Raw genomic sequence first — 1,096,054 nt, forward strand, 5'->3', positions numbered from 1 at the left:
TTGCATTTCAATGAACAAGAAACGTTGGCATTACTATCAATTTTCTGCAATTATAGAGCTATAAAATAGCTCAAAGATAATGAAAGACAGAAAATCTGGAAGGGAGAGCCAACAGGACACCCAGTAGTTTTTTTTGACATTTCCTTACAGTTTATCCTGACAAAACTTCACGCATACACAGAAGTAAAGAACGCAAGGGTTGCCCCTGCTGGTCACCGAGCGCTAACAAAGATCAGCTCCAGACCATTCCCATTTTGTTTACTCTGTGTCCACGCCGACAGGGTTATCTTGGGGAAAATCCCAAACATGATCGCATCACTTCATTCATGAATATTTTAATGAGTAGTTTTTAAAGGATTTTAGAGAGAGAAATGACATAATCCTACTGGATTTTAGAAAAATCAGTCTGGTTGCCAAGTACAGAAGGACTGAAGAAATTAGCAGAGGCAGAAAGGAGAACGCCCAGATAGCCAACACATGTGCACACACACCACACACAGTGCACACACCACACGCTGTGCACACACCACAGGGGTGCACGCACCACACGCAGTGCACACACCACACGCAGTGCACACACCACACACGTGCACGCACCACACGCAGTGCACACCACACGCGTGCACACACCACACGCAGTGTATACACCACACGCGTGCACACACCACACGCAGTGTATACGCCACACGCGTGCACACACAACACGCATGCACACACCACAGGCATGCACATACCACACGCAGTGCACACCACACGCAGTGTATACACCACACGCGTGCACACACCACACGCGTGCACACACCACACGCAGTGTACGTACCACACGCGTGCACACACCACACGCAGTGTACGCACCACACGTGTGCACACACCACACACAGTGCACACACCACACGCTGTGCACACACCACAGGGGTGCACGCACCACACGCAGTGCACACACCACACGCGTGCACACACCACAGGCGTGCACACACCACACGCAGTGTACGCACCACACGCGTGCACACACCACAGGCGTGCACACACCACATGCAGTGTATACACCACACGCTGCACGCACCACACGCAGTGCACATCACACGCGTGCACACACCACACACGTCGACACACCACACAGTGTACACACCACACGCGTGCACACACCACACGCAGTGTATACACCACACGCGTGCACACACCACACGCGTGCATGCACAACACATAGTTTGCACACGTGCTCAGAACACCACACATACACATGCATATTCTCTTGCCCATCACATAAGCTCGCACCAACGTAGGAATGACACACACAGATCACACAGAAATGTCAAATCCCCAGGGACCCCGGGGGTGGCTCAGTCGGTTGAGCGTCTTACTCTTGGTTTTGGCTCAGGTCATGACCTCAGGGTCGTGAGATCAACCCCACGTCAAGGCCCACATCGAGTTGGACGCTCAGTGCTGAGTCTGCCTGAGGATCTCATCTCTCCCTCTGCCCCTCCCCCCCGCATGTACTCTCTCCCCCTCTCTCTGTCTCAAATAAATACATAAATCTTTAAAAAAAAAAAAAAAAAGGAAAAGAAAAGAAGAAAAGAAACATCAAGTCCCCAAAGCCCCTCTGGACATCTCTGGAGCCTTTCAAGCGGCTATGTCCCTGCTTAGGCCCCCAGGCCCCTGCCTCGTCTATCATCCCGCTGGGCTGCAGGCAGCCTTCCACTGCCCAGACACCTCCCCACTCTCAAAATACCCCTGGGACCTTCTTCTCTGCTCTCTGGAAATGTAAGATTTGGCCGCCAGGGTTGCCCTCAGAGCTCTGCACTGCCCCTGCCCCGCTGGGAAGAAAGCAGACTGAAGCATCAGGCAGGGACGGAGTTGAGACGGGTGAGCCCCTCCCCCACGGACCCCTCCGCACCTGCTCCACCACTAGGTCAGCTGGCCGTTGAGGCTCCAGCCCAGGTCTCCCAGCATCAGGTAGCACCACCTTTCTGTCTTCAAGGGCACTGGTACCCGCAGTTCCCCTGCAAGTCAGCCTGTCCCCAGGCCCCGCTTGTCCAGGTTATTCTTTAGAAAGGGTACCGAGGGCTGGAGTCGCCCTGCTCTCCCAGCTGTCCTGTCTCTTCTGCAGCAGTGCTCAAAACCGGCCACTGGGTGTCAGGGTTGGGCTGCATTGCACAGAACGCACATGGCCTGGGAGATGGAGGGGATGCTGCCCTTCCACCGAGCCTTGGGGAAAATGGCTGCCCTTCTTGGGTTAGACAGAACTAATCTGAGAGGGCCTCTTGGAAGAGGGGGGCTTCAAGGTGCTTTGGGCCAGTAGCTAGCCTCCTGGTTTCCCAGTTCCCTATACAAGCTGATGATCCCCCCCTTCCCCGGCACACCCACCTCCAGGAAGCCCTGTTCCCCTGTATCATGCAGCCCACGGCCCCTTAGCAGCCTCCTGTCCCACTCACGGCTGATGTGAGGTCACCATTGGCTCCCGGTGTTCATCTGAGCTGTCCAAGCCCCAGGCTGAAACCCCAGACCAGCTCCAGAGCTGCATGGGCAGGTAGGAAGGCAGACTCCTCCCAGCATCAACAGGCACTGGGCCCAACTTATGAGGGCAGCGAGCAGAGTCATCGGCCGGCACCGTCTCAGCCTGTCCCCCATCACACTCTAAGGCAGGGAAATTATGATCCCGATTTGGCAAAGGAGTAAATGGAGGTTCAGAGAGGTTGAGTGCCTCACCCTGGGTCACACAGCAAAGACAGAGAGGGCTCTAGACCCGCACTCCAGACCACTGCCTGGGGGTGTAGACAGAGACCTCAGGCAGGATCCACCTCCGTGGCCTGAGCCACCCGCTCCGAGGGTCTCCTTGGTGAGAGCATGAGCTCTGCTCACAACCATACTTCTCGACCCCTGGGAGGGAAGCAGGGGCTCTGAGTTTCCAGCTGCTCCAGCACCTGCCTACGGAGACCAGGCTCCTGAGGGAACAGCCGGTGGTTGGTGCCAGGGCCAGCCCCTGAGTACCCTCCCGTGGATGACGCTGACGGTGGCAGCTCCGTCGGAGGCTAAACATGTCCCGTTGCGCTAGGATGGCAAGCTCATGCTGGAGAGGCCGTCAGAGCCTCCTGTTTTCACCTCCAGAGTGGGCGAGGAGCGGCACCACCTCCTGGGTCATCGTGGGCCACAAAAACACCAGTGGTATTGCCTGGCCCACAGTGGGCATTCGGATAACACAGAAGGAAGTGGGGCAGGGGATTTGGGGAAGGTGCCTGGGCCCTGCATGGAGGTGGGGGACACGAAGTCGTCTTCTGGCAGAGCCCAGGCCTGGCCCCCATGGGCTACACCAGGCGGCCTTCCCTCCAGGGGAAGTACCCTCTCATAAGTACCCTGACAGTCCCCACAGATAAATGGTTTGTCCAGGGCCAAGGGGTTTCCTGGAGTTCAGATGCTCAGTAGTAAGGAGAGGTTCAGGTAAACCAGGACGGCTGGTCACCCCCCTTCCCACAAAAGGGATGCTGAAGCCGCAGGGTCGCAGGTGGGGAGCGTGGGGCTCTTCAGAGGGCACAGCCAAAGTAGACACCAGGTAAGACCTGTCCAGACAGGGTTGTCATGGCGACTAGAGAGCCTATAGGCGGGTGGGAGCTGGGCCCTTGCTGACTCACCCAGGACAGGGGTGGGGCACACAGCCTCCTCCAAGACCTGGCAGCTCCTGGAGCTTCAAGAAGAGGCCAGGTAAGGAAGGACATCCAGGCCTGGGTGCTAGACACAGCCCTGAGGACACCCTAACTCAAGCGTGGGCCTCAAGCCCAGTGGCAAGACAGAGCAGGAGCCCCAGCGAAGCACTTGGAGGGACTCTGCGTACAAGGGAACACTGACCAGTGCGGAAGGCCACCTCAAAGCTAGACCCCGAGCGTCTGCTATGACACTGGGCCCTGGTGCCCCTCACCTCCTCCACCCCCCACCCCCGGGCTGGCCTGGCTCTGCTCCATCCTCAGCTGGGTCTGGGGGGTCCCCGCCTCAGCCCCTTCTCCTGACCAGCAGGAGGCCCCTCCCATAAGCCCTAGACAGAGGCACTACCCCAACCCCACCTAGGTCGTAGCCTAATCGGGCCCCCAGCACTATGTCTAAGGCCTGGTGCACGCACAGCGGGCCAATATCAATGTCTGTTACCTGGACCCGCAGGGGTACCAGTGAGCCAAAGGGTGAGTGGAGCCCAGGGCAGCCCCATGAGCAGGAGACCCAGTGTGGGGCAGGGCCATGGCTGGGGCCACTCCTGGAGGCACCCTTCCTTCAGCAGCCAACACTGGCTTGCGGAGCAGAACACCAGGGCCTGCACGGAGGGAGGACAAGGATTTGGAGGGAGAGGCCGGGGCCAGCTCCAACGCCCCCCAGCTGAGCCCTGCCTCCTCCCCACACTGCCCCAGGCTATGGACTGCTTCTCCCAGACCCAGGCACAGCCTCTCTCAAACCCTGCCCCCAACACCCAAATCCCCCCCACCCCCCACATCACAGCCGTGCAGACACCAGGCCTGCCGGTTTCCACCACAGCAGGACCCTGTTCACTGGCCACAGAGGCCAAAGAGAAGGCGAGGGTGGGGGGTGCCCCTGGGAAAGTTCCCCAGGGCGCACAGAGGAGACTCGTGCTGCTGCCACGTGCAGACCCAAGGTGGGGCACAGAAGTGTCTCAACCAATCACATGTGCACATGAGCAAGAGTGAGTAAGACGCTGTGAACACAGGGCAGGAAGCACATGTGCTAGCCACACTGGTGCATCTGGAATGCGGCGAAGTAAGCATGGGACCTGGGGCCCCATGCCTGCCCTGGGCACCTTGCCCCATCACTGGTGGCCCTCCAGCCAGAGAGGGCCCCTCGCTGGTGCCCAGCCTCAGTGACCTTCCCAGAAAGCCCCGCCCGACCATCTGGAACGAAAGACAACGGACGGGGCCTGGAGTTGACCAGGAGTCTGTGTGAACATGGGGGGCGGGGAGGACAGGTGTGCTGGGATCTAGGTACCGTGCGAAGTTGTGCATGGTATGCTTGGTACAGGGCCCCGGGGTCAGGCCAGGGTCCATCCTCTGAGCCTGGGGTTGGTGCCAGGCAGGTGGGAAGGGGTAAGGAATGAGCAGCCTTGCACAGCAGGACCCGTCGTCTGGCCCTACTAGCTGCCAGCTCGGTCTGTCCTCCCCTGCCCAGGAGTTGGGGAGGCTCAGGAGATGGGAAGACCACTTCGCCCTGGCCTTACTCCTCCAACCGTCCCACCCCTGCATCACCTGCACACAGACAGAGAGCCTGGTCCAAGGTCAACAGCTCTGGCCTGTGGAGCATCCTGTACCCTGCCCCACCCGTGGAAAAGTCTGGCTGCTCACACTCCCTGGGACCAGAACCAAGCTGAGCGGTGTGGCAGGATCCCGCACGGAGGCAAAGCACCGGCCACCCCCAGAGCCCCCCTCGGCCTGGCCTTCTGGCCTGAACCACGGCTCTGCGGGGGTTGATACGAGCCTGAATCAGCCTTGCCAGCCCACCGACCTTTGGCATAAACCTGCTCACGACGGCCCGTTCCCGGGTCCATCTCTGGCCCAGGCGGAGGGTGTCAAGCTACATCCACAGTCTCCCACCCCCCACATGCATATTTACGTACACGGAGATGCCTGTGACCCCTCGCACTCGAGACACATCGGCACCTGCACCTCCCTCCCTCCCTGCCCTGCTCTCAGAGTGACCATAGGAACTCTGGGGGAGGAGAGGAGAAGACACCCCTCCACCCCTCTCACCAAGTGCACCAAGACCACACAGGAGACATGCCCCCAAACTCGGGACAGGCCCCCGGGTCCCACCCAGTAGGGCCTGTTTCTGGTTGTTGGAGCCTGGGCAGGAAGGAGGGGGAGGCTGTCACCACAAAGCCACCCACATCTGCTGTTCCATCTCTACTTGAGTTCCCCCATCCCTCCTGATCCAAGTTTCTGGGAGACAGTAAGCTCTCTGGTAATGGACCTCAATGACCTTCCCAGGCTGAGAAGGACCTGGGCTGCCTTGGGGAGCCATCGGGCCTCCTTCCTGCTTGGGTGTTTCTCAGCTTGTGCCTGGAGGGGAAGGGGGAGAGCATGTGGGCAAAGCGAGTGCCACAGCCCAGGTAGCCCCACACCCTGCTTCCCAAAGACCTCAGGTGAGGCTGATGCTGGCCACGGCCAGCCAGACTCCGGATGTTGTCCTGTCCTCTGACCTGGCTACCCCTTCGGAACCCCCGGGCAGGGCTCCCGCAAAGGGCCCTCCCCAGCCTCCTCGGCCCTCTCCCCCCGCCCTCGCCTCACAGACCCTCTTCACCTGAGGACCTGGCAGGACCACCCTCCCCTCCTCAACACTTCCACACAGACAAGAGCCAGTACCCCCAGGAGGGCAGACAAAGCCCCAGCTCCTTCCTCCCCGAAGGCTTCTCCCTCCCTCCGTGGCCCTCTGTCCTCCACACACACGCTTACGAGGCCCCTCTGCTTTGCTTCCCCATAGCGCGCCTCGTCCTGGACCACGACGTACACGGGACCGACGCTGCCCCACTGCAGGGTCGGCCCCGCGAGGGCAGGGGTCTCCCTTGTTTACTGCTATATTCCTGATCAAACTTCTGTGACGCGGACGCTGACTCTGAGCCGAGGGTTGGGTATCTGAGAGTTGACTGAGCAAAAGCCTCTGTGGGACCCCAGTCTGGCTGCCCCAAGGAGCTGGAGGCCTCCCTCACAGCCTGGCACAGGAACCCCCAAGCCATGACCTGCCCCTGGGCACAGCTCAGTGTCCACTGGCTGTTGGAGGAGGGGGAGGCAGCTAGGCGCCCAGTGGCAGGGAGGGGAGTCCTGAAGGGGAGAAGCCGCCTCTGTTTTATAAATACAGAGCTCTCTCTGCTTCCCTGGAGAGGTGGGAGAACCTGGGTCCCATGCTAGGGAAATGGGCCCTGAATCGCCTGCCTTTTTCCAGTGAGCTGAGCTTCTGTTACCTGCTGAGAAACAGCAGAGGCCCAGGCCCTCTCGGGAGCACGTAACCTGCAGCGCCTCAAGCCGCAGGCTGGTTCCTGGTGAGCCAGTGAGGGGGACAGCAGGAGAGCAGACAGGCCTGGACTCTAGCCTGCAGCGCAAAGCCCCCACCCCCTCCCACCACGCCTGCCTGCATGGAGCTGAGATGGCACACAGGTGAGCCACGTGTGTGAGTGTGCGTGCATAAGTGCGTGTCCACATGTCTCCGTGTGTCTCTGCACGTGTCTGCTGACGCCTGTACCAGTGTGTGTGCGTGGGGGGGTGCGTGTGTGCACATATGTGTGTGAGCACGTGTATGTAAGTGCGTGTCCGCATGTCTCCGTGTGTCTCTGCACGTGTCTGCTGACGCCTGTACCAGTGTGTGTGCGTGGGGGGGTGCGTGTGTGCATATATGTGTGTGAGCACGTGTATGTAAGTGCGTGTCCGCATGTCTCCGTGTGTCTCTGCACGTGTCTGCTGACGCCTGTACCAGTGTGTGTGCGTGGGGGGGTGCGTGTGTGCATATATGTGTGTGAGCACGTGTATGTAAGTGCGTGTCCGCATGTCTCCGTGTGTCTCTGCACGTGTCTGCTGACGCCTGTACCAGTGTGTGTGCGTACATGTGTGTGTCTATATGTGTGTGTGAGTGTGTGCACGTATGGGTGTGTGTGAGCGAGTGTGTATGTGTGTGTGGAGACCCAAGTCACCCGGTTTACTCAGGGACAGGTGGAAGGTGACGGCCACACCCAAGGGAAATGACAGTGAGAATAAAGCTAGCAGGATGAGGGCACCTGGCAGTCAGCGGGAGTCGGCTTGCCCCTCTCCCTCTCCTCTGCCTCTCCCCCACCCCACTGTTCCACTCCTGCTGTCTTTCTCTCAAATAAATAAAATCTTTAAAAAATAAATTAAAAAGCTGTCACGATTGAGCCTGCTCCTTTCTACACTGTCTCAGGGTCCTGACACACACTTCCCACTACTCGGGGCAGGGTCCGGCGTGGCCACACCCCTCCCTGCCCCCACTCCGGGGGGGCAGCAAGAGCTCCCACGGGCTCTCTGGGTCTGCTTCCCCCCACACGTGAGCAGCTGCACACAGCAATGCACAAACCCACGCTCACCAACACGCAACATCACACACACACGCTTCCACGCTCCCTCCTCCACGGCTCCTCTCCACAGGCCTGACTCATTTCTGACAATGGAAATCATTTCCGCAGAACGACACTCACCAATGCCCAGCCCACAGGGCAGCGCGGAGGGCTGGGGGCGTAAGGGCTGGGGCACGAGGCCCTTGGGCCGTGGTGTTGCTCTGGGCCTTGGATGAGGTGCTTCTGAGGCTGGGAGGCGGCATCTGGGAGTCACTGCTCCCGCAAGGCTGGAGCTGGCCCCCGGGGGTCCTGAGCACCCACAGCCAGTGCCCCCATTTCCCCCTAGCCCCTGCTGCCCCTGGGCCCCCCACCCTCCCATCTTCCACCCCCCATCCCACTTCAGATGTGATAGGCTGAGTGGGAAGCCAGGCCAGCCCCCAGGACAGACTCAGGAGAGCAGAGAGCAGTCTGGGAAGGGCTCAGACTTCCAGACCCAACCAGAAACCGGTGGGGTGAAACCCAGGCTCAGGTTTGCCTCAGAGGGAGCCAGAGGCATACGGGGAAGCCCCATGAGGGTTCTCGTACTTCCGATACTGGGCTGTGCCCCCTCCCAAGGGCTTGAGAAAAGACCTGCCTGGAATTACCAGCTCCAGAGAAAGTCTGGGGTAGTGTTTGGTGTCTTGCTGCAAGGGGCAAAGCAGGAGGGATGCAAGGGTCCCATCAGGGGCAGGCCTTGCTGTGAAGAACCCCCACACCAGAACTTGCCCTCAGGGCAAGACAGGACACCGACCTGCTGGCCAGAGGGCAGACAGAGCCCTGGGCGCCCCCTAAGATGAGCAGGGGAGGGGTACCCCCAGCCCCTCCCACGGAAAGCCCACAGCCAGACCCAGAGTGGTCAGCCACTCAGCACAGCCCACACACCCGCCAACAGAGGCTACACGGCCCGGGGGATGGGGCCACGCGTGCTCTGAGCCCGGTCCTGTCTCTGGTGTTCAGGGACTGTGCGCTAACCCACACCTCACCCCCCACAAGTACCCGAATCAGGAAATCCAGCCCCAGATTGCAGGAAGGAGCCACCACATGGACCTCCTCACACTTCCTGCCTTCCAGCTCCTGGCCTTGCTGCTTCTCAGCCCGGCACATGCCCAAGCTACAGAGCCTGTCCTGCCAAAGAGCACCCCCCCCCCCGGTACCCAGGCCCAGGCTGGTCCACAGAAGCAAGGAGGACAGGGCTCCCTCATGTCTCAAAGAGAATCTCCTCATTCAGATCCATGAAATCTGGGGCGCCCGGCTGGCACAGTCGGCTAAGTGTCCAACTCTTGGTTTCAGCTCCGGTCTTGATCTCAGCATCGTGCTATTGGGGTCGTGAGATCGAGCCCCGAGACAGCTCCACACTCAACGCGGAGTCTGCTTTAAAGACTCTCCCTCTCCCTCTGCCTCCACCCCACCCCGCTCGCTCGCTCATGCCCTCTCCCAAATAAATGAGTACATCTTTTTAAAAAATCTATGACATCTGAGGGTGCTCGTGTGGGACAGTGAATTGTTTCAAAGTAAGTTCCAGCCACGGCGGCCCGTACACACCAGAGACAAATGTCAGCGTGTTCCTCCGTGAAGGTGAGTGAAGGCCCGTTTGGAGGCCCAGGACCCTTGGGGCTGCCAGGGTGTGGAGTGGGCCTTACCTTGAGGGTCCCCTGCTGGGTGGAGGCTCAGCCCTGGAGGGACGGCTGGAGCCCCTGGCTGAGGCTTGCAGGCCCCGCACACCCTGCTGTGCCCACATCTGGGCCCGCGGGAGGGTACACTGGTGCCCCCGGACACGCTCAGGCCTAGTGGCTTCAGGGTGCTTGGGCAACCAGCCAGGCTCCTGTCCTGACTCAGGCCATGGGGACACAGGAACTGCAACTCTGGTGAGGGAAGCAGGCAGGTGGGGAGGGTGGGGGGACACCCTGCGGGCAGCAGGCAGCCGTGTCTCCCCAGAGCCTCAACGCAGAAGTCACGCTGAGGAACCATCCAGAGATGGTGCGGGGCACCCGCGGTAGCTGCCGCAATGCCTCAAACAGCCCAGCAGTCTGGGTATTAGGGTTGGACAAGTCTTTGCGAGCAGGTAGTGGCACTGGGCAGCTCACGGAGGGACCAGGAGCTGGACAAGAGCCGGTCACCTTCTCTCCACAGACTTCCACCGCACACACGGTTTTTGCACACACACATGTTCTTCTCTCAGGAAAAAAAAAAACGAGAGAGAGAGTGAGAAAGAGAGAGAGAGAAGTTGGGTTGTCTGTGGGCAACAAATTCTGCTTCCACACAAAGACATCCAGCACCCCCAGACCCTTACATGCAGCGGGACCTGTACAGAGCCCCCCAGACACGGGTACAGAGCTAACCACAGGAACCACACACAGACACACACGGGGTCCAGCACAAGACCCACCAAGGCACCACGCACAGAATAGGGTGCCCAGGTCCACAGAGACCCACAGACAAAGGCGCAAATGTGCTCAGCGGGGCACGCAGACCTGGCCCCCTCCCACTGCCACTCCGGGCACGCCAGAGGCCCCTGCACGGCCTGTCCTCCCCACACACAGGCACACGTGCACGTGCACACACACACACACACACACACACCAGGGCCGCCCACTGGAGTGAGCACTGCAGTATGACCCTGGGATGACGGCAGGTGCTACGCGGCCCTGCCCCTGCTGTTTCCCACGGCTCCACGTCAGCAGGAGGGTCCGCCTCCCCCCTTCACCACTCATTAGTGCTTCCCCCAGGCTGGAGACCTTGCCGGGAAGCCAGCTCACGCTGAGGCTGTTGACCAGGCAGGTCCTAAAAGCCTTCCCAGACACTGGGACCCTGGTGAGAGCCTGTCGGCGGGCCTCACCTCCCTCCGTCATGCCTGCCACAGCCTGCACTGGCCTCCTTCACACATCCACTGAGGCCACCAAATTCTGGCCACGTGTCATCGGACAGGTCAGTGGGGGCAAAGAGCAGGTGGCCCTGCAGAGGGTGTGACTGGGTAGGCTCTGGCTTCAGGACCCCTGGATTCGAAGGGGGCAGGGGTGAGCCTGGAAGGTGTGTCTGCAAAGGCACTGCCTTGATCCCATGTAGATTACGCACGGGCGGGGGGCAGGACAGGGGAGGATGGAGAGACCCTGTGCATCCTCAGCCCTGGCAAAATGGCCACAGCCTCTGCCAGAGAACCTGAGGCAGCTGCTGTTCTCAGCTAATAGTCAGATCCCAAATTTCTCTTTGTCTCTTTCTCAGAACCCAGCCCAAGGAGGCCCCTACCCAGACTCCCCACCCCAAGGCACCTCCCACCGGCCCGGGGTCCCACCTCAGGATGCAGGCTGCTGGGCTGGATCCCCCTGAAAACAGAGGCTCCCCCTTCCAGGCTGCGATGGGCACCAACGGCACGTGGGACAATGGCAGCCGGTCCCACGTCAGCCCCCCTGAGCTGCTGACAGCCCTCTATGGGCTCCTGCCAGCAGTATACTCCCTGATCTGTGCCGTAGGGCTGACAGGCAACACGGCGGTCATCTATGTGACCCTGATGGTGCCCAAAATGAAAACAGTGACCAACGTGCTCACCCTGAACCTGGCCGTCGCCGACGGTCTCTTCACGCTGGGGCTGCCCATCACCATCGCGGAGCACCTGCTGCAACGCGGGCCCTTCGGGGAGCTGCTGTGCAAACTGGTGCTGGCCGTCGGCCACTACGACGTCTTCTCCAGCATCTACTTCCTGGCCCCCATGAGTGTGGACCACTACCTGGTGGTGCTGGCCACCACGCAGTCCCACCACGTGCCCCGGCGCACCCTCCAGGGCGCCAAGATCACCAGCCTGTGCGTCCGGATCGGTGTCACTGTCATGGTGCTGCCCTTCGTCGCCTTTGCCGGGGTCTACAGCAACGAGCTGCAGGTCACGAGCTGCGGGCAGAGCTTCCCCCAGCCTGAGAGGGCCTGGCTGAAGGCCAGCCGCATCTACGTGCTGGTCCTGGGCTTCGTGGTGCCCACGTGCACCCTCTTCGCGCTTTACGTGGACCTGCTACATCGGCTGTGGGCCCTGCAGCTCCACTCCAGAGCCAAAGCTCTGGGCAAGGCCAAGCGGAAGGTGACCACCCTGGTCCTGGCTGTGCTGGCCGTCGGACTGCTCTGCTGGACGCCCTTCCACCTGGCCTCCGTCGTGGCCCTGACCACAGACCTGCCCCAGACGTCCCTGGTCATCAGCATCTCCTACGTCATCACCAGCCTCAGCTATGCCAGCTCCTGTCTCAACCCTTTCCTCTACGCCTTCCTGGATGAGAGCTTCCAAAACAGCTTCCGGAGCACATTCCGGTGCCTGGGGGCCTGAGCACCCCTCCCACCAGAGCCCCAGTGCGTGTGCTAGGAAAAGTGCTGTCGCTTTGGAGGAATGGCCCACTTGCTCACATCCCATCACTATCTTCTCCACGCAGAGAGAAAGACCCACGAAGGTTGGCCACCAAACCTGCAGAGATGACCATGAGCCTGTCCCTTCCCATGTCTGCCGCCTGGACAGGCCCTGGGTGAGGAGCTGCAGGGATACAGGTCCTAGCCCCACCCTGCCGATCTGACCCCGACCGAAGTTCTTGGCACAACAGACCTCCTGACTCTACTTACCTGCAGAAAGACAGACAGACAGACAACCTCCGTGGAAGCTCCTTCCCCATCTGCCCTGACAGCTGTAATCTGGAGGGAAAGAAACCCAAACTGTGATCTCTTCCCGCAGCCACCACTGCATTCCACACCCAGGACGCTCACGTTGGCTCCTCCCAAGACAGTATTAACAGATGATAAAAGTGTGAACACCTGGGGCAGGAAAGCCAGGTGTTACTGCAAAAACCACAGACTGGTCCTCAGATAAGGCCATGGATTGCACTCTCATCACTTGAAACTTGGAAGCCTGTGCCCCCCTTATGCCTTCCCTTGACCCCCCCCCATGCTGTGGCCTATGCCCCTTTTGTGCCTTCCATGTCTCAGCCTGTGGTCCCCTTAAAACCTGCTGTAGGACCCAGGGCCCTTCTGCCAGGACCTCTGGACACCCACAGTCTAGAAAGGGCATCTGTCACTTGGATGGGCTGGCGTCTGGATCCCTTTCTCCCTGGGGTGTGGCCTGGGACCTAGATTCATCCAGCAGGAGTGCCGTGCTGAACCTCTGGGGGCAGGGTGGAGACACTGAGGTGCTGGCTGCTCAAAGACCATTTTCCGCCAGGAGGGGGGAGGGGAAACAAGTCCCTGAAGACTGCCCTGGTGGGCCTCAGTCAGGCTCCCCACCCTTGGCCCCATGGCTCCCAGCTGGTTCTATGCCTGGTGTTCTAGCTATGCTATTCTGAGTCACGGGCACGGCCCAATACCCTCCGTGGCTCACAGGGGCCCAGACTGGCTGTAGTCCACATGGCGCAGAGCTCTGACCAGTCTGTCCACCTGACATGCAACACCCACCATTCACCACCCCGTGAGGTCACCCCACGGCGCATAGCCACCACTTTTCATATACTCCAGTTTCCCCAGTCACATGGGTCCTCAGAGCTCAGACCCACAACCCTCTCCTCTCTTCTCTCTCAGCCTGAAACAATTCCAATGCCACCTGTGCGCTGTCTCTTCCCTGACAACACTGTCACCTAGTGCTGTATAACAAAGTTCCCCCAAATCTAGCGGCTTACAACATTTCTTATTTCATAGCTCCTGTGGGTCAAGAATTTGGGAGCAGTTCTGGAATGGTTCTGGCTCAGGAACTGTCCTGGAATTACGGTCAGGCCGTGGGCTGAGGCTCCGGTCCCATGAAGGCTGGACGCAGATGCTGCTTCCAAGGAGGCCCCCTCATGTGGTCCCCCAAACAAGGCCTGAGGTCCTCACCACGTGGACTCTCCCCAGGGCTGCTTGGGTGTCCTCCCACGTGGCAGCTGGCCCCACAGGGCGAGCAGGTGGGGAGGGAGAGGCAAAAGGATCGACACCATTTAAGACAGTCTTGGAAGCCATTTGCCACATTCTGTTTATTAGAAGCAAGTCACTAAGCCCAGCCCACACGCAGGGGCTGTGGACATCTTCTAAGCCATCACTAACACCCACATCTCTCCCTGGAAGATTCTGGGTCCTGTTGTCGCACTGCAGTGCGGTCATCCCTCTGCCAGCAGCAGCCCTAATGACTGCCTCCGCAAGGGCCCTGCCCTGCAAGCTTCTCGAGGAGAGGAGCTGAGACTGTCAGTTCCCATCTGAGGTGTGAACAGGTGCGAGGTGCAAATGAGTGAACAGGGCGCAGAAGCAACAAAGGGCAGGGGCTGCGGTTCCTGAGAAGCAGCGGCAACAGGAGGGGAGGGAAGGGGCGCTAGAATAGGAGACCCTGTCCCGGTGTGCCCCTGGCCCCAGCAACGCTGGGAACACCTTGGCCGGACGATCAGGATCAGCCAAGTGGCGCACATATCCGAGGGGAGGGAGGGTCCTCGTGCAAGGGTGAGACCCCAAGGACGGGCGGGCCATGGGCCAGCCAAGACGAGGAGAGGTGAATCTCCACCGAGATCCTGCCCGAGCAAGTTGCGGGGCCCCAGGAAAAGGCCAGCACCCGCCCCCCACCCCAACGCGCTTGTCTCCGCACCCTCCACCGTGACTTCCTGGGATAGGTGGGGCGAGAGGGCTCTGGACTCCTCGCCGTGCGGGCGAGCCCGGCCCTCCCCTCGGGGCCCAAAGCCCGCCGCGGGAGCGGACGTCGGCGCGGAGCTCCCGCGGTCACAGCGCCCCTGGTGGACAAAGTCCAAAGCGGCCGGAGGACCCTCCGCGTCGGCGCAACCCGGCCGCCGACCCCGGCCCCGGCCGCCGCCTTCCCGCACGAACCCGCAAGGCAGGTTTGGCCGTCTTCTGCACAGGCTCAGAGAGGAAGCTGACCAAACTCAGGGGTTGGTGGGGGCAGAGGGGAAGGCGGCGGGGCGGGGGGCCCAGGCGGGGCGGCGGAAGAGGCGGGAGGAAACGGGTCCGAGACGCGGTGGGGGTGGGCGGCGGGCGCGGCGCAGTCCTGCAGAGCGAGGGTTGCGACCCGCTTCCGCCGGCCTGCGGGCTGCTCGCAGGCTCCTCAGCCCAGCCGGCGCGGCGCCTCGACCGCGTCTCCGCACAGGTGCTCACTGCGGGCTTGGCCCTGGACGCGCAGGACGGTCAGCACCCCCAGGACCCCGCCGCCGCCGCCGCCGAAACCGCACGAAGACCTGAGCACTCTTCATGTTCCTGCCGCTGTAGGCCCATCGCCCCCAAATTTCCCTTGATGCTCAGTTTTGTTTTGTTTTTAAGATTTTATTTATTTATTTGACAGAGATAGAGACAGCCAGCGAGAGAGGGAACACAAGCAGGGGGAGTGGGAGAGGAAGAAGCAGGCTCCCAGCGGAGGAGCCTGACGTGGGGCTCGATCCCATAATGCCGGGATCACGCCCTGAGCCGAAGGCAGACGCCTAACCGCTGTGCCACCCAGGCGCCCCGATGCTCAGTTTTTGTTTTAACAGCGAAGTGCCCATCATTAAAACTTGCATTGAACTGTACATTGGCCCATCTGCCCGTGCCAGGACACCTCACCCCGAGCTCGCCCTGGCTGCCCCTCCGACGCCCCTCTTTCTGGGAGGGTCATCCGCCTGGAGGTCAACCTGGACAGAACCGGGTCCACACAGGAGCCAGGAGGCGTGTCCACATCTCAGGGCCACCAAGGGAAGCTGTTCTGCTCATCTTCCATCAAAACTCCCCTTGGGTCCGCTCAAGGAAGGGGAAAGGGGCTGGGACAGGGAGGGGGTGTGCTGAGATTAATGGTCTGAGAAAACCGTGTGACCCAGGGCGAAGAGCACCTTGCACCCTGGATCCACAGGGAACCTCCAGCGGCAGGGGGCAGGATGGAGTTGCAGCAGTTGGTTATTCAAGGAGAAGCTATTTGTGCTGAAGAAAAGGTAACAGACCTCCAGGGAATCATGAACTAACCATGCCCCTCCAAGGGTACTGTCCCCTAAGGGCAGAGCCTGGCCAGGTGAGGAGCTCAGAGCATGAGGGAAGACTCACGACCTCAAGGGCCCCACCCCACGAGAGTCAGAAACACCTGCTCAGTGGGCAGGGATTTATTCTGGCCCCCAGTGACCCCTGGAGGCAGGGTCAGGGTTGGTTACATGTAGGGAAATCACACGAGAGTCAGAAACACCTGCTCAGTGGGCAGGGATTTATTCTGGCCCCCAGTGACCCCTGGAGGCAGGGTCAGGGGTGGTTACATGTAGGGAAATCACACTTGTCGCATGCATAAATACATGAAGGTACGTGTGACACTAGCACAGAGCACAGATCTTTCAGCCTTGTCATGGAAATGCCCCGGCTGTGGCAGCTGCCGTCCCCCGAGCCTCCCAGGGCAGGCAGCACAGCTCCGTCCTTCCCAGGAACGACCCCCCAGAACCCAGGCTCCCTGCGGCAGAAGCCAGCCCAAAATCAGTGCTTCCTATTCTTTGCAGGTGCCTGAGGCCACCTGGCTGAGGTCTGTGGCCCAGCTCACAGGCAGAGGCAGAGTAGTCTTTCAGTGTGGCGAGTATTTCAGTAGTTTATCTGCAGGAAACAGTGTTTGCAAGGCCACCAGACTGCAGCTTCCATCTGCAGACCGGGGAGGGTGCTTCTCCGGTGACCACAGCAGGGAGACCCTCTCCCCCACACAGTGTTCCCACACCGGAGAGTTCTCACACTTGGCTCAAGGAGGCCCTGTTGAGCCCCACCCCTTGTACCAGCGCTGCGTGTGAAGCCACCCTGATGTGGCACCATTTCGGACAAATCCTGGTAACAGGAAGCTCAGGCCTCCCCCGCAGACACCTGGAGGCTTGTAAATGAAGCCAGCTCAGTCACTGGAGAGGCAGAGCAGAACCCATCCTCTTCCAAGTCCACCAGGACCCAGACAGGCGCAGGGCCTGGCCAGCTGCGTAGCTGCTGACCTCCGATTTCAAGAGAGTCAAGGAGGCCCCACGGACCCCTAGACAGAGCACGGCAGAGCGCCCCCAGCACTGCGCAGCCAAGACCAGGCATGCAGGGCTGTTTCAAGAATGACAGAGTGGCCTGAGGTGATCAAGCAGCCCACCGTCCTTCTGAGCCACCTCTGCACATCTGGACAGCCACATCTGTGGCTGATAGCTCTTCGTGCTTCTGGAGTGAAAAGCCTCTCTGAGAAAAGTGGGAGCAGGAGACGAGGACGTGACAGCAGTTGGGGCGCAGGCAAGTCCGAATCAGCAGCTCCAAGCCCCACTCCCACAGATGCCTGCCAGCTCTCCAGGCAGCTCCAAGCTCATCCAGCTGCCCCAAGGAGGGGCTGTAGGGCTCCATGCAGAGAGCACATGGCACAAGGGTGCGGGACTGACACACTGCTGTCACACCTCCAGGTATGTGCATACCAAGAGCACGCAGGGTGCAGCAGGGGAGAGGCCAGAAGAGTCCATGATGGGTAAAGGTGTTGGCGTGGGCTCTGGCCAGGCACATTCACTGGTGGGTGTCCCCTCTCTGCTCCGCACTAGGAGGGCAGCTTTAGTCTGACCTGTCCCATGATGTCACCAGGCCCTCTGGGGCCACAGTGAAGTCCACGAGTCTGACAATGCTCAGGACTCAGGTTGGGTGTCAGCCTAGAGAGCAGTGACCTGGGTGAGCTCCGTGTTGGGTGTTGACGGGCTCTGCGGGCTGACAGGCACCATGGGCAGGTCCACGCCTAGTCATGCGGGCCGTGGTACTGTCTCAGAGGTCTTGCAGGCAAGGGCCACATCCTTGGCAATGCTGCGCACGCGGTCAGACACCTGCATCTCCCGGCGCAGGGCAGGAGCACAGCAGAACTTTCGGAAGCAGGCCTTGAAATTCTCGTCCAAGAAGGCGTAGAGGATGGGGTTGAGGCAGCTGTTGACATAGCCAAGGGCTGTGCAGAAGCGCAGGACAGCCACAGCAGTCTCGCTGCCCGGCTGAACACCCAGCCCTTGGACCAGCACAAAGACCTGCACGGGCGTCCAGCAGCCCACAAACACTGCCACCACCACCAGCACCAGCCGCGTGATGCGCCGCAAGTTCCGGTCCTTCTCTCGGGAGCCAGAGAGCAGGCGGACACCACGCAGCCGCCGGATCATGAGGCTATAGCAGATGGAGATGATGAGCACGGGAATGATGAAGGAGAAGAGGAAGATGCAGATGGCAAACACGGGGCCCCAGTAGTCCTGTGGGGTGGGGATCTCCACCAGACACTCAATCTCTGCGGGGAGAAAAGCAGGGTCAGGGTGGGTAAACCAGGAGGGACCCTCTGGGATCCAGGAGACAACAGCACTGGGGAAGGGGGGCCACCCCACTGACCTTCATCCTCGACCTGTGCCGAGCCCATGATGGCAACAGGAACGCCGACGACAGACGCCAGAGCCCAGATGGCCACGTTGACAGCCTGGGCCTTGCTGGACGTCCGGACATCGAGAGCACGGATGGGGTGGCAGATGGCTACATAGCGGTCCACACTCATGGCAGTCAGTGTGAAGGTGCTGGTGAACATGTTGTAATAGTCGATGGCAATGACTGTCTTGCACAGGGCATTTCCAAACGGCCAGAAACCCAAGAGGACGTCTGTGCCCTGGAAGGGCAGGGTCAGCAGCACCAAAGTGTCTGCCAGGGCCAGGTTAAAGATGTAAATGTTGGTAGCTGTCTTCATCTTGGTGTGTCTGCGGAGAGCACAAGGAGAAGGAAGGCTTCATCCAGTCCCCCTGGCTGGATCTAGCAGCAAAGGCCCAGGGCCCTTCTTATTGCCACCACGAGGAGCACCCAGTCTGAGCCCCTTGTTAAAATGCAGGTTCCTGGGCCAAGAACAAGGGCAGGGAGCCTGGGGGCTTCTGGCACACACAAAAGTGTTCCAAACCCAAAGTCTGGTCTTTGGAAAAGTTGGGTGTGTAGGGTAGCAGAGCACACACCTGACTCCACATGGGAACAAAAGGGTAGGAATCATAAGAAAAAGAACCTGTCCTCCTCCCTCCCTTTCAAGTCTCCTGAAGACCCTTCACGGACTACAAGGTTGGCCCTACAGATACTAGAGGTTTCTAAGGGCTCCAAAGTCTGTAAGAACACAACAACGGCCATCCCAGTCCATGTTGTGGTCTGGTGATAGAGACAGGAAATGGTGACAGGAATGGGAGAGGTGCTAATGAGGTTTGGTTGTATCCAAGGAACAGATCTGAGGACATTATGGCTACTTCATAAATATTTGTTGAATGAATTAATAGTTATGATAGTGGTGATGGTGGTGGTGGAGATGGTAATTATGGTGGTGATGGTAGAGGTGGTAATTGTGATGGCGGTGGTAGAGGTGGTAATTGTGATGGCGGTGGTAGAGGTGGTAATTGTGGTGGCGGTGGTAGAGGTGGTAATTGTGATGGCGGTGGTAGAGGTGGTAATTGTGATGGCGGTGGTAGAGGTGGTAATTGTGGTGGCGGTGGTAGAGGTGGTAATTGTGGTGGCGGTGGTAGAGGTGGTAATTGTGGTGGCGGTGGTAGAGGTGGTAATTATGGTGGTGGTAGAGGTGGTAATTGTGGTGGCGGTGGTAGAAGTGGTAATTGTGGTGGCGGTGGTAGAGGTGGTAATTGTGGTGGCGGTGGTAGAGGTGGTAATTATGGTGGTGGTAGAGGTGGTAATTGTGGTGGCGGTGGTAGAGGTGGTAATTGTGATGGTGGTGGTAGAGGTGGTAATTGTGATGGTGGTAGAGGTGGTAATTGTGGTGGCGGTGGTAGAGGTGGTAATTGTGGTGGCGGTGGTAGAGGTGGTAATTATGGCGGTGGTAGAGGTGGTAATTGTGGTGGCGGTGGTAGAGGTGGTAATTGTGGTGGCGGTGGTAGAGGTGGTAATTATGGCGGTGGTAGAGGTGGTAATTGTGGTGGCGGTGGTGGAGGTGGTAATTGTGGTGGCGGTGGTGGAGGTGGTAATTGTGGTGGCGGTGGTGGAGGTGGTAATTGTGGTGGCGGTGGTGGAGGTGGTAATTGTGGTGGCGGTGGTAGAGGTGGTAATTGTGGTGGCGGTGGTGGAGGTGGTAATTGTGGTGGCGGTGGTGGAGGTGGTAATTGTGGTGGCGGTGGTGGAGGTGGTAATTGTGGTGGCGGTGGTGGAGGTGGTAATTGTGATGGCGGTGGTGGAGGTGGTAATTGTGGTGGCGGTGGTAGAGGTGGTAATTGTGGTGGCGGTGGTAGAGGTGGTAATTGTGGTGGCGGTGGTAGAGGTGGTAATTGTGGTGGCGGTGGTAGAGGTGGCAATTGTGGTGGCGGTGGTGGAGGTGGCAATTGTGGTGGCGGTGGTGGAGGTGGTAATTGTGGTGGCGGTGGTGGAGGTGGTAATTATGGTGGCGGTGGTAGAGGTGGTAATTGTGGTGGCGGTGGTAGAGGTGGTAATTGTGATGGTGGTGGTAGAGGTGGTAATTGTGGTGGCGGTGGTAGAGGTAATTGTGGTGGCGGTGGTAGAGGTGGTAATTGTGGTGGCGGTGGTAGAGGTGGTAATTGTGATGGTGGTGGTAGAGGTGGTAATTGTGGTGGCGGTGGTAGAGGTGGTAATTGTGGTGGCGGTGGTGGAGGTGGTAATTGTGGTGGCGGTGGTAGAGGTGGTAATTATGGTGGTGGTAGAGGTGGTAATTGTGGTGGCGGTGGTAGAGGTGGCAATTGTGGTGGCGGTGGTGGAGGTGGCAATTGTGGTGGCGGTGGTGGAGGTGGTAATTGTGGTGGCGGTGGTGGAGGTGGCAATTGTGGTGGCGGTGGTGGAGGTGGCAATTGTGGTGGCGGTGGTGGAGGTGGCAATTGTGGTGGCGGTGGTGGAGGTGGCAATTGTGGTGGCGGTGGTGGAGGTGGCAATTGTGGTGGCGGTGGTGGAGGTGGCAATTGTGGTGGCGGTGGTGGAGGTGGCAATTGTGGTGGCGGTGGTGGAGGTGGCAATTGTGGTGGCGGTGGTGGAGGTGGCAATTGTGGTGGCGGTGGTGGAGGTGGCAATTGTGGTGGCGGTGGTGGAGGTGGCAATTGTGGTGGCGGTGGTGGAGGTGGCAATTGTGGTGGCGGTGGTGGAGGTGGCAATTGTGGTGGCGGTGGTGGAGGTGGCAATTGTGGTGGCGGTGGTGGAGGTGGCAATTGTGGTGGCGGTGGTGGAGGTGGCAATTGTGGTGGCGGTGGTGGAGGTGGCAATTGTGGTGGCGGTGGTGGAGGTGGCAATTGTGGTGGCGGTGGTGGAGGTGGCAATTGTGGTGGCGGTGGTGGAGGTGGTAATTGTGGTGGCGGTGGTGGAGGTGGCAATTGTGGTGGCGGTGGTAGAGGTGGCAATTGTGGTGGCGGTGGTGGAGGTGGCAATTGTGGTGGCGGTGGTGGAGGTGGTAATTGTGGCGGTGGTAGAGGTGGCAATTGTGGTGGCGGTGGTGGAGGTGGTAATTGTGGTGGCGGTGGTGGAGGTGGTAATTATGGTGGTGGTAGAGGTGGCAATTGTGGTGGCGGTGGTAGAGGTGGCAATTGTGGTGGCGGTGGTAGAGGTGGCAATTGTGGTGGCGGTGGTGGAGGTGGCAATTGTGGTGGCGGTGGTGGAGGTGGCAATTGTGGTGGCGGTGGTGGAGGTGGCAATTGTGGTGGCGGTGGTGGAGGTGGCAATTGTGGTGGCGGTGGTGGAGGTGGCAATTGTGGTGGCGGTGGTGGAGGTGGCAATTGTGGTGGCGGTGGTGGAGGTGGCAATTGTGGTGGCGGTGGTGGAGGTGGCAATTGTGGTGGCGGTGGTGGAGGTGGCAATTGTGGTGGCGGTGGTGGAGGTGGCAATTGTGGTGGCGGTGGTGGAGGTGGCAATTGTGGTGGCGGTGGTGGAGGTGGCAATTGTGGTGGCGGTGGTGGAGGTGGCAATTGTGGTGGCGGTGGTGGAGGTGGCAATTGTGGTGGCGGTGGTGGAGGTGGCAATTGTGGTGGCGGTGGTGGAGGTGGCAATTGTGGTGGCGGTGGTGGAGGTGGCAATTGTGGTGGCGGTGGTGGAGGTGGCAATTGTGGTGGCGGTGGTGGAGGTGGCAATTGTGGTGGCGGTGGTGGAGGTGGCAATTGTGGTGGCGGTGGTGGAGGTGGCAATTGTGGTGGCGGTGGTGGAGGTGGCAATTGTGGTGGCGGTGGTGGAGGTGGCAATTGTGGTGGCGGTGGTGGAGGTGGCAATTGTGGTGGCGGTGGTGGAGGTGGTAATTGTGGTGGCGGTGGTGGAGGTGGTAATTGTGGTGGCGGTGGTGGAGGTGGTAATTGTGGTGGCGGTGGTGGAGACAACAGTGATGGTCGTAGTGATGATGGAGGTAGTAGAGGTGGGAGTAGTAATGGGGTGGTGATAGTGTTGGCAGCGGCAACACCAGAGATGACAATGTTCCGTGTCAGTTAAGCTGCCATAAAGGAACCTGGGGTCAGTTCTGTGTCTTAGAGAGGGATTAGGAATAAGCACAAGCAGGCCTTCATGATGACCAAAGAACAGACACCTGTGCCAAGCTCTTCACATGGATTTTATCTCATTTAAGATTTCAAAAATGCTATTTTGATCCCCCACTCTATGCAGAAGGACACGTAGGCTCAGAGGATCTAAATGGTCTTGAAAAGAGCTGGTGAAAACGCAGAGAGGATCAAGAGAACTAAAGACGAGCCACAGACAGGAGGAAAGACTTGCCAAAGACACATCTGATACAGGACTGCTGTCAAGAATATACAAAGAACTCTTAAAACTCAACGATAAGAAAACAGACAACCTGGGGCACCTGGTTGCTCCATCAGTGGAAGTCTAACTCTTGGTTTCGGCTCAGGTCATGAGCTCAGGGTCCTGGAATCAAGACCCACCTTGGGCGCCATGCTCAGCGGGGAGTCTGCTTGAGATTTTCTCTCCCTCTCTCTCTCTCTCTCTCTCTCAAAAAAAAAAAAAAAGGGCCAAAGACTGTAACAGATACATCACCAGTTAGAACAACAGCAAGATACTACTACACACCTCTTAGAACGGGCCACGTCCAGAACACGGACCCCAAAGCCTGGTGAGTGTGTGGGGCAGCAGGAACTCTCACTGGTTGCCGGTGGGAATGCAAACTGGCGCAGCCACTTTGGAAGACAGGCTGGTGGTTTCTTACCAAGCTAAACACGCTCTTACATACAATCCAGCAATCACACGCCTGGATATTTACCCAAAGGAGTTGAAAACTTGTATCTGCATAAAAACCTACATAGAGAGGTTTACAGCAGCTGTATTCATTGCCCAAACTTGGAAGCAACCAAGACGTCCTTCAGAAGTGATGGATTAGTAAACTGTGGTAGATCCAGAAAGTTGAATATTATTCAGTGATGAAATGAGCTATTGGGGGTGCCTGGGTGGCTCAGTTGGTTAAGCGTCTGCCTTCGGCTCAGGTCATGATCCCGGGGTCCTGGGATCAAGCCCCACATTGGGCTCCCTGCTCAGCGGGGAGTCTGCTTCTCCCTCTCCCTCTGTCCCTCCCCCCTCCACTCGTGTTCTCTCTCCCTCTCTCTCTCTCTCTCATGAATAAATTTTTAAAAACCTTTTTAAAAAATGAGCTATTAAGCCGTGAAAGGACACGGAGGAACCTTAAATATATACCGCTAAGTGAGAGAAGCCAATCTCAGAAAGCTACACACTGTACGGTTCCAGCTGCATGACATTCTGGAAAAGGCAGAACTATGGAGACAGTGCAAAGATCAGCGGCTGTCGGGGCTGGGGGGTGAGGAGGGTTGAGCAGGCAGAGCACAGAGCGTTCGCAGGGCAGCGAGACTGTTCTGTGTGAGACTAAATGGGGGACACACGGCGTTTCGTATTTGTCAGAACCCATAGAACGTACACCAAGAGTGAACCATAGTGTCAGCTATGGACCTTGTGTGATAGGATGTGTCAGTGTAGGGTCGGCTGTAAAACTGAGTTGTAATTAATTATAAAATGCACTATTCTAGTGGGGATGTTGGTAACAGGGGAGACTATGCATGTGGGGGGACAGAGGGTATGTGGGAAATCTCTGTCCTTTCCTCTCAATTTTGCTTTTAACCTAAAACCGCTCTAAAAAAATAAAATCTCTTAAGAAGGGCGGGGCTTAGAACCGGTGTCTCTGACTCCTGAGGCAGCCGACCCCAGTCCACAGGCTCAGAATACGTACCCCGCACGTCAGTCTCTCTGGGGACCTTCCCTGTTTGCTCTCATCAGGACGTGGCTCTGAGTCTGGATGCCCCAGGGCAGAGGAGAGATGCACAGAAGCCGTGACGACGGGAAGAGTGAACAAGACCACCACAGGTTGGGGCACTTGTCAGCCACACACACCCTCCAGGCACAGAGGGGCATGAGTCCAGCCCCCGGGGTCAGCCCTGGGGACGGACAGCCGTTCTTCCTGGCCCCTTGCGTGAGCATGTGCACCATATTCACCAACACACACACCTTGCACATGTCCATGTGCACACCCACACGGACACACACCGGTTTTTACACATACGAGCACTCACGCATACATGTGCACACTCACGCCCGTATGTACATGTGAACGTGCTCATATATGCGTGTCCGGCTTTAAGGTACACGTGTGTGCACACATGTACACCATGCAGCACGCTAACTCATATGTGCGCACTCTCGCACATACATGTGTGTGCACTAACAGTTGTGTGCCCACCCACGTGTGTGCATTCACACATCGGTGTGCGCACGTGTGTGTCCATGCTTGTACCTGTATGTACACATGAACACACACATAACTCATGCACATCCTCGCACTGTCCCCATGCTGTTCCCCTACGATGTCCCCCATCGGGCAGTCTGGCCACCCCTCCTGATTCCACAGGCTTTCCCAGTCTGAGCACCAGCAGATGCTGGAGTCAGCCCAGACCCCAGCAGTGACGATGGAGCCCTGGAGCCGAAGGGAAGGGGATTTGGGCACCAGCCCAGCAAGCGCCCTGGAACAGGACGAGAGCTGCATCTCAGGGTCACTGTGAGATCCGTGAGATGCTCACACGGTGGCTCCGCAAGGAGCTGGGCCCACAGCTCGGATCAGGGAGGGTTACCTGTCAGGAGTCAGGGTGATGTTCCACCTGGGACACGGCTGCACCCTCCCTCCTCCCCACTGCCAGGACCATGGTGAGCAGGGCGGATCCTTTCCTCTCCCTCCCCCCCTCGTCAGGTGCCCCAACCATGAAGACGTGAGCATCCAGGGCCTCAGGACTGACCCTGACCCTGACGCTGCCCGACAGGGTGAGCAGACACTGAATGGGCCAAGTGTGAGATCTCTGCGTGCCAGGCCCCCAAACAGCCCCGCCTGCTTCCCCTCGGCAGCCTACCTGAGGATGACGTACATGACGAGGCAGTTCCCCAGCAGTCCCCCGATGCAGACGGCCAGGTAAAGCCCCACGATGGTGACCTTGAGCCCGAGGGGCAGAAAGGCGCTGTGGCTGGCATTGAGCAGCAGGTCGGGGGGCAGCAGGCTGTGGTTGGGGCTCAGGAGGGACAGGTTGCCCTGCAGGTGGCTGCTGTAGAGGGCCTCCCAGAACGGGGCAGGGAAGAGGGACTCCATGCCACCTCCCTGTGTGTAAAGCCACCTGGTACCTGGGAGAGAACAGGAACACATGACCACAGCCCCCGACACCCGCCCAGCTTGGAGGCCTCCAAGCACAGTGTGTGCGGCCCACCAGGCACGTGGACCCCCCCGACAGCCATAGACACGGAGGCACACACAGAAACAATGGAGACAAGCAGACACGTATGCACAGACAGGGACACATGTAGAGGCGTGTGTGCAGACAAGGACACGGTCTCGTTCGGCTTCAGACTCCCCCCAGGGACGTGCGGACGTAGTTATGCAGTTACACACCGAGACACGTGTCCACCCACAGGGACTCATGGACACACGGCCATCCATGTGCGCACACCGCCCACAGACATGTCCAAACCTGGCCTCATGCGCACACAGGCACAAAAGGGACGGAGACACACCCAGAAACCCCTGGGACGCAGGACACAGGCTGACCAAGCACACGACTTCCTCCTGCCCCTCCCCAGTCCTGCCTGAGGGCTGCAGTCTGTCCAGAGCCGACCCCCGACCCCCGACCCCCCGCAGCTTAGGCCTTACCGTGGCAACCTCCGTGGGAGCCGAGGCTGTGGAGACCGTAACCCTCAGCGCCGGCGGAGCAGGGCGGGGGTCCCACTGCCGCCTCAGCAGCCGATCTGCATGGGGCTGCCGCAGGAGCGTGGAGCGGCTGCTTGCCAGTCGCTGCCAGACCAGACGTGGCAGCCTAGCGGAGCCGGGGGATGGGGTGGAGACTGCCGCTCCCGAGGAGGAGGGGCCGCGCAGGCTGGAGGAGGGGGCCACAGGGAAGGGGGGTGGCCAGGCCCCACACTGGATGTCCTGTGGACAGAACCAAGGACCAGGGCACACACTTAGAGATGAACAACAGAGACAGGCTCCCACACACAGACGCAGGGACGCAGATGAACACAGGAACTGAGTCAAGGGACAGACATACACACAAGGACACACACACCAACATGGGACAGAGGCAAGATGCATAGACTGGGACGCAGAGGTGGGGCCTCATCTAACACACGGAGACACTGCCTCGGGCGACTCAGACCAGCCTCGGTTGGCATTCTGTGCCCAAAACGGCACCCTCAGCTGGTCTCCCAGGGGAACTGAGCTGCGGCAGGCCAATAGGTGGGTGGGTACACAGCAGTGCCCCTGCCTGGCCAGGCCTAAGTGGATCAGAGCCTTGTGCACAGGCAGGATGTCTTGACCCCACCGTGCACTGCTGTGTGCCTGCTGCGTGCCCCACACGCCCATCATGAACACACACTCATCCGTCCCCACCACACCAGGTCACTGCCATCAGCATCACCTCTGTGCAGACAAGAGCATTAAGCCCCAACATTGTGAAGCCGCCTGTCGAAGTGGCAGAGACAGGCTCAAACCCAGATCCATCTGCCACTTTGAGGCACACCAAAGGTGTCTCTGCCACAGCTGGGTCCCAGAGCAACATCTGAGCATCACTCCCTCACAGCCTGGGCCCCCAGAACCTATGCAGCTAAACACCTCCCGTGGAGCAGCCTCCTTCCCAGCACTGGGGTCACATGCCATGGGGGTGACCCCTGAGGGGAGTCATCAGCCTCGAAGTCATGGGGTCCTTCTTCCTGCACAGGCTCTACTCACATAGCCCAGACCCTGCTTGGAGCACCCGTCTCCAAGCATGGGGACCTGGTTGCTAGGCGACTGGCAGCAGCGTTGCTAGGATACCTGGCAAATCAGGAGAGGACAGAGCAGGCAGATGCCCTAGGACTCAGCATCCCAAGATCTCCCCCAGGACTTACCTCTGTATCTTCACTGCCGCTGATTCAGGGACAGTATGGAGATACAGGGCACGACCACAGAGACACTCACTCGGGACACGCAGACACACACAGCTTCACACGCCTGCGAACACACACAAAGGTGCCCAAATAGACACACGAGTGAACACACAAGCATGGGTGTATGCTCAGAAATGCACACACTCGCAGGCACAAACACATGGGCCACACACGCATGAGCCCACACCAGCATGCACTCGAGACACGATAGACAGGAGAGCACGGGCAGACACACAGATCAAGGCCTTCAGACTGCCAGGAGGCACACATGCGCACCACACTCTCCAGCTGGCAGAGCTTGAAGCAGGACCCTGCTGACCAGCAGGGACAGGAGCCCAAGGAGGCTTGCCCTCCTGCAGCCTCCCCTCGCTGGGCTCACCAAGGTCTGAGCAGCCAAGTCCAGTCCCTCGTGCCCCAGCTGCCTGTGCCCACCTGCCCACTCAGGAGCCTACAGAGCTGCATTCCACGGTGGCCTTCAGTGGCCTCCCCGCTCAGGCACAGACTAGGAAAAGCGGGGGTGGGGGGCGTGAGGCTGGTCTGGAAAGACGTCCCATGTGATTGCACCCAGTGGGCCTGGCACAAAGGACAGCAGAGGCATATCCCTGGCCCCTCACAGGGACAGTCTTGGCCAAAGGACAGGCTCGGTCACCTGGCTCGTGGGTGGTCAGCCTGGGAGGCTGACTATACTCTCTGGACCGTGACGTTTCCCACAAAGGGAGCTGGCCGCACAGAGGACACAACCCAGGCCTCTCTGGGCCCTTGAGGAGCCAGAGTAAGACCCAGAACATATGTGTCACACACAGGACAGCAGGGGACTCATTATGCGAGAGAGCATTTGTGTCCCAGCAGGACACCCTCAAACACATGTCACATGCAGGCAAAACAAAACACACAGGTGATGTGGAAATGTGGGGGTTTGGAGACGACAGCCAAGAAAGAATTCTTAAGACATCTTCAATCGAGAAAGGTGTGTTTATTAAAGCACGGGGACAGGACCCGTGGGCACAAACAGCTGCACCGGGCCTGTGAGGAGCCGTTGATTATACACTTTGAAGTTGGGAGGAGGGTGGGGACACACAAGCCTCCAAGGTATTTTGGATGCAAGGTTTCCAGGACCTTGAGGGGGTAGCTATCGTTAGGAAAGGGTCATTTATTACTGACTTGTAAACCCTCAGTCATGAGACCCTTCCGAGATGTATATCGGTGGGTCATATGCTCGGGGGATGATTGCCAACGTACATCTTGGGGGTAGAGAGAAAGGAACTTTCCAAGGGAATTTCCATATGTTTAAAGTAGACCTCAGGGGCGCCTGGGTGGCTCAGTTGGTGAAGCGACCGACTCTTGATTTCAGCTCAGGTCATGATCTCAGTGTCATGAGATCGAGCCCCACGTCCAGCTCCCTGCTGAGTGGGGAGCCTGCTTGGGACCCTCTTCTCTCCCTCCCCCTCTACCCCTCCCTGCCACCCCCACCCACCCTGCTTGCACACCCTCTCTTTCTCTCAAAAAAAAAAAAAAAAAAAAGTAGACTCCCAGGATCCTGGGGGCCGAGCTAAGATTGCCTTTTGCCCTCAGCAAAATGCCCACATCCAGGCAGCTGAGTTCCCAGAGGAAGGTCTGCCTGTTTCAAGGACTTGTCAGTGGGCTGTAAGTAGTAGGACGTTTAATTTTTCTTTGGCCTTTGTTTCCCACATCACAGGGAAACCAGGGACAGCCCAAGACACGCAGCTCCCGTGAATGAGCACAGAATTCGTGTCCACAAACCGTGGCTAGAGCTGCCTGGCTGCGCTCAGGAGTCATGGCATTTGGGGCAGGACCTGGTCCCGGAGAGAATTACACCCACAAAGCGGGGCGGATGCACTTTACTCTTGCCCAGTGAGCCAGAGCCCAGAAACGCCAGCACTCACAGACCCAGGCAGGCATGCTGTCTGCTCCCTTCCGTCGGCTTGCTTCCCTGGGCTGGGCTCAGGGGTCCCCATACAGTCACCGGAAGCCTCACACAGAACAGCCGCTCTGGGGCAGGTTAGCCCATTTGTGCTGTTAAAAAGTGAAATGATTTTAACGATTCTGAGTTTCATCATAATAAATTAGTTTGTGTGATTTTAACCGTATCATAGTTATAAAAGACAACAGGAGAATTGAGTTTTGTGTGGATTTTCAATATAATGTTAAATTCTGTAGTCATTTAATAAAGCTTTGAATTTTATTTTGGGGTTTTATTTTCAGGCTTTGGAGCCAACCAACATGCTTTTAGATCTCAGCATTTCCATCACCCCTTGAAAAACACATGAATCCTGGACACAGAAATAGATGGAAGACACCTCCCTGGTGGTCTCTCCCAGGTGCTGGGCCCCAGACACACAGGAAGCACCTCCCCCATCCCCCCAGAGAACCACAAGGTGTGGGGAGAAGCTGGAAGAAACTACTTTCAGGGATGTGAGCTGTGTGGGCACCAAGCCCTCGGAGGATTTGGGAGGAAGGCTACCAAAATTTTTCCATCCTACAAAAACAGAGGGAAAGTTACAAGTCCCTTCTTCCAGGAAAGCATGACCCCACTTGCCCTCTAAAACCCACTCCACTGCCAGGAGCCAGCAAGCAATTCCCCTGGCCCGGACCAGGGAAGCCGAGAGGAGAACCCAGACCCCCGTCTCCCCTTCTGCGAGCCCTCCTGGCCCAGACCAGGGAAGCTGAGAGAAGAGCCCAGACCCCTGTCTCCCAGAACTCACCAGTGTGGGAGCACAGAGCTGAGCCAGAAGCAGCCCCTCCCTGGGCTATATGTATCCAGGAGGCCTGCCTGGAGGAGGATGCCTGTTAGGTCGGACCCCCCCCTAAGCCCTCACTGCTTCTGGATCCCAGAGACCTTTGTCTTCAACAAGCCCCAAGGTCTGTGCTGAATCCCAAGGCCCAGGCCACACCCCAAAGGCCCATGCTGGGCAGGAACAGGCAGCACACAGGGGCTTGTGCCAAGGCTTGGGGGCTGGAAGGATGGACAGTCGTTCTGTGCAGCTTGGGGCTGGCGCGGACTCTGGGATATAGGGGCACAAAGTCATAGTTTACCTTTTCACCAGGAAGCCAGAGCAAGCTTCCAAAAACCATGTGAACAATCAACAAGGTCCCGCACAAAGGCCAGAACCTCCGCTGAGACCCCAGCCCCAAAGCCAGGATAGTTCCCACCTCAGGGCAGCAGGTCCTAAGCCCCCAAGCCCTTGGCACACATCCATGAATGAAGGGGACAGTTGTGTAGGCACCATGGAAGTCACCCATGCATTCACGATTATGGACTTAATGCACTAACTTTGGCCTAATGTGAACTGTAGCATGACCGTACGAATTCATGAATTCTAGGATAAACTGATGAGTTGCATGAGTGAGTTGTAGAATTCATACATTGAGAAGTGAATTGGTTATAAAATAGTATGAAATTAACAAATACACAAATAGATCACAGAAATCTAAGTCCCAGGACCCAGAAATTTGGGGTTCAGCAAACGTGGCTCTGGGATCATGCAGGACCACCGAGACCCCAGACTTGCCCTGGAAGAGGTGAGGATCCTGAGCCCTACCCCAGTTTCCCTTTCCTGTGAACAACAGCAGCTGTGGGAGCCCTTTTGGGTGATGCATCAGGGAAAACATATCAGACAGGAAGGTCTCATAAGCTGTGCCCTCTGCTCCCAAAACTAGCCCCCCAAAGACCTCTCCAGCCAGGAAGCTGGGCTCACAGACCCCAAAAGAGTGCATTTGGGGCCGGAGGAAGGAAAGAAAGGGCACCCGGGCTGGAAAAACTGGCAGTCACCTCCTCCAGCCCGGAAGGGGCCAGGACAACCTCGGGCATTTCACCCCTTGAATTGAGGCACCCTCCAAGCACCACCCCCCACCCCCACCCCCCAAGCACCACCCCCCCACCCCCACCCGCCAAGCACCACCCCCACCCCCACCCCCACCCCCCCACCCACCCCCACACCCACCCCCACCCCCACCCCCACCCCCCCACCCCCACCACCCCCACCCCCCACCCACCCACCCCACCCCCACCCCACCACCCCCACCACCCCCACCACCCCCACCCCCACCACCCCCCACCACACCACCCCCCACCACCCCCCACCACCCCCAACACCCCACCACCCCCACCCCCCACCCCCCCGACCCCCCACCCCCACCCCCCACCCCCACCCCCACCCCCCAAGCACCACCACCCACCCCCACCCCCACTTCCCCCCTGCTCTGCTCAGGCCCCTCCTCCCCAGGGACAGCCCTGCTTTCCCGTCCCACCGTGGTGGTGGGGGTGGGGGCCTCGGAACTCCTGGTTGCCAGGCAACCGCGTCTACAAGCCCCAGTGAGTCAGGGCTCAGTTGGAGGCTCAGACCCTAGAAAGCAGAAAGTATGGGGTGTAGGGAAGCGGGACGTGGAAGGGGGAGGAGGGCCAGGCCCTCCACCGCTGTAGCTAAGAATGGGGTGGGGAAGCGAGCTGGCCACCAGCAGATGCACTTTGTGGCTCTGCCTCCCATCCACAGTGGGCCAGGATGTGGCCCAGGGTCTGGGGCCTGAGGTGCTGTGGGCTAGGAAAGAGCCCGCAGGCTGAGCCAGGACCCTAGGGGCATTTCTCTCTCCCCACTTGTGGGCCCTAACTGGTCTATCACCACCCTGGGCTCTGCTCTCCCCTCCTCCTTCTAGACCCAGCAGGGGACAGGCTAGTAGCACAGGGCCCTCCCACCATCACCACCCCACCCCACCTTGGGCAGCAAGCCAGCTGTCCATTCTGCTTTCAGAGTCCCTGGCACACATGTGGGACCTCCCACAGACACACAGACTGACCCCCACACACACACACATCTCTGCCCACCCTCTCCGTCTCCAGCCCCTAACACTAAGACAGATGTGCCTAGGCCGGGGCTGGCAGACTAGAGCAGCCCTGGGGTTCCAGTGGGGTGGGGGTTTGCTGAGGGACTGGTAACTACAGACATGGGGGACTGGGGCACATCAAGGGTCCCAGAATTGTGGGGAAGGGTCTACAAAGTGTCACCCAGATCAGTCTAACATGGTCTCCATCCCTGCGTAGGGCCAGAGGTCAACTCAGGGGTCTCAGGATTTTCTCAGCGGATAAAGAAACAGCCCGTGGGCAGGAAGGGAATTTCCTGAAACTAAGTGAATCAGAAATTTCTGGCTGACTGCAAGGATAAATAGGACGTGCGCTAGGCTCGCCCAAAGGTGCAGAGGCTGGGGGCGCCTGGGTGGTGCGGTCGGTTAACCGACTCTTGGTTTCTGCTGAAGTCGAGATTGATGGGCGAGGGGCTTCCCGCTCAGCGTGGGAATCTGCTTAATCTCTCTCTTTGCTCTTCGTCCCCCCCTCCCCCGCCCTCAAATACGTAGATATAAATCTTAAAGAAAAAAAAAAGGCGCAGAGGCTGGAGGAGCAGGACCTAAAGCCCTGGAATCTAGAGCGGCCAGGCCAGAGGGGCTGGTAGGTGACCAATGGGACTCACTCTTCCCTCGGCAGGGCCCAGGATGCCGTCGCCAGCGGGGAAGGAGGCTGCGCGCAGGGGCCCGCGGGAGCGAACAGGAAAGGGGTCCCGTGAGGAGCGAGCCAAGGGGCCGCCCGCCGCGGAGCCCCCCGCGCGGGGTTGGGCCCTATCGCTGGAGGGACTGGCGGCCATGCGCCCCCCGCAGCGTCGCCGCCACCTGCTCTTCGGGGACCTGCTTGAGGACGTGGGCACGGCCGCCTCCATCTTCCCCCGCGAGTCGGTGGAGCTCGGGTACCGCATGCCCGACCCGCGCGCGTGGACGCAGTCGCTGGAGCCGCCCGCGGTGCGCCAGGACCTGCTCCTCGGCGTCCTCAAGGCAGCCGAGGCCCGAGGACGCATCCGTGCCCTGCGGCTGCGCTACATCCGCATGCGGGTGAGGCCGGGGGCCGGAAGGAAGGGGCGCGCAGGCGGCAAGGTTGCGGGGCAGACGGAGTGGGGAGACCGGCCCCGGTCCGCTGAGGAAAGGAGTGTGTGGGGATGGGTCAAACGGCGGGCGGGACCGGCCCGGGCGCCCCGCAGGAGGGGGCGGGCGGAGCCAGACACAACAACCCGTAGACTCAGAAACACCCCCGACCCGCACCCCGCGACCCGCAGGCGGAGGAGATCTCGCTCCTCATCCTGCAGCAGAAGTCCGCGCGCGCCGCCATCCGGCTGGAGCTGTTCCTGCCGCCGCAGCTGAAGCCAACGCGAATCCCGGACCCCTTGGACCGTCAAGAGGTGCCCACAGGCCCGGGAAGGGGGAGGGGGGCGCCCGCCTCCCCGCACACCTGGCCCCAGCCCCTCTCACCCACAGAGGAGGCGCGTGGAGACCATCCTAGAGGAGAAAGTTGATGGCAGCATCTTCCCACGTTGACTGGGACCCACAGTGGGGGAAGGCGCCCCACCCTCCCACATAAAGTTCTCATTGTCCAAGAGCCCCCTGGTCGTGACGCTGCCTCTGTCCAGGTTCCCTCCCCGGGAGGGAAGGGGAGAGTATGTGTGCTGCCTCCCCCGCATCCGGTGTCACAGACATCTGGATACTAGAGCAGGGCCTTTCCAACAAAGCCAGCAGTCAGGAGTCAGAGTAACAGAGGACGCAGGTAATCCCTCAAATCCCGCACTGCCCCCCTCAGGCAGCCTGGTGCCCTGCAAGTCTCTGAGAGCCCCCGGTCTGAGGGCGCAGGAGGGAGAATTGCGCGGGGCAACTGTCACAACCCCAGAGTGAAGGGCAAACTCAGGGAGAACGTGGGACCCAAGTGGAACCCCAGATTGTAGGTCATTCCATCAGGGATCAGAGAGGAGGGTGCCATTCTGGGCAGGACGAGTGACTGCACAAGCCAAGGGTGGCCTTTGGAGCCGGCTGTGCCCGGGAGGTCCTCCAGGGGACTGAGCCTGGGGGAGACTGGGGAAAGGGAGACTGCCGGAGGAAGGCCCCTACTTCTCCAGACAGAAAGTCACCTTTTCATTCTGAATGAGTTCCCCGGCTCTGCTCCATCCCTTACACACAGACACACATATACAGGAAGGAAACCACCCATCCCACTCTTTTTTTCTTTTTTTTTTTTTAAGATTTATTTATTTATTTATTCGACAGAGATAGAGACAGCCAGCCAGAGAGGGAACACAAGAAGGGGGAGTGGGAGAGGAAGAAGCAGGCTCATAGTGGAGGAGCCTGACGTGGGGCTCGATCCCGGAACGCCGGGATCACGCCCTGAGCCGAAGGCAGACGCTTTAACCGCTGTGCCACCCAGGCGCCCCAACACCCATCCCACTCTGAACAAACCCACCTCCTGCAAAGGCCCTAGATCTGAAGAGTCTCCCAACTTTCTGGACAGACCTTCCCTTAGAGAACTTAACTCTGCTCCCTGACACGCGCTCTTTGCAGAGCCTAGAACTTGGCCGCGTCTCCCTTTTCTTCCCTCCTAGTCCCTAGCTGGCTGCAGAGGTGGGGGCCAAAAGGATTCAGACAAGCCCCCACCCGTGCCAGGGAGGCCCGCTGAGTGGCCCTCGGTAAGCCCTTCTCCCCCTGCACCTGACCCTTCACCCTTTCTGTGCTGTTGCTGCACTTGGCCTTGGTCCCAGCCCACAAGTGCTTATGGAGCTGGGGTCTGCAGCAGCTCTGGGAGGAAGGCAAGAGCTATGCATGGCAGTCGTGGTGGGGGGTGGGCGGTTGAGCGGAGCTGGGGAAAGAGGAATGGGGCGGGGGGAGGTAGCTTGGGTTGAGGACAAATCGACAGGGAAAGGGAGGTATTCTCTCTGTCCACGTACACCCTGTCATGAACAGGATGACAGCCGGCCCTGACTCCCCAGGACCCCAGCACTCTGTCTCGGGGATGTACTGGCCACCTAGGACCATTTCACCTGTTTGGTAAATGCATATCTCACTCGGTCTCTTCTCTGAGTCTCCATTTCTTTATATTTAAAATAGAGATCTTGAGGGTGTCACGCGGGCTGTGAGTGAGCACAGTGAAGGCTCCGTAAGGGTGTGGTCACTCTTCGTTGGGCGACCGCACAAAGCCCCGTGGAGAAGACCTGCAAGAGAGTGGCCTCACGGACAGCTGTGCACCAGGCACTGAGCTGACACCTGGGGGGCCCTTTGATCCCCACACCAGGGAGGGGGGCCCGAGGTCTGCAGGAGGCCAGGGAAAGTGGCTGAGGACATTTCTGTGGGGCCCAGAGGAGTCCTCCGCTGTGGAAGAGTGAGGCATGCAGGCCAGGGCCCAGTGTACTGGGGACTGTGAGGAGTCAGGTGCATTCCTGGAGCTGCAATCACGCTCATGCTCTGGACAGAGGGTCCTGGATTTAAATCCCATATCCACCATACCTGCTGCACGGCTTTGAACAAGTCCCTGCCCAGCCTGTCTGGACTCCTCCCATGGAATATGTGTATGCTCTGTGTAGAGACAGACTCACAGAGAAGGTGCAGGACACCCAAAACAGCTGGGGCAAGGGGAAGGGAGTGCACACCCAAGTGGCCAGAGGACACGGGTGAGTGGCCAGAGAAGGCACAGTGTATGGAGGGCTGGGAGGACAGAGGGAGTAGGGAATGGCATGAGTGGGGAGAGAAGCATGCTGACCTCTCCCCATGCTCAGCTGCGTGGCACATTTCTCAGGATGGAGACACACACCAAGCACCGTGGGATCAGCCTGGCTGTGTGGCGTTGCACAGGTGCTGGCCTGACTGTGGGACCGACCTCTCAGGACAATGACGTAGGCTAAATAAGCAGCAGCCACCTCCTCCTGTCTGGACAGGCTTCTGGGCTCTGCCCTGTCCTGGCCAGCCTGTCAGCTTGGCAGCCAGTAGCTCTGTGGTCATGCCAGCCAAGGCCCCTGAGCACAAAACACCAGGAGGCACCCCAGCCTCCAGGGCCCCTCTCACCTCTCTGACCTTGTCCCACACTCTCCTCCAGCTTGGCCTCCACTCTCCCAAGGCCCCCGTCCTGCCGTTCTGCCAACACTGTCCTTCGCCGAGTGACACCTCCCTCCTCTGCTCCGCGGCCCTCCTTAGCCCTCCTGACCTCTAACCCAGTCTGCCAGTCTGTTTCTTGGCTGCCCCAGGGCTGGTCGGTCTCGCTTGCTGCTGGGGCCCACTGTCTGGCTCACAGGGAACACCCAGATAATTGCTGAATGAATGAGGAGCACATGTAAAATCACTTCCCTTTCCATCTTGAAGAGTTCTGAGAAACGTGTGCATATCGACTTGTGCAACTGGAAGGCATTTTTTTTTTTTAAGATTTTATTTATTTGACAGAGAGAGGTTCAGAGAGAGAGGGAACACAAGCAGGTGGAGTGGGAGAGGGAGAAGCAGGCTTCCCGCCGAGCAGGGAGCCGGATGCGGGCTGGTCCCAGGACCCTGGGATCATGACCTGAGCCCAAGGCAGACACTTAACGGCTGAGCCACCCAGGCGCCCCTGGAAGGCATTTTGTGAGCCGGCCTCAGGCATCAGGAACCCACGGGGCTGAGTGCCTGCACGGGGGACAGGAGATGCACATGGTCCAAGGCCAGGGGGCACAGACACTCTGCAGAGCATTTCCAGAGCAGTGTCGGGGCCACGCTGACACTGGCCCAAAGCACGCTGGCATGAGAAATCTAACTGACCGCTGTAACGGATCATAAAATATCAGGAGAGTCAGCCAAAGAAAAGGCACAGGGCATCCGTGGCAAATGGGAGGGTGTGGCTTTAAACTTTAGGACATCTTGGGGCAACTGGACGCTTTGGAAGAGCCTCACCCAGGCCCCACAGACAGGAACGTTTGGTGACTCCAGATGTAAGAACCCATACCCCAGCATCCACCAGCACCGCGGCATCGGACCCACTTTCCTTGGGAAGCGCCCTAGAGCACGGTGTCACCACACTCGTAACCCCACTTTACCGGCGAGAGCAGAGAGGCTAGGGATGGGCCTGGAGGGCAAGGAGCGTCTAGGATCCCCTTGAGGGCTCCTGTGGCCAAACACTGGACCAAAGTCTCATGAACACACACAAGAATGGCAAAGCTTGACTGGCCCCCCTGCACAGAGTGGGGGACACGGCCACACCCCCATCTATTACAGTGCCAGCGCAGGCCGCCCTGGGTCCAGAGGCTTCATTATTAGCACCTCATCTCAACGCGCTACCCTAGGCGATGGTGGGGACCTGAGCGCCCCACCGGATCTGCCGGGTTGTGGGGAGGGGGCGGATGGGGCACAAGGCCAGGCGAGCGCGGGGCGGGGCGCGCCTGGCAGGGCGGGCCGGGCGCCTCCCCGCGCGAGGAAGTCCCGGCCCCGCGCTTTGGGGAAGTGCAGCCGAGGCGCCTGCGCACTGCACCCTGCGCCCCCTCCCCGACGATCCGGCCGGACCTCGGGGCGCGCGGGCCAGCAGCGGCGGCGCGAGCGGCTCGGGAGCGCGGCCGGTGAGTGCGCGCGCGCGCGGCGCTGAGGACGGCGGCCCTGCCCCTCCCGGCCCGGGGCCCGGGGGCCGTACGGGGCGGGAGCCTCGGGAGCTGGCGCCCAGATCCGCACCCCAAGGACTCCAGCCGCGGGGTCCACGTGGACCCTGGGCCGCGGCGGGACTGGAGCCAGTCCCCCGCGCGTGGGGGAGGGGGCGCTGCAACCCGGTTCCCCTTTTTCTGCAGCTCAAAGCCTGGGGAAGTGATTGCTCAAAGGGGGGGCCCGGAAGAACCCAGGTTTCCGCGTCTCCCGCCCCCCCCCCAGCCTGGTGGGGAGGGGCCGAGGCGGGACACCCTGTCCGCCCCCGCCCCTACCCCCTTGGATCTGGCAGCCACTCACCCTGCAAGGCGCAGGGGAGGCGCTGCGCCCCCCGCCCCAGCTGATCGGGGGCTCCCGGCGCCGGCCTCCCTCCAGAACGCCGCAGGAGTACCTCCTGCCGTCTGACTCGAGTCCCTGCTGCTGCAGTGCACGCCCCTTCGGCAGCCAGGGTGGGGCCCAGAGGGAACCTGGCCCCTCCCGCCCCCACCTCGCCTTTGGGTCGATGGTGAGTGGGGCGCCATGGCGAGTTCCTTGAGATAGGGGTGGGGGCGTCAGAGGCTGGAGGAAGGGGCCCCTAAAGGAGACAAGCTCTACCAGGCCAGACCTTGCCAGCGGAGAGAGGAAGAGAGAACTGGGTTGCCCCCACCACTGCAGAGGTGGGGTGGGGGCAAGGGTCACCAGGGTTAGAAAGACCTGGCCTGCCTTGGAGGAGTCAGGCTGGGGCTCCCCCACCAATTGAATGGGGAGCAGCAGACAGGAAAGGTACTGAGTACCATCAGAAGCAGAGAAAGGAGCCCCTCTGTCAGCCCTCCGCCCAAAGGTTATGGCATTTTTTTCTGGGATTGTCACATTTTCTTATTCTTTTTTTGGACTGGGCGGGCTCAGGGACGTTCTTTTTCCTTCTGTGGAGCAGAGTAGCAGCCGCTCCCAAGGGAACCTCTGTCCCCAGAGGCCAGGCTTTTGCTGCCTGTCCAGCCTCTCCCATCCCAGACTTGGGGACCAAAGCCTAAGGGGCTGGGAAAAGGGAACGAGTCCCCTCCCAAATGCCAGGATGAGGGGCAGGAACCCCAATTCAGACCCTGTATCACCTCAGGAGAGAGTGGGTGAACAGGTGACCCCAGCCAGCCTAAGGAGGGTGAGGGAGCCAGGTCCAGGCCTGCAACTGGGACGGAAGACACTGACCCCAAATGTAGCCTCTAGCCCCAGGGCCCCCCTGGATCTGCACCCCCAGACAGAGCCCCTCCTCTAATTCAGAGCTGAGTCTTTGGGTGCTAGGGAGGGGACAGGGCCCTGCCCCCACTCACAGTGGGTGGGGGTGCAGAGGAGGAAGAGCAGTTTTCTGCCTGGCTACCAGACCTCAGAGGTTGCCACACCCCTTCCTTTCCCTAGAAGCTTGACCCCTGAGGGAAAGGCAAACTGTGGGGCTGCTGCTTCCCCATCTGCTTGCCCCGAGCCTGTGAGAGCCTGTGAGACCCGGTTGGGGGTCCCCTCCCCCATGATCTCAGGGCAAGCCAGGTAGCTGGTAAGGGGCCTCAGCCCCAGGGTACCCTACGCTTTGCCCCTAGATTTGGGTCAGGGCAGGGCCTCTGTGTGCCCGAGCCCGGGAGGCAGGGGTGCTCCAAGTGTACCCTGACACACACAGTCCCGTCATCCCTGCTCCAGGAGCTGTCCAGCCCAGGAGCACCCACCCTTCCCTCCTACCCTGGGAGACCCCAAGAGCCCAACACGGACCAAACGGGGATTGAAAGTCCACAAGCTGAGGGATGGGGGCAGCAGGGAGGATGATAATTACATGAGAAAATAAAGTGAAAGTAAGTCATGAGCCTCTGGACCGCCAACACCGGGGGGGGGGGGGGGGGCAGGGGGCAGGACTGGGTGGCTCAGGAAGGTCCTTGTCAGCAGTGCAGGGGAACCCCAGGCCCTGTGGGTCCTCACCTAGGCCAAGGTGGGCACAGACGGGGCTGTGATGGGGGCTGTGATGGGAAAGCGTTCAAAACTGCCCCCAGGGCATGGATTGCCCACCCTGGCGGGAACAATGGAATCTGTGGTTGGCCTCGCCCAGGGTGGGGGTGGGGGGGTCAGGCTCTTCACCCTGGCTTTGGGCTCCAGGGCCCAGTGCCCCCTGCACGCCTCCACCATGAAACGTGGATACAGACACTGAAAAGAATGCTGGCCCTCACCCCCTCCAGGGATCCCGCATCTCTAACCTGGGGAGCAAGACACCCCAACCCATTGCTACCCCCACTCCCTTCCCCTACTGGCACCCAGGCCACACTGGTTTCCACAGCCTGGTGGGGGTGGAGGGAAGGGAGGCTGAGAAACCCTGGATGTGGTATGGTACCAGCGGGGGTTGGGGCCCTAGGGGCAGCATCTAGGACCTAGGAGCCATGGGTCCCCAGGAGGCTCATGGCCCTCCTCCCCCATGCCCTGCTCCATTCCCCACACCCTCAGAAGGTCCTGCCTCACTCTTCTCCATGCTGCAGGCCTAGTCAGCTGCAAACAGAGCAGATCTGGACTCCTGGTGGGGAGCAACCCTCCCCACCTCCCCCACCCCCTACAGAAAACCCAGAGTGGAGGGAGCTGGGGAGGGGGTCTAAATGTCTGACCACCACCCTTATGCATTAACCTGATAGCCCCAGACTCTTGGGGCCCCCAGTCCCCTTGGGAGGGGCCAGGAGCCGGAAACCAAGAAAGAGGAACCCAGACTTCCGGCTTCCCAGGGACCGAGCAAATGGGGGTGTCCCGGAACCTCCTGTGGAGATCTTGTCTGGGGCCCCCTCCTCACTGACCTGTCCCTGCTCACAGGCCTGGTGTAGGCTGGGGCGGAGGTAGGAGCCTGAACAGAGTGGCCTGAAGCGGGGGGCAGGGGGCAGGCCCCTCAGGGCTCTTGGGAGGAGGGAGACACTCTCAGGACTCCTTCCAGGAGACAAGTGGCGGCTGTAGCCCCAGGTTCTCAGTGAGAACCTCCACCTCTCTTCTCAGACTCCCAGGCTGTGGTGAGGGTCCCGGAGCCAGCACCACGGAGCCCGGGCAACCTCCTCCACCCACCCATGCCCACCCCGCATGAGACTGAGAAGCAGGTGCACCACCTCCACCCCTGCCTCTGCCCCCCTTGTGGGAACCGGGGGCGGCGGGGGGACGAAGAGCTGGGAGGCTCTTGACCGCCTGGGAGGCCAGCGGGGGGGGGGGGGTGACCACCAAGGGGAGTCAGGGAGGAGGCGTGCGGGCCCCAGGTTCTGGCCTGGAGCTGAGGAAGCCCCCATGTCGCCAGCACGTAGGGCCAGAGGAGGCAGACCAGCCCCCCTCGATGTCCAGTCATGACGCGGCCCCCCCCGGCTGCCCCCAGCCGCAGCCCCTGCTGCCTGTGCTGGTGCTGCTGTTGTGGCTGTTCCTGGTATGTGGGGCCTGGGGGGAGGGGGCCTGGGGGGAGGGGGGCAGGGCCGGGGGGGGAGGGGCGGGCTGTGCAGACGTGGGGCCCCAGGTCCTGCCCCCAGACCCTCAGATGGCTTCCGAGGAGTTACCTCAAGGCAGGAGGCCTCTCATCCAGGGGCTGCTGGGCCCTGCTGACCCATGGCCAGTGCCCAGACCCCTCTGCATGTGTGGGTTTCATGCCTGGTGTGTCCAAGGGTGCGTCCGTGTGCAGGCACCTGGCCAGCCCACCGTGCGTGCACTCATCTGTCCGTGTACTCGGCACATGCTGACGCCACTGTGGCCCCGCCTGAGCTGGCCCTGGGTCCTACAGAGGGATGAGACAGAGCACACCCTACACACTGTTAGACAGAGGGACCCTGAGCGGGGACCTGGCCCGGGGACAACAGGGATGAGCTTCCAGAGTAGTCTGCCAGAGGGCGGGTGTGGGACCCCCAGGTGGCAACGGGGTCCTGTAGGCCTGGGGGAAGCTGTTGGGAGTTTTCAGGTCTGACAGAGGTCTGGCCCTATTCAGGCTTCCAGCCCGTGGCTGCTGAGTAGACGGCCTCAAAGGGGTTTCCGCGGACCCGTGAGCAGTTTCAGCCCTGAGACGGGAGAGGGGGGCCATGAAGAATTAGGACACAGTAAGACTTTGGCTGTGCAGGCCGACGGAGAGTTTGGTAGGGTAGGGTAGGAGAGGAACAGAGTTCTGTCTGGCTGCTTGGGTTTGAGATGTCCGTTACACGTTTCGGTGGCCCTGGAGGGGGATCTGGCTGGAGGCATGGCTATGGAAGCCAGCACTGACACCGCGTGAAGAGCCAAGGGGGGGGAGAACGGTCCCTGGGGGAGAATCAGCAGGCACACACACAGGCTGGGGCTTTCCTACTGCATCACTGAGGCTCTGGGAGACGGGTGGCGGCCGAGGTCAGGCCAGGGAGGTCAGGTCAAGGAGGCACACAAGGCATCGGTGCAGTCCCAGAGGTCTCCTGAACACCCCTGAAACAGCCTCGGTCCCAGGGAGAAACGGGAGGGCTGGTGGGCCGCAGGTGCAGACGCTCCTTCCCTGGAGGGCGTGGAAGGAGCAGACCCCAGAGCCTCCCGCCCGCAGCGGTTTACGTGTAAGCTGAGAGCCCCACGCCCCGCGCGTGTGTGTGCGTCACACGTGCGCACCAAGGCCAGGGCTCCCCGGAGGCCGCTGCCACCTTTCTCTCTGTGGGTAGGAATGAAGAGCGGCGGCGAGCGTGGCGGGCCTCCCGGGAGGACAAGCGGCAGCCTCTCCCCAGCTGCGAGGCATGGTAAGTGTGGCCGGCCGGGCGCGCGCGGTTCTGGGTGGCGGGGGTGCGGGCCTGACCCGGCCTGGCGGGGTGCCCACAGCGCCACGCCGAGCCCTGAGGACGTGCGGAGCTGGGCGCAGTCGTTCGACAAGCTGATGCACAGCCCGGCGGGACGAAGCGTGTTCCGGGAGTTCCTGCGCACGGAGTACAGCGAGGAGAACATGCTCTTCTGGCTGGCCTGCGAGGAGCTCAAGGCCGAGGCCGACCAGCACGTGGTGGACGAGAAGGCCAGGCTCATCTACGAGGACTACGTGTCCATCCTGTCCCCCAAGGAGGTGCACCGCCGTGGGGACCCGGGGCGGGGTTGGGGGCTGGGGCCACGCCCTGGGCCCTGACCCCGGCGTCCCGTCCCGCAGGTGAGCCTGGACTCCCGGGTGCGGGAGGGCATCAACAGGAAGATGCAGGAGCCGTCCGCGCACACGTTCGACGACGCGCAGCTGCAGATCTACACGCTCATGCACCGCGACTCCTACCCCCGCTTCCTCGGCTCCCCCACCTACCGCGCCCTGCTGCTCCGGGGCGGCTCCCAGTCCTCCCACGAGGCCTAGGCTGCCCCCACAGCCGCACAGACGCGGCACCCCTCCGGTGGGCAAAGACTCGGTTATCCGCGCAAGCATGTGTCCGCAGGTGTCCGGCACGCCCGCGGGGGCCCGGCACCCCTGGGGCAGTCCCAGACTGGAGCCCCCTCTACCCAAGGGACCTAGTACCCTGAGGTCCTGCTAAGGGGCAGGTGTGCGGCCCCTCCCCAACCGGCTCCCCGCTGGCTGGCCAAGCGCTCCTGCTGGGGCTCCTGCCTGGGGAGAGGGACCCTCCCAGGAGCTATCACGGACCCAGCAGCTTCACTTGGGCCTCCTCCCCAGGCAGCGGGGGACCTTGAGAAATGCCTCTGATGGGAAGTAGAACCTCCGTATGGCCTAGTTGTACCATAGCGGAGACCCTCCGATCAAAGCTGTCTGCATCCCCATCAGACCCAGAACCTCAGAACTAGGCTCAAGGCAACAGGAGCCAGTTTCTTTTTTATATTTTCATTAATTTTAAACCTGGAAACATGTCCTTACTGTATTTTATCAAAGAAAGAAAAGGATGTTTTCATATTTCTCTCTCTTCCTTCTTCATTCAAAGTAGGATCTTATTATTGAAGATATTTTTAAAGCAAACATCTCTCCTTTCTTTCCACATCTGGGGGGAGATTCGAGGAGAAGAACCGTCCCAGACCTAGTGCAGGGAGCAGAGGAGACCCTGCCCCAGGGAGGGTGCCAAGGCTAGGGCAGGACGCTGATGGGGTGGCCTCCACGAGGCACGCGCTTGCCCTCTCATTGCCCAAATTTCTGGGAGGCAAAGCGATTCAAAGCTGTAGCAGGTCTAGTGCCCACACCATCCCCTCCATCGTCAGGAGCAGAGGGTCAGGGTGAGGACCCAGACGTGGCCTCCTGCCCATAAGCCCTGGACCTGAGCTACGGTGCCCAGGGAGGTTCGGGAGACTCTGGGTCCTCCGTGTGCCGAAGGCCCCCTCTGCCCACACCCGTGCTCTGTACCCCCAGCACCTGCCCCTCGTCCACAGGCACACCCAGGCAGAGTCAGCCCCCAGTGTTCTGAAGACCCACGGGCTCTTCCCCCACCTCTGCTCCATTGGGGCCAAACCTAAGTGTCACCCGATCCCAAGGAGGGGGGTCATCGTACCCCGTGGCGGGGGGGGGGGGGGGACCCAGCTCACAGCACAGACCATGCGTGGTCCACCAGAACCAAGGGCCGGAAACAGCACAATGGCAAAAAGAAACGTTTAATGATTTGGGGGAAAGAGGAAGAAAGGTGTACTGCAGGCAAGGTGGGGGAGCAGGGTACACGGCCCTCTGGGGAAGTTCAGGTGGGCACAGGGCGGATCTCGAGAAGCGGTGTCTGTCGACAGAGGACGCAGGGAAGGCCGTGGCAATGTGCTGGCCACAGCCCAAGGCTTCAAACACGTCTCAAGGAGGGCTCAGCAGAACTGCAGCAGACAGAGGAGAGGCGTCCGCCACATGGGCTCCAGGACCCCGCAGGGCGGGAGGCAGAGCTGGGGGCTCCACCCACGTGCTCTGAAGCCCCAGGAGGCTGGCTGGGCATGGCTGTCCCCCATCTTGTGTCACATGGGTCTCACACCTGGGGGGTTGGAGACACCCACCTCCAGAGAAGGCCCCACATACCTTCCAGCGATTTCCACACTCATTGCAGACGACGAAGGTGGTCATGGGCTCATCAGAGCTGCGGGTCTGCACCTGAGAGGTGAGAGGGGGCCACCCCCAGCCCAGGGACTCAGCCACTTGGAGGAGGAGGCCCCGAGATGCAGGTCTTTCCTGGAGTTACAACGTGGGGAAGCTACCCATATCCTCAGGCAGTGCTGGCGTCGTAGCTCCTCACCCCCTGGGTGAGCCGTTCTCCCCTTACCAGGGACCCCTCACCTATCTTGAGGTCCACATCAGTGTCCGCCTCCATGGGTCTGAGCATTGTCCTGTGGCCACTGCCAGGCAGCACAGCACACCCACCCACCGGCCAATATTGGGGCCCCTCCATGCTGGGGGAGGCCGGGCCCCCGATTTTAGTGCTCAGAGCAAACCACTCCGAGACGCTGCTTACTGGGCACCAGGGGTGCAGGCAAGGGAGGAGGTCCCAAAGCCGACTCTGGAGTCCTGGTACCATTCATGGTGCGTGTGTCCAGGGCTCAGTGGACCCGGCCCCCCAGCCCCGGGGCAGGGGCAGATGCAGGCTCCAGGGAGCGTGCGGCCAGGTGACCGGGGCGCACCTGCGTGTAGGTGCAATTCTTCCTCCTGCACTTCCCGCAGGTGAACAGGTCCGTCTGTGTGCCCCCCGTGCGGGCCATCTGGTGCTCTCGGATGGCCTCCTTGGTCATCGCCTTCCGGATCTCCTTCAGCTCGTCACTGGCCATCTCCTGGGCAAGGAGCCATGGACTTGCTGCCGTGCCCAGGGAGCACCCCCAGCCCCGCAGCAGGACTCACCTCCGAGGTCATCACCGCGATCTGCTGGGGGGTTATGACGCCACACAGCACGTTCCGTCGTAGGTCGGGGTTCTTGGCATCCTTCAGGTTGGAGATACGGCTCCGCACACGGTTCTTGTACTTCATGTCCGTGTTCCCCACGTCCCGGAAGATGCGTGCCGGTGTTTAAGGACCTATCAGAGGCCAGGGCTGCTGCCTTTCACCCACCCCATGGGGCCAGCCAAGGGAGGCCGGTGAGGGAAAGGGGACCCCAGCAACTCAGTCTGCCCACCCACTCCTGGCAGCGAGGGGAGGGGCTGCTGAGTGGGGCCCCCACAGTGGAAGCCCGGCTGCAGGTTCAAAACCCCACTGACCCAGGCCCCACCAGCAGGCAGAATCAGTCCCCCAGCAGGTCCAGGGAGGGCCCTCCTGGTCAACTGACCAACCGCCTAGTGAGGGCGCTGAGGCCATGGCCACCAGGGGAAGCCGGGCCTAGCTGTCCTCACGACTCTACCAGAAACCCCCAGGCCCCAAACCCCTGCATAAAGGATATATTCCTCAATCTGGGCCGACAGGCCCTCGCAGTCCGCACCAACGGCCATATAATCACCTGCAAGAGGCAGCCCTGACTAGCCGCTCCACTCGTTGCACCCCACTTCCAGCCTGCCCAGCACCTGAGGCCCAGGATCCAGGTGCTCCGGTAACCCCAAAGACCCCCTGCCCCCCACCTGGGGTCAGCTGCAATGGGCTGGGGGAGAGGGCTGTCCCTGAGATCTCTCTGAACTCAGGCCTCTGTGGACAGGCAGAGTCCAGGCCACCCCAGGACTCGGGGTGCATGTCAGGGGCGCTCACGGTCTGTCTGCAGGGCAGCGGTCAGCATCTCACGGCACTTGTTACGCACGGCATCGCAGGTGACCGGCACCGGGGGAAACGTAGTGATCCTTGGGGCCGACGGCATCCTGGGCAGCTCTGGCCTCTTGCGGCTGGAGAAAGACAGGCCCACTCAGGCCATGTGCACCCCCATGACACACAGGTCCCCAGAAAAGCCAATGGCACAGCCACAATCCCCCAAATCCTGTTTCTTCTACCTCGACGGCAGCCCATGGTCCTGCCCCCCTGCAGTCCGGCCCAGCATGCCCTAGGGGTCTGCCCAGTTGGCCAGAGGCAGTAAGGCCCATCAGGTGGGGCATACTTTCCAGATGAGGGCACCACGGGGGCAGTACCCCCGTAAGGGTCCCTGCCCTCCAGGAGGCCAGAGCACAGGGTCACACTGCTCAAGACCAGCGGCCGTTCCAGGGAAAGGCAGACAGTGTTGGGGTTCGCCCCATCCAGCATGGAGGCCTCTTGAAGGGCTGGGCACTCCCCACAAGCTGCCTGATGACAAAGTCTACCCAGCCCTCCCCTCACACCCCTGCGTCTCATGACCCCCACATGAGTCAGGGGGAGCAGGGGTCTCCCGGGGGGAAAGGAGCAGACAGGTAGATGAACCCACAGCCCTGCACAACTACACTGAATCTAGAAGTCAGCCTTTGCCGGCCGCCCACCACCTCTGCCCAAAGCAGCCCATGGGCCACAGCCTGTCCCTGTGAGGACCCCGTCTCCATGACTGCCCTCCCTAGGGCCGCAGCAGTGAGGCCTCAGTGCCCCCAGAGCTCGCATCATGCTGTAGCCTGGGGCACCCAAGGGGAAAAGGCCTCAGCAGCAGTGTGACCCAGGCTAAGGGCGCTGCTCAGCCAGAGCTGGCCAGGGAAAACCAGACCCCGGGACACGGACGTGGAGCTGTAGGATGGCGGCACAGGGCTCCCACATGGCTCTCCGTGCAGCCGGGTGGACACAGCCTCACCCACAGATGGTTGGGGCTGGAAAGACACAGGGTCCAGAGGAGCTCTGGAAGAGAATTGAGCAGCAAGAGGCCCAACCAGGCCAGGCACGGCTCCCGGGGGAAAGTCCCTCCCGAGGAACTGAAAAGGCTGATGTGTTCCCTCGGATGGCCTCAGCAGCCCCAGGGCACAGGGAATCCTGCACTTCATCTGCCGAGCGAGAGGGACAGGGGTCTGTGCTGGAGGCAGGAGGGCGAGCACCAGTCTTCCAGATGCAGTACCTGGAGTCCTTGGCCTCGGTGGCCTCCTTCGAGGATGATGTGGGCAGAGGCCCGCCCCTCCTCTGCTCCCTGGCTTTGGCATCTGACGCATCTGCAGGTGCCAGGAAAGGGGGAGGCTGGCTAGGGGAAGGCGGAACCAGAGGGCAGGGCCAGGCCAGGGAGGGGAGCAGATCACCACCAAGGCACAGCCTCAGTCAAACCACCAGCCCTAGCCCACCCGCCCTAACCCCACCCGAGCCCCCAGTGCCGAGCCTTCTACACGGGGGCCCTCTGTCCTTCCTCCTCAGAAGGTCCCAAGACAGCCCCCACACCCCTTTCCTACCCAACTCAAACAGGCCACCTAGGAGGCCTCTCTGGGGTCTGCCATCCCATCTGCCCAAAGTGACCCTTGAGTCCGGAGCCCACTGAGTGACAGCTCCCACAGACGAAGTGTTTGGACGTGGACAAAACCAGGCGTGGTCATTCCCCAACTGGACCTTGGGGGTCACAGCGAATGGCCCTCCACCGAGCACATCCCCCACAAGGCTCCTGAAGCCTGAGCATGTGCTGGGGCCACTGGGTGAGGCGCATTCCCCACACCACCAGAATAAACACACTGTCCTACTCCCAGGCTATGGCCACAGGACCAGAGAGACCCAGGACACAAAACTCTATTTCGCAAGGGTTTGGACAGAGCCCAGGAAAGGCTGGGAAGGGAGGGGGGCCTCAGGGTCCCAAGGTGGGCATCCCTGCCACCTCCACTGCCCCGTCCCATCTGAATGCCTATGCCCCCCTTCTCCTCCTCTCTCCCTTGCCCCCCAGCTTTCTCCCCTCCTCCTGTCCCCCCACATCTCCTCCGGCTCTTTGCCCTCTAGCCGCAATGACCCCTCTCTCTGTATGACCCCCGCCCACACCAGCTCCCTCCAGGACCCCCGGCCACCCTCGGTGCAGTCCTGCTACTGCCTTCAGCGTTCTTTTCTCCTTGCTCTCAATGGATTCCCTGTCGTCCCAGCCCCAAGCCTTCCCGGACCAGTTCTGGAACACCCCCACTCCCAGGGGGCCCTGGCTCAGGGACAGCACTGCCAGCACCCTACACAGTGCTGACCAGCGAGGGGCCCCAGCTCCCAGCCCGCACCGCCTGACCCGCACCCAGGAGCTTCTTCCAGGACTTGATGAGAGACTTGGCCAGCGCGATGACCTCCTCATCGGAGCTCTGCTTCCGCAAGGCGTTGACAGACATGCCGACGCGTGTAGACTACAAGGCAAGCAGCCTGGGCTGGGGGGATGGCAATGAGACCCTCCTCACAGACCCTCCGAGGCTCCCAAGGGGCAGGGGCTGGGTGCCAGCTCGTGAGGTAGATACCCCTTCCAAGGGCTACTGTCCCATATGTGGAACCTAGGAGCCTCAGCGAGAAACAGGGTGGGTTATCCTTAGATGCCCCTTTGTCTTCCTGAGCAACAGAAACAGGCAGGGACCGTCTCCTCCAGGACAGACATTTGTGTCAAGCAAGGCCCCGGGGCAGGGGCCAGGAAGCCCGGCCAGGTGCCCAGGAGCTGTCCCAGGCAGGAGGCAGGCAGGGCCCTACCTGCAGCAGGTGCAGCGTGACGGGCATGGCCTTCAGCTCCCGCAGCAGGTCCATGGCTCCCTCCTGGAAGGAGAAGGGGGACCTTCATAAATGGCTTCCAGGTCTCGATGGACAATGCCGCCTCCTCCTCTACAAGAGGGTGGGGGGGGCACAAGGAGTAACAATTTGGAGATCCACCAGGGGTCAGACGCCCAGGAAGGGCTAGAATGAGAAGGAAAGCGGCTTGGCAAACTCAGTCCCAGTGTTTTGGGTCACTGACCAAACCATGGCTGTGGGGAAACAGCTCCAAGGAGCGCAGCCCCTCCCCAGCAGGAGGGCCACACCCAGGTGAAGGTGTACCCCAGGGGTGCTCACTCCCCCGTCTCACGTCCCTCGTGGTGGGTTGGGCAGCTTCTCCCTGAAGTGGCCCACCCAACAGCCGAGAGGGGTTATCCCGGGCAAGGTCAGTAGCCCCTGCAGAGGCCAAACACTCCACTCCCATCACACCTACACCCACACCCAGGTTCAAGTCCCATGGCCCCACCCTTCATCAATCCTCCAGGCCTTGCCTTAACCCTCAGGCCAGCCACCTTCTCCTTCTAGACCCTCCCACCTCCCATGTGTTTCTTCAAAGCCCCCCCTCCGCCCCTCCCACCCCACACCAAGGCCATGCACAAATGGGCTCCTCTCTCCACTCCAGGCTCAGCTTAAGGTTCCCAAGTGTGAAGTTGCTCGCCCCAGGACCTTTGCACCTGCTGCCCCCACTGCCAGAAACACCTCCCAAATATCTACAGATTTGTACCCTCTGTCTTTACAGTTTATTCAAAGGACACCTTCTTGGCAAATCCCCTCCTACTTAAAACTGTGACCACACCCCATGCAACACCTCCATCCTCCTCCCCTGCTTTGCTTTCTTCAGATGTTTCCCTTAATACACTGATGTTTTAACGTGGGGGTCTTTCCCTTGACATAAAGGGGGCAGAAGGAACCTGACCCAACCACGCTCATGTCTTGCAGCCCAGGCCGTGGGAAGGGCTGGCCCTACGCTAACCACCCCCCCCCCCATCTGGGTGACATCTGTGCTCAGCAGTCCCCTGCACCTCACCCCCAGCAGGTCCTGCCCCTCAGGCTGTGCAGCCCTGTGTGACCTCCTCAGGATAAAAAGATGGTTGTCTGAGCCAAAGACAGTGCTGCTCACTGATCAGTTTTCTGCGGGCTCCACACCAGAGGCAGAAACACAATTCCTGACTTCCCAATCATGGGTCCCAAATCCCCGAAGGAGCCTCCCAGGCACTGGGACGTCTGCTATCTCTCACTGCCCATGCCACAGTACCCCCAAACCCTCTAGGCGCCTTCCTGGTCCAGAGGGTGGTCAACTCCCCCTCCTCATGCTCTGCTGTGCTTCCACCTGGATATACCTTCCCCCAGCTCTGCCTCACCCCACCCTGCCCTCCGTGGGTGACCCCACCTGGGGGGTGTTCTTTATCTCTTTCAAGAGAGGTAGCAGCTTCTTTCTCCGGTCATCTCTGGAACAGCTCTAGGTTGTTCCCACACCCTTTTCTGTGCTGCCCACGGCCTCCCAGGGGTGTGAACACTGTCCCTCTCTCTCTCTCTCTCTCTCTCTATCTCTGTGTGTGTGTGTGTGTGTGTGTGTGTGTGTGTGTGTGTGTGTGTAGGGGGCTGCTGTTTGCTGGATGAACAAATGAGTGGGAGCCAGCTCTCTTTTAGGGGCCAGCGTAGACCTCTGTCCAGAATCTGGTCAACGGGAACCCAGGACAAGCCTGCTTAACCCAAAAAAACACCCAAAGCTACCGGAGCAAGCAGACAGTCCTGCAGTGGCTGCCCAGGCATCTCGAGCCTGTGATCGAGCCTCTTCCAACACCCTAACTAGCTGCTCACAGTCTGGGGGGCACCAGGTTGTGTTTATTGAGCCTCTCAGGGAGCCAGCCAGGACCCTTCCCAACATCCTAAAGAAAGGTACCACCCACCAAGGATGCTTCCATATGAGGCTATGCTGAAAAGGGGCTGAAATTGGAACCCCATCTACCTAGTTCCTCTTAGAGACCACTGCACAGCCTCCTCCAAAGACTCACTGGCCACAGGACAACAGAGGCCGGGCAGCACAGTGAGCACAGCTGGCCAGGGGCTCTATCACCAGGCCAGGCTCACCCGACCTCCCAGGGATCTATCCCAAGGGTCTCTATGTATCTACCCACTCCCCGGTTGCTGCCGGCTGAGTCCTGGCTACAGAAGGGAAAGAATTTATTAGGGAAACCTGTTCTTGCAGGGCAGGGGCAGATACAAGGAAAAAAGGGGGCCTGTCCACCAGGAAAGGCCTCTGGCCTGCTTGTGAAGGGGGATGATGAGGGCCATCAGCCCCAGGCCGAACAGAGGTAAGGGAAGCGCTGTAGCTCTGGGGAGGAAAAGGGGGTCCAGTCTCACTCCAAACTCCTGCAGGCTGAGAAAGGACGTGGGAGGCCTAGGGTGGGACAGAGAGCTCTGAGTCGGGGATGAGGCTCTGAGGAGGGTCCTGGGGCTGGGGCTGGGGGTGGGGGTGAACCGTGAGGATGGCCAGGCTGACAAGGAGAAAGACACGGGGGGCGGGGCAGCCAGTACGAAAGCTCTGAACAGGCTGGGGCGTCGGCAAGGCCTGGAGGGCGGGACCGAGGGATGCTTCCGCTGGCCGGGCTCCGGTAGCGTTGGGGCGGGGGGTAGTCTGGAGTTAGGGGCAAGGAAGGAGACGGATCTCAGGTCTGCGGGGTCTCGGCCTGGTAGTTGGGGTCTGAGTCCAGAGAGGGCGGCTCCCGGGACCGGGTCCAGTCCCGATTGCGGCCTCTGCCGTGGGTGCGGAGTGAAGGGCAGGGCTGGCCCAGGGCAGGGGTCTCGGCCACCGACGGGGGTCTCCCCACGTCCCGGGAGTCTTTGCTGGGACGGGGTCTCGTCCTGCCCCTCGGGTGGTCTCCCCGACCCTGAGGGGGGCTCGGCAGGCTCGGCGGGGGTCGGCGGGGCGGGGGTCCCGGGGTCCTGGCGGCCCGCGCCCCTCACCGCACTCTTCTTGGTCACCATCTTGTCCAGCCTCCGGGCGATCCGCGCAATCTCCTCTTCCTTGCCCATCATCGCCTCGGGGGCAGGGCCCCCAGCGCCCGCCGCGCCAGCCTCAGCCTCCGGGCCTGGACCCCTACCCCGCTCGTCGCCGTCGCCCGCACCCGTCGCAGCCGACGCAGCCCTAGCGCGGGCGGGAGACCCTCCGTTCAAACCCCCGGCCCCCGCGGTCGCCGCGCTGCATCATGGGATATGTAGTTCCGGCGGCCGCCGCCTCGCGCTCACTCGCCCCGCGCTGGACCACAACTCCCAGTAGACACGCCGATTTGCATGGCTTCCTGGGGAGTGTAGTCCTGACGCGGGCTGGCGCCGGAGGCCGACGGGGCCGAAAGTCTCGCAGTCCCACAAGCCCCCGCGCGAGCCGGTTAGCCGGCGGAGGGCGCTGCGGTAACGCGAAGCAAGAACGTGCGTGCCGGAACCGACGCGACTCCGAGTTTGTCCGTCCCCCACTCTCCGCCCGGCAGCGGCCGGTGGTCCGACTACGCAGCACCCACAGAGGCGCATTCGGGTCTGTCTCCTGTCTCCACCCGCTTGAAGCCCTCTTCTTCCACCGGACAGCCGGACCCTGCGGGAGAACCGCCGACCCCGCCCCCGAAGCCTGCGCGGACCCCCTGCGCCCTCTGGCCTGAATGCTGGCCTCTGAGCCCGGGTGCGTGGTGCCCGGAGGAGGGAGGGAGCAGGAGACGGATGCGGGGGTCGGAAGGTGCCAGGGGACTTGGAGGGGCTGCGTGGGCAAGGCCCCTGCCTCCGGAGTCGGCTGCCGGCTGTGAACCCCGGGCTCTACACTTCAGACAAAGCACTGACCACTCTGTGCCTCAGTCTCCCCATCAGTGAAATGAAGATGGTAATATTGTCGGCCTCACAGGGCTCCTATCACAATGTCGTCGGTGGGTAACCCTCCACTGAGAACAGCTTAGGGGACACAGCATGCGCAGTTCAGTTGTCACCTTTGCCGCTGGAGATCCCTGGCAATGGCCAGATGGCACTCAGTTGGAGGGAGGGCCCTGGCCGGTAGAGGGCTGGGGAGGAGCAGATGGGCGGAGCTAGCGTCTCCTCCAGATGTCTGCCCCTCTTTAGTGGTTTGCTGGACAGGGCACAATTCTAGGGGAGGGTACAAGCCAGGGAATTGATGTCTCTAGTGCTGTGGGCCCCACCCCACAGTCACTGAAATTCCTGCCAAGTAACTGTGAGACCGGGTGGCAGATGGGATGACCAGACGACCTCGGCTAACCAGGCCTTGGACTCTGGGTGGTATTAATTAGATATGACTGAGCTTCCCAGCAGCCAAAGTGAAAAGGAAAACATGGTTACTTGTGAAATTACTTAGTAATCATAAGGAAAAAGCATGGAATTCCTTATTGGGAGCCAAGGTTTTCCAGGACAGAGGCCCACCTCATTTCCAGACCAGCTCTGGTTCTGCCCCTCACTGTGACCTGGGGCCATAGCTCTGACCTGTCCCAACCAAGCAAGTTCTTAGATGGCCAGAATCCCATGGTCTGAGCATGTGTGCAGCCTCTGAGTGTCTGACCACACCAGGGACACTGGGAAGCCGGAGCCACACATCCTTCAGCCCTGCTCTGGGCAAGCAGTGACTGGTGAGAACCAAGAGCTGGCTGGGCTCCTGCACAACAGGCACCAGCAAGACCCCCAGAGAACACATCCTCAAAGACTCACACTGGCCCCCATCGCCCACGGGGGCGCATCCATGGAGGCTGCCCAGCCAGGCCTCTGAGACAGACACAGTAAGCTGATTCAAGGATTTCTTGGAGCGAATTCGCCGTCATGCTGAAGACCTCCAACCGCCACAACCAGGCATCTTGGGACGCTGAGCTCAGCCATGGCTTCTGACAAAGCCTGGACCACAGGGTAGGCAGGGCAGACATGGCTAATATGGAGCAGAGCCCTCAGCCTCTCCCCTCCGGAGCAGGGAGGTGTGTGTCCAAGAGAACACAAAACAGCTTCAGGTCCCTAAGATTGGAGACAGAGAGGAGATCAGGATAGGCCTCTCAGGGGCACCTGGGTGGCTCAGTCAGCTAAGGACAGGTGTCTCAGAAGCATCTCCTGGTTGTCAAGAGGGTTTGTGCCAGACACCTGACCTTGGCCAAGGCATCAGTTGGGGCAGGGTCTGGGCTGTCAGCACAGCCCCCTGGGGCAGGTCACTGTCAAGGCCCAGCCTCAAGGTCAGTCCCCATCCGATCTCTCCACGGGACAGATGAGCACCAGGTGCTGGGGAGGAGGGCAGGCAGGCAGACACCCTGCAAAACCAGTGTGGGGATTCACCCTTGACCCTGCCTGGAAAGACCTGCTAATGAGGGACTGTCCCGCAGTCTGTGCGAGAGACTTAGTGTAAGGGATGCCTGTCAGTGTGGGGCTGCTTGAATGGTTTAAGCCACAAAGATGTGACTAAAGCATGACCAAGGAAGCTGGTTAAGAATGAGGCCTCAGGGGCGCCTGGGTGGTTCAGTCAGTGAAGCGTCTGCCTTCGGCTCAGTCATGATCCTGGGGTCCTGGGATCGAGTCCCACATCGGGCTCCCTGCTCAGCCTGTTTCTCCCTCTCCCCACCTCCCGCACCTGCTCTGTCTTTCTCTCTCAAATAAATAAAATCTTTATTTTAAAAAAGTGCTTAGGTTTCTATATCACACATTTTTTTGTTTATATCACACGTTTTAGGAAATATTTTGATAACTGTTTTACTGTAACTGGTTTCCTTTGTAACCCTATGAGCTTTACTTTCTGCACTGCCCCCATGTGCACCACAGTAAGGACATGGAGGAGAGGAGGCACTGTCCGCTGAGAACTAGGGCCCCTCCCCTATACCACCATAATGGAAATCCTGGCCTGCCTGCCTTGGACCCTTTCTCCGCCATGAGAAACTCGAGGGTCTCCACCTCCAGAGGCTCCAGGGATAGGCCGCAGAGACAGCTTGTAAGGAGCCTGGCATGTCCTAATGGGTCTTGTTTGAGGCCCATGAGGTTGCAGATGAACGGAGGCCAAGACACTGGGGCCCCTGAAGGATGACGGCCAGGAGGTGGGGGCCCCCCACAAGAGGAATGCCCAGCAGAGGACTGGGCTGTGGGAACGCAGTGGGGCATCCCAGGAGCCTGGTGATCCCAGGCAGGGCGGGAGATGGGGAAGAGGAGTAGACAGAACAGAGGAGGCAGGGTACTTCCAAGCTGGAGCCCTGGGGGCCACAGCTGCTCCCCTGTGACAGGAGCCCTGAACCCGGGCAGGTCCAGTCCTGCACGGAAGGGGTGTGGCCCCGTGCAGCTGAGTGGGAAGCCCAACGTCCAGGTAGGGTGATCCCTCCGCGAGGCCTGTGTGGCCCATGGTGAGCAGTGGCCTCTAGGTGGCAGGAAGGAGCCACAGACCGGCGGGCCAGCCAGGTGTCCACCGCCCTCCCCTGGGGGAGGTGCACTCCTTTCTGGCCACAGCTGTGAGGCCCTCATCTGTGGGGGCTGCAAGGGCTCCCACCCTCACCAGGGCTCAAGCTGGGGCAGCACCCCCCAACCCCAAAACTCAGTATCCCACCTTCGAAGTCCCTGGTCTGGGGGGCCCTCATGAGTTCATGACCCTTGGAACCTCGCTCAGGATGTTCACAGCCCACCCCAGACCCCGCACGGACCCTACCCAACCTTGGGAACGTCCTCCTCCAAGGAGCGGCCTGGGCCCCCAGACCATCCGGTACCCTCAGAACACTGCTTCCGGAGCGTAGCATCAGAACCATGGGATTCTCCTGGAAGGGATTTATGTAAACCTGGCCGTACCCCACCAGGGTACTCCCCAGGGCTGGGGCCTTCTAGACCCTACCCTGACCCCTCCGCGAATGAAGAATTTCCTTTCCTCTCTGATACCCACGTGCAACCCGAGTCACAGGGGAGGCAAGACGCTCGCATGTGCACGCAACGGCCGTACCCGAGGGTCCTCATGCACGGACACTCAGACCACCCTGGACGGTCCGTGAGCTGTCTGTTTCCCAAGGACTGCTCAGCTGGGAAAACAAGGCCTTCCATCCGCCTGTGCCACACCCCCAGCCCAGGACACATAAGAGCTGCTCAGTAAATACGTCTCACGAAGGAAGGACAAAACAATAGCACGCAGGGGGCGGGAAGGAAGGGACCCACACTCACTAGCCACCGCCCAGCAAGGGAGCCCCAAAGACAGGACCCACCCCCACACCCAGGGAGGGCCAGCTCAGGACTGACCCCCCTGCTGCTCTGGGTTGAAGGCCTGACACACAGACCCTCCTAGAACCAGCCTCTCCAGAGATGGGCCCAGGCAGAGGAGAGGGTGGCGGACAGAGAGCTGAGAGCCAGGTGGACCTGACAAGGTGGGGGGGAGTCAAGGCAGGGCCTCAGGGGGTTGGGAGACTGAGCTGTGAAAATGTAGGTATGTGGGCGGAGGTCCGGGGGCTCCTGGTTGGAGGTCAGAGGTGGAGAGTGATCAGCAAGGAGCAGAGAAGGAGCCCCCAAGGGGTGAGGGGTGGGAGACAGACTGCTCACCTTCCCAGACCCCCCCCCACCTGCCTTACTCCAGAATGCCCTCCCGGACACTCCGCAGGCCCGCCGCCTGGGGCCCTCCCTCAGTGCCCGTGGGGGTCCCATGGGGCAGCCCCCAGAAAGCAGAAATACTCGGGCCTGCCCTCAGGGGTCTCCCGTGTGGGAAGCCCGGCCCCGTCCTGGGGGCTCTGAGGGGGACACAGCCCTGACAGGGACCTGGGGACACCCCAGTGACACCCCCAAGGTCCACAACACACAGGCTGGACCACACCTTTGGCCCAGAGGTCTGCCCCTCCCCCATCCTCAGTCCGGAAACATCGGAAGCTCAGGCCATTTATTTTTCTATTTGCGTCCCCCACCCCCTGCCCGCCCAAAGCCGGCCGTGACCCAAGCAGGTCGCATCCGTGCTTCCTTTCTGGCTGAGGCAGGGGCCTCGGTGGGAAGGCCCGTGCTGCCCCACTCACATGGAGCCCCACCTTGCTTCCCATGGCCCCAGAAGCCCCCACCCACCCCCTGCTACCTGTAGGCAGCAATGCCCTGACCTGGGTACCCAGCTGTTTCTGCACCTCGTCCGCCTGACCTGCCAGCCCACCACGGTGGCCGCCAAGGGGCTGTGTAGGGCTGTGACCCCAGCCAACCCGGTTGCGGCTTCCCTCGGATCCTGGCCTCTGAAGTCAGACAGGGCAGTGACCAGGGACTGAGATCCAGCGGGAGCCCCTGTCCCACGCTCCAGCAGATACCTTGCTCTGCCGTTGCCGCAGCCCTTTCTCTGGGCCTCAGTCTCTCAGTCTGCAGGATGGGAAGAGCTGCCCAGCCAGGGTAGCGTCTTTAGGAAAGTCCCCAGCCCAGCCCATAGCCTTGGCCCGGTCCCAGCTCCCTCCCCCAGAGGCAGCACTTGGGGGAGGCAGGAGGCATCCCCCAGAGGCCAGCAGCAACCCTGGCGGCCTGCTCCAGGCTCGAACAATGTGCTTCCCCCACACAATTCCCAGAAATGCAGCCCTCCCTGCCCTGCCAGCCAGCCTGGCGGCCACTCCACCCTCCCCATCCCCAGGGGCCCTGGGCGGGGGTGGGGGGAGGTGAGGGGGTGGGGTGGTCAAGGGCCATGGGTGAAAGGAGGAGGTCTGACTCCCGGGGCATCAAAACCAGGGGTCCCTGAGGTAGCATCTCGCAGGGGTCCAGGCACACCAACCCTGCTGTCCTCCTGAAAACTACTCAGGGAGGCAGCTTTTGGCTGAGGAGCCAGGCCCGCTGCAGGAGCAGTCCCCCTCCCCTTCTTTCCTGGTGGTGAGTCCATCCTTCCTGAGCTGCCCAGGCCCAACTCCACACAGCAGCTAAGCTGAGACTGGGGAGAGCTAAGTCACCTCACACCCTCCTCTCCTCAAAACCCTCCCAAATCACCAACTATCCTTCAGAGAAAAAGCCCAAGACCCTCCCAGGCCTCACGGAGCTCCTTGTCCACTCCCTTCTGTACGTATGCTCCTCCCACACATCAGCACCCCCTCTCTGCCTCAGGGCCCTTGCACGTACAGCTCCCGCTGTGTCCAACACTCTTCTCCAGGTATTCCCTCATCTCTTTGACATGCTCCCTTCGGGGTTGGCTCAAAAGTCATCTCATGAAGCGACAGGCCACGAGCACCCTCGACACAGCCCCTCCCTCTTCCCCAACTGGCAGCACCATATTCCAGAGCACACACCACAGCCTGAAGCCCCATATTCTGACTTGTTTGTGGGTCTGCTGATTGTCTGTCCCTCTCCACCAGAACGGGAACCCCCTCCCCAGGCAAGGACTTGGGGCTGTTTTGTTCACTGTCTCCTAGAACAGAGCTGAGTTCATAGCTGGCACTCAATAACAAACAAATGAATGCATGAATGAATGATTCCTGCCCCGAGTGAGAAGGGATGGGTGGTCCCCAAGAACACAGACCTGCCCCCCAGCCCATTTGGCGGTCCCAGCTGTTGGACCATCAAAGCCACTTGCCACCAAAGCTCGGGCAGCAGCAGAAAAGAAACATACAGCTGCAGGGCCCGCTGGGGGCTCTGCTCCTTCCCTGCACCATTCCCAGGACAGCTGAGGACTGTCACCAGAGCCTGGCAGGAGAGAGAGAGGCCAGGCCAGCCCAGGCAGGGAGGTCAGGATGGGCACTGCCCCGCACACCCACGGCCCCCCATGCAGAACACTCAGACAGCCCCGCTTCTCCTCTTCCAAGAGCCCCTGAGGGGTGCAGGGCACAGCTCCTACAGGACTAGGACACCTGCAGACCCAGACCCAGGGCCCCCTGATTTGAATAAAGACAGCCGTGGCAGCAGCTGCGCCATGCCCAGATCCGGCAGCACGCGGGGCGGGGGCGGCAAAGCTGGGGGCAGGAGCTCCAGGCCCAGCCCGCCGGACGACTGGACAGACAGAGTGTCTGGCGCCCTCGCTCCCTCCTCACAGCTGTGGCCTTCCTTCCTGAGCTGGCGTTTCCTGGCTCCTCCCTGCTGTTGCCACGGAAACCTAGAGCCTGGTTCCCATGGAGCCCCTGCTGAGCCTGAGTGGGGCCCACACAGCTCGCAGAAACCCCCAGGACATACACGGCCACACCACGCCCCCACCAGGGCTCACAGAGCCCAACAGCCCAACACAGCGAGAACAACACCCTGGCCTGTGCAGCAGCCCTCGACACCTGGCACGTCACAGAAGTCACTCCTGCCGCATGGGACCCAAGGCTCCCCTGTCACCCCCCTCACACCCACAAGGCCCTGTGCCCCTCCACCCAGAGAAGCCCCCACCTGTTCAGTCCTGCCGGCCCCTGTCCTCGCCACACGCCCAAAATGCCCAAGTGACAGCACCACACCCACCCCCTCTGCTCAAGACCCTCAGCCAGTCTGACACCCCATGAGCCTACTGACCCTAGTTCCCAAACACCTAGCTCGGCGTGTCGCTCGGGTCTGCACAGCTGGCAAACTACCCCTGATGCCAAACCCAAGCCTTGTGACGGCTGCTGCCGTGAGCTCAGGCAGCCGTGCCTGCTCCCTCACACGTCCCCGCCCCCAACCACCTTTTCCCAGGAGCAAGGCCCACAGTGTTCTGGAAGCCCAGGGGCTCTGTGCACACCAGGCCCAGCACCCTGGGGCGGACAGCAAGAAGGCACCGGGCGGAGCATGAGTCCCAGCATCCACCTGGACCAGGCCCGTCACTCGGGGAGGGACAGGCACGCATATGCTTCTAGGCCATTGGGCGGCTTCCTCAGAAGCCCTGACCCCTGGACAGAGGTCGAGGCGGACCCTGCACCTTGCCTTCCTGCACTGCCCCAGCCCTTGCGGCGGAATCTGAAGGAGGAGCATCGGGACAAGGGCCAGGCCCAGAGCCCTGGTCTCAAGGACCCTGAGGGGTCTGAACTGAGCGGCCCAGTTCCAAAGCCCAGGTCTCAGGAGACAGAAAACTCCCCTCCACCTGGACCTGTGTCTGATGGGGACCCCACCCCCACCCTCCAGGACAAGGAGGGTCTGGACCCAAGGGACTCAGTAATTGGTCCCAGCCTCCTACTCCTGCAGCAGCCAGAGCTGGGTGGGTGGGAGCCTGTGAGGTCTGTGCCCCGGGCAGCGCCTGGGAGGTCTGCCACTCCCAGAGCCCAGCCAACCCCCACCCAGAGCCACCGACGGGACCGCCCAACATCCTTTGCAGGCTTCACCCAGAGCCTGGGGGTCTGGTCCTAGCTGAGCAAGGGAGTGGGTGGAGGCCAGGGAGGGCAGTGTCCACTCAACACTCAGCCCAGCCCCACACTTGCAGAGAAAGCTTGCCCCTCTACTCCAACTTTCTGTCTGGGGGGTCTGGGGGCTGCACACAGGGCCCCCATAAGGGTAGGCAGTAGCCAGCCTGGGCCAGGCCAGCCAGAGGTGGGTTCTAGAGGCACAGAAATGCCCCCGAATCACAAATCACCCCCACTTCGGATGGAGCTGGGCCCACTCTTGGGGACCCCTCCTTTGGTGGGTGCTGAGGGTGAGGACTTCACTGAGCAGGAAACCCATTCTACACCCTGTGGGACCCCATCTCGCAGCAGAGCCCAGCCTCTGCCTGGCTCCTGAAGCCTTGGGCAGACGGCACCACTAGAGCCCACCTCACCCCACGCTCTGGCAGACACACACGGACCACACACAAACGCACAGACACATACAGCTCATGCCCCTCCCCCCAGCACAGCTGACCACACCCACACCAGCCCTATGCCTCTGAGGTCAGGGCCACCCCGACGGCAGTCCCCACTCCCACCGTCTTCCCATCTGGACAGTGGGCCAGAGCCACGGTCCGCACCCCTACCAGGCAGCACACACACGGGAGGACAGCCTGAGTCCAGGCAGGTTCTCCTCTTGCCCTGCCCAGCCTCAGCCCACAGGACATGACAGCTGGACACCTGAGTAGCACAGCTCTGTCAAGAGGGAGGGTCGTTGGCTGGCGCCAGGCAAGGCGGCTCACGGGGGGGGGGGGGGCGGGGGGGGAGCGCTGTAGTGGTGAGGTAATGCCGGATGATGCCCACAACTGCATTTGGGGCCACTTGGTCAACTTTGGGCTGCAGGAGCTGCAGAGGGCCAGGCAGGGCCTCTAAGGGAACCAAAAATCTATCCTAATGTGGGGGGGGGGCTGCAGTGGAAGACCCTCTAGGCCTCCTTCCCAAGCCCCAGTGACCACCATCCCAGACCAGCTACTGCCCAGGCTAAGCCAGGCCCCGGTAACCCCAGACCACACCTAGAAGGACAAAGGTAGTCTCTACCAGGTGCTGGCTCCTTGAACCCATTCTTCAACCTTCAGTCTCCCTCACACATCTCTCCCCCCACCCCTGCAGGGTGCCCAGTCCACCCACTTATACTGGTCGAGCAGGAGCTGGCACCACTGGGAGAGGACTGTGCACCTGCCCACTCCAGTGCCCCCCATTCTTGCCTGCCTCCCAGGAAAGGCGAATCTTCCCCTAGACCCAGAGAAGCCACTTGCTGCTGTCTTGACCGCCCCAGTACACCAGCCCAGGCTCCACATCAGGAATGAAGCTGGGAGGCCCGGAGCGTCTGGGTGCCAGTCTGGGACACCCAGTGCTTTACTCCTCCAGCTGATGGACAAGACCCAACATGACAGAACCCCATGTACAGACAGGATGGACGCCCAAGAGCCCTCAGGGCGAGGGACCCCGTGGGGGTGCTGGCCTTTCCTCAAACCAGGAGGGTCACTGGGGGCAGCTCAGGAGCAGTGGGGGCAGCTATAGGACCCACCCCATTCATAAGCCCTGGCTCTGCGGCCGAGCAGCACTCCAAGGGCCAGGGGACTGAGAGCCTCTGGCCACACAAGGCCAGGGTCACTGACACCTGCGGCCATGCACCATGGAGCTCCCAACGTGGGGTGGGAAGGAGGGCTGCACAGCTCCAGGCTATAAATCGATGTACGGGAGGGAGAACTCAGATACCACTGCGGAACCCACACCCAGGAGCTCCATCCTCAGCAGAAGGGTAGGGAAACAGTCCTGGGGGAGATCCCTCAGTTTCTGGAGCCCAGGTCCCCTCCCCAACTTCCAGGAGGCTGGCAGCTCTTCTGGAAACCCTCCCAGGCCCAGGGGAGGGGCTCCCCCTTCCCTCCACCTGCCCCAACCCTGGATCCGGCTTCAGTCTATTGTGATAACGGTGGCCTGAGCTGGGCAGGGCAGCCAGTTACTGCTGGTCCCAGCCCCTGACCCCAACAGGCCCTGGAGAGGGGGAACAAGGCCTGGGGCTCCGCACCTTCCCTGGTGGTTCATCTGCCCTCTGGTATGGGTCCAGGGCATCCAGCGCTGAGGTTTTCCCTGTTTGGAGTGGGCTTGGGAGTGATGGAGGGGACACCAAGTCCGTCTTCTTGAACCCCATGGACAGACGGGGAGGCTCACCACCCCCAGTGGTGAAAATTCCACATGTGTGTGGAGGGCCGGGGACAAGATGTCCTGCGGTTATCCAGAACACGCTCCCCCAAGATACAGGGCCCTTTTTCCAAAGTGCCCGCTCCTTTTGAGCTGGACCCCAAGAAGGCTTCTTGGAAAGCCTCCCAAGAACATGGGTCAAAATAACGCCCCTCTCCTCCCAATGTATTTTCATGAGGGGGCAGCCACCCTCCCCCGGTTACCGTCCGGGGGTCCGACTCCGTGGGTGGGGACGGCAGCGCGTGAAAGTCTGACAGCCCCCATGAGGACGACCCCTTCCAAGCTCCAGCCCACACCAGCGGCCCGTTCCCACTCGGGGTGAGGTGGGGGGGTCCCTCCTTCAGAGAGGGTGCGGGGGCAGCTGCGCGGAGGGGGCTGCGGCGGAACCCGGCGGGCCCGAGAAGAAAGGGAGCCCCCGGGGAGGGGGCGGCCCCACACCGCCCCGCCCCGCCCGCCCAGCCGCCTATTGGCCCCGCGCCGCTATATCTGGGCGCCCACCCGGCTCGAGGCCACCGCCGTCTCCGCCGCCGTCCGCCCTGCCCTCCGCGCCCGACCCCGAAGTGCCTACCATCCACCCACCGCGCTCCCGCGCTCCGTTCCGCCCAGGCCGCGCCCAGCTGGAATGCAGAGATCGCCGCCCGGCTACGGCGCACAGGACGACCCGCCCGCCCGCCGCGACTGTGCATGGGCCCCGGGACCCGGGGCCGCCGCTGAGCCGCGCGGCCTCCCCGCCGCCCCCGCCGCCCTCGCAGCGCCCGCCGCCCCCGCCTCGCCGCCCAGCCCGCAGCGCAGCCCGACGCGAAGCCCCGAGCCGGGGCGCTATGGCCTCAGCCCGGCCGGCCGCGGGGAGCGCCAGGCGGCCGACGAGTCGCGCATCCGGCGGCCCATGAATGCCTTCATGGTGTGGGCGAAGGACGAGCGCAAGCGGCTGGCGCAGCAGAACCCGGACCTGCACAACGCGGTGCTCAGCAAGATGCTGGGTGAGGGGCACGGGCGTGGGGGGCGGCGGGGAGGAAGGGTGAGCGGTCGGGGGAGGAGAGACCTAGAGCAGGGGTGGGCCGGGGTGGGCCAGGGCGGGCGGGGGCCGCGCCCCACCCTCGCGGCGCGCCCAGGGCACACTCCGGCCCGGCAGGCCGCCCGCCCGACGGCAGCCCACTGACCCGCGCCCACGGCCCCGCAGGCAAGGCGTGGAAGGAGCTGAGCACGGCGGAGAAGCGGCCCTTCGTGGAGGAGGCGGAACGGCTGCGGGTGCAGCACCTGCGAGACCACCCCAACTACAAGTACCGGCCGCGCCGCAAGAAGCAGGCGCGCAAGGCCCGGCGGCTGGAGCCCGGCCTCCTGCTCCCGGGCCTGGCGCCCCCGCCGCCGCCGCCCGAGCCCTTCTCCGCGGCGCCTGGCCCGGCGCGTGCCTTCCGCGAGCTGCCGCCGCTGGGCGCCGAGTTCGATGGCCTGGGGCTGCCCACGCCCGAGCGCTCGCCGCTGGACGGCCTGGAGCCCGGCGAGGCCGCCTTCTTCCCGCCACCCGCGGCGCCCGAGGACTGCGCGCTGCGAGCCTTCCGCGCGCCCTACGCCCCCTCCGAGTTGCCCCGGGACCCCGGTGGCTGCTATGGTGCGCCCTTGGCCGAGGCGCTCAGGACCGCGCCCGCTCCCGCCGCGCCGCTCTCCGGCCTCTACTACGGCGCCCTGGGCGCGCCCGCACCGGGCCCGTACCCCGGCCCGCTGTCGCCACCGCCCGAGGCCCCCCCGCCCGACGGGGCCGAGACGCTGGGGCCCGCCGCCGACCTGTGGGCCGACGTGGACCTCACCGAGTTCGACCAGTACCTCAACTGCAGCCGGACTCGGCCCGACGCCGCCGGGCTCCCGTACCACGTGGCGCTGGCCAAGCTGGGCCCGCGCGCCATGTCGTGCCCCGAGGAGAGCAGCCTGATAGCGGCGCTGTCCGACGCCAGCAGCGCGGTCTACTACAGCGCGTGCATCTCGGGCTAGGGCCCGGCCGGCGCGGCGTCTCCGTCTCCTCCGCAGCTAGCGCGACTGGACCGCGGCGCTCTCCTGCTCGCCCTCTCCCGCAGGCGCAGGCGCAGGCTTCGGCTCCTCTGGGGCGCCCTGCAAGGGCGGCTCCCGCATGTCCTGGGGCTTTTCCAGGAAGCCCAGGCCTGGGACCTGTTGTCTGGCCCCGCCAGGGTTAAGTTTCTGAAGCGTCTAATTCTTTCCTTGCAGTCTATTTTCTAGAACCAGGCTGTATTTTTTACTTTGCCTTTTTATATACTCGATACAACATATTTAATTTTTAATTAAACTTTTAAACTTTTTCTTCCAAGGGGTTTCAGTGACCAAAAGCACCGATGTAGCAAGCTTTCTAAATATGAAAAATACCACTGTTTGTTTGCTTTAAAAGGGGAGCAGGAGCTGGGTCGCCCCCGGGCCAGGCGAGGCCACAATAAAGTGACTCGCTGTTTCCTCTGAACACCCGAGTCTGTGGTCGTTGGGGGAAGGGGGAGCAGCACACCCAATGACCCTGGATTTGCCCTCCCCCCGAGAGCCCCTCCAGCTTGGGCCCCAAAGCACCCACTTCTCCATCCTTCCAGGCTACTCAGCGGACCGAGTTGGTGGGAGGCATGAGGTGTGGGCCCTCCCGGACCCTCCCAGCCTTCCATTCCCTTCCTGTCCCACCCCCCATTTTAACTGAAGCCTAATAGAGGTCAGCAATCCCCTCACGTGCCCACCCATGTTTCGTCATCTTCGTCTCCTCTTTAAAACTTTCTTCTAAATAAATAAATACATACATAAAATAAAAATAAATACACAACTAAAACTTTCTTCAAGCCCAGGGACTACTGCTCAGGGCTCTCCTCTCCAAAGGAGATGGGCAGGGTTGACACCTATTAATAGACATGGCACCCTGGGGCCCCTTCTGTCATTTTTAAACCAGAGGCCCCAGAAGGGGAAGCACCATACAGCCATGCTGCTCCCCACAGTGATCTTTCCAGGCTCTGCCCAGTGACAGAAGGTCAATGACCTCACAAGGAGGCTCAGGCCCCCATTCCCAAACCCTCTCACTCTAGCCCTTCCCCACTTGCAGCATAACTGGACACCCTCTTTCCATATTCCTTGGTCCCCAGCCCCTAACCGGGGAGCTGAGCTCTGACACCCTGATGTGGAAAAGTCACTCACAGCTCAGTCTGCTCTGTGTCTGTGAGCCGTGTGGTTCTGTAGGGTGCTGCCTGTCCTCCGTGACTGCAGGTGAGCCAGCGTATCCAGGCCTGTGTGTGCACAGGAGGCTCCGAGCATGGGTGTGACACTGTGACACCGTGACCATGTGACCATGGGAGCACCCAGGAGGATGACCGAGTGACAGTCTGTGTCTGTGTGCACACAGTTGTGCAGTGAGTCTGGGACTGGATGTGCGTGTGTCCGCACATGTGCGGCTGCTGCCTGAGTGTGCAGGGGCAGTGAACAGGCTGTGGGGCTGTTCTTACAGGTACCCTCCCTCTGCATTGACTGGCAGGAGCTCCACACCTCAGCTGGCAGAGTGGGGTGGCTGCACCTGCCCCCCCTCTCCCCGCCCCATCAGCAGCCAGGTCCAGAAAACTCAAAGACAGAGACAGAGACTTAGAAGAACAGAACAGACAAGCTGAAGAGGGCAGGATGAACTCACAAGTGGAGAGAGACACCCAGGGTGGGCGGACAGGCAGGAATAGCCCACAGGACACCAAGGACACCATGTGCCCCTTCCAAGTGTGAATAGGAAGTATGCATGGCAGGGACGCTGAGGCACAACGGGAAAAGGTGGTCCAGTCCAGCCACGTCTCCCATGGGTCTGGGGGCTGGTGCTCTGAGGCCCCCGGGGCTGAGTCCTGGGCTCATGCATGGAGAGAAATGTGCATGACCCTTGAGCGTACATCGCTAGCTCTCATGGCCCAACTCCTGCTCTGCTCTGGGCCTGATGACCCACCCCCTAGAGCCCCGGGTCAGCTAAGCCAAAGTGTGCCCCGCTGTGGGGACCCATAGCAGCCAGAGTCCAGGAGCCTCTCACCCAGGTATGGAACCTCCTCCCCCCTCACTCCACCCACTGGCCAGGGCAGGTAGGAGGCAGAACCAGCCCAGCCTGTCCCGTTGCCTACAGCCATGTGAACAGCCCCACTAAGGACCTCCCTGCCTGGGCGGAGGCACTGTCCATTGTCCCACCTGTAGTCCCCTGCAGAGACACCCACGGACACACAGGGAAAGGTTCCAGACAAGTAGACATAGCCAGCGGTGTCTCTCCTGTTTCCTGGCACAGGCTAGAGCAATATTCTCCCATCCTCTGTTCTGGGCTCTTCACCCCACCCCCATCCCACCCAGAGGGTCCACCCTTCCAGGCCCCTTGGGGTCAGTAGGGAGAAGGCAGAGGGGCTTGCTGCCTGGAAGCCCCTCTGGCACAGCAGGAGGCCAGTGGGGGGCCGGGTTTGGAGAAGTCCCCATCGCCAGGGGCTGGGGGAGTCCAGGAGCAGAATCAGAACATGAGAGGGCCTCCCACAGAGAGCAGCTGTTTCCAATAGCAGCTCCTCAGCAGTGGTGGGCCGGCACAGGAAGGGTGGGTAGGGGTCTCCTCAAAGGACCCCTGCCCCGTGCCCTGCCTAGGGAGCTCTCCAAGGGGCCTGGCTTTGCCCTGTCTGGACAGAGCAGCCGTCCTGGGCAGAACCACAGCTCCCCCCCCCCCTCCCGCCCCACCGGGGCCTGGGTGGCTCCAGCCCTGGGTCAGGTTTCCCACCGCTCCCCTGCCTGGCTCCACCCACCTGCTTCCAGGAGGGTCAGAGAAGGGAAGTCCCCACCCCCAGCTCCCGCTGAGTCAGGCTGGCCAGGAACAGACCCTGGTGGCCTAGCGCCTGGTGGGAAGTTCTAGCAGCCCTGCCTGGCACAGGCCTCAGCTCCCACGCCCAGGACCCAGACTGGACCTGGAAGGACCTGGGCCCAGGTGTCGAACCCTCCCCAGCAAACAGCCCAGGGGAGGAGGTCAGGGAGGCTGGGGCTGGGAGCAGGTTAAGTGCACCCTCTCCCCATAGACGTGCTCATCCCCTGAGACACACCTGGGGACACGACACGCACCACGAGCCACAGAGCCTACCAAGAGACACAGCAGGGCCAAGGCTGTGCTCATATGCCCGACCCCAACGAGGCCATGCTGGGCAGGCAGGGATGGGCCTGCAGCACCCCCACTCAACTGGACAAGCACTCTAGGCCATCCAGCCACTCAGCTCACATTCTACAAAACCTAAGTAGGATTTTGGCATCAAGGTCAGTGGATCTAGTACTTGGAGAGAAGTGTGTGGGGCTGTGTGGCCTCCGTGCCTCTCATTCCAACGTTCTCCCATCTCCTCACTTGTGGGGGTGGCCCCCCAGCCCTCCTCGCCTCCAGCCCCCTTCTCTGTGGTTGGCCTGTTGTGGACATTTCACAGAAATGAAATCATACAATACATGGATTTTGAATGCGGCTTTGTTCACTGAGCGTAACGTTTTCAAGGTTCATCCACGATGTTGGTCCCTCATTCCTCTGCAAGGCTGAGTAATATTCCTCTGTGTGATGAGACCACCCCAACCGACGGGCGCTGAGATCGTCTCCCTGTTTTTCGAGGTGAATACTGCTGCAGTGAACATTTGTGTACAAAGGTTTTGTGTGGACATATGTTTTCATTAAAATTACATAGTTTTCTGTCTCTAATGGCAGGGTCTGAGCAGGTAGGCTAAGCACATTAGCGCCATACCCCAGAGCAGCTGCTCCCAGAGGGGGAGTCCAGAGCAGCAGACCCGCAAACCCAACAGCCAAGCCCAAGGCTCAATCCTCCACCCAGCCTACCCCACTCCTGCCCCAGGCTGGGGGGTGGGGGGGGCAAGGACAAGGCTTCAGTCCACGGAGAGTCTTGGACAGGTGTGTGGGAATCCCTGGCCCAGGACTGACGAGAGAGCGGTGGGAATGCCAAGCCTCCTCCTCACTGTGTCCACAGGCCCGCTCGGACTCCCTCCCCACCTCTCGCCCTGCCTGGAAGCAAGGCTAGATGCAACAGGCCAGCTCGGCATGGTGGGAGCTCCCCGCCCTCCACATGCCTCCTGCGACCCCGCTTTGTCCCCCACCACCCTGCCTCATGCCCCACGACCTGTTCCCCAGCTCTCGCTACCAAACCTGTGCAGCAGGACCCCGCCCCCTATCCCACGCTCCTGCCAGCCTGCGCCCAAGAAAACAGGAAGGGGTGCCGGCGGCGGTGCTGCGAGGAAGTGCAGGAAACGGCCGCGGGCGCGGCGCTTATCTTGGGCCACAGCCGGGGACCCCTGGCCTCACGCCCCGCACCGGCCAGTAGGGGATGCAGGGCGCGACCAGAGGACGGGGCCTGCTCACCTGGCGAGGAGCCCTGGCCACCTCCCCACCAGGCAATGATGGTCACAAGTGGGCTATGGAGGCGAGAAGGCCAGTGACAGGACCCCTGGGAGCCAGGCTGTGCCGCTCCCCAGATGTGAGCAGAGGTCCCATCGAGACACAGCTCAGGGACACCCGGCAGGCTCAGTGGGAAGAGCCTGCGACTCTTGATCTCCGGGTCGTGAATTCAAGCCCCATGTTGGATGTAGGGATTACTAAAAAAAAGTAAACTTAAAAAAAAAAACCACCATCACCCACGGCCCAGAGGTGGCCCAGGGGCCAGTGTCCAATCCCAGGCTGGCCCACCTCCCCCACCATACACTCCCCTTCCCAGGTCCTGACCTTCCCATTTCCCCCCAAAACAAGGACTAACTTCCCCCAGCCAGTGTGGAATCCCTGCTGGTTCTTGGGAGGAAGGCTGGGCAGGTGGGCTTCACTGGGTTTGGGGGGATGGTGGTTGTTGTTTGCTTCTGTGTTTACAAAGCTGCGTCTTTTCCTAGGGAGGGGACAGGATGGGGACCGTCCCTGGGAGCCCCCCAGGGTCCTGCAGGCCTCTGGCAGGGACAATGGGCCGAGGCACCTGGCATACACCCCCACCCCCCAGTATTTGCTTTGTTTCCTGGAGTGGGGGCCTTGTTTGTTCCCACACCACCCACAGATGGTGCAGGCCGCCTCCTTGCACACCTGCAGGCCGGGAGACCCCACAGGCAGACTCACAGGCAAGGGCCACGTGCCAGGCAAGGCCAGCCCACCCTTCAGGTCTGGGAGCAGGTGCTTCCTCCCAGCCTGCGCGTGGCCCCGGGCCTTCTCGGCGCCCAGCGCCAGATGCGGGCCCGGCTAACTCACATCCTGTCCCACAGCCACGGCCCCAGGAGCATGGGAGCGCATCTGTCCGGGGTCTAGGCACGGCAGACACTCATCTTTCCCACCAGCTCCCCCGGCTCAGTCAGGCTGCCTGGTGGGGCGAGACGTGGAGGGAGGGCACGTGGAGGGAGGCGCCGGGCGGGGCAGAGGCAGGCGGCCCTCAGAAGGGTCAGCACGCTGGGCTGGCACGGACCCCGCCCCATGTGTTTCGGCAGCCTGCAAAGAGGCAGAGGTAGGAAGTGGGGGTGGGGAGAGGGGAGCATGTGTGCGGGGGTGGGGAACACACAAGCGGCAAAGTCAGGATTAACGTTTTGGTTTTCAAATCCAGAGTCTAGTTTGCCAGTCGCCCGTGTTCCAGATGTTCTTTCAAAGGCTCCCAGTCTGGGGAGGCTGTGGGACACAGGCTACCCTTCAAAGTCGGCCTGGCCCCCTCCTTTTGGCGCTGCACATGGGGGGTCTGGCTCCCTGGCTTCAGGAAGTTGCACAACCCTGGCCCATGCCCTGCGGCCCCATCTACCACCCTGGCACGGCCCCTCCTTCTGGGACCCAGCCCCCCCCCCCCCCCGGAAGCAGCTGAGGAAGCACAGGCACTGGACAGGACACCACTGGGTGCGGGCCCTAACCCGACCACGCGCGTGCCCCAGAAACCCTGTTTTATGGGGGAGAACCAGGCTCAGGCCACATGCCCCAGACCTCAGCAAGGAGGGACATGCAGCACGGGCCCACGGCTCTGTCTCCAGTCATGTCCCTCCATCCCGCTGGTTCTGGTTGGATCCACCCAGCGGTTCCTGAGAACAAGCCACAAAGGGGGTCTCGGCGCTGAACACGCTAGCGAACACCATGGGTCTGGGCGGGCACCCCTGCTTTCCCTCTGCTCTCTGTATCTGGGCATGTCACTGTGGCTCTCTCCTGCCCCCAGGCCTGGTCTGGTTGGGATATCCCAACCCTGGACAAGTGAACTTTGTCCCGGGAGCCAGAGGCCCAACTTGCCGCCGTCCTGCGTCAGCAACCACGTGGCTGTGGTGGGACGGTGGCCCCAGGAGAGAGAGTTCCACCTCCCAGAGCCCGTGGGCGGGAGCTTATTTAGCAAAAAGGGTCTCGCAGATGTGACTCAAGATCTTGAGGTGTGATCACCCTGGATCACTCAGGTGGCCCTCAGCCCAGTGGCAAAGACCCTCGTAAGAAGGAGGCCACGTGAAGGGGGGGCGTGGGCTGGGCTCACCTGAGCCTGCAGCAGCCCTAGGAAGCCAGCGTGCACTTGGCCCAGGAGGAGCACAGCCCATGACGATGCTTCTGGACTTCCAGTCTCCAGAACTGTGAGGGAGGAAGCTGCTGCTGTGTTAAGACACACACTGTGTTGTCACAGCAGCCCTAGGAAACTGATACAGACAGTGGTGTGAGATATGGGGACAGGACTTCAGGAGGGCTGCCTGAGAGAGGGGGCTCTGCCAGGCAGGGGGCTGGATAGGTCAAGGACACACACATCTGTGTGCACATACTCACGGGCAGCCCCTCAGCATCTGTGTGTGCTCACTCACACACTACCAGACGGGTCAGAGTGCCTATTCCTGTGGTCGTGGTCTAGGACCCAGGGATCATGTCCCCAAAACTCTGAGGCCTCTGCTCCCCCTCCTACCGCCCCCTACCCCAAGCTGCTGTTCATCTGAACTGTCCTCAGGCATCGGTGGGTGGAGGGGCTGCCCTACTGCCCACCCACATCTCCCCAGGACAGCCCGGCTGCTCTCAGCAGCGGAGAGGGGGTGCTGCGGGTGGGCAGCAGGCCTGACGGCCCAGGAGGCTATGCTCAGATGCCACTAGGAGAGGAGTACTGTCCCCACGGGCTCTGGGTCTGGGTCAGATCTAAGTGCAAGGAGCCCCTGGGGAAACAGGAGCAGGGTGGGGGCCTCCACAGAGAGCCTGCCCCCTCCTGTCCCTGAACCCACACCCCTGGCCTTCAGCCTTCAACTCAGTGGCCCCACACCTTATGCTCCAACCAAACTGGGCCTTTTCCTCCCACCTGGACATGCAGGCAAGGACCCAGGCTGAGGAGCCCAGCGACAGGAGCGGCACCGCACAGGTGCGCTCCTCTACCAGCTTTCTCCACGTCCGGCACGAGGACGTGTCCGGGCACTCAGGCCAGGACCCTGGCATTGCCTGGATCACTCCTCATGCCTCCACATTCAGCCCACCTCCTGCAGCCTCAGCCCCCACACAGCATCTCCACGAAAGGCACGGGGATCTTTCCTGACCCAGACTCCAGTGTCCCTTCTCAGCTTAGCCCTCCACGCCCATGCTGCTTCCTCAGCCGAGCGGAGCCTCCTTCCGTGTCCTTTAGCCCCAGCCGGAGCCCCCACACCAGCCCAGTCCATACTGTGGCACACGCATGGAGCACGTGCCACAGAGACCAGAGCAGTGGAACGCTCCCGGGGCGCTTGCAAAGCCTGCACCGTCCGTGTCCCCTCATGCCCATGGCAGGGCCCCCGGGGCAGCTGCGCACCGTGGCAGCAGGTGACCGAGTGCACGCTGAGGTCCGGGAAGCTTGGTTCCCCGTCCTGTGCACGGGGCACACATGAGGTGTAACCATGCTCAGGGCCCAGGTCTTACCCCAGCTCTTACGCTTCCTGGCTGTGTGATTTGGGACAAGGGATAACCTCCCAGGGCGTCGGTCTCATCAGGGACAACAGTTCCTGTTGCACAGACTGAGCGTGTTAACACATGTATGGGGGGAGCTGGGTCAAGGTCAGCTTCTCTAGTTCTTAATATTGTGCCAGTGCTGACTGCCCCACCACAAAGGCCCTTCTGCATCCGCGGCTTGCCTCTGTTCTGCCGGGATACCCCAGAGGGAAGGCCTGCTCTGGTGCCTCCCGGGCCCATCCACCTGGCAGAGAGGAGTGTGATGGGTGTTCAGTCCACCAGGTACCCTCTTTGGCCAGGGGCTCTCTCTACTTGCCCCACTCTCCCTCCTCCATCAGCTGTGATTGGGGAGCGGGCCAAGGACACCCAGGTCTATGCAGCTGTAGGCTGGGGAGTCCAGGATAGCCCAGCACCCTGTCAAGCAAACCTACGGTCCTAGAGCACGAGATTGTCCATCCCTGACCAGCCTCTCCGGGTCCACAGAGGGGGCCGTGGACACCCCTCCCAGGGCCGCAGGAAATGGCCTGGCCCCACTTGCAGCCAGGGCCAGCGACTCTGGCTTCCCTTCAGGCCCGTTTCCTTTATCCGGTTGTTTTGCTCTGAATTCACAAAGCTCAGCCTTCCCTTCCCCTCCATTTCCACCCCTTCCCCCATTCCAGAGTGGAGCAGGACGGATACCGGACATTTCAGGGCCTGCTAGAGCCCCCCCCCCCCTCAGCCTGGAGCTGCCCACTGAGAAGGGGAGTCCTGTCCAGCGTCCCGGGCCGCCCCCTGCTGCCCAAGGCTGGGAGCGCAGCGCCCCGGTCCTCCTCCAGGGGGGGCGGGGGGGGGCTGGCTCCCCTAGCGGGTGCCGGCTCCCATCCCAAGCACCGACCCGGGGGCGGCCGGCCCCACCGCCAGCGGGCGAAGGGAAGAAGACCAGACCGCAGCACCGGCAGTTTATTGAGTCCTGGCTTGGTGCCTGGAGCATCATCTCCAGGTCCAGGGCCCTCCGAGGAGCGCGGGCCACGACAAGGGAGGGGCCGGGACCCAGCGGTAAGCCAACAAGAGGGAGAGACCGCGGTCGTCACAAAACGAAGCTCGTTCCCAGGCTCCGCGGCCCCGCCGGCTGTTGTGGGGCCCGCGCAGGACGCGCGCTAGGCGCCCTCCGTGGCCGCCGCACGCAGCGCGAAGAGTTTCTCCCAGCAGGTGGCGACGGCTTCCAGGGCGCGCAGTAGGAGCCGCCTCCTGCTGCTGCGACGCCGGGGAGGGCGCCTCTTGGGCCACCGGCTCCGCTGTTGGAGACGGGACGGTCAGCGAGTGGCCACGGTCCCTGCCCCCCCAAGTTTGCGTCTAGCCCCTGGAGCTCCCGGATGGTGACACGGTGGGGCCGTAGGAGGCGCAGTGGGAGGTGGGGGGCGCCTGTGGCAGAGGAGGGACCCGGGTCTGCCCCCCCCCCCCCCCCACCTGGCGCAGCATCCAGCAATGGCGCCGCATCACCGCTTCGGTGCGCAAGGCTACGGTCCACGCAGCTTTCTCCAGCGCCCCACGGCGGCCCCGAGCCACTACCATGCGCATGGTCCGACCCAGGGACGCAATGGACAGGAGGATACTGTGCTCCTGGGGAAGGAAGGGAGGAAAATGGGAGTTGGGGGAAGAGCCCTATGGGGAGGCCTCGAGAGGGCACCAGAGGGCATGGGTGGGGGCGTCTCCTCCATACCTTCTGGGCACTGCAGGAAGCTCCCACCCGACCCTGCCATCCGGGGGCTGCAGCTCCAGTCAGGTTTTTCTGAGTGAAATGGAGGTCTGGGGAGCCCGGCCCCGTCCACTCTGCCCCTGGCCCACCCTGCCTCACAGCGGCCTGCAGGTCCTCAAAGATGACCGCACGGTAGTGGCGGAGCACGTCAGGGACGCTGCAGGCACGGAGCCCTGCCTGGCCAGGCACAAGATCCAGCAGAGCCAGCAGGAGCGCCCAGAGTACAGGCTTGGGAGGCACCTGGAAGGGACACTGGGTCAGGGAAGGGGTCCCAGGCCTGTGGATGGGGCCTCCCCTACAGCAACCCCTCAGGCAATCTGCTTTGGACAGCCCCTAGGACAACCACCAGGGAATCCCTGGGCTGGTATACAGTGGAGATGTCACTGTGCCATTCATGATCGAGGCATGGGTCTAGCAGGAGGACAGACAGTAGGCCTGCAAACCAGACAGCTCAATGCTCGATGCAGAGACCTGAGGGGTGAATGATGGGGGGGTGCTGGGAAGGCAGGCCCACTGAGCCCTGAAGGGCCAGGAAGGAGACGGGGGGCTCCAGAGGCAGGAGCATGGGGCCAAGAGCCCAGAAGACCGTGGGGCAGGGCTGACCTCGATCCAGGGGTACGGCCTCTCCCCTGGCCGTGCCCTAACTCATCCCCACACTTCCCTGACACAAACCCCACCAGTCAGGCTCTCCTCCTGAGGAGCACCCCCTGCTCCCCAGAACACTGCTCACTTCTGGGTCCCCACAGCAGGGGCAGAACTGACCTGCTCCCACTCCTCATCAATGCATCTGCCACAACCAGCTCTCACAGCCATGGGAAATGGGATCCCCTGCACCTACAGCCCAACCAGGACAGGGGTGAGGGCTCAGAGCTCAAGGCCACACACCTCTGGGAGGGGAAGGCTTGGGGAAACCCCCAGAGGCAAGGGAGGAAGGGGCCACATTGTGCCCCACCAGACATTCCTTCTACAGGCCTCCCCCTCCAGAAAGGACTGGCTTGGGGAGAAGCCCACCCCCTCCCAAAAGCCCAAACATCAGAGAGCAGCTAGTTCCCAGACCCTGGCCACACACCCACCCTCAGGCCCCCAGGCTGGAGTCAAACAGCAACTGGAAAGTTAATCGTGTGAAGCCAGCGAGACGCAGGACTCGACTCTGCTTCCCAGCCCTGGGAGGGGAGGCTGACTGAGCCGCACCCCGACCAGCACGGAGACCTGGGGTGCAGCGCTGGCAGGAGGGGCAGATGCGATTTGCCGCCACCCCTCCTCACACATGCCCCCAGGCGTGCCCAGCGGGTGAGAGGTCACAGCCAGAGCAAGGGCTGTGGGTGCTGGAGAGAGAAGATCCACGTGGGGTAGCTACGCCAGCTGCCCAGGTGCTCCTAGGAAGGCCTGCCCGTCTCCCAGCCCAGCCAGGGACAGGGCAGCCCTGGCACCAGGAGGCTGACTTGGACGGCCCAGCAGCCCCCTCCAACCCCACACTCCCCACCGCCCCCCCCCCACTGCCGGGAACAACAGGCAAGAGCACCCAGGGCCCGGCCCTCCACGCTGAGGTGAAGGGAACCACAGGGGATTTCCCAGTAGGGCATGGAAGGTCACGCAGCCTCCCCTGGGCTATGCTCGCTCCCAAACCCTCAGTGGCCGTGGGTGAGCCCCCTCCCTGATGGCCCAATGCCGCTCACCATGGGCCTCTCAGGGCGAGGCCCTCCTTCACTCCTGCCAGTGGGCCTTGCATATGATCCTGGGTCCTCAGGTAGGGAGTGTGGCTGCTAGTCCAGGACCTCCTGCTCCAAGCCTGGCCAACAGGGCTTCCCAGGACAGGCTGCAGCAGGGCGGGCTGGCGGCAGGCAGACAAGGCTTTTGAAGTTGGCTCCTCTGAGCAGAGGAGGGAGGGAGCAGGAGGGAGGCCCCAGGATCCCAGCCCTACCCCCTCCCTCTCCCTACCTCCTATCCAATTGCTTCTTCAATTAACCTGACCCTGGAGCCCAGCAGCTGCAGGCTCTCTTCCCATCCAGTGGGGCTTGGATCGAGCCATCAGCCCCAGGAAGATATGCACTGCTGGGGAGGGGGTGGTGTGTCCGGCGGACAGGGCAGGACCCAGCTGGTGAGGGGGGTGGGCAACCAGAAGCAGCCAGTGGCCTGCCTGCCTGCACCCCTCCACAGGGGCCTTCCTCAGTGGCCAGTAGGTGCTGCCTCTTCTGGGAAACTGGCTGCCGGCAGAACCAGGGGAGCTGGACCTAAGCCCCACCACAGCCACCAGCCCCTGCACCCTGACGTCTGGGGGGGGTCCTGCCCCAGCAGGTCCCAGGTACAGGTGGGACTTCTCAGGCTCCTCCTGCCACTCAGCCCTCCTAGGCTGAGGGGGTCTTCTGTGGGGGGAGGTCAAGGCCACCCGCCCAAACAGGCTCTCCGGGAGCTGGGCCACTACACCCCTGCCTGGCAGTGCCCGGGTGGTCACCCCCACAGCCAGCACCTCAGAACAAGGACAGCCTCCGGAAGCTAACTTGCCTTGAGCCGGCACTGAAGGAAGGTCAGCTGAAGAAAAGCTAAGGTTCATTTTTCCTAGGGAGAAAAGCAGTTTCACCACCTCAGAGCAAACAGCCCCGTGCAAAGGAGAAGACATTCACACTGGACGATCCCAATGCTCTGGAACTTTCCAAGGGCTCTGCAGAAGGCCTCACCTGACAGCGAGGTCAGAGGAGTGCAGGGGGAAGCCACGTCCAGCTCAGGGCACTGTTCCTGCCTGGGGCTTCGTTTCTAGGTCTGTGTGGAACGGGCTGGCTTTCAAGCTCCTCAAGCTTAAGGACTCCATCTTCAGTGTAACAGGCAGGATCCCTCCTGCCTCCACCCAGAGATGGAATGAGACCCCTAAGTCTCAGCGAAGACCCTGTGAGCCTCCCCGCACTGCTTCTCAGGCCTGGCCCACGTCGGGATGAGAAGCAGAGGAAGCATTTCCACATTCACGTCTGTGAGTGGGATCCAGGCCACACGGGTGGTCTGCCACCTGCTCTGGGCTGGCAGCGCCCTTGTGGCTCCCAGAGCATCAGAGGTGGACCCAGCAGGGCCTGCACCCTCGAGGCAAAGCTGCCCGTGCCTCAGTTGCTGCCGTCGAGGCAAGCACTCCCCAACCTGGGCTGCCTGGGGAGGGCCAAGCCGTGGGTCAGTGACTGAGCCCCACCACAGGCCCTCTCATCGGTGTCACGGGACACCAAGAGGTACCGAGGGGCCGCTCTGGAATCTTCTCGTTACTGAACGTGTGGGGACAGCTGCCAGCTACTCTTCTCCACACCGTATGGAACAATTAGCATCTCTTCTCCCTGGCCCACGGCCTCCCGACAGCCCACGGCCTCTGGCCACATGTCTGCAGCCGCGGCCGACACAGCCCTTCTGAGAGAAACCGCTGGTTTCCAGCTGGACACACATACAGGAGTCCACAGCTTGAGGAAGGCCTTTGTCCTCACACAGCATCCACAGTGAGAATACGCTAAGACTCCCCAGTTATGCATTTTTCAATCCAGAGATAAAGGCAGTTACAAGTGCTTTAGAAGAAAGCTTCTGGTTATAAATTAGCAAAAATAAATTCACGTGCAAATGTGAGAAAATCTCTTCCTGGCAACATTCCCCTTCAACACACACCCGAGGGGCCTCCCAGTGACCCCTTAGCAACACATTTTGGGAGGCAATTTAGGAAGCTGAGCCCACTGTTTGCACTCACTCAGGAGAGTCACCAATCCTGGTGGGCAGACCTGTGAGATGCCCCCCACCCAGAGGGGATAAATGAGTCACCAGGAGAGCCTGTCCCAGCTGTTCCCAGAACATGAGCTGCCCAGCCCCTTCTCACAGAGTCCCAAGGAGGCACAGCGGGATACACGCTGTCTGCAAGCGGTCCCCTTGAAAGCAAGAACCCCAGTGAGCCGACTGGGGCTGCAAACGCGAGTCTGCTCCTGGGGGCGTCGGGGTGCAGAGAAAACCAGCAGGGCACCAACCCAGACACACTACCTGGAAAGCTTTTAATTGAAGAGCAGGACGGACAGCTCAGGGCCCCTCCCCCCACCCCTCTCTACCACACACCCCTCCACGTGCTGCCCCAAGGACCACACCCCAACGGACTGGACAATCAGAAGGTGTTCCTGATGTGGGCTGCCACCAGCACAAGGATCTCCCCAATCTTCCTCTGCCAGTTCGCGATGTCCTTGGACACGGCGCACCACAGCTCCCCGTGCCGGGGCTCGGCATTCTCACAGCGCCTCCTCACCTCCTCCCGCTGCTCCTGGGCAGGGACCAGAGGGCACTTGAGTCAGGGCTTCTCCCAGGTGGCCCCTCCTGCTTGCCCCACCGTGCTCACCCAGCCCCACAGCCCCAGGCCTGGCGGGCAAGAGGGCAGAGGTGTCTTTCAGGTGTATTTCTCAAGACAGCCCCACTGCATGGACCCTCCCAGGAGCTCACTTCAGCACACAGGTGCTGAGCCAAGTCAAGTCCTCACGTCTTTGCCTCACACGAGTGCCCCGAGCCTGCCTTCTCTGAACAGGGAGTTGCCCAGATTCCACGTGGCACAGCTCCCACTTCCTGTGGGGACCCCAGGACAGCCTGGTCACCCGCACCCCCACAAGCACAACTCTTGACAATATTTAGCACTGTGGGGCGGGGGTGGCTGCTCCCCAGGCTCCCCTACACATCGCCCCCGGGCTCGTGTGGAATAGGACAGAACTCGCCCGGGCACAAGGTCAATCCTCAGGGCTTGAACCCCACCCCCATTTCTACTGTGATCCCACACCCCAGTCACCAGCCGCCGTCTACAGCACCTCACCTCTGTGCCGTGCTGCAGCTCAAACTTGTAGAAGAAGGCCCAGGCATCCCCCAGGTCTGAGTCGATCTTGACCGTGCGGTGGAACCACTCCCTGGCCTTGGTGATCTTCCGCTCACTCCAGAACAGCCTGTCCAGAAGCATAAGCACAGGCACCCAGAGTAAATGGCCCCAGCTCATGCGGCCAGAGGGTTGCTGGCCAGCACAAGCCACAGAGGACCTGGGCGTGGCCCAGCCCTGGCTGCCTCCGGCTGCCGCATGTCTATGCAGGAGGTGGACCGTGGGCCCAGCCCCTGCTGCGGCTGGCACAGAGTTTGCTCCTCTCCCTGGCGAGCCCCGGGGCTCCCAACAGGAGGGCCGAGGAATGGGGCCTGGCTCCCTGGGTATTGCTCCAGGTCACTAACCTGCAACTGTCCTTCAAGGGCCTAAACAGCTGTTTCTTAAAAAGTCCACATAGAGCAAGAACTTCAAACTCCTTTATTTTTTTCCTCTTGGTAAAATACAAGAGGATGAAAGTAAACCTGACAAAAAGTTAAATTAAGACTTCGTTGAGAGAAAGTGAAGTTTCAACCTGCTCCTCGATAGACAACTTCTAGATCATTCTGCCCACCCCTGGCAGCCTCCAGGAGGACCCAGCCAACACTGACAAGATGGGCCTCAGGTCAGCACCAGGAACTTGGACCCACAGCAGACAGAGGTACCTAAACACCAGGCCCACGCTAGAAGCCACAAGGGAGGACGGTCAGAAAGCAAATGAAGGACCCATGAGCCCGTCGCCGACACACCCGTGACAGCAGGAGGTGGGCAGGGCAGTGGGGTGAGCCTCTGACAGCCTGGGGCTCTGGGGAGCTCTCCACCTAGCTCCACCGTCCCCAGCAGCCCCCGCAGCATGAACCCGCCATTCAGCGCAGCTGCTTGGGCCAGTCTGTTACAGCACGCAGTGACACTGCGTGCCCTGATAGCCTGATTGTTTTTTAAGCCTTGTGGTATTCTTAATTGCTTGGTGTTAGATAAACTATGACTTAAAGAGCACAAACCCAGATAGCAGGTACACAGAACACCAACCTGGGAACAGCAAGGAGTGACTTATTTACTTTAGCAAAGCCTTTTACGAGGTTTTATGGCCACCCTATCAGAGTATCATACATAACAGTCATTCTGGGAGGCGGAAGCACAGGGCAGGAGGGAGGGGGCCCCAGACGGGCCCGAGCTGGGCCTCAGGAGCCTCTGGAGCCAGTAGGAAGCCTCCATGTGCAGCGCCCTGGGCCTCGCAGCAGCTGGAGAGGGGTCCTGCAGGACCTGAGAAGTGGGGCCTGAGAAGTGGGGCCAGCGCCACCTGGGCTTACCTCAGGGGTGGGCCCGACCCCGGCTCAGGCAGCAACAGCAGCGCACGGGAGCTCCTGGGCCACACGCCGCCTCCCCGAGGTGAGGCCTGAGCAGCAGTCCCAGGAGCCCGGCCCAGGCTCTTCCTGATGGCCCTCCACCTCAAACACACTGGTCACCTCCCACCTCCTCTGAACACACCCAACCCCTACCCTGCTCTCAGCCACAATGTCACTCGATCTTCCCAAGGCCCCCGGCTTCCTCCTGCACCCTGCACACCACATGCCTCCCCACGGAACCCCTGACCCAGCCCCCGACACTCGAGCTGATGGTGTGAGGTCACTGGCTGACCTCTTGCTCCTGGGATCACGCACCCTAAAGGAAGGATGGTCTCCGGCACCTCCATCTCTGCACCCCCAGGCAGGCTGACTGGGCCTGACCGACAGACCCTGGACTGTCCCTGAGGACACCACGGTGAGGATGTCTGCTTTCTACTCTCACACAAGAAAAACAACTTCCTTGCTTAGAGCCCTTTGCTTTGCTTATTACTTCAATTCTGTGTGGACCAACGTCAGCAAGTTTGTCTCCTACAACTGCAGACACGTGCAGGTGTAAACTGAAAAGTGCCACAGACGGAGAAAGCACTCCCATCAGAAGGAGCCCAGGATGGAGGGAAGGGGGGCCGGGCCCAGAGGAAGCTGCCTGTCCGTGGGTCAGGGTCAGCCCAGGCTATCAGGGCAGCACGGGTCCGCATGGCCTCTGCCTGGGGATGTGCCTGCTTTGGGTCAAAGCAAAAGTGCTTTATCATGGAGCTCTGGTGGCCAAGGACCCTAAGAGGTTCCATCAGGTCCCCAAGGGTCAGCAACCCCACGAGGACCCCCCCACTCACTTAGCCACAGCCAGGAGGACGTGGGGGTCATGCTCACACTTCTTCAGGGCATCAACGCTCTTGGTTTTCCTCTGGGGCCTTGCCTCAAGGAAGATGGCTTCAGACCACAGGACACCTGCAATCCAGACACAAGGACACACAACTCAGACCCCACCTCTGCTTTCAGAAATAGCCTGTCCATGTGCAGGCTACCCCGAGAGGGGCTTGCTAAGATTCTAACCAGGGGTCCTCAGACCGTGGCTATGACCTCCCACGTCTGCCCACGGGGCCTGCGTAGAGACAGCCACAAAGGCTGCACTGATCACCTGCCCCGCCCGCCCCACAGCGGCCCTGATGGCACAGGCCGGACAACTTTCCAGTGGTGACTGGGTTGGAAGAACGTGAAACCTACAAGGTTCACTCCCACCAACTGTAATTCCACATCCAAGGGTTTATTACAACAAAACAATCAGAAATGCTAGTCAAGACTCAAACTGACCGACAAGGGAGTGGTATACTTCTGGCATACCCTCACTGGTACATTCTATGAAGCCACTAAAAAATTTACATTCTTGAAGATTTGATGATAATGGAAAATTCTCACAAAACTTTCAGCTTTAGGGGTGCCTGGATGGCTCAGTCAGTGAAGCACCTGTCATCAGCTCAGGTCATGATCTCAGGGTCCTGGGATGAAGCCCAAGTTAGGCTCCCTGCTCAGCGGGGAGTCTGCCTCTCTCTCCAACCCTCCCTCCTGCTTGTGCTGTCTCGCTCGCTCACTCTGTCTCAAATCAATAAAATCTTTAAAAAAAACCCAAAACTCTCAGCTTTAAAACAAGGCACAACACCAAACACAGCAGGACTTCCATTGCCTGTGGTAACAGAAGCTGCAATAATACACATAAGCTAAAAGTAACAGTTTCTCAGTAGTGGACCTACAGGTAATTTTTTTTTTTTTTTTTTTAAGTAATGTCTACACCCACCGTGGGGCTTGAACTCACAACCGCGAGATCGAGAATCGGACGCTCCACCGGCTGAGCCAGCGAGACGCCCCTACGGGTGATTTTTTTTTTTTTTTGTACTCCAAATGTGTTCATGCTTCAAGTACGTTTAGACGTACGGTAAGATAATGGAAATTAGGTTTCAGAAGAAAAAGGAAGGGGGCACATCAGAACACAAAGTCAAATTCCCCACGCCGAGACTGGAGATGTAGTTCAAATGTCTGAAATGTAGTTCAAATGTCTGAAACTTTGACAAACAACACACTTTAATAGCACATTTGAACCCTGAGACCCACTTCCTCAGGAAATGCCACTGCCTGCCGAGTCTGGGAAGCCAGGAAGCCGCTTACCGGAGTTGGGGCACTCCTGCAGCGCCTTGGCCATGAGCGTGTTGGCAATGTTCTTCAGCCCTGCACGGTACTCCAGCCTGACAGACTCCAACCTGAGGAAAGGGGCCCACAGGGCAGGTCCAGCACCCATGCACGGAAGCCCACGGACAAGCCTAGCTACAGTCCCAGAAGTTCCTGGGAAGCCACTATGGCTGGAGCTCCCTGCTCTGCCACGCAGAGCTCATCCGCCGGAGAAGCGAGGCACTGGTGTCCACCCCACCGTGAGGGCCACTAGCAGCTGCCACCACAGCTGAGGCCTGGGACCCTGATATCATGCAGGTGTGAGTAAACACGTGTAGGACGAGGTCCGGCTGGCATGCTGTCGCCACTGGGACAGTGACCACCACGTCAGCGGCATCCAGGACCTGCCATCTTTCTGGGGTCTCCTTTGGCAACCACCACGCCCCAGCCCTGACACTATGAACCCTGCACGGCACCTGTCCGCAAGCTGTTTCCTACAGAAAGAACACCACCCTCACCTGGCAACCTCCTGGTCATCCCGGTCATCCCTTAAGGCCTCGTCTAGACGTCACCTCTTCTGTGGGGTCTACCTTCTTGGCTTCATCCATCCCCAATCCCCCACTGAGAGCTCCTGGCTCCCCGGGGCACCTTCTGCCAGAGCACACCCAACTATCCACAGCCTCGTTGCGGTGTCCGGGCTGCGCCCTCCCAAGGCGGGTGCCGCGCTTCCTCATGGCCAGCACCTGCCAGCCTTCCCACGGAGACTGAGTACAAACGCTGCTGCGCAAATGACTCCGCATGAGCAGCTGAGGGAGAACGGCCCACTGGAGGGGTGAGCTGGGTCCAGGACTCACCACAGGCCAGGGTTCTTTGGGTTCTTCAGGCGAGACTTCTCCAAAATGGCCCGAGCTCGGGTCAGCTGCCCAACTTTCTCCTCCAGCCGAGAAAGCAAAAGCCACAGAGGAGTAGAGTGGGGACATTTCTTCAACTGCAGCCAACAAAGACAAGTAAGAGGACTCGGCTGGTGTCAGAGAGGGGTTGTGACAGCTGTGGCCAGCTCCTCAGGCCAGGAGAGCGGGGGATGCTTGTGTCCAGAGACCTGCCCGTCTCACATCTGGATTTGGGGATTTATGTGCACGGCCATGCTGTGCACGCGTGTACACAGGACACGTGCGTGCTGACTACACGGCGGCGCCATGCACGCGTGTACACGGGGTACGTGCGTGCTGGCTACACGGCAGCGCCGTGCACGCGTGTACACGGGGTACGTGCGTGCTGCCTACATGGCCGCGCTGTGCACGCGTGTACACGGGGCACGTGCATGCCGGCTGCATGGCTATCGGTGCACACGTGCATATGGGGAGCGTACACAGCAGCCCTTCCATTAGGTGTGCTATAACCCGCTCTTCACTGAGTGCCCTGCACGTAGCTTTGCAGAAGGAAAAGCACAGGTCTGAGTGAGGGGACCTGGGTCTGGCCCTGCTACCACTCTACCAGCCGGGGCCTAAGCAAGTCACTGACCCCTGGGCCTCCCATTCCCACACAAGGGGAGATGAATGGCACCCTGGGTCCAGGTGTTCCGTCTATGAGATCCAGCTCTGAGCTGCAGCCAAGGACACAGGCTCACCCCCTGGTTGTAGGCTTCCCGAGCCTTCTCCATCAGCTCCTCTTGCTCCTCAATCTGCCCCTTCATCATCCACAGCTTGGGGAAGTCCTCATAATGCTTCAGCGCCTCCTCACACAGCTCCTGGGCCGCTGCAATGTTCCCCAGCACCCACTCCAGCTTCACAGACTTCATGAACACCTGCGAGGCAGACTCACGGTCAGGCGGCCCCCACCCCCGCCCCACCACCTGTCTGGACAGCATGACCACCTCTAGCACAGGGCCCAGCCAGGACGGGCACCCCCACGGGGACGAAACCCCCACCAGGGCACCCACACCAGGTTTCACACTACAGCTCCCCTCAAAATGCTATTTGCCCTGCCGTGTTTTACAGACTTTTAGGAGCTGTTTCCCATCTCCTGCAACAAGTTGGGGGTCTAAACACACAACACATCTCAAAGTCAAGGTTACACCAACAAGCCTAGAGCACCGTGGCCTTGGTTGGCACCTCACATCTTCCTGATGCCACAGGCCCCAGGGACCCCGTGGGGCCCGGGCAGCCTGCTCACCCTGGCAGTGGGCGCACTGCTCCGCGCCTTGGCCAGCAGTCGCCGGGCTCGTTCATACTCGTTGTTCTCTGACTCCAGCTTCACAGCAGCCAGCCAGATCTCCTCGCTGTTGGGGTTGGCCTGGAGGGAGAGTGCAGCAGCATCAGGAGGGGATCAGGGCTAGGTTACACTTAATCAAAAGCAGCCAGCCTGGGCACGGGGCCGGGCCTTGCTCTGCTGCAGGACAGTGTGATCCAGACACTTCCAGGGCTAACAGATGATAAAGTTGGTCCTGGCCCAAGAATGCTGGCCTACCTGAAAACAAACCAGCCCACTTTCTAGGCACCCAGGCAACAACACTGGCAGCGGCAAAGCCATCTTCCCCAGGGCCCACTCTAAGCTTTAGGGCCCGCCCTAAGCTCAAAACGACCCACGTGGATCTGCTACACCCAACCCTCTCCCAAGCCTGGTAACAAGAACAGGCCATCTCAATGTGTCCATGGGAACAGGAAAGAAGGATGCCCAGGGCATCACTGACAGTGTGGAGGGCTTCCACGGGCTAGGACTGGGCCACATGCAACCCAGAATCCAGCAGACAAAGGGGTGGTATCTCCACGGCCTCCTGAAAGCACAGCCACCCACCAGCCACACTTGCCTGGCTGCATCACAGACCTGGCAAGCTGCCCCAGAGTGACAGGTAGGGAGAGGAGAGCCACCTGGAGGGGGGTGCTGGGGACAAGCAGCACTGTCCAGACAGATGGCAGGAAAAGCTGTGACTCAGACAGGAGGAGTGTCCTCAACATGTGGCTGTCCTCCAACGGACAGCAGAAAGCCAATGGCCACATACAGGCCAATCCCCTCCCACAGCATGTACTCAAGGAAGGACAAACGTCATTACTGTGCTCGTCAGGACTGCAACAACAGACATTTACGCTGCACTCAACAGTTTATAAAAATGTATGCTGTGAGCAGTAACTATGGAAGTGTTGGATTGCTATACCGCACACTTCCTGAAACTAACAGAACACTGTACGTTAACGCTCCTGGAAGGAGAATTTCAAAAAATTAAGTTATGCCGCAAACTACTAACACCCATTCTGCCCAGCTTATGACGTCAGCCATCATAAGCCTGGCGAGGTGCAGCTGTCTGAATGCAACTCCACCCACCTAAGAGGCCCGGCTGCACCTGGTGGCCCATGTGCAGAGTGCAGGCACTGACAATCAAATTTCCATGTAGGAAAGAGGTTGTCACTGTGCTCTTATGTGGGGAAATGGTGGTCTCTGGTGACAGCTCCATTCGGCCGGGGAATGTCACCTGTTGGCCCTACGTTCTATGTTCTGGAACATCTGGCCTGTGGTTACAGTGAGTGGCCGCGACGGAGAGGCAGGTCCACCAGCTGGCCATTCTCCCACTCTTGGGACCCCTCAGGACCCCAGCTGCAGGTAGAGTACCCCAAGTTTGGTGCCTCCTCACCACACACATCCCCTCTCTTAGGTCAGCTCCCGTCAATGAGCAGGGGAGGGCTTGAGGACACATGTACCCTGGAGCCTTCGGTCCTCCACAGGCACTGAGGCTGGGGTTCCAGTGCATACGCCCCCTGCAGCCCAGCCGACCCCTCGACCCACCTGGAAGGCCAGAGCCAGGATGCTCCTCGCCGCAGGCACATCCCCTGCCAGCCACTTGGACTTGGCGCCCATGAGCCACAGCACCTCCGCTTTGGGGCAGTGGGCCACGGCCCTCTGCAGCAGCGCTTCCAGGGACTCCCTGGAAGACAGGGGGCCACAGTGACCACCAGAGCACGCAGGGCGCTCACAGCCCCAGCGTGGGTGCTGAAAAGACAGTTACTGCTCCAAAGTTCGGCGCTATGAATGATTTACCAGATTTTACAATGGGGAGAGTGTGGGGAAATCTTTCCTCTTCATAAAGGTTCTAAAAGCAACTACTGAAGAGGGTGCTACAAAGCAGGGCATTGTTACATGGCTAAGCCTGACGGAGAGCTTCTCAGGGCCCTTTATGGCTCTGCGTCCTGAGGGAATGATAACTTCTCAGTCTGGGTGACAGGAGACCTCTTTTCATCTGTAACCACAGATCCGCCGATAAAGATTATGACCCAGAACCTATTCTTCGGTATCCAAAGAAATTGTCTTACTGGAAACAAGTTATTTTGGTCACTACTGAGCAAGAATACCGCCAGCCTGGGTATCAGGTATGAAGCCCCCAACCCTCATGCGGCCACCACCTGTTGCAGCACCTGGCACAAATGACCTCTTTGGGCCTCGACAGCAAGACGAAGGACTCATTCATTCTGTGTGGAGTGAAGCCCAAGAGAGAGCACACCGTGCTTCCCAGACAACACCAGAACCAGGACCCCAGATCCAGAGCACCCGACCTCCTCTCGCCATTCCATTCCATGAGTCAGCCGGATGGGAAGGGTGCCAGAGACGGAGAAGGGAACTGCCCTGAGCCCAGGGGCCAACGGTAGCGGTGCCAGTGAGGCACATCCACAAACCACAGCTGCCAGGAGAGGCCCTGCTCCAGACCTGGACTGTCACAGGTCAACCTGCACAGGGTGAACCAGCATTCCCAAATGAGTTAATTCCCGAACCCCAAAGCAGATGGTGGGAGTGGGGAGGGGACAGAAGCCTTGGCAACACACATGGACAGACACCCTGACCAGACTGAGATTCAACAACCGAGGAAAGGAAAGAAATAAGGCCCCAGTGTGCTGCCAGCAGAAGCCCTGTGGAAACCTGCAAGGCCTGGCCCCCCCAGCCTCACCCTAGCACAGGGAAGAGCAGCAGAGGGCCCGGGCAGAGGGCGCACACAGCGACATGAGCCTGGTGCCCCAGAGAGGCACCCCTTGAACACCAGAAATTGCAACACCTAATTTAATCAGCAGTTACAGCCAATAAGGCAGACCCAAAAGGTTTTTTCAATTAAAGAATACAATTAGAGAAAACTGTCAAGGACCTCCTCAGAGCACAAAACTAGCCCAAACCCAAAGTCAGCACAGCTTAAATGAATACCATGCCTGCCTGGGCCCAGACGCCACACCGCCCACACTGCTGAAGCCAGTGCTGGCACAGACACGGGGCTTCAGGCCCCCGCCTCGCCCCAGGCACCCCTTGGGCCACCAGGCGTCCGCCAGCTCAGCTGTAGGCACTTCTGCAGAGACACCCTCGGTGTCTCAGTCTCTCAGCTATAAACCAGTGATGACCCTATCACAGAAGGAGCCATAAAGACAGATCTCAAAGTCTCGAGTGTTGTAGAAGCCTCCGCCCCCCATCGCAGCAGAGAACTGGATCCCAAATTTAGGCCCTCGACCACCTGTGGGGACACGCAGGGGTTTTTTGTTATGTTTTGTTTTTGTTAGTTTTTTTTTTTTTAAGATTTTATTTATTTATTTGACAGAGAGAGATCGAGAAAGGGAACACAAGCAGGGGGAGTGTGAGAGGGAGAAGCAAGCTTGCCGCCGAGCAGGGAGCCCGATGTGGGGTTCGATCCCAGGACCCTGGGATCATGACCTGAGCCGAAGGCAGACGATTAACGGCTGAGCCACCCAGGCGCCCCGGGATATGAGGTTTAAATTCAGCTCTGCCCAACCTGGAGTCAGAGAGTCAATGCGCACACAGGGGGGAGAGTGCCCCCCGCACCTGGGGCCCAACCACGTACCTGGTGCCGTGGTTCTTCTCGAAGTACGCGGCTCGCAGCCACACACTCTTCTTGCTGGGGAACACTTGTAGGGCGTAGGCATAGATGGCACGTGCACACTCCAGGGCATTGTGGGCCACACACTACAGCAGAAAGACAGGCATGAGAGCGGGAGGCGTGACGGCATCTGCTCAGAAATCCCACCACAGGACGACCCAGTGAGAAACACAATCCAGGAGAGGGAGACCCCGGGAGGACGGGGACATGGAACACACAGGGCCTGGCATAGGGCTGTCTGCTAGCCCTCAACAAGCAGCCGGAGCCGGTGCAGAGGAACGGCAGCCGCCTGCCGCAGGTGAGTGAGGCGGGCAGGTGTGTGACCACATACCACACACACAGGTTCCTTTTTAGGTGTAACAGATATTCTCCATTATAAAAGATATACTCGTTAGCAACCTGTAAAACACAGGTGAATACAAAGAAGAGAAAAGAAAGCACGCACCCACTCGACTGTGAACGGGTGTGGGTTCTGGCATGAGGGATGGAGCAGCTCTGGAGTCAGGCAGTGGGGCTGGCTGCACGGGATGCAGAGTCACATGCTTCCAAGTGGTTAGAAAGGCAACTTTTAGGGTATGTGTATTTTTTTTAAAGATTTTATTTATTTATTTGGGAAAGAGAGCTAATGAGTGGGGTGGGGGGACAGAGGGAGAGGGAAAAGCATACTCCCCGCTGAGCAGGGAGCCCAATGCGGGGCTCGATCCCAGGACCCCGAGATCATGACCTGAGCTGAAAGCAGACGCCTAACTGACTGAGCCACCCAGGTGCCCCAGGATATGTGTATTTTACCACAATAAAAAATGCAGCTTAAAAAAGAACCCGTCCACTCAAACAGACCCTACAATAAACGTGTTATTCTCTTCGGATGCTGTTTTCCTCACTCAAGAATGATTTTATTCCCTGGTTAGCATCAAGCAACACAAGAAAACCAGTCACTATTTGTGGTGATAATGTCTCTAGACGGTCATGACCCAGGGTCACTCACTGGGACAAGCTGACAGCTTGTCTCCCAGAACCTCACCCAGGATAAAGGCCAGCACACGCCATACTCGGACTGCCCAAGAAAACGTGCAGCTCCCCCACACGATGCAGACTCAGGAAGCACGCTCATACCGAAAGGGGTTTCATATCTTGAGGTAAGTGAAAAGCCACTAGGAAGTGTGTCAGGAACAAGGTTTGCAACAGTGATCATCAAAATGGCATGGATGGAACTAGACAGGCAGCCTCACAGCATCTGAGCCACCCAAGGCCACTTCCAGACTGAGAGCCGCGCTCCCCAAGAGAACCGCTAGCAAGCCTCCTGGTGTTCAAAGACCACCAGCGTGGAAATGGGTGTGGAGGAGTCAAAAGAGCAGGGACGCAGCAAAGACCTCCTTGTTCAGACTGGGTTCCTCCTTGGTCACGTGGCCCCAATCTGACTCAACCACCATAGAAACCAGGAGGGCCCTGCCTCGGGCGTGTCCTGACCAGCAGCGTCTGGAAAAGTGAGGATTAGACCCCAAACTGGTCTGTACCCTCTCTGTGACTTTTGACCAAGGTCCCGAGGACAGTTAAAAGCCCTCCGGGCATCCACGGCCCCCCAGGATCACGGGTGTGGGTGACCTGGGCCAGTCCCCAAGGAAACACTCCACACTTCTAAGCACAGAGACTCCAGCTCTTCCCCCAGAAGTGCACAGCTCTGTGACAGACAGCTGTGCTCACTCCAGCGCATGTGGAAGAGGCAAAAAGGAAAGCGAGAAGACGCACAAGCTCGTGGGTTTCTGCTCTCACAGTCTGATATCTGTAGGCAATGCCTCCCACCCGACTCCAGGGCCTCCGATGCTGTCAGAGAAAAGGAAAATAGAAAGAAGTGAAGTCTTCAACCCCACATCCACCAGGAACTGGGGTTCTTCTGCACACTTAGGGTTCTCTTCCAATACAGAGACTGAGCATATTTGTTGTTATTCTTCATACTTTGTGTCTCGAATGTTACACCATGAAAAGCTTTTAAACATCATCGTGGTTGGCCTCTGTCTTGAACTCCTCTAGAGAACTGTGCACAAGGTATGCGTCAGGCACAGGCCACTGGAAACAGATGGCGTGGCCAGCACCTGTGCTCAGTCAGCCCCTGTGCTCGGTCATGGCACACACGGCCTCCGAGAGGAAGTTATGTGAGGTCAGCAGGGGCTGTAAACTCACAGAATTGAGCCGCAATCCTCAGTCTCTGCTAACGTAAAGAAGAAAATGCCCACATAAATAAAAGAGGAAAGCTCTTCATTACTGTAGAATTTCAACTGATAAACCCTAACACTCCGTAGAATAAACCACACTCAGAAAAGCGCTGTTTGGCAGATACCACATTAGTAACTGATACCGGCCAAAACCTCCGTAACGGACTGGCAAACTAGGAGGTCAAAGTTTGACAAGAAACAGGATGTTTAGTTTCAGAATGCCTCCCCACTAAACACTTATTAACTACAAAGGACAAGAAGAGCAACCTGCCAGTGGAGAAACCTGACGGACGCCACTTGAGCTGGCTGGAGTTGATCTGGCACCTACACCTACCGACACAACCTGCCAGGAGGACCCAACGTCCCACAAAGATGCAGAACCACAACCCCACGGTGCGGAACCCTCATGGAGACCGGAACCAAAGGGGCCTCACGAAATCACTGGCCGGGCCTGACAGAAGTCAGCCTCATGAGAAACAAAGACGAAAGCCCTCCTGCAGACATCAGGGCCGCGGAGGCCTGAGGGTGAAACCCTGGGCAGCTGCCACATCCCACAGCTGGGCTGCTGCTTCTGCTAACAGGACATGTAAGGAGGTGATGGGTGACATGTGGAGAAGGTCTGCGAATTACATAATGGTACGGTACCAAACATGATTTCCTGATTCTGATAGCTATCCTAAGACTGTGTAAGAAAACATCCTTTTTTTTTTTTTTTTAAAGATTTTGTTTATTTATTTGACACAGAGAAAGACAGCCAGCAAGAGAGGGACCACAAGCAGGGGGAGTGGGAAAGGAAGAAGCAGACTCTCAGCAGAGCAGGGAGCCCGACGTGGGGCTTGATCCCAAGGATCCCTAGGATCACGCCCTGAGTCGAAGGCAGACGCTTAATGACTGAGCCACCCAGGAACCCCAAAAACATCCTCTTTTAAAGAAATATACACCGAAGTACTTAGAGGAAAGGGGCCATCCCCTCTGCAGCATACTCTCACATATTCAAAGTAAGAGATGTGGGTGTGTGAGTATGGCTGAAGGATGAGAAGGCAGATGTGGCAAAGTGGTCGAATTTGGGCGAGTGTGGATGAAGGGCATGTAAGAATTCTTTGTATAGTTTTGTGACTTTTCTGTAAATCTGAAATTATTCCAGAATAACAAGGTAAAAAATAAGGAGGGCCACAATTAAGGCATTAAATACCTAAATAACATATTGATTTTGGCCCATGCGCTCTTCTCTGGAAGCCTATTCTAACGAAATAATCTCAAAGTAGGCAAAGCCATGTAAGCAAACTGTTCTCTGAACTGCAATTTACTAACAGAAGCCACAGGGGTGGGGAACAGCCCCGACGTGAAGAGGGAGAAAGCTGAGAGAGCTCTGTGGGCTCCCACCCTCTACTGGCTCCTGGTCCACAGTACACGTTCAGCTCACCCAGAGTGCAGAGCTCTGCAGATCAGGACGTATGCAAAGAGTAGCTCCCCAGGTAAATGGGTGAAGAGAAAACTGTATTCCTTACAACTGCAACTATGTTCAAAAACCAGCAGATCAGAAACACTTTCCAACAGCAGCCTGGTCCCCCAAAGATGGACTCCAGGCCCGTGGGCCGGACTTACACTGTCAGCGTCTTCCATCCACGTGTGCTTCCGGTCTTCCTCCTCAATCCCAATGCCAATCACAGCACGCATGACGGCCTGGCAGGTGGCCACACTCCCAGCCTTATCACACTCCTCGGCATCCTGAAAGAGGGACACAAAACTATAGTCCAGAGCAACAGGTGCCTGACGGGCATGCTATTCCTATGGGATGAGAACCGAGAGAGCCTCTGCATTGCAGGTGGGCCCTGCCACAGCCACCTGACTGGGTCTATTCATTCACCAGTGTACCCGCCCCTACCACCCAGCAGACGAAAGCTAGACCAATACCTAAGGACTTCGCAAAGCTCCATCTATCCACTCCACAAACACTACATAAGCACCTACTGCATACAAAGTACTGCATACAAACTCAGTGGCTGTAAGGAGTTCCTACCCAAAAGACACTTCCACAGTGATAGGAATCAAGACAAACTCACAAACATTTGTATCCGTTGGTCCAAACTCAGGGTTCAAAATGGACAAAGGAAAGAAATATTCTAATCAAAACAGATGGGGGGGGCGGGAGTGGAGGAGCCTGACACAGAAGGTGAGAGAGAAACCCAGAGGAAGGGTCCACCACAAGTGGGTCCCGTCTGCAGGAGGGCAGGCGGACCCCAGCAAAGCACTGGCCTTTAGGAAGCAGGTCTCAGGATGCACAGAGAAAAGACAGCCATGGTTCTACAGCTGAGACGCAGAAACATGTCACCGAAGTCTCTTGCATACCAATTAGGGAAGGACCAAAACGCAACAGAGCAAAGGACATAGAACACACAGTTCTCCAAAAAACAAAACTACAAGTGACTTTTAAACATCAGAAAAGAAGCCATTCTTATTTTTTGTAAGTACCGTTTTATACACATCAGCAGCATCAAAACGCGTGCCGACACACTTGTGTGGCAAAGGTGGGGATGCAGACACACTTGCACACGGCCGAGGAGCACGTGGACAGTCCCCCAAAGGGCAATGTCGTGTCTTCCACCAAAATAAAAAGTATATATGTCGACCCAGCAATTCTACTTTAATTCATCTTACAAATACGTTTCCATATGTGCAAAACCACCGAAGTACCGGGACACTTTTATAGCACTCTCTGCAGCAGGAAAGGGTAGAAACCACCCTCTTCTATCCACTGACAAGAGACTTATGATAAGTGGTCAGAGCAACAGGGTGCAGGAGATATGCTGGACGTGCTGACCTGGAGGCGACCCTGGACGGACCCCCACGTGAAAGGGGCCACAGAAGCCCCACCCGGAGGTCCTTGGGGTCCTACAACCACCAGAGAAGCATCCCAAGCAGAGAGCAGAGCCAACGCCAAAGACCTGAGGAGAAGGCATGATGAGAAGGCCAGTAATGAGCAAGGAAGCACAGTGGCAGATTAGTGGGGCAATGGCCCTGAGCCTGGACCTCAGGGCCTTGCAGGCCATAGCAAGAGCTCTGGGTTCTACTGCAGTGTGGCAGGAAGGCACCTGGAGACTTTTAAACTAGAGAATGAGTCATACAATCAATCTTATTTTAAAAGGACTGCCCTAAGGGCACCTAGGTGGCTCAGTCGGTTAAGCGTTTGCCTTTGGCTCAGGTCATGATCCCGGGGTCCTGGAATGGAGCCCTACATCGGGCTCCCTGCTCAGCGGGGAGTCTGCTTCTCCCTCTCCCTCTGCCTGCGGCTCCCCCTGCTTATACGTGATCTCTCTTTCAAAAAAATAAGATCTTTGAAAAAATTTAAAAAAGGACTGCCCTGCTGTGTGCAGCATCCGCAGGGATATGCATTAGGAGTCACTGCCACGTCTGGAGAGGCTGTGTCAGAGGAGCATGGCCGCAGCCGGGTGACAAGGAGTACCTGGATCAGGGACAGCCAGGAAGGCAGACTCAAACTGCTCACGGAGGTAAGCTAGCCTGAGGACTGGTAGATTTTGTGGGCAAAGCAGGAGATGCATATCGGGCACATCCGCCGTGGTGCTGTCACATGTCCCAGGGGATGCAAGGGAGCAGGGGAGTGGTCCAGGACGTGGGGAGTGCCCAGAGTAGAGTCCACATTTGGGGGTTCCTCGTGTGGAAGCTACATTCCTGACAATGCGGGAAGATGAGATGACCACAGACGCAAGCACAAAAACATCTCAAAAAGGGGCTGAGGGCCAAACCACCACGCGATTTAGATGACGAGAAGAAGAGGAGAACCAGCAAAGCGGGTGGGGGAAGAGGCATCAGCGAGACAAAAGGGAAACGTGCAGACGAGGTTCAAGGGCGCAGGCGGGCTCAGCAGGAACTGCCACAGAGGCCCCTGTCTGCAGCAGGGCCACGGGGTCAGGGCCTGCACTGGGCTGCACAAACAATAGGAAAGGGGAAGTAAGACAGCAAGGATAAAATGCATTTAGCAGAGTCTGGTACACAGTGGGAGCTCAATAAATGGTGACTTGCTCAGGAGGCAAAACACCTGAAAGTCACAACACTTGGCAGGGTACCACAAAAAAGAAAAAAAGTATGTATTAACCTTAAAATGACTGAAGTAAAACTAATGTACATTCAGATCCTTTTCATTACGTTCCAGTAGAAGGGAGCAGAAGCAAAACACAGATTCTGAGGAAAGTTTAAAAAAATTCTAGCTCCTGCTGTATTTTTCTCCACACTGGCCGTGTCTTAATGAAGGGTCAGTCGGAGGCTGGTCTGAGAACCAGCAAGGGGAGAGGACGCCCACTGTCACCTCTTGCAATCATCCGTCCTGACAAGATGGAAACACAGACGGCAGAAGAAATGGGATTCGCTGTGGCCAAGCAAGTGCATCCCTAAAGGGGGTAGGAATGGGAATTGACAGGTGGGCATTTCTGGGAGCCCAGGACTCTCAGCTCTACTGCGTGCAACACGGTTCCCAGGGCTCAGGGGAGACTGAGACGGCACTCAGAGAGCTGGAGCAGCAAGCCCTGGCAGGTGCACCATCAGCCCCAAGAGCCCTCAGAGGACTGGAGAAACACTGCTGACCCAGCCAGAATCCCATGCTCCTAAGACAACCAGAAACCCAGACAACGGTCATGAAACGGGTGTTGTCAAGACACTCGATGTGGGTAACAAAGGGGTGTGAGGACTGAGACGCAGAAATAGTCAAGAGGAACCCCATGTCGGTCCAGCTCACTGCCTGGAGACTTTCTGGGCCACAGTGCAGGGAGGGAGACCCAGGCAGGGCCACTGGAGGAGGCAGAGCTGAGCCCTAGAAGGTCAAGGAGCATCCAGGACACAGGAACAAGCACCAGAGAGGAAAAGTGCAGCAGAGAGAGAGAACCCTGGCGTTGTGCTCTGCAGAGGCCACCTGGGAGTCTTCACCGCGCACCAAACACAGCATGAGTGTTTGGAAAGAACCATCCAAAAGGATCAGAGCAATCCTCGGAGCTCACGTGGGACCAGGAACGGTGCCTGTTTCCACTAGCCAGACTGGAAACCCCCAGGAGAAACAGGCCAGTGGGCAGAGTGCACAGAGAGGTCTCACCTCCATAGGGCGATTAGCCCTAAACTGTCCCAAAACCCACTACTGCTGGGGTCCAACCTAGCAAAGCACTGAAGCAAGAACCAAAGGATCAAAGTGCCTCCAGTAACGCAACTGTACTCCAACAGGAAAGTCTAGAATATTTATAGGGATGCAAAAATACCCAGCACCCAACAAGGGAAAATTCACAATATCTGGCAACAAATCAAAGATTAAAGTCATGCAAAGAAACTAGAAAATGCAACTTGTAACAAAAGGAAATGTATCAACATCAATCCCAAACTGACAAAGACATCAGAGTTAGGAGACAAGGACACTGAAACAGTTCTTATCACTGTGTTCAAAATATCGGGTAGAGACAGCACAAAATCTAACATTTCACATTAAAAATGTGAAAGAGAGGGCGCCTGGGGGGCTCAGTAGGTTAGGTGTCTGCCTTCCGTTCAGGTCATGGTCCCGGGGTCCTGGGATTGAGCCCTGTGTCAGGCTCCCTGCTCAGCAGGGAGTCTGCTTCTCCCTCTCCCTTTGCCCCTCCCCCTGCTTGTGCGCGCGCGCGCTCTCTCTCTCTCTCTCTCTCTCTCTCCCTCCCTCAAATAAAACCTTTTTAAAAATGTGAAAGACAGTTTTTTTAAAGATTTGTTAATCTTAGAGAGAGCATGAGAAAAAGAGCGTGAGTGGGAGGAGGGGCAGAGGGAGAGGGAGAGGGAGAGAGAAAATCTCAAGCAGACTCCCCACTGAGCACAGAGCCCAATGCAGGGCTCGATCCCAGGACCCTGAGATCATAACCTGAGCCAAAACCAAGAGTAGGACACTCAGCTGACTGAGCCACCCAGGAGCCCCAGGAGACATATTTTTAAAAGACCAAAATTAAATTCCTAGAAATGAAAATGACAAGATCTGAGGTGGAAAACCCCCTAGATGAGATATAACAGCAGATCAGACGTTACAGAAGAATAGACTTTGAGGACAAAGCCATAGATGTGATCCAAAATAAAATGGTGAGAGAAGAAGAATCAGTCTTGAAAACATGACCAGTGCATCAAGGAGCTACAGAGCTAACACCGTATTCTACTGGAGAACCTAGATCCCTGCCCCTAAGGTCAGGAATAAGACAAAGACATTGGCTCTGCCCAACCTCTAGTCTAGAGGTTCTAACCAGGGCAATTAGACAAGAAATAAACAGGCATTCACAACGGGGAGGGGGAGAGAAGTAAGATTATATAGGCAGGTGGCATGATCTCATATACAGAAAATTCTAGAGAATGCACAAAATCTATTATGATTTAAATTTCATCAAGGTCATATAACACAAGCTCAATATTCAGAAATCAACTGTATTTCTGTACACCAACAGTGAACTACCTGAAAATGATATTAAAATTCCACTTACAATAGCATCAAAAATAATAAAATACCTTGGAATAAAACACAAGAAGTGCAATACTAATACACTGAAATACTACTGAAAAGAAATGAAGACCTTGGGGCGCCTGGGTGGCTCAGTCGTTAGGTGCCTGCCTTCGGCTCAGGGCGTGATCCCGGCGTTCTGGGATTGAGCCCCACATCAGGCTCCTCCGCTGGGAGCCTGCTTCTTCCTCTCCCACTCCCCCTGCTTGTGTTCCCTCTCTCGCTGGCTGTCTCTCTCTCTGTCAAATAAATAAATAAAATCTTAAAAAAAAAAAAAAGAACTGAAGACCTAAATCACTGGAAAGACATCCCATATTCATGGACCAGAAGGCTTAATACTGTCAGGATGGCAACGGTCCGCAAAGCCATCTGCAGGTCCCATGTGATCCCTAACAAAATCCCAGACAGTCCAGGTTTCTTTTTTGCAGAAACTAACAAGCTGACCCTAAAATTCGTATGGAAACACAAAGAACCAAGCACAGCTAAGGTAATCTTGTAAACACACAGAGGAGGAAGACTCACACTTCCCGACTTCAAAGCTGCAGTAATCAGAACAGCACCGTGCTAGAGTTAAGACACACAGTCTAAGGAACAGGACGGAGTTCAGAAAGAGACTTGGACGCTGATGACCACTAGCTCCTACAGCAGCACCCAAACCACACACATGCAGAAGAATGAAGGGAAACCCTTCCCTCACACCACATACAAAAAGTAACTCCAGTGGATCACAGATCTAAATATAAGAGCTAAAACAATAAAAATCTTAGAAAACACAGGAGCAAATTCCATGAGCCTGGGCTAGGGAAGGATCCTTAGATACGACACCTAAAGCACGAACAAGAAGAAAGAAAAAAAGGGCAAGCTGGATTCTACAAAAATTACAAACGTTTGTGCTACAAGCAATACAATAAAAAAAAGTGAAAAGATGACTCAGAAAATGGGAGTAAATATCTATAAATCATGTAAGCTGAAAAGTTACTTATATCCAGAATATATACATAAAAACCCTCACAACTCAACTTGATAGTAAAAAATGGAAAACAAATGAAAAATAATAAAGACATACAACCCAATTTTAACAGGACAAGATTGGGACGCCTGGGAGACTCAGTCGGCTAAGCGTCTGCCTTCGGCTCAGGTCATGATCTCAGGGTCCTGGAATCGAGTCCTGCATCGGGCTCCCAGCAGGGAGCCCGCTTCTCCCTCTCCCTCTCCTGCTCCCCCTGCTTGTACTCGCTCTCACTCTAATAAAATCTTAAAAAAGTAAATAAAAGGACAAGATTTCAACACATCCTGAGGAACCTTGAAAAACATTACGCTAAGTGAAATCCAATCACAAAAGACCACATATTGTATGATTCTGTTCATACAGGAGTCTACAGAGGAAGGGTGCAGGTGCCTCCAACCGGGGAAGGGCACGGCGGCTCCCAGGTAAGGTGCTCTGTGTGGGGCAGAGAGAAAGTTCTAAAGCAGGGCTGACGACTGCATGCCTCTGAATGGACTGAAGCCACTGCCCTGCACACTCCCACTGGGCAAACCGTACAAAATGGTAATTACAGCTTGATAAACTGTGAAAAGAGGAAACAAAAAATGGCTTAAAACCGAATAGCTCATAATGAGCTCTGGGTCAAATTCAAATGGCCTAACGAATGTGTAATTGTGCCTGAAGTGGGAGGCAGGTAGCTAAAGAAACAGTAGACACAAATTTTCCAGATTTAACGAAATCTATAAATCCAACAGATCCAAGAAGCTGAACAAACTCCACACACAAGAAACAGGAAGAAAACAGGGGCGCCTGGGTGGCACAGGGGTTAAGCGTCTGCCTTCGGCTCAGGGCGTGGTCCCGGCGTTGTGGGATCGAGCCCCACATCAGGCTCCTCCGCTGGGAGCCTGCTTCTTCCTCTCCCACTCCCCCTGCCTGTGTTCCCTCTCTCGCTGGCTGTCTCTCTCTGTCAAATAAATAAATAAATAAATAAATAAATCTTTAAAAAAGAAGAAGAAGAAGAAGAAGAAGAAGAAGAAGAAGAAGAAGAAGAAAACAGCAGCAAGGAATTATTACAATCAAACTGCTCGAAACCAATGATAGAGGGGCGCCTGGGTGGCTCAGTTGGTTAAGCGTCTGCTTTCGGCTCAGGTCATGATCTCAGGTCCTGGGATCGAGCCCCAGGATCAGGCTCCTCCGCTGGGAGCCTGCTTCTTCCTCTCCCACTCCTCCTGCTTGTGTTCCCTCTCTCTCTGACTGTCTCTCTCGCTGTCAAATTAATAAATAAAATCTTAAAAAAAAAAAAAAAACCCCAAAAACCAAATATGAAATACAGACTGTTTGCAGACATGTAAGAGCTGGAGGAATCTACTATCAGACCTGCACTGCAAGAAACATTAGAGTCTCTCAGGCAGAAGGAAGAAGACACTGGCTGGACAGGTGGGTCTGCACAAAGGGATGAGGCATCAAAACTGTAACAATGTGGCTAAAAACAAGAAAGAAATAAAGGGACTGAATCTCAATGATTAAATTTTAGAGAGACATGCAAGGTCTTGCATTCATGATTAAAAAAAAAAATTGCCCAAACACAGAAAGGGTCCACATGGCTTAATACCCATGTGAGGAAGAGTAGGCGTGCTGATCCAGAGGGACCCCAGAAATAGGGCAGCACCACTTGACGCCCTCCTGGCCACACCGTGGACAGTTCAGGTTGGGGGCTCTTCCGAGAAGTGTGGCAGCAGAAGCATGAGAAGGGAGGGAGAGGGCAGGAGGCCTGAGGCCTGAGGCCATGTTCCAGGGCCAAGGGCCAGTAGGTGAAGCAAGGGGTTTTGCTCTGTAGGGCTCTTTGTGGTGGAATGGAGCAGATCACTGTGAAGAAGCACTTTCCCCGAGGCTGACTACACTTCAGGCAGGACCCCCCCAGGAGAGAGGGGCCCATGCCCATGCCCAGAGAGCTCACATGGTAGAAGTGGAAGGTAGGAGAGGTCGCCTGTCCTGGAGGCTGGGTCAGAAGATCTTCAGAGACTTCACTAGCCACAGGCCTATCATTCTTACATCGTATTATCTCTACTTGCAAAGCATTACTACTCACCAGCGTCCATACACAGAAAGTTCTTCAGAATATCCAACCCCAAGATGTACTCAAAGTGTTGACTCTATAAAAACCTATGCCACAATCACTCAAGGAAAAGCCACACATGCCTGCTTCCCCTGCCAGCAGGAAAACCCTCAGGTACCATCCAGCAGCCCCTACCCTATGAGAGACTCCAACGTGCATTTTTAAAGCAGATACCATGACACCTGCTCACAGCAGGGAGTCCTACCTGCTGACCTCACCTGGATCCACTGCTCACGGTTGATCTCCACGCCATTGGCCCGCAGTGAGGTAATGGCTCGGTCGATGATCTTCTCTACCATCTGCGTATTCCCATTGGCTTCCTCCAGCTTGGCAGCCGTGATCCAGATGTGCCGGTCTGTAGGGATGTTCTCACGGGCCTTATTCAAGACCTTGCGGGCATTTTCATAGGTCTCCAGCCTTGCCAGAGCAAGCCAGAGCTGTATGGAGAGAACACCAGCAAACGAGAGGGCAGTACTCAGCACAGCCGCCAGGTCAAATGGTGAGCCAGCCTTATCGGGCCGCAGCACATCCACAAAATTCTTCCTTCCTTCCCTTCCTTCCCTCCTTTCTTTTAGATCTTATTTATTTGAGAGACAGCAAAAAAGAAACCGGGGTGGGAGGCGCAGAAGAAGGAAAAAAATCTCCAACAGACTTCATGCTGAGCACAGAGCCCAATGTGGGACTCGATCTCACGAACCTGAGATCATGACCTGCGCTGAAACCAAGAGTCGGACGCTTCACCGACTGAGACACCCAGGCACGCCTCCACAAAATTCTTTCTAATAGCTCTCAAGGATCCTTTAAACAGAACCCACAAATGTGTACAACATTTTCACCTGATCTGATAACTGTTATGTTTCTGACTTAGTGACTCTGGTTAACATGAGACGTTGGCAGATTCTCAGTCACACGTTTCAAACACCAGCTAAATGTACACAGTATGTCAGACTCATTCCAGGTGTGGAATGAGCAGGACGTGAAGGCTAACTTCACAAAGGACACACGGGTGTTCAGCCTCCTGGGGTTCTCACACTCGGCTTTTGATTCTGCAACATTTCATCACCAAAGATGTGTATGGGCTCTATTTACTTTTATATAAATAAATTAAGATTAATTTTGCTTGGAGAATTTCACAATACCCCTTAAGATAATTAAGGACATACTGGATATCATAAAACCATGGCTAAAAACCATTGCACAGAATGTCATGAACCAGAATGTTTGAAACTAAAGAAATCCAACTAGCTTTGAGGCAACGAGCCAAGCTCATGCTGGGCTGAGAGAAAGATCGATCAGTATTTTCTGTCACCCTCCACTGTTCAGGCCCCATTTACATACTCCGACCTGAATCAGGACTGGCCCCTGAAAAAAGAGTGCTCCACACAGAGTTCTCTGCGGTGGCCAGAGACAAGCTAAGCTTCTGTTCTGCACGTCCATCAGGAGCACGACGGACCATCGCCAGGCTGGCCGCTCTGCCTGGCAGCTGTGTTACCAGGTGGCCTCCTGTGACTGCACGTTGCCTTACAGTCCCAGAAGTCACGGTTCACTGCTCAACGGATGCCACTTCCTGACGCTGTGCTTGGACTCGGGCAGAGCCTGGCAGACTAACCTCCACGCTGGTGGGGCAGCACTCCACAGCTCGGCTGAGCATGATTCTAGCATCTTCAGGCTCCTCCAGTTCAACGGCTGCCTTCCACAAGCGAACGGAGTTTGGAACATGTTCAAGGGCTGGGAAAGGTCAGACAAGAAATCAGGTCACAGAAAAGCAGAAGCAAAAGCAGGACGCTCGTGTCCCAGAGAATGCTGCCGCCAGCAGAGTCAGAAGACCTCTCCCTCGGTGGAGGCCAGGATCACACACCTGCCCTCTCTAGGGTCCTCTCAAGTCTGAGGCAGACGCGACCAAGACCAAGGCAGAACTTTCTGAATCACAAGCAAGGCTGAGACACAGCAGACGACTGCGGGTGGCACAGGGGGCTGAGCACTGTCTCTGCTCCCAATCAGGCTTGAAAAGCAACATCATAAAACAAAGCCATGCAACCGCAGGGAGACAATCACCTTCGCGTGATGGGCTCGGCCAGGCAGGTTGTGTGTAAGTGTGCAGAATCACAGGAAAAGAAAACAGAAGCGGCCCTGGGATACATGTCTCTCCAGGCTGGCGTGCATCAGACGGCTGGCTGGGTGTGCGCTCCTTCCTGGCCTCCGAGACGCACTGTGTGGTGACATCATGCTGACAGCAGCCGAGCCTCAAGGGCTCTGCAGCAGGTAGGCTCCTTTGGTGGCCCACAGGAAGCCAGCACATGGAGGGACATCAGGGAAGGGGAACAGACTCCTAGAAAAAGCTACCACTTTGTGCAGTCCAGAAACTTCCAAACCTTTGTTTAAGCAACAGAGCCCTTTCTTCATATGCAATTTACCAGAAAGTCCCAAATAGAAGGCAGATAAACACAGAGCTCTGCGGTGTAAGTATTAGGGGAGAGTGAGGCCAGGCCCCCTAGTCAGCCCCTGGCAGGGGCTCGCTGACAGAGAACAGCACAGCTCGGGTCACCAGCAGAAAGCCAGAGCACCTCTAACGCAGATCCCAAAGGGGCTCTTGTTTCTCGGAAACACGTGGGCCAAGCGTGTGGAAAACAGACCTAAGGTTTAACAGCGCAGAGTCTACAGACCCACAGAGGTTCTCGCATGAAATCAGGGCGCAGACTGCGGCCATCTAGGGTGCCTGGATGAAGCCAGGATGGGATGCGCTGAGCCCCCTTCACCTGCAGAAGCGGCTGGCAGGCCTCAGGGGACGCGTGGCCCCCACCTGCTCCATGGGGCCGTGGACAGAGGGCCATTCAGCGTTCACAGACCCCCTCCCAAGGGTGACCTGACCATGCCGCCGAGCCCAACGCTGGGCCGACCAGTGAGCCGAGTGCCTTCCCAGAGAACCATTCTCTAGTCAGCCCGTGAACTCGGCCGACATCCCAGACCCATTCCATGTGGAGGGGCAGGGATTGGCTCTTACCAGGTTGGATGTGCCTTCCTTGCCTACAGAACGCTGCCAGCACCACCGTCCACAGAGCTGGATGCCAGCCACATACCCATCATGTGTTTAAGAAACTTACCTCACAGCAAAAGACATGCAGCAAAGGGCTCAGGCTGTGGGATCCCCTGGCCTTACCACACCCCCATCATCCGGAGCCAGAGCCTGGCAGAACAGTGGGACACTACTGAGCATTCACAACACTGGCTGGGAGAAACACCCCGGAGCAACAGGCCTCAACCTTACAGGATACAAAACGCCCCTACAGTGGCAGTTCTCCCACAGCCCAAATACGCAGGTCCAGGAGAAAGCAGTAACGTCCAAGCGGCTCCCCAGGCTACACATCATAACCCGCGGGGAGAGCCTGGTTCCCACCTCAGCACCTGTGAACTCTGCTGTCAGGAGATCTCCTCCCAAGGGAAGATGTGCCCACCAAGGCGCACAGCCACGGTTGTCCCACGCTGAGTGCCGACGCAAGCACCCATCGCTCCACTGTCCGACACCAGGGCACCAGCCTTGGCTGGAGAGCAGCCCTGACTCCCAAGGTGAGACTAAGCTGCCATGGTGTCCTGGGAGACAAGAGCCCAGAGATCCTAAGGCCTGGTTCAGTATTCCCGTTTCCAAGAGTTAGTTCACGAAGTACGGCAGCCCAAGAAAGCAGGACCACTGAGGACTTAGCCCCTTCAGGAGTCACCAGTCCAGGTAAAGAACCGTGATCAGGTAAGGTGCTAGCAGAGGGCACAAGAAAGTCCTGACCTCCAGTCGAGTAACCAGCCAGAGAAACAAGGACACAGAACTACACCCCTTGCTCCTGCTGCTTCTGCAGACGCATGTTAACGACCCTGCCTCTGCCGTCCCTTTCCCTATTACACTGGGTATCAGTGGAAGTGAACTTCATAATTCAACCTCGAGGGCAGAGAACTTCCAGGTGTGACTGAACTTACAGAGTCATTAACTTCACCCGGAGATGGGTATGACACCGAGGAACCTGTGTCTCCACTTTTTGGGAGACAGTGGGAACTCCTCCACTGGTGTCCCATCTGCAATCCAGAGGACTAAAGCTACAGCCAATTGTCGCTGGCCAGTCTAGCTCCCACCCAGAGTCTCCCCAGAGGCAGCTACCATGCTGTAAGGCGACTTGAGCGGCTACACCCCGCCGGTGCGTAAGGGGCAGCCCAGATGGGAAAAGACTAGTCTGAACTAGATACACCTGCCAGCAGAGGATGGGCTCCCGTAGAGCCCAACATATCTCCAGCTCTGGCCTTGCAGGGAGGACACTCAGGTGCTATCCCTGTGCTCATGGTGACCCAACAGTGACCACTGGAGGCTGCTGCGCTTCATGCACCACAATACAGGGTTTCGGGGTAAAATCACCTCACTTTCATAGGACTGTATTAATTACAGAGTGACACGAAGCTTCATGCCTATTATGGTGAGCTGAATTGACAGGAAGCAGCCAACGGCCCAGCCACAGGCCCACGTGTGTCCTTACAGACAAGAACACCACAGCTCAGAGGTCACTCGGCCTCTCCAGGCATCAGACTAGCACTCCAAGCTCAAGTTCTTTCAGAAAAGGACTAAGATGTCACCTGCCTCCAACTGAGACCCAGAGTGCACATGCCAGCGACTAAGGGCTGGCAGGGTGTCCTAAGTCACTGACAGAAGTAGCTGTCACCTTGATTTTCACCAAGAACTATCTGAAGCAGCATCTGGCTTTGCCCCAGGCACCTGAAAAAAAGAATGCTGTTTTTGGAAGTACTCTAAGGACGGGGCAGGCCAGGACTAAGACCAGAGAGCGGGGGAAGAGGCCAGCTTGGGGACGCAGTGTCCTACCTCAGCACAGCTCTCTGAGAAGCAGAGCCAGGACAGCCATTGCCCTAAAGATCCAGGACGTCCTGGAAAAGCCATCTCTCAACACTGCCCTGGAGGCCCCACCTCCAACCCCACTCCCCTCTCTGAATCTGAAGCCAGCTGGAAATGAACCCAGGTAATCTGGTGGTGAAAAAGGAGTGGCCACAAAGACATTCTGACCATTCATCACGAGATTGTGGCAGGCGAGATTCAGGAGAGCTTTCCTAAATAAATAATGCTAATTACCCAAAGTTTAATGTGTTTGTCATTAAAGAACTATTTTCCTGGCTAAAAAAGATAAATTGATTTCTTTTCTTTGTTAAGATTTTATTTATTCATCTATTTGAGACGGAGAGGTGAAGAAGGGAGAAGGGCAGCGGGGGGAGAGAGGGAGAATGAATCTGAAGCAGACTCCCCTCCCCAAGAGAGGCAGGGCTGGATCCGAAGACCGCGAGATCATGACCTGAGCCAAAACCAAGAGTTGGATGCCCAACTGGCTGAGCCACCCAGGTGCCCCAAGATAAGCTGATTTCTATAAACCAAGACAGGTGCTAACTTTCTGTTCCTGGCCTCATTTTAAAAGACTGGCTCTGGGCATTTAATGGGTAGTAGGGCTGCAATCCGGAAACCAGACCCAAGAGAGGAAAACACACTTGAATGCACACAAGCACACGCAGTCAGGGTCACACACAAGGGGGATTCCGCCTGGCCTCTATCAAACACAGAAACAGTACGTGGTTAACACTCGCACGGCCTGATGTCACACACCTCTTGTCATTGTGCTCAAACACACAGAGTTGGAAACCTCACTGAAAACTGCCCTCAGTCCCACAAAACAGACCTTATTTGACCCGCACTACAAGTTCAAGTAGAATATGCCATCTGCAGAGGGTTACTCCACATCAACCCTATGACTCGCATCTGCTCTGGGCTGAAGATCAGAAGCAGCATGGACCACACGTTCTGGGGGAGGGAGAAATGCCGCCCTTCACACCAACTCCACGATCATGACAAACAAGCCGCTACAAAAGCTCCATCTCAGCAAGGACTCCTGGATGGAATCAGCTTCCCCGGCATGCAAACCATTCACTGTGACAGGTGCTGATGGCACACGCCACCTTCCCTGAAGCACCAGAGGAGATGAGGTGCTGTCACATGACCTTGCAAGGGTTTCATAAGATGGGAGGGGCCCAAGTAGTGCACAGCTGCTAGCTGCCACAGCATCAGGCTCCTTGACGTGGAAGACGAACGCCCCGAGACCTCCTTTGGGCTGGCTCAGCTTGCCCTTCAAATACACCCCACCGAGCCCTAAGCAGCAGGTCCTGCTCTCATCTTGCAGATGAGGAAACCCGGGGCCACAGAGGGACTGCTCACCTCACTCCAGGTCACCAACAGGAAAAGACAGGAGTGGGGTCTAAACCTGAGCGCCTCATCCGGAATGGAAACTACCTTCCAGGCTCAGACAGTCCAAGAGCAGAGGCAACCCAGCCCAGAAGAAGGCCTGAAAACGCTACCCATTCCTCAACCATTCCAACCAAAAAATTGAGCAAAGCAGCAAAAAGTCTGTTCTCCAAGAGCATGAGCACCAGGACCGAGGAGACAGCACCTCCTTCAGGAGGGCCACAGCCCCAGATGCACCTGCTGGTGGCGGCATCCCCAGGGAGGCTCACCTTTCCGGAGAACCCGCTTCTTGGCACGAATGTCCGTTTCCAGCTCTGCTGCTCTGATGTAAATCCTAACAGACTGTGGGAGGTGACGGACAGCTTGGGCTACCACAGCTTTGGCTGTGTCCCCAGGCTGCAACCTGGCTGCTTCTAGCCAGACATCTTCACTCTGTGGGGCAAAACAAAAGAATTGGAAGTGTACATGCAGGCTGGAATCTGAGATGGAGCCTCGGGAACAGGAGGGGCTGGGCTCATCAGACCCATGGTCCTGGGTTTTACAATCAAACCTGGGCCCCAAGTCCATCAGCTTGGACTCAAGCACACCGGCACCAGGGACCCCTGTAATGCCACTGCTTGGGAACATGGCTACAGCACCTCTATGTCCCCAAGTTGGGGAGACACACAACAGCACCATGAGAGGAGAACACGGTGTGCCCAGCAGGGTGATAGGTCAACCAACAGGCGAAACAGAGACCTCTGAGCAGGTGGCTATGCAATGGCCTGAGAAGTTCTCATTTATGCCTGATGTAGGAGAGGTACCTTCACTGCCAAGGACACCCCAGTCTGCACAATAGAGAGGGACCTTTAGAGGTTCTCATAGGACTTTTTAAAGCTCGTCTGGTCATTCTACCTCCCAAAAAAGTGCTGGACTAGTCTCCTAAGAGTTATATTAATCTTTATGCTTCTTACAGTAGGTGGGGTGGAAAAGCTGACCAATTTAGCTTTCTTGTTAAGGTTATCCTGCCATTAGGGACGCCTGGGTGGCTCAGTGGCTTAAGTAACTGCCTTCAGCTCGGGTCTTGATCCCAGGGTCCTGGGATCGAGTCCCACATCAGGCTCCTCACTCCGTGGGAGGCCTGCTTCTCCCTCTGCCTCTGCTGCTCCCTCTGCTTGTGCTCTCTCTCACTCACCTCTCTCTCACTCACGCTCTCTGAAAAATAAATAAAAACTTAAAATAAAAAAAAAAATGGTTATCCTGCCATTAAACTAATCGTAGACGGGCCTTCACTCTAAGTGAAAGTACGCAGGAAAAGCCTTTTCCCACTTTTTCCCCTCTTCCCTCTTGCCTGCCCCACTGTCTGCAGTTTCAACACCAAAAGGCAGACAGGTTAGTCTACCTCGAGTTCACGTCCCACGGGTGTCCCACCTACTACAGCCACCAAGGGTCCCTCCGGGGCTGACATCGTTCAGCCTTCCAGGAAAATGCCCTAACTTGGGCCTTACCTTGGGGCACATCTCCGTCCCCTTCATGATAAGGTTTCGTGCTACTTGCAGCTTCCCAGTGACTTCTTCCAGGCGGGCTGACGCAATCCAGGCTGGCGGGTGATGAGGGTTCGTCTCCCGAACAGACTTGAGGAGCAGCCGTGCCTTCTTGATGTCACTGCAAGGGCGGAAAAGCACACGGGGTCAGCCGCCACACTGCTGAGGATGTGCCCAGCCCCAGAACGCAGGCACCAATGTACCCACTGTCAAAGCTGATGTCCCAAGTAATATGAGCAGCGTGTAGGACACGGCTAGCAAAGTGCTTTCCAGCTCAGCATGCACACAGATCTGGAACATTATTCATAACACATTCAATATTCACAATGAACAGAGAGGTTAAGTGGAAAACCAACCTACTTCACTGTGTATTTCTTAGAATAACCACATCCTATTCTGACTGCCTATTTTTTAAATAAATCCAAAATATTCTAGGCAACCTGAGTCCCACCCCACCCCACCAGTTCCACAGAGCACTCACTTGATATCCCCTCCGTGAGTTGGGATCATGGAGTTTAAGTCTGTCAGATAGCCTTTGGGGTCGACCACAGTCTGCCCACTCACTGAGTCAGACACCTACCAGACAGAGAGTGCATTGTCAGTCAAGCTAAGTGGCTTGCAAAGAGTCAAAGATGCCCAAAACCAAGTACCCAGATGCCCCTGGAACCCCCTCCCACGATCCTGACCACCAGTGAGCATGGAAACTGTAAAAGTAGGAAACCCTTGACTTCAACAACAGTTTGTGATGATCACAAATGAATTTCACATCTATAAAACAAAGATACGTATTAAAAAAAATCATAAAAGACCCAGGAAAAAACTAAACATAAGGTAAGTCTATTTAAAAATGAAGTAAAAGATTATTTCAGCTCACTTTCTTTAAATTTGCAAATAGCAGTTCATTTTACCATCCTCTCTGGCTGTGAGTCTTAAAATCATCATAATAAACAATAACAAAAAAAAAACCCAAACAAAACATGGGCAGGCAGAATACAACAACACAAGAAAAGGAGGAAAGTGGCACAGAATGGGATGGAAAAGATAAAGTTCTGTTTCCAGGTGACTGTCTATGTAGAAAATCCAAAGAATCAACATAAAAACAATTTAGCAAGGTTGTAGCGTACAAGATTGACATATAAGAGTCAATCATTTTCTTATATACCAGCGATGAACGAAAGGGATCTGAAATTAAAAACACAGTATCATTTACGTTAGCACCAAAAACGTGAAATACTTACGTATTACTCTAACACATACAAGATCTCTATGAGGAGATCTACAAAACTCTGATGAAAGAAATCAAAGAAACAGATGAATGGAGAGACAGTCCCTGGTCCTGGAGAGGAAGACTTACCATCCCATCGTCATCTGCAGAGTCCATGCAATCCCAGTCAAAATCCAGCAAGCTATTTTGCAGATATTGACAAACTGATTCTAATGCTTATAGGAGAGAAACAAAGACCCACAGTAGCTGACACATTAAAGCAGAAGAACAAAGTCAGAGGGCTGATACTACCCGACTTTGAGACTTACTGCAAAGCCACAGTAATCGAGACAGAGTGGGATGTGGAAAAATTAGACAAATACCTCAGTGGAACAGAACAGAGCCCAGGGCACCCGGCCGGCTCAGTCACTAGAGCGTGTGACTCTCAATCTAAGGGTCGTTGCGTTCAAGCCCCACGCTGGGCACAGAACTTACTCTGGGTGGGGGGAGAGAACAGAGCACAGAAATTGTCGACTGATCTTTGACAAAGGAGCAAAGGCAACATAATGGAGCAAGGACAGTCTCTTCCACAAACGGTGCTGAGCCCACTGTACGTCCACATGCAGAAAAACAAATCTAGACACAGACCTTACACCCTTTGGTAATAACTTTTTAAATACAACACCAAAGACACAATCCACAAAAGAAAGAAAACTAGACTTCATTAAATTAAAAAATTTGTCTGTGAAAGGCACTGTCAAGGGAATAAAAAGACAACCCACAGACTGGAGTGAAAACTTGAAAAGACATATCTGATAAAAGACTTGTATCTAAAACATACAAAGAACTAACGAAACTCAACAATAAGAAAATAATCCAACTAAAAAATGGGTCAGGGACGCCTGGATGGCTCAGTTGGTTGGGTGTCTGTCTTCGGCTCAGGTCCTGATTGGGATCCAGTCCCGTGCTGAGCAAGGAGTCTGCTTCTCCCTCTGCCTCTGCCCCTCCCCGCCGCTAGTGTGTGCTCTCTGACAAATAAATGAATAGAATCTTTAAAAGGAAAGGGGGGGAAGTCAAAGACCCTAAGAGACAGCTCACCAAAGATACACGGTTGACAAATGCGCACACGAAAAGATGCTCTACGTCCTATGTCCCCAGAGAAATGCAAACTAGAACAGAGATACTACTACACGCCTCTTAGAACGGGCCACGTCCAGAACACGGACCCCAAAGCCTGGTGAGTGTGTGGGGCAGCAGGAACTCTCAGTGGTTGCCGGTGGGAATGCAAACTGGCGCAGCCACTTTGGAAGACAGGCTGGTGGTTTCTTACCAAGCTAAACACGCTCTTACATACAATCCAGCAATCACACGCCTGGATATTTACCCAAAGGAGTTGAAAACTTACAGCTACACACAAAAAAAGACACTGCACACAGATGTTTGTAGCAGCTATACTCATAACTGCCAAAACTTCAGTCCTTCAGTAAGTGATGGATAAATAAGCTGCAGCAGATCCAGAAAATGGAGCAATACTCAGAGCTAAAAGAAGTGAGCGGTCAAGCCATGAAAAGACATACAGGAGGACCCCTGAAACTAATGGAACGTTGTGTGTCAACTACACGTCAATTTAAAAACATTTTTTAAAGAAACAGCCATCAAGCATGAAAAAAGATGCCAAATCTTATTAAAATTAAAGCTAATGTGAATTTTTAAAAAAAGGACACGGAGGAACCTTAAATATATACCGCTAAGTGAGAGAAGCCAATCTCAGAAAGCTACACACTGTACGGTTCCAGCTGCATGACATTCTGGAAAAGGCAGAACTATGGAGACAGTGCAAAGATCAGCGGCTGTCGGGGCTGGGGGGTGAGGAGGGTTGAGCAGGCAGAGCACAGAGCGTTCGCAGGGCAGCGAGACTGTTCTGTGTGAGACTGTAGCTGACCCTCAAACAGCACCAGCTGAACTACACAGGCCCACACGGGTCTTTCTCAATACAAAATAGGACTGTAGATATATTTTCCCTTATGATTTTCTTAGTAACACTTTCTTTTCTTGAGCTTCTGCTATTGTAAGGATGCGGTACGTGATAACATATAACATGTGAAACGTGCCCATCGACTGTTCATGTTATCAGTAAGGGTTCCAGGCAACAACAGGGTTTAGCAGTTAAGTTTCTGGGGAGTAAGAAGTTACATGTGGATCTCCAACCGAGCAGGAAGTCAGTGCCTCTAACCCCTGCACTGTTCAACTACATTAATGGTGGATACATGTCATTACACATTTGTCCAAATCCATAAAATGCACACCACCAAGAATGAACCCTAGCATAACTATGGATTTGGGCGACAATACGTAAATGCAGGGTCATCGACTTTAGTAAGTGGCCCACTCTGGGGGGTGTGCTGTTAACAGAAGAGGCTATGCATGTGCAGGGGCAGAGGGCAGACGGGAAATCTCTGTCCTTTCCTCTTAACTTTGCTGTGAATCTAAAACTGCTCTTCAAAAAAGAAAAATGGGGGCGCCTGGGTGGCACAGCGGTTAAGCGTCTGCCTTCGGCTCAGGGCGTGAGCCCGGCGTTGTGGGATCGAGCCCCACATCAGGCTCCTCCACTATGAGCCTGCTTCTTCCTCTCCCACGCCCCCTGCTTGTGTTCCCTCTCTCGCTGGCTGTCTCTATCTCTGTCAAATAAATAAATAAAATCTTGAAAAAAAAAAGAAAAGAAAAGAAAAGAAAAAGGGGTCGCTCTTCCCCAGTGCTGCCTGCAGAGGTAGCAGCCATCTCTTGTTCAGCATCAAGGCCGCCCTCGGACCTCTGGTGAAGCCCAAGATCATTAAAAAGTGGACCAAGAAGTTCATCCAGCACCAGTCAGACCGGTACGTCAAAATTAAGTGCAACTGGTGGAAACCCAGAGGCACGGACAGTAGGGTGCACACAAGATTCAAGGGCCAGTTCCTGACGCCCAGCAATGGTAACCAGAGCAACAGGAAGACAAGGCACACACCGCCCAGGGGCTCTGGAGGTTCCTCGTCCATGAAGTCAAGGAGCCTGCGGTGCTGCTAATGTGCAACAGAGCTCACTGTGCAGACCGCTCGCGGTGTCCCCGCCGAGAACCGCAGAGCCGCCGCGGGGAGAGCGGCCCAGGCAGCCATCAGTCACCAATCCTGATGCCGGCTGCACAGCAAAGAAAATGAAAAGACAGCTTCTGTGCATGTCGTATTTGTGAATAAAACTATCCAAAAAAATGGATGAAGGACCTGAGTAGACCCCTCTCCACATGAAAAGACACCCACCAACGCTAAGCAGGGAAACATGAAGGAGAAGCACAAGGAGCTACTACTTCACACCCATCACAATGGCTATTTCCAAAATATCAGAAATAACCACTGCTGTCCAGGGTATGGAAGAACTGGAACCCTTAGGCCTGCTGCTCTGCTGGAAATCTAAAACAGTGCAGCTGCTGTGGGAAACAGGAGGGAGGCTCCTCCGAACATTAAGCACAGAATCCCCCCAGGACCCACAAATCCATACTGGGTTTATACCCACGAGAACTAGAAGCAGGGACTCACACAGCGATCTGCACATCCACGTTCACAGCAGCACTACGCACAATGGCCAGAAGGTCGAAGCAGCCCAGCGTCTGCTGACAGACTAGCAGACACAACAGGACCCATCCATCCATACGACGGAGTATTTTTCAGCTTTAAAAAGACAGGAAGTACGGACACAACTACATCGTGGATGAGCCTTGCGAATGTTACGCTAAGTGAAACCAGCCAGGCCCAGAAGGACAAATACAGTATGGATCCAGTCACAGGAGGACCTGTCACAATCATAAGGACAAAAAGAACAGAAGTAACAGGGTCTGGGGTGGGAAATGGAAGTTTGTGGGGACAGAGCTCGGGAAGATGAAAAAGTTCCGGAGACCGGTGGCAGCAACAGCTGTACAATAATATGAATGCACTAATATCACTGTACACTTAAAAATTATTAAAATGGCATCTTTTATCATACATGTTTCACCCTGAGAAAGTTACCATATAAAGTTTTTTTAAAGAAGTTATTTCTAAATTCCACAAACAAGTCTAAAAGAGTAACAACTACAGAAGACACATGCAACAGAAATGATCATTCATATCAAAACAAACGGAGGAGGGAAACGGGCAGAGCACATGACAAAGCAGCCTGTCACGGAAGGACCACCAAAGACTGACCAACACCCAGGGAGAGGTGTTCGAGCTCAGCTCATAACCCAAAAACCAAACCGAGGCTCACTTGGGGGGGGGGGCCTGAATCAGTGATGACGGCAGAGGCGACGCCCCCAACCCAGCACCCGCAGAGGCTCACTTGGGGGGGGAGCAGCCCTTGAATCAGTGATGACGGCAGAGGCGACGCCCCCAACCCAGCACCCGCAGAGGCTCACTTGGGGGGGGGCGGCCCCTGAATCAGTGATGACGGCAGAGGCGACGCCCCCAACCCAGCACCCGCAGAGGCTCACTTGGGGGGGGGGGCGGCCCCTGAATCAGTGATGACGGCAGAGGCGACGCCCCCAACCCAGCACCCACAGACTCTGAAATGCTATGTGCTTGAGAGACAACTTAGTATGTAAGTGAGAAAAATCCACGAATTCCACTTTACAGGTACTACAAAAACGTTTAAATGACAGAATCACAAGGGGTTCACCAAAAACATGGTTTGTCACTGCAAAAAGAGTAAAACCCAAAAAGTCCCTCAATCAAAGATTAAATCATGATACCCATAAACAGTGAACTACTCTCCAATTTATAAAGTACATAAAAAATTCAAGTACAGTAAAACCTCAATTAAAAATTACAAGTTTCCCACTGCACCAAACAGTAATGGTTGAATAATTCACAACACTATCTTTCCACTTCCAATTATATGTGAAAATTTTCCTTAAAATAATTTAATGCGAAGCTCCACTCCACACCCCTATTTCATGCCCTGGTGGTGTGAATGTGCAGCCCTGGACATCCCCTAAGTGTGTGCAAACGCATCTTCGAGTGCACAAAAGGAGAGTTACACACACAACTGCCACCGGCAGTCAAGCACACGAGCACGCTTCCTCCCAGTGTGTGTGTTCTTCTGACTCTACAGAGCTTTCTACTACACGCAAGTTTCTAACTTGGATGTAATCAAATTTGAAAGTCTTTTTCTTCATGGTTTCTGGTGTGCGTGTCATAATTAGAAAGGGTTTTCTAGAGGGGCGCCTGGGAGGCACAGCGGTGGTTAAGCGTCTGCTTTCAGCTCAGGGCGTGATCCCGGCGTTCCGGGATCGAGCCCCACGTCAGGCTCCTCCGCTAGGAGGCTGCTTCTTCCTCTCCCACTCCCCCTGCTTGTGTTCCCTCTCTCGCTGGCTGTCTCTATCTCTGTCGAATAAACAAATAAAATCTTTAAAAAAAAAAAAAAGAAAGGGTTTTCTAGAGCACTGAACAATTCACTCAAGTGCAGGTAGAAAATACGTGCACTCAACTTTTTTTATTGAAGTGTAATTAACACACAATGTATAACAAGTGTATAACCATGATTTGACAACAACCACTCAGTGTTCTCCACGATAAACAGTCACCGTACAATGGTACCACGTTACTAACCATATTTCCTACGCTATCCTTTTCATCTCCATGATGTGTTTTATAACCAGAGATTTGTACTTCTTAACCCCCTTTATTTCACCCATCCCCCCTTCCCTCTAGCAACCACCAATCTGTTCTCTGTGTTTAAAAATGAGTCTGGTTTTTGGCTGGTGGGTTTGTTCATTTGTTTTGTTTTTCTGAAGTCCACACATAAATCAAGTCATACGGTATTTATCTTTTTCTGACTTATCTCACTCAGCTATACTTACTGGGTCTACCCATATTGTTGTAAACGACAAGATCTCATTTTCTTGTACAGCTGAGTGATATTCCACTGTGCACATACATGTGCACTTAATTTCTGCATAAGGATGGAAGGACTAAGCTTCAGCAACACAGAGCATGCAGTCTGTCCTGAGTGCCTTTGTTCAGCCTGCCTGCCAGGCCACCCTTTGTCACCTGCAACAGTCCTCAGCCCCCCTAAGAGGGAGCAGGAGTGCCACGCGGGCTGCACTGCACCTGTGCAGGCCCTGTAGGCAGATGCAGAGACCAGCCTGCAGGCAGGGTCCTACCGCTCTTTATGATGGGACAGGAAACTACACTGTCACAGGTCTGCTTATCTTGTGATAAAGCACTCTGAAAGACGAACTTTCCACTGACACAGATTAGTTTTATAATCAGGAAACAATTTTCTCAATCTGTAGGAAAATGTTGCATGACACAGACTCACCTGGCTCAGCCTCATGTCCATCAACGTGTTCCTTGCTTGGCCTATCTTCCTCATGTCCAGTTCACCTGTGCCAGGTGTCATCAATCCAGGTGTCATTCCACCTGGGTATGGAGTGTTCAGTCCGCCTGGATAGGGTGTGTTAAGACCTCCAAATTGCTGGGGGCAGGGGCAGGGGAGGACAAAAACACTGGATTGCATTTTCATGCAGAAGAACCCTATCAACTCTGACATCTTTCCATTGTAGCCTGAGAGACGTGCAGCCCTACAGACCCAGCACCATCCAGCTTCTAAACTACAGAAGCTCTTACTCTAACGCCGCCCGTGGCTCCCACGACTGATCCACCTAACCGGACTAAAGACCTATTCGCCTTCTTTTCTGATGCTCACAGTTTGTCGGGGATCCACTGAAGTATGGTTCTCTCCAGTCTGTAAATGTTTGGCAAAGAAACTGTCGGGAACAGGAGTCAGCTTCTCATAGCGTGGGTTCCGCTGGCGTTTGTTTCTGGCATCGCCAACCTCGGGAATGCTCAGCCACTCTTCTTCCGTGACTTCTGCCAACTTCCTCTGGAAACATTTGGCCCCCAAAAAACATTTATTCTCTGGCAAAATTTCATATGCACAAGAAAAACTATGCTCTCTCTGACCCCTAACCCCAAATCATTATGGTTTAGAAAGAATTTTGAGGCAGAAATTAGCTACTTCACTTAGAAAATTCTATTTGTTGGACCTGCTCTACTTCACTCAGACATAAATTGCTCTGTCAAAGCCCAGAGGACACAGGGAGGAGAACTTCAAGTATAAACACAATTAAAGTTACTAAGAAAGTAAGCTCATATGTCCCATGTTTTTCAGTGGAGGGAGAAGGGACTTTTTTGCACACATACACATAAAATTAAACACACTAAAGCAGGGACCTTCCTCTATCATCTGAATTTAATAAAGAGCAAAAAAGCAAACTTAGTCAAGTCTCATCAATTCTACCCAATTCTCTGCAAAGCAGGTTAGGTGCATGAGAAACTGCATGCTATCCGTCCACTTACTTTGAGATCTGAGAACTGCTGTTGGATTTTGGGGCGCTCCATACGGTATTTCTCAATTTCTTCTTTCTCCCTTTGCTCCCTAGGAAGTAAAACGTGTGCATGCATTAGAAATACTGGATACTCATTCTGAAACAAAGTCATTTTATTATATTTACTTAAATCACCAGAAGCATAATTCCACACACTTAGCAGCTAAATCAAAGGCGGCAGTGAATACATTCACAAATATATTGACTCAATTATTTACCAAATGAAAACAGGCAGAGGGGCGCCTGGGTAGCGCAGTCGTTAAGCACCTGCCTTCGGCTCAGGGCGTGATCCCGGCGTTCCGGGATCGAGCCCCACATCGGGCTCCTCGGCTGGGAGCCTGCTTCTTCCTCTCCCACTCCCCCTGCTGTGTTCCCTCTCTCACTGGCTGTCTCTCTGTCACATAAATAAATAAAATCTTTAAAAAAAAAAAAAAAAAAAAAAAAAAAAGAAAACAGGCAGAAACTCACTAAAATAAAAACAAGTTGTCTTACTCTGATATAAATACTTTATTTGAATATAGATGTATTTACAGATTTAAACTGCTACAAAATTCCAAAGGTAGGGCCATCCTGTGAAGACTCAGGAAAGCTGACCCACTGTCCCAGTTGCCCATCTGACTCTCCACCCTTCACTGCCTCCCTCCCTTCCAAGCACTCGGTGCACCTCTCAAGACAGCTCTCTGGTCCACGTGCCAGAACTAATGGGATGTCTCGTCACCCATGCAACTGGTCTTCAGGGATGGAGAGCTACTGGGTTCTGGCGATCGAGGACCAGGTCTAGGCACCCGGAAGAAATCTGTGGGTTACTGTGACAAAGCATCAGCCAAGTTAAGCAAACTAGAGTTAACATGACCCACATAGCTAATACTTCCTTACACTGAGATTTACATTTTCTTCCATATGGTAAAAGGAAAACATAAGGAACGTGAATGTATTAGAACAAATGATGTGCTTGGAAAAGAGAAACACCAGGCCGGGAGCTGGAGAAAGTCAGTCCTCGTGGCCCCTGATGCGAAGCAACACGCACAGATGCACGTGTCAGACTTTCTGGTCAAACACGTTTCACCTGATTCGGATGCAGCCTCAGGATCCAACTTCCACTCCACAGGAAATAGTGCGAGCGGAACAAGTTAAAGGACACCTGAGGAGGTAGGCAGCCGTTCCATAGCTTGGGCCCTTCTACAAAACAATTGATCTCTTCAAAAAGCCAATGTCACCAAGAGGTGAAAAAGGCAGGGGAGGGGGATAGACTTAGGAGACATGACACGAGGACTGATTCTGATTGTGTCCTGGTTTGAAAAAAAAAGTTCTCCAATATTGTGGAGACGGGCAGGAGACTATGGATGTGGACTGGCTATCAGGTGATCTCTGAGGTATAGCTTTGGGGGGTCCATGCTGCTGGTGCAATAAAGATGCTACGACAGTGCAGAGCATAAACTGGACCCCGATACGACCCAGCAAAGACCAACACCAGATGTGGGAAACAAACACGCAAGCTGTGACCCTGGGCTCAGACTCCATGAGGGCATCCATATTTGCTGCGGTGTTCTTTTTACGGGTTTGTATCCTGAAAAGTATTCCTAACAAAATTTTTAAAGGCCAACCGTTTTTCTAAAACCACTTAATAAGGGACACCTGGGTGGTGTAGTTGGTTAAGTGTCTGCCTTCAACTCGTCTGCCTTCAGCTCAGGTCGTGTGGGATCAAGTCTTGCATCAGGCTCCTTGCTCAGCAGGGAGTCTGTTTCTCCCCTGTCTGCCACCCCCCTTGCTTGTGCTGTGTCTCTCTCTGACAAATAAATAAATTATTTAAAAAATAATAATAAAAAACACTTAATAAGGGGCGCCTGGGTGGCACAGCGGTTAAGCGTCTGCCTTCGGCTCAGGGCGTGATCCCAGCGTTGTGGGATCGAGCCCCACGTCAGGCTCCTCTGCTATGAGCCTGCTTCTTCCTCTCCCACTCCCCCTGCTTGTGTTCCCTCTCTCGCTGGCTGTCTCTATCTCTGTCGAATAAATAAATAAAATCTTTAAAAAAAAAAAAAAAACACTTAATAAGACGACTTTCTACATGTATCCATCACTGTTTTTTTAATGAGTTCCAGAAAACTGAAATCAAACCTTCCTTAATGTGCAAAACCATGTATACTTAATTACTGTATGTATATAAATTCACCTACATCAATTTAATAACAAGCATTAAAAAAAAAAAACTCTGAACAACTGTATTTCACTCTTCTAAAATTAAAAACACTACATACATTATGGGAAGTCACAGAATTGCATGAATGAGCAATAGAAAGCAGGAAGTGAACCGAAATGTTAACGGTCACTTTCCAGACTTATGAATAAATGTTATCCTCTTACCTGTACTTTGTCTCACTGTCCTGATATTCTTTAACGATAATATATTCTTTCAGTAGTAAAAAATTACAAATTTATTTGTAACTTCAATTCATTTTTTTAAATTCATTTACAAATTATAAAAGGCTTACAAAGCAACATAATTTATTTATAGTTTAAAAGACTATGTGTTCACTTTGCTTAAATTTCCCCAGAAACAAGGACAGGGAATTCAGAAAGTTACCATATCAAAAGGTACACTGAGGTAACATCAATAAACAAATCTGCTAGACCTCAGGGCGCTTGGGTGGCTCAGTCGGTTAAGTGTCTACCTTTGGCTCAGGTCATGATCTCTGGGTCCTGGGATCAAGTCCCATGTTGGGCTCCCTGCTTGGCTCCGAGTCTGCTTCTCCCTCTCCCTCTGCCCCACTCCCCCAACCCCCACTTGTGCACTCACTCTCTCGCTTGAATATATAAAATCCTAAAAAACAAATTTGCTAGACCAAATTTCAGTGCAAGACACCCACCTGAGAGCCCACAGACAAAACACGAGAGGCTTGCTGAGTAGTCTTCTCTCGAACAGGCCCCAAGGACAGCGCACACGTGCTCCCTCCAGACTCATTATAGTCTGTCTCCACCAGCCCAGCCCAACTCCCCACGGCCGTGTCCCAACGTGGATGTGTGGAACAAGATTCTCCAGACACAACCCCTGCCTATGAGGGTTTACGTGTTCATTTATCATCTTCACTTAACCTACAAATCACTTAATATACATTAATCAACACCACTGCACCCATTTCAAAGACAGTAATCCTGACTCCTGGTCAGAATAATCCCCCAGGGGCGCCTGGGTGGCTCAGTCGTTAAGTGTCTGCCTTTGGCTCAGGGCGTGATCCCAGTGTTCTGGGATTGAGCCCTGCATCAGGCTCCTCCACTGGGAACCTGCTTCTTCCTTTCCCACTCCCCTGCTTGTGTTCCCTCTCTCGCTGGCTATCTCTCTCTCTGTCAAATAAATAAATAAAATCTTAAAAAAAAAAAAAAAAAAAAAAGAATAATCCCCCAAATTTCACTGCTTTCTGGAAAGCCACAGAGATCTCAGGCTCTCCACTCCAGTCCCCAGACCTTAAGACTACTCTTCAACAGCCAGGTTTTTATGCAAGTGTGCCTGCCATAAACCAAGATCCAGGTGGCCTCAGAGCTCAGTAGACACAGGTACTACGCTTGCAACTTTTGTCCATATCTGAAATACGCAAACACAAAACTTTCTTTTAAAGTTGGATAAACAGGGGCCCCTGGGTGGCTCAGCTGGTTAGGTATCTGCCTTCGGCTCAGGTCATGATCCTGGAGTCCCAGATCAAGTCCTGCGTCGGGCTCCCAGCTCAGCAGGGAGTCTGCTTCTCCCTCTAACCCTCTCTCACTCACTCTCTCTCTCTCAAATAAATAAATAAAATCTTTAAAAAATAAAAATAAAAGAAAGTAAAGTTGGATAAATACAGGGCCCCTGGCTGGTTCGTTAGGGGAGTGTGCGACTCCTGATCTCGGGTTGTGGGTTCCAGCCCCACGGGTGTAGAGGTTACTTAAAAATAAAATCTTTATAGAGCGCCTGGGTGGCTCAGTCTGTTGGGCATCAGCCTTCAGCTCAGGTCACGGTCCCAGGGTCCTGGGATCGAGCCTGGCATCAGGCTCCTTGCTCAGTGGGAATCGGCTTCTACTCCTCCCTCTGCCCTTCCCCCTGCTTGTGCTCTCTCGCTGGCTCACCTGCTCTCTCAAGTGGATAAATAAAATCTTTTAAAAACATTTAAAAAAGAATCTTTATAAATAAATAAAATAGACAGGGGTGCCTGGATGGCTCAGTCGGTTAAGCCTCCAACTCTTGATCTTAGCTCAGGTCTTGATCTCAGGGTTGTGAGTTTGAGCCAGCCCCATACTGGGCTCCATGCTGGGTGTGGGGTCCACTTAAAAAAATAGAACAAAACAGGGGCGCCTGGATGGCTCAGTCGGTTAAGTGTCTGCCTTTGGCTCAGGTCATGATCTCAGGGTCCTGTGATCAATGGAGCCCCACGTTGGGCTCCCTGTTCAGCGGGAGTCGGCTTCTCCCTCTCCCTCGGCCGCTCCCCAAAACTGCTTGTGCTCGGTCTCTGTCTCATGTTACCTGTCTCTCACTCTCAAATAATAAAATCTTTTTTTAAAAAAATAATCAATAAATTAATAGATAAATAAGTAAACGTGGGTAATTACAGTGTGAAGGGCAATCATTTATCTTACCTTCTTTCTTTCCTTCTCTCATCCATCCTTTTATCCAGAGCTGCATAAATAGCATCTGCTTCCTCATCATCTTTCTCATAGGGCCCACTTGAGAAGAGGCTCCCAGCATAGCCATTAAACTAAGCGCAAAACAACAGAGTCAGCTCTTCCTCCAACAGAATCCCCTCAAGCAGAAACAGAGAACACTTCTAGTTATAAAATGCTTGCTGAACCATTTTTTTCAATCAGACAACCCCAGGATGAGGGAAAACAAAATAACTCACCAGTACTCTTCAGATGTGTCATGGGGGTGGGGTGGGGTGAGGGGTGCCCGGGTGGCTCAGCTGGTTGAGCGTCTGATGCCTGATTTTGGCTTAGGTCATGATTTCAGGGTCATGAGATGGAGCCCCACATCAGGCTCCGGGACCAGCAGGGAGTCTGCTTAAGAATCTCTTTCCCGCTCCCTCTGCCCCTCCCCCACCATGTGTGTGTAAGCACGCACACACGCTCACGTGCGCTCTCGCTCTCTCTCTAAAAAATAAAAATAAATCTTAAAAAAAAAAAAAAAGGTGTCATGGACATGAAAGATGGAGAAGCTACCCCAATGGGAAGACACTAAGAGACACAACTGCGTTTGCAACGCAGGGTCCTTGATCAGAAATAGGACACCACTGGAAAACTGGTGGAATTCAAGTAAGACCTACAGAGCAGTTAATAGTGCTGTGTCCGTAACTGCACTAAAGTCACGTAATACGGGGAGAAGCATATGCAGGGTAAGCAGGAACTGTCCATACTACTCTTACAAGTTCCCTAAGTTTAAAATCATTCCAGAATTGAAATTTTAAAACTCTTTTCCTCTGAGCAAAAAATTCTATCTGGAGGAACACATCTGAAGAAAACTTCAATTGACAAAAACTAATTAAGTAAGAGAGCACGCATTAAGACAAAATAAATTAAGTATCATCACCAATTCCACCAAGAATTTTCATCATTAAGAACCAGCCGAGACAAAATCCCAATGCAAGCACATCTCTCCTGAAGAGACAACAAAATGCACACTTCTTTCTATGATTCCCTGTCCCCCTCTCCCACTCTGCTAAGGACACCCTGTGAGCAGGCTGAAATATTAGACGTGCCGGCCTTCTTGAGCGCACTGGGTTAAGAAGCTGGTCAGCCCTCCTGGAGACTGGCTGGGGGTGCACCATAGGTCACCTCATCATAGTTGGTGTCATTCAGATCCTCATCGTCATCATCTGCAGCCTGGCTTTTCTTCATCTGGTCCCCGACGGTCCTCTTGCCTGGGGGCGCATGGCGGTCATCCACAGGGTCATTTGCATCGCGGGCAGGCCCAATGTCTGACCGGGTGGTAAAGCCAGTGGCACTGCAGGAGACCCCAAGACACCCATTTACCTGGGTGACCTTGTTCCTTTGTTCTTCCCTCCACAGTCCTCACTTAACACCTCTTTTTCTAACATCTCTGAGAAACCGCCGAAGATCCAGGGAGCGATGAAGAGGCACGCTGCGCTGTCAACCATTACAAGCCTGTTCTCTTCAGGTGCGAAGCCTTCTGACATACTCTGAGGTTACCACCCCACGCTCTCCTTGAGAGATTCACCAGAGGATCAGACCTCCCTCCTCCCAACTTCCAGCCTCCCATTTCTAACAACCAGCTGATCATCTCCCCCAGCGCACATCCAACCAGGCCCTCAAACCCAACTCGACCCAATCAGAATTCCTTTTCTGTGCTCATCCTGCAGCAGCCCTGGGTAGCCTCAGCTGATGACTGCAGGGCCATCCCAAGTACCACAGCAAGCACTAAGGCATCAGGTCTGCCTCCCTCGCCCTCCTTCTCCACCCTACCAGCCATCAAGTTCTGAGTCCACCTCTGAAATCCATCCTCCCCAAACCTTGACTACCATCACAGCTGGGAACCAAGTTAGCCACCCTGCCTCTAGTCTAGTCTTCCTGTTGCTTCAGCACAGCTCTGACCACAGCACTCTGTCTCTCCTACAGCTCTGGCCCCTCTGACCCCACTCACTGCACACTCTATTCACACAGACTCCTTGAGAGTCCCTCATCTTTCTCCACACCAGGCCTTTTTTCTTAACTACCCAACACACGAAATGTCAGCTTCTCCTTTAAGGGTACACTTCTACATCCCTAAGTGCAGCTCTTCTACTAAATGGGGCTCAAATGCTACCATTCCATAAAGCATTCCCTGATCGCTGCCGCCCCAGACTTCTAAATCTGTTTCTTTTTATGTACTTAATAATGCAAATCTCTCACGTCTCCTAGTAAACTGCAGGTCCTCGGAAGACGGTGTCCATAAGTAAGACTGCGTGTTCCCCACAGATGCTAACACCACACCCCCACAAGGAAACCCAATACCTGTCCTGAACGAATGACCAGACAGAATGACAGATGATTGCTCATTTATTCAACAACTTATGGTAGTCATCTATGCGCCAGGCACGGGAGACCGGGTCCCAAGCCTCACACGAGCCAACACGCAGTGCATGACGACCAACAGCACAGGGAAAGATCGCTCACGCTTCAAACGCGGGTGGGGGGGTCTGCCCGGCCTGGGGAGAGTAGCGACGGAGTTCGCAACTGAGCTCGAGGAGTCACTCACTCCGCATCTCAGAGACCAAACACGGGCTCAAGCCCGAGTCTCACATCTTCTCGGGAGCAAGCAGCACTGGTACTCCGCTCGGTCCTAAGCCCAGAGCACTCCTCCTACGAGCAGTAAGCCAAGGCCAGCACTATCTTCCAGACAGTGCGGCCCCCGACCCTAACCTGTCCTCCTCGTCTTCCCCGTCGCCGGCCGCAAGCTGCCCGTAACCGACGGCGTAGCCGGGACAAGTGCGGGTAGCGAGCACTGTGTGGCCCGGGCCCGCCCCCCGCCCCCCGCCCCTGCCCCAAGCGCGCGCGGCCCGCTCCCGCCGCCCCCCCCCCCCGCTCGAGCGCGGCTCGCCCCAGGCCTCACCCCCGGCCCAGCCCCGGCACGTAGCCGAGCGGCGCGGGCATGCCCAAGAACGGCTTCTTCTTCTTGTTCATGGCGCCGGTGATGACGAGGGGCCGAGAAGGGACGGGACGCAAGCCGCGGTCGGAGGCAAAAAAACACCACCGACGACCCCAGCTTCTCAGCAGGAAGAGCGGGCGGGACCTGCGTCACCCGCGCCCCGGAAGCAGAGCTCGCGGACCGCACGAAGCCCCGCCCACTCTGCCTACCCTGGGCGGACGTTCCTGAAAAGCGACTTCCGGCTGCGGCTGTGGCGAGGGCGAGTGGGAGGCGCATGCGCGGGGGCGCCTGAGCGTGGCGAGGTGTGCGGGCGGCCCTGCTGGGGACCGGCAGGAGCGACATCATCCTGCAGAAACCCTGCAGGACCTCAGAGCCGAGCCTGGGGCATCTTTACCTACTGCATGCTTCCGACGCATTTCCGAGGAGACCCGCCTGTACGAAGGGACCCATGGGCCCCTCCCTGTCTGAGTCAGCCCAACCGCCAAGGACGCCGCGGCATCAGGCCTAGCCATTCACGTCGCCCTTCGCCCCGGGGCCGAGCGTCACACGTCTGAGCGGAGCCGCACAGCTGTCTGCTGCGGACAGCCGGTGTGCAGGCTCCAGCTCTCAGCGCTCGGATTCCTGAGCGGCGTGCAGTCCAAGCACGGGCCACCCGTACAGGCCCCGCCGCCCCCACCAAACCCCGACCTTGGCAGGGAGGGTGGAGGCGCAGCCCCTAGAAAGCTAAGTGTCGAAGATAAGTAAATGTAGGAGATACGCCGGGAACAGCTCGGTGCGTGGGCATGCGTGGCCACGGCACGTGGGTGAATTCCGTGCATTCACTGCTTGAGTGTGTCGTGGGCTTGGATACTAGCGAGATGACCTGTGCTCATGTATTAGGTGGACACACATGACTACTCTGCGTACACTTCTGTATCTCTGTGTGTACCTTTGCTCCTTCTACTGTGGGACAGCCTCTGGCCCCCACATACGACTGGGGAGAGCATTCAGACTCTTGGCAGAGCAGGCAAAACCCAGTTGGTAGCAAGTCTGGCCTCCTGAACCGGGCAACCCCAGCCCACCCTAGCCCTTTTCAGTGCGGGCCTGGAACGAACACATCCCTCTTGCCCGCGGCAGCCTCCTTGGAGCTTCTCTCTCGTCCCCATTCCCAGCAAACCGCTTTCAGAGCCACATCCTGGGCACTGAGTCAGGTTCCCCCTACGGAGGGAAGGGGAGAGACTCTGCCTGGCTGTCTTCCTGGAGTTCACATTGTGGTGGGAGTTAGGAGAGGGTCTAGGGAAGCAAGGGCCCATTTGAGGGAGAGACCTCTGCAGAGGTCTGGAGAACGCGTGAATAAAGGAGTGAGTCAGTAAATTGAGGCAGGAGAATGGAAGGAAGTGGTTGAGAGGGGTGGGTCTGGCGCTTGACCCTGCGTCCCAGTGGACAGACGATTCCAGGAGCAGGTAGGATGCTCCCCTCCTGCCCCCTCCCTCACCGCGGGGAAGATCGCTTCCTTATTTCCCTGCCTCAGAGCCCCCTTCAGACGTCTGGATCCCTTAAAGGTCCACAGAGTCGCTCGTCCTTGAAGCCATGCCCAGGTGTGCGAGATGGCCCCTTACCCCGGCAGACACCCTTTGCATACGCAGACCTGCGCGCCGCCGACACACCTCGGAGCTCCCGGAGCGCGCCCAGCACTCAGGGCTCACAGGCAGGTGCCTCGCCGCGCAGACGCGCCGGGCGCGGAGACCGGCTCGGGCACGGGGCTGGCTGGGGCGGGGCAGCGGCGCGCGTTCCCCGCCGGCCACACGGGCCGCCTTGCGCCCGGCGAGGGGCGTGTGCACGGGCCCGGGATCCTTGGGCCCCATGTTCACGGAGCTAAGGACCAAGCTGAGCCCCCCGCGAGGCCGCGCCGGGGCTGTGCGTGCCGGCTTCGGGGAGCATCGGGATGTGGACGGTGAGCTGGGCTGGACCAGGGCGCCGAGATATCGCGGGCTGGGGGCTCGGGGACCGAGAGGAACGGGGGCGGGATCTGGCAGACTCCAAGCAGCGGCTTGGCGCGGAGTGGGGGGGCGCGTCCTGGAGGAACGGGGTCCCTGGTGTCTTTGTCCTGAGCTGGGGGGTGGCCTCAGGCCTTGGGGATAACCGCACCCTTGGCTTGGAGGAGGTTACCAGCCGGGGCTCCTGTCCTTAGGCTGGCACCGTCCCGCGGTCACCTTTTCCTTTGCGCGCCCTTCCTTCCCTAGCTCTTGCAGTGGGCCGAGAGAGAGCCGAGGCCAGAGCCGGGCTTGGGCGCCCCCGCCCCATTTTATGCTGGAATTCTAACGTTGGGGCTAAGAGGGAGGGACGGAACGACGGGCGGACAGACGGAAAGACGGAGATCCTTCCCCAAGCACCGGCAGGAAATGGGCGGGGCCCTGTTGGACCTGGACAGGTGCAGCGCTCGCGGTGCAGCTTCAAGCTCCTGCCTTGGCCCGGCCCGGCTCCACGAGGCCCTGCGATGTGAGGCCAAGTGGCTGTGCCCTGAAAGATGCCAGCTTAGAATAAGTCTTTCCCACAATATCAGAAGCCGCATTGGGGCAGCGACCACACCAGCCGCACCCTCTGTTTGACCCTGGACCGCAAATTTAGAGTCACCTGGGGTCATTCAATTGCGGGAACTTGCAAGAATGAAGAGGGGGTGCTAAATCCGAGGAAACTTAAGGGATAGAAGGAGGGGGGAGTAATGGGTTTTTTCCCATTACTGAGACTTCCTGGGCACATCGCCAAACCCTACCCTCAGTTGGGGGCTTGGGGTGTGTTCATGGGAGGGAGGGTCTCTCATTCTACCGCTGAGAGTCAGTGAGGCAAGGGCCCTGGCCAAGAACCCGTTTCTGCCTGCTGACTTGGGACCTAGATGCTGTAAAACGAGGGCAAGCCTGGGCCCAGCTTCCTCCCTCTCCCCAGGGCTCTACTGACTTGTGGACACCACACAGAGCCTTTCTCCATCCACCCATCCATCCACAATGTTTCTGGGCACCTCCTGTGTGCCAAGACCTGTGCAAGGGCTAGGAGATGACCATTGAGGTGGCTGCCCTCCTGTGACCCATGTGAGCAACAAAGGCAGAAATGACAGTGAAACTACAACTTGAGGAGTGTAATGAAGTGTGTGTGGGAAGAGAGGGCACAAGGTGTCACTGTGGCTCCCTGAGCATATGGCTGGGCCCTGCACACCTGCACTCAGCAGCCCATGCCCGCTGGACACCCATCACACACAGGAGCTGTCCTGGGCCAAGGGCCCTATGGCAGGTGAAAGGGCAGGAATCCTGGTTGTCGGCTTGCCCAGAGTTCATTCAGGCTCCTTGTTGGTGGGTTGGCAGGTGAGCACAGCAGGGCAGGAGCCAAGTCTCAAATGCTGGTATGGCTGCAGAGACTGGGTGCCTTCAATGGTGATGGGCAGGCACCATACTCAGAGGCTCGCCATCACACAGGGTCTCCCAGGACATAGGGGTGTGATCTAGTTCCCTGGTCTGGGTTCCCTGAACCCTGGTCTGGTTCAGCATGCGTCAGCCGAAAGCAAGGGTGACATCAGGCCTGTATCAGGATCGCCCCTCACCAGGCTGTAAGTCTTATGTTCCCTGGTGTGCACATTGTCTCTCTAATCTAAGCAGAATCCATCCTGCTCCCCAGAGTATGGACGGTACAGTCAGAAGAGGAAAGATGTTCCCAATTCATCTTTGGACTGGGTTGGGGTACTCAAGACAGCTCTTGCATGCTTCCTTTCTACCTTTGGGGGTTTGGGACCCTCTCATTGGGAAGGTGGCTCTCCTTTGTTGGAAGGAAAATGGGCTGAGAGGGAGCTCATTTGCAGAGAGATGACCCTCTGGTCCTGCCCCTGACCACTCTGACCGGGCACATGCTCTGCAGCCACTGCACACTTCAGCTTCTGTCGAACCCTCCTGGAGCACACAGTGTCTGCTGAGAGCATCCCCTGCCACCTGCCTCGGACACCAGGCACCAGCCTCACGTGGCACGACTCCCGTAGCCAGAGGGCCGCTGGCGGCCGACCAGTCAAGCTCCTGCAGCAGCCTGGCACAGAGGCCCCCCAGGTAACCATCCACCATACCCACCTCAGCCCCTGCCCTTCCCACCACCTTACCACAGCTGCTACCCATCTCCTCCACAGGGCCGGCTGTACTCGGACCACTATGGCCTGTACCACACAAGCCCCTCCCTGGGCGGCCTGACAAGGCCTGTGGTCCTGTGGAGTCAGCAGGACGTGTGCAAGTGGCTCAAGAAGTACTGTCCCCACAACTACCTCGTCTACGTGGAGGCCTTCTCCCAGCACGCCATCACAGGTGCCCTTGGGGGCCGGGCTGGGGGGGGGGGGGGCGTAAGGACCCCCCTCCCCCACCCTGCCCGTGTCCCCTCTCTGTTTCCTCCTAGGCCAGCCTCTCCTTCCAGGGCTGTCTCGTCGGTCTTCCCAGTGTGCTTCCCTGTTCTCCTGGCTTTTCTCTGCCCGGACTCTGCCCGGGCTCAGTCCGCCCTTGCCTTTCCGCTGCCTCTCACCCTCTTTCCCTGTCTCTCTGAATCTCTTTCTGTGTCTCCGCCCCTTTTTCCGTCCTTGAGTCTCTCTGTGTCCCCCTCCCCTTTCTCTCTGCCTCGGCTCTGGATGCCCCTTGGATGTTGACCTTGGCTCGACCCCTCTCCCCCTTGCTCTCAGGCCGGGCGCTGCTGCGGCTGAACGGGGAGAAACTGCAGCGGATGGGGCTGGCACAGGAGGCACAGCGGCAAGAGGTGCTGCAGCAGGTGCTACGCCTGCAGGTGCGCGAGGAGGGGCGGAGCCTGCAGCTGCTCAGCCAAGGTCAGTGGGGGGAGCCAGGAGTGCCAGAGAGGCATGGGGGTGGGGGAGAGGCTGGGCTGCAAGGCCCAAGTGTGGGGTGGGTGGGCCGACCTCAAGGGGGGCAGCCGTAGGACAACAGGAAGGGCTGTCCTGTGCCCGGGGCAGAATGGAAGATGCCAGAGATCTCTGCCGCTCCTAACCCCCATCCACCCCGTAGCCTCCTTCGGAAACACGTCCTAGCTGCTGCCTGAGGCTTGAACCCCAGACCCCAGCACTGTGACCAGAGCCTGTGGCAAGGATGATGCAGAGCTGGCACACAGCCCCTCTCGGACCCCGCCAGAGGTGCCAGGGGCTGAGCCCAGCCCAGTGGACAGGTGGGACCAGGATTGCCATCTCTGGTTGTGCGTTCTGGGCTGTGAGCAGGTGGGGGCTGCATGGGTGCGGCCCTTCCTCCCAGGACCTGAGCCCAAATCCACTCTGGTGCTGCTGGCAGCATGCGGGGCAGCTATCTGGAGCCAGAGCAGGGTCTGGTTAACCCCTAGACTCCCAGGGAGTCTGTTTATTATTTATATTCCCTTCACCCACACTGATGTCCGTGCCCCTATTGCCTGCTGAGTCACACTTCCTCTGGGCATCCTGCCCTCCCCCAGGGCAAGAAGTCTATCTGTCTGCCCATTTGTCCAGCTCTACACCCTCACCCAGCACCTAGAGGATTGCCGGCACAGGTGGGATAAACCCTGGACGCTCCCTTTGGCGAGTGCCACCCCCCGCCCCACCCAGATAGTCAGCAGCAGCAGCAGCCCCACCAAGAACTCTCCCTCGTGATTTCGGAGACCCTCACCACACCCCCATCTATTCCCAGGAACTGAAGTAAGAGAGGTCTGGGGACTGCTCAGGCACCCAAGACCTAACACAGCACCATGAGGACCCCATTGCCAGGATTCGGCTCAGCCATGTCCTGGCTTTGGGTTTGGGAGTGCAGCCCTGCTCTTCCCCCGTCTGTGGAGGCTGCCTTTGAGGCACGGTGTATTCTCACTGCCCCTTTCCCGGGAAAATCCGAGTTCACTGAAGAGACTGTCTTGAGGGCTCCGTTCCCTACACTCACCCACCAGAGGCCCAGGTGGCACCTGAGCAACCACTCCGTGGGCCAGGGGGCCCAAGGTCTGGGACTGGTGCTGCCCAGCAGAGGGACAGTGAGGGTAGTCCTGGCTGCCCCCACCCTCTCGCTCCTCTGCCCTCCCACTCCCCTAGGGAACTCCAAAAACCTCAGGGACAGGTGAGGACAGACGCCAGCCTCGTCTCCGTGCCCTGAGCTGGCCTTCAGGTGGGAGGTTGGTTACTGCAGGTCCTGAGTGGAATTTGGACAACTGGCCTGGTGACCCCCATCCTGTAGGCCCATACAGGAAGCCCCCATGTCCTGTCTGGCCACCCTGATTGTCCCAGCCCACCTTGTGCCATCACAATGTTGTCTTTTGCAGAGGGTCCTTCCTATCACTGCCCCCGCCTTCTCCCTCCTTTGTCTTGCCCCCCATGCCCCCATGCTCTTGTCTTGTCTTCTTTGTTTTGTGCTTTTTTTATTCTGACAAAAAGACCAGAAATAAACCTGGTTCTGAAATGCCCCATGTGTGTGTTTGGCTCCAGCCAACTGGGTGTTTGAGAAGAGCCCTGGGTCGTGGGGCCCTGGCTTTGGGAGGAGGGGATCCCCAGTGCCCAGTTCAGGTGCCTCCACAGGGCCACTAGGGGGCAGTGGTGTCGCATCTTGACACGGCACCTGTTTACCCCAGAACCAGGTGGGGACAAGAGGCAGAGGCTGGAATCCTGGGCTCAGCCCAGTGGACTGCACCCAGACGCACGGACACAGGTGCGTTACTTTCCTGGGGCTGCCATAACACATGACCACAACTGGGAAGCTCAACACAACAGAAACGGGTTTTGTTCCAGTAATGCAGGCCACCAATCTGTAACCCAGCAGGGTCACACTGCCTCCTGGAGCACAGGGTAGAACCCTTCCTCACCTCTCCCAGCTTCTTGTGGCTGCCCAGGGCTTCCTGGGCTCGTGCTGTGTCACTCTATCCCAGCCTGGGTGCTCATATCACCTTCTGTCTATGTCAAATCTTCCTCCTACAAGGAAACGTCACCGGATTTAAGGCCCACCTGGACAATCCAGGATAATCTTCTCATCTCAAGACCCTTCATTTAAGCAGACCTGCAAAGACCATTTTTTCCAAATAAGGTCCCATTCATGGGTTCCAGGGATTTGACATGGCAATCTTTGAGGGCCCCCCGTTAAGCGCCCTGCACAGGGTAATGCTCTGACATAAACACACAGGTCACGACAACCCGGACACAGGTACCCACACAGCAACCAGACACATGGTAATCCAGGGGCATCAACTGACCACTGGAGTCAGGACACACAGACACACAAGGATGGTGGTATGATCCCCTCACATACAGAAGCATTGGGGCCACCGCAGACAAGGCCCTGACATCCAGACATGCTGTAGCCTGGACACGCATCTGCTAAGATACAGAGTTCCCTCCACCCACACACACCTTGCGTTTAGTCATCCGGGGATTAACATGCAGACACGCATCCTTTTCCCCTAATACAGGACACACAGACATATGCTGACATCGGATGTCCACGCAGGACACAGCCCAGCGCATATGGTCACTCAGACACACACCTACCAACGGGCACTGATGTGTTAGACACACGGACATGCAGGCTTACGTGGGGAAAGATGACAGACTTGTCTGCGTCTCATGCGCTGACCGCTCCACAGATCTTGCATGTCCTGTCCCCAGTGTTGGCACGGTCAGTAAGGGAAGGACAGGACCCTCGCTCTTCCTCCTGGGGTCACATGGGCCTTTCTCTGGCTCTGATTTCCAAGGGAAATTCTAACCCACTGAACCCTCCACAGAGGGCCCCCACCCCTCTCTCTGTGAGCACTTTGTGCCAGCCATTAGAGAAGCAGGTCTCAAAAGTCCCTGTGAGAAGAGACAGACCGCAATCTGACCTTCTGTGCCCTGTCTCCAAGCAATGCACCCAACCTGTTCCAGGGTAGACAGAAGGGGGGAGTGGGAATAGGAGTTGGGGGGGGTGGGAAAGGGTTCAGAGAAGGCGGTGCACCTTGTAACCGTTTCCCAACCAGTACCTCTTCCCCTGCTTCATTTATTCCCAAGTCCTGGTAGGGTTGGTGCCCCATTCCCCCCAGACCTGATACTGGGGTGCCCTCACAGGCCCGGGTTCTGGGGCACCCTGGAGCAAAGCACAGCTGGTCTAGAGTCACCCCTGCCCCAAGCAGACAAAGGCTAGCCCAATGGTCAGTAGCCCCAATAGGGCCCACGGCCTCAAACTGCCCCAGCACTGCTAGGAGCCAGGCAATCCCGAGTGTGGCCACAGACAGAGGTGGTCACAAGGCTCCTTGGAAGACACCCATGTCCTGCTCTGCAGGCGCAAGACTCCCGGGGGCCGAGAGTTCCGCTCCAAGAGGACGGTGGTCTCCATGGCTGCACCTTCCCAGAGCCAGCGCCTAGAGGCATCTGGTCGCTTCGATCCTTGACTCTGGGCTTCGGGCAGTTCCCAGAACCCCTATAGTGCCTCAGTTTACCCCACTGCCTGAAAAACACCTCTTGCCCTATGGGTGGCATAACTGGCCACTTTGCACTGGAGCCCCAGCCCACAGAAGCGACGGAGTCCAGAGCCCGGAGAGGGGGCCGGGCCGATGGGCCCCCTCCCCCCAACCCGTTCCTCCCCGTCGCGGAGCGGCTGCAGGAATACCGCGAGAGTTCGCCCCCTCCCCCCCCACAGTAAAACTGTCAAAGGTGGGAGGGGCGGGAGCGCGCATGTGCGCAGCGCGGCGCGCAGCCTGCGCCGCCCGGACCCCGCGCCCCGCGCCCAGCGCCCCGGCCCCGGCCCCGGCCCCCGCCCCCGCCCCGGCCGCTGTCCCGCTGGGCGCCGCAGGTAAGCAGCCGGCCGCGCCCCGGGCCGGACCCCGGAGCAGCCCTCGCTCGGCCGCGTCTCCGACCCTGACCCAGCAAGCAGGTCGGGGGGGGGGTGGGGGCCGGGCCCGGAGCCCCCGCCCGCCGCCCCCCTGCCGCGCCTGGACCGCCCCCCCCACCCCCGGCCCAGCGCCGCGCCCCGCGCCCCGCGCCGGCGCCGCGCTCCTGCCTCCTCCTTCTCCAGAAAAAGTCGCCATTTTGGTTCACTGCCTTCGCCCCCCCTTCCCCCCCCCCCCGGCGCCCGCGATCGGCCCTTTTCGGGCCCAGGCTGGGGCCCCGCACCCCGGCTGCAGGTGACAGGTGGGTGGCGAGGCCAGCCTCCAGGTGTGCGTTTCCTAGCCAGCCTCATCCGTGCGCCCAGCCTGGGCCGCGGTCCTGCCGCCAGCGTTGCTTGTGGCGCCCCCTCCCCCCTGCGAGGGTCCCACCTCTGTGACCCTGCTGGGCCCTCCAGCAGTGTGGAATCCCTTTTCCTCCTGTTGTTCAAGTGACAGGTCCTGGATGAAAAGAGGGTGTCTGCCTCCTAGGGCAGCCCTGGCCCCAGTCCCCCAACTCTGAATTCTCCACCCAAGCTGGAGAGCGATTGGAAAGTGGGTTCTTGGCAGGCACCCACACCCCAGGCTGTTGGAGTCATCACGGGGCTGGGGTGACTGATGCCGGCAGGTCTCCTTTAGAAGTTTCCGTGTGAGGACTTAGGAGAAGTTTGTTTAGACCCACGCAAACCCGTACCTCCCCCCAGGCTTAGGATATGGGCACCCCCTTGGCAGCGGGCAGTGACTGTCCTTACCTCTGACCTCAGCCTCTGGACCCCCTCTAGGCACTGCCAGAGGAGGGGCCCCCTGCCCACACAACTGTCCCCAGTCCCTTTCCTGTGGCCTTGGGTGTCCCTGTGGGAGCATCCAGTAGGGCTGAGCTCAGAGTCCCTCCCCCCAGCTCTCAGGGTGTGGGATCCCCCAGCAGAACAGGCCTATGGAGGCCCAGCCTTGGGTAGTGGGGTATTTCATGTGGCCAGTGGCTGGTGGTCTCTGGAGGAGTGGTGCTGGCAGGCCTGTAGGTGGGGGATAGAGAGGCTTTTAAGAATGGAGATGGGGAGGAGGTCAGCCAGGTAGAGAGTTGGCTGAGGGATTCCTGCTGGAGACAAGGCTGAGAAGAGGGTCAGATAGGATGGTTCAGCTGGCATAGGGACCAGAACCAGGTGCTTGCCTTAGGGTGCTCGGTCCTTGATCTGCCCCCACCCCCACCCCCTGGGGAACTTGCTAAGTGGGGGAGTAGGCTGGGGGCCCTCAGTGCCCATCTTGGCCATCTTCCATCTGTGTCCTGGAGAGAAGGATCTAGGGGTGCCCACCCAGGTAGGGTGGCATTGTCTTTGGTCTGGGTGGGGCTGTGGAGAAAGGTGTCCCAAGGTCCTGGGCCAGCACAGCCTGTGAGCTAGCAGCCATACTGGTGTCATAATTGGCCCCTGGGAGGGCTGCTGTTGACCTCTTTCCTCCTGAACACTCTCCCTCTCTAGGGACCACCCCTAGCCCAGTAGCAGGTGTGATTCTTGGTACTCTTTGGGACTGTGTGTCTGGGGACAGAGGAAGTCTGTGGGAGCTGATGAGGGTTTCAGGACAGGGTCAGATGATCCCAAGATTATTGTGTCTCCTGGATGATCTGGGGGGACCTCATCTGGGCAGCCCCTCCCCTAAACCAGAAGCCTCAGTCATCTACTTTCCCATGTGGCCAAATACACAAGCAGGCAGGCTCTCCTCTCCTGAGCCACAGAGGGGCCTGTCTGGGGGTGGGGCTCAGGGCCAGCCCATTTCAAGTTCTCACTCAGGCCTGGTAGGCCTCACGGGTCTGTCCACTTGCTCTGCAGAGATGACTGATCCCTTCTGCGTTGGAGGAGGACGCCGGCTCCCAGGGTCCAGCAAGAGTGGACCTGGGAAGGATGGAGGCCGGAATGAGGTCCGACTTCCTGTGCTGCATGACCCACCAAAGTTGGGTAAGAGGGGTCAGACCAAGGTCAACTCCAGGCGATCGCAGGCAGCCAGTGCTGGGTGTGGGACTCCTCCCCGGCTCCCAGCTCCCTAGTGGTCCATCTCCTAGGTACCCAGCTGGGCTGCCTGGGCTCTTGAGAGCCTTCCCAGGGTGGGGGCAGCCTGGGGCCCTGGGTTCTTGTTCTAGGCTGACCACAGTCTCCCACTCTCCATGCTTCACTATGGGGGAAGCGCGGCTTACTCCAGGCCTGACCAGCCCCCCGGGTGGCAGGCGAGGCTGTGGGAAGCACAGCTTCCAAGTCTTGGCATATCATGTGTTGCAGGGATGCCGGTGGTCCGGGGTGGGCAGACAATGCCCAGCCAGGCCCCACTCTGCTTTGACCCAGGAAGTCCAGCCAGTGACAGGACCGAAGGGAAGAAGAAGGGGCGTCCAAAAGCTGAGAACCAGGCCCTCCGAGACATTCCTGTGAGCTCCCTGAAGGCTGGGGTGGGACTCATGCTGGGGTCTGCCTGTCAAGACCACCCCCCTGCCTTAGCTAGCTTGCCACACATCCAGCCCCAGGCCATCCCAGCCTGCATCAGAGGGGTCGCTCCATGCCTTAAGGCTTCATGGTGTGGCCTGGGACCTAGTGGACCACATCTGTGGGGCTTTTAGAACAGGTCTGGTACACTGTCACTGCTTGGAGTGGCCTGAATCTTGCTGCAGTCCTGAGGTGGAAGGGCTCCTGCCACCTGTCTGCCCTGCAGGCCTGGGGAGGGTGCTGAGTCTGGGGCTTGGCTTGGCAGAGGCCCAGCTGGCTGAGGGGTCAGCAACCTCGCCTTTTCCATGCCCAGCTCTCCCTGATGAACCAGTGGAAAGACGAATTCAAGGCACACTCAAGGGTGAAGTGTCCAAACTCAGGGTGCTGGCTGGAATTCCCCAGCATCTACGGGCTCAAGTATCATTACCAGCGGTGCCAAGGGGTAAGGGGCCGTGGGGTAGGGAGGAGGAAGAGGCCTGGGCCCACCCTGCCCTACCTGCCTGCATAGGGTCTGTGTGGGCAGTCACCTCAGGCTGCCCTCCCCATGCCTGCCCTTTCCCCACAGGGTGCCATCCCAGAAAGGCTGACCTTTCCCTGCCCCTTCTGTGAGGCTGCCTTCACTTCCAAGACCCAGCTGGAGAAGCACCGCATTTGGAACCATATGGACCGACCCCTGCCTGCCCCCAAGCCTGGACCAGTCAGCCGGCCGGTCACCATCAGCCGGCCCGTTGGGGTCAGCAAGCCCATTGGAGTGAGCAAACCTGTCACTATTGGCAAACCCGTGGGTGTCAGCAAACCCATTGGCATCAGCAAGCCAGTGACGGTCAGCAGGCCTGTGCCAGTCACCAAACCAGTGACGGTCAGCAGGCCTGTGCCAGTCACCAAACCCGTACCAGTCACCAAGTCTGTGCCAGTCAGCAGGCCTGTGCCAGTCACCAAGCCAGTGACTCTCAATAAGCCAGTGCCAGTCACCAAATCCATGCCAGTGACCAAACCGGTGACCATCAACAAACCAGTGCCGATGACAAAGCTTGTGACGGTTACGAAACCCGTGCCAGTCACGAAGCCAGTGACAGTCAGCAGGCCCATTGTGGTCAGTAAGCCAGTGACGGTCAGCAGGCCCATTGCCATCAGCAGACACACACCACCTTGCAAAATGGTGCTGCTGACCAAGTCTGAGAACAAAACCCCTCGTGCCACAGGGAGGAGCAGTGGTAAGAAAAGGTACGGGGGGGTCTCCTTCCGGGTTGCAGGTGGTAACAGGGCCCAAAGTGGGCCCTCCTGCCCCTCACCTGCCTGCTCCCTGCAGGGCAGCGGACGGCCTGGATGCATGCCCCGTCCTGCCAAAGCAGGCGAGGCCAGAGAACGGGGAGTACAGCCCCTCCACCACGGGCCACAGCTCGGCCTTCCAGCTGAGCACAGACCCCAGCGGCAGCCCCCCCTCTCTGGGCAGCAGGCTATTGGGGAGCAAGGAAGCACCGAGGGCTGCAGGCCCTGTGTCCCCCGAGGAGGGAGCGGAGCGCACAAAGCACAGTAAGAGGAGAGCTGGGGGGCAGAGACGGGTGGGGTAGCCATCCGCTGGCCCAGGCCTCCCGGTGGTTATTTGACCAGAACCTTGGCCTCTGTCTTCTCTGCCCGGAGTCAGGAAGGAAACAGAAAACACCCAAGAAGTTTACAGGGGAGCAGCCGTCCATCTCAGGGACCTTCGGACTCAAAGGTAGGGCCCTGGCCAGTTGGGCATCTGGGGTGGATGCACACACACGTGTAACCGCACCGTTGGCTCACAGCTGCCCTCCCCTGTGTGTGTGCGCCCAGGCCTAGCCAAGGCGGAGGACAAATCCCGCATGCACCGTGCGAAGAAGCAGGAGGGGCCGGGCCCTGAGGACGTGCGGAAGAAGGCGCTGGTTCCTGCTAGCACTGTCAGCAAGGAAGTGCCGCCCCCCACGGCCCACCCAGCTCCAGGTGCGGGGGCTGCCGTGAGGCGGGGCGCAGGACAGATCTCAACTCTGGGGCAGATCCTGGACCACAGGGACTAGGGGCTGAGAGTGGACCGCGGGTCCTGTGCTTGGCATCCAGGGCGTCCGGGAGCCCCCACCGGTCCCTGAGGCCCTGGCCCTGCCCCACAGGTGGCCCTGAGGAGCCCTGGCAGCGGGCCATCCATGAACGGGGGGAGGCCGTCTGCCCCACCTGCAACGTGGTCACCCGAAAGACCCTCGTGGGGCTCAAGAAGCACATGGACGTGTGTCAGAAGGTAAGGCTGCCCCGGGGTCCCAGGTGGGGAGGTGCCCAGAGTCAGCATCTCACGACAGGGATGCATGTGCAGCTGCAGGACGCTCTCAAGTGCCAGCACTGTCGGAAACAGTTCAAATCGAAGGCCGGCCTCAACTACCACACCATGGCTGAACACAGCGCCAAGGTACGCCCTGACCCACCATCCACCGGCCCAGTCTGTCCCACCCCACCCTGCATGCCCTGCCCTGACCGCGTGGCAGCAGAGCTCGGTGGTTCCCATGCCTGACCTTGGACATCTGTGGCCCTGACCCCGGGGCAGGGGCGGGGCCCTGTGGTGGTGGGGATATTAAGGCTGGGCCCGCCCCCAGCCCTCTGACGCTGAGGCCTCGGAGGGGAGCGAGCAGGAGGAACGGGAGCGGCTGCGCAAGGTGCTGAAGCAGATGGGGAGGCTGCGCTGCCCGCAGGAGGTCAGTGGGACGGCGGGGTGTGAGGCACACATGTGGGATGAGGCCCAGCCTCTCGCCGGCCACTGACCCAAGCCCGACCCCAGGGCTGCGGGGCCGCCTTCTCCAGCCTCATGGGCTACCAGTACCACCAGCGACGCTGTGGAAAGCCTCCCTGTGAGGTGGACAGCCCCTCCTTTCCCTGCACCCACTGCGGAAAGACCTACCGCTCCAAGGCTGGACACGATTACCACATGCGCTCAGAGCACACGGCCCCGGTGAGCAGCCCGTGGCCTGGGGCCTCCCTTCTTGGGGACCACGTGCGTGGGGAATCATGAGCCTCTGTGTTTGTGGCTCATGCCCCGTGGCTCCTGTGGCTCACCGCGGCCTCCCTGCTTTGCAGCCACCCGAGGAGCCTGAGGACAAGCCCCCTGAAACTGAGGACCTGCTGGGGGTGGAGCGGACCCCCAGTGGCCGCATCCGCCGCACGTCAGCCCAGGTGGCCGTATTCCACCTGCAGGAGATCGCGGAGGATGAACTGGCTCGAGACTGGACCAAGCGGCGGGTGAAGGACGACCTGGTACCTGAGACTGCCCGGGTGAGCTGCCGCCAGGCCCCCAGTTCCCATCTCTGAGCAGGACGTGACTGAGCTTGGGGTCCCCTGCGACGGCCCTGCCCCTGTGACCTGGGCCATTGGCTGACTGTCTAGGTTCACATCTCCCCTTTGTGGAGAGCACAGATGAGGTCCTTAGAGCAACTGGGGGTATCTGGGCTCAGCTCTGGCCTGGCACTTGGGAGCCCCCATTGGGCTCACCTGGGTGCACACCTATTTTTACAGCTCAACTACACTCGGCCAGGCCTCCCCACGCTCAACCCCCAGCTGCTGGAGGCATGGAAGAATGAAGTCAAGGAGAAAGGCCACGTCAACTGCCCCAATGACGTGAGTTGGGGCAGGCTGGTGGGGTGGGTGTGGGGACACAGGGATTCAAGGACAAAGAGCCCAGGTGTGGCCCTGGGTAGGGGGCCTCCAAGTGACCAGCCTATCTGTGATCCCTGGGCCCCTGCAGGGTCCTTAAATGGAGAGGTCCAGTCTGCCCTTACCCCAGGATTCCTGGGGTCAAGTCCCACACTTACCCCAGAGAAACCCCCTATCCTCTGGGCAAGGAGTGCGTGTATGTTTGTGCGGGGGCATCTGCTGGGAGGCCCTCTCCCATGGTTGCCTCCTGTCCCCAGTGCTGTGAAGCCATCTACTCCAGTGTGTCTGGCCTCAAGGCCCATCTCGCCAGCTGCAGCAAGGTCAGTCCCCAGGCCCTTTCCCAGGGTGGGGCGGGTACTCGGTGTGCCCAGCCAACCCCTAGAGGGCCCCACACGTTGAGTGTGTGACCCTACCCCCATGGGACAGGCTCCTCCATGAGCCCAGGGACTGGCCAGTGCCCGATGGCCAACCCTACCCAGGGCACTCCAGCCCTATCCATGAGTCCGTCAGCCCCAAGTTGTTCTGCCCACAGGAGCTCCTTGTCTGTGTGGCTGTAAGCAGGCCCATTGACCTGGGCTTGGGGTGAAGGGCCCTCAAGCAAAGGCCGCAACCCTTCCCCCGGGGCACCTGCCTCTTCCCATGCTCTCTACATCCTTTACCTTCCTTTAGTGGGGGCAACTCCAAGGTCCTGCCACAGAGAAGCCTCATGGGTCTCTGAAGTCCAGGTGTTGAGCACCCATTCAGATGAGCTGTGGCTTCCCGGACCCTGTAGCCACACAGGGGCAGGCAGAGGGGCAGGTGCCCTGGTCGGATATGGTGCTTCTGGTCTTCCAAGGGTTGGGGGGGGGATCCAACCTCTGGAGGCCAGCCTGCCCTGTGCCTTGCAGGGAGAACACCTAGTGGGCAAGTATTGCTGTCTGCTGTGTCCGAAGGAGTTCAGCTCTGAGAGTGGAGTCAAATATCACATCCTCAAGACCCATGCAGAGGTGGGATGGGCTGAGAGCCTTGTTGGTCTGGCAGGGGATTGGGCCACAGTGGGAGTCGTGGGTTGATGGCTTGTATGGCCTTTGAGTGAGCAGCCAAAGTTGAGAGATCTGGTGGTTTCCCTTCAGAGGGGCTTTGGCTTCCTTGGAGGAGCAGAGAAGCTTGGGTGCCCCCCCCCCAGCAGCCTGAGTAGGAGATACCCCTTTGGGTGGGCGCTTTGCTGCTCGGCCACCATAGTGCAGTGGCCTGCCTAGCCCCAGTGCTCAGCACCCTCCTGTCCCAGGGTCTGCACTGTGTTTTTCTTCTTTCCAGAACTGGTTTCGTACTTCGGCAGACCCACTTCCCAAACATAGGAGCCAGGACTCACTGGCGCCCAAGAAGGAGGAGAAGAAGAGTCTGGCGGGCGGGAAGAAGCGAGGCCGAAAGCCCAAGGAGCGGACCCCTGAGGAGCCCGCACCCAAGATGCCCCCTCGTCGGGACGACTGGCCCCCAGGAGGCAGAGACAGGGGGGCCCGGGGCTCCACTGGCCGGAAGGTGGGAGCCAGCAAGGCTCCTGAGAAGTGAGCGTGGTGGCTGGCAGGTGGGTGGGGCCTGGTCCCCACACTGGACGGCAAGTCCACTCTGTTGAGGGTGGGGGTAGCTAGCTCCAGCACTTCCTGCCCTCCAGTTCTCCATCCCCCACCCCTGCCTATTCATCTGTCCAGTGGAGGCAGCCAGCCCCTCTCTCCTTCCTGAAGGTGGCCCTTCCCCTGTGCAGGCTGTGCAGGGCACACATGGGTGGGGTTCCTTGGGGGAGGGCCTGTGGCAGCAACAGAAGTGCAATAGTGTGGAGGGACATTGACGGGCCTGGCAGAGTCAGGGGCCCTGGATAGGCAGGAGGAGGGTCTGCAGCTCAGGCCTCAGGGCCACGGGGCAGCGCAGGGCAGGCAGATGGCCTTCACCATGTGAGCTCCATGCCCCGTCTGCTTTCTCAGGCCCAAGGCTTGGGGGTCCTTGGTGACCCATGGTTCTGGGCTGATGAGGGCACCTGACTGAGCAGCCTCACCTCTCTACCCAACACTGGACCCCAGCACCCCCAGCTACCTCCCAGGACAGACCCTGAGTCTGACTGCTACCGTGCTGACCTGACAGCCTGCCCCACCGTGGCCTCCCTTGTCCTTCTGCCTCTGGTTCCTCTGCTTCTGTTCTCTACCTCTCCAGGCCCACCTTCCCCTGCCTGTGCAACCCTTGCTGTGCTTGGGCCTCTGCCGCACTGGCCCCTGTCCGTCGTGGTGGGTGGAGGTGGCCCTGTTAATAGGGGACTGTCTGCCATCCCGTCTCCATGGGTGCTCCCTGCCTGGGCGAGGGGAGGGTTCTGGTCTGACCTGCAAGGCGGCAGGAGCAGGGGATAAGGGGGCCACGTGGAGCATAGCTTTGCCTCCAATCTCCAGCTTCGCTAATGCCATTGGTCTAGGTTGGGGCAGTCCAATGGGTTAGGCATGGGCCAGTCTAGGCTCTAGGGTCAACCTGGGGCCCACAGGTATGTGGGGTATGGAACTGAGGCCCAGCTCTGAGGAGTGATTCCTGTGGGAATCAGCCTTCTGTCTGCTGGTCTGAGTTGGCTTGTGGCTAGGCTCCCATGGGAGTCCCCTTCTCCCTTTTTTACCTGCCCTGTCGTTTCTGGTTGTGTGGTCTTTTGATATGAGAGCTGAAGGCCAGGGAGGGAGCTTGGCCAAGGTCACATTGTGTTGGCAGCTCTGCAGCTCTGAGTTGGGCCCCAAAGGGGATGGCTAGGTCTGCAGGTTGACCAGGGTTCAGGCTGGAGTTCAGGGCACCCAGAGGAGGTGGCCACACTGCCTCTGGTCTCCTCCCTGGGCCCCACCTTCCAACTTTGGCCATGTAGGGAGGGGGAGGATACTCAGAGCTACTGGGTTTGGACAGAGGCTATTTCCCACTGGGGGGTGGGGGTGGGCTGAGGGCTTGGTCTTGCCGATCCTGGACGATGTGAATTTTGATATTTGCCCGTGTGCGTGTGTCTCCTGGGTGTAGTGGATGCCAGTCTTGTTGCTGTGACAAGTAACAACCTTTTTTTTATTCTGTTTTTTATACAAAAACACAACAATCTGACATTTTGGTGCTAAGGGTTTCCTGGTGCCGACGGTGGATCTGGGGGCTGAGGGGGTGTCTTTCCCCTGCTCAGGGAGGCAGTGCTGACTAGGCATGTCTCTGCCCCCCCACCCCAGCTCCCGTCCTCATCTAGTCCCAGGAGAGGAGGGGCTCCCAGCTCCCAGTCGGGCTCAGCTCTCCTAGCTCTGCAGTAGGAAGACAGGTTCCAGGGGGGCCTTTGGGGCATGTCGTGCTGCCTGTCTCCAGCATCTTCCTTTGCCCAAAAGGCTCTGACCTGGGCAGCCCTGGCCTGGTGTGCTAGGGAGGGGGTGTCGAGACATGCACTGCCCCCAATCACACACACCTTAATTTGATCAAAGGGTAGAGGCGTGGGTGGACGGGTGTGATCCAGTGTCAAAGGTCAAGGGAGGGTAGCGTGGGCAGGGCTTTGGACTGCATGGGCAGAAGGATTTTCTTTTCTGTGTTCCTGGGTGTCACTATGGTATACAGCTGGTGGAGGCAGAGGTGGGATCAGGCAGCTACTGCAGGGGCAGCCTTGGGCAGGGAGGGGATGCAGGTGCTGGCAGGAGCCCTAGGTGCATTTTGTCCTTGTCACCAATGGCTGGAGGAGGTTGGACCTCAACACCTCTGCTGGGGACGGCCGCCCGCCCCAGCCTCTCAGGTACTCGGCCCTTGGGGAGTGGGGGGCTGGTTTTTTGCTGGGGGGTGAGTTTCCAGGTCACCCCCTGAAGTCCACAGGTGGTCCCTGGTTTGGGAACCCCGCTGAGATGTGTGGGAAGAGGTGGGGTCCTGGGTAACTTGATGTTTAGCACTTTAACCCCCTTCTTTGTCTTTCAAGTGGGTGTGGGGAGCTGCTGCCAAACGTGGCTGTTGGGTCGGACCCCTCTCTCCCTTCTTCCTTTCCTGCTTCCCATGCTCTGGTGAGTGGCAGTGGTGAGCTGGTCGGCAGAGCCCTCTTCCAAAGGGGGCAGAGCCCTGGGGGGCTCAGCGGGATCTGCCCACCTCCCACTCTGGTGGGAATTCAGCCCAGGTAACCACCTGGCTTTGATTGACACCTTCAATGAGAGGGACTGGAGTGGCAGACCCCCCAGGGCATGGTGGGCATGGACACTGCCCAAGACCCAAGCCCAGGGCACAATGCCAGGTCCCTTTCTGAAGATCTACCTCTGGCCCAGCCCACCCCCTCCCCCACCCTGCCCTGAGAAGGGGAGAGGGCCGACTTAAGGGGCTGACACTTCACACAAAAATAGGGTGCACTTTATTTGCTTGTGCAAAGGCAGATGAGGGTGTGTCCTGGTGTGACCAGTGGCCCTCCCAGCCGCAGCCCCCCTCCTGTCCCTCCGGTTCGGAAGGGAGAGAACGGGTGCACCCTGACCCACGGAGGGCAGGGCTGTCCCGGTGTGTCCAGTTCAGGCCTCAGGTACCCTGGAGGCCTGGGGTTCAGGGGGCCTGGCTAGCACCTCTGGCCTGGCAGCCACACGTCCTGTGCTTTGGGTTTCTTGGTTTGGGTTTTTTAATGCCAGTTCTCCGTACATAAGTGCATTTTGAAAGAGAGGTTCCAGCTATCACTTGTAACCATATATATACATATATATTCTATCTACAAAGTGTTTATTTGCAAGATGTTTTGGCGGTGAGCTCGGGCCCTGCCCGCCTTGTGACCATCTGTCCCCGGTCCTCGTCCCGGCCTCCTCGGCCCCAAGTGGCGTGGGGGTGGGCCATCAACTGTATGTATTAAATATGACTGTATCAAATAAATGTTTATTGATTTTTTTCCAGGGGCTTTGTGCGGCTGAATTTGTGGTAAAGCTCTTGGGTGGGAATCCTTCCTCGTGGAAGACCCGCCCCCCCCCCCGCAAGCGGGGGAGGAGGCCGGACTACGAGTCCCGGCATGCACAGCCGTACGGCCTTGTGGGACTTGTAGTTCGCGGGGTGCGCCAGCGAGTTCGGGGCGCAAAGCCTCGAACTACGACTCCCGGAGGCCAGTGCGGCCGGCCCCAGAGCCCCGCCCCGCGGCCGGCGGCCCGCGGCGAGGCCTCTGAGCTCCATGGCGGCGCCCCCAGCCTCTGCTGACGCGCCCCGCTTGCCTCCGCCGCCCGCTGCGGCCGGAGACGGGCCCGACCAGCCAGCGGAGAGGAGCGAGACCGCGTGCGAGGACCGGTAGGCGCGGCGCGCCGGGCACGGGCTGGGGGCCGCGCACGCCCCCTCGCGTCTGCTGCGGGAGGGGGAGGCCCCGGGAGACGGAGCCCCCGCCAGCGGTGCCGAGGGGCGCTGGCCTGCGGGCAGGGGCGACGGCCACGAGCTGGGCCTGGACGCGCGGGGGCTGCCGGCACCCGCGGTGGGAGGGTCCCCGGGGCCTGGCGGAGCCGACGGCGCGGGGCCGAGAGGTGGGACTGTGCGTGCGCCGCCGCTCGCGGTGGCCGGCGGGGACGGGCTCGTGGGCAGGCCGGCCGGGTAAAGCGGATTGTCCTGAAGCTGACTTTGGTGCCCGTCCCGAGGGGCGGGAGCGTGTGCCTCCCTGGCGCTCTGAGGGGGACTCAGGCCCTGCCCCCGCTCCTGCCCCACCCGAGAGGCCAGGGTTCGTGAGTCCGGAGTGCCTTGTGACTGCCCCACCTGTTGTGCCGCACCTCGAGGCGCTGTGGAGGCTTTGCAAGAGTTGGAGTTGGAGGGGTGCAGCGGGGGAAGAGCCATTTTGTCACCCTGACCGGGGAGGTGGAAGAGGCCAAGAGGAAATGGGCTCCTACTTGGTGCTCGTAGGGCTCGGCCCACCAGGGGGTGGCGGCTGAGCCCTGCTCTGGAGCAGCCCCCGCCCTTGAGGGCTGGCTCCTCACTTCGGGGTCTGACCTGTCCCTTAAGGAAGGCTCAGCGACAGCCAGCGGGTGGGGGAGGGGGAATCCAAGGAAGCCGTCGTTCCGGCCTGGGCATCTCATCGCGCGGATTGGATGATGTCTCCAAGGCAGAAATGCTGTGTGCCTGGCCTCTTCCAGGATGGTCTGGATGCCAGGGAGCCACTGTATTGGCAGGGAGAGGAACGAGGCGAGGGGAGCTGCCCTGAGGAGGCTCACACCTTCCCAGCGAAAAGTGACTACATTCTGGCGCAGGATGACTGCGTCTCGTAGACTTGAGTCTGTGATACCTGCCAGTTCCAAAGAGTCTTTGAGTTCGCCCGAGATCAGACAGGGTAACGCCAGATGAGCTCTTGAGAGAAGCACTCACCGAAGACATGGACTGGTGGCAGCTGCAGCTGGTCCCCACCCTGTGTACGGAGTCGGGTAGTGGGCACAGGTGTCCCTCGTGGTGCCCAGGGAGGTGGATGTTGTAGGAAGGGAGCCAGGACCTGCCAGCGGCACGCTTCTCCAGAGGCCCACGGGGTCTGCCCTGGAACTGCCCCCGGACTTCACGGTTCTTCCCCGATGCTGGTAACCTGAGCGCTGTTTCCCTGTGCTGCCCCCACCATCCCTGCACGCCCCCTGAGGGCCCCCGCTGACCATCGCTCCAGCTTCCCTGTCCACATGATTGTGGCTGCGTCTGTGCGGTTAGTCCGCCTCGCCATTGTGTTTTGTTTGTTTGCTCCTCTGGAGGGTCAGGGACCTTGGACACTTCAGCACTGGACGTGCAGGTAGAGCGGTGATAACAGTGAACCCCTTAGGCAGTCTCTCCCTGTGCGGTCCAGGTGGAGATGGGTTTGAACTGTGGGAATGGAGGGAGGCTGACTGGGCCGGTCCAGAGCAGAAGGAACAAGTGGGTTCTGCAGGGAGGTTTCCAGGGTGGTGGGGTAGGGGCCCTGCAAGCCTCTTGAGTCTTCTCAGCCCCTTTAGGGCTGTAGCCTCTCAGCCCCCACAGTACTTGATCTGTCCTGAGAAAGCCCTGGTACCTCTTTGTCCCTGAGCCAGTCTGGGATCCCTAGGGCCAGGCCGCAGTGGATCCGCTCCTCCCTCCTCCATTTGGCCTCATTTTTACTCATCCAGCAAACTTCCCTAAACCCGGACAGGGTGTCAGGCACTTGTGGAGGCCCTGGTGCTGCACGCCCCAACTCTGCAGCCCTGCCCAGGACAGCTCCTGCCTCTGAAGGGGGGGCCGGCCCCTGCCCATGTGTCCACACTGGGGGTCAGGAGGGAGAAGCTCTTGTGGGCAAAGATGGACAGTTCAGTCCTGCCTCCAGGTGCCTCTGAACAGGGAGGCAGACACACCCTTGTTACCTGGGTGGCCAGGAGAGGCTTCTCCTGAGGCGGCTGCCAGGAGTAGCCCCTCTTCAGGTGTGTGAACGGCATGTAGAGTTTTCTCTCTTCCCCGAGCCTCTGTGTTGTTAGAAGCCAAGTCAGGAGAAAAGCTGCAAAGGAGGCCAGGGACTTAGGGATGCAGACCCCTTAACACACTGCAGTAAAGATTCTTTGACCCATCCTCAGCAAGCTGAACCCATTCTTCCTCCTGCTGCCAGGCTAGAGACTGTCTGTGTCCCCTGGCTGAACGCTGGGTGGCCTTGGGGGATGTGCTGGAGTCTACCCCTGGAGGGGCGGGGCGGGTGGCTAGAGTTTCAGGTTTGTTTATGCCTCTAGAAGGCACCTTGGGGCCAAGGGTGTGACGCAGGGCTCAGGACATTCAGCAAGGCGTGGCCTGGAGACACTCCGATTTCCCCAATTTCGCTGTTCTGCTGTGGGTGGGTAGGAGGGGGTTGGCTCTACAGTCCCAAGCAGGCCTGGGGTCTGGAGTTTTTTCCATGGTGTTCTGGGGGGGTGTACCGTGGTCCTCAGCAAGCCTGGGCCAGCAGTATTCCAGCCAGTGCACAGCGGGGGGGTGGGGGCAGTTCACACCCAGGGCCGGCCTGAGCTCTGCCAGGGCCCCACGGCAGTGTTCTTTTCAGCAGGGTCAGTGCTATTAATATCAGGAGAGCACACAGCCCCCAGACGGGTGACCCTCTTAATGCCTTTGGCCTCACACAGAGGCCGGCAGTGGGTCCCGTTCTTTCCTCACGTGGCTCTTCCGACCCCTGCCCCAGCTCCTCGCCTACTGTGCTGCCTGCCCACCCATGGAAGGGCAGTTCAGGTGGTCCCTGAGCTGTCCTGGGGGGCTACTGGGGGTCTAAGCGGCAGAGTGGAGATGTTCTGTACACACCTGGGATCACCCTGCTGTCCGCCGTCCCCTGTGTCCCAGCCATGAGCAGCCCCCCAGCTTACCCTGGCATCAGGATCTCGGGGTGCTGGGCCCTTGGAGCAGAAGGCAGGTGAGTGGCACGCCTGTCATCTTCCGCGGCTGTGGTGAGGCAACCCGCCTTTGCTGTGTCTTGGCCACTCGCACCCCTGCACATCGTGTGTCTAATCGACGTCAGGAGACAAACAGGCCGGGTAGGTGCTCTTGAGGGGCCAGGCTGGGCTGGCCTCTAGCAGGGGCTGGTTTTACTTGGGCTGTCTGTTACAGTTGAGTCTCTGTCCGTTGTGGCTCATAATCCTTTGGTTTGAAATTACCTTTTGTCACTGTGGCTAGAAGCACCCCATCCATCTGCGGACTGGGAGAGGAGATCTTCGGTGCGACATTCCCATTTCCAAGGTCATGTCGCTGAGAAAATGGGGTGAGGCTTGCTCTGAGGTCACAGCGAGGCTTCCTCCCTGCTTCCCAGAGAGAGACGGGGCTTTGGAGAAGGCAGTGGAGCTGGGCTTGGCTGTACACCCAGCCTGATACCGTTCAGACCCGTCACACGCCCCAGATGGGGCGGGTTTCTGGCAAGGCTCTCTCTGGCCTACTTTCCGCTCTTCCTGGCGCATGGGCACTCTTCCCTGGGACGGTGTCTGCCCCGGGCTGTTGGCAGCGTGAGCCTCAGAAGTCATCAGTGGTTGTGGCCGTCACTACCTCAATAGGACAAGGAGCACTCACAAATAAGGACTCAGAGTTTCCTGTTGGAGAGGTCAGGCCACTGCACTGGGGTGAGAAGCAGGGGGATGGGAGCAGTGCCAGCCCCAGGCCTACGCTGCCCTGAGGCAGTCCTGGCTATGGGAGAGAGAGCCTGCGGCACCAGCACACAAGAGCCTGTTCCTGAGATGGTGAGGCCCTCCTCCTTTGCAAGTCGGGTTTTCCACATTAGAGTTTTCTCCCAGAAGGCACAGGGGGAGGGGCCGGGCTGGACTTTGTTTTCTGCCTGCCATCACCCCCAGGGCCACCATGGAGCTTCCTTGCGGCTGCTGGGAGGGCTCCATTCTCCCCAAATGGACCGTCTGTCCTCTCTGGGGTATGTGGGCAGCTGCCAGGAGGGCAGTGCATCGGTGAGCCCCGGGGCTGTGTGCTCAGTGTTGTTAGAGGAGTATGTCCAGGGCCTGGAGACACCCCTGCTTGTTCTCTCCTGCCCCCCCCAACCTTCCCCACCCCCTCTGTGTCCATCTCTGGCTTGACCGAGCGGGAATGTGGGAAGCACCGCTGGGGCAGCTCCATGCTTGGCAGAGTCCCCTTCACACTGACTGTTGGGTGGCAGTGCCTGTCCCCAGAGCTGCAGAGGTGACACCGAGCACACAGACTGGCTAATTACCTCCATTGCTGGCTCCTCGTGCTGTCCTGACAACGAGGAGCTGTGGCAGCCCTGTGTTGTCTGTCCCCCCGGGATGTGCCATGTGGCTCCTGTCCTGTAATGGCAGGTTTCTTACTGCTAGGACTTGTGCGGCAGGTGTCCTCAGAGCCCTCAGGCACTGCTGGTGTGATTTGTCCCGCCTCTGGCTTTAGCGAATTCCTTCCGCTACCTGCTACTCTGAAACGCGTGGGCACACCGTCCTCCTGGCTCTTGGCAGCACCAGGTGCTCTGGGCGGACTGCACAGCTGGGAACATCAGCGTTCCCAAGGCGGAGATGCCCGGGCTGTTCCAGAGGCAGAAAGGCAGTCTCATGGCCCTCGGCAAGCTGGCACCGCCCTCACTGGCCGGATTCCTGGCACCCCATGGCCTCACACTGCTGGGTGTAGCGGTGGTAGCAGGCTTGGTCTGTGCTTATAAGACATTCAACGTGGCAGGAGTCCCAAACCCTGGTCCCCAGGGCAATCTTGGCATGTCTGCATCTTTTTTCTGTGTGTCCCGCTTTGCTCGTATGCATTGACACGAAGGTGCGTGCGGGTGAGCACGCCGCGTTTGCTGGGTTCTAGAAATGGGTTCACATCTTACTGCACTTGGCTTTCTCAGCTAAGCAGACTTCAGGACACCTTCTCAGGCTTTCATGCTAGTGAGCAGTGTTTTTCTCTGGGGTCCCAGACCAGGGGTGGACAAGCTAGTGCTGCAGGCAACATCCTACAAGGCCTGACCGGCCCAGTACATGCACCTGACTCCCTGCATGTTCCTCCCACCCACTGGGGCTCTGCCCAGACGGTCAGCAGCTGCAGCGGCCCCCACCGGCCTTGCAGCCTCTGGACCAGGTCTGCAGGGTGGTATTTTGACCAGCCCAGCCCTTCTTTTCTGCGGTGGCCAGAAGTGCCTCCTCCCCGAGCTTGTCCTGGCCCTGTGGCCATCTTTACACCTGGCTTTTGTGACCAGGCCGGTCAGCACAGACTCTGAGCAGGCATCAAGCAGGCACTACCTCCCAACTGGGCCACTCAGCCAAACTGAGTCTCCCCAGAGCTGTCACTGTTGGGATTTGAGGCGTTGGGCCGGCAGTCACACCATGTCCCTTAGGAACCAATGGGAAGTCAGCATATCACGTCGGCACGAGGGGTACAGCACAGGCGGGAGCAGGACGCAGATGCTGTCTGTGCCTTCCCCAGATTGGGTTTTCCAGCTGCGGCTCCTGGGGACTTCTGCCTTCTCGGTCTTCAGTGTGCTGGACGGCAAGAAGCAAGGGCTGCCCTACGGGCCACCCCCAGCCCAGGGACTCCCTCCCGCACCCCCCAGCCCAGGGACTCCCTCCTGTACCTCCCGCACCCCCCAGCCCAGGGACTCCCTCCCGTACCCCCCAGCCCAGGGACTCTCTCCTGCACCCCCCAGCCCAGGGACTCCCTCCCTCACCCCCCAGCCCAGAGACTCCCTCCCGTACCCCCCAGCCCAGGGACTCTCTCCTGCACCCCCCAGCCCAGGGACTCTCTCCCTCACCCCCCAGCCCAGAGACTCCTTCCCGCACCCCCCAGCCCAGGGACTCCCTCCTGTACCTCCCTCACCCCCCAGCCCAGGGACTCCCTCCCGTACCCCCCAGCCCAGGGACTCTCTCCTGCACCCCCCAGCCCAGAGACTCCTTCCCGCACCCCCCAGCCCAGGGACTCCCTCCTGTACCTCCCTCACCCCCCAGCCCAGGGACTCCCTCCCGTACCCCTCAGCCCAGGGACTCCCTCCCGCACCCCCCAGCCCAGGGACTCCCTCCCACACCCCCCAGCCCAGAGACTCCCTCCCGTACCCCCCAGCCCAGGGACTCCTTCCCGTACCCCCCAGCCCAGGGACTCCTTCCCGCACCCCCCAGCCCAGGGACTCCCTCCTGTACCTCCCTCACCCCCCAGCCCAGGGACTCCCTCCCATACCCCCAGCCCAGGGACTCCTTCCCGCACCCCCCAGCCCAGGGACTCCCTCCTGTACCTCCCTCACCCCCCAGCCCAGGGACTCCCTCCCATACCCCCAGCCCAGGGACTCCTTCCCGCACCCCCCAGCCCAGGGACTCCCTCCTGTACCTCCCTCACCCCCCAGCCCAGGGACTCCCTCCCGTACCCCCAGCCCAGAGACTCCCTCCCGTACCCCCCAGCCCAGGGACTCCCTCCCGCACCCCCCAGCCCAGGGACTCCCTCCCTCACCCCCCAGCCCAGAGACTCCCTCCCGTACCCCCAGCCCAGGGACTCCTTCCCGCACCCCCCAGCCCAGGGACTCCCTCCTGTACCTCCCTCACCCCCCAGCCCAGGGACTCCCTCCCTCACCCCCCAGCCCAGAGACTCCCTCCCGTACCCCCCAGCCCAGGGACTCCCTCCCTCACCCCCCAGCCCAGAGACTCCCTCCCGTACCCCCCAGCCCAGGGACTCCCTCCCGCACCCCCCAGCCCAGGGACTCCCTCCTGTACCTCCCTCACCCCCCAGCCCAGGGACTCCCTCCCTCACCCCCCAGCCCAGGGACTCCCTCCCGCACCCCCCAGCCCAGGGACTCCCTCCTATACCTCCCTCACCCCCCAGCCCAGGGACTCCCTCCCTCACCCCCCAGCCCAGGGACTCTCTCCCGTACCCCCCAGCCCAGGGACTCCTTCCCGCACCCCCCAGCCCAGGGACTCCCTCCTGTACCTCCCGCACCCCCCAGCCCAGGGACTCCCTCCCGTACCCCCCAGCCCAGGGACTCTCTCCTGCACCCCCCAGCCCAGGGACTCCCTCCCTCACCCCCCAGCCCAGAGACTCCCTCCCGTACCCCCCAGCCCAGGGACTCCTTCCCGCACCCCCCAGCCCAGGGACTCCCTCCTGTACCTCCCTCACCCCCCAGCCCAGGGACTCCCTCCCGTACCCCCCAGCCCAGGGACTCTCTCCTGCACCCCCCAGCCCAGGGACTCCCTCCCTCACCCCCCAGCCCAGAGACTCCCTCCCGTACCCCCCAGCCCAGGGACTCCTTCCCGCACCCCCCAGCCCAGGGACTCCCTCCTGTACCTCCCTCACCCCCCAGCCCAGGGACTCCCTCCCGTACCCCCCAGCCCAGGGACTCTCTCCTGCACCCCCCAGCCCAGGGACTCCCTCCCTCACCCCCCAGCCCAGAGACTCCCTCCCGTACCCCCCAGCCCAGGGACTCCTTCCCGTACCCCCCAGACCAAGGACTCCTTCCTGCACCGCCCAGCCCAGGGACTCCCTCCTGGCACCTCCCACACCCCCCAGCCCAGGGACTCCCTCCCGTACCCCCCAGCCCAGGGATTCCCTCCTGCACCCATCTCCTCTGCCAGCCCGCTCAGCTTTCCCGTCAGCAGCCTCTCTGTCCGGGAGCCCCTCTCCCCGTGTGCCCCTCAGGGTGGCAGGGATTGGATCTTACAAAGAGTGTTGTGGGAGGGAACATGGTCCTTGATGGGGTCCTGACTGCCCCTGGTGTGCTCCCCTCTCATCTGAGGGGACAGGGGCCAGGCCCAGGATGGCACTCCTCATTTCCCCTAATGCCGTTTGCTGTCCCTCTGAATGTGTGTGGGCAATGACAGTTCAAGGCCAGGAGCCCTGTGGATGGGCTGCAGGCAGCGTTCTTGTGCCCCCAGTTGAGTCTGCCCAGCTTGGCCATGCCCATGTGCCTGCGTGTGGGGTGGACCCCGGGGCCGGCCACACCAGGCCTGACGCAGGATGGCGGGGTGGCTGGTGGCCCTGGGCAGAGGCAGGCATGTCCTCCTCCTCTGCAGCAGCAATGCAGAATCCTTGGACAGGCTCCTCCCGCCCGTGGGTACCAGGCGCTCACCCCGGAGGCGCACCACCAGCCAGTGCAAATCTGAGCCACCCCTGCTACGCACCAGCAAGCGCACCATCTACACGGCCGGACGGCCGCCCTGGTACAATGAGCATGGCACACAGTCCAAGGAGGCCTTTGCCATCGGTGAGCAAGGCAGGACCTGCCATCCAACACCCAAGTGGCGTTGCCGCTAACGTGGGCTGCCTCGGGCACTTGAGTGGGGTCAAGCCTGGGGAGCAGGGGAGGGAAGCTGCAGGCAGAGTGTTGGGGGCAGGGCTGGCCCTGCTGCCTTTGCTCAGGGTCTCTCTGCCCCTTTCTGCAGGCCTGGGAGGTGGCAGTGCCTCCGGGAAGACAACTGTGGCCAGGATGATCATTGAGGCCCTAGACGTGCCCTGGGTGGTCTTGCTGTCCATGGACTCCTTCTACAAGGTGAGGAGCACACCTGCCCACGCGGGCCACATCCGCAGAGGGCCTGGATGCCCTGCCCCTGTCCCAGGGATGGTGCGGAGGGCACACAGAGCCCCTAGCGCCTCCTCCCACAGGTGCTGACCACGCAGCAGCAGGAGCAGGCTGCCCACAACAACTTCAACTTCGACCATCCAGACGCCTTTGACTTTGACCTCATCGTGTCCACCCTCAAGAAGCTGAAACAGGGCAAGAGCGTCAAGGTGCCTGTCTACGACTTCACCACCCACAGCCGGAAGAAGGACTGGGTAGGCCCAGTGGGCTCGGGCTGTGCGTGCCCGCCTGGGAACATGGCAGGCATGGCAGGCGACCAGCTGCACGATTCCTTTGCAGAAAACACTCTATGGTGCAAACGTTATCATCTTCGAGGGCATCATGGCCTTTGCTGACAAGACGTTGCTGGAGGTGAGGGCAGCAAGGCTTATGGTCTGGCTGGGAATGCCCATCCCTGCTTAGTCCCCTGCTTCTCCTGTGGTTCTAACCTTAAACTTGCCTCCTCCAAGCAGGACAAGCCACTCACTCTGTCCCCGTGGTACGTGGTCACTGTCCCCCCCGGTGGTGTGGTCACTGGCTGTTGGATGGGGAATGGCTGCTCTCTGGAGAGTGGGTCAAGGACATTGGGTGGAACAGACCCACCACTCCCACAGAGAGAGTGGAAATGCCTTTGGTGCGGGAGGCGGCCTAAGGAGGGGCTCACTCCCAGGTATGGGTGCAAGCCCTGGGCCAGCGCCTTGACCTTCTCTTCTTATGTTTGCTCGCCATCTTGTCTCTGTTTCCTTTGCTGCTCTCTGGGGCCCATGCAGTCACTGAGGTCAGAGTGACCTTGGGGTAGTGGGTGCTGGTTCACATGTGCATGCACATGCGTGCTCTTGCCTGGGATGGAGATGGCCCCCTGTGTCTGTGCTGTCCAGCCCCCTGGGAGGCATGCACAGCTGCGTCCTTCCTGCCAGGCCCTGCTGTGGGTGGCTCCCTCTTCCGCCCCCACTGAGGCCCATGTGGGAGGCCTGTGCTCTGGTCCTTGTTCCTTGTAGTTCTGAGGCCAGTGAGTTTGGGCTCAGGCCCAAGAACCCTGTTGCCTACCAGGCAGTAGTCCCCAGCCCCTCAACAGCCCCTTTAGGGCCAGACCTGAACTCACCAAGCCCGAGCACTGTGGTGGGGGGTATGGTGGGGAGGGGACAAGTCTCCTGTCCCCTGACATGTGTGAGGGCACACAGACAGCTGACGACCCATAGTAATGGTACCAGCTCCACCTTGCCTCTGCAGCCAGTGTCCATCTGGTGCCCTTTGACTGAAGCCCCTGGGGGACAGCACCCTCCCCATTTACCTGCCCCCACACATTTCCCCACACCCATGCACACTGCCAGCCACACCTCTGAGGTGCCCGAAGGTCTTTGCAGGAGCTGGTCCCTAGGTCGCCCACACCGGCCCTGCTGGTGCCGTGCCCCACTCAGCACCCCGCTCTCCCCATCCAGCTCCTAGACATGAAGATTTTTGTGGACACAGACTCTGACATCCGCCTTGTGCGGCGGCTGCGCCGGGACATTAGCGAGCGAGGCCGAGACATCGAGGGTGTCATCAAGCAATACAACAAGTTCGTCAAACCTGCCTTCGACCAGTACATCCAGCCCACTATGCGTGTGGCAGACATCGTGGTGCCCTGGGGTGAGCCTGCAGACCCAGCTGCCATTGTGAGTGTGGGCAGCGGGGGCTTCGGACCCCATGTGACCCTCCTAACCTGTCCCGTCGCAGGGAGCGGGAACACAGTGGCCATTGACCTGATCGTGCAGCATATGCACAGCCAGCTGGAGGAGGTGAGCCAGCTGGGCTCGGTCCCCAGGTCCCTGCAGCCCCCCAGCCCACACCCTGCTCCCCTGCTGCCACCAACCACGGCCGCCTGCTGTGCAGCCCCCTTGGCTTCACTGTCCCCCTCCAGTGTCCCAGGCTGGTTCAGTCAGCCCCCAGCGCTCTGTGCTGGCCAGAGGCCCCTGGGTTTCCTGAGAAAGTGTGGGGTGCAGAGGTGCCTTCTGATACTCCAGGCCGAGCTGAGCCTTGAGTGGGAGGGTCCACTCCTGTTCCTCCCAAACCTTCAGGGGATCATTGGGTTTTAGTGCCAAGGCCCGCATCCTGAGCACTCCAGGAGGGATGCCCCAACCTGAAGTTACATGCCCTGGGCTGGCTAAGGGCACTGCCACTCTGGGCAGGCTTTATAATGGGGTGCTGGAGGCCTGAAATCTGAGCCCCGGGAGCCCTGGCTCTTCGTGCCCAGTCCAGAGGGTGCCCAGGATACGGGCCATAAGAGCTGGCTCCCTCCCGTGGTTGGTGGCCACCTGGGATGGTCCCTTGGGCCTATGGCAGGTCCATTCCCGGGTGGGGGTGGCCCGGAGGGCCGAGGTGTCCGGTGACTGCAAGGTGAGCAGTGCTCCCGCCACTGACACGCCACCCCCGTTCCCTTGTGTCTCCCTGTGTTGCTGCCGCAGCGTGAGCTCAGTGTCAGGTAAGACTTCCCACACCTGTCTGCGCAGAAGGAGGCATTTCCAGCATCCACAGGCAGCTCGGAATTTGGGTTGTCACCTGGGCAGGTGGGAGGGTCCTCTCCTGTCATGCCGATCCCCTGTGGCAGCCCTGCCCCAGGCGAAGAAAGGATGGTGTGGTGGCCCCCACACTGCTTGTGTCTGTCTTTGCTGGCAGATGAGGAAACTAAGAGAGAGAGGTTAAGGAACTTGCCCAGGATCACACAGTGCCCTGACTCTATGCTGGTCAGACCTCTCTGGAGGCCTCTCCCCGACATGGGGCTGGTTGCATGGGGTCTGACGCCAGAGGGCACAGCTGTCCTGAGCCAGCACTGCTGCCCCCCAACCCCCCGTCAGCAGTCACAGGCATGTCCCTCGGCAGCCAGAGGGTCCTCTGCCTGATCTGAGGGTCCAGTCTGGATGCCCCCAGATGGTGGTGAGACCCCAACCGCCTGACCCCCTGCCCACTCTCTCCGGAGAGAGAGCCAGGAGGAGCTCTGAACTCACAGGGGAGAGTGGATGAAACACCCATCCCACACAGTGTCCAGCATGAATGACCTGCCTTGAGCCTGGGCTTTCTGTGGCATTGGGGTGCACCAGGAGAGCCCCAGTTCACGCTCAGGAGCCCTGAAGCTGCTGCGTTGGGAGCGGCCCCTGCAGCGTGCTGCCCTCCATGAGTCACCGCTTGGCTCTCATCTAGACCCAGCACCTGCAGGTCTTGCACTGCCAGGCCCCCTGGAAGCCTTTGTCCTGAAAATCAAGTTTCCAGGGTGTCAAACTTGAAAAAAACACCTCAGCGCAGCCGGCTAGTTTCCCTTCTCTGGCCAGCCAAGGAAGTGGTGACCCGTGGGCAGGAAGCCACCGGCAGCGGGGGTGCGGGCCGGTGCAGGCACTCATGCTCCTGTGCTGCCAGCCACACCAAGGAGAACAAAGCCCCCCAGGGTCTCGCCCTGCCACCTGCCTTTTCTCTTGCTCAGGCCAGCTGGTGGCCGCAGGGACTCGCTCCCGTGCTAAATGGTCTTTTTCTCTCTGTTCTTTTCCGCCTCTTTGTAAACCCTTGGGTTTCCTGCCCTGTTCCCTCCCTGAACACTCTTCACCTGGCGAGCAGAGGAAGCTGCGCTGGGATATGTGAGGACAGAGTGCTGCTGTGCTGTGCGCTGGGGGGGGGGGGGGGGGCTGCTCCCGCACGCCCCTGCCCGCCCGGCCCCCTCTGCTCCGCCCTGCCCTTCCCCCAGCTCTGCCCCTCCCCGCCCCCTCTGCTCCGCCCTGCCGCTCCCCCCTGCTCCTTTCCCCACCCTGGGCACGGTGCAGCAGGGCAGGCCCTGAGCCAAATTTGCCCGCGCGTCTCCTGAGGGGGCCGTGCATCCCCTGGAGGGAAGAGTCAGGGCGAGGCTTGGCCCTGAAGCTCAGCTGTTTCCCAGGGAGACATGTTCTGGGATTGAGGACCAGTTGCCCATCCTGGGGCTGAGATTCCTTCGCCCTCCCGCAACCTGGTCCCCTTTTGCTTTCTCCGAGCAAGCAAGCAAGCGCAGGAGGGAATCTGGGTTGGGAGGGGGGCTCACACCACAGCCCCTCCTTTCCCACCTGATGGTCAGCTGCTCTGCTCAACCTTCGCCTGGCGGGGTATTTGGGGGTTGGGGTCCTCCCTCCAGATCAGCCACAGGGAGGCGGCGGCCCCCACCTGCACACCTCGTTGTCCCCATCACGTGCGCCCCCCACACAGTGTCCGGAGTGGGAGGATGGGGCTCAGGGAGAAGACACCCCTTCTTGAGCCCCCAATCGGTTTGTGTTCCCAGGGCCGCGCTGGCCTCGGCGCACCAGTGCCACCCCCTGCCCCGGACGCTGAGTGTGCTCAAGAGCACGCCGCAGGTGCGGGGCATGCACACCATCATCAGGTGAGGGCCCTTGGGTGCGGCGAGGTGGCCCCTGGCGGCCCACACCTCTGCTTAACCCAGCCGCTCCGCAGGGACAAGGAGACCAGCCGTGACGAGTTCATCTTCTACTCCAAAAGGCTGATGCGGTTGCTCATTGAGCACGCGCTCTCCTTCCTGCCCTTCCAGGTGCGGAGCAGGGTGTGGGGCGGGTGTCCGGGACGGGCGGGGGGCGGCTCCCGGTTCTCACGAGCGTCCCCACGCCCTTTGTGCGCAGGACTGCGTGGTGCAGACCCCGCAGGGACAGGACTACGCGGGCAAATGCTATGCGGGGAAGCAGGTACCAGCCGGCCGCGGCCCGGGGGCGGGGCTGGGGAGGCCCGGGAGGTGGGAGGTCCGGCCAGCTCATCCCCCCCCTCCCCACCTCCGGGCCCCCAGATCACTGGCGTGTCCATCCTGCGTGCGGGGGAGACCATGGAGCCGGCTCTGCGGGCCGTGTGCAAAGATGTGCGCATAGGCACCATTCTCATCCAGACCAACCAGCTCACCGGGGAGCCCGAGGTGCGGGGCTGAGGGGCTCCGGGAGGCGGGGGGTGGGGGCTGGGGAAGGGACAGCGGGGCCGGGAAGGGGGCACCGGGGCGCCCGAGGTGCGGGGGCGGGAGCCCGAAGGGCAACCGTAGGTTCGGGCGGGCTCTGACTGTGGCCCCTCGCAGCTCCACTACCTGCGGCTGCCCAAGGACATTAGTGACGACCACGTGATCCTGATGGACTGCACCGTGTCCACCGGCGCGGCAGCCATGATGGCTGTGCGTGTGCTCCTGGTGAGTGGGCGCAGGGGGCTGCGCGGGGCAGGGCCGGGTCGGAATTTACCGGCCCCTTCCTGCGCAGGACCATGACGTTCCCGAGGACAAGATCTTCCTGCTGTCGCTGCTCATGGCGGAGATGGGTGTTCACTCGGTGGCCTATGCGTTCCCACGAGTGAGAATCATCACCACGGCGGTGGACAAGCGCGTCAATGACCTGTTCCGCATCATCCCTGGCATCGGTGAGCCTGCCCGGGCCGGTCGGTGGCGCACCAGGGCCTGAGGGCCTGAGTGCTCACCGCAAGGGTCTGTCTCTTTACCCAGGTAACTTCGGTGACCGCTACTTTGGGACGGACGCGGCGCCTGACGGCAGCGATGAGGAGGAAGTGGCCTGCACGAGCTAGCGGCCGCTCTGAGCCTCGCTGCTCTTGCCGCCACCCAGCCTCTTCCTGCCTCGTGGCCTTGCTTACAGCGATGTCCTAACTTATTTTAATTAAAAAGGATGTTACCACTGTAACTTACTCTATACATTTTATAAAATAAAGTTTGGGAAAATGAAGCCGTGCCTGGTTAGCTGGGGGGCACGCGAGTGCTGTCCTGCCTGGGACCTGGGCTTGAGGGGTAGCCCCAGTCCCCAGGCTGCAGGGCCCCCATGGAGAGGAAGGGAGTCGAGGAGCCTGGTCAGAATCTCGCCTTATCCTCAGCAGAACAGGCGTTCCTGGTCCTGCCCTAGGCTTTCCCTAGAGTCCAGGCTCAGTATCAGATTTAGGAGGGCAGAGCTGGGGGCCGCAGCTCCTGGCTCTGCCAGATGGGCCCCTGGTCTGGACCTAGGGCTCTGGGTCTCAAGAGATGGCCTCTGCAGCCACCCACCACCCCCGCCCCCCCCCACGTGTTTGTACTGTCGGGGAACCCACCGGAAATCGGTGTGTAGGCGGCTGTAGGAGGGAGTGACAGGTTGGTCCCACCACTGGCAAAAGCCCCACTTGCAGGGGAGATGGCCACACAGCATCCACGGGCCAGCCGTGCTATTCAGGGCAGAAACCCACCTCCAGCCCTGCCTTCATTGCTTTAGGGCTTCAGGACGAAGGCAGGCTTCTCCGGCGGCCTCCAGACAGCCTGTCTGTGGCAGGCCTGCCTGGGTGGGGTGTGCGTGATATAGACCTCTGGGCAGCGAGACTGGCACCCCCAGTCTCCCTACCCCTCTGTGGTCCAGACCTGTGTCTTGCCTCTTTCCTGCCCTCCTTGTCTCCTTGGTCCCCCGCCCTCCCCAAAGGCCATGTCATGGAAAAGCTTGTTGTGGGGGCGGGGACAGGAAGTCACTGGGTGGGGGCCAGGCCAAGGGCAGGCAGATAAAGGCAGGAGGCTTGTCCAAAGGGGTGGCCAGACACCAGGGGCAGAGAATGAACACAGGGCCTAAAGGTCAGCAGGAGGGACTTCTCCTGCCCAAGCTGGTGAGTGGACCCCTCTCCCATGTTCCAGAGCCCCCACTCACTCTGTCATTCTTGTGTTGTGTGCTGGGAACCCGGCCGGGCCCTGCTTAGGAGGGGTGCCGGGGCCCTGAGGCTGGGAAGTTGTCTTTCTGTCAAGTCAGGTCTTCCCAGATAAGGAACAGGGCAAACAGTTAAGGAGAGGCCAGGGAGAGGCTAGGTCATCATTCCTTGGAGGCCTCCCTTATTCCAGCTGGGGGCTGACCAGCTCCCTGAGAATAAACTCAACCCACACACGCACACGCATCTCACGGGCCGCGGTGCACAGATGCAGCTGAAAGGAAACGGCCCAGCTGCCCCCACCCAACTCAGCCACCGGCCCCTGGGGGAGGACAGCTGGGGGCCCAGGGCGGGATCGGGAGGCAGGAGGCCTGAACCAGAGGACCTGCCCCCTCAGGCTGTGGTCTGCTCATCCAACTTGGGGAGGCTAGGCCATAGGCTGGGGACTTCTGAGCCAGTTTCCGGCCAGGCCCCTGTGGCAGTGGTAGAAATGGGTCACTTTCCAAGCAGTACTGGGAGAGGGTGTTCAGGGTACCAGCGAAAGGAAGGGGTAATCCCTCCAGCCCCTGGGAACCTCCTAGTCCCAGAGATAGGACCAGAGCCGAGATCCAAGACTCTCCTGGGGTAACAGCGCAGCTACTGGACACATCAAGGGATCCAGTCTGGGGAGAAGGCTAGGGCGTTGCCCTCCAGGGGTGGACGAGCCCATCCCTAGGAAACTCTCTGTCAGACTGACGGGGGGCTGGGAGCCAGGTGGCCTTGGGGCTGCCTTTCTGGGCATCTGGGCTCCTCTGGGGCTCAGCAGAAGCTGGGGGGAAGGGCAGGGCAGGCACATGGGGGAGAAGTTGAGGGGAGCTGGGGAGATGGAGCTACAGCCTGGACACATCCTCAGGGCTCCGTAGGGGAGAGGTGGGTGGGGTGCAGACCTGGAGCCCACCCTGTACCCTAGTCCAGAAGCCCATGACACATAGGCCTGCAGAGGGCCGTGCCGCGGTCCTTGGGCAGCGCCTCCAGGACTGTCCAGCCTGAGAATGGTGTCTCCAGGGTCAATCTCAGGTTTGTCAGCCCGCGAGGTGCTACCCCTTCCCCAGCAACGGATCCTACGAGGCAGGAAGGGAAGCTGGAAACGGGGGCGGGGGGGCTGCCGCGAGATGGGGCCCCAGACCCAGCACTGGGCACATGTGGTTGTCACACTAAGTGGAGCAGGTCCTGCAGGCTGTCTTCAGTAGGGTCTGGGGCCTCAGCGGCGCCCGGAGTCCGACGCATCCTGGAAGATGCCCTGCCCGCATTCCTGAGCCCCAAGTGCTCCAGGGGGAATCCTTGGAAGAGGGCGGGAGGCGGCCGGAAACCACACAGAAGCCGGGGACTTCGAGGCTCAGCAAGGTTGAGCTGGGGGCTGGTCTGAGCAGGAGATTCAGAGGTGCAAAGGGCAGTGGTGAGCGGGTGGATGTGGGATGGGCTTGGGTTAGAAGAGCAAGAAGGGGGTAATTCGCACACGGAGGCGCACGGGGACCCATTCCTTGACGGCCACAGGCTGGGGCCAGAGGAAGGGCTGGGGTGGGAGCTACACCGACTTCAGGAGCGGCACATCCGGGGTCGGCTTGCAGGTGGGTGGGCCTGGCTTGGGGCGCCGGTGCTTGGACTCCTCTGGTCACCACCCCGCTTGCAGCGGGGGCCCAAGAACCGCCCCGGCGTCGCGTGGCCGGGGTGGAGCTAGCGCCGGCCCCGCCCCTCCCGGGCCTCCCCGCCCCCGCTGCGCCCCCCACTGCGCCCCCCAGTCAAGGAGCAGGCAGAGCCGCGGAGGGAGCGCCCCGACCCCAACCCGGCCCGCCCGGGCACCACGTGTCCGGGCCCGGACGGAGAGGGCCCGCGTGGGGGCGAGCGGCCTCGGAGACCCCCCGGAGTTGTGCGCAGAGGGCGGGGGAGCTGGGGTGCTGAGCAGGGTCTGAGTAGGAGCAGGGGGCCCCTCTGAAGCAGGAGAGAGCCTGGTGTCCGCGACTTGGAGGGTCCTTTCCGCCGGGGCCTTCCCCTCCGGCGCAGGGCTGGGGACCCCTCCAGACCCGGCGGCCCGTCCCCCGCGTCCTGCCCGCGCTGGTCTCGGCGCCCCTGGCCCTCGGGGCTGCACGAGGGGCTCTCGTCGAGTGGCTGCCGCGGCCGTGTGGAGCCAGACGGAGTCCGCGCATGGCCTTGGGGCCCTGGGTCCCCAGACCCCTGCCCCCGCTGCGCCCCGCGCGCCCCCTCCAGTTTCTGTCGTAGGTGGTTGCAAATGGTGACGGGGTCGGGCGGCGGGCAGGCCCCCCAGCTCTCTCGGTGTCCACGCCCTCCGCGCCCCAACACCTGCCCCGCGTGGCTCGCGGTGGCCCGCGGTTCCCTGGTCGCGCTCCTCGCGGGCGGTGGGGAGAGGGAGGGGGCCGCGCACTAGGACCCCCGTCGGCACACGGCGACCACGACCTCCGTCAGGAGCCCGGAGTTCCGAGACTGGCCGCGGGGGCGCGGACCCTGGGAATCTCCCCGAAGTGCTACCCAGCCCCCTGCCCGTGGCCCGCGGTCCCCTAGATCAGGGCACAGGTGTCGCGGCCCTGGGTCGGGGGGGAGGAGCGAGGTCCCATCGTTAAGGCTTGGCGCTCGTTCCTAGTCGCTGTGCGAGTCCCGCAGAGAACAACGCGGGAGGTCTGGGTGGGGCGGCGACGGGCCTCCCGCTGGGGCAGCGCAGCCGCCGGGGGCGGTCTGGGGCGCGCGTGCCCGGCGATGGTGCCCGGGGACGCCCCTCCGCCGCCCGCTCTGGTCAGCAGCTAAGACCTGAAAAGCCGTGTCCTCAGCCACCGGGACCGGCAAGCACCTGCCCTTCGGCCCCAGGACGTGTGCTGTCCCGCCTGGGGCATCGACTGCACCTCGGCCGGGCGGCTGCTGGAAAGCCCAGGCTGAACCCAAACTCACCCCGGCCCAGTACAGTGCAAAGCTTCAGAAATCAATGAAATCAGGAATGAAATACATCTGGATGCGGACGGCGACAGGCTGGTGGCGGCCGCTGGAGGGGACACCGGGTGGGGGAGACACGCGAAGGTCTTCAGCGTCAGCCATTCTGTCCTTCATGGAAAGTCCAAGTCACAGACTTCACGCGTCCTAGATGAGGGGTTGCTTTCAAGGTGCCTGTTGCATCATTCTTAGTGTTTTTATGCTGCTTTATTTTTTCACAGTTTCTGCCTTGCCCTGAGTTCAGTTGAGGGAGCAGAAGACCCAGCACCTTGACCCCAGGGGATCCCAGGCATGAGAGGGACTGTTGCTGAAAGGGTGTAGAGGGTGGCACCTGGGGTTGGCACATGGTCACACCCACGGGGCCTCCTGAGTCCGGGTGGCCTCCCCCCACCTGAGGCCAGGGTCCTTGGGACCAAGTCTCAGGTCAGGCCCCGCCTACGGACAGGACCCCACCCACCCAATGCGTGCAGAACCTCCAGGGACACACATGCCCTGAGGCAGAGACGGCATTTCCTGCAAGAGTCCAACTAGACATTTATCTCAGGGAAGAGAAAAGAGAGGCCTGGAAGTGGTTTCCGTGGGGCCAGAAACCCCAGGCTGTGACCTGGCCCTACTCCGCTCTCTCAGAACCCCTGGGAGTCATGACCACCCTCTCATCTGGCCCTCCCAGCCCCGGATGCAGCCCCGGCTCGCCGCTGGCACGGGTGTGACCCAGGCAGACGTGACAGTCGCATCCTGGCCGAGTGTGCCCACACTGATGCCCTGGGTGGAGCAGGCAGTGGGACAAGCCCAGGTGTGAGGGCCACCCCCCCAGGGGACTCTGCTGTCACCCTTCGCCTACCTTGTGCTATCAGCCGAGGGCTCAGGCCCAGGCCAGCATGCTGTGCCAGACCCCTGCAGCCCGGCCGTCTTACGTTGTGACAGGACGAGAGCCGGTGATGCCCCTTTGGTGTGGGTGGTGGGCGTGGTTCCGAGGCGTTAACGACAGTCAGCGAGGTGGGCAGGAGGGAGAGTGGAAGCAAGGGCATGGCCCGGGAGGGCTGCAGAACCCACAGTCCAAGCCACCCTGGGCTTAGAGGACCCTTTCTTCACTCCGTTTGCGGTATTTAGACAAAGGAGGTGAAAACAGAACCACGCACGGGCATTTGTCCACACTTGGGCCAGGCAGGCGGGAATGAGACCCCTGCCCCTCCATGCACGACTCCCCCAGAGAAGGACTCTGCGGGGGTCACTGATGAGACACGTGCCTGGTCTGCAGTGAAAACATTTATTTTACAACAGTTATCTTTATCTTAAGGTCAACATTCAGACGTACGAGACGGAGATCACCGCGGACCACCCTAACCCTCCAGCCGGGCCCTCAGGGGTGCACATGGGAGTCGGGGTCAGAGGTACACCCACCTAGCGCTGTGGGATTCCAGCAACAGGACGAAACCAGAAACCAGCGCACGGACAGTTGCTTGCCATGCATATGCATTTAGTATTTTAAAACAATATATATATTTCAGTGTAAACTGCGTCCCCTCACTTAGCTTGAAACATTGTTCCATTTTCTAGGGAAACAAAATCTACCAGAAGGTACCGCCTGGAGGACCCTGAGCCCAGCCCCTTCCTGGAGGATGGCGTTGTGTGGTCCCTGCTCCTTCCCAGTGGACCCCTCCCCCAAGGCAGACCTGCGGTCAGGACAGAGCCCCCTTTAGAATGCCCTTTGTCACTGATTGTATCTGATGCTCAGAAAATTGGTTTTAATGTGACAAGGGAGGGAAGGGTTTCCAGCCACCTAGATGTTGCAAAAGGGCACTCACCTGGGGGTCAGGTGAGCATGACAGGTAGGCCCCCAGGGACGGGTGTGGCACCTGTGACAGTCACCCCTCGGTAGCCCTGGCACCCTCCCCGGGAGAAGATGCCGCTGGCAGGAGGAGGCCACCGCAGTGCACGCAGGCACCTCCGCTGGCCGTCCACACCGATCCCAGGCACACAACCGGCCCGCTGTTTACTTCTGTACACCCGGCAAAGGAGCTTGCTGCCGAGACCCTGTTCTCCACCCGACTCACCAAGAAACCCAAGGGCGTTTTGGAGCCGACTCTCTTGTACTCGCTGTGGCCGCTGGGTAGCAGCGGTCACACCTGCTGCGTGATATATACACATATACACATATGTACACACAGAGATACACGCACTGCCCACACCTACAGCACGGACACTGCCAACCGTGCTCGTACGGACAGTAAGAATGTAGCTTTTGCCGATTCCACAGGAGGGTTCACAACCAAAATAACCAGAACAGGGCGGTCCTGTGTCACATGGGCTCAGCTCTCAGCATGTTGAGAAAGCAATGAGATCAGCTGCTCTCTCCATCCTCACACCCATCCCTCTGGTGGGATATGCTGAAAGCCAGGGAAGGACGGGGCAGGTCCCCGAGCTCTGCCTGCGTGCCAGCGCCCACCCCACTTGCTGGCGGTCTCACCTCAAGGACCGGGTGCCGGGAGGCCGCGCATCTCCCCAGACCGCCAGTTGCACCAGTGGGCACTCCTCCAGCACAAGCTCACCCGATCGGCCCACCTGCACTCAGAACGCATGGCAACAGTCCCGAAACGGCCTTTCCCCAAGCAGGAGCCCCGTGGCCACGCTGGGTGGCCAAGAGTGTGGAAAGGCCACCTGCTCTAAGCACAGCACACTGCAGCTTCTTCCCCTGCGGCACTGACCGGGGAACTAGGAAGGCTCACACACACTGAGCAGTAATATCTAAAGCAGTTTGAAAGTAGAAGAAAGCCAAAGGGAAGACGAGAAGACCAACCACATCACTGAGCTGGAACAGAAATGTACAGGCCAGCAGCCACCAGCAGCTACCTCACAGGGCCCTCCCATGCTTCCTGCTGGCCACTGGCTGCTCTGGGGCCCTCCCGGGGCGAGCCCTGCACTCTGCGACATGGCACGGGCTTCAGCCTGCATTGGCCCAGCACTCCCTGGCCACACATGGCCCTGGCTCCGGGCAGCCCCAGAGTGAGACCCCAAGCAGAGGGTCGCCCCCACGTGACCAGTGAACAGGGCGCCCCTCCACACTCAGCAACTCTGCTCACCAGGGAAATACACAGACCACTCAAGAAAAAGGGAAATGCAACTGGGGCTGACAGGGAGCACAGCCGACTTCGGAACGGGATCCGCTTCTGAGTCACCAGGTGGAAATGCCTTCAGGGCCAGGCAGGGAGAGTTCTGGGCCTGTCTGGTTCCTGGGGTCCCTGGGCCTTAGGCAATCAACCACCATCTTAAGGGTTAACATCACTGTCATGATTTATTTCGTTTTTACAAATTCTACAGGAGCCTGGGTTCAACACCCTTCCAGACCTGCCCCTCTCCCCACACCCTGGTCCCCTGCGGAGCCTGTTTCTGTCAAGGTCCCGTCGAGGACTCGCTCACACTCGTGTGCTGGGCCTTGAGGGTTCCTGACCACAGAGCTGCAGTGGCCCCGCAGGGGGAGCCTTGGTACCTGAAGTCCAAGCTTTGAACTTGGTTCTTGGCCATGCCAGCGAAAAACAGCTCCGAAAGTTATTTTCAGAAACGTCACAAAGGCTGTGTCCTTGCTGCTGTTGGGGCTGGTACAGAAGACGGCTCTGCGCTCTTACCTCTTCCCAGGGTGGCGTAGCGAACTTCTTATCTTTCATGACGTCTGATTTTAGCAAATTATTTCTAATTTAAGAGCATAGTGCATATCTTCCCTCTCACTGAATGTGTTCATGATCATTTTAATGAACAAAAACAAAAACAAAAACGAAAGGGGGGGAACCAAAAACCTGCCCAAGGACCTGGGAGCCGTTCCACCAGAGCCGGCCACACCCAGCACTGCGCTCGGAGCCTGTCCACGTTCTGCACGGACACTGCTGTCCCTTCAGCCCCTCTCGGGTCAACAAGCACCTGCTCTCGGCAGAGCTGTGGGTGGGAGACAAGGGCCGAGGCCCAGCGGGCGGGCGGGCTGGGGAGAGGCGGTGCTGGAAACAGTGCGCGTCAGAGCCGACATCGTCCTCCTTGCTTTTCATCTGCCGGACACGCAGGACACACTCAGCAGCAGCCCTCAGGTTCGTTCTTCAGAAACCACTCGGGTCTCCAGTGACCAGAGCGGGTCCAGCAGGGAGCCACACCACGTCCAGTGCTGCTGGGGGTGTGGAGGCCACTGTGAACTCTGGGCCGGCACAGGCACATCGTAAGCCGTTTCCTTGTCCCCGGCAGCAGGGGCACCACCCACGAGTTCTGGGACACAGACAAGAAAGACTGACTTCCAACAGCTCGCAGAAGGCGCTGCTCAAGACAACGGTGAGTGAGCGGGGGCTCCACGGTCAGGCTGCTGGCCCACAAGCCAAGGGCAGCAGGCTGCGCCCTTGGTCCGGCTGGTCCTTCCTCCAGGGACCTGGCGTCTCTAGCTCTGCCTGAACCATCGACGGTGACTGAAGGGAACAGGTGAAGGGCAGTGGGGTGGCTAGGAGCTCTGGGAAGCACAGAGAAGAGGGCTGTGCTCCCCACGTGTGCTTCCCAGGGCTGCTCAGCCATGCTCCACCAGCAACCTGGACTGTCGGCCCCTCTGACAACAACAAACCGGGTCACTGCTACCGCTTGTGGTTCTTAAGAGGTCCAGAAAGGACCACAAGGCCAGGTGGGCCTGAAGGAATGTAGAGGGTGGCCAAAGGGGAGAGGAGGTGGAGGAATGTGGCCCCATCAATCCAGCTCGTGGCCGGGAGACAGTGTGGGAGCATGGAAGATACACCTCCCACAGCCTGGCGAGGGAACACGCTCAAAGGACCATGTGACAAGGAGACCGAGACTGCACCCAGGTAGAAAACGTGGTCTTGGGGTCAGCAGAGCCTCCCACACTTTCCACAACAAACTTACCCATGGAAAAAACCCTGCCACAAGGCCAAGCAACCAAGGTAAACAGACCCGCACAAACACCACGGAAAAGTTGACGGGACCGGGCAAAGGGAGGACACACCAGCTCCTTCCCAGCAATGCGTCCAGAGCCTCTGCCTGTGCCCACACAGCTGGCAAGCATGGGGGCGGGGGGGGGGGATCAGATCCAGAGCTCCCGCCAGGCAGCACCTGCTTCCGGCCCCCACCAGCACAGGGGAAAGGAGCCACCCCTCCCAGCCCAGCCTGCCTGGCTGGGGGGTACCACGCAGCCGCGGTCGGCACAGCGAACTGAAAGCCCCGAGGCGGCTCCACTGTCTGGTAATGCGGTCACGCCGTGGCACGCCCACAACACAGACAGACATGGAACGTAACCCCATACATGCTATTAAAAAAGGAGAAAACAGAAAAAGAAGAAGAAGACCGTAGCTAAACTGCTTTAAATACTGCATGCGACGCACTTCACGTGGTGGGGGCGGGCGGGTGGGCGGGCACAGAGGTGGGAAGGGCCCCGGTGGGCCGGCGGCTGCCCTCCTCCCCATCTCTGTGACTACAGTCCATGATTCTAAGGGTGAAGTGGCCGGCTGCCGCGCTGCCCTCTACCGCGGCTGCTCCTGCACTTAGTTGAACCCGTCGGTGTGGTAGCTGGGGTGGGAGTCGGCCGTCAGCTGGGTGGTCTCTGTGGCGGACGCTGGCTGTATGACGATCGGCGTGTCTGTGGCCTCTGCAAAGCAAGCACACACATGCTCGTCGTGTGAGGGCGGCGGCCGTGCCATCGGGCCTCAGGAGCGCACGTGTGGCCCCCAGCAACACCGTCCATGCTCCGTCGCCTGGCCACTGCACCGGGGTCAGAGGTCGGCGGGGATAGGCTATCTGCGGACCTTCCCCCGGCACAACCTTCCTCAGTCTCCTCAGGTCGCCACCAGCCCTCGGTCCCTCCCCACCTGCTTGGTCCCGCGGAACTGTGGCCGCTTCAGTTCGCGGGTAGGGACGGCCCTCTGCGTCTGCTTTTACCTCAAGTGTCCACGTTCACACCTCAACAGTCCCAGCCGCCACCACAAACACTCCCGCACAGTGTCAGTGCCCTCCTGTTTGACAAGACAGGTCGACAGGGTTCAGGACCCGCCCTGACCCGCCCCGCGCCCGCGTGGCCCTGGGCCGGCACTCACCCCGCTCATCGGACTGCAGCTGCGCCTCCAGGTCCTCGGGGGACACGTAGAAGTCGGCGTCCTCGCCCGCGGGTGCCCGGGGCTTGCAGCGCCCACAGCAGCAGTTGAAGCAGCAGCACAGACAGCAGCAGCAGTAGCAGCAGGTCAGCAGCCCGCACACGACGAACAGGGCCTGCGCGGGGAGCAGAGGGGCGCTGGCCGCGGGGCTTCCAGGACCACCCCCCCACCCCACGCCCAGCCCAAGGCTGCTCCCAGGGGGCCGCAGCGGGGGGTGGGGGGGGATGGTCTGTCGGGCCAAGAGACCCTCTGCAGATCTGGGAGCAGGAAGACAGAGGGACAGAGCTCACTCGCTCCAAGAAAAGGGACTACAGACATAGGCGGGAGGGCTACCGGGTTCACCGCGCACACCGGCCGCCCGGCGCCTGCGACGACACGTGCTTGGGGTAAACTGAGGACAAGGGTAAATGTTCAAAAATAGAATAAATGATACGTCTAAAGTGTCTCGAGCCAGATTTCAAACAAGTCTTCCCTCATAATGACAAAAACATCTACCCACAACGTGATGGAACAGCTCCCTTCCGATCTGTTTAAGATCGTACAGTGATTCAGGAGAGCAAAGTGACATGGCTGGCTCGGTGCTGGGCTGGCTGCACACGGGCTACCGAGCCAGCGACGTGCAGCCGGCGGCAGAGGCTGGGCCCCGCACTGACACACGAGGAGGGAAAAGGCTTCCATACGCCTGGAAACCGTGTCTCAGGAGCACAGAGCACTTGGACCAAATGCCCTGACCCTGGAAGACCCAAAGCCCTACCAGGCAGGAGGCTCTCCTGAGGCACCCGGAGCTGGCGCGGGGCCGCCTGCTCCCCTCACCTTGGCCCACCAACTGGAGAGCACGAAGTAGGTGTTCACGTTCTCCTCCCCGAACTGCTCGGCCACGTAGAGCCCCAGCGAGCCGTACTTGTCGTAGATGTTTCTTTTTGTGGCGTCCGTCAGGATGGCGTGGGCGTTGTTGATCTCCTTAAACTTGTCTGCAGCCTCTGGGTTATCAGGGTTCTTGTCAGGGTGATATTTCAAGGCAAGTTTCCTGCAAATCAAAACCATTTCTTTGTCCCTCATTCCACATTCATCTGTGAGAGGGAGGGCCCCGTGCAGGAAGCACTTCTCCATCACATGTCATTTCCCAACTCTGCACAGAGTTCGAGAATGTCGGAGTCAGAAGAACCCTCTGCAGCTGTCTCGGGGCAAACCTGGCTCTGACCTGGCCTGACGAGTGAGTCCCCCCCACGCGAGGGCTACCCGGGAGGCAGCGGCTGCGGCACGGCCCGCAACCCACCCCTCTCTCAACAGCTCAGAGGCAAACCCTACTGCTGACCTCTAGTGTCCTCGCAGGCTAACTGCACGTTTTGCCAAATACAGTGATGAGCAAGGGCTGCAAGAGGCCTCTTCTCTCCTGGTGTGAGAAGTACACAGGGGGAGGGACACGAAGGAGGGCGGCTTGAAGGGCAGGGGTCGACAGCTCCATCCGAAGGCTACGGGGAGGAGCCGTGGAAAGGAGTAAAGGCCCATCTGCTGAGCAGGCTCAGACCCGAGGGGAACGGGCAGGTCCAGGGCAGACAGTGTGTACTGTCTACAAAGTGTTACATTTTTGTTGCCAAGAATTTTAAGCTATAAGGGAACACAGTCCGCACACAAAGATGGACCTAAGGGTTCCCAGTTACATATGGAGTCAGCCGGGAAACACCCGCAGTGGGTCCTGGTAAACGCAGATCAAAGCACACAAGGTACAAGGCCCTCCTACCGATAGGACTTTTTAATGTCATCTGAGGTTGCGTTCTTGTCCAGCCCCAGAACATGGTAGAGTGATTCCCCAGAGGTGGAGAGCGAGCGCTGTCTCTGGTCGGCCATGGTAGGCTAATCTACAAGAAAAACACGAAGAAAACATCAAAAAGTATCAATAAGGATTCCACGTGCGGAGCTGGAGGACCTGATTCCATACGACTGTTTTGGGCAAGCAGTCACAACAGCACTGGGGGGGGCCATGAGGGCCACAGACAACACATCCGACTATAACAGAAGGGGTGTGGGGAGCAGAGGCTCAGTCTGCAACCGCACCCACAGAGTGCTAGAGCACCGCCCTAGTACGCAGACTAAAAACTGTGCTTATTGTCGTCTCCAGAGCAGCCTCGAAATAAAAAATCCAAAGAAGTGCAGCTAAAAAGCTAAAAGAAAAAGGGAAATGATCTTTAGACTAAGAGGTCGAATAAAAAGAAGAGGTTGTCAGAATGGAGAAAAACTCAAGACCCAACTACACACTTTAAAGACAGAGCCTCAAAACACTGTAACCCAAGTGCTGAGAGAATGAGAGACGGACAAGCCACAGCTGTAAAAATCTTAGCACCCACCCCCCCGGAACAGACAGAATGGACACACGACAACAACAAAACAAGAAAAACACTACCTACCACCGTGACCTAACTGATACATATGGGACACCCAACACCCATGAACAGTTTTTTTAAAAATCACCAAGACATGCCACGTGTTAGACTTTAAATTTCAATAAATTTAATGGGCTGAAGTCATGCACAGTGTGCTCCCCGACTTTAGCAGAATAAGTTAGAAACCCAACAGTAAGATACCTAAGAAAACCTCAAGTATTTTTTTAATAGAATGTGTTTGGTTTTAAGATTTTATTTATTTATTTGACAGAGAGAGACAGCAAGAGAGGGAACACAAGCAGGGGGAGTGGGAGAGGGAGAAGCAGGCTTCCCGCTGAGCAGGGAGCCTGATGGAGGGCTTGATTCCAGGACCCTGGGATCATGACCTGAGCCGAAGGCAGACACTTAACAACTGGGCCACACAGGTGCCCCTGTTTTTTGGGTGGTTTTTTTTTTTTTTTTAGATTTTATTTATTTGAGAGAGAGAGAGAGAGAGAGCATGGGCTGGGGGAGGGGCAGAGGGAGAGAGAGAAGCAGACTCCCTCCGGAGCACAGAACCTGATGCGGAACTCGATCTCACGACCCTGAGATCATGACCTGAGCTAAAGTCACCGAATGAGCCACCCAGGCGTTTCAAAAACCTCAAGTATTTAACATCATCCAACACGCTGCTAAAATAACGTATAACTCAAAGAAGAAATCACAAGAAAAGTTATTTTGAATTGAATAATAAAATATAACAAATTAGCCAAGACCTAAGATTCAAGTTCATAACACAGGAAGCAGCAGGACAGACCCAAAGGAAATGGAAGGAAGGAAGGAAATAATAAAGAGCAGAAATCACAAAATAAAAAACAGATAAATGATAGAGAAATTTAACAAAACCAAAAGCTGGCTCTTTGAAAACAACAACGGAATTGATCAACAGCTGACCAAAGGAAAAAAAAGAACAGAAATCAGTGACACGGGGAAGGAAAAAAAGAGGGGTCATCACTACGGACCCCTACAGGCACAAAAAAGATGATAGAGAAAATTATGGACAACTTTATGCCACGAAATTAGATGAAACAGATAAATACCTTGAAAAATACAATTTACCCAAATTAACACAGGATGAACTAGAAAATCTGAATAGTCCTAAATGCATTAATACAACCGAATCTGTAATTGAAAACATTCCCACAAACAAAGTTCCAGGCCTTGATGATTTTTCTACCAAATATCCAAGGAAGAAAGACATCCATCTTAGACAAACTTTTTCAAAAACAGAGAAGGAGGGAACTTTTCCTGTTTTTGAAGGCCCGCACAACGTCACGAAGACATTACCAAAAAAATCTGTCACAAACACAGACATAAAAATCCTTAACAAAATGTGGGGCGCCTGGGTGGCTCAGTCATTAAGCGTCTGCCTTCGGCTCAGGACGTGATCCCAGGGTCCTGGGATCGAGCCCCACATCAGGCTCCTCCGCTGGGAGCCTGCTTCTTCCTCTCCCACTCCCCCTGCTTGTGTTCCCTCTCTCGCTGGCTGTCTCTCTCTGTGTCAAATAAATAAATAAAATCTTAAAAAAAAAAATCCTTAACAAAATATTAGCAAATTGAATCTAATTGAGTAGAAATTATCCCAAGAAGGCAAGCCTGATTTAACATTTCAAAACAAACCACTGTGGTCCAGATATTATAGAACAAATGAGATAGCCCACATGATGACCTCAAAGACTCGTCAAAGCACGCAGCGAGTCCAACACTAGTTCATGATTTAAAAAATTCTCAGTATATTGGGAATAGAAGGGAACTTCCTCGGTCTGATAAAGGACCTCGAACCAAAAACCTACAGCTGATATGCTTAGTAGTGAAATACCGGTTTTCCCTTAAATCAGAACGTGACAGGGATGCTTGCTCTCACCAGTTCTAGGACCCTGAACACTGCAACAGAAAAAAAAAATCAAAAAGACATTAAACCGTCCCTATTCACAGATGACTTGGTTGTTTATACAGAAAATCCTAAGGGATTGACAAAAAAACAAACAAAAACAACTAAACAAAAAACCAACTACAACTAATAAGTGAATTGAGCAAGGTCACAGGATATAAATGTTTAAAACAACTATATTTTTGAGAGCAGTAAACAACTGGAAAATATTATCACATACAGGTTTCATTTACAGCAGCATCCAAACCCATGAATTCCTGAGGAATAACATTTAACAGAAGACATACAAGACCCTACACTGGGAGCTGCACATTGCCAAGGGAAACAGAAGACCTTGAAAAGCGGGGCTTTACCGCGCTCGTGGGTTAGAAGGCCGAGACTGTCGATCTCCCAGGCTGATGTACGTTCGACACAGTCTCAACTTTAAGCCCAGCAGGCTTTTTTGCAGAAATTGAGAAAACGATTTCGAAATTTGTGTGGCAATACAGAAGGCACATATAGCCACAGTAACAGAGGGTCAACAGTACATACAAAGATGTTCGTCATTAGTCGAGATGCAGGATAAAACGAGGTACTGCCACGTACCTACCAGAACGGTAGGTACTGAAGAGATGGGCCATATACCAAGTGTTAGCAAGGGTGTGAGCAGCATGAACTCTCCTTAACACTGAAAATGGGACACGGTACAACCCTTTAGAAAACATACACTCACCATACGACCCAGCAGCTCCTCTGCGAAGTACAGTGTTTACCTGCATGAGCTGGAAATACGTGTCTACACAAACACGCACACACTCACGTTCACAGCGGCTTTACTCACAACAGCCAACATCTGGAAACAACCCAAATGTCCATCGCCAGGTGAATGGATAAACAGAAAGGGGTCTCCCTGCAGAGTGGACCACTGGTCCGCAGGAAGGGCATGAGCCACCATGGCACGCACACACCGTGGACGACGCTTCAAGCATGCTGCTGAGTGAAAGGGGCTAGACCTAAAAGAGAATGCAGGGGTCCCAGATGTGAAACTCCAGCAAATGCAAAGTCGTCTATACAAGGTTGCCCGAAAGTGGAGGGCAGAGGAGAAGCGGGTTCCAAGGGTCAAGGCGACTCTGGAAAACTACCTGGCACACCCCTGCCGCAGGACCCAGCAGGTCCGCTCCCGGCTGATTTATCCAAAAGAAAAGGAAACACCGATTCACATAAAAACCTACACAGGACATTCATAGCAGCTTTATTTGTATCCGCCCCAAACTAGGGTCAGTGCAGATGTCCTTGAACCGCAGTACAGACGTGCACAATGTAATACTACTCACAAGCCAGAGCAAAACCAGCACTGACGTGTAACTGGGACTAACCTGCAGGGAACTGCACCAAGCAGATAAAAGCCAATCCCAAAAGGTTACATACTGTATGACGGGATTTTGGAAATGATACAATTTTAAAAACAGAAGACAGATTGCTGGTTGCCAGGGGTCAAGGATGGGAGGTGAGTGGGACGGGGTGGCCTGTGTCCTGAGAATTCCAGTATCTTGCGTCCAGCGGTGGACCGCACTGGTTACTAACGCCACACAGACGTCACCACGAGCACACGAGTAAGCACCAGTAAAGATGGGGAGATCTGAGTAAGACTGGTAGACTGTATCAACATCACTATCCTGGTTAGGGTAGTAAACTACGGTTTGGCAAAATGTCACCATTGGAAAACCAGGTCAAGTGTGGTGATTTCTTACAACTATGTGTGAATTTATAATCATCTTAATTAAAATTGCAATTAATAGCTCATTACTAGACTAATTCAAGTCACCTGGTTGGTTTAGACCATTAAAAGAAGCTTTAACTAGAAATGACACAGCATACTGTTACCAGCAACAAAGGGTAGATCTAGCAAAGCCAGAAGCAAGCAAGCAGTGGGAAAAGAGACCTGAGGTGTGAGGTCCTAGCCCAATTCCTTCACCTCCCAGAAGATCAAAGGGAAACCCAGACGTGCATTAGTCAGAGAAGCAGGTCCAGAAGCCACAGCTGACTTCAAGTTCAGCAATCAATCATACTAAAGGTGTGTCTGCCCTCTGTTTCTCCAAAAAGACACATTGCCACAAGTTGCAACTAGCTAAATTCTATTTCCTGCTGCTTAAGGTTAACAGAAAAATAATAAACAAACCACCTTTCCAGGAAATACAGTGATGCCCCTAAAAAAGGGCTTCCGATCTCCGCATTATGTCTGCTTCTGTGAAGGGAGCACGACAGGCCTCCTGCAGCACCCACCCCGTCACACACATGCAGATACTGCCCCGAAGTCAACCATGTGAAAAATGAGGGGATGGACTTAATTCCTAAATTCAATACTGATTTGATGATCTATTACTGTGACCGCAGACTACACTACTTAAAAATAAGTCAATGTGTTCATAATTACCAAAACTCAGCAGCAACTACGATGTCCTTCAGTGCTCACAGTGGCTCACAGCGGCTATTCTTCAGTGCTGGAAAGAAATGAGCTACTGAGCCATGGAAAGGCTGCACACTGTGACCCCAGCTCTATGACATTCTGGAGAAGGCAGAACTCCAGGGACAGTAAAGGGAGTGGTGGGGCCAGAGGCTGGAGGGAGGGAGGGATTAAGAGGAGGAGCAGAGGGGATTGTGAGGGGATGAACTACCCTCTGGGACACTACGGTGGCAGATACATGTGATTATGTTTCTCAAAATCCCACAGAATGTGCAACACGGAGAGTGACTGCTAAGGTAAACTGTGGACTTTGGTTAATAATGTATCAATCCTGGGTGCCTGGGGGGCTCAGTCAGTTGAGCGTCTGCCTTTGGCTTGGGTCATGGTCCCGGGGTCCTGGGGTCAAGTTCCCTGTCAGGCTTCCTGCTCAGCGGGGAGCCTGCTTCTCCCTCTGTCTGCCACTCCCCTGCTCATGCTCTGTTTCTCTCTCTCTCTAATGAATAAACAAAACCTTTAAAAAAATGTATTCATACTGGATCAACAGTTTTAACAATGCACCACTCTAATACAAGCTATGGGGGGGAAACGGAAAACCGTGGGGATGGTGGAAGGGAAGGGAATACATGAGAATTCTCTATAAGTTCTGTCCAATTTTTATGTAACCCTAATGCTGCTAAAAAAAAAAAAAAGTCTTGGGGCGCCTGGGTGGCTCAGTTGGTTAATCAGCTGCCTTCATCCCAGGTCATGATCCCAGGGTCCCGGGATCGAGTCCCTCATCAAGCTCCTTGGTCAGCGGGAGTCTGCTTCTCCCTCTGCTTGCCATTACCCCTGCTTGTTCTCTCTCTCTCCGTCAAATAAATAAATAAAATCTTAAAAAAAAAAAAAGTTTATCAAGTAGGAAACAAAGTACAAAAGAAGAGCTGATGACCCCAAAGGAAAAATTGTAAGGTTTTTGTTTTTGTTTTTTTAAAAGATTTTATTTGTCAGAGAGAGAGCGTGCACAAGCAGGGGGAGAGCGGCAGAGGGAAAAGCGGGCTCCCTGCTCTCCTGAGCCAAAGGCAGACACTTCACTAACTGAGCCACCCAGGTGCCCCAAATGGCAAGAGGCTGAAGGCTACTATTTCTATAAAATTAAAAGAAACCGTGGACAAAAAGCAAACTGTGAAGGAGAGGGAGCACAGAACAGAACGATCAGAAATCACCGTCTGAGCAGGAAAGTGTGACGTAAGCACAGGAGGGCGACACGACCAAGTGGGGGAAGCCCACCAGCAGAGAGAAGTGACAGTTCAGGAAGTAGCTCGGAGAGAACCAGCACAGAGAAGATAAGAGGAAAACTGGCCTAGCAGGAATGTGAAAGGTAAGGAATACAGACAGACAAGAGGAAAAAGTCCATTAAAAACAAAACAAAACAAAACCAGAGCTGAAAGAAAACACAAGTGTGCAAACTGAAAAGTGCCATCAAGTACCAGGGCTGCACTTAAACATCCTGGTCAAGACTGAGAACTTCCCAACACAGAAAGTTTCATAGTCTAGATGACAAGATTTTCAGCCTAGAATTCTATTACCAACCAAGTGCAAGGTCAGGAGTCTGGGAAAAGCAGTGCTTCTGCCTTCTAAAATAAAACTGAGGATACTTCAACAGAATGAGGAAGGAGGTGAGGAAAGAGGGAAACCTGGGATAAAAAGACTGGTGTCGTCTGGGCCTGTGGCACAAGAAATCAAGACAGGGGTGGGGGGGTGGGGGCTCAGTCGGTCAAGCGTCTGCCTTCAGCTGAGGTCACGATCCCAGAGTCCTGGGATCAAGTCCTGCACTGGGCTCCCTGCTCAGCGGGGAGTCTGCTTCTCCCTCTCCCTCTGCTCCCCCTGCTTGTGCGCTCTCTAATAAATAAATAAAATCTTAAAAAAAAAAAAAAAAAGAAATGAAGGCAGGAGACACAAGACCAGCCCCTCCACACGCCTACAGGAGGCAGGGTTCCACTTCTCTCTCCGTGCCCAAAGACAACACAACGCCAAGGTTAACGCTCACAACGGAAAGGAGGAGGGTGCAAGACTGGAGAGCCAGCATGGGCCGGTGCCCTCCATGCCACAGCCCACCAAGACCACCCGACTGGGTTCCTCGAGTGTGGCAGTCCATGGGGCTCAGGCTTCCCCTCCCCTCAGCAGGCAGGTTCTATGACAGTCGTTATCACAGATGCAGAGATGGGAGCACAGAGGTGACGTCAGGATTTGAACCCAAACCCAAGGGCATCGCCCTTTGGCCTAGAGACACCAGGTAAACCACCCTGCCCCTAACCTAAGGGATGATGGTGTTGCTGGAGGCAGATAATAAAGTAAGTCTCACTGCCATCCAAGAGAGCGAGATCACGGGTTTTGGAATCAGGAAGTGAGGGCTCTAAGCCCAGCTCTGAAAGTTTCCAGCTGTGTGACCTGGGGCAAGGCCCCACAGTGCTCTGAGTCTCCTTCTTCATCTGTGGACCAAGAAACCCTCAGTCAGAAACAGGCGTCTTTACTGACGTTGTAGCCAACTGTCCGGGTCTAAGTATCTTCTCCAGCTCGTCCTCGACGTAAGTACCATAGCACTGTCAAATCACTACCCTAAGTACTTTCTTTGTGTTTATTCTCAGTTACCCAATGTCTACTGAAGAGCTAGCTTCTAGACCCCATCCACGGAAGAACATCAGTAACTAATACTTTTCTGTCTGTTCTGTAAAAATAATCAACTACAGTCCTACCTCTTCATACTTACCTTCCAGATAATGCTTTTATTTTATTTCAACAAACTGAAGACTCTTGGCAACCTTGTGTCACACTAGTCCCTTTTCCGACGGCATTTACTCACTTTGTGTCTCTGCGTCACACTCAGGCACCTCTTGCAATATTTCAAACGTTTTCATTGTTAGTATGTTTGTCGTGCTGATCTGGGATCAGTGATTCTGACTCAAAAGCTCAGATGATGGTTAGCATTTTGTTTTAGCAATAAAATATTTTTAAATTAAGGTATGTATATATATTTTTTTACACATAATGCTATTCCGGACTTACCAGACAACAGTATAGCATAAACATAATTTTTATATGCACTGGGAAACCAAAAATTCATTTGACTCACTCTATTGGGATACTTGCTTTACTGCAGTCTTCCTGGAACCAAGCCCGCCATATCTGAGATATGCTTGCATGGTTACGACATCGAACGGTAGTCAGCTACTTAATTTGACTAAAGAGAAAATTTCACCCTGTGCAACTGCCACATTTTAAATCATGAATCACCAGTACTACTTAAAAGTCAGTAGTACGCCAGATTTCACAGATGTTACTGCACTGAATGTCAAGCATTTCCCAGTCTCAGATAGAACCACCCTAAGAAAAACCAACAGAATTAATTTAGAATCAATTTTCTTAGTTTCAATGGATTGCCAGTAACTATATCCAAAGTTCCGTTTTTTTTTTTTTAAAGATTTTATTTATTTACTTTAGAGAGAGAGAGTGCGCACACAAGCAGGGGAGCAGCAGCAGAGGGAGAGCAGAGTCCCAGCTGAGCAAGGAGCCCCATGTGAGATTTGATCCCAGGCCCCCAAGATCATGACCTGAGCCAAAAAACGCTTAATCGACTGAGCCACCCAGGTGCCCCAATATCCAAAGTTTTTTAAAGGCTAATAAAAAACCTTATCTTAATAAGGTTTTGCTTAATAAAAAGCCATATCTGAGGCACCTGGGTGGCTCAAATAGTGTCTGTCTTTGGCTCAGGTCATGATCCCAGGGTCCTGGGATCGAGTCCCGCATCGGGCTCCCTGCTTCAGGGAGTCTTAGTTCTCCCTCTCTCTCTATCTCTCATGAATAAATAAATAAAATCTTTAAAAAAAAAATCGTATCTCCTCAAACCCAGAGGTTAAAAACGAAGTTATAAAGCATCCGGAGTCACTTGTGACTGGCGGCTTTCTCCCTCACTACTCGAGCAGCACAGAACGTTAGCATTTCTGACCCAGTAGCGTTCTAATCAGGCAAGGTCTCCGCAGATGGAGGCACAGACCAATATGCACACGGACACGAGAACTTATGGAACAAGGAGCTTCTAGAAGAAAACGATCTGTTGAAACACCCAGCCAGCGAAGACATAAACTGAAAGGCAGCAGTCAAGAATGAAACCAGGGGTAACGGGTCCGTGGGCAGGTGCTGAGGCCACAGAAATCCAAGAAGACTGAAGAGCACTGGGAGCTGTGGTCACAAGTCTGATGAATATAAACACTGCAGACCCACAGCAAGCAGGTCAGGACACAAGTGGGGAGAGAGTGTAGGAGTCCTACGAGCACCGTCCGCAGCGAAGCCTGACGCCACCCATGGCCTCCCTTGTTAGGGGTGGGGGCGGGTCTGCAGGTCCTGAGGGGGCAGCAATTTCATTCCCGTCTCCTTGATTCTTCGGTATGCCAAATTCAGAGAAAAGTGAAACAAATGCTTCTACTTCAAAGACTATGCGAATATCTTTGGAAGGTAAGTATCTGGCTGTTTCTGGGAAAAACTAGGGACGAGGGGTTAACACATTTTCTTGTAAAACATCCACTTCTATACCATGACTTGATTTTTTTTTTTACCATGCACTTCTCTATGCTTTTGTGTATTGTTTGAACTTCTTATAAAGTTCCGTATCATTTTTATAAAATCTACAAAGTTGTCATTCTAAGAAGATGAGTCGCCACAAGACCTCTTCCAGACACACGACTGCCCTTCCTAGAAGGTTCCTGTCATGAGTCACTTCCAGGACAGCTTTACGAAGCACTTCCAGCGTGTTGGGCTGTCAGGGATACTGAGAACCCCAGTCTACAGAGCCAACAAGGCCGCTTTAACCAGGGGTCTGGAGCTCATCCCCACTGGCTAACTTCCCTCTTGCAACCAGTGAGTCTCCAACAGCTGCTACAGAGCCCCTTCTCATCAGAGCTCAAGAGAAAGTTGTTCTTTTGTGGGTGAGTCCATCTGTTCTGGCCACAGCCAGTCGAAGGGACCAAGATGTAGGGTCCAGTCAACCAGAGTCTAGTCGATCCCAAATTTTTTCAAGAACCAGCAAACCTCCTAAGATTGACTCCCTCCCAACACAATTTCAAATCATTTGCAGTTTTCTGACATCACAAAAAAACCTGAGAGTTAAAAACTAACCTCCTTTATATTTTAATGAAATGACAGCAGGCCTAATTTAACTGTATCAAACCCAAGTACTTATACACCAGACGGGGGGGTCTGGGTACAGCAGAAGTCAGCACAGCCCTTACCTCTGAGGGTTACTGTGGTGTTATTCTTCCAAGGGTGGTTTACTCTAGAGCAGATGTCGGCAAGCTTTTTTTTAAAGGGCAAGATAGCAAATATTTCAGTCTTGTGGGCCAGACGGTCTCCACGGCTGGGTCCCCAGTTTCTTGCTCTGCCTCTGAAGCAGGAAAGCACAGTGTGTAAAAGAATGGGCACAGCGGTGCTGCAATAAAATCTGACTTAATTACGAAGCAGGTGCGACCCCTGCCCCAGAGGTCAAGTAATGACTCTCTTGTGAATTATTTAAGGAAGTTGGGTCTTTGCAGAGGGTCCCTTATGTTTACAGGCCGTGAGCAAGCGTAGGGCTAGTTACTATGACACTTTCTTTATTCCTCAAAATTAACTCTGTACAAATACAAAACAAAGATAGAGACACCCTCCAGGTAAGTTAAAGAAGAAATGTTCTGAATATACATTTTCAATGAAGATAGAATGATTCGAAGAAATCCATTGCAACATGAAGCAATTAGAGGGCAGACACTAGCAAGGGTGCCCTCTTGTTCACATAAAAATGACTGGAAAAGATGTGTGAGAGGTGAAGGCATTTTTTTCTTTGAACAGTTTTGTTGTTGTGTTTTTAAAGATTTATTTATTTGAGAGAGAGAGAGAATGTGTGCGCAGGGGAGCCGGGGTTGGGGGGGAGGGGCGGAGAGAGAGGGAGAAGGAGAGAAGCAGATTCCCCGCCCACACACACGCAAGCACAGAGCCCGAGATGCTGGGCTGGATCCAACCCCTGAGATCATGACCTGAGATGAAATCAGGAATCCAATGCTTAACCCACTGAGCCACCCAGGAGCTCCAAGGTGAAGGCACTTTCAATAGAAACCATCTAAGAGAAGCCAACGTCATCCCTCATCAGTTCATTCTTCTTACTTCAGTTAATGATTTATTTGCTATTTTCTCTGGCAATGAAACTGGAGAGGTAGCACAACAAATGGGAGAATTTAAACCAGAAGACAAATCACAAAGTCATAAAACAAATGCTGCAAAGAGATGCCGTGGTGGCTACACCTGAGGACCCCCAGGGAGCACAGCACCCTCAGCCAGGAGAACCGTGACCTGCTGCTTCACTGACCTGGTCTCCCAGGCTCCCCAACACACTGCTTGGCATATCCAAGGCACTAGACAGACACCAGATGGGCAGAGGATGGGTACTTCAAACAACATTCCACTGGAGACCATCACAGCTCATGCATGGTCCTCCAATCATAAACCAACAACATATTCTACGGGTTTTTTCCAACTGGAAATTTAATTAAATTTAAAAGACCATGTAATACGGAACAACTATTCTTATAATATTTCATATCAAAGAACACAGAAACAAGATACCCTATTTTGCACATTTCTCCAATCCTAAGAGGAAAGTCCACTGACTCCATCAAATACATATGGGTTCTCAAAGATGCCCTACCCGTCTATCTCCCATTACTACCGATATTTACATATGGTGGCACAAGGACAGGGCATTACCCTACCTAAGGGATAAAGACTGCTTCCATGTGCCCTGCTGGGGCATCAATGACTGTGATTTCGTTCACAAGACACAAGTCTGGCTCATGTGGCATTTATCATCCTCCATGATCACTTATTTGAAAATATTTACTGAGTCCTCCCCTATGCCAGGCATTGGGAACACCGCGATGAACAGGAGATACAATCCGAGAGCGGGGATTGAGTTCAGTGAAGGAGGACACCCGACATCAGAGTGAGCACGGTTCCCCAAGAATGCAGTTTTATGGGGACAGGCAACAGAAGCAGCTTGTTTATGTTACAGGATTATTCTGGCCATAAGGTATAAAATTAATACGAAGAAAACCATGCCTGGGCACATCATAATCAAACCACTAAAAACCGAAGATCGGGAGGAAATCTTGTAAACAGAGGAAACTGACATTATCACATAGGGAGCAATCCTCTGAATTACATGCTTCTCATCAGAAATCACGGAAACCAGAAGGCAGTGGAGCACATCTCTAAAGTGCTGAGATAAAAAACCCGTCAAACCAGAATTCTATTTGCAGCAAAAACTTCCCTCAGAAACAAAGGTGAAATAAAGACATTTTTAGAAAAACAGAGACTAAAAGAACACATGAAGAAGACCTAAATTAAAATAAATGCCGAAGAGTTACTGGGGCTGCAGGGAATGAAGGTCCAGGACAATTTCTTCCTTCTTGCTTTAAGAAAATACATAGAATTGGTGAAAGCGAAAGTTATCAACATTGGCTCATAGGGTTTACAATGTAAGAAGTAACACACAGGACACGTATGCGTCCAAGGACAGCAGGGGCAGGGACGGGTGCACCTGGAGGCCTTCAGGGTCCCTCCCCTGAACATGAAGGGTTACAACGGAGGCTCTACAAAGAGCGGTCAACACAGCCAGCAACAAAGGACGCTACTCACCAATAAACAAAGGGTAACATACTGACACAGCAACAAAACCCTCAGACACTTTATGTAAGACAAACAAGCTAGACCCCAAATGATTCTATTTATTAAAAGATTAAAAACAGGACAATCTATTGTGATACAAACCAGAAAGGTGCTTGTTTGAGGGCAGTGAGGGGAACCTTCCAGGATGACGGAGACACTCCAAGTTAAACTGGGGCAGTGATTCCACAAGTGTGTGATACACCAAAACTCACTGGAATTTGCTAAGATCCGTGCATTTAACTGTATGTCAATTTTACCTGCATTTAAAAAGCAATCTGTAATTAAGGTTATTTGTTCTCAAAGCAAATTAGATACTATAAGAAAATCGAACGGAACATAAAATTCTCCAATCACCTAGAATCGGCTGCCTATTTCTACAAACTCTCATTTGGACACAGCCACATCCATTTCGTTCTGTTACGTCTACGGCTGCTCTCAACCACAAACCCTAAAAATACTTACTGTCTGGCCCTTTAACGAGAAAAGTAGCTGCCGTGAATATTACTCAAATGGGTATTTTGTATTTTGAGTCAGAAGATGAAACAGATGCTTTCTAAGCATAAAAACTATTAAATTTCTACACTACACACACATTTCAAAAGTTCGTATTCTAATTAGAAACTAACCATTGCCAGGCTGCATGCACCCTCGAAAGCTCCATGCTCAGGGGGAAAGACTTGTAACTAAAAGACAAACTGTAAATGGAAGGACCTTATTTCATCCTTAATGTATGTGATATCAGGAAATGCATCAGAAAGCTATGGGCAAACAGAAAGGTTGTGGAAGGCCATAGGAGAGAGAACAGTTAAGGAGAGAAAGAAATAATGAAGTTTTGTGCGGTTTTTTAATCACTAAATTCAACTTTTGAAAAAAGTTATTGTCTTAATACTTTATCGTCCATCTTTTTTTTTTTTTAAGATTATTTATTTATTTATTCGACAGAGATAGAGACAGCCAGCGAGAGAGGGAACACAAGCAGGGGGAGTGGGAGAGGAAGAAGCAGCCTCCCAGCGGAGGAGCCCGATGTGGGACTCGATCCCGGAATGCCGGGACCACACCGAGCCGAAGGCAGACGCCTAACAACCGCGCTACCCAGTCGCCCCTATTGTCTTTTCTTTAACGAGCAGGTATACCTCAGTGATTAGAAGAAACAGACACTTTTCCAGCACAGGAAACAGATCACCTTAAACACGTGACCCTACACCCTACAAACTGAAGAAAGAACCCTCGTTTGCAGCTGCTCACGCTTCTACCCCCAGTGTGGGCTGCCAGTTTCTTGCCACACGTCCTCTGCTTCCCTCTCATTTCCTTCAGTCCCCCCAGCCCCTGGTGCCATGGGCAGGCAGCCCCACACCCGACGCCAGGAGCAGGGAAGCGTGGCCAGCCCTGAGATGCAGTCTGATTGGGTGAGCAGTGCTCACTGGGCTCAGCCCTTTCAGATGTCTTTATGTCTCCTTGGGGTGATGATGTGGCAACTTGCCACCTGCTGTCTGAAGCATCTTACTCATCTCCAGGCGTCTCTGAGACCCACACTCAAGGCCTGGTGAGCGGCCACGCCTGCCTGAACTGCACCTGCTGGAACTGAAGCACTGCTGTCAGAGGTGTGTTCCCAGTCTTCACTCCAGGGAGGTTAAACCACACCCTCTGGACTGGACCTTCTTTAGTAACATTATGTCTTTAAAAACAAACAAAGGGGCACATTCTGCACCCTGTAGTGCACCCTGGTTTGTGCTGCTAGAAGGAACACAACGGCTGGGCAGACAAGAAGGCACGTGCACACAAGCGGGGAACAAAGAGCTCTAAGGTGGTCAGAGATCGCCAGGCACAAAAGGCAGAAACCTGGTAAGAGGGAGGGTTTTCCGGAAGACACATGGTTTGTCCTCCTCAGTCTGTCCTCCCTGCTGCAAGGGTGCGTCTGTGGCACACAGCTCTGCTCTCACCACGTCTCTCGGGTCTTTCTCAGACACCCCACAGACTGCAGCACCAAATCCCAGCTTCCCTGCCTGCCCTTCAAGGCCGTTTTGGACATGGGCCCTGCGCACCACCAGCATCTTCCCACCACCGTGTCCATTGGGCCTCGGGGCAAGACTGGAATGACCACTTGCTCCTAGGCAGACACAGTACTGTCACACATGAACGCCTGGGCTCTCCTAAAACGATGCCCTGGTTTCTTCCACGTGGGAAGCTCCTCCTTGGACTCCAGAGCCCTGCAGCGACACCCCTGGCTCGGGGAACCCTTTCCTGGCCACTGCTCCCAGCACAAACAGCAGAGCCCTATCGCGTCCTGGGGAGCCATCCTGGGCCTTGAGCGTGTGTCTGTGTTGTTCATTTGTTCAACTGATGTTCACAGAGCACCCGCTGCATGCCACGCTCTGTTCTTAAAGCTGGAGATTAACCAGTGAACAAAATAAACAAAAGAGACAAAAATCCCCATCCTCACAGGTCCCGTCTAAGTCTTCTCTTAGAAGATTTAGAGACCTTTAGGGAAAAGAGCTGAGTATTTGGACTCCTGTATTCCCAGATGTGGTCTCAGCAAGCAGCACAGGTTTTAAAACGCTGCTGTTGAATTCAACCTACTGTTAGGGGAAAAACTGAAGCATGCCCCAACTTTGGAAGAACAGATTTGAAGACATTTTAAAAGGAAAGCTATTTTTGTTCTAAGTATTTTTTATGTAATACTTGATAGATGGAATGGAATATATGGAACACACACACACACACACACACACACACACTTTAAGTCGGCTGCATGCCCAGTGTGGAGCCCAATGTGGGGCTTGAACTCATGCCCTGGAGATCAAGACCTGAGCAGTGATCAAGAGTTGGGTGCTTAGGGCGCCTGGGTAGCGCAGTCGTTAAAGCGTCTGCCTTCGGCTCAGGGCGTGATCCCGGCGTTCCGGGATTGAGTCCCACATCGGGCTCCTCTGCTGGGAGCCTGCTTCTTCCTCTCTCACTTGCCTGCTGTGTTCCCTCTCTCGCTGGCTGTCTCTCTGTCACATAAATAAATAAAATCTTTAAAAAAAAAAAAAAAAAGAGTTGGGTGCTTAGGCAACTGAGCCACCCAGGCACCTGCGGAATACATAACTTATAATGCATAGCGATAAACACCACAATCCCATCCTTCAAATTAAAAACTTGCAAATTACAATCTTGAAGCTTCCTGTGTTCTTTCCATATACATTACCCTGAATTAATGTTTATGACTCTCTTGCTTTAAAATATTACCTCATAGGTTTCTCCCTAACCATTATTTAGTTTCAACTTTTTGAACTTAAAAAAAAGGCCTAACACTATATGTAACCTTCTAGGACTTGCTTTTGAAACTCAGTATGTCTCTAGGACCCACATCACTACGTGCAGCCATACTTCGTTTCCAGTACTGGATAAACTCCAGTCTGTAAAAAGACCACAATTTATCAATCCATCCTTCCACTGAAGGATGCTGGGGACATTCCCAGGGTTTGCTATCACAATGCTGCTCTGAACAATCTTGAGCAATTCCTGGTGTGCAAGTTTTTTTAGGGCAGTGCCAGCCGGCTTAGGCTTAGCGATATTTGCAGAACTTGACAGCAAGAGTTCACAAACTGTTACAGCAACAGCAGCTAAGCACAGGAAAAGATACTCAACATCTTTATTCATTTGGGAAAAGCAAATTAAAACTACAGTATCACTACGCACCTACGAGAATGGCTAAAAAAAATAACCGGAACACACCAAGGGCTGATGAGGGTTAGCAATGACTAGAATCCTCACGCTGCTGGTGGGACGCAAAAAGGGGCAGCCTCTCCAGAAAAAGACCTTGAGTTTCTAACAAAGAGGAACGAAGCCCTGTGTACACAACTCACATGACTCAATAACGCTGTGCTGAGAGGCCAGTCTCAAAGGGTTCACGCCCTGACCCCTGAAAAGGGGCTGGGAGGAAGAGCTCCACATGCTGAGTATGGTGATGCTTACACCAACTTGCGTGTATTAAACTCAAAGAACTGTACATCCAAAAAAAGGGGAGAGGTCAAGCTTACTGTATGTTCATTTTAAAAATAAAAGAGAAGAAAAAATCTGGGCTTGTATTTTATGTTTTGTCATTTATTTTTCTAGTCACTCATTTTCATTGTAGTTTACAAAAGTATTATCTGTCTTCGACAGACTGGAAATTAAAGAAAATCTGGTCCTTCACCACAACCATTTCGGAAGAACTGCTGCTAGGAGCATACCTGGAAGTGGACCTTAGGGTCCCAGGGAACTGGCAGTCTCTACTGGGTGAGGGACGCCACCTGCCCCCAGAGGACCGCACCACTCGGCACCCTACCTGCCACTGCCCCCCGCCCCCCTAGTGATGGGCACTGCCAGACTTCTGAGTTTAGTTTGCACCCATCTGCAGCGCAGAATGACACCTTGCTCGGCCTGAGTCCTCATCACGTGTGGACAGCGGAGGGCAGTGCTTTCCATCGGCCCACTGGTGGTGCGACTGTGGTCAGTGCCCGAGGGGCTACGGGACTTGTCTCCAGGACACCAATCTTTTGCTGACTATGAACGCAACAAACGTCTTCACCTAGTTCACAGTTCTTTTCATTTAACATGGTGTTTTCTATGAACATGAGTTCTTAAATTTTTCTACTGTGGTAAAAAAACATAAAATTTATCATCTTAACCACTGTTCAGTGCACACTTCAGTGCTGTTAACTCTATGCACCCTTGTGCAACAGATCTCACAAATTCCTAATTTTATGTAACTGAATGCACCAAATCTTTGCAAACTGATCATCCGTTTCCTTTTTGCTTTTGTTCAAAAGTCCTTCTCAATCCCAAAGCCAAAAGTAAATTCTCCTATATTTTCTTCTAAAGGTTTTCATCGCAGGTGGTCTATTTCATCTGGAGTTAATATGGGTGTGGCAAGAGACGAAGACCAGCTTCACCCAGAGCCTCAAGTCCCAGACCTCCCCCACCCCCCGCAAATGGTTTGTCTTTCCCCGAGACCTGCAGGGTGCCTCCAGCTTACTGCAAAATCCCACATGAGGTCTATTTGGGGGAGTCCCTATTCTGTTCCATTCTCAGTATACTTTATTCAAAAACCTCTGAACTTATCTGAGGCAGCCTCACTTTACAAAAGCTATAAATTCTTTGGAATTTTCCACACAAATCATTAGATAATGCTACTGAAAACAAGTGTGTTTTAATACAAGCGACTGGTATGAGGACGAGGAGGACTTGAAAAGCAATCGCAAGGTAAGCCCCGCGAGCCACATCTCCTCAGTGCGCAGACAGGGTTGTTCCGTGTGTCCCCCAAGCCCAGGCTTTATAGCCTGCAGACTAGGTGCTGTCATTCAGCAATGAAGGCATGAAGAAGTATGAAGTCACACCACGGGCTTCTTCCTCACTATCTCTGGGGGTATTCCTCCCAGATGCAGAGGCCTCTATGGCTGCCATGCAGCAGTCTCCAGCCTCTCTATCTACTGTGGGTCAAACCAGGATCGTGGCTGGACAGGCAGCCTCAGGAGCCACTGTCTGGCCAGGGGCAGGAAGACAGAATGCCCAAATGGAAGTTCCAGGCAACAAAGATAATGCACCATCTGATGGGAATCTGAAAATATAGAAGCCAAGAAAAACGTTAATAGTGTAAAAAAAAAAAAATGGCTATTTGGAACCCTGACAGGGAGCAGGCACTACTCTAGAAAGAACATGTAATCAGAGAACAAGAAGACCCTGGCTCTATGATAAACATTGTTTTCACAAGTGGAAATAACGTAACCATTTTACAGATTTTCAAAGATAAACTTACAGACAAGCAACTGTATGGTCACACCTTGACGGCAAGGTAAAAGGACAGACAACAAAAGTTGGAGTAAAATGAGAAGGGAAGGACAGAAAGAAACGCTGACACCCTTAGGTTAGGGGGAGACAAACACCACGTGCTGGTGACGGAGCGAGACAAAGTCACAGTGTGAGCGCACAGGAACTGCCCAGAGTGGGGACAGGTGGCAAAGCTGCTGCTGCCTTGATTGGGACAAAAGGTGCAGGAAATTTGCCAGGTGACCAGTCGGAAACAGTGGCGTGGCGTGGCACAGCGTGAGAGTGATGGGCGACCACCAGCAAACACCTCTGGGAAGGAAGGGTGAAGTCTGGGAAGGGTACTGCTGCTTTGCCTCATGCACTCTGGACCTAACCCTATCGAATAAAAACTGCTAAAAATAAAAATACTAAAAAATGAAACACAATAGCGGCGCCTGGGGGGGCTCAGCTGGTTGAGCATCCAACTCTTGGTTTCGGCTTGGGTTGTGATCTCAGCCCCGTGAAGCCTGCCTGTCCCTCTCCCTCTGCCCCCCCCCCCACGCACACACATGCTCACGTGATATCTCTCTCTCAAAAAAATAACACGTTAAAAAAAAAAGAAAAGAAAGAAAGAAAAGAAATATAATGGGTGTTCCAAAGCCCAGGAATTTTCCTCTAAGATCTGTGATGAGCCAGGTAATAATGTACTGCAAAGAACATTCAAGAAGCAGGTGGGTCTGGAGCACCTACCTCAGGCAAAGGAGGGCCCCTAGCACCAGTGCTGCAGAGACTCAGAACCCAGTGAGGAGGCTCAGAGAACCAATGTCTGCATGTCTAACTCTGAATCTGTTACCTATTCTGAAAGGAAAAGAAATCAATATACTGCAAAAGAGAACTGGTACCAATTAACTCTGTTTATATATCCGGAGAAATTCTAAGGAAGAGACAACGAATGTGGGAAACAAGAGATGATGCCAATGTCACAGAGCCTTCTGTACTTATCCCTAACTGAGAATGAATTTCCAATGTAAAGAATTCCTAAAGTCACTGGACATATAGGAACCCCAGAAGATTTTACCTCGCCTCCTAATTCTAAGAAGAATAAAAAGCAACAATGACGCCGAGCCTTAAGGAGAATAAAAAGAGTAAAACAGTCACTTGAGGACGACCTCCCCGCCAATCATCAAAGCACAAGAGAGGCAGCGGGTTTAAATCCGAAGCACAGGAAGAACAGCGAGGTCCCCACAATGAGCCCTACGCTCAGTCACAAAGAAGAGCATCCGTGTACTCCGATAGCAGAGAAGGTGAACACCCTGCCCTCAGGGTTCACAAGAGACGGAGCAACAAGACTAAGGGCCACAGGCTGTGGCAGACAGGTATCTGAGGAAGGAGAGCAAAGACTCAGCCCAGAGCCACATCCTGCACAGAACCTCGGGTTTCCCCAACTGTAGAACTGTGACTGCTAAAACGCAAGAACACCCCCCCAAGGCCCTTCTAACTTACGGACTGAGCAACTGCCCCAAGTCCCGGCAGGGCGTTCAGTAAACGTGTGTGGAATTACTATTATCAGTCACAACTAAGTCCAGAAACCAAGTAAGAATTTTCTTTTTTTAACTGATGCTTAGGATACAGTGAGTTAAAAGGAAAAGGAGGTCAGAAATGAGCAAAATCACAATAAATGTATGTTTATATATTCTCAAAAACTTATTCCTCAAAATGGAGGTTACCTCTGGACCGATCTGGGAAAGAATGTGTCCTCTAACAAAAGCCCACCACTTCTGCCGCTGCCCTCTGAGGTGCCAACAACAGGGAAATGAATCTGGGTGACACAAAATGAGGCCGAGGAGTAGGACAGCAGCTCGGCACTAACAGCTTCTAATCCCCCTGTATCAAACCAGCCTGAAACAAGCTAGAACTCTCGCACCCAGAACATGACTTTTCCACCCCCGCACCACTGGAGACGGCAGTCCTCCTCCGTGCACGCTGCTGGAGAAAAAGATGCTAGGACAGAACCATTACTTATGACCAAGTTTCCAAAAAACCTTAATATATTCCCAAATCTAAACATGAACCTGACAGTGGAAGACAAAATACTTCTCATAAAACTAATGAGCATTAGGGATTTTTGGTTGTTGATGTTTTAACCTCACAACACCTAGAATCTCAGGCTAATAAAGTCACAGGTATTTTTCAAGCTAGGTAGGCACCAGGCTCTCTGCAGACTGGGTGTTAAGAATCAGCATGCAGAGCCCAGAGATACTTTGTATCGTGGCAGAAAGGGCAGAAAGTGACGGGCAACCAAGTGAATGCCTGCCAGGAAGAATTTTCTAAAGCCCACTGGGTAAGAGTTCATAAAAAGTGACAGATGAGGCCCAGTGTCTTCTGAGGAACACACCCCAAACACACCTGCTGGAAATGGCATGATTTCCCTGTACTGTGGTTCCTACTGGTGTGTGAAAGTCCCCTGGGAAGATGGCCAGCCTTTGATGAAGTAAGATGGACAAGGCTTCAGCGTGATCCCTTCCTGCAGCCATGACCAGAATCAAACTATCCCGACAAATCTAGAATGAAACCAAGTACACGGTGCTGATAACCCAACTGCAAGAGATGCCCGGGGTCAGAGGCAGTGAGTGTCAAAATATATGCGTGTACCTCAGAACAGAAGGCTGGTACAACCTGCTTAATACCAACATGGCAGCTAGTTTCGGGAGTGCTTACCATGTACAGGCATTTAGAGCCACACATGCCCTGGACACCACCAGATGTTCCTAAGAAGTCTGTTGTACAGGCACCTGGTCCAGCGGGTGGTGGGAGGGCAGCTCTGAGGTCACCTGCCAGGGCTGGAACTTGGCTCAGCCACTCATGGGCTCAGTAACCTGGGCAAGCTACTCAACATCTCTACCTCCCCTTTGCCCAATGGGAATGGAAATAGTCTAGCTGGTACGTCTGCGACCTAGCTCGTGTGAAGTGCTTGTAACGGGGCCTTATACACTATATCAGTTATTACTAGTACAATCTCCAATCTACAGATGAGAAGACTGAGGCTCAGAAACATGGAGGAATCTACTCGAGGTCACTCTGCTGGGAATCGGTGGGGTTGCCATCCCCAACTGCTGTAAAACTTGATCCTCAGTTCCCTGTTTCACAAATGGGAGCAATCTGTCCCTAACCCTAAGCACAAATTACTTTCTCATGCATGAAGCCTCATCTGAATAAGATACTATGTTAAAACCCTTTACTGTATTTTTAAAATAAAAACAAACAAATATATAGACAATGTTTACAATGGGGCGCCTGGGTGGCTAAGCTGGTTGAGCGTCTGGCTCCTGATTTCGGTTCAGGTTGTGATCTCAGGGTCTCAGCTCAGGTTGCGATAGAGTCGTGAGATCAAGCCCTGCATCAGGCTCTGTCTGTGCTCAGTAGGCGCCCCTGTTGCATACTTTTTAGACGTAAAAGGTGTTTTCTTTTTACCTCTTAAACTTAAAAAAAAAAATCCATTTTTATTTTCAAGATTTTATTTATTTGTCAGAGTGGGAGAGCAAGAGCGAGCACAAGCAGGGGAGGGGCCGAGGCAGAGGGAGAAGCAGGCTCCCCACTAAGCAAGGAGCCCGACGTGGGACTCGATCCCAGGATCCTGGGATCACGACCCAAGCTGAAGGCAGACTTCACCGACTGAGCCCCCCAGGTGCCCCCTCCATCGGTACATTTTTCTGAAAGAAAAAGCAGAGGCAGATGAAACAAGTGTGGGAAGACACACACCAGGAAGGGTGCTGTTGGTAACAATCAGTTAGGCTTACCCAACCAGGCAGGATGGTGCAACAGAGCACAGCAGTTTAGAAGGTGTAAACTGTGTAGGCTGTCACTCTAACATGTGACAGCATTATTTGTGCTTATTCTTCAATACCATACCTTTTATACTCAACAAAGTATGGAACTGTCGGTTTCCTTATCTACCAAACTGGAAAAGAGCTACCTTGCAAGGCTGTCCTGGGAATTACCGCCACTGTGCATTAAGTACACCGGCCTGTTCTGTTCGCAAACAATAGCTGGGATCAATGGGGGGGGGGGAGTCCTCTAAGTGAATTCCATGAAAAAACATACCGTTTCAAACAGTGTCAACTTTGCTTGGACAGGGTAAGGAATACTTCACAGAAAACTGTCATCCCTAAATTGTAGACTTTCTAGCTTCATCTCAAAATAAAACTGAACTATTAGATTCCATTTAAAAATTCTGAACTTTATGGGGCGCCTGGGTGGCTCAGTCGTTAAGCGTCTGCCTCAGTCGTTAAGCGTCTGCCTTCGGCTCAGGGCGTGATCCCAGAGTCCTGGAATCGAGCCCCACATCAGGCTCCTCCGCTGGGAGCCTGCTTCTTCCTCTCCCACTCCTCTTGCCTGTGTTCCCTCTCTCGCTGGCTGTCTCTCTCTCTCTCAAATAAATAAATAAAATCTTAAAAAAAAATTCTGAGCTTTAGATTTAGATGTGAGGAGCTTCATGACTCAAAGTACAAGATAAATACATCCAGCAAAAATCTTTACCCAGAACACAACTTCTTTTTAAGTTAAAAAACAGGTATTGAATGGTTTTATGTACTTTTAAAAGTCCTTTTATATCTAAACCCATTTTATTTATAACTAAATTCTTAACACAACACAACTTACTGCAACTGGCCAAAAAAAATAAATAAATCTGAGATGTTATTATCAAACCCTACAGCAGTAGCTTAATGAGCACCGAAATGTAAAATGTTAAGCTCTCATGTGAGTGAAGAGGAAAAGACACACACTGCCACAGAGAATATAAACTTTGTAATATATGGCAAAAATTACAGTCTGTACTGTTTGACTTAGAAATTTTTCATTATTTATCTTAGAGAAACACCCTCTTACAAAAGACACTCCTACTTAATAAGAAAAATTCAATGGGACTGCTAGCTAAAAATCAAACATTTGCTATGCCGCTAATCCCTTCCAATAATAGACAGGGGAAAAAAATAGCCAGGCAGCAGCACATGCTTGCTCTGCAGAGCCCAGCCCCTCCTGCCCAGTGTCTGCAATTTAGCTGGGGCTGTGCACTTCCAGCCCCCTTGCTGCCATTCTACTGAGACTGTCAATCCAGCCCCCAGCCCTTGAACCAATGCAAAGTTACAAGACTGACAGGAGACTGGGTTCTGTTGGTTTCACTACACCATATTTCCACTCCACCCAGTGACAAAGAGACAAGAGGCAGGGAGTGCTCTCTAAGAAAGGGGCTGGCCGTCCCAGAGATAGCCAGGGTGGGGCGCAGCTGATAGGGGTGGCAAGTCAGCATTCCAATCCTCTGACTCCCAGGACTGCAATTTTATAACCAATTGGCACAGAGGTCCTGAGAACATAGCAATGGAGACGCCAAATGACTGAACATTTCATCTTGTAAACCACCATATTTGCTGGTGACACACATTCAATGAAGAAAAATTAAAAAGACAGTAAAATTATAAATAGCCCAGGATGACAAATAAGGTACATTCACACTCATCACATTCACTGATCACTGATAATATATCACATAATTTAAACGTATTAGTTGGGTTTCTGCCACAGAAGTTTTATTTTTTTCTATTTTTATTTTTTAAAGATTTTATTTATTCATTTGGGAGACAGAGCGCACGCAAGCATACAGAGGGAGAGTGAGAGGGAGAAGCAGACTCCCTGCCGAACAGAGAGCCTGATGCAGGGGTCAATCCCAGGACCCTGCGATCAGGACCTGAGTCGAAGGCAGATGCTCAACGAACTGAGCCACCCAAGCGTCCCAGAACTAAGTTTTTAAAAAATCATTTATGTAGATATATGAACAATATGCACTGATTATGGAATGAAGTTAACTTTTATTCATTCATTTATGTTTAAAGATTTTATTTATTTGACAGAGAGAGACAGCCAGCGAGAGAGGGAACAGAAGCAGGGGCAGTGGGAGAGGAAGAAGCAGGCTCCCAGCAGAGGATCCCGATGTGGGACTCGATCCCAGAACGTCGGGATCACGCCCTGAACCGAAGGCAGACGCTGAACGACTGAGCCACCCAGGCGCCCCTGAAGTGAACTTTTAATGTACACAGTTCAGTCCTTAAAAAGGAAACCAGTTAAGGGGTGCCTGGGTGGCTCAGTCAGTTAAGCATCCGACTCTCGGTTTCAGCTCAGGTCATGATCTTGGGGTCCTGGGATGGAGCCCCACATTGGGCTCCGAGCTCGGTGGGAAGTCTGCTCAAGGATTCTCTCTCTCTCTCCCTCTGCCAATCCCCTTCGTGCACTCTCTCTCTAAAAAATAAATGGAGAGATCTTTTTTTTCTTTTTTAAAGATTTACTTATTTGAGAGAGAGCATCTCCAGCAGACTCCCTAATGAGAGAGGAGTCTGACGTGGGGCTCTATCCCAGGACCCTGAGGTCATGACCTGAGCTGAAATCAAGAGTCAGATGCCCATCTGACTGAGTCCCCCAGGTGTCCCTAAACAGACAGGTCTTTAAAAAAAAAAAAGAGGAAACAGATTAAGATGGCATCCCACACCTGGTCTCACTACATACTTCTCTCTTTAGAGAGTGAGACGCTGCACTCCCATTTCTGTAGTTTCAGTGTTACCTACCAATATGCCTGCAAGCATACCATGTACTCAAACAAAATCAGTGCAAGGAATGATGAAAGACAAAATCTAAACTGAAGGTTATCTGGTGATCTAATCCTTAAATCTTCCAGAGCTACCGGTAACAGACCAGCTGCTAATCCTCTTCAGAGCAGGTCACTATTTGAGAGACAGTCCTGCTGTCAGGACAGTAAAGGCATAGCATTTTCATAAAATAGAACTACCATTTTCCAGCATTGTTGACACTTAGGGAGGAGTCGATGAGACCCCCTTCCACTTATCACCCCACACTCCCCCAACAGGCAGGCAGGGCAGATACTGTGACCCCCATTTTAGTGAGGCCCCTGTCATGTGAGCCCTAGTCTTGTCATTTTCAGGAGGAAAGTCTAGCACAGACCCTGCTGACCCACAGGAGGGACATCTGCAGCACAGGAATGCTCTAACGACCCAATCAGAACATCGTAAGCCTCAGCTGAGGAATACTGTAGTTTGAACACAGTTCACAGAGCACCCACAGACTCATGAGGGCACCACCGAGGGCTAAGAGCCTCCTCTCCACTTGCGCAAAGACTGGTCATCAAGCTCGACAGCAGTCCCCAGAAGACACAGGGGTCTGTCTTGTCTCTACAGGAAAACTGGCTGCGCTCACTGGATGAGACACTGTTTGCCTGCAGCATTACACACCCCCAAACTGTACAGAGTACCCTACAGGAGCGTTAAAGAACTTTTCAAGGGTGATTATTTTTTTTTTTTTAAAGATTTTATTTATTTATTTGACAGAGATAGAGACAGCCAGCGAGAGAGGGAACACAAGCAGGGAGAGTGGGAGAGGAAGAGCAGGCTCCCAGCAGAGGAGCCTGATGTGGGGCTCGATCCCATAACGCCGGGATCACGCCCTGAGCCGAAGGCAGGCACTTAACCGCTGTGCCACCCAGGCGCCCCTTCAAGGGTGATTATATCTGTGTATATCATGCTCATTTTACTCCCTGACTTTAAAAGCAGCTCCCATCTTAGACAAAATTCTTAAAAAAAAGGGAAAAAAAGATTTTATTTCTTTATTTGACAGAGATAGAGTGTGCTTATGCGTGCACAAGCGGGGGAGCGGCAGGCAGAGGGAGAGGAAGAAGCAGGCTCCCCACAAAGTGGGAGCCCAATTCGGGACTCAATCCCAGGACCCCGGGATCATGACCCAAGCTAAAGGCAGACGCCCCACTGACTGAGCCCCCCAGGTGCTCTGACAAATTCTATCTTATCATGACCCCTCAGCTCCACTGCAATTTTGTCCTTTACTCAAGAAACACCTACTGAGCCTCTGCTACAGCCCAGGACCGACGTGAGCATCTCACATTTAGGCTCTAAAGATGCACCACCCAGCAGGGTGCATGTTAGGGGTTCAGCATGGTGGTGTCAGGTAAGCGATCAGTACGGGAACTGTACAGAAGGCCCAAATTTTCAAGTTCCAGTCTGACACTAAGCAAGGCACTGGTCTCCCAGCTGAGTAGAGTGCCACCTATCCACTGCATGCCAGAAGGACTCAAGAACAAAAATGGCTAAGACATACACAGAATCCTTTCAATCTACACCACTGTAATTAATAGAACCATCCTTAGGAACACAAGAGAACTCCCTCATTCTGAGTTAACAGGGGCATGAGGTGAAGGGTTCCAGGGTCCTGCAGGCACAAGGCAGGACTCGGCCTGCTTCTGCACAGCATCACAGCAATGAGGCTCACTTCATGTAGTTCTCCTAACAGATTACACCACCTCAATCCACTTAATCAGCAAATGTCACCAAGTATTAAGGGTAGCATGTGGGGTTTTTCTGGGGGGTGAGGGGGATGGGAGAAGAGGGAGGAGAGTAACCAAAGACAAAATTTCTAGAAGCATTACTACCAGATTTGACTTTAAAAACTTTTTATTTTGAAATAATTTAAATTAGAAGTTGCAAAAAAGATTTAGAGGGAGGTCTCAAGCACCTCTCTGATTGTTTAACTGACTGTCCTTTTTCAAAGGGCAGGTGGCTGGCCACACACTTCCCTCAGAACCCAGGGCCTCTAGGTGCTCAGTACTCACTCACGATGACTTCCAGGTGACAAAGTCACCATGTTGCACAGGAGGCACTAGGCTCTGTCACTGATTCAACAAGTATTTTCTGGGTATGTGCCAGCAACAGTTCTTCCCATGAAACAGACTCCCTATGGATCTCATCTCATAGTAAAATAGTAAATATGATAAATATATTAAACAGCACATAAAAATAACCAAGTGCTGTAGGAAAATTAAGGAGAGAAGGGAGACAGGAAACGGGAGGCAGCGAGCTGAAATTCTATGTAGGGTAGTCAGGGAAGGCCTGGCCTCATGGGGTGTGAGGATGAGGAAGTGAGTGTTCCGGGCAGACTGAAGGACACAGCACACGAGTTTGCTAAGAGACAAGCAAGAAGGCTGCCGTGGCAGGGGGAGGGTAAGTCAGAGGGCAAAGGTAGAAGGCTGGTCACAGAGGAGTAGGAGAGGCCTGACAGGCATCCCAGAGGCCCCACTGGCTCCACAGCTGAAGAGCCAGTCCCTCAGCAAGGCTCAGAGAGTCCACCATAGGCCTGCCTGAGTATCTGCTCACCACACAACCCCTGGGTGCTCTGCTTAGACCAGGGCCAAGGGGGCCAGGCTCTGAGGGTCCTGCAACACACATCTCCCTGACAGTCCTGGGCACCCACAATGACCGCTGGGGGGCCAAGGCCAGCTGGATCACACAAACAGATCAGCCACACAGCCAGCCAGCCAGAACCAGCTCCTATAGCTCTTGGTTTGGCCACATGCCATCAGGAGCTGCCCTGAGTCCCCAGGACCCTGACACAGGTGAAAGGAGGACCGCGCACACTAAATGATAAAGTTTCCCAAAGCCCTTAAATGCTGGCTTCCAATTTCACCTCCTGTTTAACAGATTACTCAATCCTGAAACTCAGCAGGATATTTAACTAGAAAGAAGCAAATAATTGAACGTAAAGTCTTAGAAGCGTTGGCTAGAGTTTTGCCTTTAGGGAACCATGTTAATAGCTGGGGCAATATAACTGTTTTTGGCATTAAGATGGTTTTATCAGTAGACAACTAATAAAGGACAAAGGTGTCTAACAATTCAAACGCAGGACCTATTAGGCCATGCCCGGCAAGTAAAATATCCGCTTTCAGACCTAAACCTGAAAAAAACAAAATAAAATTGAAACTTTTGCTTCCTTTTCCTGTATGACACAACTGAATGAATTTTGAGAAATCATCTCTCAGGCACATGAAAAAGGGAGCTCTTAATCCAGACACTAACACAAACAAGTTAGAACCTGAACAGATGAGCTCCTAATACTGTCTCCTCAAAGAGTATAATACAAAGCAATGCTCAAAATCATGCCTCGATAAAACATTATTTTTGCAAACCAAATGATTTTAACCTGAAAGATTAATTTACAGCGCGTTAAGGAACAAATTTCAATTCCCCGAGCTGTAACATAATGACCCAGGGACCAGATGATGTGGCTCTTGCCCTTAAAGCATTGGTCCTCAACCATCCTCCCCCCACCCCCCAGCCCAGGAAGGAAAAGACCCTCCGGTCGGTCACGGGGACAGTGGGGGCGGAGGGAAGGCCGCGAGCTGACCGCGATCCGGCAGAATGGGGGATGGACAGAGGGAGCTCGGCGCAGACCGTGAGACCCCCCACCCCCACCCCGGACTGCGGCCCCACCTACCCACCCACATGTGAACGCAGGCTGCTCCGAGAGGCGCTGTGCCCAGACCCGGTCGTGCCCCGACACAACTGCAGACCCAGGGAGCACCCTGGCACCGCTCGGCCGGCGCAGACCCCTCGGGTCGTCCCCGGCCAGGGCTCGCGCGGGGCCTGGACAGCGCGGGGGGCGCGCCTTCCCGCCCGTCCCCCTTCGCAGGCCGCAGCGTCCACCCGGCCCCGCCGCCACAGCGGGCGCTCCGGGGAAGCTCCCTCCCCCGCCGGCCCCCGCCCTGCGCCCCCCGGCCCGGAGGGAGGGTCGCCGCCATTTCCGGCTGCGGGCGCGCAGCCCCGCGCCCCACGGTTCCCTCAGCTCGCGCCGCCCTCGTCCCTCACCCCGCGCCCCCGGCAAACCCCGGCGGCCCGCACTGCCTGCCCCGGCCTGACGGGAGGCCCGTCGGGCCCGCCGCGAGCTCACCTGTCCGCCCGCCCGCCCGCCCGCCGGTTCCGCGGCTCCGCTCCTCAGCTCCGCGGCTCCGCTCCTCAGCTCCGCGGCGCTGCTGGGCAGCCGGCTGACGCGCTCCTCAGCCGGGGCTGCGTCTCGGGGACCCCGAGCGGCGGCAGCGGCGACGGCGGCAGGGGCAGCGGCGGCAGAGGGCGCGGGAGCAGCACCGGCACAGGCGGCGGGGGCGCGCACGCTCACGCACGCTCACGCACGCACCCGCACAGGCGCGCGCGCCCCCGGAAGAACGTGGGCTCCGCGGGTCGGAGTCGCGGGCGGGGCAGGCCGCGCACGCGCCCAGAGCTCAAGGCCGGGGGCGGGGCGGAGCCGCAAGTGACAGCAGCGGAGGCTCCGAAACGCCTGGCGTGGGCGGAGCCTCGAGCGACAGCCCAGGGGCGGAGCCCCAAGTGACAGCCCAGGAACGGAAGCCCCGGGAGCTGTGGGCGGAGCTCACACCGCGGAGCCGGAAGCGCCTGCCGCCGGGCCAGGGCGGGACCGAACCGCGGGGGCGGAGCCTCCCGCCAAAGCCTGTGGTGCTCTCAGGTGTGCGGACAGGTGATGCGGTGAGCTGCGGGAAAGGAGGAGTGCGGGGCGTTGTGTTGCAGCTGAGTTTGCTCAGCGCCTTACGTAAGACTGATAACATGTAATCGTCCTCGTCAAAGAACAGGAGAGGGCGTTGGCGGGAAATGACCCGGAGGCCGACGCCCCCTTCCTGGGGCCACTGTTAGGGACTGGCATTTGCTCTTCCCTGGAGCTCAGGGATGGGACTTCCTGCCCAATCACTGAAGTGCCACCGCCAATGTCCAGCCACGCTCCCAGAATCGCCTTCAAACAGCGGCGTGGAAAAGCAGGAGGACCAACGTCCATTCACTTCCCTCCCTATCCAGGTAGGGCTCCGGCTCATCCTGTTGACCACCTGGGAGGGGAGGCCTGCCCGCCAGCTTTCGCTGTCACTCCCCCTATAACCGAAAACAGCTCTACCGTTTATTCGGTGCCTGCTCTGTGTCTGCTACGCTGGCACGTGCCAGTTTTCATCCAGAAGCCACCCAAACAGATCTTTCTGGTCAGTGCTTCTGCCTCCTCGCTTCCACCGTGCCCACTGGCCATGCATGTTCCGTTCAGCGGAGTTGTCTTCTTAAAACAGAAACCTGATGCCATCGAAGGCTTCCTACGACACCGGAGTAAAATCCAGGGTCTTTGCCAACAGGCTGCGACCTCTAGCTACCTCTGCCCTCTTCTTACACCTCCCTGCCATCATGCTGGCTGTAGTCAGTAAACTGCAACGTCAAGCAGGCAGTAAGAAAAGGCCAGATTAATACTGTCTATTGATTCAAGAGGATGAAGGATCCCAGGACAAAATCACAGGAGGAAGGAAAGAATAAAATGGACCTGATACCAGTATCAGACTGAAGTTGTGTTCAGCCTATGTTGAAAGCTGCACGAATGAATGAGCCAGGCCTTAAGGAGTCCCTCCTTGATCTAGTTGTTCCACTTTAGGGATATTCTTCCTAAGAAAATGTTCCCGAATACAGAAAAAAGTGTATGCTCTTGATGGTGTTATAATAACGAAAATGAAAACCTGCCCAACCATACAAGTAAGCACACTCAAACGGAGCAGTATAGTTTTGTGGGTTTATTTGGGGGGGGGGGGCGGCGGGGCGGGCAGAGAGAGAGGGAGAATCTTAAGCAGGCTCCATATCCAGTGGGGAGCCCGACATGGGGCTCGATCTCAAAACCCTATGATCATGATCTGAGCCAAAATCAAGTCCAATGCTTAACCAACTGAGCCACCCAGGCACCCCTGAACAGTATAGTTATTAAAAATGTATGCAAAGGGGGCACCTGGGTGGCTCAGTCAGCTAAGTGTCTGCCTTCTGCTCAGGTCATGATACCAGGGCCCTGGGATCAAGCCCCAGGTTGGCTCCTTGCTTAGAGGGGAGCCCACTTCTCCCTCTGCCTGTTGCTCCCCTTGCTTGTGCTCTCTCTTGCTGTCAAATCTTTTTTTAAAAAATGTATACAAAGGCTGCAAAATAGCATAAAAAATTCTTGTGATAGTTCCTGAAGGTAAATGAGCAAGATGGAGGATAGAAAACGTTCATCCTGGGGCGCCTGGGTGGCACAGCGGTTAAGCGTCTGCCTTCGGCTCAGGGCGTGATCCCGGCGTTATGGGATCGAGCCCCACATCAGGCTCCTCTGCTATGAGCCTGCTTCTTCCTCTCCCACTCCCCCTGCTTGTGTTCCCTCTCTCGCTGGCTGTCTCTATCTCTGTCAAATAAATAAATAAAATCTTTAAAAAAAAAAAAAAAAAGAAAACGTTCATCCTTACAAGTGTGTTTATAAATAAGCAACCCAACCTGTTCAGAGGACATAAGACAGAAAGCGTACCTGTGAAATGCTGACAGTGGCTGTCATCAGCCCCTGTGCTCTCCGTGCCCCTTGACCAGGCGAGGCGGACCTCGTTATCCTCACCTTGAGACAAAGGAACTGAGGCTTTGGAGAAGGAGGCGCTGCTGCTACTCTCCAACAGCAGCCCCTCCCAAGGATGCGCTTGCTTCTACCTGCCCCACCACTTGTTCCAGTACCCCAAGCTCTCAAAGCTCACCTCACACAAGCCTGTTATGTAGGGCAATACCTCGTCTTCCCAACAAATGGAATTGCAAAGCCCTTGAGGGCTGGGTCCATATCAGATTCCTCTATCCCACAAAGCCTCACAGATTTTTACCCACAGAATATTTGAATATTGATAAATGAAGACTACATGGGGCACCTGGGTGGCTCAGTTGGTTAAACATCTGACTCTTGATCTCAGCTCAGGTCTTGATCTCAGGGTCTTGAGTTCAAGACCCGTGTTGGGACACCCAGTGTGGAGCCTACTTTAAAAAAGAAAAAGAAAAACACCACAAAAACAAAAACCAAAAAACCCTCATGGAACCCATTCCCAAAGTAAATGAAGGTAAATGTTGGCTGCAGGCCACCCTTTATACCAGGTGACTGTTGTACTGGACTGCCGTGTGGGGTGCATAGTTCGTACAATGTGCAGTTACTAGCTTTCCCTGCTATTATATCTGGAGCAAGTCTGCTCTCTGGTCCCAAAGGGAAGTCCGATGCTCCCAGTAAAAGCGCTGACCACCAGGAACACCCAGGACAGCAGGAATGGACACATCTGAAGCACTGGGCGGGCAGAAAGAAGGGTCTCCCTCAAAGGGCCTATGGGTGGGTGTGGCTAGCACCTCAGGGCATAGCAAAAGCAGAACACAGAACAGTGTCTTATGAATAACAAAGAGAAAGGAATGAGAATACGTGTTCATATTTGCTAGCCTTTTCATGAAGAAATGCAAGATGAACAAGTAATGAGTCATCATAGGGACGCCTGGGTAGCTCAGTGGGTTAAGCATCTGCCTTTGGCTCAGGTCATGATCTAGGGGTCCTGGGATCAAGCCCTGCCTCCAGCTCCCTGCTTAGTGGAGTCTGCTTCTCCCTCTGCACCCCCCCCCCCTTGCTCACACGTGTGCACGGTCTAATAAATAAATAAAGTCTTAAAAAGAGAGTCATCACAGAGGGCAGGCCAGTGGGGAAGCAGAGCCTGTTTCTGAGCATGCACTGGACCCACTTTTGAATCTTGAAGACAGAATGTTAACAAAGGAGTCCTCAAACTGCCCTCAGGGTGCTCCACCTGCGCCCCTGCACACACTCGGAGGCCTCCCGAGACAGCCGACCTGTCTGCCAACTCTGCTGACTGGAGCCCGTCCTCCCTGCTGTGAGGCCCCGTCATCTCGCTTGGTCTGTGCCACCTTAATTCGGGAGAGCTCCACTTGACGGTTGGTTTGTTTGTTCAAGGCGGTCACCTACCTTTGTTCACATGGTCCCACGGGGGGGGGGGGGTTGTAAGGACGGGACTCTCTCATGATGCCTTCCTCTGCCTGAATGAGACTCTGTACCTGCGGATACATGCAGCTTTCCTGTCCCTGAAGCTTGGGTTAACTGCAACTGGATTAGATCCTTGCAACAGGCCCAAACCCTTCCATGGGGCAAATCTGGTTGGCCAACCAGCCTCTCCAGCGCCTGGCTTGCAGGCCTCTCTGGCTGCTTAGCCCTGACCACGCTTGTAAGCTGGCTAGCTCCCTCTCACCCTCCATATTCCCCTTCCTCAGACACCGCACAGATTTGTCACCATGATACTCTCTCACCGCACATTGTTTTCATTCACACGACTGAAGACTGGGGATTTGCATTTGAGCTTTATCTGCTTCCCGCCTGCCTCTCCCTCTCCCTCTGGTGTGAGCCCAAGGCAACAGATCTCCTCAACGGGGCCTTTATCTGCCACTCTTTCCTGACCTTCATGATGAAGTGAGACGTACCACACAAGCTCACATGGGTTCTTCCCCAAAGGAATGCTTTATTGACAAATTACCCATTATCCACTTTAAGGAAAAGATAAATTTCAATTACTACAGTTGCATCCTGCTTTCTCACCACACCCTATCCCTGATTTTAACCCTGAAGAAAAAAACGCCCAATGCTGTTCTTCCCATGGCACCAGCACAGACTGCAGTCCACCAGGGAGTTGGAAGCAGCCCGCAGACACCAGCTTACCAGAGAGTACACCATGGTCTACCAGAGTGGACTCTGAGCCCATGGCCCGCCGCCCCAGCAAGTGCACAGGCGTGTGCGCAGGAGCGGTCTCTGCCTGCTGGGAGCCAGTAAGGCACGGAGCTACCCCTCCAGACACACCCCACACGTGGGGCCCTGACCACAAGGCTGCTGGGGTGTGGCAGCTTCTGAACGGGAATGAGATCTTTGTAGCTCCTGAGAAAAGGCGACAGCAGAGTTCCGGCCAACCCCATGCAGGGCCCATCTGCTTCTCACTCGTCCCCAGCATGCAGCAAACAGGCAGGTTGGGACCAAGGACCAGTAATGCATCAGCCGTCTATGGAGGGTGTTGGCTTTTCTTTCTCCTGCCCCCCTCCCCCACCGGCCCAGAAGCCCTCTGGCCAGCAGGAGCTGCCCTGGTCCTTGAGAGGAGAGAGAAGCAAGCTTCATACACCAGGATGAAGCATCAGCGAAATAAAACACACCAGTGGTGCAGGCATGCTGCCCTTCGGGCCAGATGCACAAGTCTACACAGTGCTCAAAACCCACTAAAGAACCCTTATCTTTATATATAAAAACATTATAAAGAAATAAAAGCATAAGGCGATGTAAGGCTTGTATGTCAGCTTGAGTCCAAAGAAATAATTTTTTCTAACTGAGGCTAAAGCTGCTTTGCTTAGCTTTAATTTTTGAAAAATTCACTGCATTTAAAAAATAAAAAATTTGCTTTTGTTAAAGCTAGATTGTTAGTGTAACAATTAGGCAGCTGCTGATAACCAGTTTCTTTTCTGGAGGGTTTCAGAAAATGGACAGTTTTCTCATTTAGCATTTGAAATAAAAACTGAAGATCAGGTAGGGCTTTCTGGATGAATCTTCCCGTCCCTTCCACGTTCTCCTGAACTAACAAGACTGCCCAAGGGCCCCCTGTCCTGTCCGCTCCCTGCACCCAGGACGGACGCACAGTGGTGTGCATCTACCGACTTCAGTGGAAAGCATCTGCGTACAAGACCGTAGACCTCATGCGAACGCCGCGGCCACGTCTACATGTGAATGGCACGACGATCCTCAAAGCCCGCTCTGTGCACTTGCCCACGGCCCGGCAGGCTGCTCCGCCGCGGAGTCGCAGTCGTGGCGATGAGGGTGTGCTTGTACTTGTTCCGCGGCCGGGCAAAGCTGCGACGGGCTTAGAAAGGCGTGTGATCAGGCAGGGGCTTGGCGCCACTCCCGGTCGGGGAGGCAAGGTTGTCACTGCCATTCTCTCTGCCGCCTACAACCTTAGACTACAGACGGGGAAAAAACCAAGAAAAAAAATAATAAAACCTGAGGCAGAGCACACAATGCCGGCAGGTCCTAGGCCTGTGCTGGGAACCCCAGCTGTTCAGCTCTCTACGGAGTCTACACCACATCAACACCGGTCAGCAATAAAAAGGAACAAATCACCGACACGGGCAACAGGCTGGCAGTACCTCCAGGGATTTATGCAGTGTAAAAAGAGCAAATCTTCAAAGGCTCCACGCTACACGGTTCCAATCCTAGGACATTCTTGCAATGACAAGTCATCGAAAGGGAGAACAGATGAGTGGTGGTGGGGGTAGGGCTGGAGGAAGGTGAGCACCAGGAAGGACCGTTGTGGGGATGAAACTGCTCTCCGCCTTGACTGTATCAATGTCCTATCCTGGCTGTGCTACTGCCAAACGTGATCACTGGGGAAACTGTGTAAAAGGTACAAGGACCCTCCGCGTTAGTCCCTATAACTGCACGTGAATCTATGATGACTAAGTAAGTTCACGTAAAGGACGGGCCACGCCCCACCCCAACAAGACAAGTGAATGGTCCAGAGACACTTACCTTTATGGTCCCAACTCGGTCTTCAAACGACTTGAAGGTTGCAGAATTCCTTTAAAGAGAGAGAGAGAGAGAGAGGAGAGATCAGTGTAGGGAGCAAACGGTTGTGCTGCCCTCCTCAATCTGAAGGGCTTCAGGGTTAGGGACAACCTCCAGAAAGATCCCTGACAGCATCCTGAGACCTCACTGTAAAAACGGGACAAGCCAAAAAGGAGAAGGGGTATGCCCCCTGAAGACGGCCCAGGAAAGGTCATTCTGGAGGCTTCCAGGTCAGAAAAGGTCAGCCACACCTGCCAAGTGCAAGACCTGCACACCGCCAGAGGGTGAAACCCAGACTTCACACAGGCAAACTGCAGACCCCTCACCTGGGCAGTGGGTGGGATGTGGGGCACCTTTCTGCTGTACTCTAAATACACACATACTGAGGTCATGAAAAGTCCCAGGTGTTCCTGACACAAATCTCTCTCAGAAGCCCAGCAAAGGAAAACCAAGGACAATTCTGGGACAAGGGAGTGAGGAGGCCGCACAGGAGAAAGCAGGCCAGCCCCAGCCCCACCCAGCACCCTTTCCACAGTCAGCTCCTACGTCACTGGCCCGGCTCCTCCCAGGCCTCCAGCCCCTAGAGGCAGCCTGTCAAGGACCCCAGACACGCTGTGGGGTATGGCAGCCACAGCAGATTCTCCTGTAACAAAGACGGGGGCTCTGCTGCTGCACCCCAGTGGAGAACACACCCATGGGAAGTTTCAACAACAGGCTGCGGCTCTGGGTGTTCTGAGGAGACCAGGACTCCCCTCCAGTGCAGATAAAAGTTTCCGTAATAGGCCTGAAGGCACCTCAAGCCTCCTGAGTGCCACATATGTACATGAATCTCTCTACCCCTCCCTGGCCTAACCCCATGGCCAGCCCTGGAAGCTTCCAGATGGGAGCCCGTTTGGTACAATGGTCTCCTCTGAGCCTCACCCCTACTAGCTCTTTAGCCTAGGAGGGATCTTTCCAACCTCTGGCCCCCAGGAGGCTGCCAGGGGAAGATGGTCCCTGGCTCAGGGTTACCCAAGTGTGAGGCTGACCCGCAGGAGCCACCCATTCCCACCCGACTCCCGCCCTGGCTCTAAGAGCTCCGGGGCACGAGTGCACATTACCTCATGGCCGGCATACTTATCGAGTGGCGGATTGAAGAGCTGCTGCTCGGAAGCATGGTAGAAGCAGAGAAAGAAGCAGGAGTTAACACAGGGACGAGCCTGGCATTCACCACGCCCATCAGCTCGTCGGCACAGAAACCTGAGTCTGCAGGGCAGGGGGGCTCTGGCCACCACACACAGAAGGGCCCCTGGCACCAGGAGGAAAACTTGGACCCAGGTTCCTCTCCTGGCCTCCAAAGCTGCCCCAGAAACGGGACATGGCTGAGGGAGAGCCTTAAAATAGGCAACTAAGACCTAATCCTGGGGCTTTAAAATACTTTTGGTACGAATAACTGTCATATGTCCTTACTTGACTTCACAGCAAGTGAAGTCACTTTTTGGCAAAAGAGAAACCACCAGGTCAAGTAAGTAAAAATATTTACAATCACACATTGTTCTGGGTTTGGGTTCCAGGCCTGCGAGCTGGGAGAGTGTGTGACGGGGCAGCAGGGCTGGTGTCAGGCTAGAAAAGCATGACTGAATCTCACAGAGTGAGGACCACTCAGGAGGGTGCCCAACAGGGTCCCAGTGCTGCTCGCTGCTCCCACAGGATAAACAAGACCACCTCAACTCGCAGGCATAAGACTGCTTCTCAGGAGGAGAAAACAGGAGCCGGCGTTTTGGAGGAAGAGGCACAGATCACAACTGCGAGAGTCAGCGTGACCCTCTCATGCGAATAGGTCTCTTCTCAGGAATACACGCAGGTGGAAGCTGCTGGACAAGCTCCGTGAGGCTGGGCTGGAGGCTGGCGATGAGCCGCGTGGTCACAGCCCGAGGAATGCCATGAGCTCTCTAGTGGGCCACGAAGGCTGGCGGGCCTGGCTGTGCCAGCAGGGGCTGTGGCCCCCCTCAACACTTCTTCCATGCAGCCGCCTGTAGGCCAGCCACACACCACCCTGCCCTGCATCAAGAAAAGAGCCTTCCACGGGCACATCCAGCAGCAGTCTTACCTAAAGGAGTATGAGAACGGACGAGCCCTGAAAGGTGGCAGCAGGAGGAGAAGAAATGCAGTGTTAGGAAAGGGAGGCCACGCAGGGACCCCCATGACCACCCCCAGTCCTCACACCCCAGGGAGAGCCAGACATGCACCCTGTCTCCACTCTCCCCAAGCCCCAACTCTGTGAGAGGCACACGACCGGCCCCTCCACGACCCCACCTGGGTCACAGACGAGGAACCTTCATGTCCGTGACCTGTCTGGGCCTAGAGTGAAGCCACGAAGAGAGGAGCAGTGCAGAGGTGTGAGGTGTGCTGGGGCAGGAGCCAGACCAGAGCACACACATATGCTGCAACAGGACTTGGGACACCCCCGGGCCAAGCACCTTGCACTCCGGCTCTGTCACTACAGCGGACAGAGTCCAGCCTAGAAACACACGTGTCCAAGGGCAACATAGCCACGTCCACCCTGACGCAGCCAGGCCCACCACCTCTTACCCCCCAAATGGAGGTCCTCTCAGAAGTGACACGGCCACGTGGGTGGACGGCAGGCCCTGCCATCTCCAGGTGGAAGGAGGAGGAGTCCGAGGATTAGGGAAGGCAGGTGCCTTGTCACAGGTCACCAAGCTAGACAGAGACCCATTCCCGCTTAAACCCAAATCCAGTTCTCTCTCCCAGCCTGCCATCTCGTGCCCCAGGGGCACGCAAAAAGCCTCTCAGACCAGGGCTGCTCCTGGACAGGCCCATCGAGGACACTGATGTGGGGCAGACATTTAAATATACATAAACTTCCCTAGACCTCATTTTCATTCTCAAGAAGTGGTAAAAACTGAACCTCAGCTCCAAACTGGGGAGGTTCAGGGGCTGTGGCCTCAGAAACCACCTGAGACCGTGTGGTGCGGCAACGGTGGACACATCGAGGACCCCGACATGTCAGACTTCACCATGCCCCTGAAAATACAGCAGGAGAAAACCAAAGAGCCCGCCGGCGAAGGCACAGCAGCCAACGGGACAGTCCCTCTGGGCACCTGGACTAGGACCGGGCTCCTCCCGCTGGCTGGCCCACGCATGTGAAGCGCAGGTGCTAACGCAACACGCGGCAGCACAGGGAGGCTGGGCACGTGACCTGAGGCGACACACCACGGATCCGCAGCAAATGCCAGCTCCTGGAGCCAAAAGGGGGAACAAAGGGACAGACGCAGCACTGAGCCGCGGTACAAAGGGCGGCCCCATCACAATGGCCTGCGACAGCCCCACCACAGCCACTCCCATCGGTACCGATGCTCTGCACGCACTCGCCCGAGAGTGAGGACGCTGGAGAACAGTAACGGCGCAGTGACAGAGGACACTCCTAGGGACACGTAATTTAGGCACCGCAGTCATCGCTTGCCCCAAACGCTGTTACCAGCCCAGCATTCTGATGAAAGAACAACCTGACACACGGCTCACTCCGTGGCGCAGTGACAGCCCGCCTTGCCTTCCGTGGCGCTCCCTGGGAGCAAGGCCAGGCCACCAGTGGCGTGTGATCAATCTGTCACCGGGCTTACCACAGCACGGCTCAGGTGGCCAAAACAGGTGTCCCAGAGTGCAGCAGCGATGGCGTCCCATCTAATTTCAAATGAGATTCGTTACAAGAACACACCCACGAAGTCAAGAAATAGCAGATTACTGTGAAGTCTATGGGAGGAACCACTGCAGACCCTCTTTGCCGTCAACTCTGAGCCATGGCTGGTAGGGCCCCAATGAATCACAACCACTGTGGACAAGGCCTACGTGTTTATAGGCTGATCCAAGAGGACCCCCCAGCCATAGCTGCTCAGCAGCAGGACCAGATCCCCAACGGTGGGAATGCGAACTCCTTAGGCACAAAGGAAACACACAGACCGTGTACTAACAGTTCAACCTCTCCAAAAATTTGAAATTTTCAAAATAAAAATTGGAGGGGGGCTAATTCCATCAAACAAATGAAAGGTGAGCACAGCCCTGGGCACAAGCTGGGGGTGGAGCGTCTGTGACCTCACCTCCGGCTCTGTGGCTAGGGCACAGCCCCCACCCTGAGGCCCCAGAAGGCACCTGCCAGGCCTAGAAGGTGAGGAAATGCCTAACCTAAGCAGGCAGGGAGGCAGCCCACCCAAGGGTAAGAGGTGACGGGCTACAGAGCGGGATGGACCCCCAATGCTGCACTCAGCACGCCAAGCCCACAGGCATCACCACAGTATGATTCTCAACTGTAAGAAGACAGAAGCCTCAGCATGGGGTGGGGACTACAGGGAGGCATCCCCTGAAATCCCTAAGTGAGGGGACTGGTCCTGAGTGCGAGTCAGAGGCCAGGGCAGGGCTGGGCAGGGATGGCCAGGATGCTGGCAATGGTAACAAAGTGCACTCTGCACTGCCGTTCAGCAGTGCACGCTTCATCCTAACAATCCCGAGAGTGACACCTTGCCAAGGGCACAATGAGGAGGCAGCCGAGCCAGGATTCACGCTATGGCCTCAGGCTCCAGAGTCCAATCCCCTTGGCTTGGTGCTGCAGAATGGAGGAGACCTGGCAGGTGCAGCCACGGAGCTCAGAGCAGGAAAGTCTGGGCAAGCCAGAGCCATCAGGCTGCGGGTGAGTGTTGCCAGGTGTGGCCCAGCAAGTGTCCAAGCTGCCTCCACACTCCCTGGCCTCATACCCTGCTCCAGAGGCACCTTTGATGGCCATGAAGGTCTCATTAGCTCTGGGGGAGAACACTCAGTTGGGGCCCCTGGCACACAGCCACACGCTGAGATCTGGGCCAGGCAAACATTCCAAGGAAACAACACACTTCCCCCACCCCCCCCCTCATCGGCCCAGCCAGAGTGATGCCCCATCCTGACGCCAACCCCCAAACGGGGCCGTCTTCCCTCTGTGGAACTTCAGTGGGAAGCACCCGCCTTTACAGATCCCAAGCATCAGAAGTTACCCAAAAGAAACAATGACGCCCTCCCCCAAGAAACAGAGGTGGCAAAGAAGCAGCCCACAGACACGGGACCATGAACCAACTGACTGGTCCAGGCTGGTGGGCCCATATCTGTGGGCGCCAAGGGGCCCCAAAGGGTATGCACCTGAGCCCTGGGCCCCTGCAGAGCAGCTCTAAAACTCCGAAACCCTCATCCAACTGGCCCACGCGACTAGAGCATCTCACCTCATATCCCCGAGCTTTCTGCTAATGGCGGAGCCCACAGTGGACAGGGCAGCCGACGTCTTCTGTCCCGCCTGAGAGAGAGTTTCTTGAGTCTTCTTGTAGCTGAGAAGAAATAGGAGTTGAACTAACCCAACAGAAGGAGTAGCCACCCCCCATAAGCCAAGGACGCCAAGTACCCAAAAGAAGGAGAGAGGAGCCATTAGTCAGCACGTGCCTGGACACCAGGGAGGGAACCGACCGCAGGAACAGAAGCGGCATAGCCAGGTCTCAACCTCCCAGCTCTGCAACAACTGTTTTCTGACCTCACTCCACCTCACCTAAAACTCAGGTGCCTACTTCCCTTGACTTCTCACCACAATGCTGACGGCCTGGGACACGAAGAGTCCGCCTCCTGCAGTGAAGACAGACCCACAGGGACCCTGGGTCTGGGACAGAAGCCAGAAAAATCCCCTCGTTCTGTTACTTTATTTGGGAAGCTTCTCAAGTCAAAACTCCACTATGCCCATGGAGGGACGCGCTTGACAGTGTGGACGTGCAGCCTGTAGACTCCTGGGACCCCCCCTCCAAGCCCCCACCCTCCCGTGCTGTCTTACAACACCTTACAACACTGTCTTCTGAGCTGGGGACCTTCATCTCAGGCCACCGTTCTCAGTGCAAAGGGTAGCCTGGGATCACAGCACAGATCACCCTTTCCATGCCCTCCTACCCCATTCACCCGCACTCGGGTTCCTCCCGGAAGACACAAATCCATGGCCTCAATCCGTGCGATGTCTACAGAGACGGCAAGGACACCGTTGGGCCCACCTTGAGAGCGAATACCTGGTACTGCCAGCCCTTGACCGGCTGCCCCCAAAAACAACAGACACAGCCGCCTGAACCCCAGGGCTTGTTTCTGGTCAACCTGGCAGGGCTGAGGAAACAGCTTGTGAAGGCCAGGCTCTCAAGACGCCAGACTCCTCTTTGAGATCATGTTCTGACGTCTTGTGGGTGTCAGCAGGTCACAGGGGGAAGGTCAGACAGTACCCGCACGGGGTCCTCTGAGTGCCCTCCCCATCCGCTCCCCAGTGCCATCTGCAGGACGCCCCACTGGGAGTGCTTGCTGCCCCCTGCCTCTCCTCCCTCCTGACCACTCCAGACTGCCCACGCTAGGTGTGGTTCTGCCATGACCCCCGCGCCATCCCACAGCGGCGGGGGGGGGGGGGGGGGAGGGCAGCCTTGCACACTCCTGGGAGGGCCTCCCTCTACTTGGCAGGCACTCTCACAGCAGCATAGGCCTCAGGCTGCATGGGGCCTCAGGCTTCTCAGGTGCCCAGCAGGGCCCAGGACTCAAAACATGTGCTTTCTAGCAAGTGAGTTTGAAAATATGTTGAAGTCACTGGAACAGTAAGTTTATCTTAGTTTCCAGAAATGTCCATGAATCCCAGAACATACTAATAATGGAGAGAAAATAATCTAAAATTTTTACTGTGAGGGGTGCCTGGGTAGCTCAGTCATTAAGTGTCGGCCTTCAGCTCAGGTCATGATCTCCAGGGCCTGCGATCAAGCCCCACATCAGGCTCCCTGCTCAATGGGGAGCCTACTTTTCTCTCTCTGCCCCTCCCCACTGCTCGTTCTCTCTCTCTCCAATAAATAAATAAAATCTTTTAAAAAAAATTTGGGGGTGCCTGGGTTAAGCATCTGCCTTCAGCTCGGGTCATGGTCTCCAGGTCCTGGAATCGAGCCCCACGTCGGGCTCCCAGCTCAGCAGGGAGTCTGTTTTTCCCTCTCCCTCTCCCCTTGCTTCTGTTCTGTCTCTCTCTCTCTCTCTCAAATGAATAAATAAAATCTTTTAAAATAATAAATAAATAAATAAATAAATCTTACAAATAAAATAAATTCTTTACTGTAAGATTTGCTCTGATTTTCCTGAAGGCAGTAACTAAAAAAGTCTAATTTTGAGTCCAACTTTTAGCAAAATCTGACTACCAGAAATCCCTTCCCCCCACAATAGAAACAATCACAGAACTGAACAGGAATGGAAACAAAACCCAAGCACACACGCGGCCGCAGCCGACAGCTGCACGGCTGAGACCTAGACAGGCCAGCCAGCAGGGGGGCCCACCGCAGCGGGTTCTCACTACAAGAAACCAGAGTGCACACACTCCTTCTGGGGAGGGTTTCCACACACTCAGCTGTAACCTTCCAAAGCGCCTTCCAACCTGACGGAGCCTTAGCCAAGAGCCTCCCCCTGCACCATAGTCTGTCTTGCGGTCAGCAGAACTGCGGCAAGAAAGGGAAGGGGAAACATGCTACACATCCCCCCCAACAAAGCCTGCTAAGGCAAGGCTCTGGAACCTTCTGTGGAGCCCCTAACTTGCAGGAGCCCTTTGGGCCTCCTCACCCTCACCCCCAGCTGGTGAACTGGTTTCATTTCAAAGTGAGTTAGATTATCTGCAAGAAACAGACTGGAAGCCATGTTGTTATTTATAAAACACCAAGTACGAGGTGACTAATGACGCGCATCAGTTTCAGAAACACAAATTCAGAAAAGGCGTTCAAGCCACTTCTCATGATACAGCGAACATGTAAGACCACGTGAACCTGTCTGTTGAAACTAACAGTGTGAAGCAAAGAATTTAAGGGGAAGTCCGTACAGAATCTCCACGTCCACAGGGAAACTGCAGCTGGAAAGACCACAAGCCTGTGCCACAGACTGTCGGTGACGAGGAGCAACGTGCTGAGGGCGACTCGGATTAGAGCCACCCACTAGACAACAGACAGGAGACCCTCACTACGGGCCACTGCGAAAGGCAGCACCCCTGCCGGAGACCAAACAGAGGCGATCTCCCACACTCCACCACCCTCAGTATTCCTGGGGTGTGGAAATGAGGGGCCACAAGGAACTCCTTCAGAGATGGGAACCTCCAAGTCAGGGCAGATGCAGGGCAGGGGGCAGAGTCAGAGTCTGTACGCAGGTAACTTGGGCCCAGACGTGCTCAAGAGTGCTAGGCTGGGCCACCCTGGCCAGCACCCCTTTAAGAATTACTTCTACCTTTTAAGAAAACCAAAGCGTAGAACCCTGACAGATGCCAGCCTCCCCCCATCACAGTCAGCGTGGGGGCACCTGCTGGACGCACCTGCTCTGGGTTCTGCCCTCGGGGGCTGCTCCCACCTCCACCTCTGGATGGGCATGATCCGCAGTATGGACAGCCAGAGAAGTCTACAGCTCCCCGACCCCAGTGAGAGTCCAGTGAGACCCGCACCGGGCCCTCCTGCTGTTGGGCAGCAATACTACGAACACTCAACCCTGAACCGCTGGGCACCCCTTGCACCGTGAAGGAGGAGCCGGACAAGGTTGACACCGTCTGCATCTGCACTGTCACGTACAACCAAAGGACTGCGGTGCCACCTCCGCACGACTTCAGCTCTGTCTCCCTGAAGTAGAACCTGACGGGGCAACCGTTTCACGGCCAAGAGCGCACAGGGTGAGTAGCATCAACACTGCTGACGCCCAGCATGGCTTCACGGAAGCCAGCACTACAGGCAGATGTTTAAAAGCTGGCTGAAAGGGATCCCCGCAGGCAGTCATGCCCCGCCAGTGGCCTCCTGCAGCAATGACCAGGCAAGCACCTTCACCCCAGAGAGCATAAAGCAGCCAATGTTTTCAGTCAGCCCACCATGAGCTGGGTCGTCCTCCCCCTGGGCTGTCCCTGCAGAAATGCTCCAGCCCCCAGAGCTTCCACCAACAGAATTGGGGATGAGGCCTCAGGGGAAGGGCCGTCACCTGGCAAGGCGTTTGGGAAAGGCCATCCTACCGGCCACTTCCATGCCCAGAGCCACAGGTTTGTCTCAGAGGAGTCAGAGTTGTAATTACCTGAAACAGTATCCTAGCAACCTTATGTCACCTGGTTTTACAAACAGCACTAAAGTCTCCTAAGGCTCTTTTCGGGTTAAGTCTGCACCATGAGCCTGCCCGGCGCCCAAACTGCACAGATGACAGCCACTGCCTCAACCTCAAGAACATCTGCAACACTGCGAAGACATTGTCCAATACAGCCCTGAAGACACAACACAGCAGGGCGTGGCAACGACTGCTGTCCTCCCAACCACACAAATGGTGGGACCTGCCAGAGCGCCCTGGCACCCAGCGCCCCTGCTGACACCAGGCTGCGAAGACTCCAAGCACAGAGCCAACCGACCTGGGTTCCCAGGCACCATGAAGACAAGCCCGGTAACAACCATTTCCTCCAGGAAGACACAAAGGCCTGTCGGCCATGCTGGAGACACCACAGCACTTCCTCCTCAACAAGAGACAGAAAAGAAACCCAGAAAGCTACTACCTTAAAATGTGACCCCACCCAGTTCAAACAATTATAATCAGACTAGATCACAGATAAAAGAAGCCCTATTACCTTGTGTAAGGATCTCAAATAAAACACCAGGACCCATTCCGAACTACAGCTTTGAAGGACATGAAAACCCATCCACGTGTTTCCTACTCTAACATTCTGTGTGGCTGACAGCTCGGTGCCCCTCTGACCAAAGCGACGTCACGATCCCACCAGCACGCCCCGTGCGGCAGCCCTCACTCAAAAACCACCCCAACCCTAAGTAGGAGTGAAGGTCTGAGAACCCCCCTCAGCTGGAGCTAGGTCTGCAGGGGACAGAAGACCCAAAAAAAAGCCCCAAATCACCATCACCATCAGTCCAGATGGTGGTCAGCCATTCTGCCCACTTGCAAGGCTGAGGGGCTCCTACCAGCCAGAGATGCTGCCCAAGCCCAGCCAGGCCGCTCATCTAAGGGACGTGTCCACGTCAGCCAGAGGAAGGTGTTCAGTGCGGTCCGGTGGCCGAGTGAATCTCCTTCAACAACTGCACCCATTTCATGAGAGTTATACCTTCATTTGTGTTTAAGAAAAATTATATTAAAAATAAAATAGCCCCAGGGCGCCTGGGTGGCACAGCAGTTAAGCGTCTGTCTTCGGCTCAGGGCGTGATCCCGGCGTTATGGGATCGAGCCCCACATCAGGCTCTTCCGCTGTGAGCCTGCTTCTTCCTCTCCCACTCCCCCTGCTTGTGTTCCCTCTCTCGCTGTCTCTGTTTCTGTCGAATAAATAAATAAAATCTTTAAAAAAATAAAAATAAATAAAATAAAATAAAATAGCCCCAAACACTAAAACTAGGTTTGTGCCAAGTGCGCACAGCCTCCCTGTCCCTAAAAGGAGTGTCAAGAGGAAGAGGAGGAGGGAGGTGCTGACGGCAAAGGCACTCACAGGTCTGACTGGGTCACTTTCTCATTCCACTCTCCAAGTTTCTCAGAAGTTTTCATATAGCTAAAAACAGAAAGTCTGTGGTAAATTATTTAGAACAATTATTTCAACTAAGGTTTCGAACTACAGGTGAAATTCTAGGGAACACAGAGGGCTGGGTAGCAGGAATGGTGGGTCTCCAGCATGCCTGAGAACAGGGTCAGCCCCTCCTCTCAGCACCTGCTGGGCAGGCCTTGCTGAGGCCAGGTGAGGCAATGGCAGAACCAACCAGTCCTTTTCCTATCATGCCAAGCGAGTGCCTGGTCCCTCCATGTAAGGTGGCCCTTAGGGAACAGTACTGCTGTGAGGAGCAAGGAAGACACACACAGCCCAAACACTTCTCTGGCAGTTCCCCTTTGGGATTCAAAACCTAGGATTTCCTAGGACGAAGAATGGGCTTTGGTAGGTAATATTTATACAATGTGATTCAATCTTCCTGCAGCGACACAGCTTCACAGACAGTGGGAAACATTTCCCAAAACCCATGCCGCCCCCTCAACCCTGGAGGATACATTTCAGAAGAGCCATGTAGCTACACTCCCCATGTTCAGAGAGCTGAGTCACATCTGGGTCAGAGGTCTTGGGGTTGTGACCACGTCACGCTCATGAAAAGGACTCATGTCCACTTCAGCAGACAGTGAGTTATGGGGGATCACAGGAAAATCAGTCTCACTAGGGACCTAATTAGCTTTCTCTCAGATTTGGACCCTGAAATATATTCCTGTCAATTTCTACTCTGACAACTAGATAGTGTATCTACCTGCCTTTTAAAAATGCACAGACTCTAAGCTCTTTCGATACATACAGCTGCTAGGTCAAGGACTCAAAAGGCCCCCGCTGGCTGCCAGCACACAGGCATACTTGAGTCCCCCAGTACTTAACCTCCCATTGACACGGCAGGGGCACCGGTCCGGTGAACACCCTCCAACCGTCAGGGGCACCCCTGCCGCAGGGCAGGTACCTACGCGTTAGAGACCTGCACGTCATGCCAGCTCCTGGACAGGTTCTGCTTCAAGCCCTCCAAGGCAGAGAGGCCCAGTTTCCTTTTCAGCTCTGCGCAGTGCCTTTCCTTGGCCGCCAGGACCTGGCGCAGAGTGACGATCTCCTCTTCCACCTGTAAAAGCACACAGTTGACTTGATTAGCGACCACTGCTGCGGGAACTGACCGACATCCTCACACACACTGTAACGAGAGGGTTCTTGGAATTAGGGAAGGACTTTCCACTTACAGAAATACAACTTGTCTTAGGAATGAAGTCTATGTCAAGCAACTGTTGTTTTTACCTGGTACTAGCACCCCAATTTCTTCAGGAACACTGTCCCATCCCCCCAAGTCAAGTGGTTCTGGTGGGGCTACCAATCACTGTGCCCACCCATGGATCAGCAAGCAAGGCCCATCAGAGCTCTCCTCTGGGACTGGGCACAGGTGTCAGAACACACAACCCCTCTCCCTGCAGGCTGAGTCTGGGCTCAGAAGCTGGAATTGCTGGCAGACAGCCCCCATCTGCACTGGGAAGGAAGTAGAGCTGATGGACGGATGGATGGCCAGAGACCCAGATGACACAACAACAGCCCTTACGACAACATGTATGTTCCTGAGGTCAGCTCCAGGCCTCGGGAAAGGCAGTTCCCGAGCCAAAAGTAAATTCTCTTTTGTGCTTAAGGTAGTCTGAATTGGGTTACAGAAAGAATCCTGATGATATAGACCTGAACTTTCTTAGGCCCTAAAATACAAAAAGGGTGCGACCTGAAAAAGCAACATCCTCTAGAGCTTCGCGACTCCAAAGGCCTGTTTTCAGCTCCTGGGTCAACAGCTGCCATAAACAAAAAGTCCTTCTCTTAAAAAGTGATGGTTTGGAGTAAGGTAATAAAAAGTAGCTCAGAGCCCTCATATTGCTAGGTTTTCTATCAGAAAATAGTTGAAATAAATAATTTACAAACATAGGATCACCTAAGGCCGGACTGTTACCAGTTACTCCAGCAGTAATGAACAGTGACTAGAACATTCCACTCATGGTGTGACAATCGACAGGGCTTAAGGGTGTGCAATCCAGCTATTTTGGGGAAGTGCACATTGAAAATTTTAAGTGACACAGAGCTTCTCCACTCTGCAGCTCAACTCTGAAATGACCTAGTGCAAAGCACAAGCCTCACTGCACCGCCTGCTGTGGCCTCCGTAACCTTCACTTGACTCAGAAACAGCTCTATGCTCTCCCCCATGACCTGAAACCCGGTCGTGGGGCTGCGGCCTGTTGGCACAGCTAGCTCTTTTTTAGACTCAGGATGCATCAACACAGCAGAGGCCTGTGACGGGCAGCACACCAGCCTCTGCCTGACCGGATGCTATGCTCAGATATTAGCAAGTTCATGTTGCCAGATTCTGAATCCCAAGTGGGTTACCATTAGATTCTGCATCACACAGTTAAAAAAAAAAAAAAAAAATTCCTGGCAGCTGCTATGAATAAAAATTATACTTGGAAATTTTGGCTTTTAATTACCATTTCTTCTTAAAGGACTCACTTTAAAAAGATCACATGAAGCACTTTTTAGAAAAGAAGTATTTTTAAAAGAAAAATGAAGATCCAAGGACAGATAGTTTGTGGAGTCTGGAAACTGTCAAGTGTTAATTCCAACAAAGAAACTCCCAGTAGATGGTGTGCTCAGAGCAGCTGTCCCTGTGTGGACATTCTCCTCATGGAATACTTACGAGGCGCCAAGCACACACAAAGCCGTCGGAGAGACCAGTTTCTGTGGGACTCTAGGAATGACCTCCCAGGCCAATTTCCACAGAGCACAGCTAGTACTCTGGCCCCCTCAGGCTAATGAGGGAGCCAGACTCGTGGTCCCCCCAGGACAGATGGCCAAGACACAGCACCTTTGCAAGCTCGGCCCTAAGCTCCTCCTCCTCAGCCTCGGTCAGACCCTCAACAGCAGGAGTCTGGGCAGCCACCGCCGTGTCGACAGGGACATCTGTCATGGAGTCGGACAGCAGACCTTTGTTAGGAGAATTCAGGTTGATATCTGCCAGAGACAAATAAGGTCAGAAAGTGTCAATAAGAAGTTACAGAGAAGGAGATAGGGGAGAGATCTCTACCAAGGAAGAAAGCAAGGGTGAGAGGACAGGCTGGGGGCGGGGGGGGGGGACTGTGGAAAGAACCAACACCTCTTCTCTGACAGATTCTGCAGGGATGGTTTGGCCATTGGGCCAAGGGCATCTCAGGCCACCCAAGGTGCTACTTCAGGGCACAAAAAACGGCTGGCACAAGGCAGCCAGACCCTAACTCTGCTTCCCCATATGACAGTGCACGCTCCTGAGACAGGAAACCTTTGCTACAAACAAAGCAGTTGGACCTAACAGAACTTCCAATTTTTAGAGCAGAGAAATTTAATACAGCTGTAAACACAACAAGCACCACTTTCAATCAACCGATCTGCAGAGCACATGCTAAAATTACACACAACGAGCATGTGCTAGTCATTCAGCCCCAACAGGGAGTCAGCAAAATGCCCTACTGTCTATGCTCAACCCTCCTTTCACAGCAACACACAGTGAGGCGCAGAGAGAACACTGCTTCCACACCTCTGCGACACTCAGATCAGGCTCCAATCCCTATAGTCACTATTTTCTCTTCGAACTGAAAGCATCTTCTTTCTGCACTAAAAGTTGACAAGATCCCACACAAGGAAACATGGGTCTGCTTTAGTTCTTCCCAACTCCAAATCCACAGCTGTCCTGCAGGACTACACGACCAGCACATGCCACGAACATAGGCTTTGCATGGCGTCTAGCACATTTAGAAGTAAAGGCACAGGGGTACCTCACTGGCTCAGTCGGAGCAGCATGCGGCTCTTATCTTGGGGTCATGAGATCTCGGGGTCACATGTAGAGATTACTTAAATAAGTAAATGAACTTTTTTTTTTTAAGATTTTATTTATTTATTTGACAAAGATAGAGACAACCAGTGAGAGAGGGAACACAAGCAGGGGGAGTGGGAGAGGAAGAAGCAGGCTCGCAGCAGAAGAGCCTGATGTGGGGCTTGATCCCATAACGCCGGGATCACGCCCTGAGCCGAAGGCAGACGCTTAACCGCTGTGCCACCCAGGTGCCCCAGTAAATGAACTTTTTAAGAAATAAATAAATAAAATAAACAAAGTCACAAAGATTGTAAAGAAGTAAAAGTGTCTTTGTTGCAGATATGTTTCTCTAATATAGAAATTCCAGAATCTGCTAAAAATAGACTGCACTTAAAAACAAAGATGCTCTATTTAGCTTATTCTTTTTTTTTTTCTTTTTTTTTAGAATTTATTTCTTTATTTGACAGAGAGAGAGACAGCCAGCGAGAGAGGGAACACAAGCAGGGGGAGTGGGAGAGGAAGAAGCAGGCTCCCAGCGGAGGAGCCTGAGGTGGGGCTCGATCCCAGGACTCCAGGATCATGCCCTGAGCCAAAGGCAAGACGCCTAACGACAGAGCCACCCAGGCGCCCCTCTATTTAGCTTATTCCCTTCACATGCCCCACATAGCTGGAAGTTAGCACTTCCCTGGCACTCAATACACGTTCACTACATGAAGCATGTCCGCATTTTAATCAATGGAGATCAACCTACATGACTTTACTTCATCATTTGTATCTGCTACGTTGAACCTACTCAAATTTGCCAAATGCCTTAAAACCTCCACAATCTTTCTCTTCTATTTAAAAAAATAAATAAAAGCCCTTGGACGGTTTCTGCCTGTACAGCTAAAGGTGGACCCCACAGAAATCACCCCCAGAGACTGGGCACTTGGCAAACATGCCAAGGCGAGACACAGTCATTGTGTGTGATATGACCTCAGCACAGCCCTGTCACCAAAGGACCTACAGAAAGTGAGGGTGGGGCTAACGCTGGAGGCAAAACTTGGGGGCTAGAGTCCCTCCTGGATGAGTCCCAGCTCTTCAAAACTGTATAATCATCTGCATGCGGATGATACAATCTCAAGGGGTTATTCTGAAAATGAAAAAAGGCCATTTGAGAAACAGGTTTGGTGTGGTATCTGGCATATAGTAAGTGCTTAGCAAGTACTTTCATCATTCTTATGGTCAGAATCCAGTGCTTGTGACACTTACCAAAATTAGACATGCAGGTCAAACAGTGAAAAGCCTCCTGAGCTTAACAGAGCTAGAGACTTTGGATGCACAACTATTTTGCAAGTAGACTGCAAAAGTAGAAAAACCTATGAAATGTATAAGAACCCAGGCATTCTGACTTGTATCAGCATATCAACAAAACAAACGGCAGGAAAAACCTTAAAACTAAAATCATCCCGGGTAGTATGTCTGTCGCGTAGGAATGTAGCATCCCTTCCGTACAGCCCCAGAACGGAAGACCGACTTGAATCACCCCAAGATTTTAATCCGGGCCCACTCCACCCACCCCCCAGCGGCCATCTCAAACCGGTGAGGTGTGTCTGTCCTGGAAACAGACCTGGTGTGCTGGCCGTACCCCTGACTCACTGCACCCTGCCCCCCTTGAGACAAACCCTAAGTAGCCTGGGCTCCGAGCAGCGTTGCCACCCAAGGGGCGCTGCACTGCACGTGAAGATGGCTCCATCTCGCCTCCCCTCCCCGGGCGAGGCGCACAGGACGTCGGCCCGGGTCCGGGTCCAGGTGGCGTGTCCTCGAGGGCCCTGCATAGGGACGCAGGCCGGCCGACCAGGCAAGCGCCGGGCGAGGCACGACGCGAGCTGCCCGGAGGAAGGAAACCCAAAACTCTGGGAACGACGGGAAGGGTTCCGGGGAATCGGTCCTCGGAGCGGCCCAAGCCGGGGGCGGAAGACGCCGCCACGGCCATCGGAAGCTTCGAGGCCCGGCGCCGGGCAGCTGAAGAGGAGCCACGCGGCGGACCGAGGCGGAGGGGATCGAGGGTCCGAGACGCGCCGCCAGGGAGGGGCGGAGGCGCCGGGCCCGCGGGTACCTTGGCCTGAGGAGTCCATGTTCAGGCGGCGGCCGGGCCACAGCGGGGGTCGGGGCCAGGGTCTGCGGCGCTGTCGGAGCCGAGCGGGCCGCACCAGGACTCGCTCGTCGCGTACACACCAGCCAGCGGAACCGCCTCAGCCACCGCGGCATTACGTAATCAGCGACGCGACGGCCCGCTTCCGCTTCGACGCGCGCTCCGCCTTCATCCCGCCCCCACCAGCGGTGTCCAATGAGGCGCTGTGTGGCCCAGTCCCTATCACCCGCTCCAACCTGATTGGCCAAGGCTGCGGACGAAGCCGGAAAGGGAGGCCGGGTTGTGAGGGAATCCCTCCCACGTCGGCTCCACCAGCGAGACACACAGGTAGAAAGGTCTGAAGGAGCACGGGGTAGGTGGGAAGTGGGAAGACCGTCCAACATGGCGCTGGGGAAGCACCGGGTTGGCCCTTTCGGAGATCTCAAGCGTCTTTGCCGCTGCCTAGGAGTGCTATGGCTAGCGCACCGTACAGACCTCTTGAGATCCCTTGAGGCCTGACCCCTTGACTTTGGGATTAGCTTCTCCCATCAGTTTTTTAAGTCCTTCCTCTTTATGGAGATTTTTTTTTTTTTTAATTGTATGGGGGTAACGCAGAAAAAGGCGTGTCCGCGTTTCGTCCTCTTGCCCTGCAGGCGCCGCTGCCCCGACTTGGCTGGAGGCATCTCGGGCCGCGCGCGGGCACCGGGGCTCGTGCACGCGCAGCTGGCACAGCGTGACCTCGCCCGCCGGCAGCGCTCCTGTGCCGCGGGCACCGCCCGGTTCTTTATCTGCTTTTCACGCTGCCGGGGGAGCCAGGTGGAGCCCTCCACTTCACAGATGAGGAGGCTGTGGCTAGAGTAATTTGTCCGAGCTCACGCGGCTAGGTGAGGGGCTTCCATCAAACGCTGGAACAAGAGTTTGCCGGGCTTCTCAAAGGAGAGGTGTGTAACCACTGGCCAACCCGGTTTCGCTAAAATAAGTCCCCAAACTTCCCTTCTTTGGCTTCTAATTGCCCCTGGAAGTAAACCCTTAAATGGTATTCAAACCCTTCAGGATCTGGCCCTTCCGGACTGCACTCCCCCTTTCCAGCCAAGCCACGCTGCATGCACTGGTCCCTCTGCATGGAAGCCCCTTCCTTAACCTGGATCGCTCCCCCTCCTGGATCAGCTCAAAGCTCACCTCGCCACAGGTGTTCCTGGCACCTAAGGTCACCTTAGGTACCTGCCTCTGGCTTGCACTGGCCCAGGTGCATCGTGGTGGTGTCTGCTCTGGCCCCGTCAGTTACACGTCTGCCCCACTTAGCTTCTTCGAGATTTTCCGGTTTCCTGCTCAGCCCACCCCGGCTAGCCCGGGTCCCCACTTCATGGCAGATGGTAAAGAAGTGACTGCACTACAGGTGGTGCTCAGCAGAGGGCTTGTCTCTCATTCTGTATTACACCCTTGAGCCAGGAGCAATGCCCAGCCCAGGTGTGGCTCAAGGGGATGCCAAGCAAGTGAATGGTCCGTGCGGGTGTGTCTGTAGCCCCACAGGGAGTCTGTTGTCCTTTCCTGCAGAAGCCAGGAAGGTGGAGGTGGGGAGGGGACCCTAAAGAGCCCAGCATCACACTCCTGGTCGGGTCTAGCTGCTCAGACCTGTTTTACAATTTTTCAGGGCTAGTGTTCTTTCACAGCTGGGGGTGACTTGTCCAAACACAGACCCACCCTGTACCCTAGGCCAGGTTAAGGGCACCTCCTGGGGTCCCACAGCCCGTGTTCCCACCATCCTTCTGAGGGGATCAAAACACCCATCACACAGTGTCGCCATAAACTGGGTCTACATTCTCTTTAGGAGCTGGGAGCAGACTGGTGTTTGCGGGAGAAACTGAAGGAAGGAAGGGAAAGGCCCCAGTGAGGGAGAGCAGCGGTTCCCTATGTTCTGTCTCACCCTCCCTCAGACACCAGGTCGGGATCCCCAGGCACGGCCAGCTTTACTGGTTTCGGGTGTGGGGAGGGTAAGGACCTGAGGCCCTGAGGGTGTACAAATGCACCAACACGCTTGCCAGCAGCTGCAGGGGCAAGGACTACAGCCTCCAGGGCAACTGGAAGTCCTCTGGTTCCAGCGGACTGCAGTGAGTCGCCTCCACATTCTTGAGGTGTTTGCGTGCCAGGAACAGCGCGAGCTGCCGGCGCCGCCGCGGGCTCAGGCCCTGGCCCACTAGCCAGGGGAAGGACAGCCCATGAGGCCCCCAGGCCTCCTCATCCTCCTGCTCATCCTCGCAGCGCGCGCGGTAGGAGCGCAGCAGTGCCAGACACCAGTCATCGTCCACGCGGTAGCGCGCATAGAAGGCGGCCTCCTGCGCCAGGCTGCCCGCGCGTAGCCAGCGCGTCACGACCGCGAGGCCTTCCCGCGCCATCACGACGGGGTAGCGGTGCTGCAGCAGACGCAGAAGCAATTCGTTGCCGCGGTTGCCCTCCACATCGCCGGACGGCAGGGGGCGCAGGTGGCCCGAGGTGCTGACCACGTCGTCCTGCGTGCGCCGCAGCAGCAGCACCGGTCCTGGGTAGCGGCACAGCTGCTCCGCCACATTGAGGTTGAAGTGCTCGCGCACGGTGCGCACCACGAGCCCCTTCCAGCTATGGGGCATGACCTTCAGGGCCAGCGGCACGAGGTCGTCGAAGGTGGCGTCGAGCACCAGTGCACCCAGCTCCGGGTATGTCATGGTGGCCCAGGTGGCCGTGAAGCCACCGATGGACCAGCCATAGACGACCACGTGCGTGGGCGGGAAGTGCAGGCGGTGCAGCGCGTACTTGACCACCACGTCCACCGCGTTGGCGTCATGCTGAGGGAATGGCGCGCCCGTGCTGCCCCCGAAGCCCGGGTGGTTCCAGCCCAGCACGGAGTAGCCAGCCTCCAGCGGTGCTGACAGGCAGCCCATCTCATAGAAGCCGGCGTTGCCTTCGCAGCAGATGACAAGACGCAGGCCGCGGCTTTGGCTGCCTGGGTGCTGGCGGCGATCCATGAACATGGTGTCGATCTCATTGCCGTCACAGGCCACCAGCTTGGCGCGCCGGCCGCGGTAGCGTTCCACGAGGCGCTCTTGGCCCTGCTGCAGCAGCGGCAGTAGCGCGCGCGTCATCAGGAACATGGAGCCAGGGTACACGAGCCAGCGGCCCAGCGAGTGGGCCAGTGCGTAGCTGGCCAGCTGGCCTGGCAGCTCGCGGATCTGCTGCAGGAGGCACTGCGCCTGACTGCGCGCCCCGCGCAGCGGTCGCCCCGGCGCGTCCCCGCCCAGTGCTGCGCCCCGCAGCAGCCACACGCCTGCTGCGGCCGCCGCGCACGTGAGTGCGCGGTGACCGCTGCCGCCCCCGCCAACGGCGCGCACGTCATCCCAGCGGAAGTCCACAGGCCAACTGCGGAAGTTGTAGGTGTAGTTGGCGGTCAGGTAGATCTTGAACACGTGCACCAGCGCCTTCACGAAGCAGACGACACACATGGGCGTCGAGGCTACGGGGCGCTCCGCGCTAGCCCTAACGCCCAGTCGCCAGGCCGGGGTCGCGGTGGGAGGCCCAGGCCCAGCCCCGGCCCCGCAGGCGGCTGCAGGGGTGAGCGCCGCGCAGAGCTGTCTCGGGACATGCCTCTTCAGGGCTTGGCCCTAATGGCCTTTGTGACCTGGGCCTTCCAGCGTCTAGAGGAGGCGGCTTGCGCCTGGCGGGGGCTGGCTTTGTGAGTCATTGTTGCTGGGCGTGGTGGACCACTCTGTGATGGGCGCACAAAGGGTTCCCAGGCGTGGTGGACCTCTAGTTCTGCCCCGCCCCCAGAACTCAGCCTTGGGACCCGGTGGCAGCCACACCCTCCCCAGACCTTCCTCTGCCTGCACCCTCCCTGGGGCCCTACTTCACCTGCCTTCCATCACACCTTGAGCAGCATCCAACGCCCCCCACCCCCCTTAACTGAGGGTGGACAGACAGGTTGGAAAATCTACTGCCTTAACCTCTTCCTGGTCAGAAGCCGGGGTCTCACTGGGAAAAACGCAGGGCTTCCCATGGCCTGAACTAAGCTTGCTGTGGGTCGCTTTCCCTCTGTGTGAGGTACCCACATGAGTGGGAAAGGGAGCCAGGGGCAGGAAGAAGCAGCTCTGGGGATCAGGCTGTGTGACACTTTGCAAAGACATGGGAGCCTCCTGAAGAAGGCTGGGGGTAGCAGTTCCTGCCCAGGCCCAGGCTACGTGGCTGTGCGCCCAGACCTCCCAGTGCAAGGTGGAGCAGCCCAGAAAATCCAATGTGCTTTATCACTCTAGGGAAGAAACTGAGTCTGGCCCATGGGCTGCTGTTGGAGCAGCGAGGCACTGCGTGCTCATGACCTTGTCCCCCCCCCACACACACACACCTTCCTTCCCAGGAAAGGGGGTGAGCTTGGGCTGGAAACCCCCCACCTGTTCTGGATCCTCTTTCCACTGGTGCCAGCAAAGGCAGTGACCTCCAGGTAGGTCCTGCCTGGCCAGTGTTCCTCATTTTCAGCCCCTAGCCAAGCCCTCCTCCCCACTCCCCACTCAAACCACCCCGCAAGCTGTACCTTCCTCTTTTATGGAGGGCTTTGGTAGGTTCCCCTTTTTCTCCTGTACTGGAGAGGGCCAGTCCACCTGAGGGCAAAGGGGGCAGGGTTATAGCCAGGGAAGAGCCAGGCTCTGAGGGCTCATTCAACAGTTGCCTGGAACTGAAACAGGGAATCTAGCAAACCCAGCCAGACCCTTGGAGCCCAGGAGCCAGACCTGCCTCAGAGACCCAGAGCATTCTGGGAAGGGGGCTCCAGGCTCCTGCAAGCCTTCTCTGCTCTCCTGCTCTGTGTATCTGGGTCCACTGCCAGCCCAGTCAGCCCTCACCAGGTTTGGGAAGCAGAGCAGGAGACTGTTGGGGTCCTTAGGGGTTGGGAAGCAGGAGGGGTCAATTGAGTGAGTGAGTGAATTGGGAGAGCTGAATATCCCTCCCACCAGGGTCTCCAGATAAAATACAGAATACCTACTTAAATTTGAATTTCAGATAAACAATAAATACTTTTTGAGTATAAGTGTCTCCTAGATATTCCATGGGTTATACTTACATTAAAAAATTGCTTATCTGAAATTCAACTCCAACTGGATATCCTGTTTTTAGGTTTGTTTGTTATTTTTTTGCTAAACCTGGCAACTCTACCCCTGCCACCCCTCCCCCCAGCCAGCTGAGATCCAGATTTTCCTGATTATCCAGCTCATATCCCAGGTTGGGCTGCTCTTCTCCATGGTCAGGTCCTAAGGATCAAGAGGGCATCTCAGGGTCCAGTGGTGCACCTGGACGAGGGTCTCCTCTTGTTCCCTCTGCCCTGCAACCACCTCACCTCTTCCTTGGGTCCTGGGTGACACCAGGGGTGGTGGGGAGACTGCCTCAGGAGGGAGCCCACAGGGTACCACACCTGGGGTCAAGGGATGGGCATACCTGTTGCCCATGGGGATTAGTGGTCCTGGTACTCCTGAAATGTGCCCCCTGGTCCTGTGGTTAGCAGTGGCTGTGGAGAACTTGGGGGAGAGTGGGAACATTTACTCTCCCAGGAACCTCTTTCGTAAACTCAGTAGCTGCTTACCCTAGCTGGGGGTGGGGTGTGCAGATCCAGAGGCTCCAGACTCATTTTGTGAGACCATAGGAGTGACCCCCAGCAGCAGAGCAGAGGGCCTAGTTATGTCCTCAGCCTGAATCCAGGCAAACACAGGGGTCTCCTGGAAGATTGTCCTCAAAGTATGTTAGACATGCCATGTTTTGTTTTGATTCCACAGGGGAAAATGGGGCTTGGAGGAGCCCATTCTCCTGGGGACAGTCTCTCAGCTTGGTGAGCTCTGAGACTTGTATTTGGAAATAGACTTTCCTTCAGTCAGGCCCACCTACCCTTGGCTCCCCTAGAAGAGCAAGAAGCTTGGAGGAGGAGGTGGCTGTGGTGGAGGGGAGCAGAGGCCAGCTTCAGAGAAGCAAAGATCAGCAGGTTGGAGCTGCTGGCCCCTGGGGGCCCTTACCCTGTGTCTGGCCTAGCTCCTGACACCCCCAGCCCTGCCCCCCAGCCCATGAGAGCCCAAGTGCCCCCGAACCACCAGCCCTGTTGAGACAGGAAAGCATGTGACAGGAAGGGAGACCTCCTCCTGCTGTCCTCTCTCCAGAAGAGCCCCCCCCCCCCTTACTGGACCAGCTGCGGCAGCAGTGACCTCTTGTGCCCCCCCCCTCCATCTGCTCAGGGAAGGTGGGGCTATGATCCCAATTATCAGGTCTCAGTTTGAGGAGGCAACCCCCCTCACCCCCCAGTGTCTGCCAGGCAGACATCTGAGCATACACCCCACCCCCACAGAGCCTGCTGGGCTCTGTGACCTCTGGCCTTCACCCCACAGGGTTTCCACCCTCCCCCACTGAGGCAATGCTCCCTCCTGGCCAGTTCTGCTCAGCGTCCCTGGAGGCCCTGATTTATGCTACAGGAGCAGACAGAGCCAACCTTGGAGAAGGAATGGAGGGAGAGAGAAAAAACCAGTCCCAGAGGCTGGAGGGGTGGGGGCTGGGATCAGAGCCCCTGGCAGAGGGTATCCAGCCAGGCGGCAGCCGTGAGCTGACCACAGCAGCCAGCAGCCCGGGGCTCTGGGAGCAGAGCCCGGGCCTTGGGAAAACTGAAGCCACCCTGGCGGGATAGGGAGCTGAGTCTGCACAAACGCCTCTGCTCAGGAAATGGGGTGCAGGGAAGGTGGGGGGTGGCTCAGAGCCTGAGGACAGGAGGGGACGCTTCCTGGCGGATGCAGGGTCAGAGAAGGGACGGAAATGGCCAAGACAGCTGCTGAACATCTGGAGTCACAGAGAATTACCCAGAGCCCTCAAGGACGGTGGGGTTGGTGGGGAGCAGTACACACCCACGCCCTCTCCTTCCTGCCTCCCAGCAGGGCCAGTCTCTCAGTCTCTCCTCGACTGTACCCCCCCACCATCAGAGTAAAGTCTGGGTTGGGGTCAGGAGCCCAGCCGGCTGGTCTGATGGGGCCAGGTTCCCTGGAGCTCAGCCCCCCTGGGTGTTGCCCAGTCTGTACCATTTCTACAGACTCCAGTGTGTGGACAGTGCTTCCTGGCATCACGCAGGCCATGGCCCTGCGCCTGGGACATCCTTGGGGCTCCGTACATGAACTTGAAAGGGTTGCTGTACACTTTGGGCCCAGTGTCACTCCTGGCTGAGAGTCCCGCAGAGCAGGGCTGTATCCTTTCTACCATGCACTAACACCGTGTACAGGGGTTGACGTAACGTGGGTGCTTCATTACTGTTGTGTTACTCAATGTAAACGAGGCTCGCTGCAACCGGCGAGACAGGGTATAAAACAGTTCACTGTGCCCTCTCGTCCAGAGATACTAACCTGGATGTGTCTTTGCACACCTTTCTCTATTTGCCTACAAACGTGCACAACCTACAGACGGGGCTAGGGTGGGAAGGTGGGGCTGTGCTTTTCCAAGAATGGATATGGTGTGTACATTATGGGGCAGCTCTGTCTTCTCCGGGGCATCACTGCAGGGCAGGAGCTGGCAGGTGGCCCATTCCTCCAGGTGCGTGGGCACTAAGGCCCCGGTATACCTCCTCTGTGTTGGATATGTGGGCTTCCAGACCTTTCCCCTCTGCAGTGCTGGCTGCCGTAAGCACCTTTGTCCAAGGACCCTGGCCTCTAGGTGCTTTCCCTACACAGTGATTCTGAAGAGTGCCTGCCTGAAGGGAAGGGAGCGTGTGTTCTCACGGCAGGGAGATCCCACCAGGATGCTTCTCCAAGATCTTGTGCTAGCCTGTGAGTCTGCTGAAGAAGTTTCTCTGAGGGAATGCAAGTCAGCTCCGTGCTTCTAGATTTATCGGGATGTGCGCATAAGCGTCATGAATGTCGGTAGATCCTGACCCGCGGACCAGGCCTGCACCAGAAGCCATTCCGTCAGTCGGGTGATCCAGTCCCGCATTTTGCTTTTCGCTGCCCCTCCGAGACCCCTCACCTGTGGGACCCCGGCGCCCGCTGCCTCCGGAGTGGCCGGATAGAAACTACGGCCTGGATCTCACACAGCCGGCCGTGGCTCTGGGGGAGGGGAGATGAAGCGGGCCGGGCTCGATGGGATGAACGGAAAAGACGGGGGACCCTCCGCCTGAGAGGCGAGGCTCGGGCTTTCAGCAGGCGCCGCACTTTGCCTCGCCAGCGTGGGACCCCGAAAACGAGCAGTGGGGCGGGAAGAGGGCCTCCGAGCCCGGAGGGTCCGAGCCGGTCACCCAGCTGGTTAGCCCCGGCCGCCGAGTCGGAGCCCGCGTTTCCCGGGACGAGCCTCTGAGGCGACTCGGACTTCCCCAGGGGGCCGAGGTCCCCTTTCCGGGCTCCTCCGGGTCGCGGCCCCGTGGACATTTTTCACGAGGCGGTGAGGCCGCGCGGAAGGTGGGAGGTGTCAGCCGCGAGCACAGCGGCCGCTGGAGAACGGAGGGGTGAGCCGGAGTCCCTGCCCAAGCGCTCCGTCACCCTCCTCCCGCCGCGCCCGGGGCGCGAGGCTCCGCTCCGAGGGGGCTGCGGCGCGTCGTGGCGTCCCCGCAGAGCTCTCCCCTGCGTCCCGGGTCGCCGGCGGTCACCCCCACGGGAGGACTCGCGGCGCGGTGGGGTGCGGGCTGGGGCCTGGGGAGCCCAGCCCTCCTCCGCCCGGGGCGGGGAGATGGCCTGGGGCGCGAGTGGAAACGGTGGGCGAGGTCGCTGGCCCCCAAGAGTCGCGGTCCCAAGTGAGGAGCCCAGGGAGCAGGAGGACGCTGGCGGGAGGCCCCTCGGTCTGCCTTCTTGGGGCGCAGGTCTCCCACTTGCCTGGGTGGGCGGGCTGAAAGCTGGCTTCTGCTTAGGCGCCAGGTCCTGAGCGGGACGTTTTCCTGACCCTAGATCAGAGGAGAACCCGCCCTGCGGCCATGCTCAGGTCCCTGGAGACCTTGGCACCCCAGTGGGGGAGGAGTGAAGCCTGGAGGTTGGGTGAGGGGAAGCCAGCCCAGAGGGGTGCAGGACCCTGCAAGGCCACCGTGGCCTTGGGAGAAGGAAGACCACCAGGAGCACAGGTCTCTGGCCAGAGTGCCCTCTGTCTTGTGGCACTCGGCTGGGGGAGGGGCTGTTCTTGGGCCACACCGTCAGCACCTCCAGAGCTTGCCTGAGCAGAGGATCTAGGTTACAGCCCTCTGGGCTCCTTCTAAGTCTCTTGTGCAGGTTAAAAACGGCAACTGTCCCGGAGCTGACCCCAGGGGACCCTGAAAGTTTCCTCTTCCCTCCCACCCCCCTTGCTCAAGGCACTCTCTGTTCTCAGCGTCTGCTGAACTCTGGGAGGCTGCTCTGAGGCTCTCACTCGCCCACCCCTCTTACCCCGCTGTTCCCTGGGGAGCTGGCAAGAAGTCAAGCCCACCTCTGCGGTGGGCTGGCCCAGACAGGCAGTCCTGTTTTCCCTGTCCCCTCCCCTCCAGGCTGTCCCCCCAGGCTTCAGGCAGAAAAGTGGGGAGAGAAGGGAGGACATAAAGGGCCTACTGGCCCTTCCTCACCCAGCCAGGTGCCCCCCACCTTGGTTTCTGTGGTGTCTCTAATGGGGGCTGCACTCTAGAGTGACCCCACCTGGACCCCCCACACATTATACAGACATGAAGGCGTTCACCACCCCCAGGCAGCCCCTGCGCCAGGACAGGGCCCACCCAGGAAGACAGTGGGGTGGGGAGGATGAAGAAGCAGAGAAAGCCCCGTTATCCCCCTTTCCTGTCCCCCACCCTCCCCTGGGGATCAGAACTAACCACAGGGCTGCCCACCCCAGCTGCTTTGAAGCTGCCGGGGGCAGGACCCAGCTGCCAGGGTTCGTGAGCGGCCCGCCCCTCCGGCTGCGTGGGAGCCAGGGAGTGACCACAGGGCCGCCAGTGGCCTTTGAAGTGATGAGGCAGGGCCCCAGGAAGTGGGCAGTAGCCCACCCAGGCCCTGAGCCAACCCCGCCCAAGGGCTCAAGCCCCTGCCCACTGGGCTGAGAGCCCGGGCAGAGAGCCCAGGCTGGGAGCCTGGGCCTCAGCTGTCTCCATGAGCTAGGCACCTTGGTTGCTCAGGTACAAGCCAGGCTTAGGGACTTGACGGGGGGCAAGGAAGGAAGAGGCTGCCTCCCTGGCCTCTGGGGCCCCAACCCCAGCCCCAGTTTCACCCAGGCTCCCATGGCAGGAGCCAGTGAGGCCAGGAGTTGGTCCCTCTCCCTCAGCTAAAAATAGCGGGCCTCAGGCTTTGTGGAAAGCCCCTGGGGCGGGGGAGGAAGGAGCAGGGCTGCAGGGCTGGGCCCTGGGGAGCCAGGCTAGGCAGGAAATGCCCTGGTGCACTGCCCCCCCCCACCCCCCACGCAAAGGCTCCTGTCAGCAGGCGCAGACCCCTGGAAAGTCCCCAGTGGTACCTTCACACCTACGTGGGGCAGGAATCTTCTGGGTCCCTCAGGCTAGGCCTCACATGCCAGCCAGGGTGGGCTCCTCTTACCCCAGCTGACAATGTCCTCTGGGGCCTGGACTGGTCTCCTGCCATGGGCACTAGAAGGCCAGATGAAGGCAATTCTTCCTCCCTGTCTGTCTTTGCACCTGGTGATGACCTGAACCACCCCCACCTTCTAATCTGTCTGTGTCACCACTCATTCCACAGATATTCCTTGACGGCCTGCTTGCTGGTGGTGGGGGCAGGGCTGAGCGTGGCCCTTGATGCCTCCCTGCCCCCAGGGTGCTTCCTGGGCACAAATAAAGATTTAACCCCAAGGAGGGCGTTCAAGGAGCAAATACCCAGTCTGTCAACCTGGAAGGGGGAAAGCTGGAGAGGGGTCTGGAGCTGATATCAGAATGATGGGTAGGAATTAACTCTTGAAGTAGATTATTCAGTGGGGACCTGACCCTGGGAGAGGCCCTGGGGCTGAAGGGAATTTGGCATCATAGAGGAGTAGGACAAGACCACTGCAGCTTGGACCTACGGGGTGGCAGGGCTGGAATAGGAATGAGGCTAGGGATGAGGGCAGATCAGTTCTAGTTTTGTAGATTAAGGCAAGGAATTTGAAAGGAAACCACTTCTCAGAAGTCACTGAAAGATTCTCAGCAAGAAGTTTCCAGAAATGACCTCAAAGCATTTTGGAGAGGTCACTGCTTTGTAGAGGAAGGTCTGGGGAAGGTGGACTGGGGCTGGGGGTGGGGGTGGGGAGGTCGGGTAGATAATGTTGGAAGGGAAGGCAAAGGACCTGTGGAGGGCCAACGTAGATGTCTGCAGTTTCTGAGAAGCGGGAGCAGGCAGTACAGAGTGTCCTTGGAGGGTCATGGTGGGACCGGGAACATTGAGTGTGTACCCAGGTCTGGCTTTCCAGTGGCACCCGTCTTCCAGGCGGACTGTCCCACCAATGAGCAGCACCTGGTGTGTTGACAAGGAGAAAGTGGGTGGTTGGGGTTCTTCCAAAGGATGCCAGAAGAGTATAGAAATGCTAATACTTTTGGTATTTTTGAGAGAAAATACAAAATCCACACCTGGTAAGAAGGAAGCCAAAGAGAGGGGAAGGCTGGGTCTTCAGGAGAAAGGAAGGGCTGCTCTTGCAGTGAGATGTCACAGCTGTGTGGCAAGCTGGCGACGTGGCCACAGAGAGACCAGGGTAGAAAGAGTCACTTGAGAGTGGGCGTGGGTTTTGTGACAGCTTGCTCCAAGGTGCGACTCTGGGAGTGGCTTACTGGAGATCTTTGGAGGTGAGGAGGCAATGAGGCATTTGAAGAGGCCCCCGTGACATCTCATCAGGTGAATTTAGAATGTTGGTACCTGACATCTCTGAGGAGGGACAAAGGAGGCATTTCTAGTCGTCCTGGGTGCAGAGGGCCACTCCTATCACTGCCACCCAACACCACCATCACTCCTATGGCTTCTTCCTCAGCAGCATTGCCAAAATCCACCATCGCTCACTCAGTGACAAGTATCTGTGGAGAATATACTCTTCATGGAGGATTGTGTTCGGCTCCGGTCACGTCCATGACCAATGCAGGCGAGGTGTCTAGCCCTTGGGGAGCTTACAGTCACGGGGGGCAGACTGAAAACAAACACATACAAAGATTTAGAAAATGAGAAGTAGAATGGCCCAGCAATCCTACTCTTAGGGATTTACCCACAAGGGATGAAGCATGCTCAGACACCAGAGTTGTCCCTAAATGTTTGTAGCAGCATTATTCATCGTGTCCCCGAACGGGTGAAACCCAAGTGTCTGTCAGCTGGTGAAGGGATAAGCAAGCTACGGGCCATCTATTCGACGGAAGGAAATGGGGTGAACTCCTGACTCACACAGAACGAATCTGAAAAGCATCGCACGACTGAAGGAAGCCGTACCCAGAAGACCGTGCCCTGTATGGTCCGGCTTGATGCGAAATCCTAGAAAAGAAGAAACTCGTGCCAGGAGCAGACTGACGGTTGGAGGGGCCAGAGGGTTGAGAATGGATGCTGAGAGACGGAGGGGACTTTTTCAGACAACGGAAATGTTCTGCATCGTGACATTGGGGTGGTGACACGGCTACACATTTGTCAAGGCTCATCAAATTATACACTTAAACTTGGTGAATATCGGTGTCTGTAAATTATACTTCAATAAAGCTTAATTTTGGGGAAGATGTAAAGACTGAGTGTAGCCATGAAAACATCAGGAAGGTGGAGACTGAGGAGGTGAGGCTGGGGGGTGGAAGGGGCTGGTTTTGGAGGTAGACTTCTTGCTGGAGGCGTCTCTTCTCTCGGGGGGACATTTGGGAGCAGATAACAGGATCGTGTGTTAACTCTAACATCGCATTTGGTGGGGCGCCGGGGGCCTCAGTCGTTAAGTGTCCAGCGCTTGGTTTGGGCTCAGGTCATGATCTCAGGGTCGTGACGTCGAGCCCTGTGTCGGGCCCTGCGCTCAGCACTGAGTCTGCTTGAGATTCTCTCTCCCTCTGCACCTCCCCACCCCCGTGTGTGCTCTAAATAAATAAATGAATAAATAGACACAAATCCAAAAAGAAATCCCATTTGGTAATTGTAACTCAAAGAGGCAAATCCAGACTCAAGCTGTGTGTTGAGATTATTCACTTGTGTGGGCTGTTTTTGGAGGAGACTTCACTTCCTGCTCAGGTAACTAGAGTCGTCGGGAATGGCCAGCAGGCCCTTGTGTCGGGGCGTGAGGCTGAAGCCAGGAGACTGGTGTGGAAGGGGCAGTGAGACCCCCCAGGGCTCCCCAACGCGTTGGGTGTTCTGGTCTGGATTCACCACTGGCCAGTAGGCACAGCCCAGGGTGCGTCCTGGGAGGATGCCCTCCCTCACTGTCCTGGCAGCACTGTCTAGCCAATGGTGATGGCAGCAAGTCCTCTGCCCTACTGCCCTCAAGCCCCTCCTGGGACCTTCATCTCCCAGACCAGTGAGCACACAGTCTGCCAACCTCAGCCCAGAGTGGTAGCTCGACAAAGACCAGGCTCTGCTTCTGCCCCCAGAGAAGGGGGTGTACGAGAGCAAGGGGTCCCCATGGCCTTCTCCCTGGCTGGACTGTCCTTGAGGTTCCTGTCCTGGCAAGGGAGGGCCAGGGCCAGGCCAAGGCCTCTCCTCCAGGGCAGTGGGCCTCCGGGAAGGAGGTGAAGGCAAACCTATAAAGGTAGAGGTCCTCCACATGGCAGGTGACAGTGACCACCTGGGTCTGCTGGTCTCCCCCATGATCTGTGGGGTCCCCTGAGGATGGATTCTGGGGCTGCTGCCGGCCGTGGTGGGGCCTGGGCAGGGGACTGGGTGGTCAGGCTCTGCTGTTCTCCTTAGAGTCACCGTTTGAAGTAACTTGGACTGGGTCTCAGGACATTGGCCAAGCTTGGAACTGGTGAGCCCCAGGACCCAGTGACCTTTTCCCCCTGTGGCCTTGACTGGGGCTGGGAACCTCCGGCCTGGCGTCCTGTGTCCTGCCAAGAGGATGTCCTGTCCTCAGGCCAACTCCCCCGCCCTCCTCCATCCCTCTGGGGCCTCTAGGGGCAGAGGTGGGGATGTGGAGGTGGGGGGGAGTTGAAAGTCAGCCGGCTGTCCCCCACCGCTGGGTCCTGAGCCCCTACTCTCCCAGTTCCCTCCTCCCCCTAGACTGGGTTGCAGGGGCAGAGGCCCCCAGTCCAGCACCTGGGGTTTTCCCAGGACTAGGCTCCGGTTCCCCCAGTGGGGCGGGGGTGGGGGGGGAGAGCTCCACTGAACAAAGGCTGGGAGGGGAAGCGGGGAGCAGGGAAAAGGAAGGGGAAGGGGCTGAGTACACTCTGAGGCCACCTCTCCAGGAGCTGCCTCCCCCATCCCTCTCTCGGGTTTCCTGCCCTGAGCGTGTGTGGGCGAGGATGTGAGGGAAGAAGGGTGTGAACCAGCTCAGCTCCAGCTCCCGCCACAAGCCAGCCTCATCATGGGGGAGAGAGAGGCCCAGGGTGGGGAGTCTCAGGTGGAAAGGTGCAAGGGACTCCTGGAGCTCAGCCCCCCGGGGGGCTGCGGGAAGATGGGGCTGGCACCTGGAGAGGGGGCCAAGAGTGGGCTGAGCACCCCCACCCGCAGGCCCTCCTGGACATGGATCTGTGGATGTGACCCGAGGGTCCTCCCTGCGCCGGAGCTGGTGGTCTCTGGGCCTCCGCGCGTGCGCGTGCCCGTGCATGTATCTCCAGGGGGTAGGTTTCTGGGGAGAGCTGAGTGCACAGAAGGTCTGTGTGTATCTGACTGGAGCCCTGAGTCTCTGTGTATGTTGGATGTTTCTGCAGGTCCCCGAGCGCCGCGTGCGTGCACACGTATGTGCCCCTGTGTTTGCATCTGTATCCCTGGCCCGGGTCTGAACGTGTGGGGGTCTGTGTGGCCTCCGTGGATATCTTGTTTGTGGGGTGGAATGCTGTTTTCCCTCCAAGGTTGAGAACGACCAGCCCCCCGCAGAAAGCCTGGACCTGGGGAGCGGTGGGGGCAGGAAGGCAGCTGTTTGGCTCTCTCTCCTGCCCCCCCCTCCACTCCCCTGACCGGGGGTTCTGTCCACCTTCAGCACAGGCAGCTCAGCTGAGTTAAAAATAGCCCCCGGGCCTCTGGAAGCGGAAGGGGTAGAGGCACTGCCGCAGGAGGGAGGAGGGCTGGAGGCACCCCTGGCCCAGCAGGCGGGTCCTGGGTTGGACAAGCATTCCAAAGCCGGCTGGTCAGGCTCCAGCAGGGTGGGCCCCACATCCGCCTGGCCCCACCTGTGAGGCTGCAGGACCCCCACCCTGTGTGGCTACGGTGGGCCCTCTTCTAGAGAAAGGCAGAGCCTGGCCTGGGGCTGTCAGCCTGGCCTGAGCCCAGCTCCGAGCCTCAGTCTCCAGGGGTAGGAAGTGCCCCCCGTGGTGACCCCCAGGGGCTGCCCTCACCTGTCTTCTCTGCTCCCTCCGTGGAGGGTCCCTGGAGTCTTCCCTGGAGGTCCAGGTGGAAGGCAGGACAGGGCAGAGGGCCCCAGGGAACACTCCTTCCTCAGGGAGGGGTCAGTGGAGGGTTTGGGGTTTTTTCTTAAGAACTTTTTTTTTTTTTTTTAAAGATTTTATTCATTTATTTGACAGAGATAGAGACAGCCAGCCAGAGAGGGAACACAAGCAGGGGGAGTGGGAGAGGAAGAAGCAGGCTCATAGCGGAGGAGCCCGATGTGGGGCTCGATCCCGTAACGCCGGGATCACGCCCTGAGCCGAAGGCAGACGCTTAACCGCTGTGCCACCCAGGCGCCCCTTCTTAAGAACTTTTTATTGATGTGCCACATGCAAACAGAAGAGTGCACGTACTTCAAGTGTGTGGCTGAGGGAATTTTCACAAACTGAATGCATCTTGCCACCAGCACCCAAATCAAGAAAACAGGACATTGCCAGCCCCAGGAGGCCCCTGGGTTCTGCACTCCAAAGACCGTCACTGCATGAACCAGCTGGCTGCAGTGGTCCCCGGGCCGCGGAGTGCCTCTGCTCACTGTCCACGACACTGGTGTGCTGTCCACAGCCACGCCTGGAGGCCACGTGGCCCCTTCCTGTGGCTGTCCAGCGCTGCAGTGCGGATGGGCCATATTTCATTTGCCTAGTTCACTGCTGAGGGGTGTTGGCTTTTCCCAGTTTGGAGTATTACACACGGGGGGGGGGGGGTGAGCATTCTGGTACCTGGTTTTGGGTTAGCCTGAAGTACGATTCTCACTGGGTGCCCCTGGGAGTGGACCTGTGGTTTGAAGTGGCCACAGATCCCTCTGAGGATCCGATGGGGGTGCTCTGGACACCCCTGGAAATGCTAGGATTTGCTCAGGATTTCAGGGAGTACTGCGCTCCGCCCCACCCCTGGGTTCCTGAAACTCAAACCCTGGCACCTCCAGCCTTCGGGGTCTGTTTGTCCTTGGCCAGGCTAGGTCTTGGGCTAGGGCCCCCAGGGAGAAGCTGTCCTCCCCCCCGCGAGGGATGGGCAGCGCCTGAGCGCCCTCCCGCCACCCGGCACGCCCAGAGGAGGCACTCCATCCCGGAGGCCCACCCTTCCTTCCTCAGGAAAACCTGTGTTCTGATAAGGCCTCCAGTCTCTGGTTTTCAAAACCACCCCGGCACTAGGACCCCCTGGGGGAGGAGGGACCAGAGCCCCTTTGCAGCCTCTGGCAGCTGGGGTGGGGACCAGTCTTCACAACCACTGCCGCGTGGTCAGGGCTGCCAGGTCTGGGGGCGGAGAGGCAGAGGCCGCCAGCCAGGTGGGATTCCACCCCCAGACGGGGCGGTCCTTCCCTCAAGCCATCTTGGGCCCCTCAGGCTGGGTTTTTCCTCTGACCCTACCTGAGCCTACCTGGGGACGGGGGGTGGGGGTGGGTGGGTGGGCAGGGGGCCCTGAGGAGGGATACCAACCCCCAGTTCTCCCTCACTGCCCAGCAAGAGCCCAGGCAAAGTCCTTTCTTCCAACATGACCTTTTCCCAGGGTCTGTCAGCCCTGGGGCTTATGGTGGCATCCCAGGACGACTCCAGGCCAAATCCCAGCAGGACGCAGGTGCCCACAGGATATCCCAGGCTCCAAAGAGCGGCAGCTACCCCTGCCTGGCCCTGTACCCTGCTCCGTGTCCATGTTGCACGGGTGTTTGTCAACAAGACAGCAACTTCCGCCGCTGCTTCTGGGCCCCGTGCTGTCCTGCTCGGTCCACTTAGCTCTATCCGGTAGCTTCCTTAGGTGCAGACTGATGCCCAGAGAAGTAAGTCACTTACCCCAAACCACACAGCTGTGGCGATCCCCATGCTGGCCAGGCTGGCCCCAGAGCCCTCAGGCTCTAGGACATAAGGGGACATCAACGTGGCCCTACTCTCATGGAGCGTAGGGAGGGGGTGAAGGACAGATATTAGGTCGGAGGCAGGGCCTCTCTGGGCAGCGGCCTCCACCCGAGGGAGGCGGGAGGGCTGCACCTGGACTTACCAGGGTTGGGAGTGGGTGCTCAGGGACAGCTGAGAACCACCAGTTGGGAAGGAGCAGGAAAGGTGGTCCGGGCTGAGGTGCAGGGGCCCTGGGGCGGGCTGAGAATCCGTGGTTTGGGCACTTGCAGGCTGGGCAGTGGGTGTGCGGAGCGGGGCGGGGGGGCAGCTCACTCAGCATCTCGCACCCCCAGCAGGGTGTGTGGGCACAGGATTCCCGTGTCATGAGACCAGCTGCAGGTACAGTGTGGAGCGTGCATGGTGAGGGAGGTGGGCTGAGGCTCTATGAGCAGGCTGGCAGGCGGGGATCCAGGATGCCTGACCCACCAAGGATGGAGGGAGGGGGAGGGATTCTATTCCAAGTGTTCCTTCCTCCTTTCGGGTTGTGCTGACCTGGAGGCTGACCCATATGGGACCCTTGCAGGAGGGAGCATGGCCAGCTAGGGGTGGGGCTGGCTTCATCCTGGAGTGTCCACCAGGGGCTGGTCCTGTCTGAGCAGGCAGGACCGGAGGGCATCTTGCCACATCTTAACGGGGACCCTTAGACCCAGAGAACAGACTCTGGGGAGAAAACCCTGGGATGGGCTCTGAGGGTCTGGGGTGGAGGGGGGCCCTGGGCCAACTGTGGCCTGGACCAGGGTGGCCTAGGCTCCCTTTCCTCCAGGCAAGTCTTGTGGGAGTCACGTAGGGCTCAGGCATCCTGAGGAAGGGGCTCTGCTCCGGCCTCTGCCCCAGTGACACCTGAAACCCCCAGTGAGCAAGAGGGGGGAGTGCCCTGAGGTCACCCCACTGCCCCGTGACCTCTTGTGACCCCAATCATTGCCAGGAAGGGATTTCCCCAGTATCACAGGGACCAAGCCAGCTCCTCTCCCCTGCAGGGCTCCCCTCCCCCAAGTGGAACCTGTGGCCTCTCTCCCCTGACCTGGGCCAGCAGTACCTGGACGGCTCCCACATCCGTGCCCCCTCTGGATTCCTGTCCCATAAACAGGCAGCCACCATCCTGCTGCCAGGCGGAGAGGCACCTCCTGTCCTGCTCCATCCAGGGTACATCAGCTCTGCACCCCAAAAGTCCCTCGGAATCATGATTAGATCAAGTCTGTCCTGTGGTACCCTATACCTTGTGGAAAAACCCAGAAGCCCCAGCCTGGTGGCGGTTGGAGCCCGGCGCATCCCACATGAGCCTGAGGCAGGCCTTTCTTTTCTTTTTTAAGATTTTATTTATCCATTTGAGAGAGAGAGAGCACAAGCAGGGGCTGGAGGGAGAGGGAGAAGCAGACTTCCCGCTGAGCAGGGAGCCCGATGCAGGGCTCGATCCCAGGACTCCAGGACCATGACCTGAGCCGAAGGCAGATGTTCACCGACTGAGCCCTCCAGGCGCCCCACCAGGAAGGCCTTTGATGGCTTCTTCCCCCCAGGAGCGCCCTCTGGGCTGGGCTCCCTGAGGACTACCTGCTGCCTGTCCTTGTCCACCCCACAGCCACGTGGCTCCCACGCACCCACCCAGACATGTGTCTTGCCCTCCTTCCCGAGGCTGGGGCCGGACCGTCTCTTGCTCCGTGTCCAGAACTGGGCCTGGCTCACAAGGGCGGGTTTGTTCCACTGGGAGAGAGGAAAGCGCGAGAGCACACAGTGCACACACTCACAGACACTCTCGCACACTCGCCCCGTGGACGGCCACTGCCGGACAAGTACACCCCCCGCCCCGAGAAGCACGCACAAGCGAGAACCCAGACGCACATGCAAAGACGGGCTCATGACAACTGTCCACCAGGAATAGCCCTGGACACTTACAGCTTTATTCAGACTACTGCAGCGGGCAGACACGGTGCGGGCCGCTTCAACCCCCACTGAGACAGACGACCAAGGTTCTTATTTTAAAAATTATTTTATTTATGTATTTAATTATTTTACTTATGTGAGAGAGAGAGAGACTGGGAGCAAGGGGAGGAGCAGATGGAGAGAGACTCTCCGTGGACTCCATGCTGAGCACAGAGCCCCACGCGGGGCTCGATCTCATGACGCTGAGACCATGACCTGAGCCGAAACCGAGAGTCGGACGCCTAATGGACTGAGCCCCCCAGGCGCCCCTTGACCGACCTGTTTATTGCCTGGCCCCTCCCAGAACACACGGAGTCTTGTCTTGCTCTCTAGAGGTGCAGTTCCCTGGCACATGGTAGGTTCCATACGCTCCGTGAATCTTGCCAAACTAACCAATGGCAGAGGGAGGGAGGTGAAGGCAGCAGGCTGCCATTGGGTGGGTTGGGGTCTCTCCATGCCCACCAAGGGGGCTCCAGAAGACACTCCTCCAGAGGGAGGAGAGGGCCCGGTGCCTTGTCCAGGTAGGACAGAGCCCTTCATCCCACAGGCCTCTGGGGGCCACAGCCACCTGTTTCCCTCCCAGCTGCTGGGCCAGGTGGCCCTGGGCAACCACCCCCCTGCCGCTGCTCCCCATGTGGGGAGACTCCCAGCAAGAGTGCTCAGGAAAGGGGCCTGGCCTCCTCCTTTACTCCTAGGACAGAACGTAGGCAGGCTGCAGATGACGTGGCCCCCAGGACCTCCCCCACTGTGCCCTGGCCTGGCAGCTCCCGGATGGGACGGTTGGGAGAGCCAGGTGTCCCCTTCACCTGCTGGGGCTATCTGCAGCATCGCCAGCCTCTGCAACGTGAGCCTCAGGGGCTGCGGCCCTAGGGAGCAGCTGCGCTCCTCCAGTGGAGACTGAGGCCCCTGGCCCCCTTGCCCTGCTCCAGAGCTGACTGGCTCATTTCCCGAGGCTGGGTTTCCAGAGCCTGCCTGAGATGGAATTACAGCCCCACGCCTGCACCTGCAACACGTAGGACTGCCTCCTGGCTCGGCCAGGCAAGGACCCATGCAGACAGGGTGCTTGCTGTGTGTCGCCGGGGGGAAGCAGGGGCTGTGGAAACCACACATGGGGCAGGTGGGGATCAGGAAAGCATTCCTGGAGGACAGGATGCCAGCACAGGGACCACAGAATGAATAGGGAGGAGGTGTAAAAGGAAGGACAGGGGACAGAGAAATGAAGGATTGGACCCACAGAGGTGGCCAGGGGTCAGATGATAAAGGGACCAGGGTGGGAACACAGGAGGGAGCCCAGTGCCACCCTTCTGAGCTCAGGCTGGCTTTGGACAGCTGAGACCCAGAAACTGGGCCCACCTGGAACTCTGGAAGGCTAGTGGCCCCCAGAGAGAGGCCTGGTGAGGGAGGGAGGCAAAGTGCTCCCTGACTATTGCCAGGTCAGGGCAAGGTCAGTGGTCAGGCTGGGCTGTTCCCAGACCCTCAGCAGATAGCCCCCTGGGGCTGCCCCGGCCAGGCCCTGGCTGCCGTCCACCCCTGGGCTGGCCTGGCCGTGCAGCTGGCACTCAGGATTGGTGGCTTTGCTGTCTTCCCTCTACTTCGGCTCCCTTCTCTTCCCAACCTTTCCCCTCTGCCAGGCCATTGGCCCCCAGACGCTTCTCTAGCTTTCTGCCTCCGCTCTCAGGACCAGCCCCTCCCAGAGAACACAGCAGGTGTGGCGCAGCCTTGGTCCTGGAGAGAAGGTCTGGAATGCACAGCCCTGGTGCTGGGGCCTGAGGGTGGTGCTGGGAGCTGGGGCTCAGGAGGGGTGCCGGCAGTTGGTAGTGCCGTTTTGGAAGGATGGCTGGGGGTGAGTACTTGGAATGGAGATGGGGCAGCAGTTGGCGGTGGCAGCTGGAGTGGCAGTTGGGGCTTGGCAGGGACACGGGCCTGGAGGACAGTTGGGGTGGGGCAGCCGTGGGGTTGGCAGGTAGCCCCTGGCCCCGAGTGACTCTGGAGGGTGGTCTCGGGGAGGCCCAGCAGGAGAGCAGGGCCAGCTGGCCGCAGACGCAGGCTGAGCCGGGCCTGGGAGTCGGCCTGGGTGGTGCTCCGCTGCAGCCCTCGGTCCACCCGTTGGACCCAGGGTGACGTGCAGGGGGCGGGTCCTGCCGCGCAGCCCAAGCGTCCTCAGGTCCGCCCTGCCCTCGGCTTCGCTCCCTCCCTGTCTGGCTTCCAGCAGGGGCTTGGAGAGGGCAGGGGCAGGTTCTGGGCAGTTCCCTGGGAGGGGGCAGGTCTCCCAGGGCTGTTGCCATGGGGACGGGGGAGCAACACCACTGGTTGGAGAATAAACAGACAAGTTCTCCGACTAGTGACTGCTGTGAAGACAGCTCAGAAAACCCAGCTTGGGGAGGATGGGGTGGTGGCGGGGGGCAGGGGTGCTGCCTTGGGGGCAGGTGGTGTGGTGGTGAAGGCCCTGGCAAGGGGGGTGCCCAGGGGATACTGGGAAAGGAGATGCAAAAGGATATTTGCTGTCCCTCCTGTCTTTCCCAAAGCTCCTTCTAGGCTACGCTTCACAGGAGCAAACCTGCGGGAGGCAGATCCCGGCTCTCTCGGTGGCTTCAGAGCACCTAGCATGGGCCTGGGTCCCCTTCCAGCTCTTCTGCCCTCTTGGAGCCACACCTTGGGGGTGGAGGGCAGGGAGAGGGCTGGCTGAGCACCTGCTGCAGGGGGCAGTGCCACGACCTTATGGGGTCCCTGCCAGCCACACGGCTCACCGAATTGAGCCCGTCCTTCAGAGGTCTGGGGGTGGGGGCAGCTTGTGTTGGGGGGCTGCCATTAGCAAGCACATCTGTGGGCCTAACCTACTTCTAACACCTTGGCCCCAAAGCCCCCTAGCCCTGGCCTACTGCTGCTCATTCCAGGCCCCCTCTGTCACAAGCCTGGACGTGTCTCTCAGGCAGGCTCCTGAGAGGCAACCCACACATGTGCTGGGGGCGAATATCCAGCATGACCAGTGCAGAGCCTTGACCACCCATTTCTTAATCTGTCTTGTCTACCAGCTTAGCTGGTGAGCACAGTCAGTTCATCACGGTACTGTAAGGCTCCCTATCCCCTGCACCCTCTGAGACACTGACCCCGCACACGGGGTGCCCTGGTCAAAGAATGCTGATGAGGCCACAGCTTGGTCCTCACCTGGTCCCAGAGCCACTTCCGGGGTGGAGCTGCCCTCACGGAGGCCACCTGCTTACAGATGGAGAAGGGCCAGCTGATTGTCAGGTAGCAGATACCTCCCAGGGTCTGTGCCAAGCCTCAGGGGTGAGGGGCTGTGCACGTCATCCACATGGGTGTCCAGGGGACCCAAGCCAGAGAGGAGGCTTAGTGACCCAGCCTGGCATCCGCCCACTGTGAGACCAGTCCTGGTGGGACCTTAGCCAGTGCTGGGCACTGATAAATGTGGGGCTCCTGGGGCCCCACAGCTAGTATGTCTCCACAGAGCAGAAGCACTGAGGTGGCTCCAGGGAGTCCAGCTACATCCTCTCCCTTTTTCTCCCGGCTCTGCTGAAACGCCACAGTCGCGGCTGCTGGTTCTTTTCTTTCTTTCTTCCTTTTTTTTTTTTTTTTTAAATAGTAAAGAGAGTTATTAGCTCACAGAAAGATAACCATCTGGAGGTAGGGTGGGCTTCAAGTATGGCTTGATCAGGGGTCTCCAGGACTTCTTGGTTCTGCCTTTTTGGTGTTGGTTCTTGGAGCAGAAAAGATGGGCTCAGTCCTCAATCAGTGGCAGGACTGCAGGGGTCAGGTAACCTTGATGCAGAGTAGGGGAACGGGGGAGAGAGTCCCAGGGCCCTAGGGACTTCTTCCAGAACTCAGCAAGCCTTTCTATGAATGCCAAAAGCCCTAGACTGGGGTAGGTTCTGGTACTGGTGAGACACAGGCTTAGATTTTGTGGGCAGGTCTGCTGAGCAATGACTGAGCACCACTGTGTCCACTCCTGCATGGACAATGGGTGTGGCATCTTGCGAGGCTGTTCTCTTTGGAGAGTGTCTGAGGGGACTGAGACATCTTGGGAGAGACTGGGGCTCTCTATGAGAGGGGAGGGCAGGCATCAGGGGTCTGGTCCTACTGCGTTTGGCAGCCCTCCCCAGGCTCCCTGGCCTCTTTCCCACCTTGGGCTACGACTGTGATCTAGGCAGGCAGGTGGGGGGACTCCTGCAGAGAGCACCCTCTGTCCTCTCAAAGGGAGGAGGCAGGTGACCCCCTAGACCCTCCCGGAGGCCTAGAAGCAGCCACTTCTCAGGACAGCCAGGTCCAACCTTCACTTCCTGGCTGAGGAAGCGTGGGCCTGTTGCTCCAGACCAGGGGGATGTGACCAAGAGGGTCCTCCAAAGAAAGCCTCGTGAGGGGGCTCCTGGGCCGGCACCGTCAGACCAGGCAGCGGGAAGGGAGTGGGCTGAGGGTGTCTGCACAGCCATTTCCAGGCGCCGGCTAGAAGCGAGGGAGTGTCCGAGCCTTTCATCGCTGGCTGCCAGACCGCGGCTCGCCCTTGTTCACTCAAGGAGAATTTCCCCCGCGGCCTGCCCTCCCGCTGCAGCCCAGTGAATGCCTCCTTACACATCCTGAGAAAGCAGCCATAATGGTCCGCCGCCTCCCACCTCCCGAGGAATTCCGCGGCGCTTGGCCCGCGGGGAGGCAGGGCGCAGACGGCCCGCGGAGCCTCGCCATTGGATAGCCTGGTCGTGCTCAACTCCTCTGCGCGGCTGGCTAGCCACAGGCTCACCTCCCTTCCCACCGCCGCGCCGGAGAGAGGAAGCGAGGTGGCCTTTGCCCCGCACAGGCTAGCCAGGAATGTGGGGCCACGCTTCCCATTCAGCCAGCCCGAGGGCTCGAGGACAGCGGGGGCGAGAAGGGACGCGCGCAGGGCCCATCCCGAGCAACACGGTTCCAGATCGTTTAAGGGGGTGTGGGGCAAGGCCCAGGCAGCTTGTTTCCCGCCCCTTCGCCGGGGCGCACCCGCACGGGACAGACAACGCGGCGCGAAGAACCCACGCGCGCAGCCGCCGGCGCTCCTAAGTTGCCCAAAACCAAAGCCCCAGGGGCAGGCACCGTCACGCGCGGCCCGCGCCCCGAGGTGCTCCCCTCCCTGGGCGCGCCGAGGTTCTCCGACGGCGCGAGCGCGCAGCGCCCAGGCCCTCTTCGGCCCCGCGCCCCAGCACAGCCGCGACCGCGCTTTGCAGCCGCACAGCGCGAGGTCCGCACAGCCGCCTGAGCAGGTGGGGAAGTCTCGAAGTTTGCGAGACGCGCCCGGCGAGACTGCGCATCGGGTCGTGGGGACAGCTTGTGGCCCGGGGACCCGCGCGCCCCCGAGGAACAGGCGCGTGGGCAACGCCGGGGTGCGCAGTAGAGGAAGGGGCTGGGGTGCCCTCGCCCCGAGCCTCATCTCGCGCAGGGGTGTACTGCCCGCCGCTGAGCGCCCCCGCGGGAACCCGCACGGGTGCTCAGAGACCCCCACGCCGCGCCGCCCCCGCCCCCCGCCAACCCAGGGGAGGGGGCTTCCCACAATGCCCAGCGAGCTCCAGCCCGCACTTCCGCTGTCCGGCCGCCCACGGCGGGGGGGGGGGGGAGGAGGAACCGACCCCCGCCGCGGCCCCCGCCCGCCCCGCGGCGCCGAGCCCGGGGCCCAGCGAGGGGCGGGGCCGGCGGCCGGGCCGGCGGGGGCGGGGCCCGGGGCGGTGGCCGCGGCCCGGGCGTTGAGCGGGCCAATCAGCAGCGGCCGGGCGCGCGCCGGGGGGCGGGGTCAGGGTCCGCAGGCGGGGCGCGCGCGCGGGCGGCGGGGGCCGCGGGGTTGGAGCGGGCGCGGGGGCGCGCGCCGGCCTGACGGACTGACGGACGGACAGACGGACGGAGCAGCCGAGGCGAGCGCGCAGCTCGGACCCGCCCGGACGCAGCGCTCGCCCGGCGGCGGCGGCGATCACCGGCGCCGGTCCGGCGGCCGCGGTGCCCGCCCTCGCCCGCGCCCCATGGGGTCACAGGTAAGCGGCGCCGGCTCATTGTCCGCGCGGCCGGGCAGGCGCATCGCGGCCGGGCCCGGCCGGGGCCGCTCCAAGCCCGGGCAGCTCCGAGTAGGGGCGCGCCCCCGCTGCCTGCCGCCCCGCGCCCCACTGCGCCCCGCCCCGCGGGGGCGCCCTCCTGGCGGCGATCGGCTAGCCCCGGCTGCGGCTCCGGGGGCGGCGGTGGCGACCCGGCCCGGCCCCCGCCGATCCCCAGCCCGGGTGGCTCGGGGCGGGGCGGGCGGGGGCGGCGCGGGGTCCCCGCGGGGCTGCGCGCGGAGGCGGCGGCGGCGGCGGCGGCAGGGCTGCCCCGCGCCCCTCGCCCTCCGCGCCTCCTGCCGCCGCCGCCGCCGCGATCCCTCCCCCGTCACCTCCGAAAGGGGAATTTTCCAGCTGGTAATTTCTGCTGCGTCAACGCCCGGCCCCAGGAGGCAGCCCAGGGGCGTCCTGGCGCCCCCCGCCCGCGCCGTCCCGCGCGCCCCCCGCCCGCGCCTCGGAGCCGCACCCGGACCCGCCCGCGCCGAGTTTGCCAAGAGTCGGAACTGCGGGAGGTGGGCGCGGGCGGGTCCCCGCGCCCCACCAGGCCTTGGGGGTCATTGTCTCCCCCTGACGCCGGGCACCGGCCTCGTCTCCATTTTAATTGCTGGATGAACCAGGGCGCAGGGGCCTCGGGGCCGGGCGGCCAGAGGAGCGCGGAGGGGACGGGGCGCGCGGAGCGGCCAGGGGCGCGCGGAGCGGACGGGGCGCGCGGAGGGAGCCGGGTCCGCCGCGAGCCGTGTCTTTGTTTCTCCGTAAATAGACATGTCAGTTTCACAGGGTAGCACGAGTCACTGTCTGACAACTCAATCCGATGGCAAATGGGGAATTTTCTACGCCAGGAGGAGGGCTGTGGCTAGTTGGGGTTCCCCCGGCCCCGCTAACAAATTTATTATTTGTAGGTTTAACGGACCACGCACAATAGGGCTGGACCGAGGAGCCTGGGTACAAACCAAAAGGGGTGAAGAACAGATATTTTCTGACACCGAGGAAATATAAACAAAAGAAAGTTTGACAGAGATTCTCAGCGAATTTCCTCACGCTTTCGGTGCTACAATCTCAGCGACGCATTTGTCGAGGATTACAGTGGCAAGATTGTTATCAGCATTGTTTAAAGAAATGCTAATTAGGCAACGCGTTTTGCAAACTGCTGGGCGCGGACACCTGTGCACGGAGGGCTCGCGCGCATTTTAATTGTGTCATTTGTAGAATCTTTCATATTGGATATATTATCAAAGCTAACTTTCCGTTTGGGTAACAGACTTGTGGATTCACTCTGTGGCTGGCCCCGCTCGCTGCCTGTACAAGGCAGTATTTCCACTCTGCAAGAATGGAAAATGGTTCGTTCATCAAAAGGAAATTTGGAGAAGGGTTTTTCACATGAATAATGAAGTAAACAGTAGTCTTTTACCATAGTAGAATCCTTCTTCTTGGTTTGTTTTGTGATAGTTTTAGATATTTTGAACTGAAAACTTTGGGATGCCTTGTTATTCCAGAAAGGATTAAGTGAATTATTAGGCGTACCTAGGCAAAAGTTGGTGAGATTTAAGCCCTGGGTCCTCTATGAAGCTAGTGATCATCTTCATATCCTTTACTGAAGGAGGGAGGGGTTGGTTATTGAGTTTTCTTTAGGAGATGGTGGAATGTACTCACTTTAGGCTCTTCAGAAGCCCCAAATTCCGCCTTTCCTGGAGGCCAGCCTTGGGACAACATTTATTTAAGCCTCTCATTGACCTCATCCTAGATGTAAGAATTTTGATTTGATGAGATAATTTCTGCTCAGGGTTAGCTGTTTTCCGTTTGAAAATGCGTTGTTCCTGTGCTCAGAGCTCATCCACTCTGGTGTTCAGGACTGGCTGGCTGTTGCCCACAGGGGCACCCACCCTCTTTGAGGCTCTGTCCCCATTCAGTTATTCAGGGCGGTTCCTTGCCCCTCTGTCGGCTGTGGCCCCTCGGCCCCGGGACACCTGTGTTCCGACACACAGTAGCACAGAGAGGGTGGGGCAAGCTCCTGGAAACGGCAAGCCCACTCCGGGATTGGAGGAAATCCTCATGCCTGACGTCCTTTCACTGTCACACGGGGTGTTATTTACAAACATGTTACACAAAATTAAGTTTTAACAGAGTGAACTTTCCAACATTGTCCTTATGTGGGGCTTTTCGAATTAAGAGAAATTGGGCCACTCTGTCCCTGTGGTGTGTGTTTCTGGGACAGCTATACAGAATTTCTGCTTTGTTCTCTACCAGAGGTCTTAGACCAGCCTCTCAGCGCCAAGGAGACCCATTTAGTGCTCGGTGTTTAGCAAGGGCCACAGCCCGGGAGCCTGTGCTAGTTCTTCTCTGTGCCCAGGAGCCTCCTTGTCCCCCTCGCACCCCGTGTCACAGCACCTGCCCCCGCAGTCCCCTCTCCTGGGGGTTCCGTATTCCTCCGTGACTCCTGTTCTCATAAGTATGTAGACTTTTTCTTCCTTCTGACCTAACGTATTTAATCTTAAATTCTGTTCAGCGATGGCAGATTGGCAAGAATTCCCCTGTGTGTCTGCCCCCTCCCCTGGAAAAAGAGGTCCTTCCTGTTGCTACGAGTTGGCTTTAATGGCCTGACTGCTAGGAATAAGTGGATGATTAAAAATCTCTATTGAGGCCACAGGACTGATGTTAAGTGTTTGAAACACTGCCTCGGCCTGATCATGGTTCCGATGTCCTCTGCCCCCAGCTCTGGGTGTGGCGTGGCTGGGGTCTCACACCATGAGGTCAGGGAAGGTTTTCTCTCTTTCTGCCATTCCAGCCTAAATACTTTGTGTATCTTATATCTGCACACTCAGGCTTTGTGTTCTGGTCTGCTGGCGATGGTACAGTACGGCCTGGGATATTATTTGTAGATGAAAAAGTTGTGGAAAAGAGAAGTAACCTTTCCTTACAAACTAAAAAGGTGTTAGTTCAAAGATAAAAGGAGCGAGGCTGGTCCAATGCGATCTTAGTATGATTTACACAGAGTTTTCTGCTGAATTTCTTTTTTTTTTTTTAAAGATTTTATTTATTTATTCAACAGAGATAGAGACAGCCAGCGAGAGAGGGAACACAAGCAGGGGGAGTGGGAGAGGAAGAAGCAGGCTCATAGCAGAGAAGCCTGATGTGGGGTTCGATCCCGGAACGCCGGGATCACGCCCTGAGCCGAAGGCAGACGCTTAACCGCTGTGCCACCCAGGCGCCCCTCTGCTGAATTTCTTATCAACAATGCTGTTAAGTCGTTTTCAGATTGAAAAATTACTAAATACTTTTTAACATCATTTGGACTCAAAAATTGCTAACCTAGGTATTTTAGAATAGGAATCAAGGGATAACGTTCACATATTTTTAACAGCATTTACAGAGCTTTTGTGTCTTGACAGGTGTGTGTTTGAGCCACATTAGAGAGACGTTCCCAGGGCTTCTCGCTCATGACAACTCTTGGGCATTGTCGAGGACCTGCGATGGGACAGGTCCTTTGGGACAGGTCGGGGACAGAGTTTCTGCAGGGCATTGGTGATCTGTTGGGATCAGTCGAGCATTCCTCAGACACAAGAACCACTAATGCGTGACCCATTGTAGGTGAGAAATGCTAGTGAAACAGCTCCAGAGCTTGGGGTGGGAGGGGGGCAGAGTGCAAACCACCTGGTGGGGAAGGGGGTGTCTGAAACCCTAAAGGCCGCTGGAGGGAAAGGGCATCGGTGTAGACTCCTACCCTGTCGGGCACTGACCCTCTGGGTCCAGACCTTGTGGAGCGAATTCTGTTGTGACCTCTGCTTTGCCGAGCGTGGATGGCTAGTGAGAGGGCAGGACTGCAGGACCAGGTGGCTTCTGGGGGCCGTTGGCAGTGATAGCAGTTTCAGATCCCGCCTCCCACAGTGGCACACAGGCCACTCCGTGTCTTTTGGAAGAGCCGCGGGGAAGCGGTCCCTTGTGGGGCAGATTTTACACCTCTTCCTCCGTTCTGTCAGCAGGGAGGTCTTTCCACTTGCCAGCAAAACTAAGAAGATCCACGCGTGTGTGAGAATAGTCACTTTTTAAAACGGCCTCATTTATAAGGAATTTGGACAGCTTTGCTACTCACGTGGGTGCGAGTTCTTCTCTGTCTCCCCCTGCGCTTCCCTCCCCTCCCATCGAATCTGCAGCTTTCTGCAGAAAGTGAGGCCTCTCGCCCATGGCGGAACCCTTCCCCTTCACCGGCTCAGGTGCAAGCAAGGTCCCACAGCACCCTCCTCTTCCTTTGTAGAAAGTAGGCACCTCGGTGTCTTGGGCCACATACGGAGGGTTTAAGAACCCCAGTGTCAGGAGCCGTCTCGGTGAAAGATGGACGCACCGCAGGGGCACCATGGCTGATGGGGCTTTGCACAAGTCACCTTCTTAGTCCGTGTGTGTGGGGGTCACCTGGCGAGTGGAGGGTCTGACCTGTGGTCTTCCGTCCATCCCACTCTGAACGTTCCATCCTACTGTCATGCTTGAGGCACAGAGAGCGGAATGACTGATGGTCTTGGTTGGGCAGACCCAGCATCGACCTGCCTGCAGAGTTGGTCCTTGGTTTCCGGGGTGTTGAGGGGCGGATGCAGACAGATGGGCTTTCTAGAAGCGCACTCACGTCATCCACTACCCGGCCCGCCTGGCAGAGGATGGTGTGTGAAGGGAGCAGCACGCTGGCGCAGCACCGAGAGCTGTCTTCAGGGTGGGGAAGCCCAGCGTAGTGGGGACTGGGCAGCTCAGTACAGCTGGAGTGTGGGCCAGAGCGGGGTCAAAACAGCATCGTGGGGGTGACCCAGAGGAGCCGGGAGGAGGATGACGAGCGCCTTTGGGCACCTGTGGCTTTGGGTGGTGTCATGAGCACTGATCCGTAGTCTGTGGTCTTCTCGTCTCCGTGTGGCCCTAGTTGAATCTTAAAACGGTTGATTTTCCTTTCTCATCCCATCCCATTTAAAGTCGCGAGGCTTCTGAGCTGTACCTTTTTATTTAGGAAGCTCAAAGTCAGCTTGGGAAATTTGGAGAGAAGCAGAAATTGCTCAGCTAATTTCGAGGTGGAGAAGGCGGTGCCTGTGAAGGGTAGCAGTTTGCCCAGGATTCACGGGGACACAGGCCTTTCCTCATCCTGCAGACCCGCTGCGGGTCTGGCCGTAGTCCCGTGCCCCGGGGGGGAACCTGCCCAGACCTTGTTGAGTCAGATGCTGTCCTTCCCTGTGGGCCTGACGCTTGGACGCACCTCGCGTGCGGTCATCGCGGGGGGGGGGGGGGGCGGGGCGTGGGCCTGAGCGGGTGCAGCGTGTCTCGGTCCCCTCCCTCGTGTTTCTCGTGTGTGTGCAGGGAGGTCGGCACCGCTGGGTGTTTCCCAAACAGCAGTGGGTGGCAGCGTCATTTCACGGTGCACGTTTGGGTCCGGGCGCTGGAGCACGGGGAGCCGCCGTCTGTTGTGGGACCGAGCCCGTGTTGGTGGCTGACCAGGGAGGTCCCAGTGATTACAGCGAGACGGCCTCTGCATTCTTCTCCCAGGGCCTGAGAGCCCCTCAGTGCGTGGCCCGGCTGCAGGCAGGGGTGCAGGGAGGCTCCCGCAGCCTTCCACAAGCCCTCTCGGGGGTGGTGTGCCCCCCCCCCCCCCCCGACTGGCCAACAGGCCGACACCCCCCTCTCGCAGAGGCTGGGCTTGTTGCCGGCTTCCAGACTCAGGAGTTGGCCGGGTGGCCCCGCCCTCATCGGCGCCCCTGCCCCCCCCCCCCAGCCCCTGCGGCTGGTGGTGGGAGCGCCTCATTTCTCCCATTTTCGTTTTGGGTGTCTCTCAGTCCTGCCCGGTCAGCACTTCCTCCATCCGCTTCTGAGACGTTAAAGGTGGGAGTTTCCCTGTACAAAGCTTCTGAGATGAGAGAAAGTTGAGGATGTGAGGTCTTGCAGCCCGGATCCTCACGGCTGCTGAGTGCTTGGGGCCGGCTGCAGGGTCGTCTTCTGTGCTCGGCATTTTTAGTAACATTGCAAAGGTGTCACTGTTACTGGCCGTGTGACCGTCTGTAATATTGTATTTCTGAAGAGAAACTGAAGGAGTCAGGACATTTATTTTTGTAAAGATTTTATGTATTGGAGAGAGAGACAGAGAGATTGCGAGCAGGGGCAGAGCGGAGGGAGACAGAATCTCCAGCGGGCTCCCCACCGAGCGCAGAACCCGGCGCGGGGCTCAGTCCCACAACCCTGAGATCATGCCCTGAGCCGAAATCAAGAGTCGGACGCTCACCCGACGGAGCCCCCCAGCACCCCAGGAGTCGGGACATTTCGGAGCGCACGGACGCTCACTAGACAAAAGCTGAGGGTCCTGTCCAGAGTGAGGGGACCCTGTTCGGGTCATCTCACGGCGAGCACTTCGGTAGTTCTGTCCAGCATATTGAGGTCCACATGCTCATCATAGGTTACCTTTCCGTCTTGGCTTCTGCTTACGCACGGGTAACTCCATGAATGGAAGCTTACGTGTTTTTCCACGAGGATACGGTTGTTTTCCTGCACCTGTGGTGATAAAGAGACACATTTCTGTATTATGTCATCGCTTTTATGTCATTTTGTGTGAAGACTTTTTTTTTGCTTCGACCTCGGAGTATTTTGAAGACCTTTTTGGGGCTCCTTAGCAGACACGGTCTCCACAGGGACAGTACACGCATGTCCGTGACTGGCCCACCGGGAGGCTGAACAAAGTGGTTTTTAATATTCGGTAAGCTTGACTTTCTCGGTTTCATTCTTATGTTGGCAGAATGAGACCAGAACAAGGAGTGAAAAGGTGACACTGTCTTTGGACGTCCCTTTGAGTCCAAAAGTTGGTTTAACAGGGGGCACCCAGCTGTCTCAGTTGAAAGAGCATTCTAGAGGCGCCTGGGTGGCTCAGCTGGTGAAGCGTCTGCCTTTGGCTCAGGTCACAATCCCAGGGTCCTGGGATCGAGTCCTGCATCAGGCTCCTTGCTCAGCGGGGAGTCTGCCTCTCCCTCTGCCTGCTGCTCCCCCTCCCCGTGCCCTCTCTCTCTGACAAATAAACAAATAAAATCTTAAAAAAAAAAAAAAAGGAAGAGCATTCTCCTCTTCATCTCAGGGTTATGAGTTCAACTCCTGCTTCAGGAGTAGAGATTACTTAAACTTAAAAATATTAAAGAGAGAGAGAGAAATTGGTTTAATATCAGTTCCACTGAACATGATTGGACCACGTAGTGAACAGCCCACGTAGTGAACAGTCCATGTGGTGAACAGTCCACGTACTGAACAGTGCACATAGTGAAGAGCCCACGTAGTGAACAGTCCACGTAGTGAACAGCCCACATGGTGAACAGTCCACATGGTGAACAGCCCACGTGGTGAAGAGCCCACGTACTGAACAGCCCATGTGGTGAAGAGCCCACGTGGTGAACAGTCCATGTACTGAACAGCCCACGTGGTGAACAGCCCACGTGGTGAAGAGCCCATGTACTGAACAGCCCACGTGGTGAACAGTCCATGTACTGAACAGCCCACGTGGTGAACAGTCCATGTACTGAACAGCCCACGTGGTGAATAGTCCATGTACTGAACAGCCCACGTGGTGAACAGTCCATGTACTGAACAGCCCACGTGGTGAACAGCCCACGTGGTGAACAGTCCACGTAGTGAAGAGTCAAGGTGCGACCTGCAGTCTTGAACTTGGCTTCTCCTCTGCTCCAGCTTCTGGGCTGCGGCTGGAGCTGTGTTTCCTCAGCCTGGTGGAAGCTCCACCCTCCACAAACCCTGCGTGAGTGACGGGTGGGTGGAGTGACGGGTGGGTGGGAAGGTCAGCCGCGGTACTAAGGCGTTCTCACTACGGAGAGAGCCGTGAGTGTTCTCGAGGTGTGCGTGTGCTCTCGGGGCCCGAGGAGCAGGTTAGGAAGGGTCAGTACCCGGAAGCACAGAGGCCGGTGGTCAGCCAAATGCCAGATGTGCTTCGCTCTTTTCCTCAGAGACCAGGACACACGCCGTCCGTGGAGAAGGCGCAGCAGGGCAGAGCCCCACCTCCTCAGCTTCCCGCCACACCCCCGAGTCTGCTCAACATCATTCAGGATCACCTTTTTACTTGAACTGATCTTGGCCTTGTCTTGAGCGAGAATAGCCATGAAACCATGAGTCTGATGTCTTGGCTGCTTTTTTGGGTACACACTGAGATGACCTTGTGACTCTCAGTATGGATTTGGGTTTGTCCGGGAGCCGGCCGGAAGCTGGCCTTGGCATCACGGTGTGTGCGGACCACCCCTGGGGGCTTTGGGATACACTGGGGTCTACCCTTCTCTGCAGAGCTGCCTCTGCTCCGTGCCTCTGGAGTGGCCCACACTTCCCTTCTCGGGCTCAGGCGGGCACGTGGTGTGCTCCCCACGTTGCCCTCGGCAGCCTGCTGGGGAAGGACCCGTGCTTGGGCCCCGGCCACAGAGCCTCGGGCAGCTGAGTGGCTGCCCTGCCTTCCGGTCCTACCTGGGGATCCCAAAGGCCAGCAGCTTTGCCACATGGCTTTCCCGGGTGAAGGACAGACTGTATCGGTGGTTCTCACCGCGGAGCCCCTGGAGAGCCTCCCCGCACACTGCTGAGTTGGGTGGGGTGGGTGCTGGTGGCACAGGACTAGGGGAAGGAACCCTTCCTGCCACGTGTCGGACAGCCACAAAGGGAGCAGTCGGTGTCAGTTAGGTCGCTGCTGGTCAGAGTTTCCCGGGACTGTCTTAACAAAGAACCACAGACCTGTGTCTACACAGTAGAGGTTCGTTGGCTCAGAGTCTGGGAGGCCAGAGGCCTAAATCCAAGTGTGGGCAGGGCCACACTCTGCAAAGGCTGCAGCGAGACTCCTCTTGCCTCGTCCGGGGCTGGCGTGTGCCAGCAATCCGGGCTGTTCCTTGGCCTTTGGGTGCTTTGCTCCAGCCTCTCTGGCCCTGTTCTCATGGCCTCCTCCCCCGTGTGTCTACATCAGTCATACTGAATCAGGGTCCACCATAATGACCTCCCCTTAACTTGATGACACCTGCAGAGACCTATTTCCAAACGAAGTCACACTCACAGGTGCGGGGGTCAGGACTTGAGTGTGGCTTTCTGTGGGCCGTGATCTGTCCCCGGTGTGTGGGCACCCGTGTCTCTCGGTCCTGCGTGGTGCATGCTTCTCTGGTCAGCCGTTGTCCCTCCTGGGAATGGCATAGCAGACGTGGCAGGTGAGAGTGTGCGGCAAGCCTGTACCCGGCCCCACGCCTGCCCCAAGCAGGGCCCTTGTCGGCCGACACGTCCTTCCAGGGAAGTGACAGAGACGGGCCTCGGAGACACAGATAACCACGCCTTCTGTGGACAGGTGTGGCGGGGCCCAGTCTGGGGGGCAGTGACTGGGGTCATGCACTTTTGGGTGGCAGCGGGTAGGAATAGAGCAAAGGGTACTCAGTGGGGGCAGTTGGGGCGGCCAGAGCAGGTGGTGAGGCCCCTCTGGGCACCTGTCCTTGTGCAGCTGAACGTACCTGTGCTGACCTGCCCCGCCCGGCCAGAGTCAGGCAGCTCGTGGGACCCATCTTTCCAGAATGTTTTTAATGCTTCCCCTAAGATACGCCAGAAGACGAGGGACAGCAGCTATTGAAACACAGTCTTTAAATGCAGAAAACCTGCTCTTGTTTTGAAGTAACACGTCAAACGATGTCGTTATGTGGCGGGTCGGAAGCTCCTGATTGTGCGCCGTGAGGGCCGGAGTGTTCTGTGGTGCCTGCAGCAACTGGGGCATGTGGATGTGGCTGTAGTGGTTGGTTGTCCACATTCACAGAGGTGTTGTCCCTCTACCGTGGACCCTGAGGTCACCAGGAGGGTTGGAGGTCATTTAAGGAGCTCAGGTGCTGCGTGCTCCCTGGGCAGTCTGGCGGGGTGGTCACTGCTGTCACTTCCATTCACGCCCACGGCCACCCCACGAGTAGCGGCCCCGACGGGGGACGGAGCAGAGGCCCCTGCAGACTTGTGCGGGGCGTGACCTGCGTGTCTGGAGCCGTGGTCTGCAGGATCCGACACCAGATCAGAGTCTCTCACGCGTCTGCATCCCTGAATCACAGATTCTCCCGAAACTGGAAAAGCTCTGTGGTTCTTCCATAACCTCAGTTTTAGATACATGCCTTGGACGTCTTCAGATAGGCACAGAATGGGAGACAATGTCCGTCACCCAGTGGCAGTGGTTCCTGCTGCTCGGCTCCTCCCGCCTCTTTGCTTTCCCTCCTGTCATGCTCCGGTGTTTCACGCACACTTGAAGGGCTCTGGCCAGCGAGCGTGGCTGCACGTGCACTTGTGCACCAGCAGCACTTCTCCGCGGCCACGCCTGGCCTGGGCTCCGTGCTCCGCTGGAGCCGTGCATCTTCCCTGCGGGACCGGAGTCTGAGCGTGTCCACCGGAAGTGGCGCCTCTGAAATCTCGTTCATTCTGTTTTGTTGTGTTTATCTGTTGAGAAATTGGAGCTGCTGGTGCGGAGCGTTGGCCTCGTTGGCTGCATCTGTGACCTTGGGAAGCCCCTCCCTGTTCCTCTGCGAGGGTCTGTAAGAGCAGGCGCGGTGCGTGGGGCCGTGCGCGTGGCGCTCAGCACCGGCAGTGCAGTCATGACGCGAACGTCAGGATTTTCAGTTCAGGGGCCCTGGGCGGCTCAGTCGGGTAAGCGTCCAGCTCTTGGTCTCGGCTCGGTCGTGGTCTCGGGTTGGAGGGGCCCCCAGAGCTCGCTCCCACTGCCCTGAGATCACGACCTGAGCCAAAACCAAGTCAGGCGCTCACCCGACTGAGCCGCCCAGGGCCCCTGTGTGCTTTGTGTCTAGGAGATGTACGTGGAATTTGCAAGATAATTATCACATAAGCTTTATTTTAAAATTTAAGGTTTGTGATTGGTTAATAAAGCATAGGAACATCTCGTAGATTTGGTTATCAACGAGGAGGCCTCACTTCTCTTTAAGTTGATTTTCATTTAGTTTTCTCTAAAACAAATGAAATTCACCCTGCCTCTCTCTTTTACGTGGGAAAAGCGGGTGTAGTTTTGCTTGAGTTTGAACTTTCCTGTTACTGAGAGAGTTTGCTGCAAAGGGTCACCGTGGCGACGGGTCGATGCCAGCGCTAGTCTGGAGTTTGAGCGCGGCAGGTCTTTCCTTTTGAATAGTTTCATGCTTCTCGTTTTCTGTGCGGTCGTGAGCTATTTTTGCCTTAGTTTTTTTCCCAGATAAGTCATTTTTACCTAGAGCCAGTAGTGGGTCCGAGGAGTGTGCGAGCTGGTCCCTCCGGAGCAGCGGGAGCGGGCGGAGTCGACGCGTGGCTGAGCGCCGGGGGTTCGCTCCTACAGCTCCTGTGTCGTGAGGAGAACGTCGGCAGAGCTGGGGAGGAAGATGGTTTGCTCACCCATCGCTGTTCACACGCAGTTTCCTGAGTCCTCAGAAGATGAGAGGCCACGGCCGTGCTCCTGTGGTCTCCCTCCTCTGACCCCAGCGAGCGTGGAGTCTGGCCGGGTTAGCCTCCACTCAGGACTCAGCGGGCCTGACGCGGCCTGGGGACGCCGACTGGCTTGCCCCTTGTGCTCACAGGCTAGCGTGTATGACCGTCACTCATGCCATCCTGCTCAAGGTCACTTAGCTGCCACCCCCTTTCCTGGACCGCCAGTCTGTGAACGATGTCACCGAGTTCAAGGGGACCCGAGAGGTGTCAGCAGGTGCCATCCCCTTTGTCTGAGCGCAGAGGGAAATACTAGTAGAGAAAATGACAGTCGGACGGCCTGAACCCAGGGCCCCACTGAGGAATTTCCTTTTGCTTCTTAGAAGTCAGAGTCGGGGTCCTGGGGCTGTGGCAGCCGCTCTGTGCCACGTGGTCGGGGGTGTGGGCAGGAAGGAGCAGGCTGTGTTCTCCTCAGGGGGGACCCTGCTCCACGCGGTTCTAAGGGTGCAGATGAGCCATGGGCCCTGCAGGGTTCTGGGACCCACGGAGGCAGACGGTCCTCGGTCCCGTTAGGAAGATTTGTGAAAGTCATGCACGGGCTCCCCCGTGGTGTTTCCAACCCACAGATGGGCGTGAAGACGGGTACGTGTGGATTTCTCTTGTACCTGTGCTGGAGTCCTCCTCCTGGACGTTAATTTCATACGTGTTTTCCTGCTCCCTGCCAGTGTTGGGTACGTTCATCTTTTGTCTTTGAGTTTTATGGAAAAGCGGCTGGCTTTGGAGGGACGCGGGAGATGTGAGCAAGCATCTCAGGGTCCATGTTTTCAGCTGTCATTTCTTTCCACTTATTACAAATTTCTGAGCGTCAGTGTAAATAACATTTATCGTAACTCTAAGCTGGGTTTCGCTCAGTTTTCACAGGCCGTATTCTTCTCCGCTGTTTTCTGACTGTCAGGCGTTCGGGTCGTTTCTGGCTTCTTGCTATTATAAATAGCAGTGCTAGCAATGTCTTTGAACAAATTAGCATTTGGGGTCATTTCCTCGGGTAGAATTTCCCAAAAGTAGAATTACTGGTCAGCGATGCACACGTCTCGTCTCACCACGTGCTGTGGCCTGTGCTCCAGAAAGACCGTGGCTTCTGGTTCTGTGGTGGCCCGTGACCACCATTCCTGGGTTGTACGACTTCGTGTTAATTTTTCAGCTTCATAAATGCAGACTTTTTCTTGGAGATCTTTTCTCAGAATCTGGTAGTTTCCCCAGTTTCCTACAGGCCTTGCCCAGACACCTTTGAAGGTTTGTTTAGGTCCCAGGATTAACTTTGACACTGGCTGTGGGGCTCGCCTAGCACCCCTGCCAAGACCAGCCTCAGGTGTCCTCCTGATGGGGGCTGGGGACAGGAACGTGGGGTAGATTTGGTGATGAACGTAGATGGTGCCTGGGCTGTGTGGCACAGACCCTTGTCCCTGAGGGCTTTGTCATACAGGGTGCCCACCACCCCACGAGTGTGTCCTGGATCCCTGACCCCGAGCTGGTACCGTTCCTGCAGCAGGGCTGGGAGGATGGCAAAACCACCAGGACCCCTCCCTGGGGGCGGCCCAGAGAGCCAGCACTTTCCGAGCCCACTTCCTTCAGCTGTGGTCACTGCCAGCAGGGCAGACCTGGAGAGCCCCTCGTGTGCCCGCCCCGTCCCCAGAGCACCGAGTAGTCCCCCTCGAAACCCAGGTCTTTCCTTGTGAATCGGGAGTTTCATTTCTTAAAGTGCCTTGGGGCTGGTCCCAGCCCAGCCCTTGACAGAGAGGGGCTTTCCCTGGGAGAGGCCCTGTCTCCCTTAGGTGTCAGAGAGGGGGGACAGGATGCTTTAAGCCTCCCCTCTGCCCCTCAGCCCAAGCCCACAGCTTGCCCAGGGAGGAAAAACCAGCCGCTCCCCCAGGGCTCCTTTCATGAGGCCCCCCCACCTCAGGGCCTGCTGGCCAGCTCAGCCCCAGCTTGGCCCCAGCTCGGCCTCCTGTCTTCATCACATGCCCCTGCCTTGGGCCCCTGCAGCCTGGCCTGTGCCCCCAGCTGGTGCTGCCCTGAGTCGGGGGACTCCGCGGGCCGCTGTGGGGCATGCCGGGGACCTCTGTGATCTGTTCATTGCCGAGACCCGGCCAGTTCCGGGACTGGCGTATTGTTGATGTCCGTGTGAGTTAGGGGAGCTGATTGATCCATCCCGGGGGCCACGCTGTGGGGTAGGGCTCGTCTCAGGCCCCGGCTGCCGCTGCGTCCCTGCTCTGGCCGTGACTGTTGGCTCACTCAGCAGCCGTCTGTCTGTCCGTCCTTCATTTGTTCGGTGTGTAATGAGTGCTTACCTGGGAAAGGCCCGTGGTGTCTGCAGAAATGAGAGCCGTACTTGGAAACACGTCGGATTAGCCGGCTGAAATTCTGTTGGGTACCAGAGCCACACTGTGCTGGGTCCCACGGTGCAGAGGGGGCTCGCGCTGTCTGCTGCCCGCCTAAAACGTTCGCAGAGACATGGCTCTGAACCGTGCCCTCCAGCTTGCTCCGGGCGATCCAGGCCCAGGGGTTCGGGAGCCGGACCCCTGTGCGTGGACGGCCCCTCTGGTTTGCAAGTGCACAACTTCTCAGGCAAGTGTAGCTAATTAAAGGTGTACCGTTTGACTGGATGTGAACAAATGTTGCGAAATGTTTCAGACGGGTCTGTCCGTTTGGGCTAGATGGGAGTTCTCTGAATTATTCTTACAACTTTTCGAGTAGTTGCGAAGTGTTTCAAAAAGAAAGTTGAACAAGGCTGACCGAGGGCTTCGTCTGCTGCCTGGGAGGAGGCCCTGCTTCTCTCTCCTTTCCCAGGTGGTCTCTGTTCTTGTCTTGGTGGCAGGGAGCACAGTGTGTAGGGTTCATCTTTCAGGTTTGACATTCACAGAAATAGTTTTCCTGACTTGTGAAGCTGATCAGCTTTCTTTTTAAGAAAAAAAAAATTAAGTGGATTCGTGGCTTTTCCTGGGACTTTTGTAACTAAGTATCACAAACTGGGGGCTTGAAACAACAGAAGAGCGTCCTCGGGCAGTTCTGGCGTTCCCGGGGAGGGTCCATCTACCTGTCCAGCTCCCCGGGCTCCGGGCCCTGGGCTGTGGCCCCATGGCTCTGCCTCTGTTCTCACGTGGTCTTCTCTGTGTGTCTGTGTTCAGATTTCCCCTTTTTATAATGACGCCACTGGGTTATGATCTCATCTTACCTTGGTTAAATCTGCAAAGACCCTGTTTTCAAATAAGGTTATGTTCGCAGGTATTGGGGTTGGGACTTCAGCATGGCCTTCTTTGGGACACGACTCATCCACAACAGTGAGTGGCCGCCTCCATCCCCGGCTTTGCTGTGAGCCGACGGGCACATCGGAGCCCACCCCAAAACGCATGTGCTGTCACGTCTGGACCCACGTCTCCTGGGCACCGATGACGTGGTGCTGGGAAGTCACAGGGTGCGCGGCTGGTTGGCAGCAGCCTGACCGTCCACCTACAAGGCCACTGCCCCATGAGCTCCTTCTTCTTCTGCCAGCACTTAAGACAGGACGTTTAGCAAGCATTTCTCGAGAGGCGCCTGGGTGGCTCAGGCAGCGAAGCGTCTGCCTTCAGTCCAGGCCATGACCCGGGCTCCCTGCATCGGGCTTCCTGCTCAGCAGGGAGCCTGCTTTTCCCTGTCCCCACTCACGCTCTCTCTCTCACGCGCGCTCTCTCTCTCAAATAAATAAATAAAATCTTAAAAAAAAAAAAAAGTATTTCTTGAATTCAACGTGTAAGTTTCCAGTCCTGCAGGTTTCGTGTGAAAAAGTACTAGAGTTGTGTTGACCCAAGGGTGTGCATGGAGCCCGTGGAACGTCGAGATGTGGTTCCTGTGCTCAGAGGCCCCCAGACTCGACCGCAGCCCACAGCAGAGGCTCGAGCGCTGTCTTGGGAGCGCCTGGAAGCTTCCCGGAGGAGGAGCAGTGTCTGGCGGCTGGAGGGGCTTGCTGTCCCTCTTCCATCTGTGCAGAATTTGCCTTTGCAGGTCAGACCTGTTAAACTAGCACGTTTGTACCGCCCAGTGTCTTATGCACAACCAGAGTGAGGTAGAGGGAGCTTAACTGCCCATTAAGACCAAGCGTGGTTTAAAGAAGAAACATCCAGAACGAGACTCAGGTCTAGTGGGACTTGTCTGGGAGGGTGCATACACACCCGACCTCTTCCCCTTTCTTTCCCCGACCCACAAGACAAAGAAATTCCCCCGGACTAGCTTCCCAGCAGCGGAAGCAGAGAAACTGGAGGTCGGAGCGGCTGCGTTAACTCAGCCCTCAGGTGGGCACATGGGATTGGCCCGTATCCGAGGCCTTTCTCCAGACTCTGGACGCTGCCTGGCCCTTTTCTGTCCTCTCCTACCCCCATCGCACGCTTCTGGGTACCAGGACCGGAATTAGGACCCCTCCCCCTGAAGCGCTGGTCTCTGGGCCCATGTCTTGATGGCTGGTGGCCCAGCCCCCTGAGGCCTGGCAGAATCCTCGGCTGGCCCGGCACTTGGCTCTTGGCTCATGCTGGACCTCTCCCTGGCCCTGCCAGGGCTCTCATAGGGACTCCCTAAGGGCAGTGCCCTCACCATCTCTGTTCCGAGGTCTTGCACGCGCTCAGAACCATCCTGAAACACAGAGGCTCGTTGGCTGTCAAGGTTCTGTAGCCGACTGGGTTCTTCTCGTCCATGTGACGTCAGGTGGGCCTGCAGTCCCCCAGGAGCTGGGCTGGAATGACCAGGCAGGTGGCTGAGTGGTCTGGCACCTGGTGAGGTCAGGGCTGGTTTGGGCTGCTGGGGTGGCCCTTCGCTCCACACCATCTTAGGTCAGCTCCTGTAGCAGAGTAGCTGGGCACAGACCTGTCCACCTACAGAGGTGGATGCTGCCAGCTCCTTGAGGCTCAGTCCCAGGCCAGGGTCAGTGAGGGAGCCCTAGACCCTGAACTGTGGGGTGGTGGCTCATGGGGGGGCCTCTTCAAAGGCAAGCGCTGCCCTCTGAACGTGTGCTGCTCCCTACGGCCCCCCCATGAATGGTTTGTAGCCCCTTCTGGGGAGCTGCCCTGCCCAGCCCCTCCCCATGCCCCCACAGCACCTTTACGGTGATCTAGAATCATCCCTGCTATGGCTCTGGCCTTCTGGGGAGGGGAGTGCCCTATGTGGGAGGTGGGGTGGTGCCCTCAGCCTTGGGTGGGCTCCAGGCCTTGGCATGCAAACACAGTGGGTGGTACGGCCTAGAATTCTGCTCCCCTGCTTAGAAATTTTTTTGGAGGGTCTTCGGTGTAGGGTGGGGAGGGGCTCCACCCCCGTGGTGTTTGGACAGGGGGCACCTGGGCACTGGGCCCTGTGGCCAGGGTGGGGTTGCATCCGAGAGAGGAAGTGACGCTGAGGCAGGTAGGGAGGCCGGTAGGGAGGTGGGGGCGCTCCAGGCCCCTGCGAGGACAAGGAACCGAAAGAGGCACAGAGGAGGGGCCGGAAGTGAGGGCTGTGCCCACAGGGCCTCCAGACCTGAGGCCGAGCAGCAGGAGGGCCCCCAGGTTTGCATTTTTAGATCACGCTGGGGCAGTGTGGAGAATGTGAAGGCCTCTAGCTCCGCTCTGTGCCGGTTTGTCCTCAGTAGAGAAAATCTGGGGAATAGCACGTCCCACCTCGCCAGCCACGGCTGATACTCCGACCTATAGAGAGTCTGATCTGTAAAACGGTGTCTCATCGTGGGTACCCTACCCTCGAGTTTTTCAGAACACAGTAAACCGTTGCAACAGCCCAGAGTACGGAGATAACGTCCGTGTGGAAGAGCTTGGAGCCGAGTTTCACGGCAGCTGACCTCTGCCCTCAGACGCACAGGGTCGGGCAGAGGGCCCTTTCCCCGGCGATGAGCTTTGCTTCTCCCACCTGTCTGATTACCGCGTGGGCTTCGGCCACGGTCCTTGGCAGTTGCGTGTGGTGTGTGAATGTGCGGGGCTGCCTAACCAAGCACCGTGGACGGAGGTCTCCACACGGGGTCTCTTCTCTCCTGGCCCCGGGGGCCACGTCCTCCTTGGGGGCATCTGTCCCTGTGTCTCTGTTGTGTAGGGACAACGCCAGTCCCGCTGGACTAGGGCCCATCTGGGGACCTCATCTGACCCAGTTATAGCTGCAACCACCGCGTCCCCGAGGGAGGCCGCGTGCTGGGAAAGTGGGGGTTAGGAATTCAGCAGTCGGATTTTGGGTACAAAAGACCCCACAACAAATGGCGATACGCGAGCACAGGTCTGTAGTTGAGCAGGGGTACTTTCACGGAGGCAGATGTCTAATCGACCGACAACCGACTGTTGTCATGTAAAGAGTGCCTCTCAGGGGTCTGCACGTGGCTGGGACACCGTCACAGAGGACATCACCCCCAGTGCCAGGTCGCTGAGCCCTCGGGACCCTGTGCAGCCGGCGGCTGCAGCCCTGCCCCTAGATGAGTTCGTGCTTTCTAGAACTCTGCACACGGCGGCTCGCACTCCGCGTGATTATGTTGAGATTCGTGCGTGTCTGAGAACGTGACGTTTAGGCACTGGGCTGGGGGCACGTGGACGCCTTCCTGCCGGGCGTGTCCTTGGGTTGGGACCCACCCCACGGCCCCGTGTCCCTGCAGACGCACGCGTGCGCCATTTCTGGGTTTGACGGTCACGCTGCCGTGAGTGTCTGCGTGCGAGCCCACGTGCGGGGCCGTGTCCTCACTTCTCCTCACACCTCGCGTGGAGGTCACGGGGTCGTCTGGTGTTTGTTTGGCTTCTGAGGGTTAGGGTGTGTGTGGCGGCTGTCGCCGGCATGCCCTGAGGCCTGAGGAAGTTGAGCCCCTTCCCGTGTTTGGTGGTTCAGGTATCTTCTGCGCGGTGTGTCTGTTCGAAATACGGCCCGTTAAGAAAATCCCTCCCAAGTGACTACAGGAGGGGTGTTTAGCGTAGTGAGGTTGGCCCCGACGTCCGTGGGGGCGCCCTCTCTTCCGCGGCGTGTCGGCGGGGCAGCCTGCGGGCAGCGTGGGCCACACGGGCTCAGAAGGGCTTGGTTCCAGCACGAGGGCTATCTTGCTTCCACTCGAAAGCAGTGTCCGCCTGTTAGATGACAGTCAGGGAGAAGCTTGAGTAAGTTCGCATTGAGCTTAACAGACACGCACGGGTTACAGGTTACAGGTAAGAAGGTGAGTGACCTCGGCGTAACCTGGTTGGCGCAGGCATTTGAGAAGGACGCTCGGGCCTTACGAGTTGTTCAGATCAGATGTGGGCTTTTCTCGGGTGGGACTCAGTGACCGGCCGGGGGAGGGTCCCGCCGGCTAGTGCGGCTGACCCGATGCTTGTTTGCTTGTAACAAGGGCACAAGGTCTAAGTTCCACCCACCGTTTTGCATTTTTATGGGAACCAGGGGTCTTCCTGGTGGAGCTCCTGACGGCTGAGAGGAGCAAGGGACCCCAGCCCGGTCCCTGAACTCGGAACACGCGATGCCGTGAGCGACGTGCATCCACAACGGTCTTCAGATTTTGTGGTCCTTGTGCATTTTGAGACGTGGTGATGCGTTTGGACTCTCCCCGTGAGGCGCTAGCAGTCATGCGACAGCAGAATGAGTGAGAAATTTGTGTCTTCAACAGCATGGCCTCTGCTGATAATTTGTGACGATGGCGTTCTGGTTGAGACCCCCTTACCTTCAGATACTGGTAGTAGAAGGCATTGGAATGTAGTCTGTGACTCCCCAGACCGGAGATTGGGGTGCCCTGTCCCGAGCTGGTGACGGCCTGGGGACGGAGATGCCCAGCCCTCAGCATCCTGGGCGCCCGAGTCCTAGAGCTGGCAGGACGTGCTCCTGTCGTGTGGCGAGGAGGCCGCAGGGACCAGTTCCCGTGCTCCGGTCGGAGCATTTTCTTTATGTTGGAGCCCTCGGAGCCACATCCTTGCCCCTGGGTCACCGTGCCGAGCGGCGTTCACCGGAGCCAGCGCAGGACAGCGGGGTGGGCTTGGTGCCACACGCACGCTTGTTCTGAAGCTGGCTTCTCTGTTGGCCGGGAATGTGGTGTCTTTGAGCTTTGGGTCTCCTGGCTTGCAGCCTGGGGACGCCCTCCGCCTTCCCTGGAGACTGCGGGATTGGAAATTGCACCCGAGTGTCCCACCTGTTGCCTCCCAGAGGACCCCCCCTTCCTTAGGAGTCTTGGTGACCTGCATTGTCCACCGTGTCCCCCGTTGTCCGTGGTTAGGGCCCCCGAGTCCGCATCAAACCCCCCAGAGCTGGTCAGGCGATGTGACCTCTCCAGTCTGGTCTGGAACATGGATCCAAGATGTTTGGTACCAAGGTGGTTCTGTTTTATAAGTGATTCTGTCGGAAACAGTCTCTCTCGATCAGCAAGCTCTAAGTGGGGAACCTAGAGGGGAAATAAGAAAGCAAGTTGGGAAAAAACAGCAGGGAGAGGGTGCAGCTTTTCAGGGGTGCAGCCTCGGGTGCCGGGCGGTGACAGATCGCCTGCTTGCCCTGTGGTCTCGCCCAGCCCTGAGACCCTGACCTCGCAACGTTCTGGCATCTGTGTTTCTTCATGGACCACAGGCTCTCTTAGAAAGGGCCCCTTACCCACGGAGGGTGCCGCACGTGGGCCTGGAGTTCGTGAGAGTGCCCTGTGCTCTGCGTAGCAGCGCAGGTAATTCGGAGATGACAGGTTACCTGTCCACAGGTGTGTCTGCGGCCAGATGTGTCTCCATGAGGTGGTCCACGGCACCTGGGCAGGTGCTCTGCTCTCCGTGCCCTCAGAGGACCTCAAGGCTGCATCTCAGCTGTCAGGCCGTGGACGACACGACCCCTGTGGTCAGGTGGGTGGGACTCCCAGGAGCCCCTCGTAACGGAAATTCAGCTATTCTCCTGAAGCTTCTTTGGGCTTGGATAGATTCCACGTACCCTTAATATTTTCATAGCAGACTCTTATTTTAGACTCCATTTCTTTTTTTTTTTTAAGATTATCTATTTATTTATTTGACAGAAAGATAGAGACAGCCAGCGAGAGAGGGAAGAAGCAGGGGGAGTGGGAGAGGAAGAAGCAGGCTCATAGCGGAGGAGCCTGATGTGGGGCTCGATCCCACAACGCCGGGATCACGCCCTGAGCCGAAGGCAGATGCTTAACCGCTGTGCCACCCAGGCGCCCCTTAGACTCCATTTCTTTTTAATATACAAGTAACTTTTTTCCCTAATGGAAATCGTGTTGGGGGGTCCCTGGGGCCCCAGCCCTGCCAGTGCAGCTGCCTCCAGCAGGGAGGGAGGGAAGAGGGTGGGGGAGGGTGCCCAGGACCCGGCCAGCGGAGGGAGACGAGGGATGAGAGCCTTTGGCTCTTTGGGCCTGTCTTCGTAGCCTCAGAATGTAAAACAAAATAACCACATATCTCACCACATTTTGTTTTATTTTCATGTATTTTAATTGTATTGACAGTAAAACACAAAGGTGGCTAAAAATTGGAATCTGTCGGTTTTAACATTTCCGTGGAAGCAGCAGCCCAACAGTGGTTTTTAGATAAACATTAAAGGGTACCTGCTCACTTCCGAGGAAACAAAAAACAATTAAAAATAAAACTTTAAAAAAGAAAATTAGAATATGTTTGTGAGCCTGACAGCCCCAATTAGCAAATACTGTATTTTAATAGAAGCCACAGACCTTTCCTCTTCGTTTTTAGAAATTAAAGTATTACAGATAAAATTGAAATCCCCCACGTTACGTTCCCCACCCCATTCCTCTCCTCTCCCCTCCTAGATACATCCCACTTCACGAATTTTGTGAGCATTGCCACACACATCGTGATACTTGCTCTACTAATAATCGTGATGGTGGCAAACGTAGTGGTTTAGTCTGTGTAGACGTTCTTATAAGGATTTTGTAGATATTAACTCATTTAATCTTCATAATAACTAAAGGTAAGTATGATTATTACTTTCATTTTACAGATGAAGAATTTGAGGCACAGAGAGGTTAAGTAACTTCCCCAAGGTCGCACAGCCAGTAGTATTGCAGCCAGTATTCCAGTCCATGCATGCTGACTGGACGGAGCATGTGGTTTTGGACTCACCGACAGGAAATGACCGCTGTGCCTCAGGAGCCACAGTGGGGTTGTTTTGTGCAAGTCCTTTCTTTAATTTCAATAAATGTTACCATTTGTAGCCCTTTGCAACATGACATCTTCATGAAACATTTTTGGTGTTTATTCTTTTTGACGTGTGTAGACCTAGAATGTTTAAGTGTTATGCAGTGTTCGTTGAGGGTTACCCGTGGACAGGTACCGATTTCCGCTTTTATTTCTAGTTAACGTCTCCCACCATGCATAGGTACAAAATGTATTTTGTGATGAGAATCTTAGTAACTTACTTTTTTCGAACCATTGAAAGATTGAATTCCAGTGTAGGTAACAGACTGTTAGGGTCACGTGTGCAGTGTAGTGATTCACACCCAGTGGTCATCATGGTAAGTGTGCTCCTATCCCCACCACCTGTTTCCCACGTCCCCCACCCTCCTCCCCTCCGGTGACCATCAGTGTGTTCTCTAGACTGAAGAATCTTGTTTCTTGGAGTGTCTTTTTATTTTTTCCTTTGTTCATTAGTTTTGTTTCTTAAATTCCATGTATGAGCAAAATCGTATGGTATTTGTCTTTCTTTGACTTCTTTTGCTTGGCACAATACTTTCCAGCTCCATCCATGGTGTTGCAAATGGCAAGATTTCGTTATTTTTGTGGTTGAGTACTATTCCAGTGTGTGTGTGTGCGCGCACCTCCTTTATCCGTTCACCTATTGACGGACACGGGCTGTTTGCATAGTGTGACTATTGTAAATAGTGCTGCTAGAAACATAGGGGTGCATGTATCCTTTCAAATTAGTGTTTTTGTATTCTTTGGATAAATACCCAGTAGTGGAATTACTGGATCATACAGTATTTCTATTTTTAATCTTTTGAGGACCCTCTGTACTGTTTTCCAGAGTAGCTGCACCAGTTCGCATTCCCACCAGCAGTGCCCGGGGGCTCCCCTTTCTCTGCGTCCTCACCAACACCTGTTGTTTCTTGTGTTGTTGACTTCAGCACTCTGACTGGTGTGGGGTGATGTCTCACCGTGGTTCTGATCTGTGTTTCCCTGGTGATGAGTGATGTGAAGCATCTTTGCACGTGTCTGCTGACCATATGGATGTCTTCTTTGGAGAAATGTCTGTTCATGTCTTCTGCCCATTTTTAAATTAGATTATTTGGTTTTTGGGCATTGAGTTGTATAAGTTCTTTATATAATTTAGATACTAACTTTTGATCGGATATGTCATTTGCAAATATCTTCTCCCGTTCAGTAGGTTGTCTTTTAGTTTTGTTATTTTCTTCACTGTGCAGAAGCTTTTTATTTTGATGAAGTCCCAATAGTTTAGTTTGCTTTTCTTTCCCTGGCCTCGGGGGACCTATCTAGAGAAATGTTGCTCCAGCCAATGTCAGAGACTTTACTGCCCACGCTCTCTTCTAGGACTTTTATGCTTTTAGGTCTCACATTTAGGTCCCTAATCCATTTTGAGTTTATTTTTGTGTATGATGTAAGAAAGTGGTCCAGTCTCATTCTTTTGCATGTAGCTGTCCCGTTTTCCCAGCACCATTGGTTGAAGAGACTGTCTTTTCCCCATTGCATACTCTTGGTCCTTTGTTGAAGATTAATTGACCATATACTTGTGGGTTAATTTCTGGGCTCTCTATTGTGCTTCACTGATCTATTTTTATGCCAGTACCATATTGTTTTGAGGACTGCAGCTTTGTAGTATAACTTGAAGTCGAGAATTGTGATGCCCAAGCCTTGCTTTTCTTTTTCAAGACTGCTTTGGCTATTCGAGGCATTTCTGGTTCCATACAAACTTTACGTCTGTCTGTTCTAGTCCTGTGAAAATGCTGTTGGTATTTTGATAGGGTTGCATTAAATCTGTGGATTGCTTTGGATAATATAGACATTTTAATAATGTTTGTTCCTACAATCCATGAGCATGGAATGTCTTTCCATTTCTTTGTGTCATCTTCAATTTCTTTTTTTTTTTTTAAGATTTTATTTATTTATTCGACAGAGATAGAGACAGCCAGCGAGAGAGGGAACACAAGCAGGGGGAGTGGGAGAGGAAGAAGCAGGCTCATAGCGGAGGAGCCTGATGTGGGGCTCGATCCCACAACGCCAGGATCACGCCCTGAGCCGAAGGCAGACGCTTAACCGCTGTGCCACCCAGGCGCCCCTCAATTTCTTTTTTTTAAGATTTTATTTATTTATTTGAAAGAGAGAGAGAGAGAGAGACCCACAGCGTGAGTAGGAGGGTGGAGGCAGAGGCAGAGGGAGAAGCAGATTCCCCGCCGAGGAGGGAGCCCGATGCAGGACTCGATCCCAGGACCCTAGGATCATGACCTGAGCTGAAGGCAGACACTTCACCGAAGGAGACACCCAGGCGTCCCCCTCTTCAATTTCTTTCATTGGTGTTTTATAGTTTTCAGAGCACAAATCTGTCACCTCCTTGGTATTTTATTAGTTTTGGTGAGAGTTGTTAGTAGGATGTTTTCTTAATCTCCCTCTCTGCTGTTCATCGGTGTATGAAATGCAGCAGATTTCTCATATCGATGTTGATTCCTGCGAACTTACTGAATTCATTTATGAGTTCTGGTAGTTTTTTGGTGGGGTCTTTACTGTTTTCTAGATATAGAATCGTGTCGTCTGCAAATGGTGAGAATTTTCGTCTCTCTTACCAGTTTGGATACCTTTTATTCCGTTTTCTTGTCTGATTGCTGTGGCTAGGACTTCCAGTACTGCACTGAATAACAGTGATGACATCCTTGTCCTGTTCCTGACCTCGGGGAGAAGCTCTCAGTTCTCCCCGTTGAGTCTGATGTTCGCTGTGGGTTTTTCATAGAAGGCCTTTATCATGTTGACGTATGTTTCCTCTAAACCTACTTGTTGAGAGAGTTTTTATCATGAGTAGATGCTGTATTTTGTCAGATGCTTCTTCCGTATCTGTTGAAATAATCATGTGGTCTTATCCTTTCTCTTTTGATGTGATGTATCACACTGATTGATTTGTGAATGTTGAGGCGTCCGCAACCCGGAATAAATCCCACTCGATCATGCCGAACGGCTTTTTTAATGTATTGTTGGATTTGGGTTGCTAGTATCTGGGGGGTCAGGGTTCTTGGGCCTGTGGTTCTCTTTTTGTAGTGTCTTTACCTGGTTTTGGTATTGGGGTAATGCCGGCCTCATAGCATGAGTTTGGAAGTTTTCCTTCCTCTTTCATTTCACAGGGCACTTTTAAGATGATTTCTGGTGGTGTTTGGAAACATACTGTAATGACCAAAGGAAGGTGTGTGTGTGTTGTGATGCTCTGAGTCAATAAAGAAGTTTGTGGGGTGGACCGCACCGAGTCCTGGGGGGCCGCCCCTCACAGGGAAGAGGCGGATGCCCCCACGTTTGAACAGCGTAGTTCTCTGCCATTAAACACATGTTGGCAGTTTTGGTGAGCGGTCCTGCTTGACTAACCAGCTGGAAAATGGCGTACTTAAGCGGGAAGATCGGCCCCTGACAACTTTGTCTTTCTCTGGGAGTGTTATGGGGAGAGTGTGTCCTCCACCCCCAGGGCCTCGGACTGCGATCTAATTTGGATGTAATTGGTTAAGATGAGGTTGTTCTGGAGTGAGGTGTCCACCGTGACCCGTGTCCTTGTAAGAAGGGGACACTGGGACACAGGCTCACAGGGAGGAGGTGTGGGAACATGGAGGCAGAGGCCTGGTGGTGATGCTTCTGCATCCAAGGATGGCCAAGGACTGGCAGCCGCCAAGCTGGGATGGCCCTGGACACACCCTCCCGCGGAGCTTTAGAGGGAGCTGGTCTGGGCCTCTGGCCTCCGGCTGTGCGAGGATCCGGTTCCCTGTGAGGGCCTCCTGGTCTGGAACACTGTGTTCTGGAAGCCCGGGGAAGCTAACAGTGGCAGCAGAGAGGAGAACCTGGCAGACGGATGGGGAGGCGGTATCAGGAGAGTGCCGCAGGAGGGCACCAGACCAGAGTGCTGTCCAGGCCGGAGCCCCTCCAGCCCTGGAGTCTTCCTCCCTTGAGCTGATTAGTGCTGGGGTTTCGGAAGGTGGTAGGGCTGGGGCTGTAGTGTCTGCCTCCAGGCCTTTCTGCCCCATGGGTTTTCTTTGTGTAGGAAGCCCTTGTTTTGTTTTTATTTTTTAAGAAGATTTATTTATTTTAGAGAGAGAGCCAGCAGGGGCGGGGGGCAGAGGGAGAAGCCGACTCCCCACGGAGCACAGAGCCCCACGTGGGGCTCGATCCAGGACCCTGAGATCATGACCTGAGCCGAAACCGAGAGTCGGACGCTTAACTGACTGAGCCACCCAGGTGCCCCTGTTTTGTTTTTAAAGATGTATCTTCGAAGATCCGGGATGAGGCTCCCTTGGGTTATTTCACCTAGATTTTACATTTAGGTCAGAAAGTCACTTCAGTAACTGATGGCCGTTTGCCTTCCGTGCCGAGGGGCGGCCGCTGTGTGTCGGTTCTGTTCAGAATGTGGTTGTGGTGGTGGTCAGCCTTGACCCCACAACCTCGCTGCAGACCGCTGCTCAGGTCCACCCGCCAGGCGGCTGCCCTGCGGCCAAAGGCACAGTCCTGCCCCCGCATAGCGGCCGGGCCATGGAGGAGGGTGCGCTCCGCCGAACTCCCCGGGCGTGTTTGTCAACCGCGTGGCTAACCCGCGTGTTCTTGCCCCCACAGAGTCCGTAGAACGGCAACACCAAGACTTCCAAATGAACAACCGAAAGGAAGACATGGAAATCGCGTCCCACTACCGGCAGCTGCTCCGCGAGCTCAACGAGCAGAGGCAGCACGGCGTCCTGTGTGACGTCTGCGTCGTCGTCGAGGGCAAGGTCTTCAAGGCGCACAAGAACGTCCTGCTCGGCAGTAGCCGCTACTTCAAGACGCTTTACTGCCAGGTGCAGAAGACGTCCGACCAGGCCACGGTCACACACCTGGACATCGTCACGGCCCAGGGCTTCAAGGCCATCATCGACTTCATGTACTCTGCCCACCTGGCCCTCACCAGCAGGAACGTCATCGAGGTGATGTCCGCGGCCAGCTTCCTGCAGATGACGGACATCGTGCAGGCCTGTCACGACTTCATCAAGGCCGCCCTGGACATCAGCATCAAGCCGGATGCCTCGGACGAGCTTTCCGAGTTTGAGATCAGTGCCCCGCCCGGCAGCAGCACGGACGCGCTGATCTCGGCCGTGATGGCCGGAAGAAGCATCTCCCCGTGGTTGGCCCGGCGCACGAGTCCTGCCAACTCTTCTGGAGACTCGGCCATCGCCAGCTGCCACGAGGGAGGAAGCAGCTACGGGAAGGAGGACCAGGAGCCCAAGGCCGACGGTCCTGAGGACATCTCTTCGCAGTCGCTGTGGCCTGGCGACGTGGGCTACGGGTCTCTGCGTGTCAAGGAAGAGCAGATTTCACCGTCTCATTACGGAGGGAGTGAGCTGCCTTCCGCCAGGGATGGTGTAATACAGAACTCTTTCTCAGAGCAGGCTGGAGGCGATGGCTGGCAGCCTACAGGTCGCAGGAAGAATCGGAAAAACAAGGAGACGGTCCGGCATATCACACAGCAGGTGGAGGACGATAGCCGGGCCGGCTCCCCAGTGGCCTCCTTCCTTCCGACGTCTGGGTGGCCGTTCAGCAGCCGAGACTCAAGTAAGCCTTTTGTGTTTTACGGGCAGGGGCTGAGACCCTGTCCTGCCACCGCGGCCCCAGTGCACTGCGTGTCTGAGGCCCTGTGGCCGTTTGTCTTGTGGGTGAAGCATGCAGTAGGACTTTGGGGGCCCCCAGCAAGACACTGCCCGTGTCACCGGCATGCAGAGGCCAGCTGAGGGAGGGCTTCTTTAAAGCTGAGGGGTCAGCAGCTGGAAAAGGGGTGACACCTGGCGTGGGGTCAGTTTGAAGGGTCTGCTTTCCTTTTTATAGGGCGGCCTTTCTTAAACACCGGTGAGAGGATCTTCATTTTGAAAGATGTAAACATTAAAAGGTTAGAAGGTGGAAAAGTGCATCAGATGAGGTGACGCGGAGGTGGGATGTCTCAGGCACTCACTGTCCCGGGGCCTCGGCTCTGGGTTTTCTGTCCAGCAGACGGGAGTTTTGGTCGTTGTGGACGTTGAGCAAACCATCGTGTGCCCGTGTTTTGTCCCTGGCCAAGAGCTTATCTCGACCTGGAGGGACCTGAAGGCCTCTGGCAGTAAAGCACTCCTCAGCGAGAGATGTTTCCTCGTTTCCAGCCAGAACGGCTCTGTGGTTCAAGCTGACAGACCTGTCGGTCTCTTGCACTTGCTGGGCGTTTTGCTGCACCTCGAGGGGTCCCCCTGACTGCACGTCCGGCCCTGCGTTAGGGTCAGTGTGGCTCTGTGCTTGGCTTTGCTGAAGCTGGTCCGCACGGTCTGGACGACAGTTCTGTGTCTGTCTCCCAGACAAGTGGGTAACAATCTAGATGTTTACGAAACACCAGGTGCCCTTCCTGCTGCGGACCGCGTGATGGTTACTGCTAGCCCTTCTCCGCGGCAGATGGGGGACCCGGCTCCCCCCAGCCCAGCCCCAGCCCGGCCCCAGCCCGGCCCCAGGTGCAGTGGGGTGGGGAGGGATGAGGAAGGACATTCGGTGGAATAGAGTTGGACCAGAGCAGGGTGGAGGCATCTTAGCAAGTTCTTGTCCTGGGGAGGGCCCTCCAGGAAGGTCAGAAATCATCTGGAATGTGGGAATGGACGGAGGTGAGGGCAGCAAACTGGGGTAATGGTCCTGCAAAATGTCCCGGGTGGTAAGCATCCTGTACTCGGGTGGGGGGCACCTGCCCATTCCCCTGCCCAGAAGGCTTCCTGGGCAGGGTGGGTGGGGCCCCTGAATGAGCCCGGGCTCCTGCTCTCTGCTCTTGATAGGCTAGCTTTTAATATCGTGGTAAGACGCATGCGCCATCTCCTTTACTCTTTAACCCGTTCTAAGTATATAACTTATTGGCATTAAGCACGTTCACGTTGTCATGCAGTCTTCATTGCTGTTAATCTTCAAAAGGTTTTCATCATCCCAGACCGAAACTCCGTATGCGTTCAGCGGTGCCTCCCCGAGATGCGCTTAGCTTGTGTTACTCCTTGTCATTCCCTGTCCCTGTGTGTTCCCAGCCCTGAGCACACGGCCAGACCCCTGCGTGTTCAGTACAAGCTGGTTGAACCGTGGTTGTTCAACCTTGGGCAGATGACTCTGCCGTGGGGACTGTCCTGGGCAGTCTAGGACGGTGTCAGCATCCCTGACCTCCATCCACCAGATGCCAATAGCAGCCCGTCCCCGAGTTTGGTGACCACCAGAAGTGTGTCCAGTCATCGTACGTGTCTCTGACGGGCAGCGCCCCACAACTGTTGGAGTGTAACCGAGCTAAGAAGGTGAAGTTTCTGAGCTGCTAGAAAAGCCACCTCCCTCCCCGCCAGCTGTTGGTAAGGAGAGGTACGCGCCGTGCGCTCCAAACTTTGTTTAGAATCCGTCACCAGCTCTGACTGAACTCCAAGAAGCCGCAGTCCCTGGTGAATGACTTAAGGACACATGTTTTGTGTGGAACCTTCTGGGGTGGTCAGTGCTGCAGTCCTGTCCTGGGACGCCCGCTTGAGTGCCGTGAGCCGCCCAGCGGGCTGTGATGCTGGAGGCCTTGCGGTTTGAGGGCCCATCAGCACAGCGAAGAACGTTTGCTCCTCAGGCCTGTGGGTTTGAGGTTTTCAATGCAGTTGTCAAGCAGAAGGTGTTTTTAGAGTCCAACAAGTGCTTTCGGCTGTGTACTTTTGCTAATGTCTTAAATCCCTTGGGTTACCACGGCAACTGTGAACCGCTTCTGTTAGATTATTCTGAGTTGCAGAGACAAGGACATGAGGTTGTAGGCTCGCACAGGATGGCTTCTGCCTGCTGTGGTGGCCATTTATTCCTCTACTCTGGAGTTGGGGCCGGGCGCGGGAGCCTGAGCTGTGATCCCAGCGGAGCTCAGTTTGTTTTCGTTCTGTATTTATTACCTCTTGGAGAAGAGTAGTTTTAAATTCTCATCCTATTTGTGGGAGAAAGGGCCCTATTCCAAGGGAATGTGTCAGGCGGTCCCTGCAGATCATTTGGGGGCTCAGGACAGATGCTCAGATATCCAGCTCTTCAACCAGGGCTGCTGGTCCCGGGCCTTCTGTGTGTTCCCACCTTGACTTGTGGTCATTCGGAGCCTGTTAGCATCGAGTGATTTTTCCAAGCAAAAGGCCAAGAGCATTTTAACCCAATGGATTCCAAGAAAGTGTCCGTGGGATTTACTTCTGAGTTACAGCAGTTCCCTTGTGTAACAGCTCGCGGGCGCAGGTCGGCTGCGCGTAAAGTTGTGGCCAGACCCGCGTTCCCTCCCCTTGTCCTCCTTGGGGCCTGGCTCCCCCCTTTGTGTGTGGCCCCGAGATGGCCCCAGACCCCCGATGAGGAGCTCTGTCCCTGCTAATTCAGAAGCCGGTATGGGAAGAGCCCAGGTGCTTGTCCTCATGTTCCTGAAGGGTTTTGCAGAAAAGAGAGTTCTGTAGCTACAATAAAGTGTGTGGTTTGTAAAGTAAATGTTTATACCTAGATTTTTGTAGAGTTGGATCTCGGCATACTGGGATTTTTAAGAACGTGTCGGAACCACAGGACAGCTTCAGGTGAAGGTGGTGTCTGTAGGCTCCCAGCCGGCTCCTCACGCCCTTGTGGCCTCTTCCCTGGGTGGGGGGGCGGGGGGGCGCAGGTGCACCGTCTCTCGGGCGAGGGGAGTCCGCGCTGCCCCCGCTGAGGTTAGAGGGTCCTCGCTGGGGCTGAAGAAGGAGCTGCCAAGCAGGCTCTGCGAGGGCAGGAGGGGAGAAGACGCCCCTGCCGGACTGTCTTGTCTGCCCGCCGGCACCGTCCTAAAGCCCAGGAGGGCGCGGACGGATTCGCTGGACAAGCGGTGAAGCTTGTGGGTTTGAGTTAAGCTACATGTCAGGTCCGTGTTCTGATTGGAGACACAAAGGATGAGCAGAGTGCCCAGCGCCCAGGACATGACTGTCCGCGCACTTGGCGCACTTCTCCTGGAGGGAACCGTGCCACCGCCCGTGCTTCAGCAAACCGATCGCTCCTCGTAGAGAAAGTCATCTTGCTCAGGCTGGTGTTTGTGTTTCGGGGGTAAAAGAGCCCGAATGAAAGGTGCACCCCAGGTTTGTGGGGCCGGGACTGGACCTGCCTCCAGCACCCCCACCGGTGGACCCTGTTCCTCGGAGCTTCACCCCGTGACCCCTTCTGCTCTTCATCCTTTCCTCAAAAGTTCAAGCTCAGTTGTAGACCCCCCAGATGTTCTTCCTTCGGGTACGAGCAGAATTGTGCGGAATCCGTTCTGGTTGACCGCGTTGCTGTCTGTCAGGTGGCAGCTGGGGACCCGACAGAGACAGCACCCGTCTTTGTTGGAATATTGGCTGAGAGCGCGAATCCAGGGGCCGTCATGGGAGCGCCTGCCGCCGAGATGAGAGGGAGCGAGTGTCCTTCGTCCGACCCGGGAGGCCGGGAGAGGCTGGTGATGTGGAACAGCGGGGCAGTAGCAGAGGGCAGATGTCCGCGTGGGTGGGTCTGGTGGGAAGGGGCCCGCGGGTGGAGGAGGCCTGGGGGTCATGCCTGTGACTCTTGGCTCATCTGTGCCCAATGCCACACTTCGGAATCGTTGTCCTGATGGAGGAACCTGCGACCTCGGCTTTGCTGAGCTCCCACAGCTTCTTTTCCCAACGAAAGCACTTCTTTGCCGTCTGGATTTTCTAGAACACCAAGTTCATGAAGGATGAGTCTTTGAAGGGTTCTCACGGACATCCAGCTCAGCCCCCCGTTCTTCCAGGTGCAGACACTGAGGTCACCGGGGGTGCCCAGCAGAGCTGGGAGGACGCCCCACCCACAGGGAGCTCCGCAGGGGAACCGGAGTGTGTCCCGGTTGGTGTGGGACAAGGCAGGCCGCATCGTGAGGCTGTCAGGCTGAAGCAGGAGGACCAGGTGCTTCTCGAAGCCCCGTGAGCCGGGCAGCACCCGGGCTCCCGCTCAGGAAGGGGGTCTCCGTGGAACGTGCATGCGTTGGTACGGCTGCTGTTTTGCTGAGCAGCACTGGGACCTGTGTTTGCAGGGAGTGTGGCCACCTCGTTGTGCCGTAGGGTTGTGCAGGAAGGAGCCCTCTCCAGCTCCCGAGCCCAGGGCGCGGCCCCCCAGCAGCTTCACGAAGCTAACAGCGAAGGTTTTGTGGTCGGTCCACAGACGGACGGACGGCCATCTCGCGGGATCCTGTTTTGGTCTGAACTCAAGGGCTTTTGTCAACCAAGTGCTTACTGTCTTCTGGTGTTTGTAGACCTCAGCAGCGATGCCCGGAGGGTCTTCTGATGTGGGGCGGGAGCCAGAGCCTGGGGCTGCCCGCGTCTGTGGTTCCCGGCATGAGCGGCTAGAAGGAGGGACTGGGTTGTGTGGAAATCTTCAGGGTGAGATTATATATACACGTATATAATATATATATATATATATATGTGAAAGCACAGCTTGTGAACTTCCATTTAAATGGAGATTTTAAGAGGAGTAGTGTTATTGTAAAGTGTTCATTTGAAAATTCTTATGCCACTGCTTTTTTCAAACTTCAAAAACCCGAAGTATCACGTACACACGAGAGGTGCAAACCCCTCACTGTCCAGGTGGCTAATGAGCAGCCCCTCACGCCAGTCCTGGGGACCGCCTCCCCCAGAGGGGACGCCATCTGCCGCCAGCTTCTCTGAGGCACGCGGCTGTGGGATGAAGCCGTGGCTGTGCCTTCCCACGCGTGTGGGCCCCGTTGGGCGAGTGCACACCGCGGACGTCTTGTCCTGATGTGGACGGCTCTGGGCTGTTGCCAGTTTGGGTCGTGAAAGTCAGTGCTGCCCCTTGGTGCTTGTTCCGGTACATTCTGGAGGTGTTCCTAGGGGTGCGTCCATTTCCTACAGCTGCTGTGAGAAATCACCACGAGCCTAGCGGCCTGAAATAGCACAACCGCGTGTCTTACCGATCCCAGGAGTCTGAAGCGGGGAGGTGGCCTGTGCTCCTTCTGGAGGCTCTGGGGGAGAACGTTCCTTGGCCTTCTAGAGGCGTTGCCTTCCTTGGCTCCTGGCCCCACATCGCTCCGCCCTCCTGCCTCCCTCTTCTGCTTAGAAGGACTCTGTGTGGACAGTAACCCACCAGAATAATCCAGGATCATCTTCCCACCTCAGGGTCCCTAACTCCATCACCTGCAAAATCCCTTTTGCCGTGTGAGGTCACATAGTCACAGGTCTGGAGGTTGGGACCTGGACACGTAAGGACCATTATCATCAGCCTACCTAGGGTTACACACGTAATAAAGAAGTGGGGCTTTTTTGTTGTTTGTTTGCTTTCTGAGAGAGGGAGGGAGCATGGGTTGGGGGGGTGGAGAAGGAGAGAGGGAATCTTTTTTTTTTTGTTGTTGTTGTTTTTTTTTTTTTTTTTTTTTTGTTTTTTGTTTTTTTTTTTTTAAATGATTTTTTATTATATTATGTTAGTCACCATACAGTACATCCCCAGTTTCCGATGTAAGGCTCGATGATTCATTAGTTGTGTATAACACCCAGTGCACCATGCAATACGTGCCCTCCTTACTACCCATCACCGGTCTATCCCATTCCCCCACCCCCCTCCCCTCTGAAGTCCTCAGTTTGTTTCTCATAGTCCATAGTGGAGAGAGGGAATCTTAAGCAGGCTCCACACTGAGCACGGAGCCTGATGTCGGGCTCGATCCTAGGACCCCAAGATTGTGGCCTGAGCCGAAATTAAGAGTCAGATGCTTGGGACACCTGGGTGTCTCAGTCGGTGAAGCGTCTGCCTTTGGCTCAGGTTATGATCCCGGGGTCTTGGGGTCCAGTCTTGCGTTGGGCTCCCTGCTCAGTGGGGAGCCTGCTTCTCCCTCTGCCTCTCCCCCTGCCTCTCCCCCTGCTTGTGCGCTCTCTCTCTCAAATGAATAAATAAAAACTTAAAAAAAAAAAAGTCAGATGCTCAACTGATTGAGCCACTCAGGGGCCCCAAGGAAGTTTTTTTGGCGAAAATTGTCATTCTTTCTTCCTTTTTCTTAAGTATACTATACATACAGTAAACTGCACAGATTTCGAATTTGAATAATTTTCTGTTCCTCTCCCTAACATTTTATTGGAGAAATATTTACACTTAGAAGTTGAAAAAAAAAATGAGGGGTGCCTGGGTGGCACAGCGGTTGAGCGTCTGCCTTCGGCTCAGGGCGTGATCCCGGTGTTCCGGGATCGAGCCCCACATCGGGCTCCTCTGCTGGGAGCCTGCTTCTTCCTCTCCCACTCCCCCTGCTGTGTTCCCTCTCTCGCTGGCTGTCTCTCTGTCACATAAATAAATAAATCTTTAAAAAAAAAGAAGTTGAAAAAGCCATGAGCGTGTCTGCTGCTAGAGTCTGCACTTAACATTTTGCTACGTTTGCTTTATTACACGCTTCTCCATCTGATCATCGAAAACCCATCTTGTTTTTCAGTGCATTTCAGAGTACCTGGCAGACGTCAGCATACTTCACCCCAAAACACTCGGGCAAGCATTTCGTTAGAGTTCAGTCCGTGTCCCGTTTTTAGGGTCACTTTGACACCTGACACGCGCCAGTCCCGGGGGACCTCTCGCTGCTGCCACAGCCCTACCCGGCCCGCCTCGCGCTTCCTCCAGACGCAACCACACGGCGGGCGCCCGGCCACGGGGTGTGTGCGTGGCTGCGTCTCCCTGTGGTCGGCACCTGCCGGGCTGTGCCTGGTGTGCTGGTGCCCGAGTACGCCGCCGTGTGCTCCAGGAGACAGTTTTTGCAATGATGGAGAGCCCTTCTGTGAACATTTTCGGCAAGCCCGTTTTCCTTTCTCTTGAGCAAATACCTGGGAGCGTGGTGGCTGGGTCCCGGGAAGGGGTGCCTTGAGCTCCTAAGGAGCTGCAGACTTGCCCAGTGTCTGCACCCCCCATAGTGTGAGGAATTTTGGTTGCTCCGTAGCTTTGCGTGTTGTCTTTCTAATTTGAACCACCATCAGGAGAAAGAACACTTCCGTTGCTGGAGCGGCCCCTCCCGCCCTTTCTGCTCACCCCCCACCCCACCCGGCCACTCCGACGCCTGTCACCAGCGTGGCCTGGGAGCTGCAGCGCCTGCTCTCGTGTCTGGCTTATTTTATTTAACTTTTGTTTTTCCATTTTGAGGTTATTGTAGAGGAATGATGAACTGTAAGGAATGACACAGAGGGGCCCCGTGTCCCCTGAGGCCGTTTCCCCAAGGCTAACGTCTTGCAGAATGCCATCACTGCCACCACCCGTTTCTGGACGTTGACACGGTCCACGGACCTCAGCCCCCAGCACGTCGGCCACCGAGGACCCCTGGGTCGCTACCCCCCACTTTGGCAGCCGCCGGTCGGTCTGCGCTTCTGTGCTTTTCAGCTTTTGAGGTCTGTCTGCATTGTCACGCGTGTATCACCAAACCCGGTTTCCAGCGTGTGTCTGTTGTCTGGCTCTGACACGCTGCGGTGGGCATTACGGTTATTCCGGTGGTTTCCGGCGTGACGAATACACCCCTGGGACGTCCTGGGATGGCTTTGTGCCTGTGTGAGTTTTGATTCCTCGTGGGCGAACTCCCGGGGCCGTGACGGCTGGGACTTGAGGCTCGTGCTGGCTCTGTGTGAAGTCCCCGTGGCCTCACGTCATTGTCAGCAGTTGGTACTGTTCGCTTTTCCGTCTCTAAGCGTTCTGGAGGGCGTGGAGTTTCGCCTCCTGTTTGCACCGTGCACTCCTTGGATGGGCCGTGTTGTTGGTCTTCTTTCCATGTGTCTGTCAGTCTTTCTTTCGCACGGCTTTCTTTGTGGGTCCGACCCGGGTGGATTGTGCTGTTGGGTTTGAAGTGTTGGCCGTGATGAGCCACTCTTCACGCTCTGCTTACGGAAGTGTCTGTTCGCGTCTTGAACCCATTTCTCAGAGCTGAGTTGAGAGTTCTCGGCTTATTCTCATAACAAGTGTGTGTCTCGCGAACATTTTCCATCTCTGCTTCACTTTCATTTAGCGTTGTTTCTGGAGGGGCATACCTTGTAAGTTTTGACGAAGCCCGATTTGCAAACCTTTTTCCTTTATGGCTCCGATGTTTTGAGTCCTAGCACAGAAATCCCTGCTGAAGGTCACAAACATCCCCCTGTGTTTTTCCTGGATGTGTCATGGGTTCGGGTGTGACGTGTGGGTCCGTGGGTCACGTTGACTTCTGTGTGTAGGTGTCTAGTTGTTCCAGTACGATTTGCCCAAAACCTGATTCTTACCCATCGAATCACCTTACTGACTATATGGTTAGCAAAGTAATTGATTCAATTATGTATTTATTCAATTATACATATATTTCAACTAAGGAGGATTTATGGAATGATGTGAAAACTTTTTGATAGTTAAGAAAATGAGGAAACTTGATTTGAACTTGGATAAAGAAACATGACCTTTTAGAAATAGAGAATGCGTTTTAGACACATTAAAGTGAGACGGTAAATGTTGGGTGAAATGCATACTTAGTCTTTTTGAACGGTTTTCTGCCCCATTTGAGTCTGACTGGGCTGTGAGCACCTGGGTGGGGGCAGGGAAGTGTGCCCAGTGGCGCACACTCTCTAGAAACTTCCGTGTGTTGTTTGCACAGGGAACACACCGGGTGGCTCTTTGGTGGACAAGGTGGCGGGCTGAGCACGGTTGGGCTGTGACCTCCGTGCAGACGTTCTCAAATGCACCTTGTGAGCGCTTTAAAGAATCGTGAAGGGTGGAGATTTGGGGAAACAGGGTGCCGGCTGTCAACCAGGCCGTGCCCCCCCCACACAGGACTCCCTGGTTGTGAGGTCAACACCCCTCCCTCCCTGCCCTCCTGGCCTCCTCCCTCCATGGTAGCCACGTCCCCCTGGCCCTGGAGCTCACGTGGCTGGAACACACTCTTTCCGAATCTGCTGATACCCACATTGCGACTAACGCTGCCTGATCTCCTTTGATCGTTTAAAAATTCTGCTTATTTTAATTACAATCTCTTTTTTGCTTTCCAGCTAAAGATTGTGAGCTAAATTTTCAAAATGTTATGATGTATCGTTTATAGGAAGCGAGAAAAAACACTGTATCCCCCCTAGAATAAACCCTTTACATTTAACACATCGCCCTTGACAATTAGATGTTGGTATCTTTAGTCCTGTTTGCTTCGTTTATTAAAAAGAGGTCAGGGAATGAGCCTGAGTGACTCTCCGTTGCCCGTGCAGTTGGCGTGTGGTCATTTCTTGTTGCCACACACGTGTCCTGTGTCTGCAGAGCAGCCGCTGTCTCGTGCTGTCCCTCCTGTGCCCCCAAGAGGGCAGGGTCTTCCTGTCTCGCTGGAACCAGCGCTGGCCGTTGCTGGTACCTGCCCGAGGAAGCATAGCTTGTGTGCCCACGCGTGTCCGTGAGCAAGCACGTGTGTGCGTGTCACAAGTGTGTGGTGGGCGGACCTACGTGACCAACTTACAAATGCATTTTTGGAGCTCAACCCATTTTCAGACGTGAGATTGGACACTTGGTGTCCACTCAAGCTTTTTGTAAACAGTGTAGCTTGAGTCCCAGGAGATGCTCGGGGCAGGCAGCCTCGTGGGAAGCCCCGGCCTCCTGCACGTGGTGTTGACTCCAGAACCTCCCTGCACAGACGAGACGTGGCCTGGGGGCTCGGGCACCCTTGCCGGGACTCCGATTTGCGGGGTGGTTTGTGCGAGGGGGCACAGGGTTGCTTGCACGTCGTCCGTGATGTTCCTGGTGGAATTCATCGGGACTTGGGGGTCAGCAGCCTGCGCTCAGGCTGCCTTGGCTCCCAGGCCCCATCTGCCTGGTAGCGAGTTCACACTTCGCTGCTTTTCACGGCCGAGCAAGAGTGCGCTGCGAGGAGGGACCGTCTTGCTTGCCCGTCATCCCCCGACATCGGGGTTGTTCCTCTTTCTGTCACGAATAGTGTCGCCGTCAGCTTGCACATACGTGTGTCTTCACTACTCTGGGTACCAACTCCTCCGGACGCTGGAGGCCGGGTGGTCACTCTGTGTGGTCTCTCGAGGAGCCGGCCAGTTTCCTTACATCCTTATCAGCCCTTGGGACCGTCTGACTGGCCTGACGCATTCTAGCCACTCTGGTCGGTGTGAAGTGGACTCTCGTGGTTTCGAGGTGCGTGTCCCTGATGACCGACAGTGTTGGACGTTGCCCACTGGTCATTATGTGTCTTCTTTGGATGAATATCTGCTCAGGACCTTTGCCCGTTTTAAAACTGGACGATTTTTCTTTTTACTGAGTTGTAAACCTTCTTTATGTATTCTGAATAGGATCTCATATCAGATGTAGGATTTGTGGATATTTTCATGGGCTGTCTTCCTTCCGTCCCTCCCTCCTTCCTTCCTTCTTTCATTGTAAGTAGGCCCACCCAGTGGGGGCCTCGAACTCACGACCCTGAGGTCACGTGCTGCAGGCCCCACCGACTGAGCGGGCCGGGCGCCCTGTCTTCTTCTCACCTTCTCTGGGTGTTCTCTGAGGCATAGAAGTTTTCCGCCTTGACAGAGCCCCAGTTCATCTGTTTTGCTGCTTGTGCTTTCGATGTCCTGTCTGAGAGCCCGTTGCCCAAGCCGGGAGTGTGGAGACTTTCTAAGAGTTTCGTGGTTTTAGCTCTTCTGTGGGGTCGTGGATCCAATTCTGAGTCGCGTTGTCTTTGAGAGATGAAAGTACCGCACGTGCGCCGCGGGCTCTGGCGCTCAGCCCCAGAGCAGACATTCGAGCGGGTCTTCGTCCTCTTGTCTGGGGAGGGGGCACCCCCAATGTTCTGAGCGGACCCCCCCACCCCGAGGCCTCGGCGGAGACGTCACCACTGTGCCGGGGCAGGTGAGGGGCGTCGGCTGGCAGGACGGACCGGCAGCTGGGTGTCAGGAAGCTCGTCCCTCATGTGCCCACTTCCCTCTTGGAGAGTCTTCAGCTGACCTGCGTGTGTTTCCTCTCCCAGGTGCGGACTTGACTGTCACCGAAGCCAGCAGCTCCGACAGCCGCGGGGAGAGGGCTGAGCTCTTCGGCCACGTGGACGAGGGTCTCCTGGGAGGAGAAGCCAGCTACCTGGGCCCGCCCCTGACGCCGGAGAAGGAGGAAGCTCTGCACCAGGCCACCGCCGTGGCCAACCTGCGGGCGGCCCTCCTGAGCAAGAACAGCTTGCTGTCTCTCAAGGCGGACGTGCTGGGGGACGACAGCTCCCTGCTGCTGGACTACCTGCCCAAAGGCGCCCACTCCCTGTCCCGTAAGTGCTGGAAGGAGCGCCGGGGGGAGATGAGGCAGCGGGGGAGGGGGGCGTGTCCGTCGGGACCTGTGCTGTGGGGCGTCTGGCTGCACTGGCTGCGGGTCGCTCAGGAGGCTGTGCCTGCATGGCCCACGTGCCGGTGGACACGGTGCTCCGTGTGTGGTTGTTAGGGCAACAGCAAGTGTTTGTTCGAACGTGTCACACTGAAATGGAGGCATCTGAGCCAGCAGCCTTGTCGAGCTTATAAGTGCGGGGCCTGGAAGCGGGAGCCCCGGGTGAGTCAGGAAGGGGGGCCGGACGAGGGCCCTGTGCGCAGGGATAGGCGCGGGCTCCCTCTGCTGGCCCTCGTCCCCGCCTTTGTGCCCGTTCCCTGGCAGTGGGAGCGACGTGCGCATATCCTTGCTTTGTTTCCGCTAGATAATGCCCGTTGCATGCGAGCGTTCTGAAAGGAGTTGGGTGTTGTTACTGCTTAAGTGTCTCCAGCCGAATTCCAGTGATCCGGGAGCAAATGACAGACTAACCCGAGAAACGGCGGAAGGTGCGGCCGAGCAGTCCAGCAGCGGGCTCCCGGGGACTGTCTTCCCCCGACAAGACACAGGGTGTCTGCCCTTGACCTCTAAGGGCCTGTGAGCCCGCTGGGCGCCAGCCCAGGAGTGAGCCACAGATGCCCTGAAGATCCGTTCTGGGGACGTGTGTGGACGTGGCGGTCGCCTGCACGGGGTCTCTGGCCGTCCAAGGAGGGACGTGCTGTTTGGCTGGTGCTCACCGTGGGTGCCGGAGGGAGCGAGGTGTGGGGGGCACACCCCACAATGGGAGGCCCCGAGTGCAGAGGGGTGCCGCGGGTGTGAGTGTGTGGGTGGGCCGGAGTGGCAGCCAGTGTGGACGCAGCGGTTTCCCGACTACCGCGGAGGAAGGAAAGCCGGCTCCTGTGTTGGGGATTGGGGACGTGCATCCTTGTTTTCATTTTTACTCTAATTTAAAAAAAAAAAAAAACAGTGTTTTTACAACTTTGTTTTCATGAGCGCTGAAATACCCTAAGTTTCTGTGTTGGAGCGATGACGTGTGCTTATGGCCAATAAAGATGCAAGTGGGAGCAATGCTTCTGTTTCTTCATTTCCCGGCACGTCGTCAAGAGCCCAGGCCGCCGTCCGAGCAGCCTGACGCCGTGCTCGGTTCCCGGACTTGGCTGTGAAGTTGGACCGATGCTGGGTGCTTGTGGACGCGCTGCTTGGCTTTGGGCGTGCTTTAAAGACTGTTGGGGCCTCATTGCCCCGTCCGAAAATGCATCACACTGCTGTTGTGGGTTTAGGACAGAGTAGTGTCTGTGAGCCCTTGAACGCGTGCTCCCAAACGTGGGTCCCGCCCCACCTCCCATCAGACCTTGTGCCGCCGGCCGAGACCGCTGGGCCTGAGCGATCCCAGGGCACCGGGGGTCGACTGGGCAGGTTTGTGCCTCTCTTGGGGATGCAACCAGGAGTTTGTGGCTGTGTGGAGAGGTGGGGCTCGCTCGTTCGGCGCCCCCGTAACACTCCTAATGCACGTCTGAGCGCCACGCGTCATGGGCCGCGGGCGGGCCAGACCAGTGCCCGCCTCGGCCGTCACGGGTGACTTTGGAGCGAGGGGTGATTTTCGGTACTTTTCACTTGTCTTCCGTCTGCCAGCCTTTGCCTCCAGTGTGGGCTGGTCCGAAAGGCCTTTGGTGCGTTGTGCTGGGAACCGTGCTGGACCGGGTCTAGACCCCGCTCCTGGTGCAGCACCGCCGGCCACCCCTGCTGGGCCCCTCTGTCTGGGCCCCTCCCCGGGACCCCAGGCCCTTCTGCAGCAGGTCTCACACCGGAGCGAAGCCGCAGGGCTGGCTGTCCTGGGTGGGCTTCTCTCCTCGAGCTTCCTCTTCGAGTGTGGGCCACTGGACGTGTGTTGACCCATCTTGACGTTGGGCGTGCTCTGGACACGTGTGATTGTCAGACTCTTCCCAGTTTGCAGGGAGTGGGGGGAGCTGGGAAGTAGAGTCCTCTCCTGTTTACTTTTAGTACATCTGTGACTAATTCCGGGTCAAGTCACCCGGTGGGTTTTGGTATTTTGTTATTCCTGTGATGTTTTAACCTCCTTACTTTTAGTATTCTAAATTTCCCATTTTTTCTTGTAAGAACCTACCAGAGGCAGAGGGGCCAGAGAACTTGGTGGGAAAATGGGTTATTTAAAAATACTATTTTCTGACATCCTAAATAAAGTCTGTCTGTTTCCAGGTATATACTAAAATGAAGAATGAAAATATCCAGATAAAAACTCTGTTTCCCAAAACATTGTGGTCACCCGCCATCGTAGCTGCCCCCCTTCCCCCGTCCCTGGTGGGCCGCCTCTTGGAGTCAGGCAGACAGAGGCTGAGCTGCCGTCCTGTGGCGAAGATGTGGTTGTGGCAAGCGGTCCGGACGCCTGCTGCGGAGACGTTTGTCCCCGCGGAGGCGCTATTAGCCGTGTGGCCTGAGCCACCGCCACGTATTATGAGATCGCAAGAAGGAGCCGAAGCGACTCCATTTGCTGTCCGTCCGTCCGTCTGCTCCGTGCCGCCCGGTTCACAGGCAGGTTCTCTAAGCGCTCGTGGTGAAGCGTCAGGGCCGACAGAGCCCGCGCCGGCCGCCTCTCTGCCACGACTGCTGGTTTCCAGATGGCCTCGTGGGCACGGGCAGGTTTTCCGTCCAGCTGAATGTGGTGCAGCAGGGCCTGGCTCCGGCGACTTGGTCGCACGTTTCTAGCCTCGCTCCCCACCGAGGGCTCTCCTGCTTTGTTGGGCGGGGACCCTCCCCCTCGTGCTCACCACCGTTACAATTTTCGGAGTGCCCCAAATTGCATCTCCATCCCAGCAGGCGTGGGCTCGTCGTCGGAGAAACGGGAAGATGCGTTATTTAATGGGAAGCAGCTCTCGCGGAGGGCGCGCGGTGTGGGGGCTCCCGAGGCCTGTCGCGATTCTGCCGGTCTTCCTGAGGCGGGGAGTATTGTGGGGCACAAACGTGGTCTGCTCGTGGCAGTTTTGCGAAAGAGAGGGATGACGGTTTGCAGGTGTTTAAATTCAGGGGTTGTGCAGGCGGTGCTCAAGCCGCGATGAGCAGCCGGCATTCACCTTTCCGGATGGTCCGGAACCTTCTAGGGAAGGTCTGATGGTCTAATCACATGGGCTTGGCTCTTAGATTCAGCACATGGTTTCTTTCCAGATCCACGGTCTTCAACTGATTAAAGAACCTTTTGTACTTTTTATTTTGATTTGGCTTAACTTGATTCTCTTACTTTTATTACGTTTCCAGTGGTAGGTGAGGACCCTGCCTGTTCTCAGTCACTGTTCAATGATTGGAAACCATGAAAAGCCTTCGCCGTGGCTTAACACGTGGCTCTGTTTTACGAGTTGTATTTGTGAGTGTGCGTGGATCTGGGTGGGACCTTGACATGGGCTTCGCCTTCTTGGACCCTCGAGAAATGCCTCACGCACCTGGGTCGCTGCTTGATTTCCCGGGAACAAAGGGAAGGGAAGCCGGCTCTCTGTGGGTCCAGGAGGGTGAGTGTCTCGTAAAGGTGCCACGTCCTTCCAACATCCGAGGTAACTCCGACCCGAAAAGCGTCATCCCTGGTTATTGTCGCTGTTGACTCGTAGACACTACTTTTGAAAAAGAGTTGAGGCTCTCCCCTAAGTCACAGCTGGTGCTGTCCTGTCTGACTAGAACAATGTGCCGAGTTCTCTCCTGCTCTTCACAGGGAGGGAATGCTCGAAAGATCCTGGGGGAGCAGTGGCGGGGGCTCTCTGTCCCTTCCTGACCCTTGTGTCCACGGGCTGGCCCGGACGTCCAGGAGCACTTTGCAGGAAACAGCTGAGCTGATTTCTGTTCTGATTGTGGATTAAAGATGATTTCTTACCGTGTGTGAAAAATCTGGATCGACACTAGAATTTTAAACAACTTTTTGCAAAAGCGCGTTGGATGATGTCACTACACTTTTAGATAAATAGCCAGCTCAACACATCTTGGAGTGTTTTCCAGAAGATCATTTCCCAAGGCCACAGGTGTGCGCGTGCTCCGTGTTCTTACGTGTCCTCACTTTCCGTGCTAGAACCCTCTGTCGTAATCATTTTGCATCTGGGAGAGAGACCCCCACCCCAAACAAGTCACATGCGGAGACCCCTGCTGTTTGGGGGTGGCGAGCGGATAAAAATACCCAAACGCCCACCTCCAGCAAGACCCAGGCTTTGCCCCACGGCTGCGCTCCCCTCACAGCAGCAAGACCAAGCACGGCACTTCTGGAACTCCGCAGCAAGCCCGCCCCGTGGTGTTCCCGTGGGTGACACTCGTTTCCTGTGTCCCCAGGGCCTGGCACCAGCCCGACTCACTCTTGGGGGGATGCTGATGGCAGAGCAGAAGCCCCTCCCTCTGGCCCCTCCACCCTCCACTCAGAGCCCGGGATGCCCACTCTGGTGAACGGCCAGGCCAAGCCCAGGACAGCACTGCCCCCCCCAGCCCAGGTAAGACGTGAGAGTGGCCGCCACGTCGCGGGCAGCCCGATCAGCTGCCCGTCCAGCAGCACGCACGTGCGCTAAACTCTGCGTGCACTCAGGGGCGTCCCCGGCACGGGTCTGGTGTGTCCCTGGTGTGTCCTTGGGCGCGCTCAGGGGTCATAACGAGCTTCCGTGCTAGACGCCGTTGTGCACACTCTCTCTTCTCCATGCTCAGCCAGCCAGGTGGGGAGCACCCAGCTTCTGCAACAGTAACTGTTACTCCGTTACATGGAGTTAAGTTGGTTATATGTGTCCACTCGTGTCTGCACAGTCGACACACAGTGTTACGTGACTTTCAGGTGACAGCTGTGCCCAGCACGGTGCACCTGCCGTCTGTCACCGCACACCATTGACTGTGCTCCCTGTGCCGTGCTTCTCGTTGTCCGTGTTTATAGAATATAAACGTGTATTTAGATAAATCGAAATAGTAGTATGCTTTTATATTTACGAGATTGCTCTGAGGAGTTTCTCCCCTCGCGGAAAGACGTTCGGTTCGGACGGCAACAGGTTCAGGACGCCTGCGCTGGTCTTGAGGCGGCTTTGCAGGCAGTGCTGGGTGGTTGTGTGACGATCACAGATGAAGGGCCTCTGGGGCCTCAGGAAGGTCACGCAGAACAATCTCCTTCCTGTTCCTGGGGCAGAGGGTTGTTTATAAAAGAAAGGTCTGTTAGGTCTGTTTGTCTCCCTGAAGAAAAATAAATCTTTAAGAAGAGCTTAACCACATATTTTGGACTTTGAAATTAATTAAATGATTCCTACGTGGTCTTTTCCAACAAGGTGGTTTTGGTGGGAGACGTTGTGTTCTGTTAACGAGGATTTTGCTGTGGGTGTCCGTCCATTGAGAATTAACGGGAGCCTCTCTCCCAGATGTGGGACAGGTTGTCCTCGTGGTGACAGGACAGGGGCCTGGCACGAGGTGGTGTCATCGCCTCCTGAACACCTGTAACTTGTCTGTCTCTTGTTCTAGATCGATGCCCCTTGACACCTGGAGCCCTGGGCTTGACAGCGAGGCCTCCTCTGGAGTTGGCCCCGGCTGGCACCTGGGTGGGTCTCTGTGGGGGCCGAGGGCCTGCCCAGGATGCCTGGGGCCTTCTTCCCGCATGCGGCGTGGCCAGTGCCCCTCCCCAGGCCTGATGGGCTCACGCAGAGCTCCGACAGCCTTACCGTGAAGTCAGCAAAGGAGCTGCGAGGGAAACACTATGGAAGCAGATGCCTGTGCTGCGTAGGATAGCTTCGAGGCTGGAGAGGCTTGGCCTGACACCTCTGTCTGCGTGGGAACAGACGTCTCCACGTGCCTCTCTGCTGCGGCCAGGCCTGGGGTTCCGGTTCGGTGGCCACTGGGTGATGGCAGAACCACGTCAGGTGGGGGCAGCTGCCGGGAGCTGGGACTAGGTGTTGGCGTGTACTTAAAAGCTGGCGCTTCTTGAATCCTTGGCGGAGGCCTCTCAGGGCCCCTTGGTGGGCCCGCGGGACAGGTGTGTCTCCAGCCTCCCGGCGAGGGCTTGTGTTCACCAGGACCCTGTAGGATTGCCAGCTGTGGGGGCAGAAAAGCAGGTCCCCATCCCTGGAAAAAGGAGCCAAGTAGCTCCAACCCCATTCTATCTGGAAAAACCCACGGACAAAGCCTAGCCGCGATGTGCTTGATATGTGTGTCGCAGGGCATGTCTCCCAAGGCGACAGCGTTGGTGGAGAATTACTGAAGCTCTGCGTCTTTTCAGAAAGAGCACCTTGTGTTTGCTCTTGTCCACCTTCATTGGGCGTGTCAGGTTCCGTGTCTGCTTATGCACACGGAGCAGGTGGCTGTGGTGTGGTGGGATGTCAGGACCCCGAGGCTCACGTTTGCCATGCAGCACGTGGTTTCCTAGGAAGGAAGCAGGCTGTGCCGTTCCAGCATCTGGAATCGGCAGAGGCAGATGTGGGTTGGTTTCTGGGAGAGAGGTCCTTCCCCGTGAGTCTGACAGGCAGCCCCCCACCCTCTCCAGGCCACACCCTGCCCGTGGCTGTGGCTGGGTGTGGCCTAGGAGCAGTCTCAGCTGCCCCTGCCATGACCATTTGCTGCAGGCTTTACCATTAAGCAAGTTCTGAAGACGGAGAAAAACCGTTTTCAGAGAGGCTTAGGGTATCGTTGCCAACGTGTTGAAAGACCAGTCAGTGCAGGTCACCCTTCCAAGAGATCCAGTGTCTCGTGGCTTTAAGTAAGTCCCCATCTGCTTTTGAATGGTCACGATGGGCTCTTTGAGCTGTGAGGTCTCAGAGATTTCATGTCTCAGTGTGGGCATACCGTGGCAGAGGTGGCCTGTGTAGACATCTGCATTCTGGGTTCACTGGGTGGGGACACAGAGGCCCTGTGGCTGCTTTTCCTTTTATTTGCTCACTTGGCTTTCCCCGGGTGCTGGAGTGTGGACCAGCGGGCTCACAAGGGCACCGGCACTGGGGGTGTCGGTCTGTGCTGTTGTACCGAAAGGCTTTTGTTGACATGTTAAGGCCGTTGTGGCGCCTGGCTGGCTCAGTCGGTAGAGCACGCAGTTCTTGATGTCGGGGTTGTGAGTTCAAGCCCCACTTTGGGTATGGAGATTGCTTAAAAATTTTTTTAAAAATTTAAAAATATTTTAAAACAATTAAAACATTTCAGACGGGTTCCATAGTACCTGCAAGAAACAGGTTTGTAAAAAGAAAAAAGAAAGAAGGAGGCTGTGGTAGGTGGTCCAACGGGAAGGGGCGCACGAAACTCTTTCAGAATGGATAGCTGTCTGGTTTGGTTCGTACATCTCACACTGTGTCCCGTAAAACTGGGCGGCCGTCTAACGTGGAATTTTCAGCAGGTGTATTTAGAGATGTAATCTGTTATATTTTGTTGAATTTCTCATTGAAATGTTGTGGCTCATGATTGATTTCAGAGAGTTTTTTTCAAAAACTTCTCAATATGTGACATTAATCTCTCTTGAACACAGAGAATTTCAGTGATAAGAGGCTGTCCCTTGGGTGTATTTACGGCACAAAACATGCTCCACATCCGTGTTCACTTTGTGCCTTTCCGTGTCCCTGCCGTGTTCGCACGGTAGCCAACGAGAGACGCCAGAGATTCGGTGTTGCGTGTGTGTGCATGAAATGAAGACTGCTGCCCACTTAGGGACATTAACTTACTAACTTAGATTGCATTTAAAATATGGGGTCGGGGGGCGCCCGGCTGGCCCAGTCGGTGGAGCACGCGACTCTTGGTCTTGGGGTCGTGAGTCCACGCCCCACGTTGGGTGTCGTGTTTACCAACCCCCCCAAAAACAACCCCCAAACTTAAATGATCTAGTGTTGAGTATTGTTGGTCTTGCACTGGCACGGAACTCAGGCGCTAGGGAGAAGTCATTGAGTTATTTTAAAGAAAACACTTGAAAACTTTCTGAACTCCTAGTTTCAACCATGACAGCTTGTATCGGGCTTACTCTCCAGGCAGAATCGACTTGAGAATCTGGCCAGCACACACACACACACACACACACACACACACACACACACCCTGGAGACTGACCAGCATAGGTGGGACTCGAAGGGCTGTGCTTTCACCCCAGATGTGTTTCCGGCCTATTTCCCAAACCTGGAGCAGGAAACAGGCGACGTACAGAACAGCAGGGTGCTCTGTGGCAAGGGGATGGAGGACGTCCTTCAGGGCACCGAAGGTGGCTGGGGACGGAGGAGAAAATCTCAGAAAGCAAGAAGCCACAGAGACGGAACCCCCAAATCTGCACGCGAGCCCTCTCAGCTTCTGAGGCCTCCACAGGGCAACACTCCAGAGTCCCAGCGAAAACAGCCGTGGCACGGAGAGAAGCAGAGCAGAGCTTTCCACAGCAGCGTGGCTCTGGGGCACAGAGGGGGCCGTTCAAGCCCAGGGAGGGTCAAGGAGACAAGGGAGACAGCCCAGGGGCGGCAGCAGTCACCCCAGTTGGAGGAGCGTGCGACTCTTCGTCTCGGGGTCGTGAGTTCCAGCCCCACGTTGCGTACAGAGATTATGTAAATAAATACAACTTAAAAACGACAAAACAAGGGAGACACCTGGGCTTTCAGCAGAGACCCTGGAGGGGTCACACCTTGAAGTGAGGGTCAGTCCCTCAGAGTGAGACCCAAGCCGAATTCGACCGCCCCGACGGCAACGGGAGTGAAGCCCCGCAGCGGGACGGTAACCCTCCCGAGTCTGTCTGCTCAGCAGAAGCAGCAGCAGCAACGACACAAGAGCCTGACTGTCTTCGGAAGAGTGGCAGCCTGTGAAGTGCCACCGCGGTCCTTGCCACGCCCTGCATCTCATAAACGCAGAGCCTGAGCCTGAATCCCAGCCGGGAAAGCAGACGGGAAGACACCCGGTACTGACACATTCAAGGAACATTCTGGAAATGAACATACAATGTCTGAAGTTAAGAAGTCATTCCTAGTCGAACAGTGGTCTGGATACGACCTACGATAGGGTTAGTGAACTGGAAGAATGGAAATGTCCGTGCTGAAGCTCATAGGAAAGAAACACAAGAGGGGCGCCTGGGGGGCTCCGTCGGTGCAGCGTCTGCCTTCGGCTCAGGTCGTGATCTCAGGGTCCTGGGATCGAGTCCCGCGTTGGGCTCCTTGCTCCGCGGGGAGCCTGCTTCTCCCTCTGCCTCTGCCGCTCCCCGTGCTTGTGCTCTCTCTGTCTCTCACTCTCTGTCAAACAAATAAATAAAATCTTTTTTTTTTTAAAAAAGGAAAACAAAAGAATGGAAAAAAGCAAAGAGACACATGAAGCTGGGTGAAAGTGTGTAATGCATGTGTAATTGGATTTCCTGAGGACAGAGGCAGAAACGGGGCCGTTCAGTTTCCCGAAGCTGAAGAGAGTTGCCGTCCTGCAGATTCACGGAGCTCCGGAAACCCCGAGCAGAATGAACACCAAACAGAAAATGGTATCTGGGCACATGACCTTCAAACTACTGGAAACCAACGACAAAAAGAAGAGTCTTAAAAGCAGCCAGTGGAGGAAGACACTGCTTCCCGGGGAGCCAGACAGAGTCAGCAGAGTCCCAGGGAGGCCGCACACCTGCCACGGTGTTCTTCACAGAGGGGCCGAGTGGAGACGTGTCGTCCACGCACACAGACGGGGAACGCGCGGCCCCCCAACCACGTGCGGAAGTGGCCGTGCGAGTGGCAGGAAAGCATCGCGATCATTGAAAACTACATTTAGAGTTTCCTACGGGGTTTTTAACAGAGATCAGAGTATAACGCAAGACGCTAACAGCGCAAAGGGTCTGGGATGGAGGAGCTTGACTGTTGAAGGCTTCCGGCGTCCTTCGTGAAGTTGCGTGAATAGCGGCAGAAATCGGAGAGCGCGGCTCAAGGGCTTATGAAGAGAAAACATAGAATCTACTTAACTCTCTTGAAATAAGGCAAGTAGGGAGGGATAAAGGACGAAAAGAAAACAAATATTAAGGTGGTAGATTTCACCCGGCTGTGTCCATTATTGCACATGGACTAAACCCTCCGATAAAAAGATGAAAAAATCTGCTTTGAAAAAACTTTACTGTTTGTAGGTGATGTCATTCATAAATAAAAATACAGAAAGTGTTAAAACGAAAAAATAAATAAGATAAACCGGGGAGGGGCGCCTGGGGGGCTCCGTCGGTGAAGTGTTTGCCTTCGGCTCATGTCATGATCTCAGGGTCCTGGGTTCGAGTCCCCCATTGGGCTCCCTGCTCCATGGGGGGAGTCTGCTTCTCCCTCTGTCTCTGCCCCCCTGCTCGTGCTCTCACTCACGTGGGCTTTCTCTCTCAAATGAATAAATTTTAAAAAATTTTAAAAAAGATAAACCAAGGAAACCCCTAAATGAAGTTTTTAATCTTAATATCAGAGTAAACTGAAGAGTTATTACTCGAGGGACCTCACATAATGATGGAGTCAGTTCCGTAGGAAATGTAACGGGTCTAAACGTGCATATGCTTAATTTTAAACTACAGGACATAAAAGTTGACCGCAGTCAAATGAGAAGACGAATCCACGTTACGGTGGGGAATTTTTGACACATTTGCTCCGTGATCGATGGGATAGCAGACAGATATCAGTGAGGATGGAGAAGATCTGAGCGGCTTCCAGATGTTGAATGACCCCGAATTTCTGTAACAAGCTCATCTAGTCACAAGGTTTTATTCTCTTCCTTGACTCAACTTGCGACTTTGTGTAGACGTGTCCCGTCTGTGCTCAGAGAGGCTGACCTGTAACAAGGAGTAACTAATTTGAAATTTACACGGAGTCAGTGCAGTTTTCCGATGCCCTTGAAAACATTGACAGTGTGAAGATCTCGCAGCTGCAACGCAGATCTCACCAGAATCAGCGTCTTCTCTGAGCCCAGTCAAATCATGATTTTTAAAAAATCAACAGCAAAAAGATACGGGAAATATCCCCCAAATGTTTGGAAATCAAACAACATGCTTTTAAATAATGCACGAGTCAAGGAATAAGTCACAATGGAAATGATAAAATATTTTCCACTGAGTGACGTGAAAAGAGAGCCCATCAGGACCCACAGGACGCAGGTGAAGTTGGCAGAAGGACCTCGTGCCTGCAGCTGCACTTAGTCTGATTCTGGGTCAAGAAATGAGGAAAAGGGTAGCAAATTAAACCGAAAGTAAGCAGGAGGTGTGCACGAAAGAGAGGATGTCCGTGAAGTCGAAAGCAGACATCGGTAGAACGGGGAAGAAAGCCGAACAGATTAACACGAGCTCCCGAGTTCCTATCAGAGGTGACCAGTGTGAACAGAAGACAGTGCTAAATGTAGATAAAAGGTATGAAAAGGAGATCACCACCGAGATCCTGTAGATGTTAGAACAATAAGAAAGTAGTGGGAACAGTTTATGCCAACACATTTGAGAAGTTGGGGTAAACGTCAAATTCCTTACGACACAGCCAGACCGGGAGCCGGGAGGCGGGAGGCACAGCACGGAGGGCCAGGGGATGCTCGGCTTTGCTGGGAAAGCGTGCACAGGGGCCCGGATTGCGGCTTCCTCGGGACCGAAGGGACCATGTGGGTAGTCCAGAGCAAGGGGGCTTAGGGTGGCCGGTTGACTGACTTCAGTGGCTCCACGGCGTGGGGACCACCCCTGGTTGTCTGGTGCTGGGGTGAATAAGGCAGCCTGATAGTTGGCTTGCATGTGGAACGCATAGTTGCAGGAAAGCTATGTATTAGCTTGGAATTGGCCGACCCTGGGAGGGCTCTCCCGGGGCCCCCGACGTGTAAGCATCAGGACACAGGGGGAAGGCGTGGCTGTCACAGACAGCTGGGCAAGAGGGCGGTGGAAGAGGCTACCTGACCCACGGACCACGGAGTTGCAGGAATCGGCAGGCGAGCCGACCACAGCGTAGTCTGAACAGACCATGGGCACCCCTGCCGTGCGCGGGGGTGCCTCTGCTGGTCACCACGGCCGGACAGGCTTTTCAGTATGTGGTTCCGAGTGAGCTGGACGTCGAGGAGAAAACGAATCTTGACTTCTTACTCACACCAAGCACAAAAATTAATTTGGGATGGATCATAAACCTAATTATAAGAAGTAAAAGGTTTTGCAGAAGAAGACCTAGAACGATAGCTTCATGACCTTGGTGGTAGTTTCTTAAGCAGGTCGTGGAGAGCACTCGATAGAGAGGACATCATTAAAATTATTAATTTCTCCACTAGGATACCTTTAAGAGCATAAAAGGGCCAGTCACAGGCTAGAGAGAATGTTTGCAATAAATATATCTGACTAAAGAGTCATATTCAGAATACATATAACTTCAAAAATGTAAGAAAGAGGCAACTCAGTGACTCAAGGAAGAGACGAGCAAGCACTTTACCAGTGGCCCAGTGTCTTCAGGGGACGGGAAACGCAGACGACAGCCTCATGGAACGGCAGGGCGGGAGCGCAGAGAAGACCAGCTGGGACGCTCCTGCATGGCTGGAGGGAATGTAAATTGGTGCGGCCACGAGGAACGCCACGTGGCCACATCTACCAAAATGAAACGTACAAGGACCCTGTGGCCCAGACCTTCCTCTCCAGGTGTACGTGCAACAGACACGAGAGCCCTGTTCAGCGGAAGACGTGTCTGAGAGCCATCTGAGCACCGCGCTCCATCAGGTCGGGTGCCCCTCAGCGCGGGGTCGTGGGGTCGCGGGGTCGGACCTTGGAATACCACCCAGCAGCAAACTAGAGCAAGCCACTGCTCCAGGCAGCCACGTGGGGACTTTCGCAGACTGTGTTGAGGGACTAAAGCCGACCCCGAGTGTACGATCCCACAAGGACCAAGACCTGAAGCAAATGTATGTGGTGGAGGGCAGGGCAGTCATTGCCTGGGGGGGGGGGTATAGACTGGGGGGGCCAGGGGGCGCCTTCGGGGTGCTGGGACGCGCAGAGTCCTGATGTCCGTGCAGACGTGAACATTCACCGAGCCGTGCGCGTAAGTCGGCTGTATGCGCTTCCTGGAAGGTTAGGAAACCGTCAGGAGATGGTTTGGACGCGTCAGCACTTCACTATATTCTGACACAAAGTAATTGACAGCCTAGTAAACTTGTAAACGGAAAAACGAAGTGGGGTTCATGTTTGGATCCATTTCTCGAATGCACTTGAAGTGCAGTCTTTTGGAAATGGCGGTGGGAGGAAGGATAAAAATCCAGGTGGTTGTAAAGACTCGCGTGCCCTTCTTGAGGAAGCTCCCCTGTGCCGCTGTCCGCAACCTGCAAATCCCATTTGCATCACTAGCGGTTCCTTGGAGGCTTTGACGTTATCGCGAAATCGTTCCAGAACGTTGGCTCGTGTGGCGGCTCTTACGGCAGGTCCGAATCTCCCGCGGGGCTGCGAGGGGCAGGGGGGTCAAGGACAGGTGGCCGCGGGCAGTGTTCCTGTACATACATTTCTGCAGAATTATAGTCCATGTTACTGGGCTGCTCATTCTGCACAATCCGGCTTCTGGATCCTAAGCTCACTGCTTGTGCTGGAGCGCTGGATACCAGGCATGGAGTTCAGGGGTTCGGACAGGTTGGCAGAGAGCATCTGTTTCAGTTGAATAGGATTTGTGCTTTCTCGTTATTTCAATGACTCACCATCAGTGGGGAGTCTGCTTCTCCCTCTCCCTCTGCTCTCCCTGCTTGTGTGCTCTCTCTCTGTCAAAAAAAAGAGAGAGAGACAGAAGAGGAGAGACAGAGACACAGAGGAGAAGCCACACGAGGGAGGCACAGATGGGAAGATGTGGCCACAAGCCCAGGACTCCCGACCCCCAGGAGTTGGAAGGGGCTGGAAGGACCCCCGCCCTGGAGCCTCCCGGGGGAGCGCAGCCCTGCGACGCCGGGGTCTCAGACTCTGGCTTCCCAGCCGTGACAGGGTAGATTTTTGTTGCCTTCAGCTGCCCCGTTCGTGGTGTTCCCGCAGAGGCAGGAAACTAACATAATAAGAAAACACCGTCATCATCACAGGGTGACTTCAGAAAGTGTGCGTTGTAAGTGCCTGTAGCCGCGTGCGGGCTGTTCCCGGTCGGCATGCCCGGGTTCCGGGAGGGTCCCTAGCGACAAGCCACACTCACGCCGGCACATTCTAGATTATTTTTCTAGGGAAAAAAATGCAGCACTTCTGCACAGAGATCAATTTTTTTTTCCACGTGGAAGTCTGAGTTGTTAAATACAGAAGGCTAGAATACATAATTCAGCATTTTAACTTTCATGTTTATAGAAGCAGAATAGAAGCCATGAATAAATACATTCTCAAAAAAAGGTTGTTTTAAATAAAATAACGTAAGAGTTCATTTCCTCTTTTCCTTCTCCATCCCAGAGTGGGTGGTGCATTTGCTTTATTTGGTGATCAGATGAAAAGCGGGATCACCGTGCCTCAGAGAGCCACCAGTGTGGAGTGGGGGTGGAGAGCCGGTGACGCGGGCCCCGCCCAGCCTGGGCTTCAGGGTGGCATGGCTACCTCAGGACGAGCATGAGGTTTTCCTCCTTGGGGATCGATTGCCAGCTGTGATTGGCACGACCAGACAGACGCACGTGCCCTGTGGCTCAGAGCTCCTCGTGCGCGTCCCCATGTCAAGTGTGCCGGGTGCTCGGCCTTCCCTGTCTCCGGTCCTGCCGTGGGGGTGCTGGAGCCCCTCGCCTGGGACCGCAGCCTGAGCCGCATCCGGCAACCCCCCCCCCCCGCCCCCGCCCCAGCTCGAGGCCCTCCCTTAGGAGTGGCGGCTCCTCTCTGGCTGCAGGTACCGCCCAGAAACTCTGCTGCAGCTCTCTTCCCCAGCCGGGGCCCAGGCTTGCCGAGCACGAGCACGTATGGCGACAGCGGGGACCACGTCCATCACACCCGGTATGGCTCCGGGCGTCCTCCCTGCACCTCGGCCCTAGGGCCAGCAGATGGGACAGCTGCGCGGGGGGCAGCTTGGCCTGCGCCCCTTCTCAGAGTTTGGAAGGTGACCAGCGGCGAGCGGACCCTTTAGTAGGGACCTGGCGGACTCATTGTTCATGGCGGCCGGCAACAGAAACGGCTTGGATGTTCCCAGCGGGGTCTCCACTCGGTCAGCCTGGACCCCTCAAACACGCGTGGACTACGTGCAGGGGTGGTGTGGACAGGCCACCGCGTGTTAGTGGGATGTGTTCCGTGTAACATCCTAATTCCAGTCTGTAATTTACGCATAGAAAAGAGACTCCAAGGACCGATGGTTCGCTGTTAACGAGGCGATCCTCGTGGGTGGGATGCGGGTGTTTTCCACGGCTCCTGCCTGCTGTCGCGTGCCTTCTGTGTTCTCTACGATCTTCTGGTTTTACCGTCTCCCCACAGCTGCACCTTCCCTCCCAGCCCCAGCTCCCCCCGTGCACACGCACGCACACACATGCATACGTGCCCACGTGCAAGCAGACGCACGTGAAAAGCTCCCAGTTGTAAGCAAATGCTTTGCTCCTTTGGACAGGACTGAGGTTTCTGAGAGAGGTGTGGGGGGATGTGGCAACCCTTTTATGCGCATAGAAACCACGAGGCCAGCGGGTGGCCAGGCTCCGGGCAGTGCTGTCCTTGTGAACTGTGATTAAGTCCGCACAGCCTAGTGTTGGGGCTGTCATGGCCTGAGGATGGAGAGAGGTCGTCCTGGGAGTGTGTCCCTGTGTGGACCGACTCTCACCCCGGGGCCCAGAGCTCTCGGGCCCACGGTGGGAGGACGGGGCTCACAGCATCGCTCGTGGATGGTCTCGCTGGAAAATAAAGGCCCTTTAAGGGTCCTTGGGAGAAACACTAGAGAGAGAGAGAGAGCAGAGACTGCTTTGGGGTCCCTGGCTGGCTCAGTCAGCGGAGCGTGTGATGGTCCATCTCGGGGCTGTGAGTTCGAGCCCCACGGTGGGCATAGAACAGAGAGCAACACTTAGTGTCTCCCCACATTTAAGCAGGCGTGTGTTAGGAGCAGAGGTGCAGGGGTGAGGACCAGCTCAGCACGGGGGAGTACAGGGCCAGTGTGCCTGATGCTGCTCAGCCCCGTTGGTGTCCTTTCCATGGTGACGTGCCCGTGGCTGGGGTGTGACCAGCAGGATGAAATTGGGGGCCATGGGCATGGCTCACGGAGATGGCAGTGAGGGTCCCTGCTTCTGGGTGGCATGGTGGGTGGCCCAGGGTTGTGAGGACAGAGGTGGTCATCCTTCCAGCAGACTGTCTGCTTCCCTCCAGCAAGAGGGGCCCAGGCTCTGAGTCGCCTCAGTTTTCCTGGGTCGTGCTGTCTTGGGCTGTGTCACTTTGGGGCATTTGTTTTCTTTTCTGCCTCCTTCTGGGCACCTCCAGGGGCAGTGGTGACTGTGGCCAGGACCTGCCACACTTGGACATTTGGTAGGGGTCTCAGGACCCAGCAGAAGACTGACTGGCTGACGGTGTCGACATCCCTTCTGGGGTTCATTCCAGCAACCTGACTTTGGCCTGGGCCAGTGTTCTTGACTGTGGGGACCCTTGGTCTGTCTTCGGGGTGCTGGTGCCCTGTGCAGCTGGTCAGGTGCTGTCCAGGTTGTGGGGTGGTGTGTGGCCCGGGAAGCTGCATCTAGACAGGCGTGCACCACCAGGCTCCTTGCACAGCAGGAAGCGAGATGTCAGGACCTGGCTGCTTCCAGCAATCCCGGTGCAGTCTGGGATGACTGCTTTCAGGCCTTCAGGTTAATGGGGCTCCTGGGTGGATGCTGTGCATGGTCCGGAGGGGGCGACTGTGGTGCCGAGGGCACACTCCGGATAAGCTGCCAGTACCCAGGGCCCAGTGGAGCCCTGCATGGTGGGGCTGGTGCATGGGACCCCAACCCCCTTGACTACCACCAGGAGACCACCTGACATGTGGAGCGAGACGCCTCTGAGGATGTGGCCGCATCCTGGCGTGGAATGCAGCCCCCGCAGTGACCTCGAGCTGGCCCCGGGGATGACCCCTCAGGGGCCCATGGCATCACTGTCTGAAATGTGGGCAGAACGGCCGGCCGAGCCACACCTCGAGGCAGGGGCCCCTCGGCGATCCTGTTGCATGTTGGGGGCTGACCAGGCCTCTCGCTCAGCCGCGTCCACTAGTTGCTTAGGCAGCACCTTCCCTCCGGGCAGAGTAAGAGGCAAAGCCGCCGGCCTGCAGGTGTTTGGAGGGGGCGGCTCAGCCCTGCGGCCCCCGGGCTCCAGCAGCCTGTGGCCACGCGCAGAGCTGCGGGCTGGGGACAGAACCCCGGCTTTGCGTGTCTTTACAGCTCTGTTCTCTGTTAGGCGGACCTCGCCGTGTCTCGGAGGCTGATGTGTAAGATAGTGGCTGTGTCCGGGACGTGTTTGCTGGAAGCAGTGGCCTCTGACCTTCGGCCCCGGCAGAGCGCGGGCCCCGGGCCTGGGCGTGCGGGCCCTCGGTGGGGGCCTCTGGGCAGGGGCAGGGGCTTGCTGGGCCGGGCGGGCTGCACACTGACTTGCAGGACCGCTGTCTTTCAGTCAACGAGTTCACGGTGATCAGGAAGAAGTTCAAGTGCCCCTACTGCAGCTTCTCGGCCATGCACCAGTGCATCCTCAAGCGGCATATGCGCTCCCACACGGGGGAGCGGCCCTACCCCTGCGAGATCTGCGGCAAGAAGTTCACGCGGCGGGAGCACATGAAGCGGCACACGCTGGTGAGTGGGGTGGGGTTGTGAGTGGGGCTCTGGTTCAGCGTGGGGGTCAGCGTGGGTTGTCGTGGGTCATCATAGGGTCGTCACAGGGTCAGCACAGGGTTGGCGTGGGATCAGCGTGGGTTGTCACAGGGTTAGCATGTCAGCATGGGGTCCGGGTAGGTCGTCACAGGGTCAGCGTGGGTCATCACAGGGTCAGCACAAGGTCAGCATGGGGTCAGCATGGGTCATCACAGGGTCAACATGGGGCGGGCATGGGGTCAGCATAGGTCATCACAGGGTCGGCACAGGGTCGGCATGGGGTCAGCGTGGGTCATCACGGGGTCAGCATGGGATGGGCATGGGGTCAGCATGGGTCGTCACAGGGTCAGCATGGGGTCAGTGTGGGTCATCACAGGGTCAGCATGGGGTTGGCGTGGGGTCAGCATGGGTCAGCACAGGGTCAGCACAGGGTGGGCATAGGGTGGGTATGGGGTCAGTGTGGGTCATCAGAGAGTCAACATGGGGTCAGCATGGGTCATCACAGGGTCAGCATGGGGTCAGCATGGGGTCACCATGGGGTCAGCATGAGTCATAACAGGGTCAGCACGGGGTGGGCTTTGGGTCAGCATGGGTCAGCACAGGGTCAGCACAGGGTAGGCGTAAGGTCAGCGTGGATCATCACAGGGTTATCACAGGGTCAGCACGGGGTGGGCATGGGGTCAGCATAGGTCATCACAGGGTCAGCATGGGGTGGGCATGGGATGGGCATGGGGTCAGCGTGGGTCATCACAGAGTCAGCACGGGGTGGGCATGGGGTGGGCATGGGGTCAGCGTGGATCATCACAGGGTCAGCATGGGGTCCGTGTGGGTCATCACAAGGTCAGCGTGGGGTCAGCATGGGGTCAGCATGAGTCATCACAGGGTCAGCACGGGGTGGGCTTTGGGTCAGCATGGGTCAGCCCAGGGTAGGCATAGGGTCAGTGTGGGTCATCACAGGGTTATCACAGGGTCAGCACAGGGTGGGCATGGGGTCCATGCGGTTCATCACAGGATTAGCACGGGGTTGGCATGCGGTCCATGTGGGTCATCTGGGCCCACTCTGTGCTGGGCTGAGAGGTCCGGGAAGGTGGGATGATGATGTTGGGTGCCCAGAAGGCCATGGGAAGCCCTAAAGTGGGTTCCGCTCTGCGGTGGGAAGGCCAAGTGAGTAGGTGGAACCACGTTGACCCCCATCTCTCCTGAAAAGCTCCAGCCCCTGAGACTGGTGCAGAAAGCAGGTGGGCTGTATCACCCCCCGCCCCAGACCTTGGCCAGGCCTTGGCAAGCTCCAACCAGGCCTTGGCAAGTGCTTCCTCCCCTGCTAGGACCCCTGCCCTGAGCCCCTCGTGTCCTGCCATGAGGTCACTTCCTCGGCACGCTGGCTCCAAGTTGTTCCAAGTCAGCTCCAGCAGAGCAGGGAAGCGGCAGCCCCAGCCTGCAGTGTCCCCCCCGCCCCGTCCCCGTCATGGGGTCCGGCAGAGCAGGGAAGCGGCAGCCCCAGCCTGGACGGCAGGTCTGTGGGGCAATAGCTGCGGCTGACTTGATGCCACTGACTGCAGAGCTGCCCTTTTGTCCAGTATGCCCCTTTCAGCAGAGCCCACCCCGAGAGCCACAGAGGCTCATGTTACCACAGAAACTGCGTTGCCCACGTTGTTCCTACTCGGAGATGAATGGTGGCTTGTTTGTTACACTCGAGTGCTGGAAGGTTGTCACTACGTGGGCTATGACAGCTTTTCTTTAGCAGAACCACATTACTGCTTCGGGAAGATGTTGGTCTCGTTTGAGGCTCTGTGTGGTCGCTGCCTGTTTACCTTGGATGGGGCCAGATTTCCATCCTGGGGTCCTGCTTGGGCTTCATGGAGGATTGTAAATCCCTGAAAATGTACTTAACACGTGTGCACGTTTGCCTTTTTCTGAGAAGAGGCTCTGTGTTTTCCCCTTTAATTTGTCGGGGGGGCCCCTGACCCCCAGGAGGCAGCTGAGCGTCTGCTGACAGCAGGTGGCAGTAGGGGACTCGGTGTCCCTTCTGTGCAGACTCAGGGGAGACAGAGGGGTTGGGGCAGTGTTGCCAGGAGTCCTCTGGACGGTGGGGTCTCAGGAGCGGCTTCCCATCGAGGATGAGCCGTGGGTTGCCATGGTGCCCGCATCCTCCCTCTCTCTTCCTTCCATGTGTTTGTTAGGACAGGTGCCCAGCCATCTGGTGCTGGCCGAGTGGCTCCCTGGGACGCCTTTGTCGCTCCAGGGTGTCCTGGCACAGCCCCCAGCTCCCTGCGTGGGAGCCCCAGGGCTTGAGGGGCCTCCGTGGATGCTGCCTCCCACGGCCCAGCCAGGTCTGCTCTCAGAACAGTTTCCGTTGGGGGAGGGTCGAGGAAGCCCTGGGTTTAAAATACAACAAACAGAAGAGACACAGGAGGGTCCTGGGGACTGTGTTGTTTGAGGCTCCGTTTCTAGAATCAGAACATGTGGGGGCCCAGCCTGTGGACGCTGATCAGCAGTGAGCCTTTGAGTAGTGGTCTTCGTGGTTGGGGTTTGTGGAAGGGTATGACGGGGAAGGTGGACTGTTCATGGCCGTCTGTGGAGCCATTGAGTTGGGACATAGAGGAGCCCTCAGCCCAGGACGGTGAAGGGGTCCCTTCTGAGGGCGCAGCCCCTGGGACAGTGACCCATCAGTGAGGAGTTGTTCCAGGTACGGAGGAAGGACACAGCTCAGCAAAGCTTTTCCACCATGACACCACTGGTTATGTTTTTATTTACTTGATTGCTCTAGAATTCCAGAGAATTCAGGAAAATATGAGGAATGAAAATTGCAATCTTCTCCCTACCCTAACCACCTGTCCCCCCGCACTGACCACCTGTCCCCCACACTGACCGCCTGTCCCCCCTCACTGACCACCTGTTCCCCCACACTGACTGCCTGTCCCCCTGCGCTGACCACATGTCCCCCCCCCGCACTGACCTCCCATCCCCCCTGCACTGACCACCCCATCTCCCTCACTGACCACATGTCCTCCCGGACTGACCTCCTGTCTCACCGCACTGACCACCCCATCTCCCTTCCCCACACTGACCACCTGTCTCCCCCGCACTGACCGCCATCCCCCCGCACTGACCGCCCGTCCCCCCACACTGACCACATGTCCCCCCCACTGACTGCCATCCCCCCGCACTGACCACCTGTCCCCCTGCACTGACCACACATCCCCCTGCACTGAACTCCCGTCCCCCCGTACTGACCCCCTGTCTCCCCACACTGACTGCCTGTCCCCCTGCACTGACTTCCTGTCCCCCCATACTGACCACATGTCCCCCGGCACTGACCGCCCGTCCCCCACACTGACCACCTGTCCCCCACACCGACCACATGTCCCTCTGCACTGACCTCCCATCCCCTCGTACTGACCGCCTGTCCCCCCGCACTGACCACATGTCCCCCCGCACTGACCTCCCATCCCCCCTGCACTGACCACCCCGTCTCCCTCACTGACCACATGTCCCCCCGGACTGACGTCCCATCTCCCCGCACTGACCACTCCATCTCCCTTCCCCACACTGACCACATGTCCCCCTGCACTGACCGCCCATCCCCCCACACTGACCACATGTCCCCCCCACTGACCGCCCGTCCCCCCACACTGACCGCCCGTCCCCCCCACTGACCGCCCGTCCCCCCACGCTGACCACATGTCCCCCCGCACTGACCGCCCGTCCCCCCCCACTGACCGCCCGTCCCCCCGAGCTGACCACCCGTCCCCCCGCGCTGACCGCCCGTCCCCCCCCGCTGACCGCCCGTCCCCCCGCACTGACCGCCCGTCCCCCCCCACTGACCGCCCATCCCCCTGCGCTGACCGCCCGTCCCCCCACAGGTCCACAGCAAGGACAAGAAGTACGTGTGCAAGTTGTGCAGCCGCGTGTTCATGTCAGCCGCCAGCGTGGGCATCAAGCACGGCTCACGGCGCCATGGTGTGTGTGCCGACTGCGCAGGCCGAGGCGTGGCCGGGCCCCTGGATGGCGGTGGCACTGAGGGCTCCCCTGAGCTGTTCCCTGGTGATGGGCCCTACCTGGAGGACCCCGACGACCCGCGGGGGGAGGGAGAGGAGGAGCTGTGTGAGGACGAGGATGAGGTGGGCCTGGCCCACGAGGACACGCTGCTGGTGGCTGAGAAGGAGGACGAGGACTCGACGCAGGGACCCGGCAGCCCCCCGGGGGCGCCCGACAAGGACTTCTCCTGGATCTCCTAGGTCTCGGGCTGGGGGCGGGGGCCGTGGCAGAGCCACCCCTCCACTGTGCGTGTGCGTGTGTATGCGTGTGCGTGTGTATGCGTGTGTGTGTGTGTGTGTGTTCCTAGGGATCTGCTCTCGCCTGGGGCCAGGCCATGCTGACCCCCCCTTTATCCTGCCCCTGCCCCCCAGACACACGCACAGAAACCGGCCCCGTGGGCTCCGAAGCAGGCATGACCCCAGCAAGTAAGGGCTCCGGGACCGAACAGGACGTTGGGGGCACAGGGTGGGTTTGAGCAGAGGGAGAGCACACGTTCCCTCGTGTCTGCGGGGACAAAGGGAGGGTCCCCAGCAGGTACGTGTAGATAGGGCATCAAGGGAGCCCGTGTGGCCAGCCTGGCCTCGGGATGCACGATGGCCCGATGGCCAGGTCGAGGTCAGGGCTGGTCGGGGTCATGAGCATGGTTCCTGAGGCCACTGGTCCGAGGGATGTTAAGGAAGGTGTTGCATACATCCGATGTCCAGTGCTGGAGTCTCCCCCGCCCCCTGCTCTGCTCCCCCTTTCTCAGCAGCCTGGTCACTGCCCGCGGCCACCACCGCAGCCTTCCGCCGCTGTCGTGGCAGCCTGCAGAATCCAGGTCCAGTGTACAGAAAGCCCCGTGGCCCTCCTGCCTCTGGGCTTTGGTGCTTCACACAAAACAGCTGCAGAAGCCCCTGCAGGGGCCGAGGACTCCCAGGTGCTATCTTCCAGCGGAGGCAGCCAGGTGGGGGCCGACGTGCCACGCTCCTTTGGTGCAGGGCTCAGCGCTCCCCACTGCTGGCCACTCAGGTCCCTTTGGGGCGCCTGGGCTCTTTGTTCCGCGTGCACTTCCTTGGGGAGCCCGGGGGCGGCCCCGTCCCCTCGGCTCTGCCGTCCTTTGTGCCCAGGCCACTCCTGCTGACCCCCTCCTGGGCGCCCTTGCCTTGTTGCTGCTAACACTGGAGGTGGTGACCCTGACTGCCGTGTGCTGCTCACACCTCCCCACGTGGGTAACCAAACTTTTTCAGTCGTCAGAGACATATTTGAGGTAGTTACATACAATTACTTTGTTTGGCATTATTTTTCCGACGTGACGAAACCTAGCGTTGTCTTTCCTTTAGCTTGTCAGTCCTGTTGTCTCTGTAGAGGAGCTCACCGCCTCTTTACGACTCTGGTTTTTTCTGAGTGGAAAGCAAGGGCCCTGCGGTGAGGACCCTGCCCTGGGCCGCAGGACCCGCACTGGTCTGTCCCCTTCCCCGGTAAGGCTGTTCCCGACCACACTTCACTACTCAGACATTCCGTCCTGCGCCCGCACGGCTCAGGGGCAGGCGGGGCCCATCGCGCACGGGCTCCTCGGGGGCTCAGCGCGAGCCCCGCTGAAGACAGTGTTCTTATGTTCTCTTTTTCCATGGCCTGTAAGCTTCTACCAGGCTGTAGTCGTCGTGTCACAGCTATTCTTTTTAGGTGGAAAAAGGAGAATCCCACAAGCCCCTAACTTAGGTTCCAGTGGCGGCCTGGAGCGCTCGGCTCCGCGGCTGCTGTGGGGACCTTCTGTGCTTGTCTTCAGTACCGTCAGTTAGAGGCCGCGCACGGAGCTGTCCGCCGGCCGCCCGCACGCCTGTCCTCCGTGGGGACGTGGGGAGCCCTTGCGGGCTGCGCTGCCCGCTCTTCCTGACACCGGGGGGAGGGGGCGAGGCCAGCGCAAGGGGCTCTGGGACACACTTCCCTTGCTGCCTTCACCAGTGAGGCCCCGGGCTGCACCCCTCCCAGGGCCCTCCGAACTGTGTACCTCCCTGACTTTCTGACCCCTTTTCTAAACAGACCTACTTTCTTATAAATGTATTTGGAAACCAGACCTTTGCTACCAACAGTGTCTCTGGGTTTGTACTGGTCCCACCGCTCAGGCCGTCCTGCCCACACCCTGGGCCACCTCTGCCTCCGCACTCAGGACATCTCGCTCTTTCTGACCCGCTCGCTCCCTGCTCTGGACCACCCTTGCTGACCTTTCTGGGGGGGTCGCTGTCAGTGCCACAGGGGCATTCTCTTCCTTAAAACCAATACTGTACTGGAAAACCAAGGGCCCCACTCCTGCCCCCCAAGCTCGCCAGGCGTGTGCTGCGCAGGCTCGCCCGCCCACGCAGTTTGCCGCCGATGGAGCCGGACACATCCCCTCTCAGGAGGCGTGGAGGGAAAAGACGTGTAATGAAGGGTTTTTTTACGTGACTGGTTTTTTTTTAAATCAATGTTTAAACTAATAAATATTTTTTTATGAAGAGGAAAGGTGTAGATTACATTTCACGTTTTGTACTTTTTTGTTTGTGTCTGTCTGTATTTTGGTGTTTGCAACACCAAAGTGGAAAATGCAGTCCATTGAGTGGTGAGTTCTTCGGGGTGGGGGGCAGGGAGCCCGTACGACTTTTGTATCAAGCTCTGGATCCCGACCAGGTTGTGAATTTGGACTCTGGGTTTTGGGGAACAGTCATAACACTGCCAGGACTGAATAGGGACCTCGACTCGAGACACGGCTACTCCTTCCAACTTTGCACATCTTCCTTTTTAAAAAAGAAACTCTGAGAAAATGCAGAAACTGGAACTTTTTGCAATATGATGAAAGATAATCTTATTTTCGCTCATTCTGTGACATGTGCAACGCTTAAGAAAGCCATACTTACTGGTTGTTTTTTAGATTCTATATTGTGTTTTGTACGTGGCCCTTTCAGAACTACTTGTAGTGAGGGTGCTGTGTGTGCTTTTCTTAAATATTTATTTTTTCAACATGCTTCCAACCTGTCAACAAAAACAAAAAACAGACAAAAAAGGGCAGTGTTTGAAAATTGTTTTTTTTTTCCCCTTGGGGATAATCTATATTATATCAACTTTATATTATCATAAACCTGTGTTTGTATTGGAGATGTGTTTAATATTTGGGAGAAGAGACTTGGGTGACGGGTTGGCAGAAAATCGCAGCTGTTGCGGTCTGCAGCCACAGGGCAGGTGGCCGGGGCGAGCTCTGGGCCCGCCTGGGGGTCTCCCTCCTGTGACCGGTCAGCTTCCACCTTCTTGCAAAGCTTCCACTTTCAATAAACTGGGAAATTGCTGCTCAAGCCGACGCCTCACGCGTGTTTCACAGTGTCCCCTCCTCCCGTGTCAGGGCCTCCCCGGTCTGCCCACCCACCACCCCTGCCTATGGCAGGGTCTCAGTTCCCCCCAGGAGGCAGACATGGCTTCTGGAAAAACCCCAAATCTTTAATTTTTCTCCTTGCCTGGTGCGGCCCAGACTCGAGACACCTGAGCTTCGCAAACATGATACAAACGTCAGCCCCCGGGGCCCTCGGACCATCGGGTTAAGTGCGGGCGGGGGGCCCCTCCCTGACACCCCTCAAAGTGCATCACAGACTGGCCCCCATGTGGCCCTGAAGTGGGCCCATCAGCACCCTGACAAGTCCACGGGCTGACAGGCAGGGAGGGCGGCCACCCCCAGGGACCCCGGGCCAAGGGGACAGCCGTGAGGTTTGGCTTTAGTGCAAAAGGCTGGTTTCTTCAGAGGCACTTTGAGTGGTGGGACCCCCCCCAATACCTCTGGGGGTCCAGGGTCACCAACTTCCCCCACCATTAAAAAGTAGACCCTGTCGCGGGAGGAGCCCCGGGCCGGGGGTCGGGGGTAGCTTATTGTCTCCTCTAGAGTGCTGGAGAGCGGCGCAGCGGCCGGGGCGCGTGCTCAGTCCAGGAAGCGCTGGCACGCCTTCTTCCAGCGGCAGGCCGTGCACCACAGGTCCCGGTGGTCCATGCCGTACACCTTCCGGCACTTCTTGGCCTCACCCCGGGGCTTCCTGGGGGGACACAGAGGAGACACGGGCTGACGCTAGGCCGGCACGCTCCCTGCCAGACGCCGGCCCTGGCCCCTCGACACGTACGCACCTCGGGCTGGCACCAAGCTTGGAGGGCAGGGTTGGCACACAGGTCCTGATCGTGGTGGGCTGTGGCTCCAGGCGGATGGGGGCCAGGCAGCCCTGAGAGGAGACACAGCTGTGTCCTCTCCCCCATCCCGAGCACCCCGAGACTCACCCTGAGCTGCTGCCCGTGGCTTCACCCACCTGGTAGGTGTCGTCACCGTGGCACACCTCATGGGGTGCCGCGGAGCTCAGCACGGGGACCGGGGGCAGGGCCAGTGGGCGCAGCAGGCTGGACAGGGTCGGGGGCTCCGGCAGCTCCAGGCGGGGGAAGGCGGGGGGCGCAGAGGCTGTGGGGGACCCTGGGGACAGGCTGGACAGCCCATCTGTCAGCACATCCACGCCAACATCCAGCTCTGTGTAGTAGAAGTCCTCCTCGCCATCGCTCTGCTCTGGCTCTGCCTGCCGCCTGCCGGGGACACGGCGGGTGGGAGCTGAAGCCTTGGCCCACCTGGCTTGCCCCACCCCCACCTGCCAGCCCCACCGCACCCCAGGTGCACCAGGCGGATGTGTCTCTGCATCCCGGAGGCCGTGCTCAGCACCTTCCCACACCGCTTCCACAGACACTGGAACAGGACCTGCACTGAGCTCTGGGTGACAAGGGCTGGTGGTCAGGCGTGGCCGCTGCGTCCACCCCGCCCTGAGGGCTGCCTCAGGCTCACCTTCCTCTTCCTTGGGGCGGGTTCCCCAAATAGGAAATGGGCTGCCTCAGAGGGCAGTGGGGGTGACGGGGTAGATGGAGAGGACCGGTCACTGGCCGGGTCCCAGCCCCAGTCTGCGCTGCTGCTGCTGCTGCAGCTGCCCGGGGGCCGCGCCGGGGCCTCCTTCCAGGGCTCCAGGCCAGGCTCTGTGGGGACACAGCGGCACCCGCGTTAGGACTCGCAGTGGCCCCACCTGTTCGCCTGGTTACAGGCAAGCGAAGGCTCTGGGAAAGCAGCGGCCCTCACTCCCCAGCTCAGGGCGGGACACACAGACACATCCTGTGTGGGGAGATGCCTGGCCAGCCAGGTGGAAATGGAGAGGTCGCAAGCCTGCAGACCTGGGACACTGTGGCTTTGGCCTCAGTGAGAGGCACTGGGGGTCCTGATGTCTGTTTCAGGCCTCAAGAGGTCTGTTTAGAAGGTGCTGTTCCAGGCAAAGGGGTTCTGCTTGCCCCAAGGGGTGGGCAACTACAAGGTCCGGATACACAGTGGTCTTGCCCTCCCTACCCAGGCCCAGTGTCTCAGTCTCACCTGGGCTACAGGCTGCAGCTGGGGCCCCCAGCAGGAGGGGGCTGGTGGACAGACTTGTGAGGGCAGCTGCAGCCATGACCTCATCCAGTCGGGATTTTCCTGGGGGGGCTCTGGAAGAGATGTGGGTGGCATCCAGCAAGTACTTCCAGCCCCTCCCCTGGCCCAGCACACGTGCAGGCCTGGGCACTTGTGTGTGTGGGGGGTGCCAGCTCCCTCCCTCCAGGCACTGGGCTGGAGGCCCGTCTCCACCCCCAGCTCGGGTTACAGAGCCCCAAATCTCCAGGAACCACCAGAAACAGGGCCTGGGCTGGGGTCTTCCTGCAGCCTTTGTCCCAGGTGGTTCCTTCAGGCCCAGGAGCTGGACAGGGGTCTGAGGCCCCACCCCCAGGCCGGGCCAGGCCGGGCCAGACCAGGCCCAGCCCCCCCCCCCCCACCGCACAGTAACCAGGGTTGTGCAACAGCAGCTGTGGGCCCGCGCCAGGCCTGGGAGGGAGGGAGCAGCCAGCAGCAGCCAGGGGAGACCAGGCTCCAAGCGCAAGCAGGGTCCCCAGGCCCCAACAGGCCAGGCCAGAGCCCGTCTCCACCTGAGAAGCCAGCTCTGGGCGTGGGGCACCCAGGAGGGTTTTGGGCAGGGCTAGGAGATGGCAGCCCGGAGCCCTGGGATTCCTGGACCGTCAACCTCACGTCAGCGGGCAGCCTCTACCGCACAGAGACGGACAGGGGCCCCCTCCCAGCTCTGCGCTCTGGCCCCCAGAGCTGAGGGGGGGGGCACAAGGGGCAGTATATATTGATAATTTCTGCTCCACTCCTCCAGCGCTCGAGAGTTCCAGAGGGGCGCCGAAACCCTAGGTCGGGGCCCTGACCTGCCCTCCACCAAGCTCCCCCACCCCCGTGGGGTGGGGTTCGAGAACGCATGTGCCCGCGCCCCACCCACCACCCCTGCGCAGACCAACGCACGTGTGCGCACGCCCACCTCGGCCTGGCGCGCGGGACCCTGGCTCACCTCTGCGCTGGCACCGGGATGTGCGCGGACGGCCTCGGGGGCCCTACAGCCGCCCCCGCCCACGTCCCCGGGGCCCCTAGGTCGGCGGCCCGCGGCTCCGGCTCCCGAGGCAGCACGAACGCCAAGCCCGCAAAGCCGCCGCCCACGGCAGGGCCCTGCGGAAGGGGCAGGCTCAGCGCAGGCGGCACGGGGGTTCCCAGCCCCCACCCCGGATCCGCTCCGCACCCGCCCCCCAAACCGGCTGCGGCCGGTGGGGACGGCGCGGCCCCGCCCCCGGCCCCGCCCCCGGCCCGGCGCGGCGGGAAGCGCTCCCGGGCCGCCCGGCCCCGCACTGCCAGGCCCGCGGACACGCGCGGACCGCCACGATCGCCCCGCCCCCGGGGGCCCAAAGTTTGTGCAGCCCCGACGCCATCTTTGCAGCGAGGGAGTTTGGTCAGCGCCCCGCCCCCAGGCGCCCGGTACCTGCGGCGGCGCGGGCACCGATACGGGCGCGGCCGCGGGGTCCCGGCCGGCGGCACGGGGCGGGGGGCGCCCGCAGCCCGGAACAGGCAGCGGGGGGCGCTCGGCCTCCATGGCCGGCCGGCCGGGTGCCGAGGCTGCAGCGGCGAGGGCGGACGCTCGGGACTCGGCCCCCAGGCCGGGCCGGGCTGGCCGGGCCGCCGACCCCCGCCCTCGATCGGCCGCCGCCCGCGCCGCGCGGCCCGGAGGCTGCCGGCCGGCCACGCCCCCCTCGCGCGGCTCGCGCGCCCCGCCTCGCGGCCCCGCCCCTGGCGCACGCCCATTGGCTCGCGCGCTGTATCAACATTCCGAGGTGGCCCGCGGCCGGGGCCAGCCGCTCTCCCATTGGCTTGCGCCCCGAGGCCCGGCCCCCGAGCCGGCCGCAGCAGCGCGGCCTGGGGAAAGGGCCCCACTCGCGGCACCGCGAGGGCCTGTTGGCCCCTCGGCCCTGCGGAGCCCGGGGTGCCCGTGCGCCCCCGCCGCCGGGGAAGTCCGGCTTACTCGCGGGTGTGTCTGCGCGCAGAGCTGCCAGATCCGGGGAAGGGGCCGCGTCTCCTTGGCGGGCTTCCCGGGAGCAGGTTATTCTTTAACGCACGACTGCCCACCTACCCCCGTACCTTATGTAACACCAGGGGCTGGGCGGCGGAGCCCTCCCTTAGTGTTCAGGGTCCAAGTCCCACCCTGGGGCGGTCAGCTCGCGGGCCGGCTGCAACACGCGCTAAGACCGACTTGTCCTGGGGACCACCACCCCTAGAGCTTGCCTCCCTTCCCCATACGGCCTTCTGAAACCAGCCGAGCACGGCTTCAGGTGACAGGGCCCAGGCACCGCAGGCAGGAGGGTCCTTCCAGACAATCCCCGCAACCTTCCCAGTCTTTCGAGAAAAGTAGGCAGCGAAGCACGCCGTATTCACCCCCCCCCCCTGCGCTGGGGATTTATTAAGACCTTGGGAGAGGCCAAGAGGCCACTGCAGCCAGGACCCCCAGGGACCTCACAGACTGGAAGCCTTGGGATCTGGACTTCATGCTGCCAACTTCAGGGGGGCGGGGGCAGGGAATGGGGGTTGGGCAGTACTCTGGAAGGAGGAACTCTATACTTGGTTGTCCAAAGCAGATGGGGAGTGGGAGAGACCCCTCCCTAGGTTGAGGCTGGGGAAGCCAGGAGCCTCCACGCCCTGCACAGGTGCACTCATGCTAACAGCTAGAGCTGGAGGGCTCCAGGTGCTGGGCAGGCCATCTCCTGGACACTCTCATACACATTTTCCAGCAGTCCATCATCCTTGCCCAGGCCTCTGAGTGGGAGGGTCTCGTAGGATTGGTCACTTCCCAGAGGCGGAATAACTCCCCTGTTCTTGGGGTCCAGCTGGTCTGTGGAAGGTCCTGGGTCCCTCTTTTTAGGCTTCCTGACTCTGGAGTACAGGATGTCCACCTGGGAGAGAGGAAGCCAACCCAAGAGGGGTCAGCACCATCTACTCCTTCAAGGACCTGCACAGCCCTACCCACCCTACCCCATCCACTCCGGTTTACCTGAACAGCTGGGGTCAGCTCGGCCTTCCCCTGACCCAGGCTTTGGGGGCCCTGATCTGTTTCCTTTAGCTTCTGGATACAAGCATACTCAGCCACCTCGGGTCTGGCCTCAGGCCCAGGCCTGGCATAGCTGCTGGTCAGCCGTGCCCCTGCCCACACCACAGGGCTGGCTGCCAGGCTGGCTCTGGGGATTGCAGCCAGCCCCACATTGGAATAGGTGGCCTCCGGGCAGATGGAGGGTGAGGTGGCAGTGGGCATTGCCCAGGGCAGTTCCCAGTGTGAGAAGGCTGCCAGAGGTCTGCTGGTGCCTCTGGACACCTCCAGCCATTGTGGGCGCAGGATATCCATGCTGGCAGGCCTCGGGGCTAGGGGTGGGGTCAAGACAGAGGTTACTGGGGCAGGGGGGCAGGGAACAATTGGGGAGCAGCAGAGCAGCCACAGGGTGCAAGCCCTGCCCGCCACCCAGGTCCCACCCCTCCCGGCTCCGCTCACCTCTGCAGCCACTGGGGCCTTGGTGCAGCTCGTGCAGTCTGGTGTCCGACTTGCTGAGGGTGCAGACGTGGTGTCCTCTCAGCAGTGACTGGGGGCAAGGAAGGCTGGTCGGTCCTGTGCTGGTCCCACCCTGGCCCTGGGGACAGCCTGGCACTCACCGCTTCCACGGGCATCGCACCGCCCCGGGGCCTGGCCTGCTGCCTCTGCACCTGCTTCCTGGGGGCAAGAGTCTCATCAGGCCAGGGAGGCAGAGATGTGGGGCCAAAGTGCAGCCTCTGGGGCAAGGCCCAGTAGGGAGTCTCCTGCACGGAGCCAAACCTGCTTGGAGCCCTGCCCCACACCAAAGCCAGGCCAGGGATGGACATACCTGTGACAGGCTGTGCACAGTGTCCACAGCCAGAGGAACAGGGCAAGGCACCCTAGGACCCAGAAGGCAGGAGGGGCTGAGGGCACCTGTGGCCCCATCCTTCAAAGCCACAGGTAAGCCTGGGGGCAAGAAGACATGGCTGCTGGGGGCAGAGAGGCTGGGCACCTACCTGGCAGCCTCCCTGCTGCACCTCAAGCTGCTGGGCAGTCCCCTCCCCCTGGGGTGCTCTGACTCAGCACACAGGAAACCCCAAGGCTCCACGGCCCCCCCTTCCTACAGAAGCATGGCGGTCCAAGCCCTAGCAGCCACCTTCCCACCTCTGGAGGGGGCTCCTACTGACGTGTAAGGAGGTGTGCTCTACGGGGCCCCGTGAGTACCTGAGTGGGCGAGGGTGACCCAAACGGTAGCTGAACGTGGCTGCTGAGAAGGGGCAGGGGAGTTGTGAGTAGGCCAAGGGCCTGCTGTGTTCACCGTAGCCTCGACTTGGGACCTAGGGAAGCCCTGAGGTCACACCCTCGGCCCTCTGAGGCACAGGCCACTGTCTCAGGTGATGCCCCCCCCTTCCAGCCATCCACCGAAGAACTTGGTCCCCTGAGGGGCTGGAAAGGCAGGGGAGGGGTCAGCAGGCAGGGAGAGGTTGCTTTGGCTCCTGACTGCCCCCACCCACTTCTCCCTGGCTCTCCACCCCTCCCATCCAACTGTCCGTGCCATCAGACTGTGGTCTCCTTCCTGGGATCTTAGCAGAGCTGCTGGGGTGGGGTGTCTCTGGAGACAGGAGCCAGTCTGCCCAGACCCAGGGAGTGGGCTTACCTCATAGGAGGGTCCAGGCTGGCTAACCTGGTCCTCCCAGACCCCAACCCTCAGCTGCCCCCAGGAGGGCACCACGGGGTCTGGGGACCTGACCAGGCTAGATGCCAGAACAGGCACTTACCACGGCCCCGCGCGCAGCGTCTCTTCATCAGCCCCGTCTGGAGCAGGCCCAGCGGCTTGGGCACCCTGCGAGGCGTCTCTGTGCCGCCCTCCGCTGAGCGCCCCACCTCACTTCCTGTCTCTGCATCTCCCTGCATCTCCCCACGCAGCCACTCAACGCTCTGCTGACATGGCTCCTGCCGCAGCCCTGGGTGAGGTCTAGACATCACTCGGCAGGAGTACACGGCACGCTGGCACTGCTCCCAGAGCCTAACTCACGTGTGTCCACCCTCACGCTGGCGTGGACACAAGCACAGCACGGGAACTGGGCGGTCTCGGGGCCACCAAACCCTCGGACTATATCCCAGGCTTTCAGACTTCCAAACCCAACCCATGAGGTCTTCCTGCCTCATTAACAGTGCTTCCCAAGGACTCACTACTCGCCACGACCCCCTCCCACTGCTGCGGCATCAAGTTCCACACATTTGTGGGGGTCAGGCAATACGGGGGGCACGCTAAGCTCTGACCCTCCTCAGAGCTGCTGGCAGAGCCCCGTCCAAGACAGCAAAGAGAATGCCAGTCCTTTGGGCCCTCCGCCTCTGGGCAGGGGGCATCGGCCTCACTTAGGGCCCTTCCAGCCCGGCCCCATGGCCCAGTGCAGAGACCCCTCCAGCCCCAAAGACCCCACAAGCCAGTTGAGCCTTCACTGAAAGACACAACACAAGCACTTTAATGTCCTAGCTAAGGAGACCCCTAAGACACTGGCAGGTGGGCTCAACGGGCAAGTAAGTGTCCAGAAGTGACCCCTGCAGCCCCATATCCATTCAGCAGTGTCCACACGCCCTAGGCCAACAAGAAGGCTTGCCGCAGGGGTTAGTCTGGGAGCAGGCCAGCCCCTCTGCCAGTGGCATCTAGTTGCTGGGTGACAGCGAGTCTTCCAGAGGGAGGCCAGGCGCTGGGGTCCCTGAGCTCTGTCCACTGCGTGCACGGGGGCTCTAGAACTCAGTCATCTTCTTGTGGGTGTCCGCTTTCCTCTGCTCGCGCTGCAGGCCTGCCTCCTGCGCCTGGAGCTGCCCCAACTCCCGCTGGGCTCCCGCCAGCCTCTCCTGCAGCTGGGCTGCCGTCACACTGTGCCTAGAGAGGAGCCTGGCATTCAGGGTGGGTTGCTGGGCCACTGGCACGAAGCCCCCACACTGCTGTGGCCGCTGCCCATCCTCCTCCAAGCAGCCAGCCCCTCCTCGGATAGCTACCACCCTCGGGTCAGTGCAAGTTCCTACAGGGGAACCGGGGGCTGGGTGCCCACAGCAGGGCTGAAGGTATTGCCACCCTGGGGTCTGCCCTCTGCCTGGAGTTTGGCCCCACACATACCGGCCGGTGTTTCGGGCAAGGGCCTTCTGGATGCCCCGGATGTCCCGCTGGGTTTGCTCGATCTTCTTCTCCGTCTGGAAGAGCTGCAGGCTCAGGGCCCGCTTGGCACTCTTGCTGGCATGGTACATTTCCTTACTGCTCCTCCTCCCTGGGGGGGCCACCCTAGCCTCCAGGGCCCCAGGCGCCCGGCACTGCAGCTTTTCGTTCAGAAAGTCAAATACATTTCGGGGGGGCGGGCGTGCGCCCCCACGCCCCTGGCATTTCGGGGGCCTCTGGGCGCCAGGCTCCCTGCCCCGGGTCCTCTTCTGCAGGATCTCTGCGCACTGGTCCAGAGATTTCCCTCGAGGCAGCACCACAGCGTGGATGGGCTCCACCCGGCCCTCCGCGTGTCGGCCCAGACCTGGGGGTGCACAGGGCTGGCACTCCTGCTGCCGGACCCCAGTGGGGCTGTGGCGGCCCCCTCCCCTCCCCAGGGCAGCACACACTCACCCTTGCCAAACTCGTAGCCCATCTTGGCAAGGAGTCTGGAGCCGATGCCCCGTGTGTGCACCTCCCAGCCAGCGAAAGCGGAGCTGCAGGTCCCGTGGTCAGCAGCACTGGGTTCCACCACTGCAGGAAAGAGGGCAGCGGCTCGGCCCCACCAGATGGGGAGCACCCCGGCTTCAGCCAGTGTTAGCCCAGGAGCTCAGCTCTGGCCCAGGCCATGAAGCCTTGCACCTTGGGCTCTCCATCAATTGCCCAGACCTGTTGTTGGCACGTGACTATAAGGCTGAACTCAGGGCCGAGTGTGGCAGAGTCTGCTCTAGACCTCCCCACTCAAGCCCTCCCCTGACCTGCCTTCTCAGGCGGTGAGCTCCCCTCCTCCCCTTATAGAAAGTCACCACCACCTTCATGGCTCGGTCCTCCCTGCCACCACCGTGAACACGGGGGTTCAGAAACTACCGACTCACAGAACAGAATCCGCAGGAATGCCTCCCCTCTACACCCTAACTGACCCCTCGGGAGGGCTGGATGCCTCCAGCTATTCCTGAAACTCTCCTGCCCCAGGCTGTCCGGACACAGCCTCTCCTCTACCCACCAGACTCCCAGCCCGTGTGGAGACCACTGGAAGGAGCTGCTCCTGCCTGTACCCCATGCCCCGCCAGCCCCTTCTTGCATGCTGACTTGCGTGTCTGCCCTGACTTAGCAGACACTGCTTCAGCGTGCAGGGCGTGGAGTTGTAACCCTCACATGTGCTCCCTGAAGACAAGAGCCAGGTCTCTGCATCTGTGGGTCTCAGGATCTGCCCCACACCCTGCACACACTCTCTCATTTCCCCCCACCTCCTCAGGCACGAGTGCCCCCTCTGCTGAGCACAGCCCACTTCCCTGCAGTCACACCCTCCAACTGTCTGGTTAGATGGTCACAGGCCCCGCCAGCCGGAAGCCTCGCACAGTGACTGCTGTCAGTGCTTCCCCTGCTGGCTTCTGGGATTCTGACCTGCCGGCATACCTCTGGCGTAGCTAGGGTCATCCGCGTCGCCGCCGTCAGAGTCCGAGGACCCTGAGGGATCTGTGCGCAGTGGGGGCAGGATGCTATCCCCCTCCACCACGGCCTCCTTCAGCAGAAGTGAGTCAAACTTGACTGTATAGTAGCCGTTATCCACATCTGGAGGCAAGGGACAAAGACAGGCCAGGTCAGTGGCCTCAAAAGGTGGTAGGAACCCCACTGTTGGAACGAAGGTGGGACCGAGGTCGAGGGTGGTCTCGCTCCGCTTGGGCATGGAACAGGGCTCTCCAGGAAGGGCCCTGTCTGAGAGGCCCGTGGGCAGCCTCACCGGTTATCCGAGCTGGGTACCAGAGGCCATCCTGCTGTTTGGCCAGACAGGCAGAGCCGGCCCGTAGGGAGCTCAGGTCCGGGTCCTGGAAGGGGCGCAGCTCATCCACAGAGACCACCTGCCCATGGGAGAACCTGCCAAGACAACCGCAGGGGACAGGGGCTCAGACAGCGCACCAGGGGCAAGTGAACCGAGGAGAACCTAGTCCACCTGCCTGGGCATTGCCCTGAAGGGAGGGAGAGACGGGAGACAAACGGACACACACACACACACACGTGTGCACAGAAACACATCCATTCACACACGTACATATACCTCTGCACACAAACGCAAGCACATACATACACACATGCGCACACGCGCGCACACACACGTGCATGCGCACACACTCTCTCATTTGCAGGATGGACCTGGCTACCCTGAGGACAAGATGCTTCTTCGCACCACTCTCCAGCCCTCTGGGTAGAGTAACAACGTGGTGGGCAGAGAAGCGTGGGATTACAGCTCCCGTCGCCTCTCGGGCAGGCAGGAGGCCCCAGCACGAGCAGATAATCAAGGCGGGTGTGTTTGTGTATGTGCGCTCACAGGACTGAGTCCTTCCCAAACCAAGTAGGAGAACAGGTGTAACAGTGACGTCCTGACCTTTAGATATCAGTGAACCAGTGAGATTAAAACCAAAACCGAGAGAGGGAGGGGAGGGGAGGGGAGAAGAAAGAGGCGAAGAAAGAGGAAGAAATGTGGGGACAAAGGACTACAAACTTCAACTCTCCCAAATAAAGGCATGAAAGACTAACCACATATCCACTCCCCTGTGCCAGCACTTCAAAGAGGAAACCGTCCTAACCCTACAGGAGCCATCGGGGACCGGCATTTACCCCACGACGCAGAGCTGATGCTGGCCCATGGCAAGTCCTTCCAGGCAGGAACCGGTGGTGGCACAGGGAACGCAAAGGAAGGGGCTCCATCCTCTCTCAGGGGTGGACAAAGATGGCCTTGGACACCTCCCCTGGCAAGACTGTGGGCAGTTCCTCCTCCTCCCTGACTGTCCTCAGGCCCTCAGGACACTGCCAACGAGGGCGCAGCACCAGCAGCTGCAAGACCGGGCCCTAAACGCAGTGCAGTGGCGACTCTGCTTGGAAACCCTTGTTCAACCAAGGAGCAACCGATGTGTTCAAAACAGGAGGTCTACCTCCACCCACGACTGAATTCAAACACACACCCACTTCAGCACTCCCACAGACACGCGTGCCTCAGACACAGGTGGCTTCACAGACATGTGCGCACACACACGCTCTCCACATGCCCCCAGACACGGGACCCCAGACACCACCACTGAAAACTTCTCTGCAGGAATCTTCAGTGATAATAGAAGCCTGAAAATTTGGTACCCTCCTCAATCTGGGAAAGCACGTCTAAGAAATGATTCTAGAAAAATAATAATGAAAGTATGCAAAGATTTGGCTCAAAGGATGTTAACCAAATACAGAAGTAGTTAATGGCATACCTGTAAAATGAATTTAAAACTAAGACAATGGGCAAATTGACTAATGGAAAGAAAAAGAGCACCCGGGAAGAGCACCGCGCACACGCAACACGTCCTATGCGACGGAGGGGATACTACCAACCAGTCAGGAAAGGATGGACTGCTGGTTTCATAAGGAAGAGATTAGAAACTGGTCTCCCGTATTAAAAAAACCCAACTCAATCACCTACCTCACAGCATTCACGGAAATGCATTCCAGAGTAAACAAAACCTGAACCTGAAAACAAGTATTTAGAACTATAAAGAAGGTTCTGAGTTCCAGTTGTGACCAAGTATAGAAAAGTAAGGCTAAAACTAAGCAGAATGGTCCAAACTCACAGCTTCAGAACTCTGGAAATGGAAGTCATTATTTCTGAAACAGTGCCCAGCTTTGGGTCAGAACGGGAGGTGGAAATGTCTGCAGCCTTCACAGGGGGGGTGCTACCGGCTGGCCCCTGGGTGGAAGTATGACAGGGATGAGACCCAGGGCCTCGTAAAGGGACGAACCGGATAAAACGGACAGCTCTGGTGCCTTTGGGCCCAGCTGTCGAACAGGGGGTATTTAGCAAGGACCTAACAGGTACTTCAGGACCCGAAAATGAAATGACCACAGAAGGGCTCCACCCCTCAAGCGCCCCTGCTTCTCCAGGAAACATTGTGCACGCTTTGGGAGCTTCAAGAGATGCCGGGGTCAAGTGAAAGCAGAGCGGGACTGGGGGCTGGCTGCACTTGGAGTGTGCCCCTCAGCCCACAGAGACTGATGGACCGGTGGGGAGAAGCCTTTCGGGCAAGAGTGTTTGAGAAGAACCTCTGCCTAAATCATTGGCTGGCCGCTAAGCCACACCGCGAGTCCTAAAAAGCCAGGCTAAAAAGTAAATATAAACTAAGAGGTCTGAGCAGAGCCCGCAGAAGCTGAGCAGGAACAGACTTCATAGCGGAAGTCCAGCAAACACACAGTAGAGCCTGCTGAGGAGAGCGAGGCAGAGTCAGAGCGGCTACCAGATATTATCCGAAATGTACGGCTTTCGATAAAAACTGAGGAGACATGCAAACAGTCAACTGTGACCCATATTTAGGAAAACAAGAATCTGACTGAGTGGGCCCCTAGGTTGAATCTTGCAAAGACCTCAAAGCAGATAGTGTGAGTATATTCAATAAATAAAAATATAATGACAATGATTCAAGAAATAGTGAATCTTAAAACAGACATAGAGAATAGATAAAAAGAATAAAGGGGAAATTCCGAAGTTGAAAAGTCAGTAACTAGAACGAGCGGCTCACTAGACAGGACACTTCCGGCGTCCATCTGGCGCGTAAGAAGTTAGGAAGTTGCCCCTTTGTTGGAAGCACAGCTAAAAAGCTGAAAAAAATGAAAGAAATCACTAACTCCTCTTAGATCCGTAAGAGAAGAAAGATCACAGGGCACACTGCTTGGCCAAAGTTGGAGAGACCAACAGGTAGCTAACAGAGCATCACAGCTTACCAGTGCGGTAAGCCCCTGGCAGGAGCCACCGCAGGACCCAGTGCTGGAGAGGTGACCCTGACTGTGACTGAGGGCTGCTGGTGGCTCGGTGTGCACAAGTCTGAGAGTTCGAACCTCCAGGGGGGCCCATGGGGCTCTCACGTTTTTTTAAATAAAGGTTTTATTTCTTTATTTGAGAGACAGAGAGAGAAAGACAGAGAGCACAAGCAGGGGCAGAGGGAGAGGGAGAAGCAGACTCCCCACGGAGCAGGGAGCCCGACGCAGGCTCGATCCCAGGACCCTGGGACCATGACCTGAGCCGAAGTCAGACGCTTCACCGACGAGCCACCCAGCCATCCCAGGGTCCTCACGCTTTTGTGAGTTTCACTCCAGGAGCTCTACCAGGTTCTCACAGTGAATGCTGCAGAGAGGGGGAAAGGGACCATCTTGAAATACCTCTGAGCACTCTACTCTGTTCTTTTTAATGAGGCCTGTCCTCAGGGGAAACTGTTCAACGGAGCCTAATCTGATGGGGTTTTATCAGGACCTAGTTGAACTGGGGGTTGGAGAAACCCCGAAATCCAGCCCAGTCCAGCCGTCCTGTGCCCCCTCGATGGGGCATGTGTGTGACTGAGAAGTCCACGTGAAGCTCATGATCTGGGTGCACAGGCTCCCTAAAAGCCTGCCGTCTGATCCGAGGACTAGAGAACGCTTCCCGTCTCACACCTTACCACCATGTCACTAAAGGCCCATTTACAGGTACAGTTCCTTTAACCCAAAACAAACAGAAAATCCTGAAAGTAGTGACAGAGAAGGCCCTCTTCGTGTACAAGGGCCCCTCAATAAGGTTAACTGCCAACTTCTCATCAGAAGCTATGGAGGCCAGAAGGCAGCGGGACGGCATACTTAAAAGTCCTGAAAGAAAGAAAAAATCCTGTCAACCAAGAATTCTATATCTGGCAAAACCATCCTTTGAAAGAGAAATTAAGACATCCCGATATAGACAAGAGCACAGGAGTTCGCTGCTCATAGACCTGCCCTACAAGGAATGCTAAAAGGGAGACCTTCACATGAAACAGAAGGACACTAGACCATAACTCAAGCCACGTGAACACTGATAAGAGCAACTACATAGGTAAATATAAAAACCAGTATTATTATTACTTTTTTGGGGGGGTGGCAACTCATCCTTTTTTCCTGTGATTTGAAAGACAAATGCATGAAGTAATAGTCCTACACCTGTATTTCTGGGCACACGAGTACAAAGATGTAATTTTTAACAGTAACGACACAAGGGTGGGTGGACTGTGTGGTAGAGTTTCCGTGCACTATGGAGGCTCAGCTGACATTATTCAAACTAGATTGCTATGTTAACCATAATCCAGAGAGTGTCATTAGGAAAATAACATAAAAATATGTCAAAAAGAATCAAAGGGAATCAAAGTGATACGACGGAAAAAACAAACACCGAAGAAAGCAATGATGAGGAAACGGAGAAGCAAGTGACATAAGGCCTACAGAAAACAAGGGCACCCAGCGCACAACTCCTGATCTCAGGGTTGTGAGTTCGAGCTCCACACTGCATGTAGGGCTTAGTTAAAAATAAAATCTTAAAAAAAAGAAAAGGGGCGCCTGGGTGGCACAGCGGTTGAGCGTCTGCCTTCGGCTCAGGGCGTGATCCCGGCGTTGTGGGATCGAGCCCCACATCAGGCTCTTCTGCTGTGAGCCTGCTTCTTCCTCTCCCACTCCGCCTGCTTGTGTTCCCTCTCTCGCTGGCTGTCTCTATCTCTGTCAAATAAATAAATAAAATCTTAAAAAAAAAAAAAAAGAAAAAACAAGTAATAAGATGACTGAGGTCAGTCTTTCCTCATCAGTAGCTACTTGAGATGCAAGTGGAGTACATAAACCGGAAGGATGGATGAAAAGAACGATCAAATTCTATGCTATCTATAAGAGACTCATTTGCAGGTCCAAAGACAACAATACGTTAAAAGTTACTAATGCACGTCTTTCATAAAAGCGTTGTAACATGAACTTTTGAAAAGTGGGGGATACCTGTATAGAAAATCAGCATCTCAACAGACTGAAATTTGTTAAATATACTGAAATCCGTAAGTCCATAAGGATATTAGAAATACTTTTTAAAGCTTATTTATTACCTTCTCAGGATGAAAGAGAATCAATTCATTTTCTTGGAAATGACGTAAAGAAAATGCAAAAATCCAGCATGTATCCTGCATTTTCTATACGAACTGTACCACTGGGTAGCCAAATCACAGATGAGAAAAGCATCTCTTCATGGCTAGCAAATGAGAATGAACGGACAGAAAGATCCCGCTGAATCAGTGCACCGGGCCCTGATCCCCAACGGCATCAATGGCTGCTACCATCACGACAGAAAAACTAGACACCGAGTATGTCTTGATGAAAGAACAGCACCAGAGTCCTGCCAAAGCGGGTGAGCCTGCGTGGGGACAGCTCCCTCAACCCCGCTGCCAGCTGGCAGAGGAGCGTGCCGCACGGCACCGGTGGTGCTCAGTGACGGGCCCAGTGCTCCAGTCAACCGTGAGACCGGGAAAGGCAGGGAGAAGGGTGTGCACAGCCAGATTCAGACATAGCAGCTTACTGAGCAAGATTACACTGCAGTGTCCACACCACAGTCACGCTTGGGTGACAAGCTGTAACAAACACAAGGAGGTGACTAGAACAAAAGTCTGGAATAGTGGTCATTCTTGGAGGAGGGAGCAGACTGCGTTTGGTTTGAGGTACGTGGAGGGGCTTCGCAGGGGGTTGGCAAATTCGCAGCTGTGAGCCGAGTGGTGACTGCTAGGGGGCTACAGTAATCCCCATACTGTGTACTTACTTCGCACATCTGAGTTGTCTACAGCAAGGTAAAGCTAACATCTACCGTGACCTTACACCATGTAAGGTACCGTTCACATTCTTTGCACACATTAATGCATTCCATTCTCCCAACAACAATGAAAGATAATTCTCATTTGTTTCGCAGATAAGGAGACTGAAATACAGAGATTAAGTTATAACAAATGTACAAAAAGATGCTACATCTTACTGGGAATCAAGGGAATACAAATCCTATCACGATACCACTTTCCCAGCTTTCAGCGCGCAAGAGTCTGCAAGTCGGATAATATTACCACAGGCTGGCGATTCCAGAGAGAGCTAGGGACTGGGAACTGTACTTCATATGGAGACGGAAACTCTGCATACCCTCTCCACACGGGTTAGGTACTATGGAAATTCTTGGCAGGTACCAAGATGTTCACAGCAAGTTGCTTGTAATAAAAATTGGAAAACATCAGAAAGCAACAGAATAAATAAAATGTGGCATATTCGTGAGGGAAAATAACAGCCGTTAAAATGAACTAAACAGCTCTGTAGGTATCAACATAGACGTCTCTCAAAAGCACGTGCAGTGAAAGAAGCAAGCTGCAAAATGAACCATACTGTGTGATACCACATTTTAAAAATAGCCTAACTACGTACTCTTTGTACATACACTCATGTCTGTGAAGAGCTAATATCTGCTAGAGGGAAACACAACTGAGTTGTGATTGTAGCCTCGCAGGATGGGGAGGGGCTGTGACAGAGTGGGGAGTCGAGGGCGTTTCAACGTTTTTTGTTTTATTTTTTAAAAATGTAAAGCAGGGGTGCCTGGGTGGCTCAGTCGGCTGGGCATCAGACTGTTGGTTTCAGCTCAGGTCATGGTTCCAGAGTCAGGCTCCGCAATCAGCAGGCAGTCTGCTCGAGACTCTCTCTCTCCCTCCCCTTCTGCCCCTCCCCACCCCGCACACGCACACGCACACGCATGCTTTCTTTCTCAGACAAATAAATGAATTTTTAAGCAAATGCCAGGAAATGGCTCATTAGTCCGTGGTGGTGAGTGGGTGTTGTAGGCTGCATCCGTTGGGCCTAAAGCTAAAGCAGTTGGGGGTGGTCTCCGAGTGGGCCCGCCCCTGGTGCCGGCTCACAGGCTGCCCCTCCGAGCCAGGCAACCTTAGCCACAGGAGGGCCCACCTCATGGAGCTGATGCACAGGTGAGCTAATCCGTGTCCAATTCCAGGAGCAGCGCCTGGCCTCGAGAAAGCAGCACAGGGATGTGTCACCCAGGGGCGTGGAGGGACCCCAGAGGGACGAATGGCAGAAAGGACAACAGAGCCTACTGCTCTGTTCCTTGACCGATTTGTTCACCAGCACACGGATGGGTCTGCTTTGTGAAAACTCATCAAGTACATTTACGATTTATGCACTTTTCCTGTACGTATGCGACACTTCAATAAAACTTACAAGGAAAGAAAGACGTACAGAAAAATGTGTCAAACACCACTCCGGACCCAGCAACAATCTATAAAGAAAGATGACGACCAAAGAACTAGAAATAGTTTCCCTGGATTATTGACAAAAAAAGAAAATTATCTACCAGACATTTCAGTAAATATTCCCTCCAAAGATGAAATAAAAAGGAGCAAAAGCAAAGTTATGCACTTAATAAAAACAAGACATCATTGCAACGGTTGTGGAAATTTCAATGTGAACAAAATGTTATAGCTAAATTTATTAGGGGTACATTCTTAAGTATTTATAGATAAAAAACCAGTAATTTTTGGAATTTGCTTTAAAATAGTCCCAGAAAGCAAAGTAGGACAGAGAAGAGCTGAACGGAGGCTGGCAAGGGCCGGTCCACAATGAAGCGGGCATCGGGGTGTGGACAGTGAGGGCGCTGCGCTCTCCAGCTCCGTGATAAAGTCTATTTTATGAGTTTTACCCTAAAGAATGAAACTAGTGATGGGGGGCACCCTCAATTTAGTCAAGAAAGTCCAATAAACATGTAACGGAGGCCAGCGCCGTTAAGAACCCACCCGGCCCCAGAGCTGTCTGCTGGTCAGACCCACCGCGACCCTGAGCCTGCGGGGAAGCCCTCACGCCCAGACGGGCCCCCAGGGGAGGGAGTTACCTGCAGTTCTCCTGGAAGCGGCACTTTCCCTCCAGGAAGAACGGGCAGGGTTTCAAGGACTTGTGAGTGGGGCAGAGGTAGAGCACGCGGACGCCCGTGGAACCGTCGTCGGCCTCTTCCGTGCCCACAATCATAGCGTTGTGATACTCCAGGGTGCCCCAGGAGCTGTAGTAGGGCGCGTTCACCTTCCTCCCACTCCACTCCTCCTCGTCCTCGTCCTCGCCCTCTTCCTCCTCCTGCCCAGGCCGGCTGGGCTCTGGCTTGGCCTCTCGCTCGGGAACGGTCTCCAGCTCTGCCCCGGGTGCTACAGGCACCTCCACCGCCTCCGCAACGGCCTTCTGGAAAGCCAGGTACTCAGCATCGTCCGGGGCCGGGTGCTCTCCATCCAGTGCGGCCAGAAGCTTGCTCTTCCTGACAGACACCAGGCTGGCCTCGGTGAGCTCGATGAGCTCCTTCAGGTCCCCCTGCAGCTGGCGCAGGTCCGCCAGCTCGGAGGGATCCAGGCCGGCACCCAGCGCCAGCTCCACCTGCTGCAGCTGGGCTCCATAGGTCTGGAGGGCGCTCTGCAGGCTCTCCTCGTCCATCCTGGAAGGACGGAGGGCAGGCGCGGGTCCCTGGGTCCTCAGCGGGAGGCGCGGGAACCAGAGCTGCAAGAAGGACAAGCCGCTCAGCCCCGGATCGGCCGCCCCTGTTGCCGGCGCCCCCCCCGCGGGGCTGACAGCCCCCTGTGCCCACAGCTGCGCTCAGCGGTCCTCACGACAGCCTGCGGAGCCGACGCACGGCTCCCTCCCGTTTTAGAGACGAGAGAAAGGGCTGGAGAGCTTCTCGGACCCGGCCGCTGCCCCACAGCCTCGGCTCCCTGCCCTCCGCGCCCGGCGCCCTCCGCCCCGCGGCCCCTCCCCCTTCCGACTCCGCTCCGGCCGCGGCCTCCCCGCCCCAGGCTTCAGCCCATCTCCGTTTGACCTGTCACCTCGGGCCCCGGCCCAGTCGCCCCAGATCGCGCCCCCTCGCCCGGGCCGGGCCCCTTCTCCTCCGCGCGGGCTCCCGGCTGCCGCCATAGAGACCCCGCCGGCCTCACCGGCTAGAGCGGCCGGCGCCCCCGCTTCCGCCCTCGCAGCCCACCGGCACTTCCTCCCGAGCGCCGCCGCCGCCGGAAGTGCTTCGCGCGGGGAGCGCCGGGACGCAGCGCGCGGGGAGCGCCGGGACGGCTCCGCCCTCCGCGGGCCGCCGGCCTGCGTCCCATCGGGCGCCGCGCGAGGCCAGCGCGGGGTCAGCACAGGTCGGCGGGGTCAGGCGTGCGGCGGCTCCGCGGCCCGGAGGGGCGCGAGGTAGGCCACGGGGCTAGTCGCCACTTCCCGGGCGGGTGGGGCGGGCCCCGGGCCCGAGGGCGCGGCGGGGACTCGCAGACCGGGCTCCGCCGTGAGACCCCGTGTCTGTCTGGGCGTCGGAGGTCGAACGCGGGGGGCCGGGCGGCCTCCCGTCCCGGTCGGTCCGCGCCACCTGCCGGGCGCATGGCCTCTCCGGGGCCGCCGCCCCGCCGTCCCCACGCAGCCCCGCTTCTGAAAGCCGCCGGACGCTCCCCGCTGGGAGTTTGCCGGGTACCTGCTGGGGGCGGGGGTATCCGGCCGGGGGCGCCGCCGAGCCGGGGGAAATCTGACGTCTTGGCCGGGACGGGGACCGGGACCTGCCCCTCCTCCGAGAAGCTGAATGCGCGGGGAGGGGCAGGGGTGGAGTGGGAGTGATGGCGGGGAGCGGGGCGGGGGAGCAGTTCGGGGGGCGGGGAGGGGGGGGGGTCGGCCGTGAGAGGAGTTCGGGAACGGGGTGGGGGGGGTCGGCCGGCCAGGGGAGGAGTTCGGGAGCGGGGCGGGGCGGGGGTGTCGGCCGGGGGAGGAGTTCGGGGGGCGGGGCGAGGGGGGGTCGGCCGGGGAAGGAGTTGGGGAGCGGGGAGGGGGGGGTCGGCGGGGGGAGGAGTTCGGGGGCGGGGGGGGGGGGCCCGGGGTGAGCGCAAAACCGTCCCATGACCTGTGTCTTCGGGCGCGCAGGGCAGGATGTACACGCTGCTGTCCGGCCTGTACAAGTACATGTTCCAGAAGGACGAGTACTGCATTCTCATTCTGGGTCTGGACAATGCTGGCAAGACGGTTGGTGCTTCTTCCTCGTCACCCCCCCCCCCCCGCCCCCGGGATCCATACCCCTCGCTGCATGTTTATTGCCTGCACAGAATCCGAACCCCGCTGGAGGCCGCCGGCCAGTCCCCCCCAGCTCCCGTAGAAGAGACCCCGGGAGCGATGTTTGGGACACAGGTTTGGAAAGATCCAGCCCTTATCTGTCGTCCTGTTTCTCTTTTCAGACGTTTTTGGAACAGTCAAAAACCCGGTTTAACAAGAACTACAAGGGGATGAGTCTGTCTAAAATCACTACCACCGTGGGTCTGAACAGTAAGGGCGTCCTTCAGGGCTGTGGGTTGTGGGGCTGATTCCCGAGGCAGCTGTGATGCCAGCAGGCAGATGGTCAGCAGCTCCCGTGGGCCCCGCAGTCGGGGTACCCCAGAGTGGCTCATCCCTCTCCTGGAGCCGGGAGGTGGCATGTCAGGGACCAGGGCCCTGGCTTCACCCTTTCCCTTCTCTCCCCAGTCGGCACTGTGGACGTAGGGAAGGCTCGCCTTATGTTCTGGGACTTAGGGGGCCAGGAAGAGCTGCAGTCTCTGTGGGACAAGGTAAGAGAGTCACCACACAGGGTCCCTGGCCACGCACTGCCTGTGCCTCACTTCATTTTTCTCCGGGTGACACCCATCCGCCGTTCCTCCTCTTCCTCGGGAAAGTTGCGGATTCCCTTTTGTTTCTGTCTCGTCAGCGGCTTTATCACCTGCTTTGTTCTTGAGGGTTCCCCCCAGTCCTATTCCAACTCCCGCATCCTTCCCCCAAGAGTGAGGACACACTTGGTTCCTTTTGAGTTAGAGATTTTGCTGTTAATCACCACAAAACAAGACAAGAAGTGGCTGAGAAACAGATGTGGGGAAGGAACGACGCCCGCAAGATGCTCAGCTACATCACTGGGGCCCGCGTCTCCTTGGCTGGTGCCCCTTCCGTCCGTTCCGCCTTAGGATCTGTTCTCTGTGGTGGCCTCTTCCCCATCAGGGGAGGGTGTCCTCAGAGGCTTATAGCCACTGCCTCCTCCCTGACGCAGGTTTGGGGCATTTTTGGGACCCCAGTGTGGAGCTCTTCCTCCCACACACCCCACACTGGGGTTGTCTTCATCTCAGCCGGTGCCAGGCCCTGTGGTCCCCCAGTGAGCCGGACAGACCTAGTCTCTGCCGTAGGCAGCCCTCTCCTGGTGGATTGGTGCAGCCCAACACCGGGGCACAAATGTCCCTGTCCCAACGCTGGTGGTGGTGGTGTGCTTGCTCCGATTCTGGGAGTACAGGCGTGCTCACCCCGACGCTTACTAGTTGTCATTGTGCTTAGAACTGAGTATCCAGGTCTTGAGTTCTGGTTTGATTGCAGCAGTCGGGACCCAGTCACCTTTTTCCAGTCTCTCTGAAGTGTCGTCTTCTGGTCTGACTTCTGTCCTGTGGCTACAAGTTTACCAACAGATTCCATGGCCATTTAAGTTGGACCGAGACAGAGTGAAGCCAGGGCCTGCTCTTCTGGACCAAGACTCACGAGGGGAATGAGACAGGACCTGACATTGCGTCATAGGGCAGAGTCTCAGGAGCAGGTGCCGAGACGGAGATTGGGGTGCAGGATGTGTGTTGAGGACCAGCTCCTGGGAGGGGAGCTGGGAGAGCGTGGGACTGGGCAGGGGCAAGGGTCAGCTCAGGTGGCTGGCTCAGCAGGGAGCCCTGGAGGAGAATTGCTCCTCACAGCTGCCCCATGTCAGGCCAAGCTGACCAGGACCCTTCTGGCCTGGTGGGTCACCACGGTGGGCTGCCTTGGGCAGCTGTGATTTGGGGATGAGGCTCTCGGTGGGTTCAGGTAGTTCCTGCGGGAGCCAGCAGGTTCATTCACTGGGCGCATGGCCCACCGCTCGTGTCACACCTCTGACTGGGGCGTGGCTCCTTCGGGGCTATTTCCTAAGGCCAAGCTGGAGGAAGGAGAGGCGGCTTTGCAGCTGGCAGTGTCCCCTGCTCTAGCTACCGCTCCTGCCCGTGGTGTGAGTCATCACAAGAGTCTGAACCCCTGATCGCTGAGCCCCACTTCTCGGTTGAGCTCTGGGTTCTTCATGAGCTTCCTGGCCCCCCGTGGAGGGGTACCCTGCCTTCCACTCTTGGGGTCAGTTATCCCTGCCAGGGCGGGGTCTCTTCTGAACCCACGGTGTGCAGCACGCCCAGCAGGCAGCCAGGATTTGTGACCCAGTAGGTCCCTTCCTGAGCCTTTGGTAAAGGGGTTCCTTGGTGGTGACCATGCTCCCAGCCCTTTGGGTCCCAGAGCTGTGAGGACGGGCAGCAGAGCCCCCTGTGGGTCACCAGGATGGATGGGAAGTAGAGCTCCTGCTCCCTCCCCTATTCCCAGGTGCTGCGTCCTGGGGCCTGGCCCCCCTGCGCAGTCTGGCACGGGGACACGGTGTTGGGCTTGCTGTCGTTTTGTCCCAGGTAGATGTCTGGTAGACCTTCCCTATGTGCGCCGCTTCCATCCAGGTTGTGGGCTGTTGTCTGTGGGTCTGTTCATGTACCAGCTTTGGGCCACAGCTTCCCACACAGATGAGACTAGTGGACTCCTGTGCCTGCCACAGGGGGCACTTCTGGCCTCTGTCCCTGCAGGCCACACCCAAAGGATCTCTAGAGCGTGGCTGTGGGCGATGCCACCATCAGGGTGCCTTGGGGCTGATGCAGCCTGATGTGACCTCAGTGCTGCTCATGCACAGTCCCGGATGTCCAGCGTCCGTTGCTCTCACCACTGCCGGGCCATCACCTGACACCCGTCTGCCTGGGTTGGGTCGCACACTGCAGGGGCTGTGAGGCGACCCTCTCCCCGGGCTTGCTGCCGGCCCCATGCAGCACCCCTTCCCGCCATGGACACTTATGCTGTCAGGCCGGCCAGGTCCTAGTTGTCAGTCGCAAGACAGCTTGCTGCCTGGAGCGCCTGCAGCCCTCCATCACCCAGTGTGTAGGCCAGGGGAGGTGTGTGTGTGTGACTTGGCGGCCTGCAGAACCCGGATGGCCACCTGCATTGGGCTTCCTTCTCTGCAGCAAGCACAGACACAAAAGCGTGTCTCACAAGATGGGGAGGGGGGGATTTTTCAGCATGCCCTGGTTACACCCCAAGAGTTTCCCGGAGCTGTCAGGCCTGCACCTGTCCAGGGTCTTCAGCTCCCCAGCCACAAGCTCGTCCCGCCTGCTGTCGCATCGCGTGTACGTGGATGTCCCAGGTTTCCGGGCTCCCCTGACAGCTGGGGCAGAGATGCTGCTGTCGGCTCGGCAGATATGGACACTTCCTGTCTTCTTTTCTGACTGGGGTAGACGGTGGGGTCACCAAGTCTGCGGCCGTGTCCCCCATGCCCCACGCTCCATGAGCCCACCCCTCACATTCCCCACTTGGTGCATGTGCCCAGTTTTGTCTGCACAGTTCTCTTCCCCAGGCCCTGGGCTCTGACACCACTGCTGTATGCATGCCTAGGGCTGACAGCTCTCCTGGCCCCAGTCCAGCCTGCAGAGCTCCATGTTGCTGGCCCAGTCCTGAGCCCTGCCTCTCCTTTTGGTGTCCTTTCTGTGGCTTATCAGTGGTATGGCCACCGGGCTTGCCGTCCACACTGGCACGTGACCTCTGCTTCCAGGACTGCATGGGGGTCAGCTTGGTTTGGGCTCCAGCTCCCAAGTCCTGTCCTTCCTCTCCAGCCACTTGTTAGGCCAGTGGTCGTGGGCGGTTTTAGGAGCAGATGCTAAAGAGTTTGGGGGCTCAGCACCCGCGAAGTGGACAGAGGGTGGTGGCCGCCCCCTGCCCAAGGTCAGCAAGCCCCCTGAAGCAGTTTAGGTTACATCACCACTCTGCCCTTCCCTCCACCCCCTGAAGGCACCGCAGAAGAGCCTTCCAGTTGGGTGGCCAGGTGCTTGTGGCCCAGCACCCCCTTTCTGCCTCTCCCCAGTACTACGCAGAGTGCCACGGTGTCATCTATGTCATCGATTCCACGGATGAGGAAAGGCTGTCAGAGTCCAAGCGAGCATTTGGTGGGTACAGCCTGGCTAGGGCTGGGAGGGTGCTGGGGAACGGTCAGGTGCAGTCTGCCCATCCCGTGTGTCTGGAGCTGGCCTTGGCCGGACGTCAGGCCCACGCTGGGCAGATGGGGCCATGGCCAAGAGTGAGCATGCACGCTTGTAGAGAGGGGGGCAGGCCTCGGTAGTCAGAGGCAGGTGAGGGGTACTTACTGGCACTTTTCTACCTACCCCAGAGAAGATGGTCACGAGTGAGGTGCTGGACGGCGTCCCCATCCTGGTCCTGGCCAACAAGCAGGACGTTGAGGTGAGCCTCTCATCCCAGCATCCCCACAGTGGTCCCCAGAGTAAGCGTGCCCCATCGCTGGGGGTGGAGGATAGGGTGTCTGCTCTGGACACCCCAAGCCGTATGTGTCCCGGGTGTACATAGCCCTCCCACGTTGCAGGGCACCTTCTCTCCACAGGAGGATGGGCATGGCCTATGCCTCTGCCCCGGGCATGGCTGGAGGCGTGGTGGGGAGACCCTGTGTGCAAAGGGATCCCAGGGTGGGAGTCAGCTCTGACTTTGGCCCATCTGCCGCCCTTGGGATTGCCTCAGCTGAGTAGTGGCTGCTCTGTGGTTGTCTGCATGGGGGGCGGGGACTCTGTGGGGCCTGTTCTGTAGCACGTGTGCCCTCGGGTCGGGGCATTGGAAATCACTTCTGTCTATCCCTCACTTCCTGTGGACCGTCTATGCCACCTGCTCCGTCCTCTCTCTGAGACCACTCATTGCAGGATCCCTCTAGGCAGAGAAGCCCTGAGCCCAGCCCCTCACTGCCAAGACCACGTCCTGCCCCAGGAGCAGGGCGTCTCCTGCAGTGCGTGGGACCCTGCTCCTCACTGCTTCGCCTTCCCCCAGACTTGCCTCTCAATCCCCGACATCAAGACTGCGTTCAGCGACTGCACCTCGAAGATTGGCAGGCGCGACTGCCTGACCCAGGCCTGCTCGGCCCTCACAGGGTGAGTGGGGCCCTCGGCCCGGGGGCTGGGGGCTGCAGCTGGCCCTCCCTCATGCCTGCCGTCTCCACAGCAAAGGGGTGCGCGAGGGCATCGAGTGGATGGTGAAGTGCGTCGTGCGCAACGTGCACCGGCCGCCGCGGCAGAGGGACATCACGTAGGCATGGCTGGCGCCCAGTGGTGCCCGCGACTCATCCCTGAGTGCCAGAGGGGCGCTCCTGCTGGCTCCCTGCCACCAGTCCTGGGGGTGGGTTTGCTTTGCTCTCGGTTTCTTCGTTTGCTTTGTTTTATCTTTAAGACAAACTTTTCCCTGTGTCCGTACAAGTGTAGGTATCGGAAGGCTTCTGCTGAGGGGAGTCGGGGCAGCAGGACCCCCACACGACCCCTGCTGGGGATGAGGTCTCCCTTTGGAGCTGCTGCCCCGGCAGCCCTGCCTGCCTTTCCCGGGGGGTCCTGTCTGGAAACAGGCTTCCCTGGTGCTGCCCCGTGCAGCTCCCCACGGAGGCGGCTGTTGGGATCCTGATTGTCCTGTCTCTGTCCTCTCTGGCCCTGGAGATGGGGTGGGGGCTGGTGTCCTCTTGAGAGAGGGAGACCTGGCCGCCTTTGCTGGAGGGCAGCAGGGCCCGGGGTTCTGGGCCCTCAGAACAGGGCACGAGGATCTTCCATTGGCCTGACATCACCTCCTTTTGATCCCCAGCAGGAGGGGAAGGAGGGAGTGTTCCCTCCACGTGTGTCTGTTGCTGACTTGGGACAGCCGGTTGCCATCGTGGGGCGTGCATGGTGGGGGCTTTGGGAAGGCGGGCTGGGTTCCCGTGGAGCCCAGGTTGGTTCTGTGCTGGGCCTTCATTCCCAGCTGGGGGAGAGGGGCGGGGTCCCTCTTCCGTCTGGGGACAAGCTATGTCGAAACCCACAGGCCTGGTAACAGGCTCCCCGGGTGAGACTGGTCCTCGGGACCCTCCCCACATGGCCCCTGCTGGAGCTGGCACTGACTGCTGGCCACGGTGTGTCTAGAATGACGGGGGTCTGAGCTGCTGTCCATCGCCCCTCCAACACAGTGACCACAACACAGGGGCACCCAGGGTCGAGCTGTGACCTTCATGGGCACTGCCTGCCTGCAAATGGGGATGGCTGAGCCAGAGCTGGGGACCTGATGGTTTCCTGTCTGAGATCCAGTCCCTGGTGGGAGCCTGGAAGGGGTTGCTGAGAAGGCTGAGTCAAGGCCAGGGGGCGGGGGGGATGCAACTGCAGGTGAGGTGACTCACCGGGAGTCATGGGCTCCTCGTGGGGGTCAGGTACGGGGTCCAGGGCCCATGGGGCCGGCCGGGAGTCCCCCAGGCTGCATCTGGAGTAGTCCAGCCCTTCTCTGAGCCTGCCTGAGGGGAAAAGCCTTGTTTCCCAGAAAAGGAGTGGGACGCACCCAGCCTGGGGGAGGTCCTTGGCGGGTCCCCTCCTGGGAAATCCCCTGCATGCTGGGACTGGGTGGAGCTCAGATGGAGGGGCAGGATGAGAGGGAAGGGTCTCCTGGTGGCCCAGGGCACAGGCTTCTGCTGTTCTGTCCAAGCTGGGTCCTGTTGCACAGCAAGAGCCCCCCACACTGTCATAGCCACAGAGCGTAACCTAGGGGGTCATGGAGCCCCCAGCCGGACGGGACACACCTGCTACCCGCTGGCCATCTAACAATCCCTCCTGTTGAGGGTGTGTCCCACGGGGGGTGACCAGCAGCCAGAGGAAGCATGGGGAGCAGGGGGGTGTCCCCACCAGATGTGCCTGCCATGCACTCCGTAGACAGTTTCACACCCATTGTACAAAATGGCTTTATAAAAAAATAAACAGTTAGTGCAACAGGAGCCTAGTCGGTCAGTCGAGGTTACTGTGGTACCGTGGGGGCGACATCCACGTGGGGCCAAAGCTTGGGAGAATAAATAGGGGGCAGGGTGCTCAGTGTGCCCAGAAGCGTGTGCGGACGCTGCGCTCCAGCCCAGGCAGCCTGGCCTCCCTCAGTGCCCGCAGCAGCCGCGCCATCAGCGCCCCGGCCTGTGTGTCTCGGAGCTCCGTGAGCCGCTGCCACAGCTTCAGCTGGAGGTCTGCGCGGCCCTCCCTCGGCGCCACCAGACCCTGGGCCTCTGGGCCCGCCAGCACCTGCCACAGCCGTAGGAGCCTCTTGGAGGACATGTCCTGGAAAGCCACGAAGTCGATGACGGCGCGCTCACACTCCTCAGCCCCTGCGGGAGGGTCAGGACACAGTGGCAGAGGCCTCCGTGTGCCCACGAGTGGGTGCAGGGCTGAGATGCCACGTCACTGCTGTGGGACCTCCAGGAGGCAGTTTAAACTCCCTGGGACTTAGCTTGAGCCCCGGGGGCGTGGGGAGGAGAGCATCACCTGCCAGCACCGAAGCCCTGTGCACAGACTGTTCACTGGCACCACCCAAGGGCGCCCAGGTGAGTGGGAGGCCCTGCCCAGAGGCCAGCTGAACACTGCATGCTCCAGGGCTGGGTTTAGGCTGACCTCACCAGACTCACCTGGCCCACCCCAGTCCCCATCCCCTTTCCCCTACTCACCTGGCCCTCCTGGCACCATAGTGCTGAGCGGGAAGCCAGTGCAGCTGGTGCACAGGGCATCGTGGAAGGAGGAGCCTGGCACGTTGAGGCTGAGGCCCAGGGCCGTGCAGTTGCGGTGGGGCTGGCACTTCTCTGAGCTGGAGCTGTTGGCTGAGAAAGTGCCAGGGGGACATGGCTGGCACTGCGTGTTCTGGCTCAGGGTGCCTGGGGATGAGATGGGGAGGAAGGTCAGGGGCACCTGGGGTGCTGTCCTCCGTGGTGGCTGACGTCCCAGGCCACGACCCACCAGCCCTGCTGCCCGCCTGGACCGCTGCTGCCCACTGTAGGCCCCGGTGCCCACCAGGGACAGCCACGCCGGTGCCAGGCAGGCAAGGCGTGTGCTCCAGGCAGAAGCCAGCATGTGCAAAGAAGCCCGGGCGGCAGCGGCAGGCCCGGTTGTGGGTGGCCTCGCAGGGCCGCGCCTCCTCTTCGCGCTCTCCGCAGATGACGTTGCAGTAGCGGCAGCGTTCCAGGTAGTTCCAGAACTGGGTGTAGTGACGAGGGGGGCATGCACCGCACATTGTGGGGGTGTCCCGGCGGCACGGCTGCTGCACGAAGGTGCCTGGGGGGCACTGGTTGCACACCAGCCATTCCTGAGTCTCCGCATCCCGCCATGGGTAGGTGAGCGGCGTGCCCGCCGTCTCCGCCGCGGCGGCTGTGTGTGCCACCAGAGCCAGCAGCAGGGTGGGCAGCGCCCACGGTGGGGTCAGGGGCGGTGGGCCCCGCCTTTCCGGTGTCCACATGGCCCTCACTGGGGCAGCGGCTCGGCCTCCACCGTGCCCGGCAGCAGGGACACCAGGACGACGCACCCGGGCACCGGCAGCACCACCCTAGCCGCTACCACCCCACACTCTGACTTGGGCTGCGGTGCGGGCCTATATGGGCCGGCCTTGCCACGCCCCTGGGGGAGGGCTCACGACCTCCAGGGGACCATGCTTTGACCCGGTTCTCAGCAGCGTCACCACCCCCGTGGCCCCTCCCCCACCAGGAAGCCCCCTCTCCCCCCGCCTGGCGCCAGCCTGCTTGGGAACAGAGTCCAGGGATCGGGCCTGTGAGGGCGTGCCCCCGCACCAGGTCCAGCGGCTGCGGTGGACGAGGGGATGTCCCAGACTCCACTCCTCTCTGGTGTCACACGTCTTCCCAACTGCTGTGCGGACAAAGCGCTCAGCATGCCCTTACGTGGACAGGATGGGAGGGGGACCCCACTTAGACGCCCACATCTTCCTTCCCAGCACCCTCCACCAAGCACCAACAGTGTCAGCAACTTTATTAGACAGCCAGTCACCTGATTAAAAGCAGGTCCATTGCCCACACACGGGTCCCACAGAGGAGGGTGCAGAGGGCTCCCCCCCCCCTTCCAGTCCGGGGCTCCAGGCTTGGCGCGAAGCTCCTGACGCTCCACCCACAAGCCAGCAGCCAAGGGAAGTGAAAGTGAGCCAACCAACCACAGGCCCCAAGGTGGCTTCAGGGCATCGAGGCGGGCCCAGGTGTCCACGCAGCATCAGCCTGCCCCAGGGTCTCCAGGCTCACTGGGGCTCTGGCCAGAAGACCTGCGTGATGCTCTGCCTCCTGGCGGGGGCGTGGCAGGCCGGGCACATCCTAGACGCCTGTGGAGACACGGAGCGCTGCACAGGTGCCGCTGCCCGCCGCCCCTCCCGGCCTGCCAGGTGGGGGACAGCTGCCAACCTGGAGGAGCTGGCGCCAGCAGGCCTGGCAGCGGTGGAAGTCGCAGGAGGGGCACCGGAAGGGGACGGTGTCCTCTGCCCCGCAGCCAGGGCACGCCAGGCCTGCAGCAAGGGGGCCGCCATGAGCACGTGGCAGCTCGTCCGCCCCCACGGCCAACATTGCCTGCGGCCCCTCTCATGAGACCTACCCCACTCGGATGGGGCATGCCTGCGGGGGGCTCTGGGGGGCTGGCTGGGAGCCCCCGCATCCCCAGCCTGCCTCCGTGTAAGGAAGGCCGAGATCTTGCTCTGGGCCCTCCCAGGTTTCTCTTGCTGGAGGGGGCCTGGAAACAGAGGAGCTGGTCCGAAGGGTGGGTGGCTGCAGCTTCTCTGCGGCCCAGCCTGCTGGGCTGAGTGGGGCTCGGGGGACACTGGCTTACCTGGCCTGGAAGCACCGTGGGCAAGGTCAGGAGGCACAGTGGGGCTCCCCTCCTGGGGGCCTGGCGGCCCAGTACCTGAGCTTGGGGCAGCCGGGCCCATCAGGTCTGTGCACGTCTGCTGGAAACGCCGCTTGTGGTGGGGTCTCAAGAACATGCCAAACCCTGTGGGGAGAGGGTCAGGCTCAGCCCCGCCCCCAGCCTCCCTACCCCAGCCTCCCAGCCCCCTCCACCGCCACTTGCTCTGCAGCAGGGGCAAGTCCTCAGGCCTTGAGGTTGTGAGCGCGGCCACCACGGCCACCACCTTCTCGAAGTCGTCGTCCTGTTTGTAGGTGGTCAGCGCCGCCAGGAGCTGGCTGCAGCCTGCGGGCCCCAGGGCCTTTCGGACATCCGCCAAGTAGGCGCGCACAGCAGGCGGGCCTTGCTTCTCTGTCCCGGGGTCTCTAGACCCCTCGTCTGGACAGCTGCCGGGGTCCCCTGCTGAGGAGGTAACGGGCCTTGGACCACGCCAGGGGTCTGGGGGCCCAGACAGTGCCACGGGCACCCTGGGGACACCCTCACACCAGCCGCCTCCCTCCCTCTGGGGGTGCAGAACAAGAACACGCCCCCCACCCCAGGGAGACTCCTCCCCGCCGGGGGTCTTCAGCTCTGCTTCTGGTTCAGGGACTGGCACCTGCAGGGGCTGGCCCGGAGACCAGGTGGGGCCCGCCTTGGTTCAGGTGCTGTCCGGGGTCCAGCTGCCAGGCTGCACCCTGGGACAGGGTCAGCTTTGAGTCACACTCCTTCCCTCCTGAAGGCACATGGACACACAAGGAGCTACCCAGCTGGTCCCTAAGGGTCTGGAGTGTGCCCCGGACAGAAGGCCGGTCTGTCCAAGGGGAGACTGAGACCCACAACCCCCCGCAGACCACAAGCAGAGGGACCCAGACTTGCAGCTCCCACCGGAGCCAACTGCTGGCAGGGGGCCGGCACAGACTCTCCCCAGTGGACACCAAACCCAGAAGGAGACTCTAAGGTTGGGAGGTACCCTCCTGGGGGCCAAAGAGTCTTTCTACGTCAGGTCCCCATGACACTTGTCCTTGGTTCAGGAAGTCCCTGCTCAGGGGTCCGTTACTGAATGGGGACAGAAGCTCCCGTGCTCTGGAGGTGCAGGGCCCACCATGCTTGTGCGACTCGCAGGGGGCCTGGGCTGTGCACGCTCCTGGGACACACACATGCAGTTGCCCGGCACGAACAGTCCCATGCAGGAGCAGGGGGCTGCCCTGCTCTTGGGGGGAGAGGGGATTGAGGGCCCTGCTCACCGCTGGGGCCCGGGGCTGCTGGTGCCCACTGCCTCTGAGGAAGGCTGTGCTCGGGCCGGTAGCCACAGCCGCGGCCTGTCCGCTGGAGGCAGACCTCCTCAAAGCGCTGCTTGTGGTGCGGCCGCACGAACTGGTAGAAGCCTGCGGGGTGCACCGTGCAGCCACCGTGCTGAGCTGGGGGCTCCGGGATCACGGGCCACCCACCCCCATCTTCTCTAGGGAGCAGGAACAACCGTGGACCCTGGTGTCCACCCCCCAATGGCCGCAGCACTGCCCCCGGGGATGGGTGACCGCGGCAGGCCAGGGCACCTTGGAGCAGGCTGTGCTTCTTGGGGTCCTCCGCGAAGAGTGGGCCGAGGCGGGCCAGCAAAGCCTCCACGTCGTCGGAGCCCTTGTAGTCCTGCAGGGCCCTGGTGAAGGTGTCGAAGCTGGCCTGGCTCAGCGCCTGCTTCACGGCCACCATGAACAGCTTGGCCCTGCCTGCCTGTGTACCGGCGGCCAGCCCCTCCTGCTGGACACAGGACCAGGTGCCCCATCAGCCGGGCCACTGTGTTTTCCCGAGGGGCCGCCGCTACTACAGAGGGTAACTGCTGGGAGGGCTGCCCTAGGCCCCGGGCCCGGCTGGGTTGGGAGGGAGGGAGGGAGGGAGGGCATGGCAGCAGCTCCCGTTTGAGACAGCCGTGCCCCTCTGGGAGCAGCACAGGCCACGTGCAGGTCTGCCTCCCCGGCTGGGGGCTCCCGCTCTCCACCAAGTCCCCTGCGTCCACACGGCAGACGGCCCACAGGAAAGGGTACTTCTTGACATCCCTGAGCCTCCTCTGGGCTGCACGTCTCAGGCCCTAACACTGGACCCTCCACAAGGAAGCCCGGGAAGCAGACAGGAGGGATCCAGGCTCCCCAGTCTCCGTCCAGCTCAGCCCGACGCCAAGGCCCCTGGCTCCCTGCCCACTTCCCGAAAGCAGCAGTCCCCTGGCCCCACCCAGTTCTTCCCAGAAGCCGAGGGACATGGACAAAGACAAGTGGTGCATGGGGCTTTCCAGAGCTTTCCTGGCTCAGACTAACTCAGCGGCCATTCAACACTTTCCCCTGAGGCTGGCTGGGGAGCAGAGCCTCCCCACAGCCGGGCACGTCAGCATCCACACGTGAGCGCCGGCTGGGGAAGCCGGCCTGGCTGCAGGCCCCACACTGAACCTGCCTAAGGGCCGGGGTTACTTCTGTCCGGCTGGACCTGTCGTACCACCCACAAAGTGCTCTTCCGGGAGAGCAAAACTAAACGGAGGCCCGAAGCTGACCCCAAGTGCGCGGGGCTCAAAAGCACGGAGGAGCTGCCCCAGGCTGGGGAGACACTGTGGGGCCCGGGGAACAGGGAGGAGGCCAGGGCAGTGCTACGCGGCCGGGGAGCAGGCGGCTGTGCTGCTGCGAGCTCCACGGGCCCTGCAACGCTCTCAAAGCAAAAAGTGACCATGGGCAACAGACATGGAAGCGGCGCGGGCGGGGCCCTGAGCAGGCAGCCCGCACCCAGCGTGCGGAAGGAGGTCCCAGGAGCTGTCAGAACGGGCTCGGCCACAAAGAGATGAAGCTGAAAAGAGGCTCATTTAAATGTTCGGCCAAACAAAGGTGGGGGTGGCGCAGGCCGCGGACAGCGGAGGGCACGGGCCGCGCTGTGCCCCCAGGAAGGCAGCGAGGAGGCCCTGGCACAGACTCCCCGGTCAGCACTGGGAGCCCCGCAGCCTGTGGCTCCTGCCCCTCCACCCACGTGTGCGTGGATGGCTCACGAACCTGGCGGCCACCAACCACCTTGATCTTCTTCCGTCCCGCTTGCTGCTCCCGGGCAGGCCTCTTCTCACGTGGCAGGGACGTGCTGCAGAGGTCTTGTGCCTGAGGGTGACACGCTGTGGTCCTGGCCGTGCCCTCAGAGCCCCCAAACCCCGTGACACTTCCGGGGCCCACAGCTGGGGAGAAGGGCCCCCTCCTGAGTCGGCACCACTGGCCTCCCTCATGGTCGCAGGCTCAGGGAGTGGGCTCACAGTGAGTGCAGGGCGTGGATGGCAAGGGTGGGGGGCTACCGCCTGCTGTGCGGCGGGGCTCACCCCAGGGCCCCGTGGGCAGGACAGAGAGCGGTGGGGACGTGCCCAGTGGCAAGGAGGGTGGCCAGAGCTAAGGGCTTCAGCGCAAAGGTTCCAGGTGAGGAGCTGGGCCCCTGCAGCTCGGGATCCCAGAAAGGGCTGGCCTCTGGTGCAGCATGAGCTGAACACTGCCTGGCCCATGTCAACCCCTAAAGAGCCCACAGGGGCGTGTAGGGGGAGCCCCAGCTGAGGGCCTGGCGCGGGGCGGGCACAGAGCGCAGCCAGGTGGCAGAGTCTGGGGGCTCTGTGTGTCTCTGGGGCCCCCGCACCTCCTCCTCCCCAGGGGAGGCCTTGTCCCCAGGTCCTCCAGCCGGCTGCTCGCTGTGCTCTAGGGCGGCCAGCAGTCCCACAGGCCTCCGGTGGGTGAGGCCAAGCTCCTGCTCGTACTCCACACACAGGGTGCTCTCGGCGTCCCTGGCGGCAGGCGACCCTGGGAGAGCACAGGCATCAGCAGCAGAGCCCACAGCAAGGGGTGGGGGGCAGGGTGGTGGGGGGCGGGGCCAGGGCAAGTCAGGTTCCCCCCTAACCCAGCAACACTCGGGCTCAGCCAGGCACTCTGGTCATTGGACCAGGCCCCCCCCTGCAGGGCGCCCCACCAGCCGTGTCGCCCAGGCACACGCACCCGCAGGTCTCCGCCTCAGGCTGGGGACATGCACGTCCAGACTCTTGGCTTTCCTGGTGGAGAGGGGACCAAGCGACACGGCCACCGTGACGGTACCTTCTCCCTCACCCAGACTTGGGGCAGCAACCAGGGGGGCTGGCACGGGCATCTGCACAGTCACAGGGGGGTTGGGGACCCTGCAGAGACCCTTTCCCTGGATAGGGCGTGAGGGTATCACCAGCTGGGCATTAGAACTCACAGTTTTCTGAGCAACACGGAAGAACTGGGCCACATCCCGAATGACGTGGCCGAAGCTGTCGTACACCTTGACGTGGGGGCGCACCCAGGAGGGCAGCTGGGCCCTGGCGTCCGCATGGGCGAACCTGGCAGGGGATGGCTGTCAGCTTGGGAGCTCCACCCACCCCACAGCCCACAGCCCACAGCCCACAGCCCAGGCCCGGACGTGCTGAGGGAAGGACCAGTGCCCAGCTGGTGCCCGAGACGCTGCGGGGCAGGGGTCTTGTGCGAGCCGAGGAGAGCCACACCTATGGTCACAGAGGAAGATGGCCCCGTAGTCATGGCGATGCCGAATTACCCGCCCGATGGCCTGGTTCACAGCCCTGGACGCCTGCTGTCGGTACCACTCGTGCCCAGAGAGGACCTGTTGGGGGGCAGGGCTTGGTCACGGGGGCTCCACCCCTTCCTACCCAACCCCACACAAGCCTGTGGCCTCTCACCTGGCCTCCAGGCCCACCATGGCCCTTCAACTCGTCTAGGAACTGCATCTTGAGCACAACCCGGGGGTCCATGCGTGGGGGGTATGGCAGGCCTGTGACGATCACACCTCGGCCGTTCATGTCCGCGAAGTCTAGGCCCTCGCTGGCCTGGGGGGCAGTGGGCACACTCTTCCCCCATCTGCCTACGCCCAGACCCTCGGAGGCACAGGCATCCACATACAGGTGGGGAGGGGGAAACCTCCCACCCTGGGCCCGGCTGCATGTGGAATTCACAGCCCCCAGGGCCTCTCACATTCACAAAACCCCCGCCGTCCTTCCCACCGGCAGCCCAAGGGGGGTGCTCACGCCCAGTGCCTAGACCCACTGCTTGTCAGACTGCCCAGAGAGGGACGGTAGGGCTACGCCCCCCTAATGCGTGCTTGCTGGACTTGAGGCCCCGGGGAGGGGGTCGGACTGGCCCATCCCACCGTGTCGCAGCCCCCGGGTCACAAGCTGCGAGCTTTGCCCCAACACAGTCCACCAGACAGGGGCCGGTGAGTGTGGGACCCAGACCCTTGGTAGCCTTACCTTCCCCCGGCACACGGCCAGGAAAACGGCCCCGCTGGACCCAGTGGAGGCAACTCGTGTATAGTAGGCACCCACCACCTGGGAGGAGAGACTGCTCAGCCCCTTCCGTTTGTGGGAGCAAGACCCCAGGTTCTCACCCTCCGAGATGAAGGCTGGGAGGTGGGCCCCCAGATTCTAGGAACTTCCTCAGGGCACGGGTTCCCAGGCTGACCCAGAGCCTGCTCAGTATTTCCCAGAAAGCACGGGGACCCCAGGACCAGGGGGCAGAGGAAGGGGGAGCCTTGCTTTGATGTCGGCCCCTCAGACACAAGGCCTAGTGCCACCGTCCCCATGCCCAAACTTCCTGAGAGGTGACAGGTGAGGTCTGCGTGAGCCTGGAGCTGGCCAGAGCCCCTGGTCAGGGACAGTGGCCAGCCGGAGGCAGCCGCAAGGGGCAGTGTAGCCCCAAGAGCTCAGACCTCTGAGAAGCCACCTTTGCTCCTCGGCTCCACAAACATGGGCTTCAGGGCCTCCAGCTTCCTGGCAAAGTCGTGGGCCTGTGAGAGGAGATGGGGAAGGGGACGCCTGTCATGCCTGTCAGATCTCAGACCAAGGCATGTGCCCTGGCCCCGCCAGACCCTTGGCTGCTTGGGGCTCCCCTCCTACCCCAGGACACACGGAGGGGGGACGCACCCGCCAGAACTCCAGGCTTTTCTCCATGACGGGGTAGGAAGGGAAGAAGACCAGGAGCCCATGGGGGACCACGCGGGCGATGTTGCCTGGAAGGGCCGTGGCTGTGCTCAGCAGGAGGGGGTGTTCACAGAGGCCGCCAACGTTCCCACCAGGGAGAGCAGGCACGGCAGGGAGCCCCGGATACCCGGGAACGGGGTGGGAGCCCAGGACAGAGCTCAGGGCTTCCCACGGGCACTCACCTAGCGCCTTACCCAGGGAGGACAAGCATGCATCAGAAAACCTGCACAAAGCCAAAAGCCCACGGTCACAAGGGTCCTGGCACGTGGCACACGGCCCGCCAGCCCACCTCCTCATCCACCAGGCCCCCTACCGTTTGTCAAAGGCAGAGCTCAGCTGGGCTCCATCGGGGCCTTTGGGGACGATCCCCACCCAGATCTGCTGTTTGCCGATAACGTGTGGGTTCTCCAGGCAGACAGGGAAAGGGCTGGGGGCAGCAGGGCAGCCCCTGTGAGGTCCTGAACCCCAAGACCCTCAAGCTGGGGCTGGCCCGGGACCCCCACCCCCACCCCCACAGGGCACGGGGCAGCCCTTACATCTGCATCTCCAGGGCAAAGGAGGACACGGGGGCCAGCGTGCCGCTGGTGAGGATGATGGTGCGGACGCCCTGGCGGACCAGCTCTCGCATGCTGTGGCCGGGGCTGAAGCACCAGTAGCTGAGCACCTTCCCTAGGGGGACGAGTGTGAGGCGGGGCTGGACAACGGAGGCCTGCCAGAGGGGCAGCCCGCCACAGGCGGCCGCTGGGCCCTGCACCCCACGTGCACAAGTCTGAGCAAGGGGGGCCTGCTTGAGCCCTGAGCTGAGTACCTGGGCTGGGGCCCTCCTTCCTCCCTCAGGCGTCCTGGGAGCGTAAGCAGATCCAGAGTGGGCCCCCAGGGGCAGACACTGGGGTCACCTCCAGGAAGGACAGCCAACCCCAACCCAGACTTGCACCGAGACTGACACGTGGCCGAGGGCACAAAGAGCAGGCATGGCGGCTGCCATCACGGGCCCCTGGCCAAAGGGCATAATGGGAAGGAAGCAGAATCCAACCTCTGCTCACAAAAGAGAGAGCAGGAGCCCACGTCCCCCCCGAGGCAGGTGCCAGCAGTGACGTCACAATCAACAAGGTTCACAGGGAGGCTGCTGGCCCTGGAAGCTTAGGACACAACAACAGGACATGCAGAACAACTTTAAACAGGGGTCTGCAGTCCAGGCCAGCTCATGGCCAGCAGGGTTGTTACCAGGAAAGAACAAACCGCTTTCTGGGGCCAGAATAGCCCTTTCCACCTTCGGGTCGGGATCGGCCCTGTGACAGAGAGGGCTGTGGGGGCTGGGAGCTGTCTCTTCTCCACGCAAGGCCGGGGGTCAGGGCCGGCCCCCCCCACACTCACTTATACCCTAGCTTCTCGGGAAGGTCAGCAACAAACCAACTTCCTACAAATGCCCAACCCAGGGAGCGGCTATTTCTGAGAATTCACGTGCTCTCCGAGGCACACAGAACACAAGGGGACACCACGCCCCACTTGCCCTCATACCTGCACACCCCGCCTGTATCAGTGTCCCATGGGGAGAGCATGCAGACGTGGGGGAGGCCTCGGATGCTGGCATGAACCGCTTCCTGTGACCTCACAAACAACATGTGAAGGGTGCACTGGCCTCCCCGCCTCTCACGGAAGCTACTTCCTGTTCTGAGAGGCCAGGTGACCCGCCAAAGTCACACCGTGACCCTCCCCAGTTGGCGCTGGCCTTGCCCATGTTCCCAGCCCTGCTTTTCCTGTGGAAGGGCGTGGCTCCAGGAGGGACTGCAGCCGTTAAGTCTGGAAGGGGTGTGCTGGTGGGGCTGGGGGCTGGGCCTGGAACGCGGGCAGGCGGGGCTGGGCCACCAGCCACACCGAGGAAGGGCCAGCACAGGAAGCACACCTGACCTTAGGACCCACTGCCCCACATGTGTCCTGCAAAGCCCACTCTAAACGCCAAGTTGCAATGGGTGCTGAACTCTGCCTGGTATGGCCAGGACACTCGCCGGGGCTGGACGCCATGGGCACACGCACCTTGGCCAGGAGAGGCTAGCTTCACACCAAAGCCACAGGATGTCTGGCACAGCTCTAGGACACGCAGAAGCCCGTGAGACCAATAATGTGGTGAGAGGGGCACGGGGGGCTAGGCCTGACCTCACGGGGGGGTCAACAGGACTGGCACCAGAGGAACCCGGGTGGCCATCAGAAGGCAGGCCTCTCTCAGATGGGATCCTGGGGCCTGAGCCTGCCCGGCCTGTGTCCACTAGGTAGGACGGCATTTGGGCAGCCCACCTGTGCTGACGGAAATGTGCCCAGAACTTCCTGTGGTCAGACCCCTTGTGGAAAAGTTCCAGCAGGTGACTCTGGGTAGGCTCCGGGCCATCGGCCGGCTCTGAGGTCTGTGTCCAAGGGCTCTAGCCGGGGGTGAGCTGGGCGGTCACTAGGAGCAGGCTGCACTCAGGGCAGGGGGCCTGGAAACCCGCAGCTGGACGTGGGGTTGCACTAGGGCGGAGCAGGGAGTGTGATCCGGGCCCCTCCTCCAGGCAGTGTACCTTGCTTTCTGGCTGCTGTGCTGTTCCAGGCGCCTGACCACTGAGCTTTCCGCTGGTGACCAGCATCAGGGTGGATATGTACCTGGAGGGGCAGAATAGGTACCGCGAGACCCAGCCCAGGAATCCCACGTCCTGGGGGCAGCTCCCGCCTTGTAGGACCGAGACCCCCACCCAGAGCTTCCTGCCCAGGAGGCAGCCCCTACCTTGTAGGACTGAGACACCCCAGGCCCCACCATGGAACCAGGCACGCCCTCAGCAGGGTCTGCACTGAACACAATCTGGAAAGCAAGCATGGGGGACGTCAGCAGGACACAGTGGAGGCCACCACTCCCGCCGAGCCGCCCCCACACAGGACACAGATGCTCAGGCCACGGTCATCCCCTGCCCCAGCTCTGAGCTGGCGGCATCCCCAGTGGGGCACTGCAGGCTGAGCGGCGGGGGCTCACACCTGTCTGTCCCCTGCCCCGGAAGGACCCCTGCCCTGCACCCAGAGCCGTCCCTGCAGGTGCCCTCCTCGGCAGCCGATCCGCATGCTCTCACAGGGTGCAGGCCTGGGCAGTCGGGGATCCAGGGAAGGACTTAGTTCACCCCCAGAAGTAAAAGGACAAAAGTGATTCCTAACTCAAGTAACTACAGCTGCACTCCCAGCCAGGCAACGAGCTGAGAAAAGGCAACACTTGGGTAAATCCTGGCCTGGGGAAGAAGGCCCGGGCACTGCACATTACAAACACCATCGTGCTCTACTTAGAATGCTGACAAAACCAGATGACAAACTTTTAGAGCTAAGAAGAAAGCTAAGTAAGACAATACCATAGGAGACCAATAGAAAAATCAGAAGGGGGTGCCCCGTCCTGCCTGATGCCTGGGCCCACGGTGGGGCCATGCCAGCAGCCCTGAGGACCACCGGTTTCCTATCGGGACCAGCTCAGCGGGTGAGTGGGTCTCACGCCATCCCGGGGCACGTCTGCTCTTGTCCTGTGGCGCCCGCCCTGTTCCTCCTGCAGCCTGGCTCCCGCAGTCTTCAGTCTGGGTCAGCTACAGACCCCCTTTCTCACATTACCTTGAGGGATCTGAATACGGGGAGGTGCAAGCTCTTCAGCCCGGCGGGGGTCCCATCGTGCAGCCCCTCGTGTATTTACCACGGGCTGCCGTCTGGCCAGCCCACTGACCCACTGAGGTTCCAGGGCTGGCCCAGGGCACCCCCCTTCCCACAGGAGCCAGCTCCGGGATGAGCGACCGCCCGGTCACACCCCCTCCAGCTGGAAGGGGCACAACGGAGCAGGGAGCAGCCCACGGGTGGCACCAGGTAGGCAGGGACACTGAGCCGTCTGCCAGGCCTACTTGGAGCAGCTGCCGAAGGAAATTCCAGACCAATGCAGTGACGGGCGCTTGGGCTCCAGTGAGTCTGCGGGAAGAATCCTGCCCCGTAAACGGGCACTCTGGGCAGGGGAGGGGGCTGCACAGGCCTGGGAGTGAGGGCCAGGGGCTGCAGGGCTGCCTCAGAGCAGGGCACCCAGGGAGGGGCCAGAAGTCGTAGTCCAGGGCCCGCTTATCTGCAGGGACCCTGAGAACAGTGGGGAGCACAGGCGGAGAGGAGCTCAGGGGGAAAGGCCCACCCGGCAGGAGCTGCAGACGGGGACCAGGTGCCCAGAGACCCGACAGTCACAAGGCGCCATGGCTCCAGGCAGCAGCAGTCTGGGCCTACTGTGCCCTCACAGAAGTGCCGGGAGGACGGCAAGGCAGAGCCTAGCACCTTCGGGACAATGCCTGCCCACACTTCACATGGAGTGTAACACGGAGCCCCCTGGCACTAAATGACAGCACTGGTGGGGCCTCAGCGGGTCTGTGGGATGCGCACCTGAATCTCCCTGGGCTGCGGGATCACCCCCTCCTGGTTCCACCTCCCCGCCTGCCGGCCCTCCCCAGACCTCCTGTGTCGGGCTGCACAGACATGGGGCAGCCACACCACAAACAAGGCTGGGCACGGACCCAGGGCCCTCTAGCCCTCTGAGCCCTCACGAAGCGAGGGGGCACCCTGAGTGCCAGGGCCTCCCCGCCCTGGCCATGCAGCGTGAGCACAAGTGCCCGGAAGGCAGGTGCTCGCACCACAGAGCACGAGGCCTCCTGTGTCTTGGCTTCACCGAGGACCTCTGGCCACTGAGAGTCGTCTTCAGAAAGGCCTAGCAAGGTGAGAGAGGACCCTCAGCAGCCGGCCAGCAGTCACCCAACTGAGGGAAACAGAGCCTGGCTCGTCCCCTTGAACTAAGGAAATGGCTCAGCCAGACCCGAGGACGGCTGGACATAGGTCAACACACTAGGGGGCAGGAAGCAGCCATGTCCACAGTCCCTGAGGTGTGTCCTGTCCCCACTGGTTGCCTGGCCAGGATAAGTGAGGGTTTGCATGTGGCCGGGGGGCTCAGCGAGCCCTGGGGGCTGCCCCCACCCCAAAGTGGATCCCAGAGGGCATGCTGACCACACCTGACGACTCTGAACGCCAGCCCCATGGGCCCCACCTGGGCTCACAGGCATTGCCCAAATACACTCACCCTAAAAGTCTGAATGCCTCTCTGGGTGGGCTGACCCACGGATCAGATACAGGGCTGGGAGACAGAATCTATGCCCCTTCATTCTCTGATGGGCTCATGCTTTGACTTTCCTCTGAAAAGCTGGTTCAAGAAATAACTTGAGAAAAGGTGAGGGCAGATGGTGAGGCAGTAGCTAATAAGCCTGTATGAAAACCAGGGGACTCTGCCAGGCCTTCATCCCACCTGGCCCTTGAGCACGTGCCCTGGACAGGACTGACCAGGGCAGCCGAGCACGGCCCTCTGCCCCAAGGCCTGGTTTTCAGGGCAAGAGGAAATGTGCTTCAGGGGCCGTTGATTCGAAGCCTGTGGTGCGAGCACTTTGGTCTTGCCCCATGTCTGCCATCGGTTAACAACTCCAGGATAAGAAAGCACCCCCTAACTTCCACCAGGAAAAAAGACACTGTGTCCTCGCCACAAGCCCGTCCCTACCTGGAGGATGTCCGAGAGCTTCTGCAAGCCTGCTGTGTTGGTGAACAGCCCCGCGCCTGTGGGAGCAGCAGACGCTGGCCATTCCACGTCCCCACCAGGGGCGGCACCAGACCCTCCGCCCTCAGGGGCTGCGAGCAAGCTCGGCCTCAGCCCGGTGCTGGTGCGGGGCATGCCCTTGGGGGTCAGCAGGATGAGAAAAGAGGCTCTGTGGTCAGGTAAGGGTGGGACTGCCGGGCCACCCCCAGGGCCCAGGAGCATAGCAAGGCTGGTCATCCGAGATGAGAACGAGACCCCACCCAGCAGAAGTGGTTCCGCAGTGCCGCCTCGGGGTGGAAACAGGATGGGAGGTCTTAGGAGAGAGGCTGGCGGGACCCGTGGCTCACTGACCCACCAGGTCCCTCACCACTCTTCCTTTAAAGGGGCTGACCAGGAAACAGAAAAGCTGGGCTGTGCTTTACAAAACACACGGCCACCCAACGGCACTGATGCCCCAATGTCGCAGTCAGAAAGGGAGCTCCGGGGGTGACATTCCTGCCTGGGGCTGTGGCAGGCTGCGACCCTGAGTCAAGGCCCAGTGTGGGGGCCAACACAGCCACGGGCTGCAGGGCAGGCTGGGGACTCACGTCCTGCCAGGTGCTGGATGATCTGGTCCAGGGAGTCGAGGATGCAGCCTTTGGTCTGAAACGTTATCTGGGCCTCGGCAAACAGCTCGAAGATGTAGCTGTAGAGGAAAGAGGCTCGGGCGGGGCGCCGGGCTGCGCTCAGGGAGCTGCTGACAGCCGGGGGCTTTTGAAGATCCCTTCCCTCAGACACGAGCACCAAGCCCTCTAGAGGCCAAACCCAGAGGGGAGAGGCCTGTGCCCTGGGGAGCCCTGAGTGCTGAGGAAAAGGCAAGGCCCCAAGGGCAGCTCTGGGAGGCCGGTCCTGCCTTCTGGGCCACGGAGGTATGGGCAGGGCTGGCCAAGGAGCCTGGCTCGTCTGGGAAGCAAGTGGGAGCCCCGCGAGGCTCTGAGCAGAGTACAGCAGACGGGCTCAGGAAGAAGGCAGCCAGCAGTGCTCCAGCACATTCTAGAACATTCCACACCTCCAGAACCAGAGCCTGGATCCCAGCACAGCCATCGGCTGTGCCCTGAGGAGAGCTACAGCCAGCGGCAGGCCATGATCCCTTGTCTGCCTTTGGGAAATAAATCCAGCTGCCCTGTGCCTGGTCAGAGCTGTCTGGGCCTGTGGAGGCTGCAAGGGGTGGCTGATGGGAAGATGCAGAAGGAAGCGTCTCGCGCTAAAGGACTGGGCCAGCAGGGGAGGCCCGGGCCAGGAGCCATGCCTGTACCCACAGTAGCCCCGAGGCTGCCACGACCACCTAGTGCACAGACCCCTCGTGGGCCTCCAAAACCCAAACAGACCGCACAGGCGTGGGGGCAGGGCAGGCGGACCACCAGAAGGACAGCCTGGCACACCCACTGTCCTTTACCTCCCTGGCTTGGTGACACCACTGTGGTCCCCAGGCAGCTCCACGGCATCGATGGCCCCCTCCAGGCGAAGCAGGATCACTGCAGGGCAAGGGATCGTCAGGTGCCGCCCGCCCAGCTACCGGCAGTGGGGGAGGGCAGCACTCACTCTTGAGCTTCGCGATGTCCTCCAGCTCCATGTGCAGCCCTGGGAGAGCAGCAAATGCATGGTCACAGTCTACTTCCACCCACTGCGCCCCGAAGAGCCAGCACTCGGGCTGGGTTCCTGCCTGTCCCCCCAAGCAGGCGTGGAGCAGATAACCCCAGGCAAGGACACGAGGCTCTGAGATCCCTACAGCCCGAACGTGGGCCCGCAGCAGCAGTGCGAGCTCAGGACACGTTGTGGGCACGCTCAGGCACGGGGCTGCACTCCCTGCCCTGCTCGCCCGAGACCCAGGATGATGACTGAGCCAGCAACAGAGGGCTCCCGTGCCCGCATGGTGGGTCTTGAGAGACCATCTCCCATGAGAGGAAACCAAGGCTCCTTGGAGACATGGCTGATGCCGGGTGTGGGGCAGGAAGCGTGAGTGAGGAATAACCCCGACTCCCCATCAGCGCCTGGCAGGGCCGTGGGAGCAGCTGAAGAGGGGACCCCTCGAGTTCAATGACGACGAGGCTTACAATGGACTGAGACCACTGTCTGCGCTTAAACACAAGTACCACTGACAACACTGAACTACTCCCCTCCTGAGGGGACAAGGGATCGATTACAAGTCAGGAATAAATTCAAACTCCCAAATGAACGCTGGAAAAAAATCAAGTACCCATCCTCCTTTTCCTGTAAGAATGGTAGCACCAAGCAACAACTGAGGAAAAGAACATCTTTATAAAATTCTGCCTCCTGGTAAACTGAACAACACAGCTGGCACATCACCCTCTCTCCATCCCGCAGCACTGAGCACGACGACATTCCCAGGGACATGGTGAACGGCAGCCCCAGCACGCCTCCTGACGGGAAGACACGGCTCTGCTGGCACCTGGCCCGCCAGGCGAGGCCTCAGGAGAAGCCACGGTGTCTGCGGCCTTCTGTGCCAGCGGCCTGAGCGAAGCCAGGCGCACAGTCTCCAGGAGAGACTCCAGGGGCTGCCTGTTGGCCACAGTGGCTACGGAGACAAGCTCGAACCAGTGGCCCACACCCTCGCCAACACTGGTCACTGCCCCCCCGCTTGGCAACGGCCGCCCCGCAGGGTGTGCACGCTGACCGATGGCAGGTCTACTCTGAAGAAGCGGCTCTCCCAGGGGCGCGTGGGTGGCACAGCGGTTTTAAGCATCTGCCTTCGGCTCAGGGCGTGATCCCGGTGTTGTGGGATCGAGCCCCACATCAGGCTCCTCCCACATCAGGCTCCTCCGCTATGAGCCTGCTTCTTCCTCTCCCACTCCCCCTGCTTGTGTTCCCTCTCTCGCTGGCTGTCTCTATCTCTGTCGAATAAATAAATAAAATCTTTAAAAAAAAAAAAAAAAAAGAAGCGGCTCTCCCAATCTTCTGCCCAATTTCCACGGGGTTGTCTTTTCCTCAAGTGGTAAGAGTTTCTTACGTGTTTTGGATACAAATCCCGTCAGACACATGATCCACAGGAAATGCCTGCCGTCCTCTGGGCTGTCCTTCCGCTCCAGACGGCGCCCTCTGAAGCACAAAGGGTTATTTGCAGCCACGGCTGGTCTCTCTCTTTTCTGCTCTGTGCTTGTGAGCTGGCGGCATTTCTTCTTTTCTTTCACTTTTTATTTATTCATTTAAGTCATCTCCACCCCCACTGCGGGGCTCGAGCTCACAGCCCCGAGAACACGCGTCACACGCTCCACTGACCGAGCTGGCCAGGCGCCCCCGTCAGCGTCACTGCCCTATGCACAGCGTGGAGAGGGGCACTGCAGTGAGCGAGCCCCTTCCAAAGAGGACCGCGTGGGGAGGAGGGGAAACAGCAAGCAGCGAAGACCCCGATGCAAACGGTCTCAGCCCGGGGCCCAGGCAACACCAACAGTCCTGTCACAGGGTCGGCAGCTGGGCACGTGGCAGCGTGTGACGAGAAAGTGCATCCATGTGCTCCTCTTCCCAAGTCCCAGAGCCCCAGGAAACCCATGAGAAGAGCAGACGCCTCCCAGTTAAGGCACATTCCACAAAAGGCCTCCCTGGCCCTCCTCCACACTGTGAAGGGCATCGAGAACGGGGGAGTGTGAGAAAGTCAGACCAGGCTGAGGGGAGGCGGCTAGCGCCCCGAGGTTTCCTGGGACACAACAAAGACATCGCATGAAAACGAAGGATAGCAGCTACTTTATGCCCATTAAGACAGCCCTTTCCAAAACAAAACACACATCCCTTCAACAACCGAGAAAACGTTCAATTTCACTTCTGAGAGAAAAGCAAACCAAAACCATACTTAGAGAGCCGTTTCCATCTAGGAGACCGGCACACATGAAAAGCCTAAGGTCGCGCTCTGCTGGCGAGGCTGTGCACCCGCCACGCGGGGCCCAAGGTTCAACGGCACAGCAGCACGCTTCCTGCCGACCAGCAGCCCCGATTCCTGGAACTGACCCGGAGGTGCGTCGCCCGGTCACAAGCTCTGCTTGGGATTACAGGATGTTGGAAACAACCCAGATGTCATACAGATGGACACAGGACGTCCACTGGGGGGAGGCAGGAGGCGGAGAAGGGGAGCCTCTGTGCATGGAGGCCTCTGCAAGGCGCACTAGAAATGAAAGCAGCAACATGCAAATGCGCGTCCACAAGGAACAGCGTGGCCCATGTGCAGAAACTAACCAGAAACTAACAAGACACTTCTGTCAAGTACCTTGACTTGCAGAATCACAGTCATGTTTCAAACACCCAAGAAGAAGCCCAGTAATAAAATCAATGAGGAGAAACAGGGAATAAGAAATGACCCTAAAATGACAATGCAGCCACCGTGGAGTGGGCGGCGGGGGGACAACCAAGGACTCCCCAGTGATCAGAGTAATGACAGGAAGGGTACAACCCTCAGCTCCGGGGAGCAAGTTTCCTTCATCACAGGGGGGCAGCTGCTGAGTCTTCCGGGATCCAACCAGTAAGCGAAACGCTGAGCACAGTGGAAGCCGGCGTTCTCACCAGCACAGGAAGGACGGAAACACTGATGAGGTCGGGGAGTGAGTGAGAGCGAGACGCGCGGCGCTGGACGGAGCAGGAGTGTGCATGGGGCCGCGAGCCTGCACACGCCGGCGGTGCACGCCCGTGCTCTGCAGATGAGCAAGCCAGCTCCCTACCGGTTCAGAAATGAGAGGCATCGAGAGGAAGACTCATGGCTTTGTGAACATTACAGCAATCATTAACTCAGGAAGAAATCATTCACGGATGCCATAGACTGCTGACGAATTACAAATGGCAGAACAGTACCTTCACAGCAGAAAAATGGGGCAGTCATTACTTAACAGGGTAATCGAAGTTGGTAACCCCAATAATGCAGGGGCCGACTCCACACTGAGCAGGGAGCCCAACACGGGGCTCCATCCCAGCACCCTAGGATCATGGCCTGAGATGAAGACAGCGGCTTCACCGACTGAGCCATCCAGGCGCCCCTGGCTTTCATTCGTATAAAGTTTATACCGCCTGGGAAAGTATGGAAAGGTCTTTAAGAAATGCTGGAGAGGTTGGGTGGTACCTACTGCCTGGTCTGTGAGGCCCCAAGAAAACTCTTAAAGAAGTTCATATTGTCCCCAAATGATGAGCTGGGAAGACTTGCCTCCAGGACCCCCAAGACCACCTTGCAGCCCGTCTCTCCTCCCGCCTGTAGGCTCACCGGAGTCAGCAGAGCCCGCGCCGAAGCCCACGTGGAGCTCGTCTTGCTGGGCCGCCTTGGTCTGCTCCTCCAGAACCTGGTCTACGGCGTCCAGTCCAGAAGCCAAGTCATGCGGAGTCAGGTCAAAGGACGCTGTTTCCTCGCACATCTTCTCCTGGGAGCCCAAACACACCATGCTACAGCCCAACAGGGTCAGTGACGTGGGGATCCAGGAAGCCAAGGTGGCGGCAGGGGCGCAGGGGTGCAGAAAGCAGAGGGTCCCCCAAGCCCCACCCCACGGTCTCTAAGGCCAGGTCACAAACTGGTCCCAAGACAGCCAAACAACCACACTAATGTCTGAAACTTCATAACTGGAAAATTTCCCAACAGAATATAGATTTCTAGGGGCGCCTGGCTGGCTCAGTCAAAACGGCATGTGACTCTTGATCTCGGGGTTGTGAGTTCCAGCCCCAAGTTGGGTAAAGAGATTACTAAAAAAAATAAACTTAAAAAAAATAAGGATCTCTGGCTTTTATCAAAAGTCCGATCTGGCCCACTGGGCCTATCGTCTCCCAGGGCAACAAGTGCTTGGAACCAAGTGGGAGCTTGAGGGTGGCTGCTGCTGTCCCAGGACACGAGGCTTCAGAGGACCCACATGGCCTCCCTCCCACACCCTGCTCAAGGCCAGCCATTCCTGGAAACACAGGGCCCTGAGCAGAGGCCATAGGCATGGCTGGGGCAGGGCAGAGGCGATAGGGAGGGGCCGGCTGTGGTCACCAGGGGGCAAACATCAGGCCAGGCGACTACCAAGGGACAAAGAGAACGAGACCAAGGGGGGCTGTGAGGGTTTTAGGTGGAAACGCACCACAGGGCCGGCCAGTGTATCTAACCCAGGGCTTGGACAGAAAGGTGTGCACTGCTCTCTGCAGGGACGCGGAGGAGGAGAGGTGTGGCAGAAAGACCACCCAGACACTTACCACATTGTGAGCTTCGTCGAAAATCACAATTGTCCCCTTCAGGTCAATGCTGTGTGCCCGGCGGCTCTGCAGCAAGAGGGGAAGGGTGCAGGGCTGGAGGCAGGGCAGACAGGGGAAGCCCCACCCATACCACGGCCACCTGGCTCTACCCACCCACCACCGAGCTGGACGTCAGGTGGCCCTCTTGGCAACACTCACACAGCACGAGGGAGCGGGGGCCCGACCCCACACCAAGCATGCCACACAGCCATGGCATGGAGGATGCCCAAAGCAGGGCTCGGCCTAGTGTTTACTTGGGGAGGGGATGAGGTGACCTGGGTGGGGTCAACACTAGTACCTCTTTGCTTCAACTGCATTTCTGTTCAATTTTCATAAAATTAAGCGCCCATTTTAAGTGTGAAGCTGGGTCCTGACAGATGTAAGCACTGCGTTGCCACCACCCAGAACAGGAGATAAGACCCACTCCCCTCCCCTCCACCCGTGACCTCTGACCTGCTCCTTGTGAGCAGATTTGCCTTTTCTAGGCTGTCCTGGAAACAGAGTCGGGCAGCAGGGCTCATCTGTCCAGCCCACAGGCAGTGTGTCGCCGGCAGGTGGCCACAGCTCAGCCCTCCTCGCTGCCCGTGGTGCTGCTTAAGGGGCACCCGCCTGCCAACGGACGGGGCTGCCCCCGGTGTCGGCCCTAGTCAGCAAGGCTCTGGAGCCAGTTCCTTCCCGCGGGCGTGCTTCCAGACCGGCGCACCCCCTCACACACCAGCAGCCGAGGCTGAGCCCTGCACGGCCACGGAGCCTCAGCGGACACTGGTCACATTCTGGGGGGAACGCAGGGTCATCCCCCTATGGTTTTAACCCGCGTTTTTTTGAGACTAGTGGTGCTGGACGTTCTCCACGCACAGGCTGAGGTGGCCGGCCCAGCTCTCTTTCTCGGGGATTGCTGGTTGAGTCACGAGGGCGCCACACAGACTCGGGCACAGTCCTCTCAAAGACGAAGGGACCACGAAAACTCTCTCCCTTTGTGACTTGCTGTCATTTTCCTAATTTTCCATGCTTTTTAAGAGTTAAGGCTCTGAATCATGGTAAACTCCAACGTACTGGTTTCTCCCTGTGGCTGGTGCGTGGTGTCTGAGCTAAGAAAGCTCGGCCTGTCCTCCCTGCTCTGTCCTGGAAAAGCTTTCCGTTTCTGGCTCTTACGTTCGGAGTTGTGCTGTGTGAAGTAACGGCTGAAACTCATTCCCTTCCAACAGATATCCAATGATTCCAGCACCAATTTTTAGGGGAAAAAAGCCCAAAACCTTTCCTTCTCCCGCTGAAATACCTAGGCAAGTTTGCTGAAAACCAACTGCCCACGTGTGGGGGTGTCTTGGCGTCACTACTGTGCGATCTTGGCCAGTGGCTCGGTCGATGTCCACACCAAGTCCTGGAGCCCTCCAACTCTGTCCTCCGTCAAAACTGCCTGGCCCCCCTTCCATTTTTGCGTTCCCAGGTCAGTTTTAGAATCGCCTTATTAGGGGCTCCATACCTGCCCTGGGGCGGGGCCTGGGCCAGGCAGCTGGGCTGACCGCACAAGTCTGCGAGCTCACGTACAGCCACTCCACAAACCCCCACTCTCTGTGCCGGAGTCTGCACTGCCTCAGACCCATGCTCTCCCACTCCCACTCTCCTCCTCCCCGCGGCTCCAGCGGCTCGCTCCCTGCCCCCTCCTTGGCCCCAAGGCTGCTCCTCGGAGACTTCCCTGCCCTGCGGCACCTACTCCACCCTCCACGCTCCTCTCCCCTCACCGCCACCGAACACTGAACACTACCAACGCCCTGCCTGCTCGTGTCTGTCCACCCCACGGCAGTGCTGAATGGATGAATCAGCAAGGGCCCAGACAGCAGCTCACTCGCATGTCACTGTTACATGAAGGACAAGTCACTGCACACGTGGACCGTGAGGCCCCCACGTTAAAACAAGAGGGGTGTGTGAAGATGGGTGTACACACGCATCCCGAGACGACTGTGAGGGAGGGCAGAAGCACACTCTTGGAGCTGCCTCACGGTGCCCAACTGCAAAGAGAGAAGCTGAGCCGCCAGGACAAGGCCAGGGACTGGCCCTGGAGGCACCCATGGGGTCTCCTCACTCCTCCAGCCCACCCACTCTCAGAGAGCTCAGAACAACAGACCCAGGGTCCCAGGGTGGTCACAACTGCGCCCAGACCAGGGAGGGAGGCCGAGTCCTCACACACATGCCTGCTGCTCTGAGGGTCTGGTCTCAGGAACTGAACCGACAAAGGCTCTGACAGCCCCTTACGAACCCAGGGACGCCCCCTTGATATCCAGAATCTTCAGCTATGTGGGCTGAGACCTCACCTTGGCGTCCAACAAGTAGTTGTAAGGCATGAAGATGATGTCGGCTTGCTGCTTCAAGTTCCGAGAAAGGTAGTACGGACACAGTCTGTGGAGAGGAGGGACGCACGTGTCAGAGCCAGGAGGGAGGTTCAGGCCCTCGGAGGGGCTCCCACTGGCTGAGGGCCTGTGGCCAGGCTGGACGCTGTGCCCTCTGATGGGCAAGCAAGAGGAAGGAGCCTCATGCTGCACGGGGGCTCAGATGGGAGCCGGGGGCCTGGGGACCGCACGAAGGCTCACTGTATTACAGTGTACACCACCAGTTTTCAACCATGGGAGTGGATCAGCTATTTAAAAATCTACATAAACAAAAACCCCAATCCTATTCCTGGTTAGAGAAATGCGGCAATCACAAAGGAAATGCTCAGTCCTGTCTTAAACACAACTCAAAGCCCTGAAGCCGTAAGAGGTCGACACAAAGATCAGAACAGCAAGCGTGTTCTGTGGAAACTAGCCAAGTAGAGAAGGTCAGCACTATGTCCGCTGGCTGCTGGAAGCCGAAGTGAGTCCGTCAGGAGGCCAGGGCTGCCTGTTGGCACAGTGGTCACCTTGGGAGGCAAGGGGAGCTTCCTTGCTTCCCCCATATTCGAAACCATTTGTTTCCACACCGAACAACCGTCAGTCGTGTGATTAGTCAACGCAGCAAAGCAAAGGAAATGGCGTGCCCAGCTTCATCGTGCCAGAACCTGTGCCAGAAGGACGCGACCGCTGCTGCCTGGCCACAAGGGTCTTACTTGTGCTTGTTCCCACTTCGGACCAGGTCCTCGATGTCCAGGATGGGGGTAGCCAGCTCCTGCTCCAGGCTCTTCTCTGGGGATACACGCAAGAGTAAAGACATGTCCTCAGGCCCAATGAGTCCCTGCAGACTCCAGAGGGATGCCCAAGCAGTTACTCTCCCTCCGGGCAGGACTAGGGCACCCAACCACCTGGGGACTCACCAGAGAGAATTCCTGCCCTGTGAGTCTCAGAATGACCTTGGAAGGACCCCATACCCAAAGTAATCCTCAGAGAGCCCTGCTCTATACTTCAGAAAGTGGCTGCTGGCCTGAGACTGAGCATTAATAGGAAAGGGGACCCCTGGGGACTGGAGGAGTGTGCGCAGTCCCTCAGCCTGTCTCTACCAACCCACACATCCCCAAGGCCGTGCCCTGGAAGCATCTGTTCTATAATGAGGCTTTAGTCTGGCAGCAAGTGGCTTTCTCTCTTCACTTCCCCCCACACGTCAACGGTGCAGGAGCACAGACCTGAGGCAGGGCAGATAGGAAGGGTGGGGGGCTTCAAGGTGGAACCCACCTGATGCCTGACAGACCCAGGGCCCCTGCCTCATGATGGCAGCCCACGAGAAGCACCACTCCCTGCTAGCTGCCCAGGTGGCCCGGGGCAGAAAGGTGCTCAAGAAGGGGCACAAGCCCATACTGGGGCCCCAGGAACCCTCTGAGGAGCTGCTTTAACCCAGGCGCTCAGGAGCCCATACCCAGCGGGCAGGACCAGGGCTCTCCTTGAATACACACCCCAGAGCCCCAGGGCAGCCTCCTGTGGAAAAAGACTCTTGGCTCCCGGCCCCACTGTGGCAGGTACCAGGCCCGGTCCTTCACTGCAGAGGCCAGAACACACCTTGATGGTGACCAAACCGCAAAATGCCCCCAGGGACAGCAGGAAGAGAAGAAGAAAGAACTGTGCGCTCCACAGCAACAGAGCAGCCAATCCACAGGCTCTGTAGCAGGTTAGCCTGGAGCTCAGCAGCCTTCCTGAAGGACAGGGGGGCAACAAGAAGGAGCAGGGGAGGCTGAGAGGAGAGAGTGGTGAAGGGGCTCCAGCCAGGGTGGATCCCAGTATGTAGACACTGCAAGTCGTTGGCAGGGCCCTTCGCCTGCTCCCCCAGACAGAGGTGGGGCAGAACTCGAACTCTGCACCCCTCTCCTTCCTTCCACACATGCCTCTCCTCCTCTCGGACCCCTTCCGGAATCTCTGCTCACTCTCCCCAAGGGCTGCGCAGCTGCTGGCGATGCCCCCTCACATCCCATGTCACGGGGGCAGAGGAGGCTAAGACACAGCAACGATGTGCGGCGGACCTCCAATGGGACACCAGCAAGAGCCAGAGCAAAGCAAGGAGGCTGGGGACCAGGTGAGACCAATGAAGCCTGGAGCCAGCAGGACAGCTGCGACAACACCCTCACTTTGCCATGCACGGCCCGGGACAGTGGGGTGGGGTCCACAGCACAGGGGGCCAGCACACACCTGCTCCAGCATCACCTCCACTGTGGGCTGAAAGTGCCCCTCAGCTCCCACCCCTCCTCTGAACTCCTGGCCCCTTCCTGTTCCATCACCCACCAAGTACAGTAAAATATGCTGCAGCTGAGGACAGTCCGAGTGTGGGACAGTGCAGGTGCGGACAGTGCAGGTAAGGGGCTCTATAGCTGCGGGGTGGTGCAAGACAAAACAGTGCAGGTATGGGGCAGGCCAGGTGTGCGGCGGCGCAGGTGTGGGGCGTCGCAGGCGTAGGGCGCTGGAGGTGTAGGATGCTGCAGGTGAGGAGCAGGGCAGGTGTGCGCCGGCGCAGGTGTGCGGCGTCTCAGGTGTAGGGTGCTGGAGGTGTAGGACGCTGCAGGTGAGAAGCAGGGCAGGTGTGGGGCAGCGCAGGTGTGGGACACTGCAGGTGTAGGGCGCTGGAGGTGTAGGACGCTGCAGGTGAGGAGCAGGGCAGGTGTGCGGCCGCGCAGGTGTGGGGCGGTGCAGGTGTGGGGCGGTGCAGGTGTGAGGCAGTGCAGTTACAGGTGAGCAGCAGTGCAGGAAAGGGCTGGAGAGTAGAGAGCTGAACCACAAACAAATGTGGAAAGGTGGCTGGAAAAGTTCCCACCAAGTGTTGCTCAAAGGCTCTGGTATGTGGTGAACAGGACACCTGCAACTCACCCCTTTGCCAGGTATGTGGGCAGAGGCAGCCACAATGGAGCAAAAGAGAGATGACTCCGTTTTGAACATCACGGACGTGACCCCAAGGCCCATGCAGAAGCAGGATTGACGTGGGAGGGCTGTGAGCAGAAGGTGGACAAAGCAAAGGGGGGAAAATGCCTTCAGAGCCACCTGACACCCACAGGCCTAACACAAGCAGAGCAAGCGGAGCAAGTCCGTCAGCAGCCTCCAGACCGGGGCAAGAGTCAACACCAGGACACAGGGGCTGGCAGCTGCCCTCATGCAGGGACACCGCAGGCCAGGCTGGTGCCCGATGCTTCCCATGTACCCTTCACTGCTGTTCCGAGGGTTCTCGGTGCCACCAGACCAGACAACAGAGCCGATAAGAAGGTGGTGAAGAGCGAGCTCCAGGGACAGGGCACAGGGATGCCTATTACTGGGAGGTGAGGGAGCCCCAGTTCAGGGCTCTGGAAGCAAGCACTGCCCTGGCAATGCCGGGCACCCCAAACCGCGGCACTAGTGCCCTGTGAGTGCCCCAGGGCCTCTGTCACTCCTGTGCCGGGATCTGATCCCAACCCTGAGGCAAGAAACAGGGAACACCGACCCCACTGAAGTGCAATGCCCCCACGCCACAGAGCCCTAACTGCGATGGGAAACTGTAGAGACCACAGCACAGAGAAGCTCCCCTGCCACTGCCTCTGGCTCCAGGAGTCCGTGACAGATGTGAGGGGCAGCCACACGGTGGAAAAGCAAAGACCTGACAGATGTGGAGTCAAGGGCACCAGGACCAGCCCTCCACTCTGGACCTAAGGAAAGTAAGCACCAAGAATCAAGGGCCGGGACTCCAATGTTCACACACATCAAGCCACACCCGGGCCAGCTACTGTCATGAACCTGGGCTGGTCACTTCAGCCACCTCTGGGAGAGGCTGTCCTCCCCACAGCACCAAAGGCTGGTGGATTCCCAGGCCTCAGGGAGAGACACACCCAGGCTGTGCCCTATTGCAGCCCAAGGACACACAGCAAAATCAGTAGAAGGAAAAGCCTGGGGAGGAGTTCGGGAGACCAGGCACGGCTTCCAGAACCCTCTCCCAGGCTAATTGCCCCAGAATGAGCTGAGGCCACATGTGAAATGCTGTCTCCCGGGAAGCTGGCCAGAGGCCCAGCGCCCAGGGCTTCTGCTGGGGGCCAGCCACGTAGGCACCCCTGGCTGGCAAGCGCCCGAATTCCAGACTCCCAGGAGGAAGGAGCTGCTCAGCGTAACCACATTGTTTGCACAGTTTAAGCCCAGGGAGCCTCTCCTCTCAGGGGACGGTGAGTCCCTGAGATCCAAGCTCCCAGACAGCAGCGAGGCCTGCCGGGCCAGGAGGGCCTTCTGAGATGGCAGCCTTTCCTGCCCTGGCATATGAACCTTTCTGCACACAATTCAGTGCAGGTCCACAGTCAGGAGACAGTGCCCAGCACCACCTCACCTCACCACCTCACCTAGCTGAACTGACGTGGCCAAAGGGGAAAGCCAGCAGGCCATGAGGCCAAAGAGGCAGCACATGCTCCAAGCCCACCCGGCTGTAGGCTGACCAACCGGCAGGAGTGGCTTCCAGGGATCCTCTCTTACCTTCTACGTTGTTGTAGAAATGACAGGAACGACTTGCTACCTTCTTTCGGCACAAGTGAATCTAAGAGAAAAAGGAAGCAGCCTCAGCTAGCACAATGGTCAAGAAAGGGCAGTGCTCTGGGCCAGCCGGCAGACACAAGGCCGATGGTGCTGCCCGCGTGTGGAGCCTGAGTCCTGTTCCAGCCCTGCCCCCACCAGCTCTTCACTGGGCCATCCCCTGGGGGCTTGGCTCTGAAAGAACCACAGAGGACAGGGCACGTGCCCCAGACACCCACCTGCATGTGGTTACTCTCCTGCTTCTTCACCTCGGGGTGGATACACAGCTGTTCCCGGGAGCCCAGCACACATACCCGAGGCCTGGCAGAAGAGAGAACCATGGGGTCCAAGAACCAGAGAGTAATAGCCCCAGTGCCATCCAGCAGCCTAGGTGTGGGCTGTGTGGGGCCCACGGGGAGCACGGGGAGACATGGCTCACATGTGCACTCAGGCAGCCAGAAGGAGTGGCTGCGGCCGGAATGGACCCTTTGCTTGGGACGCAGTTTCTCTGCCGCATGGCTCAGTGTGAGCAAGGAGACGAGGCAGGGGAAACAGGCAGATGGGAGGGGACCCTCGAACTTCTATGGAGACCCCGCCAACTCCATACCCCCTACACAGGAGGTTGGCACAGGACCCCAGGACTCCTACAGCTCTGCAGGGCTCCAACATGAGGCAGAGCCTCCTTTCCCCTTCACACGCCAGCCACAGTGACCCACACCCAGAGCAGACACCACATCGCCTTCCTGGAGCTCAGAGTGCTAAGCCAAGTTTGGCACATCAAATGGGACCTGCTTTCTCATAAGCAGTGGGCAGCAGAGACAGCCTGGCCCTCACTACAGTTCTGCTCACTGAAGCAGAAAGTGTGGGTCTCTGGGGTCCAGAGTGGGGTCCAGGCAGGCCACCACCATCAACCATTTTGCCAAGGCCAACCCACTATAACACAGAGGCAGGGGTGAGCGCCGCCTGACCTACCGGTAGGAGGTGTTCCGAAGCTCGCTAATGACCTGAGTGAGCTGTGAGTGGGTCCTGGAGGCATAAATGATCTTTGGGATGTCCGCGTAGCAACCTGCCCAGGCGCAAGGAAACAGAACAGATCATGGCTCCGTGAGACGACGTTCTGGTGTGCTGTTAACCCAGGGCACTCGGCTAACTCAGCCCTGCATACCTGGTCCCAGGAACAAGCTAAGTGGATATCTGCAGTGTTCTGGTTTGACCACATGGCTCTGACCTTAGGCTCCCAGGCGACGGTGAGAAAGAACGTCACAGCTACAACGTTCCTTACTCAGCTCTACACCAGAGCCTCACCAGCCCACTCTATCCCTTCACTACCTCTCTGCGGAGGCCCAGAGGGGCTGAAAGGAGCCTCACCTGTGATGTCTCCATCTGAAGTGCCAACTCCCCAGGACGACAAGGTGCGATCAAGGAAAAGCTCCCCTTGGGCTCTCTCAGCAATCTTGCGGGCAGAGACGGCATCACGGAGGTGCTCCCGCCAGGCGAGCGTGGTGCACAGGAGGCACAGCGTCTTCCCCGTGCCTGTGGGGCTCTCCAGGATGCCATTTACTTTCTGAGTGGGGTCAGAAACAAGGTCGTGGGGAAGTGGGGGAGAGGCACTGCAGACCACACAGCCCGCCTAGTACATAGCCCAGCCAGCGGGACAGTTCTGCTCAGGCAGAACCCACCCGTAGGCGGCAAAAGGCCTGAGGAACAGAGGATAATCTGACAATGCTTCCACTCTCAAGCCGAAAGCCAGAAGCTATGGGTTAATTCAGCCTGCATTAGCAAACAATTTGCAGAGCATTACTCAAAACTCAACAGTATTTTTCAGCCTAATACAAATAGTGAGATGACTAATTAGGTGCCAAATATCCACAGAGAACACTGTCCTGTGACTTTGGATGCAGCTGTTTCATACTGAGATGAACCTGATGACCTATAAGCATCTCAGATGGGAACCTGAGCAGCAAACCTGGGGAGACACATAGGCAAATCGGCAAAACTGTGCTCCCGGCTCCCAGGAATGGGCGCCAGGCTCCTCCCTGCAGGAGTCGAGTCTGTGCCCACAACAGCCGCCAGGAGCCCAGGTGCAGAATCAGCCCTCGCGGGCTGGGAGCCCGAGCAGGATACAAGAGAACGTGCTAAGGAGGTCAGCAAAAAGCTACCTGCACCCCTTCCGCCTTCCTGCTCGCCCCTGAGATTTAAAGCCCTTCCGAAATGAGGACTAGACACTGACTATCCCTCCATTGGAAACACTTCTTCCAGATCCTCAGATGGCTGGCTGCTCCTCCACACTTGGCCTCAGCTTAAATGCCACCTCCTCAGAGAGGCCCTCAAGGTGCTCCCAAGCCTAATGACCTCATGACTCTCCTTCAGAGTGAGAACTGTCTTTTTCTACTTGTCTATCGTGTCTCCTAGAATGCCGGCCCCATTTATGACTGAGTCCCGTGTCCAAAAGGAGGCCTGTTACCCAGTACGGCCCAGCAGGAGTGAAGTGGAAGGTCCAAGTACATTACACTAGGACTTTGCGGAAGCTCTGCCCACGCTGACCCACTCCCAGGACACAAATGCCTCCATCTGCATCCGTACCTTCTGCAGACACTCCAGGACCTTGCTCATGTATTCCTCCTGGCATTTGTATGGCTGGAAAGGGAAATCCACTGTCACACCATTCAGGGCTATCTTGGGCATGCTGGCCTGTTCTCAAGAGGGCACAGGGGCTGGCTGATAGGCAGACTGTGTGAGTGTGTGAGGCAAAGGCCCCTCTGAACATCTCAGGATCTCAGCCAGTGCAGATAAGTGATGCCAGCCCACGGCGCTGGGACATGAGGCTGTTGTCCGCAAGAAGCCCTACAACACAGAGACGGGGACAAGACTGTTTGCAGCCAGCCTTCCCAGCGTAGCAGGCCACTTCACCAATCAGGCAGTCTGTCCCGTGTACAAGGTCCGAAGGCAAGCCTGTGACACCCAGTCACGAGGAGCTTGGGGAGAGGAAGAACCTACACGTGGGCCCTGCCTTGCTTTCTGGCCCCAAGCGGCTCCATCCTGCTCAGGGAGAGGCGGCCAGGCTCACAGAAGTAACAAGACCCCGAGCCGCGCACAGCCCCACACGCTCCGCCTGCAGCAATTCGGTGACGTGCACCAGACCCTGAGAGGCCAGATCCCTGGCCTGGGGCGGCCTGGGCACAGGGGCCAGCTAACAGTTCTCCCGAACACTGACTGACGGCCCCTCCTTCAAGGCCCGGCCACGAGGAGACCGGCCCCGCCGGAACCCCCGCCCCGCCCGGTGACCCGCCCCCGCCGGGAGACCCCACCCCCACCCCACCCGGAGACCCGCTCCCGCAGGGAGACCCACACCCCACCCGGACACCAGCCCGGCTGGAAGACGGCCCTCGCCCCCCGCGCCGGGACCCCCGCCCGGAACGCCGCTCCCACGCGCGGAGCCCCGCCCACGAGCGCAGGAAAACCACCGCCCCCAGAATGCACCGCGGCAGAGAGACCGGCGCGCGGGCCCCGGGCGGCGCGGGGCCTGCCGGGACCTGCAGTTCCGAGACGGGCGCTCGGATGGACATGCCCGTTCCGGAGCCTCGACGACTCACGACTCACTTGTCTCCGCAGGCAGCCTTCCCCCGCCGGGGGTCCCCAAGAGTCTACTCCAGCTCAGCCAGGGCACCGCCACCGCGTCTCCGCCGCCGTCAGCCGGTTCGGACTTCGCGGGCTAAGGCGCACAATCGTCACTGAACGCGCTGCACTTCCGCTCCCAATTCCGGTCCGCTGCGCGATGCCCGGCGGAAACCGTTCCGCAGCAGAGGGGTCCGCGCTCTCGGTTCCGGGTCCCACTCTGCCCCTTCGGTCGACCCCGAGCCCGGGGAACGGCACCGCGATCGCCCGCGGGCAGAAACCTCGGTTGTCCTCCCTCGACGCCACGCCCGCCAGAGCCTTCATTCCACCACTCCTCCCTGGGCCAAGTCCCCCGGATTGCCCGGACAATTGCACGCGCCTTCGGATGGGTTTCCCGTGGATTCCCTTTCCCGTTTTCTCGAGAATGGCTGCTCAGGCCCGCGACCTGAAGAGCCTCAGCTGCTTTTCTCCTTACTGCCCAGCCGCCTTCCTTCCCAGTGTCCCCGCACCAGCAGCAGCTGGCAGTTAGCAGTGGGGTCCGGCGTCTGCACAGCTCCTCAGGGGTAGATACTTGCCCGGACGATCCCAGCATGTTCCGAAAGGCACCAGGAAGAAATCGGCCCTACAGAGACGGCCCACAGCCGGCTGGCCACGCCGACACCGGGGCTCCTCATGGGCTCTCTTTAATGCCCAGATGTGTGAGCCAGCATGCTTAGGGAAGCCCGTGGCTTGCCGGCACAACAACCGCCCCCCCCCCCACCGGTTCCACCTGGTGAGGGGCCTAGAGGGTTTGTCTTAGACTCTAAGCAGGGAGCTTGGAGAAGAGCTCACCCCTTCGGTACCACCCACGGAGGCGTGGACATGTTTGTCCTCCCAACGGCCTCTGAGATAAGTTCTTTCATTCTCTGCACTCCACAAAGTACAGGGTAGGTGGCTAGTAGATTGTCTAAAGCCAGCCACTACCAGCCAGGAGTCCCGTGCTCCATTTCCAAAGCCCCCATCTCCTAAGAGCAGAGGTGCTGGTGCTCCCAGAAAGTCAAGGAAGGCAAGGCAGGACCCAGAGACTTGGAACCACCTGGGTCAGAACCAGAGCTGAGGACCCTGAGACCCTGAGCTGAGGCACAAGCTGGGGGTCACACATCACGCATGGGACTGCCCAGCCTGCGATGAATTATAAATGCCCTGGACTGAACCTAATTGTGACACCAAGGCTGGCCATAACCAGCCCCACTCAGCAGGCACAGAGATCTTGACCAAGTCAACAAATTTGAGTTGAGAGTCTGTTCTTGCAGGTTTGTGGGCTATCTACAGTGGATCAGACACTATGTGGACCACAGAATAGATGTTACGCAGCCCCACACTCGCCATGTTGCACCTCGAGGTGTATACACATCTGCTAGGCCTGCTCAGGTGGACTCTGACCTTTAGGTCTGTCCCTGTCTGTCCCCTTTCTGAGCCGACCTCACCTCTCTGCAGGCTCCCGAGGTTTCCCGCAGTTTTATTCCTGGTCCTGGGACTTAGTTGCTTGTGGAGCAAGTGCTTCTCTTGACCTCCGTGACTCCGTCCCTAAAATGGGAATGAGACTCCATCCATTGGACTTCCCAGGCCCAAAGTGAGATGAGATGGTCACGCAGGAAAGGGTCTACTATCTCTGCCAGGCTTCCCTTTGGGGATATCAACCCGAACCCTAAGCCCAGAGAGGAGGGGAGGCATGACCTCCACACACTCACCAACTGTACCTCTCTTCTCCATCTAGAGACTGGCATTATTGCTGTATTTTACCCTTGAGAAACAGAGCCACGGAGAAGTCAGAAACTCACTCCCAGTCGCACAGCAAGTGGGCGTCAGAGCTGGGGTTGGAACTCATCTCTATCTGGCTTTGAAGCCTTTGTCCTAGGCCTCACCACCCCCATTTACCCTCTTTTCTGCCCCAGAATTGACTGGCCCTCTGGGATGTTCCTTGGAGGACTTCCAGACCAATCCCTACCCCCACCATCTATGACACGCTTTCCTCTCAGCACAGACCTGGGCCCACAGAAGTCACCTTCCAGCCTTCAGTGGCCTTAGTGAAGAGCTCTCCAGCCCCACCCTGTTGTTGGGGCCTGTCCTTTCCTGCCATGACCACCCTGGGGAATGGGGCATGTCTCCACCATCCACCCCCAAGCCTGCAGAAACCCAAGTTGGGGCAGCGGTTCCAAGAGGTAAGAAGTGGGTGGATGGGCATCCCGCTGTGGTGCTCCACCCTGTGTCCCAGGTGGGTCTGTCCCCTCCCATCCTTCCCGCCCATCCTCCCCTCCCTCTGCTCCTCTCCCTCTGACAGCTGCAAGCCCCTGCCACAGCCAGCCAGGCGTTCACATTCTTGCTCGCACGCTCTCTCTCTCTCTCTTTCTCGATCGCGCTCTCTCTCGATCGTGCTCTCTCTCTCTCCCCCTCTCTCCCTCTCCCTCTCTGTGCCCGCCTCCCGCCCTCCCTCGCTCCCTCCCCTCCCCAGCACTGCAGCATTCGCCGACTGCAGCTCCAGCCGCCGCCCGCGCCTCCCCGGCCTTCCGCAGCCTCTGCCGCCAGCACCATGGCCAGCACCATGTCCGGTAGGCGCCCGGGACACGGACTTCCTGGGGCAGCAGAGGGTCTGAGCTGAGGCCATTGTCTGGCCTCGCCTGAAGCTGGGGCCGGTGGCGGACTCTGTTTTCACATCTCAGACCTCACGCTCTGCAAGGGCGTCGGGCGCAGCTGGGCCAACCTGCAGGAGCCAGGGTTCAGGGCCAATGGGTTGGGAACGCCTGGTGCCCCAAGGGCGAGGATTGCCGCGCGATGCGTCGGGCGTGGGCTGCTGGACAGGGGCCGCGCCCAAGCGAGCACCCGGGGTGAGGGCGCATTGCGCCTTCCGTGGCCGTCGTGCCAGGCCAGACGCGACTGTGGCAGGGTCGCTCCGAGGGCCCTGGGGCGGGCCCGTGCCCCCGAGTGGGCGCGTTCGGGTGATGCAGACCGCGTCCCCTGAGGCTCCTGTCTACCGCAGACCCTTGTCGGACCTCGCCTTCGCGAGGGTGGGGGTTAGGAGGGTGGGACGCTTTGCAGGAGCCCCAGCCCAGGGCTGGCAGGCCCAGGCCCTATCTGCGCCAATGGAGCGCCCTGGGGGCTGGAGGTACGCTGCGGAAGGATGGGGGAGGAGAAGCCGAGCCAGGAGCGAGCAGAGCCGCGCCCGCGTGGAGCGTGGTCGCCCCCTCCCCTCGCCGCTGCGGGCTTGGGGACCGCTCTCTGCGACACGGTGCCACCCGCTCTGGTCGAAAAAGCCACCGCCCTTTGCGCAGCGGGGTTTGGATGGAGGAGGGGCCGCTGCAGTTTCCAAGCCCTCCCAGCAAGGAGGGGTCTGCCCCTCCCTCCCCCACCGCCCCGCCTCCCAAGCTGCGGATCCATTGCCCCCAAGGCTGCGACCCTCCTCCCTCGTGGCCTGCGCCAGGCGCGGCTCTGGTGGAGGGGTGGACTCAGGGCAGTTACTGGAGGCAAGAGAGCAGCAGGCGACCCTGGATGCGAGGACATGGGGCTTGTTCCCCCCAGGAACGCTCTGCCCTGCCCGGCCTCCCCAAAACCGAGTTCATCTTTGCACTCTGTGGGGCCAGTGACATTAGGGCTGTGACTCCCCCACCTCCACCCCATTTCCCCCTGGACCCAGAACTCTTCTGCCAACCCACCCTTCCCTGCATTCTGGGGGTCCCCTCTCCCTAGCTAGCCTGATTCTCTCTGGAGTGAACACATGCTTTGGCAGAGCTCCACACACTCACACGTGTCCTGCCCTGACCAGCTTCTCAGGCCCCGCGGGTTCCAGGCCCCAGGGGACTTCTGCCCTTGTCTAGGAGGGGACCATGTGTGTCATGACCACACCCCTCCTGCACACAGTCCATGAGGGTCTTGTCCATCTGCCCCCTGCTCTCTCTTGTTGACCTCCTCAGAGATCCTGGGCTCGGCTTTGGGCAGGAACTGAGGGTGGTCTGGCCTTCTCATGGCCCAGGGCTAGCCCAGTCCCACACTGAGGTGGGGCTTCGGGCCCTGGCTCAGGGTCTGTGTCCAAGTGGGGGACAATGAGCAACCACTGGTGGGAGGTGCTCTCAGCCTTTTCTCTTTAGTGAAAACCCTGCTCGGTGGGTCTCCTTCCTGCCCTCCATCGGACAGATTAGGTGGTGAAGGGACTCCGCCGAAGCTGCACTGGTGGCCACCAGAGATGGGTGTGGATGTGCGACCTCAGAGCCCCCTACGCCAGCCCCCCTTCTTTGCCAGGCTTTGGGCGCTGCTGACCCATGCTGGTCCCAGGATTTTCCTGGGTATCCAGGTTGTGTTGGTGTGAAGAGGGAAACCGTAAGCACAATCAGTGTTGCCCAGCATGGCCACTGCCTCCTGGATGTGCCGTGAGCCAACGGGAGAACCGCCTCCACCAGAGTCACGCGGGGATGGGCCTTTCCTGTCCACCATCAGGGCTGCCCGGATAGAGTGCAGCCCACACGTGTGCACGCCTCTGCTCACCTTCATAAAACTGGGACGGGTGGGTGGCTTGGCCCAGAAGTGGCTATGTGAGCAGACCAGTAATTGTGGCCAAAATCAGTTTAAGTGAATCCCAGCTGTGGCTTCTCTGTTAAAAGACCTCCCTGGCACTCCATGCCTCAGTGGCCTGTCTGCCCCAGCTCACTGGTGGGCTTCTTTGGTCTTGGTGACTAGAGTGAAGAGTCATTGTCTGCTATGACCTTGTAGTCACCAAAAGATTGACCTTAGCTTTCTCTTCCTCTGTTGACTTTCCCACCACCTTTCTTTCCCTTGAGCGTCTGCTGACGGGCTATGTTGTTGGGACTCACCTGGGGAGATGTGGCCATCTCTTGGTGTCCTTCCCAGACACTCAGCTCTTCACACACTTTTGTACACTCTTCTCATATGTATCTCCTTATGCAACTCCATTGAGCTGAGAGGGCTTGCCCATGCTACCTGAACTCTCAGGCCCTCATGTGGATGGCGGTGATGGTGACAACACCTCCCCCGGGCTTGTTCTGAAAAATGGACAAGGTATTTCAGGAAAGGTGCTTGGCCCAGTGCCTGGCAAGAGATGGGTGCCCAATCCATGCCGGCCACATTTCCCAGAGTTTTGTCCCTAGAGAAAGGTATATCTGCTGGTGAGTCCTGCCATGCTGGGCTCCCAGCACGTTGCATATGACTCTGACTAGTGAGAGGGGCAGCCTGGGTGGCAAGGAGCTCCGTCTGTCAGGAAGCAATTAGCAGCAGCCTCCCAGGACCCTTCTAGGGGTGAGTGGGCATCTGTGGGTACCCTGCCCTCCCAGTTCTGGATAGACCCCTCCCAACCCCCACCACCATGAGGCTGCCAACAGGAAAGTGCAGTCGGAGGCTGGGGCTCATGACCAGGCTCCCGACCTGTCATGCTGTGTGACTCTGGGTGGGCTCCTTTCTCTCTCCCTCTCTCTCTTTTTTCCCTCGGTAGAAGTGAATCTGACAAGGGTGTCTTCCTGGGCTGGCTGGTCTTGAGGGTCAGTTGGGAGTAGGGATGTGATGCACCCAGCTCCTGGGTGCTGCCGTTATGGTGACCGTGTGCTACAGGCTGATCTGGTGCCTTCTAACGCTTGCTTACCTAGGATCTAAGCATCCAAAAAGCCAATGTGCGTTTTTGCATATTTAACATTTAATATGAAGAGGATAAGGGAGATGAAAGCAATCCAGCTCATGCCAGAGGGTTGCTTTTAATGACTCCCTGAAGTCAGGGACAGGGAAGGAAGAGAAGGGTCCTGGTGAGGGAAAGAAGCAGCATGCCTCCAGGCTGTGGAGGGGCTTCCTGGCTTGAGCTCTGTCTACGGAAAGGTGCCTAGATGGGTCTGGGCCTCGACCTCTTCCCTCTGCAGTGAGACATGACCTTTAAGCCCCTCCAGCTCTGAGGACACAGGTGTAACCTCCTGTGTTGTGAGCTGCTGGGCTCAGCCCTACTCTCCAGCCCCATGTGTGGGCTTCCCCTCGCTCGCTCTGCAAATTTGCCAATTTTCCCACCTGCTGTGCAGTCCCTCCAACTTGCAACCAGACCACACAGCAAGCGCCCCTCTGGGGGCTGCCCTTCCCACTTGGCTACTTAGGATGCATCTTCTGGGAAGGAAGCTCCTTGAGGGCCATCAGCCTGGGAGAAGCCATCCTGGGGAATCCCCGTGACCATCAGACGCTGAGCTGCATCCCTATTACCGGCTGCAGGACACAGTCAGTCCCCCATTCCTAGTTGGACACTGGTACCCTGGGCTGGTCCGTGCCCTCAGAGAGCTCTGACTTCAGTCTCCAGCACCCCCCATCCTTCTCTCCTCTATCCCAACAATGCAGTGCTCACACCTGCCCAAGCTCCACGTCCTGCACTCTGAATTGCTGCCAGCCTCCCTTCCTCCTGAGGCGACAGGTACTTGGAAGGGAGCCCCCTGACATTTGTCTGTAAACTTGTTCTTCCTCTGTCATAAATGTGCAGCTCGTTTTCCTGGGAAAACTTCAGGCTCAAGGCAGAGAGGAGCTTGAGCGGCTGTGAGGCCCCAAGTTCCTGGCATGTATGGTAAAGCCATTTGGAGGTTTGCACATGTGGTGAGGAAGGGCTACCTGGAAGGCTGGGGGAGCAGTGTCTCTTGCCAGGGAGGCGGGTGGTGGCAAGGTTAGACCAAGCCCCTCCCTCCCTGGCCTGTCTCAGGATCCAAGGATGCCCCTGACCCAGACGTCCTCCTACTTCCCGCCTGGCCCTCCCTCTGAGCACAGGGCTGTCTATTTCCCCAGTCTCCCCAAATGCCCAAATGTCTTCTGGTCTGCTGCTTCTAAAGACCTGGTTTTGCCCGGTCTTACACCCTCTAACTCCCCAGCCCAGCACATGCAGGGTGAGGTACTCCTCTGTCTCCTTGTTAAAATTAACTTTTAGGGTGCCTGGGTGGCTCTGTTGGTGAATCGTCTGCCTTTGGCTCAGGTCGTGATCCCAGGGTCCTGGGATCAAGCCCCACATCGGGCTCCCTGCTCTGCGGGGGGTGTGCTTCTCCCTCTACCCCTCCCCCCACTCGTTCTCTCTATCTCTCTCAAATAAATGGATAAAATCTTTTAAAAACTTTTTAAAAATCCTCTACGGGTCTAAAAAATAAATTAATAAAATTAACTTTTTTTAAAGATATTTATTTATTGGACAGAGAGAGACAGCCAGCGAGAGAGGGAACACAAACAGGGGGAGTGGGAGAGGAAGAAGCAGGCTCATAGCGGAGGAGCCTGATGGGCTCGATCCCAGAACGCCAGGATCACGCCCTGAGCCAAAGGCAGATGCTTAACGACTGCACCACCCAGGCGCCCTAAAATTAACTTTTAATAGCACAAGTAATGCACAAGTAGATTACACTTGTAAAAAAAAATACAGTGGACATGTTAAGCCAGAAATCCCCTTCCGGCCCACTTCCCTCCCAGCCTCCCGAAGCCAATGACCAAGGCGCATATCTCTGCCCTGTTTCACCTCCACACCCCTTAAAGGCTGTCCTTGCAGCCTGCCCAGGATTCCTTTGTGCTCCCTTTACAGGCTTTTGGGCTCTCTCTAGGAGAGTCTGGGTCATCAGGACATTTAGATCAAATAACATCACTCTCTGCGCGGCTTGTGGGGAAACCCTGCTCGCCACGAGGTGCTCTCTCAGACAAGGGCCTGATAATTTCTGTCCTGTGTCCTGTTTCTACACCAACACTTTCCCCAGCTTCACATTAACTCAATTTTAAAGCATTGTATGAAATTTGATTGGGAAGTTTCTTTTTGACAGAGAGTAGAGAGAGCCAGAGAGCACAAGCTGCGGGGTGGCGGGGGGGGGGGGGGAGTGGCAGGGAGAGGGAGAAGCAGACTCCCCGCTGAGCAGGGAGCCTGATGCGGGACTTGATCCCAGGGTCCTGGGATGACCTGAGCTGAAGGCAGACGCTTCACTGACGGAGCCACCCAGGCGACCCAATCAGGAGTTTCTTGTCCAGATTTGTTTCTGGTCTTGGAAGACCACTTCATGGAAGCCGTACTCCCTCTCTGGAGTGTCCCTCTGGAGACCTGTACCAGCTTCTTCAGCCAGGGAGGCGGAAGGATGGGTCTCTGAGTCTCCTGGTCTTTGGGACCTGCTGGAGTGGTGTAAAGAACACAGATCACCTGGGATTGCACTCGAGGAGCTCTGGGCAAGTCACCCTGGCCACTTGGGCCCAGTGTCATCTCAGTCGAGCCCAGGGACGGTCTTGGGCTTGAAGATTGTTAAGCATTAGTGAGACACTGGGCCAACATGTCTACCCAGGGGCCTGGCTTGTCATGAATAGACCACAAATAGCTCAATTATTTCCATTCTGACAGTGGGCTCCTCTCCTTCACCTGATGGCTCAGGGCCTCAGCAGACAAGCTTACCTCCTTTTCTGGTTGGGCACGGGGGACACTGGCTGTGGGCACCTGCTCCACAAGGCTGGAGGGTAGGCTTTGGTGCTGAACAGACAGCTCCGTACCCTTTGGCTCTAGATGGACAGGGAGCGTGTGCCTGGTGATTGATCGCCCGGTTTCACCTGGCGTGGCTGCAGATGCTATCAGGGTAAACAGGGGGTGCGTGCAGGAGAAAGTCTGACAGCTTCATCCAAGTGTACAGACCAAAAAAGTGCTGCCTGCAGAAGCCCCGCATCTGTGCTGGCCCAGTCATGAGTGTGGTGGTGAATATCTGTGAGAGGGAAAGGGGAGGAAGGAGGGAGAAGTCCTTGGAGAGCCAGAGAGGGTGGGTCAGGAAACTACACAGTGACAAAGGGCCACGGAGACATGGAAAGAGAGAAAGAGACGGAACCGAGCCAGGAAGACAGAAGGATGAACAGAGACCAACAAATACTCAACGATGTAGAGGAATGAGACGGAAATGCCAAGAGAGAGAAAAGAAGGAGGGGGGGGTACTAGGAGAACAATGCAGGACAACCCACAGGAAGCGGTGCCCAGGGACAGACAAAGTCAGCTTCTGGGAATAGGGAGAGGAGAGACATAGAGAGGCAAGAAAACAGAAAAGAGAGCAAGATACACAGGCTTCCAGAGGACACAGCATGGGGAGTACTGGGGAGGAAAAGACGGAGGCAGCCAGGGAGGTGAGGTCGGGAGGTGGCCATGGTGCCCTCTCATGCTGGCCTCCTGCCCACAGCCTACAAGGAGAAGATGAAGGAGCTGTCTGTGCTGTCGCTCATCTGCTCCTGTTTCTACTCACAGCCGCACCCCAACACCATCTACCAGTATGGGGGTGAGTGTGCCCCGGGCTGCTGCTAGGTCCTGCTTGGTCAGTGCCTGCCTCCTCCTTTCCTTTTTCCCTGCTCCCAAGGCCTCTCCAACCCCCACCTGCCCCCCCCCCAGCTCAGCTGGCTTCTGGAGAGGGAGCCTCTGATGGGAGGTGGCCTTGGGGGCTCAGGCCTGGGAGTCCCACATGAGCAGCCCTGCTCCCTCCCTCAGCCCTCGATTTGGATGTGTAGTGGGAACATGGCTCCTCAGTCCTGAAGCCCCATCTGGTCTTGCAGACATGGAGGTGAAGCAGCTGGACAAGAGAGCCTCTGGCCAGAGCTTCGAGGTCATCCTCAAGTCCCCTTCTGACCTGTCCCCCGAGAGCCCAGTGCTCTCCTCTCCCCCCAAGAGGAAGGACACCTCCCTGGAAGAGCTGCAGAAGCGGCTGGAGGCAGCTGAGGAGCGAAGGAAGGTGAGGAGCCCACCCCTGCCCCCAGGTCCTGATGAAGGTGGCCAGAAGGCCTCACTGGGCACAGACAGGGTCCCCAAGGCAAAGGATGCTCCAAGCCCCTGCTTGGCTGTTGGCCTGGAGTGGAGAGGGTCTCATGGTTCCCTGGATCTCCTCTTGGGAGATCAGAATGGGACAGGGAGGTGAAGGGTTCCCCAGTGGCAGCCAGCTGGAGAGGCACAGGAACCAGATGCTGTTGGAGGGGGTGTCCTTGGCCATGGCCAGTAGGGGGCCCTGGGACATGAGTCTCGGCTGGCATCCTTCTCTAGGGTAGAGCAGTGAGTGAGAAGAAAGGGACTCCCATGTGTTATGGGGTTGCAAGCCCACACCTGCAGAGAGCTCAGGGGGTCCCTGGGAGAAGGGGGGCATGGGCCCCAGGCTCCCTCCCTGTCCCTTCCCCTCTCGCTGGCCCCACAGAGACTGAAACAGACACAAAAGGAGTACTCTCAGGAGAGCCATCCTGATGTCCAAGCCCATTGGGAGGGGCACTGGCTCCAAATCCCTTAGGACATGTCCCAGTGAAACGTGGGGACCGAGGCCTCCTAGGGTTAACTAGCAGTGACTGGCACGTGGGTGTGGGTGGGCCCAGCAGCCTTCTGAAAGAGCTGAGCGTCCTTGCATCTCTGACGCTCACCTCTCCTCCGGGCCTCCGGGCAGCTCCTTCCCCAGTAGGGCCGGACAGTGCAGTACCAGCAATCCCAGTCTCCTCACTCCAACTCGTCCCTTCTCCAGCAGCCCCGGGGACCCTCCCACAGCCCCCCCCGCACCTCAGGGAATTCAGAACCCGGTGCGAATCGAGCGCCTACTTTGAGCTCAGCGGGCAGACGCTTGAGGAGGAGTGGTGCAGGCTCCACGACAGCCCATGGGTTTGGAATTTGCTCTGCCCCTCCAGCATTCCGAGTGCAGCACGGGCTTTGGAGGCGGCAGCGAGCCAGACAGAGCCTGTCCTGCTGCGTGGGCACCCTCGGCCTAGCAGCGGGGGGCAGCTCTGTGGGCCGAGGACCAACAGAAAGGGAGAGCAGCTTCCGGTTTGTCTGGGGCTGGGGTTCTCCTGGCACGCGGACCTTGCGGTGCTAAAGCCCAGGAAGTCCCAGGCAAACCGGGACCAGGTGAACACCCTCGCCGACGGCAAGGCAGTGTAGACCCGAGCTGCAGGAGGACGTGTGTCCAACGGGCAGCAGGTAGCAGGCTCGGGCTGGGCAGCGGGGCAGGATAATGGGCACTGGGCGGAGCTGAGACAGCGCGCGGGGACACCAGGCTAGCGTGGGGGACTGGGGGCAGGGGCCGGGCCGCCGCCCACGCGCGCCCGCGTCCGCCCGCACAGACGCAGGAGGCACAGGTGCTGAAGCAGCTGGCTGAGCGGCGCGAGCACGAGCGCGAGGTGCTGCACAAGGCGCTGGAGGAGAACAACAACTTCAGTCGCCTGGCGGAGGAGAAGCTCAACTACAAGATGGAGCTCAGCAAGGAGATCCGCGAGGCGCACCTGGCGGCGCTGCGCGAGCGGCTGCGCGAGAAGGTGCGCCGGGGCGGGGCTTTGCGAGGGCGGGGACCGAAGATCCCGGAGGGGGCGGGGAGAAGGGCGGGAGGGGGTCTCTAGGGGTGGAGCTCCACGCAGGGGGCGGTGCTCGGGGCGGGCGGATCCCGGGCGGCAGGAAGGGGGGCTCCGCCTGCATTTATTGGGCGTGTCCGGCCTGGGCTGAGGCCCCGATCCAGTCCCGGTGGGACACGGCCAGTAGCCGCAGTAATAAACCGATAGTCATTACTTCTGAAGTGCTCCGAAAGATGCGAGTTTGAGCTAGAAGAGGGGAGGAGCTGCTTTAGGCTGGGGCCAGGGAAGCCCCCAGGAGCCCCCTCCTTTGGTGGTCTCTTCGCATTCCATCACCAGCAGCCCGGCTACTCCCTGTCTTGCTTGGAGACAGCCCAAATTGAGGCGAGGCCCCCCGCCCTGCCGGAGCCCCCTAGGAGTGGCCTCTGCTTCAGCCCACGGGGTGGCACCAGGTTGGTGCCAGGGGGTACCCTGGCGCTTGCAAACCCAAGGAAGTTCCCTGGAGTCAGGGCTCGCTCTCTGGTTTGGGTGACCCCCCCCCCCCCCGCACTCAGGCCACACTTTCGGGGGAGGACATGGGCCTCCCCTGCTCTCTGTTGCTCCTCTGTCCTGGTCGTTAAGGTGTCCTCATTGGTCGCTTCTCCTGCACTTAGAAGGGTCCCCGAAGCCTGCGTGGGGGGGGGGAGGGGCAGCCCCCAGCCGCTGCGGCACCCCCACCTGTCCTTGCAGGAGCTGCACGCCGCTGAAGTGCGCAGGAACAAGGAGCAGCGAGAGGAGATGTCCGGCTAGGGGGCTGTGGACCAGAGGCGCCTGGATCCTGAGAGGAGACATCAACACACGCGGGTTCTGGTTTCGTCTTGTCCCACTTTGTCTAGATGCAACTTCTGTTCCTGCTCCCTCCCTCCCCTGCACTCCCAGCTCCTGCTTCTCTTTCCGCTCTGAGCTGTCCAGTCCTTCACAGGCTCTCCCTCAAGGAGCCACCAGGGCGTGGCACGCAGTCCCTCAGTTCAGGCACCAGACCAGGCAGTGGCTGGGTCCCCTTTTGGTGGCCCTCTTACCAGATGTGGTGACAGCCTCAATAAATCCAGTGGTGGTAGCAGGAACATGTGGGTCCTTATGCTGGCTTGTCCTGTGAGCACATTGTCACTTAGGGCACATCCTCTGAGCCAGCTCCTTGCTGCTGACAGGCAAAGGTGACACCACTGCCTGCAAGGCCGTCGGTGGGAGGGGGTGGATGGAGCACGGGGCGGGGGGCAGAGGAAGAAAGAAGGACCTTTGGGCGTGTGTGGCCAGGGCAGCCATGGGAGCCATCTGTGCAGTGGAATGTTTCAGGATTGGTGTGTAGGGGTCCTCTGAGACCACCTGGCCTGTAGTGGGCAGCTTGGGCTGGCCTGGGAAGCTGTAGTATTGCCTGTGGCTGGAGTGGGGTGCGGGGAGGGTGGGATGTGGCCTGGCCTGAGTGTCTTCAGGGGAGTGGGCATTCTCCACCTGGGACCCGTGAGCAAGCTGCCATGGTCTAGAGGGTTGTGGGCTGCATGGACGCCCCTTGCTGGCCTCTCCTTCCAGGAGTGCCCGCCTCCTAGGAACCTCTGGCCCAGTACCCATGTGCGGAAAGCCCTCCTCCATCAATACTCCTCCCCCTAGGCTTTACAGACCCTTGGAGGACCCTGTCTTTAGAGCCCTTTGGAGTCTTGGCCCCTTCCTGTGCCCTCACTCTGGTAGAAAGATGCTCCCATGATGCTCTGGGCCATGGGGCTTTTAGGCTCTCCTCTGGACAAGTGTGGCTAGGTGTGAGTGAGTGGCAGCCACGAGTGCCCCTCAGGGAGCAGACAGCGGGGGGAGTAGGGGACCAGCTGCCTGGAGATTCAGATGTTGGGGGACGGCATTCCCAAACCACCTTCCCGCCTAGTCCATCCTTGACTTTCTTGACCTGTGGCCCCCTTTGGCTCTAGGCCTCTCCTGCCAAGACCTTCCTGGACTGGGCTCCTTGTCTTCCGTCAGCCTAGGGGGAATCTCCAGAGTCCCCGCGCCGGCCTTTGAGGGCTGTCACCTGCTGGACATGGGAGGTGTCCGGTCTGTGGCCCTGCAGCACCTTCTCCTTCTCCCGTGGCAGCCCCATTCCACAGCTGAGTGATGAGGGCAGGGTCCCTGCTGACCATCCTCCGGTGGAAAGCATGAGGGGACAGACTGCAAGTTCTTGCAGGACCCCAGCACTTCAGAAACCAGTTGGGGGGCAGCCCCTGGTTTCCATCTTACAGAACCCTATGCCGGCGGACTCCCAGGGCCCAGCCAGAGAACACAGGTGGATGCTGACCCCCGACAACAGGCTTAGGGGGAAGGAGGGGCCCGTGCCCACTCTCCTTGTCCCATGCACACAGCCTCCAGGGGAGTGACAAGCCAGGATTGGAACCCAGCTGTCCCACACGTGGCTTCTGTGGGACTCAGAAAGAGACGCGGAAAGAGAACAGAGGGCTGGATTTCTTTCAGCAGTGGCAGCTCTCTCATAGTGGAAGCTAGTATGATATGTACCCATCTCATCCACGTAGTGAAAGTGAACTTAAAATTAAATCAAATCAATGATTAAAGACAAAACACCAAGACCTGTGTGTTTAAGAAGCGGCTGAACTGTCCCCGTGTGCTCCCGCATCTGTGGGGTCAGGACGGGCTGCAAGGCCGCTCCTGGCGAGCGCGTGAATGCTGCGCACGTAGCTCCTGACTGAAGCCGTGGTCACGTTTGTTCTTATCACAATTAGATAGTTCTAATGACAAAGGAAGCTTTAAGAAATGAGTGTGTGAATGACACACAAGCCTGCTTTCCTCTCTGGAGCCCCAGGAGACAGTGCGGGTGTGAGGGAGGAGGCAGGGCCCACACGGCAGGTGGGGCTGCCCCAGCTCTCCCCAGGGCCGAGCCCTCCTGCTGGCCTGGGCCTCCAGCTGCTGCCATGGAGGACACATGAGGGGCTGAGGTCTGAGGCTTGCTCTTCCCACTGCAGTGTCCTGTGGGTCTTACTCAGATGTGGAGTGGGTTCTGGTGGTCCTAGTGGGTCCCAGGAGTACACCCCGTGACTCTGAGGCCCCCACTGGGCAGCTGATTGTTCACAGACACAAATCTGGCCCCAAGGTGTGGACCTAGAGTGGCAAAGAGAATAAGCAGACATCCTGACTCACACTGGTGGTCTGCCTGTCCCGTGGGACCCAAATAGCCACGTGGAGTGCCCAGCAGGGACCCCTCTGCTAGGGACCAGGCGTGTTTGGTAGGTGTTCATGCAGGCTATGCCCAGGCCTCCACGTGGGCCTCAAGTCCAGACCCTGGGTAGGCGCCTGCTCCCCGGATCCAGAGAGACCCCTTACCTCTCCCCCACACTCGCCTACCTCTCCTGGGGCAGGCAGTCCAGCTCCTTCCCCCGGCTCCAAGCACCTCTCACCATAGCCCCTCCTTCCCCTGCCCAGGAAGAGGTGGGAAAGTCAGAATCTGGGACACACAGCCGCCCAAGAGACAGAGACTTCAGAAACCCGCAAGAGGAAGAGCTGGGAGAAAGGTGGGGAGCGAGGGAGTGTGTCGAAAATATTTTTATGAGGTGTGAGTTCCACATGCCAGTGTTTTGGGTACATGGACACGTGCCACACACAAGCACACGGCCTGGCATTCGCAGAGGACCGGGCTGATCACAGGTCAGGGCTTCTCAATCCTTAGCGGACCCTAAGCAGGCGTTGGAGGGCACGCAGCCTTTCTGACAGTCACCACGTGGGGTCTCTGAGATCGGGCAAGGGTGGAGAGCCCTTCACAGATCACACTTCCCCTAACAACGACAACAAAAAAGCGAAGGTGGGAGTCTTTCTGGGGAGCCCATCCCGGGTTCCTTGTCTGGGCTTCATCACAAACGACCTCAAGCAGCGGCTTAAAACATCACACCTTATCTCACCACGTCCTGAAGTCAGGAACTCAGGAGCTGGGCTGTCTGGCTCCAGGCCTCGCCGGAGGTTGCAGTCGGGAAGTCAGCGGAGGCCGGACTGGGGTGGAGGACCCTCAAGCCAGCCCGCCCACACGGAGTCAGCAGGCGGCCTCAGGTCCTCCCCCCGGGATCGCTCCCTGGGGCTGCGTGGGCACCTCAGCATGCGGCGGCTGGCCCCCAGGCCGAGCTGTCAGGGCGGGAGAGGAGGCAGCTGCACGACCTAATCTCAGGCAGAGTTCCACACGCTCTGGGTGTCAGAAGTGCGTCACCGGGAAGCCTGCACTCAAGAGGAGTCAGACCCCACCCGCGAAGACGAGGGATGTCAAGAATCCGTGGGCATCTTTTAAAACCACGTCAGACGGGCTGCCTTGAGTGACCCCGTGTATTCTGGACACAGCTGGTGTTCACCCAGTGTCTGGGGGCTGCGGTGGGTCCCAGCCCCTAATCACTGCGTCTAGCGAAACTGGCAAGATGGTAGCACAGAGAGCCTTCGGTCCCACACACGGCCTCCTGCGGCCCGCTCGCACACCCCCTGCTGGGCGGGCTCAAGCTGAGGCTGTGGAAGCCAGGGTGGGAAAAGTCAGCACCGACCACGGTTCTCTCTTGCCCAAGATGGCTTGCTCTTCCACATCATAGCAGCGTTCCGGGACTGCTGTAACAACTGCCCCACATGGGCACCTTAGAACACCAGAAACACATTCTCTCACAGTTCTGGGGCCGGAGCCCCAAATCGAGGTGTCACAAGGCCATGCTTCCTCTGAAACCTGTGCTGGAGGTCATCCTGGCCTCTCCTAACGCTGGCTGTTGGGAAAGGCAGTCTTTCCACCCCAAACAGAACCGCTTAGGAACAGGCTTTGGGCCTGGAACCCTTCTTTCCAACAAATAAGGAGCCCACAGAATGTGTACAGGACGTCCTTCCCTGCCGCAAGCTCAGTGAGCGATCTGTTGTCCTGCTTGGGTGAGCACCGCAGGTGAGCACCCCCAGATAAGCATCCCCCAGGTGAGCACCCCCAGGTGAACACCCTCAGGCAGGCCCCCAGCTTTCAGTACTTCAGGCTCTGGGGGGTTGGGTCTTCCCACTGCAGGACAGGAGGGGTGGGTGCACAGGGACCAGCTGGCCAAGCAGACCTTGTGTGTCTCTTCCTTGCACGAGTGAAGCTGCTCTGTCAGCACTTGAAGGCTTCACGTGTTCCTTGGCAACTCCAGTGCCAGGATGTGGTGGGCAGACTGTGTGGACTCTTACCCCAGGTGACTGGTGCTGTGATGAGCTTTGCTCTCCTCCATGGAGCAGGGGTCCTCCCCTGGCACTGAGAACCAGAGCTGGTGTTCTGCCGGACACTCAGAATCTTTGGCATCCCTCAGCTCGTGCATCATGCCAATCTCTGTGGTCACATGGCCGCGTCCCCTTTTTGTGTGTCCGTCTCTGTGGGACACCAGTCATTGGATTGGGGCCCCCCTAATCCAATATGACCTCATTTTAGTAATTACGCCTGCAACAGCCCTATTTCCAAATAAGGTCACATTCTGAGTTACTGGGAATTGAGATATCAACATATTTTTGGGCATCATGATTCAACCAAAAACAGAAATTGTAGATATATAATCCATAGCTTTATTTTTTTAAAGTAATCTCTACACCCAGTGTGGGGCTCAAACTTAGAACCCTGAGTTCAAGAGTCACATGCTCCTCCACTGAGCCAGCCAGGCGCCCTGTGTAATTCGCTTTAAGACATTCACGCATTTGTTCGTGTATTCAGCATGTTAGCGAGGGCTTACTACACGTGCCCCTCTCTAGAGAGTGTTGATTTGAAAGCATAGCCTCTGCCCCTTAAGAACTCTCCTGCTAGTCGATAAGACTTCATGCATGAACAGTAACATATGAGTTTTCAAGGCACTTTATGATGTTTTCAATCTGAAAAATGTCCACTGTGAGGAAAACAGGGTAGACATTATTTTTATGACATTCATAGTTTTTCTGGTTATACATAGAATATATGTTAACTGCATCACTGCAACGTACAAATTAAAAAAACCTCGGTCCATCAAAACTCCTTTCCTGCAGAGAAGATTTGCCGGACCCGCAGCGCTGAGGGCAGCCAACATTCAGACCTCTGAGAACTACACTCAGTGACCTTAGCACTCGTCCCACGTCATAAGCGCGGCTTCAACGGCTCTGTGGTCATCTGTTGTCTGTTCTACGGATCTACGGGGGCTTCTGAGAAAACTCTGCCCACTTTCTGGTTTCATAGACTTTTTGCTTATGTGGACTACATAGATTGACAATTACCACACTAGGAATTAAAACTCAGAAATTAAAATAATAGCAATTCATTTAAAATCATACACCCGGTACACGTTAACATTAAAAAAAAAAGATTTTATTTATTTATTTGAGAAAGATAGAGGGAGGGAACACTAGCGGGGAGGAGAGGGAGCAGACTCCCCGCTGAGCAGAGAGCCCGACGCGGGGCTCGATCCCAGGACCCTGAGATCATGACCTGGGCTGCAGGCAGACGCTTCACCGGCTGAGCCACCCAGGTGCCCCGTAACATAACATTTTTTTTTAAGATTTTATTTATTTATTCGACAGAGATAGAGACAGCCAGCGAGAGAGGGAACACAAGCAGGGCGAGTGGGAGAGGGAGAAGCAGGCTCCCATCGGAGGAGCCCGATGTGGGGCTCGATCCCGGAACGCCGGGATCACGCCCTGAGCCGAAGGCAGACACTTAACGACTGAGCCACCCAGGCGCCCCCCCTCCCCATAACATAACATTTTCAAATGAAAAATAATATTGTGTGTCAACTGTACTCACTCACAAAAAAAATCAATGTAAATCATAATCTCACTTTTTAAAAAACCCTTATTTTTAGAAGATCTATAAGATATGATGGAAAATGACAGAATAATGGAAAAGTAAAATGAAATGAAAGTATAAAAGATGTAAAATAAAAGCAAAGTGGAAAAACAACAGTAAAATCAAAGGCTCTAGGATATTAACTGGACCCTGAAAAAGTGGATCTGATTTCAGTGACCTGGAGAAAACATGTGGTGATAACACGGCACAAACATCTAATGAAAATGTTTGCTTAGGGGCGCCTGGGTGGCACAGCGGTTAAGCGTCTGCCTTCGGCTCAGGGCGTGATCCCGGCGTTATGGATCGAGCCCCACATCAGGCTCCTCCGCTATGAGCCTGCTTCTTCCTCTCCCACTCCCCTTGCTTGTGTTCCCTCTCTCGCTGGCTGTCTCTATCTCTGTCAAATAAATAAATAAAATCTTTCAAAAAAAAAAAAAAAAAAAAAGAAAATGTTTGCTTAAAAAAAAAAACGAAAACAAGATGAGTGATATTTTCTTAGGAACAACAGTGAGAATGGATGAAGCAGACGAGACAATCTGGTCTCACACCCACAGCTGAAGGAAAGCGTGTATTAAAGATTGTTCTTTAATATCAAACGGGAGCTTCGTGTGGGGCAGCTTCTTAAGCGCTGGCCGCAGTGTGGATGTGAAGTCACGCCAACGAGCTCCCCACACTCTGCCGTCAGGACACGGGGCTGTCTCGAGCTGTGCACACCTCCACCGACGTGGGGCTCTGTAGCTCTCGGTGCACAAGTCAGCTTCCGCCACGCACGCTCGGGGGCTTGCAGAATGCTGGACGGAAGGGACGGCCAACGGCTGCAGACCTGGGGGCTGCCTTTGTCTTGGTTCCTGTCTGGTCAGGAGCTGTCTGAAGCAGAGCGCAGGTAGACGGTGGGGCATGGTGACCCCATAGCATCCTTGGCCTGGATGACACCCACAGTTCCATGGCCTCTCAGGGGTCCAGGCATTGTCAGGAAGTCTGATGTCAGTGACTTGCAAGACAGTGTGATTTCCCTTCCTTTGTAACAAACTGGAGCAAAAGCTCCCCTCCTCCTGGGAGCCTGAGGTGGGCTGGGTATCTCACATGGGTGTTCTTGGGGAGAAATCACCTGGTAAAACCGATCTATCCTGCTGGCCAAGCATAGCCCAGTGCTGTAACTTCGCTCTCTGGCAGACAGAAGAGGTGAGCACACGTTCCAGTGCTGGGCCTGAGGTCCTATGACAGAAACAGGTGGAGGTCATGCCGCAGTGGAGAGACCAGGTAGCCTGGACACCAGCAGAGTCTGGGGCTGGTGGCCACAGCGGCAGGCAGCTGATGCAGACACGGTCACCTGGATGCCCTCTCTTGTGCCACACAGGCCTGGTCTCCGTCACCAGCGCCCTTCCGGAACTTCTCCCTTTGACTCTGTTGGCATCATCTCAAGAACATGAGATAAATGACAGAGACATGGATCGTGGGCAGCCATTCTTGTATTTACCAGGTAATAAAATAGCACTCACATAAGCTCAATAGTTTAATCTATTTTTTAAAGATTTTATTTATTTATTTGAGAGAGCAAGCGAGTGAGCACGAGTTGGGGGGAGAGGCAGAGGGAGAGGGAGAAGCCAACTCCCCCTGAGCAGGGAGCCAGACGGATCAAGAACACTGCGATCATGGCCTGAGCCGAAGTCAGGTGCTTAACTGGCTGAGCCGCCCACGCGTCCCAATAGTTCAGCCTTAAAAATAATCATTTTTTTTCCATCGCTGAAGTACACTCTAAATTACTGCAAACAGAATGAATTATAACATCACTGAAATGAAGTCTGCTTGAAAACTTCCCACTTGGGAAATGGTCTTCAGCGATCTTCCTACCTAAGTATGAACGCAGGTCCGCGGCTGGGTCCGGAACAAGGCGCTTGTTTCCTGCCTTCTCTGCGCCCTCGCTGGGAGCGCGCGCTCCGGGGACTGCACTTCTCCAGCGGCTGCTCACCGTGAGAAGTCAAACCCACATCAGGACAGCTCGGCGTGCCTGCCCTGCTCTAGGAGTGGGCCGCCTCGGCCGCCCTCTGGGTACTGCCCCCCGCCGCCCAGGGCAGGGAGGGAGCCCCGACACGGGCGGACTAAGGACCATGCCCGGTCCCAGAGTCCTCAGGCCAAGAGCTCCAGGCCGGGCAGACGAATCTCCCTAACCACCGCCGTGGGGGCTCCCACTGCACCTTTCAATCAAGCAACAGGGAAGGTTGTACCTGGTTCCCGAATCAAAGGTATTCCGTAAAATCGAGTAATGATTATCTTCTTGCGTTCCGGAAAACGCAAGCGCTTTACCTGTAATTACAAGTAATTAAACGGAGCGAGCGCCGGCGATTCGCAGAACTCCCCAACCCTCCATCTGAGTGTCCCTTCGGCCCTGAGTTTCCACGTTAATTAACTCCAACATCAATGAGCACATGTGGCCAGTGGCTACAGCACAGGAAAGTGCGGCTGGGGGCAGGGGGGCGGTCGGCACAAGAGCACCGTAGGGCAGAGCGCGGACTCGGGAAGTGTCCAAAGCCCTTTGGAAGGGCTCGTAAGAACCAAAGCCCGGTCACTGCAGGGCTCGGCCTGGACAAGCGGCTCTTCCGGAGCCTGTCTCCGGGTAGGCGGCCTTCCACACGCTCGACACGACAAGCGGCCCGACATCTGGTTTCTGTCACTTACTGTTCACGCACATTCCCCCCCCCCACATCGTTCAAAAAGTGTCCCTGAACAATCTTTCCGCGCAGCGTTCCACATCTAGCAGTTGCGTGGGCCGAACCCGCAGGTGCACCCGCGGGCGGGACCCTGCGAAGGTACCGTCGCGTCCGCCCTGGGCCCCGCCCCCAACCTCGCGCACGCGCGCAGGGGCCCGCCGGGCCCTATTTCTCGGCGCTGCATGCCTTCCCGCCGAGCGCCAAATAAGTCTCCGGGCCCGCCCCCGCCCTGCGTGCGCGGCCCCGCCGCCTGCGTCACTAGGAAGCGCGCGCCCGGGCTGCCGCCGCCGCCGCCGCCGCCGCCGAATCCCCAACAAGGAGCGGAGCCCGCGGCCGCCGCCGCCGCCGCCCGCCTGACGCCGTCGCCGCCGCCCGCCCGCCGGCGCCCGCGCAGGCCCGGCCGCGGCCCAGGTAAGCGCCCGCGGCCCCCCCGCGGCGAGGCCTCTCGCTCCGCCGCGCGCCGCCGTCCAGTCAGGGGTCCCTGCGGAGCGTCAGGACGTTACGGCGGGGGGAGGGGAGCGGGGGAGGGGCGGCGGCGCGCGGCGGGCGTCACGGGCGTCACGGGCGTCACGGGCCCGCGTCAGGCGGCGTCGGTGGCGGCGTCCGCCTCCATTTTGCCGGAAGGCGGCGGGCCGGCGGCTGGGGGCGGTGGGGATGGCCCTCGGGCTAGGCGCGGAGCCCAGCGGTGTGGGGACCGTGTGGACGCCCCCACTTCCGCCGGCCGGGTGGGAGCTCCATCTACGCGGGTCCCCCTCTCCGCCGGCCCGGTGGGAGCGCCGTCCACGCGGGCCCCCTCTCTCCTGGCCTGGTGGGAGCCCGGTCCACGCGGGTCCCCCGCTCCCCCGGCCCGGTGGGAGCCCCGTCCACGCGGACTCCCTCCCTGCGCGGTGGGCTGAGCCCGTGCGGGCCCGCGTTGGGGGTCGTGAGGATGCAGACGTATTGGCAGGAATTGTGTAGACGGGGACCCGGGGAGGGTCCGGCCTGCTAGGGACTTGGTTGGCTGCTCAGTCGGGTCGGTGGACTTTTCCTCGGAAGCAGAGCGCTCTGCTGGAGCTTCCCGTCCACGCGTGGGCGAGGCTGTGGGCCTTTAGCCGAACCGTGCGAGTTTACGGAGTCCACGCGGGGAGCCCCTGTTACCCACCCCTGCCCTTCAGCTCAGCCCCCTCCGACCCTCTGGTCTTGGGAGAGCGGCGCGGAGCACGAAGATGTGTACCTTCCAGCACATTCTAAGGTGGATGCTTCAGCGTCCGTAGCCAGAGGCGCTGCGCCGGGCTGCCCAGGATTGATCCGCACCGCCAGCTTGGTGCCGCACGACCCCTGTTCCCGCTCCCTGCTGCCCCGGGCGTGTTTGGAGCCCTCTAAGTGGTGTCCGCTAGTGTCTGTCCTGCGTGCGGCCCGTGTCCCCGAGCACAGTCACCAGGCGATGGCCCATCGTCCACCTGCCATGTGCTCTCACGCTCGCTCAGGCCGCCGACTCCATCTCCTGCGGGCGTGTAGGCGCGGCGGAGTGCTGGGTCATAGGGTGCTTGTGCTTTGAGGCCGCGGAGCGGGGTGCAGCGCCCGACGTTCCCCCCAGCAGCGCGGCGCGTCGTGCGACCGTGGGCCAGGCTTAGCGAGGAGAACACTTGTCCCGAAACGGTGTCTTCATAGGAAGGGTCTGGATGTTGGGGAAGACTCCTGGGAGGGGGAGCAATCTGTGGACACGCACCGACGCGGAAGTGTTTCTATGAATTTAGAACACTGTAAAACTGTATTCAAATCTAAGGCTTAAAATAACCCGCTTCATGCCTGAACTGAGAAAGGAGGCCACTGACGTGCTTTCTCTGAGCCAGAGGGGCTGCCCGTGGGCAGGCTGGCCCGCCTGGCCAGTGCGCAGGGAGGGTGTCGCGGGAGGGCAGGAAGGACTGGAGGGGTCGCCTGGGGTGGGGGGGCAAGAGAAGCTGGACATCTGGACTTTTTTATGTGAACCCTGTGAACTTTGATAAAGTTGGCAACCAATTAAAAAGTTTGAAACCCTGCGAGGATCCAAGAGATGGTGCCTGTGGGCCACTGCCTTGACTGCTGCTGTGTTCTTGGCGGTGTGTGTATCAAAGGAAAACATGTGCGATCTTGCTGGAGACGTGGAAAGCCAGATCTGAACCTGATGTACCGACCACACACCGACATTTTTTGTCTTGTTTTTATATACTTATGCTCAAGAATGATACTTAAAAAATAACAATATTTTGTTTACTTCGAAATTAACTGGGGCTTGAGTCACACTGGTCAGGAACCCAAGCTCTGGGTGGAGACCCGGGCTTCCATGTGCTCTCCACCACAAGCCCAGGGCCACAAAGATCGCGCTTGCCCACTGGGGAGTGTGGTTCTGGTCGTAGCGGGACGAGGATTACTCACTGTAGGGCGTAGTTCTGTGTGTAATCCTCCTCGTGTCAAGGACCTGAACTGTTATCTGTGAGGTCACTTTAGGGTGTGCTGTTGGGAAAACTTAATACAGTTGGCGTTGGAGAGGCAGGAGTTCAGTTTTCTGCACTTACTCTCCTTAGTGCCCAGCAAGGTTTTGAAATTTGGGGGAGCACAGCTAGCTGTAGGGAGGGTCCCTTCCATGCTGCAGCTTTTGGTTGAAGTGTGACTCGTGGCCCCATGGAGTTCACCCAGTGAAAGCAGAGGTCCTCGCTTGGTGAGATAGCCAAACCCTGAGAAATCAGCACCAAAGTTCTATGTTATTTCAAGTACAATTTTATTTATTATTTTTAAAAGGTTTTATTTTTTTAAGTACTCTCTAACCACCATGGGGCTCAAACTCAAAATCCCAAGAACAAGAGTTGCGTGCTCCACCGATGGACCCAGCCAGGTGCCCCTTAAGTGCAATTTTCAAGTAGGCTTTTATGCATGTTTGTTTGAAAGGGTTGTTTTCAAAGCTTAGATCTAGAACATAAAAGCTGTATTTTAGAAATGGACAGGATGTCTATGTCAGCAAATTCATCATTGAAGCTTTCCTGGTTAAAGGGTCTGAAGACAGCCATCAAGTCCCTGGAGGTCCTGCCCGAGGACGGTGTGGCCCAGGACATGGTCTCTCTCACCATCAGCATCTCGAGGCAGAACGGTGCGTGTGTGACGGAGGACGAGCCTACACACGTCACAACTACCCTGTGTCCGTGGTTTATGTTCTGTGGGGTTTTGACAAATGTATGGTGTCACGTAGCCACCATTACAGCGTCCTAAAGCATCCTGTCCCTGCCCTAAGGCCCCCTCTACCCCCTCTTCACGCCTCTCTCCCTCACGCTCCGGGCCCGTGCAGCTGGCTTCTCAGTCTGGGCCCTTCACTTAGCAAGGTGCGGTTAGGGTTCCTCCGTGTCTTTTTGTGTCTTCTTTGCTCACTTATTTTTGTCCCTGAATGATATTCCATCCTGTGGAACGTAAACATCTGTTTGTCCCCTCACCATTTGAAGGACTCCATTCTTCCCAGTCGGCTTAGAACAGCGCTCCCGTGCTTGAGGTGGGGCAGGGAAGCATGGCCACGCCGCCCCCTGCACCAGCACCTAGCCCGTGATGGACGTGGCTTGTCTGCACCCCTCGGAAACCCGACCAGACAGGGTAGAACTGTTGCTTTCAGGCTGTCGTATAAAGAACGTAAGAGGAGGGGCGCCTGGGTGGCACAGCGGTTAAGCGTCTGCCTTCGGCTCAGGGCGTGATCCCGGCGTTCTGGGATCGAGCCCCACATCAGGCTCCTCTGCTATGAGCCTGCTTCTTCCTCTCCCACTCCCCCTGCTTGTGTTCCCTCTCTCACTGGCTGTCTCTATCTCTGTCAAATAAATAAATAAAATCTTTAAAAAAAAAAAAAAAAAAGAACGTAAGAGGAAAACAGTTTAGTGTGTGTTTACCCAGATACTTACCATGTCGGGTGCTCTTGGTTCGTCCCTGGTGTCACAGGTCTCCTCTGCTGTCCTCTCCCTTCTGTGGGAAGAATATCCCTTTGGAGCAGGTCTCCCCATGACCAGTTCTTTCACTTTCCCTTCACCTGAAAATGTCTATTTATTTTTATAGGATCTGTTCGATCTCGTAGACTCCTGGGCAGACAGCTCTTTCCTTCAGCACACTCCTGGTGTCCCGCCCTCCGGCCCGCTGGCGTCTGGCGAGAGTTCTGGGCCCTGTGGTGGTGGTTCTCGGGCCCGTGGTCTGTTCTGTTTGGCTGGCTGCTTTCGAAATGCTCTTACTTTGTCTTTGGTTTTCAGCAATTTGATTATGATCCGGGCATGGAATTCTTTGAGTTTATTCTGTTTGAGGTTTGCTGAACTGCTTGCGTGTGTTAAGTGTACACCTCTCACTAGATTAGGGAAGTGGTCAGCTATATTCTCCAAAAAAATGTTTTCAGCGTCACACTTTTTTCTTCTTTTCTCCTGGGACTCCAGTAATACAGATGTCCAACTTTTTATATTCTTCCACATCCCCTAAGCTCTGTTCATTTGGTTTTTGCACCTTTTTTCTGTTCAGCTTGGACAATTTCTACGGATCTGTGTTTGTTTTATGATTCTACCTCCATCTTCCGTTCCATTCAGATAGCGAGCCCATCCAGTGAGTTTTTTATTTCTGTTAGAATTTTTTCTTTTTAATTCTCAGATTTCTATTTGGCTGTAACTCGTGTTCCTGTGCTGAGACTTTTTATCTTTCCACTTGTTTCAAGAATGTCTGGCTTCGTCCCTGAAGCCTGGTACACCAGCTGCTTTAAAATCTCTGACGATTCATTTCAGAGTGGGCTTTTCTTGATTATTTTTTCTCTTGAGAATTGGCGAGACTTTCCTGCTTCTTTTTATGTCAAAAGATTTTTGGATTGTATTCTGGATGCTTTGAATATCGTGTTCAGAGGCTGTGGGTCTTGTTTAAATCTCGGAGAGAATGTAGACATTTCTGTTAGAGCAGGAAGGCAGCGTGATTACGTTCAGGCTGCAGGTTTTGAGCTACTCCTGTGGGCACGGCCCTTATATCAGCTCCGTCTTCAGAGCCTGCGTGGTGCTTTTTGAACCTGACCTGTAGGGTCAGTTCTCCAAACCTTTGGTTTGCCATTTAGGGTCAGCCCCCCTCCCCAGACAGTTGTGGGGTGACCCAGGCACCCCTTCCACACCTCCTTACTCTGCACAGTCTCCCCCATACTCTCTTGCCCCAGGGTCCCCTTCCTCTGGCTAGAAATCTACGGCTTTCATGTGTCCTCTGTGCCGTGACACCTCAGCACTGGGTCTCCCTTGGGCAAGTGTCAGCATGGAGAGCAGTGGGATCCCCCAGTCCCAGACCAGTGTGCCTCTACCCTCAGTTTTAGGTGCCTGCTGGGCCACTACTCTCACAGGGTTTTAGCAGGGACTGGGGCTTGCTAGAAGCTAGTTAAAACAAAAATAATAATAAAAGCAGGGCATTTCCTCCTCTAATGTCCTGTGTGGGTTTCCCTTCCATTTCTGCAAACCAGAGACTGGACTTGTCTCCAGTTGCTTACTGTGTGCAGTTCCGGAATGCAGGTTTCCTGAGCTGAGGCCAGGGGACTGACCTCCAGAGGAGTCCACTTGGATCCTGGTCTCCTGCCCTGTCTCCTGCTGTGTGACCGCTGGGTTTTCGGCCCATGTGCAGCGGCTCCCTGTGTTCTGTTCAGGGATTTTAGCTCTTACAGCGGCAAAGATGGGTGGATTGTGCTTATTCCATCTTCACCAGAACCAGCAGCCCCGGAATAGTCCTCTTGCTGTCATGTTTGTCGAAAAGCAGCGGGCTCAGACTGAGGGATGGGTCTTTGGAGGTACTTAAAGGTGCAGGTGCTGGGAGCTCTGTTGTGTATACCCAGAGACCACCTGAGACCCTGTGCCCTGCCTTGTGGTTTCCTCTAGGGCTTGGGACCCTGGCGAAGTGACACTCCTGGTTCTGGCGTCGTCTTCAGCTGAGCCATGGCAACCCCGGATGTGAGTGTCCACATGGAGGAGGTGGTGGTGGTCACAACGCCGGACACCGCAGTGGACGGGAGCGGCGTGGAGGAGGTGAAGACTGTGTTGGTGACGACCAACCTGGCTCCTCACGGGTGAGATGGGGCCTCTGTCCTGTGAGGGCCGCTCGGGCTCTGGTGGGTGTCCTGGACGTCACATAATGGGGGGCGTCAGCAGTTCTCTTTACTTAAATGTTCCTTTTTTTTTTTTAAGTTTTTTTTTTATTTATTTGACAGAGAGAGCGTGAGAGGGAGGAGGGTTCAGAGGGAGAAGCAGACTGCCTGCTGAGCAGGGAGCCCGACACGGGACTCCATCCTGGGACTCCAGAATCTTGACCTGAGCCGAAGGCAGTTGTTAACCAGTTGAGCCACCCAGGCATCTCCTTTACTTAAATGTTTTAAACTGGACTCAAGTGTCTGTGTCAGTAGAGTGAGAAGGAAAGACAGAAGCCTCACGTAGCCAGGAAGCAAAGATAACGCTTCATCTTTGTCTTTTTCTCCCATGTTAACATGGTCACATGGTGTTCATTTCCGCAAATATGTGGTAATTTTTCTTTCGATAAGATGGACAGTAGGAACAATTGGGGACTGTTTTTTCAAAGTCAAGTTGACATTCCTCACAAAAGCTGGGAGTTTTTTCTTCCCCATCTCTTGTAATAGAAGTGCACATAGAATACTAATTGGCAAGGGCACCTGGGGGGCTCCGTCGGGCGAGTGTCCGACTCTTGATTTCAGCTCAGGTCATGATCTCAGGGTGGGGAGATTGAGCCCCCATCAGGCTCTGCACTGGGTATGGAGCCTGGTTGGGGCTTCTCCCTCCTCACTGCCCCTGCTCTCTCTATCAAAAAAAAAAAAAAGAAAGGTAATTAAAAAAAAAAAAAAATTAGGTGGCAAAAAAGTCCATATTTGACCTGATGGAATTGCCACCAGGTCAGGGAGGAATGCGTCCCCTCGTGCTTCCTGCCCCCAGGGGTTTAGGCTGGGGCAGTGTTCCTGTCGTGGTTGTCCTTGCTGTGTGTGGCACATTCACACTGACCTCTGCACATCACTGCAGTGGGGTGAGCTTTTGCCTTTTCCCGTCTGGTAGAACTTCTGAGAGGAAGGCCCTAGACCAGGCCCGACCTCCGCGCCGATCCCCATTGCTGGCCTAGAGGACACTCGGGTTTTCATTCCTTCGCACGGCTGACTTGCAGCTGCTGCGTGGCTCCTCCGGCCTGGACACTCTTCCTGTCTCATTGCCGCCGCTTCGGGGCTGTGCTCTCCCACCCCGGCTTTCTAACACGCCCTCCTGCAGGCAGGGTGGAGGAGGGCTTGGCTCCCGCCGAGTTCCTGGGTTCCCTGCGTGTGATGCTCAGCTCCTTCGCTGACCGCTGCTGAACTGTGGCAGGAAGCGCAGGGCCTTCCGGTTGGATTTCCCACCCGGGTTCTCCACCTTGTGTGGTCCGTGTCCCTGCTGTGGGCAGGTTTCCGGGTGGCCACACAGCGCCTCCCCTCCCCTCCCCTCCCCTCCCCGCCAGCGGACGGTGCCCAAGCCCCCTCTCTTGCACGTGGGATGGCCTGTCGTGAGTAATTCGCTGTGTCAGGAGCCGGCGGTCCGCTGGAAAAGGAGCCCTGGGTGCTGTGAGGAGCCCCCACCCACAGCCACTCTCCGGCGGTGCTCTGGTCCTGGCCGAGTCCAACTTTGTGTCCCCCCATCCAGGTGCCTGACCGGGCAGGGAGGGAGTCTTGGGTGCATCTAGCCCCACACTGGAGTCTTCTGAGCAGCGCCCGGCCCTGTGGCTGCTGCCGCGGGGTGCGGGATTCGGAGCGGCCAGTGTAAGCATGTCCAGGGTCGTCTCCTTGGGCTGCTCGGGCTCCCCAGACAGCTGTGTCCTCATCAGCTCACACCCAAGTACCACAGACGGGGCGGCCCACACCAGAAAAACTCGCCTGCTCACGGCCCCGGTGGCCGGGAAGTCCAGGATCAGCTTCTGGCTCCCTGGCTTGCCAGAGACACCTTCTCACCATGTCCCCACATGGTGGACATCCTCTCTCTTCCCCTTCTTATAAGGTCACAGTCCTATGACCTCATTTAACCGTAATTACCTCCTAAAGGCCCTCTCTTCACATTGGGCAGTCACATCGGGGATCGGGGCCTCACCAGAGGAATTTGGAGGAGGACACAGTTCAGTGCAGGGCAACATGCTTCCACCCTTTCCTGGAGGGGGCTGGGCTGGGGGCAGGAAGGGTCTCATTGTCCAGGTTGCTTGGGTTCTCTCCATGCCCCTCTCCTCCCCTCTCCGGGCAGTGCCTGCCCTCCCCCACCACTGTATCTGGGTCCATGTCAGCGGGGGTGGGGCTCCTTTCTTGTCCTAGGGTCTTGTACCGGGCGAGGCTGGCACGGCGTCTGGGACGGGCTTTCCTGGCCTCAGCTCTGTCCTCTCCTGGTTGTCCCTCACTCTTGATTTCAGAGGCAGCTGGTACCCAAGCTTCTGGGTGTGGAGCGTCTCTTCTCACCTTTATTTGCCATTTTACCAGGAAGTTTACAACAGATTCTTAAAAATTAAAAGTAACAACTTATTATTACAAAATATATGGTAGAAAATTAGAAAATACTGATGAGCAAAAATTCAAGCATGTCCCGTTGCTACCACCTGGAGATTCCTGCAGTTAGCACCTGGAGTGGGCCCTCCCAGGCGCCCTGTTTGCATGTGAACGCGCCACTGTCTTTCTTTCTCTAAGCCTGTTACTCAGTGTAGTGCGCATAGAGAAAGCAGTGTTTCCAGCTTCCCCCCCACCGGCACGCCCCCTTCCAGTCCCACAGATGAGATCGATCATGAGATCGATTGTACTGTGTGTGCCGATTTTTGTTCCGGTTTGGTTTTCTGTGAATCCGTGATCTCCACTTTTCCACGTTGACACATTTTCATCTCTTCTCCTACTCTGTTCGTGCTCATCCTGAGTTCCTTGAGGTGGGCCCTTCTCTTGTTTTGGGAGGCTGGCTGCTGTGGACAGTGCCCTGAAGATTCTCAGAAGCCCTTTGGCTAGGCCTGGCCCCAAAACCTGGGGTTTGACCAGAGGACCGTCTAGCCTGTCCTCGACGTGGTCTTTATCCCGAGGCCATTTCTTACTTTGAAATCTTTTGCCAGGTGGGAAATTGGAGATGTGAAGCAGTTGGACCCGCGTGTTCCCTGTAAATTCTGCACCCCACAGGATGACTGTCTCCCTTTTTCACACATCGTTGTCTGTACTCCAAGAAGCTGGCTTTCGCTTTCTGCCTGAGATTTTCCTTGGGAGAGCTGCACGCAAGTCCTTTAGGGTCTTTTCCACCTTCTCCGTGACTGTGGCTCACGTTTTGCCAGTTTTTCCCCTGCTTTTCCCAGCCTGCTGCAGCCGCTCCTGCCCTGGGCCTCCCCCCACTCGCCGTCTCGGTGCTTTCTGCCAGGACGTTGTGACAGCAGCCTGCTTCTGGCACTTGTCTCTTTGTAAGTTTCGCCGCGTGGCTGCCCCAAGCTTAGGGGCTTACTACCGCGTGAGTTTGTGGTTTTGTAGGACCAGGCTGGCCGGCCAGGCACTGTTTCTGGCCTAAGCCTGTGCTTCTGGGCCCAGCTGGGCAGTCTGGCATGCCCTCACTGGCTGGGATAGCGGCAGCTCTCTGCCTAGGACCACTTCCTGGCTCTCTCCATGGTGGAAGGTTCCAGCAGCAGGCGTGGGAGCTGTGTCCCATGGTCCTGGAGCCAGGGTACTGAAACACTGCCCGTGTTGGTTGGTCATTTATGAAGGAAAGGAGAGGCTGCACGTGCCTTCTCCCTGTGAAGGAAAACCCCACACCGTTAGCAGAGGCAGCTTTAACTTAAGAGACCTAAAGATATTTCTCTTCTTTTTCTGTGAGAAATGTTAACTACTGTCCTACTACTTGAAAGCCGAGATTCACTCTTGCTGTTTGTTTAAAAAGAGAGTGTGGTGAAGAAGCTAGTTCACTGCTTTGTGGGTGCTGATTTCTGGCTGGGTATTTGGGGGAGAGCTTGGGAGGGTTCCTCATTAGTGAAAGCCCACTGCTTTGCCATGGTGATGGGCACGCGTGGCCAAGGCTGGGAAGAAGAAAGTAGCATTTTGTAGATAGCCAGCAGTTCTACCAACATTTGCTTTAAGTAAAGCGGACATTTTTCAAATGAAATTTGAACAAATGCCAATTAATTGGTTTCTCCTGAGAGCAGTGGGGGATTTGTTCCTGGTGTGGGTGCGGTGGGCAGGCACAGAGGAGGGCGGTCTGTCCCCATGTCTGCCTTCCTGGATGGTCCTTTGGTTGCAGTGGGGCCAGAAGGCTCGGTTTCCCCGGGGTGGTCCCTGCAGATGGCTTGCTGCATATGTACACACGACCTGTGGTGGGGCCATGGCTCTGGCTCTCTTGGGTTGGCGCCTCTCTGTGTCCCACTCCTGACTCGCTTTTCTTAGGGATGACCCTGGTTCTCCCGTGTGAAGGGGCACGCTCCCTGCTTCGTCATTGTCCTTTCTGCTTCCCAAGTCTGGCTGGGAAAGACACTTTCCCTTTGAGTGCGGGCACCCTTGTTGGAGAGCTGATGCTCTCACTCGGTATTCTTCATGTAGTAGTCACTCCTAATGGGCCCCCAAGACCAGACTCCCAAGTTTGCATTTCTTGTCAGCTCTCATTTCTGAGCTGGCTGGGGCTGGGCTAAGGCCTTGGAGACTTGGCTAGTGGGCCTCGTCTGGGCACCGTCTGTGGTGCCGTGGGCTTGTGGAGCCACTGCCACGAGAGCAGTCGTCAGCAAGTGGGGGGAGGGAGCCCAGGGTCGGTGTGTTGCTCTCAGGGGCCACACTGAGCTCTGTGTCAGTTCAGGCCCTCCAGGGAGCAGGTGGAATTAGACGCGCAGGGTAAAAGGAGGGCTCGGGGAGACGGTCTGACCCTGTGGGAGGAAGGAGGGACGGGAGGATTTGGGTGGGAAGAGCCTCAGACCCGGCGTGCTCTGAGAGGCCTGGCCAGGCCCTGGACACTGACAGAGACCATGAGAGGAGCCGTGGCTTGGACAGCTGGGGGACTGAATGGCTGCCCATGAGCCATGCCTGGCCGTGTCTTTGTGTGTGACCAAACCTCTTTCCACAGAGAAGTGCGTGAATGGCCCTCAGTGATCATGAGGGGTACACCTGGGGAGTCCTGTCCCGGCCCCAGACCTGCCTCCCCCATGGTGCTTTGCAGGTGTGGGGGTACATCATCTGTGGGTTAGTCCCTAGAAGTGGGTGTCTGGGTCAGAGGGGTTCACGCTGTCCAGCATCTATGCCACCTGCGTGCCAGGCCCCGGATGTCTCCGGCTTGTGTGCTAGATGTGGGTCAGGTCTCTGCCCTAGGTCTTGGCCTGTTTTCCTCGGGGCTGTCCTGTTGATCTCAGGGCTCCTTAGGTAACATTGGAAACAAACCGTCTTCCTTGTGCTGTTGGCTTTCCCCCAAGTCTCTCTTTTAAAATAATTGTTTATGGGGTTTTCTCCCCATACAGAAAGTTCTTATTTTTATTTTATTAGTTTTTGGCTGGGTACAGTATACTTTATTGATGGTACATGACGAGGTCAAGCTCTTCCCCTTCTCCAAGGGATCCAGGATGGAACCCTTGTGGAGGTCGGGAGATTCTCAGTGTGTTAAGGGATGAGTTGGGCAAGGACTCCCCAGCAGCGGAGGGCCTCTCTCTTCCTCTTGCTGGGGCTAGTGGTCCAGGGGGCTCTTACATCCTGGAGGCCATGTGGACCATCACATCCACCACTTGGTTGCTGTGGTCACATTCATTGTCATACCAGGAAAGGAGCTTGACACAGTGGTGATTGAGAGCAGTGCCAGCCTTGGCATTGAAGGTGGAAGAGTGGGTGTTACTGTTACAGTCGCAGGAGACAACCTGGTCCTCAGTGGAGCCCAGGGTGCCCTCGAGGGGGCTGTCCAATGCCTGCTTCACTACCTTCTTGATGTCATTGTTTGGTGGCTTTCTGCAGGCGGCGGGTCAGATCCACGACGGACACGCTGGGGGTGGAGACAGGGAAGGCCATGCCAGTGAGCTTCCCATTCAGCTAGCTCAGGGATGACCTTGACTACAGCCTTTGGTGGTGCCAGAAGAAGCAAGGGTGATGTTCTGGGCAGCTCCTTGGCCGTCACGCCACAGCTTCCCAGAGGGACCGTCCACAGTCATGGATAACCTTGGCCCGAGTGGCCAAGCAGTTGGTGGTGCAGGAGGCATTGCTGACCATCTGGAGGGAGTTGTCATACTTCTCATGATTCATGCCCATCACAAACACGGGGGCATCATGACCCTCTTGGCCCCACCTTCAAGGGAGCCCCAGCTTTCTGCATGGTGATGAAGACCCCAGTGGACTCCATAATGTACTCAGCACCGGCATCACCCCCTGGGGTGTTGGCGGGATCTCGCTCCTAGAAAAAGGAGGCGGGCTTTCCATTGATGACAAGTTTCCCATTCTCAGCCTTGCCTGTGCCGTGGAAATTCGCTGTGGGTGGAGTCATACTGGAACACACAGATCACGTAGTTGAGGTCAACGAAGGGGTCACTGATGGCGACAATATCCACTTTGCCAGAGTTAAAAGCAGTCCTGGTGACCAGGCATCCCATACGGCCAAATCTGTTTACTCCGACCTTCACCATTGTGTCTTGGGGACATGCCTGGCACTGCATCAGAAGATGTGGCTGTCTGTCAAACGAGCAGAGAGCCTTATTTTTATTTTTTTTTTTATGGAAATTTGTCATCTCTTATTTCTGGGTTTTGTATTACTATTTTTTGAGAGAAAGTGCACACCACACGCACGGGCAGGTGGGGGGACAGGCAGAGGGTGAGAGAGAGAATCCTCAAACAGACTCCCCACTGAGCACAGAGCCCAACATGGGGCTCAGTCCCACGACCCTGAGTTCATGACCTGAGCCGAAATCAGGAGTCGGATGCTTAACTGACTGAGCCACCCAGGTGCCCTGAAAAAAAAAAATTATTAAAGGAGGAGGGGGCGCCTGGGTGGCTCTGTCAGATAAGCATCTGCCTTTGGCTCAGGTCATCATCCCAGGATCCTGGGTCCTGGGATCGAGTCCCGTGTTGGTCTCCCTGCTAAGCGGGAAGTCTGCTTCTCCCTCTGCCTCTCCCCTCTGCTTGTGTGCATTCTCTCTCCCTCTCAAATAAATAAGTAAAATCTTAAAAAAAAAAAAAAAAAAGAAAAGAAGAGGTGGTTTCGAATTCCCATGTAGGTGTCATTGTTTGCACGAATGTGCCCTGCTGGCTGTCCTGCCATGGGCACTGGAGACACTCAGGGAAACGCCTGCTAAGAGCAGCGGTGCAGTGACTGTCCCCGCAAGGTCCCTGACCTGCACAGCCACTGCTGGGACCCTGGACCGCATCAGGAGAGGGGGGGCGTACTGGTAGCCAGGTGTGCCAGGCACGCTGTGGGTGGGGTGAGCTCATGTCTCCCTCCCTCTTAGGGGCGAGCTAGCGGAGGACAGCATGGAGACGGAGAACGCGGCAGCGGCTGCGGCGGCTGCATTCACAGCGTCCTCGCAGCTCAAGGAGGCCGTGTTAGGTAGGGAGCCTGCCTTCCCACTCCGTGCCCCTGCGGGATGGTTGTCCAGGCAGCGGGGGGCCGCCTGCTGGCTCTTGCCCCAGGTACAGAGAGGGTGGTGCAGACTCAGGCCCCAGGGTCGTCCCAGGTGTGGCCTGGCAGGAGTCTGCAGGGGCAGCTCGGCATCTCCCTGTGGCGGGCCGAAGCCCCAGTGCTTGTAAAACCATCAGTGAATGGCTGACGGCCTCAGGACTCCTCAGAAGCAGTAAGAACAGCTTCTCTAGAATTATTCCAAGTAAAGCTTGATTAGATTTCCTTAAGTGGTTCTTCTGTTGAACCACAGTTTAATGTGTTTATAGTAATACTACTATCATAAAGTTGGTTTTTGTGACTTTACCTGAACCTCTAACCTGGGACTGATGAGTAACATCCCTGCCCTATCTCAGTCCTTTTTGGGTCTTAGTTTCTGGTTTCTGGTTGGTGGCCGTGTTTGTGCTTTTGCAGGAAGTACTTTGGAAAGGTTGTAACTGGTTTTGTTTTTACCCTTTCCCTGTCACCACACCTTGTGAGAAGTGAAGGTGGCTGAAGAAGAGGAGAGCCTGGAGGCTGAAATCGTGTACCCCATTACCTGCGGAGACAGCAGAGCCAACCTGATTTGGAGGAAGTTTGTGTGCCCGGGCATCAATGTGAAGTGTGTTCAGGTGAGGCTCCGGCACGAGCAGACGTGTGCCAGGCTGCAGGGGAGGGAGGCCCTCGTGGCACGGCAACCTTGAGACACGCTGGCGGGGGGGCAGGGCATGACTTGTGCTGGGGGCTGCAGAGGGTGGGGATCGCACGTGCTTGGGAGAAGAGAGGAGAAAGGGGTAAGCCTTCAAGGATGGACAGGATTGTTGCTGAGAGCACAGGGGAAAACATCAGGAGGTACTGATTCCTTGTTTCTGGAGTGCAGCCGTGGGGAGAGACTGGGGAAGTAGCCCCGTTCATGCTGGCAGGGGGGGGGGGGGGGCGCCACAGTCACCAAGCCGGGAGCTCCTTTTTTTTGGTAGATTGAATGATGTGTTTGCTTTGGAAAGACTCATTTAGTAGCCATGAGTAAGGTGAATGGGAGAGGTGTTCTCTTTCTGCCAAGGTAGATTAAGTACCCAGACTCACCTTGTGCTGAAAGTAGCCAAAAATGCTGGTTAGGATGCTTTCCTAAAGTATCTTCTGGGTGCCCCCGTAAGCTGGCAAAAATGGTTGAAATACTCAAGCTGAGGGCCCGAGTGAAGGTGGGTTGTGGAGGAGGCCGAGCACCACCTCCAGCTTCGGCCTGCAGAGCCTTTGTCTGCCAGCGGCTTTCTCAGCCTCGCAGGGCTGGAGTTGAGAAGGTGAAGCCCAGGGCTTCCCTGAGCTGTGTGCTTGGCGGCAGAGATTATCCCCTGTGATGCTCTCACTTGGAAAGGTGTCTCCCCTCAGTGTCGGGGTGGACCACTAACAACAGGCCCCCAGCCCCACTTTGTCCCTGGGACAGGGAGCCTCCTGCCGCCCGTCTTGACACTGAGGGAAAGAGGGACCCTCTTGAGGAGGATTCTCTGGGAGCCGTATGGTCAGGAAATCCTAGGTGTTTAGTTGTAAGTGGTTCCTGGCTGGCAGTTCCCCCAGGAATCTGACTGAAGCAAATGAAAAATCCTTTTTGGAGGAACTCCTCTTTATCACAGGTTTTGAGTAATGTCAGCAGACAGAGTTTCAAGAAAGAAGCAGCTCAATGTAAAGCAAGCAGGAACACTGAGCATGGGAAGAGGCCGAGCACCGAAGTGAGTGCACACAGACCACAGACAGAATGGAACTCTCGGTACTTCAGGTGTTGGGATTGCGAGACAGGGAATATACAATAATTATGTTTGATTTATCTCGAGAATATAAGAGAGGCTTGACATGAGGAAAGCATAAACATGTTCAGAGAAACAAACTAGGAATGAAAAATAGAATTAAAATAGAACACTTAGTGGATAGGTTTTATAGCAGATTAGACACAGTCGAAGAGATGATTCGTGAACTGGAAGGTGGGAGTAAAGAAGTTATCCAGAATACAATCCACAGAAATGAAAAGGGCGTAGAGGCTTAAGGAAGGCTAATGCATCAGTTGAGTTCTGGAAGGAGAGAAGAAGGGTCTGAGAACATTCATAATGGAGGGAAGGTAGCCGTGCACAGTTCAAGAGACCCAGCAAATCCCAAACTGAATGAGTACAAGAAACCAGCCACATTTCAAATGACTTTCGGAGGCAGCTTGAAGGACTGGCTCCATCTTGGACGGTTTAACACCAAAATAATTAACAATAGTCTGGATTATGACTCAGGTGAAGTGAGAGTCCACAGGTCTGATTATTGCTGTGTTTTTCATGGTGTTTATATCAGATAGAAGTAAAGCTCTTTTGTTGGAGTGCCAACCAGTAGACGTGCAAGGGGTGATGGAGCCTGGGCTCCAAGACCGTGTGCCAGACCTGGCTGCTGAGAGCTGGTTGGGGAGCAGGGTGTGCTCCAGTCTCAAAATATCCCCCGTCCATTTGGTGGTGATTGTAGAGGAAACACAACACTTCTGCAGAGGGGAAGCCTGACAGGTGGCTCCTTGAGCAAGTGATGACATTAGTGTCGGGACAGACCTCCGTCATGGGTCCCCTGATTGAATGGGTGGGAATTCCGTGGCCTTTCTGCTAGAAAGGCCTAGCCTGACTCTTGTCATGAGAAGACACGAGGGACAGTCAACAAGAAATTCACTTGTGTGCTTCAGAAATGTCAAGGTCAGGAAGATGAAGGCGGGCTGTTCAGGGAGCAGGTGTGGTGCACAGTCTGGGCCGGGTCCTGCTTCAGAGACAGACTGCTGCAAGGCTGTTATGGGGCCGCTCATGAGCTCTATGTGATGCCTGTTGATTAGATAACACACAGTAATGGTGATTTCCTGATGTCGAGAGTTGCAGGTCCGTAGCAGAACCTCGTCGTCAGGAAGTAGACCCAGAGTGCTGAGGACAGGGTCTGAGTCTGCAGTTCCCTCCCCTCCCTGCGGAGCAGTCGACCGGGAAGCAGGGTGCACAGGGGCCCCGGGCCGGCAGCTGGGGAGCCTGGGATGGGCATACTCGAGTTCTTTGTGCTAGTCTTCCATGTGCTCTGTAGGTTTGAAGCAATAACGAAATAGAAACAAAAACAGGTTTTTCGTAGACAGCAGCACGATGGAACCGTGCAGTGAGAGGCAGAGCAGGCCCCACCTAGTGAGAGTAGACAGGTCCTTGGGTGCAGGGGTTCCCAAAAGTGCCGCAGCAGCCGGAGGGCGAAGGAGCTGTGTCCTGCGCTGGGCGAGCAGAGCTGTGCACAGCAAAGTCCTCTTTCCAGTCTCGAGGGAACGCAGGCGTTTCACACAAAACTGCGCTGGCCACGAGCAAGTCATCACTGAAGGGTGTTCTCGGAAGTGTATTTCAGGCAGAAGGAAAGGGACTCCAGACAGGAGTTTTAGGTCCAGGAGGTGTGCAGAGTAAAGGAAGTGGAAATGTGTGGGTGAGCCCACAGCTCTGACGACATGTCTTAGAAAGACTGGAAACCGGATGAAACCTGTGGCCCCTGGCTGAGCGCTCACTCAGCTCCAGACTCTGACGCCTCGATAGGCACCGCACCCAGCCTAAGACTAGTGTGACGTGCCAGCTGCTAAGAAAACTCTGGAACTCGAGGAGTGGTGGTCAGCCCAGATGGTGGGAGGAAGGGAGGGAGGGCGGCGTGTGGAGACGGAAGTGGAGGGAAGCACGAGACTTGGGAGACACGGATCTGCCGGGTGTAGCTGGGGTGGGCCAGGGACCACGGCCCCCATGGCATGGGGGTGGGGTGGGGGAGAGACGATGTCATCTGGGGGAGGGGGAGAGATGATGTCATACCTAAGGGGAGGGGTGATGATGTCATGCCTGGTGGGGGGGCAGAGATGGTGTCACCCCTTAGGGGAGGGGGAGAGATGATGTCACACCCAGGGGGAGGGGAGATGGTGTCACACCTTAGGGGAGGGGAGATGATGTCATGCCGTAGGGGAGGGGCAGAGATGGTGTCGTGTCTGGGGGAGTGGGGGAGGTGTTGGGCAGTGGCCAGACAGGTGTTCTGCCTCTGCTGCTTGGACTCACACAGCCCGTCTCTCCGACCAGCTGAGCGAGGGGTCGAGTGGCTTCCTGGATTCAGTGAGAGAGCGTGTGTGTGCTCGGGACGTTAGGAAAACGACTCCCATCAGCGGGGATCCCCAGGTTGCTTGCACTTGCTATGACCTGAGTCTGCTGGAGATACCAGTGCTTGGCGCTCTGTGCTCCGAGCAGGATACGCTGGAGGACCCCAGCCAGACCTGAGCCCAGACAGTGGGGGGCCCGGGAGGAGGCGTCCCTGCAAGGAAGGCTCAGCGGCACCTCTGTCTCCGCCTGTGCTGAGACCTGGTGGCTCATCCCTCTCCTGCCTGCTTGTTTCCAAAGTAAATGCAGTTTTATTTTGATTCTTCGGTTCCAGTAATTACTTGTTTAACACGGTTTAATAGGGTGTTTTAGCGTCTCAAGCTATCTGAGCTCCGGCACAGGGTGAAGCTGGCCCCAGACCCTACGTTGCAATGGATGTGTGTGTATTGGTGCAAGAGATATGCGCTGTGAGGGGTGTTCGGGGTGGGGACAAATCACAGCTTAGCCTATGCACTGTCCTGTGTTGTCGATGTCACGTAAGTGTGTGTTATTAATGGAGGAAGTCACGCATAAGTGGGTTTGCCAACTCCCATCTGGAGGGGGAGAGGCCTGTCTTTCTGAGCGGTGTTGTCACCTCTGCTCTCCCTGGCTCAGGCGCACCATCTGTTTCCCTGGGCTCCCTCCCTGGGCTTGGGGACAGCCGCTGGCAGCAGGAAGCCAGCCCCCCACCCCAGCCCCCGTGCAGGACAGCCACATCTTGTGTTGCCTGAATTGTTCTCTTCCCCCAGCGACCATTGTCACTGGTTGGATCTGAAATGTCAGACTGAGAGCGAGCCTGTGGCTGTTGGCCGCCCCGTACCCTCCCCCCGGCTGGGCTCTGGCCAACGGTCAGGCAGGAGAGATGGGTCACAGAGGGCCGTGCTGACCCGTCTCTGCTGTGCTCCCTCCACAGTACGATGAGCATGTGATCAGCCCGAAGGAGTTTGTGCACCTGGCCGGCAAGTCCACCCTGAAGGACTGGAAGAGGGCCATCCGCATGAATGGCATCATGCTCAGGTGGGTGTCCGCGCGCGCAGCGGGCCTCCGCGGCGGGCTCAAGTGACCGCGCCACGTGTCCTTCCGTTGCTTTTTCATTTTAATTTGACTTTTTTAAGATGAGGCCCATTCTGAACATGAGCATTGACAGCACCCTGGGGACGGCTCCTGCCCACAGCCCTGCTGGCGTGTGGCACCGTCCGATTTGCGGGACTTCGTTGTCCTTGCTCAGCCTCCCTGTGCATCCCCGTGTTGGAGAACGTGCTCCTGCATCTCCCACAGCAGCCACCGAATCCCGGGGTGCCTGGGCACCAGGCGCAGGTCTCTAACCTGGGGTGCCTGTCTGGCCACCTGTCCCTTTCTGGCATGGTCCGTCTGCCTGCTGAGGGTCCCATCCAGACCACGTCTGTGTTCAGTGGCCACGCATCCGTCCCCTGGACCTTCTCTCCACCTTGTTGCTTTCAGGGTACAGGCCAGTGGGTTTCCAGAGGGTGTTAGTTCGGATCCCTGACCTTACCTCTCACGAGATCAGGTGGTGCTGGGTTGATGCCCCATCTCTGTCGGTGGTGTGCTCTTGGTCAGGAGCCTGCTTGCTCCTCACAGACCTCCTTTCCCTTTGAGATTAAACAGGAATTTGTAGGAAGGTTTGGGCTGGCTCTCACCTCCTTCACCGACATCAGATCCCAGAATAGAGATGATTGGAGTTCGTGCCTCGGTCTCTCCGTTAGCTGTGCCAGCATCCCAAGGGGCCTGTCGCTCGTCTGCGTGGGCCGGTTCTCAGGCCGGTATGAAGGCCAGCGTCCGCTCTGCCAGCCACCCTGTGTGTGTGTGACCTGTTCCTGATGGCCTTCTGTCCCTTTTCCCGTCACTTGTGAAACAGAAATGGTGATGCCCCTTCTGAGAAGCTGAGGACAGACTAGACTCTCAGTTCATACCCCAGAACGTTGATGCCCGACGTCTGTGTTTTCACATTTCCTGCTTTGGTGGTGACAACCCTTCCCTCCTGATGAGGCAGAGGGTACCTCTCTGGCAGCCCCCACCCCTCCACGTGCTCACTCCACGGCCCCTCCTGCATGCCAGTCTGCACGCCAGTCTGGAGACGGCTAATGATTGTGATGGTGTCTGGCGTGGCTGCACTGGGTCACTTTGCTGCTGAAGGGGCTGCTCTCCTTCATGTCCTTCGTGTGTTTATTCCCGGGAGAAGCGACTTCATGCCGTCCTTGGGCACGGGTTTGCTGCCAGGGGAGTGCCTGTGGCCCTTGGTGAGTCCTGGATCATGGCCCTGTTCACTGTCCCTGTGAACCTCAGTCTGGGCCTGAAATGGGCAGATGTCCACAGCCAGAGACCCAGCCGGCCCGTTACACTTGCGCTTCTAGGGCGAGCCTACCGCTTTGCGCCCTTACGCTTGGCCCTGTGTCCCATCCTGCAGTGCTTAGGGCTCCTCTCTAAGCCCCAACCATTAAGCGGGCCCCTGACTTTCTAGAAAGTGTTTTGGTGGCCTAGCTCTGAGAAGGCAACCGGCCGTTTCCTTGGACGAGCACTGCGGGGGTAGGGGGGCACCGTGGGTCTGCCGCAAGCCCTGAGGTCAGCGCAGGCGCATTGTGCGGATGCCCAGCAACGTGGAGGTCCCGGGTGCAGGGGCGTGAGTTGAGACGTCTGCAGAGTTCGGCCCAGGCCCTCCAGAGAAGCCGTAGTAAAGGGCCTCCCTGGGAGGCCTGTCCCTGGCAGGTGGGGGACGTGCTGTGCCCTTCTGATAAGGCTGAGGATGGGAAGCCAGCCAAGCCAGCCGCCTTGAGCACAGAGTGAGAGGCCAGAGGTGCCAGCACCGTGCTGCTTTGCCGTGCACGCAGAGGGCCAGGCTGCTCCTGGAGGGTTTCTCGTCCCCTTCGGCCTCATAGTCCCCTTGTGGGTGCGCCCTCTGCACTTCTGTTAGCCGTGGGCCCGTTCTCCTGGGGCCAGCGGGTGGCAGAACACCCTCGGAGGGCCCTGTAGGTGACCAGTGTCTCTGGGATGACTGCCTGCCAGGGCCCTCATCTCTCCTTCTGGGTGCCAGCCACTGCAGTCACGGTCCCCACAGACTTCCCACTTGTGCTGGCAGCAGGAAGTCCCCTCACTGGCCCAGAGTGTTGGCTGGGGTCGTCAGAGAGACCTGTCTGGAGCCTCCGTGGTGCCCACCTCCCGCCCTGTGGTTAGCCACTCTGCAGCCACCACCTCTCCCGGAAACTGCCCCCAGGCCAGCCCCTGCTCTGCCTTGCCATCAGGAGCTGAGGGCACTTGAGGCGGGGTACTGGAGGAGGGGAGGCGCCTTGGGGTCCAGCTGCACACACCAGTGCCTGGACGTGTCCTCCGTCTCTGGTCCCGTTTGCCACAGGAAGATCATGGACTCTGGGGAGCTGGACTTCTATCAGCACGACAAGGTCTGCTCCAACACCTGCCGCAGCACCAAGATCGACCTTTCGGGCGCCCGCGTGTCCCTGAGCAGCCCCACCTCGGCTGAGTACATCCCGCTCACGCCTGCCACGGCCGACGGTATGTGCCGGCCCGGAGCCTTTGCTCTTGCCGGCGGCTTATCCCAGCCCCGCTCCATCTGTGCCCGTGGGGCTGGGCCTCTGCATGCCGCTTGTGGGCAGCCTGGCCTCCCCCGCGGGCCCGCGGCATCCGCAGCCGCCTCCGTCCTCGCCGAGGGAGTCTAGTGGGATTGCTGTTTTCATCGACAGCATGCCGGGGAGATCGTAAATGCCACAAGAGGAGCGCGATGTTGGGAATTTTAAACCTGGTGGTGGGGTCAAAGAGACTTGGTTCTTTCTCCTTTGTGTGTGTTTGAAGATGTCTCTGATTAAGAAGTTTAAAAATGGATGTACCACAGAAGCAAGTAAATCCTTTGGTTGCACTGGTACACATGTTTGTGGCTCTTGTGAAAATCGGTGCAAAGGAGAGCTTTAGAGCTGTTTGGATGGCAGGTTGGGAGGGTCGCTCACTGGCTGGTGAGGCTCATGGTGGCCATGTCTGGGTTGCAGTGAATGGGTCTCCTGCTACCATCACCATAGAGACCTGTGAGGATCCCGGTGACTGGACCACGGCCATCGGAGGTATGGGTCCTTCTGGGTGGGCTCTTTGTGGGTGGGGGCTGGGACATGCTGGGCGGCCCTGGAAGGGGTGCAGGCAGGCACAAGAGGCCTCCTGGAGGAAGTGCCAGTGCAGAGGGTGGAGCTCCGCCCGGGCCCAGGCCCCCGTCTGGACCTGTGTGCTCTGGCCCCCGGGCCCGGGCCCCCTGGCAGCTCTCTGCTCCTGCCTGTGGTGAGAAGCCTGCCGTGGCTGTTCTGTGGATTCTTCCTGCTCTCTGAGCCTCTCCGCCCCTCACAGATGACACGTTTTCCTTCTGGCGAGGGCTCAAGGACGCGGGTCTGCTGGACGAGGTCATACAGGAGTTCCACCAGGAGCTAATGGAGACCATGAGAGGCCTGCAGCAGCGGGTCCAGGACCCCCCCCTGCAGCTCCGAGGTGAGGGGCTCTGTGTCTGCCTGGCATCGGTGGGCACCGCCCCCCAGGCTCCTTCCTGCTCTGTGCAGGGGCGGGGGTGCTTGGGTGCTCCCTCCCGCCCTGCCGCGCCCCCGGGATGAAGCCGAGTCGTAGACTCAGTTGTGCCGAGCCCGAGCTTTGGTGTCGGAAGGGGGCTGTGCAGGGGCTGTATGCCTGCCGGGGTCTCCCTGCGTGTCCGGGGGACTTCTCTGCGGGGGGGGCCGTTCTCACTGTGTGCTCGCTCCTTGAAGACGCCGTCCTCCTCAACAACATCGTGCAGAACTTCGGCATGCTGGACCTGGTGAAGAAGGTGCTGGCCAGCCACAAGTGCCAGATGGACCGCTCGCGGGAGCAGTACGCCAGGGACCTGGCGGGTACGTTGGGGGACAGCCCCGTGGGACAGCTGCTCCTGAGAGAGCACTGGAGGCAGAGTCCGGAGTTGGGAAGGACCAGCAGAGCCTGGTGCTGTCACACAGGGAAGCAGGGAAGCCGTGACGCAGGGCCTAGACAGCCCGTCCGTGGGTCCTGAGTGTGGAACTCCCCCTGCAGCTCTTTATAGGAGAAAAGTGGGAGAGGTGACCAGGAGCCAGCATGGCCCCCAGAGTCCCCTTTGGGACATTTGTGCTTTTCTTTCCTGGCGCTCCCTTGGTGTCTGTGCTCTCAGGGGCGTGCGTGAGGCCAGTGCTGACGTGTCTGGTTATAGCCCGCTTTTTATCTTAACGTATCACAAGAGCAGCTTTCCTGTGGAGATGAGGGTTGGAAAGCTAGAATGGGGAAGGTCTGTCCCCTCGTCTGGCAGCTTGAAGGCCGCCTTTGAGATGGCATTTCTGCTCCCTCGGAGGGGCGGTCCATGCAGGACCCCGGGAGTGTCACTGTGGGAGACAGGGTGGGACAGGGACAGAGCATCACTGCCGTGCCGGCACAGGCCCCGCATCAGGGCGTGTGGTCTGATGCTCTCTATTCTCTTTCCACTCCCCGTCCCCGCACTGGTGCTTGGTGCCCCCCCCACCCGTCCCACTGACCCCGCAGTGATGCTGTCCTCCCTCCTCGTCCCTTGTCCCCACAGTGACGCCCAGCCCCTGTCCCCGTCCCCACAGTGACTCTCTGCTTCCGCCCCCACAGTGACTCTCTGCCCCCTGCCCCCATCCCCACAGTGACTCTCTGCCCCCATCCCCGCAGTGACGCTCTGCCCCCTGCCCCGGTCCCCGCAGTGACACTCTGCCCCCTGCCCCCGCCCCTGCAGTGATGCTCTGCCTCCTGTCCCCATCCCCACAGTGACTCTCTGCCCCCACCCCCGTAGTGACTCTCTGCCCCCTGCCCCCATCCCCACAGTGACTCTCTGCCCCCATCCCCGCAGTGACACTCTGCCCCCGCAGTGACGCCCGCCTCCTGCCCCGTCCCCGCAGTGACGCACTGCCCCCTGCCCCGGTCCCCGCAGTGACGCCCGCCTCCTGTCCCCGTCCCCGCAGTGATACTCTCTGCCCCCATCCCCGCAGTGACGCTCTGCCCCCTGCCCCGGTCCCCGCAGTGACACTCTGCCCCCTGCCCCCGTCCCTGCAGTGATGCTCTGCCTCCTGTCCCCGTCCCCGCAGTGACGCACTGCCCCCTGCCCCGGTCCCCGCAGTGACGCCCGCCTCCTGTCCCCGTCCCCGCAGTGATACTCTCTGCCCCCTGCCCCTGCAGTGACGCCCGCCTCCTGCCCCATCCCTGCAGTGACGCCCGCCCCCTGCCCCCGTCCCCGCAGTGACACTCTGCCCCCTGTCCCCGTCCCTGCAGTGATACTCTCTGCCCCCTGCCCCTGCAGTGATGCCCGCCTCTTGCCCCATCCCTGCAGTGACGCTCTGCCCCCTGCCCCCATCCCCGCAGTGACGCTCTGCCCCCTGCCCCCATCCTCGCAGTGACGCCCGCCTCCTGCCTTGTCCCTGCAGTGACGCTCTGGCCCCTGCCCCCGTCCCCGCAGTGACACCCGCCCCCTGTCCCCGTCCCTGCAGTGACACTCTGCCCCCTGCCCTCGTCCCTGCAGTGACGCCCGCCTCCTGCCCCGTCCCCGCAGTGACGCTCTGACCCCTGCCCCCGTCCCCGCAGTGACGCTCTGCCCCCTGCCCCCGTCCCTGCAGCGACGCCTGCCCCCTGTCCCCGTCCCCGCAGTGACACTCTGCCCCTGTCTGCCCGCAGCCCTGGAGCAGCAGTGTGACGAGCACCGCCGTCGGGCCAAGGAACTCAAGCACAAATCTCAGCATCTCAGCAACGTACTCATGACGCTGACCCCTGTCTCCTTGCCGCCCCCCACGAAGCGGCCCCGGCTGGCGAGGGCCACGTCCGGGCCGGCTGCCATTGCCTCTCAGGTGCTCACCCAGTCCGCCCAGATCGCCCTCAGCCCCGGCGTGCCTGTCTCCCAGCTGACCGGCGTGCCACTCGGCAAAGTGGTGTCCACCCTGCCCTCCCCCGTGCTGGGCAAGGGCCCCCCCCAGGCTGCTCCTGCCAGCTCCCCCGCCTCGCCACTGCTAGGGGGCTACACGGTGCTGGCCTCGTCGGGCGCCACCTTCCCGAGCACAGTGGAGATCCACCCGGACGCGTCCAGCCTCACGGTCCTGAGCACGGCCGCCATGCAGGACGGCAGCACCGTGGTCAAGGTGGTGAGCCCCCTGCAGCTCCTCACCTTGCCGGGCCTGGGCCCCACCCTGCAGAACGTCGCCCAGGTGTCACCTGGGGGCAGCACCATCGTGACAGTGCCCACAGGGGCTGTCGAGAGTGCCGTGGCCGCCTCGGGGCCCGAGGAGCACACAGCCACCATCGAGGTGGCCGCCATGGCAGAGGGCCACGAGCACAAGTAGACGCTGGGGGAGGGGCGAGGCCCCTCGCGGGCACAGGGCTGGCCGCCTCTCCTCAAGCCGTGGCCTGGTGGGAGCATGGCACCGGCGCCCCGCGGGTCACGTTGGGCTGAACCAAAGAGAGGAAACACCAAAACAGACGAGGAGCAAAAGGGATCGCGGATGACCGACCTGTGCAGCCAGCCTCGCGCTCGCACTTCCTCCCCCTTCTTTCTTAGGAAATACATTTTTCCATCTGTTGCTTATTGATACTGTTTACACGTTGGGCCTGATCCGGAGCCAGGCAGAGAGGACGAGGAGGCAGAGCCGGGGCACGGGGCACGGACCCCGTGGTTGCAGGGGGCCCCTGGGGGGGCCTGAGCCGGCTGGGGGAGGGGGTGTCACTAACACATGTCTTGGGAACCGTCCCCAAGTGTGGAAACCCATGGATCCTATGGATTTGGTTTCTTCCCACAGTTTTCTGTAGGTTTAGTGTGGCCCGGCACCCTGTTCTCCCGCGTCTAGAGCAGACCTCGGTGCCGCCGCGGGTCCACACGCCGCGGCTCTGGGCTGCGCTCCTGGGCACCTGCCTGAGCAGAGGGCCGAGGGGCCCCAGCAGCCTGAGTTTACCGTCTGCCCACCTCCCTCCACCCGGCAGGCGCTTGGGCCCCCGGGGGCCGTTGCACACGCACTGTGGGTGTTTTTAAGTGAATTGTTTAGTAGGCTTCTAGGAAGAGTCGAATTTATAGCATTTCCAACCTAAGCAATGTTGAGTGCCTGGGCTCCCCGAATTTGCTCTGGGTTCCAGAGTGCTCTGTACAAGACCGCTGTCGGGATGTCCCACGGGGGGCTGTGTGCTGGCTCCTGCTGCAGCTGTGAGCTCTCAGCACCGGCAGGCCGCCCAGGGGAGCGTGACGGTGGGTGTGCCCCTGGGACGTTGGTTCTGGGGTAGGGGTGTGAACAGAACCAGACAGGAGCTTGGGGAGGGTCTGCATGGGGCGTGGGTGCTCCTGCCTTTTGGGGGCTTGTTGTTGACCCCTGTGCTCAGCCTGCTGGTGGGACCACCATGACAGCCTTAGCCCCTGGCCCCGGCACTCCCCACGCCCCTATCTGGAGGTGGAGGTGCGCCCTGCTGGCTGATACTGGTGCCCGAGGGCATTTTGGGTGACGGACTGGTAGTCTGGGGCAGGGCCAGTCAAGGTGGGGGCCGGGGTGCTCACTGGCAGGGCCATCCGTGGTCCATCTGCAGGTCTGATTTTGGATGCAGGAGGGAGCGCAGGCAGGGGTCCCCTGAAGGCCTGGAGCCGTCTCCAGCGGGGCCCCAAGGCCCGTCCGAGCCGTCGAGTGGCAGGTCCCCTTAGACCTGTTAGTTCTGTTGCCTGCTGAACACCCTTCTCTGGGAGAAGGGGAGGGGGCTTCGGAGACAAGCCACTGCCCCACTTTGTGCTTTGAAGGGAACTGGGTTTTGTTCGTCCGTCCATCCACCGTCAGGTGCCCCAGACCTAGCGGAGTGGGCCTCGCCCCCCGAGTCAAGCCACCGAGGTGGTCTTTTTCTGTTTTCTTTTCTGTTGCATACTTGTTTGCTGTTGTCATGGGTCAGCTGATTTCAGCCTGATGTTTACTTGCGGGTGTACGTCCTCATCGTCCGGAGTCCTGATGCCTGCGGCGGTGTGACCCCCACGGGGTGGGCGCCGCCTGTCCTGGCCTGTCCTGTCCGTCTGCACCAGCTCAGAGCATATGAGAAACCACGTGGCTGATAAAACCACGTCTTGCCTTTGGAGCCTTTGTCACAGTCGGCCCTGCCGGCCCTCTTTGAAGCCGCAGCCCTGCCCTCAGACCGCAGGGGTGCTGGAGGGAAGTGCGCGTCAGAGCCATAGAAACAGAAGCCACAGCTTCGGAAATAACTGCGGCCCCTCCCTCCTTCCGCCTGGGCTGGGGGCAGACACCTGTGCCTGGCGGGGCTCCTGGAGCTCTGTCAGTGCGGCGGCTCCCCTGCCGTCCCCTCGGGGCGGGACCGCGGGCGGCTTCTGGGGAGCAGGACTGGACTGGGTTTTCTCACGGGTGCCGGCGCCGGCTCTGAGGCAGCCTGGGGAAGGGAAGCATCCGGGTTCTACTTCGTCTGTTGTTTTGCAAGTATGTGCTTGGTACTTTGATTTACAGTAAAAACATTTTTCGTAATGTGTGTCTGAGTCTCGTGACGAAAGCCTGTGGAGGGGGTCACGTTCGTGCGCACGCCCCGCCATCTGCTCTGTGATGGTGGTCGGGGGCCCCATGCTCTTCCTCTGTCCCCGAGGGCAAAACTGTTTTCACGTCAGCACCAGGTGCTGGGCCTTCCGGGCCCTGTCGTCCCCCCCCACCAACCCCTGCAGTGTTCCGGAAGCCGAGGGGCATGACGTCTGCGGCTGGTGGGCCACACAGTGGAGTGTGTGCCTTTCCTCACCGACAGAGGTGGTCAGGTTTACCCCGTCATGTGGTGGCACTGAAACAGCCCAGAGCAGGAGCCTCGGGGCCCCGCGTGCGAGGGGTTCCCGAGGTGGGAGTGCAGGGCCGCGGTGCTTCAGTGGAATGGCCTGCCCCCCCTTCACATGGGGGAGGTTGAGCCACTTGCCAGGAGAGGGTGGCAGAGCCAGGCTGTGATCCAGGCCCCCCGCCCTGGTTGGGAGCTGCTGCCAGTACAAGGAGAAGCAGAGGTGCCCCCCCTCCCCGGGCAGCTGGGGAGGCCTGCGGGGAGAGGGAAAGTCTGTGTGGGCTCCCTGGAAGTGGGGCACCCTGTACATGCGGTCTGAGGGGCCTGTTTGTGTCCTCCACCTCTTGCCCTCCACAGCCCTTTCTAGGGGTCCCTGGACCACCGTGCCCCCCGCTAAAGATGCTTTGAAGGCTCCCCACTCCTCTCCGAGGAAACCAACCCCCATAAGGGCCCCTCCTCACCCTTATTCTTGGTGAGGGGGTGGGGGAGGCTCTGCAGTGCCCTCCCTTTATGGATACCCCCAGCCCCTCAGGAGTACTGCAAGCCCAGGTGGGCAGCCACTCCCCACTTCTGTGTCCTCTGCTGTGGGGCTGTGGGCGCAGGAGCCTGCCCTGGGGACGTCCACTAATGGAGCACTGTCGGGCTTGGAGACTCCCCGTGGCTCTATGTCCTGTGCCTGGGAGCCGGCCGACAAGTATCAGGAGGGAAACTGTCACAGGGACATTAATGAAGGGCACAGCCCTCTCCAGGGCAGAGGGGACAAGAGGGGGTCCAGGGAGCGACTGTGCTCGGGTGGGTGACCCGGACAGACCATCACTGGAAAGTGGGCAGTAGGGTCACTCGGCGTTGTGGCTCCTGTGGATTTGGACAGACGTATAGACATGTGTTACCCGATCTTCACAGTGTCTCACTGTCTGCACTGCTCTGAGGCCCTCCGGGCTGCACCTGCTGTTCACCCCACCCCCGGCCCACCCCAGGGACCACACACAGTAAAAGCAGCACTTTGAAAACTCTAGTTGCAAATCCCAGTCAAAAATGTTGAAGAACACCCTTCGTGCAGGATTCTCTCTTGTTAAGTAGTACTCCTTCCTACAGCTATTTATTTTGTGGGTGGTTTTCTTTTCTTTCTTTTTGCCTTAAATTCTAGATTGTTTGAAATTAATATTGCTATGCCAGCATTTATTTATTTATTTTTGGTGGGTAGAGGCCTAGCGTACCTTCTTCCTTTTTTATTTTTGAACATATTATGTTTTTGTGTTTTGGGCATCATTTGGTAGCAAATAGTTGTATTACTCTCGTTTCAAAATCCAATCTCAGATTCTCAATCTCTTGATAGAATGTAGTCCTTTTACATTTATTGTAATTACTGGTACATTTGGATTCAGTCTCTTATCAAGTTGTCTAGGAGGCTGCCGTGTTTGTGAGGATTTGTTTTGACTTGCGCTTTCTCCTGGGTTGGCTTGCTCTTTTCTTTCCTCCCTTTTCCCTACTGTGTGGTCCACAAGTTCTGTGACACTCCCCCCACAGAAGCTGGGGTTGGATTTCCCTCCCTTTGCCGTGGGCTGGCCTTAGGGACTCGCTTTGAACGAGCAGGACGTGGCAGAAGTCATGCATATGACTTCCAAGGCTGGGCCGGGAAAAGGCAGTAGGGGTTCCACCTGCCGCTTTCTCTCTTTTCTCTCAGACTGTGCCTGCTCTACAGCCAGAGCTGCCAGGTTGGGGAGCCCACGTAGACACAGAGACAGATACTCAAGGAGCCCCTGCGGTTCCAGCCCCCAGCTCACGTGCCAGGCCTGGAGTGCGGGGCCCCAGATGACCCCAGCCACAGAGCATGAATCTTCTGGCTGAGGCTCTGAACAGAGCTGGGCCCTGTTCCAGTTTCTGACCTGCAGGCCTCGTGAGCATAATAAATGGTGGTTTTATTTCACTGAGTTTGGGGGTCATTTGTTGTGCAGCCACGTTGCCTGGGACAGCTTCTCTCCATCTGAGCCACGTCTGGGTCCTACTCTCTCTTTGGTGGCCTGAGGGGCCAGAGCTGGGGAAGGGGCCATCCAGTGGTTTCCTGTCTGCTGGAACGGCTGAGCTGGACACTCTTCTGCAAGACAGTTTTTGCCGTGGCCTCAGCCAGGACCCATGGATTTCCAGGTCAGACTCCACGTGACTTCTGTCTGCTTAAGGTGCCTGCACCACGAGCGTAGGATGGATTCGTGTGCCATGGACCTGGTGTCGTCATAACTTCTCTGTTCTTGGCCTTCATCTACTCGGAGTCATGCATTAAATACTCTCGGGCCTGGCTGCTTTCGCTCGACAGAACGTACTTGGGATCCATCCACGCTCCTGTGAGCACTGGTGGCGGTGCCGTGGCTTCCTGCATGGCATGTCACTACACACACACCAGAATCTGTTTATCCTGTGGCCTGACCGTGAACGTTTGCGTTGTTTCCACTTTGGCGACAAGGAGTAAAGCCACCATGAACCCGCAGGCCCCAGTAGAAGGACAGCCACCACCCCCTGCAGCCAGCAGGAGGCGCTCCCCCGGCCCAGGCTCCTTAAGAAGGAAGATGCAGGGCGTCTGCGGGGGGGGGGGGGGGGGGGAATCCTTGAGTGCCCAGCTCTTGGTTTGAGTTTAGGTCCTGATCTCAGGGCCGTGAGATCGAGATCGAGCCCGGCATCAGGCTACGTGCTGGGCATGGAGTCTGCTTGAGATCCTCCCTCCCCCTCTCCCCGCTCGTGCTCGCGCGCTCTCTCTCGCGCTCTCTCTCTCCCTCGCGCACACGCACACGCACACCCGAGAATGCAGATGCACGTTGCTCTCCCTCGCGTACACACCTAGGAGTAGAATCGCTGGCTCAGAAGCAGATGCTCATTGAGCTATCAGACGGCCCCACTGTCCTCCAAAGGGGCTGTGCCACTCTGGACGCCGGCCAGCGCCGCGTGTGACACCGCTCCCGCATCCTCTGCAGGCCGCGGGTTTCCGGCCCTCTCAGGCCGGCCGTCTGTGTGCCGAGGGGCGTCTCACTTGATCCGCACCCCCGGCGACCGGGGACGTTGGGCGCCTCTCTAATGTGCTCGCGCTCATTTGTACCTCTTCCTGTATGAAGTGTGTCTTCAAATATTTTGTGCATTTTTAAAAGAGTGCTTTACAAATACTGAGTTTTAAGATTAAAAAATAACCTGCATGCAGCCCTTCATCAGATATGTGCATTTGGAATATTTTCTTCGGTCAATGGCTTCCTTTTTGGTTTTTCTCATGGGTGTCTTTGGAAGAATAGAGATTTTTGATATTCATGAAATCCAGTTTCTCAACTTTTCCTTTTACTTTTTTAAAAATATTTTATTTGTCAGAGAGCACGCACAAGCAGGGGGAGGGGCAGAGGCAGAGGGAGACGCAGGGCGCCCGACGCGGCACTCGATTCCAGGACCCCGGGATCATGACCTCAACGGAGGGCAGACGCTCCACCCCCGGAGCCGCCAGGCGCCCCTCCTGTTCTTTCAAAGGAACCTTCGCCTACCCCGAGGCTGTGATGGTTCCTTCTGCTTTCTCGCAGAAGCCTCCCAGCTGGGCCTTGACCCTGAGAGGACCCGCGGGAGTTCGTTTTGTGTGGTGAGAGGCAGAGCTGAGGCCCGGTCCTCCGCAGTCTATTGTGCTGCCGGCACCAGGGGCTGGAAAGCCTGCCCCTTCGAGAGGACCGGCGGTGGGTCGGTGCTGGGTGCTCTCCTGACATTTGCAGTGACGCTGTGGCCAGCACCCCACATTTCTGGATGGCAGGGGACTTCCCGTGTCTCCTCAGCCTGCCCAGGGCCTGCCATGCAGTCAGCGTTCCTTGTCCTGAACTTGCCCTTTCCGCGACCATCCCGTCTGAACACACCAGGTCCTGGAGGCAACGGGTGACTGGGGACTGAACCTCGCCTGGGAGGTGACAGGGCAGGCTGGTTGCATGCTGAGGAGGGAGGCCCAGAGGTCAGGCCTGTGGACTTGAGCCTCTGGCCACGTCTGTGTCTCCATAGAGGAGACCCGGGACTCTGGCCTCTGAGGACCTGCCTCCCATCCTTCAACCTGCACCCTGCTCGGCGGCAGACGGTGCTGAACTTTGGCTTCCCTCTCTGCCGCCGCCGCCGGTGGGCTGGGGGTCAAGGCGGTACAGCCCACCTGACAGAGCACACCAGGCGTCCAGCCGAATAGAGAGGACAGGCGGGGGGGGGGGGGTTGGAGGCTGGGGCTGTAAGCCGTTTCCGTAGGGCGCCCAAGAGCACCAACCCCCAGTAGGGAGTGCAGACACGCCCTCCAGCTGCGGGAAGAGCCCTGCCCCCAGCGTGTCACCCTAGAGGACCTGGTGGGGAGGAGTCTGATCAAGCGGCAGGAGGCCCCGCCCCCAGCCGGGCTGGCAGGCGCCTCTCCCCTGTTCTGGGGGCACCCAGGGCTTTTGGGATTGACCTCAGTCTTCACAGTGACCACCCTCATCAGCTCTGCAAAGCTCACTCTCTAGGGGTTCAGGGCCTGGCCTGGGGGTTCCAGGAGGGGTTTCAAGTGTGGGGTGGGGGTGCACGGGGCAGGGTGGTGCAGAGCTGCTGTAGGGCTGGGGTGGGGAGAGCAGCTGGGACAACTGGGCTGTGTAGACCTTTCCTGTGGTGACACCTCTTCCTTCCTGGTGCCCCCGTCAGGTAGGATGGCCCCCACGCACGCTCGAGGCTGTGCCCCTGCCCCCAGGTGAAACTAGGACCCTCCCACTCATAGACTCGATCGCCTCCTTGGTCCCAGGCCAGGATGTGACCTTCTGGCTGGCGGGAGGGCCCCTGGGTGGGTCCCTGGGAGGGTCCTTGGGAGCCCATACCTGGGTGTTCAGTTCTCTTCTGGTGGACCGTAACCAGAGCCTGCTCAGACGAGCTGAGACCAGACCAGGGACCCCGGTGGGAGCTCCACGCTCAAGTGATGCCGGTAGGGGTGTCTGGGGCTTTCCCAGCGGCTCTGGTGATGGCAGAGGGCAAAGGGCCGAGCTTTATCCACTAGGAAATTCTCTGGGTGAGGAAGGCCTGGTTAACTGGGGGAGTTGTTGGCTAATGCTTTATTTACTTTTTACTTTGATATCATCTCAAACAAACTTACACTAGAGTTGGAGACATGGTGCAGAGGGCATCGTAAACTCTTCATCTAGGTTCACCGGTTTCTAGTCTTGTCCCATTTGGTTCACTATATAAGTAAACTTGTGTCTGACCCGTCTGGGAGCAAGTTGCAGACCTCGAGCCCTTTACTGCTGACCCCTTAGTGTCTGCGTCCTAACACATGTCCTTTGTCTCATTAAACCAGGAGACTTGCCTTGATGCCACGTTACTGATAGCCCACATCCACATTTCTCCCTTAACCGTCTCCTACTATATATATATATTTATAGGCTTTTAGTCTGAGAGTCTGCAACGCTCCAGCCCTTCGTGGTCTTTCGCCATCTGGTCATTTCGTAGAGTCTGTGATACCTCCTTGGATTGGTGTGAGGGTTTGCATTTTGGGGCTGGGACCACGGGCGTGGGGTGTGTCCTCCAAGCACCGTGCCTGGGGGGCGTGGTATCAGTGTGTCCTGTTGCTGGTGATGTGAGCCCCGATGGCAAGGCCGGGAGAGGTCCGACGGTTTCCCTGCAGTAAGCGCGAGGTATCCCGGGGGAGATGCCTCGAGGCTGCATGAGTACCCTGTCTCAGTTATTACTGTGATGGTTGCAAACATCACCCCTTTGTCCCTCTGCATTTCCCGGTTGGGTAGCCAAGCAGAGTTTGGAAAGGACTGCTGTGTTCCTAGCAGGGAGGGATGTGGACACGGGGGCTCAGAGGCTGCTGCAGGGCTCTCTGTTTTCTGGGGCTGCTTGGGTTTGGAGCCGGGCATTTGCCGATGGTTGGAGGTAGAATGCCAGAGGGTCCAGGACGCCTGGGCACCTGGGAGGATAGGGTGCTCATCTGTTGAACAGGGAGGCTGCGGGGAGCAGGAGGAGGAGGGTTGGGCCTAGCGCAGTGTGAGGTGTGGGTCTGGGTTTCAGGGAGGGATCTTTGCAGAAGAGGACAAGGTGGTCACCATCAGCATCTGAAGGATCTGCGAGGCCAGAGGGGGAGGGGCTGTCTTCCCGGCTTAGGGACCACGGGAAAAGGGCGGAGAACCGGATACTTGGCAAGAGTTCACGATTCAGTGCCTGATGCCTTTTACACTTTTCGTTTGTATTTGAATGAGGAATAGAAACCGTACAAACTCAACGTCCAAGAAGGTAGAGGAAAAGACGTCAGTCTTCCTCCGTCCCGGCCGACCGTTCTGATTCTTCTCTTTTCTGTGGAGTTCAGAACTCTCTCTACGTATGTACGACAGAGACAGCGGCTCGATCCCACGACCCTGACATCGCGGCCTGGGCTGAAATCAAGAGTCAGGTGCTCACCCGACTCAGCCACCCGGGCGCCCCCGAACTTTATATACTTTTCAGTTCTTTTTTTAAAAACCCAGGGTGCGTTGTGGTCACTTCAATTTTCTTCTTTAACAAGGTTTCTTGGGAAAAATTGCATTCCACCACATTTCAGATGCCTCCTCAGAGTCCTTCAGGGCACAGGGGAGGGGGTGCCAGTGAGGGAGGGGCGACCCTCAGCAGTGGGCATTGGGGTGCAGGGGCCCCCTCTTTTCACTACCTCTGTATCTTTGGGGTAGATACGCAGGAGTGCGATCGCCGGTGTAGGATGGCTCTATTTTCATCTTTCTGAGGACCCTCCACGCCGTTCTCCATGTGGCTGCACCAGCTTGCGTTCCCACCAGCGGTGCAAGAGGAAGCGTCCCCTTTCCCACACCCTTCCAGCAGCTGTCCGTTACTGACTTGTTCGTTTTAGCCATTCTGACCAGTGTGAGGTGGGATCTCATGTGCTTTTGGTTTGTATTTCCCTGATGACAGCGATGGGGGGGCATCTTTTCACGCGCCTGTTGGCCATTTGTATGTCTTCTCGGAAATGTGTCTGTTCAGGTCCTTTGCCCATGTATAAATTTGGTTATTTATTTTTTTGCTATTGAGTTGTGTGAGTTCCTTACGTATTTTGGATATTCACCCCTCGCCAGCTATATGGTTTGCGGATATCTTTTTGCATTCTGTAGGTACCTGTTCAATTTATTGATGGCTTCCTTTGCGGAGCTCTTCAGTCTGATGTTGTCCCACGTGTTTGCTGTAGGGTGTGCTGCCAGGGGTTTTGGTGTCCCATGCAGGAAAGCATTGCCAAGACAAATGTCAAGGATCTTTCTCCCCATGTCTTTTTCCTAGGGGTTTTATGGTTTTAGGTCTTACATTTAATCTTTGATCCATTTTGAATTAATTTTTGTGAGTGGTCTAAGAAGGAGACCAGTTTCATTCTTCTGCAGGCGGATGTCCCGTGTTCCCAACACTATGCATTGAAGAGACTGTCCTTTCCCCATCGTGTGTTCTTGGCACCTTTATAAAAAATTAGCTGACCATATATGTGTGGGCTTATGTCTGGGCTCTCCATTCTATTTCTCTGGTCTGTGTGCCTGTATTCGTGCCGAGACCTTACTGTTTTGATTTCTATAGTTTTGTATTATACCTTGAAATCAGAAAGTGTGATGCCTCCAGCTTTGTTCTTTTTTCTTAGTGTGACTTTGGCTATTTCGGGTCTTTTGTGATTCCAAATAAATTTTAGGGTAGTTTTTTCTATTTCTATGGAAAATGCCATTGGAATTTTAATTGGGATCGCATTGAATGTGTAGACTGATTTGGGTAGTACAGATATTTTCACATGAATTCTTCTAAATCCATGAGCATGGAATATGTTGCCATTTTTTTCTGTATGTCTTTTTCAATTTGTTCATCAGTGTCTTACAGTTTTCAGTGTACAGATCTTTCACCTCCTTTGTTAAATTTATTCCTAAATTTTTATTATTTTTGATACTATTGTTAGTGGGATTGCTTTATTTCTTTTTCAGATAGTTTTGTTGTTAGTGTATAAAAATGCAACCAATTTCTGTATATGCTGATTTTGTGTCCTGGACGTTACTGAATTCATTTATCACTTAACAGGTTTTTTTAGTGGAGTCTTTAGGGTTTTTTATATATAAGATCATGTCACCCGCAAACAGAAATAGTTTTACTTGTTCCCTTCTGATATGGATGCTTTTTATTTCTCCTACTTCTCTAGGACTTCCAGTGCTATGTCGAATAGGAATGATGAAAGTGGGCATCCCTGTCTTGTTCCTATCTTAGAAGAAAGGCTTTTAACTTTTCTCCCCTGAGTAGGACGTTAGCTGTGGGCTTGTCATATATGGTGCTTATTGTGCAAGGAACATTCCTCCTGTGTCCAGTTTATTGAGTGTTCTTATCATGAAAGGGTGTTGTGTTTTGTCAAATTTTTTTCTGCATCTACTAAGATGCTCATATGATTTTTATCCTTCATTCTATTTTTTAAAAAGATTTATTTATTTCTTTGAGAGAGAGAGCGCATGTGCACACACAAGTGGGAGGGGCAGAGGGAGAGGGAGAGAGAATCTCAGGTGGACTCTGTGCTGAGCACACAGCCAGACACAGGGCTCCATCTCACGACTCTGAGATCACGACCTGAGCCGAAACCAGGAGTTGGTCGCTCAACCAACTGCACCACCCAGGCGCCCCATCCTTTGTTCTATTAATGTGATGTATCACTTTTATCGATTTGCAGATGTTGAACCATCCTTGCATCCCACGGGTAAATCCCACTTGGTCCTGGTGGATGATCCTTTAAATGTACTGTTGAGTTTGGTTTGCTGGTATTTTGGTGAGAATTTTTGTATCTATATTCATCAGGGCTATTGGTCTTTAATTTTCTTCTTCTTTCTTTTAAGGATTTTATTTATTTATTTGTCAGAGAAGGAGAGAGCACAAACAGGGGGAGGGACAGAGGGAGAGGGAGAAGCAGTCTCCCTGCTGAGCAAGGAGCCTGATGTGGGGCTCGATCCCAGGACCCTGAGACCACGACCTGAGCCGAAGGCAGACACTTAACTGACTGAGCCACCCAGGCGTCCTGGGGTTTAATTTTCTTTTATTGTGGTATCCTTATCTGGCTTTGGGATCAGGGTAATGCTGGGCTTGTAAGATGAGTTTGGGAGTGATCTGTCTTCAGTTTTCAGTTACTCTTTTTTGTAATAATTTTCCTGCCCATTCTTGCTTGTTTGTGTGATGCTTTTCTCAATGAATTTTAAAATCAGCTTGTCTATCCCCCAACTCTTCTTAGTATGTTTATTGGGATTGTATTAAGTTCATAGATAAGTTTAGGAAGAACTAATATCTTTACGTAATTTGTTAAGTCTCCTTATCCATGAACGTAGTATTCCATTCCCTTTTCAGTGGTGTTCTGTTGTGTCTCTTGGGAACATTTCAGGTTTTTTGCATGTTTTTTGTTAAGCTCATCCCTAGGTCTTCTGTTGCTGCTATTACTGATGGAAGACTTTATTATGTCCTAGTACTTGATGCTTATGCATCTTCAGGCTCCTAGCATAATTAACGATGGTGCACCCAGCCAGCTTCCGGAGTTAGATGGGAAGCTTCCATTATTGCCCCTCCCCACGTGATGCTGACCCGGTCTCGGTACAGGTGCATTTCACTGAGGAATGGTTTTGGCGTATCCGCGCTCTGTTGCTGTGTGAGAGATTGCTCCAAGACTCGTGGGCCCAGAGCAATGTTAAACGTGCTTCCTCTTGTAGCTGGAAGTGGCTCCATGGTGGCCCAGGCGTGGGGTCTCCAGCGAGGCTGCGGTGAGCTGGGGCTTCATCATCTGGGGGGGGTCTGCTTGCACATTCCAGACAATTGGTGCTGGGGTTTGGCAGGAGGCCTCGGTCCCTCCTGGCAGGGGGACCGCGGGCCGGGCTGCTTGAGGGCCCTCCCTCCGTGGTGGCTAGCGTCCCCCACAGTCAGCCTGACAGAGCTGAGGAGGCACAGTGTCCCGTGGCCCAGCCCTGGTCGCTGAACTTCTGCTGTATCTGTTAGGTCTCCTCCTTGTTCAAGGGGACTCTACGAGGGTATGAATCTGGGAAGCCAGGCTCCTTGGGGTGACGTCAGGTGACAGCAGGGCGACTGGGTGCTTTGCCAGCTGCTGAGGCTCGGCCAGTGAGTGCAGTGCCTCAGTTTCCTCACAGGTGACTAAGGATGGCAGCCGAGCAGGAAAGTTGGGGGGTCCAATGTGGTCAGGCTGCAGAATGCCCCCGACCTTCCCGCTGTCTAGGATGGGGGGGTGTCCCTTGTCTGGGCTGGCTGGCTTTGGTGTATTTGAAGGGGCTGGATAGCACTCCAGGGCACCCTCAGGTAAGAACCTCCCAGGTAAGAGAGTCGGCAGGTCCCCTCTGACCTAGACTGCATGGAGCCTCTTAGGAAAGCCACCCCTCCCCGCCCCCAGCTCTCAGCCCCTCCCCTTCCCAGCCGTGCCGCGGGGGTCCCCCGGTCCCGACAGGTCCATCTGCTGCCCCAGCAGCTCTGCGGCCGCAAGCGGGCTCTGCCGGGAGCACCTTTCCCCTCTGCTCTGTGTCCTGGTTTTCTCACCGCCCCCCCGCCCCCCCCCCGCGGGCACGGCCCCTTCTGCAAACTGCGGAGGATCCCGCGGGTCTGTGCGCGGGGCACCTGGGCGGGCCGCGGCCGAGGGGCGGGGGTCGCGGGCTGCGCGCTGGGCCTCGCCCGGGCCGGGGGGGGGGGGGGGGCGGCGCCGGGGGCGGGGAGGGCGGAGGTGGGGGCGGGGCGGGGGGGCGGTGAGGTAATTTCCGCGATCGGGCGTCAGCACTTTGAGTCACCCGGGGGCAGAATCGAAAGTGATCGCTCGGCGCGGGGCGGGTCGCCGTGCCGGGGGCGCCGGCGGCGGGGGGCGGCTCCGCGTGCAGGGTAAGCGCCCGGCGAGGGGCCGGGGTCTCGGCCGCCGTCCCGGAGCGGGCTCCGTGGGACCCCCAGGCGAGAGGGAGCGGAGGGGGCGGCCGCGCCCCGCGGGAGGAGGTGCTGGTGTGGCGGCGGGGGGGGGTGCCCGGAAGCCACCTGCGAGCCCCCGGCCCGGGGGAGCCGCGCGGCCCCTTCGCCGCGACCCTGGCCCCCCGCCCGCCGGGCCTGGGGAGGGGCCGCGATCTCTGCAGCCCGGGTCGGAACCCCTGGGGTCGTCCTGTTCCTGAATATCCACCGGGCTTGGGCTCTGCTCTGGTCCCCCTGCAGCTGGACCAACGCTTCGCTTTGGCGCGGGGAGGGTTTTCCCCTCCAGGCTGAGGCTGCAACCATTTCCTTTCAAAACATCTCTTGCTGTTGTGCTCAAAGTTTCCCCTGGAAGTTCCATGCAGACCCGGGCATCCCCACTTCCTCCCGGAGCTCCGATGCTGTCCTGCTGGCCCCCGCTCTGCCCGGCGGGCAGGAAGCCAGTGTGCCCCGTTCCAGGAGCCAGTCCGCGTTCTGCGGAGCAGGGGTGCTCTGTAGTTAGGTGACTCAGTGCTTGAGGGATGTTGGAGACAGAGGCTCCTGGGAGAGCCCCAAGCCTCCAGGGGCCCCCAGGGCTCCTGTTGCCGGGGCAACCTTCCTCCCAGGTGGCCAGCTGGCTCCTTTCGGCAGGGCCCAGAGACCTTTCAGAAGTGGGAGGGGTCTTGGTTGGGTCAAGGTCAGTGTGGCCCAGCTCCTTGGACCCCCTCCTCCTGTCTGGTGGACGCAGTTCTCCCTGACCTGACGGAGAGGCGGAGTGTGTCTGAGCCCCTGCCTGGGTGCATGTGGACCTCCTGGCCTCAGGGTCCGAACTTCCTCCTCCCATTCCAGACTTCTCATCACGGGTGACCAGCCCCAGAGGACCCGCTGAAGCTGTGAGCCTCGGATAGCACTTCACAGACCCAGGCCAGGGATCGTGTCCCCAGGGTCCGGCTCAGCACCCAGCAGCCCCATGGCCACCAAGGAGCTCTCTCTGGCCAGGCTGTGTGCCCAGGTGGACCTGTACCTGGGCTGCCCCCGCTGTACTCAGCGCCTCAATGAGAGCACCTACGTCCTGCGGAGGGTGGAGCACAGCTGTCCCGAAGAGATCCTGCTGGCCCGCTTCAAGCGAGCCCCCAAGAGCCGGGTCTGGCGCAAGGTGGACCGGCGGCCCAGCTTCCCACGGCCTGCCCGCTATGAAGTCTGCTGGTACTACACCCCAGGGCTTGGCTGCCAGCGCCACCGCAACCAGTGTACCTTCGCCCGAAGCCCGGAGGAGGCCCTGGTCTGGACCTTCGAGCGTGAGCACAATGTCCGGCGTCTGTGGCTCAAGACTGAGCTGCAGGGCGGCCGGGCCCAGGGCCAGCTGCGCAGCCCAGCCGATGCCATCCGTGCCGAGTATGGCGGCCAGTTCCAGCTGCTCTGCTCCCACTGCTTCCGGTGCTGTCCTCCATGTCTCTGCCCGGTGGACCCCCAGGGGCGCTGCCCCAGGCATGGCGCCTGCCCTTCGCTCCTGACCCACGTGAGCGCCGAGGGCCGCCGCAAGCAGCAGGTTGTGGAGGTGCGGCCCCAGCCCCAGTACGGCCAGCCCCTGGCCTACTGCACGTACGTGGGGCGTGGGCGGCCGTGCCGGCATGGGGCATCCCGCTGCCAGTACGCGCACAGCGCGGTGGAGATGGCCGTATGGGAGGCTGAGCAGCTGGATGGGCTCCAGCGGCGGGACCTGCTCTCTCCCACTGCCCCCAGAGGGGATGAGCGCACCGTCCCCCATGGCCAGCCCCCCGCAGTCAGGCTGTACTGCCACGCCTGTCTGGTCACCTGCCACTCCCAGGAGGCCTTTGAGAACCACTGCTCATCTCTGGAGCATGCACAGATGGTGGCCTTGGACCAGGTGGAGGCCTGGGAGCACCGCAGCCCACCCACGGGGCTCTCCACGTTTGAGCTCTGCCCAAAGTAAGGACAGTGGGGTCGGGGGCGGGGTGGGGGGTGGTTAAGGGACGTTCATTGAGGCCTCTTCTCGTGGGCACAGGATGGAGGAGGTCCCGGTTCCCACCCTGCCCTGCCCCCAGGCCTGGAGCCCACCCTACCTCCTGCCATAGGCCAGTATTGGGCTGAGAGTGCTTACCCCTGCTCTGCTTGCTGACCTCCCGTTTCCCAGACCCAGCCTCTGTGAGTACGGGGACGTCTGCACCAAGGCACATTGCCAGCAGGAGCTGCAGGAGTGGATCCAGCGGACACAGACCCTAAAGCTGCGGGAGCAGGCCGCCTGGCAGGAAGGGCTGGTGTCTTACCAGGCGCGGCTGCTGGCTGAGTACCAGCGCAGCAGGAGTGAGGTCCTGGTGGTAAGTGGGGACCAAGTGAGTGGGCAGGGGGTTGCTGGGGCCAGAGCCCCGCTGCTGACGGCCAGACTCCCTGTGCAGCTGGCTGAGAACGTCGAGGGCGTGTCCATCACCTGCCCCCAGCCCTTGGTGCATCAGGCCCATGAGAGGAAAACTCAGCACAGCTGGGTATTCGACATCCAGTCTGAGGTGAGAATCAGCAGCCCCGGGTTGGTTGGGGCTTGGGGTTGGAGCTGCCTGCGCGTCCTCCTGCCTCAGTCTCCTGTGTGAGGCCCCGTGCCGTTATTCTGTGGAATGTCTGGCACAGAGAGTGGGGACCAGGCTAGTTACCTCGTGTGCCCCGAGCATCCCATGCTCACCCTCCACGAGGGCTGCTCTGTGACCCCGTTTGCAGAGGGGAACCCCCAGGTTCAGACAGGCCGAGCACCCTTCCGGGGTCACAGCCAGGAAGCCCAGCAGGGTGGGCAGGGGCATGTGTGTCAGCCTGGACCCTGATGGGCGGGCAGGGTCTGGGGCCGCCTCACCATCCAGCCTCTCCCCCAGGAGCCCCTGCTTCACGTGGCCCTGCTCAAGCAGGAGCTGGGAGCAGACTTCTCGCTGGTGGCCCCCTGCCTTCCGCTGGGCCAGCTCTATGCGAAGGGGGAGCGCTTCCGTGCGCGTGCCTCCCCAGCCAAGTTCCAGGTGGAGGTGCGCGTGCAGAGCACCTCCTTCGGCTCCTTCGAGCAATGGGTGGTCTTCGACTTCGGCCGCAGGCCAGTGCTGCTGCGGAAGCTGGGGCTGCAACTGGGCCAGGTGCGCTGCCCGGGGCTCCGGGGCTCGCGGGCGCACGGCCACCTCGAGGAGCTGGAGCGCTGGCACACGGGCAACCGCCACGTGGTGCCTGGTGTGGAGCGCACGGCCGAGCAGGTGGCCCTGCTGGCGAAGTACAAGGTGCCCGCCCTGGCGCTGGACTTCAGTCACGCGGGCCCCGCCCCGGGTCCCGTCTCCCGCGACAACTACCGGCAGCGGATGCACCACTTTCTCTATGAGGAGGAGGCTACTCAGCAGCGGCTGGTGGCCAAGTGAGTGGGGCCGCTAGGCAGATGGTGGCCGCGGGGCTGCGGACTACAGAGCTGCGGCCCCGGGCCGCTGACCCTGTTCTCCCTGCCAGGCTGAACTTCCGGGGCCCAGTGTCCCTGAGGACGATGCTGCAGACGCCGGCCCTGGGCATGCTCTTCCCGCCGTCAGGAGCCCTCTATGCCGAGGTCCCCACCCCCTCGTCTCTGATGCCAGACACAGATGAGGGCTTTCTGCTGGGCCGGGCGGTCAGCACAGCCCTCGTGGCCCCTGTCCCCGCACCTGACCACACGGTGTTTGAGGTGCGGCTAGAAACACGGGCCAGCTCGGAGCAGGCACTGTGGCTGCTGCTGCCCGCCCGCTGCTGCTCGGCCCTGGGGCTGCAGCCCGAAACCAGCCCCGTCCTGGAAGTCCAGTTCCAGATCGACCCGCTGACCTTCCGCTACTGGCACCAGGCAGTGGATGCGCTGCCCGAGGAGCGCCTGGTGGTGCCTGACCTGCCGACCTGCGACGTGCCCCGTCCTCTGCCCACCCCACCCACAATGCAGGGCAACCACAAGCAGAAGTTGGCTGTGGCCTTCATTGCGGGCAGAAGCCCCGGGGGCATGCGGCCCATTGCCCCCCTGCTCATCTATGGCCCTTTTGGCACAGGCAAGACCTACACGCTGGCTATGGCCTCACTGGAGGTCATCCGGCAGCCCCACACCAGGGTCCTCATCTGCACACACACCAACAGGTAAGCCCAGAGCCCTGCCTGCTCGCTGGGCCGGGGCAAGGCTGCCGCTGGGATGGTGCCTGGGACTCCCGGGGTCACCGGAGGCCTGGCAGCTAGTGCTAGAGTGGACTGGCCGGGTTGTCTGGCCATCGGCAGAGCGGGCGGGGTCTGGGCTGGGCTTGCATCCTCTGGCTGCCCCGTGGACACTGTGGGGGTGGGGGTGGGGGTGGGAGCAGTGCAGCCCTTGGGCGGTCAGGAGGGTGACTCTGATCCTTGGGACTCTCTCTGAGAGCTCATCAGCTCCGAGCTGAAAGATGGGACATTTGTGCTTCGGGCCCAGTGCAGGGTGCCCTGGGGGTCAGGGTCTGCTGTCTGGGGGCGGGGCTGTGCGTGCCTCCACAGAGGCCCTAGTCCAGAGAGAGTTGTGGGTGGGGGTCCGGCATGGCCAGTCCAGCATTTCCTGGGGTGAGGCTCTGGTGTTGTCTTTTAGAGGAATACAGACTCTTCCTTCAGTCTCTCTCAACTGGCCCCCTTTGGTCAGTATGGTTTTCTTGGCTCCCAGTACTTCCTGCGGCCTGGGCAGGGGTCTCTCCCGTGGTGGGCCTGGGGATCCCTGGGGTCCTGGGGAGCAGGTCCCTGCAGAGATGCCCTGGGGCTCTGGCATATTCCCTGATGCACTGGCCCTGGGTGTGAGGGGCCGGCCTTGGTGCTTCTCCCACTCTCCCGAGAACTTGCACCCATCGCTGCCCACCCACCGACAGCCATCTGGGAGCCGAGCTCAGGGCCATCCACAGCCCCTGGTCACCCTGGGCTGCCTCAGGCAGGGGCCCTCATGGTTCCCCTCTCTGCCTCTCTGCATGGCCAGCTCCTTCACCTCTTCCTCCAGGGAGCCCTCCCTGACCACCCGGACCCTCTGTGCTGTTGCCAGTTCTCCTCATCCGGCTCTGACGGTCCCCTGTTGGTCTGTCTGTCTGTCCCCTCTGCTGGTGTTCAAGCTCTGTGGGGGCAGGACACAGGTCTGTCTGCCCCAGCTGAGTGCCTGGCATCCAGGCCAGGCTGGGTTCACCGGAGGGGCTTGAGTGGTCAGCTGCTGAGGCCCCGTGTGCCCTTCCCCCTCAGTGCGGCTGACATCTACATCGAGGAGCACTTCCACCGCTACGTCAGCAGCGGCCACCCCGAGGCCACTCCGCTGCGGGTGATGTACACGGACCGCCCGCCCAGCCAGACGGACGCGGCCACGCTGCAGTACTGCTGCCTGACCGGGGACCGCCGGGCCTTCCGGCCCCCGACGCGGGCGGAGCTGGAGCAGCACCGCATCGTGGTCACCACCACCTCCCAGGCCCGCGAGCTCAGGGTGCCGGCCGGCTTCTTCTCGCACATCCTCATCGACGAGGCTGCGCAGATGCTGGAGTGCGAGGCGCTCACCCCGCTGCGCTACGCCTCGCCCAGCACCCGCGTGGTGTTGGCGGGGGACCACATGCAGGTCACGCCCAAGCTCTTCAGCGTGGCCCGCGCGCAGGCCGCGGCGCACACCCTGCTGTACCGCCTCTTCCAGCACTACCAGCAGGAGGAGCACGAGGTGGCCCGGCACAGCCGGATCGTCTTCCACGAGAACTACCGCTCCACCGAGGCCATCCTCAGCTTCGTCTCACGGCACTTCTACGTGGCCAAGGGCAGCCCCATCCACGCCAGCGGCAAGGTTCCTCGCCACCCCAAGCACTACCCGCTCATGTTCTGCCACGTGGCGGGCAGCCCCGAGCGCGACATGTCTCGTACGTCCTGGCTGAACGCGGCGGAGATCGTCCAGGTCACCGAGAAGGTGCAGGAGATCTACCAGAGCTGGCCCCCCTGCTGGGGCGGCCGTGAGCAGAGGAGCATTTGTGCCGTGTCCCACGGTGCCCAGGTGAGCCCCAGCTGCCGGGGATGGCCTGCCTCCCTCACTTCTGACAGGGACGCCCGGAGGAGGTCTGGGGGACCTGCCTGCCCCCGGGGTGGCCTCCTTAGCCACAGTTTCCACTCCTGAGAGAGGGGCTGAGGGATTAATCTGCCGGGACATGATGTGGGCTTGAACCCCGTGATCGGTGCCAGGGCACCGGGGTCCTTGCTGGGGGCCCTCCCCGCACACCCCAGTGCTCACCCAGGCCTGCTGCTCCGGCGTGTTTGTCTCCAGGTGAGTGCGCTGAGGCAGGAGCTGAGGAGGAGGGACCTGGGCCAGGTGTCTGTGGGCAGCTTCGAGATCCTGCCAGGTGGGTGCTGAGTGCCGGGGTGAGGGCGGGGTGGGGCCGCCCCTCCTTGCCCGGCCTGACCGCACCCCCTCGCAGGGCGGGAGTTCCGGGTGGTGGTGCTGAGTACCGTGCACGACCACGACAGCCTGCTGAGCTCGGGGGCACCCGCCCTGGGGTTCTTCACCGACGCCCGTGTGCTCAACACCGTCATGACCCGCGCCCAGTCCCAGGTGGTGGCTGTGGGCAATGCCGTGGCCCTCTGCTCCTTCGGGGCCTGCAGCAAGCTTTGGAAGAGCTTCATCCGCGAGTGTGTGAAGCATTGCAGCGTCTCCCCCAAGACTCTGTCCCTGGAGCACATCGAGCAGAGCGTGGTCCACAGGCAGCGCTGGGCCCTCCGAGCAGAGAGATCTGTGGCAGCCGGGGCCCAGGACACTGTCCCGGAGGAGGGGGCAGCAGGGGCTCCAGCCACAGAGCACGCAGCCACGGAGAAGGTGCGGCCAGGGGCCAAGGCTGAGGGGAGTACATCCCCGTCCAAGACCTCAGCAGCGGGAGACGAAGCCACGCGGAGGACAGAGGCTGGGGACGCAGCGTTAGGGTCTGTGGCCGGGGGCTGCCCAGCAGTGGGGGACACGGTGCACACGGAGGCAGAGGACACAACGTCAGCAGGGAACTCATCAGTGGGGGACTTGGCCCCCGGGAAGGCGGCGGCAGGGCCGACGGCCATGGAGAATGGGGACGCCGAGGACCCCGAGGACGCGGAGTCGGACTTCTGGCCTTCTGACACGGAGCTCAACACCGATGACTCCATCCTGCAGGAGCTCCTGGATGAAGCCCGGAATGTGATGGTGACCGTCCGGGAAGACGGGCTGCTGGACACTGTCGCCAGGCCCGCGTCCCCACACCGGGCCCGGCAGTACACCAACCTGCCGCGGGCCACACTGCGGAGACGGCTGTGCTCGGAGCCCGAGCTGTACCGCCGCTGCACCTTCGTGCAGGAGACCTTCGACCGCGCCACGGCCATGCCGCTGGACGACGTGGATTCCGGCCCCATCCAGATCAGGGGCCGCTTGCGCTGTGGGATGGCCTTCAGCGGGGACGAGGTGCTGGTGAAGGTCCTGGGCGCAGACGGAGGCTCCGCGGGGAGGCTGCAGGGCCAAGTGGTGGGCGTGCTCAAGAGGGGGCGCCGCGAGCTGGTGTTCGTGTGCCGCATGGATGAGTGGGACCCTCGCATCATGACCCCCGTCGACGGCTCCGTGACAAAGATCTTTGTGGCCGAGCTGAAGGACCCGCTGCAGGTGCCCGTCCACCGCGTCCAGCAGGGCCGCGTGCAGCGGGTGGGGTACGAGCGGCTCACCGCCGAGGACCGCGGCAGCCGCCTCTTCTGGGTGCGCATTGTCCTGTGGCGGCAGCGTTTCTACTATCCGCTGGGCATCGTCCTGGAGGTGCTGCCCGAGGCCACCACCTGGGAGCAGGGCCTCCGCATCCTGGACCTGGAGCACGGCCTGAGGGAGCCCTCGGTGGAGCCGGCGTGTGTCAGCAAGGCACTGCAGAAGTACCGGGCGGAGCTTGGCCGGGCGCCCGACTGCCGGGAGGACTGCCGCGGCTTCCTGACCTTCACCGTGGACCCCCAGGGCGCCCGCTACCTGGATGATGCCCTCAGCGTTCGAGATCTGGGCTCCAGGTACGAGGTGGCCGTGCACATTGCCGACGTGGCCAGCTCTGTCCCCAGGGATGGGCCTCTGGACCTGGAGGCCCGCAGACAGGGCGTCACGTTCTACGCCCCTGACCGGGAGCCCGTGCCTATGCTGCCTGCGGGCCTCTGCCAGGATGCGTTCAGCCTCCTGCCGGGCCAGGACCGCTTGGCCATCTCCCTCTTCCTCACCATTGAGAAGGGCAGTGACCAGCTCAAAAGCCTGCGCTTCGCGCCCTCTGTGATCTGCTCTGACCGCCAGCTGTCCTACGAGGAAGCTGAGCATGTGATCAAGAGGCACCCGGGTGCCGGCCGTGAGCTGCCAGCCCGCCTGGACTCCGTGGACGCCTGTGTCGTGGCCGCGTGCCACCTCTCCCGGGTGCTGCGCCGGGGCCGCCTGCGGACCGACTCCCACTACGAGCAGCCCAGTGAGGACTGTGTGCTGGGCTTCCGTGCGGCCCACGTCATGGTCAAGGAGTACATGATCCAGTTCAACAGCCTGGTGGCCGAGCTCCTGGTGAGCAGTGAGCCCACGCGGACCGTCACGCCGCTGCGGTGGCAGCCCACGCCCAGCGAGCGCCAGCTCGGAGCCCTGTGTGAGAAGCACAGGGAGCTGGTGCCGCTGTCGCTGCACCTGCGCCACCACCTGGGGGGCCGCGGGGCCCCCGTCGGGCAGGTCTGCCTCCTGGCCTCGCTGTGGAGACACCTGCAGTGTGCAGCGAGCGCCGGGGACGGTGACTGGCTGGCGGACCTCATCACCACGGACGACATGCACCCCACTCTGGCTCCCGTGGGCCTTGACTTCCGCAAGGCCCTGGGCCGCTCGGTGTTTGGCCGCTCCCGCCAAGGGGAACGGCAGGCGGCTGGCCACTACTCGCTGCAGGTGGACTGGTACACGTGGGCGACCTCGCCCATCCGCAGGTACCTGGACGTGGTGCTGCAGCGGCAGATCCTGCTGGCGCTGGGCCACGGGGGCTCCCCCTACTCTGCCAGGGACATCGACGGGCTGTGCCAGGAGTTCAGCTGCCAGTATGGGCGCGCCCAGAGCTACCAGCGCCAGGCCCGGAGCCTGCATCTGGGGGCGCAGCTCAGAGTCCGGCCGCGGAGCAAGCTGGGCTTCGTGGTGGGCGTGGAGGCGGGCGCCCGCTGCTTCCGGCTGCTCTTCCCCGCCGACCCCGAGACCCTGCCTGACCCCTGCCCCGTGCATTACCGCTCCCTGCAGCTGGCTGAGCACCCCAGCGACCTGGAGCGGCGGCCGGGCCTGCGGCTGGCGTGGCGGCGTCGCATCTATTCCGTGCAGGCAGACAGGCCCTGCTCCCCGCGGCCCGGCACCCTGTTGGACTCACACACCCGGCGGGTGGACACCACCCTGTGGCAGCAGCTGCTGCAGCTGGTGCAGGAGGAGCGGTGGCCCGAGGTGGCCGCCCTAGTGCGGGAGCGCGGTGCCGCAGAGCCCCGGCGGCAGGCTCTGGGGCACGTGAGGCAGAGCCGCTGTGGCCGCTTTGTGGAGGTGGCCCGGGAGCTGGGCAGCGGGGACACGCTGCAGGTGCAGCTCAGTGCCAGCCTGCAGCGGGGCTTCCTCGTGCCAAGTCTGCAGCTGTGCACCGTGGCGCCCGGCCTCACCCTCTGCCTGGAGCACGTGGAGCGGCCCGGCGACTGCTTCCTGGACCAGACGCCCCAGCCGGTGCGGGACCACTGTCTCGACGTGGGCGAGTACTCCCGCGTGTGGGGGCCGTTCTGCTCCCTGGAGTCGGCCACCAGCGCGGTCTCGGAGAGCGACCCCGTCATGCTGCAGCACGTGAGCGTATCCTGGGATGCGAAGCGGGTGGCACAGGGGCAGCTGCAAGGCTCCTTCTGCCTGGAACCTTCCTTCCTCAGTGAGCGCTGCACTGACCTCACCTTCGGCCCCTGGTACCTCTGCATCCGGCTCGAGGGGCTGCCGGCCGTGCCCGCGGCAGGGGAGCTGCGCCCCCCAGCTGTCCCTGGCCAGCCTCACCTGGCGGCCCCGCCCTGCGGGCCCCTCCTGAGCATCGACCCTGACACGTACACGTGGGTGGCCCACGGGCTGACGACACACTGGGACGCGGAGGAGGGCCGGGCCGACCGGCAGGAGATCCCCAGGCAGGTGCACTTCTTCATCCAGCACATGGCCGTGGAGAAGGTTCCAGAAGAGGTGCTGAGACCTGGCACCCAGTTCACCATTGAGGTGTTGCCCAAGCAGCTTCCCGACATGTGAGTGGCCTCCGCAGGGAGAATCTGGCGGGCGGGGTGGGGCGAGAACTCCCTGGGTCCCCTCCTGGGGGCCATCCCGTGGATGTCCCACTGTCCATCTTCATTGCCGCCTGCCCCCAGTCGCAAGGAAGAAGCCGTGCGTAGGTTGGAGAGCGCATCCCCCCTGGTCGTCAGCATTGCCCTGGGCCAGCCCATCCCTCCGTCCTGCCACCTTCCTCCCCAGCAGACCCGCCACAGAGGTAGGTCGAGGGACCCTCCAGCCCCCACCCCCGTGTCTCTTCGTCCCGCCTGCACGCTGCCCTGTGCCCCTGCTCAGGCAGGCCTGTCCCTCCCCTAGGGACGTACAGCAGGCTCCTGGAGAAACAGACGTTCGACCTCCCTGGAGGCGGCCACACCCTGAACTCCAGCCAGAACCGGGCTGTCAGGGCCGCTCTGCAGAAGCGGTTCACGGTGATCCAGGGCCCGCCAGGTGGGGCCCGTGCTGTGGGGCTGGGGGTGCGCTGGTCTGCCTGTGCAGGCGGGCGGGGCTCTGTTCATGGCACGCTCTGCCCGCAGGCACGGGGAAGACGGTGGTGGGTTTCCACATTGTGTTCTGGTTTCACAAGTCAAACGAGGAGCAGGCGATGGCCTGGGGGGCCCCCAGTGAGAAGCCCGTAGGGGGCCCCTACATCTTGTACTGCGGCCCCTCTAACAAGTCGGTGGATGTCCTGGCAGGTGCGCTGGGTTGGTTGTGTGGGGGCTTTGCCCAGGGGTGCCGGCCCCAGGGAAAGTCACTCATGCCCCATTGCCACCAGGACTGCTGCTGAGCAGGAGAGCAGAGCTGAAGCCTCTGCGCGTGTACAGCGAGCAGGCCGAGGCCACGGAATTCCCGGTGCCGGGTGTGGGCAGCAGCGGCCTGCCCAAGAAGACCCCTCGGGAGGGGAGGCCCAACCAGACCCTCAGGTGTGATCTCTCGGCTGTCTGTCTGGGGGTGGAGGCAAGAGGCGCCACAGTCCTGTCTTGGGCGAGGGGTGACATGGGGCTTTATGGATGTCCCCCCCATCCCAGGAGCATCACCCTGCACCACAGGATCCGGCAGTCCTCCAACCCCTATGCACCTGACATCAGGGAATTCGATGCCCGGCTGCAGAAAGGGGAGGTCTTTTCCAAGGACGACCTCACCCGGTAAGCAGCTGGGGCCGTGGATGTATGTGGCGGGGGGGGGGGTCCCTGTGTGACCGTATGGCGTCCTCATGCAGGTACAAGCTGGTCCTGGGGAAGGCACGGAAGTTCGAGCTGGAGCAGCACAGGGTCGTCCTGTGCACGTGCTCGTGTGCGGCCTCCAGGAGCCTCAAGAAGCTGGCCGTCCGGCAGATCCTCATTGACGAGGCAGGCATGGCCACAGAGCCTGAGACCCTCATCCCCCTGGTGACCTTCTCGCAGGCGGAGAAGGTGAGTAGCTGGGCCGTGCGCGCGAGGCCGGTGTCTCTGGGAGGGCAGCGCCGCGGCGGTGGAGCTGGGCGCTCGAGGTCTGTGGGCGTCGGGACTGTGCCTGCCTGTCCCTCTAGGTGGTTCTTCTTGGGGACCACAAGCAGCTGCGGCCTGTGGTCAAGAATGAGCAGCTGCAAAATCTGGGGCTGGACCGGTCTCTCTTCGAGAGGTACCACATGGACGCCCACCTGCTGGACACACAGTACCGCATGGTAAGCCGGTCCCGGCCTCCACTCCTCCAGCCCCAGGTGTGCTCTGAGGCCAGGGACGCCAGGGGTGTTGCTGCCCATACCCCGACCACCTGTGTCCACCCTGGCGCCGGGTCCGCCAGCTCTCGGCCCCAGGATGGGTAGACAGGCAACCTGCCCCTGGCTCATGCCCCACTTTGCAGCATGAGGGCATCTGTGCCTTCCCCTCCATGGAGTTCTACAAGAAGAGGCTGAAGACCTGGTGCGGCCTGAGGCGGCCGCCCAGCATCCTGGGCCACACGGGCAAGGAGAGCTGCTCTGTCATCTTCGGCCATGTGCAGGGCCATGAGCAGAGCCTGCTGGTGTCCACAGATGAAGGGAACGAAAACTCCAAGGCCAACCCGGAAGAGGTGGCACAGGTGGTGAGTGTCAGTGAGACTTTCCCTGGAGCGTCTTGGTCAGGGAGGGCTTCCTAGAGGAGGTGGCAGAGGAACTGAGGGGACAGGTGAGGCTCTGGTGTCCAGGGCAGCAGAGGTACCAGGGCCAGCTTCCACAGCATACCCTTGGTCCCTCAGGTCCGCATTGCCAAGCAGCTGACCCTGGGCAGGACGGTGGACCCCAAAGACGTGGCCATTCTCACTCCCTACAATGCTCAGGCTGCCGAGATCAGCAAGAGTCTTGGGCGAGAGGGTGTCACCGGAGTGACCGTGTGCTCCGTCACCAAGAGCCAGGGTGAGCGCGGCTCTGGGGCAGGGGGCTCGGGGCCAGGGGGTCACAAGGGTGGGTGCAGGTGGCATGGCAGGGCCTCAGCACGCCTGCCCAACCGCGCAGGAAGCGAGTGGCGCTACGTGCTGGTCAGCACCGTCCGCACGTGCCCGGAGAGTGACCTGGACCAGCGGCCGACCAAGAGCTGGCTGAAGAAGTTCCTGGGCTTTGTCGTGGACCCCAATCAAGTGAACGTGGCCATCACCCGGGCTAAGGAGGGACTCTGCCTCATCGGTAGGGCTGCTCCGCCAGGCGTGAGGGGTTGGGGGGGTGGGTTCCTCCCGGGGGTGTGGCTGCTCGGCGGGGGGTGGGGTATCCCATGGACTCCTCTCCCCCCGCCCCAAACTCTGCAGGAGACCACCGCCTCCTGCGTTGTTGCCCTCTCTGGCGGAGGTTCCTGGACTTCTGTGAGGACCAGCGGACCCTCGTGCCCGCCAGCCAGGTGCGAGTTCGGAGGAGGCCAGCAGTGTCTCCCTGAACAGCCCACTCTGCCTGCCCACTGCCCTGGGGCTGCCAGGGCTCCCAGGGCTGCGAGGAGAAGTCCCGAGCCCTTTTCTGTGGGCTGCCTTGTCAGGCCCCACTCAGCAGAACCCACGTGCCTTCAGTGGGCACTGCTGGCCACCCCACCTACCTGACTGGGTCTCTGCTGTGGTTCTGAGCAACAGTCCCCTTCTGGAGTCTCGGCCTCGCCCCGCCCCACCAGCGTGTGCCTACACTTGGGAGGAGGAATCCCAACTCTCCCTGCTGTGCTGCTTTTCTTGGGACATTTGGTGACAGGGAACATCTCAGGGGTGTGGGATGGGGGGGAGTCCTCTGGACCTTCTGGTGGTGCTGGGAAGTTTGGGGTGAAGGAAATCCCAGTGGGGCTACTCTTTGGTCTTCGGATGCCATCCCTGACCCCACTGCGTGCTGGCTGTGGAGGTCAGCCTTCTTTTCTTCCTTTTTTTTTTTCAAGTAGGCTCCATGCCCAGTGTGGGGCTTGAACTCATGGCCCTGAGATTAAGAGTTGCCTGTTCTACCAACTGAGCCAGCCAGGACCCCCATTTTCTATTTTTAAATAAACCAAACGCCAGTGTCTTTTTTACTGGAACAAGTTCCTTAGCCCAAGCTTAGGCAAAGACAACTCCCTGGAAGAGAGGCCTTTTCTCTGTCCCCACAGCCCTGTCTAACTGGGACCCACAGCCCTGTGTCCTTCACGGGCCATCTGCCCTTGCAGGAGGAAGAGCAGACCAGAACCAGATGCCCACACAGCCTTGCCTGGACCATGGGTGTGTGGGTGGGGACTGGGATTGAGGTGCCCCTGGATGGGCAGCCTTGTGCCTTCATCTGGAGCTCTGCCTCCCCTTTGCAACCTCAAGCCTGCTCCCAGGTCAGGGCTTGGGGACAACCTGTCCTGTCTGTCTATCTTTGCAAGGTTGAGGACCTTCAGCTGTCCCTCAGGGTGCATTTATGTCCTGCCTGCTCTGGAAACTCTTGCCTTGATAACACCCTCACCTCAGCACCTCCCCAGCCCCCCAGCTCCCACCCCCACCCCGCCCCGAGGCAGTCCTGACCCAGAGTCTCTGCACTTCCACCATCCCCGTGGTCTGGGGGATGCGACATACAAACTGCTTATACTAGGAGGGGCTTGCCCCGCTCTGTGGCCTTGCTGAAGAATCCTCTGCGGGGGAGAGGGGGGTGATGTTTTCTACAAATCAATTTCTACATTCCAATTTTTATATCTTTTCTTGGACTCTGTGTTATACGACTCAATAATAATTTTATTATAAAGACCACTCTGAATGTTTTTCTTGCTTTGGGTGTTTGAGGTTTTACTGGGGGGAAGAAGGGGAGGCACCTCGTCTTGTTTGGGGTTGCAGGGTGGCTACTGAGTCTGTCAGGAATCAAGAGCCCATTCTAGCCAGATGCTGGACAAGGAAGCACTCTGGGAGGGGCTGGTGTCCCCATGTCACAGCTGACAGCAGCCAGCGGGCTGGGCAGGGTCTTCCAGAACAGTGGAAGCTGGGGGGTGGGGGGGCTGACTTGGTGAAGACGGGCCACAGGGATGAGCTGGGTCCAGGTGATGCGGGCATGCCCAGCCTACTGAACGCTGACCCCAGGCCAAGTCCAAAGTCCCCGAGGCTGCCAGCCCTGCCAGTGTCCTGTGTGGCCCAGGGTCTGAATGCTCCCCAAGGACCCTTGAACGCTGCGTACCTCCCCCAAGCCGACTCTGGCCATTCCGTACCTGGTTTGTCTGTTGCTCAGTGCCCAGTGCCTCCAACAGCTCCCGCCGTGTGGAGGAAGGGTGGCCGGGCCCTGACTTCCCTAAGTGCCCACAAAGGTATCAGACGGGTGTGGAGGTCACAGAGTGAAAGAGAAAAGGAGTCCCCAAGGCCTGTGTGCTCCCGAAGAGACTGCAGAGGGAGCCAGACAGGCCCCCCTGGGAGAGCACTTTTATTCGAGGGAAGCGTACAGGCTTGGAGAAGCTGTACTATCTGGTCAAAAGCTGTGGAAAGGAGGACCAACAGGCGCCCTGAGGCAGGAAGTCGGGACCTCACCAGCCTGGAGTCAGGGAGGGCTTCACGGAGGAGCGGACGTTGAAGCCCGGAGCGCAGTGTGCCAGACGGCGGGGAAACGGCGGTCTGGCGGCTGCGCGCAGAGTGGGAGCGAGGCGGGGCCGCAGGCGGAGGGCGGGCCTCGTTGCCAAAGAGGGTCAAGGTTTCAAGTCAGGTACGTTCTCGTGCAAGGCAGTGAACCCAGCAGAGTTCGGCGCCGAGAAAAAGCTCTCGGCCCCGCACGCAGGCGAGGTTCAAAGACACGGGCGCGCCAGGCCCAGCGGTGCAGGGTCCTCACAGACGGGACCTGCCGTGGGGCTGGCCTTGGGGCAGCTGCCGTCCCTGGTGACGGCTGGAGGCTTGGGACCTGGGACGACCCCCAGCCGCCTTGCCCTCAGACGCCTCCCTTGGCGAACCCCGACTCCAGCCTGCTGCCCCCTTCCTGGTGGGATGGTATGACCTGGCACAAACCCCGGTCCCTGATCCCCAGCAGCTCTTGCTTCGCTCCCTGCCCCTCCACTCCCCACCCTGTCCCCCCCTCCCCGTGCCATACCTCCACCACTTGTCTTTTCTGGGGAGCACCATGGCTCTGCTCTGGACCCCTCCCCTGCCTTTCCCTCTCCCCAGGAAGCCTTGGGGTGACGGGACCCTGAGGAACACCCAGGAGTGTCTGCCCCATAACCCCATGATCCCACAGTGTGTGTGACAGTCTGGCTTGACCCCTGAATGGCATGCAGTAGCACACAGTGGGTCAGCTACTGGAGAGGCGTAGGACCCCTCTACCCCAGCTCTCAAAGGGTGCTGTCTATAGCGGGGGTGGGGGGTGGGGGGCAGGTCCTGAGGCCTTTCTGACAGTTGGGGACCTGGTCTCTCTCTCTCTCCAAACCACTTCTCTGCCAGTGGGGGAGATGGTCCCTGTTCCTGGTCATCTCGCCCTGCCAGGCCTTCTGCTCTCAGAGGGCCTGGTGACCCCCATGAGCAGCAAGGGAGTGGAGGAGCGTCCTGGCAGCTCCCCTTGGCCACGGCACATGGCGCGGTCTCTCCTGGACCAGCTGCGCTTCACCTGCGTCAGGATGTGGACGTGTGCCTGGGAAGGGAGTGAGCAGCTGGCCACACCGTGGTCACATGACCGCGCCGGCCCCGGCGGGGGGGAGGGGGGGAGCGAGGACAGCCTATTGAGGCAGCAGCAAGGGGCTGGTCACCCACGTGGGGCGGGGTGGGGCAGGGCATGGTGGCTGGTGGGGAGGGCCGCCGCGCCGCACCGCACCGTAGCTGTGCACTGGCCTGTGTCTTGGGGAGGCCCTCTGCCAGCCTCCTTGCCCAGGGCCCTCACCCACCTCGGCATAAGTGCAGATGAGCTTCAGCTTGTTTTGGGGAGAAGAACCTGTCACTTAAAAAAATGTCCTCTTGGCCTGGGTGCCCAGTGCCCTGACTCTGGTGAAGCTGGGAGCAACGGTATGGGGTGTGACTGCCCCTAATGAGGTTACTGTTCCCCCTTGGGGAACCCTGGCTTAGGACCCAGGAAAAGATGGCCAGGGCCTGTGCCAAGTCGCACGGCTGCTTACCGGGCGGAAGAGGGGAAGGGGGAGATGTGGGAGGGGCTGGCAGGGCAGGGCCCCGTGGAGCAGCTCTCATCATTGCTCGTGGCCGCCAGCTGCCGGGGATCAGCTGTCCTGGAAGGTCCAGCCTGGGGTGCCCCCTGGGAAAGGGGGCAGGAGCCTGGGGGGCCTGGGGCTGGGGGTAGGCCGGGCAGAGTCAGAACAAACACTCACATGGCTGCCGCTGCCTCTAAAACGTAAGTAGGTTTGTTTCTTTACTTGTGTGTGTGTTTATAGTCTTTATTCGTGGATAAATATTAGAAAATCATCTCTCAGAAAGTGTGGTCAGGGGCAGGCCCGGCTTGCCTAGCCGACCGGGGGAGGGCCCTTCGGGGGGCCCCGGCCTGGTGTGCAGGGTGAGGCTGTCCCGCCAAGGCTCGTACACCAGCGCGTAGCTCTCCGCTCGCTTGACAGTGAACCTGTAGCAGCGGTTGGGCAGCAGGTCGTGGACGTCGAAGCTGCAGGCGGCCACAGGGATGATGCCGCACTGCGAGCGCTCCTGCTGCGTCCGCGGGTCCAGCAGCTTGAAGCGCAGCTCGAACTGCTCCGGGGCCGCCGGCTGGGTGGTGACGAACCAGCGCAGGCTGGCCCAGTCCTGGTGCGCCACCGACCCCTTCCGGTCGAACAGGACGGGCGTCTTAGTGCTCAAAATGAGCCTGATGTGCGGGATCTTGGTGGCGCCGATGTCGGACACCAGGCGGTGCTTGATGTGCAAGCGCCCGGGGACCATCATGGCCAGGAAGCCGTCCATGACCGCCGACAGCTCGGCCAGCCTCTGCGCCACCAGGCCCCAGCCCGCCAGAAAGGGCCGCGGGTCCGGCGACTGCAGCAGAGCGTCCAGCTCGGCGCGGCCGCGGTCCAGCTGCTCCAGCAGGTCTGCGAGCAGCAGGAGCTGGATCTTGGTCTGGGCGGTGCCCACCTTCTTCATGCGCTGGAACTTCCAGGGGTCGATGAGCTGGAACATGGTGCCGGGCAGCACCAGGGGGTTCTGGTCGCCCAGGGCCAGGTGCTTGGGGAGGATCTCGATGTAGTAGGAACACTTCCTGAGCAGGTCCATGCGGGCGTGGTGGCGCTTCAGCAGGTGGGGGCTCAGGTCCGCGGTCAGGAACTCGCGCAGTGCGGTGCGGCGCTCCGTGTAGGCCCTCCAAGCCGCTGGCTCCAGCAGCTGCTGGTCCTCGGCCTCCTCCGCCTCCTCCTGGTCCAGGAAGGACTGGGGACTGTCCATCTTCACCTCGTCCCGGCCCAGGCCGGTCACCTGGAAGTTCATGTCTGCGAGCAGGGTGGAGGGTGGAGGGTGGGGTGCGAGCTGACACAGTCAGCCGGCCTCTGCCAGCCACCCTGGGGGCTCACTCAGATCAGCGTGTGTCTCGGGGAAGGGGGTGGCTTCCGGCCCACTGCCCTCCATACTGGGCCCTCCGTCCTTCCCCAGGGGGAGCAGCTGGTGGGGAGAGCGCGTCTCTCGGGGAAAAGGCTGCTGGAGGGCCAGGTGGGCAGGCTGCAGACCTGGCTAAAACCGGACACTGAGGGACAACCACTCTGCTGATATCCATTGTGATGACACAGGGACAGAAGGAAGGGCTAAGACAATGGGCTCTAGGGCTAGACGGGCCCGGGCAGGAACCCCAGCCACTGACCAGCTGTGTGGCCTGGCCAAGGCCTCAGGTCCTCGTCTGAATGGGGTGAAGGTGCTCCCTCGGGACTGTTGAGAGGATTTAGTGTGGTCCTGTCTGTGCGGCACCGGACTCTCCCTGGGGGACACCACGTCCCTGCGGACCTTCCATGCCTCACTCACTGCCGGTCAGAGCAAAGGGCCAGGGCTCACCCAAAGACAAGGCCAGGTGGCGGCTGGAGCCAGAGAAGGAAGCAGGGTACCCCAGGCCTCAACTTCTAGATACTGAACCCCACTCTACGCCTTGAGGCCCCTCGGAGTGGTAAGGTCCTGTCACCCCATGTCACGGATGGGGTGCCTGAGGCTAAAACGCTTCGTAGCTTGCTCTCAGTTTAGGGTTTGAGGCCAGCCGTCAACTCCAGGGCCTGACTCCTCTGTGCTACCCCTGCCTCAGCTCCCAGCTCTAGGGGACAGTGGGAGGGGGCTGCTGGGGCAGGCCACAGGCCACAGGGATTGGCCCTGCAAGCCGGGGCTCCTTGCAGAAGGGGCCAGCAAGCTGGCCGCTGTCCCAGGTCCCAGCCTTCCCTAGGACGGAGAGACAGCCCCTGGTGCTGGGCCAGTGGCTCCACTTGGGACATCTCACGTGGTCCCAGCAACCCAAGGGTTGGATGAATTACAAAGAAATCTGACAGGCTGAGTGACCTGCCCAAGGCCACACTGCTAAGTGGCGGTAAGGTTGGGACCCAAGTCTGCTTGCCTCCCCAAAGACCAATGCTTCACCTTCCTGGGGCAGAGAAGCCCGAGCAGGTCCTGGGTACAATAGAGAGGGTATCTGGGATGAGCTGAAGCATGACCCCAGGAATCCCAGCCTAAGTCCTGCTCTGTCCTGTTGGTCTGACTCTGGGTTTAGGGGTGTTTCCTAGTCTCCAGCAGTCTCTGGGCTGGAAAATTGCGGAGGTGCTGGTAGTGAATTCCAGGAAGGGGCTGCTCTGTGCCCTGGCCGGGCTCCCAGACCTACACCCTCCTGGGCCTTCCAGAAGCCCCCAGGCCCACCCCCTCCCCTCCCCAGCAGCCTGTCCGCCTCCCCGGCCCGTGCCCAGCGTCCAGGCGCGCCCACTTGCCCTGCCTCCCGGAGCGGAGAGAGCCAACCGGCTGACTGTGCGCCCAGCGCGCGCCGCTGCGTCCAGCGGGTTGCCATGGGGACCGCGGGCCTCTGTGACGCCCCGCCCAGCCCGGGGTGGGGGCAGGGTGGGGATGTCGCCCAGGGCCCCAGGGTGGGGGGAGACCCCGCTGGGTCGGGCCGCTCCACTTGAAGAGCTTCAGGAAGTCCACGCGGGGCGGGAGGTGGGGGGCGCTCTCTGATCTCAAGACCCGCACTGGGACTCAGACTCGAAGGAGCCGCTCGCCCGGTCCCCAGACCCGCCCTCCACCCGGGTCTCAGTTGGACAGAACTGGGCCGAGGCCTCGCTCCCTGCCTGGGGGACTTGGGAACCACCGCGCGTGGCTATTCTGAAAGCCAAGCCCGAAGTAGGGTTCCGCAGAGAGGAGTAGACTGAGGCTTGCCGCGCCTATGCTGGGGGCCCCTGTGAGTCCTGTGGGCACGGGGCTTAGTCCAGGCGTGGAGGGGTGGGTGCAGGGAAGGGGGCTCCTGCTCCACGTCCCAGCCTGTGCTCTGCTCCAGGAACCCATGGGAAGAACTGGGGGGAGAGCAGTGACCTCATGAGTGAACTGGCAGGCGGCTGACACTTGTCACCCCAGGGAACAGAGCCAAGATTGGAGCTGCAGCTTTGGCCAGCAGTGCACCTGCCTGGGCTGAGCCTCCAGATCTGGGTCTGGACACATGGGTCTCCACCGTTCCAGGGAGCCCATCAGAGGAGTTCTCAGCCCCTTCCTTGAGCCCCATCTCTAGCCCCCAGCTGGGATCAGGACCTCTGGGAACTCTCAGCAAGCCTGGGGCCTCCCTGGGCAGTGGTCAGTCTCAGACACCCAAGGCGCTTGTTGGCCCACCTTGGGGAGGGAGGGAGGGATGCCCTGACTATGGGTGTCTCTGCCCCAGGGGGGCAGTGGTGGGCCCTTTCCACGGTAGGGCATCTATCCCTCAGCTGCCCTGCCGGTGTGTTCTTTGCCCAGAGCCTCCCCTGACCCACAACGGCACCCCTCCCATCGGGGTGATCCCACTCCTGGGAGGAGGCTTCCCTGGCGAGGGGCCCATCAGTTCATTCTCAGGTTCAGGCCTGGGTGGGCATGGAGGCCCCAGGAGGTCAGATCTGGGGGAGGGGTTGATGCCATTTCTGCCCTCCTCTCCCTGGTTTGGGCTCTCAGTAAATGTTAGCTGTTGTTATTTGGAAAGGGGGGTGCTGTCTGAGGGTTGAGGGGGAGGCTGGCACTGGAAAGTGGGGAGAGGAGGAAGACAGCCCCCACCCTGAAGCCCACCCACAGAGAGGGACCGAGGGACCCTCCCCCCCCACCTCGCTCTTCCGGGCCAGGCACGTCTCAGACCTCTGTCATCTCTTTGGCCCCACCTCCTTTTTTCTATTTGACTTTAAAAAATTAAATTCTTAATTTTGAGAGAATTGTAGATTCACACGCAGTTGTAAGAGCTAACACAAAGATCCCATGATTCTTGCCCTGTCCCAGGGGAAACATCATCTTTCAGAACATCTGGTCACGCAAGGTCACCGGGATAGTGAAGAGTGACACCGTGAGATGCAGGACTGGTGTCTCCCACGGGGACCCCCACGTTGCCTCGTGCAGCGACCCCAACCCCTCTTTCCACCAGCAACCACTACTGTCCTCTCCATCTCTGAAGGCGCCGTGGAAAGGAGCCGCATGGCATACAGCCTTCAGGACTCCCTTGCTAGGCGTATTTCCTTCTGTCGCTGAGCAGCGGTCCCTGGCAGGGCAGACGGCACCAGGCTGCGCTGCCCCTGAGCCTTAGGAGCCGTGAGGGTGGGGAGCCTGGTGGTGGCAAGATCACGGGGGGGGGGGGGGTGCACCTCTACCACAGACCCCCATAGCGCGTCCTTCAGAAAATGAACCCATGGTGTGCTGCTCTGGGCTGCCCGCCTTGGCCTGAATGCCCCGGAAGCCCCTGCTCATCCCAGCAGAGCTGGTCTGAACCCTCCCTCGGCCCCAGCAGGCTCCATGCTCTTAGAGACGGGAAAATGGAGGCAGAGAGGTCTAGCCCCTTTCCCGAGGTCACATAGCTAGTGAGTCTGACAGCAGGATTAGAACCCTGTCCTGTGACCCCATCCCAAGTTGGGGGTCCTCCCCCTCACTTGCACACCTCCCCAACCCCACCAGCACCGTTCTCTGTGGTTGGGGCCAGTGGAGGACGTGCAGCTAATGGGTGAGTGGCAGTCGGGTCAGGGCCATCCTGGGGGCCCGGACGCTGCTGTGCCAGGTGGGTGAGGTGAGGGAGGAAACAGCGTGCCCGGGAACCTGGAGCTTGGGGGGCAGGCAGCCAGGCCAGCAGGAGCGAGGCAACTCCGACAGCTGCCCACGACAAGACGGACAAGAGTGGCTCTTGCTGCCGGCCACCCGGCCCCGGGGGTGTGTGTGCAAGGAGACGAGGGGTGGGCGAAGAGAGGTGGTCTGGTGTTTGGGGGCGAGGGGATGGATGAGGGCCCTGGCAGAGACCCAGGGCAGTGAAGGAGTCTCTCTCCCTCTGGGGGACGGGGCCTTCTTCAGCCCCTCTGTCCTGGTCACCTGGAGATGGGCCAGGCATTCGTGGCCGGCCAGGCCCCCACTGCCCAGCACATGTTCCTGCTGGAACCCCCTCGAGGAGCGGTGGACAGAACCTTGTTTCTGCATCTGTAGGATGCCACGGGGGTCTTTGTAGCAGAGCCCCCTGCGCCCTGTCCCCCAGTTCACTTGCTGGGCTTTACTTGGGCCGACAGGAGGCCTGGGCACCAGGCGTGGAGGCCAGAGGACCGAGGAGGGTCCCTCCCTGCCTGCCCTGACACCAGATAGAATGTGCTGAGTCCTGCGGCTGGGACTCTGCGGCTCAGAGGGACTGGCAGTGTCCAGGAGGAATCTGTGTCCAGTGCTCTGAGTGCTTGACCCCAAGCATACTCAGCACAAGCAGGACCCTCCCACGGCCTGAGAGGGCCTCCCTGAGGCCAACGGGGTCAGAGGCTCGAAGCATGGTTTCCCAAGGAGGAGAAGCAGTGTAGGTACAAAGGATTTAAGGAAATCGGTGTGCAAAACCCAGACTTGCACGCGAATGGGAGGAGCGTGTCGTGGGGTGGGGCGGCAGCTTCAGGGCCCTTCCAGGCCCTACCCTAAGTTTGCATTTGTAAGTAGCCTACGTTCTTCTCAGTTACCGCCTTCCCGCAGTATGAGTCGCTGCCCCACAGAGCTGCCCCTTGGGGGGCCCCCTGCCCGCTCCAGGCTATGTGAGCCCCAGAGAGCTGCTCGGTTCCCTGTGCTCCCTGCAGGACGCCACGGAGGGCCAGTGCATGGTGTCCTTGCCACGTTCCAGTTTGCAGATTGGACAGCTGTTCATGAGGACCTGTGCCCCAGGAAGCCCCCAGGGTGTGTGTCAGAGACAAGTGGTCTGCTGCCGCTCTAGGGGCCGGGAGCGGGTGGACGCCTTCTCCATGGTCAAGCAATCGTCACACCTGTTGTCGGCTGGGTGCAAACACAGAACACACACACTCAGGCATCAATCCAGTGTGGGATTTGGAAGGAGGGTCTCACAAAAGGGGTATGGGCTCAATAAAGGGGCTGAGCTGGGGGGAGGCCAGCAGGGGGAGGAGCATTCAGGCTGCCTGAGGCTGGGACCCTACCTACCACAGACCCTGCCCCAGGGCCCCCAGAGTTTGCTCTCACCATCCTGCCCAGAAACAGAGGCCTCCGTGTGCAGGGGGCCTGTCCCTGTCCAGGGAGCTGAGTAAGAGGGGTGGCGCAGCCCCTCCCAGGCTCACCTGCCCCCTTCTGTGCCACGGCACCCCCATTTCCATCCCTGAGGTGGGGGTCAGGTGTCAGAGCCTCCTCCCTGCCACCCTGTGGGGCCTGTGGGGGGGTCTACTGACCCACAGTGGCCCAGAAGGTGTATGGCCCATCCCCCCCCCCCCCCCCCCCCGCGAAACACCTATGGAGCGCTTCCAGGACTCACTGAGTACCCAGCCGTCACCCTGATGTCCCACTGTGCAGTGTGACAACCGGAGCGCAGAGCGCGGGGAGCTCACCTCCCTTGCCCAGAGTCCCAGGCTGCCCCCAGCCGTCCCAGCCCCCTGCTGCAGAGGCTCTTGGCCAAGCTTGTAAGGCTCTGTGCTGCATACGGTTTCTATGTCGAGAGATTTGGCCAACATTTAAAGAACTTTTCTTTTCTTTCTTCTTTTCTTTTCTTTTCTTCTCTTTTTAAAGTGATTTTATTTATTTGACACACAGAGAGAGGGAGCACAAGCAGGGGGAGCAGGAGAGGGAGAAGTAGGCTCCCCTCGGAGCAGGACCCCGGGAACATGACCTGAGCCCCCCAGGCGCCCCAAGAACAGGCGGTTTTCCGCACAAATCCAGCTCCCTTCTAGGCAACCAGTGGCTGGTGCTGCACAGCGGCCATCCCCTTCATGGAACCTCATTTCTCTGAGGCCAAGGCTCAGCTCAAGGGCGGGCGCGCGTTTCACCTGCGCTGACCGTTTGGCCCGCGGCGTCCCGCCGGCGCCCCCACAGCCCCGCCCGAAGCCCCGCCCGAAGCCCGAGGCCCCGCCCCGGAGGCGCGTTCTGGGGCCGCACCTGCCCCCGCCCCAAAGAGCGGCTCTGAGCCGTTGGGGACAAGGCACCGCAGAGGTCGAGCACAGGAGCAGCCGTCGTGTGGCGGGGGCTGCAGGGCCACCTTGCACCCCACTCTGGTCTGAACCCCAGCCCGGGAGGCGGGGGCCGTGGTGGAGCGCGCCTTGTCGGAGGGCCCTCCGGAGTGACCTGCAGCCCCGCACTCTGCGCCGCGGGGGAGGCAGCAGCAAGGCTCGGACCCTCGCCGTCCCACCGGCCCTTCCAGTTTCTGTCGGTCGGAGCCCTAAGTCCTGCCGCTGCGGCCCCTCCCCTGCGGGACCCTGGGCTCGGCGCGGTGACCCCCGGGAGCATGGAGCCCTTCCTCAGGAAGCGGCTGACCTTCTTGTCCTTCTTCTGGGACAAGATCTGGCCGGTGGCCGCGCCGGACGACGGCGTCCCGGGGTTTCCCGACCCTGCGGCCAGCGCTGAGCCGGAGCCCCCGGCCACAGAGCCGTGCGGCGCCCCCGCACCCGCGCAGCTCTTCCGGGCGCTCTACGACTTCACCGCGCGGTGCTCCGCCGAGCTGAGTGTCAGCCGCGGGGACAGGCTGTACGCCCTCAAGGCGGAGGGCGACTACATCTTTGCCCGCAGGCTCTCCGGCCCGCCCAGTACTGGGCTGGTACCCATCACCCACCTGGCCAAGGCCACCCCGGAGACTCTCGCAGACTACCCGTGAGTATCGCCCTGCCCCAGGAGTCAGGAGAAAGGGCAGGATTGAGTCCCCGGATGGCATGTCCAGGATCCATCCTGCTTTCCTTCCTTCCCTCCTTCCCTCCCTCCCTTCTGTGGCCAGGACCCTGCAGGCCTCGCCATGCAGTGGTGAGCAAGCACGCAGAGGTGGGGGCGGACGCCAGTGACTGTGTCCTGGTACGGTTAAGAGGGAAAGCGGTGACAACTCCAGCAGGAGTGGTCAGGGCCAGTGGTGAATAAGCTGGACAGTGTGTATGCATGCCACTGGCCAGGCACCCAGCATGGCGGTCACTTTGGGACATGGTCCAGCCAGCCAGGCCCTTCTGAATCCCTCTCACACAGGGATTCAGCCCTGGCATTGACCACACTCTGGGGTCTCTCATTCCACATTACCTGAGTGGTCATGGCTTGGAGGGCAGGGGCCAGGGTCCTGGGTACAGTTCCAAGAGAGACAGACACGGCCCCATCATCCTGGGGCTCCCGCTGAGGACGTAAGTGAGCAGAGAGCCATCCGGATGCTGTGAGGGATGAGGGGGTGAGCACGGGGGATAGAAGGTGATAGGCTGAGTCCAAGAGGTGGATTCACCTGCCGCCTCTCTGGTCCATATTCACCCAGAACTCTCCCTGCTGCACTGGGCCAGGTGTGGGGTGGACATGGCCCTGGCCTTTGGAATTGCTCCCAAGGAGGCTTGTTTTGAGAGGGGACGCAAGTGGGTAGAGCTCACCCATTCCCCCCCAGCATGCCCAAGGCCCCTAGGGCCGGGGCAGTCCCCAGGCACTGCAGTCATGGAGGGAGGCAGAGAGTGGAGGCTCTCCCACAGGGCTGGGAGAAGTGACCTCTCAGCCCAGGCTTAGGGTCTGCAGGACAGGGTAGCCTCCTGGCACAGCTGTGTGCTGGCCCCACCTGGCTCTGTCTATGGTGGTGGACGTCATGGGCCTCAACCCTTTGATCCAGACTCTGGTTGTGGCCCTGCCTGTCTTCCCCTGGATGCGTGGGTCAGCCTGGATGTCATGGCCTTGCAATTCCTGATGTTTAGACAGATGTGCCACAGCGATGCCACCCCCTCCCCCAGCCCCAGCATGCATGGAGGTGATGTCTGGGGAGAAAAGGCCAGAAGCTGGCTGGTGAACAGGGCCAGCAAAACCAGGCCCAGATGCCCAGACCTCACCCCGACACTGGCTTCTTGTCCTGTGCCCGGCTGGGCCTGAGCCTCCACATGTCCTCTGCCGACCAGCATTGGGTCTCAACTTCACTCAGGCCACCCCCAGTCTCCTGGAGGCCCCTCGGCACTCCCACAGCCTCCTGGGGGATTTACATGTGGCATGGGAAAGCCCGGGTCCGGTCCCGGGATGGCCCCTTCTGAGGGGACTCTGGGCCCCCGCCCCAGGCCTAGCCTGTTGGAAGCGTGGGAGGGACCAGGCAGACGTTCTGGTGGGGGGGGGCCCACAGTCACTCTGCATGTGGAGGACAGGTCCCCTGAGCCTCTCTCAGAGGCCGTAGCAGGGGCAGGCCTGGGAGGGTTGGAGCGGGGAGGTGCCAGGAGGAAGCAGTAATGACTGTTTGCCTGGGCCCAGGATGAAAGGGCTGGCCGCACTCACGGTGTCATTAGCCACAGACACCTGGCTGTTGTCCCCAGGGCCAGACTGGCTGGGCAGGGGGAGGACCCTCAACCGCGAGGGTGAGGCTCCCCAGTCTTATCTCAGCCACTGCCCACCTAGGGAGAGACTCCCAGAACATCCCGGGCCCTCGCTCCAGGGGAGGGCTGGGGCTGGGGACACTTCCGCTTCTCTGCTCGCCCACAGCCCTGCTGTCTTGTGAAGGGCCTCCGCGGCTCTTCACGCGGGAGCTCTCCTGGCTGGTGGGCCAGAAGGCAGGGCCTGGCTGTAGGAGGCCCTTGCTGAGGGAGCCTGCAGCCTCAGGGGCCTGGACCTCTTGCTCCTAAATCAGTGTGCTGAAAAATGGGTTCATCAGCTTTCCCTGAGCCTGCTGCCCAACCAAGTCTGGTCTTGGGGACCCACGTCCTCGTGTCCTTGACCCTTCTCTGCCCTGCATGCTTGTCTTTCCTCCCAGTGTTGCTGGGGCCTCTGCCTCTCCGTCTGCCATCGCCTCACTCTTCCCGTCTCCAGCTCTTCCCTCTTGGCAGCCCTTCAGCCCAGCCCAAGGGTTGGCTCTGGCCACATTGGTTCCTAGCCCCCTTCCTGTAGCTCTCCATGGGGCGCGTGGGCCTCTGCGCCAGATGCAGGCCTGTCTCTGGCCCCCTCCGGCCAGGCGCTGGCCTCGCCCCAGGCTCCGGCAGCACCCACCTGCCCAGGCACCACCCATCCACCCAGTCCCCTCTTCCCAGGGCACCCTCTCCTTGTGTCGACTCGCTTTGAGTCATGTTTTGGGTCCTCTAGGATAACTGCTGGTCCTGCACCCCCAGGTAGGGGTCAGAGCCAACCCCCTGGCCCCCAGAACCCCAGGTGTCCCCCCATCAGAGTGGACGAGGGTCATGCTCACAGGGCTGTCCCCCGAGTGGCTGAGGCTCTCCCTTAGGCAGCAGGCCTCCTGCCCCTCAGTCCCCAGAATCTCCAGGAAGCAGGAGGCTCCAGGGTAGGATGCTGACTCAGTTGTGGGGTTCCCCTCTGTGGGCCTTGGGAAGCAGACTCAGGTGATGGGGTGGGGCCAGGAGCTTTTCCGCTTTCCTTCCAAGAGTGTGGAGCCAGGGAGGTGCACGTGGTGTGACTCAGATGGACCGTGGCCCAGATGGGATGTCAGTGGGGATGCCCAGCAGGCCCTCACCCCGCCCTGCTCCATGCTCAGGTGTGTGGGCTCCCGGAATGTCGGCATTCTACTCAGACTGAGGAGCGGCCCCTGGGCGCCCCTGCAGCCCAAGTGCTGGGACCGTGCTTGGCTTCAGAGGGAACCTGTGTGTGCGAAGAGGGCCGGGGGCTTGGGCTGGCCTGCCCTGGGCGGGGCCTCTCCGAGGCAGGTGTGTGACACTTTGTGCCTCCTCCAGCACCCCTGGACCCCTGCCCAGCCTGGCTCAGCTGCCTCCTCCGGGGCCTTCCTGGCCAAGCTTCTGTCAGCCCCGCCTGGCCACGTCTCGGGGCAGATGGGCCATGCCCGGCCTGGTGGAGCTGGTGGTCCTTCATGCCACCGCTGCAGCCGGGGGCTGCTCCTCAGGGACCCCCGGCTCCTGGTGGACCCCCTCCCCCAGTAGGGGCTCAGCAGTCTTGAGTTTGGCCCGTTAGCCCGGCCGGGGCTGGAAGTCATTCTGTGAGCAGGGCTGGTGGGGGATCTGTGGCCGAGGTATGTGGACAGTCTCACCTGACTCAGGTCACTGCTGGTGGCAGTGTGAGCTCTGTGTCAGCCCAAGTGGCCCTCCTGTTCCCTCCCTGATGACTCCAGAGGCGGGCGCACTGAGGGCTAGGGGTAGGTGCAGGCCCGGGGCCGGGACCGCTGCACCGGGCTCTGGGGGCCCCCTTGTCCCTGAGAGACAGCGGGAGTCGGGCTCAGGCCTGGGCCTGGTGGTGACCGCCGTGCCTGCCCCCAGCAGCTGGTACTTCAGCAGCATCAGCCGCGCCCAGGCCCAGCAGCTGCTCCTGTCCCCGGCCAACGCGCCGGGCGCCTTCCTCATTCGGCCCAGCGAGAGCAGCCACGGGGACTACTCGCTATCAGGTACCGGACGGCTGCTCGGGCCTCTGTCCCAGCACTGGGGCGGGGCCCGAGTGACCCTGGCCTTGGGGTGGGTGCTCCCCAGGCTTTGCTGGCCCCACGTCAGGCCTGGTCACCTCGTGTCCGCTCGCCGGCTGGTCTGTCCACCTGCAGGCTCACTTCCCCGCTCCCCCGCCTTGATCCTTCGCCCACCACGGCTCACTCCTCCCTCACCCTCGCTTCCCTCATCCGCTCACTCTCGGACTCTCGGACTCATCTATATGCTGAGTGCCCGCCCGGTGCCCGCCCTGGGCCCCTCTCACTGCCCCTCAGCTTGCAGCTGCCCACGCTCCCTCCTTTCCCATGAGGCTCCGAGGCCCGGCCTGAGCCCGGCCCGGAGAAGGTCGTGGTGCTTCTCTGCGCATCTGGTCCGGGTGCTGGGAGGGCCTGGGGCGAGCTGCAGCCGAGACACGGCCTTCCGCTGTGCCCACTCCCCAGTCCGGGCCCAGGCCACCGTTCACCACTACCGTATCTCCACGGCGGCCGACGGTCTCTACCTGCAGAAAGGCCAGCTCTTCCCCAGCCTGCAGGAGCTGCTCGCCTACTACAAAGCCAACTGGAAGCTGATCCGGAACCCGCTGCTGCAGCCCTGTGTGCCCCAGGTGGGCCAGCCCCCGGCCACAGCTCCTGCCCAGTGGCCCAGCACGTGTCCAGCCGTGTGAGCAGGGCAGCAGGCCCAGGCCTGTCCCCGAGCATGGCTGGGGGGGTCTGAAAATGCCCAGGGGCACTGGGTGCCCCGGGTCGGCCTCCACACTCCGGCCAGGGCCCTGCCTGGGGTTGGGTTTGCTCTCACGGGTGAGGCGTCTCCATCTCTGGGGACTTCTGGGGCTGGGGTGGGACGAGCCCTGTAGGGTCCCCTCACTCCCAGACCCGGCTCAGCAGAGGGGCGGTGAGGGCTGGGGGCAAGCTTGGGGAGGCGTCCAGGGAGGGTGCCCACAGCAGCCGCAGGCCCAGGCGGAAGCTGTGGGAGGGGACGCTCGTCTGGGCTGGAACACCAGCACCCCAGCTCTCAGGGACCAGCCGTCCCGCCGGGGGCAGCAATCCAGTTCCTCCGGTTGCTAATGACAGTGTGGCTGCCGGTAATGACTGCAGGTGGGGGTCCACCTCCAGCAAAGCTGCCCGTAGGTCCAGAAGCAAGTGGGGCCAGGCTTCTGGGGTCCGCACCTGGCTCCCCGGCCTGGCGTGCCGGGAGACACCGTCCGCTCTTTCCAGGGAGCAGCAGGCAGAGGCCCGGAGTGCCCTGCGCCCCCACGGAAGCTCCCCCAGCAGGACGAGTGGGAGCGGCCTCGCTCCGAGTTTGCCCTTCGGAGGAAGCTGGGTGAAGGCTACTTCGGGGAGGTGTGGGAAGGCCTGTGGCTGGGTTCCGCGCCAGTGGCGGTCAAGGTCATTAAGTCAGGTGGGTGAGGCCTGCTGGCCCCTGCGCGCCCTGCCCTCTGACCCCCGGAGCCCTGGGGCCGCACCGGGTGGTGTGGGCGGGTCCTGCAGTGGTGCCTTCTCCTGCAGCTTACATGAAGCTCGCAGACCTCAGCAAGGAGATCCAGACGCTGAAGAGCCTGAGGCACGAGCGTCTCATTCGGCTGCATGCCGTGTGCTCCACGGGCCAGCCCGTGTACATCGTCACCGAGCTCATGCGCAAGGGCAATCTGCAGGCCTTCCTGGGGAGTGAGCGGCTGCCCCCTCCCCGCCCCTCCCCCTGGTGGCCGTCCGGGTGACCCAGACTTCCATCCAGGCCATGACCGCCTGGCCCCCTTCTCGGGCCTTTGACGCTACACTGGGCTCGACCCTCTGAGGCCCAGAGGGTTGCGGTGGGCTCTGGCCGGCAGTGGGTTCGGGCCCCCGGCCTGGGCCAGTCCTCTGCCTTGTGGAGGGGCAGTCAGAGCCTCACGGTTCCAGGCTGAGCCAAGGGCAGTGGGGTTGGGCGCACCCAGCCCCTTGCACCTGCCCTGTGTCTGGTCTCCCCTGGGGGCTCAGGCCGGGTTGCCCAGGGGCAGCCTCCCTGAGTGGTCACCGCACAGCATGGTGCCCCCTACAGCCTGGGCCGGTGGCGCTGCTCTCACCGTGTCTTAGGGGTATGGATACTGAGGCACGGAGGGATGGGATGGTGCAGACCCCCGCCCCCTGACCGTCCGCCTTGCCCCACAGCCCCCGAGGGGCGGGCCCTGGGCCTTCCTCTCCTGCTGAGCTTCGCCTGCCAGGTGGCCGAGGGCATGAGCTACCTGGAGGAGCGGCGCATCGTACACCGAGACCTGGCGGCCAGGAACGTGCTCGTGGGCGATGACCTGGCATGCAAGGTGGCTGACTTTGGCCTGGCTCGGCTACTCAAGGTCAGTTGGGGCTGGGACCCCTGGCCCCGCCGTGGCTGGGAGGGGAGGGTGCCACTCCGCCCACCCACCACTGGTCTCCCCCCACCCAGGATGACGTCTACTCCCCAAGCAGTGGCTCCAAGATCCCTGTCAAGTGGACGGCGCCTGAGGCGGCCAGCTACCGCATCTACTCTCCGAAGTCGGACGTCTGGTCCTTCGGTGTTCTCCTCTATGAGGTCTTCACCTATGGCCAGTGTCCCTATGAAGGTGGGCGCAAGGGAGTCTGCGGAGGGAGGCACACCCTGCCCCGGGGGTCCCTGAGCCTGGCAGGGTCTGGCCAGGGGCTGGGGGGTGGTGTCCACCAGGACCCTGGTGCAGAAGCGAGGCAGCCCTGCCCAGCCCCCCTCATTGCTCTTCTGCAGGGCTGAGCAACCATGAGACCCTGCAGCAGGTCACGCGAGGGTACCGGCTGCCGCGCCCGGCCTCCTGCCCTGCGGAGGTCTACACGCTCATGCTGGAGTGCTGGAGGGGCAGCCCCGAGGAGCGGCCGGCCTTCCCTGCGCTGCAGGAGAGGCTGAGTGCGGCCCATAGGCGCCTCACCCCCGCCCACACGTGACCCGGGGCGCCAGACACAGGGCTGGGGCCATGCCTCCCTGCCCGGCGTGTCCCCCCAGGACGGTGCTGGCTGTTGACACATCCAGGGGCGCCGGTGGCCTGGAACTGGCTCTGGCTGTGGGCCTCACACCCTGACACACGTGTGGGGCTGATGTCCTTTGCTCCTGGACCTGGTGTCGCCGGCGAGGGAAGATGGCGGTGTAGCAGTCAGGGTGAAGCCTGGGGGATTTGCTGGACACAGAAGCCCTGAGCCTGGTCCACGGCCCCCTGCCCACACCTACTGCCCCAGGCAGCCCCAACGCCCCCCAGGGTCAAGAGCCAGAGGCAGGGCTCCCCGGTTTTCTGCAAAGTCCCCCCGTGGCCGATGCTGGGCTCCCAGGCAGACCCCGGGGTGGGGCCCGTGCAGCACGTGCTGGGCACACTGGCTGCCTGTGTACAGACCCGTGTGCTCAATAAACACGCGGTGCCCAACTCAGATGCACGCGCAGACCTGCCTCACGCACGGGTCGCGGCCCCCGAAGCCAGAACAGGAGCGGGAGCTAATGGGGTGGTCCACCAGCCGGGTGACCGAGGGAGAGCTGCCCCCCCCCGGGGGCCCAGGCCCCCGCCCCTGAAGATGACTGCTGCAGGCGGCAGGAGTGGACAGTCCCCTGCATCTCCCTAAGGCCGCGGCTGAAGTGAGGGAGGGCAGGGCTGGGTCAGGCTGCAGGCAGTTCAGGCTGCGGGCCTTTCCTGGGGGTGGGGCAAAGGTCAGGGCTCAGAGTCCCTGCCTCAGTGGTTCAGGGTCCTGGGTGCTGGTCAGGCAGGGGTGGGGGTGGATGCCACGCTCTTCAGGCAACTGGGTCACAACCAACTCTCTGGGGAGAAGGAAGCAGCCGGCATCCAGGATGTGACCGCTCCCACCAGGGCTGACTTCAGGCCACTGTTGGCGTCACTGAATGAGGAGCCGGCTGGGACAAGCTGGTTCTCACTCACCCCAGCTCCAGGCACCACGAGATGGACCGGAGGGGCAGGGGGCCCGGTAGGTGTGGTGTGGGCTCCGGGTCCTCATGTCCCACCCTCCTGTGACCCCCATGATGGCAGCCATGCCCCCGGAGGGCTTGCAAAGCTGCCCTCTGCCTCTCGTCCCCTGGAGGAAACAGCCCTCTGTGCCGTTTAGGGTCAGCTCGGTACCTGGTGAGGCCAGTCAGCCCCTCCCCACGGATCACAGGCCCTGCTTGCGGGCTGGCACAGGGGGACCTGGGACCCCGCAGTGGGCACAGAGTCTGTGCAGGGCTAGAGTGGCGAGAGAGGAGAGGGTGCTGAGGTCACCGCAGGAGAGGGCAGCGTAGAGGGAGGAGGCAGACGAGCTCCTTTAGGACCAGATCAGCCTGGGTGTGGGTCAGGGCTGAGCAGGGAGAAGGCAGGAGCCCCCTGGAGCCTTGGGTGCCAGGCTTGGGCCAGCCCCGACCCGAGGCCGGGGGTGGGAACAGGAGGGTTTGGCCTGCAGCCCTGGACCGTCTGTGCTGCCCTGGGGGGGGGGGGCGGTGAGGGGCGTCCTGGTGAGAGACAGAGCCGGACACCTGCCGACACAGGAGCTGGTGAGTGTGGCGCGGGGCTGGGCAGCGGGTGCCGAGGGAAGGAATGTGCCGGGCTTTCACCAGAGGCGGGTGTGCGTGGGGGTCACTGGTGCATTCCTGGCGCGTCTCATCAGCCACAAGCCGAGCAGGTTTGGTGCTCGGGAGCCTCCAGGAGGGCGGGGGACTTCCTGTCTCAGTACTGTCCTGCTTCCTGGTGTCGCCCAGGCAGAAGACTGGACGTCCACACCGAGACACACACTGAGGCCCCTGGGCAGGAGCTCACGGCCGGGCCCAGGGGTGGAGGCCACGGCCATGAGGGCTGGACACGGAGCAGGGGCACCTTGGAGCCCCGGGCCCCTGGCCCAGCCCTGGCCTCTGCACAGCCCCCTGACCCTTCCCCACCCTGGTCAGCGTTGATCGGGCTGCCAGAATGATTGTGAACTTACTGAGTAATACACATTCCTCTTCTCAAAATGGAGTGAGTCGTGCCCTTAAGTCAGGCTTAGTCTACCGTTCCCCCTGGCGCTCCTGTCATGGGGCAGAGTCCCCGCACCTCGGCTGGCCCAGGCCGAGGGCAGGTGGCACTCACTCGGAGCACTCTTCACACCCTGGTCCCCATCTCCCCTCAGGGCTCTCCCTTCTCTGCTGTGGCCCCTCCTGTCCCCCACTCCACAGCCGGCCTCCGTGTGGGCTCCCGCTTCCCAGCACCGGCCTGCCTTTTCCTGTCCCTTGGAGGCCAGTGTCTAGGACAGCAGCGACTCTGTGAGAGCTTGACGTCCCTCTGGCCTGGCTCCATCCCAGGGCCCCTGGCAGGTTGGGTAGGGGTGACTTATCCACGGGCCTCCGTCCCTCCTCTCCCCCTCCCACCTCACTCCCTCCTGGGTTCCACTCACATCTGAGCCCCCACCGCTAAACTGGACCCCAGGAAGGCCCTGTCTGACCAGTTACTCAGCCCCCCCTCCCCCAGGGGCTCAGGTCCAGCCACATGGCCACGTGGTAGGCACACGTCCCAGAGTAGGTGGGCAAGAGCTGTACCCAGACTGACCTGGCCTCAGTGGGTAGGGGGACAGGTGGGAGCTGCTGGGCCATCGGGGTGGAGCCCTGGCTGTTGGGGCAGCTCAGAGAGAGGTCACACTGGTGGGTGCAGGTGTGGCTGGCCTGGCTTGGCCGCCTCATCACGGGAAGTGGGCTGGTTGCTCGGCTGGGTGGAGGTGGCCTGTCAAGGTTGGCCCCACCCGCCCACTGCTCCCAGTCACAGGTGGTGCTGCAGCCAGCCTAGTGACAGGTGGCGAGGCCAGGAAGCCAGTCCTGCTGCTGCACCCGCCATGGAATGCCGGGGCCAGGCTCACCCGGGCCCCCAGTACGTGGGCCTCTGGGACTTCGAGGCCCGGACGGACGAGGAGCTGAGCTTCCGGGCAGGGGATCTGTTCCACGTGGCCAGGAAGGAGGAGGAGTGGTGGTGGGTCACGTTGCTGGATGCAGCGGGCAGGGCCCTAGTGAAGGGCTACGTGCCCCACAACTACCTGGCCGAGAAGGAGACGGTACAGTCTGAGCCGTGAGTGTCCCTACAGCCCTCGTGGGTCACTCCAAGGGGCCCCCACTCTCTGTGCTAGCACGGCTGGGCTCTGGGGAGTGGCGGGTGCTGGGCCAGCCTCCCAGAGGCCAATGAAGATAGGGGACATGTGACTTCACCTCTCCGTGCCCCCTAGTTGGGGCTGGACCCCACCATCCTGGTCCCAGGAGAGCTGACTAGGCTTTCTTGGGGTGACATCCATGGATAGGGAGCTGCAGAGGCATGTGGCCCCTCCCCTGGACTGCCCCACGGTCACTTTGTGGTGCCAGGACCCAGAGAGGACAGAGGGGTCCACAGTGGGTTTCTGGGTGGCCAGCCAACAGGGATGCGGTCTGCGTAGGATTCCAAGGCAGGGACTGGGCCTTCTGGGGAGCAAAGCTTCAGTACCTTCCAAACAGCCGAAGCCAGACACACGACCTAGTGAGAAGGAGCAGGACAGTCACTGGGACATGTCCATCTGGGCGGGGCTGCGGGCTGCCCCATCATGGCAAGGAGGCTCCTGGGGGTGGTGGTTGGTCCCAAGGGGCTGCCCAGGAAGCTTGGACCACAGGGGCAGCCTGGCGTGGGCATGTGCACGGCCACGTGAGCTGGCTCCTCTGAGCTCTGGGCCAGGAGGGTCCAGCATGAGACTCTGCTGCCCGCCTGTGCACCTGTGATCCAGGGGCTGCCAAGCACTGGAGTCGTAGCACGGTGAACGCATGCAGGGAGACACGCAGTACCATCATAGACACCAAGGTTTCAGAAGGCCGGGGCCAACGACAGGGAAAATGCAGAGCTGGGCACGGCTGGTGCAAAGGCCCTGAGGTCCTAAGAACCTAGTGCATTTGAAAAGCAGGGAGGAGGCAGGGTGGTTGGAGGGGTGAGCAAATGAGAGAGATTCAAGATGTGCCGAATCGGTCAGGGTGGGGTGTGACTCTCGTGGGGCTCCGTGTGGAGGCTGCTGTTCCAGTGATGCCTGCAGGAACAGGGACCAGGTCAGAGCAGCCAGCCGCGGAAGTCCCCTGGGGAACCTGGCAGCCCCACCCTGCAGCCCAGGCTCAGCCGTGCCCTGGTGCTGGTGTGCGTGAGCCTGTGTGTGTGTGGGTACGTGTGTCAGTGCGCACGTGCAGAGCCTTGCCGCCCCGATGCCGAGCCCCAGCCCCCATGGTCCTAGCACAGAGCATCTGTGGCCCGGGTCACAGAGCAATGTGGTCCCACTGGTGGGATGGGTGGCACGTCCCTGGGACAGGAGTGACTCTGACCCTACAGACAGGGGACACCCTGGGCAGGGTGGTGCGTGCACCCCTTCGGGGTCACCAAGGCATTTCCTGGTGTCCAGGCTGGCCATTCGGGACAGTCGGGGTCTCTGATGGGCCATGAAGTGGCCTCTGGTCGGGGACAGTATCGGAGGGCAGCTGTGGGTCAGTGTGGGGGGCATGAGGAGGCGGACAGTCAGGGGAGGGGGGCTGGGCTTCAGGGTGGGCGAGTGGGAGGACGCTGAGTCAGAGGGCAGGGGTTGAAGGTTGGCGTAGGCTCAGGACCACCCCCACCCCTCAGGTGGTTCTTTGGCCGCATCTCCCGCTCAGAAGCCGTACACCGGCTGCAGGCTGAGGGCAACGGGCCAGGGGCCTTCCTGGTCAGGGTCAGTGAAAAACCGGGCGCTGACTATGTTCTCTCAGGTACGGCCTCCCCAGTCTGCGGCCCCACCTGCACTTGACCTCAGGGCTCCTTGCCCCTGGCCCGTCCCCCCCCCCCACCCCCCCCCCCGGCCTTCCCTCCAGTGGGCGGCTTGTCCCCAGGGTCCCACTGGGTCTGGGTTTTCTTACTTGGCTGGGAGATGTGCCCTGGGGCGGGATGCCTGGCCCGCGAGCGCCCCTCTGAGGGCTGAGGGGAGGGCCCGGGACTGCGAGCACGTGTCCACCGGGCCGGGCCTCTCCCCCACAGTGCGGGACAGGCAGGCCGTGCGGCATTACAGCAGCGTGCCAGCCGGCTGCACCTCCGTGAGGCTGCGTCCTTCCCCAGCCTGTCCGAGCTCCTGGAACACCACAAAGCCCAGAGCCTGTCCCACGGCCTGCGGCTGACCGTGCCCTGCCAGAAGGTAGGGCCGCCGGCACCCTGCTGCCCCCCGTGGCTCCCTCTCCTCCACGGCACACAGGGTGGGTGTGGGTCCTGATGCGCTGGCTGGCTGGAGGGGGCTCGGGGAGACCTGGCCCCGGGGACCCTCACTGTCCTGGGAGCTGTGGTCCTACAGACCTGGGTGCGGTGGGGTGGGATGTCCCTTCCTTTGCCAGGTCGCTCTCGCCTCTGGACCAGGGAGAGGTCAGCTATGCTCCTGCCATGTCCTGCATCCCTCTGGCCTGGTGGGAGCCTGGGGATGAGGGCCATGTGCCCCAGCCAGCGGCTGGCCGGGAGTTCTGTCTGAGCGGCACTGAGCCAGTGTGCCCGGCCTACGGCGGGCGGTGAGGGTGTTTGCAGGGTACTGCAGGGGGCGGCCGTGGTGGGGGCAGCTCCTGGGATAGCCCGGTCACATGCTGGACCCTGGGACCTCACCAAGAAGAACGTCCTACATTTGAGGACAGAGCAGGGGCTCCGGGTCCTGGGGTCAGAGTGGGGAATTCCTGAACCTCGCGTCCCTGCTTGTCCCTCCAGCACGAGCCCAAGCCCCTGCCTCACTGTGAAGACTGGGAGAGACCACGGGAGGAGTTCACGCTCTGCAGGAAGCTGGGGTCTGGGTACTTCGGGGAGGTCTTCAAAGGGCTCTGGAAAGACCAGGTCCGAGTGGCTATTAAGGTGATTGCTCGAGGTGAGTGGGCCCTGGGCCAGGGACTCAGCGGCGACTCCAGGCCTTGCCTGAGGGGGCCGGGGCGGCAAGCTACCTGCTGGCCCAGTGTGCCCTGTGCGGCGTCTACACAGCATCCAGGGGCGTTTCCCTTCCAAAGTCTATGTTTTCACCTAAATGCATTTATTTAAAAAGGGAATTTTAAATTCTTTTTTTTAACTTTTTAAAAAAAGATTTTATTTATTTGAGAGAGAGAGAGAGACAGCCAGGGAGAGAGGGAACACAAGCAGGGGGAGTGGGAGAGGAAGAAGCAGGCTCCCAGCGGAGGAGCCTGATGTGGGGCTCGATCCCATAATGCCGGGATCACGCCCTGAGCTGAAGGCAGACGCTTAACGACTGTGCCACCCAGGCGCCCCGGGAATTTTAAATTCTTAATGTAAATGGAAAGCCATTAAAGTAAATAGATCACTAGAAATCCGAAAAGGTTCATGTACAATCTCTAAACCCACTAGGGGTCTGGATCCCCCACTTCAGGAATCGGGGGCTCATGGGAACACACTTGGGGGCGTTCTCCTTCGCATCGGGCTTGGGCAGGTGTTGGCAGTCGTGGTGCCTGGTGTGCGGCGAGAGCAGGTGGTGGGCGCCGCGGCATCCTGGGCAGCTGCTGTGCGCAGGCAGGTGGGGAAGCGCGTCTGGGGCCGCACCCACCGAGGCCGCCTGCCCGCAGACGATCTCCTGCGGCACACATTCCAGTCGGAGATCCAGGCCATGAAGCAGCTACGACACAAGCACATCCTGGCGCTGTACGCCGTGGCTTCCGTGGGGGACCCCGTGTACATCGTCACGGAGCTCATGCCCAAGGGGAGCCTGCTGGAGCTGCTGCGGGGTGAGCCGGCCGGTGGGCGGCACTCAGGGTTCCTTTCCCGGGGGTACGCGTGCCCCGTGCTCGCTGGAGGGCGTGGGAGCCTTGCACCAGGAAAGCGCAAACCCACATCGCCCCCAGACCAGGCACAGGCCGCCAGGGAGCCCTGTGATGCCTTCGTCCGCGGGGCCCTGCTTGAGAAAGGACTGAAAATGCCTTGTGGTAAACGTACCGTCTATTCACTGTGGGAATTGGAGAAAACACAGAGAAGTACAAATAAGAAAAGCCGTAATTCCTACATCCAGTTAACTGAGGCCATTTTATTCCAACACCAGGCGAGGCTCGCCCACCTCCCCAGCTTCCGGAACACGCAGGCCTGGCTCTGCTTTTCTTTCTGGAAGGTGCTGGCCCTTCTCGCGGTGTTTGGGTGTGCACGAACACTTACACACGCGTGCACACCGCTCCTGCACACACAGGAAACACGCACGATGGATCTCTCGGACTCACAGACCCCATCACCTGTCCGAGGGCCTATCACTTCATTTAACACCCAAACCAAGCAATCACTGCTGATGGGGGGGGGGGGGGGGGCGGCACCACGGAGCGCAGACGCCCCCTGGTGTCAGAGGTACTCAGGGAGCGCGACGTCTAGCGTGTGTGCGCGTGTGCCCGGGCCGGTTTTTACGTGGTGACATTTGGAACACTGAATGTGACATTTTCCATGTCGAGTCTGATCACTGTGGCCAAGTCCCCCGGCATCAGATGCTCTTAAGGACGGTGCGCCCACTGGGGCACGACCACGTCCACGAGCTGTGGCCCTTTAGGGAGCTGCCTGGTGTCGAACCTCCCGAGGTTTTCAACTGTGTGGATAGCGCTTCAGCGAGCTCCTGTCACTCTAGCAGGTTCCCGGAGAGGAAATGGGGGGCGTGGGGCTCTAACCCATAACCACCGCCCAGAAGGGCTGCGACGGGGCCACTGGTCCAATGCACCGTCAGGCAGCTGCCTGTCCCAGCCCGGGTCCTGCACCGGGCGCCACGCAGAGCCCCTCTGACCGCAGCTCCCCCGGCCCCTGCAGACTCTGACGAGAAATCCCTGCCCGTCTTGGAGCTGGTAGACATCGCATCACAGGTGGCCGAGGGCATGTGCTACCTGCAGTCGCAGAATTACATCACCGGGACCTGGCCGCCAGGAACATCCTCGTGGGGGCCAACAACATCTGCAAAGTGGGTGACTTTGGGCTAGCCAGGCTCATCAAGGTAGGGCCGGGGGCATGAGGCGGGGGTGCAGGGCGTCCTCCGCGCCCGGAGCTGGGGTTCCCAGGGGCTGGCCTGCCCTTGGCCTCGGGGAGGCGGGTTGAGCTGGCACAGGAAGCTGGAGGGCGAGATACAGGGCTGTGGAGCCGAGCTGCGCCCCAGTGGGGAGCAGAGGCTTCCCCGACGGCTCTGAGGCTGGAAGGGCGGTGGAAACACTGGCAGGGGCTGCATGTGGAAAGGGAGGCTGCACGGGGGCTGGGGCGGGGAGGGGAGGAGGGCACGCGTGTGCTGCTTGCTTTGGGTGTGCAGTGAGGGCACAGGTGGGAGCGGTTTGTGAGCTCATAGCAAACACCTCCCCTGGCCGACCCCCGCACACGACAGAAGCGGACAGAATGGTGTCCTGAGCCCCTTGCCCCATCACCAACCCCTCCTTCCACGCGGTTAGACCCGAGTCCCCACGTGCACACTTCGGTTCCACAAGGACTCCAAAGAAAAACAGCCACAATCACACTTTGGACACGTAACGGGGACTCCTTACAGTCATCACGTGCCCCCTCGGAGCTGCTGCCAAGCTCCTGAAAGCCGGGAATTCACTGCCTTGCTGCTGGAGCGGACCCCGGGTCGCAGCGGCTCGACTACTTCCTCTGGCCGTTCTCACCCTCCCGGGCCGGCGCCCACTGCTCAGGGCACGTCTGCCTCACTCTTCCTGGCGCCGGGGGCACGGAGGGCCAGCATCCAGGGCCTTTCACTCCCAGGCGGCTGTCCCGATGCTGCGGTTCCTTCCTCGTCGGCTGGATGCTTCTAGAAGGCGTTTCCCTCATCCACGCGGTGGCCAGCTGCAGGGCAGGCCAGGCAGGAAGACAGGCTGAGCGTGACTCCTACAGCTTTTCTGAGCATGTCCGGGGGAGCTGGGGGGCAGCTCTGTGAACCCGTGGTGTGAACACGCCTGCAGTTCCCCCATACAAGTCACAGACCGTGCCTTGCTCACATGGGCCCACCTCCGGGGCTCCGACACCACCCGGGTGGGGCGGGGGCACGCTTATCCCGGTCCTGAGCTGCCAGCTCTGGCCCTCCACCCCTCATCTGAGGGAAAGCAGCACCTCCAGCAGCACCTGGGGCGGTCACCAGTACCTGGGCTGCACTGGCCCACGACGAACCCCACAGCTCCCTGTGCCCGTCCACACGGTGGGGGCAGGAGGGGTGTGGGCAGCTGCCGAGGCCCACCCAGCACGTGTTTGGTTGCAGGAGGACATCTACCTTTCCCACGACCACAACATCCCCTACAAGTGGACCGCCCCCGAGGCCCTGTCCCGAGGGCTTTACTCCATCAAATCCGACGTCTGGTCCTTTGGGATCCTCCTTCATGAGATTTTCAGCAGGGGTCAGATGCCCTATCCAGGTACGGGCCCCCCCGACAGTGTCCCCAACGGCGGGTGGTGCACCTGGACTTGGGACTGCACCAGCCGGCCTCCCACTGGCAGCCCTCTGGGGGCGTCAGGAGTGTGTAGGGGTGCGGCCGGCAGCAGCTCAGCCCAGGCTTTCCTGGGAGGGCGGCAGATGGCAGCATGTCTTCCCAGGGGCAAGGGAGGCCAGGTGGGCACCAGCTTCCAGCCCCTACAGCGCCTCTGGCTGTCCCAGCACAGGAATGTCCAACCGAGAGGTGTTCCTGAATGTGGATGCAGGCTACCGGATGCCCCGCCCCCCGGAGTGCCCCCCCCCCCGCCACACATAAGCTGATGCGCTCGTGCTGGCACAGGGACCCCGAGCAGAGGCCCTGCTTCAGAGCCCTGCGGGAGCGGCTGTCCAGTGTCAGCAGGTATGAGAACCCACTCTGAGCAACAGCCTCCCGGCCGCTGCCTGGGAGTCACCAGGGCCAGGTCCTGTGAAGACGGGCCAGGGTGTCATTCTGGACCTCCCATCAGAAGTACAGGCAGACTGACGGTGCTGACAGTTCCCAGAACCGGGCTGGACACGGGGGACAGTGCTCGTCCAGTCTTGGCCCGCCCTGTCCTGGGGCAGGGGGAGCATGCCCTCTGCAGTCTGGGGCTGAGGCTGCCTGTCCTCCTGTCTGCTCCTTCTAAAACACCAGCTCCGGGAAAGTGCTGGGTCCCGCCATAGCCAACTCCAACTTGGGAACCCTCCAGGAGCCTGGCTACCCTCACTTTCTAAAGGGAGTGGAGCTGTTGCTGGTCCTGACCCAAAGTCCACCAAGTCTGTCAGGAACACGGCTTAGCGTCCCCAAGTGGTGCTTGGGAGGGGCCTGGGCTTTGGCTGGGCTCACCCTATGCCACCTGGCCCATGCCTGTCTCCTGACTTGGGGGGAACATGGACTTCCCAGGACTCTGTGAAGACAGGCTGTTCGCTGGTGGGGTACTTCGGTCTCCTGCCTGGGGCCAGGTGCTATCCCGGTCTTCCCACTGTGGCTATCAGCAGCTGCCCACAGGAGCTCTGAGGACCTCGTCTGGACACCACAGCCTCTAAAGCTGGGTAGTGCTCAGGCTATTCTCTGGGGCACCTCCCCCCACTCTGAGTCCAACTGAAGAGGTGGGAAGGAAGGCCTCCCCTACTCAGCCTCCTGCCCGGACGCAACAGGGGCAGACAGGACAGACGCTGCAGCCCTAGGGGGCCACGAGCTATGCCTGAGCCATGCCGATGCCCTGGGATCGGACTTGTGAAGCTATTTTTAGCACATCACGGGAAGAGGGGGAGCAGCAGAGACCAGGCTCCTCTAACCTCATACTAAGCTCCCACCCACCCCCTCACTAAGCTGCCTTCTCCTAACCAACAGACCTGGCCCAATCTCCGCTGGCCACTAAGAGCGTGTGGGCACTGCCAGCCCATCGGTCATGCTTGCCCGAGGTGGCCGAGAGAGAATGGCACCGCCACACCCTCCCCAGGTCCCTGGTTGGAGTTTGTCCAAAGCTCAGTTACCTGTGGTGAGAAGACCTCTCAGGAACGCCCCCATACCCCTTACCACTCAGCGTTAATTTGGGGTTCCTGTGCCCAGAGTTGGGGCACCCTGCTCAGAATGTGTCCTACAATGGGCTACAAGGGGCAACACCGCTCTAGGAAGGCACCTGGAGACAGCGTGGTCCAGTGAGCTGTTCCACAGCAGCTCGGTCCTGTTCCCTCACTGCCCTCCCTGGTGTCCTCGAGAGTGGGGGCAGGAGTGGGGGCACCAGGCCCCTCTCGCTGAGGGTTCCTGAACCCACAGGCAGAGGCCCAGCTTTCCCCAGCAGCCACGTCTGAGGACCTGAACCTCAGTGGCTGCCCTGGAGGCTTCCTGTCCAACTCCTGAATGGCCGGTTCTCCCAGGCTCCCCAAAATAGCAAGATACCCTGCCCCTTCTCAGATGCCAAGGCTTCATACTTGCTGAAGCAGCTTGCCTGCGTGAACCCGGGGCAGACCTGAGAGGTGGCTCCCCAGTGAGGGGCCCAAGGAAGGCCCAGGGGGCAAGGCCAACACCCCACCCCTGACAAGAAGCGAGGTTGAGAAGGGCTCGGTGACTTCAACCACAGGCCCCGGGGGCACAGAGCTCACGCACACCATTTGGGCTACTGGCTGCTTGGAGTTTATTTTCCACTTGGTGCAAGGCACACGGTTCCAGGGTGTGAAGAAGGCTTGCGTGTGGCTCGGATAGTAAAGAGTGGGATTCTCTCAACTTCCTTTTTGGTGTTTTGCCATTTTGATATAAAAGAACCCAATTGCTTCTGCTTGTGGCAGCCTGCCTAGTCTATGGGGAAGGGAGGGAGAGGGAGGGGAGGGGAAGGGCTCTGATGAGCCTAGCGCCTCCTGAAGCCTGGCGGTGGCCACTCAGGATGGCGGCCCGGTGTTGGCTTTGCCAGGTTGGCCACCAGGCTGATTCCTCATGGCCCCCAGAACCAAGTCGCAGGTGATTGTGCCGCTGGAGGCTTGGGGGGATTCCGAGCTGGGGGAGAGCTTGTGGTCAGAGGCGGCTTGCACCTGCCCCCATGTCCCATGCTGGCCCCCAGGAATGTGTTCTCACCATTCTGGGGACTCCAACACTGTAGCCATGAACGGGAGAGTGGACTTCCCGAAGAAGAAGCTTGCCCACCAGTGACCCGGGTCAGCCTTGGGGAGACCTGAGAGGAACAAAGTGGGGTCGTGGTGCTGCTGCCCACTGCTGATGGGATTCCCCCCAGATGGTGCCCCCCATCGAAGAGGAGAGGTCCTGCACTCACCCGGGTGGTGAGGGATGGCCTCCCCAGCATACTCCGCACTTCCGCAGGAGCTGTTACTGGAAGAGGAGCCCAGGCGGCCTGGAGGACAGAGGCCAGGTCAGCTCCGCAGGGCACCGCGTCCCCTGCCCTGTCCACCAGGCCAAGCGCCGGCTAGGTTGGCAGCACACAGACAGAGCCACAGGTCCTTATCAGCCCCCCCCTCCCAGGGAAGACCTGCAGGGCAGAGGGCGAGGGGCTTACTCACGCCGGTAATAGTCGTGGGTGGCCACGAGCGAGCCGCTGGAGGGGATGGCTGCCATGCTGTCGCTTGGGCTGGTGGAGACCTGCGCATGCGGGGGTCGGGGTGCCCCTCCGGTCACCCGCTGCCCCTCGGGAAGGGCGTTCCCCACTCGGGCCGACCCGCCCCCACCCACACGCCGGGGTCAGGGGCTCCGGGTTGATTACTCGAGCGGAGGCGGAGCCCCGGAACTCCCGGGCGGGGCGGCCGTGCAGATCGCGGGCGGCGCCAACCGGCCCGAACCGGCCGCGCGGGCACAACAAAGACGCTTTGTGCGCCGGCCGCGGGCCTGGGGCTCCGGGAACCCGTCGGTCCGCCCGCCCGGCCCGCCCCCACCCCTCGCCCCCCGCCGTCCAGCCTTCCGGCCGCCAGTCGGTCGGTCCCGCCAGCCGCGGCGCACGGGGCCGCGACCCCCCCCCGCCTCTCGGGCCGCTCGACCCCACTCACGCGCCGCCTGGTCCTCACCTCGGCGGCTACCCCTCGCGGGCCTCGGCGCGCGATCACAGGTGGCGGGGACGGGGACGCTAGACCGCGGAGCCCATTTGCAGGGGTGACCGCCCAGGGCCGCTCCGCAAGCGAAGCGCGCGCGGGGTGCGCACGCGCGTACGCGCCCGCTCGGCTCGCCGCGCCGCGTCACGGGGCCGGGGGCGCCCCCTGTCTCGGCGAGGCCCCGCCCCCAGCCCGGCCCCGCCCGGCTCGTGCAAGACCGCCCCCCACCTCCGGCCTCCGCGAGGCTCCGCCCCTGACTGGCTCTAGCCCGTCGGCTCCGGGGGAAGCCTGGCCCCAGGGCGTCTGTCCTGTCTCGGGCGGTCTCACCTGGGATTGGAGTGATTAAATGACCCTTCCACCCGGTCCTGGAGCAGGGCCTGTCCCGCCACCTCCCCTGCCCTAAAGGAGGCCTCTCTCCCGTCCCAGAGCAAGGCTTGTCCACCTTTCCTGGACCCCAGGTGGTCCACCCTGTTTGGACCTCTCCTTTGGAGGTGGTGGGGGCGCTGGACCGTGGCTCCGCAGGTCCAGCCTCTGCAGTGTCCCTCTCCTCTGGCCTCCTCCACTGGGGATGGAGCCTGTCCCACTCTCATCCAGGCCAGACTAGGGCCTCTGCTCTGTGGGCCCCCAGCAGCATACCCTCCCCACCGCGGTGGGCACTGGGTGGGACCCAGAAGCTTGTGTGTGCGTGGAGCCCGCAGCCCTCCCCGACTTCAAAGCTGGTGTCCCCCTCAACAGTTCGGGTGGCTTTGGAACTCACACCCCAGCCTCCAGCTTCAACCTGCCTGCATCCAGCTGTCTGCCAAGCCCCGGTTGCAGGAGAGGGTGGGAGTGGAAGGGCAGCGGGGGCAGAGAGGGAGGCTCATTTGCATGGGCGGAGGTAAAGAGCTGCTGCCTTTTGGGGATGTCTCCAGCCGCTGGCAACAGAGGCCCCTGTTTGGCTGCTCCCCTGAAGAGTCTGGGGCCTTCCACACCGTGGTTTGTCCATCAGGAGGACGACGTCCTTCTCCGTTCCGTTGTGGAAATCAGCCCTGCCCCTCAGCCCCTTCTCACAGGTCCCAAGCCCCAACCTCCCTCTTTGTATTCTAGGCCCTGGCTGGGTGGTCTCTTCCCCCATGATTGGGAGGGTCTTGAGAAGTCTGCAGGGGCTTCAGGGAGAAGCCTTGCGGAAGAGCTCATAACCTTTTCTGCTGGGCCCTCCACATCTTCCAACCCCCTCAAGGACCTCGCTAGGAACCCTGGACCTCAGCCCAGCTCCTCACTCAGCAGACAGGAAGTCAAGGCCGCAGCGGGGGAGGGCCTGGCAGCCCCTGGGTAGGGCCCTTAGTCCGGCTGGGTGGGGGTCGGGACTGTGACCTGCTTGGGCAGCAGTGTGGCCTAGAGCACTCTTGGGGCAGCTGCAGGCGGGGTAATGCTCCCTCCTTTGCTTCCTTCATCTCTCTCCCGTAGGCCAGTCCCCTGTTCTAGGGGCTGTCAGGCAGGGTCAGCAGGATGGCACACATGAGGGGTACAACATGACTGCTCAGGAGAGGCACATGCACCTGCCAGCTCGCTCACATTCTGCTGCATCCCCAAAGCCTGCTTCACGGCTGCGGACCTTTCCTTCCCATCGACTCTCAGCGCCTCCAGGCTGGCTTCCTGTCCCCCTTCAGGGGGCTAGTTCTGGATCATAAACTAGGTGTGGCTTTAGTGCAAATTAAATTTAATTCTTAAGGGACCTTTGTCATCCCCCATCTCACCGTCACACTCACCAACCCCAGAGTCTGGTAGTGGGTCGAATGCACCAAAGCCACACTATGGGGTTACTGGCTCTCTGGGGCCCATGTGGGGTGCTGCCATCAGCTCTGCTCAAGGCCCCGTGGAGCTGTCCCCGCTGTGTGGAAGCAGCCTCTCTCCTCTGGTCGCAGCTCTGGAGCCAGTCCGTGACCACTTGTAGCCTGGAGTGGGTGGCAGAGCGCCCTGGGCCTCTGCTGGCCAGCGTACACCACCTGACTTGCCAGGCGCCCGTGTCCCTGCCTGACTCGCCCTCCCCTGAGAAGCATGGCTGCATGCTGGCAGCCTCTGGGCCCCATCCCCGAGCTAGGGGCAGCTCCTGGTGGCGTTAGAGCATGACTGGATTTGGCGTTTGGGTTCACAGAGTTGGCTAGGGTGGCTGAGTACCAGGTCTACGCTGGGTGCTGTGGGGGAAACTGAGGCCAACAGCACCTGCTTTCATTGTCCAGTAAGGACACAGAGAGCCAGGCAGGGATGCTGGGGAGGGGTGTCTGAGTGAGACATGGGGAGGGGGCTCTCATGCCCCCAAGAACACAGGGCTGGTCCTGACTCAGACCTTGTACTGTTCCGCTACTCAGTACATGGGTTTGTTGAGTATGTGCTATGAGCAAATGGCTCACACAGACAGGAGCTCCTCGTAGTGGAACGGCCAGTCCAAAGGGCAGGGGGACCCCACCTGGTGAGGCAAGACAGCAGGGCTCTGAGGAAGGTGGAGATGGGGGAAGGGGCCAGCAGGGAAGCTAGTAGAGCCTGGCATGGGGAGGGGCAGTGGTCGGGCCTGAGATTGGAGAGGTAGTCAGGCCTGCTAGGGCCACCGAGGGTCACTGATAAGGCAGATTGCTCAGTGCAGTTGATACCAGAAGGAAGGAACATTTTGGTAAGACCCAGGCTTGTCCCTCTCTGAAGGACCCTCAGCCATAGGGCTCTGCCCCTTCCCTAAGACTCCTTTGTCCCGTGGTCCGTGGCTGAGTGTGTGGATGCCTCGTGCTGTGTCACATACACCTCCAACAGGACTGTGGTTTCAGGGCCCAAAGCTTGAGAGGCCAGCGCGAGGGGCCTGCCCAGGACCTTGGACAGCTCACAGGGCCAGGAGGTGGGGTTAGGGCTTGGGGCCAGGCCCAGCCTCTGAGGCAGCCTGGCACCTGCTCTGAATCCGGGCATGGTGGTTACTCACAAGCAGCACAGCTGGGGGGGGGGGGGGCAGTGAGGGCTGATGTCATCCCTGGGGGCCTGGGTGGGTTGAAGAGTACTCCCTGGGGGTGGGGAGAGCAGCAGCGGGAGCAGGAGAATGCTGCGACCCCTGGGGCAGACCCATCCCATGGGGGGTCTGAGCAGAGAGAGTTGGGACTTGGGGGGCTGCCCAGAGGGAAGGGGCCAGTTTAGGGCTGCCAGGGCTTCTGTGGGAAGGGGCTGGGAGCTGGAGGCTGGTCTGGCCTTGCTGTCGGGCTTCCTGGCTGAGACCCATCTGTCTGCTCATACAGAGCGTATCAGAAGCCCACCGTGTGCCAGGCCGTGCAAGGCCTGTGTGTGTAGAGATGGGTGAGCGGACGCCCCGCCCGCCCCAGGCTCGTCCCCAGAGGTTGAGAAAGTGCTATGGCAGCCCCAGGGCTGGGGGGTGCACGGGCCCTGGCCCCTGGAGCCCTGGCACACTGGGCTCTAGGTGTGTGTGTGTGGGGGGGGTTGAGGCTCTGTCCTGCCTCCTTGTGGGGAGCAGCGTGCAAGATGTCCTCAGAGTGGACACACCAGGCAAAGTACTCACTCTACGTAGCCTTGCAGCCTGGGTGGCCCTGCCCCTGGGGCCTCAAAGCTCCTCCTTGCGCTGGGCTCACAAACAGTGCCCAGCCCCTGGGAGAGCCGGGCCACAGCAGCAGCCAGAGTCTGCTCCCCATGCGCCCTAGGCCCCATGCCTCTTGGGGGCTCCTCGGCCCGGGCGTAGGCCTGGGTCCCTGGGGCAGAAGGTCCTGGGAGATGTGTAGAGGGGCCAGGCAGTTGGAGTCCTGACAGCCGTCCTCCAGAACCCCAGCCCCACGCAGAGCCACCCCCATCATGGGCAGAAGCTTCAGGTGCTCACGTGAGAGATCCAGAGGAATTCTCGGGACCGGCCTCTATAGTTTGGAGCCGTGACTTCCTGAGATTTTCTCCCTCGTCCACGTTGGACAGCCTGTCCTACAACCACGTGGTAACAATCCATTTAGTGCTCTGCGGTTCGATTTGGTGGGATTTGGTTCCGTTACGCTGGCCCTCCAGCTCCAGCCCTTCCTCGGCCTGTTCAGGCCGCACCCCCCCCTCCGCCCACCCCCGGGTGGGTGCAGACACGTGCTGTCTGTGGACACTGGGCAGAGCCTCCGAGCACATCCTGCAGGGCTGAGGGCCAGGCCAGCCATGCCCGAGGGTCACCCTGTGGTAGGCCATGTCCTGCAGCCTGGGCCGGCAGGGCACTTGGCCTCAACCTGGCCGTGACCGCCTCCCGTCTGGGGCTCCCTCTTGCGGACATGTCACAGGCCAGGATCTCAGGCACAGACACTGGGATGGAGACTGAGATGCAGGGTGCGTGCTGGGGGGAACTAAGGGGGCAGGGGCGGCGGGGCCAGTGGGGAGCCTCGGAGTGAGAAGGCACTATTGGGGGTGACCCATCTCAGGCTCAGGGGGCAGGGCCTTGGCTCCCCCCTCACTCAGAGCCAGTGCAGCTCCCAGGGGGAGGGAGTCCTGAGGCAAGGTGGCTCTGCGGCCAAGTCCACCCCTGAAGGAGCTGGCAGCGAGGGCAGTGTGCTGACCACCCCTCACCGGGCAGCGAGCCCTTCCCTGGAGGACTGCGTCTCCTCTCTCTGCCGCCGGCCGGGCCAGCCTGACACAATCCGCCACGTCCTCAACCTCACGAGTGTCCTCGAGAACAGAAAATCGGAAGGTCAACCCTTCTCTTCCACTGGCTCTGAGGGGACGGTGGCCCATGTGCCTGGGTTGTCGGGGCTCAGGGTGGGCAGGGCTGGGTTCCGTGCTGAGCAGCACCTGAGCCTCCAGCCGCTGGGAAAATCGTGGCAGAAAGATCATCCAATGGGTCAGAGGTGGGCATGCTGCTCCCGTCTGGTCACAGCCACATTGGTGGGACGCCTCTGCGGGGGGCCGAGTGGCTGGACCACAATGGCTGATGCCCCCAGGCTCCCGCAGGGTGGCCCTGGAGTCGCTGGGATTGGGGCTTGTGTCCCAATAGTGTAGCAGTCATGTGACAGCCTGGAACTCCACTCCCTTCTGGGGAGAAAGAGCACAACCATGGTGCTTTCTTAACAGCTGTGCAGGGAGAGGCGGGGCTCACAGTGGTCACTCACGACCGGGCACCGTTGCTGTTCCAGGCCTGGGGATTGTTGCTCTGGACGCAGGTATGGGGGGTGAAGCAAGACCAGGGCTGGGGCTCTCTGAGCTCATGTGAAGGTCTAGGCATCAATCTGCAGGGAACGGACGTCTTACTGTGTTGAGTCTCTGAAGATCTAGACCAGCACATCCCAAAATTAATGTGAGAAGACAAATGAGCTCTAATAACTGAAGCGTTTCTGGAAAAGAATACAGCAGAATTGCAGCTCCCAAATCTTTTCATTGAGGGTAAAATTCCCATAGCAGAGAGGTCGCCATGTGAACGCATGCGGAGAAGGTAGCGCATTCACAGCGTTGTGCCGCCGTCCCCCGCTCCTCTCCCTTTGCGCCCCCAGCCCCCCGCGACCACTAACTGCCTTCTGTCTCCGTGACTCAGACGGCACGAGGCCTCCTGTGTCTGGCTTCTTTCCCTCGGCCTGGTGTTGCCAAGCTTCATCCACACTGTAGCATGGGTCCGTACTTTCTCTTTTTCAGAATAATTTCTTCCGTGGGAAAATACACGTAACAAAATTTACCACCTCAACCGTTTCGCAGCGTGGGGCTCGGCGGCATTAAGTGCGCTCCCAGCGTTGTGGGGACCTCGCCGCCACCTGCCTCCACGCGCGCTCCTCCTGTGGAACTGAGACTCTGTGCCTGTTAACATGAACGCACACCCGCCCCGTTTCCCCTCTGTCCCCTGACTGCGGCCTCAGTACCTCGTGCAGGCGGAGCCACGCGGGCGTGGTGGTCTTGCGGTGGCTGGTGCGCTCACCGGGCAGGGCGCCCTCGCGCTCCCTCCGTCTTTATCTCCTCCTTCCTTCCTCCGGCTGTGGGTTTAGCCTGTGCTTGTCGTTCTAGCCCCAAGTATGGACGTGACCGTGGGGACGGGAGGCCTCTCTTGTGCTTTCACTGTGTTTACCGCCGTAAGTGTCCTCAGCACTATTTTTGCTGCATCTTGTAAACCCATACGTTCTGTTTTCCTTTTCCTTCATCTCGAAGCATCTTCTGAGATTCCCGTGGTTTCCTCTTTATGAGTGTGCCGTCTCATTTCTACGAACCCGTAAATCCCCCAATGTTACCTCTGTTACGGATTTCTAACTTCATCCTATTGTGGTTCAAGAAGATCCTTCGTGGAAACACCTTTCAAAATCCACTGAGACGTACTTCAGGGCCTGACATCCGGTCTCTGCCGGAGACCGAGCCGGTGTCCCGCGGTGCTGCTGGGTGGCGCCTTTCGTGGGCGTCTCCGACCTGCCTGGTTTGCGGTGTGAACTTGGTCCAGCTGTCCCACTCATGGAGGGCGGCGGACTGATGTCCCCAACTGCTGCCGCGGACACGTCTGCTCCTCCCTCCAGTCCTGTCGGTTTTGCTTCCTGCATTTTGACGATCCGTTATTACCTGGCGAGGAATAACGCTGAACATCTTCTCATGTGCCTATTGACCGTTTGCAGGTCTACTCTGGGTAAGTGTCTATTCAGATCCTTTGCCCATTTTTGAATCTTGTGCCTGCTTGTTACAGAGTTGTGGTAGTTCCTTATATATGCTGGATACTAGACCCTTATTCAATGCGATTTGTAAGTATTTTCTCCCAGTCTGTAGGTTGTGTTTTCACTTTCTTGATAGTGTCTTTTCTTGCAGAAAACTTGAAGTTTTGATGAAGTCCGTTTACCTATCTTTTCTTTTGCTGCCCGGGTATTTGGTGCCACATCTAAGAAACCACTGCCAAACCCAAGGTCTTGAAGACGTACACCTGTGTTTTCTTCTAACAATTTTATAGTTTTATGGGGCCTTTGATCCATTTTGAATTAACGTTTGTATTTGGCATGAGGTAGCGGTCTAGACTCGCTCTCCCTCACGTGTTTCCCGGTTATCACCTCACCGGAGCCGGTTCTTCCCACACACTGCGTGTAGCAATTGCTTTAAAACTACAACAACCAGGTCAGAGTGGTCTTGGTAAAGGGATGGACACATAAATCAATGTGACAGAAGCGTGTCCAGAAACAGCCCTCCCACACACAGTCCCACTGTGTTTTGACAAGATGCAAAAGCAGCTCAACAGAGAAAGTATAACCTTTTCACTAAGTGGTGCTGGAAGGACGGGACATCCTTGTGCAAGAAAAATAAAACTTGACCTAAATCTCACATCTTATACAAAAATTAACTCAAAATGGGCAATGTATCTAAATGTGAAATGTAGGGGCACCTGGGTGGCTCAGTCGGTAAAGCGTCTGCCTTCGGCTCAGGTCATGATCTTGGGGTCCTGGGATTGAGTCCCACGTTGGGCTCCCTGCTCAGTGGGGAGGATGGTTCTCCCTCTCCCTCTGCCCCTTCCCCCGACTCTCTCTCTCAAATAAATAAATAAAATCTTTAAAAAATGTGAAATGTAGAAGTATTCAATTTCAGGGGAAAATACGGGAGGAAATCTTTGTGATCTGGGGTTAGCCGATGTCAAAAGCATAAAAGCATGACCCATATAAGAAAAGTATGAATGCACTGGACTTCATCAAAATTGAAAATATTTGTACATGGAATGACACCATTAAAAGAATAGGGGCGCCTGGGTGGCACAGCGGTTAAGCGTCTGCCTTCGGCTCAGGGCGTGATCCCGGCGTTATGGGATCGAGCCCCACATCGGGCTCCTCTGCTATGAGCCTGCTTCTTCCTCTCCCACTCCCCCTGCTTGTGTTCCCTCTCTCACTGGCTGTCTCTCTCTCTCTCTGTCGAATAAATAAATAAAATCTTTAAAAAAAAAGAATAAAAGACAAGCCATAGACAAGTAGAAAATACTTGCAAATTGAATATCTAACAAAGAGGTTTTTTTTTTAAGATTTTATTTATTTATTCGACAGAGATAGAGACAGCCGGCGAGAGAGGGAACACAGCAGGGGGAGTGGGAGAGGAAGAAGCAGGCTCTTTGCAGAGGAGCCCGATGTGGGGCTCGATCCCAGAACACCGGGATCACGTGCTGAGCCGAAGGCAGACGCTCAACGACTGCGCCCCCCAGGAGCCCCTAACAAAGAGTTTTTATCCGGAATACAGAAAGAACTCTCAAAACTCAACACTAAGAATATACAACCCAATTAAAAACTGGGCTAAGGATCTGAACAGACATTTTTCTGGAGAGGATGCATACATGGCCGATGAACCCACGAAAGGGTGACCAACATCATTGGTTTTAGGGAAATGCAAGTCAAACCCACAAAACGATGCTATTTTATGCTTATAAAATAACTGTGATCGAAGAGACAGACAGGGGCGCGTGGGTGGCCCAGTCGGTTAAGCATCTGACTCTTGGTTTCCACTCGGGTCATGATCTCAGGGCCGTGAGATTGAGCCCTGGGGCGGGCTCTGTGCTCAGCGGGGAGTCTGCTTGAGATTCTCGCTCTCTGCCCCCCCAAATAAAGAAATAAATCTTTAAAAAAAAAACCAAAAACAGACAGTAACCAGTGCTGGTGAGGATGGGGAAAACCAGAGGCCTCCTGTGTCGCTGGTCGGCGTGCAAGATGGCGCACCTGCCGTGGAATACAGGCTGGCAGTTCCTTGAAAGGTTGGGAGTGCTGGCCAGCAGTTTTACCCCAGATAAGTGAAAATAGACGTCCAGAAAGCACACTCGGACATGCGTGCTCACAGCAGCATCCAAGAGTCCCTCATCTGAAGAATGATGAACAAAATGTGGGATAACGAACCAACGAGGTACCATCTGGCAATCACAACAGGGAATGAGGGCTGACACACAGCGTGGGAGCGCCTCGAAAACACGCAGAGGAGCCGCGCGTGCGTGAACGCGCGTCGTGTGACTCCAGCTATAGGGAATGCCCAGCATGGGCAAACCCATAGGCTCCGAAGGGGCTTGGTTGAAGGCAGGGAAGGGATGGGGGTGGTCAGCACGTGGTGCAAGGTTTCTTGTGGGGTCATGAAAACGTCCTGAAGTTGGTTTATGGTGATGGTCTCACAAGTCCAAATATATTAAAAGCCACTGAATTATACATTTTAAATGGATGCACTTTCTGGTATGTAAATGATACCTTGATAAAGCTGTTTTTGTTTGTTTGTTTGTTTGTTTGTTTGTTTGTTTGTTTTAAGGGATAAAGAGCTGAACAGAACTTCACGAAGAGGACGTGCCCATCTGCAGACGGGAAGCCCTTCGATGTCATCAGCCGTCAGAGAAATGCGAGCTAAGACCACAATGAGATGGCATTGCACGCCCACGGGAACGGCTGAAAGGACGATCCAACCAGCAGTTCCAGGAGCTGCTGAGGGTACGGAGCACCTGGGGCTGTGGGTGTGCGGGACGGGACCGCAGTCGGAGACGGGTTCGGCAGTTGCTGAAAAGCTTAAACATTCACCTGCCGCACGACCCACAGCCCCACTCCGGCCACTTGTCCCAGAGAAGCCCCATCGTGTCACACAGTTGCGTACAAAGGCCGACGGCAGCGCTATTCCTAACTGCAGACTGGAGGCGACCCGAACGGCATCCAGGGGAGGAGCGGGTACGTGAGCCGAGGTCCATCCACACGTGGGCCGTCACTGATAAAGGGGATGAACGGTTGACACGCAGCAGGTGAATCTCAGAGGTTACGCTCAGTGCCGGAAGCGCCGCCCCCCCGGCGCGTAGCTAGCGTGCGCTTCCCCCTCCGTGACGCTCTGGACAGCGCTTGGACGTGACGCTCTGGACAGCGCTTGGACGTGAGGACACATCAGCGGCTGCCGGGAAGGGTCTGAGGACAGCCGGGGAGCGTGAAGGAGGGTTCTGTGTCCTGCTCGAGGAGGCCATAGGACGCTGGACACATGCGAACATTCATGGAACTGTATACTTCCCAGGCAGTCCGTTTTCTGTACGATAATTTTAAAAGATGAAAATAAAAAAATTATTTAAGAAGCACAACCATCATAGTAAAAATTGATTCAGGCAAGAGTCATCGGTGACCGTGAGGTTGAGAGAGGGATTTCGAAGAGGAAATTAGTTAATTTCCCGTTAATTAGTTAATAATTACAAAGGGAAACATTTTACTACACTATAAAATGTGTAGTAAAAAATATAAAATACTAAAAATTTTACTTCATTATAGAAAAAGCTAGTGGCCACGACCTTCACTGGGTGACCCTGGATACGCCAGGCAGCTTCCCCTCGGATGCGCTGGGAAAAATCCACGCAGCTCTGCCGGGGTTCCTGGAGGAAAAATAAAACTTGAATTTCTTGGTGCAGAAACATCCAAAAAGCCAAAAGAGGGACGTCTTCGAAACAAGTGGCCTGAACTCTTAAAACATGTCAGTGTCACAGAAGACACACATGGCAGAGTAACTGTTTCCAATGAAAGGAGACCAGGGGACGTGCCGGGTGAATGCAGCCCGCGGTCCTGGACTGGGAAAACAGAGCTACGGGCACCACCACCGGCAGAGCTGGCCCTACCAGGACAGGGACTGTAGACTGAAGAGTGTCATTTGAAGTGTGTAGGAAATACACGCTCGAGTACTGAGGACCAAAGGCAATGATTTATGCAACCCTTCACGGGTGGTTCAGAAAGTGGACTATGTACAGACCCAGAGAGAGGGAGAGGAGGATAACACAGATGCGTGGACGTTGACGATCAGCAGGTGCGGACAAAGGGCATAAGGCAATGCTTGGGACACCCGCTCTGACAACTTTTCTCTAAGTCTGAAATTATTTCAACATAAAGGATGGACATGTGTGGAGTCTACTTCTGCTTCCGACCACAGAGCAGTGACAGGTGGCAGGCCAGCTGGGCCTCCGCGAGCAACCGTGAAGCTAGACCACAGGCAGCCACTGCTCCAGGAAGAGGGGGGAGGGAAGTGGGCTCAGAGGGGAGCAGCTCGGGTATGGAAGGGCACGTGCTGTGGCTCAAGGCTGTGGCTTAGGCTGGGGGAGGCCACTGGAAGCTTCCCAGAGCAGAATTTGTGGTCTCTGTACTGTCTCTGTGGCTGCTTAACAAATTACCACGGCTTCAACGACTTTAAAAAACATGTGTTTGTTACACATACCCGGCTCTGGGGTCCGGACTCCAGGCACGGCTTACTCGGGGCTTCTGCTCAGGGCTTTGGAAGAGTGCGGTCAGGCTGTCGGTTTCCTTCTAAGGCTTGGGCTCCCTTCTAAGGTCACATGGCTGTAGGACCGAGGTCCCTGCTTTCTTTTGATGGACAGCTGGAGTCCACTTTCAGCTCTTAGGGGCTGTCCACAGTCTCTTGACATGTGGCCTCTAGCTGGCCTTCCCATATCCTGGTAGCTCACCACTTTCGTCACATTCTATTGGCTAGACGCAAGCCACAGGTTTCCTCGGCACTCAAGGGGAAGAAATTATTCCAGGGCATGGATCCTGGGGGGACAATTAGGTTATGTCTACCATAGGTTGAGATCAGAACCAAAATACCAGAAGACAAGCCATGCTGGGAAGCACTGATGTTTGGACCCAGCCAGGGTGGAGAGACCTTCCGACTTATTTTTTTTTTTAAGATTTTATTTATTTATTTGACAGAGGTAGAGACAGCCAGCGAGAGAGGGAACACAAGCAGGTGGAGTGGGAGAGGAAGAAGCAGGCTCATAGTGGAGGAGCCTGATGTGGGGCTCGATCCCATAACACCGGGATCACGCCCTGAGCCTAAGGCAGACGCTTAACCACTGTGCCACCCAGGCGCCCCCCGACTTATTTTTTTTAAGAGAAAAGACTACAGGTGCGCCTGGCTGGCTCAGTCGTGGAGCGTGTGACTCTTGATTTCAGGGTCTTGAGTTCAAGAGCCTCACGTTGGGCATAGAGATTACTTAAATAAATAAAAACTTAAAATAAAGAGAGAGAGAGAGAGAGAGAAAAGGCTACAACCTACAGTAATGTCTAGTCTAGGACCATCTAAGTGGAGCCCCATGAAAAGCTGGGGACCAAGACTGAAAGTTGAATCTTATCAACCCGAGGGGCTTGGAAGACATGCGGGGTGTTCCACAGACCAACACTGAAAAGCACGAAAACAAGCCCACACAGGTCCAGCGATTAAATGCTGCTAAGACAAGAGCAAACAGTCCTCAGAGGAAGATAACAGAATCCAGAGTCTTCACAGAAAGTTCAGTATTCACCATAAAATTACTGGATGTGCAAAGTAATAGGGAAATTTCCTCACAGTCAAGGAAAAAAGCCAGGTATCAATTAGTTTTCTCTGAGCTGTAAATCCATCCTTCATGGCCTGCCCTACAAAAGGGATCTGCTCGCCGTACAGCAGAAACGCTCAGTGCTGTCCATCATCACAGAGCAGGTGCCGAGGGTGAACTTGGAGCCAAGAAGCAGGAAGGGATTGTCTGGAGTAACACGCAGCCTGGGGCTCAAAGCTCTACCCCGGGTGTACTCGCACACCCACAGGGGGTACAGACGGCCTTGTGGCAGTTTGAGCTTGGAAATGGAATGCTACAGAGCAGTGAGGAACAACTATGCCACGGCACGGAGGAGTGTCCCAAACCCGGCGGCCCGTGAGAGAAGCCAGACAGAAGGGTCCGAACGGTACAGCCCATGCCTTTGAAGTTTACAAGCAGACGATGTGCTCTGTGGTCTAGGAGGTCAGGACAGCGGTCACCTTCAAGGGCATGAGGGGTGTTTATTTCTCGATCTGGGTGGTCAGGTGCATTTGTCATTCGTGCACTTTTCTCTAAGTCTTCTCAAGGACAGCCCCCCTGTTCTCCTCCCCAGCCAAGGGCCAGCCTCCTCGGGCTTGCCGGTGTGCAGGGGGTTCTTTCCTGGGGCAGGGGAGGCTCTGGGCCTCTACCACCGATGGGGAGAATGATGCCACCCGCAGCGCCCTGTGCAGTCAGCCCCGAGACACCCATGAGGCCTCCTGCTCTGGAGAAGGGTATTCCCAGTCGCCCAGTGGAGGGTTGCTCTAGCTCTGAGGTCAAAACATAGGCTCTGGAGTTGCCAAGGAGCCTCAAGCTCCCCAGGGAGCTGCGGGGCTGGGACGCTCCTCCTTGAACTGAATACTGCGGCCTCACCCTCTGCCCCTGAGGGGTGAGCAGTGGGCCTGCAGACCCTCCCCGGTCCCAGGCTCTCCATCTGTCTCTCCGTCCCACCATAAGGGCTGCCTCTTCTTGGCCAGAGAGGCTGACCCCTCCCCTGGGCTCTCCAGTGGCCCGCCAGCCGGCCCTAGACCTAATGGGAAGGCCTGGCCACTCCCTCCTCCTGCTGCTGGGCTGGAGCCCTGGACTCTCAGGGAGCTCAGAGAGCCAAGCCCGCCAGACCCCTTCCCTGGAAGCAGGTGGGCACTGGGCAGGGGTCGAGCTCAGGACGCCGCCCTCCCAAGCACAGGTGGTAGAAACCTGCTCCTGCTCGCCGGCTCCTTCACCATGGCAACAGCTCCTGCGGCGCCCGGGCCGGGCCGGGCGGCGGCCACAGACAGCTCCTGTGGCCCAAGTGCTGGCGGTGGAGAGGGCCGGCCGGACTGACCTTCCCCTTCTCTGGGGGGCTCTGTCCCCCTCCTCGGGCTTCCCTGGCAGCGTGAGGTCGGCCTCATACCCTCCCAGACACGCCGGGTTTCCTAGGGGGCCTGGTGGGGGCCTGGATTGTCGCGGAAGTCACCAGCGCCCCGTGCGCTTGACCCGGGGACCGCGCACAGGGCTGGCCATGGGCTGGGGCCCTTGCCTAGCCTTGGGGTCTAGCTGCGGAGCAAGCGGCGAGCGCGGCCCCCCTTCTAGCCCCGGCCCCGCCCACCTCCGGCCCCGGCCCCGCCCCCAGGCCGCGCCGCCCGGGCTCGCCCCGCCCACCGCCGGCGGCGGCGGGGACGGGGGCAACTTCTCTGATCTGGGGCGGTGATCTTGCTATTTCTGAGGGAAGCTCAGCAGCCAAGAGGGCCTCCTCGCCATGGAGACCACTTAATTTGCGGCCTCACGGGCAGCTCAGTTCCCCGGCTGCCAGCCTTGCCCCCAAGGCTGCCCAGGGTCGTGCTGCCCAGGTAGGCGAGGAGATGAGATGAGACTGACCCAGCGCGGGAGCGTGAGCACGGAAGTCCTGGGGTCGGAGGCAAGCCTGGGATCCCAGGCCAGGAGTTGAGGTCATTCTGAGACCCCTCCCCCAAGGCTGGAGGGTGCTCTCAGCCCTGACTCCCACCCTGCCCCAAAGCCACTGCCTGGGCAGCAGCTACCAGGGTGACCACTGGCCTCGGCCCCCACAGGAAGGCACGCGCACAGGTGGTCAGTTATGCATTCGCAGGTTATTATTAACCCGGCAGTGACATCACCGGCAGCCAATAGGAGCAGGGTTTATTTCCAGGCTGACAGCTTGATAACAGTTAATTTTAGCTGGATCTTCTTTCCCCAGGCTCGTGAAACCTCAGCCAGCCAAAGAGGGAGCTGCCTGTGTCTCCCCAAACAGCTCATGGCGGGGGCCCCTGGGGGCGACGGGAGGGGACTAAGGGGGCAGGCCTGTACCCCTTCCTCCTGCCTTGCTCTTCAGAAGGTGAGCTGTGAGGCTGCACCAGGCTGCTGGGCCCCTTCTTTGCTCACCCCCCCCGCCCCCACCGCCCCCAGTACCCTTGGTTGCTATGGGGGCCATGGTGACAAGTGGCTCAGATTTGGGAGAAGGAGGGCAAGGGGGAGGGGGAGGGGAGGAGCACAGGTGGGACCCAGTTGGCTTCTGTCCAGAAGTAACGCTGGCCTGGCTCAGGCCTTCCAAGCGCATGGCGAGCTCTGCCCTCCTTGGCTGTGACCTTGGGCGCCTGGTTTGCCTGTCTGTGCCCAGTGGCCTCTTGGTCAATGGGTGCTGGGCTGGGCAGCCCCGCCCAGCACTTGGTGAACTCACAAGGCCTGGCACCCAGGATTCTGTGGTGTTCGGTCTTCAGCGCTCCTCGCTGATCCGTAGTTACGAAGTGCTGTGCGGGAGGTGTGGTTGTTAGTGTCCAGCACGGCGCAGTGGTGAGGGTTTCGCACTGCCACTGTGCTGTTATTCAGCATTATACCTTCGCTCCTCTCACTGTCCAAGTGAGCTCGAGTGTCTCCCGGCAGCTGAGGGCCGGGCTCCCAGGGCCCTGCAGGCAGCCTAGCTGTGGGTGGTTGGGGCACATCCTGGGGACACAGAAGCACTTTGGAGAAACCACCTGAGAAACCACCTGAGAAACCACTGCAGGGGCCCAGGCTCAGCACACTGGACCTTGAGGGAGGACGCTGCATTCCAGCAGGAGTGGCCACCGCCCTGGGCAGCTGGCCACCGCCCTGGGCAGCGCGGCCTCCTGGCACAGGCTAGCCCCAGGGTGACTCGGTTCCCACTGGGCTGACAGCAGTGGGTGAGCCAGGAATGGAGGGGTGTAGCTCAGACCTGGTGGGGGGCTGGTCTGCAGGCAGCCTAGGGTCCTGGGTGCTGGTGACCCCTCTGGGCAAGTTGGGGTGGACGTCCCCAGGGACCTGGGCCTCCTGCAGTGGTTTGGCCCATGCCAGCTTCAGCCAATCCCAGTGTCTCCCAAATCCCTGCTAACCTTCAGGCAGGAGGGACGCATCAAATATAGAGGGCAGCTGGGCGGGGGGTGGGGTGGGTCTCCACTGCCTGCCAGGAGTTTATTTTTAATCCCAGTTCCTGTTTGATGGTGTCAGCAGCACTTGGAAGGGCCCCGAGTCATCTGCAAGCCCCTCCCTGACTGAAAGGGTTAGGAGTGCCTCTGTCTTTGGGTAGACCCTCCCTCCGACAGCCCAGTGGGATGGCCTGTTCCCTCCCTAAGAGACCTCCCCATGGGCTGCGGAGACCTGCTGGCCCCCCAACCACTGCCCTGGGCCTCTTTACCTCCTGACCTGCTGGGGGTCCCATCTCCGAGGCTCTCTCAGGCATTGTTCCAGTGGAAGGTGCTGGGCACTGGGCCTCGGCTCTCACCTACTCACCTTGCTTGACCTTCTCCCAGACCTTGCAATGACAGCGATGAATCAGACAGGAGTGGTCTCTGATTGATGGGACACGTGGCCATGGGGAGAGATGCTGGTGGGCCAAGAGGCCTGGACACTTGGTTTTCACACAGCACAGGGCTGCCCATTCCTCTCCTTAAAACCCTTTGGCCATTACCCTGGTCTGCCCAGGACCCTCCAAGATCCCCCCGCCCCCTCTTTCTACAGAACCGGCTTGGCACTCCGATCACACTGGGGCCAGGAGCAAGTGGAACTGTGCTTCCTGGGAACCCCTGCCCACTCATGCCCACCAGGGCAGCTTGGGAAGGTATCAGTGGGCTCTGGGAACAGACTTGGAGTGTCCCCTGCGTGGAGAGAGGCCCAGGGTGGGCAACAGTCCTTTCCAGGAGCTTCAGAGGGAGGGTGGTTGAGGTGGACCTGCTGAAGAGCCTCAGGCCGCTTGGCCAAGCTGAGGGGACCCTGGAGACACCGTTTTCAGGCTGTACCATAGCTCAAGTGGGGGGCCTGCCAGGGTGAGCCCAAGTGGCAGACACACCGGGACAGGGGGCCTGAACGCAAGCCCATTCCAGGGTCCCAAAGGAGGAAGCACCTGTATGTCCTGGGCCATGCGGGGGAGGCAGAACAGCAGTTCATTTATTCGTCAGGCACCAACCACATGTAGGGCCACACTTGGCCCTTGGGAGAAGCCGGCCAGGACCGTGGCCCAGACCCTAGCCTCAGCACCTGACCCTCCTGGCTGAGGCCTGACCTGCGGTTTCCCATCCCCAAAGACCTCCTTTTATGTTCGGAGTGCCTTTCCACGTCTTCTCTCCAAGAGTGCCTGAGCCTGGCGACTGGGCCTGTGCTACGTCCGTCCTCCATCTCCTGCTGTTTCTCTCCCGTGGCGGTCTCCATCTCTGCCCCTCCCTCCTTTCTGCCTCCCTCCCCCTGCCCCCCGCTCCCCGCGCCTCAGCCGGCCTTAGTCTCCCTGCCTGCACTCCCTCCGGGTGCGTCTGGCGTCCGGCCTTTGTAGCTCGCTCCCTCGCCGCATTTTCGTCTCGCGTCCCTGTCGGGCCCGCGCGCGTCCGCGGGTCCCTGTCCCTGTATCCCTGCATCCCTCGCATCCCCGCCCCGGCCCCGCCCGCCCCGCCCCCCCCCCCCCCCCCCCGGTACCGCATTGCCGTACTGCAGGGGCGCCGTGCACTGCGCCCGCTCCGTCAATAGGTGGACCCCCTCCTGGAGAGATAAAACCGCCGGCGCCGGCGCCGCCAGTCCCTCTGGCTGAGACCTCGGCTCTGGGTAAGGACGCTTGGCCTCCGGGTCTCCGCCTCCGCCGCCAGCCTTCCGCAGAGGGTCCTCTCTCCGGGAGAGGACCTGGGGCAGAGAGGGGCCAGGCTGGCGCCTGGCGAGGCTGCGCTGCTCGCTCCGGGCTTCGGCCAGCCACCCCACGCGCCGGGACCGGCACCAGGGGTCGGTTCCTGCGGGCGACCGGGGGTGGGGTGGGGGCATCACGGTGGTGCTTGTTTATGCGGTGGTAGCGACTGGGGACCGGTCTTCTGGGCGCGGTGATCGCCCTGCAGCCATGACCTTGGGACCTGCCCGGGCCCTGCGGGGTTGGGGCAGGGTCTTCAGTGCTGGGGGCTGCTGGGGATGCCCGGCGGAGGGGGAGGCAGGGAGACTTGGGGGGCATTTGGCACCCGGCCCCACCCGGGCGGGCCCAGGAGGTGTCCACTTGGTGTCTGCACCCTAGGGTGAGCCGTTGGTGCCTGCTTTCCCTCGCCGAGCCCCCTGTCCCCTCCTGGGCTGCCCAGGTTTCTCCACTGACCTCCAGGATGGGGCAGGGGCTGTGACCCTGGGCCCTGACCAGTGGGAGAGGGGGAGGGGTGCCCCCTGCCCCCACCAGGCTGCAGGAATCTCGGTCTAGCACTTTCGGAGCTGGGGCTGGATCCTTCTCTGCTCTTCAGAGCAGGGACCGCACCACCCTGCCCTCCAGTCTGCCCCCTGCCCAGATCTGGGGAGGGCCCAAGCTATTCTAGGCCCCTGATCTGGGCACCACCGCCTTGTGGGAGCTCTGGCCCAGCCTGTCTCCCCTGGTGCCAGCCTGCCTGGCAGGGATGAGGGGAAGATGGCGCCCTCCCTGCTTGAGGAGGGGAGTGGGGAGCACTGACCATTTCCCCACCATGGCAGAGCTGCTGGTGGGGGTGGGGTACAGCGTAGGGCCCAGGACTTCTGGTGGGGGAGCAAGCATCAGGGACAGAGCATTGGAGAGCGGGGCAGGGTGACTCATCACCAGGCTCCTGACTGGTCATGGGGTTCGCCCAGCCTGGTGTTTCTCCGACTCTTCAGAGGGGGGTTAGCCTCCTTCATGGGGGGTGCTCTGTGGGCATGACACCCAGATATTCAGAGCAGACTGGACCGTTGGGGCTTGCCACCTGACCCAAATGAGCCAAGCACAGGCTGGGGGGGGAGTTCTTCCTGACCCACCAGACATGGGAACGTAGCCCCCGTGTAAGGGCCAGGTCTGTGGGCAGGGACACGCTTGCAACCTGTGCAGGGCAGTGTCTCTGCCGGCTTCCTTCTGAGGATCTCCATCACCTGTCCCCCCAACCCCGACCCACAGAATCACTGCTCAGCAGCCCCCCCACCCTGAGCCACAGCGCTCCAGGCCGTTCCAGCCCATCCCCGCACCCCGGGCAGAATGGGCAAGGAGAAGACCCATATCAACATCGTGGTCATTGGCCACGTGGACTCCGGCAAGTCCACCACGACAGGCCACCTCATCTACAAGTGCGGAGGCATCGACAAGAGGACCATTGAGAAGTTTGAGAAGGAGGCCGCAGAGGTGAGCCTGCCCCCCCTCCCCCGTCCACTGAGAGGACAGGTTCCCAAGTGGTGGCTGGGCTGGCGCTTCCCTGGCTCTGGGGCACGTGGCTCAGCTGATCTCCTCCAGGGCAAGAAGGTGTGAGCCCTGAAGGAAACTGCAGGGGGAACAGGTATCTGAGAGAGTCCGGCTGGAGCGGCATGGGGAGGGGGGCAGCCTCTCTCTGAGGATGTGTTTGGTGGGGGCCGAGGGATGGCCCCCTGGATCTGCCCCTGGGGTAGGGGAGGGGACCTGGAGGCAGCATTTCTGCCCCGCGGGGGTCCACAGCAGGCTCTGGAACTCTCTGCCACACCGCACTTGAGAACCCTGCACCCAGGGTGGGGTTCCTGTGTCCCCAGCGTGGAGGTCTGGGGCTGGCGGTGGTGCTGCCCTCACTTGTCCCAGGGCTGGGCTAGGACTCAGGGTGGCTATTAATAGCTGATTGATGGGCACCCAGCCCATCAGCTCCATTTTCTCATGCTGGGCTAGGGAGGGCTGCTTGTCCAGGGTGGTGCTCTTTGGGGAGGGGGGTCCTAGTTGCCTGGTGAGGATGAGAGGGGCCCGTTGACTGACCTCCTTTCTCTTAAGTGGCTGAGACCCATGGGTGGGAAGTGGCCACGGAGTGGGGGGGGTCTGCTCTTTGCAACCTCTACCCACACCCCTGGGCTCTGGGAGAAGCCCTGTCTGGGTGGCTGTGAGGGTTCTTTCCTGGATGACAAGGGGTCAGGGCCATGGCCCAGGAGGAGTCAGGTGCTGGCCTGGGCTGACCCTGCTCAGAGTGCGTGTGTGGGGGGTGTTGCGCTGGGCTGTCTCCCTCCGCGCCCGAGCCCAAAAGCTGCGTCACTCCCTGCTTCCCTGCAGGGTTGGTGCCGGGGGTGGGGGTGGGGGGGAGGCTGTGGGTGTTTGCAGGATGTCTGGTTTGGGTCTCGCTGGGTCCCATCCGGGGCCTGTCTGGGTGGCCCTGCCGACTGGGCAGCCTCCCTGGGGGGCAGAGCCCGGTCCATGCCCAGCCTGTGGGGGGACCTGCCCAGCTGGGCGGCTGCCTCAGCGGCAGCTCTCACCGGGGCTCTGGCCCGGCACGGGGGTCTCGCTGGGCGGGTGCAGGTTTTTGCAGGTGGAGGCAGAAGGGGAGGAGCTACTTGGAAGCTTGGCTGTCTGTAGAAAGAGCTGGAAAGCCAGGCCCTTCCGTGCAACCTCCTCCAATTTCCTTTTTTTTCCCTTAAAACCATCAGAGGGTTGTTTTTTCGGCTTGACACCTTGACAGTGGTGTTGTAGGCCTCTGGTTGATGCAGGGATCTGTGGGCGCTGGGGTGGCCAGCTTCAGATAAAGGGGAGCCCTCAGCCAGGGGAGGGGTTTACATCGCGGGGTGGTGGCTCTCCAAGCCTGACTCCCAGGCCCTTGCGCCACCTACTGGTGGACATTTGAATGGCAGCCGTCTAGGCGGCAGGAGGCGGGACCTGGGGACGCAGGGTGGTGGGGCCTGGGCAGGGCAGGGCAGAGGTCTGTGTGTCCCTCAGAGGTCTTTGCATCTGGCTCCCTCATCCCAGAGACGGGCTCAGAGTCCTAGGGTCCCATCCCCCCTGGGACCTGCGGGCCAGCAGGCTGAGCCCCAGGTCCCTCGCTGAGCCACGCCCCACCGCTCCAGATGGGGAAGGGCTCCTTCAAGTATGCCTGGGTGCTGGACAAGCTGAAGGCAGAGCGGGAGCGCGGCATCACCATCGACATCTCCCTCTGGAAGTTCGAGACCACCAAGTACTACATCACCATCATCGATGCCCCCGGCCACCGCGACTTCATCAAGAACATGATAACCGGCACGTCCCAGGTGGGCGGGGCTGCAGGCGCCGGGGGCAGACACCTGCGGGCCCTGGGGTCCTCGAGGGGCCACCGGCTTCCCTCCGCCTCCTGGCCGGTGCTCCATACCCTCACGTTTGCGACCCCTCGCCCCCCCCCCCCCCCCCGGCCTCCCAGAGAACCGATCTGGTGCTCCATCACCTCAGCCAGGCAGCGGGGCCCTTAAGGACCGCCGGCCACTGCCAGGGCCACCTTTGCAGACAGACAGACGGACCCAGACAATCAGACCTGGCCAGCCCATTCACACAGATGCAGGAGCCCTCCTGCTGCCCCTCAGGTCAGGACCCTGAGGGCCCATCCCTGGGTGGCTGCCTGGAAGGGCCTGGGGCTCACTGTGCCTGACTTGCCGCACAGGCGGACTGCGCGGTGCTGATCGTGGCTGCAGGAGTGGGTGAGTTTGAGGCGGGCATCTCCAAGAACGGGCAGACCCGCGAGCACGCGCTGCTGGCCTACACGCTGGGCGTGAAGCAGCTCATTGTGGGCGTCAACAAGATGGACTCCACGGAGCCGGCCTACAGCGAGAAGCGCTACGACGAGATCGTCAAGGAGGTCAGCGCCTACATCAAGAAGATAGGCTACAACCCAGCCACCGTGCCGTTTGTGCCCATCTCAGGCTGGCACGGAGACAACATGCTGGAACCCTCACCCAACGTGAGTGCCCACGGACAGGCGGGGGGGCTGCTCGGACCCCTCCCTGAGAACCCAGGGCACTGGGGTGTGCATGGGTCAGGCTGGGTCAGGGCAGGGCGCAGGGTCAGAGGGCCTGTCCGCAGGCTCCCCTCAACACCCCCCAGCCCCGCTGTGTTCCCTTCAGCTGTGGGAGCAGGGACACCTGCCCCTGTGGGTGTCAGCCTGGCGAGGAGCCCGTCTGTGTGGGCTGTGCCCCTCAGCTCAACTGGCCCGGGAGGCCCACAGGGCCCCCTCCGGCCAGGGACGCTCCCTCGGGTGGCCAGTGCGGGAGCGGTGGCCGCCGGGTCGTAGGCCCAAGTGCTCTGTCTCTGGAGGATTATTTCGTGTCCCCCAGGAGCCTCCCTGGGGGCTTGGAGCAGGTTAGGCTCGGGAAGGGCCAAGGGCTGGCTCTCCGCTGGCCAGTCAGGACGCTTGTGGCTCAGGCAGCCTGGGTCTCAGGGACTCTGACTCAGCAGGAGGTGACCAGTCAGCCTGAGGTGCAGTTCTCAGAACCTGAAACCAAGCGCCTGGACACAGGGCAGCCAGAGGGCCCCGGCCTAGGAGGGCGGCCATTTGCTCTGGCCAGGGAGGCAGCCCCCCCTCACTGCGGGAGGCGGGCATGGAGAGAGGCCCTGGAAGACACAGGAGAGATGGCCTGGAACCCTGAGGTCGGGGGCAAGGCTGGGGACCCTGCATGTTTGCATGTGGTGGGTCCCACGCAGGATGTCATGTAGCCATGGGGTGAGTTGACTGCACTCTCCACCTTCCTGGGGAGGCCGACAGAACACCCTCCCTCTGACGTCCCCATTCCTGACCTGCTGCTCAGGGCACTCGCCATGGATCTGTGCTGTCTAGAGGACACGGTCCCTGGGAATGGACTGGGCAGTGCTGCTGGCCCCTCCCCTTCTCCTTGCCTGTGGTCAGCTGGCCGGGGGCCCCCTGCCAGGAGGGCGCTGGGTCTGCTGTCAGGAGAAGCCCTAGACAGGGAAGGGTCAGCCGTGCCTGGAGACAGTTGGCATAGTGGTCGGGCACCGGGGCTGGACTCTGCCTCTAGCCTGGCCACTGGCCAGACTCTGGCCCCTCCTGCTTTGTTGCCAGCCCTGCCCAGGGATCTGAGGGTGCAGGAAAGGGGGGCTGAGCTGGGCTGGGCTCTGCTTCTTTTCCCAGACCTCCTTTCCCAAGGCTTCTGTGATGTTGGCATGTGAACTGGGGGGTAGGGATGGTGCAGGGGTCAGCTGTGCAGCACCTTGATGGACATGACCTGGCTTAGGGTAAACAGTTGGCCGTTAGACAGTGGAGAGGGTGGGTGTGTGCTCCCTTGCTCCCCAAGCCCCCCTCAGTCAGATACCCCCACCAGGGTTCCTGGAGAGTCCTGGAGAGGCCGTGTGGCTAGGGTGTGGGGCAGGGTGGGTGTAGGTGGTCTCTACCTCCAATGGATACCTTCTTCTTCCTGTTCAGATGCCGTGGTTCAAGGGCTGGAAAGTGGAGCGTAAGGAGGGAAACGCCAGTGGCGTGTCCCTGCTGGAGGCCCTGGACACAATCCTGCCCCCGACACGTCCCACGGATAAGCCCCTGCGTCTGCCGCTGCAGGACGTGTACAAGATTGGCGGTGAGTGAGGGTTCAGTGTTCCACACCTGCTGTGGGCACCTGGCCTGGCCCCCCCCCGGCGAGTTCTGCCCCTCACACTGCGCTCCTGAAACCAGGGCCCTGGACAAGGAGCTTTTGAGGTCAAGTTATCTGCCTCTCCCTCAAGCCATACACTTTCTGGGGGACCATCCACCCATCTGTCCATCCCCCATCCATGCTCCATCCATGCACACACCCATCTACCCCAATCCTCCATCCCCACACATTCATCTGTCTGTCCATCCATCCATTTATCCATCCATCCAAACACCCATCCATCTGTCCATTCACACAACTATCTACCTCACATCCATCTGTCCATCCATCCACCCACCCACCTGCCTGTCTGTCCATCCACACATCCGTCCACCCCCACCCGTCCATCTGTCCATTCATCTGCCCATCCATCCATCCATCCATCCACCCACCCACTCCTACCCAGCCATCCATCCGCCCAGGGTCTTCCTCCCTTCAAGTAAGCACTCAGCCATGCCAGGAGCTGGTGGCATGAGGGTAATTGCCACGTCCCCTTCCCCCATGACAGTCGCAGTCTTGTGGGAGACATGATCTACTCCAGGCACAAGAAATGCTGTTCACAAGATGACAGGGAAACCATAAACCAGCACGAGGCCCACGAGGGGCTCACTCCCAGTCTGGGGGCTGCGTGCAGGGCAGGGTGTCACACTCACCGGCACAGAGAGCAGCCACCAGCCCCGGGCTCTGTTGGCCACAGCCGGGGGTACGGGGGTGGAGCCTCCCCACACACATGCTGGGGGGCCGGACACCCACCCGGCGGCCACGCAGCGTAAGCAGATCCGTGGGAAGTGCCGGGGCACCTGTGCCCCTTTGGGGGTATAGCCCCGACACCAGCAACATCAAAGCCGGGCCCAGCGATCCCAGGTGGGCTGGTCCTCCACCGCCCTGATGGGGCTGCTGCTCCAGGAGGGGCCTCAGACAAGCGAGGGTCCCTACAGTGCCCCCCGCCCCAGACAGCTGCCACCTCGGGGCAGGGACAGGCCTCCAGGTCCAGATGGGCTTCTCTTTGCCCAAGTTCCCCTCATTTTGCCCCTGCCTCGGCATTCCTGGAAATTCTCTCGTTCAGTCCCTTCTTTGCCTGACCGGGTCAGGGGAGCCGCCGCTTCTGTCCGAACCTCAGTGTCTGCCTTGTCTGGGGTCTCCCCGCACCCCTCACTCCATCCCACCTGCCCCTCACAGCCCCCTTCCTTCCCACCCAGGCATTGGCACCGTGCCCGTGGGCCGCGTGGAGACGGGCATCCTTCGGCCGGGCATGGTGGTGACCTTTGCGCCTGTGAACATCACCACGGAGGTGAAGTCCGTGGAGATGCACCATGAAGCTCTGAGTGAGGCCCTGCCCGGCGACAACGTTGGCTTCAACGTGAAGAATGTGTCGGTCAAGGACATCCGTCGAGGCAACGTGTGTGGCGACAGCAAGTCCGACCCCCCCCAGGAGGCTGCCCAGTTCACCTCCCAGGTGGGTGGCCGGTCCCCCAAGGGCAGGAACAGGGCGGTCCTTGGAGTTAGCCGAGTACTTGACCCCCCGCTGAGCCTGGCGCTTGGGAGAACCGGACCCTTGCTTTCCACATGAAGCCATCAAGGCCTGGAGGGCTTGGGTCAGGGCCGAGGGCACTCACCCAGCAGACGCTGGGGCGGCCCAGGCCTTGTTGCTCCAAGCCTCACTGAGGTCCCATGCGGGTCCTCAAAATGTTTTTATTTATTGCTGGACATCTCTGTAATAGTTTATTCCCTACATTTTCACTGCACCCTCTTTGATCACCTCTTCACGTGACAAGTTTTAAAAACTGGCTCCCATGAGATACAACTGAAGTGTAGCGCTTGAGGTCCCATTTCTCACCCTGCCTCAGCTCCGGCCCGTGCACACAGCATAAGTCCTGACCACTGGCCCTTCCCACAGAGCGCCTGGCGGTTGCTTCTCTCTTGTGGTTTATCAAGTGCTTCACGAGGACCCTGGGGTCCGCGTCAGGGGTGTGGATCCCCCGTAGCCTGACCTTCCCTCACGGCCAGCACCCAGGCCCAGGGATTCAAGCCCACCTCGGCTCTGATGCCCTCCTCGCCCACTCTGGGCATGTCTGGCAGTCTGTGCTTGTCTTCGCCCAGGTCATCATCCTGAACCACCCGGGGCAGATCAGCGCTGGCTACTCACCGGTCATTGACTGCCACACGGCGCACATCGCCTGCAAGTTTGCCGAGCTGAAGGAGAAGATTGACCGGCGCTCGGGCAAGAAGCTGGAGGACAACCCCAAAGCCCTGAAGTCCGGCGACGCAGCCATTGTGGAGATGGTCCCTGGAAAGCCCATGTGTGTGGAGAGCTTCTCTCAGTACCCGCCTCTTGGTAAGCTGGGCAGGCGGTCGGTGAGCTGGGCAGGTGGTCGAGGGAGGTGCAGCCTGCAGAGGACCGCACGGGGGAGGGGGGCGGGGGGGGGGGCGGGGTGTGTGTGTGTGTGTGTGTGACCTCGCGGAGCATAGGTGGCCCTGCCGGTCAGCTCCGGGATGGAAGCTCTAGGCCCGCAGCTAGTCTGGCGGCAGAATTAGGACTGGCCACGGATATCCCTAGGATGACCCACAGGCCTGTATCAGGGAGCTGCCTTGTGCGGCTGGCCGGCCAGTGTAATAACAGCTGGAAGGGTAGAGTCCTCGCCAGGCGTGTCCTCGGACCCCCACGACGCCTGGGGTGGGCCCGACGGTCGTTGGGGCCACCTCAGGAGACCAGAGTCCTGGAGACGTTCTCGCGTTAGTGTGGCACACTCCTCGGGCTGCGGACCGCACCGACCGCGCGGGGAAACCGGCGGGGGAGGGAGGATGCCGTGCGCTCGAGTGCGCCTGCGCTTGGCATCAGGCCGGACCAGGGGTGGGGGCGGGGCGGGGGCGGGGCCCCGCGCGCCGCTCACGCCCTCTCCCCGCAGGCCGCTTCGCGGTGCGCGACATGCGGCAGACGGTGGCCGTGGGCGTCATCAAGAACGTGGAGAAGAAGAGCGGCGGCGCCGGCAAGGTCACCAAGTCGGCGCAGAAGGCGCAGAAGGCGGGCAAGTGAAGCGCGGGCGCCCGCGGCGCGACCCTCCCCGGCGGCGCCGCGCCCCGCCCCCGGCCCCGCCCCCGGCCCCGCCCCCGGCCCGGCGCCCCGCCCCCCCGCCAGGCGCATGTCTGCACCTCCGCTTGTAAGAGGCTCTCGGTCAGCGACTGGATGCTCGCCATCAAGGTCCAGTGGAAGTTCTTTAAGAGGAAAAGCGCCCCCGCCGCCCCCGCTTCCGCGCCCAGCCTTCGCCGCGCTCAGTGCCCGTTTTACCAATAAACTGAGCGACCCCAGACCCGTGTGCGCCTGCTTCTGGGTGGGGTGGGGCAGGGGCCGTCCGCGCCGCACTCTCCCCAAGCCCGTTCCCGCCCCAGTATCCCCCCCGCGTCCATCGCCGCTGCCGGTGGCCTGGCCGGGGTCCTCCCGCGCTACCCAGGGTGGGGGGAGGAGCCCCGCACTGGAGGCCCGATCCCGAGTCCAGCTGGTCCGGATTGCAGTGGACGGGGGGACTTTGGAAATACCCTCCTGGGGGCGTCCAGGAGAAAGACTCGGTCACTGTGGGTCCGCAGAAGGGGGCTGACTGTGTTGAAGGTCTCTCTGAGCACAGGAGGAGAGCTGAGGGCTCCTCCCCCAGTGATCGTCACACACACTGTTCTTCACGGGGTTCCCAGCTCCTAAGGTCTCACTCCCCTCCCCAACCCGTCGCCGGTGGCTGGAGAGAAACGCCCCATGCACCCTGCTCTTCAGCTGGGCCCTGGGCATGCCCAGGGCACACCCAGTCCCCAAAACCGTAGGGAGAGCCTTGACTTTGGTCAGCAAGGACAGGCGGTGGGGGCTGTCAGGACCGCTCCTTGCCCAGCCAGCCCTGCTCCAGGACAGCAGCTCCCTGCTGTGCCAGGGTTAGTGCTGCTGAAGGGTCCTACCCCGGTGTGGGGCAAGGGGATGGGCAGATTCCCCAGCATGCTCACAGTAGGGACAGCGGCCTCTAGGGCTGCTGCAACAAAGGCCCTCAAACTGGCTTGAAACGACAGATGTGTCCTCTCTCACCCGCCAAAGTCACCATGACGGGGACAAACTCAGGCATTGGTAGGGCCGTGCTCCCCCCGGAGGCTGTACGGAGCTTGCCTCCGGTAGCTTCCGAAGGCTGCCAAAGTTCCTTGGCTGGCAACGGCCGCACTCCAGGCCCCGCCCCCGGTCACATGGCTCCTCCGGAGTCCAAGCTCCCTGGGCTCCCTCTTATAAGGGTGCACGTGACCTGCCTATGTGATAACCCAGCATCATCTCACCTTGAGATCCACAATGGAGTTGCTTCCTCGGAGCCCTTCCCGCCACAAGGGCCACATCACGGTTCCAGGGGCTGGGGCCTGAGATCTGTGGGGGCACATCCAGGCCACGACACTGGGTGAGGCTGCCGGCTGGAGAGATGGACGTGCATGGTTCAGAGGTGTCTCCCCATTGGTCCCAGAGTGGGCCTGGGTCCCAGGAAGTTGCGTGAATAGAGTGGGACAGGAAGGAAGAGCCAAGCAGCAGGGCAAAGTGCGATTGCTGGTCCGCTTCCCAGGCAGTGGTGCTGGCGGTGCAGACCTGGGGAGGGTCCGGATTGACCCACAGAGCCCTCCAATGAGGGGGTCCCGAGCAGGCAAATACAGACACAGGAAGCCCAGGAAGATTTGTTTCAAATCAACAATAAATAATTTCTTTATATAAATACGTCACATACAGTATTCACACTGAAAAAGTAATTGCTCTCTATTGGAGATTTGAACCTGACTGTATATTTTGTCTGCGACCCTACCTTAGGAAAGCAGGTGCCTCCTGCTGCTCTCCTGGGTGCCCCCCTACTGTCCCTGGTGTGGGGGGGACCTGGTGACCCGCAATCTGTCTGCCCTAGGAATCTGTCCTTACAGGCTTGGCCCAGTTAGGATTGGGGTCAAATCCAAGAAAACTGTCAGCCTGGGACAGGGTAGGAGTGAAAAGCAGCCCCACTGGGGTGGAAGGACTGTGTGGTCCTTAACGGGCCCCTCACCCCCCATCCAGCCGCTGTTGGCTGCTCTGGCTCCCTCTGGGAACCCTGGTCACTCAGACACCGCAGGTGGGGCGATATCAGGATGTCCTGCCCCCCACGGGTCTGTGCCCAGGGCCCCCATGCGGCCCCCCAGGTGGGTGCATTTCTGGGACAGGGTCACCCATGCTCCCAGGTTCCCAGACTCCCCGGAGAGCGTGGAGACAGAGGCAGGAGCACTTCCTCATTCCCGCCAGAGTCTGAGGCAGATCAGGGTCCTGGCTGTGGTCCAGAGCGGGGTCTCTGGGGAGGCTCTCAGCGCTTTGGGACCCCATTCTGGGGCGAGATGATGAAGGCAGGCCCAGGAAGTTCCAAGCACCCAGATCTGAAGCCTGGCAGGGTTCTGGGCCTCACTGCACCCCCCATGCCAGGCTCAGAGTGGGGGCCACGGGACCTAGGGCCTCAGCCTGGTGGGGGTGCAGCAGCTCTGGGCACCCATGGGGGTGGCACACCTCCCCAGGCGTTCCCCCCTGCTGTCCAGTGGCGGAAGGCTCCCCTGCATCCAGCACTCTCCAGCTGGGGGCGAGTAGGCCAGGGCTGTTCCTGGAGCTGCCCACACTCAGAGGGCGGGGCTTCTGGGGGCCAGTGGGCCCTGACCACACCTGGAGCTTGGGGACCGGGTTGGGGGGGGTGCTGCCTCTCACAAGGGGAGGGCCGGTGGCGGGGGGCGGGGGTGGGGCCGGCTCAGCCTCTCGTGTGACACTCCCGGCTGTCGGTTCTCACACCGTCACACAGTGTCAGATGCACACAGCGTCATCACACGTGTCAGGGCCTCTGGAAAACCCCACATACAATAGAGAGCAGTCGTGACAAAGACAAGGCCTTGGTATTACTGTGCAAACAGTTTTGACTTCAGGGCCTTCTAGAAGGTTCTTAGGACCTGAGATGCCTGGACTGAGCTTTGAGAGCTGCTGATCTCGGCAGCAGTGCCGGTGGCAGAGCAGCGAGGACGGAGCAGGTGGCTCCTTGAGCCGCAGCAAATACGCACTCACAGGTGCAGCCCGCTGCCCCCCCCCACCTCTGTGGCTGTGTGTGCGCACTGGAGCTGGGGTCATGGCCTGCAGAGGAGAGACGGCGGTGCAAGCTTGGGGCGCGGAGGGAGCTGGCTGTCCTCCTTTGGTCCTGTGGTGGGTGGGCCCTTTCCCACTGCAGGGGGGCTGCCGAGCTGGGTAGGGAGCAGGGTCCACTGGGCTTGGGGGCAGTAAGTCAGCTCGGGGAGCCCCGTGGGCAGCTGGACGGGGCTGTGGGTGGGTGAGGGGGGAGGGACCGCAGCCTGATGGTGCTCGACAACCTCAGGGCTGGGGGTCCAAGCTGGGGACACAGATCTGCACACACTTCGTGTGCCGGGGTTTGGAGGAGGATGTGGAGGCCCAGAGAGGTGCCCTGCCTGCCAGCCACAGGGCTGGCTCGGGCCCAGGCTCAGTGAGGTGCCTCCCAAAGCCAGGGCCAGGGGGCCAGGTGCTGGCACTCTCTGCTGGGCTACGAATAAGTTTTTTAAAGGTTTTATTCATCAGAGAGAGAGCGTGAACACAAGCAGGGGGAGCGGCAGGGGGAGCAGCAGGCTCCCCGCTGAGCACGGAGCCTGACGCAGAACTCGATCCCAGGACCCTGAGATCATGACCTGAGCTGAAGGACGCTTCACCCATCACTGACCGAGCCCCCCAGGCGCCCCTGGGCTGTGAATAATTTAAAGCAGGAGCCACAGAACCCAACTGGCAGCTTCACTCTTCACTTTGGGTACCTCTGAAAAATTCATGAGTCCTCGGGCCCGCGGCGTCCTGCTGCGCTGGCCAAATCCGATCTGTCTCCTGCCCTTGTCTGCCCAGGGCTTCCGGCGCCCTCCCCTCAAGCGGACATCACCTCCCCCTCCCCCAGGGTCCAGGGTGGCCCCGGCAGGGAGAGTTCTGTGTCTGAACAGACCCCAGCAATGGGGTTCTGGGGTTTCTCACAGCGGAGCGACCGTCTCCGAGCGGGACCTTGGGTGCGCCAGGTCAACTCTGTGCCTCTCTGGCGTGTACCCAGTGCAGGCTCTGTGCGCCTGCGTGAGCGTGATCTGGGTGCGGAACTCTGCGCGTCGTGCGTGGCTCCTGGGGTGTGGGGAGGACTCGGTGGGGCGTCCAGGAGCTCTTGGGAGCTGGTGCAGCGAATGCGTGCATGTGTGCACGGGTATACGGTGGCTGTAGGCGTGTGCGTGCATGTGTGCACGGGTATACGGTGGCTGTAGGCGTGTGCGTGCATGTGTGCACGGGTATACGGTGGCTGTAGGCGTGTGCGTGCATGTGTGCACGGGTATATGGTGGCTGTAGGCGTGTGCGTGCATGTCCATTTGGATGTGTGTTTGTGCGTGCTCGAGAGAGCATGTGCACATGCATATACGTGCGTGAGTGTGTGTGCGTGCCCGACCACGTGTCTCAGCCCCACCTGCCCTGCTGGCTGTCTGTCTAGCGCCAGAGCTGAGCCCCTGAGAGGCACCTGTGAGAGGCTGGATCCAGGCTGCACTGGGCACTTTCTCTGTCCTGTGGCCCCGCAGGCGGAAGCTAGCTGGGGCAGCTGGACTGTCAAGGGTATGATCTCTAGGTTGCTCCCAGTATCTCACTGTGGGGGTCATCTGGGGAAGAGGTGGAAGAGGACCGGGGACGGCCTTGAGTCAAGAACAGCTCAGACATGGGCTACGGCCGGGGGTCTGGCTGCTGTGGCTGCCAGCATGGAGGCCCAGTCCGCCTCATCACGCCAGGGTCTGGGCCTGGACTGTGGGCTGACTGGGGGTCCAAGGCAGGGGTGGGGCAGGTGAGAGAGCATGTAGGTTCTGCTTATCCTGTGTCCTCCTTGGGCAGACTGGGTGGACCTGGACAGGTCAGTGGGGCAAGGGCCAAATCACTCTCTGGGCTGTGTCCTTGAAGATACTTGGTGAAGTGGACGCTGGCAGCTCTGGGTAGGAAGGGAGCTTTGCACCTGTAGGCTCCGTGGAAGGGGCATGGGGGCTGTGGGCTGGGCTTGTGTCGGCCCTGCGTGCCTGATGGGCCTTGTGGGATGTCTGGCCCAGAGAGCCCGCCCTGGGGTCTGGTGACTGCCAGCCGCCATTTGAAGCTAACCAGTCAAGCAGGCTGGGGTCCCTGGGTTCCAGGGCTCAGCGGCCTGAAAAGTGGGGGCCAACGCTGAGCCAAATGGGGAGCCAGAGGACACACAGAATGAGGGAAGAGGTGGAGAGGAGGGGCCATGCCCCTGAATCCCATGGTGGGGACTGGTAAAATTTCCCCTTTCATCTGGTCTGTGAGCAAACCTGGTGCCCCCCAGAGTGGGCGGGGCCCGGAGGTCCGCTCTGCGCCCCTTCAGGGCTGAGGTCTGGTTAAAGGGCTCTCTCGGAGGGGTGCTGCTGGGGTGTCGGCTGCCTTTGGCGCTCTCTCTCCTCTTTGTCTTTACTGTGCGCGTCTCCCAACGCCCAGGCTCTTCATCTCCGTTGAGGACGGCAGTGCATGTTGGAAGTGCAATGCACTCAGAGCCAGCCCTGGAACGGATTCATTCATTTTTACTTTAATGCTTATATAATGCTTATTCGTGCCAGGCATTGTCTCACTGCTGTACACACCTTCGCTCCCTGCACTGTCGTAACAGCCCTGTGATGTAGGTACTATTATTATCCCCCATTTACAGGCGAAGAAACCGTGGTACAGAGGGGTTCAGCAACCTGCCCAAAGCCACGCGTGCGAATTAAGCCTGTAAACCGTGAAACAGAGCGAAGACTCCATTGGTGTGTGACGGGGTAGAGTAGCGTTTTGTCAGCGACCCGACAACGCGGAAGGCCCTGGGCTACGGTGTGGAACTCTGATGATGAGCCACCGACGAGCCCGACCTGCTGCCCCTTGGTGATCATGGACCTTCACACAGACCCTTGCCTGCCCAGAGCCCTTCGGGGCGGGGGGCGGGGTCAGGTCGCCCTCCTTCCCAATATCCCAGAAATATTTGCATTTTAAGAGAAGACCTTGTCCACCTAAATCATGGTGTCCTAACCTCAGCACCATGGACACGTGGGGATAGATAATTCTCTGCCGTGGGAGCGGGACACAGCAGGCTTCCCCCACTGCATACCCCTAACGCCTGCTCCACTCATGATAACGAAGATAGCCCCAGACATCACGTAACGATGCCCAGGGAACAGGGCCGCCCCCCGGGGAGAGCGCCTGGCCCACAGGGATCCCCTTTCTGTGGGTGGGACGCCGGGAAGGGATGGGGTCAGCATGTCCGAGCTGGGCGGATGGACACATTCTTCTCTTCAGCTGCAACCCTTGTGTGGGGGTCTGTAGGACGTGAAGGAAGAGGGCGCTTTTTTTTTTTTAAAGATTTTATTTATTTATTTGACAGAGATAGAGACAGCCAGCAAGAGAGGGAACACAAGCAGGGGGCGTGGGAGAGGAAGAAGCAGACTCATAGCGGAGGAGCCTGATGTGGGGCTCGATCCCACAACGCCGGGATCACGCCCTGAGCCGAAGGCAGACGCTTAACCGCCGTGCCACCCAGGCGCCCCAGGAAGAGGGCGCTTCTACGCAGCCAGCTGGGATTGCTGGGGCACCTTCCTGACCTCCCCTGGACACTGCTCCGAGCTGGACGCTGCTCGGGACGTTGTGTGGCTCTACTCCGCTCAGTGGCCCGGCAGCCCCACAAGGTGGGAGCCTTTCCTCTCCACTTGACCAGTGAGGAATCCAGGGCTCTGCTCACGGTCTCAGAACTCAGATGAGCTCGCAGGTCATCTGAGGGCTAGCTCTGCAACGATGCTGTGGGATGGAGCCTGGTGTTTGCTGGCAGGATGGTTCATCGGGGCCGTCCAGGCAGAGCTCCTGGCCGAGGACTCCAGCTCTGTCTGGGCTGATGCGAGAGTGTCTGGCCTTGTTGTCGCATCCCCTTAGCTTAGCATGCAGTGACCTTGTCCTGGATGAGGGGGTGGGTGGGGGACTCTGACAGCCCATGGGCCCTGCCCCAGGTTGGACAGCTCTGTCCAAAGCCTACTGGACATCTGGCCAAGCAAGCAAGGGACTCAAATGAGGCTGGGGCACCAGTGCGCGGGCAGCCAGGACCCAGATGCTGACAGCCTGTGTGTGGGCAGGCAGCTGACCGCTCTGCTGGCAGGGAGCCGGTCTCCATGGCACTGATCTCTGGCTGCCCATGTCCTCCCATGGACTACCTCTGTAACCCCTGAGCCACATAACCCCCAGGCTGGTCATCAAGGGCACATCCTGGCTGGAGGGTCCAAGAGATGTCTAGCCCTAGAACAAAGTGACTGTCATTCAAGGAATGTTGAAGAGCAGCTCTGTGGGCTGGGTTGGGGCTGTGAGTGTGTGCAGGGGCTGAAGGTGTGCCAGGGGGCTGAGGCTGTGTGCAAGGGGCTGAGGGTGTGTGCAAGGGGCTGAAGGTGTGTGCAGGGGCTGAGGGTGTGTGCATGGGGCTGAGGGTGTGTGCAGGGGCTGAGGCTGTGTGCATGGGGCTGAGGGTGTGTGCAGGGGCTGAGGCTGTGTGCATGGGGCTGAAGGTGTATGCAAGGGGCTGAGGGTGTGTGCAAGGGGCTGAAGGTGTGTGCAGGGGCTGAGGGTGTGTGCATGGGGCTGAGGGTGTGTGCAGGGGCTGAGGCTGTGTGCATGGGGCTGAAGGTGTATGCAAGGGGCTGAAGGTGTGTGCAGGGGCTGGGGGTGTGTGCAAGGGGCTGAAGGTGTGTGCACGGGGCTGAGGGTGTGTGCACGGGGCTGAAGGTGTGTGCAAGGGGCTGAAGGTGTGTGCAGGGGCTGAAGGTGTGTGCAGGGGCTGAGGGTGTGTGCAAGGGGCTGAAGGTGTGTGCAGGGGCTGAGGGTGTGTGCAGGGGGCTGAGGGTGTGTGCAGGGGCTGAAGCTGTGTGCAGGGGGCTGAGGCTGTGTGCATGGGGTTGAGGGTGTGTGCAGGGGCTGAGGGTGTGTGCAGGGGCTGAGGCTGTGTGCATGGGGCTGAGGGTGTGTGCAGGGGCTGAGGGTGTGTGCAGGGGCTGAAGGTGTGTGCAAGGGGCTGAAGGTGTGTGCAGGGGCTGAGGGTGTGTGCAAGGGGCTGAAGGTGTGTGCAGGGGCTGAGGGTGTGTGCAAGGGGCTGAAGGTGTGTGCAAGGGGCTGAAGGTGTGTGCACGGGGCTGAGGGTGTGTGCAAGGGGCTAAGGTGTGTGCAAGGGGCTGAAGGTGTGTGCAGGGGCTGAAGGTGTGTGCAGGGGCTGAGGGTGTGTGCAAGGGGCTGAAGGTGTGTGCAGGGGGCTGTGAGTGTGTGCAGGGGCTGAAGATGTGCGCAGGGGGCTGAGGGTGTGTGCAGGGGCTGAAGGTGTGTGCAAGGGCTGAAGGTGTGTGCACGGGGCTGAGGGTGTGTGCAGGGGGCTGTGAGTGTGTGCAGGGGGCTGAGGGTGTGTGCAGGGGGCTGTGAGTGTGCACCCCCTGTCTGGTGGAGGGTATGAACAGGAGGCAAGCACATAAGCAATACTTTCAGATCTTGATGAGGAACCAGGCCTGAGAAGAGGGCATCGTCCACTTCAGGGAAGACGCATAAGCAGGGCCTCCCTGAGAAGATGCACAGACCTCTGTGTGCTGGTGGAGGGACAGAACTCCCGGCACAGGAAACAGGACACACACACAGGAAACAAGCCCCTTCGCTGGCCTGAGGGGCGCTGAGGCTCTTGTGTGCCTGGGGTGGGGTGGTGGGGGGATGGGAGGCCCGGGGTCGGGGGAGCTGGGGGCAGAGTAGGTGCGCAGCTGGGGTGGTCTGAGAGCTGCAGGGCTGGATTACAGAGGTGAAGAAAGCATCGGGATATTGTCACAGTGCCACAGGAGCGTCGAGGGTACAGACCCCCAGAAGGGCCTGGGTCACACCTGGCATCACTGGGCCTGTCTGTCCCTCACATTTTATCTGCCGCAGAAGAGGGACGGTTGTCATAGGTTTTTCATTTGCCCGAAGGTGTGGGATGGGGAGTGGGGGTGCCTTCTCCGTGGACCAGAAACGACAAAATGCACAACCTCCCACATACCATGCTTGCGCGTTCCCAGAGGCTCGCCGTGAACGCAGGGGACGTGGGGCCCGGTGGCAGAGGCCGAGCAGGGGGTTCCCTTGAAGGCCCAGAATCTACATGTTGGTTCCTGCCCTTCTGGATGCAGCCAGGACCGCCATCACTCCCCAGCCCATCTCCCCCAACATGGGCAACCACGGACTCCTAGTGCCAAGGTATTATCTGTGGCTGATAAATACCAATCTGCTCCCTTATATGATTAGTTGGTTTGCCAGGGGCTGGGGAAGCTTGTTGAGAGCTCTGATCCTTGAAAAAAAACTATAAATTAAATTTTTATTGACTTTAGTATAAGATGTTAAAAAAATCAATGCTTTCATATTAAATCTTTTCCTTACTGCCCTGTTCCCCCATGAACTGGATAAATTCAGCCCTTCCTCCTCCTAATAACGGAAAATTCCCTGGAGGGAGGGCAGGGACTTTCTGTCTGGGTAGGCACTTCCTGTTGTCCAAATTACAAAATTAAGACAACAGTCCTGACCCAGGTTAGGGGATTGAGAGCCTGTCTTTTCTCATTTGCCCAAATGAAGTCTTGTTTCTCGGGCTGGCAGAGTGTCCCCTCTGGCCTCTGCCAGGGTCATCTGTTTTCTTGAGGCCAACATGACTGGGGAAGGACCTTGCTCTTTTTCTGCTGGGAGGAGGTGGGTGGTAGTGAAACAGGAAGGTTTGCTTTTCAGTATCCGCCCCCAGTGTCCCCGTGGTCACTGGCCCAGGGAACTCGAGAGTGGGTGAACACCTGGGTATAAGTATCTTCTATGCGACCGAGAGATGTTCCACACAGCATCCGGCTGGGGCTGCAGGAGACGGGCTCCGCAAGCAGGCGTCAGAGCGGCCCCCACCCCTACCCCGGAATGGCCAGTGCAGCGTCACTGCTGGAGTCCCGCGGCCAGCACGAGCAGCCAGCGGAAGCCTGTTTCTTCTGGACTCACTTCCCCTACACTGCGGGACCCACCGTCCTGTGTTTGTGAGACTAGAGTCACGACCCCCCAGGGCTGCATCGCAGGAAATGCCCAGCCCACTCTCGGTCCTGTACCTCTGCAGGAAGAGGGAATAATCCAGACGTGCTGCAATTTGGCCTCCACTGCTGGCAGCCGTGATATCTTCTGACCACACATTGTGGGTCATGTGCCAGGCTCTGGGGGACACGACAGTGGGCAGGACACACGCAAGGGCAGGGGAGCCAGGACAGGAGATGGGGTCCTAGCCCTGTGTGATGAGTTCCCTGATCGGAAGGGAACATGCAGGAGCACGTTGGGGCAGGTGGGGATCTGTGAGAGCTCTGAGCTGGCCTTGCGTGAGACAGCAACAGCGGCCACACTAGTTTCTCTGCTGTGGGGGTGGGAGTAGGAACCAGGAGAGCCAGGAGCAGCGTGCTGGGCCTGAGGGCTCTGGGGAGAGTGACCAGTGCTGGAGGTGCTGAAAGGACAGCGCCCAGCCTGGCTGGCCAACCCCATGTCCAGGTGAAAGTTCTCCCTGGACTGGAGCTGGGTGCTGTGTGCATCTGGATTTTTCCACTCCTCTTTTCTGGATCCCAACAGTACAGTCTTGGCAAAGATGGCTTGAGCCTGAAAGCTTTCCCATCTATTTTTAAATAAATGAAATTCCTGTCTCTTGCATGGAATTCACCCCAACTGAGCATTTTCAATGAACTGCTTCCCTGGGTTGCAGGGATGGAGGGCACTGTTGACCAGGTTACTGACAACTGGACAATGGTGTGCACGGCACAAAATTGAAAACATACATGTTCGGTGAGCCAACTCATTGAAAGCACGTCCTAAACACAGGAAACCAAGATTTTCAAACTTTGATATGGGATTCATCTGCCAGAACCTCTGGGAAATGTGTCAGACCTTTCTGGGGTCTGCTGTCTGAGACAAAAGAACAGAGTGCTCGGGGCGCCTGGGTGGCTCAGTCGTTAAGCGTCTGCCTTCGGCTCAGGTCATGATCCCAGGGTTGAGCCCTGCATCAGGCTCTCTCCTCGGCAGGAAGCCTGCTTCTCCCTCTTACACTCCCCTTGTTTGTGTTCCCTCTCTCGCTGTCTCTCTCTGTCAAATAAATAAATAAAATCTTAAAAAAAAGAGAGAGAACAGAGGGCTCGGGGATGCAAAGGTGTGCCTGCATCCCAGAGAGCTCCCCTCCAGCCTGGCTGGCGGTGCTCCCACTGGAGGGGCCTCCCCCAGGAGACAGTGAAGGCAACCGGTATCTCCTTAATGTCCTGGAATGAGAGAGCGGACGTTGCTTCTACCTCAGTGCTCATATGTTTGCAAAAATGACACCTGGGAATTGCTCCTCCTTCCTCGGTGAACCAGCCCTACCCACAGGTCCAGTTCACTCTCCCATCGAGCGCCAAGAAGGGGGGCCCCAGGAGGGGCCATGCCCAGCTTAGGTGACACCCCATAGTCTGGGACCCCCTCTTAACAGGATGAGGGAGCACGAGGGCTGCTCAGAGGCCGATGAGTGGAGACAGCCAGCATGGGCAGCCTCTCTCTTTTTGTGATATAGGTGGTCATGCCCTTCCCTTTGAACTGACCAGACGGGCTCCCCCTTCCTCAGCCTGGGCTCAGCGGGTGTGCACACACTCAAGAAAACTGCAGCTAATGACCAGGCACAGAGGCAGGGCAGGGGGAGTCATGAGTGTGGCCCCTGGGCCGTACCTGTGTGCACAGGTGTATGTGGGACATAGGTGGCACTCCATCCCCAACATTGTAGATGATTTACAAATTAGCTCTGTGCCTGCCTCGACCATTCTGTTTCCTGCTGAATATGGAAGAAAAGGCCACATGGCCTCTAGCTTTGGAACTGAAAGGGCGAACAACACAGCTGATCCTGTTTTCTGAGCCAAGTTACTAGTGAGGACAGTGCCAGCTACTAAAAGGGCCTACCTTAGTGGACCCCACAGTCCTGGGCAAATGCGGGAAGAGGCTGGATGTGGTCAGGAGAGGCCCCTGCAGCCCCCACCATCCAAGGTGTGCAAAGGGAGGCTTAGCGAGTGGAGGCATGGTGCAGAGTGTCAGCGTGGAGTGCACAGGGGCCTCTCAGTGGTTGAGGAATGAGTCCTTTGGCTTCCCAGAAGAAAGTTCTGGAAGGACACCCCCCTGCCCAGCCATGGCTCCCTGGTCTGGGGAGCAACCTGTGCTTACTCCCCCTCAAGAGCACACCCTGCCATCTGTGTCCAGAACCTGCCGTCCTCTGTCCTGGACTAGGGCACCAGTGTCCCTCCTGGCCTCAGGCCTCTGTCTTGCCCTGGGGCCCACCCTCCCAGGTCCTTTCTGGGGTCTGCAGAAGAAAGTCCAGGCCTTTTGGGGTGAGTCTCTCAGGTCTCACCTCTCTGACTACCTCTGCCCCTCTCCTTGCTTCAGGGGCCTCTGCAAACCCTCCCTTTCCCCTGCTGCCTCCCTTCCAGGACTCCTCCAAGGTCCAGCTCAGACCACCTCTTAGGAAGTCTCCCCAGATGCCTCCCTCTACACTCAGGGGACCTGGGTCCAGGGGGTCCTCAAGCCTGGCCCACTTAGAGGCCAAGTGCATAAGGTCCTGGTGGGCCGAGCCTTGTCGGAGGGTGTAGGGCCGTGTACATCCCTCCCTTCTGCTCCTAGGAGTCCAGTCCAGGGGTCCAGCTGGTAGGAATCCAACTAGGGCCAGGCGCCGGCAGGGCTTTGGGACCCAAGGGAGAGCTGGGGGCCGCTCAGGCGGTGCGCTTGTCTGACCAGGGGATGACCAGGGGATGACCAGGGGCCCCGATTCCCTGGTCAGGGCACATGGCGCCGCGGGGAGCGAGACGTCGGGAGCAGCCCCGTCCTCATCTGCTGTCTCCCGCGTCCCGTCCCCTCCCCTCCCCTCCCGCGGCCCGCGCGGCGTCGCAGGGGTTAACGGGGGCGGGGCGAGGCGGCGGGCGGAGCCAGGTGGCCGCAGCGTCCCCGCGCGCGGCCCGGGCCGGCAGGAGCGCGGAGCCGCCGCCGCTGCCGCCTCGGCCATGCGGCTCCCGGGCCGGGGGCCTGGGCTCGGGCCCGCGCCGCCCCCTGCGCGCCTCCCCCGCTGAGCCTGCGCCCGCCGGGGCGCCGCCCGGCACCATGGTGCAGAAGTCGCGCAACGGCGGCGTGTACCCCGGCCCGAGCGGGGAGAAGAAGCTCAAGGTGGGCTTCGTGGGGTTGGACCCCGGCGCACCCGACTCCACCCGGGACGGCGCGCTGCTCATCGCCGGCTCCGAGGCCCCCAAGCGCGGCAGCATCCTGAGCAAGCCGCGCGCGGGAGGCGCGGGCGCCGGGAAGCCCCCCAAGCGCAACGCCTTCTACCGCAAGCTGCAGAATTTCCTGTACAACGTGCTGGAGCGGCCGCGCGGCTGGGCGTTCATCTACCACGCCTACGTGTGAGTGCCCACCGCCGGCGGGGGGCGCGGGGCACGGCCGGGGCGGTCGCGCTGGCGACACCCGGCACGCGGCTGCGGGCGGCTGGGGGCCCCCTGTGCGTCCGAGCGCCCGCGTCGGTCACGCCGGCGCCCGGGTCTGAGCCCGGGGGACGGCGTTCCCTGGCTAAAGCCAAGGGCGGAGATGCTTGCGAGGTTGGAAGGAGTTCTGGCGTCCGGGCGTCCAGGCCAGGGTGGGGGCGCCATCCCCCAACCAACAGCGGCCTGGCTGGGTTGCATCAGCCCCTCCCCCGCAGGATGGGGGGATGTGCGGCGCCTCAGCCTCCCCTCCTCGGCCCGAGGCCCCTCCCCACGGCCGCTGCGCCGAACAAAGGGCCAGCCGGGAGGGAGGGTGGCGCTGTCAGTCCTGCCACGGCATCTGGACTCCTGGAGGCCCCCCTCTGGGCTGGGCTCCCCCGAGGGAGGGGGCAAGGGGTGGGGGCAGGGGCTGGCTTACTTGGGCTCGACCCCCAAGCCGCTCACTCTCCACCTAGGGTGAGCTTCTTCTGGTTTGCTGGAATGGGGGTGGGGGGTGTCCTAATATTACTTCCCTCCCCCAGCCCTGGGCTCGGGGTTGTTGACCGTCTTGCCCCTTGGTGCCTGCTGTCATCCTTGGCCCAGCCTGCATCCCCCACTCTCCCCTCCACCCAGCACAGCCCTGACCCCTCTGTGCTGCTGCGAGCTGGAGGAGCCAGCGCCGCGCACATTCTGGGCTCTGGATCCCCTCCTTGGTGGGTGGACGCCCAGGAGGAGGGGTGCTGCTGTCCTGAGCCCGCCAGCCCTGGCCCTGTGCAGGGACCTGCTGGCTCCCGGGGCAGTTGCCGTGGCCTCAGGCCGGCACTGTGTGCACATGAATGTTCATGTGTGCCGTGTTCCGGCAGGAGTTGCTGCGCGTGTGGCCTGTGCCGTTGGCGTGCGGTCTCTGAGCGGGCAGGCACTCTCCCTCCCATCCCAGCTAGACTGGGGCCGGGACTCGGCCATTTTGAATGAAAAAGGCATTTTGGGATGGGAGTGGGAACGGATTCTGGGAAACCATCTCCAACCGTGTGCCCCCCTGGGATGAGAGGGGTGTGTGCCCATGGACCTGTGAGTGTGTGCTCTGGACAGACCCTCCGTGGGATGGGGGAGAAGACCCCATGGGGGAAAAGCCCGGCTGCTAGAGGGGAGGGTGTCCTGGGGGGAGACCACAGCCCTGGCAGGTGCCTGGGGCACTGTCCCCTGCCCCAGTGCTGAGCCACCATGGGAGGCAGGGGCTTCCCTGGCACCGTGAGCGTCCCCCCACTCCCCACCCCAGCCCCGGTGCGGCGACTCGCACTCTTCCCATGTAGGGGTGCTCAGGTGAGCTGTTCATCCTTGGAAGAGCCCTGTGTCTCCTCATCAATGGCCCTCCTGTCACCACCTCCCTCCTTGCCTTCTGGGAGGTCCCACTCCGACCTCCGGCATGTGGTCAGAGCCCACCCCACAGCCCCACAGCCAGGTGCCCCTCTCTGGCCTGTGGTTTGGCTACTGGAGGGTTTGCTGTGCTTTGGCCCCACACATCCCTGGCCGGCAGGACATCCTAGGGGTCCCCTCTGCATGGCCCCATCTCCAGCCCCGAGTGGCTTCTCCCTGCCCGGGCCTGAAGTGGCCAGCCCCTCTGTGCCTCCTGCCTCCTCAGAGCTGCAGCACCCAGAAAGGGACGCAGCACGGAAGGGAAGGCTGGGGCGGGTTGCTGCTGCCGTGCGTGCGTGTGTGTCCGTCCGCGTGAGCCAGGACAAGCAGGCCTGTAGCGTGTGTGGGCCCTCCTGCCTGCTCAGCCCCTTCCCAGCTTCCCCGCTGAGGGCACGGGCTGCTTGAGCTCCCTTTGGCTCACTGGCAGGGGGACTTTTCTGGGGAGTGGGGGAGGCAGGAGGGGAGCAGGTGTTGTGGCAGCTGTTGGGTTAGGCAGTGAAGTCTAGTCGCAGAACCCGCAGGCCCCAGTCTTCACTCAAGAGAGCGGGCACCGCAGCTCCTTGCCCCCAGGCATTGTGGCGATGGCCCAATGGGGTAGCTGCTGTCCCAGGGCGGGCCCACTGGACTCTCAGCGAACGGTGACACGTCTCCAGCCGTTGTTGCTCATCACCCATCCCCCAGGTCCCCAGGCATGAAATTCTCCACTGTCCCTATGCCCAGCCCATGCCTGGGACCCAGGCCCACCCCAAACCAGGACGCCTTCACTGCCCTGCTGCTGGTCTCCTGCCTGGGGGTGTGGTGACCCCCTTGCCCAGCGTGGACTGGCCTGGCCCGTGTACGTCATCAGGTTTTCTGAATTCATTAATTAAACAAAGTTCAAGGCCCTCTTCCCTTCCTGGCGCTGAGCTGGGCCTGAGCAAGCCTGTGGAGGGCAGAGGCCTGGCTTCCTCCATCTGCCCTGGCTGGAAGGGGGTCCTCAGGGCTGGGGCAGCAATGAGCCCTCTTAGGCCACTGTTCTGCTGCTTTTGCCACCAAAGCCTGGCTTCTGGAAGATGGAGGTGTGCCAGCCCCTCTGGGTGCCCCAGTGGGTTCTGGGGGGCGGTGGCTATCAGGCGGGGAGGGAGGTGGTTGCCCTGTGGTTCCCCGTCGACCCCCTGTGGAAGGGGCTTTTTCCGAGAAACTGCCTGTGGGAGTGGAGCCGCGTCGCTCCTTCCTGGTGTGAGCTTCTGGGGAGAGGAGCCTTCCCTGAGTCAGGACGGATCCCACGCCCGCCGAGGTGTGGGCCTGCCTGGGCAGAAACAGCTTGGGCCCCCCCTCCCAGCTCTGAGACCCCTGGGGGGTCCCTTCCTCTGCGTGGGTGGGCAGACCCTGCCCCGTGTGACGGTTCAGCCCGATTTGGGCGGGCAGCCCAGGCTGCACGTGGATGCAGGGGCGGTCGCCGGGGCCCGGTCGGGAGGACTCCCACACACGTCGTCAGCCCTGGGCGGTGTGGGGTGGGGAAGGGTCCGACTCAGCTCGAGCAGCCCTGCAGACCCTCCTCCCCACTGCCTGTTCCTCACACCTCAGGACAGAGTCTCAGGGCTGAAGGGTCTGTGCGCCCTGAGAGCGGGGGCGTCTCTGTAAGAGGATTTTCTGGGTGTAAGTCTGGAGTTTTCAGCAGTTTCTCAGAGGGGACCTGAGTTTCTAGAGCGCCCTGTCAGGGATGTGGTCCGGGCCGGTGGGGCTTGCGGGCCTGCTCCGGGCAAGTCCACGGGGGGTCCTCTGGGAGCCTGGCTCGGGTGCGACCCCCAGGCTTGGGGGAGCCGGGCAGTTACTCCTTTGAGGGGGAACCTCTCCGTGTGGATTCTCTGTGGCTGCTGTGTGCCGGTCTCAGCTGTATGTCCGGGAGCCTCAGAGAGGCCTGTTTGCACTGGTGGGGAAACTGAGGCCAGGCAAGGTTGAACGAGCTGCAGAGTTGTCTCACTCAGGCTGAGAGGGGTCTCCTCACTGGAGACGAGCGTTTTGGGTGCGGATTGCCTGACTTAACGCACATCCGAAAGCCACTTCGAGTTGTCATGCGTAGAACAGGCAAACGCCCTGGACCGAGCCGCGGAGGCCGGCCCAACACGCGGCTCACTTTCTGTACGCTGTTCTCTCTTGGGCCGGGTAGCCAAGCCCTCTGTCCTCAGACCGCACCTGCTTTGGGGTCAGGGCTGGGAGCTGCTGGGCCTGGTGTGATCTCCAGCAGGCCGGGGTCCAGGGCCTCAGGGCCTGCTGCGGTCCCCTGCGCGGCCTTGGCTAACCCTGCACAGGCCACCTGCTGTCCCCTCTTGCTTGTTTGCTGCCGGTGGGCTGCCCGGGGTGACGGGGGGCGGGGGCCTCTGCCCTCAGCCTTGGCCCTGACCGTTCCTTGGTCTGACCGCATCTGAGGGTTGAGCGCGGCCCGGGGAGGTGGCTGGGGTCCCTCCTCTGCTGACGGAGCGTTGTGTTTCCGGAAGGAGGCTGGAGCCTGCGTGGCTGTGTTCTCAACTGCTTTCAAGTCGCAGACCTCTCTCTGTCCTTGGGGAGGGAGTGTCCCCCGAGAGCTGGAGAATCTTATGGAAATTTCCTCAAAGGTGGGAACACCAGGAGAGTTGTGGTTTCCAGGGGAACCGGGGCTGACCAGACCGTCCTCACTGGTCTGGAGACCTCAGGCCTCCTTGCAGGATTTCCCAGCCTCACCACGTAGTTTAAAGCGAGATCAGACCGTGATAACACAGTCCCGGCTAAGCCCTGTGTCCCTGTGTCCACTGTTAGGTTGTGGATTCCCCACAGGCTCCCATGTCCGCAGGGCGACAGGGTCAGTAGGAAGCTCAGTGCTTGACGGCTTCCGAGGTCAGAGCAGAAAGAATCTCGGTTTTGTCAGACGTCTGTACAAGTCAAATATCCCAACTCCAAAGACTCGGAAGGAGTTGGCTGGCCATGTGGGCACTGCTGTGTGTCGGGCACCCTCGGACCCCAGATGCCCACCCTGTGGTGGGAGGCCCAGCTCTGGTTCTGACAAGACTTAACCCCCAGCATGTCTTCGAAGAAGCAGATCGCCTCTGGGAGGCACGGGCCGAGTCAGACGTGGCTGGGGTGCTTCTCGGCTCGTCTCGGTTAATATGCTAACCCACGGGCCTCGGCTAATCTCTGCGCTCCCGCCCGTGCAGGATGCAGGCCCCGTGCCTCTGCGTGGCCGTCACTCAGCAGATGTCCTGGCCTCTGCTTGGGAGAGCCACAAGGCTAGCCGCGAGGAGTGGGCGCTCTCACTGTCCTGTGGAAGGAATAGGGTCCAGAGGACTGAGCTCCTTGGGGTTCGTGGAGGACGCCACCAGCAGGGTCTTGGGCTTGGGGAGGGCAGGCCCCTCAGAGGATGGAACCCCTGTACAGGACGGGGGGCCACGCTGTGTGTGTTCTGCGGCCTCTGAGCGTCCACGGGAGGTTGGACAGGGCGGGTGAGGCCAGGGACCAGGCCTGGGGTTCAGGCCCTGTCCCATTCAAAGGCTGAGGATAGTGGTGGGCCCTGGGCGGGAGGCTGCTGCCCTCGGGAGGCGAAGCTTATGGGGGACGTCGGTGCCTGACTTCTGGTTATTGGAGGCCCATGGGGACACCCCGCACTGCCTCCTGTTCACTGTTCTCGGGTACGGGTGCAGGGTCGTTCCGGGGCGGACACTGCCGGGAACAGACATCGCCCCGTTACCCCCACGGAGGCCGCGCTGTCTCAATTTCCACTGCTGGTTAGCGTGTCACTCAAGTGGCTCACTATTCGTGGCCTGACGTTATCCGGTGGAGAGGCTTCAGAGGGCGTGTTCGGCTGAAGGACCGTGAGTGGTGGGGACCCCCAGCCCTGGGCCAGCCTGGCTGGGCTCCTGCCTCCACGGACGCCCCCGGGCCCCAGGTTTCCTTGTCCATAACGTGGGCTAATGATTCTGTGTTTACTTTTGCGAGTCATCGTCCGGATCCTTGGCGTGTGCGACGCCCGCCAAGCTCGCGGCCGTTGTTCTTAGGTCTCCGTGGCTGTGGTTTTAGCAGAAGGAAAAGGCTTGTCCGGCATGGAGACTGGACAGCAGGCGCCTGTCCGGGCAGCTCCCTCGGCCGCCCGCCCTCAGCCCAGCCGCGGCAAGCCCGCAGTCCCTCGGCCAGTGCCTGAGCCTGGACTGAGAGGCTTGTGGCTGCTGGTGATGAAGCCGCACATTTAGATGTGAGGCCCCACCGGACGCTTCAGACCCTTGCTTGTGCGTTCGTCCCGGCGGACTGGCCACACTCCTGGAGGAGTTTGCTTGCTCTGCAGCTGCCCGGGTGTCGGGGCACGTCTTCCTCTTCGCGGCTGAACGGCACACGTTCCCAGCATCCTGAGCCTCCAGACGCGGAGGCTGGAGCGATTTTGGCTTGAAAAGCAGCATTGCGGGCAGGTTGTACCATGGGGTCCCCGAGGACCGCTGGCCTCTGCCTGGGCGTCCCGACCAGCCCCCGCTGTCCTCGGCTAGGTCATGTGGTGACCTCAGTCCATGCAGGCCTCGAGGCTGAGCCCGCCTCGGCTGCACTGTCCTCACGGTGACGGCTGCTTTCTCCTGCAAGGCTGGAGCTCAGCTGTGTTTTCCAGCCGCGATATGCTGACAGCTCCAGCCGCCTCTTACCACGGCGCCTCGTTCGTGGCGACGCACCGGCCACCGCGGGAGGAGGAAGCGTGTCTTCCTGTGGTGGCTGCGTGGCACCTGTCACCCCGCCCAGCAAAGCCAGAGCAGCTTAGTTGAATACGCGGTGGGAAGAGGAGGGTTGTGCAGAGCTGAGGCTGTCCCCAGAGAGCAGCGTCTTCCATGCTGTGGGGAGGGTTTTGAAGAAAGCCGTGGTTCTGGAATGACTCCGTGTTGTGCCTTGCCCCTGGGCCTCCACACTCGGCAGGGCTGATGCCTCTCACTGACCCGTCCTCAGCGCGCTTCCCCGGCTGCTGGTGGTACCGCCGCGAACCCCGAAATGAGTCTGCTGTGCTTGATTAGTTCCTGCGGACGGTTGCGCGTCGGAGACGGTCAGTGGCAGACGTGGCTTTCCCTAAAGCCCGTCTCTTCCTTCCATGAACTTGAAAAGCCTGGGGGGCTCAGTTGGTCCATGTCTGGCTCTTGGTCTCAGCTCGGGTCCTGAATTCAGTAGTGAGTTCAAGCCGCACGTTGGGCTCCATGCTGGGTGTGAAGCCTACTTAAAAAAAAAAAAGTCACGACCAGAGTCAGAGGGGGAGGTGGTGCAGGGATTGCTCAGCAGTGGACTGTCTGGAGTTGGGGAGGGGGGGGGGCTCGAGTTTCTGTTGTTTGAAGCTGGTCTAGATCGTGCTTTAAATTCATCCAGAAGGGCAGGGGTGAAGAGCCTGGGCTGGCAGTGCCCCTGGGTTGGGAGCACTCTGGCTGAGCTGGGACCTGCATCCTGAAGGCTCTGCCAGATCCCAGGCCTCCCAGGGAACCCTGGAAGGTCAACGTTTCCAGAAGAACAAGGTGCTTCTAAAATGCTTTGCTCTAAGTATGTTTGCATGGCTTTCTCTGCAGGAGTCTGGCTGAGCATGCCAGGATGGGTTCTTGTTGGGATCCCATGGGGACGAGGCTGGGGGCTCATTGTGGGGATGGAGGCCCGGCATGGTCACCGACAGGCACCGTCTGCAGGGCTGAGTGCTGATTAAGGAGCCACTTGGCAGCCCTGCTGTGCACCCAGCCTCACCCTTTCCTGGTGGAGGGAGGGAAGGTGGCAGGGACGCAGGTCCCCATGTGGAGTTGAAGCTAATATTTCCTCCTTCCTTCTGGGCCCTGGTGAGTGCGGGGCTCGGTCATGGGGGAGGTCAGGTCTCGGCAAGGGGGTCTTCTAGCCCTTCCTTGAGTCTCAGACGATGAGCAGGGATGGGGACAGGATTGTTCTCAGGGGCCTCACAGCCCTGCTGTCAGTCAGCCCCCAGATGCTGAGGTCAGGGCCACAGGGGAGCGGTCATGGACCCAAGGCCACTTGATGACAAGAGGGGCATTCAGGATTCAGACCTAGCAGGTGCTGGGCTACGGGGCCTGTGGCTCCTCCTGCAGAGGACTCCTGCTCTTGGGGGGGTGACCTGCCCATGTTGGGGTCTGGCTCCTCCCCAGCCCCCAGCTGCCACAACCTTGGCCCCACTGCTTAGCATCTGGAGTTGGCTGAGGGGAGGAGACACTGGGGAGGACAGGCCTTGCCTTTTCTGGCAGCTCCGCGCAGAAGCCATGAGGCGTGGGGCCGAGGCTGCTCCTGTTGGGGGGACGGGCACGGTGTGTTCCAGGCCAGCCCAGAGCCTGACCTTTGTCTGCAGGACGTGCTCCAGAGCTCAGTGTCATTAGGCTCTACCCGTTACCCGGCTGGAATAAAATTAGGTTTCTAATTCTTTCGGATTACTTGGAATAATTTTGTAACTGTACAGAAAGTCCTAATGGGAGTCCTGGGGAGCAGCGTCCCCGGATATCCCTCAATCATCTGTGATGGCAGCAGGTTGGCAGCTCGCAGTGAACCTGGCCGCAGAGCGTCCTAGATTGCTTCTGGCAGCATGCAGTGTGCGGCCATCCCCCTCCCAGACCGCTCCCTCCCCTAGGTCTCGTCTGGTTTGCTTTTTCCCTCCATGGAACTCAAGAGCTTAGAAGCCCTGAGCTTGCTTTTCCATTCAGCCTTGGAAAAAATATTTGAAGGGTTCATAGGAGGAGAAGGCCAGTTTCTCCTGGGACCCCAGGCCTGGGGGGAGGTGGTGAGAAGCTTCGGGAAGCACAGAAAGAAGCTGGTGCAGCAGAAGCAGGTGTGGAAGTGGGAGGAGCCGTCTCGGGGCTGCAGGCCTGGCTGGGTCCATGGGAGTTGAGAAGTGTGTTCACCCACACAGACAGAGGCTCAGCGAGCCTCCCGCAGGAGGGCAGGGCCCGCCCCAGCTGCTTTGCACGTGCAGAAGGGCAGAGCAGGGAAATGGGAGCGTTTTGGAGCTTAGATCCCAGGTGGGGCTGGGAGGCCCCGGCGGGTGAGGTGGGAGAGGGTGCTGGCCATGGTTCTGAACGCGAGCCCGCGGGCCTGGCTCCTCAGCGCAGCAGCCGAGGCCCACAGAGCCCGCTGGCCTGGGGAAGGGGCCGGGTGGTCAGCACTGGCTTCCATCTCCAGATTTAGCTGCTGGTGCCCCCAGGGTTCTTTCCTCCCGGTTAGCAGTCTTGCCGGTATATCCAAGACGGTCCTGGCTGACGTGCGTGTGTACTGAGCTGAAAGCTGAATTAACGTGGTGTGGCCTGAAACCAGGCCCTTCACCGTGGCAGCCCCGTCTGAGCCCAGACAGCGCTGCCCGACCTGAGTGAGGGGCGCCAGAGGCATCAGAAAGCAGCACGTGGTACGGTGCGTTATCTCCTCCGAGGACAGAAATTATACGCACCCATTGTAGGACGTTGGGAAGATGCTTACAAACACAGGAAGAACCTTTGTCTCCCTGATTTATTTTCAAGCATCTGTGCCCATCTAGGCGTTTTTTAAACTAGGTGGGATGCAGACTTCGGTCATCCTTTTCCGTGTTAACGACGTATCGTGGAATTTCCCCATGGACTGGATGCCCCTGTTTGGCGGGTGTTGGGCTTTGTCTCTGAGAAGAGCTCCCTGGGGGGGGTGTGACGACGGTCCTGTGCCTGACTCCCCTCCCCTTGCGCCCTTGTGGCTTGTAGCTTGGGAGGAGACCGTGGCTGTGGGCTCTGGCCTGGAGAATGGACCCCAAGCACATGCCTGGTGGCCATCCAGTGGAGGGGGACCAGGACTGGCCCAGGAGGGGGCGTGTTAAAAAGGGGTCCTGCCTGTGGGTGAGCCCTCTGTCGCTGGAGGCGTGTGAGTGGGGTCCAAGAAACACTCACTAGGATGTTTTTAGGAGACCATATGCCAGAGCGATGGGCCCTGGGAGCCTGGGGGTGGGCCAGCCCGGAAGCCAGTTGGAGGGTCTTCAGGAAGAGTCTGGGGGAGGCTGACAAGGGGGGCAGCAGGCCTGGCTGTCCCATCAGCCTCAGGGGAGCCCTCCTCACCCTGCTCCTGCTCTGGGCTTCCCTGGGATTGTGCCGACGGATTGTCCTTCCCCAGTCCTCTGCCGTTCCCTGAGGGGCATGGCCTTGTGTTTCACGCGCCGCATCAGCCCCGTTGTGGGTTCACGTGTGGCCAGGCCCCTCCTGGTCTCAGGATCCCCATGCTCTGCCTTTGGAAGCCCCCTGGGTCCCTCCAGGACACGGGCCTCCTGTCCACGGGCCCCTTCTTGACCCCTTGCTCTTGTCCTTTCCTGCGGCGTTTGGAGACAGGGTGGTATGCACCGTTGAGCCTTGTCTGAGTGGGGCAGGGGGCCGCTCTCCAGCCGATCCAACCTCAGGAAGGCTGTCTTGGCCGTCGTGTGTCAGGGTGCCTGCCCCACCCCTGTGTGGGGGTTCTGGCTGTGTAGTCAGGGGCCAACTGAGCAGAGCAGGGGAGGAGCTGACTGGACCCCTGCTTGGAGGGTTGCAGCAGAGTAGGGCTGGGCAGCCTGTCAGAAACCGCGGGACAAGGAGGGGGCCGCCCTGTGATGGATGTGCAAGCAGAAAAGAGCCTCAGGCAGTGAGAGCAACGTGTGCAAAGGCCCTGGGGCCAGGAAGCTGGCCTGGGGAGGCTGAGAAATAGACAGGAGGGGAGTGAAGTGCGCTTCCTATGGTCTCAGTGGTGGGGGTTGGGGGTCCTTGTGAACTTGGGCCTTCTGATGGGTGAATGGCTAGGGAGAGATGCAGGACTCCTGACCTGCATGGCTCCCTGTCCTGAGAGAGCCCATGGCCAAGGCCTCGGAGGGACACCGACCATCCTGGGGCCACTGGCCTGTTGGGGGGCATCAAGGGGTCCCCTGAGAGCACCTTTCTGCCCTGGGTGTTAGGAGAGGAAGGGGCATTAGTGAGAAAAGCCCGGCTGTGGTGTGGCACTGGGGGGCAGTTGTGGGAGGGGCTGGAGCGGGGTGGGGGTGGAGTCCAGGCAGGCCAAGGCTGTTCCCGGGGCCTCAAGTGCCGAGCCAGCGGTTGGACCTTCTGGGGCTTTCTGGGTTGTGGCTTGTCAGGCACGGGACATGTATTGAGCACTTGCTGTATGCAATGCACAGTCCCAAGGGTTCGCCCGTCACCTCCCTGCGGCTTTCTGCTCGGGCGGTGGGGGGAGGGCTCCTGAGAAGCTTCCATCCTTGGATTAGCAGGCTCAGGTGGGAGCCGGGCTGGCCTGGGGGGACTCTGGGGGGAGGCGACACCCACGGGGGAGCCTTCGGTGCAGGCGAGGGGTCTCGGGAGTGTGGCCTCCTCCTCCCTCCAACCCTGGCGCGATCTCACGGTGATTCTTCATGTGTGGTTTGCTCCTGGAGCGGCCGTCAGCAGTCTGGGCTCTCCGTCACTCCTGGAGATGGGAAGTGGCAGTGGGTCTGGGAGGCAGAACAGTTTATTAGGGACGAAATTAGATTCCAGGTCCTAATGGACGAGGCGGGCAGGAGGCTCCCGGGGGCCCGGCAGCGAGTCTGGACTGGAGGGCCTGCTGTGGCCTCACGCTGGCTGATGCTCGCTCGTCCTGGGCCCCGCTGGGCTTCGGGGCCACCCAGCCCCAGGGAGGCACAGACTTACTGTGTTGACTGGCCATGGCGGCTGCTCCAGAGCCTCCACTCTCCCACCTGTAAAATGGGTGAGAGCGTGTTCTGCCCTTAGTTGTCATGGGCCTGGCGCATAGTAGCCTCGCTGTGAATGCTAACCTGGGGGGGGGGGCTTGATGTCAGAGACCCTTCCCCTCCTTCCAGAGAGCAGCCGGTCAGGGTGGTGGGGGGGGCAGTGGCGTGCTGATGACCTTGTCGCATCGCTGCCACATTCACTGTTAAATGTTTATTTCATGATATATGGGAATGAGATTAATAGCCCCGGCCGTCTCCTGCACTAGTCTTTGGGGGCAGCGAAGGCATCCAGGGTGTGGCCTGGCTGCAGGGGCTTTGTCCTGCCTCTGCTGCGGACCTTCCCTGTTGACCCCAGGAACGAGGTGGCAGAGGCTCTGTCCTATTTTCCCAGAAAGTAAATATTCCGTGCTGTCAGATGGGGTGAGGGAGTGGGAGGGGGAGACGGAAGCAGAGGGGTGTCTCCCTGGGGGTGGGGCTGCCCCCTCTCTCGAGGGCAGGGGCAGGCAGAACACACACGTACACACACGTGTGCTCCCCATGACCGGCAGGCGTGGCTGCAGGCTGACTGCCGTGGGGGGCTCGTCCCGCTGACTTGGGTGTCTCCACCGCCCTCCGTCCCTCATCCCTCCCGTCAGCTCCTGTCTGCTCTGGGCCCTGCCCTGTGCGGCAACGCATACATCAGAATCCCCGCACTCAGGCCCCTGCCCAGCCTCTCTGCTCCGAGCTCAGGCTGCGGCTCAGGTCCCTTCTGACGTCTGACTGAGGTCTCTCCTGCTGCTGGGTGAACACAGTCCGTTCGCTGTGGGCCCTGGGCGGTGCTGGCACCCAGGCTGGGTCCGCGTCAGACGAGGGGGTTTTCCCGGGCGGTGCTCCCTCTCCAGGTGGCCCATTTCCTCACTGTTCAGGTGAGCACGAGCTGAGGTCCTTCTCACCACCCCCTACCTCGTGCCTCCCATCCTGGCCCCTGGAATCTGGGGCTAGGCACTGGCTGCTTGAGATCCTTGTCTCCTTGGCAACCACTGCTTGGAATTCACTGTGATAAGCGTTCTCCGGCTGCGGCTGCGGGAGAACCACCCCGTCCTGCCACCTGGGATGCCTCCTTTTCCCTGCAGCCTGGACGGGTCCCAGGCCAGAGGGCGTGAGAAGGCCCTGCAGAGAGCAGGCTCGGCGGAGCCTTGCCGCTAAGGGAGGGGGCTCCCGGACTCCGGGGCGGGTAGAGCTGCTCACCTGTCCCTATCGGGAGGAAGCAGACCAGCCATTCTGGGCCCGCAGAGCAAAGATTTCTATCTGAATGTCTCCTCACCAGCCGCCTGGGTCCTCCGGCACCTGGGCGGGTCAGCACCCTGAGCACATGGTGTGCTGTGAGGGGACCTCGGGGGTGCTGGTGGTGGTCCCTGCCCACCTCTCCCCCACCTCTCCTGAGGACCAGGAGTGGGACGAAGGGTCCCTTCCTGCCACAGCCATCAGAAGCAGAGACGGAGGGAGAGGCCTGCAGGAGAGAAGGCAGGACACGGCCACTTTCAGATCCCTGAGCGTCGGCAGGAAGCTTCCGGTCTGTCCAGGGCCCCCATGGGCCTCAGTGATTCTCCCCTGTTGCTCTGCAGGAGGGTGGCTCCTGTGTCCCAGCTAGCCCCTCCCCCAGGCTCCCCAGGCTGGATCCCGCTCAGGTGGCTGCATCACCGAGGACACTGTGCTCGGGCCCCCTACCGGCTTCTTGAGCCTCAGTTTCCCCATGTCTAAGATGGGCGTGAGTGTGGACGTCGCTGGGGGAGTGGCGAGGGCCCCCGGTCCCCGAGGTGCCTGTGGACAGGAAGGTGCCCGGAAATAAGTGTGTCCTGTGTTGTTGAGCTGCGCGCGGCTGGCGGGCGGCGGGGGAAGGAATCGCCGTTCGGAGTCGCCCTCTCGGGATCGGGGGACCTAGTCCCGGGCCTGGAGGCATGGCTTGGGAGGGAGGTGCCCTCTCTCCGGGGGTCTGCTTGTCTTTGCCGCGGACTCCTGCTGCCTGCCTCCCCCCTCCTCCTCACGGGTGGGCAGGGCCCAGCTCTTCCCGAGTGCGCACCCCCCGCCCGCCTGCTGTCTGTGGCCATCTGTCCCTAACCCTCAAAAACAGGGGGCGGCTGCTGGGAGTTGGCTCTGCTCACCTGGCCGAGCGGGAACGTTCCCAGGGCCTGGCTTTGGGCTTTTCTTCTCCGAGTTGCTGGCATGACCCCATCACGGGCTGCTGGGAAGGGCTGCCCATCCACAGAGCGCGGCCAGGCCATTCCGGAATGTTCCAAGATGCCAGTCAGAGCCGCCCACGGGAAGCAGGGCGGACAGGGCCTGGTCACCTTGGGACTTGGGCTTTCTCGTTTTCACTTCAGGGCAACGTTTTCTTGCAGCGTGAGTCTGAGTGTGGAGTCCGACCTCCCCCACGCGGGGGACAGCGGCATCAGGCTTCCCCTGCCCCATTCTCTCGTCTGGTCAGACTTGCCCTCTGCCCAGTTCCGGAACACGCCGTCTTCCCTGTCTCTGGGCCACCCCACATGCTCTTCCCTTTTCCCCTCTTGGCCCCACGCACTCCTCTTCACCTTTGTGGACACCTCCTCAGAGAAGCCTGCCAGATTTCACGTCTGCCCTGGGCTCCCCGCCTCTCTGCACTGAGCCAAACTGGGTTGGGTGCCCTTCCTGTCGTGGGTGATACGTCCAGCCCCTGCCATCACCCAGGCCTCCAGGGTCCTGACCCAGAGCCCTGGAATGTCTGCGTCCTCCGTCCCCGACAGATCCACGCTGCGTGGGTGTGACTTCCCCACGGACTGAGCTGGGAGAAGATACCACCAGGCAGAGTTACAAATACATACATAAAGCACATGGGCTGTCTGGACTTTTTTTCCAGGGCTCAGTTAGTTGAATAAATTGTCTAATGAAAGGAAATTAATTGTGGTTTTGAAATGTGACTGCTTCCTCGCTGCTGCCTTGTCTGCGCTGGCTCCGTCCTCTTTATGTCAGTACCGCTGTGCGGGAGCTGGGCGTATGCCGGGGACCCCCTCCCCAGCCGCACGCCCAGGGAGGGTCTTCGGGGCACCCGGGGCAGGGCTGCCGGAGGTGCCCCAGGACCCGGCCGAGGCTCAGAGCTCCTGGTGCTGCCCAGCTCGAGCGCCAGCAGGACGCCAGCGGACAAGGTGGGGCCGGGCCCGCGTTAGCACCGGGGCGGCTGGGCTCTGGTCTTGACCATGCAGCAGCGGGCCCACGAGGGTCTCCGGCCTCCTCCTGCCCCTGGACAGCCTGGTGGTCTCGACTCCTGGGGCATCCAGGGTGGCGAGAACACCCAGGAGGGGAGTGGTGTGCGGGCCCCTGTCTAGCTCCCCACACCACGTGCTTTGTGCCGCACCCCCAGGAGCCCTGGACCCCGCCCTTGGCCTCGGGCACTCTGCTCCCTCAGGCCCCAGCCTCACACTGTCCCCTCTGGCCCGACACCCTGGCTGCTGTGTCGGACGGGGCCTTGGCGTCTGTGCTGGCTGCACAGTGCCTCTCGGCTCCCCTTGTCGGGAGCTGACGGGCCTTCCGTGCACCCATCCTGTGCAGCCGGAACCCAGATCTGGCGGCCAAGGCCCTGGGCGGGTGTTCGTGAAGGACCGTGCTAACAGGCGTGTCCTGTTTCTCAGCCTAAAAAGGAGAACCGTACACAAGGAAGAGGACACAGCTTATGAGGGACGTCAAGGGGCAGCCGGCGTTCCCAGAGAGTTCTGGGGACCTTTCCAAAGCCCAAGGCTGTTGAGTCGGGAGTGTGGTGGGTGTGGTGGTGCACAGTTCCGGGGGTGGGTTCAGCTGTGATTGTGGGCTCTGCCCCCTTGGGCCCCCTCTGGCCGCCGCTGACCGCCCTCCGTCCGCCTCGGCCCCAGGTTCCTGCTGGTCTTCTCCTGCCTCGTGCTGTCGGTCTTCTCCACCATCAAGGAGTACGAGAAGAGCTCGGAGGGAGCGCTCTACATCTTGGTGAGTCCCTGGCGGGACGTGCAGCCGCAGAGGCGGTGGTCGGCGGTCTGTCCCCCAGCCCCTTGCTGCGGAGACTCTGACCCCCCAGACCTGCTCCTGCATGAGCCTGGCCTCCCCTGCAGAGACCCCCGCCCCCTCCCACCCGTGGCCCCCACTCTCCGGGCTCCAGTCTGGTGGACCAAGGCCCGTCCAGCCTCCCCAGCTGACGTTAGCGAGCGACCTTGCAGCGTCCACCGCCCCGATGGTCACAGTGCCGACACCTGCATGTCCCCTAACACCCAGTCTGCCCTGCTGCCCCTCCCTGTGTCCCCGCAGTGTCTGACAGACCACCTCCACCCCCCACCCCGTTCCCACTTGCTCACTAGAGCCTGAGGGCCCAGGTGGCCCCCTCCCCGGGAAGTGTGGGGTGTTCCCCGGCGGACGTGGGCGCGGGGCGGGGGCTGAGAAGCTGACAGCATTGACAGGCAGGGGCGGGCGCCATGGCAACCACAGTGCAGTGTCTTTGTTGCTGTTGGTGACGGGGGGGTGGGAGGGGCTGCAGGAGGAGGCTGATCCCTGTCTGGAATGAATCTCAGAGGAGCCCCCGCCTCCCCTGCCCGCCCTGTACTCTGGCTTGGGGTGCCATGGGCCTCAGGGAGGCCACACCCCTTGCAGTTATCTGGGATGCTTCCTCAGCTTTGCCCTCTGTGCCCCATCCACGCCAGCTCACACTGGACGGGACCCCCCCCACTAACACCAGCTCACACTGGACGGGACTCCCCCCACTAACACCCGCTCACACTGGACAGGACCCCCCCTACTAACACCAGCTCACACTGGACGGGACTCCCCCCACTAACACCCGCTCACACTGGACAGGACCCCCCCCTACTAACACCAGCTCGCACTGGACGGGACCCCCCCCCACTAATACCCGCTCACACTGGACAGGACCCCCCCCTACTAACACCAGCTCGCACTGGACGGGACCCCCCAACTAACACAGGCTCACACTGGAAGGGACCCCCCGACTAACACCCCCCCCCCCTCCACTAACACTGGCTCGGCCAGCCTGGTCCCAGCCCTGACCCCGGCTGGGGCGTGGCTCAGTGTGGCCTCCCCTGCAGGAAATCGTGACCATCGTGGTGTTCGGTGTGGAGTACTTTGTGCGGATCTGGGCGGCAGGCTGCTGCTGCCGGTACCGCGGCTGGAGGGGGCGGCTCAAGTTTGCCCGGAAGCCCTTCTGTGTGATAGGTGAGGCCAGGGGGGTGCAGGCAGGCTGCCAGCCTGGAGAGGGCCGAGGGTGCATGTTGGCCCGGGAGGCAGGCCGAGACTGCGGACTGGCTGCTTCTGGAAGTTTCCTCCGCCTGCCCTCTTGGCGTCCACGCCTGTGGTGAATGCGGCCTGAGTGGCAGGAGAAGGGGAGAGGTGTTGGGACAGCTGCTGCCCAGGGCAGGGCTGGGCAGGGTGGACAGTAGTGCTGTCCCCTTGCTGGCCCTTTGCATGTGCCTCCCGTCCATCTGTCTGTCACCCTGGGGGCCCCCCTCACTTGCAGCCGGAAACGGAGGTGCAGGGGGGCCAGCCCCGCCTCGAGCCCTGCCGTCTCCCACAGACATCATGGTGCTCATTGCCTCCATCGCCGTGCTGGCCGCTGGCTCCCAGGGCAACGTCTTCGCCACGTCGGCGCTCCGGAGCCTGCGGTTCCTACAGATTCTGCGGATGATCCGCATGGACCGGCGTGGCGGCACGTGGAAGCTGCTGGGCTCGGTGGTCTACGCCCACAGCAAGGTGCGCGGCGCCGGGTCCTGGGCCCCGCTGGATGGAGCCCCGGAGGTCAGGGCAGATGGGAGCCAGCCCGCCCCCTCTCCGGGCGTCTTCCCACGAGCCGCGCCGTCCTGGTCGGCTCTGTCCAGAGCAGCCGTCCCACGGCGCGCTCTGTGGTTGGTGGGTGCGCGGGGTCGGCACCTCCCAGACAGCGGCCTGCAGAGGCTGGAGCTCGAGCCGGCGGCCGTGAGGGGCCTGCAGCCCTGCGTGGGAGCCCCACCCTGTGTTCTCCTCCATCCTTCCTGTCTGAGCCCTGAGCTGGGGGCTTGGTTGGCAGGACAGGGCCAGTGTCGGCCCTCTAAAGTGCTGGGGTGCTGGCCCCCCAGGCTCCTCCAGGAGCCTCTACCACATGGGCTTGTTCCAGGGAGGTTGTCCCAGGTCTCCAGCCTGAGTGCCTGACGATTTCTGGGGCAGTGCTCCAAGCCTGGTGGATGGGGTGTGCTGGGCTTCCGCGTGGGGGAGCCCAGGTCCGGGGACCACTCGGGACTGGGACTAGAAAACCAGCTGCCCCACCCCCGTGCCCTGTGCCCAGGGCCACACAGCCCAGCAGGTGCCGGCCTGGGCGACTGGGGGTTCTGTGGGGACACATAGCCCTGCAGACGCCGAGCCCATAGCACACCTCCCCAGGGTGGTGGGCCCTCAGGGCTGCCAGGGATGGGCAGGACGCTGCCAGGCTGGCCACGGCGCCTACTGGGGCCGGGCAGCCGTGACGTGAGCCTCTCTTTCAGGAGCTGGTGACTGCCTGGTACATCGGTTTCCTGTGCCTCATCCTGGCCTCCTTTCTGGTGTACCTGGCGGAGAAGGGAGAGAATGATCACTTTGACACCTATGCTGATGCCCTCTGGTGGGGCCTGGTGAGTCCTTCCCTGGGGGTCCTCCTCCTGCCCCCTGTCTGCACCCCTCCCCTGGGCATGCACGGGAGACAGGAGGGCTCTGGCTGGCTGGAGGTGTCTCTCTGGGGCCACCTGCTGGGCACTCGGAAGAAGGATGCCCAGGCTGGGCAGCAGTAGGGGGCACGGTGGGGGGTGCACAGCTGTGTGCAGGTGACAGAGGCCCAGTCCCCAGGGAGCCTGTACCTGGCTCTGGGTGGTCATCGACCTTCCTTCCTTATTGGCCAGCTGTGTGTGAGGCCTCTCTGCTGGAGGGGCCGGAGGGACAGGAGGGACAGGAGAGTTTGAAAAAGGGACTCCAGAGCCCCTGGCTCTCCTGGGCTCCACCTTCCCAGCCGCCCCACCCGGGAGGTCCGGAGCCTTCGGACCCGCAGCCCCTGCTCACGGCCACCCCACTCCCAGGCTCCTGGAGGCCCCTCTCCTGTCACCCGCCTCTTCCGGGGCCACCGTGAGTGGGGACGGCCCCGTGTCTGTGGAGTGTGCCTCGTGGGGACCAGGTTGTGCTCTGTGGGCTCCATCCCCATTAGCTGGATGGAGCTTGGCCCAGCTCCTCCTGGCCCGTGTCCACAGATGCCCCAGGTGGGCGCTGGAGGGCCCCTCCTTCCTGGCGCTCTTCCTGAGGGAGCGGAGCACTTGGCCTGGGGGCGCATGGAGGGCCTGGGTCCACTCTCCTGGGACCCCGGACCCCGTTCCGCAAAAGCTGGCTGAGTGGTCTTTGGCAGATATTTCAGATCTAGCGGAGAAAAGGGATGTGTAACTTTCACCGGCATTTAAGTGAGAATGCAATTTATTTGTGATTATTTTATCGATTGCTGTGAGGCCTGGCATCTGTCCTCTGATGCAGCTGTGCGGGAAGCAGCAGGGCAGGCCCTGGGCCAGTCGCCCGTGACGCGGCTCGTCCTGCCCCCAGGCCTTGCTCGTGGACCACAGTCTTCCCATCTTTGAGGGATGAATTGAAGCTCTTATTTAAGTGTTTAACGAAGTGGTGTTTGCGTACGTATAACATGACAAGTAGTGTGTGGGTTTACAGTGGACACGCACCCCTTCCTGCCCGTGGGGCAGAGGCCGCAACTGCTGGGGCTTTTCTTGGGGGTTTACCTCCATATTCCCGAATAACAGCTTACGCTATTTCCAGACTGAAGCTTTAGACCTTAATTATCCGCTTGGTGCTGGGATAGAATGAGATTCGGCCCCTCCGCCGTCCTCGTCAATCTAGACGTCCTGCCTGAGTCCCCTTCCTTCTGCTCTGCAGGCCTGCACGGCTGTGGGAGGCCCTGGCCGTGTTGGGGGTGTCCCTGCACCTGCGTCCCTCCCCAGCCCGCCCTGATGCCCCCTCGAGTCGGCCCTCACTTTGGAGGACCTGGCCGATGGCTCCGAGACCTGCCTGTCTGCGGATGTCCCACCTGCACACACCCTGGCTGCCGGGGGCCACTGAGGGCGTGTGGCCGTTCCCTGTGGGCACTTTGGGGACCCTCTCCTGTGCGCTTCTGGAACAGGGGCCTCAGGGAGGGGTCCTCCTGCGCACGCCTGGACCCCTGAGCCAGTCTGTCCCCCTCTCTCTGGGCCTGATGGCACCTGCACAGACCTCGGGATGCGGGATGTGTCCTCTGGTTCCTCTCAATTTCCTCATGTGTTTGTCCAGCTCCTAGGAGACGTCCCCAACCTTATGTCTCAGCCAGTTTGATTTTTTAAAAATATTTGATTTATTCATTGAGAGAGTGAGAGAGAGAGCACAAGCAGGGGGAGGGAGAAGCAGACTCCCCGCTGAGCAGGGAGCCCCATGCGGGGCTCGATCCCAGGACCCTGAGATCTTGACCTGAGCTGAAGACAGACGCTTAACCTTCTGAGCCCCTCACGCATCCCACCAGCCATAAAATTCCTTTGTTTTATGGATAAGATTTCTTCTCTCTGTGGGAGGATCTCCGTGTCTTTGAGAAGGTCTCCTGCCCCCCGGGAGGGCTTTCTGCAGAGCTTGGGTCCACCCACACTGCTGCCGTGGTCTCACGCCCCCCCCCCCCCCCCGCCCGGGCCTGCTCCACCCCTGCAGGCTGGTCCTCTCGCTGGCCGTCCCCTGCAGCTTTCCCTCACTCCTGCCCTGCCGTGGAGGAGGGGCTCGCTGTGGCTGGGGTCCAGGGGCACCTCCCTTCTGCTGGGGTCTCTTGTCCTCACCCAGACTCCCGTCCCATGAAGTCTGGGTTTCTTCCTGCCTCCTGGCCTGGAGCCCCGTCCTCCAGGTCCTGCTTCCGCCCTCAGGGCTCCTTTCCACAACCTCATCCGTCACCCGGTGGAGTTTTTGGAGGGGGTTTAGTTTACGGTTAGTTTATACTGAAAACCTTGGTAATCCGCACCTGGTGAAGTTCTGACCAGGGAGGTTTTGTGGTGCGGAGTGGATCCCCTTCTGGCCCACACCCACTCCTGGCTGCCCTTCCTCATTCCCTCTGCCTTTCCAGAACTTTCTACGCAGGCCCGAGTGGGGATTGTGCCCCGTTTCCCGCCGTATGCACACAGGCCCCGAAGTCCCTGCCCAGGGGCCATGTTTTATCCAGTGCCGTTTCCCAGACTCCATGGTGGGCTCTGTGCCCTGGAGTCCAGGGGACAGCCCCCAGGGGCTGCGGGTGGGTGCTGAGAGATGCCCGCCCCCATTGGCAGGTCTGGTGGGAGCCTCCTGGAGCTCGCCCCGTGGGCAGTGGGCCCTCCTGTGTGCCTGAGGCCTCTGTGAGTGGGCACTGCCCTCCCCGCTGCGCCCCAGGGAGGCCCGTCCTGCCCCCCCCGTCACGCTGGGGCAGCTCACGCTCCAGCCGCACCTCGGGGGGGCCCTTCCCGCATGTCTGGCCTCAGCTTCTAAGTCACCCTCCAAAGGCCCCACTGCACCGAGGCCCCCTCCTGTCTCCATCGTCTGTCCCGCATGTTTCCTGCTCAGCCCCATCCCTGTCCAGCTGCTGGTTCTTTCTGGGCTTCCTGGCTGCGGCCCGGCCTTGAGCCCAGAGCGGCCGCCAGCTCCCTCCGTGGGAAGCCACTTGGCCTCCTTGCTCCGTGGCTCTTCTGGCTCTGACGGGTGTGAAGTGGGAAGAGAGCCTCCCAGTGACCCCATGCCCTGCCCTGAAATGTGGGGAAGAGGAGGGATCTGGAGAGTTTGGGGATGGTTTTGCAGGGATGAAGGACGGCGTTGCGGGCCTTGGCCTCACTGGGCCTCGTGTGCGCGGTGTGGGAAGGGGTGACCTCTGTGCCTGTCCAGTGTGTCCTGAGGGCAGCCCTCTGTGTAAGACTCCGGGGGCTAGGAAGAGCGTCCAGGTCGGGGTCATGGCCTCCACAGTGGTCACCGCCAGGCCTGGCTCAGTGACAGGGCTTCCTGTCCCACAGATCACCCTGACGACCATTGGTTACGGGGACAAGTACCCCCAGACCTGGAACGGGAGGCTTCTGGCCGCGACCTTCACCCTCATCGGTGTCTCCTTCTTTGCTCTTCCCGCGGTAAGTCCTGTCGTCCCTTCTTGCCTTTGGTGGGGGCCACATGCGGCCCTAGTCACCTGTCCACTTGGGGTCCATGGGACAGGAGCACGGCTCCCAGCAGGGTCCCCAGCGCCCCAGGAGCTTGAGGTGGCAGGTGTGGTGCAAAGAGTCACCCTTTCCCGAGCTGCCCTGGCCAGGGGCTGGTGGCTCTCAAGCTGTGGCCTCTGTCGGCCACTGTCAGGCCTCCCAGCCCTATGGGACTGGCCAGTAGGTCCTTGTGACCGGAGCAGTGCTTTGCGGTGACACGGATCCCTTGTCAGGTCGCTAGGGGACCCGCGCAGCAGGGGCGAGTCTGCCATAGCTGGGCAGGGCGGAGGGGTGGCTGGTGGGGGGACACTGCTGTTCCTCGTAGCTGCTCGTCAAGAGCCTGGGCCTGCACTTGCCTCAGTGCGGACGGTCAGGACGGAGGAGGACCTCTGGGCCCGGGCGTGTTCCGGGTGGGCACCGCCATGCTCCTGCAAGCCAGAGGTTCCCTGTACCCTGAAAAATCCAAGTGTTCTCCCCCAGCTTGGTGTCCAGGTGGTTAGGGACTGAGGAGGTGGGGAGGCCCCCAGCGTGTGCAGGCCAGGGTGGGGGTGGGGGGCTGTGGCCGCTGGCGCATGGTCTGACTCTGATGACCTGCAGGGCATTCTGGGGTCTGGCTTTGCTCTGAAAGTCCAAGAGCAGCACCGGCAGAAGCACTTTGAGAAGAGACGGAACCCTGCGGCGGGCCTGATTCAGGTGAGGCCAGGAGGGCCCAGGGGAGTTCCCGGCGGGCTCCCGTCCTGTCCGGGAGCAAAGCCCGGGCCAGCCCTGGTGCAGAGACCCCTCGGCCCTTGGCGTGTCCCGTGTGTGGCCGGGCCACAGCCCTTGGTCCTGTGAAGGAGCACGTTGGGCGCGGAAGTCAGGCCGTGTGTTGAGAACCAGTGCAGACACCTCAGGCCTGCAGTCGTGACGGCGTGGGTGGTGGCCGTGGTCCTGCATGGGCCCCGGGCCCCTGGGGGCCGGTGTGCTGGCTCACCCCCACTACACAGGGACCCCACTCAGGGAGCCATGCAGTCCATTCCACTGCCGGGGGCTCAGAGGCCCCTTGGGGTCCAGCTTCCTGAGCTGGGACACTGAGCGGCAGGCTGCCCGAGGGGCCCCTCTCCAAAGCTGGGGAGCCGGCCATCCTGGGGAGCTGGTGGACATCCCCCACCCACCCAGGTCTTTCCTTTATAAAGAGGGGGTCTTCCCCGTGGGCATCCTGCTTCTCAGTTCTCAGGAACTGAATCAAAATCTTACATCAGCCAGGGGAGTGCTCCTGAGAGCAGCTGCCGAGCCAGGAGCGAGTGGGTCTAAACGCCCCCGCCTGCACCCCTGCCCCCAGCCCTGGGACCTTCCTGGTGTGGCAGCTGACGTCGGGGGTGGGGGGGGCAGAAGTGAGCCTCGTTCCGGAAGTGTGGTGGTTTGCTTTGACCTCTGATGGCCCCCAGAAGGGTCAGTCAGCTCAGGGCTTTACCTGGAAACTCTCCCAGGGCTGGAGTGGGAGACGCGGGCATTGGTCAAAGGTCACCGGTGGACAAATATCGAAGGGGTCGTGGTGTATTTTTGACGTGGAACTCATCTTATGTTTCTTTATATGATTTGAAAGACGAATGCATGGGACGGCAGTCACAGATCCACAGCTCTGGCTCACGGAGTATCGGATGTGATTTCTTACGGTGACAGCACCGGGTGGGGGGTGGACGGGGTGGGGGCGGAGCAGAGCTTGCACGCTGTCTCAGAGAAGAGGGCACACATTCAGACCAGCCACCGTGGATGGGAGACGCCAGTCGTCATCCACAGGGTGACCGTTCAGAAAACAGCTTTTAAAACTTCAGGAGAGACCGAGAGAAGGGACTCCAAATAATACTCCAGAAAACCTGACCCCCCAGGAGGGCAGTGGTGGGGGCTCAGAAGCACACGCAGCAGGAGGCCTGTCCTAACCACGTTACACGAACATGGATTGAACTCTGAATCGAAAGGCAGAGGGGGAAGAATAGATTTAAAATCTACTCAGCTGTATGCTGTCTGCTGGAGACTCACCCCAGATCCCAGGACAGTGACAGGTGCCAAGTACAAGAAAGGAGGAAGCTATTCCCTGGGGACCATGGCCTCCAGAGGGCCACGGTCTAGACTGAGTCCGACCCTGTGATGGGAGACAAAGAAGGTCGGGACTCGTTGACAGAACAGTGGTAACCATGTCCACACTAACTCAGAGCCCCAAAGTACGTGCAGCAAAAACTGACAGAATTACAGGGCAAAACCGACATCTGTAGGATAAGAGCTGGAGACGTGGATGCCCCAGTTTCGTCCTGTATGGAATAGCCTGGGAAGCGGAGGACCTGGGTCCAGGAGCCAGCTGGACTGCAGACATCCCCGGGACAACCCAGCGTGTTCTGCCCGGAGCACAGGAGACACCCCCCAGGATGGACCATATTTGGGGCCATGAAACATGTCTCAAGCTATGACGTCGCAAACATCAAACGGGAAAGAGTCGTCTCTCCCACAAACGGTGTTGGGACTACCGAATACCCAATTATAAAAGAATCAAGTTTGACTCTTACACAGAATTAACTCAAAATGGGTCAAAAACCTGTAAGAGCCAAAGCTATAAAATTCTTAGAAGAAAACAGGTGTAAATTTCCATGGTTGGTGTTTTAGATAGATGCCTAAAGCACAAGCAAGAGAGAAAATAAACACATGGAACTTTATCAAAATTAACAAGTTTTGTGCTTCAAGAGATGCTATAAAGAGAGTGAAAAGCTAACCCGCAGAGTGGGAGGAGATAGTCGCACATCCTGGTTCCGGTAAGAGTCTAGTGTCCGGAACATGGAACTCCCACAGCTCAGGAACAAAAAGACGAATAAACCAGTTTGTTTTTATTTTATTTTATTTTATTTTATTTATTTTTTTAAAGATTTTCTTTATTTGACAGAGAGGGAGACAGCCAGCGAGAGAGGGAACACAAGCAGGGGGAGTGGGAGAGGAAGAAGCAGGCTCCCAGCGGAGGAGCCTGACGTGGGGCTTGATCCCATAACGCCGGGATCACGCCCTGAGCCGAAGGCAGACGCTTCAGGACTGAGCCACCCAGGCGCCCCCAAACAAGCCAGTTCAGAAATGAATTTGAGTAGACATTTCTCGGAAGGAGACATTGGGAGGCCAGTGAGCACGTGAGAACTGCTCCCCGTCATTTGTCATCAGGGAAATGCAAACCTGAACCATAACGAGCTGTCCCCACACCGGCTGGGGCAGCGGAGATGAGAATGTAGGAAAGAACTAGGGAGGTGCGGAGACGTTGGAGCCCCGGTGCCTGGCGGCGGGGCGTGAGGACGGTGGGGTGGTCCCTCGGGGTTCGCATTAGCTGCGGACCGGCTACCCCCTCACTCCAGACCCCAAAGAACTGACAACAGATGTTCCACCAAAACCTTTTCACGATCGCAGCGGCGCTATTTACGGTGGGGGGGGGGGGACTCCCCGCGCATCCTGTGCGTGAACAAAAGGCGGGGTTTCCGTACAATGGAACATTATTCCGTCATGAAAAAGAACCAACTGGTCCTGCAAAGGCCGTGATACAAGCCGGTCTCCAAAGGCCCGGTGTCCTGTGGTCGTGCGGAGGGCGGACGTCCAGTGCAGTGGGCGGGACGCAGGTGGGCACTGCGGGCTGGGGGGCGGGGCGTCAGTGCACCTGTTGCCCCCCAGTCGCACGCTTTGAAATGGCGCAGTCCCTGTGTGTGTTCCAGCACCACGAGGAGAAGCAGCCGAGTGCAAGCTCAGGCTCCTTCCCTCACTGAGCGCCCTGCGGCGGTCCCAGGGAGGAGCGGGGTACCGCAGGGAGGAACGAAGCCCCCCGTGGAGGAGCGAAGTGCCCCCAGAGGAGCGGGGCACCCCAGGGAGGAGCGGAGCGCCTGTCCCTGGCTCTGCCCCCTGGCCCCGGCTCCCGGGGTCACTCGTGTGACCCCACCTGACGTACCCCTGAGGGCTGGGGGGGCAGGAGTGACCGCCAGGACAGGTCACATCCGCCAGCGGCAGGTAAGGTGGGTCAGGAAAGGCCCCGCGCAGGTTGGCTGCTGCGGCGGGTGTCCGTCCCGCAGAGGGTAACCTGAGGCTGGCGGGGGGCTGGGCCTGGGGGCACGTGCAGGGGCGGGGCCCTCAGGGAGGCGTCTGACCCTTGCCGCTTCCCCTCTGCAGTCGGCCTGGAGGTTCTATGCCACCAACCTGTCCCGCACGGACCTGCACTCCACGTGGCAGTATTACGAGCGCACGGTGACCGTGCCCATGTACAGGTAGCCGCCGCCGGACCCCGCGTGCGCTGCTTCGCCTGGGTCTCCGTTTCTGTTCGTTCTGAAGCCCCATCTTTTGTTGTTCATGATGTTCATTGAGTTTTCTTTTTTTTAAACAATGTGTGTACTTTTCAAGGAGTCGTGTGATTTATTTCGCAGCATTAATTTTGTTCTTTGTTTTATAGCTCGTGGCTCTTATTTCTCACCTCCATCCACCCCTTTGCTTAGCTTCCTTGCTGTCGGTCGCATTGTGTTGTGAGCATTGCGAAGACAGGCCCTCCCGAGAGCTCGTGGAGGTAAATGCCGGCTGCTTCCGGCGGCCCGCAGCCCCGTGCCGAGCCCTGGCAGGGCCGGCCCCAGAGCGTTGAAAGGGTAACCTTAACCCTCTGTCTTTCAGTGAGGAGAGGGTCCCCGTGTGGGGGAAGGGCCACATCGAGGCTCCAGGGCCAGGGGGGCCCTGCAGTCCCACAGCACGGAGCACACAGACAGCCCGCAGGTGCCCTACGGTGGGAAGGGAGGGCGGGGAGGCTCTCGCTGGGGGCAGTTGGTGGAGGCAGAGCCAGTGGCCCCAGAAGCCAAGGGGTCACCAGCAGGCAGCTTCCCACCTTTCCTCAAGGGCAGGTGGCAGCCCAGAGCGAGAGTGTGGCCACCCCCAGAGTATGTCTGTGCCAGGCTCTGGCTTAGAAAAAGGTCTGAGGTGAGAGGGGCTGGGGACCCTCAGGGTGGACACCACTCTGCTGGCCTGCCCTCACCTGGGGGGTGAAGCTGAGCCCTGGGGCTTCCCTGCCCAAGGATGTCCCTTACCTGCCCTTAGAGGTTTCCACCCAGGGGCCCTCGCCTGAGGGTAGGCTGGGCGGCCAGTGTGGGTGGGGCTGGAGGCTGGGCCAGCGTCCCCCTGAGGGTCCCCAAGTCAGCGATGGCCAGGCAGGCTGGAGCCGTCCCCACCTGGCTCCTGCCTTTCCTCTGTAGAGCCTGTCAACCTGGGCAGGGGATGCGACGCCCCCCCAGCACCCTTCCCTTCGGGCACTTTCCGGATACCCCACTTGGGGTACACGTTCCCTGGGAACCCCGAAGGCTCTCGCTTTCCCAGCGCTGTGCTCCCGCCCTCGGGCCTGAGCAGGGCGGACCCTCGTGCTAATTTTCTTTGTTCTGTTGTTTCCCCCACTTTCCTTGACCATTTGGTTCATTTTCTTTTTCTTATCCCGTTCTTTTAAAATTTCCGTTCTTTTCCCTTTGTGTGTGTGTGCAAACCCTTGAAAGCTCGCAAGCTCAAAGCTACGGGGCGTCCAGGTAGGAGATGCATGGGACGGACGGCGTGTGTGGTGTGGCTGTTCTCTGTCTGGGGCTGGTACAGGGCTGCCCCGGAGCCCTCCGGCCCCCCGTCTGCAGAGCAGGCTGCCGGCCAGCACCCCGCACCCGTGCCCAGCCTGTGTTCCCCACGCTGGGCGCAGGCACTGCCCTGCTCTCCCCGTGGCCCCTGCCTGGAGCCCGGCTCCCTCTCTGACCGCCCCCGCCCCCGCCCCCGTCAGCTGCTTTCTCGGGCTGGATCCGTCTGTCTTACCTTGTCTTCTGTTCCTTGTCCTGCTTCTTGCCTTGTCTCAGTAGCCACGTCCCTCCCCTGCACCTCTGTCCCCGCCCGCAGGCCCTGTGGTGCAGGGCACAGGGCTGGTGGGGATGGGGGTTTCCTCCACCCCAGCTTGGGGGGGCACCCTGTTCCCGGCAGGCAGCTCACCTCTGGTGCTGCTTGGGCTGTCCCTCTCTGGACCTGGGAGGACCAAGGGCCTGTGGTCCCTGTGTGCTGTCCCCGATCGCTGTGTCCCCACGGGACGGGCTGGGGGGGCGAGGAGCTCTCACTCCTGCTGCAGGGAGGAAAGGGGGTCACTTGCCCAGAGTGGGGTGCTGAGCCGCTACAGGAAATCCCATCCCGCGCACAGCGCAGCTCGTCTGTAGACCCTTTCCTGAGGGATGGGTGCGACTGTTGGACAGGCCCATCTGCACACAGGCCAGCAGAGTGAGGGTCCACCCTCTCCCCGTGCAGACTGAGCCAGGGGTCCCCGGGCAGAAACTCTTGGCCTGTGGTGCCTTGCGTGGGAACTGTGTTAGACCGCTAACCTTCCGTTCCCAGAAGGGAGGAAGGTGCTGAGCCCCACGGGCCTCTCCACCCCAGCCCCTGCCTTTTACTGGCTGCATACCCCAGAGGTCTCGCTCAGAGAAGGCGAGCGGGGGCAGTGTCCTCCCCTGTGCCGACCCTGGGCTCCTGTGCTCCAGGCTGCCCGGACAGGTGGGGGTGCCCTGCTTGAGGTTCCTCATATCCTCCTTTGGTCCGTCTTCTCCAGCCAGTCCCAGGCTCCAGAGTCTGTGGACCACCCCCTCCCCACCCTGGCCTGGGTGACTAGAGCTGTCCCCTCGAGGCTGGCTGACCCCTGGCCAGCCACTGCTCTTTCCTGGGATGCCCCTGACATGTCCCCTACTGCTGTCGGCACGCTGCTCCCTAGTCCTCCACGACCACCCTCAAAGTGACGGGGGCCGTCATGTGTGGTGCGTGCGCGCCCCTGCCGTGGCCCTGCCCGTCCGTGCTCCGTTCCCTGCTGCTGTGTGTCTGAGGCATGACGTCCTGTCTGTGTGTCCCTGAACTTGGACGTGTGTGTGTGTGTGTGTGTGTGTGTGGCCTGAACAGGGGGTGCTATCCCGGGTCTCTGCTGCAGGTCCATGGGGGGTGGTTGAGGGGGAGTGGGGAGGCCAGTTTTGTCCCTGTGTCCAGCCCTGGGGCCTCTGCTCGTGGCCTGGGTCAACCTGACTGCCCATACCTCCCGCTTAGTCTTGACCCACTAGGACTGGGCTGGCCCTGGAGGAGGAGGAGGGGCAGGGGGAGGGAAGAGCTCTGCTGAGGCTGCAGAGGGAGCTGAGCTGGCCCAGACCGTGACTGAGGGCAGGACCCCTGGGGGCCCACTGGCATCAGGAGGCCGGACAGGGAGGGGTGTGGAGGGGCCGGAGTAAAGCCAGGGACTAGGAGGCTGGCTGTCAGTGCCCTGGACTTGGGGGGGCCCTATCCTCCAACCGTGGTGGCATTGGGGAGCGGAGTGACGCCCGCAAAGGCAGGGTGGGCTCCAGCCAGGCCTGCGGGCAGGGAGAGGAGGAGGCGGAGAGGTGCAGGGCAGTGGTGCTGCCCCCTCGCCCACCGAGTAGAGGCTCCACCAGGCCCCCCACAGGCTTGGGCGGGTCAGAGGTCCCCAGGGTCAGGAAGGGTAGAGGCTGAGGCTGGGTGGGGGTCTGTGAGCCTGGTTTCAAAGGAGTGCTTGGGATTCCAAAGCTGAGGGCTTGATGGGGGGTCACAGAGCGGAGTGGGGGTGTCACAGCGGAGTGGGGGTGTCACAGGGCAGAGTGGGGGTGTCACAGCGGAGTGGGGGTGTCACAGCGGAGTGGGGGTGTCACAGGGCCGAGTGGGGGGTGTCACAACGGAGTGGGGATGTCACAGCGGGGTGGGGGTGTCACAGGGCAGAGTGGGGGGTGTCACAGGGCAGAGTGGGGGTGTCACAGAATAGATGAGAGTGTCACAGTGGGGTGAAGGTGTCACAGAGCAGAGTGGGGTGTCACCGAGTGGGATGGGGAAATCACAGAGTGTGATGGGGGGTCACGGAGCGTGATGGGGGTGTCAGCCAGGTGGGGGCTGCGTCAGGAAGGAGGAACCAGGGCCTGTGGTTGAGTAGGACAAGGGGCGTTTGCTCAGGATGAGATGAGTGTCTGAGGGCAGAAAGTAGTGAGACCCTGAGTCGGGCAGAGGGTGGGTGAGGGACAGAACTTGCCCCAGATGTTGGGAGTGGACTGGAGTCCCCCTGTGAGGCCCTGGTCCTGTGGCTGGAGGTGGGGTGGCTGGGGTTCCCCCAGGAACCTCTCAGGGTTTACAGGTCCCCTGCCTTGGTGTCAAAGTGAGGACTTAATTACCCTCTCGGCTTCCATGGAAGTTCTGGCTGGAGCTGCCCAGGGGTCACCGTGGATGGATGCCCGGCCTGCAGGCGGGGCGTTGGACATGAGGTTGTCCTGGGTGGGCGTGACCTGGTCTGGGAGGAGGGGCTGTGGAGCAGAGCTGGGCCAGCTTGCCAAGAATCCAGGGGCTTTTCCTCCAGCTGCCCAGGCAGCTCACCAGACACCCAGAGTGGGCCTCTCTCTGCCCAGCAAAGCCCTTTTCTAGGACCCTGGCCCCTGCCCTGACTTTGGCAGAGGGCGTGACTTTGCAGAGAGGGGTGCTGTTTGCAGCTGTACTGCCCCTTGGGGGTGTTCAGGGATTGGAAAGGGAGAGGGGAGGGTAGAAGGTCCCTGCCATCCGGTACCTTCTGGACCCCCTCCGTGCTCTCCATGGAGAGCCTGGGGGCATTCCTGCCCCTGTGCTGTGCACGCTGTTCGCTGCCCACTTCCAGGGGCACGGCCCCCACCAGAGGCACAGTCCAGAGGGTGCACATGGCCCCCCAGGGCCACGGTTGCCAGGGAGCTCTCCCCTCGCTCTGCCTGGGACAGGCCACACCCAGGCCCCCAGCATTGCCACCGCAGGCCCCCATGTGTGACGTGGATGCTGGTGGGAGCTGGGGTGCAGGTCCCCCAGGCCCTGGCAGGCAGGAGCTCACCGTGTCTCTTCTCGCCACAGACTGATCCCACCCCTGAACCAGCTGGAGCTTCTCCGGAACCTCAAGAGTAAATCCGGGCTCACCTTCAGGTCAGCAGAGGGGCTCCTGGGCTAGTGCTCAGTCCTGGGGGGTCCTTGGTGAGGGGCGGGCAGCTACAGGATGCCCCGGGGTCTGGTGATCTTGGTGGTTTTCCACTTCTGCCGACGCCCATCCCCAGAGGGTGGCTGGTTTGGGGGGTGGGCATGGCGGGCGGAGCGTTGGGAGGGCTTCCCAGCTATGGCACCTGCTGGTTCTGTTGTAATTGTAACATCTGTGTCTGGAGCGAGGGGGGCACAGAGCCAGGTGTGCGGGGGACGAGGGCTTGCCCAGCAGGAGAGTGGACAGAGGGCCGGCCGCCTGGGCCCCCATGCCGAGGGCTGCCCCCAGCGGCTTGCCGCCTCTGTAGAGCTGTCTGTGGGGCAGAGCTGCTGGGGTGGGTGAGTGGTGGCCCCTGCCTCTCCCCCCGAGGCAGGTCCATGCCCTGCATCCTGCAAACAAAACCTCATTTGGAAAGTCTTTGCAGATGTTACTAAGTAAAGGATCCCAACGCAGGATCCTTCTGGATTCGCATGGGCCCTAAATCCAATAAGTGTCCATGTAAGAGACAGCAAAGATGGCCACACGAAGGGAGGCAGAGATGGGAGTGATGTGGCCACAAGCCCAGGACTTGCGGGGCCTCCAGGAGCTGGGGAGGCAGGAGAGACCCCGAGCCCAGGGCTCAGCCCTTCCCGGCCTTGATGCTGGACTTCGGGCCTCCAGCGTAGCTTCCTGTGCTGGAAGCTGTGTGGGCCTTGGCTCTCGAGGCGTGGGCCAACAGGTGCAGGTGTTGGTACTGGGACTGAGGTGCTGCCGTGGCGGTCCCGCGGTGCGGAACTGAGTGCTCCGGGCCGGGGAGCACGGTGGGAGTGTCTCCTCAGGGCCCAGCATGCTGGCAGACGCAGGGCGCCCGGGGGAACACGGCCACCCTGTCAGACGGGCAGACAGTGAGCGGGAACCTCGGGCCAGCATGGGGTGGAAGGCAGAACATGGACGTGCTCAGCTCCAAGCCGGCGCGGAGCACGCGGTCTGGTTTCTCCTCCTGCTTGTAGAAAACGGGCAGAGAAGCTGGAATGAAGGAACTGAGCAGAGAGAAGCCGGCCCTTGAAGACTTAGGGCCGTGGCTGGCCCAGGCTGCAGGGACACTACGTGAGGGATGCACCGGGGGAGGGGGGAGCGCTTGCTCTGGAAGGGGGGCCATGGGCGTGGCTGGACAGCCTTGGCGGGAGAGCTTCCCTGTGTGTGGCCGGTGGGGCTAAGCAGCCCTCTCGGCACAGGGGAGCAGAAATGGGTCACCCGGGAGAGATTTGTCTGCAAAATGGCGTCTGTCCCTGGGGCGTCAGTCCTTGGGGTCACGTATGGGGGCCTGTACGGGTCCCCGCAGGGTCTTAGGAATTTTATTCCAGCAGAATTCCCTGGCCGGCAGGGACAGAGACAGGCCATGTGCCGCTAGGTGGGGAGGTCTGGGAGCCTGCAGGCAGGAAACAGGCTGACGGAGCTGCCCAACCACCAACACAGGGGGCCTGCGGGCGAGGGGGAGCGGCTCTGGCCGCGGGCATGCCGAGGCCGGGCCTGGGTCCCGCAGCCCCGGGGGGACTGAGGCGTTTGTCACCGAGTGGGGTTTCCCGCTGGGTCTCAGACTTTGGGTGCTGGTGAACTTTACTCCTTCCACCTTCTCCCTGTTCGGATGGTGTGTCTGTCCTATTGCATTTTGGGGACAGATCACTGGTTTTCTAGAGGTGACAGGTCCCCAGCTGGGGAGGACTTTTACCCCAGGAAGGATCACACCCAGAGTCTCACTCACACCCGGTTCAGATGACCCGGACGCTGGGATTCCGGACTCTCTGAGCTGCTGAGCTTTTGTTGCGATTTGGCCCTAGGGCTGATGCTGTCATGGGTTGAGACTTTGGAGTGTTGGGGTGTAAGGGGGCAGGCTGTAGTGAGTTGAATGGTGGCCCCTGAAAGTTATGTCCATGTGCTGGAACCGTGAGTGGGACCTGATCTGGGGGAAGGGGGTTGGCAGATGTAGTTAAGGAAGTTGAGTTGAGGTTGTCCTGGATTAGGGCCACCCTAGATCCAGAGACGCCTGTCCTGAAAAGACAGACGCAGAAGAGAAGCCACGTGACAAGGAAGCAGAGACCAGAAGGACGTGGCCGGAAGCTCAGGAGCGTCGGGGGCCCCAGGGCCTGGGGGAGGCAGGGCGTCCCAACCCTCTAGCACGGGGCAGGGAGGGGGTGCTGCCGACCGACACCTGGATCTCTGACTTCTGGCCTCTGGACCGAGAGAGAAATTCCCATTGTTTGAAGACACAGGATCTGTGGTCCCAGGAGACACACAGGGATGCGATGTGAGCCCCTGGGCTGGGCCGAGGGCGCCCCAGGGCAGCTCTTGGTGGCTGAGCTCAGGGCGGCTACGGGATGGGGCATCACAGGGCTGGGGTTCCCATGGAGGCCTTTGTACACTGTGTCCCTGGACCGCATGGAATGGGGAGCCCAGGAGGTTGGGGGCCGGTCCTCAGGGACCCCAGCCCCAAGAAGGAAATCTGGGAACGCCCTCTCGCTGCCTTGGTCACATGGTGCTCCGCCAGCGCCATCAGTGCACCACGTGCTCTGCAAAGGTTTCGGACGTGCCCCGAAGAGCCCTCTCGGGGTCCCCTGCCGTGGTCCCAGGGACCCGCCGAGCACAGTCCCAGCCACCACCCTTCTATCCACGTTCACGGTGAACATCACCGGTAGGCGCCATCAAGCCACGGGCAGGATGGGCGGAGCGCGGGCCCAGGGCTGTGGCCATTCACCGTCTGTGGGAAAACCACACGGGGCCAGTGAGCCGTGAAGCCGACAGTGGGAAGAGAAACGGAGCGGCCGTCCGCCCAGAACGCTGATTGTGGAAGCCGGACTTGGCTAGTGCTTCCGTCTGCACCCACTTCCTCTGTGAAACTTAGTTAATGTCGGTGATTCTCATTAAAACCTGGGGCCGTGACCACTTCCAGAATTCCCTCTTTCCTGCAGGACCTGTCTCCTTGGGCCTCGTGGGGGCTGGGTGGGGCCGTGGACCGTGGGGTGCTGCGGAGGATCCACTGGGCCCTACGTGGGGTGGGGTCCGCCCAGCGGGCCAGCTGCTAACAGTCTTGTCGCTTCTGTTTAAAGGAAGGAGCCTCAGCCGGAGCCCTCTCCAAGGTCAGTGCCCGCTTGCCCCCTGCTGCCCCGGGCGTGTGGCCGTGAGCGGTGCTGGTCCCTCCGTGTCTGTGCACTGCGTGTCATCAGGGGCCCTGTGCGTGCCCACGTGTGGAACTGTGTGTCTGGACCCCGCCGGCTGCGCTGTGGGCCCTGCAATCGCTTTGCCTGTGCTCAGCACCCTTGCCTCACTGCTGCAGGGTGGGGCAGCCGAGGGGCAGCTCCCCCCGCCCCACCCCGCCCCGGGGCCCTCTGTGAGCACCCCACTCCGGTCGGGCCCAGACGCTCAAGCCCGGTGTCCCGCCTCTTTGGCGGAGACGGGTCCCCCAGTTCTGTGAGCGTCTGCTAGCCCAGCCTCTGCCGGTGTTGTCAGCTTCAGGCAAACCAGAGACGGCCGTGCAGGGGCTGCCCGGGGCCACCTCCGCGGGCGGAGAAGGGCGGACAGCCGTCTGCTGTTTCCCTGTATTCAAGGGGATCTCCCAACTGTTCCGTGACTTTCAAGTCTGAGGGACCCCAGCCTGCGTGTGTATCTCTGTGCTGAGTCCTCTGAGCCCGGGGTCCCCCAGCACCCTGTCCACACGCTGCTGCGTGAGTCTAGTCCCCCGACCCCAGGCCAGACTCCTGCTGCCCTCCGTGACTGCCCTTCTGGACCATAGGCGACTTGGCCGTCCGCTCAGCTTGTGGGGCTGCAGTTAGGCTGAGCCCAACCCTCCTCGGTCCCCCGAGTGCCCCAAAGGGGGCTGACAGCCTGTGTCTGGAATTGAAACAGTGGCCTCACTTTTGCCCCGAGCCAGCCGGAGGAGCACGGGGACGAAGCCCTCACAGCAGCTCGGAGAGCTGCCACGGGCCCGGGCTGCTTTTCCCGCATAGAGAGCTCTGTGCTCGTCTCCAGGGTGGAGTGGGAAATGCGTGCCGAGCTCGGCCTGGCGTGTGGGGGACCACGGGGCTGCCCCCTGCTTCCTCAGGCCCCCTGGTGCTTCCGCACCCTGAGCCCGGGGGAGGCGGGCCCACGGCTCTGCCCCGCCCACCTGAGGCCCCCCGGCCTGATGCGGCTTCTCTTTGCCCTCCCCACCACCCTCGTCTCAGCCTCTCTCTCTCTCTCTCTCTCCTGCCCTCCCCCCAATTTGGACACTCTTGCCTGCCCCCCCAAGTGCCTTTAATCTTGTCACTGCCCTTCTTGGGCCCCTTTCACGTCCGTCTGTCTTTGGGGAGGAGGTGGCTGACCCTGAAAGCAGGACTCAAGGTGAGGACACATGGGAGCCCTCTCCGGGCTCTCCGGTATGTTCCGTGGCTCCCCTCTCCCTGCTTTCCTCACACTGCTCCTCTGTCTCCTCCCCGTGTGTCCATGTGTCCCTGCCTGCCCGTGACCCAGTGGTTTCCCCGAGGACCAGCCTGGCCCGGCCCTCCTCCTGGCGGACCCTGGGCTGAGACCCTGGAATGCACGTTTGTCAGCTGGGTGAGGGAGGGTGGCATTTCTGTCCCTCACCCGGGGCACCCACGGACCCCCTTTTCAGCAGCCAGTGCACAGTAGGGACACAGAAAATTGTTCTGCCGCTGGGGCCCATGAGGGGGTGGGCCTGTCCCAGGGCTGCCGGGCAAGGGGACCCTGTTCTGGGAAGTGCCAATGGGGGTCCCCTAGGCTCCCCCCCCCGGCCACGTGGTGGTGGGCGGTAGTGGCCAGGCCACTGCCTGCCACCTGCACGCCAGGATCCCGCTGACGCTAACCGGTCTGGGCAGGTGGCAGGGGTGGGCACAGGGACACTTCCTCGGCTGCCGGGAGGCCCCCTCCGGGTCCTGGCTCGTGGTGGGCCTGCGCCCCAGCTGTGTTGGGGTCCTTTGGTGCAGCAGGACCCACGGTGGCGGTGCTGTGGTCAGACCACGGCAGTCTGGGTCAGCGTCAGGGGCGGGGGCAGGCCGCGGGGTCTCGGGCTGTGCTGCTCTGGGTGTGTCTCCGACCTGCCCTTTGCCCCATCCCGTTTCTCACTGCCCCTCACCCTGTGCCTGGAGGAGACTCCTGTCCTCCAGCTGCTTCGCCCCCTTGTCCGTGTGGGTCCCTCCTCGTCGAAGGCAGCAGCGTGCTGTGTCTGAGTGCCTGTCTGTTCGGTCTGGTCTTGGTGAGTGTCCGTGGGCGCCTCTTCCACCCACGTGGTCCCCAGGCCCCTGGGGCTTGCCTGCCCACCCCTCCCAGGGCTCCGCTGTCTGCCGGCCGTTCTCAGAGCGGGGGAAGCTCCCCTGGGCTTCTGTGGGCAGGAAAACCCCGGTGCCAGCCTGGAGCCCAGAGGGATGGGCCTGAGCTGGGGTCCTCGCGCCCTCAAACCTGTGGGGCCGCGCTCAGGGAGCCCGTGGGTGCCGGCAGCCCAGCTCGGCCCTGCTCTGGTCAGGCTCTCCGGGTACACTGTCCCGTCCAGGACGCCCAGCTCTGGTCAGGCTCTCCGGGTACACTGTCCCGTCCAGGATGCCCAGCTCTGGTCAGGCTCTCCGGGTACACTGTCCCGTCCAGGATGCCCAGCTCTGGTCAGGCTCTCCGGGTACACTGTCCCGTCCAGGACGCCCAGCTCTGGTCAGGCTCTCCGGGTACACTGTCCCGTCCAGGATGCCCAGCTCTGGTCAGGCTCTCTGGGTACACTGTCCCGTCCCGGAGCCACCGGCCACATGGGACCGTTTCAGTTTTCACTAAATACAGTTAGCCACACCTTAGGCTCCAGGACTCGGGAGGCGGGCCCCAGGAGGGCGGGAACTTTCCCCGGGTGTCTGGGCCTTGGGGGAGGGGGGCCTGGGTCGTGCTAAGCCTGCGTCTGCGCTGGGAGTTTTGAAGGAAGCAAAGCTGGTTGGGGTTTGGTCGAAGCTGAGGCCCTCCTAAGGTGTTGGGGGCAGAGACCATCCCCCCACCGTCCTCATTCCCTGGACAGAGCCTCTAGGTGGTGGGCGGTGGGGGGCCGTGTGCGGGCCTGCGGAGCCCGGGGGGGCGGGGAGAGCACGAGGGTCCCTGTCTTCAGCTGTGGTGGGACTGTGGCTGACGTGAGGGTGTGCCTTGGGAGAGCATTTGCCCCAAATTTGAGGGGCTTCTGTGAGTAGCCAGAGCTGCTGGGTGGTGGTGGTGGGGGTGGGTCCTGGGGCTACTGAGTCACAGGGATGGTTGCCCCCACGTGAGAGCCCTTGCCTGGACCCCAGGTTCCTCACCGGGAGGACCCTGCACGGGGGATGACCCCTGGAGGGGAGGGTGGCTTGTGGGGGGGTGTGGCCCTCACAGGCCCTGGGCCACAGAGCTCTCTGAGGAGCCTGACCTCACCCAGTGGGACTAGCAGAGCGTGTCCTTTCTACGTGGCCCGAGAGGTCCTGCTGAGACGCAGGCAGGCGCCACCAGCCTTTTCCTGTGTGGACGCTGGGCACCGAGGCCCGGGGCTGGTTTCCGTGAGTGGGGGGTCGGCGCGTCTCGTTCCTCGGACCCACCGTGGGAGAGCAGCGTCCCAGGCAACAGCCGTGGAGGCGGAGGGAGGGAGGCCCCAGGAAAGCGAAAGGCTCTTGTGTGTTGTGTTTAGATTTGCTTAGAAATGTGCACGCGCTCGTGCAGAGACAGATCGCGGGCCTTCGAGACAGGTTCTCGGGGAGTGTGGGCCCCTGGTGGGCCCTCCGCAAAGAGCGGTCGCAGGCCGGCCCGGACCAGGGCTTCGGCACCGAGCCCCAGGGTAACCGCCTTGGGCAGTGCGCTTAGAGCCAGGCGCCCCGAGGCTGCTGTCCTGCGCTTCCCTGCAGGGAGAGGCAGCCGCTGCCTCCTGGGTAAACTGAGGCCACTCTGACGGGCAGCTGGCAGGGCTTGGCGAAGCCTTGGTGACTGGTTTGTGACACCAGACTGCACGTGTTTCCTCCCTAAAGTGTGTGCTTTCCGGAATCCTGTCCATCTAGAACCAGCCTTCTGCAAAGTCTCGCCCATGTATTATTTTTTTCTTGGCATGAATATAGTAAAAAATAATACATCTTTAAAAAGACACGGCCCAAAACTCTGACTCTGGAAGGAAAAGGTATTTTTGGAGGAAAAAACGGGATTTTTTTTTTCTCCAAAAATAGGGCACTGTTTTCTTTTCCAGGCCGGCGGGAGACTTTCTGTGCAGCCCCTCGCTGTCGGTGCTCAGACGCAGGCGCTGCTGGCGGACCCTGAGCCCAGAGCCGCCGCCGCAGGGTGGGCCCGTGCTTTCTGCCCCTCTGGCGGCGTCCTGTCCGCCAGTGCGCCAGGACTAACTGTGCTCTCCTCATTTCCAGTAAAGGCAGACCGTGCAGAGAGTCCCTGTGTGGATGCTGCCCTGGACACTCTAGGTACCGCGGGGCGTGTCGCACGGACCGACCATTGCTGCACGGCTCCCCACCTCCCCTCCCGCGCCAAACACTCTGCTTATTAGAGGTTCTAGACGAGCGAGGGCGAGGCTGCCGCCCCCCCCCGGCCCCCCAGGCCCCAATTCTGATTGGCAGCGCGGCCTCCGCGGCCCTTGCCACGGAGCGCCAGGCCCCCGTGATTCCAAACGACCTCCCGCTGACGGAGACGGCAGCACCAACGTGCTTTTCTCCCCGAGCCCAACGATGCCCCGCTCCAAGCCGGAGGGGGCCGGCCAGGGGCTTGGAAGCCCAGAACGGGCGCTGGTGGCTTCTGGGGTCCTCATCGCTCTCTGGCAGGCCCCCCCCGGGGCTCTCCGGTCTAGCACCTCTACTACGCACCCGCGGACGGCCGCTCCGAGCCGGCCGCCGCACCGGCGGGAGGCAGCTCCATCCCACGTGTGCCGGGTCCCCGTGGTCCTGACACACCGGACACGCCAGAAAGCCAGAGGCCCTCGGCTCCCCCTTCCCACGACAGGCCTGGTTTAGGGCGGACTGGAAACGGGACGGTGGAAAAGCCGCCCCCATCCCAGCCCTCTGCACCGTGGGCTCCTTGTCCGTACCTTCACTCTGTCCACTGTCTGCTGTCGGGTGTGTGGAAGCGTCTGTCCTCTTGCTTGCTCTGGGTTCCCCCATTTCCCTCCCGCCTGCCTCCCTCCCTGACCAGTGCAGCGTGCAGCCCTGCGGTGTGTGGGCAGCTGCGCCCGCCTGTCCTCCCGTGCATGCGGCCAGTGCTGGCCCTGGAAGCAATGGTGTCAAGCGGCGGGCATGGGGAGGGGCTGTGCGGCAGGTCAGGGGCCCCAGGGCGGCGGCATGCTTGTCCATCTGCATCTGTGCATGCTCTGAGTCCCCTACCGGAGAGGGGCTTGGAGGCCTGCCTTCCCCTAACCTGTCCGCGTTGCCTGCGTGTCCCCGGAGGTAGACGCTTGGGGGACACTCGCAGCTCCAGGAGCAGAGATTTGGGGCCCCGGCAGAAGCTGTCCTGCTTGTACAGAGCTTGTGGGGTCACAGGCTGGTCCCTTGGGTCAGGGGTTGTGGTCAGGCTGCTTGGGGACCGGAAGGACCAGAGGTGCCCACGGCCCGTCCAGGAGCCCAGGCCAAGCTCAGCCTTGCTGTGTGCGGGTCCCACGAATGTCACTCCATCCTTTGCACTTTCCCCGGGCATCCGTGGTCCAGTGTGGGCAGGTCCGTCCTCCCTGTGGATGCTGGCTCCCTCACCGCTGAGCCGGGCCCCGGCTGTGCAGACCCAGGGGTGGCCGATGACAGGCGGGCCTCCCACTTGCCCGGTCCCTGTTTGGCTGGCCCGGGTAGTTAGAGTTTTGCTGCGGGGTGGCAGGTGGGGGAGGAAAGGCTGGGGCTTGGCTTTCTCCCCCAGACCCTCCTGAACTTGCTCCCTGGTCCCGTGTGAACGCCAAAGCGCAGATGCCACGGAAGTGCCCTTTCACCCACACGTGGTCTCATCGAGGGCTCTTTCCCCCCGGAGCAGCTGGCCAGAGCCCCATCCTTCATGCTCGTTTGCTACTGTCCTAGGCCTGTGGGGTTAGGGCCTGTGGGGTTAGGGCAGCCCTCCCTCGACACCTGTGGGAGTAGGAGCCGCTTGGGCACCTGGGCTGGGGCAGGTCTGGGTGGCCGGGGGCCGGGCACCCGTAGGTTGAGCTGTGCGAGTTTCGGCATCCACACAGTGGCCTCCTCTGGCAGAGTGCCCCTCCCTGGTCTGGGTAGTCCAGTGGCTGGGACAGCAAAGCCTTCCTGTGGCTCCGTCCTCGAGGCAGCTGCGTGGGGTCCAGCTCCTGGGGGTTTGGTGGGGCCACCGCTTCTTATGGTGTCCCTGGACCGGCTGTTGGTCTCCATTGGGAAGGAGAAGGTCATCGTTGCAGAGGGCCCCGTGGCACCTGGGTTTGGGCGTCCCTTGGCTCCCATCTGCCCATTCTTGGCCTTGAGCTGGGCACAGCTGTTATGGAATGGGGCCAGCATCCCGAGCAAGCAGACGCCTGCCCCACTCCTGAGTGGGATCCACACTTGAGGTCAACTTCCAGCTCTTGGGGGTTTCTTTCTTCCCTTCTTCCCTGTCCCACAAGACCTTTGATCTAGCGGACGGATGATCTCAGCTGCCTTGGGGGAGGGACAGGACGCTGGCTGGGACTGCAGTGTCCAGGCTGGATAGACCAGGCCACTGGCCACTTCTTCTCCGTGGCCAGTCATGTCTGCGCCGTCCAAGGGGCCTGTCTCAGCTGTGGGTCCTGGTTGGGGCCAGTGGAGGCTGCTGACCCAGGGGAGCCACAGTGGGGTCTGGTGACGTCTGAGGGGTCAGCAGGTGATGGCGTCTTCCCAGGGATAGCAGAGACCCTGCTGGGCTGCCGGGCAGTCTTGTTGCACACCCTGGGGCCGTGTAAGGTCTGGCTCAGAGGCTGTTCCAGGAAGTTCTGTGGCTCCTGCATGTGGCTGGGTGTGAGCAGGTGTGCCGGTCACAGGAGACTTGCTCTTAGACAGTGGGAAGCGTCCACTGGGAGGAAGCTTGTGACTGCCAGGTCCCCGGGGCCTGACCTGCACCTGGGCCATCACAACCCATTCGTGCCTCCTGGCTGCTGCCCCGAGTGTGCCAGAACCGTCCCCACAGTTTCCAAGAGACGCTGGGCTGGGGCCCTGAGGACCCCACGGGGCTGTGGCTGGCCGGCCAGGGTCACCCCTCCCTGTGGCCTGTTCCAGCAAGGTGGCTGGCAGATGAGGCGTGTCCACTCCGTCCCTCTGGCAGCTTGGGCCTTCAGTCCCCGGACACATCCTGCGTGTGGGTGTGGAGCCTGTGCTGGCCCTGGATGCAGGGGAGAGCCGACAGCAGGCACTCGCCCTCCATGAGTCCCACGCTCCTGTTCCCGGTCCAGACCCTTCCTCCAGGTGGCTCCCGGGGCAGAGGCCAGTGATCAGCTGCAGACCTCACCCCTCCAGGCCCTGGGGCAGGCGGAGGGGGAGGGGCTGCGGCGGGGGCAGGTATGGGGTGTGGAAGGTCAGGTAGGGGAACCACCGGCGTGGCCCACAGAAGGTGCCCAGGGAGAGGCCGCACCTGCAGGGCATTTTGGGGCCCTCATGTCGCCTTGGAGAGGGAGGCCTGACAGGACCGTGTGGAGAGGGCTCTGGCACCTTCCCGTAGCACCGAAAGTGATTTAAGTGTCCACTGACCGCTCTCCAGCCAGGCCGAGCCCCTGAGTGGCCCTCGGAGTGCCCCCCCTGCACTCCCCCCCCCACGTGTAGGCATCAGCTGTGAGCGGACGGTGGGGTGTGAGCGTTCTTTCCAGAGTGACTTCTCTTGCTGTCTTTCTGTGTGTGTCCGCCCGCCTGTCGGTCCTCGTGGGAGCAGTCAGAAGGTCAGTTTGAAAGACCGTGTCTTCTCCAGCCCCCGAGGCGTGGCTGCCAAGGGGAAGGGGTCCCCGCAGGCCCAGACCGTCCGGCGGTCGCCCAGTGCGGACCAGAGTCTGGAGGACAGTCCGAGCAAGGTGCCGAAGAGCTGGAGCTTTGGGGACCGCAGCCGGGCACGGCAGGCCTTCCGGATCAAGGGGGCTGCGTCCCGACAGAACTCGGAAGGTGGGTCAGGCCGCTGCCCTCCCGCAGTCCAGCCGCCCCTTGGGCCCCTTTGAGCAGCGGCTTCCTCTTTCCCCTCTTCTTTTTGAGGTGAATTCATGTAACATAAAACCAGCCACTTTCCTGCCAACAGCTCAGCGGCAGTGACCACATTCACAGTATTGAACAGAGACTGCCTCTCTTGTTCCGGAGCATTCCATGCCCCAAAGGAGACCCGTGCCCGTTAGCGGTCCCTCCCAGCCTCGGCCACCAACAGTCTGTTCTGCACATTTCACACACCTGGAGTCACACACCATGTGTGCCTATTTCCAGATGCTTCCGTGCTGGGCTGCCACTCAGGCTTCAAGCCTGCATGTGGTGGGCTGATGTGCCGTCGTTTCCTATAGCCATAGCACGCTGGGGCTGCCCCTCCGTCCACTTTTCGGCCATTGCGTGGGCCTCTCCTTGCAGCCTTGGTGGGACAGGGTGGGTTTCCAGAGTGCCGGGTGCTGCTCTGAGGGCTTCCCTGACGCCGTCCCCAAAGAGCGTGTGCTGTGGCCCCCTCGGTCCCCGGGCGCCGCTCAGCCCCTCACGGGCCGTGTCTCCTTCCACCCAGAAGCAAGTCTCCCTGGGGAGGACATCGCAGAAGACAATAAGAGTTGTAACTGCGAGTTTGTGACCGAAGATCTGACCCCAGGCCTCAAAGTCAGCATCCGGGCCGTGTGGTGAGGCACTCAGAGTCCGGGACAAGGGGCCTCCCCACAGAGTCCAGAAGGGGTGCTGTCCACTATCCCTAGGGTGTGGGTCCTTTGGGGCTGGTGTGAGGGCACGTGCTCTGCTGAGACGCCTGCATCTGATGATTCCGTGGCCCCTCCCGTCGCGGCTGTCCCCTGCCCATCCCGGGTGTGGAGCACCGAGGCTCTGAGGGGGCGGCCAGGAGCTGCCCCCACAGCGGTCCCAGGTGGACGAGGGTCTGTCTGCACCCCAGGCCTGGGCATGGCCTGTGTACTGGGCAGGTGGGTGGCCGGGCCAGGTCACCACCGTGACAAGTCCTCTGGTGGGTGTTCTGGGAGATGCTGGGAGGGCCCGGAGGGGGGGGGCGCGCAGGGCTCACGGTTGTGCTTCCCCAGTGTGATGCGGTTCCTGGTGTCCAAGCGCAAGTTCAAAGAGAGCCTGCGGCCATACGACGTGATGGACGTCATTGAGCAGTACTCGGCTGGGCACCTGGACATGCTGTCCCGCATCAAAAACCTGCAGTCCAGGCAAGAGCCCCACCCCTGCCTGCCCAGCCTGGGGCTTGGAGGCCGGGTCCTTCTGGGCCAAAGCCGGCGTGTGGTACCGGGGGGTGGCGTCCCTCAGGGGCCAGCGTGGGGGTGGGGCGCAGCGCGGGGGTTCCACAGGCGGCCCCCCCAGAGTGGGAGGTGGTGGACAGGGCTGCGGGGATACGGTGGTCAGCCCTGCCTGCTGCTGCCTCTGGGCAATTCTCTGGCCCCACACCAGCCCTACGTGGGCACCCTGCCGTGTCCTCATGTGGTCTGTTTGTTTCTGTTGTCTCTCCCTTCTCACCCTCCTGCCCCTGCTGTGGTGGGTGAGCGTGTGTGTGTGCATTCACATGCATGCACACACACGTGTTGTGCGAACGCGCACACGTGTGTGCACGTGTATGGTGCGAATGCGCACACGTGTGTGCACGTGTTTGGGTATCTGTGGTCACTCATAGGTGCATGTGTGCACACATGTGTATGTGTACGTGTGTCGTGTGCACGCACGCACATACACATGGTATGCATGCGTGTGGTGTGTGCATGTGCCTCTGTGTATGCTGTGCCACGTGCGCATGTATGTGTGAGCCGTGCACACTTCTGTGCGTGTGTGTTGGGGATGGGGTAGTTCTCTTAGGACATGAGGCTGCAGGTTCGTGGCCCCATCAGGAAGCAGTGCTACTACATGGGAACAGAGAGGCTTGTCCACCGTCCCTGCCTCATGGGGGGCTCCCCGGTCCCCCAGCCGGAAGCAGGGCTGGGATGCACGGCGGAGGCACGGCGGTGGCCAGGCGCACACTACTCTGCTTGTGTGCAGCTGTACGTGTGTGAGGATAGGGTTCTCACTCCGTGACTTACCTGCACACCCATGTACAGGTGTGTACACACATGCACACAGGACGCATGTCCACTCCTGTGTGCACGCACACACTGGCACAAGCACGGACACACATGCACATACATGGAGACACATGCGCACACACGGGCATGTGCACACATATGCACACATGGATAGACATGCACAATGGGCACACGGTGCACACATGCACACACATGCATTGACACAATACACATGCACGCACACATGCACACATGGGCACACTCTCAGCCTCGTGCCCGCATACATGCATTCTCTACCTCCACGACACGCACGTACCCCAGATACACACGTGCTCACAGGTGTGCACGCTCTGCCACATCGAAACAAGCATGAGTGCACACGTGTGTTTGTGGGGTCTGTGAGGAGCCCACAGGGCTGTTGGTATGGGTCTGTCCTGAAATGGGTCCCATGATTCTGCCAGTCGCTCCCCCGCCTGCCCAGGGTCCCTCAAACTGGGCGGCTGCAGGTTGTCTGGGCCCTAGCTGGGAGAAGGTCTGGCTGGTCAGGGGACGGTCCTAGGGGTCAGCCCAGCTCCCCACCCCCTGGCAGGAGTGAAGTCCTCATTCTGGGGAGGTCAGTGTGCGCCTGCCTTGGGGTGTTTCCCCAGTCCTGTAGCGGGATGCCCGGGAGGGCTCTCTCTGGGTCTGAAGCTGCTCCTGGGGGGCGGGGAGCCAGGGGATGGTGACCCCTTCTTCCACACGGGCTAAGGCTAGGAAGCCGATGGCTCACCCCAGAGCCTCAGCCAGACCTATGCTGTGCGTGTGAACAGTTGTGTGTGCAATTGTCTGTGTGCGATCCATGGGAGTGCGTGTGAGTATGTGTGCAAGTGTGTGTGGACTGGGTGCAAACCGTGTGTGTGGAGTATGGGTGTGTGTGTGCGCTCACATGTGCCCGTGCACAAGCACAGATGTGTGTGTGAGAGAGCAGTGCAGTGTCTCGGCCGCTGGGCCCGTTCCTACATCTCTCTCATGGAGGCTGATTTCTTCACCAGGCTCTTCTGTCCTAAACTTTCCCTTTCCCTCCCTTTCTGTCTGGAAAACAACACAAAGGGGCCACCCCAAGGAGCCGGGACGTTCTGCCCCTCGCTGGCGTCCTTGGGTCCGTGCCCTGCTCGCCCAGGTGGATGGACCGGCTCCCCTGCCCGCACTTGCCTGGGCACGGGAGACATTGGGCGCCTCTCGGGTCGGGCGAGCGTGGCGGCCGCCGTGCTCCACGTGGAGCGTCCCTCTGCCGACTCCCCTTCCGTGCTCTTCATGATGCATTTGCCGGTGTCTCTTTTCTTGTTCACTCGCCAGGATAGATATGATTGTGGGCCCCCCACCCCCTTCAACTCCCCGGCACAAGAAGTACCCCACCAAAGGACCCACGGCCCCTCCGAGAGAGTCACCCCAGTATTCACCTAGGTCAGGATGCCAACCCTCTCCCGCCTTGTCTCTGTGGAATGGCCAGCCCCCTTCGCCCCAGGCCACATGACGGCAGCACCTGCCCCGCACCTCCCACAGAGCAGCATCGGGGGAAGGCTGGGCCCCGTGGGCCCGGGTGGGCGGCGTCAGGGTGCCCGTGAGCTGCTCCCCTTGGCAGGGTCTGGGGAAGCTTGCCACGGGGGGCTCCTTTCCATGGACATCCCGAGTGACATCTGCCTGGGGGGTGTTCCTGGGCAGAAGCAGAGGGGCGCCACCGCGAGGATCAGATGTGTTCAGAGCCACAGGGCTCCATGGCTGGAGGGGTCCTTCCCGCCTCAGCCCCTCTGGGGCTCTCCCCTCAGTGGGGCCGACCTGGGCTGTTCCACGCATCTGAGCAGGTCCTGTTGCTTCTCTTGCCTTTGAGGGCTTGTGAAGCATAAATAGGAAAGTCCCTGCCAGGCGCCCAGCACCGAGGGAGGGTCCCAGGGAATGCCCGAGGCTTGTGGAGCTTTATTTCCAGCCATCAGCATGAGCACCAGCGAAGCTGGTCCTGGCTGACGGGCGTGGAGGAAGGCGAGGGCACGGTTAGGCGGTGAGTTAGAAGTGACGAATTTGAGCTTCAGAGCCTTCCTGCCTCCAGGGACGATTCAGATGATGGATGTGACCTGCTCCCCTTGGGCAGGTCTGGTCAGCTGGGGGAGAGTAGAGCCCCTGGGACAGGGAGGAGGGCAAGGGCGGAGGGGCCCGAGAGCATCCCAGAGGCCAGCAGGGATGCCGGCCACTGGGTCCAAGCTGGCTGGAAGAAGGGCTGGTGTGTCTGAGTCCATCCTCCCCGTGAGCCTGGATTTCCGCCCATGAGGCAGAAGGTCGGCACCCAGGACAGCTCAACCCGGGGGGCTCTTCCAGGAGAAAGGAGTCCCTGAGGGAGCAGGCCTGACCCAGGGCAGCCTCAGACAGTGTTTGTTGGTCCATGTTCTCCAGCCTCGAGACTCGAGCCCATCCTTCTGCTGCGGGGCGGCGGCGGGGGGGGGGGGTGTTGGGGCCTCAGAGCCGTGAGCCAGGAAGGTCCTGCAGCCCTCAGGGCCCCCAGGCCTCTGGACCACTGCAGCCAGAGGCCACACAGAGTCATACAGAGAAGGGGCTGGAAGGACAGTGTGGGCACATGGGGGTTAAACCTGAGTCCTCCCCCCAGGCCTAGGGGAGGGATGGCGCAGGCCCCTTGGAGGTCCCTTTCCCAACCCCCCGCCAGTGGCAGCTCCAGGCTCCCAGTGGGACCAGCCAGGCAGGTGGCCCGTCATGTGGCAGGGGTGAAGGCGCTGAGCACCTATGCCTGGACTGTGTGGACACCTGGAAACACCAGAGAACCCTTCTCCCTCTCCATTCTCCACTGGCGTCTGCTTGGAGCCCGAGGGCCCCGCTGTCCCCCAGCCGCTCCTTGACTTTGGTGCATGAGACAAGCATGCCGCTCCGTAGCGCATGAGGCTGCCCCGTGGCTGACGCGAGTCCCAACCCTTCTCTGCTTCAGGCAACAGAAAGGAAAAGCCCCCCGAGCCCCGCTCCCCACCAGAGGCAGACGGGGCAGCCTGTGGGTGAGGAAGGACGCTGACACGTGGCCCCGGCCAGCTCACAGGGCGCCTGCCAGGGTGTGGGAGCTGAAACGTGACGAGTGTGCTTTGTGCTTGAGGCCCCTGGCCCGGCCTCAGCCGCGGGGGGAGTGCCGTGCGCCCAGCAGGCACGGAGTGGCCGACCAGCGGCTTGCGGACAGCCGGGGTCTTTGTTTCTGAGTGAGCTCCCACGCGACCTGTGGGTCTCTAGCGCGGAAGGTTAGGAGCCCACACTGCAGCAGTGGCCCCTTCTGAGCCCTTCGGTGGCCCTTCCGGCTCCGCCGGGGACCGTGCTGATGTCCCCCTCCCACGTAGGAACCTCCTTTGCCTCTTGTCACCTCCTCTGAGACGAGCTCAGCTGCGTTCTGCATCCCACACGCGTGTTGGCACAGGCACACGCGCACACACGTGCACACGCACAGCAAGCACACACAGACTCTCCCCCTGGTTGGCAGTGGCTCTGTCTGCCCCCTCCGTTGTGCGTTGGCGGTTTCCTGTGTCGGTCTGTGCCCCTCCCCCGTCCGGTGTGCATGGAGCTGTGGCTCTCGTCATCTGCTTCTGTTCCTGCCGCACACGTGGAACTCTGCCCTCCCCAGACCCCAGGTGGGCTGAGGACCCTGTGGCACATTGTGTAGGAGTAAAGCTCGGGGGTGGGGGCAGGGTGCAGGGGAGGGGAGCTGAGGGGCGCGTGGTCCCAAACCCCTCCACTTTACTCCTTGCTAATGTGCCAGCCCTCTGGGACACAATGGGAGGGGAACAGACCCCTCAGGTTCAGAGAGCAGGGCGAGACCAGGTGCCCCGCGTCCACCTGTCCTGGTACCCTGCTCCCCCCCCCCCAGTCGGCTCTGGGCTCAGCCTGGGGCCTGGATCTGGGGGGCTGTGGCCTGGCCCAGGAGGAGAGGGCCACGGGCCCCGCCACACCCACCCGAACTCATGCTGGGGGGTGGGGTCTCTTCCTGGCAGAGTGGACCAGATCGTGGGGCGGGGCCCAGCAATAACTGACAAGGACCGCACCAAGGGCCCAGCCGAGGCGGAGCTGCCCGAGGACCCCAGCATGATGGGCCGGCTGGGGAAAGTGGAGAAGCAGGTAGGAGGGGCCGACATGGCCTCTGCAGGCGGGTCCTCGAGCTCCAGGGGTGGGCCACTGCTCTCTCCTGGGAGCAGGTCCTCAGGGGCCATGCACAAGACTTGGGACTTGGAGCCTGCTTCTGGGGGCCAAGGAAAGGAGCTGGCCATTCCCTCCCTCTGTAGGGTTTACTCCAAGGGGCCACACACATGGGTGGGGTCAGAGCTGAGCTCCTGCTGCGTTTGCTTCCTACTGCTTCTGTACCTCCGTGGGGCGCAGCCTGGAGTCCCTGCATCTCCGGAGAACAGCCTGGGGTCCCCACCTCTAGCAGGCAGCCTGTGGTCCCCCAACTCTGATGAGAATCCTGTGACCCCCACCTCCCGGGAACATCCTGGGGTCCTCTCACTTCCTGGGAACAGCTTGGAGTCCCCCACCTCTGATGAGCAGCCCAGGCCCCCCACCTCTCATGGGCAGCCTGGGGTCCCCCCCCCCCCCCGGAGAGCTCCAGGCCTGGTCCAGCAGCTCCCCTTGCAGGTCTTGTCCATGGAGAAGAAGCTGGACTTTCTGGTGAATATCTACATGCAACGCATGGGTATCCCCCCGACGGAGACCGAGGCCTACTTCGGGGCCAAGGAGCCAGAGCCGGCGCCGCCGTACCACAGCCCCGAGGACAGCCGGGAGCACGGGGACAGAAACGGCTGCATCATCAAGCTCGTCCGCTCCGCCAGCTCCGTGGCTCAGAAGAACTTCTCGGCGCCCCCAGCCGCGCCCCCCACCCAGTGCCCGCCCTCCACTTCATGGCAACAGCAGTGCCACCCACGCCAGGGCCACGGCACCTCCCCCGTGGGGGACCACGGCTCGCTGGTGCGAATCCCGCCCCCGCCCACCCACGAGCGGTCGCTGTCTGCCTACAGCGGGGGTAATAGGGCCAGCACGGAGTTCCTGAGGCACGAGGGGGCCCTGCGGGACAGCGACACGTCCATCTCCATCCCGTCCGTGGACCACGAGGAGCTGGAGCGCTCCTTCAGCGGCTTCAGCATCTCCCAGTCCAAGGAGAACCTGGACGCGCTCAACAGCGGCTACGCGGCCATCGCGCCCTGCGCCAAAGTCAGACCCTACATCGCCGAGGGCGAGTCGGACACAGACTCGGACCTCTGCACCCCGTGCGGGCCCCCGCCGCGCTCCGCCACTGGGGAGGGCCCTTTCGGCGACGTGGGCTGGGCCGGGCCCCGGAAATGAGGCTGCCCGCCGGCCTCTCCCTGACTCTTGGCCTTCCAGGTTTGCAGATGGGACTCTTGGGGGCCCTTTCCTCAGAGCGACACAGTGGGGGGGCCTGTGCAAGGCGACAGGCGGGCAGGGGGGCCCCTTGGTCTCAGGCAGGGAAGGCTGACTAAAGTTCTTTTTTAACAAGAGGCAGCCAGGCTGGCCGTGCCCGCTCTGAGACCGCTGGCCGGGGCGTGAGCAGGGGCGATGGCTGAGGACAGAGCCCCAGTGGTCGGGAGGAGGCGTGGGGTCAAGGAGCAGGGCCCGGGCGAAGGTGGCAGCTAGGGGCAGGATCAGAGGCCCGTGAGGCGTGGTGGGGAGGGAGCCTGGGCCCGTGGCTACGGCTGGCCCCTTGGGTGTGGCTTGTCCTTGTCCCTCCGTCCCTGCCCCTGCTAGTTCGCACATGGCAGACATGATGGGTGGTCTTCCAGAGAGCTGCTGGTCAGCGCCATGTCCCCCCACCCTGGGGTCTGAGCCAGTCCCTCCCAAGTCCGGGATGCTGGCCTGGAGAGGAGGGGTGGGGCCTCAGGACCTCCCAGCTTTGGCTTCCGGGGGGAGGGGCTGCTCCATAGGTTTCTGGAAGAGGGTCCTTGGAGGCCCCCCCAGCCGCAGGAGATCTGGGGATGGGCACCCCCATGTTCTCTCTGTTCTGCTCTCGCTGGGCACCAGCTGCCAGGCCACGGCCAGCGCTGAAATGGAGACCTGTGTGCAGGGAGCATGCTGGGTGGCTGGGGGCACCCCCCGGGCTGGGCTTCTGTTTCCAGGTCCCAGGGCCCAGGCGGGTTGTGGTGACCAGATTCGCCTGCTGTCTTTCACTGGGGGCCCTGCCTCACTGGCCCCTCATTGGCGCCTCGACGGGACCCAGGGCTGAATGACGATGCTCTAACCCCTGGGAAAAGCCTTCAAAGCCCCTCAAAGGTTGGTGGGACTCCCTCCCCCTGCAGAGCTGAAGCAGCTCTATCCTGGAGGAAGCCTCTTTCGTCCCCACCAGGGCTGACCGCCCACCCACCTGCTTTCCACTGACCCGTCCCTTGGCTGTGACTTCTTGGGAGTCAAGGATGCCCGTCTCCACCTTGGGCCTCAGGAAGCAGGGACCCATCTCTCCTGTGGTAGGCACCTTGGTGGGAGGGACAGCAGCTTTGGTGTCTTCCTTCTGGGTCCTCGGCGGTCCGTGTGTGGGGGCATCTGGCATTTGGAACCACAGGTCTGGGCACCTGGCGCTCTCTGAGGCAGTGACTCCTGGTGCACTAGGGCTGGGCGCAGTGAAGCCCTCTATGGAGCTTCTTCCCCCGAAAACTAGCTCCTGGGAGAGCCCCATTGTGACTTGGACCAGAAGTGGTCAGTGGGAGAGTCGGTCCCGTCCTCTGGGAAGGGCGTGGAAAGCTGTGTCTGAGGGTCCTGGGCCCCGGGCATGGGGTCCTGGTGCTCAGAGATCTTTGGGGAGTGATTGACCACGCGATGGCCACAGCAGCAGTCTCCGCCCCCTCCCCTTGCCAGGACACCCCGGGTCCTGCTGTAGGGATCTCCTTGCCCGATGGTCAGCCAGAGGCTGGGCTGGCCTGTGCTTGCCCCAGGGTGTGCCCAGAGTGGGGGGACGCAGGCTGAGAGTTGGGAACTGCTGCTCATGTCGGGGCCCCAGCACGGAGGCCCCCCTTCCCAGCCTCTGGGAGGGGCAGGCATGGGAGTAAGTGGCCACGTGGCCTGGAAGGGAGGCGCTCTGGAGCCCCGCTGGCTTTCCCTCGCGCTGGTGAACCTCGTTCCTGAGGGCAGTGTTTCTCTGGCCCTGGGCCTCACGGTGGTGAGAAAAGTCCCTGCCGGTGCAGATACCGTGGGCACTTGGTGTGGCCTGCGCGTCGTGGCCCAGGGAAGTGGGCCCTCCCACCACCACCTCCCTGTGGGCTCAGCCCCATTCACCCTCCCACCACGGGGGACTCGGGCTGCAGGCCCTCAGGCAGGGCATGAGCAGGCGGCCCCTGAGCCGAGCACGGCCACATCCATCCCCCACCCTGGCCAGCCGTTCTCGAGGCCCTGGGAGAGTTAGAGCCATGATGCCGGCCACAGGGACCCCTCCCCGTCTCGGTCGTCGGGGCTCCAGGCCCTGAGAGGAGGGGCCTTTTGTCCGCGCAGAAAAACTGCTGTCCCACACACTCCCTGTGCCGTGCGCCCTGGAGGCCGGAGGAGCTGGCCTCAGACGGGCAGGAGAGGTCTCAGGCTGCAGCAGGAGGGATGGTGTGAGGTCTCCTGCGTGCAGTCTCTGTCCCCTTGGAAGGGAGGCTGGTTTAGGGGCACAGTTTGGGGAGGTGGTGTTGTAGAGGCCCCTTCTTGGGACCCTCAGACCCAGGCCTGAGCCGTGTGCACCCCCTGCCCCGGCCCCCCCCTTCAGAGAAGCAACAGCAGGAAGAGGCTGGTGCTTTCATGGGGAGTGTGTGGGGGTGTGTGTGTGTGACGTGAGCGTGGCTCAGGGCAGTCGTCACGCCTTAGCAAAGGTGTCCTAAGACCAGGGTTAGGCTGGAGTCTGCGTCCCCCCAAGCCCACGCTCCTTTGCTCACTTTCACGTGTGTACCCATGCAGCATGCAAACACAGGCTCACACATTGTGCCCACACGTGCACACACACTTGCCCACATTCAAGCACACACATGTGAACACACACTTTCTCACACACATGTGAACACACATTTGCCCACATGTGAGCGTACACGCGTGCGCACACACACGCTCCTGCCCACGTGTGCGCACACACCACGTTCCTGACTCTGGTGGCCCTTCGTCTGATCTCTGTCTGGGTCTGCCCACTTTAAGCCCCAAGGAATGAACAACTTTGAGTGACAGGCGGCCCTTGGCTGGGGTTCTGGTGGTCCCAGGCTCCTGGGCGGCACAGGCAGAGGGGCCACTGGGGCCCATCCAGGGTCCCACGCGCTCACATCCGCTGGCCCAGCAGCTGTCCAGAGCATCTGGTTGGCTGGATGCCGTGACATGGCTTGGGCTGGGCCGGGGAGGTCTGGGTGTCCAGTTGTGACCCTGGGGCCCTGGCCGGCTCCCTTAGCCCTCCTTGGCCACGTGGGTGTTGTCCCCTCCCTCACTGGCATGTTGTGGCCCCACATCTCCCCCTTGTCCACGTAAACTCGTGAGCCATGGCCTCACTAGGCCTCCCTGGAGGATGGAGGGGCCTGGCCAGGTGGCAGAGTCTCCCCCTGGCCTGCCCACCTGTCCCCTCCCTATGAGAGGCCACAGTTGTCCCCTCTTCTGCGGGCACTGGCCTCAAGCCTCCGTTTGGAGGCTCCGGGACCCCGCACTGCAGGGGCTGCTCTCTAGAAGCATATCGGGTTGGAGCAGGAGGAGTCGGGACCCGCCCCGTGGTCAGCCCTAGTCTCTGAGCCCTGAACACACATGCCAGCCAGGCAGGGTCGGCGTCTTTAACATGGTGATTTAGTTTAACTGACCTTCTCCCCTCGTACCAGGCTGGAGCCCCCCGGTGGTCACGGATTCGACACATTAACACAGGAGAGAAGGGGGCGGCAACCTCTCTTCTGCCGGCCCCCACGTTCAGGGGGTACTCCACGGGACAGGTGCCCCCCGCCTGTGCTGTTTGTGGATGGCATCGTCCCTGAGACCTTTCTAGATGCTTCTTGAAGCCAGAGGTGTGGACGGCCCCTGGGAGGCCTTTGTAGAAATGCTGATGTTTGTGTCTATTTCGTATTCACCCCGTTGTAAATAATGTAGAGACGTCGGGCACAGGCGCCCGTCCCTGGTGCTGTGCTGCATGGCCAGAGACGACAGTGTCCCGCCCCCGGTGTCACAAGCCCCTGAAATAAACGTGGTGTGCAGAGGGACGGTCTGACGGCCCATGGAGGGTTCGGGGGCACCCAAGCAGGGTGGCTCGGTCCCGAGCAGCTGGGGGGGTTCTGTGCCCCTGGTGCCCCCCAGTGCTCACTGGCTTAGAACCAGACGCTCCCTTCCCTGACCGACGCTGTCCTGAGGGGTCCTCAGCTGCCTTCCGTGGTGGTGATGTGGACACACCTGCCCTCTGTGACCCCGGAGAAGATCTGCAGGCCACCTACTCGGATGGACCGATCCTGGGTGAGGGGCAGGAGGGCTGGGTGGGGCCCAGAAGTAACAGGCTGCTTGTTTCTAGCACTCGGGAGCCTGTGTGCCGTCCCAGGCCAGCTGCCCTCCTGAGTTCCTGCCCCTGGGGGCAGGCTCCGCTGGGCCTCTGCCAAGCACTAAGTAGGAGAGACAACCAAGGAGGGCTTCCTGAAGGAGGCGGTGTGGTGGGATTGGGGGCTTGCGCCTCTCTTCTCTCCAAGGGACCCAGGAAAGCCAGCTGCCCAGGCCAGGACACTGGGTAACCCCTGGAGTGTGCACAAGTGGGGGCCACGGTTCGCTGGATATGCCATCTTGTGAGGGGTGGGGGCTGACGTCTACCCCAGGAGGAGACGTTGGAGGAAGAGAGGCTTCAGCAAACAGGGTAGAGAGAGCCAAGGAAAAGATGGTCCCTGGCAGGCGAGACCCTCCATTAGCCTCTTAAAGGCATCCGTGGGGTTGGAGGAGCCGTGGCCTCATCTGAGACACCGGTGTGCACGTCTCTGGCCGCCAGAGGACGCAGGGAGACCCTGGGGACCGCCCAGATCAGGTGCAGGGGGAGGGGGCCCTGGGGGGGCCCTCAGTCCTGGCCCCCCCACGCCACACGCCCAACTCTGGCTGGGTTTCATAATGTCGTTGCCTTAATGCACGTTGACGGAAATTCACCGAGGTTGCCCCAGGCCCCCGGCGTCTGCCCGGCACCACACCGGACCCTGCCCCCTGCTCGTCCGCGGGACCAGCTCCACGGATGGACGCAGAGCGGGCAGCGGACCTGGAGCCGGCCTCGCGCCCGCCGGGACCTTTCTCGCCCCGCCCTGCGCCCGCCCTTGCCGCCCGCTGCCCTGCGGCCCCACCTGCGTTGCTGCCTTGGCCGTCTGCACTTTGTTCATACTCCAAAGAATAGTTCCTGATGCCTTCAGTACGACGCACACATCGACCACGTGTACGCACCCCTGCACCACAGCCGCCGGGCCTTTTCGTTTTCGTGAATGTGTTACCACCGCACACCCGACCCTCGACTCGCGCATTGTCCGTTTTCTAGGGATAGATGCCCAGGGAATGAACTCTAGTTTTGTACGGACCAGCCAAGATGCGAGCTTGCTCAACTCACTGTCAGGTTGGCACTCGTCCCCGAGAACGGGGCCCAGCCCGGGTTTGCCCAGCAACTTCAGGGGTGAAATCTGGCAGCAGGGACGCATGTGAAAAGTTCTGGAAAGTTCTACTGCCATGGGGACCTGTTTGGATGCCCAGTGGACCTGTGCACTTAGTAAAACACAGTGATTCAACCTGCTTGGTGTGTGGCCTCTTTCGTCTTGGACGCCGTCTCCGGGGCCTGTGGTCCTGTCTCGGGGCGTGCTCCCAGGGCAGGGACGCGCAGTGTCCAGGCTCAAGGCCTGGGGTCTGTCTGTGTCCTTTGCTGCCATAACGAAGGACACGCACTGGTGGCTTCAAACAGTAGAAACCCACGCTCGCTCCCCGTGCCTGGGCCTGAGTCGGCTGAGCTCCTGCCGGTGGCCCTTCCCTCTGCACTCAGGAGCAGGCATGCGGGGAGAGGAGCCTCTGGCCCGGACTGGGGAGCTCCCTGGTCCAGCACGCGAGCCCAGGTCCTGGGCGTGAGCTCCATGCACGCGGGTCCGGTGCAGATCTAGACCGTGCTGCTGGCTCTCGGCTTGGGGCTCTGTTGTCCTTGGTCCCCCGCAGCACCTCCTCCACCCCCAGCCTCTGCACAGGCCCAGCGGGCTGAGGTGCCAGAAGTTGGGGTGGACGCTGCCGTCCTATCTCCCGCCCTGCAGTGTCCTGGGTGAGGGCCCGGCTGAAGTCAGGTCTGACATGCTGTGGGAAGCTCAGTCCGTGAATGCTTCCAGTCATGCTGCCCCCTGCCCTGCGGAATTTCTACCCTGCTGGACCCTCCCTGGGCCTCTCGGGACTCAGCTGAGCAGGAAGAGCAGCTGAACGGGGGCCAAGAGGAAGCGCCCTGTCCTGGATGGGTGCCCAGGCTTGCTGACCTCAGTGGGGCTCAAGGCCCGCGGTCCCCTTGGCCCTCTGGCAGACCTGGCCACCAACCAGAGGCCTTTGTGCTGCAAGACTTCCAGAAATTTCTGGGGTGCCTGGGTTTTGGGGAGAACTGGTCCAGGCTCCAGGTACAGCCAAGCTCCTATTTGCAGGCCCGGGGTCAGCTGCTGAGTTCATCTCTGTCCCCCTCAGCACTGACCTGGGTCCTACTCTGCCCCTGCTGGGCTCCGCTGTTGCCAAGGGACCATGGGCTCTGGAGCTGCCCCGGGAACCCTGGGACCTGCGCTGCATGGCCTAGGGCACCTGGGCCAGCACAATCCACCCTGCCCAGATTTCTCTGCAGCTCTGGGGGTGCTGGTGAGTAACCCAGGCCCCGGTATGCTCAAGGGGGGCCTGGCACTGCCCCTTAGCACTGTGTGGGGGAGGCTGTAGCGGGAGGCAGCAGCCCACCCCTATCCCCCCTCTATGGCCACAGGAGAAGGTCAACATGCTTGCGTTCAGTGGTCTTTGGAGTGGTTGCCTTATTTCTCTGTGCCGAGAAATCTCAGTTTCTCTGGAATTATCACCTAGGATTAGGGTTAGGCTTGGCTGTGATTAACAGAGAAGCCCTAAATAACCATGGGTTCAACAGAATAGACTCATATTTGTCTCTGATGGCCTACATGTCCAGAGGGAGGCTGTCTGGACTAGTGTGGCAGGTGGACCTATGGGGCCAGGGACCCAGGACCCTCCTGATTTGTTTCTCTATTCTACATGACTTCCTCCTCAGGGTAACCTCATGGACCAAAGTGGCTGCTGGAGTCCAGCTGTTACATCTTCATTCCAACTAGCAAAATGGGGTGAGGGGGTTGGGAAGGTCTCTGAAGTCACACACACGCACACACACACACACACACACACACGCACACGCACACACGCACACACAGCTTCTGCCTCCTTCCATCGGTCTAAAACCCAGTCATGATCTGTATGGAAGATGAGAAAATGTAGTCTTCACCCCAAGTTCCACGTGCTTGGCCACACCAGGGTTCTGTGCGGGGGCCGTCCAGCAGCCTGTGCCCAGCAACCTGCCCAGCCCAGGTTCTGCTCCCAGCAGGGCTCCCCAGCCCCGGTTGGACACGGCTGCCAGACTACAGGAGGAGCAGAGTGGGGAAGTGCGGGGTAGAGTGTGAGCCCGTGGTCCCCACCGTTTCCCTCCCACATGGCCACACACCCCTGTGTATCAGGCCAGCAGCGGCCCGCGCCAGCTCTGCACACACCCCCATGAGGTGGCATTGCCATCACCGCGTGCCCCAGGGGAGGAAACTGAGGTGGGAGAGCTTGGGGGCTCTGGCTGGAGGCAAGTAGGGGCCAGTATGTGGCCCCAGAGCCCGCCTGGGAAGGTGGCCAGAAGTTACAGTGGACCCCGCTCCCAGCTGAGCTGTCCTCGCTGAGGGTGTCCTGGTTTCTGAGAAGGTCTGCATTCTCCTTGCCACCACGTGCATCCCGCTGTCTCCTGGGCCCGTGGGCCACCGTGTCCCGGGGACTGGGGCCAGCTCTGTGGGGAAGATGGGGCAGGCTGCAGGTGTTTGGGCTGGATCTGGGCAGTCTGGGAGGCGAGGGGAAGGGATGAGGGCAGGGGGCTTCCTGTCTGGCATCTGGGGTGGTGGGGTGGGCACAGGGAGGGGGATGCTTATGGAACAGAGGGTGGGGGCCGGGGCAGAGGGCTGCTGCAGACCCCTGGGGGGCAGAGCTCTCCCTCCTGGGTGTGCAGACAGGAGCACCAGCGGTCAGTGGCCCACACATCGCCTGCCCTGTCCTGCCCCCTTCCTCTGCCCCCCTCCTGCCCTGGACAAGCTCGTGGGGACGGAGGACGATTTTGTGGTGACATCAGCATTACCAAGTGGCTGGTGAGGTTTCAAGGATGTTTGATGCCCCCACAAACACGCTGTCCCTGTTTGTGGTGATCCCACTCTCTACGGGGCATTCCACAACACGGGGCATGTTGCACGCACCTCTGAGCGTTGTCCCCAGGGCGGGGGGAACCCGGGGTGTGTACGATGCCTGGAACAAGGCCAGCGGGGCTGTGGTCAGCAGAGGGACGGGACGTGCTGCAGATGGACGCAGTGGGCTCAAGGGAAGCTGGTGGGCGAATGCCGACTCCCACTGTGCCAGCCCCCTGCCCACGGCCGCAGGACGCAGCCCGCTGGACGCCCCCCTTGCCCTTCCTGGGCCTGGAGCCGCCGCGTCCGGAACGCCACTAGGTGGCAGCGCTCGCTGGGCGGAGGGCCGCCCGTGGAGCCAGACCCAGGCCAGGCCGGCTCGCACAGGATGCTTCAGCTTCCCGCCTGGGATTCTGCAACCTCCACCCTCTGTGGAGACCAATCCTGCCCCTCCCCCACTGTGTGAGTGAGGTTAGAGGTCAGACACAATCCCCAAATGCGGTCTGAGCTCCTGCTAGGAGAGCTCCCCTCCAAACGGTCTTCAGACCCCATCCCCCTCCTGCTTGTGTGTGCGCGTGTGCGCGACTGTGTGCTCGTGTCTGTGTGTGCACGTGTGTGTACACGGCTGTATGTGCGTGTGTCTGCGCATAGTCATGTCTGTGTGCACGTGTGTATGTGCGCGTGCGTGTGCGTGTGAATGTCTGTGCATGCTCGTGTCTGTGTGTGCACATCTGCATGTGTGTGCGTGTGTGTGTCTGCGTGTGCTCGCGGCAGTAAGCAGGGCCCAGGAACATCGTGAGGCAGCCAACAGGAGGAGGGGGCCTTGGAGAGGCCGAGGCGGAGGGGCAGTGCTGGCTTGGCGGGGTCGTCACAGGCTGGCCCGACCGGCCTGTGGGGCCAAACCAACCCCGGGTCAGCAGTTCTGGTGGGCCCGTGGTGAGCCTGGACCCTGCCTGCCCAGCACCGGGAGCCCCTCGAGGACCTGAGACCCAAAGAGGGAGCCATGGGCAGGAGGCTGGCCCCATACCGGGGGCCACCGTGTCTGACTTCACTCAGACCGAGAGCCTGGGGCCCGAGAGGGGGCACACGCCAAGGCCTGTCCCCCTGACCTCTGAGGCCGACCCTGTGGTTACAGTCTTTCCGGAAGCTCACAGAACAAATCTCCCCTGACCTTCTCCTAACGCACCAAGCTCCATCCTGAGCCGGGTTGACAAGGCAGGCGGGAGTGCCGAGCTTGTTTGCCGACCTTTATTACACTCACCAGGCCCGCCTGCCCGTCAGGCTCTCTCTACTCTGGCAGGGTCCTGGGGGGGGGGGGAGGAGGGCAGCACTGCAAGCTCCCGCTCCCTCTCCTCTGAAAGCCCTGTTACGGGGAGGGCAGCTGGAGCGTGATGGGGGTCCTCAGGGAGGACTGAGGGGGCTGCGAGAGGGGGGCTGCGCCCTCTTCCCTCCCCTGTGCACCCCTCCCTCCCGATCTGCCTGGACTGGCCCTGTACCTCCTCACAGCGTCATCCAGCCCCTGTCTTCTGGACAGAATGTCCCGCCACGTGTCCCGTGTTACAGGAGCAAGCCCCCACCCCACCCCGGGTCGCTGTGGGTCTGGGCAGGCCTCGGGTGGGCGCAACTGTTGGGAGCAGAAGGCCTGGGGCTTGGGGGCTCCCCCAGTGCGCAGGCCACGCAGTCTAGGAATTGTCTGGTGGCCCCTCCTAGGTGACCTTGTCCAGTGCCCTGGCCTTGGATACCGTCCAGGGCCCACCCTCCCCCTGCTGTGCAGTTTCTCCCGCAGCCCCTTCGCACCGTGCGCATTCCAGGCTCCCCGTCACTTCTGCCTGCGGCCAGCTTCCCTCCATTGGGCCGTCCTGTCCCCCCCTCAGCGTGTGACCCGCCCGGAAGTCCACCCCGCCCTCCGAACGCACCCACCTCTTCCTGGGCTTTCTCCCCCAGCACCGGTGCAGAAATGAGACTTGGACTGGACCTCAGCATGGGCTGCAGGAAGAGCACAAAGCACCCAGCTACTCTGCACTTTGGAAACTGAGGCAGAAGCTGGAGGGACAGGCCAGGCAACTGGCCAGACAGTGGCAGAGCCCAGAGCCAGCGGGGACGCCTGCCCCTGGCTGTTAAACCAGGCGAGTCAGGGCCCCTCGGGGCAGTTTGGAGCGTTCACAGGCAGGACGGAGGGTTTGCTACGCAGGGACCCCAGCCTGAGCCCCAAGAAAGGCACATTCACGTGTCCCCCGGCACAGGGAAGGCTAGAAGTTTCTTCTGTGACTAAGTGTGCACCTTCCTCACCGAGTCCCGTGAAGCTTTCTGTGATCCCCATCCCCTGGCTGGCCCTCTCCTCCTCTTCTCCTGTCCCCAGTCTCCTCCTTTAAGGCTTTTGCCCCTTTGGCACGGCAGTCCCTGCTCTGAAGCCTGCCATGGCTCCCTAGTGCCTGTAGGGAAAAGTCTCAACTCTTTCTTGTCACATCTGTAGCTTCCAGAGGTCAAGTGCTGGGGGGCCTGCTGCCTCTCCGTCCAGCACACCGGATTTGCCCCTCCCTGTGCCACCCGCTCCCCGCCTTCCCTGCCCTCTGCCCTCTTCCCGAATCCTCCTCGGCCTGCGAGGCCCACCTCCACCCCTGCCTGCTTCTCAGAGCCCCATGCTGCCCTGCATCTTGTGGGAGACATGCGGCCCCTCCACTCTTCTCCGAGGTTCCTCCTCCTGGGTCCCCTCCCTCCAGCCAGGCCCAGCTCCCTTCGATTGCCCCTGCTTGGGCACCTGAGTCCTCGGGCACTGCTGGGTCCTCAGGAATCCATACCCACTTGCAGCCATCATCTGGTTTTATAAGATGCAAAAAAGTAATTTCTTTTTCAATTTAAAAATGAAATGGTTTGACTCAAGCCTTTTACTTCTGCATCCGCAGAGGGAGGTGTGACGTCTGACGCGGCACACGGCTTGTTCCCAACACTTCCACGTGCAAACGGCCTGAGTCAGCCCAGGGGGCGGCTGGGGAGGGGAGGACTAGCCCAGGGACGCTCGCGGGACTGCGACCCGCCAGCGGACGGAGAGGGAGCCCAGCCAGGACGAGGCCAAGAGCACAGGGGAGCAGCGGCCGCACGCGCCCTTTGTGCCCAGAGCCATGGGAGGTCCCGGAGGCTGCTGAGCTTGTGGCCGGGGGAGCTCGGAGCAGTCTTCGTCCCCAGTCCCCAGAGGTCACTTTGATCCTCCCTGGCTCTGTGCCATGGTCAGCCCTGCAGTCCCGTGACTGCTGGTCACTCGGCCTCCACCGCCCTGGACTGTCCACCGCCCTCAGGCAATTCCCACCCCACCATGGCTGCGTTGCCCGGACGCTCCTCCGCATGGAGCCCAGGGCTGCACCCAGGATTCCGCAGCTCCCTCCCTGGCAAAGGCCAACGGCCTTATCCCCTCCTGCATTCCAGACAGGACATCTCTTGTGATGTAGCCCCACTGTGTCCTGGGCGGCCTGTGGTCCACTAATATCTTCAGTCTTTTTCTCATGACCCAACTTCAGCCTAGGGCGGTGGCTTTAGGTCTTGACTGGGCAACTCTGTACCTTTGGACCTCTTAGCTTTTGTCTTCTGTGTGGACTCAGCAGACACTGACATTGTCGTTTGCAGCCCTGGTCTCGGAGGGAGGGCCCTTGGAAACGCAGCTCCTGGTGGCAGATTTTCCCGGATTGGGCCTTTCCTCCCCACCAGAGACAACACATCCCACTGTCTCCCCTGTGGCTTCACAGGGGGTTGGGGGCTGGTCTGCGCCTGGCAGTGGCCCCCAGCCCAGGAGCTAGAGGAGCTCCCCAGCCACGTCCACTCCTCCAGCCAGCCACGCAGCTGGAGCTGGGACTCTCCTTGACATTCAGAGCTGCTAAGTTTTCCTTGCATGGTTGGCTTGACATTTGCATTGGAATTGGTTTGTGTTAACTTCCTGCTGCTGACACAGACTAGATTTTTCCGGCTGCTCTGGCATTGAGATTAGAGGCGACCACCCCTGCCTGGCTTATGCAGGGGAGGCTCTGGGGTCCCGGCCACACCTGCTCCCTCATGAGGTCCGCTCCCAGCCCCCACCACCTTCCAGGGCTCAGCGCTCCTGGATGCTTTCCTTCTTGCCGCGGGGCCGCACAGGACACAGACGCACCCGTGCTAGATCGGTCACGTGCTCCCCTTCCTGCAGCAGGATGCTCACCTGCAGCCCACCATTGGTCCTTTCCTGGGTTCTGCCGTGCCTGCAGCAGGTGCAGAATGAGTGCCTGACAGCTCCATGGGGGACGGCTTGCCCGCTTGTAGGCAAACGCTGGCTGGAGCTGGAGACTGGGCCGTGCTGGCGTACCAGGCAGGAGCCCCCACACCACTGCCTGCTCTTGGAGGTTTGCTTAGGAGGGGACCCTCCCCACTAGCCCTGCCCCCCCAGGCTTCTGATGGGGTGGGGAGTGGGGAGGGCAGGAGCTGGTTAAGGAGAGAGGCTCAGGCGAGGGTGCAAAGTGGGGCCTGAGGGGCTGCGCTGCCGACCCCACCCCAAGCACCCCTCCTCTCCCAGTGTGAGCCCCCCCCCCGGGTCACCCCCGGGTCCATGCTCAGAGCGGAGGAAGGGCTGCCTGCCCCGGGGATTGGCCTGGGCACTGCCCCCAACATGCACAGACCCTCTCCTGGAACTCACCAAGCCTGGTGCTCCTGGCACCCTGAACACAGACCAGTGTACAGACACATTTACGAAGGTGAGGTGTGCACAGATGTTCGCACGGGACAAGTTCACACAGCGGGTGACGTGTAGTGGTGGCCACAGCAGGACACCTACCATGACATCTGCATTCTGCCCCCACGCCCCGCTGGGCCTGTGTTAGGGTGCTCAGAAGTGATGCCGCCTGACTCCCAGGGCCAGGCGGTGGAGGCAATGTGGCTTCTCTCTGGCTCTCCCGTGGGATGCTCCCCTCTGGAAGCCAGCCAAAGCCACGGGGGAGGCCACCGGAAGGTGTTCTGGTCTATGGCTCCAGCTCAGGTCTTCTGCCGACGGCCGGTACCAACCACGAGCGAAGGCTTCCGACGCTTCCAGCCCTGAGCTGAGTCCCAGGACGCTGGGAGCAGAGGCCACGGTCCCCGCTGTGTCCCGTCGGAGTCCTGATCTACAGACACCATGAGAGATCGCCGTGGTGCCCACTGTTTTCAGCCACTAGGTGCTGTTTCGCACACAGATGCAAAATCCTGGGATTTACAGGAAAGGAGTCCCTGGCGCGCCGTGAGGGTGTGGCCGCCGTGGGCACAGACGGAGAGCATCGCGCCGGCGTCTTCCTGGGAGCCTGGCGGTGGAAGGCAGTGTGGAGAGCCAGGCTGTTTCTACTTCGCTGAAAGCTCCCATCATCAGTGGACGTTTGCCACGTGGGTTGTTGGCGTCCGCGGCGCCGGTAGGCCACACGGCCTCCCTTCTTCCCTCTGTAATATGCTGGCTGACAGTGACGACTTCTTGAGTGTCGACCCAGCCTTGTGCCCCGGGGTGAGCCTGGAGGGCTCGTGACGTGTTTGGGACCCCGCACGTGCACTCGTGCTCTGGTCCGTGTGCACCGGGGTAGTGAGCTGGGAGGTGTGTCCCTTCCGACAGGGAGCGTGTAAGCCAGCACGGCTCGTGCCTCGTCTGCGTGTCAGGGTTTCCCAGCAAGGCCTCGCAGGCCTGACTTCTCCGTCGGAAGCCTCGCAGCTACAGACTCCATTTCTGTTACGGTGCGGGACTGCCCCGTGTCCGCTCCTGGCCGGGGTGTGGCCGTTCGCATCCGCGGGGGACGCGGTCTGTCGGGTCCAAGCCTCCGAGCATCAGCAGCTTCCCCGTTCCTCCCGCGGCCGGCCGTCCAGAGCGGGGCCCTCCTTCCCTCCGGGGTCAGCGAGTCCACTGGGTTTTACTGCTTGTTTCAGAGCCCCAGCGTTTGGCTGTCCTGCCTTCAGCCCCGCCGACCTCAGCTCTGACTGCGGCTTGTCCCTTCTCCTTCTGCTTTCTTTAGGCCCTGCCTGCCTCTTGCGGGCTCGTAGGTGGGAGCTTAGGTCGCTTCGTGGAAACTGCTCTTCTCCAACAGAAGCGTCGAACTCTAACTCCCCCCGAGCGCGGCTGTGTGCCTCTCACAAAGTTTGATGGGTTTTTCCATTTTCATTGTAGTTCAAAATATTTCCAAATTTCCCTCGAGACTTCCTCTTCCGTGGCTTATTTCGGAGGGGGGACTGTGCGGGGGTTCGGCATCCCATTCGGTCGCTGGTTCTCCTTCAAGGTCCTCACGTGCTGAGACGCACTTCGTACGATCTGTAGGACTGCTCTGCGTTTCGGTGCGGGGGTTTGTTCCACGGCCCAGACCACGGTGTGTCTCGCGGACGCCCGTGTCCGTGTCCGTGGCAGCTGTAGGTCCAGAAGAGTCATTCCGTCAGGTCGGCGGGGGGTGCTGTGCGGGTCCCCTGGGCAATCTCACGGTCACCGCGGGCGGGCCACGGGGGCGGACAGAAGATACTCAACAAATAGCCCGTGTCAGGCAAACTCCTCACGGTCTCCAGCAGCGCCTGACGCCTGGCCGGTGCTCAAATGCTTACCGCAAACCCTGGGCCTGGCTTCCAGTAAAGATGGTGGCAGCACACACAGGCCAGCCCAGGGCCCTGCGTCCATGCTCCGGCCCCTCTGGGGACAGGTTCTCCTCGCGGTTTCTCCTGCATCTTGGTGCCTGTGAGTTCTGGGCTGTACTCGGTGTTCCCGGGGCTGGGATGGAGATGGGCTTCTGGACAGTTGGGGGGGTCCCAGTGCTGGGAGAGGGGCCCCCAGACTTGGATTTCCTCCACCCCAAAGTCAGACAAGAACATGTGCCTCAGAGCCCGGTCCCTCTAATGGGCTCAGAGCCCACGAAAGATTCAAAGTCACCACTGGCACCGCAGCCGAGGGCGAGGCTCTGGCGGGAGTTCCCCACCTCCCAGGGAAGGAGGAGTGTCCAGGTAGGAGGCCCAGGCTGCAGCCTGACCAGTGCGGGCTCGCCCCTTCTGTGCCTCTCGGGTGCAGTCCCTGCCCGGGGGGTCTCACAAGGTCATGACCCCCACGCATGTGTGGGGAGCTGGGCTGTCCTAGGGATACTGGCTTCCCCAACCCTAGGCTGCAAGGAGGCAGATCAGGGCTGGCCTGGAGGGCAGGTGAGGGGCAGACCGTGCCCAGTGCTTGCCCAGTGCTGGCTCCAGCAGCAGAAGCGAGGCAGGCTGAGTGGGGACACCGCTGGCCCAGGCAGGCAGCAGGGGGCGGGTGGTCCCAGGCTCCCAGCCCATGCTCTCTGCGCTGGGCACCCCTTGCTCTGCCCTTCTTCCCACTGGTGACGGGTGCAGGCACGCTCGCCTGCCAGGAGCAGGTGGTGGGACACGGGTGGCGGGCACAGTGGGAGAGAGTTCCTGACCCCGCTTCTCTCTGGAAATGCTCACAGGCATGAAATGCTGGTTTTGCAATTTAAAAACACCAAATAGATCTCCAGTCATTCCACCACAGAGGAAACAGATTGGAAGAATAAGGCAACTGAGGCTGGGGCCCCCCGGCCAGGCAAGCGTCCCCTGGGTGTGTGGCCAGACATGCCCCCCAAAAGCCTCAGTACTCCCTGGTGGGCTGGCCATCCCCTTCTGGGGCAGGAGGGGCTGCGGTCACTGAGGATGTGACTCCGTTATAGTCTTCAGGCAGCAAGAAATGGTCTGGTAAATATTTCATGTGGCTTTTAAGAAAATAGGGCTGAGATTGGCCTCCGATCGTCTGACGGCCTAGCAGCAGCGGCAGGGCCAGCAGTGTGGACGCCCCGGCAGCAGGGCGGGGGAGCGCCTGGCCTGGGCAGCTTGGGCCACGGAGGGGGGTGCGTTGGCTGTAGGATCCTTCATGTGACAGGAGGGGGCTGAGTCAAGGGCAGACGGGACTGCCCCTTTGGGAGAGGCCTGGCCTAGGTGACAGGTGCACACGCTGACCGTGGGCAGGGTTCCAGACGCAGAACACATGGCCTATTTGCGCATACAACTCGGGAGCCAGGGCTCAAATGCTGGGGAGTCTGGGGGCCAGAGCCCCTCACTGTGGGGATTGCCTGCCTTGGGGGCAGGATGAGAGATGGGGGTTTTTGGTTCTGCCCAGCCCCGTCTGCCCCCAGTGCCACCCAGGGCCGGCAGGGCTTTGCTGTCCTCCCCTGTGGGGATGGCCGGAGCTAGGTGAGAGCCCCAGTCCCATGATGGTAGCCCTTCTGGTCTCGATAAGGCCAAGAGGGTCCCCCCTCTCCAGTTTATTCGTCTTTCCTCCCAGCAGTCCGACTGCCTCTGTCCAGCACACGCTCTTCAGCACAAGGAGCCAGCCCTCGACAGCGGTGAGCCGTCAGGACCTGTAGCCCAGCCAGCATGTGTCCAGGCTCCTGTGGTGACCGTAGCACCGAACCACCACCTGGCTCCAAGCTCTGCCTCCCAGGAGTGCTGCAAGGCCAGGGGCCCTCCGAGCAGCGCGTGGGGCCCTGGAGCCAGTGGCGGGGGTGGGTGTGGGGGCAGAGTGGAGGGGAGGAGGCCTGGAGCAAGTGGTGGGGGGGGGTGGCTGCTGACGTCTGCTGGGTCAGGATCTCCAGCTGGCAGCCTGGGGTGGGACCTCGGTGTCTGCCTCTGCCTGTCCGGCAGGGAGGCCAAGTATGAAGAGCCCGTCTTTCTCCTGCACTTGGAACCGGCTTCTACCTAAATTGTCCACTTTGAGCCGAATCATCAGCTGAGGAAGCAGACGACACAGGGCTTCCCTTGGGAAGGAGATTTCCGCGTCAGCCTGCCCTCCTGAAGCCCCTTCCACACTCTGCTCCACTAGGAAGGGCTCCGTCCCACCCTGGCCTTACAGAGGAAACAAGGATCCCTTCCTTCCCGGCTCAAGATGCAAGAACAAAAAGGCCGGAGTATGGGCTGTAAGGAGGAGGGAAGCTGGTGCGTGAGCTGCTGCCACTGGAGTCGAGCAGGAGGCAAAGCCGGGGGCTAGGAGGGGCCTGGAGGTGGGCAACGGAGCCAGCGGCTGTTTCTCTGAGTTCCACGTTACATGGAGACCAGGCAAGGCCAGAGCTCTGACTCCTGGGTTCACAAACATACGTCTGCTTTTTCCTTCTTTCTGATAAATGTCGAGGGCCACTGGGGAAATGAGGCTGACCCCAAGACTCAAATGCGTTTGAACTTTAGCTCAGGGTGATGGCATTTCACATTCAGCTGGGCACCGGCCCATCTGTTCCCATGTGCTTTTGTCTTATCTCCCTTCAAGTGGACTGCAGAGCCCTCACGACAGCCTAATCGAACCTCACTGCCACCTTCCCCAGAGGGACAGCTGTGCATCTCCCAGCTGCCCCCTTATGGCTGTGGGGCTGAGTAAACTGGTCTAGAGTGAGTGGGCTGGTCAGGAGGTGAGTGGGCTGGTCAGGAGGTGACTGGGCTGGTCAGGAGGTCTGAGTGGGCTGGTCAGGAGGTCTGAGTGGACTGGCCTGGAGGCGAGTGGGCTGGTCAGGAGGTCTGAGTGGACTGGCCTGGAGGCGAGTGGGCTGGTCAGGAGGTGAGTGAACTGGTCAGGAGGTCGGAGTGGGCTGTGGAAAGACAGACATTGTCTGTGTGTGGTTATAGGCCTTTCAGAGTGGCGCAGGGAGCGCGGGTGGGCCTGGCCTCCCTAGGAGATTTCCCCTATGCCTCTGACCCCTGGTCCTTTTCTGCTCCCCCTACCTGGCTTCACTGTCAGGCACCCTGTCTGGTTACAGGTCAGCCTCTTGTTCCCTTCTCCCTCACGATGCGAGCAGATGGGGTCAGCACCGAGGACAGCGCCACCACACCCAGGGAGCTCCGGACTCCCAGCCTGAAGCCGTTCTCCAACCCAGGAGCTCCAAGTCACAGGCCCGCGCACCGCAGCCCAAGACGTCCTCGGAGCACCAAGACACCCCACGTGTCCCCGTGCCACAGCCCCGCGCACCACAGCCCAAGACGTCCTCGGAGCACCAAGACACCCCACATGTCCCCGTGCACTCTGCCCAGTGCTGGTTGGAAGGTGGATGGGACAGGAGTGTGGGCATGGTGAAGGAGGGAAGAACGAAGAGCCTGGAACGGGCCTGGGATCATGGCAGGACAGATGGCCCCCATTTTTATTCATCCAAATTCCAGCAATGCCTGTGGGCTGAGAAATTTGCATCAGAAATAATGACTTTACGCTCAGAAATGGAAACGTAGGGCCCATGTGTGTCTGAAATAATACTAGTTACGCATCGCCCAGGAAAGAACATCCAGGTGCCAACAGAGGAGCCTTTTCCACTGGCGGTATTCAGTGTGCTCGGCGTGGTAAGCCCACGGGCTGGAACAGGGCCGTGCCCGTCACACCTGGGGCTGGCCCTTGCTGCCATCTGCTCCCCTGCACGGAGTCGGCCTCCCCCCACAGTGCTCTAGATAGTTCTAAGGTAGACGTGGGGAGGCCAGAGCGCCTTGCTTTGAGAGGGGACGCCCAGCGGACAGGAGCTCCGCTGCTGCAGAAACGTCAGTGCACGAGGAGGGCTGGTGCTACCGCCCAGCCTGAGCAGAGAAGCCAGCCCCACTGAGGGGGCTCTGGGCACGGAGGCAAGGAAGCTGCAGGGCCCGCCCGGCTCCCCCACTCAGAGGGCCTGTTGCTGGCCGGCCTGTCCCAGGACACTTCCCACACGTGGTTTCCATCTCCCCAGGAGGGGGTGTGCATGTTGCCGGGCAGCACAATCCCCTCGTATGGCTGCTAAATGGGAAGTTCCCCCCGTGCCTCAGTTTCCCTGTTTTCAGGCCGTCCTCCAGAACGATGAGGTCATGGGCATGAGGCAGGAGACAGAGCGGCTTACAGCAGGCATGCGGCTCAGCGCCCGGGCTCCCTGGCCTGGCCCCCTTCACGGTGTGCTGCCTCTGCCCCCCACCCTCCTGCATGATCCAGGTGGGGCCCCGCCTTCAAAGAGCTCATGGTGGGAGGCATGTGCAGGTTGCCACGGAAACACGCAGAGCCTGTGGGCTGGAGGATGGGCCCCAGAGGGTCTTGGGTGAGGTCAGAAAGATGAATGAGTTTCTGAGGAGAGCAGGTCACAGAGGGGGTGGGGCGAGGACTCGTGACCTTCTGGGACACCAGAGAAAACCTCCCACATGCCGTTAACTAACCGGGTCCACACAGGGCTCCAGGCGACTCCTCACGTGAACTTGCCAAACAGAACCAGCCGTGGGGCTCCAGCCAGAGTGTCCTCGAGCACAGCCCCTACCCGCCAGTCCTGGTCACTTAGGTCACGGGTAGGTCTGGCCCGGAGAGGTGGGGGCACCCCACGGTCAGCCAGGCCAAGCCCCAAATCCTGAGTGCTCCTCTCCCCTCCCCCACGAGGGACAGCTTGGTACTCAGCCTTCCTGGGCCTCCGAGGTCACCGTGCCAGGGCCCGCTGGGCAGACCTCTCTGCTGGGCACACGAGGTCCCTGCTCTGTGCCCGCTCTCACGGTGCTGATTTCCTCCCACGTGGCCTCTGGCCAGCTCATCCCAGATTGTAGGTCTGTGGGAGGGTCCTTCCCAGGCACAGCTCTGCGGTGTGTGCCAAAGGGCCCTGGTCCGAGTGGGGCCCTTGGGAGATGCGTGGGGAGCAGATGGCCATCCTGCTGTGGGCTGTGGCACTGGGGAGATTCTGGGAGGGGAGGGGTCTCACCACCCGGGGCGGCCTCGGCCCACAGGGGACCACAAACAATGACATTACCCCCTCTGGAGCAGCCTGGTATCTCCTGCGGGATTGCCTGTGGGTGCGTGGCTGGGGCCCACCTCCATCGGCCCTCGGCCCACCTGCCACGCTGTTTCACGTGGCAAGTCAGTGTCCCTCGCCGTTCCCTTCTGCGTGCAGGGAGTGTCCCGTAAGCAAGCACTTGGTGGGGGGAGGCCTGACTTCAAGGATGTGGTGGTCTGAGGGGAGAGGCAGGGAGGGGCCCTGTGTGCTCGGGTGGGTGGCTCGTAAGCACTGTGGGCTGCGACACTGCGGAGACACCCCTAGGTCAAAGGCACACAGCCCAGAGCCACCAGCAGCCCAGCCAGGACCCCAGCTCTGTCTGCCTTTCCTTTTCCTGGAAAAGCCCTTCTCCCGTTCTCCTCAGGCCTGATGTCGGGGTCTCTCCAGGGTCCCAGGGCCCGTCCCGAGGGCTGCTCTCTCTGCTCCCTGGCTGAGGTTTGCTCTAAGGCTGTTAATCATGACTAGGAATGTTCTCTTGTCCCCACCGAAAGCACTGGCTCTGACCTTCGCGTATTTCCTCTCCCCTCTGCCCTGACGCATCATCTTTCAGATCATCGGATTTCTCAGGAGGCCTGAGAGGGAAAGGTCGCCCAAGGGCACCTCCTTCTAGCAGGGCGTGGGCAGCTGGGGCCTCACTGTCTGTGGCTAGCTAGGGGGCCCTTCCTGCCCGAAGGCGTGGTCTCCTGAGATCCCGAGTGTCAGGAGCGTTGGGGTGACCTTCAAGGCCGAGCTGGTTGGGCCGGCAGTGGACGCAGGGCTGAGATGGGCCTGGCTGGGATCCCAGGCCTGCACCCCCTCCTCTGGCCCTCTGCTAGCTTCTCCCTGTCTCCTGCCCTTCCAGAACACACGGGGAAGCTGCCTGGGCATAACATGGAGTCCCACTGCCCAAAATTTCATGCTCTGAGGGTAGCTGCTGCCGGGAAGAAAGGAAGGCCAGAGGGGTGGCCGAGAGCACAGTGCGGGGGCTGATGGTAGGTGAGCTGGCGTCAGGACCTGACGTCCACCGTGGACCCTGACGGCGTCTTGGGCCTCTGGCCTCCGGGTCCCCCTGGAGCTTACAGTGCATTTCCTGGGTCCCAGAGCAGAGCCAGACCCTGCTGTCCATCACAACCTTGGTGTCCAACCTTTCCCAGAAGGCGCCTTGAGAGGCCTGCAGATGGTGCCGCATTCATATCAGCATGGTTAGTGATGCCCCCTGGCCCCCCACCCCCAGCCAAGGAACCACAGGAGTATTAATACTGTGAGGGCTTTGAGAAGTCTGGCAGCCAAACAGGGCCAAGTCGTTCATTTTCTTTAACTTGAATCCACCAATGTTTGACCAGAGGTCACCTGTCCCGAATGGTCCCTCTAAGTGCCACGTGTCCCTGGCTCATGTGATGGGAAGGGCACCAGGACCAGCCCAGACGAGGACCCCTGCCGAGACCCCACACTGGGCAGCACGGGGAGGGGCCCCATCACCTTTAGTCTGCATAGTGACTAGAGACGAGTCTGCCCTTCAGGGGCCAATGAGGACACAGAGGCTCTGGCTGGGACACCGTCCGCCCCAGGACAGTGGTCTCCACCATTCCTTCCACGGGACCACCCTGGGCATTGTCTTTACATCTGGATCTCCAGGGCTCCCTCTCCGGCCCATGAGTGGTCAGGGGCGTGCCTTTCCTTCCCATCTGTCTGAGCTAGGCTGGGCCGCAGGGGGGGCCAAGAGGAAAGGCAGGTGGGGACTGTGCCTGGTCAATCCATTCCTGAGAAGCCAGGAAGGATGAGGCTATGGCTGGGGGTGGCCTGGAGTGGACGCTGGGTGTGTTCTGCCCAGTCTCTGGGTGTGTCCCGAGGCCAGGGGCAGCCATGACCCTATGCCCTAGGCTGGGCGCAAGCTCCAGGCCAGCAGGGAGGTGGGGGCAGCAGGCAGGGGCGTAGTCCTGCCCAGAGACATGTCCCTCCTCCCTGGAGGCCTCATCCAGCAAGGACAGCCCTAGGCACAGAAATCCCATTAAAATCTCTGCTCTGTGGGTCGGTAATCTCTCGCACAGAGCACCAGACCTGCCTGGTGTCCCGCAGACCCTGAGCTGGGAGATAGGGTTCCACAGGCTCCGGCTGCTTGTGCTCAGCCTCCCGCGTCTCTGGAGGGGGCAGGAGAGAGCTCCCCGTGGGCAGAGGGGGGTCGCAGCTAATTAGTGGGGAGGGTGCAGAGCTGGTACCTTCATTGGCAACAGCGACCCCTCACCTGTGAGCGCCGCCCGCGTTTCTGGGGGGTGCTTTGCTGGCAGAAGTGCGAGGACATGCGTTGGAGGCAGGAGAGCAGCCTGGAAGCCCGGCCCCGGACCCCTCCTGGGGAACCACCTCGGGACTCCCTCCTTCCTACTTGAGGTCTGCTCCTGGGGGGCTGGGGGCCGTCCGTTTCCAGGCGGGTGTGTGGCCTGATAATTCAGCACCCTGAAATCCAGGGAAAGCAGAGAACAGACACTTGGAAGGTCCCTCCTCTGGACCTAGATTTTAAAAGGTTATCTGCCCACTACTTGGGGTGCTAGGTTTTTCTAGAATCTGGAGTGCACGCCCCTGCTGGCAGCCAACAGCCTGAGGTAACATCCCCACTGGGAGCTAACAGGATTGACCTGGAGGCGGGGAGGGCAGGCCTGGGGCCACTCTCCTTGAGCCCAGTGCCTTGGGGCGGCCTCAATCTTTAGATGCCAGGTTCTCCCTGGCTGAACCTCCCTGGTGTCCCCCACCCACCTGGCCCACCACCCTTGGCTGGTGTCTGCGGGCACTGGGCCTGGGGTCACTCTCAGGCCTTCATCTTGAAGATGGGCTCTTTTCAATAGTGCACCTGCCAGTCAGGGCATGACCAAGTGCCAGGTTGGGCTCACAGAACGGGGTAGCAGCAAGAGGGGTGTTTGTGGGGGCCTGGGGCTGCAGGTGCCGGCAAGAGCAGGAGCCGGAGGCCACGTGCCTCCAGACAGGCCCTCACAGCGTGGTCAGTCTGCAGCGAGCCAGTGCAGGTCAGCTGGCAGAACGGACGAGACAGGAGGCAGCTCGGTTGGCAGCACCTCCCCCACTGCCTGTGGGACAGGCTTTGGGGGAAGGACTCAGGGGGACAACCCCCAAACCACTAGAGCTACCCACACAGGGAGCAGCCGTGGCCAGATGTGTGGCAGAAAGAGGCTGCAGGGGTGTCTGTGCTCTGGGGGTCCAGGGCCCTGGGCTGATTCTGGGGAGGCGGCCGTGGCCGGCTTGCCCATGTCATCCAAGGCAGGCCTGCCCCTCTCAGTGCAAGCAGACTTGCTGAGATAGCCAGGAGGCAGGGGGAGCAGGGGGCTGTGAGGGGAGCTGGAGGAGAGGGCATCTGGCCAGTGGGGTCAGAGCCCACCCCCCAGGATCATGTCACCATGGATCTCGCCTTTCCTGGTCACTTTGTGAAGGTGACCATCCAGGAAAAGGACAAACTTGTCACACGGGGAAAGTGAAGGGTTGCTGGGTAAGGTCCCAGAATCAAGGAGGAGGGGATGGAGGCAGCCCCCAGGCCCTGACGGACAGCAGCCGTCCGACCACCGCTCCTGGGACAGAAGAGGGCAGAAGAGGACAGAACCCCATTTCCCTGCAGCCCAATAGCTCAGGCCACCCCGCCTCACAGGCCACCCCTGCCCACCGAGACTCTGGTCCCTCGATCCACGGGCACCACCTGAGCCTTCAAATGGGCATCAGGCACCCACAGGCCCTGGGCTGCTGCGGACTCCGCCTGTCGTGTGTGTGCTCAGAGAGGGCCTGAGGCCCCGCAGCCCGTCTGGTGAGTGAGGGCTGGAGAGGCGTGGAGGGGCACCCGTGACTGACCGAGTTTCCCTCCCCATCTCCCCATACAGTGCAGCCGTGCCCACACCCCGCAGGTCTCATCCCAGGGGCTTTGCCACAAAGGGTCTCTGCTCCCCGAGCTGCTGTTGCTCAGCTCACCGCCCCCGCCCTCCCCACGGCCGCACATCCGTCCTCCAGCACAACCCAGGGCCCCTCAGAGTGACATCCAACCTGCAGACACTCTTGGGACACCCGCACAGAGGTGGGGAGCACCCGGGCTGCGATGAGCCAGGCTTCTCAGCCTCCCACCCTCCTGTGTGCGTGGATCCCAGTCCCCCGTCCCGTGGCACAGTGGGCAGCCCGGCTCTGTGTGGAAGGGCAGGGACAGCCCCCTTCTTGGGCCAGCACAGGCCGCGTGGGGGTGTCTGGGCCCCGGGCAGTGGGTGACGCCCCCCAACCAGCAGGTTCTGAGAATAAGGTGCCACTGTGTGTGTCTGCACTGAGCTCTGTGTGGGTCACTTGATGGAGAGACCCCAACCCCTCAGCGGTGTAAGCACATCCCAGATGACATGAGCCAAGAAGGGACACATGCCACCCTCCCTGGCTGCCGTAGCCAAGCTGTGTCTCCAATGCCGAGAAAACGGATTGAAACTCTGCAAATGGACGTCAGGGTAATTTTCTCCACCCAGGACTGGGACAAGGGCCAGGGTCTCCCTGAGAACAGGCCAGGGACGTGTCAAGAGCTTTGGTGAGAGACAACGAACGAGCAGCGTGCTGGCACAGGGACGCCCCAATGCTGCTGACCCCACCGGGGTGCAGCAAGGGAGGTCCCCGACTACCACCTCCCCCTGCGCCCGAAGGAGGTGAAAGACTGGGGTGGGGGGGACTGAGGGTCAGAGGGATTGGAGCCTGCATGGAAGTTCCGTTGGCTTAATTCACACTAATTAGGAAGAGCCATGAATATGCATGAGCCGGCAGCCTTGCCCAGGTAGCTGAGGAGCGCTGGCTCCCGTCTCTTGGGTTTTGGAGCCATGAGGAGCTATTTGCAGACACGTCTTTGTCAACAGGAAGCAGAGCTGGATCCGTGAGCTCTCCTGAGCAGTCCGCTCACTCGGGCACAGCTCAGGGAGGAGGGTGGGGTGGGGGCCGGGCTGGGAAACTTGGGGCATCGGGTGGCTGTGATGTTGGAGTGGCTAGATGACCTCGGCGTTGTCGTTATGGGAGCAACAGAGCAATCCTGTGTCCCCAGATGCTGGGACAGGCCATCTGCTATGACAAATGTTAGAACGTGCTGGAAATCAGGAGCACCCCATGGTCTAGATGAGCACACTGTTCTTTTCTTCTCCCGCTCCCCAAGTCGTACCGATGAGCTCCAAAATGCAAAGGCAGGTGGAGTGGAACTCCTGGCCACTCGGCTGGATGGCATTTCCACGAGAATGACAGGTCCCCGTGATGGGGTCAAGGATGTGTCCAGCGGGGTCCTAATCAATACACTAATCAGTAAAGACCTGATCAATAGCTCCATTCCTTCCACGGGCATCTTCGAAGTCCTGGCTGCTGGCTCCCCGTGTGGAGGCAGAATTTCCGGCATCTCTTCCAGAAAGGGAGCGAGCGCTCGGCAGGGAGGGGCTGGGCCTTGGGGTCCCACGAGGCCCCAGGACCCCGTCTGGGGCCACTCCAACCACCAGAGAGCTCCTCTTCCTCTTTCTTTTTTTTTTTTTTTCCATTTTATTGTTTATTTATGTTTCCAGCTTCACTGAACTAGGGTTCACGTGTAACATTGTGTCTAAAGGGTACAACGTGTTGGTTTGATACACTTTTTTTTTTTTATGTAAGCTCTATGCCCAGCCTGGGGCTTGAACTCACCATCCTGAGCCAGCCAGGTGCCCCTCGGAGCTCTCCTCTTGCTCTCTGGGGCTTCTGCCTCCAGGCTGCCCTCAGCAGCCCTGCCGATTTGACCTGAGCGCAGGGTTCCTCACCAAAGCACCTGTGGACCCCAGGGGCCAGGGGCTAGTTCATCTCACCTGCCCCACCGCAGGGCAGCAGCCCCAGAGCCCCTGTAAGAGAAGCGTCCATCCAGGGCGTCCCACAGAGGGTGGGATCAGCAACCTTCCCCGGTGTAGGGGTGCCAGCGTCCTGGTTTGCTGCCAGTTCCTGAGCTGTCTCAGACATCCCGGGCACCCAGTGCCACTTGGAGGACAAGGACAGGACACAGAAGATGGGGCCCTGCACCCCTGCCCTTACTGCACTTCCAGAGGAATGTGCTGATTTGAAAATCCAATCCCCTGGCCACGGAGCCTCTGCTCTCTGGAATCAGCCCCTGGGCCTGGGGACCGAGTGGTGGTGTGGGTGCCCCCAGGTTTGGGCAGGCTGCTGATGTCAGGGCCTGCCTTCCCTGCAGGGGCCTCTCCTGGGCAGGTGAGCTGGGCATGGAAGTAGGGGTGGAAGTGACTGGGGTAGGCCAGGCCCTGGCCCACGGGAACAAGACCCCCCATTTGGGAGCACAGGCATTCTCTGTACAGACCAGGACCTGGCCTGAGGCCTCTGAGCCTGTAGCCATCCTGCTGGCCTTGGATGGAGATGCGGGGGCTTCCTTTCCAGCCTCCTCCGCTGGGCCTCAGCTGGCTAGGGACCCAGACAAATCCCCATGTGGCCTTGGGGCTCCTTCTGCAGCCCACTGTTTGCGGGGCCAGGGACGGGAGACACCCACACCACTGCCTTTTCCAGCCTGTTTGTCGGAACTCAGGCCCCATGAGACTGGCCCAGAAGGTCTGGCGGGGAGGATCTCGCCTGGCCCACGTGGCCCCAACTGCGCTATTCCCCAAGGGGCCTGAGAGGGTGACGGTGCAGATGGTCTCAGCATGTGTGGTGGGGGGAGCCCACCTCAGGGCCCTTGTCCTGGGGCAGCTGCACTGACCCTCCCCCCAAGCTCCCTACGTCCAGGGCAGCAAGGAGCTCTCGGAGCCTGCAGTGCCTCCTCTTGGTTAGGGCCTCCCTGCTCTCAAGGCCTGGGAAGTGAGCGCAGCACCCCATTTTATGCATGGCAGGCTGAGATGGGGAAAGGGCTTGCCTCAGTTCCTCTGCCTGGAGGGAGCAGGATCAGGTCTGGTCCTAGGTCTCCTGACTTGGGGTCCTGTGGCTCCCACATTCCTCTCCAAAAGTGGGGGCCCAGGTCACGTGCCAGGGGCAGAAGTGACAAGTTGGGAAGGGCCTTAGCTCTGCTCTAGATCTGTAGGGAACAGAGCCCCCCTCCCAAGCCCAGCGGACAACAGGAGTGTGAACCAGGCCTCCTCTCCCCTCCCTGACAGATGCAGCCAGTTTTTGAGGATTGAGTCCCAGTTTCCAGCTTCAGGAGGGGCTGCTCCCTCCCTTGGAGGTCCCTGGGCCTGCTCAGTGGAGCTTTGTGGGAAGCCATCAAGCCCGTTCCACGCAGGATGCACTTATGGCCTGCCCGGACCCTCCTCTACGATGTCCTGGCAGCCACCCATCTCGAGGGTCTCAGGGTCTGGTGGCGAAGAGGGATACCCACAGCCAGCAATTTTGGGCCCCTTGTAGATCAGCAGAGTTGGGCTAGCCCCAGAACTCACACACTGCTGTGCTCTCAGCAGGGAAGTCCCACGCATGGCCCGGGGACATCGGAGTGTTGGCTTGGGCTTAGGGCCTCTCCGTGTCCCGATGTGGGTCTCATGGCCACAGACAGAACTCCATCTAGAACCGCAGAAGTCTCTTCTCTGCCCTGTGCCGGGTTTGGGGGCCCAGAGAGGACAAGCTGACAGGGAGGTGAGGGAGAGAGAAGAGGCTTTGTGGAGTGAATTCAGCATTCTCCCTGAAGGGTCATGGAGTCTCCCACTGGCATGAAGAGCCATCCAGCCTGTGGCCCACCCGCCTGCCCCCCTCTAGGGCGCCATCCTCCCAGGAGCACTGCCTGGACCCATCCCGAAGGCTCAGGCTGGGAATCAGCAGGCAGCCAGCTGGCTGGGACAGAGGGCTTTTCTGTGCTGACAGCCATCAAGATGCAAATCTTCCCACAGAGCTGGACTTACTCCTTCTCCTAAAGTCTGCTCAGGGGCCTCTGCCAGAGGGCTCGATGTGTCTGCCAGCTCAAAGGGCGGGCATGTGTCCAGAGGCGGGCATGTTGTCTGGGTCTTGGGTTAGGCCACCTGGAAAGAGTCCTGTGTGGGGATCCCGGGTCCCTGAGCTGAGCACGAAGCTGCTGGGCTATTCTGCAGCCCGTGGGGCAGGTGGCAGGGCCCCCAGGGCTAAGGTGCTGGCTCTGTGTCTGTGTCGCCCTTGGCCCAGCCCGTGAGCTCCATGTCTGGACTCTGAAGGCCCTGGGTTGTGACCCCAGGTCCAGCCCCTTGGCTGTCGGCACAGGAGCCCTTCCCTTGAAAAAGAAGAGCAATTTAGCGGTCATTTCGCGGTGGCCCGACTCAGCAGCTGCCAGACCCTGAGCCAGGTCCCAAGTGCCCGGCTGGCAGCCTCCCTCCGTCCTCACAACGACCCTGTGAGCAGGGGACTGTTGCTATCCCCACTCAGCGGCGGAGGAAACGGGTTCCGAGAGGCATCGGCCAGCAGGGCAGAGCCAGTGTCTGAGCCCACGTGTCACCGCCCTGCTGCACAACCACCCAATCCCCTCGCTCAGGACAGAAGATCACTCACTCTGCATTCTTTCACTTGGAGCTGGAGCCTCCTCTGGAGTGTGTTTATAGATAATTAACTACTTAGCAGAGAAGCAGGCAGGGCTGGGGGGCCGGTGGGCAGAGACACTCAACTGTGAAATTGGAGTCGGGCCAGTGGCAGATCAATATTCTGTCTAAAAAGATCCTGCAGACTGTCGAGGGCAAGAGCAGCTCACAGGACACCCAGCTCTCAGGGGTGCTCTTGAAGGTCGGGGAGCAGGGCCGAGCCCCACTCAGGTTGGCCAAGAGACCCAGCTATGGGACTCCAAGGGCGAGGGGGCTGGGGAAACAGCTAGAGCCGCAGGCCCTGGGCCTAGGACAGCACGGCTTGTCCATGACTCAGATCCAGAGCCCGGGGTGAGCGTCCGTGTCTTGGGGAGGGGCCCGTCTTCCTTTCTCTGCTACTGCCCACTCCTTTCCCGTGAGGAAAACATTTGGGGATCTTTAAACTGCAATGCTTAGAAGAAATCAGGTCCTCCCAGCCACCATTTCCCCTCTGTCCTGCCCATCAGCTGGCCTCTGCATGGCCTTCAGGGTACCAGCAACGGTGTCTCTAAAAGGGGTCTGGTTGGCCACATCTGTGGTTGGGGACAGAGGGCACTGCCCCTTTGGAGATGAGGGTCCCAGGGAAGCCTTCCTTTGAGAGGCTGGAGTGGCGGGTGGGCAGAACTGTCCATGGTGCTGAGAGCAGGGAGCCGATGCAGCAGAGCCCAGCTGGGAGGCAGGCTGGGGGAATCCTCTGGCCCAGGTGGATTCTTGTCTCCATGTAGCCGTTAGCATGGACACAGCATTCCCTCAAGGCCTCACTGGTAGTGTGTACTGGACCAGGGCTCCTGCTGGGCAATTCAATCCCAAGGCCAGGCCAGCGTCCTTCTAGTAGCCCCAGGGAAAAAAGAGCCAGGACTAGCCTGGGGCTCTGGTGGGGCAGGGTCCACTGTGTATCAGGGGGAGGGTCCCATGGGCAGGACTGACTGAGAGGAGTGCTTCAGGGGCGGCCAGGGGGCAGGCATGACCCCCGACCTGAGGGAGGACAGGGTGGCCTTGCCAGGCCCCGTGAAGTGAAAGCCACTAAATCCTGATTCACTCCTGATCCACTCCTGATAGATGACAGGAAAATCAATGAGGTGAAAGGGGAAGCTCTGAAACCTCCCCAGGTCCCTGTGTCCTTGCTCCTGCCTGATTATTCCTCCCTCCCAGGTATCACGTGCCCAGAAGCCCAGACCAACCCCAAACACCTGGATCCTTTCAGCTTGAGTGTGCAGTGTCCAGGCTAGGGTGGGGTTGATGGGTGGCACAGTAGAGCCCCACTCTGGGCCTGGTTTCCCTTATGCCTTTTTTTTTTTAAAGATTTTATTTCTTTATTTGACAGAGAGAGACAGCCATCGAGAGAGTGGGAGGGGGAGTGGGAGAGGAAGAAGCAGGCTCCCAGTGGAGGAGCCTGATGTGGGGCTCGATCCCAGGACTCTGGGATCACGCCCTGAGCCGAAGGCAGACGCTTAACGACTGAGCCACCCAAGCGTCCCTCCCTTGTGCCTTTTGACAGGCATCCATCCACCTATCCATCCAGCCACCATTCATCTATCCACCACCCATCCGTCCATCCATCTACCATCCATCCATCTATCCATCCATCCATTCATTCACTCATCCATGCATTCAACATGTTTACCCAGCTCCTACTAAAAGCCAGACACTGTGTACAAAGCCCACAGCCTCTCCTCTGAACTTACTTTGTTGGCAGAGGTTCAGGGTGGGGTGAGACCCATGTACAAGATACAATAAGCTTTCTGGTGGTAAGGAGTCCTAGGGAGAGAAACAAAGCCTGGCTTTGGGATAGAGTGTGGGGGAGCGAGGGAAAACACCCCTGAAATGTTCCTTTCCAGTTGAATACTGACCACATTTTTCATGTGCTCCCTTCCTCAGGGGTATTTGGGTTTTGAAGGGCCTGCTGTGGTTGACCCTAGAAAGAATGGATGGACATTATGTGCAGTGTCACCTGGGTGAGATGTGGAAGGGGGCTGGGCAGGGCAGGGTGTGGCTAGTGAAAGTTTGGAAGTCCCCTAGGATAGTGGGAGTACATGCAGGACCCCCATTTCTAGGCTAAGCTCACCAGCACTGACCCCTCCTCACAGGGGCCTCTGGAACCCCACTGGGTCCTGGTGCTGAGGTCCCTGTTGCCTCTTTTCAGTGCCGCTGGGACTGGGGATACAGCTGAATCTCCCACCTTTAATTCAAATCCCTGTTTATGCCACCAACTGGTTACCATGGAAATGTCCTTGGGACAGGGTGGAGGGTGGAGAGGGCCATGGGAGGGAGGGGGACAGGCTGCTCCTGCAGAGATGACCTTCCACTTTTGCCAGCAGCAGTCCTTATTGTTGGCGTGACAGTGGCTGGGTGTGCATCTGGGGAGGGGTCTTCGAGGAGCCTGTTCCTTCCTCCCCTTGGCCTCCATCAGGGATCACCCTCAGAAGACACAGCACTCCTGCCACAAGGGCTGTGGGGCCATGGGGTGCCCCTCTTCCAAAGCTGGTCTCATTTGTTTGTGAATTGGGGCTTTTCCTTTCCACTGAGACAGCAGTCTGAGAAGCAGCGGGAGGGAGGGGCCTGAAGGCCTGGAGTAAGAGTCTAATTCAGCAGCAGCTACGATGATGATTTCTAGGCTCCCGCAAGAGTGCTTTCCAGCCGGGTGCAGGTGGGGAGGGAGGGCCTTGCAAATTAATGAGTTAGACCCGATTAATCTTGCTGCATTAGCAAATCTGCAGGGAAAGCCAAATGAGGTTGGACAGATGTGTGCGAGCGTCTGCACGCCAGCCACAGGGCTATGTCCGCCAGAGCTGGGCCCTAGGCACCAGGAGAGACAGGCCTGCTGGCTGCCGCTGGGCTCTCCGGCTGAATTTGCCCATGGGAATGGCCATCAAGAGCCACCATCTTGGCCGCTGGAGCTGGCCAAAGTGAAGGGAAACAGAAGGTAGAGCTGGCTTAGCCTGTGAACTGAGGCAGGCTCTGCCGAGAGCCAAGAGCCTCTTTCCCTATACAGGTGCTTCATCCCCCCGCGCCCCCCCCTCCCCCGGCACGGCCGTTCCAGCACCTGCTGCAGGCCAGGACACCAGGCTGGCTCCAAGCCCTTGCCAGGAGCTGGGCGCCTGGCCGGACCCTCCTCATGAGTCCTTGAGTCTACGTTCCTGTGTGTTCCTTCTTCCAGGAAACCTTCACAGATTGGCCCAGCCCCTCATGCACCCCCTTCTCATCTGACCCCAGCTGACAATCGCAGGAACACCCAACTTTACCAAGGCCTGAGGAATGAACCTAAATGCAGAGGCATGAGGGATCATTCTCATCCCCAAATGTGTCGTGTTTGCTGCGGGATAATGGGACGAGGCAAAGGACACTTCACCAGCTAGTGACGAATCTCTTTATGGCTCACGTTCCTGGATTGCCAAACGAGTGTAATGATGACCTCTGCTTCATAGGGATGCTGAGATAGTTGGAAGAGGCTTCCAGAAGGACCCAGAGCATGGCTGGCCTCTGTTACTAATAAAGGAGCATGGAATTGGCTCGAGATTGTCACGTAAGGCACAGTTCTATTTGTCCTGGGAAAGCACAGAACAGGGGCTTTCTCAAGACCAGAGGTAAAAACAGGGGCTAGAGGCAGCTTCCCCCATCCACCAGTGCTCTTCACCCTCCCTGGTCCCCTCTCAGAGGGGAGGCTCTGGCAGGTTCTAAGCCTCCTGTGGCCTGCATCCTGGAGGGGGAGATGGCTTTTGCCTGGTCCAGGTGAGACACGGGGTCAGCTGAGGTGTCCTCCTCCCTCCTTTGCACCCAGCTGGTGATAGGCCAGGCCTGTTCACCAGCTCCTGGGTCAATCGGACTCTGATCAGCTTGGTGGGCCTTCTCGTGCTTAGCACAGGGGAGCTTGTGGAAGGGCCTAATTAATGCCGCAGGAACCTGGGTTCTGGCCCTGCTGGGGAGAAGGGGTCTGGTGGCTGTGAAAAGAAGGAGGGAGGTGTGAGGGGTCCTGCTGCAGAAACAGGACACCAACCAAAGCAGAGCAGGCTCTGGGTCTGTGGGGGTGCTGCCAGGAGGCCATCTCAGTCGGGACACAGGCCAGTCCTGGGACATGCTCTGCTGATAGACTGAGGTCCTGAAGCCAGGTGGGCTGGGTTGGAAGCCCTCTACCACCTGTGTGACCTTGGGCTTGCAGCCTAACCTCTCTCTGCACCCACCTCCTCATCCCGATGCAGGTATAACAAGAGCCCACCTAAGAGGGGTGCTGTGGGTGACAGCCCATCACTGCTGAGACTGGCCACTGCTCAGGGCTGAGCATTTTGAAAGCTCTGTGTGTGTGGGAGAGCAGACAGAGGTCTCCTGCGGGAAAAGCCCCTGGCTGTCTCAAAGCAGGTGTGTGAGGTGTGAAGAGCTTAACCTGGAGCCAGAGTGCAGGTGGGCTGGGGGGAAGGGGCAGGAGAGATGGGGGAGGAGAGACCAGCTGGGAGGGGCTCTGGGGACATGGGGAGGGGGTATGGGTTGAGAGAGATGGGGAGGGGGCAGGGGCCCTTGGGACTGATGCCTGTCACCTGGGAGCATCCCTGGGGTCTGGGTGGGGAGAGAGGCAGGAGGCTCCTGACAGACATTCTGCCCCTTCAAGGGCGGACACTAGGCCTGGGAGCTCAGTGAAGTCTGCAGCCTCTTCTCTGCTCCCATCCGGACTGAAGTCTCCAAGTGGGGGATCTGGAAACCCGGCGTGCAGGGATGGTTTCCATGCAACCGGCGCCCTCTCCTCACTGCAGACCGGGGTTGGGCGCACAAAGCGGTCACTCCCAACCGTCCTTGGAGCACCTGCTGCGGCTCGGCGGCCACCTTGACCCGCATGGGGCAGAGCCCCTGCCAGGGCAGCGAGCATGGTCACACCAGGCACCTCAGTTGTGGCTGACATCTTTCAAGTGCTGTCCGACCGGCAGCTGGGCTGTTCTCCAGCCCCCAGAGGAGCCCCAGAGCCGCCCTCAGCCACAGTCCACAGCGCGAGTTCCAGGCCGGATCTGGAGGCAGTGGAGCGGCTTCACCCGGGGCGGGGGCTTGAGGGTTCTCTCCCCAGAAGGGCGGGCAGCGACGCCTGGACTCCCCATGGAGGCTTTCCGGTCATTGGGGGACAGGCTGATAGGGGGTGGTCTTTCCTGAACGCCTGGCTGGGGAAGAAGACCAGGGGCTAGTGATTTCCGAACTGCGGAGCGGGGCGGGGGTGATGGAGTTAACCAGGCGTGTGCTGGCCGCCAGGGGCCCCTGGGTGCGCGGCCCCCACCCAGGCAGGCCGTGGGCCTCCAGGACTGGGGACGGGAGTGGAGGTCAGTGTGTTGTGGTCCGGAAACCAGCCCGGCGCCAGGATCCCCCAGTCGTAGGCAGGGACTACAGGCCCCCACCCCTGGCTTGGGCACGTCCCCAGCCCCGGGGGAGGACGAGGGAAACTTTACCCCAGCGCAGGCCGAGCGCAGCCTCCGCGCCCCCTCTCGGCGGGTGGTCTGCCCCCCGCCCCACCCGCCCTCCTCCCTCACGTCCTCGCCCGCTTTCCCCCTCCTCCCCGCCTCCCCTCCTCCCCCTCTCCCTCCTCCGTCTCCTCCTCGCTGGCTGGAGGCGGGCAGGTCCGGGCGGGGCCGCGCCGCTGAGCCCACAGCCCCCAGCTCCCGGCCGGGTCGCCGCCTTCGCGCCCCGCGGGAGGAGCGGCGGAACCAGGCCCAGTGGACGGAGCGGCCCGCGCGGCGCGGGGGCATGAAGTTGGGCGCGCGCGGGCCTGGGAGCGGGGGCGCGGCGGAGACGGGAGCCGCCCGCGTCTAGAGCCCGCTCGGTGCGCCATGGAGCTCGGGGGCCCCGGGGCGCTGCCGCCACCGCTGCTGCCGCCGCTGCTGCTGCTGCTGGGGGCCGGCTTCCTACCCGGTAAGTTTCGGGGCGCTAGACGGGCCCCCTTTCGTCCAGTTCGGGGCGGCTTTGGACCTCCAGAGCCAGAGGAGGGGAGGCTCCTGGCTGCGGTCCCTAGCCGCGGGTGCGCGCAACGGGGCAGCCGCGGAGGCTCCCCAACCCCCAGACGCAAAGGCTGTCCTTCGGTGCGCACTGAGCGGGGCGAGGAAGGCGTTAACTCGCCCGCGAATGCGGGAGAGGGGTTTGGGTGGGGGTGGGGGAGGCTGCTGTTTGGGGAGCTGGACCCAGAAGCTCCAACTTGGGTAGAGAGAGGCGGGGCCCATCTCTCCCCGTCTTTATCCATCCGGCCAAATTTCCCTGCAGACACCCCCATGCCTGCTCCTGGTTTGGGGGAGCAGAGGGATGGGTTCCGCCCTTGGCCGCACCCCATCTACGCCTTTTCTGCTCCCCCGCGCTCACTGGGACAGGTGAAGTCCTAGCCCCCTCTGCCTCCTCCTCCCCCCATCCCCTGGGCAGCCACCCTGCTATTCATAGGAGGGAATTTCAGCCCCTGGCCTCCCCAGTGAGGAGTGGGCTATACATTCCTGGTACAACGGACCAGGAAGAATAAGGTTGGGGGAGGGGGGCCTCTGGACTCAGAGTGAAGGGTGGGGAGGGTCTAAGACTGACTCTAGGGGTGCTTGTGAATCCCCTCTTAACATCCGGTCTAGGGCACACAGGTGAGCAAGACTGAGCTGAGTGCAGGCAGCTGGTACCCTGTTCACCTCCCCAAACCCCCTTATGATGCGGTGACCCCAGTGCAGGTGCCCAGGAAAGACAGAGAGGCTCTCAGTCCACAGACTGGCCGATGGGGCCTGGGCTGGATCAGAACGGCCCCTTCTCAGGAAGCAGAGTGTGTATGTTGGGGGGGGGGGGTTACCCTTGACTCGTGGAAAGTTGTCTGTCTGTCCAGGAACACAGGGTGCTGGAGTCGGCAGGGTCTGGTGATCACTCAGGGCTGCTGGCAGCCACAGGAAACCGGCTCTCCATCCCCCCATTTGGGCCTGCCCCCACTGTCCTGGAGTCCTGCGGTTACCCTCACCTTGTGCTTTGAGGCAAGGTTTTGGGAATCCAGCTGGCAGCTGGAGATCCAGCCCCTTCTTCCCAGTCAGCACTTAACCGTGTCTTTGGGGCTCAGTGCAGGGCGCCTGAGGGGCCTGGGAAGGCTTCCCTGAGGAGGTTACACTTTTACCCAGAGGGTAGGAGAGAAAGGAGGCCAGGAGTGGGGCAGGATGTGCAAATGTCCTGAGGTGGATGGGACTGGAGCGAGCCCCAAGGGGGCAGCCTGGATGACTGCGGTCCTGTGCCCCCGGGCCGCACGTCTTCCTGTCCCCCCCCCCTCCCCGTAGTGAGCAGCCACGTGGAGACCCGGGCCCATGCGGAGGAACGGCTGTTGAAGAAGCTCTTCTCTGGTTACAACAAGTGGTCCCGGCCCGTGGCCAACATCTCGGACGTGGTTCTTGTCCACTTCGGGCTGTCCATCGCACAGCTCATTGATGTGGTAGGTGCCAAGGGCGGGGAGTGGGGAGCCCTGAGCCTCGGCCCCTCACACACAGCCATGGAGGCTCACGCGGGAGGGAGCACCCCACCTGAGAGGAGGCCGGCCTGGTGGTGGCCGCAGAGCCCGGGGAGCCTCCAGGGCTGGGGGGCTGCCATCCGCACTGCACGCAGGCTCTTCGTGTCCGGCCCTGGCAGAGCCCCGCCGATGTGCCCTCCTGGCGGAGCCCAGAGGACAGGGAGGCCCCCCAAGTAGGAAAACCCAAATGCCGATTTTCAGCAGTAAGTCAGGGCCACGTCCTCCAGGAGCAAAGAACAGAAAATGCCTCTCGGGCTGGAGGCAGCGGTGGGTGGGGGAGGGGTAGGCCTTGACCTGCTCTGGCAGCACCTGGTCTAGGAGACCCCCACCGTCCACTGGTCTGGAATATGGTGTCCCAGCAAGGCTCAGACAGGTTTGGTGTGTTTACCTTCCTGGTTAGGACCCGAGAAGGCTGCTGGGAGGGTGCTGGGGGTCCAGCCTCCAAGTGGCTCTGGAAGGGCTGGGGCATCCGTTTGGGGTGGGGGACTAGGTAGTGGGTTCACTGGGGTGGGGCCCTGACTGCCTTGGAGTCCAGGCTCCAGCCTGGCCGGGAACGGGCCGCTGGGAGCTTGGTTCCCTCTCCGCGAGGAGGCCCCAGGCCTGCTGGGTTTGGAAGGGCTCGAGTTTTTCACACTAGGACAGGCCAGCTCTGGTTGCAGGGAGGGAGCTGGAATTCACCCAACTGGGGGGGGGGGGCTGTCGATATCCCCGCATGCCCACCTCGCTCCCCTGCCAGGATCCCAGGCTGGAGTCTGCTTGTGGAGGGAGGAGCTGACCCCGGACTGCTGTGTGTGGCGAGTGACCCGTGGCCGCTGGTGTTTCTACCTGTGCAATGAAACGGGCAGCGTCGGCAGGCGGAGGGGCAGCGTCGGGGGGGCTTTGGGAGGTGGGAGGGACAGAGGTGCGTGGGGACATCGGTCACACCACTCTGTCCTCAGTGGTGTCCAGACTGTCACCCTCGGGCATCCTGGAACTGAGCCTCCGCTCGTTCTGGCAGGTGCTCCTGGCAGGACGTGCTCAGCGTCGGTGCCCCGCTGAGGCTTGCACTCATGGGTGAAGGGGCGGCGGCCCTGGCCTCCTCAGGATTGCTCATCACCCCCACACTGCCACCCATTTGCCCAGGAGACACTGAGGCCGGGAGCACATGAGCTCTGAGGCCGTGATGAGGGATGTGCCAAGGCCCCGTGGCAGGGCCGGGCAGGGTGGAGAAGCCCAGGCTCTGCTGTCTGCACCAGAGCTGGCCCAGGACGGTCCGGGCCCTGGCCCGAGGTCTGTACCTTGTGTGCAGGCAGAAGGGGTTGCACACGCCTGGCCATGCTCCGCCAGCCCCTTGCAGGGCTCACGTGTTTGCTGCAGCTCTGTGTCCGGCGGGGTGTGCTCCCGTGTGCGAGCTCACACCAGCAGGGGAGCCCGAGGAGTCCTGGGGCTCTCTGGGCCCTGCCCCTTGAAGCTTGTTCTGAGCCTGGTGAGGTGCGGGCGGGGCAGGACGGGGCGGGCAGGGGCGTGGTGGGCAGGCAGCGCGGGGCAGGACTGTGTGGCAGAGGTCATTGGACTTTGTGTCCAGCACCAGCGGCAGGGCCCGATCAGGTCACGTTTGCTCCTTGGCCTCCTTTGGGGGGTGGCCCACCCTGGGTGGTCCGGGGGGAGCAGGATTGAGGGCAGTGCCTGGGGGCGGTGAGAGGCATGGTCTCCGCCCCCTGAACTGGCCCACTGGGAGCTTGTCCCCTGGGGGAGGCAGGAGGGGAGGTGCCCAGGCCTGCTTTTTGGGCACAAGACGCCGCTCTGACCCAAGGTAGGCATGGGATGCCCGGTTGGGGGGAAAGGTTGGGCCATGACAAGGTCAGGCACTGCCCCCAGCCCTGCCTAGCCCCCTCCCCTCAGGGGCAGAGCTGTTGCCAGGACCCCACGGACAACTGCACTCTGAGGGAGCCCTCCCATCAGTCTCCGAGTGCTCCTCTCCAAACCTTGGGCAAAGAGTCCACCGCCAGGCCAGCCGCCTCTCAAGCGGGTGCCATGGGGGCTGGGGTGTGGCTGTGGCTCCCAGAGGCTGGTGAGATGTGAAGACCCCAGGGCTTCCCGTCCCCACAGACCCCTGTGTCCCCCCCTGGAGCGGGGTGTTCTCCGAATGGCTCCAGCACATGTTGGGAGCTGACTGCCCAGGGGACGGGTCTGTCTTGCTCCCCAGCAGAAATGTGCCGGCTGGCCCATCCCCATGAGCCAGTAGGGAAGAAAGAGGGTGGGGCAGGGTTGGGATAGTGGCTGGAAAGGGCTTCACGGGGTGTGTGGTCCAGCCTCTTCACTGGGACTGGTGACCACACAGTGACCTTGAGACGGAACCAGCCGGGTCTCCTGCTTCCACCTCTCCTCTTTCAGCCCCTTCCCTGTCCACCTCAAGGTCCTGAGACCCTGGTGCTAAAGGGGCAGTCTGTCCAGGGGCCAGCCTGGTGAGCAAGTGGGACCTTGTGCATACCGGGGTTGCTCACCTGGGAGCCTGCAGATGGGCTGCCGTCGTGACCAGCCGGGAGGGCCGATGCAGGCTGGCGGGGGACCTGGAAGGAGGCTGTCCTCCAGCAGCGTGGGAGCCCTCCGCACGTCCCACACATCTGACTGTAGCTGGGGGCAGGCCAGGAGCTGGCCACCTGCCAAGCCAGACAAGCCCTGTCCCCACTCTCTGTCTGGAAAGGTTCAAGGGCCTTGTCCCCACTTCTCTAAGTCCCCTTGGGCTGACCATCCTGGACTTGGTTGCCTCCAGGGACGAGGTACTCACTCCTTCCTGAGGTCACCTGCTCCCCATGTTCAACTCAGGCCTGTCTTTGTGGGCGAGGAAACTCAGGGCCAGGAGAGAGCAAGGGGGAGGGACACACACACACACACACACACACACACACACACACACGTCCGTCCCCCAGGAGGTCACATCCGCCCTTCTCCTTTGTGTCCTAGGATGAGAAGAACCAGATGATGACGACGAACGTGTGGGTGAAGCAGGTGAGTGAGTGGGGGGCCCCTCCCCCTTATCCCTCCCTCCCGTCCCCTCCCTGACCCCCTCACCCCCTCACCGGCTGTGGCTTCCTCCTCCTGTCCTGCCCTAGGAGTGGCATGACTATAAGCTGCGCTGGGACCCCGCTGACTACGAGAACGTCACCTCCATCCGCATTCCCTCTGAGCTCATCTGGCGGCCAGACATTGTCCTCTACAACAAGTGAGCCTCGGGAGGTCAGCGGGCAGGGGTGGCCGGCACCAGTGTCCAGGTGTGAGTGATCCAGGGGAGCCGGCGTGCACAAGAGGCGGTGGCCTGTGTGTGCGCTCGCCCTAGGGAGCCAGTGCCGAAGCCTCTGGGAGGGAGAGGAGGGAGCAAAGGAGGGGTGGAGGTCTGGGGGGGGCCCTCCGGTGAGTACAGCGGGGACAGGGGCCCTGGGGGCAGCGTGGGTCCGTCCCAGCCCGGGCCAGCCAGCCCGCTCAGGCATCATTTCCTCTCCGGGCGCAAGGGGAGCACGGGCCCTAGAGCACTGGTGTTTTCTGGATCAGCCCTTGGCCCGGCAGGTGGTTCCCCCCCCGCCCTCCAGGCACACCTTCCTTCTGTCTGTGCAGGAAACTCCCAGACTGCCCGCGCAGGCCCGCCTGCTGCCCCGGCCCTTTGTGCCTTTTCACCTGGGTGCTCGCCCCTCCCCTGCCCTGGTGCCGTCACAGTCCTGGGAAGCAGCCCCTGGGACACGACGCCTCACGGAGTCCGCTCACCTACAGCACCCTTCTGTGCCGGGAGCCAGGGTTTGCCAGGCGTGGCTGTGGCAGAGGGTGGGGTCCAAATTGTCCTTTCCCAGGACCCTCGCTGGGGGCTCCTGAGCCTGGGGCAGCCTGACGTCCTCCCGTGTCCCCGTGTCGCTGCTGGGTCACAGCCGGGCGGCTGATTCCCGGTGTCAGGCTCGCCCCGGCAATAGCTCCCATGGTGCTTACAGATAAAGCAAATGGAAGCACTTAGCTCCCTGCGGACCCCTGCCCTCCCCGCTGCCAGACCCCGATGGGCTCTTGTACAAAGCCCCTTCCAGGGCCCCCGGCACTGGGCCTGACCTATAAAACGTTGCTATTTGATTAAGAACGATTGGGCTCCTCTTCCAACTTAATTGATTCCAGTAATGGCCACGGGAAGAGCTTGCTGGGTTTCGGGGGTGCATTGGGGGGGCCGGCTCCGCGAATAGGAACACAGTGGCGCTGTTCTTCCCTCAGGGCAGGCTCCCTGCTCTCCACAAGCAGCCCCGCCTGAACCAGCAGCCTGGGGTTCTCCAGCCTGCCCAGCCTTCCTGGGGTCCGCACCCAGCTCCCCATGTCCCCCCCCCCCCCCACCGCCCCGGGCCCTGGCACTGGGTTCGTCACAGTGATCGTTTGGTTCAGAGATCACGGTGTCTACGTCCTGGGACCCAGGGGAGCATTCGTGCTGTGGGACAGATAGCTCTGCTCTCCCCTGGCAGGACGGTGCCGGCTGAGATGAGCTCTGGGGCCTGTTCAGACCCCTGGACTGCAGCCCAGGAGAGTGGGGCTGCCCTCTCAAATTCCCTCCTTCTCTCTCCTCCTTTTAGGTCTCGGGTGGGGGGCAGGGGGTGGACCCCCAGCCTCTCTGTGGCGCTGTGGTCGGCATAGAGGCTCCTTCTGGCCAGGGCCGAGGGGTGGCTGATGCTGGCCAGGCCGGTGTGCACTTGCGTGTGTCCAGGTGGTCAGCCTGGGCTACTGGGTGAGGGGAAAGTTGGGGGGCAGCTTTCCTGATGGCTTTGGGGAACCCCGGGTTGAAGGATGTGCAAGGGAGACCGTGCTGTCCACTTGGGGGCTTCTCTGTGTTGGCCCTTTGGGGCGGGGGGTTCGCAGGGCCTGGAGCAGGAACCTGGACGGGCCACAACGTGCTCACGATCTGACCGTCTGACCGTTCGGTCCCAGCGTCCGGAGCCCTGTGGCTTCCTGGAGGCCAGTGCTGCCGGAGGTGGGGTGCGGGGCCGGGACCTGCTGGCGCGTGCTTCCTCTCCCCTGCACCGGGCCACGTCCTTCACCCCTGGGTGCCTCGAAGCCAGGACAGGGGAGAGGTTGGACCCCGCTCAGCTGCCTTCTGGGATCTCCTACCTCCTCGAGAAGTCCAGACCCCAAGTCCCGAGGGGGACGCGCTCCTGGGGGGGCCTCAGGATCTGAGCCAGGTCTGCGCTGGGCAAGGACACAGCAGCCCCCCAGGCTGGGGGCAGGGGTGGGGGTGTGTGTGCAGCCACGGGGGTCCGCAGGCTGTGCACCTGGAAAAGACTGTGGGCGTCGAAACCCGGAGGCCTGGGTGCAGGTCCCCCGTATGGGGCTGCTTTCAGTGAACGTCTGGAACATTCCCTGCCCTTCCTGCGAGATCAGGGCCAGCCGGGCTCCCGCCGCTGACTGGAGCCTCTAGTCTCCCTGCAGAATGTTTGCTGAGCTGTGCATGCGTTTGCTTTGTGCCTCAGAGGGACTGGCTTTGGGTTTTGGAGTGATGTTGCTGAGGGAGGACGGTCCGCGTCGTCCTGCCCCAGAGACAGCCTCAGTCCCACGCTGGAGTCCAGGCGGTGTGTCCCGCGTGCAGAGCCCGTCTGCACGCATCTGTGCATGCATCTGTGGGTCGCCACCTGCCGCTGACCTAGATGTCAGCCCGGAAGGATCCCTGGAGGTCACAGGCTCGGATTGGCACCAACTGAGACCGTTGGGGGCCTCTGAGCTGGGTGTCTGGGGGATTCTGGGCCGTGGTGGGTGTGGGCAGGCAGGGAAGGCCGAGCTCTGGCTCACATCCCGGGTGGGCGGCTTCTCTGGTTCAGCTGCTGGGCCGGGGGGCTGTGCGGTGACCCCCTCTGCTGTGACAAGGCAGCATGGTCCCCACGGGTGCTGTCCCTGGGGAGGTTCCCCGTCAGCCCCTCAGAGCCAAGCCATGGGGCCGGCCACTGCCTCCACGTGCTCAGGGCGCCACCCGTAGTTAGAGTGGACAGCCCAGTCCTGGGGGAAACCGAGGCAGGAGCGCGGTATGCACGCAGCTCAGGGTGCACCTGCTGGGGACTCTGCCCGGCGTCCAGGGACTTCCAGCTGCAGAGCAGAGCGGGGCCGACACCAGAGCCGATGAAGGCGGGGGAGGGGGCTGCTAGCAGGTGTTCCTGGGCACCCATGGGCGCACTGCCTCACCCCACAACGCACCAGCGTGGCACACCCCACCTGTGCACATCCTCGTGGAGACACTGAAGCGGACCTCGCTGTCCGGGGAGCCCGGGGCCGGGGACAGCAGCCCCTTGTTCTGCCACCCAGCCGGCCATGGACAGGGGCCAGCACCCCTGAGGCTGAGGGCAAGGCAGGAGGGCGGATGGCCAGAGGCAGGCCCTGTCCCCTCGTGCTCAGGTGGCCCGGGGTCCTCACCTGGGCAAGAAGGGGCGTCTGCACCTGTAAGTCATGGGGGTAAAGGAGAGAAAGCACTAAAGGTGCTCAGTGGCGTTGGCAGACCCGGTCTGTGGCAGGGACGGTGGCTGGGCAGGCCCCCCCCAAGCTTGGCCCATCCCCCCAAGGTGACCTGCAGGGGACCTGGCTCCATCCCAGGAGGCCTTGCAAAGTCCATGGCGTGGAGCCCAGCAGCCACTGTCATGTGCGTGTCCTCGTCTGTAGGGCGTAGACGGCCAGGTGGGCAGTGATGGGTCCCAGGAGGGTCTGCTCGGCCCCCACCCACCTGGATGCAAGTCTGCGGGGGATATGGGTGGGGGCTGAGACCTTCTGAGGAGCCATCCCCTCTGCCCTCTGGCCTCTGCCCTGGGCACAGGGGCAGGAGAGTGGGGGGCTGTGTTCCCGAGTCAGGCCCCACTTGCCCTCACACCGTGGACAGGAGCTCCCCGACCTCGGGCCCTCGCAGGGACGTGACCCCCTGTGGGCTGCCTGCTGGTTCCCAGTGCAGACAGCTCATAGCTGAGGACAGAGATGGACCAGGCCCCACCTGCCCTTGGTGTTAGCAGGTGCAGGATCCCCGTCCCTGCCCTACCCGCCAAGTAACCACCATGGTCACCAACACGCTTGTGTGTCAGGCACGGCGTGGGCCGCTCAGTCCTCCAAGCCGCGTCCCCCTGGGGTAGGGGCGATAAACCGAGGCTGAGGACTGGTGTGTCCGGGGCCATCAGCCCAGCTCTCCCCGGGCCGCGGTCTCCGGCCGGGTCCCCACCTTTCTCTGCTGGCCCGTGAAGCCAGAATGCGCGTGAGAGCTGGGCCGCGGTGTCGGTGGGCCTCACGCCCCTCTCTTCCTGCGCAGCGCGGACGGGGACTTTGCGGTCACCCACCTGACCAAGGCCCACCTCTTCCACGACGGGCGGGTCCAGTGGACGCCCCCCGCCATCTACAAGAGCTCCTGCAGCATCGACGTCACCTTCTTCCCGTTCGACCAGCAGAACTGCACCATGAAGTTCGGGTCCTGGACGTACGACAAGGCCAAGATCGACCTGGTCAGCATGCACAGCCGCGTGGACCAGCTGGACCTGTGGGAGAGCGGCGAGTGGGTCATCGTGGACGCCGTCGGCACCTACAACACCCGCAAGTACGAGTGCTGTGCGGAGGTCTACCCCGACATCACCTACGCCTTCGTCATCCGCCGCCTGCCCCTCTTCTACACCGTCAACCTCATCATCCCCTGCCTGCTCATCTCCTGCCTCACCGTGCTCGTCTTCTACCTGCCGTCCGAGTGCGGCGAGAAGGTGACGCTCTGCATCTCCGTGCTGCTCTCGCTCACCGTCTTCCTGCTGCTCATCACCGAGATCATCCCCTCCACCTCGCTGGTCATCCCGCTCATCGGCGAGTACCTGTTGTTCACCATGATCTTCGTCACGCTGTCCATTGTCATCACGGTCTTCGTGCTCAACGTGCACCACCGCTCCCCGCGCACGCACACCATGCCCGCCTGGGTGCGCCGGGTCTTCCTGGACGTGGTGCCCCGCCTGCTCTTCATGAAGCGGCCGTCTGCGGTCAAGGGCAATTGCAGGCGGCTCATCGAGTCCATGCATAAGATGGCCGGCGCCCCCGGCTTCTGGCCCGAGCCCGAGGGGGAGCCCAGCTTCATGGGCGGAGCCCTGAGCCGGGGCCCCTCGCGCTCCCCGTCCTTCTGCAGCCCCCTGGACGAGCCAGCCAAGCCCCGGCCGGCCTGCGAGTCGCCCTCGGAGCAGGTCCCCGTGCCGCAGCCCTCCGAGGCTGAGAAAGGGAGCCCCTGCCCCTCGCCTGACTCCTGCCGCCCACCCGCCGGCACCCAGGCCCCGGGGCTCACCAAAGCCCGGTCCCTGAGCGTCCAGCACGTGCCCGGCCCCGCCGAAGCAGCGGAGGACGGTGTTCGATGCCGGTCTCGGAGCATCCAGTCCTGCGTTCTCCAAGACGATGCCGCTTCCCCGGCTGGGGGCCCTGTGGCCGGCTCCCCCAGCTTTCGGAAGACCAGCTCAGCCGAGCTCCCGCCCCCAGACCAGCCTTCTCCGTGCAAATGCAGGTGCAAGAAGGAGCCGCCCCCAAATGCCGTGCTCAAAGCCCAGGGCACCAAGGCTCCCCCCCGGCACCTGCCCCTGTCTCCGGCCCTGACGCGGGCAGTAGAGGGTGTCCAGTACATCGCGGACCATCTGAAGGCCGAAGACACAGACTTCTCGGTAAGTTTCTGCCTCTGGCTGGACAGACTCTGTCTGCTTCCCTTTCCTCTTTGGAGGAGGGTGTGGCCAGTGAAACATCCAAAAGCCAGGGCCCAGACTGGGGCTACTAAGCTCCGGGGTGCGTGCAGCCCCAGCTCCCACCCTGTCCTGCTCTCTCCCTCCTGAGCCTCTGATTCTGCCAGGCGGTCCCTGGGGTGGCGCTGGGGCAGGTGGCCCAGAGTGGTTGGCGAGCCCGTACAGCGGGGGTGTCCTCTGTGTCGTTTAGGACACGGGGGGCCCATAGGCAGCAGGGAGGCCTTGCCTGGGAAGTCTGGGCACTGTTGCTGGCCACCAGGAATGCCCCGTCTGGGGCCAGGAGGGGTCTCTGGGAAGGGACTGGGGGCAGCTGGGCCCAGGTGCAGGGGTGGAGGGGTAGGGGTAGGGGCTGAAAGGAGGCCTGATGGGGAGGGGAAGGACTGGGGCCTGGGGCATAGCCCTGCCTCTCTGGCCAGCACCCTGCATGTCAAGCTGGGGAGGGGGAGCAGGGAGTTGTGGGTGTAGGGACAGTAACGCTGGCCCAGCCACAGGGACCTAGGGACCCAGTGACCCCAGGGACCCCAGGGAGCTGGTCCTCCTGTGGGGGCTCCTCACTCACCAGCGGGGATCAAAGGAGCCCGGAGCGTGTCCCCAGTCCCTCTAAGTGTCTGCCTGACCCCCGTCACTAAGGGAACGTTCCTCTTTTCTTCTGCTGGTATTTGTCTGCCTGTCATGGGGTCGTGGCGGTGGTGTGGGGGGTCCCAAGGGCCAGGAGTCCCAGCTCAGACCTGGCGGACACTCAGGACCCCCCGTAGTCAGGAGGGAGGGAGGGGTGTCTACAGGGGTCCGGGCGGATGGGGAGCCCTCAGGTCAGAGCACGGGCAGGAGTAGTGAGGTGGGGCCATTGCTCGCTGACAGCTGGGGCCCGGCAGCCACCCTGCTGCGTTGACCTTGCCCTTGTCGGGGCGTCCTGCCCCGGTGACGCCTGCTGCTGCCGCTGGTGTGGACACTGCTCCTCCGCGCCCCTGCCTGCACCTTGGTTCACGGCCCCTGATTGCGTGTGGGACACGTGTGGCCCCAGGACCGCCTGCCGCGTGGCTGAGCGAGCCCTGGGCAGGATCAGGGGCCCTGGGCCCACATAGCACACCCCTGGGAGTGGGACACCCTGCGGAATCTCAAGAGGCCGTGAAGCCATTCCGGAGGTTTCTGGAGGGTTCTGCCTGGGGGGACCTACGTCTGGGACCCCATTTTGCTGGCAGCTCTTGAAACAACAGACAGTTCCCTGACTCGACATGCAGGTCTGAGCACCGCCAAGGAGTGGGACCAGAATCATGTCGGGCTCCGGCGGCCGTGCGCACGCGTCTGGCTGGGCCCAGCCCGGCATTTATCTGCGTGGTGTGACGGGCCGCCGCGACCTGGTTCTGGCTTCAGGGCAACACCAGGCTCTGGGGAGCCAAGCTGCCTCGACAAGGGTGGACCTTGGATGCTCTGGGCGGCTTTGTCCGCGAGCCTTTCATCCTCAGGATGGGGGACGCGCCTAGAGAGATCAAAGAGCAGAGGACGAGGCCACGGCTGCTTCTCAGCCTTCCTGGAACAGAGGGTCCTGGAGGGACTTCTTATTTATAAGTGACCTTGTTTGCTCTCCAGTTTCGGTTTGGTTTAAAACCATCAGGGTGTCTCTGATCCCTTGAGAAATCAGAGCAGAAAATGGCAGTGGAGAGCCCTCCGTACCCTCGACACCCCCGAACGGGAGGGCTGAGCTTGCCCCCTGCCTCGGCTGTCCTGCCCTCAGTGCCCGGCTGGCCTGAGCCCTGGGGCCGCATCCTTTCCCGTCCCTCAGGTGCCGACAGACTGCCCCACCCAGGACGCGCTTGTGGCCACGGCCTCGGCCTCCTGGAGGCTCTGCCCTGGGTGACCCTGGGGGAGGCAGAGGCCGTGGGGTCGGGAGCCAGGACCACGGAGCGGCCGGCCTGGGTTGAGATCTGGGATGTGTGACCCTGGCCGCTCCAGCCGCCCTGTGCCGCGGAGTCGCCATCTGTACATGGATGGCCCTGTCGCCTTTCTTCAGGCCGATGACTGCAGAGGATGTGGCCCACTGCCTGCCCTCTGGCCTCGGCGAGCAGGACCCCACCTGAAGCCGGGGCCTCTCCATCACCCCCGCTGAGGGGCCCTGCGCTCCTGGCAGCTCTGCCCTACTTGGAGCTGGCCTACAGTGCCCGGGTCTGTGTCTGCCTCAAGGGGCTTCAGGGACAGAGCTGAGAACCCGCTGACCCAGGAGGGCAGCTGGCCTGTGAGCACTGCCCCTGGAGCAGGGTGGGCAGGAGCGGAGGGCAGCTGGGTCTCAGACGTCGCTCTCTGGATGCGGTCTGCCGTGGGACCCCCACCAGGACGCTCCTGGCCCTGGCCCTGAATAGCCAAGGTGTGGGCGTCCCCTGTCTGGGCCTCACTGTCCTCATCTGCACAATGGGGTGCACTCGATGGCCTCCATGGTGCCCCTCCCAGCTTGGTGAACAGAGACATTTCCCCATGAACCAGACTAGACCCTCATGTCCCCAGAGGCCCTCCCCTGCTCGGGCTCCCTGTCCGCCTCCCTCGGGCTGCACTGCTGCCCCCCCTTAGAGGATGTTGACCCCAGTGCAACACAGGCCTCGGCCGGGCAGGTCACGTGTCTGAGCCCCACCTGTTGGTCACCTCCGTGCAGACGGTCACCCTGCATGGTTTTGGTGTCAGGGAGGGGACACGGAGAGCCTGCCTTAGACAGCACCAGGTTCTAGACAGTACTGGTGGCCTGGAGCCCCGAGGACGGCGGGCTGGAGTGACCGCGTGTGTCTGTGTCCGCAGGTGAAGGAGGATTGGAAGTACGTGGCCATGGTCATCGACCGCATCTTCCTCTGGGTGTTCATCATCGTCTGCCTGCTGGGGACCGCGGGCCTCTTCCTGCCACCCTGGCTGGCCGGCATGATATAGCAGGGCGGGGCCGGGCACCCGAAGGACCCCCGCGACGTCTGCGGACTACTCGCCGGGGGTCTGTGCCTGGCCGTCCGGGACTCCTGCATTCTGTGGGGTCACGCCATTCGCCAAATCGTCCTCCCATATTCTGTGAACTGCAAGATGGCCTTGGGAAGGGCCACTGCCCCTGGGGAAGCCGGTGCTGGCTCAGTCCTGCTGAGACCTGCGGGGGGGGCGGCCGGGCCGGAAAGGGCAGCGGGTAAACGCCTATTCTTGTCTGGAGGGTGGGGTCACTACCCACATCTTATTAAAGTTTATCTGGAGCATGGCGGCACATTGGCTTCCTGCCCGGGACGTGCATCTGACCCCTCAGCCAGCAGCCCAGCAGTCCCACCTGTCCCAGGGCCACGCCCCCCGGCCCCTCCCAGCCCCACGTGCCCCTGGTCCCTGTGGGATCGTGGATGCCTCCTCAGGCGGGCTCGCTTGGACGCCACAGAGGCCGGGCAGCAGACTCTCAGATCTCATTTGTGAGGGGTGGGTCCAAGCAGGGATTTTCTTGTCTTGTTTTATTCTGGGTAAATTAGTGTCAGGGCAAGTCTCGTGCCTGAGGGGCTTTGAGGAACGGTGTTGGGCCGGCGCCTGCGTGAAGGGGAGTCTAGGGACGGTGCCCCATGGTGAGGGCACCCTTCACTCCAGGGAGTGCGGGCGCCTGCCTTCCTGGGGTCCTGGGGTCCTGGGCAAGCATTTGCAGGGGCCCAGTGATGCAGCCAGGGTCCCAGTGGGCACTAGTAGTTTGGGAAGGCCCCGGGGCAGTGTCCAGACCAGGGCCTCTGGGGCCTTGTCCGGGCTCTCCCCGACCTCCTGTGGATTCCCCTCTGCACACGGCCCCTTGAGACACCCTCCCTGAAGCACAGACGTGGTAGCCATGGTGAGGGGTCCCTGAGGTCAGCCGGGCTGACTCTGGGGCCCTCGGGAGTGCAGTCCCTGGGGCTGGGGCCCCTGAGAAAGGTCATGGGGTGGGGGAGACCCCCATGGGCCTCCCTTGGGCTTGTCCTCCTGGAGCCAGCACAGCCCGGGGGACCTGGTGTCCTCCTCTGCAAGGCAGCCCCAGTAGTACCCCTGGGGGTGGCGTGGGGGCGGCAAGAGCTGCCCCTTGGCTCTCCCTGATTCTTCGGAGCCCTTAGGCCCCGAGTGCCACGGGAGGGGTAAGGACAACCTTCAGAGAGGACAAAGGAATCTGTGCCCCCTACCGATGGTCAAATCCCACCTCCTCTGACCCCCTTACTTCAGGGGAGCTGAATGGCAGGTGGGAGCTGGCCCTAGAGCCCGCCTCCCTGCCTGCGAGGTGCCTGGGTCAGGAGAGGGAGCGGACGGTGACCAAGCATCCGAGGGGCCTTGCTGCTGCCAGGCCCGACCGCAGATCCCCGGCGGCAGCGACGCCCTTGCCCTCCCTGTCCCTGGGGCACCAGTGACACCGGACCCGACTGGGACCTGGAAGGTCCTTGAGCCCAGGAGCGGGGTGCAGAGACCCCAGGGTCTAAGTCCCGGCGTTGTTGCCCCACCTGCCTCGTGGGGCGCCATCTGGGCAGCCATGCCCACGTGGCGGGCGGGAGGCCCCAGGCCCCACAGAGGGGCCGGGACACGGATTTCAGTCCTTACATAAGCGGGTGCAGACGTGCGGTGGCCGCGGGGAGGGTCCCTGGCACTGGGCCCGGCCGCGGATGTTCTTTTCTGGGTCGGGAGAGACCACGGAGCTGCTGGCACGGAGATTCTCGCCTGCCCCTTTCTTGTTTTAGGTTTTTGTTGTGCTTTTTTGAGACTCAAAAAACCATGTCAGAAAATCCAGGAAAACTCAGCGCCACGTTCCCATCTCACCAGCTGAGCCACAGTTACAATCGTGTTGTGTTTGCCTCCAGGGCTGTGTTTTCCACTGAGGCAAACTCTCCACGCGACAAAGGGCATGATTTTCAGCCCTCCTGTGAGTCTGGCGGAGTGAGACACTGAGGACCCAGGACCCCGTTGCGCACACGGGACGCCGTGGTCCCCTGAAAGCCCGCCGGCCCACTGTGGTGGCGAGGGCGGAGCCCTGCGGTGCGGTCCAGCCGGGGTGAGGCCCCTCGTGGTCTAGTGTCTGTCCGTGAACTTGTAACAGAAGCTGCCGAGTGGCGTTCTCCGTGTGCGTGAACGAAAGCACGCTGCGTCCTGGGTCACCGTCCACGGCCTTTGCTCCCCGTCCCCGGTGGTTCTGAGCTGCCATGAGCCCTGTGAGGTCTTTGTGTGATGCGTGTCCTCGTTTCCTGTCGTGTTAACCGTGTTTTTATGGTCGGTATCTTGTGATGTTAGGACATCTTGGGGGCCTCACAGGCCTGGGGAGGGACGGCCCCCAGGGCTAGCGGGTTCCCGGGAGTGGCGACCATTTGTCTGGAGCGTGCCAGGCGTGTGCCGCCCGTCCCTCCTGCGGCCGGGCCCCACCACCTGCGTGCCCAGCTCTCCCCCACCCCGAAACACTATCCCCCGCCTCACTCACCCAGGGCCAGGGGCCAGGGGCAGCCCCGCGCTCCAAACCAGCCAGTCCTGAGTCGTCCGCCCTGCCCTGCCTTGGAAGCCCCAGGAAAGGCTGTGGCCTGGGCCTTCCCCTCACCCTGCCTTGTGGCCCTGGGGGCACAGCATGGAAATAAAGTAATAGAGCCTCCTTTCAACGGCACTGGCCTCTCTGTGGCCTTGCCTGGTCCCCTGTACGAGCGGAGACGGGCCCGGAGTGCTGTCGTCATGCGCTCTGTCACGGGAGCTGGCCGGCGCCCGGGTCCCCAGAGTGACCGCGCACCTCTGCTTTCCCACCACAAACGTGTTTAGGTCCGGCATTTCCCACCCTCGATGACACCTGGGGCAGCAGGCCACGCCAGCCACAGCACTTGGCCACACCCTGCTGCGTGTGGCCCATGGCGGCAGGCCTGGAGGTTCCACGGGGACCTCGTGGCCCACAAAGCAGAAACGGCTCCCGCCTGAGCCCTCACAGGACAGGTTCGTGGTCCCGGTGCGTTTCTACAGCAGCAACCGCTCACCCCGACGGTGGTCCTGCCGTCGGACCGCACGACACCCGGGCCTGGGGGTCAGCCTGGGGGTCAGCGGATGACGGCGGGGGCCATCCTCAGCACCCTGCTGGCGTGTCGGGACATCTGCCTGACCCACGGGCGCACAACCAGGGGCATGGCTTGACCCGCTTTCCTGCCCGGACCGGCCGTGCCGCACCCCCGCCCCGGCTGTCCGCCGGTCTTGCCTGTTCTTGGATTTCACAGACGGGAGCACAGTGGCGCTCGCGCCAGCTTCCTTTCCTCAGCCTGTGTCCACTCCATCCATTTGCTACGCACAGCCGAGGTCAGCGAGCCCCAGCTGTTCCGCTGGGTTCTGAGTGCAGCTACGCCAGCCTTTACCGTCCCCTGCTGCTGGACGTTGGGGCTGCTCCCAGTTTGGGGCTGTTACACGTAAGTCTGCTGTGAACATCTTTGGGCGTGTTTTGGTGCGTTTGTGCATTTCTGTGGGTCGTACCGCTAGGAGCGGCGGCTCCGAGGTGGGAAGGGCATGCACGCGCCGTGTGAGCTGTGGTCGGACTGGACATCTGGTGACGCTGTTGCACCCCTTTGCCTCCTTGCCCCCCTGCACGCCGAGGCTTCTCGTCTGCGCCGGTCTGGCGGGGACAGCGGGGTCTCGCCGTGCTGTCAGCAGCATTTCTGCAGCGCGGTAGCGAGGCTGGGTTCTTACCATATGTTCCTCGCCTGCCGCGTGAATGCGCATTCCTGTCCTTTGCCAGCTTCCCACGGTTCAGTGTGGGCTTCTGATTTAATCCCACTGCAGACAGTTTGATTTTACATTCATGACGCTGTGGGGCCCAGTGTATGGTTGATCTCAGCCGATGTTCCCCATACGCTCAATAGGGAGGTGTGGCTTGCTGTGGGGAACGTTCTAGAAATGCCGGCCAGGTCAAGTCAGGGGAGAGGTGTGCTCTGGGCGCTGCAGACTGTGGCTTTCTGTCTCCTCTCCCTCCCGATTCCCGAGCAGGTGCGGGTGTCGCCGAGGCCCGCTGCGGGTTTGTCCGCTTCTCCTTGCGGCTGTCAGCTTCTGCCCCGTCTATCCCGCAGCTCTGGGGCCGTGGTCCTCCTGCCGAACGGCCCTGCTCACCCTTACGTAACGGCCCCTTCGTCTCTGGCTGTGTTCCGTGGTTTGAAGTCGACTTTTCCTGACAACAGCATAGCCGTTGAGGCTCCTTTGGGAGGTGTTTCCCCCTTTAATCGCTAACCTGACTCATGTCACTGCTTACGATGCGGACGACGTGTGGTTACCACCCCAGTCGAGAGACGAGCATTTCCGTCACCCCAGGACGCCGCTGCACTCCCCAGGAAACCACCGCCACGACCGCCATGGCTATAGAGACTTTGCGTGTTCTAGAACCCCGCGGAAATGGGAGATAGCCTTTGCGGTGGCCTCTTCGGTTCAGCGTGCGTTGGCCGCTCGTGTCCGAGAACAGCCCGCCGTTGACTGACGCGCTGATGGACGTTTGTGTTGTTCCCGTTTGGCGCTGTCACGGAGATGCGGCTTCGCACCCTCACACACGAGGCTTTTGTGGAAATGCTTTCATTTCTTTGGGGGCAAATACCTAGAATTTCGGGGCCGCCGGAGACTGTTGCTTCTGTCTTTGTAAGGAGCTGAGAAACTTGGCGACCGTGCGGCCCCGCGCCCCTGCGGCCGCCCTCGGCGACACCTGGTGTGGGCTCGCTGGCCAACCGCGTGCCTCGTTCATGAAGTGTTGAAATGTTTTCTCATTACTTATTGCTTTCTTTTAATGACTTGTTAATATTTCTTCCCGTCTGTGACTGTGTTTTTCATTTTCTTAATGGTGTCTTGAAGAAAAGCTTTTAATTTCGATAAAGTGTGATGTGTTACTGTTCCCTCCTATGGTTATTGCATATGGACCCTTCCTAAGAAGTCTGCTCATCCCGAGGTCGTATGTACGTCTGTATTTCCTTCCAGAAAGTTTTGTTTTAGCTTTAATGTTTCAGGTTTTTTTAAGATTTTATTTATTTATTTGAGAGAGGGAGAATGAGCATGAGAGAGAGAGAGAGGGAGAGAGAGGGAGAGAAAGCACCAGCGGGATGAGCGGCAGAGGGAGAAGCCGACCCCCGCTGAGCAGGGAGCCCGACACGGGGCTTGATCCCAGGACCCCGAGATCATGGCCTGAGCTGAAGGCAGATGCTTCACCGACTGAGCCCCCCAGGGGCCCCTATGTTTCAGTTTATAACATTTGTGCGTGCTGTGAGACGAGGGCGGGGGTCCATGCTTTGACTCAAACCTCCAGCTGTCTCTGCACCGTTTGTAGGAAGCACAGTCCTTCTGCATCGGAACGCCCACGGCAGCGCCTCATGCGTTGTCCTGGTCTGGGTGGTTCTCGGTCCGTCCCGGCTGCTCCGTCCTGGCTAGAGGCAGAAAGCTGGGTCTCGCCTTTCAACGCAGTTTGGGGAGCTCATCTTTTGATGAGTTAAACTCACTTATACGTATTGTAATTTCTGCTACATTGGGATATGTTTAAGCATTTCTCTTGTTTTTCTGTTTACGTGTTCCATCTCCTCCCATACAAGAAAACTTGACCTAGCTGGCTGATCTTGAAGGTTATACATGGCGGCTCCCAACTTACGGCCAAGGTCTGTACGTTGGAAGAGTTTAATGCATCGATGTCATGCCGCCCACGGCCCAATAAAGCAAGCGCTTTGGTTGCCTCAGGGACCTGCCCTCCCACACACCAGCCACCATGGAAGGATCTAGAATTGTAGTGATTTCTCTGTGTGGAGGCCTTCGTTATTCAGTCGGTAGCAAATTTCATGACGTCTTTCAGTGACTGTGGGGTTTCCCATGTATTGGGTCTAATTTCTGGTTATTCTCCCCTTTCTGCAGAACCCCCCCCCCCAAATGGATTGCCAAAGAGAATCTTGTTGCCCCTTCTGAGACTTCGTGGATTCTCAGAACATGTTTCTACCCCGTTGATTTCAGTGATAATTCCACTGGATGTAAAATTTGAGTATGTTTTCTTCAACACTTTGGGTTATTTCTCCCTGTCTTCTGACATTGAGCTGACTCCTAAGGAATATTTCCATTATCTTCGTCATGTTCTGCATTAAAGAATCTAACGGGTTTTTTTAGAGGGGAGGGGGGGTCAGAGGGAGGGACTCGGGAGTGGAAAGGTGATAGGCCAAGTTTTATTGTCAGGGCAGCAGTGACTACGGTTGAGGGTCCTGAGTATAGTGGTTGATGATAATGCCCGGTATTAGGGGTATGGATGCGGTGGCTTGTGTTAGAAAATATTTTGTGGAAGTTTCTATGGCTCGTGGATTGAATTTTTTTTTATCAGAATTGGGATGATTGCTAGTATATTTATTTCAAAGCCAATTCGGATTATAAATCAGTGGGAGCTGAATAGTACAATTATAGTTCCTAAGATGATAGTAGACATAATAACAACGAGGATGGGAGGTTTTATTAGTACAGGAAGGGGATAAACCAACATTTTCGGGGCGTGGGCCCGATAGCTTGTTTAGCTGACCTTACTTTAGAATGTGGTGTAATTAGGTAGCACGAAGATTTCTGAATTCTTAAGATTAGGATTGATTCCTATAATTCTAGAAATAAAAGGACTTAACCCTCTATTATTTACTCTATCAAAGTCATTCTTTTATCAGACATGTTTCTTATGTTTGGGGAGGGACGCTTGCTGTAAGGATGGGTACAGTTACGTGTCATATGCATAGGGCTAGCGTAAGTGGTAGGAAATTTTTTCATAATAGGTGTATTAGTTGATCATATCGGAATCGTGGGTAGGGTGCTCGGATTCATAAGGAGATTGTTGGGAACAGGGTTTTGTTTTTTTTTTTTTTTAAGATTTTATTTATTTATTTGACACAGAGACAGCCAGTGAGAGAGACAGCCAGTGAGAGAGAGACAAGCTGGGGGAGTGGGAGAGGAAGAAGCAGGCTCCCAGCAGAGGAGCCTGATGTGGGGCTCGATCCCATAAAGCCGGGATCACGCCCTGAGCCGAAGGCAGACGCCCAACGACTGAGCCACCCAGGCGCCCCAGGGAACAGGGTTTTTACAGTGAAGTTAACAGTATATAGTTCTGGTGTGTAGGGGCTGTGGAACGCTCCGAAAAATAGAATGGTTTTAAGGATATTTATTATGATAATATTGGCATACTCTGCTAGGAAAAATCGAACAAATGGACCTGCTGCATATTCGACCTTGAACCCTAAGACTGATTCTTCCTTTTTTTGTGTCCTCCCCACGGGGCTTCCGATGGTCTTTTCTTCGCTCCTGTTAATTCTGGCTTCCTGTTACTACTGTCCATCCCTCCTTCTTTGAAGGTGTTGTGGTTTTTAGGTTAATGGCTGAAGAGGATGTGCATCTGTGTTGGTCTGGGGAGGCTGTGCTGTCTGCCCAGCTCAGGTGCTCGCTCCCGATGCCTCGTGTTCCGTTACGTCGTCTCCCGGACCCGATGGTGGCGCTGCATGTGAACGCGTGTGGGGCGGGTGTACATTTGGGCACACGCATGTGTGTCTGCCCGTGCGTGTGTAGCAATGTGTGTGCACGCGTGTGCACGTGCATGTGTGTGGGCAGGTGCGTGTGTGTGGGCACGTGTGGAGGGTTTGGGTGCTGCTGTGGCCTCATGGGGACACGTGCAATCAGCCACAGGTGAAGGTCGGGAGGGGGACGGCAGGGTTGCTGTCTGTCCAGCCCACCAGCAGGGTCAGAGGTGGCAGGCGGGGCCGCTGCAGATTGGGGCGGGCAGGGTGGGGGCAGCCGGTGCCCCCTCCTGCCTGGGCTCTCATGCTGGATGGCAGTTCCCTCCCCTGCCTCCCTAACAGAACAACCCGGGGCAGGTGCCTCCCCCCGCCCCCCTCTGATGGTGTCCGCCTGGGCCGAGCCTGGCCTGCCGTCACAGCCAGAGAGCCAGCCCCATGGCTTCCACTCACTCTGAGATGGTGGGCCCCACACTTCTGTCCCATGAGCTCCAGACCCATCAACCCCTTCTGCCCTTGGCTGCTAGTGGGCACCTGGAACCTGCCCTCCCACCCCAGGGCTCAGCCTCCCGCCAGCAGCCATCTCCACCTGCCCTCACCCCCTCCGTCTCAGAGGACAACGGATGAGGTCCCTGACACCACTTGGTACCTGAGGTCTCACCCACAGATGGTGTAAAACAGACACCAGGTCCCATCAGTTCTCGGCTCAGAAGCCCCAGTGGCCTCCAAAGTCAACGTCCAGACCCCACCCCACTGTGCTGCCCGAGGTCTGGTGGGGCGGACCCTGCCCCTGGGCCTAGGCTCAGCTTTCTGTCCTCGCCGCTCCAGCCCCTACAGTGTCCTGCCATTTCTGGGTGGGACCATGGTCCAGGTCTCCCACGTGCTGTGTCCCTGCTAGAGCCTTCTACTGTCTTCCACTCCCTCTTGTTTCTGTCTCTTCTCAAATGTCACCTTGGAAGGCTTTGTTGGCTTCGGCAGGAGGCCCACCCCAAACCCTTCCTAGTATCTAGAACATGATGTGGTGTCGACGGGCCACAGCAGGTGCGGCCCCAGACCCACAGCTGGTGAGGTTTCTAGGTGAGTGAGTGTGGGGCACAGCCAAGGGGTGGTTACAGCACCAACTGCGCTGTCCAGGCTGTTGGGCGGGAGCAGGGGGGGCTGGCAGTGACAAGGCATGGGACCAGCCGGTCAGGGTCCCCATGGGGCCCAAGCCCATGGGAAGTGAGCCAGACGTTACGATGTTAGAGAGGGGGCTGCTGCTAGGGAGGTGAGGAGCCCCATGAGACCGCCCAAACCCAATGCCTGGCTGGGCCCAGGAGGCCCATCAGCAGGTGTTTGAGGGAGGGCTGGCACCTGCACTCAAAGCCACCCCTCCCCCCGCCCGGAGCTCAGAGTGTGGCTGAGAAACCGTGTCCTGGGGCATGAAGTCATGAGGGAACAGGAGATGGTGGGGTCCTCGGAGCCAGGGAAGGATGGCAGCTTCTGAGGGCCAGGGGTGGGGAGCTTGGACTGTCCTTGGCAGGGATGGACTCTGGCCCCGGGGACGTCCTCCCTGTAGTGCACAGCCCCTCCCTCGAGCAGGCTGTGGTTTCTCCACATGGAAAACAGCACAAAGGAAAGGCTCCCCACTGCCCTCCTTCTGCTCCCAGGTGGCTCCCAGGTCGCTCCGGACTCGCTCCTCCTGCCCGCATAGCCGCTCTCGGTGCCCAGAGTCTGGGGAGGGGTGCAGGGTCACTGTGGGCAGCACAGGGGCCGTCCTGGCAGGACAGAAGGGCAGGCAGGTCTAGAGGGAGGTGGCCGGCAGCTGACACCCGGCCAGACTGCAGCAGCCCAGCCCACCTGGCACCGTGGACCTGAGCCCCCCAGGTCTCAGTGTGTCCAGCGGGGCCATGAGCCTGCAGCACGCATCTGCTCCCACGTGCCCCCTGCCCTGGCATCTTTACCCACCTGGGTCAGGTGCCTGCTGTGGTGCACACCTGGTCTCCCCTCCTGACAGGTTCACCCCGGGTTGGGGCCTCCCTGGGCTCCCCCACATCTGCCCATGGGCTTGTGAGGCCCTCAAGGCCCATGACCCCCACTTGTGCCTTCCTCCCAACCAGCTGTAGGCCCTGCTCCTTGGCACCTGCACTCTCTGTCCACACACAACCCGCCCCCCCCCAGCCCCCTCGGAGTTCCTCCTTCCCGCAGGGGGCGCTCACCTGTTCCTCCCACGGGTCCCGGAGGCTCGCTCCCTTTTCCCTGACGGCTGCCCATGTGACTGAGGGCTCTGGGGTCACCTGAACAGAAGCGGGGTGCTCGAACCAAGAAGTGCAGGAGACAATGCTTTCCCTTCTTGGGGACCCTCTCCTGACTGATGGGAAGATGGGTGCCTGAGCCCCAAACAGACAGCAGCTGTTGGCTCTGCAGCCAAGGTCAACTGTGGGGGATAAGTGGGGGAGGCTCGGTGGGGGTCTTCATGACAGCACGTGCCAGCCTTGTCAAAGGGGGTATTTATCCCAAAGGCCATGTCTGGGGAACTGTGATGGGCCGAGGTGGGCAGGGGGTTCCCCTGAGTGAGGCCCTCTCACTCAACCCAATGCACAGCCCGAGGGGTAAGGCAGGACCCCTCCCTGCCCACAGCGCAGTGCCCAAGCCCCACCCAGCCCCTCTCCTTTCTCCCCCACCCAGGCCCATGAGCTCTTTCTCCCCTAATCAGCCTCCCATCAGTCTTAGCACCTGAGCCGTGACCAGCGCCACGACCCCAGTCAGATGGAGGGACCCGGGACAAGGTCATTAGACCAAGCCTCCCGCTGCATCTGAGCATGTGAGCATGTGGGAAGGAGGACAGGAGGGAGGGGATGGCAAGGCGGGAAATAGCCCTAACCTTGGGCTTCCTGGGAGAATGGGGAAGGGACCCCTTTGAGGACCCCAGGAAGCCAGGCAGCATCCAGTCCTGCCCTTAGTGACCTCTGTGTGGGCTTGGGGGCCCAGGGAGGGTGGGGAGCCAGGGCCAGAAAGAACCACCAGCCCAGTACTGGGGGAGGAGCTGCAGGCCACTAGACCCTCCCCATGGGGCCAGTACCTCTCTTCTCAGGGCGGGGGCCTTCATCTCCCCCTTGTCCAGGGAGCCGGGCCTCACTGAGTGTGCTGGGGAGCCCGGGGGCCTCCAAGATGGGCCTGGGGGGCCTGGCGCTCTCATGGAGGAAGGAGTGGAACTTCAGCACATGAGCTGGGGGTTGGGGTGGAGGGGACATCAGCAGGGTGGGTCGTGGGGTACAGGGGGCTCCCCACGTGCTTTCCCCCTTACTCTGTGGTGCATGGCCAACGAGAATGGCCGGGCCAGGCTGGGCCTGCTAGTGATGACGGGCCCGGACTGGTGTGAGCACAGAGGCTGTGGGGGGTCACGGAAGGCCCTGGGGCCCTCGCGAGGAAGCTGCCCCACTCACTCTGGATGGCAGACTCGCAGGCCTGGCTCAGGAGCTGGTAGATGGTGGCCAGGGACTGGGGCTCGCCCTGCAAGGGAGGGTGGGCCACATGGCCACGTGCCGGGACCAGCGGCACGAGGAGCGCTGCCTTCCCCACGCTCCCCAGGAAGTGCCTGGCCCCCAGATAGGGGCCTACTCACCTTCTCTCCTCGATCCCCTTTGGGTCCTGGCAGCCCCTGAAGTGGAGGAAAAGGGGAAACGTGGGCCAACAGGGAAGTAAACTGGCAGCAGGGGAGACGTGCCTGGACCCATCCTGGCTCCCCCTGGGCAGGGGTGAGGGCTGCATGCCAGGCCGGGTTGTCGGGTTGTCGTCTCCTGACTCTGCTCTCAGGGAGGGCGGGGGTCCCACCCATCAAGGGGGAGGAAGACCGGGCAGGGCAGGGCCTGATCCTAGGGAGCTGGACTGAAGTCCACCAGCAAGCAGGCAAGCTGGGCAGGCCCAGAAGCCACCAGGCCTCTGCAGAGCGCTTCCCCGCCCCCGGGCCTGCCTTCCTCCCCCTCCCCAGCTGGAGCCCCTCCTGTGCTTGTAGGCCTGGGTCTGTCCCCACACCCTGGAGCCCACAGCCCCACACCCGACAGCTCCCTCTGCTCCTGGTGAGCCCCAAGCCTCAGCTCTCTGCAGGCCTGGCTTTACGGACCTGATCAGCCAGGAGGGAGGCGCTTACTCACCTTTGCTCCCCGCCTCCCCCCTGCTGTGTTTGCTGAGGGACTGGCTGGTAGCTGGGAAGGGGACTTACTGTGGGCCCTACGGCCCCTGGGGGTCCTCTCTCCCCGCTGGTGCCCCTGGCTCCTGCCATGCCTTGGAAGCCCTGCAGGGGTGCCGGGCGGGGGGGGGGGGGGAGTTGGCTGCAGCACCCCCCCCCAGAACGTGGCTCCTCCTCCCTCCAGCCCTGGCTCCCTGGGGTCTGGGTCCCTGTGGCCTTGGACCAAGACCAGATCCCTTCACTTGTCCCTGCCTCCCACGGGCTGGGCCCACCGCGGGGCTGATCCAGGCCTTGTGCCCAGGGCAGAGCCCCGCCTGCCCCACCCCTCCACACTGATTCTTCACTAAAACATCCCCTGGCTCTGTTCCAGCTGTCCTGAGTGTGACCACGGTCCTCCCCCTGCCCCCGGCCCTGGCCAGGACCGACCTCTCATGGGAGAGGCTCCCAGCCGAGGCTACCCTGGGCCTCCCCACTCAGAGCAGCATGGACTCCGCTGGCTGGGGAGGGAAGGTGCTTCTGAGTGAGGCAGCCGAGAAGGAGAAGGGGGCCCAGGTCACGTCCTGCAGCCAGCCTCCCTCCCTAGGCTGACCGGGGAGCCCGGGCACTTTCCCACCACGTGGATCTCGCACAGGGATGCCTGGGGCTCTCCAACCTGCCCAGGGGAGGCGGGCAAGACCCTCGCACCGTGCCGTGGCAGGCTCCTGGGCACAGGGCACTCGCACGCCCCGCGGAACTCTACAGGGTTCCAGCACAGGAGGAGAGGCCTCCCCCGTCACACCCTCTAGCTGTGGACTGTGTTGTGTTCAGCCCTGAGGAGGTGGTGGGAGGAGCCTCGCAGGGCAGGTGGTGCCTACCCTCGGGCCAGGAGGTCCAGGCAGGCCAGTGCTCCCCTCCAGGCCTCGCATTCCCTGAGGGTGAAGGAAGGGGCAGGCTGGGGTGGGGAGGGGGCCTAGCACCCCTACACGTCCCCCCGACACCCCTCCCTCGGATGCCCATGTGGCCCCATGAGCAGACAGGCAGGTGGTACACACCTGTGCATCACTCTGAGAGCCAGTGAGGCCAGCCCAGCTCAGGGCCTGCCTCCCCGCCCGGGGCAGGGACCACACCCCCCTCCCTGCTGGCCAGGCCACCGCCCCCACAACCTCTGTCCAAGACCCTCCAGCAGCACGTTTCTCTCTCACCTTTGGTCCCTGGAGGCCGACCTTCCCGGGGGCACCCTGCTGACCGGGATGGCCCTAGAAGGGAACAGAGATGGCTGGCCAGGCTGAGGCCAAGGTCTGAAGCAGAGGAGGAGGCCCGGTTCCCGAGACCCATGTCCCCAGCCAAGCCTTCCCCACCCATGTGCCCTGAGTGCGGTCTGATCCCACTACCTGCAAGCCCGGGAGCCCATGGTCCCCTTTCTCTCCTTTGACTCCTGGCGGACCCTGGAGAGGAAAGAGACTTGGTGGCTCGTCTGTCCTAGAAGAAGGGGCAGGCAGCAGGGAGGAGGCGGAGGGGAAGCAGCACCTACCACGGGTCCCTGCACGGTTCGGCCCTGGGTCCCCGGAGACCCCTGCTGACCTCCGGGACCCTCGGGTCCCATCTGTCCAGGTGGCCCAGGCTCTCCCTGCAGACACAGGCGGGGGAGGGACTGAGAAGGCCTGGGGGCCCCTCCTGCAGCCCCTCCCTTGATCCTGTCCTCAGTGGCCTTCCTGGCCCTCCAGCCGACTTTGGTACCCAGACCTGGGCTTGTGCACAGCCGTCTTCACCCTCACTGCCCACTCTGGGAGGGGTCCTGCTGCAACCCTCTCTACAGCCAGGAATGGACTGAGGCCACCACTCCAGGTCACAGAGCTCAGGAACCTGTTCTCCCTTCCCAACCCGGATGGGCCAGTCCCAGAGCTCTGAAGCCCAGGCGCCAGACTTGGCCCTCGCTGGAGCGTTCTCCCAAATCCTAAGGGAAAGGGTGCACCCACTCCTTCCACTGTTTGAGATTGAGGGGGGAAATGAGAGCATGTTTTCAAGTAATCTTGGTGAATTAAGCATATAAATACACCAAACTCCATAAAGAAAACTGCAGACGTTCTCATGTGTGAATATCAATGAGAAAATCCTCAGTAAGACATCGGCAGACAGAGCCCAGCAGCATATCGCATGGGTGGGAAGTACCCAGTTTATGCAAGAGCGGTTCGGGGTCAGGAAGACACAGATCAGTCACCAAAGTAATAGCCCCAGGAAGAAAACGTGCTTGGCTGCGTCCATAGCAGCAGGTCTTACTTAATACCCACACTTGAGTTTTTAAATCTAATAAGAACACGTGGACGTGACAATCACACAACCAAATGCACTCGTCTCTGCTCCCACGCCGGCTCCGCACAAACGCTGGCGTGGCAAACGTGGTCACCACACACATACGTGGCTGACTTCCATAACGTGCAGAGTGCTCCCAGGAATCAGTAAGAAAAGCAACCCAGTGGAAAGGGTTCAAAGGACATTTGTCCAACGAGAAACCCCAGCAACCCCCAGAGTGTGTTGGACCTGCCTTAGGAGAACTGCCAGTGAAAACGGCGTCAACAGAGTTGACCTGTCAGAGTGCTCAAGGTCGGAGACGGGACGAGATTTGCGATTTCTGGGGTGGGGGGTGGGGAGCTGGCCCCTCCCTGGGGAGGGCACCTTGCTTCTAGTTGTGGGGCTCACTCCTGCATTCTCATGAAAGCTAGGGTCCAGCCCCACGGGACTCCCCACAACTCACCCTGGGCCCTGGGAAGCCCTGCTCTCCTGGGGCTCCGTTCCTTCCAGGGAGGCCCTGCAAGGGCACGGTCAGGGCTCAGCGCCGTCCACCCGAGGGCCCCACAGCATTGCCCTGGACTGCAGTCTCCAAGTTTAGGTGGAGAAGGGGAAGGGTCTTCCGGGGCGAGAGAATCCTAGCCCGTCCTTCCCTCCCACAGCCTCTGGGTAGAGCCGACTCCTGTTCTGGCAGGTCCTGGTTCAATTCCTGGCCCCTGTCTGGTGTGGACCGCCGAGCACGGAGCCAGTGCCTGTTGACCAACGACACTCCCACCGCAGGACCCGCCCCATGGTGGGGGTCCAGGGCCTGGAGCACCGCCTCCCAGGGCCCTACAGCCAGACTACCCAGGACAGAGGCTGCCCACGTGGCTGTGACTCATGGCCAGGCCACGTCACACCCGCTGGCCACCATCAGCACAGTGCTGCACCCCCATGGGGAATTGGGGATGTGCTGGATCCTGCACCAGAGAGGAGTCGGCTCAGGGGAGGGCAGCTGGGGGGAGGGAGAGGCTTGCTGGGAGGGGTCGCATGAGGCTCTGGTGAGCCCTATCTTTGCGGCAGGCTGGGTCAGCTGCTTGGTGCTGTGGCAGCAGGATGTTGCCGGGAGCCCCTTGCCACCCCAGGGAGGAGAGGATGGACTCACCGGAGGTCCTTGGGGCCCTGGTGGCCCAGGGGTCTGCGAGGAACAGGTGCAGGCAGAAGGGAAGGCAGGGCAGGTCTCTCCATCCTTCTAGGAGAAAGGAGACCCCACTCTTTAACTGGACCCCTAGCTGTTCTTGTCTGACCTAGAGCTCAGAGCAGCCACAGATACCTGGGTTCCAGGATGCCTGGGAGGCTGGGAATGAGGGACAGGGACCCCATCCTGGGTGCCACGCCCCCAGGCTGCCCTGCCCGGGCCATCGCCCAGTCCCTCCCAAGTCCCTAGCATGGCCAAGCCCAATGTGGGTACAGCATGAGGAACCCTGCCCACACCTGCCAGGTGCAGAGGCCACCTGGGTCTCTGGCAGTTCCTCTGGCTTTGCTGGTTGAGCCCCTTCCTGGCCCGGTGCATACACCCCAGCTGGGCCCACAAAAAAAGGACAGTGGCCACCCCCACAGCTGGGGACTCCCTGACACGCTGCCCAGAGGCCACATCCTCCAGGAAGCCTGTCCTGATCTCTCCCAGCACGGTGATGATGGACGTCCTGTCTACCCGCACACTCTGAGGCTCGGCAGGTGGCAGTCCACCTACCGCCGCGGGGAGTTCGCAGCACACGTCCTCCTCTGCCCAGGAGTCGCTGCACACGATCTGCAGTGTCTGGAGCTGGAACTGCGACGCGGGGCAGGGTCAGCCGGACAAGGTCGGGTGTGCGTGGCCCCCTCCGGCCCGGCCCGGCAGGACAAGGCCCGTGCTCACTGTGGCTGAGCTGCTCCGGGGGCCCCGGGCCTTGGCCAACCTCCCCAGCATCACGAAACCCGTGGCAGGTGGGCTGCCCGCCTCCCCAACGGGCCTCTCGGCCACCTTCTGGCAGTCCACGTAGAGCCTGACCTTGGAGCGGCCCACGGCCACGTGCACCTGCCGGAGACCAGCACAGGTTGCCCTGCATCCCAGACAGGGTGGGCATCCGCTTGTGCCCGCAAGGCCAGGACAGACAGTGGGGAGCTAGGGGCCCTCACCTGGGGTCAAGATCCACCCCAGGTCTCAAGGGACAGCTCCCTCACGGGGCCTCAGTTTCCCCTTTATAAAGCAGACCAAATCACACCTGTTGCAGATCCCTCCCAGGGATCTGTGGGACCCAGGAAGGGCTGGGTTGCTCTTTGAGCCAAATGAAGACATCTGTCACAGAGGGGACTGCGGGGCGGAGGCTCAGACAGCCCAAAGGAAGCTGGGGAGAGTGGGGGCGGGGCAGGGAGAGCCACTGTGTGTGCCGGGCAGCCTGCCATTGGGAGGCAGGCACATCTTGTGGGTCCTGTTGGGGGGGACCTGCTCCAGAACTTGGGGAGTGGGGGCGCGTCTTGGGGGAGGTGCACGCCAGTCTTTGAGGAACCTTCCAGGACCTTGTGGAAGCTTCCAAAGAATATCCTCCTCACTTCAGGCAGGTCGAAAGTGACCTCTTGCAAGGTAGCCCTGGGGTCGTGGTTGAAGTAGGTCAGAGACTTCCTGCCAGCTGCAGGGGAGGGGTGAGGAGCACGTGAGACCTCCCAAGCAGAACGGGGCAGCCCCACGGGAGGGCAGCATGCAAATGCACCCCAAGCCTCAGGGGCCCAAGCGGTGGACGTGGCTCCTGCTAGGAGCTCCTGCCTCTCGCTGAGCGTGGGGGCCAGCACCCTCTGCCTGGGGCGTCCCCGGCCTGGCCTGGCCACAGACCTCCTCAGGACCCACAGAGCCGGGCCCACCACCCTCCCTCCGGACTGACCGTCCAGCAGGACCCCCAGGACGGGCTGGAAGTCCTCGGCCGTCATCTGCCATAGCGCGAAGGTCTCGCGGGGAGTCTCGGGCAGCACGCGCAGCAGGAAGACCACCGTATGCTCGGGCGGGGGGGCGGCCAGCTGGAGGTCACTGTTGGAGCACAGGTGGGGGCAACTGCTGGGAGGAGTGGCAGTCCCTCCGTCCCCCAGACCCACGGGGCAGCAGCACGGGGGGCCACGACCAAGCTGGGCCTCTCCGGCCTCCATTCCCCAATGGTAACGTGGGGTATGTGAGGGACAGAAGCGCCCCCAGGCTGGCGGGGGTTCAACAAGACATGCTCTGTGGCCGGGACCGAAGGCCACCCCACCGCAGCCAGTGTTCACGACACTCCTGGACAGGGTCCTCCAAGCTCCCATTCTCCAGGGGCTCTGTGGGGGTGGACGGGGGCAGGTCACGGAGGCGTGGCAGGACGGTCTCTGGGCCTGTGTCCTGGGGTCAGGAGCCCACAGGCCCACAGGCAGCTCTGCCTTCGAGAGTTGTTCCCACTGACCCGAGTGTGTTGGAGTGCTCAGAGTGGGCAGGTGGGGGCGTCCATGCCAGTGCCCACTGGGGTGCGCTGAGGTGTGGGAACGGCAGGGAACAGGGTGCCAGGTCACCCAATAACATTGTTCCTAAAGGCCGACAGCCCCGCTCTCTGCCTTTCATTTACTCTTAGGATAACTGAGAGCCCAAAAGACCCAGCCCTGCCCACTCCTATGGTTCTCTAAGCCAACTGGCCCCAGGGCCTCGGCACAGGCTGCTCCTTCTTCCTCAGTGCCCTCTCCCTTTCCTATTGTCTTCCTGGTGGCTCTTACGTGCACTGACCCCATCACAGGGAGGGACCCCTTCTACTCTTAGCAGCCCAGAGCCCCACTTGTGGCAGCTATCACGGTGGGGGGGCACCTGTGCTGGGTGACCTCCCCTGTGGTGGGTGAGCCCATCTGGAGTGGGGGCCTGGGAGAGCTCCAGAGGGTAGACAGCATGAGGGCCTGGGAGAGCCTGTCGCTTGCGGGAAAGGGACTAGGATGGCAGAGCAGCCATCCAGGGAGGGTAGACCTCGGGGCTCCAGACACTCAGAGCAGCCCGCCCCAATAAGGAACCCCAGATTCAAGCTGGGACGGGAGGAAGGGGCCACCGAGAAAGAGACCGGCTTCAGCCACCCACACGTGTGGGAGACTGTGGCCGCCTGCAAGAAACGTTAACAGGAGCAGGTCGGGGTGGGCAGGAGGAAGAGGACGGGGGAGGAAGCCACAAGTTCAGATGGGAGGATGGCGGTGGGCAGAGCGGCACCTGCCGTAGCCACGCTCGCCGTGCCCCTGCAGGGGAGAAAGTCCTGAGTCCTAGCAGCGTGCGGGGAGTGCTGTGCAATGATCTGCTTCATTATTTTCAAACTTCCAGCGCTAGCATCTGACCGCGCTGATAACATACAACACCCTAACTTAAGGAGGGTTATCGCAGTTCCCGTTCGAGTCAAGATCTCCCCACAAACAAGGTCTTCTGGTGGTCGTGAGCTGTCAGAAGCCACACAGCCTCGCTCGCAATTGGTCTCAGAGCGCCCACGTGCTTGCGGATTTGCCTGACCCACGCGCACCCAGGATGTGGGACTTCTCAGGGCACACAAGCTTCTGTGTGGAAGTCTGCAAGTCTGATCAGTGCTGGGGCCACGCGGGAAAAGGACCTGCACGTGGCCTCATTCCACCCACATGAGATTCATTCATCTGTAAAACCCCACCTGCCCAGGGGAGTCACCTGGTCGGCTCTGGGGGGCTTGCACCCACCACAGCCTCCCCAGGGAGATCGGGGGGCATCACAGGGAGGAAATGGCCACCCCCTCCCCTGCAGCTACCCCCTCTGGGGCCCCAGGCCACCCCCGGCCCCCCACCTGGCCCGGCGGGTCAGCTGAGCATCCTTGAAGAGCGTGAAGGTCCTGGCACAGCCAAACGCCGAGTGCTCCATGGCAACACCACGGATGGAAGCGTACTCCTTCTCCACCAGGCCGAAGGCCGCCATGAGGTCAAAGCCTGGGGGTCATGGCAACAAGGAAGGGGTGCTCAGAGACTCGAGGTGAGGGAGGGAGGGGCAGGAGCAGAGAGAAGACACTAGGAGTCAGCTGAGAGCGGACGGGAGCAGCACAGGACACGCACAGAAGGGGGGATGGTGACCGTGAAGACCACGGACGGATGCCCACTCGGAGCCTGCAGGGGGGTGGGAGTCAGACGCCCAGGGGCCTCCCACAATGCCACACATGCAACCCCACACCCCGTAGCAGCAAGGGTGCCCAGCAGCTGGTCTCACCACCCACCCTGACTCCGCGGGCTCAAGGGTTAGGGTGCAAAGTGAATGTGATCTTACTTCACTGGGTGCTCAGCATGGCCATGGGCCTGGGGCAGGAGCAGGGGCAGATGGGAGAAGCCTCACCGCCCCACCAGTGGCCCCGCACTGCCCTGCTCCGGGCAGATCTCCCACTCACATGTCAGCCCCGTCACCGTGTGACCCCTAGCCTTGACATCTCACCCAGCTCCCAGTTAGCAGAGAGCCAGCGGGAGGCCTGCAGGACCCAGGGCCCTGGCCTTGCCTCTGCGGCACCACATCCCAGCTGTGACCTCGACAGTGACGCGAGAATAAAGGCCCTGGCCAGCCTCATGGGGACCTCCCTGTGAAGGTGAGAGTCCTGCCCAATCGCCTCTAATGACCCCGTGGCCCTGGTGCGCTGTCACTGCCCCTTCATGGAGGGCGGGGGTCCCAGGCCGCCTTTCCCAGGAGGACACGACAGGAGGAGGAGGAGGGACAGGTGGGGGATGGGGAGGGAGCTCAGCTGTCACATGGGGGGCCTACCTGGGAGGGGACCATCGGGGCTGAGGGCGGGGCAGGCTGCTGGGAGGCAAAGGGAGTCAGGGTCAGTGGCGAGGCATCTCGCCCCCACCTGGGGCCCCTCGTGGCCAGGTGCCCTGCCCTCAAGTCCACAGTATATTGGAGCCACATCCTCGTCCACACATGCTTGCTGGTCTCCAGGCCTGTGGCTCCCACACCTCGGGGACAGGACGGGGAAGGGACGAGGGGTGTGTCCTGTTCCCCCGGGGACCGCACTTCCACCCCCTGGAAGACAGTGCCTGGCCAGGGGTGCTCCCACTGGGTGCTGCTCCCCAACACAGCACTGGCCACCCAATGTGCCCCAGGTGGCAGGGCCAGAGAGATGCCTGGCTGTGGGGACACGCCGACCTGGGGCATGCACTGACCTGGCCTGGCCGTGCAGTTTTACTCCACGGCCAGGTGCACAGGACGTGCTCTGAAGTTGTCCATGGACTGGTAAAGGCCCCACGGAGAAGGGAGGCCCCCCATGCCCAGAGGCACTCAAGCCCAAACTAGATGACCCCGTGGAGGGACACCGAGGGAAGCTGGAATGGCCGAGCTGAATGGCCTCTAAGCGTCTGTGATTTTCCAAGAAAACCAGCATACGGCAACAAACCAGAAGCGGCGTGATCCTCTCTGCTGGGTCCTGGCCTGTGGGTGGCAGTCCCCCAGGGACGACTGATGCCCTGACCATGAACTTGGTGCATCAAGAGAGGCCAGCCTGGGCCTCCATAAGTAGTCTCCCTGTGGCCCTCGCCTGCCCTGTCTGTGATCTGCATTCGGCTGGCTGGAGACTCCCGCCAGGCTGGACATCTGCCCTGACCTCCTGGACACAGATGTAGGAGAATTATGAGCCCACCCCACAGCTCTAAGCACCTGCAGGCAAGGGTCCATCCAGGAGCCTCCAGCCGCACCAACCTGCACCTGTTTTATTGGAGTGATACGGTCCTAACCCTTGGGTTAGCGGTTGCACTGCACACTGGGGACGGTTTCAGTGAAAACCTCAACCTCTCTTCTGCTAGCTCTGCAGTGCTGGGCCAAGTGCAGAGCACGACAGGCAGCACGCCCTGCTGGCAGGACCCCGGCTAAGTGGGCCCCCAGGTTCTAGGCTTCCGTGTACCTGGCTGGGTCTGGGGTCTGGTTGGGGCCTGTTTGGCTGTGAGGGTCTGGGGTCTGGCTGGGGTCTGGCTGGCTGTGAGGGGCTGGGGTCTGGCTGGGGTCTGGAGTCTGGCTGGGTGTGAGGGTCTGGGGTCTGGCTGGCTGTGAGGGTCTGGGGTCTGGGTGGGTGTGAGGGCCTGGGGTCTGGCTGGGCCTGAGGGCCTGCCTGGGGTCTGGGGTCTGGCTGGCTGTGAGGGTCTGGTGTCTGGCTGGCTGTGAGGGGCTGGGGTCTGGCTGGCTGTGAGGGTCTGGGGTCTGGCTGGCTGTGAGGGGCTGGGGTCTGGCTGGGGTCTGGGGTCTGGCTGGGCGTGAGGGTCTGGGATCTGGCTGAGGTCTGGGGTCTGGCTGGGGCCTGAGGGTCTGGCTGGGGCCTGGCTGGGCTCTGGGGTCTGGTTGGGTGTGAGGGTCTGAGGTCTGGAGCCTGGCTGGGTCTGGGGTCTTGATGCCCACTCACCCGTCCGGCCTATGGCAGACACTGCCATACTCTCCCCTGCTCCGTAGACTGCTGAGACCAGGACCCTGTATTTGGTGGCTGCCAGCAGGTCAGGCAGTGTCACGTGGCTCCTGGGTCCTGGAACAGAGATCTGGGGGGGGGGGGACAGTCACCTAAGCCTCCCCCTGCCTGGAGCACCTTTGCTCATTTGGGCATCTCTGGTCTCATTTGTGTGTCTTGCCATGGAAGAGCTGCCCCCCTCAGTGGACAGGGTGGGCTGTGTCTCCCCCACTGCGCCCGGGACTAGGGGCCCATGAGGGGCATGGCCTCCCTGCTCCACCAAGACCCACCGACTTCTCGGGTCCTGAGCCTGAGGCCAGCACGTAGGTGAGCCGGTAGTGGAGGACATGACCACTTGGGGGCGTCCAGCTGACCCGCAGGCTGCTGGGTGACTCGGGAGCCAGGGCCAGGTTGGAGGGCGGGCTCCGGTGTGCTGTGAGGCAGGCAGCACCCAGGGGCTCAGAGAGGGCGGGCTGGAGTAAGGCCAACACGTCTCCCACCACGTCCTGCTGCCCCCTAGCCTTGGCATGGACGGAGCCACTGGCACATGTCAGCCCCAGGACAGTCCTGAGGATACCCGGTGACTTGAAACCTCGGCCACCCCAGGAGGAACACCTTGCTGGGAGGGCTCGGGGAGAGCCTGTGGACCCAGCGGTCAGGCCAGATGGTCAAGGACTCAAGGAGCTGTCAACGGTTCTGGGAGTCTGGGGTCCTGGGCCCCGGGAGCTGGGAGAGTTTCGGATCCCTCTGGGCTGCTCCTGGTCCTCACGCAGCTGAGGGGCAGAGCAGGGGTCACCTACGGGGGGTGTAGCGGAGGGACACTGGGTCACTGCGGGCCCCATCCCTGTAGTAGGCCAGGATGGTGATCTCATACTCCAAGTGGCTTCGGAGGCCAGGCAGGACCGCCATGCCCAGGTTCCCTGGGACAGAGATCTGTGGAGAGGAGGGACAGGTGTGTGCCCTGTGGACAGGTGTCCTCCCACAGGGCTCTGCCCACAGGCCATGGGAAGGCGGGTGCCCCTGGGATGAAGCTGTAGGGTCTGAGCTCTCCTGGAGTTGGGGAGCAGGAAGGTGGCCTTCCCTCTCCCCACCCCGCACCTCACGGGCCTTCCCGTCTCCCAGGGGTGTCCACTTGATCTGGTAGACGAGCACTCCAGAGTCCGCAGCGGCCGCCCACTCCAGCTGGACCTCATCCCCAGGGAGCTCTTTCACCGAGAGCTGGCTCGGGCTGGGGACTTTTCCTGGGAGACACAGCAGGGACACTGAGGCTGGGGCAGCAGGGTCTGGTCAAGCAACGGCCCTGAGGAGGTGGCCACTGCATCCCTCTGAGGCTCAGAGGGGGCCCCACACGCCCCCGCCCTGGGTGACTCGCCAGAGACACCCCACGTGTGCATGCAGGTTTCACTGCTGCGGGACCACACTCGGGGAGCAGAGGGGACCCCAAACAACAGCCGTGCCCACATTGCTCCCCTTTCCCAGGGCCAGGCTGCAGGCTGGGTAGGGGCCCTGCTTCTGGAGGTGCCCGGCCCCGTCCTCTGCTCAGCATTCGGTGCCCTGGGTCAGGGCTACGCCCCACATCGCACGTGCCTGGGTATATATGCCCACCCAGCTCAGCACTGCACACAACAGGCATCTAGGCCAACATGTTAGCTCGAACCATCCATCGGGGAGGGATGAAGCCGGCCTGGGGACCCCCACCCCAACCTCAGCGCCCTCACGTGTGGTCAGGCGGCCGGTCAGGGTGGAGGAACCGCCCGTGGGGTAGAGGCAGGTGACGCGGACAGAGTATGTGGTGGAGGAGGAGAGAGGGCCCAGAGTGGCTGCTGTGGCGTTCCCAGGGGCCTCGACCTGCGAGGCGGACAGACACATGCGTGAGGCCTGGAGCCAGCTCCCCAGGCCAGGGAACGCTCAGCCCCTGGCAGGAAGGAGACCCCGGCCCCGGACGTGCACTGGAGGGCGGAACCCCCCACACGGGTGGGGCCTCCTGGGCCCTCGCCCGCCCCCACCCCCTCCCTCAAGGAGCCCAGCTTACAAGCCCTGGGCCCCACCCTGCATCATGGATGTCCTTTGTGTGTGTCTGTCTGATTCCTTGCTTCACACCTGTCCCTTGCCCGCCCCTGGGCAAGACTGAGGCCCCCAGAGGCCGGATGGAGCCTGCTGCTCAGCGCTCCCCTACACCAGGCCAAGGCCGGTGCCCAGGGGCTCCGCCAACACCCAGCCACCATGAAAGCAGGGTGCAGGGTGCTGCGGGCGCTGGGCCCCCTGTGTTCAACTCGTCCCCGTTGAACCCCAGGTCCCCCAGCGGCCCCTGGGCAGGGGCTGCTCTCACCTGCCCCGAGTGGCCGCCCTCCCTGGAGACAAAGCTGACCCTGAACAGGCTCACGGGCCTCAGGAGGCCCTCCCAGAACACGCGGGCTGAGTCGTGAGTCACATCCGAGAAGCCGAGATGTCTGGGGGGCACCAGGGTGGCTGCGGAACACACCGGGCCTCAGGGACCAGCCAGCGCCCTCTCCCCAACTGGCCAGGGGCCACCAGAAGGGTCTGAGGGGCCCTCCACCTGGTGGAAGGCTCGGGGGAGCCAGAGCGGGGCATTTGCCCATTGGGCGGCAGCCCATGGGGGCGGGGCACTCACCAGTCCTGGCACGGATGCCCCGGGCCTCGCTGGCCTCTGTCCCTTGCAAGCTCTGCACCCAGATGTCATAGTCCGTGCCAGGCTCCAGGCCGTCCAGCAGCACCTCTGGCTGCCCCACTCGCACCTGCAGGGGCGTGGCACTCGAGCTGGCCCCTGCCTGCGGCACTGCCCACCCGGTCTGCCTCCCCTCCCAGCTGGTCTCGAACCTCTCTGCCCTCCTCCTGGCCCCTGGGGGGGGCTGGCGAGCATCGCACCAGGTAGTATGTGGCCCCCGCGGAGGGCCGCCAGGCGAGGCGGATGGTTCTGGGTGTCACTGCAGCCAGGGTCAGTGCCTGGGGCGCAGGCAGAGGCGCTGGGGGAGGGGGGACACTTTAGGAATGCAGCACCTTGAGGAAGCGCCCACACACAGCAGGAGGACCCTCGCTCAGATGACAAAGGGCCCAGGTAAGTGCAGACCCTGGTGGGTCTCAGTGGAGACAGAGGTGGGAGGGTGGGGGCACCCCACAGACCATTCTGAGTCTGTCCCCAGACTTCACTTGGGGCCAGGTTTCCAGCTGACAGCTCCGGGGACACACGGCCACCTTGTGGGTTTCTAAGGCCACCTGCCCTGAGGGTGGGGTGCCGGGCCCCCCGGTTAGAAACCCCAAGGAGAAGCCACGTATCATATAGTCCAGAAATAGCAAATCCGCACAGACAGAGGCAGACTGGGGACTGCGGGGGGCTGGGGGGTGGAGGGACAGCTCGGGGGCGCCGGGGGGACAGCTTGGGCGCAGGGCTTCCCTCCAGGTGAGGGTGAAACTCCACAGTCGACGGCAGAGACACTAACGATCGCCGAGTCTCACACTGAACAGGTGAGTTGTACACCATGTGAATTACGTCTAAAGAAGCGGTTAAAGGGGGCTCGTGGCAGGCCAGAGAGGGCAGGAGCTCCACAAAAGCAGCTCAAAAGAGGACACTGAGGGTCAGAGAGGCCCAGCGACTGGGCCTTGGTCACACAGCAGGTGGGCTGAGACCCAGCGGCCTCTGCACACCCCTGCTGGCGGGAGGCTCCAAGGGGAGGCTCTGGGTAGGGCAGCCGGGAAAACCCCGGCCGGCTCCACCCCACCCACCTGTGGTCACAAGGCCCCGCAGGCTCTCGCCGACCCCGGCCTCGCAGACAGGGAACACAGACACCAAGTACTCGGTGCCCGCGGTCAGGTTGTGAAGCTCCACGGACGAGGTGGGCCCCTCCACCAGCACCTGGAACAGGAGCCACAGTGGAGCCGGCGGGGTGGGCGCAGGGGTGCGGGGCACAGGGGTGCAGTGCGGGGACACGATCAACCCCGGTGGGGCTGAGGTCAGTCCTCGCTTCCCACAGTGACCTTGGCCACGGACCAGCCGGCAAAGGCATGAACACACGTGCTCCATCTTCTCCCCTCGGTCTCCGGGCACCCTCACCATGTCCTTCCTCCTCCATGATGGCTGGGTCACCTGCGGCCCTGACTCTGCCCGGGGCAGGCAGACAGCCACCTCTCACCTCCCGTGGGGTGCCACCCTTGGAAGGCCGCCACGTGATCAGATACTTGGGCGGCAGCTGGGGGGCTGGAGTCCAGGACAGGTGGACACTGGAGGAGGTCACCTGGGTCAAGACTAGGCTGGTGGGAGTGAAGACGGTGTCCAGGGCTGGGGTGGCTGCTGCCGGTGTAACTGTGGGAGGGAAGGAGGACGGTCAATGGCCAGTGGGCAGCCTGCATTAGCAGCTCCACCAGCTCTCCCCAGCGGCCATGTCCAGGAGGGACAGGTGTCCCCCAGGCTGCAGACACCCTCAGAGGCCTGAGAGCCGAGGGGAAGGGAGCTCAGGGCGTCCCATCCAGGGGCTACGACCACCCTCCCCCTTTGCCCAGATGGCCAGGCAGGGCCAGGCAGGGCCGCAGCCAGCGAGGGTGACCCTGCGCACCCGGGCCCTGGCTCCCGGCCTGGACCTTCTGGCAGATGAGACGGCTGAGCAAGCCGGCCAAGGTGCCGAGCTGGGGGAAGTCCTGCACGTTGTGGACGGTGATGTCCAGCGGCGGGGATGCTAGGAGCTGCAGCTCGGCCTCGTCCGCGTTCTTCACGCCTGCTCACAGGGTACGGCGGTGAGGACGCACCAGACCCCACCCACCCAGCACTGTTGTCGCGTCTTACAAGCACGACCACGGGCCCCGGGCCTGAGTCACCCAGCGGCCTGAGGGGGCCTTCCCAAGGCCCGTACCCAAGATCCCGTGGGCCCCAGAACCGCGTCACCTGACAGGCCCCCGGGAGACGGCAGCGGGGTGCTGGTACAGGTGCGGCTGGGCTCCCAAAGGCCACTTGTAGACTGCGCCGAGTCTGCTTGGGTCTCTATGGGGCTTGGGGCCGGAGGGGAGGCCAGTGTGCTTTCGTCGGAGTCACACGCACACCCCCAGACCTACCCATGAACCCGGCGCCTGGGACAGAGCCTGAACAGGGGGATCTGGGGCACCAAGGAGCTTCTCTCCTCCCAGGAGCCTCTCAAGTCTGTAGTTCCCTTCCCAAGGGACAGAGATAAGAAGTGGCCAGTGAAGCGAGCAGAATGAGGTCATGGGGGCGCCTGGCGCCTGCAGCACCGTGCGTGGGGCACACCCAGAGGGGGCCATTCACACACGGCACTGTGAACTCGGGGCTCTGCTCAGAAGCCCCACATTGTGTGCCCCCTCCGAGCGCCCGCGGGTGCTCCCAGCTCCTCGGAGCAGGGACAGGTCCTCCCTGTGGCACAGACACCACCGGACCTCCAGCCCGGGGCGGGAAGTGGGAGTGCAAACTGCCCCAGCGGCTGTGAGAACCCCAGCCGACGGCCGGGGGCTGCTCACCCACAGCAAAGATGGCAACACCCAGGTCCTTGAGGACGCGGCCAGCAGCACGGGCATCGTCCTGGGACTTGCCGTCCGTCACTAGGATCACCACCTTGGCCGCCTCTGGACGGGGCCCCGCTCCGGGCTTCAGGTTCTGCTCCCGCACGTGAGTCAGGGCCAGGCCTTGGGTAATCGAGAATAAAGGGCGTGCGGCCCCATGTGCCCCTCCCGGCACCCTCCCTGCCTGATGCCACTCCACTGGCCACTGACCCCAGCGCAGTGCCCACCTAGTCAGTCCTGTCCCTGCCAGGCTGGGGGCTGCAGAGGCAGGGACCACCATGGGACCCAGGGGTCTGCCTGCGGGAGACGCTCCTCAGGGGCTGCTTCCATGGGTAGCCCCTCCCGGAAGCTTCTACCCACTGGAGGAGCCACTCACTTCTAGCAAGACTGCCTGACGGAAAGCCCCGTTTCCATCAAAGATATTAAGGGGAGATTTGCTCTTTACGAAGGTGTGAATCAGGCTCAGCACCCACATGGCACTCGCTTGATTTACACACAAGTTTTCAAGTCTGGGAGGCTGACCCGCGGGATGGAGCCGGGGCTTCAGGACCAAGACCTGGACAGACCCCAAGGGTGGGGGCGCTGGGGGCCCAGGCACACCTGTGAATGTGTTTCCCCCTTTGTAGCGGAGGCTGTGGACGGCTGCCAGCACCTCCTCCTTGGTGCGGAAGGCGTTGAGGTCCCACTCGGTCTGGGGGTCTCCGCTGTACTGAGTCAGGCCTGGCAGGGGCAGGTGCTGGGTGCTGAGCCATCCGTCCCACACACGGCCTCACCAGGACCCCAGGGAGGGCACACGTTTGCACATGGACAGTCACCAGAACATTTCCCCAGCCCCTGAGGGGGGCCCCCACCTGCCCGGCCTGGCAGGGGGTCAGCCTGTTGGCAGCAGGTGACACCGATCGGCAGGGCTGTCCTTCGGTTTCCCCAGAGGCTCTGCGCCTCCTCCCAGACTTCCCGTTTCTCAGAGTTGTGTCTCCCCTGGGTGCTGGTAGGACTTGTGGGGATGCCTGGGGGTAGGGCGGGTGGCTGGTACCCACCGACTTGGACTTTATTTGGCCCAATTTCAAAGGGCTCGATGACGCTGGCCAGGAAATCTTTGACCTGCTGGAAATGACTGTGGCCAATACTCCAGGACCCGTCCACCAGGAAGATCATATCCACGGGTGTGGGGGGTGTGCAGCAGAAGTGGGGGCTGGCTGTGGGGGGTGGAGGGGGTGAGGGGCTGGGCCAGGCCCACACCACTACAGGACACACACCCCCCCCCCGCAACTGCTCCAGGCCGGGCTCTAGCCCCCTGGATCTCCTTCCCTGAGGCTGGTAGACGGTGAGGGGCCACGGGGCTCTGACCTCAAGTGTGGCAGGTAGCCAGGTCTTGGGGGCCCTCAACAGACTCAGAAAACCCTGCATGTCAGCCCTCTGAGTGCCCCCAGGGTGGGTTAATGAGTGAGACCTCCAGGTACCCCAGCGCCTCTGCCTTCCAGTGGCCTCTGCAGGGCTTGTCCCTGTGTACGGTCATCGATGTGCGGGCCGGTGGGCAGAGGCTAGCCCAAGGGGGTGTCAACTGGGGGGTGTCAGCATGGTTGGCAGCTCTGGCTGAGGCTTTGCTGGCTGGGGTGGTGGCTTGTCCTGATGACCTAGGAGCTCTTGGGAGACAAAGCCACTGCCCGGTCTGGGGCTCCCTGAGAGTCTAGACAGTCAGTACCTCTAGGCCGAGCCCCAGACCAAGGACAGGCTCCTCGTGAGGACTCCTGGGTAGGGTGAGTGCAAGGAGACCCCCGTGTAATGAGGGGCACAGCCCTGCCCTCAAGGCACAGTGTCATTGGGGAGACCATTCTGGCAGAGCCCAAGTCTACTGGGAGACAGTGAGAGTGAGAGAGGGGACATGTCCATCTGAGGAGAGAGATTCCTCTTTTCATCCCAAGTGTGATTGATGGGAAGACAAAGTCAGGGACATCCTCGGTCTGGTGAAGGAGGCACGGCTGCCAGAAACGCCACACCTGTCTGCCCTGCCCCGGGTCACAGAGCAGCCACCCCTCACCCCAACCCTGAAAGCCTGCAGAGGCTGGTGCCCTGGTTGTTTTACCTAACTTCTCCATCGTTCCTGTGGAGCCCCTGGCCTGGCTTTGCCTCTCCAGGTCTGCAGTAGGTTGGGAAGGGGCCTTGCGCCCCGAGCCCCTCGGTGGGCGCTGCTCCTTGCCAGGCAGTCCTGTGGAGGTCACAGCTGTGTCACCTCTCACCTGCCACACTCAGGCTGGGCAGCAAGGGGCACTAGGGCCCCAAGTGCACCCTCAGTGGGGGACCTGCCCTCGTGAGCCTGGGTGAGTGCAGGAGAGCGGCACGTTCAAGGAGAAGCTGGAGTGTAAGGTCAAACGTGAGGAAGAGCGTCCTTGCCACGTGAAGAGAAAACGTGAGATGTGGAAGGTGACCTACCCTCACCCCCCTCTGCACCACCAAGAGTAGGCAGGTCTTGGCTTGGGGACCAGGCAACTCGGGGCCCAGGGTCTGGGCTCCCCACGTGGGAGGGCGTGGGCTCCACGGCTGCCTCCAGTGGCTTCCGACTGCTCCTGCTCACAGAGTGACTCTTCAAATCCTCAACTGCAGAGAGATGCGAGGGGCTGTCAGGATCCCCCACCCCAGGGTGGCAGCAGGGCCTGGGGGGGGGGGTGTGGGGAGCCACAGCTCCTTTCCACACACACCCCCACTCTGAGGCTGGGTTCCTTATGCAGGATTATGGACTTACTCACAAACTCCCTCTGTGCCAGCAGGGTATTCCCTGAGCTGGTGAGCTCGAAGATCTGCACGGTGTAGCCCTTGGAGGGGCTCAAGCCCCCCACTGTGGCCTTGGGGGTCTTGGTGGTCAGCATCACCTCCTGTTCCGCGTCCCCTGGGGTGGGGGTGGGGAGAGAGATTGAGGCCACCAAGGTGGGCATGTGTGTGTCTATGCACATGTGTGGGAGTGTGCATGCACGTGCGGGTGGGTGTGTCGCAGAGTGGGAAACACTCTCAACCTCTAAAATTTAAAAAGATTCCCCAAAACTGCTAGTTCATGTTGCATCTGTCAGAAACAAACAAATTTTTTCTGAAGTTAGACAATGTTACATAAGGTCATAAATTATTTCTGTAAGTTTTCACAATGGCCGGCACTCAATGAAGGGCAACCAGGTGTAAAAGGAACAAGAGGAAGTGATAGAAAGTTAAGAGAAACAACAGGCAATAGGAAGAGACCCACTGATTTTCCAGACAGTGGAGTTAAGGGGCTTTAAATTAGTTATGCTAATTAGTTTAAAGATTTAGAGATAAGCCTATGAATTTGGGTATCAAACTAGAAACAATAAAAAGGAAATTACAGAATGTAAAAACTAAATAGACATTTTCCAAATGGAAATTCTACAATGGAAAAACAAAAAACTGAAGTTAGGAATCGAAAGAATGACTTAATAGCGTCTTACACATAAACGAAGAGATGAATAGTGGAATACAGGTCAGAATAGAAAACATGGAGTAATAGGGTGCCTGGGGCCTCTGTCAGTGAAGCGTCTGCCTTCGGCTCGGTTTGTGATCCCAGGGTCCTGGGATCGAGCCCTGCATCCTCCCTGCTCGGCGGGGAGTCTGCTTCTCCCTCTGCCTCTGCCCCGCCCCCTTGCTTGTACTCTCTCTCTTGCTCTCTGTGTCAAATAAATAAATAAAATATTTTTTTAAAAGAATGGAGAATAAAGGAATTAAAAATATAGAAGAAAGAGTCAGAGGCACTGGAACAGGGAGAGGGTCCACATGTGTGTAAGTAGAGTCCCATGAAGAGAAGAGAGAGGAAACGCGGCACAAGCCATATTTAAGGAGACATGGCTAAAGAATTTTCCAGAACTGTAAGAGAGTAAGATGCAGACTCAGAGCACCAAGAGTCTGAAGTGAGATAAAAAGAGGTGGACACCGAGAACATCAGACTAAATGTGCTGAGAATGAAACAGAGGGAAGCGTTGCAGAGCAGTCAGGAGCAGAGAGCGGACTCACAGCTCATGGAGCAACAACTGGTTTGATGGTTGAGTTCTCAAGAAAAACAACAGAAGCCAAATGACAATAGAAAGATTCTTCAAAGTGTTGAAAGCAAGTGCCAACTCAAGATTCTATACCATAGAAATGGCACCTTTCAAGAATGAAGATGTTTCAGACAGACAACAAAACAAAACCCCAGAGAACTGGCATCCAGCAGACCCAGACTGCAGGAGTCACTAGAGTGTTTTCAGGGAGGAAAAAAAAAATCCCAGACTGAGAGACTATGGAAGGAATAAAGATAAAGGGTGAATATGTGAGTCGGTCTAACTTAATATTGAATTAATACAACTACAATACTTAACATGCATTTTGAGATTTAATGAAGATGTAGAATTAACATGCATGAAAAGGGGAAAAACGCAATTGTGATTATTGGAAGCCTTATCTCTACCTGGGGAAAGGTGATACAACTGCCATATCCAACCTGTTGACAAGTTAATGTCCAGGGTGATCACTACACGAGTGAAGGAACCATAACTACCAAGCTGCTGGGGACCTGGAGTAAAAAGTGTTTGATCATCTCATACCTCATACCTCATCAGTCTTAACTTCTAAAAAAGGAGACACCAAACATTGTGTATCTCCATTTGTGGCACAATAGAAATCGCACAATCACTTATAAAGAATTCTTGCCAACAAACTATAACCAAACCGGAATCTGACCAGCTTCTGGGATGGAAGTGCCAATCTACAGGAGACACAGGGGGAGAGGAAGGGTCTATGTGGCACCATGGTGACACCATCAGCAAAACACAGAATGTCAGATGTTCCACAAGACCAGCAATCTTCTTTCTTCAACAAATAAACATTAAAGAAAGGGGGAAAGACGAAGCTGTTTTAAATTTGAGATTACTGGGGTGCCTGGGTGGTTCTGTCGGTGAAGCATCTGCCTTCGGCTCAGGTCATGACCTCAGGGTCCTGGGATCAAGTCCCGCATTGGGCTCCATGCTCAGTGGGGAGCCTGCTTATCCCTCTGCCTGCTGCTCTCCCTGCTTGTGCTCTCTCTCTCTCAAATATATAAAATCTTTAAAAAAAGTAAATTGAAGATTACTTGAGACCTAGGAACCACATAAAGTGTGTGGATTCTGTTGGGATCCCAATTCAAAGAAATTAAGTGTAAAAAATATTTATCAGACAAGTTGGAAAATGAGTACACAAAATATTTAATGGTAGCTCTGAAATATTTTCACTTTTTAGGCATGCTAATGGTACTGGAGTTATTTCTGAGTGCTTCCTTTTAGAGAAAACTACTAAAATATTTATAGACAGAATTATATGATTATATGATGTCCTGGATTTGTTTTAAAATAATGCAATATATAGAAGGGATTGGAGAGAGAGATCACACAATACTGGTCATATGTTGATAACTGTCAAAGCTATATCATGGGAACATGAAGCTTCATTACACTATGCTCTCTTGTTTGAATTTTTCCATAAAAATTGAGTTTCAAAGAGAACAAGAAGAGAAAAATATTACAAGTATAACAAAAAGAAAACAAATAGGAAAATGATAGATTTAAACCCAAATATGTCAGCAATTTCATTAAATGTAAATGGATAAAAATGTTTCTGTTAAAAGGCAAAGATATTCACGTTGGACAAAAATACCACGATCATGTGCTCCCTAGAAGGTGCATCTGCGGTGATGGGTGAGAGAGGCGAGTGGATGGTGTCGTGTAGGCACTGCCTGGCGGAGCCAGCAGCGCTCGCCTCAGAGGGGGCATAACGGAAACCTGACAAGAGAGAATGGGGAACAATCCATGGCAGGAAAGCTTTAGTCTGGTAGGAAGATAGGATAATTCTAGACTCACGTGCCCCTGAAACACGGCCTCCACAAATACAAAGCAAAGTTTGGTGAGACAAGTGGAGGAAGACGTTTCTAGCACAGCAGGGGATTTAAAATGCTTCCCTCGGTGGCTAATAAAATAAGTAGACCCAAAAAAATCAACAAGAACAGAAGATTTGAAAAACAGGGTAAGTAAATTTAGCTTCATTAAAATATCAGAAAACTGCCCCCAAGTCAGAAAGGGGGTTCTTCTTGGGGGCAGGGAGGATGGAGATGGGGAAGGGGAAGGGGCCTGAGTGGGGCTGGGGTACAACTTTCCACTCTGGGAGGGGAGCTCAGGCTCATTCGCTTTGTGTCAATTTCTGCAATTACACACTCATGTTTGGGGGCTTTTCTGTGGGTGTCAAACCTCAATTTTTGAAAAGTTTACATTTTCCTTTTTTTGAGGGGGGGAGCGGCAGAAGGAGAAGGAAAGAATCTCAAGCAGACTCCACACCCAGCGGAGCCCGACACGGGGCTTGAACTCATTCATGACGCTGAGATCACAGCCTGAGCCAAACTCGAGTCAGACGCTTGGCCAGCTGAGGCTCCCAGGCGCCCTGACTGCTGAAAAGTTTTTAAGACGAGCAGCCAGCATCACGCTGGGGGTGCTCTGCAGCTGAGCCTTCGCAGAGGTCTTGGCCTACCTCCTGTAAAACGTGAGCTCATCCTGCCCATCGGATGCCCGCTCGCTGGCGTGCACAGCTCTGAAAGGGACCCAAGCCCCAGGACAGAGTCCTTGTTTCTTCTAGAGACACTCACTGAGCACATGCTGCATGAGCTGGATGTGGGGGTGCAGCAGTGGGAACTGTACAGGCCTTTCTCCTGCTGCCCGTTCCCACCGTAGCTCCCCCCACAGACACAAGGCTACTGGGATGGAGGAGCTGGGCAGACCAGCACGCCAGCCGCTGGTCCCGCCGGCCCTCACAGAGGCGGGGGAGGCACTGGCCCCTTACCTGCCATGGGCTTCACCTGCAGCAGGTAGCCGAGGCTGCTCCCCTCCGACCCCCTCCACTTCATCTGCAGCCGGTCCTCAGGCAGCACTGCCAGCGTCAGGTGGCTGCCCGCTGGGGAGACACGACCAGGTGGTCAGGACTGACCACTGGAGAGCACCCAGCAGCTGGGGGCCCAGCCCCACCCACTGGGGAGACACTGGGGAACCTGAAGCCCCATCTGGGGCTGAAGGGGGACCGGGCCCTCCGAGGGTCCCAGGTGCCAGGACCACCTGGTAGGTCCAGTGAGGAGACTGCCCCACCCAGAGAGGCCTGCCTGGCTCTGCTAGGGGTGTCCCCCGCCCTGCCGACCAAGGCCCAGGCTGCATCCAGGATCAGTAGGAACAGCCCCGGGGCCTGGAGCTCCCTCATTTCCCAGCACAGTCCACACAGCCCTGTTGGGGTGCCATGGCCATCCTGGGAGGAGGAGGGGCAGTGGAGGACTGAGGAATGGGACACAGCCTGGCCTTCTGGGGAAGCTTCCGGGGCAGGGGTGGCTATTTTTGGAAAAGTGGGACAGAGATGGGCTTCTTCTGGCTGTCCCACTGAGAGCTGGGGCACGGGAGGAGGGCAGGGGTGGGGGGCGCCCAGGGCAGACACAATGATAATGGTTCAGAGGGAGAAGCAGCTGGACTGGGCCTCCGGATGTGCCCGGCTGCTCCCGGGAGCACCAGGCTGAAAGGCAGGAATGTCTGATGGGGGAGCTATGAAAAGCCATTTGTGAACAGGACCCCCCCAAGTCCTGCTCATGAAGAGCCCTCTGTCTCTCGCGGTGCCTCTGACATGCTGGGGGAGACATTCCCAGCTGCCTTTGGGATCTGCACGTCAGGGGGCCTTGGTGGGGCATGGGGCAGACAGCGGGGACCTGCTGGTGGGAAGCCCCCCCACCTACCCCTGGGGAAGGCAGCCCGGACATGCGGGCCCCCACCCACCCTGCCGTCCTAGGGACCGGGAGACCCAGGTCTGCCCAGAGTCCGCAGGGACCTGTGGGGATGGCCCATCCATCCTGCTGAATCCAGAGCTCAAGGTGTCTGTGGGCTCACTAGTGACTTGGCCCCACCGTGGTGTGACACAGAGCCCCGGGGACCAGGGACATGCCCTGGTGACCGTGGCCAGTGTGCCTGCCAAACCAGAAGTGAGGAAGCACAGTTATCAGACCCGTGCCGCGGTGTGGTGTGGCCGCGGCCGTGCCCCTCCTCCATGCACATGTCCTCAACAGAGATGGTGGGTCAAACACAGCGAGCCTCTGGCCATCGCCCCCAACACGCAGCTTCAAACAGCGAGGAGACGAGGTCTCCCGCCCGCGGGACTTGCTGGGAGCCACCCGGGCTGGGGGCAAGCCAGGGCACAGCCACCGCAGCCCGGCCTTCCCAGAATCAGTCCAAGCCGGCCCCCCTCGTGGTCAGCTCAGCAAGGACCCCCGCCACATTCTGCGGCTGCGTCCCTTCTGGGGTATTCCAGAGACTGGTGAGGAGTGTGACCCCCAAAGAGAAGCACCATAAATACGCGGTACAAGGCGGTCAGACTGGCCACACGGCGCAGCGGAGGCGGCCGGACAGCCCTGCACTCTCCCGGGGCCTGAAAGTGAGCAGGGAAAGGGCCAGAAGCGCAGCAGACGGCAGAGAACGGTGCTCTTCTTGGATGGATAAGAGGAAAGGGACTCTAGATTTGGGCTGTTTGGAAGTTCTACACTGAAGGGGTGTCCTGAAATAACTCAACACACAGCACGAACGTAAGACGGGACCAGATGCGAGTGTTAGTAACTGTCGGAGAGCACACAGCGGCATCCCCAGCGCGGGACCGACCGCGAGGCTGAAGGTTCAGCAAAAAGCTGAGGGTGGCACTTTGGGCAGAGAACACAGGTGGTCTCACGCGTTCTGCTCAGAACAGCAGCTCCTGGGCAGCATCGGGAGCAGCAGGCAGAGGCCCCCCGCGAGTGAGGCCTGTGCCCCGGGCAGGGATGGCCCGCGGTGGGGTCGGGGCTGACTGGCGCCACATTCCCAGGAAGCACCTCCATGTCCTTACCTTGCCCCTGGCTGCGTCCCAGGGCAACACCCAGCCACAGCCAGAGGCAGAGCCCGAGGTGGGGGCACACGAGGGCGCTCATGGCGCACTGCCTGTGTGAAGAGAGGCCTTTCAGCCACATTCCGTCCGTCCATCTGTCTGTCCAACCACTGCTGAGCTTCTCCACCCACACCGGGCACCCCACATGTAGTGATCGGGGACTACTGCAGCCCACAGCGGCTCCATGCCCTGCCCAGTGGACCTGTGTCCCGCAGGGCCTGAGCACGTGCTGCCCCAGGCGAGGTGAGAGGTCAGCTGCCTTTCCCCTGCCCACCCCCGGATGTGTCTGGCCCGGTCACAGCCTCGGGTCTGGCACCCGCCCTCAGAACATTCTCACAGGCCGGCAAGAGGCCCTGACTGCTGGCCCGGTCACTCACTAGTTCTTAGAACAGACTGGGACAGCTGCTGCCAGGGCCTAGGGGCCTGGGGAGGGAATGAAGCCGGGTAGGGGCAAACCCTGTTTGCAGCCCGAGGGGCGTCTGAGCACAGCCCCTCAGGGCCGTGGACCTGCCCCTCTGCCAGCCCCAGGGGAGTGCGTCCTGGTTGAGCACTGGCCCCAGATCAGCAGGGCTGAGAGACCCTTGGAGGTTGGGGTCCCGAAGGAGCCCTCTGGGGTCACCGTTCATTCCTAAGCTGCACACAGCCTGGGGGGCCGCCTCTGCTGACCCTGTGGAAGGGACACACAGCCCAGAACCTCAGGACCCCAGCCACACCCAGGGAGGTGGTGGCCAGCCCCACCGCGGAGAGCTGCTGAGCTTGTGGGCGTCCTCGGGGCTGCAGAGGGCTGCAGGACCCTCCAGGTCCCCAGAGTCCCCTCCTAAATCACATTCTGAAGCCGGACCCCTCTGCTCTCCAGAAACCTGACTCAGTGGGACCCCTCCCAGGGGCACAGAGGTCATGGCTGTGGACCGGAGCCCTCTGCGCAGTCTGCCCTCGATGCCCCAAGCCCTTCTGAAAAGGCGAAATCATCCTCCCATCACAGACCTGGGCAGACCCCGGGTAGCCCTCCTTGTCCACCCAGCCACCCAGGACCACAGGCAAGTCACTAACCTTCTTCTGGGCAAGGGTGGTGTTCCTGGGTCCCCACGTACTCATACCCCTCTGGTCCTGCCGCAGACACAAGAGGCCAGGGCTTATGAAGGTCCCTGTCCCTCCGACGTCACCGCCTCAGCCCACCCCCTGGCCCACCCCTGGCCTCCTCCCCTCCCCAGGCTCTCCCCCCCTCCCAGCTACAGCCCAAGAGTGCGGGTACAGAGTCCTAGCATGAAGGACCCATTGCCACAGGGCAGGAATCCCATGGCAGGGGGGTGGGGGGGGGTGCACCAGCCAAACACCTTTATCCCTCTCTCTATGGGGTCTGCCCCAAAGAGGGGACCGTGGGGCAGGCACCTCAGGGACCAGGGCCACCACCTGTGGACCCAGGTGCCTCTGGGGGGTAGGGCGGAGCGGACACACCACTTCCTCCCTACTCTCCCAGCATTGGCCCCGGTGCCCAGGCCCACACTGGCCCCTGCTGGAAGCCTCCCCTGCACTACTGGCTTCTCCAAGGCCCTCCCGGGTCTGAAGGGCCAGCCAAGAGTGGCCCCTCCCAGCCACCAGGACAGCCCCAGGCCCGAAGCCCCAGTCCTACTGCTTGGGTGCAGACACTGACCAAACCAGACCCCGCTGCAGCCCCACCCCTGGACCCACCTGTCCTGGGACCACCCACCCAGGCAGCTGAGGGGTGAGGGGAGCTGACTACCAGGAGCCCAGCAGGGCTGGCAGCCTGAGCTGGGTCCAGCTTCCGGAGACAGAGGCACTTTGGGGGCGGGCGCAGCACGGGGCTCTTGGGCTGGGAGACCACAGTCTGAGACATGGTATTCACCGGAGGCTGGCAGCATTCAGGGGGCAAGGTCAGGGTCTGGACGCTGCTGGGGGAGGGGGGGCCCTTACCCGACTCCCATGGGGGCTCAACCCCCTCCACGCACTCTTGGCCACGGGGAGGACACTGCCTCGACCCTGCCGGTCCACCAGCCCCAAACCTGGGAACATTGCTGGGGGTGGGGGTGCATGGTCCCAGGCCTGGGCCAGGAAACCAAGATGGCTTTGCCCCAGGTGGTTGAGTGCCCCTCTGGCTCCCCCACCCCCACCCCCGCATCCTGACCACTTTGCGAGCCCAGCTTCTCTCCTGGGCAGGCAGTGCTCCTGTGGCTAGGAGGGCCTTAGGCCATGGGCCAGTGGAGCTCTTTGATTTGCCATAGCCCAGGAGCTGCCTGAGCCTGAGGACCCACAGCTGGACACCAGGTCATCAGTGCTGACAGACGCAATATCCAGGGTGCTGGGCACCTGCCCAGTCCTGGGACCCACACCGCAGCCAAGCCCCACACGCTTGAGTGCAGACCCGCAGAAGATGCTAGGCCCAGCAGCCACAGACAATCATGCACTGGCCACACCGTGTCCATCCGTGGTTCGTGGGCACTCGGGACCACATATGCACTCACACGCACCCCACCGAGGCACCACCCTCCACACATACAAGCCAATCAACTCCTCAGCACCTCTGGCTGGACCCTGTCCACCCCTCACCTGTATGCCCACCCTGCAGTCCTGCACAGAGCAGGAGCTCATCACCTGTGACCCCCCTGAAGCCCCAGAGATCAGTTAGCAGTGTCAGGGCTGCCCCGGGTCACTGAGAAAGGACAGGACGGCACCATGTGCTGGCTGGCCCGTCACCTGTCATGGGCCCTCACTCCAGCGTGCAGGTAGACCCTGAGCCCACCCCGAGCACAGGTCCCACTCCCCCAGCTGCGAGGACTGCGAGGGCTGAGCCAGCCCTGACCATATCAGTTGGGTCAGACCCAGCAGGGGCTGCTGGGACAGGGGGTGCACACAAGACCATGCAGAGGGTAAGGGCCCGGGAAGGCCCCAGCTCTGGGTGTGAGGTCCCCAGACAGACGCAGCACTGGGGCTTGTAAGCAAGGAGGCCTGCTGGACGACTGAACTGGGTGGCAAAAGCAGACCTGTGTTAGGGACATGGCCGAGAAGAAGTGCAGAACGGTCCTGTGGAAGTCTAGAAAGAGAAGGAAGCTAAGTGGGGCTGGCCAAGTGCACCTGCTGGTCAGTCCCAGCATCTTCAGCAAGGGCTCTGCGGCAACCAGGGGGCCTCGCCTGGTGGTGGGCACACCAGTCCCTGGTCAGCCCAGCGTCCTAGAGCCGGGGTCTGGGTGGGACTGCATGCTGACGGCCAGAGGTGTTGAGGGCAGCCTCATGGCCACTGGCCCAGTCTCCCCCCAAGTTGAGAGGCAGAGGGCTGGCCAGCCAGCACAGGTGGGTGAGGACCCCTGGATTTCAGCCAGGGACTGGCCCTTGGGACTGCCCGGAGCAGGACCCAGCCCCGCCTCCCCAGACAGCATGACCATGGGAGACTACACAGGAAGAAGGCTTCAATTCTGGATGCTGCACTCAGTGTCCCCTGGCTCTGCCTGCCTCTGACCGCTTCCCCGTCCTGTGCCTTTAGGATACAGGCTCAGATGGAGAGCGCAAGGCTTCTAAGCATTTCTACCAGAGCCAGGCGAAATGCCACTGGCCCCGGGTCCCAAGCAGACACCCATTGGAGACCGCCCTGCCCTCCCACCTGCACCTCTGGGAGCCCCATGCCACCTGCAACCATGTTGGAAGTGGCCTTCTGGGTGCTCACCCAGATCACTGTATTGCTCTGTGCCAGTGACCCCTGTACAGGAGATCCCCAGGGAGATCCTCGGGCCCCTGCACGCAGCAGGGCCGGGAGCCCCAGCACCCCATCCTGGGCCCCACCTGGGACTACACCTGCACAAGAGCACCCGTCTTTGCCCATGAGGGGTCTCGGACCGCCACGTCCCAGCGCGCCATGAGGGCCTGGAGAGCACGGTGCCCCCTGCCAGCACACATCTAAAAAGTCAACGCTATTCTAATTACTGCACTTGGCATCGAAGGGGACTCACAGACCAAAGGGTGACTCACTTCCAACGTAACGGGACCTCCCAGACGAGAAATTACAGGACAGAACAGCAGCCTGAGCAGCGCTGAAGCCTCTAGAGCTGCAGGCACGTCCGCGAGCTCCCATCCCGATGGGTGAGGGCCCAGCATGGAAACCAAGCCCTGGTCCTGACAGTGCGGACGCCTGACACTCGTTCTTCTCCCGCGCACCGTCACCCTGGGACGCTTGGCCCCGGACTGGCAGGCTGACCGTGGGTTTGGCTCTCCATCTGCCCCAGGGGCTTCCCCTCACCTTAGGGCCGGCAGGCAGCTGGCTCTGTCTGCGACCCTCACGCACCAAACACACAGGCGCTGCACACAGGGTGCCCCTGTCCCCCGGCAGTGTCTTCCTCATGGGACAGCTGCGGGCTAGCGGGCTGTCCCGGGGCGGCCCCGCAGTGAATACAGCCCGGACACGCCAGACTGCTGCCGGCTCCTGTGGCTCGCGCCCGCGCTGGGACACCCTGGGACGCGAATGGCCGGCAGCAGCCGGAGCCCGCAGTGCACATATCCTGCACCAATCCATAAGGACCCAGGCACACGCAGTGCCTGGTCAAAGGGCGGCTGACAACAACCCAAGAGCCAGAGGAAGAGGGTGTGGGGACAGAGGACCCCCACAGCCGTGGCTCACGTGTAGGCCTGTCAGACTGATGGGAGACAGGCACCTCGTCAGTACCAGACTGTGACCACCGACAAGGGGGCAATGGCTTGGGGGGGGGGCTCAAGGCACACGAGGAGATCCACACGTCACGGTGAGCTGATCCCCGGGAGCACAGCACAGAGGACACCACTGTGGGAACGGCTAGGCGCTAGCAGGGACACAGTGGCGGCAATCTAGCCCAACAGAAACGCACTCCTCACTCCAGACTGCTGGGAAGGCCTGGACGCCACACGGCTCCTCAATGAGCCCCGGGGAGCCCACCCTGCTGCCACGTGCCCCCAGACCCGGGCTCAGAGGGCACACACTGGCATGCCTTTCCCCTCCATACGCTCTGCTTTCACGTCCCCATTCCTTGGCCGTCCGCGGCATCCTGGGCCTGCTGCCTCAGCTCAGACGGGCATGAGCGCTGACAAACGGCCCACGTGTTGGGGGCCGCGCCAGAGGCCTCAGGGCTGTGTGTGGCCACGTGTGGAGGCCCGGAGAGGCGATGCAGGAGCGCAGCACCGGCAGTGAAGCAGGGCCAGGGAGGGGAGCTGGGCAGACGGCAGCACCACATCCCCCCCGCAGGAAGGCTGGCCCAGAACAAGCCGGGACCCAACACTTCAGAGCACACAGGCCTCACACATGACACGGCACAGGCCGTGAGGCAGCCACTCGGGAGGGTTTATTAGAGAGGGTGTTATGGGGACGATGGCGCAGCCCGCCTCCCAGGAGCAGACTCTGCCCTCCGCGTCACCCCGGCCAGGTTTCCACGGGCGGCCTGAGAACCACAGGAGAGCCGGGACATGGGCTGCGAGGCAGCACGTGGCCTCTGCCGCACCACGGCCTTGCAGGGCCGGCACCACCCCGGCTCCCACCCGAGGTGCTGTCTTCACGCTACGGCTGGTTTCTGGGGTCAGACAGGAGGAGATGTGAGGGCAAAGTGCAGATGCGGTGGTTGCCGCAGCTGCCCGGGCCGGGGCGCAGCGGGCCTACCAGTCCTGGTTGTCCCAACCCTCGTCTACTGGCGCGGTGGGCTGCGCAGCCTTTCTGGCGGTCTTGGCCCTGCCCTCCCCACTGCCCCCCCAGGCCTCCCCAAGGTCGCTGTGGTCGCTGTTCTTATTGTTAGACGTGGAGCCCGAGCCCCACACATCCCAGCTGTCCGAGCTCCTCTTCTCGGCCGAGGCGTCTGCGCACGTCCAGCTGTCGCTGCTCGGGGACCTGTGGCCCTTGACAGGGTCAGCACTCCCAAAGGTCTCCCAGAAGCTCTGGTCCACGGCACGGTTCTGGGGGTGGTCCCCACCGCTGTTTTGGTAGCTCTGGCCCTCCAGGGGTCTTGGGAAGACAGAGGGAGACTGAACAATGGCCTGAGCCACCAAGCCGTCCCTTGGCATCCTCCCCCAGATTGCGGAGGCCCCACCCAGATCCCGACGCCCAAGGGGCCTGGGAGATGCGTTTGCTCGGCCTTTGTGCAGCTCCACCTTGGAGCCTAGGGCACAGAACCCGCTGGAAGCACCAGGGCCTCCTGCTGCCAGAGCCTGGCTAGGTCAGTCCCACCCAAAAAGGAGCGCGTCATGAAGGAAAAGGTTTTCTGCAGTAACCGAGGCAAAAGGGGAGCCCTGAGTGCGTCAGCATTCCCCACGCTGTCAAGACAGAGGGGCCCTGCAGAGCCCCTCAGCAGAGCTGTACCCCAATGAGCACAGCCGCACGGCCTGAACCACCAAATGGCATGTCAGGAAGATATGTGGCCCTGTGCCCATGAGCACGGGAAATGTGCCCCCATCCAGGAGTGGCCCTACCAGGGCCAGTCTCCCCACCCCGCCTACTCTGTGGCTGGAGAATGGCAAACCCAGCCAGACTGGGCTTCCAGCAGAGAGGCCAGGACGCAAGCCCTGAGCAGATGGTGAGTGAGGGGAGAGGGCCACTGAGGGGCCCCACCGACCCCACTGCCCCAGACTGGAGATGGGGATCAGCTCTGGAGCCCCTCCTCGGGAGGCCTCCTCCCTCCCTGCCCTGGGCAGCAGCAGTTACCACAGGGTCGGTGTCTCTAGGGATCTGGGGGCTGCTGTGACCCCTGCGCCCCTGGGGGATGAAATGCCTGTCCCCTAACAGGGATGCCAACCGCCTCCCAGAGACCGTGTGGGAGGAAACCCGGAGAAGCGGCATACCTGTCCGACGGGTCCTCTGCTCTCCCAGAAAAAAAGGTGGTGACGTCCCGCCATCCCCTACTGCCAACCCCCTGGACCTAGAAGGGGATGGGAGGTGGCAGCTCAGGGTGGGTTCTCACACACGGCACAGACATGGTGTCCCGCTCAAAGTCCTGGCAAAGCTGAGATGTGAACAGCACGGCTGGGCTCAGACCCGCGGCCTGCACATGCTTCTCCCTCCCTGCGTGCACACGCAGTGGCGAGAGGCCCTAGTGCTCAGGAGCTCGAGAAGACAGCATGTACGCGAAGCCCCTGTAGGCATCCCCGTGCAGAGAGTGGCGGGCTGGGAAGCGGGGGCTGCGAACACCCAAACCCGCCTGGAGGAAGACGGCGGCCGTCCCCCAGCACATCAGGAAGGTCGCACTCACCGGGGAAGGACAGCGGCAGCAGAACGAGGGCAGAAGAAAAAGAAGCGACAGTTAGCGGACGTGACAGACCCCCCGCCAAGCTGTCTCCATATTTCTCCGGCGCCGGGACCAGAGTGTCTCGCTGAGCCTCCTCACTGCTCAGAGCGCACTCAGGCCGCAGGAGTGCGCAGGGGCGCAGACAGCCTAGGCCCTTGCTGCTCTCGGCCCAGGCGCCCAGAACGTGCAGACTGACTTCCAGCCGCACCTGAGCGCCAGGCGGGGCCTGCCCTACCTTGGACGCCAACTGAGAGACCCCACTGGACACATCCTCAAAAATCTTTCCCTCTTTCACCTGCATGGTTAAAACAGTGCTGTCAGCAGAACACCCACCATCGCCCGTCTCTGACAAAGGATAGCACACACCGAAAAGACCCGTGGAAGCAGCCGTGTGTGACCCTCTCCCCCCAGAGCGAGAGGGCGCGGGGGCAGCTAACTTCAGTCAGGCTGCTGTAACATGGCACCCTGCCGGGGGGGGGGGCCTCTGTGTCAGCCACAGCCTGCTGAGGCCAGGTTGGCACTGCCCCGAGGTCCCAGCCTGCTGGGGGGTCCTCCGTGGCTCAGTCAGTCACCCCCATGCTGTCCACACCCAGCCCCACCCTGAGGAACAGGCCTCATGAGGAGAGGGGGTAGGGGCCCCTGGGACATGGGACACTGGAGGGAGCCGGAGCTGCCGAACAAAGCCCTCCAGCACCAGCTGCTCCCCTGGAACGAGGGCCTACGGGGGTGGGGACGGAGGAGAGGGACACATGGTGTCGGATGGTGTTACCTTCTCCTGGGCAGGTTTGAGGACGTTCTCGTTCAGACTGTGGCCCAGCTCTGAAGCCTGTATGATGAGAGGAAGTTAGGTGAGCCCGGGCAGCATGTCCCCCAGGACGCTGGTCAGCAGTGGCTGCGAGCTTGGCCACAAGGGAAGGCAGCAGATGGTGAGCGGCCCTCCAGCACCCAGGACACCCCCCACTCTCATGGCAGCCACGGCACCTGAAGCAGTTGCGTGGAAGTGACCCCCAGGCACCCTGGCCGTGGGGCAGCCAGAGACCACTGCCCCAGGCCTACCTGCTCTAGAGGGAAGAGGCCCAGAGTGGCAGCAAATCCAGTGGCCACCGAGGGTCTTCCCGTCAGAGCCCACACAGTCCCATCCCATGAGAACAGCCGCGTGCTGGCAGCAGGTCGCATGCTAACCCCCTTGGCTGGGGTGTAGGCAGGTGCACTCTTGGTCACTGGAGGGGGTGTAAGCCCACCTGCCCTCCAGCAGGCACCTGACTCAGAGGGAAGGGGATGGAGCCAGCGGACAAGCTGAGGTGGGTGGGGCAGCAACTAAAAAGAGCACCAGGCAGCAGCCTCGATGAACGGGGTAACCACACACCTGTCAGCACCTTGCCACTGGAATAGCCCTCCTTCTGCTTACTTAGCTCAAGGTGAAGCCGTAAAATGAAAATCCTGCCAAGTAGCTCCTGGCACCCCATCAGGAGCAGTCCCCCCGGTTCTGGACCCCAGCCCTCCCACTGGGGTCTCAGGTCCCTGAACAGTATGGATGGGCCCAGACAGGAGCCCAGCAGGCTGGTGAGGAGCTCTGGGGGTGAGCGCACGTAAGCGAGGACACACACAAGCCACGGTCCAAGGAAGCTCAGGGCAAAGCACGTGGTCAGCACAGAGACGGGGAAAGGCATGCACGAGAACAGACTTGGGGCCTTACCAGCTCGGGCTGCTGCTTGGAGCCCCAAAACTTTACCCAGACAGCAAGGGAGAGGGTTGGGGCGGAGGGGGGAGAGAGTGAGAAAGTGAGAGAGCAAGCAAGCATGGGCAGTAGGAGCAGCGTTGGGCAACCAGGAAGCACCTGCTGACAGGTCAGTCACCTCGTTCTCATGGCATCACCCCAGCAGGCGTCCTCAAAAGTAACCTTGAGTACCCACTTACTGACACGGAACCACACGGCTTTCTACTCCCAACGTACAACCTCCAGAACCACACGCAGGAACAAGTCAGGAGCCCAAAAGAGGGACAGGCCATGCTCGAACACCATCCGCCCTGCCCCCGGCCTGAGTCCTGACCCCCAACACCAGGGCACAGGCGGTCCAGAGTCCTGCCGCCACCTGGGGACTGCCAGAGCTACCGGCCAAGATTTGAAGGAAAAGACAAATGCCAACACCCCAAACCACCGCCCGCTAGAGAAAGTAACCGGGAAAGAGGGACAGCAGGCTTCCTTCCACCCATGGGTGCAGGCAGAAAGCCCCACAGGAGCCTGTCCGGGTGACTTCAGCCCCACGGGCCCTGACAGGCGTGGCTTCTTACCCCCCCCCCCCCCGCTAACCCACAGGCACCTGAAGGGATACACACAGAAACGCCCCCCCTCCCAAGCACAGGCCCCGGGGAGGGCAGATCGACAGTATCCGGACACCGACAGGACAGAACTAGAAATTTTAACAGCATGAAACGCAGAAGCTTCCTTTGTTACCTTCTGACTTGCTTGAGATCCAAATTTGGTTGCCTGAGGAGAAACACAAGAGCTTTCGGATCACCGGTCCTGATGCCAGACCCCCAGCTGCATGTCCCCAGGGCTCAACCCACACTCAGTCCTAGGCCTGTCTCCTGACAGCCACCCACCTCACAGCAGCTCCGAGGGGGCCCCACAAAGCTGCCCACTAGGCCAGCCCCCCAATGGAGGGGCAGCCATGTGGCACACAGGCCTTGGGGGAGCAGGTCCAGGGTAGGGGGCAGCCACCCCAGCCCCGTCATCTGTGGGCTTTCCCATGGCCCAGACCATGCTACCTGCTTGGTGCCCAGTGGGGCCCATCCCACAGCTCACCTTAGCAAAGCACCCCCAACACTCTCATAAACAAAGGGAAAAAAGGCCTGGCCACAGATACTCCCACTGAAAGCGCCTGGACCTCCTGGATGTGGCCCTCCAGGGACGAGGCCCGGAGAGAAGCAGCAGAGGCCACGTGCCAGAGCAATGGTGCCACAGGGCCTGGTGCCCCTCGAGGCCAGGCTCCTTCCAAGCCAGATGTGGAGGATGCAGGGCACCGTGGCCAAGGGGAGCACGGAGAGGTGTTCACACGCCTCCGTTCCGGCCCAGAGCCAGCCCCGTGGCTCCTGTTGCTTGTGGAGCTGCAAGCGCCCGTGTGGCCCTCCAAATGTTCCTGTCCTGGGCCTGCTTGCCAGGCAGCCCCTCGCGCCTGCCCTGGATCTCCCTTCTCTAGGTGACCTTCCTCACCAAGGCCATGCTGGCCAGGAAACCTACTGGACGCCCCCGACAATCTCCCCTCCAGGGTGATGTCCCCAGACACGGTTCCGGCCTGTCCCTTTCCAAGATCATGCCCACTCCCCACCTGTGTGTCCTAAATCCCCAACACTCCCTTGCTCGGGCAGAGGAGCAGGCAAAGGAGAGGCCCGAACCCTGCTCCGTGCACAGCAGCAGAAACTGGAGGGCTGGCAGGACCACTCAGCCTGCGGGGCTCACCATGTGCCGCACCTCAGGATGGCACACCTTTCTTCTAGAGTGGTGCCCCTCTGCCCACAGCTCATCTCCGACACGCAGAGGCTCGCCACTGAAGCAGCAAATGGCGGGGCCCTGAGATCTGCTGCAGCCTCATGGGCCTGGGGCCCACGGTGCATGGCCTGGGCCTGGGAGGGAGCCCTGGGGCTGGGAACACCCTCCACCCCTCATCAGAGCCCCTTCAAGACCCTTCTTTACCCCCAGACCCCAGACCAGCACAGGCTGTGTGGGCCCTGCGGGCAGGGTGCCGGGATGGGCTACTCACACCCTCCTTAGCAGCCGAGGCAAACTTGCTTGCTCCGGTGGTAAAACTGCTCCAGCCCTGCAAAGAAGCAACAGAGAGGCCACGTTGAGGTTCCATAGGCGACCGTCCAGGCAGGCTCTGTCTGCCATGCCATCCACCACTCAGTGAAGGGCTGATGGATTCCGCACCCAAGCTCTGCAGGAAGGCCACCTCCGAGGTCCCTTTCAACAGCTGCAACCCCGCTTTCCACAAAGAATGGGCACTCTTGCCATGGGCACACCTGAATGCCATGCACCAGACCCCTGGCCGCCATGGCAGCCGGGGCACTGCATATGCATCTATGCCGCGCTCCACCTGACCATCTGGACCTCCACTGCACACACGTGCCTGTTCTTCCCTTTGCCCTCGGCCTCTCCTACCTCCCCTCAAAGGAGTCGGGGCCTGGCACCCAGTCTGCAGGCAGACCTGTTCTAAGTTCGAGGTCTTCCCCTAAGCCCCCAAAGCCAAGTGAAACTATTTAGAGACATACACATCTCACTCAAACCCCAACTTCCCAACAGAGCCTCTTCCCCTCAAGGAAGAGGACACTCAGGAGACAACCACATTCAGCTTCTTCGGGGAACTAAAGACCCACACGAGAGGGACACAAACACAAACACGTTACATTCGGTGGGACATGTCTCTGTAAAGATAAACTCTCAGGCAGCAGGCCTTGGGCTGAAGGTATGCCCTTCCTCCCTGCAGAAGGGAACCTGGCTGCCCACGGCCCCAGCAGGTCTTCTCGCGGCCACCATCGCTTGCGGCTCTGGAGTCGCAGCCATGATTTCTTTTTTTTTTTTTTTTTAATATTTTACTTATTTGACAGAGACAGCCAGTGAGAAAGCGAACACAAGCAGGGGGAGTGGCAGAGGAAGAAGCAGGCTCCCAGCGGAGGAGCCTGATGTGGGGCTCGATCCCAGAACGCTGGGATCACGCCATGAGCCGAAGGCAGACGCTTAACGACTGCGCCACCCAGGCACCCCGCAGCCATAATTTCTGACAGAAGTTCCATCACTTTGGAAACAACACGTGTACACAGATCAGAAGAGGACAGCGGACGGTGGCGCTCAGATCTCCCGCCGCACCCGGGACGCAGGACCCTACAGTGACGGCAGACACGTGGCCGCTCCCGGGTGCTTCCTGTGTTTTCACCCATCACGTCTGCTCCTTCAGCACTCGCTGCAACCCCGTCAGTGCACCAAAGACCCTGTCCTGTTAGCGTGGAGGACGTCTCCTCGCCTTTCCACGCATGCAGTACCCAGAGACCCCCCCCGGGGGTCTGTAGTCACCATCACAAAGCTACAATGAATGAACATCATCTAAAGACACGGTTTCCTGGGAAAACGATGGTTTGACCTGCAGCAGCTGCGAGCGGGTGGGAACACCAGCGCAGGGCCGAGAGCGCGCCATCCCCGGAGGGTGCCACAGCCCCTGCAGCTTCGAGCTCGCTGGTGCGGGGCTGGTGGGCGGAGCGCCGGGATCCTCTGTGCCCAGCGCTCTTGCAGGAGAAGAGGGCTGGGGAGGCGCCATACAGGACGTTGTGCATGGAGGAAACGCACCGGTTAATTGGAAATCTACATTCTTTAGCAAAGTAAATAAGCAACTACACAGGCCAGGACCGGAATGAATAAGCCTGGTCGTAGAGACAAGTTCACTGGGGGAAAGGGGAGGCGTCCCACAGGCGGCCGGCCAGCTACGGGCCTGCAGAGCGGGGTGCAGTCCTTACCGAGCACAGGGACGACACGGCGCTGCTGAGGAAGTCCTCCTCCCTCTTTGGAGGCGGAACTGTGTTCCCAAATCCCACGTAGCGGTTCTCCTGGGCCCTGACAGGGAGACAAGAAGCTGCAGCCCCGCTGCTCCTGAAAGCCTCAAGGCAGGAGGCGCCCCAACCCCAGGCAAAGGGGCACACGGGTCAGGCCCTCCTCTGCTCACTGGAGAAGACCCTCCTGCTGCATTTAGCCAGGGAACCCGGGCAAGACCCAAAGCCAACCACCAGTTAGTACAAGCATCAGAATGACTTCACCTGACCGCTCCGGGAACAAAACTTGCTTATAGGTCAGGCTGGCTCCAAGAAGGAAAACTACTCTTTTCTCCTTCTCAGTATTAGGTTTTCTCTCCGCTCCAAACCACTCTTTAAACTGGGGCTGGCCCAGGCATGCCACAACCAGCACCCACGTGATGCGTGCGAACGCTGCACGCCCTGCACACAGAAAGCCGCAGACCCCAGCCCTGAGGGACCCGACTCCTGCTGCCTGTGGCCTCACCCCTGATAGGAGCCAAGGTCGTCATTAAGCCAGTCTTCAAATGCCTTGTCTGAGGAGGAGGTCGAGTTCTGCGGGTGGCCGGAGGCTCTGAAAGGGAGACGGAGTGGTCAGTGAGGCCAACAGAGGATGGGCAGGTGCCTGAGGGAACTGTGTGGGCCCCTATGCTGTCACATCCATCTGGTCACACCTGGGCTCCTCCTAAGGCCAGCTGGCCTCCAAGTCTGCCTGAAAGGAGGCTCAGGCTGGCAACAAGCGGGCACAGTCCAGCCCCAAAGGGCCCCTGACAGCAGCTCCACGCCCACCCGCGCTGGCAGGGAGGCAGCAGGGAGGCTGGAGAGGCAGAGGCTGAAGCACCGCATCGGACAGTGGTCCAAGGACTGTCCGCATAAAATGCACCATGCGGGGGTGGGGTGGGGGTCCCTGGGCACCCATGCTGCAAACAGGGAGCCTTCTCTGGACCAGTCACTCCGAACACCAGCCTCTGGCATGCAAGAGGATGCAGGACGTCTGCCACGGGGATCAGCTTATCCGCATCACACCTGCACCCTGAGGGGTGGGCAATCCTCGCAGAGGACAAAGGATGGAAACAACACTCAGCCAGGACGTTTCCTACAGAGACGTACGTGCGTCACAGGTACGTGCCCGGGAGGACTTTCACCGAACGGGCTCGTGAGGAATGGGGAGGTACTCCTTCCACCTTAGACACAGCTTACGGGCTGCATTTTTACTAAGAGCTTGTATTACTTCAACGACCTACAGACTTGTTTTTCCCACTGACTCTCGGGAGCAACTCACAATCGGAGCTGTTCCCACACCGGTATGGGGGTCCTGAGCTGTGGCTAAGATAGGCTCAGGCCCAGAACAGTCTGGAGCCAGACAAGAGGCCAGGGAAGTAGCTACCGGTGGGCAGTGGACGGTAGTGTCTTGGGCTGGGGTGGGGTCCAGTTCTGGGCAGGCGATGACTCCAGAGACCATTCTCGGCCTTCAGCCAGCGTGGCTACCTGCCAAGGGGACACAGGCATTAGACAGCCCGGGACTGTCAGGAGCGATCAGTGATGTGACCCGCTCTAGTGCGTCCTGTTGGCTGTCCCTCTCAGGCTCAGCAGCCACGGGCTGGGGGCTCTCTGCCCCGTGTCAACACCAAGAAAGGGTCTCACTCTGACCGCAATGAACAGCGGCACTGGCGAATTCTTGGTCAGTGGCTCCAACCCCAAATGACGTGCTGCATCCTTGGCAGAATTTCAGCCACCACGTACAGAGGTGCTGACACGCGACACTCTCCCTGAGGATGGGGAGGAAGGCCTGTTGTTCACCCCTGCTAACAACACGTCACCTGCTTTCCCCCGGGTGGGACAGACGGCCCACAGCCTCTGCAGGCTTGTCAGACACCACGGGAGAATGCCAGCTCCCAGAGCCACCAAAGCAGCCAACGGGCAGAGCCTCAGCACCGCCGCTCAGCTGGTCCCTACCCTGTCCCTGAAGAGGGCCGCAGCCTTGCTGTTGTACTTGTCCTGCAGGGACCAGCAGGGGTCATAGTCCTCCTGAGACTCCAGGAACTCCCGGAATTTTGCATTCCCTCCAGCTTTCATCTTCTCCAGCTCTACGTCCTTCCACTTGTCCATGGTCACGGAGCGCACGAAGCTAGAAACCACAGCGCCAACCTGCTTATTAGCACTGAGTGTCCAAGAGCCCCCACCCCAACCAGGTCGTGAATCTGGTGCATGCACGTCCCGTGACAGAGGCACCTGGCCGTGACCCCTCGAGGGCGTGCAGAGCTGGCAAGGTGGCACACGTTACCCCATCAACGCACACCCGAAAGGAGGCCCTCGAGGCACGAGGGGCAGGGCACTGACCTGAGGTGCACCCCGAGCCCGCGATGCTTCCCCGAGCACTCCAGGCAGATCCAGATGCCATAGGTCACACTCACCCACTGAGGGTTGAATGCACCACACTCAAAACACACCTGCAAAGAGGGTCACGTGCGACTCACCTGGCATTTGGCGCCCAAGAACCCCAAAGACCCGACAGGTGGCCCCAAGAGGGAGCAGAGGAGAGGCTGGCCCAAGAATAACAGTAACAGGGAAAGCTCTGAAAGGTTCGCTAAACCTCAAAGCACCAGAGCAGAACAGACACTTACATTGTTTTCATCCTGCACTCGGACTTCCTTCAGAACTTTCCTCGTTCGGGGGCTGGCCATGCTGCTGCAAAGGAGAAACACAAAGTTTTAAAACTTACAAGCAGCCTACTTTACAAGAAAACCAATGAGCGCAAAAGCCTACAACACACAGCTTCAGAGAGATCCCACAAAGCTGCCTGGAAGCTATGGGGCCACCGCTCACTACAGGCAGCATCAGGAAACCACCTACAGAAGGAATCTGTCCTCCACACGCTAAGAAAAACCCAGAGCCGCCTGGATGTTTCTGGCTGAAGGCACCGCGATTATTAAAAAGAACATAATTACTGGCGTCCGCTTTGCCTAAGCATGATGTACGACCCACACCGCATCACTTATAAAACGTCCCGTCTCGTGAGGAAACCCATGGCAAGGGGTGGTCTTTGTACAACGCACACAGACTGGCCGCTCAATCTGACCGCCCACCTGAAAGGCCAACACCTCAGATCTGAACTAATAATAACCTTTGAAGGCAGGGAACCCCAGTTCTCTGTGAGCTTTCCTTCCACTCTCCAGCCTGTGGCGTGGGGCCAAAGCGGTAGCGCTGACTGATACACGCAGAGGCCGGCCTGTGGGAGGGTCTACAGGGAGGTCCCCCGCAGGGCCATCACGGACCGCGCAGGTGACAGACAGCGCGAGCACAGCAGGGAGCACCTGCCACCATGCCTCACAGGGACACTGCTGTGGCACCACAGTCCTTAACTCAGGCTAAAGAGAAAAACCGTTTCTGTCTTTACAGAGCTCCTAGCTTTGGCAAAGCTCACGTTCAACCAACAGCCCACTGGATTCACGACCAGGAAAACCGATGCCGTAGATTCAAGCTGGAGGAAGCGGGTGGGAGCCAGCACAGTGCTGGACATAAAGCAATCCCACGGTCCAACACACACTGCCACCACTTGGCCCTGGGCCTCAGGCCACCTCTTCCACCACCAACGCACAAATGTGCACGTGCCCCTCTGAAGTTCGTCCTTTCCTCACTCGTGAACGGGGCTGTGAGCTGCTGCCCTTAACTCTCACGGCAACACGCACCCACTGCAGGACACGTGGGGACCCTGTAGGTGGCTCAGAACCGGACACCCGTCCGGCTGCTGGACGCTCCATGTGGCCAGCTTCTCTGCGGATAGTGAACCTGGAGCTTTCCATTGGCGTGCAGCGTGAACATTCCAGGAGCATCTCTGCGCCGTACCTCGCCTGTAATCTCAGTACGCAGAGATAAGTCACGGGTGCAAATCCTGACTCTACACAACCAAACTTTCTAAATCTGGAAAGCCAGGACTCCTGTGCTCACCAGAGCCCACGTTGAAGCTAGCTGAAGGAAATAACACACACTGGTTTTCGGTTTTCTATAACTGATGGACAAAACCCAGAGTTCACCTGCGGCTCCTCTGCAGTCTGCAGTTTTCTGTGCTATGTTTGACAGTCTACCAAAACCACTGGATCTCGAGGGCAAACACCTCCTGGTCAGACTCGTTCAAGTGGGATACTTTCATCACGCTGAGCGTCTACACCACTGCATGCGAAAGGCACCAACAGGTAAACACATACGCTGAGAGACATCGGGCTGGATCTGAATTCACAAAGCCCTTTGCACACATTCGTCTCATGGCAGCCACTGGAGAGCCCCTTGTGGGCCGGTGTGCGGGGCTGACACGCATACCTGCCCGCTCAGGTCTCCCTTCTCAGCCCTGTGCTCTTTCCAAAGAACTGTGCCTTCCTTCAGAGGTTCACATTCTGGTCAAAAGGGCACCAGCAAACAAAAGTCAGAACTGGGTTGAACATGCTCTAAATTTCTAATTGTGTAAAATAAAATTAGACAGACTAAATGTTTGCAGAACTAGTAGCAAAGCAACGTGTGAAAAGGAAATGACCTGGATTTTAAAGGAACTCCCCTTGGGGACCGGTTTTGGATGTGAGCATCCTTCAACTCTCTGAAATGATAACTTTGATACATGAAAACTCGTCCTAACTTTCAAAACCACAAGTATGCTTTATCTTGAAAAATCATCCAAGAACTGTTTAAAGCTTGAAACCAAGATGGTAAAATACAGCTTTCTGCAAGTGGACATATAACCTCAGTAAACGCTGAACCAAAGGAGCACACGTTTTCTTAGTTCACCAAGCAAGCTATTTGTTAACTGCAGAATGCTTGGTCCTGAAGTTGGGACTTTGTCCGTATCTGAAATTAATTAAAAGGAATGAGGGAAGGGCACGGGCGGAGTCTCCAGGGCTGTGAGAGTGACCAGGACAGACTGAAACCACCAGAAGCACCCAGGGCACCTGTGCCTAAGCACAGCCCCTTCTCCCCGGACGCACGGATCTGCTGTGAACCTGGGCGGAGTGGGGTCCTGGACACCAATGCCAGAGCAAGCCTGAAAGCTTAGCACCCCTGGGCCATCACCACCGGCGCACTGTCACGGCCAGAGAGCGGCAGGAGGGTCAGGCCTGCCCCGAAAGAGCACCATCGTTTCCCAGCGTTGGTGGTCTGCGGTGGAGCCTTTAACAAGGCAGACGGAAACAGAAAAGGGCCGTTCGAGCCCCTCCCGGGCGGCTCCCCCTCCGTCCCCGAGGGGGTGGTCCACGGCACCAGGCGAGGCCGAGGCTGCCGCTCCTGACCACACCGGCCTCCCCCGCACCCGCCGGACGGAACCCTCGCTTCCCAGGGCGGAAGCCCCTCAGCCTGCAGCCCCGGGCTGTCCGTCTGGACGCTGCGCCCCTTCCCCTGGAGCGGCGGGGTGCGCGGGGCCGCGGCTGCGGGAGGGTTCCAGGGACCGAGGTGGGGGCGGCTTCCGAGGAGAAGGGCGGCTGGCCGGGGGTCCGGGCGGGGGCGTCCGCCCAAGCGGACCGTGAGCCTAGGGCCACGCGCTTACCGGGCGGGGTCCGGGCTCGATCCCGCGCGCCGGAGTCCGCCGGGGTCCGCCGGGGTCTGCCGGGCTCGGGCGCGCCGCAAGCTGCTTCGGGGACGCGCGCCGACCGCCCGCCCGCCCTGCCACCACCAGCTTCCGGCTACGTTGCGCCTCGCGGGGCATCACGGGAAGCCGGGGGCGGGGCGGTGGGGCGGGACTTCCGCCTTCGCTCGCGGGGCCGGAGCGCGGCCGCGCCCCTGTCGCCATGGGGACGCGGCGGGCGCGGGGCGGGCGCGGTCCGCGGGGCGGGGCTGGCTGTGTTGCCAGGGCCGGCCCGTGGCCCGTCCGCAGGGGCGGGCACGGAAGACGCGCCCGGCTTCCGTGGGGACGACTCCGGGGCGGCTTGGTCACCGCGGGCTGATTAGGAAGGCGCGGCGGGGGCTGGGCTCCCAGGGCCGGGGGAGCAAGCCGAGTCCTGGCGTGCGGTGGAGGGGACCCAGCGAGGGGAGGGACAAACACCCCCCCCCGCCCGGCCGTGACCAGGGCCCGACCTCGCTGCGGCCCAGGACCCCGACCCTCGGGGCAGCCCGAGTCCCTGAGGACGCCTACAGCAAAGACCGCTGTTAAAAGGGGTTGCCTCGGGGGCGGGGGGTCGCGAGCAACGTGCGGTTTGCTTTGTGCTTTCGGGACATTGTGTTCTTCGCCCGTGTAACTTCCGGAATGATTACGTATAAACGTTTTTATTGGGGTAGAATTTACGGTAACAAAGTGTGCAGTTGAGTGACGTGACGAGCGCACACCTCCGGCATCAGCACCGGCACCGGCACCGGCGCGGTCGGTTAGTGGGGCGCCGTCCCAGCGAGGCTGCCACTCCACACCCTCGTCGTGTCTGCTAGGAGTTTGCTGTGTAACCGCCGTACGTGCTCTTTCTCCAACAGCGTCTCTCGGATCGCACAGTGGTTCGCAGATCCACCCCCGTCGCTGTGTGATCTACCCCAGGCCCTTCCAACCAGTGGAATCCTACGGGTCGGGACCTACCCAGTCTCCGCTCAGCATCATGTTGTCAGAGTCAGCCCTGCTGTAGCCGTCGGCACGTCGCTCCTTGTAACTGCCGAAGGGTAGTCCACTCGACGCAGTGGCCATCTTGTTAGACCCTGAGTCATTTTTAAGTTTTTGGTGTTACGAATAAAGCTGCCTTGAAATTCATGTACCAGTCTTTTTGTGGGCATATCTTTTATGTCTCTCGTGTAATCACCCGGAAGTAAAACTGCTGGGGGATGGGTAGGCGTACTTGGAACGTGTTACAAAACTGCCAAACAGTCTTCCGGAATGGTTGTGCCGTTTTCTACTTCCACCCACAGTTCCAGAGTTCCGATTGTTCCACGTCTTTGCGACACTTGGGATAGTCAGTCCTTTCTCGGCAGCCATTCTGGTGGGCACATGGTGGGGTCCCACGGCGTTTCCCTCCATGGTTGGCTGAAAGCTGCCCTGGGTGCTTACCTTAACTTGCCAGCACTCCCAGCCTGCCCTGTGCCTGACTGAGCATGAGCACACTCTTGCAGCCGGAGGGAACCCTCAGGAAGGAGCCCCTGGCATTCACAGAAACAACGCGCACCGCTAGGGTCTGCACAGTGGCAAGCTGAGACTAGATCTCAGCACAAGAGCCTGGGGTCGGAACTGTAGGCTGTGTGCTGGATGTATAGAGGGCTTCTTGGAGGAGGTGGGCTGTGAGGGGTGAGAGCATGTTGAAAAGGAGGAGAGGAGAAGGGAAGACCCTCCTGGAAAGGGCAGAACTAGAGCCAGCATTTGGCACCCACCAGACCAAACAACTAGTGAAGGCTGAAGGTTCAGTTTCTTGATCGCAAAGCAAAGAGCGTCAATCACCCGCTCTGCCCTAAGCTCTGGGAGACCTGGGGCTATGTTCATCCCCAGCCAAGGCCAGAGGGGTGGCCTTCCGAGAACAGGGCTAATCTACCGCCTCATGGCATCTGCACCGCTTTTGCCTCGTTCTGCGATCTGAAGGCTCTTGCAGCATCCCAAAGGCAGGAGAAAATGCTCGTCGATAATAGCAGAGCCTGGGCAGTGGAGTGGCGAATGGTGCAGAACATGTAGCTACAAATTGAAAATATTCTACTACTCCATCTAAACTATTTAGATAATTTGTTTTTCTTTTAGAACCACTAGCAGTCCATTAATTTTCAGTTACAGTAACACGATCTTATTTGTGGTTTCCTCCCCGGGGCAGGGAAGTTCTGGACAGGAATAGAACTGAAGGGAATTCCTGGGGCAGCAAAATGAAAGCTGCACGGGGAACGGCCACACAAAGCTGCAGGGCTCTTGGCGCCAGCGTGGCCACACAAGGTGGGCAGAAAAGAGGCCACTGCATGCCAGGCAGGAGGGCGGGTCACCTGTGAAGTCACTGCAGGAGCTGCGTCAAATCACCACTTTTCCTGTTTCCCTGCTGGTGAAAAAAAGTCTGCAATCCCCTTTCAGGCCAAGAGCCCACACTTCCTGGACACTTCCCAGAAGTCAGGCTGTGGGCTTGATAAGGGGGATAGAGCTTGTTAAGCTGCACAGCCACCCAAGTATGCTCTGATATGAACCCCTTGTTCAGATGAAGAAACTGAGGTGCAGAACAAAGAAGCAATTTGCCCAAGGGCCAAAAGGCAGTTTAATGGAGCCAAGGTTTGCACCCAGCTTCTGTAACACCCTCCTCAAAGCAGAAGAAGGCAGGTGTGTGAAGCTGGGCATCCACACTGGGTAACCAGGCATGTCTTCGGATCGGGACACCCCGGCACCAGCTGGGGCCAGGGGGTCCAGCCTGCAGCTGGCAGGGGTGGCAGAGTCCGAGGAAACAGCTGGTGCTCCACAGGGCTAGTGAGGGCCATGTGTGTGCACGTGTGTAAGTGCACACATCTGTGAGTGGGTTTGCACATTGGTGTATCGTGCATGCATGTTCATGTGATGTGTGTATTGCTGTGTGTGCTTATGCGTGTAGGGGTGTGTGTGTGTGTGTGCACGTGTGTGTGCATTCAAGGATGTGATGTGGACGTGAACACTTACGTGTGCTTGTGCATGTGTGTGCTTGTGTGCACGTCCATGTGTGCGTGTCAGTGGTGCATGTGTGTGCTTGTACACATGTCCATGTGTGCATGTGAGTGGTGCATACGTGTGTGCTTGTACGCACGTCCATGTGTGCGTGTGAGTGGTGCATGTGTGTGCTTGTGTGCACGTCCATGTGTGCATGTGAGTGGTGCATGTGTGTGCTTGTGTGCACGTCCATGTGTGCGTGTGAGTGGTGCATGTGTGTGCTTGTGTGCACGTCCATGTGTGTCTGTGAGTGGTGCATGTGTGTGCTTGTACGCACGTCCATGTGTGCGTGTGGGTGGTGCATACGTGTGTGCAGGTATTGCGTCTGTGGGTCGGTGCCTGACGGCGCTAGGCTCGGGTTCATGGTACCTAGTCGCCCATCAGCAAAGCGACGGCAGGTGCGGTTTGGGGGAGTGTCCCAGGTCGGGGCCATAACCAGGGCTTCCTGGAGAGGCAGGTCCTGCTGTGTCCGCTTTGCATGGCTGCAGAGGCTGCGACACAGTCCCTGACCCCGGCCCGTGGTGGCCGCTGGCGGATGCCGCCCCGAGGCCTCAGGGTCAGCCGCACTGGAACGTCGCCCAATGAGCAAGGGTGCAGGCTCCACACGCAGGCGCACCCCAGTAGCAGCTCGCCCAGGGCTCCAGGTCACGGCGAGAAATAAAGGCTGCCTCACCTTCCCTCGGAGCGCTTCTCGGCCGCGCGTCCCGGGTCCACACCCACGCGTCCGTGTGCCGGAAACCAAGCGCGGACCCGGCGGTTCTCCCACGCGGCCGCCGGGAGGCGGTGTGGGGCGGCGCGCGCTCCCACCGCGCGCTCCCGCGCCAGCCCGCGGACAGCGCCCCTGCCCTCCGCCTGCGCAGGCCTCCTGGGAAGCTCGCTCCCTGTCCTCAAAGGTTCAGCAGCTGGCAGGAGGACCAGGAGCCTTGGGGCAGGGCGGGATCAATGGGCATCTTGTAATGACATTCTAGGCCATCAGTTGCCCGGAGCTCCAGGGCCACCCGCAGAGCGGGGGCCCTCAGATGTCAGCAGAGCCCTCAGTGTCACTCTGGACTTTGGACTCATCCTGCAAACCTCCAGCATTGGGCTCAGCTCAGGGCCCATGGTGTTTCCCACACCCGTCAGGAAACCTCTGGGCCCGCAGGCCCTCACTGGCCTCCAGCGAGCCGTCGAGCCCACCTTGAGGACACGGGGCCTCAGGTTCCAAGACAAATCGCGCATCCTTAGCTCCGAGAACTGTTTGAGGAAACATCGCCGAGGCTGAAAGGGTGTAGGGGTTCCCAGCAGGAGGGCCTGGGGCCAGGATCACTGTGGGCTCATACACACTGAGTCCACACACTGTGGACTGGGGCTGGGTGTGAGGAGCAGCCTGTGCGCTGCTCCCCGGAGACGCTACTGGGTCGTGCGGGGGGCCACACCGTGGGGTGCGTATTGGGGGCTGGCATTCGCTGTGGCCGATGCGAGCACCTGCAGTGGAGGCAAAGGGGAGGCACGCGGTTTCTCCTTTCTCTCTCTTACCTCTCCCATGCTCTCAGTCACTGTCTTCAACCTGGGCGGTCACACCTGGTCACCCTGACCACAGACAGGAAGAGCCCCAAACCACCGTGGGCCTCTCCCGGGCTCGAAAACTGGCGGCACAACACCGTTCCCTGTAGAGGCCAGGCCACTTCCCTGCAATGCTACCTTCCGGCCCCAGGAGTGGGAGCCATTCGGGGGGAAGGCAGAGGCTCAGAGACACTCACATGAGGTCACACAGCTTGTGCTCACTGGCACGTGACGAGGCCCAGGTTTATATGGCATAGAACCACCGTGCCCTCTGGCTCCTGGGCTTGTCCACTGCCGTCAGGAATTCACTCATAGTTTCCTGCCCAGGTACGGCCCGGGCATCGTCAGTTTCCAGAATAAAGTCCAACCATCTGGACTTGGCATTCCCAGCCTCCCGGGAAACTGGGCTCTGGTCTGGTGACTGCCCTGCCCCCGTGTCCTGGAACTCAGGCCTTCCTCCCTGCTCTCTGCTCGTGGGAATCCTGCTCATTCCTCTGTGCCCTCCTTCCTTGCCCCTTCCAGCCTGTCTTGTGGTCTGGGCAAGCCAGCCCGCGCCCTCCTCCTCTCCCTGCCATCCAGTGCCCCTCCCACAGAGGCGGCTGGGGGTAAGGTCCTAAGGCCCAACTGCTGGTCCCACTTTGCCGCCAAGATCACAACAGGTGCAAGCCACAGTGGGCGGGAACGGGCTGAGGCTGGGGGGCCCATTCACCCACGTGGCCAGGCAGGGGCTCGCAGAGCCGGAAGAATGCACCCCCCCGCCCCAGGGTGCCATGCGGGGCCTCCTGGGTCCCGGCACAGGCCCCTCCAGAGGTGGCCATGGCCAGAAGTTTGGGGTGGACCTACCCAGACTGGGTTTCCCAAATCAACATACATGCACCACCTCCCTCCGGGCACTCTTCCCTCGTCTGCCTTTTCTGAGGGCCCTCACTCTTCCTAACCCCAGATCTGCGGTGGGATTTCCCTAACTGGCCGGTATTGCAACCTGGGGGTTCTGTTATCACCACTGTTGCTTTGTTACTATTTTGCTTCAACCCCATGGTTACTGGACAGCTGTGTACAATGACCTCTCTGCAGCCATGTACATATTTTTATGGCATCGATCTGTGGAAGTGCAAGCACTGGGTAAATTCTAGTGGATTCTTCCCAGTTGCTCCCAGGATCTTTGTACCAAGCGCCATGCCGCGAGCATGCCTATTCCTCATGCCGTCTCCCCGCTGTGTTCATCGGGCTGCTCACCTTTGTCCTGCTAGAAGTGCACATGAGTTGTCCCTGCGTGTTGGTCTTCACGTCCTTACCGGTGGCAAGGCCATGCACAGGTGCGCTGGACAGTGCGCATTCCCTCCTGAGGACCCCTGTGTTTGTTCTCTGTTCTCCACCACCAGGGCCTTCCTGAAACAGCTTCGTCCTGCATCTGGCGAGAACACCGTGAGCTTGGTTTGGGGCTGCCGTGCTCCTGCCTCTGGGCTGCTCGTGGCAGGACTCAGTCCCAACGGGAGAAGAGCCTGGCGGGCCCCGCCCCATCCGACTCCCAGGCATTGCCCTGAAAGGCGCACAGGATGAGCTGGAGATGGGGGCAGAAGGAAACAGAAGGGACGTCAGAACACATGGCTGTGCTCATCTGAGAGGCGCACGTCGCCACAGAGGTGCACCTGTTCCTAAAAGCCCTGAGCTCCCATCCCACTCCCAACACCAAGGAGCCTACAGCTGTCCCGCGTCACACTTGTCCACACTGGCTAAGGAATCACAGCGAAGAATGTGTTGAGACTGGGCCAGCTCCTCGGATTGCACGCCTGATGGCTCAGATCGTGGAGCCAGACAGCGAGGACCCCCACGCTCTGCCTTCGCCCCTCCCATGCCTATCTTAGTCAGGAATCTTTCTAGATGCTAGTTGCTAGATACAGAAAATCCAACTCCAAATGGCTTTACAACAAAGCGGAGTTATTGATTCATGCGAGGAAAAGCGCAGTGGTAAACTGGCTTTCAGGCAAGGCTCAATCGACAGCTCAACAATTCTGTCGAGAACTAGGTTTCTTCCTGTGTCTTTGCCCTGCAGTTCCTTCTTTATCCCAAGGTCCCAAGATGCACCTTCTAAGGCTGCAAACCCTCTGTTCACATCAGCTTTGTGGCAGCATCCCAGCGAGAAGCCTGGCGTTCTTGCTGATTGGACTAGCTCGGGTCATGTGTCCACTTCTAAGCTAATCAGAGGCCCGGAGGATGGTCTGTGCCAACCCGTGACATCTGAGCCCCAAGCTCTGGCCCTGGAGCCCCAGGGGGCGGTGGGTTCCCTGGGACCAGAAGTCTGAGGAGCTGGGGAGCCAGAAGGTAAGACATTGGAGTGACCAGTCAAGGCACCCGCACTGCCGTGCAGCCCGCCTCAGTGCCTTCTGGGGACCAGGCAAGCTTCCCTGGGGCAGAGGTAGAGGCACGGTGTTGTGACCCCCTCCGTGTGTCCAGGTGCAGCATGAAGCCAGGAGGTGACAGCTAGCATGGTGCAAATGCTGGGGACAGCTGGGCGGGGCTCGGCCTGTCTCTTCTGTTTTCTCAAGGCTAGGCTGCTGCTGGAGGGGAGAGAGACAGGTGCAGGGGGACAGGTGGATTGTCAGGCCCGGGGTGGGGAAGAAGAGGGGGTGTGGTCCAGATTGGGGCACCCAGGGAGTCCCGAGGGGCTGGTGTGCAGAACAGGAACAGCACCAGGGACCTGGGAAGGGGAGGAAGCACAGGCTGGGCGACACCCCAGGAGAGGCGCAGAGCCGCTAACTGACCCGCACTGACCCCCAGGCCAACAGGACCCGTGAGGTGCAGGTCAGGAGCACGAATGCAGCCCAATCAAGACGGGGGCGCTGAGCGTGCTCCTGGCCAGTCGGGAGGCCTGAGAGCCTGTGTCCTTAGCTCCCAGGCCTGTGCCAGCCATCACAGAGGGAGCCTGCGGGGGGCGGGGGGGGGCACAGCCTCCTCCCAGGCGCCCCGTGCTGCTCCTTCCAGCTGCTAGCGGCAGGGGTGAGGAGGCGCCTACGGAGCCCTGATCCCCAGCCTCCTGCCGGACTTACACAGGCCTGGAGTAGAATCCTGCCCCTGCCATTCCTGGGCTGTGGGAAAGTCACTTGACACCCCTGAGCCTCCATTTCCCCATCTGTAAAATGGGGGCATCGTTAGGCCCTTCCTCGAGGGTTCTGGAGCAGAAGGGACAGACTCTCCTCAGTGCGGGGCCTCCTGTCACTTATCACACCCGGGACAGGGGGAGACAGAAGCAGAGGCTTCTCCAGGGGCGCTGGTGTGTCTTCCTCCAGCAAAATAAAACTAAGGCAGGAAGAGTGTGTTAGCTGCCAGTGTTGCCAGTGCTGCCAAAGAGAGGGGAGCCGGGGGCCGTTTCTGGGTCCTCCCCGATGCCCCCAGACACTGGCTTCGTGTGACGCTGAGGTGCCCCATGCCAGAGCCTCCCCTGCGAGAGACAGACAGACAGAGATGGACAGTGATGGGAGAAGGGAGAGAGCACGCGCAGGAAACCAAGAGGAGGAGGAAGGCTGCTGACCTCAGGGGAGGACAGACAAACAGGCTTGCAGACCTGCTTTCCTTCTTGTGTTTTTCTTGCTTGTTCAAGGAGCCAAATGCTTAAGAAAGAAACCCCAGTCCCCCACCTCTGCCCTGCTTTTCCTCTTCGACCCCTCAGGTGCTGAGAGGAATGCTGAGGTCCCAAAGGAGACACGCGTGCGCATGCCCTGGGCTCTCCTGGAGAGGGTCCGCGGGCTGCAGGCCTGGACCGCACGAGCTCTGTGTCTGGGTCGGGGCAGTGAGCCGTCTCCTCCTAGGAGCACTTCTCTGGGAGTCAGGGGCTCCTGGGCCCGATGCCTCATCTGTAGCCTCCACCACCTGCCCGCCCAAGAGACACGCCCTGAACCGGTTTGCTGCCACTCCGTCTGTGGCAGCCGGGCGCTGACGGGTGTGGCCTCCCCTGCCTGCTCACCGGGTGAGTAGCCCGAGGAGCTGAGAGCGGGTCCTGCGCCAGGAGACCTGGAGGCTACTGACAGCAGCCCTCTGCTCGAAAGGGGCAGAGCTGGCCCCTTGCTCCCTGGCTCACCCTGTGTGTGCGACCTCGGGCGGCAGCTCGGCTCACCCAGGCTCCTCTTCCTCACGTGAAACAGGAAGCGTCACCTCCCCGGGGTCCCCAGAGAGCACGGTAGACAGAGCAGACAGTGGCAGGCTGGGTCCCCGAGTCACGCGTGAGCCCAGCCGCACAGCCACAGTGGTCTGTGACCATGTGACGATGGCACGCAGGCCCGGGGACGGCAGCGGTGGGACGAGCAGTGCTGGGGCCACGCTGGGGGATAGACAAGGCAAACTAGGCAGCCCCGGGATCTGAGCTCCAGACTGGGGTTGGTGCGGCCCAGAACCCACTCCTGCCTCCGGCCAAGGGAGGAGCACCCCAAGCCCCAGCCCCTCCTGCGGCCACCCTGCGTCTCCGCAAAAGCCCTCTCCAAGTTTGCTCCAGTTTACGGTCCCCTCTTCCCAGAGGCTGGGAGCTGGCAGGCAGGGAGGCTCTGGCCTGCCAGGGGAGGCTGCACCGGGACCCCGGGGACTGCAAAGCACCAAAAACAGAGGTCCACCAGCTCCCGGTCTTGGGCTTCTGCCGTCTGCCAGAGGAACTGTGCAGGACACAGGCTGGGCCGGCCCGAGGTGCAGAGAAGGCAGGCTGGGGCAGCAGAAGGCTCAGCCAGAATGGGGCCACAGTCCCCACCACACCTGGTGCCAGGAAGTTGGCCTGGACCGTCGGGGCTGGAGGGGAAGGAGGAGGGATCCCTAGCATGAGACTGGGGGTCAGTGCATGGGGAGGGGGGAGGAGGAAGTCAGCGGAGGTGTGGTGGAGAGGGGTGGGCGTGTGCAAGGGGGTTTCCCGAATTAACAGCCACCTTCAGGGAGAGACCCCCCGTTTGTGTATGCAAACCTCTGTGATGTTGTTAGTCAAGGGCCCTGAGTCAGGCCCGGGAGCTCAGAGCTGCTCCAGGAGAGATGTGCTCCTGTCCTTGCGGCCCCAGCTCTTGCCTCTGAGCCTTGGGTAGGGACTCGCTGAGGGGAGGGCTCTGTGCTTGTCAGCAGCAGAAACCCACTGGACCGCCTGAAGCTCTGGGCGGGGGGGAGGTTTCCAGGAAGGGAAAGGGAGCCTGGGAACGTGTTCAGTGCCCAGACCCACAGCTGCTGGCTGCAGGGCCCCTGTGGTCAGCTCAGGACCTGCAGCCCCAGGTGAGCGTCTGACTGGCCACACTTGGCCACGTGCCGCCCCGTGTCTGACCCAGCCCAGATGGGAGGGTCCAAACTGCACCCCAGGGCTCCTGTCAAGGTCTCCCCCTGTGCTGGTACCCCAAGGTTGTGCGTGCACAGCCATGTGACTCCATGGAGGACCCCACCTGTGTGACCGCTGTGAGGAGAGGCCACCCGCAAAAGGACATGGGGTGCTGTTGGGAAAGCAGGCCCCAGAGTGTCTGCCTCCGAGAGCAAGACAAAATTAGCCTTTGAAAAGGCCCCAGGCGGGGCGCCTGGGTGGCACAACGTTAAGCGTCTGCCTTTGGCTCAGGGCGTGATCCCGGCATTACAGGATCGAGCCCCACATCAGGCTCCTCTGCTGGGAGCCTGCTTCTTCCTCTCCCACTCCCCCTGCTTGTGTTCCCTCTCTCGCTAGCTGTCTCTCTCTCTGTCAAATAAATAAATAAAATCTTTAAAAAAAAAAGAAAAGGCCCCAGGCAGGGCTGGAAGTGGGGTTTGAGGGGAGCGGCGAGGGGGACATGCTGTGTGCTATGGGGTCGGGAGGAAGGGCCACACTGATTTGGGGGTGGTGGTGTCTGGCTAGATCCGAAATTCCGAGGATCCTGTGGTTTGGAGGGGGCATGACTGCATCTACTTCCCAGGGACCAGGGAGCAGGAACGTGGCCCGGGGACATCCGGGGGTGAAGGTCCCCTGGGAGAGCCTTTGGCCACCAGAGACACCCCAAGAAGGCTCCCAGGCGCATGCGTCTTGGGCTCCCCTGAGGTTCGGGACACAAGCCCGCCCACACGGGAAACACATCACATGCTGTTGGAGGAGTGGGGGTGCTTTCCTTTCAGGACGGGCTCTGGGCACAAGAAAGGGGTTCCTTCTCTTTGCTCTTCTGCGGTCAACTGGAAACCAGCCAATGTTACCTCTGAAGGAAGAACAGAGTCAACACCACCTCCCACTGGGCTGCCTTTGATCCGGTCAGGAGGTCAGGAGGTAAAGTCAGGAGGAAGGGGCCAAGCTGACCCTCCGTGTGGTTTTGGGGATCGGCCTCTGTCTCTCTGGGAGTGTTTGTCGATGGTTAGAAGTTTCTCCCAGTTTCATCTGAAGATGTTTGTGTGCACGGCAATGGCCGTGCGTCGGGCGCGTGGAAACATCACATGTCCTGATAGAGAAGAGGCTCCCCCGGCCGCTGTGAGCCGACCCAGCGCAGGCCCCAGGCGCGGGCGCTTTTCCTGTGGTTCCTGGTGCAGGGAGGGCCAAGCTCTGCTGGGTAGGAGGGGTCCAGGAGAGCGCCCAGAACCTCACCCAGCCTCTCCAAGTGGAGCCGTCGACTGGTAGCCCCCAAAGGATATGTTCCTGATGCCTGGAACCCATGAGTGTGACCTTTGTAGCTGTGACTGAATTAGGGACCCCGATACGAGATTTCTTGGGTTCCCTGGGGGGACCTTCATGGTGTCACAAGTACCCTTATAAGGGACATGCAGGGCAGAGACATAGAGGAAATGCCACCTGAGGACAGAGGTGGAGGGACATGGCCACAAGCCCAGGGCTGCCAGCAGCCACGAGAGCAGAAGTCCAGGCTGGATTCCCCGTAGAGACTCTGGAGGGAACACGACCCTACTGACACCTTGACTTTGGACTTTTGGCCTCCAGATCTGTGTGAGAATACATTCCTGCTGTTCGAAGCCCTCGAGTTTGTAGTAGATTGTTAGAGCTGCCCTACGCAAGTGAGTACGCCAGGCTTACTGGGGAGGGAAAGGGAAGGACACATACAGTCCTAGCCTGAAGAGCACTGGTGTCCTGCAGCCCGCTACCCGGAGACACCCGCAGCCCGCTACCTAGAGACACCCACAGCCCAATACCTGGAGACACCCGCGGCCCGCTACCTGGAGACACCCCCCAGGAAGAAACAGCCTCACACACGTTGGAGCATCCGGTTCTCACCCCTGCAAATCAGGGGCATCCCCCGCCCCCGTTGTCCTAGCTCTGCCCCCACCCCCTGCAGCCCCCAGCGGCAGGGTGGTGATGACATTCCCAGCCTTGTTCCGATGACTGAGTCCTTTGGGTGGGTGTCAGGCTCCTGGCTACCCCCAGCCCCTTACCCTTTGCACAGGCTGGAGGGGGTCCTGGAGACAGCCCATCTCTGCTTTGCTTACGACTCACCATATTGCACTTTCCGGCTGCCCGGAATCCGGCAGGGGTGAGGCAGGTGGGGGGATCTGACTGGTGGCTTCTCCTCCGGGAGTCTATGCAGAACGAGGCTTGGCGCCACTCAGCTTTCCAGAACCGTAATGCTCAGCCAGAAGCACATGGAGTGAGGAGCGAAGGCTCACCGCCCTGAGGCTGGGTCCCAACACTGCTGTGCTGCCCACGTGTGACCTGGGCACGTCACAGCCTTCTTATGCGCGAAGCGGGTGACTCTGCACCCTGGGGGTCCCACTGCCCTGCCAATGCGGCGTGCACCCCACCGTGGCAGGTGCACGCCATCAATCCTGCGCTGACCCCAACGTCAGAGCTCACTGCCACAGTTGCTCTGGTTGGACCCCCGCCCCTCCACCGAGGACTTGGGCTTCTGGAACAGGTGATGGCTGCCAACTCTGATAGTCTGTGGCGCCAGCAGGAGGAGGCTGGCCCCGTTGCATCCTCGCCTGGCGTTTGATTCCAGGAGGAAGAGCAGAGAGTCGCGGTGACTGGTTGCACTTGGTGTGACGTTTAGGTGTTTGTGCACAGTATCGCGTGCATCAGGACTTGATTCCTACGGATACCCGAGTAATACTCCGTTGCGGGAGAGACCACACTTTGAAGGGCCTGCTAACCTGTTCAGGGACACTTAGGTCATTTCCTCTTTGGGCTCTTACAAATGGCGCTGCTACAAGCACGGGTGCCCAGCTTTCCTCTGGCTGTTTTGTTTCCTCTGGGCATGTGCCTGGAATTGCGGGTTCCTATGGTAACTATACAGTCAGCCTTTCCAGGAGCTTGCCACGCAGTGTTCCACGAGGCTGTACCCACTCACATCCCCAGCAGCACGGGCAAGGGTGGATTCCAGCTGCCCTGGTGGGTGTGAAGTGCTGTCTCCTTGCGGCTTTGACTTGCATTTCCCTTCCAGGTGCTTGTTAGGAAGTACAGGTCCTTCCTGCGTCCTGTGTGGCCTCGGGCTGTCCCATCTCCTGCCTGCAGACGGGACAGTGACAGCCATCGCCCACACATCTTGGTGCAGATGGGAGAACATATCCGGGAGAGATATTCCAGGAAGCCAAGGAACCAAGAGCTCACACGCTGTCAGCTGGTGACCAGACCTACCATCCCACCCCCAGGAGCACACACGGCACTTTCCTTGTGATGAAATTGAGACCACATTTTACAGCAGTGAGGGCTGTCCCAGGAGACATTTGTCCGTGTCTGGAAACATTTTTGATTGTCACGACCAGTGGGGATAACATGGTATCTAGTGGGAAGAGCCCAGGGACGCTGCTGGACTCCCACGGTGCCCAGGACCCCATAGCACAGAGTCACTGTCCCCTCATGTCTGCGATGCTGATTTTGAGAGGCCCCATGCACGTACTATTTTCCCGCCTATTCTTTTCACTTCACTGGATAATCCTCTATGAACATCTTCCTAGGAAGTCCCTTCATTAGGTGTGTTTGAAAGGTCAAGACTTGCAAAGAAGATCAAAGACCTTGGGCAGTGAGTCCAAGTTTCCCATGCGTGGTCTTGTCACTGTAGCCCCCCCCCCCCAAAGCCTGCTGAGTCATCCCGTCAGGAACTGGACTTCCCATGGGGGGGGTCCTTCAGAGGCCCTTTCTGCTCCCCTGGCCCAGCCCCACTAAGGCTGTCCTGAGTGATCTCCAGGGACCTCCCTGTGCCCCATCCTGCATGCTCCCTCCCTCCCTCCCATCAGCAAACCCCTCCATCTGAGAACACTCCCCCCTTCCACCAAACTTTTCCTCCCAACCTTTCCTATTTATGGGGGTCTGAGAGCTGCACCTCTCAGTAGAGCCTGGGCTGGAGATCTGGTGTGGCTTTCTCTCTAATTTGCTAGAGATCTAGAACGTGGCCTTGCTCTTCTGTCTGGTGGACTGTGGGACTGTTAACCAATGTCATATAGGTGAAAACTCTTGGTGGTCTGTAAATCCCAGGAGTGGGGTCAGGAACTGAGGTCATCATGGGAAACTGATTTCAGTTGGCCGCCCTGTGAAGGGGCTGGCGACAATGGGGTGCTCAGATCTCCTAGGAGCGGAGCGTATGCAGTGAGAGCGCTCCAGACGCCCCTTTGCAGGCTGGAGCTGCTCAGCCTGGGACGCCATCACCATGGGGCTGGGACCCTGGGCCCTGGACTGCAGGAGCCAAGAGCAATGGCCCAAGGCTGAAGTGTCGCCTGCTGTGCTGCCCTGGAGGCTGACGCTAGTCCCCACACCCTGTGTGCTCTGCTCAGGGACCGCCTCCTGGCTCCCAGCATAGGATTGGCTTCCTGAGGACCGGCTTGATTATGGCTCACACTGGTCTAGAACCCTAGCGGCTCCCTACAACTGAAGGATAAAATTCAACCCAGAAGGGGCACAAAGCCTCTGCATCCCACCTCCCTGGCCTCCCTTCTCCCATCTGCCCCCGAGGCCCTGCTCAGTCCCACCTCCACACCTTCACACAGCAGGGCTGTCCCCCAGCCCTCCCTCCAACACACAGACCTATGCTCAAGGCTGCCCACAATGCTGGGGCTCCCCACGGTCCCTACCCCTCAGGCCTGACCCTTCCCTGCCCCTGACACAGAGCAGACTTGGTCTCCAGGTCTCGCCACAGCCTCTGGGCTGGTGAGCTCTTGGTAGACCATCCCACCCCTCCTCCTACTCCTGAGTCCTCAAACCTGGAAGGGGACCTCTGAGTTCTGAACCCTGTCCAGGAGCCTGGGGGACGGGTGCACCTGGGGCTTCACGAGGGAGGAGGTCGACGGGGGCAGACGCAGGAGGTGCCTAGTGGGAGGTGACAGGCAGAGGAGGGGAGGGCTGCTGCTTTTGTCAGACTTGTCTGGGACAGGCTCGCAGCGCTTGGATCCTGCAGTCCGGTCGCTGCGCCGCCGGTAGCCGCTCCAAGCCTCCTGAGGAGCCGCGCCGTCGCCGCTTTAAGAAGGGGGTCCCGCGTCCCTCCCCAACTGGCGCGAAGCCCCCGAGGGAAGGAGAGAGTGGCGGCGCAGCTGTTACTCGGAGGGGCGGAGCTGGGCCAGGGGGTTGGGGCGGGGGGGGGGTGGAAGCCCGGGGCTGAGGGGCGGGGCGCACCCGGGACTGGCCAGGGCGGGGGGTGCGGGGTGGGACCGGGCTGGCCGTGGTCTGGAGTCTGTGGGGCGGGGTCGGGGCCGCCTCGGGGTGGGGCCAGGGAGCGCGGGGCTGGCCGGGAATGGGGGGGCGGCAGGGGGGGCTGGCCGAGGCGCCCCGCATCCGGCGCGCGGGTGGCTCGGGGTCCAGAATTGGGGAGGCGGCATCCGGGGACAGCGCGGACACCATGGGCTGCTGTTCCGGCCGCTGCACGCTCATCTTCCTCTGCACTTTCCAGCTGGTGAGTGGCGACTTCTCGGGTCCCACGGTCCCAGCGCGCGGTGGTGGGGCGGGTGGGAGAGGGGGTTCCCGCTGGGGACGCTTGGGGCCCGCGGGCTTCTGGGGCCGAAGTTCGCCGCGGTCCGGGAAGGGTAGGGAGCTAACGTCTTGCGTGACCCCGATAGCCCCTTCGGCCAACCTCGAGTGCCCCGCTGGGTATGTGCGCTGGTGGGGAAGGGGGACAGTCGCGGGGACCGGAGCGGCGCGGACAGGTGCCGGGGAACAGCTGGAAGGGACCCAGGAGGAACAAAAGCCTTCGGGCGGGGCTCCTGGACCCTGCTCTGACAGGCGCCTCGGGCGAGGAGCGTCCTTCGGCGCTGAGGAGCCCGGGCCGCGCACTAGCCGGGTAGTCACGGCGCGGTCGGGGAGGGGCGCAGTGGCGCGCGGCATCCTCGCGTGTCGGAATGCGCGTGTGGCCCCGAATGTGAGCGCAGGAACCGTGGGCCTGTGTGTGCGTGCGCGTTCCCTTTCCGAAGCCAGCGCCAGGCACCGGGTGAGCGGCGGCCCTTTCCTAAGGCCTGACAGCCTGGGGCTGGGGTGTGCTTGTGAGTTTTCCAGTAGGTGAGTATGTGTGTCAGGGGTGTGTGAACGCGGCCTTGCGCGCCCTCGGGGCCTCCAAAGTTGCAGGATGCCGCCGCGTCCCTTCCCCTGTCCCGGAGAGATGGGGAGGAGAGAAGAGGCGCTGGCCAGTGGCCAGAGTTGCACTCCGGCGCCTTTTGCGTTGGGGATTAGCTGGTCCCCTGGATCCAGAGCTTTGTCAGAGAACTTGGGCATCCCTTGGCCAAGTTTCCATTTTGCCCTCGGAGCTCCAGGCGGCCTGGTTGTTCCAATTCCCAGAGCTGGAGGCCTTGGATGGGGTGGGGGAGTGCTCAACAGAGGTCCCGGCCACAGGCCTGGGGAGGAGATCCTGATGAGCCCTAGGGTCTCCTGTCTTAAAGGGGAAAGGCTGTTTTGTTGAGGCCAGGCTGGGTGGGCTTCTGGCTCCTTGGGGCAGGGGGCTTCCTCCCTGGGAAGCTTGAAGGCCCAAGGAGGACGAACTTTTAAGCAGAAAGTCCTCCCCCACACATGGCATCCTGTCGTTTTCCTGTCCTTTGCGTGGGGGTGAGGGTTGCCTGCAGAGTTGGCAGGGGGCTGAGATAGAGGCTGGTGTGTCCCACGTGGAGGAAGGAAGGAGCAGCCATTGGTCCCCTGTGGGTGCCCACTCAGTGCTTTGGAAACCTGAGGGGGGGGGCTTATGGGAGGATGGAGGAGGTGGACACCCACAGGGTTCGTGCTGGACAGACCCGGAGATAGCTTGGGCTTCGCAAAAGGGTAGAGGCAGGACTATTCCACCGGCAACAGGGAGCTACATCCCGCTTGGAGCTGAGGTGTCCCCAACCATGTTTTGGTAGGAGTCCCTTAGGGGTAGGGTGGGAAGGCGGGAAAGGGGAAGGAAAGGTCTATGCGGTGAAGCGGGGTGAGGAGCCCAGGCTGATCAGGAGATCTGCAGTCTGGGTGCGTCTGGACACCATAAAGCACAGTGACCTTTGGGGGTGGGGACAGTGTGCCTTTGGTTTCCATGTGTTGAGTCTGGTGTGTGGGACGTAGGCAGGACTGACTTGTGCCCTGGGGCTGGGGGCAGCAGAAGTAGAAATACTGGGTGAGGGATGTGGCCTCGGGGTTTGGGAGGCTCAGATAGGGTCACGTTGCCTGTTTCAGCTCCACAGTGGAGAACGGATGGTGCACCGGGGGACCCCCACAGGCCCCAGAGAAGTTGCGTGACACCAAGGGCAAAGGGTTACCCTGGCCCAAGCGCAGCAGGGTCCCCTAGACACGGGGCTTTCAAAGAGTCTGGGTCTCAGACAGAGCTGTGTCCCCACATGAAGAGCAGCAGGGAGCTATGAAAGGCCTTTTGTCCTGGCCACCCCTGTGCTCCTCTGCTGGGGGGAGGCGGAGGCAGGAGGAAGGAGCTCTGCTCTAGTCACTGTATGTGGGCTGGGAGCACCATGGCGGGGAGTCCTGTGGCTTTTCTTTTCTCTGTTTGACAAGCGTGAGAGTTTTCTTGTTTCCAAGCTCCTGGACAAAGGCCGAGCATCTCTTCTGGGAGACTTCTCCCTGAAGAATAGCGTGAACTTCGCCTGCTCGGAGGCAGCCAGAGCGCACGGTGGAGGTCTCCCAGGCTGTGCCCACCACGTGGCTGGAGGGAAGCCTGGGCTCCGCACATGGTTTAGGGCAGGTGGTCACTAGCACTAAGTGACTCGTCTGTTCCCTGCCTCAAGAATGTGGCCACCACACCGCGGGCACCGTGGTGTGCTAAGCCTCCTGGTGCGTCCCCTACGTGACCACCTCCTGTGCTGGACAAGTGCCTGAGCTGTAGGGTCTGTGTCGGGAGCACAGCTGTTAGCAGGGACGCACCTCTAGTCCGGGCACGAGCCTGGGCCTTGGAGAACAGCGCCAGGGGTGACATGGTGCAGGGGCTGGGTGGGGCTGGCAGGGGACTTGGGGGTTAGTGTGTGGCCCTGGCAGGGGGTGCCGAAGCAGGGCGTGTACCCCAGGCCCTCGATTAGGGTCATCTGGTCAAGAGAGGAGGCCTGGGGCTCAGAACATAATTTCATTCTGTGTCGGGAACAGATGGTGCTGGGTACTGGTGGGCTGCATACTGGTGGGTCTGGAGCTTGTCCTGAGCTCACGCACGAAGGGCAGAGCCTATTACAGGGATGCTGTCTGTCCTGGGGTGTTCTCAGCTGGGGGTCTCGCAGGGAGCTCGTCCTTTCCCGGGGGTGTGCCTTATCCGTGGATGCACGTGTGAGACAACGTGGCTGGACGTGAGTAGCAGCGGCAGAGGTCGGCGATCGTGGAAGGAGCACGAGGAAACAAACGGTGGGCTCAGAGGTGGTCAGACAGCCTGGAGGGCCCCGGAGAAAGGGGAGGCCGGGGAGCATCTCCGAAGGCCGGCCCTGCAGCCGTGCATGGGCACTTTGCCTGTGTGGAGAGGGGAGAGGCACTGGGAGGAGCTGGGCCGGCACCTGCGAGGCCCCTGGAGTCCATCCCGGGCTCCTCCCCGAACGGGACGCCGGCTGCTCGGTGCTAGGCCAGGCCACGGGAGCCGGCCCAGGGGGATTTCTGGCTTTACAACCCTGCAGTCTCCCAGGGCCACCGTAACAAAGCACAGATGACAGGCAGCTGGAAACATTTATTTTTCTCAGTTCTGGATGCAGGACTCTACAATCCAGGTGTCACAGGGGGGTTCCTGCAGGGGCGCCAAGGGAGGGTCTGTCTCAGCTTCTGGTGTCATGGGCGTCCCTGGCTGTCCCGGCTGGCAGACGCGGCTCCGTCTTCACACAGCCTTCTTCCTGTGCATTTTCTGCATCAGATCTCATTACCCTTTTTCTTAAATCTCAGCAGTCACTGACTTTAGGGTCTGCCCTAACCTGGTGTAACCTCCTCTTAATTTCATCATCTCTACAAAGATCAATTCCAAGGATAGGGTCACGTTCACAGGCACTGGGGGTTAGGACTTGAGCATTTATTTCTGAGGATACGATTCAACCCGCAAGCGCAACTGAACAATTCTTTGGGATCACATGTATGGCTTCTGGCTCCTGGAGGACTCACGTGGCAAAGCACTGCCCCCACAGGGACCGACCGGGCCCCTTTCGGAAGATGCACGTCGCGCAGGCTGTGGTGAGTGGTGGAGGGCTTGGTCATGCCAGGGCTTGGCCCTGCTGCAGGCTTTGCTGGCACCTGGGGAGGCGGGGCTCAGGACCTCCTGACGTGATTGTCCAACGGGACCCACTCGCTCCTGTCCTGCCCCACTTCTGCCACTCTCCCTGAGCCCACGTGGGTCACACGAGGTCCACAGAACCTAAGGCCCAGTGGCAAGGAGGTGACGGCTTCGCCCCAGAACCTCAGAGCATGCATCTGGGTGCGCCTGGCACCACACACCAGACCAACCTGGCTAGCGGTTCTGAGGACCTGGATCTGGGTGGTGCCACCTTAGTGGTGAGCCACCTAACCTCTGTGTCTCAGCTTCTGTTCTGGAAACTGGGAAGCACTGGGGGAAGGACCTGATGGGGGAAGCAGGTAAAGGCTCAGGTGAATGTACATGCAGGAGGTGCTCAGTCGGGGCTGGCAGTGGTTTCCTGGTCACCGCAAAGGACACGCAGGGCAGCTCAGGCATGTCCGCAGCGGTCGCTGGAGGAGGACGTGTTGCGGGGCAGCTCGGGCGTGTCCGCGGCGGTCGCTGGAGGTTACTGGTCAGGTCTGGAGGCTCCTGACCCTGCCTGGTGCAGACAGTGGTGTGAATACCCATGTGTCTGGGTGGATCTTGGATTTATAGGACAGAGGTTCTGTAACCAGCTGACACTGGAAACTGGATTTCAAATCTAGGGCCGTCCATGGGTGTTCGTGGTGGTCCGTGGCATGAGAAAACATGGCAATTCAGTGACCTGCTCACTTCAGGGTTCCCTCCTCTCTGGGTTTTAAAGGCCCTATGGACAATCAGACTGTGGGGCATTTGGCGTACTGCCCCCCTAGCCAGGAACCAGAGCCTCCCTTTCCTCTGGCGCTGCCGACCTCACTCACTGATGCAAAATGAGAGCCACGGTAACCTGAAAATGCACAGGAACCCAGGTGCCTTCCTCGGAAGGAAAAAGAACCAGCTTAAGAATTCTCCTCGATGTTTCCGAAGTCATTTACAGAATTTGTAAAAAGGCCACAAAAAGGAAGCTGGGGAAGAACACATGAAGATTCTTGGTGGGAGTTTCCAACATGCTGCTGCTGGAGGAGAGTTCTGCCTGTCGATGGGAGAGACAGAGCCATGGCTTGCTATCATCCTTCACCTGCAGGGATGGACATTCCTTTCATGAAACGTGAATTTCTAAATACTGGTCAGCTGGTCCGTGCTCTGCCTCCCAGGAGCCAGCCCTCCGATGATTGTCTTGGAGGGCTCGGAGAGGCAAGCCCGTGCTGGTCGGCCTACAGTCTGGCTGCCAAAGGAGGCAGAAAGCCCAGTGCTGGTGGAGAGGGGTCTGCAGTCACTGTGGGCCTCTGGGAGCTGTGGGGAGGAGCTGGGGGTGGAGCGCAGAGGACAGACAGGAGGTGGGAAAGCAGAGGTGTGGCCATGGGGTTGCCTCCCCCAGCACCCCATAGAGAAAGAGCAGTGGGGGGGGGGATGGGGAGGAGGTTTCAGCACCACGGCCAGCTCTGGCCCTGGGCCCTTCCCGGGAGGACCATCACTGGCTGGCCCAGCAGCACTGTAGAGCCCGGAAGACTGTTGGGGAAGGCTTCTCAAGCTGGCCTGTCCATTGGGGGGTGCAGTTTGTCTGAATCAGCATAGAGCAGGCCCACCACCCGCTGTCTGGAAGGATGGCAGCTTCCAGAGCAGGGGCACAGCACCTTGAGGTCTGTCTCCTCCCCTGAGGCATGGAGGGGGACTGTTGGGCCTGATCTGTGCATGAAGAAACCAAGACCCAGAGCTTATGTAAACCCTCAGGTCTCACCACTGCTCGTGGAGGGCCGGCCACTCCCAGGAAGACTGCTGGAAACTCTGTCCTTCCCGAGGCCCCTTGCTTCCAACACTGTGCTGCTGTCCACCTTCCTGTCCCCACCCCCCATGCATTTCTCACCCCATCCTGGGCTGTGCTAGTGTCACAGACAGACCCCACCACCCTCTCTCAGAAGATCTGCTGTAGCTTCTCCTAGCAGGCACCCCTGTGAAGCATCTTTTCTCTTTGTCCCCTGACCAGTTGGGATCCCAACAAGACTGAGAGGATGCACTTAGGTGAGGTTAATTCCTATGGGCTGGTGAAGGGGCTGTTCTAAGTGTGGGTGCCATGCCAGGGACCACACAGGGTACCCCAATCCCTTGGGGTGCAAAGAGACCAAGCTGTTGCCCCTCTGGCCTGCGGGGGTGTGGGGAAGAGTTACATCCAGGCAGAGTTCTTTGGAGCTGTCTCCCTGCCCCTGGGAGGCAGCCCTGCAGAGAAGGGACCGAGGGATCCACACTTTGCATCTCTCCTTCCCATCTCCTGCTGGGCTCCCCCTTGGCCGACCCAAGCAGTCTGGACACCATCCACACTGCGAAGGGTGGAGAATGTGGAGGAGGGTCAGGTAGAGCACCTCTAAGCCACCGCCATCAGACTCCTGCTGCAAGCTGCATCCTTGGGGGCCGAGGCCGTAGATTGGTATGGGAGATGCTCAGAGGCCCGGCAGCATGACCTCACCACCCTCGGCTGCCTCGAGGCTTCCCAGCATCCGTGGAGGAGGCTGACTTTGCTTCCCTGTGCAAAGCCTCCCGGATGAGCTGGGGCTGCCGGCCCCTCCCAAGACCCTGTGAACACACAGGGCTGTGGGCCTTTCATGGGAATCTAGCTGCCCTGTGAATTGAGATGTGTTTTACTGTCAAGTTATAAACCAGCAGTTCTGCTCAGGGCTGCTGGGCTCTGGCTGTGAGTCAGGGCTGGTCCCCTCATTCTCACTTAAGGAGGATGCAGCTCTCGGATGGCGGTGAATGCCACTCACCCTTGGTAGCATCGCCTGGGCCATGCTCGTGTGGAGAGGCTGGACCACGGGCAGCACCAGCCCTGCACCGTCTCAGCTGGAGCCCTTCCTCCCACAGCGGCCCTGCTGCCTGGGTGTCCACGGGGCACCTAACGCCCCGCCTGCCCTCTCCCTTGAAGTCTGAGTGTCCTCCTGGGAGCCTCCGGCCAGCCAATCCCCTGACTCCCTCAGGGCAGCAGCCAGCCCTGTCCACTCCGCCCAGACCTGCCCGCTGAGCTGGGTCCTTGGCACTTTCAGCCAAACCATCCAGCCTGGCTGGCTCCACCATCTCCAGCTGGGGCTGCACGTGGGCGCCCCCTCCCCGAGGAGGAGAAAGCTGGTGGTTTGCTGCTTACGGCAAGAGGCCCCGAGGGTGATGGCCGGGCTGGAACCAGAGGGGGGGTTCAGTCTGGGGGTCCATCAGCTGTGGTCCTGTCTCTGAGGGCTTCTCTCTGCACCTCAGCCTCTCGTTAAAGCAGGTGGTCATCTTCCCGACTTGTCCATCGGCCTGCGCTTACCCCGCTCACCCTCATTCGTGCAGTGCCCCCCCCCCCAGAGGAAGTCAGACGCCGCCTGGAACATCAACGCTAAAGAAGTCACACAGATCCACTCTCCTTGTTCATTTTACAGACAAGGAAACTGAGGCCTCGGAGGGGTTGTGGCCTTGCGGTCGGGACACACCGGGGCTTCTGTCCCACGCGCCGGGAGCTCGCCTGGGTCCTCACCCCGACCGCTTGGTGTCTTTCAGCTCGTGGGCTTCGTCTGCGCCTGCTACGTGGTCCGCGTTCTCACCGAGGAGGAGGACAGCTGTATGTGCGGCCGCCGGGCTCCCACAACAGCCTCTTCGCGACCTGGCATGGATGCTCCAGGCAACGGGGGAGGAAGGGGAAGCGGAGGTGGTGACTCTGCGTTCTCCTGGCCTGTCGTTGGCAAAGCCTGAGACCTCGCCTCTTAGAGGGATCCCCATGCCCTCAGGGGTCCTTGGCTGAGCAGAGGGGTGGATGGCCCAGCGCCCTGAGAACAGATGAGGAGGGGCCCCGGGCTGTGGACACCAGGGGTCAGCTCACACCCCAGCCCCCAGGTCCAAGGGCTCCTATGCTGCAGGGCTGGGGCCCTCTGCCTCCTTGCATCTGAGAACCAGGCCCTACTGGCCGTGATGTCCCCATCGGGCCCCCAGTGCCAGCTGGACCCATCTGAGCAGCATTTTTGCTTCCTGCTTACAGAGGGGGGCCCCCTTGACCTTGGTCTGATTGCCGACTTCAACGCTCCGGCGCTCTTGCCAGCCCTGACACCCCTGGCTCTGATGTGGTTTCCCGGGAAGACTCCGCAGAGGTCAGAGCTGGGGTGGGTGGGGACGGGGTGCACCCAGGAAGCCACGGCTCCTGTGGGCAGAACCCTCCCTGGGGTCAGAATGGGGATTCAGAGTTTCTGTTCCCAGGAGTCAGGTGGCTGTCGGGTTGGCGGTCAATGTGTCCAAATGACATCCTATACTGGGAGACCAGACTTGCTCTGGACCAGCCCCCAGGTCCCCCAGCTCTCATGCTACGTGACCCCCAAACCATCACTCAGACCACTGCTCGCTGGGAGAGAACAAAAGGGAATTCACATGTTGGTTACATTAAAACGTTTCAGGATGGAAGCCAGCCCTGGGGGTTTGGAAATGCATTAGCTCTGCCCCGCAAGCCCAGCTACCCACCAGCTGTGCAGACACAGCTTCAAGGGGCAGGTGGCTGATGTTCGTGGACGTGGCGGGGGCAGGGCTGGGTCATAGTGAAGCTCCCCGCAGCCCCGGGACCCAGGCCGTCCCCCCCCAGGCCACCTCCCCCCACTGAGCTCGTCAGTGTCCACTGGAACGTTTTATCTGGGGAGTCACAGTGTTCATCTGCAGAGGGACGTGGCTAGGTCAGGACAGGGCCTGGGGCAGTACCTGCCCTCCCCCGGGGCTCCCACCTCTGCCATCACCACACCAGGGCTTTGTGGCTGGGTGTGTTCTCTGTTCTGCCATCTTTTCCATTATTTGGGTCATGTTTTATTTGGGTCTTGATTTCTTTCAGTTGATTTCATTGGTGGATTTGACCCATTTCCTCTCTACCATGTCAATGAAAAGCCTTCCAACCTCTTGTTCAAGCAGGTGTACTTGTAAGTATGGCCAGCAGAGCCTGCCCTGGCTGGGCCTAACTGGGTGGGTTAGCAGAGTTGTGAAGCTCTCTCCTTGTGGAAGCCTCACCAGGCATCCGTCGTCCACCCATCCACCCATCCGTCCATCATCCGTTTGTCCACATATTCCTCACTTTTCTGAGATCGGCTCTGTGCCGGCTCTGGGCTGGCCCCCACCCCCGAGTTCAAAGCCCAGCAGAGTCTATGGAGTTGGGCCTAAGACGGTTTTGTGCCGGGAGGCTGCGGGGGCATGGAGAGGTCACCTCCCAAGAGGGTGACGTGGCTGTTCTCTAGGGGGTCTCACTGCTGCAGGAAGTTTGGGGTATTGGTTTCTTTGGAGAATCAGACTTATTTCCTCTTCAGAAGCAGCGCCCAGGACCCTGCACGCCCCCTCTCCCCCTGCTCAGGGTGAGGGTGCCTGGGCTGCTGGCTACCTCCTCTCAAGCAGCCTTTGCCAGGTCCCACACACAATCCTGAAATGTGGGGTCCAAGAGCTAGCTGGGGGTCTTCCTCTCCGTAGAGCTGGACTTCCTCCACCCCACCCAAGCCCTCGGACACAGTCCTGCTCTTCCTGTAGCCATCCGCTGGGGACTGCGGCCCTCTTGGTCCGCACCCTTTCTACCTGCTAAGTGAAGGCCCATCTCAGCCAAGGCCGACGGGGGGTAGGTAGCAAGCGTCCCGTCCCAGTAACAGGAGAGCCCTCCCTCAGGCCACAGAGTCAGGGCAGAGTAGGAGAGCAGACCACCCCGGGCACACAAGGCTCAGAAGGAGTTCATCAGGCTGGGTGGGCCTCTGGATCTCCCTCCAGCCGTTGGAGCCTGGGTGGCCAGGACCTGGGCGGGGGGGGGGGGGGCTCACCCCACCCCAGCTCAGTGGCCCAGAGGTGTCTGCTGACACAGGGTGGGCCAGGCCCAGAAGCGCCGCCCCCTTTCAAAGGCCAGGAAGCCCTCCTCTGCTGGGGTGTTGTCCCTTTTGCATGTGGGGCTCTCCAAGGCAGGAGGGCACGGTGGCCCCTGCTGCTGACTGCTGGCTGCCCCAGCCTTCCTGCCCCGGTGCCAAGGGCTGCCCCTCAGGGTGCTCTGACCTCCGTCACACCCCCACCTTGCCCCCAGAGGCCTGCGTAAGTGAAAAAGCACCAACCCCTCCTGCATGCGCCCTCCAGCCCCAGGGAGCACCAAAGACGAGGAGACTCAGCGGGCCTCCCTGCCCTCGGGCCCTGCAGGTAGCCAGAGCACCTACCCCCGGAGCCAGGTGATCAGACACCAGCCAGGGTATCAGGGCAAGTGCCAGACTAGGAATGGCTGCAACTTCAAAAGAATTTATAATTTCCTTTTTCTAAAAACAAAAAACAAAGAAAAGACATAGAAGACTCCAGCAGCGCTGGGATCTCCGTCACCCACAGCTGGCCTGGGACTGCTGTCTGATGAGCCCTCCCTTGGGTGCCGATGCCCGCCCCGGACCCCCCGAGCCTGCACACCCCGTTGCTGGGGGAGGGGTGGCCACGGGGACTTTGAGACAGGAAAGTGTGACCCCACCACGATGGTCAGTATAAACCCACAGTGACACCCCGCCCACCAGCAGCCAAGTTCCTGATTAAACGCTGCACACCCCAGCTGCTGTGAGCTGTCACCCAGGCAAAGCCCCCACCCGCCCCCGGGGTCGCCGATGGAGCCCTGGGTAGGCGGCTGGGCTTGACCAGGAACACAGGCCCCCTCTGTGCACAGAGCAAGGGACTTCCTTGTCCTCAGCTAGTGGCACTGTTCACAGAAGGGACACAGAACAGCGTCCCCAAGGTGCCCCCGGGTAGAAAGTAGAAAGGACGCCGCCCAGTAGACCTCCTTCCCTGAGAGGCAGGAGCTGGTGAATTACAAGCTCAGCCCGAAGTGGCCCGAGGCTACGTGGTTTTAGTCCTCACGGCGGCGGCGCTGAGAAGAGCAGAACAAGGGAGAGGAGAGGGGGCAGGAGGGGCCCCGCTGGACACGAGAAGGCACAGGGGAGACGTCCGGCCGCGCTGCCCTGCTGGTGGGCGGTAGGGGCAGGGCTGGCGGTTCTGGCACAGAGGCTGCTGAGCACGTCCGGGGAAAACCCACGACTTTATTGTGAATCTCCAAAAGCATCAGTAAAAGCTCCTTGACACCCCCTCCCTCTGCCACGCCGTCTGCAGCTCCCCTCTACCCTGGGCTCCATTCGGGGACTTAGGACAGCAGTTCTGGATGCCAGCTCAGCTGTCCTCAGCAGGCCTGCCATGTGGCCCGAGGGACAGGCTGAGATGGGCAGGGTGCCCGCGTGGCAGCCAGCACTTGAAGCGCCTGGGAGAGAAGGAGGGATGGGTGGGCTACTCCCACTTGGCTTGTCCACGGACCAGGGGCCTCAGCCTGCAGGGAGCTCCCTCCCCTGCCACTTAACCCCCCAGGAGATTCTCGGATTGATGGGAGAGGCACAGAATCCTTTGACAACCAGGAGGAGGCCGTGCTTCCTGCCAGCCATAAATGTCAGAGGTTCACGCTCCCGTCCCTTACCCGTCACACATTCCCACCTGGCCTTGGCTGCTGGGTTAAGGTCTCTGCCCAGGCCCTTCCTGATAGCAGCCTCCAGAGCCATCCTCCCCCGGGCCCGGCTGCAGCCTATATACCCAGCGGGACAGGGGGCCTTATCTCCCGATCACTGGGGAAAGCAAGGCAGAGCTGGGCCCAGCTGGTGTGGTTAAAGTGCCCAAGCAGAATGGCAGTGGCCAGCTGGGCTGCTGTGTTGGGAAGGACCCAGAGCAAGGATCTGAGTGTCAAGGGAAGGTAATGGGTTGGTTAGCAACATCCACCAGGACCAGGGAGCTGGAGGAAGTAAGAAGTGCTCTCTCCTGCCACCCGGCCCCGCGGGCCGGCCCCAGTGTTGAGATCGTGGAGGACAAGGTGTGCTGGGGGTCACTGTCCAGGCCCGTCCCGGCACTCTGAGGCCCAACGGGGATGTGCGCAAGTCAGGCCAGGCGGGGTTCTGCCCGTGGGTAGCTCCGTGGCCGCTCACCTGGCCTAGGACAGGAAGGTGCGCACACGGCTGCGGATGGGGGCCCTGCAGATGGGGCACAGCCGCAGGGCTGGCGCGCACTCGGCACAGACCAGGTGTCCGCAGGGCACAAAGACGGTGCCCACGGCGCGGTCCAGGCACACCTTGCAGGTCCGCTCCTCCTGCAGGCGCCGTAGCTGCTCCTGTGCGTCCTGAGCTCCTGCGGTTCAAGCGGCCAGCAGCCCCCTCTGGGCCTGGGCTCCACTGCTTCCTCCGAGGACACCGTGCCCACCCAGACCTCCGCCTTCTGTCCTGGGCTAATGGGGGAGGGCCCCTCCCCCAGGATGCAGGGGCACTGGCCCTGCCCCAGCTGCGTCCCCCCTCACCTGGCTCTCCGGCACCTTCCGACTGGACCTCTCTTCTGGGCGTGGGCAGCTCAGGACCCGTGTGGACAGGAGCTGTAGGTGGTGTGGAACAGACTAGAGGCCGCCAGCGGAAGTGAGACCCCGCCCAGAGGGGGAGGAGCCCCACACGGCCTGATAGCCCTCTCCTGTCCCTCCGCGGCATGCCTTAAGCCCAGAGTCCGCGCCACCGTGACCTGCCCCTGCAGACCCTTCACGGAGCATGGGAGCATGTGCCAGGCACTGTGGGGCCATGGGGAAGGGCTGTGCCCGGAAGGGACGAGCAGGGAGAGAACAGGGCAGGGACGCACCTCTGGCCCCCCTCAGCCGGCCCCCATCCTCCTCCTGGAGCAGGTCAGCCACCAGCTGGGATGCGGAGATGCCGGCCGGTGCTGCCCAGCGGTACTTCTGCCGCAGTAGCTGTTGGACTCGGCCCGGCCCGAAGCCCATCCGCAGAACCGCCTGCACCTCTGGGCACCGGCTCCACGCAGCCCTCTCTGGGCTGCCCCCAGCATCTGCAAGTCAGGGTGAGGGGCACTAGACCAAGGGCAGGGTGGGCTGCGGGGGGGCTCAGGGTCACAGGAGAGAGGCAGCCAACTTGCCGCTGTGGCCGGTCCCCAAGGGCCTTTGCGGCCATGACGGCCACTTCGTCGACGTCCCAGGGAGGCCTGCTTCCCGAACCGTTGTTCTGAGGCACCACCGCACAGAAAGGACAGGGAAAGCTCCTCGGCAAGGCCACCGTAGACAAAGCCCTGCCAGGGGCCAGGCGCTGCTCCCAGAGCACCACACAGACCAGCTCAGGTCCAGACGAGGTTGGCACCGTCCCCATTTCAGAGCTCAGGGCTCAGAGAGCAGAAGTCACTTGCTACAGAGTTAGAACAGCCAGGGTCTGAACCCTAGAGCCCTTCGGACCCTTGCCCTGCAATCCTGGGCATGGGTGTAGACAGCACCGCCGTGCTCCTCTGTGGGGTCGTGACTGCAGCCACCTCCAGGGGGGAGGGGCCTGGTACACAGCTGCCTCTCCTCTTCACACCCCCATTGCCAGCCCTGGGATTGGCAGTGCCCACCATGGCTTACTCAGCGGTAGCAGGACTGCTTTGCCCCCGCCCCCCCGCGCCAGGAGCACCAGACACACAGTGCCCCTGTGTGCAGCCCCTGCCCCCCAAAGCAAGCCCAGGTAGCACCCTCCCACCTGGCCAAGTAGCCTCACTGTCCCTGCACTGAAGAGCCCCCACCATAGTGCAGGCCGCAGGCGCCCAGGGAGCAGAGCATGGGTCGGGCACCACGGCTCACCTGAGGGGGTGGCAGGGGCCCCGTCTTCTGGTTCTCCTGATGGGTCCTGAAAGGAACCAGAGAAGGTCTGTGCCCTGAGTAGACAGGGGAGTGGGGGTGGGGAGGGACCCGCTGCACCTGGCCCACCCGAGCCTTAAGGAGAGGCAGGACTCACCCAGGAGCTGAGCAGGTGGCAACACGCCTCCTGGACGCTGCAGACAAAGTCCCGTCCCTTCATCTGGAGCAGGAATTCGCACCTGGACAAAGCAGGTTGGAAAGCCTCATGGCAGCGGGCTTGGGCTGCAGGAGAAGCCCTCTAGCCCACATTGTGCCCCACAGTGCCCTGCGGAGGGCAGCTGGGGCTCACTGAGTGTCTGGCACTTGCTGGGAAGGCTGTATTGGAGACAGGCTCTGTCGAGCATCAGGGAAGAAATAGCAAAACTGCTGTCCCCACAGGGCCCCCCAGCCCCAGAATTTGACCCCCCACCCCGGGGAAGGGGAAGCTGGCCCATGCCCAGCCCCAGGAGCGGCCTGCAGTGTCCTCACCTGGGGAACCACTTGGCATGCTCCGTCCAGGGGTCATCCCCTTGCTCCCAGCTCTGCAGACCCCCGTAGCAGAAGAAGCACCTCACTTTGTCTTGCTGACCTAGGGGGAGCACGGACCCACATGGCCTCTCCGCACCCACCCGCCAGGCCAGGCGTGCCTCCCAAGGCTGGGGTTGTGGGGCTCCCAGGTGGCCTTTCCTTATGTGGCAAGGGCTATCTGGGGTCGCTCATGAACCCTGGGGCTCCCACTGGTCTCTGCCCCCCTTTGCCCTGTATTCTCCTTGGATCTCACATGCACCCCACTTTCTCAAAGGTGAAGTTGGGGGATAGCAGTGCCTGGGGAGTCGTGCAGACATTCCTTCACAGGAAGGCAGATGGGCAGTTGGGGGGGGCACGACCTGGGGCCCTGAATGTTCTGTCACTTTGGAGCCCCCTCCCCAGGAAGGAGTCCCAGTGGCAGAGAGGAGGGCCTGCTAGGCTCTGGCCTCCATTCGGCGGGATGCGGCGCCTCTTGTCTCTACCCCCACAGCCCTCACCCCGCCTCACCCTGCTGATCAACAGAGGCCGCAGGTCGGGGCTCCTAAGGCCTGTCCCTGGACCCCAGGGGCCCGCTGGATGCCCCCCACACCTCCCATCCTGACTCTCCCTGTGTGCTCGCCATCATCTGAAGCTCCAGGTGTGGAAAAGCCTCAGGACCCCTGCCCCGCCCTGTGTCAGGCCCAGACCCGCCCTGCTGGGGGGAGGGGGCTCCAGGCCAGAAGGGTTCCGAATGGCGCCCAGGCCCGCGCACTCACCGGTGTGGAAGAAGCCCGCGGCAGCCAGCAGCTCAGGCTGCACCGCGGCAGTCAGTGGCCAGTCATCGAAGGAGGCTAGCCGCAACTCCTCGGAGTCCATCCCGGGGAAGGCCGGCCTTGCGGGTGCGGCTGCCCTGGCCCCCTCCTCCTCCTCCTCCCGCTCTGCAAGGGGGCGCAGCTGGCCCAGGATCTGCCCGTCCATGTGGTCCTGCCCTTCCCAGGATGAGTGGCAGCTGGTGTCCTGGCCCACAAGGTGGCCACACAGAGAGAGGGGTCCACAGCGCCCCTTCGTGGGACTGCTGCCAGCTGCCCAGCGGCTTGGCTCTGGGCCGTGGCACCAGCACTTGGCTCTGTCCTCAGGCCCCATAGAGCAAACACCAGCCCTGACCAGTCCTGCAGCAGTGACGGGGCCCACGGAAGCCAGTCCTGGAATGTGCTCAGCCAGCCTGCCTCAGGGCTCTTGACCCCTGGGCCCCGCCTGGGGACAGCAGCAGCTTTGCCTCCAACAGCTGGGCGATGAGGGCAGGCAGAGGCCTGCCCCCCCCCGATTGCCCCAGGTGGGGGAGTGGCCGGGGGCCCTGCTGCTTTCTGGAAGGGGCCAGCACGGCAGCCAGCATCACGAGCTCTCTCGGCAGCAGGGGTGTGTCACGGGGCTCCCAGGCAGGGGCCACGGTGGTGGGGGCCTTGTTCTGCTCCACAGGGGTGGGTGGTGACTCTCAGGATGTAGGGGGAGGGGTTGGAGCACGGATACCCCTCCCAGGGCCGCAGAGGGCTACTGCTGGCTCCAGGACCTGGGGTAAGGGGGAGGCCATGCTGTGGGTCAGCTCCGAGTTCCTGGGCCAGATGCCAGTGCCAACCTCAGATGGGGGAAGGTTCCGGGGGCTCTGAGCTATGCAGTTAGTGCCCCCTCCAGGGGAGGGCGTCCCCTCTCTCAGGGATGACACCAGGCTCCCAGGGACAGGGATACCTAGTGAAGGGCTGGCCCCTGGAGCAGTTTCCCTGCACATTCTGCTCTGAACCCTGGAGCAGAGGGGCTGTGCGGCATCCTTGTGCCCAGCCCGGCCGGAGCAGGAGGGCCCCAGCAGGTCAGTGTGCCCCTGCTCTGCCTCGGAACCAGCCCACCTCCCTGGGCCGGGCTGGGCACCTCCATCCTGCTAGGTAGGCATGGGTGCCCCCGCCGCTAGCCAGGGGTCCCAGGTTTCAAAACTGCACTTGCACCAGGCCCAGATCAAAGCCCCTGGCCACATGGGACGGGCTTCCCTCAGACCTGGCCATGGCCATGGTCTCCACCCGCCAGCTCAAGCTGGGGGCCCCAGTGCCCCCCAGGCCCACATTTGGGGCACATGGAGGAGGGCTGTACCCAGGGAAGCTGGAGCTCCCAGGTGGGCAGAGCAGGCTCTGATGTGGAAAGGATGCAGAGAAAGGCTGGATGGCGGGGGGGGGGGGGCGGGGGGGGAGCCACAGCCCTGCCCCCCACCCGCCCCCGTGGCCCCTACCTAGGAGCCCAAACCTACTCCCTGCTTCCTGGGGCAAACCTGACTCCTCGGCCCTAAACCCTCTCTCATCCCCGACACGCTTCTCCTGGCAGTTCCCATCTGGCGTCAGCACCGCCTGTTCACAGTGCCCCAGCCCTTGAGAAACAAGTTTGTGAAGAAGGGAGTGAGGACCCAGGCTCTGTAGGGTCATTGCTGAGAGTGGGGGGGGGGAGGCAGCAGGGGCTGAGAGTGGGGGGGGGCGGGAGGGGTGGACAGTGGGGGCAGCAGGGGCGGACAGTGGGGGGGCAGCAGGGGCTGACAGTGGGGGGCGGGAGGGGCTGACAGTGGGGGGGGCAGGAGGGGCTGACAGTGGAGGGGCAGGAGGGGCTGACAGTGGGGGGCGGGAGGGGCTGACAGTGGGGGGGGCAGGAGGGGCTGACAGTGGAGGGGCAGGAAGGCCTAACTTGCCTTAGGGCTGGCAGCAAAACCATCCCAGGGCTGAGGGCAGGGTGGGCCATACCACAGCAAGGGTCACAGAGAAGAACTGGAAGGAGGTGGGGGGGCCTGGGGTCTAACCCAGGTTAGACCTGGCCAGGCGCCTGCCCCAGTGGCCCTCCCTCACCTTCCACGTGGGGCTACATGCACCAGGCCGCAGATGTAGCCACCGGGAGCCTGTGCTCCTGTGTTCCAGCCTGCACCCCTGCCTCACGTGCCAGGGATGGGGGCTGCCACCCACCCCCCTGAGGAAACCCGTCACTGTCCTGGCTGCACCAGCGACATGGCCCTGATGCTGCCATGGTCCCAGACAGTCCCTGAAACCTTCTATCAGAGGCCCAGAGCCACTGGGTTCCCTGTAGGAAATCCTAGTAAAGGGTGTGGCTGGACAACCAGGCAGCAGTTAGCAGGGCAGCTGCACCCTCTTCTCTGCCCCCTCCTGGCTCCCGAAGGCAGAGTGGCCTGGAGAGAGGGATGGGGGACAGCTCGGGGGCTGTGGGGGCTGGACCCCAGATGGGACCTCTCAACACGTGTCTCAGGATGTGCGGCCTTTGCCCCACCCATGCTCCACTGCCCAGGATGCAGAAGCATCCTTACCTTACCTTTGGGGGCTTCAGCAAACCCCTGAGGGCGCCTGCCCCAGGGTCCTTCCAGGAGCTTTCGTCAGGGGTCGGCCCCCTGCCCCTGCCCCACCTCCAGCCTCAGACAGATGGGGAGGTGGGTACCAAGTCTCCAGCCTGCTCTTCCCTCAGGGGAAAGCCTGCAGCCCCCAGGTTTGCTGCGGACGCTCTGGACTTGGGGACTGGACAGGCTCGGGGCCCTCCCAGATGGCCCTGGCTGCAGGGGCGTCTTCCCCTGGGGGCCCCTCTGTGGTCTATTCCCTCTGACCCCACCACTTTGGGGCTGGCTCTCCCTCAATTCTAGAAATCCCAAACATGCATAGTTTTGCTAATTACAAAGTGGAAGGATGAAAGCGGCTCTGAAAAGGGGGTTTGCTGCCTGAGCCGGGGGGCACCTCCCCTCCACACCCAGGGGCAGATGTTCTGCAACCCCCCCTCCCCAGAGTGGGTCTGCGTAGAACGGCCCGCAGGAACAGAAGACTGGCCCCAGGGGCTGGACGGGCTGGAGACTTGGTACCCACCTCCCTGTGCGTCTGAGTGGGGGGGTGGAGGGGGCCGGACGGCCGACCCCTGAGGAAGGAGAAGGAGCCCTGGTGTCCACTGCCTTGCTCATCTGCACCCGTGTTTGAAATTCCTGAAGCAGAATTATCCGTGAGTTGCTTATATAATTAAAGGGAAACACGGAGGTAAAAATAGCAATCACGTGCTTATTCTGGAAGTGTCGAGAATACTGAAAATACAAAGAAAATAAAAGTCACCGTCTGACCCCCTCGGTGGCAGCAGCCTGGGCTCTGGTCTGACCTTGCCCTGAAGCTCCACAAGGTGTCACCACGGGGCGGGGTGGGGGTGGGCACTGGACCCCTGCACGTCTCTTTGAAAGACACTGTGGGTCTGTAACTGTTTCAAAGTAAGCAGCCAAAGGCCCATCAGCCTCTCCCAGGAGACGTAAGCGCTCTTCCTGCCCTGCCGCTGACGCCCCGACGTGCTCCGCTCACCTGCCACCTGCCCACGTTTCTCAGTTGACTTTGTTGGTTTTCAGTCCCGAACCATGTCTGTCGATGCCTCCGATGGCTCACCTCTTCGACCTCAGGGGTGCCGTGCTTTACCGCGAACTCTTCCCAGGTGAGATGATGCCAGATGGGAGATGGGGCGAGACAGCCCCAGGTCACCAAGACGACCCAGGACCCACGCAGTTTGCTCTTGGAGCCAGACAGGATCCCGCTCTGCCTGAGAGATTCAGAGCCAGCCGGGTTTGGGTGGGAATATCCCTGAATTGAGGCCTGCTCCCCACGAGTGTGAGGGGCTGGCCTGTTAGGGTAGGAGAGGGGCCAGCTCAGCATCGCCACCCCCAGTCCCCACCTCTCCCAAGCCACGTGCCCACCTGAGAATGTTCTAGCATGGAAGCTGTGTGACATGCTGTCCACACAGGCCCTGGCTTTCCTTGGACAGGATTGGGGCCAGGATGCCTGGGCGGGCGTGTGGACCTACTGGACATATCCCCCTGGAGTGAGTCTTCTGAGGGCAGGCAAAGGAGGCCAGTCCGCAGAAAGGAGGGGGAGGGGGAGATAAGCCCCCCCCCCCCCGTGCTTGGCCCGGCCTGCTGCCCAGGCCTGGGGACACCCCACAAACTCCTCTGAGATGAGGCAGGAGGCCCGCTGTCTGGACATGCCCTCTCCTGGCTGAGAGAAGGGCTCCATGAACCTCCACTCGGGGGTCCGGAAGCCTGGCTGCCACGGGAGCTCCTACTGTGACCACAGAGCAAGGACTCCAGATAACCGCAGAGCACCAGGCAAGCACACAAGAGGCCCACAGAGGCTTTGGGCTTCTGAGGGGGCAAGAAAAGGCGTGGGAGGGTGGAGCAGAGCCGCTGATGCTGGGACCCCTACCGCCGCGTCCACGCTCCATCTAAGACCCCTCTTTTACCCCGTGCTACAGTTGGGCCCCTTGCTGAGGGTGATGGGGGACTCTGTCCTTGCAGCTGCCACTTGCAGAAACCACACACAGGCTCGTGGCTGCCAGCACGATCTCACTGAGCCGGGCCAGCCACAGACAGGCCGAGGCGACCGGCATGGGAGGGCGAGACCACAGCGGATGTGGTCCTCAGAGCCCAGGAGGGTGCCTGGCCATGGTGCCACGCGGACCTGCGGGAGGAAGGTGCCGGGGTCGGGTGGGGAGGGAAGAGAGCGAGGGGGATGGATTCGACCCTGCGTCATTCTCACCGAGGATGCTTCTGCGTCACTCCTCGTCCTTCTTCACCCCTGCGTCTTGAGTTCTCCAGAGCAGACCCCAGAGTGTGCTTTTTGGGGTCACTGCAGGAAGCATAAGGAGGAAGTGGGCAAGTCACTGAAATTGGGGGGTGTCCCTGAGGGGTCACTGCCATGGCAGCCCTGCTGGGGGCCTTGGAGCCTGCGGACACCCCACCCCCCCGCCCCCTGCGCAGGGCAGGTTGGCTTTGGGGCAGGGGACTGGAGGGAGCCGCAGGCAGAGCTGCCAGAGGCCAGCAGGTGGCGCATGGGTAAGGCGAGCACCAGGCTGTGGGGCTCACGGGCTTCTCCCCGCCTGCTGAGGATGAACCCGCGAGACCCACTGGACCCTACTGGACCCGCAGCGCCAGGGCGTCCTTGGGGGCCCAGCCTGAATCACCTCAGGCTCTTTGAATCCGATTATTTCCTGGCATGTGTGGGCCCGGGCCTGAGCAGGACGACTGGCCTCTCCGTGAAGACAGCTCGGTACAGCGGAGCCTGGCTTCTTCCTGCCCCTTCCCCAAGCCCAGGTGCCCCCTGAAGCTGAGCCAGGAGGATGGGGGATGGACCGAAGGGATGGCGCACGGCTTGAAGGGGAAGGAGGGGCAATGAGCCGCAGCCTTGTTGTCCCACCGCCCTGCGAAGCCTGGGATGTCCACTGGCCAGACGTCCCCGGTCCAGCTCTGCTGTCTGCAGCCATCTGGGCATCATCTGGAACCTTGAGAGATCCCATATCTGGGCCCAGATCCCAGCCTAGGGACCCGGGGAATTGGGTTCCGCTTCAGGGAGGGCTGGATCAGGGAGCTCAACCCACCTTTGGTGGGGGGGGGGGGCTCCAGGGAAAGCAGAGCTGACAGGTTGTACCAGTACACAGGTCCCCAATTCCCCAACCCCACGCAGGCAGAGCTCAAGGGCTGAGTGGATGATGGGGGTGCAAAACCTCTCTCTCTCTCTCTCTCTCCCCCCCTCACTTTGGGTTTTCAGACTCACGAGGAGAAGGCAGCATTGCTCGGGGCAGGCGTGTTACACTCAGGTCAGGCATAGACTCTGCAGACCAGTGATGACTCGGCTGAGCCCCAAGGTCCCCCAGAGTGAGCGTGAGGTTCAGGGAAGCCACAGAAGGGAGGGGCAGACCACCCAGGAGTGCAGGGCAGGCTTGGGAGAGGAGGTGAAGCAGGGGCTGAGTGTGCCTATCAGAGACTGGGAAGAGCATCACAGGCAGAGGGAACAGCGTGGCACAGGGGATGAGCCTGTGGTTGGCTGTCGTGGGCACTGGAGGCATTTGAAGGTGCGGGACCCGTGTGGGGCAGGTCGTGGGGACCCCGGAGCCAGCCGGGAGCTGCTAGCAGAGCAGTGCTCAGCTGGTGATGGTCGCCCTCCTCGGGGAGTCTGAGGTCTGAGCCCAGGGTTTGCACACCAGGCATCGTCACTCTCAGGTGGTCAGGACTCTCAGGTGCGGGTGACAGAAACTCAAAGCTTCAGCAGAAATGAAATGTATTGGTTCCCGTGACCAAAAGCACAGAGCTGGACCACTTCTGGCTTGCCTCCCACTCTGGGCCCTGCCCTCTGCATCTCATTACTTCCAGGCCAGCGTGGCCACTGACAGCTCTTGCATGCACGGTTCAGCACCAGGGGAAGCTCCTCATCTCCAGACTCAGGCACTGTCCTAGGCTGAGGCTCCTAGAGGCCAGTGAGGCACCCACATCCAAACCACGGGGCCCAAGGGCAGTCTCCCTGAAGGAAAAGCAGGATGTGCCAGTCCGTGGAAGGGGATGATGCCGGCATGGAAGGAGCAGGCCCATGCATCACTGGGACAGTCCCTCCAGGACCCCACTGCTCCCCTTGTGGGCAAGGGCTATGGCAGCCAGCTCGATTCTCCTCCCTGACCCCCAGAACCCCTCCAGAGGCTAGACACCTGCCTCCCTGTGCCCTGCCCCAGCTTGGCCAGATCCCAGACCCCCATCCAGAGCAGGCCCTATTCTTCATTTCTGCCTCACCTGCCCACCCTCCCCAGGCACCTTGTCCAGCCCCTACCCCTGGTTTTCTGGCCGCTGGCTTCTGCGGTCGCCCCTGTTTGTGAATCCCTGGTGCAGAGTCTTCATGGTGCCCGGAGGCCCAGTGACCCAGGCCTGCCCTCAGGGCATTCCACCGCACCGAGCTGGCCGGCGCTTGGCATCTCAAGCTCTGCGGTCACCATCTTGACGTTCTTGATGCTTTGGTCTTTGAACTTGTGTTTTGTAAAGTGACATCCCATGGAATGATGTGGCGTGTGTTGGGGGTCTGGGGGGTCTCCCTGTTCCCCTTCCCGTAGGACGGATTCTCAGCTGCCACTCCACTGTCCTCTGCCAGGTGACCGCTACCACCCCAGTAGTCTGGGTGTGGACACGGAAGGGCACCGAGTCGCAAGCATGGGCTTGGGTAGCCTATGAGGGCCTGTGTTCCCCCTCTGAGCACCCCCTGCCCCAGGGAGTGTGACCGTAAGCAGCAGATAGTAAGTACCATGACAGGCCCGGAGGGAGATGGCAGAGGGAAGGGAATACCTCTTCCTGCCCTCTGAGCGAGCCCAGGTGTTTCCCTTGCACAAAGCCATCTGTGCTGAGCCCTCCTGCACTGACAGCTGCCCCTGGCTGCCAGGTGAGTGGGCCTCTCCCCGACCGAGCAGCGCCGGGGGCTCTGCCACAGCCCGCATCATCTCGTCACCAAGGTCAATGCCACCCCAGTTGTGACAACAGTGTGGAGCACCCCAGCTGCCACTGTCCCATCGACCACTAGTAGGGTGAACCTGTATCCTGCCCCCACACCGGTGAGACCACTGGCACTGGCTTTGGGGATCGAGGACGCAGAAGAGGCCGTTGGCAAAGTGGAGTTAAGATTCTAAAAGCTCAGCTCCTGGAAAAGTAGGGAAGGAGCTGACCGGCAGAGACTGGCATGGGGCTCGGTGCGGCTGGACCCTTTGGGGAAGTCATGCAGAGGGGGTGGAGCCGAGGGTGCCCACTGAGGACTGGACAGGCTGCTGGGTGCCAGAGCTGGTTCAAGCCCTCCGGCTGGCCATGGGTTAGCTGTGTGGCCCTGGCGAGCTCTCTAACTTCTGGGAGGCTCAGCTGCTCCAGGCCCCCAGAGCTGCTGGCACCTCACTGGTTTGCTCTCTACCGGTTTTCGTGCACCCTCACCTGCCAGGCTGTCTGCCCACACTGCACACCGCAGTGGATACCGGCCAGGTTTGGCCACGGGGAGCTGCCCTTCCAGGGGGCATGCAGGGGCGTTTGCGTCCTGGCTCCAAGTCCTAGCCGGCAAGCTGCTGCCCCCCTGAGCATCCGCTCTGGACAGGGCCCCAGAGGCCTTCCTGAGGCCAGACCAGCGCCCCTGCTGGCTGTCTCTGCTCTAATCCAAGGTCACCTGTTTACCTCCATCTGTCTCCCTTCTGGGTCAGCGGGCAGCAGCTGGCTCATTCTCTGTCCCGATGCCTGGTACACAGCAGGTGCTCAGTGAATAAGCTGAGCCACTTTTCAGGGCAGAGACTGCTGCATACCCTCAGCACCCCACGTAAGCAGGTGTTCAGTTAACATTTATGGAATGAATGACCCAATGAAATATTTAAAAAAAGGAGGTTTCGGATCTGTAAACTGCTGTGAATCACAGGAGGCATGTCAAGATGACTTCCGGGGATGGGGGGAGCACGCATCTGGAGAACATGAGCCGGGTTTTGGGGGATGAGGAGCTCCACAGAAAGCTCCATAGAGGAAGGGGATTCCAGGTTAGGAATGAGCTCGGAGTTTAGCCAAGGCGGTGACCAGGGGGCGACTGGGTGCTGCCATGGGTGCTTTCATGACTCACTGGGTAGACAGGTGTCCTTGTTCGCAGGCTCCCTAGGCCAGTTGTTGAGCGAGTTATGTCCAACACCCAGGGGAGAGTTTGCTCCAGCCAGGTGGTCACCTGCACCCAGGGCCGCCAGCCGTTAGGCCTCACCCCCCAGCTTGGATGAATCCAAACAGCCTCTTTTGGGAGCCATCTGCCACATCCGACACAGGAAATCCACCTGGGCTGGGATGCTCACCGCAACCGGAGCCTGAACAGCCCAGAATGACCTAGGGAGGGACGAGGGGAGCAGCTGGTGGTCACTGACAGCTTCAGTGAGATGCAGAGCTGTGTGCAGGGGACAGACAGACAGACCCACGCGTACATGTGCAGTCAGGGTGGAGGGCTGGCAGTGGGACTGTGCGTGTCTCCCACCTTGTACCTTCGAGTACAAAGACGAGGTTTCACCTTCGCGTGAACTGCCCGTGGCGCAAGTGTACCAAGTCCTGCTGGACCTGGATTCATCTGCGGGGCATCACATCTTCCTCTGGGCCTTGTGCCCAGCCTGCCTTTCCCATCCTTAGGTCAGGCAGGGCCCCAAGGAGACCCAGTGATGAGCAATGTGGAGCAGTGGACTCCCCCATGGCCCACCCACTTGCCAGTGCCATCTATACCTCATCCTGCAGCCGTCAGAGGTGTTGTCTGGTACCCCTGATCCTGGCTGTCCAGCGCCGGTGCAGCCTCTGAGCCTGTCTTGGGATCCCACTATGATCCTAGCAGTCCCCGTCCACCCTGCTCAGGGCAGAACCTGCCTCCTGGCATCTCCCTTGGCCCTGCTTTGGGGAGCCATCCTCTGAGGCCCGCCTGCCTGGCTCCCACCCTGAGCCAGCATTCTAGGCCTCTCTCCTTCAGCAGGACAAGCACCCAGACCTGGGGCTTGTGAAGGTTACAGGAGTGTGCAGGAGAGAGAGCTGGAAAGGAAGAAGAGACCCATCTGGAAGCCAGGGTGGGAAGGGGCCACGGGGGCTCTGAAGCTGGGAGCCGGTCCAGGCTGGGGGCCCTAGAGAGGGGAGGGGTGGGGGTGAGTGAGGACTAGAACTGGACTCCTTTCAGGAAGTCGGAGCCCAGAGGGTCTGTCCATCCCTAAACAGAGACCGAAAGGCCCCTTGCCCCTCCTGGACGGGGGCACAGTGTGGGCCTCAGCTATCTTTTCCTCCCTGCGGTGAAATCGGAGTCAAGACTCTACCATGCAAACCCGTGATAAACTGGGGAGCCCCCTAGAGACCCAAGAGAGCGCTGGAAAAGCAGGACCCTCAAGGAGGCCCGAGCACAGGGCTCCCCAGGAACAGCTGCCGCAGAAGGCGAGCGCACAGACAAAACTTAGGAAGCCCGGGGGTGCAGTCCCAACGGCCGCAGAGCTCCACTCAGGGGGCCCCTCTGAGGGACGTCCACGGGGCGTCCGTCCCGGCTGAGCTGCTGGGTAGTTTGGGGTCTTTAGGTGGGGGTCGTACTCGCCGGCTCAGCTTCTTCAGACCTCAGGGATACGCACAAGGCGCCAGGGGCTAAGGCTGCAGGCGCTAGGCCGGGCAAGTGCACCCCCGAAGAGGCCGGCCGCTAACCACCCGCCGCTTCCCGCTCGGCCCCCCGCGGCCGGGCTGGAGAGGGCACCCACGTGACTTCCCGGACTCGCCCCGCCCCCGCCGCGCGATACCAGGACCCGGGCGCGAGATCCGTCCCGCCGCGCGATGGCGCGCAGGCGCGGCGCGTGGCGGCCGGTCGGCGCTCCCGGCCTGCCCTGCGCGCGCTGACGTCGCGCAGCCTGGTCTCCGCCGTCGCCGCCGCCGCCATTGGAGTCGGTGCCTCGTCAGTGCGTCCCGTCCAGTCTTGTTGCCCTGCGCCGCGCCCCGCGAGCGGCCCGCGCGCCCAGTAGTCGCCGCCGCCGCCGCCCGGCCGGCGCCCGGGGAGGAGGCGGCGGGCCCGGGGCCGCGAGAGCGCGGGTGACAGGCCCGGCCTCGCGGGGAGGCCCGAGCCGGCGGGCGCCCCGGCCCCGCGCCGCGCCGGGCTGTTCATGAAGCATGTCGGCCACCAGCGTGGACCCCCAGGTAGCGGGGCCGGAAGGCCGGGGGTGCGGGGGGTCGGGGGCGCCCGTGAGCGTGGGGCCCGTTCTTGCCGGCGCGCGCCGCACGCCTGGGACGGGTGCTCGTGAATAACTTTGTGTTTCCCTCTCCCCCGGGTTCCGTCTGCGCGCACGTCCCGGCCTGCGGCGACACAGAGAACAAAAGGACAAGATAATAAAGGTAAGCCAGGTTGGCACGGGCTCTGCAGGTCCTGGAGTGGCGGAGGAGGGGCAGGAGCCCCCCGAGAGACAGCGGACCGTGCCGGGGAAGGAAAGGTCTAGGAAGGGCATCTGGAACCGGAAACTTTTCTCCCGTGTGCTTCCGGGAGAAAAAATTTTAGGTTGTAGTATTTGGGGAGGTTTGACAGTCTGAAAACGGGCTTTTCAAGAAGTAAATAAATGGGTGGTTAGAGTGATCCCCTGTCCCCGCTGCAGGAGGGCGGATTGGAATGGGGGGAGGGAAGGAGGCTGAGGGGCCTGCTGACTGTCTGCAGGCCCGCGGGGAGGCTCTGGGGGACCCCGATCAGCCCTTGGCCCTGCCAGCTAGCTCCAGACCCCAGCAGTTACCAGCCCTTGCTTTCTGAGTCTCTGGTCCTCTCTTGTGATGTTGGGGCTTCGGATAAACCCCCAAAACTCACTCTGGTGAGAACCCGTAAGTGACACTTAATGTTTACTCGGAAGACGGTTTTTAACCAGTGTGTGTTACTCGGGTGTAACCAAATATGGTTCATCATGTTTTAAGATTGGAAAAAGCCCAACACTTTATTTACCTTTCCTTTCCTTTTTTGGCTGAGCATTGTAGCAGTGGAAAGTACGTGGAGAGCTGGACAACAATGAGCTCAGACACGTCATACAGTTACAGCCTCTCCCAGCTGCGCTGGATGCTCCCTGGGTCTCTGGCCTGCACGCACAGTGGGGCCTTTGGAAGCACCAGCCTCTCTTTGGCCTACATAGTCTTCCCAGACCAGACCGTCTTTACCAGAACCCAGTTACAAGTTCCTTGCGTTATTTTGTCTGCACCTGTATCTTGTCAACTTCTACCAAATTATGATTAAATCTTTTTCAAAAACAATGAAAACTATTGGAAGTTCTGCATCATCATTGTAATTAGTTATGTAAATAATCCGCAGCATACTGATCGTGTTCCTTTTTAAATAAAAGCAACTTTTAGGAATTGATGGACATAGACTTTACTACTTTTGATTTCTATGCTTAAAAGTAATTTTTTAAAATTCAAAGATAATGTTTTTCAACTTCTTGTTTTAGTACAAAATGGTTCTTTGCATCAGAAGGATACGGTCCATGACAATGACTTTGAGCCCTACCTTTCTGGACAGTCAAATCAGGTGAGTTTTTGTTTTGTTTTGTTTATAACCTATATTTCTTTTTTCATAACCTATATTTCTGTGTTAGTTTTGATTGAGTTTTGTACTGCGCCTGTAGTGTTACGTTTCTGACTTTATTACCCTAACAACCAAGAAGCACAACATGAAGTACTAGAAATAGGGAGCGTGCTGACGACTTGCTTGGACGAGTAGCCTTGAGTTAAACATGGGGCATGAGTGCGGTGGGGCTGGTGTGCTCTCTGGGAAACAATGTCCAACGGAGGCTGTATGCAAGTGGACGTCTGTTGGCCTCAGCGTTGATGGCTCAGTGATGCGCTGCTTTTGACAGAGTGGAGGTGTGCGTCGTTCTCTGAAACTTCCTGGTGAGTTATTTTAGCTCTGGGCAGTTGGAGTTGTGGTGTAGGAGAGCATCTAAGAACCAAGCTTTGGAGCCAGACTTTGGCCTTGGGTTTGAATCTTCACTCCACCTCTGACTCCGTGACACCTCCTTAAGTGGCTTGTCTTCTCTTGCCTCAGGTTCCTTTTCAATAGCACTGGTTGTGGTAACTGCTCGTAGAATCGTTGGCAGCATAACAGTAGGTGGGCCACGTGAAGCTCCAGCTGGTAGCCGTGTAGACCCGGGTAGGTCACAGCTGCCCATTTCTTAGATACTTGGCCCTACAGATGTTTTGGACTGAAACATGCCTTGGGGGGTGTTTGTTGCTGCAGGATGTTTAGCAGCCTTCCTGGCTTTCATCCACAAGGTGCCATTAGTAACTGACTGCCCTACACACACACCAGCATGACAACCAAAAATGTCTCGGCAGTGTCTCCTGGGGGCCAGCTTGCCCTGGTTAAAATCACTGGGCTAGTTGGAGTCTAGGTTTAAGCATGATGTCTACCACTTTTTACATGTACTTTGTCGGTTTGTTTTAGAATAAAACCAAACTTTGCCTCTTCTTGCAGCAGAATAAAGTGATTTTGCCTTTTTTTATCTTAGTCTGCCGTTATCTAAAGTGTCTTAGAACTTCTTAGAACTTTTTCCGTTCTTTGTCCTTCTTATTGCGTTGAGCGGGTCAGCAGCAAAGGCACCCGGGAGACCCTTTATAGAACCCCCCTCCCCCAAGAATCTGCCCCTCCTTGGGCAGGACGAGGTGCTGCAGAGTAGAGCTGCCCTCGCCTCAGTGATGCATTGCCAGAGATAATAGCAACAAGTTAAATGGACTTATTTTATTTTGGTATCTTATTTTTTCCTTACGTGGTTTGAATATCATAGCAGTAGTGTGTTCTAAGTTTTAACCAGAGAAAGGTGGTGGGGGGATTCTTTCAAATACACTTGAAATGTTTTTATAAGGCGGGAGCTTTCATGTTATTCCGGAGGACTTCGTTGGAAGTGGAGCAGATGATTTTCCGTCAGGAGGGTCATTCCAGCCATTTGACCCTGGGGAAGCTGGCTGCGAAGGCCACTGTAGGTGGACGCCTCACAACAGCTGCTGTTCGTCCTGGCTGTTAGGGTGTGTGTGGTTTTCAGCAAGATGGTTAATAATCACATTGCTTAATAGCAAATCCGTGTTCTTGACTGAGAACAGATTTTCCAGAAACACCCCACTGTTGGAGTGTAGGAAGCAGGTAACACAGGGGAGCTCTTAGTTCCTGATGCTTCTGGTCCCCTTGTTCTGGGGATGAAGGAACGGGAGTGGAGAGGCCTGGTGTGCCCAGGTGGTGGAGCTTGGTTCCCCACTGAAGGGGTGGGGGGCGGGGCGATGTGTCTCTTCCCACACATGGCAAGGGCCCCTTTTGTGCTTGCATTTGTTACTCCTTTCTTCACGGGTGGGTGTGTGGGTGTGGGCACCATGCCGTGTGGCCTGCTTGCGGGCGAGCCGCTGGAATTGGTGACACCCCCAGTTTTGGACTCTGCTGGTGAAGACCCCGGTTGAGGAAAGCTCCTGTGTGCCGGTCGTCCGGGTCTTGGATTGAGGGTGCGAGTGCTGCTGGCTGAGGGAGAGAAGTGGCTTGTGTGGCTGGGAGCGCACCCTTGCAGTCTCCGTGGTGTGCTGGTCTTCAGCGAGGTGTCGTCGACGTGCTGCGCGCGTGTGAAGGGTTCGGCTTCACTAGTGACTCGTCGTCCTGTGTGCGGCCACCACAGTGAGCCGGCAGCCCCTGGTACTTTGTGGTTGGTTTAACCCAGAAGTTTGTGGTAGCAAGTTGGAAGCTCTTTCTGTTTTTGTGTTTGAAGTGTTAATACCTGGGATGATTACGAAAGTCTTTCATAGCGGACCTTTCAAGTTAATTTAATTTGGAATGCGCTGTAGCGGAAGTGTTGTCCTCCGGCTGGGTGAGTTTTCCTGCAGAATGGTCTCAGGACTTTGCTTCTGCTGTGCTTTTTTTCCTTGCTAGTTGCCCCCAGGACCGTCCTGATGATCCGCTTGTGTGACGTGGAATACGGAATCCGTGTTAGTCAGCTTTAGAGGTGGGGGGGAGAGAGCGCTGGGGAGCAGAGGGGTTCCGTGTGGGGATTGTGGGTGGGGGGCTCTGGGTGGGATTCTGGGCGAGGCGCCAGGCCGTGTGGGCACTACGGGAGTTAAGCAAGGGCACCTGGGACTATACTCAGAATGTACTCAGTTTGCGTGGTCATATGCGACAGGGACAGAAAGGAACAGGAGTAAGCTTTCCTAGTTTTTCCTCAATAATTCAGTTGTGCTCTCAGTGTAATAGGACATGTTCATTTTATAGGAACGTTGTGTAAACTCTCCTCTTCTGAGTCTTAGTGTTGGTTACTTGTAGTTTGTTTCACCTTGTCCTGAAGCATTCTTCTGGAAAGCCATGCCGGCCGCCACCCTTGTGTGGGGATGTCTGTTCTGCACTTGGAGCAGCACCACCTGAGTGCTTTAGGGTCAGGGTGTCCTGGGCTCTCCGCGTCTCTTCATGGACCTGGTACACCAGCTCTCAGAAGTCCCCTTGTGGTTAAGTTGAAATTTGTACCTCCTTACGCTTTGCAGGGAGCTTCTGTCTGGCCTGGAAAGGTGTTCGGTTTATAAAAAGACAAACTTGTCTTGAGAATTGCACTCAGCTGTCGCCCTGGGTTTCTGGTGGGTTTGGGGGGTTTCACCCAGCAGCACAAAGCCAGGCTACACCCACGCCCTGTCGATGGTCCTCTTCACGTGAAGAGCCCGCAAGCCCCGTTGCTGATGGCTCGCTCTGTGCCGGGCGGTCGTGGTGGGCTTGGGTGATGGGAGGGGCCGTCAAGGAACGTGGTCCTGTTGGCTGTGGCTTACAGTGATGCCAGTCACTCAGTGGGGACAGGCCATCACGTAGTGCGGCTGGCAGGGCCCAGTGGGATCTTAGCGTACTTCTTGTTGTCTCCTTTCTCAGAACCACGTGTCTCAAGCTGGAGGCAGAGGCAGATGTCCTCTGTGTCAGGAACTGTGTCCCCTGCACACAGCCCCACTAGGCGGGGGCCTGCAGCAGCAGTCCTCTTATGCAGGGACACACACAGCCTGACCTGCATCCCCAGGGCTCCCGCCGCGTGTACCTGCTGGGTCTCAGAGCTGCATGCCTCGTCTCTGCGTTTCTTTGATCCTTTCCCTGTTTACATAATTTACTTAAGCTTCAGTTTTGGCCATTCAGAGTGAGTTTCTTTTCTTTCTTGTGTGGCTAAATTTTATCAAGTATGAAAAAGTTCGAATTTTAGAATAGATTATTTTGTTTTTTTATGGTTTTTTAATGAAAATGATGTAGGGATAGCAGTCACTGACTTTGAAATCTGTGAAATCATTTTGGACGTGGCCTCACGGAGGCACCTGAAGAGTCGAGCACCCGGCAGCGTCTTTCTTCTGTCACCTAACCTCACCCCGAAGGCATGCCAGCCTCCCTTTTTCGAGGTCCTGTATTCTATCGAAGGCTATGATGAGAAGTCTCATGTGTGAGAGCATCGGTCGGGGTGGTGGTTTTATCTGCGCTGTCCTTACGGAGATTGGTTGCGTTCCGACGTGCTGAGGGAGAGCCTGGCGTGTGTTTGCTGTGCTCAGAGTGCACGCCTGCATCCTCGGTAGCTGGACTGCTCCTTGGCAGCCCTGGGTGCATAGCGGGCTGAGTAGCCTGATTGTTTGGTGTCAGTGAGCCAGGCTGAGCAGCGCTGAGGTGGCAGCACGTCTGTCGGGAGCAGGCGTTCGGGCTGCATCTGGCCGTGTCCGGGGTGAGGCCCCATCAGTGGGGGTCTCGTTCCAGATCACCTTCACAAGCAAGTAAAATGTCAGTTTTGCTGGAAGTTGAGGCCGGAGCCGTCGTCCCCTACGTGCTGCGGACGGACCGGCGGACTGCCTGGGGCTGCTTCCCTCTCAGCATGGCTGGGAGGGGATGTATGTAGGTCCAGAGAGCAAGGGAGGGGGTGAACGCACCCAGGTCTTCTCACTGGGCGAATGATTGGCTTCACAGAGTTTTACAGACTGATTTGTTGCTTGGCTTTCAGAGCTTTGAAAGAAAGATGACCGATGTAGCAGGAAACGGCTGACAGTAACGTAGGGGTATAGGCGGGAAGTAGGCTTACACACAGCCTGCTGGACACCCCTCGAGCCCAGGTGAGGATGGGCAGTGTCAGGAGGAGGCAGGCAGCACTGGCCTGGAGCCCACCTCCCGGGTGTTGGTGGTGGGCTGCTCGGGGAGTGCCAGGGCCTGTGCGGAGAAGGACCGCATGGGTGCTAGTGCAGGGTGCACCATGGTGCATGGTGGGACAGCCGCTGGTGGGCCTGCAGCCACTCGTCAGGACACTCTTGATGCAGGACCGCTCCTTCATCTGGGAACTGTAAGTGAGGAGTCTTCATTCCCTTTGCTTTAAGAACGTAGTACACAAGAAAGATCTGTAGTCCTAGTCGTTCCATGACTTTTCAGTAAGCTGCAGCACCATGGGCACTCGCTGCATCGTGACCTGCCTGTGTTGACAGAGCCCAGGAGGAGAGAGGGTTAAGTCCGCTCAGGGCCGCCACCAGGGCTGACCCTTCTCTCCCAGACACCCCCCTGCCTACGTCTTCCCCCTGGACAGTCCTGTTTGGAAGCCGCTGAGAACCACCCCTCTGCACAGCGGGGTCAGTGGGATTGGAATGCTAGGGTTGTCCACTCACCGGTAGGACTTTAAGTGGTTACGGTAACATATGTCGTCTCGGGTCTCAAATTATGTCCTGTTACAGTTAAGGCTTAAGTGTGAGTTACAAGTGAGGTGCCCGTGGGAGTCCTGTGCAGAGAGCACCTGGGGTCTTGTTGAACCATCTTTGGCTGCTGAGGTCCGGCGCCTGAGGCTTCTGCCCTTGGGGCTGCCCCTTGTTACACAGAGCATGTCCTCTGCCCAGACCTGGTGATTCGCTGTCCCTCTTGACCGGCCCCCTCGAGAGGCTTGAGGGCCCAGGTTGGGTGCAGGCAAACTGAGGGAGAGGTTATAGGAAAGGGGCTTTGAAATCCTTTCAGAGGAGGGTAGCACCAGCTCTCTGAGGCTTGTAGGACATTGATGGTGGCCATTCGTTGTCTTTTTTTTTTTTAAACTTCCCAAGCATCTCAAGGATTTTTTTTTTTTTTTAAGATTTTATTTATTTGACAGAGAAAGCCAGCGAGAGAGGGAACACAAGCAGGGGGAGTGGGAGAGGAAGAAGCAGGCTCCTAGCGGAGGAGCCTGATGTGGGGCTCAATCCCAGAACGCCAGGATCACACCCTGCGCCGAAGGCAGACGCCCAATGACTGCTCCACCCAAGCGCCCCAACATCTCAAGGATTTTTGTTACAGGGAAATAGTTGCTGCATTTTAAAAACTGATTTTGGAATAGTCTGCCGTCAAGGGGAGCAGCCAGCAGGAAGGAACTGTGATGCCTGAAGCACCAAGAATCCCAGATGGGACAGGGAGGCAGGAGGTGGCCGTGGAGACTGGCCGCCAGGGGCCCGGTCACCACAGGCACGTGTTGCACTGGGACTGCTGGGGGACCAGCCTGTTCTCCCTAGGGTCCTCTGGGGGGTCTGCAGAGTTACTCCACATCCCACCGCAGGGAAGCAGAGGTGCTTGCTTGTCTGGTCCTCCAGCCCTCTCTGGCTGCTCAGCCCAGCTCCCACCTTGGCGGGTCTCTGGGACTGGAGGTGGCAGCGGACACCCAGTGCCAGCCAGGGCAGCAGGTCTTCTCACCTGAAGATAGGTGTGGGGTTGAAGGAGGAGGTCTCTAGCCAGTGCTCTCCATGTAGAACTTTCTGGTCATTTGGGTGGAAGGTAGGGGAGAGGATGGGGACCAGTCAGAAGATGGTGTCAGAGACTGGAAAGCTTTCTGCTGCCCCCCACTCTCATTTTCCTTTACAGCCTTTCCACTCTTAGATCAGCTGTCCTGGGCGGGAAACCTCCACCCTGCCGCACACCCCTCAACACCCCCCAGCACTCATGCCCCCCAGGAAACCATTTAAGTCACCCACAGTGGTATGGCCTGAGGGGCCCAGTTCTGGCCAGGGCCCCAATGAGTCTCCCCTCAAGGGGACGCCTTGTCAGAACTGCGGAGCCCAGGTATAAATCTGCACCCTGGGCCGGCTGCCACACAGGTGTTTCCTCAGTCAGGGACCCCAGGTTTGGTTGGAGCCCGATGCGAGGGCCTCTCTGGTTCAGAGAGCAGGCAGGACATGGAGTTTTGGTGAAGGAGCCAGCCGGGGCCTCCGTGCTGCCAGAGCCACTGTGAGAGCCCAAGGCAACGCCCAGGACAGGGTGGGGATGTGAGAGGGCGAGACCCCTTTGGATGCAAAAGAGGGGCTGGGCTATCAGGAGAGGCGTGTGGGAAAGGGTGTTGCAGGTGGGGTGGGACACCCAGGCATGTTGAGCAGTCTGAGAGCTTGAGACCAGGTTGTGGGGTGAATCTCCCTGAGTGGCCCAGCTTGTCCTGAGGCTTGAAACCTCTCATTGCCTTTCTGAAGCTTCCCACCTTCCGCTGTGCTGCCCGTGCTGTCAGGATGTGGGTCAGCATCGTGGCCAGTCCGACGGGTTTATTCCTCACTCCAGGTTCCTTTAGGGTTAAACAGTCTGCTCCTCGAGGCAGGAGAGGGGCTGCTGAGTAGCGTGCAGACAGCCAGTGGTAGAGTGGCTGAGCCCGGTCACGTCACCCGGATCCAGGATGTTGCAGGTGGCCACCGGGCTTCTCTCAGTCCTGGCTTTGTTCTCAGTCGGTGCTCTTAGCCTTCCCGTTGGCAGTGATGGTGCCCTGCAGTCAGCCTGTACCTATGCAGGAAGTCCCCTCCGGGTTGTGTCTTGAAAGCGGTCTAACTCGTCCCGTGCTTGTTTCCCCAGAGTAACAGTTACCCCTCCATGGCGGATCCTTACCTGTCCAGCTATTACCCACCGTCCATCGGATTTCCTTACTCCCTCAATGAGGCACCCTGGTCTACTGGAGGGGACCCTCCGATCCCGTACCTCACCACCTATGGACAGCTCAGTAACGGAGACCATCATTTTATGCACGATGCTGTTTTTGGGCAGCCTGGGGGCCTGGGGAACAACATCTATCAGCACAGGTTTAATTTTTTCCCCGAAAACCCTGCCTTCTCAGCCTGGGGGACAAGTGGGTCTCAGGGGCAGCAGGCTCAGAGCTCCGCGTATGGGAGCAGCTACACTTACCCGCCAAGCTCTCTGGGTGGCACGATTGTGGACGGGCAGACGGGCTTTCACAGCGACACCCTGAACAAGGCCCCTGGAATGAACAGCCTGGAGCAGGGCATGGTGGGCCTGAAGATCGGGGACGTCACCACCTCTGCCGTCAAGACTGTGGGGTCGGTCGTTAGCAGTGTGGCGATGACTGGTGTCCTTTCTGGCAACGGTGGGACAAACGTAAATCTGCCGGTTTCAAAGCCGACCTCGTGGGCTGCCATTGCCAGCAAGCCGGCAAAACCACAGCCGAAAATGAAAGCAAAAAGCGGACCTGTAATCGGGGCCGCCCTGCCCCCTCCACCGATAAAGCATAACATGGACATTGGCACTTGGGACAACAAGGGGCCCGTGCCCAAGGCGCCGGCTCCGCAGCAGGCACCGGCCCCCCAGGCTGCCCCACAGCCCCAGCCGGTTGTGCAGCCTCTTCCCGCTCAGCCTCCCCCTCTGGCCCAACCACAGTATCCGAACCCTCAGCAGCCACCCCAAACCCGCTGGGTCGCCCCTCGCAACAGAAATGCAGCATTTGGGCAGAGCGGAGGGACAGGCGGTGATGTTAACTCTCCTGGGAATACCCAGCCTAATTCTGCCCCCACCACGGAGTCCCACCCCGTGCTTGAAAAACTGAAAGCTGCCCACAGCTATAACCCTAAAGAGTTTGATTGGAATCTTAAAAGCGGACGCGTGTTCATCATAAAAAGCTACTCTGAGGATGACATCCACCGCTCCATCAAGTACTCCATCTGGTGCAGCACGGAGCACGGCAACAAGCGTCTGGACGGGGCGTTCCGCGCCGCCGGCAGCAAGGGGCCTGTGTACCTGCTCTTCAGCGTCAACGGGAGTGGGCACTTCTGCGGGGTGGCGGAGATGACGTCACCCGTGGACTACGGCACGAGCGCCGGGGTCTGGTCTCAGGACAAGTGGAAGGGCAAGTTTGACGTGAAGTGGATTTTTGTCAAGGACGTGCCCAATAACCAGCTCCGGCACATCAGACTGGAGAATAATGACAACAAGCCGGTCACCAACTCCCGCGACACCCAGGAGGTGCCCTTGGAGAAAGCAAAGCAAGTGCTGAAAATTATCGCTTCCTACAAGCACACCACCTCGATCTTTGACGACTTCTCTCACTATGAGAAACGCCAGGAGGAGGAGGAGGTGGTGCGCAAGGTGAGTCTGGCTTCCTCGGACATGGGCTCTTGAGGGCCAGGGCCGAGGCTGAAAGCTGTGCTCACTGGGTGGGGCCTGGTGACTGCCGGTCCCCAGTGGCCTGGGGCAGGGGCAGCGCGGTCGTGGGAGGGTATGGGCATCATCACCTGGGCTTCCCAAGTGTGGTCACCAGCGGGACGTGTAAGTGGATGTCACTGTGTAACTTTTCCATTTTTAGAGAACATAGTGATTGGGACCACAGTGTACAGCTTCTGTCCAGAACACTTAGGAATGACATTCTGCGGCACTGGGGTGGGCCAGCGGGGCTGCTGGGGCTGCAGATCCTGCCCTCAGCAGATGGAAAGCCTGGTTGCTGCTTTCTTCCTCGAAAACCCAATGTCTTAATCTTGAACTCTTCATCCAGGTGGTAAAGAGAAGCTGGGGGTGGGGTAGGTCTGGAATGCAGACATTTGATAACAGGGAGCGAGCGTCTGGAACCCAGAGTGCAAGCCTCATGGTGGGCGGTGAGGTCAGCTCCGTTTCCTGCCCCACGACTGAGAAAGTCCCAGGCCTGAGCTGGCATAGCCTGCTGGAGTGACTCTGTGTGCTGAGGAACGGGGCTCAGATGCCCGTGAATTGGCCCAGAAACGGGAAAAATAAGGACAGCGTAACACTTTGTAAAGCTGGTTTGTCTGAGAGAGTCCATCCCAAGATTTGTTCTGCTTTTCTGATACTAAAACTTGCTTTTTTTAATTGAACGTCCTTTGACAGGAGACGGGTTTGCGCCCCATTTTAGCTGAAAGGCACATGATGGGCATGTAGGTAACAGTGCTGTTCGCCGTTTTAGAAGCCACACCTGCTGTTACAACTCAGTTTATGAGACGTGAAAATGAGCTGGTTCCTCCTCCGTTGGTGTGGGAAAGAGGGGGACTTGTCGTTATTTCCAGTTAGTGGAATCCTGTGTTTTTAACTCTTTTAGAGTAAAAAATAAAATACTGAGTTGCGGACTTTACAGGGCTAGAGCAGAGAGGTCATTGGTGGTGCAGCTGGAGAGCTGGGTTCTGGGCTGGCAGCGGCTGTCCGTGGACGTGGTTTAGCTTAGCTCCTGTGGCACTTGGGTCTTTTCCGGAAGCTCACTAGGTTCTGGAAGTTGTGTGAGGTTACGGGTAAATTTCTGCCCGTGTCCCGGTTGGTGTTTTGAGATTCTAGGGTCCTAAACTTGCATTAGCGAGTGGGGTTTGGGAAGAGCAGTCTTGGTCCGTCGGGTACCTGACTACAGGCAGACTGAGGCCAGTCACGGCTTTGAGGCTTTGGCCTCCAGTGAGCTCGAGAGAGATTTGACATTCCGCCAGAACACCATCAGTGCGCTGCTTCTTAGACCCAGTCTCCACGTCTCAGGCTGAGCTTAGTTGCAGCGTTTTAAGGACCGACATGGCTTCTGACCCTGTTGATGAGAAGCCAGACAGGCAGGCGTGGGGAGAGGTGGTTCTGTGTGTGCTGGAAACAAACCTGGCCATGGGGGCCTCACCTCGAGCAGGGGATGCTGTGGGTGGGTGGCCGGCCCTCGGAGGCCTGTCCCCGTGCTGCTGTGGCCTGTGCCAGTGCCGGCGGGGTGCACCGGTGCAGGGCGGGGCCGCAGCCCACTGGGCAGCCTGGGACCTCACTTCCAAGGGACTGTGTGTGGCACGTTCACTCAGTTTGCTAAACCCTCTTTCTTTTTACAGGAACGGCAGAACCGAAACAAACAATGAGGATAAACCAGTTTCTTCTGTGTTCTGACATTTGACTGAAAACGTTTAAGAGAACGTGTGCTTGGTGCTGTTGTCTTGTGCAGGGCCCGGCTCGTTGCATCTTTACGCTCTTTGTCTTTTATTCTTGCCCAGATGGATCTGTGTTCATTTGTATTTTTCTATGTATCATAGTATTACAGAGGTCGCTAATAAAGGAGTGTCTTTTGTCCGCTTATCAGTCAGACCTAATGTGAAACACAAGCACCCTTCACGACAGAACAGAAAACCTCATACGTCCCAAAGGTTCTGTTGTTTGGCAGAAATTATGTCCTTATTTTGAGTCACTGTCATTTAACATCTTTAGGGGGATGTCTTTCTCACCCTTTATTGCTTTCTAGCAAACACGAGAAACCGTGGCTTGTTTTGTCATTTACTGTATTCTGTTAAAATACTTTTCAAAATGCTGAAATCGACAGGTTAATGATCACCTCGTTCGGCCAGTTTGCCATTTTATTACCCATTATCTGTCTAAGATGCTAGTCTGTCCGTTTGATTTTTCTACTAGACAGAAAGATAGGTTTGAGTTTTTCAGATCCGGTGAGCATGCCGTGTTGGCGCGGAGCGTCAGGCCCCGCAGCAGCCGCCGCGTCCCTCGCGGCTCCTCCACCCGGTGGGGCGGACGTGGGGCGGCTGGCGGAGGGTTGGGCTCCGCGGTCGGCCTTGCCCAGCTGCGAGCGGATTGTCCTAACCCCCGCTCTTCACGTGCGAGTCGCGGTGCCGTTCTGAGTCCAGTCGTCTGCCCACGATGCTGAGCTTCACACGCAGACCTCCTAGCACAGCCAGTGCCGCGACTCCCTTCCGTGTGCGGCGGATTTCGTTCTCCTGTCCAATGGGTTTTTTAAAAAAAAGCAAACAAAAAACCTTTGAGAAACTGAATTTGCTGTCCTGTGTTGTGGAATGAGGGACCTTGAAGGACTTGCTGCCGCCTGGAGTCTGACCCTAAGCATGAAAATGGTGCTCACGCCTGTCGCTCCGGCCCATGGTCTGCACGTGCCCATTGTAGGGGATCTGACTGTTTAGAGAGCAAATACCTTCTGAAAACTATTTACTCCAAAAGACCCTCTGAGTTAAAGTTTAAGCTGTATTATTTAGACTTGTATTGAGAACGTGTCACTCTCTGAACCGTTACAGCCCGTACAGAGTCACGGACAACATCGGATAACTTTTCCTCTGGAGAATACAAGCCTTAATAAACAATACCTATTTAGCAAATCTGCTGTCCTGTCATTCTTCACCCCCATTTGATGGGTCGATGTTGTTCTTAGCTGCGTCTGGTTCTCTTGTCTGCGGCAGGGAGCCAGTAATCCCCTGAAACCGCACAGTACCCTAACTTTGCTCTCCCTGCACTGTGCTTTGTGGAAAAGAGTAGAGAAACTTCTTTTTTAAATTTTCTCCAGCCCATTGTGGGGTTGGACTCAGGACCCTGAGGTGAAGAGTGTGTGCTCTACTGACTGAGCCAGCTGGGGACCTTCTTAAAAATCCAGTTATCAGAGTTTGTAGTTCCCCCAAAATACTGCGAGCCTTTTCAGACCTAAGCAAAGTTGCAGGAGTTCTGTGAGCGTTGTGCGTCCACCGCCCGGATGCCAGCATCAGCCTTCTTCCTCTGCTTGTCAGCTGCAGACACCAGCAGGCTCTCTTAAGTCAGCATGCACATCAGGAAGTTGAATGCTTGGGGCGCCTGGGTGGCTCAGCTGGTGAAGCGTCTGCCTTCGGCTCAGGTCATGATCTCAGGGTCCAGAGATCAAGCCCCGCATCAGGCTCCTTGCTTAGCGGGGAGTCTGCTTCTCCCTCTGCTCCTCCCCACTTGTGCTCTCTCTCACTATCTCTGTCTCTCAAGTAAAATCGTTTAATGCGTTTTCAGTTTGTCTTACTGTTGCAGTAAGATTTACAGACAGATGCACAAACCTTAAGGGTTTTGAAGTTTGAGATAGAGATAAGGACACGGCACGTGAGCAGAACCCCAGAGCACTTTCTCACGTGCTTTCCTGGGTGCGTGCCCTGCCAGGACCCAGTCTTCAGTGTGAGGGCACAGCCCGTGAGCACAGGAAGCCCAGCCCTGCGCCCTGACGGGTCAAGCTGGAGATTTTACACTCCCCACCTGGTAAGTATTCTGCCCGGACAGATGCAGCTCTGTGTTTGCTCAGAATGATTTCTCGGATTTTATTTTAAGAAAGTGCGGATCAGAACTTGGGTGCCGTTTTCTTCCGCATGCTTGGCCACCGGGCTCCCTTAAAGATTAAGTGGTCCCTGCTTGCAAGACAACTGGCTGAGCAGTGCCCCCACCTTCAGTTGGGGTCAAAGCAGCAGGGGGTCCAGGGCTTTCCTAGGCAAGCAAGGGGCCAGGTGTTTGTTACCAAGGAACAGTGGTTGGGACGGCCACTCGATTTGTCTAATGAGATCAGTTCATTAGATGTCACCTAGTATGAAGGCTCCCTCCAAACCCTGCCAGCCAGACTGGCCCCTGGGAGCAGAGGTCAGGGGTTGCCTCCCACACTCACCCTCGAGGGAGGAAACCACATCCAAGGAAGGAAAGAATGTGTGTGTTGCGGGGAAGGGTTATAGGGGTGCACGCAGTTCTAAGCAGGACAGGTTTTGCTTATAAAGGGCTGCATGATATTAGTGTCTGCCCCCCAAAGCCCACCGAGTCAGCTCTAGCTTTTACCCAGAGGCACGCCGTTCACAGGTGGCTCTTTTGTATTTAGCTGATGAGGGGGAGTCACGGAGAGAATGCTGGCCGGTCCTGCCTGCTGGTGACTTCTGTCCAGCTGGGGTCCTGTGCTGCTTCTGGTGCCTCATGGCCTGAGATCGAGGAGCTCTTCTCACTCCGGTAGGGCAAAAGCAGATCACCAGCTTAGTTTCCTGGCTGTGGTCAGGGAGTGGGGTCCTCGTTGGGCCTGTGTCGGGGAGTACTGTGGGCAAGTGACGGGGCCCGGGGCATACACGACAGTTGTGCAGATAAACTGCCTCTCCCTCCTCCCCAGGCTCTCCCTGCCCGTGCCCCACGTGGTCCATCGCCTCTCGCTCAGCTTGGAGTTGAGATTTGCACGTTCAGGTTTTTTTCCCCAAAACCAATGTGTCAGAAGAGGTATTTGAACAGTTGTCCTGCATGACGTCTTTACTATAATTCTTTTGTGGATGGGAGTCAGGGTGAATCTTATTTAAGCTGGGAACATCCAGTGGACTGTCTCAGAGTCCGTCTTTGTTTACTGCAAAGCCCCCACCCCCACCCCAGAAGAGGATCTGGGCGAAGGTGTGACGAGTGGCCACTCGCTGGGAAGTAAGTGTTCAGATCCCTCCTTCCCTGGCAGCCGGGCACAGGCTTTGGTGCCCCCTGGATGCGGGATGGAGGGTCAGCCCTGCACACAGACGAGGTCTCCTCCCGCTTGTGCCACCTGCCCTTGCTTGAGAAGAGTCAGGAACAGGCTTGGGCTGTACCCCTGAGAAGTGATCTCCTTGTAGGGCAGCTCCGGGAGCGACCTGGGAGGTGCCCCAACCTGCCGGCACCTATGGCAGCACAGGGCGTGAGGGTTGTCTCAGAGCAGCAAGTTCTCGAGGCCTTGCGAGGTCCCGCTGTAGACCGCCTGCATGGTGTTTGTGACCCCCTCCCAGAGTGCAGTCTGCCTGACTCAGAATGACCAACCTCTGCCTGCAGCTGGATGGAACTCAAGGCTCCCAGGTGACAAGTGCCTGCTGGACCCGTGCCGAGTGCCCTGGTGTGCAGCAGTGACCCCGGCTCCTCGTTCCCTTCCTGCCAGCTCTGAGGCCTCGAGACAGACTTGGGCTGTCCAAGACTGGCCCGCCAGCTGGAAGTGGACATGGAGACGGACAGGGTGCCCTGAAGCTGCGGTGGGCCATGCAAGAGTTGACCCAGACACCCAGGTGCCATGCCCCGTGGCAGAGGGCATTCCTGCCAAGTGGAGGGCCCCCATACCGCAGGCCCAGCCAGCTGAGTGCGGGTGCAGGAGCTGTGGGCTGCATCTCTTGTTTCCTAACTTTTTATTTGGAGTAAGGACAAGTTTACAGAAGAGTTGCAAAAACAAGAATGGTAGAATACCTTTTACCTGGATTTGCTTGTTAGCATTTTGCCCCATTTCCTTCATCATGTGCTCGCTGTGTACGTGCATGTGTGTACATGTGTGCATGTATGTATATCCAGGTGTGTGTGCAAGTGTGTTATACATGTATGTGATCAGACGTGCAGGTGTGTGCAAGTGTACGGTGTGTGCATGCTGAGCCATGTGCATGCATGCAGGTATGTGTGTGCAGGTGTGTGCAGGGTGTGCAGGGGTGTGTGTGCAGGGGTGTGTGCTGAGCCATGTGCATGTATGCAGGTGTGTGTGTGCAGGTGTGTGCAGGGTGTGCAGGGGTGTGTGTGCAGGGGTGTGTGCTGAGCCGTGTGCAGGTATGCATGTATGCAGGTGTGTGCAGGGTGTGCAGGTGTGTGTGCAGGGGTGTGTGCTGAGCCATGTGCATGTATGCAGGTGTGTGTGTGCAGGTGTGTGCAGGGTGTGCAGGGGTGTGTGTGCAGGGGTGTGTGCTGAGCCGTGTGCATGTATGCAGGTGTGTGTATGCAGGTGTGTGCAGGGGTGTGTGCTGAGCCATGTGCATGTATGCAGGTGTGTGTGTGGTGTGTGCAGGGTGTGCAGGGGTGTGTGTGCAGGGGTGTGTGCTGAGCCGTGTGCAGGTATGCATGTATGCAGGTGTGTACAGGGTGTGCAGGGGTGTGTGCAGGGGTGTGTGCAGGGGTGTGTGCTGAGCCATGTGCATGTATGCAGGTGTGTGTGTGCAGGTGTGTGCAGGGGTGTGTGTGCAGGGGTGTGTGCTGAGCCATGTGCATGTATGCAGGTGTGTGTATGCAGGTGTGTGCAGGGTGTGCAGGTGTGTGTGCAGGGGTGTGTGCTGAGCCGCCTGCAGGTGTGCATGTATGCAGGTGTGCGTGTAAGCACATTTTGTGCACTATTTGAGGTGTGCGGTGCCTCTTTGACCCACGTGCTCCAACGTGGTTTTGACCGCAGCTTGTCAGGCTCTTCAGCGAGTGTGACAGGGCTGTGACTCTTACATCTGAGGCTCCGTCTGGTTCTAGTTTGGTCATTAACACAACGGTGTCCTTTACAGCATTCTGGGGAGGGGAGGAAGCCTTGTGGGCCAGGCTCTTACCCTGTGTCTGGAGGAAGTGCCAAGGTCGACACTCCACTGACCCCCTCAGCCCCCTCCCCACACCTTCTTGCAGGCCTAATGGGGAGGCTCTAGGGTCTGTTCCACCCCTTGCAGGGCTCCTTGGGTGGCTGGTCCCTCGGTGGCTGCCTCTGCAGATGTAGGAGGTCGAGGGCAGCTGGTGATTGCTGTTCCAGGTCCAGCGCACCGTGAGCATGCCTTTGTGGCCAGGGAAGCCCTGCACGGTTGGCCTGTGGAAGTGGGTGTGGGTTTAGTCTGGGGGCCGGCACAAAGAGAAAGGGGGCACCTGCCAGCAGAGGTAGGTGTTGGGGGTCCCAGGGCTGGGCCGGCTGGGTGCTGATGCCCGGAGCATGCCCCCTTTTGACCTGGGCATGCCAAAGGCTGCTGCTTCCTGGCAGCTGGCAGCACCATGGGGCCCTTCCTGCTGGCGAGGGGTGGTGCACCGCAGAGTTCCCCTAGCTGACACTGACCTGCAGCTCGTGGGAGCCATCATCTGAGTGCTGTGTTGCGTGACAGCTGTCATCTGCACCCCGCTGTGGGTTTCAGTGGTGCACTGTGGGCTGGATGGCTGCTCCCTGCCTCGCATCCAGGTATGCTGCTGGTGAGGGTTCTCATGTGGCCCTGGTAGGATGAGGTCCCCGTGCTTCATGCCTGAGTCCTGCGACAGTCCCACCAAGGCCAGAGGGACGGTGCCTGTGGCTCCTCCCTTACAGTCGGCTGAATGGCACCCTTTGGCCGGCTCCCCTCTCCCCTGGGCTACTGTCTGGGTCTCCTTCCTGCCCAGGTGTGCTCTTGGTGCAGGGCCTGAATCCTGCCACCATACGGAGTAGATTTGTTCCTTCCTTCAGGGCTTTCCCCTCCCTCTCCCCCCAATCCCTAAAGTCACTGGAAACTGGAGCTCAGCCTCTGGGGCTCTAGTCATCAACTCCCTTCAAGGGAACAGAGCTTGGTGACACAGTCCCTTGCCACTGAGGGCCACTGGACCAGCTGGGGGATGAACCCCTCCCAGGGATCAGAGTATGTCAGAGGGCGAGCAGACGGTGGCCTGCTACTGCAGGAACACCAGAGGGAGGAGGGGGCAGTGTAGGTGGGTGCTTGGCTGGGAGATCTTCCTGGAGAAGGCCAGGATGCAGGAGGAGCCAGGGCTGGGAGCTGCTCAGCGTCCCGGGGCAGGGGGCCAGAAGTCTGTGGTCTCCCCAGCAAGCACAGGGCAGGAAGGTTAGCCCATACCTGGGGGTTGGGGGGTTGGGGGTATCTGGGCGCAGGTGGGAGAGCAGCAGGCAATGAGGCATCTGCAGCAGGAGGTCAGCAGTGGGCAAGGGCACAGGATCATCATCTCAGAGGGACATGGTCAGGGCAGCAGGTGAGGAGGCCAGAAGCTGGAGGCTGTGCCCCAGCTGCTTGCTGGGAGCTGGTCCTGCCCTGAGCAGTGACCCTGACCTGAGCAGGCTCCATGTCTGTCTCCACCCCTGAGAACCAGGGGTGGGGTCCCAGCCTTCTGGGGGACTCCTGGGGCTCAGAGTCCCAGCTGCACAGGGGTAGGGCAGTAAACGTGGGTGCCACCCAGAAGACAAGTAGCCCACCTGGCCTCCCTGGGATGGTGGCCTGTGGGAGCAGTGAAGCCTGTGGCTGGCCAAATCTAGTCTGCACCTGGTGACCTGGGGTTCCAGGTGGGAATGTCGCAGAGCTGGTTCTGCTCTTGCCTGTGTCCATGGTTTTACTGGTCGTAGAGGGGTGCCACCTGGTGGACACCAGGATGGGGGTGGGGCCCTACCTGGCCTGGAGGGCAGAACCTGCTTGGAGAGAAAGGTAGACTTTGAGCAGCCTGGGACGATGGCAAGGATTCTGGTCTGCCTCTCTTGGCCAGTCCCCAGCCCTGGTGGCCAGTGAAGGACCCCAGGTGGGGAGGAATAAGAAAATGACAAAAGGAGAACCTGTACCTTGGGAACACTGGGGCTTTGACGACTGTCCTTGGGTAGTCAGGGAAGCCTCCAGAAGACAAGCGTCAAGTTGAGGTCTGAAGGGCGATTTGGGGAACAGGTGAGGGGGGTAGGAGAAAAGCCTTCCCATTGGAGCATGGGCAAAGGCGACGGGCAGGAGTGCACTGAGCCACCGGGACTCCAGAGGCCCAGAGGGCTGCTGGTTCTTCCCTAGCCTCAAGCTGCCCTCTGTGTTCTGGGTGCATAGACACACGTGCACACACACCAACTACATATAAATGCACAGATGAACACACACATGCACGTGGCATATACATACACAATTGTGCGCACACATGTAACCATGCACATACCAACATATGTGAACATGTGCACACTCATGCCTATGCATACGCACACATGCGTGTACACATAGGCCTTGGGGACGCACTCAGTTGTAAAGATGATAATGATCCCACACAAACAGGGCCCTTGCGGGGGGGATCCTGCCTTCCCCTCCATCTGGCTGCTGGGGCAGAACACCTCCTGGGTTCTCTGCACAAGAGGAAAGTGGGATTTAGCTAGAAACAGGCCTTTCTGCAGGCTCTTAGGGCACCATCTCCAAACTTTGGGCAGATAGGCTCTGAGGAGGATGGCCACCAAGCCTTCTAAACCAGGAAGCAAAACCTGCTTGCCCTTAGAGGTTCTGCACTTTCCTGGGTGTGAAGTGGTTGGGGAGATGCAGTTTGGGTGCCAAGACAGGGATCTTTCCTGACATTTTGGAGGATTGTGAGGAAAGGACATTGGAAATGGCTCAAGGGTCAGCTGGGTCTGGGGCTGCTTGGGCAGTGATGGCTGGGGGCCTCCGTGGCATGAGGAGAGCTGCCCTCATGTATGGTGGGGGACCTAAGCATCACACACCCAGCTATCTGTCACTAAGTGCTCTACACCTCACCATGCAGCTCTCGTCTCTGCCCCATCACAGCCTTTCCTGTATCCTCAGCATGCAGTCACCCTTCTAGGAGCACGTGGGTTTTCCAAGTGACCTTTCAGTGGCAGTTACAGTGGTCCTACATCCTCTTCATTGTGCCCACCCCCACTGCTTCAGGGAACTAAAAACAGAACCAGCTAGAGGGGGTTCTAATGGCCTTACCCTGTGAGTTTGATGATGGTGATGCTGCTGCTGTTGATGATGGTGGTGATGATGGTGGTGATGGTGATGATGGTGATGGTGGTGATGGTGGTAATGGTAGTGGTGATGACAGTGGTAGTGATGATGGTGTTGGTAATGGTGGTGGTGATGATGGTGATGGTGGTGATGATGGTGATGATGGTGATGATGATGGTGGTGATGGTGATGATGATGGTGATGATGATGGTGATGATGGTGATGGTGGTGATGGTGGTAATGGTAGTGGTGATGACAATGGTAGTGATGATGGTGTTGGTAATGGTGGTGGTGGTGATGATGATGGTGATGGTGGTGATGATGATGATGATGGTGGTGATGGTGATGATGGTGATGGTGGTAACGGTAGTGGTGATGACAATGGTAGTGATGATGATGTTGGTAATGGTGGTGGTGGTGATGATGATGGTGATGATGATGATGATGGTGGTGGTGATGATGATGGTGATGATGGTGGTGATGGTGATGATGATGGTGGTGATGGTGATGATGGTGATGGTGGTAATGGTAGTGGTGATGATAATGGTAGTGATGATGGTGTTGGTAATGGTGGTGGTGATGATGATGATGGTGATGGTGGTGATGATGATGGTGATAATGATGGTGGTGGTGATGATGTTGATGGTGATAGTGGTGATGGTGTTGCTGCTGGTGATGATGATGACAGTGCAGATGGTGGTGGTGGTAGTGGTAATGGTGGTGGTGATGACAATGGTAGTGATGATGATGGTGTTGGTTCTGCTGCTGCTGGTGATGTTGATGACAGTGCAGATGGTGATGGTAATGGTGGTGGTGATGACGATGGTAGTGATGATGGTGTTGATAATGATGATGGTGGTGGTGATGATAACTGCTTACACTTACTGAGTGATCACATCTGAGCTCACTCCCCAGCCACAGATGAGGAAACAGAGGCACAGGGAGGTGAAATAATGGGGTGAGGCCTGAGACTGCTCATGTCTGATGGCTGTGGGGGGCCCACCTTCCTGTCTCCTGTCATTAAGAAGCTCCTGCTGTGTCCCAGACTCTGTTCCAGCTGGGTTCCTGGGAGGAGTGCAGGAACCCGTGTTATCCTCTGCCCATCAGGGTCCCATGTTCTGCAGGCTTGCCCAGATCTTGGAGGCACCTGTGGCCTGGTCCCTGTGAGAGGCTCAAAAATATTTGTTGGATGAATGAATGAAGAGCATCTGGGTATAGAGGGGCCTCACCTCATGTAGGCCTGGGTGTCCCTCCTCCCCTGGCCTGAGGTGCTGTGGCAAGGGGCAATCTCTGCATGGGGAGGGGCTGGCCTCTGCTGTCCCTTCAGTGCCCGGGGTCCCTCTGGGCCCTGTCTGGGTACAGAATCCTGCAGGGTGCCCTCACATTGTGAGCACTGGCCCTTGCAGGAGGGCCCAGTGACAGATCCAGGTCTCCGCGGGTGCCAGAATGGAGGGTTCTGTGCTGTTTGGCTGTTCTTGGAGATTCTCCCTGAGCCGGTGTGTGGGGCAGGCCTGCAGAGACAGTGCCTGCTGTGGAGTGATGACCGTGCACTTTTTGAGCCATGACAGGGCACAGCCCAGGGCTGGGAGTGTCCCAAGCCTGTTCTTGTTGGTCATCCACTCCTGTGGTGTGCAGACTCTACCCATAGGGCCGGACTTCGCTGGGGCTGCACACAGGTGTCAGTCCCAGCCTAGGAGGTCTCAATAGAAGCGTCTGGAGGACAGCTCAGGTGCCCTCCCAAGTGCCTGGAGCTCCTGGCATACACTCCTGGCCAGGCTGGAATGTGGAGTTCCCCACTGATGGTGATGCTGAAGTCCAGCCCTGCCTGGAGACCATGGGGGCCTCAGATTGGAGAGTGGGGACGGGAGAGGCTGCAGGGACCCACAGGTATCTCGCGGCAGCCAGGAAGAACCTGCCGAATATGGCTGAGCTCCTGAGGTGGGGCTTGGCACCCCCGTAAGCAGAACCTTGTTGTCTGAAGGGGCTGTCATTTTCCCTCTTGTTCAGTTCCTCGCCCCTGGCTTGGGGAAGAGGGCTGACTGCCCTCAGTGTTTAGCAGGCCCCCCCGCCTTCAGAGCATCTGTAGGAATGGCTTGTAGATGGGCCTCTCTTGAATCATTTCTGGTGCCTGTTGCCCAGCACAGGGGTGACTCCCACCCCTGCCTTCCTGCTGCGAGCTCCCTGGGTCGTGAGGGTTTGGGGATCAGCCTGGCTGGCAGAGGTCATGTGTAGGCCTGGGGAGGGCAGGCACATGTCCATCTCCGTGGCCATTCTTGTCTTGGCTGCTGCTGACTCCTCACAGGGAGCCAAGGTGGTCTGTGCAAGTCCTCTCTGAGGGGAAGCAAAACTTCACCCTTATTTCCAGACTCTCAGCTCCCCCCAGACTTCGCTACCCTGCACCCCACCCCCCCTGGCTACTGGGAGCCCAGAGGTGAAGGCAGGGCTGCCAAGGGTCTGCACTCTATGGGATCATCCACTACCAGTGTCCAGGCTTAGGGGCAAACAGCCCAGAGAGCCCAGCTCCCAATCTGCCCCAGCCAGAGGCCTGCCCAGTGAGACCAGAGCAGGGCCAAGGAGACCCAAGTGGGGGAAGGGGCCACTCTGGCTCGGCAGTGCCTCCCTCTGGCTGCATCATGAGTGGGCTGGTGCTGGGAAATCCAGAGGGGACACCTGGAAGAGTCTGAGAGGAGGCTAGGAATGGGCAGCAACAGCCTTGGCAGGCCAAATGGAGGGTCCCTTGCCATCTGCTCATGTCCTCCTCACTGGCCCCACACTGGATGGTCTCCTGCTGGAGAGCCCTGAGCTGGACCCCAGTTTGGTGCCTAGCCTAATCTCGGGGTGTTCTGAGCACTCATTCAAGCTTGTTGCCTCTAGAATGACTCCCCAGCACCTCCATAGGGGGTATCTTGGGGGCATTTTGCACTAGTCAGGGGATCCAGCTCTTCCTCTGGAGTGGGATCAGTGGTCTGTGTGTGGGTATATGTGAGCCCCTGTGTGGGAAGGAGGGAGGCTGAGCACAGACAGCGCTGAGTGGGGTGCAGAGTGCAGATTTTGGGCTCAGCCCTTGAAGTCTAGGCTCTGGCCTGGGCACATGGCCCTCCCGCAATGCAGCAGTCATTTATCTGCAACCCAGCCCTGGTGAGTACTGCTCATTGGAGGCCCCAAGACCCCCACAGACCTTGGACCCATCCAGGGGGCTGGGGTGCTGGTGCTCTGTGATGCCAATGTGGGAAGATTCTAGAAGGACAGAGCTCCCCAACTTCTTCCTGGGGGACCACCAGCAGAGACTACCCAACCCTGAGGGAAAGTGCAAGGGCCGTTCCTCAGCTCTAGGTGTCCTCCTCCACCCTGTCTGGCTAACGGCTCGAAGGTCTACTCTGATCAGGAACCAAGTCCCCAGGAAGAGCGGTGGGAAGCACAAAGCCCAGCCTCATCTTTGGTCCGGAGAGCCATGGACACAGGGGCCACCTTCTCTGGGAAGGAACATCCACTCTGCCTGTCCAGGAACGTTCTGAAACAGCCCCAAGAGAAAGCTCAGAATGGACAAGGGCTACACTCCTTCCATGCCCAGCAGGGACACCCAGACCCAGGGCTGCACCCCCAGTCCCTTCAGTGCTGTCCTGGAGTGACCCTGGGTCCCCTCCAGACTAGAAGTGCCTTTGGGGGTGCTATCTGCACCCTCTTCAGGGGAAGGAAGGAGAAGGGGCCATCAAGCCCAGGATCAGTGCTGTGGGGTCAGCTCTGCTGCATGATGATCATACGGAAGCTTGCTGGGGCCACCTTGGTGCTTCCCTGTTCTCCTGGGGAGGTGGGGGTGGGCAGGAGATTAGAGGGCTCTGTCCTTGGCCTCTGCAGTGACCCTGACTTGGGCAGAGGTGGAAAGATGGGGTCCCCTGACTTCTTGTGCCTGAAGCATGCATCTCAGGGACAGGTTGGATGTCTGAGCAGAGAAAGAGCTGGGGAGGCAGGCGACCCGCCCTGCAGCCAGAGGAGGGGGTGAGGGGCCACACCCTGAAATCTAAGTGGTCCCTTTTGTGCTGGTTTCCGGGTCTCTGCAGAGGGAAAATTTGGGGAGACCAAAGCCCCTGCCCAGGCATTAAGAGGACAGTCTGCACAACTGCAAAGCCAGGGCTGGGGACCTGCGGAGGGGAAGGGGCGCCTGTCCTGCATCTCGCACTGACCGTGGCTGGAGGGCCTGGCGGGGATGGGGGACCTGGCGGGTGAAGGGAGGCAGGAGGAGCCCACACAGACTGCTTGCCAGGGCACCAGCAGGTGGCGCTGGCTCTCGAGGACGGAAAAACAAAATGCCTGCAGCAAACCTGAGTGGGTGTCACTGCGGCTGCAGATGGTGGGGGAGGGACTTGCCATCTTCCCCTTCGGCTGCGGAGCCTCACGTGCCCGAGTCCCGCATGGTCCAGAGCGAGGTTTCTTCGGGAGGGATGCGGTCGGGTGCAGACACCTGTCCTGGTTTGGATCCTGGACGCAGGTGTAGACCGTCCTCCCCCTCCCCCATCCCTTTTGGAGTCACCTCCTGGAGGCTTGGAGGCAGTTCCAGGAGCTCAGTGGGAGCCACCCCCACCCCGTGCCTGAGCGGACTGAGGAAGGACAGACTTTGCAGTGACCTCAGACCCCACCCCCTCCCTCGTTGCCATGGCAACTGCCCAGAGGGCCCGCAGTTGGGGCGAGTGGCCTTCGGGACACAGTTGGCCCCGCGCCCGTGGCGCTCCTGTCCCGCGGGGCCGGCCCACCGCCAGCACCGCGGACAGCGCCCCGACCCTCCCGCGAGGTGGTCCGACCTCCCCAAACCGAGCCCCCCTAACCCCGACAGCCGATTCCTGGCACACGGCGCACCCCCCCCCCCGCCGGCCCCCACCCCCCACTCCGTCGCTCCCTGCGGACCCTCTCTTTGTCTCCCGGCCTCCGCTCTTCCTCGGACACCCCGCCGCCCGCTGCGGGCCTTTCGGGGCCCCGTGCTGCGGACGCACGTGGCCGGGGGCCGAGGCCGGGTGGCCGCAGTTCCGTCCGGACCGCAGGCTTCCCCTCGGTCACCCCCGCCCGCCCTGCGACGCCCGAGGCAAGCGGGCCCCTTTGTGTCCCGCGGCCTGGTCCCCGGCCCGGCAGCTGGGCCGCCCTCTGGGCGGGCGCATTGTTCGCCGGATTTGTCCTCGGCGCGAGGGGCCGCCGGGGGCCGGGCTCGCCTTCCTCCCGCGGGAGGGGCGCCGCGCTGGCCGGGCTAGCGGGCCATTTCCATGAGAAAGGAGCGGCGGAGGCGCCTCTCTTGGCATTCACCGCGTGCCTTAATTGTATAGACATTAAATCAAGGTCCGCTGTGAACACGCAGAGGGGCCCTCAGGCAGCGGCGGGCGGCCGGGCCGGGGTCGGGGCCGCGGCTCCGGCTCGCGTGGGGTCCTCGCCCAAAGGCCGCGAACGCTCCGGCGTCTTCGGCGCGGGGCGGGCGGGGCGGGGGCGCTGCGCCACGCCGACGGTGCTTCCTCGGACTCCAGCCCGGATCCGCCCCCAACTCTGAGGAGCCCACTCTTCTCTCCCTTCCGCAGCAGGGAGGGGGCCCCAAGCGAGCCCTTTGGGGGCGTCCCCGAAGCCTGGAGCCCCATGGAATTTCGGCGAGGAGGAGCAGGAGCCGAGGTGGTGAGCGAGCGTGTGCGCGCCCGGCCGCCTCCCGCGGGCCGCCGAGAGGTGCAGAGCCCGTTCCGACTGGGCAGCGCCAGATTCTCTGCAGCTGTTCTCCCCCTGCTGTGTCCCCTCCCCGGCCCGACCCACGAGCGCCCAACGAATGCGGTTCAAAGAAAGAATCTCGATGCTCAGAGATGAACACCAGTGTCTTTTTCAACCCCGCCAACTCGTCCTCCCCGCGCGCCGGGGCCGGGGCCGGGGCCGAGGAGAAGGCGCTCGAGCCGTTGGTGGAGAGACGGGAGACCCAGGGAGGCCGCTGGCCGGGCCCGCCCCGGCCGGCCCCCAGCGCAGTTACCCGTCCCGGGCGGGAGCTGCCGCCGCCTGCCGCTCCTCGGCCGCTGCCGCCTCCACTCCCAGCGCCGCCCGTTCCCGCCTCCTCCTCGGCGCCCGCCGGCCCCGCACGCCGCTGCCCCGGGCGCAGGAGGGCGTGTGGACGCCACGAAGAGAGCCGGGCAAGTCCACGAACGCCGCGGGCCCGCTGGGAGCCGAGCGTCCGCGGGGTCAGCGCGGTGGGCGCCCAGCTCCTGCTCGGCCAGGCCGGCCCGGGCGCGACTGTCCCCGCACCCGCCGCCGCCGCCGCAGTTGCCTCCGCGCGTATCCGCGCTCGGCTCGGGCACCGGGCGATTATACTGGGGCGCGCGGTGACGTCACCCGGACACCGGCTCCGCCGCCGCCTCCCCGAGGTGTCCTTGAGAACTGCGGGGCACGCGCGCCGCGCACACGCGCACACACGCACTGCGCGCCCCGTGCCTCCCGCGCACACTCCCCGCGTCCCGCCCCGCGCGCTCCTCCGCTCACCCGGACGCCGCCCTCGGGCGCCCTCGACCGTGCCCGGCGCCCTGCGGCCACACGTTTGCCCACGGAAACGCCTCCCCCTGCCGCCCGCACTCGAACGCTCCTCCTGCAGCCCAGCAGCCGCAGCGCCTCCGGGTGCACGCTGACAGCCAGCGAGCCAGGCCTCGCCGGCCCACACCCGAGCCGCACCCGCAGACACACCTCCGCCCTCAGGCTTTCCCTGCAGGCGAGGCTCCTCTACTGTTCCCCATAACGCACTCCCCCCACCCTCAGCTCACAAACCGTCCTTCCGCAGGGGCCCCCTCCAGCCTCCACAGGAAGGGAAAGGATTTGCCAGATGGAAGGGGGTGCAGGGGCTTGTGGGCTCCTCCAGGGTGTTCAGGTGGAGGAGAGAGAGACCCCCCCATCAAATACTGCTCCTGTCTCGCTGTGTCCTGAGTGGGGACCATGGCATCACTGGCAACACCTCCCTGCTTGCCCTCTGCTTGGAGCCCTTCCGAGGGCTGTCCCTGGTCTGCTCCTCTAGGGCCAATGACCCATGCATCCCTAAGCCACACCACCTCAGGCCTCCCCCACGGGCCTTTGTTCCTGTGCAGACTGTGAGGGAGCCGCCGGCCCAGGCCCGGCCAGCAGGCCTCTCCTTCCCTCCAGGCCAACCCGGCCCCGTGCCATCTGCCCTTAGAGCAGAGCCCACTGTCCTCCCTCCTTCCTTCTTGGCCCTCTCTAGCACTGAGGGGGCCACTGAGAGCCCACTGGGAAGGGGGTTGGGACTCGAAACTGCTCTGCCCCCAACCCCCACCCCCTCCTCAACTCAGCAGGACGCCCCTCCCCCTTTGGTGCAGCTCCATCCTGACCCTTGGAGCCTCAGTTCCTCGTCCTCTGCAGGGTCAGGATGGCCCTTCTCTCTAGCATGAGACACGCAACGTCTCTCTCCCCACCCCCACCCGCCAGCACACTCATCCGCGCGGAAACGGAACCCTCACTTACCCCCAGCCCAACACTCAGGAAGGCACCCCAAGCTGGATGCCCCAGCCGGATGCAGGCTTGACACTCTCACTGGCGGGGTGAAGGGCAGGGAACACTGGGCAGTTGGCACTTTAAGCTTCGTCAGAGACTGTGTCAGCGTGGTGAGGACGTGGCTGGGGCAGAGCGCCTACGGCTGCAGGGGGTCCGCTGTCCATGGTGTTGAAACCGAACCCCGACCCAGTCTCATCTCCCACCTTGTCTCTGGACATTTCACCCCGTTCTCTCCCACGAGAGGTCAGGGTCCAGGTGGGGGCGAGGGCAGACGCTCACCCTCCACCCTTGCCTTCCTGGAAGGGCCCAGGCCAGCTCTGGCTTCTAGCTCCCTGAAGCTTGTTTACATTCTAAGGGGGGGGGGTGCTCCTCAGGGTTATGGATTCAGACCTTCCTTTCGGATCCCTCTTCCACAAACTGGCTCCCCCTGGGCCTGGGGAGGGTCAGCGCCCCTCACCCACCCGCCCCTTCCCTGGTCGAGCCCTGCACCGCCACTCTGCCTCCTCTGCGGGCAGGGCAGATGTGGGGGTGTTGCGCTCTTTCTCTTGGATGGACCGGAAGCACAGCCGGCAGGCATCTCCTCTTGCCATTTTTACATCTCAGAGCCCTGAGCACCGAGGCTCAGCCCCTCCAGTCCCAGTAACCAGTGACCCACCACCCTGGCCCTCCAGGAGGAAGGGCTGCCCTGGGTGTGGGGGCGGAGCCGGCCGGTGGGTGCTGGGTGGGAAAGGGAGCCCGCTCCAGCCTCCACCCTGCCCGCCCTTCTTCCCCCGTCTTGTGGGGACCTTCCCGATGGGCCTGGAGCCTCGGAGGGTTTTATAAAAGTCAACTTACTGCTGCCAGGCCCCGGCGCGGATTTGTGGTCCCGTGGGCTCCGCGGGCGAGGGCCCAGCCTCTCTGTGCCCCAGCCTCGCTGCACCCCGCACCTGCTCTCCGCTGCTGCCCACGCCGCAGTGTCTCCCCGGCACACGAGATTTTGTGTTTGTGGATTTATTTGCGAGCTCCCCGGCTGGGAGTGAAGGGCGCAGGGAGGCAGCGCAGCTGGGGTGGCTGGGGACTCCGGGTTCCAGGCAGCCGCCTCCATTCGCACAAAGGCCCCTCTTGCCACGGGCCGGCAACTTGGAGACAGGTCAGGTGTCTTCTTGGGGGCGGGATGTGGGCCGAGACCCCCCCCCCTTCTATCCCCTCCGCCTTCCGCGAAAGCCTGCGAATGGCGAATGGCGTGGGATTAAACAAACCCACAGAAACCGGTGAAGAACCCCCGCCCTCCCGGCTCCTGCTGCCTCGTCACCCGCCCCCGCCCCTCCTGGGCGCGAGGCTTGTGAGGCTTGTCGCTCCTCCAGAAAGGGGTGGGGCTGTGGCCACATCTGGGAACAGCTGGGTCTTGGCTGCTTGACCTTTGCCCCCATTCCCAGGTGGGGGAGGAGGAGGACTGGGGTCTTACCACCTGCAGGGTTTGGGGAGGGGAGGCTGCGACTTCCAGCCTAAGGGAGGAGGGGACAGTTTGCAAGGGACTCCAAGCGCATTCCCTGCTCTGGGTCCCCTGTAGCCACAAAATGGTCCGCAGCTTCCAACTCTGCCTTGGGAGGCCCCCACCCACAGACCTGCCCTTGCGGTGAGGCCCAGATCCCCTCTACCAGGCACCAGTAACTCCAAACATTTCCCCAGAGGGAAGCACCCAGGTCCTGCTGCTGGTGCCTGGTGCCGGGAGGACCTCCCCCTTCCTCCAAACAGCCAGACTAAGGCTCCCAGGGGCCCAGCAGGGGCCACGAAGAGAGGGGCCCCACCCAGCCCAGCTGGGACCCTCTGCTCCCTGCTCCTTCTGGAGCCTTTTCCACCCCCCGTGGTCACAGCGTGCTTTGCCTGGCTGCCTCACCCTGTAGGACTAGGAGGTGGGGGTACAACACAGCAAAACCTGCCCCCAAGCTCAGGCTCAGTCCCTGCCTGGGGCCAGCCACCTGTCCCCACCACTTAGGTCTGGACGGCCACCGCCCGGCTGATATGGGGAGGAGGAACTTGCCCTTTGAAGCTGGTGGGGGGCCAGGCCCCCCACCACGCTTGAGTTCCCCTGGGTGGGAGAGGCCACCACAAAGGCTGTGATTGTGAGCCAGGCCAGGGACACAATGGGGTGGGCCGCTCAGGGGCCAGGGGCCCCGCATGCAGATGAGGCCACAGCCCCTTCCCTGCCACCCCCACTCCCACCCCCCCTTCCTCCTCCCTGGCCCCGCCCAGCCCCACTGGGAGAGACAGACAGACCCAGGGCCCAACAGCCCCAGAGCAGCTCCACCCTGATCCCTGAAGGACTGGTCACTGGGCCGAGGGCTGTGGAGCGGCCAGTGGTTGCTGTGGGGGACCAGGTAAGTGCCGCATCTGGGCTGGGCCAGGCCGAGCGCCCTGGACACCAGTGCAGTGGTCCCAGGCCGCTGGGAGGGGAGGCTGGAGGCCTGGCCAGTGGCGGGAACAGGCCTTTTGTTCCACAGGCGCCCCTGCTGGACCTCCCTGAGGCTCCAGGCAGCTCTGTGGCCACCCAGCTGGGAAGCAGAAGCAAGGCCAGTCGCCTTTCCCAGCAGCGCTCCCAGCCCCTGCCCCCGGGCTAGCCTCCCCACCCTGCAGGGCTGGGTCCTGGCTTTGAGCCGTCCCCCACTGCCTCCCAGAGGGTGTATTGTGGGGAGGGACCCAGGCTGGCCCCCAATGGCCTCACCTAGGACCTTGGTGTCTGCAGATGACCCCTGGGTAGGCAGGGGTGAGGGCTTGCCCCCACTGCTGTCCTCTGGAAAGCATTTAGGAGGCCTGGAACAGGTGCTGGGGTCTGGTCTCCCCAGGATTCTTGGAGGGCCTGCAGAGCCCGACTCACCAGCCTTGAGCAGTCAGAGGTCCAGGCACGCAGGGCCCAGCCCAGCATGCGGGACCTGGTGGACAAGGACACCCTGGAGAGGCTCTTGCAAAGCTAGGGGCAGCAACACCAGGGGACCCCTGCCCACGCTGGTTATGTGTCTCCTCAGGAGGGATGGGGCTGGCCTGGCCCCAGGTGGGTGGCCCTTTGTCTCCCCCCACCCCCCCAGTCTGCTCAGGGCAGGGACTCTGCTTTGTTGTGCGTCCTTGCCTGTGGCCGCCCACCCAGTGGGACCCCAGGTGAGGAGGAACAGCCTCCCCCTGGTGGCCAGCCTGACCTCTGAGTGGGGAGCAGGGGCGCCTGGCCCTCAGACAGCCCCCCACTTCCTCCAGCCCTTCCGCAGTGCCCCCTGCAGCGAGGCCCCCTCCCCTATCATGAGGCAGAATGGGTTCAGCCCAGGATGTGGCCTGCCCTGCGCCTGCCCTGCTCCGTGGCCCTCCAGTGCTGCCCCCATCTCCCTCTGTTCTCAGGGCCCCACGCGAGGGCGTCCCACCACAACGACCCCGGAGCCTGAGATGCACACACCAGGATCCTGGAAGGTTAGGGATCCTGGTAAATGGCTTGGGAGCGGCAGGGGCCTCCTTGGCTGGGCTGCCAGGGCCAGATCTGGTCATGGGAAGGGACAGTGTGTCTTCCTGCCGGCCTGGCCCTTTGTCCAGATCTGGGTCCCTGTCCCCCTACCCCTGGTCCCGGTGTCTCTCCTGTCCTACAGCTCTGCCCCTCACCTGTCTCTTCTTCCTTGTCTCTCTCCCGGACACCCCTTTCTCTTTCCCTCTCTGACCCTGGACCCCTCTCCACCTCTGAGAGTCTCTGGCTCCTTCTTCCTCCCTAATCCGTACCTTCGTCCGTCCAGGGGCCAGCATCTGCTTCTCGAGTGATTCTGGCCAGAACTCGAGGTCCTCGGTGGGGCCCCAGGGGCTTCTTAAACACTTGTCTGCTCTTTAGGTGCAGGGATGTCACAGGAAGTGTCCTCTGTAGGGAGAAATGTCTGGAACGTCCTTGCCCCCAGGAGATAGCCCCCAGGGTGTGGGACCCAGGCTGGTCCCTGGGACTGAGCAGGACAGTGGGCTCCAGGAACGTTAGCCGTCCTGTCTCACCAGTGCGGACCCCGGGAGGGGCACGAGAGCCCCTGACCAATTACGCGGGGTATGGGGCTTGGCGCCACAATTGCTGCAGACGGGACAGACGGAGCTGGGGCTGCATGCCTGGCCGCTCGGAAAGGACTGTGGGCAGGTAGACGGGGGCCTGCCCAGCAGTGCAGGGGGCATGCATGAAGGGGCCCGGGCTTGGCCCTCGATGCTGGCTGGCCTGCATCGCACGGAAACCTTCAACGTCCGTCACGTCCAGTGAGGCCTTGGCTTTCCTGGTGTGTCCACCGCGGTTTGTGCCTCTCCAGGGCACATGGCAGTGATTTCCCAGCAGTGCAAGCACTGAGCTCTTCTGAAGTGTATAGTCCTTAATGAGAAGAGCGGACGAGAGAGAGGCCAGGAGGAACGCGGTTTGGCGTCTGTGCCGAGGGGCCTCCGTGCGCCAGGCTGGGGGTGCCTGGCTGCTTCTGCACAGAAGGCTTGAATCAGCCTCGGTTTCATGTCCTAATTTGTGACTGTAGAGACTGTGCTGTTTCCCACCCAGTGCCTGCCCTGGAGGGGTGGTGCCTGGCATGGGCACAGGGCTGACGGGCTGGAGTGCCTAATTTGGGGCCCTGCTGGGAGTCCGCAGGGCGCTGAGGGCCGCTGGGCGGGGGGCAGAGGCGAGGAGGGCCCTGGACATGTGCTGTGGGCACCGGCCTCTCCCAGCCTCCTCCATCACTGTACCTCCTTTGGCAAGCGTCTTAGATGCTGCTTCTGACCAAGACATGAAGGAGTGCTTGGCTCTGCTGTTTCCCCTCCCATGGGCCGCCGTCTGTCCTCCACTCCGTGCCTTGGGCGGCTGCGTCCGTGGGCCCCACACCTCTGCTTCCAGGTGCCCTTGGCCGTGGGAGGCACGCTACAATCTGGGGGCGGAGGCTGAGTGAGCGAGTGTTTCCCCTGTGCCCTCCTCGCAGGTGCCCTGTCCTTGACAGACGGAAGGCAGCAGCTCGTTCCAGGGGCCTGCACCCCGTGCTCCTCTGGCCGGGGGGAGGGGGACGACAACCTCGATGCCAGGGGTCCCTTGGGCCCCTGCCCACACCCTTGTAAGGTGACCCTTTCCCAATTCTCCCATGTCACTCACCTCCAGGTGCCTTCGCCTCTGGCCAGTTGGCCTTCCCTACAAGGACTGAGTTCATGGCAGGTTTTCCTACTGGCCAGGACAGAGCCGGACACTCTGGTGCCCCAAGATGGCCTCCCCGGGCTCTCCTTCAGTGGCCAAGGAAGGGGAGACAAGGCTGATACTCAGATTGCATGGAAAGGAAGGTTGGGGCATTCCCCAGGGGAGACTGCAAGGTGGGGGTGGGGGCAGGGTGAAGACAGCTGTGGGAGGAGCCCCCATGGCTTGGTGAGTCCTTCCAAGCCGCTTGTGACATCAGTGGCCGGGCCTGGAGGGGAGTGTGCGAGCACTTGGGAGTTGTTCGCAGGAGGGAGGTGAGTGGGGCTGGGCACCCCGTCCCCATCTCCGAAGACTCCAGATTGGGAAGGCAGCTCTGCAGAAGCTCAGGGCTGACCCCAGGGTCACCGCGGGGAGGGAGCACCCAAGACTCCCAGCTCTGCTTCCCATGCTGCCCACGGTAATGATTGAGAAGCAGTGCCCTTATCCCGAGAGCCAGGCCCCCACGCCCATCCATCTTCCAGGTAGGGAGGTAGGGGAGCAGGATGACGGAGCCCAGGGCAGAGGGGTGGGGGCCCAGCGGCACCACCAGCCCTGCTGTTCCTGGAAGGGAACCAGGCTGCCTCCCATTCTGTGCCTTTAGTCAGCCAGCTCCTCGTGTGGGGTCTGAGAGCTGCAGGCAGTCACGTGGGGGCTCTGGGTACAGTGGGACAGAAGCCGGTCTCTCGGGGCCCTGCCCAGGGAGGAAGTCACTCCCCTGTACAAGAGGGAGCGAGGCATCCCAGCAGCCTGACGTGCGGCGAGGGGCCTTCTGCCTCAGCTGGAGGGGGGACCAACACCTGCAGGTTCTGGGCCCTGGTGGGGGCATGGTGACCCTGTGTCCTGGCGGCCCGTCGCGGCCCCTCCCATGGGCTGAGTGTCCGTGGTTTGGTTTAATTCAGAGCGGAAGCGTCAGGACTGTGCCTCGGTGTCTCTTCCCTCCCGTCCGGGCAATAGGCTCAAAACCGCTGTGGCTCTGGTCAGCAGTGGGCAGGCCGCTGTCCCGCTGGGGGAGCCACTCAGTGCAGAACCTTGCCGGGGGGTGCAGAACGTCTTTCCTGGGAGATTCCAGGGTCTCACAGGGCAGGAGTGCCGTGAAGGAGAAGTTAGACATTTGCTGGAGGGCTTGCACGAGGGAGAAGGACTCGCCGCCGGGGACGCCAGGACGGGGCCGCGCCCCCACGGGCGGTCTGTCCCTGCCGTCCTCTTAGCCTCCCCGCCAGACCGCGGCCCTTTCTCCGGAGAGGGCAACCGCTGATTGGGACACATGCATCATGCAGGGCGGTGGGTCAGGGCTGGGCCTGGGGGTGCTGCCCGGGGGGGGGGGGGGCATTCGCCCTCCCTGCCCCTGGCGGCTCCAGTGAGCAGGGTGGGGCCTCTTGTGACTCGAACGCCTGTAGCTTCGCCCACCCGCCTGTATCCTGTCTGCAGGGGCTGACCTGGACCATCGTTTCCTCTCACTCTAAAGGCCAACAACTGTACAGTCGCTCCGCTCACCTCCTGCTCTGCCCCGAGGAGCCGCCCACCCCTCCCCGGACCCCCCCTCCCCCCCGATCGGCGTGAGCTTCTGGGCCACTGCTCATGGCAAAGAGGAATCTGCAGGATCCCCACGTCCCAGAAAACAGATCGCGGTGGGAGGAGGGGAGCTGTGGCCTCTGCACTGACGGTGGGGGTGCTGGGCAGGGCCTGCCATGGTGGACAAGGCTCTGGGGGGGCCCCACCCCAGCTCTCAGCCACATGCCCTCTGCCCTCCTCCAGGAGGTGATGTGGGGCAGACACGGTGGGCCACGCCCCTACACGGCATGCCCAGCGCCCCCCCCCCCCCCCCCCCCCCGTCCAGGGGAGATCGGGGGCTCCCTGGTTTCTACCTGCAGAGAATCCCTCCCCCACCCGCCCCGGCTGGTCCTGCTGCTGAGTTGAGGCCAGTATTAGTGAGAACAATCGGTTCAGGTTGCTGCCAGAGCCCAGAGAGCAAGGGCATATGCTAAACTTGGTCTCGTCTCGACAGAAATACGGTCTCGTACATCATTCCTGAAAGTGGAAGGTCCCACGGAGTCATGAACAAGAGACCGTGCTGGCCAGTGTGCCGTCGTGGGCGCTCCCATCTGACGTGACCCGCGCAGCCCCTGCCCACCCCCACCCCCAGAAACCTTCCTGCAGGGCCAGCCCCAGCACCCCGCCCCCTACCCAGCCCCCTGGAATTTGGCGGCCGCTCTCCGTCACCTTCACTGGCCTCCTGGTGCAAGGGTGGGTCCCAGAAGCAGACAGGCCTGGGCCGGTGCCACTCGTTCCCTCCTTACCAAGACCTTCTGCCCCACCCCAGCCTCAGTGTCCTCATCTGAGAAATGGGGACAATAGCAGCCCCTCCTTTGGGGCATAGGCTTAGCTGTTTCCTTTGCGAAGGTAACATTTCAATGCAAATGCTCACTTTCGGAGCCCCACCTTCTCCCGTTTCCAAGGGTCCTGCCTCACCCTCAAACATCTGCTTTCCATCAGGACTGGGCAAGGAGCCAGGAGAAAGGACATGTCCGAAAATGGGCCAAAGGGGTGGTCCTAGGATCCAGAACATCAGAGGCCTGGCAGCTTCGGGACAGTAGGACCAATGGGGTGCTGCCCTTGGCCCCCACCCCCGGCGAGGCCTCCAGGGTCTGGGCACGTGGTGGCTTTCTTCCCCTCAGTCAGGCCACCTGTGGGAACCCTGGCTGGACCTGACTCTTCCCTGATGGACCCCCAAGGGACGCGGGGCATTCTGCTGGCCCAGGGCTCACCTGACAATGTCCGGTCCTTTGTGAAGAAGACCCTCACAGCTGACGGGGGCAGAAGCACACCCTTATCCCACTGTAGAGTATGGGGCACACATGTCAGCCTCACACCCCATAATCTGGGTGGTGGGAACTCGGGGACCCTGGGAAGGGCAGGTTTCTAAACCACTGGGAAATCCCCGCAGGGCTGGAAAACTTCACCCCCACCTCTAGTGCAGTGGTGTCCTGTTTATGGGGCTTCTGGCAGTTCTGGACCTCGGGGAGGCCCGGCTCTGTTCTGGGCTGCCAGCCTCATCCGAAGAACCGGGAGGGAGCTCAGGACCCTCTGGGCTCTCCACTGGTTTCTGGCACCCCCACCCCAAGGCCCCGTTGGGCCCAGGCCTCCTGCCCTGTCCTCCCCGTTGGCCTGGGTCACCTGGCCCCACAACACTGGCCGGGACATGTTCCTGCCAATCCCAACCCCAGCAGTCGCCGGGCCTGCCTGTGCCACAGTTCCCCAGACCACCCCACCTCTGCCATCCCTGGGCTGGGACCCCTGCCTCTCACCTGGGCACTGGAGCCCCCACCTGCCAGCAATCCAGTCCACAGGCAAACACGGTTCTCTCTGGCTGCTTTCCTCCACCTGCTTCCTGAGTGTCCAGTTGGCCCCCAGGTGCTGAGGACGGGCCCCGCCTCCCTGTCTGCTCTCTCCCTTTCTCGTCTCTCTGGACCCAACACCTGGCCCCCGCCCAGAGCAGCCCCCGGTCTCCCTCCGGCTTTCATCTTGATCCCAAGGTTCCATGTGACACTGTGGGTGTGTTTGCCTGTTGGCATCTTCCTCATCGCCTGCGCTGGACCGCGTTGCAGCTGGTGGCCCCGCCCTGCAGGCCCAGATGGGAAGGGCCGATTCCTGGGGGACTCGGAGCAGAGACTGCCCCTCGCCTGAGGGTCGAGGGAGGGCAGGGAGTTAGCAGCACCTGGGAAAGTGTGGCCAGGGGAGGCCCGAGGTGAGGGAAGCAGGGGGGCATGGGGCCATCACAGCTCCCGCCTCTCCTGCCTGGATCAGGGGGAGACTGAGAGCACGGGGCCTGGACAGGTGGTCTGTCGGGCCAAAGCGGGACAGCAGATGGGAGAGAGGCAAGCAGGAGTACCCCGCTGTGGTAGGGCCCAGGTGGACCCAGGTAGACCCAGCTAGGGCTCAGGTGGAGGTCACCTCTGTTCTCCTCTCTGTTCCAAGCATAGTGGGATGGCCTGACGGCACCAGGGGAAGGGCCTAGTGAGTTTCTCTTGCAGAGGAAACTGAGGCTCAGACATCAGTGGCCCCTCAGTGGGCCCAAAGCTGGTCAGGGGAAGTCAGGACCAGGGCGGGGAGTGACCCGGCATCCTCTCCCAGGTGTGCAGAGCCCACAGAGATCTTTCCCTTGTCTTGGCAGCAGGCTAAGGGGGCACGCGGCCCCACTACCCGCTCCTCTGGGCACCCATGTCTGGTCTGGCACTGGCAGGGGGCTGGGTGGGGTGGGAAGGGGCAGAGCCCAGGCTGGTTGTGGGTTACCCCTGTGCTTGGAGCCTGCTGGATCCCTGCCCACCAGGCAACGTTCAGGACTCAGGGCTCCGTAAAGCTGGTGGGCCTGGGGGCTGTGTGCACCCTCTGAGCTCTGGGGCACAGCTTATCCAGACCTGGGGAGAGGACAAGTGAGCCAGGGTCTGGGGAGGAGAAGCCGAGCTCCCCAGTGCCCGTGGGGGCGGGGATGGGCGGCTCTGTTTCCAGGGGAGGGTATCAGGATTCAGATTCGGGAAGCCCTGGGGCGGGATCCATGGAGGAGCTGTTGACTGTGCTCGGGGCACAGGCGGGGCCGGCTGGTGTCCCTGGCTGGGGCCCACACCTGTTGGTGGTGGGCGGTGGCTGCAGCAAACTTCCCTGGACCACACCTGGCCAGGCCGGAGCTGTCGGTCTGCTGGTGGGGATGCTGGTATTTCCCACCTGAGGTGCAGGTGGGGTGAGTCACCTGGAAGCGGCCCCGCCTCCCCGAACCCCATCTCTCCACAGCCCCGAGCTCTGGGCGTTCAGCTCTAGTGAGGAGAGGCTTGCTCTGCTGAGCCGCCTCCTGGAACCCTCGGCCTGGCTCTCAGCATGACGGACGGTCTGCAGCTAGGCCAAGGGGGAGGCCATTCGCGGTGTCCCGTTTATGGCTGCTGTCAGAGTAAAGAATGACACAGACAAGCTTTTGTTCCAAGGACAGTTGGGAAGCTACTGGGGTTCTCATCCTCACTCACCAAAAATTTACTCACTGAGCATCCGCTGTGCCCTCGGCCCAGAGCAGTGCGGGGGCAGAAGCATCCGGACCCTCCCCCTCGAGGTTGGAGCCAGGGGTGGGGGTCGGGCATGGATGGATGGGCGCATCCCACGGACGCATCTGTTGTTGGACACGTGGGAAGAGCCAAGAGGCGGGTGGATGTGCGGCAGGCGCTTCTCCAGGACGAGCCCCGCGTGGGGCAGCATTCCGGCAGAGGGCACGGGGAGGGGGCACAGACGCCCCCAGGGAGCAGCCTGGAGGCTGTGGAAGACGATTCAGAGAGCTTGGTCCTCCAACCCCTGCTCCAGCCTCCTGCACCCTCCCCCAGCCCCTCCTTTCTCTCGTGGTCAGAAGCTCCAGATTTGGATAAATGCTACACCGTGGAGAGGGACCTGGCTTCCCAAGTGGTTCCAGAGGGCACCAGTGGAGGTGCATGGGGTGGGCTCCCCAGGGGCGGACCTGCGGCAGAGGAAGAGGGAGGCAGGAGGGGCCAGCAGAGAAACCCACCCCGCTCTGTGGTCTGCTCTATGTGCAGCTTTTCTTGCAGACTTTGTGGGGCGGGGCTGGGGTGGGGGGTGGTCCTGGTGCCCTGGGCATCCAGCTGGGATGGATTCCTTGCAATGTGCCTCAGGTGGTGACCCAGGAGTCACACACACCTCCCACCTGGTCCTCCGAGTTCCTTTACATGGTTTCTGGTCCCTGCCCTTGAGGTGTGTAACCCTTGCCTCAGGCTCTGCTTTCTGGGGACCTGGGCTAAGACAGGAACTGGGGCTCCAGGAAGTGGCTAGGCTGACAGTGGAGAGGCTGGCGAAGGCTGTGGTCACTGCTCTGTCACTGCCGCTGCCAGGGAGCAAGGGGCGAGGGAGGGAGGGGACCCGTCCTTTGGGAGCCCCACCGCGCTGTTCTTGGCTCCTGGGCAGGAATTCACACCCCGCTGCAGCCCCAGGGCCTCCCTGCAGGGTGGCCGGGACACCCGGGGTCAGGGCTGGGGCTGGCAGATCCAAGCAGTCCCGCTGTGTAGACCACTCCCGGGACCAGGCAAGAAGTCAGTGGAGCCCACCTTTGGCCGCCCAGCGGTTAAAAGAGAAAATGGATCCAGGAATACTGGAGCCACCAAGTGGTTAATTGGCTTTGCCTCAATCAGCCTGATGAATATTCATGATGTGTGCTGTCCTCATCAGGCCGAGGTCTGCATCCAACGCGCCCCCCCCCCCCACACGCTGGCACGGCCTCGCACCCCTCTAGGTCCGCGCTGACAGACACCAGCCCGCACTCAGCTCTGATTGGCCTGGCTGCTCTCGGAGATGCCATAGCAACCCTGGCTGGTTGCCTAGCGATTCATCCCTCTCTTCCTCTCTCCCTAAAGCCTGAGCCAGTAATCCATAGGCCGGGGTGGAAATGTCTTTGTGCCGTGGTGTGTGCACGTGTGTACCTGCGTTTGCACACAGGTGTCCATGGGGTGCGCGCAAGGAGGGAACCGAAAGGGACTGTCCTTCTACCAGCAGACCTCAGGCCCTTGGGATGCGCCCGTGCTCCGTCGCTGCCTGCCTCCCCTGCCCTGTGCTTGGTCTGGGCCCGTCCCTTGCCTGGGGACAGTGACAATGAAGGATAGGCTGCACCAGCCACCAGCCGGGTCCCGGACCCCCAAGTCCGCAGGGGCCACAGGCACCGGGGGACCAGGCCTTGTCCTCAGCAACCCCCCACCGTGTCTCGTAGCTTGTTGGTGAAGGGACGGTGATGTCAATGCCCAGGCCCTGTCCAGCGAGGACACCGGGCTTCTGCTTCATGGACCAGACTGTCAGGTCTGCACACGGGTGGGTGGGAGTTGACCTGTGCTGTGATGGGTCCTGCGTCTGGGGCCTGGCTGCCACCACAAGGCCAGGGAGAGCCGAGGGCCAACCCTGCTCTGTCCTGGACCTGTCCCCCCTGGGAGCTGTTTCTAGTGGACATTGAGGGACCAGCCCTTTGGGAAGAAAGCGGTGGGAAGACCCATTCTGATTGGTGTTGCCATTTATTCCTTTTGTTTAGAAAAGTTGTAAGGAGGATTTCAAACCGGGGATGTTGGCAATACCACCTGGATAGGTTTGGAGTCCTGGACAGAGGTTGGAGGGGCGCAGGCCTGCCCTGCGGCCCCTGAGAGTGGCACTGGTGCCCGGCACAGCACGCCCCCTGGTCCTGGACAGGGACCCTCCTGGATGCTGACAGGAGTCCTCTAGGACGTGGGGTCCTGTCTGCCCCTGTCCAGACAGGCCGGGGGAGCATGGCGGAGCAGACAGCCCTCGGAAGTCGAGGCAAGGGCCCACTGGCCATGGGGATGCCGGCTGGGAGGCCTGCTCACCTTCCCAGAGGGACGTGGAGCGGCCACTGTTCCCGTGGGAGGAGATGGGGGGATTGCAGCCAGCACCCCGGGGATGTGTTAAACTTCCTTTATTTTGGGACATCGAAGAACTTAACTCTTTGACGTCAATAGTGCGTCAGGATTAAGAAATCAAGAGAACTGGACTCAAAGTCAGCCACTAACATTTAATCGGGGTCATGAGACAGCAAAGCAGAGCGAACTGCTGCTGACAGGACGCAGAGGCACGGATTTCTGCTTTCCCCGGGGGCGTCTCGAGGCGCATCTCCTCGTGGGCGGTGTGCGGGCGCGGGTGGTGCGCGGGCTTCCGGATTGAACACAGCAAATGCCGTCTCTCACGAGAGGCACACAGCAGCTTTGTCTCTGGTTGATGGGGAGGGAAGGAGATCAGACCTTGCTCCCCGGGGTCCAGGATGCGTGAACAGCCGGTGGCCGCGCGGAGGGTGGCGGGGCCCATTCCCGCGGGCTGATGGAAGACCGAGTTGAGCTTTGATGAACGTGGAGATGCTCTTAGGGCAAGTGGGAAGCCTCATCTCAGTTCCTGCTGGGCGCTGGGAATCCTCCCCGTGTCTCCCGAGACCCCCTCCTGGTGGGCAGGGGCTGTGCTCTCCGTCCCAGCCTGGGTGAGGTCAGGCAGGCGGAAGGGCGTTTTCCAAGCAGCCGGACTTTGTGCTACTAAGACTCTTGCTCCAGGAGCAAGGAGGCGTGGGTTCCCTGAGGAGCCCAACGTGGGGAGCCCTCCATGGCAGCGCCCAGAGCCTTCTCCAGAACCTCAGGGATTAGGGTTCCCTCCGTGGCTCCTGATTTGGGAGCTGGGAGGGGGTGGCTGATTGGTGGGGACAGGTGTGGGGGGCTGGTGTCCGCAGCAGTAGTGAGGTGAGGGGCCCGGACAGCCCGGCAGAGCTGGAGAGGGGGATGTGAGCAAAGGCAGGGAGGAGGGGCCAGGGATGGCTGGAGTCAGCGAGGGGACCTCGGCGTGCCTGGGGGAGCTCGGGGTCTGCCTTGACCTGGTCTGTGGACCACCCTCAGGGTACTGGGATGGAGGGAGCAAGACCAGAGACTGATGTGCCCCTGGGGGAGGTCAGGGCCGGCCGCCCCACTGCTCACAGCACCCCCACCTCCCACCCCGGCACACCCCTGGGGAGAGGTGTGTCATGGAGCCTCTGGCATTGTGGGTTGGCGGGCCCCAGCCGTGTCCCTGAGCCCCCCGCCTGAGCCCCCCTTGCAGGGGCCAGGTGCCTCAGGCTGGTCTCAGGGCTGGCCTTGGCGTCTGGGGATGTGAGGAGCAGAGTTCCACTCGGGGCTGTGACGGACGATGGGGCGGGGCTCCCTTGTGTGTGGAGCTGGCCAGGCCTCTGGCGGTACGTCCGATGAGCAGGTGGACGGCCGCGCATCTGGCCATGCCGCTGGAGGCCCCTTTGGGAGGGCCAGAGAGGCTCCACTGTGCAGGACGGAGCCAAGCCGAAGGGTGCACTGGGGCCCCGTCCAGTCCACGGGACCCTCTCTGGAGGCTGAGCTCACACGTTAAGGGCCGCAGGTTCTGGGCCTGGGCGTCTGCAGAACTGAACATGTGATGGTGTGTGTGATACGTGTGTGATGTGACGTTACCAACCAGGCAGTGCCGCGTTGGCGGGTGGGGGTGCCTAGGGCAGGGTAGGACAAGAGGGCGTGCGGAAGCCCAGGTAGGGTGGGATTCACCTCCAGGGCTGGACATGAGACTGTGTCCAATCTTCTGTGGTGTTTGGAGGTTAAGGAGAAAACAAGGGACGGGGAGGGTCTGGCCCCCACCTTCCCCTTGACCTGATGCTCAGACCCCCCCTTCAGGAGTGTGGAGGGTGGCTGACAGCTGGCCAAGCCCTCAGCAGGGCACAGCCAGGCACCTGGCCCGTCTGGTTCTCCACAGACCTCCAGGGAGGGAGAGGGGGCCCCAGGGACCGGGGTGAGCTTACTGTAGCACCTGGGTGTGACCCTGCCTGGGGTCAGGACTCCAGAAAATTAGTTGGTATGTTCAGGGTACATGGACCCCGAGGTGGGGAGGCCAGCTGGGGTCCTCTCTATGGCCCTGGGGAGGGACCTCCCACGGCTGTGCCCAGAAACACTCCCGCGGGCCCTGCAGGTGCCTGCCCGCTGCCGCGCTCCCCAAAGTGGGGCCCTCTGCCTCGCTCTGCTTTCATCTGCCTTCAGGGAGGGGCACTGTCCCTACAGGGACTGGATCCTTGCTGGACCCCATGCCTGGTGCCGGGGACATCCAGGTGAAGGCAGAAGCCCACACGGCTTCTTTAGAGCCCGTGCAGGGGCCAGCCTGGAGGCCTGCTCACTCCCAGCTGTGGGGTCCCTGGGGCTCGGCCTGGGGAAGCCATCCAGCTTCTGACCCGGGGCCAGGGCGCAGCTCCAGTGAGCATTTCTGAAGCACGGGGCCATCGTGTGGTGTCACAGGCCGGGTGGCTGCTCCCCAGGACCGAGTGGGCATGGCTGGAGCACATGGGCCGGCTTGATGTGAGCCCCTCGGAGGGAGGGCAAGGCCTGGTCCACCGGGAGGTGGCTGCGTGCACACACGTGTGCACACACAGCCCTCCACCCCGGGTGCAGCCCTGGTCTTCCAGCCCTGACTCAAGCCCCACCCCCTGGGCCCCCGGGAGGAAGAGGGGCAGGGGGCCGTCCGGCTCACTTTCAGTAGCTGAACGCTTTGCTCGTTTGGTGTGTGTGTGTTCGGTGAGAGCTTCAGGGAGGTACAGCTCACACACCCTAAACTCACCCGTTAGCATGTGCTGTGGAACCGTTTCCATGGTATCCAGAGTTGCAGCCCCCCAGCCCCAGGCAACCCAGAGCCACTTTCTGTCTCCTAGGTCGCACCCGTCCCGCACATCTCGCGTAGAGAGAAGCCTACGACGTGGAGTCTTTCCCTCAGCAGGATGTTTTCCAGATTCACCCCTGTGGTGGCTGGGTCACTGCTTGTTCCTCCTAATGGCTGAATAATATTCTTTTGTACAAATAGACATTTTATTTATCTACTCATTGTGCGTTAGACATTTGGGTTTTTTCCACTTTTTGGCCATTATGAATAAAGCTGCTATGGACATTCATGTACACATTTTCCTGGGGAAGGTATGTTTTCATTTCTCTTTGACATACACCTGTGAGTGGAACTGCCGGGTCACAGGGCTAGTATGTTCCCTCAGCACTGTAGGAAGGTTCATCTGGCTTTTTAATGTTTCTTATTCTCTGGAGACTAAAGCTATCCACCCATCCACCCATCCCTCCCTCCCTCCCTCCATCCATTAATCCGTCCATCTGTCCATCCATCCATCCATTCACCATCCATCCATCATCCATGAGTCCCCTGAGCACCTTCTGAATCCCAAGGCTGGGTTATATGGGCTGTGGAATTTAGTGGGGTCATGCCTACCTGCCCCCCAAATGCCAGGAGGGTCTTTAGGCTAGGAAGTGCAGTGATGGGCGCACGTACCCACATCCAGGGGTGGGTGACTTCCTGGGGTTTTGCTTGTAAAAGAGGAATGTGCAGGATAGGAGGCATGTAATTTCAGGCACCGGGAGATGCCCGAGTGCAGTGGCCACTGCTGTCTCCTACAGGACTTTCCCCATCCTGTAAGTCCCTGCCCCAACCAGGGCAGCCTATCGCAGAAGGCTTCTAGGGCAGCAACTTATCAAACTTAAATGTATGCTTGAATCACCCACAGGACTGGGGGGCACTGAGATTCTGAGTTTCTAACATGCCCCAGAAGGGCCAATGCCACAAGATATTAGGGAACAGGAGCCAGAGCAGTCCCACGTGTTCTCATGGCTGTCCGCAGCATGGAGGTTCCCCTCGGTTGATGAAGTCCTATTGTTGGCACGGGTGGATGTTTCTCTAATCAGAGGAACCTCCCCAAGGGCAGAAACCCTGCCCCCCCCCATACAGCCTCCAACAGAAGCCCGGTGTCATTCCCAGGTGCTCTGTCACAGGTGTCCACTGCTTGACCAGAGGTGGCCAGCCCACAGGTCTGGTGAGAGGAGCTCCATGGGGCTGTGGAAGGACTCTTGAGCACCCCCAGCATGGGACTCACCCATGGTCCTGAGCCATCAATGGGCCAGAAGTCCTAATCTCCCAGGGGAGGACCCAGGGGAGCGCTGCCGCTGCTGCCCAGAGGTCTTTCCCAGGAAGGGCAGCCCCAGTGTCCGGAGCACATCCCAGCTTGCGCTCTGCTGAAGTGTGGGCTGCTGCGGGCAGCCTGGTGCAGCGATGCCCCTCTAGCAGCTGGTGGCCAGCAGGGTGCAGGAGGGTGGACGCAGGTCAGCAATCCCCATTGTCCCCAGGAAACTGGTCCTCACTTAATACCTCTTGCTCTGCTGGGGCCATACCCACCTGACCGAACCACAAATAGCACCATACACGAATCAAATCGGAGGCTTTATCTTTGGAAATTAATCTGGCTCAGCGAAAGATTAACCAGGACAGCCCTGTTGACAATGGTGCCCAAGGTCAGGGGAGCCGAGGGCTCAGCCGTGGAGCCCTGATTCCCCTGTATTTCCTCAGCGGAAGCCAGCGGGACTCCCAAAGCCCGTCCCAGCCCCACTCTCCCCTGTGCAGGGTGGCAGGTGGGAGGGTCTGAAGATGGGAGGTAGGTGGGGGTCCTGGCCTCAGAGCTCTTTCCTGCCTCCTGTGAACAGGGGTTCCCAGCCAGAGGACCTAGGGGTGGGGTCCCATCGAGGGCCTTCTTCCCCCGCTCGGCAGGGCTTGGTTAACTGGGTGACCCCTACCCCCTACTCTGCGTTCAGGTGCCTCGAATGCTCCTCCCCCATGAGCACACGCCCTGGGACCCCAGGAGACCCCGGTGCCAGCCAGGTCCTGGGTCTGTGAGGGCCTGGAGCCCGCTCCCCACATGTATCCCGTATTCCAGTGACCAACGTCCCTGCCACTTCCAGTCTGGGTTCCTCTCTACCCAACCCAGGGATGCTTGGGGTCCGGCCGCAGGCATTCTCTGTGGGGTCTTGGCTGTCCTTGGGGGTGGGGACAGGACGGAAGGTGCCAGTGACTGAGGCATCTATAGGAACCTTGGCTCCACAGAGCACAGACGCTAGAAAATTGGGGTTGCCTTGAGTCTTTTAAGTGAATTTGGAGGAGCATTGTGTTTTGTCTTCTGCCATTTTCAGAAGTGCTTTTTTATTCTGTATGTGTGTTTTGGAAACTGCCTTCTGTCCTCATTTAAAAGCAGAGGGTGGATCTTTGTGGGGAAGAACAGACCCTTGGGTGCTGGTGGGAATTGGACAACCAGAAAATAGAGGGAGAAGGGGGAGAGGAAGAAGGGGGAGGGGAGGGGGGTGAGAAGGGGGAGGAGGACAGAGGGAGAGGGAGGACAGAATGGGGAGGGGAGAAAAGGGGGGGGACAGAAAGGGGAAGGGGGACAGGAAGGGGAGGGGACAAGAAGGGGAGGGGACAGGAAGGGGGAGGGGATCAGGGAGGGGGAGGGGGTCAGGAACGGGAGGGGAGGGCAGGACATCCTGTCCCCCCCACCCACTCCAGGTAGGGCTTTTGCCTTCCTGTCTGATGGAGGGGAAAGTGGAGGCCTGACACCACTGCTCCCACCAGCACCATCTCCCAGCCGCCCCAAGGGCCTCTGCTCCACCAGGCTGTCCCCCGGGCCTCTCACAGCCCAGACAGGTGCAGGCCAGCCAGCCCGAGGGCACACAGGAGGGTGGGCGGACACCTTCCGGTCATGCTCCTCCTGTCCTCTCCTCCTCCCCTTCCTTGGTGGCCCAGGGCACCGAGGGGACATGGGCTGCAGAGGGCAGGCGGGCCGGCGGGTCCCTGGACGTGCAGGCTCAGCCCTCCCACACCCGGTCCCCTCAGGGCGTGGGAGGCTAGGAGGGTGATCTGGCTCCTGGCCTATGGGCTGACCGCAGTCCCAGTCCTGGGAAGGATTTCGGCCGATTTCTGCGTGGTGGCGGGTTTAATGGTGACGTGACAGACCTCTGGGCTGTCCTGGTTCATGTCCTTTGCCTGCACTTAGATCTGAGACCCGGGCCCGCTAGGTGGGATGGGGTCTTGTGCTCCACATGCCTGCGCGAGTCGGAGGTACGCCTTTGCACGGAGCCGCGGGCCTGGGCAGCTTCGGAGGGTCCAGCACTCAGAGCACACGGCCTTTATTACTCTGTTAATTTGGAAAACAGGTCATGGAAAATTAAATTGCTTAAAATAGGTCACCAATTATAACTCTGCATTCTATTAAAATGAGAGCATCTCTGGAATCTTTGTTAGTTTATTGTAATTAAAGGCAAAATATGCAGAGTTAAATCATTGCTGGCTCTGCGCTGGGTGGAGGGGGCCTCATGGTGGCCTTGCCTCTGCTGGGCGACCCCGGCTCGAGTGGCATCTTGGTTCATAGTCTGTGAGAATCACTTTGTGATCAAAGTCCCAGCAGGACAGAGGACAAATGAATAAAAAAACACGTTTCTAAACATTATTAATAAAAATGAGGCAAAGTTTTATGCGTTAGCAAAATGGGATTGCTGTCTTGGCTCAATTCAATCCTGAAATCACCAGAGCCTACAACAGGGACACCTCCGCGTGGCCTTGGTGGGCCCAGAGCAGGGCCAGACCCGACTCCAGCCTGGCGGCACCCATGTTCTCGTGGCTTGGTGCAGGGAGCTCTGGTGCCAGCAGCCTCGAGAGGACAGGAAGGCTCAGAGAGGCTGAGAACTTGGCCATGGTCACACAGCAGGGGCGGCCCCACGCCGGTGTCAACAAGCCCCCTCCCCTAAGACCGGCCCCTACGTTCAACACCCAGCTAGGGCAGCTGGGGCAGCGGGGGGAGCTGGGGGCCACCTCTGCACCCTCGGAGGAAGAAGCTCAGAGACCCACTTTCCTGGGAGATAAGCCAAGGCCCTTCCAGTGGCTGCTAGAAAAGCCCCAACACACCTAAAACAAAGGCCTGGGTCCTGGGGAGGGGGGCGGCTGAGGGAGCCCCCGTCACGGGAGGCTTTGGGTGAGGGGGCAAGGCCTCAACAGTGGGTCCCTTCAGCCACAAACAGGGCGAGGACAGCACTCTGGCGGGGACACGGCCATGTAGGCTTACCTGGCCTGGCTCTGTGCCAGCCCTGCCCACAGCACGGCTGCCGGGGGGCAGAGCAGGTCGGTGGGCACAGAGACGCCTGCCGCGCCACAGGCTCTGCTCGCTCTCGCCCCGCAGACCACGTGCCCAAGTGCTGCTCCAGGGGCGCAGGGGGGCTGAGTGGGCCTGCTGTTCCCTGTCTAGCTGTCTCTTAGAGGTAGTCTGGGGAAAAGACCCCCGTGCCTTCCGTTGTGGACGACGGTGAGGGGCACGGCCCACGTTCTGGAGCCGGAGGGCGGCTCCCCGCACGCTTGCTGTGTGACCGCGGGGAGTTCCTCCACTTCTCTGGTCCTCAGCGCCCTCCCAGCCACGTTTCCTGCTGCGGCTGTAGCTGCCACAGTGGCGCTCGGACACGGGCCACGTGGGATGCTCGTCTCTGTGAACTGGGACCACACTGAGGACCCCGGCGTGACCAGGGGCCTGGCAAGCGGTCCTCGGTGAGTTCCGTCTGCACCTGCTTGGAGGGGAGCTCATGAGCACGACCACATCCCCCCGCCCGGAAGGCAGGCAGGACCTTGTCTTCCATCCCAGTAACGGACCGCTAACAAAACCCAGGCGAGCCATGGCCCCGTCCACGGCGCTGGGGTGCGTGCTGGTCATTTTCCGTTGGGGCGCCCCTCAGCTGGTCTAATTGACCCTTGAAGGCCTGTCACTGGTGTTATTGCAAAAAATCATTTTGTACTTTATTTTGAACAAAAGGACACTTGGCCGAGTGGGCTCTTTGCAGGCGGGATTGTACTGTTTTTACTGCAATTTACCTGCGTTGCTGCGATCTGATTGAGAAGCACGTCCTAAACACAAACGCTCCTGTAGAACTGGGCCTTAGGTGGGGCCTCTGCGAGATGTGCCGTCTGTTCCGACTGTGGGCAGGCGTGACCTGGGATCCAGAGGTACAATGCCGGGGGTGCAAGCCAGGCCCGTTGCTTGCTCGTCTCTTTTCCTGCTGGGAGCCTGGTCCCCAGGACACCGGGGGGCGGGGAGGCCTCGGGAGCCTCCATGAACAGCAGGCTTGGCGTGGAGATCCTCTTCCAGGCCACGGTGCACCTGAGAGGCGGGGCCCAAGGTTCTGTCCCTGTTCTGTGCACCCTCACCCCCTCTGCACCCCGTAGCTGCAGGGCCCACGAGGGCCTTGAGGTCTGAGGGACGCTGACGGCCATGCTGGGGCCATAGCTGCAGCCGGGGTGAACCCTTTGCTGAGACCGCAGCCACACAGCCAGCGAGGGGTGGGCACTGGCGCGTCCTTTCCCGGGCACGTCCCAGCCCCACAGGGCGGAGGGGGTGTTCTGCCCACTCCACAGACAGTCCCACAACACTTTCCGTGGGACACCCCCAGTGTCAGACATCCTGGGCCCTGAGACCAGAGTTCTGACCCCGACGTGGGTCAGAGTCTGTCCTGGGCCAACGAGGGGCCCTCTGAGACCTCACTGAGAGGCAGATGCTTCCACTCGGGGACAGAGGCACCCAAGGCCCCAGCGAGTGGGGGAAGGACTTGGGAAGCCGGGTCGTGGGGCAGGGTAGGTGCTGAGCCCCCCGGAGCACACGCACATCAGCCCACAGATCTGGGTTCAAGCAGCCAGCGAGCCGGCTCTGTATCTGGCAGATGAACCCATCTGAAGGAACAACAGCCCTGTTTTGCAGACAGGATGGAAGCTTCGAGAGGCTGGTCCGGTCACCAGCTTGTCTGCTTGCTCATTTACTGAGCACCAGCTGTGTGTCCAGAACTGTATTAGGCACTGTGGATATTGCCATGAGATGGCGCTGTCCCTCCAGACGCTGAGTCTGGGGGCTAGAAGGGTTGTAGGACCCCTGCCCCCCTAAGACACCAACAGCCAAAGAAAGCAGGACAAGCACTTTGGAGAACGCAGCATCCCTGACGCCTGGCGCTGTCTGAGAAGGGAGCATGTGTCTGAGGCTGGGCAGCCAGCTCTAGAAGGTTCCAACCACTACTCTGAGGAGTGGAGTCCTCCCCTCCCCACCCGCTCCTCCCCACTCCCTCTCTCACCTGCTCTCCTGCCCAGGCGTGCTGCAGCCGAGCCCCGCAGGTGCTTGGTGTGGACTCCAGGACAGCAAGTTTGGGCCTGGAGAGCTGCCCCAGCCGAGGCCTCAGACAGGATGTCCGCCCCCCTCCTGCCCACCGCCCAGCCTCAGGGCATGAGTCTGGTGGAGGTCAGCATTGGCCCAGGCTGACCAGGTGGGGGCTGGATGGGATCAGCTTGTGTGTGTGGGGGGAAACAGAGCCTGAGGGACACGGTGAGTGTTGGGCTGGGGGCACCCACCCAGTGAAACGGAGAGGAGTGGCCTCGAGCACTAGAATAGCCTGGCCCTGGGGGACCAGTGAGGGCTCTGTGGGGAGAGGAGGCGTGTCCTGCAAGCCCCTCCTGCCCTCTGGGGCCCAGGCGGCCAGCCCTCTGTCTGCCGCCCACTCCAGGGCCCTGGCACCCCTTCCCCACCTGCCCTGGGGTGCAAGGGCGTGGGTGCAGAGGGGTGGCCTGCCATGGCTGCCTTCAACCCTGCAGTGTAGACCTCCAGCTGGTCCTGCACAAACCTGGCTCGTTGGACATGCCTGGTGTCCGGTCTGAGTGCTCGGCAGAAGTAAGGTGGACAGTTTCCACATTCCGTACTCGCCAGGCTGTGCCACCGTGAGCACCCCTGACCTGGGAGGAGACAGGCAGAAGGATCCTGCTTTTAGACACAGCATTTGTTTCCCTGGGTGGCCATGACAACGTATCACAAGCTGGGGGGCTTAGAGCAGCAGAAATTTATTCTTTTACAGCCTGGAGGCCAGAAGTCGAAGTGAGAGGGTGGGCAGGGCCGTGCTCCCTCCAAAGGGAGGACCCTGTCTGCCACGGCGGCTGCTGGTGGCCGCAGGTGTCCCTTGGCCATGGCTGCATCGCTCCCATCTCTGCCTGCATCTCACGTGGAGTTCTCACCTCTGCGTGTGTCTCGGAAGCTCCCTTCCTTACAGAGACGCCGGTCACAGAGCAGGCCACCCTGCTGCAACAACATCTCATCTGCACTTAATACACCTGCAAGGCCCCTGTTTCCACATAAGGTCACGTCACAGGCACCAGGGTTAGGACTTGAACGTACTCTCGGGGGGGCTCAATCCCTTGCGTCGGAGCTCCTCTCGAGCTGTCCTCCAACAGGGGGGCCTCGGTGCTCATCCTCGCATCATAAAAACAGCACACCATGAACAGCCAGCACTCTGTGAGTCCGTGGCTCACGCCTCATTTCCTCCTGGCCTGTCCGCTGCATGCTGGTCCGGAGGGGTCTTCCCTGGGCTCATCACTTCCTTGTCAGTGCTGAGTTTCCTGGACAGACGAGCTCACATGACAGGTGCAGGAATGACCACAATGCTGGACCCAGCCACAGACCTGACTGTAAGTCCTCATGGAACCAGAAGTCTGAGGGGCCTCAAGTCTGTACTACGTGATGCCCAAGCCCGGAGATAGAAAGTGAGCTATTCTGGCAACTTCCAGGTCTCTGGAGGGCTGCCAGGGAAGCACACAAATGAAATATTCTCACCAGGTGCTTGGGCTCCTGCAGACCAGGTTTCTTGTAGACCGAGCAGCGTGTTAGTGCAGTCGTGGCAAATACCACACACGGGCGCTGGGAAAGGGGAAGCTGAACCTGGGAGCCTTGATGCTGGGCTGTGGGTTCCTGGAGACACCCAGAGACGGGCAATCTTGTCCTGGGAGGTGGCCGAACTCAGAAGGGACATGCACAGCTTTCACTGTGGCGTGGGGTGGGCTCTGGAGACTGGCTGCTTGGGGCCATCCTGCCTCTTACACCTTGCTAGCTATGTGACCTTGAGACAATCATTTAATCTCGCCCCCATCTCCCCACCTGACGAATGGGGTCAGTGGCAGTCCAGCCTCATGTGTGAGCTGTATGCTGGCCAGTCGAGGGAGGCTGTGTCTGGGTGGCATTTTGTTCAGGCACATAAGAGGTCCCCAGTTAATGTCAGCTGCTCTTCCATCAAACAGACCAGAATTTCTGGCCGTGGTCTCAGGACCACGTATGTCAGAATGACAATGGCAGGGGTGAGGGGCTTGGCAAAAATGCAGCAATCTCTGGGGTGGTCCTCTGCATCCAGCCATGAAGAAATTGCTGGTCTGGGCTTGCCTTTTGCCACTCCCACCAACAACTGAACAAAGGTTAGGAGACAGTGCCTTTAAGCATGGATCCATGAGCGACGGGACACACGAGATGAGCGCCAGGTTTGCGCTGACTCCTGCCTGGGTCGAGACATGGAGAGGTACAGCCCAAATAGAGTTCAGAGCTCATGCCAAGCTTTCAGGGTGGGTACCAGAAGGAAAACACCTGTGTGAGAGGGGGCAGGACATCCGTGTGGGGCCCTCATGGTCCCTGGCTGAGGGCTGGGCCACCCATGCCCAGGGCAAGACCTCAGGGTCCGGCAGAGTAGGGCTGTGGTCACTGCAGGCTGAGGAGACACCTGCTCCTGCCGGTCACGGTGGGTGACATTGCCGGACACCTCCAGCCCTCAGTCCTGCCGGTCACGGTGGGTGACATTGCCGGACACCTCCAGCCCTCAGTGAGGCCCCGAGATGGCTATGCCCTCGGAGGAACGGCCACATCCACGCTAAGGGCACGCTGCTCTAGGATGAAGACAGAACTGAGGACAACCGGCCCTGATGAGGAACAGTGAAGCCAAGCTCTACAGCCCGGCAGCCCAAACAACCCCGGTCACTAACTGGTGGTGGACAGACATGTGCTCCAACTGTGCAATGGACTATGCCTCAGCCATGAGACGGATGAAGCCCTGAGATGCTGCAACTTGGAGGATCTTGAGCGTCTCTGGATCTCCAGAGCAGGCAGCCCATGGAGACAGAAAGTAGATCAGTGGTTGCCAGGGGCTGGGGGAGAGGATTCAGAGGACTGCCAAAGGGTATGGGTGTTTTGGGAGGGTAATAAACATGCTCTTAAACTGATTGTGATGGGAGTTGCACAACTCTGTGAATGTATTGCAAGCCATTAATTATACACTTTATTTTTATATTTTTTTAAAGATTTTATTTATTTATTTGAGAGAAAGCATGAGCTGGGGCCGGAGGAGGCAGAGGGAAAGCAGGCTCCCCACTGAGCAGGGAGCCCAATGCGGGACTCAGTCCCAGGACCCTGAGATCATGACCTGAGGCGAAGGCAGACACTTAACCAACTGAGCCACCCAGGTGCCCCTAATTATACACTTTAAGTGAGCAAATTGTATGGCATGTGACATATCTCAATAAAGCTGTTAAAAATTAAACATAAATATGTTAATGCACAAAGAAAGGGGGGAATGTAGTCAACGGAAACAGAGCTTGAGATGATCTAGATGTTGGAATTAGCAGACGAGGACTTTAAAAAGGCTGTTATAAATATTTTCAAGGATGTAACTGAAAACATGGACATAATGAGTGAACAGATGGGGAATCTCAGTAGAGACATGGGAACTCGTTCACCGGAAGGGCCTAATAGCAGACTGGAAACTGCAGAAGAAAACATCAGTCAGCTTGAGGACAGACTGGCTGAAGTTGTCCAGTTGGAAGAACACAGAGAAAACAGCAGGGCCTTAGTGACCTGGGGGTCTGATGCATGTTCTATGCTAATATACAGGACTAGAGTGTCAGGTGGCCTAGTAAGTGTGTACTTGTAACCACAAAAAGAGGAGAGAGAAATGAGGCATAAAAAATATTTGAAGAAGTAATGCCAAAATGTTTCCCAATTTGTTTAAAAATATCAACCCATGGATACGGGAAATAGGACAAATACAAAGAAAAGCAGACTTAGGCTCATATAGTTATTGCGGCAAGGTGGGGACAAAGGGAAAATCTTAAAAGCAGTCAGAGAAAAAGGACACAGATATACGTATAGGGAACAACAGTTGAGTCTCATTTTAAAGATTTTTAGTTTTAAGTAATTTCTACACTCAACGTGGGGCTCAAACTCACGACCCCAAAATCAAGACTCGCATGCTTTTCCAACTGAGCCAGTCGGGTGCCCCACTGATTCTTGTTTTAAACAATGGATTCCTGAAGAAGATAATGGAAAAACATCTTCAAAGTGCTTAGTTAAAAAAAAAAAAAACCTGTCAATTAGGAATTCTATATCCAATGAAAATTATCCTTCAAAAACGAGGGTGAAATAAAACATCTGAGGCTTCGTTTTTAAGCTGAGAAAATCTATTGTCAGAAGACATGAACTACAAGAAATGTTAGAGTTCTCTAGGCTGCAGGGAAATGAAACCAGGTGTAACTCATACCTACAGGAAGGAATGAAAAGCATGAGAAAAGGTGAATATTTGAGTACATACATGCTGTGAAATTTATAGCATCTGTGGAAGTAAGGGTATATGTCAACAGCATAAAAGACATGAGGGTGAGTGAATGGAATTACACTGCTGTAAACTTACTTCCATTTTATTTAATTTTAAGTGGATGCTAGAAGTGAAGAATTCATGTTGTAACTCCTGTATCGTCCACTAACAAGGAGTTTTATTTTATTTATAATAAGTCAACAGAGGAGGTAAAATGAAATATTTTTAAAAATTGATTTACCTCAAGGAAGTTGGGAACAGAAGAATACCGGGTCAAAAGCATATAGACCAAAAGGAAAACAAATAACAAGATGGTGGACTTAAACCCAACCATATCATAATCACATAAGTGTGCACGGACCAAACTCCCTAGTTTAGAGGCAGAAATTGTGGGGTCTGATGTGTAGCGTTTACGACGCGCACACCTGTGCCAAGGCTGGCTTCGAGTCACCAACGGTCACGTCGGGAAGAGACACGGTGCATGTTTTCTCCAGCACAGTCAAGGCCCGCGTAACTCTGACCTGAACCTGGCAAAGATGTTCTATGTAAACAACATTTCTTATGAATGGAGACACAAAATTCCTTAGCAGAAGAGCAGCAAGTTTAAATCCAGCAATGTAATAAAAGGACAATGCAGTCTGTCCAAGTATTGTTTATCCTTGGAATGCAAAGTTCGGTCAATATTCTAAAACCAATCAATTTATTTTACCATCGTAACCGAACAACAGAGAAATACATACTATCCTCTAGATAAATGCAGGCAAAAAATTCACGAAAGCTGACGCCCACCCATGGTAAAATCTCTTACAGACGAGGGGTGGAGGGAACGTCCTCAGTCAGATAGAAGGCATCCACGGAAAGCTTGCAGCCCGAGCAGGCTGGCGCTCTCCCTCCATGATGCCCTTGACGAAAGCAACGCTTGGGTGGTGGCAGGCACAGCTGCCTGGAGGTAGCAGCCCATACCTTCCTCTTCCAGGGGACCCGCCGAGTGTGTGAGACGCTCAGCCCTGCCCACCCTGGCCTGGGCTCCGCCCTCACCTGCCTCCCAGCTCGGGCACCTGTCTGCCCAAGTGAGCAGCTCTGTTTCCCCAGGTGAGTCCGGCTGGGTCGTGAAGCTCTTCTGTGCGCAGGCAGGCTTCCTGGTGCGGGGTGGGGTGACTGTTCCCCACTGAGGTCCCAGCCTGACACTCTGCGGGCTCTCAGAAAATGCCAGAACGAATGATCTAGCGAGCAGAGGAGCTGCTGGAGGGTCAGTGTGACTGGGACCAGGTGGATGTGCTGAGAAGTTTTGCACAGCCAGCCAACAGAGGGGGCGAACGGGCGGGGGAGTGGGTGGTGGGCAGGGCCTCAGAGGGACCTGCCTTCCGCCCACGGCCTCGGCTGTGGTCCCGGCTGGCCGTCGGCGGCGGGAGAGCGAGCTGAGCTAATTACAGCCACGCAGAGATGCGCTGCAAATTGTTCCCAGTTAAAACTGCACATTCACTGGGACAAGAAGTGCTAATTATACTCCACTTGTTACCACCGCATCTTGTTAATATCCTAGCAGCTGCTCCAGCAAGATAATGACGGCTCCAGCCGGGACGACTGCACACATAGATTTTAAAAATCTGTAAGGACATGGTTCCCAGAATATTTGTCCTCCGCACACAAAGTGAAGCCTGACAGAACGGAGCATTTGCACTCCGACACGCGGAGACAGAAGCGTCACGTGGCCATGAGTGTGTTAACACCCTCGGGCAGTGACTCTGGGGAGCTCTCACCTGCAGGTCCTAGGATGGGTACGCGGCGCCGCGCATCAGATGCTGTCTTTGCAAACGGAGCGCCCCGCCCCCGTATTTGTGGTCTATTTTGGATTAATTGTGTTGGGTTGCAAAGGAGGACATCGAGGAACCACGGCTGCTGATACCACACTGTCTCCCTGTCTCCACAAGTCTCCTGCAGCCGGTTGCTGCCTCGCTGTGCAAACAGATTTAAAATTGCTGTTATGACAATGAGGCTTTTTCATAACTTTGAACGTGAGATAAAATGAACCAGAATCGCAGTTTCCAGAACCACAATGTGATCAGATTACAGTGGTGCAAGCCCTTTTCATGTCACACTCTTACACGGGCTCGAGGTCCAACTTGCCAGGAACAAAGCAGCACCTGCTGTCATTTAAAGGAGATTCTTTTTATTTTGAAATAATTACAGACTCACGGGAGTTGCAGAGACCGAGGGTACGAGGTCCCGCGCAGATTTCTCGTCCGTACCATCTGTAGTGTCCTCTGTAACCGGGCCACGCACACCGCAGCCAGGCACGCACCGTGCAAATGCTGTGCCCAGTCCTCTGATGCTCGTCACACGGCAGGTCCTGCAGCCACTGTGAGCTAGCCTCGGGTCTCTTCCGTGGTCACAGAAGTCTTCCTCCTGCTGGTCTCTGTGGTCTCCCCTCCCACCTGCCTCCTGCTGCAGTACCCTCACCCCTGCAACCAGGAATCTGTTCTCCATCTCGGCGATGTTGTCGTTTCAAGAATGTTACATACATGGAGACACACTCTGTGTGACCTTTTCAGATCGGCTCTGTTCACTTGGCGTGATGCCCTGGAGGCCCAGCCAGGGCGTTGTGCAGATTGATGGTTATTTTCATTGCAGAGCTCGTCCCACCGTCTGGCTGGGCCATAGTCTGCTTGGCCATTCATCTACCGTAGGGCACTCTGGTTGTTTCTAGCTTGGCTGTTCCGGGTGAAGTTGTCAGGGTAGCTGTGCACAGATTTTCCCGTGGACACAGGTATCGGCTTCTCCGGGATAAATGCCAGGGAGTGGAATGCCGGGTGGTATGGTCGCCGCACGCCCTCGTGTGAGACCGACAAGCTGCTTCCCGGACTGGCCGCTCTGGTTTGCATTCCCACCAGCTGTGGACGAGGGACCCAGCTTCCCCACGTCCTCGCCGGCATTTAGTGTTGTCGGTACTTTTACTGCAGCCGTTCTGACGGCTGTGGTCTCTCACATGGGCTATTTGCGTGGCCCTGATGGCTGATGATGTCGCCCCCTCTGCATGTGCTCACTTCCCATCCGTGTCTCCTCTTTGGCGAAAAGTCTCATGTCCTTTACCTGTTTTCTTACTTGGCTTGTTTGTTTTTTTGCCATTGAATTTTGAGCATCTTTTAAAGATTTTATTTATTTATTTATTTATTTATTTATTTATTTATTTGAGAGAGTGAAAGCTTGAGAGCTCACAGAGGGACAGAGGGAGAGGGAGAAGCCGACCCCTGCTGAGCAGGGAGCCTGATGTGGAGCTCCATCCCAGGACCCTGAGATCATGACCTGAGCCACCCAGGCGCCCCTCGAGCCTTCGTTGCAAAGTCAAGCTGTGAGTCCTTTGCTCTACGGGTGGCTTCTCACAGTGGTAGCTTGTCTTATAATCCATTTTGACTGCTTTCTTTTCTTTTTTTCCACTGGAGCTCATGAAGCTCTGGACATTTCGGACTGCGAACACTGTGCCTTCCTGCCCAACGGTCCTTCCTGCAGGGTCTCGCCAATAACTTGGAACCTGTGCCGAATTTGGTTTAAAGCAGTGGGCGGCATGCTGCATCGAAAGTCATTCACTGTTTTCTCCAGTAGGTTGTTTGAAGGTGTAAGCTGGGTTATCGGATGGGAAAACGTTCTTCAGAGCTGAAAATACCTCCGAGACCCGCCCCCCTGTGTTTGCGTGAGAGACGGTGACGTGAGGGAGGCAGGCGCTGCAGCCTCGTTGTCATCTGCAGAAGGCCCACGGCCACTGTGCGCGTGTCTGCAAACCCACGTAGCTGCCCAAGGGAGCACGGGCAGAGGCAGGTGCACTGCATGCCGGCAGCGTGAGGGGACGCTAGCCGCTGCCAGCACTGTAGAAGGCCTGGGGCTGACTGCGTTTCCACAGCTGTGCATGTGGCATTGCTCTAGGGGCTGCCCGGGCCAGGGGGGACGCCCCAGATATGTCAGTTCCCCTCCGGCCCAGGGCCCTCCTCTCCATGCGGCCAGCGCAGGGCGGGTGCAAGCGTCCTCTGCCGGCCTCTGCACCTTTACTGCTGGGAAGGCCGTCTCCGGGGGGAGCGTGGGCGTCGGGGCAGCGCCCCTCACTGGGCCGGCCCCTCACACCTGCAGGTGCGCACGTGGTGTGGGCCACACGCACCAGGGTTGCGTTGTGTCATGCTGAGCAGAGCGTTCTTGTTAACAATGCAAGTTTTTGGGAAGAGAAATCTAAAGCCTCGTGCGTTGCTGGTGGGAACGTGAGGTGCTGCAGTTGCTTTGAGAGACCGGTGGGTCCTGATTGTCAAACATGGAGCCGACACGTGAGCCAGCAAGTCCGCTGGGAGGTACACACAGGAGAAACGGAAGCCACGTTCACACAAAAACTAACGCAAACGGGCACAGCAGCTCCGCTCACAACGCCAGCAATGGGGACAGCCCAAGGGTCCACCGAGACACGCGTGGACAGACGGAACGTGGTCCATCCACACAAAGGAGCATACTCAGCCACAAAAAGGAGTGAAGCAGGGACGCACGCGACCACACGGATGAGCCTTGAAGACACGATGCTCCGCGAGAGAAGCCAGATGCCCCCAAAACCCCCACATGTTGTATGATCCCAGTTACAGGAAATGCCCAGAATGAGTGGTTGCCGTTGCTGAGGGCTGGGATGCGGTGGGGGCAGGGGCAGTGAGCGCTAATGGGCGCGAGGTTTCCTTGCGGGGAGATGAACGTGGTGGCTGTGGTGCGGGCTACATGGCTCTGTGGTCTGGGCGCTCGTGGAGGTGAGTCCACGGCCAGAGGGAGAGGGTCCTGCGCTGAGCCCGAGCACGTGGACGCTGCTTCTGAGGAGCCCTGGCGGCGCGTGCCGGGTGTGAGCCCTCCTCCCTGCCCCCACCCCCAGTGTGTGCAAAACAGAGCCTGTGGTTACTGTCGGCCCCCAGGGGCCTCTGGCTGCGGAGGGCGTTCCCAGGCGTGGTTAGAGTCCCCGGGAGCCCTCGAGGCACAGGGCCCCGTGGGCCACGTTGGGTGCAGAGGTGGGAGAGGCTGCAGGAGCAGTGGCTGCGAGCCTTCTGCCCTCCTGATGACCCCCGAGGGCTGTCCAGGGGCCAGCGGGGCGGCTGCTGTGCCCAGGCGATGGCGAGATCTTCGCTTCTCACAGTCTTCCAGAAATCCGTTTTTGGAGCTGGCAGCCTCCCCCAGGCCCTTCCTCCGACTCCTTTTCTAACCTCTTTGGGCTGTGGGCATGTGCCTTTTGTTTTATTTCTGCCTGGGAAGACGAAGGTCAAGGCCAGGGGGCCCCACGCCCACCCACTCTCATCCCCAGGGTGCACTTGGTCCTGGTCTCGTGACTTGAAAAAAAATTAATTAAATTGGAGAATCTTAATTTCTGTTATTATTTTCTGGTTTTATTAATTTTGATCAGAGTAAGACTTATACTGTTTATCTCTTTCGAGTCCCCAGGGCTGGCGTCAGGTGTGGGCAGGGCCCTCCAGCCTGGCCCCGGGGGCGCCCTCAGCTCCACCGGCAGGTGCTGGTGTGCACGTCTGCCCCTCGGACATGTCCTGGTGGCGGTGGCGGCGGGGCTCAACGCCGGTCACCCTGGGGGGCGCTGTCTGTGGGACGCCCAGGGAGGTCACTGCTGGACGTGACACACTCAGTCAAGAAGGAACGAAACTTCCCCTCGAATCCCAAATCACCAAGTTCAGAATCAATTAGGCTGACCCAGTGCCACTGATCTTGGACTCAGATAATGATTTTTCCAAAAGATTTATTCAGCCAGCAGCATTTAATTCACTGTCTACTAACCTAATTAAAGTGTGCCTCCTTGATTCCCGTCCTTATCCGCGCCTGGCCTCTTGGGTGGTGAGGCCCTTGGGCCTGGTTCCCGGGCCCTCCTCCTGGCCCCACGTCGCCGCTAGCCCACTCGCCCACCTGTCTGCAGGGAGGGCTTTGCAGAGAGCTTGACCTAGGGTTTCTCCCCAAAGCCCGGCCCTCGTCCTCTCACCAGCCCAGCAGAGGGAGCATGTGGCCGGGATGGCCAAGGTGTCCACTGGAGTCCAGGTCCCCTCCCTAGGACCCCCTCCCAACCTCATGCTCCCGTGGGCACTTAGCTGGGGTCTGCCTCTGGGGGCCGCCCTTTCTGGGAGAAAGATCCATTGCTTTTGGAGAGTTTTAAAAGGGTCTGAGACTCCAGGGTCTGCACCACGGGCTCTGCTGTCAGCCTGGTATCCTTTTGCCCAGAATGGAGATGGTGCCACTGTCCTAACCTCCCCAGGCTGTGGAGAGCTGTGGAGCCAGGCAGCCCTGGAGACAGGGGCACAGTGGGCGGAGAGCCGTGGGGCCAGGCAGCCCGGGAGATGGGGGCACGGCGGGGCCTCCAGCGGGGACAGAGCTTGTCAGGGCTCCGAAGCAGAGGTGCCCTTCTCTCCCCACCGTGCCTGGCACTGCCCTGTAGGCTGCAGAGTCAGGGTCTGGGGGCCACACGCCTGGCCTCTCTGGGGCTGAGAGCTTTCTGGACTTGCCCTGTTTAACATCCCCGCAGCCAACCAGGGTTGGCTGCCCCCTCCATGGGGGAGAGCAAGCTCAGACGGGTTCACTGTGCATCTGGGTACCTGGCTGGTGCGGATCCACTGAGGATCCTGACCATGGTCTCCCTCCCAGCCTCCGTGCTGTCCAGGTCTGAGGAACGTCCTGCAGGAGGACATGAGGGGCTGTGACACCAGGGTCAGCCATGATGGTACAGCCCCAAAAAGCCCCGAGAATGGGGCCTCTCCCTGGAGTCTCCCCAACCTCCCTGCTCTCTGGCCCCATGACCAGAGACCCTGGGCAGGGCCAGGCTGTGGGGTCCCCCATGGCATTGACATGGCAGGGGTGGCCTGTGCTGGGGACAAAGCACAGGCAGGCAGGAGCCGCCACTGGGAGGGGCTGCGGTGAGCTTCCCACTTAGCATCAACGCCCGTGCTGTGGGTGGCCTGGGGCTCCAGCCCAGCCGGGCATGGACCGTGCTGGACATGGCCCTGTGTCCCCACCTTGGAGTGGAAGTTGGAGGCCCCATGCATCCCTCAGCAAGGCCCCTCGGTGGCTGGGTCCTTGTCAGCATTTGGCAGTGGCCCACGTGGTCTTGGAATAAGAGGGGCTCCCACCCAGGAGCCACGTTGTCCCCAGGGAGTGGTGGCCACAGGGGACGGGGGCAGCCAGGCCCTTGGGGCATTTCCACTGGGCTCTGGATTAGGTGTGAGTGATGCAGTGTGTGGTCAAGCCTAGGTGTTCGGAAGCTCAGCGGCCCTCTGGCCCCTGCTGCTGGAGGCAAGCAGGGCCCCAGAAGGGGAGGAAGCAGGGGCTCGAGTGTCCTCAGGAGGGGAGGCAGCAGCTGGAGGGTCACATGCAAGGCGTGGCCGTGGCTGGGAGCTCAGCTCTAGGGGCCAGCAAACCTGGGCAGGAGGGCCTGGAAGGTGAATGGCTCTGGGGACGATGAGTGTTCAGGGGTCCACTCTGGCAGCTGGTGGGAAAAGCTCCCACTGTCTACTGCACTAGCCTGAGCAAGAGGTAGCCCTCGAGTCAGATGGAGGCCAGGAGCTACCAAGGGTGGCTGTGGTCTCACACAGTGGACCCTGGTTACTCCTAGGGCCAGTCCTTCCTGGGGACATTGCCAGGGGCCATGGCAAGGGGGGTAAGGCTGAAGTGCCAACCTGCACGCACACTTGAGCTCCACTTGGAGATGGTCCTGTATGTGGGGCAGGCTCTGTGTCTGTTTTGCCGGCACTGAGGCACCTGTCTCCAGGTGAGATGGGGAGGCAGCCTGGCTTCCCTTCCACAGCAACAGATGCTGGGTGCCAACGAGGTGACCCAGGCCCCTGCCTGGGACTTGGAGGGCTGTGTTAGCACACTGGTCTTATGCGGAGCTCTGGAGAGAGAGCTGTCCTGTCCCCATGGAGGCGGGGTTGTCACTGCTGGGTACCGTGTGGGCCTGGGCACTTCTGAGACCCTTGGTCGTCCTGTCCCTGTCACTGGGCTGGACTGGGATGTCCAGTCCTGGGTGGGGCCAGCCCCCTGTTTAGGGGAGTTATAGTGGATGCCCTTTCCCTGGGGGTGAGACAAGCCAGGCCTCCCCTTGGAAGGTTACTGCTGCTGATGCCCCCCCCACCCTGTGCACTTTTACTTCAGCAGAGGAAATGGGGGTCAATCCTTCCATGCCTGCTTGCTCTGTGACCTCAGGCAGTTGCTCAACCCTCTCTGAGCCTTGGACTCCGAATCTATAAACCGGATGAAGACCCTTTTCCCGACTTAACATCCTGGGGGTGGGGTCCTCACAGGACCAGGAGGAACCAGGAGGGCCACATGCTAAGTGCATGCGGCCTACACACCTGATGGGGTCCTACCGCAGCGAGCGTGGCCATCTGGCACTGCTGGCTCTGGGTCACATGCCTGGGCTGTGCACATGCACATCCATGTGTATGCATGTGTGTGTTGGCATGTCTCTGTGCATGTGTGCACATGTATATGCCCGTGTACACGGATATGCATGCATGTGTGTTTGCCCATGTACATGGATATGCATGTATGTGTATATGTCCTGCACACGGATACGGTTGCATGTGTATATGCCCTGCACATGGATACACGTGCATGTGTATATGCCCTGCACACAGATATGCGTGCATGTGTATAGGCCCGTGCACATGGATACGCTTGCATGTGTATATGCTCGTGCACACGGATACATGTGCATGTGTATGTGCCCGTGCACACGGATATACGTGCATGTGTGTGTGCCCGTGCACACGGATACGTGTGCATGTGTGTGTGCCCGTGCACACGGATACACGTGCATGTGTATATGCCCTGCACACGGATACGCGTGCGTGTGTATGTGCCCTGCACACGGATATGCGTGCGTGTGTATGTGCCCGTGCACACGGATATGCGTGTGTGTGTATGTGCCCGTGCACACGGATACGCGTGCGTGTATGTGCCCATGCACACGGATATGCGTGCATGTGTATACGTCCTGCACACGGATATGCGTGCATGTGTGTGTGTGTCCGTGCACACGGATACACATGCATGTGTATGTGCCCGTGCACACGGATATGCGTGCATGTGTATTTGAAGGCATGCATGCATGTGATGCGTGTTTGTACATATGCACGCACGTGTGGGAGTGTGTGTTTGGATATGCGCATGCACTCATCTGTGTATGCATATGTGTGTGTTTGGGTGCATGTGTGTGTGTTCATGTATATGTATGTGCAAATGTTGCATGTGCACGTGCTCCGGTGAGCCCTTCTGCCTTCACGATGGCCTCCGCTTAGCGCTAGGGTCTACACCACGCATAGCAGGCACCATGGGTGCTGACGCTGGGCTCCTGGGGCCTTTTTCCTGGGGAACCAGCGTGTGCAGAGCTCACACACCAGTGCGCGTTCCTTGGAGGAAGAACAGACAGGCCTTGAATATACGGCCCTGAGCTGGGAGTGAATAACATTAGTACCCCTGGCGAGGCGGCAGGGTCATAAACATTTAATCTCCACCAAAGGGCAGAATGAAATATTGTTTGATATCATTTTTAATAAAGAGAATAAATTAGGCCTAACTATCAGACGCGTCTGTAACTGACGGTCACCGCTCAGCATGCAGCTCAAATTGGCCAGCAGACGCCTGAGGGGTCGGTCGGGGGCCCATCCACTCCCGTGACTCTGGGCTGCCCCCAGCGCCCCGCGCTGCACCTGCCTGGACAGCTCCGTCGGGGGCCGGGAGTGGAGGCTCGGGAGCGGTCGCTGTTCTTGCGTCCTGCGGCCTGGGTCACTTCTCCGTTTGTTCCTCTTTCTCACTCAGAGAAACCCTTGCCACGATGTCACGTTATTTCTTCAGTAGCGATGAGAAACTCCGTATTCAGCAGAAAGCGATGCTCTCTCGCCCGGGAAGGGAGGGAGTTAGGAGCTGCACCCCTCCTCCCGGCACCACGCCCACTGCAGGGCTCGCGGAGCGCACAGCATGATGGGACACCCGCCAGGAACACGCGTGGCCCCAGCCCCCTTACTGTGGCGCAGACCAACCCCCATGGTGGGATGGGCCCCGGCCGGCCGGGGGAGGCCCGGCACGCACCCAGGTCGGCTCCAGGCATGCGGCATCCAGGGTCAGCTCCTGGTTTATTTTTACACCCGTGGCCTCTTCATGTGGGCGGAGAATGCAGTTAGGACACAGTGGAATGTTCGACTGTGTTCTGCGGGAGTAAAACAACTCTCGAATTTACTTTGTTCGGAACGGGGGTGGAAATATCAAACATGCTGAGACCCCCAGACCGGGGCTGCATGATTCTGGCACATCTGGATTGTTAGGACTTGCACTGAGCCCCCTCTGTGGTCTTTGTGGGGGGGGGCTCCAGTCGTCCCGCAAGTCCCCGAGTCTGGTCCGTGGGGGCCTGAGTGCAGTCTCAGGTGCTCTGGGTGGCGGGAAGAGAGCTGCCTCTCTGGGGGCTGGCGGGGTCCTCGCTTCGCATGTCAGTGGGTTTTTACGAACCCACGTCTTCGTGCGCACACGCGGAGTGTGATTCCAGCGCCTCCGGAGAGAAAGGAGAGAACGTCGGTGCTATTCCGGGCGTACAGATGTTTAGTCTCCCCCCGCTTCCACGCTGTCTAGCCGGTGACGGCATAAATAGGACGTGTCTCCTCACCGTCTCCGTGAGCTTTTGTGCTCCGGGACAGCAGCCTATTATGATGTCACGCAGTGGGACAGTAATAACCGCCCGCGAGGGAAGAGGCGCGCTGTGTGCTGGGGGGACGCTCGCTCTTGACGGGCCCAGGGTGGGGGCCTCCCTGCGCCTGGAGTTCGAGACCCAGAGTGGGGCCCGGCGCAGGGGCCTCTGTCCGACAGCCCTGGCAGCAAAGGGCAGGGACCTCAAGGGTCAGGGGGTCAGGAGGTCATCATGAGGTCACCACCATGTTGCATTGGACAATCTACTCTCCCTGGACACAGAAGAGAGTTGATGGCATTAAACTTCCACAGAAGTTAATTAAAAAGTCTTATAGTGCATTGGGAAGAGAAGGGAATGTTCTCAACTGGACGAAGGGGGGCGCACGAATGCTGGCCTCCCCGCGCTGTCAGGAGCGGCTCAGGGCAGCTCGCGGGGGACCGAGGGGCCGGTGCCGGAGCGCCAGACACAACGGCCCTCGGCAGACGGGACACTGAGCATGGGGACGGGGTCAGCCCGAGGGCAGTCTATGAGGTTCCTGGATTCAAGACAATAAACACAAATCCGCCGTGTTTTACGTACCGACAGCAGAAAGGAAGACAAGAAAGACAAGAAACCCATTTACAGCAGACATCCACACACGAGCCACAGCAGAGTAAGTGTACCGGGTGGCACCCACTGACGGAAACACGGCGCCCCACACGGAGGAATTACAATGTAAGCAGACACCGGGAAAAACCGTACCCGTGGGATGGAGGGGACGATGTAAAGGTGACAATTGCCCTCGATTTATCTGTAGATTCAAATCCAACGAAAATCCCACCTGGAGGGGGTGCGTGTGCGACAGAGACAGAGAGACGGGGGAGACCGACTTTCCCAGCTGCTTCCGAAATGGGTGCAGAAGGTACAAAAAGCCCAGAATGGGGCAGACGTCCATGAGGACCAGACAGGAGGCTGGTTCCAGAGATGGCACCGCCTGTCAGGGGTGGAGTGGGCGTGACAGGCTCGTGGCGCAGGGAGCAGGTGGGCGGGTCCACGCACCTGCCCACAGAGACACGGCACCGAGGGAAGCTGATGCCCACACAAAGAAGTTAAATTTGTCTCTGCCTCACACACAAATCAGCTCCAGGCGGATGATAAACTTATGTGAAGAGCAAAACTACAAAACATCTAGGGACAGCACAGGAAACCATCTTAATGACCCCACGATAGGAAAAGATTTCTTAAGCAAGAGCCCATAAAGCATTAGCCGTAAGTGAAAATGTTGACAAAATCGTCTACATTAAAACAATTTTGTTCAGCAGAAGATACCGCAGAACGAAGATACTGTAACTCGTAAGACTGACAAGTCAAAACCAGAAGGTGAGGACCTGCTGGTCAGTAAGAAAAAGACAGCCCCACGGCAAAATGGGCAAAACCCTTGAACGGTGTTGTCCGTCCACAAGAGCAAAAGCAAGGAGCGCGCAGACGTGACCAGATGTCCCGCCCGGCACGCAGGTAGAGCAAGTGTGGACCGCCGTGGGCGCCCTCCCCGGCCCGTCCAGTGTCCAGGGGCGGGCGGCAGGCCGAACATGCAAGGGAACCCGGCACACCCAGCACAGGGCTCCGCTCGTGCCTGCAAAGCCCTGGCAGCTACCCAGGCGTCCGCCAGCGGCTCATTCGTGAACGGCAGCGTGGGCACGCCATGGAGCGCTGCACCGCCGTGGACCGGGGAGGTGCCATCACCCACCCTCACGGGAATGGACTTTAGAAAGAGTGTTCGGTGAAAGAAGTCAGTCACAGAATCACATACCAAGAGAGATTTCATTTATAGAGAATTTTAAAATGCTTTATTTAGGGAGCATATACATGTAAAACTACCAAACAAAGTGGGATCCAGCCGTTCCGCTTCCGGGTTATGTCCGCGAGGATGGAGAGCGGGGACTTGAGGAGACGCGTGCGCGCCCATGTTCACTGCAGCTCTATTCACAACGACCAGGACACGAAGCACGCGTCTGTGAGCAGATGAATGAGCACAGTGTGGTCTATACGTCCACACGACGGAAGACTACCCGAGCTTAAAAAGGAAGGGCATTCTGACACGTGCTACCACGTGGACAGACCTCGAGGACATCTTGCTGAGTGGAACAATCCAGTCAGTAAAGGACAAGTACTGCATGAGTCACTCACGTGAGGGACCCAGAGCCGTCCCATTCCTGGGACAGAAAGTGGACGGTGGGCGCCGGGCCTGGGGGAGGTGGGGGTGTCCGTGTTTCATGGGAACAGTGTGTCCGTTTGGGAAGGTGAGAAAGTTCTCGAGAGGGATGGGAGGGTGCCATGCAACCGTATAAATGTAGTGATATCACCGAACTGTATGTTTAAAAACGGTTAAGATATACATTTCGTGTTGTGCGTTTTACTACGATTTTGTTAATTGAGGGGAAAAGAAAGTGCGGGAACAATGGTTAAAAACACAGGTGGACGTTCTGTCTGGGGTGAGGGCAACATTCTCTTTCTGATCCTGGATGTTCGACTCGCAGTTCCTTTAAAGTGTGTACTTTCTACAGACTCACCCGCGATAGACAGTTCGTGATCCGTGGTGAAACGTTACAGCGAGCGAGGGGAGCCCACCCCGCCGTGCGGGCTGGTCTTGGTGAAATGAGCTGGCCCTGAAGTCCTCGGGGAAGAAGCGACAAGCCCCGAGAGGAGCTCAGTGCCGCCTCCTGCTGAATTCCAGCCCGGCACGCGGGGTCCGGACACAGTGTTCTTGGCGGTCCTGGGACAGGAATGGCAGCCTCAGCACCTGGCTGCCCACTTGCATCTTGGACGTGGAAAATTCGCTAGTTTCTCAGATTTTTCACGTGACGAGATATTTCTCCGAGGAAATGACAGCATATGAGAGCCAGGCGTTGCTGTTTTTTCTTCTGGGAATATCATTGTTGGTTTTGTTTTGTTGTTTTTTGTTTTTTGTTTTTTTTTTAAGATTTATTTATTTATCTGAGCAAGAGAGTTAGCGGAGGGGGTGTGTGGAAGGGGCACAGAGAGAGAATATTCGAGCAGAATCCCGCTGAGAGTAGAGCCTGACGTGGGGCTCAATCTCACGACCCTGAGATCATGGCCTGAGCTGAAACCAGGAGTCAGGTGCTCCACGGGCTGCGCCCCCCCAGGCGCCCCTGGGAATACCGTTTTCTGCTTACGTTCTGAACTGACGGCAATCCAGAGGCAGAGAGAAGCCTGCTTGGTGAACGTGCGGCCTCTGAGGGCTCTGCTCTCCACGACCGGCGTCTGCCGGGGGGTGGCTGGCCCCGCGCCACACATCGGAAACGAGGCTCCAGGTTTACAAAAGCAGATCGTCCAGGACCCCCCACAGCCCTCTGCACCCCCCGTTTCCCTGTAACCAGTGCCCGCCCTGCCTGTTACGTTGTTCCAACCGCTGAGCAACATCGATACTCTGTTACTGAGTGAAGTCTCTAGGTTCCCTGGGGTTCGCTCCCCGGGGTGTACAAGCCTGGGACCGTGTCCACGCTCATGCCAGTGCACGGAGAAGTCTCACCGCCCTGAAGTCCCCCGCACTCCACCCGCTCTGCCCGACCCCCACCTCTGGCCACCGCGATCTCCTCAGTTCGGCCGTCGGCAGGCCGTCGTATGTGGGAACCCTTCAGGCTCTGCCTGCCACACTGGCTCTCCCCTCCCTCAGCACCGTGCACAGAAGCGTCCTCCATGGCTCTTCACGGCGTGAGAGCTCATTTCTTCATAGTGCTGAGTGTTCCACTGTTCCTGGGCTTAACCCAGGCAAACGAGGCTCGGGGACCAGCTGGTCAGCACGGTCGGGGCCGGCTGCCCCCAGGCTCTGACCCGCCTCTCACTCACAGCCCTCACTGCCCTGAGGACACGCAGCTCCTTTGGTTTGAAGGTCTAGCGCACATTCTCTTGGTGGACCACCATTTCCTTTGGGATCTTTGGGCAGAAATATTTCGTGTCTGTGTCTCTGCTGGCTGAAGGTCCTTGAGCAAGCGAGGGGTCCACCTCAGCTGTCTGTGACGGGGAGGGTCCACCTCACCCACCTGTGATGAGGAGAAGCCCTGATGGTTTGGAAGTATCTTGGGAGGCTGAGGCTCTGGGGAGGCACCAGCGGTCCATTCTGAAGTGTTTTATTTTGTGGTGGCTCTGCTAGCTTTACCCAAGGGTTGCCCACAAGCCCATAGAGCTCTCTCCCCCATGAGATCGGCGGGTGAGGGAGGATGTAGGCTCACGAGGCCCCAGGAAATCAGTCCTGTGCTCAACAGAGTTGGTGGTCTTCTGCTCTCACCTCCTACATTAATATATATTTTAAAAAGCATAGGGGGTGTCTGGATGGCTCAGTCAGTTAAGCATCTGACTCCTGATTCTGGCCCAGGTCGTGATCTCAGGGTTGTGAGTTCAAGCCCTGTGTTGGGCTCTGCGGAGCCTACTTAAAAAAAAAAAAAATTATGGATAGATAGATATTTTAAAAGGCAAATGCATTAATTCCCACCCCCCCCAACTTATAATGGGCTCTTTCCTGTTACGTTTTCAATTACACCCCATCCCTTTCTCATTAGACAGTAGCCCACGTTCATTAAATGCAGAACTAACTTCCCCCGAGCAAAAAGGGCCCGGTTGCAAAGGGTAATGATTGAATTTTCTTCATCTCAGAGAATTTCATTTCCTATCCTGGGGCAATGGGCCTGTAAAGGAACTCCACTCACATGACTCATTTGTTGAGCGCGGAAGCCTCCCTCCAGGGGGCTGGCTGGGACCCACTGCATGCCAGTCCTGTCTGCAGGACCCGGCTGGGCTCTGGGACCGGGACAGCAGGAGATAACAGTGGGGGCTGGCTTGAACCCCACTCACTTGGGCCCCCTCCCATCAGGTGAGGTCGGCCAATGCACTGCACCCGGCAGGGCCCGTGGGTACACGTGCCCCTCAAACCCTCCCACGTAGCAGAGCGATGCCTCGGGCCTGAGGCTCACCTATTTGCTTTTTCTTCCTAAACCGCTCAGAACCTGTCTGTCACCTGTGGTCTCCAGGCCCATCTGACTTGAGTGCAGGGAGGAGCAGGGCATGGGCAGGGCCGCTGAGAGCAGGCCAGGGCAGATGGCTGCAGCTCAGGAAACAGTTCTGTGTGTCTCACCGAAACCTCACGAACCCACCGAGCCTGTGGGTCTGTGGCCTTCACGTGGCCTCCACCCCAGCAGCAGCTCTCCTGCTCCTGACTTGGTGTGTGAGCTGTTCACTCACTCGCATAATCTCCTGTGACATCCCTGGCCCACCCAAGACCACAGCCCCAGCCCACGGTGCCGCGTGTGCCTCCCCTGCCAGGACGGCCTCCTTGATCTCCCAGGGCTTCCCCTGATAAGAACACACCTAGCCCTGCCCACATCAGTCTGCCCTCCCTGACTCAGCTCGGTGTTGTAGCTTCAGCCGCCAGGACCTGCCCTGCCTCTGCATTTGGTTACATGGCCGATTCTGGGGACAGGTCTCAGGGCCACAGAGAAGGTCTGGGCATCGTCACCCCTGTCCACAGCCTCCTCATCCATAGCTGCTCAGTCCCCCGTGTGGATCACCTCCCTCCCTGCCTCTGCCACCACCTGCCCCAATGCCAGGTGGCATTCACTGGATTGGACAGGCAGCCAGCAGCAGGGGACACCAGGCAGAGCTGACCGGGGGGAAGACAAGGTTTGTACAGACAGATCAAGTGAGGCCACGGCTCCCTTACTTAGTAAATGGCTGCTTTGAGTGTGGGGGTCAGAGGGGTTCCTGGGCACATGGGAGGCAAGGAGCGCCCAATGCAGGGCACCCACACGCAGGCTCCCTGCCCTGTGTCAGGAGGGGTGAGGACACACAGGTGCATCTTTAGCCTGCCGAGAGCACCCTCGAATCCGGGAGAGACCGTGTGGGTGAAGACAGGACGCGGGGGAGAGAGGATGGAGGTAGGTACAGGGCGGGCTTGCCGTGGACTAGGGTAGCTGGGGCTGCGTCGGAGCCCCTAGCCCACCAGGCGGGAGAGGCATTTGCTGGTGGGGGACTGGCAGTGGCTGAGGTGCCGTCCGACAGTCTGTCCGTCCGCAGCATGGGTGTCCTGGCTGTGTCTACCCTGAGACAGCGTCAGGGCCTGGTTTGAGGACACAAGACATCATCACCGGGCTGGAGCATTCCCATGAGCCGGGGAGGCCCGGACTCCTCACCGGAGGGTCCACAATCCATCCCCCTGAGCTCCTGTGCCGGGCTTTGCATGCCCAAATTACGGGGTTCGTGACATGACCGTGGGCTGGGGACGGCCACTGTGTCAGTAGTGTGGAATTACTTAGTGTGGAGCCGAAGATGGCGGGTGGGGAGAGGGGCCGGGGGAGGGGCAGGCGGGGTCAGAACTAAGCGCTCCGTTTCCTCCCCTGTTTCTGGCTGGGGTGCTTCTGCCAGGGAAGGCCGCCGTTGGGGCCAGGGTGGCAGATAAAGCACGGGATAAGGTTTGATGGGGTTTCAGAGACACAAGAGGCGCGCCTGTACTATAAGGATGTACTGAAATCCTCGTTTAGCTGGGCACCACCCATTTTCAGTCGCCCACCCTGGCGACCCTCTCAGTAAAGGGGCTGATGCATCGGGAGAGGCCGGCCTCTGCCTCAGTTAACTGGCGGGTGAGGCTGGGGAGGCTGGTCCTGCGGCAGGGGCGGGGTCCCTGGCTCTGTTCTCCGCCGGGAACCCACAAGGAGGAGGGCTGACCAGAGCGGGTAGGTAGGCCCGGAAACTTCTGGGCCAGGCTGGGACCTTGAGAGCCTCGTCTGGACCGCACCGAGCTGTGGGTGTTTCTGGACACTGAAGTGCGTGCACGCGGACCTGGGCATGGACCGTGAGCTCCAGGCCAGGCAGCCGGACCCTTCCTCTCCGAGTTGGTGACAGAAGGAGATGTGGTCCTGCAGAAGTTTGTCACCGTCCTTCTGATAAGCATCTGCATACGGTTGGGGTCATACGACACGGGCAGCAAAGCAACAGCCCGTCCTCATCCAACCCCCGAACCGGCGATGATGTGAGCTCACGAGGCACTGGCGGGCGTGGTTAGGGACCTGCAGATGAGAGACGATCCTGGACCCCCGGTCGCCTGACATGACCACAGGGCCCTTGCAAGAGAAAGGGGGCAGGAAAGCCCCAGATAAGCCAAGGGAGCAGAGGTCGGTGCAAAGTGAGGGAGGGGCCGCACAGGGACTGTGGTCTCCAGAAGCTGGGAAAGGCCAGGCACAGTCTCCACTGGGGCTGCACATCTCCCTGCATGTGAGCCCACACACACACAGTGATGTCTGCACATATGTGCACGCCTGTGCGTGTCCGTTGAGGCCCCGAAGTGCACAGAGCCAGCTGGCCCCCTTCAGTACGAGTCCCCACGGAGGGTTGTAGCCAAACGAACATCCCATGTTCAACAGCCTAGGCCTGGACGGCGCCCCCAGCACCACGAAATACCCGGCCAGGGCTCGACCCCTGCAAACCCGCCCCCTGTGAGCGAGGGTGCTCTCCAAGGCTGGGGGACCCCATCGTGACCAGGAAGGCAGCGTGGCCTCCCTGCAATGGGGGCATTCGTCTGGGCTCTGGGGGGAGAAAGGGTCCAGATCCCTGGGGTCATCACCTGCTACCGGCTTGGGGAGGCACGATCACGGGGTGACGGGCGCACTCATGAGCGCTATGGGGGCCCAGAAATGACGCCCCGGCCGCCCCCGAGACCCCCACTGGCATCCCTCAGTGCCCACAGGCCCACGTCAGCCTTCACATGTGGTCTCAGGAATGGCAGGTAGGGCTGCTTTTCTCTAAACAATAGGACCCCCCCCAACCCCGTGCCACGTAGCGCCAGGGCCCAGCAGCCCCTCACGCATGGCGTGTGAACATACGTGTGTATGTGTGTGTGCACATGTGTCAACCTTTTATCCGAAGGAGAGCTTCCCGAACGCAGCCCAGAACACCGGCCAACGCCCCTGAACCGTAGCAGCGGTTGACCGCTGGCACCAGGGCAGAGCGCGGCCGCCCCGCAGCGAGCAGAGCGCCCCATCCTCCCCACGATGTGCGGGCTCAGCCTGTGTCTGTAGACACAAAGGTCGGGTCCCCTCAGAGTCAGGGTGGGCTCTGGTCTCAGGGAGAAGGGGTGGCCCCTGGGCTGCCAGGTGGCGGTCTGCACCCGGTGACCTGGCCCAGAGGGCCCACGGGCCTGTGTGTTGCCCCCACCCTTTGTGGACCCCGTGGGGCCCCAACCAGGGCATGGGGGGGAGCCTTTGTGCAGCGTGGCCCGCACCTCCCCGCCTGGTCCTGCCATGGCTGTGGGGGGCCCACAGCGTGGCCAGCTCCCTCTCCACAGCCCCTGCCCCCGCCTGCTCAAGGTGCCAGTGGCACCCGGTCGGACTCAGGCCTCCACCCCAAATGGGCGCGTTTCAGGCACTGGGGATGGGGAGACCACCGGTGGGTGGGGGGCAGTTTCCTGGGGTCTCTCTCTCTCTCTTTTCGTTTTAAAGTTTATTTATAATCTCTACGCCCAACGTGGGGCTCACACTCACCACCGTGAGATCAAGAGTCGCAGGCTCCCCGACTGAGCCAGCTGGGCGCCCCTCCTGGGGTCTCTTACAGGAAACAGCTGACGAGTCCCCTGACACCCCCACAGAAGAGCCTCAGGAAAGCCGGCTGCAACGTGTTCCGAGGGCCTCGCCCAGGGCTACTGGGGACTGAGAGGGCAGGGCCGTTGCCCCACGACCTGGTGTCCCTGAGAGCTGGGGGGGGCCTTAGGAAAGAGGACAGCCCCTCCCAGGACAGAGGCTCAAGGGAGACATCCCCCCGATGGCCTGGTCATCCCCGCGGCTGTGTGGCAAGGACTCCAGTGACCTGCAGGGCAGGTGGAGGAGAAGGGGCTGCAGGAGTCGGGGTGGGTGCCGTGTGGGTCCTCCTGCAGTCCTGGCAGGGCCCAAGCTATGGGTGCAGAGGCGGAAAGTAGCTTCTCCAGGGTTGGGGTTTGCAGTGAGCACAACAAAATCCAGGCCGGGAAAGCGCATGTCTGAAGGAGCAGCCTGACCACGTGCCCCAGACTCTGAGCCGGGGGAGGACAGGTGACCAGGCACAGGGTCTGGTGGGATGGGAGGTGGGCTAAGGCAGGACGCGGGACGGGGATGGTGGACGGTGGGGCTGGTGGGCCCTTCTGATCTCAGTGCCACGACGTGCAAGCCAGCGCCTGGAGAGTCCCAGCGAGGCGCAGGCCCTCAGGGTCAGGGAAAGGCCAGGGCGAGAGTCATGCAGGGCCTCCTGCACCGGACGAGGCGGCCTGTGTGGGGGTCTCCCCAGCCAGCCCCCTGCAGGGTGGGCACTAAGCTGGCACCCTGCTGTCAGCCAGGGTGCAAGGGCATTTGCCGAGTCTGGCTTGAATCCTGCTGAGGCGGTGGGGCTGGCTCCAGTCTCATCCGTGGAGGAGGAAGGGGAGGTTGGCAGGTGAGAGGGTGCCGAGGGCCCCTGAGTTGCCACACGGCCAGGCTGGGCCCCGGGCGCTGGCCTCTGCTGCTGGCACCCGGCTCCCATCCTGGTGGAGGAGGAGCTGTGCCACCGACACCCTCCCCCGCGGCTTTCCTCCTCCAACAGCTGACCCAGGGCCGCAGCCTAGGATGGCTGTGGACAAGGTGGCCTTTCAGGCTGGTGACCGAGGGGCTGGCACGGAGGGCCTCGCTCTCTCTGGAGCGCCCGTTTCTCACTGTCGCTGGGGTCTGTGGGCGGTCAGGCCAGCTCTGCAGGCTGCTCGAGCGCTCCCTGCATCCGTGACCTGTGAGCTGTGGGAAATCAAGGCCACTGGGGCCCACCGGGCGGGGCAGGGGAGTCCCCCTGGCCCCCCCGACACCCACCAAGCATTGCAGTCCTGTGCTGAGTGTCCCGGGGAGGCTCCAAGGGCTGCCCTGCGCCCGGGGAGCTGCCTCGCCCGGCACAGAGGCCTCAGAGCCACGGCACATCCAGGACCCGCTGCAAACGTAACCGCGTGTGCAGGAGGGGCCGCCGGAGAGCAGAGCCACTAATGAGGTTGGTGGGAGGGTGGCCTCGTCTCATTAGCTCCGGCGGGCTGAGTCTGCCAGGGAGGAGCGATGAAGGAGATTGCTTTTTTTTTAATTACTCTGTTAATTGATATAAAACAAAAAGGACTCAGATTAGTTGCATGCAATTAGCAAATTAATTCTCGGCAATTACAGACTTAATAATGGAGCGGCTTGGTGGTCACATGTTGGGCTCTGTGGCTTATCGATCGTGTTTCTCTGAGAGAGAGATTTATGGAGAAGGCATTACAGGCAGAGGCGGAGTGCGCCTGCAGAGGGCCCCTCGGTGAGGCGTTGCCCCCGCCCCCGCGGCTGGCAGCTCCAGCCGACCCGGGACGTTCCAGGGCTCCTGTGTGGGGCCGGGTAGAGGCAAGGCCCGTGCGTGTGCCTGCGGGTTGGGGGTGGGGGATGCTGCGGCCGTGGTTGTCTTCGGGGTCCTGCCTCTGCCCACATCTACCACACACAGCTTCGCTTGAACGCAAAAGGGCTGGAGGCCTCAGACCGGATGGCGGCTGGGCACGCGGTACATGCCCGTGTGCGCGTGTGCGTGTGTGCCTGCGTGTGTGTGTGTGTGTGCCCGTGTGTGTGCCCGTGTGTGTGCGTGTGCACGTGTGGTCAGGGCCGGAGCCGCTCAGCCCCCGGAAGCGCTGCTGGCCCAGCACACCCCGTGCCCGGGTGACCACCTGCCAGGTGTAACGTGCTGGGTCAGCTGTCCCCAGAGTACAGGCGACAAAGGGATATTGCCTGCAGAGGTCATGGTGCTGGGGGTGGACCCAGACTGAAATTTGGACCCTGCAACCGCCCGGCAGTAACCTCCAGGCCTCCACCTCGCTGTCTGTGAATGGGACGATGCCCCCGTGTCTGGCCGTGTGAGTGCTGACATGTGGGATGGGGTCTGCTCGGCAGGGACGGCGTCCCCTCTGCCTCCTCATTGCTGTTGCAAATCATGGGCAACAAAGGGTAGGCACTCCCATCCCTTCCTGCCATAGCAGCTGTGGGCCTGACCCGGCCACTCCCCGGTCAGTAGAGGCCCTCCTGCCGTCCCCAGGCCATGCCCCCTCCCGCAGAAATGGCCACCCTCCCGCCACCCCGTCTTCCAAGGTCTGTTCTGCTCCCCAAGCATCCGGCCAGAGCTCCAAGAAGAATCCCCGCATTCTTCCAGGTTCCTTGCTGTCCATGGGCTGTTGGGCTCTCAGCTTAGGTGTTCCCTCTTCTGGGAAGCCCTCCCTGACTGCGTTCCCCTGCCAGGCTGAGTGGGCATGTGACCCTCCACGAGGCTGCCCATGTCCAGGGTGGGGGTCAGTCAGCGGCTCGGCTGGCCCTGTGCCGCTGCCCTGCACAGATCCGCCATGGCCGGGAGCCCCCTGCTCTCCATATGCACTGGGTGAGCAGGTGGGATCCCAGCACCAGCCGGATTTCCCCCAAACCCCCAAAGCAGGAAGCACCCCGCACCCAAGGAGAGCCCAGCGGCCTGTTCCAGGCCCCCGGCCATGGTGGGCACTGGCTGTCCTATAGACCGAAAACTGAGAATAGCAGGAAAGTGTCCCAGGGGCACAGCCCCCAGGTGGGGGTCACTACAGCAGCCTGGAGGGGGGCCTGGGCCCCAGACACCCTTTTCCCTGCGGGAGCCACGCTGGACCCAGTGTGAGGGGTGGCGCCCACTCCCCCACGTCTGGAGGAATGCGGCCCCGTCTATACCCGTGTGTGTGACTGCACGGCCTCACCGGTGACTTTCCCAGGACACCTGTCGTTACGGAGAATGACGCGCTAACTGCTTCCAGATGCCGAGCCTGTCTGGCAAGCGCGGTAATCCCACAAGTTGTGGGCTATTACGTGGCGGAAGGTCGACGGCTGCTGCGGGATGAGAGCGCGTATGCCACGGAGGCAGAGCTTCCTAACGGCCAGGCGTTCGGCATTAACTCAGTCCCAGAGACCCATAGTTTGCGTCCCTCAGGCTGTGGGGACGTCGCTGCCGCCATCTGTGATGAGAGCTGCGTGTGGGAGCCCAGGGCAGATCCGGCCGCATCGTTGGGGCTGCTGCGGATGCGGGGAGTGTCCCTCTCCGTCAGGACACTGTTCCATGCGGTGGCTTTCTCTCTGGGCTGCTGTCCCTGCCTGGCCACCCCCGCGTCTGTGGTGTCCCCTGACACAGGCTCCCTCGGGCTGTAGGTGCTCAGACAGTTGTCGGCCTGCAGCCCTGGCACCAGGTGGACGGCGAGCTCAGCCCCGGGCAGGCAGGTGACACCAGTGCCAAGCCAGTGCCCACCGCCCAGGCCCAAAGCCTCCCGGAGGAGCGGTGCCCGGACAGGAGCCGGGTGGCCTCTGCTCTCCTCCTTTGTCCTCTCCCTCCATGAGGCAGGAGTCAGGCTGACCGTGCAGCTTCTGTTTCTGCAGCGTTGACCAGGTCCCAGGCGAGGGGGCTTGGTGTCCCTCTTTGCTGGGCAGACCACCCCCCTCAGAACTCCCTCTCTGCTCCTTTCTTGGAAGCACCGGCTGGATTGCGTGGACGCTGGCATTTCCCCTGCAGCCCGTGAGAATGGGCGAGGGGTTCGTCCTCCTCCCAGGATACTGCCTTTACCTCAGCTGCACACACACATTTAACTAACTGACCTTCGGTGAACAGCATCGTCCACTCCGAGGGCCCGTTTGGTCTCCATCTGCCCGTCGGGGAGACCACACGCAGAGATGCTTGCCCCGCGTGTGGTCGGGAGGTCACCGCGTAGGCGCACTCCATGCCCTCGGCCCGCGCACCACGCAGGTACCCGAGTCTGCTGTCACCAGGAGGGAGTGTCCTCTCCTGAATTATCCACATGGGGGTCGTGATCAGCTCTGATCGGACTCCTTGCCTGTGGGTCACGGGAAAGGCGGTGGCGGCCCAGGAAGGAGGGAGGTGTCTGCCTGAGGCTCTGGGCCTCTTCTCCTGGAGGCTGGGGGGTTCAGGGGGGCATCTGCTGTGGCCACCCAGCCACAGACAGTCCCTGGGAGTGGCCAGAAGCCAGGAAGAGAGGACGAGGGGCTGTCTGCACCACGGGAGGCTCTCCATGGAGAACATGGCCCCATGTCCAGGTCTTGCTGACCCACTTCCCCTGTCTGTGGGTGTTCAAGTTTAAAAAGTTCCCTGAGACAGGGGCACTTGGCCCAAATGAGCAGATGCCGGTGGAGGCCAGTGTCTGCGAGGGGCCTGGAAGCCAGAAGATGACCCTCCCCAGAAACCCTGTGAAAGGGACTTTATTTGAAAAAAAGGTCTTTGCAAATGTAATTAAGTGAAGGATCTCTACGGGGACAGCCTGGATTTAGGGTGGATCCCAAACCCAGTGACTGATGTTGTCTTTAGAGATCAGCAGAGGGAGATCTGAGACACACAGACTCCATGTGAAGGTGAATCAGAGGTGAGATGATTGTCTACAAGCCAAGGATGCCAAGCACGGCAGCAGCCTGGAGCAGAGCGTCCATCAGAGCCCGAAGGAACCTGTGACACTGGATTTCTGACTTCTGGTCTGGCAGAGCTGAGAAGAGATTTCAGGAGGCTTTAAGCCTCTTGCTCTGTGTCCTTTGTTACTGCAGCCTCGGGAAGCTAACTCAGGGGCTAGGTGAGCAGGGGTGGAGATCCCGTCTGTGCCCCTTTCCCCAGCCTGCTCCCCGTCTGTGTGCATCCCGGCTGGCTGCTCACAGAGGTTGGGTCCTGGGCGATATCACACATTCCCTAAGAACGCAGGTGGACCTGTGGTTAGATGTCACTTCTCCACCTCAAAGTCATCTCCCTTTGAGAATTATCAGCCATCGTGGGCCGTTCACAAAATGCTGCAAATACCGTCTACGACTTGCAAGCAAACACATCATTAGCCTGTCAGCCAAAGGCAAGGCTGCTTACCCAGCTAGTTTACTCCAGCCTGTGCAGGGGAACATGTAGGAAACAAAGCACCATTTCCCTGTAATGACACCTGTATTTGGCAAAGTGCCCAACTCTGTGGAGATCCAAACAATTTACAGGTTTGTTTACTTTCCTCTTTGCACATTTAAATTGAATTCTTGGGGCACCCATGTGAGCTGGAGCACAGGAAGGAAATCGGAAAGCCATCCTTTTTATTCCATCAATGATTATTTATCAGCCCCTACCATGTGCCCACACTGCATCAGCTTGGAGAGAACGTGAGAGAACCTGGCTGTGGGAATGGCAGGAACAGGTCTCTGACCGGGGGGTGGGGAAGGATGCCAGCGGGTGAGCCAATAATGCAGAGCAGATAACACCCAAAGGCCCTCAATGAGGTCTCAGCTGGGACGTGATGCCCTTCCTTCCAAGAGGGGACCGAGACATACAGGAGTGATGAGTGCACCCCAGTCTGGTGGGGAGTCACAGCTAGAGCCCTGGTTTCCTGCTGAGTCAGGGGATGCTTTGAGGGGGTACTCTGGCCTTAGAAAAATTATGTCACCCCCCTTCATCCACAACCCTGGGGGCGCCCAAAGAAACAGCAAACTCAGCACCATGGTGTAGGGATCCTCTGTCCGAGGTGCTGAACACGCCTCCCAGCATCCCCACCCTTTGTGCACCAGACCCTTGGCCGCCCCTGACAGTGGTCTCCTGGGGACTCACCCCTGCAATTATGATACCTGCACAGCCACCAAGCTCCTCACAGGTGTGCTCACCTGGGCGTGGATTCCATTGCAATGATCTCCAAGGATGTTCTCAAACGTCCTTGAAATGTCCCCTGGCATTTCATTGTGTTTAATGAAATGAGAGATGAACGGCTAACAGACTGTGCCTGGCTCTGGGCTACATGGGTGCAAGCAGAAAAGCCCCGGCTGGGCCCCCAGGGTGTGCGTGTTCACCTCTGTGTGTGTGCGTGTGTGTGCGTTTGTCTCTGTGTGTGCATGTGTGCACGACGGGCATGTGTGAATGTGTGTGTGTGTGCGAGCATATGTGTAAGGGGAGGAGGCTCTATCCACGTGGTGCTGCTGAGATGTTGAGCAAGCCATTCCTATGATTGTGGGTAGTTTCACCCTTGGCTCTCTGACCAGAGCTTGCGGAGTCTCGCTGGGAGACCATGATGCTGTTCGAGACCGAGGAGATCATTTTCTTCCCGGCCAGTCTCTGTCAGTGTGCTCAGAATTGCTCCAGTTTCCAAGCCCCAGCCACCCTCAACAAAAATATCTCAAAGGTGATCATGACACCTTGCTTTATCTGCTAAATAGGAAAGAAAGAAAAGGAAAATCCCACTGGAAAGACATATGGAAATTCACCTTGAGATTGTCAGCTCATCAATTACATAAAAATTATTTAACTGCATCTCTCTCGGTTACTTTTTAATTTTTTTAATTTCTATATTTTTAAGATTTTATTTTTAAGTCATCTCTACACCCAAAGTAGGGCTCAAACTCACAACCCCGAGACTGAGAGTCTCCTGCTCTACTGACTGAACCAGCCAGGCGTCCCTCAATCACTTTTTTTTAATAAAAAAGATTTCATTTTTTGAGAAAAAACTTTTTCAGTTAAAAAATAAAAAACATTTAAATAAAAAAGACAATTTTTTTACAGCAGCTTTACATTCACAGTTAATTACTTTTTAAAGGATCTTTGAAGATGGGTGCAGGTGAACCGAGTCCAGGGCATCTGACTGGGTATGCCAAGGCAGAGAGTGTGTGGTGGGGTCACAGGGCCAGAAGGGCACAGCCTGTCTGCCTGTAAGGGGAATCAGAGATTTGGGGCAATTATTCTGACAGTTTGTGAGGCCTCCCTAAAGCCCCCAGTCTGCTGGAAACTCCAGTGAATTCCTGGTCAGTCTGTGGTCTGCAGAGTGGCGCCCGTGCGGGATCACCTGGATTGGAGGGCACCTGGCTCCGGGTCTCTCCACTCCCTCTCGAGCCTGGTTCCCCTGGAGGAGGGCTGCCTCAGAGACCCCAGCTCTTCCTGGCCAGTAGGGCCCCAGGCACAAGGGCAGAGCAGGACAGGAGCCGGAGCCAGGGGCCAGAGTTTGAGCTCTGGTGCAGTCTGGCATTGGACGCCCTTCTGACCTCCAGCCGTGGTCCTTCCATCAGGGGAATAGGTCATCAGGTCACTGCCCAGGATGCTGATGAGAGCTGAGGACAGGCTGCAGTGTGCATGGGATGCTAATGAACAATGGGGGTGAACAGTTGTCACTCCTAGCTACAAAAGCCCCCCAGGCCCTTCTGCAGCCCCCAACTTGTCTCCCTTCCAGCCCTCCAGCTCATCCCCTCTGGCCCTGCCCCCTGCTTGCACACATTTGAAGCTTCCTTGCATTGGGAACCCCTTGCAGTCTTTCCTCCCCCTTGCTGAGTTCCAAATGACCTGCAGGCTGCCCTGAGCCTGGTCTGTATGTCTCCATGGCCCCATCCTGTCTTTAGTCTGCACCCCCACCCCCACCAGGCCTGGACCCCCACCTGAGATCTACAGGGAAGAGGGAGCATGTGCACCCCGAGGGGCTGGTGGAAAGAAGAGCCACTCGGGGAGGCACCCAATGAACTCAGTCAAACGACTTAGGCCTGGTCTCTGCAGGAGGCTGGCAGAGGGCTAGGGCAGGAGGTGAAATCGAGAGATTAAGGATGCTGAAATTGGACTTGGCTCCTCACATGTGTTTGAGCCCCAAACAATTCCTTTTAGAATTTCAGCCTCTTTGGAGTTGAAACCTTGGCCCACAATATCCCTGTATTGCTCATTGCTCTGAAACTTGTAAAACACTTTGATGTGAGAGGCTTCTGTGGGTTTTTCCATCAGCTGCAGAATTAGGGGAATAATTATTAGTGGTGTGTTATGTGTGGGTCCACTAGGGCCTGTCCTGAGGAGGGTCTGCAGCCTGAGACTGTGACCCACCAACACTGAGGAGCACTGCCTGAGGGAGGCTCCTGACTGGGCAGTGAGTTGGAGACACATCTGGGCAGGTGGGGGGCACAGCTCCCCCACCCCTGGTCTCTGCCTGGCCCACTGCGAGGCCAAGATGTCTTTAGTGCAAAAATGTCCAAACCTGGGGCGCCTGGGTGGCACAGCAGTTAAGCGTCTGCCTTTGGCTCAGGGCGTGATCCCGGAGTTATGGGATCGAGCCCCACATCCGGTTCCTCCGCTATGAGCCTGCTTCTTCCTCTCCCACTCCCCCTGCTTGTGTTCCCTCTCTCGCTGGCTGTCTCTATCTCTGTCGAATAAATAAATAAAATCTTTAAAAAAAATGTCCAAACCTGCCTCCCCCACCTGGTGTCTGTACCCAGGTCCCGAGGTGACGAGCTATTTGGTGTGCTTGTCTCTGTGACATGGGGTTGGTGGGGCCACCGTGGGACCTACTTACAGACGTGCAAGGTTCTGAGGTCACTTTCATTACAGTGAAATCTCACTAATACAGTTCCTTCTGATCTGCAGTGTGTGGTAATTCGGGCAGGAGCCGGGGAGGTTTGCCTGCATGCCTTCTCTCCATCGAGGAGATGCTGTGCAAACTGTGGGGAACAAGATGCAAGGGGAGAGCCCGCTGCTTCCAGGCACTCTGGATGCCCCCACTTACCTGCAACCAACAGCTCAACTCAGTACACTAACCGGCCCATAAGGGTTTTATTAGCCTGGTCTCATGGATCACATCGATTTGAAAATAACAAGCATTGTTTTAAAATGTAAACAGTGGTGTTGGTTGTTGGCTCACTGGGTGGTGAGCCACCCCCAGCCCATCTTTGAAGGTACTCAGAGTCATGAATCCCTGTGAGCATGGAGTGTCCTTGCTCAAGGCCTGGGTGCCGGGAGGGGGACAGAGACCTTGTGTTTCAAAATCCTCCCGTGAGGGAGTCAACAGTCAAATTAGAAACCAGCCAAATTGGAAATCAGCAGCAAAGATCCTCAGGAATTCAATAACGTACTTCTGAATTACACGAGTTTTGGAGGAAATCATAGCAGACAATTAAAGCGTTTATCACCTTAAAACAGCGATGCTCCTGTCATTCTTGACTGTGGGGTGCAGCCAAGTTGGCCGCCAAACAAAGTCTGAGCCTTAAATTAATGTATCAAAAGACATACAGGCTAGAAACAAATGGGTCGAGTGCTGAACTCAAGAAGCCGAAAGCAGAACCAGAGAACACACCCACAGAAGGTAGCAGGAAGAAAATAAGAGCAAAAGTAATTGTGCTAAAAGCAAAACAGCACTGGAAAGACCAACAAATCCCAGAACTGGCTCCTCCAGTGAAATCGGTCAGATAGAAAAAATGGGAGGGGAGAGAGGGAGACTTTTTAAAATAGGATAGAAAAATTGTGACAGTGAGTGTATGTCTGAAGATACAGCAGAAATTTTCTGAACCATAAATCACACTGAGCACTTTTATGCCCATACTTGTGAAAATGTGGTTGAAATAAAGTGGATAGAAAACCCATGGCAAAATTGACTAAAATACAAAAGAGATGAGCAAACCTATTACCATTGAAGAAATCACATCAGCAATTGAGCCTTTCCTCCCCCTGTGCCCCCTGCTGCCACCCACCCCTGTAGACCCAAGATTATAGGCAAGTTTTGCTGACCGTTCTAGGAATAAGAACCATCTTTAGAAGTATTTCATAGAAGAAGAGTGAGATGATCCAAACAAGTTCATGGGGCTGATACAGTCTTGATATCAAAACAGGACAAGAACGAAAAGAAAATGCTAGCAAATTATAAAAATCAATACATCATGGCTAGGAGTGCAAAGCTGGTTTAATCTCAGAAATCCTTTGTTGTCAAGCACATTAACCACAGAAAGGAGAAGAACTATGTTATCATCTGAACAGAGGCGAGAAAGTGAGTCCACAAGATTCAGCACACTTGTCAATGCTCAGCAAGCTAGGAATACAATGGGGGAAAATGTGCAGCAAACATCATAAATTAATAATGGAACTTCAGAAAATTCATCACACAAGTCAGAAACACCTGCTATCACACCTCTGTTCACTTTGCATTAACAGTCCCAGACAATGTAACAAGACCAAAAAAAAAAAAAAAAAAGGTAGCTAGGGATTAAGGAAAAAACAAACGGCCCTTATTTGCCCAGAAGCTCAGGGAAATATGCAGATAAACTATGAGAACTAATCTGAACATTCAGCAATTTGCTAAGTGTAGGATTGGGTAATAAAATAATACCCAAAGAGAAAATGAAACAGAAAAGAAACTCCACTTGCAGCAGTATTAAAAGCTATGAACAATTTGCCTTCAAGGGACATATCACGACCTTGGTGAAGTCGCTGATAAAGACCTGGTTAAATGGAGAGACTTATTGTGTAAATAAATGGGAAAACTCAACAGCATGAAGGTGTCCATACTCCACAGATTGCCTATAAATATATGATGTTCCCAGTCAAAACCCCAGGAGCCACTGAAAGTGGGTAAATTATTGCCCCCAGTTCTGTTGAGATGGCGTTGCCTCATTCCTTCCCCTATAGCTAAAAGGCCCTGGATGCCATACAGCCAACAGGTGGGAAGACTCTGAAAGAAGGCACTGCATGGAGACCTCGGGAGGAGGAAGGACATGGCGGTCACATCCCTGGTTTCCTTGTTGCCTCCCATACAGTGTAGAGGGAACAACGTAGAAGCCCCCAACCCAGAGCTGCCAACAGGCATGGATTTAAAAGCTCCAGGAGAAGCCTGTTCCCCCAGCCAGAGGGTCAAGAAAAGGATGGTCCAAAAACAAAACACCTGTTTGGGAATACTTGTCCCACTCTGCCCAAACACTGATGGAAAACCACACGCCCAGGCCCTGCGATGTAGAAGTCGGAGTCCGGAGATAAGCCCATGCGTCTACAGCCAACTGATTTTCAGCAAGAGCGCCAAGACCACTCAGTGGGAAGTATAGTCTTTACGCCACATGGTGCTGGAACAACTGGAAGTCCACATGCAGAAGCCCGAAGTTAGCAGCACCTACTGCCTCCATATGCAAAGCTGACTCAAAATGGGTCGAAGACCCAAATGTAGGAGTTAAAACTGTAAAACTCTTAGAATAAAACATAGGCATTAATTTTTATGACCTTGGATGTACAATGGATTCTTAGGTAGGACATCAAAAGCAGGAGCAAAAAAGGAGAAATTAAATAGGCCTTCATCAAACCTAAATACTTTTGTTCATGAAGGAACACCATCAACAAAGAGAAAAGACAGCCTACAGAATGGAAGAAAACATTTGTAAATCTCGTGTCTGAAAAAGGACTTGTGTCCACATAAAGAGCTCTTATCGTTCAGCAACAAAAAGACAACCCAATTAAAATTCCCACCTCAAGAAACTGGAAAAAGAGGAGAAAAAAAGCCCAAAGCAAGAAAAATGAAGGAAATAATTAATGAAGACAGGAGCAGGAATCAATGAAACTGAAAACTGGAAAACAATGAAGAAGATCAACAAAAAGCTAGTTCCTCAAAGGAAGAGGAAGGAAGGAAGGAAGGAAGGAAGGAAGGAAGGAAGGAAGGAAGGAAGGAAGGAAGGGAGGGAGGGAGGGAGGAAGGAAGGGAGGGGGAGGAAGGAAGGAAGGGAAAGAAAGAAAGAAAGAAAGAAAGAAAGAAAGAAAGAAAGAAAGAAAGAAAGAAAGAAAATCAATAAACGTGACAAACCTCTGAGAGGACTGACAAAAACAAAAAGAAAGAGGACCCAAAGCACAGTATCAGGAATGGAACGTGGATCTCGGCACAGACAAGAAAGGAAAGCTACAGAACTCTGTGCTCGCAGACCAGACCACCAGCCTGCCCAAGCTCAACCAGGATGAAAGAGAGAGCGTGAACAGTCCCACCACCATCAAAGATGAATTGGTAATTTATAAGCCATTTAAAAAAAAGAAATCTCTAGAATTTTCTAATGAAAATTAACTTAAAGAGAATGAACACCAATGTAACACAATCTCTTTCAGAAAATAGAAGAGGAAGAAATATTTCTCATTTTATGAGCCAATGTCCCTCTGATATGAAAACTAGAAAAAGACAATCCCTAACAAATGAAACAAGAGAAAATTACAAATCAATAGTTCTCAATAACTTAGATACAAAAACCATCAAGAAAATATTACTAACTTGACTCCAGCAAAATGTGTAAGAAAAACTATACACCACGACCAGGTGTGATTTAGTCCAAACATGCAAAGCCGTTCTAACGTTTGAAATCAGTCACTATAATCTGCCATATAACAGCCCAAAGAAAAAAAATCCTATGATAATATCGGCTGATAGAGAAAAAGCATTTGATTCCACCTACATTCATGATAAAAACTCTCGGCAAAGTAGGAGTGAGGGCAGTTCCCCCATGGTGGTGAAGAGCACGGACGCAAGACCGACAAGTAATACCACACTTAACGGTGAGCACTGAAGTCTCCCCTGTAGGACCAGGAACAAGGCAAGGATGCCCGGCCTCGCCACGCTTACTCGACGGCTTTCCCCAGGGTCACGGTGGTGGCTCTGTTTCCATGTCCCCGGGGAGTACCAGGGGGTGGTGTTCGGGAAATTTGGGAAATGGGGTTTTCCCAGGGATCGTCACTCCCTCCTCCTCACTTCTCTGCCCCCTGCCCCTGTGAAGGTTCCAGCGGGCATCAGCGATGACCATGAGTACTCATCCTCCAGCCCCCTCGGCCGCCCCCTGGACAGGTGGGGTCTAGCAAAGAGGACAATGAGCTCCCAGGGGAATGCAGCCCCCCACCCTCCTCCTGAAAGGACCGTTCTCTCCGGTGAGGAAATGTGGTGGTTCACCACAAGGCGGCCCTCCCACAGGCCCAGAGCAAGGAAGCTCAGCGCTGGCTCCCTGCAGCCGCCCTCTCCCTCAGCTGCCAGAGGGGTCTGCCCCTGGCCCCCCACACTCGAATGTCTCTGCAGCCGCACCTGTGCAGTGTGCCTTCCAAAAGGCGGAGGGAAGCAACCCCTACGGCAGGTGCCGGCTGGTGGGAACGCGGGCACGGCAGACGCTGGTAGGTGAGCAGTCTGGATTTTCTTAGGGCGAGGTTTCCTACAAGGGGACGCACCTTCATCGGCCCGGCCCCCATTCTGAGGGTGTCTGTCACGCCTTCCCGGAAGCTGCACCTGAGCAGCCAAGACCACTGGAACCCCCTAAGGTGTGGTGACTGGGCTGTCCGGTTCAGCATCCGCAACCCAGGTGATTTCTAAGGTCAAAGGTCTCGGACCAGGTGGAGACCGCAAGAGCACATGAGCCCATCAGCTCCTCTCTCCTGGGATCCCCTGCCCCCCTCACCCCAGAGCTTAGGATCATCTATTCTAGAGGGTTTGGAGGCCACAGCAAGATGCTCAGGGCTGAGACCCGGGAGCAGTAGTGGGGGCAGGGCTATGCTTCCCCACCTGAGGCCAGGCCCCCAGACCTGCCTGCAAAGCCCCTGGGCTGGGGAGCCATCCTTCCCCACCCCCACTCTTTCTCCCACTTCCTGGAAACCTGCTCCCCAGCTCTCTGCTGGCGGGTTCAGCAGGGACACAGCTTCATTACATGGTCTGTGGTTGGGGGCTAAGAGGCTGGGGCTGGTGCTGGTGCCCAGCCAAGACTCTGCTCCCTGCCCCCCCCGCTTCTGCAGGTGGCCCTGGCCCGCTTAACTTTCCTCAGGAGCGGCGGCTTTGATTGGCCGCTGTCCTGGGCTTAGAATACCATTAATCACGGCAAATTCATTAGGCATTTCACAGGGGGCCTACGTACCCAATTCGACATCAATTACTCTGAAATTAAGTGAGTGCCCATGGCGTGGGGACAGAGCTCTGAGCCGTGTCCACCTCCCAGAGTTAATGGCCAGAGGCCCAAACTGCAGGGCCTGGCTCCAGGTAGGAGTGACCTGAGAGCAGGACTCAGGGCCAAGGTCAGTCCTGGCCCGCCCTCCACGGGGGGCAGCTGGCTGGGTCCCGGGCATCAGTCTGTGCTGGGTACAGCGGTGCCTGGTTCCTGTGGGTCCTGGGCAGGGGAAGGCCCAGGACTGAGGCCCATTCCTCAGAGCTCCTGCTACACCTGGGAGCTTGTTAGAAATGCAGAATACGACCTCCTGCCTGAGAATCTGCATTCAACATGGGCTCCAGGGATGTTGGGCTGGGCAAGACCTCCTCTAAGGGACCTGGCTGTCAGCAAGAGGCCGCCCTGCCCAAAGCCGCCCCTGACACGCACAGCCACGGCGTGGGGAGGTGGCTGGTGCCCCACAATCGACACTGTCAGGGACCGGTGTGACCTCTTTGTGCATCTCTACTCATCTCTGCATGGTGAGGGGCCCCTCCTGGGGATGGGCCTGACCGGTTCCCAGACCCGAGCTCTGATGCCCGCGAGCTGGGCGGCTGAGGGAGCAGCCGGGGCGGGAGGTGGGAGAGCCCCTGCATCAGGACTGCACCGTGCGCGGCTGCTGGGTAATCCTGCAATTAAAACCGCAGAGCTGCAGCTTCCCGGAAAATGGGATTTGCATAATTTGAAATCTGAGGAAAATCTCTAAATACTTTAATTTTGATAGAAACTGTTTCCACTGCTGACATGTGTCTACACCTATAATTTCAGTTGATAAATTGCTGTAATTTCTCCTCCATTTCATGTTCTTTCGAACATTAATTGTCAGTTGCAGGGTAAGACACTATAGAAAAGAGAGAGAGAGAGAGGATAATGTCACGGGCCAGGCGCAGGCGCTCTTTGCGGGGCGATTATGTGGCTCGCAGATGCGCGTGGAAGTCTGGGCTCACACAAAGATGCTCTGGAAGGAGCCCCTCTCCCCAGCCCGCCGTCCTAGCTGAGAGGCTGAGGTCTGAGCCCCAGCAGCTGCCACCCTGACACACGTGTGCACTCACGCACACACGCACACACACTGGGCATGCGTGTGCCACGGGAACTGTGTACATGCAGCCTGAGACACCCTGGTTGGCCCACACTGGGGACATCCATGGGATCGGTGGACAAGGGGTTACAACCCTGCCTTCCACCCACATGCCCTGTGGGAGCCACACCTGATTCCTGCTCATTTAGTGGGTCCTGCCCACCTGAGACCCTGCTTCGCAGACCTGCAGGCCCAAGCTCTCCCCGTGAGTCTCCAGGACGCCCCCCAGGAAGCCACGGACCAGAGGCCTCTGTCTTCAGGCCAAACTTGCAGGCAAGCCCCTGCTAGGGTACACACACCAAAACCTCCCCAGAGGTCCCACTATCCTCACTCAGGCCTCTGCGTTGGCTAAGAGGCTGACAAGAATCTGCTGGATACTCCAAGTGCAGGTGGTCCCTCCACCCTCAAGGTCAACCCCACACCTGCACCTCCACCTTCAAGGTCAACCCCACACCTGCACCTCCATCTTCAAGGTCAACCCCACAGGTGCACCTCCATTTTCAAGGTCAACCCCACACCTGCACCTCCACCTTCAAGGTCAACCCCACACCTGCACATCCACCTTCAAGGTCAACCCCACACCTGCACCTCCATCTTCAAGGTCAACCCCACACCTGCACCTCCATCTTCAAGGTCAACCCCACACCTGCACCTCCATCTTCAAGGTCAACCCCACACCTGCACCTCCACCTTCAAAGTCAATCCCACACCGACGTGGTGTCTTACTGGGACACCAAACACTTTTCAGCGTTTCTTAGGGAAATAAAGAGCTGGTCAGGGCTGATCTCGAATCTAGGCCTCATCTGTTCATCCTGAAACGCTCCTCAGGATTTGAGTCCCGGCCCCGTCCACCACCCTAGATGTGTTTTGGAGTCATCCGTCCCTGTGGACCCCTAACCTGGTTAACGCCTACCCTGCTCTCAGCCCCAGGAGCTCTGTGCTGCCCACGTCACAAATCCCCTTCCCCACTCTGTTAAAACAAAGCCCACCCTTACCCGGGTGTCACATGGCACTACCAAATTATTCTATTAATTTATTATTCATGATGAAAAATTATTCTAATAACATTTTCCATGCTATTAATATTCCAACGATGAGCCGTTTAAAGCCCCTTCCTGCGGCCCTGCTCTTGGTGAGAGCCAATCTATTTTTAACAAAGTGTATTGAAATTAAAATCTAATCACGTGCAATATGCCGCGTCGAACAGATACGCTTTCAGGGAGTCTGAGTGCCACAGCCCCCAAGAGGAGGCAGGAGGGTGGGCGCCTCCCTCTGCTGCGGGGTGTTGGAGGCGACCCTGCCCTGTCCATGGAGAGCCACTAAGGTCCCAGGGCCCCTCTCCTCACTGGGGCTGGGCCCAGCCCACCACTCCTCCCTCCCTCCCTGCGTCCAGTGACCCTCAGTGTTTAGCTCTGGACAGGGTATGTGCAGACCTCTGGAGTAGATGTGGACATCTGAGGGTGGTACCTGGATCAGGAGAGAAGGGGGGGGTCTCTCTCTGTTGAGACAACCATGGAGGGCCCTCTCCCCCCCAGACTGCCTTCTCAGCGTGGGGGTCCTCGGCCTCACCCTAACAAGTACAGCAGCCCACGCCGGCTGGGGTCCAGCAGCCCAGGGAGGGCACCTGGGCAGCCATCCTATTCTGTTCCCTCTGCAGGTCCCTTCAGCGACGTCTCTGTCCATCAAATAGCCAGGGATGTGCACAAAGGCAGCGTCCACCCCTCTGTCCGGCCTCGACGACTGCTCCGACCACCTGGGAAGAATGAGATTCGAGACCACAGTGTCATGGGAGGGAAAAAGGGAAGCTGCCTGGAAAGTATCAGTTTGGTGAGAAGGGTGCCGGCTAACCTGCCAGCAAGGGGCAGGGGTCTCCCTGGGGGAAGGGGAGGGGCCGGGGTCTCCACAAGGGAGGGGAGTGGGTGCTGTCTGAGCCCAACGGGCAGAAAGCACAAGAGCCCCTCTAGGCCAGGGAGGGGGATGCGCTGCTCCGAGGGCCACCCCCGAGCCCCACGTGCTGCGGCGAGCCCCTCTGGTGTCCAGCATGTGGCCCCTTGGCTACCCCATAGAAGGAAGCTCCCCCCTCCCAGCCACTGGGCAGCCCCACAGTCGCCTAGGTTATCGTTCATTGTTTTAAAAAGATGGCTGAGTTCTGTCTGACAGCTTTGCTGAGGTATCAGCTGCGCGATCAGCGGTTTCTGGTCCGTTCGCAGAGCTGCGAAACCGTCTCATGGCCAACCTGAGAGCAGTTCCACCGCACAAAGGAGGCCCAGCGCCCCCCGCCCCCCTCGCCAGCCCTTCACCTGCTTTCTGCCTCTATGGATCTCTGTGGATTTGCTCTTCTGGGCTTTTCCTTTCGATGGCGTCAGACGACACCTTGTCCTTCGTGTCCGGCTCTCTCAGAGCGGGTCATCGTGGTCTCGGTCCTCATCCACATGGTAGCAGGTGTCCATCCGCACGTCACTCCTTTTCGCGGCCCAACAAGAGGGCCCTGCGAGGATGGACCCACCTTGTTTGCCTGCCATCCGCTGACAGACGTTGGGGTTGTTTGCATGTTTGATTATAGAGGGTAAGACGCCAGGACCCTCGTCAGGTTCCTGCTCTGTCACACCGGTCGCGGCCCCCAAGACAGACGTCCACAGGGCTTGCCCAGGCCTGGCCCCTGGAGCACCGCACGTGCCCCTGCAAGCAAGCCCCTGTGCGTCCGCACCGGGAGGACATCCCAGGGACCTTGAACGGACGTGCCGGGATCCCCTCCCACTGACCCACAGCGCTCACCTCAGGGCCGCCCTCGACTGTCAGAGCTGTGTCCCCCTGCCCTCCACGGCCGCGCGCCGGCCCCCAGACAACCTTCCTAACCCACCCTTGGGACCTGCTGGGCCGACCGGCTTTGGACTGTGATGTGTAGGGAGCCCTTTTCTGGGACCACGCGGTCCCAAATTTTCTCCCCAGTGCTGGATTCGGTAAGAAATTCTAATTAATTTCCTTTTCAGTAAACGGCAAAGCTATTTTTAAATTGCACACCTGATTGAATTAACAAAATGTGAGACAATTGACATCCCTCCTTTTTTGTATTTTCATGTCCTTTAAAATGCATACTGAATTTCATTTTCTCTTTCTCATCCTTCCTGTGGGTCGTAGTTGTGAGGCGTGCGCAGCTCGGCCCAGGCCGCCGTGGTCATGGGAGGCGCGTCCCTGCCTCTCTGCGGCCCCGAGGTCAGTCCTGCTCACCCGCTCGCACAGCGGTACATTTTCGAGGGAAGCCCTGTTTGCCTTCCCATAATCCTCTCCCCCCGCAGCCTGCAGCTTGCTCCCAAAATCTTGTCCTGGAGGGCGCGGGTAGGGTCCTAGGGCGGCTGCCAGCTCCCCCGGGGATGGAGGAAGTGGCAAATGGGAGGTTGGAAAGGTCAGAACTGGGGGAGTGCCTGACCCAGCGGTTGGCCCAGTCTGCAGCCACAAGGCCCTGCTGGGCGGGGGACCTGATCCTCTGACCACAGCTGAGGCTGTGACCACAAAGCCCAGGCTGGGGCAGCTTAGGAGGTGATCAGAGCAGAATGTCACCTTGGCCGCTGCCCCCCAGCTGCTCTGTGAGGGCGCCCTCGTGAACCAGCAGTCCGCTGTGTCTCTGTCTGTCTCTCTGTCTCTGTGTCTCTATCTGCCTCTCTGTTTCTGTCTCTCTCTGTCTCTGTCTGTCTCTGTCTCTGTCTCTCGCTGTCTCTGTGTCTATATCTCTTTGCCTCTCCGTTTCTGTCTCTCACTGTCTCTGTCTCTCTGTGTCTCTGTCTCAGTATGTCTGTCTCTGTGTCTCTCTCTCTCTGCCTCTCTGTCTCTGTGTCTCTGTGTCTCTGTCTCGGGCTCTGTGAGGGCGCCCTCGTGAACCAGCAGTCCGCTGTGTCTCTGTCTGTCTCTCTGTCTCTGTGTCTCTATCTGCCTCTCTGTTTCTGTCTCTCTCTGTCTCTGTCTGTCTCTGTCTCTGTCTCTCGCCGTCTCTGTGTCTATATCTCTTTGCCTCTCCGTTTCTGTCTCTCACTGTCTCTGTCTCTCTGTGTCTCTGTCTCAGTATGTCTGTCTCTGTGTCTCTCTCTCTCTGCCTCTCTGTCTCTGTGTCTCTGTGTCTCTGTCTCGGGCCTCTTTCTCTCACCAGGACACCTGTCATTGGACTTAGGTCCCACCCAGATCCAGAGTGGTCTCATCTCAGGGTCCTTCATTACATCTGCAAAGACCCTTTTACCAAACAAGGTCCCCTCACAGGTTCCAGGTGGACGTGTCTTTTGGGGTCACCATTCAACCCGCAGCAGGCACAGATTTGGCGGCCCTTGCAAACACCACTACCGACCAGAAATGGTGCCGAATCGGCCCGGCTCACGGAGGCAAGAGCAAGAAGTAACCCCACAGGATTCCATGCGAGAGCTGGTTCGGGGGGCAGACGTGTGAGCCTCCCAGTGGCTGGCAGGCTTCTCCCTGGAGACCCTGAGCCCACCTGCCAGCGGGCAGGGGTCCCCAGGGCCCCACGGAAGCTAGCTCGCCGGCTAGGATGCTGCCCGGCTCGCCAGCCCAGGAGAGGCCTGTTCTCAGGCAGGTATTCCAGCAGACGGTGGATGGAGAGGCAGGAAAGCGGGCGGAGCTCGGGAATGGCGGTGAGGCTGGAAGGGCGCTGTGATGGGGGCTGGGCCTCGGACGCAGGGACACACTCTGCCAGCCATCCTCTCATGCTCTGGGCCCTGCGCCTGACTGAGGGGCCCTGCAGGTGGCCGGGGCCTCGAGGGGCTTCTGAGGGGTGGTGCTGACCTTTAAAAGCTCAGGGATTTTCTGAGATGAAACTCCAGTAACATGAAATGAGCTGCTTTGAAGCGAACAACTCCGTGGCATGTAGCACATTTGTGAGCTCGTGCAAACCACCCGTCCAGTTCCAGGGAGTTTCAGGCATTTCTCCGTCCCTGGAGTGAAGCCCCAGCCCCGTCAGCGGTCCCCCGACCGCCCGCGGCCGCACTGGCGCCTCTCTGTCCCCGTGACCAGACGGCAGCGGCCGCATCCGAGTGGAGTGGCCCAGCATTTGCCCTTGCGTGACGGGCTCACGTCACTGCGCGTGCGGCCCCTCCCCGTAGCAGGTGTCGGTCTCCTTTCTCTCCAGACTGAAGGATAGTCCCGTGTTTGGACAAACCCCATTTTGTTTTCTGTGCGTTTGTTGTGGGGGGCTGGTGTTTCTGCGTCTCGGCCGTCATGAAAAATGCGGTTGTGAACCAGGCTGTGCAGACGCCTCTCTGAGACCCCGCGTGCCAGTCTGCGGAGCTGCCGTATGAATACCAGTGCGTGCGCGGCCTAAACCACAGACGTTCATGGCCTCGCGCTCTGGAGCCTGGGCGTCCCAGATCCAGGCATGGCCGGGATGACTTCCTCTGAGGCCTCCCTCCTGGGCGCGTAGACGGTGCCCCTCCCGGGTCCTCACCCCTCGGTGTGAGTGTGTGTCCTCATCTCTCACAGGCACACACACCGTTTGGCTTAGGGCCACCCTTACGAGCACGTTTTAAAGTAATCTCCTCTGTAAAGGCCCTTTCTCCACCGGGACGTCTCGCTCTGAAGTCCTGGGGGTTAAGACCTCACACTTGAATTTGGGGGAACGCAATTCAGTCCATACACGCCTGCTTTCCGTTCTTTGGGCTGTGTATGCAGGAATGGAACTTCTGGGTCCCGCAGTATTTCTAGGAGGACATCGCTGAGGCCAGCTAGACTGTTCCCCCGGCAGCCACCCGGGTTACAACCCTCCAGCCAAGACAAGGCACCAACTTCTCCACAGCCTCCTTAGCCCGACTGAGCGGCCCGTTAGCCCAACGAGGGAGGGACCACCCTGGACCACGGCTCAACAGGTGACACTCTGGCCAGGCTGCTGCTCCTTTCCTCCCAAGCCGGGAGCGGGCGAAGGGCCAGGGCCCCTGGGGACCATTTGGGACCGTCCGGGCCCTGATGCAGGATGGGTCCTGGGCTGTGCCCTCAGGAATGTCATCTTGGAACGTGTTTAAGTGAGGAACGGAATACACGTGAGTGAACACCCTGCCGCACAGCGGCCACGTGGGTGCGCGTCTCCAGCTGTCCATTGGCCCTCCCGGTGTGCGCTGTCCCCACAGGGAGAGCCCCTGCACCCAGCTCCCCAGTGTCCTTGCTCTGCTTGCCCCTTCCCTGCCCGGCTCTGCCTCCCACTCCCTTCGAGGCCTTGCTCACCTGTCCTGAAGCCCCGCAGTAATGCCATCCGGCCCCGGCCATCAGCACCAGCCACCTGCAAGAGCCATTTCCAGAAATCCCTGCCCGTTTTTATTACGCACCCTGGTGGAGAAACCTGACTCGCCAGCACCCTGGAGCCATCCACGCCCGACAGAAGAGAAGCAGTTAGTCTAATTTAGGACAATATTGACCTTCTCTTCATGTCCTTCTCCGTCGTGACTGAATTACAGGGCACTGCTCTGGAATGGGCCTCTCACCAAGTGCCCGAGAGTCTCGTTGCTCGGAACTCAGGCGAGAGCCCCACAGAAGCCCCCAGGCGGCTCCTCTCTGCGTCTCCCTGGGGTCTCTGGTGGGGGCTGGAGGCTGCGTGGGGAGAAGAGCTGGCGGGGCCGCGGCCGGTGGAAAGGGGGCTGCGGGGGGTTGTGCGGCCCCCAGGGTCAGTCCCCGAGCCCAGGCTCTTGCTCCAGGTCCCCTCGTGTGTGTTGGGGGACAGGTGTTCCTTTCCTCGGGACCACCGTGTCCTCTCCTGGAGGACCCACAGAGAATCCACCCCACACCAGATTCCCAAACACGCCCAGGGGTGACGTGGGGCCAGCTGCACATGGTCCTCACATGTCATCGGATCCCAGGCTGGTACGGAGAACAGTGTGTGTCCAGAGAGAACAGACCCCGAGCAGGCTCAGCGGCAGACCCCGTCCTGGAGGCAGGAGCGAGTTTCAGGAGCCGTCGGGACCTCTAGGGACCACACAGGCAGGACTTCCATCCCCCAGGTGGTGCTGGAGGAGAGCCACAAGAAGGGCCTTCTGGGCGGAGGAAACAGTGCAATCAGCCAAGGGCTGGAAGGAGTCGCCCCTGATGGCAAGGCCCCGGCCGAACTCCGTGCCCAGAGCCCAGTGAAAACCCAGACTGCCGGCCGGTCTCTCCGAACCCCGGGCCTTCGGGCTGCTGTGGGGCTGTCAGTCCACAGTGGCCTCCGCAGAGAGACAGGGGGTTCATGCGTCCGTCTGGGAGAAGCCAGCCCCCACCTCGCAGGCGGAGCACGACGCCGGGGGCTCCCAGGGTGGTCTGTGCTGCCCTGTCAGCTCACAGATGGTTTATGAGCACTTCCTCTCCTGGCATTTAATACATTTAATGAATTTAAAGCATCAGTGTATATTAGAAATAACTTAATTAGCTTATCAAACCCCTGGGTCACTCACAATCCATTTTCCAATTCCCCAAAGCTATTGGTTTCAGCTAATAACACCCCAGTCTGGAGCAGAGTCTCAACCATTTCCTGCCAGACGGTAAGTGTTTCTCATGGTCCCTGTGTCAGCGACCCAGCCCCACGGCGGTAGGATGAAAACCGCTGTAGTCACCTCACCAAGGATGGGGGGGCCGGGGGGCCAGTGAAACTTTATTTATAAAAGCAGGCGGTGGGCCGGGGGTGGCCTGAGAGACGAATTCAACGTTTCTCACCTGAACCACGTTTGTCAGGGACACGTGGCGACGTCTGTGGTACTTTTTGTGATTACAACGAAGCCGACTGTGGAAGGAAGATGCTGCCGTGTGGCAGGCAGAGGCAGCAGTCACCAAACACCCAGCACTGTGACCTGGACGGCCTCTCACCGCGGGGGCCCCACCGCCCGACCCCACCACCCTCGGGCTCCAACGTTGGAGTTCGGGGACGCACACATACCCTGTCTGCAAGCGTCTGGTGGCCAGGGCACACGGGGAGGTGCACGGTGCACCCCACCGGGCGTGGGGGCGGGGAGGAGGGTGTGCGTGAGTGGGCGAAGGGTGAGCCCGTCTCTTTGCAGGCACCCGGGTGCAGCGCTGAACACACCCACGGTGACCTGCTGGGCCGCCATCAAGCGGCCACCACGGCTGAGGTGAACAGCCCGGGGCAGAGACAGATGCCTTCGTGTCCACGTCCTCCAGCTGGCAGCCAGCTCTGCCGTAATCCCAGGGTATTAGGAGGACAGCAACCTTCTTGGAAATTGGCCCCATCAGCTGGGTCGCCGTGTGAGGTCTCCTGGCGCCTCCCCCTGGGGACGCAGTGCTGCTCTCAGGGCTGGTTGTGCACGGGGAAGCTGGGAATTGAGAGGACAGGACGCCACGGGAAGTACACCCGTGTGCAAGGCCAACCACCTCCCATTAATGTATAATTACATGCTAATAACGACTCCCTATTTGTACAGTAACCGTGCATGCTATGGATTACCTGATTATTTACGCGGAGTTAGCATGCGAACCGGGGTCTAATTACCCGGCGTAATTGTTCAACCTCATGGTAACACTTTAATTTGCAAAGCAGAGATAACCATGTGATCACCCTGCAATTACAATGATAGGCACTAATCAATTACTTGTACAGAGTCGGGGCGTGCTGACAGACTGCCCCACGCCCACGTTCCAAGGCGCTGCTCTGGGGTGCCGGCCGGCAATCACCCGCCCCGCCGCAGCCCGTCCCCAACAGCCTCCCTCGCTCCCCACGTGTGGAGAGCGCTGGCCTTCCGTCTCCCCCACCTGCTCATCTGCCACCTGCAGCACTGGAACACGGGTTACTCTGTAGCAGGACCAGTGGGGGCCCCTGCTTGGAGCCTGCGACGTGCCAGTCTCAGGCCAAAAGCTTCACCTGGCCAGGGGTTTGTCCTCACCTGAGCGCGTGAGCCAGGGGCCAGGACCACTTTGATTTGCAGGTGCGGAAGCTGAAGTCCAGGCGGGGCTCCTTGATGACCGGTTCCCGGCCTCGGCTGTCAGCAGAAGTGAATCCAGCACTGTCCGCAGAGAAACGGCCATGGCTCTGGCGTGGGAGGGAGCCTGGATTCGAGGGTTGTTTGTGTGCTTGCTTCTTCCCAGCCCCCAAGTGTGCAGCCCGGACCCACCCTGGAGCCACACTGCTGTCACCTCCCCAGCACGTCCAGATACGTCTGTGCAAACCGTTTTTGATTCCAGAGTTGAGGCCCCCAGCAAGGGGATGTGGCACGGGGAATGTGCCATGTTTTCCCACCGAGCGGGCCTGGACACTGCAGACAGGGCCGTCCCCGTGGAGCGTGTGGAGCGCGGCTCGCCTGGGCCATCGCGCCACCCCTGGGAACTCACCGCAAGGAGTCAACGACCCTCAGCCTGTCCTGCTCCCTCGTTCTCCACGTGCAGCTGGGGTGCCCTGAGTGTGCACGGACGGGGAGATGGAGGGGCAGGGCGTTGGCCCAGGCCTCCGCCAGGAAGCTGCACCTCGCCAACCCGGGGCTCTCCAGAAAGACCCCATGCCCGCTGTGGGGCACGTTGTAGAGCAGACTGGGCACGTGCACACGCAGGACAACATCTGCCGTGGACACAGGCCGGCCACCGAACAGCCAGCCCCCCAGCTGGAGGCCAGTGTGGCCGCCTCGTGCGGGGATTGCCTGGGCTACGGAACCTCAGGCCGCTCCCTGTGCAGAGCGGGCAACGGGCCTGTTCCTGCCACACCCAGCCCCCCAGATCTCAGCAATGTCACGCCTTCGATCCATCCCTGAGATGACATCATGCTGAGTTTTACCCGAGAAAGCCAGTCCACAGCCACCCTCCCAGGCATCGCACACCTCGCCGTCCCCTGCAGGGTCACCCACTCCCTGTCTGCGTGAGCGTCAACCCCCTTGGCTGCCTGCTCCCCCAGCCTGGAGGACAGCCTACAGCTTCCCGAGGCTCATGGGGCCAGACGGGTCTGGTCTGAGAGAAATAAAATCAGGACACTGTGCTTGGTCCGTCCGCCTTCTAGGGCAGGTGAGCCCAGGTGACCCGGTGCCCTGGGCTGGCCACCACACAAGGGGACACACCACAGCTCAAAGCAAGGCCCCTACAAGACAACAGGTGGAGGACACGGCTCCTGCCCCCATTAGCCCTAAAGACCTGGTCCCCACATCCGCCCACTCGGACTTCCCTCCCCAGCACCCCACTCTCGTTCTTTTCAGACAAAGGCAGTGACGGGTGTTCTCTTGATTTCCAAGTCCTGCAGGCTGCACACCCTTGCTTTTCAAACAGTCTGAAACCCAAGATGAGAAATAATGATCTATCCGTAGCAGACTCAAAATAAACCCCAGGATGAAACGCCACGAGCCACGTCGAGAAGTTCTGTCGGGTCATTCCTGCCTTTGTTCGGGGCGAGGCGCAGTGCGGGGCCTGCTCTAGCCCTCCTTCCACGAGCACCGAATGCTCACACGGGCCCTACAGGTGTTTCTTCTGGTTTGAAAAGGCAGATGTTCTGTGCAGGTGGGAAAACACACACACACACAAGTGTGCACACACACAGGTGCAGGCACACGGACAGGCACACACAGGTGCACACAGACACACGGTGGAGGGCCTGAGATTCTAGGGGAAGCCACATCCTTAATGATACATATGATAATAAAGGAGACAATAAACACAATTAGCATATGTTTTAAATAGTTTATTAGTGAGGCTTACCATAAAATCAGAATAGAGAGCGCTCCAGGGTGGGTTGGAATAACAGCTTCTAATCCTCTGAGTTGTAAAATCTCTGGCTCGGAAGAAATGGGCGTCCTCGGCTGACGGAATCGGCAGGCCAGGCACAGCCAGCTCCGCCCGAGAGCTGCACTGTGGAGGCCAAGTCAGCGGGCCTGCAGAGCCTGCAGGGGGAGGGGGCGAGGCGCTGCTGCTGCGGGGCTTCTCCTCTTCGGGCCCCGGGGCGTTTGCAGCATGGGGGGCACACCCCGGTGGCAGGAGAGCCACACACCCATGCGGGAACAGGCTCCCTTTGCTGAGGGCCGTGAGGGTCTTCGCCAGGTTCAGCTGAGAGCAAGTGCTGGAAGCAGGGGACGTTTTGCCAGGTGGGGGAGAGACACAGACCCCAGATCCTCCACCCACCCCGGGGGCACCAGAGGTCAGTCGGTGGACATTGGCCACAGCTGATCGGGTCTGACGTCCATTCCCCAGCCTGCTGGCCTCCCCCAGCTCCCGCCTTGGGCTGCCCGCTGTCCGCACCAGGGGTTGGCGGCTCAGGTGGCCGAGCTTGTGAACGCGCGGGGCGCCGTGTGCAGGCCCACCAGGACTGGTCACAGGACTTGCCCCCAGCCCAGCCCAGGTCGGGTGTAATCTCATCAGACGTGCTGAGCTGGTGTTTGAATGCATTTCCACGGGGAAGGGGGACCCCAGACACGAAGGATCCTTTCCATAAAAATGTGCATGTTTGCAGCCTGGGCTCTTCACACACTCACCTCAGGATCTCTTGGAATTTCAGGGCTGGGGGCTGGGGGGGCGCTGCCACCTCAGCCTCAGGGCTCCCTCGGTGGGGGGTGGCCCTGGGAAAGCCACCAGCCTCCTGAACCTGTGTCCTTGGCAGAGGGCCCCCCGAGAGCGGGTTTGGTGAGCTGGGGCACGCAGCCTGCGGGACAGGGGAGGGACGCAAGAGCAACGTGCCCCTCTGTGCCTTGGGGCCTCCCTCTCTCGCCTCACAGGTCTGTCTCCTTCTACCCAGTAGAGCAGAGGCCTCCTGGAGGAGCGGAGGGCTTCTGACCTGGGGGAGAAGCCTGAACGTCAAGGACACGCCTGTCTCCCGCCCGCCCCGCCCCCGCACCGCAACCTCTGCTGCCCCGCCCTCCGCCCTCCTGCCCTGGGCACACCCGTGCTCAGAGCCTGCCTGGGGCTGTTTGTGCTCGAGGGGGCGGCCACGCTGCCACACTCGGCTGACATGCTGCCACACTCGGCTGACACGCTGCCACACTCGGCTGCCCCGCAAGGATGCAGGTGAGCTTGGCACCCCCACCTCGAACCATACCCCTCATCCTCATCCTTGCTCCGGCTGCTGCTGGAGAGTGCGTCAGGCTCCTGGGCCACGTAACTAAGGGCCACAGCCTGGGGGCTCACACAACAGGACTTTATGCTCTCATGTCTGGGGGCCAGAGCCTGAGGTCAAGGTGCTGCCGAGGTGGTCCCTGCGGGGGACGCCAAGGGAGGGTCTGCTGCAGGTGTCCCTTCAGCTTCTGATGAGGTGGACATGCGTGGTGGCCCCCGGCTTGTAGACGGGTCCTCCCACGTCAGCCTCCGTCTTCACGTGGCTGCTCCCTGTGTGCCTCTGTCCGAGCGTCCCTCTTCTGGTGGGGATGCCAGTCGCAGGGATAATGGTCCACCCACTGCCGGCAACGTCCTCTTAACTAATTATTCTGCAAAGACATTATTTCAAAAAGGTTACTTTCCAAAATTCCAGGAGGGACTCTGTCCAGTCCGGTTCAGAGGGGGTCTCAGCACCACCCTTGAGGGCAGAATAGGGCAGGGGAGAAGCTGGGGTCCACTAGAGGTCTCCAAACCCCACGAGGAGCTCTGGAGCCACAATGACCTTCGGGGTCGTCCCAGTTGAGGGTGGGGGTAGGTCCTTTGTCCCCCATGCCGACAACTCATCAGATGCAGGTTAACCCTGGAAGGTCAACCCTGGGAAGGGGACTTGGGTGTGAGCTGCCAACAGACACCCGGGTCCCCTCCTCTCTGTGCCCCTCCCCCACCCTTCCTGGGATCCTGAGCCCATTCCTCCCCTTTTCCCCAACCCGCAAACGCTGGAGGGCCCTGGGCTTGGTCCCCAAGACTCCCTCCTCCAGTGTCAGGCCTGCAGACCACCCAGGTTGAATGGGGCCCCTGGAGCCATCTGCAGGGGGACTCCAAGGGAAGCCAAGCGAGTACCCCAGTGTTCAGTAGAGCCTCTAACACCACCCCTCAAAGCCAAACTCCCAGTTTCCCTCTGAACCTGCTCTCCTTACAGCCCTCCATCCCAGAACCTCCTTGTTGCTCAAGCCTAGTACCCAACCCAGGCCATGTCACTGCTCTGCTCAGAGGCATTCCACGGGTTCCATCAATTCAGATCAAATTCTACAAGCTTCCTTGGCTCTGGTCCCACTGCCTCTCCTTGTCCTGGGACAGACCAAGCACACTCCTGCCTCAGGACCTTTGCACCTACTGCTCCCTCTTCTTGGGACACTCTGTCCACCAGGTCTCTGTGTGATCCATCCCTTCTCTGCCTTTGTGTCTCAGCTCGGCTGTCTCTGGTCGTGGGCCTTCCTGTCTCCCCAGCTCAGAGGGTGCCTCTGCTGTCTTTGCTCTGTCCTCCTACCTGGCTTCACCGTTCCTCTAGCACCTGGTGCCAGTTGGCTTTGTGTCTGTTTGCTTATCTTCCTAGTATAATGTGAGCTCCCTGGAGGCAGCGGCTGGTTTGCTTTGTGCCCAGAAGGGGAGGATTCTTCACTCTGGGGTCCACGTGGTAGAGGGCAGCTTCCCCCAGCACCACACCTGCCCCTGCGGTGTGAGGGCCTGGGAAGAGGACCTGCCTGTGAGCCACTCAGAACAGCTCACACCTGCTGTGGGCCAGTGTGCGGCTTGTGGGCTATCATGCACATCTCCTGAACAACCAGCCTGGGGTGGCTGGGTGTGGTGCCCCCTCCCTGTGCCCCCCCCATCACTGGGGAAGGCCCAGTCAGCCAGCAGAACACAGTTGGTGTCCAACAGCCCGGCTGCTGGGCAGAACTCACACTTAGAAAAATCTTGTTCAGACTTGCAAATTGGGAAAATTTGGCAGGGATGCTGTGCGCGGCCACGAATATGGAAAAGACATCTCTGTGCTCTGCCGAGTGGCCTGGCCAGTCCATCCCTGGCTCTGGATGTGTGGTGGTGAGGACCTTCTTAATCAAGCCACTGATTGGATTCCATGTTTTTCATATCAATCAGTCTCCTCCATCATCTGCAAGACAAAACTTTTGAAAAAAGGATCTGCCCAGGCAGGTGCAGGCGGGGGCAGTGCCACGGTTAACTGAACATCCCCAAAGATGGGACAGGTCCTGGATGTCAGCAGGACACACGTGCAAAGACCTACAGAATAAGATCGAATTTCAGGACCCAGCAAATGCACAGTTTACACCTTTAATCAGGAAGATTCCTCTTCCGTCCTCTGGTGAAATAGCAGGCACTGGACGACGACCCAGGGAAAGTGGCAGGAGTCCTCACACTTCTTCGTCCAAAGACCCTGGGGAGCAGCTCTCACACGTCTCCTCACACGGATGTGTTGTCTGGGGACAGTGTGTACAGCGAGTCTCAGCGGCTCCAGGAAATGGAGCAGCTCATGAGATGTGTGGGCAGCAGAGGGCTCCTTCCCCACCCCCTGGAGAACCCATGAATGCGGCCAGTCAGTATCCCAGCGGGCCCTGGAGGCATCGGGCTTTCCCCACTTGTGTTGCCTGGGGAGGAACAGCGCTCACCTGAGAACATTCATTTCTGTTGTCCCCAGAGCCTCCTCCGCCTGCATGTGCACGGGCTTCTCCTTTGCACCCTTCGGCCCCGGGGAAGGGGGACCCCTGCTGCACACGGCCCTTCCTTCGTGGATGTGTGCTGGGCAGGGAGGGTGAGCACTGGAGGTGAGCTGATGCAGAAGCGTCTGCCTGATGACACGGGAGAGGCGGCAGTGGACCGGGAAGGGCTGAAACTCACAGAGGAGAACCCTAGAGCCTCTACCTTGGGGCACAGGCTGGCCAACCAGAGCCCCTGGCTTTGTCCCACCAAGTGAGTGAAAATACACAAGGCCCTAATCTCTCTGGGCTTTGGTTCCTGAAATGAGCAGTGAAGGGCAACAGCAATGCCTGCTTTGGGCAGGACCCAGGGGACTTTCCCAGCCGCCCCCGAAGGAGATAAAAGAAGTGTGCTTCAGTCATAAAACACCCTTCATGTGTGCATCTCCATCACCAAGTGCAGAGTGAGCGCCTGCTGAACGGGCCAGTGGTGCAGGCATTTGCTGGGCTCACAGGAGCCACAGAGCCGCAGGTACAGAGGGACCCAGCCGGTCACTCCTCCCCCAGCAACGTCCTGCATTGGGGGAGGTCACCCTCTCAACCCTATCATTTCCAAAGAGCAGACACCGGCATGCCCCACCCCACATGATGTCTCTCTTGCAAAAGGAAATTATTGGAAGTCTGGATTTTATTGACGATGGCTTATAGAATACAGATGTCAGAGATGGTGGTATAAAAAAATACATGGATACCCCGAGAGCTGCTGGGGGGCCTGTCCCCCTTTCTGTGTGTCCATGGAGAAAGCCAGACAGGCAGAGGGAATAGCCCATGCAAAGGCCCTGAGGCAAGAACAGGGCTGCCCTGCTAAAGTACCTCTAACACCCCTTTGGGCTCTGATTGGAAGCCACTCCACGGGGTCATGTTGGCAGACATCACTCTTCCCTATTCCTGTAGCCCTCCTGGAAAACAAGGCCGTCCCCTGCAGGGCACAGCATGTGCAGAGAAGCTGCCCTTTCTAAGGACGGACAAGATTAAGAGCCACAGAAGCCAGGGCAGCCACGGCAGCCACAGCCAGGCCAACGCCCCTCTCCCCGAGGGAACATCCAGCCCGCAGATGTCCAGCCCAACAAGGCAGCTCTTGCAGCAGCTGAGAGCTCGGCCACCTGTACAGATCCATCAGAGGCTGGCTGTGCACTGGCCAAGGAAGAGGTGTCCCTGGAGGCCTGGCTGGCTCTTCCCCAGGGAAGCACCTGGGCCAGGTGGGGGACATGGGCGTGGCTCCAGCTGGGGTCCCTCCACCCCAACACTGGGGAGGGAGGGAGGCCCTCAGTGGGAGGCACTTCCTCTGCTCTGCCCCACCTGTCCCTTTTGGACGGTGTTTGCTCAGCAGTTGGTCTACACCTGTCCCACCATGCTGTGTGGACACTCAAGCAGACTGAAGAGAGACCTGCACGGAGAGGACCCCAGAGCCAGCCCTGCCTCTCCAGCCCTGTGGGTGCGCCATCTTGGAAGTGGGTCCTCCAGATGGAGTCCACCTGCCCCAGCTAACACCGTGGAGCAGAGACAAACTGACCCCTCCAAGCCCAGCCCAAATTACAGATTCCTAATCAGGATGATCATTTTTTAAGTCATTATGTCTTAGGACGGTTCGTGACACAGCAGTGGAAAACTGAGGCACGTATAGGACAGTTCCTGGCACATGGCGCGTATTCGACCAATATTAGCTGCAATTTTCATTCTTCTTCTTCTTACTACCCTCAGCAACAGTAACATCAGAGAAGCTGGTCTGGCAGAAACGATCGACTTCCAGAGAGCCAAGGGCCCAACAATATTCTAACCAGCTGGGCTCCAGAACTGGACACGTGGACATCAGGAACGAAGGACGCAAATCGTCTCCTGCTCGGCTTTGTGGTTTGTGTTGAGACAGCGAACTTCACTCTTAAAAAGAACAGGAATAGTGTTGTGTTCTGGGTTATCATAGGCTTCCTGCAGCCGTTTTTATCCTTGTCCATAATTTCTTTGCCTAAAATGTAGAAGATGGTGAACACGTTTGACGCTCTCAGTTCCTCTGACTTCAAACTGCCTGACTTTGCTTTTGCAAGTAGTGGAAATGCACCGCACTCATTTCTGCTTGGGTTTGACGAGGTGTTCACAAACGCCCGCCACAACCCCACGGATCGGCAAGTGGGATTGATGTGGGCAATTTCAGGGCTGCCCTGCAGGGGACTTCCCCTCAGATTTTACACTCAGGTAGGGTCATTTGGGGCCCTCAGACTCCTCCCAGGTCAGGCAGGGACTGCACACCACCAGGCACCACAGTCGCGTGGGACCTGGAGCTGCCGGGGCCTCTCCACTCACAGATCCCCCTGGAGCAGGACAGCCCCCTGTGGGGGTGCCCCTAGCCTTTTGCCTGGGCCACCCTAGAGCCAGGCCCCCTCTGCACTTTCCAGTCCGGCTGCCTTGGTGCCAGCCTCGGGGTGGGGTGGGGGGCTTCCCCAACATCCCTCAAGCCCCATGCCCCATGCTACTTCAGGATTTCATCCCCCATCCCTGTGGCCCCCAGTGGAAGTGGCCCCTAGACAGGGACCCCTGAGCAGCCAAGGAGAACAGGCCCATCTCCCCTAGATCTCATGGGCCTGACCCCAGGAGGCCCCCATGCCCCAGTCTGCAGCAGCCTCTCCTTCGCTTTCAGGGCGCCAAGGGGCCATCCAGTGGTCCCCACGTGGAACCTCTTGCAAAGGAAAAGCTCAGCTGCCGGGGAGCCCCGTAGCGGGGAGAGCCGTGTGGCCGTGAGGTAATCAGCCCGCAACGTTATTATCATTATGCTGCTAATTAATTCCCAGCTCATTACATTTCCTGTGGCTAATTTGTACTCGGGCTGATTTGATTAAACTCATCTCTATGCTAATAAATGTGTTTTCCATTTGTTTTAGTGGCTGAAGGAAAAGGGTTCGATATTTACATATTTTGACGTTTATCAGAGAAATTGCAGCATCAGAATTAATGAATCTCTGCTTTACAGTTTGTAGGCAGCGTTGTAGGGTCAGGCACTTCCTGCAGGTTGCCCAGTGTGGGGTCTCATCCTTGGTCGCAGCCCTCCTGGGCAGGACGTCCCCATCCTTCCCTCTGTGGGGTGTTGTGGTCACACCCCTCTCTGCTACTAAGGAGGTGCATTTAAGCAGACAGCACAAAACCCCAGCTTTCTCCTCCCTCCACGCCTGAGCAGCAGGGTGATGGGAACCTTGCTATTTCCCTTAAGCCAATGGCATCTTACCTACAGATGAGGTCCCAGCCCCTTCCCCCCCAGCTCCCTCCAGCCACTGTGTGAGCCCCAACCCCCTGCACAGGCCCCACTGGCTCCCTAGCAGGTCACTGTTCCATGCAGTCCCTCCCCGGTACTGACCCATACTGCAGTGTCCCTGGGCCCCTCTGGCCTCTAGGCCTCGAGGAAAGCGGAGTGAAAGGACCACTTGAAATTTATCCATCTGCTTCCTGCTGCTGGCCCCTGTCTGCACCCCAGCAGGTCCTGCTCGCGCCCAGCTCCCTCACCTCCTCCAGTCCAGTCCCCTACCTCCCACCATGGCTTCTGCTCCACTACTGACCACAGTCGCCCTGGCTGCTCCCTGTGGGGTCCTGGGCTGGGACAGACAGAGGAGATCCATAGGGAGAACCCACCCTGCTTGGTCAGGGCTTTCCATGCCGAGCCATCCAAGATTGTATCTGGTTCAGTCGCCCAGCAGGGTCAGTGGATGTGGTGGCCCTGCTCCAAGGTGCAAGACCAGCTTTCAACCTGGGCCTCCCTGGAGAAGTGCCCTCGACCCTTTGCTGCTCCCATCAAATGCTCTAGTGACAAATGCTGCCCAGGACTGAACGGATGGCTCAGTGCAGGAGAGCAGACACACCAGGCAGCAGGCGTGGAGGGCCCCGGGGGTCTGCGCTGACCAGTGGCTGTGAGGTCTACGCAGTCCCACGCCACTGCTGGGGCTGCGTCTGCCCGGGAGCAGGTCCTGCAGCAAAACCGATAAATAGAGGGTGTGGGGGGCGCCTGGGTGGCTCAGTCGGTGAAGCGTCTGCCTTTGGCTCAGGTCATGATCTCGGGGTCCTGGGATCCAGCCCCACATTGGGCTCCCTGCTCAGCGGGGAGTCTGCTTCTCTCTCTCCCTGCTTCTCCCTCTGCTTGTGCGCTCACTCTCTGACAAATAAATAAATAAAATCTTGAAAAAAACATAGAGGTTGTGGGTACCCCAAGGTCAGGGCCTGGGGCGGGGCTTCGGCCGAGGTGAGCGTGGGTTCCTGGGCGCAGTGTCTGCCTCGCCTGCTCGGGACTGCCTGCGTGGAGCCCGTCCCGCGGCGGAGCCAGCACTTTCTTGGGATTTTTCCACAGGGGACACTTAGGGATGAATGGCTGTTTCCTCAGGCTCTGCTCTTTCCTGGGCGGTGGCCTCTGAGCCCAGATGGCTGTCCGGTGGCCGGACAGAGGCAGCATGTGCAGAAGGTCAGCGTGGAGGGGAGAGGAGCTTGGGAACCAGCAAGTTTGCAGGTATGGAAGCAGGAGTGCCCCCTGTGCCCCTGCAGCCAAGGCGGGGGAGACCTGGGAAGGAGAGCCGGAGAGGGACAGGCTTGGGGGCAGGACAAGGAGTGGGGGAGGGGCGGGGAGCAGGCTGCCCAGGCCACACGGAAGTAATCTCCCAGAGCCTCCTAGGAATCCTCCCTGGGGCCCAATCCCAGGCTAGGTGCCTATTTACTACATGCTCCCGAAACACCATTACCTGAACGTCTGATTAATGCATTTGCTCGCTCAGCTCAGTGCATCCCCTTGTTTCAGGACACCTGCTTGCAGCAGGGCAGTGGGCGTCATTTCCAGATTCTAGAACCCCAGAATCTGCCCTGCTGACATTCCAGCTCCTACCCCCGGCCCCGTCCTCCACTCCAAGGAAGGGAACACGTGGCTTGTCTTGTCTTCTCTCATTGTTGCTATAACAGGTCTGACATGCGAGCCTTGCCCAAAGTCTGGGGGCTTGTCTGTGGTGTTCTGACCCAGGGACAAGCCAAAGACTCCCAGAGGCCATGCTCCCCCTCAGGAAATGCCACCAGGCCTCTTCATCCCCATTCCTCTTCCTCATCCCCTAGCTTCCCCACCCAGCCCTGGAAAGAGGACAGAGAAGCCGGCCCCTTATTCCTGATGGAACATTGACCCCTCCTCCAAGAAGGACGCTGTGGCTGCCACGTCCCCTTCTCCCCACAGTAGAACTCTGCCGAGGGGAGGGACAGAGAGGGGCCCTTTGGAGATGTTGGCTAAGATTCATGGTGGGAATTCACGGACTGAGCTGCAGAGAAGGGAGGGCAGTGTCACGGTCACTGTCCTGGAAGAGTGGGACGCCAGGCTCAGTGTCTCCCACTGGCCCCAAGTGCTGCTTGATGTACGCTACCCACTGAGGGGGCCATGAACTCTGGCCCAGGGACCAGAATGTACAACAAAGGGTCCCTGATAATGTAGACGCTTGACAGATGGGGAAACTGAGAAATGAATAGTTTTTCAAAAACAAGGGTGTGTGTCTTCTCAGTTCTTCGAGGTCGCTTCCTCAGTGGCGGGGCCAGCATCCCACTGCAGGCAGGAGGAGTGCAGGCCCACACACTTGCCGGCCGTGCTGGGCTCTGTCCCTTCACCCAGCCACCCCACCTGGGTTGGCAGCTCCCAGGAGCATGCCCCCCTTCGGGCTGCCTCCATCCCCAGCCCACACTCAGATGTAGGCAGCCAGATCCCACCAACCCCACCCTGCACGGGCTCCCCCTTAATGACAAGGCCTGGGAAAGAATACACTGACAGCTAGGCTAGGTGCCAGCACGTGCTCGTCAGACGTGGCACCAAACACCAGGTAATAGAACTACTCTCACCAACACATCTTTGCTTCCTGGTGAAGGGTCCAGGAAATGCAAATGGCTTGTGCTGGGGTCCGAGTATGCGCAAACAGTCATTCCGCTGGGTATTCAGTTTCACTAAATGCAATGCGGGACTCTGTATTTCTGCATGAACTGTGTCAGGACCTATCTAGAGGCCAAAGAACACAGGCCTCCTCCTCCTTGGTGTGCAGGGTGCGGGATTGCACCGAGAGTTTCCCCGGGGAACATCTCTCCGGCCACCTGCCTGAATCCAGACCCTCAGGATGGGCAGACAATGGACATTGCCAAATCACTCTCGAGGGAGCAGGCAGAGGAAGGCGCCCTCTGTCCCTTTGGGAGATTGCCACAGGAGGGAGAAAGGAAGGGGAGGGATGACGGAGGGAGGGAGCAGTCAAGGAATGCAGCGGGAAGGCTCAAGGTCTGACTGAGGCTAGCAAAAACACTCGTGTTCCCAAAGACACGCAGGCAGAACCATAATGCGAGATGTGTTCAAGTGAGGCCTGGCGGAGCCGGCATTTGTCGGAGCCGCTGGAGGTTCTCGGAGGCCAGCCGGTTGTGTTCAGCACCGCGGACAGCGCCCCGGGCCCCAGCCGTCCTGACTGCATCCCAGCACCGCGGACAGCACTCCGGGCCAGCTCAGCCACCCCGAGGGACTGGTAGGCGCAGGGCTGGGCCCTGTCCAGGCAGGAGGTGAGGCGGGGCGGCTGCAGTCAGCTGTCTCCTATGGCTGGCTGTCCTCCATGGGGCTTCAGACACATGCCCCTGATGAGTGATGACAGCTCAGCTCCCTTGTGGGGAGCAGCAGCCTCTCAGGGCCAGGCATTGCAGTTGGCCTCTAACCAGCAGTTTTTAAAAGCCTGGAGCTGCTGAACGGGAGCAGATCAGCTGCCCTTAGAAGTGGAGTGTGGGGGCGCCTGGGTGGCTCAGTCATTAAGCGTCTGCCTTCAGCCCAGGTTGTGATCCCAGGGTTCTGGGATCGAGCCCCGCATCAGGCTCCTCTGCTGGAAGCCTGCTTCTTCCTCTCCCACTCCCCCTGCTTGTGTTCCCTCTCTCTCTCTGGCTGTCTCTCTCTGTCATATAAATACATAAAATCTTAAAAAAGAAAAAAAAGAAGTGGAGTGTAGATGCAGGGGAAGGGCCCCTGGGCAGCCCAGGGCTGCACCCCCCGTGAGGGGCAGCTCCCCTGGCTGGCAGGGGCCCTGGCCATCCGTCTCAATCCCACACCAGCCTCCTTGGATGACGCTGACTGTCTGCCCTGTGGGCCAAGGGAGGTGACACCCACGGGCTTGTGGCTGAGCACAGGTTTCCTCCTTGTTCTACTGCTATGGTTTCTGTGTCCCACAGGACAGTTAAGGTCCCAACCTTCATGTTTGATGAACCCCAACAGCGACACCCACACGTGGCTTGGTCACCTCCAGGCCCTGTGCCCAGAGACCTGGGAACAAAGCTTGCCTGCTCCTCCCCTCAGAGGCTCCCGTGGAGAGCCTCTCTTTCCCCTGGGGACCCCATCAGTGCTCCACGTGCATGATCTAGGAGGGGTAGGGGGTGCTTGGTTTTCCATTCCTGTGTCAGGGCAAAGGTAGGCACTTGGGCCCAAGAGGTTTAGTTCGGGGGAACAGCCCACAGGAGCACTGGTCCAGGAGTCGGGGGCTTCTCCCTGGAGTGGCCTTCCCTCCCTTGTTCACCTCAGAAAGAAATCAGTCAATGGCACATCTCCCCAGAAAGAAAGCAACTGTGTCGTGCACACACCTGTGTCCGCTCCGAGCTGCCCTGGGGCCTCCTCCTTCCTCCCTCCCGCGGGTGCTGTGGGCCATCGCAGGCAATCCATTCGCGGCTCAGGACCCCACCTCTCCCCACTTCAGGATGTTTATCTACTTCCCGACCTCGGAAAAAAGCTCGCTCTTCCCTGGGAAAATCCCTAATGACTTCCCGGGAGGGAGGAAGCGTGCAGATCCTTGGGGGGCAGGAAAGAGCTAAGGCTCCTGACACCCCGGCAGCCTGCGCCCCGGCCTGCTGCTTCTGTGGAAATGTTCATTCTGCCGTTCGTCCCACGCTTCTGCCCAGGAGGCCCAGGTGTGTCTGGGCTTCAGGAAGCAGAGGGTTTCAACGGTGCAGGAAGCGGGTCTCAGGTCCTGGGAGCCGGGCACGTGCCCCCCGTCTGGCCACGGCAGACCACCCGCATGGGCCCAGGACGGGGCAGAGAGCTGGAGAGAAGGGGGAGCTGGGCTGATCCGCGTTTGCACCACTGGCTCCACACGCACCCCTGGCAAACATCTCCCAGTTGACCAAGGGTGCTGACCGATGCTGCACAAGTGACTGGGGGGCCCTCTCCTCCTTCCCACCCACCTGAAGAGTCAGGCCAGTTTGTTCAAGGAATGAGTGAGTGAATGAGTGGACGTCAGGGCAGCATGCAGCCCTGGGGTCAGTGTGAGTGTGGAGCTGTCTGCCCCTCCACCAGGCTGCAGGGTCTTTCTAGACTGGAGCCCCAGGACCAGGAGCAGGCAGCGGCCAGACACCCACGGTCCTCTGCGGTCCCAGCTGCCGTGCTCCCCCGTGTCTATCTCATCTGGGGGCCCCTCAGTTCTGTGCTGGAGCCCTTGCTCCTTCCTGCCCAGAGTGGCAGTCCTCCACCCGGCAGCCCCAAGCGTCCCCACTTCCCACCACTGTCAGCCACCTGACAGTGCCCCCCTTCCCCTAACCCTCCTTCAGTGCCACAAGGAGGGAGGGTCTCTGCCCAGGCCTCCCACTGCCCCTCCGCCACTGACACATCCCTGCGGGGCAGGTAACTCTGTCCCTTGTGTGTGACGGGCCACAGGAGTCCTGCGTTTCCTGAACTGGGCAGGTTCAGGAAATGAGAATGCTGGTGCTGGCAGGGGTCCCCCTGAGACAGGGGCCAGCACAGCACGTCCTTCTTACTCACGGACTGTCTGACAGGGCAGTGGGGCTCAGGGCAAGTGGGCAAACTGCCCACTCCAAGCATGAGGAGAGGGTGTCTTCCTGCTGCCTCCGCATGGCCCTGCCCCCCACCAGCTCTGCAGGCCCTTCCAGGGCAGTGAAAGCTGAAGTGCTACTCATTTGCACCTTAAACAAACTCAGGAAACCCTAAATCCCACACCTCTTGGTCCTGCTTTGCCCACAAGGTCATGGTGCCTTTGGGTCAAAGCCGTCCTGTACCCGAGGGACATCTAGGGCCCTGGAGATCCAGAAGCAGGACAAAAAAAGCTTCGGTCTGCACCGGAATAGAAGGTCCCAGCCTGGGTGGTACCAGGCAGATGAGTGAGAGAGATGGTGCTGTGACCTTGGGGCACAGAACACGTCAGGTGAGAGGCTTTTTGCAAAGAGGGTTTGGAGTTATCTGACCTGAGTAAAGGCCTTTCATCACGAACGTCCTTGAGGCTGGAGCGGCCGATCCAGCCCCCATGCCACAGTGTTCTGTGGCCAGTGTGGCCGGTGTGGCCCACCACATGCGGACCCCCACAGGGCTCCTTCTGCACACGGCTGTGACCGAGAGGCTGGAGAGCCCTACAGCTTCGGGGATGGGGGGCTCTTGGGCCCCGGCAGGGTCTGGGCTGGCACCCCTTTCCCTGAGAACCATCTGCTCACCAGAAAACCGGTCCCCGGGTCAGACTCATGCGCCAGTGCCCATGAGGTCCAAGGTCCGAGACAAGCTGTGTCCAGAGGCTGCCCGACCGGCCACCTCAGGGGACAGCAGGAGGCAGCACTGTGAATGCGGACCGTCCCTGGAGGGTTCTGGCCTCCTGCCCTTTCTCCTTGGGGCTCCACCTCTCCCCAGCCCAGAACCAGGCCTGTGGGAGCAAAGCCGCTTCAATCTGGCAAGCAGCAATTCCCCGCAAATACGTTACCAAGAGAGGGAGGGAAGGGAAAAGTAAAATCAGTCTCAGGCGTCCGTCACAGGGATGCAGAGAACGTGGCCCGGCAGTGGAGCACGTGTCCGTCAGCGGGTGGCCTGTGGTCTGGGGGAGCCCACCCCACCCTGACCCCAGAGACACACAGCACAGACCACTCCCCAGACAAAACCCCAGCCAGGAAGAGAAGCTCTTGGAGGCGGAGGACCGGGAGCCAGGAAGCAGCCATGCACGTCCTGCGGGGAAAGGACCAAGGAGGACGGGCATCCTCACAGGAGCAGCAGCTGGGGCCTGTGTCCCACGTGCCCACGGGACGTAAAGAGGAGCCCAGTGGGTCTGTAAGCGTTCCCTCCTCTCCAAGCACAAAGAAAGCCTGGAACAAACGCAAAGGCCGTGCGGACAGGTTGCAGGGGCTGCTGGGCTGGGAGGAGCGTGGCTGCCACCTTTGCCCACGCTGCCACGAGAACGTGCGTCACGGGGTTCAGCCCGACACCCCACGTCTGTCCGGTTCTCTGGCCGGCCTCCCGGTGGGCAGTGTCGCGGTAGCACCCTTCTCCTTCTCCTCCTCCTCCTCCGACAACAACGGTTCGGACTTTCACCAACCATGAAAAACAGAACCCGCGAGGCACAATAGCTCCTAAAATTATTTCCATTATGACAGTCTGGAGAAGAATTAACGCTTTGGCAGAAGCTATGAAGACTCCCCGTCTTGAAGCAGCGTCACCTCCGCCGATCCGGGACGACGGGGAGAATCGGACCGTGCCCCAGGGACACCGGCGGTCTGTGCCCCGACCAGCCCTGCAAATGCAGAGGTGATGGACTGCGGGACGTGGGCAGACATGCCTGCTGACGGCGGGAAGCGGCCTCCTGGATGAGAAAGACCAAAATGTGGGTCAGGATGCAAAGCCGCTTGTTTCCTTCCACCGGCCCCAGAGTGAGGGGACCGTCCTGCTGGAACAAATCCCTGATGCCTGGGAGCTCAAATGGACCCATATTCCTCCTGCCTGCAGGTTATTTTTCCATGGAATTAGCTGCGTTGGGCACCCTTGAAATGTTCTTTGTAAAGGCCTGTTTTGATTCTCACGAATTTCTGTGCCTCGCTTGTGACTGATGAACCCGGTAGACGCCACAAACACGCGGAGTGGAGAGGAAGGCTATGGGTTCAGTCTTGAAAAAACTGAATCTGACCCTGAGACTGTTTCTGGATAGATCCTGATGGGGGAACGCCCTACATTCCACGTTAGAAAAAAACCACGTGAAAGTAAGTATTTTAAACCAGTTCTCATAATTGTTGTTGACGAGGCCAAAACAGGGCCGCCGTCCCACGGGAGGGGTTTCCACGAGGAGAACAAGTAGGTTGTGTCGGCAGCCTGGCCCTGACGGCTGGGCCCCGTGGCAGTGGGCAGTCGGCGTGGAAAAGAGGCAGGCATGCCTCGTCATCGGGCACTCCGGGACCGCTCAGGTTGTCTGTGTCCTTGTAGGAAACCGCCCGGGGGAGGCGGGCACAGCAGCGAGTGCAAGTAGCCCCCTCCAGCTTGACAGGGTGTCCCAGCCCCACCACCCAGCGTGTGGCCACAGGGACCTCCGGCCCTCGGCAGGGCTGCTGGCCGCCACAGAAGGGGATTCCCCAGCCCCACTGCAGAAGGCTGTGGCTTCCTCGAGGTCTGAGGCCCCTCCCTTGGCATGCTTGACCCCCAGGTGAACGCTGGCCCCATCTCTGCGCAAACCACATTTGCTCTGACGCAGAGGGTCCATGTTCCTCATGGGACCCTGACCCCCGCCGGTCAGGACACCAAATCCACAGGCTAGCTAAAGCCAACCAGCCAACGCGAGTGGCAGGCGTGGGGGGCTCTGTGCCCCCTTCCTGGATCCTGCAGGCACAGGAGTAGTGCGCATGGCAGGTCCCACTGAGTCTGAGCCGAATCTCTGCCCAGAGCCGGCCGATGAGGAGCCAGACCAAGTGCCTTCCCCAGGAGGGGCTGAGCACCAGGAGGAGCACAGCCCTCAGCAACCGCCATCGTCCTCGGCTGCTCCCGGTTGCTACGGCTGCCATGGAGTCAAGGATGCTGGAGGCTCTGCCGAGAAGGCCCACAGCAGCCTGAAAACCGGGTCAGGGTGGGACCACCAACATTGACTCTGCTTAGAGCGAGGACCCCGGTGAGGGAAGAAAGACCCGGAACAGGGAGGCTCCAGGGGCATGTGTCTGCCCACGTGTGTACGCGCCCGCCCTGCCGCCTGCTGGGAGGAGCCTGGTGGAGATCAGGGTCATCCTCTGAGGGGACGAGCTCCCCTCCCTGTGGCCCTTCCCTGGCACCCAGCCCACCTGTGCCAGCTGCCGCTGGCCTCCGTCCTGCCCCGGCCGACCCTCCCCGCCTCCTTGATGGCAAGGCCAGCTCCATACCGGAGAGAAGCAGAACACGGCCGACAGCAAGTGCAGCCTCCACACCTCGTCTCTGCTCTGTCGCGGGAGCAGGTCGGGGCACGGAGGCATCTGGCATCAGACACCCAGGGGAGGTGCCACCAGCCGGCCACGATGAACAGTGCAGATGCCTGGCTCGGAGAGAGGGGTCCACGCTGAGGAGCGGAGCTGCCAGGCCCCAGACGGTCCTCCCACACCCACACACCCGCACCTGCACGTGTGCACACGCGTGCACGAACAGAACACAGGTGTGTGTGCACACATTCCCATGCATGCGACCACTCGTGCAGAGCATACCCCTGACCACACGCACCTGTGTGCTCGTGTGTGCACACTCACGGACTCGTACACGCACACACACAGCCGTGCACATGTGTGCGTCCACACACACGAGCACACGCAAGCACTTGCAGGGCGGGTGGTCAGACGGCGGCCACCTCCTCAGTGGTGCAGACCCTTCTCTCCTCTGGCAGAGCACCTCTTTCTGAAGCAGGGCTTGGGGGCGTCTCCCAAACCCTTTGTCCCCAGCCTGTGCCTCCGCTGGGTTTCCAAGTCTGCATAAAGCTTTATGAGCCCTTCCCCCCGAACCTCAGTGCAGCCGGAGCTGGAGGCCTCAGCCCCACGCTCGCACCTCAGAGACCAGGCTCCCTGAGCATGGCTGACGTCCCCTCCTTCCTCCCTGCAATGTTCTCTTTCTTCTCCGATGAGTCCCTGGTGCTGGAAGAAGGTCGCAGGAACATCCTGTCTTACTTGCAGTCAGGTTGTCAGATCACCTGCCCCCAGCCCGCCGCAGGGCTGAGTCTGGCTGAGACCCACAGGCCAGAGGCAAGACTCCTCATCATCCCCTGTGAGCACGAGTGAGCCGGTGCCAGGCCTGGCTGGCCTCAGCAGCAGCAGGGGGCGAAGCAACACCCCTGTGCAGGGCTGGGAATGGCCCACAGGCTCCGGTCCTCCAATTCCACCAAAGACAAATGCCCCAACGGGCCAAGGGCCACGTGGGCCGTAAAGATACACAGAAGGGCTAATAGCTGTCACCCCATGCTGCTCTCTGCAGGGAGCTGGCCTCTGGACTTTGGGGGATATATGGAGACCCAAGACCCCAAAATGTAGGGCCTGCTTCCAGTGGGTCCCCCTGCCCCAGCCCCACCCAGTGGCCGACCTGACACTGCCCTCTGCTGGCCATGCCGGCCCACCACACTCCTGGCCCTGGAGGCTGAGGGAGGGGACCACAGGAGAACTTGGCCAGTGTCAGCTCCAGTCAGCGTCAACCGAGCAGGTTGCCATGGCAACAGGAGGGTGGGGGTGGAGGGGCTGAGTCCTTCTGGAAAGCAGGGAATGTGCATCCTCCTTCCGTGGAGCCAAATTCTTTGCGCTCTGCCTCCCCCTGCCAAACCCATGTGACCAGCCGGGCCCAGGGAGGGGGCTAAGACCTGCTGTCCTGGGTGGCCCCACCCCAGGGCCCTGGCACCCTGCGCACCAGGAGCCTGGTTCTGCTTGAGGTGTTGTCAGCAGGAGGGACAGTCCTTCCTCCTTGCAACCAGGACCCCAACGCCCTCACAGGCCACAGCCCATCCAGACAGACTGGAGGATGCCCAAGGCGGTCACCTGGGGGCAGTCACCTAGGGGCGCTCACTGGAGCTCCCCTGCCCCAGTTTCAGAGGAATCAGGGAGCTCAGCCAAAAGCAGAGGCTGGGTAGGCCTGACGTGAACAGGGACCCCAAGGCCTCAGCCCCCCCAGGCACAGAGGCCTTTCCCTGAGGCCGCTGTGCACAGGCCATGTGCAGGGCAGCTGACCCGCCTCGGCAGGAGCTGGCCGCGCTGTTGGAAGCCGGGACCCCAGCCGGAACCCCAGCCCTGTTGGCCCCAGTGGTGTGCAGCTCACAGCCCCGGGGAGGAGTGCCGCCAGCTTCCCCGGGCCCAGCCTTGGGGGCGGCGCTGGCTGTCTTCCCTGCCCTATCACCCAGCAAGGAAGGGGCGGCCGAGCTCGGAGCCTGCATCCAGGAGGACCGAGGAAGTCCTGTCCTCGGGGTGCCACCCAGTGAGAGGCTCGGGGGACCCAGATGTTTCTTCAACGGAGGGTGGTTCCTGGCTCTCCGGTTATTACTTCGTGTAAACAAACAAGAGAGTCACTAGCTCTAAAGTTATCTGTCTGTGTGAATTAATATATCGTATTCTGTCCTGAAATAGTTATTTGTCTCTGGAGGAATCATGTTAAAGACTGACAGAGGGTATAACTGTATTCATTTGCATATGCAGATATGTTTAATTATTCAACTCGCAATTAAAGGCTTGTGTGTCAGCAAATGAGACTAATTAGATACATTTATCTGTGATAATCAGCTTTTTACAAACAAAATAGACCCCCCTTCACTTTGCAGGGGTGAGGTGCATGGGGAGGGCTGCCGGACCAGAGCAGGGCCTGCTTGGGGGTGGAGCCTGAAGGGAGGGGCCGTGGCAGTCCACGCCCCATTCGTCTGGACTGGTGCAGCAGACCCATCTGGTGACCAGCAGACCCACCCACAGGGGGTCGGGCAACCTCCAAGCCCTGCAGAAGGGCCAGAGAAGGTCCAGGGGAAGCGTCCAGAGACGAGCAGAGTCCAGGGAGGGGGTTCTGTCCCCTGGAAAGAAAGGGCAGATATGTTTCTCGTGAGGAAAAGAGGGCCTGCAGGGTCACTGGGAGACAGGGATCCCGGGGTCTGGAGCGTCATGCGGGCTGGTGTCGCAAACCCTGGCGTTCACCTCTGAGACCTGTCTGGACCTCAGGGCGCAGTCCTTTCCAAGAGAGCAACAGATCAGGCTCCCCAACACACCCCAAATCTTGGGAGGGGCTACTAATCCAGCCCCCAGCATCGTGATGGGGTGTGAGAGTGAGCGTGGCTGGCCTGCCCACGATCTCGGGAACTGCACACTCGCAGCCCCACCACCTGGCGCATTGGGTGAGCCCACTGCGGGCACGTTCCACGCTGTCTGCCCCTGGCAGTGACCCGTTCGCAATGCCCACACCGCTCACCAGCCTCCCGTCTCACTGACCCTCTGCGCCTCCTGGGGCCACCCAGTGCTCCCCACAGGGCATACCCAGTGTATCTCGAGTGAGGGTCTTCAAAGGCACAATTAAAGTAAGGCTCTCAAGGGGAGAGCATCCTGGATTCGGGCTCTAGGTCCAGGGGTGCCTGTGCTTCCAGGACAGAGGAATGCAGACACCGGGAACAGGCGACGATGGGGATCCAAACCCTTTGTGGCAAACTACCCAGTCTGAAGTCCTTCGTTAGAGGGGCCCTAACGCCTCTCCCACCCTGCTTTGGGGTCGGCTTCTGGGGGAGCCCAGCCTGACAGGCGCGGAGTTTTGGCGGCTTAATGAATGGATTGATTTCATTACATCTTCTAGCCTTTGGCCTGAGCAGAAACATCTGCAAAGTCAGGGTTTGATGTACTGGTTTGGAGTTTCCAAACGCACACTGAAAATAAACGCTGTGGTATCGACATCGTCAGTTGAAGCTCTGGCCGCCTGGAATCCCTCCACGCCACCAATGCGGCCACAGCCCCTCAGGAAGACTGGCTCCTTCTGCTCTCCCCAGAAGGCCGGGAGGGGGTTCCAGTGCCAGGGGGACCCACCAGAGAATCCCTTTCAACAGCGGGTCTCTCTAAAGAATCCAAAACACGACTAGTTCCTAAAGGAGCATTTTTTTATACAACTTTGCAGGACTTGACCTGCTGCTCAAACCGGAGGATGTCGTGGCCACTGCAACGTGGACGAGTGGAGCAGGCAGGCCAGGGCAGAACCACAGCTACGGGAAGGGACAAGGTCGTTAAGGCCAAGGGGGTGCTGGTCCCAGAAGTGAGGTCCCCCAAATCCCCCTGGCCTGGCCTAGAGGCAGGTGGGGGTGGAAGGTGTGGCTCCACTCCGTGGCTGGAGAAGAAGAGGACTTGTACTTTGGGCGCCCAGCAAAGCACCCCAAAGTGGCCATTTCTGGGTGCCGGGGGTCGGGAGGCCTTGCAGGGGGAACATGGACCACCATGTTGGGGTGCTGCCGGCTGCCAGCATTGCCCTGGCTGAAGGGGCACCAGCCTGGACACTCATGGAGTTTTCCCCCATGCTTCACGCAGCAGTGGCCGTCTGGAATGGGGATGCGAAGCCCCCCACCCCAAGGCAGGACCACCTGGTGCAGCCCCCAGCCCTCCCCACCAGGGCCCCTGTCTGGGTCTGTCTCCTTCCCCTGGGCCCCCTGGGAAGCCTGGTGCCCATGAACACAGGAGCGCTGCCCTGGTAGCCTGCGTCCAGGGGTGAGGAGAGCCCGGGGAGCTGGGGCTCCACACGGCCCCCAGTCAGGGCGCGGCATCCAGCGGGAGTGGGGCCATCGCCACCTGCAGGGATCCAGAGGGTGGAGAGGACCTGCCTCTCCTGCCAGAGTCCTCTTCACTGTCATCCATTTGGGGCAATTAAAGCCTTTATTTGGAAGACATAACACCCAATTTCCTCAGCCGAGCAGCTTTCCAAGCAGCATATTATTATCTCGAGTTGTGAGAGCAAGTTGTCCCTCAGAATCACCCTGCCCGCATCCTGAGGGCTCGCCTGCCTCCCCTCTGCCCCTTGGGTGGATGCAGGAGGGAGCCACGGCAGGGAGCGAATGGCTCGCAGGCAGACGGACAGGCAGGCAGGGCCTCGGGACCCCGGAGCCACGCACAGGGACGGCCCCACACCGTCCTGCGTCTTTGCAAAGCGCCCGGGCTGGAGCGTGGCAAGGCTGCATCAGATTAGCTGCTGCCTCAGCAGGTCCCCCAGACTTGATGGAGATCTAATCAGGCAGGCAGGCTGGCACCACATGTCCTCATTTCCCCAGCGCTCAAGGGACACGAGTGTCTCTTCGCTGCTGTGGTCCCAGGCACACCTGGCCTTCGCCTCACGCTCGTTTCGCGGGCCGACCTGCAGCTGGGTGGAAGGCGAGGCCCATCAGAAACCCTGGCTGTTCTCAGAACCTCTACATCCATTAGGCCCTGGTGGCAAAAGCCACGTAAAGGATTGCTGACATGTTCCAGAAGTGTGGGCACATGAGCATGAGAGCCGACGGCCCGAGCCTCCGTGTGCAGCTGTGGCTCTAAGGGTCTGGGCCCAGGAAAGGAGCCGTGCTGGCAGACGCCCTGCCGGCAGGACCTGGGCCCCGAAGAGGGGCTGCAGCAGGACTTGGGGGGCCTGGCACAATGATCTGAGCAAGCCCCTGGCAGTGTCTGCTGGGGGAGCGGGGCTCAAGGTCAGTGAGGATTTGCATCACTGGCAAGGGTGCTCCTGGTGGGGGCACAGCATGGGCATGGGTGCGGAGGGTCAGCGCCTGCCCGGCCCTGCCCTGGATGGACTCCCTGGAGGGGGAGGCTCCGGAGAGGCCCCAGTGCACCTTGACCCCGGACCTGCTCCTGCCAGCCCAGGTGCCTGGCGTGTCCTTGAGGACTCCTACACTTCAGCTGGCGTTTCTGTGCCTGGCACAGAGTGGGCTCTCCACAGAGACCCGGTGAGCGGGCAGGAACGTGGGGGTGAAGTTTCCAGCCCTGGTGCCCACGTGGGCCCTGGGCTCTGGTTGCCGGGCTTGGGAAAGGCCACCGGGCCAAGAGGGCTGTGCAGAGGACAGCACCGGCGGTCAGTCCACCTTGCAGCCAGGGCAGGTGGGGAGCCTCCTCTCAAAGGTCAGGCCCATCATGTGCAAAGGCATCCAAAGCCCAGAGGACTCTTGTCCCACTGATGACCATTCAGGAAAAGTTGTGGTTTCACGACCACCACGGATGCGCCAGAGCCCGGGTTCCCCTGTGCCTGCGAATCCCCGTGTGGGACGGGCACCGCTGTGATCCCTGCCCCACCTGCAGGTCTGCTTCCCTGGCTCTTGTCTGTTTGGGGCTGGAGTCGGGGGAGCCAGAGCCCGCGAGCATCCCCTGAGCGCAGCTGCCAGTGAGAGGCCCGGCCTGCAGGCTTCCGGTCCCTTCAAGCTGATCCCCCCCGACGGGCCGGCCACATGTGTCATTTTCCTGCAGCTTCTGGGCCCTGCCCTCTTCGGCAGGGGGTCCCTCTCAACCAAGGGTGGTAGAGCTCGTGCATAAGCTCCCCGGGCAGACAATTCTGGAGACTGATCCGTGTGTTTCTCAAGGGGTCCTGGCAAATCCCTGCCCCACGGCCCTAGCTGACCTCACTGACCATCATTTCCACCTTTTTCCTGTTTCTTGCCTCCTTCCCCCTGGTCTCCTCCCAGATGAGCACACACGACAGCCCTTGCTCAGAGCCCAACTCATGTGTCGAGTCCCAGCACGTTTCTCTGGGGACAAACACCCCCCGGCCGGCAGGGAGGGGCCACCACTCGGGAGAGCAGGGGGAGCGTCCTGCAGCGCTGAGGTCAGGACACTTGCTGGTGAGGCCTCTAGTCCCACCAGCTCCAGGACCACCATGCAGTCCAGACGGCAGGGTCCAGGCGTCCGCTCGGAGCTGAGGCTGGCCCTGAGCCGGCTCCTGGGAGAGAGCTCTGTGGAGCGTCCTGATGAGGGTGTCTCTGTCGCCTGCGGCCTTGGCCTGAGCTGGACAGTCCACACCAACAGCACACCAGCCCCAACAGAACCCTGGACGCTCCCTGACGGCTACACTCCATGAGTGTTCACACGTGGCTGCTGGAAGAAATCAGCACTGTCCACACAGCTCCTTGGTGGGAGGGCTCCTGGAGGCACATGGGGGAGGAGGAAGAAGGGCAGAGAGAGAGCGACTCGTGCAGCAGAGGGGAGAGACAGAATGGGGTTTGACAACTAACTTTACAAGTGAAATTGGAATCAAATCCTGGAGTTCTGACAAGAGCTTACAGTTTAGAGAAACATCACCCTAAACTCTGTTCCTGGAAAGCGAGGTGCAGGCAGAGCCCTGGTGCAGCGTCTGCTCGGCTCAGCCCTTGTGGCCGAGTGTGGTCACAGCCAAGGCCACCGGGTGGGGGAGCCGCCTGCATGCAGCCCCAGGGAGCTGGGGGCTGCCCGCCCACCGCCAGGCCCCTGGGACCCCTCGCGTGCCCACACATCTCGAGCACAGCTTCTCTCCAGGACCCCCTTGCAATCAACTGAGTTAATATGTTACCCCTAAATAAGTTAATTATATTATTACTTTCTGACACCGCAATCACAGATTTTTATGTTTTGCTGCTAAATTTGGTAAAAGTTTAAATTAGGGTAATTAAATAATTAGCTTTAAGATGACAAGCTAGCAAACAGCTTCCCTCTCCCTGACATGCCCAGTCAGCACTGCCTGCTTGGAAAACGCCAGAGGGAGAGCCTCTGCCACACGGAAGACCCCGCACCACGAGACGGGTTGTCCCCAGCGCTCCTGGCCCTGGCCCGCCGCCCTTCCGGCTGGGCCGAGCATCCCTGGAGTGGCTCTTGTCGGGGAGTGGGGCCTGGCCGTCTCTCCATGCTCAGCAGGAAGAGCGGAGCTGGAATCTGCTGGGAATGGTGGGGCTGCTGGTGTTCGTGGCAGACAGGCCCCCACAGATCTGTCCCGGCAGTAAAGCAAGCGCATTGGCCCCCACGGTGGCTCAGAGCTCAACAGGACCCAAGGGCAGCTTAGGTGTGAGATGCCTTCCCCTGGGATCTGATTCTTATCCCTCCTCCCCATCCTCTTGTCCCCCAAAGTCCAACGGCTCTGAGCACCACGTCACAGATGCGCGTGACGATGGTTCTGGAATTTGCGGCTGTTTGAGGAGGTGCTCGGTTTCTGGGTTAATGAGGCACAAAGAAACATTTAGGACCCGAGTGTTCAAGAAAGCAATATTTATAGAGCGTGTGCACCATCTGTGGCCTCATTTCTCTCCAGGTGAATTCCCTGTTCAGGTTGGATGTCAGCAAGAAAAGGCAGAGTGGCTTCGAGCATGCCACTTTCCCTTTCATTTCTAGACGTGTGTCACGTATACACTCACTTCTGCATCGCCTGCAGCTGTGGGCGCCGCCCTGCTAGGCCTGGGGGCCTCTACACCTGAGATTTGCTTTCAGTGGGGGCTGCTTGCTTGGGTGTGCGCATCTTACCTGAGATGTGTCCTGCCTGTGCATGGGAGAGGCCAGAGCCCACAGCTCCTCTGGGGGCGGCGACAGGTGCACCCCACCCTACTGAGCAGCTGTCAGCACCACGGACAGCACCACGAGCCTTGCAAGGTGCACTCTTGCACTCTTCGCAAACCTCTATCCCACCTGAGCACGGAGGCTCCAGAGGTCGGAGCTGACTCTGAATCAGGAGGAGCCACCCTGATTTCTGGGGCCAGAGGGTCCCTGGGCTTGGCCCACAGCAAGTGGGAGGCCCCCACCACACGGGGTCAGCACTGGGCGTCCGGCCAGCCAATCACTCAGGCGCATCAGGCTGGCCAGCCTTCGTGAGCCAGGACCTGCCCTGCATCCTGGCTGTGGCCTGTCCTCCGCCCTTGGAGTGGGGGAGGCTGCACCATTATTCCCTAAACGCAGTGAAATGCTACCCCCGCAGGTACCGTCAGAACAGACAGCGCGGCGAGGAAGTTACCCGAGACCCAAGGCTGATGAGCTCCTTGCTGGCACCACCGCTGGGCCAGCCCCAGAAGCCAGCTCACCAAAGGCGTGCTTCCCTCCACCTGAGAGGGGCCAGTGGCCGAGAGCGCACCCGAGCTTTCACACATCACGGTCACAAGCCACCGAAAGCTCGAGGATAACACAGGCCCCCAGATTAGCCGCGTGGGGCCCGGCAGGAAACACTACCACGGTCATTTCCATTTCTCAGTGATCCCTCAACCTACAACAGCCCCCCTCCCTTCTCCTCCCTCCTTCCCTCCCTCTCCCTGCACAGAAAACCTCTGTGGTTCCTTCTGTATCCTGTTCGTGAACTTTTAGAAATGAAAACCCGCCAGGAAAATCCACAAAGAAAGAAAGGAGGCGGAACAGGAAAAACCCAGAAGGAGAAGACCCCTCCCCGGGAATGCTCAGATGACCAAGACCTCTTACTACGTCCCAAACAGAAGCCACATGGGCCCCTTAAACATGAGAGGGGCAGGTGAGGGCTGTGGGCCAAGTCCCATTGACTGCAGTGATGAACGAGCCTCCTTCCAGGAGATCTCGGGGCCCAGCCGGAGCTCCCGCTTGGGGACAGCCCTGGGCTCATCTGTCGGCTCAGGAGAGGCTGCCGTGGGCTGGGGTTCAGAGAGCTGTGGGGGGAGAAGGGGGCGCACCATGGCTTCCATCTCAACCTTTCCCACTGTGTCCTCGTCCTCCTCTGGGTGTCTGGCCCTCCTACTCTCCTTTGACCACGGAGGGCAGTGAAGGGAGCCCCCACAGCTGAGGTGGGCTCTGGAGGACATGCTATCGTTTGGGAGTCCCTTGGAAGTCATAAACATGAAGGCGAGGGGTGGGCAGACAGGGGGAGACGTCCTCGCGGCCCCTCCCAGGTCCAGAGTGAGCGAGAGGGACGGCCCTCCTGGCAGAGCGGCTGCCCGGCTGGGACAGTCACTGCCGTGGGGTATGGATCGGACCTTCCACTTGTCCACAGGCAAAGCCATGGGCCCAGAGCAGGGAAACACCCCCAGCTCCGCAGCCCTGCATCCCAGCTGCTTCTCCCCCAGCCCAGGACGGGCTGACGCCTCAGTGGGTCTGGGTCCAGCAAGCCGCCATGTGCATGTAACGTGTCCTGCTCATGGTGACCCGAGACCTCACACGCGCGTCCCACTGGAGAACATACTGTGTCTGTCCACTCCCGAGGGGCTTACTCTGGGGCTGGGGGCTGCTGGCCTTTTCCCAGCATCTCTGTGCTTTGTTTCTTTGCTCTCATCTCTATCTGTGGAACTCTACTCTCAAACTAAAAGAGGTTCAAAATAATGCTGGACAGACTCGCATAAAATCCAGTACTTTGCCCCACATCTCACCCCCACATTCCTTGTTTCAGATTTCTCTTCGGAGGTTAGTTGACACCCCCCTGAGTTGACCCGAGTTTGCTGTGTTCACACACGGCACGTCATCTGTCCTGACAGCGCGCTGCTGCCTTCTGGGTCTGAAAGGAGCATCGCCTGCATCCCGTGCCCATGAGGGGGACCAGCCATGCCCAGGGCGCCCCAGCTGCAGGACCATCTCACCTGGCCAGCCTCCCTGCTCCCACTGGGGGGTGTGGGGGTGGGGAAGAAAGCATTCCACCTTTCTGGCCAATGACCAAATTCAAATGTACAATTTAAAAACTACATTTGCACTTTCCACCCCACTGCCTACAATGATTGTGCCGTGATTATTAAACCCGTCATAAATAATAATGTGACATTTTCTGATTGGGCATCTGATTAAGTAGCCGATCTTTGCAGCCTGAGACTGGACAGCTGAGATTGCTGAAGACAGGACAGTTTCACGGGGTCCCCAGCTCCCTGCCAGCCCCAGTTAAGTCTACACAGATGCAGCCTCCCCAGTCCCAGGGTGGGGGTGAGGGGGTGTCCCGGGCGTTGTCATTTCCGTGAGCCTGCAGCCGCCCCAGACAGGGCTGCAACCCCACCTGCCTGAGTCTGAGAGCCGGGTTCGGCCTGTCTGTCGCCCGAGGTCTGAGCCCGGTGCCCCCTTTCCCAGCCCGAAGTCACTGTCCAGCCACAACCTGATGCCAGGCTCCCGGCTCTGTTGTTGCTAGCCAGACCACGGCCTCCCTGCCCCTCAGCCCCAGCCCATCCAGCAATGGGTTCCTCAGTGGAGAGGAGGGGAGCAGGCACACCTGAGCAGAATTCATCTCATCAAGATGGACCAGCCCTCAAGACACCGAAGAACACTCCAGAGTCCACGAGGCCTGACTGTGCTGTCCCACCCCATCCCGCTGGCTTGGCAGGGAGGTGGAAAGGCTGCGTCAAGTGGGATGGGGGCTACTGCCGTCCCCAGGGAGAGCCCTGCCACAGACTCCTGACACTGTCACCACCGATCGATGCCAGCTCACCTGGACACCAGGACGGTCGCAGGGCCAGGTGGGAAGGGGCTTGGGGAGGGGCTGGAAGTGAAGCTCCGGGTACCAGGAGGCTGCGCTGTGATGTCCTGTGCAGGGCAGGCCAGTGTGCGGGTGGGAGCATGCCCCGAGAGCCACTCAGAGCACAGCTGCTCCTTCCTCTTGCAGCCCTCCCTCTCCCCTGCCCGGGTGCTCTTATTTGCTATTTAGTATGGTTTTAAGTAAAGCAAAGTTAAAATTCCAAGTTATTAGCGTGAATTTTACTGTTTATCCTCGTGTGCACAATACCAGCTGTAAAAGCAAATATAAGAGCCTTAACTTGGGGCAGAAACACCGACATCACACAAGTGTGCTTCCAGCACCGATGCGCCCGTGGTTTCGTTCTCAGGTGCAGAAACCTGCCCCCTGGTTTTGTCTCACTTCCTGGTGCATGGACAGCCCCCCCAGAGTCCCCCTCTCCCACGGGAGGTGCAGGAGGAGACAGGAAAGGAGGCCGGGTCTCCCATTCTGCTGATGCCCCTGAGGCTCATGGCGCTGACACAGGAAGCAGCAGAAACCTGAGCAAGGGGACAGTACTGCTCCGTGGCCTCGTCTCCACGTCCACTGCAGGTTCTGTTCAAAGGGACGTGTGGCGCCTGCCGCTGTCCCTGACCGGACACACTCGCTCTGGTCCCTGGAATTCTGGGTCCAGGGGCCTCCTGAATGCTCCGTGTGAATGCAAGAAACAAGGCAGAAAAGAGAGACACACGTGGCTTCTCTGCTCACACTTGCTCCATTGGCCCCTCAAACGTCACGTATGAAGCACAAGTTCAAACATAAAATGATTAAGAATGTCAAGAGTGCTGCAGCAGAGCATTAAATCAAGCACAGGCCCCTCTGAGCGTGGCCCCTGTGCCTGCCCAGCTCACAGCTCATGGCCTGGACCCCAAGAACAGATGTCACCCCATGCTGGGGAGGGAGTCAGGATCTAAAGCCTGGGCACATCCACACCCAGAGGCCAGCAGTGCAGGAAGGTGGGGCTCCCAGGATGTGAGAAACCACTACATGTGCGCACACACACACACACACACACAGGTGCCACAGGCACACACAGGTGCACAGACACACATGTGAACACAGACACACACAGGTTGTACAGACACATGCACACAGGCACACACAGGTGCATAGACACACACGTGCACACACAGGTGCACAGACGCATGCACATGGGCACACACAGGTGCACGCAGGCACGTGCACACGGGCACACACAGGGGCACAGACACGTGCACGCAGGTGCGGGTCATGCACTTGCACACGAACGCAGCGTCAGAGTCCCATCGTAGTGCTCCCTTCTGTGGGTTAACTGCTGCCTCACCTGGATCATCTTACAAATTTCAAATGTCCCCAAGAAGACACTGAGGTCCCTGCTCCCCAAACTCCAGCCAGGCCCGCTGAGTCCTCTCCCTGCCCATCTCCTCCCAAGTCCATATCCCAAAAGGATGACCCTGGGCTCTTCCATGTAGGGTAGAGGGAAAGAGGCTGATCAGGAAAGCCCCCCCCACCCCGTGGATGAATGAATGTTCCAGAGACGCACCGACAGGCATTTTCGATGGAACAGGGGTTTCTTCACCCCCCACGGCAGCCCCGTGCTGGGTGCACCTGGCTCCTTTCCCTGAATGAGGACAGTGCCACTCAGGCACGGGAGGCTCCCCAGTCACTGTGTGAGCCCCTAAGCCCCCACCACGACCACACTGGGACCCTCCTCCACGCAAGCGTGCCCCCTACCTGCTCCTTGTAGGAGCCACTGCAGGGGCTGGGAGGGGCCACCATGTCCTGCCTGCTGCCCTCAGCTGCTCCGCTGTCACAGGACCAGCACTTCTTTACACCTCCCACCCCCAGGAGATGGCAGGACCCTCCATGAAAGACAGAGGATCCCCCAAACCTGGCTGGGTGGGCTCGGGAGGCCTCAGCTCTAGGACTTCCTCTTGTGCTCAAGTACATGCGGGTGGTCCTGGGTCCCCCGGGCCAGGTGCCCCAGAAGTAAACTTGGACCCTTCAACGGTCCTTGCCCCCCACCCCACCTGGACCCGCCTGGGCTGTCACTTGCCCCGCTGAGCACAGAGCTGAAGGGGCCCAGGCTCAGCTCTGGGCACCTGGAAGGGGTGAGCCTTCCTTCCCTCAAGGTGTGTTCCCTCTCACTGACCCTTCACATCCAGGTCAAGGGTCACCTGCAGTGGGAGCCCCCCACCTCCCTGAGCGGTCAGGCCCCACCTGACCCGCCCCCGGATGCTCAGCTTCCTCCCAGCACAGGACACATGGGCAGCGTGCTGCTGGTCAAAGGAAGAGTCTGCCTGATCTTTAGGGAACAGGGGGGATAGGGTGGTGGGTGCCAGGTGGCCTTAATACCGGGACAGAGAGCAGTAGCCATGCCTGAACCTTCCGGAAGGGCTCAAACAGGATCACGGGACTCAGTCAGCAAGCAGGTATGCCCCACGAGCTCAGCAGGCTGAGGAGAGCCTCCACTGACACATGGGGAGCGGGGGCTCACCTGCGGGGGGCTCTGTGTGTGCTGACCGGAGCATCGCCGCCCGAGCATGAGACGTCACCAGATATCCTGCAGCTTCGGGGAGCCAGGCCCGTGGGCAGCGCTGCCCGCAGACCTCACACCGGCCTGGGTCTTCCCCGGCCCCGGGACCCGAGAGCGGATCAGGGATGACAGCCCGGACTCCCAGCTCCGGTCCAGCGCCCCCTCCACCTGCCACACAGCCCCCAAACCTCCCGGAGGCCCCTGGCACGCGCCCGGCTTTCCTGCTCCCAGGCTGAGTACTTGGCAGCCTGTGATTTCGCGTGAAAGGATGAAGAAAACCAGCCATGCGGAGGCAGGACGCACTCTCTTTGGTGGGAAGCCCACACTTAATTGAGGACGTAGCTATTCATTTTCTTCCCTCACTGGTCCAGACCATGAAATATTTATTTTTCCTCATTGAGCCTCTGTGCTCAAACAGCCTCCGACCAGCTCCCTGTGGGACCCAAGAGAGAATTGTTAGTCGATAACCTCAAACAAGGGAGCAGAGACACAGGCCGGCATCTCCAGCAGAGTCCCGGGGAGGCTCGCCCACCCGCAGAGCCCCACGTCCCCAGCCCTGGGCCACTGCACACAAAGAGCTCACGGCCACGGCCCTCCCAGTGCTGTGTGCAGTGCAGGTGCGCGGGGCGGGGGGGTGATTAACGGCGTCCTGCAGCCGCTGGTCCTTCCAGCCGCTGCCACTGGGATGCGCGGGGGCGGGGTAGCAGGCGTGGGGGCTCATCATCGGGGGCTGGGGTCCGCACAACCAGAGGCAAGGCCTGTGGGGGGGGGGTTGGAAGTGTTTGGAGCCCTCACGGGAAATGAATGAAATCATCACAAGTAGAGACGACCCGTGCGTCCGTGTGGGGCTCTGCCCAGTGTCTCCCTGTATTTGTAAGTAGGGCAGCTTCTTCTGCCGAACCCACTTCCCACGTATTCTGAGAATCAAGCATCTTAAAAATGCAGAGAGAGGGATGCCTGGGTGTCCGACTCTTGGTTTTGGCTCAGGTCTGATCTCAGGGTCGTGAGATCGAGCCCCGTGTCGGGGTCCGTGCTCCACGGGAAGTCTGCTTGAGGTTCCCTCTCCCTCTGCTCCTCCCCGCCCCCCACTCTCATGCACGCATACTCCCTCTCTCTCTAAAAGAAAGAAATAAAATCTTCGGAAACGATGCTGAGGGAGCGTCCCACTCCCTGAGACAGCCCCTTCCCTGAAGCTGCATACAGCAGGTTCTCTGGAAGCCGGGGCGCTTGTCGTCTCTCCTGAAACCATCACACGTCACACCTGTCAGGGCGGACCCCACCCCACTCCCGCTGCCCAGGACAAGGCTGGAAGGAGCCAGCTCAGGCCTGGCCAGCCCTGCCAGGCCCCTGCATCTGCAGGTGTCCCCACACCCACACCTGGCAGGTGTCCAAAGCCCTTGGGGAAGGGGGTGCCCCCAAGCAGAGCAGCCGGGGGACAAGCTGCAGGAGGTGTGGGGGCGCCCCATCCCAACACCCCACACTCCAGACCAGGCTAGCGGAGGGCGGTGCGGGCTTTCCAGAGTGCAGGGAGGACGGGACGGAGGGAGGAGGGAAGACTGCCCAAACCTCTCCCCACACAGGACTTCATCAGGAGGAAAGAGGAAGGGGAGGAGAATGGAGATTCTGCTTCCCGCTCTAATTTCATGCCACATTAGGGCTGTCTGGCGGGCAGAGCCCCCCGGAGAGTGGGTGCGTGTGCCACCCCCCAGGCCGCCAGCGCCCTCACGGATTGTGAACCCGATTGAAGAGCGCTGGATTAACTCCGTCTATCCCCCGGCCAGTCCCGCAACCACACGTGGCCCTGCCTGGCTCTTTGTTCATCCCTCTCGAGAGGGAAGGGGGTGAACGCCCCACACACCACCGCTCACCCTGAGATCAGGGAAACCAAAGGAGCAGGACGTTTCTCCTCACAGAAATGACCCTCTGCAGACGGAGTCAGCCAGCTTCCCGGCAGCAGTGGTGAATTTGAGTAGTACTGAGCCGCTGTCTCGGGGAGGGGGCTGGAGCCTGGCGTTCCCGTCCGGCCTGCCTCACTGCAGTCGTCAGATCGGGGTGAAGGTGCTGAGTCTGGCCTGCGATTCCTTTACCGCAGGCAGACCCAGGGGCAGGAAGTGGACCCGTGGGGGCCGGGGCAGGAGAGGGGCTGCCAGTGGGGACGGGTTTCCTTGCGCGGTGATGGAAGGGATGTCTGGAAGCCGATGGAGGTGCCGCACGATGTTGTGAATGAACTAAAGGCCAAGAAATTATGCGCTTTAGAGGGGCTCGCGTGCACAGCACCGGAGCTGTTTCAGTAACACCGTCACTACCACTTTACAGGGGCCGGCGTGCACAGCACCGGGGCTGTTTCAGTAACACTGTCACCACCACTTTAGAGAGGCTGGCGTGCACAGCACCGGGGCTGTTTCAGTAACACCGTCACCACCACTTTAGAGGGGCCGGCGTGCACAGCACCGGAGCTGTTTCAGTAACACCGTCACCACCACTTTAGAGGGGCCGGCGTGCACAGCACCGGAGCTGTTTCAGTAACACCGTCACCAGCACTTTAGAGAGGCTGGCGTGCACAGCACCGGAGCTGTTTCAGTAACACCGTCACCACCGCTTTAGAGGGGCTGGCGTGCACAGCACCGGGGCTGTTTCAGTAACACCGTCACCAGCACTTTAGAGAGGCTGGCGTGCACAGCACCGGGGCTGTTTCAGTAACACCGTCACCACCACTTTACAGGGGCTGGCGTGCACAGCACCGGGGCTGTTTCAGTAACACCGTCACCACCACTTTAGAGGGGCCGGCGTGCACAGCACCGGAGCTGTTTCAGTAACACCGTCACCAGCACTTTAGAGAGGCTGGCGTGCACAGCACCGGAGCTGTTTCAGTAACACCGTCACCACCACTTTAGAGGGGCTGGCGTGCACAGCACCGGGGCTGTTTCAGTAACACCGTCACCAGCACTTTAGAAAGGCTGGCGTGCACAGCACCGGGGCTGTTTCAGTAACACCGTCACCACCACTTTACAGGGGCTGGCGTGCACAGCACCGGGGCTGTTTCAGTAACACCGTCACCAGCACTTTAGAGAGGCTGGTGTGCACAGCACCGGAGCTGTTTCAGTAACACCGTCACCACCGCTTCAGAGGGGCTGGCGTGCACAGCACCGGAGCTGTTTCAGTAACACCGTCACACCACTTTAGAGGGGCTGGCGTGCACAGCACCGGAGCTGTTTCAGTAACACCGTCACACCACTTTAGAGGGGCTGACGTGCACAGCACCGGAGCTGTTTCAGTAACACCGTCACCACCACTTTACAGGGGCTGGCGTGCACAGCACCGGAGCTGTTTCAGTAACACCGTCACCACCGCTTTAGAGGGGCTGACGTGCACAGCCCCGGAGCTGTTTCAGTAACACCGTCACCACAACAGGTGCCACGGCGGCCGGTGGGAGGGGGAGGAACATGCCAAACTCCCTCACGGGCATCGTCCTCCATCGTCCGAGCGCCACGTGGGATGAGGCCTTGTGGTCACACTGCCCGCTGCTGAAGAAGGGGTCTGACAAAGTCCCCTCCTGGACAAGGTCCTCCGTGTCCCCTTTCGGACCAGGCCTGTGGGTCCTTCCTTGTGCTGTGGAGTCCAGCAAGAACCCCCCACCCCAGGCTCCTGGGCAGCGGGCCAGGCAGCCGCTCCTTGCTGTGTCACCCCGAGCTCGGAAGGTTGAACGGCTAGCGGCTCTGCAATCATGGTCAATGAGGTTCTTCATCAGCTCTGAACAAACGGTCCTGCATTTTCAGTTTGCACCGGGCCCAGCAAATTTGGGCTGGTCCCGCCTCCATGGGGGCAGATAAAGTCTGACCATTCTCCCGGCTTTCTGGTGGGCCTGGCAGCAAAGCCCAGTGGGTTCCTGGCCCCACCAGCCTCCAGTAAGGCTCAACTGCCAGGAGGGGAGGCTCTGAGGACTGGTCAGGTCAAGGCCAGCTACCCTGCAGGAGCAGGACCCCAAATTTCCCGGGCCTTGCCTGCCAGGCCCTGCTACCTCAGCTGTCTGAGACCCAACACCCAGCAAGGGCCAGCACAGGCTGGGCAAGGGGAGTGGTGTGTGTGCAACATGAATGAATAAGCAATAAGGGGGACATGTGCTGAGGAATGAAAGAATGAATAAATGGAACTGCACATGCGGGCAGAATGAATGAATGTGAATGAATGAATGGGGACCGCGCATGCGGGAGGAATGCAGACAAGAAGCTGTATGGAGAGTGGGGGCGGGAGGTGGCAGGGTAACCCCAGCAGCAAGGGGACCCGTCTCCACCCCATCGCAGGGCAGGCCTCAGGAGCGGGATTGTGTCCCCTAAATTCACCTGTTGAAGTCCTGAGCCCCAGGACCTCAGAATGTGAGCTTTCTGGAACTCGGGTCCTTGCAGAGGGAATTAGGCCAATGCGGTCTCACTGCCCCAATGCGGCCGTCCTGGTAGGAAGGGGACATGGGACACACCGTGCCCAGGGAGAAGGCTGGGTGAGGACAGAGGTCCAGAGTGGGAGAAGCTTCCAGGAGCCCAAGCAGAGACTGCCAGCAGCAAGCGTTGGACACGACCTCCCTTGGAGGAGCCGGGAGATGACCCGCCTCCTGCCCAAGCCCAGGGCCACTGTGACCCCCGCCGGGGGTCCTGGGGATACCCGCATGCAGGCAGCAAGCCTCTGCATTGACAGACCACGCGGGGCCCCACCTGGCCCTGTATCCAGGTGCTTCCTTCCTCCAGCGGCTGATGCACCGCGTGTCAGCAGCCGGAACCCCGGCCGGGCCAAGAGCAAGATGAAGTGACCATAGCATCACAACCCACCTGAGGACATGGTGCCAGACGGCCCAGGGTCTCCCTCGAGGCCAGCTCCTCGCACACGCGCTCCGCTAGCGGTCCCCCCCTCGGCCCCACGGGAAGCCGATGCCATGGCCTGGTTCTCCCTGCTCTCTGGGTCCCCTCAGCCCCGGAACATTCCTTCCAGGGCCACGGAGTGCTGATGTGAGCGCACTGTGACAAAGGCAGAGAACATTTTCTCTTGTACACGGAAAACCGGAAAACCGACAGCTTTAGAGGGAGGCCTGAGTCCCAGCAAGGAGTGCTTGCCCAGGGAGGGGGAGCAGGGGGAGGGGGAGGAGGGAGAGGAGCCAGCTTTGCTAACAGCCTAGGGAGGCTGCTTTCTGTGTGCTCACCTCCACTCTGTAAGCAGCTGTCCTGACCTCTGCCCCGAGGGGCTGAGAGCGCTGGGCGTGGGCAGGGCTGCTGGCACCAGGGGGAGGCCGCTCCTCCGGGTCCCAAGAGCATGAGGAAGTGAGATCTACCCGACACGGGGGTCTGCGGGCATTTAGGAACCTCCCACCCTACCCGACACGGACTGCGATCGTGGCCAAAATACTTCAGTTGGTTACTCCAGTTTTTATTCATCTAAATAAATAAAAATTCCTCCAAGGCCCTTGGTGTTGTGCTCGTCCTCAGTGGGAAAGAAAACTGGGGTGCATGAGAATGCAAGTCAAATACGCCGTGGACCACCCCACCCCCTCCCATCCACAGCCCTACCTGGGAAACCACGGCTCCCCTCTCGCAGCACAGAAACTGCAGGGAAACGAGGGGCCTTTGAAAGGAAACTGAACCGAGTTGAGAATGTTTCCGGCAACATCCACCGACCGCAGGCAGCACACACACCCTCCAGGCGCGACCCCTCAGTCGCCCGCCCCAGGGGCCCCTGCCCAGGGTGGTGGTGGGATTCGGCCACCGTGGAAGTCACGGCAACCACAGGCAGGAGTCACTCACCCAGGGGGCAGTCAGGTGGGCCCACGGAGAGCCAGGCCGCAAACACGCCACCAGGGTCGTGGGCGCAGAGGGCCTCGGTTCACAGGGCCGCCCGGAGAGGAGCAAGGGGCAGGGGGGCGCCAAGGAGGACATCTCAGCCACAGGCGGCTCACGATGACAGTGTTCAACTGAACAATGTTAGCACAGCAGCCGCGAGGCCTGGCTGAGCGCCTGGACCCAGACCCAGGCTTACATCAGCCACGTAGCGTGGCCTCGGCGCACAGAAGGAACCCTGTTCACAACCCCCGCAAATGTCTTCTTTGCTGAATTTCCAGCTCTGGGCAGACGGGGGTTTGCTGCCCTGCTGGCCGATGACACCGCGGTGACACTGTGGCCAGCACTGGCCGGGGCCCCAGCGGCAGGGCACCCAAGAGCCACGGCCTGGCGACCAGCAACCCCACCGCAAGGGACTGCGTGGGGACATGGCACACGTGTGCTTATGGGCGTGCAGTCTGGCGGCGTTTCCAGCTCATTAGCATCTCTGTGCTGCACCATGATTTTCACATCCTTCTGGAGTCTCACCTTATGCCGAAAACGTGAAACGATGCTGATCTCCCACCAGTTTCGCCTACTCTGGAAACCCGCAGGAAGGCGGCTGTGACCGTCCATCCCCACCAGGTGGCGCCACTGCAAGAAGCAGCCCCCACCTCCTTGGGGCCTCCGAGGCGGGTGGGCGGCCCAGAACCACGCTGGTCCAGGGTCAGTGGCCTCATCCCCTCCGGCGGGGCTCCTGGGACTGGGGCAGTCTGCTGTTCTGTGCTGAAAGGTTTGCGCGGTTCGCGCACAGCCCTCCTCCCTCGCTGCTGCCCTTCCGGGTGAATGAAGCAGGACTTGGGTTGACAGTAAAAACATTTGTCTGGTTGATGCTGTCCCTTTCACTAGGATGGACGGGAGGGGGAGGGATGTAGAGCACAGGGAAGGGAGGCTGGTGGCTCCCGGCATCAATGTGGGCCAGTCCCCAGCAAGACAGCAGCCCTCTGCTCAAGTAGGGTGCCACCCAATGCAGCCTCCTCCAGGAAGCCTTCCTGGGACTAGCCCAGCTAAGTGACTCTCCAATCTCCCCCAGCCCTCCCCTGGGCCAGGGCCAGCCACCTTCCAGACTGGGTGGAGGGCATGAAGGAGAGGAAGGGGACCCACCGGGGGATGATCAATCGAGATTGGGGTCGTTCTAGGGACCAGCCTTTGTGGGCAGCCTCAGCACAGCCCCAGGTGCTGGACTAGATTGAGCTGGGTCTCGTGTGTGGGAGGTGGGTGTCCAGCTCTCGGGTGGGGGTGTGGTGTCCGCCAAGCACACCCCTAGGACCAAGAGTAGGGAATGACACTCGGGACAGAATTTCCAGGCCAAGAGAAGCAGACGCAGGTAGGGAAACGACGTGCCTGCTTCCCGCCGGGGGAACTCAGTTGGGAAGAGGTCAGGCTGCGGCTCCTGTCGCTCGGAGGCTTGTCTGCCCGAAAGTAAAGTCAGCACAGAGCAAGGCAAAGCTGAGAGACGGGGGACAGTGAGTCTCAGGCCACCGTCCGGACATCCAGGTCCAGCAGTACCTGAAGCCATCCTTGGTTCACGTAACTGCAAACCCAGAGACCCCTTTGCTTCTTAAACCAGTGTGAGTGAGTCGAGAGCCCTTCGACTGCAGTGGTCCGGTCCCAGTTCCAAGGAAGGTCAAAGAGACACCAGACAAGTGTGTGCATTTGGCTCTGAGCAGCTGAGGCCGCCCCTGAATCTCGGCCCTGCACGCAGGTCTCTGGGCCCCAGACCCCCAGCCTGCTCACTCTCTGCTGCTGAGACCCCCTCCCTGCCCCACGGAAATGGAGGAGGGGCTGTGGGTCACGTTCCTCGAGTTTGTGGGTCTGGCAGGAGCGGAGACCCCCTCCCCCACCAATCAACCTCATCTGATACACAGCGAACACCCACTTAAGGGACACGCGGGCTGGACCGTGCCGCCCACATACCCCGACCGGGGGCACCTCCCGTCCTGACCCCGAGACTCCAGCCAACACCCTTGCTCTCACATATCCTTCAACTGCTTTTTAACTGTGCCATAAGTAATTGTTTAGGGGCCTGGAATATCTCTTTTTCTAATTTTCTGTGTATTAATATTTAATCTCAACCAAGTGCGAAATCATTTGAGCAGTAACATGGGAGCCGTGGGAATAAGGATCAGTAACAGACACGTTCAGTCTGCTCTCGGTGAGTCTCAAGAGTCCCTGCCTGCTCCAGGCGTTCACGCCTTCTCAGACACGCAGGCCACCTGGGACACCGCAGCCAGGAAGGGCGGCCAGGGAGGGACACGGCCAGGGGCAGCTTCGTGGGATGTTTATGACATGCAGGAGGGGAAGCTGAGGGAAGCCCGGCTCCTCTCCTCCACGGTCCTCCCAAAGGTCCAGACAGCCCCCATGTCCAGGCCCCCCGTGCCTCCACAACCCTCATGTCCAATGGGGGCCCCTCCCACCTGGAGGCCCTGACAGAAAGCTACAGCCACACGCTTCCAGAAAGAGACCCTAAACACAGGAATGGGGGGATGGGCAGAGCCAAGTGACCTCAGCTTCCCCAGGTCCCAAGCCTGGGGCTGCACTTTGTCCCCGTCTGCATCCAGACAGAAGACAGCCCAAGCCCCAGCTCTGTCTCGAGGGCCATGTGACGCTGGGGAACTGACCCCCCCGTAGAGGAGGGGAATGAGGTCACCCAGTGCCTGGCAAAGAGCTCAGTGTCCGCAGAGTTTCTGCCTCCCTTGTTCCATAAATACCATGGACTCAGAAGCCCCCAGCTCCCAGGTCGTGGGCCAGTGGAAGGAAACATGGCAAAAGCACAGCCAGACTCCAACCTGCATTGGGTGGGGGGTGAGGGGGACCCCCCTTTCGCCACAAATGAGCAGCCCTGGTACAGCAGCTTTCCCACACCGGACCTTGGACCAGGCAGGACTGTGCTCTTCGATGGAGAGAAGTCAGTTGGGCCCCTTGGTTAGCAGCTCACCGGCTGGGGACAGTCCCCACACTGCAGCTCAAGAAGGGTCATGGGCCCAGAGGCCTCTCTGAGCAGAGGAGACAGAGGCCAGAATCCGGGAGTCAGGGGCCGGGGGAAGCCCCAGGACCAAGGACCCGAGGGCTGTCCGGAGGGAGCCCCAGAGACCTGCAGGGGGCCCCGAGCTTGAGGCAGATGCTGGTCTGCTGAGTCACGTGGGGCTGAGGCAACCTGCATCCCTAGCAAGGGGCATTGGGCGTGGCCCCAGAGGGACTCTTTGGGAGTAGAGGAGCCCCATGGGGTGCTCCAGGGCACCCTGTCAACGTAAAGGGAAGCCTGGGCAGGGTCAGCCCGATTCTCCTGCTTCAGCAGTACAGCACGGCAAGGCTCCTGACGGCTCGCACACCGTCTAGCGCTGGGACCCCAGAAGTCAGCTGCGGGGGAGATCTGAGCCGCAGCCCAGAAACATGAGCCAGCAGGGGGCAGATGTTGGGGGGGGGGGCTCTGGCGGAGATCCCACCCGTCAGAAGGAGCATAAAGGCGGTGGGAACAGGAGGAGCAAGGTCAGAAGGCCCATTCCAGGCCAAAAACTGCAGCCTGTGAAGCGAAAAGCACAAGAGAGAAAATTAACAGCAGATCGCACATCGGGAAGGTGAGGACACAGCGACGAACCATCCAAAATGAAGCCCACGGTGGGGAAAATGCACTGAAGGAAACAACCTCCATGATGTTTGGAGGTACAGAAAAAATATGCCCTAAAAATAATGATCAAGTTTTCCAAATCTGTTGCAAATCCAGAGATTGAAGGAGACCCCCCCCAGCAGAATAAACATAAAGAGACACGGCACAGCAATCCCGATAAAACCGTTGAAAACCGGCAGTAAAGAAAACCTCAAGCCACCGAGGAAACAGACGAGTTGCACACAGCGGGACGAGGTCGGAATACAGCGACTTCTCAGGGACCATCCAGGCCAGACACAGCAAGGCCGCACCTTTCAAGTTCCCAAAGGGAAAGAAGATCCGTCCAGCTGAAAGCCTACATCGCCCAAAAATATCTTCACAGATAAAACTTCTTTAAGCAAACAAAAAAAGTCAGACAATTTATCACCAGCAGGCTCTCAGGAAAAAAATCAACGTTCTCTGTGCACCAGGGAAAGGACACCAGACCGGTCCACGCAGACAGACAAGGCGGGGGGCACAGAAAACACGCAGTCACATTAAAATGTTTTTGGAAGATAATCAAGTATTTGAAGCCGACTTATTGATGATGCGGTGAGCCCACCCATCTGCACACACGCCGCGGGCTGAGTCACCGTGGCGCAAAGGCCGGGGACGAGAGCGTGGGGCGAGAGCGCAGGCTCTTGGGGTGTGCAAAGCACGCGCTGAGCTGGAGGACAGGCTCGAACCCCGGACACAGCCGCCGCCCGAATGCGAAACTCGGAGCCACGTCCGATATGCCCATAGTGAAGGGAAAATGGGATCATTGTAAACAGTCCAGAGTGATTCAGGGGAAGAGGAAAGGAGGGAACCGGAGGGCGAGGGACCAAGAGGAGGGGCTGCCGTGCGTGGAAGGGGCGTGTCCTGAAAACCGCCCGGCGCTGGGGCGGGGGCAGCCGCGGGTGAAGGCCAAGCGCCTCGTCGGGGCGGGAGGGTTCCATCACACGGAGGCGATAAGGTGACAATTCCCAGGTGGATCTGTGTTTCCTCCGGGAGGAAGGCCCGCTCGTGGAGGACGGCAAAGGCACGCCTGCCCAACTCCACGGACCAGGGCCGGATGAACGTCGCCGGGGACCAAGGAGCCACCTGCAGGCGTCCACACAAGCACCGGTGCAGGTGTTGGTGACGGCTCGGCCCGGACGTGGCCCCTCGTCCAGCACAGCTCTGCAGAGGGAGATCAGACCGGCCTGCAAGCCGGCACCGTGTCTTGCTGGCCGTGGGGGTGCCAGCAGAGGACAGGCTCCGGCCTGCTGTCCAGGGTGGGCACTCCGATGCCAGGACAGCGCCCACCCTGCTGTGTGCCGCCAAGGCGTGAAACGGCCACATCCAGTGACCCAGTGTCGGTCTCTGCGTCTAGACAGCCTGCCGCAGTGACAGGGCTCAGACCGAGGCCCAAGTGGTGTGGCTAGGGCTGAGGGACCCAAGAGAGGGGACACCAGGTGGGAGGCTGACCTGCCACCATCTCTCCAGGCAACCCTCAGCCTTACAACCCCATTTTACAGACAGGGAAGAGTGAGGCCTTCCTGGATGGTTGGGCAGGGCGCCTGGGTCCACACTGTGGTCATCCCAGTAAGAGTGACCCACCAAAGTGCATGAGCGCATGGTGCACACCGGTCCTCTCCCCGCTCACCTGAGGGCACAGCACATGGGAGGCAGGTGCCATGGCTGGCCCTGGTTTACCCATTTGCACGTGAGGAGAAGAGTTGAGGGTCCAGTGTGGGCTGCCAGTGGCCTGACCCCAGGTTCCTGGGCCCTGACGACTGTCCTTGGAGGTCCATTCCTTCTACGCCTCAGCCTCCAGGGCCTAGATCCCCCTGCAGCCAGACCCCCTCCGCCCGGACCCGCAGCCAGATCCTTGGGCACCGGGCTCTGTCCCCTCAAGCACGGCAGAGATGCCCCTGCCCCTCCCCACAGCCCTTCCCCCTCCGTGGTGCCCCCTCCCAGGCCCAGAACCGCTGTTGGTGCCTACAGTACCCCCAACACACACACACACACACTGGACCTCACCTTGACACAGAGCTGTAGGAGGCAGGGGAGGGGCTGCTGCAACAGAGCAGGGTGGGGGGACCAGGGGCTGCAAGCAAGGGGCCCTCCCGGCTGTGTCCTGGTTACTCCAGAGGGTCCAGGGTCTGAGGTGTGGTCCAAGAGCGTCCAAGGACATACTCAGACTCGATGCTTCTGCGGCCCCCAAAACTCCTCCGGAACCGCCTGCCGGACACACAAACCCAGGGGCTTGCTGCCCCCCAGAGGCCAGAAGGAGAACTGCCCCTAATGGGCGACCCCCTCAGCCTGGCCAGCAGCAGGAGCCCTGGGGGAGGGGCGGGAAGTGTGGGGTTGTGGGGGGGACTGGGGACGTCCTACCCTCCGCCTAGGGCCCTGGACACCCAGGCTATCCTCTGATCAGCCCCACAAGGTGCTGTGGCAGAGCCCCTCCCACCCCCACGGAGCCCCCCACTCACACCAACACCTGTGAAGTTTTCAACAGGGGCTCAGGGCACTGTGACCTCCGGTGACCTCTGGTGACCTCAGCAAGTGCTGGGCAGTCACTGCCTGATCTCCAAGTGCCTGCAGAGAACACGGGCAAGGAGGCAGGTGGCGAGCCAGGACCAGCACAGCTCAGCTGGTTAACGGGGTAGGAGCAGACGGGGGACACAGAGGAGAGAACTTTGAGTGGGATGGGGGGTGGCAGGAGCGGCATGGGCCTTGCAGGGAAAGCCCTGCTACAGGTAGGTGTCCAGGGCTGAGGGGCCACCTGGGCAAAGGTGGGAGTGGGCCGGGTGTGATGAGGCTGCTGTTCTCCCCAGCTCAGAGAGGGAGCCGGGGGCCATTGCAAAGGGCCAGGTGGGCCACAGTTTTATTCTGAGGGAGGGGAGCACGGCAGGGACTCGCCCAATGTGCTTAGCCGGGATCCCCCTCATCACCTGGGGGAGAGTAGACGTGGGGACTCCACACAGCAGCAGGAGACTGGCTGGGGGGCTATCTCGGTTACCTACTGCTGTGTGACAGGCTCCAGGGGAAGCTGGCCCCTCACAGGTGGGCCAGGGCACACCCCTCCCCAAAGAAAAGGTGAGAAATTGGGAGAAATCTCAGGACGCCACTTCCTAGCGCTCCCTGAAGAAAGGAAGGTGTCAGGGAGCCCGAGTGGCATTTCCACGTCGTCCCACATCAGCAACAGGGACACCTGCCGAGGGAAGCCTGGGGCCCACCGGCCTCTGACCTTGTTTCCAGCCTCTCCCGCCTCTGCCTCCAGGCCTCGCACACCAGCTCTGTCGTCAGGGTGCTCACCACCCTCCCCTGCTGCCTTCCCTGCCAACTCCAGGCAGCTTGAGGGTGGCTGATCAAGCCAGGAACTGGACAGCCGGACCCACCACCCTCCTCGGGCCCCGGAGCAGACAGTGTGCCAGCAGCAGTGGGAACACAGGCCACCTTCCACTTCCTCCAGAGTCTGAGGCCAGGGCTCTGTCCATCTTTTAATCAGATCGTGTTTTCTGCTATTGAGTTGTAGGGGCTCTTTATATCCTTTGGATAGTCTCCCCTTATCACACATACGACGTGCAAACATTTCCCCTCTCCCATTCTGTAGGTGGCCTTTTCATCTTGTTGATGGTCTCCTTTGCTATGCAGAAGCTTTTTAGTTTGATGTAGTCCCAGTAGTTTATTTTTGCCTTTGTTTTGGGCATCAAATCCAAAAAAAAATCATCATCACCAAGACCAATGTCAGGGAGCTTGCTGTCTGTGTTTTCCTCTAGGAAGGTTTGTGTTTTCAGGTCTTTTAATCTATTTTGGGTTGATTTTTGTGGATGGTGGAGGATAGGGGAACAGTTTCATTCTCTTGCATGAGGCTGTCCAGATTTTTCAACACCAGTTATTGAAGGACTGTCCTTTCCTCATTGAATATTCTTGGCTCCTTTGTCATAAATCAGTTCGCCATAGATGTGCGGGTTTATTTCTGGGGTCTCTATTCTGTTCCTCTGGTCCATGTGTCTGTTTTTATGCCAGAACCACACTGTTTTGATTACTACAGCTTTGTAACATAGTTTAAAAGAGGAAGCATGATGCCTTCAGCTTTGTCCTTCTTTCTCAATACTGCCTTGGCTATTCAGAGTATTTTGTGGTTCCATACAGATTTTAGGATATTTTTTTTACTATTTCTGTAAAAAATGCCATTGGAATCTTGATAAGGCCTGCATTGACTCTATAGATGGCCTCGGACAGTATGGACATTTTAACAATATTAACTTCCAATCCACGAGCACAGAATGTCTTTCCATTTATTTGTGTCTTCTTCAATATCTTTTCATCAGTGTCACAGTTTTCAGAGTACAAGCCTGTCACCTCCTTGGTTAAATTTATTCCTAGGTATTTTATTCTTCTTGATGTAATTGTAAATGGGATTCTTTTCTTAATTCCTCTTTCTGATGGTTTGTTGTTAGTGTTAGAAACACAAGGAATTTTGAGGTGTGTGGGTGGCTCAGTTGGTTAAATGTCCTATTGTTGTTTGCAGCTCAGGTTATGATCTTAGGGTCATGATCTCAGGGTCATGAGATCGAGCCCCGAGTTGGGCTCCGTGCTCAGCACAGAGTCTGCTTGAGATTCTCTCTCTCCCCCTCCCCTTTGCCCCTCCCTGCTTGCATGCTCGCTCTCTCTCGCCAAAATAAATAAATCTTTTAAAAAAAGAAACACAACTGACTTTTGTGTATTAATTTCGTATCCTGCCATTTTCCTGAATTATTTTATTAGTTGTGACAGTTTTTTAGTGGAGTGTTTAGGATTTTCTATACAGACAGTCCCCTACTTATGATGGTTTGACTTATAATTATTTAACTTTACAATGGCGTGAGCGCAACACACACTCAGTAGAAACCGCACTTTGAGTTTTGATCCTTCCCCAGCTAACAACCCGCGATCCGATCCGGCCGTGTGATGCCGGACAGCGACAGCTCCCGGGCAGCCGCGTGATCAGGGAGGTCAGCCACAGATACGCTTACAGCCACTCTGCACCCAGGCAACCATTCTGTTCTTCACTTTCCATACAGTATTCAATAAATGAGATATTCAGCACTTTATCATAAAACAGTCTTTGTGTGAGACGGTCCTGCCCAACTGCAGGCTCATGTCAGTGTTCGGGGCACGTTAAAGGTCAGCTAAGCTGAGACGGGATGTTTGGTAGGTGAAGTGTATTAAATGCATTTTCTACATATGATACTTTGAATTCATGGTGGGTTTATCAGGATGTGACCCCGTCGTAAGTCGTGGAAGGTCTGTATGTAATACCACGTTATCTTCTAGAGACCATTTTACTTCTCCCTTTCTTTTTTTTTTTTAAGATTTTATTTATTTATTTGACAGAGATAGAGACAGCCAGCGAGAGAGGGAACACAAGCAGGGGGAGTGGGAGAGGAAGAAGCAGGCTCATAGCAGAGGAGCCTGACGTGGGACTCGATCCCATAACGCCGGGATCACGCCCTGAGCCGAAGGCAGACGCCTAACCGCTGTGCCACCCAGGCGCCCCTACTTCTCCCTTTCTGACTTAAATGTTTTTTATTTCTTTTTCATCAGGGACATTGGCCTCTAATTTTCTTCTCCCGGGGTGTCCTTGCCTGGTGTCCGGGTAATGCTGGATTTGCAAAATGCGTTTGGAAGTATTCCCTCCTCTTCAGTTTTTTGGAAGATTTTGAGAAGGATTGGTGTTCATTCTTCTTTAAATGTCTGATAGAATCTACCCCTGAAGCCATCTGGTCCTGGGCTTTTCTTTGTTGGGAGGTTCATAATTACTGAATCAATCTCCTTATTAGTGATTCGTCTCTTCAGACTTTCTATTTCTTTATGACTCAATCTTGGTAGGTCCTATGTTTCTGGGAATTGACCCATTTCTTCAGGCTGTCCAACTTGGTGTACGATGGCTCACAGCAGTCTCATGATCCTTAGCATTTCTGTGCCATCAGTTACAAGCACGTGGATGTTTATAGCAACCTCATTCATAATTGCCAACAAGTAACAGAAAAAACAGACAGGGATATTTGTAACTATGTAGACATCTTTAGTGATACAATCAGTGAATTTGACCAAATTCACTTATATAAAACACTACGCCCAACAACTAAGAAATGTGCATGCTTTCACCAAAAGAAATTTTACAAATTTTACAAAAATTAACCATAGGAAATAGTTACAGAAATTGGGGGAGGGGGAGAGGGAGGGACAAATACGAATAGGTGGGCACAGGGGAGGGGATGTTTGAGGTTCTGTAACTGTTCCGTGTGGTGCAGACATGTTATGCGTCTGTCGAGACCCACAGAATGCCCAGCACAAGGAGTGAAGGCTAGTGGAAACTATGGACTTCAGTTATCATAGCGTATCACCAGTTCATCAGCTGGAGTACGGGTAGCCTCCATGCGCCATGTTATTAACAGGGGAGGGGGCTGGGAGGGGTAAGAGGAAACTATACCTTCTTATCGATTTTTATATACACTTTGAAACTGCTCTTTTTAAAAGAGTGTATTTTTTTAATTGACCATATGCTGAGCCTAAAGCAAGCTTCAAAGGAGAAAATAAGTAATCACGGTAATGTCTTTAGGGAGCAAAGTTCTCAGAGCAATCTTGACCCCCCCAGCAGACTGGCTTTTCCGGCAGTTGTCACCGTCCGATGTAGTCAGGTACACAGTAAGACTGTCACAGCTCGGCAGCTACTAAATACACAAAAAACAAGAATATGAAGGGTTTGAACAACACCATACATACACTTGATTGAATTGAGGTAAATATAGGTTATATATATACATATATACAATTGCAACTTGTCCAATAAAATTCTCACCATATACATGAGCCACATTCTGACCACAATGTACTAAAATTAAGAAATCAGCAAGAAAGGGAAAACTAAAAAGGTAGATCTGAATATTTCGCCTGAGATTTATTTACAAAATTGAGAACGGCTTCCCTGTGAAGGAATCTGGCATTGCTTCAAAGACATTTAAAGGCTCTGTTTCTAAATGTGCAGGGTGTGAATTGTGTTCTCAGAGGGGAGGGAGGAGCCTTGATTGAATGTCAGGAGTCTCTTGGCGAAGCACATCGCTCCTAATAAAGCACAACAGAGGAGGATCTTGTCCAACTGGGGGCTGGGGGGAGGGTGTCAGGAAGGCTTCCTGGAGGAGGAGGTGCATTCAGTCATATGGGATGGACAGGGGTGTCCCAAGAGGGCAGATGTCTAAAGCCAAAGCACTAAAACCAGAAACATCCCCCATCACAAATCACGGGCACCAGTGAACAACCCCCCCCACACACACACACCGGTGATGGGGGCAATGTCAAGATGAGGCTCCCAGCAGGGGGTGGGCAGATGGGAAAGACCTGGAGTGCCCCCAAGCAGCAGGGTCTCTATCCTGCAGGTGAGTGACAGCCTCTGGGCATTTTAAGTGGAAAGAGATCAGATCACCATCATCATCTGTCTGGTGATGGAGAAGAGGGAGCAAGGCAGAAGAAAGTCACCCGGGCCAAAACCCTCCCCCAGCTTCCACGCTGACTTGTTCTCTTGCTATTACTCCAGGCCAACGGCCGGGCCGCCAACCAAGGAGACGGCTTGGGGAAGTAAGTTCATGTGGATGCGCGCTGCACCCACCTCCAAGACCCTTCCTGACTAGCCAGCAGGTGCCGCCCCTGCGGGGATCTGAAGGCTCCTCCTGGAGGGACAGAATCTGAGAGTCACGAGCAACACTCGGGAGGTGGTCGGAACCAGGGACTGTGCTACACGTACCCCATCAAGAGGCCCCAACCAGTAGCTCTATGTGCACCGCCCCATGTCCCTGTACCAGCCAATGCAGCTTCTCACGTGAAATACGCTATTGGTTAGTGATGTTTGAAAAGAAACAGCTGAAGTGTCCTGAGTGATACAAAGCGTGAGAAACAGTCCTGTGCTATGAGACGGGAACTGTAGCACGAAGGCTGGTTTTCAACATGGAGAGGTGGGGTCTTCCAATCCTGAGGCTGCGAATGCCCCAGAAGAGCCACTCTGTGTGTCCACGGCGTCCGTGGCCTCCCCTGTCCTTCTTGTCCTGTCTCAACGCCCCTCCGTTTTGCAGACGAGGAAGGCTACACAGCAGCCAGCTCTGTCGACCCCAGAGCTGTGCTCCTTCCTGCTCCCCCTGACCCCCAAGCCTGCTCCCCTGGCTCCCCGGGGACTGTGCTCCACGTGGGCCCCCACCCACCCCACTGCCCCCTTCCCAAGACCCAGCAGCAGGGGTGGCTGGTGCCATCGTCTGGCCAGCTGGGGCATCCAATCGGCCCAGGCCAGAGTGCTGCAGGGGCCATGTGCCAGGACCACGGCTGCGTGACCCAGCGTGGCTACTAGAGGGCGGAGGCACCACTGGCTCGGAACAGCCTTGAGGTACAAACACCGTCCCCCTTCACTGATGCAGAAACAGGCCCCGGGAGGCCCAGCAGCTCCCCACTGGACCCCACAGTCCGTGCAGAGTGGCCTCACCTGGCTCTGCCCCTGCAGGCGGGAGTGAAGGTCTGCCGCTGGGAACGCTGGACCAAGGGACCCATCTGCTCACCAGGCTGAGTAGGCCAGGGGCAGTGTGGACCCGCAGGACCGCGAATTCAGGGAGCAGGACGACAGGTTTCTCGGCTGCATGCAGACCGCAAGAACCAGCCTCCAGCCGCCCTGATCCGGGGCCCAGCGGCCAGACAGCGATTCCACCTGCAGAGCTCCAGGCGGCAGCGCCCCTCGGGTAGAGCGCAGTCTCCCGTGTGGCCAGCAGGTGGCGACCCCTGACCAAAAACGGCGCATCTCCCTGCACTTTGCGGGGACTGGTGGCTGGTTTTCCACCATCTGCAGGGTGGGCTTTCGTGAAGGCTGTTTTGCGGTCCTGCCCACCGCACGTAGGCCCACCCCTGCCTCCAGCCCTCCTCTGAGCTGCTGAAGGGGCTTGGTTGCCTGGCCACTCAGAAAACGGCCTGGGCCTGCGGAGTAGACATCCCAACCGCCATGCCCAGCCCCAGACCAAGGCCGGCCCCAGGCTGCAACAGTGGCCGGCTACACCCTGAGCTCCCAGGTGAGGCCACCTGACTGAGGCCGGGACGCCGCCCCAGGCCAGCTTTTTTCAGGGTTCGATCTTTCACATGTTGTTACGTTCTTGTTTTAATTGCCCAGTGCTCATCACAGGTGCAGGCCCTCGTCCCCATCACCTCCTCCCCACCCCACGCCCCTCCCCTGCGGTGGCCAGCAGTGTGTTTGCTGGAGCTAAGGGTCTGTTTCTTGGTTTGCATCTCTCTCTCTTTTCCCCTTTCTTGTTTGTTTCTTAAATTCCACACGGAGTGAAATCACACGGTATTTGTCTTTCTCTGGCTCGTTCCTGTTTAGCATAATACCGTCTGGTTCGATCCGTGTCGTGGCAAATGGCAAGACTGCATTCTTTTCGTGGCTGAGTCATATTCCTTCGTGTGTTTGTATCCAGGCCAGCCTTTGAAAGCCATCTCATCCACACCTGTGCTCGGTTCCTACCTATCTGCTGATACACGCCTGGGTGTTTCAAATGCCCCCACGCTCGGTGTGTCCGCAGCTTACTGCCCCCTCAACCCCATCATTGCCATCCAAGCCTGAGTCCCAGAGGCAGGACATCATCCAATGCACTGCTCCTGTTCGCCTCAGGGTGCCTGTGGAGTAGCCCACTTCTCTCCGTGTCCCCTTTCACCCCCTGGTCGCAATGCCGGGCTGGGGGGACACCCGGGAGGAAGTGCCCCAAGACTCTGACTGCAGCGGTCTATTGGGAATGCTCCCCTGAGCACATTCAACGACTGCTTGTTCTATCCAAGACCAAACTCCCCAGCGTGACTGGTCCCCTCGACCCCAGATGCACTGGCCCCACGCTGGCCCCCTGCCACTGTCCTCCAATGCCCCATGCTCCTTCTGACAGCCTGTATGCCCCCACCCCAGCCCCTTGGCCTAATTAACACCCACTCACCCTTCAGACCATGGCCCCCTGTCCACACCAGGCTGTCCCCAGAGCCTGCCTGTGCCTGGCCTCAGCCCAGACCCTTCTCATCCTTGCCACCCGTTTGTTCTGCGCCAGGACACATGGTAGGTGAGACCTGCCCTCCAGAGCAGACACGGGCATTAGCCTGCATGCAGCTCCTCTCCGCTCATGTCTCTGCAACGCCCGGAGCAAGGGGGCTCTGGGGTTTTCCGTGACGGCTTACCTCTGTGTTTGTGTCCTCCGACACCTGCACACAGCACAGAAGCCCCTGAGAGCAAGGATCCGAGTCATTGCTGGATTTCCAGAGCCTTGTGGCTCTTGGCCATTCACTCCACAACAGCACACAGCACTACTCACCGTCCGTGAGCACGCAACAAAGCACGGACCATCTCTGTTCTCTCCTTGAAGGAACCTGGAGGGCAGAGACATGAAGCCACCTTGCCAGGGTCTCGTGCTGGAGGCAGGGTGACCCTTGTCTTTCGACTGAGTGGCAACCAAGCATCCTCCCCAGCTCCTGGGCCTCCAGGCATCTTCCCACCTAGGAGAAAGTCTGGGGTCCTGGCCTTCACCCCAGCAGCACCCCTGGATACACCAGGAGAAGGCTTGCAAGCCGCTGTGGGCACACAGCTTTTGTAGTTTTCGGTCCAAGAACATGGAGGAAAGTTAGCTAGCGGGGCCCTGGTAGCGCGTGGAGGCAGGCGTTAAGCCATTCCCTCTGTATTCTCCAAGCCTACCCAGGGTTGGAGGACAGAACCATGCCCTCAGCTCCTCGCCCGCCCCCGTTTGCACTGTTCCTGGGGTCTTTGAACCTGTGTTAGGAACTCCAGGGCTGCTCCACCCGCTCAAACCTTCAGAGAGGTCTGGCGTTAGTCCCCAACCCCTCTCCTCAGCCACTGGAACTCTCCCTGGCCGCCAGCTCCTCCCACTGAGGAAGCTGTGCCCGGTGACCACACAGCCCCCACCCCTTGTAGGCTGATGGAAGAACTGCAGAATCCCACACCACACATTCCACCTGGTGCCTCCACAGATGCTCGGCAGCACGTGGTCTGGGGATGCCACTGTGGGGGGGGGCACAGGACAGACTTAGGACCCACCCCCGCCCCCAGTCTCTCACTGGCCATCCTCCCCAACTCCGCCCCGGAGCAACAGCCTAACAGCCTAGCAAGTAGAAAACCGGAGACTCCCCTTCTGCCCTTGGACAAGTGTGAGAAACCCTGGTGCCTGAAGCACCACAAAATTGAAACAAGAAGTTTATCCGAAACAAGAAGTTTTGTCCTCAAACTCCAATCCCTGCCTTAAATCACTACGACCTGGGGGAGCGTGGAAACCACTGCAGGACGCAGGTACCCTGGGAAAGTGGATGGCGGGGACGGGAGGCCCAGGGGGGTCCCCAATGGCGCCTCTGAGCCTGGCGGCCACAAGGCTGGCAGCCACAAGGCTGGCGGCCAGAGTGAGCGCTTTGTGGATTGGGTTGCCAACTGTGCTTCGGCTCCGCGAGGGCCCCCACTCGGGGCTGCACACCCAAGACCCCCGCAGAGCACCCCAGGCGTGCGCCGCACACATCCCCAGTCTGGCTGCGCACTCCCTGCTCCGACCCCTGCGCGTCGCCGGCTCCAGCTCCTGCCAGAGGAACGAAAGACAAGACGCACGAGGCAGGTGCCCACGTAAGGCGCGAGCATTCGGTGGTGGCAACCCACAGCCGGTAACACCGCCGCCACCCCATCTCCACCCAGACCTCCAGCTCCCTCCATCCCAGCGTTCCCGCCACCCCGGCCGTCGGTCTGCGCCCCCTGTGGAGACAGGCTCCGAGAAGAGGCGGTCACCAAGTCCCTTCTGATTGGATGGCTGCAAAGTCCCAGCGGGCGCCCCCGCACCTTAAAACTGGAGCGGAGCGAGTGGGAGCTCGAGCCCGCCCCGGGGCCCAGCCCTGCACGCGGCAGCCAGGGGTGGGGGAGGAGAGGAGGAGGGAGAGAAGGGGGACGAGAAGGACGAGAAGGACGAGGACCCGGAGAAGAGGAGGAGGAAGCGCAGTCGGAGGAGGAGGAGGAGGCGACCCGGAGGCGTGGCCGAGGAGGCCGGAGAGGCCCGGCGCGCAGAGGCTCGGGACCGACCGACAGCCGGACCGACGCGCGAGCCCGGAGCTGCACGGCGGCGGCCGCGCGGCCATGGCCGAGCTCAAGTCGCTGTCGGGGGACGCGTACCTGGCGCTGAGCCACGGCTACGCGGCGGCGACGGCGGGCCTGGCCTACGGGGCGGCGCGGGGGCCCGAGGCGGCTCGCGGCTACGGCGCGCCGGGTCCGGGCGGCGACCTGCCCGCGGCGCCCGCGCCCCACGCCGCGGCCGTGGCGGAGAGCAGCGGCGAGCAGAGCGGCGACGAGGACGACGCCTTCGAGCAGCGGCGGCGGCGGCGGCGGGGGCCCGGGGGCGCGGCGGACGCGCGGCGGCGGCCCCGGGAGCAGCGCTCGCTGCGGCTGAGCATAAACGCGCGCGAGCGGCGGCGGATGCACGACCTGAACGACGCGCTGGACGGGCTGCGCGCCGTCATCCCTTACGCGCACAGCCCGTCGGTGCGCAAGCTCTCCAAGATCGCCACGCTGCTGCTCGCCAAGAACTACATCCTCATGCAGGCGCAGGCCCTGGACGAGATGCGGCGCCTCGTGGCCTACCTCAACCAGGGCCAGGGCCTGGCGGCGCCTGTGGCCGCTGCGCCCCTGACGCCCTTTGGCCAGGCCGCTGTATACCCCTTCTCCGCGGGCGCCCCGCTGCCCTGCCCTGACAAGTGCACCGCCTTCTCCGGGACGCCCTCGGCGCTTTGCAAACACTGTAACGAGAAGCCATGAGGGCCCCGGGCCGCCCCTCCTCCCGCACGCGTCCCGCATTTCACCTTGCCCCCAGGACTGTGTCACCCGTCCCGACTGAACCCCGCCCACCGGGAGAAGGCGGCGGGACGTCGCTTCCAGATCCTGCGAGCTGAACCGCGCGGGTAGGGCCGCGAGAAGCTCAGCGTGTCTGTGCACAGGATTGAGCCGGAGAGCGGGGGCACTGGCATCGGCGCCCCGGAGCCCGCGGAGCGCCCGATGGGCAAACTTCCGACGGATGACAAACCCTGGCTCGTCCGGACACCGCCACTCACCCTGAAAAAAAAAAAAAAAAACCAGGACTACAGCCCGAGCGGGGACCGGCGTGACTCCAGGGGAGTGGTCCTGCTGGGTGCCAGCCGGGTTCTCTCCGATTGCAGGGAGAGCACTTAGCTCGGTTTGGCCGCTCGGGACCCTCGCATTGGGCTCTCCCCAACCGCAGGGCCGGCTCCTGTGGGGACGTTCCCGACCACGCCGGTGCCCGCGCCGGGTACCTCCAGTCTCTGAGGCTCCACGACCTCGACGCCCCTGCAGCCCAGTGGCTCCCTGCGCCCTGAACTAGCCCGCAGCTGTCGTTTGCAAAGGAGCTGGACAGCCCATGACGCCGGAAAACCCCGGGCAGTAGCTTTTCGGCTCTCTCAAGTCAGAGTGTTATGTTTATTTTCTTGCCTGCCTAGAGGCACGAACCTCTAGAGGTGAGTGGACGCCAACACTGGCTGCCTCCAAGTCTGCGGAATTTGTCCCCTAAACAGTCCCTGGACTCCCCAGCCACCACCGCTCACGCCAGAAGGTCCTGCCAGGGTGTGGCCCCTGTGGAGTTGGATGGAAACCTGCCGGCTGCCCTCTGCTTACAGGCGGTTGTCCGAGGAGGGTCCCGCTTGACCTGGGGTGTCAGGGAAGGGCCCGGTGTAGCCCCGCTGACCTCCACACCAACCCCCCACGCGTTTCCAGGGGAGGAGGCAGGGCCATGGGTGAGTAGGCTGGTGGGAGGGGCTGCTTCCTGACCTGTGGAAAGGCGATGGGTTTGTCTCTTGGTGTTGGGGTCTGTCTCTTGGATGTGGGTGCCTGGCGCAGAATTCTGCCACCATAGGGGTCCACACACTCTGCACAGCCGGCCAGCCACCCTGGGGACCAGGCTGTGCACGCCCGTTTGCACCCCAGCGGGTCTGCTGCAATATCCAGCTTTATTAACCCAATTTCCTCGGCTGTCGTTAACGCTATGCTAATGAGGAGAGAACCTCCGCCCTACAAAGCGGCCTGTCTAAAGCATTTAACTTTAATTAATACATTTCAAAAGGCCCTTTTGTATTTGCAAAATGAAGTGTGTGATTAAGTCTTATTCATAAAGACATATGCTTAATACTGGGTTTTGCCAATTTCCATATTTATTTCTTCCCTGTCTTTTTCTCCCTAACACACTACTTTTATCAGTTTCGCATATTCAGAAAGCTGAGTGCGAGCGGCTCTGTTTCGAATCCCCTTCAGGTAAGGGAAGGCAGGACAGCCGGGAATTCCAACGTCCTTTGCTTCCAGGGTCATTGCAAAGTGATCCTGGATCAACTTTATAAATTCCTGGTCATCGTCTGAGGCAGAGCCGCTCTTTCTGGTTGAAACCAGACGCATCCAGTACATCATTGCTATTCAGAATGAAGTTATGATTCTGACTTATTTTTTAAAATAATATGATTAAATTTTAATATCAAATTAAACATGTTCATTTGTGACTGAACTCAGTTTCAATTTTCAGAGAGTTGTGTCAGCTTGGACCACATGCTTCTAAATCACGGAGTCTAGAAAGTCTGTGAGGCGCAGACCGCCGGTGTGTAAGAACCACTCAGCAAATGTATGAAATACTAAGAAAAAGGTGAAGGAAAAAAATCTCTCTGCCCCTTCTTAGATGAAAAACAACATTTTTTTTAAAGGACCATTTAACTAATCTTATGTTCTTCCAATTACTTGGTTTCAAAAAAATTAAATGTGTGGTTTTTTGGTTTTTGGTTTTGGTTTTGGTTTTTTTTATATTTTAGTTGTTCAGCTGTATGTCCCCACATGATCGACTGTTCAGGACCTCAGCCCACCTCTCGCTGGGGTGTGGTGGAGTCATTTCTTAACGTGAAATTAGGCTGGCTTTTCCACAAGGCTGACGCAGCAATCTGCTCTATCGGTACAAGTCATTTGGCCTCCCCGTTCTGAGAACTCCCAGCACAAAAGGTCTGATCCTCCACGGCCCCTGTGCCCAAAATACAGTGAAGCAGGCTCCCCGTTAGCAAGCCCTCCACTCTCTGGAAACATCCGACGGGGGCTCTGGTCATGGACTCCCAGAACTCCTGGTGCTTCTAGCCCCCGGAGCCGGCACTTCTCCAGCGCTGGGGACGAGTGAGATAGGAAAGGGCTTTGCTTACAACTGGTGTTGAAACAGCCTTTTTCCCAGATGCTTGTTTTCATTTAGAACCTGTCTCCGGGCGGGAAACCTGTACCTGCTGGTACATCTAGACGACGTGTGAGGGAGGGTCCCTTTAAACCCGGCTGGCCACACAAAGAGACCGGGCCACACGTGAAATGGTAGCTTTCCTAGTAGCCACGTAAAAGAATAAACAGATGAAATTAATTGTAATGACTTTCGTTTATCCCAATGTATGCAAAATAGTATCATTTCAACATGCAGTCAGTATTTTTTAATTATCAGGGGGATATTTCACGTGTCTTTTTTTTGTACTGGGTCTTTGCACTTACAGCCCCTCTCCATTTGGACCAGCCCTGTTGCGAGTATCAGTGGCCACACGTGGCTCGTGACAGCCACAGCGGACCCTGCGGCTCGAGGCTGTGCCGAGGCAAAGGTGTGGGTGCCTTTGTTTCTTTCACCTTTGTCATAAGCAGGAAATGTACACCGATTCAAGGAATAAATTCTAGAGCTAGACACAGAGGACATGCCCCGTCCTTGTTCCTCTTTCCAGCCTGGCTCTCCAGGTCTAGCTGAGGCCAGGGCAGGGGGCAAGAAACGCCGTGGTCCATTTTCTACCATGAAATGGTGGCACTTTTTCTGTAGAGTCAGCAGTTCCAACTGCAGCCCAGCACTGGCCAGCCACGCCCAAGCCTGGGGAGCCAGCAGCACACGGACGCCCCAGCCGAGGGGATGTCTTGAAGCCAACACTGCCTTTCTCCTGTACTAACCACAGAGCTGGGGGTCTCTGCCACGCTGGCCGCTGCTTGAGCCGCTCGCAGACCGAGGCTCATTAAACTCAGGTTATGAGCCGGTGGAGCCCGGCTCGTGGGCGCCTGGGGCAGGCTTCCCTGGGCTCAGTGGCTCCCCAGGGGTCCCTTGCTGGGGTCAGGAGAGGCAGGTTGCTGGGCTGGGGTCCTGTATCCTTGTCTGCATTCACAGACCTGTGCATCTGTGGCCGGTGTGGGTGTGAACACCCCCAGCTTGCCGAGTGGAGACAGAAAGCACACGGGTTGGAAAACAAAAGTGGGGGCGTCCTCACGGTTAAGCTAACGATTGAGCATTCCTGGACATACACCGCCTCCTTTTCCTTCCTTTCTTTCAAATGACCAACTGCATCCGTAGTTCTCCTTCTTTGGGTATTTTGATGGGAGCATTTTTACCTACTCAGTGAGACAGTGTGGCCCCAGCACTTTCTGTTCTCATGGTGCCCAGGATATTGGACACCCAAAGATCTTTGTTTTCCTCCAGGTAGGAAATTCACTTACCTAAAACAGCACCCCTGGTTTTCAGTCATAGGTACCAGCATCGGCACTCGGAGAGCAGCACTGCACCCTAACCTAGCTCTGCCCCCAGGGACCCACAGCGTGGACCAGCCCGGGCCGACCCGCCCACACGAGCTCATCCACAAGCCCTCGTGACCCAGGCACACTGGCTTCTGACTGTTTCATTTGCTCGATTTCATCCCAAACATGGGATTTTCTCTTCATTTGTGCAGATGTCCTTGAATCCTCAGGGAACTTTGTTTTACCGCACAAGTAAGCTAACGAGCGTCCCGGTGCAGACACCTGCTTTGCCAAAGATGCCTGTCTATTTCCCTTGCAGGTTGGGACGTGAAAGGAAGAGGCACGTCCTCCCAAAGGACTGTTTTCCTGAAAGGATGCGTGAAACGCACAAACCGCCATTCCGAGACCAGCACAGCCTGCCTCGCCTCGCCCTGGGCCATCTGAGTGGAGTCCGATTAGAACCACCGAGCAGAGGCCCCAGAGCCCGGGTTAATCCAGCGGACGGTGATTACAGCAATTTTATCCTGTGAATTTGCCTGCGATATGTCCTGAGTCTTTAATCGCTCTTCGCATCCCATTCTAAGGGATGGAAATAGAGGGATTTACAATGTATTAAATCATTTCTCCAACAATTAATTACCTCTTTGGATCATAACCCTGGATGTTATGTTCCATACCCCAACGAAAGTCAGTTCCATAAAATTAGAAAATTAATACACATTTGCAGATTTAACTCCAAAGGAGCAATACCCACGTTACCGTAAATGCAAAAATCCTCCAGTAGTTACCAAAACCTTCTTTGACGCCAGTGTTTTCCCTGTGTTACAAAATGACTTATGCTGGGTTTTCCCAGTCTGAAGCGCCGGAAGCATATGTATTGATACAAATGTATACAAGCTGTTTTTAAGGAGGCTTTCTGAGCAGGAAGGCAGCCAGGTTATTCTGAAAGTCAGCGTGGAGGGGTAACTTGTAAACTGACGTTTCTGTCCCTCTGTGGCTGGCTCTGTGGGCTCTATGGGCTGTTGCCTGGTCAGGATGCAGAGGGACGTCGCTCCGTGGCTCCCGTGGCCGCTGTGGTCTGCGTTCCCGGGGGCACGGCCATCTGGAAGCAGAGCGGAGCTGTACGTGGGCCTGGCCGGTGGCCTCTGCCCCCATGGTGCTCAGGCCCTCAGGCCCTGACAGGGGCCGGGGTGCCACCTGGGACAGGATCCTAGCTCAAGGGTTTCTTAGGAGCGGCTCTAGCGCCTGCGTGCTGACGGGGAGAGCCTTCCCAACCAGCCTGGTTTCGCCTCCAAGCCCGTTTTGTCTAAAGTGATGAGGCCACTGTCGGTTGCCCTCCCGGGGGCCCTGATCCAGCCTGACAGGAGCCCAGCCTCCAGCTCCCAGTGGACAGCACTTGCTATGCTAATGAGGCCGCAGCCACGCTGGGAACTGGCCACAAACCCCAGACGCACATGGGACCTGCAGCGCTCTCTGATGGCCACAGGCATCTGACAGGACGCATTTCACTCTGCAACAGGCTGGCTTTGGCCTGGAACCTGTGTCCGAGGCCCTCCCAGCGTGTCCCTGCTTTTTGGCCACAGAGGCACCGAAGTTACAAAATCCCTGGGAACAGTATCTAAGTCTCACGCACGGGCAAACACCCGGGGCAGAGTCCAGGCTCCGTCCCAGCCCACAGCTGCCCAGGGGGTTCCGGAGCCGGCCGGACAGAGCCGGGGCTCGTGGGACCCGGCCCGGCAGCTCATCGCAGTGCTGGCGGAAGCCAGGTGTGCCGAGGCCCCCGGAGGGCTCTGTGTGGCGCAGCCTGGATGCTGTCCACTGAATGCAATCTGGGGAGGGAGCCACTCATCACTCAGGGGTGCGTACACCCACGATTCTTGGTAACTGAGATTCAGAACCCCCACATCTGTGAGTCTGTTGATGCCAACGGGCCCCTGGCAGCCAGACGACTGTTGGAAAAAAGCGTCTGAACAAGATGATTCAGGTATAAAGATCCCTGTCCTTCTGAGCGTAGCACTAAGCAGCCTGACTGCCGGCAGCCTTCTGCGCGCAGGGGATCGCGAGATCCGTGCGGGCGGCACCTGCACTGCAGACATCACAGACAACTGGGAGGATGATCGTTTTATACTCGGGAATCTGGGATTCTAGAATAAACCAAAGCTTTCTCACTACAGAACACTGCTCTCTATGTACCCTCGAGTCTCCCCTCCGGGCTGTGGGGTCGACAGTGACGTTCAGAAGAGCACGCTCCTCCAGACTTCCTGTCCACTCCCTGCCCACCTTAGTGACATCGGGGCACCAGATGGCGTGAGAACTTCGCCCCAGAACGCCCAGGGGCTGCTTCCCGAAATGCCTGTGTTCAGGGAACAGAGCATGTCCCCAGGCCCCTGTCCTGGCACGCGCATCCTCACTCATTCTGTCTGTCTCTGGCCTGTTCTCTCCTGCAGCCGCTTCTCTGGGCAGCCCTGTTCTCCTAATGAGACACATGTTCCTTAAAATATTCCAAATGTAGTTTGGTGTCTCAAGACCCTGGTCACTACCTCGGGCGGCGCCGACTGCGTCTGGCTTAGGGAAAGCCCGGCCGGTCTGGAAGGTAAAGGCTGACACAGAAGAGCCGCTGGCCGCCCTCAGCCTGGTGGACGCTGGGTAAGAACAGGCTGGGGCCACCCCGTTATCCTCTGCCCGGGAGTGTGTCCTGAACTCACTTGTGCATGTGTCATACTACGTACAGTTTCACCTCCCGTGTGGGTCCCCGGGTCCTCGGCTGCTGTCAGGATACGAACAGCGGCAGCACCGCGAGCCCCCACTCACAGCCCGTTTCTCCCGACGCCCCACCGCGCCCTGAGAGGTCTTTGCAACTCCCTGACTTTCCGCAGACGGTCTGGCCTTGAGTGTGCTTGACTGAGGTTAGCAGGGTGACCCCCTTGCCTGCTTGTCGGGACTGGGGTTTCCCTACACACGGTGAGCCGTTTTAAGCCCTGCAAGGTCCTGGGCCAAAGGCTGAGTTGGGCACCCAGGGCTTAGGTCCTCAGACCCTTTCTGAAAACAGAAGAGAGGGTCAGCCGCATAACTAAAAACACGGGCACGAGCCCCTGCTCTCCGCTCTCACACCTCCTGCTGCATCCTCAGTCTCCCCAGGGACACCCTTCCCTGCAGCCAACGCCAAACCATGCCCATGACCATGGCCTGGAGCAGACAGGGGTCAGCTCAGGTGGGGGGCCCACTGCTGCCCACGGGGCTGTTCAGGAAGTGGGGCGAGGCTGCTCGACGCAGACCATGGACAGCGCCCAAGGGAGAAGTGGTTTCCGTTTGGTGAGGGGACATCCTCACAGCAAGAGCTAGAGGGAGCAAGGTGAATGTGGTCACGGTCAGGCGCAACCCTGCAGAGAGGGCCGAGAACAGGACTGGGGAGGGGGCCCATTCCCCGGGCTGTGGCCATGTCCCGGAGCCCTGTTTCTCCCCCCAGGATGCCTGCACCCAGCCTGGCTGGCCCATCGGGCTTTAGGAGAAGGGGCGGGGCGGGGGTGCGGGCGCAGGAGCTGGCCAGGGAGGGGGGACAGCCAGTGGCCGCTGAGTGAAGCTGTCGGAACAGGGGAGCGGCCAGGCATCAGCGTCTCCTAATGAGCACGTCGTTGGGATGATTTTGCACTAATTTTTTGCTTAATAAGGCTGGTTTAAAACGCAATTTTGAGGAGCCGTGCCTCCCCCTCCCCTAAACCGGGTCGTTGCGGTGCGGGCCTCTCTCCGGCACTGCAGGGGACGTGGTGGTCCATTAATAGCACGTCGGAAGGTGTCTTTGCTGACAGATGAGGGACATGGACGGACTTTCAAGGATACGGACTTCATTAAGCAGCCTCATTACACTGCAGAGCGCTAAATATGTCATTTTAAAGGGAATGCTCGGCTTTCAGCAGCTCCCCCTCCTCGCCAACCACCGCCTAAGTGAACGACAAAATTTTCCAAAATAATTACAAATGAACAATCAAGGTCAGAGGCCCCTCCAGGCAGATTCCGGCAGGTGTTCACCCAGCGCCCGGGGCCAGAATGGCGGAGGGCTGCACCGAGCACCGCGGGCCGCCAGCCGGGGTGGGGGGTGGGGGCACTGGCTCGGCCCCCGTCTCCTCCTCTGTCGAGGGACAGTGCTGATGGAGCCACGGGCTCTGAGGACCAGGTAGGGGACCTGCACCAGGGGCTTCACTCTCCCCAGGCCCGCGTCGGGCCTCATCGCCAGCCGCCTGGCCCCACGAGGTCCGCAGGCTGCGCTCCGCACCAGCAGCCTCGGGGGTACTTAACACCAAACGTAGGGTTAACCGTGCTGACGTGTCCGGTTCGACGACAGGAAGGACGTTCCCAACGCTGTGTCACGGTCACCCCCGACTACTTCCATAACTCCGTCACCACCTGTACTTTGATTTGTTTCAAGTCAGGCTTACTAAGGTAGAATGAACACCCAGCACCTGCTTAGACGCACCCTCCGGAATGTGGGAAACACACGCGGCTGTGTAAACACTACCACGGTCAAGATGGAGAATTCCACCATCACCCCAAAAAGCCTTCCTGTGCTTGCTCACCCCTGACCACTGACGGGCTTTCTGGGCCTATAGCCTTGCCTTTCCCAAAACATCTCCTAGGGTGGAGTGAGGGATTGCTCACATGCGGCCTCTTTCACTCGGAATAGTGCACGTGAGGTTCACTGGGGTCCCTCTCTGTGCCTCAGTCTTACCATCTGTAGAGTGGGGTGATAATCTCAGTAGCACATGGGGTTTTGAGAGAGCTGTATGAGGTGTTTCCATAAATCTTAGCACCACACCTGCCCCACCTTGATTTTTGCAGAAGAAGCCCCGTGTAAGCCTCTGTGATATAAGAGACTTTTGGGGGGTGAAAGGAGCAGGCCAACCTTACTCTTCATGGGAAGGCCTGACTGGTGTGCGTTGAGATTTCCAAAGATGGTTGCTGTCTGCGATTCCAGCAAGCAACACAGCGAGACCGGGTCCACGGCACCGTCAATGCTGACCGCTCTCGAAGGCATCCCGCCTGTCCCCCCTGTTTCTTCCCCTTCCCAAAGACACGTCTTCTGGGTTAAAACTCACATGGCACGCCTGGCTGCCAGTGGTGGTCTCTGTGACAGGGAAGAGTGGCCGAGAGCTCGGGCAAGGAGCTGCCAAGGTGGCCTGTGCTCAGGACGGGGAGACACAGCACGGCCGCCCCTGCCATATGCTCCTGCTTGTGAAGGGCCTGGGACAGGGGCCTGCAGTACCCACCCTTTAAGCACTGATGAAATAGGAAATGACCGTCGTGACCGGGAGGGAACCCTGGGGGGCACTGGGCAGGGAGTCCCCCCATGATATCACTTCCCACAAGCCCGCACCTCAAACCTGTCAGCTGGCGTTAGCCGGGGACATCCTGACCCTCCGGGAGCTCAGGAAGTAGTCGTGCAAAACCTCGTCATGAGGCAGGACACGCTTGCAGCGAATGAGCAGTTACAGAAACAGCCCGGACAGCGGACGCAATGGGGCAGCGCTGGGGAGATGCCCTGCCAAGCCCATGCGAGGGCCTTCCTCCTCCCCAGACCTCATGCCAACCTCCTCTGTTGGACTTTTTTGACAGAGAAAAACATGGAAAGGTCTTTAATGAGCAAAGTACGGGTCGTCAGAGTGAGTCACCGATGTCACGTGGGGACTGGCCACGCATGACCCGAGCGTGGGTGGCTGCCCCCAGCAGGACTGCGTGCCACGCTTCCGGCCGGACCGCCGCATGAGCGGCCACAGACGTCAGCGGGGAGCTATCCTCACGGACAGGAGGCTTTCATAATCCCCCACGCGGCAGCTCAGTTATCTGTCCAGTGGCGAGTGAATGTCAGGCGTGAGGCTGTCATTACATTTCCGCATGTGGCGACCCTAAGTAAATCTTTGCAATTTTCATTTCACGGAGATTTAATATAGATCGGTGCCCTGTTGTTGCCTCCCACTTTAATCCAAAGTCACTCATTAGATGGAGACTGGCAGACGTCGGTGGGCCAGGCCTGTGGGCTGAGCTGCGGGCTGGACACACCAGTGCCCGCTCCAGATGGACGGCTGCTGCCCTCGTTCCGTGATGGGCACTAATCTGAAGCCTTGACCTGCTTCTCTGCACATTACACATATTAAATGCAACCTGGACACCCAGGGACGGAAGGCTGTGTGGCCACCGCCAGGAACCAGGGACAGGCACATTCACGGACACGGATGGATAGTTTCCAAGATTTACCAAGTAAAACAGTGACCAGAAGCACTGTTTGCAACAGGCTATGATTCCTGTTTTCAAGGAAGGAAAACTTACACAGCTATGAATGTCTCTGGAAGGAGACGCGACGCGACCCACTGGGGGCTTCTGGGGAAAAGGCTCGGGGTCCGGCAGGCAAGACGAGAGGGAGCAAGGCCCCCAGCAGCAGCTCTGCACTGAGTCGTCTCCCCACACCATGAATATTTTCTATTAAGACCAGAAAGTAGGGCGCCTGGGTGGCTCTGGATTTCGGCTCAGGTCACGATCCCATGGGTCATGGGCTCGAGTCCTGCGATGTCCTGCTCAGCAAAGTCTGCTAGAGAGTCTCCCTCTCCCTCTGCTCCTCCCCCCACTCGAGCTCTCTCTCTCTTTCTAAAATAAATAAATAAATCTTAAAAGAAAAAAAACAAACAGAAAAACAAAACCAAAAGCAGGAAGCAGCAGCTGTGGGCTGAGCGGTGGCTCCAGTCCTGACCCCTGGACCTTGTGGTAAAACTGCGTGATTAAGTAAAGGATCTTGAGAAGAGGTGCTTCTCCTGGATTCGCCGGCTGGGCCCCCAGTGCCCTTCCCTGCGTCCATGTGCGCAGGGGCAGAGGGAGTCCAGGGAAGCGGACCGGGGAGGCCGTAAGCCTGGATGGCCGGCCAGCCCCAGGGAGGAGGAGGCCCGAGGGTCCTGCCGCAGCCTCAGGAGGGAGCACGGCTCTGCCGACGCGCGCTCTCAGCTTCAGCCCCACAGCGGCGAGAGAACACGTTTGTGCTGTTCAAGCTCCCAGTCTGTGGGGCTCAGTGGGGTGGAGAGGTCTACACTCGGTGGATACTAAGTGTCCAAGTGCGCCCACCTGAGCCTCCATGGCAGATTCCCGTTCCTCCCGTGACTTTCTCCGGGACGCCGCCTGGCTGCTCCAGGCCCCTTGCCACGTGCGCGCACCCAACCCCCTGCACACACGCGGCACAAATGCCCCGTTTTACAGACAAGCCAGCGGGATCCCCGGACACTGAGCAGCGGAGGCACTTAGACTCATCCTGCCCAGGAGCCCTCATCGGGGGGCCGTTGGAGGGTGAGGCGGACTCAGGTACCGACAACTGAGCGCAGTGGGGGCTCTCACGCGACACACTTGGCGGACATCACGGTGTGACCTCGCGTGGTGTTGTCAGTCCCGACTGGCAGGTGGTGTGAGCGATGGAGAGGACGGAGGGGCCGGTCTCAGTCACTCAAGGAGGGGGGTGGGGGGGGGTGGAGGAGCCAGAACGGGGGTGGGGTCTCGGGCTCATTTCTGCCCTGCCTTCAGCAAGCACCGCCGGTCCTGGGACGCAGGTGACATCCCTCTGCAGGGACTCGGCAGGGGTCCCGAGCCCTCCAAAGGGCAGGTGGGACCAGCCTGAGCCCCTGACCAGTGGGGCACAGGAGACCGCGCTCCAGCCGGTGGTGAAGATACTTCACAATAAAGGAGCCGGCTGGCGACATGGGGCGAGGAGCTCACCCACCTACCGTGTTCCTCCCACCTGGATACCTGACTCCGTCCTTCCCGGGGGCATTAAGGGTCTATTGCCGTGTCACAAACTAGTCCCAAACACTGCAGCCTAAAACAGCAAATACTTCGCAGTTCTGAGGGTCAGAACTCAGGAGTGGCTCAGCTGGGTGGTTCCGGTCAGGGACTCTGCTGAGGCTGCAGGAGGGCCATGGGCCGAGGCTCTGGTCACTTGAAGGGGCTGGAGGGTCCGCTTCCAGGGAGGCACCCTCACGTGGCCCGTGGCACCAGGCCTCAGGTCCTCGCCGTGTGGACACTCCCCGGGGCTGTGTGGGCGTCCTCAGCACGTGTCGGCTGGTCCCGCAGGGCGAGCTGTGACTCAGACCCTCGTCTGGGGACTCACTGCTCCGTCCCCCCACACTGTTCAGAGGAGCACACCCCTGAGTCCGGCTCGCACTCAAGAAGACGGAATTAAAGCCTCCTTCTGAGGGGATGGTCTTCCCAGAACGCGGCCGCACGTTAGACCACACACGCGGATAGTTCACTCAGAGGGACCTGAAGAAAAGACTCCTTCCTACATATAAAAATGTCCCCCCGAATGAGCACAGGGCCTGAATTCCACCTTCGGACGTCCACTTCTCTGAGTTAGGCTTGATAAGCTCCGGGGTGGGGGTGTGTCCCCAGGGGCCACAGGTGAGGAAGCTCTTTTCTGGACCCTTTCCCAGAGCACGTCGCTATCCGCTGTCGAGGGGTCCTTGCTGACCGTCCTGGCAGACGGTGACCTGTGTCCCCTGGGCCCCAACTTCAGCGCCCGAGTCATGCTCGGGTGTAGGGCACCGGATAAGCGGATGGGCCGCTCTTCTGGCATTCCGCAGGAAGCCTCCCCTCTGACCCCACTGGGTCCCCCAGTCTCCCCGAGTCCCTCTGTCCCCCAACGTGGCACCTCAGTGATGGCCGGCCGGGGGGAGACACGCACATACACAGGCTCTATCAATCCCCTGATATTATCTTTTATTGGCAATAATAAATGCCCGTGCTAATTAACAGAACGGGTTTAACAGCAGTAACGACTGTCTCACAGGAGTGGTCCTTCTGGGCCTTACATAAAACCCTCAATGATAAAATTTCCTCTGCGGCATTTTCATCAAGTTTCCATTGTTCTGAAATGAAGCAGAGTTATGCTAGAACATTCTCAAGGGGCTCCTGGAGCCCCACACCTGTGCTCCGCTGGGGAAATAGGGGGTGGGGGCGGGTGTTGCACACGGATCCTGGGAGCTGGAATGTGCCCTCAGCACCATCCCTCCCCTCCCCGCCGCGGCGGCTGGCTGGAAGTGGGGGAGGGCTACGAATGGACGTTGGCACCCCTGACAGGGCCTGAGGCCTGGACAACCCGCTGGTTCAACCAGGACAACCTGCGCCTCAGTGTCCTGGTCTGTGGGGGGACATGAAGACTCTCCAGGCTTGGGGGGAGGTGCGTGCCTGTCCCCCTTGGGCCCAGCAGACAGACCGGCAGACGCCCAGGCATGGTGCCCTCTTACAAACGACCGGCTTGGGGTCCTTGCGCAGCACGTGGGGAATGGGGTCCCCGGAAACCAACTTGTGCAGCTGACACATTTTCTTTCCCGTGTGGATCATCTGGGACCTTCGCTTGGTCACCAGCGCCCAGGCTAACTGCCCGCTGACCCCTCGCAGCCAGCAGGGAGGAGCCATGGGCAGCCACGTTTCCCAGATGTAGGGACAGGGATCCTTCCACCCAAGGAGAGTGTGAGGAAGCCCTAAACTAGAGCCCATCCCGAGCGCAGGCTGGGCCCTCTCTCTGCAGGGGGAGGTGCTCCTGACCTGGAGGTCGACAGGGTTGAAAGCTGACCGGGGCACGGACAGGGACACAGGGGATACTGGTTTCCACCATCGCTGCAACCACAGACCAGAAGAGGACAGACAGGTACCTTGTCAGCAAATCCAAGTGTCCCAAGGACCGTCACCGCCTCCGTCCCCCAGACCCACACACACGGCACCACTGGGAGACCGGGGTTGGCAATCAAGCCCCTGGATTGACAGAAAATGAGTTCAGGCTTCCTGATAATTCTGACAGTTCTGCCTGGTTGTTCTCAGTTGATATACCTCTCCCTGGGCCTCCCACCCCCACCCCAGCCTTCTGTCCCCCATTCAGCCTCTCATCCCCACCCATCCCCCACCCCAGTCTCCCATCCCCCACTCCCAGAGTCCCATCCCCCCCGGCCTGTCCTCTCCCTTCTTCTCAGTATGGGGAGAAATCTGTCCTCACGTGAGGTCTGGCCCAATCTGTCCCTCCACCCCGGAGCGGACTGTGACCTCTGTGGGTCCCCGTCTGTCCCTTGGATGCTTGCACAGACTTGGGAGGCAGAGTTCGCCAGAAAGCAGTTACTCTGTGTCACCCAGAGCCAAGAGCCGGGCCACAGAGCAACGTCCGCCCCATGCCACCGCTGTCCTTTCTGTAAACCGCCAGGCCCAGCCCCAGCTCTGGTGCTCCCAGGGCCACCAGCAGGCCCAGCCATGAATATTGATGGCACTGCCTTTGTGACGAGGGTCCCGCTCGGACCACTGCAGAGCGGCCGCAGCCGCGATCTACCCGGCTTTGTTGTGTGTCAGGACATGCGGCGGAGACAGATGGACACTCTCCTCCAAACCTCAGTGCGCCCAGGCACTGCACAAAGGAGCCCAGGATGTTTTCAATATCACACACTTGCCTCGGGGCCTGTTTTCAATCCCATTTACCAAGGGCTGGGGCTTTTTTTTTATCAGTCAAATGCCTTAAGCACTTTGTCAACTTGGACATCTGGCCGCACGTCTAAATTTTTTTATTTGCTAAAATATTTAATAGTGTGATAGTGTGGCAGGGGTTTTGCTGGAGACCTGGGCTGCCGTGGCACGAACCCACAGTCAAGAGCAGGCATGGACAGCAACCAGAGAAGTCAGCCTGATATGAAGGAAGGCTTCCTGGAGGAGGTGGTGTTGGGCTGAGCTCAGGACAATGGGGAGGGGGTCCAGGCAAGGGACCAGCAAGTATGGGGAGGACCTGAGGCGAGGAGATGAGAGGATGATGGGGTGGGGAACAAAGAGGTTGGGAGGGTGGTGCCAGGTACCCTTTCCTGTCCCAGAACAGGGGGTCACCCATGTAGAAAGAAGGTGGAGACCAGGGCAGTCTGCATGCCCCCATGGGCCCTTGCCTGAGCCCCTCCCACATGCTGGGCCTGGTGAAGCTCTTCTCTCATGGCCCCCACACTTCCCAGTGAAGGTCCTGGGCACAGAGAGGGTGGTCACTGTGAACCCCATGCACCTTCCAGGCAAGGCCTCAAGCCTGAGCCTGGGTCTGCAATGAGCCCCCTCCAAGTGCCAGCTCCAATGAGCACCCCAAGGGATAAAGACTCCTGAGAAGTCCCAAGAAACCAGCCTGAAGTCTACAGCCCGACCCCCGGGGAAGCCGAGGTCTCCAGTGTCATGCGGAGCTCTCAGCACTGGTGAGGACCCTTCTCCACCCCACACCCTCCCCTGGGCCATGTGAAGGGGCCACCACCAGTACACAAGGGCACCACGGCCTCGCAGGAGCAACCAAACGACCTGTGTGTGCTTCTGCCTCAGACTGGCCTCCTCTTGCTCGCCAGCAGAGAAGGGCCCCCGCCCCCCAGGGCCACACACAGTCTGAGGACGCTGTCCCCGAATGCCTGAGCATGGGGGCTGGCTCAGAGCAGAGAGTGGTGTCATCTGTACATGCCCATAGCTTTGAAAGTCCACACCCAGGGCCAGGCTAACAGAGACTCCACAAAGAGCGTGGTGTGGAGGGCCAGATCCTGGACGCCCAGGGGAAACAGCCCTCTCCAGCCTGGAGTGTCTGCCTGGCCTCAGAGGTGGGGGGAGGGGGCACAGTAGGGCACCTTCTGGGAAGATGGTCTGGGCCACTGAGGGTCACCAGCCCATCCCCAGAGAGCCTGGCAGTCAGCGAGCAACGTTCCTGTACCAAGGGCCGCCCCCAGCTGGCCACGGATGGGCCTATCCCACCGTCTTCAGTCCCATTGCCCCTTCTCTAGGCCTGTCCCTCCCACTGTGCTCACTGCCCACTCCCCCATCTCCTGCCTGCCGGCACTATCTGCAGGCACTTGGTGAGAGGACAGATAGACCCAATTGACCCCACAGCTGTTTGGCCAAGGCAGACTTTCTGGGAAGCTGGAGGAATGAGGAAGATTCCAGAGGCTTCCACACAGCCAAAATGCCCAACAACCACTCCCAGACCAGTTCCCTGAAATCACCCAGAGGGGTGTTGGCCTGCAGCCCTCTGCACCCTCCTGGCCTCTGCACCTTGTTCTCAGAGCCCTTAGTATCCTCCCTTCTCTTCCCCATCACCGTCCGGGGAACCCGCTCAGACTTCCCAGCCCAGGCCAGTGTGTGTCCCCATCCCTCCCTTCCCACAGGATGCTGGGCAGGACCCCACCGTGGATGCCTGGCGTCAGCACCTCGGACAGGGCCAGGCCTGGGGAGCCCAGCCCGGACCCTGGAAAGCGTTCCACCCCAACTCCAGAGGGCACAGCACCCAGGCAAGACTTCTCCGCGGAGAAGGGTGGCAGCAGGGGCTGCACCCACTCGACTGGCCCCGCGGGGAGGGGCCATCGCAGCCTGCACGCCCACGCCGCAGCCCACTCTAGATGCTGTGTCTTCCGCCAACTTCTTCAAACGGAGACATCGTTCTCCTCTCAAGGAGACCAGCTCCTTGGGACGAGCTTTCATGTCCCCACAAAGGCACCAGTAGACATGAAATGTGCCCGCCGAGCCCACCCTCATGTGGCTGAGTGTCTCAGGCTGATGCTGGGTCACCTGCACTCCCCCCGCCCCGTCTGTCCCCCCCAGCTCTGTGGCTGCGTCCTCACGGGTCTGGGCCCCACAGCCCCCTCCGCCAGCAACACCAGGACCCCAGCCGGCTGGTTTGGGTTCTGCTGCTCCTCTTACCTTTAGATGTTCAGCGGCATGAATATTCTGATTTTTTATTTAAAACTAATTTGGAGTTCTCGCTCTCTAAGGGGCTTCTAATCACCCAAAATCGCCTACGGCAAGAGCTGACTGACAGGCCGACGCGGCTACTTCTGAAGAACAAAGTGGCCATTGGCAGAGCCACAGACAAAGGGAAGCGCCACGGGCCCCTTATTTATGAGCTATTAGGGAGAATGCGATTAGCATCTGCTTCCCACATGGGCAAAAACACCTGTCAGACATCAGGAGACCATAAAACAGCACACGTTTAATAGTTACTTTGTTTAAAAAGTCATTAAAATTGAATGTCAGCTAAAACTTAGGAAAACATTTATTCTTCAAACCCCTTTGAATCTTGCCAGTGAGCACAAGACGGGGCTCTTTCTGCCCAGGACAGAGACACGAGTTTGTCCACAGGCAGGCGAGTCCCCCAACGCGGCATCGGTGGCGGAGCAAGCAGGGCCCCTGATGAAGTCCCAGGGCCCGGCGGGCGGGGTGCCCACCCCCACTGCCTCGGGGCACAGCTGGCTGGACAGGACTGCCCTTCGTCAGGGCCCTCCGCTACATCTGGAGAGCAGCCCACCCTGCAGGCCTGCCGCCCTGGCTGGTCCCACTCGCCCTCCTCCCCAGGCAGAGTCCTCGCTCCAGGCAGACCACAGATGAGGCAGGCTCTCGGGCCACAAGAAGGCAGGTGCAGGGTCCTCGCTGTCACCTCCACAAGAGCTGCCGAGAAGCCCCCAATTAGGGCCGATTCTGGAGATGGCTCCGGATGGGAGCTCATGGGCCCAAGCCCAGGATCGGGTCAGAGTGGCGCATGGGCTGGAGCGGTGCTCCTCAGGCGGCCAGAGCAGGCCCAGGCCAGCGCCGAGGGCGTCCCCGCACCGGAAGCCTGAGACAACTGCCCACTTCCCGAGTCTCACCGCTCGCAAACGATGGATGGTTCCTGGGACAGAAATTGGCCTGAGGCCCTTGCTGTCCACATTCACTACTCAATGTGGGTCAAATATTGAAGGTGAGCAAGAGGTTTGCATTGGGGGCGGCAGGGGCAGGAAACCCTATTCCAGGCGAAGCCCACCATCATCTCGACCCCAGGGGACAGAGGGGAAGGGAGACCAGGCTGGCTGGGGTCACGTCCCTGACTGTCACCGGACGGAGGGGAAGAATGAGGCCAGGGTATCAAACTCAGATCAGGCACAAGCGGCTGAAGCAAGTGACCAGCTGGACTGCGGACTTTGGTCCAACTGTTTGGGCCCCAAGAAAGTTGTTCTTGCTCAGATTGTTGGCCCATCTTTCCCTGGAGCCTGCATGGTGCTCTTGGGCTTGGCTCAGGCCTTCAGCCTGCCCTGGACAATTGGACAAGGTGAACATAGAGACTGCAAGAGAGACCAGACGTTCTAGTTGGCCAGCTTTGTCCACATGGCCAATGCGGCAATGGACCAAGTAGCGAAGGCTTGTACGTTCTTCACCTACGTGAATTACCCTGGCGAAAGTCCTGTCAGCGGAAGAGACGTGGAAGTGCGCATGGTCACGGGGAACGATGACCAAGGACTTTGGCTGGCTCCCTGAGGAAACTTCAGGGAAGCCCGTCACATGATGGACACCATCCTGGGGTCAAGGGGGTTGGGGTCCTCTCGCGTGGCACCTTTGGATCCGTCTACACTCAGGCCACCCACTGGGGGCAAAAGTCCTGGGGGTAGGACAGGAATCTGAAGGGCGGAACGGCTCTCCTTCCCTGCAAAGCCATCATCCTGGGAGAAAAGAGCAGGATGATGATGTGGTGGGTCCATGGAGAACACACAGGAACCCCAAGGGCCCCGCCTGCCAAGCAGACCAGGGTTGCCCAGGGCTTGTCCCCAACCCCCTCACCCCAGCTCAGCCGCGGGGACTCGGGGACACAATGAGTGGTGAGCAGCATGGAGGGCCGGGTCTTCCTGTCTCTGTCCCTGTGCTAGGGGGGCCCAGCGAGGGGCTCCCCAGCCTCAAATTCCCAAATGACTTTCAGAAAAGCTTTTGGACCTTATACTGTTGAACAACACTCTAATCCCTGTAGGACAGGGCTGCTGTCCCACGGGGACAGAGGAAGGAGCACCGAGGGTTGGACGCCAGGGTGTGGCCAGCTGCAGCTGCCTGTTGGTGACCGTCCAGGGGCCAGGGACGGAGGTGTCGGTGAGGGACGCCAGCAACACAGTCACTGCCCTAGACAGGGGACCACATGGCCCCGCTGGGGGCAAAGTGTCCTCACAGAGGGCACAGAGGGTCCCACGCTGGACAGAGACTTGCACAGACTGTGGCTTGAAGCATTGTCAGCACGTGTTAGCGGCTTCTCTTGGGGTCCTTATCCCCATACGCTTGTATGGCCACTTTCCCAGCAAAGAGTATATCACTGCGTGAAGTCCGTCAGGGAAATATCCTCGAACTATGGAAGGGGAAGCAAGTGCGGCGTGGGGGGGCAATGGTGTTGCGCACACGGCTGTGCTGCCCGGGAGCTGAGTGACGGCAGGGCCTGCCTCCCTCGAAGGGGCTGGGCCCTCTCTCCCCACTTTCCAAGGAGGTTTGGCTGTTCTCAGATGCCAGGCAGGCCCTGTGACCGTCCACAGCCTCTGTCCGTCCAGACCCGAGGAGGGAGGCTTGCGTGGGACACCCGCCCGGCCACGTGCCCAGGTGTGGGGGGCAGGAGGGACAGAGCACACCTGTGCCCCCGACATTTGTAGCTGAGGGAAAATTCTGGGACATTGAATCAGCCAGTGAACAGCCCAGGGGCAGCGAGCACATTCACACTGCTGAGTAGCCACCACCTCTCTCGCTCCAGAACATTCCATTACCCCAAAGGATTACCCCGTAATACGTAGCAGTCACTCCCTGCCCACCCCGACCCCTGGCAACCACTGATCCGTTTCCTGTCTCTGTGGATTTCCCCATAAATGGGCTCGTACGATACATGTCCTCTCATGTCCGGTGTCTCTCACTCCGCGTCGTGTTTCCAAGGCTCATCCACGCGGTAGCGAGCACCCGTCCTTCACCCCTTGCTGAGACCTAGTGATACCGCGTAGCAGGGAGTTGCTGGGTCATTATGGTAACTCCACGTGTAGCCTTCGGAGGGGCAGCCAGGCGGCTCTTCCCACGCACCGCACCATTTAATGCCCCCGTGGCGCGTACGGTCTCCCACTCCCCCATGTGCTCGCCAACACTTCCCACGCGGCCTGGCGGGCGTGCGCGGGGCCCCACCCAGGTGGATTTGTGTGTCGGCGTTCAATGATGATGTGCGTCTTTCCACGGGCTGTTGTGTGCGCCAGGATTCATGGTCCACGGCAGCTTTTTGGTGAGCAGCACGGAGCTGTTCGTTTTCACTGGACGCGGGTCGCTGGGTCCTTGTCTCTGCCGGGTCTCCCAAGCCTGCTCCGGCCTCTCTCTTTCAGACAGTCTCCGACGTGGAGGACGTGGGTCTCTCCTGAGCCAGGAGAGGCTGCCTCAGAGACCCCTTGGGCTGGGCCCCCACAGACAAGGCCGGGATGGAGATGTGCTGCAGGAGGTCATGGGGGTCTAGGCACCACCCTGTGGGGAGGGACGGAGCAGGGGAGAATTTGGGGAGCATTGCACCCATGGCAGAGGTCTCCCTGACACCATGGGAAGCTCTGGGACCACAATGAGCCTCAAAGGGTCCAGCTGAGGCCGGGAGTGGGGCCTGTGCCCCTCATGCTGACAAGTCTTGGGAAGCAGGCTGACCCTGCGAAAGGGGCTCGGCCGTCAGCTGCCATCAGCTGCCCCCATCCTGAGTGGGGTCCGGATGACCCACGGCATTTACTACGGCCTTCAGGGCAGCCTCAGCTGGCCTCTACGGCCCCGGGTTCCAGGCAGGTCCAAGCAGAGAAGCCACGGTGTTGTGGGCTCATTTGTGTCCCCCCAATCCTATGGGGCCACTCTAACCCCCAGGATCTGGGAAATAGGGTCTTCACAGAGGTGATAAAGTCAAAACGAGGCCATCAGGCTGTGCCCTACTCCAGTCTGACTGTGTGTTTGGAAGAAGACATCAGGACACAGAGGCAGAGGGAGGAGGAGAGAGGCCTCAGGAGGAGCCAATGGTGGACACCTTGTCCTCGCGCCTGCAGCCTCCAGAGCCGCGGGAGAGGCCCGTCTGCAGCACTCTGTCCCCGAGCGAGCGCTGGGACTCGTATACACCAGCATCAGACCCTCCTGAGGGCACGGGGCTGGGGGTGTCTGATCCTGGGGACAAGAATCTTGCGAACAGGCAGGAGGAGGGACCAATAAAATACAAGTGTCCCGGCTGGAGCAGCAGGGGTTGGGGGGACGGTGCCGCACAGGCAGCGTGAAGTTTCCACCTGCTTGTATGTGGGGGGCCTGTCCCCCAGGCCTCCTCTTCAAGGGGGACAGGAGGACATAGGAAAACCCACTCCCAGCAAGAGCGCTGGCTGAAGGCTCTCCGAGTCGGAGGGAGAGGGAGGCGCAAACCGCTTGCAGGGCTCCAGGACGCAGTTAGCGCTAATGTGTTAAATAATTCAATCGGACAGGCTGTATTTCATGTCGCACGTCGCTGGCATTTTTAGTGGCGTCTCCGTTGGTCTGTCCTTGGCACGGACGCTTTCCTGGTTCTTTCCTAAAGCGGCTCCGGGGTCCTCTGCCCACCTGAGCAAAGGCAGGCGTTGCTTCTGTGAGGGGAGGGAAGTGAGCATGGGTCAAATTCTCTCTGAACAACCATCATGAGTGAAGAGCCGCTGGGGACCCTCCAAACGCGGCTGCTGACCAGAGCTGGGCGTTCCGCTGAGGGGCCCTCCTGCGGTCTCCCCAAGAGGACAAGCCCTCCTTCTCACACAAGCCCGTCCCAGGCCCAGCTCAAACGCATGTGGACACTCCAGCGCCCACCTGGACGGGCTCGCCCCCTCCTCCCTCCCGAGGGAATCCTAACCAATCACCCCAAACCCAGGCTACTTTCTGTCCACTGTTGTATTCTCCCCGGTGGCCTCTGTGCTTGGGCATTTGCGGGGGTCAGCTGGGCCATTCTGTCGGGTTTCCTCAGGCACTTAGCCAGAAGGCCTCCCCCATGCCGCCCTCGAGGCCTGACTGGACTTCTCCCAGCACGGCGGGGCTCCGAAGACCCAGTGTCCCAGGGGAGCCTTTCCTGACCTAATCCAGAAATCACCTTCTGGTCTTAGAGCCCACCTAGATTCAAGGTGCTCAAGGGGCCTGCATTTGAGATAGCAGACGGGGTTCTCGGGGCAGAGGGGTCTCCCTGCCCGGTGCCCACTTCCCCAAGGTGGGCACAAAGCTGCCGGATAGATGGGAAGGCAGCAGCCCCCAGGATTTCTGCCGCAGGGGTCCCAGCTCCTCCTGATGCCGGGTATTTCTGCCCGGCTGGACAGAGGGGAGGGCAGAGCACTCTGCACCTGGACCAGGCCCCCTGTGCCCCGCTTACACGGTGCCCTCCACCAAGGACGCCCCGGGCCAGGCCCCAGGCGGGGGCACGAAGGGGCATTGTTCATGAGCCCTGCTCCCCGAGCCCCTGTCTAGTGGAGACTCCCTGCCACACCGTGCTGTGTGTGTGCTTGTGTGTACACGTGTGTGTGTGTGTGTGTGTGTGTGTGTGTGTGTGTGTGCGCACGTCTGCTGGATGATGGCATGGGGGTGATCTAGGCAGGACAGAGGCCAGGCCAAGATCTCGAGGTGGGCAATACCGGCAGGCAAAGAATAGGTACATCTGAGCAACCCCAGGTGCCAGGTATGAAGGCTGGGGGGACACGCGGGGCCTGGAGCCTCGGGGACTGAAGCAGGAGCCTCCCCACCCCACCCCCGGCCACCTGGCCCAGACCCAGCATATGAGCTGTCTCTGTGACCTCGGCAAGAGTCATTCAGGAGGTGGTCAGGGTGACGGGCACAGGACAGTCTGAGGGACAGAGGCAGAGACAGAGAGAGCAGGACAGGGGTGTGGGTCCCAAGGTGGCCGTTTCCATCTTTGTTGGCAGGAGGGGACCCTGAGGTCTCTGCAGGTGACAGCTGCTGGTGGGCTTGGGATCTGCCTGCTGGGCTCCGTCAGGTGAGAGGAAATGCCCTCCTGGTGCACAGGGTGTTAGGAGCAGGCCAAGCGCCGCCCCCCCCCACCCCGTGCCAGGCACAGTTGTGGGTGGGCGTCGGCCTGAGCCTTCCCGCGGCCCGCTCAGGACAGGCAGACTGCAGAGCCCGGCGACAGTGGACGGCGCAGGGTTAGCACCGGCCTGAGGCGTCTCCACCCAGCTTCCAGCCACCTCGGGCTCAGGAAGGGTGCCAGCTGGACTCCGAGGAAGATCAGCCGGGGCCACTGCCCCAGGAGGGGCTGGATGGCAAAGGGATCCAACACAGGAGGAGGCGGCACCCCTGCCCCCTGCACCTGCTTCCCCAACGGCTTCTTCCAAAGTTGGGAGTGTCTTTTGTATTCCAAAGGCCGGAAGGGCCACGCTTGCTTTTAATTAAAATGCACGTCCTCTAATTAAAGGCCCCATAACACATGAAGGGCATCCACTGAAATAGGACGTGTGACACAGTCATTTCCCTGCTGTTAATTACTAATTAATGAAGCTATTTCAATTAATAGCTTCCCCACCTCTCTCCCCCTTTGACAGGCCCCGTGCTGGGGCGCGTCCCGGAGTCAGACACCAGCTCCTGCTCCCGCAGCCACGGTGCTGAATATTCATGCCACGACCTCAAAGCTTTTCAGTTAAACATAATAAAATAAATCCCAGTCAAAGTGCACCCCAACATGTAGCTCATGTCTCCTTCCTCGGGCGCGGGAAGAGGGTGACAGGATGGCCCACCGCAGATGGTCGGGACAGAACGCCGCCCGGGGAGGCCGCGGCATATCCCACTGGTTCTGAGGGACGACCCGCTGGGGGGATGCCTGTCCAGGGGTCCCTGCAGGTCAAGTGGGGACCCCCAGGGCACTGTAGTCCTATCACCGAAGGACAAAGCCAGAGATGGAGGTCAGAGGAGGGCAGCCCAGAGGGTGGGGGGCTGTTCACATGTTAATTACGAATCTGAAGTGGCCATTCAAGGTCCTGCTTTAAAGATGTGAGGGAGGGGCGCCCGGGAGCCCGGGGGTTGAGCATCAGACTCTTGATTGTGGCTCAGGTCCGGATCTTAGGGCCACGCCTCGGGCTCGCTCTGGGCATGGAGCCTGCTTGGGGTTCTCCCTCTTCCTCTGCCTCTCCCCCTACACCCCCTCCAACTCGTACTCTCTTTCCCTGTCTAAAAAAAAAGCGGGGGGGGGGAGTGCCTGGGTGGCTCAGATGGTTAAGCATCTGCCTTAGGCTTGGGTCGTGATCTCAGGGTCCTGGAATCGAGCCCCATGTCAGCTCCCAGCTCAGCAAGGAGTCTGCTTCTCCCTCTGCCCCTCCCCCCTGCTCCTGCGTTCTCTCTCTCTCACAAATGAATAAAAAAAATCTTTAAAAAAATAAATAAGTAAAAATAAAAAAAGAAAGAAATGAGGGGAAAGTGTCCCTTACGGTGATCAGGAGAGGACCGTCCTGCACGTGAATGGGAGATGAAGGGAGGGCGCCGGCAAGCTGGTCCAGGCTGCGTGGACATCAGGTAGGGGCCACTGTTCCCACAGTCCCTGCTGCCTACTTGCTCAGGTGGGAGGACAGCCCCACCTCAAGGAGCCCTGCGTCCCTGAGGACCCAGGATCTCCCGGCCTGGGGAAGGGGTGAAGGGGACGAGCCCTGGAGCTGCACTCTGTGGCCAGTTAACGGCGCTGGCGAAAATCCGTGTGCAAGAGTCGCCTGGCCCCTTCCCGGACCCCAGCCCCCAGCCCTCTTCCCCCCACCCCCACCCCCACCCCCCCGCCGCTGAGGTGGCCAGCTTCCGCCCTCGCGGCAAGGTCCCTACACCCGGAACATCCTTTCGACAGTTCCCGCCAACGGATCCGAGAGCTAGGAGCACTGCCTGACTCGGGCACTGAGCAGCCAGAGCGGAGGGTCCTGACCCGGCGCGTTAGGACCACTGCGCTGGACCGGCCGGCTGGATGCAGCCCTGTCGGATGGCGCCCTCTGTTGGCCAGCAGCGGGCGGCAGCAGCCTGGGCCTCCCGAGGCGCCTCCAGGTGCACAGATGCCCGCGCGCTCCCGCACCACGGTGGCCGGAGCCCCTCCTTTGGGCAGTGGCCGGTGAGCTCGGGTTGGTGTGGGCTGAAGGAGGCAGGTGGAGCCCTACGCTCTTGGCCCTGCTGCTTCTGCCCGTATGGCCGCCAGACCCCGTCCCCGTCCACCAGTGAGACCTGCTGGAGCTGTTCACAGGGCAGGGACGTGTCCGAGCCCGCGTGCTGCAGCTAACACACCGCCCGCCTAGGGCTGCCCTGCCTGAGCACCCTGCCTGCGACCAGCACCCTCCCTGCCAGCAGCCATGTCCCCCAGACTCTGTGGAGCCCTGACCAAGGCCCAACACTGGCCTTGGGCAGGGGTAGGGGGAGTGCACCCAACCCCAGGATGGCATTCCAGACCAGGAACGCAGTGATGAGAGGAGGCTGGGCCCCTCTGCTTGGCACCAAGCCCATGTCCCCCAAATCCCACGGGTCAGCCTCCCTCCACCGACTTTGAGGAAATGACCGAAAGGGGATGCAATGTGGCATCCCGGAGGCCTGGGGCCTTGGTTTACACACGTGTGTCTTAGGCTCCCCTTCTGAGCAGACCCACCATCACCACCTGGGTCCCACATTCTTTCAGGGGCTCAGGGTCCGAGACCCTGGAAGGCTGAGTCACCACGGAAAGGGCCATCTCCTCGCTTGTGCTCTCAGAGAGCTTACGGCTCGCGGGTTAGAGGCACCCGTGTTCGCAGCAGCATTATTCCCGACAGCCGAGGTGGAAACAACACAAGTGTCCATCCACGGAGGAACGGATGCACAAAGTGTGGCCCATCCACCCAGTGGAGTTCGGCTCAGCCAGAAGGAGGGGAATTCTGATACCTGCTACCACGCGGACACCCTTGGAGGACATGACGCTCGTGAAACAGGCCAGTCACTGAAGGACGAAGACTGCATGAGTCCAGCTCTGTGATGGTCCCAGAGCCGTCGCATCCACAGAGCGTGGATGGTGGGCGCTGGCGGCTGCGGGCGGCGCAGGGGAATGTCGCAGCATGGATGCGCCAGCCTGGACACACGCAGGCAGCGGCCACAAGGGCGGAGCTCAGCTCGTGTGTCCCAGGACCTGACCGTGCTTGGTGCCGCGGGATGTCAGCCGCGGGGAGTCTCCTGGGCTGGGCTCCTCCGCCATCGCCAGGGTCGCTCAGGGAAACCACCAGCCCAGCGGATACGAGGGCCTCCGCGGTAAAGTAACACTCCTGGCATGCCTACGTGAACGATTGGGCCAAATCCGCGGAGGCCAGACCCAAGATCAGTGATGAGGAATCTTTCTTCCAGGTTCTTTCTGATCTGAAGTGGGGACACCGGAGAGAGAGACAGGGAAAGCTGCCCACCGTCCTTGCAGAGTGCACCCGGGGTCCCTGAGGGCGAAGCAGCACGCCTGCCCCGCCCCCACGCCCCCTGCCCCGTCGCCTCCACCATCTGCAACCCCTGCCAGCTTCCTAGGCAGCGAGCCCAACAAATCTTTGCTACATGTTATTCTTTTTAAAAAAGAAAGTAATAAAGTAATAGTCTTCCTTTTCCAGTTTAATAGCCATCATTTAAATAAGTCTGGGGTGGTTTTACCACATTCTTATTTTCTTTTTTCTACATATACATCTTGCAAGATCTGTTACTAATTCCCGAGATGACCAGCTCCTCTGTTAGGAGAGAGAGGGACGATGCAGGAGGGCTCCCTGGTCCCGGGAGCACGCTGGGCAGGAGAGGGACCCACAGTCCCCTTACTGCTGGCATCCGCGGGCGCCAGGGAGGCAGAACACGTCGCCAGTGCCAAGGGACCCACAGGGGATGCCAGGGGGTCCCCAAAGACGGGCGAGGGCATCTAGCGCACAGCCCACTGAGCTAGGGTCTCAGCCCGGCTTCTTGGAGAAGCAGAAATGCCACAGGCCCCTAACAGCCTTCATGAGAGCTGTGGTTCCCACCCAGGGGCAGTTCCCCTGGGGACACATGGTGATGCCGGAGCCAATGTTGGTTGCCATGACTGGGGGCGGTCACCTAGTAGGTGGGGGCCAGGGATTCAGCCACAGTGCAGAGGACAGCCCCCCTCACCCCACGAAGAATGATCTGGCCCCACGGGCCAAGAATCAAAGCAGAGCAGGTCTCAGGGGAAATCCAGCCCGGCAGTGCCCCAGCCCCTGCAGTGACGGGCAATGCTCCCAGCGTGGTGACCACAGGGGTACGTGGATCTACGTGGAACAGACTGTGTGTGTGTAATGATGCAGCCGCGACTAGAAATACTAACTCCACTCACCCCTGACAGTCCACGAACCCTGAGGGGAGGGCACGATCACCTCACTGGAGAAACTGAGGCCCACCCAGGGCTGCCCGGCTCGGCTAGGGCTCGCCCTCCCTCTGTTCACACATCTGGAGTCAGGAGTGGGAGGCTCTCCAACAGAGCCCATCACCCCAAGGCAGACAGCACTGAAGGAACGGTCAGGCTGGGGCAGCTAGAGGTCCTCGTGGGTGGGGCTCAGGTCCACTCGCTGGGCCTCTCCAAACAGCAGGAAGGTGCACAGCCCCAGGCTGCTGACGGCAGCCACCAGGTTGAACATGGATGTCCAGGAGCCTGTGGTCTCGATGAGGTAGCCGCCCAGGCACACGCCCACGACACCTGCAGCAGATGGGGCAGGCGGGCCGAGCGCTCCAGGGCAGTCTAAGGACAGTGCCGAGGAGGGGAGCTGGCAGTGGGGTTCCAGGAGGGGAGGCCAGGGATGGCCTAAGGGACAGAAGCTGAACTCAGGGGTCCAAACCGCCGGGCCAAGGGAGGGCTGACATCAGAGGGTCTCAGAGGGCCAGAGACCTCATGGGCTGCCCAGGAAATTGCCCCTCACAGGTCCCTCTGCACCCCTCACAGGGAATGAGCCCCATCATTGTCATCCAGGCACTCAACCCCAGGAACCCTGGACCTCGAGGATTTGACTCACATCTGTGGGTCAAGTGGGGGCTGGGGTACCCACCATCAGAAAAGTGAACACCGTGGAAAGTGGTTGGGTTCTTGCCCTGGGCCAGCTCCGCGAGCTGCACTCCCCCCTCCCCACTGGTCTGTCACTGTGGGACCTTCGATACACTTCCATGCCCCGCCCTGCAGGTGGGGGTGCACGAGGGCGGGGGAAGACTCAGGGGCGGGGCCACCAGGAGGCACCCCCACTCGCATCTCACCTGCCAAGGCCCCAGCTGTGTTGGCCACACCTGTGAACAGGACAGAGGAAGAGAACAAGGACCGGTCACAGGAGGCCCCCCCCTACCCGGGGGCAGCCCCTCGGCCCCAAGGAGGGGGCGAGGCTGGGTGAGCAATGCCTGGGGGGGGGAACAGCCACTTCCTATTCGAGCAGAAGCCAGTGGTCTCACCAAACAGAAAGCCGGCACAGGATGGGGCCAGGTCCTGGATGTTGACTGAAATGCCGCTGTGGGAAAGAGGAAAGAGTGACCCCCAGGTGGCTGCCACCCCCCTGAGCCCAAGGCTGGTCCTCTGAGCGCCTGGATCCTAGAAACTGCCAAGTGGGTTCTCAGAACCCAGCCCAGCCAAGGCCTGCCCATCACGCCAGGGCACCCGCCACGCCGGGGCTTGAGACCACACCAGGGTGCACAGCCCCAACAGGCCACCTGCACCCACCCGGCTGTCCCATCCGCACCACGACGCAGTGCAGGAACCCACTCCCAGGATGAAACAAACAGGAAGTCAAGCTTGTTCAAATGCACACTCAGGGCGCCTGGGGGGCTCAGTTAGGCGTCTGACGCTTGGTTTCCGCTCAGGGCATGATCTCAGGGTCAGGGGATGGAGCTCCGCGTCGGGCTCCGCACTGAGCTTGAAGTCAGCTTGATGTCCTCTCTCCCTCTCCCTCTGCCCGCCCCAAATGCACCCACGCCACACTCTCTCTCTCAAATAAATAAATAAATCCTTTAAAAAAATGCACACTCATTTGCTGTCTACTAACTTGAAAAACATTAAGCGACCGATTCCTAAAACAATTTCCAGTGGTTTTCTTCGTCGAATGCTAGTGCTGCTGAGCAGCTCAGGGTGACCACTGAACAAGAGGAAAGAGGCCAGAGCGCGCTCCTCGGCGGAGCTCAGCATCTCCCCCCAGCCCTTCCCCAGGCACAAATTCAGTTTTACAAATGTCGCAGGTCCACGCCAGCTTGATACCTGGAGAAACTTCGGCCCCCGTGGCTTGCTCGCGGGTGAGCCCTGAGCCAAGTGGCTTCTCCCACGCACCCAGGATGCAGGGTGCTGAGGGCGCCCGTGGGCAGCATGGGGCAGCCCAGTGGGAGGGGCGCCGCCCTTACCTGTGGTTGAAGGTCTGCAGGCCAATGGACGCTGATGCAAAGACCACAGACTTGCAGAAGCTCGAGGTGTGGCCCAAACACAGGGCAAAAACGCTGGACAGCCCGAGGCCCATCACCTGTGGGAGAAAGGGTGGGTGGCAGGGCACGGGCTGTGGTGCCCCCCTGGGGTGCCCGAGCAAAGTCAGGGGAGAAGCCCCTCCCAGGCCTGCCCCGGGGATGCGGGACACGAGCTTCATGAAAGCCGGCCCCACTGGTCGTACTGAGAGGGGAATGGGAGCAACCCAGGCCCAGACACATGTGCCAGGGCTCACGGGCACAGAGAACCCACAAACACAGCCGGGAGAAGTGCCTCAGGTCAGCCAGGCCGGCTCCCAGCACTGACCCAAAGCACCCTCCAAATGCTTTCTAGGTTGGGTGACTGGAGGTCACGCCTCTTGGGTCCCAGGAACCAAACAGGGGTGTCCAGAGAGGCCCATCCCACCACCTCCCTACCTGCATGAACTTCCGCACAGCGATGGTCCTGTAACCTGGACAGAGGGAGACGGGGAGACGGTCCCATTGGCCCATTTGTGCTGAGCCCCTGGTGGGGTCAGCCGGCAGGGCTGCAGAGAGGGAACACGGAGGGGAGGGACAGGCCCTGGGCTCAAGGTGGTGTGTCCTGTGTCACGCAAGAGGCGTGTGTACACGCATGTGAACATGAGCGTGTGTGTGTGAGAGTATGTACACGTGTGAGCACGTACCTGCCCCTGGTGTCCTGTGTCCTGGGTGCGTGTGAGCGTGTGTGAGTGCCACGTGCATGCATGTGCACACATGTGAGCGTGTGTGTGAGCGTGTCTATCCCGCACCGGGCATGCACCTAGAGGACCCTCTAGGACACGGTCAAGCAGACACGCAGAAGGAAGGCTGCTGGGATGGTTACAAATGTGCTTTCTTCACGTTTCTCCAAATCCTCTCCTTCTCCCCCCTCGAGTGGGTAGCACCTTTGTAACTAGAAAGGACTAACGTCTAAGTGTGCGTGGCTGTGAGCTCCTCGTCCTCGGCGTGTTCACTGGGTCCTGGGCTCACACACTCAGCCCACCCGGACCTATGACCTCTGACCCCACCAAATGCCCTTTCCTCCTCCAAAGACGGTTCAGCCCCCGGGGAGGAACTCCACGGTCACAGGACTCGGATCCTCTCATGGTACCCAAACCCCTCAGGGAAACAGGCTGGGGGAGGCCAGCTCTGAAGGGATGGGGTCCCACGCTGACAGGAGGTCCTCAGGGGGCAAGGCCCCTTCCCATCCCTGTAGAATCGCCCAGGAGGGGTGCCTCCCACCCCCCGAGGGTGGCCAAGCCGGGCTGGTTCCCAGCGGTCCCTCCCCTGGGGCTCACCCTGATTGATAAGATGGTCAGAGAGAAACCCGCTGAACAGACTGGCGGGAATCGCCACCAGCCAGGGCACCACGTTGAAGACCCAACCCTGCAGGGAGGAGGGAGGCCTCAGAGGGGACAGTTTGCACAGGCCCAGTGGCTGCCCAAGGCCGCCGATGCCCAGGAAGGCTCTCCTCGCCCACAGGCTGGGTTCCCGGGCTCAGGGGCCTACCTGGCCCTAACTGTCCCCCACCCCGGATGAGCTCCAGGTCCACCAGCGCTGTCTCCCTGCAGGCCGAGTCTCCCTCGTGGCTCCCCACACCGTGACCGGGCTGAGCTGGGGGTGCAGGCCCACCCTGGGGATTTGCTGCTTAGGGGGTCCTGGTCACCAGACGGGGAGGGTGGCCAGGCATCTGGGGTGGCATGAGCCAAGCTGATGGGCAGGGGACACCCCTGCCCATGTCATGACCCCCACCTGGCCCATGCTCAGAAACGACCATCCACAGACTGGCCCCGGAGCTATAGGGGCAGCCGCACGCGGTCCATCCAGGGAGCGAATGTCGCGGCGGCGGTAGGAAGCTGCCCTGTCCTTTGCCAGCACATGCCAGGCCAGAGGTGCCAACCGTGAGCTTGGGTGGGGTCCTCTCAGGGCCATGAGCCCGTGTGGCCGGAACTCACACACGATCCAGGTGGAACCAACGGCCCCCGTGCATGCCAGGCACTGGCTCGCTGGCCCTCCCTCACCCCGTGAGTGCCAGGGCGGCCCACCCACCTTGGAGCTGGGGAATGTCTCCTTAAAGAAGGTGGGCAGCCAGGAGAGGAGGATGAAGAAGGAGCACGCGGACGACAGCTGGGAGGAGATGGCCGCCCTGCGGGACAGGCGCCAGGCTCGGGGTCTGCATGCCCTGGGCTGCACACGGGGCCCCTGTGAACACTGCCCCCCCCCGCCCCCAGGGCCCGAGGGCGTGGAGCTCAGGAGCCAAGGGTGGACCCACGCCCGTGTAGGCTCTGGGGGCATCTACGCCAGGGAACACCCGAGATCCGCCAGACTTCACCCCATCCTGCCGCACCCCTCACCCGCCATCACACCGTGGTCCCAAGACACCGGCTCACCAGACGGAGGGCTTTCGGAAAAGCTGTCTCCAGGGAACTTTGGTGTGCCTGGACACCGGCAGGCCTTGCGCCAAGACGCCCAAGGCCAGGATGAGATCTGAGGGGAGCAAGGTGTTTCTACGTGAAAGCTACTCAGAACCGGGGACAGCATTGCTTGTAGCCGACCGGCTGGGGCGGGGGGAGGCAGCTCCTGGGGGGCCGGCGCCCTGACAACCCTGTGGCCCTGCCTGGCTGTGTGTGGGTCCCATCGTGTCATCCTCCCGGCGAGCATCTTGGGTTATCGGGATTTACCTTTGAGGGTCAACGCCTGTGTTGAGTCTGAACAACATTTCTCAGTCCTTCCCCTGCCCTTGGATCCCCCAAGCCCTTCTGCCTGCCCTCCTCAGACCAGCTGGCCCCCCAGGCGGCCAGTGCCCGGCAGGCAGCTGTCCCTGCGTGCCTGCGTCTGCCCAGGCACAGCTCTCAGGCCAGAACCTGGCCAGAACCTGGCCAGAGCTGGCACTTTCCTCAGCCTCCAGACGGAGCAAAGCCACAGCTCAGGGTCCTGCGTTCGGCGGCTGATGGGCGGCTGCTGGAGGGGACGGGCGCCAGGCCCTGGCCCCTCCCTGGGCAGCTGCGTTTGCCGGCAGTCGCCCACCGGGCCACGGTTACCTTTTTCACTCAGCAGGTACCTGTACACGTAACACACCCACAGCAGGGTGAGCCCGCCGGAGAAGTAGAAGACGCTCGGCCAGCCGTACCAGTCCAGGAGCAGGGAGCCCATGGCCCCTGTCACCAGTGTCCTGGAGGACAGACAGCAGCGTGGCCGTGACCCCGGGCTGCCCCCAGGCAAGGCGACGCCTCTGAGAACCCCCACCCCCCGAGGGCACAGCCACACGGCTGCCATGTGGCATGAGGGCCGTGTTGCTTTAAATTCTTGCTTCCAGGCCTTCAGTCGGCCTCCCATTGTTGTGTGGCTCCTGCGAAACTAAAAAAGGTGGCAAACAAGCAGGGATGGTGTTGGGAACTCAGACAAAACCTCCACGCTGCCCAGCCGCACGGGGCGGACAGGCTGAAAGTCTCAGACTTCTACAAGCACAACGCCAGGACGCCCGGACGCCCGGTGGCTCCCGGGGTCCCAGACACCCCCGTGGGGCCTCCCTTCCCGCACGCCCGGCCGTCTGCGGAGCTCCAGCCAGGACGGAGGAAGGAGAGCGGGGCCAGCAGCCCCGGGGGCGCCTTCCCCTCAGAGCCTCTGTGGGCAGAGTCTCTCCCTGTGTGTCCCAGGCCCAGGGCACCGGCCGAGGCAGGATTTCAGGAAAACAGCACATCTTTCTTTGTGCAAGTTTGCCCCACGAAGCTTATCCAGAATTCCCATTCCACAGGGTGCCCCCGGTTTTCATTTGGGCTGCTCCTGGCCCTCCCCAGGCACCCCGACCCTCCGACTTCTTGCCCACATGCTGGTGGCAGTGACGCCCAGGGCCTGAGCCCAGGGGCAGCGAGGCCCCTTCAGCACAGCAACATGGCCCTTGTCCCCACGACAGGCCTCCATGCGGGAGCACGGGAATCACGTCTGGACCATGCCCAGTGCCCCCCAGAGCAGCACAGTCGCCTCCCCCAGGGGACGGCACCCCCTCGGGCTCCCCCAGTGCAGATAAAAGGGGACTTGGTGGAACGGCCACTGCCCCGGCCCACGTTCTGCACCCCAAAGCCACACCAGCTGCCCAGGGCCCGGGGACGGCTCAGGGGCAGAGAAGCACTTCGCCCAGGGACGGCGGGTCTCCCGCAGCACAGAACCAGCCGCTCCCCATCATCCCGAGCCGCAAATGCGCCCACGTGGCCTGTCCCGGCCCAGACCCCACGGGCGCACCCTCTATGCCCTGGGCCCCCTGGGCCGGGACTTACCCGAACTGGGAGCCAGCCCCCACAGCACTGTAGGTGAAGGCTCGCTCGCTCTCTCGTACCTTCTGGGACAGCAGGCTGGTCAGCGCCGGGAAGTACACGCCTGAAACAAGCGGAGAGCTGTGTGTCCCCACCAGTCACCCAGGCCCAGCGAGGGAGGCCCGCTAGGGCTGGGAGCCAGGCTGGGAAGCTCCCCCGGGGTCCCTCCATGATGACTCAAGTGTGGGGTGTCCTTCTTGCTCACCTGACCCCCACGGGACCAGCAGGACTCAGCTAAACACTCTCCGTGGGGGGGACAGCTATGCTCACGGTCAGGCCACCAGCGTGAGCTGTGGGAACAACTTTGGGTCCCAGCTGGCGGTCCTACCGCCATCACCCTGACGCTGGCCTCGGGGACCCCCGGCTCCAGTGTCCTGGCGCTGACACCCACACTCCGCCCATGCTCACCCATGCTCGCCCACGCTCCTACCACCGCGCACCTACGGCCCTGTGCAGCCGCAGGGCTCCATGTGACCGCGCTCTGCGCGCCCCCAGCGGTTGCCGTGGGGGGCAGGGAAGGGAGCTTGGCCCCTCCCTGCAGGTTTCCTTACAACTTCCTATGAGCCTACAATGATATCAAAATCTGATTGTGATTTTGATTTTCAAAATCTGATTTTGTGGCTCCCTTTTCTATGCTTTTCTCTAAAAGCACCAGGAAACACTAAGAGGCCATGGCAGTGAGACGGGGCTTGGCTTTCTCATTAGGGCCCTGTCCCCCAGCCCACGCCAAGTGCCACCAGTCACCCAGAGTGATGGCTGCCCCTCGAGCCCCGTACTGGGCCACAGACTGGCCTCCCAGGAAGATGGGGATGTGGCCTGAGCTGAGGGCCACCTGGCTGGGCGCCCAGAGAGCCGGCTTCTGCCCAGAAAACCCCTCCGGCATCTGACAGCCCAGCCACAGGACCGGCCACAGGCCACATGTGCAGTGCGTGGAGTGAACTTGCAGGAGCCAACTGCGCATGAGCCAGACTGCTAGGGCCGGTCAGCGACCGGGGGCCTTGGCCCGGGGACAGCTCTGCCCAGCAACACGCAGACACAGCACATCCCCGCCGCGCCGGGGGCCAGTGGTGCTAACAGCTGCCACAGGCCAAGCTGGATGCCACCAAGTCTCTGGGGCAGACTCTTTGGCAGAGGAGGGCGTCCAACATCAGAACGTGCCAGACTGGGAAGTGTTTCTAGAGAAGGCACAGTGCTCCAGCGTCCAACCAGCCCACGAGAGCAGCGGAGAGCAGGCAGCCGCCAGCCGGCTCTGTGCTCCTACCGCCCCGCCCAGGGCCGCACTGCCAGGCCTGACGTCCGCGACCTTATCAGCGGCCACACAGAGAGGCTGATAGGCCTTCTCTGATCTAAGGCACACCATATGCGGGAGCACACGCGAGGACATGTATGTGCCCGCACGTGCGTACACGCGTGTGTGGACAACACGTGTGCACCCGCCTTGCTCTCCCACGGCTGAGACCGGGGAGGGAAGCTACGAGGCAGCCCTACCTTGGAGCAAGCCCGTGAGGATGCGAGAGAAGGTCATGAAGACCAGGTGGGCGCTGCTGAGGTGCGCGAGCAGCGGGGTGGCGGCCGTGATGAAGCCCCAGGCGGAGGCGGACAGCACGATGACCTTCTCACCACCGATCCTGGACAGGACAGGGGGACAGCAGGACAGTGACGGGAGCTGTGCAGCCAGGCGGACCGGCAGGCCGCGAAGATCTGCTCAGAGCAGCCCCGGGGTGGGCGCTGCTGCGCCGTCCTCCTCTGCAGAAGAGGCGACGGTAGGAGTGCAGGTGCAGCCTGTCTGTCCCAATGAGCACCCCCTGGGCTGCCGGGGGCTCCTCCAGGGGGAGCTGTGCACCTGTGCCTGCCCCCGACCACCTCCTTGCGGAGCTCCGCTCTCCCAGGGATGTCTTGCTCTGGGCGGGGCCCTTCTCGCACTCCTCCTGCCCGAGGGCAGCCCCAGCCCTGCGCGGGGAGCAGCGCGGCTCACCGGTCCCCTAGGTGGCCGCCCACCACCTGCGTCAGGCAGTAGCCCCAGAAGAAGCTGCTGAGCACGATGCCGGCCTCCTTCTTGTTCCAGCCGAAGTCCTGGCTCATGGAGACGGTGCACACGGGCATGCTGACGCGGGCACAGTACAGCAGGCACGTGCCCAGCAGCAGCGTCCCTGTCCATGCCTGGCACTCGGGCCTGCAGGAGAGAAGGGGCTGCGTCAGGCCCGGGGGCAGCGTGGCCGCCGTGAAACCCCTCCATCCTCCCGTCTGTGGCTCCGAGAGCACAGGCCGGTACCGGAAACGAGCCACTCACAGCAGCAGAGGCTGGGAACAGCGGGCCGGCCGGCAGAAGGGCTGGTGAAACCAACCGCAGCTGGAGGGTTGTACCCTCTGGGACCGGCCGTCAGGATCCAAGCGTCCAGGTCCCACGTGGCCGACAGCTCTGTAACCCGCCCAGGGGGCCCCGAGGCTGAGGCCAAAAGGGAGGGCCTCCCACAGGGTGGGAGCAGGACACTGGGTCCCCAGAGGGTCCCAGGAAGCGGTGTCTGCCCAGCAGAGGACTTCAGGGCAGGCGGTGCCGGGTGGCCAACAGGGGGACACAGCACCGCTGGGACGGTCAGCTCTGGGAGAACCTGGGCAGGAGTGAAGCTGCGTGGGGAGGTGGCCAGGCAGGTGTCCATAGAGGGACGGTCCTCGAAACTCCTGGCTAGTGCTCCGTGACTGTCCGTGAGACCAGGGAAGTCAGAAACTGCCCGGGGAGGGGATGACAACCCCATGCATGTGGGACCCTGAATGGGGTCCGGGGCATCAAAACAAACGGCAGAAAGCTCAACAAACGACGGGCTTCGGCTCCGAGTGCCTCGTGGACATTCGCGGACGGGACAAAGGCAGGACACGGACAGCTGTGGCGGGAGGTGCGTGGGGCACAGGGGACCCTGGACCCCTCAGGGTGACTCTGGAAATCAAGGCTATCCTCAGAGACAAAGCTGACTTTTCAACGATGAGAGAGGGAGGAGCTGTGGGCGCCATTCGTGTGGGTGGGGATGGGGGGGCGCCGCGGGGGGCTTGCGATATCTCAGGCAGTGGGCGTGGCGCCGAGGGGCGGGTGGGGAGGACAGCGGAGAGGTCCCGAAGCAGACTGGCAGGGAGCTCAGGGGTCCCACCCGCCCTGGACATGCCCAGTGGGCACAGGAGCAGGCAGCTGGCCCCTCCCTGGGGAAGGATGATCTCCAAGGCCTGAGGGCACCTTCTGGCCAGCGGGTGGTGCCCACGGCCGGATCAATGGGCCTGATAAGATGTGCCTGTTACCCCACAGACAGGCCCCAGACTGGCACAGGGCCCGCCTCGCTGGGGGGAGAACTGGCCAGCATCATGTCAGCAGGGTGGACGGCTGACCGTAAGAGCCGTCCTGGGGACTCATCATGGGAGCACGGGTTTGCACCTGCCATCCGTGGCCCACTGCCACCCTGGGGCAGCCGGAGCAGCCACGGCTAGCCCGTGCGCGGCTCTGGTTGGGGCTGTGGACCAGCCTCTTCAAGCCTGTCTCCTCATCAAGGAAGGTCTCAGGCCCTATGACATCTGCCTCTTCATGGGTCAGTAAACAGCAGAGTGACCATCAGTTCCCGATATCCCAACAAGGAGCCATTGTGACGGCCCAGGAAGGAGGCAAGGCAACCGTGTCCACGTCCTCCGGCCGGCATGGCCACGTGGGTCCACGTCCCCTTGCAAACCACCGTGTACTTTTCCATAGTCAGGGAGGAGGAGGCACTCTGTCTGGCCAGGCCTGTGATGGGGCCATCCCTCCTTGGCTGCTGCCCTCTGAAGCCAAGGAGCCACTGCCCTTGAAGAGGCCGCAGTCCCCCCAGCAGACACAGCTGATGCGAGGTTCGACACCATCACTCGGGGGTTTTGGGGTGAATGACCAAGTTCCAACAGCCCAGCCTTCTGTCCCCCAGCAGACCTGTATCCGTAGGCCAGGCCCCATCTGGGGTTTGGGAATTCCGGGTCCAGCGTGCCAGCCAGCTCTCAATGGGGACCGTGGCGTGGCGCAGTAGAGAGCTCTGCAGGCGGAGAGGCTGGGGCGCTGTCTGGGTGCACCCCTGGGCCACCATTCCTCCACCTGCACGGTGAAGAGGTGGGACCACGGATTTCAAGCCTGGTCTCTGAGTGTCTGAGGGGTGCCATGGGTGGGATTCCGGGGCACCCTCTGCTGCTCTCTGCGCTTACCTATGAGTCCAGTGGGAAATAGGGTCCTGTGCTAAAAATACACCCAGTCCTGTAATTCCAGAAACCGGACACCAGACCCTGCTTTGGCTGAGGCTGGGGGAGGGCGCTCCACTAGGAAACTGCCCGGTGACCCCTCGTCATCATGCCCCCCCCCACTTCCTGGTTCTTAAAATGTTCCCGGAATGATTCAGAAGCCCAGACAATGGGGCAGACCCGACAGGTCTCAGTGGCCTCCCCAGCTGAAGACGCCAGCATGGAGGGGCGGACCCACAGGGCAGCTCACCAGCTCTCCCTCTGGGCTAGTTTTCCATCCAGAACCAAAGACCACAAGGCGGTGGCAGGGCAGGGACGTGGGGGGTGGGCATCTGCACTTGCTCAGTGCCCATCGGACATGGACGCGGGACCCCTGGGCGTTGAGACCACTGCAGGTTCCGGGATTCCAAACCTGAAGATGACCAAAGCTGCCCCGTGAGCACCTCACCCCGGGTGTCCCTCCCGAGGGCAGCAGTCCTGTCGGAGATGTTGCTCCTTCAAGCAAACGCCCCTGCGGGCCTTACCAGGGAAGGACAGACCAACACAGTCAGGCCAGCTGCCGGCCTGAACCCAGCTGGCTGCAGCCCGTGGAGCCCCTGGGGGTGTGCCTGCCCTGCAGCATTGCCATGGCCCCCAGATGCCCCATCCCGGGACACCCACACGGGCCCACAGTGCTCCTGTGCCCCTTGCTGGGGTCCCCTGCAAGCGTCACTGTGCCCTGCCTGAGGGCGCTAGAATGGCAGGGCGTGGGAGCAAAGACAGCCACAGCCCAAAGGTGCCTTGCAAAGGAGCTTTATTCCTTTCTGTGCTCGGAGCCGTGGAGGGTCACCTGCACCCAGCAAGCCCACCTGGCCCTCAGGAGCCTCTCACTGGTGACCCCGAGAGCCTGGCTGTGTTTGCTCTCTGGGTGGTACGTCCAGTTAGAAACACCGGAAGGCCAGCTGAGGCTGACCTGTTCTGGAAGGTTGGCCGGTACCTAGAATACAGTGCTGCCCCTTGGCCTCCTTATGACCACAGGACGCCAAGAAAGGCCCCTCAGCATGCAGGCAAGCAGTGTGCTCCGAGCCTGTGTGGGGCCAGGTGCTGTGTGCTTCCTCCCTGGGCCCCAGAGGCCCCCCAGGCCCTGAGCTGGCGGGCAGTGCCAGCTAGGCAACAAAGTGACTTCCTCTATAGCTGGTGGGAACACAGAACAAGGAAGTCTGGCTGGAGGCGGCGACCCGCCACGGACAGCTGCCCGAGGGCTGGTTAGCACACCAGACCCAGACTCTTGAGCCTGCGGAGGGCTGTTTGGGAACAAGAGGCTACGGCAGGATGGGCCAGGAAAGCTTCATCCTGCTCACTTTGACCGGTCCTGAGCCTCAGGTCCGTGCCTCCAGCTCATCGGAATGCTTCCTGTGAACCTTCTAGAACCTTCTGCTTCCTGCCAACAGCCCCTGTGCCTGAGAAGCATCCATGGCTGAGTAAATGCGTGGTCACGTGGCACCTCGATTCAGAAAAGGGCAATGTGCCGGCGCCGCAGGCCAGGAGAGAACACACAGGCCCAAGGCTGCCCCCACCCCAGGGATGTGGCTGAGGAGTGGCGGCCCTGCCTCCCGGAGCCACGAGAGCAGACGTGTGGTTGTCGATGCAGAGGCCATGCCGTGCTGGCTGCAATAAACAGCCACGCTTACTGTGACTGATGGGATTGTCCACTCGGGTGGGGACCGCCTTGTCCCAGCTGAGCCCGGCTCCACCCAGGACCCCACAGACCCCTCCAGAACTTGCCAGGTGCCTCGCCTGCCAAGGGCCTGGGGAGCTGCAGCTGCTCCTTCCTGAGCCAGGCACAGAGGGAAGACGTTAAGGCAGGGCCAGCCAGAGCCACTGAAACAGAACCTGAGAGGGAAGTTTGCAGAACATTCTACAGCCCTGGGCCACAACCCTCTCTGCCCACAAGGCCGTGAAGCCCGGCCTGCCACCTGCATCAGCACCTCAATAACCGGGACGGCAGGGAGGGAAGACGAGAGCGAGGCAGGCCTCAGGGCGCTCCTGGACCCGGCCGTACCCCAGGGCGCAGCCCCCTGTCCCAGTGGATGCCTGGCGGGGTGACTGGGCCCTTCTCCGCCCCGCTGTCCACACCCTTTCCTACAGGAAACTTCCGGCTTCACAATGTCAGCCTTTCTCCATCGTCCCCACTAGCTTTGCCCTCATCTTGCCCCAGCATCAGTGGGGCGGGGGTGGCTGCCCCTTAGAGGCTTCCTGCAAGCCTGTCCCGGGGACGCAGGGGCAGGAACCAGCCATCGCCCTACAGGGAACAGGCTCCCTGGGCACTCGGAGCTGGAGGTGGACTGGCATTGGGATCCCAGGGCCCGACTTTGGACCCAGGGTCCAGCTGGCTTGTCTGAGGGGCCATGGACCACAGAACCAGAGCAAGGGCTGAGGCACGGTGGTCTGGGACTCCTCAGAGAGTCCCCACCTCATTCTTGGTTGCTGTGTGTCCCTGGGGACTCCTGAACCTGGCAGTGGTGTGGACACAGATATAGAAAGGAGTGGGCCCAGGCCCATGGAGATCTGTCCACAGCACACAGCTGCCGGGTGGGGCAGGACTCAGCCACCCCCCCTGACAGGCTCCCCGGCTGCCTGTGAGTGACCCTCTATTGCTCTTCCTTGCCCTCAGGCCTGGAAATGCCTGTGGTCCTTCCTGGCAAGGTCAGTTCCAGGACTCAGCTATGCCTGTGAGCTCCCTCTCCACCATCCGGGATGATGCCTCCTGCCCCCAGGCAGGCCTCCTGGGATACCTCCTGCCTGCACAACCACCGGGACCCTGGAGGGCCTCGAGGGGGCTCAAGGGGCACTCGCAGGGAGGAGGGTCCTGGGTTGGGTCTGGGTACTGGTATGCGGACAGCCAGGAAGTGCGCGACCCCAGGTGGAAGGAGAGTGGCCTTGCCCCCTCCCCAACCCGCGCCCGCCCCGCTCCCACACCTTGACCCCACCTGGACCACTGGGCGTCCTCGGCCCCGTCCCTGCGGGCCTCCTCTGGTGGCAACGGCTGCATGGGGGGGCGGCCGTCCGCGGGCGCAGCGCGTCCAGGTCCGGCTCCGGCCTGGCTGACCCACACGGGGCAGCACCGCCCAAGGCCACGTGTCAGTCCCAGCGGCGCTTCCGTCTGGCGCTCCTAGGACGTGTCGCCCCCAGATGGCTACCGCGGAGGGCGGGTGGGGCGGGGCACACCACTTGGTCCCCGCCCCCGCGCTCCGCAGGCGGCTGTCAGGGTCCACCTCCCTGCTGCTCCTGGGGGCACCCGCGCAGGCAGGGAGGGCGCCGGGTTACCTGCCGCGGGCTGCACAGATTGGGCTGTGGAGGGGTTGTGGAGGGGCCTAGCTGGGTGGTCCTGGCCCCGGGGCGTTTGGACTTTGACCTTGGACACATGCCTGCGAATTGGGGGATGGTAGTGGTCCTCTTCCCCACCCCAGCCCCGCCCGTCACAAGGCTGTGCACACTGGCACTGGGGACAAATTCACAGAGTGCAAGAACAGTAAGAGTCAAGGGTAGCCAATTCTTAAGATGGCTCTTTGGAGGTGGGCTCCAGCTGTCACCCTGAGCCAGCCTGCAGTGGGCAGCTGACTGGGCAGTGTTCACGCAACAGGCCGCTGCAGAAGGGATCAGAGTTCCCCACAAAGGTGTACCGAACATGCAGGCTCTGCCAGGCCCCAAGCCGGCCCCTGGGGTCTTCACTCTTGGGGGGCTTCACATGTCCACGTGAAGGACACAGCCAGCACTGAGAGCAGTGTGCATGCTGGGACTCAATGGCAAGGAGTGGCCTCCTGGACACACTGTGCTTCCCTGCGCTGCAGCCTCCTCGCCCCCCCCCCCCGCCCCCGCCTCAGTCCACCAATCTCGCAGTAGCCTGGCCAACGTTCCCAAGGCTTCGCACTGCCCTTACAACAACGAGACCAGACTGGGAACACCCCCACAGCACAGGGCCCGCCTTCCCCACTGCCAGCCTGCAGAGCCAGCCCCACTGCATGGAGCGGTCGGGCTGGGTCTCCCCGGTGCCCCCTCCCCCATGTGCGCAGGATGGAGAGAGGCACGGATCCATCTTTTGAGCATCTAATGGTAGAAGGAAACAAGGTCACTGTATGATTTCACTGGGAACCAGAAAGATGAACTTTACGATAATAAATGAATTTAATGCAATATAAGTTCTACGTGTGGAATTGAGGGTCCTGAACAGTTCGTCCTTTTCAAAGTGCTGGTGAGTCTTGAAAACACTGCTGTCCAACATCTGTTTCACACAAAACACCCTGAACGCCCAGAGATGAAGGGCTCCCTGGGCCGGAGTCTGGAGCCGAGCAGGGACCAGCACTGCCCCCTCACCCTGGGTCTGTGTGCTCCTGCAGCCCGCCCCCACCCCCAGTCCCCGGGGCGCCTGCCGCCCAGCCGGGAGTCCTCGTGATCCTCAGGCTTGCTTCACTTTCAAAAGCCAGTAGGAGAATCCCAGTCGTGTGACTCCGCAGTCTGGGGGTCTGCGGCAGAGGACGCCCCGCCGGCACGAGCAGTCTGTCGCCGCACGGCAGGGAGAGAAGTCACAGCCAGGCAGCGCTCCGACACCTGAGTCCAGCAGTCCCTGCAGCGGTGGACAGCGGCAGCCTCGCCTCCCCATCCCCAGATGGGAGGCAGAGGTCCACACCACGCAGCAGAGCACACACGCCGGCCTGCGTCGCGTCCACAGCTGGGCAGGGGGCTTGCAACGTGACTTGCTTCCAAGTGCAGCCAGGGGGGAAGGTATGTGCAGATAAATCCACTGCCCCCGTTCTCACTCCTTCTGCCAATGATTCTGGCTGGAATCAGCATAGAGGAGTCTGACAGATGGTCTTCCGGGCCACGGTCAAACTGGCCTTCCAGCTGGGAGACTTCCCAACTGTGCAGATGAGTCCTGGCCCCACCACGTGCTCCCTGCAACGAGAAAGACTTCTACCCCGCAGGTGCGGGGGACGATGACCAGTTCACCCAGACTGCCCCTCCCTGCCCCCGGCGAGGACCTCAGGCCCCTAAAGAGGTAGACAGCTCAGGACAACCCCCACTGCAGAGCCTGCACAGCCACAGACGCCAAAGGCCCACTCAAGCCCTGTCTTTACATCCACGAAGTAAATCACGACGGGGACGGAAAAGCCCCTCAATGGCATCTCGGAATTAAGGCACAACATCCAAGACAGGCAGACCTCACGCCAGGGACTGCAGTCCAAGCTAAACACCTCAGATGGTGTTGAGTGCAAACCCACGTGCCCAGGGCTCTGCGTGGAGCCATCACCAGGAACCAGTGCACTGCCCCTTACAAGGAGGGACACGATGGCAGGAAGAGGGCTTAGATTTCATCGCCACCTGGGGCAGAGTGACAGGGGAGGCCTCCTTTCCCCTCTCCAATGTCCATAAGCCCATGGGGCCTACAGCTGGAGATGTCGCTGCTCCAGCATGACGCACCCTCACTTCTGCACTCACGAGAAGGCACTGGAAAGCTGTCACTCCAAGTTTCTGTCAAGTGTCCCACAAGTGCCTTTGACACGAGGCGCTAACAGCCCCAGCTGGCCGTGGCACAAGCCCTACGGGGAGAAGGGCCCCAGGCGCTCACTGCAGCAGCCCCTCTACTTTGAATGTCTGGAAATATTCATAAGTATTAAAAAACATAACTTTTCAGGTTAAAATCATGCGGTAGGTGGCCCCAATCTATTTCCTTCACAAAAATGAAAGTTCAGGGCCGCAGCTCCAGAGAAGAGATGGCAGATCTCAGACGGCGCTGGTGAGAGGGAACGAACAGCCAGCAGAGCATAAAGATGCACGAGACCAAAGTTTCCTTCCACCAGTTCTCACAGACGGACTTCCAACGGAATGTGTATTGTATTGAATTCTTTATTCTTATTAAAATATCTTTACGGGGAAAAATACAGAAGACCTTCCAGATAAGCCCTCTGAGAAAAACTAAAGTTTTACTACGAAATTAAAAACAGGCAGCAAAAGCAACCTACTCCGCGTTTTCCAGAAGATGCTGTGGCGGGCACACACGCCCTCAGGAGCAAAATGGACTCGGAACTGGGGTACACAGAGGCTCGTGGCGGGCTGCAGCTGGGCACGAAAATCACATGACCGACGCGGACAATACCATTTACTCTTAAGTTTGAAAAGGCAACACATTTCTGAAATGGAAACATACCCGCTGTAAAAACGAAGTGCAAGTGCGTGGTGTTAGAGTAACAACATATCAAAGTGCCGCCCCATAGGGCTTCTGTCCTACGTGCATGGCTCGGAGTCTCTGGCTGGCAGGCAAGCCGGCCTGATGGTTTTGGGCTGGCTTCCTGTTCATGCTGGGACTCCACGGTAACTCCCAGAAGTGGGTCCTGCCCCATTACCCCAAAGACACCATTGTCTTTAACACAAAATGTGTACGGTTCTTTCTGAACCCCCGGCTCCACCCCTCCCCCAAACTAACACTGTCCAAGGAGACACACTTCACACTGCCTAACAGAGACTGTCCTCGGGAGGCATCCTGACTGCAGGGAAGGGCCACCTCCTTGTCCCCGAGGCCTCACACACACAGTCTTCAGTCTGTCTCAAAAACCAGTCCCAAAACACATTTGCCTTTTCTAGAATCTGGAAACTTTAATTCAAATGGCAAAATATATTAGCTCTCACTGGATTTGCAATAATCCCTATGCCTCATAAAGATTCCAAACTAGAAGTTATTCCTCACACAACTTCATGATATCAGGAACATAGAGTACCAGAATATTCTCAAATTTTATTTATTTCAAGGCACTTTCCACAAGAAAACGTAAAAAGAATAAACTATGTAAAACATTACGTTTTAATAAACACAACGGCAAGATCCAAAGGAAACCAAAAATATCAAATTATACTTAATGTTCATTATCTCAAATGGCTTAATTTAGTTTGCCTGCTGAAGACACGGGGACTGCAAAACGGTGGCGACCAGGAGAAGTCCGTAAAAGCACTCCTGTCGGAGGTCCCCAATGAGGGACAGTGCAGGAGCAAACCCGGGCCGCAGACAGGAGCGAGGACAACAGGAGCACAGCTGAGGGTCCCCATCGCACCACAACTGGCTCGCACTGGCGGCAGCGCCCACTCGTGACGTCGCTCACGGACGTCGCTCACGGCCCCAACAGGTGAACACACACCAGCACTCCGTCCGACAGCTGCTCCCTAGCACTTCCTGCGCATGACAAACCCCGCCTGGGCCCTGATGGTTCACGGGTGGCTCCCGCATACAGAACTTCCCATCACTACGCATCTCACACCCTCTAAGGTGAAGAACGTGTCAGGGTGATTATATATTAATTATGCACGTAAATGATCTTACATACACGACTGATAAAAGCTGATTAGAAACATGCTGAACTTGGGTGCTTTCCAAGTGTGTAGGTTTACCCACACCTCTCTGCTGCTATTTCTCCTCCAGTTTCTACTTTGCGTGACAATTAATTACCCGAAGATTAAAACCTTCTGCTCTAACTTATTACCCTCAAGCCTCAGAGGAAATGGCCCCAAAGAAAGGTCACACTTGGCGAGGACTGCTGAGACGGCCAGTGCAGAAACACGTCCGCTCTCGGGCGTCAAGAAGAAGACCCCCCCCCTTCACCCTCACAAAACCTCAAGGGCAGCAGAAGGGCAGTCAGAGGCCAGGACAGCGCCCAGAACCCATGCCGCTTTGCCTCCGCATCGGTGAGCACCCAGGGCAGCCGACCCTGCCCAAGGCTCCTGCCCGCTGGAGAAAACCCTGCTCTCAGAGTGCAGGTGGAAAGCAGACAGGGAGCAGAACTGACACGACAGCACTTCACGACGACACCCAGGTCTGCAGGCATGCGGGGGACCGGGCCCCAGCAAGCAGACGCACACCACCTGACCTACGGGAGTAGCCACAAGCCTGCCTAACCTCGCCTGACACGGGAACATGCTCCCTGCAATTCACCTGCCGTTGGCATCTCCCTCCACGAAGCCCCAGTGCCGGACCCTGTCCCGGCACCGGGATCCACCAGGGAGGACAGAGTGTTAGCCGCCGCAGGAGCTGCAAGCTCCCACCAGAGGACGTGCGCTCGTGGGCACCGTCCCCACCACCTCCACGAGACTCGGCTCTGTAACGATCGCCCTACGGAACCCGCACCCAGAGCCCCTGCAATGAGTCCACACACGTCTTCGCACTCCAAGTCACAAGGGCACCGCTGTCCCAGCACCTGCACTGGTGGCGGAACTTGGGAGAGCGCAGAATCGGGTGGGAGAGCGCAGAATCGGGACGTCTGGAAACTCACAAACACCACGAGACAGTGAGCACACACCGACCTGCTCCGGAGGCAAGCACGTGCTCCCAGCCAGGGAAGCCTGAGGCCAAGGCACACCGGGCAGCACGGGCGCTCCCTCCCTGCCGCGTCTGCTCCCAAGCACACGGACCACACCGGGCAAAGTGGCCCTCCGGCCGCAGGGACGAGCTGATGCCACGGCCACATCACCACCAGGACGTAAGCCCCAAAAGCAAAAGGCTTGTTTGAGATGATTGAAACTTTTTAGAGGCCATTTTGGTCATTCTTGAGATCAAAGAGAAACCTTTATTTTCAACAAAACTGCCTAGAAGAGAAGGTTCATTGATCCACTCGGAAAGTCTCTCACCACAACCAGCACCAAAATATATATTTAAAAAATTAAAAAACACACAGCCCCACCCCTCACGCACACATCTCCCCAAAAGCCACACAACCCAGACCAAAAGGAAAAACAAATCAAACTCAATGCCTTCACATAAGTCTTCGAATTAGGATTTACAAATTTATATAGTCTTTCCTATGAAAAAACAAAAACAAAAACCAACAGGTAAGAAAAAAACTTTTGCACAAAGGCCTGACGAGTCTTAGGAGATCTGAGAAAACATACGTTCTGCCTACAAGCTAACAGCAAAATAATGATCAGTGCTTTTCGTAGATTTGAGTGGGGAAGGCCTCAGTTTAACAATATTCCCTCGTAACCGAGCACTCCGTGACGGGTGCGATCCTCCAGGAGCCAAACAGCAGGAGCGCTGCAGGAGCGCCCCGTGGCCCGTCCACACCTTCAGAACGCGCCCCGCGAGCAGAGTCTGCACCATACTTCCAAAGAGACAGCGTCATTCACTGCAAGTTTTCCAGCGCTTAAAAGGGCCATTTTTCCCTTTAAAAAAGATGCCAGGTAAAAAACAAAAAACAAAAAACAAACGGGGGAGGAGAGAGTTCTCTACTGCAGTAACAATCTCTCAGTCACAGACAGCTGCTCTGAGGAGTCGGTGCCGGGGAAGTGCGGGGCGGCACAGACTCTACTTGGGCTCCTCGATCACACCTTTGCTGAGGTCTGTCATTTTGGGATATTTTACTTTCTTCTGGTCCAGCTCATTCTGAGCCCAAAGGAGGAGTTTCAGTAATTTTGCCAGCTTGGGTGTTGACTCACGATTTTCATAATCTAGGACAGCCTGGTTCACCTCGCTCCACACCTAGAAAATAAACACATCGATAAAAACCACCACGCGCCGCACCAGCAAGAGGTCTGTTATCACGTGCTCCTTATACTTCTCGGAAGCCGTTTTTACGTGACAAGCTTCGTATTGATTTAAACGAACGTGAAGCCCGTCACCAGCACTCCTCGCCCAGAAGGAGCACGTAGTTTGGTCAGCAATGATTACATCTGGCCTGGAGAGCAGTGAAATGCCACGAGCCAGGCTCAGGGGGCTGAAGAGAGAGAAGACCAGGGTGGGGGTGACCCGAGTTCCATCGGAACCAGCCTCGAGGGACACCTGCAGCAGGCCTGCAGAGCGACATTTCCTCAGTAGGAAAGGGCACTGCCTCTGGGGGAGTCACGGGCTGTCACAGGGACTACAGCGCACAAGTACCAGCAAGGATGTGAACAGGTTCATATGCAAATATGGGATTTGAAATAAAAATGTTTAGGACACCTGTTTCTAAGAGTCTCCAAACAAAGAGAAAGATCAAGATACAGAAGAAGCTGACAAAGAGGTCTGAATATCATATAAGTCACAACGCTCCGTTCCAGGCTTCACACAGTGAAAGATTACACATCAGGGAAGAATCGATGCTGTTGTGACCGAGTGTCACACGCCCACAGAGGGGAAGGAGGACCCCCTCAGCGGTCGTACCTTCTGCCTCTGCATCATATGAAGAAGGTCTCCGAAAGGTGACTCCTCGGGGTTATCAAAGGCCAGCAGGGCTAGGGTGCGCTCCATCTCCGTCAGGCACTCCCTGCTCTCCTCGCCTTGCTCCGCCAGCTGGGTCTGCGCGAACTCCAGTGCCGCCTCGGTCTCACGCTGACGGATCAGCTCTATGAGGTGCTGTTGCTGGTCACCGGCAAAGGCAGACAGGCTTACACACCATGCCCAGGCACGCAAAGCCCGGTGGCACGGCACTAGCTTCTACTCAAAGGACAACCTCCTAGCATCCGTGAATTACTAAAATAGCATTTTTTTTTTAAATTTATTTGAGAGAGAGACAGAAAACACACAAACGAGGAGAGGGGCAGAGGAAGAGAGAAGCAAGCAGAGCCCAACCTCACAACCCCGAGGTCGTGTCCTGAGCTGAAATCAAGGGTCGGGTGCCTAACCGACTGAGCAACCCAGGTGCCCCTAAATTAGCATTTTTAAAACAAAAAACAGCTTCTGAACTATGAAAGACAGCAGCTAACTGAAACCCCTCCCCCATGCAAACTAAACCAAAACTCTATTAATGCAAATCAGCCTTGTGACTCCTAAAATCACCACGTGTAACCATACGAAGCATCCACAAAGCAGCGGCCTCTCCACAGAAACTCACTTGCAGGTGGAAGTAAAGATACCGGTTTGTGTCCAGGAGCTCGGGGTGGAGACTGTTGATCAGCGCAATCGCTTCCTGGATCTGGCCCTTTAGGATCATCTCACGGATCTTGATCCGCTCATCAAGTGTTTCTAGATCCACACTCGGTTCAATCCCAGATTCCATCCGAAACTTCTCTGCTGCTTCCTTAAAGCCCTCTGAAAATGACAGCCAGCTTCAGTGCTCGGAAGCTCGCAAGACACGAACGGAAAGCACTTTTATCACTAGAAAGCCCATTCACCTCAGATAAATAACCTTCGACACGACCTGCACTTTCTTAGGGGTTTGGTATTAACGTCTCTGTGACTTACTAGTTACACCCCACGAAGAAAACGAAAAGAATGTATTTCACTCTTTCCCATCCCATCCAAAAAAGTGCTCACCTACCAGCTAGGGATGAAAATGAATGCCATGAAGCCCAGTACATCACGGGCTCCTTGAAGAGGGCTGCGCCCCAGGCCCAGATGCGGGGAAGCTGCAGGTGTGCTCCAGGCACATCTGGACACACTGGCTATGCCTTCACAGCCCGCAGGGGCCTGACCGCTCCTGCCTCGTAGTGAGCCCACAGTTTCCTCAACATCCAAGCAGCAGGTGTACATGGTAATCCACGAATTTATTAAATTAGCATGGTGTTTTTTACAATGCCCAACACAACAACTTCACTGAGGAACTCTGACGGTAGAATTGTGATTGCGTGTACAAAGAGGCCACGTCACGTTCAACAAGCAGCACCCTTGCTGCGAGCCTTACCCGTGACCAGGTAGTTCATGATGAGGCGGTTCATGTCCGCCCGCTGCACATGCAGGTTATTAAGTTTCTCCATCCACTCATCTTTCGTGATTTCATCGGGTTTCTCTGCATAACTCATTCTGACTTATTTCTACAAGAAAAAAATATTTCACAGATTAGTGAAGATCATGGGAATGAAAGGTACAGGGTAGGAAATACACTCTGGCACTGCAACAGGGCTGGACGGTGACAGAGGGCAGCTACGCTTGTGAGCACAGCGCCACCCAGACAGTTGTCAAATCCTGACACTGCACACAAGAAACTCACTGAACACTGGGTTTTGACGCTACCTCAGTTAAAAAGAAGAAAGAACTTTTAAGAATTCTGTGACAACTATGATCGTTTCAGAGGAAAACACAGCGACGCGGGACGAAGAGAGAGTGGGAAGATCCTTTAAATCTGGAGAACAGCGAGTGCAAAAGGCCTGACGCCAAAGGCAGCTTAGTGACCAGAAAGAAAGCTTGGATGTTAGGAGACAGGACGTGTGCAAGGAAGAGCCAAGAGCCTCCGAACTGCAGGTCAAGAGGTGGGGCGTGTCATAGTGAGTAAGGCCTTCCAGGGAGGGAGGAGTTTAGATCAATTCTCTTCTAGGCACAAAGGGCAGCCGCGAGGGGCAGGAGCTAAGGAGCACGCCCTCTGACACAATGCCACGAGAAGTCTGACGCCAGACGCTCACCAGACCGAGCAACACTAAGGTCTGACAATACCGAGTGTCAACGAAGACGGGGAGCCCCGCTGAAGTCTCCCACGCGGCTGTCAGGGCAGACTGGAACTGCACCTGTCATTCGGCCCTCTCTGCAGAGCTGACACGTGCTCCTCATAGCACAGCAATCCTACCACAAGACCGAGACTCTCAACACTCACCCCTGAGCACCAGACATGCACAAGCCCACTCACAGAGACACTGCTCAAAACGGCAAAAACGTGGGAGCCCCCCAACCCAGATGTTCATTCAATAGCAGCATGGACAGACTGGGGTTCACAGAACCACAATCCCAGGCCCAAAACCCTTGGGCAGGTATGTTTCAGAATTAAAAATTTTGCAGACTATATAAAGCCTTCATGGCACAGCTTACCTACATCACATGACATCCTCACGTTAAACATTACTTCTTTGGGGAAAACTCTGAGTACCCACACTGAGTGAAATAGAACTTAAAAGCTTTTACCACATCAGATTTTTGCTATCAAATAGTTTAAAAAAACCCACAAAATAAAACACAAACTTTTGGTTTTCAGAGCTATTTGGATTTTAGAATTGCTGAGAAAGAATTAAGATCATGCAGTCACATAAGAGAATTTACTGAAACAGTTAAAATACGAGCACGGCCGCACGGACGACTCTTACGAACCAGCGGGATGAATAAAGTGAGTTGCAGCAGAGGCCCGAGTGTGGCAGAGTTTTGTAAAGAACAGAAGTAGCAGCAATAAATTAGAACGTGCAGCGTGCTTTTGTTTTAAGTAAAGACATAATCCTCAGGAGGTGGTTACCATGGGAAGGCAGGGCGGACAGGTGCAGCCCCTGTGAGCACCAGTTGGGCTCTCAAGATACGGTGGTGAGTCCCCCACTACCCACTACTTCCCATTCTTCACAAGTAAGCTCTACGCTGCGGATAGTACTTCATGCCAGGAAAGTACAAGTGAAATTGCTTCTCTAAATTAGAAACTTCAACGGTGGAAGTGGGGTGGCGAGCGCCGAGCAGGAAAGCCAGCAAGGAGTCACCCAACGAGAGCAGTGCCAGGAAAGTCAGAGACACAGCAGGTGAAGTTCTGTGGATGTTAAGTCAACAGCCTCGGTGCTGGAATGAACGTAGAGGGATAAAAACAAAAACAAACAAGCAAAACGGGAGCCCTTGAGGCCAACCAAAGCTTTCAAGCTTGAGACCTCGGAGGATGGGCCCACCGTCGAAGAGGAAAGATCCAACAGAGGAACAGGTTTGAGGAGTAGGGCAAGTTTGGGCTGACTCTCAGACACGCAGCTGGAGAAGTCAAGGAGGCACCTGGATTACAGGTCCCCAGCTCAGCGCTGGAAACATTAATTAGGGAGACATCCACCAAACAGGGATACTGAAGGCCCAGAGTTGGGCCAAGATCGCCCAGAAGAGAGAGCATGGGTAGGGAAGCAAGGACACAAGACAAAGCCCTCAACTGCTCGAAGGGAGACAACAGACACCCAGCAGCAAAAGAGGAAGCAGGTGACAGACCGAGAGATGTTATTCTTCCCACAAATGCCCATGTCTTGTTGCTTCAGGCAAGTGCAGACTTCACTCAGACCACACTCCTGTTCCTAGACAAGTCAAGCTAACCTAGGGTAAACAAGGCACGTCTCCCTCGGTTTCCCCACAGCAATCCACCATCACAACAGGTCCACTGCCGGCAGCGAGAGCGACTTTTGAAAGCAACGACCCGTTCTACTTCGTGCAGGAACAACTCAGCACTTAAATACTCAACAGACATAAGCAAACCTCCCAAATCTGGCGGCGAGCATCACTTGCTTTCCCAGCAGCGGTGTAGGTCCTCACCAGTTCAGCGTCCGCTCCGACGCGGTTGTCATAAAAATGTTCTCTTCACAGGAGCACAAGTGCCGTGTTTCACGGAATTATCACTGCTCCGGTGGGCGACCACTTCTGAACGTCGGAGCCTTCGCTTCAAACCCTCTCCCTTGAAGAACACCGGATTACAACGCCCAGGCGCTCTGGGCTCAGGAGTCGACCCTGGCCAGGAGGAAACGGGCGGTCTGACGCGCAAACCCAGAAGGCCCCGGTTCTGCCACCTGCTCAGACCCCGCACCGCGTCAGACCCCCAGCGCCAGCCCCCTCCCGGGCCCCTCCGCGGCCCCCTCCTCGCGCTCCTTCCCGGGCTCCTCCCCGGCCTCCACCGGGCCCCCGCCCAGCCCCACCCCGGCTCGCCGCGCTCCCGCGGGGAAGCTCGGCCCGGCCGCCTGGGTCCGCCGCGGCCATCTTACCGTGCGGATCCCGCCTCCCGCGCTGCGCGGGATCCGCAGTCGCTCGGGGGGGCCGGGCGGAGCGGGGAGGGCGGTGAGGCGCGGGGGACGGGAGGCGGAGGCGAGAGCCGCGGCGGAGGCGGGGGCGGGGGCGGGGAACGGGAGGGCACACGCACCGACGGCCGCCCCTTCAGGCACCTCCCGCGAGATCGCGAGAGCGCAGGCTCAGGAGCCGGTAGCCAATCAAGAGCTCCCGCGAGGGGGCGGGGCGCGGCGGCCTCCCGGAAGCGCGGGACTCCAGCTTCCGTCCTTGCGCAGAACTCCACTCGCGGCGCCCTCGCTCTACGGGTTGGCGCGAGAGTCAAAAGCCGTCGGCCGACCCTGGGCAAGATGGCCGCCGTCGAGGTGTCGTTGTGGGGGAACTTCGCGCCGCGATGGCGACATCTAGACTGAGTCGGGGGCGAAGGTCCCAGCTTCCTTTCCGTCATTTGTGTGAGCTCGGAGGGCGGGGGGGGGGGCAGGCGCCGGTGCTGCGCGCCGCCCCGAGGCGGGGGGGAGTCCCTCCCCACCCGGCTCCTGCCTTCGCGCGGGCCTGGGAGGAGGCGTCCGGGCGCGCCCCGGCGGGAGCCCTCCGTGCCGTCGTTTGAGGCGGGCTGCGAGGAGTGCTCGCCGCCTGATGAGTCAACAGAAACGGGCCTGCCCTCGGGGAGCCTGCCGCCCGGCGTGCGGTAGTCCGCCGGCCGCTCCAGGTCGGGCCGGGGCTGCGGGCGCGCGTGCGACGGCGGCCGGGCGGACGCGGGGGCAGGAGTGCAGCAGAGCGCCGGTCGGCGTTCCCGGGGTGCGGGAGCGAGGCGTCGGGAAGCAAGTCCGACGTCATCCCGAATTAAAAGTCGGGGTTCGGTGGTGTCGTGGGGTTGCTCCCACGTGAACTGAAGACCGCGAGAGTGGGGTCGGACTTCCGCGGAGAGCAGTGAGATTCGGCGGGTGGGTGTGACGACCAGGACTGGTTGTGGCTCTTTCCCAGGCGAGAGCTGAGCCTGCGGGTCCAAAGTTCTGACACAAATCGGCCTCAGACGGGTAGGTACTGCGTGTCCATAATGACACCCTTTGCAACGACTTAATCCTATGTACCGTTCAGCTGTCAGCTCTATAGTGTGTGTGTGGGGGTGAGGATGTTTAAGTCTTTCCAAAGGTACACAAGCCAAAGGTCTAAGGAGATAGAATATTCCGGCCCAAAAAAACTTCCGCGGTGCCTTCTCCGTCCTGTGGGTCACAGGTGCACGGCCCCTCCCCCCAGCGGCCGGCAGATTCCTCGTCCTTATTTCTAGGTAGACGCTGGCTGCTTTTATCGTTCGCACCCCTCCCCCTCCCCCGAACATGGAGGCCACCCTCTCCGGGTCTGGGATTGCCCCTCCCAGGGGTCCTGACAGTGTTCTTCTGAAGCCCACTGAGCGGGCAGGGTGACCTCGCCTTGCGCCTGTCCTCTTCACAGCCTTCGGAGACGTCCTGATGGCCTGTGCGAAGTGAGCACAGCCAGAAAGCCTCCCCACCCCGGCCCCTTCCCTCCCCCACTCCAGCAGTCCTGCGGAGCCCACGAGGTTCCCCGTCTCACCGGGCTCTGCCTGGGCTCACTTCTCCCAGTGGAGGCTTTCCCTCAACAAAGCGGAATGGAGTGCTTCTTGTATCCTAAACGATCCTTTTGGAGCATTTAGCACAGCATTTTTTGTCACTGAGGCCTGATACCACAAACGTGTGGATTTCGCAGAAGCTGAGATCTCTAGTGCGCCGTAGAACTGAGTTGCGTCGGTATCTGTTGAGAATGGGAAGGAGTAAACGAGTGAGCGGTGATGAGGACCTTAATTACGAGCAGTTTCAGCAGAAGTGGACAAAGGAGAGAATATTCGCGGTGATTGAGCTCATGGATTGAATGGTGCTGGGATGTGTAGCCTGGTTGATGAGGTTGATGGTGGTGACACCAGCCGAGGAAGAGCCATTCTGCCGAGCAGTGGGCTGAGGGGGAGGAGAGATGGGGAATTGCTGGTGCCTGTGGGACACGGCGAAAGCTCAAGGGAGTGATGAGGGCTGCAGGTGAAGCTTTTACGGTGACACCGTGTGACATTTGATAAACATATTTAGAGAAAGACTGTAGAGAGGAGGAGCAGAGAGTCCAGAATCCAGAAGGATGCCAATAAATGGCTATTATCCAGAGAGGTTGTTCATTAAGTCAGCAGAGAGGCTTGACAGGGACCAGGGGGTTTAGCAGGCTCGGCGGAAGCCACGGGGTGGGCAGTTTTAGAAGATGTAGACGCGCAGTGTCAAGTGCAGCAGAGCCACCCCATAGTCATACTTGACAGGTGTTGGTGACAGAGCAAGGAGCTCAGGGACACAGCGGGAATGGAAACCGTTAGATGGCAGAGAGTTGAGAGGAGAATAGGGTGAGGGGGACACAGATGTGTGTTTAACACTTTGAGAAGCAGCGGTTGTGGAGAGCAGGCAGCAGGTGAAGTCGGATCTCATTAGACACTAAAGCAACAGGATTTGGTGGCTGTGGGGGAGGGAGAATCTCCAGACTTCCGGCTGGTGTGTTTGGGTTTACAGGGTGGGACCAGCGCCCAATAGGGACACCAGGGAAAGACCTGATTGGAGGAGAGGCTCAGAAGTCAAGAGCTCATTTTGCATACGTTAGGTTTGCGGTGCATTGGAGACACAAGTGGAGATGTTAGGGGTCCATCAAGTGAGTGGATGGACCCAGATCTGGACAGAGGTAAAGGTAAGCACAGCCAGGAGGGCATGAGGTCCCGTGTGGACAGTGTATGGAAGGAAGGTAGAAGGCAGCCTGGGCCAGAGCCCTGAACACCCCATGCTGCTGGGGATGTGGGGGGCATGAAGGATGTGGGCCACTTTGGTCACCGCATGGGGCAGTGACCAGGTTGATAGGAAAGAGGCAGGTCTGTGGAGGGGGAGCTGCCAGGTGGCCAGAGACTCCACTGTTCTCCAAGCCCCGGTGAAGAGTTTTGTTTTAATAGATGAGCAGTTCTTCACAGAGAAGCGTTAAATGTTTACTAGTCTTAAAAGAGCTTTAAAGCATTTTTAAAAAGGGGAAAGTATTTTAGGAATAAAACACACAGTGCTCCCTTTACTCAAATCCTAGACTGCTCAATAAGCAGGCCCCAGGCCATGTTTTACAGAACAGCATTTCGAGATGCTTTTATCTTATTCTCAAAACCCAGAAGCATAAAATCAAGGCCCCATGCACTGGAGCCCCTGCTTCCAAAGAGATTTGCCTAAAACAAGCCTGATTCTTCCGGATAATGCATAAACTGATCGGTTGTTGCTGCTCGGTCATTGGCACACAAGGCGGTCAGCACCAAGAGGTCACCTGCCATAGCTTTAGCTTTTCTCCGTGTGTTCCGTGTCTTCATGAAGATGTTGAGAGCATCAGGAAGAATGTTGTGATTGTTTAGTTCTGCTGCACACATTCAGGTGACATGTGTCTTAGCTGAATTCTGAGACCCAGTCAAGCATGTTTAATGGGGTTTTTGGTGTGGTCCCTCCCTCTCCCTCCTCGCTTGATTGTATTTCTCTTTCAAGACTACCATTAAATCAGAAAGCACTGGTTCTAAATTTCTTTGCGTGGGGAAAAGCAAGAGTAGGTATTTCCTGATTCTGTAACTCCAGTTGTGATGGTATAGACTGTGTGCAGCGTGGTGCTTCCTGAGATGGGTGGGCTGTGGGGGCCACGCAGTCTTGCCTGCTGCACACCAGCAGAGCACAGGCCGCACGCCTGAGGGGCGGTTACATAGTTTGCCCGTCAAGGCGCTGTTCAGGCACCATTTCATACAGAATTTGACTATACTCTTCAGACCTAACTGGTCAAGAAGTTGATATACCCATGTTGGCTTGAGATTTGGCCTTTTTTTTTTATTATTAAAAATGAAAGCATGTAGATAGCACACACACATACGTGCACAAACATATACACTACTTAATGTGCGTAGTTACGTCTGTATACGCTCTGAGGATTCCTGCCCCCTCTGCCACACATGCAGCCATATGACCATGATCAGGTGTCTGATTGTGTGGCAGAAGTGCTGAATGAAGAGATTTTTCCAATTGATATCCACATTTTCTTTTTTTAAAACACGTGTAAAATTTTGTTTTTTGTTTTTTTTACTTTAAAATTCTTATATTCTTCAAATGCCTGCTTTCTGTTGGCACGAGAGGAACTTTTGTATGTCTGACAGACCCCCAAATTCTTAATTTCTCTGTACATCCGTAACAGGCAACACCCTGGCCTCCCACCTCCATAGACAGATTTGGGAGATGTTCCTTCTCTTTGAATCTCTTACATTTTAGCCTCAGCTGGTTGGATTTGGAACTCAAAAATAGTTGTGGTGTTGGAAAGGTAATTTATGTGTATTGATGGGGAAGTTGAGAATAAAACTCTGGGTGTACTTTTGAAATCTCTGATGGCTCAGTCTCTGTGACTCTTGTTGGCTTTTCCTCCGAATGCTCTTGCTCACCGTCAGCACTTTGGTTTCATGAGCCATTTGAGAGGAGGAATTAATTTATACAGTATTTCTGTTCTGCACAAATCCAGAAAGCCACCGTTAGACCTGAGTTTAAGCGGTCTCTTTCGCTTTTTAAGTACTTTTCATTTTGGAAACAAATCTCGTCAATTATAGCCTGTACACCTACAGGCAGAGCCCTGCTCCTGAGGGCCCCCAGGCCAGGGGTGATGCAACAGACTGGAGCCTTGAGCTTGCTGGTGGTGAGGGGAGGCCCCCTTCTCCTCTGTTACACACTGTGTGTGATGATTACCCTATCAGCCTATGTAGGCACAACTGCTTTACTCTTCAACTGCTTTTCTGTCGAAATCTGTGGCAGGCACTGCCTTGTCTGGCTTTTTTATTGGATGGATTCCTTTAGAGACTTACGAGATGAAAGCATCCAGAAAGGAAATACAGTTCTCATGCTTCCCACTGATTAAAACACTGGTTTGTTCTGAAGTTGAGTTTTTTCCCTGAACTCCCAGCGCTGCCTCCGTAGCAGGGTCCGTTCTGGAAGGGAGGCGTAATGAGCACTGTTGTACAGGACTCCCAGCGCTGCGCTCAGTCTCCTGAGGGCAGCAGAGCTAGGACTTCATCATAGCAGAGGAGGTAAAGTACTTGAACTTCTCGGTCTGAGGACCTCTGCACAAGGACAGAAGGACTGAGGAGAGCACGTCTGCACCAACGCCCCGTGTAGCATACACTTCTTTGTACCTGGATTTAGATAATTGACCCAGGTCCCTGTCCTTGTACCCATTATCCCTACACGCACCCACCTGACGCCGGGCCCGGGAGTTCATCTCACCTTGCAGAGACACTGCTGCTGGTTTTTCTTCCTTTAAAGATCCTCATCGGGGTTCTCCCAGTTCAGCTTCTGATCTGGGAGGCCTCCTGTGATCACCCCCCCCCCCCCCATTTTACAGACAGCCTGCCCAGGGTCACACTGCTTGTTCCAGCTGCTTTCCCCTCACAACTGCCCGGCCTCTAAACTCCCCGCTCCGTGTCCGGGGCAAAGTTGCAGACAAAGCCCTCCTGATGGAGGAGTGGAGGCCCCATCCCGCCAGATTCCGGGACGGTGGTTCTAACGGAATCACACCAGCAGAAACAAACGGCGTTGTATTCCTTGGGAGAAAACAGGCTCTGTCCGAAACTAGCAGGTCTTGTGAGCTCTGGAGGTGTTCATTAGAAAGTACCGCTGCCCGCGGGCCCCTGCTTGTCGCGCAGGGCAGCATTGGGGGTGCCCCTGCAGGGTCAGCTGCGCAGCGGTGCTGCACACAGCGCACCTTCCCGCTTTTTGACCAGAGCCAAGGCATTCCTGCTTGTGGGACCCGTTCAAGCAGCGGGCTGTAGAGGCACCTACGTAATGGGGGCTAAGGCCCGCCGCCCGGGAGTTCCTGCCCTCGGGGCAGAGGCGTGCGGTGTGCACAGTGCCCCCGCGGCGGCAGGTGCTTCCCCTCCGCGGTCTGTCTGTGGAGTATCTGGGGACGGGCCGGTGTTAGCGCACCGAGGGAAGAACCTCCAGGTGGAGGGCTGCGCCTCGGCCAGACCCCCTTTTCCCTTTCTGGTCAGTGACCGTCTCCCCTTTCCTCGCAGGCCCCGAGAGGCGGTCGTGCGTGCGGGGAGGAGACTGGGACGGGGGGCGGCGGGCTGCGCTCCGAGTCCAGCAGAAACTCGAGAGCGCGGCTGGCGGCGGAGGAGTGCCGCGCCGGCCGCTTTATCCTCGTCCCCGCCCCCTCGCCACAATGCCGGCGCAGGCCGGCGAGCGCTCCGGGGGAGGGCCGATCCGTCTGCGACTCACGGCGGCCTGGGATCCCCGCGGCGCGGGGCGCGGGGCGCCGGGGCTCGGGGCTCGGGGCACAGGGCGCAGGCGCGCGGGCGGGGCGGGGGCCTCCTCCCTCCGCGCGGGGGCGCTGCTCAGGGCGCGGCCGGCCCTTCTAGCCCCGCGTCTCGGTGGCCGGCGCCGACCCCGCCCTCCCGCCCACTCCGCGGAGCTCCGAGGAAATGGCTGCGGGACCCCAGAGGCCTGCGACCTGCGGTGAGTGGCGTCCCGGCCGCCGGGTAGGAGGGGCTGGCCGCCGCGGGGCCGCACTCGGAGGCGGGCGGGGGTCGGCGGCGGTGGTGCGGGAGCCCGGCCCGCCGAGAGCCGCGGCGTCCGTGCCGGTCCTCGCTGCGCTCCCGCCGAGGAGAGAAGATGGCGGCGGCCGCGGGGATGGCGGGAGGGCGGGGAGGAGAGGGACCGGGCGGTGGGGGAAGGAAAGAGAGGGGGGCGGCGAGGGGACGGGGGAGGGGGGCCGCGCGCGCGGGGGGGGGGGAGGTCACCTCTCCCGGCGACTCCGAGGGCCCGAGCGCGCGTGGGCGCGTGCCTGGGGCTGTATCTGCCCGAGGAGCGTGTTTGCTCGGTGGCCTGGTCACGATTTGAACGGACTGGAGGAATAATAGCAACATTTGTCCGTTGATCCAGATCAGCGGTGCAGGAGGCAGGATAGCCCGAGAGAAGGGAAGCTGCTTTTTCCTAGAAGTTCCGAGTCTGGCTGGCTTACGCACAGAAACGATTCTATTTCAAGAAAGTGTAACTGCTGGGAGTGAATTTTCTGTTGTTTTTTTCTCGGTTAGTTCCTCTAGATGCCCTTTAAGGATGTGAAGTTTCATTCTGGGATCTTTTTTTAGAGTGTGGGTACTGTTGACTTTCATTTAAAGGACGAGTTTGATTTTTAGCCAACTACTCTCAAAAAGGATGACATTAGGATAGATGTGTGATATTTGGTGCTGTAGGAAGCAAGGAAGGATTTCGGAAAATCAGTTTCATTTAAAAAGAGTATTTGCCTAGGTATAAAACACTGATTTTTAGTTTTTTGTTGAGTTGTTTTGTCATTTTGACGTATATTGGCTATATTTGTGTCACATCTGGTCATATTGAAAGTAGAAAGGGTCAACTTTCAGCCTCTAACGGAGGTGTGCCCCTAGTGGTCCCTTTTGTGTCTCTCATGCCTTGGGCACTCAGATCCCCATTTGTTTTCTCCCGTGTTCCGTATCTGCTGTCCCCTGGCCAGACAGCCTACTTAGCAGTAAGCTCCGAGCTCCTGGACAGGTTCTTCCTTGTGCTTCAGTTCCCTGGAGGTTAGAACCGCCGCGGAAGCACCTTATTCAGATGAGTTAACTGCTAGTAAACTGCCCAGAACAGAGTCCGCCTTGGTGCAGTGCACATTACGAACTGTCATTGATGCCAAATGGAGACTCGACTTCCCCAGTACTAACCTACAGGTACTACCGGGGCCCTCCTCATATTTACCCAAAACATCTTAAAGTCCATCTTTTTGCTGCCTCCACAGTACCTGTGAGACAGCGGAGCTCAGGGCCAGGTTTTTGGCTTTGAATCTAGCATCTCAGTAAATGAGCTTGGAGTTGGGGCCATGGGTCACAACACATGTGAGTTAAGTTGAAGATACTCGTGAAGTCATGCCTTGGCTGTAGATCTATATCCGTGTCCTTTGTACACTGAAGGAATGAGGTCTGAGCCTGATGTACTCAGGCATTCTGTGCTGATTCTGACCTCCAGGAAGCTGAAGCACAAGGAAGGGACTTGCCCAGGAGCTCGGAGCTTGTTTCTCAGTGGGCTGTGTGGCCCACCCCAGACCCATGTTCCACAGCTTCCAGAGCCACATGGACCCTGGCCGAAATACGCTTCCAGGAAAGGTGCTTTAGCCATGCATTTTAAGGAAATAAGATCTGTGACCTTTAGAATGATTCCTCGGTTTATTCTGCAAGTATTTATTGCCTCCTGTGCGCTAAGCACCCTGGCTGTGGCAGCGACCTGAAAGGCTTTCCCGGTTCTGGAGACAAGTGCAGCGGAGACTTGAGAGGACATCCCGGCTCCTTCATTGAAATCGGGTCGGTGTGTACACATACACGTCTCTGTGACTAGTCCATGGTATTTCTGATTTAAACACAGCATAGGCATCTCAGAAGTGTTACCTGGGAAGACCCAGCCCGATGCATGTTGTAGGCACTCTGTTTTCCTATTTGTGTTCTTGCAGACTTTAACAAAAAATTTAGGAATAATGCATATCTTCTGATTTTTCCACCAAGAGCTGTCCCTTGTTAGTATCTGATTAAATACAGGTTATTTCAAGCAAAGTAAGTTCTGTACTGATAAGGAAAAAAGGGCACGAATAAAAAGCTGTATAATTGGTTGCTCCTTTCTGCTCCTTACTGTCTGCTGGTGCCCACGGTGACTGATTTCTGTCCTGTCAAACAGTGAGGCTCACAGCGTGTATGCATGTGGGAGCGTCACAATGGCTTGTTGAGGAAATGTGTCGCAGGGGCTTGGAGGTGGGTCCACTCAGGGTTTCAGGTGGGCCTTGTGGTGGAGGGGGCTTGGGGGGGCTGGAGTAGGGACTTCGGCTCCCATTTTCTTACCGCGGTGGAGTTTTCAGGTCCTGCTGTTGACGCTGTAAGTCCTCCTCCCATAGGGTGTCTATCTCACAAGGATTCCGTTCCAAAGCAGTTCAGGGACTGGTTTATTTTCTGGTTTGGTGTCTGTTTGCAAGTGTTCAAGGTTCTGGTTGTTGTCTATTTTTGTTGACATGGTACGTTTTATCTTTCTACACTTGTCTAGTGATACTGGATGATTTCTGTTTAGCTCTTGGAGAGCATAGATGGGACGTATTTACGGGTTAGGCCAGATCACTGCTGTCCTTGGGTCCCTGCGGTGGTGCACGGTTTGTCATACAGGCCTGATTCTTACATACTCGGCAGACTCAGGAAGTCCCATTGAGAAGGGTGTTTTCCTAAATGGAGTTTCTCACCTGTGTTTCTTTGTATTTACATGGTAGGGTCCCTTAGAGTGGATATCTGATATTCCCCTTTTCACGGTTAGTATCAGATAATGGGTGCTAACTCCATTGCAAAGGTTCTGTGGTTTATAGTTGATAGAAACACACTAATTGGGAAAGAGGGGTCAAAATAAGGTCTGATTTGAGCTTACTTGCTCTAGGTGCCCACACTACTGGAAAAGAGTTTCTCTTGCTTAGACTTTATTTTATAGTTTGAGTAGTGATTTTTAGGGCAAGTTGTTACATGAAATTGAATGGGTAATGGTACGTATTTTAGTAAGAATTTTTGTAGCCAAGACTATAGAACATGCTTAATCAGGTGGTGATTATCCTGTTATTTGTAAAGCAGATATATCTTTGCGTATCATTCTTAGATGCTGTGGTTTTGTTTTTCATATGCTGATACAGCCTTTAAATGGGGTTTAATACACTTTTATAAGAACGTGAATGAGCCCCCCCCCCACCGCATAAGATAGCTTTACTGTGTGTTGGGTTACAAATATACATACAGAAAATAAAGGCAATACAAGATAAGCAGCAGACACACCAGAAATGGTCCCATTCAGAAGCCCATGTTACACCTGCTCCCCTGTTCGTGAACATGGGTGTGTGTGTGTGTGGCAGGATGTATTTAGGGAGTGTGGCCACTGTGCAGGGCTGGCTTATGACCCGCGCTCATCACTCATGCGGGGCTCTTTCCATGGCAGTTGCTCTGTGGTTCATCATCCTTTAATTGCGGTCTTAATTCCACCATGTGGATGTTTCTTGATTTTGTTCCCCCAAACCAGTGTCCTGGTGATGGACATTGGTTTGTGTCCCTTTGTTTAAAAAACAGAACAAAAAAACGAAAGTGTGGCTGGGGGCGCCTTTATAAACGCACCTGCCCTTTCCAAGCACTCTCAGCCAGGTCACAGTGAGGCCTGTCACCCCTGGTCCACGGGAACAGGAATGTTGCCTGCTCTGCCCCGTGCCAAGTACATGAGGGGGTCTTGGTAAATACTTGTCAGACTCTCGTAAGAGGGCTTGCTTTCCCCACAGGCTCACCAACATGGATTGTCGTTTTAATAGATGACATCTGCCGCTTGCTGCTTGCTTGCCCTGGGCCAGCGCTGACTGTAGCTTGACACGGTGCAGTCTCACATAGCCTTTTAGCAAGCTGGGAGCTCACGGTTGTCCCCGTCTCGCAGGCAGGAAAGCACAGCCCAAAGGGAGGCGTGCTCGTTCAGCCTGTCTGCCTGTTTGGTTTGTAGCCCAGGGAGTCCTGACATGAAGCCTGTGTTCTCGTCAGTCATCTTCTGTGCTGCTCCTGGAGCCTCCCAACGCGATCTGCTCATCAGAAGAACTACCCCACTTGTACCTGGGGCGGGGGTCACTGCTGGCTGCCGTGGGCAGGACTGGGACACTGCACCAGATGTCCCAGCACCCCATGGAACAACAGGGCTAGTAGACACTGGTTGTAGACTCTCTGGGTTTGTTAGATTGTGCTTTAGACCGTCTTCCTTTTCACAGCATGGGTTCTTTTAGTAGTTAGAGACCCTTCTTCTGCCCTTCTCACACGTGCAGCAGTGAGAGTCTGACATTGCAGGACGTACAGGCTTCACTGTTAAATTCTGCTCTGCGTGAATCTGGAAAATGATACAGAAAGTCCTTTTATTCTATAACTTCTTTATTTAACCTTGGACTTTTTCTACTCCCGCCCAAAACAAAACTAGACATTGGTCTCTGCTAATCTGAGGGAAAGCAAGGAAGACTCCAGGTGAAACACAGTGACTTCTTGACTTGAGGTCATCAGTCATGATTCTTGGGTCTTGGCCAGCCTGTGGCTTGCAGTTCTGACAGCAGCACTCAGGAAGCAGGTGCTTGGAGACAAGGCCTCTGTGTCTTCTCCAAACCATGCTGTCTCTGAATTCAGGTAGCAGTCACTATGCCATGCTATCATTTCGTCATTGGAAATAAGCGCCTTCTCTGTAATCACTTGAAACTGTGGTTCAGGAAGGGCAGGGGCAGGGTGTGAGGTACTGCCCCGTCTTGGTCTTACTGACTGGGAAAGGCCCAGAACCGCTTTTTGCCTTTCGAGAGCAGTCCTGTCAGGTTACCTGGGAACTCAAGATCCTCTTCCACACCTGGGGTTACTGGGGACACCACAGAGCTTTTGTTTATGTCGTTACGTCTGTTGGTATTTACTGGGCTTGGCGTGAGGACGGAGGCATGTAAACTTACTCGTTTTTAAATAATAAAACCTTGTACGTTAACACGAGCAATACCGTACAGAAACTATTTTCTAAGAAACAGTAAGAGAGGTAGCTTGTTTTGTTTTATGGTTGTTGTTTTTTTAATTAATCTCTTTGACTTCTGGCTTAACACATCTGCCCGAAGACTGTGATAACATCACTGTCATTTAGCTTCTGGAAAGCTCTACAGTACACTCCTGCGAGTGCCAGTGAGAGAGGCATACAATGTCTCGTGTGTTTGTGCAGATACTTTGACCTCATGGACCTCCTGAAAGGCCTGTGGACCACATTTTGAGAACTTCTGCTCTAATTATGATTAGAGTTGCTCCTGTTAAGAAATGAGAACTTTAGGGGCGCCTGGGTGGCACAGCTGTTAAGCTTCTGCCTTCGGCTCAGGGCGTGATCCCGGCATTATGGGATCGAGCCCCACATCAGGCTCCTCCGCTATGAGCCTGCTTCTTCCTCTCCCACTCCCCCTGCTTGTGTTCCCTCTCTCGCTGGCTGTCTCTATCTTTGTTGAATAAATAAAATATTTTTAAAAAAAGAAATGAGAACTTTACAAAATAGTTGACTCTAAACTTTAACACTTATGGAAATGGGTTACTTCTAGGAAGATAGACAATGTCTTTGAATTTTTTTATTGGCTCAGTTATGTGTTTGCTTTTTGCCAAGATCGTGGAATAAGGGTGATTTGTCGTTCCAGTGCACACTTCTCCCTCCAGTAGACCACCTGTGAGGAAGCAAGAGGCCCAGAGCATAGCCAGGGTGCTGTCTGGGTGGGAGGGCCCTGAGACCTCTTTTGGCCTTAGGTCATGTGGCCTGACTGCAGTCTGAGCATGTAAGTGGCCCTTTGCATTGATTGTAGGATGTCCTTTCATTATACACAGCCTTTCACTGGATCCTTAATTCCTGCTGCAGGGAAAATGGGGGGTGAGAGTGGCCTATATTGACTGGAATGATCTGGTCTCCCATGGTGTGAACCCAGGAAACCATAGCAGGGTGGGGGGTTTTGCAGCAGTGCTCGCATTGGTGTCGGAAGGGAGTGCCAGTCAGCCACCCACACAGACAGCTGTGGATATAAAAGCAGTAGGGTGGCCAGTTGGGCAGGGGTCTTCCCTGGAAGATCAGGATTCTTAAGTAACAGCTACAAGACCTAGAAACTCACTCTGAGGGGAAATAGCCCCCAAAGTGCTTAGCAGGGATGACTGGCACTTCGATGTCATAGTGAACTGGGAAGTAACTTGGTGCCCTCATCCCATCTGTGAGTGTCCACCTCTCTCTGTTGGGGAAGGAGGGGAGGGGACTCTGTCTGGGAACTCATCCCAGTGTCATTCCTGGCTATTTAGCAGTAGCCAAACTTGTCCCATAGGGCAGATTTTTTAATGAGCCCAAGAACCTGTGCAGTTCAAAGGATCACCAAGTGCCAGGCGGAGCACCAGTCCCCCAAGATGTAGGATTCCTACAGTCCCTTGCAGTGTTTGAAACCATGTTTTTGTTCAGAGACACGAGGGGAGCTGGCTCAGTTTGCTTGGGCTGCTTTAACAAAAAACCATGGCCTGGGGCTGATAGAAAACACATTTATTTCTTACAGCTCTGGGGGCCCAAGATCAGGGTGTAGCATGGTCAGGTCCTAGTGAGATGTCTTCAGGGTTGCAGGGGGCAAGGGAGCTCTCGGGGGCTCTTTTTAAGGGCACTGATCCCATTCAGGAGGGTTCTGACTTAAAGACCTAAGCCCCTCCCAAAGGCCCCATCTCATAATAGTGCCGTCACCTCGGGACTAGGTTTGTTTTTTTTCTTTTCTTTTCTTTTCTTTTCTTTTCTTTCTTTTCGCTTTTCTTTTTGCTTTTCTTTTCTCTTCTTTTTTCTTTTCTTAAGATTTTATTTATTTATTTGACAGAGATAGACAGCCAGCGAGAGAGGGAACACAAGCAGGGGGAGTGGGAGAGGAAGAAGCAGGCTCCCAGCAGAGCAGGGACCCCGATGTGGGACTCGATCCCAGAACCCTGGGATCACCCCCTGAGCCAAAGGTAGACGCTTAACGACTGAGCCACCCAGGCGCCCCCGGGACTAGGTTTCGACATCAGTTTCAGGGGCTGGGGCACACAGTGGAGACCATGGCAGAAGCCAGTCCAAGGTAGCAGGTGAGGAGACCGTCCGCACCATGAAACAGAGAACAGTGCAAGCCTCCTTTCCTGCTCCTTAACCGTGGTAGATGTAATGTGGCTGTTCTGGCTCCTGGCGCCCATGTAGAGTTGCCCACCAAGTCACGAGCCTGTGTTCTGCGACAGAAACTGGACAGAGAGAAACCAGGGCCCGTAGCTCACCCATGCTGAGCTGAAGGCCTCGCTTTACACCAGGGCCTGGCTGGGCCTTAGTCCCCAAGAGGCTTTCAGGTAGCAGCTTTTGCTTTTCGTCTCCACATACGTGTAAAAGCAACGTACTAAGAAATTTTAAACTGGGTTGTTTCTGGATGTCTCTTTATATTCATCTCCTGAGAAACTGTGTTGGGGACACCTTCACTTGATCAGAATGATTTTAATTATGACAGTGGTTTTTGGTAGCAGCAAAACTTTGAATTAGCTATAAAAGATTTAAATGTAATTAACACAGTCAAGTCCGGTTCTGTGTAGATGTTCAAATAAGCAAAAATTGGACTTCTTAGTTTACTTCGTGGGCCCAAACCTCTCTTCTCTCTGTGGTCAGAGCACAGGTGGGGTGTTTGCTGCTGGAGACCTTCAGGGTCCGTGAGGAGAGGGACAGCTCGACCTGGCCGCGGGTGCTGCTGGCGATTGGACAGCTTTGGTGCTCTCAGGGCCTGTTGTGTCGTCCAAAACTGTGGGCAGATGCTCGTTAGGGACGGTTCTGGTAATGAGGAGTGAATTATGAAAGGGTTTTCAGTGCAGAAGTCTTTTTTAGTAGTGTGAAGAGTTTTGCATCTGCTCAGCCTTCATCATCCACAGGGAGGATCAGTTGTGAGACACGCGACCCTCAGTACGAAATACAAACCTTGGCCTGGTCTGTCGGCATTTCAAATTCTCAGGTAAGAGAGGCAGAAATAATGAGGCTGTGTTGTAGCATTTGTATATAATTTCTGGTGGCAGGTTGAAATTGTTCTTTTTGAGTACTGGGGCTGGGGGTTACCGTCTTGAGAAGCAGCCCTGCTGTGGAAACAGGAGCGTCGTCGTGGCTGCGCAGCCTCGCGTCCTAGACAAGCTGCTCTCAAATCTCTAGAACCAGAGATCTTTGGGCACCTCGCCGTCACCTCTGGTGCGCATGCGTCCTGGAAGTTGCGCCTTCAGATTTTCAAGGATTTAGAGTCCTGCATCACTGACACTTACAGCAGGTTTTTGAGGTTTTGTTTTTAAGTAGTGTATTATATTTTGGGAGGGTATTTTGGGCTTTGTTTTTAAGAGACCACATCTGACAGCTTGATAAAGTTGGGAGAATCTGAAGGGAGAATTTAGTAATTTTAGAACAATTTTGTGGAAGGAAATGCTTGGCCCCTTCTCATACTGAAGCACAGAGATGTGTTGTTGCTTTGCACGTATCCAGGGTGTGCTTAACTAATAGCAGCGTAATGAAGTTCTCACAACGTGCTTCCTGGATCCCTGGGGCTGTCACAGCTCTGCGCGGTAACAGTGGTGTTGCCAGCCTTCCCAGGGAGGGGGCATCTGCGGTGGCTCGCAGAAGCCGGTCCAGACAGTGGCATTTCCCTGTACGGTGTGCTGTCCGCTGCTGAGCACCAGTCGGTGGTGTAAAGTGTACCGTTTCCCCCGAGAATGTCCTTGGAGAGACAGCAAAGACTCTTAGTGCCCTTGAACCTCATCACTTCAGCGTCCCGTCCCATCGCTTTAAATTCCCTGTTGCAATGAAATGGCAAGTACCTATAAAGCATTTCTGTACCCAAAGCAGGTGGCTCTCCAGGAGGAGCCCTGTGCCACACCCTCTCATGGAACACCCCTCATGCTGGAAAGAATGGACAGGCTCCAGTTTTCAGACCCAGTATTTGGCAGGCATTTTCTCAGAGATGAGAAAACGTGAGTTTCAAGGAAAGCAACTGACGATGTTTGCTGCTAATGATAAAATTTGAGCTTGTTCAAGTAAAAATTACAGTTTTGAAAAGCTTATATCTGCTGGCATGAGCTTGATGGCTTCCCAGTAATTAAAGACATTTGAGGGGCTCCCCAGTGGCTCCATCGGTTAAGTGTCTACCTTCAGCTCAGGTCGTGATCCCGCTTCTTCCATTCCCTCTGCCCCTCCCCCCACTCGTCTCTCTCACTTGGTCTCTCTCTGAAATAAATAAAATCTTTTAGAAAGGAAAATAAGGACATTTGAGGAGGTGGGTGCCGATATTAACTGCGCATCTTCTGTGTTTGTGGTGAAGTGTGCTGACCTGTGGACCCTGCGTAAGTCGGTAAAGTGGGGTTTTCCACGTGACCACCATGCACAGGGGAAACGGTGCGTCTGGAGCGTGCGCAGGACAGACCGTGGCTTCCCCATCAGAAAGCGCGGGCAGTTTGCTGGCACGGTGTCAGGGCTCAGGCTCCACACTGCGGCTGTCCTTAAGAAACTACTGTTTGTTGAATTTCGGCCTGGTGTCAAAGAACATGCAGAATTACCTGGAAACTTTCTCAGTTTTAATTTTGTAAATACTGATATATGCCACATAAACAGAAGCTTTTTGGAGCCCTCCATTTTTAAGAGCGTAAAGGAGCCCTGAGAGCAGAACATTTGAAAAGCTGCCTGTTCCTAAATTGCTGGCCGGCCATTTGCTTGTGCTGTGAGAGAGCAGCTGGGAGGCTCTGGCTTGTGTACAAGTGCTTCTATGCATGTGAGCTTCCCCAGTGTTCGTCCAGCGTCACGTTAGTGGGAAACGGAGCACTTCGCAGCCGAGAAAAAATACTGCACTGAGAAATGTGGAAAGATAGTTGTACGTTATTTCAGTGCACTCCGTGCCCGTGGATTGTTCTCGTGTTCCCGGTTTCAGGGATGACCACCTTCCTTTTCCTTCCTGAGGAAAGCGCTTCTTACCACAGTGTGATTGCAGCTTCCTGACCGTATCCTTCCTGCCACACACTGTGTGCCGAAACCGCACACCACATCCAAGTTGTACTAGGGACTCAGCATGGCTTTTTGTTCTTTTGTCTTGATACACACGCTTTTGTTTCATGTGCTGAAATTTTTATTAGGATTTCTGTGTTGAAGAAATTATCAAAACATCAGTTTTGCAAAGCTAAAGTTGAGATAAATGAATCAGATGATCTGAAATGATTTGATTATTCTGAATATACTGTATGTCATCCCACTCACAGAAATAACTAGATTTTTCCGTTTTCCTTTTTTAATTGATTATTCAAAACTCAAATCCAGAAATGTGTTTTTCAGGTTAATGTGTATTTAATTTTTCATTTCTAAGTACGTTTTAATTTCCTTGCTTTTATAAATGCTCAGTGTTATGAAATATAAAAGTAAAGTTTATTTTTGCTTTCTTCTGAGAAGTAAAGGCATCTGAACATTGAAGTCTCGATTTGAGATGCGTTTACCACATTTGAGAGATTTGGTGGCCATGGTGGTGGATTTGGCTAATAAGAGTGGAATGAACACTGTCTCTTTAAGAGGAGCCGCCTCAGAATGTTTGTCTTTGTTCTGGGGTCGCTAAGGAGACCACAGCTCTGTACCTACCTGTAGTACCCACCTGGAGGGCAAGGGCAGTGGCGGTGGAGGTGAGGGCTCAGCTTGGGAGGGACTTGGGAGGGGCACTGGGGGCCAGAGTGTGAAATGTGTGAAAAGATCAGTATGGAGGATTTATCCAGGAACAGAGGCCTGTTCCGTGTGCGTTTCAACTTGGAATGGTTTTTTGCGGGACTGTAATCTAGGAGAACTGCTTTTTAAATTCATGTAGATGAAATGTAGCACATGGATGTTAAGTGATTATTAGTCTTCTAAAATTTTGGGGGGGCTTTTAACTAAATGGTGGCATATCTTCAGTATTAAGAATTTTTAAATACTTCTCTTCATGGATGATTTTGTTCAGCCTTTTCATGTTTGGTGTTTCTCTCTGTGTTCGGCTTTATCAAGCTGACCCCATCTCAAAATTTGAGTAGGATCATAATTGGAAAGCAGCTGATAACCAGCGACTGGTTTTGAAACCGCCGGGCTGCTGAGGCCTCTTCACTGTTACCCGCAGCTTTCTCCCTGCCGCCCCTCTGTGGCCCGGCCCAGCCACCTTCTGTCAGAGTGCGGTCACAGTGCCCTCCCTTCTGCAGAAGTCCTTAAAGAAGGGAACTGTGTTTTTCCTTTTCTTCCTCTTCTTTTTCTTCTCTCCCCCCGCCTCCGGACTCTGTGAGTGGGTCACATGATAACTTATGCTCAAATAATAGATTACTTGGAAAGTTTGATGCTTTTTTTATGTGGTTTTAGTTATAGTTACTTGAATCTATAAATGATTTTCTTATTTTCTTTTAGGAGCTTACTCCATGGGAACGGTCTTGAGATGATCTTTATTGTTACCTGTGAGCAGTGACTGACAGCAGCAGTGTTTGAGGCCAGGCCGTGTGTGCGGACCAAGTGATCCTGTCCATCGGGCGTTTGGGCCTCTGGAAAACGTGCCCGAGCTTTTGGTGTCGGGGCAGGTAACGCAGCACCAGTGGCAACATCAGCAACACAATTTTCTCTTAATGGGTTTGAAATTGTGTGTCCTGTTTCTGAAGTGGCATTTTATGTGAGGAAACATGCAGTGTAACATTCATGTTTGTTCATTTGAACTTTAGCCCTAAGGGTTTAGACAGATGTTCAGCCTCGTGCTGAGAATTTGACCCCGGGCACTCTTTTATTTTTCCATTGGCATTTTATTGGTGCACGTACTTGACGTTGTATACTCTCTTTGGTGAGAGATGTGTTTTGTTGAGGAGAGTTCTTCCTGCACGAAGTCTCAGGACCGGAAAAGTGGTGTGGTTCTTGCTGGCACACGTGCCGATGTCACAGCCACTCCCGTAAGGTGCTGGGTGGCCTGGGCACGTGCTGGCCGGGCTCTAGAGTGAAGGGTCTGTAGAGCCAGCAGGAAGATGGGAGCAGTGTGTCATGGGAAGTTTAAAAAAAAAAAAAAATCTGGTTGCTTGTGGTTTTGAATTTTGCGTATTTTGTATTTTGAAGGTTTTCATCCCATTACAGTCCTTCCCCTACGATGGAATGTGGCGTAAGGGCTGAGTCAGCATTAACGTTTCAATGTGATTGAAGCCTGGACAGCTTGGAAAAAAATTTCGAAGGTATATACTGTCTTTTTCAGGTTTTCTCATTTGAAACAAGAGTTGAGTTTTCACAAGCATGATCCTTTAATAGTCTGTCAAAGTGAGCAAGAATAAATGCACATAAAGCTGTTCCCCCATCATTATTTTCTAAAGTGGCCAGGGTACCTGTTGCTGCATAACAGCTAATCCCAGAGTCAGGGCTCAGGAATCTGGGCAAGGCTTAGCCAGGCGGCCCTTACCTGCACGAGGTGTCCATGGGGGACACTCACACTCGGCTTGCAGCAGGGCTGGGGTGCGGGGTGCCCTTTTCTCTAGCAGGGTGGTCAGACCACTTATATAGCAGCCCAGGGCTCCGCAGCCCAGGATGGAAGCAAGCAAGTCCTCTTGCATCCTAGGCCTCGAGCCAGCGTGGTACTTCGTCCTCTGTGCCCAGGGTGTTGGGGGGTGGGGACGGGGCAAGGCGCCTCCCGGCACTGCGGCCCTGCTCTGCTCACGCTCTTGCGCTGCTTACGCTGTTCATCTTTGGATGGGGCTTCCCTGCCACCTGTTGGGTGGAGCCCTGTGCTGAGCAGCTAAGTGTTGGCGGGATGGGTTTGAGTTGCTAGCTGCTGTTGTGTACAGAACGTTAGATGTGTGACTGTTGAGACTTCTGTCTGGAGTCCCCTCAGATCTGCTCCCGTGCTGCCTTCTAGGGAAGTTTGGTCAAGAGACCTCGTTTGAATAGACACCTTCACTTTGTGTAGGTAGAAAATTGTTGTTTCATCCATGGCTGTGCTCCCTTCTTTGTGTGAGTTAAAGGCTGTGTGTACTTGTAGCTCAGGGATTTGTTAGTTATTTGCCAAGAAATGTCGCCTTGTTAACATTGCTCGTGGTTTGGGTCCGTTTCACCGTTAGGTATGGATGAGAAAGGTGACCCAAGCAATGACGAAGTGCCCAAGGCCATCAAACCCACCAGCAAAGAATTCAGGAAAACGTGGGGCTTTCGAAGAACCACCATTGCCAAGCGAGAGGGCGCTGGGGATGCGGAATTAGACTCTCTGGAGCAGCAGCCCCAACAGCAGCAACAGAGCCTTTCCTTGCGACGTAGCGGGAGGCAGCCGAAGCGGACTGAGCGGGTGGAAGAATTTCTTACGACAGTCCGACGCAGAGGAAGGAAGAATGCACCCGTCTCCCTTGAGGATTCCAGTGAACCAGCGTCTTGTCCAGTCACGGATGTGGAGACGGCGTCTGAAGGGAGTGTGGAGAGCACCTCTGAGGGGAAGGGTGGGCCCACGTCAGGCTCCACGGGTGATAAAGAACGACCAGCTGCCTCAGCAAAGGCCAAAGGAGGGGAGGATGAGGACGACACCTCTGACAGTGACAGCGATGGGTTGACTTTGAAAGAACTTCAGAACCGCCTGCGAAGACAGCGGGAACAAGAGGCGGCCGACAGGCCCCCCAAGAGCCTCCAGAGCCGCCTGAGGAAGAAGCGCCGGGAGCAGGATCCCACGCAGACCGTGGACGTAGAGACGGGCAATGCCACGGAGAGCGTGCTGCCCCGCAAGCAGGAACCCGAGGCTGAGCAGGGCACAGTGTCCCAGGCTGAGAAGGATGGTGGAGACAGGGAACTGGAAGGGAAGGCAGCTCAGGGAATCGAAGGTGGAGACCCCGGGGATGTGGGCAGACAGAAGCCCGAGTGTGAGGCCTATGAGCCCAATGCTCTGTACTGCATATGTCGTCAGCCACACAACAACAGGTAGGCCATGGTATTGGGGGGGGGGGGTGCCGGTGACCCCCAGCTTCCAGAGAGATCCAGGACATGAAAACAGCAAGGGAGGTTTCTGTTCATTTTGAGGGGACACATTCCAGAGCTGGGCTGCATGAGTAACTTACTCAGTTGGAAAGGATGAACGGGGGGTTGATTAAAACAAACAAACAAACAAACACAGAAGGGTAGGGGCTTCCTGTAGCCCCACGGGTTTCCCAGTGCCACCTCGGGGGGTGGGGGGCGTGAGAGCGCAGACTGAGGCGCTCCGCCATCCTCCATGTCTCCTGCGCGGCACCACTGGACGCTGTCCTGCAGGAGCGCTCGTGAGCAGGCTGTGATCGGGCTGCAGTTGAAGCATCTAGAGCCTGCTGGGTGCTGGGTGGTGCTGCGGACCTGCCGCCTGCGGTGTCCGGTGGGACAGAGGGGTGTGCTGGTCCGTGGAGACGAGTGCAGGGTCTCCAGGCTGGAATGCTGTGAAGCCTGCAGCTCACTCTCAGAATGCTCCCCTCAGAAAAGAGAAGACACAGACTTCTTTGAATGCTAATGAGGTCAAGAGAAGGGCATAGGAATGTTCTTTATTCTGTTCTCTCCTTTTTTGTATTTTGCTTTATTTCATAATGTGTTAAAACCAATTCAGCTTTGTAATACGCCTAAAAGTGAGTGTTTATTGTTTTTCCATTCCTAATGCTGGTGTTTTACAATTTTAGGTTTATGATTTGCTGTGACCGATGTGAAGAATGGTTTCACGGCGATTGTGTGGGCATCTCTGAGGCCCGGGGACGGCTCCTGGAAAGGAACGGCGAAGATTACATCTGCCCAAACTGCACCATTCTGCAGGTGCAGGATGAGACGAACTCAGAAAGCACAGAGCAGCAGGAGGCCAAGTGCGGGCCCGCAGACGCGGACGGCACAGACTGTACAAGTATAGGAACAGTAGAGCAGAAGTCCAGCGAAGACCAAGGAATAAAGGGTAGAATTGAGAAAGCCGCGAACCCAAGTGGCAAGAAAAAGCTCAAGATATTCCAGCCTGTAAGTACCTGTCTGCGAGGCCAGTGATAGAGGGTGACTTCATAGATATCAGACTCCCATCAGCAGAAACATCAAGACTCGAAGAGTTGGTCTTTCTTTTGGAGCAGGTTAGGTTTTTCCCTCCAGATGGCATTGTGTCTGCTGCACGCTGAGCTCTGGGGTCAGGCAGTCCCTGCACAGTGGTTTCGTGGGCCTGCCACACACCGCACTCCTGCAGGATGCCACAAGGGACCTTTTTTTCTTTAAGTCTTATCTGCCTCCTACACTATTAGTATCGAGTTAATGTTTTCCTTAAACAGATTCATTTTTAAAAGTTAGTTTTTCTTTAAATATTTTTCTTGGAATGTCGATCTTCACATACACATATTAAAATTATTTTGAGTTCCTGAAGGAAATGTGCACCGGTTTGACCTGACCCCATCATCCTGAGAGAGGTGGTGGTCTTGCACCTGCCTCACTGTGAGACACCCAAGAGTGGTGCTGGTGATCTGAGCCCCCCGGGGCGGCGGGGACACACACACACACACACACACACACACACCACTTTTCCCTGGCATCCAGGGCATCTCCCACGGCTGCTGCTGGCATCACCCTCTGAAACAGTCTCAGGCAGTCTCTGGTACGGTCATGGTTCTTTGTCACATCTCTCCTGTGTCATCAGCTTCTGATGTTGAAGAATGCTGTCACAGGCTGTCAAGATCATGTTCCTGAGTCCTTAGGCAGCCTCGAATTGGAGGCCTGTCCTTTAGCAGGCATTGGGTGTGCAGAAGCTTTGAGGGCTGTGGGAGCGTCGAGGTGGAAGTGCTGTGAGGTCTGGACCATTTAAACAATCGCGTGGAGTTGTCAGGACGGGCTGAGTTGGGGATATGATGTTAACTGTTTGTATCGCCTTTGGTCATTAAGAAAAATTCATGGAAATGGGACAATGGGAAAAGTCATCTTAATTTCATTTCTTTATTTCTGATGTTTGAGGCTGCATAAGCTTAGATTTTATTCTTGGTCAAACTTGGATTCTATGGAAGAAAAACAGTCTCAGAATACCTAATTGGAGAAGTAAGATTTGGCTGAAGTCCATTTGGGGGCTAGGTTAGGTCTCATTAGATCTCTTGCTGGGTGACTAGTGAGCACAGTCTTAGCAGCCTCACACAACACAGACTTATTAGCTCAGTTTCCGTGGGTGAGAAGCCTGGGCCTGGCTTAGCCAGGCTTCTGCACGGGGCCTTAAGAGATGCACCCCGGTGCCAGTGTAGCTGGGGTCTCATCAGAGGCTCGGTTGGGAAGGACCCACGTCTGAAAGGCTCCAGTGGTTTCATGTCTAAATGTGTCCTGTGCCATGTCTGTGGCTCAGCAGTGCTAAAAGTCACTCATTGGTTGAGATTCGCATTGAATGGGTGTTCCTGGATTTCATTATGGGAGCCTCCCCCTGAGACCCTTGCCACCTGGGCCCCCTCACAAGGCCTTTTGCTTCTTCAAAACCAGCAGTGGAGTCTTGTCTCTACTGCAAGGCCCCGTCCCTCTTGTGACGTTTTCTGTTGATGAAGCAGACTTTCCATTGCTCAGAATCGTCTCATTTGGAACCTTAGTTACATCTGCAAAACTCCCTGTTTGCCTTGCAATGGAACCTAGTTGTGGGTGTGAACGCCCATTGTGTTGAACAGTCCCCAGAGCCAGTATGCCAGGGCAGAGTCCCAGGGCCACCTCCCAGTTCTGCCCGCCGCGGGTTGTGTGAAGTGTAGTTACTGTGAGTGCCATGCCATGGGATAGATCGGGTCAGGCGCTTTGAAGAAACAAAGGTACGTTTTTATTGGCATTCAGAATGCTGTTAGTGTCTCCATTAAAAATAGCGAGCTCAGTAGCGTAAGTAGGAGTTCCACGAAGTACCGTAACTACCAGAGTTGGTAAGTGCATTGTTTGAAGCCATGTGTTTTATCTGCAGGTTGTAGAGGCTCCCGGTGCCTCAAAATGTATTGGCCCCGGGTGCTCTAACGTGGCACAGCCTGACTCGGTTTATTGCAGCAGTGACTGTATTCTGAAACATGCCGCAGCTACGATGAAATTTCTAAGTTCAGGTAAAGAACAAAAACCAAAACCTAAAGAAAAGGCCAAGACGAAGCCAGAAAAGCTCATTCTCCCAAAATGTAGCGTTCAGGTAAGTTGATCAAGACCAGCTGTTCGAACCGTTGAAGTGAGACGTGTCTGCATGTTGGCAGGGCAGGGCAGGCACAGTTGACTGGTTTGTGGCACGTGGGGAACAGCGGGCACAGACGGAGCGCCACTTGTACCTGCTGACTCCTCTTCCAGCCTTCCGCGTGGGCCCTGTCAGTTACCCACCAGCGTCTGTTCTGATGTGCTCTCCCCGCTCTTACGGAGGGAGTCGTTAGCCCTAACCACAGTGAAGCAGGCGTGGGAGCTGAGCCGTCCGTCCGGGAGCTGGCAGTCTTGGGAGAAGAGCTGGGGTTTGTCCGTCTCCGTGACATTTGGATTCACAGGCGGCCGAGGGTGGGAAGTGGGTCTCAGACAGCCGGGCTGTGTGCCTCACCTCAAGTCCTAGCTCTTGGGATTGTGTCTGTCCTGTGCTGCGTGTGACTTGGGAAGAGTCGGGGGTGCTTCAGGAGTCGCTTGCTTGACCCTCGAGGCCCTTGCCCAGAATTTTGCTCAGGTTGGTGTGGCTGTGTTGCAGCCCCCGTTGTATCTGTGAGGAGCAAGGCATAAGTAGTGCTGTTGGGAGTCCTCTCCGGGTTTTCAGTGCTTGCTTGGCCTTTAGGTGGCATAATTTTTAAGGCTGGTGATTCTGAGTCCCAGGACCCCCAGAGCAGCAGTTGCTGCTGTGCAGAGCACTGTGGCGGCCGTGCCGAGCGCCTGCAGACGAGCCAGGGTACCACGCTTCTCCAGTCTCCCAGTGTCCACAAGGCTTGCCTGGCACCCAGGTCCTTGCTTGTGTCCCTCCCTCCACATCGCTTGGATGTGTGAGTGTAGCCCAGCCCTGCTGCTGAGCAGGTGCAGAGCCCAAGGTCGGGGCGGTGAGGGGCTTCAAATGACCCCAACCAAAGAGCGTATCGTGACCTCTGTTGCAAAGCGGTATGAGTGAAGGCTGCTCTCTCTGACCTCCTTAATGATTGGGGTTTTGTTGGTTATCCAGGCAGGCTTTAGAATCGCTGCTGTGCACAAGAGACCGGCTCCAGATAAGAAAGAGAACACTGTGAAGAAAGCAATGGTGGCCCCGTCGAGGAGTGAGGTCCTCGTGAAGGAAGCGACTAGTGAAGGCACGCCGTCCTGGGCAAGCGACCACAATTACAATGCAGTAAAGCCAGAACAGACTGCTGCCCTCTGGCCGCCACTGTTGTATAAATGTATGTATCACCTAGGGGTAGCGTCTGGACCCTTCCTGGTCTTTCTGGACAGCCGTCACTCGGGTCTGTCCAGGATCACAAGCTCTAGCTATGTTTAATGCTGCACCTGCAAAGATGGAAGCAGATGCCTGAGCCCCACATGCCTCGAGCCCCATGCACCTTCTCGGTCTGTTGGCCCTTCCTGTCGGTACAAACCTCAAAAAGCTGTACCAACCTCATTGCTAATTGTCTCACCTGGCAACCGATGTCTTTAATCTCCTTAATTGTCGTTGTCGGGCTCTGGTAAGTATCTGTGTGGTCTTCGGCGAGGTCACACTGGGTAGACATGCTCCTGGCATCCAGACTCTGGCCGCGAGGCCCTTGCAGGCTTGTTGCGGCCGCACTGGCTTAGGAGTCTCTCCACCTGTCTGCTCTCTGCACAGGGAGGCCTCACTTTCCTCTTGTGGGAATCCACTTCTACAGATAGTGTCACAGCTGATACTCAACTCAAGTGTGATTTTTCAGGAGTTAAATTATTTTTGATCCAACGGAATTTTTTGTGTGTGCAACTCAGATGCTACGTGCACACACGCGCGCACACATGCGCACACACGCGCACACGCACACACGCATGTTCACGTTCTGAAGGCTCTTTGCTGCTCCATGTGTTCTAAGGTAAGTGAGTGTGATGTGCTGGCCCTTGGAGCAGGGCCCTTACTGAACGGAGAGTGCCAGCAGTAACCGGGATCTGACGCTGCCTGGGGCCCTGCTCTCTAGATCGTGCAGCTGGGTCTCTCCTCTCTGTTCTGGCTTCTCAGCCAAGCCCTCCAAAATTACATTTTGGAAATTTAAATAGTTCCATAAGATACATCTTATTCTATTATTAAGATTATTTTCACTGTTTTAATTTATGTTCTTTTATGTTCTGTGCCTTTTACAAGAGTACCAAAAACCTGCATAGCTTTAAATTCCAAGACCGTAGGCGTGGGCTGCACTGTCCTGCGGGAGGTGGGTGGGGGGGAGTTAAGAGGGAGCTATTCCATTACAGGATTAACTGCCTGATGTATTAAATGAGTCCCTGAGACACCTTAGGTGGTTTGAGGTACTTCATGCTAACAGCACGTCTCAGATCTTCCACAGAGCACTTTGACAGAGTCTCGCACATACCTGAAAGTGAGCGTTGCGGACCAGTGACCACGGGTGGGGAGCAGTGGCTTTGGGATACTGTGCTCTGGGGCTCTGAGTTGGTCATAGCCACATAACAGAATGAAACGGTTGGGGGAACCCAGAAGCCCCGGGTGGCTGGCTTCAGTACAGCTCCGTCTCTACCAGCCGGACTTGGAAAGCTGCCGTGAGGCTCCCAGTGTGCACGGGGAGGGTGGGAAATGAGGGTGGCTCCCGTCCCTGGGTTCTTCCCCCTCACTCCATCTTTGAGGGGAAGGGAGGCCAGGAGGAGGCCTGCTTCTCTGCTCCTTTTCACCCCTGCCTGCTCTCTCCGCACGTCAGCTCCTCACTGAAGCTCGTCCTGCTTCAGTTGACAGAAAGCTGGGACAGATCGATGACTGACGGCCTTTCTCAGCATGTTTACATCTCAAAATTAAAGCTGATGGATACCCAAAATGTGTAGCATGCATAAGGGACGTATTTATGAGCTAGTTGCTTCTGATCCTTTTTTGTTATCCCAGAAATGTCATCTTCCGGTCATTGATAAAATACCCAACTTCTGCCTCGGTGAGTAGCAGTTGTGTGTCTGCCTCTCCCCCATCACTTCACAGTTGGGGTATCAGGCAGCGTACACACACACACAGCAGAACCCTACCTCCCCACAAGGACTCCCACCTGCCTTTCTGGCTGGCTGCAGAGCATGTGTTTCTGGGTTGGGGTGGCTAGATTTGGGGTACAGCTGCTATTGGGGCCATTGTTAGAAGGAAGTGTTCCCACATTGACCTGCGTACATGTCAAGTCTGTGGGTATAGCCCCCATTCCGCCCATAGTGCCCTCTTTTGAGGGAGTGAGACACTGCCGAGGACGTGCCCTGGGCTTCCCTCTCCTTCCCAGGCCACTGCTGCTGCCCTTGGGTCGTGGGGTAGGGACAGCTGTCCATGAACAGGGTTTGAGGGGACCTCCCGTTAAACAGGGACTTGGAAGCTCTTTCTGCTTCTCCCCACAAAGGGGGATCGGCAGATGCTTTGTGTTCTCCAGGTGTTGCAATTCACAGATCGTGGTTTTTCTCACTAGTTTCTGTATGGCTATTTCACGTATGGAAGCCACTGCCGCTTTATTTACTACTTCCTTAAATCGTGATGTTTCTGTTCTTTTTCAATGTCGAGTCAGCCTCCCATTTTCAAGGCATGAAGAGGGCTGAAAACTTTTTTTCTAAAATGTCCCTAATTTAGTAGTGTTTGGAAGTGGAACTCTGATACTCGTAAGCACAATTCCTGGTATCTGCGACCCCCTGAGTGGCTCATTAGGGGACTTAAAACACTGGGATTCTGAATTTTGACTGGAAAATGAGATTTCTACAGTTTCATCTAGCTATGAGAATTAGAATGGAAAACCCTAACAACCTATACACCCATACTCAGATGATTTGGTAAAGCAATTTCACGCAGATAGAAACATTTCTCCTATAAGTTCATGGGCACGCCACACAGACGGTCCACCTGCTTGTGAAATGGAACAAGGAGAACACGGATTGTCGCAAGGAGAACTAGAGGCGTGGGCTCCAGAGGCACGCCTCCGAAGTCTTAAGTGGAAACCAGTTTCCTATAATAAATATGTGGGGGATACTAGGACCCAGGAATTTTTTGTAGAAATGTAAATCCTTGGGTGTGGGCAGTTAATGGGTTTTATCAGTTACGTGAGCCATTTTTAATGTATTCCAGAATTGTCATTGGCAATAAAACGTGGTTGGAGACAAATCAGACCTGGTACATGTGAACCAAGGTTCTACCCCCAGTTAGAGGGAAATCCAAAACTTGTACTGATAAGGATGTAGCTTGACAACTCTTGATGCTATCCATACAGCTGGAATTCCCTTGGCCCTCAGTGATACTCCTTTGGTATTTCAGACTTTTACTTTTTATAAGCTTAAAAAAAAAAAACTGGTTAACTGCAGAAAATTAGGTCAGGGAAAGGTTTCACATCTACGTGGGCTTGAACGTTGGAGAGGAAACCGCCAGTAGTGCCAGTGCTGTCCCCTTAGTTGTGCTGCAGCCACTGGAAGTTCCCAGCAGGATTGGCCTCCCTCCACCTGTCCTCCAGTGAACTTCGTGTGACCTTGGGGAGCTGTGGATCTACTCTGATGTCTAAAGACGGATGCCTTAGGGAAGTCCCTTTGGTGGCATCTGTGTTCTAGAGTCCACAGTACCCTCCGACAATGCCACCGTAACCCCTCCAACATGGCACATGCCTTTCAGGGGCATTTGCATAAAGTCGTGGCGTTCCTGTTTTGAAGTGTGATGATGCACCCCGTGCACGTAGCTATATTCTTTGTTTCCGCAAACCAAAGAAGTGTTGCCGAAACGAAGGCTGGGCCCTCTCCTAGTGCCAAGAACCTGGACAAGTTCGGCCAGAAGCACGCAGAGGTAACTGCTGCAGAGCCCTGACTCTGGTCTGCACGGGGCCGGCGGCCTTGGGTTCTCTGTGGAGGGGGGTCCTTTGGGACAAGGGACGGATGGAAGGGTCAGTGGGCTCCCCTAACATGCCGCTAGCCCCCTAGGTGTGTGGGGTGAACTAGTAGATAATCTGGGTACGAGTGATACTGGTTAAAATCTCATTAAAACTACGGTCATGCCTCTTAACCAGTTTGAGAGAGCTCAGGAAAGCAGCAGCTCCACTCCCCAGTGAGTCGCAGGCCCGGCATCCAGTCCTGCACCGACAGGGCCACTCACGCGATCCCAGTCACGTAGTCGAGAGAGTGAGGCACCCGTCTCCCCACACGACCTCAATCCCATTTTGTCCGAGTGGTTCACGTGGAAGGACAATCTGACCCATTCTGTTACAGATTACCCGTCCAACCTGAATCAGGCTTTGGGTTCATTTTCAAAATACAGTGTGTGAAACTATTACAGTGGGGGAGGGTGACTTGCTTTCAGGTATATACTTGGTTTTATTTTGTTTTTTGCAAGTGGAGAGTTCTGTGCATCTCTCCATTAAGGTGCAAGTCACTCGAATATTGGACATCAGGAAGGAAAAAGCCTAGAAAAGCTTTGTGGAGCCCAAGCCATGACAGTTTGCCTGGGGAGCTACACAAAGACACCCTTAAGATGATGTCTGAAGAGTATCAGGAGCATAGCTTATGCTTTCTTGAGTATTAATTTCAGGATTATACATGTTTTCTGATATAAAAGCAAATTGTTACTTTATTATGCCTCCAGGGAAAAAAAATGACCTTAAAATATTTAAGCAAAGGCGCAAAAAGCAAAATGGTTTTCTCTTGTGATTGTTAATTTGACTTTTCACACCAGGAGAAATCTTGACTCTCAGAATTGAAGTGGGAAACTCCGTTGTGCACGCGTCATGCTGAGCTGAGCATGGAAGTGCCGTCCCAGCCAGCGGAGTGCACAGCACAGCGCCCCACTGTGTGCCGTCTGAGCCCTGGCATTGCCGTTGCTGCGGTAGAGCCCGTGGGGCAGTGTCTGCCCTGCTCTCGGCTGCCCAGTGCATTTGGGACCTGGCAGGAGTGGGGGCACGTGGAGGTTCCTGGTGGTGGGAAGCAGGCTGAGTTTCGGAGCCAGTGGGGAGGGAACACGTGTGGCGTCTCAGTTGAGACCTTTGGGGACTCACCTGCACCGTGGAATGCACCCATACCTGAACCTCGTCACACCAGAAGCTCACTCTGTTCTGTTTTTGGCTTTTACAGCCAGCCAGTCACGCAGTGAGTCTGCCTGAGACCAGTGTGACTTTCATTTGGGGATTTTTAGGGTAAACTGGTACTGGTTTGGGCAGGACCAAAGCACAAAAGGTTTAAAGCAGTTTGCTGCTGCTCTGAGGGTTTCTCACCGGTGCCTGTAAAGGGCCGTCCCTACACGTGGGTGTCTGGGACTGCTGGGCTGTGCCAGCCATAGCCTCACCTGGCAGCTGCCACTTCCTCCGGTGGAGACCTGCGCTTCCCGCTCCGCGGAGGCCCGCCACTGCCACCCAGTGGCCAGCGATGCTGCAGCACTGCGACGAGGCCCCAGTCTTTAGGAAGTTTGCCGATGAGAGTGTTGTGTGCACAAAGCTGCTGTGCTCTCGGTGAGGCGTCACCCAAACACTCTCCGTTACAGATGAGCGGCCAGGTCCTGCAGAAACCGCTCCATGTGGGGCAGTGGCCCCACCCACAGGGGCAGCTTTTCCTCCTGCAGCTGCTGAGGTCCCAGCAAGCTAAGTGCTGCCTGGCCTGGTGCTCGGGCAACACTGCCCTTCCCTACAGGCAGGCCCCAGAGCGTGGGAGCTAACAGAGGCTTTGCTGCCGGAGGGGCATCGGCTCGGCAGGCTGTCCCAGCACACTGGGCAGGTGCTGGGGAGATTCAGGCACCTCCCCTCTGCTGACCAGAGCGCCCTGCAGTGCTTGGGGCCGTCGACCGTCTCCCGAAGATACTCTGTGTGCTTTTCTAGACGAAGACTTCTCCGGTTGGTTACACGATTATTCCCTTGCCCTTCTGTAAATGGATAACATGGCATGATAGGTTTAGTGAATTTAGGTGAAGGATTTGTAAACTTGGTTTTAGCTCTACTCAGAAATACTCGTGTTTCTCTCACTGTGTGGACATTGCAGCACTCTGCAGGTCAGGCACTCTGGCAGTGGGTAACGCATCTCTAGCTTGCAATGGGACCAAATGCAGCTGTGTCCACGGCACTTGACGTATCAGGCCTTTGGCACGTTTGAAACGTTCCAAAGTAGAAGAGGGTCATGTCCAACTTGCTGGTGGAGTCCATCAGTTTGAGAACATTGTACTAATTTGTTTACCTGATTATACCTAGTTAACATATTTCCCAAAGCACAGGTAAGGGATAACGAAAGTTGTAACTAATAACAACTAGCTGTATGAAATAGCAATGTGATGGTTAAGGAAGGCCATCTTGTACTTTCTAAATAGTTTATTTACCATTAAATCATTTTAATCACATGTATTGGGAATGTCCTAAAGATAACCTTGACTTGGCTTTTTGCTGCACGAGTGGGGAAATGCTGGTTAGACCAGGGGCAATATTGATCTTAGGTTCTGACTGGGATATCTTGCAATAAGCGTTTTTAAAGTTAAGTTTTTCATCTGCAGCCACTTAAATGTCAGGTGTCCTGTGCATGACCAGCCTTACTGGGGTTTCTGGAAGTGCCTTAGGCCGGCTTTTTAAGTGTGCTCTTAAAACACACTCAGCAGAGTTGGTCTTCGGGAAGGGCAGGGACCGCACTTTTCACGGTGGCTGCTCCTTTTGTTCACGGCTGCTGGCGGGCAGCTGCCTCCCTCTGCTCGAGATCCATGTGCCGTGGGCCTTGCCATCCGGGCCCCTTGTCCTTGCTGTGCCACCCATCTCTCACCCCGGCTTCCTGCAAGAAAAGGGACCTCCGTCCGTTTGATTTAACCCCAAACTAGCAGTCCCCCGGGCAAGGTGGACCTTGCAGCCAAATCTGAGCTGGTAAAAATTGGTTTCTAAATGCTGGGCTACGGAACCGCCCGCAGTCTTAAGACACCTGATGTGGTGAGGTACTTCGCGGAGAAACCTGTTTACCGCTGTCCTTGCCTCGTGCCTGTTGTTTACTTTGGGAGACGCCATCGTTGCTTCATCACATGCTTTTTTTAAAACTCCAGTTCCCAGTGGCATAAGGCCTTTCGAGGTGTGGCTTCTGGTGACCATGGGCACAGGTGGTAGCGAGCAGGGTGGATGTGGCGTGGGAACCGGCTGCTTGGCGGGGAATGGCTGGACGGCTGAGGCCTGAGGCTGCTGGCAAGCCCCGGGTTCTGGTGGGCAGGCCATCTTGGGAGGGGGCAGGCAGGAAGCGTGAAGTTGGAGGGCTTTGGGAGGTGAAGATGCAGGATCGAGAGTCCAGATTGAAACCTGGTAGCCAGGTACTCAGAACACTGCCCTAGCTTTGGGTCCGTGTAGTAGTGCTGCTGTTGGCAGCTGTAGAATGAGGAAGTTGTTTCTCCTGCAGAGTGGGGAGAACTTGGGGTGCCAGGGCTTTTAGCTCCCATCGCAGCCCTGGCTCATCGTTTGTTGGAGGAAGGAAGTCCTTGACAGCAGTAGTTTCGGCCCCCTGCCAAGATGGCCAAGGATCCTTGGCGGCCTCGGGAGTGCTGTTCATTGGGTCAGGCTTCTCTGGGGGTAGGGTCACCTCTTTTCCCTCAGATTTAAGACTTTCTCCCTTGTTCGTTAGAACAGTGACTGGGGACTGAATCATTTTTAATCACTGGGTGAAACCGAGAGATGGCTGGAGCAGACGTTGAAGCCCCCTATCTTGGTGTTCGGGAGGCTTGCTGCGCACACAGCATTTGAGAGAAGCCCATACCTGGGGAGGCAGCTCGTCCGGGGGTCCCTCCAGGGACTTGACTACTGCCCTAGACAGCGTCCCCACGTGGTGTCCTAGCTTGCTTACTGGGCCCACTGTTGCGGCCATTCGGCTCCTCCAGACCCAGCCGTCTGTGGCGTGCAGAGCAGCGGCCGTCTGTGGCCTTGCTGCACGTGCTGGAGCCACAGCTCCCTGACCGGCTCCGTCCCTGGAGGCCCGGCCGACCCTGGGACCGAGGGGCTGCAGCACTGGCTCAGAACCGTGGTCTTGTTCACGGGAGACCTTGATTGTGATGGTCTGATAACGTGTGGCTGGAATCAGTCATTTACATCCTCCCTCTATGGAGAAAAAGTACCGGCGTTGTAGAAAGGTCTTTGTGCAGCTTGAGGGGTTTTGACTTTTTTTGCTTCCAGCTGCAGTCCTTGTTTAGACCAAAAGCGCTAATTTATTTTCCTACCCAAAACGGGGTCCAAGCAGAGGGCTGTCTTTGTGGGCGGCGGTCACACAGTGTCACTTGGTTTGTGTGTCAGGTGACTGACCTTCCCCATGCTGCAGACCCCCATCCACTGTCCCTCTTTGTCCGTGTCCTCATTTCCACTTGACTTTGATCCGGACGGTGAGCAGCTGCCTGCGGCCCCAGGCCCCACGGTCCGCCCTCCCGAAGCCCTGGGAGTGGACGGGAGGCAGCAGAACGTCCTTTGAATGGGAATGTGTGTGTCTGATTGTCTGACCTGCCCTGAGATGTCCTTAATTCATGTTCACAAACACTGACACTTGAGCTTCTTAAGCTGCTCTTCTACATTTGTCTTTATTAACACAGTTTGCCTTTCAGGTTTTAATTTCTGTTCATGATTTAAATTAAGCCTGTGGTAACTAGTCTTTGTTGCTTGAAGTAAAAGTAAAAGGTTTAACATAATAATACATAGCAAAGCATATTTTTCTGAAATAAGGTGTGGTCAAGGTCATCCATATTGCTGACAGCCCTTTATTGTAACACTTCTTTCCTGGATTTAATAGTTAATCATTTTAAGTTCCTCTCCCACAGTAACAGGGCCTTGCTAAGCATGCGGGTGTCTCTCTTGCAGCTGCGAAGGAGGACAGGCGGGTGGAGGAGAGGACCACAGCACCGAAGAAAATGGCTCCTGCGGGCCCCTCGGCCAGCGGCAGACAGCCTCCGCCCAGAAATCTCCTTTCAAAGAAGTCTCCGCCCTTCGCAAACGCAGCGGCAGCCAAAGTGGCCATCAAAAAGTCACCCTCGGGTTTCAAGGGCCCTGGACCCAAGCGGCCCTGGCTGTCAGCCACCCCCTCAGCCGGTGGTCCCGCCGCCAAGCAGGCAGCACTGGCGCCTGGGGCTGCCGCGGCTGCTTCAAAAAAGCTACCCAGCTCGGCCGCATTGGTGGGGGCCGTCAGGAAGCCAGCGGCGGCCTCTGTGTCCTTGACTTCTCCAGCCCCAGGACGCCTGGGGACCTCAAACCCTGCCCTGTCACAGCCAAATTCGCAAATTCGGCAAAATATAAGACGCTCCTTGAAGGAGATTTTGTGGAAAAGGTGGGTTGTTGTTGATTTCTTACTGTCAAAGTGGTTGGGTGCGGTCATTTTGTGACTGCCGCTCTTTAAGGACCCCGCGGGCACGGTGATCCATGCAGTCTGTTCTTGTTCCTTCTAGAGTCAACGACAGTGACGACTTGATCATGACAGAAAGCGAAGTAGGAAAAATCGCCCTGCACATTGAGAAGGAGATGTTTAACCTGTTCCAAGTCACAGATAACCGCTACAAGAGCAAGTACCGCAGCATCATGTTCAACCTCAAGGACCCCAAAAACCAGGTGTGTGCAGGCAGCCCAGAGCGGGGCGCGCCGGCGCTCGGGGTCTCCCAGCCGCACCTCACAGCGCTCATCTGGATGAGGCATCTGGAAGCGCTCGTCCTCGCAGCGCAAGCCAGAAGGCCACCGTCACACCTTCCCTGGACTCTGGGTGGCAGTTCGCACATGCCCTCTCAGGCCCGGCCTGGTCTCACCAGCTGCTTCTCTTCTAAACATGGCTGTGAAGTTACCTTCTTAACATTTCACTGGCTCCAAAGTAGCGTTCAGATTCTTAATCTTAAGTGTATGGGTATCTTCATATTTGGGCTCCAGACCACCGTTTCAGCCTTATTATCATCCCCTCAGTCGAGCGAGTCTGCTGATCCGGGCTTCCTTAGAGCAACGATGAGCGGTCCTGAGCACGCCCTGCAGTGCTCCCCACTTGGGCAGGTGCTGTGCTTGGATGGGGAGGGGACCCCGAGTCGTCCTAGTAGCCATGGGTGGGCAGTGTTCTTCCAGTGGGGTTGAAATGGGAGTTACTGGGAAAGCATTAGCCGCTTGCCTGGTGTGGTTCCCCGCGTCCTGCCCTCCAGGGCTTGCCGTCTTCAGGCCTCCTCTCCGATGGCCTCTTGAACTCTTACACATGCTGAGAAGCAGAGTCTGACTTCCCATCTCACCTTAGCAACCTCGTGGCAGAAGTGATTTCTTGCTACCTTTATTCCTAACTCAGTACCTTTTTGAGTTGATTTTGTTCTCTCTGAGGTCTTTTTAGCAGAGTCGGTGTAGTGTGGTGCATGAGGGCAACTAGCCGATTCTTGCCTGTGTTGTCTGGTCCCTGCTGGGCTCGGTCCTGTGCTTCAGGCCTCCGTCCTGCTGCTGTTGGGCCTCTGGCGGGGGCCTCTGGCGGCGGCTTCTCATGCTGCTGTGTTTTTCTTGTATTCTCTCTAGTGTCTTAGAAGCAGAAATGGTTTTGAAAAAGTGAATGAAAGATGTTTGTTTATAGGGGCTTTTCCATCGTGTTCTGCGTGAGGAAATTTCTTTGGCAAAACTTGTGAGAATGAAACCAGAAGAACTTGTGTCTAAAGAGCTGTCCACATGGAGGGAGCGGCCGACCAGACCCGTAAGTCCCATGTGGGGGGCCCGGGTGCCGGTGCTGGGCCTTCCTGAGGTCTGCAGGGGACTGGTTGATGAGCGAGTCCCCCTAGACCAGGTTTCAGGCTCTGTGTCCTTTTCATCTCAGGTGATGGAGTCCAGAAACAAGCTGCACAGTGAGAATAAGAAGACTGCCGCTAAGCAGGAGCCTGTGCCCGACATGGAGGACTCTCCACCTGTGTCCGACTCAGACGTAAGCCTTGGGGATTTCGGGAGCAAACGAGACTGGAGTGAATGTAATCTGTTCCCAGTGTGCTTAGGTCTCTCAGTCCTCGGGCAAGACCCTGAGCTTGTAACAAGCACTGTATGCAGTGGCTCTCCTCCTCGCCTTTGTGCCACTGGCTCTTGCTAGGACGAGTGGTTTCTGTGCTGTTGCCGTGGAGATGGAGGGAGCGTGACCTGCTCAGCTGTCCCCTCTTCACCCTGCAGGAGCAGCAGGAGTCGGTGCGGGCCGTGCCAGAGAAGAGCGCCGCACCCCTCCTGGACGTCTTCAGCAGCATGCTGAAGGACACCACGGGTCAGCACCGGGCTCACCTGTTTGACCTCAACTGTAAAATCTGCACAGGTGAGCCCAGTCGGCATGGGCCTTTGGAGCGGAGACTTCCTTTCCTTTTGCTTAAGTCACTGATCCTCCTAATTGTGATTATACTTTCTGAAGTTTATGGAATTAGCCTCTTGTCTTTATAATGTTGCTTTTTGGGACGCCTGGGTGGCTGTTGGTGAAGCGTCTGCCTTCGGCTCAGGTCATAATCCCAGGGTCCTGGGATCGAGTCCCACATCGGGCTCCCTGCTCAGTGGGGAGCCTGCTTCTCCCTCTGCTGCCCCCCCTGCCTATGTTCTCTCTCTGTCTCTCAAGTAAATAAAAATCTTAAAATGTTGCTTTTTTTACTTCTAAAAAGAAATTATCTACTTGGGGGCAAGCTGTGCTCTTGAATGTGGGGGATTTCTCAGGAGGGCCTTCCTCATGTTCTTCAGGTCAGGTTCCCTCATCAGAAGATGAGCCGGCTCCAAAGAAACAGAAGCTGTCAGCCTCTAAGAAGGAAGAGTCAAAACCCAAGTGCGAGACCTCTCCCTCCGAGCCAGTTCTCAGCTCAGCTGATGAAGCTGTACCAGAAGCTCTGCCCGAGAATGCCTCTGAGCCAGACCTGGAAAGTGCTTCTCACGCACACTTGGAGAGAAAGTATTTCCCTGTGCCTCCAGGAGACAGCCGCCCGGAACCCTCTGCCCTGGAAGGCCCCTCCTGCCCGGCCACCTGTGGGGGAACAGTGCTCACCACGGTCACAGTGTCCGGCCGAGACCCCAGGACTGCTTCCAGCGGGTCGTGTACAGTCACAGCCCCTGCAGCAGCCCGCCCGGATGGTGCCCATCCAGTGGAACCCCGGCAAGACGTCCTGAAGCCCGCTGTGACCTCGGTGACTGCGCCCAAGTCCATACTAGCTAAGCCGTCCTCGTCCCCGGAGCCCAGATACCTCCTGCCGGTACCACCGCCTCCACGCGTCAGGTACCCTCTACACATAGCGTGAGCAAGCCGGGGCCCACTTCCCTTGGGTTAGCGGACGGAGCGAGGGGGAGTGGGCGTGATCCTGCAGTCCAGCTCAGATCCACCCAGAATCCAGCTTCACTCTGATAATCTGCACGGCCTTGAGAAAGCCTGGTTTTAGCATGTCTGGACCTTATTGTAAACATACAGATCGTGAAAACCGAAGTGTGGCCTTTTGGTCATTCGGGTTTGTTGCCTATTCAGTTTATTTTTTCTTGACCAGAAAGTCTATGGCATTATGGTTAAAGTAGCTGATTTTAAAAAGCTACCAAAACTTGCAGGGACTTACTCTTGCGTTTATAATTCCTTAAAATTTCTATACTTTGGAAATCTTTTGAGCATAGAGAAGGATTGACCTGTTTTCTCTGTTTTTGTTTTACAGCCTCTCCGAGTCAAGGTCCCCTCCAGAAGGAGATACAACCCTCTTTTTGTCTCGACTCAGCACCATTTGGAAAGGATTTATTAACATGCAGAGTGTAGCGAAATTTGTCACTAAGGCGTATCCCGTGTCGGGGTGCTGTGACTATCTCAGTGAGGTTAGAACCGAGAGTGAGCTTGTGTGGGCGCACGTGTGTGCACGTGTGTCTTCTAGCTGTTCCTCCCAGTGCAGGGTCAGGTGTAAGGGTCCGGATGCATGAGCACCCGGAAGGCACAGGAGAGCCTGCTGGCATGAGTTCCGCAGGTTAAGTGGTTCAGACAGTAGTAGAAATTCGAATGAGAAGTGTCCCAACACTTACGAAAAAGCTGGGGTCGCTTTCCTCCTCCCTCTGTCCAGCGAGGGCGTTGTGCATTCCTGGCTGAAGGCGTGGCAAGGCACGTGTGGCTGTCTTGGTGTGAACACGCAACAGCTCTTTGCTTTCCCAAAATCAGCATGAACAGCACTAGTATTTACAACCTTAGCGAGCAGAAGTCAGTCGCTTCTGGATCGTGTCTGAGTCCTTGCTGTGCATACACGTTCACAACAGATGACCTAGAAATGTTCCGCAAAACACCCTCCCGTTTGGCAGAAGCCGTCATGCTGCAGTCCTGCTTGGCGACGCCTAATCCTAGGTGCTAACCAAGCTGCATTCAGTACTAGGCGTGACCCTTTTCTGTGGTGGAGTTGTGGACTTGCATCTCGGGTAGCTTGGTACCTTGAAATTATTACGTCAGTCTAAAGTGCTGAGGTTTTACTGGTCATTTACCCAAAGTACGTTTTGTTTAGGACCTGCCGGACACGATTCACATTGGTGGAAGGATCACACCCAGAACAGTTTGGGATTATGTCGGCAAACTCAAATCTTCTGTGTCTAAGGTACCTGCCATAGTCTAATCTCTGCACCCGTGGAGGAAGGCGTTTGTGTAAATGCAACTCTTTCTCTCGCTTTCCATCTTGATGGGTTAGTACTTGCAACGTCAGCCTATAAGTTATTAAGTATTGCCAGGTAAATGTTTAAAATTACATTTATAGCAGGATAACTCTGTGTGTTTGGGTAATACGGTGATGGCAGTTTTATTACAATTTACGTTAACGTGTGTGCAGTTGAGGGTTAGTGAGAAACACGGAGACTGTGAATCCCCATTGCTTCTGTGACTGAGGGAGCCGGCAGGTGCTGGAAGGCGTGGCTCCCACAAGGCCTGGGCCCTGGGCAGGCCTGGGAGCTGTGAGCCCCTGGACGCAGCCGCAGCTGGGCGCGCGTGCACGGGGAAGGGCTGTGGTTTTCCTCAGGCACACGCGGGGCTCAGACCCTCTGGTCTCGTTGAGCCTTTCCATTGTGGAGCCGTACTCGGCTCCTGTGTAGATCACACAGCCAGGTGACCGAGACCACGTCCTCAAAATCTGCGCCAGATGGGGCTCTAGGCCAGCGCCATGGCAGATGATGTGTCGGTCCAAGGACGCCATGAGAGGGGCTGTTTTGGGAACAGTGGGGCTAGGAGTAGAAGTGGCCTTGAGGAGATTTGAGTCCAACAGCCCGATGCTGGAGCCCCTGCTGTCCCTCCCACTCTGTCATCCTGACGTGCTGGACGGCAGGACCCTGGGGACCAGGCCAAGACGGCCTTTGAGGTTTAGCTAGAGGATGAGCGTGGACTCCTTCTCCGAGCAGCCACAGGCCAACGCGCTCTCGTCCTCTGTTTGTGCTGCAGGAGCTGTGTCTGATCCGCTTCCACCCCGCGACCGAGGAGGAGGAGGTGGCCTATATCTCTCTCTACTCCTATTTTAGCAGCCGTGGCCGCTTTGGCGTTGTCGCTAATAACAGCAGGCACGTCAAGGACCTCTACCTGATCCCACTGAGTGCTAAGGACCCCATTCCATCCAAACTCTTGCCCTTTGAGGGACCAGGTAAGCGCCAACTTTCTGAGTGGTAACTAGGCACACCTGACCCCACACGTCCCCCTCCTGCCAATACCACGTCCCGCCGAGCTTGCCGCGGGCAGATCTGCCACCTCACCCAGGCTGTGGCTTCCGTGGCTTTCTAGCAGCAGGAGCGAGGAGTGCAGATGGAGCCGCCTTTAGCTGTAGAACTCGGCTGCTGGTGTTCCGGAGGGGGGCACTAGAAATGCCCTTACTGTTGGCATGAATTGTCTTAGAAAGGTGACGTGAAGAGGGGAAAAACCCACAGCGTCCAGCCAGCTGGTCATGGCCTTGGGTCAGTGGAGGCCAGAAAAGGGCCAAGGAGGAAGGTAATCCTTGCAGTGGGCTTTGGGGAGATGCTTGTGCTTGCCACGCAGCTCAGGGGTGAGCAGACGCCAGGCAGGAGATACAGGAAAGCTGTTGTATGTTCGTTCATTCCTTAGGAAGTGGTACTTTTAGAGGATTATTTACAAATTAGTTCTTAAAAAAAAAAAAAAAAAAAAGCTCAGACTTGTCAAGGGGTTGAGGGTGATTCCAAGGGGGACCTGGTCTGTGAGGGCCAACTCCTGTTAACCCCTGAGAAGAAGTCCACGTGACTGAGTTACACGGTTGGCAGAAGATGCCCACATTGAAGTGTCTCCTTGGCCATGCAGTCCCCAAAGGATGGAGAACACCTGAGAGATGCCGTGTCTAACGCACGGTGAACGCTCTTGAAGTGCTTTGTTCTAGAGCCACGGCTGAGTGCCAGGCCATTGCTGGCTCTGCCTAGGCCTGGCACCTCTGTGTCCCTGGCCCTGTCACCAGTCCCGGCAAGTGTTTCTGCCGCAGCCGCTTGCCATACTCACTGCACCTAAGCCATAGCTGGTCCCAGCAGGGCTGCTCGGGCCAGAGCGCGACACCCGCACGCACGTCCGGGTCCTGACTGGAGGGTGTTCTCAACGCTTGAGCTGGGCTCAGTTGGTCCCTGCGTGTCAGAAGTAGGCCTGCGGTGGTACGGGCAGGTGTCCGTAATTGGGGGGTAAATATCTTCCGGCACACTACATTAAGTTACCTTAATGCCAAATACATTTTAAAAGCCAAGTACTGGAGGGGGTCCTCTCCCAAGCCCTTGGGGTGAAGCGACGCCACCGAGTGGGCGTCAGGAAGGACCTCGCTGGAGGTTCTGGGTGAGCCGCTGTGTGAAGCGTGCTGGCCCGCTCCCTGGATGACCGTCCTGAGTTCCTGAGGTCAGTGAAGACGAAGAAGCTGGCCTCTCAGGCCCTGTGAAGAGCTCCGGTCAGTCACCAGCAGAGAGCTCGTGTGGAGGATGTAGCGTAAGCGTAGGGTTCCCTGGCAACACAGACCCCGGGTGTTCACGGAGCTGCAGGTGGGATTCGCAGCCTCCCTGAAGCCAGGCTGAAGCTCCTCCCGCTGCCCCAGCTGCGAGGTGCGCAGGGGGTGAGCCTCCCGGAGACGGCCCTGTCAGGGGAGCAGGTCAGAGGCCTGTGTGGAGGCCCCCCCCTGGGCAGGGCTGCAAGGAGCTGGGCTTGACACGGAGGCAGGCGCGCGCTCGCTGCAGCAGACAGGTGAGGAGACCCTCCGGTGGGGGCAGCCCAGCCGGCAGACAGGCGGGGGTCACATGGGACACTTCAGGGTGACACAGGGACAAGGAGGGTGGTGGGGTGGGGGGCACTCACCTGATCTGCTCAGCGTGATGGGCGCTGACCCCCCAGACACGCTCGGTGATCGGCCACCTGCACTCCGGAAGCCCTGCCAGCACGTGAAGGGGCACCCGAACCCCCCACAGACGTTCATCCACAGTGAATGCAGGCCAGGAGGGAGGGCTGTAGAAACCTAGTGATCAGTGAATTCTGCTCATAAGCTTTTAAAGATTTCTTTTTAATCTGAGGGCCTTCTAAATCTGACCCTATTTAGCATGTATTTTTTTACTCTTCTGATACCATTATTGCCATTAATACCTGTGTATACTTTATGCACTTCCCCAGCCAAACAGTCCTGAGCCCCGGCCAGGTTCTGTACCTGACCCGCTTCAGGTACCCATAGCGTGACTTGGCGTTCTCTAGATCCAAATGTTCGTGTGTCCTGGTTTCGTGGTGTGCGTGTGGTGTGTGCGTGTGGTGTGTGCGTGCGCGTGCGTGTGGAAGGCTGGGCGCGTGTCCTGGTGTGTCGTGTGTGCACGCATCTGGAAGGCTGGGCGTGGGGCTGTTCTCCCATTGCAGAGGTCCCCGTCCTCACAGAGTTAGCCTCTGCGTGGCATCCCTTGAAAGTGCAGGCCTGGTCAGAGGGGGGCGGTGGCGTCCCACAGCAGAGCCGCCAGCGACCTTGAGCAGGCGCCCTCTGGCGAGCACTGCACACAGCCCGACAGGGGCGCCCTTGACTCCCACCGCAGCCCTTTCTCCCAGGGAGTGACCTGCACTGCCCACAGTTGTCACTTGCCTGAGGACGCACACCCAGTAATCGATTGTGCCAGGGTCTGCGCCTGGCCCCGTCTGTCCCGCTTAGTCTACACAGCAGTGCGCAGAGCACAGGCCTCGGGGACGCGGGGCTTGGGCTCTGGTGAACCACCCAGGGGCCTGCTGTGGAAGCAGGAGGTGAGGGTGGAGGTGGGGGCGGGTGTCGCAGAAGGGCGCGACCGGCTCTACCTGAAGCTCGGTTCCTGCAGAGCCCTTTCATACCTAGAGAAAAGCTACAGGTGCCCTCACCTCCTGGACTCCGGGGCCCCGTGGATGTCGTCCACATGGGATTCTCCCCAGACTCTTGCTGTGCACCCTTGAGAAGCAGGACACAGAAGGCACCTAACCTGGGGACTCTGCACGTGCCTGCCCCTCGGCCAGTGCCGTGTTTCTTTCCCGTCGTCGCGCTCCGTACAGTAAACACGGAGCGTGTGTCCACACGTGCCTGGTCCTCGGCCCACACACCCGGTGTCCACGCAGCGTGTCAGAACACACGCAGAGCACGCTCAGCTTCTCTGAGGACATTTTCGTCCGTGCGTATTTGTAGGATTTGCCCGTTAGAGATACCAGGTTGTCTTGTCCTGTCGCATGTGTCATTCTTAATAACCTGACGGCACAATTTCAGAAGACACCTGGACAGCCCGAGTTTCTGATCCAGCGGACGTTGGACGTTCATCTTAACGGTCCCTTGTGACCCCGACAGGCCTGGACTGAGGGACTCCGTAGGGTGCAGCCTCCGGCCTGGAGCGCCTGTCGGTGGCGCTGGGCTTCTAGGAGGCGCACGTGGGGGGTGGGGCAGGGACTCTGCCTGCCCGGGTGCTTAGTGCAGAGGGCCAGTGTCCGGGAAGCCTGTAGTCCCATGCTGCCGTCTGCATTCACATCTAACTGCTTTCTGAGTTAGCTGGACTCTCCTGTGAGGCGCAGTATTGTCAGGTAAGCGCTGCTCCGTTGCACTCGGTGTGTGTGTGAAAGAAACCGTGGCTGTGCACACGTCCTCAGAGTCAAGTACGGGACTGAATTCAATGTACCGCTCTTTCTCCTACGAAATCAATAAAAATATTTCATGGAAACTGGTCACTGTTTGTTTGAATTTGAACCATTTGGTAGCTCTTGGTACCTGTCACAGGTCCACTGGGATGGAGGACGAAAGTCTCCACCTTTACTTTTTATACCAACACGACCCCCTCTGGGCGTGCAGCCCGGACGAAGACAACACTCTCCATTTACCTGAACCGCGCTGAGCCCAGTGGCTTTTGTATGGGTGTTAGGGTTCAGAGTTGGAGAGGGAGAGGTGCGCGCGTGTGTGTGCGTGCGTGCGTGTGTGGAGGGTTGGGGGAGGTATAGTGTCCCCCCTGTATTTGCCAAGTCTCTCTTCTAGGCAGGTCCTGCTTCCAAACTATGGCCTGTGAACTCCCACAGTTTCTGTTTAGCAGGAGTGAAAATTTTGTTTTGATGGATTCAGACTATAAGAGTCATTTTAAAAAATGAATAGAGTACCAGATAGATTTGGGGGTAAAAGCATTATTTTGATAGTTTTGGGGTTAAGGAGTCAGCTTTCAGGTGGTTTAAAACGAAGTTTTGTCCCATGCTGTGTCAGGCTTGAGGTGCGTGGGGGCGGCCCAGGGCTGTGCTTCCAGCCCCTTCACTTCCCCCGGCCTCCCTGTCGCTCACACGCGGGAACAGAGATCCTGGTCTGGGTCTTGTGTCGGGAAGTCTTAGGGCACACGACTGTGCAGATGTCCCCGGTCCCTGGGTGTGCCCACTTTTTCTGTATGGGTCTGATTCTAGCCACAGAGACAGGCTAGAGACCCTTCCACCGAGAAAACTCAGGGATGCCTACATGCAGCTGAAGAGGCTTGTGTGCCCCGCGCACGACACCCTGAAGACACGTTCGCTCTGGAGTTAGGAGCGGGTGGGCGCTGACGCCCTTGTTCCGAGGGATCGGCCCCTGGCGATGGAGGGTGGCACACATAGCTGTACTCACGCAGCAGTCTCCCACCCACCTAGCTGCTTATTTCCATCGGCTTTCCGAATGACAACCCTAGCACCCCTCAGAAGGGCAGTGCGATGTGAGCGTCTCTGCTGCTGCAGTGCACAGAGGGAGGAACTTTGCAAAAGCGGAGAAGCAGCCCTGTGCCCTGGGCTGGAGCCCTCGTTCTCCACGCCGCAGCCGGTGTGGTCTCTGCCGCTGCTGCACCCTCTCGGACAGCCTCTCCTCTCCAGGGGAGCACTCGGCAGTGGGCAGGCCTGCAGAGGGCCCTGGCTGGGAGTGGCATGTTCTGGAGGAAAGCCAGCCCTCTACTGCTACCCAGGTGTGGGCACCCATTTGCTCATGCCCGCGGTCACCCTGCCTGCCACCTGCCCTGTGGCAGCAAAAGGCCTGGTCAAGTCCAGGGCACACTTTCTTCTCAGTAAAGATGGATCCAAAGACCTGAGACAGACAGTGAATTTTATTGTTTGTTCCACAGATGTCAGTTACCGCCAAGGTGCTAGTTACACTTGAGATACTCACGCAACCATAACATGAACACAAAGCAGGTGACGAGATCTGACTCCTTCGAACAGACGTATGCGTCTTTGTGACCGCCCAGCCTCAATTCAAAACCTTGGCAGTGTTCAAAACGACCCCTGATGCAAGTTCAGAGCCTCGTTTGAGCCCTTAGAGATCTGTGCAGGTGAGGTAGTGGGGAGCTGGAAGCTACGTAAGGAGATGCCAGTGTCCAGAGAGCTCGCTGTTTGCAAAACACATGCAGATACTGGGTAGTCGAGGCACCATCTTGCCTGTGATGACTGGGACCACAGAGGTTGGAATGGACAGCCGAGGTGAGGTGAGGGTGTAGTGATTGTCTTAAACCGTCGGGGAGTTGTAGTTGGAAGGGCACGCTTCCCCAGAACCCGAGAGCAGCTCTTCCTGGGTTTAGCACAGTGACCTTCCTGTCACACATAGCTTTCTGACCCGAGACTTGACCCCGAGCCACAGCCCTGATGTTGGTGCGCCGGGACTTGGGCTTTTCCTTCGGAGGTGGCATGGCCCTCTGTGTTAAGTGCAGTTGTGGGGACTTCCCCTCCTCAACGGCTCCCCGGCCCTTGCTCACACCCGCCCACCCACGTGGCCGAGCACATTCCTTCACTTGGGCTCCCATGGCAGGTTGTTGAGGGAGAGCCAGGCTTCCAGAGCAGCCCATAGAGGGCAGCTTGCGGAGCAGGCAGCAGACATTGGGTCCGAATGGCCGTGAGAGGCGTTTTAGCAATTGATTATACCCAACACTGGATCTGAGTGAGCAATCAAGTGTTCGGTGATTTGCTGTTACAGTAAGAGCGATGCCGTCCTAAGTTAAAATATCCTTAACTCGTGTTAATTAGGAAACGAACTTGATAGATGACCCTTCGTGTCTGCTGAGCAGAAACTTTTGGCTGGGACACTCAGTGTGGGCTGCCTGACCTTCCAGTCTCTACACCCTCCTTTGCAGGGCTCTCCCTTTTCTAGATACACAGCTTTTATGGGGGCGGGGGGGCGGGGAGAGGGTGTTCTGGAAACTGGGTCTCTACTGAAGGTGGTGGTCAGGTCCTGGTGTGTTAGGAGTGGATGTCTTCCGTGGGCATCTCCACTAGGACATGTGAGCCTGTGAAGCAGGAGGCCCTTCCCACATGGGAGGGAGGGAGGGTAGCACTATGTTGTGTGCCCAGAGGCTCGGTCTCCCCAGCTCACTCTGGCATACCCGATTTTCCTTCTTGGGGGCTGGATGGGCCATCTACCACTGTCGTGTGCTCCCCCTGTCCACCCAGCTCGATGGGAATTTGGGAAGATTAACAGACATTCTAGAATTATATTGATGTCCAAAAACAACTATTTGAAGTGACTTGTGATCATCTTTAAAACTAAAAAGAAGGGGAAAACAGTACTGATTTTCAGTAAGTGAAAGGTGTATACGTACAGCATAAATACCTATGTACCACACTAATATTAACTTATCAGTTGAATTTATACAGTTTGATTTTAAGTATCTTATGCTACTTATATATCATTTCTCCCTAAAATACTGTTCTGTGACTTGGGTTTTTTGTTCCTCTTTCGGTGTTCTGGGTTTATTATGAGCGTGGGGTGGAGAATCATTATTGAAATATTAACATTTCTGATAAAATGTGCGATTGAGAGTGGAATAATCTTTTTTTATTTAAGAAACCATTATGTTTAAGAGATGTCCTGTGCCCGGAAACCCCAGTGTCTTCCGTGTGGCCTGGTGTCCACTGCCAGTTTTCTGAACACCCTGTGTTGTGTCTCCGCGCCGTCCCGTATTTACAGAGACCATGAGCATTGCTTAGCTCTTGATGATAACTGAGGGTCTTTCTAAAGCTAGAAGAACGTTTATTTTGGCCATGTCAGTCAGCACGGTTCTTCCCGTTCGCTGTGACGCAGACACCGGCAGCTAGTGAACTTACCTAGTGGCGAGTGCGGAGGTGAGCACCATAACCAAGTTGTAGGACGCGATCGAACCTCCGGCTTCGTTCCTGTAGCGCATGTCCTCAGTGAAGACGGGAGGGCTGCGGCCTTGCTGATGTGTTAGCAAGAGACAAATAAAAGAATACAGCTAAGATGTTGTTGAAAAGCCCCCCTAGAGCGTCGGTGCCTTACTCCCTGTAGGTTCCCAGATGCTGGCGTTTGCATAACGGCCTTCCCCACCACCTCTCTCATGCTGGTGCTTGAGCAGTCTATCTGACATTTAGGTCTATAACGTAAGTTCGGACAGTCGGGGTGAATCTACTCGTGAGCTGGGCCCTTGGCCATGGTCGTGACACAGGGTCTGGGCGGCGGGGTCTGTGCATCCGCGGTCTTCTGCAGTGAGCTCCTCAAACACTCGATTTTACTTTGCCAGTGAGTTTCTCACTTCTACCTGTTAAAACGTGCCTGCTACCACCCTTAGTAGGGTTTGCGCCTAAAGAACAAAGGCTTGAAGTTAGATTCTAAAATTTGCACAAATATTTTGTTTTTCAGGTCTCGAGTCACCACGTCCCAACATAATCCTTGGGTTAGTAATCTGTCAGAGAATAAAACGTCCTTCAAATTCTGGAGAATTAGATAAGGTAGAGGAGAAGCGGACCCGACCTCAGACCCAAGAAGAAACGGAGGTTTCGGTCTATCCCAAAGTGCCTGTGGCCCCGCAGTCTGAGAGGAAGCCCCCCAAGTTCCAGGTGGGCTCCGGGGACGTGACTGTCAGCACCACACCCCCGGGGACTCCTCCACCGCCGCCCCCGCTGCCGGAGCCCCCAGCTGCGCCAGCTTCTTCATCCGTGTTGAAAATACTGTCCTCGCTCAAACCGGGAGCCGCGAGCACCGTCCCCACCGCGCCTGCAGCAACGGCCATGCCGGCAGCTGCTCCCTCCGCCAATTCCTCCACCTCAAAAACGGCCTCGCCCCTGGAGCACATCCTGCAGACGCTGTTCGGGAAGAAGAAGTCATTTGACCCCCCGGCCAGAGAGCCCGCGGAGTCCGCCCCAGCCTCCCAGCCAGAATCCAAAGCCAAGGCCGACGGCGGGCTGCCCGCAGCGCCCTTACTAGACCCAATTGTCCAGCAGTTCGGTCAGTTCTCAAAAGACAGAGCTCTGGAGGATGAGGAGGATGACAGACCTTACGACCCCGAAGAAGAGTACGGTCCCGAGAGAGCCTTCGACAGTGAGTTGGAGCGTGGGAGGCGCCCTGATGTGGAGAAGGCCCCCGATGCCGCCGAGCGGGAGGAGGTGGCCTATGACCCAGAGGACGAGACCATTTTAGAAGAAGCCAAAGTGGCCATTGACGACCTGCCCAACAGAATGTGTGCAGACGGGAAGGGCGGCCCCATGGAGAGGCCTGGTGAGCCCGCGGCCCCCGGAGCGGCCCCCTCGCTGGTGGAGCAGCAGAAGATGATAGAAGAGCTCAACAAGCAGATCGAGGAGCAGAAGAGGCAGGTGGAGGAGCAGGAGGCGGCGCTGCGGCAGCAGAGGGCTGCCGTGGGGGCCTCCATGGCGCACTTCTCCGTGGCGGACGCGCTGATGTCACCGCCCCCAAAGTCCTCCCTGCCCCAGGCCGAGCTGTTTCCACAAGAGCAGCAGGCCGCGCGCCCCGCTGCGCTCCCCGGTGCCCCTCCGGTGGCAGGCCCCAGCTGCGACCCGCGGCAGAGTCGGGACCCCCGGCAGGCCCGGCGGCTGGCCGCGGAGCACTGCGAGAGCGAAGCCAGCTCAAGGCCTCCCGCAGCCCGGGAAGAGGGTGCGGAGGCTGCCCTGCCAACCAAGCCGGACGGCCCCAAGCATGAGCGCTCCTCGAGCCCCGTGCCGCCGCCCGCAGATGGCGGCCCTCCCTCAGTGGGCTCCGGCAGCACGCCCAGACCTGCCCGCAAGGTGCTGCTGCCCACGCCCCCCAGCACCGCCTTCCAGCCTGGCTTCCCTTTGCAGAACGATGGGCAGAGTTTCCCCTCTCCTGGAGGGAGGGACCCTTTCTCAGGTGCAGCGTGTACCTCTCAGGAAAAACCGCTTGGCTCAACCCAGTACGAGGATCCGAGAAATGCTCCGTTTGCTGAAAAAGGTGACCACTCTGCTGTTGAACTTGAGGGAGACAGAGAGCCCCAGTGCAGAGCCGGTGAAGGGGCTGCCCCATTCCCCTCAGCTGGACAGAGAGGAGGGGCCCCTCCGCCCCCATCTCAGGGCCAGCGTGAGCCAGCACCACGCACTTTCGGGACATCGGGGCTCCATGGTCCCAATTTCCCAGGACCAAGGGGGCCAGTCCCTCCGTTTTCAGAAGAGAATATCGTTTCTAATAGCGACGGGCCGCGCGGGCCTCCGCCGGCCAGATTCGGGGCCCAGAAGGGCCCCATCCCTTCCTTGTTCTCAGGGCCGCATGGGCCCTCTCCCTATGGGGACAGCAGGGGTCCCTCCCCCTCCCACCTTGGGGGGCCCAGAGGAGCAGCACCACCCCAATTTGAAGAGCGAAAGGACCCCCACGGGGAGAAGAGGGAATTCCAGGACAGCCCATACGATGAGACGGCCGGCCCTGCCCCTCCATTTGAAGGACCAGAACAAGCCCAGTTCATGGGAAGTAGAGGCACGGCACCGTTCCAGTTTGGAGGCCAGAGAAGGCCTTTGCTGTCACAGTTTAAAGGGCCCCGAGGGGGTCCCACTCCCTCTCAGTTTGGCGGTCAGAGAGGGCCCCCGCCCGGCCACTTTGTGGGCCCAAGGGGGCCGCATCCCAGTCAGTTTGAAGGACCCAGAGGCCAAGCGCCAAATTTCATGCCAGGACCCAGGGGGATTCAGCCTCAGCAGTTCGAGGAGCAGAGAGTAAGCTCACCGCCCAGATTTGCCAACCCCCGGGCGCCAGCACCCCTTCCGTTTGGCGGACCGAGAGGGTCTGTGCCCTTTCCGGAGAAGAGTGAACCCACGCCCCCCCGCTTCCACTACCAGGGCCCACCGGCGCCCGGGCTGAAGCCAGCCCCCAGGCCACTGCTAGAGCTGCCCAGCCACCCGCCGCCACACAGGCCGGAGCGCTGGGACGAGGCGCCCACACAGGGCCCCGAGGCCGATTTCCGTGAGGGCAAGGGCCATGACTACAGAAGCCAGGCCTTCGAAGGGCGGCCGAGAGAGCGGTTTGAAGCCGGGCCCAAAGAAAAGCCTCTGGAGGAGCCTGAAGCCGCGCTGCCAGAGAACCGGCCGGGCAGGGCCCTGGAGGAGCGCCGGCGGGAGCGAGGGCGGCGTTGGAGCCGGGAGCGGGACTGGGAAAGGGGCCACGAGCGGGGCCGTCACCGCGACAAGGACTCCGGCCGCGAGTGGGACCGGAGTCGGGAGCGCGGTGCAGACAGGGACCGGGGGCGGGAGCCAGAGCGGACGGCCGAATGGGGCCGGAGCCGGGAGCGCAGCAGGAACCGGGAGCGGGAGCGCAGGCGGGAACGGGAGCGATCTCGCAGCAGGGAGCGCGGCCGTGACCGCACCCGCGAGCACGGCCGGGAGCGCAAGGACCGCAGCAAAAGCAAGGAGGGCGCCCGGGACCCCAAAGCTGAGGCCCCTCGGGCTGCCACGCCCGCCACGCAGACCTAGCAGCCTTGGCTGCACAAGACCCTGTGGCCGCTCTGGCCCAGGCCTCCCTGCGGCCGCCCTCTGGGAGAGCTGGCCCGTAAGTTGTGGCGAGCGAGTGGTTTTGCGAAGAGCTATGAACTTAGAGGCGGAATAGAATATTCTGGACTTCAAAAATTACTGTAATTTTGTGTATAGTGGTTTCTTACAAAATTTCACATCTTTACAATTCTGATGCTTTTTAAGAAAACTAAGAACTCAGTATTTCCATTTAAAATTACTGGAATGGGAAGGTGTGTACAGAAGCATATTGCTTTTTCAGATTATAAAGTTATCTTTTCCAATAACTTGACTACAGTACATTTTAAGGGAATTTTCGTGGACCTTGGAGCCATAGCTTTACTGACACGTGTATGTCTGTCTGTACAGCTGCAATCATGGGCTCTGCCCGCCCTGGGCCTGGGGAGAAAGCAGTCTGCTCCCCCTGGGATGTGCAGAAAGACAGCTTTACAAATGCGTTTTTCTTTTGTCACAAGGAAATTTGAATTACAAATTTCAACCAGGAAACAAAACATTTCTTAGTTTTGCTCAGTTTTTGTAGATCACCTTACACATTTTTTTCTCAAAAATAGGATTAAAAGCAACATTGGTCCGTGTAGAAACTTGCATTTTTTAAATAGCAATTTATTGAAAAAGGTGTAACCTTGACCAGCCTAAAGAAAGTGTGGAAAGAAGCCAATTAAGTGTGTACTTTAAAGCGGGGGTGGGGGGGGACTTTGATTTGAATAATCAGGAGCATTTTTGTTTGTGAAACTCGACCGTCCCAGCAGTCCTTCCTGTGACCCGGGAAGTGCCCCCGCCCCAGGCTGTTACCCTGTCCGGTGATGCGTTTTAAAGTCTGTACTTGTGTGAAGTCTGACAGTGACGGTCGCTCCAGCTCAGAACAACAAACCGGGAGGCTGTCGACCCAACAGCCTCCCGTCCTCGCTGCGCATTTTCAAGTACTTCCGATGCGGGAATAGAGAAAACCTTGCTAATTTATTTGACTGTACAAATACACTTTGATAAGTTTTTTATATTTTCATAAACTTACTTTTGCAAGTGTAAAATTAGAGAATTTCATTCATTCTCTGGAGTCTTCTATTGTACATCACTACGGATTTTTCACTTTCTAGCACAAACGTTCAGATGGTAAGAACGAACACGGAGAACTTGGTGATCCGGCGTGGCTGGTTCCAGACCAAGCGTCGGTAGGTTAAATTGCATTGAAGTGTCAAGTTCCAACATCTAATATGATGTGAAGGGTTTTTTACATGTAAAACAAATTTTTCTAATTTAAATAGACAAATGTAAAAATCAAGTGTGTTTCTTTAGGTTTACTTGGTAGAAATTTCTGTAAATTGTATTTTATACTGCAAAGTATGATATCACTGTACATTCAAACATGCAGCTCCATAGGTTTTGTTACTTGAAGTAGAATAAACGTCTACAGAAGGTTTTCTGTCCCTCGTGTGCCGTCACTTTTCCCTGTTGGGACTTTGGGGCTGGACGGGGGGCCCCCCACCCGCCGTGTGTCCTCACTCGGCAGAGGCTCTATGCCCACGACCTCCGGCCTTGAGTCGGGTGACCGGCCCCACTGCTCCATCTGCTGGGCGTGCGCCTGTGCCTGGTGCTGCAGCGGCCGGCTGCTCGGAGAGCACATGGGGAGGCGGAGTGCGTGGCCGTGGCCGAGCCGGCAGGCTGACGCGGTGCCCGCAGGGCCGGGGAACCAACACGCGGCCACGGCTGAGGCAGAGGCGCCGCGTGGGCCCCGCCCGTGAACTGCCGCTAGTCACCACTACTCGTAACTGCCCTCATCTGGTGACCCCTTGCCCGAACTTCCCTTCCTCAACTTGTGCACCCCTAACTCCGCTGTGAGCAGAAGCGGAGAAGACATCTTTTCTGGCAGGACAGGCTTCCCTCCCCGCGGAGCATGCCGCCAACCCGGGGCCAGGGGGCGGGGGCAGCCCACAAAAGCCCGTGGGGCCTGCCGGTGTGGAGGACCGCTCTACAGAGAGCTGCTGGCCACCGAGGCCCTGCAGGTCAGAAGATCCCAGCTCCGCAGGACAGACGCTAAGGACTGCTGAGCACGCGCCTGGCTCCAAGACTCGTGAGCCCTCCGGCCTGCGGACCTCCATCAGAGGGGTTTCCCCAAAATGTCGGGAAAATGGGCCCCCTTTTAAAACCCTCAGTCATAGTCTACTCCTCAGATACTTGGCCTCCTTTGTGTTCATCCCAAAGCTTGTCTTTCATAGGCCCCACAAAACCCTCTGCTGCACCAGGCAGCACTGTCCTCACCCTGCCACCTGTCACCCCATCATCTCTCCAACCTGTGACCCCATTTAGCTGATGTCACCCACAATCCAGGGCGCACCGAGCTGCGTGTGGCTCTCCAGAAACCTGACTAGTGAGGCATCCGGCTTGAAGACGTGGCCAGGCAGGGCAGTCCCTGGGATTTGAGAGCTGCGGTGGTGCCTGGGGCGGGCGCTGCTGGGCTGTGAACCCCAATCCCGGTGCTTCGCCAGCCGGGCTGCACTGTGCAGAGGCAGCGTAGGGGAGCGTGAAAGGATCCCATCCACTGGAAAGCTGGAAGGGGCTAGGCACGCTCCCCAGCCCCACCCCACCCCTGCTAGTCCAGGGACCCGCCTAGAGGCAGTGCGGGGGGAGGGGGTGCCCCAGCAGGGACTGTGCTCTTGAAGGGGCTGGAGCGGGAGGTGGGGAGAAGCACGCGCCCCTGTGGACAAACTGACTGGGGCCCCTCGGAGGGGAGGCAGGGATGCCCCCCCCCCCGCCCCGTGCTGGGTCTCCATGTGACAGCTGCAGTACGCTTGCCGGAGGACCTGGGGGAAAGACAGGAGCACTGAGACGCCCCGTGACTTCACGCCCAGCAGTAACTTGCCTGTAACATTTCTCTGTTTTCCCCGAATCTTCTTCCCCTCTGTTTTTCTTTCACAAAATTGGGATTCTATACATTCTTGTGTCTTTTTCTCGTTTGTTTTATCCTGGGCGATTCCCAAAGGCTTCAAGTATTCATCAAAAGCATTATTCGTGTTTTTCGCATTGTTCAAAAGGTTCATATCCTTCTAGTTTGTGGAGAATGAATGCTTCCTGTAGGTCTGTGCGGTCCTAAGCGTCCACCCAGGAGAACAGGAAATGAAAGCAGCGTATTAAGCAAACCAAGATTCCCCCCCCCCCATCGCCGGGCAAAGGCGGTCATCCAGAAACAAGCATTCCTAACGGTATTTATGGCCCCTTTTTTCTGTGCTTGCATTGCTGATGCTCAGGGCTATATCACCAGGGAAATACATTTAGGAAATGCCCAATGAACAGAGATTCTAAACAGAGTTTTGTCTGCAGGTCTCACGCAGACCTAGAGGCAGGCAGTCCCAAGGGGCAGAGTGGCCTCAGTGTCACTGACCACCCGTCCTCAGCCTGTCACTTTGTCCTCATGGCTGCAAGAAGGCTGCCCTCGCAGACATCACATCATCCCTTCACTGTTCTAGGAGGAAGCCGGCAGGAGGGATAGAGCCTCGCAGGGCATACCTGCGCCATCCACTCCCCTGTTTGCAACTCTTGGTTAGATCTTGTTGGCGTGCTGTGTGTCACAGCCACCCCTAGCTGCAAGGGAGCCAATCCCAGACTGCTGGTAAAAACAGAGGAGGGACTGAGCCACCGTGGACAGTCAGCACGGCATGTCAGGATGCTGGCACCCTCACGCACCACCGGTAGGAAGGGCAGGTGCAACCACGCCCACCCCTGCAAGACTTGCCAGTTTCTGACCAGTGACTTCTCAAGTTAAATTCCAATCACCCAGCTAGACATCTGCCCCCAAAACACGCATTAGCAACAAGTCACCCGCGAGGGTGCCAGAGCTGGTTCTGGGGGTACAGATCTCAGCTGTTGCAATGGTGTGTGGCCCTCCAAAGGGCTCAGCACACACGTACACAAGCACACGCCCCCTCCCCACATGGCCCATTGGAGGCACTAACATGTCCTAGCAGAGGAAGGGAGTAGAGGAAAATAAGTCTGGAGGGATTTCTTCGGGAGTCACCAGTTTTCAAAGGTTGGGAAACAGCCCTAAACAGAGGAGAATGTGTGCACCACAGAAATCCGTAAGCAGGGACGCCTGGGTGACTCAGTCGGTTGGGTGACTGCTTTCGGCTCAGGTCATGATCCCAGGGTGCTGGGATCGAGTCCTGCATCAGGCTCCCTGCTCAGCGGGGAGGCTGCTTCTCCTTCTCCCTCTGCCTCTGCCCCCAGTTCATGCTCTCTCTCTCAATATAATATCTCTCAAATAAATAAATAAAATCTTTAAAAAAATAAAAACCATTACATTAAAAAAATATCTGTAAACAAATATTTATAGTGGCCAAAGCAGGAGCTCTCCCGAAGTCCCCTCAGTCCACGTGAGGCTCCGCTTCCCTCCGGCCTCCAGATCTCATGCAGACATCTGTGATCCCCTCAACCGGGAATATGCGGGAGGGGGCGTGCTAACCAAAGTGGCCCTGCAAGAGCCGCAGGCGTCCCGCTCCCCCAGCACGGCCCCCGGCACGGCCCCCGGCACACCTCCCAAGCCTTGCTCCCAACCACCCTTTAAACCATATTTTCTAAACAAAGACAACAACAAAGTCAGGCCCCTACCTAACGGAAAACCATCGTGAAAACACACCCGCTCCCGGGAGGAGACAGTCCCTCCTGGGTGTTCTCCGTGGGCTCACACTCTGAGCTGCAGCTCCGTGGCGGGGATAAGGTCAGCCACACCTGCTGTGGTCCTCATCTCCGCAGCTGGCCACGGGGCCTTCTTCACCATCGAGTCTGCACTCCCTGGCTGGGACTCCTTGCCCGGTGGGAGCCCCAAAGCCTCCTTCCTGACGGGTCTGGGCTCCCAGCAAGCCCCCCTGAATCGCATCCTTATACTTTTGCACCGTATAGTATCAATCACAGGACTTGGGGGTACCAGGAGGTGCCCCGGGGAATCCTCCTGCATTCCAGGCATGTCCTCTGGACCCGCTGCCCCTTGATAGGCAGGCCCGATCAGCCTGGCCAGTACAGTCTCCCTTCTTTGTCCGTTGACTCACTAGCATGAAGGGTCCCACATGGCCAGGTGGCCGCCCCAGCCGACAGCCCAGCGAGACCATCACTGCGTCCTCTGGACGAGGCTCTCTTCCCCGTGACTGAGCCTTCTAGAACCAGAAGTTGCAGGAACAGGCAGCAAACATACAGCTCGAGGATCAGGAGAAGGAACAGTGAGAGGAGCCACCCCATTTCCACCCTGACGCCCAGATCATGAATCCTGGCTGTGCGGAAGGAGCATCGTCGACTGGCAGCTGACTCAGAGCACGTGCTGTGCCCTGGAGGACATGGCCCAGCCCTGCAGGGTGCGGCCCCCTAGCTGGCCCTGTGACGGAGTCTGCAAAAGGCCGTCAAGTACACCTATAAGAACAACCAGAATCCAGAGCACTGACACCAAACGCGGTGAGGACGAGGCGTTCTCATCCACGCTGGCGGGAGCCCGACAGTGGGCAGCCACTGTGCAAGACAATTTGGTGGTTTCTTACAAAACTCTTACAATACAATCCACAGCCACTCTCCTTGGTATTTATCTAGAGAACTAGAAAACTCATGTCCACACAAAAACCCGCACACGGATGTTTATGGCAGCTATTTCCAGAATCCCCCAAACCCAGAAGCAACCAAGATGCCCGTCAGCCGGTGATTATAAAGAAAGGAGCTGTCAGGCCATGAGAGGACACGGAGGAACCTTAAACGTGTATCGTTAAGAGAAAGAAGCCAATGAGAAAGGCCACACACTGTATGATGCCAACTATAGGACATTCTGGAAAAGGCAAAATTATGGAAACACAAAGATCAGTGGCTTCCAGGGGCCAAGGGGGGGGAGGGATGAATAGGCAGAGCACAGAGGATTTCTAAGGAAAATGCTCAGTATGATATCCAACATACATGTACTGTACGTGTTTTGCTAAATTTATACCTAAGCGTATTTTGGAGTGATTGTAAATGGTAGTGCATTTTAACCGTGATGCACACATGTTCATTGCTAACATATAGGATACAGTGATATTTTTTATTTTTGCTTTTTAAAAAAAGATTTTACTTATTTATTTGAGAGAGAACAAAAGCAAGAGAGATCACAGAGGCAAGAGGGAGGAGACCCCCGCTGAGCAGGGAGCCCAATCTGGGACTCGACCCCAGGACCCTGGGACCATGACCCAAGCCAAAGGCAGACGCTCAACTGACTGAGCCCCCCAGGTGCCCCGGATACAGTGATATTTGAATGCTGTTCTTCTATTCCGTGACCTTGGTGAAGTCAGTTGGTAGTTTTTTTTTATAGATTCCACAGTCTTTTCTACGTAGATCATCGCGTCGTCTGCATGGAAAGACGGCCACGCTTCTCTCTCGATCGGGATACCTTCTCTTCCACTTGCTTTCTTGAGCCTCCCGTACAATGGTGAATAGAAGTAGTGATGGTGGAGGTCCTTGTCTTATCCTAACCTAGGGGAAAACAGGTACGTTTGATGCTGGCTGTAGTTATTTCAGATGCCCTGTATCAGGTTGAGGAAGTTCCCTTCCATTCACGGCTTGCAGACTTTTTATCAGAAATGGATGTTAGATTTGTCAAACCCCTTTTCCCCCTCTTTGGTCTGTTCACAGAGTAAATGATGTTGGTTGACTTTTAAATGTAAACAACACTCGTGTCACTGGAATAAGTTCTACTTGGTCATCACATATTATTCTTTTTCAAAAATCTTGTTGGATTCAATTTGCGAAGACTCTATTGAGAATTTTTGCATGTTTGTTCATGTCAGATATTGCTCTGTGGTTTTATATTCCTGTAATATCTCTATGTGCTTTTGATATCAAGTCACGCTGGTTTCACAGAATGCATGTTTGTGTAACAGTTTCACATTCGACACTTACCCTCATGACACAGGGCTCACACGGATGGTGTGCTTTTTGTTCTCAATTGTGGGTTCCAGGGTCACGGAACTGACTCTATGACCCACCATGGGTCTTCCCCTAGATAATGACCATGTGTGCCAGGCTGCCCGCCTGTCCTTGAAGGCTAGTCCTTTCTTCAGAGTCCCTCTGAAATTTTATTTTCTTGCATGTTTGGGGCAGAGGCCTGCTACTTGCTCACAGGAGCCATGGCTGGAGACTTCCTCATTCCCTGCACACTAGGCTCGCCTTGAATTCTCAGTCCGAGAATTCTGCAGGGCTGCCTCCTGAGGGGCACGCAGAACCACTGGGAGCTACACTGACTTTAGAAAAAAAGCATGTTTGGTATTCTGTTCACATTTTATTTAGAATGCAAAATCCAGTAAAGTCAGATCATTCTCACATTTCACGTCTAAACAAAAGTAGGCTTGAAAACTGCTATCTGTAAGAAGTCCATCCAAACAAGAAACAACAAAACACTCTATGTAGGTGCCAATGGTCTTTATTTCCAATAAGTGAAAAGCCATATTGGACATAACCTGGATTTTATTTTCTCGTTTAAACATTGTAAATTTCACGGTACTCTGTGACTTTGCTATTCAAGTTGCGGTCCTTTGACCGGCTGCACACGCATCAGAGGGCGGCTCCCTAGAAAGGTGGCTTCCAGGTCCCACCCAGGCCCGAATCAAAATCTGCTTTTTAATAGGATCCTGGCGATTCTGTGCGCATTATGGTCTGTGTTGGTGCCATGCTTGGAATCTTCTCAAAGTTTATCCATGTCATTCCATGCATTTAGTGGCTTTATAACTTCGCTTAAGATTATGTATTTCAATCATCTATAGCTGATTTCTGTGGGGTGGAAACAGGTGCTCTAACTTGTTTTTTTCTACGGGATTATTCCGCTGTCCCCATACCTTTTACTGAGGACTGCACCACTTCCCTCCGGAGAACGTGTTAAGTGGGAGAAAAGACAAGCGTGTTAAGACCGCGCGCAGGATATGATCTCGCATTTGTTCCGAGAAAGGACGCGGCAAAGGAGCGCTCCGCGCTCGGGACGCAGGCTACTGTCTGTTCTGGGACGCGCGGGTCTGAAGACTCGTCACCAGGCTGCAGGGAGCCGGCTCACACAGGTACACGGCGCAAGTGTCGCACCTGTGACCTGCGCGCGCAGCCTGCCGCCCTGGTGGAGGGGGCGCCCCGCCAACACACACACACCTGCGCGCGCAGCTCCCTTGGCCGCCGCCGCCGCCGCCGTCGGGGGCGGGGCGGGGCGCGGCGCGGCGCGGCGCGGCGCGGCGCAGCCGGCCGACCGCCAGGCGGTTGGCGGGGGCGGGGCCGCGGCGCAGGGGGTGGGGTTTCCGTTGCGGGGCGGGGCGGCGCAGGCGCGCTGCGGGCCCAGCGGTTTCCCGCCCCCAACGTCGCCCGGCGAGGCCGCGCCGGCCCGGTGCCCGCCGGCCCCGCCGCGCGCCCCGCCGTTGGCTCCGGCATGTCGGGCCCCGGGCCGCGGGAGCCGCCGCAGGCGGGCGGGCCGGCGGGCCCCGAGGGCGCGGACGCGGCGCCGGGCGAGGCGGGGCTGAGCTTCACGACCACCGACCTGAGCCTGGTGGAGATGACGGAGGTGGAGTACACGCAGCTGCAGCACATCCTCTACTCGCACATGGAGGCGGCGGCGGCCGACGGCGAGCTCGACGCGCGCCTCAGCTCGGCCTTCCTGGCGGCGGCGGCGCCGGGCGCGGCGGCGGCGGGCGGCTTCGCGGCGGCGGGGGGCGCGGCGGCGGCGGCGGCGGGGGGCGCGGCGCCCGTGTACCCGGTGCTGTGCCCGCCCGCTCTGGCCGACGGCGGCTTCGCGGGCGCAGCGCCCTGCCTGGGCCACGTCGACTTCCAGGAGCTGCGCATGATGCTGCTGAGCGAGGCGGGCGCCCCCGCCGCCGCCCCCGCCCCCGCCGAGAAGACGCCGGGCGCCGACGGCCCCGGTCCGGGCGCGCCGCGGCCCAAGGCGCCCGACGGCGGCTGCAAGGAGAACGCGGAGGGCGCGCCTGAGGCGCGGGCCAAGTCGGCCGTGCGCGTCCGCCTGGAGGACCGCTTCAACAGCATCCCTGCCGAGCCGCCGCCCGCCCCGCGCGGCGCTGAGCCCCCCGAGGCCGGCGTGGCGCTCAACAAGTGGGTGTCCCTCCCTCGCCACCCTCCGGGGTGGCCTGGCGCGGGGAGGGCGCGGGTGCGCAGGGAGCAGGCCCGCCGGGTTTGTGTGCACACGAGGCCGTCCGATGCCGAGGCCACCAGCCTTACTACAGCTTGTGTTTTAATAGGGATTAGGCCCAGGTGGGTCTGGGTGTAGGTGAAGTCATCTGTGGAGAAAGCCACCAGCCTTCCCTGGCTGGCATCTTCACAGGGAGCAGACCCTGTTGGGTATGGGGCGGACTTGAAAGGTGTTGTGGTCTGCGCAGGTGCTGATGAGCAAATGCTCTTTGAGTCCTGAGTGCATACCGCGAAGCCTGCCCTTGTGTGGTGTGTATTCGGTCTGCACGTGGACGAGAGCTCAGTTGAGATAAGTGTACAGATGGTTCTGAGGACCAAAGCTTTTGCACCACATTATCCGCCTAAATGTCAGAAGAGGCCTGTTCCCCCCCACGTTGACTCAGGTTAGGGGTGACACATGGATGAGCCTTGGTGGAAGGAACGTGTCCTGATGACAGAACGCAGCTTCACCCTGCCACCAGGATGCCAGCCTGTCAGAACTACTGAAGAGGGGTAGCCTCTGTGCTGGGGGGCTCCTCAGCTTTCTATGCCTCCCCACCCTGTGGTTTTCCCCATTTTGCCCCTAGTCATCAGATTTTGGAGAATGGCAAAAAAAAAAAAAAAAAAGAGCGACAGATATTGGTATCAGGTGACCTCCGGCCCCTTGGTCCTCTTTGAGAAAGAAGTTTGAGCTTGTCCCCTGCAGCGCTGGTTGATCACGGTTCTGTGGAAGTCTCCACGAGGAGGGGGGCTCATCCTGCCCAATCTGAGCTGTCCAGAAGTCCTGGTGCTAACCAGGAGAGCGGGATGCTGATAAAAGCGTTAACGGCACACTTGCCTGCCACACGGTCTTCACGTGTCTCCGGGTCTCCTTTGTCTTGGCAGCTTGGTAACGCTTATCCGACATCCTTCCGAATTCATGAACGTCCCTCTTCATCAGCAACAAAACAAATGCACAACGTTGGTGAAAAATAAAACCGCGGCAGCCGCCACCGCTTTACAATTTACGTGCCCTCTGTTCACGGCGAATGCTTGCTCTGCTGCCGGGGGTTCAAGCCTCTCACAGACGCAGGTAAGGGAGGAACTCGTCAGGTGCTGCTCTTTTGTATTAAATGGATTTTACCTTCTTTAGGTCTGAAGGATTTGTTCTTTCATTGAGCTTAATCGTCTTTAAGATCAAGAGCGTTTTTGTGGTTTGGGAATGTCTTAAAATCCTCAGTGTACGTAGAGTTACTGAGATTGCATGAACACCTTTGCCGTGACTCCGTTTCGAGTGCATTTGATTTGTGTGCGTGCTGATAAACTTCCTGTTGCTTCATGTTTTCCAGGGTTCTGGTAACCCATGTTCTATACTCGAAGCTGCCAAGCATCAGGACATTGGATTGCCTAGAGCATTTTCTTTCTGTTACCAGCAGGAAATTGAATCCACTAAACAGACTTTGGGCAGTAGAAACAAAGCTTTGCCTGAGCAGGTTTGGATTAAAGTAGGAGGTAAGCCATAAAGTGGAGGGAGCACTGCCCTGCTGGCATCTTGGCCATGGGTGGGGAGGGAGAGAGGCCAAATATAAATATGAAGCGTTTTTTTTTTTTTTTTTTTTTTAAGATTTATCCATTTATTTGAGAGAGCGCGAGCACACAAGCAGGGGGAGGGGCAGAGGGAGAGAGAAAATCAGGCAGACTCCATGCTGAGCACAGAGCCCACTGAGGGGATCAATCTCATGACCTGAGCCAAAATCGGGAGTTGGCCGCTTAACCCACCGAACCACCCAGGAGCCCTCAGACATCATATTTATACTTAGTATGGAATCATTGAGTTTGGGGGCTGCTGTTTCTTGTAATCTCCATAAACGGAAAAGTGATAGACTTGCGTAAATTTTCAGTTTCCTTCAAGTTGCTGAAAGCACTTAATAGTTGTTTTTTTGTTTCTTATTTTATATTTCGTGAGTGAGGCAGGAGTCTGAAATCTGCTAAAAGCTTTAGGAGACAGTCTGCAGATGGGCAAAGGATTGAGTTGGGAGCAAGAGGCCATAAGGTGATTCAGAAAGTTTTAGAAGTAAAGAAACTGCTGAAGGCAAACTGCTCACCTTGAGAGTGAGCTCTCAATCCCTCTCTCCCTGCAAACAAATTATTTTTCGACTTAGCCCGACAGAATAACGCCTAGCTTTTCCAGAGCTGATGTGGGCAGGGTGGGGTTGGAGTGCTGCGCTCTCCCGGGCAGTGGGTCGTTCTCCTGTTAGGACTTTTTATGCAGAAGTTCGCGCTACTGTTTGCAGCGCGGAAGGTTGCTAGTAAAGTAAACCGTGGGCCGACTCCTGCGCTTCAGGAACAAAACGTTCCCCACGCTGTGAATTCCCGCCACGTCTTCCTTGCAGGTCCCATTGTGAACCTTGTGCATAGGGACCCTTTGTCCACAGAGACTTTGGTTTCGTTTGGCGTCTTGGGAATGCACGTCAGCACACATGATGGTTAGGCGCCGGCTGTTCTCGATGTGGTGGAAATTGCCGTGTTTCTCCAGCATAAATAAGAGCTGTGTGTGCTTCCTCCTTCCGGGGGCAGTGTCTCGTGTCAGCGGAGGGCACATGGAACCCTGAGGCACTTAGGTTTTGTCCTCTTCAGAGGTCGAGTACCTGCTGTCACGTTAGAGTAATTGTATAAAAGAAAATCTTTGGGAGAAAGTTTGTTTTTTCCATTCTGAACATCAGAAAAATCGAACAACCTCTTGGTTTCTCTCTTCATAGATGGCAGCTAACACCTGTTGATGGAGAAGGGACTTCTGACAAAGGTCTCCTGATCCCATAATACTCAGAGTGTTTTAACTTAGTAACAGATTTATGTTCAGTTTTGTGGTTTGGAGCTTGGAGCTTTGTGCTCATGGCTTGTCCCAGTTCTTGTCACGAGTACAGCTCTTCCTGTTCTGTTCTGGGCACTCTTTGCCCATTCATGTGTCTGTTCTGGGTTGAAAAATGCCACAAAATAACATTCAGCATTAATGGGGACAAGTTAAGTAAAATAAAAAATTAAAATACCACTTTTTTCTTCTTTTGCAAAGAAGAAGCGCTATGTAAGCAAGCCATAAATAAGAGGAATCGGAGTAGAATACGTCAGCTGGACACAAATGTAGAACGAAGAGCCCTTGGAGAGATTCAGAACGTGGGCGAAGGCTCGACCGCCACACAGGGCGCTTGGCCGCCCGCGGAGTCCTCGCAGGCAAACCTTGGGGAGCAGACCCAGAGCGGGCCCCAGGGAGGAAGGTCGCAGCGTAGGGAGAGGCACAACCGCATGGAAAGAGATAGAAGGTAATGCGTGTGATTGCTCGTCGACACGCAAGTTTACTATAGTCACTAGCAATAACAGGCAAGTTATTCATGAAACAATAGTTTAGTTATTTCAAAATGTGTTCAAAGTGGAGAAAAGTTGGCCAGAGTAAAAGCTGACTTTGTTTTGCTAGGTGGAGCAGGGTCCCCAGGACCACCCCCGGGTTTCATGATTCATTAGGAAGACTTCCGGCTTTGACTGATTACAGAGAAAGGACACAGCAAACTTAGCGGAAGTGCCTGGGGAGAAGTCCGGGGAGCCAGAGGCGAGCTCCCAGGTGTCCCCCCCAGGGCACCCCCAGATGCACTCCGCTCCCACAGCACGGGGTCCTGAGACGGGTGAAATTGCCAGCGGGCAACGCTCGTGAGAGACTCAGTGCCCCAAGATTTTACTGGCGGGCGGGTCACAGGGGCATTCCCTACCCGGTGAGCCGCTCAACCCCGGGCCCCCAGAAGGAGAGCCAGTGCTCAGCATGAACCGTATCGTTTGTACAAACATTTTAGGCACATTTGGGCACCTCACTAATGGTACTGGGAGCCCTCCCGAGATCGTAGCTCCCAGAGGCCGTCGGGGCCAGCCTTGTGAGCCGGGCTGCACGCCAGGGCACCCAGCACTGCCTGGTTATTTTAAGAATGGTGGGGAAGAAAGGGGCTTATTTAGGTCATTTTATCTGCAGATTTTATTTAGAATTTATTTAGATTTTACATAGAACCAAAAGGTGGTTAATTTTTCCGTATTACAGCTGGGTTTTTACCTGATGTTTCCCTAACATAATTAACATAATTAGTCATTTATGGGGTACTTGGTCCCAGTTTCTTTTCTTTCTTTCTTTTTTTTTTTTTTTTAAGATTTTATTTATTTGTTTATTTGACAGAGCATGACAGCGAGAGAGGGAACACAAGCGGGGGAGTGGGAGAGGAAGAAGCAGGCTCATAGTGGAGCAGGGAGCCCGATGCGGGGCTTGATCCCAGGACCCTGGGATCACGCCCTGAGCCGAAGGCAGACGCTTAACGACTGAGCCACCCAGGCGCCCCCCAGTTTCCTATCTGTAGCACGGGGCAGGCAAATATTCAACTCTGAGGCTCCAGTGTTGAGGCAATTTATTACTCTTTAACGGATGTGTTAGAGCTAGCTAGCCCACCAGCCGTCATTCACACCTACCCCTACACACGCACACGCTCGAAGTAAAGGACGTCTCTGAACTACGAAGGACAGCTTTCCTACTCTGACATTTCATCGACGTTTACCGAGTATCCACCGTGGGAGAACCCTTACCCCGTAGGTTGGCACCCTGCCATTCCCTAGGGTAACACACTGCGCGGTCACTACCTCTTATCTCCGTTCCTCGTCTGTGAAGTAGAGCTGTCTCCTGCACGGGCTGCGGAGAGGTGCCAGCTGTCGTGTTTGCCTTACGAGATCACTACGTCAGCTCCCACGCGTGCACTTGGGAAGGTGGGCAGCAAGGGTCGTGCTGGGTCAGCTGCTCCGTGTTGGCTTCTGTAGAACTCGGCATGACGTAGAATGTCATCTGCGAGGATGAACAAAGTCTAATCTTAAGACCCAACTTGTAATTTAAGTTCTTTCTGGAAAAAAAACAAAACAAAACACAAAACTCTGAAAAGACTGGGTTTCAGGGTATTAGCATGCTGGTAGTCTGTGATCCTTTTTTGAACCAGGGCCCCCTGGAGGTCAAAGCTGTGACTCTTAGCTGTGGGTGAGTTCCTTGGCACATGGAGAGCAGGGTAATAACTGTTAAGTGAAGAACAGTCTGCCCAGAAGAAGCACACACACAGTTTTGCTTTCAGGTTCGGGGGTTTGGCCCCGTCCTTGGTCTAGAGACTTGAACCTGGCCCGTGCTCCTGTCCCGTGCGCAGGACCGTCCCGGCGAAGCGCGGCCCCAAGCACCGGTGCGGGCCAGGAGCGGCAGTACTGCTTCTGTTTCTCAGCGTGATTACTTTGGATTTTGACTGCAGGCGCAGAATCCGCATTTGCTGCGATGAGTTGAATCTCTTAGTCCCGTTCTGCAACGCGGAGACGGATAAGGCGACCACCCTGCAGTGGACCACGGCGTTCCTGAAGTACATTCAGGAAAGACATGGAGATTCTCTTAAAAAGGTCAGTATTCAGGGCAGGTAGATTTTCAGAATTTTAAAAACTTGTCAGTGATGTTATTTATTCTTTGTTCCCTAAGATACCCCTGACTGTCCTTTGATTCCTGGAATCCAATGTCAGATACTGAGTTCACTGTGAACAAAACTCCGTGCATTAATGTTGTAACTCATCGTTCATCGAAGTAATAATTACAGCCTGCGTTGGTTCACTGACATACAGAGTTTAAGTGACTGAAGTATCAGTTGTCTGATAACAGATTGAGCACTTGCTGTATGCAGTGGATTGTATGGGGCTTGAAGGGCTTTCAGAGACCTGTAAGATGTATGTTTTTTACCCTCTGAAAACTTTGTGAAGGGATGAAGCGAAACTAGTTCAGAAGGGAGAGAGAGGCAAATAACGTTAAACAGTCTGGACTTCAGATGCATTCGGAAGGCGGGGAAGAGAGACTCTTCCATGGGCTGGGTGACCGGGGGTGGCTTGGGGGCCTGGGGCCCAAGCTCCTGGCTCTTCAGTGCAGCCAGCGCTGCCTTGACCCTGTCTGTTCGGTCCCAGGGACAATGGCAGCGAGTGAGCGCGGCTCCCGGTAGGACCGAACGCGTGGTGTGAGTCGAGTCCAGCCGCCCCTCCCTTGGCCGCTCGGAAGGACGGAGGCGTTCGCAGCATTGGCTTCAGGGCTCTGCCCTAGGGGGACCCCGGCTCCAGGCACTGGGCTCAGCATGCTGGTGGTCAGGGTGAGTGCCAACGAGGCCTTGGTGAGGTGAGGCAAGCCCAGCGCGCCCGGTTCTGCTCCTGGTCGAAGCCGTCGTGTGGCCGCTGCTGTGGCTGCGGCATCTGTCAGGGACTGAGCCGAGGTTGGCGTGTACACGTGGACGTGTTTTAAAAAGAGCCTCCTGTGTGTAGATCGCGGTGGGGCCAGGAGCTGTGGGCTGTGTTTCTGTGTCCCCTCCTGTCTCCACGTGGCATTCACGCTGCGTGAGCTGTTCTGCTCTGTTGGCTTTTGCGGGGCAAGTGGAGTCAGTGGTAGTGTGTTTTTCTGTTGTAATTTCCTTGTATATTCTAAAAGCTTACCTTCTTTATTTTTTAAAAGTTTTGTTCTTTCTGACATCTTGAGTTTAAAAGCTTTTGGTTTGTTTTTCACATTTTTTAGTTACGTTGTCATCAACGAATACGGTCTGTATAAGGAAACAGTTTTTGAGAGTTTGCAGAGACTTCCGTTGTGACCTCTTCTGTGGTCAGTTTTTAAAAGTTCTGTATTTATTTGGAAAGAATGTGTATCCTCCGTTTGGTGAATTCTGTGTTTCTTAGGTTGAGATCATTAATGGCGATTCAGACTCTTCCTCTCAGGGCACCGGGGTGGCTCAGCGGTGAAGCGTCTGCCTTCAGCTCAGGTCATGACCCTGGGGTTCTGGGATCGAGTCCCGCATTGGGTCTCTCTGCTCAGCGGGGAGTCTGCTTCTCCCTCTGGCTCTGGCCCTGCTTGTGCTTTCTCAACGCTCTCCCCGCCCCAAATTAATTTTTAAAAATTTTCTTTAAAAAAAAAATAGAAAAAAACCCCCAGACTCTTCCTCTCCTCTGTTGTCTGGCAGACCCGCTCTGAGAGGCACGGCCAGTTCCCTGAGCGTTTGCTCAGGTGGGTCAGCCTCACCAGGTGCGCCCGTCGCCTGTTGTCTTCACAGCTTCCTGGCACGGCTCCTTGACGTGTGATTGGAGCCTCTTTCCTATTAAGAAATTCGCTTTCTTTTTTTAAGTTTATTTTTACTTACGTCGTCTCCACACCCAGGGTGGGGCTCAAACTCCTGACCCCAAGGTCACGAGTCACATGCTCTTCCCACTGAGCCAGCCAGGTGACCCAAAAGAGACACCTTTTATATTTCGCATTCTCATATTTACCAACCGAATGTGAATATCAGCTTTGGCCAGACATCATCTCAAGCTGTTCTGATTCGTGGTAAAACTCCCTTGAAACTCTGTCATCCCCCTGAGGTTTCGTGGAAACAGCTGCCGGTGGAGAGTAGGACGGTGGCTGCCGGCTTGCGTCTGGCCCCGCGAAGGAGGTGCGGGGGCCCCGGGAGAACCCAGCCCACACCGCGCTCCCCCGTTGCTGGCGGAAGTGCTCACAGCAAAGGGGGACACCCGGCGCTCACCTCGTTCTGTGCGTGTTGTTCAGGAAGTCTCTGGAGTACTTCCTTATGTCAGAAATGACTGTTTCCTTCTTTGTGACTACTATGTAATTATTCCCAAAGGTAAATTCTACTTTCTCAAATATAGGCAAATATTTTATATTTGGGCCTTTGGGTGTCAGGATATAGGCAATCGTCAAAATGTGGCTCATCTTAAAGTGCATCAAGACCCTTAAAAGCCTTTGAAGTTTGGGAAGAAAGTTAGGGATACGTGCAGGTATAGCTCCTGAGTGCGGTAGCAGTACCAGCGGCAGGTGGCCTTGGTCAGACGCCACTTGGCAGGTGGACAGGTAGTGTGCTTCAGCCGTTCCAGGCCGTCCAGGGCTTACCTAGCCCAGCGCAGTAGCTCTGCTTCCCTTTCTGGACCTGAGTCCAGTATAAACCCGCTACAGCCCAGCAACAGGAAGACAACACCATTCAAACACGGAATTTGAATATCTTTTTCCAAAGAAGATAAACAAATGGCCAACAGGTCTGTGAGCAGACGCTTGACATCGCCAGTCAGTCGTCAGGGAGATGCAAATCCAAACCACGTGGCCACGCCCTTCACACCCCGTAGGCGTAGCTGGTACAGACAGACGGAATAGCAGGTTGGAGTGGAACACCGTGCAGCTGCCGTGGGAAATCGGGGGACAGATTTCAAGACGTTAGAATTGCCAGATGACCCAGCAGTTGTACTTGCGGGCAGGGACCCAGGTGGACACTTGTATGTGAATGTCCACAGCAGCGCTAGTCCCAGCGGCCAGGACGTGAAGGCCCCCAAGTGCCCCTCGGCAGGCGAGTGGATGAGCACAGCGTGTGCACAGACAGCGGGATGTGGCTCAGCCATGGAAAGGAAGCAATCGGGCTCCTGCCACAGCGCGGGTGCACCCGCGGACCCTATTCTGAGTGAAGGACGCCACTCACGGAAGGCCGGCTGCTGTGCGCGTCCTCTGTGGGTCCCTGGAGTCGTCTGATTCGTAGGGACAGAAAGCAGGATGGTGGGTGGGTGCTGGGGGAGGGCGAGAGTCAGTGTTTCCTGGGGACAGAGTGTCCGTGTGGGGCGACGCCAAGTCAGAAATCATGCTGATCACACAGCGTTGTGAAGGTAGTTAATGCCACCGGGTAAAACCACTCGGAGTGGCTAAAATGGAAGACTTCATGTTACAGACTTTTTACCATAATAGAAAATCTGTAAACGTAAATTTAATTGTTAAGAATGCTAAGCTTTAAAAAACAGGGGCGCCTGGGTGGCACAGCAGTTAAGCGTCTTACTCCCGGTGTTATGGGATCGAGCCCCACATCAGGCTCCTCTGCTATGAGCCTGCTTCTTCCTCTCCCACTCCCCCTGCTTGTGTTCCCTCTCTCGATGGCTGTCTCTATCTCTGTCGAATAAATAAATAAAATCTTTAAAAAAAAAAAAAGAATGCTATGCTTTAAAAAACAAAAAAATTTGGAAGTGTATCCATGCACAGACGTGGGGAGAAGAGAACACTGAGCTCCTGTAGTCCTGTAGCTTGGCCTTGGGCAGTACCCCATCCTGCCACCCTCAGTGGATGTTTTAAAGCGTTCCAGAGATCTCTCGGTTTCACGGACAAGGGCATCTTTAAAAATAGAAGTGTGGTTGAAAAGCACCACCGCATCCAGATGCCCCGATGGGCTCACCGCAGTCTCTGTACAGCTGACTTCCTTGAATCAGGGTCCAAATGCCATCCAGCCCAACGTTGGTAGCTCGCAAACACCTTTGAGTCCACGATGGCCCCTCCTCTCTTCCCTGTCCTTATGGAAGAGATGGAAGCCCCTGTCCTTTAGGGTTTCCCACCTTGTGCATTTGCAGACCCCTGATCTTTGTTCCCAGAGGCTGATGAGATCAGGCCATCTGCTTGCACTTTCCTTCTCCTTCTGTGATCTCGGGGCTGCCCCGTATGCTCAGGACCAGCCAGTGTGACCCCGCCGTGAAAGCCGGGGCTTGTCAAAGTTCCGAAAGGCAGAAAGCATGAGCAAGGGCCGCGGTCGACAGGGCTCCGCGGGAGCCAGCTTTCAGCCTTCCAGAGCCGGCCCCTGACACCAGGCCTGCCATGGAGCACTCACCAGTGTGCGTGGGGTACGTGATGGGCACGGTGTCTGTGGGGCGATGGAAAGTTCTGGAGACGGATGGTAGCGATGCTATGGCACAGTGTGCGTGGGCGGAATGCGGCCCAGCAAACACACGTGAAAATGGTAAAGTCGTATGCGTATTTTACTACGTTAAAAAATGTGAGTGTGGCTGCTTGTTTTTAAATAAAGAAGGCTTTATAACGTGGACAGGCATTATGGGAGTCTATTGGAAAATTAACGGTACATGTAAATGTGACTCTCTGAGAAAAATGTTTGAATCCCTGTTTTTATCACAACACCCCCTTACGAGAGGTGACATGAGTTTGTGGGTGACACCTTTATGTATCTTGAAGTAGTTTGGCTCATAATTTCAACCTTTGGTGTATTTTTAATTTTATTTATTCATTTTAAGTAACCTCTATGCCCATTGCGGGGCTCGAACTCACGACCCGAGATTAAGAGCTGCTTGCCTCCACTGACTGAGCCAGCCAGGCGTCCCCAGCCTTTTGTATTTTTAAGATAGTTTTCAAGTCCGTAAATTCAGAACATTAATGGTTGTTTCTCAACTTCAGGAATTTGAGAGTGTGTTTTGCGGTAAAACTGGCCGAAGGCTCAAGTTGACCAGACCGGACTCCTTGGCGGCGCGTCCCGCGCAGGAGAGCCTACAGAGCAGCCCGGCCATGGATGTCAAGTGACCGGAAGGGACCGCTAGCTCCCGGCGGTGGCGGCTGCTGCCCGGGGCCCCGAGCGTCCGTGCAGCCCCAGAGCCCCGGCGGTCTGGCTCTGGGGGACGTGAGTCCAGTTGGGGGGCCTCTAGTGGGGACGTTATAGCACGTTTGTAAAGATGTTTGTCTAGAACAAAATACTTAGCCATTCGTGTCCTCTTAGACCATTTGGGGATGAAGACATGTTGACAATTAGCAAGAAAATTTCAATTATCTGCCTGATTCCATCATGTTTTCTTAACATGATAACTTCAAAAATTAACATCCTTCGTAATTTCCTTAGTCTTCCAAGGTGCACTGCTTTTTACTTATTTTATTTACATTTTAAATATGCCCGCTTAGCAATTGGAACAAGTTAAATTGTTCTTAATTAGAAGTAGTTTGGAAATTTTACTCCTTTGTTTCTCCCTCCCCCTGTGCTGACTTGGGACCGCGTTGTGAAATGTGGTCCGTGTCCAGCCTTGCTGCTGGACATTTTCCAGAGACTCCCTTTGAAGCCACTTTTGTCCATGAATGAGATATTGTCACAGTGGATTCCTTCAATGCCCTCATTTTCATATTGAGAGTCATTACTTTCTGTGTAATAAACTGTAGTGTTTGGAACTGAGGTTTTCACACGAGTGGCCTTATTTATCACAACAGGGTCATAGCAGTAGACTTTCTTGCAATACAGAGTCACCTTCAATAAATACTGCTAATTGGAGACAGTCCAAAGTTTGTACACAGAAGAAGCAGGTAAATCAGACTAGACCATGTGGGGGGTACCGTACGTGAAACCCTTTATTTGTTAGACCGGGGTGTCTGCGGTTCATCTGCCGTCTCACTGTGACTCTTAGTCCTTACACAAGTGCTGTGTAAACAGGTTGCTATTTTAGGCCTCGTGGAATCACACACGAGTTTGCATACGTGCGCCCTGCACCCCTCTGAGACGGGGGGGTCTAGTTGGCGCACACGGGGCCTGTGTCTGAGGGACAATGCGACCGCTGACGGACCCTTGTAAATGCGCATAGAGACAACACTGGACAACAGCTCGATGAAGGACGCTCTCAGGGACCACGTGTCTGGTCAGCTGCTTGAGGACACGAGGGGCAGGCCAGGAGGGCTGCGAGGGCCGTCACGGATGCCATGCTGTCCCCTCCCCCACAGCGCGCTGCCGACTCCTGGCGTCCTTCCAGAGCTCCCTGCTGGCGTCGGCACCACCTTCTCACCTCCTTCGGTTATGTTTTAGGAGCTTCTAGAACCTGATTTTTCCCCGCCGCCTCCCATCACGGCTCCTTGGCAGGCCGAGGTGTCACAGATGCCGGGGGTCCCCTGAGCACCGACAGCACCAGGGAGGCCAGGATCACCTGGAGGTCCGGGCTCGCCGTGGGCCCCATCGTGGCCGTCTTTGCTAACGCCTGGCACGCCTTGCGGTCCTTGAGATGGAGCGGGAAGGTGAGTGTAGACGTAAGAATAGAACATCCATTCGGCCTGCCACCCCCTGCCCTTCTGTGTAGGGGGCTTATTCCGCACTCTGGAAGGGCCCAGGGGAAGAGAGACCATGTGGGGAGAAGGGCAAGGGCAGAGGACGAGGGGGGAGAGGGTGTGGAGGCCCGGGGCCTGTCCCAAGTGTGGCGGCTTGGACCTGAGCAGAGCTGATGGGAGCCGAGGGAAGAGGGCGGGAGGAGCCCTGTGAGCCGGTGGGGGGGGCTGGAGTCACTTGGTGAGCGGGGACAGAGGTGATTGTGGGCATGGCCTGCACATGCGCCCCGGAGGGCCCCCACCTCGGGGATGGGCCCCGGAGCAGGCGGAGGCAGAGTAGGTCAGCTGAGGAGGGGCCGGAGTGTGGGTGCAGCCTCGAGGGCCGGGAGAGGAGGAGAGGGTTTCTGGGCATGTGGAGAGGACTGGAGTGTGGCCTCCACTCCTCCCATGCTGTGGGGGCGCGGGAAGGCTGTGCGAGCTGCCGCTTGTATGTTCTGCGAGGGCTGGCCCGGGATGGACCATGGGGGCGGGGGGCTGCTCCCATCTCCACAAAGCATTTGTGTCGGATGCTAAACATTCGGGATGCACGTGGGCCGATTCAGAGGGGATTCTGTTGGAGTGTAACTGACCTAGACGCTAGACCGCTTTCACCGAATAGATAACTGAATCTACGTGGATAGATCTCGGGAATCCGTTACTGCGCAAACTTGTACAAGGTCATTCAGACGGTTCCTGACCATCTGAGAGGACTTGGCCAAGAGGGACTTCATGACACATGTTCACCACCCAGACACAGCACGGGGTCAAGTCACAACGTGTTGGGAAAGGTGCCCGATGAGAACGCTGCCCGTGACAGGCACCTACCTTGCAGCCCCTGGTCTCCGTCCGGTCCGTCCAGACCCGCGCCCGCCGAGCCTTTGTCTCCTCTGTCTCCCGGAGCCCCTGTTGGAAAGTACCAGACACATGAGGACCCAGCTGGGGTTGGAGGAGGGACCGCTGGTGCGATGGCATGAGCCCCCCGCCAGCGTGTGACCGGCCCTGGGACGGGCAGGGCACCCACATGGCAAGCTTTCTCCTGAAGCAAAACACTCTCCGAAAAGTAGCACGAGCACCGGAACCGGTGACAGTGATGGAGGCTAGTTGTGAATTGTACTTTCAACCTTCAGATCCCTACTTGAAGAAACCCGCTGGGTCTGCCGTTGGAAGACAGCAAGCCCCCGCGCCCCGTGCTGGCGCCGGAGACGCTCAGAGCTCCAAGGCCACGTGAGGCCGGCTGACCGTCAACTCGGGGCCGACACCGCGTCTGGGAGGACGTGTTTGTCTCCAGGGCTGAAATTGTTCAGCCTTGAAGTTTCTTAAAAATAAGTGCAGCGGCTCCGCTCCTCCTGGGAGAGCCGGATTTGAAGTGTGGAAGCTCCGCCTCACTGAGGAGAGGAGGTCACAGAGCGAAGTTTCCCTCAGAAACGTTGTCTTACACTGTTTTTCACAAATAGACTTATTCGATCAGTAAGTGGGCGCGGACTGGAGTCCTGCCCTTCACTCCGGAGTTGGGGCCAGGAGGCCGGCCGGCGCGGTGCGGGCGGGACGCGGTGCGAACTCACACAGAAGTGGGTGTTAAAGGCCGTTTTGGAAAAGCTCGGCGGCCAGTTCACAGCTGTGTTAGCCACGTGGCCCGTCTGTGGGCCCGAGCAACCCGCTGCCGCCGGCTCGGTAGGGACCCGGACGGGCCAGCGCCTGGCGTCAGCAACAGGACGCACCCGTGAGGTCGTCTGGTTTCTTAATTATACTTAACCGTGCTTACAAGGGAGTTTTATAGAATTTTTGCAACAGAAATGTTCGCGTATGTCAGTGTTTCTGAAGGCACATGCTGTGACGTGTAAACGGGCTCCCGTTTGTTCATCCCGCACATTTTGTCTACCCCTCCGCCCCCAAATGCTGTTCTGACGGTGTCTGTGGTGCCCGTGGGGTGACGAAGGTGTTAACTGAGCTGCACGGGGGACGCGGGCGGCCGACTCACCTCTGGGCCCTGGGTCTCCCAGCTCTCCGGTGGGACCACGGTATCCAGGGGGCCCTCGGGCACCGGGGTGGCCGATGGAGCCCGGGGGGCCCGGGGGGCCTGGGGGCCCAGCTGGACCAGGCCGACCTGCGGATCCGGGCGCTAAAGGCTTCCTCAGGTGAGCAGCTAACTGTGCAATTTGTTCTTTGGGAAAACAAAGATGCAAGCATTTATTCGAGGAGGATTCGCAAAAGTGCTCCGTGCGAAGCGGAAAAGATCGAGCCGCCTCCAACTCGCTTCAGGGCCCGGAACTGAGGGACCGCTGCATTTCTCCCATGTACCAAGGAGGTTGTCACAGGCCTAAGAGCAGGCGCTCATTTTAGGGGAGCTCCTTACAAATCCTGTGAATCAAAGTGGCCAAGAGATGGCCACACGGTCCATAGAGGCTGGAAGGGCGCAGGTCTCGGTCCCTGCTGACGGTTTCACAGACATCGAGAACCCCCACTGGGTCCCCCCCCGTGTTGAAGCCTGGGGGGAGGGAGCCCCCCAGTGCAGATGGAGACTGGACCCTCTGGGTGGGGAAGAGGTGGAGCAGGCCGGGGTGCAGGCGGCCCAAGCCGTGCTGGGGTGGAGGGCACTCACCACTGAGCATCCCTCCGCACAGCTCCCTGATGTGCTGCTCACTGGCTTCTCGGCCCTGAAATCACCCCGTAAGTCCGTCAGCAGACTGGGTGCCCCCGCCCTGCCATCCGTCTCGGAAAAGTGACCGATGCCAACGAACACTGCCCTCAACAGAGGGAAAGACGTACCGGGACTCCAGGTTTCCCGGTGATGCCAGGCACGCCTTGTACTCCCGGGAAGCCCATGGGGCCGGGCGGGCCTGGGAGGCCCTCGACGCCGCTGGTGCCGTTGGGACCCTGGATGCCCTTCGGGCCCAGCTCCCCTCGACTGCCAGACTAGAGGAAAACAGGACAAGGTGGGTTGGAGGCAAGCAGTGCCCAGCAGCCGCTGCCCCCCCCCCCTCGCAGGCCGGCCTGGTGTCTCCTTTGGACTTTGTCGTTGGAATGGCTGCCGGCCACTTACCTCTCCTTTGGGTCCGACTGGACCACCGGGACCCTGCAAGAGAGCAGTTGTTCACACGCTGTTAGCTGGTGGCATTTGCTTCCAAAGAGCCGGGCTGGCACGGGGGGAGTTGGGGAGGGTGTGAAACAGCCACGAAGCCACCCTCTGACTGCTTCAGGACGTCGAGTGGCGACTGCCGTCCACTCTCCCGGGTACGGTTTTTACCCCGCTGGGACTGTGTTCTGTGCATGGAGGTTTTTGTGACCGACTTTCCCAACGTGTTTTCAGTAGCCGCGCAGCATGTTACACGTGTTTACTTTGTTCCCTGTCTTCCTCGTTATTCTAATAAATCACGAACATCTGAACGTCTCTGTGCCTACAGTCCCCTTCCCCAGCTGTGTCCTCAGGAAGCTTCCCAGCTGCACGTAGACAGGGACTTGGTCCCAGCCACATGGCACACGGGCCACGCAGTGGAGCGCAGAGCCGCAGCCAGAGGGGCTCCCCAACTGGCAGCCACTGCCGCCCCCATCAGATTAACGGGGACGGGAGGCCGGGGTCCTGCTGGTCAAGGTTGTCCAGGAATTCGCCAGAAGAAACCGTGCACGTGCACACACGCAGCCCTGAGACTGTCTTGGCTACGGTCACCGGGCCCCCGGCCCAAGCCTCGGCCTCCCTGGGGCCTCCCACGCTTCCCGGACCTGCAGACTGACTGCCTCCTCTCCTGAACGGGACTAGTTGGTAAAAGTGAGGCTGACTTAATCCCACTCACCAGCTCTCCTTTGTCCCCAGGAATGCCATCGGAACCTGCAGCTCCCTGAAACAACAGGTCCCAAGGTCAGAGAGCTGACCCCTCCTCGAGCTGTTCTCAAAGCTTGGGCGCCCCGAGCCCCAAGCCCAGGGTGGGGACGCTGGCTGACCCACTGGCTGGACACACTAAGCCTTTCTTGCCAAGCAGAATCTCAGGGGGCTGTAGATTGTTCTAGGTCCTCGACCAATACAAAGAGGGCCTGAGGCCACCGGAGGTCACGGGCCCAGCCCCCACGACTTTCCTGAGAGAATGCGCCTTCTACAAACAGGCCTGGGGCCCAGACTCCTCCCCCCCACAAGGTCCCATTCCCAGAAGGTCCGTGCAAACACACTTCCCCGTGAAGTGGGGCTGGGTGTCCAGAGCGGTCCCCTCTGCTCAGAGGGCGTGAGGGAGAGCGGGCAATGAAGGAGGGAGAGAAATGCAAGAAGGGACCTGACCCCTGGGCACTCGCTCACCTGGTCTCCCTTAAGGCCGGCGGCTCCTCCCGGGCCCTGGCACAGAGAAGGTCAGCGTTAGAGGGAGTTTGGGGATCCCTGAGGTGGCCCACACCAAGCTACGGAGCACAGGGGGCCACGGAGAGCAGACCGTGCCCAGGTGCACCGTCCATAGCAGCGTCCTGCACAGGCCCCCCGTTCCTGGAATCTTCCTAAAGAACTGTTGTCTTAGGGGCTCCAGAGCATTGCACCGCCTGGGGTGCCGCGACTGTTTGACAGGCCTCTTCAAATCTGGTATCGCTCCTAATACCAGGGCTGTGCGCCGGTCATTCCCCGCGTGGAACTGCTGAGTCAAAGAGCCAGACCTCTTATTCGTCACCTTCCCAGCGGATTGTGAGACCAGGGACATGTCTGGGAGCGGCTAGGATCACCCGGAAAATAAAAATTGTCCATTTGCTCAAATAGCAGGAATGAGAACTTGCCCAAGGGGCAGAGTTGCGGCCTCCCCGCAACGAAGCTGGAGGCCAGGCTTGGCATAGCGGTGGGGAATTGAGGAACCACCCCTGCAGGCACAGCCCCCAGGGGCCTTGTCACGCTCTCTGAGGCCCCGGCATTGTTGGCGAGTTCCTGCCTGGGTTTCCTGCCTGGAGGCTAATGAAGGGCCCAGGGTCCCAGCCATCACCCGGTGGTTTGCGTGCCCCCCCCTCCCCACCACCCCCTCCCCCAGGAGGAAGGGAGGTCTGGGCCGGCGGCTCCTGGGTCTCCCCCTCTGCAGTGAAGTCTGGCGGCAAGCACGGCCGTCTGAGCAGGGCTCCGTGCTGCCCCGACTGTTCCCGGACGACAGGGACCCCACAGTGAAGCTACCAACTGTCACGAGACCATCAGGAAAGTTAGAAGCGGTGAGAGTTAGCGGTGCTTAGAGCCGTGGTTGTCACACGCATTTAAAGCCGGACAGATGAAGCCGCTGGCCCTCCCCTCGGCTCCACAAGCCCCCGCGGAGCCCGGAGCACCTGACTGCAGGCCGCCAGCAGTGGGCGGTCCACCCTGTGGGTCCCCGGGAAGGCAAACTGCAGCGTGGGGGGGGGGGACCCCCCAGCTGAGACAGCCACTCACCCGGTCACCTGTGCCACCTCGGAGGCCCTGGGGGCCTGGCAGGCCAGGGTCACCCATGCTGCCCTTCTGGCCCTACAGACAAGGACCCAGCCCGTCAGCACCCACAAAGGAGCCCAGCGGGAACCCCAGCCCCTGCCCGGCAGGCCCCCCTGGGCTCGCTGGACTTAATCCCTGACCCCAAACCTCACCCACCTGGAAGCCTCGGATGCCAGGGGCTCCAGGAGGGCCTTGTGGGCCCAGAGCCCCCTGAAAGAGAAGAGGAAGGAGTGAGTCCCACCCTGCTTCCCCCGGGGAGTCTGCGCAAACCCAGGAGCCGGTCCCCAGCCAACACGCCCAGGGGCTGGGGATGGGGGCGGGGGCGCTGGTGGGGGGCAGCTGGGGCTGTAGAAGTCAGGCTTGCCCTCAGATCCCTGGTCTCGGTCTTGGGAGCCAGGCGCCCACATCCAGGGCTGCCCGGAGCCCCGTGTCCTCATGATCCGTCTGTCCATCTGTGGAGGGGATGGGAGGTGTGGGCAGCTCCCGCGGCACCTGCTGGAGCCCGAGGCCGGGCTGCTGTCCTCGGCCAGGTGTGGTGACTTAGTCCCTCGGCACGGAAGTCTCAAGCTCGGACCAGCTGGGCCTGGCCCTCACCATCTTTCGGCTTTCATGGGGTCAGCCCACGGATGCAGCCAAAATGCCTCCCCAGCCCGCACAGAACCGCGGTCTCATGGTGATGCCTCCATGCCCTTCCCCTGGGCCACACTGCACCCCTCACTTACCGCCGAGCCCCGGTGGCCAGCCTCTCCACGCTCCCCAGGCACGCCAACATCTCCCTGCATGGGGAAAGGGGAGCGCGGGTGTCAGCGGGGGTCGTAGAGGGGGGGGGCGGGGGGGCCGGGGGCGGGAAGTTGGGGACACTTACTGGGATGCCAGGCTCTCCTGAGGGGCCAGCCTCCCCCAGCTCTCCAGCTTGGCCCTGCACAGGACGAGAGAGCCGTGAGTGCCCACACGGCCCTTCCGTCCAGGCCCGGGCACTGCCCCTGACCCCCCCCAACCAGGATAAAGAAGCCACGTACCAGTTCTCCCTTCTCGCCCTTGGACCCTGCTCGTCCCGGGAGGCCCTGCACAAGTCAGAGGTCAGGGCTGCTGAGCCCGCGGTAGAGCACACCCAGAGAGGACCCCTCCCCCCATGCAAGCCCCCACTCAGGGACCCGGGGGGGACCCAGGGGAGGTGACCCCCATCCCGGGAACAGCGAAGGAAGCCCGTGCTCTCACCGGCAGCCCGTTGGGACCCTTCTCTCCTGGGGCGCCGTTGCGACCAGCCTCTCCCTGCGGGAGATTGGGGGACAGGCTGCTGAGGCCCAGGAGGCTGAACGCCGCAGCCCCCCTCCCCCCGCCCCCCAGCAGGCTACTGGCCCAACACCAACCTTCTCACCGTCGAGTCCCGGAACACCATCCCGGCCGTCCTTGCCCGGCATACCCTGGGGACGGGAACGGCGTGAGGCCTGGCGTGCCCCTCGTTACCCCTTCCTCCCCAGTCCCTGCGCCGTGTCCGTCGACCCCGGGCTGCCCGGGGTATCTGTGGTCGCACGGCTCAGCGGCCGCAGGGTGACCTGGGCTGCCCTCAGACTCCGCAGCGGATGGCCACTGGCACACGGCCAGGGCCGAGGACGCTGTGGAGGGCCCAGCGGACCATGCGTCTCCCACCCCACGTCCCTGCAGGGAATCTCCCCGTGGCCTGGGTCGCAGGCGAGGGAGCAGGCTTGGGGGCCGGCATGAGAGCACACGGCCTCCCTCACGTGCCCTCCCTTCGTCCTGCCTGCCCACAGGAGCCCAGTGGGGCCCGTCCTCAAGGGGTGGGTCGGGAGGAGTCAGGAGGGGTCGGGAGGGAGTGTGGGGACGGACTGAGCATGGGATGAAGGGGCACAGGAGCCCCGGACCCTCAGGACCCTTCTGGCCCCTGGAAGGCAGAGGAACTCAAGACCCTCCATCTGTGTGTGGAACGCGTGGCCCCAGGCGCTGTGAAGGTTCAGGGGGCCGACGGAGGGCCACAGGCTGGCCAGGGGCTGCCCCGCAGTTGAAGGAGAGGGATTCTCCAGGGTGGGGGGATAGTTGCGGATGGCAGAAGCCATCAGGGGCAGCAAGGGCCACTCTCACAGGGCCACCAGGCTTTGCCCAGCACCGTGGCAGCCGTGGGAACTCACCGGCTCTCCGCCCGGCCCCGCTAGCCCAGGGACTCCTTTGGGACCAGGTCTGCCCTGAAAGAAACACAAGCCGCTGCATCTGGGGGGACCTTGAGGAGCGCTCCTCCCCGAGGATGCCCCTCGCTCCCAGGCAGGCGCGGGCCGGGGACGGTGGACGCCGGGTGCGTGCTCAGGGTTGGGGGACAGCTGCGTTAGCCCATCCCGGTAGCAGGGGAAAGGCTTGTCGGCCTGGGACCTCGCTTAGCACCCTGCAACCGCCCGTGCATGCCTGACCTCTGGGCTCAGTCCAGGGGACGACGAGGCCACTGTGAAGGCGACCGCGGACAAACGCCGGCTTGGGGACAGTCACCTCGTTGTTTGATCATCTCTCAGCTTATGTTCACTCACTCAACCCGAGAGACATTTTCTCTGCTATCCCTTTTCACAGCCGGGCAACCCTGGCCCAAGGTCCAGCACGGCCCAGGGTCCAGCACGGCCCAGGGTGTCAGCCACCGGACACGAGCTCCATAGCGCCCCAGGAGAGCTGCCCGGGACCCTCACAGGCCAGGCCCAGCTGCTGTCCAGTGACGCACCCCCCAGGAAAGGGCAGGCCCCCCACCCCTGGCACGTGCCATCTGGGTGTCCTACCCCACCCTCTAGATCAGATTCTTTGGAGGAAGGACCCAGAGAAGCAAGGTTCTCTTACTTACAAGGTCACCCTTGGGGCCGCGGAAACCCTCTGGGCCCCTCTCGCCTCTGTCACCCTAAAAGGATGGCGGGGGGGTGGTGGTACAAAAAGTTAACAACCTGAGAAGGTGGGAGAGCGGGACTGAGGGGAGATGGCCAGGCTTGGTGCTGGAAGTGGCCGGAGGCAGCAGGATGGGTGCTGCTGAGGGTCACAGAGGCCAGAGGGCGCCGACCACACGTCACGCGTGTCCAGAGAGAAGAGGACCAATGTCCCACCAAGAACAGGGTCTTCTGGTAAACTCAACTCCCCCCCAGGTGTGCCCAGGGGTACATGACCGCGAGAGGACTCAGCCCCCGGAAGGGCCAGCACAGCGCAGCCCGTGGCACTGGGGGAGGCAGCTGAGTGAGGAGGAGGAGGAGGGGGAAGGGGACGGAGAGCCTAAGCCCGCACGAAGCTGCCCTCCACCCCCGGGTGCACACGTACCACTTTCCCGGGGGCTCCTGGGATCCCTGGTGGTCCTCGGAATCCAATGGGACCCTGTGAAGGAGAAGGGGGGACCTGGGCCTCTCATCTGAAGCCCGGCCAGCTTCCCTCAGAGGACCTGGCTCCATCCAGAGTGATCCTGCCTCCAGCAGCCCCTCCCCACTGGCCACCCAGTGGTCCCAAACCCTCCCTCCTCCCCCAGTTTCCAGGGCCTCCTCTCCAGCTCCCCACAAGCCCCGCCCCACCTGGGGGTGGCCTTCTACAGCAGCCTGGGCTGATGTGGGGGTGGCCAACTTACCCGATCCCCTGGGGGTCCAGCCGGCCCTGGCAGGCCTCGAAGTCCCCGAGGCCCCTGTGAGGAGAGAGCTGGAAAGGCCTGGGCCAGCAGCCTGCCCCCACCCCCCTCGGGACTGCACAGGCCCCTGGGAGCCCTATGGTCTTCCTAGAAGCTCCTGACCTCAGGCCAGGCCTGGGAGGGGGAGGGGGAGGGGTCCGAGGCCCTGGGACTTGCAGCCCGGCAGAGGCAGAACCCGGCCTGGTTCCCTGCGTGGGTACCTGGTGAACCATCCCCTGCAGCCCTACGTAGTCCAAGGGGCTCCGATCCCACCTCCTCACCCCTGTCCAGCCCCTACCCCTCCTCACCTGCAGCCCCACAGTGCCTGGGATGCCCGCGGGCCCAGGGGGGCCAGGATCACCCTGCAATGGAGGTAAAGGGGTATGAACTGGGTCAGCCCAAGCTCTCGCAGCCCCTCTCCAAGCCCATGCCGTGGGGGCCGTCGCCCTATTCACAGCTGAGCCTCTGCGGCTCAGGGGTCCTGGCCTTCCTCCAGACAGTGGGGCCCCCAGCCTTTCCCAGACACCTCTGGCTGGCTGGCAGGGGCCCTTCTGCCGCCCATGTGGTGACCTCACCAGCTAGAGATGTACCCAGCCTCACCTGAACCCACCCTCCACGGGCAGAGGCCACAGGGGGCGGGTGGGGGGCCTCCAGGAGACACTTCTCCAGCCATGGGGGCGGGGGCGTCTGAGCTCAGGGAACTTCACGTGAGACCAGGCAGGTGGGCAGACCCTGCCCCAGATCACCTGGCTCTGACCAGCGTGCACAGCGCATCCCAGATGCAGCCCGCACTCCCTCACCCACCACCCGTAGGGTCCCAGCCGACCCCCCAAGCCAAGTGCCCTTCCCTCCCTGCCACCACCCCCAGGGCCCGCGTTCACCTTCTCGCCGTCCTTTCCGACCTCTCCTTGCTCCCCTTTGTAGCCGGTGGGCCCCTGAAAACCAGTGGGGGGCAACGAGTCACAGCCCACCCCCAGCGGCCCAGACAGAGGCCTGCGTGGCCATCCGCCCAGGTGGGTAAACTGAGGCCTGGTCAAGAGGGGCAGGGCCTCCCCGTCCTGGTGGCCACACCAGTGCCCAGCAGTTACCACTGTGGAATGGGGGATGGGGACAGAGTGTGGCCCCCAGGCTGGGCCGGAAGTCAGCCCTCCTTTCTTCTTGCAAAAACCAGGGCAGACTTTCTGGACCCTGTGTCCCCCCCCCCCACCTCCCCTCTAGATCTCGACACCCACGTTGGACCAGGCTGTTTCCTCCTGTGGGGTGTGGAGGTGGGCTCGGGTCTCAGTCACCCTGTGGCCGCTGCTCACCTTGAACCCTGGCATTCCTGGGGGGCCGGGAGGACCTGGGGGGCAGATGGCCGGGCACTGTTGGAAAACAGAGTGGTCAGAGCCCTGCAGACAGCCCGGCACCTGACAGAGTTCTGCACCCAGGGGCCCAGAGATGGGCCGTTGCGCTGAGCGAGGGGGACCTCAGGCCGCACCAGGGCCTCCCGGGACCCCTAGGCCTCATTCCACGTGGCTGTGGGGTGTTGGGAGGTGCTGCACAGAGCCAGCCCTCGGCTGCCTGGACTCCCACGGCCCCCTGCTCAGACCTGGCTCCCCTTTCTCAGCGGACATTTAGCAGTGGTGGCTGCTGGCTCCAGAAAGGGGCCTGAGTGCTGTGTTGCCTGCGGCAGATTTCAGGCTGGGCCTCTCCTCCGTGCACAGATGTGTCTGGACAGGTGTCCCGCAGGCTCGGACGGGATGCTCCATGCCCAGGGATGGCTCTGGGTTTTCTAGATCATTCCACAGTAATCTGGCACAGAGGCAGCGCCATCGATCTCCGCCCTCGCTGCTCCTGCCTGGCCATTGCCAGGGGCCTGGCTGTTCTCCTGATTCTGGAAGATCCCTAAACCCTCCCTCTGCGACACCAACTGGTCAAGCACTCTGGACAGGGGGTGGGGCTGGCGTCCTTCGGAAGCACAAGACCTCTGCACGCCAGCCGGACGCTGACCCTTCCGGGAACGGCTGCACACGGCAGAGGAAGACCGGGGGACCCCCGACGCTGCTCCTGTGTGTCCAGGACTGACAAAGCTCAAAGACGAGCAGAGAAGTGAGTCCCAGGCACTAGTCCAGAGCCTTCTGTGCTGGGGAGACACTGTGTCGGTGCCACTCAGGGCCGCAGACACTGGCCACACGTGGCCGAGCACTCAGAACGTGGCCGCACCACGGAGGGGCTGGCGGGTTTACAATGCGATCTCGCTCAGCTCAGATCCGTGCTGCTGCGTGGCCAGGGCGCAGGGAGGCTGTGCCCAGAGCTGGCAGCACCCGCACCACCCCACCCCTGCCCTCCTGCAGGTGGGGGACGGGCCGCGCTCTTCACGGGCCCCCGAGGGCCCCACCCTAGCCCCCCAACACATGGCCGCGAGCGCCTACCTGAAGGTCAGTGGCGCCTTCAGGGAGGACCCCGGGGTGACCCTGGAACACAGACAGCTGACTCTGACGGTGCCCTCCCCTCCCTCCCTGCCGCCCACCCCTACAGGCCTGCCGGGGGCTCAGGCCCTGCCTCCCTGCAGTGGCCGGTGCTGGGCACCAACAAGGACAGAGAGCAGCTGCCTTTGGGGTGGAGTGGCCACTGGGCCCGAGCCCCGCCCATCCACACGCCAGCTGACCCGGCCGCAGCCCTGGGCTGCTCGCACGTCTGGGAAGAGGACGGGAGTCCTCACGGGCGTGGATTCGGGGCTGGGGGCCCCGGGGCACAGGAGAGTCAAGCCCACCATGCCTGGCACTCCCCCCGAGAAGCTCTGGGGCCCCCTGCCCAGTACTCACGGGGGGTCCAGGAGGTCCCGGGGGGCCAGGGAGGCCTGGTAGTCCGGAGGGTCCCTGGGGGGCAGATTACGTTGTTAGCTGGAGGTGACCAGGTCCTTCCAGAGAGAAGCCTCCCTCCCTGTGCCCTTATGGGGACGCCCCGCTCTGCCTGCCTCCCCCACCCTGGCCTTGTGCTAGTGTCCACGGTGGATCCCAAGGCCTAGTCTGTCCTTGTCCCTGAAGGTCAGTCAGGGCTCCTATCAAGACCACAAAGAAAGGAAAGGGGGGGAGGAGGGGGAAGTAGACAAGGTGGGCAAAGGCCTTGGTGGTTGGATTGGGGGTGTCCTGACAGGGAGGGCTCCTGCTCTGAGCAGTGGGGGAAGGTTGCGGCAGCCACTCACCGGGGGGCCCCGGAGGCCCACTCCACCTGGGACGCCACTCTCTCCTGCCTCTCCCTGGGCGGGGGGGGGGTAAGGAAGTGAGACACGAGGGTCTGTACCCACAGAGCTCTGAGGACCCCCACACAGCCCTGGTCTGCCCCCTCTGAAGGGACAGGAACCCGGCAGTCGGTCAGGTAGATACCCCTGAGGAGGCCCACCCTCACCCCGGTTTGGGACCTGGCGGCCAGCCTGGCTCTGAGTGTGGTGGGCATGCTGGGGTGGGGGACACAAGGGTGGTCAGTACTCACGGGGGGTCCGGGGAGGCCTTTGCCCTGTAATGCCAAGCACCGGGTCAGAACTTGCTGGGGACGGGACGGGTTTGCCTGCCACCCCACCCCTTCTCCTAAGACAGGTGGGTCGCAGGAGGGAAGCACCTCGGGGGGCAGTGTGGGGTGCAGGAGACCTGCCCCGGGGGAGAGACGGCACGGCCCAGGAGCCAGCCCAGCAGACAAGGGGGCTGGACACTCCCTCCCAGAGCTGCCGGAGGGCACCCCACCCTGGTCAGTCCCGCTGCAGGTAAGCGATACTTACCCCCAGCCCGGGAGGCCCCGGGGGTCCCAGACTTCCCTGAAGAAGGAAACCGGGGTGTCAGGAGCGGGCTGGGCCCAGGCTCTCAGGCCTCTGAGAGCAAACCTGTTCCCCTCCCTCCCTGACTCTGAAGCGGGGGGATGTGTGTGTGTGTCTCCGTTTTACAGAAGACAGGCCCAGGGGGGGACCCCGGATGCCCCAGGGGACCGGGACAGTTCTTTTGCCAACAATCCTGCCGAGGAAAATCCAGACGCTGTTGGAAGTGGACGCAGAAAGCAGCACAGGGCAGGCAGGCCAGGCCAGCAGGAAGGCCCGGCACCAGGGCTCCCTGAGCCCCACAGAAGGGCCCCACACCTGGCTCTGGTTCCTGAGAGCTCTGGCCGCAGCCCACAGTAGGGAGCCCGGGACCCCAGGCTGCCAGGGCCTCCTGCTGCCTGCGTCCGGAAGACACGGTCCTGGCACTGGAGGCGCCTGCCCCCAGGGGTTCTTACAGAAAGTCTGCAGCTGCCCCCCTTCCCAAGAGGACATGGCGCAGAAGGCCGGTCATCCCCCAGCCTGGTCTGAACTCCGAGGACAACCATGACCAGAGGCCAGGTGGGAGGCGGTGGGCTGGCCACTGGTCGCTCTGTGCCCACCTGCCCTTCTGCCCCCTCCGCCTCCCCACAGACTTGGGGCCCAACAGCACCGCCAGCCTTGTGGACAGAGAACGCTCAGCCTGGCCGGCCAGCCGGGGACCTCCCTCCCCAGCAGAACCCATGCATGTGGGGCAGCACTGACCCGCTCTCCAGGTGCGCCCTTGGGGCCGGGGGGTCCATCCTGCCCTGTCAGACCCTGGGGAGAGAGGCAGAGGGAGGGCTCGAGGGGCCACACGGGGAGGACAGGCCCCACAGAGGGCACTTTCCTAACTGAAAGGGGTCCAGAGGCTGAGAAGGGCCTTGCGTGGTTCTCCTTCCGCTCCAGCCCACCTGCCATCCACCTGGAATGCCCAAGGCCCCAGAGGAGTGAGGAGCTGGTGGGTGCAGCAGGCCGGGGAGCGCACTTCTCAGAGCCCTGCTCTGGCCCCCACAAAGCCCCAGTGGTCGGTGGTCCGTGGTCGTGGGGCCAGCCTGGAGCCCTGAGGACCCATTTGGCCCACCTGGGGCTCAGAGGGGCCCAGATAAGGGGCGTCTGTCTCCAGATAAGCAAGAGCCGGCAGCATTTTCACCCCGGCTGCGGGCTGGCTCTGTCCTTGTCAGCCGCCATGGCCAGGCGCTAAAGGGTCTGGGCTGAAGGCCAATGGACCCCTGCTGGGGGACATCCGGAGACTCTCTAGGGACAGAGCAGGCACAGTGGGGGACAGCAATTAAGCTTGACTTCAGGGACCAAACCCTGACAGGTCCAAGCCCAGAGGGGAGTGGAGGGGCTCAGAAGAGGGGGCTCTCAGAAGGGAGAGGGGGGAGGGGCAGGCACACTCACGTCCACGCCAGGCAGTCCCGGCAGCCCGGCCTCTCCTGGTTTCCCTGGTTTCCCTGGGGCCCCTTTTGGTCCCTGGAGGAAGGGGGTGGGGGTGGGGGATGAGCAGAGGCGTGAGAGCAGGTCCCACCCAGAACCGTGGCCTTCACCAATAAGAGAAGGGCTTTCGAGCTGGGGCACAACCCAGCAACTAGAGATTGGCCCCTGTCCACCAGAGGCCCGGCCCTGCCTGCTCCCTGCAGACCCCCACCATGGGCCCCAGCAGGCTGCCCTCTCCAGCTGCCCCCCCTTACTCAATCACACCTGTAGGACATTCACCTGGATGCTTTGCTCACCTGATGCTTTGGCTGCCCCAGCTAAGGGCCAGTGGGTCCCTCTGTGGGACCGCCAGCGTGCCCCAGGACCCTCTCACTGAGGGACCTGGCCTGCCTGGCACAAAGAAAGCTTCCAAGCGGGATCCTGCCCGGAGACACACTGAATTTCACACACCCCCTCCCACCCGATTCCTGGCCAGGCCCCTGCTCTGAGCCCTTGGAGTCCTCCTGCCTGGCAGACAACCCAGGGGTGGTGGGAAGGGGTGTCAATGACCCCTCTGTTCTAGGTCCACCCCTCCCCTCACTGGAGCTGGACACTCACCGGGGACCCGGGCAGACCGGGAGGCCCAACTTCTCCCTGCAGAGGGGAAGACACCCGCATGTGAGCAGTATCTCCTGAAAGCCCAGCCCCAAGCGATGACCCGGGAGCACCCCCACATCTAGGGGGCACCTTCCCTCTGGGGTCAGGTGCAGAGGCGGGAGCTGGGGAGAGCAGGGAGCCGACAGCTGGGGCTCAGCCCCTGCAGGGCCCGCCCTCCACCAGCCCGAGAAGCTTCAGGAGGTGGGCTGTGGGCATTGGGACGCCTCCTGCCCCCACCTGATTCAGGGCGGCAGACCCCAGACTCGCAGAGGCCCGAGGAGGCACCCCCGCTCCCCCGTGACACCCTTTAACGGAGGCCTGCAGGCCAGGTTTTTAAGGGGAAGCCTCCCCAGAAGGAAGGACTCAACTCCCGTCAGCCTGGGAGTCCTGGGGGGCCAGGGCCAGCCCCGGTGGTGGGGGGCAGCCCTGGGCCGTCCTGCCCCTCCCTGCCCCCACCCTGCAGGGCTGTCTCTGAGCACCCTGTGGGTTGGGGTTGGCCAGGGTTGGGGTGGGTGGGAGACTCGGGGCCATCCAGGGCCTGCGGGACTCAGAGAGAGGCTGAGGACTGGTCGAGGGGGGCTCCTGCGGTACATTAGAGGTGACGAGAGGCCTGGCAGGCCCCTGCCTTTCATGGAGGCGGCTGGATTGGGGGCTCGCCCCAGACAGTCGGGGGGAGGCAGGCTGCAGGATTGGGCCACACTTGACCTGGGACACCCACGGAGGACGCCATCTCTGGGACAGAGCCAGCTCCCAAGCCCCCTCCAAAGCTGGCTCCAGCCCCGTAGCCACCTCCACCAAGACGCAGAGGGACAGGCCCTGCACCCCCACCACAGTGGGCCCCTCTGGGGACCTGCAGACACACCCTTCAGTGCCCACAGTTCCAGTCCGAGGGCTACTGTGTGGCGCCCCCGCCCCTGCTGTGGGGAGAACCCGGAGCAGGAACCCTTTCACATCCTATACCCCACTTTGCCCCAGCCCTGGGAAGTGGGGCTTGGTTTTGTCTCCATCAGGTCTGGGGGCTCAGGGAAGTTGGGGCTGGACTAAAACCCCACCGAACCCTCCCCGGCCCCTCCCGCTCCCAACTCACATCAATGCCATCCTTGCCCGGCTTCCCAGGTGGCCCTTGGGGGCCAGGGGGGCCTTGAGGTCCCACTTTCTGAAATGGAGAAACGTCATCATGCAGCCGTGCCTTCCCACCCTCTCCTGTGGGGCAGGTCCCCCTGGTTGGCCTCGGGTCAGCCCAACAGTGGTCCCTCTTCCTGGGCCCAGAGCAGTTCTGGAGCCTGGCTCCTGGGGCCCCCCCGACCCAAGCCTGCCTTGGAGACCCCCCCCAAGCCTTGAGCCGGCGGTATCTGCTGCCTCCATCCTCGGGCCCGGAGGGGCTGTGCCACGGCTCCACGGGAGCCTCGGGGAACAAAGGCGACATTGTGCCTCTCTGGTGGCGGCGGCCCAGGCAGCGGCCGACCCGGCCAGGCGAGGACAGGGCAACGTCCTGGGCTGATCCACGAGGTGTCTCAGCATCTGCAGGGGCTCGGTGGGGCGCCCAGACTCAGCCCCACGGCGAGACGGGCCACGGGCTTCAGGGCTGCGCCGGGTCTCCAAGCGTCCTCGAGTTCCAGGCTCACTCGCGGGCCCAGGATGGCTGGCGGGGGTGGGGGGGTGGTCGTCCCCCGGCCGCGCGGTTCGACGCCCCATCTCAGAGCCCCGGACTCCCACCCTGGCTGCCGCTGTTCTCCGGTGCGAGCCCAGCGCGCCGCTCCAGCCCGCGCTCACCTGTGCCTCGCTCATGGCCGCGGCCAGGAGATGCCCGAGCAGGAGCAGGACCAGCGTGGGGGCTCCGGCCATGGCTGCACTCGCGCTCTGAGTGGCGCCGGCGGTGGCGGCCTGGGCTCTGGGCGGCGGGCGGGGCGGGCGGTGGGCTGGGCGCCAGTTCCCGCCCCGCCGGCGAGGCACAAGCCCCCCATTCAGCAGGGCCCACCTGGGGCTTCCGCACCGCCCCACGCCTCCCCGCCGAGCGGCCGGTGTGGGGGGGGGGGAAGAAAGAAACCCAGTGGCGTTTTTTGGCCAGCCTCTGAGTTAAAATTAACCCTGAGTCTGATGAGTTACACACATACACCTTTTAGCAAAAAAGAAAGACGCTCTTTTCTCCGCTTGCTCCTCAACCTGGGTGTGGAGAGGGGAACAATCCCCCATTGAAGGGCTCCTTTGGAGAAGGGGCAGCCCCAGCCCTAGAAACAGGGGGACCTCCCCAGAGTCCTGAGTGGGACTGAGGCTACCCAAGGCCCAGGAAGACCCCCGCAGAGGGGTAGCATCCCCGTGCCAGGGGCCAGAGCAGGCCCACTACAGCCATGGTCCCTGCTACCCTGTCCTGCCACGGGCTGAAGTCTAGGGCCGTGCCTGCTGGGCTGGACACCTCCTATTCCCAGGGTCCTTACCCCAGACTTCAGCTATCCTGAGTGGTCCATCCACGTCATCCAGCACCGGCCAAGGCCAGACTCTTCTCTGGCGCTCCGACCCCGAGAGCACGCGAAGTGGTGGTGCTAGCCGAGGAAGGAAGCACCACCATGACCACGGGGCCTGAGCAAAGCTGGGGACGGACACGAACTCTAAGGCTGGTGTTGGCTGTTCCTGCTTCTCACAAGCCTTGGGCAGCTCAGGGTCGCTGGATTTCGGCAAACCCCGCTTCACCCTGGGAAGGCATAGGAATAGCAAGGTGAGGGGCCGCACCTGCGAGGCCTCCGTGGCCACCCTAGGGGACGCTCACAGATCCAGGTCACCAACAGGCGCACTGAATTTGCAGGATCTCAGTCCCACCTACAGCCCAGTATCGGAATGTTTAGAATTCCCTGGGAAATGCTGCTTTGGGATTTACAGTATGCTGTTACAGGTTCGTTTTACTTTCTTTCTTTCTTTCTTTCTTTCTTTCTTTCTTTCTTTCTTTCTTTCTTTCTTTCTTTCTTTCTTTCTTTTTTCTGTCTCTAGTCAAGTACAACTGTGAGAGGTGGGGAAAGAGTGCAATACAGAGTTCAATTGATCTGTGACTGACCGAATGCCCTTTGGACCTGTCTGGATATGAACGTCATTTCTGCGGCGGGAACTCAGGACTTCTGTGGTGCCGTGTGTTCACAGGGGACCAGTGGGTGCAACATGAAAGGGGTAGAGTGGGGAAGCAAACTGACTCAGCCGAGAGCCTCAGCTCACCACGGGGTAGACTGGCCTGGCCACTCCCTCAGATGGGAAGGTGTATGTGAATTCTATCCAGAAAGGCCAAGCTCAAAAGCTCTTGTCCTCCAGCAGAGTTCGAGTCATCCCAGGACATCCACAGACAGGCCAGCCATTCCACCCCCACCCACAAGCCCACCACCTGGGGAGCAAGACTCTTCTTCCCCACCAATCCCCCCTCAGTCCTTCCTGCCTGGCCCCAGCACCCCACCTGCCCGCCCCCCCCCCCCCCCCCCCCCGCTGCTGGATCAGACTCAGAGGAAGCCCAGCTGGCCTTCACCTGGGTCAAGGGAGTGACCTGGTGCCTGAAACTGGCTCCACCCTTCATGGCAAACATGTCCCTGGCTCCACACGGCCCCTCCCCCTGCAGAGCCGGCCCTGCCTCGAAGCTCAGCCCCAGCGGCTAGAGCTGGAGGAGGCCAGGGCCGACCTCACACCTGGTACCTCCAGGCAAAACCAAAGCACCATCCACCTGTTTCAGACCATCACTCTCCCCGAAGTCTGGGGATCAGGTGGGCCAGCACTGCCCTCCAGTCCCCTAGGTCCCCACTGCTGGGGACAGGCACCCTCCCCCAGCGTTGCTCCAATGGGATTTCCCTCGCACTCCGGGGTTCAAGTTTCTCCTTTGAACCTGTGCTCTGTAATGGTCTAGACTGAGGAGTCTCACCACTAGGGGTTCAGCGGGACCCTGCTGAAGACTCAGTGTTGGATGCCCCACTCTCATCTTGGTGCCTTAGTTTCCCCTCTGTGGTAGAAACCCCATCACTGAGTCAAACTGGAGTTCAGGCACTGGGGGTCCTATCCCTCCAGCAGATGGGGGGTGGGGGTGGGGGTGGAGAGTCAGCAGCATAGGACGTACCCCGCCCCAACTCCAGCACTGGGGAACATTAACTCAGGGGCTTGCCCTCCCCCAAAATGATTTCCTGTCTGTCCACCCCTCCCGCCGGGACAGGAGCTAACCATCAACGCTTTTCCCAAGAACGGAGCTCAAATCACAGCCAGGAACTCTCAGAGTGAGGTGGGCTCCTCCCCTCCCCTCCCACCCCCCCCAAGAGCTGTGACCTTCGTCACTTCATTCGTCCCAAGGCAAGTAGGCAGCCCTCCGCAGTGCCCTCGCGCTGTTGGTGCTGAGCGGAAATTCCAGTGTGTGTGTGTACACACACGCGCGCGTGCACAGTGGGGGGGGGGTCCTGGCCCAAGGGGGAAAGCCCAGCTGAGAGCCCACCGTGCCTGGAGGACAGGGAGGTGCACTCCGCCCATGCCAGGTTGGAGGGGTCAAGGGGGTTGAGGTGTGGAGGGTTGCCGTGGCTGCCAGGGTAGGGACAAGGGGACAGAGCCACAGGGATGGCCAGGGGAGCCGGCCTTGGGGCACAACACTGCACCCCAGATCGGGGTAGGCAAAGGCCCTGTCTAGACCCAGGGCACTTCCAAACCGCGGCTCCTCCCACTCGGCCCACCTGAGGGGACTGTGCACGTGTCCCAGGCTTACTCCTAAACCAGTGACAAAAGGCAGCCACTGGACCAAGTGCCCAGCTCGACAGGCCCCAGGAGGCCATGTGGTCAGGGTGCTGGGACAGACGCCTGTGTCCAGGGGACTGCAGTCTGCTGTTTCCACAGGTGCTTACACTGGCCAGGTGGTCCTGCAGCGGGGCTAGGCCACTTCGCACCCAAGGGGAGGAAGCCCATCGGGCAGCACCGCTCGTGAAACCAGTCCCTTTCCCGGACCCTGGTCACCCACAGGGCCCCTGGCCACGCCCGAACGCTCAAAGTCAAATCAGTTTATTCAGAAAAGGCCTCGCACCAGACTAAGAAAATGAACCCCCACTCCCACCCCCAGACCCTTAGGGCCAATTTACAAAGATGGGCAGGGGGCGGGGCACAGAGGAGGGAGGCGGGGCGTGAGCTGGAGGTAAGGATTCTGAAGCCCCCCGCCTTCCAGCAGCTGCGGTGGCCACTGCAGTGCCCACCAGGGAGAGAGGCCAGTACTGCATGGTGCTGAGAACAGCTGGCAACGGGGCTCCCCAGACCTGTGGCCGGGCCAGGATGCCCACGGGTACTGGCTTCCCTTAAGGCTTTCTGGGTTTGGCCTACAGCCCCACCTCAGCTTCCTTATCTACCCACGGTTTTGCAGTGGCTGGGGTCCCAGGGACGGCCTGCTCCAGCCCTGCCCAGCCTTCTGCTTCCTCCACCCCATTCTCACCCTCTCTGGCCTCAGGGCACCCCGTGGCAGCACCGTGCGGGGCGGAGGCTGGCCTCTTGGTCCCACCGTCCCCACCATCACCACCCACCAAGGCACCGTCCTCCTGGTCCTGGTCCACCTTCCTTCTCTTCCTCACCTCCTCGGCCACCTTGGCCCCCGGGGGCTGGGGGCACGGCGGCTCGGCCTCCCCCGGGGCCTGGCTGCCCAATTCCTGGGACCCCCCACCGAGGCTGCCCTGGCTGAGGGCGCAGCCCTCCAGGTTCAGAGCGATTTTCTCCACGTCAGAGGCGCTCTGGGCGCCCAGCTCCCCGGGGGCCTGCTCCCGCCGGTTGGCCTCCAGTTTCCTCTTCTTGCTCTCCTTGGGGCTCGGGGGCTCCCGCTCCTCCTCCCCGCAGCCCCACGCCTCCCCTCCCTGGTCCCTCGCCAGAGCGCCCGGCGGCGGCGGGGGACCCCCGGCCCCGCCCGGCCCGCAGGTCTGTCCCGAGGCGCCGGCCTGGAGGAGGGGGTCCCCGGGGCTCCCCTCGCCGTCGGCCGGCGCGGGGCGGGCGGGCAGGGGCGGCCGCCGCCGGCGCAGCTTGTCGTGGGGCCCCCAGACGAACTTGCGCCGCGGCCGGAAGTGCTCCCAGGCGAAGCGCAGCAGCTGGCGGCGCTGGCGCGGGCAGCGCACGGTAAACACGAAGTAGTCCAGCGCGCTCTGGCGCACGGCCGGCAGCTCCCGGCGCACCAGCGTCTCCTCCAGGAAGAAGCGCGCAAGCGGCGCCTGGTAGTGCTCCAGGCCCAGCTCGCCCAGGGACTTGAGGATGCGCGTGATGCGGAGGTTGTTGTGGCTGTGCCTGCGGCGGGGGCAAGCGGGGGGGGGGGGCGCTGGCGGTGGCACGACCGCCCTCCTCCTCCCGGCTGGCCCCCCTGCAGCCTCCGCCCCGCCCTCTCACCCCCAGCCCCGGGGAAAGTGGCCTGTGGGCCCAGATGGTGCGGGAGGAGGCTGTGATGTATCTTCTAGAAGGGTGCCGTCCCCGTGGCCCCCCCTCCCCGACCCCAGCCGTGGCAGGGCCAGCGGAGAGCTGGAGGGGACCCTCTAGAGCACGGGGCCTCGCACAGGCGCCTGTTACCCACGTGCAGGGCTGATTCACCCCCTGCGCTTCCTCCCCACCCAGTGCTTCTCAACAGGGTGAGGGGCCCTGTGCCTGCAAAGCTGACTGAGCTGTGGGCAGCCTGACCCACGCCCAGGTGGATGCTGGGGCACAGCTCGTGAGACTGACTGGTAGGACTTTCTTTGGGTTCTCACACCCCACCCTGTAAACAAAGAGGGTGCTTAGAGCCTTAGTCACTTGCTCGAGCACCCCTGGAGTCCCTCCTCCCCAAAGTGCTCCCCCACACCTGCCTGAAACCTAGCACAGCCCCCATCCTCCTCACTGGGGGTGGGGTGAGGGCCACTCCTTACCAGTTGAGGTTCTGGAAGCGCTTCTGGTAGTTCTGGGCTCGGCACACCTGCCCGGTGTCTCGGTCCTCCAGCTGGATCCCATAGAACCCCAGCATGAGCTCGTAGGCCTGGACAAACCGCTCCCTCACCTCCTCGGAGCTTTTAAATGCCTGGAACACAGCCCCCGAGGCCAGTGGAGAGCTCAGGGGCCATCACCAGCACATCGGGCTGGCTGACACCTCCCTCAGCCCCGGGTTCATCTAGCAGCCTGGACTCAGACTTCTGGGTGAAGTGACAGAGGGCAGGAGTCCAGAGAAGAATTCGTAAAGTAACTCTTCTTCTAGCTGCTACGAGGTCTCACTGGGGCCTGAGGCATCTGCTTTAATCCCCAGAGGAATTCTGCCAGCCCCTGGGGACAGCTCAGGGGGCTCCCAGGGCTGAGCATATGGCAGGAAACACAGTCTCCTCGGCTCCCCAGACCCTCGCATCCCTCCAAGTGTCCTGTCCCAGCGCAAACCAGGTGTGAAGAAGCCCCGGTCACCATGACTCTGCTCACAGCCCTGGCCCTGGGCTCCCCGACTTGAGGCAAACTACCGAAGAAAATCAGATTTCTCTCGAAGCCCGTGGGGAGCACCAGGGGACAGAGGCAAGGACCGTTTGGAGGGAAGAGGCTCCCAGGGCAGGGACAGCTTTCCAGCCTGTACCGCTCACCTCAACCTCCCGGAGCGTGAGGGGCTTGGCGTGCCAGTTCACTCCAGGTTCGCGCAGAGGGAAGAGCCTGTGGGAGAGGACACGGCACGGGTCCCCCATCCGCGGCAAACACGGGCTCCCAGGCACGGGGCACGCGCTCACCAGCCTCTCGGGGTTCAAACCTCAACTCCAGGAGGGCCTGGCTGGATGAACCTGTGTTGTGGGCTGTCTCGAGTCAGAGGCAGGGGGCGAGGGCAGGAAAGTCAAGGGGGGCTGTTCTGGACCAGGGCACAGGGGAGGGGCACATGCAGCCACGGGAGGCTCAGCACGGGCGCTCAGCAGGGCGTTCCAGACTCTCCTCTTTATTCGTTTTAAGATTTATTTATTTTTAGAGAGAGAAGGGAGCACGAGCGTGCAGAGGAAGGGGCAGAGGCAGAGGGAGAGAGTCTTCAAGCCGACTGCCTGCTGAGCACAGAGCCCGATGTGGGGCTCGATCTCACGACCCTGAGATCGCGACCTAAGCCAAAACCAGGAGTCAGACGCTCAACCGACCGAGCCACCCAGGCTCTTTATTCTTACGTTCTTTTTCTCGTCATGAATGCTGCAGAGCTATTCCCCACAATGCTCTGTGCCCAGGAGAGGCCCCCAACATGCCATCTTCAAACGCACACTGTGTTTGGGGGGAATGTCAAGGGTCCCCAGGCAGCCACGCCGGCAAGGATAACCTCAGACTACAGTTAGAACCCGGCCACCCTGAGCGTCCGAGGGGCTCTGCAGGGCCACACGGCCTCTTGGCACCGGGTACCCCCCAGGCAAGCCAGCCTGCGTGCTGCTCTTCCTGTCCTCCACGCCAGCGCTCAGCTCCCAGCCTCAGAGGCCCTGCACAGCTGCCGAACCCACAGACGCAGGACAGCAGAGAGCGCAAAGCCAGCATCTGGAGAGATAGGGGCCCCTGCTCTGTAAGCCCCCCCGCCCCCCCGGCCCTACCACTCACCACTGGATGTAGGAGTGATTCTCTTCCAGGAGGTCATACTCTTCCCTCCAGTTCTGAAGAATGTCTTCAATGAAACAGCCTGGGGGCCCCACGGCGACAAGTCAGTGAGGAGCTGCTGGAAGCCCGCCCCCTCCCCTCCCCCTCCTTTCTTGAGGACCTTGGGGCTCAGAAGCTTGTATACGTCTCATGTGACCATAACCCCCCAACCAAAGCCCTTGATTTCTTTGCAGTCTGGACATGGGACCTCCACCGCCGACCGAGGGCAGACCTGGGTGAGAAGACCACACTGGGCTTGCTGGGTGGGAAGGCCCCAGAAGCCCCTCGGGAGAAGGACATGGGGGTTCCAGACCCACACCTGTCTTTGGAGAAAGGTGGCCTCACCAGCCCCTCCAAACCACAGCCTGCCGGCTGGAACCTGACCTCCAACAGAGCCTCCAACAGAACCCACCCCACAGCCTGGGTCCCGGGGGGGCGGCTGCTGTTTCTGCAAAGGGCCAGACAGTGAGCGTTTGCGGCCACATGTCCTGTGCCTCGCTGTGGGGGGAAGGCAGCCGCAGACGAAGTGTGCGTGAACGGGTGAGTCCCAACAGGGTCCCCCTCACGGACACTGATAACTGAAGTCCACGTAACTTTCACTGCACAAAATAATACTGCACCTTGTTTTTTCCAACCATTTGAAAACGTCACAATGATACTTCCTTGTTCGCTTACATATGCGGCTTTCCCGCTAAGGCAGGGGAGCGGAGGGGTGCCCACGAAGCCACCCATATTCCCTGCCTGGCCCTTCACAGAAAACACGCTGCAGGTTGGGGCCCGGGGGGTCCCCTCAGCGGCCTGAAGGGGGTGCCGCGGGGCTAGCTGAAAACCCGGGCCGACCAGCCGGGTCCAGAGGACAGAAGCAGTCAGGTGGAGGGGAGACGGACGGGACAGAGCCGCAGGCAGCCCAGCAAGCGCGCACCGTTGGGCAGGAACCGGATCTCGTTCCTGTAGAAACTCAGGTTTGGCATGTCCCCGTTGCCATCCCGTTCTATCAAATCCTGAAGAGCCAGAGAAAGGTGCCTGTCGGAGCATCTCCAGAAATAGGCTGCTTCCAAGGGCCCCTCACACTAGAACATTCCTGGGGGAGGGGGCGTCTGCTCTTGGGCGCACAAACCTCTGAGATGCTGAGGGCTTGTGAGGACCCCCGTACCCAGCCTGGGCCCCTCACCCCGCAGGTGAGGACAGCTACTCCCTCTGACCGCCACCTTCCCCTCCTCGCGAGTGTGGACCAGGGCTGGCAGGTCCCCATCATCTGCCCCCCACCCCACCCCAAGGCAGCCCGGGGGCTGCCTGAGACCAGGGTGCAGAGGGCAAGGACGAGGGCAACAGGAATGCCACCAGCATGGGCCCCCGCACGTGCGACCTTGTGTGGATGGGCCTACTGGCTGATGCTGGCCCCGTGTTTTAAAGGTCAGGGCGCTGAGCTTGGACAGCCGGCCCGCTGTGCCTGTCACCCGGCAATAAGGGGAAGGAGCAGCCATCAAGGCGGGACAGGGGACCTGGTCTGAGAGCAGGGCTGACGGGACACGCTGTCTGGACGGCTTCTCCGGGTGGAGGGTGGGAGGACTCCGACCCGGCCGGGCTGCCAAGGTGGGAGGGCACCCCCGGCAGCTGCTACCTACCGGGTAATGGTGCCGGTACCTGCGTGTGTCCCGCATGGCTCGCCAGTTTCGGGACCCCAGCATCCTGGCCTGGGAAGAGAGGAGAGGGGATGAGAGCCCCACGGGAGACCCACAGGCAGGCAGGCCCCACCCCTAGTGAGCCCCCATCACAGTAAGGGCAGCAAGGACCTGGGTCAGCTATCAGCAAAACCAAAGGGGATGGGAGGGATTGGAGCGAGGCCGCCGCCTGCTGGGCCCCTGCTGCCCGCCCCAGCTCTCAGGACGCCCAGGCTGACCAGCACATTCTTGGGGGGCAGCACCCTCCCCCCAGCTCTACATTTACTTCCTACTCCCATACTCGCTGGTTACTTCCACTTGGACCCCAGGCTTAGGACTTCCCCCCGGGGACCTACTCCACTGCTTCCTCTTTGCACTGTGCTCTAAGTTGTCACCAGGCTTGTGTCCCCAAAGGCAGCAGCCTCACAGCCCACAGCCCTGGGAGGGGCCCCAAACACTTGTCTGACAAAGAGATGAATGACCGAGGCCCAGGGAGCCAGTCCTGTGTCTGCCCAAGCCCAACGCTCCTGGACCAGACTCTGCGTCTCCTGGCCTCCCGTCCTATGGGGGATCCTTCTCGGCAAGATGCAGAAGCTCCTCGCTGCCCCCCAACACCTACAGCCCCCCTCTCCGCAGGCCAAGCATCCCAGGGTCCTGGGAAGGATGGAAGGTAACTGGCAACTAGGACGCTAGGTAAATGCGGCTTGACCCATCCTGTCATAGCGTGGGAGGCATGAGGAAGGCTGTGCAGGGCTTGAGGTCTCACAGAAGCTGGGGAGGAGAAAGGGCCCCGGCAGATAACGCTCCTGGGCATGACAAGACGGGACAGCTCAAGCCAGGGAAATACCTGGGTCCCAGGATCCTGGAAGGAGCAAAAGAACACTGGAAGGGGAGTCAGGAGGCCAGGCCTACCACCGTGTCCCCTGGCTCTGACTCCATCCCCACTCCCCAGATGCTCCAAATGGTTCTGAGCTCCAGCGAGGATCGGGGGGTGCCTCTCTGCCCAATTTATAGACCAGGGCAAGCTGGTAATGTTCTCGCCTACCAGCCAAGGGCCAGCGGAGAAACCAAAACTCAGCAGAAGCTGGCCCCGCCCACCGCCAGCTTCACTTTCTCCTCCTCCCTGGGTCCAGCCAGGTGCCTCCCCAGGTCAGCGCAAGAGGGCCAGACCCGCAGGTGCACAGACGACACAGCCCAGGGCAGAGCACCAAGGAGCTGTGCCGGGGTCAGTGTGGGGCAGCTGGGGAGTGCTATGGGGGGGCTAGGGGAAGCGAGGCCGTTAGGACTTGTGGAGGGACAGAAGCTACAGGCGGCGGAGGACTGTGGGCATCTCACAGGTGGCCGAGGTGCCAGAGCACTGCTTCAGGAGTAGCGCCCCTGAAGCCACGGCAAGGACAGCGTCCTCTCGCTCCATCCAAGTAGGCATCTGCCGCAGGAAAAGAGCCAGACTCCTGCCCTCTCACTCCACGCCCGTGACCCTGACCACGGCCCAGCCTGTTTCCCCAAGAGCCTCACGCCTGCCCCAAACAGCATCGATGGGCTCAGGCTTCGGGCCTTCCTGACAGGTCCAGGAGCCCCTCGGGGTCCCTCTCACCGACCACTCCCAACACAGAGATAAACCCCAAACCAGGGCTCTCATCTGTTAGGGGGAGAATCCAACCCAGAGTCCCTGCAGCCTGGAAATCAGACACGCTGTGAATACACCATCCCCCAAAAGCGACAGCTACCATGCCGTGTCCTTCGTAACACCTGGAACCCCAGCTGGAACCACCGTGCCTGCCCGGGGCAGGGTGAATTCCAGCCCCTGGTAAGGAAGAGTAACACTAGTAACAAAAGTAACCAGTGGTAACTGGAGAAAATTGGTGGCAACAAAAGTAACCATGGTAATGACAAGTAACCAGCAGCGACAAAAGTAACTGCTGGTCACAAGTAATCCGTAGTCACACAAGTGACAGCTGCCCATGACAGCCAGCAGGGTCACCCCAGCGCGCTCCAGGTGCAGGCCTGGCTCGGACAAGTCACAGAAATGGAGCCTCCAAGGCCACCTCCAGGAAGGCGGGGCCCCGAGTGTGGGTGCTGCACCCCCGGAGCAAAGGTGGGGGCGGGGCGCTCCCCGAGCAGCTGCAGGGCAGAATCAGGCCCCGCCAAGAGGCAGAGAGGCGGGCAGAAGCGTGGAGGGGCAGCACCGAGGCCTGGGATCTCCTCGGAGGACAGAGCCTGGGGCTGGGAGGTGACAGAGAGAGGAGTCAAGAATGTGCCCAGGGCATCCCCCTAAGGAAGTGTCGGCACAGCACTGCGTTCTGGGGCCGCGGATCTGAGGGCGGCCCTGTGTCTCCCTGCAAGGTCCCCGGGCTGGGCCAGAGCTGGGAGGCGCAGGTCCCGGCTGATCTCAGGGTGCCCGGGGGTCTTGAGGGGGGCACGAGGAGGCCGTGGGCGGGGGAGAGGGCAACAGCTGCAGGGAGCGCCGGGCCCCAGGCCGGGTGTCCAGGCGGAGCGGCCTCCCCGGAGCGGGGCCTCACCCCCACCTCCCGGCGGCTCGGCAGGCCTGCCCGGGGGCGCGGGGACCCCAGCGCGCGTCGGGGCTGCACCTGGAGCGCTCCGGGCCGCGCCGCCCGCGCGTCCTCCTCGTCCTCGTCCTCGTCCTCCGCGTCCGCGTCCCCCGGGGCGCCGGCCTCGCCATCCTCGTCGCCCCCCGCGCCGGGGCCCTCGCCGTCCTCCTCCTCGTCCTCCTCCCAGGTCGAGTCGCAGTCCGGGTCGTCCATGCTCGGGCCGCGGTACGACCCGCGCTCAGGCGGAAGCGAAAGTGAGCGAGGGAGGAAGCGCGGGGGCGGGCCGGGGCCAGGGGGCGGGCCGGGGCGGGGCCGCCGCCACCGCCCGCCCCGAGGATGTCCGCGCTCTGGGAACGTCCCTCCGGAGGAAGCTCGCGCCCTTCGCTGCCAAGATTCCTCCCAGGGTGCCCCTCCCGCGGCGATTTCTCCCGCAGGATGCGCCCCACCCGGATGTCCCCCCAGGACCCCCTCCCCACAACATCCCTTCCCCCTGCGAGAATGTCCCCCCTGTAGGATGTCTCCTTGAGGCTGTCCATTCAGAGTGTCTTACTTACCCCGGGAGAGTCCCTCCCAGAATATCCCCTCCTTGCCCCCGGCAGCACCCAGCCCTGGAGACACCCCCTAGAGAATTTCCCCCGAAGGCCTCCTCCCTGAGAATGCCCCTCCCTGGAAGATGCCCTTCCCAGGATGCCCTCTGGAGTATTGCCACTCTAGAGGAACCCCCTGCAGGGATGTCTGTGGAGGACACTCATCCCAGAGGATCACTCCCCAGAATGCCCCCCAGGACAGTATTCCCCCAGAGGAAGCCTCCCCTGGAAGATTCTCTGCCAGGAGGATGCCCACCCCCTGGAAGGCCCCCTCCTCCAGAATATCCCTTTTCCCAAAGAGTGTCCTCCTAAAGGAAGTCCTCCCAGAGGAATGTCCCTCCTGGAGGAAGTCTACCCACCCCCTTGGAGAATGTCCCTGGAGGAGGCCCACAGGAGGGTGTCCCTCCATAAGGCTGACCCCCAGGAGGATACACCCTGGAAGGTGTCCCCCCCCAGAAGATGTCCCCAGGATATTCCCTCCAGGTGGAGGCTGGGGCTGCAGTCTCATCAGAGGCTCCTTTGGACGGCAGTTTACTTCCATGACCCCCCAGACTTAGGCAGAAATCATTCTTGGGGGAGTAGGATGGGGAGCCCTGTGTCCCTCCATAGTCGGTTCACAACTGGGCAGTTTGCTTCTAGAAGGCCAGAGTCTCTTTCTGGTGTAGCTGCGAGTCCTGAACTCTGCCCCCTTAGCCACCTTCTCTCAGGGACAAGAAAGCACAGGGGCTGCATGCACTTGGAGGGAGGGCGCGCACGAAGGGCCAAACAGCAGGACGCAGAAACGACTGGGGGTCGCCCTGAGGCCGTTCAACACAAGTGACCCCCGTTAAGCACCCCAGGGGCCTCTCTGAGGGCTGGGGGCGGCTGCCGGTGGCACATTTCAGACAGCTGAGGATCACTTCAGCGGCAGACTTCCTAGAAACCGCGGGGACCTTACTTAGTCTCTGCCTTGACATCCGCGGGTGGTCACAGGAGCTCCAGCAAAGCTGGTGACCCACCCCTCAAAATGAACGTTGGGGGTGGCCGCCCCAGGCAACATCTGTCTTCTGTAACTAACTACCGCCGCCCTTCATTGCTTCAAAAAGCTTAGCTGAAACCGGAGTCTGGCTTTCGGGTGGATCCGGCCATGAGCATGGCTTGTGGGGTCAAGCCCAGCCGGCCCCCCAGGGATGCTGACCTCCCCCAGCCCTGCAAGCCAGCTAACAGGCCCAGGCTGCCTGCGTGGCCAGTGACTGCTGAGAGCCCACCAGAACCTTCCAATCTTGGTTGTGGGCACCACTGAAGGCCTTTCTTGGTGTGGGTCCCGACTCCTTGCTGGCTTGTCGATCTTCGTTAATTCTCTGGGTACACTCTCACCTGGCTGAACCTGCGTGCACTCTGCCTCACTTTCTAAGAGGATGATGGGGACGCCCCAAAGCTATGGACATCTGGGCCAGGCTGTCTTTTCTTTTCTTTCCTCTTTTCTTCTCTTTTCTCCCTTCCCTTCCCTTCCCTTCCCTTCCCTTCCCTTCCCTTCCCTTCCCTTCCCTTCCCTTCCCTTCCCTTCCTTTTCCCTTCCCTTCCCTTCCCTTTTCCCTTCCCTTCCCTTTTCCCTTCCCTTCCCTTTTTCCTTTCCTTCCCTTCCCTTCCCTTCCCTTCCCTTCCCTTTTCCCTTCCCTTCCCTTCCCTTTTCCCTTCCCTTCCCTTCCCTTTTCCCTTCCCTTCCCTTTTTCCTTTCCTTTCCTTTCCTTCCCTTCCCTTCCCTTCCCTTTTTCCTTTCCTTTCCTTCCCTTCCCTCTCTTTCTTCCTGATTTATTTATTTTAGAAAGAGTGCGGCCGGGCGTGGGGGGTGGTAGTGAGAGGCAGAGGGAAAGGGAAAGAGAAACCCAAGCGACTCCACACTGAACACGAGGCCCTATTATCTCAGGACCCTGAGATCACCCCCTGAGCCAAAACTGAGTCCAATGCTTAACCGACTGAGCCCCCCCGGGCGCCCCCATCTGGGCGTTTCTGCAAATGGTCTGCCACAGATGGCCAGGGCAGGTTTCTGGGGGAGCGGGCAGCCACCGTGCACCTGGCAGCTTCTGGCGAGGCTAGCCCAATGCAAGTTGCCGACACAGGCCTGACCTGGTTGTGTGATTCACAGCTGGCCCTGGAGCCCTGGCTACGACTTCCAGGTGGACGACGCCAGGAGCCTCTGATGCAGGGGTCCGTGTACTGGGGGTGGTAGGACAGGGTTCGGCTGCTCTGAGAGGCGCTGCCCGGAAAGCAGACGTGCACACTGTGCGGCGGCATCTTGCTCGACGCCCCAGCCTGTGCTCAGGCACTGAGCCTCCGACTAGACGGTCCCACAACAGAGGCTCTGAAGACATTGCCCGTGGCTGCTTTACGAGTAGTAGTCACACCATCACACCCTGAGTTGCTTTTGTGAACTGTTTTGCCCCGGGCTTACCTCAGGGCGTGTGACTCCTGGAGCCTAGATTCCGGTGCAGGAAGAAGCTGGAGCCCCAGTCTTGTGCCGGAGACAGATTCCTCCCGTCCACAGCCCGGGGATGCCCGTGGGGGCTCGGAGCTCTGGACAGCCTGCTGCCTGGGCTGGGCCAGGGGGTGGGCCAGGGGGCTGAGAGCAGTGCCTGCTGCCAGCGCTGCCCAGGACGCCATGCCCACAGGCACACACATGCACACGCATGCACACACACGTGCACACACGCCTGCACGCGCACTCCTGCGCCTCGTCCGTGCACTAGCGGTAGGTGGTGTGCTCGCGGGTGGCCTTGCTCCCCGCTGAGGGATCTCGCAGGAGGTCAGCAGACAGGCTCAGTGCTCAGGTTGGACCCACCTGAACATTTTCCTCAGCAAGACCAGCTGCAGCCAAAGCCCCAGCCCCACCCTCAGCCCCGGGGGAGCCCTGCTGCACCCCGTTGCTTCTCAGTATGGCTCAGGATGTACGTGCTTGGGAGCCCACTCTCCTCCGGCATCACCCCTGGGGGGGCTGGGCTGGCCTAGAGCAGGGAGTGCTGAGACCATACCCACCTGCCCCGCCACCCCCCCCGCCCCCTTGCAGGGAGGGTGCTCGGTCCCAGGTGTCCCGCACAAGGAGCCTCTGTGGAGGTTCCTGGGCTTAGGTCCACAACCGACCGACTGTGGTTTCCCTTTGTTCTGCGGCCACCTCATCCCAGCTCCCGGCCTCTTTTAGACATCTCCTACTTACACGAGCGGGGCCCATGAGACCCCCGTGTCACAGACAGGACCCCTACGCCAGGGAGATTCAATGCCCCAGATGCCTGTGAATTTGACCTGAATCAGCCGCAGGGCAGGAAAGCCCCGACGGTGAGAGCCGGCCAGGCCAGGGATGCTCGGGCTGGCCTCACCCCTCCGAGGACCGCAGGCCCCCCAGGTACAAGGGCATGGGGACTGGGCCCCAAAAAGACGCCTGAGGGGTGGGGCGGCACCTGCTCCTCTGTCTTGATGGGCTCACCAGGCATGCCCCTCACCCCACCTCTCTTAGGCGCATAGATGTTAACTCACCGAACGAGGTACTAGGCTTTTCCAGCATGTTCTGAGGGGCCTGAAGATACTGTTTCAGACAGGGGTTTACCAGCAAGTCTGTGGAAGACCCCTCCATCTTTGTTGGCACCATTTGTGACTGCAGAGCTGTCTGCCCCATTTCCCTGCCAATTCTGTCTCTCGAAGGACCAGGCTTCTCGCAGGCATCATGGGAGGGCTGCAGGGTACTGAGCTCACTCTAACGCACACCTCTGTTCCCCCTTCCCCTCGGGCACACGTGGGGCACGTCCCCTGCTCTGTGGCAAGCACAGCGACAGTCCCGTCTGGGCATCTGGGGGCGAGCATGGTGTCTATGTTGGGACAGCAGCAGGTCTCATGGGACTGCCTCTTAGAACCCAGAAGAAACGCCAGTGGCAGGACCGGGTGGGGAAGTGGCAGCCTTGGACTCCATCCTGGGCCCTGACCAGCTTCCTGCTCAGGTAGGTCCCGTGCCGGAGGCCCGCCCCCCAAGCTCCCCGGCAGTGGGTCGGCCTGAGCCAAGCTTCTGCTCCTGGTGCCGGCGCAGGGCTGACAGGCTCAGCAGCCCCAACACGAAATGCTCTTTCTGTGTCAGGGGACTGGCCCTGCTGGGGAGAAGGGGCGCCCGCGATGTGTCCAAGGCCCCGCAAGTGATGGCGGGCTTGGCACAGGCCAGTCTCCGATGGCGCTGGGCCACTCGCTGAGCCTGGCGGGCTGCACCACAGGCTGGCCTCCTGCTCCGAGGCGGTGGGGGAGGCTCAGCCCGGTGGACAGGGATTCAGCTGCCAGGTGACTTGTCGAGATAAAGAGCCTGGGACGCGGCGGCTGACCAGGAGGGAGGGCGTCTCCGTCTCGCTCTGCCCAGATGGCTGGACCCTCCTCTGTGGAGAACACACTCAGCCCGAGTCTCCCGTCGCCTGAGGACGAGCCCCGGCCGTCCCAGCTCCGCCGGCCGCCAGCTCTGCCTTGTTTGCCATCCCCGCACTTTGTATTTGAAGGACTTGTCACACTCAAGAGTTTCCACTCCGGCCCTGTCTCTAGTTGGTAAGCACACTGTAGCGATGGAACACGAAACAGAGTGCACAGGCTGCGCTATAAACCTCGGGAAAATAAACACTCCGTACTGTTAGAAAAGGGAACTTATTTCGGCATCAAAATCACAAGACTCGGGCTGCTGCGTCTGTGCTTTAATGGTTGGCGCTCAGACGAAAGCATCTCAGTCGCCCCGGCTGCGCACCTCCCTCCACACGCTCATTTGGTCTGTTTGCAAGTTACCGGGAGATACAAAAATAGCCCGTACAAACTCTGTTTCCGGCATATAAAAACCGAGCGGAAAGTGTCTCAGCAATCGCTACCCTAACACAAAGCATCTTGGGAAAAATACAACACAGGGTTACCTTCTGCAGTATTTTTTTCATATAAAACACTAGTAAAATAGGCTTCTTAAAAATTAAATAGTGAAATACCACCAAATTATATACATCGTTACAGTACAAGTGAATGAGGCAAAGTATCCAGTTCTCGGTTTCTCCGGCGCACGTGCGGCAGGGTGGCCTGAGTCTCTTTCTCCCGAGGGGGGCAGCCGGTTTAGGAAGAGCGGCTGACAGATGGACACGCGGACAGACGGGAAGAACCGAGTGGCCCAGCAAGACCGGCGCTCCTCGAGGACACAGCAGGCACCCTGCCTGCCACTCCAGCTGTCCTGCCCGTGCCCCGCGCTCTGCTCCGTGGAGCCTGGCCGGGGGCGCGGGGTGGGCGACAGGGCCCGGACGCCTGACTCCCGGCTCTCCGCACCCGAGCCGGTCTCTCGGGCCCCCGGAGCCCCAGGGGGTTGCACTGGGCCCTGTGGGAGCCTCAGGTGCCCGAGGGCAGGCGGTGGGCTGCGGGCGTCCATCCAGGTGACAACGGTGCCCCGGCCCCCTGCCATGGCTGAGCCATGACTATGTTCGGCGCCGCTTGGCAGCGCTGGGGCTGGAGGGGTTGCTGTTTGCCGTCAGGACTTTGTCGGTGACCCGGCTGCGCTTCCGCTTGTCCGCCCCTTCCTTGGACCCCAAGTCCGAGGAGTTCTTGTCTTTGCTGGACTTTTCCGTTGCTTTCCCCAAGCTTCCTGAAGACGAAAAAACTGGGAGACAAAATCATTTGGCTGAAAACAGAATATCCAGAATTTTATTTCGTCTTCCTGCTAAGTTATAGACACCTGTATCTACACACACGGCCCTCTGCGCTGGGGCTGCCGCGGGGCCTGCAGAGCCAGGTCCTCCAGAGGATGGCCCCCTTGCGGCCCCAGGGCGCAGGACCCTGCCCACCCGCCGTCCCTGCCTCGTGGGGCTCGGCCTGTGTGCGCAGTACACGCTTTCCGTCCACCTGACTGGGTGCCGGCCCGAGGCCACCCCAGGGCCTCCTTGCGGTGTGGGCCACCCACGCCACCACACGAGGCTCCCTCCCAAGCGGGTGGGGGAGCGGACGGGGCAGCTCTGGCCTCAAGCAGACTAGACACCCAGGCTGGGGATGTGGGGCTGTGCGCGGGGCCCAGGGGAGGGTCAGGGGTGCCCCCCACTCACCATCGTCCGCCCCGCTGTGGGGGTCCACATCTTCCTTCATTTCCTCCTTCATTTCTTCTTCAATGACCACTTTTCCTGTGGGGCGACAGCTGACGTTTACCAAAACGGTGGGAGACGCGGCCCTGCCCAATGCTGCGGACGGCTCAGGCCGGGGACGGCTGTGTGTGTGGTTCTCAGCTGCCGCCAGGCCGCTTTCAAAGAGAGCCGATTGTTCTTGAACAAGTTCCCTCCAGACCCCAAGGCTCCCCAGACCCGCCCCCGCCCCCCAGTCCACCTGGGCCAAGAATCACCACGCCAGCGACCCTCACTCCTCCCTGGGGCTCGCGACCTTCACCCTGACACCACTGCCCTCGGCCCACATCCTGCCTTGTCATTCCCGAACCAGACCCGACCCACCGGAGCCTCACCTTCTCGGACTTCGTGGATGATTTCTTCTGGAAGGACAAAGTTCCTCTCTGGGTTTGGGAATGGAAGAATCTCAGATTCATGCTGATGGCAAAAACGGCAATTTTTGTTATAGAAACAAAAAAAAAATGTGATTTTAGCAAGTCATCAAAAACATTTAAGAGCCAATTTAAGAGCACGGGATGAAGGCGCACAGTCTCGGACGGCTGTGGAGGTGGGCGTGAGCGGCTGAAGAACGTTCTTTCTGCTCGTGGTCTATGAGCTGGGCTTTTCTAACAGACCCGCAGAAGGCAAAGCTATAGTGCCAGCCTCCAGCAGGGGTCACCTCCTGGCATCCCCCCGGGGGCAGTGGCGGAGGCAGTGGTCAGGATGCCCCATAGCTGCCCCAGTGCGGCTCCCTCCCCACCAGCGTGCGTTCAGAGGGCAGTGGCCGCCCAAGAAAAGGCCGTGGCATCTCCGGTCCCATCTTTGTGGGCACGTGCTCATAGGCACAGACGGTGCGGGAGAGGCAAGCCTCCACCTGGGAAACCAGGTAAAGCTAAGTGGTGTCAGGGACACCGAGCGCTTACTGGAGTCCGCTTGTCCTACAGGTCCCACAGGCCAAAAGGGACAGAGACCCTGGAGACACAGGACCCCCGGAGGAATGGAAAGGGGAGCTGGCAGAAAAGGTCTGGACTGTGACTGAGCAGACACGGCTCCTCTGGGCAGCCTGGGGGCTGTGTTACAGCGAGCTGCTAGCCTGCAAATATGCTGCTCAACGTCTCCTGGAGCTTCAGTAACTCCACGGCTCCTGGGCCTGTGGGTCCCCCTGCGGTGGGGGCCACAGACTCGTACTGCCAGGGTCCCGCCTGACCCCGGCAGCAGCCCCAGAGGAGCACGGGGGTCTAAGGAGGTGACAGCCTTGACGTCTGGCCTAGTCCCGAACAAGTGATAGGTGGGGAGAAGCTGAGGAGGAGAGGGGAGAAAGCGGCCTGCCTGTCCAGCACCGAAACCCCGAGTGGTGCCCCGCAGCAGCTCCCCAGGGTTCTGTGGGCCTGGTGCGGGGTGTGTCTGTCTCCTGGGCTGCACCAAGAGCTCCCCCAGGACAGGGACCCTGCCAGCCTCACATCTGTGTCTGGCTTCTGGCCTCCACTGTCCTAGAGTCAGGGCCCCGGGAGTCTGGGGACCAAGTGACCCCACAATGTGACAGGTGTGGGGGTGAGGCCCCCTGTGGAGCAGCCCCTTCAGGACGGCTGCTGGTCCTTGCTGTGCTGCTCCCCAGAACGCTTCCTGCGGGCCAAGGAGTCAGTCCCCAGAGCATAGCTGTCACCTTTATCCCCTCTCTAGGGTATCACAAGGAAGTGCAAATGACCTGCCCACAGCCAACAGGAAGCAAGGGCAGCACTGGGTCTGGACAAAGGCCTCAGCTGGGAGGGCTGGTGCGGCCCCGAGTCAGCCAGGGACAAGTTCCTACCACTCTGCGCCCCTGTAACTCCCACTCCCACCCCACTCTCCAGGGGCTCTGGCCTCCTCTTAGCATCTTGACCCACCATCTCCTGCTGCCACAGGACCTTGACACCTGCTGGCCCTCTGTGGGAACATCCCTGTTCCTTTGGGCCTTCCCGGTCACCTAGTGGAAGCTGCCTGCCTTGGGATGAAACTAGCTGGGGGTCCTGTGAGGACGGGGACCCTGCCTGCCTGGTTCTCACAGAAGCCACCAGACTCACCCGACTCAGACTCGGATCCTGTTGCCTTCCTGCCTAGAGCACTCTGGGGCCTCCGCCTCCTCCCACAGGCCTCAGCTCCCGGTCATCTCCCTGGAGAGACTCTCACTGACCACCCCACGTGAAGGACGTTCTGTGAGGGGAGCCAGCTACCGTCACCAAGTTTGGGTTTTTAGTGAAACTACTTGGAGCCCCTTGTTTAATTCCTGCTGCCCCCTGGGACGTGCACAGGACAAAGAGCCCCCTAAAGACAGGGCCTGGCAAACACTGAGGAGGAGCTGGGTCTGGGGGAGAGGGGACCTGGCTCACCAGCGCCTGCATGTCATACATGGTGCTCAGATGGTCCCAGATGACCTTGGATGGGACCTGCCGACCAATGTTCTGGCTGAATTTGTCCCGGATACAGATCATGTGGAAATGTCGGTTCACACCTGTGGGAGAAAAGTGTCAGCCGGGGAGGAGGCACAGGCAGCAAGTAAGAGGGGAGGAGAGAGGTGGGAGGCAGGGGTCAGGAGAGTGGTTGTAGGAGATACAAACGGAGGGTATAGGACCGGGAAGGGGTGGAACACTATGGGCAGGGATGGGGTTAATGATGGGGGTGGGAGGGGTGGGCACAGGAGGGGACAGAGGAAGGATATTGGGGGATGGAGGTATGCAGGAGGGGACAGAGAGAGGGTATAGTAGGGTGGAGGGGTGCAGGAGGGTACAGAGGGAGGGTACAGAGAATAGAGGGATATGGAAGGGGGAAGGAGGGAACAGAGGGAGGGTACAGGAGAGGGCGGGGTCAGTGGGGGGGGGTGGGTGAGTGGGCTCAGGAGGGGACAGAAAGAGTATAGCAGGGTGGAGGGATGCAGGAGGGGACAAATGGAGGGTACAGAGGGTGGAGGAGTACGGGGGGGTGCAGGGTCGCTGGGGGTGGGTGGGTGGGCTCAGGAGGGGACAGAAGGGGTATAGTAGGATGGAGGGGTGCAGGAGGGGACAGGAGGGTACAAAGGTTGGAGGCGTACAGGAGGGGTACAGGAGGGGTGCAGGGTCGCTGGGGGGTGGGTGGCTACAGGAGGGGTGCAGGAGGGGGCAGGGTCAGCGGGGGGTGGGTTGGTGGGCTCAGGAGGGGACAGAGAAAGTATAGTAAGGTGGAGGAATGCAGCAGGGGACAGAAGGCCGGTACAGAGGGTGGAGGAGTACAGCAGGAGTGCAGGAGGGGGCAGGGTCGGCGGGGAGGGGTGGGTGGGCGCAGGGTTGGCCGGGCGCAGAGGGAGGAGAAGGTGCAGGTTGGTGGGCGGGTGTGGGAGGCCCCGCCCCGCGCCCCCGGCCGTTGCCCGGCCCGCCCCGCCCCCACGCGGGTCCGCGACCTCGGCGGCGCTCCGCTCACCGACGGGCTTGTGGCCCAGCATGGCGTGGAAGAGGCACACCTCCACCTCGGGGCTCCACACGACCGTCTCCTCGGCTGGGCTGGTGGCCGCCTCCCCCGGCCCCTTGTCGCCCGGCGCGCCGCCGCCGCCCACCTCGGCCTCCCCCATGGCCCGGGCGCCCAGCGACGAGCCCCCAGCGGGAGCGGGCGCGGTCACGGCCTCCGCGCAGGCGCACTTGCGGGGCCGGCGCGCGCTCGGCGGGTTCGCGCTCGGGCCCGTGCGCGGCGCCGGCGCAGGCGCAGGCGCAGCTGAGGGGCGGCCCCCGCGGCGCCCTCTGGCGGCCGGCCCCCGCGGCGCAGCGCGGTCGGCACGCGCGGACTGCGGAAGCGCTCCGGTGGGGAGGTGGTGGCGCCGGCTGCGCCTCTCCGGGTTCGGCCCCTGAGCCGTGCGCTCCGCGGGGTGGGACTGCAGCCTCACTTGGGACTGAGGCGCTTCAGAAGAAGAGCAGGCAACTGACCACGCCTCCCGGCCTGGGTTCCCTGCAGCTTCCACTGCCCCGGCCCGACTTCACCGTGACCACGGGCCTCCGTGGAGGTTACTGCCCCCCAACTCGGCCCACGGCGGAGGCGGGGCCTGATCCCGGGGCGGGGCCTTCCCCGGGGGCGGGGCCAAGGCGGGGCCGCGCCCTGGAGGAAGTCCCGCGAGGAATCGACGCATTACCCAATCAGAGCCGCTGGCTCCGCTCCGCCCCGCGGGCCGCGCCCCGCCCCGTCCCAAGGCCACGCCCACCGGCGTTGGGGCCCTGCTGCCGCCGCTGAGAACGCTCCTCGCCTCCCGCAGTGTGTAGACTCTGGCCTGGCTTCCGGGCTAGGTGCCGAGCGTCTTTAGGCCTTAGTTTCCTCCTCCGTGCAATGAAATCCATAACAGCGCGTTCCTCAGGGGGACTGCTGATGGTCGGGCGCCCTGTCCCCTGGCTGCTCCCGTGCCCATGCCCGGGCCTGGGCCTGACCCGGACACACGCTCAGCTCAGGCTTCCAGGTGAACTGTTGGTGCCGCTCTGCTGAGCGCTACCCTTGGCTGGTGCGGGCTCTGGTCAGCCCCACCCCCGGGACAGCCCGGTGGATCAGAGTGGGCTCAGTGGTCTGGGGCCTGAGTCCTTTCTGCCAGGGGGGCTGCTGGCGATCGGGTCCCCTCCATGACGCCTGGGAGATGTGGCCCTTGTGTCTGGGGGTCAGGAGAGCGCCCTGGGGTGGTGACCTTGGACCTGATTGCTGAGGGCTGGGGCACAGGCAGAGGGACGGAAGGAGAGGCATGTATGGCCTTGGGTGCCAGAAGGTGGCTTGCAAGGGGGAGCCCAGTTGAGGGTCCAGGGGGACCAGAGCAGGGCAGGCCTGGCAGGCTGGGGAGGGAGCTGGGTCATGGGTGGTGGCTTCTGGAGATCAGTTCCTCGCTCAGTCCTTGACCTTACCCTGACCCCCACACAAGAGGATCCCATCTGGTCCCTCACTGTCCTGCCGCTCAGCCAGTGTCCTGCGGTGCTTATGCTGCCTGCTTGTCATTGCAAACCATTGGTGACAACTTGTTCAGCGTCCACCTTCCCTGCCAGCTGTCAGTCAGATCCAGGGGGCCAGGGCTGGTCTGGCACACAGCAGGTGGACAGTGACCAACTGACCAACTCTCTTGATCACTGAGGCCAAATGGTCCCCCTTGTCCCCCCACTGCCGCCTGTGTCGTCCACATCTTCAAAAGATGCAGTAGGCCTCCCAAATATCTTAATCCCAGCAATGGGGGTCTTGGACCCCAGATGGGAAACACCTAGGTCCTGGAAAGGGATCTCTCCCGTGGCCAATGAACACAGGAGCCATCTGGTTTATTCATCAGTCTTGTATGAGTTTGGCTACTGTAAATTATTCCCAAGACCAGCTCTGGGTTCTGCTCAAGTAGAGTTTCTTGCCTGGGAAGCTGATGTCATCTCTGGAACGTAGTGACCATCGCTTATCAAAGGCACCTGTCCTCCACTCTCAAGGGGACATCTGGATCTTGATTGTGAGAGTCGGGTTCAGACGAAGGAGAGTTTGGCAGGCTTTGGTCAGACATGCCCTTGTCTGTCTACCTTCCCTTGGGCACACTGTCCTCACCTCTGAGTCTCTGGGACAGAAATGGAATCCTACCCTAGCTTGGCTGGCACTGCCCTGTGGGCCGCTCCTCACTGGTGCACATAGTGGAGCTCACCCCCCAGACACCGGAGAAATACGCTGATAGAGAAAGCATGGCTCTCAGAGTTGGGAGGCCAGTGCAGGGCCCCACTGGCTAACGTCCACCTGCTCAACTGTGGGCCTCCTTGGGCCTTGTCCTGACATCTGGACATCAAGGGAGGCAACGTTATCCCCGTTCCTGGGCTGAGGGGCCTCAGCGGTGTGAGGTGCCCAAGGGACCCAGTGGCCGCCAGCTATGGTGGCAGAAATTTCCCATCCAGTGCTAGCTGTGGCTCGCAGCCCACACATCACACCTCTAGGGGGCGTCTCCCACCCACTGTTTGGACCCAAACCAGCACTCACATCTCAGAAATCTGCAGTCAGGAACCAAGTGAAGGCTTTTTTTTTTTTTTTTTTTTTTTAAAGATTGTATTTATTTATTCATGAGAGGCACAGAGAGAGAGAGAGAGAGAGACAGAGGCAGAGGCAGAGGGAGAAGCAAGGTCCCCGCGGAGCAGGGAGCCTGACGTGGGACTTGATCCCAGGACCCTGAGATCATGACCTGAGCTAAAGGCAGACGTGTAACCGACTGAGTCACCCAGGTGCCCCAAGTGAAGGCTTTTCCTGTTCCCTTGGCACTGGGCCAGGGGGCCAGTCATGGCATTTTGAAAAGAAAGTCCAATTCTTCACACGGGGCATATGAGGAATCGCCGTGATGACCCCGTTTGTCCTGCTCACTGTCTGGTCAGCAGCTTGATTTGTCTTGAAAGAGAGAGACTGCCAGGCCCATAGCATCCCATCTGCCTCTCACTGAAGTGAGCCCCGTGAACGAGGGACAGGGAGGCCCTGTCCCTGCTGGCGCTCCTTAGGGTTTGTAGGGGGAGTGAACGACTTGGGCCGTGATGGCCAAGGGCAGACCCCAGACCCTGGCTTCCCAGGCGCTGATTCTGTGGGTGCAGAGGACCCCCAGGTAAGAACACACAACAACCGATTTCATCACCTCCCGCCTTGATGGGTAAGTCCTTTGTGCACGGTGTGCTATGAAAAGCCACCGGGGCCTCGTGGGGTGCATTGCGCACTTCCTGTCCCTGGGCTCTGCGACAGACCGCACAGAAGAGGGCTAAGTTCTAGCAGCTCGCATCACACGGGGGGGGGGGGGGCTTGTCAGAAATGCAGATTCGCCCCCAGGTGCGTATGCACGCATGAACGCGCACGCAAGCACGCGCACGCGCGCCGCGCTGCGGAGTCAGGGCCTGGGGTCTTCACGTGAGGACCACAGAGGGGGTTCCACCCAGCAGCCTCTCCTGCAGCTCTCAAGCGGCCTTGAGGCGGGATGGGGGCCAAGCTGAGCTGCTTTGGAGCATCGTTTCATTTTCCAGTTTCCTGGGGAAGCTGAGCCTCCTGTCAACTGCCTGTTAGGGGACCCGTGGCCTCCCAAGCCCTTGGTCATCAGAGCCAGGCCCTGAGGACAGCTGTGAGCACAGTGGCCTCACCGGTGACTGTAGGGGCCAAGCCGTCAGGAAGAATAAGCCTGGTTAATTTTTGCCGGTGGCTATTATTCTCCCCTTTGTGTGTGTGGGAAACTGAGGCACAGGAACGCTGGATAAATGGTCCACTATACCAGCTGGGGAGCCGAGCTTTGACCCGTGGAGGGCCAACCCTGTGCTCTCTCACCTTCCCTGAGAGTGGGGGTCCCTGGGGACAGCACTCCTATTTCGTCCCCCCTGCAGGACTGACCAATCTGCCCCCCTCCTTCTCTTCCCACGGCCCTGAAGGAGCCTATGGGCCAGTCTGCAGGGTCCCCTTTGTCCAGGACAGATGTCGGCGCTGAGGGCTGTGGAGAGCGTGGGCAGAGGTGCAGGGAAGGGAGCCCTACCTCAGGCAAGGTGTTTGTTCTCAGCTTCTCGGCTAGACATGGCCCAGCCCCAGGGCACAAGGAGCAGACCGTTGATCTCTGGAGGCTGGTATTTTATGGATGTCGGCCTTGAAGACCTCCTGCCCCCAAGATGACTCAGAGCCAACTCCAGCCCTGCTCCTGTCCCATGGAACCCCAACACCCTCTGTTTTTTTGAAAGGAAGGCATTTGCCGGCCATCTGATGGTAAGTGTCTTGCAGCATTTCTGACTTGCCCCCACCTCCTTGGATCTCCGGGAGCCCTGGGACAATGCCGACCTCCAGAATGCCCCCTGTGCCCTGCGCTTTCCCCGAGCCAGGCTCTGCCGCCTCCTGGCTTCGGTGCAGCTTCTGTGCCCTGGGAGGGGGTGGGGGCAGGGTTTGAGGGCCGTCAGCTGGAGCCCTGGGTGGGACGGACCACGGAGGAGACGTGCACTGAGGCAGAAGGGCCCACCTGCTGGGCTCAGAGCCCCTGCCAGCCTGTATCCTGGTCTAGTTCGAGGACACAGTGTCACGGGCGCAGGTGCACAGCTCACCAGAGGGAGATGTGCAAGCGGCCCAAGCCGAGCGAAGGGAGTGCGGGAGCTGGCACACCACTCCCGTGGTTCTGTGGAAGGGCTCGGGGACAGAATTCCCTCCCCCAGGGGCCCAAGCACAACACCTCACGCTTGGTCACAACATTAAATGCTGATTTAATTGCACAGCAATTATGCCCGCTTACAGTCCCTCCCCAGAGGGAACGAGGTGTCCTGGGCTTGCCGCGGAGCAGAGGGCAGGCGTCCCTTAAGGCAGCAGGGCGGGCAGAGGTCACGGCAGGTGTCCCACCGGAAGATGAAGAATAATGCTGCAACTGAGGGAAGCTGGGGAGGGAGGGGGTTAGGAAGGAGATCGGTGCCCCAGGCACAGCTCTCTCAGAGCGTGGATACACTGAGACCAGGACGTAAAGGGCCACAGATGGAACACTCCCGAGGAACGGCCCCATGCCACTGGGGCACTGGTGCCCGGACAGCAGAGCGAGGGCTGACACACACAGCTCTGTCTCACGCTGTGCCGGCCGGAGCCCCGAGGTCAGGGTGCCGTCTCTGCCCAGGCTGTGTCCTCCCCGGGTGCGGGGGTGGGGGGCTCCCTCCCGCTTCTTCATGAGGCCTCTGATCCCATCACGGGTGCTCCACACTCACGACCTCACCCCCCCCCCCCCAGAGACCCGCGTCCTGACACCGTCCTCCTGGGCGTGAGGTTCTCAACACAGGAACTTCACGGGGACACAGGCATTCAGGCCATAGCACCCAGAAGGATTAGGAGGAAGCCATCAATGGAGCCCCAGAGGAGTGGGGCAGGTGGCGGGGGGAACGGGGCCAGGGTGAATGGGTGAATGGGGCTCGCGGCTCAGGCGGAGTCTGGTACACAGCCAGAAGACTGCTCCACTGTCTAACCTTCCCCACCCACTCGGTTTTCACTTTTACTAAAAAAAAATGAAAATACACAAAGAGAATCATCTCAAATGATCCAGAAAAAGTATTCACAGAGAGAGAGAAAGCAAATAAGGCAAGACGTGAGCCTGGGGGCACATGGGGCTCTTGCCTAAGACACACAAGTGCTTTTGCTCAGCTCCAAAGTATTTTAAAGTAAAACTTCAAATACGTAAAGATTGGAAAGGAAAACAGGCCCATGAAGGAGACCTACCCCAATGGCAGCTTTTTACAATAGCATTTGTCTAATTTCGTATGATTCATTCTGGAATCCTGGCTTTCTCGGTGCCCCAGGGCAAGCATTTCTGGCCAAACGAATCCCAAACCTACTTCTTGGAATGAAATCACCTTCATCTCACTTGAAGTCCAGTGTTGATAGATGGAGGTGGTGGTCAGTGTGTTGAGCGCGTGCGTACACGTACACCCTTCCCTGGGCGATGGGGTGTTTCTGCCAGGACCACACAGATTCAAAGACGGGGGATGGAGGGCCTTTGGGGAGGACGTTGCTCTGAGCTCCTGGGACTCGTGCAGAGAAAGGTTCCAGCACTGGTTGGAGGAAACGCACTCCAGAGGGCCAGCTGCCCCTTGGTTTTATTTTTTATTTTTTAATTTTTAAAAAAGATTTTATTTATTTATTTGACACAGAGAGACAGCCAGTGAGAGAGGGAACACAAGCAGGGGGAGTGGGAGAGGAAGAAGCAGGCTCATAGCGGAGTAGAGAGTCCGATGTGGGGCTTGATCCCAGGACCCTGGGATCACACCCTGAGCCGAAGGCAGAGGCCCAACGACTGGGCCACCCAGGCACCGCCCCCCCTGGTTTTAGACAGGAGGGCGAGCCTCCCCTTGCCCTGTTACAGGGCAGCCGAGAACCCCCTGTGGCTTCCAGCAGTAGCAGAAACGACCATGTGATCATGTGCCGCTGGTCCCCCCTGGAGCCACCACAGTCCTGGCCACTATGTGCTCTGTCCCAGGATGGAGTATTTGCAGAGAGCTGCCCCCAGATGGACATGCATCCTCTGTGGTCAGCCGTGATGGCCGTGGGTCTGGTCTACCTCTGGGCACTCAGCTCCTGCCGGCATCTGTAACACATCGCAGGGCAGCTCTTGCCCAGGATGAGTTTGGGGAGGCAGATGAGGTGATGACCCAGGACGGCCCTGGCATGGCAGGTGTTGGCCGTAAGTTCTTTTCGATAGTCACTGCTTCCACACACCCCCGTGTGTGCCCTGGGCTCCCGTCCTGTCGCGGCTGGAGGGCATCTTCCTCGCGCCTCTTTTCAGAGACGCGTGGGGTGGCAAGCAGCAGAAGGGACCCTGACTGACATAGGGGGTGGAGAATGACAGAGTGCCCTGGGCTCGCAGAGCTGAGGGGAAGCGGGGGTGCCCTGCGGCAGGTAAGGTCCCCGTTCTCTGACTCTGCTCCTCTAGTCTGGGCGCTCACGCTGATTGGCACCCTGCTGGGTGGGTCTTGGTGGGAAGAAGGCCTTTTCTTAAGGAAAGCTGAGGTGCTGGGAGAGAGGCTGTGACTTCAGGTCATGTGAGAATGAGCATCCCACTGTCTCACTGGGGTTTGAAGGGCAGGGGAAACAGGAGAGCTAAGCAGGCCCTACAATCCGTACACGGAGCAGGCATCTCCGGCTGGGGCCTCCCACCTGGGTTCCCTGTCCTGGAGCTCTGTACACCGGGTCCCTGGGCCCCATGCTCCGTCTCGACACAGGGCACCCGCCTGGGCCTGGGCCAAGTTCTCCTGCTGGCTCATCTCTGAGGCTGGTGAATCAGGCTAGGTCCCAGTGGCCAGCTCGTGCTCATGCGGGGTTAAACTGGAAATGCTGGACCTCCCCGAGACAGACTCCAGTCTCGGGATGACGCAAATTGGGCTCAGAGCCAAGCACCCCTTCTGGTACGGATGGTGGCTAGCCAAAGCTGAGAGCTGTCCTCAGCCACCCGTGTTCCAGGCTGGGTGGAGGGCTGCAAGCTGGAGCAAAACAGCAGGCTGCTTAAGCCAAAACCTAGGAGTGCCAGTTGGGGCCTGGCCTGCCTCAGCCTGGTGAGCTGATCCCCAGAGCCCCGGGGTCATTCCAGAGCTCCCAGCTGCCATGCACAGGCCCCCTGAGCGTGTGACAATCTGCTCGCTGGGGAGCTACAGGAAGGCATTGCTTGTGCCCCTGGCTAGGACCTGAGCAGAATTTGTTTTCCGGTAAAATCCAGGCTGGAGAGCCACGCTGGCATTGCTGACGCCTCTGGCTTTGGTAAAGCTCTTGGGTTTTATCTAGGGAGGCTTGGCAGGTGGACAGAAATTTGCATGCTTCCTCCGGGAGTCACCACCGGCCTCTCCCTGGGGCCACCCCGGTCTGAGCACGGCAGGCGAACCTTCTGCCACAGTCTCTGGGCCGGAACGTGATTGTTGACAAGCCCCGAAGGAGCCTGGCCCAGGTTCCTTGGAGTGCACTGGGCTGTCGGGGCCTCTGTCTGCGTCAGAGGGGAGGATTCGGGGAAGAAGCCCACTCCCGCCAGCAGCCCTTGCAGGCTTGGGATGTGTTACTCGCAGGCCCACACCCCTCCCCGAAACTCCCAGTGTGGGACACAGAGCCTCTTCCCTCCCCGCTGTCAGGGAGAGGTTACAGGCAAGGATCTGGCCGTATCACACTGTCCCATCAGCAGACATGTCCTCACCCGGAGGCCCCGGGCTTCAGTTGGGGGGGGGTCCTTTATTTCCTAGTTCGGGAGCTTCTCCTGAAGAAGTGAGGAGGATGCTGCCCAGAACTGGGTGTGGGCTGCTTGCTTCCTCACCTGGTCCTGGCCTGGGGTGCTGGGGGGCTGCTGCCATCCTCGTCATCCCACACCCCTATCCTTCCTCCTTCTCCTTCCTGCCAACTCCCTCCCACTGTAGTGATGAGGAATACACCCTTGTTCTCTGAGGCCATGCTCCTGCCTTGCCCCCGTCATCACCCTGAGGTGCATAGTCTCCCCCACTAGGATGGCCTGTGGGTGGGAGGTCCCTCCTACGTGAAGCCCCTAACTGAGGGAGGAACCATCTAGGAGCAGCAGGCCAACGGAGTGGTGGGAAGGGCTTGGCTGTCCAGCCTCTGGGCCGGGCCTGCCTGGGGTTCCCTGTTATGGCTGACAGCATGGGGTCCGGGGCTTGGTCCATGGCTGATTTTCCATGCTCACGTTCTGCAGCCGTATCGCCGTCCCACTCCCACTTGAAGCTGCTGGCAGGAAGTTCTAACTGTGATGTGTGTGCTCAAGTACCAGACCCTTTCAGTCCATCTCCGTGGTGCAGCTGCCACACTCAGCACAGTCCTCATTTCCAAATGGAAATTTCCTTGGCAAAGTTTGGCAGGTCCTGGCCTTGTTATTAGCTGCTGTTTTGGCTCTACAGGCAAGAAGCTTCCTCATGTTGCCTCTCTGCAGAGAGAGGGACAAGACAATCAATGGGAAGAGCAGTGGCTTTTTCCTGTAGTGTCCTGCACAACCCCTTCACCATCCAACCATTGCCCATCCATCCACCCAGCCATCCATCCGTCCATCCACCCAACCATCTGTCCATCCATCTATCTATCCAACCATCTGTCCATCCAACCATCCATCCAACCATCCATCCATCCATCCATCCATCCATCCATCCATCCATCCACCCAACTATCCATCCATCCATCCACCCATCCAACCATCCGTCCATCCATCTACCATCTATCCACCATCCATCCATCCCCCATCCACCCAACCAACCATCCATCCAACCATCCATCCATCCATCCATCCACCCAACTATCCATCCTCCATCCATCCATCCATCCATCCATCCATCCATCCATCCATCTATCCAACCATCCGTCCATCCATCCACCATCTATCCACCATCCATCTATTCCCCATCCACCCATCCCCCAACCACTATCCATCCATCCACCTGTCCATTATCTGTCCATCATCCATCCATCCATCCCACAAACATTGAAGAGGTGCTCACTCTCTATGTGCCAGTCACTGAGGATTGCACACAGCTCACCCTGGAGAGAAGAGAGAAAGGTGATAAGAAAACATAATACATTGGTAGTGAAGAAAAGCCTAACAAGGCTGAGGCCGGTGTGTCAGCAGCAGTGGGAGGCCCCACTGCCCTGAGGCCCCAGGGTGCTCACATGGGGTTCTTCTTCAGGACCATCTTTCCGCATATCTGACAGCTGTTCCTCCCCCTCGGAGCTGTGCGTCCCAGCCCACTTTGCCCTGCTTGCTGCAGCATCGTGCTCAATGACACAAATACTTTTCTGTCTGTGTTTCATTGTTTCCCAACATCCTAATTCTCAGCCACTGAGAATTCTGTTTCCCGTAAAAATCGACACTTGATTTCCCCTGAAGCCTTCTCTTTCCTCCACCTGATTGTGAGGCCAGGAATGGTGGTCTCTGTGGGGTGTGGGGCTCCACCCGTGTCCAAGTTAGACAGCTCAGCGGCCTCCGTGCGGCACGTCCGGGAAACCCTGACTGACAGAGGGAAGCCATCCAACCTCACAGGGTGGACACAGGCCAAGCCAAGATGTTGGACCAAACTGTTTCCTGTGCATTTTTGACATAACCGGCTCAATTCCAGGACTCAGAGAGCTGGCGTACCCCCCAGAGGCGTCAGTCTCCCTCTGTGTTGTTGAGAAATCACCTGGAGCATTTCCCCCTGGACTTGCGTCAGAAATGGACCCAGAACATTCAGCCCATCCATACGCAATCTTTCCAGTGACTTCAATGCTGGGCCTGTGTCACAGCTGGACCCTGGGGGTCACGAAGGACACTTCTGGGAAAGCCAGAGTCTCCGCAGGAGTGACCACCGGAGCAGACAAGGGCAGCCGGCAGCCGCAGTGTGAAGCCGCAGAGGGAGGCGGCTGGCAGGCACGGGCCCCAGCCAGGGCTCATTCAGCTTAGAGCGTCTGTCCTCCTGTGTCTGCCTGCTGCCTTCCCTGTCCACTCACCAGTGACCACGCCGTCCTGGCCCATCTTGCCCTCCAGCCATCTTGCTCAAGAACAGTGCTCAGAATGCCATGGAGAGCAGGACCTGCTGGTTCGGGAGCTCAGACCTGTCCACGCCTTGGAGATAGGGATCCAAGGCCCCTCCCCATGTGACCCATGGCCCCCAACTCAGATCCAGGATGAGCTTGCTTAGGACCAGGCAGGGGATGGCTGCAGAGCTCCCAGAATTGGAGTGCACCTGCAGGGAGGGCGCTGGGGCCTCCCTGGGTCTGGCGGTCCCAGGAATGGTGATGTGCGGATGCAGCCTCCGCCCTGGGCCAGGGGAGGAACTGAGCTCGGGGTTCACGAGCAGGTTGATTCTTCCTACATGTGCACGCAGACAGATGTACTGGGACAAAGCTTTCTCAACAGCAAAAGACTGAAAATAGCTTGCACTGGCATCGGTAGGGCCCTATTTGCAGAGTCATAGCAAAGCTGCACAGCGGACACTGTTTCCATCTCCTACTGCCGCGCAGGCCCCGCAGACACAGCGGAGTCCAAGAGCGCCAGTTACCGTCTCAGGTTCTGCAGGTCAGCGGGCCGGGGGGCTCAGCTGGGTCTTCTGCTCAGGGTCCCCATGTTGAAATTGTGGTGTCTCCAGCTGGGCTCATATCGGGAGACTCCTGGAAGATGGCGTTGCCTGCTCACCCAGGCTGTGCTCAGGGGCCAGGTCCTTGCGACCGCAGGACTCAGTCCCCGGTCCTCGCCGGCCTGGTCCCTGCCGGCCGTGGTCGGAGGTTGTCCCCAGCCTCTCTGGCTTGGGCCTCTGTCTCCATCTCCAAAGCCAGGAAAAGCGGCGGGGTCTTTCCCACACTCTGCATCTCTGAGACTTCCCATCCTGCCTCTGGAGATGCTCAAAAGTTTCTCGGCTTCAAGGGTTCAGGTGACGATTTTGGGCCCCCCGGGAAGTTCAGGGTATTCTCCCTAGCTTAACGTTGCAGCCTTCATCCCATCTGCGAGGCCCCTGTGCCCTGCCAGCGGTGCACACGCACTTCCAGGCTTCCAGCTTTCGCCAGACTGAGGTGCGTCCGAGGCTGACGGAGAAGCGTCCGACGCTGCCGCGAGATGCGCAGGTCTCGGGGCTGCCAGAAGGCGGCCCACGTTCTGGTGGCTTCTCCCTTTAGGGGGGCGGAAACACCCTTGTGGGCTGCCCCTGGGGAGGCCTCGGGGGTGGCGGGAGAAGGGCATTTCTCTCTTCGGTGCAGCAGGTCCCGGGGCGGGGGGCTCGCACGGACATCTGCAGACTGGGAAGCTGTTTTGGGCTCCCTGGCAAGTAAGTAATGGAAAGTCACGAAGTCACCTACAGACATTGCCTTTGAAGCACAGCCAGCTTCACTGGTTTGCAGGTGACCGGCTGTTGTCATGATTCCTCGAACTACGTATGGTGCTTGCTTTCTGGGTGGCTGACCGTGATTATGTGCGTGCTGTGCTGGCTTGGCCCCCACCCCGGGGACTGTGCCGGGCTTCCCTTTGCGTTTAGGGTGTCAGCATCTTGGGGAACAGCACATCCAGTCTCTTGGGGGCATGTGGGGTCCTCTTGGAGAAGATGCCGTGTCTACAGTGTGTGAGAAAGTCAAAGACCCACAACTGAGTAGCTTCAAACTGGAAAGCGGATGCGTGATGTGAGGAGGGACGGAGGCCAGGCCCGCAGCGTCCGAGTGACTCACGGCCTGTTGGGGAAACAGAACTAAAAACGACATCTGCCAGCCGGATACTCCTCTTCACCAAGGTAGAAGAGAAAGAGAACGGTGTTTTCGAATGAGCACTAAACCAGAGTGCAGTGTGCGACACAGGCCACCTGCCAGGAGGTGCCAAAGACAGAAGAAAATCGCACCGTTCTCTAGAGCCAAGAACACACAGCCCATCGCACCCACGCTCCGCAGCTGGCCGGCTAGTTCTCAAGGGGGGGGGGGCGCCACAGTTCCGTCCGTCCCAGGCCGTTCAACCTCAACCCACCCGGTAACGGGGGTGACCACTTGTGTCAGCTAATTGGTTTTATCGAAGGAAAAACAAACTCTTGCATCTTTCCGGCAGGAGGGAGTTTGGGGTCAGGCTCCCGCCTCCAGGCCGGGGGAGGGGCCACCTTCTCTGAGGATCCATTTCAGAGAAGAAGCTCTCAGGTGCTTGAGAAACGGTCCTGGGTTCTAAGGTGGTGAGAGGTTTTTTTAGCTTTTAGAAAGATTTATATACTCTCAAAGGCACGTACGCTTCTTTTGAGAAAGAATTCACAGTTCCCAGGTTTCTGAAGTGGAGGCTGGAAGGGAAGGGGAGGGAGTCTCTTGCCCTCACAGCAGCAGGGACTCCAGGTTGGGTTTGTGCAGCCAGCGCTGCCCCGCCGGGAGCCGGAGCGGGGCGTGTGACCGGCCGGGGCCTTGGCCGCTGGGGCACAGGTGGTGCTGGGTCCAGGCCCCAGCCTGGCCACCCCATGCAGACTGCCCGATACCCTGGAGCCTCAGTGCCCCCGGGACGTGGCTGTGCTGATTCCTTCTCTGGGGCCGCAGAAGGACGGGGAAATTGCAGGAGATCGGTGAGCACAGATGTCACGCTGAGAGATGCAGCTCTCGGTCATTTTCCTCATGGTTGGTGAGCCGATCACGGGGCGAAAACCCGGCCCGTGCTTCTGGGGAAGTGGCCGTGCGGGGGCTGCAGACAGAGACTGCCCCTCTGAGGGGGAGCGGCCGCGGAGATGGGGGGTGAGAAGGCAGGTTTTGGGAGCAGGGGAGCAGCAGGAACAGGGCATCCTAGGCGCGGCAAGGACCCCCCCCAGGATTCAGGGTCCATCACGGTCACCATTGTGAGGTGGCCTAGACGGACACAGGCTCCCGATCACAGACCCCACGTCATCATGCAGGGATCCACGTCCTGCCCTTCTTGGTGCTCTGCTGGGTGAGGTCAGGCTGGGATCTGGGCAGGGAAGGGGGGTCAGGACCCAGGGTGGAAAGAGGGCCTTGAAATTCATTTCCTGCTCACTCCCACCAAGGCTGGATTCCCAGAGCAGCAGGGGCAGGGGTGACAGACTCCTTCTCAGCCCCTCCTCCCCTGTAAATGGACAGTGAGGAGGGGGAGTCCCCCAGGGCTGCGGGGAGGCTCCGAAGGGGCCAGTCCGTTTGAGGATTCCCGGACTCTCTCCTGGACCCTGACGGAGGGGTCCCAAACCAGAGAGACAGCCTGATGTTCCGGGCTGCCAGGGCCTCCCACCACGGCCCCCTGATCTGAGCTCCTTCCCTGGTGTGGCACTTAGAGTAGATGCCCCTGAAATGTACTGGGCAATGGGAACAAACCTGCTGACTGGCAGAGCGGCCCACGGGGTCAGGTGGGAGGCCCCAGGGCACCAGAGTCAGATGTGGGGGAGCCTGTGATGCTCAGGGCCTAGAGGGGTCCCCTCAGGTGGGCTGGGGTCAGACAGGAGGTGGGTCCACCCCACAGGACAGGAGGGGCTTTGCCCACGGCCGGGGAGGTGGGGCTCCGCTCTGCCGGGGGAGGGGGGGGATCGGGTGTGGCTGGACCTGGGCAGAGCCCCTCCCCCTCTGAGGCCCCACTGCCGTGTCACTTTCTAATATAAACGGATGACAGGGATGCCCGGAGGAGCCTGACTGCCGGGAGGAGGAACGTGATTAGGGTAATTTGGGCCCAAGAGAAGTGATTGATGTGGACAGACAGAGACGGTGGTGCTGGCCCCTGCTGACCCACTCTCCGTCGGATGCCAGGGTCCCATCGGCAGGGCTGGGCCAGCGGCTGGATGGGGGTGGCTCTGGGAGGGCTGCAATGCCACCCCACCCACGCGGTCCCGAGAAGCTCAGAACGATACCCCCAGCTGCGTCGTGCAGCCCTGTCTACCTGTCCTCCCACGGCCCTTGGCTCCCCTTCTGCTATCACGGGTCACTGTCCCCACCCCGGGGCAGCACGTTCCTCCCAGCCACTCTGTCTGCTCCTCACTGCCCACCCCAGTCTCTTCATCTCCTCTTCTGTTTTCCTGATTCCCATCCGTCCTCCTTGGAAGCCCCAGGGCCCACCCTGCTCAACTCAGGGTCCCCACACAGCCCGGGTCTGGCTCTCAGGAGGGGCTCAGGTAAAACTGTCCATGGGAACCTCCACGTACTCGGTGGGCTCTGGGGGAGCACGGTGAGGCTGCCCCCTCCACTGCCTCCTCCAAGCAGCCTCCCTGGATTAGAGCCACCAACCTGCCTAGGGTGTGGGGGGCTCCGCTTCCTTGCTGAGCTGGAGGCTTTATCCCCCATGGGTGGCCCAGTGTGGGTAGGACTCCCTGGAGGACTCTGGGAGGTGGGGGTTTGGGTGGGAATTTGATGTTTTCTTGGGTGCCCCTGAGGCACCCAAGGCGATACAGATGATTTTGAAATGGGGTTTCCAGGGCATCTGGGTGGCACAGCGGTTAAGCGTCTGCCTTCGGCTCAGGGCGTGATCCCGGCGTTCTGGGATCGAACCCCACATCAGGCTCCTCCGCTGTGAGCCTGCTTCTTCCTCTCCCACTCCCCCTGCTTGTGTTCCCTCTCTCGCTGGCTCTCTCTCTCTCTGTCAAATAAATAAATAAATAAATAAATAAATAAATAAATAAATAAAATCTTAAAAAAAAAAAGAAATGGGGTTTCCGTGTCTCCATCAGGCCCCCCAGATGACCTGGGGCTGGAGAAGCCACGAACTGTGTGCTCACTGGCCATCCAGGGAAAAGCACACCTGGCAGAGGAAAGGACAGTAAAGTGACACCTGTGGGAGCACGTGGGCTGAATGTGGGGCGGGGCACGGGAGGGTGGAAAGGCCTGGGCCGGAGCTGGGAGACCAGCTCCACTTCCTCACCAGTAACAGGAACGGTCCCCTTCCTGCTTAGTGACCACAGCGAGGCCGCCCGACGGACCAGAGCGCAGCAGGGGTTTTCGCATCCTTTCTCTGCTGCCCACCCCCTCCTCACTGGGCCTGTCCCTCTCCTGCTGGGTCCGTTGGCCTCACCTGTGCTGCCCTCAGTCGTGGCTACACAGGGAAGGGCCCCCGTCCCACCTCCCAGGACACCTGGGAGGCCATTCTCATGCCTGAGCGCCCTCAGCTCCGCTGAGGCACGTTGGGATGCGGCAAGCGCTCTGGGCACTCCGGGGACAGGGACCTCACTCTGCATCAGACAGGCCGTTTTACTTTTGGAAACATCTCAGTATCAGAAATTCAACTTTGTGTCTAAAAATGGCTTCGCAGGTGTGCACAGGGAGAGGATGCTGTGTGGCTGGGTGGCTGCCCCGCGTGGTCATCAGGTGCCCATGCGTGAGGGCGCGCCCGCCGTCCAGGGACCGCTGTGTTGGTATGGCGGCCGGCACTGCCACGGGCAGGGCTGCCCCCGTCGGCCAGCAGGGATCATCTCCGAGGGGCACTAAGCGGCCACGGCACTCTGTACCGGTCTCTTTCATGTCATTTACATTTTCCACGAGAGAACGGATCCCTTTATCACGAAGGAAAAGGTCTCGTACCTTGAAAGCTAATGTGCGCCCAGCCAGGTGGACGGGCAGGGAGTGTGGGGACGCACCTCAGCCTGTCTCCCCTGTTCCACTCCTGCTCCAGGTCTTGTCCCGCCTGAGAGGCGGAGCCCACGCTCCCCCAACAGTAGAGAGGCGGACAGACGGGCGGGTGTGCGGGCAGCAGGCGGGGCATAGGGCAGCCCCGCAGGAAGCTCTCTGTCGGGCGGGTGTGCGGGCAGCAGGCGGGGCATAGGGCAGCCCCGCAGGAAGCTCTCTGTCGGGCGGGTGTGCGGGCAGCAGGCGGGGCATAGGGCAGCCCCGCAGGAAGCTCTCTGTCGGGCGGGTGTGCGGGCAGCAGGCGGGGCATAGGGCAGCCCCGCAGGAAGCTCTCTGTCGAGCGGGTGTGCGGGCAGCAGGCGGGGCATAGGGCAGCCCCGCAGGAAGCTCTCTGTCGAGCGGGTGTGCGGGCAGCAGGCGGGGCATAGGGCAGCCCCGCAGGAAGCTCTCTGTCGAGCAAAGCAGTGACATGACAGAACGGTGCCGTGGGCGTCGTGCACCCAGCAGACCGGCCGGTGCGGCTGCTGTTCCCGGGACGGCCTCGGGCACCCTCTGCCCATTGCTGCCCCTGTGGGGGCGGGGGGGGGCAGCTTTCTGGAAACTTCCTTGAAACGTCAGCATTTCAGGGTTTGGCCAGCTGTGGAGGATTTTATTTTATTTTATAATTATTATCACTTATTATTTCTGAGCCAAGACACACAAACACTCCAAGGGGATCAGCGTGGTCTCCCGAAGACCCTCTGGGTGGGTGTCTAGGGCCCAAGACAGAAAATCGCTGCTGGGGAGGGGGGTGGGGCTCTGCTTGGAAGGGGCGAGTCAGGAGATGCATTTCCAGTGGGGCCAGAAGGTTGGGTTGGGGTTGTAGGTCCCCTCACCTGGCAAATAAGCAGCACTCTGGTGCTTTTGTCCCCGAAGCAGTTCTGCCCCCGAAAGCCCCCCCAGCAGAGATGGGAGGTGCGGTAGCCAAGCTGGCCTGGCCTGGGGGCTTGAGTGTGCGTGGCAGTCACCCCTGGGTGGCCGGGATCCCTGCACACATTACAGGAAATGGCTCAGCCTGAAGGGTCAGTGAGGCTGACGTTTTCCTCTCAACTCCCAGTGGCAGAGAGAATGTCATGGAACATTCTGCCAGAACCTTCTTTTGAAGGGCCTGAAGAGTTTCATCGCGAGCCCCTGGGCACCGGCGGGGATGTGCTCTGACATGGTTCTGCAGAAGGCGTTCGGCTGTAGCAATGAAATTAAAAATGCACACACCCTGCGGCTCAGAAATTCTGACCACACCGTAGGAATGGACGGTGAAGGTGCGCGGGCGCAAAGTGAGAGCCGGGCCAGGCTTCTGCGCTTCCTGGGGAGAGGGAGGGGCTGGAAATGGTCTCAATGTCCGTCCTCGATGCTCCCGTGTGTCCTGTCAGAAGGACACCTGCAGTTGTGGAAAGAAGGATGTGCCTCTGCGAGCATATTCGGAACGGTCTCTAAGATGCCAGAAGTCTGAAAGCAAGCTGCACGTGGACAGCTGCAAGTGAGACAGAAAAAGCCGGAGGTAGGCTTTCTGCCCCACGGATTGCTAAAAGCCAAAAACTCTGGATGGAAAGCAAAGAGCAAAGCCCAAGGACTGTGCACGGGGCAGCTGTGAGTTGCCGGAGGGACGCCTCCCTCATTCCCCAGCTCTGGCCTCATGGACAGCCAGTAGCAGGGCCCTTGTGACCCCGTCTCCAAGTCCCATCTACCCTGAGACAAGGGACGGGGTCCCAGTCACTGGTCAGAGGCAATCCCGGGGTGCCAGCAGGGTGGGGAAGGGAGGTACCAGCCTGCACGTGGCACCCGGAGCCCTCCTCCTGTCTGGCGCCCTGGGACCCGGAGGAATGTGCTCGTCCGGGCCACCTCTGCTGCAGGGGTGGGAGGCTCCTGGGGACTGACTTCCCTCCCAGCATGGTGATGGCGGGTGGAGCCCCCAACCTGGGATGCCCACTGGCACCCGGTGCAGAGTGTCTGTGGGTCTTGGGAGGCAAATGAGGTCGAGCCTTGAGCCTTTAAACCCCGGGGGTCAGCTGGCAACAGACCGCAAGCAAATGTCCTTCATGGAGTTTTGTTCAGACGGGACATTGGGAGGCAGAGCCCTGAGGAACTTCTCGCTTCCTGAGAGACAGGGGGCCTGGGACCCCTCAGGTCTTCTGGTCAACCTGCAGGGCCCCGAGGGGACACCCGGGAGTGGAGGGCTTGTGCCTGCATGCTCTCCGCCCCCCTTCTGCACTCATGCCATGCCAAGCAGCGTCCAGACCCGCCACGGCCCCCTTGGCTCCCATCCATCCTCACCTACGGACTGCTTCCTCACAGGAATGCTTGCTGGAATGTTCTGTGCGTGTTCGCCTGGCTCCAGGCTGTGCCGCGGAAGGCGGCCGTGCTGGCCGCTCGCCCTCCACTTGGAGGGAGGTTTGCTGAGCTGTGCAGGAGGCTGCAGCCCTGGGGCAGTGTCATTCCTGGGGACGCCACAGTGGGGCCAGCATTTACCTTGTGTGTCTGATGTCCCGGGTGCCATGTTTCGGTGACATGACTCCTGCCCCTGCGCGGAGGGAGGGCCCTGCATCCCCCAGCAAGGACTGGGGAGGGATGTGGACGTTTGCTTGTTGGTACACTCATTAGATTTTCTGAGCATCTATTAAGCACCAGCTCCGTGGGGGCAAAGATGAGCCTGTGAGGGCTGGGGTCTGACTGAAACCCAGCTGGTAGGGTTAGCGTTTCTCACTGCGTCCCGAGCGACAGCCCCAGGGCCTCCTGGTCAACTCCGGAGAGAGCAAGAACCCTGCTTGGGGATGAGAACAAGACTCCCTGGGCGCCTGGCAAGGGGGTTAGTCGGTTAAGCGTCTGCCTTCCGCTCAGGTCATGATCTCAGGGTCCTGGGATCGAGCCCTGCATTGGGTTCCCTGCTCTGCGGGGAGCCTGCTTCTCCCTCTGCCTCTGCTACTCCCCCCTGCTCATGCTCCCTCTCTCTCTAATAAATAAATAAAATCTTAAAAAAAAAAAAAAAAGACTCTCTGGGGCGTGGGCCTCGGGGCCTCTGTGTGAGCCGGCTGCCACTGCCGAGACCCAGGCGCGTGGGGTGAGTGAGGCCCGGCGCCCACCCCGCCGCCGCTCCCCCGAGGGGCCCTGTCAGAGTTGATAGGTCGGGGTGGCAGGGGCTAAGCTGACGGTCTTGCCGTGGTCTGGGCCTGGCTGGGCGTTCCCCAGGGGCTTCCTAAAGCAGCGCGAGGCCCCCACGTCGCTCCCCATCCTGAAGGGGGTGGGGAAGGTGGGAGCCGAGAGCCCAGCCGTCCACACCTTGGGAGCTGGGCCTCGGGCTGAGACTGCGGCCTCTCAGAGCCGCCGGAGGAGGCCCAATGGGCAAAGGGCCTGTGCCCTTGCGTGTGGTGCGCACGTGCCCATGCGTGTGCCCCCCCACCACGTGCAGCGTGGTGGGCTCCTCGCTTCCAGACTCTGGCTCCTGGCCTCCCCTTGTCCCCATCTCTACACCGTCATTCCCTTCATAAATTCAGCCTGGACGTGGTTTCCATGGAGTTCGGATAAAAACTGGAATTCAAATCATCATTGGGGCAGTGATGGGGTGCAGTGGGAGGAAGGGGAGGGTGTGGGGGGGAGCTTGTCCTGCCCTCAGCTCCAGTGGCAGGCCCAGGCTGATGGCCGTCTTTTCCTTCCAAGTGTGTATTTAAATGCATAGAATTCTCTCCCAAGCCCTCCTCCTGTTGCCTAGCGATGGTAATAGGCCAGGGTGCCTCAAGGAGAACCGGGAGGCTGGGCTCCTCTCCTGTGCATGGGGGGAACGGCGATCCAAGCTCAGAAAACATGCAGAGGGGCTTGTCTAGGGCTCTGGCCTCATGGGACAGTGGCACCAACGTGTGGTCAGGGCTGCAGACTGCCTGCCCACTGTCCCCCAACTTTATTCTCCTTGGCGGGCCTGAAATTCTACCATTAGAGTTTCATTCCTTTGGATACTCTTGTGAGACGTCAGTGCGCCTGTTGGAGCTGGCCAGTGAGCCCCGCAGCCTGGGAGTGAAGGGGAGTCCTGAGCCTCCCCGGCTGACGAGGGGTGGGTGACTCCTGCTGCAGAGGTGGGAGGACCCACAGCCTCACACCTCAACTCTGTGCCACTCCGAATGGAGCAGCAAGTCAGCTTTGAAGAAGCCAGGCCTTGAGGAGCACCCAGCAGGTGAACGAGTGAGGGAGGGAATGAATGAGTGAAGGGGAGGGCGGGCATGGGACTCTGCACCCAGCAGGTGAATGAATGAATGAATGAATGCATGCGTGAGTGAGTGAATGAATGGAATGAGTGAGCGAGTGAGTGAAGGGCAGGTGCGGGGCTCTGGGACAGAAGCTGCTGCAGGGGCCGACCCCGCGTCCTGGAGGTTCTGCACATGCACGTGGGGCAGGCTGGGGCCTGGCCAGCTGGCACTCCAGGCGCGTGGTGGTTCTGATGCCAGCCAGTCCCTCTGGCCGAGGACACTCCAGGGGGCAGGACAGAGGGCCCTCCCTTGAGCCCCGCAGCCTGGGAAATGCCACTTGTCCCCCAGGCTGGCCTCCACGGGGACAATGCCAGCAAGAGGCAAAGGCATAGCAGGGGAGGTCAGAGAGGACACAAGGGGGGCGGCTGTGTCAGGGGTCAGGTCCCCAGGGCGTCCCCCCATCCGCGGACCCCTGGCGGGAAGCTGACTTGCTTCCTTCAGTTTTCTAGGCTGGCTAGAGAGACCGTGGAGACCAGAGTTCAACACTGGCTGGACCCTGCACGCCCGTCATGAGGCCTCCTGTGTGCCCAGCCCACGGAACGGGCAACGGGCTCAAGGAGGACAGGATGTTGGCCACTCAGCCAGCGTGGACCCAGGTCTCCCTGACTCCAGGCCTCGAGGGGACCCCATGGCGTATGGGGTCTTCTTCTGCACCAGTTCCTTCCTCTTCTGCTGCTTTTTGGCGCTCCAGTGGGGGCAGGACCTGAGCTGGGGGGATCCGGGGCCCTAGTCCCCCAGGCTTTGGGAGATGTGACCAAAGCCCACGTGGTTTTGGTAAAAGGGCCCCAGGGCAGGGCTGTCCGCCGTGTCCATAAACGCCCGCTGAGTAAACGAGTGAGAAAGCGAGCGGGTGCGTGCAGGCCCTCTGGCCCCCGACATACGACTCCAACTGCAGGGGCCACAGTCTCCTTTATTGAGAGACTCAGGGCTTTGTTCTTGCCGACGGCGGGATGTCACGGTGAGGGCTGGGGGCTCGTCTGTGTGAGCGACACAAGGGCTTTCAGCATCACTACTGACCAGCCACACAGGCCGCCGAGACCGGCTTCAGGACCTACGGCGGGACGCGGGCAGCCGCTGACCCTGCGGGGCTATGTGTCTCTAGCTGCACGCAGTGCGCACATGGGAACGTGGGGGCCACAACAGGAAAGTGGGCTTGGGGCCGTAGTGCAGACCCTGTCCCAGCTGCATCTAGGAGGGTGTGGGCTGGTGGGGCGTCGCCATCCGGCGTCGATTCTGCTCCCCCTCCCGGGGAACTGTCTCTTCCGTCCATTCCGGGTTGGGTCCTTCAGGACCGGCGCCATCCGGCCCAGCCGAAAAGGTGGATTGACCACGTGCACTTGTCGGGGGGCAGAGCCAAAGCTCCGAGGCTCGTGGGGTGCCCCTGGTGCCAGAGCGCCCAGGGCGGGGGTCTGAGGGCCTCTCAAGAGGTGTCCAGGCCCTGGCTCCAATGCCCACTGCCTGGGCCTCGCCTCAGCCTTTGCCGAACTGATGCCCGCTCGCCGCCTGCCTGGCGGGGCCCTGCTGTCCCGCTCACCCGCCCGGAGCAGGTGCCTGTCCGTGAGCTCTGGGCTGGCCCATCCCCATGTGGGGGCCCCTGGGTCATGGGAGGGTTGCCTGGCCACGGACCGGTGATGGGCCGGCTGCCCGGGGCTGTCCTTGGTGAACGGAAAGTCCTGTGGCTTGGAGAAGGGTCCCGTGGGGTTCAAGGAAGGCCCAGAGCCAAAGCCGCCGTGGAGACTGGACTCTCCAGCTTGTCATCTTTATGGGAGGGGGTCAAGTCCTGCTGCCCCCTGGGTCCAGAGTCAGAGCGGCTCAGAGCCGTCAGCCTGTCTGACAGTCTCCTTTCAGGACGGTGAGAACTTACTTTAAAAAAAGCCTGCCCTTCATTTTCCGGGCCCTTCTGCTGCTCCCAGCCTCCGCTCATCTGGAATCCGTCTTCCCCTGGCTCAGGGGACCTTCTAGGGCCAAGCCAGGACCAGGCCATCCTGTCTGGAGACCGGCTCTTACAGATCAAGGAGACGCCTGCCTTTCCGGGTGCCCGGGGCTGCTGCCCGGGGCTGCTGCCCGCGGCCGTGACAAACGACGCTGGGCCTCGGCCTGGCCGCTGGCCCGAGGGCTGCCTGTACCCATGGTTCCTTCTCCTCACCTGTGAGCCCCCACAAACAGCATCTCTCTGCGACCTGGCCATCGCCTCTGCGCTTCAGGGAGCCCTCCCTTCCCTTCAGGAAGGTCACCCGCGCAGCAGAAACGAGAGCGAGCACGGGGACGTCCCCGGCCTGGCTTGGGCCGCCGGGCGGGGGTGAGGAGGCAAGACTCCGCTGACCTGGCCTTGCCTCTGCCAAGCCAAGAGGATACCCAGGCCGAGCTCCCAACGGCCGGCGTCCCTGTAGAGGCTGGCCATCTTGGCGAGGAGGAGGGGGAGGCCTGGGTCTGGCCGGTGCCTGACCCACCCAACCCCCAGCTGTCCTTCGGGGCACCTCGAAGCTTCCTGGGGATCGCCCTTGCCGAGGTGGGAGCCTGGGTGCCTGTCATCTCAGACGAGGGTCGAGGCCCTCTCCTCACCCCGAGGACCGCGGCAGCCCTGCCAGCCGGACTCCTCCCAGCGCCCCCACCTCTCGGGGCGGCCGGCTCCTCACGCCCGCCCAGCCCGGCCTGTGCCTTTCATTTCTGTCCTCTCGAAACACCCGGTGGTGTGGGAACAAAGAAGTCTGCCTTTCACCCACCGCTAATTTCTTCTCATTAAAGGCCTTTCTGGATCTGGGAGAGGAGCGCTCTCTCCCTGGCTTTCAAAGAGGCGCTGAGCGAGGGGTGGGGGGGCTGAGGGAGACGCTGAGAGAAATGGGGGCCTCTGGAGGTGGGCGCCGGGTCCCAGGCCTCTGCTGAGCCCCATTCCTGCTCCGGGGGTGGGGGGCTGCGGAGCGGGGGGGTGGGGACCAAGCGGCAGCCCCCTCCCCTGCCCTCCCGGCCCCCCCAGGCCCCCCGCCCGGCTCTAATACAGGGTCTCCCGAGTGACGTTGCTGGAGAAGGTGTGGTTGCTGGACACGCTGTTGGTCTTCCTGGAGAAGGCTGGCCTCTTCCTCCTGCGCCCCCACAGGGGACAGAGGCAGGCCAGGGTGGACAGAAAGGCCTGGCGGAAATTGGCGGAGACCAGGTTGTAGAGGACGGGGTTGATGGCGGAGCTGACGTAGAAGAGCGTGTTGGTCAGCATGTAGAAATAGTGGTAGAAGTCGTAGAGGAGCCTGGGAGGGGCGAGGGAGGGGCGCTCAGACCCGCGCGGACCCTGCAGCGCCTGGCCTGCGGCCGCGGACACTCGCGCTCGCTGGCTTGGGACAAAAACTGTAAAAACTACTTGTAAATTTTTTGACATGGGGGTATTTCATAATAAACTCCGCGTTCTCGCTTCTCTGGAGACATTGGAAGTTCTGCCCACATTCCAGCTGGTAGCGGTCAGCGGAGCTAGGTTGTGGCTGCCCTGCCTGGCCCGTCTCCACCTCTCCCTGCGGGACACCTGGCCTGCCCTTCCCTGTGCAGAATCCCAGCCTGCCAGGGCTGCAGGGCGCGACTGGTCCCTGGCCTCCACCGAACAGCCAGGGCAGAAACCCCTTCCTTGCCTCCTGGACATTTGTGTAACCCCCTCAGCTTGCTTGCCTCTACTCACAGGGACCTCACTCTGTCACCAGGCAGCTCACTTTACCAGCAGGCAGCGCTGAGTTTCAGAAGGCCTGTACTTGGGGCTGAGCTCTGCTGCCTGCACCTTGTCCTCCTCCGTCCTAGGTTTGCCCGCCCCGGTGCTTCCCCGTCACTGTGAAGAACCTGGCAGCCCAGGCCCTGAGCTATGCAGAGAAAAGCTCGCACAGTGGGCCCCGGGCTGCCATCTGGGAAGGGCCTCCTGGCCCAGCAGGCCTCGCTGCTGTCTGGGAGCTTGGATCTCAGGGACTCGCTGTCCCCTGAGCGGAGAGGCTCCCTGGGCTTAAACTGTTTGTGCAAACAATGTGGTTACGCTGAGCAGCTCCTTCCTCCTGGGAGTCTGGAATTCGGGCGCTTGCCAGCCAGGGGTGCCTACGTGGCTGGCCCCCAGCACAAGCCCTGGGCGCTGGGCCTCTGGCCAGCTTCCCGGGAGACAGCATTTCACATGTGGCCTCAGCTCATTCTGGGGCAATTAGCCTGGGAGAGGGTTCTGGAAGCCGTGCCTGGTCTCCCGAACTCCTCCCCAGGCTTTTCCTTTTTGATTTTGCTGTGTGTCCTTGGGCTGCGATAGGGCACAGCCTGGGTGTGGCTCTCCTAGGCCTGGAGGGCACCTAGCGACTCCCCCAGCCTGGGGGTGGTCTAGGGTGCCCAGACAGCTGCCACACTCCCACCTCAACATCCAGCAGGGTCAGCCCTTCCTTGTCGCTCTCTAGAGGTCTCTAAACTTGTCTCGTTCCCACTCTCTTAGGGGCTGCCTTCCTTTTCTGCTGTAACCTGCCCCGTAGCGTTTGTCCCTCCGTGGCCTTCTTCCTTCCTTCCCCAGTCCATTCACAGCCACACCAGGAACACACGGGGACCTCTGACTGGCACCCTTGCCCCGAGCTGCTCTGTTCAGAGCCCCCACGTCCCACACCTATCTGTTTTGGGGAGCTTCTCCCAGCCCGAGCCTCCCCCCTCTGCCCCAGGCTCCTGGTACTCACGGGGTCCACTGCTTATCGGAAACATAGCAGAACATGAGGCGCCGCACATGATAGGGCAGCCAGCAGACCACGAAGGCGATGACCACAGCCCCTGAGACACAGAGAGACAAGGGTCCTGTTCTGTGAACAGAAGACTTAACCCTAAACGTTGGCCTAAAGACAGACACAGGGACCATGGGACAGAGAGCCCAGAAATAACCCTCATAGATACGGGCACGTGATTTCCTACAAGGTGCCAGACCATTGTACTGGACACGGCACTAGGAAAACAGGACGGCCACGTGCAGAAGAAGGAAGCTGGACCCCTACCTCACACCATGTACAGAACTAGCTCAAAGTGAATCAGAATCTAACGTAGGAGCTAAGAGTACAAACTCCTTAGAGGAAAATGACGGGCACCAACTTGACAGCACTGGATCTGGCAGGGACTTCTTGGACACAGGGCCAAAGGCACAGACAATAGAAGGAAAAGTAGACGCCCCGGACCACGTAAAAATGAGCAACTCTGCATCGAAGGACACAGTCAACAGAGCGAGAAGGTAACACACGGAACAGGAGACAGTATGTGCGTCACACATCTGACCAGGGATTAATATCCAGGACACACAGAGAATGAACGTTCAACAGCAAAAATCAAACAACCAAATTACACATTTAAAAATGGGCAAAGGACTCGAACAGACATTTCTCCAAAGAAGATACACAAATGGTCAATCAGCACATGAAAAAGTGCTCAACGTCACTCATCATGTGATAAATGAGAACCCAGCCACAGTAAGACACCATCTCCCACCCTGTGGTATTCCTGTTGGATAGTGCCGCTCTGGACCTCTTTCTTCCAAGAAGCAGTGGCTGCTGAGGGACAGGTGGCCTGGGGCAGAGGTCCAGAGGCCTGTTTGCAGGGGTGAGGGTGACAGCAACGGGAGGGCTGCTGGGAGGCACAAGGTAGGTGGTTGGGGTTGGGGAGGGGCTGGGCCGGGCGGGACTGCCCTCAGCAGTAGGGGCAGGGTGTTCTGAGAAAGAGCCCTCCTCCAGGATGGCGTCTCTGGGCACAAGCCCGGCCCCCGGGCCCACACACGGAGTGCCACAACCCACATGGGCACAGGCTCCACCCCACGCTCTCCTGCGATGGGGGCTGGCTTGTGATCTTTGTAAGGGCTGGTCTTCAGGATTCCTCACGGGAATGTGGGTCACTATGCAGGGGCTGCACTTCATGCCTCTCCAGCTGGCATCTGACTGCCTGGCACATACGGTAACACTCACCTCTGCTGCTCATGGCTGTGAGGAAGCTGCCTGACCCAGAGTCCATGCCCAGGAGACTTGCTGAATCAGTGAATGGATGAATGATAAGATGGATGGATGGATGGATGGATGGATGATGGATGGATGGACGGACAGATGGATGGATGATGGATGGATGGACGGATGGATGGATGGATGAGTGGTTGGATGGAAGGATGGATGGGTGGATGGGTCAATGGGTGGATGGATGGATGGACGGATAGGTGGATGGATGAGTGGATGGCAGGATGGGTTGTTGGGTGGATAGATGGATGGAGATGGATGAAAGGACGGGTGGATGGAAAGATGAGTGGGTAGAGTAAAGAGCACTGATCCCTGGGTGGAGCCAGCCTTCTGAGTCTCTGCTGGGACTGCTCTAATTTCCTGGGTCTCATACTTTGCCCTTTTTGGTGGTGTGAAGCTCACTGCTCTACTGGCCCCTGCCTGCCACCCGCCCCTGAGGGCCCAGAGGTTACGTACGTAAGACCCGGACGCCATGCCGCAGGGCTTGGACCCTGCCAGGCTCGATGGACATGCTGAATGAGCTGTGCTGGTCCCCAACTGTGCACACCTGGCCCTGCTCCGCTGCCTGGCGGACCATGATGGTCAGCTTGTTGGCGATGATGGTGTTCAGGATGGAGATGACCACCATGGGAAACACAAAGGACATGAAGGTATTAATCTGCAGAGAGACAGAGAAGGACAGCTGTCAGGCTGAGGTGAGGGGACATCACCCTGCTGCCGGCCCCACCAGGCTGGGGTCTGGAGTATGGAAAGTGCTTGGTCTTTTGGAGCAGACTGGCAGACACACGCTCCACCTGCTGCCTGCTTGCCACCCACCCCTGGCTTAGAAGGGGTTCACAGACTCTCTGCCACCTCAGCAGGCCCTCTGCACAGGGTTCAGCCTACAGACAGTGTGGAATACAAACTCTGGTGTGTCCTAGCTGCGGGGAAGGGCTGTGCTCTTTATTCCCAGGTCTGGACATGACGTGTCATGGTTGCAGTCCCTGAGCCCTGGGCTCTCCTCCAGCACAGCCAAGCCCAGCATCCCTCATGCATGCAGACAGTTCGTGTTTGGACAAATATAGAAGACCCTTCCTCCTGCCCCACTCCACTGCCTCTCGGCTCACTGAAAAGAGCTTCTTACAAGCACCTCTAACTTCCACGTCACTTGCATCTGGGGAAACTGAGCCTTAGACAGGCCGAGGGGCCGGACGACACTTGACCTGGCCCTGCCAGGTCACCCGGCAGAGACCAATCCCTGGAGTCCCTTTGCAGGGGTGCCCTGATGGGCGATGGGGATCAGGTCTCTCAGGGGGCCGGTGCTAAAACTGACATCACCTCCCAGGGCAGTGGGGTAACGGCGTCAAGTGGCCTAAAGCCTTGGTTGGCTGTTTGTTCATCCTGAACATTCTGCTGTCTGGCACCCTTGCTCCCTGGCTGGTGCAGCGTGGCCTCCCCTGCGCGAGCAGGCAGCAGCAGCTCGTCGCTGCCCCTGCTGGGCTTCTCCACGTGTTCGTCCTGAACCTCACTTTGCAAAGGCTTTTGGTTGTACTTGGAGAGGCCGCCTGTGCTGGCTCCGGCCTGGACGCTGTGACTCCCCTGCAAAGTTCCAGGGGTCTGCACCTGGGGTTCCCTGGGCCCCAGGCGGCCCCTCCTGCCAGCCCCTGACCCGGTCTGCCTGCGGCCCGAGCGTCCTCAATCGTACGACAGAGACGGTCTCACCAGGGTAAGGACGAGCGCACCCCCGTCCTGCTCACACAGGCAGAGCACAGCCCCAGCACGGCGAGCCCCAGCAACCTCCAAGGTTGCAGGCAGGTCTGTTCTGCAGCCGTCTTGGCGGTCGGGCGTCTGTCCAGAACAGGGCAGACTCACATGCCCGCTCCCTTGAGGGCGCCAGCTGAGAGCTCCAGAGGTCCTGTCCCCTCACAGTGCTGCAGGCCCCGCCTGGGAGATCGGGAGACCTTCCTGGAGGTGGTGGCCTGAGGATGGTCTTTGGTTCCATCTGAACAAGGCTCTGCTAAATGGGAGGACGCACAGGCCAGAAAAAGGCCACTGAGGGCCTCGGGAGGGGGCCTTCCCACACCTGCTGGCCCCAGCGCCCATCGCTCACTGCCTGCCTGCACGGGTTTCTGACAGTCGCCCCTGCCAGGCACCCTTCTATCCTGTGTCCACTGAGCGTGGGAGGCAGGTCCCGGATGGGGCCCCTTCCCACCTCCCTTGGTTTCACTGCCGTTCGGAGCCCACCTTCCGCACGGCGGTGAGAGCTGGCACCGGCAGAGAGGCCGCTTGGGGAAGGTTTCTGAGGCTGTTGCTGGGCTGGAGGCTGGGCAGGGCGCAGCAGAACGCTGGGCCAGGGCCCGGGAGACAGACTAACTCCCTGTGAGTCACCTCGGCCCCGCAGAATTGAAACAGAACAAATGTATCCAACACAGATTTTAAATGTCAAAACACTTAAGATCCGTACCTCACCGAGCACGGGCAGTGAAGATCGCTGCCTCTGAGGGCCGGTGGGGGCTGTAAGCCGTGGGCCACGGCCCAGCTCGGTGGCCTGTGGGGTGTGGTCTGAGGCCCCAGTGGTTGCCCCATTGGAAGAAGTCCAGGCCCTTGTGCTGGAGTCCGGAGTGAGGAGAGGCCTCACCCCGCTGCCCTGATCGCAGGCTTGGGCCAGCACTGGCTGCCAGAGGGCGGACTGTCTTTCCTCCACATCCCCTGCCCGTCCGGCCGGGAGACCGGGACAGAATCTGGATTGTGGGGGCCCCCCGGGGCACACCTGACTCTGAGGGCTTGCCTTCTCTTGCCAAAGCTCACAGCATGGATGGGGGCTCCTTCCTGCACTCTACCCCCCACTTCTGGGAACAGGGGAGCAGCCCGCCCTCTCCCAAGGAGCAAACAGGACCACATCTCCTGAGCCTCGTGCACAAGCTCCGGAAATGTGCAGATGCTGCCACAGGAGGCAGGAAAGCTTGGTGCGGGAAGCCAGGGCCTCCCCAGACAGACAGGTGCAGGTGTGGGCGCCGTGCCTGGTTCACGCATTTGTCCCAATAACACATAAGACCTGCGAACAGACAGGCTGATTCTAAAACTCACCTAGAAACAAATAATGTAAGAATAGCCAGGAAAGTTCTGGAAAGGAGGAGCGATGGGTCAGTACCAGATGGGGAGACATGAATTTGCCACCCACTTACCAACGACCCGACACACACAAGAGACTTTGTGAGAACCGTTTGGCACGACAAATGGATGGACAGAGAGGTGGGTGCACAGAGAGAGGCCAGGAATGGCGCCCAGCGAGGCAAAGTCCCTCTAAGCAAGAGGGAGAAGGTGGGTGACCACCTGCAAAGCCAAGGCCTGCGGCCTCTGCCCCCTTCCCAGGACTTCCCTCTGCCTCCTTGAAACTGCCCCCCCCCAGGGGCCCACCCTCCAGCAGGCCTTTTATTCAGGAAAAAGACGTGACCTTTTTATCCTGCTGAGCCCGCAGGGGTGGGGAAGATGCCTTTGTAACCTTTGGGACGGTTTTCCCACCTGGTGGGGAGACCTGCCCAGAACAAAGCCAGCCCGAGTGGGAGGAGGGTGCATGAGCTCCTGGGTCCCAGCCGTTCGCAGACGCTGTTCCCAGACTTGCAGTTTTTATAGAGCAAAATAAAGGGTTCTTTATTCCTCTTGGGACAATCTGAATTGGTTCCCGAAACTTGTACCCTAACGCACAGAGATCCCACACCAAAAAAATTCGGATGGAGCAAAGATTAAAATCTAGAAATTAAGGCCAGAAAATTACTAGAAGAATCGTGGAAATCCTGCTTTTCATCACACATATTAAGCTTTTGGAATTAGAGAAATAAAGTCGTTCAGCCACTACTATAAAGTTTTGCTGTAAAAAAAATCAACGCTGGGGAAAAAAAATCAATTTTCTCATCCCTGGGAGAAATTCCTGTCTTACCTCACCTCCAAATATTCCCAAGACCCTGGTCCCCTGCCTCACTGTCCGTTTAGGCCATGCGGCTTCGAGGTGGACCCAGATGGCCCGGCAGGAGGCGGATTCCAGACCCGGAGCCAGCAGAGACCCAGGTCGGGCTTTGTCGGCCCAACGCCTCCGTCCCAGAGCCTGTCCTCCATCTCCCGTGGCCCCGACTGACCGATGGGCGAGCTCTGACCACAGCGGGCAGGCTGCCTGGGGGAGGACAGGTCTTCCGAGCACAAAGCCACGCGTTCGGATGCCTCCCTGCCCCCCTCCTTCCCTCCCCCGCCTCTGGGCTCTGCAGCTGAGGCCAGAGCTGGAAACTCCTGGGGCAGGGGGGCCCCCAGGAAGCGAGGGCGCCTGGTTGGGTACGGGTTGGGGGGTGCTGGGGTGTGGACCTTGGCCTCAGACAGCCCTGGCTGTGCACTGGCCTCGAGCTGTGGCTTTGGGTCGTTCCAGAATGGTCCGTCAGGCTCGGCTTTCTCATTCCTGAAAGCGGGACAGTATGGGCGCTCAGCTCAGGGCTGTGACGTGGTTCGAATTCAGTGGTGCCCAGGACACTACTGGGAGAGCCAAGGAAGCAGGCGGGGGGCTTCAGCGTGGGGATTGCGTCAGGATGCTCTGAGCCGCTGGGATGGCCAGTCCCGTCTGAGGACTCGGGGTTGGGCTCCGACTCCAGCATCGGTCATCTCGTGAGGGGATGGAGGGGAACCGTGAAGCAATAAAGAGGAGGCACGTTTACGGACAGCGGGTCCGCCTGGAACGGGAGCTGCCCCAGTACCGGGGGATGCACGCGGCAGGCTGGCAAGCAGGTGACTGACACCACTGTGGGTGCAGGGAGCCTCGCCCGGCCCCGGGCCCCCGGTCCGCGAGGGGTTCTCCACTGAGAGCCCTCACCTTCCGCCTTCAAAGGGCCTCCTCCCACTGCTCAGTTCCTCTGAAGAACCATCTTGTTTTGTGCTGTAGCCCTTTTCTCTCTACTTCATCCCATGTGTTTATTTTTTATTTTATTTAATTTATTTTTTAAGATTTTATTTATTTATTAGAGAGAGACAGAGAGAGCTAGCGAGAGAGAGAGAGCGAGTACGAGTAGGAGGGGAGTTAAGCAGAGGGAGAGGGAGAAGCAGGCTCCCTGCCGAACAAGAAGCCCGATGCGGGACTCGATCCCGGGATCCCGTGATCGTGACCTCAGCCAAAGGCAGACGCTTCACCGACTGAGCCCCCCAGCACCCCAATCCCATGTGTTTAAATAAAGAGTTGGGCCCTGGGCTCACCCTGCTTCAAGGCTCAAGAACCCAGCTGTGGTGAGTGGGAAAGCACAAAACATGGCTGGGTTCAGCTTCTTGTTCGAACTCCCCAAGGAGAGACTGCTGGGACCTCCTCGGCTGGCCCAGCCAGGCCCAGGCTCACAGAGGTGGCCGCCTCCAGACTCCAGGTCAGACTCCAGGGGGGACAGAACCTCGTCAGACCCAGCGAGCGTGAAGGAGCCAACGCCCAGCACACTCTGCCCTCGTCGGCCACTGCTGAGAGCAGGGACGGCAGTGCCAGTCGTTCCAGAGTGTGGTGTGTCACCCTCCCTCAGAGCAGACTCGGTTGTACAGCAAGACCCCGGACACAGCTCCAGGGGCCACCCTTCGGGCTGGCTGGTAAGCCACGGCACACCCGCACCACGAGCCACTCTGCTGGTATCAGGAATGAGCATGACCGGGCGTGCCAGGGTTCTGGATGAGTGAAGAAAGCAAGCGCAGAGCGGCTGGTGCGAAGTAAGGAGACCGTGCCCAGGAGGGAACCCCAACCGAGGCCAGCACGGGCTGACGGCGGGAGGGCTAGGAGGCTGGGAGGCTGCTGTCACGCCCTCCTGAACTGAGCACACAGAACTGGAATACGTGGGACACGTGGTTTGCTTCTATGTATGTGCCCCGTGACAGGGGCCGGGGCCCTTGCTCCTGTGGCCACATGAAAATCACACAGGCCTCCCTGCACCCCCAGGACTGGGAAGGGCCAGAGGCATAAGGGGCCAGATCTCAGGGCTATGTCCTCATTTCAGGAGGGGGCCAAAGATAAGAAAAGAGTCTTTCGAGCTGACACAGCCCAGAATTTCCCATTCCTCATCTAACAAGCTCCTTGACGCTCCAGACGCTGCTGGGATCTGCCACCCAGCAGGGGACATTACTCGGGGATACCCGTCCGGAAAACCAGACAGACCAACGCCCAGCTGCACACTGCTCTGTGGGTCAGCGCTGGCCACCGGCCTGGGCTTCTGGGGAGGAACGGCTGACATTTCTGAACCAACAGGTGGGAGACCAGGGACAGGATGGGGTACGTGACCTGGAGAGGCCATGTGAGTCATGTTTAGTGTCTGAAAGGCTGCCGCAGGGAGGAGGACTCCATGGGAAGGGCGCCTGCTTCCGGCTCTCGCTCTCGACCCAACACCATCCGTCCCACCACTGCTCGCTCGAACAAGCAGATGTTGGTGCAATATAAAAAGGACCTTCTGAGCGCCTCTAACTCAGCCTGTGGCTAAGCATGAACGCAGCGCTTGTCATGAACCGGGCAGCATGCTCAGCGCTCTGCAGGCGCTCCATCGAACACGCACGTGGAATTCATGAGGTGGAAGCTATCGGCACGCTCACTTTATAGACGAAGCAACCCAGACCCACCTATGAGCCCGGACCCAGTCCGACCCACAGCAGGAGCACCCGCTTCCCACGTCACGGGGCCGGTTTGCAGGCCGGGAGTGGATGAAAGGAACATGCATCCACTGGGTACGGGCAAGAGTCGGACCCGGTGCAGGACCACATCCTCACCAGTGAAGCTCTGCTGGGTGCGTGCCCTGCCCCCAACTGCCCAGAGAGGACACAGTTTTGGGGTGACTGCAAATTTCTGAGAACAACTGAACCTCTGTCCATTTCTCTCTCCTTTCTTCTATCTCCCGTCTGCTCCGCCATGGTCCCCACGCTCCTCTAGGGCTTGGATCTTCTGGGAGACGCTGGACCAGAGTTACTGGGGCCTCAAAGGGAGGGAAGGATCCAGCCCAGGAAGCTGGGGGTTCAGCACCATGGACAGTGACACCAAGCTTGTGGCTGCACTGGGGACCTGGGCTGCAGTGGGTGGACCTGGGCTGGGCTGGGGTGGGGGGCGACCTGGGTGGGGGGTCCCCAAGCCAGCTAGGAGCAGGCACCATTGGGAACACAACACACCATCTCTAGACCCTTCCTGTCCTGATGAGGGGCAGGTGAGCTCCTGTAACCCGTGTGGGAGGCGCTCCCCCACCCCGCCCGCTGCTCCTGCGGCCAGCAGCCCTGCTGTCTGAGAACGGACCTGAAGAAACAGAAGCCCCCCGGAGCCACATCCTGTCTGTTCCTGGCCGTGCTGCCGCGCTGGCACCAGCTGGGCTGTCGGGAGACCCTCAATCGGATTAGGGAAACAGCCTTCCCAGTATGCCGGTCCCTTCCTGGGGACAGGGGAGGCTCCAGAATGAGCAGGAGGGCCCTCCCCCGGGCAGCACCCAGGAGGGGCACCGGGGGCCTGGCTCATTAGCCTCCACAGCAGCTGGGGTGGTGAGCTGCCTCTCGGTCATGCCGCCGCCTCTCGAAACCACACGGAGGCCATCTGTGCGGTGCGGCAAGCCGTCAGGGGTGCGGGCTGAAGGTCTGTTCGCCATGTTTTCAAATATCTGCTGGCTGAAAAGCCCATGAGAATGTTCAGATCATCTGCTAAGTAGCAACACACGGGTTTTAAAAATCCCTGACGAGGACAGGCGGCAGAACAGTGAGCGGTGCGTGGCTGTCTGACCCTGGGGCGCGGCCCCTGCTTTTGTGCCCAACAGAAAGGCAGGAAGGTGCCTCCATGGTCCCCTAACACACGGAGACCACAGTCCACGTGGGGTGTGCCCAGCTCTTGTCTCCACCCGCACCTCACGCCGTGACAGCGACTGTTTCCTCGCTGTGATGACGTCTGTCCCGCACGGTGGCTCCCAGTTTTTAGAACTCAAATAGGAGCTGAATTTGATCAGGTCTGCTAAGCATTTGCATTTTCCTGATGTGCAGGGAATTAACGTGACTCTGAGGGGTGACACGTGGTGCCAACTCAGCACAGAACGTTCTAGAGATTTTGCAGGTGCCTTTGATAGAGTTCAAGACATCAAAGCTCTGCTCCACGCCAGGAAAACATGGGGACCTGGTCTTGATCAAGACCCCGGGTGGGGTGGGGGGGCCACACCCGGACGCCGGGGGGTGGGGTTCCAGGGAGTTCAGAGACCCCTCGGCCGTGCCTGACACTGGGGCTCGGTGAGACGGGGAGCTCATGTGCTGTAGGGTGGAGAGTCCAAGCCCAAGCAGGAGCAGGCATTGAGGGCACTTGAGCAGCGTGGTCAGGAGAGTGGTGGGGAGCCAGGGCTCGGCTGGGGACCGTCCTCCTCCTCCGCCCTGTTCTCCATGCTCCCGGCATCGCCAGCAGGTGAACCCGAGACCTTCAGTGTTTTCTTGCCACGTCATTGTGTGGGCAGTTCAGCAAATATCCTGTCCTTCCCAATTTCAAATTACCGTCCCCTGGCAGAGTTGGTCACTGGGCTCCCGTGGACATCTGGCTCTGTACCCAGAGTCTCTGCTCCTTTCAATAGAATTAGTGCTCCGTCCCTGCTTTAGGTGAATCTGATTATGGTGGACCTGGAGTGCGGTGGCCGGTGTGAGGGAGGAGGGCGGGGAGTGGCCGCCCGCACCCCCAAGCCTACCTAGGGCTGCACGTGGCTCTGCTTTCTCCCCAAGCTGGCCAGCTCCAGGCCTGCGGGGACCCCGTGCTCTGGCTTCACACCCAGCAGCGATACTCCAGCCAGGCTTCCTCTGGGGCCTCCACCCGGGATGGCTGTGACCTCAGGAACAGTGCCGGGGTCCCCTGCCACGGCTCCCACCCAGCCCCACTCAACGAGAGGCCTGGCTGTAGTTCTCAGCTAAGTAAGCAGGAACGCTGACTGCCCAGTTTCCCCAAAGCAGACTCCCGGATGACCATTCTTCCTTCCATCCCCAAGAGAACATGGCCATGTGACCAATGGGGCCCCACTCTGCTTCCCCCTTTCAGCCACGGACTCTGAAACAGTAAACAGGCCTGGCGGACCTGAGACATGCCGTCCTCTGTGCAAGAGATGGCCACTGTGGCGAGAAGGGTCCAGCTTTCCGTTTCTAGATGCAGAAGAGCAAGGCAGCCAGGATTTGGGCCGTGCCAAACGGCCTGAGCACGTCCATTCTCGGGCTGGGCCTGCTTCTTGTCTGTAAAGAAGGGGGTGGGCTGGTCCATCTTGAAGACCCTGGTCCTCAGGAACGGGCACGGCTTGAGGACCAGGACAAACACGGCCTGTGGCACAAGGGTGGTTTGCCGGCAGGACCCCACTGCCCTGGGGCTGGATGCCTGGTGCGGTTGGAGCTCCAAGCCCATGAGCCAGAGGGGCTGATTGACTCCGGGAAGCCTCGCGGTCCCGAGAGACCAGACAAGCGGCGGGAGGCGTTGCCGAGATCTCCCCGGCATCCCACTCGGGCACCAGCAGCCCTCGTCTCTCTTGCAGGAGCGCAGTGGCAGCTGAGGCGGTGCGAGGGGACCAGGCTGTGCCTGGGCCTCCCTGTGACTCAGGCTGTCAGCTGGACACAGGCCCGGGACAGCGGTTTCTCCCCGGTTTGGGGCTCACAGGCTGAAGCAGCGACATGTCCCGCCCCGGCGTCTCCCCTCGGGTGTCTCAGTACGTCGGGCTGTACCGTCCCTCGTGTCCCCCATGTCCTCCATCCTCTGATTGCACCAGGTGCCCAGGCCCACTTTGTCTGACCTTCACGGGCATTGACAGAGCGTCTGCTGTGTGCAGGGCAGTCTGCACAGACTGAGGTGAGCGTGGAGGACAGGCGAACACACATGACTCAGTGGTGAGCGTGAGGCAGTCTGGTGGGGACAAGGGGCCATTTTCTGGAGGAGGAATCTTTATGCAGAGTCCTGAGAGATGAGGGGCACGAATGGGTGGGAGAAAGGAGAGGGGCCTCAGGAGCCTGTGGGGGTTGGGCGGGGGTCACATCGCAGAAGTCCATCGCAGAAGCAAGGGGAGGGGGTGAAGAAGGTGGGTAGAGCCTGGGGGCAAGCAGGGGCCTGGGCCCGGGGAGCTGCCATGGTGGCCTGCGTTGGGGTGGTGCCCATGGGGATGGATGCAGCAGACGGTTGGGGGAAACTGGGGGGCTGAGGCCGGACCCAGGGTTGGGTGGATGCGGGGGCGGTGGCAGGCAGGAGGCAATCAGCGTGAGGCCAGGAGGGGACCCAGTGAGACTCTCGGCCTCGGAGGTGCATCTCCTGCCTTACTGACCCCCCACGCGGCGTCTGTGCTCTAACGCCCTCCCAGGTTAGAGGCCCCCCCACGGCCTCCTCCAACAAGATGAGTCTCTTTCTTGTGCAAACGTGTCAGCAGAGAGGCTTCCCCTGGCATCTGACAAGCCGGTCTTCCCGGAGCCTTTCCTCCGAGCTGCCTGCCGCCGTCAGTGTGCATCCCCGCAGCGACTCCCAGACGAGGCGTTCGCGAAGTAGGATTTGTTCTGCTTTGGTGGAGTCGGAGAAAAACGCAGCGCGGGGTCTCGGAGCTCTTCCCCCAGCCAAGCCTGGACGAGCGGCAGGATGCGGGCAGAGGTGGGCAAAGGGCGCGAGCTCACTGCCTCCATCGGCCACTGCGATGCGCCGGACGCCGGCCAGGCTGCGGCCGCGATGGACCCAGTCCTCGCTCCCGCTGTTGCTGACGCACACCTCCCACTATTGACCCAGGCGCAAACCGCGACTTCTGGGAGGTCTGTTCCAGGCGTGCAGCCGTCTGGGGGCATTTACCCAGGCTCCTTCGGGGCGATCTTCTACTGCCCTGTAGATCCCGGCCCCTACACGGTGAGATGAGTTTTCTCTGACGGCTCTGAAACGGCCTTGGCCTCCCGGTGCACCTGCTCCCTGTGCCAGCTGGGCCGGTGGGCAGATCGCATTCAAAGGTGCTGATGTGGTCACTGTGGAGTGGTCAGCACTGGATGTCTCAGCTCCTTGTGGCCAGTCTGTTGTTATCCACGAACTCAGCCACAGGGAGACACAGTCTCACCAACACAAGCTACGGGGAAAAACCCACAGCTCTGCGGGGACTGAGTGGAGACAGAGCATTCCTACAACTGGAAAAACAACTCGGAGGCTACACTCTGGGCTGCGAGACATCTGGTCAACGTGGCTGCTTCTGGACAAGCCCCACGGCTGGTTCTGGCCCTCTGTGCCTGCTCTGGCCCCAGACCAGCTGCCACCTGCCCCCACATGCCCCGCGGTGGCATGTTTGCCCCCCTGTGTCTTTGCCATCCTCAGGACCTCCTGGGGTCCTGAGAGCTGGCCTTCCTAATTGTCATGGGCAGCCCTGGCCTTGTGGTGTCCACTTGGGGCCAGGCACTCCCCTAGACATCCCAGGCCATGAGGCAACTGTCACGGGTCCCTCCACTAACAAGACTGTGCCATGAACTCGCCAGCTGGTGGCCTGTGGATGAGGGCCCTCCAAGACGGCTGACGGTTTCCAGCACCCTGGACACACACCTTTTGCAATGTGGTCGGCCACCCCTCCCACAAAGACATGGAGTCTGTGGCCCACCCCCCACTGGCCTGGCTCTGACCTGGGGCATGCAGCGGAAGTGCTGTCTTCTGAGCCAGGCCTCACGTTTCCCACTCTCATTCCCTCAGAACGTGGCTACCACAACGTGAGGAAACCCGGATTTGTCTCCTGGACAGCGAGGCCTGGGCAAGAGGAGCCCACCCTGCAGACCGGTGAGTGAGGCTGTCTCGGACTCATCCAGGCCCGTGGAGCCCCCAGACGACAGCAGCCACGGGAGGGAGCCAGCTGCACGGGCATCTGCAGCAGCGCAGGCAGCGTCGTTGCTGGAGCCCGCAGGCGTGGGGCTGTTTCCTCACGCAGCGGAGCTGGCTGATACGCTGCTTCACAGACGGAGTCCTGCGCTTTCCGATTTACCAGCCCCACCGCTGCATTTTCTCTTTGGAGAGAAACACCCCTTGTGTCAGTAAAATTCACGCCCCAGGCGCTGACAGGAGGCCCGAGGAGGCAGTGGGAGCATCGTGTGTGGCTCACTGGGCTGTCCTACCCCAGGATCTGGGGCTGGTTTTGTAAAGACGACTCACGGCACCTGCAGTGCGTCCCCCCGGCGGTGCCACAGAGCCAGCCGGGTGAGGGGCACGAAGGAGGCAGGAGACGGTTTTCTTTCGTTTTTGTTCCCGTGGAGAGAGGCTGGCCCACGGCTCTGACGTCGCAAAGCAGCAGCACATCACTAACCCTTGAGGGAGGACAGCCAGCTCCGTGCTGCCGGGTCGGACTCAAGTGCAAAGTTAAACACGCGTGAGCCCCGGGCAGCCAAGCCCGGCCGGGGGGATGGATGGGGTTTGCGGATGTCTAAGGGGGATCTTCCCTCCATCCCTATAATCAGCAAATGTTCATGCTGCACTCGGCTCCTTGTCATGGATATCTGAGTGTTTCTGTGTGTGTACACACGTGTGCATGCACGTGCTGGGACTACGTGTGTGTGCGTGTCTCTGTGTGCCCGTGTGTGAGCATGTGTGAGCCTGTGTCTCCGTGCCCGTGTGTGAGCGTGTGTGAGCGTGTGTCTCCATGCCCGTGTGTGAGCGTGTGTCTCCGTGCCCGTGTGTGAGCGTGTGTCTCCATGCCCGTGTGTGAGCGTGTGTCTCCATGCCCGTGTGTGAGCATGTGTGAGCGTGTGTCTCCATGCCCGTGTGTGAGCGTGTGTGAGCGTGTGTCTCCGTGCCCGTGTGTGAGCATGTGTGCCCGTGTGTGAGCGTGTGTGAGCGTGTGTCTCCGTGCCCGTGTGTGAGCATGTGTCTCCATGCCCGTGTGTGAGCGTGTGTGAGCTTGTGTCTCCGTGCCCGTGTGTGAGCGTGTGTGAGCGTGTGTCTCCATGCCCGTGTGTGAGCATGTGTGCCCGTGTGTGAGCGTGTGTCTCCGTGCCCGTGTGTGAGCATGTGTCTCCATGCCCGTGTGTGAGCGTGTGTGAGCGTGTGTCTCCGTGCCCGTGTGTGAGCGTGTGTGAGCATGTGTCTCTGTGCCTGTGTGTGAGCATGTGTGCCCGTGTGTGAGCGTGTGTCTCCATGCCCGTGTGTGAGCATGTGTGCCCGTGTGTGAGCGTGTGTCTCCGTGCCCGTGTGTGAGCATGTGTCTCCATGCCCGTGTGTGAGCGTGTGTGAGCGTGTGTCTCCGTGCCCGTGTGTGAGCGTGTGTGAGCATGTGTCTCTGTGCCTGTGTGTGAGCATGTGTGCCCGTGTGTGAGCGTGTGTCTCCATGCCCGTGTGTGAGCATGTGTCTCCATGCCCGTGTGTGAGCGTGTGTGAGCTTGTGTCTCCGTGCCCGTGTGTGAGCGTGTGTGAGCGTGTGTCTCCGTGCCCGTGTGTGAGCATGTGTGCCCGTGTGTGAGCGTGTGTGAGCATGTGTCTCTGTGCCTGTGTGTGAGCATGTGTGCCCGTGTGTGAGCATGTGTGAGCGTGTGTCTCTGTGCCCGTGTGTGAGCATGTGTCTCCATGCCCGTGTGTGAGCGTGTGTGAGCTTGTGTCTCCGTGCCCGTGTGTGAGCGTGTGTGAGCGTGTGTCTCCATGCCCGTGTGTGAGCATGTGTGCCCGTGTGTGAGCGTGTGTCTCCGTGCCCGTGTGTGAGCATGTGTCTCCATGCCCGTGTGTGAGCGTGTGTGAGCGTGTGTCTCCGTGCCCGTGTGTGAGCGTGTGTGAGCATGTGTCTCTGTGCCTGTGTGTGAGCATGTGTGCCCGTGTGTGAGTGTGTGTCTCCATGCCCGTGTGTGAGCATGTGTCTCCATGCCCGTGTGTGAGCGTGTGTGAGCTTGTGTCTCCGTGCCCGTGTGTGAGCGTGTGTCTCCGTGCCCGTGTGTGAGCGTGTGTGAGCGTGTGTCTCCGTGCCCGTGTGTGAGCGTGTGTGAGCGTGTGTCTCCGTGCCCGTGTGTGAGCATGTGTCTCCGTGCCCGTGTGTGAGCGTGTGTCTCCGTGCCCGTGTGTGAGCATGTGTGCCCGTGTGTGAGCGTGTGTGAGCGTGTGTCTCCGTGCCCGTGTGTGAGCATGTGTGCCCGTGTGTGAGCGTGTGTGAGCGTGTGTCTCCATGCCCGTGTGTGAGCGTGTGTCTCCGTGCCCGTGTGTGAGCATGTGTGCCCGTGTGTGAGCGTGTGTCTCCGTGCCCGTGTGTGAGCATGTGTGCCCGTGTGTGAGCATGTGTCTCCGTGCCCGTGTGAGCATGTGTGCCCGTGTGTGAGCGTGTGTCTCCATGCCCGTGTGTGAGCGTGTGTCTCCGTGCCCGTGTGTGAGCATGTGTGCCCGTGTGTGAGCGTGTGTCTCCGTGCCCGTGTGTGAGCGTGTGTGCCCGTGTGTGAGCGTGTGTCTCCGTGCCCGTGTGTGAGCGTGTGTCTCCGTGCCCGTGTGTGAGCGTGTGTGCCCGTGTGTGAGCGTGTGTGCCCGTGTGTGAGCGTGTGTCTCCGTGCCCGTGTGTGAGCGTGTGTGCCCGTGTGTGAGCGTGTCTCCGTGCCCGTGTGTGAGCGTGTGTGCCCGTGTGTGAGCGTGTGTCTCTGTGCCCGTGTGTGAGCGTGTGTCTCCGTGCCCATGTGTGAGCGTGTGTCTCCGTGCCCGTGTGTGAGCGTGTGTGCCCGTGTGTGAGCGTGTGTCTCCGTGCCCGTGTGTGAGCGTGTGTGCCCGTGTGTGAGCGTGTGTCTCCGTGCCCGTGTGTGAGCGTGTGTGAGCGTGTGTCTCCGTGCCCGTGTGTGAGCATGTGTGCCCGTGTGTGAGCGTGTGTGAGCGTGTGTCTCCATGCCCGTGTGTGAGCGTGTGTCTCCGTGCCCGTGTGTGAGCATGTGTGCCCGTGTGTGAGCGTGTGTCTCCGTGCCCGTGTGTGAGCATGTGTGCCCGTGTGTGAGCGTGTGTCTCCGTGCCCGTGTGAGCATGTGTGCCCGTGTGTGAGCGTGTGTCTCCGTGCCCGTGTGTGAGCGTGTGTGCCCGTGTGTGAGCGTGTGTCTCCGTGCCCGTGTGTGAGCGTGTGTGCCCGTGTGTGAGCGTGTGTGCCCGTGTGTGAGCGTGTGTCTCCGTGCCCGTGTGTGAGCGTGTGTGCCCGTGTGTGAGCGTGTGTCTCCGTGCCCGTGTGTGAGCGTGTGTGCCCGTGTGTGAGCGTGTGTCTCCGTGCCCGTGTGTGAGCGTGTGTGCCCGTGTGTGAGCGTGTGTCTCCGTGCCCGTGTGTGAGCGTGTGTGAGCGTGTGTCTCCGTGCCCGTGTGTGAGCATGTGTGCCCGTGTGTGAGCGTGTGTCTCCGTGCCCGTGTGTGAGCGTGTGTCTCCGTGCCCGTGTGTGAGCGTGTGTGCCCGTGTGTGAGCGTGTGTCTCCGTGCCCGTGTGTGAGCGTGTGTCTCCGTGCCCGTGTGTGAGCGTGTGTGCCCGTGTGTGAGCGTGTGTCTCTGTGCCCGTGTGTGAGCGTGTGTCTCCGTGCCCGTGTGTGAGCGTGTGTGCCCGTGTGTGAGCGTGTGTCTCTGTGCCCGTGTGAGCGTGTGTCTCCGTGCCCGTGTGTGAGCGTGTGTCTCCGTGCCCGTGTGTGAGCGTGTGTGCCCGTGTGAGCGTGTGTCTCCGTGCCCGTGTGTGAGCGTGTGTGTCCGTGTGTGAGCGTGTGTCTCCGTGCCCGTGTGTGAGCGTGTGTCTCCGTGCCCATGTGTGAGCGTGTGTCTCCGTGCCCGTGTGTGAGCGTGTGTGCCCGTGTGTGCCCGTGTGTGAGCATGTGTGCCCGTGTGAGCATGTGTGCCCGTGTGTGAGCGTGTGTCTCCGTGCCCGTGTGTGAGCGTGTGTCTCCGTGCCCGTGTGTGAGCGTGTGTGAACTTAGCTGCCATACGTGTTCCTGTTTTGCTTCGGCTCATGCAGAACCAGGGAAGTCACTTGAACATGGAAATGTCTCCCGATGGTGAGGGGCCTGGGGGCCTCGGCCTCCCACCTTTGCCCTGTTGCCCTGCGGGTTCTGAGCAGAGCCCCTGCCTCCTGGACCGGCTGCCGCCAAAGGCACGTGTTTCAGAACAAACTTTCCCCTAGTGAATACTGGGCCTTCGTAATCATGCTGGTTTCTGCTGAGGGATGAAAACCTGCAGATGGAGGGGGTAAGGGCAAGGCTCTGAAGATCAGGCTCTGCGGTTAGGAGAGCGGTCGAACATGGGGTCCAAATCTGGTGTGCAGACCAGACCCCCTTGAAGAAAACTGACCCCGAAACAGGAATTGGCTGGAGCCCCAGTTCTCAGGCAACCCCTCCCCGATTCGTGCTCCTGGCTGGGGGCCACCCGGCTCCTCTCACAGCCTCACAGGCCCCTGCCTGGTGTTCTGCCCCCTGTCCATCCCGTGCATTTCCTCTTTCACCCTCTGACACCAGCCCTAGGCGTGCACTCGCCTCACGTGACCCAGAGGGGAGCTATCCTGTGTCCCCCAGGTTCATAGCTGCAATCTAGCTCCCGAGGACATACTGTAAGGAGGTGAGGTCTTCAGGGGTGATTAGGTCACAAGGGTGAAGCCTGCACGATGGGATGGGTGCCCTTATAACAGAGACCCCAGAGAGCTCCCGCGCCCCTTCTACCACGTGAAGACATGGCAAGAAGTTGCCATCACGATCAGGGAGTTGGGGTCTCACCAGACACCAGGTCCACCAGTGTCCTCGTCTTGGACCTCAGCCTCCAGAGTGGGGAGGTACATATGTCCCTTGTCAAGAAGCCCCTGGTCTCTGTTGGAGTGGACGGACAGAGCGGACGGACGGAGTGGCTAGAGTGGACAGACGGAGTGGATGGATGGGTGGCCAGAGCAGATGGACGGAGTGGACGGACGGAGCAGATGGACAGAGCAGCTAGAGCAGACGGAGACAGCTCCAAGTGGCTGTGCGCCTGCCAACGGAGCTGTCTCAGTGCCTGCCTGCCGAGGAAGCACGGGGCATGGGGGGCCACTGTCCTCCGTGCAGGATGGAGGCCACCCATGGAGGCCACTCGGCCTCGTGGGGAAGCTGTTCCCTGAGCCGGCATCTCATCCTGGGGCCACTCCCCCTGCATCATCCCTCCACCCGTGAAGGGAGTCTTATCTCCTTTCTAATAAGGTGTTTGTCACAAAGACATAATTGGTGCATTTGTTACACTTGGAGGGCTTCAAGTGACACTGGGGTCTTTGTTGCCAAGTGGGGGTCTAGCTGAACCACGACCGGCCTCCGTGGGAAGCAAAGAGGCATCAGCTCTGTCCCCCGCCTGGCGCTGCCCCGTGTGGCCACCTCCTGCACCTGCGGCCGCGATGGTGATCTGCGTAACTGACCAGGGCTGGCCGGGGTGCAGGACTGTTTAAGCTCCAGGTGTGGACAGGACCACGTGGGTACAGGCTGACCTCTCTGCCACAGACGGAGCTGGGCTCATCCTTTCCCCGGGCAGGTAGGAGTGGGGCAGGCTGGAGTGAGAACTCCTGATTCTTCTGGTCGGCACGTGGCTGTTACGACGGACATGCGTGTGTTGCTGCCCGCACCCGGAGTTCACTGCGTGGGGACAGAGCCCGGCCCCCGCGAGCCCCTGAAGGGCTTCCCGTGTGAATGAGCAAGGAGATGAGGGGCCGTCCGCTCGGGCCCCTGTGACGAAGGGCGCGGCCCGAGTGGCTTACGAACAACATAGATCTATTTCTCACAGCTCTGGATGCTGGGGTCTGAGATGAGGGCTCTGGTTATAGACGGCCCCCTGCTTGGGTCCTCCCAGGGCTGGAAGGGGACGAGGGGACTCTCTGGCCTCTTCGTATGGGGGCACTAACCCCATCACGGGGGCTCCACCCCCGTGGCCTGATCACCTCCCAGAGGCCCCACCTCCTGATACCATCACCCGGGGTGGGGGTTAGAGTTTCAACACAGGATTTTGAGGATGGGGGAGAGAGAAGCGCAGCCCCCAGGTCACCCCCAAACCAGGACGTGTGCACGGGACATTCAAAACAACCCATGAAAGAGTCGTGCCAGGAACTGAAGCCCTCCTGTAAGAACAAAGGGGCAGGAAGCCCCTTCGCGAAACACGGTAAGCATGTCAGGGGCCCCCGGAAGCCTGTGCTTGGGCCACGCCTTCTGGAAACAGCGCTGGCCTTCTCTGCACCCCCCATGAAGCTCGCGCCGGAGCGTGAGTGACCAGGGCCAGAGGTGACAGAGGTTTCATGGGGGTGGGAGGCCCACAGGGCGTGCGCCAGGGACGGCACCCTCCTCTCTTGCCCCATCACCCCCCCAGTCTCATTAATGAACCAGAGTTACGCCAAGGAGCTAAGCCCCGAGGACAGGGTGCTGGGGGGCACCAGGGATAAGCACAGACGTGACTCAGACAGACCTGATTCACAGCCCCTCACGGCTGTGTGTCTGCCCAATGGCGTCCCCACCCGGGACGTCTCCCGATCCGTAAGTGGGGACAGTCCCAGGAGCCAGAAGGAGGCCATGAGGGTCAGAGTTGGCTCTTAAAGCTGACATCAGTGGTGTGAGCCGCGCCGGGTGGGGGGTCGCAGGGCTTTGCTGAGGTAATATGTCCGTGACACGTTTGCCACCATCACGTCTGCTCAGCCCGCTCAGAGCTCCCCTCGCCACTGAGGCCCCAAGTCAAGAGAGGCTGTCTGAGGGCGGTGGCCCCCCACCCCGGAGCTGCCCACCTGCGTCCTCGGTGGCCCCCGTGGCCTGCCTTCCCAGAGCTTCTCTTCCCAGACTGGGGTGCTGGAACGGAACGAGGGACCGAGGACCACGGGGGGGGGGGGCCCTCCGGCAGGGTGTCTGCTCACGGTCGCAGAGAGGGGCGTGGGCGCGCGTCAGCCAACGGCCTCCCCGGAACCAGCTGCTTCCCTCCCCCTAATTAGCGTTAACGACGTCCCCCCAGAGCTGTGACTCTGAAAGGGCCTCTGGCCGCCTTCCTGAGGACTGAGGAGGCTGCTTCTGTTATGACTGGTGATCAGACTCATTTTCTCTGACAGATCTTCTCCCCGAAAGATATTCACGCGCTGTTTGTGACATTTAAATTACTCGGAATTTGCAAGTCCAATGCCGGCATGAATATTCATGGCTGTGTTACCCTCGCGGGTTCTCTTCTCCGCGGCTCCCAGGACACAGTCCGCCTCGGGTGCCACGCCTCTCCACAGTGATGTGACAGGTCCTCCTGACCCTGTGGTGGCTTCTTATCAGAGAATGTTCTGGAACCTGAACGCCACCGAGGTCCCTTCCACGTGGCTGTCAATGCAGTCCCCAGGGCCGCCCCATGGTGATCCCTACAGGCTGGGAGACGGAGTTCAGGAAGGGCAGGAGGGGGGAATGCAGGAGCAGAGCCGGGGTGGACAGGAGTGGACTGCTCAGGCCTCTGTTTGACCTGCTTTTCTTCAACCACAGGAGGCTGTGAAGGGCTTTGGCACAGACCCGGGGCTCCCCTGACCTCGGCCGTGGCTGGGCCCCTGGGAGCAGGACAAGCTATGGGCTCCCCCAAAACACTCTAGGCCCTTCTCGTCCATCACCCGACGTGGAGCAGACAGCCTCGGGGAGGCTCTCCCCAGTGGCCATGGGCGCTGACCCAGGGCCATGGTGCCCCACCTGTGAGCCTGGGGCCACACCCCCGGCCACGTCTGACCTTCTGTGGTGGCTGCATGACCCAGCCAGCCTGAGGCTGATCAGCACGATGGTGGGCCCCGTCCCTTCCTGCCCACGGGGCCTCTGGGCAGAACAGCTTGGCAGTTCCTCAACAGTATAATAAACAAAAAGAACTACCACGTGGCCCAGCACTGCCAATGTGGGTATGTCCCCCAAGGAACTGAAAGCAGGGGCTCAGAGAGATGTTTGCACGCCCACGTTCACAGCAGCGCCATTCACAACAGCCCAAGGGTCCGTCCGCAGACGGATGCGTGAGCAAAGTGCAGCATCCACACGGCGGGGTGGGATTCAGCCTGAAAAAGGAAGGAGTTCTGACTCCTGCTCCCACACGGTGACGCTGTGCTGAAGGAAGGGGGCCAGTCACAGCAGCACGAACACTCGCTTCTCCTTACAGGGGTTCCTGGAGGAGCCAAATTCAAAGAGACAGAGACGGTGGCCGCCAGGCACCGGGGGAGGCAGGCGGGAGTGCCTGCTCCATGGGGACAGAGTCAGTTCTGCAACACGAAGGGAGTCCTGGAGACGGATGATGGCAGTGGCCACCAACCGTGTGAACGTGCTTAGTAGCCCTGAACTGTGCTCTTAAGGACGGTTAAGAGGGTAACTTTCATGTGCATTTTATCACATTAAAAAATTGGAAGAAAACTCCAAAATATATGAAGATCTCTTAAAACCCAACAAGAAAGCAAATATCTCAAAAAGTGGGTGAAGGATGTGAACAGACACCTCGTCAAAGAAGATAAACAGATGACAGAATTAACAGGCTTCACGTCGTACGTCGTTAGGGGGCCCCTCATTAAAACGACAGCGAGACCCGGCGCCCGGCGGCTCCGGCGGGGAAGCGTCTGCCTTCCGCTCGGGTCATGGCCTCGGGGTCCTGGGATCGAGCCCCACGTCGGGCTCCCTGCTCAGCCGGGAGTCCGCTTCTCCCTCTGTCTCTCCTGCTCCCCCTGCCTTATGCTCTCTCTCTAATAAATAAACAAAATATTAAAAAACCCCAACAATGAGATATAATCCGTGTGGCTGAAATAAGAACCGACGACACCAGACGCAGGCCGGGACGCGGGCAGCAGGTGCTCTCACGCGTCACTGGCGGGAGCGCCACACGGCACGGCCTCTCCGGAAGGCAGTGTGGTGGTTTCTCACAAAACGAAACGTACGGCCACCACACGATCCAGCAACCCGTCTCCTATTCACCCAGATGCGCAGACGACATCCGTCCACACAAAAACCTGCCCACGGGTGTTTACGGCAGCTGATTCCAGAATCGCCAAAACCCAGAAGCAACCAAGATGCCCGTCAGCAGGTGAGGGTAAACTGTGGACCCCCCAGACTGCGGAGCACTATTCAGGGCTAGCGAGAAATGAGCTGCCCACTCATGAAAACCCAGGAGGGATGAGCGAGTGAGAGAAACCCTCTGCACAGGCCACACGCGGCTTGATGCCAACTCCGTGACATCCTGGCACGACTCTGGAAATGGTGAAAACACGACTGGCTTCTGGGTGCAACTCCACCGCACTCTTCAGATGTTTGGAAACAGCTACTGGGGTGCCTTAGCTCCTCGTTCCCACTGCTGTCCTAACCCCCCCAGGGTCACCCTCCTCAGGACACACCCAGTTGCATTTAAAACGGGCACATTAGAGGATTAAGAGCTAAGCCAGGAGCTGCCAGTTGCCCCTGGTGAACAGGTGTGCCCGCCCAGCCCTGACCAGACAGACACCGGGAGCCGCTGTCCTCGGTGGGCACAGGGCTCCTCTCCCCAGCCCCTCGACCTGGGCTCGGTCTCTCCCTGGTGATGCAGAACAGCCCTACCCACCACGTCCGCCTGCCTGGGGCGGGCAGGGGTCCTTCCTCCACCCCAGGGCGCAGCCCCAGGCCAGACGGTGCAGGATCAGCTGTGTCTGGGCTAATGGTTCCTGAGGCCCCTGAGGGGACCAGAGGCCTCTGACCGAGTTGCGGGAGAGGCTGCCTACCCCGCTCCTTGCAGGTGCTGCCCTCACCTCTGCTGGCCAGCCACCGGAGAGCTCTCACCCTTCATCCCTGAGGCCTCACCTTCACCCTGCCTGCCGCTGCCCACACTGACCCACCCCAAGCTGAGCACCGGGACCTCCCCCAAAGACGCCCATTGCTGGGGGAGCGGAACCTGCCCCCCGAGGCCCTAGGACGGGGACAGTCCTGTGGTGTGGGCCTCAGCAGCCGCCGGGGGTGGGGGCAGTGGGGCTGGGCAGGCGGTGCCCCCACACCTGCACGCAGCATCACCAGGAGCCCTCCTCCCGGGCCCAAGGGTGGGGGCCTGATGTTGGGGACAGTCCTGGGGGGGGGGTCTCAGCCTGTGTCACCATGCCTCACAGCCTGCCAGGGAAATGGTCCCAAACCAACTAGGACCTAAACCCTAAACCTCTGCTCAATAAGTTTGGGAGTACCAGGGCCCCCCACCTGGCACTCAGGGGGCCCCCTGCCCAGTGTGTCTGAGATGCACATCTGGGAGCCCTCAGTCCCAGGCCCAGGGGGGCTGGTCACCCTCCTCCAGGCCACTGGGGCTGAGCTCCCGCTGTCGCCCTTGCCCCGTGCATGGCCCTCGGGCTGAGCTCAGGTCCCACACGGGGCTCACGGACGTCCCAGCGCTCGTCAGCTTGGTGCAGGTGGCCGAGGCAGTGGTGCCCTCAGGCCGAGCTCTCGGGCCCCTTCAGCTGTCCCTGTGGCTTCTTCCCCACAGCCTCCCAGCCTCACACCAAGGCCCGGGCCCCAGTGGGTGTGTGAGCACTGCCCCTCCCCCCATAGGGGAGGAAGCTGAGGGCTTGGCTGCCGGGCTGAGGCCTAGGGTGGACGCTCGAGGCTCTTGGGCCCTCAACGACACTTGTCCTCGGATCCACGGGACCAGGGCAGGGAGGCTGGACATTCGAGGCCCACAGGCTGGGACGCCAGGGTGTCCAGGACCGCTCGCGTGGTGAGCGGTGCTCTCCTTCCCTCAGGCGTCACCACATATCCCTTCCCCGGCTCACCTGCCCTCCCCCTCCCCCTGGACGCATGGCCACCCCGTCTCCCGGCTGGTCACCCTAGCTCTGCCCGGGCTGCTGAGCGCTGCTCCCCGTGGCTGGACTTGGGCAGGGCCTGATCCCTGGGCTGTGCCTGGGTGGGCACCCGGACAGAGGGGTCCCTGGGGACGCGGAGGCCTCCCCGCTGCGGAGGGCTCACGCCAGCCCTCCTGCAGGCCGTGCCGCGTCTGACCTGAGTCGCCCCCGGCCCCGGGCTCACACACAGAGCCGATCTGAGGAGCAATGTTATCTGCAGCAGGGCTCTCATCCGGCCCAGTGTGGAAATGCGGCCAAGCACTGGTGGGCAGTTAAAGCCACAAACGGCTTCAATTCTTACTGAGATGCAAACAGCTCTGCAGAGGGGATGTTGAGAAATGAGCCCTCTGCCATTTTTAGAAACCAGACAGCAAAAACTTGTGAGCGGACTGTTGGAAACGGAAGCTCCGCTCACCCGCGGGTGGGCTGTCCGAGGGGCCGTCCCCCAGGTGAACTTTGGCAACTTGCTGACCCCACTCGGCAGTCAGAGCTGCCTTGTCTGGCTCTGCCCTTATGACTCACTGAGGGAGCAGAGCACAGGGATGGGTGCACAGGAGCGCGAGGTTGACGGATGGAGGGCTTCATGGACGAGGCGACTCTGGGCCCAGCTGAGCAAGTGGGGGAACATGGGCATCTAGAGGGAGGTGAGAGCACAAATGTTAAGGAGCCCGAACCTCCTTTCCACTGGACTAAAGTGTGGGCACTGGGAGAATACAGGGCGCGGTGATCCACCCACTTTCCCGGACTTGAAAGCCGCTCACCCCTTCCTCCAGGAAGTTCTCCCTGCTGCTCCACCTCACACCACTCATAAGTCAATGTAGCTCTTCCTTGTCCTTGTAGGGAGCCCTGGGAGGGGTGCAAAGAGCCGGACTGGTCCCGTGTGGGCTCTTTATGTGCTGGGGGCTTTGGGCAACCCCAGGGCTGTGCGGGGACCACTGGATGCTGCCCAGTGAGCAACACAGGGGGTTGGGTGCTGGGTTGCCCTGCACTGGACACAGAACCAGGGGCCCAGGACACAAACGTGGCTGTCTGTCCCCTGGCCCACACTGCTGGCCTTGCCCAGGAGCCAGACCCAGCTGGTCCGGGCAACATCTCTCCTTGGACCCTGAGGAAGGATCCAGGCCTCTTTAGAATTAACTTGGGGTGGCTTCTTGGGCACCCATGCCTGCCTGCCCTGGGGTGGTGCCTCTCAGCTCCACCGTGGCCCTCGGGAAGCTCCTGCAGACCGAGGCCCGGGGCTGTGGATTCCCGGGCCTGGGGCCGTTTGCTATGAAGACTTGCAGGGTCCACTACTTCTAGCCCAAGCCTCTCCCTCCAGCCTCCCTGGATACGTGTCCTTGTAGAAATGCACGTGCAGCTGCCCCATCTGTGCTGCTTGCAACAGTCTCTCCAGCGCCAGCCCGGGGCTCAGAGCTGTGGGCCAGCGGCCACGAGCGGTGACACTCATCAGAGCCCTTCCACTGAGCGCCAGTGGCCTCCCAGAGCGCAGAAGTTGGCCCCAGACCTGCCTGCTGGATGGGCTCTGTCTCAGGGAGGGAGGCTGTGGTTCCCGGCAGGGACAACCTTGTTTCTTTTCGGTGGCAGAGGCAAGCCGTTGGTGTCTCACCGTGCTCCGGCACTCGGACCTACCTGTTCCCGGAACCGCGGCCGGGGCTGACTGGACCCCGTCCTCCTAGCCCCTGCTGATCACTGCCGTCTGGCGTTCCAGGACTGTGCTGACGGGCGGCTCGGGGAGACCCCAGGGGTGGCCGATGGAGAGATGCCCGCCCACAGTGACGAGTCCGAGGGGCTGTGGGGGGACCAGGGGGCCTTCATGGGGCCTCGTGAGGGGAAGGACGTGACCGGACCTCATTTCCCAACCAGATCAGGTGGTCTCTCTGGGACTCGAGGAGCACCTCCGGGACCAGGGAGCACAGGTGAGGCTGTGACCCTTGTTCCTGCCACGTACTCCTCAGGAGCACCGGAGACCACCCTCCAGCCCGTCAGCATCACCGTTTCCTGTCTGGACTCCGAAGGAGCGGCGGGAGGGACCCACGCATGGCCTCTGGCTTGCAGGCCATCTCTGTGCCGCTCACGGGTATCTGGCAGCACTGCGGCCTCTCTCGGCAGGAAGGGACAAGCTGGCCTCCTGGCTGCACTTAGGTGGCCCCATTATTGGGGGAGAATGGTACCACTTGACCCCCAAATCAATAATCAATAATGAATAATAGCAATGAAGAGAGCTCTCGACGCTTGGGAAGCACTTGGCTGGGCTCTAGCGGCCGCACTGCATGGCACAGCTGGCCTCTCCAGGGCCCAGCATGCAGGTGGCAGGGGACAGCAGGCGGGACACGGGATGAGAGTGAGGGGTGGTCTGGGCCTGTCGCCTCCAGCCCCCCAGACCAGGCACCTCTAGGGTTTCCTTCATAAAGAGCCTGTCCTTCTGGGCTCCCCTCTCCCGCAGTGGCCGTTTCTCTAGGGCAGGAGGAATGAAAACACATTTAATTTACTGCTGATGGAAGTGAAAATCCCCGAGTGTGGGGGCCAAGCTGCTGGGACCCCCTGGAGAGCCGTTCTGCTCGCGTCCTGGCATGCGCTTGGGTCGTAACCCTGGTGACTCCAGCTCACAATGTCATGGAAGGGGCTGGGCAGTTGACCCAGGGATGCCCCATCTATCTTGTGAATTAGTTAATAAGGTCAGGGAAGGATTCCATTAAAACTCAGCAGGAGGTCCTCCAGAAAGGGCTGGAAGAGGTTCTGAATGCTTTAAATGCCAACTAAGAAGCTCCCCCTTGGGGCTGGGATGAGGTTGCCCGTGACCGCAGCCCCCACGCTGCTGACCCAGCTGAGACTTGGTGGACTGTGGCTCCTTTCAGCTCCCGCCTGGTCAAGCGCTGGGGTCGGGACAGGGTACGAGATCCCTTGGCTCTTTTGGGAACCACTGGGCGCAGGCAGGGGATGGGGCAGGGGTTTGGGGCTGGAGGCAGAGCCACCAGAAGCCCTCCCATGCCTGGGGCGGGGAGCTCAGGCGGGTGGTGGGGGCATGTATGCACCGGGCTGAAGAGAGCCGGGGATCCTGACCACACCCCGGCCTCACTGCCTGTTGCCCCCGTTTCCAGCTTGCCCTCAGCCAGAGCAACCTCCCGACCAGGGTCCCCTGGACTGGCAGCCCCAGTCCCACCTTCTGCTTCTGTCCTGAACTGTGGTCTGGTGGAGTCATTACACCAAAACATATGTCCAGGTCCCACCCCCAGAACATGTGAGTGTAGCCTGACTTGGAAAAAGGGTCTTTACAGATGCAGTTAAGGACACCGAGATGAGGTCATGCTGAATTAGGGTGGCCCTACATCCAACGACAGGTGTCCTTATAATAGAAGAGGAGACACAGACAGAGGAGACGCCACGTGAAGACAGGCAGAGACCGGAGGGACGCCCGGGGCCACGGGAAGCTGGCAGCAGCGGGAAGGACCCTCCTCTAGGGCGGGCCACGAGAAAGCGCGGCCCTGCCCACTCCTTGGTTTCAGACTTCTGGCCTCCAGAGCTGTGAGGGGCTAGGCTTCCGCAGTGTGAGTAGCGTGGTCTGTGGTCCTTCGTTACCATGGCCCCAGGGCTCAGGAGACTCTCTCGACAGACAGAAGCAGAAGAGGCGCTTGGGTAGAGCCTTCTCCAAACACAAGTGTCGGCCCGGCGGTTTTAATCGGATCTCCAGATCTGACATAAATGTAGGTATTTTAATACACGAGACGGGCGTCTTTTAAACAAGCTGTCAGGAAAATGAACTGCAGGAAGTTGAACGGGTGTGAACCTTGTCTGAGTGCCCTGCAATTATCTGGGTCTAGTGTGCGGGCAAGTGTGACGGGGGTGCCTCGCAGGCGCCTCGCTGCTCCGGAAAAGCCTCCTGCGGCTGGGGCATGCTTCCCGACCCCCGACCCCCGCTCAAGCATCTGTCCGGCAGCCTGCCGCAGCTGGCTCGTGCTTTCCCCAGTCTTCGGAGCCTCTGAGGGTGGAACGGGCCCCCTGGGACCTGTACCCTTCCCAGCCCCCGGCCTGGCAAGTGCCCCGCTCCCTCCTCAAACTGCACCCGGCACCAAGGCAGAGCAGGTGTCCCCCAGGTGGGCTCGAGTCCCCGGAGGACAGCTCACTGCAGCCAACGGGCCTCGGGGCAGGGCAGAGCCTAGGGCCCAGGCATTTGCCAGTCTGTGGGGGACAGAGGGGACTTTGGGCTGACCACCTTCCTTCCTGCCTCACGTGGGCATCACAGCAAGCACCGCACGGGACTGGCCAGCCCCAGCGGCTCAACGCCCTGCTCACACGGGCTCCTGTCTGCATTGCCTCACCATCCCGTCTCCTGCCCTGGACCCTGGTGCCTGTGCTGCCGGCCTGCTGTCTCGGGAAGACGGGCTGACCTCCTGGAGCCACCAGACAGCGAGTGTGCGCCAGAAGCTGGTTTCACGGACGTGTCAACGCCGTTCGGTGGCTGGGCCTGCCCCCGCCCCCGGGCCCCTCCCCGGAGTGGGGAAGATAAAGCAGGGAGGTGACAGGGCTCCCCACACAGAGGACAGTCCGGAAAGGGGTCTCCAAGCTGCATGGGCAGGACTCTCCCTGGGCTGGAAAACTCCCTACCCCCACTCGGTGCTCCTTCCTGGTCAGGGTTTCCAGGAGCAGCTGGTGCTGCAGATCCAGAGATCCTGGGAGCCGAGTCGGGACAGATGTGATCGCTTCTCCCTCAGCCCCAGGCAATAAATAGTGACCCTCGGCAGCTTCCGACCGCGCACATCCTGTTGGGCCCGGGGCCTGAAGCAGATGGACTTACACATGGACAGTCTTTGATTTTGACTCCGTACCAGCAAGTGCTGGATGTCCCGGCGCACGGCGCTCCCGGGTGACACGACCCAGATGCACTTCCACTCCTGCCGGACCCTCTCGAGCTGGAGGTCCCCGGTCCAGCCAAACAGCAGTGAAATCAGACTCGGGACAGCAGCGTCCCACGGCCTGCCGGGAGCAGTCCAACGTCGTCACTCCTGAATAGGGGCGAGTCCCAAACAGCCCAGGACTCTTGGGACTTCAGGAGGTTGAAATGGCGTGGGTTTTTTTTTTTTTTTCTTTTTTAATAGAGGAAGTGTTTTTAGTCATAAGAGCACAAAACTCGCTGAAGAATGCACTTAACCTTTAACTGTGTCAAGGGAGAGGTACTGAGCTCTACGGTAAATTCACCTTTTAACAGACAACGAGCTAAAAATGTTTAAGTCCAAATAATGTCACTGCTTTTCATAAGCTTCAGTATAAGATTTACTCAAACACAGTGGCTATCTCCGACTTCCCGTTTCTAGGATAGCTCTGTTTCTTTGTTGGGTATTCTGTTGCGACTTTGTTTTAATAGTTCCTTTGAACCAGTCTTCTATCATAAACCGTCTCAGATATTTTTGAAAGTAGGTAGTGTTTAAAATCCAGGGCTGACTCCCACTTGGGGTACTGGACTAGCTCTCCTGTCATAAACAACTACGGAATTGTACACAGCGCGTCACCCAGTTGTTCTCAGACACGGGACAAGCTACAGTGTAAGACCGCGGTGGCCGAGAGCGGGGAGACTCACGAGTGAGCCCCACCATCACCTGTTTCTCTCCTAGCGGACGTTTCCCGGATTGCATCACTGGGAGCTGGGGTCCGGACACAGCATGGCTATCCCGGCGGAGGAGGCAGAACTCAGAGACTGCGGCCACAGAGCAGTCTGAACATGCAGAGAAGGCACTTGAAAGGGGGCCCCCATGGTGGGGGTCCTCAGAGCCTGTGAGGGGCTCTCCATGGCCTCTGTGCTGGCTGGGCTGTGTACACGGACTGAAACCTTGATAGGCTTATGGCCGGTGGCTGGCATTCTGGCAGGGCTGGAGGGCAGAGGCCTCATGAACATGCCGAGTGTCCTGCTGAGATGCTGGGAGGCCCACACCTGAGGAATGAGCACTGTGCCCTAGAGGGAGGCCTACTCCAGACCCACCTACCTAAGCCCCCAAACAAACCCCGAAGTCCGCGGGGACACTGAGCCCAGAGTTGAGTCCTCCCAAAGTAGAAGGCTCGGGCTTCTGCAAAGCTGCATGGATGAGGTGTAAGCCAGATGATGAGTCTGCAAACAAATGGCCTAAAATGCAGGAATCGACACTCTTCAAAGGAAGATAACAGAACGCAGAGTGTCTTCAATGCATCATCTACAACATTCAGTATAAACAAAAAATTACTAGCTATGCAAAGAAACAGGAAAATGTGACCCATTGATAAGAAAAAAAAAAGCAATCAATTAGAACAGCCCTCCAGGTGAGCAATGAGAAGTGGGAAATATCAGGTGGGAATGGGGACAATGTGAATTCTTATCGGACTCTGTAACTTAAGGATGCAAGTTTACAGCCCCGGAGCAGCCAAGGACAAATAGACAGGTATGCCTAAAAATGTTAGTCGAGGAAATAAAATGGAATACCCTGGCTTCCCCGTCAGAGGACTAAGAAAAAGATTTCTGGAACTGGTGAGTGTGGGAGGGAATCTCAGCAAGGAGAGAGCTGGAAAGGGGACCCCTCAATTCTGTGCATGAATTGACACAAATCCTGGGCTCACCCTTGCCCTGCACATGCGTGGAACACACCTAAAGAACCGGAGTAAAGGAAGGATCTGAGAACTGCACTGCAACATAAACAGACGGGGCTTGTGGTACTCCTGGCACCCATACGCGGCCTGCAGGGCCTGTGGCCACCTCATCCCTCTCGCACAGCTTGGATAAAATGCACCAATTCCTTGAAAGACACAAGTCGCCAAAACTTGCGTCCGGAACAAGGACGAAACCCTGAGTGGTGCGTTCGTGGGGAAGAGCAGGACAGCGCAGTGCAGGGCGTGCCAAAGGGACTGACGCTGGAGCCACCGCCACACGCGGTGAGGCAGAGCTGCCCGCTCTGGGCTCCCTGCGCAAAGGAAAGAACCCACCGAAAACATCGACATTCTGCAGAGGGTTCCAGAGAACCCAAAACAGCACAGCAGTGTTCAAGGTGTTCAGAAAGTAACCCCAAGCACTTGATATGGAAAGAACCAGGAAACTATGATGAACTTTCACGGAAGAGACAGTAGAGACTGCTCTCAGGAAGACTCAGATGGGGGACCTCCAGACGAGGGCTTTGGGGCGGTACAAGCACCAAGCTCCTTGAGATACAGGCAACGCTCTTGAAACGAATGGAAAGATACAAGTTCTTAACAGATGAAACCACATTGAAGAACCAATGGAAGTCTTAGACTAAATGATGAAATGCTGTTAACCAAACTGACGCCAGGGAGCCACATACCCCACAGAGCGAGCGCGTGTCATTCACCAGCACTGCGACTCTGGGCCGCCAGACCAACCTGAAGTCCTTCAGGGAACTGAAATCACGTGGGTATGTTGTCTAAGCACATGGAATTACAGATGAACGACAGATGTTGTCAACATTTGGAAATTAAACACGACTCTAAAGGGCCCACAGACTAGAAGGAGAGTCTGAGGAGAAATAAGAGAGTATCTCGAACCGAATTAGAATACGTTTCAAACATTTTGAAATGGCACTAAAGCAGCATTTAGGAGGGAATTTATAGCATTCAGTGTTTAAACTACAAAGGAATAAAGGCCCTGAGTCAATAATCCAAGCTTTCACCTTAAGAAATCTAGGAAAGCTCAGAACAAATTAAATCCAAACCAAGCATGAAAAGGAAATGAAGAAGGGAGCATTAATACATAAAAACGGAAGCAGGAAGACAACAGAAAAAATTCATGAAACTGAAAGCTGGTTATTCAAAAAAGAGTAATAATATTGATAAACTCCCAGCCATACGGACCAGGGGAAAGAGGGTGCATGGGTCAGCCGCACCAGGCGTGAGAGGGACGAGGTGGCCACAGGCCCCGCAGGCCGCGTACGGGTGCCAGGAGTACCACAAGCCCCATCACCCTAAATGTGCAGCTTGGATAAAATGCACCAACTCCTTGAAAGACACAGTCGCCAAAACTTGCTCAGGCAGAAGTGCGACCCCGGACTCTCTCTACCCCCACGGAAGGGACGGGATTCGTGGCTGGAAACCATCCGACAAAACTCCCGGCCCAGACGGGGTCACCGAGGAACTCTACCGACCCTTTAAAGAGCAGACGATCGCTTCCAGAAAACAGAAGAGGAGCAAGTACTTCCCAAGTCATTCTGTGAGGCCGACGTGACCCCGAGACCGAAACCAGACGAAGATGCACAAGAAAAGAAAACCACAGACCAATATTTCTCATGAGCATAGACACAAAAATTCCCCACAAAATAGTAAATCAAGTCCAGCCACACGTACAAAGGACAGCGTGTGGCCAGGTGGGGCCCGTAGCAGAAAGACAAGGCTGGTTCAACAGTGAAAACCAGCAACATTTCCCACCGGTACCAGGTCCCTGGAGTCGTCAAGTCCACGGAGACAGAGGCAGAGTGGTGGTCTCCGGGGCAGGGGGAGGGGGCCGGGGAGGGGCTGTTTAGTGGGGACAGAATTCCCACCGGGAGGGGAAGGAGTGCCAGCCACGGGTGGGGGGATGGTCGCGCAGCGATGTGAACATGCTTGTGCCGCTGACTCCACCCTGAAAAATGGCTAAAACGGGAAACTGCATGCTCTATATATTTTGCCACAATAAAAAAAAATTAATGAATGTAATGCACTATATTACCTAAGGAAGAAAATCCACGTGACCATACCACCAGAGGCAGGAAAAGCACTGAACGGAATTCAACATCCATTCATGATTTCTTAATCGGATAAAGGGCCTCTACTAAAAACGTAAGTAAGCTAAAGGCTGGTCCTTGATTGTAAAGTGTAAAGACTTTCTCTCTAAGATGGGGAACAAGGCCGGGAAGTTTTCTCTTCCGCTCTGATTACATATCGTCCTGGAAGTCAGAGCCAGCACAGTAAGGCAATAAAAGGGAATTAAAGGTATCCAGATTGGAAAGGAAGAAATACGACTTTCTCTATTCACAGACAACATGACTGTCTACACAGAAGATCCCGGCGAACCCACAAAATAATTTCTAGAATTCCTAAGTGTGCTCATCACGGTCGCAAGACACAACGGCAACATACAAAACCCAACCACGCTTCCGTGTGCTACCCACGAAAAACTGGAAATAGAAAATAATTCCCAGAACATGAACACTTAGCTCTAAATCTAAGAAAACACGCTCGGATCTGTGTGCTGGAAGCCAGCGCTCATGACGGCAAAGGGGACCCAACTCCACGGAGGGATGCTTTGTCCTCGGGACTGGATGTCTCCGTGTGAAGACAGCAAGTCTCCCCATCACGATTGACACATTGACCTGATTTCAATCAAAACCACCTCGTGCTTTGTTGTAGATATTAAAAAGCTGATCCTAAGATTTACGAAGAAAGCAAAGGGCCGAGAGTAGCCAAGCGGCGTTGGAAACGAGCCCAGCTGGAGGACGCACGCCGTGTGGGACGCTTGCTGTAAACCCCGGTGCTGGAGACGGTGTGGGGGCAGGGACGGCGCAGACACGCAGACGGAGGGGTTCCGGGCAGAGCCCCGCACCGGAGGTCGGGCGACTTTTGATTAAGATGCCAAAAAACTTCTGTGCGGAGAAGATCATCTTGTCATGGGCAGTACTGACCACGTGGGGATGTGCAGAAAAACAGAGGCACCCGTATCTCACCCCATAGAAAAATGAACTCAAAACACATCATAAACCCAAATATGAAACATGAAACTATAAAGATGACGGAAGATAGCAGGAAAGAAGATCTTCGTGAAATCTAGATTTCACCAAAAGCAGGATCCGTGAGAACGTCCGCTAGGCTGGACTCCGTCAGAACCATAGCTGTCTGCTCGGTGACGTGCAATGTCAGGCAAATGCAAAGAGAAGTCACAGAAGGGGGGAAAGTATCTGCAGGTCACGTATCTGGACAAAGGACTCGGAGGCAAAATGCATTTTAAAAACTCTCAAAATTCAGCCATCAGAAAGCAAGTCAGTTTAACAATGGGCCAACTGCTCAGGCAGACGGTTTGGCAGGAAGGTCCACAGCTGCCAACAGCATATGGGCAGGTGCCCCACATCACCAGGCATGGGGGGAACGCGCATCGAGCCACGGCAGGATCCCACGGCACACGCCCTGGACGGCTCAGTGAAAGTAAACCCACACCTGGAACTGACCGGCACCGGCGTGGCCAGGGTGCAGAGCGCTCACCCTTCCGTGGGCTGTGGTCGTGCGGCACGGCACCCCACCTTGGAACGGCTTGGCAGTTTCCTAGAAGGCAGAACATGTTTCTGTACGACCCCGCAAACCGACTCCTAAGTGTTCACTTGGGAGACACGAAAATGCACGTTCTCGCAGAATCCTGTACCTGAACGTTCGTAGCAGCTTTATTTGTAAATTGCTCAAAACTGGAAACCACCTGAATGCCCCTCACCTGCCGAATGGATGAACCAGCAATGGCGCCCTCCAGAAACAAAGGCACACGCGATTGCCGCGGCAACAGCACGGATGAATTCTACGTGCCAGACTCAGGAGGGGACACCCCAGAGCCTCCACTTACACAACGTCCTGGGGAAGGCGCGAGGCCGGGAGAGCAGATCCTGGTCTCCAGGGGCCGGGGTGGGGCGTGGCTGACCCAAAGCAATAGCACCAGACAAAGCTTTGGGGCGACAAGACGGGCCTCGATCTCGTCTGGGGCGGTGGTTACGTGGCTCTACGCGTTTGCCAAAACTCAGAAGTCAACACGAGAAAAGTGACTTTTACCAGGTAGAAATTTTAAAATAAGGGTTTCCTGCAGGACCCTGCACATGGATGACAGGGAACCGCTCCCAGCCCCAGGAGGGGGGTTCCCCAAATCAGAGGGCCGGGTGTCCCCACACACGTGGCCGCACTACTCCTGTGTGTGGGTCGCAGAGCCCTCACTGGGCGCCCGGAGCCGTGCCAGGCACGTCGGGCGCGTTAAGTCACCGAGCCACAGCGTCATTGCTACCCGCGGTTGGCCGGCGAGGAAGTGGGGGGCACGAGTCGTGAGGCTTGCCCAGGGTCCGGCAGCTGATGACACAACCCGCACTTCCCCTCCCCCGCAGGGTGGGAGCGCCCCTGCCGCCTTCCCTGACCCACCCCAGCCCGGAGCGCTGGTGGCATAGCCCCGCAGGTGTTCCCGTGTGAAGTCCCCAAAGCAGGCAGAAGGAGGCTACAGGGGAGCAGCCCCACCACTGGGCACTGGGTGCGGCTCGAGCGCCCTGCCCTCTCTGGGCCGCGGCTTCCTGGCGGCCTCCAGGGGGCTGCACTCTGCCGGCCTCAGCCAAGCAGAGTGCGGGGTGCCGCTGGGGAACAGCAGGGGTGCGGGGCGCCGGGCAGAGCCTGCAGCTGTGAGCTCAGCAACATCGTCCTCTCCTGGGTGGTGAGTGGTGGGGAGAGAGCACTGTGGGCTTTGAGCTCCCCACGAACGTTCCCAGGGCCCCTCTTGTCCTCGTGGGCCACCGAGCCTGCAGGAGGACGGGGCAGTGCCCAGAGGCCATCAGAGAGAGGACCTGGCCGCGCCCCGGAGCCTTTACAGGACGAGGCCTCGGGGTGCTTCATGCTCGTTTCCGACAGACTCACTGGGATGTAATCGTTTACATTCACTAAAATTACCCCTCAGTCCCCAGCTCCGCGAGTCTTCCTAACCGCCCAGCCGTGTAAGCACCGCCAGTCAAGACGCCGAACGTTTATCGCCCCACGTCCACCCCGCCCCCAGCCCGTCAGCCTCTCATCTGTCCCTGTCCCTGTGCCTTTTCTGGAATGTCCCGCAGGGGCAAGTGTGTCGCGGGCAGTCTTCTGAGGCTGTGGCCCTCGCTCCACGCACTGTTCATTCGTGGACTCCGGCTCTCGGAGAAGACCGCAGACAGGCTGGGGAGCCCGCCGGGCAGGGCGAAGAGTCTAGACGGGGGCGGGAGTGGGTGCAGGGGCGGGGGCGGGAGGGACAGTCAGGGTGTAATGGGGGACAGAGCTCCCCTTCACGAACGATGGCCCTGTTCTGGGGACAGGTGGTAGGGGTTGGTTGAGCTGAAAGATGGTTGAAATGGTGAATTTCATGTATGTATCTTTTACCACAATAGACACCAAGACAGAAAGGCTTCGGATCCCTTTTTCTGTTCCCAACACAAACCACGAGGAGACCAGATGGGCGCCTGGCTGCTCTTTCTCTGGCGGAGAGAAACAAAGGCTCCCCGAGGCCCGCAGCAGGTCCCGCCTGTCCCGTGGTGCTGTGGGCCAGCGCCGTCCTCCTGGAGCGTGGACTCTCCCTGGGAGGGAGGACGGCCCACGGGCGCCAGGCCGGACCCACCCCGCGCTGCGGACGAGGACGTCCTCGGACAGAGGTGCCGCATGACGGTCCAAATCAGCACCTCGCAGGGGTGCAGCCTCACCGTCTCACCGCGGACGGTGCCCGGGTGTGGTGACTGTCCCAAGCGTGGACTTTACAGCCACTTCCCTTTCTGGGCGTCTGACGGGAAAGCACGCGTGTTGCTCGGCGCTGTCTCTAATCCCCGGGACACGGAGCAGCTCCGCATGGGCTCGGCTCTCAGGGTAGGGCACGCCGTGACTTCAGAAGGCCCCTCAAGCTGGGAGGCTAAGGGACAGGAGGGAGGGTCTGTGCTCTGGGCAGGGACGCGCTGTCCTCGGGGCGCGGAGCGGGGGACACGCAATGGCGCAGCGGGGAGCCGGTCAGTGCGTGGCTGCCATGTTTCCCCTCTAAAATGGCACTTCTGTGGGGACCCTGTGCCTCGCCGAGCGTTACTGACGAGTGCCGGCGTCACTGAGGCCAGTCCGCTCCCCGCGCAGGGGAAGGAACAGAGAATCAAGGTGCCACAGGACGGAAACCCTGAGAAAATGACTCATGGCCTGACTCTATTGGAACCCATTTTCCTCCACTTAGTGGAGACGGGTCCTGCTGCCCCTGCCCCCACTGTGGAGTCATACCAGGCTGTACGGGCCACGTGTCGCAGAGGCTGCAGACCCGGGGCAGGTGGGCGTGGGGCACCAGCTCCTCCCCACCCCCACGATCCAGCTGGGCTCCGAGGGCGAAAGGACGCACCCCCACCCAGGGTGGCCAGCTCCCTCCAAGGTCGGCCCAGCCCCCAACAGGAGCACTTCTGTCTGACAAGGTGGACAGAAGCAGGGGCCCCAGGCGTGGGGTCCTCCAGGCGTGGGGTCCTCCAGCCATGGAGCCGCTGGGAGGCCCTTGGGGCCCGAAATCAGCAACTAGGAAGTGTTGGCACAGAGAGCCTTCAGCTACTGCCAGTCCAAGCTCCTGCCCTTCGTGGTGGCTTGAGGCTCCCCTGCCCCTGCCCTCGGATCCCCCGCCCCTGCCCTCACCTGGGCACCACTGGTGTGTGGAGGGGCCGTTTTGCCTGGGGAGGCTCCTAGGGTCCCTCTGCCCCTGCTCACAGAGCTCGTGTGCTCCTGGCGCAGAAATACTTTACTGCTGGTTTGAGCATCACAAAGACTAAATTTACTAAGAAAACGGCAGGTCCAGGTCTCAGCAGAGAAGCCCTACTGTCCCCGCGGACGTGTGCCAAGGACTGGGCACCACTTGAGGACTAGCGTGGGGCCCTGGGATTCTGCCCAGCCATGTCCCTTGGCACCGAGGGCTGGGGGTGACCCTGAATCTGGGGGTCAGTGCTCAGGGCACCTGCTTGAGAAGTCTGGGCTCCGAGCTTCCGTCACCTGCCCACTGCATGCGTCCGTCCTCCACATCCCATGCCCTGAGCAGTACAAACGTACTTTCAATGGAAAAGATGCGACCTCCCAGATCCCCTTCGGTGAACTGAGTGGCAGAGACAGCCTGCAACATGGACGGATGCTGCATGGGAACCCGGTCTCACACGGGCTGTGTGTGCACACGTATGTGTGTCCTTGTGCCTACGTGCACGTGTTCCATCTCCGCGTGTCTCTGTGTCTCCACGTTCGTACGTGTATGTCCGTGTCTGGGTTTCTGCGTGTGCATCTGTGTGTGTGCATGGACACAGACCCCAGGCTTTAGAACACTGGGCTGGAGGGGGTCAGCCCCTCCCCTCCCCTCCTTCTTTACCTGGGAAGACGAGAACACACCTGGGGATGGCATGGGTCTGGGAGCTGTGGCTGGAACCGGGCCAGAGCCGGCCCCCAGGTTAGCAACTGCCTTGGGACAGGCAGCATATTAACCACTGAGTCCTGGGTCAGGGCTGGGGGGCCACAGGGATCACGAAACCGGGCAAGCCCCTGGCCAGGTCAGATCTGAACCAGATCCTCAAACCCCCCAGGTCTCTGCCGTCCTGGCCACAGCGCACATTGACTGGAGGGATGGACATAGGCCGTGCCCCTCCCGAAGCCAGCCAGAGAGCCCAGGGCAGCAGGGTCCACACGGTGCCTGAGGTCAGAGCAGGGGACCAGGCAGGACTGCAGGGGGCTCAGGCATGACCCACGTGGGCTGACCCACACAGGCAGGGCACCCGTGGGGACTGCTGTGCACCCCGGGAGACGGTGCACTGAGTGAACAGTGGAGGCGGTATTGTTTCTTAGGGGGACTTTCTAGTGGGAAGACCCCTCAATGGCAGGAAGGCTTCACTGCGACCCACAGGCTGTTGGAAAGACCGAATCCGTGCCCTCCTGGGGTCAGAGGAGGGACCGGATTAGGGAAGCAGCAGGCTCTATGGGCTCCTCCTCCCAGCCACCCTGTCAGCTTGGGGCCCAGGGTCTGGGGCCTCTGCCGGCCTGGCCCTTGCCCTGCCCTGTGAACGAGCTCCGCTCAGCCCAGCTCCAAGTGACACACTCAGAAAATGCCCAGTTGTTCAGCAACGACTATTCAAAGTTGCTCAGAATCTGATCCCAAGCCCCCTCATTTCTAACTATGACTGCTGCATGCAAGTGCCCAGGATGGGCTCCTGTGGATGAGGGGGGCTGGCGGCCTCACGGAGACGTGTGGGCTTTCCTGTTCTGAAAAGAGGGTCCATTTGATTGGCCGACAGCTCCACGCTTCCAACATGGCCGGTGAGAGGGAGACACGCGGACACAGGCACCAGCCCCTCCTCGTCAGGCATCACTGCTTAAAAACAGCGGATGTTCGCCCCGACCCACCCAGTGGCCCCGAAGCCCGAGCGGGGAACGCGAGCCCGGGGCACCGTCCTGAGATGGAGCAGGGCGTGCGGGAGGGAGTGGGATGGTGGCGAGGCCCGGCCACACTCCTGGGGGCCACCCGTAACGGTCGGTCTGGAGGGAAGGGCACCTGGAGTCTGGGGCCTTCAGGGGAAGACGGACCGTCCAGTCCCTGAGGGTGTCAGGAAGCCAGCAGGCATTTCGTGAATGCTGGGGCAGCCCTGTGCCTGTGGGCACAGAAGGGGGCCTGTCCGCAGCCAACGCTCAGCAGACAGCTGCCAGGACGCGCGCTGGGTGGTGCAGGTGTCGCAGCCTCCGAGCACAGGGACGCGGGGGAACGGCCCTTCGGGAGGTGGAGTGGTGTCACCGAGGCATCTGATTGCATAGGGCCACCGGAGAGGAGGCAGGAGTGGGGATAGGCGGCTTCGGGGGGACTGTGCGCGCTCTGCTGCTTGTTTTTGATGATTCAAACCCGCCTGCTCCCGCCGAGCCCTGGGAGTGGGAGGGGTGGGGGTCTGAGTGGCGGCGGCTCCCGGGTGGGCAGTGAGTGCTGGCGACCTGAGCTGCTGACCCGAACCTGCCACATCGTTCCTTTGAAGGCAGGAGGCGTGGCTGCTACGCCCCCAGCGCCCCGGCGCAGGCTGGGAGAGGCCCTGGGCACAGCCGATCAAAGACAAGAGCTAGGGAGACAACGCGGGTCCTCTGAGGCCTCGGGAAGACAGTTTCCCACTGTTCATCGCACACGACCCCGTGTGGCTTTGGCTGCAGTGCAGGACGGCGTCGCAGACAGGCAGCTGGGCCCTACTGACCTCCCTGCGGCATGCGGCTGGGTGGGGGGTCCCTCGGCACTCAGGGGACCCTGTAGCCGCAAGCGCTCAGCACAGGCGTCAGGGCCCACGGGGTGGTGGCTTGTGGAAGGTCAGCCACAGCCCAGGGAGTGATGCGTAGACGACAGCTCCTGCCCCGCATGGCTGCCTCCCCACCCCAGCACACCGTCCTATTCCAGCATGAGCCCCGCTGGGAGGTGTGAAAGGACAGCCAGATGGGGACAGGGGCACCCTGGTCCCCTCCTCTGGCTCTGCTGAGCACCTGCAGGCCCCGTCCAGACCCTTCGTTCCCATCTCACCCTGCACCTCCATGGCTACCAGGTCCTGGGGCCATGATGCCGTCCCAAGTGGCATGTCTGCGTAGACTTCCTCCCACTCAGGCCCCTTGCCCAGGTGGTCCCTGACTGAGAAGCCCAGGCCAGAGTACTGCACCCTGCCAGGACGCCTCATCCTAGTCGATTCCCAGGGAGGGCCCCCACCTGGGCTCCCGTAGCACCTAGCTTAGACCCTCGGAGGGCTGTTGGTCACTCGGCTCCGGGGCTGACTGACTGCCTCACACAGGTCCCCCACCTGCCACCATGCCCAAATACATTAAGATCCTCCCAGCAGAAGCAACTTTGTCATCACCACCACCAAAATAGTGCTTCTGAGCGTTTCCATGTGCCGGGAACTATTTAAGCACTTCCCACGCGCTTTCTCCCGAACCCTCTACCACCTGAGATCGGGGCTGTGATTACCTGCTTCACAGATGGCAATACTGAGGCTTAACTAGGGAACCAGCCCAAGGCGGCATCAGGTTCGGTTCCACCTCCCAAGTGTGAGTGGGGGCAGGGCGGCCAGGAGGCACTGGGTGGTTGGGGGAGGTCAGTGCTGGCCTGGGGGCTCTGCTGCAGAGGATACAGACCTGGCCTCCTGGAACCACAAAGCCTTTGGGGAAGCCGACGAAAGGGGCCGCCTCCAGCACACATGTTTACGTTAAATCTCAGGGAGTTTGGGGACAGCTGAGGCCCATCTACGGACCCTCAGAGACGTCACTGATCTGAGGGCCCAGCCCCCTTTGGTAGGAGGGGATGAGATGGAGGGTGAGATCTGGCAGCTCTGGAGTGAAAGGTGGGAGAAGGGGGTCAGGCTGCTCCTGAGCGCCCAGCCGCCTGCCCCTCATGCCCTTCCCGGCTGTGCAGGAGTAATATTTCCTGGTGACACCCTCTAGCTCCGTGTCCCAGAGGGCACACAGGCTGGAAAGGACTTTTGAGGCGAGGGAAAGAGAAGCAGGAGGCGCCCCCTAGGAGTGTCTGCTGACCCTGCCCCCGGGCCAGACCCCGTTTCTCCCTCGCCCTTCTCCCCGGACATGGCTGCTCACCTGGATGACGACCTTGATCGTGGCGGTGCCCACTACGGGCGTGCACACCAGGCCGCCGGGGTGATGGCCATCGGCGCTGCGGTTCTGCTGGCCCATGGTGAAGGGCATGGGCACGGCCAAGAGGCCTGAGGCCAGCCAGATGGCCCCGATGAACTTCTTGGTGCGGCTGCGAGACATGAGCGTCTTGGCCCTGAAGGGGTGGCAGATGGCCAGGTAGCGCTCCACACTGAGGCTGGCCACATTGAGGGCCGTGGCATAGGTGCAGGCGTCGCGCAGGAAGTAGTAGCCGCGGCAGACGGCGTCGCCGAAGGCCCAGGGGTGGTGCACCCAGATGAAGTTGTACAGCTCCACGGGCATGGCGAGCAGCAGGGTGAGCAGGTCGGACAGCGCCAGGCTGCCCAGGTGGTAGTGCACCGTGCTCTGCAGGTTCTGCAGCGACTTCTTGCGGCCCAGCGTGAACGCCGTCACCGAGTTGCCCACCGTGCCCACCAAGAAGAGTGCCAGGTACACCGCCGTCACCAGCACCTTGGAGTAGATGTCCGTGTTCACGTCCAGGTCGCTGCTGGGCGCCCCTCGCAGGCGCTCGGACTCGTTGCCCGTGCCGTTCCCGAAGCCGGGCACCAGGAGCGCCGCCTCCAGCCCCGAGGACGGCAGCGGGAAGGCTTTGGCGCCCGGCGCGCCCCGGGGACCCGGCGCCGAGCTGTTGAGGTGCATGGTGGGCGCGGCTCCGGCGGGGACCTAGCGGAGGGAGCCGGCGGGGAGGGCGCAACAGTGCGAGCGGGTGCGCCGTCCAGCCGGGGAGCTCCCTACCCGGCCCGCGCCTCCCCGGAGCGCTCGAGGCGTGCTCACCGGGGGCTGCCGGCTCCCGGCCGGCCCGGCTTCCTCCGATCTCTAGCCTCCGCGGCTGTGCGGGCTACCGGCTCCAGACCCCCGCGGGTACTCGGCGCGGGGCGAGCCTGTGGCGCCCAGCGGAGCGCACGCACGGCCGCCTGGGCACGCTCACTCCCTCGCCTGCGCTGTCCTCCCTCGCGCTCTCCGCGCACTCCCGCTCCGCACACCGCCCGCCGCGCCCGCGCTCTCCCGGGCTCCCGGCTCCGCGCCTCCACTCAGCTGGCGGCGGCGCGGCGCGCCCAGCCGTGGGGGGCGGTGGCGGCGGCGGGGGCGGCCCCAGCCTCTGTCCCCGCCCAGCCCGAGTGTAGAGCTGGCGGGTCGGTCCCCGCGCACTGCCGGGGGTGAGTAGGGGATATTGGTTCTTTCCCCACACCCTCTCCCAGGAGCACGCCCCTCGTTCGGGGTCTTCCCAACCTCTCATGCCCCCCACCCACCCCAGGAAGGGAACTGCCCCCAGGTCGTTGGCAGCGCTCTCAGGGGGCTGAGGGATGTAAGGCGGGACAGGGCCCAAAGCCCGTTGGGATGGCGGGGTGCTGCCCAGCTGGCTGGACAGCCCGCATGGTGCCAGCAGCTGGGTGCCCCGCGGGCTGTCGCACAACCAGGTGGGAACAGTGAATGAGGGGGGGCAGGGAGCAGGGAGCAGCGCAGCGCCCCTCCCCAGGCAGGCTGGGTTCCTGCACCTGGCACCCTGTGGCGGCTTTGTCCCACCGTGGGTGCGAGTGGGCACGCCACCCCTTTATCATCACCTGGATTTGATCATCAGAAGTCACCATCAGAGCCCAGGCCCAGCAGGGTTGGGAAGGGTGGCCCTGGTCCCAGCCTCAAGGGCCGGCCTTGTCCCAGTGTGGACCTGACTGGTTGTACCTGCTGTGCTGAGAATAGAAACCTGGAGTAGGCTTGGGAGGGGGGGTTGGGGGTGTTGGAGAAATCGGTGAGGCCTAAGAAGCTTGCCCGGACCCCCGACCCTGGCCCAGACCTGTTCACTGTGAGTGGCTGGAATGGGTCCGTATTTATTCCTCTTTTCAGCTGGCTTTGGGCTTGACTGTTCCGCAGACCTGATGTGCTCATCAGGGGATCCTAGCACAGAAAAATATGTGCTTAAAAATTCAGCCTTCAAAGACAACACAAACATCCCTTTGCTGGGAGCCAGCAGAGAGGCTCGGAGGCGACCGGCAAGGCCTCGTCCTGGCCTTGCTGCTTCGCATTTAGGCAACTGCTTTAGCGTCTCTGTGCCTCAGTTTGTCATCTGTAAAATGGGCATGGTGGTTGAAGGGATGGCCCCCGGGGCCAGGGCTGTCACAGACACTGTCAGTGTGGGCATGTGGTAGGCGCTCGGCGAACACCTGCGGAGCGCGCTTGCGGGCAGGATTGTGCAGCGGCTTCAGCGGGTGTGAGGGTGAAGGCCCAGGCCAAAAAAAGTGCCATTAAACCCCAGCGGATCAGACCAGCTTGCTCTCTGGAAGGTGAGTCCACCAAGTAAGTAAAAGGCTCGTGGGGTGGGGCCCTGGGTGTGCCGGAAGGGGGTGATGGTGCCAGGCCAAGTCGCAGCCCCAGGGGCTCGCTGCCATCTCGGCTCACAGGTGGCCCTGGGTCTTACCATGGATGGCGGTGCCTGGTCGCCGCTCTCAGGACCCTCCCCGGGGGAAGGCACCAGCCGGTGGCCACAGGGGCCTGTCCCTTTGTCGGCCGGTAGCTGAAGGTGCTCGGGACGACGCTGGTGAAAGTGCACTCTGGCCCAGCTGCTTAAGCTCACTGTTTGGTTTTCAAACCCTGACCTTTCCGCTAAGCTGGTCTTCTTTTCAAAGATTTCTTTCTGAGCTAGCCTAGGAGCTTAAAAATCATAAAAGTCAACTTAGCACAAATATTGGACAAGGCATTTGCTTGAAACCACGGAGGAAATGTCACTTGGAAGGCCTTGGTCTACAAAGTGGGCGGTGGGCCCTTGTCGGGGGCTCCCTGGCGGCCCACTTGGAACTGTCTCCTGTGTCCTGAGAGCCTGGACGGCGCAGAGGCCAGAACCTTCCTACTCGTTTGGCTCTTTCTCTCTCTGACTTCCCCTGCCGCGAACACGTCCTGAACAGCTGAGACCCTTTAAACAAAGTGTTGGCAAGGTGCGGGGAGGACTGCTTCTGGGTCTGGCTGCGTCTGTGGGTGACGGGCTGTGCCCTTGGTGGGTGCCCAGCCCCCAGACTGACACGCAAAGCTCGGCACTTGGCCGGCATCGGGGAAGTAGAGCCCTGAGTGTGAGCTGCTTCTGGCTGCCCCGAGAGCCTCAGGACCTGTTGCCCTGACCCCAGGCTCCAGATGCTGCATGTGTGTGGGGGGGTGGGGGGAGCTGGCTCGTCCCACGTGCACTGAAGGCTGAGCTTCATGCATTCAGCCCGCTGGGCTGGTCCCCATGCTGCCCCAGCCCTGCAGCTGTGGGAGGAGTCGGGGGCATTCACTCATCTCAGGAATGAAGATCCAGGTTGTGAAGACGCAGGAATCCAGTCCCTGGAGTTAGCAGAGCCATGGGCTCCCCTCTGCACTGGAGGTCCCTCTCTTTCCTCTGGGTCCCATCCGCTGTAGGGCAGTTCTTGCCAGCAAGAGACATCTTCCTAAAGTAGCAGAAATAATAAGTTAACAGCAATACCGGTATCAGGACATCATGATGATGTTTCCTGCAAGGCTGGGGGCGGGGGGAGTGAGCGCTTATCTGGAAATGTAATATGAGGAATGTAAATTGAGGAAATGTAATATGCATATTTGCAGAGTTTTCACTGTGGATTTTCTCATCCACGCCATGGAAATCGCACACGTTCCCGAATGTACAGCATTCCAAGGAAAATTTTAAAAATAGAGCAACACATGTGCAAATGTAAGTGAAGTGTGAGTGTGAGCGGCCGGAGGGGCGGGCAGAGCCTCGCTCTGCTGGGGCCCCCGCGGGCTCGTGGCGCGTGCGGGCCGTTGGCAGAGCCCAGAGGTCTGCTCCGGGCCGTGGAGTTCCGCTGTCTCATCCTTGCTGTCCGTCCTGCTGGTGACCTGCACGCCCTTCCCTGGTCTGTGTGCGTGTGTGCGTGTGAACCATCACGTGTATGTTGGGCACCCGGGCACAGGGGCTCAGAGATCTTCACTGGCAAGCCCATCGCCTGCCTCTGCCCCTGGGCTGGGTGAGTGCAGTGGGGAGGGGGGAGCATGCGTCCAGCCTCACCCCTCCCACGGAGCTGCTGACAATCTTGATTGGGGCAGGTTCTCGGCCCAATGTGCGCTAGAGCAGCGGTGGACGCCTTCAGAGAAGGGCTGTGCCCGGGCCCCGGGGCCCCTCATCCCTGGATCTCTGCGGACAAATGCTGGCAGAGACTTAGTTTCCATCAGCCGCAGGCCCTCTCCCTAGGGCTTCCCCTGCATCCGCTGTCCATTTGTCCCTCTATCCAGCACCAACCGAGTGTGGTCAGCACCTGGGGACACGGGGCCGCCTGCCCATGGCTCACAGCACACCGCGTGGAGAGCATTGCGTGCAGAAGTGTTTGCAGGTGGAGTGTATGGGGTGTGAGGGGAGGCGGGCTGAGGGACCTGGCCGGCATGGGGCGAGGCCAGAGGCCAGGATGGAGGGGCGAGGCCAGAGGGGCTCAGCTCCCTGCCTGACCCAGGGTGTTTATTCCCTCCGGTCATGCCGGGAAGGCTGTGCTCTGGCTGCAGGCTGGGGGCCGGTCCCTCTGGGACCCTTGCCCTCCACGTCTCAGTCATCACCCCACCCAGAAGCCAGCCCCTCCTCCTAACCAGTCCTGGAGGTTTGTTAAGCAGAACGTCTTGATGGCAGCTCCTGGCCCTTCCGGCAGACGCGGGCGGCTGAGCTGGGTGGAGCCGCGCCAGCGTGAGCCCCATCTGGGACGTTGATGGCGTTTGCAAGGAGCCACGCAAGAAAGCTGGTGTTTGGGGGGAAAGGGGCCGCGTCAGGTCATCTCCTAAGGAGAAAGAAAATCCCACTTCCAAGACATGTTCATTGCAGCCCCGTTCCCTGTAAGCGTCCTGGGAAGGCTTTCTTCAGGGTCGTGTCAGGCACGGGCACAGGGGAGGCTTGTTAGAATTACTGCGGAAGTGACACACCGACTTCTCTGGACCAGGCTTGCAACGGACGGAGTGACCCTCCTAGCGGGACTGCTGCCTCCCGCTCATGCCTCCGGGCCTTGCTGGGAGGAGGGTCCCTAATTTGCTCTTGGGTAAAACACACACACACACACACACACACACACACACACACACACACGCAGCACGTCTAACACAGAAGGACAAACAATCCCGCTCGGTGTGCAAAGAAAAGCAGTATGTTGTCAGCTCGCACCCGAGGAGACGGAGAGTTTTTATGCCTGTTATAAATTTACCAATTTGTGGTTGAATTTCCCAGGCATGGTTCTGAACATAACAGGCAATTTAAAGCTGATAGTGCCCCTTTCGGTTAATATGAGGCTTCCATCTATTATCTGGAGGAAGGGGGACCAGGAAGAAGGGGGACTGGGAGTTCTCAATAGGAGTTCTCAGATTCGATAGCGTGCTGGCTGTTGGACAGCAGGGGTGGGGACCCCTCCCCACAGCCTCCCACCCCAGGCACCTCCCTCGGTGAGCCGGCGGCCCCGGGGCGAGGGGGGCAGGGGCAGGTGGGCCTCGGTGTCTCTTTCCCCCACCTCCCCAACTTCTCTCCTCCTTGGCGGGAGGACGTGCGTTTGCATAAACATGATGCCGAGGGTTCCAGCTCTTTCTCTGCGGATCTGAAGCACGATCCCTTTGTCTGTAATCAGGAGTTCTAGTTGCCTAGAAATATTTAAATAGAAGAAATGTCTCTCATCTTCCAGTGACTTCATACAAGTTCCAAAAATAAACCCTGAAGCGGAGGCTCTCTTGTCATTCTGGCTTGGAGCTCCGGTGGCCTGTTCAAGGGCACACCCATGCCAAACACAGCCAGGGGGGCTGGGGCAAGTGACCTCAGGGACCCCAACCCGGGGTCCCACAGAGGCGCGGCAGCAGGCAGGGCAGCCTGTGGATTCCCGTGTGGCCCCCCCGGCGGCATGTCTGGGATGCTGGAGAGCCATGGCTGCGGGGGCCCAGCCGAGGGGGCGTCAGCAGGCTTCCCCGTGTCCCTCATCCTCTGCCTTGAGTCTTCCCTGTCGACACAGTGAGTCTGCCCTGCAGGTGTGCCGGTGTGTGCTCCGGCCAGCAGGTGTGCACAGAGGGGCGCCCACTCCCGCTACGTCCTCCTCTGGCTTCTACCGCCCGGCATGGGTTCATGGCAGTGGGACCCTGGGTCGGAAGCTTTTGGGGGAGATGCCCAGCAGCAAAAGAGAAGGTGCTGGAATCCCTCTGCCTGGGAAGCCCCCTCCCTGGGACCCCACACCCCCTAGAGGTCTTTGCTACTTCCCCCAGGTGCCCCAGGGTAGCCAACTGTGACCCTAGAAGACGGTTCATCATTTATCCCCCTGCTACAGGATGAGGGCGCTTGGAGATCTGGGAGGGGGCTACCGAGGGAACCAGTCCCCTCTCAGGGGAAATTGAGTGGGGGGAGTCTGGAGCCGGCAGGGCAGAACAAGCCCGGGCCATGTGGGGTCAGCCTCAGGGACAGAAGCCCTGAGGGGGCTGTGTGGGAGGCCCGGATGCAGCCCGGTGACCCCCCCTGCTCTCCCCCTCCCCACTTAGATGCCAGGCACTCTCCTCAGGCAGCCCGTGAGCCCCTGTCACCGGTGTCACATGTTTGAGCACGGTGGCCTTGCCCGCTGGACCACATGCTCCCGTAGGGAAGGCGGCCGGGCCTCCCTGACTCCCAGGGCTGCCCAGGAATTACCATGTGCCGCCAGCAGCCTCGGCAGGAAGTCCAGTCGGCTGGCCGAGGCGTCGGCCCGCAGGCTCTTGACAGGGGCTCTGGGGAGAGCCTCCTGGCTCGCAGGGTCCCTGTGGCTGCAGGCCTGCGGCATGAGTCCTGGCTGGCGGTCAGGCAGGCTACCCCAGCTCCTGGAGGCCTCCCCGTTCCCCCGACGGAGGCCTAGGCCTCTGAGCCAGCAGCTGCGCTATGCGACGCCTCATGTCTGTCTCCTGACTTCTGCTCCTGCCGCTTCCTGACGGCAGGCAGAGCACGTTTCCCCACTTTCAAGGACTCCTTGGCCAGACGGCCCACCCTAGGGTCTGGGACGGGCACCCTCCCTTTGTCCCGTCTGCAAGGCCCCCTCGCCTGGTGTGCCTGTGTCCTCACAAGCTCCAGGGGCCGGATGCAGGGTTTCCGCTTGAGGCCTTCAGAGAGCCGTCCGTGCAGGCCCCGCGCCCAGAGCACCAGCACCCGGGGCTCTCGCACTTGGGGCAGATCGGCTGGGACCTGCCTGTCCCCCAAGAGGAGACCACGTCTGAGCCGCCACGTGCACCCCGAGCTCCCGCGGGGCCGGGCAGTGGCCCCCTGCGGGCGCCCACTTGCGCTCTGCTTCTGGGGACCGGAGCTGAGACACGGCGGTCCCGGGAAGCGCCCCGGGGCCTCACTCAGCGGCATGACGGGCACCCGCTCACGGGGCGACAAGAGTGAGGTGACGAATTCACTGTTGTGTTGGCTTGAGTCACAACGTCCGAAGAGCTGCAAGATGTTAAGGAGATTTTCAGGCGGAGATAGAGCGCAGTGCAGACGCCCGCAGGGTCCTCAGGCCAGCACCCGGCCCAGGGGGCTCACGGGGGCTTCCTTGTTAACTGTGCACCTCCGGCTCTTCTTCACGTGGGCCGCGAGCATCTAGGGGCTGCCGTAACCCATGACCACAGCGTGGGGGGGGCCGTACTTTCTCAGTCAGCGAACACAGGTGCACGAAGCCACCCCTCCCTCCCGGGGCTGCATGCAGGCCAGTGGCGACACACGGTCACTCTCGTCCCTGCTCGAGGGCATCCCTGCCGGCCGGGGCGGCATGGAGCTTCTCCTCGGCCGGATCGAGGGCTCTGCAGACCGCGTCCATCCCCCGTGGGTGTGAGTCCGCGAGGCGTGTGCGGTGTCAGGGCTCCGAGGGCCAGCCGCGAGTTTTTCCCTCGAAAGATGTGTTCGTCGGTTAGCGCACCAGCAGGGTTCTGCAACCTGGTTTTAAAAACATCATCACTGGGGGAGAAAAGGAGTGTGAGGGTGTGTAAGGAAATGCGTTCTCGTGTAATGAGCAATGACACCACGCTCTGATTCTGCAGGCCTCACGGGTGCGCACACATGCACACACACGTGCACACGCACACACGTGCACTGCGTTCTTGTCCTCACACACGATAGCCCGGCTCTGCAGGACGCTCCGTGCCTGCTTTGTTCTAGGTGCTGTTCTGGCGTCCTCGCCAAATCGGCTCCCCGCCCGCACACACAGCCCTACACTGTCCCTGACACGGACTCCCGTGGCTGAGAGTGACGGCCGAGGGACAGGAGGACTTGCTCCCTCTTTCTTTTTAAAGGGCTGAGGCTGCTAGATGTTACCGAGGGAACATTCGCTGTCCACATCTCAGAGTCCGGCTTCTGTCATCCGTTTTCAAATACCACGCTTGTGTGGCAGGCTGGTTCTCTGGACGGCAAGTCTGCCGCCCCTTTGTCCGTCCTCACAACAGGCGAATGGTGCGGCTCTGCTGTGGACAGCTGGCGCCGACCAGAGCGGACATCTGTTGGTGTTGCTTGTCCAGACCCACGCATCCCCGGCCCCAGCCCCGCCCCTGCTGCTGAGTCACTGGGGTCTCGGGGCCTCGAGCCCACCGGGTGGCCTCGGGAGGGCTGCCCAGCCCTGTCCTGCTTCCAGAAAAACCAGAGACCCCCTTCCCACGGCCCTGGAGGCACAGGGTGGACACTCAGAAGCCCTCCCACTTTTTGGGGAGAGCGGACAACCCCCGCTCGCTGGTGGCTGAGCTGGTTCCAGGCAGGGCTGGGGACGGAAGGTGGCCTGGCGGCTTTGCTCGAAGCCCTGACTCCCACAGTGCCAGCAGCCCGCCCCGCCCAGCCCGGTTTTCCTCAAGCAGGTTTGACTCGGTTTCCAGCACCGGCAGCCAAGCTTCACGCCCACGGGCACTTCTGATGTCACTTGCGGGTTCTCGTGCCCCTTGATTCCTGAGTCCTTCATGCGCGACGTCGGTGAGGGGGCCGGGATGCCGCCACACCAAGCCCCTGGTTCCACGCACCCAGTGGGAAAACGCTGGCGGCGTCACGCCTGGCGGACTCTCGTCTTCTCCAGAAATTTCAAGGCTTGAAGACAGAGACGTGAGCTCCTGAGACGCCTCGGTCTGCCGAGAGCGCAGTGAGATAATTTGCTTCTTCCTGTGACAGCTAATGATTAGCTTCGTGACAGCACGCCGCCGGCTCGGACTGATTCGCCTCCACAGCCAAGTTATTGCAGAAAAACACGTTTTTGAGAAAACAGAATTCTAGGGCCTTACTGCTTCTTCTTTCCGAGCGCACCAGAACCTCGGCCCCGCGCGACCCTCTCCGAGTGGCCCTGAGTGGCCCAGGTTCGGGTCCTCCCCGCCGGGACTCGGGGGGCACCGTCCTCCCCGGCGCCGTCCTCCCTGGCCAGGCTCGTCCTCCGGGGCCGGGCGGCGCCGGGCCGTCTGCTCTTCTGCGGATGTCCCTTGAGGAAGCGCAGGGGAGTCACCCGAGGCCAGCAAGGCACCCCCTTCCAAACCCGCCAGTGCATTGACAAGGGACTTCTGACCCTGTCGAAAAATGTTAAAAAAGGAATTTGGGGCAGGAGGCCGAGCTGCCGAGTGGTTGAAGTGGGATTGTCTGTGTGCTGGAAATCACGGAGGCGGGCGGGGGGTGCACAGGGGTCGCGCACCGTTCTCCCTCTGCTCCTACACAAGGTGAACAGAACAGTCTGGGGTAAAATAAAAGCGTTTATCGAATGGCCGTCCTCTGCCTGTGAAGGGCCGGCTGCCGTCGCTGGGCTGGACGCCAGTAGGGTGGGTCCTCTCCACTGTCGGGAAATACACCCAAGGGAGCCCCCCACACGGAGATGCACGTTTCCCACCAGTCTCTCTGTCTGTGGGATGAGCAGTGAACCCAAGCAGTGACTCGGAGTGAGGATCGAGGAGGCAGCATGCAGGGTCCCTGGGCGGCATCCCGGGTCACGTTTGGAGGGCGTGCACCTCCCTTGCTGTCTTCCTGTTGGGGCTCTTGCTGCTCCTGCAAAGCCCTTCCCAGGCGGAGGAGGGGACAGAGGGGCAGATGGCCTGGGGTCCGCTCCTGCCTTTCCAGCAGGTGGCCCGGGAGCAGAGCAGGTAACACCCCCTCCTGAGCTCCGTGCCCCTCATAGGGCCATGGCGGGAATCGATGAGACACCGGGGCGCCCGCGGAGTCGTGCTGCTGTTGGAGACCCTCAAGCAGATGTGGGACAGGGAGTCCCAGGCAGGGTGTAGGGGGGAGGAGATGAGGAGGCGGTGCTGGGGGACAGAAAGGTGAGGCGGGACACCTGCACTCCTCTGTCACACACCTGCTTTCACCTGTGCGGCAGGTGAATCGGCCTGGAGCAGCTCTCCCTCCAGGACTGGCGGGAGCACCGGAAGTGGGACACGTGGTGTGATGGAGGAATGCAGGTACCTCGGCAATGGCACCACGGAGGCGTCCTTCAGCTCCGCCCTCTCCCTGGGCCGGGGGGGGGGGGGGCTGCCCCTGCGCAAGGTGCCGTCACCTGACCAGCCCGCGCCAGGTGGCTGCACACAGCTGTTGGGGCGCCGATGGTGCAGGCTAGCTCTGCTTGGAGCACAACAGGAGTCCCTGAGATGGGCAAGTGTCAGCTCCCCCTCTTCAGCCTCTGAGACTTCCCAAGGGTTTCCAGGACTTTCTGCAAAGTCCTGGGGTTCTAAGACCCCAGGAAGTCTTTGGAGAGGACTTGACCCCAGAGGAGCAGAAGGTGTGGGATGCAGATGTTTCTCGAGAGTGACTGCTGAGCCGGGGACCCCAGCTCGCCTGGCCCTGCGGGGTTGGGGCCGGGGAGCCCCTTGACCACGTCCCGTGCTCTGAGCCTCCACTGTCTGTCTGCGTGGCTGGCATCCTTGGCGCCCAGGACGGCGTCTGCCGTGTTTGGACTTCTCCACAAACCCTCCTTCAATGAAGCGAAAGTTGCACAGGAAAGGAAGACGCTGGTGTGTGAGTCCCCCCGCCCCGCCGACCTCCCCGGGAGCCACAGTCCCAAGGCGTCCAGGGTTCAGGGAGGGAGAGGCTGAAGCTGCAGAGAACCAGGGTCTGGCTTGGTTTTTGATGGCAGGCTCGGTCCTCTTATGGGAGGAGCGGGGGCCTCCAGTGCCTGGACGGGACCGCGAGGACTGTCTGCAAGAGGGAAGTCAGTCAAGTCTTCGCGAGAAATGAATTTCATGCCCTGTGATGGATCTGATTTTCCGAACTTCTATGTAGACGTGCTTTCGTGCTTAGCTGTGGGCTCCTTTGGTTTTCTGAAAGGAGCGGGTTTCTCAGGAAATTATAGGCCTCTTTCTCTGCCAGCCTGGCTCCCCAAAGACCCCGGCAGTTTCTCCTCTGCTCCGCTGGGCCCTTCGGCTTTGAGCACGGGGGCTTCCTGGCTATTGCTGTCAGTCAGGTAGGCCCTTCCATATGGCAGCTCAGCCTCTGGTGTGTCCTCCTTTCAGATCCAGGCCCCCAGGCGTGTTCCGTGCCCCCCAGGTGCATGTGGCTTGGACCAGGCCTGCCCTTGGGGTACGGAGTCTGGCTAGAGAGGCGGCCACATCCCCAGGGTCCCGGAGGGTGTGGCCTGGGGTGGAGGGAGGGTCCTCCTTTCTGCCGGGTCTGCCCGTGGTTCTGACTCTGCCTCCTCGTCTGCCGCCTGCCCCGGCCTGGCTCCCAGGATGGATGGTGGAGGGCTGCCTGCCGTCTCCCGCTCTCTAGATGAACCCCACCAGGGTCGTGGCCCTCGGCCATCACTGCGCTCCCCCTTTGCCTGCTGCCTCCTCCCTAGGTCTCCGCTCAAACTCACGTTCTCCACAGGCCCCCTGATGCCCACGGTGCACCCCCTCCGCGGCCCCCCTCTTGGCAGGTGTCCGCATGCACCCCATGTTGGGGGGAGGACCACTGGGGGCCCGGGGCCCCCCTGCGTTGCCCACAGCTCTGTCCACAGCAGCAGCCCAGGCTCGGCAGGAGGCTTGGCAGGTGTTTGCACATGACGATGGGCACCAAGGCACTCGGCTTTGTGTGGCTGCCTGGCCTTCAGCCGCCCTCATGGACCTTTGGAGCCTCGGGAGTCTGAGCCCGAGGCCACCCAGATTAGGAAGTAAAATGAAGACATTTGTCTTCAGAGGTTCCTAGCCTGTTGCGGGGACTTTTTGTGCAGCCGATAACCTCTCCTCCTGCCCGCCCTCTGTGGCCCTGTGTACCCTGCCACCCTCTCCCTCCCCCACATCATCCAAAGCTGCCCTTGGAGAATAGCTGATACTAATTCAGACTAAAGGGTAAATGACTGGTACGGCTTAATGTGGCCTTTTCCTTTCTATCTTCTAATAAGGTATTTTTTTAAAAAAAGTACACAAAAACTTGTGAGTGATGTCTTGGAGGCAGCGAAGGTGTGCCCGGGCTGGAGCGCCCACGGCCCAGGGGTGGGGCTTGCTTTTCCGGCAGCTGGTGTCCGTCTGTCCATCTGGCAGCTGGTGGACTCGGCACCAGCTCTTCCACCCCCCACCCCCCGGCACTACGGAGATTTCCTCATTCTAAGGCTGTGGAACATGACTTCAGTCACAACTGGGACGTCAGAAGATCAGAAGAGGAAGAAGCTCCGCAGTCAGCTGTGGTCTGTGGTCAACAGGGGAGGCGTCTGCCGTGCTTCTGAGCTGCAGGAGAGGAAAGGCTCGAAAAGGCCCGTTTAAGCTGGGTGCTTGGAGATCAGTCAAGTCAAGAGCTATTCAGGCGTCACCTGTCATCCTGAGCCTGGGACACTGTCTCCCCGCTCAGCCGGGACTCTGCTCCCCAAGCACAAAGCCCGCTCTGCCAGATGCATTTGGCGGAGCTGACTGGGCGATGGCCTGAAGGACACCATCCACTACAGGGCTCTGTCTTCACTCAGTTGTTCCTGCTCATTGTGTGTGTGTGTGTGTGTGTGTGTGTGTATGTGTGTGTGTGCACGGTCTCAGAGATCGGAGGTGGCCAAGAAGGGGGCGGCCCAGCTGCCTGCTTGCCAGCCCCACGACTACAGCCTGGGGGAGAGGGAGGAGGAGAGGAGAGGAAGGGATGGAGAAGGAGGGGAAAGAGGGAAGAGGAAGAGGAAGGGGAAGAGGGGGAAGGGTGGGGAGAAGGGGCAGGCAGTGGAGGAGGGGAAGAAGGGTGGAGGGATAGGGGCTGGGGAGGAGGGTGGAGGGAATGGGAGGATGAGAGGTGGAGGAGAAGGAGACAGGAAGGGGGAGGGGGAAGCAGAAGGGAGGAGGGAAAGAAGGAGGTGGAGGAGGGGAGGGTGTGGTGGCAGGAGGGGAGAAGGGATGGGGGAAGATGGGGAGGAGGGAAGGAGGAAGGAGGAGGGAAGGAAATGGTAGGAGAGGAGGGGAGAGAAAGAAGGGTGTGTGGGGGGAGGGGCGAAGGGAAAGGAGGGGAGGAGGGGTGGAGGAGTGGTGGGGTAGGGGTAGGGGAGGAGGGTGGAGGGAATGGGAGGGAATGGGAGGAGGAGAGGTGGGGGAGGCAGGGACAGAAGAAGGGGAGGGAGGAAGGAGAAGCAGGTGGGGAAGAGGGGAAGGAGGGAGGAG

The 1,096,054-nt window shown here is 59.2% G+C and overlaps 44 protein-coding genes, 4 long non-coding RNA genes and 1 pseudogene across 115 annotated transcripts; 24 read left to right on the forward strand and 25 right to left on the reverse strand.

Moving 5' to 3' along the window:
- The first annotated feature begins 11,378 nt into the window (after positions 1-11,378).
- NPBWR2 (neuropeptides B and W receptor 2) lies at positions 11,379-12,386 on the forward strand. Its single transcript, XM_045795459.2, has one exon. It carries the CDS (start codon positions 11,379-11,381, stop codon positions 12,384-12,386), a length of 1,008 nt encoding a protein of 335 aa, XP_045651415.2.
- A 3,832-nt stretch (positions 12,387-16,218) lies between these two features.
- Positions 16,219-25,545, reverse strand: OPRL1 (opioid related nociceptin receptor 1). The gene is made up of 4 exons (XM_087853931.1): positions 25,345-25,545; positions 25,234-25,246; positions 18,371-18,726; positions 16,219-18,272 (listed from the first exon to the last, which is right to left on the reverse strand). The coding sequence occupies exons 1-4, from the start codon at positions 25,460-25,462 to the stop codon at positions 17,749-17,751; spliced, it is 1,011 nt and encodes a 336-aa protein (XP_087710057.1). The 5' UTR covers positions 25,463-25,545; the 3' UTR covers positions 16,219-17,748.
- Positions 25,546-32,905: 7,360 nt separating this feature from the next.
- Positions 32,906-33,795, forward strand: LKAAEAR1 (LKAAEAR motif containing 1). The gene is made up of 3 exons (XM_045795474.2): positions 32,906-33,295; positions 33,517-33,639; positions 33,716-33,795. The coding sequence occupies exons 1-3, from the start codon at positions 32,906-32,908 to the stop codon at positions 33,773-33,775; spliced, it is 573 nt and encodes a 190-aa protein (XP_045651430.1). The 3' UTR covers positions 33,776-33,795.
- Positions 33,796-39,753: 5,958 nt separating this feature from the next.
- RGS19 (regulator of G protein signaling 19) lies at positions 39,754-43,703 on the forward strand. The gene is given in 7 exon segments (XM_045794179.2): positions 39,754-40,695; positions 40,850-40,947; positions 41,139-41,195; positions 41,197-41,261; positions 42,496-42,570; positions 42,650-42,884; positions 42,966-43,703. Coding segments are annotated over 6 exon segments (654 nt in total). The 5' UTR covers positions 39,754-40,695; positions 40,850-40,917; the 3' UTR covers positions 43,158-43,703.
- Positions 43,704-44,371: 668 nt separating this feature from the next.
- On the reverse strand, positions 44,372-52,505 carry TCEA2 (transcription elongation factor A2). 2 transcript variants are annotated; one of them, XM_045794213.2, is made up of 10 exons: positions 52,269-52,505; positions 49,245-49,307; positions 48,808-48,913; positions 47,680-47,770; positions 46,431-46,561; positions 46,132-46,188; positions 45,600-45,754; positions 45,386-45,532; positions 44,790-44,861; positions 44,372-44,593 (listed from the first exon to the last, which is right to left on the reverse strand). In XM_045794213.2, the coding sequence occupies exons 1-10, from the start codon at positions 52,338-52,340 to the stop codon at positions 44,585-44,587; spliced, it is 903 nt and encodes a 300-aa protein (XP_045650169.1). In that variant the 5' UTR covers positions 52,341-52,505; the 3' UTR covers positions 44,372-44,584. The 2 variants fall into 2 exon arrangements, with proteins under 2 accessions (XP_045650169.1, XP_045650177.1); XM_045794221.2 differs by lacking the exon at positions 52,269-52,505 and having other exon boundaries at positions 48,808-48,934.
- Positions 52,506-63,239: 10,734 nt separating this feature from the next.
- SOX18 (SRY-box transcription factor 18) lies at positions 63,240-65,198 on the forward strand. The gene is made up of 2 exons (XM_045794227.2): positions 63,240-63,714; positions 63,915-65,198. Exons 1-2 carry the CDS (start codon positions 63,357-63,359, stop codon positions 64,718-64,720), a joined length of 1,164 nt encoding a protein of 387 aa, XP_045650183.1. The 5' UTR covers positions 63,240-63,356; the 3' UTR covers positions 64,721-65,198.
- Positions 65,199-73,489: 8,291 nt separating this feature from the next.
- C22H20orf204 (chromosome 22 C20orf204 homolog) lies at positions 73,490-75,168 on the reverse strand. Its single transcript, XM_045795405.2, has 4 exons — positions 75,118-75,168; positions 74,320-74,688; positions 74,067-74,219; positions 73,490-73,894 (listed from the first exon to the last, which is right to left on the reverse strand). Exons 1-4 carry the CDS (start codon positions 75,166-75,168, stop codon positions 73,757-73,759), a joined length of 711 nt encoding a protein of 236 aa, XP_045651361.2. The 3' UTR covers positions 73,490-73,756.
- A 1,861-nt stretch (positions 75,169-77,029) lies between these two features.
- On the reverse strand, positions 77,030-124,526 carry PRPF6 (pre-mRNA processing factor 6). Of its 2 annotated transcripts, XM_045794239.2 has the most exons (21): positions 124,327-124,525; positions 122,553-122,721; positions 121,362-121,480; positions 116,731-116,809; positions 116,078-116,254; positions 115,691-115,846; positions 108,644-108,738; positions 108,127-108,283; positions 106,909-107,071; positions 101,978-102,096; positions 100,587-100,805; positions 92,368-92,490; positions 88,517-88,638; positions 86,470-86,608; positions 84,865-84,984; positions 84,320-84,496; positions 83,547-83,680; positions 82,693-82,784; positions 81,366-81,480; positions 79,157-79,283; positions 77,030-78,619 (listed from the first exon to the last, which is right to left on the reverse strand). In XM_045794239.2, the coding sequence occupies exons 1-21, from the start codon at positions 124,395-124,397 to the stop codon at positions 78,467-78,469; spliced, it is 2,826 nt and encodes a 941-aa protein (XP_045650195.1). In that variant the 5' UTR covers positions 124,398-124,525; the 3' UTR covers positions 77,030-78,466. The 2 variants fall into 2 exon arrangements, with proteins under 2 accessions (XP_045650195.1, XP_087709537.1); XM_087853411.1 differs by lacking the exon at positions 92,368-92,490 and having other exon boundaries at positions 124,327-124,526.
- Positions 124,527-124,622: 96 nt separating this feature from the next.
- On the forward strand, positions 124,623-130,782 carry SAMD10 (sterile alpha motif domain containing 10). Of its 4 annotated transcripts, none has more exons than XR_015720867.1 (6): positions 124,623-126,049; positions 128,245-128,426; positions 128,504-128,675; positions 129,041-129,181; positions 129,378-129,534; positions 130,023-130,782. XR_015720867.1 is itself a non-coding variant. In XM_087853413.1 (6 exons), exons 2-6 carry the CDS (start codon positions 125,932-125,934, stop codon positions 129,398-129,400), a joined length of 636 nt encoding a protein of 211 aa, XP_087709539.1. In that variant the 5' UTR covers positions 124,623-125,804; positions 125,904-125,931; the 3' UTR covers positions 129,401-130,782. The 4 variants fall into 4 exon arrangements, 3 of the variants coding, with proteins under 3 accessions (XP_087709539.1, XP_087709538.1, XP_045650209.1); XM_087853413.1 differs by having other exon boundaries at positions 124,623-125,804; positions 125,904-126,049; positions 129,378-130,782; XM_087853412.1 differs by having other exon boundaries at positions 129,378-130,782.
- A 2,292-nt stretch (positions 130,783-133,074) lies between these two features.
- On the forward strand, positions 133,075-144,184 carry ZNF512B (zinc finger protein 512B). Of its 2 annotated transcripts, XM_045794267.2 has the most exons (17): positions 133,075-133,130; positions 135,024-135,149; positions 135,468-135,610; positions 135,979-136,107; positions 136,231-136,889; positions 136,975-137,198; positions 137,311-137,382; positions 137,481-137,627; positions 137,792-137,916; positions 137,989-138,081; positions 138,266-138,364; positions 138,448-138,618; positions 138,744-138,938; positions 139,179-139,280; positions 139,574-139,636; positions 140,204-140,302; positions 140,613-144,184. In XM_045794267.2, the coding sequence occupies exons 2-17, from the start codon at positions 135,026-135,028 to the stop codon at positions 140,862-140,864; spliced, it is 2,697 nt and encodes an 898-aa protein (XP_045650223.1). In that variant the 5' UTR covers positions 133,075-133,130; positions 135,024-135,025; the 3' UTR covers positions 140,865-144,184. The 2 variants fall into 2 exon arrangements, with proteins under 2 accessions (XP_045650223.1, XP_045650243.1); XM_045794287.2 differs by lacking the exons at positions 133,075-133,130; positions 135,468-135,610 and having other exon boundaries at positions 135,043-135,149.
- A 105-nt stretch (positions 144,185-144,289) lies between these two features.
- UCKL1 (uridine-cytidine kinase 1 like 1) lies at positions 144,290-158,954 on the forward strand. 13 transcript variants are annotated; one of them, XM_087853417.1, is made up of 16 exons: positions 144,290-144,566; positions 152,699-152,889; positions 153,068-153,174; positions 153,288-153,458; positions 153,544-153,615; positions 154,683-154,872; positions 154,960-155,021; positions 155,688-155,704; positions 156,829-156,867; positions 157,517-157,615; positions 157,687-157,780; positions 157,869-157,931; positions 158,030-158,152; positions 158,306-158,413; positions 158,481-158,637; positions 158,720-158,954. In XM_087853417.1, the coding sequence occupies exons 1-16, from the start codon at positions 144,454-144,456 to the stop codon at positions 158,797-158,799; spliced, it is 1,686 nt and encodes a 561-aa protein (XP_087709543.1). In that variant the 5' UTR covers positions 144,290-144,453; the 3' UTR covers positions 158,800-158,954. The 13 variants fall into 13 exon arrangements, with proteins under 13 accessions (XP_087709543.1, XP_045650260.1, XP_045650253.1 ...); XM_045794304.2 differs by lacking the exon at positions 156,829-156,867; XM_045794297.2 differs by lacking the exon at positions 155,688-155,704 and having other exon boundaries at positions 156,829-156,848.
- Positions 158,955-159,486: 532 nt separating this feature from the next.
- Positions 159,487-164,766, forward strand: LOC148108009 (uncharacterized). The gene is made up of 2 exons (XR_015720869.1): positions 159,487-159,846; positions 164,156-164,766. It is a non-coding gene; the product is annotated as an uncharacterized LOC148108009 (long non-coding RNA).
- Positions 164,106-200,244, reverse strand: DNAJC5 (DnaJ heat shock protein family (Hsp40) member C5). Of its 2 annotated transcripts, XR_015720868.1 has the most exons (6): positions 200,023-200,244; positions 170,722-170,839; positions 169,794-170,007; positions 168,924-169,095; positions 168,769-168,842; positions 164,106-168,478 (listed from the first exon to the last, which is right to left on the reverse strand). XR_015720868.1 is itself a non-coding variant. In XM_045794397.2 (5 exons), exons 2-5 carry the CDS (start codon positions 170,826-170,828, stop codon positions 168,375-168,377), a joined length of 597 nt encoding a protein of 198 aa, XP_045650353.1. In that variant the 5' UTR covers positions 170,829-170,839; positions 200,023-200,243; the 3' UTR covers positions 164,106-168,374. The 2 variants fall into 2 exon arrangements, 1 of the variants encoding a protein (XP_045650353.1); XM_045794397.2 differs by lacking the exon at positions 168,769-168,842 and having other exon boundaries at positions 200,023-200,243.
- A 257-nt stretch (positions 200,245-200,501) lies between these two features.
- LOC148108010 (uncharacterized) lies at positions 200,502-202,359 on the forward strand. The gene is made up of 2 exons (XR_015720870.1): positions 200,502-200,933; positions 201,191-202,359. It is a non-coding gene; the product is annotated as an uncharacterized LOC148108010 (long non-coding RNA).
- Positions 202,360-205,668: 3,309 nt separating this feature from the next.
- On the reverse strand, positions 205,669-223,163 carry TPD52L2 (TPD52 like 2). Of its 9 annotated transcripts, none has more exons than XM_045794422.2 (9): positions 223,000-223,161; positions 219,921-220,066; positions 218,011-218,159; positions 217,010-217,069; positions 211,758-211,859; positions 208,610-208,636; positions 207,621-207,662; positions 206,485-206,533; positions 205,669-205,916 (listed from the first exon to the last, which is right to left on the reverse strand). In XM_045794422.2, the coding sequence occupies exons 1-9, from the start codon at positions 223,016-223,018 to the stop codon at positions 205,821-205,823; spliced, it is 690 nt and encodes a 229-aa protein (XP_045650378.2). In that variant the 5' UTR covers positions 223,019-223,161; the 3' UTR covers positions 205,669-205,820. The 9 variants fall into 9 exon arrangements, with proteins under 9 accessions (XP_045650378.2, XP_045650400.2, XP_045650389.1 ...); XM_045794459.2 differs by lacking the exon at positions 205,669-205,916 and adding an exon at positions 205,923-206,348 and having other exon boundaries at positions 223,000-223,162; XM_045794478.2 differs by lacking the exon at positions 205,669-205,916 and adding an exon at positions 210,141-210,201.
- A 1,911-nt stretch (positions 223,164-225,074) lies between these two features.
- Positions 225,075-226,487, reverse strand: ABHD16B (abhydrolase domain containing 16B). The gene has a single exon (XM_045794411.2). It carries the CDS (start codon positions 226,485-226,487, stop codon positions 225,075-225,077), a length of 1,413 nt encoding a protein of 470 aa, XP_045650367.1.
- Positions 226,488-248,057: 21,570 nt separating this feature from the next.
- ZBTB46 (zinc finger and BTB domain containing 46) lies at positions 248,058-312,088 on the forward strand. Of its 2 annotated transcripts, XM_045794499.2 has the most exons (5): positions 248,058-248,253; positions 274,476-275,444; positions 286,804-287,088; positions 304,555-304,730; positions 308,612-312,088. In XM_045794499.2, the coding sequence occupies exons 2-5, from the start codon at positions 274,508-274,510 to the stop codon at positions 308,984-308,986; spliced, it is 1,773 nt and encodes a 590-aa protein (XP_045650455.1). In that variant the 5' UTR covers positions 248,058-248,253; positions 274,476-274,507; the 3' UTR covers positions 308,987-312,088. The 2 variants fall into 2 exon arrangements, with proteins under 2 accessions (XP_045650455.1, XP_045650464.2); XM_045794508.2 differs by lacking the exons at positions 304,555-304,730; positions 308,612-312,088 and adding an exon at positions 291,438-299,925.
- Positions 312,089-312,209: 121 nt separating this feature from the next.
- Positions 312,210-315,888, reverse strand: SLC2A4RG (SLC2A4 regulator). The gene is made up of 8 exons (XM_045794520.2): positions 315,632-315,888; positions 315,170-315,324; positions 314,167-314,276; positions 313,597-313,781; positions 313,424-313,524; positions 313,079-313,343; positions 312,903-312,994; positions 312,210-312,814 (listed from the first exon to the last, which is right to left on the reverse strand). Exons 1-8 carry the CDS (start codon positions 315,740-315,742, stop codon positions 312,703-312,705), a joined length of 1,131 nt encoding a protein of 376 aa, XP_045650476.2. The 5' UTR covers positions 315,743-315,888; the 3' UTR covers positions 312,210-312,702.
- A 62-nt stretch (positions 315,889-315,950) lies between these two features.
- On the reverse strand, positions 315,951-319,528 carry LIME1 (Lck interacting transmembrane adaptor 1). Its single transcript, XM_045794559.2, has 6 exons — positions 318,428-319,528; positions 318,051-318,169; positions 317,842-317,899; positions 317,684-317,771; positions 317,192-317,556; positions 315,951-317,093 (listed from the first exon to the last, which is right to left on the reverse strand). The coding sequence occupies exons 2-6, from the start codon at positions 318,146-318,148 to the stop codon at positions 316,866-316,868; spliced, it is 837 nt and encodes a 278-aa protein (XP_045650515.1). The 5' UTR covers positions 318,149-318,169; positions 318,428-319,528; the 3' UTR covers positions 315,951-316,865.
- A 138-nt stretch (positions 319,529-319,666) lies between these two features.
- On the reverse strand, positions 319,667-331,296 carry ZGPAT (zinc finger CCCH-type and G-patch domain containing). Of its 3 annotated transcripts, none has more exons than XM_045794545.2 (7): positions 331,181-331,296; positions 330,103-330,749; positions 322,144-322,277; positions 321,819-321,974; positions 320,817-320,936; positions 320,328-320,727; positions 319,667-320,093 (listed from the first exon to the last, which is right to left on the reverse strand). In XM_045794545.2, exons 2-7 carry the CDS (start codon positions 330,684-330,686, stop codon positions 319,955-319,957), a joined length of 1,533 nt encoding a protein of 510 aa, XP_045650501.2. In that variant the 5' UTR covers positions 330,687-330,749; positions 331,181-331,296; the 3' UTR covers positions 319,667-319,954. The 3 variants fall into 3 exon arrangements, with proteins under 3 accessions (XP_045650501.2, XP_045650485.2, XP_045650491.2); XM_045794529.2 differs by having other exon boundaries at positions 331,073-331,238; XM_045794535.2 differs by having other exon boundaries at positions 331,066-331,238.
- Positions 331,297-331,300: 4 nt separating this feature from the next.
- On the forward strand, positions 331,301-337,553 carry ARFRP1 (ARF related protein 1). Of its 2 annotated transcripts, none has more exons than XM_045794709.2 (8): positions 331,301-331,430; positions 332,145-332,243; positions 332,453-332,540; positions 332,736-332,818; positions 336,184-336,265; positions 336,487-336,557; positions 337,149-337,249; positions 337,320-337,553. In XM_045794709.2, the coding sequence occupies exons 2-8, from the start codon at positions 332,151-332,153 to the stop codon at positions 337,405-337,407; spliced, it is 606 nt and encodes a 201-aa protein (XP_045650665.1). In that variant the 5' UTR covers positions 331,301-331,430; positions 332,145-332,150; the 3' UTR covers positions 337,408-337,553. The 2 variants fall into 2 exon arrangements, with proteins under 2 accessions (XP_045650665.1, XP_045650673.1); XM_045794717.2 differs by having other exon boundaries at positions 331,314-331,430; positions 332,150-332,243.
- A 1,489-nt stretch (positions 337,554-339,042) lies between these two features.
- TNFRSF6B (TNF receptor superfamily member 6b) lies at positions 339,043-340,950 on the reverse strand. Its single transcript, XM_045794696.2, has 3 exons — positions 340,145-340,950; positions 339,805-340,008; positions 339,043-339,468 (listed from the first exon to the last, which is right to left on the reverse strand). Exons 1-3 carry the CDS (start codon positions 340,584-340,586, stop codon positions 339,185-339,187), a joined length of 930 nt encoding a protein of 309 aa, XP_045650652.2. The 5' UTR covers positions 340,587-340,950; the 3' UTR covers positions 339,043-339,184.
- A 143-nt stretch (positions 340,951-341,093) lies between these two features.
- On the reverse strand, positions 341,094-370,501 carry RTEL1 (regulator of telomere elongation helicase 1). 6 transcript variants are annotated; one of them, XM_087853426.1, is made up of 36 exons: positions 370,344-370,501; positions 369,327-369,587; positions 368,112-368,307; positions 367,716-367,809; positions 366,983-367,064; positions 366,708-366,768; positions 362,918-362,993; positions 362,148-362,232; positions 359,800-359,865; positions 358,844-358,997; positions 355,189-355,227; positions 355,043-355,121; positions 354,195-354,292; positions 353,572-353,627; positions 350,761-350,835; positions 350,558-350,639; positions 348,542-348,674; positions 348,319-348,432; positions 348,188-348,228; positions 347,949-348,034; positions 347,735-347,812; positions 347,277-347,354; positions 346,710-346,856; positions 346,518-346,633; positions 346,232-346,355; positions 345,994-346,141; positions 345,641-345,801; positions 345,025-345,123; positions 343,555-343,753; positions 343,246-343,386; positions 342,618-342,734; positions 342,188-342,421; positions 341,948-342,109; positions 341,717-341,851; positions 341,530-341,630; positions 341,094-341,450 (listed from the first exon to the last, which is right to left on the reverse strand). In XM_087853426.1, the coding sequence occupies exons 2-36, from the start codon at positions 369,426-369,428 to the stop codon at positions 341,370-341,372; spliced, it is 3,840 nt and encodes a 1,279-aa protein (XP_087709552.1). In that variant the 5' UTR covers positions 369,429-369,587; positions 370,344-370,501; the 3' UTR covers positions 341,094-341,369. The 6 variants fall into 6 exon arrangements, with proteins under 6 accessions (XP_087709552.1, XP_087709548.1, XP_087709547.1 ...); XM_087853422.1 differs by having other exon boundaries at positions 343,555-343,756; positions 353,572-353,894; XM_087853421.1 differs by having other exon boundaries at positions 341,717-341,866; positions 342,188-342,424; positions 343,555-343,756; positions 353,572-353,894.
- Positions 370,502-372,756: 2,255 nt separating this feature from the next.
- On the forward strand, positions 372,757-382,756 carry STMN3 (stathmin 3). Its single transcript, XM_045795487.2, has 5 exons — positions 372,757-372,946; positions 379,529-379,624; positions 379,896-380,071; positions 381,432-381,623; positions 382,383-382,756. Exons 1-5 carry the CDS (start codon positions 372,928-372,930, stop codon positions 382,440-382,442), a joined length of 543 nt encoding a protein of 180 aa, XP_045651443.1. The 5' UTR covers positions 372,757-372,927; the 3' UTR covers positions 382,443-382,756.
- An 8,689-nt stretch (positions 382,757-391,445) lies between these two features.
- Positions 391,446-418,367, forward strand: GMEB2 (glucocorticoid modulatory element binding protein 2). 4 transcript variants are annotated; one of them, XM_045794731.2, is made up of 11 exons: positions 391,745-393,249; positions 394,176-394,272; positions 397,034-397,221; positions 404,580-404,677; positions 405,227-405,357; positions 409,778-409,881; positions 412,232-412,389; positions 412,878-412,949; positions 413,224-413,361; positions 413,631-413,753; positions 415,555-418,367. In XM_045794731.2, exons 3-11 carry the CDS (start codon positions 397,091-397,093, stop codon positions 416,211-416,213), a joined length of 1,614 nt encoding a protein of 537 aa, XP_045650687.1. In that variant the 5' UTR covers positions 391,745-393,249; positions 394,176-394,272; positions 397,034-397,090; the 3' UTR covers positions 416,214-418,367. The 4 variants fall into 4 exon arrangements, with proteins under 4 accessions (XP_045650700.1, XP_045650687.1, XP_087709553.1 ...); XM_045794744.2 differs by lacking the exons at positions 391,745-393,249; positions 394,176-394,272 and adding an exon at positions 391,446-391,580; XM_087853427.1 differs by having other exon boundaries at positions 391,745-394,272.
- LOC148108011 (glyceraldehyde-3-phosphate dehydrogenase pseudogene) lies at positions 402,837-403,760 on the reverse strand (annotated as a pseudogene).
- Positions 418,368-429,423: 11,056 nt separating the features above from the next.
- On the forward strand, positions 429,424-444,022 carry HELZ2 (helicase with zinc finger 2). Its single transcript, XM_045794777.2, has 20 exons — positions 429,424-429,516; positions 430,420-431,520; positions 431,726-431,909; positions 431,988-432,095; positions 432,450-432,967; positions 433,057-433,698; positions 434,797-435,580; positions 435,848-435,923; positions 435,999-439,824; positions 439,945-440,063; positions 440,162-440,293; positions 440,380-440,538; positions 440,619-440,766; positions 440,872-440,988; positions 441,063-441,255; positions 441,372-441,506; positions 441,686-441,904; positions 442,058-442,214; positions 442,314-442,481; positions 442,601-444,022. Exons 2-20 carry the CDS (start codon positions 430,541-430,543, stop codon positions 442,723-442,725), a joined length of 8,790 nt encoding a protein of 2,929 aa, XP_045650733.2. The 5' UTR covers positions 429,424-429,516; positions 430,420-430,540; the 3' UTR covers positions 442,726-444,022.
- A 2,622-nt stretch (positions 444,023-446,644) lies between these two features.
- On the reverse strand, positions 446,645-447,746 carry FNDC11 (fibronectin type III domain containing 11). Its single transcript, XM_045795419.2, has one exon. It carries the CDS (start codon positions 447,644-447,646, stop codon positions 446,645-446,647), a length of 1,002 nt encoding a protein of 333 aa, XP_045651375.1. The 5' UTR covers positions 447,647-447,746.
- Positions 447,747-453,089: 5,343 nt separating this feature from the next.
- SRMS (src-related kinase lacking C-terminal regulatory tyrosine and N-terminal myristylation sites) lies at positions 453,090-461,531 on the forward strand. Its single transcript, XM_045794791.2, has 8 exons — positions 453,090-454,432; positions 457,990-458,111; positions 458,586-458,749; positions 459,360-459,543; positions 459,651-459,809; positions 460,290-460,471; positions 460,561-460,717; positions 460,873-461,531. Exons 1-8 carry the CDS (start codon positions 454,071-454,073, stop codon positions 461,064-461,066), a joined length of 1,524 nt encoding a protein of 507 aa, XP_045650747.1. The 5' UTR covers positions 453,090-454,070; the 3' UTR covers positions 461,067-461,531.
- Positions 461,532-463,925: 2,394 nt separating this feature from the next.
- Positions 463,926-470,905, forward strand: PTK6 (protein tyrosine kinase 6). The gene is given in 11 exon segments (XM_045795428.2): positions 463,926-464,179; positions 465,734-465,855; positions 466,121-466,150; positions 466,153-466,274; positions 466,826-466,979; positions 467,683-467,841; positions 468,893-468,982; positions 468,985-469,073; positions 470,316-470,469; positions 470,714-470,781; positions 470,783-470,905. Coding segments are annotated over 11 exon segments (1,341 nt in total). The 5' UTR covers positions 463,926-463,949.
- A 1,720-nt stretch (positions 470,906-472,625) lies between these two features.
- On the reverse strand, positions 472,626-474,192 carry PPDPF (pancreatic progenitor cell differentiation and proliferation factor). 2 transcript variants are annotated; one of them, XM_045794811.2, is made up of 5 exons: positions 474,015-474,192; positions 473,517-473,595; positions 473,273-473,350; positions 473,077-473,173; positions 472,626-473,009 (listed from the first exon to the last, which is right to left on the reverse strand). In XM_045794811.2, exons 2-5 carry the CDS (start codon positions 473,569-473,571, stop codon positions 472,937-472,939), a joined length of 303 nt encoding a protein of 100 aa, XP_045650767.1. In that variant the 5' UTR covers positions 473,572-473,595; positions 474,015-474,192; the 3' UTR covers positions 472,626-472,936. The 2 variants fall into 2 exon arrangements, with proteins under 2 accessions (XP_045650767.1, XP_045650760.1); XM_045794804.2 differs by having other exon boundaries at positions 472,626-472,998; positions 474,015-474,183.
- Positions 474,193-481,999: 7,807 nt separating this feature from the next.
- On the reverse strand, positions 482,000-490,242 carry LOC123790398 (uncharacterized). Its single transcript, XR_006779071.2, has 5 exons — positions 489,096-490,242; positions 488,122-489,008; positions 485,154-485,485; positions 484,243-484,323; positions 482,000-483,986 (listed from the first exon to the last, which is right to left on the reverse strand). It is a non-coding gene; the product is annotated as an uncharacterized LOC123790398 (long non-coding RNA).
- LOC148108012 (uncharacterized) lies at positions 488,471-490,802 on the forward strand. Its single transcript, XR_015720871.1, has 3 exons — positions 488,471-488,596; positions 490,234-490,333; positions 490,671-490,802. It is a non-coding gene; the product is annotated as an uncharacterized LOC148108012 (long non-coding RNA).
- A 371-nt stretch (positions 490,803-491,173) lies between these two features.
- EEF1A2 (eukaryotic translation elongation factor 1 alpha 2) lies at positions 491,174-500,358 on the forward strand. Its single transcript, XM_045794828.2, has 8 exons — positions 491,174-491,304; positions 492,626-492,847; positions 494,512-494,691; positions 495,075-495,371; positions 496,848-496,998; positions 498,252-498,508; positions 499,153-499,387; positions 499,959-500,358. Exons 2-8 carry the CDS (start codon positions 492,704-492,706, stop codon positions 500,084-500,086), a joined length of 1,392 nt encoding a protein of 463 aa, XP_045650784.1. The 5' UTR covers positions 491,174-491,304; positions 492,626-492,703; the 3' UTR covers positions 500,087-500,358.
- A 12,892-nt stretch (positions 500,359-513,250) lies between these two features.
- On the forward strand, positions 513,251-567,758 carry KCNQ2 (potassium voltage-gated channel subfamily Q member 2). Its single transcript, XM_087853428.1, has 19 exons — positions 513,251-513,546; positions 528,547-528,637; positions 529,744-529,870; positions 530,229-530,404; positions 531,169-531,294; positions 534,691-534,801; positions 535,465-535,560; positions 539,032-539,126; positions 540,384-540,413; positions 543,763-543,831; positions 546,964-546,993; positions 551,248-551,301; positions 554,708-554,931; positions 555,524-555,632; positions 556,038-556,169; positions 558,345-558,452; positions 561,020-561,143; positions 561,657-562,400; positions 565,847-567,758. The coding sequence occupies exons 1-18, from the start codon at positions 513,251-513,253 to the stop codon at positions 562,359-562,361; spliced, it is 2,703 nt and encodes a 900-aa protein (XP_087709554.1). The 3' UTR covers positions 562,362-562,400; positions 565,847-567,758.
- Positions 567,759-605,390: 37,632 nt separating this feature from the next.
- On the forward strand, positions 605,391-609,769 carry CHRNA4 (cholinergic receptor nicotinic alpha 4 subunit). The gene is made up of 2 exons (XM_045795498.2): positions 605,391-606,752; positions 609,609-609,769. The coding sequence occupies exons 1-2, from the start codon at positions 605,529-605,531 to the stop codon at positions 609,732-609,734; spliced, it is 1,350 nt and encodes a 449-aa protein (XP_045651454.2). The 5' UTR covers positions 605,391-605,528; the 3' UTR covers positions 609,735-609,769.
- Positions 609,770-618,384: 8,615 nt separating this feature from the next.
- COL20A1 (collagen type XX alpha 1 chain) lies at positions 618,385-645,635 on the reverse strand. Its single transcript, XM_087853933.1, has 37 exons — positions 645,554-645,635; positions 643,493-643,603; positions 639,399-639,542; positions 639,089-639,253; positions 638,742-638,864; positions 637,696-637,854; positions 637,259-637,378; positions 636,617-636,781; positions 635,698-635,865; positions 635,287-635,441; positions 634,880-635,009; positions 633,977-634,122; positions 633,771-633,894; positions 633,468-633,607; positions 632,857-632,986; positions 632,237-632,379; positions 631,939-632,071; positions 631,429-631,571; positions 631,100-631,229; positions 629,473-629,511; positions 628,520-628,658; positions 626,606-626,748; positions 626,247-626,356; positions 625,606-625,764; positions 625,441-625,518; positions 624,853-624,939; positions 624,175-624,228; positions 622,954-623,049; positions 622,814-622,867; positions 622,625-622,678; positions 622,298-622,351; positions 621,477-621,548; positions 620,880-620,915; positions 620,701-620,767; positions 620,337-620,483; positions 618,905-618,988; positions 618,385-618,410 (listed from the first exon to the last, which is right to left on the reverse strand). The coding sequence occupies exons 1-37, from the start codon at positions 645,633-645,635 to the stop codon at positions 618,385-618,387; spliced, it is 4,110 nt and encodes a 1,369-aa protein (XP_087710059.1).
- Positions 645,636-650,888: 5,253 nt separating this feature from the next.
- On the reverse strand, positions 650,889-664,050 carry ARFGAP1 (ARF GTPase activating protein 1). Of its 11 annotated transcripts, none has more exons than XM_087853430.1 (14): positions 663,920-664,050; positions 661,017-661,080; positions 660,733-660,842; positions 660,349-660,520; positions 659,780-659,880; positions 658,880-658,966; positions 658,342-658,438; positions 656,598-656,654; positions 655,292-655,324; positions 654,533-654,562; positions 653,606-653,662; positions 653,072-653,131; positions 652,394-652,464; positions 650,889-651,560 (listed from the first exon to the last, which is right to left on the reverse strand). In XM_087853430.1, the coding sequence occupies exons 2-14, from the start codon at positions 661,074-661,076 to the stop codon at positions 651,218-651,220; spliced, it is 1,278 nt and encodes a 425-aa protein (XP_087709556.1). In that variant the 5' UTR covers positions 661,077-661,080; positions 663,920-664,050; the 3' UTR covers positions 650,889-651,217. The 11 variants fall into 11 exon arrangements, 8 of the variants coding, with proteins under 8 accessions (XP_087709556.1, XP_087709555.1, XP_087709557.1 ...); XM_087853429.1 differs by having other exon boundaries at positions 652,394-652,470; XR_015720873.1 differs by having other exon boundaries at positions 651,420-651,560; positions 652,394-652,470; positions 652,801-653,131.
- Positions 664,051-691,054: 27,004 nt separating this feature from the next.
- Positions 691,055-694,423, reverse strand: BIRC7 (baculoviral IAP repeat containing 7). Its single transcript, XM_045795510.2, has 6 exons — positions 694,042-694,423; positions 693,248-693,347; positions 692,877-692,958; positions 692,723-692,768; positions 691,415-691,486; positions 691,055-691,248 (listed from the first exon to the last, which is right to left on the reverse strand). Exons 1-6 carry the CDS (start codon positions 694,406-694,408, stop codon positions 691,055-691,057), a joined length of 861 nt encoding a protein of 286 aa, XP_045651466.2. The 5' UTR covers positions 694,409-694,423.
- A 10,064-nt stretch (positions 694,424-704,487) lies between these two features.
- YTHDF1 (YTH N6-methyladenosine RNA binding protein F1) lies at positions 704,488-717,908 on the forward strand. Its single transcript, XM_045794887.2, has 5 exons — positions 704,488-704,771; positions 704,942-704,966; positions 706,052-706,131; positions 713,407-714,927; positions 716,631-717,908. Exons 1-5 carry the CDS (start codon positions 704,745-704,747, stop codon positions 716,655-716,657), a joined length of 1,680 nt encoding a protein of 559 aa, XP_045650843.1. The 5' UTR covers positions 704,488-704,744; the 3' UTR covers positions 716,658-717,908.
- Positions 717,909-854,714: 136,806 nt separating this feature from the next.
- On the forward strand, positions 854,715-855,389 carry BHLHE23 (basic helix-loop-helix family member e23). The gene has a single exon (XM_045795523.2). The coding sequence runs from the start codon at positions 854,715-854,717 to the stop codon at positions 855,387-855,389; it is 675 nt and encodes a 224-aa protein (XP_045651479.2).
- Positions 855,390-881,486: 26,097 nt separating this feature from the next.
- On the reverse strand, positions 881,487-896,035 carry SLC17A9 (solute carrier family 17 member 9). 9 transcript variants are annotated; one of them, XM_045794905.2, is made up of 13 exons: positions 895,852-896,035; positions 890,622-890,819; positions 890,135-890,274; positions 888,611-888,710; positions 887,378-887,508; positions 886,727-886,823; positions 886,386-886,482; positions 885,635-885,722; positions 884,754-884,788; positions 884,262-884,377; positions 883,326-883,381; positions 883,137-883,166; positions 881,487-882,588 (listed from the first exon to the last, which is right to left on the reverse strand). In XM_045794905.2, the coding sequence occupies exons 1-13, from the start codon at positions 895,911-895,913 to the stop codon at positions 882,425-882,427; spliced, it is 1,314 nt and encodes a 437-aa protein (XP_045650861.1). In that variant the 5' UTR covers positions 895,914-896,035; the 3' UTR covers positions 881,487-882,424. The 9 variants fall into 9 exon arrangements, with proteins under 9 accessions (XP_045650861.1, XP_045650855.1, XP_087709561.1 ...); XM_045794899.2 differs by having other exon boundaries at positions 881,487-882,630; XM_087853435.1 differs by having other exon boundaries at positions 886,727-886,854; positions 887,364-887,508.
- Positions 896,036-898,747: 2,712 nt separating this feature from the next.
- GID8 (GID complex subunit 8 homolog) lies at positions 898,748-907,700 on the reverse strand. Of its 4 annotated transcripts, none has more exons than XM_045794999.2 (6): positions 907,657-907,700; positions 907,059-907,250; positions 904,498-904,627; positions 903,709-903,905; positions 903,039-903,236; positions 898,748-902,378 (listed from the first exon to the last, which is right to left on the reverse strand). In XM_045794999.2, exons 3-6 carry the CDS (start codon positions 904,613-904,615, stop codon positions 902,205-902,207), a joined length of 687 nt encoding a protein of 228 aa, XP_045650955.1. In that variant the 5' UTR covers positions 904,616-904,627; positions 907,059-907,250; positions 907,657-907,700; the 3' UTR covers positions 898,748-902,204. The 4 variants fall into 4 exon arrangements, with proteins under 4 accessions (XP_045650955.1, XP_045650965.1, XP_087709563.1 ...); XM_045795009.2 differs by lacking the exon at positions 907,657-907,700 and adding an exon at positions 907,502-907,647; XM_087853437.1 differs by lacking the exon at positions 907,657-907,700 and adding an exon at positions 907,502-907,647 and having other exon boundaries at positions 907,002-907,250.
- Positions 907,701-907,804: 104 nt separating this feature from the next.
- On the forward strand, positions 907,805-958,748 carry DIDO1 (death inducer-obliterator 1). 4 transcript variants are annotated; one of them, XM_045794971.2, is made up of 17 exons: positions 907,805-907,946; positions 925,559-925,725; positions 926,246-926,358; positions 927,235-928,075; positions 928,795-929,116; positions 931,053-931,265; positions 932,256-932,466; positions 941,023-941,485; positions 941,604-941,763; positions 942,743-942,859; positions 942,980-943,084; positions 943,321-943,456; positions 943,867-944,392; positions 944,814-944,967; positions 945,636-945,725; positions 946,556-946,751; positions 954,210-958,748. In XM_045794971.2, exons 4-17 carry the CDS (start codon positions 927,237-927,239, stop codon positions 957,272-957,274), a joined length of 6,597 nt encoding a protein of 2,198 aa, XP_045650927.1. In that variant the 5' UTR covers positions 907,805-907,946; positions 925,559-925,725; positions 926,246-926,358; positions 927,235-927,236; the 3' UTR covers positions 957,275-958,748. The 4 variants fall into 4 exon arrangements, with proteins under 4 accessions (XP_045650927.1, XP_045650937.1, XP_045650946.1 ...); XM_045794981.2 differs by having other exon boundaries at positions 907,821-907,972; XM_045794990.2 differs by lacking the exon at positions 907,805-907,946 and adding an exon at positions 908,002-908,557.
- A 6,909-nt stretch (positions 958,749-965,657) lies between these two features.
- TCFL5 (transcription factor like 5) lies at positions 965,658-981,773 on the forward strand. Of its 4 annotated transcripts, none has more exons than XM_087853440.1 (8): positions 965,658-966,406; positions 967,367-967,553; positions 967,810-967,972; positions 969,531-969,777; positions 971,770-971,911; positions 972,461-972,639; positions 976,737-978,323; positions 979,009-981,773. In XM_087853440.1, exons 1-6 carry the CDS (start codon positions 965,733-965,735, stop codon positions 972,512-972,514), a joined length of 1,467 nt encoding a protein of 488 aa, XP_087709566.1. In that variant the 5' UTR covers positions 965,658-965,732; the 3' UTR covers positions 972,515-972,639; positions 976,737-978,323; positions 979,009-981,773. The 4 variants fall into 4 exon arrangements, with proteins under 4 accessions (XP_087709566.1, XP_087709565.1, XP_087709564.1 ...); XM_087853439.1 differs by lacking the exon at positions 972,461-972,639 and having other exon boundaries at positions 976,737-976,956; positions 978,118-978,323; XM_087853438.1 differs by lacking the exon at positions 972,461-972,639.
- Positions 978,114-995,182, reverse strand: COL9A3 (collagen type IX alpha 3 chain). Its single transcript, XM_045795435.1, has 32 exons — positions 995,085-995,182; positions 994,399-994,467; positions 993,273-993,308; positions 992,640-992,711; positions 991,962-992,015; positions 991,188-991,223; positions 990,905-990,928; positions 990,618-990,671; positions 990,238-990,291; positions 989,845-989,886; positions 988,738-988,794; positions 988,312-988,365; positions 987,739-987,792; positions 987,395-987,448; positions 987,097-987,150; positions 986,636-986,689; positions 985,947-986,000; positions 985,170-985,223; positions 985,018-985,071; positions 984,819-984,863; positions 984,665-984,718; positions 984,522-984,575; positions 983,956-984,009; positions 983,764-983,835; positions 982,672-982,707; positions 982,178-982,222; positions 981,430-981,462; positions 981,156-981,302; positions 980,989-981,043; positions 980,368-980,550; positions 979,215-979,292; positions 978,114-978,304 (listed from the first exon to the last, which is right to left on the reverse strand). Exons 1-32 carry the CDS (start codon positions 995,154-995,156, stop codon positions 978,114-978,116), a joined length of 2,049 nt encoding a protein of 682 aa, XP_045651391.1. The 5' UTR covers positions 995,157-995,182.
- Positions 995,183-998,296: 3,114 nt separating this feature from the next.
- OGFR (opioid growth factor receptor) lies at positions 998,297-1,006,350 on the reverse strand. Its single transcript, XM_045795034.2, has 7 exons — positions 1,006,123-1,006,350; positions 1,003,499-1,003,567; positions 1,002,796-1,002,874; positions 1,001,838-1,001,916; positions 1,000,865-1,000,931; positions 1,000,175-1,000,323; positions 998,297-999,566 (listed from the first exon to the last, which is right to left on the reverse strand). Exons 1-7 carry the CDS (start codon positions 1,006,294-1,006,296, stop codon positions 998,621-998,623), a joined length of 1,563 nt encoding a protein of 520 aa, XP_045650990.1. The 5' UTR covers positions 1,006,297-1,006,350; the 3' UTR covers positions 998,297-998,620.
- Positions 1,006,351-1,011,346: 4,996 nt separating this feature from the next.
- Positions 1,011,347-1,016,429, reverse strand: MRGBP (MRG domain binding protein). The gene is made up of 5 exons (XM_045795044.2): positions 1,016,216-1,016,429; positions 1,015,153-1,015,274; positions 1,013,143-1,013,224; positions 1,012,736-1,012,810; positions 1,011,347-1,012,296 (listed from the first exon to the last, which is right to left on the reverse strand). The coding sequence occupies exons 1-5, from the start codon at positions 1,016,361-1,016,363 to the stop codon at positions 1,012,115-1,012,117; spliced, it is 609 nt and encodes a 202-aa protein (XP_045651000.1). The 5' UTR covers positions 1,016,364-1,016,429; the 3' UTR covers positions 1,011,347-1,012,114.
- A 23,078-nt stretch (positions 1,016,430-1,039,507) lies between these two features.
- NTSR1 (neurotensin receptor 1) lies at positions 1,039,508-1,083,568 on the reverse strand. Its single transcript, XM_045795053.2, has 4 exons — positions 1,082,477-1,083,568; positions 1,042,956-1,043,157; positions 1,041,195-1,041,285; positions 1,039,508-1,039,766 (listed from the first exon to the last, which is right to left on the reverse strand). Exons 1-4 carry the CDS (start codon positions 1,083,188-1,083,190, stop codon positions 1,039,517-1,039,519), a joined length of 1,257 nt encoding a protein of 418 aa, XP_045651009.2. The 5' UTR covers positions 1,083,191-1,083,568; the 3' UTR covers positions 1,039,508-1,039,516.
- Positions 1,083,569-1,096,054: the final 12,486 nt, after the last annotated feature.

Source organism: Ursus americanus, chromosome 22 (assembly GCF_024610735.1).
Source record: "Ursus americanus isolate L20-20 chromosome 22, mUrsAme1.1.p, whole genome shotgun sequence".
NCBI classification, from domain to species: Eukaryota; Metazoa; Chordata; class Mammalia; order Carnivora; family Ursidae; genus Ursus; species Ursus americanus.

Excerpts from the sequence above, each read along its gene's own strand:
- NPBWR2 (XM_045795459.2), top strand. The coding sequence starts at position 11,379 with ATGCAGGCTGCTGGGCTGGATCCCCCTGAAAACAGAGGCTCCCCCTTC.
- OPRL1 (XM_087853931.1), bottom strand. The coding sequence starts at position 25,462 with ATGCCAGCCACAGCGCCTTTCTGCCCCTCGGGCTCAAGGTCACCATCG. Across the intron at positions 18,273-18,370 it reads GGCACAGGTCGAGGATGAAG|AGATTGAGTGTCTGGTGGAG; the intron begins GTCAGTGGGGTG and ends TTCTCCCCGCAG.
- LKAAEAR1 (XM_045795474.2), top strand. The coding sequence starts at position 32,906 with ATGCCGTCGCCAGCGGGGAAGGAGGCTGCGCGCAGGGGCCCGCGGGAG. Across the intron at positions 33,296-33,516 it reads TGCGCTACATCCGCATGCGG|GCGGAGGAGATCTCGCTCCT; the intron begins GTGAGGCCGGGG and ends CGCGACCCGCAG. Across the intron at positions 33,640-33,715 it reads ACCCCTTGGACCGTCAAGAG|AGGAGGCGCGTGGAGACCAT; the intron begins GTGCCCACAGGC and ends TCTCACCCACAG.
- TCEA2 (XM_045794213.2), bottom strand. The coding sequence starts at position 52,340 with ATGATGGGCAAGGAAGAGGAGATTGCGCGGATCGCCCGGAGGCTGGAC. Across the intron at positions 46,562-47,679 it reads ACCGAGGCCAAGGACTCCAG|CCGCAAGAGGCCAGAGCTGC; the intron begins GTACTGCATCTG and ends GTCTTTCTCCAG. Across the intron at positions 44,862-45,385 it reads AGAATTGCACCTACACGCAG|GTGCAGACCCGCAGCTCTGA; the intron begins GTGCGCCCCGGT and ends CTCACCTCTCAG.
- SOX18 (XM_045794227.2), top strand. The coding sequence starts at position 63,357 with ATGCAGAGATCGCCGCCCGGCTACGGCGCACAGGACGACCCGCCCGCC. Across the intron at positions 63,715-63,914 it reads GGTGCTCAGCAAGATGCTGG|GCAAGGCGTGGAAGGAGCTG; the intron begins GTGAGGGGCACG and ends ACGGCCCCGCAG.
- C22H20orf204 (XM_045795405.2), bottom strand. The coding sequence starts at position 75,168 with ATGGCTGTGAGAGCTGGTTGTGGCAGATGCATTGATGAGGAGTGGGAG. Across the intron at positions 74,689-75,117 it reads TTGATGAGGAGTGGGAGCAG|GGGCTGTCCAAAGCAGATTG; the intron begins GTCAGTTCTGCC and ends TGGTTGTCCTAG. Across the intron at positions 73,895-74,066 it reads ATTGCTGGATGCTGCGCCAG|CGGAGCCGGTGGCCCAAGAG; the intron begins GTGGGGGGGGGG and ends CGTCTCCAACAG.
- PRPF6 (XM_045794239.2), bottom strand. The coding sequence starts at position 124,397 with ATGAACAAGAAGAAGAAGCCGTTCTTGGGCATGCCCGCGCCGCTCGGC. Across the intron at positions 100,806-101,977 it reads GCTGCCCCACCAGCGTGGAG|CTCTGGCTTGCTCTGGCAAG; the intron begins GTTAGTCTGCCA and ends CTCTCCATACAG. Across the intron at positions 79,284-81,365 it reads GTCCTCCTGGCTGTGGCTAA|GCTGTTCTGGAGTGAGCGGA; the intron begins GTGAGTGGGGGG and ends GCTTCTGGACAG.
- SAMD10 (XM_087853412.1), top strand. The coding sequence starts at position 125,932 with ATGCCCAGGTGTGCGAGATGGCCCCTTACCCCGGCAGACACCCTTTGC. Across the intron at positions 128,427-128,503 it reads CTGGCACAGAGGCCCCCCAG|GGCCGGCTGTACTCGGACCA; the intron begins GTAACCATCCAC and ends TCTCCTCCACAG. Across the intron at positions 128,676-129,040 it reads CTCCCAGCACGCCATCACAG|GCCGGGCGCTGCTGCGGCTG; the intron begins GTGCCCTTGGGG and ends CCTTGCTCTCAG.
- ZNF512B (XM_045794267.2), top strand. The coding sequence starts at position 135,026 with ATGACTGATCCCTTCTGCGTTGGAGGAGGACGCCGGCTCCCAGGGTCC. Across the intron at positions 138,619-138,743 it reads GCTCAGAGCACACGGCCCCG|CCACCCGAGGAGCCTGAGGA; the intron begins GTGAGCAGCCCG and ends CCTGCTTTGCAG. Across the intron at positions 138,939-139,178 it reads TGGTACCTGAGACTGCCCGG|CTCAACTACACTCGGCCAGG; the intron begins GTGAGCTGCCGC and ends CTATTTTTACAG.
- UCKL1 (XM_087853417.1), top strand. The coding sequence starts at position 144,454 with ATGGCGGCGCCCCCAGCCTCTGCTGACGCGCCCCGCTTGCCTCCGCCG. Across the intron at positions 144,567-152,698 it reads GAGACCGCGTGCGAGGACCG|CAGCAATGCAGAATCCTTGG; the intron begins GTAGGCGCGGCG and ends CCTCCTCTGCAG. Across the intron at positions 156,868-157,516 it reads TGTGAGGACAGAGTGCTGCT|GGCCGCGCTGGCCTCGGCGC; the intron begins GTGCTGTGCGCT and ends TTGTGTTCCCAG.
- DNAJC5 (XM_045794397.2), bottom strand. The coding sequence starts at position 170,828 with ATGGCCGACCAGAGACAGCGCTCGCTCTCCACCTCTGGGGAATCACTC. Across the intron at positions 170,008-170,721 it reads GACATTAAAAAGTCCTATCG|GAAACTTGCCTTGAAATATC; the intron begins GTAGGAGGGCCT and ends TTTGATTTGCAG. Across the intron at positions 168,479-168,923 it reads GCTGCAGTCCGATGAGCGGG|AGGCCACAGACACGCCGATC; the intron begins GTGAGTGCCGGC and ends CTTGCTTTGCAG.
- TPD52L2 (XM_045794422.2), bottom strand. Across the intron at positions 218,160-219,920 it reads TTAGGGCCGAGCTTGCAAAG|GTGGAAGAGGAGATCGTCAC; the intron begins GTGCTGTGTCTT and ends GTGCTTTTACAG. Across the intron at positions 208,637-211,757 it reads AGAAAGCTCGGGGATATGAG|GGCTCGTCCGTTCTCATACT; the intron begins GTGAGATGCTCT and ends GCCACCTTTCAG.
- ABHD16B (XM_045794411.2), bottom strand. The coding sequence starts at position 226,487 with ATGTGTGTCGTCTGCTTCGTGAAGGCGCTGGTGCACGTGTTCAAGATC.
- ZBTB46 (XM_045794499.2), top strand. The coding sequence starts at position 274,508 with ATGAACAACCGAAAGGAAGACATGGAAATCGCGTCCCACTACCGGCAG. Across the intron at positions 275,445-286,803 it reads GTTCAGCAGCCGAGACTCAA|GTGCGGACTTGACTGTCACC; the intron begins GTAAGCCTTTTG and ends TTCCTCTCCCAG. Across the intron at positions 287,089-304,554 it reads AGGCGCCCACTCCCTGTCCC|TCAACGAGTTCACGGTGATC; the intron begins GTAAGTGCTGGA and ends GCTGTCTTTCAG.
- SLC2A4RG (XM_045794520.2), bottom strand. The coding sequence starts at position 315,742 with ATGGAGGCCGAGCGCCCCCCGCTGCCTGTTCCGGGCTGCGGGCGCCCC. Across the intron at positions 313,782-314,166 it reads AGCTGCAGCCTGTAGCCCAG|AGCCTGGCCTGGAGCCCTGG; the intron begins GTGAGACTGAGA and ends GTGTCCCCACAG. Across the intron at positions 312,815-312,902 it reads AAGCTTGGTGCCAGCCCGAG|GAAGCCCCGGGGTGAGGCCA; the intron begins GTGCGTACGTGT and ends GTGTCCCCCCAG.
- LIME1 (XM_045794559.2), bottom strand. The coding sequence starts at position 318,148 with ATGGGGCCACAGGTGCCCTCAGCCCCTCCTGCCTTCTGGGTCCTAGGG. Across the intron at positions 317,900-318,050 it reads CTGTGCACAGCCTGTCACAG|GAAGCAGGTGCAGAGGCAGC; the intron begins GTATGTCCATCC and ends TCTTGCCCCCAG. Across the intron at positions 317,772-317,841 it reads GTGCGATGCCCGTGGAAGCG|TCACTGCTGAGAGGACACCA; the intron begins GTGAGTGCCAGG and ends CCTTGCCCCCAG.
- ZGPAT (XM_045794545.2), bottom strand. The coding sequence starts at position 330,686 with ATGGACGAGGAGAGCCTGCAGAGCGCCCTCCAGACCTATGGAGCCCAG. Across the intron at positions 320,937-321,818 it reads TGACCCTAGCTACGCCAGAG|TGGTGGAACCCAGTGCTGCT; the intron begins GTATGCCGGCAG and ends TCTTTCCTGCAG. Across the intron at positions 320,728-320,816 it reads GGGCTACGAGTTTGGCAAGG|GTCTGGGCCGACACGCGGAG; the intron begins GTGAGTGTGTGC and ends GTGCACCCCCAG.
- ARFRP1 (XM_045794709.2), top strand. The coding sequence starts at position 332,151 with ATGTACACGCTGCTGTCCGGCCTGTACAAGTACATGTTCCAGAAGGAC. Across the intron at positions 336,266-336,486 it reads AGAGTCCAAGCGAGCATTTG|AGAAGATGGTCACGAGTGAG; the intron begins GTGGGTACAGCC and ends TACCTACCCCAG. Across the intron at positions 337,250-337,319 it reads GCCTGCTCGGCCCTCACAGG|CAAAGGGGTGCGCGAGGGCA; the intron begins GTGAGTGGGGCC and ends CCGTCTCCACAG.
- TNFRSF6B (XM_045794696.2), bottom strand. The coding sequence starts at position 340,586 with ATGTGGACACCGGAAAGGCGGGGCCCACCGCCCCTGACCCCACCGTGG. Across the intron at positions 340,009-340,144 it reads CACCGGCGTGGCTGTCCCTG|GCACCCTGAGCCAGAACACG; the intron begins GTGGGCACCGGG and ends TCTCATCCCCAG. Across the intron at positions 339,469-339,804 it reads TATGGTGCCAGGAGGGCCAG|GGGCTGAGGAGTGTGAGCGC; the intron begins GTGAGTAGGGGA and ends ACCCTCCCGCAG.
- RTEL1 (XM_087853421.1), bottom strand. The coding sequence starts at position 369,428 with ATGCCCAAGATAGCCCTGAATGGTGTGACAGTGGATTTCCCTTTCCAG. Across the intron at positions 367,065-367,715 it reads CTTCGGAACACCTCCTACCG|GCCTCGGGTATGTGTGCTGG; the intron begins GTAGGTCAGGCG and ends CTCTTCTGCCAG. Across the intron at positions 341,867-341,947 it reads CCACGGTGCTTCCAGGCCAG|CTCCTCTGTTTCCAGGCCCC; the intron begins GTAAGCCAGTGT and ends CCTTCGGACCAG.
- STMN3 (XM_045795487.2), top strand. Across the intron at positions 380,072-381,431 it reads CAGCTGAGGAGCGAAGGAAG|ACGCAGGAGGCACAGGTGCT; the intron begins GTGAGGAGCCCA and ends CCGCCCGCACAG. Across the intron at positions 381,624-382,382 it reads GCGAGCGGCTGCGCGAGAAG|GAGCTGCACGCCGCTGAAGT; the intron begins GTGCGCCGGGGC and ends CTGTCCTTGCAG.
- GMEB2 (XM_045794744.2), top strand. The coding sequence starts at position 397,091 with ATGGCAACCCCGGATGTGAGTGTCCACATGGAGGAGGTGGTGGTGGTC. Across the intron at positions 404,678-405,226 it reads GCTCAAGGAGGCCGTGTTAG|AAGTGAAGGTGGCTGAAGAA; the intron begins GTAGGGAGCCTG and ends ACACCTTGTGAG. Across the intron at positions 413,362-413,630 it reads CCCCCCCCTGCAGCTCCGAG|ACGCCGTCCTCCTCAACAAC; the intron begins GTGAGGGGCTCT and ends CGCTCCTTGAAG.
- HELZ2 (XM_045794777.2), top strand. The coding sequence starts at position 430,541 with ATGGCCACCAAGGAGCTCTCTCTGGCCAGGCTGTGTGCCCAGGTGGAC. Across the intron at positions 440,767-440,871 it reads AGGCCCAACCAGACCCTCAG|GAGCATCACCCTGCACCACA; the intron begins GTGTGATCTCTC and ends CCCCCATCCCAG. Across the intron at positions 441,256-441,371 it reads CCTTCTCGCAGGCGGAGAAG|GTGGTTCTTCTTGGGGACCA; the intron begins GTGAGTAGCTGG and ends CTGTCCCTCTAG.
- FNDC11 (XM_045795419.2), bottom strand. The coding sequence starts at position 447,646 with ATGAACTTCCAGGTGACCGGCCTGGGCCGGGACGAGGTGAAGATGGAC.
- SRMS (XM_045794791.2), top strand. The coding sequence starts at position 454,071 with ATGGAGCCCTTCCTCAGGAAGCGGCTGACCTTCTTGTCCTTCTTCTGG. Across the intron at positions 458,750-459,359 it reads TGCAGCCCTGTGTGCCCCAG|GGAGCAGCAGGCAGAGGCCC; the intron begins GTGGGCCAGCCC and ends CGCTCTTTCCAG. Across the intron at positions 460,472-460,560 it reads GCCTGGCTCGGCTACTCAAG|GATGACGTCTACTCCCCAAG; the intron begins GTCAGTTGGGGC and ends CCCCCCACCCAG.
- PPDPF (XM_045794804.2), bottom strand. The coding sequence starts at position 473,571 with ATGGCAGCCATCCCCTCCAGCGGCTCGCTCGTGGCCACCCACGACTAT. Across the intron at positions 473,174-473,272 it reads GGCCATCCCTCACCACCCGG|GTCTCCCCAAGGCTGACCCG; the intron begins GTGAGTGCAGGA and ends TGTTCCTCTCAG. Across the intron at positions 472,999-473,076 it reads GTGTTGGAGTCCCCAGAATG|CTCGGAATCCCCCCAAGCCT; the intron begins GTGAGAACACAT and ends GCTCTCCCCCAG.
- EEF1A2 (XM_045794828.2), top strand. The coding sequence starts at position 492,704 with ATGGGCAAGGAGAAGACCCATATCAACATCGTGGTCATTGGCCACGTG. Across the intron at positions 496,999-498,251 it reads GGACGTGTACAAGATTGGCG|GCATTGGCACCGTGCCCGTG; the intron begins GTGAGTGAGGGT and ends CTTCCCACCCAG. Across the intron at positions 498,509-499,152 it reads CTGCCCAGTTCACCTCCCAG|GTCATCATCCTGAACCACCC; the intron begins GTGGGTGGCCGG and ends GTCTTCGCCCAG.
- KCNQ2 (XM_087853428.1), top strand. The coding sequence starts at position 513,251 with ATGGTGCAGAAGTCGCGCAACGGCGGCGTGTACCCCGGCCCGAGCGGG. Across the intron at positions 543,832-546,963 it reads AAATCCGGGCTCACCTTCAG|GAAGGAGCCTCAGCCGGAGC; the intron begins GTCAGCAGAGGG and ends TTCTGTTTAAAG. Across the intron at positions 561,144-561,656 it reads TGGGGAAAGTGGAGAAGCAG|GTCTTGTCCATGGAGAAGAA; the intron begins GTAGGAGGGGCC and ends CTCCCCTTGCAG.
- CHRNA4 (XM_045795498.2), top strand. The coding sequence starts at position 605,529 with ATGAAGTTCGGGTCCTGGACGTACGACAAGGCCAAGATCGACCTGGTC. Across the intron at positions 606,753-609,608 it reads CCGAAGACACAGACTTCTCG|GTGAAGGAGGATTGGAAGTA; the intron begins GTAAGTTTCTGC and ends CTGTGTCCGCAG.
- COL20A1 (XM_087853933.1), bottom strand. The coding sequence starts at position 645,635 with ATGAGCGCCCTCGTGTGCCCCCACCTCGGGCTCTGCCTCTGGCTGTGG. Across the intron at positions 639,543-643,492 it reads GCAGGTGAAGCCCATGGCAG|GGGACGCGGAACAGGAGGTG; the intron begins GTAAGGGGCCAG and ends CCCCCACCCCAG. Across the intron at positions 636,782-637,258 it reads AGGGGGAAACACATTCACAG|GCCTGGCCCTGACTCACGTG; the intron begins GTGTGCCTGGGC and ends CGATTACCCAAG.
- ARFGAP1 (XM_087853429.1), bottom strand. The coding sequence starts at position 661,076 with ATGGCCAGCCCCCGAACGAGGAAAGTTCTGAAGGAAGTCCGAGTGCAG. Across the intron at positions 660,843-661,016 it reads GAGTGCAGGATGAAAACAAT|GTGTGTTTTGAGTGTGGTGC; the intron begins GTAAGTGTCTGT and ends CCCTCTTTGCAG. Across the intron at positions 658,439-658,879 it reads GACCTTGGCTCCTATCAGGG|GGCCCAGGAGAACCGCTACG; the intron begins GTGAGGCCACAG and ends TCTCCCTGTCAG.
- BIRC7 (XM_045795510.2), bottom strand. The coding sequence starts at position 694,408 with ATGGGGCCTGAGGACAGAGCCAAGTGCTGGTGCCACGGCCCAGAGCCA. Across the intron at positions 692,769-692,876 it reads GCCACCTGCTCAGCTCCTGG|GACCCATCAGGAGAACCAGA; the intron begins GTGAGTCCTGCC and ends GGTTCCTTTCAG. Across the intron at positions 691,249-691,414 it reads GGAAGGTGCCGGAGAGCCAG|GAGCTCAGGACGCACAGGAG; the intron begins GTGAGGGGGGAC and ends CTTGAACCGCAG.
- YTHDF1 (XM_045794887.2), top strand. The coding sequence starts at position 704,745 with ATGTCGGCCACCAGCGTGGACCCCCAG. Across the intron at positions 704,772-704,941 it reads CCACCAGCGTGGACCCCCAG|AGAACAAAAGGACAAGATAA; the intron begins GTAGCGGGGCCG and ends GCGGCGACACAG. Across the intron at positions 704,967-706,051 it reads AAAAGGACAAGATAATAAAG|TACAAAATGGTTCTTTGCAT; the intron begins GTAAGCCAGGTT and ends TTCTTGTTTTAG.
- BHLHE23 (XM_045795523.2), top strand. The coding sequence starts at position 854,715 with ATGGCCGAGCTCAAGTCGCTGTCGGGGGACGCGTACCTGGCGCTGAGC.
- SLC17A9 (XM_087853435.1), bottom strand. The coding sequence starts at position 895,913 with ATGCAGCCGTTGCCACCAGAGGAGGCCCGCAGGGACGGGGCCGAGGAC. Across the intron at positions 890,820-895,851 it reads GAGGACGCCCAGTGGTCCAG|GCCCGAGTGCCAGGCATGGA; the intron begins GTGGGGTCAAGG and ends TCTCTCCTGCAG. Across the intron at positions 882,589-883,136 it reads CACAGCTGGGGCCTTGGCAG|GTGTCGTGGGCGTGTGCCTG; the intron begins GTGAGATGCGAG and ends CATCTGCTGCAG.
- GID8 (XM_045794999.2), bottom strand. The coding sequence starts at position 904,615 with ATGAGTTATGCAGAGAAACCCGATGAAATCACGAAAGATGAGTGGATG. Across the intron at positions 903,906-904,497 it reads CATGAACTACCTGGTCACGG|AGGGCTTTAAGGAAGCAGCA; the intron begins GTAAGGCTCGCA and ends TGTCATTTTCAG. Across the intron at positions 903,237-903,708 it reads ATCTTTACTTCCACCTGCAA|CAACAGCACCTCATAGAGCT; the intron begins GTGAGTTTCTGT and ends GCCGGTGACCAG.
- DIDO1 (XM_045794971.2), top strand. The coding sequence starts at position 927,237 with ATGGATGAGAAAGGTGACCCAAGCAATGACGAAGTGCCCAAGGCCATC. Across the intron at positions 941,764-942,742 it reads TCAAGGACCCCAAAAACCAG|GGGCTTTTCCATCGTGTTCT; the intron begins GTGTGTGCAGGC and ends GTTTGTTTATAG. Across the intron at positions 943,085-943,320 it reads CACCTGTGTCCGACTCAGAC|GAGCAGCAGGAGTCGGTGCG; the intron begins GTAAGCCTTGGG and ends TTCACCCTGCAG.
- TCFL5 (XM_087853438.1), top strand. The coding sequence starts at position 965,733 with ATGTCGGGCCCCGGGCCGCGGGAGCCGCCGCAGGCGGGCGGGCCGGCG. Across the intron at positions 966,407-967,366 it reads GCCGGCGTGGCGCTCAACAA|CTTGGTAACGCTTATCCGAC; the intron begins GTGGGTGTCCCT and ends TTGTCTTGGCAG. Across the intron at positions 967,973-969,530 it reads GGTTTGGATTAAAGTAGGAG|AAGAAGCGCTATGTAAGCAA; the intron begins GTAAGCCATAAA and ends TCTTTTGCAAAG.
- COL9A3 (XM_045795435.1), bottom strand. The coding sequence starts at position 995,156 with ATGGCCGGAGCCCCCACGCTGGTCCTGCTCCTGCTCGGGCATCTCCTG. Across the intron at positions 986,690-987,096 it reads CAGGAGCCCCCGGGAAAGTG|GGTGACAGAGGCGAGAGGGG; the intron begins GTACGTGTGCAC and ends CCATCCTTTTAG. Across the intron at positions 986,001-986,635 it reads GCGGCCCCAAGGGTGACCTT|GGCAGACCTGGTCCCAAAGG; the intron begins GTAAGTAAGAGA and ends TGTTTCTTTCAG.
- OGFR (XM_045795034.2), bottom strand. The coding sequence starts at position 1,006,296 with ATGGACGACCCGGACTGCGACTCGACCTGGGAGGAGGACGAGGAGGAG. Across the intron at positions 1,000,324-1,000,864 it reads TCACGCTCCGGGAGGTTGAG|GCATTTAAAAGCTCCGAGGA; the intron begins GTGAGCGGTACA and ends GCTGTGTTCCAG. Across the intron at positions 999,567-1,000,174 it reads CGCTTCCAGAACCTCAACTG|GCACAGCCACAACAACCTCC; the intron begins GTAAGGAGTGGC and ends CCCCCGCCGCAG.
- MRGBP (XM_045795044.2), bottom strand. The coding sequence starts at position 1,016,363 with ATGGGGGAGGCCGAGGTGGGCGGCGGCGGCGCGCCGGGCGACAAGGGG. Across the intron at positions 1,012,811-1,013,142 it reads CATCCACGAAGTCCGAGAAG|GAAAAGTGGTCATTGAAGAA; the intron begins GTGAGGCTCCGG and ends GTCGCCCCACAG. Across the intron at positions 1,012,297-1,012,735 it reads CCACAGCGGGGCGGACGATG|TTTTTTCGTCTTCAGGAAGC; the intron begins GTGAGTGGGGGG and ends TTTGTCTCCCAG.
- NTSR1 (XM_045795053.2), bottom strand. The coding sequence starts at position 1,083,190 with ATGCACCTCAACAGCTCGGCGCCGGGTCCCCGGGGCGCGCCGGGCGCC. Across the intron at positions 1,041,286-1,042,955 it reads GCATGGCGTCCGGGTCTTAC|GGGCTGTGGTCATCGCCTTC; the intron begins GTACGTAACCTC and ends TCTGTGTCTCAG. Across the intron at positions 1,039,767-1,041,194 it reads TCCGATAAGCAGTGGACCCC|GCTCCTCTACGACTTCTACC; the intron begins GTGAGTACCAGG and ends CGCCCCTCCCAG.